The 1153433-nt window shown below is 43.2% G+C and overlaps 6 protein-coding genes across 27 annotated transcripts; 4 read left to right on the top strand and 2 right to left on the bottom strand.

The window, feature by feature from the left end:
• Positions 1–148486: 148486 nt before the first annotated feature.
• ptch1 (patched 1) lies at positions 148487–246699 on the top strand. 4 transcript variants are annotated; one of them, XM_068030089.1, is made up of 24 exons: positions 148487–148560; positions 156006–156198; positions 191325–191514; positions 191783–191852; positions 192028–192119; positions 195422–195620; positions 195854–195975; positions 198567–198714; positions 200138–200269; positions 200511–200666; positions 203151–203249; positions 204542–204667; positions 211481–211599; positions 212711–213116; positions 214932–215244; positions 224954–225096; positions 226568–226751; positions 229913–230193; positions 232516–232653; positions 233937–234079; positions 240169–240268; positions 241884–242138; positions 242930–243457; positions 243806–246699. In XM_068030089.1, exons 1-23 carry the CDS (start codon positions 148558–148560, stop codon positions 243455–243457), a joined length of 4140 nt encoding a protein of 1379 aa, XP_067886190.1. In that variant the 5' UTR covers positions 148487–148557; the 3' UTR covers positions 243806–246699. The 4 variants fall into 4 exon arrangements, with proteins under 4 accessions (XP_067886190.1, XP_067886187.1, XP_067886189.1 ...); XM_068030086.1 differs by lacking the exon at positions 148487–148560 and adding an exon at positions 154317–154836; XM_068030088.1 differs by lacking the exons at positions 148487–148560; positions 200138–200269 and adding an exon at positions 154317–154836.
• A 130920-nt stretch (positions 246700–377619) lies between these two features.
• fancc (FA complementation group C) lies at positions 377620–599398 on the top strand. 2 transcript variants are annotated; one of them, XM_068030085.1, is made up of 15 exons: positions 377620–377686; positions 392045–392293; positions 411751–411835; positions 426099–426193; positions 475332–475430; positions 479732–479796; positions 491076–491240; positions 514882–515038; positions 521808–521863; positions 546283–546382; positions 556212–556281; positions 574621–574705; positions 589807–589978; positions 597434–597637; positions 598696–599398. In XM_068030085.1, the coding sequence occupies exons 2-15, from the start codon at positions 392123–392125 to the stop codon at positions 598894–598896; spliced, it is 1725 nt and encodes a 574-aa protein (XP_067886186.1). In that variant the 5' UTR covers positions 377620–377686; positions 392045–392122; the 3' UTR covers positions 598897–599398. The 2 variants fall into 2 exon arrangements, with proteins under 2 accessions (XP_067886186.1, XP_067886185.1); XM_068030084.1 differs by having other exon boundaries at positions 392045–392368.
• A 6209-nt stretch (positions 599399–605607) lies between these two features.
• aopep (aminopeptidase O (putative)) lies at positions 605608–961830 on the bottom strand. 17 transcript variants are annotated; one of them, XR_010974900.1, is made up of 20 exons: positions 961648–961827; positions 958777–959782; positions 947961–948124; positions 910184–910334; positions 903645–903893; positions 842708–842897; positions 827926–828032; positions 819806–819908; positions 816778–816885; positions 816328–816371; positions 812496–812556; positions 799509–799571; positions 799114–799203; positions 695350–695466; positions 674364–674450; positions 642589–642748; positions 633086–633267; positions 630487–630569; positions 630271–630377; positions 605608–606058 (listed from the first exon to the last, which is right to left on the bottom strand). XR_010974900.1 is itself a non-coding variant. In XM_068030075.1 (17 exons), the coding sequence occupies exons 2-16, from the start codon at positions 959592–959594 to the stop codon at positions 642608–642610; spliced, it is 2493 nt and encodes an 830-aa protein (XP_067886176.1). In that variant the 5' UTR covers positions 959595–959782; positions 961648–961827; the 3' UTR covers positions 630576–633267; positions 642589–642607. The 17 variants fall into 17 exon arrangements, 9 of the variants coding, with proteins under 9 accessions (XP_067886176.1, XP_067886177.1, XP_067886180.1 ...); XR_010974899.1 differs by lacking the exon at positions 605608–606058 and adding an exon at positions 618845–623415; XR_010974901.1 differs by lacking the exon at positions 630271–630377.
• Positions 961831–998860: 37030 nt separating this feature from the next.
• On the top strand, positions 998861–1047192 carry LOC137369222 (fructose-1,6-bisphosphatase 1-like). Its single transcript, XM_068030073.1, has 7 exons — positions 998861–999156; positions 1028833–1028998; positions 1029613–1029705; positions 1036315–1036455; positions 1037515–1037652; positions 1037736–1037855; positions 1046756–1047192. Exons 1-7 carry the CDS (start codon positions 998987–998989, stop codon positions 1046945–1046947), a joined length of 1020 nt encoding a protein of 339 aa, XP_067886174.1. The 5' UTR covers positions 998861–998986; the 3' UTR covers positions 1046948–1047192.
• Positions 1047193–1057585: 10393 nt separating this feature from the next.
• On the top strand, positions 1057586–1115617 carry LOC137368709 (fructose-1,6-bisphosphatase isozyme 2-like). 2 transcript variants are annotated; one of them, XM_068028879.1, is made up of 7 exons: positions 1057586–1057821; positions 1063920–1064082; positions 1066436–1066528; positions 1081849–1081989; positions 1083648–1083785; positions 1113937–1114056; positions 1115293–1115617. In XM_068028879.1, the coding sequence occupies exons 1-7, from the start codon at positions 1057652–1057654 to the stop codon at positions 1115485–1115487; spliced, it is 1020 nt and encodes a 339-aa protein (XP_067884980.1). In that variant the 5' UTR covers positions 1057586–1057651; the 3' UTR covers positions 1115488–1115617. The 2 variants fall into 2 exon arrangements, with proteins under 2 accessions (XP_067884980.1, XP_067884981.1); XM_068028880.1 differs by lacking the exon at positions 1081849–1081989.
• A 28753-nt stretch (positions 1115618–1144370) lies between these two features.
• On the bottom strand, positions 1144371–1151903 carry ctsla (cathepsin La). Its single transcript, XM_068030072.1, has 8 exons — positions 1151741–1151903; positions 1150864–1150981; positions 1149427–1149549; positions 1148966–1149121; positions 1148662–1148886; positions 1146708–1146876; positions 1145439–1145556; positions 1144371–1145360 (listed from the first exon to the last, which is right to left on the bottom strand). Exons 2-8 carry the CDS (start codon positions 1150978–1150980, stop codon positions 1145261–1145263), a joined length of 1008 nt encoding a protein of 335 aa, XP_067886173.1. The 5' UTR covers position 1150981; positions 1151741–1151903; the 3' UTR covers positions 1144371–1145260.
• Positions 1151904–1153433: the final 1530 nt, after the last annotated feature.

The raw sequence follows: 1153433 nt of genomic DNA, 5'->3' as shown, positions 1-1153433 counted from the left end.
CATCTCAAAGCGCTTTACAGCCAATGAAGTAATTTTAAAACAGGAAAGTCCAGTTGAGACCACAACCAGATCAGCCATGATCTTATCGAATGGCGCAGCAGGCTCGAAGAGCCAAATGGCCTACTCCTGCTCCAATCCTATAAATATTGGCCAGGACACAGGGGATAAGTCATACGAACATACATATGTTCATACGAATTAGGAACAGGAGTAGGCCACTCAGCCCCTCGGGCCTGTTCCGCAATTCAACAAAATCATGACTGATCTGATTGTAACCTCAACTCCACATTCCCACCTACCACTGATAACCTTTCACCGCCTTGCTTATCAAGAATCTATCCACTTCTGCCTTAAAAATATTTAAAGACTCTGCTTCCACTGGATTTTGAGGAAGAGAGTTCCAAAGACTCACGAATCTCTGAGAGAAAAGATTTCTCCTCATCTGTCTTAAATGGACGACCCCTTATTTTTAAACAGTGACCCCTAGTTCTAGATTCTCCTACAAGAGGAAACAACCTTTCCACATCTACCCTGTCAAGACCCCTCAGAATCATGTATGTTTCAATCAAGTCGCCTCTTACTCTTCTAAACTCCAGTGAATACAAGCCTAGCCTGTCCAACCTTTCCTCATAAGACAACTCGCTCATTCCAGGTATGAGTCTATTAAACCTTCTCTAAACTGCTTCTAACGCATTTATGTCCTTCCTTAAATAAGGAGACCAATACTGTACACAGTATTCCAAATGTGGTCTCACCAATGCCCTGTATAACTGAAGCATAAACTCCCTACTTTAGTATTCAATTCCCCTTGGTATAAATGATAACATTCTATCAGCTTTCCTAATTACATGCTGTACCTGCATACTAACCTTTTGCGATTCATGCACTAAGACACCCAGATCCCTCTGCATCTCAGAGCTCTGCAATCTCTCACCATTTAAATAATATGCTTCTTTTTTATTTTCCTGCCAAAATGGACAATTACACATTTTCCCACATTATGCTCCATTTGCCGTTATCTTTGCCCACTCACTTAGCCTATCACTATCCCTTTGGAGCCTCCTTATGTCCTTTTCACAACTTATTTTCCTACCTATCTTTGTGTCATCAGCAAATTTTGCAACTACACCTTCGGTCCCTTCATCCAAGTCATTTATATAAATTGTAAAAAGTTGAAGCCCCAGCACAGATCCCTGTGGCTTATCACTCGTTGCATCTTGCCAACCAGAAAATGACCCATTTATGCCTACTCTCTGTTTCCTGTCAGCTAGCCAGTATGTCCATGCCAGTATGTTACCCCCTACACCATGAGCTTTTATTTTCCGCAATAACCTTTGATGTGGCACCTTATCAGATGCCTTCTAGAAATCCACCAGTTCACCTTTATCCACAGCACATGTTACTTCTTCAAAGAACTCCAAAAAATTGGTTAAACATGATTTCCCTTTCACAAAACCTACCTCTTGTGGGATTCTACCCGATTACCTTGAATTTTTCTAAGTGCCCTGCTATAACGTATTTAATAATAGCTTCTAACATGTTCCCTATGACAGATGTTAAGCTAATTGGCCTGTAGTTTACTGCTTTCTGTCTCCCTCCCTTTTTGAATAAAGGAGTTGCATTGGCTATTTTCCAATTTAATGGAACCTTCCCCGAATCTAGGGAATTTTGGAAAATTAAAACCAACTCATCAACTATCTCACTAGCCACTTCTTTTAAGACCCTAGGATGAAGTCCATCAGGACCCGAGGACTTGTCAGCCACAGCGCCAACAATTTGCTCAGTACTAGATCCCTGGTGATTGGAATTTTCATGAATTCCTCCCTCCCTTCCATTTCCTGATTTACAGCAATTTCTGGGATGTTACTTGTATCCTCTATAGTGAGGACTGATGCAAAATACCTGTTCAATTCACCTGCCATCTCCTTATTTTCCCTTATTAATTCCCCAGACTCACTTTCTATAGGACCATCACTCACTTCGTTAACTCTTTTTTTTAAAATATCTATAGAAACTCTTACTATTCATTTTTTTATTTCTCGACAGCTTTCTCATACTCTAATTTTTCCCTGCTTATTAATCTTTTTGTCATTCTTTGCTGTTTTTCTTTACTGTTCAATTTTTTCACCTGCCACCCATCTTTGCGCAATTATATGTGTTTTCTTGAATTATGATACTATCTTTAACTTTTTTAGTCCCTTGCTCTTCTTCAGAATAGTGCCATGGGATCTTTTACATCCACCAATGCAGGAAGATGGGGCCTCGGTTTACTGTCTCATCCATAAGGCAGCTCCCCCCTCAGTACTGCACTGGAAGTATCAGCCTTGACTTTTGTGCTCAAATCCTGAAGTGAGAGTTGAACCAATATGATTCAGAGGCAAAAGTGCAACCAACTGAACCATGGCTGATAGCTGATAAATCAAAATAAGGCATACAGACATTGTACAGATTAATAGTGAGGTAGTTAGAATCAGAATTGTACAGCACAGAAGGAGGCCATTCAGCCCAACATTCCTGTGTCAGCTGTTCTGGAGTATGGTGTGCCTTGGTCTGTCTTCCTAAAAATGAATGTAAATGGGTTAGAAAGGGTTCAGAAAAGTCTCTAAACCTTAGGGGAATTAAGCAATGAAGAAAGGCTCAAATAACTAAATTTCTGCTGGAGAAAAGAAGACATAATGGGCTAGATTTTGCTGAAAAAATAACAGCATATGAAAAACGCACACCATTATTGATGTGGAAACTGCCAGTAATTTGTGGCGAGGAAAAGATACCCTGTGAAGTAAAATCACCACAAGTCCCTGGTTAATTTACACCATTTGCTTCACGAAAAAAGCATTTTGCACTTAACCTCCTTGTGAATTTCATGATTTACTGAATTTGTACATTAATTGCCCATTAAACTACCACAGGAAGTTAAGTCTAGTCGTGAACTGTGTATACCCTTTTAACAGCATGATAATTGTTAATGACTGCTGATTAAACTCTCTAGCCCAAAAAGTGAACAATTAAAAGTATGAAGTCTTATTCCTTCAGATAGTGGATTGTTTCTGGAGATTTTTTAAAAGTCAAATTTTAATGACTAAAAATTGGATATAGCCCATTAACAGGGATCCTCATCTCCACGATTGTGCAATGCATCCCAGTGCTAAACACACTGCTGACTGGCTGCACATTCAGCAGGAATCTAGGTTCATGTGAAGCTGGCACCAATTAAAACAAGATTGCACTTATTAAAGCTAGCCTGCATGTCTTAAAGGGCAGGTGCAGTCTGGCTGCAGCAGGTGTTGAAAGTGTCTGTGAAAGTGTTTCTCAGAAGAAAGAAAGAGAAGCAATGGAGTAGCAGGCCAGAGACATCTCCCACGTTCTCCGATGCAGTGCTGGAGGCTTTATGCAAGAGGTGGTAAGGAGGAGACACATCATGTTTCCACAGAGGAACAGGAAGCCCCCCAAACATGCATTTAGAAGGGAATGGGAGAAGATAGCCATGGAAGTAAATGCAAGGCGTGTGGCTCTGAGGACCTGCCTGTGGTGCTGGAAAAAGTTCAATCAACTCACACGAGAGGTCAAGGTCAGTGAATGCATCGTCAAATGCCATTTCCACCCACCAAACCATCACACATTGCTCAATGCACCACACCCCCATTACTCACCCATCAACAGTCTCTAGCAATTGACACTCATGCCTAACAATCACATGTTCCACCTCAACTTAAAATCCTACCACTGCTGTAAGCCTCACACCCATAGTGTGCAGCTTCCACATACTTCCAGCTATTCAGCTATGACAGGCACATCACCAAAACACACTGCAACACATTCACTGAATATCCGCCCTCTCTACTAGAGGCAAGGTGGCACATAGCAGGAGGCAGCAGTAAAGAACCATCAGGGGACAGGCATGGCTGCATGTCCTCAGCCCCGTCAGGAGGCAATGCTCCAAATTATTGGGCGAGCAGTCACTGAAACCATCCAGGATGAAAATATTTTCCTACCTTATGCACCTTCTTAAATCCCACTTCACCCTCATCCTGCAGTCTGATACAATCTGCAGATGGTGTGACCATGCACCTCTTGTTTTCCATATACACCCTCCTTCCCTCACCCTAAACCTCCCCTTCTGCATTTCTGCTCTCAGATGCCTGAGACCAGCTGCCTGGCAGACAGTACAGCCTGATGATGAAGGGTGAGAAAAAAAGCAGATGTCTGGCAAAAATACAAAGTCACTTGATCTGACACTCACAGCCACCAGCTCAGATACCAGATTTGCGCATACATTAGAGGGTAGTATAAAGGTGAGATGTGCACATGGCGAGTGATTGGGCATGAGTGGACTGCAGCCAGGCCAGGGGGAAAGAATCATATGTATGCCAGCTTCTTGGGTGGTGAGGTCACAGACAAGTTCTGCTACAGGGGACTCAAATGAGGTCTTCAATAGGGTAGTGTACAGGAGAAGGATGATGGGTATGCACATCAAAATGTTTGGTGCATCGGTGAAGCTGCCATAGAATGTATAGTTACACTCAAGGAGCATGAAGGAGTCCAGCTGAAACTTAACACAGGACTACATGCAGAATTTGGAAATCATCTTTTCCAGTGTGGAAGTGGTGGCCAACTCCAGGACAGCATTTGTGGACCCAACCATGATGAAGCATCTGATGACCAATGTCTCAGCTTCCATTGCAGCACAGGCAGAAGCCACCCAAAAACTGAGTGTTGCAGTCAAAGCTCAGACTGAGATCATGAGATCCATGCTTGCTGCCATGCAGACTGAGACTGCTCTCATCATGGCTGTGGATAATAGTGCTCAAAGGGACTGGCAGGGTCTCACAGCATTTCATGATTCGGTGCACCATCAGATTACCAAGATAGTTGAGGTGCTACCCAAGGGAGTGGCAGTGGCTCTGTGGTGTACAAACCTGCTGGCCTCTCAGGATGACGCCACTCATCTTCCACCAGTGCCCCTGCTGACTCTCAGCCAGCCCGCCCAGACTGCTGCCACCGTGCCGAGTTGTTGCAGTCTAAAGCTGAGCCCTCAAGGCCCAGAGCTGCTTAAGGGTGTCTTGCAGGCCATCTGCAGTCTCCCAGAGTGTATGTCAGCAGCCTTCCACCAGCCATGCTGCAGCCACTGGGGTAGCACTGTGCAGGAGCATGAGGTCAGGCAAAAGCACCCACAAGACAGGCACTAAGGAAAAGCGCAAGGGTGTATTGTATCTATTACTGAAAATGTCATTGGATGAATTTGGTATGGAGTGGCTCTTTTGTGGTGTCTTTTAATTCAGGAACTTAGCCAAGAGAGCGCTATGATGGCCCATAACAGAGGGATGGAAAGGTGGAGAAGCGTGAAGCAACAGTGATCTGGTGATTGTTTTCAGGGAAACTGGAGTCTGGTGAGTCACTCACAAACAGCCCATTGGAGCAATAGTGTCCCAGATGCCTCCTCCTCTTCCTCTTCCTCCTCCTCCTCCTGATGTAGTCACCGAAGGCCTGGTGGCAGGGGCTGCACCCTCGTAATTGACAGGTTGTGGAGGATGCAGAAGACCACCCCAAATTGGGAGACATACTCAGTGTGTATTGGAGGACTCCAGCCAAACCATCCAGGTATTGGAACTGTTGCTTTAGAGCACTGATTTTTTTTTTAATTCATTCAAGGGTTGTGAGCATTGCTGGAAAGCCAAGCATTTGTTGCCCATCCCTAACTACCCTTGAGAAGGTGGTGGTGAGCTACCTCTTGAACCACTGTAGTCCATGTGGTGTACGTCCACCCACAGTGCTAGTGGTCCATTGCATGACGTTCCTGGTCACAACATGGCTCTCGTTGTAGGAAAGCTGTCCACGTGTAGTCAGGTGGCAAAGGGGAATCATGAGCCACTTGTAGAGCGAGTGGTCCTTGCCAACAAGCAGCTAGCCTGTGTTTTGATGTGGTGGCTCAAAAATGTCTGTAATGGCTGACTGGCTCAGGATAAAAACATTGTGACTGCTGCCATGTTAGTGGGCATTCGCCAACATGATGGTCTGTGCGTGGTTGCACACCAACTGCGCATTTAGGGAGTGAAACCCTTTGCCGTTCCGGTAGATCTCCTCCTTGGGATGTGGCGCCTGCACAGCAACGTGCATGCAGCTGATGGTTCCCTGCACCATTGTGAAGCCCGCTACCCTTGCAAAGCTACGGACCCACTCCTTCTGCTTCTGTCTGCTAAGACAGAATACCGTGAAGTCCCCTTTCCTTGTGTACAAGGCCTTGGTAACCTCACCGATGCAGTGATGCATGACGAACTGTGAGTTGTTGGCGATGTCACCGGTTCCACCCTGGAAGGTCGCTGAGGTGTAGATATTGAGGGCCATGGTGACATTTCTAGCCACTGGCAGCACTGTCTTCAGCCTGATCAACGGCTGTAGGTCTGGGTGAAGGAGTTAACACAGTTAAGTGACCACCTTCTTGATGAATCTGCCTCAGACACTGCTCCTGGCTGAGGTGGAGGTAGGATAAGTGCTCTCTGAAGACCCTAGGTGGGTATGGCCTTCTGTTGAGAGCCTCCTCGGTGTGTGCACAACTTCTGCTGCTTCTGCTCCAACTCCATGTCATGTTACCGCAGCCTCACAGTACCAGGGACCCGGGTTCAATTCTGGGTACTGCCTGTGCGGAGTTTGCAAGTTCTCCCTGTGTCCGCGTGGGTTTTCGCCGGGTGCTCCGGTTTCCTCCCACAGCCAAAGACTTGCAGGTGATAGGTAAATTGGCTGTTGTAGGGAATATGGGATTACTGTAGGGTTAGCATAAATGGGTGGTCATTGGTCGGCACAGACTAGGTGGGCCGAAGGGCCTGTTTCAGTGCTGTATCTCTTATAAAAAAAAAAGAGGAACTGTAATTATGGCCCCATGACTGAGAGCACGTTTTCTGCTCAGAGGCCATTATAATCCACTCCACTCCTTATAAAGGTCCAGCATCACTCCCTTCTCTCAAAGAACTTGTGTGAGCTCCTCCAATGACCCAGTACACAGTACTTCCACCAACTCTGCAGCACCAAAAGAAAGTCAAAAGCACCTCACCTGAAAGTCCCATGATGATCCCTTTAAATAATGCTAGTGGTGGGGCCCCCTCATGCAATTGAACACATGTTCAGCTGTGCATATTTAAGAGACAGCATTAACAGGACCTGCAAGATCCAAAATGGCAGGTCACATGTCAAATCAGCATTAGGCGCTGACTGACATCACAATCTGTCCACTCTGCATGCTTCTGGTACACACACGGGATGCCCATGCTATCGCCCTTCCTAACATGGCGATTGGCACGGGCCACGCCAAAGTTGTTGGGAGCAGACCCCCTGCCATTTTGTTCAACTCAGCGCTCCCTAGTGCCAAAACCAACACTGCATTTTGCAGCCTAAATGTTTACATTTTTTTCTTACTTTTCCTTTCTGTCTCTTTTTTCTCAGTCTCTTAATCTAATCTTTCTTTCCCTCTATTTATTTCTCTTTCTGTAGCTGATTTTACATTGAATTCAATCACTCTAATTCACCCACATTCCCAGTCCTTCCTTTGTTTCTTTCCCAATCCTTAAATCTCATTGGTTAAAGAGATACACTGTGTATCTCATGGTTCATCAAGGTCTCAGATGCCCTGTTGCCCTCACTGCACCATTATCAGCCCACACTTCCAGCAACTTTGTTGGAAAAGAATTTTAAAGCTTAAATATGCATGAAAAAGTCCAATGAATGGGATACACGTGAGATGCCTCGATTCAGCTAAATCTGGGCCATTACATGTCCATAATATGATAAACAACCATGAATGGAATTGGCTTGATAAGCTGAATGATCTTTTCTCACTGCAGACTTTATGATCTAGTGAAATAATAGCTAAAATTACAAAAAGGAACTGAAAATACCTTCAATTGTATCACTGACAACAGAAATCCCAGAGAATAGCATTAAATTTGGTTATGCCCATACACTAGTATATTGATTGCCAAGTTCAATAATTTCAGAGCATGACTGTCCCTTTTTTAAATTTATTTTGTTTTATTTTGTTCCTTTTTTTTTGTTTTTTACCATGTGCCTGCCTACTGGTTTTTTCATGTTTGTGCTTTTGGCTCGGGCTGCTTATTATTCTGTCATTAACACTCCCTTTGCACTAATGCTTTGTCTTTCACCACACCATTAGCACACTCTCTTTGCCTTTGCCGCATGATCTCCTTGTCAGGTAATCTCTCCGGCCCACTGTCCTATCACACACCTTCCCTTTTGTTCTCTTTTCCCCCACCACGCTTTATTTGCTTAAAACCTATCACATTTCTAACCTTTGCCAGTTCTAATGAAAGGTCACTGACCTGAAATGTTAACTCTGCTTCTCTCTCCACGCATGCTGCCAGACCTGCTGAGTATTTCCAGCGCTTTCTGTTTTTATTTATCATTGATTGCCATTATAGGTAGAAACTTATGCTAGGTCAACTAATCTCCCAATATCCACTCCCAGTGGGAAGAATTCCACCCTGGGAATGCAAGTTCTCAAAATTTACCCAATGATTCCCAGAGTAAAATACGGAAAATTTCAGACAAGATGTTCTCCCTGTCCATTATGTGGTATTTCATTTTACTGCCTGTGTTATTGTGCCTAAATAAATTTATAGAAATTACCAAAGATACAGTTGTTATATATCATGAAGCCAAAATCAATTTTCAAAATTGAGAATTAGAACTGAACCATTGTATAAAAAACAACTTTATGGACATAAAGATCATTTCAATGCCTGCAAAAATGTGATGTGATGTGCAAAACCATTCCTATAAAATAACACTGAATGGTCAACTGTAGCATGTGTATAATTTATGCAGCTATGATCAATGGTGGGTTCAAAGCATCCTTTCAGTCCTCTGAAGGATCAATGCTACATGTGGATCTTTTGCATTTAGAAAAGAGCTGCGGATCTTAGCTTCATTAATGAAATATCCAATGTACCCCTAATAAGTACAATCCGTACAACCAGAAAGATTGCAGTAATTCAAAAGGACTCAGACTTCAGTGATAATTCCCTTTATTCTAAAACATTTCAAAAAATCTTTAGACAAAAGGGGAAAAAGCTTTCTGGAGCAGTCTGGGCCTCATCCTACTATGTCTTTTGCTTGGTCTCCATTATCCTTTATTTCTGAAATGAGCTACTCAGTCAAAGTAAAGAGTGAACTGGGAAATCTATAAACAAGTTTAACACATGTCCAACTTCAGAGCTGAGGTTTACATAAATGGCGTCTCAGACTAAACGGTCCCCTATAATCTCTAGTGCAAAGGAGTCTCTGTCGTGCCCTCTGTATTTGTTAACACAAACTGCAGGATGACAGTTTGATTACATTAATGGCATTCAGTCAGCTGTGCCATGCCAGGAAAGCACTGAACATATATATTTAACCAGGAAAGTGCAGCACATGCTTTTTTAACCAGCAAGAACAGTATTCACTTTCAGTGTAGATTTTAACCAATGACAATGCAGTTAAACAGACATAATAGGAAATAAATTAATCCTGGAAAGATGTTGTAACATAATAATACAGAGAAGATAATTGCTTGCCAGTCAGAATGTGCCAGACTGTTATGTTTTGATATATTCATAGCAGGTTTCAATTTGAAGATTATTATTAAAAATGTAATGAAAACGGAATAAAGATGCCTACTTAAGCACTATCCTGTCTTAAATATAGTTAATTTTAAACAAAAGTTCATGACTTTTTCCAAACAATAACATTTTTTATCTAAAGCCTTGAGGAAACCTTGACCAAAAAGGAAACTACTTTTTAAGCATCTTTTAACTTTCAATACTGAGGAGTGTTAGTAAGAGTTTATAAACATACATCTTTGTAAAACAGAGCAATATTGCAACTGCAAGGAATGAGAAAACAATGACAAAAAAGACATTGAGAGAGTAGGAGTGTGAGAGAATGGGCGAAACCTGTGTTTACAGTAGATGTGGGTGGTCAGCTCCAGGACTGTTTATGTATTCTGGCGAAGAGACAAACAACACTCAGCATTCCAACTGGTGCAAACCAGATGAGTAGGTATTTCAGAAGTAGTTTAAGGAACATTAGGAATGAACTGCAAAGAAAAGGAAAAAAAGACTGCAAGTTACGAGATAGACTATCAGAAACATGCAAAGAATTAGGAGCAATCTATTAAAGCAATCCATTAGGTGATAAGATCAAAACTGATCTGTAGGGAAGATTATTAAATGTGCTGTAAAATGAGGAATCAAAGAGAATGGATATAGGCACAACGGCATGGCAAATAATCAGGTAACTATCGTGAATCAGTATAAAAAGAAACTAATGAAAAAAAACTTGCAAAAGGAATGGAGAAATTTAAAAGAAGCAAAGAGTACCTGTTTGTAAACATGTATATAAGCAGGAGAGACAATACAACACAATAAAAATATGCTATAATTGAATACTAAAGAGAATTCTGGAAATATGAAAATAAAATAATTGCGATAGAGAGCAACCCAAACTGAAGTATTGCAAGGTTATTTTGCATACAGTTGTCCTAATATAAATATTCCTAAGCCAGATTTGTGGAATGTTCAAACCAAACACAGAGCTGGCAAAAGACAAGAGAGAAATGGACATGAATGAACAAATCTGTCTGTGCTCTATATTCCTCCAAAGTGTATTCAGAAAAGTTTATCTTTATGTTTCTGTTATGTATATGCATAAATAAATATAAATAATACCAATTAAATTATTTTACAGCAAAAATAATCAATTCTACAAAAGGTTAATTGAGAAAATAAAACAAAAGACAATATGGTATGACTTAATACAGTTACTGCTGTGATTAGCAGGAAAAGTATTAGAAGAACATAAGAACAAAATTATGGACAATACAATAACAATCCTTGAATTACAAAACAGTAATTCAATTGAAGGGCTCAATTGGTTACAAGCAGTTTGAACAGTTTGAACAGTTCATGGCCATGAAATTGGGCTCCATAGCACCACTGGTACCTGTGCTATGGAAGCCCGGAAGTACGAAAATGGCATGCAATGTGCTTCTGCCTCTTCTGGCACAGTCTGCTGATGTCCCATGCTGGGAAGGACATTAGCGCAGGCATGCCATGCGTGCACTGAAAGTATCAGAAGAGGTCGGAAATCCACCTGATTTGGTGCACATCCCAGAAACTTGGAACAGGCTGGTTCAGTCTTGGCATATGCTAATCACTCTCAGCTGAAAATGCGTTCAGCTGCATGAGGGGCATCCCACTAGCGTTATTTAGAAGGTCAGCCATCTAACTTGCAGTTGAGGTGCTTTTGACTTACAACTGCTGTAGTAAAGTTGCTGTGGAAGTATTGTGTTTTTCGGCAGTGTTGTGGTCAATTTTTCGAGGAAGTGACTAGATGTATAGATGAGGGTAAAGCAGTAGATGTAGTATACATGGACTTCAGTAAGGCTTTTGATAAGGTCCCGCATGGGAGGTTGGTTTAGAAGATAACAGCCCAACGGAACCAGGGCAATTTGGCAAGTAGGATCCAAAATTGGCTTAGTGGCAGGAGGCAGAGGGTAATGGTCGAGGGCTGTTTTTGCGATTGGAAGCCTGTGACCAGTGGTGTACCACAGGGATTGGTGCTGGGATCCTTGCTGTTTGTAGCGTACATTAATGATTTAGACGTGAATATAGGAGGTATGATCAGTAAGTTTGCAGACGACATGAAAATTGGTGGTGTCGTAAATAGTTAGGAGGAAAGCCTTAGATTACAGTACAATATAGATGGGCTGGTAAGATGGGCGTAGCATTGGCAAATGGAATTTAATCCTGAGAAGTGTGAGGTAATGCATTTTGGGAGGACTAACAAGGCAAGGGAATACACAATGGATGGTAGGACCCTAGGAAGTACAGAAAGTCAGAGGGACCTTGGTGTACTTGTCCATAGATCACTGAAGGCAGCAGCACAGATAGATAAGGTGGTTAGGAAGGCATATGGGATACTTGCCTTTATTAGCTGAGGCATAGAATATAAGAGCAGGGAGGTTATGATGGAGCTGCATAAAATGCTAGTTAGGCCATAGCTGGAGTAATGTGTACAGTTCTGGTCACCACATTATAGGAAGGATGTGATTGCACTGGAGAGGGTGCAGAGGAGATTCACCAGGATGTTGCCGGAGCTGGAGCATTTCAGCTATGAAGAGAGACTGAAAAGGCTATGGTTGTTTTCCTTAGAACAGAGAAGGCTGAGGGGAGATATGATTGAGGTGTACAAGATTATGAGGGGCATTGATAGGTTAGATAGGAGGAAACTTTTTCCCTTATTGGAGGGGTCAAGAACCAGGGGGAATAGATTTAGAAAACATTTTTTCACCCGGAGGATGGTTGGAATCAGGAATGCACTGCCTGAAGAGGTGGTGGAGGCAGGAACCCTCACAACATTTAAGAAGTATTTAGATAACCACTTGAAATGCCATTGCATACAGGGCTACAGGCCAAGTGCAGGAATGTGGGATTAGAATAGTTGGGTGCTGTATGGCCGGCACAGACACGATGGGCCGAAGGGCCTGTTTCTGTGCTGTATAACTCTATGACTTATGACTTGGTGCAACTTTATAGGGAGGGCAGAGGATTTGGTCACCTGTCCACGCCAAGTCTGCAAGCGGTATGGGGACTATAGTTGCTGTACCTCTGGGTCTGCAACATGACCGAGAAATGAGCAGAGGTTGCAGAGAGAGGAAACACTATACAGAGGGAGGATGAGGAGGGCTCTTCACAGAAAGCCCTACCCATTTGGGGTTTTCAGGGAGTACTTCTCCTAATTCCACTTCATGCAAGAGCAATGCCTGATGCACCTCAAGATCAACAAGAGATGGCAACAGAACTATGCCACCTCTTTCAACAGGACCTGCAGCCTCACGCCAGGGTGAGGACGGCACTGCCAGTGGCCATAAAGGTCACCATGACCCTCAAATTCCAAGGAAGAGCAGCCAACATAGTGAACATCTCCCAGTATGCATTGCTGCATCTAGGAGGTGATGGATGCCCAGTATGTGCGGAAAGGCGATTTGATCAGTTTCTCTCTAAACAGAGAGAAGCATGATAAGCAGACATGTGGCTTTGCCAGGATTACAGGATTTTTCAATGGTGGGTGGACCATCGACTGCACATTCATGGCTCTGCAGGCCCCACATGTCAATGGAGAGAGTTACAGGAACCATAAAGTCTACCATTCCATTAATGCATGGTAGGTGCATGACCATGCAAACACTATTATGTAGTGAATGCCCGTTATCCTGGCAGCAACCACAATGCCTGATGCAGCCTGCTGTCTCTGACATCTTTGGGCCACCAAGATGAACCAGAGGGTGGCGTCTGGAGGCAAGGCATACCCCCTCCACACATGGCTGATGACCCTCCTCCCCCACCCAACCACCCAAGGACAACAGACGTACAACAAAAGTCAAGCTGCCACCAGAAACATTGTGGAACAGACCACCAGCGTGCTTAATCAGCGATTCTGATGCCTGGACCGCTCGGGGGAAGCCCTACAGTACTCTCCAGAGTATGTATCAAAGTTTCTGGTGGTTTGCTGTGTCCTCCACAACATCACTATCATGAGGGTGCAGTCATTGCCATTAGCATATAGAAGCTGCCGCAGGAGGAGAAGGAGAAGGAAAAGGAGGAATCAAAGAGGAGGCATCCAGGATCCTGCAATAACAGACACCAACAAAAACCTTTCCAGAATATCTTTATCCAATAACACATCCAATTTGACATAATATATACACTCTCTGTTCTCACCAGATATTGGGGTTTAGAATTCACCCAGCAGGTTCCTCTCGAATGAACGACCAGTTAATCTCTTGTTGATGTTGTGGGGCATGGGATACATTTTGGCCTGAACAATGATTCTTCTCAGAATCATAGAAAGCTTTTTCTTTTGGGCCTCCTTATCTCGAGAGACAATGGATACGCGCCTGGAGGTGGTCAGTGGTTTGTGAAGCAGCGCCTGGAGTGGCTATAAAGGCCAATTCTGGAGTGACAGGCTCTTCCACAGGTGCTGCAGAGAAATTTGTTTGTTGGGGCTGTTGCGCAGTTGGCTCTCCCCTTGCGCCTCTGTCTTTTTTCCTGCCAACTACTAAGTCTCTTCGACTCGCCACAATTTAGCCCTGTCTTTATGGCTGCCCGCCAGCTCTGGCGAATGCTGGCAACTGACTCCCACGACTTGTGATCAATGTCACACGATTTCATGTCGCGTTTGCAGACGTCTTTATAACGGAGACATGGACGGCCGGTGGGTCTGATACCAGTGGCGAGCTCGCTGTACAATGTGTCTTTGGGGATCCTGCCATCTTCCATGCGGCTCACATGGCCAAGCCATCTCAAGCGCCGCTGACTCAGTAGTGTGTATAAGCTGGGGATGTTGGCCGCTTCAAGGACTTCTGTGTTGGAGATATAGTCCTGCCACCTGATGCCAAGTATTCTCCGAAGGCAGCGAAGATGGAATGAATTGAGACGTCGCTCTTGGCTGGCATACGTTGTCCAGGCCTCGCTGCCGTAGAGCAAGGTACTGAGGACACAGGCCTGATACACTCGGACTTTTGTGTTCCGTGTCAGTGCGCCATTTTCCCACACTCTCTTGGCCAGTCTGAACATAGCAGTGGAAGCCTTACCCATGCGCTTGTTGATTTCTGCATCAAGAGACAGGTTACTGGTGATAGTTGAGCCTAGGTAGGTGAACTCTTGAACCACTTCCAGAGCGTGGTCGCCAATATTGATGGATGGAGCATTTCTGACATCCTGCCCCATGATGTTCGTTTTCTTGAGGCTGATGGTTAGGCCAAATTCATTGCAGGCAGACGCAAACCTGTCCATGAGACTCTGCAGGCATTCTTCAGTGTGAGATGTTAAAGCAGCATCGTCAGCAAAGAGGAGTTCTCTGATGAGGACTTTCCGTACTTTGGACTTCGCTCTTAGACGGGCAAGGTTGAACAACCTGCCCCCTGATCTTGTGTGGAGGAAAATTCCTTCTTCAGAGGATTTGAACGCATGTGAAAGCAGCAGGGAGAAGAAAATCCCAAAAAGTGTGGGTGCGAGAACACAGCCCTGTTTCACACCACTCAGGATAGGAAAGGGCTCTGATGAGGAGCCACCATGTTGAATTGTGCCTTTCATATTGTCATGGAATGAGGTGATGATACTTAGTAGCTTTGGTGGACATCCGATCTTTTCTAGTAGTCTGAAGAGACCACGTCTGCTGACGAGGTCAAAGGCTTTGGTGAGATCAATGAAAGCAATGTAGAGGGGCATCTGTTGTTCACGGCATTTCTCCTGTATCTGACGAAGGGAGAACAGCATGTCAATAGTCGATCTCTCTGCACGAAAGCCACACTGTGCCTCAGGGTAGACGCGCTCGGCCAGCTTCTGGAGCCTGTTCAGAGCGACTCGAGCAAAGACTTTCCCCACTATGCTGAGCAGGGAGATTCCACGGTAGTTGTTGCAGTCACCGCGGTCACCTTTGTTTTTATAGAGGGTGATGATGTTGGCATCGCGCATGTCCTGGGGTACTGCTCCCTCGTCCCAGCACAGGCATAGCAGTTCATGTAGTGCTGAGAGTATAGCAAGCTTGGCACTCTTGATTATTTCAGGGGTAATGCTGTCCTTCCCAGGGGCTTTTCCGCTGGCTAGGGAATCAATGGCATCACTGAGTTCCGATTTGGTTGGCTGTATGTCCAGCTCATCCATGACTGGTAGAGGCTGGGCTGCATTGAGGGCAGTCTCAGTGACAGCATTCTCCCTGGAGTACAGTTCTAGGTAGTGCTCAACCCAGCGGTCCATCTGTTTGCGTTGGTCAGTGATTATGTCCCCCGATTTAGATTTGAGGGGGGTGATCTTCTTGATGGTTGGCCCAAGAGCTCTCTTCATGCCATCATACATTCCTCTGATGTTTCCGGTGTCTGAGGCCAGCTGAATATGACTGCATAGGTGTTGCCAGTAGTCGTTTGCGCAACGCCTAGCTGTTCTTTGTGCAGTACTTCTGGCTGCTTTAAGTGCTGCGGATGTTAAATCGCTGGGGGCTTTCTTGTAGTTCAAAAGTGCAATGCGCTTAGCGGCTATGACAGGTTCCAGCTCTTCATTATGAGATTGAAACCAGTCTGCATTTCTCTTCGCACTTTTGCCGTAGGTGGTCAAAGCTGACTCATAGATGGCGTCTCTGATGTGGGCCCACTTGGTCTCAGCATCCCCTGTGGGAGTGTTTTGAAGGGCTGTTACAAGTGAATTTAGAAATTTTTGTAACAGCTGTGGGTGAGAAATTCTGCTCGTGTTGATGCGTGGGTGGCCCTTCTGCTTGGAATGATGCAACTTCTTTGGTCTGAGTCTAACCTTGCTGCACACCAGGGAGTGGTCGGTGTCGCAGTCCGCACTGTGGAAGCTGCGTGTGATTTGAACACTGTTTAAGGCGGCTCGCCTTGTGACAATGAGGTCTAGCTGGTGCCAACGACGTGATCTTGGGTGCCTCCATGAAACCTGGTGACAGGGTTTAGTGTGAAAGAACGAGTTGGTGATGCAGAGGTTATGATAGGTACACAACTCAAGCAGTCTCTGCCCGTTCTCATTCATCCTTCCAACGCCATAGCGCCCAAGGCAGGAGGGCCATGAGTCATGGTCGGCCCCAACCCTGGCATTAAAGTCCCCCAGCAGGAATAGGTGTTCGGTGTTGGGGATGCTGCTAATGATGTTATGGAGTTGTTCATAGAACTGGTCTTTAGCTTCAGGTGCGGAACAGAGTGTTGGAGCATAGATGCTGAGTAGGTGTACTGGACCAGAGGTGGTGAGCAGTCGGATGGACAGTATGCGTTCCGAGCCATTTGAGGGAGGCTCTATCATGCTGAGCAAGGAGTTTCTGATGGCGAAGCCCACTCCATGCTGTCTTGGTTCTTCAGGATCCCTGCCCTGCCAGAAGAAGGTGTAGTCTTGCTCTGCTAGAGAGCCACTCGCGGGGAGGCGAGTCTCCTGAAGTGCTGCAATGTCCACATTGAGTCTACTGAGCTCGTTGTTAATGATGGCGGTCTTCCGAGAATCGTTGATTTGTGTAAGGTCTTCCGACAGGCCAGGACACATAGTTCTGACGTTCCAGCTTGCAAAGCGAAGGGCTGGTACCTTCTTTCCTTTTTTCATGTTGTTTGGTGCGGTGTATCAGTCCACCTTTCGGGCAATGACCCTGAGCTCCAAGCACCCATTGAAGCAGGCAGACTGTGGCGGGACAGAACCTTATTGACCGGGGGCTGCCCGGTTTGAGGCGGGCGGTAGCTGTCCAGTGAGGTGCAATGACCTCTCCCACCGACAAAGGCAACCCGTGGCGCCCAGTTTCTACGCCAATTTATCTGGACTTATAACCCGTAACTGCTGCCTTCCGTGTTGTTTCAGTCGCTGTGAGGCAACTATGGAGTGACCTCTCCATGGCGCATGCCTGGGCAAATTTATGGAGGTTGAGAGTTGCCCAGTCGTCAAAACCCCCCTCTCGGCCTTTCTGGTGGGGTCCAAAGGAGTGCAGGACACGACGTTTGGCACCAGTATGGCTGCAGGAACTGCCGGAAACATGCCAAAGGTGACACATGACCGCCTACGGGGTTCCGCTCCGGATTTTCTGTTAGGGTTTACTCCCTTAGCCTTGGTCTCTCCCGAGACGCCCACAAGGCAGTGGGGTTGTTGGGGCCCCTACACAGGTGTAGGATGGTGCCGGTGGGAGGAGGGGATGCAAGGGGGAGGGGTAGAGGGAGGGGGTGGGGTGGGGTGCAGGGGAAGGGGGTGCGGGGTGAAGATGGTGCGAGGGGGGGGCGGGCTGGGATGGGGTTGTGAGGGGGTGAGCTGAGAGGGTGGAGCAGGGAAGGGGACGGGGCTGGGGGGGGGTGGAAGGGGGGGGGGAGGGGGGGTGGAATCTGGTGCAGGTAATAAGCCATTTCCTCAGTGCCCACCATCGACGTCCGGAAAGCTCATCCACGTCCTTCGGGAGGTGAAGCATCATTTGGCAGACTTAGAGGTGATTACATTTGCTAAGGGTTTTTTTTTTCCAGTGGTTTAAATAAAGGCATGCAGCATTGCCGACAGTGCGCTGCAGATGCTCTCCGAGCCATCTCCCGCGGGCGCTTTGAAGTTGCGGCCGGGGGGGCCGCTCGTGGATGTTTTGGGTGTTTGGGGCACCTTTTCACAGGACTTCTCTCGGGTCCCGCAGCTCCTTCTTCACCTGAATGGACTTACCGCATGCCGTGGCTGCAGACACTCCGGACTGTGAAGACAGCAGGATCGGAGATTAAAGTATCGGCAGCTGTTCTCGTCAGTTTCATCCGGATCAATTTCATTGAGAAAACAAAGAGCAGGTGTGGCTGGGGGAGGGCAGTGGGCCCAGGTAACATACACTAAACTAACTGTTAACTTTTAGATAGGGCTAAAATGAACTGATTTAAAGAGCCAGGGGAATTTAAACAGTTTAAGAGGGCAGATTGGGGGAGAAAACGTTAGGGATGGGAGCAGATGGCCATGGATAGAGTTGAACAGCAAGGGAGCTTCCTAGGGAGCTTCCAGCCCAGGAGCCATCTTGAAAACTCAAGAAAGCTTACGGCACAGAAAGAGGCCATTTAGCCCATTGGGTCTGCACGGCTGAAAAACGAGCCACCTATTTTAATCCCACTTTCCAGAATTTGGTCCATAGCCCTGCAGGTTATGACTCTGGAGGTGCCTATCCAGACACCTTTTCAATGAGTTGAGGGTTTTTGCCTCTACTACCCTTACAGGCAGTGAGTTCCAAACCCCTACCACCCTCTGGGTAAAAAAACTTTTCCTCACCTCCCCTCTAATCTTTCACTTTAAACTTATGCCCCCTAGTCACTGACCTCTCTGCTAAGATAAATAGGCCCTTCACCTCCACTCTATCCAGGCCCGTCACAATTTTGTACATCTCAATCAAATCTCCCTTCAGCCTCCTCTATTCCACGGAGAACAACCCCAGCCTATCCAATCTTTCCTCATAGCTGTGTTTTTCCAGTCCGGGCAACATCCTTGTAAATCTCCTCTCCAGTGCAATTACATGTTTTCTGTAATGAGGTAACCAGAACTGCACACTGTACTCAAGTTGTGGCCTAACTAATGATTTAAATAGTTCCAGCATAACCTCCCTGCTCTTATACCTCGGCTAATAAAGGCAAGTATTCCATATGCCTTGTTAACCATCTTATCGACCTGTCCTGCTACCTTCAGGGATCTGTGGACATTCACTCAAAGGTCCCTCACTTCCTCTACACCTCTCAGTATTCTCCCATTAATTGTGTATTCCTTGCCTTGTTTGACCTCCCCAAATGCATCACCTCACACTTATCTGAGTAGAATTCCATTTGCCACTTTTCTGCCCATCTGACCAGTCCATTGATATCTTCCTTCAACCCACAGCTATCCTCCTCGCTATCAACCACACTACCAATTTTTGTGTCATCTGCAAACTTCTTGATCATACCCCCTACATTTACATCCAAATTGTTAATATTTACCACAGAAAGCAGGGGACCTAGTACTTAGTCCTGCAGAATGCCACTGAAAACAGCCATCCAGTCGCAAAAGCACCCATCAACAATTACCCTTTGTATCCTGCCACTGAGCCAATTTTGTAACCACCTTGCTACATTTCCCTAGATCCCATAGGCTTTTATTTTTTTAACCAGCCTGCCATGTGGAACCTTGTCAAAAGCCTTGCTAAAATCCATGTAGACCACATCAACTGTACTACCCTTATCAATCCTTTTTGTTACTTCTTTAAAAAATTCAATCACGTTAGTCAGACATGATCTTCCCTTAACAAATCCATGCTGACTATCCTTGATTAATCCATGCTCTTCCTGTCTCTCAGAATTAATTCCAATAATTTGCCCACTACTGAGCTTAGACTGATAGGCCTGTAATTATTCGGTCTATCCCCTGCTCCCTTTTTAAACAATGGTACAACATTAGCAGTCCTCCTATCCTCCGGCACCACACCTGTATCCAGTGAGAACTGTAAACTGATGGTCAGAATATCTGCTATTTCCTCTCTGGCTTCTTTTAACAGCCTGGGGTACATTTCAAACAGCCCTGGTGATTTATCCACTGTCAAGGATGCTAATCCCATTAATACTTCCTCTCTCCCTATGTTTATCACATCCAATACTTCACACTCCTCCTCCTTAACTACAATGTCTGCATCATCACCCTCTCCTGTGAAGACAGACGCAAAGTATTCATTAAGAACGAAACCTGCATCTTCCACCTCCACACATAGATTACCTTTTTGGTCTATCATGTGCCCTAATCTTTCCTTAGTTATTCTCTTACTCTTAATGTACTGATAAAACATCTTTGGGTTCACCTTAATTTTGCTTGCCAATATTCTTTCATGCCCTCTCTTAGCTTTCCTAATGTCCTTTTTGATTTCACCCCTCCATTTTCTATACTCCTCTCGGCTTTCTGCAGTATTGAGTTCTCGGTGTCGGGCATAAGCTTTCCTTTTCTGCCTTATCTTACTCTGTAAGCTCCTTGACATCCAGGGACCTCTAAATGTGGCCGTCCCACCCTTTACCTTTGTGGGAACATGTTTACTCTGAACCCTTTGAATCTCCCCTTTGAATGCTTCCCACTGCTCTAACACTGATTTACCTTCCAGTAGCTGTTTACAGTCTATTTTTGCTGAATCACTCCTCAGCTGAGTAAAATTGACCTTGCCCCAATCTAACTCCTGTTCTATCTTTTTCCTTAGAGTCATAGAGTTATACAGCACAGAAACAGGCCCTTCGGCCCATCGTGTCTGTGCTGGCCATCAAGCACCTATCTATTCTAATCCCATTTTCCAGCACTTGGCCTGTAGACTTGTATGCTACGGCATTTCAAGTGCTCATCTAAATATTTCTTAAATGTTGTGCGGGTTCCTGCCTCTACCACCCCTGCAGGCAGTGTGTTCCAGATTCCAACCACCCTCTGGGTGAAAATATTTTTCCTCAAATCCCCTCTAAACCTCCTGCCCCTTACCTTAAATCTATGCCCCCTGGTTCTTGATCCCTCTGCTAAGGGAAAACGTTTCTTCCTATTTAACCTATCAATGCCCCTCATAACTTTGTATACCTCAGTCAGGTCCCCCCCTCAGCCTTCTCTGCTCAAAAGAAAACAACCCCAGCCTATGCAGTCTCTCTTCATAGCTGAAATGCTCCAACCCAGGCAACATCCTGGTGAATCTCCTCTGCACCCTCTCCAGTCCAATTACATCCTTCCTATAGTGTGGTGACCAGAACTGTACACATTACTCCAGCTATGGCCTAACCAGCATTTTATGCAGCTCCATCATAACCTCCCTGCTCTTATATTCTATGCCTCAGCTAATAAAGGCAAGTATCCCATATGCCTTCCTGACCACCTTATCTACCTGTCCTGCTGCCTTCAGTGATCTATGGACAAGTACACCAAGGTCCATCTGACCCTCTGTACTTCCTAGGGTCCTACCATCCATTGTATATTCCCTTGCCTTGTTAGTCCTCCCAAAATGCATTACCTCACACTTCTCAGGATAAAATTGCATTTGCCACTGCTCTGCCTATCTTACCAGCCCATCCATATTGTACTGTAATGTAAGGCTTTCCTCCTCACTATTTACGACACCACCAATGTTCATGTCATCTGTGAACTTACTGATCATACCTCCTATATTCACGACTAAATCATTAATGTCCCCTACAAACAGCAAGGGTCCCAGCATTAATCCTTGCGGTACACCACTGGTCACAGGCTTGCACTCGCAAAAACAGCCCTCGACCATTACCCTCTGCCTCCTGCCACTAAGCCACTTTTGGATCCAATTTGCCAAATTGCCCTGGATTACCTTCTAAACCAATCTCCCATGCAGGACCTTATCAAAAGCCTTACTGAAGTCCTTGTAGACTGCATCAACTGCTTTACCCTCAACTACACATCTAGTCACCTCCTCGAAAAATTCAATCAAGTTTGTTAGACATGATCTCCCCTGACAAAGCCATGCTGACTATCCTTGATTAATCCCTGCCCCTCCAAGTGGAGATTAATCTTGTCCCTCAAAATTTTTTCCAATAGTTTCCCTACCACTGATGTTAGACCCACTGGCCTGTAATTACCTGGTTTATCCCTGCTACCCTTCTTGAATAATGGTACCACATTCGCTGCCCTCCAGTCCTCTGGTACCTCTCCTGCGGCCAGAGAGGATTTGAAAATTTGTGTCACAGCCCCTGCTATCCCTTCCCTTGCCTCACATAACAGCCTGAGATACATCTCATCTGGGCCTGGGAATTTATCCACTTTTAAGCCTGCTAAAGCAGCTAATACCTCCTCCTTTTCAATGCTAATTTGTTCAAGTATATCGCTATCGCCCTCCCTGATCTCTACACCTACATCGTCCTTCTCCACAGTGAACACAGATGAAAAGTAATCATTTAAAACCTCACCTATGTCCTCCGGCTCCACACATAGATTGCCACTTTGGTCCCTAATGGGTGCTACTCTTTCCCTGGTTATCCGCTTCCCGTTAATGTACTCATAAAATGCCTTGCGATTTTCCTTTATCTTGCCCACCAGTGTTTTTTCATGTCCCCTCTTTGCTCTCCTAATTACTTTTTTAAGTACCTCCCTACATTTCTATACTCCTCTAGGGACTCCGCTTTTTTCAGTGCTCTGAATCTGCCATAAGCCTCCTTTTTTTTCCTTATCCAATCCTCTATATCCCTCGACATCCAGGGTTTCCTGGACTTGTTGGTCCTACTCTTCACCTTTATGGGAACATGTTGGCCCTGAATTCTCACTATTTCCTTTTTGAATGACTCCCACTGGTCTGATGTAGACTTTCCGACAAGTAGCTGCTCCCAGTCCACTTTGGCCAGATCCTGTTTTATCATATTGAAATCAGCCTTCCCCCAATTCAGTACTTTCATTTCCGGTCCCTCTTTGTCCTTTTCCATAACTACCTTAAATCTTACAGAGTTATGGTCACTATCCCCAAAATGATCCCCCACTGACACTTCTACTACTTGTCCGGCTTCATTAGGATTAGGTCCAGTACTGCCCCTTCTCTTATAGGACTTTCTACGTGCTGGCTCAAAAAGCTCTCCTGTATGCACTTTAAGAATTCTGCCCCCTTTAAGCCTTTTGCACTAAGACTATCCCAGTTGATATTGGAGAAGTTGAAATCCCCTACTATTATTACCCAATTATTTTTACACCTCTCTGAGATTTGCCTACATATCTGCTCCTCTATCTCTCCCTGACTGTTTGAAGGCCTGTAGTACACTCCCGGCCAAGTGATTTCCCCCTTTTTGTTTTTAAGGTCTACCCATATGGCCTCTTTTGAGGAACCTTCTAAGATATCATCCCTCCTTCCTGCAGTATTTGACTCCTTGATCAACAGTGCAATGCCACCTCCTCTTTTACACCACCCCCCCCCCCCCCCCACCACCCTGTCATGCCTGAAGATTCTATACCCTGGAATATTAAGCTGCCAGTCCCGCCATGTCTCTGTGATGGCAATAATATCATATTCCCATGTGTTAATCAATGCCCTCAATACATCTGCCTTACTAGTAATACTCCTTGTGTTAAAATAGATGCAATCCAGCCTTGCATTATTCACTTGTGCCTTAACAGGTCTATATTTGCTCTGCCTTCCAGACTGGCTCAGTTTCTCTTCTACACTTGACTGTGCATCACCCCCTACTGTACCTCCATTCTGTATCCCATTCCCCTGCCAAATTATTTTAAAACCCCACCCCCCCTGCCCCCACAACAGCACTAGCAAACCTTCGGTTCTGTTCCAGTTCAGGTGCAACCCGTCCAACTTGTACAGGTCCCATCTTCGCCAGAAACAGACCCAGTGATCCAGGAAACTAAAGCCCTCCCTCCTGCACCATCTCTTCAGCCACATATTTATTTGCTCCATCCTCCTATTTCTATACTCACTAGCATGTGGCAGCGGGAGTAATCCAGAGATTACAACCTTTGAGGTCCTGCTTTTTAAGCTGCAACCTAGCTCCCTAACTTCTTGTTGCAGGACCTCATCCCTCTTTCTGCCTATGTCGTTGGTACCAATATGGACCACGACCTCTGAATGTTCACCCTCTCCCTTCAGAATGTCCTGCAGCCGCTCCATGACATCCTTGACCCTAACACCAGGGAGGCAACATACCATCCTGGAGTCACATTTACAGCCACAGAAACACCTATCTGTACCCCTTACGATAGAATCCCCTATCACTATACCTCTCCCACTCTTTTACGCCCCTCCTGTGCAGCTAAGCCACCCATGGTGCCACAGACTTGGCTCTTGCTGCATTCCCCTGAGAAGCTATCTTCCCCAACAGTATCCAAAGCGGAAAATCTGTTAGATAGGGAGATGAACCCAGGGGAATCCTGCACTACCTGCCTAGTTCTCTACTCTGCCTGGCAGTCACCCATTCCCTTTCTGCCTGAGCAGTCTTTACCTGCAGTGTGACCAACTCCCTGTATGTGCTATCCTTTTCCATAATTATGTTAAAACTAACTGAATTATGATCACCACAACCAACATTTTTTTTTTTATTCATTCCTGGGATGTAGGCGTCACTGGCCAGGCCAGCATTTATTGCCCATCCCTAATTGCCCTTGAGAAGGTGGTGGTGAGCTGCCTTCTTGAACCGCTGCAGTCCATTTGGGGTAGGTATACCCACAGTGCTGTTAGGAAGGGAGTTCCAGGATTTTGACCCAGCGACAGGGAAGGAACGGCGATATAGTTCCAAGTCAGGATGGTGTGTGACTTGGAGGGGAACTTGCAGGTGCTGTCTAAGGAGCCTTGGTGCGTCGCTGCAGTGCATCTTGTAGATGGTTCACACTGCTGCCACTGTGTATCGGTGGTGGAGGGAGTGAATGTTTGTAGATGGGGTGCCAATCAAGCGGGCTGCTTTGTTCTGGATGGTGTTGAGCTTCTTGAGTGTTGTTGGAGCTGCACCCATCCAGGCAAGTGGAGAGTATTCCATCACACTCCTGACTTGTGCCTTGTAGATAGTGGACAGGCTTTAGGGAGTCAGGAGGTGAGTTACTCGCTGCAGGATTCCTAGCCTCTGACCTGCTCTTGTAGCCACAGTATTTATATGGCTACTCCAGTTCAGTTTCTGGTCAATGGTCCTGGCCCCGAGGATGTTGATAGTGGGGGATTCAGCTATGGTAATGCTGTTGAATGTCAAAGGGAGATGGTTAGATTCTCTCTTGTTGGAGATGGTCATTGCCTGGCACTTGTGTGGCGCGAATGTTACTTGCCACTTATCAGCCCAAGCCTGGATATTGTCCAGGTCTTGCTGCATTTCTACACGGACTGCTTCAGTATCTGAGGAGTCACGAATGGTGCTGAACATTGTGCAATCATCAGCAAACATCCCCACTTCTGACCTTATGATTGAAGGAAGGTCATTGATGAAGCAGCTGAAGATGGTTGGGCCCAGGACACTACCCTGAGGAACACCTGCAGTGATGTCCTGGAGCTCAGATGATTGACCTCCAACAACCACAACCATCTTCCTTTGCGCTAGGTATGACTCTAGCCAGCGGAGGGTTTTCCCCCTGATTCCCATTGACCTCAGTTTTGCTAGGGCTCCTTGATGCCATACTCAGTCAAATGCTGCCTTGATGTCAAGGGCAGTCACTCTCACTTCACCTCTTGAGTTCAGCTCTTTTGTCCATGTTTGAACCAAGGCTGTAATGAGGTCAGGAGCTGAGTGGCCCTGGCGGAACCCAACTGAGCGTCACTGAGCAGGTTACTGCTAAGCAAGTGCTGCTTTATGCCACTGTTGATGACATTTTCCATCACTTTACTGATCATTGAGAGTCGGCTGATGGGGTGCTAGTTGGCCCGGTTGGACTTCTGCTTTTTGAGTACAGGACATACCTGGGCAATTTTCCACATTGCAGGGGGGATGCCAGTGTTGTAGCTGTACTGGAACAGCTTAGCTAGGGGCGCGGCAAGTTCTGGAGCACAGTACTATTGCTGGAATATTGTCAGGGCCCATAGTTTTTGCAGTATCCAGTGCCTTCAGTCGTTTCTTGATATCACGCAGAGTGAATCGAATTGGCTGAAGTCTGACATCTGTGATGCTGGGGACTTCAGGAGGAGGCCGAGATGGATCATCAACTCGGCACTTCTGGCTGAAGATTGTTGCAAATGCTTCAGCCTTATCTTTCGCAATGATGTGCTGGGCTCCCCCATCATTGAGGATGGGGATATTTGTGAAGCCACCTCCTCCAGTTAGTTGTTTAATTGTCCACCACCTTTCACGGCTGGATGTGGCAGGACTGCAGAGCTTAGATCTGATCCGTTAGTTATGGGATCGCTTAGCTCTGTCTATCGCACACTGCTTACGCAGTTTGGCATGCAAGTAGTCCTGGGTTGTAGCTTCACCAGGTTGATACCTCATTTTGAGGTATGCCTGGTGCTGCTCCTGGCATGCCCTCCTGCACTCTTCATTGAACCAGGGTTGGTCTCCTGGCTTGATGGTAATGGTAGAGTGGGGGATATGCTGGGCCATGAGGTTACAGATTGTGGTTGAGTACAATTCTGCTGCTGCTGATGGCCCACAGCGCCTCATAGATGCCCAGTTTTGCTTTGCTAGATCTGTTCGAAATCTATCCCATTTAGCACGGTGATAGTGCCACACAACACGATGGACTGTATCCTCAATGTGAAGGCCGGACTTCGTCTCCACAAGGACTGTGTGGTGGTCACTCCTACCAATACTGTCATGGACAGAAGCATCTGCGGCAGGCAGATTGGTGAGGACGAGGTCAAGTATGTTTTTCCCTCGTGTTGGTTCCCCCACCACCTGCCGCAGACCCAGTCTAGCAGCTATGTCCTTTAGGACTCGGCCAGCTCGGTCAGTAGTGGTGCTACCGAGCCACTCTTGGTGATGGACATTGAAGTCCCCCACCCAGAGTACATTTTGTGCCCTTGCCACCCTCAGTGCTTCCTCCAAATGGTATTCAACATGGAGGAGTACTGAGTCATCAGCTGAGGGAGGGCGGTAGGTGGTAATCAGTAGGAGGTTACCTTACCCATGTTTGACCTGATGCCATGAGTCTTCATGGGGTCCGGAGTCGATGTTGAGGACTCCCAGGGCAACTCCCTCCCTACTGTATACCACTGTGCCACCACCTCTGGTGGGTCTGTCCTGCCCGTGGGACAGGTCATACCCGGGGATGGTGATGACAGTTTCTGGCACATTGTCTGTAAGGTATGATTCCGTGAGTATGACTATGTCAGGCTGTTGCTTGACTATTCTGTGGGACAGCTCTCCCAACTTTGGCACAAGCCCCCAGATGTTAGTAAGGAGAACTTTGAAGGGTCGACAGGGCTGGGTTTGCCGTTGCCGTTTCCAGTGCCTAGGTCAATGCCGGGTGGTCCGTCCGGTTTCATTCCTTTTTATTGACTTCGTAGAGGTTCGGTACAACTGGGTGGCTTACTAGGCCATTTCAGAGGGCATTCAAGAGTTAACCACATTGCTGTGGGTCTGGAGTCACATGTAGGCCAGACCAGGTAAGGACAGCAGATTTCCTTCCCTAAAGGACATTAGTGAACCAGATAGGTTTTTAAAACAATCGACAATGGTTTCATGGCCATCATTAGACTAGCTTTTAATTCCAGATTTATTAATTAAATTCAAATTCCACCTTCTGTTGTGGTGGGATTCGAACCCATGTCCCCAGAGAAATACCCTGGGTCTCTGGGTTACTAATCCAGTGATAATACCACTAGCCACCGCCTACCCCAGTGGCAATGCTCTCCCATTGCCATTCCTTCCACCTTCCCAGCTTCATTTCCTAAAACTAAGTCTAAAACTGCGCCTTCTCTTATTGGACTTGCGACATACTGGCCCAAATAGTTCTCCTGAATGCATCTCAAGAATTCTGCTCCCTTAATTCCTTTCACACGAAAACTATCCCAGTTAATATTGGAGTAGTTAAAATCTGCTCTTTTTACTGCCCTATTGTTGTTGCACTTCTCAGATATTTGCCTCCATATGTGCTCTTCTATCTCCCTCTGACTGTTTGGGGGTCTATAGTACACTCCCAGCAGTATGATTGCCCCTTTTTTGTTCCTTAGCTCAATCCACATGGCCTCATTTGATAATCCTTCTAACATCTCATACCTCCTCACAGCTGTAATTTTTTCTTTGACCAAAATTTCCCACCCCCTATTTTTTCTTCATATGGTGCCATGAGGGGGGGGGGAGAATTTACCTGGAGTTCTCCTAAGCTATCACTACAACATTGTCAGAAGATCATCAGAAACCATGGAGAAAGTGCACAAACGGCTGTTTTTATCTGTTTACATCATTTCCCCTGAAGTTAAAGCAGTAGAACTGGAGAACACCTGCGCAAGTTCCAGATGAGGAACTTTTACACCTGCCTGAATAGGCAACTGGGGTCTCAGCTTAATGTCAAATCCAAAAGACAGCACATCGAACAATGCTGCTCTCCCTCAGCTTTTTGTTGAAATGCCAGACTAAATTATGTGCTCAAATCCTGGAGTTAGCTTACCTCATTTGGCTAATCATTTGGCGGCACTGGTAGAAGCTATATATATTTGATGCCCCAGATCATTTTGCATCCAAACCCAAATGCTATGATCAACCTGATCTGAAAGAATAAAAACTATAGATATGCAGATGAACACAAATATTTTATTTTTAGCATGGAATGTTCCACATTTCTGAACACAGTATTAATTAAAATAACATTTTATCTGTACAGAAAAGTGTTTTCTTCTGGAAAAGGATCATGACATATTAAAGAAAATGTAACTAACACAGTTTTCAGTATTGATTTCATACTTCTTACAGTAGAAGAATGCTACAATTTTTCTAATGCTGTGCTATTCATTTTTTCAGTTGTTACATTATTAGTATTATTACTCATATTAATCCTGACAGGGATTTGGATTCATTTTAAAGTAAATGTCTTATGAAATATTTTCCTTGACAACCGTCTCTGTTGAAATGTTATTCAATGAAGTGAGCCATATATCCAGCCAATGATAATTCATTTAAGTGCATATTATAAATTAATACTGAAAAGAAAAGGTAATGTTAGGCAGAGAACATACTTATGGTACTCAGCCATTCTTCACATCACCCTCCCTACCTTCTAAACCAATGGATTCCATTTAAATCATTGGTGCTGTTCCAGGATGTACACTTGCTATCCTGTGTTCGAGAGATCAGAAACCTGAAATGGCAGGTCTCATAAGTTAAACAAAAGTAAAGATACCTCTTAATAGGTTGGAGACATTTTTGTGTTTGCAGGGGGTTTTTTTAAGTACGAAAACAGAAGAAGAGCATTGTGCAGGAAGTACTGGCATAAACAGCCCCAAACACACTCTGCACAATAATGTATGCTCTATAGCACTCTTCGTATGCAGGAAGACATTTAACATGGTGGGTGGGGGGGGGGGGGGGTGCGGGGGCGGTGGTTGCGGGTAGGGGAGAAAATAGTGAAGGCCAAGCTGGAGGGAAAAAGGGAATAATGGAGAGATTCTGGGAGGAGTCTAAATGCATGGCTGAAAACTTTCTGAAAGGACAAGCAGATGGTAAGTTCCAGAGGGCAAAAGCATTAGGGTGGAATGAATGGTTACCATTGCGGAGCAGAGGGAGTGGGGAAACAGAGAAAGCTAATGTTAGAGATATGAGGAGATAGATTCTAAGGTAAGGCAGCGGTGAGTCAATAAAGAAATGTGAAAGCATTGACAACAATACTATATTTTTATTTAGAGATACAGCACTGAAACAGGCCCTTCGGCCCACCTAGTCTGTGCCGACCATCAACCACCCATTTATACTAATCCTACACTAATCCCATATTCCTACCACATCCCCACCTGTCCCTTTATTCTCTACCACCTACCTATACTAGGGGCAATTTATAATGGCCGATTTACCTATCAACCTGCAAGTCTTTGGCTGTGGGAGGAAACTGGAGCACCCGGAGGAAACCCACGCAGACACAGGGAGAACTTGCAAACTCCGCACAGGCAGTATCCAGAATTGAACCTGGGTCGCTGGAGCTGTGAGGCTGCAGTCCTAACCATTGCGCCACTGTGCCGCCCACAATTGACTGAAGTCAATTCATTCAGAAGCAGGGAATCAGTGGAGAGAACAGGGGTGTTAGAACTGCTGGGTCACAAGATTCAGTTCTGTAACACCAGTGGTATCAGTGCTATGGAAGCAGGGAGATTGGAAAATGGCAGCCGACCCACTTCCAGGCACTTCCTGTGCAATCTGCACGATGGTTATATAGATGCTCAGGTGGGCGTGCCATGCATGGCACTGGAAGTATGCTGAATGGGCAGATTGTTACGTCATTCAGTGTCTAACGCTGATTTGGCACTTGGCCAGCCATGTTGGATCTCACAGGTCCTGTTAACACCCTCGCTTAAACACTTGTGATTAAACATCCATTCAGCTGCACAAGGGCTATTTAAAGGGATCAGCAGAGGACTTTCAGGTGAAGTGCTTTTGATATTCTTTTGCTGCTGCAGAGTGAGTGGAAATACTGGGTTCAGTGTTGCTGGAGGAGATCAGGAAAGGTGCTGCAATTAGAAGGAGGTGGTGCTGGACTTTTCCAAGGAGTTCAGAGCGGTTTGAAGGCCTGTCAGCAGAAAGTGTACTATCACTGAAAAGAGAACAGAAAGTGCCGGAAATACTCAGCAGGTCTGGCAGCATCTGTGGAGAGAGAAACAGAGTTAATGTTTCAGGTCTGTGTGACCTTTCATCTGAAGCGTTAACTCTGTTTCTCTCTCCACAGATGCTGCCTGACCTGCTGAGTATTTCTGCCACTTTCTGTTCTCATTTCAGAGTTCCAGCAACCGCAGTATTTTGCTCTTATTTTAGTGTGCAGTCACCACTGGGGGCTGTAGTTGCAGTCCCTCATGGGCTGCAGCATGACAGGGACGTGGAGCACAGGCAGCAGAGAGGGAAGCTGTGCACAGAGGGAGGAGGAGGGGGCTCTCAACAGAAGGCCCTACCTAGGATATTCAGCGAGCATTTATCCTAGTTTAACCTCAGCCAGGAACAACATCTGGGACAACTACGATTTACCAAGGCGGTGGTCAGTGAACTGTGCCATCTCCTTCAACTGAATCTGTAGGGTTTAGATCCGGTTGAAGGAGATGGCATAGTTCAGTGACCATTTCCTTGGTGAATTGTAGCCCTGTTCCAAGACGAGGATGGCACTGCCAGTAGACATGAAGATCACTTTTGATCTCACTTTCTACACAAGTGGATCCTTCCATGTGGGATCTGCCAATATTGCCAACATATCACAGTTTGCCATTCACTGCTGCATCAGGGAGGTAACTGAAGCCCTGCGCACAAGGAAAAGGGACTTCATTGTCTTCTCTCTAACCAAAGAGAAGCAGGAGGAGCAAGCACATGGTTTTTGATAGGATAGTGGGGTTCCCAATGGTGCAGGGTGCCATCACTGCACACAGGTAGCTCTGCAAGCACCACATTTTAACAGGGAGATTTACTGCAACTGCCAGGGCTACCATTCCATGAACATGCAGTTGGTGTGCAACCATGCACAAAACATCATGTTGGTGAATGCCTGCCATCCTGGCAACAGCCACAACATTTTGATCCTGCTGCAATCAGCCATTCCTGCCATTTTTGAGCTACCACGACAAACCAGAGGCTGGTTGCTTGGTGACAAGGGCTACCCCTCTACACATGGCTCATGATTCCCCTCCGCCACCCAACCATATGTGAACAATGAGAGCATTGCTGCCACCAGGAACATCATGGAGCAACCATTCACAGAGAAGACTCGGAGGGCGGAGTTCCGGACCTGTATGTATAAAAAACTTACCTCGGGGATTTGCAGCCTACATTCACGGAGAAGACTCGGAGGGCGGAGATCCGGACCGGTAAGTATAAAAAACTTGCCTCGGGGATTCGTGGCCTACATTCACGGAGAAGACTCGGAGGGTGGAGTTCCAGACCGGTAAGTATAAAAAACTACCTCTGGTAAAAATAAACTGAAAAGTGACGTCACAGGAAAGCTGTGACCTGATTGGCTGGCAGGGAATCTGTACTGAATTTGAAAATAAAACATTGGTAAAAATTGATTAAAACCCTTAATTAACTAATTAGTAAGTAGAGTAACTAAACCAGAGGGAGGAGATGACTGTATTTCGTTAACATTTAATATTTATAGTAGAAATCTAGCACTAGGGACCATATAGTTAATTATAACAATTTAGTAAGGATTTAATAAGTATTTATTTATTTTATATTAATTAACTAATTAGTGCTAGAAATGACAGTTAGAGGGGTGAAGTGATTCGCCTGTGAGATGTGGGAAGTCCGTGATGCTTCCAGCGTTCCGGACGACTACATCTGCAGGAAGTGTACCCAGTTGCAGCTCCTCACAGACCGCATGGATCGGTTGGAGCGGCAACTGGATGCACTTAGGAGCATGCAGGTGGCAGAAAGTGTCATAGACAGGAGTTTTAGAGAAGTGGTTACACCCAAGGTGCAGGCAGATAGATGGGTGACCGCTAGAAGGGGCAGGCAGTCAGTTCAGGAATCCCCTGTGGCTATCCCCCTCTCTAACAAGTATATCGTTTTGGATACTGTTGGGGGGGATGGCCTATCAGGGGAAAACAGCAGCAGCCAGAGCAGTGGCACCACGGCTGATATTGTTGTTCAGCAGGGAGAGACAAAGCGCAGAAGAGCAATAGTTATAGGGGACTCTATATTCAGGGGCACAGATAGGCGCTTCTGTGGGCGTGAAAGAGATTCCAGGATGGTATGTTGCCTCCCTGGTGCCAGGGTCAAGGATGTCTCTGAACGGACAGGGGGCATTCTGAAGGGGGAGAGTGAACAGCCAGAGGTTGTGGTGCACATCGGTACCAACGACATAGGCAGGAAGAGTGATGAGGTCCTGCAGGGAGAGTTTAGGGAGTTAGGTAGAAAGTTTAAAAAACAGGACCTCTAGGGTTGTAATCTCGGGATTACTCCCTGTGCCACGTGCCAGTGAGGCTAGAAATAGAAAGATAGTGCAGCTAAACACGTGGCTGAACAGCTGGTGTAGAAGGGAGGGTTTCAGATATCTGGACCATTGGGATCTCTTCAGGGACAGATGGGACCTGTACAAGAAGGATGGGTTGCATCTAAACTGGAGGGGCACAAATATCCTGGCTGCGAGGTTTGCTAGCGTCACTCGGGAGGGTTTAAACTAGTGTGGCAGGGGGGTGGGAACCAGAGCAGTAGGACAGCTAGTGAAATAAATGAAGGGGAACTAGTAAATAAGGCCAGTAAGACTAAGAGGAAGAGCAGGCAGGGAGATGTTGCGGAGAACAGCGGGACTGATGATCTGAAGTGCATTTGTTTCAATGCAAGAAGTATAACAGGTAAGGCAGATGAACTTAGAGCTTGGATTAGTACTTGGAACTATGATGTTGTTGCTATTACAGAGACTTGGTTGAGGGAAGGACAGGATTGGCAGCTAAATGTTCCAGGATTTAGAAGCTTCAGGCGGGATAGAGGGGGATGTAAAAGGGGTGAGGGAGTTGCACTACTGGTTAAGGAGAATATCACAACTGTACTGCGGGAGGACACTTTGGAGGGGTCATGCAGCAAGGCAATATGGGTGGAGCTCAGGAATAGGAAGGGTGCAATCACGATGTTGGGGGTTTACTACAGGCCTCCCAACAGCCAGCGGGAGGTAGAGGAGCAGATATGTAGACAGATTTTGGAAAGATGTAAAGGTAACAGGGTTGTAGTGGTGGGTGATTTTAACTTCCCCTATATTGACTGGGACTCACCTAGTGCTCGGGACTTGGATGGGGCAGAATTTGTAAGGAACATCCAGGAGGGCTTCTTGAAACAATACGTAGATAGTCCAACTAGGGATGGGGCCGTACTGGACCTGGTATTGGGGAATGAGCCTGGCCAGGTGGTCGAAGTTTCAGTGGGGGAGCATTTCGGGAGCAGTGACCATAATTCCATAAGTTTAAAGGTACTTGTGGATAAGGATGAGTAGTCCTCGGGTGAAGGTGCTAAATTGGGGGAAGGATAATTGTAACAATATTAGGCAGGAACTGAAGAATTTAGATTGGGGGCGGCTGTTTGAGGGTAAATCAACATCTGACATGTGGGAGTCTTTCAAACGTCAGTTGATTAGAATCCAGGACCAGCATGTTCCTGTGAGGAAGAAGGATAAGTTTGGCAAGTTTCGGGAACCTTGGATAACGTGGGATATTGTGAGCCTCGTCAAAAAGAAAAAGGAAGCATTCGTAAGGGCTGGAAGGCTAGGAACAGACTAATCCCTTGAGGAATATAAAGACGGTAGTAAGGAACTTAAGCAAGGAGTCAGGAGGGCTAAAAGGGTTTATGAGAAGTCATTGGCAAACAGGATTAAGGAAAATCCCAAGGCTTTTTATATGTATATAAAGAGCAAGAGGGTAACCAGGGAAAGGGTTGGCACACTCAAGAACAGAGAAGGGAATCTATGTGTGGAGCCTGAGGAAATGGGCGAGGTACTAAACGAGTACTTTGCATCAGTATTCACCAAGGAGAAGGACATGGTGGATGATGATCCTAGGGAAGGGAGTGTAGATAGTCTCAGTCATCTCATTATTGAAAAGGAGGAGGTGTTGGGTGTCTTGCAAAGCATTAAGGTAGATAAGTCCCCAGGGCCTGATGGGATCTACCCCAGAATACTGAGGGAGGCAAGGGAAGAAATTGCTGGGGCCTTGACAGAAATCTTTGCATCCTCATTGGCTGCAGGTAAGGTCCCAGAGGACTGGAGAATAGCCAATGTTGTTCCTTTGTTTAAGAGGGGTAGCAAGGATAATCCAGGAAATGACAGGCCAGTGGGCCTTACGTCAGTGGTAGGGAAATTATTAGAGAGGATTCTTCGGGACAGGATTTACTCCCATTTGGAAACAAATGGACTTATTAGCAAGAGGCAGCATGGTTTTGTGAAGGGGAGGTCGTGTCTCATTAATTTGATTGAGTTCTTTGAGGAAGTGACAAAGATGATTAATGAAGGAAGGGCAGTGGATGTTATCTATATGGACTTCAGTAAAACCTTTGACAAGGTCCCTCATGGCAGACTGATACAAAAGGTGAAGTCACATGGGATAAGAGGGGAGCTGGCAAGATGGATACAGAACTGGCTTGGTCATAGAAGACAGAGAGTAGCAGTGGAAGGGTGCTTTTCTGAATGGAGGGAGGTGACTAGTGGTGTTCCGCAGGGATCAGTGCTGGGACCTTTGCTGTTTGTAGTATATATAAATGATTTGGAGGAAAATGTAGCTGGTCTGATTAGTAAGTTTGCGGACGACACAAAGGTTGGTGGAGTTGCGGACAGTGATGAGGATTGTCAGAGGATACAGCAGGATATAGATCGGTTGGAGACTTGGGCGGAGAAATGGCAGATGGAGTTTAATCCGGACAAATGTGAGGTAATGCATTTTGGAAGGTCTAATGCAGGTGGGAGGTATACAGTAAATGGCAGAACCCTTAGGAGTATTTACAGGCAGAGAGATCTGGACGTACAGGTCCACAGGTCACTGAAAGTGGCAACGCAGGTGGATAAGGTAGTCAAGAAGGAATACGGCATGCTTGCCTTCATCGGTCGGGGCATAGAGTATAAAAATAGGCAAGTCGTGCTGCAGCTGTACAGAACTTTAGTTCGGCCACACTTAGAATATTGCATGCAATTCTGGTCGCCACACTACCAGAAGGGCGTGGAGGCTTTGCAGAGGGTACAGGATGTTGCCTGGTCTGGAGGGCATTAGCTATGAGGAGAGGTTGGATAAACTCGGATTGTTTTCACTGGATCGACGGAGGTGGAGGGGCGACATGATAGAGGTTTACAAAGTTATAAGCGGCATGGACAGAGTAGATAGCCAGAAGCTTTTTCCCAGGGTGGAAGAGTCAGTTACTAGGGGACATAGGTTTAAGGTGAGAGGGGCAAAGTTTAGAGGGGATGTGCGAGGCAAGTGTTTTACACAGAGGGTGGTGAGTGCCTGGAACTTGTTGCCGGGGGAGGTGGTGGAAGCAGGTACCATAGAGACGTTTAAGAGGCATCTTGACAAATACATGAATAGGATGGGAATAGAGGGATACGGACCCCGGAAGTGCAGAAGGTTTTAGTTTAGGCAGGCATCAAGATCGGCGCAGGCTTGGATGGCCAAATGGTCTGTTCCTGTGCTGTACTGTTCTTTGTTCTTTGTTCTAAAACAATAGTTCCATTGCCTGGATCACTCTAAGGCAGTCCTTCAGGACTCGCCGGAGCGTGTCTCCAAATTCTGCTGATCTGCGGCAACCTTCAAAACCTGGCTCTCATGAAGGCATTGCCCTTGCCAACAGGACTTCAGCAAGGATCTTGGGAGGAGGAGGAGGAGGAGGAGAAAGAGAAAGAGGAGGAGGAGAAAGGGAAGGGGCATGCGGAAGCTCTTTGCTCTGTACAGGCTGTTCACAAGCAACTAATCAGACTCCCATTCCCTAAAAATCTCATCCCCATATCACCACTGCTCCACAATTCTCACCTTTCCATCTCTCTGCTGCAGTCGTCACAGCATCCTCGTGACCAAAATCCTGACATAAAAGACATCACAAAAAAAAAGTTCAAGAACTACTTTATCCAGCAACACTTCCAATAATACATACAAGACAGAACTATTCACCCTACTGCATTCCCTTAGTGGCTGTCTTGTGGTACCTTTGCCTGTCCTAGTGCTCCTACACAGTACTATGCCAGTGATGGCAGCATGGCTTGTGGAAGGCTGCTGATTTACACTGGAGAAACTGCAGATGGCTTTGCAGGACGACCTTGAGCTCTGGGCCTTCAAGGCCCGGCTTCGGACTGCACCACCTCAACATGGGCCGCAGAGGTCTGGGTTGGCTGGTTGACAGGCAGTGTGGCAGTGTGGCAGTGATGAGAGGAAAAATGCTGTCACCCTGAGAGAGGACAGCAAGCTCGTACACCACTGACCCACTACCACTATCTGCTGGGCACAGATTGCTGGACTGCTTTGAGAGCCTGCAAGCTCTTCTGAGCACTGCTATCTGCTGCCATGAAGGCAGCAGTCTGAGCCTGCATGGCACCAAGCTGAAACTGCAAGGCAACAAGTATGAATCTCATGGCCTCAGTCTGATCTTCCACTGCAGCACACAGACATTGCGTGGATTCTGCCTGTGCTGCAATGGAAGCTGAGATATCAGCCATCAGGCATTGGAGCTGCAAGTGTTCTCATGCTGTTGTCGACCACTTCCATACTGGAAAGAATAGGCTGCACGCTCTGAGTAATGCCCCATGCCAAGTTGGAACCAGACTCCTCCATGCTCCTTAACAGTGACAAAAGGTTCTGTACCTGCTAATGCGCCAAGAATCACTGTGTGCATGCCCATCAGCCTTCACCTGTACACCGCCCCATCAAAGTCCTCATTTGAGTCCCCTACAGCAGACCTTATCTGAACAGTGCCTGGTGACTTACCACGTGCTGATCCTGACTCTATACTACCCTCTTAAATACACACAGTGTCAATATCTAAGCTGGTGGCTGCAAGTGTCAGAACAAGTGACGGTGTCTCTTTATCAGACATCTGCTCTTGTTCGCACTCTTCATGGTGAGGCTGCACTGGCTGGCCAGATGGCAGTTCTTGAGTATCTGAAAACATAATTGCAGAAGTGTGTTGGGGTAAGAAAAATTGGGTGAGGTGGAAAGCAAGAGGTCCATGGTCACATGATTTGCAGCTTGCACTTCATGCCAGATAGCAGGATGAGGGTGGAGAGGGATTTGAGAAGGGGAAGAAGGCAGTAACATACCATCATCCTGAATATTTTCAGTGATGCTGGATGCAACAGCCTCAGTCACTGCCAGCCCAATCATTCACAGCACCGTCTCCTCCAAGGGACTCAGGAAATGTAGGCTTGCCAGTCCCCTGCTGGTTCTCTGCTGCTCCCTGCTGCAATGTGTGACCTTGTCCTGCAAGAGAGAAGGAGAAATGTCAGTGAGTATGTTGCAATCTGTTTGGATGATGTGCCTGTCATAACTGAATTGCTTGAAGTAAGTGGAAGCTGGGTGATGTGGGTGTGAAACTTGCAGCATTGGTAAGTGTGAGAGGGTGAGGTGGAGCATCTGAATGTTAGGCATGAGTCCTGATTTCTGACCCTGTGAGCTCATTGAAATTTTTCTGGTGCTGCAGTCAGCTCCTCAGAGCCACACTCCTTGAGTTGACCTCCACAGTTACCTGCTTCCATTCCCTTTGTGGCATGTGCTTCGAAGACCTTCTGGGCCCCTTTGGAAACATGACCTCTCTCCTTTTGACCTCCTAGTCTAACGCCTCAAGCACTGCATCAGAGAACCTGGTAGCCCTCTCTCTGGCCTGCTGCTCCATTGATAGTTAAAGACTTTGAGGGAAGCAATAAGCCTAACAGTTCCACCAGCTGCTGCAGCCTGACTACATCTTCCCTTTAATTGATGCAAGCCACTTTTAAGAAATGCAGGCAAGCTGTGACTCGTGCTAGCCACGCATGCACCTGGACCTCCTGCTGAGCATCCAGCCAGTCAGTAGCTCATTTAGCATTGGCTGTACGCCACCATCATGGTGACGAGCAGGCAGCATGCTTGCTGCCTGCCTCATCTCCACCAGGCGAGGGGTAATCATGCGTTACAATTCCTCCTACTCTCTATCGAGCTTAATCGAATTTTAAGCCCGTAGACCTTTTGAGAGTGAGGAAGCAGGCTACGGGGCTCTGAATGAGTTGAAACATTAGGAAGGTTGAGGCAGGAAGGATGGCCACTAAAGCAGATGTTCAGCCTTGAATGATAAAAGTGGCAGCAGGAAGAGACAGGTTGGAAGTGAGCAACTCGTGGAGGTGGAATAAAGCAGTCTTAAAAATGGGATGATTGTCTGGCTAGAAGGTGAGCCTGGAGTTGGGCCATGTGCCAAAGTTCACCATTTCCCAACTGAACGTCAGGTGGAGATCGATGGAAGGAAGGCCGGAGACATGTAAGTGCTAGCAGCAGTCAAAGAAGATGGCTTTGATTTTACCAAGCATCAGCTGGTGGAAAGTTCAACTAATTAAATGTTGATGTCGGACAGCAGGGACAACAGCATTCACAGTGACAGAAGCAGCAGAAAGTGGGTGTTGTCACCACAAATAGGGAAGCTAGCCCAAAACTTTCTGATGAGGTCATCAAAGAGGAGCATTAGAGCATGGGAATCGTAGGAAGCCATTCAGCCCCTTGAGCCTGTTCCACCATTAAATTAGATCATGTACCTCAATCCCATTTAGCCATCTTTGCTTCACATCCCTTGATAAACTTACCAAACAACAACATATTGATCTCAGTCTGGAAAATTTTAATTGACCCAGCATCCACTTTTGGGGTAAAGATGTGTAAATTTACACTACCCTTTGGGGAAAATTTGTTTCCTGATTTCACTCCTAATTTCAGTCCTAATTTTAAGATGATGCCCTTTGTTCTGGATTCCCCCACCAGAGAAAATAATTTATCTGTAACAACCTATGGAATCCTTTATCATTGTAAACACCTCAATTAGATTATCCCTCAACCTTCTAAACTCAAGAAAATAGAAGCCTAAGTTTTTGTAACCTGCCCTCATAATTTAGCACTTTAAGACTTGGTATCATTCTGGTGAATCTCTACTGTACTTTCTTCAAGGCATCCCTGGTATCCAAAATCTAAATGTGGTTCTCCAGGTGGGATCTGACCAAGGCACAGTACAACTGAAGCATCCCTTCCTCATATGGGTATTTTAGTCCCCTTGAAATAAAGGCCCAAAATTCCATTAGGCTTTTTGATTACATTTTGTACTTGTACACTGGCTTTTAATGATCTGTATACATGGACACCCCAATTCCTTTGCTCCTCCACAGCTTCTAGTCCCTCACTATTAAGAAAATGTTCTGACTTGTCTTTCTCAGATTCAAAGAGGATAACTTCAGACTTCTGCACATTGAACTACATCTTCCATAGTTTTGCTCAATTATTTAATCTTTTTGTGTCGCATTGTAACTCCTGCTCCCAACTACACAACCTACTGGACTGCCAAACATAATATCATCTGTAAACCTGGATTTATAACTCTCTATTCCTTAATCTAAGTCATTAATACATATAATGAAAAGATAAGGCCCCCCCTCCATCCCTGGGAATAGTATTTGTCACCTCCTCCAACAATGTGAATTCACTTTACACTTACTCTCTGTCTCCTACCTTCCAACAAGACCCTTGACGTAGGAAAGATGTGCAGTGAGGGACAGACACTCCCTTAGTAAGGAATTCCTGGCTGGAATTTTGGACTAACAGCGGGGGTCCTGACGACTGTCCCAAAGGCAGGGGCATCCCCACTTCGGCATTCTGCAGGGTCCAGTGCCACATTTTCCGGGGGCAGGCAACTAATTGGCTGCAGTCAGGGCTAACATCCCTATTGCTGCTGGTAAAATGACAGCAGCAGCAGAAGCAGCCCTTAATTGACCACTTAAGTAGCTTAATTAGTATCTGGGTGGGAGGGCTGTCTGCCACTTTCCTTGCTGCTGCTAAGGTGGAACGGCAGCAGGAAGATGATAGGCACTCCATCTGCATCCCACCCCGCCCCACTCCACAGCTTCCCTCGCCATTTTACAGGTCTCTTGCAACACAACCTGTTCCCCGAGGACTGGTAAAATTCAGCCCCCTGTTTCCAAACCCTCAGTTGAGACCTAGGGGGAATTGTAACCCCAAAAACAGGTGGGTTTGGGTCAGGTGAGATATTAAAATGTTAAAAGTCTGAATCCTAATCGAAATCACCTCCAACCCACCCACTTCCAGTTTTAACAGAGATAGGATGGGCCAGGGAACTGACAACCAACCCACTCCCAGGAGGTGAGCTGACAAGTTAAATATTATAATGAGGCTGCATGCCTCAGATTTAGCCAACATTTTAAATTTAACCCTGGCCAACCAGACATCCCAGGCCTTGGGAAATCAGGCAGCCAAAGGGAGGGAGGACTGCTAGATCCAGTTTACCTGCTTCACCCGTGCACCCCCTCCCCCGACATCTTCAGACAACCACCTCCCCAACACTTCCAATCTTCCTACCCAGACCACCTGGCCTCCCAGACTTCCCTGGCTCCTCTCTCCTCCCAGGCTGCAGCTGAGTTTTTTAAAATTCGTTTTTATGGGATGGGGGCATCGCTGGTTAGGTCAGCATTTATTGCCCATCCCTAATTGCCCTTGAACTGAGTGTCTTGCTAAGCCATTTCAGAGGGCATTTTAAGAGTCAACCACATTGCCACAGTGGCAAAAGACTAACCACCCGACAGCCAGCCAGCATCTCAATCTGGTTGGCTGTGGCCGGAAACAGAGATTAAAAAGGCTTATTAAATCCTGCCTTTAAATTCAGCTGAACGTGCAGGAGACCCACTCTTCTGGTTTCCCAACATAAAAGCAAAACCACCCACCCCCATACCCGCTCCCTGCCTCCGAGTTAATATCCAGCCCTGGGGCCAGAAGTCGGGAACCTGATGCCCAGATGAATTGCAGGACCTGTCCCCATGCCCCAGCTGCCTCACTCTTACGACACTATTTTTAAATGTAAATGACCTAATTGGGCAGGAGAGGAGCTTGGCGCCTAATTAGTGGCGCTGAGCATCTCTAGGTGGCGGAAGCTGCCTGCCTGGCACCAGCAATAAAGGCAGGTGGCAGCCATGTTGGGGGCTGCCACTGCCTTGCCAAAGAGAGCAGGGTTACAGGGTTAGCAACATTGACGAGGATGTAAGGGGCCATGCAGGAAAAGTGAAGGTCCAGCGCTAGCACTACAGAAGAAGGTCCATTAAGAAACAGGTTTAAGACAAAGACAAATAAAGTTTATTTGGTCCTGGGGTGAACCTGACAGTTGTGCACCAGACTGGAACTTGAAGATCATAGGCCAAAATCTTTTTGGAGGGTTTGAAATGGCTACTGTTTCCAAGGTCTTTCGTGAGAGCTGCCACAGATGAGCTGCAAAATCGCTGCATGCTCAGTTGTGGAGAGCCCACCGCTGACCCCATGAATGCTGGCTAGGTCTGTGAAACTGGCATAACTGCCAGGAACATACCCCTTCAGAATTTTTAGGCCCCAAGATCATCAAATGGCTCCTATTTATCAAAGGATTCCTCACTTCCTGCTGGCTTATCACTGCGTTCATAAATCATTGTGGGCTCTTAAATGGATGGAATAGAGCTGAATTAAAAAGATGACCTATCTAATGGAGAATAAAAAGGGACAATATGCAAAATATTATATCTGTGCAAACATGCACCACAATTAAAGACAGTCACAGAGTAATTTCACCACTCTGCTGTGCACAGTGACAAACTGTGCTCAAAAGACTGTGAAATGGAGAAAAAGCTGTAATATTGTAGCACCAACTCACTCACCTGCAATCCTTTCAAGCACAGCTCCAAGCTGAGAGCACAGAATCAGTAAATTTTGCCCACAATTGGCAAATGCTAACTCACTCATCTGATGCGTAACTGTGGAATATTCTACATGGAACTTTCCACAAGTAGATTAGAAATTTTACAGGCTGCTAGCAACGGTACTTAGGGTGCAATTTATGAACATTGTTTTTTTACTACATATACTGGAGTGTTTGATTGATCAGGGTTTAGTTGTATCAGTCTGTCCACTATCTGTGTTCACTGTGTTTGCTTGCTGCTCTCAAGACATGTACTGAAATCCTGTAAGAACTTTTAAGTTTATGTGTTGTAAATAAACCAGTTGGTTAATTAACACAAGTGTGATATCTGCATTGCTCTGAGTTAAATCAGATGTTACAAATTAAACCCAGTAACCCAGCATAAATATAACATAAACTAAACTGGGAGAATGCATAGAATGAAAACAATTAACTGCCATCTGGGACTCAAGTTGATATTTTTCTCTCTGGGAATAATTGCAAGACCTTTGCTCTCACATCCAGCAGCCAGGTTCATACTTTTTTTTGGAACTGGCCTACATGCAGCACTTCAGGACTTTTACATCAATTTTCATCTTTTTGCCACTCTTTTCAGGTTGCTAATTGATGATGATTTCCTGCTTTATTTAATTATTTTTCACAATAATAAACCATATATGGTATATTCATGTAGTTTCAAGCCTTTTCTGTTTTTATTTAAGAATTCTAGTGCTTAGAGTTCTTTGTAGTTGTCTTCTTCTTCTTCTCCTTCGGCAGTCCCTCAGAATAAGGATGACTTTCTTCCACTCCAGGGTTGTGGGTCTTTAGGTGACTGAATAGTTCAATTCTGAACCTGCACACTCTGCCACAGATGGAGCAAGTGGTGTTTGGTGAGGCGAGTGAATGGGATGCTCAAAATTCCGAACACTCCTTCCGTTGTTTGCACTTGGTCATTGCCTGGGCATGTCGATGTTGTTCAAACTGGCTGGCACCGTCACGGATGCTGCTTCTCCATTTTGGGCGGTCTCGGGCAAGAGATTCCCATGAATCAGTGGAGATGTCACATTTTTTAAGGGAGGCTTTAAGGACATCCTTGTAGCGTTTCCTCTGCCCTCCTGGTAGCCTCTTGCCGTGATGGAGCTCGGAGTAGAAAGTTTGTTTTGGGAGTCTTGTGTCAGGTATGCGGACGATGTGGCCCGCCCAGCATAATTTACTAGCCATGACCAGTGTCTCAATACTGGGGATGTTGGCCTGAGAGAGGACACTGATATTGGAGTGCCTGTCCTGCCACTGTATTTGCAGGATGAGGCCAAAGTGGAATTCTACTCCAGCCTTGATCGCTTGCTGTCCCGTGTTCCCAAGAAAGATAAGCTGATCCTCTTTGGAAACTTCAATGCCAGAGTTGGGAGGGACACAAACCTTTGGGAAGGTGCAATTGGCAAGGAAGCTGTTGGAAGGGTCAACTTCAACGGAGTCCTTCTTCTGACGAAATGCCTTGAACATGGCCTGATCATATCGGACACCCTATTTCGTCAGAGACAAATATAAGACCTCATGGCAGTACCCTTACTCCAGGCATTGGCATTTGCTTGACTATATCATCGTCCGAGCGAAGGACCGCAAAGATGTTCACATCACCTGTGCCATGATAGGAGCTGATGACTGTTGGACCAACCATCGCCTAATTCGAGCTACTAACTCCATAAACCCAGTCCAAAAACGGCAGTGGCAGCAGAAGCACTGCCACATGAAAATCAATGTCGATGGTATCAAGGACTCTGCGAAGAAAGACCTACTCAGGCAGCATCTTACAAGCAACTTGGCAACACTCAATGAGCAGGAACCACAGAATGTTCACAATGCCTAGTCTGCCCTCAAAGCTACCATAATCAGCACTTGCAAAGATACTCTTGGTTTCTCAGGAAACGTCAAGACTGGTTTGATGAGAACAACCAGGAGATCCAGGAGCTACTAAATCACAAGTGCAAGGCGTTCCAGAACTGGAAGCATCACCAAAATTAAAGGGGAAAAAGCAGGTATACAGACAATTGAAGGCTGAGGTTCAACAAAAAACTTGTGACCTAAAGAACAGCTGGTGGGCTGACCAAGTCCAGGAAGTACAGCAACTCGCTGACAGCCATGACAAGACCATTTATGGCCCAAGTACCCAAGGACCTACCCCACTGAGAGCAAAGAATGGAGTGGCGCTGATCAAGGACAGAGAGGCAGTCAGCGCTCTTCTCAAGATCTTCTCAATTGCGGCTGAGTCCTTGATGCGAGCACCCTTGACCACATTCCTCAGCATGCTACCTGCCACGACCTCAGCACAACCCCAGCCCGACATGAGATCAAAAAGGCCATCCGACAGCTAAAAAACTATATTTATCTGTACCTTTTGATTCACAGTCATGTCTCTTCGCTTTGCCATTTTTGAACAAAGAACAAAGAACAGTACAGCACAGGAACAGGCCATTTGGCCCTCCAAGCCTGCGCCGATCGTGATGCCTGCCTAAACTAAAACCTTCTGCACTTCCAGGGACCATATCCCTCTATTCCCATCCTATTCATGTATTTGTCAAGATGCCTCTTAAACGTCGCTATCGTATCTACTTCCACCACCTCCCCCGGCAGCAAGTTCCAGGCACTCACCACCCTTTGTGTAAAGAACTTGCCTCGCACATCCCCTCTAAACTTTGCCCCTCTCACCTTAAACCTATGTCCCCTAGTAACTGACTGTTCCACCCTGGGAAAAAGCTTCTGACTATCCACTCTGTCCATGCCGCTCATAACTTTGTAAACCTCTATCATGTCGCCCCTCCACCTCCGTCGTTCCAGTGAAAACAATCCGAGTTTATCCAACCTCTCCTCATAGCTAATGCCCTCCAGACCAGGCAACATCCTGGTAAACCTCTTCTGTACCCTCTCCAAAGCCTCCACGTCCTTCTGGTAGTGTGGCGACCAGAATTGCACGCAATATTCTAAGAGTGGCCTAACTAAAGTTCTGTACAACTGCAGCATGACTTGCCAATTTTTATACTCTATGCCCTGACCGATGAAGGCAAGCATGCCGTATGCCTTCTTGACTACCTTATCCACCTGCGTTGCCACTTTCAGTGACCTGTGGACCTGTACATCCAGATCTCTCTGCCTGTCAATACTCCCAAGGGTTCTGCCATTTACTGTATACTTCCCACCTGCATTAGACCTTCCAAAATGCATTACCTCACATTTGTCCGGATTAAACTCCATCTGCCATTTCTCCGCCCAAGTCTCCAACCGATCTATATCCTGCTGTATCCTCTGACAATCCTCATCACTATCCGCAACTCCACCAACCTTTGTGTCGTCCGCAAACTTACTAATCAGACCAGCTACATTTTCCTCCAAATCATTTATATATACTACAAACAGCAAAGGTCCCAGCACTGATCCCTGCAGAACACCACTAGTCACAACCCTCCATTCAGAAAAGCACCCTTCCACTGCTACCCTATGTCTTCTATGACTGAACCAGTTCTGTATCCAACTTGCCAGCTCATCTCTGATCCTGTGTGACTTCACCTTTTGTATCAGTCTGCCATGAGGGACCTTGTCAAAGGCTTTACTGAAGTCCATATAGATAACATCCACTGCCCTTCCTTCATCAATCATCTTCATCACTTCCTCAAAAAACTCAATCAAATTAGTGAGACACGATCTCCCCTTCACAAAACCATGCTGCCTCTCGCTAATAAGTTCGTTTGTTTCCAAATGGGAGTAAATCCTGTCCCAAAGAATCCTCTCCAATAATTTCCGTACCACTGACGTAAGGCTCACCGGCCTGTCATTTCCTGGATTATCCTTGCTACCCTTCTTAAACAAAGGAACAACATTGGCTATTCTACAGTCCTCTGGGACCTCACCTGTAGCCAATGAGGATGCAAAGATTTCTGTCAAGGCCCCGGCAATTTCTTCCCTTGCCTTCCTCAGTATTCAGAGGTAGATCCCATCAGGCCCTGGGGACTTATCTAACTTAATGCTTTGCAAGACACCCAACACCTCCTCCTTTTCAATAATGAGATGACTGAGACTATCTACACTCCCTTCCCTAGACTCATCATCCACCAAGTCCTTCTCTTTGGTGAATACTGATGCAAAGTACTCATTTAGTACCTCACCCATTTCCTCTGGCTCCACACATAGATTCCCTTCTCTATCCTTGAGTGGGCCAACCCTTTCCCTAGTTACCCTCTTGCTCTTTATATACAAAAAGCCTTGGGATTTTCCTTAATCCTGTTTGCCAAGTTCTGTTTTTATTTGTCTCTTTTATTCTTCAAGGAATACTTTGAAGAATTTGCTACTGAACTGTCACATAACCACACAGAGGGTAAAATTGGATAGTGCTAGCATGGCGCCACAAGCTTGACACTGGGAACAATCCCTGTGCTGGAAAGGACAAACACTCAATATTGAGGCACACTCATTACATCAAAGCAATTTAAATTTCAGTGACCCTCAGGTAGGTCCTAGGAGGGGCGGGGAAAGCAATCTGGAGTGGACCAAGTGGGGGCCAGCAAGAGTCTTCAGGAGTGTTGATGGGTCAAGCAGACCACTCCTGATCCTCCTGGCTCTACATTCTAATAGTTAGTTCCTTTCATTTTGGTGGCGGCCTCCAGTGGTCCCTTTCCAGACTGCTGCTACGGCCACATGTACACTCAATTATCCTCAACCCAGCAAGGCCACACCAGTACCATTTAGAGTAGACCACTGCTTTTTTGATATATATAAATGACTTGAATCTTGGAATACAGAGTAAAATTTCAAAATTTGTCGATGATACGAAACTTGGAGGTGTGACAGACAGTGAGAATGATACCAATCAACAGCAATAGGACATAGATAGGCTCACAGACAAGTGGCAGATGGAATTTAATACAGAGAAGTGTGAGGTGATACGTTTTGGCAGAAGGGATAGGGAGAGGCAATATAGACTAAATGGTATAGATCTAAAGAGTGTGTAGGAACAGAGAGATCTCGGGGTTCATCTTTGAAGGTGTCAGAATATATTGAGAGAGTAGTTAGAAAAGCATATTGGATCTTGGGCTTCATAAATAGAGGTAGTGAGTACAAAAGCAGGGAGGTTATGCTCAACCTTTATAAAGTAGAGTATTGTGTCCAGTTCTGGCCACACACTATAGGAAGGTTGGGAGGGTCCTTGAGAGGGTGCAGAGGAGATTTACCAGAATGGTTCCAGGGATGAGGGATATTATTTACAAGGTTAGGTTGGAGAAGCTGGGGTTGTTCTCCTTGGAGCAAAGGAGATTAAAGGGAGATTTGATAGAGGTGTGCAAGATTATGACAGGTTTAGCTAAGGTAGACAAAGAAAAGCTGTTCACATTAGTTGATGATACAAGGATTAGGAGACACAGATTTTAAGGTTTTGGGCAGAAGGGATGTGAGGAAGAACTTTTTTATGCACTTGGTGTGAATGACCTGGAGCTCGCTGCCTAGGAGGGTGGTGGAAGCTGAGAGGATGAATGATTTCAAAAGAAAATTGGATGGGCATTTGAGGGAAATAAACATGTAGGGCTATGTGATAGAGCAGGGAAATGGTACTGATTGAATTGTTTTACAGAAAGCAGCATGGACTGAATGGGCCAAATGGTCCCCATAATGACTCTACGATAATTTCAGGAAGGACTCCTGAAATAAGTTTTGGGCCCCGTAATTGCATATTTAAAGAGTTTCATACCTGTTTTAGATGCGGGCCCTGGTCGTCAATACTTTGGCATTTAACAATAAGACTGGCAGCTTACTTCTGACACTGCTGCCACTTCCTGGAACTGCCATATGGAATTTCTCTTCACAAATGACAGCCTTCCGATCTGCACGGTCACCTAATTCCACACCAGCCATTCTTTGTAAAGATAAACTAAGAAGTACCCTGTATATATGTAAAACAAATCAGTGGATTATCAAATAATTAATTATAGACATATGTGGGCTTTTCCGGTCTGAAAGCATCTGTAATTCATCCTCAACAGATGTTTGCTTATTTACAGGTAGGAACAAAGAACTAGGTAAATTAATTATTTAGGTTCACTTTTGCTTCAGAAATTATCTTTGAATCTGAAGCAAAAGTTCAAATTTTATGACCATGATACACAAATCGAAAAGATAGTGGCTCCTAGCAATTCTACTGTGCTGAAATTGAACTACAGACTGTCATAGAGACATTGGGCAGAATATAAATCTCTCTCAGGCGAGGGGCTGCCATACAATTGGGAGGGAAGGCGGAGGGCGGAATACTCGTTGCCTTCATGACTCCCCCGGATTAAGTCAGGGGCAGGATAGGCTGAGGGCGGCCTTCCCACCTGGAGGCCAATTGAGGCATTCAACCAATGGCAGGTGGGCCCTCCGCTACATCGGAAGTCTGCCCAGTAAAACCAGGTGGCCTCCCAATGCGCTTATTGGAGTGGGCCCTCCTGCTTGTTGTATGATTGCCTTTAAGAATGATGTCCCTTTAAGATCTGAATATACTAATGAGCTAAGTACCAGGATGCAGCCATGTGACAACAGACCAGAGTCACTCTGCAACTGTAACACCCAGAGTAAGATTTTGGAAATAGTTAGCTCTGTACTGTATATATTTGTTAGTTGTTAATAAACCCATGGGAAATCTTCAACCAACTGGACTGCATGTATCTCATTTATGTTGCGTCAGACAACATAAAATAACTCATTATATGGTGGCAGCTGTGGTGAGGACAAAGTCTGAGGTAGAAGACCACGGTTAAAACAGTTCTGAAAATGACCTTTCCTACAGCCAGTAGACATAAAGTTCAAGAAAAGTACTTTCTCAAACAGTGAAAAAAAACTTACCTCAAGTTGTAGAAGACAGAGCACAGAACGACAGGCTGCAAGTAAATCAGGTGAGTCATTGTGCTGACAGGCGAGGGATACTGCTTTTAAAAAAAGCTTTGAAGTCCTTCAAAAGATCTTTTTTTCCCAAAAGCTCCATGTAGAAAAAAAACGGGGAAGACCCGACTCCTTTCCTGAGCTGATCAGGATCGGCACCATTACAGGAGGTGTCCATTTGAAAAAACGCAGGAAAACCCAGATCACTGCATAGCCTTCATCCATACAGCCAAAGTTTTTTTTTTAATTATCTATTCGAGCGCGAATAAGAGCTTCCATACACAAAGCCACAGTAAAGAAAACATTAAAACCACTCAAGTGTGAAGAACATAAAATAAAACACTTACAAAAACCCCACAGAACTGCTTATTAAACAGCTGTGTAAACAGAACAGACTTAAGTGCTGCCACTCCACCTCCCTTTTGTCTGTCCCTATCTTTTCTGAACACTTTGTATCCTTGAATATTAAGCACCCAATCTTCACCATTTTTAAGCCACGTTTCTGTTATTACCACTACATCATATTCCCACATGGCTATTTGGACTTGTAGCTCACCAATCTTATTCACCACACTTTGTGCTTTTACATATTCTTTCTTTTGGGCCTCCTTATCTCGAGAGACAATGGATACGCGCCTGGAGGTGGTCAGTGGTTTGTGAAGCAGCGCCTGGAGTGGCTATAAAGGCCAATTCTGGAGTGACAGGCTCTTCCACAGGTGCTGCAGAGAAATTTGTTTGTTGGGGCTGTTGCACAGTTGGCTCTCCCCTTGCGCCTCTGTCTTTTTTCCTGCCAACTACTAAGTCTCTTCGACTTTGGACTTGTAGCTCACCAATCTTATTCACCACACTTTGTGCTTTTACATATATGCATTGTAAATCTGTCTGTGTATTCCTCGTAGTCCTTCTTAATCTGTTCCTATCTATTATAGCACTACTTCCTTCTCTAGGACTATCCAACACTCTCATTCCTTTATGCACCTTATTCCTCTTTTCTACTTCCATATGTTGGTGTCCATTCCCCTGCCAATTTTGTTTATACCCTCCCTAACCACACTAATGAACTTCAATGCAAGGAAATTGGTCCCAGTCCTGTTGAGGTGCAACCTGTCCCTTTTGAATAGGTGCCTCCTGTCCCAGAACTGGTCCCAATATCCCAAGAATCTGAAGCCCTCCCTCTAACACCATGCCTCAAGCCACACATTGATTCGCCCTATCTTCCTATTTCTACTCTCACTTGGCACACGGCACTGGGTGTGATCCAAAGATTACTACCTTCAAGGACCTCCTCTTTAACTTCCTACCTAGCTCCTGAAAATCTGACCTTAGGACCTCAATATCTGCTCTCTCTATGTCATTGGTACTGATGTGTACCACAACTTCTGGCTCACTCCCGTCCCCCTGCAGAATATTCTGCACCCACTCCGTTTTGTCCTTTACCCTGGAACCAGGAACGCAACACACCATGTGGGACTCACGGTGATGGTTACAGAAATGCCTGTCTGCCCTCTAACTATGGAATCTTCTATAACAACTGCATTTCTACTCTCTTGTTCCCACTTGTGCAGTCCCTTGCCCATGGTCTGGACTGCGCTCCTTCAAGGTGTCGTCAATCCCATCAGTCTCCAATGCTAAGTGCCGGTTTGAGAGTAGCACACATCCCAAAGACTCCTGCACTTCCTGCCTCTTCCTACTCTTTCAGATGGCTACCCATCTATTATTTTGAACTGTTACTGCCAGTGGGGTGGCCACCATCTGGAACATACGATCCAGGAAACTCTCAACTTCCCTGATGCTCCGCGGTGACACCAGCTGCCCCCCAAACTTAGAAATCCTGAGCTCGAGTTGAAGCAGCTGGAGACACTTCCTACACACATAGCCCCACCAAGACATGTGAAGTGTCCTTAATTTCCCACATGGCGAGGGAATTACAAACAACAGGTCTCAGCTGCCCATCCATGAACTAAAATATCTCTATTCCCTCTTTTAAAATGAAATTACTACCTTGTATAAACTATTAATGTTAATTAATTCCTCTCAACCTGTTCTGTGATAATACTTTTAATACTAATTCCCTTATTGTTATACTTCCCCAATTGAAATTTTATTAATTAGTTTAACTAGTTAAGCTATAATATTAATACTGGTTATCCAACATGGAAAAATACATCCAGAATTCTGTCATATTTATTTTCTATGTAATTAAGCAATTCCAACCCCATGGCAGTTTCTGTAAAAATCAACATGAAATGTTACCATAGTGGTTCACCACTATAATGCCAAGGATAAAATGTGTACTTACTCAATATGTACTGGGCTTCTCCAGTCTCCTAGTGTGTGTGAAAATACCACTTGCTGTAGTACTAAACCATATCTACCAGAAAGTCCCAAGTTTGTTCCTCGTCTGTGTTAAGTCAGTCGATCTCAGCCAATTGGAATGCTACAATTGTGTTCAGTGCTCCTTGAGGTTTCCTGCTGCAGACTGCTGTTCAGTGACCCCTGCTGGAAATGGTGTGTTTGTGGACATTAGGTGAGAATAAGACCAAGTTCAACTGTAATCTTCTTCATGGTCCAATTACCTACAAGCACTCACTGGCCAGAACAGTCACTCGGATGCCTGTGAAACCATATACAAGTGTAAAGGCACCCCACCACCAGTCAGAAGGAAGGGAGCCAACTGAAAACAAAAAATGCATGGAATTGAAAGCCTGTATTGTTTTAGCTAAAGGCAATAGACAAAGCCTGGAAATTGCAGCATAGATGATACATGGCTCCTATATTTGCATTAATTTATGGATAGGAGCCCTGGCACTAGGCAAAATGGGATGGTGATGCATTTCTTTGTGCAAACCGGTTTGAAACACAGCACTCTTATCCAACAAAGCAATATAGTCTCTCATTAATATAAAAGCAAAATACTGCGGATGCTGGAAATCTGAAATAAAAACAAGAAATGCTGGAAATCTCTCATTAAGTAAGCAGTGTAAATAATAACATTTTTTTCTTCTTTTCACCAGAAAAAACCACAAAGGTTTTATAATTACAAAAGAAGTCTAAATTTTGACAGAAAAATTGTCTCAATATAGGCCGTAACATTAAGAGCTTTTAAAACTGAGAGTAACCTTATGCTGATAGCTAGTAACATTGCTAAAATGCTAGTCTAGTGATGACAAGATTCAAGTTCAAATCCTAATTTCAGCTCTCCTTGTAGTCATGCTGCTGAGATAACCATGCTTACCAACCTTGGTCAAGTCTGGGAGGATGCTGTATCCTTCATTGTTCAAATACATTTGATGAATAATATTGATATTCCTTTTTAAGATAAGCCAGTAGATTTTGGGACTGGATAATGCCAAATCCTACAGGGATACATCAACAAGTGCCTTACTTTACAAGCAGAGTGCCACTTTTTTTTTTAATTGTTCCTGGGATGTGGGTGCTGCTGGCTGGGCCAGCATTTATTGCCCATAGAGAAATACAGCACTGAAACAGGCCCTTCAGCCCACTGAGTCTGTGCCAACCAACAACCACCCATTTATACTAATCCTACATTAATCCCATATTCCCTACCATTCTCCTACCACCTACCTACACTAGGGGCAATTTACAATGGCCAATTTATCTATCAACCTGCAAGTCTTTGGCTGTGGGAGGAAACAAGAGCACCTGGTGGAAACCCACACAGTTACAGGGAGAACTTGCAAACTCTGCACAGGCAGTACCCAGAACCGAACCTCGGTTGCTGGAGCTGTGAGGCTGCGGTGCTTGCCACTGTGCCGCCCCATCCCTAATTCCCCTTGAGAAGGTGGTGGTGAGCTTAATTCAGGGAAGAGTGGTTAGCTCCAAATGATTTTAAACAAAAGAAACTTAACAGACAACGAACAAAATGAAGTCAAGGCAGTGAAATCAAGCAAAAGATTCCATGCACTGCCCACTCGGCATCCCAGTAAACCTATAGCCAATGCAGAGACTGATTGCAACCTAAGGCCCAAATCAGTTCCAGATGTTATGAACTGGTTTCAGTTCTGCCTGAACAGTGCAAAAGATTATTCAATTCTTCCCTGTAAACTCACTTGCATAATTATTCACAGCACAAGTGAAAACTCAGGCCGGTCAAGGGAGGATACTCACCTTGCTCCCACGGTGAGGTTGTTGAATTATATAGTGTCCTCTGGACAGTGCTGACACCATTTATCCTGTCAGCTACCTCCTGCCAGTCTCTTAACCCACAGTCTTTGATACCCTACTACTATGTAAGGAAAATAGTGCTTCCCCCCACTCTCCACCACTTCCAACAGCAATATCCTGCATACAGTATTCTATCTCTTCTAATACTGCAGCCAAATAGCAGAAGCTACCTGCATAGGAGACACTTCCTTTCAAATTCAAGCCACCAAGCATTCAGTAAAAGAACTTAGGGCTGGAATTTATAGTTCATAGGACGAAAACAATGGCAGCTTGCCCGCGAGGGCTGCACATCGCGGAACCGCCGAGATATTAAACACGGCGGTACATTGGAATAGCTGGGGTGAACTGCCCTCCCCAATGACTTGGAGGAGGCGGGCTGTCTGCCTCCGGCAATGGTGTCAGCTGATGCCATTTTTAAAGGGCTTCGAGCCCTTGCAATTTAAATATTTAAAGAAACAGGTTATGAAAAATGTTAAAAACGTTCAATTTGCCCTTCTCCCACCCCCTCAATAACCATGTAATTAACTACTTGCCCTCTCCCCCCCAAAACACTTTCCTTGTGCACCTGACCTTCCCCCCCACAAAGTACATAACTTTACACTCTAAGCCTTCCCACCATCCCCTACACCAATGATATTATTTTGACCCCGCTGCCCCCACTCCCACACAGAGAAACTTACCTGCTCTCCCCTCCCTACTAGTGTTCTGCCTCGTATTCCCAGATGGGGATCCAAAGGTGCGGGAGTGCTGGCCACCGACACCAGCAAAAAGAAAGTAATGTATTCCTTTATTTAAAATATTTTATATATTTAACTTGGCTCCCGTCGCTGAGCAGCTGGGGGCCACCACGAGGCCACGCCCCTGCCAGCAATATCGGGCCAGGCCTTCCCTGCGTCGAGGCCTGTGGCGGGCCTCTGCCGGAGGCATTTTCCGTACCCACCACCGCCACAACCCCCAATGTTGAGGGGGTCTGTAAAATTCACCCCTTAGCCTTTGTGGCCAACAGCAGCAAAAGAAGGTCCTCCCCTTAATGAATGTGGGATAAATTGCAGGCACTGTGCACACCTGGCACAAGCCTACAATACTTGAATCCTCTGACCTCGAAATACATGTGGGTACACATCCTTTCCATTGGGTGCACACTGGGGCTGGATTTTTTATTCCTGCCCACGGGACATGGCGGCCATCCCCCACAGATGCCACGCCACCGCGCCAACACAATTACGCAGCGTGCGGCCATTTTACATATTGACGGCAGCTGCTCCCACATCACATGGCGGGGCGGTCTTGGCGACGCTATTCATGGTGTCACCTATTGAAGGAGCAGGTGCTGGGGCCATTTTTAAAAGGCTGCCAGCCCTGCAAACCGTTCACCATAACACAGAGTTCACCCCTTCACCGAGCGCCCCCCCCCACCCCCATACCCGTCAGAGTGCAGAGTTCACCCCTTCCCCACTTCGGTGGCGCCAACTTTCCCTGGACAGGAAAGTGAAGGCGCATGAGTGCCACTTATCACGTGGAGGATCGGGAACTGAAGATAAGATCGTTGCGGTTTATATTTCAATTCATGCAAATATGTTATTTAAATATGCTAAGTCGGGCCCTGTCACAGAGCGGTGGAATGGCTGCCACGGAACTTCCCCGCTGCTGGGAAGATCAGGCCCGACAATCCCGGCATCAGGTTCCGTGGTGGCCGCTGCTGCTCTGATTTTCTGGCCCCCACCTCACCCCCACCACAGAACCTGATGTCAGGCCAGAAACAAAATCCAACCCCTGCAGTGTTCCAACCAACCTGCACTCTGATAGAGATTGGCAGGGGGGCAGGGAAGGGGAGAGGAAAGTGAGCCTCAGGATTTTATAGTTGAGAATTTACAAGACTTTACTATATATTGTAGAAATGTACAGAAGTCTGTGGACATTGATTTCTGCTATTTAATTTTAATGAAACATTTTTGGGTATTTTTGTCAATTTTGTGCTCATTATGATTAAGGTTGTTGGTTCTTTTCAAGTGCTATGTTCCAGCATGAAACACTACCATGACCAGAGTAGGGTGGTTAGGTGCACAGGTAATCACCCTGGCCCTGAAAATCCCCAAGGCAGTGCACCTTGGTGCAAACTTATCTCTGGCGCTGACACATTCCAAGGTCCAGGACTACGTACTGAGGGACGCACTAAAGCTTGGGGCAGCCGCAGCAAAGGCTCAATGGGGAAAGACCACAGTGTAAGGTCCCCCCACCAAGCTGAACTGAGGGGCTGTATCCATGGGAAACCCCTCGAAATGTATCGTTCATATTTTCATTTGCTGTAAATGTGCAACTGTAATTGGCATGACAATAGTGAAATGGAAGGGTTGTGAAGAAACTCATGATAGTATAGAAGGAAACTGATCTCCCTTGCAATGTTGGTATTTTTGGTGCTCTTTGAAACTGTTTGGCAATGTAATTTTTGCAGATTTTTATGAATAAAGTATATTTTGGAAATAAAAAAAAAATCTCTGGCGCTGAAACTGGCAGCTTGTTAAAACAAGGTAGATCTGAAATTAGGCACGATCGGCCAAGTTCTTACTCTGTGCAGTTACTAACTCATGCTTAATTCAATTGCCTTTACACCCAACAGTTCAAAAATTGTCTCAATTTTTATTTATATAATGTTCTATTATACTGTACAGTTCTCATTTTTGTTTTATGAATACATAGGCTGAAGCAATTTAAATCGCTTCTGAGAGATGGAGGGCACTGTTGGTGATGTAAAGATGGAATAAAGTAGAGCTATTGAATATCAGCAAAAACTACAAACTGTTTCTTCGAAAGTAGCCCATGGTGTATATTATAAATAATCATCCATTACAAAATACTTAATAAATAATGAATCAGCGCAAACATCTTATATTGAAAATTAAAGCAATGCTTTGTTCACAAGTTGAGGTATCAATGATCTTAGAGCCTTTAGTTTTTTGTAAATTGTCTTTTTATTGCTGTACTAACATTTATTTGATATAGGTGGTTATTGCACACTTAATTCACACTAACATAAAAAGCAATGGCACACATTGTAAAATGACATCCTAATGTGTTTTAACCATCGCTGTTTATTAAAACATATTGATACCCGCAAGATTCATTGCTCTTGACAGCAAACATTTAAAAAGGTAAAATTTTCAATTTAACAGATATATTTACATGATATCGTAGTGAATAAAGTTCAAGTGTGCATTTACAACAGAAACCAGCTGTAAGTCACTGTGAGCATCTACTTTATAAATATAGTAAAATACTATAAATACTATAAAATACTTCAGAAGTATGAGCAGAAGTTTTCAGTATTCCTCAAGCCCTCCCTTCAGAGACAGAAAATACACAGAAACATATATTTATTCTAATTAATTCCTGGGAAACACTAACTTTGGAATATTATTTATACAAAAATTGAAGGGAGCAATCTAGGCAGCATGTTGACTCTAATTATTTTTTATTAAAATATTTATTGTTAGAATAAGATTTGTATTAAGAATTAAAAATAACATGAACAGAAAGTTATCTAATAAATAAACAAATTCCTTAAAAGTATGTGTTTAAAAGACTTGTTTTTTTTTAAATAGTCTTTGTTAATGAATGGAAAGGGTCAGTACTACAATCCCACAGCTCGTCTCAATTCTGTGAACCCAATTTTCTCGCAGTATGCAAAAAAAGCTTCTTAAGCTGTTGTCCCCAACTCTGAGACAGGATAATCTTGTGGAAACATTTTACGGTGCATCTTTTGATGAAAAGTGCATTAGTCTTTGCTGAAAAAACATTTAGTTGACCTTGAAAATAAAAGCATTCATCAGAAGTATGAGCAGAAGTTTTCATTATTCCTAGCCCTCCCTTCAGAGACACAAAAAATTCCATCCTCCATTGCAGCTTCACAATACAAAGTTGCCAGGCAACTGATCTTTTATGGTGTATTGCCATGGATACTGATGTAAACAAAATCATAAATCCCATTACCCAGCTAAATACAGGGAGCTGTGTTTTAAAAGAAGCAAAAGGGTAAAGCTTTGGCTTACACGAAGAGAATGAGAGAGCAGGCGAGGGAAAGTAGCTCAAAGACTCAGAGCTTAAAATATTCAGTCTATAAGGAGTTCATTACTATAATTAAATGCAACTGTTTAAAAAGACTTTGGGAAAATATTGTGCTGATAAATTGAATGTCCTGAAAGATTTAAGTAGGACGATAATTTACTGGAATGGAAGAATAGCGCAACTATGATGGAGTAGACTTTTGTTCTGTTGACTGAGATTATGATTTGAGGGTGGGTTTTAATAATCAACTGCATTCTTAGCCTTCAGTATGCATACACAAGTACAATTCTATTACTATCCTTAGTATTTTGTAAAATCCATTAGTTCAATCAATATGTGATTGCATTGAAACACTTAACATATTACACTATTGTGATTAAAATGAAACCTCATTAGAAACTATTGGATAACACCTCTTCTTCCTCCCTGCCTCATACCATTGCCACAAGTGCTTTGACTGAGCAACAGTTGACCTATAAAGCAGTATGAGTGGTTACCACGAATAGAGAAGAACTATTTTAGTAAACCTTCATTTTTAACATGAAGATAAATCTCCTTGCTTTTTTTAGGACATTAGAGATAAAGTAATTAGTGTCAGTCCCTATGATATCATTTATTTAGACATGCACAAAACTTTTTACACCATTTCACATAAAAAATTTCCACTTAAATTCACAGAAAAATATGTAGAGAATGGGAATCGATAATGTTACGGCCACATGGTGAGATTTGGGTGGTTCTCCACTGTTCAACTCCCACCTGACCGCAGCAAATGTGTTTTGTTGTTAGGGTTTACCCCTTGGTGTTTTGATTGTCAAATAAACAGACAGTGACAGGTTTTCTTGTAGGTTTAAAACAGAAAATCAATTGTTTATTGATCAATACACCTTATCCCGAAATTGTCACAACTGCATCCACTCATGCATTCGCTTGTGTGCACGCATGCACGTGCGCGCACACACACACACACAAGAGACAGAGAGAGAGGGAAAAGGGGTAAGCAGTTATAAGTGAGGGGTAGATTTCTGGGAAGGTCACAGTAAACCTGTTGAATTCTTTTGGAAATCAAGTTTTCGTTGGTTGCAGGTCTGAGGTGATTGTCAATTTCTCTCTTAGTTGAAAGTTCAGTTGAAGTCAGTGGATCATTTTTAGTTCACTGCTGTATAGGTGTAGATGTAGAATTCTACAGCAGGGCACATGCCTTCTGGTTTTCTGGAAACAAGCTTCTTGGATGCTGCTTTCAGGGTGTTTCTCTCTAGACTGCTTTTTAAGGTGAAGATGTATTACATCTCCCCTCCTGGTAGGAGACTATTTGGTCTCTCAGCCCATGGTGATCGCACAATGGCCCAGGACATGGCTACTTCACAGCGTCTTTGTTTCAGGAGAACCCATTCAATTCTGGAATATTTTAGGATGGGTGCAATTAACAACTCTTAGCTTTGAAGATTTTCCTTTGGCCCTGTCACACAATTGGAATATACAAATGCCAAGTCCCTTTTCCTTCGGTGGCCATTTTGGAGCATTGTTCACTTTTTAAAAGAAAGGTCCATTTTTTAAAAGACAAAGTCCGTTTTTATAACTCTTCAGATTTTGCTCATAATTTTTGTATCTTCACCCTTCTTGTGCATGTGACAATAATAAAAGCAAAATACTTCAGAAGCTGAAAATCTGAAATAAAAACAGAAAGTGCTGGAAATATTCAGCAGGTCTGGCAGCATCTGCAGAGAGAGAAACAGAGTTAATGTTTCAGGTCGATGACTTTTCATCAGAATATATATAATAAGTTGGTTAAAAACAGTACAGTACCTCTGAGAGATATAAGAGTAAATTTTGCAAGGCCTCACCATGCAAGGCATCAGATAGAGTGGACTAGGGTCAGAAATTAAGTTTGCCCATTTCACTCAATTTTCCATTGAGTGAGCTGGGCAGAAATAGTGAGGTTTCATATGCATATACTGATATGCATAGCCTCAATTTAATCAGGAGTAATATCATTATGCACATCAGTGCCACTATTCAGGAAGCAATTGTTGTGCGATTTTTCGTGGTGTCCACATGATTTGAAGGAGAAGGAAGACTGATTGGATGGCTCATAGGAGAATAGAGTCCTCCTTTGCATTCATGGCTGTTGATCTCAGTGAGAATCGCTCCTAATAGTAGTGAATCATCTCGGCCTGGATGCATCAACATCAGTTTGCTCTTCCTCTGTTGCCACTTTCAACTTCAAGAATAATGTGCCATATAGCTTAGGTATAATGAAAGCGTGCATGCAAAGGGAAGTGATTGTGCATAGTGCTTATAATGGTACCTTCCAGAAGGTGCAACAATTCTTAACTTCAGTCTATGCCATTGTTGATGATGCCTGGTGGATCCCCACAAGAAATGTGTACAAAAGTAAGGAACGCACTCACCTTCTTCTACTGGTGATACCACTACATTTTCCCTCATATGCAGCAAGATATGATGAGCTGGGTGACTCTATTGACTCATTTGGTGATCTCCCTCAATTCAGTTATGCTTTCATCCCAAATAGGACCACCCTTCTTTAATGTACCTCCTGACCCAGAACTGGCACTAATTCAGCATGCTGCCTCCATTTCTCCTATATGTCATTGTGAACAATTAGACTACTTTTCTGCCACACCTACGAAGATTGCAGCTGCAGCCCTTTAAGACTGCTGTCTTGTTGGATTTTGTGCTTTTCAATCAAATCACAAGCCAAGTTCTGTGCCCATGTTTTTCTTTTGCCTTTTTTGTTATTCGTTATACTGTATTAAAGCAGGAGCCTTAACTAACTTCAGCATAGCCTGTACCCATGCTATGCTATCGCAAGCCTATTTACTCCTAAAACTCATTTAAGTATACCAGTCTAAACTTCTCTCTGAATATGATGTCAATGATGTCAGGCCCGATGGGCAGGAGTTGGGTGAGTGCAGCAACATGCCACAACTGGGGACCCACAGGGACAGTGCCCAGCAGTCAAGTAAGTGGTGGAGGGAGGGGGGAGGTGGTGGGGAAGGGTGGGTGCGGTTGGTAGGTGGTCTTGGTGAGGGGAGAGAACCCAGAGCTTCCAAATGGCCAAGAAGAAAAGCATTTTAAAATAAATATTACTTAGCTTTTCATCTCTCTTCTGGACCTGCTGCTTCTTTCTGCCTATGGCTCCTGTTGAGGTTGGCATTGACTGCCTGGTCAGGGCTATCCAACATTAAAATGGATCTGAGTATGTCATCACACCATGACTTGAAGAGCCTCCATTAATTGGCCACGTAAGGGCTTCAATTAGCTTAGGGTGGGAATGACGTCGGGAACATAGCCCCTGTCATTTTCTTTGCTCTCCGGCCTCTGTGCTGCATCCAAGAGCAGAACAACAGCACGATGGCAGTGCTGTTGTTGATGGCCTCAGCTATCTCTTGCCATGCTGTACCTGCCACTGCCTTGATGATCTCCATTCTATAGTTACAGAAACCCTCCATTTCCTGCTGCTTGATCTCATGATTAAAGAAGGGTGCTCTAATGCAACCAGTCCTCCTTACAAACATGCTGATGGATTGTAAAACTTTTCTTTTATTGCCACAAAATCTTCTTCTTTGGTGCTATCCTTTCAAAACACATCTTCTGGAAGAAATTATTTGTCAGAAGCACTCCAAGTTATTTGGCTGCAAGTTGTATGTTTCCAAAATGTTTCACCTTGGCTCGTAAAATGCTTCCTCCACAGGCTCTCCCAAGATCCCAAGGTGGCCCTGTCAGGAGCCAAAGCTTTTTAAGGCCTGCAGCACAACTCCAAATTCCTGTGCCCTCACAATCAGTTGCTTCAGCACCCAGAATATGATAATTAACTTCAAGAAGAAATCAGAACACAGAGGGCAGGGTTTTGTTCTGCCCTTGGAGACAGGCGTGGATGTGGCAAATTAAATGGCAGGCAGCGCCATTCCCAACATCGCCTGGGCCGGGGATGGTCAATTAAGGGCCTCTTCCCACCTCCACTTCAGTTTATTAGAAGGCAGAGGGGCCCACCGTCGTGGGGAGACACTGCCAGGCAAAGCCTGGTGGCCTCCTCATAGGGTCATGGGTGTCCCACCTTTACAGGCAATCCAACACCCCAGGAGGCCCCCCTGGCAGCAATGGCCACCTCCCCCAGCAAGGCCCACCCCCTACCCTCACTAACCACCCCTCCACCCCATCGCCGGGGCCTGCCTGAATGGCCCCAGCAACCCTAACCCCACTTACCTCTCCTGGGGTCTCCTCCAGTCTAAGGTACTGCAGGCCTCCTGCAATACCTGCAGTGGCCACCTCTCCCATTGGCACTGCCGGTACTGCAGAGCTGCCAGCCTTCTAATTGGCTAGCAGCTCTGGAGGCAGGAGCTAGTCCCAATTATAATATAGCCATATGCAAATTTCTTAAAAAGGAAAAGGTAAAACCCTCAAAACACTTAAATCAATTTTTACAAAATCATTCTCCTGACGTCTTTTTCTCTCAGCCAGCTGATTACAGACATAAATTATCTAATAATAAAAATATTTTAAAATTACATTTTTTACAATAGCATTGTAAATTTAACAGAAGATTTTTTTAAAAGTTGTTGAGTACCTACATGAAGGCCTAAGGCTCTCTCAAAAGGTTGACCTTGAACTTGATAGGGCTTGTTTTCTGGAAGCCCATGGAAATGAGCACCACGTATGGGTAATGACTGAAATAGCATGATGCTTGGGGTAGGATTTTGCGTTTTGTGTCAGGTCCCCAATGGTGGAATGAAATGGGGGTTTCTGACCCCACACTGTGCTGGGGGCAGTCACCCGACACTGATTTTGACTGAATTGGCCAATTAGTGGCCAGCGGGCACGCTCACCATCCAATTAAGGAGGGTGGGTGAGCTGTCAAAGCTGGAGGGCCAATCGGATGTCCTCCATCATGGAAGGAGCTGCAGCATGCCGTTGCAAGTAAGGGAGAGAGAGAGAGAGCGCCTCCTCTAAGCAACTTTAAAGAATTTGAAATAAAAAATGACACAACTGCCGGGCTACCATTGTGAAAGGGGAGCCCCTCCATAGGGCAGCCAGTAGCTACAGCTTTGGCCAGGTAGGCAGGGGGAGGGCCTCAAAGGCATCCTGGAGTGCTGCCACTTGGGTCTGCTGCTGGGAAGCCATCTCCAACTGCATGTTCCTGACACCATGGGGAGCCAACAGGCCAACTGGAAAATTCCACTCGGCCTCTGATAATTGGCCTTTAAATTATCTTACCAAGCTGCCTTCTTCTTGTGGGTGGGTAGCTGTTCTGCTGCTGAACTGGCCTCCAGCAAAATGACTCGGGGACGGGATGGTGCCAGCAAACTCCATAATGGGGTGAAAATCCTGCCCTTGATGTCAATTTTCTGAGCTGGTATTTATTCCGGCAACGGGTTCCTGGAAGACAGGGCAAGACCCCGCCTCAGCCCCCATCGAACCCCTGCTGCTATTTAACGCTGGGCAGGCAATTAACTGCCGGCCGTCAGGACGTTGTCCCATTATAATTAGCACCGTTGAATCACAGTTAAACAATTGACACATCAGCCAATTTACTGGAAAAAGCTTGATATGAATGTAAATAAATGCGCATTAAGTCACAGTAAATTTGCATACCAAAAATGGGACATGAGAGATGATTTTCCTGCCTGCACCCCCACCCACCCCCATACCACAGGTCTTGACAGGAACAGTGCACTCAAAGTGTTTTGCAACTGTCCAAGCTCTGATGCACCTGCATATCCGTCCCAGGCCATTAAGATGTCTAGGGGCCTCTGCCCACAACAGGATCATGGATCACAAAACCAGGCAAGAAACTGAAATGTGGCTGGAGGCCTGGCCTCCAGCCTTGAGATCTTCTGCTCCAAAGACGTGCTGGGTTTAAAATTTAACAAATTATGTTTGGGATTCTCTTCACCTTGCTACTGAGTCCTCTCAAACCAAATGATTTGAGGGTGGTTGCCAGTCGAAGTTCTCCATCATCTTCTTAGGCCACCATTGTGTCTGAGCACTCCGAACTACAACACCAGGATGAAGAGGAGGAGGCTGTGAATGAAGCTCCCACCTCATTAACGTGACAATGATTAGCCTGCAATATTGCCAATCAAATCAATCTGAAGTTGATGCTTTTCTAGAGTAAAAATATCCTATTGTAATAACACAGAGTTTTTAAACTAGGCATTAATCTAAATGGAGGATACAAAAGTATTGTATAGTACCTGGATCTATATGGCTTTCTGGTGCCTGCAACTGACTACACCTAATGAGGGCAGAGTAATGTACATACATGCAAATGAGTATCAGAGCAATCCGCACACAGATTTCCTCTAATAGCACTGGATGCAGATCAGAGGAAGACTGTCTCCATTGAAAGCTGGCAGCACTTCTGCCTGAGCAGTCTTAATAGACAGCCTGGGGCTATCAAGGACTTTTTGAATAAAAATTGCTTTGCTGTTTTTGTACTTAATGCAGAATGCTGTTAGTCTTTTACAATTAAGAAGAAAGAAGGGTTCAATACAGGGCCACACACCCCTTTCTGTAACATTATGCTTACTCAAAGACAGTTGTAGGAAAACAACCACAAGCTCTTTTATACATTGCAGCTTTGCAGTTTGCCTTCAGCATAGCTGGAGTAATTCTCAAGAATGCTCCCAGAGATAATGCCAAGGCTTTCGGGCCCAAAATACAAGACATGACATGTTAAAGACTGTTTAAGAAACACTTAGAAACATACTTGGGAAGACATTTGTAACCCTTGAATCAGTGCTCAATGACGGCCAATGAGGTTCATTCTCCTACAATGGCATGCAGGCAGGGATGAGAATGGGGACCCCTTATCCCAGGAGGTCTTGCTGTCTGAGCTATCAGTGGGTCCCAGGATATGCCCAGCAGTGATAGATCAGCCTGGCCAAACATGGCATTTTTTTAAAGTGGCACCCCCCCCCCCCCCAACAATACAAGGGGTGCCCCTTATTTTTTTGGGTGGTCCTAATAATCGTCCCCCAAACCAGTAGTCTTCGGGCAGATTTTCAGGCCTCTTCAGCGAGCAGGTGCACACCAATGATATTGGCACCTACCATTGCCAGTCAACTTAGGGAATTTCTCCCTGTCCCTAGAATGTTTGCTGAGGACTGCAGAAGTTATAATCTTTTAAGTTTATGAAAGTCCAAATCATTAACACATTGAACGCATGCAATTATCATTGCATATATAAAGAACATTGTCATCTTCAGAAACTTCAGTGTCTGGATAACAGTGCAGATGTGAAGCTGTGATCCTGTGAGTATGCACAAATGTAGCTGCAAGTTATTACAAGTGTGCTACCAGCATCATTAATTTAATGCATTCGAAGTGCACTGCGAGGAAATTATTGGAAGGGTGTTTTAATATTGTGCATAACATCTAGCTATATTCCTTCTGGAGTACTCTATACGCATGTAATATTCCTTTTTAACTATCTTAGCACATTCCTATGCTCCTCTCAAATATTTCCTTTATTTTCCTTTGTAGGCTGCGATTTTTTTAAAAATTATTTATAGTCGCCCTTTTATCCATTCTGGAGAAAGTTTTATTTTTAATTTCCACTTAGCATTCTGAACATTTTGTTTTAAAAATGTTCTATTTTTCCTTAACTGATATCTTAGAACCAAAGTTACCAGTTAATTACTTTTATTTTTTCCCTTACTTCTTTGAAGTTTACCTTTTTTATATATCCTTGCTGGTGCTGTTTGCCAGATAATTGTGATCATTAGTTCTTGGAGTCTCCACTACTTTCATATTATGGATGTTATCCTGAGGACTTATAAAAACAAGATGAAAATTATCCATTGTGAGGTCCTTGACTGTCACCTTTCAGAACTTTTTGGGCATTTTCCTCAGAAACGAATTGAATTACTTTTAATGCTGGGCTTTAAAAAAAATGTGTTTTACTATGATTTTCTTTAAATTGCACCTAGACAAAAGATGTATAACATGTTTAACAGAATGCATTTTTCCCAAAGATTGAACATGATTTGATAGCTTGTCTGCTTAATTGGAAAAATACCTTTCACCCATTGGCCCCTATATTTACAGTGCGACAGGGAGGGTGTGGATGAGGCTGAAAATGGCGGAAGAACCAGAAATGTTGGGGACATAGACATCCTCATTAATGTTTTTGGGTTCCATTTCCCACCAAATGGACAAGCTGGCTACAGCTGGGATGGAGAAATATCGGTGGCAGGAGCCCAAAGCTGGGCATCCTTGGGGATGGTCCATGGCAATAATGAGGTCAGAGTCATCTGGAAATCAGGAGGGGGAGAGGCCCCCGATCGGCAGAGGGAGAGAGCCTATGATCAGGAAGGAGACAGCCTGTGATGGGGAGAGGGAGAGAGTCTGCAATCGGGAGGTGGAATGAGCCTGCGATCAGAATGGGCAGGGAGCTCGGGGAAAGGCCACAATTGGGAGAGGAAAGAGAGCTCACCATTGTGAGGGTAGTGGGGAGGTTGCAATCAAGTGGGTTGGGGAAGGGGGTAAACTGGCAATCGGGATGGGGTGGAGGAGTGAGGAGGTTGAAGGCTTCCTTAAGGGGCTGGAGGTAAGCATTCCTGCTTCTTCTGGCTCACAAAGAGTGCTGAGAGAAGCAGTCACCTTTCCTTTTGCTGCTGGGTTTCCCGACCTCTGGGAAATACATGCAGCATCAGTCAATTTTAAATCGAGCTCCTAATCGCACTGTGTGAGCCTGATTTAAATATGTTAATTAAGTACCCCACCTCTCCACAGCAGGATCGTTGGATGCTCCAATATCCACTGCCATGAAAACAGTGGTGGGAGCATGCACAGCTTGTTGGGTACGCCTTCCCTGTTTTTAACTCTTTAACCCCTGACCCTCTCCTGCCCATCATCAGGGAATTAATATTAATTTGAAAAACTCTTTGTCTTGTTCTGTCTGTAAAGTGGGGGTGAACAGAGTGGTCATCACCAAAAAGGCAAATCGGCTTTTGGAAATAAGACACTGCACCTTCAGATAGGTAGCAAAAGGTTGTCAAAGGCGGGAGATGGCAGGGAGAGGAGGTTCTGTCCTACACTGTAAGAGAGAAAGTAACAAGGTCATTCTGTCTAATTTAAGGCAATCAGTCGAAGGGAATAAGTGTCATACGTTCATATTTTATATAATTACACAAAGATCACTTTTACCGCTGGAATTAAATTAATCTGATCTGTTCACTCAGCTTATTGTGAAATAAAGCTACTTATACAATTTGAACGAAGCCTAATCTCAGTTTATGTTAACTCAATCCACTGCAGCGATATTGAAAAAAATGCACAAACCAGGGACACAAAGAACCAGTCCCAATCAGGAGTGGGCTTCATTGCTACACCCTGGGTTCCATTATTGTACAATTAGATATAGGTCAACTTGAGTCAATTCTTATAAAAGTAAGGTGCTCACACTATTTGGAGGAGAGACAGACATCACTAAACCTGAGGAGGTTTAATTCAGACCTGAATTTGTAACATTGACACAGTAATCAAAGATAACTGACAGAATTAACTGAAAGGTGTGGCATATAACTTAATTCAATATATAATAAGTAAAAGCAGGAACTCGGAGGTGGCAATGTCCACCTTTACTAAGGATGCCTTGGAGTTCTTATTGCAAGAATCTGTCTTCAGAACAGAAGGTCTCCTTCCTGTCAAAGCAGAGGTTAAGACTGCTCAGATGCAGGTAGTGGACAGAGTGAATGGAATCGCCGAGGTCTCACAGATCAGGAAGCAAATGAGAAAGAAATCTTGTGGTATCAGGAGTGTCAAAGTAAATGTACCCCAGCTTTGCAGGCATTATTTTATTGCTGGGTCATTAACATCTTATTCCAGGGGTCAAGCAGGGTTAGTGAGAGCATGGTTGGACTACAGTTTCCTTGTAATTTAATGCAGATTGTTATTTATTCCAGTGCAAAGTTTTGCACTACTGACAACTGGCATATGCTCACTGAGGGTGTGGTATCATTGTGAGACAAAGGGAGTGTACATGTAGCAAAGATGTTCCATCCAAGGAATATTCCACCATCACCATAAGGTTGGTGAGATGGAGAGAAATGTAGCTGCAGCTACAAGAATGATCAACACATGAAACATCTTTCATTAGCACTGATTAAAAGAATTTTGAGACTTCTTGACCAACCAACTGAGCACATTTAATATATTGAAGGTCTTTCTGTCAGTGTTAAACCTACTATTGTTATAGATTAAATTTAAAAAATTGTTTAACTCAAAATCATTGGTTAAAAATGCTGCACTAAATTAGTTTTGTTTGTTCCCTCCTCCACAATTCCACCTATTTGAATGTTATTTCTCATCTCTCTTTTGGTTTTCCCATGCTGCATATCAATCCTTCAATTGGAGGGTGAGCAGGCAACCTGATCCAATGCCTCTGTCAATGCCTTGGTCTGAGAGCTAAGGATTTAAAGAGCAATAGGAGGATAATGGGACTGGGGCAGCTCGTAACTGGTTGATCAATGAAATGACTGCTAGAGACAAATGTCTGCATGTGTTCACCAGAACCCCAATTAAAACAAATGATACATTATTAAAAATGGCAGGTACTCAGAAGACACATTTTATAGCTAGCAATTTGCACAAGGCTCCAATGACATCTGGGATGTGCTGCAATTCTATTCTGTTCAGGTTTAGAGGGAGAGATATCTCTTCTCTGAGGGAAGCTGCCATGGCCAAAGTTCCCCAGTTATGTCTGTAGCCCCACACTACACCAATTTGACACTTCAACATCAGGGGCTAACATATTTCCTTCTTGGTGAAATGCCTTTTATTTATTTTATTGAATACATTTATTTTTATTAAAATCAGACTGGTTGATCTACCATTGAGTTACTGACTAAATAATTGTATCTGTTTTGTTGTGACTAAATGGGCTATTTTAATTCCCTCTGCCTGGCAGAAACTGGCCGATGAGGGTTAAAATCCAAGAGGTACACTTACTCCTTGTATCCTACACCGTGGCTGTCACTGTTTTCTTGGACAACTGATGCGAGTCAGGGTCCTATCACTCAGATAGGACTCCAATGATATTTAGTTGCCTACTGAATGAGGCACTTCTGTGGATGCCCCATGCAGTAAAATCTGGTTTACACCCAGCCTCAAATTTAAAATCCTCATTCTCCTTTTTAAATCATGGCCTCGTCCTTCCTTATTTCTGCAATCTCCTCCAGCCCTACAACCCTCCGAGAAATCTGAGCTCCTTCAGTTCTGCTCTCTTGCGCAACCCTGCTTTCCTGCACCCCCTCCATTGGTGGCTGTCCCTTCAGCTGCCTAAATCCCAGGCACTGGAATTCTCTCCCCACATCTCTCTACCTCTCTTTCCTCCTTTAAGATGCTCCTTAACACTTATATCTTTCACCAAACTTTTGGTTACCTGTCCTAATACCTCTTTATGTGACTCAATGTCAAGTTTGTCTGATGACATTCCTGTGAAGTGTCTTGGGACATTTTATTATGTAACAGGGCATTATATAAATGCAAGTTGTTGTTGAATTATCTTTGCAGTTTCAAAATTATGAAGCTGACTCTGGATGTCCACTTCAAGTGGGCAGATGGCCAGCGGAACCTTAATGAAGCCAGGACATTACAATGGACCGGGCCTCCCACTGCAGTTCCCGTGAGATTCCCACCCTGGGAGTTAAAATTCCCCCTTATATCTCTGCTTATTTCCCACTACCTAATTCTTCAGTTTCATTTTTGTCTTTCTGTTTATCTTTCACATTTCTGTCCCCCTGCATGCCTTACACATTTCCTCTTATTATCTATAACATTCTTAAACTTCAAGGTACTTTGGAAGTACATCATCTGCACAGATTTGCATCTGCATTTTATTGCCATTACCACTTTCGTATTCTGGCTAATATTGCAGAATTCTAAGCTATGAATTTGTACTTTTCAACTTATCATTATTCTCCTTTAAGAATAAATGTGAAACATTGAGCTGGATTTTTAAGGGTGAGCACAGAGGCAGACGGGTGCAGAACTTCCTGTCACCAGCCGCCGTGCCGTTTGTGGGCACCATCCCACTCCCAGGTCATTTTCCCAGAAGCAGGATGTAGGGCAGCAGAGCTATTCACCTGCAAGCCGAGGGTAGCCTCTTAACAATAGTTGAAAGTCAATTAAGGCCTATTGTCAGAGGTCAACTGGAATTTTCCAGTCAGCCTCCAGGTCCCCCGAGGCATATCTGGGACTAGGCCAGCTTCCTGAAGACAGCCTCCTGACAGCAGACCGGGGGTGAGGCCAGCACTCCAGGTAGGCTTTGAGGCCCTTCCAGCTTGCTTGGCCTTAGTTGTGGCAATAGGCCACCCTGTGAATGGGTGCCCCCTCCACAATGGTGCCCTGGCTGCTAAGAGGATTTTTTAATTTAGTTCAAAAAGTTGGAGAGAGGGTGCCTTTGTCTTGAGGTGCCTTCTCTCTCTCTTACCTGGCAAGGCAAGCTTCTGCTCCTTCAGTGCTGGAGGGCCTCCTATTGGCCCTCCAGGTTTGACAGCCCATCCGCCATCATTAATTATATGGTAACCCACTACCACCAATTGGACATTCGGGAAAAATCACATTGGGGTGTCTATTTCCCAAACAGTGCAGGCTTCTGACTCCCATTTGACCCTGGCACCGGGGTCCCAAAGCCTGCGGAGAAAATCCTGCACATTGTATTTTTGCTGACAATTTGCTTAGCCAATATTGAAGATCATAAATGTTAAAAGGGCCTGTTGCCAATTGAGACTGTAATTATATTTTGCTAATCGTGAAGTACATACGAATATAGGAATTAGGAGCAGAAGTAGGCCATTCGGCCCCACTAGCCTGCTCCACCATTCAATAAGACCATGGCTGATCTGTTTGTGTCTTGAATTCCACATACCTATCTACCCCCAAATCTTTTGATTCCCTTGCCTAACAAGAATCTATCTACAATAATATAAAAGCAAAATACTGCGGATGCTGGAAATCTGAAACAAAAACAAGAAATGCTGGATTCACTCAGCAGGTCTGGCAGCATCTGTGGAAAGAGAAGCAGAGTTAACGTTTCGGGTCAGTGACCCTTCTTCGGAACTGACAAATATTAGAAAAGTCACAGATTATAAACAAGTGAGGTGGGGGTTGGGCAAGAGATAACAAAGGAGAAGGTGCAGATTGGACCAGGCCACATAGCTGACCAAAAGGTCACGGAGCAAAGGCAAACAATATGTTAATGGTGTGTTGAAAGACAAAGCATTAGTACAGATTAGGTGTGAATATACTGAATACCTTATCAAACACCAGGAGGGAAATAGAAAGCAATGAAGGTGAACAAGGTAAAAGAGACAAACGAAAATCCCGTCGGAGAGAAGAGCAGAACTTCTTCAAGGTAGGCATTCCTGGAAGAGAAGTGGCAGTGAATTAAACACTAAAATAAAAGCAAAATACTGCGGATGCTGGAAATCTGAAACAAAAACAAGAAATGCTGGATTCACTCAGCAGGTCTGGCAGCATCTGTGGAAAGAGAAGCAGTGTTAACGTTTCGGGTCAGTGACCCTTCTTCGGAACTGACAAATATTAGAAAAGAATCTATCTACCCCTGCCTTAAAAATATTCAATGACCCCGCCTCCACCACCTTCTGAAGCAGAGAATTCCAAAGTTGCGCATGGCTCTGAGAGAAAAAATTTCTGCTCATCTCTGTCCTAAAAGGGCAACCCCTAATTTTAAAACAGTGCCCCCTAGATCTGGACTCACGCACAAAAGGAAACGTCCTCTCCACATCCACTTTGTCAAGACCGTTCAGGATCTTATAAACTTCAATCAAGTCTCCCCTCACTCTTCTAAACTCCAGTGAAAATAAGCCTAATCTGTCCAATCTTTCCTCATAAGGTAACCCGCCCATTCCAGGTATCAATCTAGTAAACCTCCTCTGAACCGCCTCCAACGCATTCGCATCCAACCTTAAATAAGGAGACCAAAACTGCACACAGTAGTCTTCTTAACATCTATTTTGGCGGTACATTTTACATTTAATGAAAATTGAATTCACATTTAATATTAGCATTCTGAGAAACACTGCATTATTTAGAACCATGAGGATACAGCAGGATATTTGAGGAGGCACCAGAGGATTGGAACCATGAAATTATAGGGCAGTCCTTAATTTGCGGTACATACATTACATTCTTCACCTGAGTCTGAGGATTAGCTGGGCTGAATCCTGCAATTCTGTGGACAGATGTGCTGCTCTTTACTGCTAGGAGATGGTGCACCTGGAGTTGAGGCTGCTCATTCTGCATAGGGAAGGTCTCGGAGCAATTTGAAGATGATATGAGGAAGCATGCGTAATTTAGTAATTGTTTTGTGAACTTTTTTTTTGTGAGAAAATTTTCATTTCATGGTTGTATAGACTTAGGAATTACTTGATGACATTCCTCCAAAGGGAGGGGAAGTAGTAGAGTGTTTTTGCAGCTTTTAAAAGGTTGCAGATAAATAACTGTATACAGTAGCACTGATTAAATATAGAAAAGTTACATTGGAAAGAAGGATTGGGGGCCAGAGGTTAGAAGGATCATCTAACAGACAACAAGACCAACTTTTCACAACTTCCAAAAAGTATCCAGAAAATGAGTGCAATGCAAAGGAAAAACTTATGTTTATCTTTTACTCCCATTTTACTCCTGACCACACTGCACAAAAACTTCCTCTGTGGCTTCTCTGGTGTCTGCAAGTAAACATAGAATGATACAGCACAGAAGGAAGCGATTCAGGCATTCATGTCTGTGTCTTTACAATAGTTAAAACATCAGAGACTTCTTCACTCATATTTCCTCTAATTGCACTAGATGCAATTGAGGGGTATGCTGCCTGCAGAAATACCTGGAACCATTGATTCCAGAGCTGTCCTTTAGGAGCTATGGGCATGATTTCAATTTTGGGATCAGGACCACGTGTCATGTTCATTTCCGGATCCCAACCCCGCACCATGTCAGCAACGCACAAGCAATTATAATTGGGAAACAACTTAATTGACCCAGAGTTGCATTCAGCACCCAACACAGGGAGGAGCAGGCCCAGTTTAAAAGGTGAGCAGTAGCCATTGCTATGTTGTTGTTCGCCTCAATAATGGAAGGAGAAGCTGAGCAAAGGGCAGTGAATAGGGATGGGCCCCATGCCAGGCCACCACCACCACCCCCACCCATTTTTCTGTGCATCACTTGAGGTACTGCTGGAGACAGTGACAGCAGGGAAAAACTTCCTGTTCTCTGCCAGTGGCACAAGGAAGCCTGCAAGGTTGACCTAGAAGACATGGCTGGAGGTGGCTTATGAGCAGCAGAGGAGTGGTGAGGAGGAACTGGGTCCCATGCAGGAAACATTTCAATGACCTGCTTCAGTCTGGCAAGGTAAGTCCAAAGATAGACCCAGATGGCATGCCTCCTTGACAGCAGTCACCAGAATGCAAAAGGAAAGGGCATCCTGAGACTGCATAGATTTCTCCTGACCACAAGAGAGATGAGTGCTCAGCAGCATTGATGATCCATAAGCATAGTTCTTAACCCTAGTGCTATTGGACAGTGGGCAACAGGGAAGTCCGCAACATCCTATGCAAAAGAAAAGGTGCAAGTGATGAGTGAGAGAGGCATTGTCCTAATGGCATCTTTCTTCACCTCGCAGGCCAAATGGGAGAACAACACCAGGGAGAGAGAGAGGGTATGCTTGGATGGTGGAGTTCCCCAGCTTGCATCACTGACACATTTCGAAAAGCTGGCCCTTGATCTAGCCAGAGTGGCAAACCAGCAGGACATTGGAGGTGGAGAAACTGGAGTCCAATGTAGACAGAGTGAAAGGATCTCAACATCTCCAGGTCCAGGGGAAGCATGACAATCCTCCACATGCAACAAGCAGTCAAGGCGTAACCTATCTTTTCATTATTTCATGCAGCAGAAGCATCTGTTGATTGTGCTGATTTCTCGTGACCACCTTCTCTTATGTCCCCACAGGGCCAGCTGCAGAGGGGGAGCAGTTAAGACACCTCCAACCTATTCTAGAGGAGTCAAAGGAGGATGACACCTCAGAGCCTGCACCCTCACATCTTCCTTGTGTACTTGCACCTCAGTGGGTCCTCATGCATCATTAGAGATGGTGGGACAGGGTGAAATGCACAGCACTCCAGAGCAGGAGGATATGGGGGAGACAGAGTCGGCTATCGCCAGACACCCTCGGAGGATGGAAGACAGGCCAAGCCCTGCCCAGCAGGGCACAGATGTGGAGCCTAGGGAGTCACAAAATAGGCAGCTCTACCTGGAGAACCAGTGTGCGAAGTGTGCCCACATGTCAGAGTTACCTGAGGCACTGCAGAGTCACGGGATAAGAATAGAGGAGTCCACTCATCTCATGTGCTCCACAATGTCTCAATGCTTTGAGTGCATATGGTCCTCCATTGAGAGAGTGGCCAACCTCATGGAGAGCCATATCCTGCATCACTCAGAGTGAATGCAGGAACAACACACTGATATGCTCAGAGTGCACGCCGGTCAGAGGCATAAATGGCGCAGAGAAGCATGGAGTGGATGCCAGCTGCTCCCCAGCATGTGGTTCCCTCTAGCAATCAAGGGCTGAGGTGGCAACAGATGGTGATGAGGGGGCCGCTCCTCACAGGGCTCTGGCATCATCACTCACCTGCATGTCCCCTCTGATGGACAAACATCTGTGTAGTTACAGCCTGTGACAGAGGCTGCCCCTGCATTGTTGCTGGTGCAGCAGCCTTTGGAAATGTCTCCCCCAGGCACCTCCACGACAAGACTGACCACCACTGGCATCTCAGTTCCAGACAGGCACTAGCAAGCAGTCTGCTTCCACCACATCCTCAGCCACAGGGGGAGCATCTCATAGGAGTAGCCATGAACACAGGCCACCACATTGGTAATGTCAATTTGTGGGTCACTTAGGCGCTTCTGATGAACATGAAATCAAACTGTAATTCGATAAAGTACTGGGCATGTTGTTGCACTAAGGCAGACTTGTGTGTCTTCATTTCATCATGCTGAAAAGCAGGGGAAGGGGAAATAGAGTTGGCAAAACAAAGGAGTGTGTTGGGGAAGAGTGTATCAGGTGGAGATTCTGCTGTCTTGTAGCAATTGTGCCATTGTAAGGTTTCTGATTTTTATTCTTAATGGATGCTTGTTCTCATTCAGATAAAGAAGACTCTCCTCTCTAAATGTCCCACAGACTGAGTCTCACTCAGGTGAAACCTGTCTGAAACAGAGTGGCACTAGTATCCCTACCATCCTGATAAGTGCTCCACCTCCTGGGTCTACCATGGCAACATCCTTGAAAGACATGGGAACTGTTCTCCAGTTCTCCTTCAACCTCCTCCTCATCCTGGTTTTTGTCCTCCTCTTCCTCATTCTCCTCTTCCTCCGAGGAGCTGTGCCGTTCCAACCCTTCTCCCTCTCCAAGGTCTACACCTCTCTGGAGGTCCATGTTACCAACAGCGCAGAGAACCACCAAAATGCACAAGACCCTTGAAGGAGCGTACTGGAGGGCCCCATCTGACTAGCCAAGCAGCTGAACCTCATCTTCAGGAGGCCAATGGCCCACTCAGTGATGACTCTTGTGTGGAGGCAGCCTCGGTTGTCGTGTCTCTCAGACTCTGTGGCAGGGTTACACACCAGAGTCATCAGCCATCTCTTCAAGGGATAAGCCTTCTCTGGTAATAGCCATCCACGGATTTCCAATGGCTCCATGAAGAGCTGTGACACCTGCAATTGCCAAAGAATGAAGGGGTCATGGCAGATTCCAGTATAGCGTGCACATATTTGCATAATGTGCTTGCTGTGGTCGCATACCAGCTGGACGTTTAGGGAGTGGAATTCCTTCCTGTTGAAGAATCTTCCTGGCCACATGGGTGCAATCAATGATCTCTTGCACTCGAGGGAATCCAGCAACTGAGGAAAATCCCACTGTCCTTTGAGCTTGAGTGCACTTATCCATCTTGAATTCAATGTCATCCTTTGCCCTCTTGAACAGAGCATCCATTACCCCTGTGATGTAATGAAGTGCTGCTGCCTGCAAGATGCCATCAATGACTGCTGCTGCTGCTTGGAAGGACCCAGTTGCAAAAAAGTGCAAGGCCAATGTGACGTACAGCCACGGGAAGGCCATGGTGACGATTCCTGCGAACTTTGGATGCCCCCTCTCCCTCCCCCCCACTCCCCGTGAAGGCACACAAGTTAGCAGCCGTCTGACTGGACAGGTGCAGCCTTCTGCAGCACTGATGCACCGACATGTCAGGTAGCTTCTCCTTTGGTGATAGACCCTCTGCCTTTGTTGCCTTCCTGCCCCTCATTCCTGAACCCAGTGCCCCTGTTGCCCAAAGGTCTGCCTCTGCTCCTGCAGATGCTTCTCCTCATCGTTAGTCAATCCTATCTTGGAGTAGCTTAATCGCAATTCCTGTTATGTCCTTCCTTCTTTTCAATTGGAATGTGTAGACTTCCTGAACCCCCCCTCTCGTGAACCCATGAGGTCTGCAAGCAGAAGGATCCATCCACCACACCCCACAAAGCCACGCCCCCCCCACCCCCAAAATGCCCTTGTCAAGAGGGAAGAGATATGACAGATAATTCTCCTGACACTGTAAAACTGGTAGCCTGTGACTGAGGGTCTTTTCTGTGCCTCTTGCTGCTGTCCCGCCGTTCTGACTTGCTCCCTGCTGTGTCATCGCCTCCTCCTCCCTGTCGTGGTTGAGACCCTGGGTGGACCCCATGCCTTAAAAAGAAAATTCAAAACTGGCTGTTAAGGAGTGGCCATTTATCAATCTTCAGCAGGCTGCCTCCTCCAACTCTCAACAGAGCCTTTTAAACTTTGAGCGTGTTGGCTTCACATGGCGGGAGCGGCGGGTTTAAGTGACAGCCCGCCCCCGTTCCTGCCCTCTCATTTGAATAAAAATCCCCCCCTATCTGTCTTAAGGGACAGCCTGGTATTGCCAAGAAAGATCTTTACTTTTGACTTTTGGAATGAAATAGAGTTGTGGGAGTTTTGTGTGTGGTTAGAAGAAGCAGGGAGGCTGAGAATATTGATAGACGGGTTGTCACACACTGAAAGTAGCAAAATGGGAATAATCATCCTATTGCGTGATGGTTTTCTAATAAATCTGAATAATAAGAGTTTTTTGACTACAATATTCTGAACAAAATCTTTTATAGCTAACATAATATACGCCATGGTGTTCCATGCGGCAGGATTTCTCCCCAGCCCTCAGACACCACCAGTTTTCTGGATTGGTGTTCAAGAGATATCAAAATTAATGCAAACATTTGTTACAATTAAATTCAGAAAAAGAGGGTGGTCAGGAGCAATGTGGGCCCCTTGAAAACTGATAACAGTGATACTACCAATGAAAATAGTGAAATGACAAACATGCTGAATAATTACTTTGCATCAGTATTTACAGTAGAGCATGCTGGAGATCACAAGGAAATTAATATTGAATCAAGGACAGGGACTCACCAAAATTAATGTAAGCAAAATAATAGCAATGAAGTAAATGTTGGCATTAAAGGGCTGAATTTTATAAGCTCGCCACCGAGGTCATTTAAATGGCCGGGACAGACCACCCCCCCCCACAACGACCCCCACCCCGACCCCCCCACCCGCAATGATGTGGAGGAGGCGGGCGGTCCGGCCCTGGTAGCGGCATCAGGCGCCACTGCGCAGGCGATGACGCCATTTTTAAAGGGCTTCAAGCCTTACATAACAATTTACATTTTTTAAGCGATTTTGAATTAAAATTTATTGCAAGAAATTAAATAAATGTTTCTAGCCCCTCTCCCACCCCAACCCCCCCCCCCTCCCCCAGTAACCATATTATTCATTCCTTGCCCTCTCACCCCCCAAAATACTTACCTTGTGTACCTGGCCTTCCCCCCGCCCACCCCCCCCCCCACCCACCTTTTACCCTCCAAAGGTTCATAAACTTTTCACTTCATCCCTTCCCACCATCCCGTACACCAATTAGATTAGTTGACCCCGCTTCCACCGCCCCCCGCCCCCCGCCCACACTGAAATACTTACCTGCTCCCCTCTCCCCACCAGTGTCCCGCATTGCGTCTCCGAACGGGTATCCGAAGATGTGGGAGTGTTGGCCACCGGCAGCAATATCGCTGCGGAACGGACGGTGGGAGCAGGTAAGTGATTAATTCATTTATTTTAATAAATTAATATATTTAGATTTGGCTCCTTTCGCCGAGCGGCGGTGGGAGGGTGCCACCACGAGGCCTCGCCACCACCGGCAATATCAGGCCGGGCCTTCCCGGCGTTGAGGTCCGTGGTGGGCCTCTCCCAGAAGCATTTTCCGGCCACCCCTACCATGACCCCGACGTCGGGGGGGGGCTATAAAATCCAGCCCAAAGACTGACATATCCCCAGGACCGGATGGTTTCCATCCCAGGGTTTTAAAGGAAGTAGATGAGAATATTGTAGGTTGCTGAATTATAATCTTCCAATGTTCTTTCAATTCAGGATAAAATTCTAAATGGTGTGGAGAAACAGAGAGACCTGAGGGTATATGTTCACAAATTATTAAAGCTGGCAGGTCAGATTGAGAAAGTAGTTAAAAAGGCATATGGCATCCTTGGCTTTATAAATGGACACATGGAGTACTAAAGCAAGGAGGTTATGATAAACCTTTATGAAATACTGGTTCAGCCTCAACTGGAGTATTGTGCCCAATTTTGAGCACCGAACTTCAGGAAGGATGTGAAAGCTTTAGAGAGAGTACAGAAAAAAATTATGAGAATGGCTCCAGAGATGAGGGACTTCAGTTACAAGGATGGATTGGAGAAGCTGGGCTGTTCTCCTTAGAGAAGAGAAGGTTGAGAGGAGATTTGATAAAGTTGTTCAAAATCATGAGGGGTCTCGAACTGATGAACAGAACAGTTCTGAAGAAGGGTCACTGACCTGAAACATTAACTCTGCTTCTCTCTCCACAGATGCTGCCAGACCTGCTGAGTTTTTCCAGCATTTTTTGTTTTTACCAGAATGATAACTGGGGCTGGATTTTGTGTGGCCCCATGAGGCAGGATCTGAGGCAGGGGGAGGACACGGGAGTACCACAACAGGTGGCAGGGTGGGCGGAGCAGAAGGCCCATTGCCGCCCTGTTACCAAGCAATCTTCCCGGGGGGAGGTTAGGCCAACGATGGCCTTCCACCCAGAGGCCAATTGATGCCGTTAAGCAGCTTATTAACAGCCATTTAAGGGCCTCTTCCTGCCGCCGCTGAGATCTTACCAGCAGCGGGGGGGCCACCTTGGAACACAAGGTGACCTCCCTGCTGGCTTCAGGGGTGGGGGGGGTGGGGGGGGGTCCCTTCTCCATGGGCAATTTGTGGCCCACAGAGGACCCCCACTGGAAACCAATTCGTCCACTGGGACACTCTCCCCCTGAACTGCAAGACCACCCCCCAGCCCTCCTCATCAGTACCGGCAGTGGCCAGCACTCCTGATGGCACTGTCAATGTTGCTCAGCTGCTTCTGATTGGCCGGAAGCTCACAGAGGCAGGATCCCTGTCTTTCAAGGGACGAAGATCCTGCCTCCTGAAACTTTGATTTAAAAAGACAGGAGGATCACTCCAGGGTCGGGGGGGCTAGGTGCAAAATGGCAGAGGCAGGGTTCTCCCCCCTCCCCTCTTTTTGACTCTGCACCAGGAGCCCTGCCTCCAGCACAAAATCCAGCCCCTGGACTTTAAGAGTTAAATTTCAAGGAGAGATTACAAAAACTAGGGTTGTATTCCCTGGAATGCAGAGGGGTAAGGGGTGATTTGATCACATTTTTCCAGATATTAAGGGGAACAGACAGAGTAGGTAGAGAGAAACTATTTCCGCTGCTAGGGGAGTCTAGGACTAGGAGACATAGTTTAAAAGTTAGCGCCAGACCTTTCGGGAGTGAAATTAGGAAACGCGTCTGCATATGAAGGATGGCAGAAGTTTGGAACTCTCTTCTGCAAACAGCAATTGATGTTAGATCAATTGTAAATTTCAAATCTGAACTTGATAGACTTTTGCTATCCAAAGAGACACATGACAAAGGCGGATATATGGAGTTAGGTCACAGATTAGTTATGATCTCATTGAGTGGAGGGCAGGCTCCAGGGGCTACATAGCGTACACTTCTTCCTATGTTCCTAAGTTCATTCATGGCAGGTTCCTGATGTGGGTCCTGCCGCCAACAGATATCTCTTCATTGCCCAGTTGTAAAATTTGGCAAATTGGATCCAAAATTGGTTTGGTAGCAGGAGGCAGAAGGTAATGGTCGAGGGCTGTTTTAGCAAGTGGAGGCCTGTGACCAGTGGTGTACCGCAGAGATCAGTGCTGGGACCCTTGCTGTTTGTAGTGTACATTAATGATTTAGACGTGAATATAGGAGATATGATCAGTAAGTTCGCAGAGTACTTGAAAATTGGTGGTGTTGTAAATAGTGAGGAGGAAAGCCTTCGATTACAGGACGATATAAATGGGCTGGTAAGATGGACGGAGCAGTGGCAAATGGAATTTAATCCTGAGAAGTGTGAGGTGATGCATTTTGGGAGGACTAACAAGGCAAGGGAATATACAATGGATGGTAACACCCTAGGAAGTACAGACGGTCAGAGGGACCTTGGTGTACTTGTCCATAGATCACTGAAGGCAGCAGCACAGGTAGATAAGGTGGTTAGGAAGGCATATGGGATGCTTGCCTTTATTAGCCAAGGCATAGAATATAAGAGCAGGGAGGTTATGATGGAGCTGTATAAAATGCTAGTTAGGCCACAGCTAGAGTACTGTGTACAGTTCTGACCGATCCTTTGTCCCCTTCACCGTCAGGTCAGACTACCTGAAGGTGCTGGGGATATGGTTCGGAAGGGCTGGGGTGTGCACCAAAACCTGGGAGGAGCGAGTAGCCAAGGTACAACAAAAGTTGAGCATGTAGGGGCAGCGATCTCTCTCCATTGTCGGTAAGAACCTGGTCATCAGGTGCGAGGCGCTCACGTTGTTGCTCTACGTGGCGCAGGTCTGGCCCATACCCCACTCCTGCGCTGTGGCGGTCACCCGAGCCATTTTCCACTTCATCTGGAGATCTAAAATGGACCGGGTCTGGAGGGACACGATGTTCAAATCTCTGGATAAGGGCGGGAAAAATGTACCCAACGTGGCCCTCATCCTGATGACCACCTTCGTGTGCGGCTGCATCAAGCTGTGTGTAGACCTCCAGTACGCAAACTCCAAGTGTCACTACGTGCTGAGGTTCTATCTGTCCCCGGTGTTGCGAAGGATGGGCCTGGTCACATTGCTACGGAACGCTCCATGCAGTTGGTCCGTGCCGTACCACCTATCCTTCATGGAGCAGTTTCTGCGGGAAAACACCTTTGACCACCGATCCATCAGGCAGTGGTCTGCACGGAATGTCCTCAAGGCCCTACGGGAAAAGGAGACGGTGGATCCTGTCGAATTGTTCCCCGAGCAGACTGCCAAAGTCATTTGGCGGAATGCCTCATCACCAGAACTTTCAAACAAGCACCAAGATGTAGCTTGGCTGGTGGTGAGAAGGGCCCTCCCCGTCAGATCCTTCCTGCACGCCCGAAGTCTCGCCCCCTCCACGCACAATGCCCCCGCGGTGGCTGTGGTGGGAAAGAGACGGTTGCCCACCTCCTTCTGGAATGTGTCTTTGCAAAGCAGGTGTGGAAAGAGATGCAGTGGTTTTTGTCGAGGTTCATCCCAAGCAGCTCTGTAACACAGGAGTCTGTGCTCTACGGGCTGTTCCCAGGGACGCACACCGAGACAAACATCAACTGCTGCTGGAGGACTATCAATTCGGTGAAAGACGCCCTTTGGTCTGCCCGAAACTTGCTGGTCTTCCAGCGCAAAGAGTTGTCCACGACCGAATGTTGCAGACTGGCACATTCCAAGGTCCAGGACTACGTGCTGAGGGACGCACTAAAGCTTGGGGCAGCCGCAGCAAAGACTCAATGGGGAAAGACCACTGTGTAAGGTCCCCCCCCCCCCAAGCTGAACTGAGGGGCTGGATCCATGGGAAACCCCCTCGAACTGTATCGGGAAAATTTTCATTTGCTGTAAAATGCAAAAATATTAATGGCATGACAAATGAAATGGAAGGGTTGTGAGGCAACTCATGATTGTATTGAAGGAAACTGATCTCCCTTGCAATGTTTGTATTTTTTGGTGCTGTTTGAAACTGTCTGGCAATGTATTTTTATGAATAAAGTATATTTTGGAAATTAAACAAAAGTGTACAGTTCTGGTCACCACACTATAGGAAGGATATGATTGCACAGGAGAGGGTGCAGGGAAGATTCACCAGGATGTTACCTGGGCTGGAACATTTCAGCTATGAAGAGAGACTACATAGGCTAGGGTTGTTTTCCTGAGAGCAGAGAAGGCTGAGGGGGACCTGATTGAGGGATACAAAATTATGCGGGGCATAGATAGGATAGATAGGGAGAAACATTTTCCTTTCACGGAAGGATCAATAACCAGGGGGCATAGATTTAAGGTAAGGGACATGGGTTGAGAGGGGATTTGAGGAATTTGTTTTTCACCCAGACGTCAGTTGGAATCTGGAACACCACCCGAAGGGGTGGTAGAGGCAGGAACCCTCACAACATTTAAGAAATATTTAGATGAGCACTTGAAATGGCATAGCATACAAGGCTACAGGCCAAGTGTTGGAAAATGGGATTAGAATAGATAGGTGCTTAATGGCCAGCACAGACATGATGGGTCGAAGGGCCTGTTTCTGTGCTGTATAACTCTATGACTCTATGACACTAAAATCCCAGTAATCCTGCAGCAGGACCGCTACTGTAGCGCCAGAAGGGGCAGCTGAACAATTAAAGGGCGAGTAACTTTTTGTAGATTGGTATCTTGGTAGGCCTTGAGACCAAGGCAGGAATGGGAAAGGAGGCACCATTAAGGCACTTTCTTGCACTGGGGGTGGTGAGGTGACAGTAGGCCCCAACATTTGAATTTCCATCATTCTCTGCCATAATCCAATATCAGGCAGTATCACAGAGGAGAACCCCAGCTGCTAACTTTTCTCCATTAATGTACATTAAGACCTGTCCGCAGTGCTACCTATACCTCCAGACAAAGGGGTGGCACAGTGGCGCAGTGGTTAGCACTGCAGCCTCACAGCTCCAGTGACCCGGGTTCAATTCTGGGTACTGCCTGTGTGGAGTTTGCAAGTTCTCCCTGTGTTTGCGTGGGTTTCCTCCGGGTGCTCCGGTTTCCTCCCACATGCCAAAGACTTGCAGGTTGATAGGTAAATTGGCCATTAGCAATTGCCCCTAGTGTAGGTAGGTGGTAGGGAAATATAGGGACAGGTGGAGATGTGGGAGGAATATGGGATTAGTGTTGCATTAGTATAAATGGGTGGTTGATGGTCGGCACAGACTCGGTGGGCCGAAGGGCCTGTTTCAGTGCTGTATCTCTAAACTAAACTAAACAAGTACATCACATAACCACTTATATAAAATTTATGTAGTAGCTAAATTTAATTGGAGCCATTCCACAATAATTGGCTAAATTAGTATTTTTATTCCACCATTCTTAGCACTCTAAGTGTAACCCATTCGCAAATGAGTCTCAATAGCATCCAAATATGACTTAGTACCCAGATTGCCATTTTCTCCATGTTACTAAGTCAATGATAAATTTACCTCCAGAAAATTATTCCTCTTATTACTTTGGAGCTACAAAATTAGCTTAACTCACATGAAAAGTCACATTTTCTGCCAAATCTACCTCATTCGCCTTTTCCTGGTATTTGGAATGTTACTTGACAACTTTTGAGGAACTAATCTATACTGAATTCATCCATGCAGTGGAATTTTCATTTTCTCAAACACTGTCAATGGCTGTTTTAGGTGCATTAACATTCTTTTGTGTAAGCTGACAAATGCTAAACTACATACCTTTTCAGCTTAAATAAAATCATAGTGAACTGCAGGAAAAGGCTGTTTAAGCAACACTGATATTGTTGTGAGCTCCAAATAGTAATTACTGCAGTTCCTAAAGCCAGTCATCTGCGTTTACATTTTTCTTTAAGAAGTTAATTTGGCATTCCTCTACAGCCATAAGAGTTCAGAAATCGGAAACAGAAAGACACATTAAAGGAAAGGCAGTGGTCTTCAGGGTTAAATTTGAAACAGTAATCTTTAAATTGGAGTAAAACATATGCTTAAGAAACCCCATCTTCATGTAATTTGGGGGTTATTAATCTAAATAATATTGTTTTAGGAAACATTTTTCCAACGGCTACAGAATATTTCCTACATTCCAGAGGGCTTCTAAAATTCTACGTTCCTATACAAAATAAATATTTCTGTATACTGCAGACCCAGACGAGGAAGACTCGTGTCTCAGCCACCTGTGAAAGTTATGCAGGAAGCCACAGTGAAGAAAAATCATCTGTGCTAAGCTTTTCACTTCTTTCTGTAACATGTTTTTCGTAATAAACCTGTTTAAGTTTTTAAAAAGTGTGAAGGTAGCAAAAAAATAAATCACATTTCTGTTGAAATATGCTGTTCAGTGCAGTGGCAGGGCATCATTCATAAGAACATGCACACATTTTTAGGAACAGGAAATGTCCTTAAGTCTAACAGCCTGTTCCTTTTTAATAAATCTCAATTCCAGTTATCCACTTTCTCACCATTTCCCTCATTCCCTTCTCTGTGTTGAACCCCTTCATAATGCCTGCTTCAATGGCCTTCCATGGTAACTGCCATGATTCTCTTGCCCTGAGGTGAAATAGTTCAGTCTACTTTCCCTTCTTACTCTTAACTTCTTAATTTTGAACTTCTGTCCCCAGTATTTGAACTTTGATCACAGTGAGCAAATTCTCTGGATTAGTTTCATCAAATTCCTTCATAACCTTGAAAATTAGGACACATCAAAATCTTCTCTTTTCCAATCCCAATTTCTTTACCCTGATGTCTGGAATCATTGTTGCCGCTTGCCTCTGTACTCTCACAAGAGCAATAATATCTTCCCTAAGATTATGTAATCATATACAAACTGCATATAGTAATCACAGATGGGCTCTGACCAATAAATGGTGCACAAAAAATACAACATTTTCAGATTTGTATTCTATCCCTTTGCTAATCCAACTGAATATTTTCTTTCACTTTCTCACTGTAACCACTGATTCATAGATCTAACCATAATAATTCCTCAATCTCTTCATTGATCAGCAAGATACACAAGGATTCCATTTAATACAATTTATGCCCACTATTAGGACTAGCCACCAAGTAAAAATGAATAACTGGATGCTACTATTCTCTCAGCCATAGATTGAGTCATAACGTGATGAGACCTAAAAGAATGGGAAAATATATTTTTAAAAATGTAAGGGCATTAAAAATGTTAAAATTTGTTTTATTCAACACTAACATTTATTTCTTCAAAAGATTTAAGTGCAAAAATTGTCAAGAAATACTGGTCGGAATTTTACGTCCCTCCCCCTCCCCCCCCCCCCCCCCCCCCCCCCCCCACAGGAGCAGGCTGGTGGCGGGGGTGGGGGAGTGTGCGTAAAACTGAGTGGGAGACAGGGCGTGCCGTTCTGACGCCTTCCCATCCCCACTGCAATTTTACCAGGGGCGGCGAGAAACGGCCCGGCCATCCCAGGCCAATCAAGGTCCTTAAGTTGCCAATTAACTGCCACTCAAGGGCCTTCTCCTGCCGGCGCTGGTATTTTATCAGCGGTGGGCAGGGGCCTTAGGCCCCACAGAGCCCTGTGACCCACAGAGGGCCATCCCGAAGCCACAACCACCCCACTGAAATAAAATTCGTCCCCCCTTTCAACCAACCAAATGTCCCAGGCAAGGCCTCAAAACTTTTATATTTTTTATTTAGAGATACAGCATTGAAACAGGCCCTTCAGCCCACCGAGTCTGTGCCGACCATCAACCACCCATTTATACTAATCCTACACTAATTCCATATTCCTACCACATCCCCACCTGTCCCTATATTTCCCTACCACCTACCTATACTAGGGGCAATTTATAAAGGCCAATTTACCTATCAACCTGCAAGTCTTTGGCATGTGGGAGGAAACCGGAGCACCCGGAGGAAACCCACTCGGTCACAGGGAGAACTTGCAAACTCCACACAGGCAGTACCCAGAATTGAACCCGGGTCGCTGGAGCTGTGAGGCTGCGGTGCTAACCACTGTGCCACTGTGCCACTTTGCTTCCCTTCTGGGGCGATCCTGCTGGTGGGCTGGCGGCTCGAAGGCAGGACTCCTACACAAAGCTGCCCTATGACATCTTCTGCAAGGATAGGCTCTTTGCTCTCAGAACCCAGGTTGAGAAGGAGCTAAAGACGCTAAAGAGAAATGGTGCGATAGTGAAAACTGATCACAGTGATTAGGCAACCCCAATTGTAGTAGTACCCAAGTCAGACAAAACCGTGAAACTATATGGGGACTATAAAGTCACAATCAACCAGGCAGTGGATGATGCGCAGTAGCCATTACTGACCTCTTAAGATTTGTAGGTGGAGTTAGCAGGACCCAAGCTATTCACAAAGTTGGATTTGTCCCATGCTTATGCACAGATTAACGTGGATCGAGAGAGTCAGCAGTATCTCACGATAAACACACATATAGGGTTATACCCCTACACAAAGCTGCCCCATGGTGCGACGTCTTCTGCAAAAATCATCCAAGCTATAATGGATAAGATTTTGAGAGCAGTGCTGCATTGCTTATGTAATTAGGATGATGTGTTGATCTCTACTGCAGAGAGGAAGAGAATCTTCAAGTGTTGGATGAAGTGTTAAGAAGGCTCAATGATCACAATGTAAAGTTGAAAAAAGCAAATGTTCTTTCATGCAATCAGTGACATGTGTTTACAGATGATTTTATCTAGGGTCGGCATGAAGATGAGAAATACGAGGCGGCTAAGGATAGATAACGTAGGCAACGGTATAGGGCAGCAAGAGAAGCCATTGTAGGAGATACGCTGGCCATGACTAGACAGGTAAGAGTGGAACCAAGCAAAGGATGATCATACCCCTGCTAGTGGACTCAATATCTACCCCCTCCATCACCAACACAGTGAGGCCATTTCCTATATCTGCCCATTCAACAACACACATAAAAATTAGATGAATAGCATAAGGTGTCAGAACTCTTATTGCTTCCAACTCCATTCGAAATTATTTCCGTTAGTACAACTTACAAACAAATAAAAGTGATATGTCTTGTTAGGATCAGAGCTGACCAGTGAATATGATTATTTAAAGGTGCTTACTTCTGTGGCAGCATTTGCCATTGTCTTAAGGCTGCTTCCATATTTTATGATATTTGTTCTGTTGTGGGGAGCTACTGAGCTTTACTTCAAGCTACCAGAAGCTGCAGTATGTCCAATCTATAGGATGCATCGCAGCAACTCACCATAATTATTTCAAATGCACCTCAATTCCTGCATCCATTATGTCCAAATGAAAGGTCAACAGAGGTGTCAAGATGGATTGACTCAGTAGTTGTTCCTTTGTCAACTTTGCTTCACCAAGAAAACCCTGGTTGACTTATACCATCTTCTGCATGATAATCTACAAACCAGATCACGTATCCGATCAGCTCTGGCAGCAGCTAGGTCAGTATAGCTCTCACCAGTTATGCCACTGTTACCTCTCGCATTGATGGCCAGACACACAAATAAAGTCTTCTCTGGACCAGCATTTCTGAAGTAACAACAGAGATGAGTTCCAATGGGATGGAACTTGCCACAACATACTGGCTGCACATACAGTATATTTAGCTCAGGAAAAATACTGCTGAATAATATTTATTTTTTTCAATCAATAACTGTACTTTGTGGTGAAACAAGTTACAGTATTAGTAGAAATTTTATTTTGTTGGTTTTGGCTCCAGGATAACATTTTGTCTTGTGCAATGTAATCTGCAAAAGTACAAATCCTGCTTTTGAATTTAAATCATTGAGATGGTGTATAATCGTATTTTATAAATGTATGACTGTACAGTTAGTTCATCCCTGCTTACACTGGAAATACATCAGATTGCAAATGTTTAAGATTAAACTTTCAATCTTATTTTACATAGTATTACAATATGGTTTTTTTTATTATTCATTCATGGGGATGAGGGCGTCACTGGCTAGGCCAGCATTTATTGCCTATTCCTAACTGCCCTTGAGAAAGTGGTGGCGAGCTGCCTTCTTGAACCACTACAGTCCATGTGGGGTAAGTATGCCCACAGAGCTGTTAGGAAGGGAGTTCCAGGATTTTGACCCAGCGACAGTGAAGGGATGGCAATATAGTTCCAAGTCAAGATGGTGTGTGACTTGGAGTGGAACTTGCAGGTGGTGGTGTTCCCATGCATTTGCTGCCCTTGTCCTTCTAGTTGGTAGAGGTTGTGGGTTTGGAAGGTGTTGTCTAAGGAGCCTTGGTGCATTGCTGCAGTGCATCTTGTAGATGGTACACACTACAGCCACTGTGCGTCAGTGGTGGAGGGAGTGAATGTACGTGGAGGAGGTGCCAATCAAGCGGGCTGCTTTGTTCTGGAAGGTGTCGAGCTTCTTGAGTGTTGTTGGAGCTGCACCTATCCAGGTAAGTGGAGAGTATTTCATCACACTCCTGACTTGTGCCTTGTAGATGGTGGACAGGCTTTGGGGAGTCAGGAGGTGAGTTACTTGCCGCAGGATTCCTAGCCTCTGACCTGCTCTTGTAGCCACGGTATTTATATGGCTACTCCAGTTCAGTTTATGGTCAACGGTAAGCCCCAGGATGTTGTTAATGGGGAGTTCAGCGTTCGTAATGCCATTGAATGTCAAGGGGAGATGATTAGATTCTCTCTTGTTGGAGATGGTCATTGCCTGGCATTTGTGTGGTACGAATGTTACTTACCACTTATCAGCCCAAGCCTGGATATTGAGAATATGATTATTTTTTCAAAGAACAATATAATAAATTCAGTTCATTTAGAAGATATTGAAGATATATGAACTTAACATCTGTAATAGTTTGAAAAATAATTTGCTGTAATTTCTAAACTGTCATTCACAACCAAATTAAATAAACTGGATATTTATCAATGGATTTTATTCAAGATCCCTCAGCTAAACAACCAAGGTAAATTTGAAAGTACAATTTTAGAATGATGCTGGTTAAGGGTCTGGAAAAATTGGAGTTATTTAGTATATTAACTGTGATGCAAGCTGTTGCACTGAAGTCATTCCTGTCTGCCGATGGTTCAATTTTTAAACATTATATGAGATAGTACTCATTTAAAGCCATTTCGCAGTTACTATCTCAAACCTTGCAAATTTTAATTCTTAACACAGCTTTTCCATAAAGTTCCCACAAATATCCTCAATGAATTTAATTTTAATGAAAAAATTCCATACAATTATGTCCAAACATTTGTTAAATTAAACAATGGTCCATAAATTGCTGTCAAATGAACAGTAAAACTAATTGCACTCATCATTACCTCTATGCAAATACTACAGCAACTTCAAGTGAAGGAAGATGTGTGGTTGGTCACAGAAATCAAGAAGTTGCTGTCCAAGATGTACCGCTCTGCAGTTAGCTTCTGAAAACGGGACCTCGCTGTCTGCCTCACCAGAGTGAAGTTCCTGTATTTGCACGACCTCGCCACAGGATGTTCAGTCTTATCATTACAGGCATAAGTACCATTTTCACAATGTTATAAGAGTTATTGACTGCCAATCAACCTCTCTGGCACCAAAAATCCACTATTGAAAGTGTGGTGTCTCAGTCTTTCAGGTTTTAAATTTTTCAAGGAGATTTAAAAATGGCAAATTTTAAATTTTTCTAACATCTCCTTTCCATCTCTTTTCTTTCTCTTTCTCTCTGAGTCCAATCTTTCTTTGCCTCTCTTTGGGAAGACTTTTCCCAGCCTGTGGAGGTAGAGTCTGGTGCATGCAGAGTCGGAAAGTACTGGAAATTGATGTTGGGTCAGGATCCCAACTTGATCCCTTCCTCTTCCAGCTTTCCTTGGGGTGGCTTTAAAGGCACGCGGGGAACCCCTTTGGATCTGTTGGGTAAGTAATTAATTCGTTGTTGAGGTTATTGAGAATCTAATAATGAGATGCTTTAGCCCTGAATCCTGAATTTCCCAGCCATGGAACCTATTCCTGACGTGTCAGCAACTCGCCAGGTTCATCAAGGTGAGTGCACAGCAAGAAGAGCTTCTTCAGTGAAATGACAGGTTGGGAAGGCTTTGCTCAGTGAAACCGAAGAGCTCCAGCCATGGCCAGGTGAGTGACTGCTGCTCATAGCACTTCTTCGCTCAGAGAATGCTTTCACTGCTTGACAGGTGATTGGCAACTTCTTGGAAGGCACTTCACCTGTCTCGTACTTCACTCACCTTCAGCTGCACTTCCCTGCATCCAGCCTTCACCAGGGGATGGGAGCAGGTTATGCAGCTCTATCTTCCACCTTTGCTGAGGGGCAAGAGCAGAAGCCACACCACTACCTCCAACAGCTACAGCAGCAGCACTAGCTGCCTTCTCCTCAGCCACATGTCCCTCCACAAAGCAGATGGGATGGACACAGAGATCCAGCTGGATGGAGGCAAGTACCCCTACAGAGGATTTACAGGCAGAGCATTAGCTCTTTCGACATGTCGGAGCACCAGTGCCTCAGGGGGTTCAGGCTTTCACAGCAGATCACTGCTGACACTTGTAGCCTCTTAGAACAAGATCTCCTTCCCAGTGGACCAGGTGGACATGTATTGCCAATGGTTGACAAGGGGCCTGTCACTGGAGGGCCAACCCCCGAATACCACCCCACGCCCCCGCACCTCCCCCGCCCCACCAACCCTCCAGCTGTCTGCCTCTCACCAAGTTGTGTACTCTCTTCCCCTGCAAGGAAAGAAAGCAGACAGGTGTGAGTGTTCATAATGGTGTGCAAAGGAGGTAAGGACACCATTTGTGGAGAATGACTGTGAGGCATGGGTGTAAGAGGGAAAAAGGCTGAGGGTGAGTGTGAGCGTTGGATATGTGAGGTGCCTGGACAGAGAGGGATGAGTGGAGCTGCAAGGCGTATTGACCTGTAGAGTGCTGTGCAGGAGAATGCTGGACAAGTCAGTGTGGGACTTGGCAGCTGAATGTGTTTTGCCACTCACCTGTCATACCCTCCTGAGGTTTGGGTTCTCTTGGTGCACTGCCTCCAGGTTGGAGGGAACACTCTTCACCTGCTGACTTTTTCAGCCCCTTCCATCCATGCCTAGTTGGTTGGAGAGGTCGTCTTCTTCCTCCTGTCCTTGGGAAAGCTCACCTCTGTGCAGTCCCTTAAATCACACAGCAGGACCTTCAGTAATTTCGGACAGATATGAGGAAAAATTACTTCACTCAAAGGGTTGTGAATCTTTGGAATTCTCTACCCCAGAGGGTTGTGGATGCTCCATTGTTGAATACATTTCAGGATGGAATAGACAGCACCTTCCAAACCCGTGACCTCTACCACCTAGAAGGACAAGGGCAGTAGATGTATGAGAACACCACCATCTGCAAGTTCCCCTCCAAGCCACACAACATCCTGACTTGGAACTATATCACCATTCCTTCACTGTCGCTGGCTCAAAATCCTGGAACTCCCTTCTTAACAGCACTGTGGATGTACCTACACCCCACGGATTACAGCAGTTTAAGAAGGAAGCTCACCACCGCCTTCTCAAGGGCAATTAGGGATGGGCAATAAATGCTGGCATTTCCAGCGACACCCTCATGCCATTAGCAAATTAAAAAAATGTTTTTAGTCTCTCAGGATATCAAGGGATATGGCGAGCGGGCAGGAAACTGGAGTTGAAGCTTAAGATCGGCCATGATCGTATTGAATGGTGGAGCAGGCTCGGTGGGTCATATGGTCTACTCCTGCTCCTATTTCTTCTGTTCTTGTGTAACAGTGAGAGACCCGGAGGCAGCTTTCTCAGGCCTCCTCTCCATTCCTGTGGTTGTTAGAGCCTGAAAAATTCAAGTGCTGATGAGCTTCTCTGACACATGCCGTGGTTCCTTGGATTAGAAATCCTTCCGTTGACACAATAGATGTGTCATCCTGCCCTCCCTTCCGAATTGTTTGGCGAGTCCGGAGATGGGATGACAATTGCTTTGTTCTGGTAAATAGCAACTGTCGGGTGTATGGTGCAGAAAGTCAGATTCCAAACTCGAAAATGGTCCCACAGTTATGATAGGGGCTAAGGTGGTAAGATTCTGCCATTTATTTTTCTTCCTGTACGTGATTTGACATTGAATTCATTTCCTTTTAATCATCCTCCATTTCAGTCCTTCCTGTGTTTATTTCCTAATCCTTAAACCTCATTGGTTAAGGAGATACCTTGTGCTAAATTTTCACTTTCGGGGTGGGAAAAAGGAGTTTTCAGGTCCCAAACCCACCCTGGGTGGAGAAGGTCACTGACTTGGGATTTTCACAGAGGCGCCCCCTTAACTCTCATCAAGACAAGTTTCCTATCGAATTAAGGGTGACAGGTGGGCTCAAAGCTGGAGGGCCAATCAGAGGTCATCCAACTTGAGAGGAGCAGTAGCCTACAGTAAAGGGTAAGTAACTGAGAGGGTGCTTCAGCATGGAAGTGCCCTCTCACCAATATTTTTTAAAATTTAAATAAAAACCAGAAAAAGTTGCCAGGCACTATTGTATGAGGAGAATCCCTCTACAGGCAAGCCTTCAGCTACACACGCACCAGGCAGGCAGGGAGGGCCTCTAGGCCTGCCTGGAGCACTGGCCCCCAGGGCTGCCACTCTGCGCCTGCCTCCAGGCAGTTGAACTCCCCCCCTGTCATGTCTGGAAACTGGAGGCGGACTGGAAAATCCCAGGGCATGATTTCCGGGCCACACCGAGTTCAGGAACAGAGGCAGATGGGGCCCAAAAATAATGATGCCAGCCAACGTGGTTTGCTAACACTGTTCCTAGCACCAGCCATTTTAGGGAGGCAGGGTCGGGGCCTAGCAAGGCTGCCCGACCCCATCGTGCCATTACTGGCTCTTTGAAAAAGCTATCCAATTAGTCCCACTCCCCTGCTCTTTCCCCATAGCCCTGAAAACTTAGAGGAGTATGGGAAAAATACGTGGAATGGTACTAGTTTCACAGAGCCAGCACATTCATTAGAAACCAAATAGTCTTCTTCCATGCAGCAAAATCCTTTGATTCTATGGCCTATGGTTTAAAATCGCTCAAAACGAAGAAATCCCTGGCAACTGAAGGGGTGAGATGCAAGAGACATATTCATTACTTATATTAGTGTACACAGGATCTAATGGAGGAAAAGTATAAATGGGAGCTTTATTATCATAAAATTGGAGTGGCTTTATTTCATTCTACACAGTATTTTCTGATATTCATATTTGCAGGGTACTGTGTGTAATTTACACCCATATACATTGAGTTTATAAAAGATCACTGAATGCAAATGTTCAATTTCAGGCCATTGTATGAATATTCAATGAAAAGTTCTAAAGCCATTTCTGCAGAGTTTTTCTTTCATATTTTTCAGTATCCTTGGGTTTTCACGAGCGTTTGTGGCAACTTTCTTCTGCTTATTTCCCCTACAGCTGCAATAGTGCCAGCAATGGGTTTCACAGTGGGAATTCCCCCATTTGATTTTCTTTAAAAAAAAGGGAAAAAAAGAGGACTATCAGAAGAACACCAGGATTATTACATGAGTCACGTGCAAATTGGTATATGGCAAATAAGATCAGAGAAATTAATGCGTGGCTCAAAGACTGGTGTGGTAGAAGTGGGTTCCGGTTCATGGGGCACTGGTACCAGTACTGGGGAAAGTGGTGGCTGTACCATTGGGACTGTCTACACCTGAACCGTGCTGGGGCCGGTGTTCTAGCGAGCCACATAACTGGGGAAGTAGAGAGGGTTTTAAACTGAATAGTGGGGGCAAGGGATCAAATTTGGGAAGATATGGTAAATCAAGGAGGCAAGGCAAGAGATAAATGTATTAATATGGGAAATGATAAACAGACTAAGACAGGAAGGGACAGGGCGTACAAATCTAAGAGTAAATCAACAGATAAGTCTAGAGGTTACAAAAATAATAAAAGCACACAACTAAAGGTTCTGTATCTGAAATCACAAAGCATTCAAAACAAAACAGATGAACAGAGAGCACAAATAGAAATAACTAAGTACGATCTGATAGCCATTACATAGACATGGCTGCAGGACGACATAGATCGGGACCTGAATATTGAAGGGTACATAGCATTTAGGAAGGACAGGAAGCTAAGAAAAGGTGGAGGGGTAGCTCTGTTAATAAATGATGGTATTAGCGCAATAGAGAGGGATGACCTAAGTTCAGGAGACCAGGACGTAGAAGTAGTTTGGGTTGAGATAAGAAATCATAAAGGCAAGAAGTCACTTGTGGGAGTAGTGTACAGGCCACCTAACATTAACCACACTGTAGGACGGGGTATAAAGGAAGAAATAAGGGCAGCTTGTCAGAAAGGTACAGCAATAATTATGGGGGATTTTAACCTACATATAGACTGGAAAAATCAGATGGACAGATGTAGTCTAGATGAGGAGTACATAGAATGTTTTTGCGATGGTTTCTTGGAACAATACATTCTGGAGCCAACCAGAAAGGAGGCAATACTAGACCTGGTATTGAGTAACGAGATAGGATAATTAATGACCTCATAGTTAAGGCGCCCCTAGGTAGCAGAGATCATAATATAATTGAATTTTACTTTCAGTTTGAGGGAGAGAAGAATAGGTCCAAGACAAGTATTTTAAACATAAATAAGGGAAATTATGAGGGCATGAACTTAACAACATAAGAAATAGGAGCAGGAGTAGGCCATTCGGCCCCTCAAGCTTGCCCTGCCATTCAATAAGATCATGGCTGATCTTCCCCAGATCTCAACTCCTCTTTCATGCCAGCTCCTCATAGTCCTCAACTCCCCGATATTTCAAAAATCTGTCTACCTCCTCCTTAAATACTTTCAGTGATCTAGCCACCACAACTCTCTGGGTAGAGAATTCCAGACATTCACTACTCTCTGAGAGAAGAAATTCCTTTGCATCTCAGTTTTAAATGAGAGTCCCCTTATTCTGTAACCATGTCCCCGAGTTTGAGATTCTCCCACTAGTGGAAACATCTTCTCAACACCTACTCTGTCAAGCCTCCTCAGAATCTTGCACGTTTCAATAAGATCACCCCTCATTCTTCTAAACTCTAATGAATAAAGGCCTAATCTGTTCAGCCGTTCTTGATAAGTCAACTCCTTCATCCCAGGAATCAGCCTAGTCAATCTCTTTTGAACTGCCTCCAATGCCAGGTCTATCCTTTCTTAAATAAAGGGACCAAAACTGTACACAGTACTACAGATGCGGCCTCACCCACACCCTGTACAGTTGTAACAAGACTTCCCTATTTTTAAACTCCAACCCCCTAGCAATAAAGGCCAAAATTCCATTTGCCTTCTTAATTACTTGCTGCACCTGTATGCTAACTTTTTGTGTTTCATGCACAAGAATACCTAGATCCCTCTGTGCTGCACTTTTTTGAAGTCTCTCTCCATTTAAATAATAGTCTGCCTTTTGATTCTTCCTACCAAAGTGCATGACCTCACACTTTACTACATTAAACTCCATCTGCCAAGTTTTTGGCCACTCACTCAACCTATCTATATCCCCTTGCAGATTCCTCATGTCTTCATCACAACATGCCCTCCCACCTATTTGTGTATCGTCAACAAATTTGGATATATTACACTCTGCCCCCTCCTCCAAGTCATTAATATATGAAATATGAAAGCAGAGCTAGCTAAAGTGAACTGAAAAATCAGAGTAAGGGATAGGTCAATAGAGATGCAGTGGCAGACATTTAAGGGGATATTTCAGAATACATAGAATAGATACATTTCAACGAGAAAGCAAAATTCCAAGGGTGGGACCTGCCATCTATGGTTAACTAAAACAGTTAAAGATAGTATCAGACTTAAAGAAAAAGCTTATAATTGCGCAAAGATGGGAGGCAGGTCAGAAGATTAGACAGAAGATAAAAAACAGCAAAGAATGACTAAAAGATTGATAAGGAAGGTAAAATTAGAGTATGAGAGAAAGCTAGCTAGAAATATAAAGACTGATAGTAAGAGTTTCTATCGATATTTAAAAAAGAAAAGAGGTAACTAAGTGAGTGTTGGTCCTATAAAAAGTGAGTCTGCGGAATTAATAATGGATAATAAGGAGATGGCAGATGAATTGAACAGATATTTTGGATTGGTCTTCACTATTTAGGATACAAGTAGCATCCCAGTATTAGCTATAAGTCAGGAAATGGAAGGGAGGGAGGAACTCAAGAACATTACAATCACCAGGGAGGTGGTACTGAACAAATTGTTGGAGCTGCGGACTGACAAGTCCCCTGCCGAGGGTGTTAAAAGAAGTGGCTAGTAAGATAGTTAATGCATTGGTTTTAATTTTCCAAAATTCCCTAGATTCAGGGAAGGTTCTTTTAGATTGGAAAATAGCCAATGTAACTCCTTTATCCAAAAAGGGAGGGAGACAGAAAGCAGGAAACTACAGGCCAGTTAGCTTAATGTCTGTCTTAGGGAAAATGTTAGAAGCTATTATTAAAGATGTTATAGTAGGGTATTTAAAAAAATTCAAGGTAATCAGGCAGAGTCAACATGGTTTTGTGAAAGGGAAATCACATTTAACCAATTTATTGGAGTTCTTTGAGGGAATTACATGTGCTGTGGATAAAGTGGAACTGGTGGATGTATTGTACTTAGATTTCCAGAAGGCACTTGATAAGGTGCCACATCAAAGGTTATTGCGGAAAATAAAAGCTCATGGTGTAGGGGGTAACATATTGTCATGGATAGAAGATTGGTTAGCTAACAGGAAACAGAGAGTATGCATAAATGGGTCATTTTCTGGTTGGCAAGATGTAACAAGTGGTGTGTCACAGGGATCTGTGCTGGGGCCTCGACTTCTTACAATTTATATAAATGACTTAGATGAAGGGACTGAAAGTATGGTTGCTAAATTTGCTGATGACACAAAGATAGGTAGGAAAGTAACTTGTGAAGACGACATAAGGAGGCTACAAAGGGATATAGATAGGTTATGTGAGTGGGCAAAGACCTGGCAAATGGAGTATAATGTGGGAAAGTGGGAAATTGTCCACTTTGGCAGGAAGAATAAAAAGAAGCATGTTATCTAAATGGTGAGAGATTGCAGAGCTCTGAGATGCAGAGGGATCTGGGTGTCCTGGTGCATGAATTGCAAAAGGTTAGTATGCAGGTACAGCATGTAATTAGGAAAGCTAATATAATGTTATTGTTTATTGCAAGGGGAATTGAGAACAAAAGTAAGGAGGTTATGCTACAGCTATACAGGACATTGGTGAGACTGCATCTGGAGTACTGTGTACAGTACTGGTCTCCTTATTTAAGGAGGGATGTAAATGCGTTGGAGGCAGTACAAGAAGGTTTACTAGGCTAACACCTGGAATGGGCTGGCTGTCTTATGAGGAAAGGTTGGACAGGCTAGGATTGTATCCGCTGGAATTTAGAAGAGTAAGAGGCGACCTGATTGAAATGTATAAGATCCTGAGGGGTCTTGACAGGGTAGATGTGGAAAGGATGTTTCCCCCTGTGAGAGAATCTGGAACTAGGGGTTGCTGTTTAAAAATAAGGGGTCACCCATTTAAGACAGAGATGAGGAGAAATTTTTCTCTGAGAGGGTCGTGAGTCTTTGGAATTCTCTTCCTCAAAAAGTGGTGTAAGCAGAGTCTTTGAATATTTTTAAGGCAGAGGTAGATAGATTCTTGATAAGCAAGGGTTTGGAAGGCTCTCGGGGGTAGGTGGAAATGTGGACTAATCAGTTCTGCCATGAACTTACTGAATGGTGGAGCAGGCTCGAAGTGCCGAGTGGCTTAGTCCTGCTCCTAATTCATATGTTTGTATGAATCAAGCTGCACTCGACTTCAGCTGTGCCCATTGGCTGTTGCTCTCCCAACTGCGTCCATAGACAAAGGTGCACTTACGTTGCTTTGTCAAAGAACTAGTATATGTAGCAGCTTCAATTCCCAAGTAAGGCTCTGATAGCAGCCCTGATGGCACAAAATTAATATTCAAATGTTTGACCACCCTATAATGCTGATGGTTCTTCAGAAACTCCTAAATCTCAGAATGTTCTTGTTTAAGTAGTACTACATAAAAGAAAACACGTTAGGCCATCAATAAGTAGCAGATCTTGATTGACTGCAACTGCAAAGAAGCCTGCTTCCACCTCTTTCCAAGTGTGGTGTCCTGAAGAGTCAAACAAGGCCACCCTCCTCACAACCACCTGATGCAGAACCACCTCTATTGAACCAGCTGGCAGAGAGGGGGTTGGGTATTGGTTGTCTAATTCATTGTCTGCAGACCCATGTTTCTACTTTGGATTTCTTTTCACTTAATCTTTGCCTGTCTCTTCTTTCCCCCTCTTCTTTCAGCTTCTGGTCTGAACCATTCTAAATATTTAAGAATTTGTTTCTTCTCTCTGCAGCTCTTTTTTTTAAACATGCACATCCCGTTAAATTGCATATATATCAATATTTTTTAGTTCTTCTATTAAGCCACCATCACACAATTCAAACTTGAGGGTCACTGGTATGGTAATAATCTAGTAAATCTAGTACAAAAAGCAGGTCAACTCCAATCTGGCCTAATATCACCCAGTCAGTCTCCTCTCATCATCAACAAAGTGATAGAAGGCTTCAGTGACAGTGCTATAAAGCAGCATTTACTTACCAATAACCTACTCACCAATGCTCAATTTGTGTTCTAGGACCACTCAGCTCCACACCTCATTACAGCCTTAGTCCAGACATGGACAAAAGAGCTGAATGCCAGAGGTGAGGTGAGAGTGACTGCCCTTGACGTCAAGGCAGCATTTGACCTAGTGTGGCATCAAGGAACCCTAGTAAATTTGAAGCAAGTGGCAATCTGGGCAAAATCTCCACTGGTTTTCACAAAGGAAGACGGTTGTGATTGTGCATCTCCAACAACATTCAAGCAGCGCGACACCATCCAGGACCAAGCAGCCCGCTTCACTGGCACCGCATTCACCACCTTAAAAATTCACTCTCTCCACCACGGGCCCACAGTGGCAGCAGTGTGTAACATCTAAGAGATGCACTGCAGCAACTCACCAATGCTTCTTCAGCAGCACCTCCCAAACACATGACCTCTACCACCTAGAAGGATAATCACAGCAGGTGCATGGGAATTCACCAGAGAGAAGGAAGAAGGTGGTGCTTTTTGCTTCCAATGCTTGTAATGGTTCGTGTAAGCTTGAGGCAATAAGTATTTAAAATTTTATGCAGTGTTCTAGTGCTGAGTGAAAGATAGTGGGCTTAATTTCCAATTGCTTGTGTGGGCAAGTGCAGGTGCAGGCATGCATTGAAGCCCGACTGGTGCCCAACGCCTCCAAAACGTGACACAATTTTCAAAGGGAGGGTTGGGGGAAGCTAGAAACCCACACGCTTCCAATTAAGAGGTGTTGAGCTCATTGTTGTGCTCATTAAAAGACTTCAGAGGAGCAATTTTACATTTTCAGTATGAAGGCACAGGGAAAACACAGTGTCTGGGACACATCAGGCTGCAGCTGTCGTGAACACAGCTGGGAGCCATGTGGGCTAATGGATGCACTAGTCAACAAACTTAAGAAGCGGAGAATAATGCTCAGTTTCTCAACCAATGGCACAGAGCTGGCATCGCTGGAGCTGAGAGGCTTGCATTTGTGAGCAGTGAGTGGTAGGACTCTTGAGACAGATATGAGGCTGCTGGCATCACTTGGGCAGCAGAGGCTGGCAGATGAAGCCCTGGTGAATGTATGAGCGCCAGCTGAGGGAGTTGACATGGGAGTAGGCTACACTGACATTGGACGGAGTAGCGAGGAGAAGCTTTAGCAGATCCATCCAGTTGGTCAGGAGGAAGCCAGAGGAGCACAGCAGGGGACTGCAAGGGAAGAAGGCACTACCCAAGACAGCTACCTGCAAACAACAAAGCGCCAGTGCCATAGAAAACTGTGCCTATCCAGGCAGATGATCTCGGACATCTTCGCTCTGATCTATAGTAATCTGATGCCTCATGGACCCCATGGTAGTCCTCTACCTGCAGCCATCAATGTCACCATTGCCCTGAATTTTTATGCATCCGGCTTGTTCCAGGGATCAGCTGTGGACCTGAGTGGCATCGCACAGTCAGCAGCTCTTTACCCCATCAGGCAGCTCACAGATGCCATATTCTAGAGGGCGGGGTGACTACATCCACTTTGAAACAGATGGGCCAGCACAAACACAGAACACATCAGGGTTTGCTGCCATCAATGGATTCCCTTAGGTCCAGGGGGTCATTGGTAGTACCCACATCACCGTCAAGACACTGACAGACCAGCTAGCCAGATTCCTGAACAGAAAAGGCTTCCACTCACTGAATGTCACAAGACTTGAATCTTGCAGGTCTGCACTCGGTTCCCGGGCAGCAGTCATGATTCCTTTATCCTTCAAGAGTCACAGGTGCCACACATCATCAGACTCTGTGGGTAGCGGATGGGGATTAAGGGTTATCCCCGAGAAGGTGGCTCCTGATGCACCCAGTCACAGATGGAGAGAGGCACTACGACCAGAGCCAACTCCTAACACAAAGTTGCATTGAACAGACCATTGGCATCTTGAAGAAGTATTTCCATTGCCTTGCCCAAATGGATGGTGCCCTCTAGTATGAGCCATCCAGGGTATCTCATTTTGTGGTCGTCTGCTGTGCTCTGCACAACATGACTATCCAAAGAGGCCTGGAGCTGGATGACGAGGAGGACCTAGAACTCCACTGTTCCTCAGAGGAGGATGGAAAAAAGGAAGAAGTCGAGTAAGAGGAGAACAAAAGGGATGCTCCAGAGGCACCCGGCACCCAGGAACTGGACGAAGACGGTCGAGGCTGTCCCAGGCCTCATGGCAATCGGCAGGTTTCCATGGCCACAAGGGCCATGCTAATGTAGCAACATTTTATTTAAGCGCCTCTCGACCCTTATTGCAGATGACTCTGCAACTCACCTTCTACCAGAGAAAGAAATCATCCAATAAGCACGCACATCTAAAAAATCCCATTGCCACTCAAAACCATTGAAAATGGGGTCTCCACAACCAACATTCTCCAACAACACAGACTATGGCACCCCTGGCACACCACCCCCAATTCCATTTCCCTTTTGACATCAAGCAATAATAACGGACAAGTCTAATCAAAAGCATTTTCTTTGGCCTCCTTATCTCGAGAGACAATAGGTAAGCGCCTGGAGGTGGTCAGTGGTGTGTGGAGCAGCGCCTGGAGTGGCTATAAAGGCCACTTCTAGAGTGACAGGCTCTTCCACAGGTGTTGCAGAAAAATTTGTTTGTCGGGGCTGTTACACAGTTGGCTCTCCCCTTGCGCTTTTGTCTTTTTTCCTGCCAACTGCTAAGTCTCGCCACAATTTAGCCCCGCCTTTATGGCTGCCCGCCAGCTCTGGCGAACGCTGGCAACTGACTCCCACGACTTGTGATCAATGTCACAGGACTTCATGTCGCGTTTGCAGACGTCTTTAAAGCGGAGACATGACGGCCGGTGGGCCTGATACCAGTGGCGAGCTTGCTGTACAATGTGTCTTTGGGGATCCTGCCATCTTCCATGCGGCTCACATGGCCAAGCCATCTCAAGCGCCGCTGACTCAGTAGTGTGTATAAGCTGGGGATGTTGGCCGCCTCGAGGACTTCTGTGTTGGAGATACAGTCCTGCCTCCTGATGCCAAGTATTCTCCGGAGGCAGCGAAGATGGAATGAATTGAGACGTCGCTCTTGGCTAACATACGTTGTCCAGGCCTCGCTGCCATAGAGCAAGGTACTGAAGACACAGGCTTGATACACTCAGACTTTTGTGTTCCGTGTCAGTGCGTCATTTTCCCACACTCTCTTGGCCAGTCTGGACATAGCAGTGGAAGCCTTTCCCATGCACTTGTTGATTTCTGCATCTAGAGACAGGTTACTGGTAATAGTTGAGCCTAGGTAGGTGAACTCTTGAACCACTTCCAGAGCGTGGTCGCCAATATTGATGGATGGAGCATTTCTGACGTCCTGCCCCATGATGTTCGTTTTCTTGAGGCTGATGGTTAGGCCAAATTCATTGCAGGCAGCCGCAAACCTGTCGATGAGACTCTGCAGGCACTCTTCAGTGTGAGATGTTAAAGCAGCATCGTCAGCAAAGAGGAGTTCCCTGATGAGGACTTTCCATACTTTGGACTTCGCTCGTAGACGGGCAAGGTTGAACAACCTGCCCCCTGATCTTGTGTGGAGGAAAATTCCTTCTTCAGAAGACTTGAACGCTTGTGAAAGCAGCAGGGAGAAGAAAATCCCAAAAAGTGTGGGTGCGAGAACACAGCCCTGTTTCACGCCACTCAGGATAGGAAAGGGGTCTGATGAGGTGCCGCCATGTTGAATTGTGCCTTTCATATTGTCATGGAATGTCATATTGCCATGACAATATGAAAGGCACAATCAAAAGCATAAGCAATTATTATTGCAGGAAAAATCAATGATAAAACAAATTGAGAAAACATCACTCAGGTGACCCATAAAGTGAAACTAACAATGTGGTGCCTGTGCTCCCATTGACTTCTCTAGGGTGGTCCCCATGTGGCTGAGGAAGAGGTGGAGGCAGCCTGTTCTCTTGTCTCTGCATCCAGCTGAAATGTGCATGGCTTCTGTCCTCATCTTGGAGGTGCCCGTGGGGTCTCCTCCACAGGCTGCTGCACCTGCTTCATTGCAGGGGGCAGCCTCTGTCACAGGGCCTTGTGGCATGGATGATCCCTGAGTCAGAGTGACTGAAAAGGTGTGGGATTATGCTGGTGCCCAGAAGGGTGCCCCATCATCAGCTTCTTCAACTTCCTCAGCTCTTTCATGGCACCCTTGCATGCCGGACGAGGCCACCGGCTGGGACACAGCTGGCATCCACTCCGAGCATCTCTGCACCATCAGTGGCACTAAGCGGTCAATGCTACAGAGAGTTTCACTCCTTCTGTGCATATCAGCGTGCTGCTCCTGCACCCACTCAGAGTGGTGCTGCATATGGTTTGCCAAGGGATTGGCCATTCTTTCAATGGAGGAGCTCTGGCGCACAAGATCCGAAGTCATGATGGTGCCCATGCATTGCATGCACTGCTCCATTGCCTGCCCATGGCTCCACAATGCTTCAGGAATCGCCGACATTCAGGAACTCATCTGCCTTTGATGCTGTAGAGAAACCTTCCTTGTTTGTGATACCCGAGGCCCAGCATCTTCGCCCAGCAGAGCATGGCTTTGCCTGTGTCTGTCCTCTGTCCTCTGAGGGGGATTTCCCGCAGCTGACTCTGCCTCACTCTCCTCCTCCTGCTCACTCGTGATGTGCAGCTCACCCAGTGTTCCCCATTCTAACCGAGGTGAGTGTGTCTGCACTGGTGGATAGTGCGGAGGAATGATGTGATGGTGCAGGCTCTGGAACATCTCTCCCTGCCGAGGAGGCCAACAATGACTGGACTGGAACACTCTGCTCCCGCTCCACTCCTGGCCCTGTGGCAAACACAAGAAGGTGCTGATGAGAACTCAGGCTGCTCAGCGGGTTTCTGAGCAAAACCAACTGCATAAATGATAACGGTTGTACAGCCACAGCATGCATTGGGCAGTAGTTTCGTTCATGCCCTTCACCTGAAAATAGAACTATCAAATGATCCTGCTCTTCAGGGCTTCCCATCATGCCACTACTCACAGTCTGATGTGATGCCACCTTCGCGATTTCCAGCATCGTCTCCTCCATTGGGGTCAGAGAGTGGAGGTCCGACGCACCACTACCTCTCCAAGACATTTCCGGGGAGTCATGTGCTGTCTTACCCTGCAGGATGAGGAGAAAATGGCTTATGAGTGGGCTGCCCTCCCTCACCTATTCCAGCATGACATTCACATGAGCTGTTGCGTTCCTCAGTGATGCCCCCTGCTCAGGTGCACCCCATATGTGAGGGTTCTCATGTCTCAGTGATGCAGCTGGGCACTTGATCTGACAATGTTAAGGAGAATTATGGGCATTCAGTACGCTCAGCTCGTCTACATACTGGTATATACAGAATTGGAGACCTTTCACTTGGGTGTTGCTTGCCACTCACCTTTCCAGACTTTATCAGGTCATTGAATCTTTTATATACTGGACCCATGTCCTTCTGGTCACTCCTCGGTTGCAACCTCCATCCAGGCTCTCTTTGTGTGTCTAGATGCATTTCTTCTTCCAGACACCAGGAAAAAGACCTCTCTCCTATCTGCCCTACATTGGATAAAGCCTCAAGGGAGGCATCGGAGCACCTTGGTGCCACCCATAGACCATGCCAGCGCTGACCCTCTGAGTACCCTGCTGCTCCATCTCATCAGTGAACAGCAAATCCAGTCATGGCTGCTGTTCGCCTTTTCAAAGGGCCTGTGATTACTGGGTCCCACCGCCAGGCCGCTCCCGGTGCCTCTAATTGGGCGCTGAACATGCCCTGGGCCAATTAGGCCCTTTCCATATATAAATGCTCCGGGGGTCGGGTTCCTGACCCCAGATTGAAAATCCAGGCCAGTGTGTAGAAAAAGAAAAAAAACTTACAACAAACTAAAAACTAGATATAAATAATCTAGACTAAGATACAGCAGAGTAGGTTGTATGTCTGGACTGCAGTATGTGGGATTTTGTGGATACCGAGACTATGCCGAGCGAACTTATCTGCAGTAGATGTCTTTGTCTTGTATCTCTTGGACTCAGAGTCATTGAACTGGAGTGTGAGACTTTTCCAATTCATTATTGGAATGTGAGTGTTGCTGGCAAGGCCAGCACTTACTGCCCATCCATAATTGCCCTTGAGGAGGTGGTGGTGAACCACTGCAGTCCGTGTGGTGTAGGTCAACCTGCAGTGCTGTTAGGGAGGGAGTTCCAGAATTTTGGCCCAGAGACAGTGAAGGAACGGCGATATATTTCTGAGTAAGGACGGTGCATGAGATGAAGGGGAACTTGTAGGTGGTGGTGTTCCCATGCACCTGCTGTCCTTGTTTTTCTAGGTGGTAGAGGTTGGTGCTTTGGAAAGGGCTGTTGAAAGAGCCTAGGTGAGTTGCTGCAGTGCATCTTGTAGATGGTACACATTGCTGCCACTGTGCACCAGTGGTGGAGAGAATGAATATTTAAGGTGGTGGATGGGGTGTCAATCAAGTGGGCTTCTTCGTCATGGATGGTGTCAAGCTTCTTGGGTGTTGTTGGAGCTGCACCCATCCAGGCAAGTGGAGAGTATTCCATCACACTCCGACTTGTGCCTTGTAGATGGTGGACAGGCTTTGAGGAGTCAGGAGGTGAGTTACTCACCGTATAATTCCCAGTCTCTGACCTGCTCTTGTATCCACAATATTTCTGTGGCTGGTCCAGTTCATTTTCTGGTCAATGGTAACCCCCAAGATGTTGATGATGGGGATTCAGTGATGACAATGCTGTTGAATGTTAAGGGGAGATGGTTCTCTCTTGTTGGAGATGGGTTGTGAATCTTTGGAATTCTCTACCCCAGAGGGCTGTGGGAGTTCAGTCATTGAGTATGTTTAAAGCAGAGATTGACAGATTTCTAAATACCAATGACATAAGGGATATGGGGATAGTGTGGGAAAAAGGCATTGAAGTGGATGATCATCTGTGATCACATTGAATGCCGGGGAAGGCTCAATGGGCTGAATGGCCTACTCCTGCTCCTATGTACCTATGTCATTGCCTGGCACTTGTGTGACATGAATGTTACTTGCCAATTATCAGCCCAAGCCTGAATGTTGTCCAGATCTTACTGTATTAGGCCACAAACTGCTTCAGTATCTGAGGAGTCATGAATGATGCTGAACATTGTGCAATTATCAGTGACCATCCCCACTTCTGACGTTATGATGGAGGGAAGGTCATTAATGAAGCAGCTGAAGATGGTTGGGCTAGGGCAATGCCCAGAGGAACTCCTGCAGTGATGTCCTGGGGCTGAGATGATAGGCCTACAACAACCACAACTGTCTTCCTTTGTACTAGGTATGACTCCAACCAGTGAAGAGTTTTCCCCCGATTCCCATTGACTCCAGTTTTGCTAGGACTCCTTGATGCCATACTCAAATCAAATGCTGCCTTGATGTCAAGGGCAGTCACTCTCCCCTCACCTCTTGAATTCAGCTTTTTTGTCCATGTTTGGAACAAGGCTGTAACGAGGACAGGAACCCTGGTGGAACCCAAACTGAACATCAGTGGGCAGGTTCTTGGTGAGTAAGTGCCAATTGATAGCACTGTGACAACATTTTGCATCAAATGCTGATGATTGAGAGTAGACTGATGGGGTGGTAATGGCCCAGATTAAATTTGTCCTGTTTTTGTGGACAGGATATCCACTGCACTCAGTAGTTTCTTGATATTACATGGAATGAATCAAATTGGCTGAAAACTAGCATCTGTGATGCAGGGGACCTCAGGAGTATGCCTAGATGGATCATGCACTTGCCAATTCTATGCTGGGTTCCAACATCATTGAGGATGGGGATGTTTTTGGATTCTTCTCCTCCCATTAGTTGTTTAATTGTCCACCATCATTCACAATTGGATGTGACAGGACTGAAGAGCTTTGATCTGATCCGTTGGTTGTGGGATTGTTTAGCTCTGTCTATCGCAGGGTATTCCAACAGACGGCCCATGAGCCAGAATCTGGCCTGCCAAAGGTTTCCATCCAGCCTGTCAAGGATGAGAAATTTCCACTGGAAATCCACCATTGGCATCTTCCAGCCCGCCAAAACTTTCTGTGATTGACAACGGCTGCAGCTCCTATACTGACATGGCGGAGACGTCTCACTGCACGTCTTCCTTTACCAAGATGGCGGACGCACTTCAGTACTTGATGTTCTGGCTCCTTTAGGAAGATGGCAGTGCCCAGGCTGAGCTGCATGTCTGCTTGCACTTCCGTCCCGAACTCCATTACTAGTGTAGCCTTTCCAGCCTTGAGCTCAGGCCCCAGGCCCAACACTGGCTTTGCCTGCGTTGTGAATCTTTGGAATTCTCTACCCCAGAGGACTGTGGAAGCTCAGTCATTGAGTATGTTTAAAGCAAAGATTGACAGATTTCTAAATACAAATGATATAAGGGGATATGAGGGTAATTTGGGAAAAAGGCATTGAAGTGGAAGATCAGCCATGATCATTTTAAATGGCGGGGCAGGCTTAATAGGCTGAATTGCCTACTCCTGCTCCTATGTTCCTAAAGCTTGTTCACAAAAATGCACATTTTTTGTGGTTTTGATTAATAGTAAAATACATTTTTAATGCCTTTATCTTTCTAAAATTTGCTCACTGGCCCCCGATGTAGGACAAAAATTATATTGCAGACCCTAATGCGAAAAGGTCTATAGCATGCTGCTTCTGCTGTTCAGCATGTATGTAGTCCTATGTTGTACCTTCACCAGATTAGCACCTCATTTTTAGATATGTCTGGTGCTGCTCTTGGCATGCTCTCCTGCACTCCTCATTGAACCAGACTTGGTCCCCTGTCTTGATAGTAATGCTAGAGTGAGGGATATGCCTGGCCATGAGGTTGCAGATTGTAGTCAAATGCAATTTTGCTGCTGTTGCTGAAGGCCCACAGTGCCTGAGGATGCCCAGTTCAGAGCTGCTAGATTTGTTCCTAATCTATCTCATTTAGCATGGTGGTGGTGCCACACAACACAATGGAGGATGTCCTCAGTGTGAAGATGGGACTTCATCTCCACAAGGACTGGCCGGTGGTCACTCCTACCAATTCTATCATGGACAGGTGCATCTGCGACAGGTAGATTGGTATGGACGAGATCAAGTAGGTTTTTACCTCCTGTTGGTTCTCTCACCAACTGCCACAGGCCCAGTCTGGCAGATATGTTCTTCAGTAGTGGTACTAATGAACCACTCTTAGTGATGGACAATGAAGTCCCCACCCAGAGTACATTCTGCCTTGCTTCCTTGCTATCCTCAGTGTTTCGTCCAAGTAGTGTTCAACATGGAGAAGTACTCATTCATCAGCTGAGTGAGGTGGTAATCAGCAGGAGGGTTCCTTGTTCATGTTTGACCTGATACCATGAGACTTCATGGGGTCCAGAGGCAATGTTGAGGACTCCCAGAGCAACCCCCTTTCCACTGTGCCGCCACTGCTAATGGGACTGTTTTGCCAGTGATGGAAGAGTCTGGGACGTTGGCTGTAAGGTATGATTCCGTGAGTGTGACTATGTCAGGCTGTTGCTTGACTAGTCTGTGGGACAGTTCCCCCAATTTTGGCACAAGCCCCCAGATGTTAGTGGGAAGGACTTTTCAGGGTTGACCTGGCTGGGTGTGCCTTTGTCATATCTGATGCCAAGGTCACTGCTGGGTGGTCCGTCTGGTTTTATTCTTTATTCAACTTTTCTACCACAGTGTGATACAACTGATTGGCTTGCTACACTATTTCAAAGGGCAGTTAAGAGTCAGCCACACTGCTGTGGGCCTAGAGTTACATGTAGGCCAGACCGGGTAAGGACAGCAAATTTCCATTCCTGAAGGATATTAGTGAACCAGATGGGTGTTTTGCAACCATCCAGTAGTTTCATGATCATCATTACTGAGGCCAACTTTTTATTCCAGATTTATTTAATTAATTGAATTTAAATTCTCCCAGCTGGTGTAGTGGGATTTGAACTCCTGTCTCAGGAGCATTAGTCCAGGCCTCTGGATTACTAGTCTGGAATTATGCTACCATTCCCTTGAAGAAATGCTGACATGTAAGGAAGGGGGAGGAGCACCTGAACAGTTTCCTCCAGACTTCAGTCATACCTCATACAGAGGTGGAGGATCAGAATAGGGTTGATGTCACCAATAGTTTACAGAGAAAGGGGAGCTTCAGTGAGATCGAGAATGAGGATCCACAAAAACTGATCCTATCCAACAGGTAGAATGTACTTGCTGCCCCTGAGGACAAGAATAAAGACTGTCAGAAGGCCAGCCAGAATGCTGACCTTGGCATCTTGGAGCAGGAGGCTGTCCAAAGGAGCAGGGGGGAGGGGTGGGAATGTGGTAGTTCTAGGTGATTCAATAATTAGGGGGACAAATAGCATCCTTTATAAACAGGATTAAGAGTCCCACATGATAAGTTGACTACCTGGTGCCAGGGTGTGAGGGATATCTTAAACTGGTTGAAAGAATATTGGAGAAAGAGGGGAAGGATTCAGTCATTGTGATCCATGTAGACAAAAGGTCTTGTTTAGAGAACACCAAGAACTAGGGGATAAATTAAAGAACAGGATCTCAAGGATTGTAATCACTGGGTTATTACCCAGGCAATGTGCAATCTGGTGTAGGGATAAGCAGATCAGGAAGGGGAACATGTGACTGAAGGAGTGATGTCGGAAAGAGGGGCTCCATTTCATGGGACACTGGCACCAGAACTGGGATGGGAAGGAACTGTACTGTTAGAATGTGCTGCACCTGAACTGGGCTGGGACCAGGGTCACAGTGGAAATAATAAATAGGGCAGTCACAAGGAGTTTAAACTAGTAAGTGGTTCAAACATAGGAACATAGGAGCAGGAGTAGGCCATTTAGCTCTTCCAGCCTGCTCTGCCATTGTAGATCATGGCTGATCATCTACCTCAACGCTATATTCCCACACTATCCCCATATCCCTTGATGTCATGAGCATCTAGAAATCTATCAATCTCTGTCTTGAACTTACTCAGTGACTGAGTTTCCACTACCTTCTGGGGCAGAGAATTCCAAAGATTCACCACCCTTGGGGTGAAGAAGTTCCTCCTCATCTCAGTTCTAAATGGCTTGCCCTTTATTCTAAGATTGTGACCCCTGGTCTTAGACCCCACAGCCAGGGGAACCATCCTTTCTGCATCTGCCCTGTCTATCCCTTTAAGAATTTTGTAAGTTCCTATGAGCTCGCCTCCCATTCATCTAAACTCCAGAGAATACTGGCCCAGTTTCCTCAATCTCTCCTCATAGGACAATCCCATCATCCCAGGAATCAGTCTGGTGGACCTCTGCTGCACTCCCTCTATGGTAAGTGTTTCCATCCTCAGGCAAGGAGACCAGAACTACACACAATATTCCAGGTGCAGCCTCAGCAAGGCTCTATACAATTGCAGCAATACTTTGCTCATTTACTCAAATCCTCCTTCAATAAAGGCTGACATACCATTCACCTTCCTATCATGCTGGGCCCCCACCTGCCAAGAATGAGGCATATTAATTTCACCATATGGACATTAAATTTCAAATTGTTGCTGGAAAGACGAGAAGGCCTGTTACAAGGGCTGCCAGACTTGGATGGAAGACATTTGCATACCAATAGGGACAAGAGAGGTTACTTCCCTTATCCACTTATCCTAAAATGGACTTTGATGACCAGGTATTGTGTGTAAGAGGAGCATTCCAGAGACTGCTAAGGTGATACAATCCACAAACTGGTTAAACCAGCTGGTCACATGACAAACTGGTTGGTGCAGTGTTTTTTGAACTAGCCACAGAGTTTGAACTCAGAGTGTCTGTTTGCTCCTGGACTGAAAAGACCTCTCCTGGCTGGCTCGCCACAGCCTTTGCTGTCAGCTCCCATTTCTTTCACATGGAACTCCAAATCCACTGAAGACACATGAACCCCAAGAGAAAAAAGTCTCCTACAGTGAACAAGGTTTAAGAAGAATACTGGGCCCCAACGAAAAGCAAGATCTACCTACAATCAAGGACTCTACAGTGAGCTCGAAGATTCATAACAAAAATCCTCTTCAGAGTTTGCCTTAAAATTTTCCACTTTATTTCTTCTGTTCTGTTCTGTCTCTATCTGCATGTGTGTATCGTATATGCATGCTAGCGTGGGCGCGTCATGTATCCATAGGTGTTAACCGAATTAGAGTTTAAGTTTAAGAAATTTCAACCTTCTTTTCTTTAAACCTAAAAAAACCTGTTTGTGCAGGTTTCTTTGCCTTATAATTGGAAAGGGGTGAACAAAGATTCACCAAGGGGGAGCTAAAAACACTGTGTGTTTAAAATTAAACCCTGTTACGATAAGACCAGGTGAAGGCTGAGAGGGACCCCTAGACACCTTTCTCACCGGTCATAACACTTCCTAATTGCTTGCCGCACCTACACCCTAGCTTTCAGTGACTTATGAACAAGGACACCTAGGTCCCTTTGGACATCAACACTTTCCAATCTCTCACCATTTAATAAATACTCTGCACCTCCTTTCCACCTACCAAAGTGGATAACCTCACACTTATCCACATTATATTCCATCTGCCGTGTTCTCACCCACTCACTCAGCCTGTCCAAATCCCCTTGAAGCCTCTTTGCACCCTCCTCACAACTCACATTCCCACCAAGTTTTGTGTCATCCACAAACTTGGAAATATTACATTTGGTCCCCACATCCAAGTCATTGATATAGATTGTAAACAGCTCGGGCTTAGGCACTGATCCTTGTGGTACCCCACTGGTCACAGCCTGCCAACCTGAGAATGACCCATTTATTCCGACTCTCTGTTTTCTGCCTATTACCCAATCCTCAATCCATGCTAGTATATTACCCCCAATCCCATGCAGTTTAATTTTGCTTCATAACCTTCAAGTGGGACTTTATCAAAAGCCTTCTGAAAATCCAAATACACTACATCCACTGGTTCCCCCTTATCCACTCTGCTAGTAACATTCTCAAAAAACTCTTATCAAGTTTGTCAAACGTGATTTCCCCTTCATAAATCCATGTTGACGCTTCCCAATCAGACCTTTATTTTCTAAGTGTCCAGTAATCACATCCTTTATAATAGATTTTAATATTTTGCCTACTACCGATGTCAGGCTAACAGGTCTGTAGTTCCCATTTCCTCTCTCCCTCCTTTCTTAAACAGTAGGATTGCATTTACATACTTCCAATCTGCAGGCACCATTGCAGAATTTATAGAATTCTGAAAGATGATTACCAATGAATCCACTATCTCTGTAACCATCTCTTTCAACACTCTAGGGTGAAGATCACCAGGTCCTGGTGATTTGTCAACTTTCAGTCCCATTAATTTCTCCAATACTACTTTTTTACTAACCCTAATTTCTTTCAGCTCCTCATTCGCATGAGACGCTTGGATCTCAAATATTTCAGGGAGACTTCTTGTATCTTCTTCCATGAAGACAGACACAAAGTAATTATTTAGCTTCTCTGCCATTTCTCTATTTTCCATTATAAATTCTCCTGTCTCTGCCTGTAATGGACCCACATTTGGCTTTGCCAATTTTTTTCCTTTTTGCATACCTTAAAGAAGCTTTTACAATCCATATTTATATTTCTTGCTGGTTTACATTCATGTTCTATTCTCTCTTTCTTTATCAATTTCTTGGTCCTCCTTAGCTAGGTGCTAAAATTCTCCCAATCCTCATGTTTATGACTTTTTTGGCAACTTTATAAGCCTCCTGTTTTGATCTGGTACTATCTTTAATTTCCTTTGTTTGCCACAGCTGACTCACTTTCCCTATTGGGTTCTTTTGCCTTAAAGGAATGTATGTTTTTTGAAAACCATGCATTAATTCTTTAATACTAGCCATTGCCTATCTACTGTTGAACCTTTTAATGTATTTTTCCAACCCACCACAGCCAACTTGCTCCTCATACCTTCATAATTGCTCTTATTTAGATTTCAGACCCTAGTTTCAGATTGAATTACATCTTTTTCAAACTTAATAGAAAATTCTATCATACTATGGTCACTTTTCCCTAAAGCTTCTTTTACTGCCATATTATTAATTAGCCCTTTCTCATTGCATAATACTAGATCCAAAATAACCTATTCCCTAGTTGTTCCTCAACATTTTGCTCCATAAAACCATTCTCAGACACATTCCAGGAATTCTTCTTTCACAGCATTGGTACTCATTAGATTTACCCAGTCTATATGTAGATTTAAGTCACCCATGATTACAGCATTTCCCTTGCTATATGCACTTCTAATTTCCTGATTTATACCATGCCTTGCATTACCACTACTGTTTGCTGGCCTGTAAACAACCCCTTGCTGTTTCACAGAGAGAGGTGGTTAGGGGTGCTCTCAGGTAGAAAAGGTAGCATGGATAATAGCTTGAAAACAAACAAAAGGTAAGTGAGTAGAGTAAAAGTCAGAAATTGTACTTTAGGCACCACAAGGAAAGGGAAATCTAAAAGCTGTAATGTAATTAAATCAAAAAAAAAAGAAATATATGAGTAAAACATTAGAGCAGAAGGACAAGTTAGGGTGTGTTTCTTTGTATTCATTCATGGAATGTGGGTGTCGCTGGCCAGGCCAGCATTTATTGCCCATCCCTAATTGCCCATCAGATGTTGGTGGTGAGCTGCCTTCTTGAACTGCTGCAGTCCATGTGGGGTAGGTACACCCACAGTGCTGTTAGGAAGGGAGTTCCAGGATTTTGACCCAGCGACAGTGAAGGAACGGCGATATAGTTCCAAGTCAGGATGGTGTGTGGCTTGGAGGGGAGCTTGCAGGTGGTGGTGTTCCCATGCATTTGCTGCACTTGTCCTTCTAGTTGGTAGAGGTCGTGGGTTTGGAAAGTGCAGTCTAAGGAGCCTTGGTGCGTTGCTGCAGTACATCTTGTAGATGGTCCACACTGCTGCCACTGTGTGTCAGTGGCGGAGAGAGTGAATGTTTGTGGATGGGATGCCAATCAAGTGGGCTGCTTTGTCCTGGATGGTGTCGAGCTTCACAAGTGTTGTTGGAGCTGCACCCATCCAGGCAAGTGGAGAGTATTCCATCACAATCCTGGCTGGTGCCTTGTAGATGGTAGACAGGCTTAGAGGAGTCAGGAGGTGACTTACTTAGAGTCATAGAGTTATAAAGCACAGAAACAGGCCCTTCGGCCCAACGCGTCTGCGCCGACCATCAAGCACCCATTCAATCTAATCCCATATTCCAGCACTTGGCCCATAGCCTTGTATGCTACAGTGTTTCAAGTGCTCATCTAAATACCTCTTAAATGTTGTGAGGGTTCCTGCCTCTACCACCCCTTCAGGCAGTGTGTTCCAGATTCCAACCACTCTCTGGGTGAAAATATTTTTCCTCAACTCCCCTCTAAACCTCCTGCTCCTTACCTTAAATCAATGTCCCCTGGTTATTGACCCCTCGGCTAAGGGAAAAAGTCTCTTCCTATCTAACCTATCAATGCCCCTCATAATTTTGTATACCTCAATCATGTCCCCCCTCAGCCTTCTCCGCTCCAAGGAAAGGAACCCCAGTCTATCTAGTCTCTCTTCATAGCTGAAATGCTCCAGCCCAGGCAACATCCTGGTGAATCTCCTCTGCACCCTCTCCATTGCAATCACATCCTTCTTATAATGTGGTGACCAGAACTGCACACAGTACTCCAGCTGTGGCCTAACCAGCATTTTATACAGCTCCATCACAACCTCCCTGTTCTTATATTCTATGCCTCGGCTAATAAAGGCAAGTATCCCGTATGCCTTCCTAACCACCTTATCTACCTGTGCTGCTGCCTTCAGTGATCTATGGACAAGTACTCCAAGGTCCCTCTGACACTCTGTACTTCCTAGGGTCCTACCATCCATATCTGAGGAGTTGTGTGGGCCCAAATAAGCCTTATTTATACAAAGGCACGGAGTATAAGGAACAAATTGAATGAATTATTGCTGCAAATTCAACTTGGAGGGTATGACATGGTAGCCATTACTGAGACATAGCTACAAGATGATCACGACTGGGAACTAAATACACCAGTTTATAAGGTACACAGGAAAAATAGGGAAATGGTAATGAGGAGGAGTAGCCTGAATGATTAAGGGGCAAGCACTTTAATGATAAGAGAGGATATGAGAGGTAAGCGGGCAGTGGAGACTTTATGGGTAGAACTGAGAAATAAAAAAGGAATTAAGATGGTAGTGTGGAAAGGTCTCCTGGTAGCAGCTTTGAACTGATAGAATATATAAGTACTGTTATGACCAGGTAGGGAAGGGGTCTCAGCCTTCCCTCACGCCCCTTCTCTGGTTTGGCCGTAACAGTGTTTATCTTTTTAAACACAGTAATTTTAGCTTACCACCTCAGTGACCCCTTGCTCACTGCACTCTGATTACAACTGCAAATGAACCAATCAGACAGGTTTTCTTGGGTTTAAATAAGAAAGATGTAAGTTTATTAACCATATCATTCTGTCATTGCTAGGTTTCCACCTGCCAAGAATGAGGCACATTAATTTTGTCATGAACATTAATTTTAAACTATTACTGGAGTGAAGAAAGGACTTGTTAAACAGATCAGCTGTGGCTGGAAATTACATTTGCATATTAACAGACTGTGATTGGAAGGATAAAGGACCATTCCCTGACACACTCAACCCACAATAGACCTTGATCACCAGGTATTGTGTGTAAGAGGAGCATTCCAGAGACTGCTAAGGTGATACAATCCAAGACGTGGTCAGAGCAATTAGTCACATGACTAACCTGCTGGGCAACCTGGGTTTTTCTGAATTGTACAAACAGTTTGAACTGAGAGTGTCTGTTTGCTCCTGGACTGAGAAGATCTCTCCTGTCTGCGCCCATCTCTTTCTCACAAGCCTCTGAACCCACTGAAGACACATGAACCCCAAGAGCGAAAAGTCTCCTACAGCAAACAAGGTTTAAGAAGAATACTGGGCCCCAACGAAAAGCAAGATCTACCTACAATCAAGGACTTTACAATGAGCTCGAAGAACCGTAACAAAAACTCTTCAGATATTGCCTCAGACTTTTCCACTTTATTTTCCTTCTGCTCTTTTCTGTCTCTATTTTTATGTGCGTATCGTATATGCATGCTAGTGTAGGTGCGCCGTGTATCCGTAAGCATTAACCGAATTAGAGTTTAAGTTTAATAAATTTCAACTTTTCTTCTTTAACTCTAAGAAAGCTTGTTTGTGCTGGTTTCTTTGCCTTATAATTGGAAAGCAGTAAACAAGGATTCACCAAGGGGGACCTAAAAACACGATATGTTTAAAATTAAATCCTGTTATGGTAAGAGCAGGTGAAGGCTGTAAGGGAACCGCTAAACATCTTTCTCACCTGGTCGTAACACTCTAAACTGGTAAAAATCACTAAAATACATAACGCATCCATGCTCACATGCACACAAAAGGCACACACACCTACAAGTAGATACAGAGGTGAAGAAAGAACTGGGAGGTTGAAGTAGAGTTGGCAATAAATGGAATACAGATACTATTCTTAGTATCCTTGGTGTAATGTCCTTGATTGATGTTAAGGTCTGGGAGCCCTCGCTGGGGCCACGCACACAGTTTCAGACTTGCTCCTCTGATACCAGAAGGCTGAAGGTAGGTTTCAACTGTCTCCTTGGTCACCTGTAAAGTTCTGTAGTCTTGAGGTTTAAAAAGCTGCCACTTGGTTTCTCTGGGACTTTTCTGGAGAAGGAGACAGACAGAGAGAGAGACTTTTCTCTGCCAGTCCAGTTGCTTTCTTTAGTTCACTCTGATGCACAATTCAAAAAAACTCAGTCTTACAACAACAGGTCGGTCATATGACCATCTCTTTGTTTGAAACTACAGTCCCTGGAGGGGTGTTGGAATTTAGTGTCTTTCCAACGTACTCGGTGGGGGGTAGAGTTTGGCTCTGGCAACGTCAAAGGGGTGTCAAGTCTTTTGATTATCCCTATTGGCAAAACCAATCTCACTAATTGAATCAGGGAACACCTCTCAGTGTCTCTCTATTCAGCTGTCTCTCAGCCAGTCCTTGTCATCTCAGAATGCAAACGTGCGACCATCTTTTTAGCTGTTCAGTTCTGCTTTTTTCTTTTAAAAAGTCATTTGTAGAGTCCGTAAAGGATTCAAGCAGTGTCCCATATGACGTAATTATTATTTCCATTTGGCAGGTGTGGTTTCTGTCACAATGCCGAGATTAGACAACATGTAGCGAAGGCAGCAAGGTGTTTATAGGGTGTTTTAACTTTCATATAGATTGGGATAAGCAGACTAGCACATGGCAGAAAAGTGGTGAATATCTTGAGTGTGTTCAGAATAGTTTACTGCAACAATGGATTGAATTTTCCAGTGGGCATGGGACCCTGCCATCAGGACAATCTGGGGGTCTTGAGCGCACACATATTGTCAGGGTGCCTGCTGGTGCAAACTTCCGGGTGGCCTCCTAATTGGCCATCTCTGTGTTCACCATCCAATTAAGGACAGAGGGAGGCCCAACCAGAGGGCCCACAGCACAGGCCATCCAACAGCCCCACCAGGAGAGGTGGGTGCTGCTGTTGCAGGTAGAGGAGCGAGAAGGTGCCTCAAGATAGAGGCTTGCTCTGAAAAGTGCAGCAAAGTTAAAAATATGAATGGCTACAGCTGTCAGGCCATCATTGTGGAGGGGGATCTCTACCACAGGAGTGTTTGTGGTCACGACTGTAGCCCTCTGATCTCCATGGCTCCTTAATGGAGAAAGTCATAGGAATTGTCGATGGCCTGCCACCAGTAGGCCACCTCCAGGCACCTGCTGGGCTTCGGCCTCAGAGGAAGCCCACCTAATGTCGGGACGGTTCCAGAAGCTTCACCAATTCTCCCCCAAGTGGGCACATAATAGTTCTAATTGGCTACCTGTCACTGCCAGTCGGGTAACCGGCGCTGGCAAGATCACTCAGAGGTGAGAACACATCAGGGAGATGACACAACACACTATTTTCTCATTTTTCTCCCAGTCCCACCTCCTAACCCTTTTCTGGGACGGGGAAAATTCAGCTCAATATGTTCCAGAACCAACAAGGTGGTAGGTCATATCAGATTTAGTAACAAGTAATGAGCCAGATTTATGTAACAGCCTAATGGTGCATGAGCATTTATCTAATAGAGATCGTAATATGATCAAGTTCAAGGTAATGTTTGCAAGGGAAAAACACAAAAGAGCTACTGAGAGTCTAGATTTAGGTAAGGCTGACTTCAATGTGATGAGACAGAGTCTTTCCACTGGAAACTCGTAAATCTGTTAATGGGTAAAATGGCAGAAGATCAGTGGGAAATGTTTAAAACAGAATTTAATGTGATACAGAACCAGCTTATACCCTAAAGGGCAAGAGGTCTACTTGCCAACAAAAAGCCATGGATGACTATACTTATAAGGGATAACTAAAACTAAGAGAAAAAGCACACAAAATGTAAAAAATAGCTCAAGTCCTGGCAAATGGGAGAAAAACAAAGAACAGTAAAGGATAACAAAATAGATAGTGAGACCTACAGAAAAGCAAGTATGAAAAGAAACATGCAAGAGATATCAAAATCAACACAAAAAATAGCAATTATGTCTGGAAAAAGGGGGTGATCAGGAGCAAAGTTGGGCCTTTGAAAACTGATAATAGTGATATTGTCGATGAAAGTAAAGAAATGGCAGACATGTTGAAAAATTCCTTTGCATCAATATTTACAGTAGAGGATATCTCAAGGAAACTAATATTGAATCAGAGACGGGGATCACCAAGATTAATATAAGCAAAGTAACAGCAATGAAGAAAATAATGGCACTAAAGAGTGACAAATCCCCAGGACAAGACAGTTTCCATCCAAGAGTTTTAAGGGAAGTAGGTGAGAACATTACAGATGTCCTAATTATAATCTTTTAACGTTCTCGCGATTCACAAACCATTCCTTTAGATTTAAAAATTGCGCATGTAACTCTGTTATTTAAGAAAGTTGACAGAGGGAAACCAGGGAATTATAGATTAGTTAGCCTAACATCCACAGTCAAGAAATTGCTCAAGTCTATAATTAACAATAGGGTGACTGAACCCCTTGAGAATTTTCATCTATCAGAAAGAGCTAGCATGGATTTGAAAAGGGTGGGTCATGCCTGATGAATCTGATTGAATTTTTTGAAGAGGTGATTAAAGTAGTGAAATGGAAATATCTATGAATGTTATTTATATGAACTTCCATAAGGCAGAAGGCATTTGATAAAGTCCCTCATAAAAGACAGTAAACTAAAGTTGAAGCTCATGGAACTGAAGGCAAATTATTGACCTGCTTAGGAAATTGGCTGAGTGGCAGGAGACAGAGATTAGGGATAATGGGCAGGTACTGTAATTGGCAGGGTGCGACTAATAGTGTTCTACAGAATCTGTATTGGGACCTTAACTATTCACCCTATTTATTAACGTGTTAGATGATGGGATAGAAAGCCACATAACCAAGTTTGCTGATGACAAATAGATAGGCAGCATTGTAAGCAATGTAGATGGAAGTATGAAATTACAAAGACATATTAATAGATTAAGTGAATGGGAAAATCTGTGGCAAACAACACTGTGGGTGTACCTACACCACATGGACTGCAGCAGTTCAAGAAGATGGTTCACCACCACCACCTTCTCAAGGGCAATTAGGGATGGGAATTCAGAAAAGCCCACATCCCATGAAAGAATTAAAAAACTGATTTCAGTGTAGGCAAATGTGAGGTCATTCACTTTGGCCCTAAAAAGTACAGAACAGAATACTTTCTAAGTGGTGAAAAGAAAGCAACAGTGAAGGTCCAAAGAGATGTGGAGGTCTATGTACATAGATCATTAAAACGTCATGAATAAGTACAGGAAATAATCAAAAAGGCCAATGGAATGCTGGCTTTTATGGAGGTGCAGCATAGATTTAATAGAATGATACCTGGACTCCAAGGATTAAATGATGAGGAAAGATTACACAAACTAGGGTTATAATCAACACATCTCTATTTTTTCTGGAGTGCATGGGTGATTTGTTTAAGTGTGCAGCCACTTTAAATTTTTTGTATGGCTGCGCACACACAATAAATTAAAGGAGACAACTTGTGTGCAGCCTGCGTGGGAATTTTGGGGTTGCTGTGCAACTGCACAGCTTAGAGGGAACATTGGTTATAGTCCCTGAAATTTAGAAGGTTGTGGAGTGATTTGATTGAAGTTTGCAAGATATTAAGAGGGACAGATAGGGTAGATAGAGAGAAAATATCTCTACTGGTTGGGGAGTCTAGGACTAGGGGGCATAGTCCAAACCTTAGAGCCAGGCCTTTCAGGAGTGGAATTAGGAAACACTTTTATGTGCAAAGGATGGCAAATGCAATTGATCAATTGTTAATTTTAAGTCTGCCATTGATAGATTTTTGTTAATCAAAAGTATTAAGGGATATGGGGCAAAGGCGTGTATATGGAGTTAGATCACAGATAGCCATGATCTCATTGAATGATCGAACAAACTTGAGAGGCTAAATGGCCTACTCCTTTTCCTATGTTCCTGTAATCTCTAGATCTCACTATCATTTACTAAGAGACTGGCAGGTAAAGCCACATTGCATTTTATGGGGAATATGAGGTCTGCTTATGGGAGTGATCAGTAATGTTGTATCCAAATAGAATATCCAGCATAAAATCCAAAAACATAACAGCAAGTAACAGAGAGGGGACCTTATAGAAACATAGAAGATATTGGTCCTGTGTTTCCTCAGACCTTCTGCCACTGTGCCACCATAACTCTGTCAAAAGTGCAGCCGAAATCCTGCATAAATGGGGTTTTATGCAGCATCTCTGACAGAGTTACATAGCAGCAGCAGAAAGTCCAAGGAAATCCAATTAAATGGTATAAATCAGGTAATCTAGAATGCTACCTCAATGTCTGGCTAGGAGATTAAAGATAATATTAGGTGTATCAGTTTACCAGTGTAAAAGCTCCATTGTCCCAATCACATAGACAAAAATAGTCTGGAACAAACAATCTTAGAACATGCAAGCAGTATCAGGTGAGTCAATGGTCATTGACATCTTGGTGGCCAGAAAGTGCCATTGTATCTTTTCTTTAACAGGTGGAAATCTAGAACATCTGCAAACTTAATTGAACTTCAGTAAAATGATATTCATACCACAGGCTTGAGGAAGGGATTGATTGACAACTCCATTCCCGGGCAGCAAAATATATCTTGGCAGTCTTTCACATTTCAGCAGTTCTCTTTTTCCAGTGATGTAAAGGTGAATGTGAAGACTCCCTGGAGTAGTTTCAACCTTACGTTCGTGTTACAGATGCTGGGTCCAGGTTTAGTGTTATTCGGAAAGTTAGCGAAGTGTTGCACCTATTATTATTTTGTGATCTGAGGAATTGTAAATTAAATGTTCTTATGGAATCTGCTGCACTGGTCTCTTGCTACTGCACAATATCTACTTTTAATATATCTAATTCATAGGTAGATGGTCTGACAAAGTGATTATAGTATTATCCCAAAACTGAGTGAGCGCAAGACGGCTCATGTCGCTGCCAATGAGCTAATTACAGCACAAGAGTGTTCTGTTCAACCCAATGTAGTGCTACGTCAGCAGGTATTGTGCATATAGATCACAATTTGTTCACAGAGAGAAAGGCCTCACTTCTGACAGTAGTCCTTGGTGCTCAGCATAAGAAAAAAGGGATGAGTGCCCTAATCCATAATAGTAGTGGCAGTGAAGATTGGATAAGAATATTACCCATAGACGAAACACATTGGCCCTGATATTCATTTACTTGGGCAGGGGGGCAGGTTCAACTAATCTCCCACCAAAATTAGAGCAGAAGAACGAAAGAACCATTTATCATAGTGAACAGTAGTATTTAAAATTAGTATGTGAGGTTGAGATTGTGAGGTAGAATTAGTCTGACTAGCTGCAGTAGGAAAGAACAAATAATGGGCTTATCAATTAGAACTGCTTAGACTGGAGTTGCAAAGGAGCAATGCAAGTTCAAGGAGTCTTAGCATCAACAAAATGGAGTTGAAAAGGAACGATAACACAGAAAAGAAACTGAAGGAAAGTAGAAGAGCACTAACATACACCAGTTCCAAAGAAGGGTCACTGACCCGAAACGTTAACTCTGCTTCTCTTTTCACAGATGCTGCCAGACCTGCTGAGTGATTCCAGCATTTCTTGTTTTTATTTCAGATTTCCAGCATCCGCAGTATTTTGCTTTTATTAACATACACTCTTCTTCATCAGGTCAAGTGTATCAACAAGACCTGTAAATGAGACTACAATTAACATTACCCATCATCTGGTACATGATATTGACTGAGAAATGCCAAATTAATTCCAAAATTTAATGATGGAATGGATATAGTTATACGCTTGCATGCATCTGATTTGGTAGCAGGGCACCCAAATGAGACCATGGAATATGGGCAGAGAGATTTGTGCCATCACTCCATGGGAAAGCCCTATCTAATGCCTGGATCCTGAACTATAATATTGTGAAATGCATGATTCTCAACTGTTATAAACTCGTACTTGAAGTCTTGATGTTTATTAGCATAAATTTAGGTCATTACAGAAACTGGCCCAGATATTCTGATTCTTCATTAGATGCCCTGGTGTAGACAGTGGACAGCAAGATGGAGATCCTGTGAGTTACCCCCAGAGGGCAGAAAGCCCTCCAGACAACACCATCGCTGTCAGTGGGAAGAGAATGCTGAGGAGGTTAATGCAAGGAGATTAGCTCCCAGGATGATTAACTACTATGCCGAAAGGTGTACAATGACCTTGCCAAATTTGTCAAGGTAAGAATACTGCTCACTTACTCTCTGCTCACACCTCCACCATCTCCAGCCTCACTAATCACAATACTCCCCTACCCAGCCTCCTTTCACTCTCCGACAATCACTGCACCGCACTTCATTTCACCACCTCTTCCCTATATTCAAATGTTATTGCAACCCACACCTCACATTTTAACACCTCATATCAACTATCCTACCACGACAGGCACATTCTCTAAATACCTCGCAGGACTGTCACTATTATATTCCCATCTTTTTGCTCCTTCTCCCACTTCATGTTGGGATGTCTGATTGGAGAATCAGCTTTTGTATGTTTATTTGAACTCATAGTGAAAGAGTAATTAGTGATGTCACTTGATCTCTTCTTTCTCCAATCAGATGCACTTATGGGGGAGCACTGATTTTAAAAGTCCAGTAAATGGACAGAAAATCAGACACTGAAGACCCCCAATTTCCCTGCCTAGCACGCTTTTCAAACATTATTCCTCCCTGGGAGTGCCCAGGGAATCAGTCCTGTGTGCTCGTTCTGTAAATCCTACATCCTTAAATGTAAAGTATAAAAAAGAAATACATGCAAAAGCTATTTGCTATTCCTTTTTTTCCTTTCCTTTTGGGCCTCCTTATCTCGAGAGACAATGGATACGCGCCTGGAGGTGGTCAGTGGTTTGTGAAGCAGCGCCTGGAGTGACTATAAAGGCCAATTCTGGAGTGACAGGCTCTTCCACAGGTGCTGCAGAGAAATTTGTTTGTTGGGGCTGTTGCACAGTTGGCTCTCCCCTTGCGCCTCTGTCTTTTTTCCTGCCAACTACTAAGTCTCTTCGACTCGCCACAATTTAGCCCTGTCTTTATGGCTGCCCGCCAGCTCTGGCGAATGCTGGCAACTGACTCCCACGACTTGTGATCAATGTCACACGATTTCATGTCGCGTTTGCAGACGTCTTTATAACGGAGACATGGACGGCCGGTGGGTCTGATACCAGTGGCGAGCTCGCTGTACAATGTGTCTTTGGGGATCCTGCCATCTTCCATGCGGCTCACATGGCCAAGCCATCTCAAGCGCCGCTGACTCAGTAGTGTGTATAAGCTGGGGGTGTTGGCCGCTTCAAGGACTTCTGTGTTGGAGATATAGTCCTGCCACCTGATGCCAAGTATTCTCCGAAGGCAGCGAAGATGGAATGAATTGAGACGTCGCTCTTGGCTGGCATACGTTGTCCAGGCCTCGCTGCCGTAGAGCAAGGTACTGAGGACACAGGCCTGATACACTCGGACTTTTGTGTTCCGTGTCAGTGCGCCATTTTCCCACACTCTCTTGGCCAGTCTGGACATAGCAGTGGAAGCCTTACCCATGCGCTTGTTGATTTCTGCATCTAGAGACAGGTTACTGGTGATAGTTGAGCCTAGGTAGGTGAACTCTTGAACCACTTCCAGAGCGTGGTCGCCAATATTGATGGATGGAGCATTTCTGACATCCTGCCCCATGATGTTCGTTTTCTTGAGGCTGATGGTTAGGCCAAATTCATTGCAGGCAGACGCAAACCTGTCGATGAGACTCTGCAGGCATTCTTCAGTGTGAGATGTTAAAGCAGCATCGTCAGCAAAGAGGAGTTCTCTGATGAGGACTTTCCGTACTTTGGGCTTCGCTCTTAGACGGGCAAGGTTGAACAACCTGCCCCCTGATCTTGTGTGGAGGAAAATTCCTTCTTCAGAGGATTTGAACGCATGTGAAAGCAGCAGGGAGAAGAAAATCCCAAAAAGTGTGGGTGCGAGAACACAGCCCTGTTTCACACCACTCAGGATAGGAAAGGGCTCTGATGAGGAGCCACCATGTTGAATTGTGCCTTTCATATTGTCATGGAATGAGGTGATGATACTTAGTAGCTTTGGTGGACATCCGATCTTTTCTAGTAGTCTGAAGAGACCACGTCTGCTGACGAGGTCAAAGGCTTTGGTGAGATCAATGAAAGCAATGTAGAGGGGCATCTGTTGTTCACGGCATTTCTCCTGTATCTGACGAAGGGAGAACAGCATGTCAATAGTCGATCTCTCTGCACGAAAGCCACACTGTGCCTCAGGGTAGACGCGCTCGGCCAGCTTCTGGAGCCTGTTCAGAGCGACTCGAGCAAAGACTTTCCCCACTATGCTGAGCAGGGAGATTCCACGGTAGTTGTTGCAGTCACCGCGGTCACCTTTGTTTTTATAGAGGGTGATGATGTTGGCATCGCGCATGTCCTGGGGTACTGCTCCCTCGTCCCAGCACAGGCATAGCAGTTCATGTAGTGCTGAGAGTATAGCAGGCTTGGCACTCTTGATTATTTCAGGGGTAATGCTGTCCTTCCCAGGGGCTTTTCCGCTGGCTAGGGAATCAATGGCATCACTGAGTTCCGCTATTTGCTATTGGAGCAACCATTAAAAGAATGACCAATACAAAAGGAAAATACTGCAAATGCTGGTAATCTGAAATCAAAACAGAAAATGCTGGAAATACTCTGCTGGTCAGGCAGCGTCTGTGGGGAGAGAAACAGAGTTAATGGGCTGAATTTTGTAGCACCGACGGGACTCCTATCACCGGGCCGAAAAGGCGGGGGGAACCCCGCATGGCCTTTCGGAGCCTGCCCCCCAGGCATGATCTAACAGCACTCAAGCATTTAATTACCCAGTGCCAGGATACCCATCCCTTTAAAGAAAGGGATCCCGCCTCCAAGAGGGCTGGCAGCTCAGTAGTATCAGTAGCACCGCCGGGAGCAGTGGCCACTGCCGACACTGCAAGAGGCCTTGGCCCCAGGCCCAGCACTGGAGCCTGGACCCAAGGTAAGTGAAGAGGAGCCACCGGGGCCAGACTAGCAGGCCAGGTGAGGGGGGGAGGATGGGTATTTAGTGCAGGGAAAGAGGGTTAACGTATGTGGAGTTTTTCCCGGAGGGTGGTGAGTGCCTGGAACTTGCTGCCGGGGGAGGTGGTGGAAGCAGGTACGATAAATACATGGGAATAGAGGGATACGGTCCCCGGAAGTGCAGAAGGTTTTAGTTTAGGCAGGCATCAAGATCGGCGCAGGCTTGGAGGGCCGAATGGCCTGTTCCTGTGCTGTACTGTTCTTTGTTCTTTGTTCTTTGTCCATGGGTCACAGATTGCCAATGGAGGATGCCCCCCCACCCCCGTCCCCCTCGCCCACCAACCTACAGTGAGGTTGCCTCATTTTACTAGTTGACCTCCCCGCATGGTGGTGGCCCCTACTGCCACTGATTAAATCCCAGTGGCGGCAGCAAGAGGCCCTTAAGTGGCCGGTAATAAGCGACTTAAAGGCCTCGTTTGGCCTCTGGGCAGGAAGGCCATCATCGGCCTATCCTGCTCCCGACTAAATTCTGAAGCCATGGGAAGGAGACGAGCACCCCGCCTCCTGTTGCAATTCTATGGGCCCCTCCACCTTCAAATCCATCTTGGGGGGAGCGCGTAAAATGCAGCCCAACATTTCAGATCTATGATGAAAGGTTACAGACCTATTTCCCTCTCCACAGATGCTGCCAGACCTGCTGAGTATTCCCAGCATTTTCTGCTTTTATTTAAAAGAATGAACTTATATACAAAGCATATGTCCTGGAGTGTTAACATTTGTATGTTACTTTTACTTTCACAACAACAACAAATGAAGGAAAATGAAATATTAATAACATATGTAATGATGTTTTCTTTTAAAGAACCGGTCTGTGTTCTTGTAACATATTGGTTTGAAGATAGTGTTGACATTGTACTTGTTTTGCACCACAGCACTTTTCCTTAGGCCCTTTCTTTGTTTGTTTAGCTGTTTATATTCACTATTCCGAGCTTTTGGACAATCTAAACAATGTGCAATTACAAGTACAAATGTCATGGAATAAACAGTAACAGCCAAACCAAAGCCAGAATGCACTGATAGTTGTCAAACATATTTTCATGATTAAAGTGATTTTTTTTTTGTTTTCAAAAATGTAAACATAGATTACATTATTTATTGATCGTATAAAGTCAATGCATTTTAGCAACAGCAAAATGATTTTTACAATGCTAGATGTCATGACACTGATGATAAACAATTACAGTACATTATACGCCTATGGGAACATTCAAACAATTGAAACTGAGAGGCAAGAGAAGGGGGAAGAAATGCGAAAACCATACGAAGGGTTCTCAGAAGAGGTTTTGTCAAAAATAGATGCAGCACGAGTGATAAATCAATAGGCTGGTAACACAGATAAATTCAGATTCCAAATTCCAACTTGACTACCATCACTGGATGAATATCACTAGTTGTAGATGCAAACTTATAAGGAGCAATGTGCAGTACACCATCTCAAAGGGGTAAAAAACAAGCATGACTAATCCACATATGCTTCTTTCTGGTGAATTGAAAAAGAACAACATGGGTGCAATATATAGGGCTAAGTTTTATCAGCCCTCTAGGGACAGGCAGAGTGACGTGGAGCCCATAAAATAATGAGGAAAGGTGGGGGATGGAGTGCCTGTCACCTTCCTGACAACATTCAATTTTATCAGGAGTAGGGAAGGCCAATGATGGCCTTCTCGCCCAGAGGCCAATTGAGGCCTTTAAGTGGCCAATTAATGACCACTTAGGGCCTCTTCCTGTCATCACTGGCATTTAACCAGCAGCGGGGCGGGCCCTCTGCCACGTGGGGACGAGTAAGACCAAGCGACCTCCCTGTGGGCTGGGTGGGGTGGGAAGGGCCCTCCTGCTTGAGCAATCTGTGGCCCACAGAGAGCCCCCAGTGGCAAAGACTGCCCCGATGCCAACACCCAACCTCCTGTCCTCAGCAAACACCCCCCACCCATTGCCAGGGCCAGTCAGGCAGGCGCCAGCAAGCCCATCCCACTTACCTGCAGCCCGAGGCTGCATGGCTGCTCCTGGTCCTGGGCCTCATGCGATGTCAGCAGTAGACACCTTTAAGAACAAAGAACAAAGAACAGTACAGCACAGGAACAGGCCATTCGGCCCTCCAAGCCTGCGCTGATCTTGATGCCTGCCTAAACTAACACCTTCTGCACTTCCGGGGCCCATATCCCTCTATTCCCTTCCTATTCATGTATTTGTCAAGATGTCTCTTAAACGTCGCAATCGTATCTGCTTCCACCACCTCCCCTGGCAGCAAGTTCCAGGCACTCACCACCCTCTGTGTAAAAAACATGCCTCGCACATCCCCTCTAAACTTTGCCCCTTGCACCGAAAACCTATGTCCCCTAGTAACTGACTCTTCCACCCTGGGAAAAAGCTTCTGACTATCCACTCTGTCCATGCCGCTCATAACTTTGTAAACCTCTATCATGTCGCCCCTCCACCTCCGTCGTTCCAGTGAAAACAATCCGAGTTTTTCCAACCTCTCCTCATAGCTAATGCCCTCCAGACCAGGCAACATCCTGGTAAACCTCCTCTGTACCCTCTCCAAAGCCTCTACTTCCTTCTGGTAGTGTGGCAACCAGAATTGCATGCAATATTCTAAGTGTGGCCTAACTAAGGTTCTGTACAGCTGCAACATGACTTGCCACTTTTTATACTCTATGCTCCGACCGATGAAGGCAAGCATGCCGTATGCCTTCTTGACTTGCTTATCCACCTGCGTTGCCACTTTCAGTGACCTGTGGACCTGTACGTCCAGATCTCTCTGCCTGTAAATACTCCTAAGGGTTCTGCCATTTACTGTATACCTCCCACCTGCATTAGACCTTCCAAAATGCATTACCTCACATTTGTCCGGATTAAACTCCATCTGCCATTTCTCCACCCAAGTCTCCAACCGATCTATATCCTGCTGTATCCTCTGACAATCCTCATCATTAACCGCAACTCCACCAACCTTTGTGTCGTCCGCAAACTTACTAATCAGACCAGCTACATTTTCCTCCAAATCATTTATATATACTACAAACAGCAAAGGTCCCAGCACTGATCCCTGCGGAACACCACTAGTCACATTCCTCCATTCAGAAAAACACCCATCCACTGATACCCTCTGTCTTCTATGACCGAGCCAGTTCTGTATCCATCTTGCCAGCTCACCTCAGATCCCGTGTGACTTCACCTTTTACAAAATAGTTCTCTAAGAAACAAAGCAAAGTAGGATCAACTTGCTTCATGACCACTACCTACACCACACTTGATTGACCATAAACCAGTGGGGATATCTTTCTTGATTTTTCCTTCCTTTGATTGTTGGTTCCTGCTTCTATTTGTAACCCTCTGAACAGAATTACTGAGATTGGGAACTCAATGGATCTCGAACTGATATTCCGCTACTTTGCATTGTGGTGTGCTGTGTTCCAGTGCACCATGTCTTAGCACCAACCTGCAGTTTGCAGAAGCTCAAAAAAAATCTATGTGCTAGATTATATCTCGGTGAGGGGGGTCCAGGCGATGAGCCGGAAGGTGTGGGGGTGGTGGGCAGCCCTGCCTCGTCCCTTTATTGAACCCCTAGCTGAATTCAATAGCGGGCAGGTAATTAACTGCCTGCTGTTGGGGATGTCGTCCTCTTTAAGAGACAAGATCCCGCCCCAAGAGCTGCTGGCCAATCAGAAGGGCGGCAGCTCAGCAGTACCAGCAGCTCCATGGTTTTGTAAATCAGGGGCAACCTATAAGAGGTAAACAGGACAAATACAGTTTCTACCATTTATCATAGGTAGAAGACCCTAAAATCAATCAAACAATAACCAATTTGGTGGTTTGTCCCTTTAAGAAATGAATACTTTACATCCCAGTGTGTTACAGGCACCATGGAAGTCAGTTTATTTTTTGGAACCAGAAGTACGAATTGAACTTAGCAATTCTTGATCATACTTGCCATTCTGTACATTTCACTTTATATTGGAATAAAACAGCTTATGATTTGAAACAAACTTTGGCATATCTATTGTTAATTTGATCTACCTCTGGAAAAAGTGAAGGTAAAAACGTGGGCATTAGATTCAAGATCCGGTCCAGATCACTGAAGTTTCATTGTTGTGCTCCTGTGTTCTGCTACCAAACACATGGATATTGGACACTGAGTCAGCTCTCATAGCATAGCACTCACATTCTGAGACACCTTACAGAAGCAACTAATGTCACTGAGCCATAGAAGGTATCTATGGCAGACCTGAATTCATAATACTTACAGCTATTGTTGTTGACTGCCTTTATTTTATTTGTATGAATTACTATTAGTATTATTGCTTTCCTAAGAGTAAAAGGAGGAATATATGAAGCAAGTGATACTATATCTGGGATAAAAGCAAAATACTGCGGATGCTGGAAATCTGAAACAAAAACAAGAAATGCTGGAATCACTCAGCAGGTCTGGCAGCATCTGTGGAAAGAGAAGCAGAGTTAACGTTTCGGGTCAGTGACCCTTCTTCGGAACAGTTTGCAGAAGCTCAAAAAAAATCTATGTGCTAGATTATATCTCGGTGAGGGGGGTCCAGGCGATGAGCCGGAAGGTGTGGGGGTGGTGGGCAGCCCTGCCTCGGCCCTTTATTGAACCCCTGGCTGAATTCAATAGCGGGCAGGTAATTAACTGCCTGCTGTTGGGGATGTCGTCCTCTTTAAGAGACAAGATCCCGCCCCAAGAGCTGCTGGCCAATCAGAAGGGCGGCAGCTCAGCAGTACCAGCAGCTCCATGGTTTTGTAAATCAGGGGCAACCTATAAGAGGTAAACAGGACAAATACAGTTTCTACCATTTATCATAGGTAGAAGACCCTAAAATCAATCAAACAATAACCAATTTGGTGGTTTGTCCCTTTAAGAAATGAATACTTTACATCCCAGTGACCCTTCGAAGAAGGGTCACTGACCCGAAACGTTAACTCTATATCTGGGATGTTCTACTTGCATCCACCATTACCTATGATCCCATATCTGCAAACAGAGGCACATGTAACTTGACTTGAAAGGCATCAGCAGAGTTCTGTCAACCCCTGGAAAGTGACCTCCAGCCAACCTCAACCATCGGCATGGCACTGCCACAGCACTGAACTTTTATGCCTTTGACTCATTCAAGCTGCGGTTGGAATATCAACAACATTTGTCAAACTGCAGTTTGCAGATGTGTCAAGGAGGTAACTGGTGCATTCTTCATCAGGGCAAACAATGTCATACATTTCCCATGGGTAACTAGCGATAAAATCTGAAGGCAGTGGATTTTTTTTCAGATGGTAGGATTTCAAAGAACAAAGAACAAAGATCAGTACAGCACAGGAACAGGCCATTCAGCCCTCCAAGCCTGCGCCGATCTTGATGTCTGCCTAAACTAAAACCTTCTGCACTTCCAGGGCCCATATCCCTCTATTCCCTTCCCATTCATGTATTTGTCAAGATGACTCTTAAACGTCGCTATCGTATCTGCTTCCACCACCTCCCCTGGCAGCAAGTTCCAGGCACTCACCACCCTCTGTGTAAAAAACTTGCCTCGCACATCCCCTCTAAACTTTGCCCCTCGCACCGAAAACCTATGTCCCCTAGTAACTGACTCTTCCACCCTGGGAAATATCTTCTGACTATCCATTCTGTCCATGCCGCTCATAACTTTGTAAACCTCTATCATGTCGCCCCTCCACCTCCGTCGTTCCAGTGAAAACAATCCGAGTTTTTCCAACCTCTCCTCATAGTTAATGCCCTCCAGACCAGGCAACATCCTGGTAAACCTCCTCTGTACCCTCTCCAAAGCCTCCACGTCCTTCTGGTAGTGTGGCGACCAGAATTGCACGCAATATTCTAAGTGTGGCCTAACTAAGGTTCTGTACAGCTGCATCATGACTTGCCAATTTTTATACTCTATGCCCCGACCGATGAAGGCAAGCATGCCGTATGCCTTCTTGACTACCTTATCCACCTGCGTTGCCACTTTCAGTGACCTGTGGACCTGTACATCCAGATCTCTCTGCCTGTCAATACTCCTAAGGGTTCTGCCATTTACTGTATATCTCCCACCTGCATTAGACCTTCCAAAATGCATTACCTCACATTTGTCCGGATTAAACTCCATCTGCCATTTCTCCGCCCAAGTCTCCAACCGATCTGTATCCTGCTGTATCCTCTGACAATCCTCATCATTATCTGCAACTCCACCAACCTTTGTGTTGTCCGCAAACTTACTAATCAGACCAGGTACATTTTCCTCCAAATCATTTATATATACTACAAACAGCAAAGGTCCCAACACTGATCCCTGCGGAACACCACTAGTCACATCCCTCCATTCAGAAAAACACCCATCCACTGATACCCTCTGTCTTCTATGACCGAGCCAGTTCTGTATCCATCTTGCCAGCTCACCTCTGATCCCGTGTGACTTCATCTTTTGCACCAGTCTGCCATGCGGGACCTTGTCAAAGACTTTACTAAAGTCCATATAGATAACATCCACTGCCCTTCCTTCATCAATCATCTTCATCACTTCCTCAAAAAACTCAATCAAATTAGTAAGACACGACCTCCCCTTCACAAATCCATGCTGCCTCTCGCTAATAAGTTCGTTCGTTTCCAAATGGGAGTAAATCCTGTCCCGAATAATCCTCTCTAATAGTTTCCCTACCACTGACGTAAGGCTCACCGGCCTATAATTTCCTGGATTATCCTTGCCACCCTTCTTAAACAAAGGAACAACATTGGCTATTCTACAGTCCTCTGGGACCTCACCTGTAGCCAATGAGGATGCAAAGATTTCTGTCAAGGCCCCAGCAATTTCTTCCCTTGCCTCCCTCAGTATTCTAGGGTAGATCCCATCAGGCCCTGGGGACTTATCTACCTTAATGCTTTGCAAGACACCCAACACCTCCTCCTTTTTGATAATGAGATGACTGAGACTATCTGCACTCCCTTTCCTAGGCTCATCATCCACCAAGTCCTTCTCCTTGGTGAATACTGATGCAAAGTACTCATTTAGCACCTCGCCCATTTCCTCTGGCTCCACACATAGATTCCCATCTCTGTCCTTGAGTGGGCCAATCCTTTCCCTGGTTACCCTCTTGCTCTTTATATATGTATGAAAAGCCTTGGGATTTTCCTTAATCCTGTTTGCCAATGACTTTTCATGACCCCTTTTAGCCCTCCTAACTCCTTGCTTATGTTCCTTCCTACTGTCTTTATATTCCTCAAGTGCTTCATCTGTTCCTAGCCTTCCAGCCCTTACAAATGCTTCCTTTTTCTTTTTGACAAGGCTCACAATATCCCGCGTTATTCAAGCTTCCCGAAACTTGCCAAACTTGTCTTTCTTCCTCACAGGAACATGCTGGTCCTGGATTCTAATCAGCTGACGTTTGAAAGACTCCCACATGTCAGATGTTGATTTACCCTCAAACAGCCGCCCCCAATCTAAATTCTTCAGTTCCTGCCTAATATTGTTATAATTAGCCTTCCCCCAATTTAGCACCTTCACCCGAGGACTACTCTTATCCTGACCCACAAGTACCTTAAAACTTATGGAATTATGGTCACTGCTCCCGAAATGCTCCCCCACTGAAACTTCAACCACCTGGCTGAGCTCATTCCCCAATACCAGGTCTAGAATGGCCCCATCCCTAGTTGGACTTTCTACATACTGTTTCAAGAAGCCCTCCTGGATGCTCCTCACAAATTCTGCCCCATCCAAGCCCCTCGCACTGTGAGTCCCAGTCAATATAGGGGAAGTTAAAATCACCCACCACTACAACCCTGTTACCTTTACATCTTTCTAAAATCTGTCTACATATCTGTTCCTCTACCTCCCGCTGGCTGTTGGGAGGCCTGTAGTAAACCCCCAACATCGTAACTGGACCCTTCCTATTCCTGAGCTCCACCCATATTGCCTTGCTGCATGACCCCTCTGAGGTGTCCTCCCGCAGTACAGCTGTGATATTCTCCTAAACCAGTAATGCAACTCCCCCACCCCTTTTACATCCCCCTCTATCCCGCCTGAAGCTTCTAAAGCCTGGAACATTTAGCTGCCAATCCTGCCCTTCCCTCAACCAAGCCTCTATAATAGCAACAACATCATATTTCCAAGTACTAATTCAAGCTCTAAGTTCATCTGCCTTACCTGTTATACTTCTCGCATTGAAACAAATGCACTTCAGACCACCAGTCCCGCTGTGCTCAGCAACATCTCCCTGCCTGCTCTTCCTCTTAGTCCTACTGGCCTTATTTACTATGTCCTCCTCATTTATTTCACTAGCTGTCCTACTGCTCTGGTTCCCACCCCCCTGCCACACTAGTTTAAACCCTCCTGAGTGACGCTAGCAAAACTTGCAGCCAGGATATTAGTGCCCCTCCAGTTTAGATGCAACCAGTCCTTCTTGTACAGGTCCCATCTGTCCCTGAAGAGAGCCCAATGGTCCAGATATCTGAAACCCTCCCTTCTACACCAGCTGCTCAGCCATGTGTTTAGCTGCACTATCTTCCTATTTCTAGCCTCACTGGCACATGGCACAGGGAGTAATCCCGAGATTACGAACCCTAGAGGTCCTGTTTTTTAACTTTCTACCTAACTCCCTAAACTCCCCCTGCAGGACCTCATCACTCTTCCTGCCTATGTCATTGGTACCGATGTGTACCACAACCTCTGGCTGTTCACCCTCCCCCTTCAGAATGCCCCCTGTCCGTTCAGAGACATCCTTGACCCTGGCACCAGGGAGGCAACATACCATCCTGGAGTCTCTTTCACGTCCACAGAAGCGCCTATCTGTGCCCCTGACTATAGAGTCCCCTATAACTATTGCTCTTCTGCGCTTTGTCCCTCCCTGCTGAACAGCAGTGCCAGCCATGGTGCCACTGCTCTGGCTGCTGCTCTTTTCCCCTGATAGGCCATCCCCTCCCACAGTATCCAAAATGGTATACTTGTTAGAGAGGGGGATAGCCACAGGGGATTCCTGCACTGACTGCCTGCCCCTTCTCGCGGTCACCCATCTATCTGCCTCCATCTTGGGTGTAACCACTTCTCTAAAACTCCTGTCTATGACACTTTCTGCCACCTGCATGCTCCTAAGTGCATCCAGTTGCCGCTCCAACCGATCCATGCGGTCTGTGAGGAGCTGCAACTGGGTACACTTCCTGCAGATGTTGTCCTCCGGAACGCTGGAAGCTTCACGGACCTCCCACAGTTAAGAGCATCACTGGTGGCACCCATGGGCCCCTGTGCACCATTCCATCGCTTACGTGAACCACAAGGGCTTCCAATCCAACAATTCACAAGTCATCTCTGATCATTAAAACAGCATTGTGCAATTGAGTGCCTGCTTCTCATACAGCAGATTTGCTTTCTGTCAAGGCAGTTCTTGATGTCAGAATTATTTGAGTCAAAAAGAAGAATGCAAGGTTGGCTCCTAGGAGACCAAGGCTACCCTCTTGATTCAGAGCTAATAATATCTCCAAAACACCCAGAAGTATACAGAAGCCAACGGAACTATCATGATCATACTCAAACACACTATAGACATCTTGAAACAACATATCTTCGAACATCTTACAATTTCAAACATGACTGAGATGAATCAGACTTGATTGAGGATGATTGCATGAGATGCTGCAAGAATGGGGGCCAACCAGGTACTATTTTCTGTCTGATTGGCAACATACTATTGCAGATCAGAGAGTAAGTCATCAAACATTCATAAGGAAAGAACAAGATGGTGTTTAAAGCATAACTGACTACTTAAATAGTCATAGAACACATTTGTTGCAGTAATTGAAGATAGCAGTTCAACTGAAGTACTCTAATGCTACAGGCTGGGTTCCAGCCAGCAACATCCCATTTAAACTGGAACTTCAATCATGTCCAGGAAATATGTTTGCACATATGTGGCCCTGGCCACTGTCAGAGGTTGAACCTCAGTCTTATTTGAGCCTGAGCTGACCTTATGACCCCATATCCTCTCCATCATCAAGATTGCCACCTCCATAATATCGCACATTTCTGCCTCTGGCTCTACCCATTGGCTACTGAAACCTTTATCCATGCTTTTGTTATCTCCAGACTTGGCTATTCCAAAACTTTTCATAAATTGCATACTCATCCAGAATTCTGCTGCCTGTATCCTAACTTGCACTAACTTCCATTCCCCAATCACCTCTATACTTGCATGCTCCACAATTGTGCCATCCATAGAGGCATAAGAGTAAAGCAGGTTAAGGAGGAAGACACTGAATCAAAAGCCAAGAACACAGCAAGGTGGAGACAAGGAACTGGAAGATATGCCTACTGAACCACCTTTCTAGGCACCAAGAAGGTACAACAAGCTCTCATATACAGGACCTTCTGCTAAGTACCCCATTCCACAATAGGTTAGTAGTCCTCTTCACATTTGCACAAAATAGTGGCCATACACTCTCACCAACATTGCCTTCCATATTAACTCAATTACCAGAAATTCCAAATAAAAACAGAAAGTACTGGAAATACTGAGCAGGTCTGGCAGCATCTGTGAAGAGACAAGCAGAGTTAATGTTTCAAGTCTGTGACCTTTCATGAGAACTGGCAAGGTAAGAAAAGTATTAGGTTTTAAGCAAGTGAAGGGGGGCTGCTGGGAAGACAACAAAAGGGAAGGTGTGTGTTAGGGCAGAGGGCAAGAGAGATTAAATGACAAAGGTGTCATGGGACAAAGGCAAAGAGCATGTTAATGGTGGGTGAAAGACAAAGCATTAGTCCAGAGAGAGTGTTAATGGCAGAACAATGAGCAGCTCTGTCCAAAAGCACAACATGAAAAGCAGGCACATGGTTAAAAAAAAATTTTAAAAGAAAGAAGAAATAAAAAATAGAGACATGTTGACGAAGCTTTTCGTCTTGCACTCATCAGGACGATACGCAAGAATAACCAATGTAAGGGAAAACAACAACTTATACTGCATGAGGAGAGAGTGCTGATTGGTTGGCAAGTGAACTCTGATTGGTAGAGGCGTTGCCATGGAGAATGCACCAGTTTATGGTGACTGACAGTCAACTGCCAAGCTTTGTTTGAAATTTAAACCATGCAGAAATATGTGAGCGAGAGAAAGAAACAGAGACAGAACTGCAGGTGTTCTTACCTGAAGTAGACCACCAACAGATATATGCTACAGTTGCACCTGTCAGCAACCACAACTGAGCCAGGATGCCTGGGGTGGAGCAAGTGTAGGCAGAAAGTGTGAGCTTCAATAGTGTTTGGGTGTAACAAATAGTTTAAACATAATGTAAGTTTTGAAATTTATTTGCAACACAAACAGTACTGATTTTGTGTGAAAATGCACTGTTCTATTTTCTCTACATGGAATAATTTTATGAGTCCACACTGCCAGTGGGAGCCTCACCTCCTAGCAGCACATATCAAAAATTTAGACACATGCTGCCCACAATTTTCCGGCCATTAATTTTGTGGTAAGAAAACCATTGGCAGTGCAAACCTAAACTTCCAATATGTGCTTCCAGTTAGTGAGACTCGCTACTGGCAGCACAGACTTGAAATATTGCTTCATGCTCCAAACAGCAGTATTTTAGAGAGTATGGTCCAAGTATAGTCTCCAATACCAACACACTTGCTACATGCTCCAGATATTTAACTGAGTCTAGTATTAGAGTGTGTGATGCTTCATGTCTCTACTTACTTGTATACTTACACTACATAAATTTTAAGGATTATAGAGTCATAATGGCGCAAAAGGAGGCCATTCGGCCCTTCGAGTATATGTCTGCTCTCTGTAGAGCAATCCAATCAGTCCCATTCCCCCGTTCTATCCTCATAGCCCTGCAAGTTTATTTCCCTCAAGTGTCCATCCAATTTCCTTTTGAAATCATTCATTCTTTCTGCTTCCACCACCCTCGTAGTCAGCAGGTTCAAGATCATTACCACACACTGTGTAAAAAAACATTCTTCCTCACATCCTCCTGCATCTCTTGCTCAAAACCTTTAATCTGTGTCCCCTAATCCTTGGGAGTGTTTTTTTAAACATGCTGCAAGGAATTCTGCGTTTTTTTTAGTGTTAATCAGAAGTCACAACCTTCATACTTTCCCTGTGATTGAATATAATTCATCTATCTTCTGGCTCGAGGAACACAGACCGCACAGCGTAGGGTCTACCTCTCTAACCATGGGATTTTCCAATTCTGGCACCTCTTCATTTAACATACTCTGCAGCCTCTGTTTCAGAGAAGAAACAATTTCTGCATCAGGCATTTCTTCAGATATCAAGGTCATCATTCATCAAAACCAAAAAGGTAAGCTTAATGTTATCCAAAACTATGCTGCCACAGTACCAAGTCCCGCTAACTTACATTGACATCTAGTACAGTCTTTTGTCCGCAACACCTCCCCCCCACCCTACCATCCCAGTCTCAGTAACCTCCCCCATTCAAGTGGAAGGTGGTGGTATAGTGGTAATGTCACTGAACTTGTGATTTTTAGTGGTCAAGGCTAATTACCTGGGGACATGGGTTCAAATCTCACCATGGTGGCTGCTGGAATCTAAATTCAATTAGTTAATTTTTTTTAAATCTGGAATTGAAAACTATCATTCATTGTCATAAAAACCCATCTGCTTCACTAATGTCCTTACCCGGTCTGGCTTACATGTGACCCACAGCAATGTGGTTGATCTTAATTGCCCACTGAAATGGCTTAGCAAGCCACTCAGTTCAAGGGCAATTAGGGATGGGCAACAAATGCTGGCTTTTCCCGTGATGCCCACAACCCTTGAAAGAAAGAAAAAAGGTCCCAATAACCCTCTGATTCCGGCCTCTTGCTTACCCATGGCTTTCATCGCTCCACTGATGGTGGTAGTGCTTGGGTCCTACATTTCTCCACATCTGTCAGTCCCTTTCCTCCTTTAAAACACTACTTAAAACTTGTGTCTTTGATTAAGCTTTCGGACATCAGACCCACTATCTCCGAATGTGGCTCAGTGTTGTATTTTGTTTTATAATGTTCCTGTGAAGCACTTTGGGATGTTTTATTGCCTCACTGTCTCTCCCCATTCATTACTATAATGAGTTTTAGAGGCTTGCCTTATGTATTGTTTAAAGCATTTCTTTTAGTTTGCTGTCTTGAGCATGATAAAAAGATGAAACATGCCAAACATTTTGATGTTCTAGATGCCAAATCTAATGCTTACTCATCTGCTTAAACCAGGACCTCATGTAAGGTCTTCAATGATGAGATGTGTCCTCAGAGACTGCCTACCTTTCCAAGGTGCTCAATGACAAATCAGAATAGACCAGCACCATCCTTCCCTGTGATAATTTTCTTTTTTTGCTACTTTACATCTTGGTAAAAGCAAAAATTTGCATTTATAGGGCACATTTAACATAGGAAAATGCGCCAAGGTGCTTCACAGGATCGTTATCAAACAAAATTTGACACCAAGCCACATAAAGAGATGTTAGGACAAGTGACCAAAAGTTTGCTCAAATAAGTAGGTTTTATGGAGCAATTTAAAAATCATAGAATCAAAGAATGGTTAGAGCACAGAAGGAGGTCATTCGGCCTGTCGTGTCTGCGGCAGCTGTCTGCAAGAACAGATCAGCTAGTCCCACTCCCCAGTACTTTCCCCATAGCCCTGCTACAGGAGGAGAGACAGGTAGAGAGACAGAGAGGTTTATGGAGGGAATTCCAGAGCTTGAAGCCAAGTCAGTTGAAAATACAGCTGCCAATCATGGGACAATGGAAATCAGGGATAAGCAAGAGGCCAGAATTGGAAGACCACAGAGATCTTGGAGGATTTTAGGGCTGGAGGAGGTTCCAGAGACAGGGAAAGGCAAGGCAAGGGATTTGAACACAAGGATGAGAATTTTAAATTTGAGGCAGTGCCGGACTAGCAGTCAATGTTGGTCAGCAAGTATAGAGGTGATTGGGGAATGGAAGTTAGTGCAAGTTAGGATACAGGCAGCAGAATTCTGGATGAGTATGCAATTTATGAAAAGTTTTGGAATAGCCAAGTCTGGAGATAACAAAAGCATGGATAAAGGTTTCAGTAGCCAATGGGTAGAGCCAGAGGCAGAAATGTGCGATATTATGGAGGTGGCAATCTTGATGATGGAGAGGATATGGGGTCATAAGGTCAGCTCAGGCTCAAATAAGACTGAGGTTCAACCTCTGACAGTGGCCAGGGCCACATATGTGCAAACATATTTCCTGGACATGATTGAAGTTCCAGTTTAAATGGGATGTTGCTGGCTGGAACCCAGCCTGTAGCATTAGAGTACTTCAGTTGAACTGCTATCTTCAATTACTGCAACAAATGTGTTCTATGACTATTTAAGTAGTCAGTTATGCTTTAAACACCATCTTGTTCTTTCCTTATGAATGTTTGATGACTTACTCTCTGATCTGCAATAGTATGTTGCCAATCAGACAGAAAATAGTACCTGGTTGGCCCCCATTCTTGCAGCATCTCATGCAATCATCCTCAATCAAGTCTGATTCATCTCAGTCATGTTTGAAATTAGTGTTCAACCATTCAGAATGCTTATTCACCAGGAAGCAGTGCTTCTTGCCTGAATAAGGGTGATGTTGAGGAATGGAATATGAAAAGGGTGGCTGTGGCAATGTTCTGCCCAAGGGCAGGTCCTCTGCTCTTTTTCTCTACACGGGAGAGATAAGTGTGACTAGGGAAGTAGGTATATGAGGTGGTTTCCTGTTGCCTTCTTCAGTCTGGAACAGGAATTGAACCTGTGCTGTTGATGTTGATTCAAAATCATAGACTAGCCAACTGACCTACCTGATCCCCCCCATGAAAGGGGTAGGGTAGTAGAAATTTCAAAATCTCTCTCCCAATTGGAGCTTTCAAGACTGAGATAAATAGATTTTTGTTAGGTAAGAGTTCAAAGGATATGAGTAAAGGTAGGTAAATGGAGTTGAGGTGTAGATCAGCCATGATCTCAATGAATGGCACAGCAGGCTTGAGGACCTGAATGGACGACTCCTGTTCTTATGTTCCTAAAAGAATGGTGAGATGCCAAACTGACCCATTCTTTCAACAATGCTTGTACTTATCTAGGTAGCAGATGTAAAAAGCCCAAGCACTCTCTTTAATTTTTTTTTAAAACAAAGTGCAGAAATTATTACAAATATTGAACAAACATAACTATTATTAACATTTTTTAATAATTATAAATCGGAAAATGATGCAAGATACCAGTTTTCAATTCCTGTGCATGTGAAGAATCAGCCATTTAGAACGCTGATAACAAGATGTGATAGGATGTCTGTCTTTAAGAACTCACTTTCACCAGTGTGATTTATTTTAATGAGCTGTTCCCTCTTGCAGTGATCATGCCATACTGTCTGTAAGTAAACCATGTACAAATTAAAAGCCAGAAGATGAAGGCCTGCACAGACTGCATACCCTTCAGTATTCGAATAATCCTAGTTTGCGGTTATCCATTGAACTTTATTTTCTCCAAAACCATAGTATTCTTAACACAGCACAATCAAGCAGGATGCTTGATTCTGAATTAACCAACTACATTTATTTACAGAAATTAAATAAGTAGGAATTATACAAAACAATGTAAGATTTTATACAATTATATCCGTAAATGGCATAATCGTTTTAAACTACACTCTGTTTCTAACAGCAGTGAATGCAGTGACAGTCCCTTTACTAGCAGATTGTAACAGATTCCTGCACTAGTTTTCCACTCCTTTCCTCTCTGGAAAATCCTGGTTCCCACCCTTCCAGCTTTATAGTTTTCTCTCAACTTGTGGAGCCCCCACCTCCCCAAATGCAACTTAAAAGTAGCACTTGCCTTTAAATTTATGTTACAGCAAATTCCAGGCAGACATGAAATAATACATATGTTACAGTAATTTCCAAGTAAAATGATCCACAGGAGGGATCCACAATGTCTTCTTGGCTTAATTAACACATTAATACTTTACAGAATTCGAAGACAGAGCAATCTTCCAGAAGCTTGGCATGCTGTTGCTGGATGACCACCTTAGTGTTCATTCAGCCTTAATATTAAATTTATACAGCTCCCAATAAATTCAAACATACATATATATATATATATATATATGTATGTTTGAATTTATTGGGAGCTGTATAAATTTAATATTAAGGCTGAATGAACACTAAGGTGGTCATATATATATATATATACAAAGATAGTTTTACTCTATCTTCTTTACACAGTGACAATACCATACAGACAAAAGAAAAAATGCAAAAGGCAATAAAATAAAGTGCATTCAGCATATTACCCTACTAGCAGTCTGTGTTATTCCTGTTTCCATCCTGATACTTACTCTTGTGTGGAGAACAGTGTGTATCTTCTGCTTCCTAGTCTATTGCTCCCTCAGTTGGTGGAGTAGGTGTGGTGGCAGACTTCTGGTCCTCAGTGGAGGCCTCATGAGATTAATTGGTCATGTACCTCCTTATGCTGGGAGAAACTATTAGTCCAGTAACTATTGCGAGTATTTCAGGGCCCACATTGGCTGTTCAGGTCATGGTTGTTAACTGGCACTTCCTAAGTCCTTGCAGGGGCTGACTGAGTTTAATGAATGTGGTAGCTGTCTCCTCCTGCCACACACTGGCTGGTAGGCATTCCTTCTGGATGACCAAAGATCTGTATAGAAACAGACCATTGGACACCACTGAGGAGTGTGAAATCTGCTAACAAGCTTCCTTCAAGCAGTACCCCTAATCTGCATAATCCAGAAGTAAAAGCCACCTGTACGTTGGAGCGCCGGGTCTCAATAGCCTCATAAAGAGTATTCATGAGAGAAAATGCATTTATGATTTAGATCTCTGTCCTGAGGGATTCCCCTGCATAGAATTGCCTTTTACTCCATTCTGTACTGCAAGTTTATGAATGTGTTAAACATTGCAGCAAGAATGTTAGTACTGCATTTATTTAGAGTCTCCAATACACCATGCAGCATTCTATGAATATTCCCTAAGTACTTCATGAGCACTTTTGTTCATTAATACAATCCCTATAAGAATTCAGGGTCCCTGTAGTGGTCAAATATCTAAGCCACAACCTCCATTCATCTGATTCCTGTTCCTCTGTTGTCATGTCCATTTACTCCACTTTGTTTGTGCTGGGTGCTTCACCACGTACAACCTCCTGACCCTAACTAAGTGAATCCCCTGATTCCATATAACTGAGCTGATGCTGAAGTTTGTGAAAGCATTTGTGTGATGGCCTAGCTTCTTGATGCCCTTTGGTACCAGGTACGTCATCTTGGGATATCACTACAAAATGAGAAAAGGAACTTATGTTAACATAGGGCATGCATAAAATGGTTGGTCACAGAGTTCCAAGGTAAATAAGGTGAGTGCTATTAACCCTCGGTCTTAGCAAGTGAATAGGTTTGAAGGGGGAGCATGAAGAGAACGATGTGCTTGTTGCGCTGTAGAAATCCATCAAGCTCTCCATCACTTGTACCTTTAGTCATTTTCACTTCAATATTTGCAGGGCTGCCTCCTCTAGTCTAAAGTCTAGTGGTGCCATTGCATGGCTGGAAGTGTGACAAATTTCCACCTGCTACTCTCCCTTCACCCTGACCCAGCACCACATTCTGGAGATGGGGGTGAGAACTTGGGTCTGGTGTGACAATTAAGATGTGGAACCCAGAGTACTACCCTGTTACTCCAAAAAGGACAGTCCCCTGACATGCACCCCAACCCACCACCACTACCACCACTCACATGCCCCCCCACCACCTCCCCCCCCCCCCCCACCACCACCACCCCCAACAACCCCACACTGCCAGTTCAACATACTGGTGGCAGGCAGAGGAAATGTCTGCTCTCAAAGTGCAGTTTTCTGCACTGTGGCTAAGGGCAGAAACCTAACAGATTTGAGTTCCACCTGAACTTCTATTCCCACCTGCTCCCACCCCCCACCACCACCAGAATTACACTCAATTTGGGTTATTTTCAAGGCACGGTTTCTGCCCTGATATTTTCAGTAAATATAAGAACATAAGAGAATAAGAAATAGAAGCAGGTGTTGGCCATTCTGCCCCTCGAGCCTGCTCCTCCGTTCGATAAGATCTTAGCTGATCTTTTACATTAGCCACACCTTCCTGCATCTTCCCCATATGCTTTGAATCCCTTAGTATGCTAAAATATGTCAATCTCTGACTTAAAAATACTGATAAGACTGCCACTAGTCCTTGTTGTCGCTCTATGGTTCTAGGGAGCTTTCTTCTTTAAAGCTAGACAAAAGATATATCTTTTTTCCCATTCTCAAGTTTGGGCATTGTGAGAAATGTTAGTATTCACGCCAGTTGGGAGGTGTTGCAGAAGAGGTCTTGGCAATTTGCTGCAATGCATCCTATAGATAGTATACACTGCAGTCATGGTACCCTAGTGATGGAGGGTGTGGATGTTTAGGCTACTGGATGAAATAGCGTCATGCCTATTGAGTGCTGTTGCATTTGCACCCATCCATCCAAATAAAGATTTTCCATCACACTCATGTCCTTAGATGAAAATCACATGCATTTATGCATATTGTATAAAAAAGACACAATGCAGGTAGTAATAATTCAAGATAACTTTAACACATCAAAATAAATTTGAATTATTTTGAAAAGAATTGTGATTTGGGGGGAAACAGAGAAAAATGACTATTCATGCATCACAGTAGCCTTTTAGATTAACTTGTGTGTGGAGCTATTTTCAGAGTGACTTACATTCAGCAATATTTTTAGTTACAGTGATTGGCTGATCAGAGGTGGTCTAATGACTGCAAAGTGAAAAAAGAAGTTAATTTGCTCATGAACACAGTGAAATGGGGCAGAGAGTAATTGTCAAAATACAAATATTTGGAAATTAAACTAACCAAGTTTCAATTTTTCAAAAGACAGATATTTCTTTTCTTTAAAAAAGTAACAAACCCGTGAGCATGATTTAAGCTTTTTAAATTAATTTAGAGAACACCAATTTCACAAATAAAGTAGCATTTTTTCATTTGTTTACAAACACAGCATAAATCATATTGCAAGGAATGTTTAGTGTGGCTGAAAATGGAGGAAAATCTGACACACCACCTTGACAGCTACCCAGGGTACTAAGTGGCATTTGTATCAATTAAGGAAAATGTGTTCAAGAAGAAAGATATGTGGCAGAATATGGATTTTGAGAGATTCCTGTAGATTATGACAAAAAGTCCAAAGGGAAATTGTATTTTTTAAACGGTGCTAGAGGTCTTGCCGATGTGTTTGAGGTGAAAAGAGATGCATAGCAGCAAATGAGACTTTAGAACACAATGGCGCAGTGGTTAGCACCACAGCCTCACAGCTCCAGCGACCTGGGTTCGGTTCTGGGTACTGCCTGTGTGGCATTTGCAAGTTCTCCTTGTGACTGTGTGGGTTTCTGCTGGGTGCTCCAGTTTCCTCCCACAGCCAAAGACTTGCAGGTTGATAGGTAAATTGGCCATTGTAAATTGCCCCTAGTGTAGCTAGGAGAGTTGAGGGAAGGTGGGGATGTGATAGGGAATATGGGATTAATGTAGGATTATAATAAATGGGTGGTTGATGGTTAGCACAGACTCGGGGGGCCAAAGGATCTGTTTCAGTGCTGTATCTCTCTATGATTTAAGACAAAGATAGTATTACATAGTGTTAACAGCACAGAAACAGGCCATTCAGCCCAACAGTTTTATGCCAGTGTTTGTATAAACCACACAAGTTTCCTCCCGACCTTATGTCATCTCAATCTATCAGTATCCTTTTATTCCTTTCTTCATTGTGTGTTTATCTAGCTTCCCCTTAAATACATCTGTTATTCCCCTCAACTACTCCATGTGGTAGTGAGTTCCACATTCTCACCACTCTCTGAATGGGAAATTTCTCCTGAGTTTCTTATTCGATTTATTATCTTATATTTATCACCTTTAATTTTGGACTCACTTACAAGTGGAAACACCTTCTCTACATCTGCCCTATTGAATCCCTTCATAATTATAAAGACCTCTATCAGGTCACTTCTCAGCCTTGCATTTGTAGAGAAAACAGCCCCAAACTGTTATTAATAGTCATAAGGAAAAAAGATGTGTGACCATGGCTGAAAAAGATATTTGGCATTGAGGTGGAGTTGAGGCTTTGTGTATTGATTACCACGGCTCTTAACTGTTTCAAGGCAGAAATTAGATCACAAGCTATATGTGGGTTGCCATATATGGTTCAGTCCACTTGGTTTTATTTCTTTTTAATTCTTTGTTGTGTAGAACATCTTAGTAGACTATGTATGACACGGCAATGCAATCTGCATAAGTATGGTAGCCTAGTGGTTATGGTACTAACAGTTCAAACGGTAAGTTGTAAAATAGAATTGAATAAATCAAGTATGGGCTAGCACTAGCAGGAATACCATGAAAGCTACTGGATTGTTCCAAGAACTCATTTGCTTCATTTATGTCCTTCACTAATGCCTACCTACATGATTTCATTCTCACACTACACCATTGACTTTTAATGCCCTCCAGCAACTGGAATGGGTAATAAATACTGCCTTCCCAGTGTTTTGCCCACACCTAAGCGCAAACTAAAAAGCTATTGATTTACTTATGTTCAGATCAGCCCATGCCCAGTGAGTAAAGTGATACCTCGTATCAATGCATGTCAAATTACTTGGTACAAATATCACTTCGATTAAATTACACAGTTAAGCATGGGAGCCTACATTATCTACCATGACACCCTGGTGCTTTTTTTGTTTAATGAAATCAGAAATAATAATCAATTAGTACACCCTTGAAATTACATTGTGGGAAAATAAGTTAAATGAGTTATCACGCTCACTAAAATAGAAGATGGAGGAATTTCAGGCAAATCTCTAAGCATTTGTATCCCACGGGCTAACTATAAGGCCCACATTTATATGCACTACACAGAAAAACGTATTCTGGAGTGTGTTGGAAGTCAGCAGTACATCTCAGACTGATGGATCACTTAATTTCAATCTCTCCACATTTGTTAACTGCCTTGTGACACAATGCCCATTTAAGGAGGGGAGGTGAACGATACTTTTAGATCGATTAATTAAACCTGGGATGCCACATTCTCATGGGAATGCTATTTCAGTTAGTTTGCAAAGCCGAACCAGGCCAGGCCCGGCCATGTTAGCGAGCCCGCTGCCATGTGCCCACTGCTCGGGGAGAAAGCCTGACACTTGCCTTCGTCTCCAGGCCCGGGTAGGTATTTGTGGCAATCGCCGCCTCCCACCAACTTCACCCAAGTCGTCCCCATCCAAGCTAATAGCACATTACCCAAAACAGCATATTGTTTCAGTTAGTGTTACTGTTATTGGAAAATGAGAATGGTTTCACTTTTGTCCCCCATGTGGCAGTGTCTCAGTGTCTTCTCTGTCAATTTCCCACTGAACTATTCCTACAAAACTATTTGGCAATTGAGCCCGCGAGTCTGCGACTGGGAAATATTCTGTGACAGATATTAAAACTGTTGTTCGTTTTACTGGCAGTAAGAATTTTTAATGAAATGTCACAGAAACTACTAACCTGACTTGGGACCGACTGTGCAAAACTATACTGCCAAATTAAAACAAGAAAATCCCGAGATTTTTAATAGACTGGGTAAGTGCAACTAGAACAGGCGCATTTCATTAGGGTTAGAATAAGCTTTTTCTATTGTCTTCCATCTCTGTCTCCTCGTCTCGTAGAAAAAATGCAATTAACACAGGTCAAAACATACTCTGACATCTGTGGAGTGTTTTCAGCTTCGAGGATGAAAAGAGTTCTCTATAACTAAAATAATAATTTAAACATTATGAACGAGCAATCATGGTTTCCCTTTTAATAATAAGATAAAGTATTCTCTAAAAATGAACCAGATCCAGCGGTCGTTTTGTCCTCGCACCATGCATTTCTTATGATGGACAGAATTGCCATTATTGATCGCTGCTCAGCATGGAGTGAGTTTGAAAGGGGGACAGAAATCTGTGATATATATACTGTAAAACCATGTGCAACTAACAGGACAAAAATCAAGAAGGACTGCTTTGCAATTTCCCCTGTATTTCTTGGCTCTGGTACATGCGTAGAAACCAATCCATGCCTTGTTTAACAAAAAATGAGCTACTACATATTGCACATGGATGTATTAATCTATTATAGTTGATCTCTTTCGCACATGCATTTATAAGCGGACTACACACTGTTTCTGTGTGTCTTATTCTCTCACCCCTACACACAAATGCACACACTTTAACAGCCTATCTATATTTGATGTCTGTCTGCCTATGCTTCTTACATTTTTCTGTCTTTCACTCACTGTGTTTCTGTCTTGGTGTCTCATTATTTCTGACACATTGTTTTTTCTGCCTTTCACCTATTGTTGCTCAGTGTCTCGTTCTCTTCCTGTATCTCTTTTTCTCACACATACACATCTTTTTGTCTCTCTTTATCCTACTGTTACACATCTTTTTCCCCTGTTACTACCATTGTCTTGAATCTTGCGTCCTCGTCTCATTCGCTATTATTCCAACTCTTCTCCCCTCCTCCCCCCGCGTTACAGTTCTTAACTAAAGTTTTGAATTATTAAACGATAAAGTAGCAGTAAAATTTACTCCTATAACATTGAAAAACCTTTGATGAGTTGTGTCAGAGCATAGCATAATAACAATTCATATCTAATGCAGTTTCTGGATTGGGGCGGATAACTGTTCATGTAGTTAAGGCTTATCACAATGATTTTATATTGACCAACATTTTGGGGTGTTTGAAGTGCTGTTATGAGAAGTGATTAACTAAATGACTGTCTCACACATTGATGTAAAGTATGCAGTTACACAACAATTTCATCTTTTCAAACCGAGTTACGGCTATGTAACAATTGTTTGTCATTCAGTAGAAGTACTATTTATTTTCCCTTCTTACAAAGAATTGTTTCATGCAATTTCAAGCAGTGGATAAATCTGCCCTATTTTAGTTGTCAATGTTTCAGAGAGCTGCGTATGGATTTCACAGCAATTGAATACGTGGTTCCTGATGGTTTGTGCTTTACTGGCTGTTTACACAGGACTGATAGCATGCTAGTTTAGTTTAGATTTTAAGTTTAGTTTATTGTGCGGGGGGGGGCGGTGGTGGTGGGAGGTGGTGTGTTGGGGTAGTCACGTGACGGTGACAGGTCCTGCCTATTGAGAGCAGACCACCCACCTCGAGGATCGCGCTGCTTAATAGAAACAGGCATGTAATTGTGAGACCTTCCAGCACACAGCAGAATGACTGCAACCTAGCAGGATTATTACACTCCCTGTTCCCTTAAAATCACTTTTTAAATCCTGTAAAAAAAATCGCATAGCTCCTGAAAATATAACGCAAAGCAAGACCAGTACGGTCACACAGGGGAGCCTCGAAGAAGATGGTAAGTAAAATTACCTTTGATTTAAAAGAGACTGCAGTGCTTTTGGAGAGTGAACTCTTGGCAGATAGCATGGGCTTGTTGTGTTACTGATATAGTTAATTCAGCCACTGCTGCTGTAGCTAATAGTGGGATTATTATGGTTGGATGGTAAAACAGCGTTGATATGTATCTGAGGTGATTTTGTTTACTCACTATATTCGGAATACTCACAGTTAGGCTTGGTTGGTTGCTGAACAGACGGGCGGTTGATGGAAAAGCTGACAGAGTTGGGGGTCCTCAGGATCCCTGCAACCCATTTTCACGCTCCGAGGGGTCGCCCCAGCTTCCGTTCAGCACAATTCCTATAGAGATGCACCTCTGGGACAAAAAGGAATCTCTGATCACTGCTGTCTTCTAGCAGGAAAAAAGACATCTATATTTTCTCCAATTGAATCTGTAAGTAGAGTGGTGTGCCATAAGATTTATTTAATCTATTTCCGATTTGTAGAATATGTTGCATTTTCTACTTTGCTTTACTTCCAGCAATTTAATATTTAACACTTAAATGATATTTAAAATAGAAATCTAACCTAGTTAATCCGCCCATAAAAGTAATCCAAAGCATGGGTGAAAACCCAAAATGAATCTTCACAGATGAAAAAAATCATAAAATATTTATTTATGATCAAAGGCGACAATATAAAGTGAAACCAGATAGTTATATTGAAAGCGTAACCCTTTACAAAAAAATCTTCAGCCACGAAAAGAGATTTTGGAGATCGCTGCATGTAAAGAAATGTCTTAATCTTTCTCATTTTCACTTAAATAGTTTTCCCCCTTAGACATAAGCAACCCCCCCCCCCCTTTATTTTTTGCTGGTAATAGTCCTATTGAGTGATGTAGGCGTGAGGTGTAAACCGGATTAGCAGAGTCAAAGGGTGAGCACAATGAGGCGGAATTGTTTTACTTCCTTTCATTTCTCACGCCTATATATCTAATAAATTTGTTGCTACAGCGGTAGGTCAAAGGATCGTGTCGCCAATCGTGTTCGACAAGACGTGATGCTAGGTTGTCAAATGAATGGCCCCTGAAATGATTAAAATTACTTACTGAAAGCAGATTTTTTGTGTGTGTTTGCCAGTATATATATGTCTGTCTGTTGTATCCCTAATTTGGTGTCCATGCTCTGGACAGCATGCAATCCACTTCTCTTTCAGCTCGATCGGGGGTAATTAGTTGCATTATTTTGACAGTTTTTGTGAGTAGTGCTTTTCCCCCATCGTGTGTGGGAGAAGCAGAGGAGGAGGCTTGACATATTGAAACCAGTTACAAGAAAAACTACTGTGTACTGTGTTTGAAGATTAAAGCTCATTGGAGGACAATATCTACTTCAGTTGAAAATCCTTGTTAACCGAAAATAGTTCAAAGAAAAAAGTGCACGCATTTTTTCAGAATCGGATCAATCCTTATTAATTAGTCCCGACAAAACAGCTACATTGAAAATGCAATATGTTGTACTCTGAGTTGAGTCAAGGTAATGTAATGTCCTTTCACTCAAAGTGTTCTAGGAGGAAAACCAATGTGTGAGAAACTCAAATGAAGCTATTCAAATTATATATGTGTAAGATAGTTCTAATGCAAATTCAGTAGTTAAATCAAATAGCTCCAAATAAACACTTGGTAACAGCTTAGAAACGATGTCGAAAGTTCTAGTTCACTTATGTTTATTGGAATTGAAAATGGAATGAATGATCCATGTCAGTCAGTGAGTCATTTATAGAGAGCCTGCACTTTTTGTACTGTTGGCGCCAGAGCTGCTTAGAAATGGATGGTGTCTTTAAATCCTAAAGATTTAAACCTATATATGTTGGATTTGGAAGAGTCTAATGCGAGATTCAATGTCTAAATGTGCCACCCATGCATACCTGCAAACAATGTCTGTTTAGTGGGAGAAAACAATGAAATACTTCAAAATCTATAGACTGATGACAGCATGGACAGAGGGACGGAAAGCCATGGCATAGAATATGGATGGGTGGATAGACTGAAAAAGGAAACAGCTAAAATAAGTGAAAATTCATAATATTCATTAATTTACGCAAATGCACATAATTGGATAATTACTAAAATTTGTAACTTAGATATATTTAACAGTTTAAAAAGTTTTATCCTTATAGTAAATTTAAATCATAAAACTTGGCGAGTCCCTCCAAATCCAAATCAAATGTTCAAAGAAGGATTATCTAACAATTCAGGGTATTGGATTTTATGTATGTCTCCACCTAACCATAACAGAAAAAGAAAAATAGCGTAAAATGTACGTATGTTTTTAATGCATGAATTAAATATACAAAAATCCTGTTAATAAAGGGTCAAACGCAGGAGAGTCATACTAACTTGCTAGTTGTACTCTGCAAACCCCAACTGACAAATAAAATTGATTAAATCCATTTGAAAAAACGATTCTGACCACTAAAATCACTTTAGTGATTTGTTGAAGTTAACCCAACCGGGCGTCGAGCGCCGTTTACATGAGCAAGGCATGCATATTAAAGACAACAATGCTTCCAAATGTAAATAAGGCTAGATTGATTACGAACAACATTATCGCTTCGGAATGGAACACTCGCATGCATTAGCAATGAGGCAAATCGAGGGCATCCATAGCTGACCACCCAAGTTGAGAGTTTGTGCTCACACTTCTTCCTTTCTCTCCAGCCATACAGAAGCAAGGCAATTATATGCCAAATGTACACCATCCAATCCCTTTGCCTTTAAAACAGTTAGCTGTGGACCACAAGATTAACATGCATCGCCCTTTTAAACATTTCCCTATTTTAAATAGAACAACCGTTTATAATAAATTGGAGGGGGAACTGTCATTGCATCTTAAACATTTTGTCAAAAACGGGCCCTTGACCACATGGAGCCATTATATTTTACCACCAACCAAATGTTCTACATATCGCAGATTTGCACACAATTAGTACATTTGTCAATAGGTGCGTGAAAGTAAGTCGCGGCAACTATTGATTAACAACGTAACGGGTTAGACTCCCCTTTTAGATAGTAATGCTAAGATAGCAAATATATTCCTCATTTAGATCACTATCAAAAGCTCAGATTCAATTAATAGGAACGTTCTGGTTAAAATGGCAGAGGTTTAATGATGCAAGACGCAGATCGTCAGAAAAATAAATTGATCTTCTTTCCTTGACAGTTCTATATAAAATACATTATATTTTGTATATGGATTTAAATTCGCAGACGAATATGACATCCAGTTAAAAGGATAATGTTCCTTTAAAATTTCGTGATACCTTTAAATGTGGAAGATTATCAATTAAGATGCGTTGATTTTTACCCGGATTACATTAATCTCTTGAAATTGAATATTACTTTATTCTTTTCTCACGTTTCATTTGTTGTGACGATATTCTATATTTATAAATGTTTATTATAAACGGAATACCAGAAACCCTAACGCACAAACACCGTATTAAATTATTTATATACACATATCTTGAGAACATAGAACCCATTTTGAACAGAAACAGCTGTCGTGGTTGTAAATGCTAGTTCAGAATTTGGATTGCATTTCAACCAATTCATCAATCTTCAAAGTGGCTGGTTGCAGTACCTATTGAGGTCTGTAAGGGGCGTAGTATAAAATGTACTTTGGGGGAGAGGTACAATCATATAAATTCATTCATTACAAGAGTATGGTTAACGATATCATGTTGCATTACAATTAATACCAGACAGATGAATATTGACCATAGAAGAAGTGTATGTGTGTGTTTGCATGTCATATATTTATATTTATAATTGGGACCATATTTGCTTTCGCAGTCCTAATACCAATATTAATACTAATCCATGAAAATACTATATGTTTACCACATATCTGTTGGATGGATGTAATTACAGTCGAACTAAATTTGATTAAATAATAACTCATTGGGACTTAAATAGTTCGTGTATAAATTAAATAAGTAAAATTGATAGATATTGTTTATTTATTTATAATCGTGCTCAATGAGCTTTCCATGTACTCAAAACATGGATATGAATTATGAAATTCAATTGTACTAAAAAATTAAGATGTCTGCTTGAAAGTAAAAATGAGAAATGTATAAACATTCATCCTAGAAGCAGAACCGATTTACATTTAATATTGTAGTAAATAATGCTTTATTACACAAAGTATGGTCAATTAGTGGTAATTGCCACTTCCTATTTTTGAATTTATAAATCCTGACATTTGTGGTTATGTTAAATTTATCCTTTGGTGTTTATGTAATATTATTCTACTTCCGTTTGATTTCATATGAAACACCGAATAAACAATTCCGAACGCCTACCCGAACCATGTGCATTACCCACATGCTCATATTTCAGCTCCTACATACCATGTGATTTCTAGCCCCCGTGATTATGTACTGTTATTCCAATTTAAACTTGAATTGGTTATAACATACTGTAGTGTCACGTTACAGTATTGCGCTCGATAAAATAATTCATCTCAACAAGCTCAGCTTAAGGCCTTGAAATACTATCTAATTGCGACATTGAACGAAAGTTGGATTGAAAAAAATTAAATTCCTCCTAAAGTGGACTGTGCCTCTACAAACTTCCACCCGGTACAATATTAGTTAACCCGGCGAGTGGATAGATCTTGTTCGGAATGCAGGCTTGTCTCAAATTCTTTACGCACCACCGCACATGAAGGTGAAATTCAACTGAGCAGGTTTCCTTCTCCCGCCACCTCCTTTCCTTCCAGAAATTAACAGAAGTCTGTTAATTAGCCATGCAAATCACATTGATCCTGATGGAGTTTGACAGGACCACTGAGGGTTTTGTTTTCTTCCTTTGCTACTACTGTAATTCAGCCATTCTCACATTGTTGCAGCGCGTCGCCCTGGGTACGCCGGTCACATGACCTCCAGTGAAACTCCCCTATCTCTCAATGAATAAAAGGAAAATGTGTGTGTGTGGTTTGTGCGGGGGCGGCCGGGCGGGATGTGGGAGATTTGTCTGATTAAAAATGAACGATAACCTTATTTGTATCTAAAATCCCTGGTGATTAAAAAATAAATAAGGTTTAATCATTTTCCAAAGTTTGTATCCAGTCGGATAACGTTCCCATATATTCTGGGCGATTTAAAAAAAAGTTTATTTTGTTTTTCATTTGTGTGGGTTGAGAAAGAGCAGCTATTAAGATTTCCAGTGAATACACAACACACAAAAAAATCTGGCACTTCCCACTGCACGATCCAGGGACTGTCATTATTTGTGCAAGCTGGTAATTCAACTGAGACCTCCCAGCATTTGTTACAACTTGAGGCCAAGATACCGCTGAAGGATTTTCATTTAAACAAGAGCGAGTGCCTCCAAAAGCACAATTTACTCGCGAAAATCGGCCGCTGTGTAATCTACAGAAACCCCGAAACTAAAGAAAAAAAATAATCTTAGGATCGTATCTTTACATATAAACTCTTTTTACCAAGTGCGTGCGAAAGAGAGTGGGAGAGAGAGACGGGAGTAAAGGGCTATGATTTCTTTCAGGCGAACCGCGGCTCCCCTGAAGTGGGGATGGATGCATTCACAGCCTGGGTGGTCTCTCTACTTTGGTGAGCTGTTGCTAAGCAGCTAATAATAGTCGTGTTTGCTGAGTAATTTCTGCCTTCCTCAGCCAATCAGAGCCAAGCAATACAAGCCTTCTCCCAGCCATCTGACGGCCCTGGAGGCGGGTTTTTGCTTTCCTTCCCCCCTAAATGGAGAGAGATTCTATTGAATCAAGGCTCAGAGAGTTCCAGGGCCTGGTGCACAGAATGGTTTAAGCGAGTGATCGGTGCGGGTAAAGCTCCGAGTCTCTGGAAGAAGGTGAACGTTTTGAAGCTCCCCTCTCCGCTCACTTTTAAAACGCACAGTTCCCCGTGAATGTAGAAGATCGCCAGGATCCCCCAGATCGCGAAATGTGGGAATGGAAGGCGCAAACTTTGACTCGCCATCGCTACGAGGAGTATGAAGTTTGCCAGACAGCGTCTACTTTGCTGAGGATTAAAGTGGCCGTTTGGTGGAAGCTAAGACCGTGTGTGATTATACTAGCCCAGTCCCATCCACAACATGGCCTCGGCTGTTAACACTGCGGAGCGCCGAAGGACAGAGGAGGACCATGTTCAGCAAAACAGGAGGAGGAGAAGGAGAAACCTGCGGCATCCGACAGCGGTTTTAGATTATCTGGAACGGCCGAGCTATTGCGATGCTGCCTTTGCGCTGGATCAAATCTCAAAGGTGCATTTCCAGTTTGTAAAACACTTTTTTTCCCTTCTTTTTTTGTGCACCGGGGGCCTTTTGTGTTCCCATTATTATCCAGAAGCAGTAGAGTGGGAGCTGAACGCCGCTGGATCATTGCTTTTTACCCGTGTTATCACCGAATCTCTAAACAAAAAAGTGAAAGTTTTAACCAAGAGAGTAAACAAAGCTCCGCTCTCTGAGCAGTGCTTCCAGAGCTGTTGCAGTACAAGTAGCACGGAACATCGACACACTTGGATGTGTGTGTGTGTGTGTGTGGGATTTCATGTCTCTTAACACGCCATTTTTGCATATAAATACTTTAAACCGAAGAGGATCCCGGATTATCTTTTTTAAAAAGCACAAGAGGCAGTAAGATCCCGGCTGCGTCTTTAAGTTTTAAAGTAAACAAAAAGCGAAACATTCTTTAAGCGATCGTATCTGTTGAGAGTAGGATCCTAAACTGAAATCCATGTGGCTGCCCTCTTCCGTTCGCAAATATTGTCGTAACTCTCAGATGGCTGCTTCACTTCCTAATTCAGATCACAGCGTCCTGATACTGCTATGGAAATGAATTACTCCAGCTTATGATGTTACAGCAGAGCAACCACGTGGATGTACTATTTGCTACTATGTAAACCATTAGATGTTGACCCTATAAATGTGGCTGTTGCATTGAATATACTATTTGGGAAAACTTAACAAGTTGATACTATTGGGGTTTAATTTTTATTCCCCCCCCCCCGAAAACAAAAACGTATATGCATTTGTTGTCTTAATTCATTTGCATTTTAAAAGATGGATTTCAAACCTTGAGAAATCAATCTTTTTACAACATCTGTATTTTAATCTCATTGTCTCCTGTCACCCCTGGCGGTTGTATTGCAATGATATTCAACTCAAACAGATGAAGTGACAGTCGCTGCAAAGACTTTGCCGTCTTTAGTGACATGATACGGTAGCGCCCATGTGTAGTGAACCTTAAAAGAGTTGCCGAATGGTGCTAGTTTAGGTAAACATATTGCGACATAAAGGGTTATTTTTTTCCAACAGAAATACGATTACTGTAACTGGAAATGGTCAATCAGAAGGAGTGCTGTCTCTTTAAGGATGCGATTGTCCGCTGAGTTCTCTCAGTTCCTCAAGTATCTCTTCTGCTCCTTTTTTAGGGAAAGGCTACTGGAAGGAAAGCACCGCTCTGGCTTCGAGCTAAGTTTCAAAAACTCTTATTTAAGCTGGGCTGTTACATTCAAAAGAACTGCGGAAAGTTCTTCGTTGTGGGCCTGCTGATATTTGGGGCTTTCGCAGTGGGATTAAGGGCTGCTAATCTAGAAACCGATGTCGAGGAGCTGTGGGTAGAAGGTAAGAGAAAGATTTCCCCTCGCGGTTTTTTTTTAACAGAATCTAGCTTTAAAACAAAGAATAAATGTGCTATTAAAGAGGAGGGGAGGGATGAAGAAACATCATAGCAGAATGGGATTGTTTATTGTATAGCTGTTTGGCCAAGAGCCAAGGAAAAGTTACAAAGAATTTGCTGTAATCCATAATGCTGAATTTCTACATTTGTGTAAAGCTTGCAGGGTCTGGTGTTGGGGGTGATGATAGTGACTTGTAGCATATTGTTTAGGGGAGGAGGGGGTATTAAAAAGTGTTTTTTTTTTAAGTCGAGCTTGTCAAAGCCGCCATTTTGTGAGTGCCCCCAGCAGCAGAATGTGATCAGTGCAGCTCTCTCTCTGTGAGTGAGTGAGTGTGTGTGTGGTCCTGTTTTGGACAGCTTTCAACTTTCAAAAAAACATTTGTCTCAGGAAAAAAGTGAAGTCGTACAGACTGGAACGCATGTTTGCAAAGTAGATTAATGTAACCTAGCGGGTGGTGACGTATGTTTAATGTAATTGCAGTTAGTATTGCATTAAAAAAAGTTTTCTATAAGTAGTTTTTTTTCTGTGGGAGGAAACTAAATTCAATTAAGAGATTTTGTGAGCTTTGATCTACATCCTAGTGGTTAAAAACAATGGGGCAAAAATGGTGAATTGTTAATTGATGCATGAATAGTTCACGATCTGAAATGCGGTTAGTGAGCTTTTAGTACTGCAAATGAACAGTTTTTATTGTTTAGGAGGGAGAAGTGAAAACATTGTTTTTCTTGTCTAAATGCCGTCAAATGTTTCTCACAGAGTACTTTATTACATATTAAAAGTAGTTTATGAAGCTTATGCATAATATGTTGGGTCGGGGAAAAGTATTTTTTCTCAAATTTTTTTGTGTAATTGTGTATAGTACTAAAACCTCATTTAATTTGTGAAATACCTCATGTTTCTTATTGATATTGGCAACATCTCATAAGTATGAAATTTAATAAATGCTTAATGTTATGCTTTTTAATATGAAAGTTTCAACATCTATTTTTATGACAATCACGATATGCTCTTTTTATTTTCACTTGTTTTACAGTTTTGTTTGCTACCTGTAGCTGTGCTTTTTATGATTTTGCCTTCTCATTTGCTTCACATATTGCCTTTGTCCCTCTGTCTTCCCTCCCCCTCCCCAAATGGCTGACAGCAGCAGGAATCTTGTGTAGCTGTGTGTGTTCTCAGTGGAGTGTGTAACGCTTTGGTCACGAACATGGGCACTGCACAAATAAACCAAATGAGCAGCAGTTGCATATTTCTGTGGTTAAATGTATAAACAGAAAGGAGTGCAGTATAAGGAACTGAAGAGAGAGAGGAGTTATGGGGGGTCTTTATGGGGACCAGTTTTCCTAGTTTGCAAAAATTTGACATCGTAAATATGGGGGGAATCATCACTGATGACACTTTGACAACCTTTTATGTTTAGTCCATCAATTTTTAATCAAAATAACTTTGAAGCATTTCAGTGTAAAGCTAATTTGACCTATTGCAACAAAGTGTTGCTTTGATACTCTACAGATCACCAGGTGCTGATGAAATACAGTAAATATACTTTGCTGATGAGAGTGTGCTCTGAGTTTCATTTAAAAAATTGTATTTCAAATTGATGTGAGGATACAAAATCATTTTAGTCAACATATTGTACTGACCATTTGTTTTCGGAATACTTGCAGCTATTTTGATAGTTATTGACCAGATTCTCATAATTCATAGCAGCAGTGTGTGTGTGTGGATTATTGAGCGCATATTGAGAAATGTGTACAATATTGAATGAGGATGGCTGAAGACAACATTTACTATATCTAGTCTGCAAAAGATTCTGGTTTCCAAAGGACTGAGATGCTCACTAAATACAACAGGATTCTGTAAATTTGCTGTTTTCTCCCAACAACTCTTAAATGTTATGATACGGTTATTCCAGAAGTGAATAAATGGTACTTTTTAAACATACCATTGTGTCCTTCTAAGCACAAAGACACAGATTTAAATGTTATATTAAATTTATACCCAAAATATTTTAATTGTTTATAATAACCTTTGGAACAGTGTTACAAGATGCATAATATACTGTCTTAATTTACTCTCTTAGCCATTTGTGCCTCTATCATTACCTCTTCAGTATGTGAACTCGCTACTTTTTTGTTTCATGTTTTATTCACTAGCAGGCACACTTGAGCAAAATGGGATGATTACCAGCCAATTTTTCTCCTCTTCTCTGGCCATGATTGACAAGCACTCTCAAGGAGAAACTTGAGTGTAATGTCATTTGTTATTGGAATTGATGTAGTTATCTGGCTTCTTGTGACAATGTTACACAAAACTATCAAAGTATTTTCTTTTGCAATTGGCCTCTCTATTAGTCAATTGATTAAAAAGAATAATCAGGTACATTAAATCATCACTAAGTTTATATACAGTGTCTGGCACTGTTAGCATCTTTCAAAACAAACTAAAGCTTATTCAGATCATGTATCCAGTTGAAGTAGTCAGTGCCAGCTGCCTTGTTAATAAACAAAAGGACCAAAAATATTGTTCAGTGTTTGGTTAAAACAACAACGTTCACAGTCTTCTTAAAAAAGGACCTCACTGTTCAGATCAAATATATTTCCTGTACTGTGTCACAGCATACTAAGCCATACGATACCCTCTGGCATTGAACCGGGTATATTCAATGCAAATTAATATATTTTCTGCTGGAAAAAAATGTAATTGATCCTAAAACAAAATTTCAAACAAGGGTCTTTACACCTTGCAGAGTTAACAAGACCATTAGAATTTGAAGTTTCTCTACATTTGTTGACTGTTACTATATATTTCTGTTGCTTGTGTACTTATCAAGTATTTCAGCTATGATAGCACTGTTTGACCATCATTCTAAATTAAATAATAAAATGAACTAATTAATTGAATACTCAATGTTTATGAAAAGCTGAAAATTTAGAATAGGTGAAATGTATCTGTGATTACAAGGATAAAATACTAAACAGCTGGGAGCAGGAAATGAACAAAAGAAAGGACAAAATGAGAAAAAATAGCACCATTAAGGCCATTCCTTTCACAGACCATATATAATCTCTATTTTTGAAGTGTTTTCCTCTCAAACCAATTTAATTTTCTGCATGTACACTCCTCGATGGTCAAAAGCATATAAGCGTTCACACCCAGAGTGCATCTTCCTTACCTGAGTATGAACAAAGTCTTTGGCAATTTGGGTATCTGATTTCTAAGTTCCTTCTATGCACAACATTAAGGCACCATGATATAAATTAATATTTAGCTTCCTCTTGGGAAATTTCATTTTTTAAAAGATTGTTCTTTACAGAATTTACCAGTCTATGTGGAAAAATTCATCGGCAGAACAAAAGTAAATCAGTCTACTACTAGCAAAAGCTAAAGTATAGCAACTTAAAACTAAAAGTGTAGTAGCATTGGTAATTTCACTACCAGATTGCACAACTACCATTTATTGTGTAAAACGAACTTTAACCTGGATTATAATTATGGCAGTGCAGTCAGTGTCAACAAAATTGAATATAATTAATTAAGAATCCAGTTCTACATAACTGTGTTCCAGCATACAATAAACATTAATGCTTCCTATAATCTACCTTGGCCAGCTCTGTTACTGTAATATATAAACTTAAAATAACACAATGCTTAGTAAATTCCTTTTTTTCACTTGTGTTTTCTGCCAGCTTATACACTCACTGTCCAAATTTTTTTCTTTATTCATTCATGGGATGTGGGCATCGCTGGCCAGGCCAGCATTTATTGCCCATCCCTAATTGCCCTTGAGAACGTGGTGGTGAGCTGCCTTCTTGAACCGCTGCAGTCCATGTGGAGTAGGTACGCCCACAGTGCTGTTAGTTTAGTTTTTAGTTTAGTTTAGAGATACAGCACTGAAACAGGCCCTTCGACCCACGGAGTCTGTGCCGACCATCAACCACCCATTTATACTAATCCTACACTAATTCTATATTCCTACCACATCCCCACCTGTCCCTATATTTCCCTACCACCTACCTATACTAGGGGCAATTGCTAATGGCCAATTTACCTATCAACCTGCAAGTCTTTGGCATGTGGGAGGAAACTGGAGCACCCGGAGGAAACCCACGCAGACACAGGGAGAACTTGCGAACTCCACACAGGCAGTACCCAGAATTGAACCCAGGTCGCTGGAGCTGTGAGGCTGTGGTGCTAACCACTGCGCCACTGTGCCGCCCCACACAGGGGCGTTCCCTGTGTGGGAGTTCCAGGATTTTGACCCAGCGTCAGTGAAGGAACGGCGATATAGTTCCAAGTCAGGATGGTGTGTGACTTGGAGGGGAACTTGCAGGTGGTGGTGTTCCCATGCATTTGCTGCCCTTGTCCTTCTAGTTGGTGGAGGTCGCGGGTTTGGAAGGTGTTGTCTAAGGAACCTTGGTGCGTTGTTGCAGTGCATCTTGTAGATGGTACACACTGCTGCCACTGTGCGTCGGTGGTGGAGGGAGTGAATGTTTGTAGATGGAGGTGCCAATCAAGCAGGTTGCTTTGTCCTGGATGGTGTGGAGCTTCTTGAGTATTGTTGGAGCTGCACCCATCCAGGCAAGTGGAGAGTGTTCCATTACACTCCTGACTTGTGCCTTGTAGATGGTGGACAGGCTTTGGGGAGTCAGGAACTTATTACCTTCCACACCTTTTAATTCACTAAAATTTGGTTTGGAAGTTGAATCAGGTTCTCCCAGACAGTATAAATTGGCATTCCAGAACTATAGTGAACTTGAGAGAGTAATTCACTTGCAGTTCACATGGTGCAGTGTAACTGCACCTTTTGATCATCTCAATGTGTACATACTCTTGTAACGTTTAATTGTTGTGCTTCCAACTCCAGATGTTTCTCCAGCTTTTATTTTACTGGGAGTTGTTTCCACATATCCAATATACTTTGGGTGGGTGTGAGGGGGTGGGATTCTTCTGTTCGCCAGACTTGTTTCAGACTTGCTTATTTTAAATTGTATTCTGTGGCTCTGCACTAACTATGGTGGTGAAATAGTCTGGTAATATCTAGATCATGTATGCGTTTCAAAATTTTAATGACCTCAGTCTTCTCAAACAAAAATAAGTTCAACAAATCTCATAACTTAAAGCTCTAAATGTTATTTTTGAAGGTATGGTTCCCATATTTCAAAATATGGCCTCTTCAGTGAACTGTACAAGGTAGAATAATTTGAATATTAATCAAATTCCACCCAGAGGCAGAGTTGGCAATATAAATTTTAATAATTCAGCTAAAACTGTGTATATTATTCCACATTCAACCTATATAATAACATCATGTGACATCAACACTATAATACTGTACATATATTGTCGGCTTCAGCCACTTTCCCAAACGCATATTCCTCTCCCTTGAGATTTCTGACTCCCGAAGGCCAATAAACCACCGTGGAAAGTTTCATTATGTGAAACGTGCTAGAAAAGTTGTTGTTGCAGTATGCTATTGAATGATGCACAGTTGTGTAATTGCTTCTTGAAAAATATTTTGTTCATGTTATTCCATAATAATGCACAGTTCACACTAATGGGTATTGCATTATTGACTAATGTTACGAAGGTACATTTGTCTATACTTCCAGTCCTGCAGGAGTGTCCTCAGGCCAAAGTTTCCTTGGCCCAGGGAATCTTTGTTTGAAGTAATAGCCAACACTTCAGTAAACCTTCAATGCACAGACAGTTCTAAAATGGAATCCTAGCCATATGAAATGCTAGCCTTTAAAAATGTTGTTCATTCTCATTTTAAAAAGTTGTTAATGATTTCTGTAGCTACTGGAATAAATGGGTATAATAAGTATTGAAAAATAACTCAATCCACACCATCAGAAATATGGGTCTATTACATTGACTTATTGTAAAGGTTGGGTTTATTTATTATTTATTTATTTAGAGATACAGCACTGAAACAGGCCCTTCGGCCCACCGAGTCTGTGCCGACCATTAACCACCCATTTATACTAATCCTACACTAATTCCATATTCCTACCACATCCCCACCTGTCCCTATATTTCCCTACCACCTACCTATACTAGGGGCAATTTCTAATGGCCAATTTTTGTATTCTGTGTACTCATTCTGGTGTAAGCAGCAAAGTCTCTTAAATTTATTCCTGATTTTGTCAAAGCTGTCCGCAGAACCATTCCTAATACCATGAAAGTTTGGTTGGGAATTATTTTTGTTTGTTTTCAACTCTCCGATAACAATTCTACTGCTTTACTTACCTGGTCATTCTTTATCAAGATGTTCCAAAATGTATCAGTAATTTCTACTTTGGGATTCAATATTGAAATATCAATTTTAGTATCTTAATACTGGTAATGAGTCTTCCACTAGATTACAGTGTAACTTAAAAATTCTTGTGCTTCACAGAACATTAACACATTGAAATATTCACTCCAGAGACCATTTTCACTGCTGTATATCTAGAAACAAGACATCTTAGATATTTACATGTTGAAACAACTTATGTTACACTGATATTCCTACGTATTTAGCATTCTTCTAACATTCGGATCAATAGAGCAGTGTTCAAGTCTAGCAGAAATGCCAGTTATGTTAAGGATAGATTTAAAATAAAATCTCTCCTTTAATATTGTGTTGTAATCAAGTACCACACATTGCATAATGTGCAGCTAATAAAAAGCATCTTCTCTGACACGTTCAAAGCTCTCCTCATTACCATGTTCGAAAATACAGGACAACATATAGATATTCTTTTAAGCACGTGTGGATTTTAAGATTTATTTTACAAGGCTCTGAAGCTCAAACATGTAAAACAAGTTTGTATGTTGGACCAGTGTTTAAACTGTACATATCTGTGCTTGAAGACTAAAATAAGACAGCTTCCAGATATATGAACTGAGTGATCCATTTGTTTAGATTATGTTCCACAGCTGATGCCTAGATTAGTGCTGGCTGGATGAAGCTATGGGAGATTTGTCTGGTTTCCACGATGCCATGTTTATATTTCATTTGGATTCCTCCTTCAAAGCTGACCTCCCTGTGACCTGCTGATAGGCTATGTCCACTAGGATACTAGCTTCATCTTGGCAGCAACTGATCTCAAATTGAAAACTCAGATTATGTCTTTTTTTTCTATTCTGCTTTTATTGTCCTGTTTTGGGATTCATTTTGTTTAAATAATTTTGACCTTAGGCTGAGATGCTGTTGGAAGTTGAAAGTAACTGGTCAATTATGTATTGTTGCACTTTGAGAATGTATTGTGTCAACAGACTGCTTACTATATGTGTAGATTAAGATGTGCAGTCCTCTGTGTTTATGATTTAATTAGATTAAAAAGTAGTTTAATGCCACTGTTTATGGAATGGAGGGCAAAGTGATTGATGCTATCATTATATTTAGTGATAAATTTCCAAATAAAAGTATTACAAAAGGGAAAAGGAAATAAATGGCTAGTGTCTTTTAAAATAGTATTGCTAAAAGGCTTTTGGCTCGAGGCTAAGGGATCCTGCCCAAAAATGCCATATGTATTACACAATCAAGTACTGCAATGTAAACAGAATACTGTGCCATGAGAGCAGGGTGGTCTAAACCTCCATCCCTCACCCCTGCCACCCCTCCTCTCCCCCCCCCCATCCCACATTTAAAAAATCCTCTCTGCTGTGAAATAACCACAGTAGTTGTAGTGTTATTTCTGTTTTGGCTGCTGAGCCAGGTTTTGGAACAAAACTGACAGTGAACATTTGAATTATTATAAGGCTATGCACTGCCAAAGAACTGCAACTGAATTCAGAATCCAGTAGAATCTGGGTCAGATGTAATTGCCTCGCTGTCTTTAAACAGCTTATAAAACATGAAATATCTATACATATATTTCTAATTTCTAGTAACATAATGCATTTCTAAAACATCTATATAATTTTCTGCCAACAGTATAGCTGAATTTTAAGCTGCCTAAAACCTCATTGCCTTTGGTCTAGGATGTCCCTTTTAGTAGAAGGGAATTTGATTTGAAGTGTAAATGTCTTTAAACTGTATCTAACTATGCAGTCTTTGTATGATGTATTCTTTGCTCTGAAGATGTTTGATAATTAGGTGGCTTAAAATATTGTGTGTAAAATTTTCTCTTTAAAAATAGAAGGCTGTCTTTTCCCTGAGCATTCTGAAGATGATTATTGCAAAGAATCTTTGACTAGTCCAAAATTATTTTATTGTTAATTGGTAATTCATTTATTCTCTGTGAAGTAAGGGAGGGGGTGAATTCTTTCTGTAAGTTTTTCTTACTGGCTTTATTGTTTTAATATCTGCTGTTAAAAGAATAAATGCTCTTCATTCTGAAGATCTTGGGGAGAAATGGGTGGATCTAGTGGTTTTTCTTTTTTTTAAAGCTACTGTTTCACATGGCTTGCAAAATATATCTCTTCTTTTTTGTTTCCCACACCAATTGATTTATCATTTTGCTTGCAAGCAGACTTAGAATGTTAGGGCAGGAACACACTCACTTTTTTCTCGTAACTTTTTTGTTGCAGGCCGAAACCAGTTGACTTGAATAAATTTTTCTCCAGTCTGAATGAAGCCAGCAACGTGGAAAAATCTTGCCATTCAGGGTTGTCTGAATGTACATTTCAGCCACACAGTAAGCTGTATTTGTAGGCAGTGGACTGCTAAATACAACCATTTTTCGCAGCGGAGAGTTAGACAGGTGATTAGCATAATTAGCACAGACCAAGCTATACATATGGAAATGCTAAGTGTGTAAATGCCAGCTGCGGTGTAAAATTTATGTCAGGGGGTCGACAGGGCTGTGTGAAAGTATTGTGTTACAGCTGCAGGTCAAAGCCTCCATTGCTTACCCCCTTTCTTTTGATAGTGAATGCGCTAAACAGAAGAGAGGAGAGAAAGAACGAGAAAGAGAAGAGAAGAAGGAATATAACATAAGGCTTTGATAAAACATCATGATTGCCCTAAAAGTGGGTTTGTTTTTACTCTCTTTCCCACCTTCAGGGCATCCCTACATTTGTTGATCGTTGACTATTCTGCATCATAATTTCAAAGCAAAGTTGCACCCATTTTAGTTTCTAAAAGATTTCTCAAATTTGTGAAATACTTTTGAAAGGTAGCATCTTTTTTAATTTGCAGTGAAATGTAACAACAACTGCTTGTAAACATTTAAAACTTTTTTTCTTTAAAACGTTTCTTCCATCTGCATAGATATCAATTTGGTGGCAAAACTGAAGGAGTGCCATCCCGACTATATCACAAGATGTGCTTTAATGGAATAAGAAGTCTACATTTCTTTATTTGGTTTTTCTTTTTGTATGGGTTATTAAATGTATTTCTAAAGTTCCTTCTTAACTCTTGACAGGAAAAAAACATACTTGAATGTTTGAGAGGAACATATAAATTTCATTTGTTATAAATTGTTGCTTCAGTTTTTGGTTTTGTATCTATTTTAAAACAGACTTGTGGTGTCGATAGTGGGGTATAGTTAACATCACACTGACCCTGTGATGAAACTTCCTTGTGTCTGCAGGGGGCCCTTATGAGTCGGCCCCTAATCCAGCTAATCCTAGTCGCAACAAAATCATGAAAGTGGCCCCCAGTGATGTGTGTTTCCCTGCACAGATGCAGAAGGAAAAGTGTTGGTTATAAATCACTCCGAAATGATGTTCTATACAGACTGGGGAGCTTGTGTGAAGCTGGGGCGGCCATTGTGTTTGCCCCATGTGGCCTACAGTGGAAAACCAATGAAAAGAGACTTTATTGCCTGGAGGTGAGACTTGCTCAGAACTGATCGGTGATGTCAGCTTCGCAGAATATGGATAAGAGGAATAGGGTCAGTGTGATGCAACAAAAGTGAATGCAGTGACATGAGGTTGCAGCCTTTAATCAGAGAATATATGTTTCCTGAGGCATTCAGTTCAAGTTTCTACACTTGTCATATGTAATAAGACTAGTCATGTAAATGTTTGAGGTAAATATTTTTTGATATTTTGATGGAATTCAATTTTAATTCCTTTGATGTGAACAATACTATTAAATATTGCCAGCATAAATTCAGATATACTTTTGCAAAAGGATAGTCGATAATTAATTTTGCATGGTTTTACAATTGTGAATATTTACTGTTCAAGTTTACATTCAACAAAGTTGTAAAAATTGAATTCAACAACATTGTCATTTTTGGTTCTATACTCTTGCAGTGGGTGTATGTACTGAATGGTGGGATGCACAGCCACAGAGACCAAGCTCTCAAGTCTGATCTCTGATCTGTGCCGAGTTAACTGATCCAGTTAATCAGGCACTGCAGCTGGTCTCCGAACCAGCAGTTAGAATGGAAAGAAAATCAGCCCAATGTTACTGCTTGTGATCAGAAGCACTTGCTGGACAGTGACTGAAGACCGAATCAATTCAGCTATATGACACTCACTTGTGCATGGTACCAGAGGCTGCTAGCATCCATGGAATGGTACCCCTGCATGATTTGTCTCCTTCGGGGGGGGGGGGGGGGGTGGTCACTAGAGTCCGCTCTGCCAAGCTTATGCTGGCAAAGCAGGTCTAAGGATGTTTGACTCCATTTAGTTTAGTTATGACATTACTACTAATAAGAATGTGGTTTCCTATATAAGTTGATTTATGAAGCCTGTGTTGATCACTTGTGCACTTATCTCCTGTGATCAGGAATGGCAAGTACCAGTACTGTTGTTGGTCAGCCAGCAGGAGTGGCTCAGTGGTGGTTCAGTTAGCTGAGATTGGGAATTCATTCTAGTGATAATTCTCTTTTTTGAATGGCTTATATGCATGTGGGTAACAGAAACCTTTTCCTGGTATTGTTGATATTGTCCAAATAAAATTCAGTATGAATAGATGACAGAGATGGAATATTAAAATATCAAATTGCAGATTCCATAGTTCCCACTGAAAAAGTAAATGGTGGCAATACATTGGCAAAAAGTTAGCTTCTACCTTAATAAAATGGAGGCCTGCCTGACTGTTCCTAGCAGCACGATCACGCTTTTCGGACAGGCATTGTGACTCTGCAGGCAGTGACATGATTTGAGTTTCACACATTGGGAAATGTTGATTTGACCTGATCATGCTCAGCAGAGAGAGAGTATACTGAGGAGTTCTGAAGCTCTGCAACAATGCAAAACAGCTTTGAGTAAGACTTCATGACAGTAGATGGTAGTAAATCGTTACAGCAAACTATTCCCTATTCCATTATACTTTCATTCAGTTAATAATTAAATTGGCTGAAGCCTTGTGGCAACCTATATAAGTCTATATTTCCTATTATAATAACTTTTACAGAATGTATGATTCAAGACCCAATAATTTCCTTACAATTTCTTGAAGTAAAATATAACCACTATGTTTATTTGCATAGTTTCTTTCAGCACTGATTATTATCAATATCAAGATACTTTATTATACAAATATTGACTGCAGTTAAGGCAGAAGCCGTAAATTAACTCTGATGAAGGGTCACTGACCTGATGCGTTAACTCTGCCTCTCTCTCCACAGATGCTGCCAGACCTGCTGAGTATTTCCAGCATTTCTTGTTTGTGTTTCAGTAAATTACTGGTTGACCTGAGAGTTCCTGAAATGACAGAGTGTGAGGAAAACTTGAGATCATTGGGTTAAAATTCACCTTCAAGATAGTATTAGCACAGTTTAGTTTAGTTTAGAGATACAGCACTGAAACAGGCTCTTCGACCCACCGAGTCTGTGCCGACCATCAATCACCCATTTACACTAATCCTACACTAATTCCATATTCCTACCACATCCCCATCTGTCCCTATATTTCCCTACCACCTACCTATACTAGGGGCAATTTATAATGGCCAATTTACCTATCAACCTGCAAGTCTTTGGCTGTGGGAGGAAACCGGAGCACCCGGAGGAAACCCACGCAGACACAGGGAGAACTTGTAAACTCCACACAGGCAGTACCCAGAATTGAACCCGGAGCTGGAGCTGTGAGGCTGCGGTGCTAGCCACTGTGCCGCCAGTAATTAACATGAAAATAATTCTAGCCTCTTAACTTTAGCTTTGGACAGGCATCATAGGTGCATTGCCAAAATTGTGCCTATTTTTGTCCAAACGAAAAATCTGCCCTGTGGCAGGTGGCATCAACATATATATGGAGGCTGACGCCAAACTCCCTTCCTAACAGCACTGTGGGTGTACCTACCCCACATGGACTACAGCGGTTCAAGAAGGTAGCTCATCACCACCTTCTCAAGGGCAATTAGAGATGGGCAATAAATGCTGGCATAGCCAGCGATGCCCACATCCCATGAATGAATATAAAAAAAAATGTTGTGAAAGGGTTGCTTGTAGATGAATAAGAGGAAGGAGTCAACAATTGATCCTTGAAGGTGACTCTATGACTCACAAGGTGACAGTGTGGGGCTGGGAAGGGAAGCCGTGATAAAGGTACTCTGGTTAGAATTGGATAGGTAAGTGTGGAACCAAGGAATGACAGTTCCATGGAGTTGGACAAGAAGAACAGGAGAATGTTGTGTTCAATAATTTCAAGAAGTCCAGGAGGAATAATGCTCTATGGTTGCAGTCATAGAGAATTGCATGAACTGGTGTAGTGGAAGGAAACTGGATTGGAGGGGTTCAAACAGAAAGTATTGGAAGAGATGACCATGGAACTGGGAGGCAAAAGCACAAGATGGTGTGGTAGTTGGTGAGAAGAGAGGGTCAAGAGTGTGTTTTTAAGGAGGAAGTAATTATGGTGGTTTTCAAAGAGAGGGGGACAGTCTCTGAGGACACAGAACTATTTACTAGCAAGGGATGTTGAATGGTAAGGAATTTAGTTGGAATGTTGCCAACAAACCAGAAGGAAGATGAGCTTGGGGAGGACAGGATGTGATGAGGGAGGATCTAGAGGCAGCTTGGAGTTTATGGCTAGAGTGGAAGAGAATGGCTTGGGGGCAAGAGGAAAGGGAGGTGGGAGTGGAGTAGTGAATGGATTACCTTAATCTTAACACAGTAGCAACATCATTGCCAACTGGTACCCGAAGTAAGGGTACAGTGTTTGATTTCAGATGTTCTTCTGGACTGTTGATTATTTCAGTAACATGAAAAATAATTTACTTTTATAGTACATTTCAGTTATAGTCAATGTTAGGTATATTTCGTATTATGTACTGTAAAGTCAGTTTTTAACAGAAAATCCTCTATTCAACTGCTTAGATTCTTCTATACATTGAGCTGAAGTTTAATGGTTTTATGTGCATGGATAGAGATGTCGGCCAGTAAAGAAAAGTTTCTGAATAATCTGAAATCCATGGAAATGTACAGGACAAGCAGCACAGAATAGAAAAACTGATCATCTCATACTGATAAAGCAGACTTGTAAGGAGATATGAACATAATGAAGACATGGCAAAAAGTTTTGTCACACAGACTGCAGTTCAGTTTTATATTGGTTGAAGTTCAGAATTTATAATCTGAAGTAACTGATGATGTTCCACCACACCTGTAATGAACAGCATGTGATAATCACGTCTCAGTGCATTGGGGAGCCTTAAACTCTTGTAGCTAAGTAAAGTGTGTGTAATCTGGGAACATTAAAAATGTCTCTAATTCCTGTGAGCTGCCATAATTTAAGTAGTGCAAAGTTCCTATGAAGTCATCTCAAATATGAATGTGTTTTAGTAGTAGTAATGCAATGTAAGTAAACCAAAAGGTGTGTGATGGAACCTTTAAGCAGCTGGGCAGTGTAACATTTACATTAATTTAAAACATTGTTTGGAATTACTTCAGTAAAAAGATTGATTTGAGATGATCCTGTATACTGGGAAGTATAAATTCTACTAGGCTCCCACATTGGTTGTTGCTGCACCCAGTTTCAGATCTGGAAGAATGTAGTGTCCCCAGGTCTAAGAAATTGAACTGTTTTACTGCCCAGTAAGCTAACCATCAGAATATGTAACCTTTAAACTATATTATTTAATTTGGCAATTTCCTACTTTTCACAATGCTCTATTGACACTTATTAAAAGCTTACTATATATATATATATATATATAACTATATGGCAGAATTTAAAATATATTATATCAGACGTCCTTTGTCGATAAATACAAAATTAATACTGCAGTTTTAACTGTGTTATGTTGATCTTGATCAGAAGACAACTTAGTGTCAAATATACAAAATGATTTAAGGATGTTAAAGTGTGCACTTGCAACTATCTGAGAGCTCTGAGGTCTGAGCAGTGTTTGACATTCAGTCACATCAGTTTTTTTTAAATTCATTCATGGGATGTGGGCGTCACTGGCCAGGCCAGCATTTATTGCCCATCCCTAATTGCCCTTGAGAAGGTGGTGGTGAGCTGCCTTCTTGAACCGCTGCAGTCCATTTGGGGTAGGTATACCCACAGTGCTGTTAGGAAGGGAGTTCCAGGATTTTGACCCAGCGACAGTGAAGGAACGGCGATATAGTTCCAAATCAGGATGGTGTGTGACTTGGAGGGGAACTTGCAGGTGGTGGTGTTCCCATGTATTTGCTGCCCTTGTCCTTCTTGTTGGTAGAGGTCGTGGGTTTGGAAGGTGCTGTCTAAGGAGCCTTGGTGCATTGCTGTAGTGCATCTTGTAGATGGTACATACTGCTGCCACTGTGCGTCGGCGGTGGAGGGAGTGAATGTTTGTAGATGGGGTGCCAATCAAGCGGGCTGCTTTGTCCTGGATGGTGTCGAGCTTCTTGAGTGTTGTTGGAGCTGCACCCATTGAATTCTAAACTTAGATTACTCAAAGATCTTTGGGCATTGAGGAGCCCTTGATGTCTTCATGGTGTTGTCTATCCTATTGTCAAAAGTACGGAACTGAACTATAATTATGTGTAAATTATTATTGAATACCAATAATGGACTGTGTGTCTATTTTATCTCATGGGACTGTATATGTTCTGTCCTCTCAAAATGGACAGATTGTTTAGTCTTCTGACCTATAGTCCATTTGGCAAGATCTGACAAACAAGTTTATTATTGTTCAGTGACAAGGTGTTTCCAATGCACTGTCCAAATTGGAACTGTAACATGTTCATATCAAATACTAATTGTTTTTGGTTAAGTCAAAGGCTTTGGGGGCTCCAAAAACATCACAGACCACTCTTACTATCTTATATCTTACAACTTTTCAACACCCTATCCAATCCACCTTGAATTTTATATTTATATATAATGATCAGCTTCTTTATTGCCACAAGTTTTATATCATCTCCTATCATTTTTGTTGTCTTGGTCCACCTAAAATCAGATGTCACATGATGGCAAGAGAACCCAGTTTGATACATCAGATATTATTGAAATCTGTACTGTTGATCTGAATGTCTGTCCTGGATTTAAGATCATATTCCACTGAAAATTAGAGAAGTAGGGTGTTTATTGAAATTCTGTACTGGAAGACCATGAACTGCTATTGGGCACTCAGTACCTTTTGTAGTTATTCATTGAAGTTCTGTGTCATGAAATCAAATGGACCTGGGCTGTAGAGTCAAATACTACTTTCATATTTGTAGTAAATTCAAATGGAGCTACTAATGGTGGGATTTAGAGTTGTCCTTTTTAAGTGTTGTGGCAATGTCATATAACATTGATCAACAAACCATGTTTTTAAGATCTTTACTATCAACACAAGTTATTATTTCCTAAACAAGCTCCTGTCAAATTCCATTAAACAGTTGGCCAGTTTGAGAAAAGATGAAGAATGACTTGTTTGTCCTGGTCAGGATTTGTCTTTGATGCAAATTAGTGTTAAATTCCATTGATCCCAAAAGGAAATATCATCTCGTGCAGGAATTCCAAATAGAGTACCTTTGCTATTGAATGAAAGACTAGCTTCTGCAGTTGGTGAAGTTCCTTTTTTGTCTTGATCCTGGTGGGGATTTAACATATCTTATTAGGCAATACTTCATCTGTGTAGATGTCAGACCTTCCACTGTTTTAGCTCTCAGTATTCTTTGATTAGGGTGATAGTGTTGGAAAATGTAACAGCTGTACTTATACTAAGCACTGGTGCAGACCTTCTCGTTGCTGGAGTAATGGAATCTGTGTGCTGGTGATTGTGAATAAACTGTATAAGTGGATCATTTTGGGCTCCTTTTGCACACTGCTGATTGCTTTACAATTGCAAAGCCTTATGCTTTATAGAAATAAAAAAAATCAGGTTGAGAGTAGAAAAACATGCAGTGTAAGTTCCACAATATAGTGATTAATGAGAACCAGGAAGTAATTGTCATGATGGGAAATAATGGCATGTAGTGCACAAAATTACTTTCTAGGCCCCTACCGTAATTTAGATTTGAAGTAAAAGAAAGTAATTTATTGTTGTGAAGACTGAGTATCTTTACCTCATTTTGCTTGTATTACTCATTTGTTCTGGGGATGACCTGCAGGATTTCCTCTAATAGTTTGCTAAGTAAAAGTGTCCTTGGTACAGAGTTTACAAAGCTATTTGTGGCAGAAGATACTGTTTTTCTAGGCAAACAGTAAATTTGTCATTTGTTGAAAGTGCTGCATTTGGGCAGAAAAATATTCAAAAAGCTTTAGAAATTGTATTAAAAAAATTCTACTTGGAAAGATGAACAAGTCAATTTCATTGCAGCATTTGCACAAGTACTGCAGAATACAAATTGAAAATAATTATCAATACACATATTGTAAGTGGTCCATTTATTCTTCTGAATGATCAAGAGGAGGCTGGCTTCAGTGCCAAAATCATGCTTCTTTGGTCTAGAACAATAATGGTAACATTGTTCTTAGAGAATTTGATGAGATACAGAAGAACATTTTACATGACATTTTTTAATTTAATTTGACCATTGCATTCTTTGGCAATGTTTATTCAGGCTACAGGTACACACCAATCATGTGCAGACTGTGGGAATATTGCCACAATTTCAGTTACTTTAATTAAAATGCATATAAATGAACAGTAAGTTAAGGAGTAGCAGTAATCTTCATACCATTTATACATTACTAATGTATTATCCGAAAAAAATAAAGTGATAAGCTATTTCATATTCACTTCTATATAATTTTCATTATTTTGTGTTGCAGTAAAACTTGTTTAATGTCATGTTCTGGTACTCTGTAATCCACAACTAACCTAAATTTAAAATGAAGTATAATTAGATCTTTTCGTACCTGGTCTAGGTGTGAATTACCCTGTCATTAACATCGTGATAAATTATTTGTGGTCACAGAGTTAATCTTTTAATCCTTTCACACCTGTTTTGCAAAATATAGACAATCAGCATTCTTATTTTTTTTTTAGCCTTTTGTTATTTCTAATTCTTTTTCCTGTGCATTGTTTTCAAAGATCTCTCAGTCTATTTAATGGGCTGGATTTTGTTCCCAGGCCAACATCGGGTTCTGTGGCGGGAAGGGGACGGGGACGGTGAGGGCAGACAATTGGAGAGGCAGTGGCCGCCACAGAACCCAACGCCGGGATTGCCGGGCCCAATCTTCCCGGCGGCCGGGAAGCTCCGTGGCGGCCCCTCCGCTCTGTGATGGGATTTGAGTTCACATATGTAAATTACATACTTGCATGAATTAAAATGAAAAGCTCAGCGATCTTGTCTGCAGTTCTCAATCTTCAGTGTGATGTGCGACAGTCGCAAGCCTTCACTTCCCCGTCCAGGGAATGCTGGCACCACCGAGATGGGGAAGAGGTGAACTGTGCACTCTGATGGGTATGGAGGGAAGGGGTGAACTGTGCACTCTGGGTATGGGGGCTGCAAGAGGTGAAAGCACTCTGATGGGTATGGAGGGGGGAAGGGGTGAACTCTGCACTCTGATGGGTATGGAGGGGGGAAGGGGTGAACTGTGCGCTCTGATGGGTATGGAGGGGGGAGGGGATGAACTCTGCACTCTGATGGGTATGGGGGGAAGGGGTGAACTCTGCACTCTGATGGGTATGGGGGGAAGGGGTGAACTCTGCACTCTGATGGGTATGGGGGGGGGGAAGGGGTGAACTCTGCACTCTGATGGGTATGGAGGGGGGAAAGGGTGAACTCTGCACTCTGATGGGTATGGGGGGGGGGAAGGGGTGAACTCTGCACTCTGATGGGTATGGAGGGGGGAAGGGGTGAACTCTGCATTTTGGTGAACTGTTTGCAGGGCTGGCAGCCTTTTAAAAATGACTTCAGCACCAGCTCCCTCAACAGGTGATGCCGTGAACGACGTCACCGAGGCCGCCTCCGCCACGTTATTGGGGAGGGGGTTGGTCACTGTCAGTATGTAAAGTGGCCGCCCGCCACGTAATCACAGCGGCGTGGCAGCGTAGGCCCCGTGGGGGACAGATGTCATGTCTTACACCCACTGCTGCTTGTAGCGGAGGGACTATAAAATCCAACCCAATATTACACGTGGTGAGAAAAGCAAATGTTTAGAGAGCCTCATTGTGTTGCTTAGTGCTGAGGTTTTGTTTCTGTCCGGATTGCATTTTCTACATCTTTTTGTAATACAGTTCTCTAGTATAAGGCTCTCGGACCTTAAATCCCAATTGTTCCATTTAATCCAGTATTCTGGAAAAATTCACAATTTTTGAGAAACATTTAACTCCAAAGGAGTGCCTTCCATTAAGAATGGAACATACAATACAATTGATCTTGTATTCTGTTGCAACTGTTCTTAAGTTGATAGTGGCAGGTAAAGTGCTTACAAGTAAATGCAGACTTTTTAATCTTGATTCAGAGACCTGAGCAAACGCAAAGGACTTCGTAATAGTTGTGTTAAACTGAATGTGGGCTGTGCTAACATGCCTAACAAAGTGGAGGAACTTTACAAATATACAAGCACATTCTTCGTGGCATTGCTCACATTCAATCAGAGGTGTTATATGAAAGTTGTATTATTTGGCCTTTATAGCCACTCCAGGCGCTGCTTCACAAACCACTGACCACCTCCAGGCGCGTATCCATTGTCTCTCGAGATAAGGAGGCCCAAAAGAATTATCAGCAACATTGATTAAACAGGATTGGGAGCAGCCTGGGGTCTGACATTAGTATGGTGGGGTCTCGGACTCTAGGACTACTTAGGTAGGGGTTCAGGGTCAGGGAGTACTGAGAGAGGAGATCCCGTGGTTTTGGGAACACTATGGGCAGAGTGGTTCCAGGAACACTGCAACAGGTCTTGGATCTAGGATCATTATGATAGAGGCCCTGCGTATTGGTAACATTTGGGACGGAAAATAAATCCGTTCTCAATAATAACCTGTTCTGAAGATTTGAAAAGAAACCAAACAAGCCACAACTGCTGCTAAACACAGTTCTCAACTAACTGCACACTTTGTATTAGAAAAGTTGATAATACTTGAAATTGAATCTTCCCAAAATAAATCATTTGAGGATTCAATCTCTGGTTTGTTTGAAAGTCTTTTGGAGAATCGAGGGCCTCATAAATCCTCACAAGATGAAGAGATTTACCTTTCTATTTCTAATGCATGATGGGAAATTCTGCAAATAGCACATGCTCAGAATGCACAGTTGAGATTGGAAGCTCTGTACAACTTCTTTCTAAGATAAAAAGTATCAAGTCCAAGCTTAGGTTTCTGAGATATGCTAAGACTTTGAAGTAAGGTTTTAAAGAAGACATTAAGACACAAAAAATTAATGATAAATTTAATCATGTTAGTGTGAACTATGTAAATAAAGTATTTTGTTTAAACCTTATTTTAGACATTATAAATTTCAGTTATTATGGAAAAAATGACAAACATAACATTTTTGATAAACATTTTGATTGGTTCATCAGCAAACTGACAGGTAAGTGTTTAAATTGCAAATATAACACTATAAATATTTATATGTGCCATTTCAATTTTAAATGTTGACAAAAATTCTGACAAGAATTAAGGTTTATGGATAGAAATTGCATGCACACAAGATTTTTATAAGATAAATTGATATTCTGGAGTATACACAAAGTAGTGAGACGCCGGTCCCAAACCGGGCGCAAGGTATGTCGGGGGCAGGAGTGGCCGGCTGCACGCAAGTCAGTGGCAGCCGGCCAATTAGGCCTAATGAGCCATGACACCCGATCAATTGCGTGGTCGAGGTGGGTCCCAGAGGTGGGGTGACACCTTGGCAGGTGCTGGCGCCATTTTTAAAGGGCCAGCACTACATTGATCTCTGCACTCTGAAGACCTGGAAGAGGAGGAGCTCATAGTGGATATTTAGAGATGGCTGAGAGGAGACCTGGGGCAGCCCCAGGCTTCCTATTGCCTCCCTCCAGGTGCTTTTGCAGACTGTAAGGAAGAGGTGGGCCATCTTGTTCCCGAGGGACGGGAGGAGGAGACCTGGGAGCCAAGCCAAGCAGACCTGGCTCCAGATCGCAGAGCAGGTCAGCAGATGTGGGATCACACCGTGCACATGGATTCAGCGCCGCAAGCAGCTCAACGACCTCATCCGGGCTGCGAAAGTGAATACCTTTTAATGCCTTCATCCTCTTGGGCCTTGCATCTGGTAAAGCAGGGCAGTGTGTTGGGAAGAGAGGGGTCAGGCCCCCCCAGGTGCAGTCAAAGGATCAGAGGAAGCAAGATGACTGACAGCAGCACAGCAAGGTGGCCCTGAAAGGAGGCCCCTGTCATTGCACAATCTCACGAGGTCCCTGGAAAGGGGGCACATGCAGAAGGCGTCTATGTGCCCCCGTCTGTGGCAACTGGACTGCTAGCAGCCTATGTGTTGGGATTGATGTCACTTAATGACCAACATCTCCCCTCTGTCCTCAGGAGAAGATAGCACATAATCGGAGAGAGTGGGCAAAGACTGGTGCTGGGCTGCCCATGCTGCATACTTTAATACCGATGGAGGAGGAGGCCATGGAGCTGGCTCGACCGCAAGATGGTCGGAGTGTTGCAGACAGAGAGGACAAGGCGCTTTCCCAAGACAGTAAGGTCGCCATGGGGCACAATGCTGCATCTGCAGCAATGGAGCCAAGTTGCTCATGAGGCATCCAGTACCCACAGGAGTCTGCATCACAGGGGTGTGTGCTGTGGCGGGAGGGCAGGCCCTTGACCCTTACAGGTCTCTGTTCCCTCATGCAGCTCAAGAGATGCAAAATCAGCGAGCTTCCGAATCCACGACAGAGCCTGCCACCTCTGAGGGGGAGGAAGGAACCTCAGAGAGTTCATTGTCACCTTATACTCCTGCACCCTCCACCAGCACAGATACTCGCACCTTGGTGAGTTTGCTGTCGAGTTTAGTTCTGGACACACAAGCTGGTGAGCACAGCACTGACACGCCTGTGCAGCTGACAGAGGCTGTGACAGCCCAAGCCTCTGACAGTTGGAGGACTGTGTGAGGCCAGGCTCATGCTGAGCCCCAGGCTCATGACATGCCTCTGGTGTTGGCAGTATCATGGGAAATGCTGCAGCTAAAACAAGAGGTCCGGCAACATCTGGCTGAGATGCCAGAGGCCATGCACGCCCAAGCTCGGATGATGGAGGAATCCATCCAACCCTTGAGCTCGACATTGTCTCTGATTGGTGCACGAGTGGCACCCTCTATTGAGAGGTTGGCGGCTCTGATGGAGAGTGACATCCAGCAGAGCACGCCGTGTCTGCAGAATATTCGTGCAGACCTCCATACCGTCATCCTGACCATGGGCACATGGCAGTAGTGGTAAGGTGAGAGGGGCCAGGCGATCTCGAGTTACCACCAGGTCCTTTACCCTGTCTGGTTGGCAGGGAGGCAGAGGTCTGCCTTGCTAGGGATGAGGACCGACTGCCTCCTGCAGATGGGGGCTCCTCTCAGGGTGCTTCTGGTGTGGGCAGCCTCCTCCTCTGCCAGTGTCACCACTTCCTCCAACATCTCTGCCAACAGAGGGTTGTACTGATTCTGTTCTGGAGGCCCTCAGCACGCTGGGGCCCTTCCAGCCTAAGGTATCTAGAGTATGACCACCAAGGTCATCCCTAGCCATGGTTCAGCAAGGTCAGCAGCCAGCTTCCACTTCAGCTGACAGTGCAGGAGCAGCACTGCATAGGAGTTCACAGAAGAGAATTAAAAAGTTCACATAGAATCATGGGCTTATCATGGTGGGCTTGTTTTTATAAGCTCACCGCCGATCTCGGTCAAAGAGCCACTGCGATCTCAAGCGTGGCAGCTAATTTAAATAGCTGGGGCGGGCCCCCCACCCCTACCCCAATCACATGGAGGGGGCGGGCTGTCCATCCTAGGCAATGGCATCAGCTGCCTGTGAGCAGGCACTGATACCATTTTTAAAAGGGCGGGCAGCCCTACTGGCTTATTTTAATATTTAAAGAAATATTCAATAAAATTACATAAATACATATCTTTTTCCCTCCCCTCCACAAACGCATACTTTTACCATCTGACCATCCCCTACACCCATGACGTTAATTTGACCCAGTTTCCCGCCCCCCCCCCCCGGCACTGATAAACTTACCTCCCCCTCCACACCGATAAACTTACCTCCCCCTCCACACCATTGTTAGACCTTGTTTCCCTGGACGGGAATCGGAAGGTGCGCGAGTGCCAGCCGCCGGGCCGAAGATCGTGATCGGCCGTCATGATTAAGGGTAAGTACATGAAAATGTAATAATTTTATTCATTTGCATATGCTGATTGTGGTCCTGTCGCCGAGCGGTGGGGGGGGGGGGGCAGGGGCCACCACGGGTGCCTCGCGCCCTCTGCGATGATCGGGCTGGGCCCTTTCGGCATCAAGGTTCGTGGCAGGCTTCATCTAGGGCCATCTTCAGGCCTCCACCATGGATCCCGACATCGGGCTCCATAAAACCCAGCCTGATGAGTGTATGTCGCAGATGAAAAGGCAGTCTGCAGTCTGAATGTGAATAAATCTTTTCTGCTAAGCATGGATTCCCTCCCTTTCTCTTCCCTGCAGCCCAGCCTCTATGAAGAGGTTAAAGGCGACAGAACATACTGCAAGGGGTCACCTCTGGAGCAGGGGCCGGCAAAGTGTCCGTACACGGACGCCAATGTCCATGGTAAAATTTTGTGGTCTGTGACTGGTAATTTCAGGGATGAGAAATTTCCCATTGGCTTCTTCTTTACGACTTTAAAAAAAATCGCAGCTGTCAGCTTCACAGCTGACAGGTGCTTGGAGCAGAGACAGCGCTTCCAAACTTCGGATAAGTTCATGGTTTTCTGGCGGGTTCTGATTTTTTGTAAAAGCCCGCAGAAAACATACGAACATACATACAAACATACGAATTAGGCGCAGGAGTAGGCCACTCGGCCCCACAAGCCTATTCTGCCATTCAATAAGATCATGGCTGATCTGATTATAACCTCGACTGCATACTCCTGCCTACACTCGAAAACCTTTCACCCCCTTGCTTATCATGTAACCTCGACTCCATATTCTTGCCTACATCTGAAAACCTTTTCATCCCCTTGCTTATCAAAAATCCATCTACCGCTGCCTTAAAAATATTCAGACTCTGCTTCCACCGCCTTTTGAGGAAGAGAGCTCCAAAGACTCACGACCCTCTGAGAGAAAAAAATTCTCTTCATCTCTATCTTAAATGGATGACCCCTTATTTTAAAATAGTGACCCCTAGTTCTAGATTCTCCCACAAGAGGAAACATCATTTCCACATCCACCATGTCAAGACCCCTCAGGATCTTGTATGTTTCAATCAAGTGACCTCTTACTCTTCTAAACTTCAGCAGATATAAGCCTGGCCTGTCCAACCTTTCCTCATAAGACAACTTGCCCATTCCAGGTATTAGTCTAGTAAACCTTCTTTGAACTGATTCCAATGCATTTACATCTTTTCTTAAATAAGGAGACCAATACTGTACACAGTATTCCACATGTAGTCTCACCAATTAGCTGTATAACTGAAGCATAACCTCCCTACTTTTGTATTCAATTCCCCTCACAATAAACGATAACATTCTGTTAGCTTTCCTAATTACTTACAGAAAATGCATACTAACTTTTTGCGATTCGTGCACTGGGACACCCAGATCCCTCTGCATCTCAGAGCTTTGCAATCTCTCACTATTTAGATAATATGCTTTTTTATTCTTCCTGCCAAATTGGACAATTTCCTGGAGTCTAAAATACAGAAATTTGGAAGCGCTGTGTCTACTTTAAGCACCGGACAATTGTGAAACTGACGGCTGCGAATCTTAAAAAAAACCTGACCAACCACAAAGCTGTTCAGTGGTGAGTTCCCACTCTTTGCAACTGTCAGAGAGAGAGGGGGAGGGGGCAGAAAGTGAGGGGGGGGCGAGAGGTTATTTTAAAACTCGAGTTTAAAGGCTTGTGTTATGTAAACTCATTTTAAAATGGGAAGACACTTAGTGAATATCTCAATTCCTGTGCTCTGGCATGCATTACTTTCACCTGAGACACAAGCTCAGTAACATGTTGAAAGTGGCTGGACTTTTACTTCTATATAAATGTTGCAATTCCACTGCTATCCATTTGGAATCACATTGTTCCAGAACTTGTATTGAGGGGAAAAAGGCAAGAAAATCCAAGGAATCTCCAGAAGTCATCACTGTATGCTCCTCATGAATACAACAGTTTGGTATAATGAGGCTGAGTGATATTGGCAAAAACAGGATGCTGCTGACCTGTATACAATAGTAAATCCAATGTAACGGATAGTTTTAATAAACCTTAATCTATGATGGACTGTCTACAATTCCTGAGCAAAATCTATGCTGCATTTTCAGTTCTAAAAACTGTCATGGAAGACATATAAGCATTTATTATGTTTCAATGACCATGTTAGAAATAGTCATTAACTGATTTTTTTTAGCTGTGACTTGGATTAAAGGACAAATTTTACTGGATGGCAAAGATCAGTAACTGCGTTTACTGTTCATTTACTATCCAGCTTGAGGGCAGATAACCTGAGTAGGCAATGTCATTTGAAATTTGGCTGTATCATACAATTATATTAGTTACAAGTGCACGTTTGCTAACAGGTAATAGAATTGACATGGACATAAATTGGTTAATTTGGAGTACAATCTTAAAGATAGTGACTAAACATTTTGTAACTGAATAATACATGCTGTAACAACTGCACAACATTTTGCAAAAAGCTTTTTGTTAATAAGTAGCTTGTCAGAGTTGAATCAGAATCAACAGTGATAGACTGCGATATAGACATAAATTGTTTTAAGAGAATCGCTTTATTGGAGGAACTGAAGGGCGCTCTTTATTTGTAATTGTGTTTATCTAATTTTGTCACTAGCTTTGGTAAGCAAGTGACATTTTGTCCATGAGAGATTCTGTTGTTTCTGTATTTTATAATCCAGGACCTGGTTTAACAGCCTGTCAAGATGAATTAAACAAGTCTTGGCTACCTACTGTTAATCTTTCTGTCCTTTCCTATCCCACTCTGCTTTTCTATTTTACATGACTCTTCTGAAATACTATCTGCTTCACCCTATAACATTCTCCTGATTTGGAGATCGATGCCCTTTTTTTGACTGCCCGCATCTTCGGAAACGTATAGCAAGCAGATGGAGAAGTTGCACAGAGACCATCACAGGTTAAATTGTCTGATGACAACAGCAATGTGCGAAATGGTCTGTCTTCCTCTTGCTGATTGTTCTACTGTCTCACCTCAATGACCACAATAGCAATCCTCTCCTTGAGTTTCACGGTTTATTGGATGAATTTCCACTCCTGATACATCGTGAATCCACAGAGGTCATCTGAAAAGGTCCATCTACCAGTCCGCAACGTAGTGTACCTATGTTCTGTCAACAAAAGTAATTCTCATTGGCATTGCATACTATTTTGCTTGCTAGCTAGCTAATAGAGTTGTGCTGCGCTCCATTGATGTTTGTATCCTTAGCTACTTTATGTGGAGAAATGTGTTTTAAATCGGATCATGTTTTGATGGCATTAGATTGACTATACACTTTGGACTGAATTTTACAGACCACCCTCTCTTTCCCCCCCCCCCCAAAGTTGGGGGCCGTGGCAGGGATGGGGGCCGGAAAATGCTTCCAGCAGAGACCCGCCATGGGCTTCGATGATGGGAAGGCCCAGCCTGATACTGCCGGCATCGGCAAGGCCCCATGGCGGCAACCCCCCACCCCATCCCGGCGCTTGGCGACGGGAGCCAAATTTAAATATTTAAATACATTTAAAATTAAATAATATATTACCTTCTCACTCCCGCTGTCCGTATTGGAGCAGATGGCCAGGACTCCCACGCCTTCCAGGGATCCGAGGCGGAACACTGGTGGGGAGGGGGGAGTTGGTAAGTTTTTCAGTGCATGTGTGGGGGCGGAGCCACGTCAGAGTTCTTTCATTGGTGTAGGGGATGGTGGGAAGGGGTAAAGCTTAAAGTTTATGAACTTTGGTGAGGGAAGGTCAGGTGCATAAGGTAAGGGTATTTGGGGGGGAGAGGGCAGGTAATTAATTTGATTATTGGGGGGGTTGGAGAGGGTCAAGATCAATTTATTAAATTTTTTAAGATCAATGTAGCTTTAAATGTTTAGATTGCAATGTAGGGCTCAAAGCCCTTTAAAAATTGTGTCAGGGCCTACACAAAGGAAGGCGGTGCCATTGCCGGGGACGGACTGCCCGCCTCCTCCATGTGATTTGGGGGAATCGCCATTGTTTGCATCTGGGAATGTGAAATGCAGCCCTTTATATACAGCTTAATTGCCCCCATGACCGTGGCTGAGTCAATAATTTTATCAAATGTCTGTGATACAACATGTCGATGCCTACCCCGCTCTGGAGCCTTACCAGATTGGCTGTGCACAAATGTTCAATAAGCCAATGCATCCTTAAGGAAGTAAGGCAACAATATGGCTGCATAAAGGTCTTTATTGGTGAAGGTACAAGATGTAGTAAAGATAAAAAGAAATACAAATGCATAAGGGCATAGCAAGCCTCCCTTGCAGTCCCTCATGGCCACTCTCCTGTTACCCTTGCGGTCCTTCATCTGGCGTGGCTTGCCCATCTTCCCGCTCCACATCCTCATCAGAGGAGGAGGAACCCACTCCTCACTTTTCACGTTGCTCATCAGCTCCCCACCTCCCTGCAGCGCATAGCAGACCACTACGATGTGTGAGATCCTCGCTGGGCATACTAAAGGAGTCCACCGGACTGATGCAGGCACCTGAATCTCCTAAAATAAAAGCAAAATACTGCGGATGCTGGAAATCTGAAACAAAAACAAGAAATGCTGGATTCACTCAGCAGGTCTGGCAGCATCTGTGGAAAGAGAAGCAGAGTTAACGTTTCGGGTCAGTGACCCTTCTTCGGAACCTTCCGAAGAAGGGTCACTGACCCGAAACGTTAACTCTGCTTCTCTTTCCACAGATGCTGCCAGACCTGCTGAGTGAATCCAGCATTTCTTGTTTTTGTTGCACCTGAATCTCCTCTTCAGCAGACCAATGGCCTGCTTAATGGTAGCTCACGTTGTCACCTGGCAGGCATTGTACCACCTCTGCTTCTATGCATGGGCTCCTCACAGGCATCAGTAGCCATCTCCTCAGTGGGTAGCCCTTGTCTCCAAAGGTCCATCCCTGAAGGCTGGAGGGAGGACAGAAACGTTCTGCATGGAGGCAACTTCCCGGGAAGCGTGCATATACCTGCAGGATCCGTGTACGGTGGTCACAAACCAGTTGTACATTGAGGGAGTGGAAGTGTTGATGAAGGCTGCTGGATCGTGCTCTGGAGCCTTGATGGCCATGTGTGTACAGTCGATGACACCCTGCACCTGGGGGAATCCAGCTGTGGCCCCAAACCTGATGGCCCTCTCAGCTTGAGAGTTAGGATCCGTGAGGAGGCGCATATAGTTTCCAGCCCTCCTGAACAAGGCATTGATGACCTCCTTGATGCACTGATAAGCCACTGACTGTCAGATCTCACAAATATCCCCTGTGGATCCCTGGAATGATCTGGTGGGGTAGAAGTGCAGCACCACAGTGACTTTCATGGCCACCGGCATTGAATTCCTACCAAATCCATCATCCTGCATCATGGCACACAAGTCTGTCACAGCCTCCCTGGAGAGGTGTAGTCTTCGTTGGCACTGTCTCTTGGATATCTGCATATAGTTGAGCCTCGACCTGCAGATCCTCTCTGGAGAGTACCTCCTTCTGCATGGAGCAGTAACCTCTCTCTCCTCTGCGGTCTTCTGCAGTGTCCAGAGGCTGCTGCTGACCCTCCTGTGGGCTGAGAGACCATTGCGGTGCCACTGCAGGTACCTGGCCCTCCTTCCCGCTCAGCTGCACCTTGACGCGGTCCCCAAAGCCTGGGTGAATGAGGCCCATGATAGGTGGCCTCTCCCTTTCTCCCTGCTAGTGGCCCCCTCTTGTTGGCCCACTTATGATACTTACCTGGCAGGGGAAGAAACCATGATTCTGTTCCAGGTAGGTTTTGAGTAAAATGGCTGTAACCAATTCTAGAGCTTCAGGCCAGGGAGTGTGTATCACCGTTCGGAAGGAGACAGAAGGAGGTGCACCTGTTGACCGTATCTTCATTTAAAAAATCCTTATTGATTGCTATGGATTCCAAGCTGCAGACATCTTCTGCCTGCAGGACTTCCCCAGCAGTGGATATTTCGACGTGATGTTCAAGAACGTGGTGGGATGCATGAAGTTCCTGAAGGTGTTCAAGGAGAAGGAAACCAGGCACTGTTGTCGATTTCTCACAGTGGAGCCACTCTTCACACTGCCATCGCAACGTGACCGGGTGGTGACAATCCACCTCTACAACCCCCATGTTCCTGTCATGGATGTACTCACCTTCCTCGCCAGGTACGTCGAGGTGGCCAGCAACAGCACTGATATCAAAGACCCATTTGGGATTTGGACCAGCAAGCGGCAGGTCAAGGTGACCTTGAAGGTCGATGCCAATGGAGCCATCATCCGGGCCTCCTCCAGTTTCGCTATCAGGGGAAGTCGAGGCTTCTTGGTCTATGCAGGGCAGCCCAGAGTTTGTCACACCTGTGGCATATCTGGTCACGTGGCAGCCAACTGCTGCACAGTCATCTGCAAGAACTGCAAGAAGGCAGGCCATCAGACCAAGGACTGTAAGCAGAGTAAGTGCTGCAACCTGTGCGGTGAGGCAGGCCACCTCTACAAAACCTGCCTCAAACGCTGCCTCAGTAATGCTCAGGCGGCAAGGTCCAAGGAAAGGCCGGGAGAAGGAACGGTGAATGCTTCTGGTGCTGGAAAGGAGACAAGCAACCCTCTCCGCAGCAAGGAAAGTCTACCTGAGAAGGGGAAGACGAGAGCCAGCTGCAACCAGTGACCCAACACCTACCCTATGCCCGGAAACCCCTCCTCTATAGACAGAATCAATGGTGGAGGAGGCAGCAGATGGACAAACTGGTCAGTGGCAAATGGTACAAAGGAAAACCACAAAGAAAAAAATCTCCAAAAAAGGAACAGGCCACCACCCAAACCAATGGCCAGAGGAGGCTACCATCTGAGACAGACTACGGCAGCTCCTCCTTATTGGACGAGGAAGGGCCGGAACGACAGCACCCACAAAAGAAGCGGGAGAACTCAAAGGAGCTGAAAGATAAAGCCCCCTAGCTCCTGGGCACTGGAAGCTGTGATGAGCCCAACCGCGCCCCAAACCCAAAGGGCCGAACCCAGCGACATGCCCAGGGCACCCCAGCTCCGGGACACCAAGTGTAAAATACCACACCTCAGCACCTACAGGCAATGGTTACGATGGTGGTCCCACGGGCCATCAATCTAGTCGGGGGTAATGATTCCTGTTCCTCTGGCCTCGGTATTCTGCTGCGGGGAGGTAACTTCACCATCTCAGAAGTTAAGGAGGTGGTGGGCGGTCACCTCCTCGTAGCAGATGTAATGTACAACAATGCTCCGCTCTGGTTGATCAACGTGTACGCCCCGGTTCAATGCAGCGAGCGGCTGACTGTCCTCCAGGAGCTCCCACTGCTGCTGGCGATGTCCAGACCGGTCATTCTAAGCGATGACTTTAACTGTATCATCGATGCAGCTGGACGATCCGGAAGTGACGACTGCAAACTGGACACTACATCCTGATTCCTAATGGAAACAATAAAAGATGCCAAGCTGCACGACGTCTTCAGCAAACCTGCAGACAGAGCACAGCGTATATACATCTGCTCAAGATCGGACGGATCTGCCCCTTCCAGGATTGACTTCCTGTTTGTGTCCTGTGCTGTCACAGTCAGATCCATTGACGTCAAGCCGGTGTTCTTCGCTGACCACTGCCTCTTACTGGCCGACTGCCACTTACAGGACGACCAGCGGGTTGGTAGGGGGACATGAAAACTCAATGCTACACTGTTAACCCCAGAGAACGTTGAGGAACTCAAAAGGGATTACAAAGGTTGGAGAACCATGAAACCTCTCTTTGAGTCTCCAGTTTACTGGTGGGAAGCAATCAAGGTGAACACCGAAAGGTTCTTTATCTTCAAAGGTGTTCAGAGGACGAGAGAGAGACAGAGGGAAATGTCCTGACTCCAGAAAAGAATGCAAAATCTGCTCCGGCTGCAGTCGATGGGGGTCGAGGTCAAGGAGGATCTCCGAGAGGTGAAGAGCCAGCAGGCCTCGCTCTTTGCCATGGAGGCCTCCAAGATCATCTTCCAGTCCAGAGTCCGCTCTGTTGAGCAGGATGAGATGTGCTCCGGTTTCTTCCAAAAAATAGAGAGAGAGAGCTCTGTGATCAGCAGCCTGAAGGAAGAGGATGGCTCGGTAACGTCTTCGCAGTCGGACATACCAAGGATCAGCAAATCCTTTTTATGCTGGGCTGTACGACATGAAGCCCATGGACAGCACGGCCTCCCAGTCCTTCCTGTCATCTATCATGGAAGTCTTTAGATGACAGCATGAGGGAGAGACTAGACAAAACACTAACTCTGGATGAGCTGACAAACACCGTCAGGTCCTTCGAGATGAGTAAAACTCCCAAAAGCGACGGCTTACTGGTTGAGTTGTATTCGGCTCTGTGGGACTGGATCAGCCCAGACCTGCTGGAAGTATACAAGAGTATGCTCCTGACTGGCAGCATGTCAGAATCCATGAGGAAAGGCATCATCACCCTCATCTACAAGCTGAAGGGGGAGAGGCTGGAAATCAGAAATTGGCGGCCCATCTCACTGCTTAATGTTGACTACAAGAGTCTGTCCAAAGTCACCGCCAGTTGGGTCAAGTCTGCTCTGGAGTAGGTGACCAGACCTGTACTGTACCCGGCAGGAAGATCTCTGATAGTCTCGCAATACTCAGGGATACGATCACCTATGTACGAGACAGGAGGGTGGACACCTGCTTCATCAGCTTGGACCAGGAGAAGGCTTTTGACAGGATATCACACGCCTACATGATGGATGTGCTCTCCAAAATGGGGTTTGGGGAGGAAATCTGCAATTGGGTCAAACTGCTCTACACAAACATCAGTAGCGCAGTCTCAATCAATGGGTGGGAATCAGAAAGTTTCCTGATCCAATCTGGAGTCAGACAGGGATGTCCTCTCTTCCCGGTCTTGTTTGTTTGCTGTATCGAACCTTTTGCTGAGTCTATTAGGAAAGATGTGAGCATAAGAGGAGTGACAGTCCCAGGCAGCGGAGGCACTCAGGTAAAAGCTTCCCTGTACATGGATGACGTCGCCATCTTCTGCTCGGATCTGCTGTCTGTTCACAGACTGATAAGCATCTGCGACCAGTTCAAACTGGCCTCAGGAGCCAAAGTTAACCACAGCAAGAGTGAGGCCATGTTCTTTTGGAACTGGGCAAACCGATCCTTTGTCCCCTTCACCGTCAGGTCAGACTACCTGAAGGTGCTGAGGATATGGTTCGGAAGGGCCGGAGCGTGCGTTAAAACCTGGAGAGAGCGAGTAGCCAGGGTATACCATAAACTGAGCATGTGGGAGCAGCGATCTCTCTCCATTGTGGATAAGAACCTGGTTATCAGGTGCGAGGTGCTCACATTGTTGCTGCATGTGGCACAGGTCTGGCCCATGCCCCACTCCTGCGCCGTGGCGGTCACCAGAGCATTTTCCGCTTTAGCTGGAGATCAGAGGGACACGATGTTCAAACCTCTGGATAAGGGCGGGAAAAATGTACCCAACGTCGCCCTCATCCTGATGACTACCTTCGTGTGCGGCTGCATCAAGCTGTGCGTACAGCCCCAGTACGCAAACACCAAATGTCACTGTCCTGAGGTTCTGTCTGTCCCCGGTGTTGTGAAGGATGGGTCCGGTCACATTGCCGTGTAGCGCTCCGTCCAGTTGGACCATGCCAAAGTTTCTGCGGAAAAACACCTTTGACCACCAATCCATCAGACAGTGGTCTGCACGGAATGTCCTCAAGACCCTACGGAAAAAGGAGAGGGTGGATCCTGTCGGATGGTTCCCCGAACAGACTGCCGATTGTCATTTGGCAGAATGCCCCATCACCAGAACTTTCAAACAAGCACCAAGATGTGGCTTGGCTGGTGGTGAGAAGAGCCCTCCCCAACAAATCCTTCCTGCATGCCCCGAGTCTTACCCCCTCTGCACGCTGCCCTCGAGGTGGTTGTGGTGGGGAAGAGACGGTTGCCCACCTCCTTCTGGAATGTGTCTTTGAAAAGCAGGTGTGGAAAGAGATGCAGTGGTTTTTATCGAGGTTCATCCCAAGCAGCTCTGTAACACAGGAGTCTGTGCTTTACGGGCTGTTCCCAGGGACTCCGAAATAAACATCAACTGCTGCTGGAGGACCATCAATTCAATGAAAGACGCTCTTTGGTCTGCCCGAAACTTGCTGGTCTTCCAGCGAAAAGAGTTGTTCAAGATCGAGTGTTGCAAACTGGCACATTCCAAGGTCCAGGACAACGTGCTGAGGGACCACTAAAGCTTGGGGCAGCGGCTGCAAAGGCTCAATGGGGAAAGACCACTGTGTAAGGTCCTCCCACCAAAGTTAACTGAGGGGCTGGATCCATGGGAAACCCCTTGGGCTGTATACACCAAATATGGGTTTGCTGTAAAATGTACATGGCATGTAAAATGGAATGGAAGGATTGTGAGGCAACTCACTCCTGTATTGAAGAAAACTGATTTCCTTTGCACTTTTTGGAATGTCAACTCAGTAATGTTTTGAAATGTATTTTTTACAGATTTTTATGAATAAAGTATATTTTTGGGGAAAAAAAACTTGAGCCTTGCCCAGGTATCACTTGCCCGTTGTCCTCCTTGTAATGGCCCCCTGCAGCTCAGCCAACCTTCCTCTCACTTTTGACACAATGTGCACAGCCCTCCCTTTGTGGTCCTGCCGCCAGGCACTTGATAGTTGCCTTCCCAATGGCCTCCCCTTGCAGCCTGCTGTGCTCTGCCGCCTCCATGTTGCCTCTTTGAAGGAGGCGAGCCTCTGAAGCCCCATGAGACCCGTGTGTCATTTATAAAATTCAATCCGCTCCATAAAATTGCATTCAATTGGCCTGTTAACTAACTTAATTACCTGCCTTAACTTAATTACCTGCCCACTCCATGCGCTCCATGTTTGCTGCCGTAGACAAAATCAGGATGGGACATCACAATGTGGGACTGTACTGTCCTGAATTTATGTCTCCGCCCCCCCCCCCCCCCCACTCATGCCTCCATTCCCGTCCACTTCATTCCCTTAAATTTCAGCCCAAAATGTTGTGCATCAAAATCCTGATGCATTTCAAACCTAAATCCCATATTGTTGGTCAAGAATATCATGTCTGCATTTTGAAGCTGCGTATAGGAAATTTCTTGTTAGCAATGTGAAACTTAAATACATCTTTACTGCCTGCCTGCTCCCCCCACGTGCACATGTGAATATAATAATACACATCAAAAATTTGGTCATTTAAAACAAACACAGTAGAAAATGCAATATGTGGAAATCTATATAATCAATTGTGATGTAGTAGAAGTGCACCAGTGTGCTTAAGTGCAGTTAGTACTCAAGCAGTAAACTTTAAATAAATTGAGGATAGGGGCATTTTGTCAGCTTGTACCTTTAAGGTAATAAACAGACTGGCATATTTGGTGCTAAACTGGCTACTTGATACCATATCAGTGGTCTAAGACCGCCAACTAGGACAGTGTCCTTGAGTGGCATAAAGATGTGTTATTGGGAGTGTATTTTATATGGTTTCTTTGTTAATGGAAGCGCTATCATCAATTCATGATCTATGAAGCGACATTAGAGTAGGTTTTCATGTTTACCACCTGGGCATAAAGCATCGTCTGAATCCAGTGCAGTGCGGAAAGTTGGGTGGGGAGGATTACATGCCTGTTGCTGAACCTGCCTTGTTTTCTTCCCATTAATTTAAATGGAATGAAAGTTGGGCATGCAGTCTTTCTCACTCAAGTTTACTCTGTGATCCTCTCAGGCAATGCTTGATATCCAGGCAATCAAGATGAATATCTATCTGGCAGTATCTTGGAGAGTGTTCTGGTGAAATGTTTGTGGGTGTACATAAAAGAATAACAATGGTAGAAGGAAGCCACAAGACCGTAATCTAGTCATGGAATTGAGTTAAAATGTGCAAATTGAGGTTGAAGTTTATACATGTGTTTCAAAGGTGATTACCTGATTTTAATTGTCCCCTCTTTTAATTTTTATGGCATGCGTCATTTCAGAAAGGGGTAATGATTAGTGCTGGTAGAGATGTGCTACATGTGTGACAATTAATGTTTGGAGTGAGTAAATTCCACTTGTTGCTGTATTCTGGGCTTGTTTTATCGCCATGCATATGAGAAGTAGCTTACACATGAACATGCACCAGCCTGAACCTAATACTGAATCCCTGAACATTGCAAATTAATTCTATAATCAACTATGTGTTTTTTAATTCAATATATACAGATATTCTTCCTTGCTTGGTTTTATTCTTAAGAGTCAGTGCCACATGAAGTTAAGTCATGATAAAATAATTGATGAATAATATCAGAAAAACCGCATTGTGATGAAAATATGAAATCATGTCAGAAGTTCAAATAAAAATATATAAATTATGCCGCTAAATTCTGTAAGTATTTGGGGATTCATTGATAAAGCATAAATTTGTAGAAGTTTTGTATCCTACCAATATAAAAAAAAATCTTGGCAGTAATAAGTTAAAAATGCCTTTTTTCCCTTAGTTGGTGGTAGAGTGAGTCGAGAATTATCATACACACGACAGAAGATAGGGGAGGAAGCCATGTTCAATCCACAGATCATAATTCAAACACCTCCTGAGGAAGGTGCTAGTGTTCTCACAGTTGAAGCACTGCAGCAGCACCTCGAATCTGCACTTAAAGCTAGCAGAGTGCAAGTTTATTTGTACAACAAGTAAGTGACACTGAATCAATCTCATCTCTATATTTTCTAACTTGTGTGAGGAACTTTAAAAAAAAATCAAATGAAATCTCTGCTCTTAATATGCATTTGAGCTTTTAATGTAGGCAAATGTACTATAGTGCTACTTTCGAGACCTGTTACGTCTGGTCCTGTCTTCTTGTTGAATTGTCATCTGATCTTACTGCTTTTTCATTTTTATCTTGTCTATGTATGTTTTAACTCAGCACTTTTGTGTCTTTTTTTTTCTCTTTTCATTTAGACAGTGGACCTTAGACAACTTATGTTATAAATCAGGAGCACTTGTAACAGAAACTGGTTGGATGGATCAGGTGAGCTTAGACCCGCCCCCACTCCCCCACCTTAACATTTATAGAACATTTTTTAAAATCAAAAATATATTCTATTTGATAAAGTGATGTTAATCTTTTCACTTATTTCATTTTTGATGCTTGCTATACTTATTAAGCTAAGTGTGATGCCCTGCTTCTTCTATGTTTTTACCAGCTTATTGAAAAATTATATCCCTGTGTAATAATCACACCCTTGGATTGTTTCTGGGAAGGTGCTAAGTTACAGTTAGGAACAGTCTACCTGCCGTAAGTAAACCTTAGTTGCCTTTAGTTTTAGTTCTGTCAGTTAAAAATGACAGCTTTCAACTCTTAGAAAATATCTCTTGTGATTCTTCTCGTATATATCTTTTTATTATAAATATGTGAGTCATTTAAAAAAACAGAGCTCAAGCAAGGTAAAGTACTGCCCATATTTTAATGAGATCCTTCACTGTTGTAAAGGCCAGGAACTTTTAAAACTTTGACGTTGTGTTAGTTTATCAATTTCAGTCTGTAGACTGCTATTATTTTTTTAGTTATGCCCTCTTGTGCTAACCTATTTTAAAAACAGGTAGGGAGAGCAATTTCACCTTGATGCACTTGCTTTATGGGCATATAATGGGCACAATGAAACCCAATTTGTGGACCAATGTCCTGTGCTCCAAAGACGCCTGCAAAGTATCCAACCCAAAATTGGGTTGGGACAATTTTTAAGTGTCCCTGGTAGCCAGCTAAAACAAGCGTTTAACCCTTTACATTTGTAGGTTTAATAACTGTTTTAGACACCCATGCAGAAATTGGTTATGGTAGAGTGGAGCAGGTGCTGGACTTGCTCCTGCCTGGATTCTTCAGTGGCCATTGCTTTTAAGCCAGGAGAAACAGGGGTGCTTCCCAACTCCACAGTGTCCCAATTGCTGCTCCATAACCACCGACAACACCTCCCCCCACCCCCCCACCCCCCCCCCCCCCCCCCCCAACCCCACTTCCTGGGACCTAACCTTCAGGCTACTTCCAGTGAAGCAGGTGACCCAGTAATCAGTTTTTCAAATAGGTGAGCTGTCTGTGGAGTTACGACAGGAGGCAGTAGTTTGCGCAGTTAATAGTAATGAAGTGCAAGGCACAATTTCATGCCAGACTCTAAACCTCCTGATTCAGGTCACTTACTTTTCTTGGCTGCATTCACACCTAAAACTGAGCACCAACATATTTTTATACCACAATCCTTTCACCTAGCTCATACAGCTAAAAATTTGGTGATATCAATCTCTATTCTTCTGCCCATTCATGTCAATCAATGGAAACTTTTGCCTGCTGACATCAATTAACAGGGAGTAGTGAAAACATATTTTCTCACCTGTGACTGCTTATCAGTCACTCATATTTAGTGTTTAGACATGGAATATTATATAGATATATAGGATCATGATCCCAACAAGAATCATGGGCTATTTTTTCGCTCTGTAAGTTTGGAGGTTTGTTAGAAGGGTGGGCGGGCACAGGAAACTGTTAATGTAAAAATTGAATTGTAAATAAGGGTTTTGTGTTTTCTGGTTGGGAGAGTTGAAATAATGACTCAAGCCTGGTTAAGCAGATACAATGTGGTTTGAACCACAAAATAACCCAGCCAAAAGCCTCTCCAGTCTGTCAGCATCAGGAAGAAATTCAAAAGGGGGGTGGGGGATGTTGGTCGATTGCCAGGTTGTCAAAGTGCATAAAGAAGAAAGGTATCATTAGTGGTAATAAAGGTCAGGTACTATGATTGATTCAAGTAGAAAAGCAGTTATTATAATACAGGAGGACTGTAATCAGACATTATGTCACAATCTTTTGATGCTGCCAGATGCTAGTTTCTTATCCTGTTAATGTGCAAAAATGACATCATATTTTCACAGTGGAAAAGTCTCAGTCGGGGCAGGCTGTCAGCACTTTCATATTAAATACTAATTTATCTCACAGTATCAATCAAAGTAGCAGAGGCAGAATTTGGAAGAGTGTATCTAGTAAAATATTTATATTTCTTTAGATTAAACAGTAACAAAAACTATCTAAGGAAAGAAATATTAAATTTTTTGGAGAGGGGAGGCAACTGATTTTTTGCTGTTTATACATTTCCAATTTGAAGAAATTTAGACAATATGGTAGTGTTTTTACTCCACTTTAATATCTGTACATATAAATACTCATTTTTAGTCCCACTCGCAAAATCCTTTCTTTATGAAGATTTTTTTCAGCAAGTTTTTCCTTGAGTTTAATAGTTTATTCTCTTCACCTACTCAGCCTGATACTTGCACAGGATAGGCTCACAGCCCTCCAATGCTATTGGTAGCTGCCAGGAGGTGCTGGAGATCACATAGGTATGTCCTTCCCTCTAAATTTCTAACCTTTCTGCTGGGAATCCTTTCAGTCTCCCGCTTGATGCAAGTTATAAATGGAAATTCACCGGACTCCACAGCACTGAATAGTAACATGCTAACCCTCAACATCACGGAGTCTCCCAAATAATTCATTTTTAACCCATTGTGCACTGATGAATTTTAGCACAAAATTAAAATTTTAATTTTATTTTTCAAGGAAATGGTGAATTAAGAGATTTTATTAATTGAATACTTTTGAGTATCATTCTAAATCTTAAAGTGTTATATTTATGATAGCGGTTCACAGAACCTCTATATGTTAAACTTCAATGAAATTGACATAAGGCTAAATTTCTTGCTGATATATAGCAGAAGATAGTTAGGCAGATTTTAAGTTTCACTGTTAGGTGATGAATTCAATATTGTGAATTGACTGCCCATTATACACCTCAATGAGTTTTCCTTTCCATTTCTATAGAAAGAAAAATTGAGATGGGTGTATAATGGGCAGTCAATGCGCTACCACCAGCTTTCTGCCTGGCAGTGGGAGTTATAATTGATTCCTGTGAATGGAAAATCTGTGCAGCAATTTCCCAAAATGTGCTTTTGGTATGGCAAGCTCTGTGTTGGTGGTGCTAAAGATGAAAATTTACCCCAGGATTTTTCATTTGCTCGCAGCATCAATGTTACCATGATTTTTATTTTTCTTCCTCTCTTTAGTTATGGAGCTATCCGTGGGGCTCAGGGTGGAGATGAGATGGTCCACAGGGAGCATTACCACTTTGGCAGCCTACAAAAATGGCTGCAACAAATGTTGCACGCTTAACTTTGTTTTTGTCATCACAAAGAGATAACAAAGATTTGGCTGTAGCAGTTAACCTGCTACCCTCTCTTAACATGAACATCTAGCCCACAGAGTGAAATATAATAATATGCAATATAGTATGTGAATATTTGATGCCATGTAATATCCCAATGAACTAACTATCTGAATATTTCATTACATTGAATTTATAGCACAGAAACAGGCCATTCGACCCAAAGGTCTATGCCAGTATTTATGCTCCATGCACACCAATTATGTTATTCATGACCCATGCTGAACAATAACCATCTGTTTTCAGAGAATTGGGAAACTAAGCTCATAATGCAACTCCATCTATAGTAACACTTTTACAAGTTTTTTTATTGAAGGTGGGATCTATTTCTTGACAGAGGTAAACCGCAGTTACAGTGGACGAATCTTGACCCCTTAGAATTCCTGGAGGAGTTGAAGAACCTAAAGTATGAGGTGGATGGTTGGGAGGAGATGCTGAACAAGGCTGGGGTTGGACATGGTTACATGGATCGTCCTTGCCTGAACCCTGCAGATCCAGACTGTCCATATACTGCCCCTAATAAAAACTCAACAACAGTAAGTGATAATTATAGACTTGCTACCTAAGTTGGGATTCATACCATGGTAATTGACTTTCATTAGTGAAACATTGACATATACAATTTGCCTTAAATATCAATTCCTCCTAAGTGTTAATTAAGTGTACCTGAATTATATATTGTAAAAAGTTGGAAAATAATTAACCCTCTTGTTACTGTTGATAATCATATGGTACCCAGTTGTCTAATGATCCTTACTATTATTTACAGCCTCTTGATATTGCCCGAGTGTTAAGTGGTGGTTGCCAGGGCCTGTCCAAAAAGTACATGCATTGGCAAGAGGAGCTGATAGTAGGGGGTACCACAAAGAACAGCAGTGGAAAACTACACAGGTAAACAACCAAACCAGACTGGAACTGAAATCAATTTGTACAACCCAAGTTATAGCTAATTTCAGTTACAGTATGTAGCAATCGGGACACAGAAATACACAGCATTGAGACTGAACCCAGGATTCTCTGGTCTCAAGGCCACACCGTGTGTTTTTGAGCCCCTGCCAGGGTGAGGAACAGAGGCGGGTGAGTGCTATAAATAGCTCCACCGTCCCTGCTGGTCTCTCAGCTCCATCCTGCCTCTGGGCCATTTTATGACTGGAATTTTCCAGTCGGCCTCCAGGTTCCCATTTAAGGGCTCATTTAAATTTTACTCAAGTCTCTAGAGTGGGACTTGAACCCACAAGCTCCTAAGGAAGCGAGAGTGCTACTTGCTAAGCCATAGCCGACATTGGTTTGAGATGCTTGGAGACGGCTGCCTGATGGCAGACTGAAGGGGCCAATACTCCAGGTAGGCTTAGAGGCCCTCCCTGCCTGCCTGGATGAAGCAGTTGCAGCTGCAGCCACAGCCGCAGGACACCATGTGGAGGGATTCCACCCCCCAACTCTACCCCACAGTGGTGATCAGGCTGCAAAGGCCATTTTTTATTTTACTTACCTGCCATGGCATCCTGCTGCTGCTTTCAAGCTGGAGGGCCTCTGATTGGCCCTTGAGCTTTGAGAGCCCAACCACCATCCTTAGTTGGATGGTGTTTTCGCCCTCTGGCCATTAATTGGCCGCTCTGGGGAAAATCACATTGAATGACTGACTGTTTCCCACACAGTGGGCTGGATTTTACAGCAACACCCCCCCACCCCGACCCTCAGCGTCAGGGGTCATAGCGGAGGGGCCAACAAATGCCTTGGGCAGAGGCCCGCCACAGGGCTTGACACCAGGAAGGTCCGGTCCAGTCAGATATTGCTGATGGGAGCAAATTAGCACAAGAAAATTTATTTGTCAATAAATTAAGTACTTATCCGCTCCCGCCGTCTGTTCTGGTGCCATATTGGTGCCAGTGGCCGGCATTCCCGTGTCTTTGGATACCCGTCCGGGGATCCGATGTGGGACACTGATGGGGAGGGGAGAGCAGGTAAGTATCTTAGTGCGGGAGGGGGGTAGCGGGGTCATACTGCTCCAATTGGTGTCAGGGATGGTGGGAAGGGGTAAAGATTAAAGTTTGTGAACTGTGATGGGGGGGTGGTGGGGGTAAGATCAGGTGCACAAGGTAAATATTTGCTGGGGGAGAGGGTAAGGGATGAATTCTGTGGTTATTGGGGGGGATGGGAGAGAGGCTAGAAACATTTATTTCATTTTGTTGATTCCATGTTAATTAACTATATCTTTCAAGATTTAAATGAAGTGGAAGTGATCGAAGCCCTTTAAAAATGGCGTCAGCGCTTGTGCGGTGGCGCCTGACGCCGTTGCCAGGGATGGACTGCCTGCCTGTTCCACATCATTGGGGGTTGGGGGTGGGGGGGTGCGGTCCGCCCCGGCAATTTAAATGAGCTGCTGTGTTTAATATTGCGGAGGCTTCACAGCATGTGTGAAGCTCGCCGCCGATATAAAATCCAGCCCCATGTGGGCTTCTGACCCCCTTTGACTCTGTTGGTAGGGCCCAGAAGCCTGCAGGAAAAATCCTGCCCTATAAGTTCTAAATATTCACTGAGCCATGATCTGGGAAGGGGAAACTCTCCAAATAGATTTTTTGTTGAAAGTGAAAAGAGAGCTGTCTTACTAGCTTGAATTGTGAACCTCTTGCAAACCAGAGAAATCTTGTCTTAGGAATAACTTTTTTTGTAAAGACACAATTATTTAAACGATCAGTTTTTAAAAATTGTCACATTTCCTGTTATGTGTAGAAGTACATAGATAGCCATATTTAAATATATTTTTAAATAAATATATCAAGTGCAATAACATGTTTATTTATAATCTTTTAGTCTGGCCCAGTCTTTCTGTCTGGCTCAGACCACACAATGTGTTATATAAAGCCACCGAGCTATCATTTGATGGAGACATTTTATTAAAACTGAAAAAGGGAGCAGTGCACTAGCTCTATTCATAGACTTCTCTAGACCAGAGAGGTAGGTGTTTTGTTTTGGAGGGATGGGAGATGGCATTTTCCCTTTTGCCCTGCTTGAATCCCATTTTTATATCATCTCAGTACCATGATCAGACCATCATTGATAACAATCATGAAGTCCACAGTTCTGGTTTCCTGCCTAGAAGACATTGCCTGTTATAAACAGATCATGAGGGAGTAAGCAAAGGGAAAAAAAATCCTCATCCCAAAAACTACTAGCTTAAAAAAAAGTTTCCAACCTGGTTTCAAGTGGTGTTCAACTTTACTTTGTACAATGCAGAACTCAATGAACTAATTAATAATAAAAAAGGACTCTTTCAAAGCAAAACTATTTTTTTCGATACTGCTTCCAAGACAAATTGTATGTTTGTTCACAAGTTCGTTCACTTAAATAGTTTCAGCTTAATAAAAGTCAAGCTTTTAGAGGGTGAAAAAAAGTAGAGCTTTTCATTTATGACTTCGTAAACTGAGTTCTCTTCCTGATAATGTTTTTTTTCCCATCCCCCATTTCTCTGTGCCTCTGTTCAGTGCCCAGGCTTTCCAGACCATGTTTCAATTAATGACCCCCAAGCAGATGTATGAGCACTTCAAGGATTATTACTACGTTTCGGATATCAACTGGAATCCGGACAAAGCTGCAGCCATTCTAGAGGCCTGGCAAAGGAAATATGTTGAGGTAAAATGGAAAGAAAAATTAAATTAAACATGCTTTTGTTCATTTGGTGACGTTGGTATTTTGGACCAGGACATAATTAACATTTTAGCATTTTAGGGCCTAAGGAAAGAGTTAACTACCACAATATATATTCACAATGCAACATTGAGGCCATTCATCTGTTTGTGGGATCTTGCTGTATGCAAAATGACTGCTGTACTAGCCCTACATAACAACAGTCACTGCACTTCAGGGTAGTCTATTGTGTGTGAAGTGCTTTGAAACATTTCTCAGACATGCAAGTTTTCAGATTTTCTTTTTACAAACCATCATTTGATAATTTAACTTACTCGAAGTAAAATCACATTTAGCATTGTACACTTTTGTGTATTTGATTTTCTTCTTAAATTGGGAGTTGGAAATAAGTTGCATTTCAATGTTTAGAAAACTTTGCATATAAGGCTATGTGTAATAGGAAGGATGTGCCTGTTGAATGGTCAATTTAGCCTCCAGATGTGGCTTCCTGCAGCGAAGCCTGCTTCTGTCTCTTTTTGCTTGCACAGTCTACAAAAAAAACCTATGCTGTGCAATGCCTGATTTGAGATAAACCTGTTGGAATTCAGAATCATTGGTATTGCTTTTTTGGAATACTACCTGTGGAGATTGTAGTTTTAATACAAACAAATGTTGTGTTAATACTTCAACCAAACTTAGAATAATATTTGTTTCCAGCTGCATTTACAAACATAATATAGAAAGAAACAAAGCCTACAATGAACTGAGCAACAGTCGCCCACTGCGATTGTTAGTCTGTTTATTAAAAAAGGTGTCTGGAAAACATTAGCTAGGCACAGTATCTGCTCACAGCTGCAGTCCCATTGGTAGGGTCATGTGACATCATCTGGCATTTGTTTCCCGGGCAGTGACCTTTGTAAAGCAGCCTGTGACCCTGTGTGCTGGCCAGCCAATGAAGCATGAATGAGGAGTCCCGAATATTTTTTTTGTTTGAATGAAGAAGAACCTGATGAATTGCCTAAGCTGTGACTTTTACTTTCAATGGTGGGGGGCGGGGGCAGGGGGGGGGGGGATGCGAAACAAAGATTGTTTTGCATATAAGCAGAAAAGGAGGTTCATCAAATGTTTGTAAATCAGAAATGTAGTTAAACTATGATGACAAGCATGAAATAGTTTATCTCTTTTTCTAATGTTACTACGTACCTTAGGTGGAGTGTACCCATTTAAAATTGCTGCATAAATTATATGGAGGCTCTAAATCTTTAATCCTAATTGATTAATTATTAACTGATCTGGTCATTTTTAAGTCCTTTGTTGCAACTGTTTTGAGAAAACCATAGAATTTGGATACAATTTTCACTAAAAATGCTTATCGGCAATCAAATAAATATCTCCTTTTAAAGATCTTTTTGTATAACATTTTCGGTAGGTTGTCCATCAAAGTGTTGCACAGAATTCGACCCAGAAGGTTCTTTCATTCTCCACTACTACCCTTGAGGACATCCTCAAGTCATTTTCCAGTGTCAGTGTTATACGAGTGGCTGGTGGCTATCTTTTAATGGTGAGTCATTCTGAGTATCTCAGATTGCAGCTATGGAAATACTGTTGGGGAAGCTGCTAGCTAAGAATTGGTTTGATCATATTCTAACAATGTCACAATTTATGGCATTCATATGTGTTCGAATGGGACTAATGTACAAATTCATTGTATTATTTTATTTTGAGTTGTATTTAAGTAATTCTTTGAAAAAATCAGGAAAATTGGATTTTAATGCTTGTCTTCTCCCTTGTTCTGATTGCAGCTTGCCTATGCCTGTTTAACCATGCTACGGTGGGACTGCGCCAAGTCCCAGGGTGCTGTGGGGCTGGCAGGCGTCTTGTTGGTTGCACTGTCGGTGGCTGCAGGATTAGGCCTGTGTTCTTTGATTGGAATTTCCTTTAATGCTGCAACAACTCAGGTAGAATATAAAGTCAATCACTTTGTACTAAAATAAAAGAAGTTATCTTTTCAGCCATATAACTATTTAAGCAATGTTATGTGTTATAATATCCATCAGAAGAGAAGTAATTTATCCCCTGGTGTGTCCCATGGATTATTAATATTGTGTTTTAAAGATTATGGTCATAAATAACATTGCAATGGCTTCTCCATCAAGCTCTATGAATAATCAATTTACAGAGTAAATCCGAGGCGATAGATGTCTTTTCCTTTTCCTCCCTCAGTAAAGTCAACCACCAGATTCTCAATGGAGTGTTCTGAATTCCTATCACTGGTGACAGTGCAATCATTTTGTCGCCTGACAGATTAAAAGACACTCTGCTGAGCTTTTGATTTTCCAATGTTTAGCAAAAAACTGAGTAAAACATTTTTAAAAGCTGCCCTGAAAATGTCAGCAATACAAGAGGTGAATGTGACCTAAAGATGTCAGCGGATCACATTTATTGCAATGTTTCACTCAGCAGTTGGATTACTTGAACAGCTCCTTAGAGAAATTTAAAATGTAATCACATGAATAATTTTTCAGGAAAAGGAGTTAAATGGGATGCTTTCAGAGGTTAGTACTTAATATTCATAGTACTTGCTCTTTGAGTAATCTTATCCTGAACAGATTTTATATGCCTTTTTAATTTCCATACCTAGGCTCTAATTCAAAACTGTCAAAATTAAAAACAAATAAACTTGTGTTTTCAAAATCATCTGGTTGTCAAATATTTGTCAAAGTAACATTTTTTCTATTGCCATCTTCTCTCTTCTTAGACAGTTTGAATACTAGACAGAAAAAATGTATATACTGACGCTTGTTTAACTTGGATTCCAGGACAGCAGCATTCCTAAGCTAGTTCTAGAATTTATACTAGCAAATCAGGCGCCCTTATTCTGGAAGCAGAATAGTAAACCTAAGTGTTGATGGGCTTAGTATTGCGCCACCAAAGTAAGGGAGCCAGATTTATTAGTGGAAGCCATATCGTGGTCACTAATCTCCCTGAATTAGACCTGAACACGTGCTAGTATAACTACGACTCAAAAGAAAATTGTATGACGTTGATTTCCAACACTACAATCAAACTAGGCCCTTAAATTGAGTCAGTCATAGACTAAATCACCTTTTGATCCTGTAGCAGTGCTTCAGTTACCTCTGGAGTAGACCAAGGGGTTTTGTCGTAGGTTTGCTAGTACAGGTGACCCTGAACTATTAGTACCAAGGGAAAGTATTTTGTTTCATCACTAAGGCAATAAAATATTTTTACATCATAGTCTTCAGATTGCATTGGGCATTTTGATGTCATATATTGTCATTGAACTATATAGCACTGGCAGTTCAGTTTCTGATTCAAGACATTATCCTCATGCAAATGAGGTCGAAATTTGAAATCTAAACACAACATTTAATTTCCTGATCTTAAACTTTATAAGCCAAGAAATATACAGATGTTACATTGAGGACTAAAGCAGGAATAAATGCTAACAAAATAAATGGCCTCAATCTTGTGTGCATATTATTAAGTTTAATGTCACTACTACTACAGCAACAACTTTCATTTCTATAGCACCTACAACAGAAAAATGTCTCAAAGTACTTATTCTTAATACTTAAATATTAAGGAACCCCAGCGGATCTCCGGACCGAAGGCCAGAGAATGGGGTGGAACCTGGTTCGTCTGAGATTCCGTCCCATTTTTCAGGTATGGGAGGCTGTGGGAAAATCTTCAGTCCACGTCCACACCCCCACCCCCAACCCACCCAACACCGCCCCACCCCCCCCCCCCCAAACCCCCATACCAATGGGGCATGTCTGGGAGAGTTCATTGGCTACCTCGGGAATTTTATTCAGTCTGCCCTTATAAGGCCTCAGAAGACTGTTCGTCAGCTAAGGGCTGGCGTGAGGTTTTGACGCCTTCAAAAAGGTACCAAACCTTTACCAAGCAATGGTACTCAATCTTAATTCACGGGTTCCTTTAGAGGTCAAGAGCTTTAAATGTTTTTTAATCTTTGTCTCCTGTGAGAGCTTCAAACATAACCTAGCGGAGTGGCTTTTGGCCAATCTGCTGCCAGATCAGGATGGGCTCTACTGATGTGCCCTTTAGTGGCCTGCCCTGTCTATGCAGATGACTTTGTCTCTGCAATGTGAGATGGGGTTGAGGGCTCTGGGCATTAGCACAAATACAGCCTCCCCTGCCATACTTCTGCCAGTGGAGCAGACCAATCAGAATTTTGGTCACTCAGATCTTTGTTCGATTTTACACAGAATTAAGCATTGCAAGCACTTCATGGAATTAAATGCAAATGAAAAGTATTTTGTGACAATTGTTTATTCAGTTCACTGATATAGCACCAGTGATTAGTTACTTCATCAGCAACTGCTTTAATAATATTTTAAATTCAGCATCTGAGATACTTGCTTGTTAAATTTAGATTGTATTGATGTGCCTTTTTTCTGCAGGTTTTGCCTTTTCTTGCTCTTGGCGTCGGAGTGGACGATGTCTTCCTTTTGGCACATGCATTCAGTGAAACAGGACATAATAAAAGGATTCCATTTGAGGTAAGAGTAAGATCTGAAATAAAGGGAAGCTGTCAAATATCTTTTTTGCATTCTGTTCATTTTCTTCTTTTCCTGTATTCATCGGGTATTCATCCTGTGTCCCATCGGGTAGCACATTTGACCCTATTTCAGAGCAGGTGTCATTTTTATAACTAGACTTATTTGCAGCAAGAGATGAGGGAATACTTTGAATAGAAACCACTCGCCTAGACTTTAATTGGCTTTTAACAAAGCTCATGTCTTTGTCAGTAACCTAGGTGTGGACTTCGGGAGTTCAATGACAAAGTGGCAGTCTAAAAGAAGCCTGTATTTGCTTGACTTTCTTCCCATCACCAATTGCCTCACCCCCACCCGCCCCCCCCCACCCCCCCCCCCCCACTATCCCGCACTCCCCGCACACACATGCACTGACTCCTCAGTTCCCAGTGTCTTTGTTAGCAAGCTTTAAAGCATTCTGACTGTCTCATTCTGCTGTAGCTTTTATGTGCTTTAAATCAAAAAGTAAACAGTTCCTTTGGTAGAAAAACATTATCCCTTTGGTTTTGAATGACAGACTAGCTCAATGTGTGGTCCAGCATTTTATTGCTGCACCCTTTTTTTAAAAAAAAAAGGAGTGTCAATCTGTGTTTGTAGCCCTGCAGCTATACCATCAACTGAGATATGAGGATAATGCAGGAATAGTTGCATCAAAAACAGCGATTGTTTAGCTTTGATGAAAAAAATGCCCTCTATTCTTCTCCAGCACAATAGGATTGTGGCGCATTTAGTGAGGAGAAGATTTAACATATGATTAGATCATCCTAAAGACGTTAACTGTTCTTTACTGTGGAGGGGTGGAGGCTGCTGTTCTGCAATAGGTTCTGGCATAGTAAAGAGCTTACTATGTTCCTTCAAAAATAAAAAATTTCTGTCATTTTTGTGAGTTATCATCCTATAAAACCAAATGCCCAATTTTAGTTTTAAGAGCAGAGTACATATTTTTCGAACAGCGATGTTGCTGTAGCCTTTAGAAGGTTAACATGAATAGTATTTCCACTCAGGAAAAAAAAATTAGTGGTTCCAAAGTTGGAAAGTTGATTGTAATTGGTGTAGTATTTGTGTACTGTTGGCTATGTCCATAGCCAAGATGGTAATCTAAACTGCCTTCATTCACTAATGTTGTACTAGCGCTGTATACTTTATGTATTCAGAAAAAGTGTTTTTGTTTAACTTTTTGTAACATCTGATGTTTTATGGGAATAACCATCATAAATCTTGTTTTGATGTTCTTCCACCTATAATTGCCCCCACAGGACCGAACAGGAGAATGTCTAAAAAGAACTGGAGCAAGTGTGGCCCTTACCTCCATCAGCAATGTGACTGCCTTCTTCATGGCTGCTTTAATACCTATTCCTGCCCTAAGAGCATTTTCCTTACAAGTAAGTGAAACAATACCATTCAGTCCATTTTTTCTAAAGTCATGTATGTCCCTATCATTGCTACTGAGTGAGATAAGTGTTAAATTGTCTAAAATAAATTGCAGTCTCTGAAATTCTATAAATAAATGAATTGTGATTTAATAAAATAGTAAAATGCATGCAATTCAGCGAATCTTACTGTTTTATCAATACTGTTATGCAGTAATATGAGGACCACTAGTTATCTTTTAGTGGGTGATTGAAGAAATATAGCTGAAGTACACACCATTGTTAATCAGCTGTAACTAGGAAGAATGCCAGAGGTGCCTTTATGCAGCAGCTTACTGTGATAGTCCTGTTGTTAGAGAAAAATACTTCTGGTACATTTCCATAACTGTTGTGAAACTGTGGTACATCCTTTCAGTTTGAAGGTGGTCAGTATTTAATGGCATTTATAATGGTGCCTTGTTTGACAGAACTATAAACACTGGGAGTGAAATTACTTGTAAAATCATTTAATACTTTGAGGCTGTATGTATATAAGGCTGCAGTCACTTTTATTGCTATATAGGTAGATTAAAATGAGTTCTGTTAAAATTACTATCTAGTAGTATTTTTCTAGCCACTTGAAAGTGAACTTGCTGCTCCACATAACTGGAAAAGAATTATTTTTCTAAAGTAATCCGACTGCTAAATAAAGCATCCTGGATCAAGTCCAGTCAAGAAGCTCAATTAATTGACACTGATCCTAACTAAAAAACCCACTTTGTAGGCTGAATTTTACTGGCCCCTCGACGCTGCAGGTCGCGGCACGGGGGCCAGTAAAATGCTGGAGGGAGAGGCCCGCCTCGACCCGCGACATTGAGACAGGCCCGCCACATTTTACCGGCGAGGGCGGGACCTCGGTGTGCACCACCCCCCTGCCGCACGGGCATATTTAGCATATGGTAATGCTTACTTACCTACGCTGATTATGCAGCCCGCTGCCTCTCCACCGACACTGCCGATTTTGCGTTGAACGGGCAGCCGTCAAGTGCCATCCCGCTCACGATTTGAAAAGCCGGTGGGTCCTCACTCTGCATTACGGGAGGGAGGGGGGATACACAGGAGTCTAACTCTACATCTTGGTGCTTGTTTGAAAGTTCTGGTGATGAGGCATTCCGCCAGATGACTTTGGAGGTCTGCTCGGGGAAGCATCCGACAGGATCCACCATCTCCTTTTCCCGTAGGGCCTTGAGGACATTCCGTGCAGATTACCGCCTGATGGATCGCTGGTCAAAGGTGTTTTCCCGCAGAAACTGCTCCACGAAGGATAGGTGGTACGGCACGGTCCAACTGCATGGAGCGTTCCGCGAAATGTGACCAGGCCCATCCTTCGCAACACCGGGGACAGATAGAACCTCAGCACGTACTGACACTTGGAGTTTGCGTACTGGAGGTCTACACACAGCTTAATGCAGCCGCACACGAAGGTGGTCATCAGGATGAGGGCCACGTTGGGTACATTTTTCCCGCCCTTATCCAGAGATTTGAACATCGTGTCCCTCCAGACCCGTCCATTTTAGATCCCCAGATGAAGCGGAAAATGGCTCGGGTGACCGCCACAGCGCAGGAGTGGGGTATGGGCCAGACCTGCGCCACGTACAGCAACAACGTGAGAGCCTCGCACCTGATGACCAGGTTCTTACCCACAATGGAGAGAGATCGCTGCCCCCACAAACTCAAATTTTGTTGTACCTTGGCTACTTGCTCCTCCCAGGTTTTGGTGCACGCCCCGGCCCTTGCGAACCATATCCCCAGCACCTTCAGGTAGTCTGACCTGACGGTGAAGGGGACAAAGGATCGGTCAGCCCAGTTCCCAAAGAACATGGCCTCGCTCTTGCTGTGGTTAACTTTGGCTCCCGAGGCCAGTTCGAACTGGTCGCAGATGCTCATCAGTCTGCGCACAGACAGCGGGTCCGAGCAGAACACGGCGACGTCATCCATGTACAGGGAGGTTTTACCTGAGTGCCTCTGCTCCCTGGGATTGTCACCCCTCTTATGCTCGCATCCTTCCTAATAGACTCAGCAAAGGGTTCAATACAGCAAACAAACACAACCGGGGAGAGAGGACAGCCCTGTCTGACTCCAGATTGGATCGGGAAACTTTCTGATTCGATTTCGCATATAGAGAAGGTGGTGACATGTCTCTGTACCCTGCTCAAGGATGATCTGCAGCCCATGGGCTCCAGTGGACATACCATGCCTTTGCTCCTCAAAGTGGCAGCGGTTCTCAAGCCTGACACCTCTGTAGCCTTTTCAGGGCCCACCAGAGACCTTTTTGGGGTCACACAGTCAGCAGTGCACCACTGCATCAGGGAGGTCACCAATGCCCTGCACCGGAGGGCCAGACTCTCACAACCAGGCCCAGAGGGCCATTGGTTCTGGCACCATTGCCGGAGAACCATAGGTTGTAATGTTCATAGACTGCACTCATGTGGCCATCAGGCCTATTGTCAGGTTACCACCTGCAGACATCACCATTAAAGGAGCCCTCTCAATCTAGGTGAAGCTGGTATGTGATCACCGCAGATGCTTGATTCGAATGTGTGACCGCTTCTCAGGCAGCTGCCATGACACCTGGGGCTTGCGCTAGTCCCAGCTGCCACCGCTGTTCACTGAACTGGCGCAGATGGAGGGGTAGCTTCTTGGAGATAAGGGCTATCCTTTGCAGACATGGCTCCCAACACCGTTGAGAGACTCCACCACTCCTGCAGAGGAGCGATACAACGCCAGCCACTGAGCTACATGAGCCACCATTGAGCAGGAGATCGGCATTCTGAAAGAGTGCCTCCAATGCCTGGATGGATAGGATGATGCCCTGTACTATGGGCCATAAAGGCCAGCTCCTTTCTTTGCTGCTCTGCACAACTACGCACTCAATAGGGGCCAGGCCTGGCATGATGAGAGACGTCAACAGGATTCCTCCTCAGACTATGAGGACGCTGAGGACCTATAATATGAAAGACGCATGGGAGGGCAGATGGCACCCAGGCTCTGCACGCAGGGCTAGCAGTGAGCTGGGGATGTATGGAAGTGGCTTATCAGACAAAGGCTGTCTGCTCCATAGGAACTGACATGAGCTCTGCAAGCCACACATCATCCTCGCTCATCTGCTGTGCACCAGTCCACATCTGCAGCATCCCTGTGTAAACCATTAGAGGCAGCAGCTGACTAAGCAAATGTCCATGTCACTGCATCCGTGGAGACGCTCATGAGTAATGGTGGCATGGCAATGATATTGCATACGTTGGCCCTTCTGAAGGGCCAACGGTGCAAAGGGATTTGACATTGGCACCTGCTACGGGTCAAGTGCTGGAAAATGGGATTAGAATAGTTAGGTGCTTGATGGCCGGCACAGACACGATGGGCCGAAGAGCCTGTTTCTGTGCTGTATAACTCTATGACTCTATGCTGGCACACATCATTCGCACAGAGAAAATGACACATATGTCGGTGAGGGACATTTAGTGAAAGACCTATTTACATTGCTGTGACACCCATGCGTTCCCATTTGTGTCAGTGTGTTCTCTGTAAACCTCTGTAATAGCTTTTATGGTCTATTTAAGTCTCTCATCCTGGAATGTGCAAATTTAAGATTATTCACCCAGGAGCAGCATGCCTACAAGAAGGAATGTTACACTTGAGTGCAAGAAGAGGATCTCAACTTCACAGGACACTGGGACACAGCAGGGTAAGTATGTGGCAGCAAAGCAGAAAATGCTGGGGTCTCTCTGCAGGCCAGGCAGCATCTGTGCAGAGAGGAACAGAGTTAACTTTCAGGTCTGTGAACTTGGACAAGTTAACTCTGCTTCTCTCTCTACAGATGCTGCCTGACCTGCTGAGTTTCTGCAGGACTTTCTGCTTTGCTGCCAGATTGACAGCAGCCCCACTCTTCAGCAGTCAGGTAAGTATTCTTTGACAGCTGTCAGGAAGCAGGTGTTGGGGCGCTTTAAATAGGGCCCCAGCACCTGCTGCACAACTGTCAAAGGGTTCCTTTGTATGTCCTGCCTTTCCCCACGTAGTATTGGGGGGAAGGCTCAGCACAGTGATGCTAATGAGCCCCCGCGCGTAATATTGCAGGGGCTCTGCGCAGCCGCTAAATGCGGGTGCCGTGCTGAGTTCAGAGGGCGCCGCCGCAGATGGCGGCGCCCCAATAAAATTCACCCCTGTAAATGTGTGCAAGAACTGCATGGATAATAAGTAATTTTTTTTTTGTTTTGCGTAGCATTTTTCCAAACCCAAAAGCATCAAAAGATAAGTGCTGCAGGCTAGCTGATACTGGAAAAATCAAGGCAGATCTTTTTCAATGTTGCTGACTGGAGACATAATTGCTTCAACTTAACATGGAGACAATATGAGGTCAGCTAACCTCTGCAGTACAGATAAACTGTACTGTTTCAAAAGAGTAATTTTGCTTTACGTAACCTGTGTCTCCACTCATTTTTCATGCTGCTTGACCCGTAACCTCCCCAGCGGAAGGGAAGGGTTGTAATTTTTCTTGATACCTAGGATAATAATTCCAGCAGCTAATACAACCATAAAGATGGCACCTTGAAGCGAGAAGTGACAATTTGGTTACAGTAGTAGTTGTTTCTAAATGGAGAGGGTGAGAAAATATTTGGACAACTGTATATTTCTAAATACTTACATGAAAGGGATGTCAAAATAGAATGTACAGAAGCAAATTCTCACTTTTCCAACTCCCTTGTTGATATAAGTTTGAGTTCCCAAAGCACCTGTTCAAATTGATTTGATTGGCTGCCAAGCAGAAGTTTAGCATTGAATGCAACTTTAAACAGAACGAGATTGCTCCTCATTTTTTTTCATTTTGGTTTGACTTTTTTTCTATGAAAAAAATAATTCCAGTTGATTTATGTGTTCAAATAGGGAGTTGACTTTGACCTTTTCCTTAAGACAGTGTGAGATAATTATCAAAGTGTCCATGTCTTTTGAGGCCCGGTATCTGTAAAGCAATCCAGCCGCTGAGGGAGAATAAATGGTTTCCTGATTAGCTCTTGCAAATGCAGTCTGCTTTCAGTCTTGCATGTCAACGGTTTCTTCTTTCCTTTTTTCCTGTTATTTTGCTTGGAATATTTGGCATAGTTTTCTCCTCTTGAATTGTTGATTGAGTAACAAATCTAGGTTTGATCAGCTTTTGGTGTCACAGTTGATAAACAGTGTGGTAGTATATGTTCAGGTAATCAGATCTAAGTTGGTAATTTTGTGAAACTTGCACAGGCCTGCTAAGAAGACTGGACAAAGTACTTTTAAATACATGTATGCATATTTATTTATATAGTATGAATAGGTTTTGTTAGAAAATATTAGTGTATTGAGGAGGAGAAAAAAAATCCTTGGCACAGTTGTGGCAGATTGAGTAAGTGCAGTGAATGGCCTACATAGCCCCCCACCCCCCCTTCCCCAATTCCTTAACCTTTGTAGACCCCTGTCTTGGTTGTATGATAAATAGAATTACGCTCTGAAGAAAAGCTGTTGCAGCAGTTTAGAACTGGGTATTGAAAAGGACAACAAAGGGAGGATCTAGCCGAGTTGCAAGCAGGCAGAAGTAAGGTGGGAACTGTGGATGACAGGCCTCATCATCTGCTCATCACCTTTGGCTATGCATTACACCCATTCTCTCTGGGTGGTCTACCAGGAATGGCGTATACAGCATGTACCTTGGACTGGGCCCCTACCTACCAGTCATGCTGGCTTCTCTTTGTGCATCTCACGCACAAGCTTTCATTCTTTTTAACCTTAACATGCAGTAACCAGTTTTGTTAAGAACTATTGATGATGCATGTTTGAATTGTTTGATTTATTTGATTTAAAAAAAAATGAGAATGGATGCTTTGCTTGAAATCACGCACAAATCAATCTACGTAGTCCTTAAAGCTTAATCCCTCTTATTTTCAGAGTTTGTATGTTCATTCAGAAAGCATTTTTGACAGATTTTACGCAACAATTTTTTCTTTGAATTAGCGTTGCAAAATATCTATCTCAAAATGAAAAAAAAAATTAAAATTCAAGAATTTTGCTGAAGCAACAGACAGTTCATTCATTATAATTAACAGTTTTGCCTTTTTAAATACATTTGTCAGAAATATAATTTTATACGTACAAAAGCCACGAAAACACACGATTGTAAACATGATTCTGAGATACACTTTAGGAAACCTGCAGAATGATGAAAGAAGAAGTTATTATCACAGATTTCTAGAGACACTGTTGCTGTTTTCACTAGTGCTAGCCTCTCACTGCTATCCTCATTGTTTAGTTGTGGTGCAATGCACATTACTACATGGAATGTTGATCCCAGTCTTTGTTCTTTTTGATGAATGCCATATAAGTTACAAACGGCAAGGGGTACGGTGATTTGGGTGAAGCACACTAAATCTGTGAGCAAAACATGGCAAAACAAAGGCAATCCTTCACCTTTCTGGAAAATAAAGTAGAATGGAGATTTTTAATGAAAACATTTGATTAGAAAATTGACAATCATGTTTTACTTATTTACAAAATAACATTCAGTACTTTTGTGAAAAAGCTAAAAAGAACTTTCAAAAGGAGCTGTGATTTAACATAATTTATTTGTTAATTTATGTTAAGTAATTGTGGGAATTGCCCTTCAAAGATTAATATAAACCTTTTTTCTTCCTCAAATTATTAAAGGCAACTGTTAAAAATTTTTTTGATGCTGTGCTACGTGTCAAGGTACTTTCAGCAATGTGTCCACAGTCTACTTTGTCTCTCTGCTTTCTCAAATGGGCTGTCTTTCATTTTCGTTTCTAGGCTGCTGTTGTTGTGGTATTTAACTTTGCCATGGTTCTGCTCATCTTCCCTGCTATTCTCAGCATGGACCTCTACCGCAGGGAGGACAGGAGGCTCGACATCCTCTGCTGTTTTACAAGGTATGGGCCAACTGAAAAGCTGACTTTTGTACATCTCCTAAAGGTTCTGTGGTATGTGAATAAAAGACCCCACGGCTTTGCAGCACTGCTTTTCTTGAGAAGTGGGATAAGAATGAGTTTTATGGCTCTTTTTGACTGGATAATTTACTAGAAGCAGAATTGTTTGAAGAGCAATAAACTCTCTTGGCCCCTGAAAAAGTAAAAGATAAATCAGAAAGTTATGGTCTGTAGGAGAGAATTACAGATTTTCCCATGGATTTTAATAGAATTGATTAATTCCATTCATATTTAAATACTTAAAGTTGTCATCCCATTTTACAAAATACTTGTTTAATAATACTGATCTGAAAAGTTTATAGGATTCCTTGTTGACACTGGAAAAAAAAAGTCACTAATGCTGTCAGAAATTCAGAGTAATAGAATCATAGAATGGTTACTGCACAGAAGGAGGCCATTTGGCCTGTTGTGTCCATGCCAGCTCTCTGCAAGAGCAACTCACCTAGTCCCACTAGCTAAGATAATAGCTAAGATTTTAGTGTTACAGTTGATTTTTGTTACAACAGGCTGGCGTGCATGGTGGACAGGTACAGAGTAACTGGTGGTTAATCTCCCCATACTAGATTACAGATGACCCAGGGTCTAGTTTTGGTGAGTGGTATTGGTCTATAGGTTTACTGCTAAGGCTTCCTATTACAATAATGCTGATGGGATGGGAGATTACTGCGTGCCTCTCACATTGTTCTTGGGCTATAAAGGGAAAGTTGCTGGTCTGCAGTAGGTTAGAAAAGGGGCCAGATTTTGGAGAATCTTTCTTGGTTCTGTACATTATTTTTCTAACTGAGATGGCCCACAGTGAACACTTCAGTGAGTTTCATGTCAGGCTGATTAGGATAAAACACAGGATTTTATCTTGTCCTGTTCCATTGTACGTATGGAAAAGCCCAGACTGCAGTGTACTGAGCCTGACTTATTTGCATGTTTGGTGATCTCTTGGATTCCATGCAAAATGAAAGATGTAAGCAATGAGATGCAGCAGTGATCAACACAGAGGGTTAAAGTGAGTGTGAACTTTGCACTACCGTCACCTAAATGTTTCTTCTCTTTCTTTCAGTCCTTGTGCCAACCGAGTGATTCAGATTGAGTCACAAGCATATAGAGATACCAATGACAACCATCCTTGCCAACCACCACCACCTTACATCAATCAAAACTTTACTCACGAGACCCAAATTACCATGCAGTCTACGGTCCAGTTGCGCACAGAATACAATCCCCACACCCAGGCATATTATACAACTGCTGAGCCTCGCTCTGAGATATCTGTTCAGCCAGTCACCCCTACCACACAGGATTCACTTAGCTCTCAGAGCCCTGAGACTGCCAGCTCAACACGGGATCTCCTCTCCCAGTTTACAAACCCCAACAGTAACTGTGTAGATCCACCCTGCACTAAATGGACTCTCTCTTCTTTTGCTGAGAAGCATTATGCACCACTGTTGCTAAAGCCAACAACGAAGGTGAGTACTGGAGTCAAACCTCTTTACTTTGTTTACTGTTAGCTGAAGTAATACTTAAAGCAATGTCATAACTAAGTATTAGCATTCAACCTTCTGGGTAGACGTGAGGTGTAATTTTGAACTTTGCAGTCTGGGCTATAACTTGGCAGAATGGATCATCCAACCTTTCATTCCAGTCAAAATTAGGTGGGCTTTGCAACTGCTCTGGGGACACAATAACAAAATTTGAAGACAGTACAAAAATAGGGGCAATTGTAAACAGAACTGTAAGCAACTTCAGGAAGACAGACAAGCTGAGAGATTAGACAGATAGCTGCCACATTAAATTTAATGCAGTGAAATGTCAGGCGTACATTTTGAGAGGAATGAGGGGGAAATATGTATTAAATGGTAACACTATAAAGAGTAGAGGAGCAGAAAGACCTAGAGGTTCAGATACCAATCTTTACTGGGAGGACAAGTTGGTAAAGCGTATGGTTCTTAAATCACTAATGAATGTGTGTATATTTAACATCATTACCAGAAGAATAAAGGGAGAAGTGAGTTTTTTTGTACACAGAAAGTTGTTGGGACATGGAATGCCCCAGCAGAAACAGCAGTTGAAGCATAATCCATAATAGCTTTAAAAAGGAAATGGATAAATCTTTGAAAAATAAAAACTTAGGACAGGGAATGGGCTGGCACAAGTATGATAGGCCAAGTGATCTCCTTCTGTGCCTAAATTTCTATGTATCTGTAATATAAAAAACATTGTTCATTTCCACATGCATGGAGAACTCCTACATTGGGCAATGCCATTGCAAAATTCAGTTTAAAAGAGGCAGTGTGTACCTGCACTACCGGTTATACCTATAGGTTGTGCTATGATAGGCCTTTACAATGTTAAAAGACAATGATAATGTTAGCCACAAGTGCCCTTATAGTTTTGCGGTTTTCCTTGCATTAAACTCTCATTTTCACCTTACCGAATGGAAGTTCGTTTGAAGCTGTAATTATTTTGAACAGTCATTAAAGTGAATGTAAAAATGTCACAGACAAAAATATCACAGCTTCGCTTAAAAAGTTGAAGCACAGCCATCTATAAATGCTGTGTTCCCACCTTTTCACCCACTCCCACTACTCATTCCTCTCTCCCTTTTCCACTCGACACTTCTCTTTTCATCCCTCCCCTCTACCATCACCCGCTAGCCCCAATCTCCCTCCTGATTCATCCCCCTCCCCCTTTCTCCACCTCTCACCCTGCTTGATCTGAATACTGTACTTGGTCTTGACTTCATGTATGTAATACTACAGGAGATCTACCTCTCATGCCCTATATACAATATATGTCTGAAATACCTGATCATTTATAATTAAGGAATCTAAATCTACTGTTATGCAGAAAATATCTCCGCCATTGCTTATCACCAGAATTTGCCTATTACATTTGGAGAAATATAACCAGCTAATGTTCTTCAAACACTTCACATAATCACCCGAAAAATGCATATAGTTTAGATATATTTCAATACCTTGTCTTTGCTTGTAAAATGATAGTAACATAAAAATGTAAGTTTTAATGTTTAATATCTGGTGTAAAGACCTGCTAGGTAACTACAGTAAAATGATAAAATAATCTCTGCTCATCATCTATGAACATCACTTATTAGATTTCTTATCAATTAACATTGGTGCTGATTCATTCATGATAGATTATTTGCTTGCACTATCACCAAGTGCTTTCTTCACTAATCTTGCCCAGTTCCCTCCATGTTTGAGCCCTGTTAATTTTGTTCAGTTCTTAACCTGACTGTTCCTTTTTTCTTTATGTCACAGATTGTGGTCACATTTCTTTTTTTGGGTTTACTTGGGATCAGTCTCTATGGAACTACAACAGTCAGAGATGGACTGGATCTTACGGACATTGTACCTCGTGATACGCGAGAATATGACTTCATTGCAGCACAGTTTAAATACTTCTCTTTCTACAATATGTACATTGTAACTAAACAAGAAACAGACTATCCCAATGCTCAACACCTGCTGTATTACCTCCACAAAAGCTTCAGAAATGTGAAATTCATTTTGTTGGAAGATAATGGAGAACTTCCAAATATGTGGCTGCACTACTTTCATGACTGGTTACAAGGTAAGAATAGCAATCCTTTCCTCTTATTTTTAAATTATAAGATTAGGGTATATGAGCTGAAAAGTTATACATACACTAGATATTGTCTAATTTTTTTAAAAGCACCTAATAGAATTACACAGCTGCAGACAGCAGGCCCCTGCAAGTGTGTATTGATTAACTTTTCTTCAATACTGCACAGGAACTTCAGGTTGGTATTTATACATTTCATTGATTTTTTTTTTGTCTGTTTATGCTTCTGTGAAATTAGATTAGATTAGATTAGAGATACAGCACTGAAACAGGCCCTTCGGCCCACCGAGTCTGTGCCGAACATCAACCACCCATTTATACTAATCCTATATTCCTACCAAACATCCCCACCTGTCCCTATATTTCCCTACCTATACTAGTGACAATTTATAATGGCCAATTTACCTATCAACCTGCAAGTCTTTTGGCTTGTGGAAGGAAACCGGAGCACCCGGAGAAAACCCACGCAGACACAGGGAGAACTTGCAAACTCCACACAGGCAGTACCCGGAATCGAACCCAGGTCCCTGGAGCTGTGAGGCTGCTGTGCTAACCACTGCGCCACTGTGCCACCTTGGGATGTTTTATCTATGTTACAAGCACAATGTAAATGCAATTGCTGTTGATGCATAGTTGTTATGAAATTTTGTTGGAGTGCAAATTACAGAACAACAATTTGTGAACAGTGTCCATTTACATTCGGTAAAATCATAAGGAAGGCCTTTTCAAAAATCGAAAGGTCGGCTATGATCGGTAATTTAAAACTTTAATCAAATTCTTTTGGGGAGTATTGGGCACCAAAAATCCACAAGGGATTGGCACATCTTGGTATAAGTGCTGAGAGGCTCCACCTAGAACTTCCGCATCTGAGTTGCCAGAATTTGTGGAGTCAAGGGAAGTATCCTCATTTGCCTTGCAGTGCTAGTCCTCTGTACCACAAGAAACACATCTAGGGCACCCTCTACTCGAAACATTCTGGAAAGTCCATTAGAAGTGGCCCAGACAAGGGGTGTCAGGCCCACATCTTTCCCAGAAAGAACTATATTTACCTTCCTTGTGGCCCCTTTTGTAATTTTTCTCTGTGGGGTTCTCCATTTTCAACCCTATCAGGAAATTGTCTGACCAGGTATATTTCTGCCAATCGTATGTTGGATACTTTTGAGGCCCTGACATACACAGTCCCTGACCTCCTATCCCCCCTAGGATGATTTCCTTATTTGGATTAGGTAGATGCTTCATCCTTGAAAAGTCATCCAGATAGTTTAGTGCTAGATCGGCACTCTCTATATTTGATCCTGGCCTAGTTTCCATTGAAGTTATTGTGGAAGCCCAGTTATGGATTTTCAAGGCTTGCAGTTATAAAGTACTTTACTTCTTCCTGTCACATTTGCATAAATGTCCCACATCTAGTTATGCTGGTCGTAGAGTTATTTATGGCACAGAAGGAGGCCATTTGGCCCATCGAGTCCATGCCAGCTCTTCTCGGACCTATGCAGTCAGTCCCACTCCCCTGCTCGATCCCTGTAGCCCTGCAAGTCTACTTCCCTCAAGTGGCCATCAAACTTCCTCTTGAAGTTATTGTTTCTGTTTCCACCACACTTATGGGCAGCAAGTTCCAGTTCATTACCACCCGCTGCATAAAAAAGTGCTTCCTCATATTCCCTCTGCATCTCTTGCCCAAAATTTGCATTCTGTCCCCTAGTCCTTGTATCATTAGTTAAAGGGAACAGTTTCTCCCTGTCTAACTTATCTAAGGCTGTCACAATCTTGTACACTTCGATTAAATCCCCCCTCAATCTCCTTTGTTCCAAAGAGAACAAGCCCAGCTTTTCCAAGCTAACCTTGTAATAAAATCCTCCATCACTGGAACAAATCTGCACTCTCTCGAGGACCCTCACATCCTTCCTGAAGTGTGGTGGTCAGAATTGGATGCAGTACTCTAGTTGGGGCTTAACCAGAGCTTTATAAACGTTCAGCATTATATCTTACTATGTTTTGAATGTATTTAATGGAGTAACTGATAACTGGGAAGGAATTGTCAAGTTTTATCACTAGGCATTTGGCCCTTGGACTATCCTTTATTATGGATTGAAGATTTTATATTCCCTCCTAAATTGTACACAGCAAGGCATGATTAAACTAGAAATGCTTCACCATTCCAACTAAGCAAATAATTTCAACCTTACTGTAGAAGAAAAGAAATTCAGACATTCAAAATGGAGAGAGTTGTATGGAGGCTGTTTCTCCCACTGGAAGAGGGTAAGGGGGAAAGTCAGAGAATGTTTGTGACATCTGCCCTAATACAAAAAACTGCAAGTTTCATGAATCATCATGTAGGCAAGTGGACGGTACAGCGTAATGTAATTTGTACTCGAGTGTTATAGGATTTTTTGAAGGGGGCGAACAAAATTGTTGATTTTCTGCTTGTTTACTAGTTCTTATATAGTGGATTATTTAGGAATGACATATCAAACGCCTGTCCCGTTAATTACTGAGCATGATTTTGACATATTGTAAATAATTGCATATTACATGCTGAATAATTAATCTTAGATCACCAACTGCAGAAACTAAGCCAAACCATTTGCAACGCTGAGTTGCTACAGTTTGCCTCAGCACCACTAATCTATGGAAGGAGAAAGAACAGCCAGGGGCTACCTCTGATCACTATCCAGTGACCCCTGTTGGAAAGTATGGGCTGGATTTTACCCGTTAGGGGGCATGGTGGGGGGGCCCGGAAAATGCTTCCAGGAGAGGCCCACCAGGGGCCTTGACGCCAGAAAGGCCCCACCCAATTAGAGGGTGAGAAGAGTGGATCTAAGACTAGTGTTTTAAACTTAAATAAGAATAATTATAAGGGTTTGAGGACAGAGCTGTCTAAAGTAAACTGGAAAATTGGGCTAAGAGGTCAGTAGAGATGCAGTGGCAGGCATTTAAAGAGATATTTCATAACACTCAGCAAAGATACAATCCAGTGAGAAAGAAAGACTCCAGGGGAAGGATGCACCATCCGTGGCTAACAAAGCAAGTTAAAGATAGCATCAAATTGAAAGAAAAAGTGTGCAATTCAGCAAAGAGTAGTGGCAGGTCAGAAGATTGGACAAAATATAAAAACAGCAAAGAATGACTAAAAGAACAATAAAGAGAGAGAAATTAGAGTACGAGAGAAAGCTAGCTAGAAATATAAAAACGGATAGTAAGAGTTTCTACAGGTATTTAAAAAGGAAAGGAGTAAGTAAAGTGAGTGTTGGTCCTCTCGAGAGTGAGTCTGGGGAGTTATAATGGAAAATAAGGAGATGGCAGAGAAATTGAACAGGTCTTTTAGCATCTATCTTCACTGTTGAGGATACAATTAACATCCCAGAAATAATTGTGAATCAAGAGTTGAAAGGGAGGGAGGAACTTAAAACAATTACCATCACCAGGAAAAGGGTACTGAGAAAATTATTAGAACTAAAAGCTGACAAGTCCCCAGGCCCTGATGGACTTCATCCTAGAGTCTTAAAAGAAGTGGCTGCTGAGATAGTGGATGCATTGGTTTTAATTTTCCAAAATTCCCTAGATTCTGAAAAGGTCCCATCAGATTGGAAGATAGCGAATGTAACTCCTCTGTTCAAGAAAGGAGGAAGACAGAGAGCAGAAAACTACAGGCCAGTTACCTTAGCATAGCATCTGTCATAGGGAAAATGCTGGATTCTATTATTAAGGAGGTTATAGCAGGTCATTTAGAAAATCTCAATGCAATCAGGCAGAGTCAACATGGTTCTGTGAAAGGGAAATCATGTTTAACTAATTTATTCTTTGAGAAGGTAAGAAGCAACGTGGATAAAGGGGAACCTGTGGGTGTGGTGTACTTGGATTTCTAGAAGGTATTTGACAAGTTGCCACATCAAAGGTAACTAAACAAAATAAGAGCCCGTGGTATAGGTGGTAACATATTAGCATGGATAGAGGATTGGTTAGCTGACAGGAAACCGAGAGTAGGCATAAATGGATCATTTTCAGGTTGGCGAGCTGTAACCAGTGGAATGCCACAGGAATCGGTGCTGGGGCCTCAACTATTTACAATCTATATCAATGACTTGGATGAAGGGACAGAATGTAGGATTGTTAACTTTGCTGATGACACAAAGATAGGTAGGAGAGTAAGTTGTGAAGAAGACATAAGGAGTCTGCAAAAGGAATTAGATAGGTTAAGTGTGTGGGCAAAGAGTTGGCAGATAGATTATAATGTGGGAAAGTCCACTTTGGCCGGAAAAATAGGAAAGCAACATTCTATTTAAATGGAGAGAGATTGCAGAACTCTGAGATGCAGAGGGATCTGAGTGTCCTAGTACACGAAACACAAAAAGATAGTATGCAGGTACCGTAAGTGATTAAGAAGGCAAATGCAATGTTGTTGTTTATTGCAAGGGGAATGGAATATAAAAGTAGAGATGTTTTGCTACAGTTGTACAGGGTATTGGTGAGACCATATCTAGAGTATTGTGTACAGTTTTGGGCTCCTTACTTAAGAAAGCATATAATTGCATTGGAAGCAGTCAGAGAAGGTTCACATGACTGATTACTGGGGTGAGAGGGTTATCTTATGTGAAAGGTTGGACGCGTTGGGTCAGTATTCGTTGGAGTTTAGAAGAATGAGAGGTGATCTTATTGAAACATATAAGATCCTGAGGGGACTTGACAGGGTGGATGTTGAAAGGCTGTTTCCCCTTTTGGGAGAGACTAAAACTAGGGGGCACAGTTTAAAAATAAGGGGTCTCCCGTTTAAGACAGAGGAGAAACTTTTTTCTCTCAAGGTCGTGAGTCAGTGGAACTCTCTTCCCCAGAGAGCGGTGGAGGCAGGGTCATTGAATGTTTTTAAGGCAGAGGTAGACAAATTCTTGACAAACAAGGAAGTCAAAGGGTATCGGGGGTAGGCAGGAAAGTGGGGTAGTGTTCACAAACAGATCAGCCGTGATCTTATAGAACAGCGGAGCAGGCTCGAGGGGACAACTAGCCTACTCCTGCTCCTAGTTTGTCCCACCATGATATTTGTATTCCCATTCATATCCCCAAAATCACTCTGCTCCACCTCTCACTGCCACTTCTGGCTCTTATATCTGATGCTACTGCTTTGCTCCCCAGCTTTGAACTCTGCTGTGATTTTCAGCAGGAATTCTGTATCGTGATGATTTTACCAGATCAGGAAATCCTGCCCGCAGTTCATCACAGAGTCTGATCCCAAAGCAAAGCATTGGGTAGATATCAGAAGCGCAAGGAGGAGTGACTTGTAGCAGGAGGCTCCTTCAGTGACTGGGAGAAAAGGGAAGATTTCTTTTAAGAACTGGAGTGGACAGCATGAAAAATTTTGAGTCTTTTTCTGTTATATTTCACACTCAAATTTGGAAGCATTTTGCATCCTATGTGCTCTATTATAATATAAAACAAAAATGTCTGTTCCCATAGTTAAAAGTAAAATTCTGTAAAGTGCTGTATTTTGTTATTGGTCAGTTATAAAGTTCATTACTGCAGTGGCATTGGGTGTTTGTGTTGATGGGTTAGAAGATAATCCAGTTGCATGATCATTATTTAGTTTAGTTTAGTTTAGAGATACAGCACTGAAACAGGCCCTTCGGCCCACCGAGTCTGTGCCGACCATCAACCACCCATTTATACTAATGCTACACTAATCCCATATTCCTACCACATCCCCACCTGTCCCTATATTTCCCTACCACCTACCTACACTAGGGGCAATTGCTAATGGCCAATTTACCTATCAACCTGCAAGTATTTGGCATGTGGGAGGAAACCGGAGCACCCGGAGGAAACCCACGCATACACAGGGGGAATTTGCAAACTCCACACAGGCAGTACCCAGAATTGAACCCGGGTCACTGGAGCTGTGAGGCTGCGGTGCTAACCACTGTGCCGCCCATACCACTGCGCCGCCCATGCGCCCTTAGGGAAGCTAAGCTTTGAAAACATGTGTGCAAGCCAAGGCCACATTGATTGGAGTGCTTCGAAATCACCTAGGTGGTATTTACAAATTGGTTCCTCTTCATTCCAAGGCAGGTCTGGGAATGTGCATCAAGTTTGGCAGGTGTGCTGTGTGTGTTTTTGAAGCTGCTGCCATTGTTTCAAACCAGTTTGTTTTAAGTTGATGTCTGCAGGTCTACGTGGGAGTTTTTTTCCAAACTGGAATGAGCAAGCTCAGCCCTTAGGCAATGGTATTTGTGCCTGGCTTCTTTAGCCTTATCTCCTTACAGCTGTAGTTAACCTATCAGATCGGTAATGATGGTTTTGATTACAGCTTCAGTGCAGCTGTGAGGTGGGTCTAAATGTTGGGTATGCGGTTTGTCATCTGCTCACACAGAGGCTCGTTGTACAGGGTTGTGGCTTCCTGTTCCAAATCTGATCCAAATTACCTGCTTGGAACAGCTAGTGATCTTCCGTGCTCTTTTAAAAGGGTGCAGAGGAAAATCGCAGTTGAGAATGAATAGTGTTGGCTGTGATCTTTACACGTGCTGGCAGCAGATCTCACGACTTGTAAGTGCTGCCCAAGTCAAACAGATGGAATGAATTGAGGACACAGTGCTAACTCATGCTGTGCTCAAGGAATGGCTGAATTCCTTTTAGTTTTTAACTTGTGTGTTTATAGTGTTTTCTGTCTGTGCTGAACACATTTTCCTCCGATCTGTTCCATGGAATTCAGTTGTGTAATATTACTGTTAGAAAAGGTTGCTGTGACTACACTGCACATACTGTACATAGTTACAGGCTTCACATTCAGGGTTTTATTGTAACCTACATCTTCAAACCAGGAAACAAGCATGGAGCTTAAAGACACTTAAGGATAGATTTTAACTTGGCATGGAATTCAGGGGAGTGGGACTGAAACAGGTGGTGAACCATCCATATCGCTGTTGTGTGAGACCCGACACTGACTCCTGCCCAAACGCAGTGGGAACACCAGCAATGTTGGTTGACAGGAGTGAAGAGTCACAAGGCAGTGGAGGGTCTGGGGCAGTTAGGTCACTGCTGAGGACCCATTTATCTCGCCCCTGGCAAGCTAAGCGAGGCGGAGGATCATCATAGATCATGGGGAAGCCCAAAGCATCTTTGTGAGGCCAGGAGGAGCACTTCTGCTTCCATTGGTTCACAAAGAACCTTTAAAAAAGAAAGTAAAACTTATCTGGGCCTCTTGTGTCCAGGATGGTGCCTGCTGCCAACTTTCATTAACAGGTCCAAAACGATGCGGCTTTTCGTCAGTCTACAGTTAAAATGGCGTGCAAGCCTGATGACACCATTGTAATGAAATATTGCAGTTTAAATTGGGCCCCATTCCTCTCAGTGGGCAGCCTTCCCGTGCCTAATTTCAGTCAAGTTAAAATGGTGGGGGGGTGGGAGGAGTGAGTGGGAACACATTGGTTAACAATTCTGCCAGGTGGGCTGTGTTAAAATCGAACCTCTAGTTTCTAAATTTGCAGTCTTTAAACTTTTGGGGAGTATAAATACTTTGGTAGCAATGGCCTTGAAATTACATTGCGTGATTTTAGCGTAATTCTGTTCTTGCTATTTTAAGAGAGGTATTAACTTCCTGAAAGCAATGGATTAACACCTCCAGTAAAATATCAGTATAAGAATTTTATAAGGATATATTAAACATTTGTATGTTATTATTCACATAGCAAAATTTAAGACCCCAGGGTTTTGGATTGAATTACTAAGAATGACCATATCCGTAAACTTCTCCACCAATCTGTGTATGCCTTTTTCTCTCTCCCTCTTTGTAAAGCTCTTCAAAATCCATCTTGTTAAGTGAGCTTTTAGTCACCCTCCCCAGTCTATTTGTTTTTTGGCTCAGCATCCATTTTACTTAGACCTATTTGTGAAGCACCTTGGCACATTTTTTAGAATACTTTTAAATGTAAGTTGTTGTGATGTTTCTTCTAAAAATTGATACAAAAAGAATTAAATAGATCTTTTTTCTTAATCTGTTACTTTGCTTTTGTCATTTTTCTTTTTTTTTAAATGAACCGAGATATTACTCTCTGTCAACCACCGACCCCTGACCTAAAGGATGGACACCTTGATGGCTGAGGCAGCCTTCCCCACTACCCACTCCCTCCACCAGGTTCACTGTGACATGCGTTGACTTTTCAGTGTTCTTTTGGGAAGAAGGAAGTCCTTGCTATTATTCTGCATTTTTTTGAAAACATTCCAACTGAGATAGCAAGCAGAATCCCAGTCATAAACCTGAGGCCCGCCACTGTGAGCACAGCAGGTTACCAAACTAACTTGCTGTGGTACCAATTTGCACTGAAAGACCTCTTTAAAATCCTACCTAATATCATGTGTCTCTTAAAACACATTTTCTGCCCAACAGTCTGTATTCTACTGGAATTTCTTCTCCAAGATTCCCATAAAATCTGCAGTTGCCCTTATTCGACTTATCAGGATCTGTCATACACATTTCTTGTAATAATGCTACAGGCATCAACATTTTCATCATAACAAAGTCATTCCTGGTGGATTACAGGTCCAAGGGCAACAGTGGCCCTCTAATGCCACGTATAATCGTTCAATTTTCATGCATGAAGCCGAACAGTGAATCCACAAACTGTCCAACACAAGCAGCATCATAGTCAAACCCAAGCTATTCTAATTTTGTCTCTGTACAAATGCAATTTAGAGTAGTTTTTGCTAAATAGGGATCAGGAGCATGAATCCTGACTAACCTTCCCCTTTTTAGCCTTGGGATGCTGTGGGGGCAATTTTCAATTGCCAGCTGCTAATTTCTTTTCTTAAAAAAACAAGTGGCCAGCAATTTAGGGCGGCACAGTGGCGCAGTGGTTAGCACTGCAGCCTCACAGCTCCAGGGACCCGGGTTCGATTCCGGGTACTGCCTGTGTGGAGTTTGCAAGTTCTCCCTGTGTCTGCGTGGGTTTTCTCCGGGTGCTCCGGTTTCCTCCCACAAGCCAAAAGACTTGCAGGTTGGTAGGTAAATTGGCCATTATAAATTGTCACTAGTATAGGTAGGTGGTAGGGAAATATAGGGACAGGTGGGGATGTTTGGTAGGAATAGGGGATTAGTGTAGGATTAGTATAAATGGGTGGTTGATGTTCGGCACAGACTCGGTGGGCCGAAGGGCCTGTTTCAGTGCTGTATCTCTAATCTAATCTAAATTCAAGTTTGGTGGTGAGGAATGCCACCACAGCTGTCCCATTGGTGCACAAGGCCCTGTTAGTGTAATTTTCAGCTGAACCTGTAAATGGACAAGCTGTATGAACATCTGTTTCAGGTGGGTATGCTTACATATACAAATCAGGGTCTTGCGCTGCTTTGTAGGACCGGCTGCAATTTTTAAATACAAATAGGCAGGCCACTCCATTTTCAATAGGAATCAAATCTCTGACGTTCATGACTAATATGACTCAGTGATGCAGCACATGATTTATTTCTTTTTTCTTTTAAACTGAATAAACTCCTATTCAGCAAAAATCTGAATCCATTTGCAAATGCAGAAAGAAGGTAATTTTACGGAAAGTTGTCCCACACTTTCATACATTTTTCCATTATTTGTGATATATGCCTATTATTCTGTAAAGCCAGTTCTTAAATTTAAATACAGTATGTGAAAGGTAACAAAGGCTTTGGAATTCCAGGTTACTTCTTGTTTACAAAATGTTTCAAAACCCCTTGTCTAATCAGGTCTGCAAGATACCTTTGACAGGGAATGGCAAGCTGGGAAGATTACTCACAACAGTTACAAAAATGGGTCTGATGATGGCGTTCTGGCATACAAGTTGCTAATTCAGACTGGCAATAGGCATAGACCAACTGACTTAAGTCAGGTAAGAGTTTTTTTAGACATCAACAACTGTTTTGTTGATGAGTGAGAAAATAGCTGAATTTCTTTTTGTCTTTTGAGTTGCTGAGTGTGAACCCAAAATTCCTCAAACGTTTTAGTGGCCCCTCTTGTAGTAATATATTATTTCTCCACAAGGCTTCTGCACAAGGTTACAGAATTACAATTTTTTTATTGTCTGCCTTCAGTACAAACGTGAAGTCTCAGTGGAAATGGTACTGAGCACTGAAAAAGCAATTAGGTTTTCGTTCAAGCCATTTGTCTTTTTTTTTCCTTTTTTTGGCAGAATACCATCAATAATGTTCTGAGAGTAGTTCTGCTTATTCTCAACCTTTCCCGCCATATTCAAGATGACAGTTTTACAGAGTACATTGTTTAAAGTTATTATGTGGTGTAAAACATGTTGGTTTACTGCAGACTACAGCATACCCGTTAACACTGAAAAAATTAAGACACAAAATACTGATGTAGAGTTACCCTGAATGAGCATTTACACTGGTAAGCTTTAAATACAGTAGTTCATTCTTTACTAGGTGTAGCTTGTGGGACCAAGTGTTGGACTGTAACTTCTGATGTAATTTCCTGTGCCTGGGAGGGAGAAAAGTGTGCCATGCCCACAGGGGTTGCTAGCTGCACTGTTTGATTCCAGATACAGCTGAAGACATACAGTTGCTGAGCATCCTGTGGATTAATTGAATCCAGAGCCTGCGAATGAAATCTTTTTTGTACTCCTGTCACAATTGTGTTTCATTTCATTCAAAAAAAAAAGACCAGAAATGGGAGCATGGCCAGTGTGCTTAAAAGAAATACATATTTTCCATAAATTTCATTTAACGTTGTCTTGCAGCCACCGCCTCCCTCCCAACCCCCCACAAAAAGTATAAAAATTGGCAGCTCTTTTTGACACTACAGTGCATGCTGTTTTCTGTCCAAGATGAATACTCCAAAGATGATTGCCCCCCCAGTGACCCAGGCTGGATCTTGCTTCTGTCTGTTTCTTGGCGTGGTGCATGTTCCGAATATACACAGGTCAGGAGAAGCAAGTGCTAGCAAAATTTGTACAGATGTTGTTTTATTTTTATAGCTCTCCTCCATTTGCTGGGTGGCATTTCCTTCAGTGTTAACAACAGAGGTTAACTGCGTACAGACGTGCACAGGAGCTCCTGCCAAATTTTTTTCTTTTTTATTGTTATTCTAACTTTAATATTGTTTATATATAATACACAATACACTGGATACTTAAATTCTTAAAGAGGACTTGCTACAAAGTGAAGTGTTTGTAATATGTTTTGTAGCTTCAGATTGCAGTAAAACTTGGTTGTGATTCATTCCCTGTCTGAAGTTTGAAGGCAAGATTGCTTTCCTTAAGCATTATATTTAGTTGTTCCTTTTTTGCCCTGTGGCAATGAGGTGCAAAAATACCCCTATATTCTGAATAATTTTTCATCTTGTTGCAGTTGACTAAACAGCGCCTAGTGAATGCTGATGGAATCATCAACCCAAATGCTTTTTACATCTACCTGACAGCCTGGGTCAGTAATGATCCTGTGGCCTATGCTGCCTCTCAAGCCAACATCCGGCCACACCCTCCAGAATGGGTTCATGACAAGGCAGATGACAGGCCAGAAACTGCACTCAGAAGTAAGTTTACCATTTTTCCTTCCTTACCTGTTGTGTCTAATTTCTTAATCTAAAGTACTTTCACTGGCATGGTTGTAATTAATGATCTTGAAAGACAGTTTTTATTAACAGTTTTTAAAAAATGGTGTGCTTTTGAATTCTTATTTTTAGCATCAAAACCAAATTAAAATAACAGGGAAAAATCAGAGTTCAAAAATTAGGGTATATTTTCCGAAACTCAGTAAAAATCAGTCTTTATTTTGAGCATCACTCTCTGACATCACCATGTAATTTACACAAGCCTACCTTATCATTTACCCAATACAATCTTAACGTACTGTACTGCATACAGTTTTGTCTTATGTGCGATATAAATCTTACCTTATCATGCACTCCACACAATTGTACCTTATCGCGTACGTATATAATCTTAACTTGTCTTGTATTTTATAAGGATTGAACTGAAGCATTTCTATTTGCTGTGCTTTAGAACATATAAAATGGGATTTCATGAAGGCAAATATCTAGCTTCAATCATGCCAATATCTCAGGCCCCCTACAATTCTGCACTGTAGGGTCCAGTACAGTGAAACATTTTATTCTGTATTTAATGAAAAGCAGTTGAACAGTCTCAATTCCATGGGTCACGGGTTGGCAGCAAAACAATGAACTCCTTGGATTACCCATTTTATAGATTCTTTTCCTCTTGACATATCTAAAGTTTCCAGTATTCTTGAGGATCACAAGGGTAATTTTAACTTAACGCGCTCTGTGTGAAATTTACAGGATCAGATTAGCTGCATGTTTTACACCACACCCGATTTTACTTAGCACATTGTGCTTTTGGTATCATTCCACATGTTACTTGATGAGTATGCACAGAACATGTGTAATGTCACTCACCATGACACCTGCTCATCTCAAGACCCTTGGGTCCAAGGAGAATTCTTGTTTTGATAATGGGAAATGCGCCAAAACTCATTTTAAAAACCCTGCAACCTGGAAAAATGTGGGGTTTTATCAGTGAAAATCAGTTTTAAAAAATTTTAAAATCAATGGTTGTAATTTACATTACATTAGACTGGAAATTTATTAATGAGTTTCTGGAATTGCATCAATCACACCAATTACATCTAAAACAAAACTGCATATATGCATTTGGTAAGAGTAATTTGTAAGCCTTGCTGAAGGTCAGAAATTTTAAATTGGACTAAGACTAGCAAAACATGACCTAGAAACTCATTTTTTTTCAAGTACAGTATTTTTTAAAAACATACTTTATATTCTTACCAATAGTATAGCAAATGCAGTATAATACCTATTATACTTGGATTATTTAAAATGAATATACCGAATTACAGTACTACAGAAATAATTCTGGTGTCACTAACTAAACATTTTTTAAAAAATATACCTGAAATTCTTTATAACCCCTCTCCCCAACACAAAAAGAAAGCTAAAGGATAAGTGAGGGAAAATATTACGTGTGTATTTTTTCTAGAATTCCTTTTATTTCAAGTAGAAAAAGAGCATATTTTACTTCCTCCACAAACTGCAAAGGGTTTTCCATACCCATTTGTCAATGATATGATACCAGTATGTGGGTTGTTGCACACCTGTGCTTCATCACAATAATTCTGTTGAGTATTGGCCAGGAGGGGGTCCTTTATGTCTCAAGGAGGGAACTTGGATTGATTTAATTTCCATTCAGGTTTCAGCTATGTGACTGCATGCTAGTTGAAGTTATTGGTCTGTGGAGTGGGCTTCTGAAAATGTGATTGGATCATGAAGCTTCACTGTATTCCAAACCCTGGAGCCTGGTGGCAGCCAGCCAAGTCTTGTCTTAATGAAAATTTATAGTTGAGATTATAATAGGGCAAATCATGTTTAGCAAGTCAGTTGAATGAACCTGCAGGGTCTGGAACACACAGCAGCAAAAACTAAATACTGGTTTTGTTGGGATTTTTTTGGTAAAGTCTTGCATTTAAACGAAAGGAAAGGCATTCGATGAAAAATACAGTTGGACCTACAGATGTAGAGATTTTACATTTTTATTTCAAACAAAGGCTTCATTGTTATATTGTATGATCACATTAAGTTTCACCAGTTAATTAGCTCTGGATATTCTTTAGTTTTATGCCATTGAGGCCACCCAGATGTAAACTTCTAATCTGGACTCAAACAGTGGTTCTGTAAATAAGTTACAGAATATTCTGATTGTTATATGGGTATTTGTTGAATTGCTTTCTAACTAATTTAGGCTGTTCATGTGCAACTTATTTTGGGTATGGATAAAATGAATGATTTGACTAGCAAGAAGCCCTTTTCCTTACAGTATAATTGGTTAGTTGTTCAATGTATTATAGTTCTTGGGGGGGAAGTTATAACATAATGACTTTTATATTAAACTTCAATTCCAATTGGCAGATTGTTCTATTTTTCAGTTTGTTGGGGCAACACAGATATCTTCATTGAATGAGAAGTTTTCCCTCAATAATTTTAATGTTTTATCAAATAGCAGAATAAAGGTTGTCACATTTACTACAGCAGTTTAGTTAGCACAGTACTACTGATTAAAAAGATATATTGGGGGTGAAATTCAAATTTGGTTGCAGGCCCATGTGACAGCCCACCCGATTTTCCCTTCTTAATTGGCTACCACCTATTTTGCACACCGGCCGAAGTTCAATTTCTGATTATTTATTTCTTTTTCCCTCCTGGAGGTGCTGACTCCTTCAAAGTGATCGTATTTATGTGTGAGCCTTTTACAGTGAATACCTGCTGACTATCCAATGCGTTATTACAACCAAGCCTAATTCTGTCTACGCAGTGCACCTACATGGGCACTTCCGTCAGGAGTAAGTGGGTGATGATCACGAGCAAGTTTGTCGCTGCCTTTTCCCTTCTCCATCCCAGGAGCTTCGCTGCCAATTTGCAATAGCCCTGCTGCTTAGATAAGTTCAGCAAACTCAGCACAGGTTAAGGATTGACCATTCTGGATCATTCTGGTCTGAACCATTAGGACAGTTGTTTCATTGTAGGTTTAAGAAACATTTATCTATTCATTAATTCTGATATACAATAACAGACTAAATCTACTTATGAATAATTCCCACTATCTCACTGCATGTATAAGATGAAGATAGTAGTTTTTAAAATAAATTGTTTTATTTTGTGTTCAGTTCCAGCAGCTGAGCCCATTGAATATGCCCAGTTTCCTTTCTACCTCAATGGACTGCGTGAGACGTCAGATTTTGTGGAGGCTATTGAAAAAGTCAGAAATATCTGCAGTAACTTTACTAACCAAGGAGTTGCCAGTTATCCAAATGGATACCCATTCCTGTTTTGGGAACAATACGTTGGGCTCCGACATTGGCTGCTGCTAGCCATCAGCGTGGTCTTGGCTTGCACTTTTCTGGTGTGTGCTCTTTTCCTCCTGAACCCGTTGACGGCTGGGATCATTGTAAGTTTATAAGGAGCTTTGTTGATGCTGAATTCCTTTTGGTATAGCTCTTTCTTTAGTCGGGAAGGTTTTGTTTATGTCTGGGCCTCTGGTGGGGTATGCCTGTGACATCATTCCTGAAATGTTTATTCGGCTTGGAAAGATGACGACAGTGAAAATTTAAACATTGGGGATAAAAAAACCTAAAAGTTAGTTTCAAGTTTTTAAGAACTTTGAAGGAAAAAAATCTTTTTATTGGTTTAGATGACTTTTCTAAATGTTTGTTACAAAAATCTTGCAAGATACTGTTGCTCTTGCTTTGACTAATTTCAGAATAAGAGTAAAATTGCACAAAACGTTAGAAGTTGTTCAAAATAATACCAGATGTGAACCAATTAACTGAGACTGAATTGCAAACTTTGTGTAAGTAAACATGTTTTATGAAGAGAAATGTTTAGTCTGCGAGGTGTTTTGTTGGATGGGGTGTTCAAGTGATTTAGGATTTTACTTCAAATTTCATTAAAGCTTAAAGCTTTTTCACACCAGACTGCAAAGATCCCTTTCATAAAGGTTGCTTGGTCAGGACCTGAAAGAAAAATATTTTGCTTTTGCTTTCTATGTTTCATTGCAAGACTTAATTTAGACTCTTTGCAAACTTTTATCAGTTACTGCTACGAGCATTTTTTTAAGTTTTGGAGCTAGATATAAAAAGTCACAACTTTGCCTCAAATTTAAATGTTTAATTTAAATTGCAACCAAGCCAATCCTTCATTTTTTTAAAGAAATGAAGAGGTCCTTGTAATCTGAAACTCATCAGCTGATAATGGCATTTAGTCTTCAGAGGCTTTTGGCCTACCTTAGAGCCATTCTTCACTTACTTAGGATTCATGGAAAACTATTTGGAATAATTCAGCTTTCTTTCTGAACTTTGGTAATCAGGTTTCTTCCCCGCCACAGCAATGAAACGACTAATCGAAGTCACAAATGATGTCCTGTATGACTTTGACCATGGTGTATTATCACTCCTCATCCTTCTCGAGCTTTCTGCAACTGAGTGGAAGTGCTCTCGCCTCATTCCACTCCTACCTATCTAATCTTAGCTGGAGAATTTCTTGCATTGTCTTCTTCCCAGCCCTACGTTGTTACCTTTGAAGTCCCCCAAGGATCAATCCTTGGCTCCCTCCTGTTACTCATCTACTTGCTGCTCCTTGGTGACATTATCCGAAAACATGATGTCAGTTTCTTCGTGTTCACTGATGATAACAGGCTTGCAAACTTGACCTCCTATTTGACCCTGAGCTGAGCTTCAGACTCCATATCTCCTCCATCATAAAGACCATCTGCTTCCACCTCTTTAACATCTCCCGTCTCTGCCCCTGCCTCAGCATATCTGATGCTGACCCCCATCCATGCTTTAATCAACTCCAGACTGAACAATTTCAATGCTTTCCTGTCTGGCCTACCATCCTCCATAAACATCAGCTCATCCAAGGCTGTGCTTCTTGTATTCTAGCCCACACCATCCCATTCACCCGCCATCCTTGTTCTCACTGACCCACGTTAGCTTCCGGTCCACCAAGGCCTGAAATTTAAAATTCTCATCCTCGTGTACAAATCCGTTCGTGGCCTCACCCCTTGCTATCTCTGTAACCTTCTTCAGCCCCAACTTTCTGAGATGTCTGTGTTCTGAGCACTCTACCATCTTACCCCTCTCCCTTTACCCGACATCCATGCTTTCAGCTGTCTAGGCCCGAAGCTCTGGACCTCCCCCCCCCACCCCCTCTAAACCTTTCAGCCTCTCTACCTCTCTTTATTCCTTGAAGACTTTCCTTAAAACCTACCTCTGACCAAGCATTTAGTCACCCTCTTAATCTCTTCTTCTTTGGCTAAGTGTCAGTTTTTATTTGATTACACTTCTGTGAAGTGCCATGGGTTAAAGCTGTGATATAAATACAGATTGTTGTTGAATGAGAGTGAAACCTAATTTTGAAATTTTTGCTAATGTTTGCTATAGAACACTGTACTTAGTGTTTGCAGTGTTAACGGGTGCCCAGCTGCTTCATGCAGAGAATTCCATCAGTACCTGTCAAACACAAAGTAATAGGTTTTACCTAATAGAAAAGTAGAGTTATTGTTGCCCTCTGCCTTTTCCTGGAACAGTTTCAAATTACTTCTTTAAAATTCACTGTTTTTCTTTTTGAAGAACCTAGAAATAAATCTGTATGTGTCTTCATTGTTGTAAGAAGATACTCCCTGTACAAAATTAGTTTAGTTTTTTTCTCTGCCATAGCAAGTTAACTTATTTTGACATAATTAGTGATCAATTGTTTTAACCTCATTTAGGTATTAGTCCTAGCACTGATGACTGTGGAACTATTTGGAATGATGGGCCTCATCGGGATAAAACTGAGTGCAGTTCCTGTCGTGATCCTCATTGCCTCTGTTGGAATAGGGGTGGAATTCACCGTTCATGTTGCTCTGGTATGTAAAATGACCTTCATTCACTTTTCCTTCTGTCAAAGCGGAATGTAAGAAATGCACACAACTTTCCTCCAGAACACTCTGAGAAAAAACGCAGAACCATATTTTCAAGGTTTGAGTACTCCTAAAGATCTATGAGGCAATGTCCTTTTAATTGTTTGTATTAATTACATGTTAATAGAACAGTTACTGGTCATGGCTTAATTCATTTAGGTACAAGGCAAAAGTTTTTTTTATGGTTATGTTCAGGTAACTAATTGATATTTTAATTTGAACACGACTGAAGTAGATCAGTACAGAAGCTACATATAAGATGCATGGAAAGCATCATATTTATGACTGTGTAGCAGCAAACATCTGGAAACATGCCTGGAGGGAGTCCACCTTTAAAAAAAGGTTATTAAAAATATTTTGTACTAAAAGAAATCATGAAATAATGCCCTTCCTACACTGAGATTAAATGGGTGTTGTTTAAATGCATACTTAAAACAAAAATAGCATCACAGTTCTGGTTAATATATTGGTGTAATTGTTGTGCACTTGCTCATACAGTACTTCCAGGAGTCTGAGTCTGTTGGCATATATTCAATTTAGTATGATGTGACTGTTCAAATATATGTTCTCTATCAGAAAAGACTAGGATGAGAAAAGGCCATTTGGCCCTTTGAAACTTGCTGTTCTTATACACTGACTTGTCCAGTGAAGCATCTAATAACATCTTGAAAATAAACTTTAAAGTTAAAGACATCTATAGCAAGCATAAGAAAATCATTATGGGTCACCGTGAAATCACAAATAGCAATAAATTTAAATTAGGCTTCATATGTTGAGAAAAAGTAAAGCTTTACAGATGGAGGATTTGAGGAGCAACTATGTGGGTAACCATTAATACAAAAGTGTATCAATTGATTGGCTGCCATCTTTTTTTCTTATCTGAAATACCAAATTTGTTGCAAGATATGAAGACACTGGGGTTGAATTTACACACGGGTCCTCCCAATCATCTGCTATGACTACAGCAGAAGAGCCCCAGATACCCTGGAAAAGTAGTGTAACTTCAATCCCTATCTTTTGATCCTTGGATATCCCACTTTTTTTGCATAAAATATTGTTAAATAAAGAGTAGGCATTTTTGCTTGCATGGTTGAAATTAATTTTAAATATTCAGTCTGTTACACAGAATCAAAACAGCTGAGGAACCGTTGGGTAGTTCTTTATAGATTTGACGTTATGAGCTTCCTCCAGTACACGAGTTCTGATTGTATTAATCTTATTGCCTGCAGGCATTTTTAACTGCCATTGGAGACAAGAATCGGCGGGCAGTTCTTGCCCTGGAGCACATGTTTGCACCTGTGCTAGATGGGGCTGTATCAACGCTTCTCGGGGTTCTCATGCTTGCTGGGTCTGAATTTGACTTCATTGTCAGGTAAGAAGCTTTGCATTTTCACGGCTAGTACCAGACATTCTGTTCTTCACTGTCCGTGTTAATTTTGAGCTGCATGGCTATTTCTTTTTAAATCTTGTATTGCTCTGTCAGTGGCACTTTGATCTGATGTTTTATTTCTGGTAATTAATTGGAAAAACACATTTTATTAATGTGCATATGATGGTCACTGAGACCATTTTAACTCATTTGCTGTTAACTCGACCCTAAGGACCAAGGTCAATGTGCTTTGTAATTTTAACATTGGAAATAGAATGATTGATTTATCATAACTTGTATGTGCTGTATTGCAGCATAACATTATATCAAAGCATCCTCAATTTTAAGAGTATAAGATGCAGATGTTGTAGGTGCACTACCAAAATCAAAGCTCCCAGCTTGAAGGAGTTGATGGGGGGAAAAGAGCAGCAGTGGACCAATATGTCCCTTCAGTATCAGATCAGTAATGCATCTGTTTTACTTACCATTTCAAGACAAAATTTCCCTCTATTTCTTTCTATGGAAGTTCATTCTTTTTATCCTTATACATTAAAAAGGAAACTAAAAATTATTGTGCTTTCCGTTTTCAGTCCCTCAGATCCTCCTTCCACATGCAAACTTGACCCACTGTGCACACACAAGAGCTGATTTGAACCCTTCTTGTGAAGATGGTTAAATTGACCTGTGCAACTTACCTGTACCAATCCCATTGTCTTCCAGAGGTTTGTGGTGAAGAGCAGATGTGAGGGATACTCACCAGAGGGCAGTGATGTCCTTCTTTAAATGTGCAAATGAAGCTCAGATGATGGGTAGAATGTCTAGTTTGGAAATTTCAACGCGATGAGAAGGGACCTAGCCAGGGTAGAATGGAACCAAAGACTGTCAGGAAGTGCTGCATCGGAACAATGCATTACCTTTAAGGAAGAGATGCTTCAGGTACAGGCTAGGAACACTCCCAAGAAGGCTGAAAGGTAGGGAAGCCAAGAACAGGGTTCCTTGGTTGACAAGGGAGATAGAGATGATGATGAAACAAAAAAAAGAGTGCATATGCTGCATATCAGGCAAACTCATGAAAAGCAAACCAAGCCATATACAATAAGTTCAGAGGGGAGGTGAAGATGAAAATAAGACTGGCAAAGAGAGAATATGAAAATAGAATCACAGTCAACATAAAAGGGAACCCAAAGATCTTCTACTGGCATGTAAACAGTAAGCAAGTAGTAAGATGAGGGGTGGGGCCTATTTGGGACAGAGACAGTAATATATGCTTAGAGGCGCAGGGCAAGGCTAATATACCTAATGAGTACTTTGTATCAGTGTTCACTGAGGAAATGGAGGCTGACAAAATATCAGTAGGAGCAGAGTAGAGGCAATGGATAGAATATAAATTGAGAGGGGTGTGGTACTAAAAAGGTTGGCTATGCTTAGTGTAGTTAAGTCACCTGGTCCGGATGGCTTGCACCTCAGGTTACTAAAGGAAGTGGGGATGGAGATAGCAGAAGAGCTTGCCATAATCTTCCAATCTTCCCTGGATACGAGAGAGGTGCCAGAGGATTGGAGAATGGCAAATGTGACACCCTTATTCAAGAAAGGGTGTAAAGACAGTCCTGGCAGCAACAGGTCAGATAGTTTAACATCAGTGGTGGGTAAGGTTTTGGAAACAACAATCAGGGAAAATATCAATGGCAAGTAGAGCGGTTTGAGTTAATTAAGGATAGCCAGCATGGATTTATAAAAGGCAGATCATGCTTGACTCATATAATTGAATTCTTTGCTGAAGTAACAGAGAAGTTTGATGAAGGGAATGCAGTGGATGTTGTTTACATGGATTTTAAGAAAGCATGTGATAAGGTAACACATAAAAGGCTGGTTAACAAAATTGAGGCTCATGGAATAGGAGAGTCAGGGTCAAACTGGGTAAAAAAAAATTGGCTTAAGGACAGAAAACAGTGATTAGTCGTAAATGGTTGTTTTTCAGACTGGAGAATGGTAGACAGTGGTGTTCCCCAAGGGTCAGTGCTGTCACCACTGCTTTTTTTTGCTGTATATAAATGACTTGGATCTTGGAATGCAGAGTAGAATATCAAAATATGCTGATGACACCAGATTTGGAAGTGACGCAAACAATGAGGATGATATGAACCGCCTGCAACACGACATAGACAGGCTAGCGGAATGGGCAGAGAGATGGCAGATAGAATTTAATACTGACAAGTGTGAGGTGATGCATTTTGGCAGAAGGAATAGGGAGAGACAAAATATACTTAATGGCATAGTTCTAAAGAGTGTCCAGGAACAGAGGGACCTGGGAGTGTATGTGCATCGATCTTCGAAGGTTTTTTTATTATTCATTTCATGGGATGTGGGCGTCGCTGGCAAAACCAGCATTTGTTGCCCATCCGTAATTGCCTTTGCCAGTGGCTTGATAGGTGATTTCAGAGGGCAGTTAAGAGTCAATCACATTGCTGTGGGTCTGGAGTCACATGTAGGCCAGACCAGGTAAGGACAGCAGATTTCCTTCCCTAAAGGACATTAGTGAACCAGATGGGTTTTTACGACAATCGGTTAAATAGTTTAACGGCACCAGTACTGAGACTAACTTTCAATTCCAGATTTTTATTAATTAATTGAATTTAAATTCCACCAGCTGCTGTGGTGGGATTTGAACCAATGTCCCCAGGGCATTAGCCTGGACTTCTGGATTACTAGTTCAGTGACATTATCATTATACCACCATGTCCCCTAAGGTGTGGCATATTGAGAGTGGTTAGTAAAGCATATGGGATCTTCAGCTTTATAAATCGAGGCATTAAGTACAAAAGCAGGGAAGTTATGCTGATCCTTTATAAAACTCTGGTTAGGCCCCAGCTGGAGTATTGTGTCCAGTTCTGGTCACCACATTGTAGGAAGGAGGTGAGGGCCCATGAGAGGGTACAGAGGAGATTTACTAAAATGGTTCCTGGGATGGGGGATTTTAGTTACAGGGGTTAGGTTGGAAAAGCTGGGTTTGTTCTCCTTTGAAAAAAGGAAATTGAGGGGAGATTTAATAAAAGTGTACAAGATTATGGCAGGCTTAGATGAGTTAGACCAGGAAAATCTGTTCCCATTAGCAAATGGTACAACAACTAGGAGACACAGATTGAAAGTTTTGGGCAAAGGGTGCAGGGAGGTTATGAAGAAGGACTTGTTTACACAGGGGTGGTAATGAGGTGGAACTCGCTGCCCATAAGGGTGGTGGAAGTGAAGACGATCAATGACTTCATGAGGAAGTTGGATGGCCACCTGAGAGAAATAGCCTTGCAGGGCTACAGGGATCAAGCCGAGGAGTGGGACTGACTGCATAGCTCTGTGGAAAGCTGGCATGGACTCGATGGGCCGAATGGCCTCTTTCTGTGCCATAAATGAGACTGTGACATTATTACTAGGGCAGGTATTAATCAGAGGGGCCATAACCACACAGAAGGGCTGAACATTGTTTCAGAGGCAGTGGGGGAGGGGGGTGGAATTGGCTGGTTAGAGGTCAGGAAACAGATTTGCGACAGGTCTAACCGAAATTAACAGCAGAACCTGACTACATTTTTAACTTCATTTCCTGGCCGCAGTCAGCCAGATTTAGAGGCTGGCTGGCTATCCGTCAGGTAGCTCTTCGGCACCAGGCCGCAGCCAGGGAGCGGAGGGGACCTGGGGAAGATCAGGGAGTCAATGGAGAGATATCAGAGTCCAGAACCGGAGTTGGGAATGAAGATCAGAATCTAGAGCTGGGAAGATTGGGGAGGCTGGGGTCGGTGTTGAAGAAGATCAGAGTCCGGAGCCGGGGAAGATCAGGGTTGCTGAAGCAGGTGGGGCGATCGGTGTATGGAGCCAGGCAACTTCAGAGAGGACATGGTCAGGTGAGACCGGAGGTCTTGTGGAGGAGTTTGGAAGGGTCGGTGGGGTGGGGGGGGGGGGGGTGTGGAATGGTGTCCAATCGCAAAGAATTGGGGAAGCAGGTAGACGAGATAAAGCAGTCCTCACTTCCCTTTGCTGCCGAGTTTCCAGAGACATGGAAATCTCAGCCAGCCAGGGTAAGATGTTGGCTAAATATAAGGCATTCATTATAATATTTAAATTGCTAATATGCCTCCAAGAAGCAGGTTAGTTTCCTGTCCTCTGTCCCGCCTCCGTTAAAACTGGAGTGGTCATTTTGGAAGCAGTTTGGGATTGGGATTCAAATTTTTATCATTTTAACATCCTACCTGACCCAAACCCACCCGTTCTGGGGGGTTTAAAATTCCCTCTGACGTGTCAGCATGAGAGATGGGATCATGTTCTATTCCTGCTACCAGGCTGTGGCAATCCTACTCATCCACAGGAGAGTAGGCTCTGGGAGATCAATAATTTGAATGAATCCCTTATCTATTCAGTTTCTCAGCCTGTCCAAGAGGAGTCCAGACCCTGCACAGCTCCAGTGTGAGCATCCCTGAAAGATGCTCACACTGGTGACACAGAGCTGAATTTTCCAGAAGGAGATCAACTCCCGCCGCTGGGACCAAAAGCAGGAGCTGACCCCACTCCAGTGGGTGGCAGGATCCTGGGGCAGCATATTGCTGTCAGCGGCCAATTAACAGGCCGCTGGCAGGACTGCCGTCCAATTGAGGATGGCGGGCCAGCAGTGGGGGGGCTTACTCTGGCAGCACTGCCTTGGGGTGGGACCTTAGAATAGCCATATATAACTGGCAAAATAGAGAGGGGAGGGAGTCAGTAAGCCAACTGACTAAGCCAACTTAACAGATGCAATATATTTGAAGTGATCAGCCTTAAAATGCCTTTCTGTTTGATCTAATTTGAGACAGATACTTACAAATGACTCCATAACATATTTTTGATATGCTGCATGATATGAAATTTTGATTGTCACTACTACCCAGTATAAACTATGTCTGTATTTTGCTAACAAAATCATCTCTGAACATTATTGTGAATTTTTTAAAAAGCAGATGTTTGTCACTGCTCAATGTAATGCATTCTATATATAAAAAAAGCATTTGGACATAGTGAAGTTAACAGTGTGCTGTACTGCTACACAATAAGATAATAGATTGATCCTTTATTTGTGCAAGTTAATTAAAATCTTACCAAAGGTTATGGCCTTGAAGTCATTACTCATAAATGTGTCCATACATTTAGTTTGAGTCATGGCTGTGTTGCATACCAACTAGTAAGATTTTCTCTTGTGGTTAAAAGCTTACCTTGGTATTCATGAAGACTCCTGGCTCATAGCCTTGAATGGTGGGAATGGACAGCCACTTGGACGCTTTTCCTTTTTCACCAGCATTCTAGCTTTTATGTTTGAAATGGTTGATGCAAAACAAGAGTATTCATAATGCTAAGTTGTACTACAAAAGATTTAGTTTGCAGTGTAGTGATGCTATTGTGAAGTGCTCTTATCAAATACAATGCTAAAATCTGCTATAGAACTGGCAGCATTTTATAGCAGAATACTGGTTCATGCTTTCTAAAAGATTGCAATTTGAGCTATTTAGTAAAACTAAAACCCAGCATCTCTGCGGACTGTAGGCAGAAAGTTTTGATTAGTGTTGCGAGAGGAAACCTACTTGATACACTTGAGATTTAATTAGTGATTCTGTTGTGAGATGCAGCAGCATTTCACAGTGGATTAGTTGCCTGAGACTCTGCTTCTCCTGCCTCTAGACTAAATTGTTTAAATTCTGCACCCTTTACTTCATTTGTTTGCTTCTGCTGGGGTTAAGGTAATGGGGCCCCTTTCATTGTGCATGTTGTATGGGCTTGTTCAGTCATTCAGTTCACGTTCCATATTTTTCTGTGTGTGTAACAAACTATTCATGAATAACAGTCCATACTATGTGTTTGTCAATAAATTAACAAACTAACATACTCTTCTTTTTTTTGGTCAACTAACACTTGTTGTGGGATGTAGCCTCACTCATGTAAAAGGTAAAGAATTGCTGTGGTATTTTCTATGACTATTTACACTAAGGTTTGAGTTGTAAATGACTTCTAAAATGTAATTAGTTTGGCATAAATAAGGAGCTCCTTAAAATTCATTGCATTACTCTTTGCAACTGTTACAGGTACTTCTTTGCAGTCCTGGCTATTTTAACTGTTCTGGGCGTTCTCAATGGATTAGTGCTACTTCCGGTTCTTCTTTCTTACTTTGGACCATATCCTGAGGTATTTCTTTTCATGGTGATTCTACGATACTTAGACTTCAGCAAGTTCTTAGTGGGAAATGAGGATTAATTCACTAATTTTCTATATTTAACGGAGCCAGGCTTGAAGGAAGCAGAGTCAGAGAACCAGCATAACAGTGATGTAGCTCTATCTCTGACCCACGTATCCTTGAAGAATAGAATTGGTGAACTTATCCTATAAAAACATGGGTTACCAGGAAACCAGATAGGTGCAATCATAAATAAATGATGGATTTGAAAATCACAGAAAAAGTTTTTTTTTAAAATCGAGCCCACATTCTTCATGGAAAAGTAAGGATTTAAAGTGCCAGAGTTTAACAGATTCATACAGCACTGAATGCCTTTTTGACCCCATACCTAAATCCATAGCCCTGTACAACCAGTGAAAAGTCAGCATTATTGATGGGGATAATGTTGGACAGATTAGAATGTCTGTGCCCCTCACTCTATTCTTTGAGTTACAAAGGAATGGAAGATTACAGGTGTTGCTGAAGGGTAGGCTTTGATTTGGCAGGTGCTTGCATAACTCCAGAACCAGGTGAATCCAAAATAATCAGGGGTCAGAAGTAGCTAAGACTACCAAGAAGGGAAGAAAATAAAAACCTATGAATAATAAGTTGAGCTTAGCCTAAAAATCAGAGGGGCGCAAAGTCAAGCATACTTGGCACATAACTGGTCTTGCGATTAATTGCCAGGCTTGGCTTCATCATGTCAAACTTCATTGTGTCTTGCTTTCTTTAGACAAAACCTCCAAAGATCATCCTGGAGATGGGTTGGGAACAAGGGCAACCCTGAAATCTCTTTTACATCTCCCCCCTGTGCCTGCACTCTTTAAATTCCAAATAAGAAGAGCTCATACATTTCTTTGTCTCTAAGATGTGGCTATCCATGCAGCTGCCTCTGCTAATATTTCCCCTTCCTCTCCCTCTCTGCCCACAGCATCTCCCAGCTACTCCACCTGATCCTTCATCACTTTGCAGTTTCTTCCCCCATCCGTCCCCTTTCCCTCTCCAAAATAATTTCTTCCACAAGACTCACTTGCTGCTTCTTTGATCCCCTCCCTGCTCTATTCCAGCTCACTCAGCTACCCTTACTGGCTCCTTTGGCAGCCAACATTGTTAACAGTTCCCTGTCCACTAGCACCGTCCCGCTCCCCTATAAAACTGCCGTCATCACCCTCACTTAAGAAGAAAGCGCTCTGGCTTCATCTGACTTTAGCTACTACTTCATCTATAAACTCTATTTCCTCTCTATTAAGGTCTTCAAGCATGTTGTTGCCTCATTTTTATACTCATCTCTCATGTAACTCCCTTTATGAAACCCTCCTGCCCAGTTTCCAGTCACCTCATGGTGCTGAAAGTCATAAAAGACATCCTATAATACTATGACCGTGATGAACACGGTACTTGTGCCTAGTATTATGTTTGGACAGAGCTGATGTTCTGCAAAGAGCCATGTAACTGAAAGAGCTCTGACCAAACTACTTCTGTACCCATTGAGAAAGAAATGATGTCACTCCAACTGACTAGATCTGACTACAATAGTGCGATGAACTCTCAGTGAGACTAATTAATCTTCACACGTTTGGTCCATAGGTTTCACCTTTTGATGGGAGAACCCGGTTGCCTACTCCATCACCAGAGCCACCACCTCGGGTTGTGAGGTTTGCAGTTCACCCTGAGCAAGGGAATAATGGATCCGATTCTTCAGATTCCGAATACAGCTCACAGACTACCGTTTCCGGGATCAGTGAAGAACATCAACATTATGAATCCAATCCTAGCTCTACTGCACCAACCCATCAGATCATGGTGGAAGCAACTGAGAATCCTGTCTTTCCCAGATCCACAGTAAGCGAAGCCAACTTTAAAAACAAAACTTTTTGTCAATATTTAAAACGTCAACATTTTCTTTTAGCTGTCATTGCTTTAATTTAATCCAAAATGACTTCTATGGTCATGCGTTGTTGCTAGAAATGTTTGACATAAGATCATTATTTGTTAGTGACGCCAATATTGTCACTTAATGTGGATATGTTTCAGCTACAAATACATATTCAGTGAATTCCACAGCAGAACTAACTTCCAACATCATTAAACAATAATTGCACAGTATTAAGCTTCCTAATGATTATATATTACATCCATTCCCTTCATATTGCTCTTCTAAAAAAGAGTTGAACAAGGCCTAGTAACCACATTTAAAGTTGATGTCTATTCACTGCTTGATGTGGTTTCTGGACATGTGTTTTGCCTAAGGCAACTGCGTGATTCCAGAAACCAAATTCCATAGTGATCCGGGGTAGCTTCTGTGATGATATGAATTTTAACATAACAGTAGAAGAATCTTCCTTTTTGGTATGCTCAACCTACTTTCTCACCATAATCCTTTTTCTCTCTCCAGAAATGCATTGAATTGTTTCTTGAACCTATTTATACTGCTACTTTAATAACCTTCGCAGTTACTCTACTAAAAATCTTTTAGGGTAAAAGCATGCTGCATGACTTTTGTCCGTACTAAGGCTTTTAGCCAATAAAAACATTTTAAATTAAATAAGCCTTATTGTACTTTGTTTACTACAGTGTAATCGTAAATAAAGTGAATATGTACATACAGTAATGATAGTTCATCTTATTTACAGGTTGTTCACCCAGATTGCAGATTCCATCGACCAAGACCAAGGCCACCACCTCAACAAGATATTAAGCACCAACAATCCTGGAGGAATTGTAGGAACCACACTTTGGAGGCAAAGGAAGGGTTTCGACCACCTCCTTACAGACCACGCATGGATGCTTTTGAAACTGCTCATGAAGGGCATTCCAGACTCGGCAATAGGGATCATACAAGTCATAGATCCCGTTCTCATAAGACTAAGAACCCAACATTCACTGCCACTGGTGCTTCAGCACCAACATACTGCCAGCCTATCACTACTGTGACTGCCACAGCCTCAGTTACTGTCGCTGTGCATCCTCCTATACCCAGCCAAAATGTATTTGGAGGGTACCCACATTATGAGGGGTACAGTGAAACTGATGAAGGAGCATTTGTTGATCCTCATGTGCCTTTTGATGCACGTTATGAAAGAAGGGACTCAAAGGTGGAAGTTTTAGAGTTGCAGGACGTTGAATGTGAAACGCAGAACAATGGGAACAGAACACATTAGGTAAGTTTCCTAGGGAAATTCAATGAAAGATGCAATGCTGTTTAAAATTATTATGAATCATTAATCTGTCTAATTCCAAGTAGAAGAGGAAGAATTTGCCACTGTTTCTTCTAACAGGCAAAAAATAACATTGATATTATGTTACTTCACAAGTTACAATTTTGCTAATAAGTCATATATGGATTTAGAAAAATGACAACTATGGAGACTGTAATTAGTATGTTTTATTTAATATGAAAATAATTTCATCATCCTTATACGAATGTTTTTTTAAAAACTTGAAATGAGTTATGGAAAAGTTTCTGAATACCTATTCCTCATAGTTTTGCTTTCTTTTACCCTTTCCAGTATGGAATTTATGATGCATAGATGGCCAAAGATGGGAAAACTCTTCATTTGCATAGTCTGATCCTTGAAGCTCCAGGCTGTAAATACAGGTGATCCTGAACTGGGAAAACAGTTTACTGCAACTGTTAATCTATTGTATTATTTGTTAAATATTTCTTCTCTAAAATATTTAAAGGATGTACACATATGTATTATACAGATGTACAATGTAAAGTAGTATAATTTTAGGAGTTGTAAACCTCCTGTGAATGGGTTGGGAACAATCTTGTGTGATCCATGTGTTATGTACCTTGATCTGTGTATCTGTGCCACATTTACGCTTAATCTAGTCATAAATGTCAGCATATGTTGCTGCTTGAAATATTGTATAATTTACTTGTATAATTATTCTATGCAAATATTGCTCATGTGGTAGGACTTTTTGTACAGATACACATTTTGTTAAAATATTTTAATTTTGCATATCACAACCCTGTGGTAGTATAAAATGTTACTGTTAACTTTCAAACACGCTATGCGTGGCTCCTAAAATGATCAGATATGAAGAAAAGCACGTTAATCTTTATGACCTTGTTAGTTTTAGTTGTTTGACTCTTTTACTGCGTATTATACAGGTCTGTGTTTTAATTTAACCCTTAGTGTGTGTATATTTATTGATCCCCTCCAGATTCTTTGAATGATAAAATGTATCTGCAATTTCTAACTGTCAGACTAACAAAGAGACAGTCCTTTTATATTTTTCTTTATTTATTGTCAGTTTAAATAGAATACATTTTTGAAAATGACCCACCATTAAGCTCAGACACTGTTCTCTTTAGCATAGATTTTAATATTTGTAATAACATACATTCAGCAAAGGAAACTTGTGATAGGGAGGCATAAATCCTATCCCAACTTTATCTGTAAATATGTAGGGGGAAAAAACTGTTACACTGGTTTACGTTAATGTTAAACTTATCTACTACTACACATGTTTGGCATCATTGTAATCAAATCAGGTAGGCAGGCAAGATCTGAATCTTTCAGGAGCAGCCTTAAGTATATGCTTTTTACATGATGAGTTCCTACATCACAACAGTAACTACACTTCAAAAGTACTTCATTGGCTGTAAAGCAGTTTGGACATCCTGTGGTCGTGAAAGGTATATAAGTTCTTTCTTCCTATTGGATGGTCCAAAACCCAAATGACATCTGTGATTGAACCACAGTTTTCTGTTAATGACTATCTTGATGCCTTACTAAGCTTTTGTTTTTGTTCTGGTAGTGAATGGGTTCGCCATTAATAGGATGAAATTGCTTTCGGTGATATTTGTAACAAACAGACATTCACATGAAATTCATCTATGCATAATTTTAATGCATTTGTTAACCCATCTAAAATAAATGTGTAATTAAGTGCATTAAAATAACGCAGAGAAACTCCATACAAATACAATAACATGTTGATTACAAATATTTCAGAGAGCCATTTTTAAATGTTTCTTTTGATGTTCAATATTGAAGGATTGGGGGTAATTTTGACTTTGGCTGATTATGTAAAAAGAGCGATATTGGATTCGCCGCCCCTTATACACCTCTCCCGAAAGGAAAATCAGGAGAGGAATATAAAAGGTGGCTGATCTGATATCACCCATTTTAAACTATCGCCAAAAGTTAAATTATGGCCATTGAATCTTGTGATTTATTTTGCTACTCTGCCACAGTTTTAGTGCTGTTGAAGTTACAGATGATGCCAAATTGTGTCATGTAGAAAATAGGTTAAGTTATGTTTTCTGTTTTAAATGTTAAAATAAGCTACTGCCATTAGCACACTAAGGGTTAACCCTAATTGCCAACTTTCTTTTATAAAAAACAGTTTACTTTCTGGCATTGAAATATGTGTGACATTCAGCAACAGACTTCAATGTGGCACTTGTGGTGGATTGACCTGAGATCATCCAGAATCCACAACAAAAACTGTATGGTGTTAATTGAAGCTAACTTCAGCTGCCATAGTGTATATTAGATTGTGTCAAAAGTTCAGAGTAGCTTCCCACTGCTACTGACTTGGCATCTGTCTGTCACTTCTCACCAGTTATTTTCCCCTCTTGTTTAACAGCACAGATTCTATCAAACGCAGATATAGGTATGTGTACTTTCTCCCTTCGTTCCCCCACCGTCTGCTGCTTCTGCACAACGTAGACATTTTCTCCTATAGTCACATTGGCAAAGGGAGAACTTCTCAGTGGCTGGCAACTATGTTTTTAAGAAAAAAAATGTATTTTTGTGATATTTATATTTTTGTATCATGAGAATGTTTTCTTACAGTATTTGTTGTATGCCAGTTTATAACAAAAAATGCAGGGATTTTTTTTCTTCTGTTACAGCTATGTTTTACTTTGTAATGGATTTTTAATCTGTATAAAGTGCTTACTAATGTTAATAACTAAATAGGAAAGATATATAACAGTTACATTAAGAACTCGTAGATTTTAGTATGAGGATGCAAAAGGAAAAATATTCAAACTGGGTCTCATCACCTGCCTGTTTTGGTGGAGATGGGTTTGTGTCATTTCAGTTACAAAGATAAATGTATGCCATATAATTTATTTATATGAAAATTTATTTTTGTAGTGTACATAGTAGTCATCAAGTCTTTTGACAGAAGTATATTTTTAAAGAGTTTATATGTAATGATACCAGTATGTTGGATCAAAACTGAGACAGTTACAGTGCACACTTTCATTGTAACTTACACTTGGAGAAGATGTTTTACAGTGTTAAAAAGAAAGCAACTATTCTAAATGTTACATAATTTGGTTTCAATTTCCATGGAATACGTGCCTTGTGTGTTTTATCCATTTGCATCATGGGACATGGAAATTGTGCAAGTTCTCTAAATATTAATGTTCAAACACTGATAGAATTTCTAACAAATAAAAATAATATAACTTAACTGTGGTATGATTTTCCTTATTACTTTACTAAATGGTTTTGAATTTATAGCCCCAAAAATGGACAAACTATATTGTGTATTCAGGACTGTCAGAGTTATTCAGCATCAGAAATGAGTTACACAGATCTCTACCCAATTGAACTTTTCACTGGAGGCAGGCAATTGTACCAATCCTGCCTTGCAGACTTATATCATAGATAGAGGTGGGACCACCAGAATGGCATTAGCCACCAGCAATCCTGCTAGTCTCACCTCTGGTGTTCCCAGGTGTACAATACCTCCATCGATGGAAGTGGGGCCCACAAGGGTGTATTAGCCTGGCTTTATGACCTGGAACATTGAATAAAAAGAGATGTTGCACTAGGAAATCTGTGACGCCCAAGAAATCTGATGGGGTCATTGACTTCCCTTTCAGATGCTTCAGAAGTTTCACTGACTAAAAAGCGATGTTGCACTAGGAAATCAGTCTTCTTGGAAATGGACTGATTTTAGTCATTGGCATTATCTTCAGCCAGACCTACTGGCTCTGCTCCAAAGCACCTAACCACCTTCGCATTTGGCTTAGTCCTGCCCCCACTTAACAAGAGCTCTCGCTGCACTGATACTAGCACAGGTGCCACTAACAACATGCAAATTGCTTGCTCCCAAGAAATCTGATGGGGTCAGTCACTTCCCTTTCAGATGCTACAGAAGCTCTACTGCAGTATGAATGTGGTGGAATGGGATTGCAGGTTTTTGATGACTACATGTCTGAAAATTTATAGCTGATGTAATATATATGTATACTGTGGTGTGAGTGAAAAAGGAAATTATACAGGTCTAGACTAAATTTGTTTTAAAAATTGAAGGTCTTCATGGTGAGAGGGGTAACATGGAGCAAAACGATTTTACCGCTTTACACCATATGAATTTGCTCTGAAAAGAGCATTGTTTCCTTGAAAAAAAGGGGGGATTTCTTAGAAGAGTTCTTAGCAGTGTACTCTGCCCATCATCTGGAGAAATAACTGGAACAGGTGGAAACAATGGGTTGATATAAGGTGGAGAATGGGAATGTGGGCTGGATATTACTGCTGTTACAGGTGGTTTTCCTTTTCACCTCTCAACTGACCGCAGACAGTGTCTTTATTAGAATTATGTTTTAAACCCTTGAGCGTTTTAATGCTCAATAATCATAAGTGACAGGTTTTCTCATGGGTTTAAAGAAAGATAAATGTTTATTAAACAAAAACCTGAAAATTCGCAACTTCTCCCACACACGCACACACATGAGAAAAGATAGAGATGAAAGGATAGCATGCAATTATGTCTGGTGTTTTTTAAAAGAGTTCATTGTGAAAACTTGTTTGTTTTCCCGGGAGGAAAATTTAAAAGGTACAGGCGTGTTCTTCCATTTCTTCTGGTTCCCTGGAGTCAAGCTTTGGAGAGTTTCAGGTGGACAGATGCTTGGCTGCAGATGTTTTTGGTTAAATCTCTGTTGCAGCCCGAAGATGAAGATCCTGTTTCAATCTCTCAGATGGGAAGTTTTCAAAGGTCACCTTTTCGTCTCTGTCCCATGGTAGTTTTTAAGATGGTATGCGGCAGTCTCCTTCTTGGCTGGAATAGATCTCTCTCAGCCTCCTGGCTGGCTGGCTTTCTGTCTTCTGCTCTGCTCTGGCTTTCTGCACAGAAAAAGTTTTTTAAAAAATACACCTTCTCAGGCTTGGTTCCTGTCAGGTGGCCAAAGTTGCTCTCCCTTGGTGTTTTCATCCAATGTCTCTGAATGTGTGGCCATTGTTAGAAAATGTTGTTTTGAATGTTGCTCATCTTGTTAAAGTGGTGTTTTGACACACCTATTATCAAGAGTTTGGGTCTGGAGATGCTATGTCTGCAAAGGTTGTTGTTAGTCCAACTGATTGAAAAGGTAGCAATTGACATGGGCTGTTAACATTTCTAATGCTTTCTTCAAGGCTGGTCCAGATATGATGATGATTTCAATCTCCAGCAGTCATTATGTATATTTGTAGTGTAGGTGGGCCACCTGATCTCATAAGAACGTAAGAAATAGGAGCAGGAGTAGGACATTCGGCCCCTCAAGCTTGCCCCTCCATTCAATAAGATCATGGCTGATCTTCCCCAGACCTCAACTCCTTTTTCGTGCCAGCTCCTCATAGCCCTCAACTCCCTGATATTTCAAAATCTATCTACCTCCTCTTTAAATACTTTCAGTGATCTAGCCTTGTGTGGAGGCTAGTGAATTCCAGACATTAACCCTCTGAGAGAAGAAATTCCTTCACATCTCAGTTTTAAATGAGTGTCCCCTTATTCTGTAACTATGTCCCCTAGTTCAAGATTCCCCCACTAGTGGAAACATCTTCTCAACATCTACCCTGTCAAGTACCCTCAGAATCTTGTACATTTCAATAAGATCACCCCTAATTCTTCTAAACTCTAATGAATAAAGGCCTAACCTGTTTAGCCATTCTTGATAAGTCAACCCTTTCATTCCAGGAATCAGCCAAGTGAATCTCTTTTGAACTGCCTCCAATGCTAGTATATCCTTTCTTAAATACTTTCTTAAATTAAATAATCTCTTAAATTCTTACTCCATTTTGTCTGGTAGCAAAAGTGTGTCAATTTTTTTTGGAATGTTAATTCATCAGTTCATTTTTTATGTAGTTCTTAATTGCTCCTTGCATGAGCGTGACACTGTTGATAGATCCTTGCATGTTGTTGCTCCTGATTGGTCAGCTATTTTGTCTTGCGGGAAGTCGATACATGCTATTATTCTTGTAGAGGTATGTTGGCTGCAGAGCAGGTGGTGACGTGTTTATTGAGTAGGGGTAACCAGATATCACTGATGAGCAGGCCACTGTCTTGCGGGACGGTGTGGTGTTGATAGATTTCCATACCCTCCCTGACACGTCTTGTATGCCAATGCGTAATGGATGAGATGAGTTTGGATTTGGATCATTCGATGTAGTGATTCTTGAGTTGAACATGCTTGACGATAGCTGACTTGTCCCATTCACTATGTGTGAAGCAGGCTTGGTGTTCCTTGAGTGTAATGTGTAGGCTGCAGCCTTTTTCTCTGATGTAGATCAGTCCACAGTCACATGGTATACTGTAAATACGTGGTTTGTGGTGAAATAGTTTCTTGTATTTGGGGGTATGAAGGATGGAGTGGAATTCCTTGAATTACTTATGTCGGACTAGCAGTGGGTGATCATTTTGGAGATAGTGACCATAATACAGTTAGTTTTAGCATAATCATGGAAAAGGATAACGATAAAACAGGAGTAAAAGTTCTAAACGGGGGAAGGCAAATTTTACGAAACTGAGAGGTGATCTGGTGAAGGTGGACTGGATACAGCTACTTGAAGGAAAATCAGTGGCAAACCAGTGGGAGGCGTTCAAAAGCGAGGTTCTATGGGCAGACATCTCCCCACAAAGAAAAAGGGTGGTATGGCCAAATCTTGAGCCCCCTGGTTATCTAGAAGCATACAGGGTAATTTAAAGCAGAAAAAGAAAGCTTATGACTATCACAAAAAACTTATTACTTTAGAAAGCCTAGAGGAGTATAGAAAGTGCAGGGGTGAAGTAAAAAAGGAAATAGGAGAAGCAAAGAGAGGACATGAAAAATTATGGGCAGGTAAAATCAAGGAAAACCCAGAGATGTTTTATCAGCACATTAAGAGCAAGAGGATAACTAAGGAAAGGGTAGAGCCCATCAGAGATGTACAAGGGAACTTGTGCGTGGATGCAGAAGATGTGGGCAGGGTTCATAATGAGTTTTTTGTCTCTGTTTTCACAAAGGAGAGGGATGATGCAGATATTGTAGTAAAAGAAGAGGAGTATGAAATGTTAGATACGATAAGCATAATGAGAGAGGAAGTCCTAGAGGGTCTGATATCTTTGAAAGTGGATAAATCGCCAGGGCCAGATGGATTGCATCCCAGGTTGTTAAAGGAAGTCAGGGAGGAAATAGCAGATTCGCTGAGGATCATCTTCAAATCCTCAGTGGATACGGGTGAGGTGCCAGAGGATTGGAGGTCTGTGAACGTAATACCATTGTTTAAAAAGAGTGCGAGGGATAGGCCTAATAATTATAGGCTGGTCAGTCTGACCTCTGTGGTGGGTAAATTATTAGAATAAATTCTGAGGGACAGGATAAACTGTCACTTAGAAAGGCAAAGATTAATCAGTGATAGTCAACATGGATTTGTTAAGGGAAGGTCATGTCTTACTAACTTGATTGAGGTTTTTGAGGAAGTAATGAAGATTGATGAGGGTAGTGCAGTGGATGTTGTCTACATGGATTTTAGTCAGGCATTTGACAAGGTCCCACATGGCAGTCTGGTCAGAAAATGAAAGCTCATGGGATACAGGGGAATGTGGCATGTGACTGTGGACTGATCTACATCGGAGAAAAAGGCTGCAGCCTACACATTACAAATTGGTGCAGTGAGAGGAAACAAAGTGTAGGTGCTTATGAATGGAAAGCTATTTCCAGTGGCATTCCACAGGGCTCAGTGTTAGCTCCCTTGCTGTTTGTGGTATATGTTAATAATTTGGACTTAAATGTGGGAGGCATGATTGGGAAATTTGCTGATGACACAAAAATTAGCCGTGTAGTTGATAGTGAAGAGGATAGCTGTAGAATCCAGAATGATAAAAATAAAATAAAAAATAAAATAAAAAATAAATAAATAAAAATATCAAAGGTTTGATTGAGTGGGCGGAAAAGTGGAAAATGGAATTCAATCCAGAGAAGTGTGAGGTAATGCATTTGGGGAGGGCAAACAAAGCAAGGAAATACACAATAAACGGGAGGATATTGAGAGGGATAGAAGAAGTGAGAGCCCTTGGAGTGGTTGTCCACAGGTCCCTGAAGCTGGCAGGACAGGTAGATAAGAGTGGTGAAGAAGGCATATGGAATGCTTTCCTTTATTGGCCAAGATATAGAATACAAAAGCAGGGATGTAATGCTGGAAATGTATAAAATGCTGGTTAGGCCACAGCTGGAGTATTGTGTACAGTTCTGGTCACCACATTACAGGAAGGACATAATTGGTTTGGAGAGAGTACAGAGGAGGTTTACAAGAATGTTGCCAGGGCTTGAAAGTTGCAGCTATGAGGAAAGATTGAATTGGTTAGGGTTGTTTTCCTTAGTACAGAGGAGGCTGAGGGGTGACTTAATTGAGGTGTACAAAATTATGAGGGGCCTAGATAGAGTAGACAGGAAGGACCTGTTTCACCTTGTGGAGAGGTCAATTACCAGGGTGCACAGATTTAAGATGATGGGTAGAAGGATTAGAGGGGACATGAGGAAAAGTGTTTTCACCCAGAGGGTGGTGGGTGTCTGGAATTTCACTGCCAGGAATGGTGGTGGAGGCAGAAACCCTCAACTCATTTTAAATGTACCTGGACATGCTTGAAGTGCTGTAACCTGCAAGGCTATGGACCAGGTGCTGGAAGGTGAGATTAGATTGGGCGGCTAGTTTTTGTTTTTGACTGCGCAGACACGATGGGCTGAATGGCCTCCTTCTGTGCTGTAATTTTTCTATGGTTCTATGGACTTCTATGTCCGCTGACCTGAGTATACATTGTAGTCTGTGCGAGGTGGAGCTGATGTATGGGAGGCAAACTCTTGTTCGAAGTAGTTGTTGCAGTGCAAGCAACAGGTGGATGTGTGTTGATCTTATATGAAGGAAATCCATTGAATTGAAGTGTAAAATTGATATGGCACAGTTCTTGTTTTAGATGTTTCTTATCACTAATGGAGTAGGCTCTTCTGATGAGGGTATTGGAGACCAATTGAAGAGTGGAGGGATGATGAAAAAGATCAATAATCCAGGAATCCATCAGTATGAGTGGAACATGGGAACATAGGAAGTAAGAGCAGGAGTAGACCATCCAGCCTCTCGAGCCTGCTCCGCCATGGCTGATCTTCTACCTCAAAGCCATTTTCCCATACTATCCCCATATCCCTTGATATCTTTAATATCTAGAAATCTATTAATCTCTGTCTTGAACATACTCAATGACTCAGCCTCCACAGCCCTCTGGGGTAGAGAATTCCAAAGATTCACCACCCTCTGAGTGAAGAAATTCCTCCTCATCTCAATCCTAAATAGCCTACCTTTTATTCTGAGACTGTGTCCTCTGGTTCTAGATCCCCCAGCCAGGGGAAACATCCTTCCTGCATCTACCCTGTCAAGCCCTGTAAGAATTTTGTATGCTTCTACGAGATCACCTCTCATTCTTCTAAACTCTGGAGAATACAGGCCCAGTCTCCTCAATCTCTCCTCATAGGACAATCCGCCATCCCAGGAATCAGTCTGCTATACCTTTGTTGCACGCCTTCTGTGGAAAGCACATCCTTCCTTAGGTAGGGCGACCAAAACTCTACATAATACTCCAGGTATGGTCTCAGCAAGGCTCTATACTATTGCACTTCCTAATTGCTTGCTGCACCTGCATGTTAGCTGTCAGTGACTGAAAGTAGTTGACTGATGTGCTACTTGTTTGAACTCTTGCATGAAAATGTTGGTGACAGTGGAGTCCATAGCAGCTCCATTCGTTTGTTTGAAATAGGAACCTTGCCATTGAAATGATGTTGGGTTGAGGCACATCAGTAGATAAATCAGCTAGTTTTCAACCTAAACTCTGGCTCTGATATGTTGATGACACTTTCATCATATGGGAACATGATAGGAGAGATCCCCTTCTACAACATTTTAATTACCAACATCCGAACATCAATTTCACCACAGAGACAGAACAACCACTTTTCATACCAATCCTTGATGTTCTCATTACCAAGTCTCATAACAGCATACCAGCATACTAAATCTACCACAAGCCCACTCAATACTGATAGATACCTGAACTACCATTCTTTTCATCATCCCTCCACTCTTCAATCAGTCTCCAACACTCTCATCAGAACAGCCTATTCCATCAGTGATCAGAAACATCTAAAACAAGAACTGCGCCATATTATTTTTACACTTCAGCTCAATGGATTTCCTTCACATAAAATCAACACACAGCCACCTGCTATTCGCACTGCAACAACCACCTCAATCAAGACATGAGTTAGCCTCCCATACATCAGCTCCACCTCACAGACTACAATGCATACTCATGCAAGTGGACACAGAAGTCTGACATAAGCCATCGAAAACACTCCACTCCATCACCCATATCCACAAATACAAGAAACCATCTCACAACAAACCAGATATTTATAGCACACCATGCGACTGCGGACTTGTCTACATTGGAGAAACAGGCCATAGCCTACATGCTAGACTCAAGGAACACCAAGCCTGCTTCACACATAGTGAATGGGACAAGTCAACCATTGTGAAGCACACTGAACTCCATAATCACCGCATCGAATGATCCAATTCCAAACTCATCTCATCCATTACGCACTGGCATACAAGGACATGTCAGGGAGGCTATGGTGATCTATCAACACCACACCGTCCCCCAAGACAGTGGCCTGCTCATTAGGGATATCTGGTTACCCTACTCAAGAAACACATCACCACCTGCTCTGCAGCCAACATACCCCGACAAGAACAATAGTATGTATCGACTTATCACAGAACACAATTAGCTGACCAATAGCAGCAAGAACAAGAACATGTAATGACTTATCAGCAGTAATATCCCACCCACATTCCCTTTCTCCACCACGTATAAACGTACTGTTTCCATCTGTTCCAGTTATTCCTCCAGACGATGGGCGGAGTACGCTGTCCAAAACGTCAAGGCCTGCCAGTTCTTCTGAAACTACCCCCTTTTCTCAAGGAAACAAATGCTCTTTTCAGAGCAAATTCAAATGGTGTAAAATCGTCTACTCAACCTTATCTTTGTTTTGTTATCAAACATGCCCATAATTTTTGAGATAAATCTTGTACTCAAGTTTAGGGGTGCCTATTTTACTTTTTGGGATACGGCATGCATAAAATCAAAGTTCTAATGATGAAGGGAATGGATTTACATGGGGTTTGTCCTACTCGTCTACCATAAGTTCAGTGAAAAAGTTGCAGAAACCGAGCGAGGAGGGCAGTAGCGTGTCAGGAACCTGTTGTAATTGAAGCAGGCTTTGCCATGGTTTTTAACTCAGCCACGGCATTAACATCCCACTTCCGGGTTGCCTGGCCGATCACAGAGTGTGGGCATGATAATGACGCACACTCAGTGAATAAAGGTTCTGTATTTAGTGGGACCATGGCAGAATGGCTACAGGAAAGCTTGTTGCTAAAGCAATCTGAACGTAAGAGGGCGGAAGGATGACATGGGAAGACTGCCTCCAACGCAATCCCCGCCCCCCCCAAACTCCCCCCCCCCACCCAACCCCCGGTTCTCTGACTCCATAATGGAGGCAGTCAGGGCCAGAAGAGAAGTCCTCTGTGGACGGGAGGAAAAGACAAGCCACCCAAACAAAGCAGACATGGCTGGAAGTAGCAGAGGCTGTGAGCAGCAGGAGTGTGCTGCCCAGGACCTGGATTCTGTGCCATAAAAGGTTTAATTACCTCATTAGGTCCAGAAAGGTGAGTGTCATACCAACTTTCAGGTGGCAGCCATCATTCTCTCATCTCCTTGCCATTCTCCTGCACAGCACTCCTCTGACTGACACACTTTGCTGTGACACACATTCCTTTCTCTCCAGGCACCTCCTCAAATCTTCATTTCAATAGCTAACAATCAGACTCAACCTCACCTTATTGTCCACTCGCACCCATCCGTCACAGTCACCCTCCTCAAATGTTCTCATTCCATCCTCAACACTCACTCCACTTCTCACACTCAGAACTCTCTGCCTTCGCTCATTGCAGCAGAAGAAGCCCACAACTCGAGAGAGAGATAGAGAACTGGGGGGTGGATCTGCAGCCATGGCTACCCTGATCGAAATAGAGGAGGACTCTCTGGAGATGGGCAGGGTAGCATGCACACAATGGAGAGATGGAAGTGGCCCAGTGGCTTGGTGACAGCATTAGATGATGCACTGTCACTTGGCAATTAGTCTCTCATGTTGATTGACTGACCACTACCTGAAATGTCATGATCTGTCAGCTCTAACTCACATCTTTTATCTCCCACAGGTCCTTCATGGGTGATGGTGTAGCTGATGAGTGGCCAGGCCAAGGACTCCTCAGAGGAAGGTGAGGACTCTGAGGATGCACTGTCACATGACTCATGCACACCCTCCACCAGTGTAGATACATTCAACTCAGTGAGTATTGGAGGAGAGATAGCTAAGTTGTCATATGATGAGGCGCACATCACATGTGAGCAGGAGCAGGTGCTGGAGAGAGGGACAGCAATGGAAATCCCCCATTGGAGGTTACAGGACATTCCAAGCTCCGCTCAGCTGGATGTAGATGTTGAGTCTTGGGGGTTATCAATGAAAAGGGAACTTGTGGAGCAGCAAAGGAAATCTGTGTGCTGCTGTCAGGATTTCCAGAGGCAGTGCGCACCATGGAAAGCGATTGGAGGAATCCATCTGTTGCACATGTGCGCTGATGTCTCAGGCATTCAGACCCATAGAGTCATTTGTGGCACAGAAGGAGGCCATTCAGCCCGTTGAGTTCATGCCGGTTCTCCACGGAGAAATCCAGTCAGTCCCACTCTCCCACTTGATCCCCGTAGCCCTGCAAGTCTATTTTCCACCAGTGCCCATCCAATTTCCTTTTGAAATCATTGGTTGTCTCTGCTTCCTCCACCCTCATGGGCAGCGAGTTCCAGGTCAATACCACTCGCTGCGTAAACAGATTTCCCTCACATTCCCCCTTGCATCTCTTGCCCAAAAGCGTCAATCTGTGTCCCCTAGTCCTTGTACCATCAGTTAATGGGAACAGTTTTTTCTTGTCTAACTTGCCTGTCATAATTTTATGCATCTCTATCAAATCTCCCCTCAATTTCCTTTGCTCCAGGGAGAACAACCCCAGCTTTTCCAACCTAACCTTGTAACTAAAATTCCCCATCCCTGGAACTATTCTGGTAAATCTCCTCTGCACCCTCATAAGAACACTCACATCCTTCTTAAAGTGTGGTGAATAGAACTTGACCCAATACTCTAGCTAGGCCCTAACCAGAGCATTATAAAAGTTCAGTATAACTTCCCTGCTTTTGTACTCGATGCCTCTATTTATGAACCCCAAGATCCCATATGCTTTACTAACCACTTTCTCAGTATGTCCTGCCATCTTCAAAGATCGATGCACATGCAGCCCCGGGTCCCTCTGTTCCTGCACTCTCTTTAGAACTGTGCCATTAAGTCTATATTGCCTCACCATATCCCTTCTGCCAAAATGCACACCTCACACTTGTCTGTATTAAATTTCATCTGCCACTTGTCTGTCCATTCTGCTAGCCTATCGATGTCCTGTTGCAGGCGATTGTATCATCCTCACTGTTTGCCACACCTCCAAGTTTGGTATCATGGGCAAATTTTGAAATTTTACTCTGTATTCCAAGATCCAAGTCATTTATATATAGCAAAAAAAGCATGGTCCTAGCACTAACCCTTGGGGAACACCAGTGTCTACCATCCACCAATTTGAAAAACAACCATTTACCATGACCTGCTGTTTTCTGACCTTGAGCAAATTTTTTATCCAATTGTACACTGACCTTCCTATTCCATGAGACTCAATTTTGTTAACTATCCTTTTATGTGGTACTTTGTCGAACACTTTCTTAAATCCACATTGACAACATCCATCGCTTTCTCTTCATTAATGTTCTCTGTTACTTCTTCAAAAAATTCAATTAGATTAGTCAAGCATGATCTGCCTTTTACAAATCCATGCTGGCTATCCTTAATTAACTGGAATCTCTCCAAGTGTGTGTTGATTTTTACCCTGATTATTGTTTCTAAAACCTTACCAACCATTGATGTTAAATGAAGAGGCCTGTAGTTAGAAAGAGTGGCATTTGCATCAGACGACACAGGTCCCCCAGTGCATGCTGGGCCAGACCCATGTTCTGCACACTCTGGCTGCCACTTTATACAGGATGGAGCAAAGCCTCACCTTTGTGGCTCAACACCTCACTGAAATGCAGCATAATGCTCTCCAGCTCTTGACTAGCAGGGAAATGCAGGTGGTCCCTGTGAAGGAGGATGGAGAAAGCGCACATGGCAGGGTGGATTCTTCTGAAGGCACTCCCATTTCTCATCCCTTGCCTCACCCCACCTTGCTCCTGGTCTACTCATCAATCACCCATAGAACCATAGAAAAATTACGGCACAGAAAGAGGCCATTCAGCCCATCGTGCCTGCGCCAGCTACAAAAACAAGCTGCCAATTTTAATCCCACCTTCCAGCACCTGGTCCATAGCCTTGCAGGTTACAGCACTTCATGTGCATGTCCAGGAACCTTTTAAATGGGTTGATGGTTTCTGCCTCCACCACCAGTCCGGGCACCGAATTCCAGACACCCACCACCCTCTGTTGAAAAAGTTTTTCCTCATGTCCCCTCTAATCTTTCTACCAATCACCTTAAATCTGTACCCCCTGGTAATTAACCTCTCCGCTAGGGCAAACAGGTCCTTCCTGTCTACTCTACCTAGGCCCCTCATAATTTTGTACACCTCAATTAAGTCACCTGTCACCTGTCCTCTGTTCTAAGGAAAACAACCTTAATCTATCCAATCTTTCCTCATAACTGCAATTTTCCAGTCCTGGCAACATTCTTGTAAATCTCCTCTGTAAGCTCTCCAGAGCAATTATGTCCTTCCTGTAATGTGGTGACCAGAACTGTATGCAATAGTCCAACTGTGGCCTAACTAGCATTTTATACAGTTCCAGCATTACACCCCCCTTTTGTATTCTATACCTCGGCCAATAAAGGAAAGCATTCCATCAGCCTTCTTCACAACTTTATCTATCTGTCCTGCCACTTCCAGGGACCTGTGGACATGTGGACATACACTCCAAGGTCTCTCACTTCCTCTACCGCTCTCAATATCCTCCCGTTTATTGTGTATTCCTTTTGCTTTGTTTGCCCTCCCCAAATGCATTAGAAACATAGAAAAATAGGAGCAGGAGTAGGCTATTTGGCCCTTCGAGCCTGCTCTGCCATTCAATACGATCATGGCTGATCATCCAAACTCAATACCCAGTTCCCGCTTTCTCCCCATGTCCCTTGATCCCATTAGCCCTAAGAACTATATCTAACTTCTTTCTTGAATATATTTAATGATCTGGCCTCTACTGCTTTCCGTGGTAGAAAATTCCACAGGTTCACCACTCTCTGGGTGAAGAAATCTCTCCTCATTTCAGTCCTAAATGGCTTACCCTTTATCTTTAGACTGTGATCCCTGGTCCTGGACTCCCCCGCCATCAGGAACATCCTTCCTGCATCTAGTCTGTCCAGTCCTGTTAGAATTTTGTAGGTTTCTATGAGATTCCTTCTTATTCTTCTAAACTCTAGCGAATACAAGCCTAATCGACCCAATCTCTCTTCATAAGTCAGTCCTGCCATCCCAGGAATCAGTCTGGTGAACCTTCGCTGCACTCCCTCCATAGCAAGAACATCCTTCCTCAAATAAGGAGACCAAAACAGCACACGATACTCCAAATGTGGTCTCACCAAGGCCTTATATAATTGCAGCAACACATCATTGTTCCTGTACTCGAATCCTCTCGCTATGAAGGCCAACATACCTTTTGCCATCTTAACTGCCTGCTGCACCTGCATGCTTACTTTCAGCGACTGGTGCACAAGGACACCCAGGTCTTGCTGCACCTCCCCCTTTCCCAATCTATCGCCGCTCAGATAATAATCTGCCTTTCTGTTTTTGCCACCAAAGTGGATAACCTTTATCCACATTATACTGCATCTGCCATGTATTTGCCCACTCACTCAACCTGTCCAAATCACACTGGAGCTTCTCCGCACCCTCCTCACAGCTCACACTCCCACCCAGCTTTGTGCCATCTGCAAACTTGGATATATTACATTTAATTCCCTCATCTATATCATTAATATATATTGTGAATAGTTGGGGGTCCTAGCACTGATCCCTGCGGTACCCCACTAGTCATTGCCTGCCACTCGGAAAAAGACCCGTTTTCCCTACTCTTTGTTTCCTGTCTGCCAACCAGTTCCCTATCCATGTCAGTACCTTACCCCAATCCCATGTGCTTTAATTTTGCACGCTAATCTCTTATGTGGGACCTTATCGAAAGCCTTCTGAAAGTCCAAATAAACCACATCCACTTGTTCTCCCTTATCTATTCTATCAGTTACATCCTCAAAAAATTCCAGTAGATTTGTCAAGCATGATTTCCCTTTCGTAAATCCATGTTGACTTTGTCCGATCCTGTCATTGTTTTCCATTACATGCTATTACATCTCTTATAATGAGCTCTAGCATATTCCCCACTACTGATGTCAGGCTAACTGGTCTATAATTCCCTGTTTTCTCTCTACCTCCTTTTTTAAATAGTGGGGTTACATTAGCTACCCTCCAATCCATTGGAACTGTTCCAGAGTCCATAGAATTTTGAAAAATGACCATCTTCAGCTGCTTCATCAATGACCTTCCTTAAATCATAAGGTCAGAAGTGGGGATGTTCGCTGATGATTGCACAATGTTCAGCACCATTCGTGACTCCTCAGATACTGAAGCAGTCTGTGTAGAAATGCAGTAAGACCTGGACAATATCCAGGCTTGGGCTGATAAGTGGCAAGTAACATTCGCACCACACAAGTGCCAGGCAATGACCATCTCCAAAAACAGAGAATCTAACCATCACCCCTTGACATTCAACGGCATTACCATCGCTGAATCCCCCACGATCAACATCCTAGGGGCTACCATTGACCAGAAACTGAACTGGAGTAGCCACATAAATACCGTGGCCACAAGAGCAGGTCAGAGGCGAGGAATCCTGAGGCGAGTAACTCACCTCCTGACTCCCCAAAGCCTGTCCACCATCTACAAGGCACAAGTCAGGAGTGTGATGGAATACTCTCCACTTGCCTGGATGGGTGCAGCTCCAACAACACTCAAGAAGCTCGACGCCATCCAGGACAAAGCAGCCCACTTGATTGGCACCCCAGCTACAAACATTCACTCCCTCCACCACCGACGCACAGTAGCAGCAGTGTGTACCATCTGCAAGATACACTGCAGCAATGCACCAAGGCTCCTTAGACAGCACCTTCCAAACCCGCGACCTCTACCAACTAGAAGGACAAGGGCAGCAAATACATGGGAACACCACCACCTGCAAGTTCCCCTCCAAGTCACACAACATCCTGACTTGGAACTATATCGCCGTTCCTTCACTGTCGCTGGGTCAAATTTCTGGAACTCCCTTCCTAACAGCACTGTGGGTCTACCTACCCCAAATGGACTGCAGCGGTTCAAGAAGGCAGCTCACCACCACCTTCTCAAGGGCAATTAGGGATGGGCAATAAATGCAGGCCTGGCCAGTGATGCCCACATCCCATGAATGAATAAAAAAAGAGTAATGCATCTACTATTTCTAAGGCCACTTCTTTAAGTACTCTGGGATGTAGATTATCAGGCCCTGGGGATTTATCGGCCTTCAATCCCATCGGTTTCCCTAACACCATTTCCCTACTAATACTAATTTCATACAGTTCCTCCTTCTCACTAGACCCTATGTTCCCCAACATTTCTGGGAGGTAATTTGTGTCCTCCTTTATGAAGACAGAACCAAAGTATGTATTTAATTGTCTGCCATTTCTTTGTTCCCCATTATAAATTCCCCCGTTTCTGACTGTAAGGGACCCACGTTTGTCTTCACTAATCTTTTTCTGTTCACATATCTATCGAAGCTTTTACAGTCAGTTTTTATGCTCTCTGCAAGCTTACTCTCATACTCTATTTTCCCCTTCTTAATCAATCGCTTTGTTCTCCTTTGCTGAATTCTAAACTGCTCCCAATCCACAGGTTTGCTGCTTGTTCTGGCCATTTTATATTTCTCCTCCTTGGATCTAATACTATCCCTAATTTCTTTTGTAAGCCACAGTTGAGCCACCCTTCCTGTTTTATTTTTGTGCTAGACAGGAATGAACAATTGTTGTAATTCATCCATGCACTCTTTAAATGCTAGCCATTGCCTATTCACTGCCAACCCTTTAAGTAACGTTCCCCAACCTATCATAAGCAACTCGCGCCTGATACCTTCATAGTTTCCTTTATTTAGATTCAGGGCTCTAGTATCAGAATCAACTCTCTCACTCTCCATCTCAATGAAGAATTCTATCATGTTATGGTCGCTCTTCCCCAAGGGACCCCACACAACAAGATTGTTAACTAATCTTTTCTCATTACACAATACCCAATCTAGGATGGCCTGTTCTCTAGTTGGTTCCTCAATGTAGTGGTCCATCACGTACGCACTCCAGGAATTCCTTCTCTACAGTATTATTGCCAATCTATATGTAGTCACCCATAATTACAGTTGCACCCTTATTGCATGTGTCTCTAATTTCCTGTTTAATGCCATCCTCTACATCACCAGTGCTGTTTGGGGGTCTATATACAACCCCCACCAATGTTTTTTGCCCCTTGGTGCTTCTTAGTGCCACCTATACAGATTTCACATCAGGATTCTCTGATCTAATATTCTTCCTCACTATTGTATTGATTTCTTCTTTTACTAAAAACGCTACTCCACCTCCTTTCCCTTTTTGCCTGTCCTTCCTAAATATTGAATACCCTTGGATGTTCAGTTCCTATCCTTGGTCACCCTGCAGCCATGTCTCCGTAATCGCAACTACATGTATCCATTTACGTCTATTTGTACGGTTAATTCACCTACCTTATTGCGAATACTACGTGCATTGAGACACAATGCCTTTAGGCTTGTCTTTTTAACATTCTTAGTCATCTTAGCATTATTTCGCACTATGGCCCTATTTGTTTCTTGCCCTTGATTTCTATGCCTTCCACTTTTGCCTTTTTATTTCCTGTCTTTCGTTTCTATCCTTGTTTCCTCCTCCTCAATCTCCCCGCTCAGGTTCTCATCCCCCTGCCATTCTAGGTTAAATCTTCCCCAACAGCACCAGCAAACGCCCCGGCGAGGACATCGGTTCCAGTCCTGCCTGGGTGTAACCCATCCCACTTGTACAGGTCCCACCTTCCCCAGGACCGGTCCCGATGTCCCAGGAATCTAAATCCCTCCCTCCTGCACCATTTCTCCAGCCATGCATTCATCTGGTCTACTCTCCTGTTCCTATACTCACTAACACGTGGCACAGGAAGTAATCCTGAGATTACTACCTATGAGGTCCTGCTTTTTAATTTAGCTCCTACCTCCTTAAATTCATCTTGCAGGACCTCATCCCTTTTTCTACATATGTCATTGGTACCGACATGTACCACGACCACTGGCTGTTCACCCTCCCCCTTCAGAATATTCTGCAGCTGCTCCAAGACAGCCTTGACCCTAGAACCAGGGAGGCAACATACCATCCTGGAGTCTCGTTTGCGGCCACAGAAACGCCTGTCTGTTCCCCTTACAATTGAATCTCCTATCATTATGACTCTCCCAGTCTTTTTCCTCCCCTCCTGTGCAGCAAAGCCATCTGTGGTGCCATGAACTTGGCTGATGCTGCTTTCCCCTGGGAGGCCATCCCCCCCCAACAGTGGTCAAAGTGATATATCTGTTTGAGAGGGGGATGGCCACAGGGAACTCCTGCATTACTGGCCTGTGCCTACTACTCCACCTGGTGGTCACCCATCCCTTTTCTGCCTGTGCAGTCATTAGTTGCGGTGTGACCACCTCGCTAAACATGCTATCCACGATGCTCTCAGCATCACAGATGCTCCACAGTGAATCCACCTGCAGCTCCAGCTCCGTAATTTAGGTAGCCAGTAGCTGCCGATGGGTACACTTACTGCACACATGGTCGTCACGGACACTGGAAGTGTCCCTGATTTCCGACAAAGCGCAGGAGGAGCATATCACGGGTGCGAGCTCTCCTGCCATGACTTACCTTTAGATTACTTAGTTACTTCCTATAGAAAATACTAATTACAGCAGGGCCTTGTTCGACTTCAAACATTACTCACGACAATCTAAAGTCCTCCATAAATTACACTAATTTTAAAAAACACACAAAGAACAAAGAACAGTACAGCACAGGAACAGGCCATTCGGCCCTCCAAGCCTGCGCTGATCTTGATGCCTGCCTAAACTAAAACCTTCTGCACTTCTGGGGACTGTATCCATCTATTCCCATCCTATTCATGTAATTGTCAAGATGCCTCTTAAATGTCGCTATCGTATCTGCTTCCACCACCTCCCCCGGCAGCAAGTTCCAGGCACTCACTACCCTCTGTGTAAAAAACTTGCCTCGCACATCCCCTCTAAACTTTGCCCCTTGCACCTTAAACCTATGTCCCCTAGTAACTGACTCTTCCACCCTGGGAAAAAGCTTCTGACTATCCACTCTGTCCATGCCGCTCATAACTTTGTAAACCCCTATCATGTCGCCCCTCCACCTCCATCGTTCCAGTGAAAACAATCAGAGTTTTTCCAACCTCTCCTCATAGTTAATGCCCTCCAGACCAGGCAACATCCTGGTAAACCTCTTCTGTACCCTCTCCAAAGCCTCCACGTCCTTCTAGTAGTGTGACGACCAGAATTGCACGCAATATTCTAAGCGTGGCCTAACTAAGGTTCTGTACAGCTGCAACATGACTTGCCAATTTTTATACTCTATGCCCCGACCGATGAAGGCAAGCATGCCGTATGCCTTCTTGACTACCTTATCCACCTGTGTTGTCACTTTCAGTGACCTGTGGACCTGTACGCCCAGATCTTTCTGCCTGTCAATACTCCTAAGGGTTCTGCCATTTACTGTATACCTCCCACCTGCATTAGACCTTCCAAAATGCATTACCTCACATTTGTCCATCTGCCATTTCTCCGCCAAAGTCTCCAACCGATCTATATCCTGCTGTATCCTCTGACAATCCTCATCTTTATCCGCAACTCCACATTAGTAGTACTCACCTTATCACTTATACAGTAGGTGTTGAGGTTTTTTTTTCCAAAAAAAAGAACTTTCCCCTTATTTTTTAAGCTATTTAAATCCACTAACAGCTGTTACTTACCCAACCAATCAGCTTACAGATTTCCCGTGATGTCACTGTTAGTCTTTTTTTCCTGTTTTGAACCTCAGTGCGCAGAGGCACAGACAGAGCAAGAGAGCCTGCCGCCACTCCTGTCTCCAGGTATGTAAGGGCCTCGAGCCCCGCCCTCTCCTTTTCAGGTCCCGGACTGGATCAGCCTCCTCCCAGGTCTGCCTGCTGCCACTTCGGTCTCACACTTACCTCGCTTTTCTCTGGATTGAATTCCATTTGCCACTTTTCTGCCCAGTCAACCAAACCATTGATATCATTCTGGAGTCTACAGCTATCCTCTTTACTATCAACTACATGGCCAATTTTTGAGTCATCTGCAAGTTTCCCAATCATGCTTCCCACATTTAAGTCCAATTTTATTTATTTTTTATTTATTCGTTCATGGGATGTTGGCATCGCTGGCTGGGACAGCATTTATTGCCCATCCCTAATTGCCCTTGAGATGGTGGTGGTGAGCTGTCCATGTGGGGTAGGTACACCCACAGTGCTGTTAGGAAGGGAGTTCCAGGATTTTGACCCAGCAACAGTGAAGGAACAGCAATATAGTTCCAAGTCAGGATGGTGTGGGACTTGGAGGGGAACTTGCAGGTGGTGGTCCTATGCATTTGCTGCCCTTGTTCTTCTAGGTGGTAGAGGTCGTGGGTTTGGAAGGTGCTGCAGTGCATCTTGTAGACAGTACATACCGCTGTCACTGTGCGTCGGTGGTGGAGGGAGTGAATGTTTGTGGATGGGGTGCCAATCAAGTGGGCTGCTTTGTTCTGGATGATGTCGTGCTTCTCGAGTGTTGTTGGAGCTGCACCCATTCAGACAAGTGGAGAGTATTCCATCATACTCCTGACTTGTGCCTTGTAGATGGTGGACAGGCTTTGGGAAGTCAGGAGGTGATTTACTCGCCACAGGATTCCTGGTCTCTAACCTGCTCTTGTAGCCACAGTATTTATATGGCTACTCCAGTTCAGTTTCTGGTCAATGGTAACCCCTAGGATGTTGATAGTGGGAGATTCAGTGATCGTAATGCCATTGAATGTCAAGGGGAGATGGTTAGATTCTCTCTAGTTGGAGATGGTCATTGCTTGGCACTTGTGTGGCGCTAATGTTACTTGCCACATATCAGCCCAAGCCTGGATATTGTCCAGGTCTTGCTGCATTTCTACACAGGCTGCTTCAGTATCTGAGGATTCGCGAAACGTGCTGAGCATTGTGCAATCATCAGCGAACATCCCCACTTCTGACCTTATGATTGAACAAAGATCATTGAAGAAGCAGCTGAAGATGGTTGGGCCTAGGACACTACCCTGAAGAACTCCTGCAGTGATGTCCTGGAGCTGAGATGATTGACCATGACAACCACAACCATCTTCCTTTCAGCTCAGTATGACTGCAACCAGCGGAGAGTTTTCCCCTTGATTCCCATTGACTCCTGTTTTGCTAGGGCTCCTTGATGCCATACTCGGTCAAATGCTGCCTTGATATCAAGGGCAGTCACTCTCACCTCACCTCTTGAGTTCAGCTCTTTTGACCATGTTTGAACCAAGGCTGTAATAAGGTCAGGAGCTGACTGGTCCTGGCAGAACCCAAACTGAGCGTCACTGAGCAAGTTATTGCTAAGCAAGTGCCACTTGATAGCACTGTTGACGACACCTTCCATCACTTTACTGATGATTGAGAGTAGGCTGATGGGGCGGTAATTGGCCAGGTTGGACTTGTCCTGCTTTTTGTGTACAGGACATACCTGGGCAATTTTCCACATTGCTGGGTAGATGCCAGTGTTGTAGCTGTACTGGAATAGCTTGGCTAGGGGCGTGGCAAGTTCTGGAGCACAGGTCTTCAGTACTATTGCCGGATGTTGTCCGGGCCCATAGCCTTTGCAGTATCCAGTGGCTATCATTAATATATACCACAAACAGCAAGGGAGCCAACACTGAGCCCTGGCAGCCCCACTAGAAACGACTTTCCATTTACAAAAACATCCGTCGACCATTACCCTTTGTTTCTTGTCACTGAGACAATTTTGGATCCAACTTGCCACATTCCCTTGTATCCCATGGACTTTTACTTTTCTGACCAGGCTGCCATGTGGGACCTTGTCAAATTCCTTACTAACATCCATGTAGGCAATATCCACTGCACTACCACTGCACTACCCTTATCAATCCTCCTTGTTATTTCCTCATAAAATTCAATTGAGTTAGTAAGACACGACCTTCCCTTAACAAATCCATGCTGACCATCCTGATTAATCCTTGCCTTTCTCAGTGACAGTTTATTCTATCTCTCAGAATTGATTCTAATAATTTGCCCACCACTGAGGTCAGACTGACCGGCCTATAATTATTTGGCCTATCCCTCGCACCCTTTTTAAACAATGGTACAATGTTCGCAGATCTCCAATCCTCTGGCACCTCGCCCGTATCCACTGAGGATTTGAAAATGGTACTCAGAGCATCCGCTATTTCCTCCCTGGCTTCCTTTAACAGCCTGGGATACAATCCATCTGGCCCTGGTGATTTATCCACTTTCAAGGATGTCAGACCCTCGAGTATTTTCTCATTATGCTTATCGTATCTAATATTTCACACTCCTCTTTAACTATAATGTCTGCACCAACCCTCTCCTTTGTGAAGACAGAGACAAAGTACTCATTAAGAACTCTGCCCACATCTTCTGCATAAGTTACCTTGTACATTCTGATTGGTCCTACCCTTTACTTAGTTATCCTCTTGCTCTTAATGTACTGATAAAACATCTTTGGGTTTTCTTTGATTTTACCTGCCAATACTTTTTCATGTCCCCTCTTTGCTTTCCTAATTTCGTTTTCTACTTCAGCCCTGAACTTTCTGCACGCCTCTCGGCTTTCTAAAGTATTAAGTATTTTGTGACTGTCATAAGCGTTCTATTTCTGCTTTATCTTACCCTGTATGCTTCTAGATAACCAGGGGGCTCTAGATTTGGCAGTATCACCCTTTTTCTTTGTGGGGACATGTCTACATTGTGCCCGTAGTATTTTGCTTTTGAATGCCTCCCACTGGTTTGCCACGCATTTTCCTTCAAGTAACTGTATCCAGTCCATTTTCGCCAGATCACCTCTCAGCTTTGTAAAATTTGTCTTCCCCCGATTTAGAACTCTTACTCCTGTTCTATATTTGTCCTTTTCCATAATAATGCTAAATCTAACTGTATTTTGGTATCTATCTCCAAAATGATCACCCACTGCTACTTCATCCACTCGCCCAGCTTCATTTCCTGAGACTAAATCTAGAATTACATCCCCTCTAGTTGGGCTTGTTACGTGCTGGCTAAAAAAGTTCTCTTGAATGCAGTTCAAGAATTTTGTGCCCTCTGTGCCCTTCACACTATTTGTATCCCAGTTAATATTAGGGTAGTTGAAATCCCCAACTATTATTGCCCTATTGTTTTTGCACTCAGAAATCTGGCTACATATTTGTTCTTTTATCTCTCTCTTAATATTAGGGCATCTACAGTACACTCCTAGTAGTGTGGCTGCCCCTTTTTTTATTTCAGAGCTCAACCCATATGGCTTCTTTTGATGATTCATTTACCATATCATCCCTCCTCACAGCTGTAATTGTTTCTTTAACCAATAATGCTCGACCCCCTCCTTTTCTATCCCCCTCTCGATCCTGCCTGAAAACTCTATATCCAGGGATGTTGAGCTGCAATTTTTGCCCCTCTTTAAGCCAAGTTTCCATTATAGCAATGATATAGCAATGCTGCCATGTGTCTCTCTGTGCCCTCAGCTCATCGGCTTTATTTGCTATGCTCCTTGCATTTAATTAAATATCTTTTAGCACTGCCAAATTTCTGTGCTGTACACTTTTTAACCTTTGCTTCTTCTGCCTTTCAGACTCACTTGCTAATTTTCTGCCTCCCATTCCCTGCTCTGAATTTGTCCTATCTGAAACTGCCCTCAGGTTCCCATCCCCCTGCCAATCTAGTTTATTCCTGCGAGGATATTTGTCAAGGTCCTGTTCAGATGTAGACTGTCCGGCTTGTACAGGTCCCACCTCCCCCAGAACCGATCCCAATATCCCAGAAATCTGAAGCCCTCCCTCCTGCACCATCTCTCCAGCCACACATTCATCTGGTGTATTCTCCTATGTTTATACTCACTAGTATGTGGCCTTGGGAATAATCCGGAGATTACTACCTTTGAGGTCCTGCTTGCTAATCTCTTTCCAAACTCCCTAAACACAGCCTGCAGGACCTCATCCCTTTTATCTGCCTGTATCGTTGGTACCAATGTGGACCACGACCTCTGGCTGTGCACCCTTGCCCTGCTGAATGTTCTGTAGCCGCTCAGTGATATCCATGACCCTTGCACCAGGGAGGCAACATACCATCTTGGAATCCCGTCTGCGACCACGGAATTGCGTGTCTGTTCCCCCAACTATAGAATCCTTTACCACTATTGCTCTCCTGTCTTTTCTCCTCCCTCTCTGCACAACTGAGCCACCCATGGTTTTCTGGTCATGAAGCTTGCTGCACTCTGAATACCGATTAGAAACTGAGATGCCGTCCGGGGACTCCTGCACTACCTGTCTTGTCCTTCTTGTCTGTTTGGCAGCCACCTAGTCCCTCTCTGCCTGCGCTCTCTTAAGCTGTGGGTGACCACCTCCTGAAACCTGCTATCCACGTATCTCTCATCCTCACCAATGCACCTCAGTGACACCAATCGCTCCTCAAGTTCTGAGATTTGGCGCTCGAGTTTTTGCATTTGGTGGCACTTTCTGCACATGTAGCTTTTCAGGACATGGGCAGGGTCCTGGAGTCTCCATATGGCACAAGATGTGCATTTGATGGGCGTGAGCAGCCCTGCCATGTCTCGTATATTTATTTACTGCACTAAAATTGGAAGTTAAATAAACATAACAAAATGGTTATAAATAGAATGAACAACGAGTAACCACCTATCGACTACTTAGTAGATAGACTTAAATATTGGAGAAAAAATAAAAATCAGCAGAAAATTGAAAATAAGAAAGTAAGAAAATACCCACCAGATACGCACCGACTAGCTCCCTGTGCCTCGCCGTTCTCTCTCCCCTCTCGCGCTGTTTGTCACTCCTAAGTCACACCAGGCCAATCACTTATCTGCTTCCCTGTGATGTCACAACATGCCTCGATTTTTATTTCTGAATGCCAGCTGACTGGCAGCAGCAGCAGCAGCAGCTAGTCCCGCTCTGATCTCGCTGTTTCCCCGTGAACTCTTGCTCATTCTCTCTCTCTCTCCCCGGCTCTTTATGTCCCGCTCTGATCTCGCTGTTTCCCGGTGAACTCTTGCTCATTCTCTCTCTCTCTCCCGGGCTCTTTATGTCCCGCTCTGATCTCGCTGTTTCCCGGTGAACTCTTGCTCATTCTCTCTCTCTCTCCCAGGCTCTTTATGTCCCGCTCTGATTTCACTGTTTCCCAGTGAACTCTTGCTCGTTCTCTCTCTCTCTCTCTCTCTCTCTCTCCTGAGCTCTTTATATCCCGCTCTGACCTCGCTGTTTCCCAGTGAACTGTGGGGTGCCTAATCAGAAAATGAGGTGCTGTTCCTCAAATCTGCGTTGAGATTCACTGGAACACTGCAGCAGGCCAGTGATAGAAATGTTAGCATGGGAGCAGGGTGGTGCATTAAAATGACAAGCAGCCGGAAGCTCGGGGTCATGCCTGCGGACTGAGAGGAGGTGTTCCACAAAGCGGTCACCCAATCTGAGTTTGGTCTCCCCAATGTAGAGGCAACTGCATTGTGAGCAGCGAATACAGTATACTAAATTGAAAGAGGTACAAGCAAATCACTGCTTCACCTGGAAGGAGTATTTGGGGCCTTTGATGGTGAGGATAGAAGAGATAAAAGGGCAGGTATTACACCTCCTACAATTGCATGGGAAGGTACCATGGGAAGGGGACGAGGTGTTGGCAGTGATGGAGGAGTGGACCAGGGTGTTGCAGAGGGAATGATCCCTTTGGAATACTGACAGGCGAGGGGAAGATGTGTTTGGTGTGGCATCATGCTGGAGGTGGCAGGAATGGCGGAGGATGATCCTTTGGATGTGAAGGCTGGTGGGGTGGAAAGACATGTCAGAAGCGCTATTGAGGCAGGCTGCATCATCTGAACAGATGCGTCAGAGCTGGTGAAACTGGGAGAATGGAATGGAGTTCTTACAGGGGGCAGGGTGTGAGAAAGTGTAGTCAAGGTAGCTGTGGGTGTCGGTGGGCTTATAATGAATATTAGCAGACAGCCAAACCCCAGAGATGGAGACAGAGAAGTCGAGGAAGGGAAGGGAAATGTCAAAGATGGACCATGTGAAGGTGAGAGAAGGGTGGAAATTGGAAGCAAAGTTGATGAAGTTTTCCAGTTCGGGGCGGGAACAGGAAATGGGAGAGATACTGTCATCAATGTACTGGAAAAAGAGTTGGGGGAGGGGGCCTGGGTAGGACTGGAACAAGGAATGTTCGACATACCCCACAAACAGAGAGTGTAATGAAAAGCCCACCTGCCAAGAATGAGGCATGTTAATTTCGTCATATGGAACATTAATTTTTAAACTCATATTGGACTGAAAACATGGCTGCACCTGCATTCTAACAGGACAGTGGCTGGAAACATTTGGATTCTAAGAGACAGTTGCCTACAGAACACAATGGAACTGCTCCCTGATTTAATTAACCAAATGGATTTTGATCATAAGACATTGACTGTGTGAAAGCCAGCATTCCAGCCCCCTACTGAGGATGTCTACTAAGATTGAAAGAATCCACAAAACTCACTGGGCAGGTTGTTTCAGGAAAAAAAGCCAGTCACATGACTGGCCTGCTGGCCCAGGTTTGGTTTGAATTGTGTTCACAGAGCAGTTTGGGTCAGACTGCAACTGAACTTGAAGGAAGACAGCATCTCCCCATCTCACTGTCTCTCCCTCTCATGCAAAGATGGGGACCCACGGAAGAAACTAAGCCAAGACAGAAAACCATCAAAACAAGTTTGAAAGAGTGCATTGGGCTCCAATGAGATGGCAAGATCAAACTGCAATCAAAGATTTTGCATCGAACTCAAAAGTAAATGAACTCCAGCTACTGCTTCCAACCACCCCCTTGATTATTTCTCCTTTTCTGTCTCTATCTGCGTGTGTGTTTTTCGTGTATGCATGCTAGCATGGTTGCATTAAGTATTTTTAGTGGTTTTAACCAAATTACAGTTTTAAGGTAAATAAACTTACACCTTTCTTGTTTAAATCTAAGAAAACCTGTCTGGTTGATTTCTTTGCCATTACAATCGGAGAGCAGTGAACAATGATTCACTGAGGGAAAGCTAAAAACACGGGGTTTTAAAAATTAAACCCTGTTACAGTCAAACCAGGAAAAGGCTAAGAGGGAACTCCTAGTCCCTTTCTCACCTAGTCATAACAGAAATTTGGGGGCTAGCGTCCGGATTCAACCCATAGACAAAAGAGAAATTGAAGTGGGAAGTCAAATCCCAATCAAAAAGAGAAAAGATTTCAATACAGGTTTTCTTGTGGTTGTGTGTGCTTGAATACCAACATGTCAGCAACTGAAGCCAATAACTCCCCAAGCCAGGGTGAAGTAACTTGGGATAAGTTAAAAGCACTGTCTATGGAAGAGTTGAGAAAAATGGCTGAGCAGTGTGGGATCACTGTCTGTGCCAAGGCTAGAAATTCTGAACTCCTAAGACTAGTGGCCAACCATTTTTCCCTCAAATCTGAAGAAGCAAAAACAGGGTTAGAAATAGACTCCGACAGGGTATTGCTGGCAAAGGTACAATTGGAACAGAGGAAACTTGAATTAGAAGGCAGGGAAAGAGAAAGAGAGAGAGAGAAGAGAAAGAAAGAACTTTCCAGAAGGAAAGTGAGGCAAGAGAAAGAGAGAGACAGGAGAGAGATAAAGCAAGAGAGGAGAGGGAGAGAGAGAGGAGAGAGAAAGAGAAAGAACCTTCCAGAAGGAATGCGAGGAGAGTGAGCTGAGGCAGCTTGAGTTAACTAGGGGGCAACAGAGTAACCCCAGTGAAAGCATGGCCAATATGGAGAATTGTATTTCAGGGCTGGGTACAGAACTGTTAAAATTTACTCAACTGATCCCAAAATTCAATGAGGGAGACGTGGAAGCATTTTTTGTATCTTTTGAAAAACATGCAAGGCAGTTAAAGTGGCCAGCTGAGGCTTGGACTCTGCAGTTATAAAGCAAGTTAACAGGAAAAGCCCATGAGGTTTATTCCCTGTTGCCAGATGAGAGTTCATTAAATTATGAATTGACAAAAAATGCTATCCTCGGGCATATAAGCTCGTACCCGAAGCCTATCCCCAAAAATGTAGAACCTTCAAGAAGCAAGCTGATCAAACTTACTTTGAGTTTGAGAGAAGTAAGCAGCTGGCTTTTGACCAGCGCTGAGGGCCCTTAAAATGCAGCCCAGCTAAGAAAATCTCAGAGAGGTCATTTTGCTCAAGGAATTTAAAAACTCTCTCCCACTCTCCATAAAGACAAATGTAGAGGAACAAAAAGTTTATAGAGCCGGGCAAGCCGCAGTTCTGGCCAATGAGTTTGCTCTCATCTATAATAAAAGCAAAATACTGCGGATGCTGGAAATCTGAAATAAAAACAAGAAATGCTGGAAATACTCAGCAGCTCTGAGAAATAGTAGATGCATTGCTGGTCATTTTTCAAAATTCTATGGACTCTGGAACAGTTCCAATGGATTGGAGGGTAGCTAATGTAACTATTTAAAAAAGGAGGTAGAGGGAATTATAGACCGGTTAGCCTGTCGTCAGTGGTGTGGAAAATGCTAGAGCCCATTATAAAAGATGAAATAGCAGAGCACTTGGAAAACAATGACAGGATTGGATAAAGTCAACATGGATTTACGAAAGGGAAATCATGCTTGACAAATCTACTGGAACTTTTTGAGGATGTAACTGATAGAATAGATAAGGGAGAACCAGTGGATGTGGTTTATTTGGACTTTCAGAAGGCTTTCAGTAAGGTCCCACGTAAGAGATTAGCGTGCAAAATTAAAACACATGGGATTGGGGTAAGGTACTGACATGGATAGAGAACTGGTTGGCAGACAAGAAACAAAGAGCAGGAATAAACAGGTTTTTTTCCGAGTGGCAGGCAAGGACTAGCGGGGTACAGCAGGAATCAGTGCTAGGACCCCAACTATTCACAATATATATTAATGATGTAGATGAGATAATTAAATGTAATATATCCAAGTTGGCAGATGAAACAAAGCTGGGTGGGTGTGTGAGCTGTGAGGAGGGTGCAGAGAAGCTCCAATGTGATTTGGACAGGTTGAGTGAGTGGGCAAATACATGGCAGATGCAGTATAATGTGAATAAATATGAGGTTATCCACTTTGGTGGCAAAAACAGAAAGGCAGATTATTATCTGAATGGCAATAGATTGGGAAAGGGGGAGGTGCAGCAAGACCTGGGTGTCCTTGTGCACCAGTCGCTGAAAGTAAGCATGCAAATGCACCAGGCAGTTAAGAAGGCAAATGGTATGTTGGCCTTCATAGCGAGAGGATTCGAGTACAGGAGCAAGGATGTGTTGCTGCAATTATACAAGGCCTTGGTGAGACCACATCTGGAGTATTGTGTGCATTTTTGGTCTCCTTATCTGAGGAAGGATGTTCTTGCTATGGAGGGAGTGTAGCGAAGGTTCACCAGACTGATTCCTGAGATGGCAGGACTGATGTATGAAGAGAGATTGGGTCAATTAGGCTTGTATTCACTAGAGTTTAGAAGAATGAGAGGGGATCTCATAGAAACCTACAAAATTCTAACAGGACTGGACAGACTAGATGCAGGAAGGATGTTCCCGATGGTGGGGGAGTCCGGGACCAGGGGTCACAGTCTAAGGATAAGGTGTAAGCCATTTAGGACTGAGATGAGGAGAGGTTTCTTCACCCAGAGAGTGGTGAACCTTTGGAATTCTTTACCAGGGAAGGCAGTTGAGGCCAAATCATTAAATATATTCAAGAAAGAGTTAGATATAGTTCTTAGGGTTAATGGACTCAAGGGATACAGGGAGAAAGCAGGAATAGGTTGCTGAGTTTGGATGATCAGCCATGATCGTATTGAATGGTGGAGCAGGCTCGAAGGGCCGAATGGCCTACCCCTGCTCCTATTTTTCTATGTTTCAATGTTTCAACCATCCCCTAAGGTGAAAAGCCCTAGCATGACTCATCAAAGCACTGAAAGAGAGTTCAGAATGGATCCATCCGCTACTGACTCTCCTGAACAGAACCCAATTTAGGGCTAATTAAATCTTCCCCTCCCCCTGCAGATCTCAACAGGAACAAAGACACCCTGGGTACTCATAGAAATGTGCAAACTGAAAAATTTCCCCAAAAATCACATGTTAACTGGGATGCCAAAAAGGGCAGTTTAAAGCAGCACTGCTACAAACGACTGACAGGCTGTAACAATTTTTAGGATTTCTGAATGCTGTACTTATTCTTCTCTCTATTCTTTTTAAAGAAATGCTCTTCTAAAATCGCATTTCATTCCACTGGATGTGGAGATGTGATGAAAACCCCACTTACCAAGAAGGAGGCATGTTAATTTTGTCAGATGGAACATTAATTTTTAAACTCATATTGGACTGAAAACATGGCTGCACCTGCATTCTAACAGGACAGTGGCTGGAAACATTTGGATTCTAAGAGACAGTTGCCTACAGAACACAATGGAACTGCTCCCTGATTTAATTAACCAAATGGATTTTGATCATAAGACATTGACTGTGTGAAAGCCAGCATTCCAGCCCCCTACTGAGGATGTCTACTAAGATAGAAAGAATCCACAAAACTCACTGGGCAGGTTGTTTCAGGAAAAGAAGCTAGTCACATGACTGGCCTGCTGGCCCAGGTTTGGTTTGAATTGTGTTCACAGAGCAGTTTGGGTCAGACTGCAACTGAACTTGAAGGAAGACAGCATCTCCCCATCTCGCTGTCTCTCCATCTCATGCAAAGACGGGGACCCACGGAAGAAACTAAGCCAAGGTAGAAAACCATCAAAACAAGTTTGAAAGAGTGCTTTGGGCTCCAACGAGATGGCAAGATTTAACAGCAATCAAAGGTTTTACACCGAGCTCAAAAGACAGTAAATGAACTCCAGCTACTGCTTCCAACCTTTCCCCTTGATTCTTTCTCCTTTTCTGTCTCTATCCTCATGTATGTTGATTACGTATGCATGCTAGCGTGGTCGCGTCACGTATTTTTAGTAGTTTTAACCAAATTACAGTTTTAAGGTAAATAAGCTTACACCTTTCTTGTTTAAATTTAAGAAAACCTGTCTGGATGATTTCTTTGCCATTACAATCGGAGAGCAGTGAACAAGGATTCACTGAAGGGGAAGCTAGAAACACAGGGTTTTAAAAATTAAACTCTGTTCCGGTCAAACCAGGAAAAGGCTGAGAGGGATCCCCTAGACCCCTTTCTCACCTGGTCATAACAACAGATATAACTAGGACCCATGAGGGTACCCAAAGCAACACCTTTTATTTGGAGGAAGTGAGTGGAGTTATAGGAGAAGTTGTTCAAAGTGAGAACAAGTTCAGCCAGGCGGAAGAGGGTGGTGGTAGTAGATGGGGACTGGTTGGGCCTCGGTTCAAGGAAGTAGTGGAGACCCTCAGACCATCCTGGTAGGGGATGGAGGTGTACAGAGATTGGACGTCCATAGTGAAGAGGAGGCGGTTAGAGCCAGGAAATTGGAAATTGTCGCAATGACATAGGGTGTCAAATGAGTCACGGATATAGGTGGGAAGAGACTGGACCAGGGGAGAAAAAATAGAGTCAAGATAGGAAGAAATAAGTTCCGTAGGACAGGAACAGGCTGAAATGATGGGTCTACCGGGATAGTCATGTTTGTGGATTTTGGGAAGGAGGTAAAAGCAAGCTGTCCGGTGTTCCGGGACCATGAAGTGGGTAGCTGTAGAGGGAAGATCTCCAGAGGAGATGAGGTCAGTGATTGCCCTGGAGATAGTGGCTTGATGTTCAGTGGTGGGGTCATGGTCCAGGGGGAGGGAGGAAGAAGTGTCTGAGAGTTGGCGCTCAGCTTCTGCAAGGTAGAGATCGGTATGCCAGACAACAACAGCACCACCCTTGTCAGTAGGTTTGATCACAACTTCAGGGTTAGGCCTGAGAGAACGGAGTGCAGCAAGCTCTGAGGCAGACAGGTTAGAGTGAATGAGGGGAGCAGAGAAATTAAGATGGCTGATGTAACACTGACAGTTCTCAATGAAAAGATCAAGAGCGGGTAAAAGGCCAGATGGAGGAGTCCATGTGGAGGGAGAATACTGGAGGCGGGTGAAGGAATCTGCTAGTTGTGGGGAGGACTCCTGGCCAAAGAGGTGAGCCCGGAGATGAAGGTGACAGAAGAAGAGTTTAACATCATGCCAAGGTGGGGGTGTAAGGGATAAAACTGAATCATTTGTTAAGTACAGTTTGTTCAGTGTCAGAAAGGTCTGAGAGTATGGTGAATACACGGCAAGGGGTGAGATTAGAAGAAGGGATGGGGTCAGAGGGAAGTTAAGGGGAAGAAAGATCTGAGGGGCGTTGGTTCCCATAAGCTGCTGAAGCTTGCGTTCCTTAACACCTGAAAGGAAAAGAACAAGTTTTTTGTTAATGTGTCAGATAAGACGAAGGATAAAATGAAACTGCGGAGCAGGACAACTTTGAGATAGTGTGAGTCGATGCTTCTGGAAAGAGAGATCGTGTGTGTACATGTGCCGACACATGGCACTGAGTTGGATCTCAGGATGCGGTGGGAACAGCAGTCCGTGGGATGTTGCATGTCTCGGAGATACATGTAATCCTGGGTGGATTTGAAACACGAAGGATGGAACTTCAGTTGGAATCCACGTGGAATAAGTTGGAGCTGCAGACAGTCACTGAGGAAGGAGATGTGGCTGAGAAGATGAGGTTTGGCAGACACCAGGAGGGAAATAGAAAGCAACGAAGGTGAACAAGGTAAAAGGGACAAATGGAAATCCTGTTGGAGAGAAGAGCAAAACTTCTTCAAGATAGGCAATTCTGGAAGAGAAATAGCAATGAATTAAGCATTAAAATAAAAGCAAAATACTGCGGGTGCTGGAAATCTGAAATAAAAACAGAAAGTGCTGGAAATACTCAGCAGGTCTGGCAGCATCTGTGGAGACAGAAACAGGATTAACGTTTCAGGTCTGAGACCTTTCATCAGAACTGGCAAAGGTTAGAAATGTAATAGGTTTTGAGCAAGTGAAAAAGGGGAGCGGGGAAGAAGAACAAAAGGGAAGGTGTATGATAGGAAATACTTAATTAGTTGCATAAGGGTGCTTATACCAAAGTTAATGGAGTGGTACTGAATGAAAGACTTTATCTGAACTCCTCATTCTCACGGCCTCTACTTTGTTGCATTCCCACTCGCCACGGACAGTTGCTTTCAGGTGAATGGTCTGATCAGCCTTTAAGAGGAAGAGTGGGTGTGAATGTGATGGTTGGCTGGTTTACTGTTATAATGAAGTGTGTGTTGGTTGGGGGAGGGTGAGGGCATAGGGTTTCTAATGGAACTCTCAGATGACCTCACGCACACATATTAAATGAAGTGTGCCTGGATGACTCCATTGCAGGCTTCTCTGGCAGACACGTGTGCAGCTGCGGGTACCATGGCCACATCAGTATCCTTCTCCTCTCCGCCCCCCTCCTCTTCCTCAGAGGAGGAGGTTGCCAGGCAGTCTGCACCACCCTCTGACTGCAGCCCCACTCCTCTCTGCAGTGCGATGTTGTGAAGAGCACAGAAGATCACAACCATTCTGAAGACCCTTGGTGGAATGTACTGCAAGGCAGCTCCAGATCTGAAACGCATCTTCAGCAACCTTCAGCTTATTCTATTATTGCCCTGGTGTTATGTGGCTCCTGTTGTATCTCTCCCCTGGTTCACTGATAGGGTTTCATACAGGAGCTATCAGCCAGGTCTTTGTAGCCTTTGTCTCCAAGGAGCCAGCTGCTGAGGCTGTGTGGAGGAGCGTAAACCTGAGAGAGATGTGACTACCGCAGAATGAATGAATCATGGCAGCTCCAGGATATCTTACACTGACATACATGATCACCTGCCGGTGGTCACAGACTATCTGAACACCGAGGAAGTAGAATTCTTTGTGATTAATGAAGACCCCAGGCTGAACTGAGGGTGCCTTGATCACCACATGTGTGCAGTCAATGACTCCCTACACCAGCCACTGCAGTGAAGCCGACAGTCCTTTGTGTTTGACTCGCCTCGTCTGTGGTCAAGTGAACATAATTGGCGGCCTTGGCAAACAAAGCAGCTGTCACCTGAGAGATGCAATTATGGGCAGAAAATTGTGAGATCTTGGAGATGTTACCCTGGAAGAAGCTGGAGGCGAAGGAATTCGGGACTGTGTTGATCTTGATGGCCACTGGCATTGTGCGCCCACCTGGTCTTCTTGGAAAGAGGTTTTCTTCCAGGAGGCTGCAGATGTCAACAACAACCTGCCGGGAATACCTGAGGCACTGTTGCTCTGTCATGTTGAGGAAGCTCACACCTATGCTGGAGTATTGCTTTGTTTGGGCTGCAGCTCCCTGTTCATCCCTGCTGTCCTGTGGAGCAACATGTGGCAGCGGAAAAGGCAACTGCTGTGAGTTTGTTGCTGCAGTTGGTGCTCTTGCTGTTGTTGCTACTTCTAGCGCTTCTGCAGATGGTGTGGCTGCTCCTGCTGTTGTTCATCAGAGGTACAGGCTACTGCTGCATAAGTTGCACTCATGCTGCAGTGAAGGCTGACAGCAAGGAGATTGAGATGAAGATGAGTATACTCCAAGGCAGTTGAAAGTACTTACATAAATTTTGAATTGACCCCCAAGGTCGTGATTCCAGGTTCTCAGAATTAATCCTACAAGCACAAGCCTTTCACTGTGGTGGACCACAAGCTTTGTGATTTCAGTTTTTAAAGCATTTCCAGCATGTCAATTTCAGTACACAGTCACTCCCCGATGAGCACTCGTGTCGATGACCCTGGCGAGATGCACAGTGCGCAGGAAACCCATGCACTGGCTGTTAAGGCTAGAATGCAGGGTTAAATTCAAAGATGATTATCTGTTTGCATATTATAATGACTTTCCCAACAGCTACAAGGGGGTTCCCAACTTACCTGCAAACCAACCCGGGTCAAACCTGGAAGAGGACAGGGTCATGTTCCCACCCCGACAGCAATTTTTGGGGATTTAATCCCGTGCCTGCACCTGAGCCCACTTCCTCTTAGCAGTGCTGTCTAAATTCTGCCTAAAATTACAACGGACGGGCAGGAAAACATCCCCAGGAAATCTCCCCTTCATTTCTTTACCTCATCAAGACACTGCTAGAAGATCAGTGACTATTCAGAGATGATACTCTTAAATTCACCAGAACAAATAAACAAAACATACTGAATGCAAATAAGAATCATCTTGTAACCTTTGACATCTATTACAAATGCTTTGACTAATAAATAAGTCAAAGCTACATTCCCAGCTTACTGGCATAACTGAATATAATTACATTCACATTCAAAAATCAAAACACCCTAAGAACTAACTTTAGAAGAGGTATTGAAGAAATGCTATTTATTTCACTTTATTTTTTAATTCATCAATGATATTCTTCATCGAATCTGCTAGAATGTTCCTTTGCATAATGTATTTAGTAAATTTGAATAATAAGAACAAAGGAACCTAGCAATCCTAATAAAACTGAAGTCGATGGGAATCAGAGGGAAAACTCACCATCGGCTGGAGTCATACCTAGCACAAAGGAAGATAGTTAAGGTTGTTGGAGGTCAATCATCTCAGCTCCAGGATATCACTGCAGGAGTTCCTCAGGATAGTGTCCTAGGTTCAATCACCTTTACAAGAACACAAGGACACAAGAAATAGGAGCAGGAGTAGGTCATTCAGCCCCTCGAGCCTGCCCCGCCATTCAATAAGATCATGGATGATCTGTTCCAGGCCTCAACTCCTCTTTCGGGCCTGCTCCGCATAACCCTCGGCTCCCCGATATTTCAAAAATCTATCTACCTCCTCTTAAATACAATTAGTGAGCTGGCCTCCACAACTGTCTGAGGTAGAGAATTCCAGAGATTCACCACCCTCTGAGAGAAGAAATTCCTTCGCATCTCAGTTTTAAATGTGTGCTCCCTTATTCTGTAACTATGTCCCCTAGTTTGAGATTCCCCCACCAGTGGAAACATCTTCTCAACATCTACCCTGTCAAACCCCCTTAGAATCTTATATGTTTCAATAAGATCACCTCTCATTCTTCTAAACGCCAATGAATAAAGGCCTAACCTGTTTAGGCATTCTTGATAAGACAACCCCTTCATCCCAGGAATAAGCTTAGTGAACCTTTCCTGAACTGCCTCCAATGCTAGTATATCCTTCCTTAAATACGGGGACCAAAACTATATGCAGTACTCCATGTGTGGCCTGTACAGTTGTAATAAGACTTCCTTATTTTTAAACTCCAACCCCCTAGCAATAAAGACCAAAATTCCATTTGCCTTCCTAATTACCTGCGGCACCTGCATGCTAACTTTTTGTGTTTCCTGTACAAGAACACCCAGATCCCTCTGTACTGCAGTATTTTGTAGTCTTTCTCCATCTAAATAATAATCTGCCTTTTTATTCTTCCTACCAAAGTGGATTACCTCACACTTTCCCACATTGAACATCATCTGCCAAGTTCTTGCCCACTCACTTAACCTATCTATATCCCTTTGCAGATTCTTTGTGTCCTCATCACAACATGCCTTCCCACCTATTTTTGTATCATCAGCAAATTTGGATACGCCACACTCTGTCCCTTCCTCCAAGTCATTAATATAGATAGTAAATAGTTGAGGTCCTAGGACCGATCCTTGTGGCACTCCACTAGTTACGGCTTTCCAACCTGAAAAAGACCCATTGATCCCAACTCATTGCCTTCTGTGTGTTAGCCAATCCTCAATCCATGCCAACACATTACCCCCAATACCCTGAGCTCCTATTTTGTGTAATAACCTTTTATGTGGCACCTTATCAAACGCCTTCTGACAATCCAAATACACTACATCTACCGGTTCCCCTTTATCCACTCTGTTTGTTATATCCTCAAAGAACTCTAACAAATTTGTCAAACATGATTTCCCTTTCATAAAACCATGTTGACTCTGTTTGATTGTATTATGTTTTTCTAAATGTCCTGCTATTTCTTCCTTAATAATGGACTCTAGCATTTTCCCAACGATAGATGTTAAGCTAACTGGTCTATAGTTTCCTGCTTTCTGTCTCCCCCCTTTCTTGAATAAGGGCGTCACATTAGCGGTTTTCCAATCCACTGGTACCCGACCGGAATCCAGTGAGTTTTGGTATATTATGACCAATGCCTCTACTATCTCTGCAGCCACTTCTTTTAAAACTCTTGGATGTAGGTCATCAGTTCCTGGCGACTTGTCTATCTTTAGTCGCATTAGTTTGTCCAGCACCTTTTCCCTCGTGATAGAGATTGTTACAAGTTTCTCCCTCCCATTTACATCTTGCTCATCTATTATTGTTGGGATGCTTATAGTGTCCTCCACTGTGAAGACCGATGCAAAATATTGGTTTAAAATATCTGCCATTTCCCTGTTCCCTGTTATTAATTCCCCAGTCTCATCCTCTAAGGGTCCCACACTTACTTTAGCTACTCTCTTCCTTTTAATATGATCATAGAAGCTCTTACTGTTTGTTTTTATATTTCTTGCCAATTTACTCTCATAATCAATTTTCTCCCTCTTTATTAGCTTTTTAGTCATCCACTGCTGCTTTCTAAAACATTCCCAATCCTCTGGCCTACCACGAGCTTTCGCCGCATTGTACGCCCTTGTTTTTGATTTGATACTCTCCTTAACTTCCTTTGTTATCCACGGGTGGTTCATCATTTCCTTCGAGTCCTTCCTTCTGACCGGAATAAACATTTGCTGAGTGTTATGAAATAGCTGCTTAAAAGTCTGCACTGCTCATCTACTGACTTCCTCTGTAGTCTATTTTCCCAGCCTGTTTTAGACAATTCTTTCTTCATGCCTCTGTAATTGCCCTTGTTTAAGTTGAAGACACTGGTTTGAGACCCGTGTTGCTCACCCTCAATTACCTCCCCTCCATCATAAGGTCAGAAGTGGGGACGTTCACTTATGATCGCACAGTGTGTATTTTCATTTGCAACTCATCAGATAATGAAGCTGTCTGTGCCTGCACACAGCAAGATCTGGACAACATTCAGGTTTGGGCTGATAAGTGGCAAGTAACACTCATGCCACATAAGTGCCAAGCAATGACCACCTCCAACCAGAGAAAATCTAACCATCTCTCCCCTTGACATTCATCACCAAATTCCCTATCATCAACAACCTGGGGATCACCATTGACCAGTAACTTAACTGGACCAGCTATATAAATACTATGGTCACAAGGAGAAGTCAGAGACTGGGAATTCTGTGACAAATGACTCACCTCCTGCTTCCCCAAAGTCTTCCCTCAATCTACAAGGCATGTCAAGAGTGTGATGGAATAGTCTTCATTTGCCTGGATGAGTGCAGCTCCAACAACGCTCAAGAAGCTCGACGCCTTAAACGTTCACCCCTGTCATCATTGGCACACTGTGGCTGCACTGTGTACCATCTACAAGATGCAGTGCAGCAACTCACCAAGGCTTCTTCAACAGCACATTCCAAACCTCTACCGCCAAATCAGCATCACAAAAACAGATTATCTGGTCATTATCACATTACAATTTGGGGTGTTTGCTGTGCGCAAATTGGCTGCCACATTCCCTAAATTACAGCAGTGACTACACTTCAAAAGTACTTCATTGGCTGTAAAGCACTTTGGGATGTCCTGCGATCTTGAAAAGCACTCGATAAATGCAAGTTTTTCTTTTTTCTTTCAAGAAGGACAAGGGCAGCAGGCCACTTGTAAGTTCCCCTCAGCGTGCTGACTTTAGTGCGGCTGTTTGAAGTAGGAATGGAGGTGTGGGGAGGCCAAAGAATAGCATCGGACAAGTCCGCCCTGAAATCCGACATTGTGATGTCAGTTGCTGATTTAGTCAGTGGCAGGAAAGCACCAAGGCAGCCTCGCTGCCCGAACATGATGGGAGTGTAATTTAAATTGTAGAACAGTTAGTTTTAATGCATTTGCATGTAATTGTAAGCGATTCAATGGGGGTTTGGAATTAAGTGGACGATGGGCAGGAACCCTGCCTTTGAAAGCTGATGGAAACTAGGTGAGGACTCAGTCCCGCGAAAGGTAGGCAGCCATGACCAGCACTGGAGAAGAGGGGGCAGCAGAGGCCATTATCAGCCTACAGTGCTGTGAACTCTGCATGGATGGGCTTGGTCTCAGGTGGCAGTATGGGGTGAGCAGGATCTCGGGTTGTGCAAGGGAGTGCTGTGTTTCGGGTGTTGTGCAAGCATGAGCAGGGTCTCAGGTGGCAGTTACGGATGAGCAGGATCTCAGTTGTTGTGCAAGGGTGACCAGTAAGGTACCAGCTACTGCTGTGGAGTCAGCTGATTACGTATTCTGTGCCTTGAAGTCTGCCCCCGCTGCACAATTGGATGCACCTGGCACCTCCATTACTGTAATTGGCTGCCCACTGCGTGATTGCAGTGGGCTCGCCACACACATGATGAGCGGAGACGGTGCCCACTTCCGGGTCTGCTACCAGGACCTGCGACGAGGTCACTAAATTCAGCCCCTAGTTCCACATTATCCTGACTTGGAAGAATATTGCTGTTCCCTCCTCGTTGCTGGTTCAAAATTCTGGAACTCCCTATGTAACAGAACTGTGGGTGTACCTACACCACATAGACTGCAACAGTTCAATAAGGCAGCTCACCACCACCTTCTCAAGGGCAACTAGTGTCGTGTAATAAATGCTGGCCTTACCAGTGACACCCACATCCCATGAATGAATAAGAGAAGACTTATGGAAGGGTGTATATATTCTGTCTAAAAAGAAAATCACAAAAAGATTCTCCAGTCCTTGGAAATAAAAGTAGATAATGCCCAGCAAGTCATGCAGCATCCGTGGTGAGAAGACGGTAGGGTTAACGTTTCAGGTGTATAACCCCATATTATTGTGTGTTTGTGCAAACTTCGAGATGAACATTGGTTGGTCAATCACGTAAGCACTGATTCAGCAATGATGTACTCATAGAGCACATCTTTAGATCCCAGGAACGTGCCACACTGAATTGCACATCCAGTCCCACATGCTCGATTTGAAGTGATCAAATTCAATGATCTGCATCCTTTTGCAATATAATGAGGTCTTGCACAGAGCATTTGAGAGCCTCATTATACCTTTCACCTTAGTCAGTTATATGTATATTGGTCCCATGCTAAAATCAGCTTTCTTTTTCATCTGTTTGCTCTTTCGTCCTACTTGTCTTTTAAAATAGGTACTGTTGGGATTTCATGTTCTGGCCCTTGGGAGTTTGGCTCTCAAAGGTGAGATTGACAGTATAGTACCAAATTTTAAGATTTTGTTTTGCTTTTCACATTGCTGAATCTTTGGTGTATTACTTGATGCTGGTTTTTAATAATTACAGGACCCCTTTTGCACTTTCTTATGTCACTGTTGCCAACAGCAACTGCTTCATTTGCAGGAATTACAACGTTCAGCATGGGAACTGCAATGGACATTCCAATGACAGTAATGGATTTGGGCGAATGAGAATAGTTTATCCAAAGGGAATAAAGGTAGATGCCATTGGACGTCAGTTATCTGGTGCTTCTGTGAACTTGTCCCAATGCCAAGTCTTTAGATTTGAGCACACCGACTTGGGAATGTCTGAAGCTAAATGCCTTCACCATCTATGCTGCATGAGGGAGGCTGTTATGGAGTTCTGCCATCTCCTTGACCCATCCTGAAAACAAGATCTACCACAGGATGAGCCCTGCAGCTGTAAAGATCAACACAATATTGAAATTTTGCATAACCAAATTTTACCTTCCGAGTTACCTCTGATCCACAAATACATGAAAGAAGTGGCCAAAGTTATCTTTTGCAAGGAAAATACTTTATTTACTTTTCCCATGGAAACGAAGCAACAGCAATAGAGAGCACAGGATCATTACCAGATGACAGCCTTTCCAAAATTACTGAGCCTTTTCATGGCACAATTGGTCATCATGGTATCTAGTAGCAACCTCATTGCATGTAACAATAGAAAATGTATTAATTCCAATAATATATAGTTAGGGATAGAATGATACAAGTGAATGTGGTATGGTCTGGTAGAAGCCTCAATACATTTGTTTTGCACCAGACTACCATGCCACCTACCTGATTACTGGTGATACTGGATGCAACAGTTCATGTGCTTCATTGATATTCCTCAACTTAATAAGCACACAAAATCAACCAAGAATACTTATACTCAATAAAATAAATATTTGACAGCATCGAATTAGTTTAAGCCCATGGTTTAATCTCAAATTCAGATAATGATTATAAACAAGAACAAAGAACAGTACAGCACAGGAACAGGCCATTCGGCCCTCCAAGCCTGCGCCGATCTTGATGCCTGCCGAAACTAACACCTCCTGCAATTCCAGGGCCCATATCCCTCTATTCCCTTCCTATTCATATATTTGTCAAGATGTCTCTTAAACGTCGCTATCGTATCTGCTTCCACAACCTCCCCCGGCACTCACCACCCTCTGTGTAGAAAACTTGCCTCGCACATCCCCTCTAAGCTTTGCCCCTCGCACCTTCAACCTATGTCCCCGAGTAACTGACTCTTCCACCCTGGGAAAAAGCTTCTGACTATCCACTCTGTCCATGCCACTCATAACTTTGTAAACCTCTATCATGTCGCCCCTCCACCTCCGTCGTTCCAGTGAAAACAATCTGAGTTTTTCCAACCTCTCCTCATAGCTAATGCCCTCCAGACCAGGCAACATCCTGGTAAACCTGCTCTGTACCCTCTCCAAAGCCTCCACGTCCTTCTGATAGTGTGGCGACCAGAATTGCCGCAATATTCTAAGTGTGGTCTAACTAAGGTTCTGTACAGCTGCAACATGACTTGCCAATTTTTATACTCTATGCCCCGACCGATGAAGGCAAGCATGCCATATTCCTTCTTGACTACCTTATCCACCTGCGTTGCCACTTTCAGTGACCTGTGGACCTGTACGTCCAGATCTCTCTGCCTGTCAATTCTCCTAAGGGTTCTGCCATTTACTGTATACCTCCCACCTGCATTAGATCTTCCAAAATGCATTACCACACATTTGTCCGGATTAAACTCCATCTGCCATTTCTCCGCCCAAGTCTCCAACCGATCTATATCCTGCTGTATCCTCTGACAATCCTCATCATAATCCGCAACTCAACCAACCTTTGTGTCGTCCGCAAACTTACTAATCAGACCAGCTACATTTTCCTCGAAATCATTTATATATACTACAAACAGCAAAGGTCCCAGCACTGATCCCTGCGGAACACCACTAGTCACATCCCTCCATTCAGAAAAACACCCATCCACTGTTACCCTCTGTCTTCTGTGACTGAGCCAGTTCTGTATCCATCTTGCCAGCTCACCTCTGATCCCGTGTGACTTCACCTTTTGCACCAGTCTGCCATGCGGGACCGTGTCAAAGACTTTACTAAAGTCCATATAGACAACATCCACCGCCCTTCCCTCATCAATCATCTTCGTCACTTCCTCAAAAAACTCAATCAAATTAGTAAGACACGACCTCCCCTTCACAAAACCATGCTGTCTCTCGCTAATAAGTTTGTTCGTTTCCAAATGGGAGTAAACCCTGTCCCGAAGAATCCTCTCTAATAGTTTCCCTACCACTGACGTAAGGCTCACCGGCATATAATTTCCTTGATTATCCTTACCACCCTTCTTAAACAAAGGAACAACATTGGCTATTCTCCAGTCCTCTGGGACCTCACCTGTAGCCAATGAGGATGCAAAGATTTCTGTCAAGGCCCCAGCAATTTCTTCCCTTGCCTCCCTCAGTATTCTGGGGTAGATCCCATCAGGCCCTGGGGACTTATCTACCTTAATGCTTTGCAAGACACCCAACACCTCCTCCTTTTTGATAATGAGATGACTGAGACTATCTGCACTCCCTTCCCTAGGATCATCATCCACCATGTCCTTCTCCTTGGTGAATACGGATGCAAAGTACTCATTTAGCACCTCACCCATTTCCTCTGGCTCCATGCATTGATTCCCATCTCTGTCCTTGAGTGGACCAACCCTTTCCCTGGTTACCCTCTTGCTCTTTATATATGGATAAAAAGCCTTGGGATTTTCCTTAATCCTGTTTGCCAATGACTTTTCATGACCCCTTTTAGCCCTCCTAACTCCTTGCTTAAGTTCCTTCCTACTGTCTTTATATTCCTCAAGTGCTTCATCTGTTCCTAGCCTTCCAGCCCTTACAAATGCTTCTTTTTTCTTTTTGACTAGGCTCACAATACCCCGTGTTATCCAAGCTTCCCGAACCTTGCCAAACTTGTCTTTCTTCCTCACAGGAACATGCTGGTCCTGGATTCTAATCAGCTGACGTTTGAAAGACTCCCACATGTCAGATGTTGATTTACCCTCAAACATCCGCCCCCAATTTAAATTCTTCAGTTCCTGCCTAATATTGTTATAATTATCCTTCCCCCAATTTAGCACCTTCACCCGAGGACTACTCTTATCCTTATCCACAAGTACCTTAAAACTTATGGAATTATGGTCACTGCTCCCGAAATGCTCCCCCACTGAAACTTCGACCACCTGGCCGGGCTCATTCCCCAATACGAGGTCTAGAATGGCCCCATCCCTAGTTGGACTATCTACATATTGTTTCAAGAAGCCCTCCTGGATGCTCCTCACAAATTCTGCCCGATCCAAGCCCCTAGCACTAAGTGAGTCCCAGTCAATATTGGGGAAGTTAAAATCACCCACCACTTCAACCCTGTTACCTTTACATCTTTCCAAAGTCTGTCTACATATCTGCTCCTCTACCTCCCGCTGGCTGTTGGGAGGCCTGTACTAAACCCCCAACATCGTGACTGCACCCTTCCTATTCCTGAGCTCCACCCATATTGCCTTGCTGCATGACCCCTCTGAAGTGTCCTCCCGCAGTACAGCTGTGATATTCTCCTTAACCAGTAATGCAACTCCCCCACCCCTTTTACATCCCCCTCTATTCTGCCTGAAGCTTCTGAAGCCTGGAACATTTAGCTGCCAATCCTGCCCTTCCCTCAACCAAGTCTCTGTAATAGCAACAACATCATAGTTCCAAGTACTAATCCAAGCTCTAAGTTTATCTGCCTTACCTGTTATACTTCTCGCATTGAAACAAATGCACTTCAGACCACCAGTCCCGCTGTGCTCAACAACATCTCCCTGCCTGATCTTCCTCTTAGTCCTACTGGCCTTATTTACTATGTCCTCCTCATTTACTTCACTAGCTGTCCTACTGCTCTGGTTCCTGCCCCCCTGCCACACTAGTTTAAACCCTCTCGAGTGACGCTAGCAAACCTTGCAGTCAAGATATTAGTACCCTTCCCTTTTAGATGCAACCCGTCCTTCTTGTACAGGTCCCATCTGTCCCTGAAGAGAGCCCAATGGTCCAGATATCTGAAACGCATCAAGCTTCATGGTCATAGTTTATGACATTATCTGAATCCCTCTATTAAATTATCACAAGAGCTGAAATGTTGGGGGTGAAATTGTTCCTGGGTTAAAGTGCAAATCGGGTGATAGCAAATCAGCAGCCCCGTTTTACAATCCACCCAAAGTCAATAGAAAATGAAATCAGTAAACTATCAGCTGATTCACTGTCACCTAGTATATACGACTGCCCAAGACCAATTTCACTCCCATTAACTTGTTTTTCTCTCCATAGATGCTTCCTGAGCTGCTGGGAGTTTCCAGTATATTCTGTTTTTATTTCAGATCTTCAGCGTCCACAATATTTTGCTTTTTGTTTGACTGCTCCAGTGCCTATCAATTATATCTGATCGGTTTAGTGATGACATGTAGATTGATGCTGAGAAGACACTGGATAAATGCACAATGCAGTCGCCAAGTGGCAACAAATGGCGATTGATTATTCAAGAATGCATGATCCTATAACATGTTATTTTTAAAGTTTAAAAAATAGAAGTAATTGCTTTGAAGTCTTTTAAGGTTTGTTAATATTTGTCATTAAGAAATTTTAGTTGGCTACAGCCTACAGACATTCAACAGTTTAAACTGTTGCTGCCACTGTGTATATCAGAGGTCAGCTCCAGTGTCAGATTAGGTGACAGCATATAAAGTTTTATACTGTTGTCAATTAGGACATCTTTCTGTGTAAACTGGAGATAGAATGGTTACTAAATTCAACCTCACATTATTATTTATTCTCCCTTCTGTCCACTCTGGACAACCTTTTAAATTTAAGTGGAAAAATTATGCAGGTATGTTTTTAAAAAATTACACTAGTGGAGTTTCCCTATTGAGAATAAACACAACGAACAAGACAGTTCTACAGTGTCTGCATAGGTTTATATATTAAGAGCTATTCCTCAGGTTCTCTCTTTAAATAAAACACAACACAGACTCAATCATCACCTGGTATCAGAAAAAGTAGTAAAAGGGCAGGACATCTGGTGATTCATAACAGAGCTCTGCTGCACCATCGAGCATGGCTTTTAAATATGATGAGTTTGTTAAGAGACTAATTTTGATCCAATATCTGAAAAGGCATTTGTTATGGTCAAATGAGGAAGGGTCAAAAGGTTTCCTTCTTTTTCCTCTCCTTGTTTGACCAGAACAGGTTTAATTCTTTCTTAAAGTGGATGTACTGGCCAATTCAGTAGGTGTTTGATTACTTACTTGCTATGATCATAACAAGAACCAATAGGACAGTTTCTTGAGTTTAACAAAGAAAGAGGTTTACTTCATTGTACCTAAATCGAACTAATGAAAATAATAAACTATGCACCAACTTTCACTCACACACACACACTGGAGGTTTACACACACGCAAATAGGTTAGAGAGTGGGGAAAGGTAGATTGGTTGAGTTAGAGTCCATAGAAAAAAGGGGTATACAGTCTGTGAGGTTTGGTGAGTCAGCTGCCTTCTAGCTAAATTTGGTGGTCTTGAAGCTTTTAGATTGAAGAGGTAGATGACTCGTTCAGTGGGTCTCTTGGAGACAGTGATACGGATGATTTCCTCCAACAAGGTTTCTGATTGTCGCCGGAGTATGCAAAAGTGATCAGTCAACTGGCAGAGTTTGAAGCTTATCAGCTGAAATGGAGAGAGACAGAGAGAAACCCCCACTTAGGGTCTGCACGTGTCAGAGTCCAGAAGCTTCTCCTCTGCTGCAGAGAAACACAAGTTTAAAACCACAGATGGAGAGGGGTTTGTCACATGACAGTCACCCAGTGATTCAAACAGAGCAGTTAGCAGTATTTCTTCTTCTTGATAAAAAGAACAAGTAATTCCCTTAAACTTGCTGGGTCTTAGTTCTTGCTGGGTGAAATCACTAAAATTGAGGTTTGTCTAGCAAATAAAGAAGAAAAAGTGAAGTGGAGGATCCATTGGGGGATAATGGAAACTGGCAGATAATCGAGTCTCCTTATTGCGATACAGTAGACTTGAAATTGTGCAATGGGATACCAGCAGAAAAATGCTTGATGAGCTTTTCTGAAATTCCTCTCTTCGCTATTATACTGAAAGTACTAACCAATCTTTGTAACAAGTAACACCTCCACTAAAATAGGTATTTCAGGTAGATTTGTTTAGTATTTGTATCCTAGCATCCCATGGCATAACTTTATAATTTCACAACCTGTGAAACTTCTGATTGGTTTATTTAAACAATATAATCAAATTTCCATTATGTACACACAAGACTCACCTTTTCCCACTTAAAGATCAGATATTCTTGAAAAAAAAATGCTAGCAATGTAACCTGCAGCTATGACTCTCATGCCTGATGCAAAAAGTCTTCATAGGTAATGAATTTTACCAGGTATTGGACATTAAGACAACTACTTATCCTACTGATGCCAGAGGTTGTGAAAAAATAATTGGAACCAAATTCTATTTTAACTGACTTCTGCAAATCTAGCTCCAACAGTCATCAAAATTATTGCAGATAATGGGAGTGCAGCAAATCGAGATTTCATTGCAGTTCAGTTGCACAGGTTAAGCGGCAGGTATAAGGCTAGAAATTACTATTGCCAATGCAAACATATGAACATTTCCATGTTTTATTTAGGATAGTTCAAAGCTTCCATTAAAATGGCAGACAGAAGAATTTGGTACAAGCATATAAAGTTTTTATACATTTATGTGCATCACCAAGAGTAATTTGCAGCTCTAAAGTTAGGAAAACATTCTTTTCTTTTGCAGCAACATTGTAAATGTGATTATTAAAAAATACATTAATGATTTCACTACAATTATCAATGTTTCCCAGTATGTTTATTTTTGGAATCTAACCATAAACTTGCTTTAATCATTCTTAATCAGCAGAAGATTAAGAAAGGAAGAGGAAGAATTTTTATTCATGTAGTGAATTATCATACAGCTATTGATGTCCCAGTGTCTAGTATATAAATTAATCTTTGGGCATACAGTTACTTTTGCTGTGTGACTATATATGGCAAATCATTTGTGCACAATAAAATCTAAGATTGTGAGGCGTGATTAACCCACTCCTGTTCATAGCTATGCAGGTAGTACACAAACTTGGTGCTGCCTGTGAATCATAATGATAGTGGCGTGCAGCCCTGCACTCAGTGTGCTGCTGAGTGGTTGCATGCCTTAGCAAGTGCTCAAGCCTGTACAAGGCTAGAAACACTTAAAACTAGCCTGCACTACTTAAATCCAATCTACACCTCTTAAAGGCAAGGTGCATTCTGGCAGGCGCTGGACCTGGTTCAAACAGAGATTCTGAGCAGAAGGATGAATGGAAATGGTGCAAAAAGCCAGAACGTGTGCCCCAAGTTTCTCTGATGCAGTACTGGAGTCTTTGGTGCAGAAGGTGGACAGGAGGATGTTGTGGAATGACCTTAAGAGCAGACCACCTGAAGAAGGTCACCTGAGGAATTGATGTCATGTCATACATGACCAGGGAGTTGTGGGAGTAACCTGACAGAGTGAGACGTTTTTAGTTGTGGCTTGTGCAGTAACTGTTTGTGTGTGTATATATATATATATATATATATATATGTTTTAGTTAAATTATAATAAAATTCCACATTTTGTTTGAATATTGCTTGTAGTCCTGTGAGTCTTACAATAGTTCACATATCAAAGGAACAAGTAATATTACATGGTGGCAATGTGTGGGATATATTTTTCTGAAAACCACCAAATCTTACATCATGGCAATGTTTGATTTTTTTCTGAAGAACACATGAAGAGAGAGCAAAGAACAGCCAGTTGCTTACCTGGAGTGGCTGAAGATCCTGGAGAGCAACTGGCAGGAGACCCCACAACAGTGCAGTGATCTAGGACCAGAAACAGGACCCTGGGAGGTATTGAAACTCTGTGAGTACAGTAGGCAATTTGCCAGGGGATCAGAGCTTTCAACTAATCTGGCAGTGGCTCAAAAAATTTGAAAAGCAGGAGCTGAAGTCAGTACTGTTTTAGTTTGCCCTTTTTTTGCTTCATGGGCTGAAAAGAGAGGGAAGAATTCAACAGCGCTAATGGAGGTCCAAAGCACAGTGAGAAAGGCTGCTTGTGGCAGCTGCTGGTACTGCAAGCTGCAGCTGGCTACAAACAAAGAACTGCTCTCTATGTTTTTTAAAAGTAGCCACACTCTTAAAAAAATGTAAAAAAGAAAAAAATAACTAAATCCTCCATCCCCCACCAGGACGGTTTGAGGGCTCTCCGCTTCTTCCTTGAACAGAGGCCCAACCAGTCCCCATCCATCACCACCCTCCTCCGCCTGGCTGAACTTGTTCTCACATTGAACAACTTCTCCTTCAACTCCACTCACTTCCTTCAAGTAAAAGGTGTTGCTATGGGTACCCACATGGGTCCTAGTTATGCCTATCTTTTTGTGGGATATGTCGAGCATTCTTTGTTTCAGTCCTACTCAGGCCCCCTCCCCCAACTCTTTTTCCAGTACATTGATGACTGTATCGGTGCCGTTTCCTGCTCCCGCCCCGAACTGGAAAACTTTATCAACTTTGCTTCCAATTTCCACCCTTCTCTCACCTTCACATGGTCCATCTCCGAAACTTCCCTTCCCTTCCTCGACTTCTCTGTCTCCATCTCTGGGGATAGGTTGTCTACTAATATCCATTATAAGCCCCCCAACTCCCACAGCTACCTCTACTACACTTCTTCACACCCTGCCCCCTGTAAAGACTCCATTCCATTCTCCCAGTTTCTGCATCTCCGATGCATCTGCTCTGATGATGCTACCTTCCATGTCAGCGCTTCTGATATGTCTTCCTTTTTCCTCAACTGAGGCTTCCCCCCCACTGTTTTTGACAGAGCCCTCAACCGTGTATGGCCCATTTCCCGCACCTCTACCCTTACCCCTTCCCCCCCTCCCAGAACCGTGACAGGGTTCCCCTTGTCCTCACTTTCCACCCCATCAGCCTCCATATCCAAAGGATCATCCTCCGCCATTTCCGCCACCTCTAGCCTGATGCTACTACCAAACGTATCTTCCCCTCCCTTTCCCTGTCAGCATTCCAAAGGGATTGTTTCCTCCGCAACACCCTGGTCCACTCCTCCATTACCCCCACCACCTCGTCCCCTTCCCATGGCACCTTCCCCTGAAATCGCAGGAGGTGTAATACCTGCCCATTTACCTCCTCTCTCCTCTCTATCCCAGGCCCCAAACACTCCTTTCAGGTGAAGCAGCAATTTACTTGTACTTCTTTCAATGTAGTATACTGTATTCGCTGCTCACAATGTGGTCTCCCCTACATTGGGGAGACCAAACACAGACTGGGTGACCGCTTTGCGGAACACCTCCGCTCAGTCTGCAAGCAGGACCCTGAGCTTCCGGTTGCTTGCCATTTCAACACACACCCCTGCTCTCATGCTCACATCTCTATCCTGGGCTTGCTGCAGTGTTCCAGTGAACATCAATGCAAGCTCGAGGAACAGCATCTCATTTATCGATTAGGCACACTACAGCCTGCTGGACTGAACACTGAGTTCAATAATTTCAGAGCATGACGGGCCCCCCATTTTACTTTCATTTTTAGTTATTTTTTTCTTTTTTACATTTTTTTTGTATGTTTATTTTATTACATCTTAGTTTGTTCAGTTTGCTTACCCACTGTTTTTTTTCATGTTTGTACTTGCTCCTGTTCAATTTTCAGTCCGTTAACACCCTATCTGTACTAATGCTTTGTCTTTCAACACACCATTAACATATTGTTTGCCTTTGCTCCATGACCTTCTGGTCAGCTATTCTGTGGCCTTGTCCAATCCATACCTTCTCCTTTGTTATCTCTTGCCCCACCCCCGCTTTACTTGCTTATAACCTTTGACATTTCTAATATTTGCCAGTTCCGAAGAAGGGTCATTGAGCCGAAACATTAACTCTGCTCTCTCTCCACAGATATTGCCAGACCTGCTGAGTATTTCCAGGATCATTAAGACAATGGCTTTCAGATATCCAGTTATAGATTGGAAGGATTGGACAAAGCATCTGAATTAAAACTGTTTCGACAATGAATGGAACTGCGTTTCCTGGATCAAGAAGTGAGCGAACCAGAGAAACAAGGTATCAAGATTCAGATTGCACTGGGCAATGAAGGCCTGCAATACATCAGGATTGTCAGTTGAAGATCAGAAGGACCGTAGCAGGTTATGGACATTCCTAGAGCAGCAACTGAAGGTGAAGGTAAATTTCCGAGTACATAGGCTTGAGGTTACGACTTACTGGCAAAGGCAAGATGAGTCCATTTGCCAGTTTGTTGCAAGGTTCCAAGACAAGGCTCAAGAATGCGACTTCACAGTTAGCGAGTTGTCGGAACAGATTATAGAGCTAGTAATCACATCTACCCCAATAGAGGCCTTCAAAAAGACCTGCTAGAAAAGAAGAAAGGGCTCACCATAGATGCACTACTTAATGATGGAAGGAAATTTGAAGCCGTCATGGCTGGGCGCCAACATTTAAAAACATTGGGGGCAGCTACGACAATAGTAACCAAGGCTCAGAAGTCTGCTAAGTCTTGTGGCAAATGTGGCCTGACTCACCCAATTCACAGTTGTCGGCGTACCAAGACCAGTGCAAAGCTTGTGGCATTGCGCAAGGCAGTGCAGAAGGCTGAGTTCAGATACTGCAAACAGGAATGGTGGCACGTCACATGCAGAGACATGATAGCAAACGCAACTAAAGGTATGCCAACACACAACAAAAGTCCAAGCAGGTACATCAGGTCAGCAGTGAGACAGATTGCCAGGAGTATGTGGATGAAGAGTGCTCCCATGCGAACAGCAAGCAAGCATTTCACATCGTCAGTTTGGATCAACATGTCAATGCTATTATACAATGTGAGCATTTGCCATGATCCGGATTACATATCTGCAGAAGAATGGCAGGCATAAGCTGAGAGTAAAAATCAATACCGGAGCAAGTGCAAATATTCTGCCCATCCGTATACTGAAGGACATGTATTTAAAGAAATGGGAATCTGTGGTACGACCCACCACAGCTAGGCTGACTGCTCACAATGGTTCTCCAATCAAGTGCATTGGAACAATAACTTTGCAGTGCAGCAATGGGAGCTCTGAATGGCTACCACAAATGTTTTATCTTGTGGACACAACTGGACCAGCTGTCACAGGACTTCCAGTATGCCAAGTGTTATCTGTTATATATAAGAGATCATTAGACTGTAGTATTTAAACATTAATATTTATTTCATAACAACTATATACACTCCACACTAGCCTGTGTGACTTCTTCAAAAGCCACGCTGTATCTGCTCTCGAGTTGCTCCCACATGCTCTCTTACATCATCATGGTGGGCAGTATTCTTTACACTCACTCAAGATTAACCCTTTCAGACTCTTATACTACATCTCCCACCAAGTCTTTATCAAATATATATTTACATACATTCACTTTTTATTTACATACTACCCCATCTCCCCCGAGTCTCTGACTTCGTAGATTCAATCTGGCAGGAGGCTTCACAACTCTCCCTGATCTTGTTATCGTCAGATCTTTCTCTGATCTGTTGTATCTTGACTTATATGGCCTTCATTGAGGTCTGTAGTACTCGGTACTTTCTGAATTTCCGGTTCAACATGTGATTCGTTTAAATGTACGTCTTTGACGACTTTGTTGTAAATAAATTAGATTCCTTCTATTTCTCTGTATAGTACCTTCTTGAGTTCGTAGTATATAAGATCAATGTTGACTCTCCTCTTTATGGAGAATTACTCCTTCTCCATTTTGGTTTTGTGCCCATACCTTTTGCCCTCTGACAACTTCAGTATCTTCTGTGTTCGAAGAAGATATTCATCCTCTCATCCTTGGGACTTTATTGTGGCCAACTTTACTCACAATAATGCTGGACATAGAGGCATTTTTCATCTTGCCTCTGCGCCTGACGAATTTGTTGGACTTGCTTCTTCTTGAGTTCTCTGTCCATGTAGAACTCCTACAAGAAGGCATACGGCATGCTTGCCTCCATCGGTCGGGGCATAGAGTATAAAAATTGGCAAGTCATGCTGCAGCTGTACAGAACCTTAGTTAGGCCACACTTGGAATATTGCATGCAATTCTGGTCACCACACTACCAGAAGGATGTGGAGGCTTTGGAGAGGGTACAGAAGAGGTTTACCAGGATGTTGCCTGGTCTGGCGGGTATTAGCTATGAGGAGAGGTTGGATAAACCTGGATTGTTTTCACTGGAACGACGGAGGTGGAGGGGCAACATGATAGAGGTGTAAAATGTTATGAGTGGCATGGACAGAGTGGATAGTCAGAAGCTTTTTCCCAGGGTGGAAGAGTCAGTTACTAGGGGACATAGGTTTAAGGTGCAAGGGGCAAAGCTGAGAGGGGATGTTAAAGGCACGTTTTTTACACAGAGGGTGATGAGTGCCTGGAACTTGCTGCTGGGGGAGGTGGTGGAAGCAGGTACGATAGCGACGTTTAAGAGGCATCTTGACAAATACATGAATAGGATGGGAATACAGGGATATGGACCCCGGAAGTGCAGAAGGTTTTAGTTTAGACAGGCATCAAGATCGGCGCAGGCTTGGATGGCAAAATGGCCTGTTCCTGTGCTGTACTGTTCTTTGTTCTTTGTACAGGAACTTGCTGCATTTCTCTTTCTCGCTCTTGTAGTCTTTGAGTGGGCTGTGCTGTGTTGTGCAGGTTTTCTCTCCATTGGGCAGGCTCTCTAGTGGAGTCCAGACTCTCTGCAGTGCTCAGGTCAGGGTGTGGGGCTCTCCCTCTGTCCCGGCTCCTGGATTCTTGGTGTTTAACCTTTTCTATTTTCTCTATAAGATGAAGGTCAATACAAGCTCATCTACTTAAGAGTGAGAACTCCTGATTTCTTCGAACATACAGTGTTTCTAAATCTGCTTTTCCTTGTACTGAAACGTTGCTTGTAACTTCCCCTTTACTTCAAGTTCAACCCCTCCTGGGCCATGTAACTGAGTGTCCTTTGGTTGCAGAAAGTGTGTGGATAGACATAGCTCTTTGTCTGATAGGACTGTTACACTTGCTCCAGTGTTAAGTTTGAAATTAGTGATATGTCCATTGACATATATGTCTGCAGACCAAAATGCCTTATACGGATCATTGGTCTCACCAAGAAAATGTTTGGAAGGTCTTCTACAGAATGCTGCTTAACTTTGTTAACCTCTCTGTTCTTAAATGCTTTCCCTTTAGAGCTTGAGGTAGTCGAGATTTTATTTTGGCACATCTTACTGAAATGCTCTATTTTTCTGCAATAATAGCATTCTGCTCTATCAGCAGCCAGCCCAGATTGCTGGCACACATGCCAAGGTGGTGCAGCCCAAGGTTGGGCCTTCTAGGTCCAGAGCTGCTTGAGGGTGTCCTGCAAGACCACCACGAGTCTCCCCCAGTGAAAATCAGCAGCCGACCACCAACCATGCTGCAGCCACTCGGGTAACAAAGAGTAGGAGCACTAGGTTAGGAAAAGGCACCTGCAAAACAGGCACTAAGGGAATGCACAAGTGTGATTAGTTGAATTTTGTATGGAATATCGAATAGTTTGTTGGATAAAGTTGGTTTGGATGGCAGTTTTGTCATGGCTTTTATTTCAGCATTATGGCCAAGAAGACACTGTGATGGCCCTTGACAGAGGGATGATAAGGTGTGGGATGATTGTACAATGGGGATTTGGGGCTGTGCTCAATGGAACTGCACTCGACTGAAGCGATCATCTACTTTCCGGTTGGAAAGTAAATGAGCTAGTTGCCTCCTCTCCTCCTTTTCCTTCACCTTCTCCTCCTGATCCTTCTCTTCCTCCTGTTCCTGAACTGCTCCCTGGTGGCAAGGGCTGTGCCCTCATGAAAGCCAGGTTTTGGAGGACACAACAGACCACCATGATTCTGGACACAAACTCCTGCGAGTTCTGGAGGGCTTCTCCAAAGTGTCCAGGCAGCGGAACCATTGCTTCAGCACACCAGTGGTCTGCTCTCTGATGTTTCATGTGGCAGCATGGCTCTTCATTATACGCATAATGGCCAAGTGTAATTGGGTTGCGGAGCAGAGTCAAGAGTCAGATGTAAAGCAGGTAGCTTTTGTTGCCCATCAGCCACTCATTGGTTTGACGTTGTGGCTCAAATACCGAACAAACAGCAGACTGGTGCAGAATGAAAGTATCATGACTGCGTCCAGGATAGCGGGCATTCATCAGCATGATGCACTGAGCGTGGTCTGCATATTCAGTGAGTTGAACCCTTTGCATTTGCGGTACATCAGTATTTAGATGTGACACATCCAAAGTGACGTGTGCTTTTGATGGCATCCTGCAACATGGGGAAGCCCGCTATCCTGGTAAAGCACTCCACCTGCTTCTCTCTGGTCAGAGAGAACACAATGATCTCTCCTCTCCTGACAAAAAGAGCATCTGTCACCTCCCTGATGCAGCAATGGGTGGAAAACTGGGAGATGATACACATTTCGCCTGTTCCAACCTGGAAGGATCCCGATGTGAAGAAATTCAGGGCCACAATCACCTTCATAGCCACTGGCAGCTCTGTCCTTGCCCTGCTTTGAAGTTGCAGGTTGGTTGCGAGAGATGGCAGAGTTCTGTGACCACCTCCTTTGTAAAGCGCAGACGATGCACACACTGTTCCTGGCTTAGGTAGAGGTAAGAGAAATGCTTCTGGAAAACCCTTGCTGGATAAGGCCTCCTGCTGAGAGCCCTTCTCCCCCTCCTCCTCCTCCTGCTTCCTCTGCAAGTAGCTTGTCCTCTTTGCTGCTTCTGCTGAATTTCCCTCTCATGCTGCGAGCTAAGGTTGGGATGGGGGTGGTGTGGCAACTACAGCACCCATGACTGGGAGCAAGTGGTCTAACCAGAACCCTTGCAGTCACAACTAAGGCCTTCCCCACATGCAGCACCACTCCTTGCAGGCTTCACCAACTTTAAACAACTCTGCAGATAACCAAGAACTTCCACAAACTCAAACAGAGCCAGTAGAGATTAATCAACATCTAAACTGCAAGTTGTTGATGATCACTTTAAATAGCATGGGTGGGGGATCCTTCCCAGTGCTGAACCCATGTTCAGCTGTGCGTGCTTAATGGAGAGCATTAGCTGCAGCGGCAAGGTCAAATATGGCAGTGTTGGCATCAAATAAGTGTTACAGGCTGACTGACGTCACAATCTGCCTACTCTGCATACTTCTGGCACACATTCCTGATGCCTGCGCTATCACCCTCACCAAGATGAAGTTTGACATGGGTCACATCAAAAGTGTACACACATGGTGCAGATAGCATTTTAGTACAAAAATGGCACCTAAAGCTCCTAAACCCAGGGGGGTGGGGAGGTACACTGCCCAATTTTGCAGCCCCACATTCAACAGATGAGACCAATGACAAGTTCATGTTTTTTTCTTGTTTTGATGTTATTTAAGGGAGGAATATTGAGTATGATACTGAGAAAACTCCTGTTCTTCTGCTAATATTGCCACTTCAAATTTTTCAGCAGATTAATGTCTCATCACTTTTCCAATAGCATGGTGAATCTAAGCAGAATGGACACAAAGGGGGGGGATGTTTAACCAGCAAGAATGGGTAGGCTGGGAGCAGTGGGTAGTCAAATTTAGCAAAAAAAAAGGGACTGCAACCTCGCTCCAAAGCACAGAATTCCAGGTTTCACTGGGATGCATTTGGCTGTGTGTGGGTAACATGCTTGCCAGAATCAGTGTGATCATTACTGCAAGCTGGTGGGCTTTGAAGGCATTTAAGGTGATAATTGGAGGCAAATGAGTGCCTTTTCACATGAATTTAATTTTCCTTTGGTTTTAATGCCTCCAGCATGGGTTTCCGGGGGCTTGGGAAACTGACCAGTAAAATGGAGGTGAGTTTCAGGTGCATTTCATGGGAGCCTATCAACTTCAGATATTCAGGACTCAATAAAGGTTCAGTGTTTACAGCTGCTTTGTCAGTTCCTTCTGGAAAATGTTGGCAGAGAGTTTTTGTGACATACAGTTGTTGGAGAAGTTTGGAGACTTTCAAACAGACACAAGCTGATGGGAGGTGCTCTGGATGATTTTCAAAGTACATCAGAAGAGGAAGACAATCACCATCCACGGCAGCAATGACATGGTGTGGTGGGATCAGCAGCCACAGGAGAGAGATGCACAGGTGGGAGGTGCACAAAATGGAGGTGGACAGGAGGGAGGTGGACAGGAGAGAGATGAAGTCGCAAGAGGCACCATCCACATAACAGGATGTACAGACAGGTTGATGTGTAATTTGGAAGGGAATATGCAGGTGGTAATGTTCCCATGCACCTGCTGACCTTGTCCTTCTAGGTGGTAGAGGTCGTAGATTTAGAAGGTACTATCAAAGGACCCTTGCATATTTGCTGCAGTGCATCATGTACACTTGAAAGAAGAGGACTTCTATTTATATAGTGCCTTTCACAACCTCAGGCTGTCCCCAAGCACTTTACAGCCAAGAAAGGACTTATGAAGTGTCGTCACTGTTGTAATGTAGGAAACGTGGCAGCCAAACTGCACACAGCAAGCTCCCTCAAACAGCAATGGATAATGACCAGACAATCTGTTTTTGTGATATTGATTGAAGGATAAATATTAGCCAGGACACTGGGGATAACCCTGCTGATCTTCTTCGAAATAATGCCATGGGATCTTTTACGCCCACTTGCAAGACCAGATGGGACCTCTGTTTGTCATCTCATCTGAAAGACTAACCTCCCAGTTCTGCAGCATTCCCTCAGTACTGCACTGGAGTGTCCGCCTAGATTTTTGTATTCAAGACCTGGAGTGGGATTTGAATCAACAACCTTTTGACTCGGGCGAGCGTGCTACCAACTGATCCACAGGTGGAGGGAGTGAATGTTTAAGGTTGTGAATGGAGTGCCAATCTGCTTTGTCTTGGCTGATGTTGAGCCTCTTTCGCGTTGTTGGATCTGCACTCATCCTAGCAAGTGCAGAGTATTCCATCACACTCAGGGCTTGCTCATTGTAGATGGGGGAAAAGGCTTTGGAGAGTCAGGAGGTGAGTCACTCACCACAGAATTCTCAACCTCTGACTTGCCCTTGTAGCCACAGTATTTATGTGGCTGGTCCAGTTAAGTTTCTGGTCAATGGTAACCTTAAGGAAGTTGATGGTGGGGGATTTGATGATGGCAATGCCAGTGAATGTCAAGGGGAGGTGGTTAGATTTTCTCTTGTAGAAGATGGTCATTGCCTGGCACTTGAGTGGTGCAAATGTTACTTGCCACCTATCAGTCCAAGCCTGAAAGTTCTCAAGGTTTTGCTGCATGCGGACATGCACTGCTTCATTATCTGAGGAGTTGCAACTGGAACTGAACAAGGTGCAAGCATCAGCAAACATCCCCAATTCTGAGCTTATGATTGAGGGAAGATCATTGATGAAACACCTGAAGATGGTTGGGCCTAGGACACTACCCTGAGGAACTCCTGCAATGATGTTCTGGGGATGAGATTATTGACCACCAACAACCACACCCTCTTCCTTTGTACTAGGTATGACTCTAACCAGTGGACAGTTTTCCCCCAATTCCCATTGACTTCAGTTTTACTGGGGCTCCTTGATGCCATTCTCAGTCAAATGTTGCCTTGATGTCGAGGCCAATCTCTCTCACCTCACCTCTGGAATTTAAGTTTTATGTCTATGCTTGGACCAAGACTGCGATGAGGCGTGGAGCCAATTGGTTCTGGTGGAAAAAGAAAGAAAATCAAGAGGCAAAAGGGAGGGAGGAACTGAAAACAATCACTATTACTAGAGAAAAAGTAATGGGACTAATGGGACTAAAGGCTGACATGTCCCCTGGACTTGATGGCCTGCATCCGAGGGTCTTAAAAGAAGTGGCTGTAGAGATAGTGGATGCATTGGTTGTAATCTTCCAAAATTCCCTAGATTCTGGAATGGTCCCAGCAGATTGGAAAACCACAAATGTAACACCTCTGTTCCAGAAAGGAGGGAGACAGAAAGCGGGAAACTATAGGCCAGTTAGCCTAATGTCTGTCATTGGGAAAATGCTGCAATCCATCATTTAGGAAATAGTAGCAGGACATATAGAAAATCATAATGCAATTAAGCAGAGTCAGCATGGTTTAGTGAAGGGGAAATCGTGTTTGACAAATTTATTAGGGTTCTTTGAGGAAGTAACTGGCAGGGTGGATAAAGGGGAACCAGTAGATGTAGTATATTTGGATTTTCAAAAGGCATTCGATAAGGTGCCACATAAAAGGTTACTACACAAGATAAGAGCTCATGGTGTTGGGGATGATATATTAGCATGGATAGAGGATTGGCTAACTAACAGGAAGCAGAGTGTAGGGATAAATTAGTCTTTTTTTGGGTTAGTAAGCTGTAACTAGTGGAGTGCCACAGGGATCAGTACTGAGACCTCAACTATTTACAATCTAGATTGTTGACTTGGATGAAGGGACCGACTGTATTGTAGCCAGATTTGTTGACAATACAAAGATAGTGTTTGTGATAGAAATACAATACTGTACCAATGTGCCTCCTGGCTTGCTGTAGTCATGTGACCTCTACCATGAGACACTCTGACTGTAGGCAGCCATTAAAGTCAGTTTCATTAAAGAAAGAGTACATACCAGACTAGTGTCTTGTGAGCTCGTAACATGGTGTCAGAGTGGAGCTGAGATTGAGTGATGAAGAAGCACAGCTGTAGAACAAAGGTCACAGGAATGGTCACAACCAATAAAAGCTGCTAAAAGCCACAGGAGGCCATAGAAAAAGAACAAAGAAACAGCTGAAAGCACAGGACAAGATAATGGCTGCAAATTTTCCTCTGCCTGCCCCGGTCGAAATGAAAGGTGATATGAAACAGAGCTGGCAGTTTTTCCGCTCGCAATGGCAAAATTACAAAATTGCAACAGATTTAAATTAACAAACTAGAGCAGCTGCAAGTAGCTACACTTCTATCACGGTTGGGGAGAGACTGTTACAAAGTGTATTTCACCCTAAATCTCTCTGAAGAACAAAAAAATGGACAGCAGAAATGTTGAAAGCCTTGAAGGCACACTTTGAACTCCAAGTAAATGTAACCTATGAACGATATGTGTTCAATATTGGGGCCCAAGCTGAAAATGAATCCATTGATCAATATGTGACTGCATTAACACAGCTCGCAGAATCCTGTGAATTTGCACAACTAAAAGATGATCTAATTAAAGATAGGATTGTATTAGGCATAAGATCCCGCAGTGAGAGCACAACTCCTGAGAGAGGAGAAACTGACTCTCAGGAAAGCAATCAACGTGTGCAGAAGTTGTAAATCAGCAGCTAGAGCATATTCATGGCAGAACAGACCAGGCCTTGCATTATGCTGATAGACATTCCAGGCCGAGCGGGAAGAAAGATCACAGACAAAGGGCAGAATGCAAATACTGTGAAGGACATCATGCACAGGAAAAGAAGGCATGTCCTGTGTGGGGAGAACAGTGTTCTCACTGCAAGAAGCTGAATCATTTTGCACACAAGTGCTTGGCTAGAAGCAAGCGCAACAAGCAGGTACAGATGGCCACTGGAGAGACATCGGCCAAAGATTCTGATGAATCACTATACACCATACAATGGGTCGCTTCAGACAGGTCGATTGGCGATAAATGGTTTGTGACTGTTGGAATGATGACAGCAGAAGGAGAATATCAAGTCAACATAAAGTGCCAGATAGACACATCATGCAACATCATGACCTTCACAGACCAGTGTGAAGTGGCCCAACATGGTGATCCAATAATGAAACCCTCAAAAGTAAGGTTGATGCTATATGATGGCACCATACAAGTGCCAAGTGGACAAGTTACTCTGAGAGCCCAGTGCAATGACAAGAACAAAGATCTGGAGTTCCAAATCATAGACGACAAGCAAAAGCCACTAATCTCAGCAGAAGCAAGTCTAAAGCATGGACTGGTAACCCTCTATGTGCAAAAAGAGAAAACCCAGGAGATGGCCTACAGGAGCGGGTGCTGGCGCTGGAACACGAACGCATTTGCCAATCATAAGGTGACACGAGTCATACAGGTGGCGAGGAAGATCTGGCAGTCGTCTGCTCAGGTGCTCAGGAAGATCTGGCAGTCGTCTACTCAGGCGAGGTGGAGGCAGTGAGAAAGGAGCACTCAGATTCCACAGAGCGGGCAGAAGAAATCAAGGTGAAATGGCAGAAAGCCAAATTTCATTTTGACAAATCTGACGAACCATTGCCAGAATTGAGCAATGGAGAGCAGGCATAATACAAACCTTCAATGCGCTAAACAAGAGTCAGCCCAAGTGGCTACTTGGGACCTGTATAGAGCAGTTGTCACCTCGATCGTATGCGGTGGCAGTGAAGGTCCAGAGATACCATCACAAACGCAGGCATACACACCTAACTGGAGAAGATGTTCTTCCAGGGCAGGCTACCGATCAGGAAGATGAGAACTCACCAACTGCACAGACCACAGAACAACCATCAGCCCAGAGGTCCACAGCAACCCAACAACGGAAATGGAACAACAAATGACAAGGGAACAATACGTGCCGGAGAAGGAAAATCAACCAGATGAGCAACCAATGACAAAGCGCACACACACCATTTAGAGACCAGCACGATTTAATGACTGGGTGAAATGCATGTGCAGAGACTGACAAGAATGATGAACTACTAATGCATGAGAACTTTTACTTTCTGCTCCATATTTAACTTTGTTCAGCTGTGTGTGTGCCTTCAGCACTATACTTATTATGACTGTTCTATTTGTGGTTTGAAACTGGTTTTAAAACTTGTTCTATTAACTCTGCGCTGTTCCCCTTTTAAGAAATTCTCTTTTATTTGGACTAGCTCCTTTGATGGAGAGTAACAGGTGCTTGATCGTGGTCTCTGTTTCTTTTGCTTTTAGCACTTCAGCTTGTATGTTACACAGCTGTTCAATAGGCAGTTCAAGGGTTTTCCCCTTTGCTTCTTTTTTGCTAGAGTTTATTTATGTTATTCACGCTTGACTGGTTTAATGATTTTTTTCAGCTTGACTGCTTTAATAGAGACTCTGCAGTGTTCTGGGTTTTCCACACTTTTTTAATAATCATACTTTTTTTTAGTTTGCGCACTTTTCAGGGTTTCTTTTTTTCTCTGGCTCACATGGAGCCTCTAAAAAATGAATTTTTTGTTAAACTCTTCAAAGGCTTTTTGTTTTTTACAGGGATTTCTTAATCGTTGGCACAATGACTCACCCAATCGCTTGCCCCTCAGCTATGCTTCCGTTCTATTATTCTCAGCCATCTTAAGCAATACAATGAGGTACATGGATTCCAGTTCCTTGAAGATCTCTAAAAGGGTTATTAACAGCTAAACTAGTATGTACAATATAAAGCAAACTATATGCAGAACCTTTTGTCTAGGGTGTTACAGTTGCAGAGTGACTATGGGTTCTGGTCATATGACTACATCCTGGTACTTTGCTCATTAGCATATTAAGTTCTCAAAGGGACATCACTCTTAAGGCAATTATACAACACCAGTGTCTGCTCGTGCTCACTTGTGAGGTTTGAATCATGAGGCGAAAACCCAACTAACTGTGTCAATGGACCCACAAAAGTGTATTTGCATTGGTGGACTGTTATACATGCACCCTCAGAAGGAAAGAGGTCCTCTGAGGAATCCTCCTCATACAAGTCCAGCAATATTTTCTGTATCCATGAAGGCCCTGGAAGATTAAAAAAAAGGGAAATGAATTAGTCATGATAAAGTAACAATCTTGCCAATCACCACAATCAGTTTTCTCAAAGGTCAGCCATTGATGAACTAAAGTTAGCATATGTGTGCCAGAAATATTTGTAATTCTGTCACCAGCTATGTACAAGCTCCCTTTCTCTTCATTTCTAACTGAGAGGGATGTTGATGTGCCACTTATCACCATGACATCCTCTCTTGTCTCTGGTAGCTGGACTATTTGTGGCAGCCCACGTCCAGTTCTCTCCCTCTCCTTTGCATTTTGCACTCCCTTCACCTACAAGGGGTGAGAAAACTGACCTGTGAGTGAGTGAAAGTCAGCTATTCACCTGATGGATGCAGTACAATTGGCGAGAGTGGCTGTGATACAGATGCACCACATTGCATAAGGATTGGGGTGAGTGGCAATGATTGATGGATAAATAGGGAGGTGATGAAGTCCATCGAAAGTAGGGTTGGGTGCTGCTGAACTTTGAGTCGATGTGAGGAGTGATGTGATGGGAGTATGCTGGGCAAGACAGCATGAAGTGGAGAGGCTTAAACTACAGGATGTAGGTAAATCAGCAAATGTACTCACCTTTCCTGACTTGGCTAGGTGATTAAATCACTTTCTGCACTCCAAGACAGGGGCACAAAGCTGCTCAGCACCTCAGCTACCTCCTGCACACCAACTTCGTGAAAGCTGCATGTTTCTTCCTCCCAATGCTGGGGAAAGGTAATCCATCTTGCTCCTGACTGCACCCAGCAGTAATTGCAGGGATGCATTATTGAATCCGGGTGCTGCCTTGCTCTACGTGCATCCATCCGAAACACCTCCTGGCTTCTCCAAATTCCATTTCTATATTATCTCTTTAAACTGAGTAAAGATCACATCAGGAGAAGCACACCTACTGCTCCAGAAATGAGGCCTGGGTTAGTTTAATTCCTGACCCTCATTTAAATCCCACCGGCTGACTTCCCACTGGAAATAGGCAGGAAGTCAGTGGGAAATGATGGAAAATTGCACAGCCCAGAGGCTACACACCAACAGCCGGTAGATATCAGGATCAGTTTTGGGGGCCGTCCCATAGGGGTCTCACTTTCAGGAAGGGGGTAGTCGACGACAGGGGCGACTGAGATGCACAGATGTATTCCAGCTCCTCCATTTCCTGTTGCCACTGTGACTATTCAGTTTTCTGAGGGGATAGCATGTTGCTGTAACGCCATATCATAACACTAGAAGCAGGTACATGCAGCAGACACTTCACTCGGCAAACTTCGTCAATGTGGTAACCTTTCCTACATTTGAGTCACAGAGTTTGCAAACACCAGCTCTGACAACTTTTCTCAAGCAGCTTAGACAACTGCCTTCAGAGAAAGATGCCCTTCAAACTGAAAATGGCTTACTTATGTCACATCTTGTAATATTAACTGCAGGGTTCTATCTGTAAAAGGAGCAGGCCTCTTGCTCCTTGGGCTTTTGCATTCTCTTCCACTATCTTTCAAATACTAGCAAAAACAATTTGAAAGCATTGCACTTCCAAGCAACAGAACATGTCACTGCGCCTTTCAGGCATTATTGCAGTTCTTTTCTCCTTCTGCGCCAGATATTCTGCACCCATCCCACCACCCTCCAGCACAACCTCCCCATTCACTGCTCATGGGCCAATCTACCCTGGAAAGACCAGTGTGTGGGGGGAACGTTGAAAAATAGCAGGAGATCCCCTTCACATGCCAGCAATTGGAAATGTGCCTGTGAACTTCTGGGAATGCAGCAAATGAAAAATCTCCCCTTTTAATCGCAATCTCAAAGCAGATTTGAGAATCTGAAGAAACTGATAGTGATACAGTTACATTTATACCTTATATGGTAGGTAATCATAGCAGGCATCAAAAAATGCTCAAAGACTTACTGGTGAAGTCCTACTGTTTTCAATTGGTCACAGGATCCAGATTGTCTTTACAAGCCAATATAAATCAATGCTAGCAGGAACAGACTCTCTAAATAATAACATCACACACTGAGAAACAAAAAAATTCTTGGAATTCTTGTAAAAGTCCTGACTGCTGCAAAGGTACTGCTGTCAGCCTTGAAATCTCTGACAGCTTTAAATACAACTCTTTTGCATTTAGATATAACACTGATCTTCTTAGCAAGTAGTTTGAGTCACAGGAGTGCTAAGTATAGAAAATTGCCTGAACAAGAGCTGTTTAAATTATCTGAATAATATAAAGATATTCCTGTTGACATGTTGATTTCACAGTTTATACAATGTTCATGTAATTGGTACACCCACAGTGCTGTTAGGAAGGGAGTTCCAGGATTTTGACCCAGTGACAGTCAAGGGACAGCAATATAATTCCAAGTCAGGATGGTGTGTGACTTGGACGGGAACTTGCAGGTGGTGATGTTCCCATGCATCTGCTGCTCTTGTTCTTCTAGTTGGTAGAGGTCGCGGGTTTGGAAGGTGCTGTCTAAGGAGCCTTGGTGCCTTGCTGCAGTGCATCTTGTAGATGGTACACTCTGCTGCCACTGTGCATCGGTGGTGGAGGGGGTGTTTGTCGATGGGGTGCCAATCAAGCGGATTGCTTTGTCCTGGATGGTGTCGAGCTTCTGGAGTGTTGTTGGAGCTGCACCCATCCAGGTAAGTGGACAGTATTCCATCACACTCCTGACTTGTGCCTTGCAGATGGTGGACAGGATTTGGGGACTCAGGAGGTGAGTTAGTCGCCGCAGGATTCCTAGCTTCTGACCTGCTCTTGTAGCCACAGTATTTTTATGGCTACTTCAGTTCAGTTTCTGGTCAGTGGTAACCCCTAGGATGTTGATAGAGGGGGATTCAGCGATCGTAATGCCATTGAATGTCATGGGGAGATGGTTAGATTCTCTCTTGTTGGAGATGGTCATTGCCTGGCACTTGTGTGGCACAAATGTTACTTGCCACTTATCAGCCCAAGACTGGATATTGTCCAGGTCTTGCTGCATTTCTACACAGAATGCTTCAGTATCTGAGGAGTCACGAATGGTGCTGAATATTGTGCAATTATCAGCGAACATCCCCACTTCTGACCTTATGATTGAACGAAGATCATTGATGAAGCACCTGAAGATGGTTGGGCCTAGGACACTACCCTGAGGAACTCATGCAGTGATGTCCTGGAGCTCAGATGATTGACCTCCAACAACCAGAACCATCTTCCTTTGCGCTAGGTATGACTCCAACCAGCAGAGAGTTTTCCCCAATTCCCATTGACTCCAGTTTTGCTAGGCTCCTTGATGCCATACTCGGTCAAATGCAGCCTTGATGTCAAGGGCAGTCACTCTCACTTCACCTCTTGCGTTCAGCTCTTTTGTCCATGTTTGAACCAAGGCTGTAATGAGGTCAGGAGCTGAGTGACCCTGGCGGAACCCAAACTGAGCGTCACTGAGCAGGTTATTGCTAAGCAAATGCCACTTGTTAGCACTGTTGATGACATCTTCCATCACTTTACTGATAATCAAGAGTAGACTGATGGGGTGGTAATTGGTCGGGTTGGACTTGTCCTGCTTTTTGTGTACAGGACATAAATGGATGGGTTCAGTTAATTAATAATTCAATCAATTTTAGAAGGACCTATTTGTGTATTTATCCTGAGCTTTTGAATAAATCATGGAAATATTTTATTAAAAGTTGTACCATATAAAAGGTAGAATACTACAAAGGCCACAAGAAATCTCCAATTATCTGAATTACTGAAATTGAGACTATGGGCTCTGACATTAATCTGAAGGTAGCTTCAGAGTGGTGGGAGCATGAATTGCATGGGCAAAATTTGGAAGTCAAATTGAGCTGGTCAGAATCGGCGATCTCAACTTAATTGTACTAATTAATTTGGACTTCTGGGTTTCGTTTATCTAAACTGCGCAAGTGGACGTGAGGCGCAACCGCATGGCACATCTCAGCTGTAAGTAAAGGGGCAATGCACAAATGGATATTGGAGGTATTCAGGATGGATGGTGTACAGAGAGCAAGGGCAGCACCCAGATTACACGTTGGAATTACTGCTGGGTGCAGTCAGGAGGAGGAGAGACATACTTTTCCCCAGCAATGGGAAGAAGAAACCTGTGGTTCTCACCAAGAACGTGTGGTTGGAGGTAGCTGAGGCAGTGAGCAGCAAGAGCATTGTACCCAGGTGTTGGATACAGTGCAGGTTTAATGACCTATGCCGTCAAAAAAAGTAAGTATTGCTTATTAACCTAAATTTTAAGGCCCTGCCCACTTTCACTCTGTCTTGCTAAGCCTGCTCCATCACTCCTCACTCCCACTCAACATTTAGCAGCATCCAACTCTCACTTTCTATGCACTTCATTACTTCCCCATTTTTCCATCCGTTGCCACTCACCCCAATCCTTATGCAATGTGATGCATCTGTCTCATAATCACACTCACCGAATGCACTGCATCAGTCAGCTGAATAGCTGACCTTCACTCACTCACTGGTTTGTCTTTTCACTCCTTGTAGGAAAAGAGAGCACAAAACACAAGGGAGAAGGAGAGGATTGGAGATGGGCTGTCACAAATAGTCCAGTTTCCAGAAGCAGTGAAGAAGGACCTGGAGATCAGTGGCACATTGGCATCCTTCTGACATGGACAGGAAGAGAAAAGAATCTCACAGGTAGCTGGACACAGAACTACAAATATCTTTGGCACACCTATGCTGACTTTATTTCAGTATTGACTGAAGGGTGAGAAGACTGCTTATGATGTTTGCCAAGATTGTTACTTTACCACAACTGATTCATATTCCTTTCTTTTGTCTTCCAGGGCCTTCATGCATACAGCAAGGGTGGCTGGACATGCATGATAAAAAATTCTCAGAGGCCCTCATTCCTTCTGAGAGTGCACCATCACATGATGTACAGCCATGCACCAGCGCAGATATTCATAGTTCTGTAGGTCCACTTAAACAGATAGTTGGATAGTTGCGATAGTTGGATTCGCACCTCAGCCGTGAGCACATGCCGAAACTGGTAGCAGGGGCAGCTGTGGAGAGTCTGCATTGGGGGTCACAATCCTCTCCAAGTTCTGTTCAGCAGGAGACAGATGCTGAACCCCGGGGGTTATTGTTGAGAATGCTAGAGGCGCATCAGCAACTTCGGCAGGTAATGACAGAAATGCTTTATACACTTTCCACAATAGTGAAGAGGATGGAGGAGTCCAATTCAATCACACAGGGATTGGTGACACAAGGAATTCAGAGATGTCTGCCAAGGAAAGAGGGACCTTTATGGAGCTTCAAGTCTGGCCCTCAAATGTGTCCATGCGGGCCACAGCCATGCAGATTTTGTCTTCCACCTTAAACAGGATGACAGAAACCATACCTGTGGCCTTACAGTGTATCACCACTACAGACAGTAAGAGCTTCTACAAGTATATAAAAGGAAGAGAGTAGCTAAAGTAAACATTGGTCCTTCAGAGGATGAGACTGGGGAATTAATAATGAGAAACAAGGAAACGGCAGAAATGTTGAACAAGCATTTTGTATCTGTCTTCACTGAAGAAGACACAAAAAATAACTCAAGAATAGTTGAACATCAAAGGGCAAAAGGGAGGGAGGAACTTAAAACAATCACTATCACTAGAGAATAAAATACTAGGGGAACTAATGGGACGAAAGGCTGACAAATCTCCTGGACCTGATGGCCTGCATCCTAGAGTCTCAAAATAAGTAGTTGCAGAGATAGTGGATGCATTGGTTGCAATCTTCCAAAATTCCCTAGATTCTGGAAAGGTCTCAGCGGACTGGAAAACTGTAACACTTCTATTGAAGAATGGAGGGAGACAGAAAGCAGGAAACTATGAGTCAGTTAGTCTATCATCTGTCGTTGGGAAAATGTTGAAAGACATTATTAATGAAGTATTAGCAGGTCATTTAGAAAAGCATAATACAATCAGGCAGAGTCAACATGGTTTTGTGAAAGGAAAACCATGTTTGACAAATTTAAGGCGCCATATAAACCGCTACTGTACAAGATAAGAGCTCATGGTGTTGGGGATGATATATTAGCATGGTTAGAGGATTGGCTAACTGACAGGAAACAGGAAGTCAGGATAAATAGGTAATTTTCAGGATGGCAAACTATCTAGTTGGGTGCCACACAGATCTGAGCTGAACCTCAACTATTTACAATCTATATTAATGACTTGGATGAAGAGACCAACTGTATTGTAGCCAAATTTGCTGACGAAATGAAGATAGGTAGGAAAGCAAGTTGTGAAGAGAACACAAAGGATCAGCAAAGGGACATAGATAGGTTAAGTGAGTGGGCAAAAATTTGACAGATGGAGTCTTGTCTTTGTCTTTGGCCTCCTTATCTCAAGAGACAATGGGTAAGCGCCTGGAGGTGGTCAGTGGTGTGTGGAGCAGCGCCTGGAGTAGTTATAAAGGCCAATTCTAGAGTGACAGGCTCTTCCACAGGTGCTGCAGAAAAATTTGTTTGTCGGGGCTGTTACACAGTTGGCTCTCCCCTTGCGTTACTGTCTTTTTTCCTGCCAACTGCTAAGTCTCTTCGACTCGCCACACTTTAGCCCCGCCTTTATGGCTGCCCGCCAGCTCTGGCGAACGCTGGCAACTGACTCCCATGACTTGTAATCAATGTCACAGGGCTTCACGTCGCGTTTGCAGACGTCTTTAAAGTGGAGACATGGACGGCCGGTGGGTCTGATACCAGTGGTGAGCTTGCTGTACAATGTGTCTTTGGGGATCCTGCCATCTTCCATGCGGCTCACATGGCCAAGCCATCTGAAGCGCCGCTGACTCAGTAGTGTGTATAAGCTGGGGATGTTGGCCGCCTTGAGGACTTCTGTGTTGGAGATACGGTCCTGCCACCTGATGCCAAGTATTCTCCGGAGGCAGCGAAGATGGAATGAATTGAGACGTCGCTCTTGGCTGACATACGTTGTCCAGGCCTCGCTGCCATAGAGAAAGGTACTGAGGACACAGTCTTGATACACTCGTACTTTTGTGTTCCGTGTCAGTGCGCCATTTTCCCACACTCTGTTGGCCAGTCTGGACATAGCAGTGGAAGCCTTTCCCATGCGCTTGTTGATTTCTGCATCTAGAGACAGGTTACTGGTGATAGTTGAGCCTAGGTAGGTGAACTCTTGAACCACTTCCAGAGCGTGGTCGCCAATATTGATGGATGGAGCATTTCTGACGTCCTGCCCCATGACGTTCGTTTTCTTGAGGCTGATGGTTAGGCCAAATTCGTTGCAGGCAGCCGCAAACCTGTCGATGAGACGGCAGACACTCTTCAGTGTGAGATGTTAAAGCAGCATCGTCAGAAAAGAGGAGTTCCCTGATGAGGACTTTCCGTACTTTGGACTTCGCTCTTAGACGGGCAAGGTTGAACAACCTGCCCCCTGATCTTGTGTGGAGGAAAATTCCTTCTTCTGAAGACTTGAACGCATGTGAGAGCAGCAGGGAGAAACAAATCTCATAAAGTGTGGGTGCGAGAACACAGCCCTGTTTCACGCCACTCAGGATAGGAAAGGGGTCTTATGAGGTGCCGCTATGTTGAATTGTGCCTTTCATATTGTCATGGAATGAGGTGATGATACTTAGTAGCTTTGGTGGACATCCAATCTTTTCTAGTAGTCTGAAGAGACCACGTCTGCTGACGAGGTCAAAGGCTTTGGTGAGATCAATGAAAGCAATGTAGAGGGGCATCTGTTGTTCGCGGCATTTCTCCTGTATCTGACGAAGGAAGAACAGCATGTCAATGGTCGATCTCTCTGCACGAAAGCCACACTGTGCCTCAGGGTAGACGCGCTCGGCCAGCTTCTGGAGCCTGTTTAAAGCGACTCGAGCAAAGACTTTCCCCACTATGCTGAGCAGGGAGATTCCACGGTAGTTGTTGCAGTCACCGTGGTCACCTTTGTTTTTATAAAGGGTGATGATATTGGCATCGCGCATGTCCTGGGGTACTGCTCCCTCGTCCCAGCACAGGCAAAGCAGTTCATGTAGTGCTGAGAGTATAGCAGGCTTGGCACTCTTGATTATTTCAGGGGTAATGCTGTCCTTCCCAGGGGCTTTTCCGCTGGCTAGAGAATCAATGGCATCACTGAGTTCTGATTTGGTTGGCTGTACGTCCAGCTCATCCATGACTGGTAGAGGCTGGGTTGCATTGAGGGCAGTCTCAGTGATAACATTCTCCCTGGAGGCAGATGGAGTATAATGTGGGAAAATGTGAGGTTGTGCAACTTGGTGGGAAGAATGGAAAAGCTGAATATTATTTTAAATGAAGAGGAATTGCAGAATGCTGCAGTACAGAGGGACCTAACTGTTGTCATGCAGACCTCCACCTGCCAAGGATGAGGCATATTAATTTTGTCAAATGAGCATTGATTTTAAATTGTTGCTGGAGTGAAGAAATTACGTGTTTGAAGATCATCAGACACTGGGCCGGAAGTACATTTGCATACTAAGCGACGCTGCTTGTGGCTATTCCCTGCTCCAATTAACCCAAATGGATTTTGATCACCAGACATTGAAGGTGTAAGCAAGCGCATTCCAGGCCCTAAGATGATACAATCCAGAGCCAGGACTGGTTAAACCAGCTGGTCACATGACTAACTGGCTGGTCCAGGCTTTTTGAACTAGCCCCAGGACAGTTTGAATTCAGAAGGCAGTGTGCAACTGAAGCGGAAACAAGCAAGTCTCTCGCCTGACTATCTCTCTCTCTCCCCCTTTCTCCCAAGCCAGCGGATCTACGGAAGCCACATAAACTTCAAGAGAGAAAAGACTCCTAAATCGGAACAAGTTGAAGTGTGAACTGGGCCCCAGTGAATTGCAAGACTTACCGGCAACTAAAGACTCCACATTGAACTTAAAGGACTGTAACTACCAGATATTGCCTCAAACCTTTCCCCTTTAATCCTTCTACTTTTTTCTGTCTCTATCTGTGTGTGTGTCTATCGCGTATGCATGCTAGCATGGTCATGTCGCATATTTGTAGTCGTTAACCGGATCAGAGTTTAAGATTAATAAACTTCCACCTTTCTTGTTTAAATCTAAGGAAACCTGTTTGATTTCTTTGCCTTACAATTGGAGCAGTGAACAAGGATTCACTAAGGGGGAGCTAGAAACATGGTGTCTTAAAATTAAACCCTGTTACGGTTAAACCAGGCAAAGGCTGAGAGGGAACCTCTAGACCCCTCCTACCTGATTGTAACAGTGTCCTTGCACATGAATCACAAAAAGGTAGCATGCAGGTACAACAAATAATTAGTACTGCGCAGAGTTTTGGTGACCTTATTTAAGGAGGGACATACATGCATTGGAGGCAGTTCAGAGACGGTTCATTTGGCTGATTCCTGGGATGAAGGGGTTGCCTTATGAGGCAAAGCTGAGCAGGTTGGGCCTCAATAACCATTGGAGTTTAGAAGAATGAGAGGTGACTTTATTGAAACATATAAGATTCTGAGGGGGCTTGACAGGGTAGATACTGAATGGATGTTTCCCTCGTGGGGAAATCTAGAAATGGGGGCACAGTTTTGAAATAAGGTATCTCCCATTTAAGACAGAGATGAGGAAATTCTTCTCTCAAAGGGTCGTTAATCTTTGGAATTCTCTTCCCCAGAAAGCAGTGGAGGTTGGGTCATTGAATATATTCAAGGCTGAGTTAGACAGATTTTTTGATATACAAGAGAATCATGGATTATGGGAGAAGGCAGGAAAGTGGAGTTAAGGCCACAATCAGATCAGCCATCACTTTATTGAATGGTGGAACAAGCTTGAAGGGCCAAATGGTCCACTCCTGCTCCTATTTCTTACATTCTTACGAACTAATGTGATCTCCACCAAGCTATTCTCTGGCAGAGAAGTAGGAGTGATGTGATGCTAGCCCATAAGAGGGACTGATGTTGAAAAGGAACATGGAAGTGAGAACTCCACTCAAAGGACGGAATCTTATCAGCACAGTGGGGGCTCCGAGGATGGGCCCGAAAGCTCGGGCAACCCCACCTCAGCCATTTGTGAGACGCTCAGCCACATGTTTCTTGCCAAGGGGGCTCCCGTCCTTTTAAATGACAGGCGCCAACCCCAGGCGCTGCCGGCCAACTAGAGGCTGGCAACTCAACAGTGCCACTGGAAGTGGTGGCCACTAGTGGCACTGCACCTGGAAGAGAGGACGTCAGGAGAGCAGGCTGTCCTCTCAACCAATAAATGGGGTGTGGGGGCACTGGGGCCAGTCAGGCAGGTCCTGATGAGGTACGGGGTGGGTTACCATGGTTGTTGCCATTGCCACAGTGGCCCCTTTGTGGGCTACAGAGTACCCTAATAGGAAGACCCATTTCCAAGCCTGCATGGAGGCCACCAGGGTTCACCAGACGATCTCCACATGCAGCAGGGGGCCCACCGGAGGCAGAAAAAGGCCCTTGATTGATCACTTAAGTGGCTCAATTGGCCTCTGGGTGGGAGGGCCATCCTCCACCTTTCCTGCCACTGGTAAAATAGCATGGCGGCTGGAAGATTATGGGCACTCCACCCCCCCCACCAACCTTCCCTCTCCATTTTATGGCCACATCCCACTTCCAGCCCTCCCTGGAGGGCTGGTAAAATCCAGCCCAAATTTTCCCACTTTTCCCCTATTGTCCTCCCCACCCCGCCCCGCCTTTACCCCCAACATGCAACCACAATTCCCAATGGCCTGGCATAAATGAAAAGCAATTCAGCAGTCAGGGGTTGGATCTGAACAGTCTGTCTCTCCCACTGCTTAAGCCACATGGGATGCACAACGTAGAAGCAGTAGAAGGCTTTAGAGAAATTTATTGTAATACACCAAAATTATGAACATGGGTTTTTTTTTATTCATTCATGGGATGTGGGCGACGCTGGCCAGGCCAGCATTTATTGCCCATCCCTAATTGCCCTTGAGAAGGTGGTGGTGAGCTTCCTTCTTGAACTGCTGCAGTCCATTTGGGGTATGTATACCCACAGTGCTGTTAGGAAGCGAGTTCCAGGATTTTGACCCAGCAACAGTGGAGGAACGGCGATATAGTTCCAAGTCAGGATGGTGTGTGACTTGGAGGGGACTTACAGGTGGTGGTGTTCCCATGTATTTGCTGCCCTTGTCCTTCTAGTCGATAGAGGTCGCGGGTTTGGAAGGTGCTGTTTGAGGAGCCTTGGTGTATTGCTGCAGTGCACCTTGCAGATGGTACACAATGCTGCCACTGTGCGTCGGTGGTGGAGGGAGTGAATGTTTGTAGATGGGGTGCCAATGAAGCGGGTTGCTTTGTCCTGGATGGTGTCGAGCTTCTTGAGTGTTGTTGGAGCTGCACCCATCCAGGCAAGTGGAGAGTATTCCATCACGCTCCTGACTTGTGCCTTGTAGATGGTGGACAGGCTTTGGGGAGTCAGGAGGTGAGTTACTCGCCTCAGGATTCCTCGCTTCTGACCTGCTCTTGTAGCCACAGTATTTATATGGCTACTCCAGTTCAGTTTCTGGTCAATGGTAGCCCCTAGGATGTTGATAGTGGGGGATTCAGTGATGGTAATGCTGTTGAATGTCAAAGGGAGATGGTTAGATTCTCTCTTGTTGGAGATGGTCATTGCCTGGCACTTGTGTGGCGCGAATGTTACTTGCCACCTATCAGCCCAAGCCTGGATGTTGTCCAGGTCTTGCTGCATTTCTACACTGCTTCAGTATTTGAGGAGTCACGAATGGTGCTGAACATTGTGCAATCATCAGCGAACATCCCCACTTCTGACCTTATGATTGAAGGTAGCTGAAGATGGTTGGCCCAGGACACTACCCTGAGGAACTCCTGCAGTGATGTCCTGGAGCTGAGATGATTGACCTCCAACAACCACAACCATCTTCCTTTGCGCTAGGTATGACTCCAGCCAGCGGAGGGTTTTCCCCCTGAATCCCATTGAGCTCAGTTTTGCTCGGGCTCCTTGATGCCATACTGGGTCAAATGCTGTCTTGATGTCAAGGGCAGTCACTCTCACCTCACCTCTTGAGTTCAGCTCTTTTGTCCATGTTTGAACCAAGGCTGTAATGAGGTCAGGAGCTGAGTGACCCTGGCGGAACCCAAACTGAGCGTCACTGAGCAAGTTATTGCTAAGCAAGTGCCGCTTGATGGCACTGTTGATGACACCTTCCATCACTTTACTGATGATTGAGAGTAGGCTGATGGGGCGGTAACTGGCCGGGTTGGACTTGTCCTGCTTTTTGTGTACAGGACATACCTGGGCAATTTTCCACATTGCAGGGTAGATGCCAGTGTTGTAGCTGTACTGGAACAGCTTGGCTTGGGGTGCGGCAAGTACTGGAGCACAGGTCTTCAGTACTATTGCCGGAATATTGTCAGGGCCCATAGCTTTTTCAGTATCCAATGCCTTCAGTCGTTTCTTGATATCACGCGGAGTGAATCGAATTGGCTGAAGTCTGGCATCTGTGATGCTGGGGACTTCAGGAGGAGGCCAGGATGGATCATCAACTCGGCACTTCTGGCTGAAGATTGTTGCAAATGCTTCAGCCTCATCTTTCGCACTGATGTGCTGGGCTCCCCCATCATTGAGGATGGGGATATTTGTGGAGCCACCTCCTCCAGTTAGTTGTTTAATTGTCCACCACCATTCACGGCTGGATGTGGCAGGACTGCAGAGCTTCGATCTGATCCGTTGGTTATGGGATCGCTTAGCTCTGTCTATCGCATGCTGCTTACGCAGTTTGGCACGCAGATAGTCCTGTGTTGTAGCTTCACCAGGTTGACACCTCATTTTGAGGTATGCCTGGTGCTGCTCCTGGCATGCCCTCCTGCACTCTTCATTGAATCAGAGTTGGTCTCCTGGCTTGATGGTAATGGTAGAGTGGGGGATATGCCGGGCCATGAGGTTACAGATTGTGGTTGAGTACAATTCTGCTGCTGCTGATGGCCCACAGCGCCTCATGGATGCCCAGTTTTGCATTGCTAGATCTGTTTGAAATCTATCCCATTTAGCATGGTGATAGTGCCACACAACACGACGGACGGCATCCTCAATGTGAAGGCGGGACTTTGTCTCCACAAGGACTGTGCGGTGGTCACTCCTACCAATACAGTCATGGACAGAAGCATCTGCAGCAGGCAGATTGGTGAGGATGAGGTCAAGTATATTTTTCCCTCGTGTTGGTTCCCCCACCACCTGCCGCAGACCCAGTCTAGCAGCTATGTCCTTTAGGACTCGGCCAGCTCGGTCAGTAGTGGTGCTACCGAGCCACTCTTGGTGATGGACATTGAAGTCCCCCACCCAGAGTACATTCTGTGCCCTTGCCACCCTCAGTGCTTCCTCCAAGTGGTGTTCAACATGGTGGAGTACTGAGTCATCAGCTGAGGGAGGGCGGTAGGTGGTAATCAGTAGGAGGTTACCCTTGCCCATGTTTGACCTGATGCCATGAGACTTCATTGGGTCCGCAGTCGATGTTGAGGACTCCCAGGGCAACTCCCTCCCTACTGTATACCACTGTCCCGCCACCTCTGGTGGGTCTATCTTGCCGGTGGGACAGGACATACCCAGGGATGGTGATGGCAGTGTCTGGGATATTGTCTGTCAGGTATGATTTTGTGAGTATGACTATGTCAGGCTGTTGCTTGACTAGTCTGTGGGACAGCTCTCCCAACTTTGGCACAAGCCTCCAGATGTTAGTAAGGAGGAATTTGCAGGGTCGACAGGGCTGGGTTTGCCATTGTCGTTTCCGGTGCCTAGGTCGATGCCGGGTGGTTCGTCCGGTTTCATTCATTTTTATTGACTTTGTAGCAGTTAGGTACAAATGAGTGGCTTGCTAGGCCATTTCAGAGGGCATGTAAGAGTTAACCACATTGCTGTGGGTCTGGAGTCACATGTAGGCCAGACCAGGTAAGGACAGCAGATTTCCTTCCCTAAAGGACATTAGTGAACCAGATGGGTTTTTACAACAGCTGGTGAGTAGCAAAGGACGCCTCCAGACCTACCTGAAACGTACCTTCAACATTCCAATGGCTTGCTCTATAGCACACCTGGTGGTCATATGGCTCTCATTGTAGAGCTGCTATGCTTCATTGGGGGGATTCTTCAAAGGTGTCATGACCCAAGTTTGAAGGGATATCCTTTCTCTCCTACAAGTCAGTCCTTAAGTCTGCTTCCTGGAATGAAAAGGTCTGGAATATTGGATTGCTGCATTCAAAGGCACCATGAGAGCTCGCAGGAAATCTAGTGCACACCTGCATGAACCACTTCTTGGGGGTTAAAATTTCCCCATCGTATTTATGGCACAGTGTGAACATAGAACAATGTTTCCATAATGTGTGAAATGACTTATCCAGCAGCATAAACCACAATTCACTATCATACAAAAACAAATATTTAAATCAACAACTTGGTGAAGCATACAGACTAATCGTGTTATCAAAAAATATCCACCAATTGCTTCTGTCTCAGTTGTGATGAATATAAATCATAATGGCTCCATTTAGAAATGAACAATCATGAAGTTCTCAATGTAGTACTAAGCCGTACAGGGAAGGAGGATCCAAGGTTTGATTCCTGATCTCTCCTGAGTTAGCCAATGTCACCTGGGACAGCAGTAGGGTTGTCATAAATGCTGGAAAATATACAAGGTCCATCAGCATACGTAAAGAAAAAAAAGTTAATGTTTTCGGTGTTATCTTTTATCAGAACTGAAAACTAAAAGATGAGCAAAGTTCTTAGCCGGGTTCAAAAAAGAAAGAAAAGGGGAAATGAATGCAACTCGCAGAGAGAGGCTTAATGGGTTTTATGACATGCTAACTGCTTTACTGAATAGGGAAGTTATGATTAGCATCAGCATTCACCTGCTAGCATGGAGAAGATCCAGCCAGTGTCCCTGCTCCTGATTGCTATCCGGTGACCTTTGCTGCAAAGTGTGTGCATGTGTGGGCTTCAGAATCAAATACGACTGTAACCCCCTCCAGAATCAAACAACACAGGACTTGCCAGCAACATCAACAACCCATGAATGAATTTTAAAAAAATCACACTGACATTCACTATTGTGGGGGCCACATATGAAAACGATTTCTTAGGCAACATCTCAGAGGGACATTAGCATTCATGGATGAATATACCACCGAGGCAAAATAGTAATGGGAAAAACACTTCAGAAGTATCACAGAAAAAAACAATGGGATCCTTTCACAGCCTTCTGGATCTTCCAGTGTCAGACCTAATTGAATATACATCAAGACCCTATATCTGCTAGTCATGGAGAACTCACTGTTTCCGGGAAGAGGGCATCCAAATTGCTGCAAAGATTTCAAGACCTGCAGCAGCAATTTAAAGGTACAGAAAGCAAAAAGAAAAATTGAAGTTTAGCCTGTCCAAGCTTGGGGAAAACATAATAGCCCTTATAATATTCTTCTCATCCTAATCACTCACTCATGTACTGACATGCTTATCACAGGCATACATTCCAGCACAATACTATTTAACATAGTAGATTTAAGCAAGTAAGAGTGTCATGCAGTTAGCACTATAATTTAAATTCCTCTTTTCTTTCCAGGGTCTAAACACTGGCAGCTCCATTTGCTAGCATTTCACAGCAAGTATTCCTCATGACACCAGCAAACGTCCAGACACATTGGGCTGGATTTTATAGGGGTTCGACGTCGGGATCCGTGGCGGGATGCGGGGGTGGGGGAGGACATGAGGATTGCCCTGGATGAGGCCCACCACAGACCTCGATGCTGACTGGGCCCAGCCCGATCTTGCCAGCGACGGCGAGGCCTCGTGTCAGCACCGCCCACCGCTCGGCGACAGGACCCGGATTTGAATATGCATATGGGCACTTACCATTCATTAATATGCAGGCCGCTGCAATTCAGGCGGCAGGTTGCGATCTTCATCTAGGCGTGCGGCACTCATGTGCCTTCACTTTCATGTCTGTGAAAAGCTGGCAGCACCGAAGCAAATGAGGATGGGTGTGGGACTGCAATGTGTGGGTTTAAACTCTGCATGTAAGGAGGGAGGTGGGTGGGGGGCTGCAACGTGTGGGTTTAAACGCTGAATGTAAGAAGGGAGGTACCCCGTGCTCTTTTTCTGTAAAGGGGGCCATTCTGTGCCTGCTAACATTTGGGGGGCGGTGAAGTGGACTGACCCTGCAATAGGCCAATGCTGTTTGGGGGAGGGGGAGCAATAGCACTCCATGACCCCTTTGTGTAGGGTAGGGGCCAAAAATGGTAGCGGGTTTAAGGTCATGTTGCTGATGGTCCCATCCACGCAACGTCAATAATATGACCATGCTCATGCTGCCCTGCTCTTATGCAAAGCTAAGTCTGGCAATGTCCTGCCATGCCATATAGGTGATGACTAATGCAGCTGAAGCACCAATTTACATCACTCTCTGCCCTGATAGGTGCCATTGACCTACTGAAGCTCACTTGCAGTGTACAGATGGGGCTGGTCCACCCTGTCTTTCTTGATCTAAGTGACGTGAGGAGCCATATCCACCAGAGGCAGAACCTAGAGGCAGACACAGCCCAAGTGGAAGCTCATGGAAGTGAGCAACAGCAGCCACCAAGGCGCATTCAACGCCTGAGAAGACAGCGGGTCTACAGGCCCCGCATGACATACCTGCAGATGTAGGATCGCCAGTGTCAGAGGCGACTGAGGATGTCCAGATGCGGCGATGCATCTCTGTGCACTGCTGAATGATGACCTGCAGCCAATGGGCTTTTCTGAACACCCTATGCCCATGGCCCTCAAAGTGACCGCGGCTCTTACCTTCTGCGCCTCCGCATCATTCCAGGGACCCACTGGTGACCGGTGTGGCGTTTCACTGTCAGCAGTGCACCACTGTATCAGGGAGGTCACTGATGCCTTGTACAGGAGGACCGGTGACTATGTGCGCTTCGGAACAGATCCTGATAGTCAGCACCAGAGGGCCCTCGGATTTGGGGACATCGCAGGATTCCCACAGGTCCAAGGGGTCATTGACTGCACGCATGTGGCCATCAAGGCTCCAGCCGGACAACCAGCCGCATACCTCAATAGAAAGGGCTTCTATTCACTCAACGTGCAGCTAGTCTGTGACCATAAGAAATGCTTGATGCAAGTGTGTGACTGCTTTCCAGGCAGCTGCCATGACTCATTCATCCTGCGTCAGTCCCAGGTGCCAATGCTCTTCACTGCACCGGCTTTGATCCAGGGGTGGATTCTTGGGGACAAGGGCTACCCCTTGCAGACATGGTTCCTGAAAGCCCACTAGCAATGCAGAGGAGAGATACAATGCCTGCCACAGCTCGACACAAGCTACCATCGAGCAGGCCATCGGCATGCTGAAGATGCGCTTCCGCTGCCTGGATAGATCAGATGGGGCCCTGCAGTACTCACCAGAAAGGGTTGCACGCATTGTTGCTGCATGCTGTGCTCTTCACAACTTTGCAGTACAGAGGCGGAAGCCTTGCAGGATGATGAGAGACGGAAGACATCCTCAGACGATGAGGGCACAGGGGAGGTGCAGCAGCATATGTGCATGGGAAGACGAAGATCATCGATCCACGCAAACAGGGAAAGCAAAGAGCCAAGGGATGTGCAGCAACGCCTTATTGATGAGCGCTTCCACAATCCCTGAAGTACACCACATGCTCCCCATGTCACACACCACGATCCGTCATCTGGTTGGCAATCTTCTGCATCTGTGACATCTGTGTCTCCACCATTACTGGCAGCAAATGACTGAGCCATTGTGCAGTGCCACATCATGCATACTGGCATGATCATGTTTGTCCATACATTGGCATTTCTCTCAGGTCAATGATGCAATGGGAGGAGACATAGTCGGCACATGCTGGTGCGTGTCACCCATGATAACCCATATTTATTTATTTATTTTATTTATTTATAGAAACAGCACTGAAACAGGCCCTTCGGCCCACCGAGTCTGTGCCGACCAACAACCACCCATTTATACTAACCCTACAGTAATCCCATATTCCCTACCACCTACCTACACTAGGGGCAATTTACAATGGCCAATTTACCTATCACCGGCAAGTCTTTGGCTGTGGGAGGACCCCGGAGCACCCGGCGAAAACCCACGCAGTCACAGGGAGAACTTGCAAACTCCGCACAGGCAGTACCCAGAATTGAATCCGGGTCCCGGGAGCTGTGAGGCTGCGGTGCTAACCACTGCACCACTGTGCCGCCCATGTGTCATGGTGTCTTTTTAAAACATTTGTGGGTGCTCCTTCGCAGTGCAAGCTCTGCACCAGCAGCTTGACTGGAGGCAGGCTGCTGATCAGGACGCCCTTTGGCTTTGGATGACTTGGACAGTCGTTCTCTGGGCACACGAGGCCTGGAGGGTCCCGGCTGCCTGAGGGCTTCCTGCACCAGTGCAGGGCTCTCCTCAGACGTTGTGGCTTTTGGAGCTTGACTCACTGGCGGAGGGGCTGAGGTGCCGGTGTCCACATTGGAGTCACCCCGAGGGGAGACCCCAGATATGGAGCACTTGCTCGCCTCCTCCCTTTCAAGACTCGTAGGATCCTTGCTGCTCTCCTGAGAAGGACCAGGAGTAGAGACACTCTCCAGGCCCCTGGTCCCTCTCTTGCCTACCCACTACTGCATCCAGCTCATGGCCGAGGCGAGGGTTTGGAGGTCAGCGCGCATCTGTGGAATGTGGCTCTCCATGAGGGTAGTCATTCTCTCCATGGAGGAAGCCATGCGCTCATTTGCCTAGGACATGGCAGCTGTCTTGGCCTCGATGGACTCCTCCATCGTCCGCTCATGGCTGTGCATCTCCACCAGATGTTGTCTTACCTCTCCCTGCAACTGCAGCATGCCCTGTGCTGTCGACACCAGAGGGTCATTATCAACCTGGAGCTCAGCATGTCAGAGGCCACGGCTGTCTCAGCCTCAGGCAGCTGTTCGGGCACTTGTGTGGTGCTCTCACTGGCTTATGACCCAGACACTAAAGCCTTGTGGATTCCCACCAAAGTGAGTGTCTCTGCACTAGTGGAAGGTGCAGGAGTGTCATGGGATGCTGCGTCCTCTAAGATTGTCTCTTCCTCAGAGGTGCTGGCACTCTCCAGGGCCTCCAAAGCCACCTTGGAGTGTCACCCTGCAAGATACAATGTGAAGAGCACAGTTTTAGGTTCACTGGTGTACATATCACTAATATGACAGCATTGTGTCCACAAATGGAATGTTTCGACTAATCATTGCATTTGTCAGAGAGATGTATGTTCACCTGGGAACCCAAGCTCCACGTCTGAAACAGCACGTTCGCCCTGACCGCCACGTAGCTCAACAGCCTCCTCCTCAGCCTGGGATACTGGTCGGATGTCTGGCACCCCTTCGCATTGTGCGCCCTCTTTGCCTGGAAGAGTAAAGATGCAGATGGAGAACATTGCCAAACAACAATATGACGCTTTCCACAACCGGAGCACTACAACAAAAGGTGGTGGACAATCAGTGTGTAATACGGACTCAGCATGTCATGTAGGTGCCATGCTCTGGGGTGCAAATGAGGGTGAGTTCTTTCACACATGCTGCCACCCATCAATCCTCCCTGCCTGACCTCCCTGTCTTTGACATGGCAGTGGCACCCATGTGCTACTCTGTGTGGGCAAACCCAGGTCAGATGGAGCATCAAAAAATAGTGCCACTTACTTTTGCCATGTTCATCCTTTTGTGGCACTTGACTCAGTCTCGGCGGGTCACCCCACGGCAGCTTACCTCCTCTGCAATCTCCATCCAGGCTTGCTCAGGCGGCAGGGCCTCTTTTTACCATCGCTGGGGAAAAGGGCCTCCCGCCATTCCCCTGCAGCCTGGAGGAGAGTGAGCAGGGAGGCATTGCTGAACCATGGGACCACCCTTCCTTGCACCTCGGCCATCTCCTGTGCCTTGTGTTCGGGTCTGAAGTTCTGTTAATGGATGATAAATACCTGGTAGTTCAAGATAATAGGGTGAACAGGTATTGGTTTCCAGATGCAGATAAACAGCTGTGCTGCCTGGTCAGCTCCAGCACCAAGGTTTTTAAATGGATTGTGAATGACTGCAGGGCTGGCTGCCACTTAAATATGGTGCCAGCATCTGCTGACGCCGTTTACGGCATCGGTCAGCCCACCCTCTCCACGCCATTGGAGGGGAGGGCGAGGGGTGGGTGGGTGGCCTGACCCGGGAATTCTAATGAGCCGCCATGCTTAGGATCGCGGCCGCTCCGCGATGTGCGGCCAACATGTGCAAGCCGCCATTTTTCTCACCCGCTGTCAATTTCGGTGGCAAGCCTATAGAATCCAGCCCATCCATCCAGGATATTTAAATAATGGTCCAGATATTGGTCCCCACCTTACCCAGACACAGCAAAAACAGGCCTCATTGGAAGTGTGCTTTCCTTGTCCAAACTGTCATGTGCCCAAATTTGGTGATCCAGGCCATTAGCATGGTTAGGTTGCATCTTCAGGAAAGACCAGTACTTTTATAGAATCTGGCACCAAGAATCTTGTATCAAGAGAAAATAATTAGAAGCAACCAACACAGATTTCAGGAAGAAACATCAAGTTTGAGAAACCTAACAGAATTCTTTGAGGAGGTATATGGATTTTCAGAAAGCCTTTGACAAGGTACCACACAGGAGAATATTGGAGAAAGATTCAGGCGTGTGGAATTAGGAAGGTAACAAACTGGATTAAAAACTGCTTAGAAGGAATGCAACAGAGAGTAAGAGTTATGGGCAGTTACTCAGAGTAGTTGGAAAAGAGTAGCTGTGTCCTACAAAATTCTGCCCTGAGGTCATTGTGTACATCCATGATTTGGATATACAGCCGAAACAGCACAGAAGGAGGCCATTCAGCCCATCAAGTCTGGATTGCTCTGCAGAGAGCAGGCATAAGCAGTCCCATTCCTGATAGAATCATAGGGATAAAGGGTGTTGTGTTCAAATGTGCAGATAATATTGCAGTAGGAGGCACAGTAAATAATTCTGAAACTCAAAGGAATCTGAACAGCAATAACAATAAGACAAATAAATTTATATCAAATTTTGCCAAGGCAAAAAAAGTGGCAGATGGAATTAAATGTCTGAAAATGAGAGGTTTTACTTTTATTTCTTTTAACCAAAATGTAATAATTGTACTTTGAGTAGAGTGATGTGCAAAAGCAGAGAGATTTAGGGGTTCAGGTTCTGAAGAAGTTAAAAGCAGTCTCCACAAGTGGATAAGCTTATTAATAAGACTAATGGAATAATAAGGTTTCACAGAATCGTTACAGTGCAGAAGGAGGCCATTTGGCCCATCGTGTCCGCGCTGGCTCTCTGAAAGAGCAATTCCCTCAGTTCCATTCCCTGTCTTCTCCCCGTAACCCTGCACATTCTTCCTTTTCATGTAACAAATTCCCTTTTGACTGCTTCAATTGAACCTGCCTCCACCATGTTCTCAGGCAGTGCATTCCAGACCTTAACCACTTGCTGCGTGAAAAAGTTTTTCCTCATGTCACTTTTGCTTCTCTTACCAAATACTTTAAATCTGTGCCCTCTCATTTTTGACCTTTTCATGAATGGAAACAGTTTCTCTCTATCTACTCTGTCCAGACCCCTCATGATTTTGAATTCCCCTATTAAATCACCTCTCAGCCTTCTCTTTTCCAAGGAAAACAGTTGATACTTCGCCAAACTATCTTCAAAACTGAAATTTCTCATCCCTGGAACCATTCTTGTGAACCTTTTCTGTACTCTCTCCAATGCCCTCACGTCTTTCCTCAAGTGCGGCGCCCAGAACTGGACACAATACTCCAGCTAAGGCCGAACTAGTGTCTTATTCAGGTTCAACATAACTTCCTTGTTCTTGTACTCTATGCCCCTATTAACAAAGCCCAGGATACTGTATGCTTTATTAACCGCTCTCTCAACCCGTCCTGCCACTTTCAATGACAATGCATATTGTCAGGCAAACCCCCCACCTGCCAAGACTGAGGCACACATTATTTCAAAACATGAACAAACACCTAAAATTGCAAGCCCTGACTGGAAGGACATTTGCATAGAACCAGACAATGTTGAAACAATGGGGACCCAGTATTTGTTTCCCCAATACATAGAAGTGGTCAGACCAGATTTAGTCACATGACTAACTGGCTGTTGCAGAGTTTTGAACTGAGTTTTAAATTGAAGAAAACAGGATTTGAACTGAGACAAAGCCATGTGCTCATGGAGTAAAAATCTCTCCTGAAACTGAATCAAGAAGACCTCTCTCCTGCCTGCTTCCATCTCCTTCCCACGCAACTGAATCTTGTGAAAACACATGAAACTCAAAGAGAGAAAAAGTTGCGATGTGAACAAGGTTTTAAGATGACTACTGGGACCCAATGAAAAGCAAGACCATATCTTCAATCAAGGACTACAGTGAGCTGGAGAAACGGTAACAAGATATTGCCTCAAACTGTTCTACTTATCTTTTCTTCTGCTCTTTTCTGTCCCTATTTGCAAGTGTGTATCGCGTGTGCGTGCTCGCATCATATATCCGTAGGCATTAACTATATTAGAGTTTAAGTTTAAAGTTTAATAAATTTCATCTTTCTTCTTTAAACCAAAGGAAGCCTGTTTGTGCTCATTTCTTTGCCTTATAATTGGAAAGCTGTGAACAAGGATTCACAAAGGGGGAGCTGAAAACACAGTGTGTTTAAAATTAAACCTTGTTACAATAAGACCAGGTGAAGATAGTAACTGACCCCTAGACACATTGCTCACCTGGTCGTAACAACGTATACACTTGGTCCCTCTGCTCCTGCACCCACTTTAGAATTGTACTCTTTATTTTATATTGTCTCTCCATGTTCTTCCTACCAAAATGAATCACTTCACATTTCTCTGCATTTAATTTCATCTGCCACCTGTCTGCCCATTCCACCAATTTGTCTATGTCCTTTTGAAGTTTTACACTATCCTCCTCACAGGTCACAATGCTTCCAAGTTTCGTATCATCTGCAAACTTTGAAATTGTGCCCTGTACACCAAGGTCCAGGATATTAATATATATCAGGAAAAGCAAGGGTCCCAACACTGATCCCTGGGGAACTCCACTACAAACCTTCCTCCAGCCCAAAAAACATCCATTACCTACTACTCTTTGTTTCCTATCACTTAGCCAATTTCGTATCCATGTTGCTACCATCTCTTTTATTCCATGAGCTACAAGTTTGCTCCCAAGTCTGTTGTATGGCACTGTATCAAATGCCTTTTGAAAGTCCATGTACACCACATCAACAGAATTGCCCTCATCAACACTCTCGGTTATCGCCTCAAAAAAACTCCATCAAGTTAGTTAAACATGATTTTTCCTTAAGAACTCTATGCTGGCTTTCCTTAATTAACTCGCATTTGTCCATGCGATTATTGATTTTGTCCCAAATGATTTTTTCTAGAAGTGAATATAGGAGGTATGATCAGTAAATTCGCAGATGACACGAAAATTGGTGGTGTTGTAAATAGTGAGGAGGAAAACCTTAGATTACAGGATGATATAGATGGGCTGGTAAGATGGGCAGAGCAGTGGCAAATGGAATTTAATCCTGAGAAGTGTGAGGTGATGCATTTTGGGAGGACTAACAAGGCAAGGGAATATACAACAGATTGTAGCGCCCTAGGAAGTACAGAGGGTCAGAGGGACCTTGATGTACTTGTCCATAGATCACTGAAGGCAGCAGCACAGGTAGATAAGGTGGTTAGGAAGGCATATGGGATACTTGCATAGCCAAGGCATAGAAAATAAGAGCAGGGAGGTTATGATGGAGCTGTATAAAACGCTAGTTAGGCCACAGCTGGAGTACTGTGTACAGTTCTGGTCACCACATTATAAGAAGGATGTGATTGCACTGGAGAGGGTGCAGAGGAGATTCACCAGGATGTTGCCTGGGTTGGAGCATTTCAGCTATGAACAGAGACTGGATAAGCTTGGGTTGTTTTCCTTAGAGCAGAGAAGGCTGAGGGGGGAGCTGATTGAGGTATACAAAATTATGAGGGGCATTGATAAGATAGATAGGAAGAAATGTTTTCCCTTAGCGAAGGTGTCAATAACCAGGGGGCATAGATTTAAGGTAAGGGGCAGGAGGTTTAGAGGGGATTTGAGGAAAACAATGTTCACCCAGAGGGTGGTTGGAATCTGCAACATGTTGCCTGAAGGGGTGGTAGAGGCAGGAACCCTCACAACATTTAAGAAGTATTTAGATTAGCACTTAAAATGCCATCGCATACAAGGCTATGGGCCAAGTGCTGGAAAATGGGATTAGAATAAATAGGTGCTTGATGGCTGGCATGGACACGATGGGCCAAAGGGCCTGTTTCTGTGCTGCATAACTCTATGACTCTAAGTTTTCCCACCACCGAAGTTAAACTGACTGGCCTGTAGTTGCTGAGCTTATCTCTACACCCTTTTTTAAACAAGGGTGTAACGTCTGCAATTCTCCAGTCCTCTGGCACCACCCCCAGGTCTAAGGAAGACTGAAAAATTATGGACAGTGTCTCCGCAATTTCCACCCTCACTTCCCTCAGTATCCTTGGATGCGTTTCATCTGGTCCTGGTGCTTTATCCACTTTAAGTACAGACAGCCTATCTAATACTTCTTCTTTAGCAATTTTAAACCCCTTTAGAGTCTGACTTACCTTCTCTTTCAACATAGCCTGGGTTGCATCATCTTCCTTGGTAAAGAAAGATGCAGAGTTTTCATTGAATACCTCAGCTATGCCCTCTGCCTCCATGTGTAAATCCCCTTTCTGGTCCCTAATCGGCCCCACTCCTCCTTTTCCCACCTTTTTACTATTTATATGCCGAAAGAAAACTTTGGGATTTCCCTTAATGCTAGGTGCCAGTCTCTTTTCATGCTCTATCTTTGCTTCTCTTATTTGCTTTTTCACTTCCCCTCTGGACCTTCTATATTCAGCCTAGTTCTCAATAGTATTTTCTACCTGGCACCTGTCATAAGCACACTTTTTCTTCTTTATCTTAATCTCTACCTCTTTTGTCATCCAGGGAGCTCTGGATTTGTTTCCTCTACTTTTCCCCTTTGAGGGAACATACCTTGACTGTGCCCGAACTATCCCTTCTTTGAAGGTACCCCTTTGTTCATCTACCGGTTTTCCTGCCAGCTTTTGACTCCAGTTTATTCGCAGCCAGCTTCATTCTTACCCCGTTGAAGTTGGCCTTCCCCCAGTTAATTATTATCACCCTGGATTGCTCTTTGTCCTTTTCCATAGTCAGCCTATAGCTTATGATACAATGATCACTATCCCCTAAATGTTCTCCGACTGATACTTGATCCACTTGGCCCACCTCATCCCCAAGAACCAGGTGTAGCAGTGCCGCCTTTCTCATTGGACTAGCAACATACTGTCATAGAAAATTTTCCTGAACACACTTTAGGAACTCCTGACCCTCACTGCCCTTGACAATACTATTATCCCAGTCTATGTTTGGATAAGTAAAGCCCCCATTATAACTACCCTATAATTTTTGTACCTCTCTGTAATTTCCTTGCACATTTGTTCCTCCATGTCCTTCTCATTAGCTGGTGGCCTATAAACAATACCGAGCAATGTAACCGCACCTTTTTTGTTCCTTTGCTCGAGCCAAATTGATTCTGTCCTCGACCCCTCTGGGGGGGACATCCTTTTTTACAGCACTGCAATGCTGTCCTTAATCAATACTGCCATCCCTCCCCTTTTTTTTCCCTTTCCTATCTTTCCTGAACACCTTATATCAAGGAATATTTAACACCCAGTCCTGCCCTTCTTTGAACCAGGTCTCTTTTATAGCCACAACATCATATTACCACATGGCAATCTGCGCCTGTACCTCACCAGTCTTAGTAAACACATTCCATTCATTCACATACATGCACATTAATCCTGATTCAGACTTTATTACTTTCTTCCTTACTCTGACCCCACCTAATAACATACTATTCCCTACTCTAGTGCTATCTATCTGCCCCAGTATTCTGTGCACCTCTCTGAAACTTGTTCCTGGTTCCCAAACCCCTGACAAGTTACCAGTTTTGCTTCCCTCCAATCTGAGCTCCCTCTCAGGTTCCCATTCCCCTGACAATTTAGTTTAAACTCTCCCCAACAGCACTAGCAAATCTCCCTGTGAGGATATTTGTTCCAATCCTGCTAAGATGCAACCTGTCCATCTTGTACAGGTCCCACTTGCCCCAGAACTGGTCCCAATGTCTCAGAAGTCTTATTACACCAGTTCTCCAGCCACATGTTCAATTGCTCAATTCTCCTATTCCTATGCTCACTTTCTTGTTGTAAGGCAAGATGCATAGAATATAAAAGTGCAGATATCATGGTAAATCTACATAATGCATAAGACCACAGTTGGAGTACTGTGTGGGGTTTGGAATGAGGTTGAAAGCAGGGAAGTTATGCTAAACCTTGATAAAGCTCTGGTTAGGCCCCAAGAGTATTAGAGTATTGCCCAGTTCTGGTCACCTCACCTTAGGAAGGATGTGAGAGTCATAGAGAGATACAGTACTGAAATAGGCCCTTTGGCCCACCGAGTCTGTGCCGACCATGAACCACCCATTTATACTAATCCTACATTAATCCCATATTCCCTACCACATCCCCACCTTCCCTCAATTCTCCTAACACCTACCTATACAAGGAGCAATTTACAATGGCCAATTTAACGATCAAACTGCAAGTCTTTGGCTGTGGGAGGAAACCGGAGCACCCAGCGGAAACCCACACGGTCACAGGGAGAACTTGCAAACTCCGCTTACCCAGAACTGAACCCGGGTTGCCGGAGCTGTGAGACTGTGGTGCTAACCACTGCGCCGCCCTGAGAATCCTTGAGAGGGTGCAGAGGAAATTTACCAGAACAGTTTCAAGGATGAGGGATTTTAGTTACAAGGATAGGTTGGAAAAGCTGGGGTTGTTCTCCTTGGAACAAAGCAGATTGAGGGGAGATTTGAGAGATTATGACATGCTTTGATAAGTTAGACAAGGAAAAACTGTTCCCATTAACTGATGGTACGAGGACTAGAGGACACAAATTGAAGGTTTACATAGAAACATAGAAAATAGGAGCAGGAGTAGACCATTCGGCCCTTCGAGCCTGCTCCGCCATTCATTATGATCATAGCTGATCATCCAACTCAGTAACCTGTTCCCGCTTTTCCCCCATATCCTTTGATCCCTTTTGCCCCAACAGCTATATCTACCTCCTTCTTGAAAACATACAATGGTTTGGCCTCAACTGCTTTCTGTGGTAGCGAATTCCACAGGTTCACCACTCCCTAGGTGAAGTAATTTCTCCTCATCTCAATCCTGAAAGGTTTACCCCATATTCTTAGACTATGACCCCTGGTTCTGGACTCTTCCACCATCAGGAACATCCTTCCTGCATCTACCCTGTCAAGTCCTGTTAGAATTTTATAGGTTTCTATGAGATCCCTCCTCACTCTTCTGAACTCCAGCGAATATAATCCTAACCGACTCAATCTCTCCTCATACGTCAGTCCTGCCATCCCAGGAATCAGTCTGGTAATATTCCAGGTGTGGCCTCACCAGGGCCCTGTATAATTGCAGCAAGACATCCCTGCTCCTGTACTCAAATCCTCTCGCTAAAAAGGCCAACATGCCATTTGCCTTTTTTACCACCTGTTGTACCTGCATGCTTACCTTCAGTGACTTGTGTACGAGAACACCCATATTCGTTGCATATTCCCCTCTCTCAGCTTATAGCCGTTCAGATAATCATCTGCCTTCCCGTTTTTGCTACCAAAGTGGATAACCTCACATTTATCCATATTATACTGGATCTGCCATGCATTTGCCCACTCACTCAACTTGTCCAAATCACCCTGAAGCCTCTCTGCATCCTCCTCGCAACTCACCCTCCCACCCAGTTTTGTGTCATCTGCAAATCTGGAGATATTACATTTAGTTCCCTCATCTAAATCATTAATATATATTGTGAATAGCTGGGGTCCTAGCACCGATCCCTGCGGTACCCCACTAGTCACTGCCTGCCATTCGGAAAAAGACCCATTTAATCCTACTCTGTTTCCTGTCTGCCAACCAATTTTCTACCCATCGCAATACATTACTCCCAATCCCATGCGCTTTAATTTTACATGCTAATCTCTTATGTGGGACTTTGTCGAAAGCCTTCTGAAAGTCCAAATAAACCACATCCACTGGCTGTCCCTCATCAACTCTACTAGTTACATTCTTGAAGAATTCTAGTAGATCTGTCGAGCATGATTTCCCTTTTGTAAATCCATACTGACTCTGCCCAATTCTACCACTGTTCTCAAAGTGCTCTGCTATAAAATCTTTGATAATGGACTCTAGAATTTTCTCCACTACCAATGCAGGTTGACTGGTCTATATTTCCCTGTTTTCTCTCTACCTCCCTTTTTAAATAGTGGGGTTACATTAGTTCCAATCTGTAGGAGTCGAAGAGACTTAGCAGTTGGCAGGAAAAAAGACAGAGGTGCAAGGGAAGAGCCAACTGTGTAACAGCCCCGACAATCAACTTTTTCTGCAGCACCTGTGGAAGAGCCTGTCACTCTAGAATTGGCTTTTATAGCCACTCCAGGCGCTGCTCCACACACTACTAACCACCTCCAGGCGCTTACCCATTGTCTCTCGAGATAAGGAGGCCAAAGACAGAATCTATAGGAACAGTTCCAGAGTCTATAGAATCTTGGAAAATGACCACCAATGCATCCACTATTTCCAGGGTCACTTCCTTATGTACTCTGGGATGTAGATTACCAGGCCCTGGGGATTTATCGGCCTTCAATCCCATCAATTTCCCCAACACCATTTCTCTACTAATATTGATTTCCTTCAGTTCCTCTCTCTCACGAAGCCCTGTGTTCCCCAACATTTCTAGTATGATATTTGTGTCCTCCTTTGTGAAGACAGAACCAAAGTATGCATTTAGTTGGTCAGTCATTTCTTTGTTCCCCATAATAAATTCCCCTGTTTCTGACTGTAAGGACCTACATTTGTCTCCACCAATCTTTTTTTCTTCACATACCTATAGAAACTTTTACAGTCAGTTTTTATGTTCCCCGCAAGCTTGCTCACATAATCTATTTTACCCTTCTTAATCAATCCCTTGGTCCTCCTTTGCTGAATTCTAAACTGCTCCAAATCCTCAGGTCTGTTGCTTTTTCTGGCCTCTTTATATGCCTCTTCCTTGGATCTAATGCTATCTCTAATTTCCCTTGTAAGCCATGGTTTGGCTACCTTTCCCATTTTACTTTTGTGCCAGACAGGAATAAACAATTGTTGCAGTTCATCCATGCGCTGTTTGAATGTTTGCCATCGCCTATCCACCGTTAAGTAACATCTCCCAATCCATCATAGCCAACTCGCACCTCATACCTTTGTAGCTTCCTTTATTAAGATTCAGGAGCCTAGTCTCAGAATCAACTACGTCACTCTCCATCTTGATGAAGAATTCTATCACGTTATGGTCGCTCATCCCCAAGGGGTCTCGCACAACTAGATTGTCAATTATTCCTTTCTCATTACACAATACCCAGTCTAGGATGGCCTATTCTCTAGTTGGTTCCTCAACGTATTGGTCCAGAAAACCATCCCATATACAGTCCTTGAATTCCTCCTCTAAGGTATTGTGACTAATTTGATTTGCCCAATCTATATGCAGATTAAAATCACCCATAATTACAGATGTTCCTTTATCGCATGCGTCTCTAATTTCCTGTTTAATGCCATTCCCAACATCACCACTCCAGTTTGGGGGTCTATATACAACCCCCACTAACGTTTTTTGCCCCTTAGTGTTTCTCAGCTCCACCCATACAGATTCCACATCATCAGAGCTAATATCCTTCCTCACTATTGCGTTAATTTCCTCTTTAACCAGCAAGGCAACTCCACCGCCTTTTACTTTTTGTCCGTCCTTCCTAAATACTGAATACCCCTGGATGTTCATTTTCCATCCCCGGTCACCCTGCAGCCATGTCTCCGTAATCCCGACTATAACATACCCGTTTACATCTATTCGCGCGATTAATTCATCCACTTTATTGCAAATGCTCCGCACGTTAATTCCTCCACTTTATTGCGAATGCTCCGCGTGTTAAGGCACAAAGCCTTAAGTCTTGTCTTTTTAACATTACTTGTCCCCTTCCCACTATTTTTCACTGTGGCCCTGTTTGATTCTGGCCCTTGATTTCTCTGCCTATCACTTTTCTTATTCCCCTTACTGTCTTTTGTTCTTGTCTTTGATCCCCCCTCCTCTGACTCCTTGCAAAGATTCCCATCCCCCTGTCATTTTAGTTTAAACCCTCCCCAACCACTCTAGCAAATAATCCATCTAGGATATCAGTCCTGGTGCTGCCCAGGTGTAACCCTTCCAGTTTGTACTGATCCCACCTCCCCCAGAACCGGTCCCAGTGTCCCAGGAATCTAAAACCCTCCCCCTCACACCATCTCTTCAGCCACGTTTGGGCAAGAGATGCAAGCAGAATGTGAGAAAGAACGTTTTTATGCAAAGTGTGGTTATGACTTGGAGCTCACTGCCCACAAGGGTGGTGGAAGTGGAGACAATCAATGGTTTCAAAAGGAAATTGGATAGACATTTGAAGGAAATAAACTTGCAGGGCTACAGGGATTGAGTGGGGGAGTGGGACTGACTGGATTGCTCTGCAGAGAGCAGGTATGGGCTCGATGGGCCATTATAGCCTCCTTTTGTGCCGTAAATGACTCTATGGCTAAGATGCGTGGAATTAAGACAATTTTTCTGGCTATTGGTTCTCGTGAGTAAAAAAAAGCTTCTTAAAGCACATTCAGAACAATTTATCATCTCAGTTATATTAGAAACAATAATGGTTGTAACCATTAAACCTGTTCCTTGAACCAAAGGCAGTATCTATGACTATGCTGTAGCTATATCACTCAAACAGGTTAATTTAGAGCATGATGATGTTTGTCGTTAAAATAATCATTTGAAACCATAAAGTGCAGCATAATGATTAGCTTTGATTCCCCACAATAAAAAACACGGCTTTTACTTTTCTTGACTTTTATTTTTAGGCTTTTTTCATGTTAATGCAATCCAACCGGAAAAGGTGGGGAGCTGTAAATGAGATGTTAAAAACCAAAAACCTGAGAGGAGCAGGCCCAGTGCTTGTTCTGCTCAGCACCAACGAATCTCCAGGAGGAATTCTGAAACAGGTGTTAGGCTCCTCATTAGCATAGCAAGGGGCTTAACACCTCTTTTAAGTGGCCATAAGGGACAGCTGAATATCACCTGACCCAAAATAGAGTGGGATGTATTTCAGGCGCCCTTAGCGCATGCTGATAGCCAGGGAATAAATTGCCGCAGCATGCTCAACTTCCATACCACTGTTTTTACAGAGGATTATGTGGGTGCGGAATCAGAATTAGTACTTGAACCAGAGACAATGTCAACATTTAGGAATAGGTTAGAAAGGTGATTGAAATTAAGGTATATGGGAATACTAGCAGAGACCCACAAAACATTAGAGGTGAAATTAGGTCTTCATTGCAACGGAACTTTTTTCTCATTGTAAAAGTAAGTAATGGCAGGGCAGCTTGGCCAAGCAGAATGTACCTCCTGTGCAATGTGGGAAGTTGTGGAAGTGCCATGGGACCTTGGTGAACATGTCTGCAGAAAGTGTCTCCGGTTGCAGAAGCTTGAGCTTCGGGTTTCGGAGATCGTGCGGTGGCTGGAGTCACTGTGGCGCATCCACGAGGTGGAGGACTACGTGGATGGCATGTTTCAGGAGGTAGTCAAGCCGGTGCCTAGGTGAGCTCAGTCGGGGGGTGACTTGGTGGATGCCGGATGGACAAAGAAGTCAGGGCAGGTAGTGCAGGAGTCCCCAGAGGACATCTCACTTTCTAACCGGTATTCAGTTCTGAGTACCGTTGGGGGAGAGGGTTCCTCTGGAGAATGCACCGAGAATCATTACCGGAATGTCATGGCTGACTCAGCTGTGCTGGGATGGAGAAAAAGGGACAAGACGGCAATAGTGGTAGGAGATTCTATGGTTAGAGGAACAGATAGGCGTTTCTGTGGTCGCAAACGTGATTCCAGGATGGTATGTTGTCTCCCTGGTGCAAGGGTCTTGGATATCACTGAGTGGCTACAAAATATTCTGGAGGGTGAGGATGCACAGCCGGAGGTCGTGATCCACGTTGGTACCAATGACATCGGTAGAAAGAGGGATGAGGTCCTGCAAAAAGAATTTAGGGAGCTAGGCAGTAGATTAAAAAGTAGGACCTCAAAGGTTGTAATCTCTGGGTTTCTTCCTGTGCCACGGGCTAGTGAGTATATAAATAGGAGGTTAGAGCAGATGAATGCATGGTTGGGAAGATGGTGCAGGAGGGAGGGCTTTAGATTCTTGGATCACTAGGCCTGTTTCTGGCGAAGGTGGGATCTGTATACGATGGATGGGTTGCACCTGAACCAGAATCCTTGCTGGGAGGTTTGCTAGTGCTGTTGGGGGGGTTTAAACTAATTTGGCAGGGGGATGGGATACAGAGTGGAAGCACAATAGAGGGTGATGTACAATCAAATATGAATATAGGAGGTATGATTGGTAAGTTTGCAGACAACATGAAAATTGATGGTGTCGTAAATAGTGAGGAGGAAAGCCTTAGATTACAGGATGATATAGATGGGCTGGTAAGATGGGCGGAGCAGTGGCAAATGGAGTTTACTCCTGAGAAGTGTGAGGTGATGCATTTTGGGAGGTCTAACAAGGCAATGGAATATAAAATGGATGGTAGGACCCTAGGGAGTACAGAGGGTCAGAGGGACCTTGGGGTGCTTGTCCATAGATTACTGAAGGCAACAGCACATGTAGATAAAGTGGTTAGGAAGACATACGGGATACTTGCCTTTATTAGCCGAGGCATAGAATATAAGAGCAGGGAGGTTATGATGGAGCTGTATAAAACGCTGGTTAGGCCACAGTTGGAGTACTGTGTACAGATCTGGTCGCCACACTATAGGAAGGATGTGATTGCAATGGAGAGGGTGCAGAGGAGATTCACCAGGATGTTGCCTGGGCTGGAGCATTTCAGTTATGAAGACAGACTAGATAGGTGGGGGTTGTTTTCCTTGGAGCGGAGAAGGCTGAGAGGGGACCTGATAGAGGTATACAAAATTATGAGGGGCATTGATAGGATAGATAGGAAGAAACTTTTTCCCTTAGCGGAGAGGTCAATAACAAGGGGGCATAGATTTAAGGTAAGGGGCAGGAGGTTTAGAGGGGAGTTGAGGAGGAATTTTTTCACTCAGAGGGTGGTTAGAATCTGGAACACACTGCCTGAAGGGGTGGTAGAGGCAGGAACATTCACGACATTCAAGAAATATTTAGATGAGCACTTGAAACGCCATAACATACAAGGCTACGGGCCAAGTGCAGGGAAATGGGATTAGTTAGGACGGGTGCTTGATGGTCGGCGCAGGCGCGTTGGGCCGAAGGGCCTGTTTCTGTGCTGTAAAACTCTATACGACTCAATGACTAACTTCTTTACATACAGGATTTCTGGATATTCTTTCACCAAAGACTTTAACAGAATCAAACTTCTCACTCTGGAAAAAGCTCCATGTGTAAAAACAGGCCTAGGAATATAAATATAAATTTTGTCAAAAGTTTGGCCTCATGACATGTTTATAGTCATAGAATATGAAAGTTGAATTGGGAACTGTTTTCTCCTGAGTTGAAAAAGCAGGTTTACACCTGATAGCATCAACATAATTCGAAGAATAAAAACTCTATTTCCTTCAAATCTGCTTGTTATAATTTCAGCATCTATCCTCGAAGAAAAAGCTTCCTAAGTACCAATCTTGCTTCTTTATAAAGTCTGAAATAAAAACAAGAATTGCTGGAAAGTGAGGACAAGGGGAATCCTGTCGTGGTTCTGGGAGGGAGGGGAAGGGCTGAGGGTAGAGGTGCGGGAAATGGGCCGGACATGGTTGAGGGCCCTGTCAACCACAGTAGGAGGGAATCCTTGATTGAGGAAAAAGGAAGACATATCAGAAGCGCTGTCTTCACTTTCCACCCCACCAGCCTCTACATACAAAGGATCATCCTCTGCCATTTCCGCCACCTCCAGCGTGATGCCACTACCAAACGCATCTTCCCCTCCCTTCCCCTATCAGCATTCCAAAGGGATCATTCCCTCCGCGACAACCTAGTCCACTCCTCCATTACCCCCACCACCTCGTCCCCTTCCCATGGCACTTTCCCCTGCAATCGCAGGAGGTGTAATACCTGCCCAGTTATGTCCTCTCTCCTCACTATCCAAGGCCCCAAACACTCCTTTCAGGTGAAGCAGCGATTTTCTTTTACTTCTTTCAATTTAGTATACTGCATTTGCTGCTCACAATGTGGTCTCCTCTACATTGGTGAGACCAAACGCAGGCTGGGTGACCGCTTTGCAGAACACCTCCGATCAGTCTGAAAGCATGACCCCAAACTTCCGGTCGCTGGCCATTTCAACACTCCCCTCTGCTCTCATGCACAAATCTCTGTCCTGAGATTGCTGCAGTGTTCCAGTGAACATCAATGCAAGCTCGAGGAACAGCATCTCATTTACCGATTAGGCACACTACAGCCTGCCGGACTGAACACTGAGTTCAATAATTTCAGAGCACAACGGGCCCCCCCCACTTTTTATTTTTAGTTATTTTTTTCTTTTTTCTTTTTTATGTGTTTATTTTATTTTAGTTTGTTACTACTGTGCCTACCCACTGTTTTTTTTTTCATACTTATGCTTGGGGCCAAGCTGCTCAGTTTTCTGCCCATTAACACCCTCTCTGTACTAATGCTTTGTCTTTCAGCATGCCATTAACACACCGTTTGCCTTTGCTTCATCACCTTCTGGTCAGTTATTCTCCGTGACCTTGTCCTATCAACACCTTCGCTTTTGTTATCTCTTGCCCCACCCCCATTTACATGCTTAAAGCCTTTTACATTTCTAAGATCTGCCAGTTCTGATGAAGGGTCACTGACCTGAAATGTTAACTCTACTTCTCTCTCCACAGATGCTGCCAAATCTGCTGAGTATTTCCAGCATTTCGTGTTTGTGTTTCAGATTTCCAGCATCTGCAGTATTTTGCTTTTATTCCTTCATAAAGTCCTTGTTCGGGATTCAAGTTCCATAGCAAGTTTCAAGTGCTTCGTCCTTGAGCGTAAGTTTGTGTGGTGGCATGCCCATTGGAGTTATACTGTGTAAAAACTCTGGAGGGTATAAACTGCTATCACCTTCTTCATCTACAGAATCAATGCTGATGTATTCTTTTAATTCACCTGGATAGCTTTCCTAAATCTAGTGCATCTTCATTCTTTGCGCAAAGAAGAGCTTTGGAATAATTTGTATCAAATGCATCAATACTTTCACCAAATAGAAAATCAGCATAGTTTGACTCCTTGAAAAACAATTCTCTAGTATTTCAGTTGAATCTCCCAAATTTCCATCCTCTAGTTTAAGAATTCAATCTGCAAATACTTTTTCATTGGGTGTTACTCTCATGTTTTCTTTAAGTTTGAATTTCCTCAATTGTGGCTAGATATTTCCAACAATATATCCTCTTGACACTTTAGGAATAACTGGTAGGAGCTGTCAAAAATCACCTCCCGGCAGAATAATTTTTCCTCTGAATATAATATTGTTTTCATTAAATCTTTAAGTAAATGATCTACTCCCAGGAAGCAAGGTTGACATCATTGGAGCTTCATCCCATATAATAAGCTTTGACTTTCTAACAGGTTTTCCTTCGCTAGAATTTGCTTTCAATTTGCATGTTGAAGACTCGTGAATTGATATTGGATTTTTAAAAAGCCAATCTGCTATTCGACCTCCAAGGAGAAGAGTAGAGGCTATGCCAGTTGAAGCACACACAAAACTACATGTCTTTTGCCTCCTATAAGACGCATAAGAGTGTTGTAAGCAAAGGTTTTCCCTGCTCCTGCGGAACCATAAAAAATGAACTCTTGCTTTCTCCTTTGCAGACCTCATCAGCAATTGCTTTTAGATGTTGGTTAAGTTTTTCTTTATCAAGACTGCCTTTGGCTTCTTCTGCCAAAGTATCAAAAAGTCACCTCAGTCTCTGTCTATTTAATATTACACTGATTAATTTTTACTTCAGTCTCTCACAACTTTCTGAGATACTACTTTACCTTAGTATCTCTCTATGTTTTCTTTAAATTTTGCGATGTCAAACCTCTTTTATCCCAAACTGACTCTAAATCTTTCCAGAACCAATCACCATAGTCTCCTCCCCATGCGCCTCCATATGCCGGGCACCGCCCACCAAAGATATGCCTTCCCCATTCACCAGGTGCCTTGTATTGAATGAATCAAAAAACTGAAACTCAACACATGCTGTACTTTAATGTAACAACAAAATGTTACAATATCTAATCAAGCACTGTCACCCACACGTGCAAACCTTCACTGGACCTAACATAACACTCCACAAACCAAGACCTACAAACCCAACAGAAGCTGTCTTATTCTTATATGGCTCTCCCTCTGTGATCACTATATTACATAGAGACACTAAGGTAAAGTATAATCAATGTCTCAATTTAATATTAGTCTTGTGAGTTCATACTAAACTCACCTCTCACTGTACATGTGAAAACCTTGAACATATCCACTGTAGACCCGATCTCTCATTTGGAGCCAAATCTAAATGCCAAAACAAGTTGTCATTTGCACAACTTACCTGCCTTGCAATGTAAAATGTGGCCAATAAACTTCATGTTGTGTGCTAAGTGCTGGTTGCGCCCACCAATTCAACCCACCGACCAATCAGAAAAGTGCAGATAGACAGAAACCATATATTATTATATAAGATAGCAGGCATTTTGGATTAGGATGACTGCTCATGTGGAGGATAAAAACCTCAACATGGACTGGTTGGGCTGAATGGCCTGTGTCTATGTTGTAACTCTAAGTAATTCTATGTAGTTATACGTAATACTGCACCGGCAACGCTACAGACAGCAGTTCAGTGCGGGAGCCATTTGAGGCCTCACTACAATCAGGAAAATGAGGTGAGTGCACTAATTTTACATGCCACCCACCTTGTTTGGAACCACGCAGGCAGGTCGCAAATCACAACCCCACGCCCAAAAACTGAGCTATCTAATTTCTAGCCCTTTATGTCCACCTGAGAGGGCGGTCAAGGCGGCAGTTTAACATCTTATCTGAAAAACAGCACCTCCGACCCTGTAGCACCCCGTCAGTGCCACTGATGTACTCATGTCTCTGTGGTCGGTGTTGAACCCATGACTTCTGACTTAGAAACATTTGCTACCATTGAACCAAGACTGCCATATAATGTATCTCTTACAAATATCATCGAGAACAATTTCATTTCATTAATGTATTCTCCCAAATCTCCCAACAAATAATTTGTATTGTATTTTATTTTTATTTAGTTTTGTAATTTCGGTCAAATTTTTTTTTAGCACCAACAAATAATCTACAGCTTCTTTTTCCATGAGGAACTGAATTTTGGGAGAACATTTTTCATCTCTCAAAATATTCCAGAAGGTCACAGAAACATCTATTTTATGCCAAAATACAATCAGTTTAATTTTATGGCGATTTTCTTTCAACTTCTTTTCACAGGGCAGGCTTGAGAAATGAAAAGTCACATGACTGAAACAAGACTCTTGCTTTTACAAGCTGACAGCTACTTGGGGACTCAGCATTGTAAAGTGATTGCTCTGAAGGACAAAAGGCTGCAGCAAGCCTGAATGATGATTTTCAAATCATTCATGTGCACAAACAGCATCCTTTGAGTATCCATTTTACACTTCACAATACCCTCCACTGTATCCTCTTTTCTCCCACTCTTTAAGTCATATTTCATCAAAATTCTTTCACCTACTTTCTCAGCCAATTAATGAGCAAACTTCCTGAAATAATAAAAAGTTACAGATTGTTTGATTCCAAGCATTGGATCTCTATTGGCTTTGCAAGTACGAGTGTCAAATTACTGACTAGAGTTACTGATAATGTGTACACCACTGGTCCGATCTAGTTCTAGGATGAAGCCATCTTTCACAAAGGACATTTTTCTACTATTGGGAGCACAAGTGGCTGAGAAAAGGTGATGGATTAACATACAACTGAAATGGGTCAGAAATTATACTGTGAGCAGTAATATTACTGCACATACATGCTTCTTGTGACATGGCTCCATTGACAGTAATGATAGTTTGCATTTTTCCATGGTAAACTCAACCTTTAACTGTCATGGATTAGTGAACTAGGACATAAATACCAATTAAGATAATTATTAGGAGAGATCTTGACTTAAACTAAGCCAAAACAACTTTTATTTTCTATTAATGTTAAACAAATGTATCATAGTCTAATTTTCTAATAAGGTTATTTGAAAATGCATATTTCACTATGTAAGCCTTGATTAGTATACCTAATATACACTGCCTCTTTGCACCCTCCATGTTCATCTATAACAAGAATTGTGCTAAATTATGGACTTCTTTGTCAAAAAGATAAATACCATTCATTGAGTTTCATCTGCTGCTTCCTTCCTTCTCCTTATTCACCAAGCCAAACCTCCCCATAGGTGCCTCCCTATCCTTGCACTGAACCGTCGGATCTCTCGATTTTCTCTACCATATTCCCCCTTGCCCTCCCTAAGCTTATTTCGTCCATGAGAACCACTTCCTGAACCCTTGACTCTACTTCCACTGAATTGCAAAACCAGTCATTGCCACCCCCTCATAAAATCCACTCTTAACACCTCTGGTCCCTACTGCTCCCTTTCCAACCTCCAGTCTTCTCCAAACTCCTTGGAAATGTCACCTCCCAAATCCATACCCATTTCTCTTACCCCGTTCGAATTCTTCCACCCCTTCCCACAGCATTGAAACGGCCTTAACCAGAGTCATGAACAAGATTTTTTGTGACTGCGACCATTTTGCATTATCACTTACTTGTCCTTCCCAAGCTCTCTTAACCTTTAGCACAGCTGACCACATATCCTCCTCTATTGGCCAGCTTGATAGAACTACTCTCACTTAGTTCCACTGTTACCTATCTGATCATAGACAGAGCATCTCCAGCACTGTCATAACATTACGTCTGGAGTCCTACAAGGATCTATTTTTAGCCTTCTTTTCTTCCTCATCTGCATACTGTCCTTTGGGGACATCCTCTGCAGACATGTGTCAGATTGCACATATATGCTAATGATACCTAACTTTACTCACTACCACCTCTCTCAACCTCTCCACTGTACTGACAGACTGCTTCTTTGCATTCTGTCTGATGGCTGCAATTTCATCCAGCTAAACATTGAGAAGACTTCTGCATCACACACAAGGCCGGCACTCCATCTCCCTTCCCGGCCACCGTCTCAGGCTGAGCTAGACTGTTTAGAACCTCAGCAAGCTATTCCACTTCAGGTTGAGGTTCCAATTCCATATCTTCTTCATCCCTAAGACTACCTATTTCCATCTTTGTAACATCATTCGCTTTTGACCTTACCTCAACCCTCATCCATGCCTTTGACTCAACTATTCCAATGTTCTCCATTCTCTACTGCCTAATCCCTGTAGACTTTAATTTGTCCAAACCTCTGCTGCCTATAGCCTCTCCCACATCAAGTCTTCTCAGTTCTATCTAGTGACAAGGACTCACATATCTCCAATTTATAATTCTCATCTTTGTGTTTAAATCACACCCTATGTTTGTAACCTTCTCCAGCCTTACAAGCCTCCTTCCCCAAAACTCTATGTTCCTCTGACTCACCTCTTGTGTATACCCTCCTCCCTTAGCTGCACCATTGGAAGTCATGAATTTAGTTGTCCAGGCCTTACACTGTTGAATTCCCTTAATCCCTCCACCTCACTTCCTTTAAGATTTTCCTTAAAACCCACATCTTACTCACCCCTCTTAACACAGTTGCACTAAGCAGGCGACTGACACTATCTTTGCCAGGGCTAAGCAGAAAATCATCTTCCCCATTGACCTCAGTAGTCACAAGTAGGAGTTTGTGGCTTTGCAACGGTGGCTGGCTTCCCTCTCATACATGGTGATACAGTGATTAACTGTACACACGTGGCCATCAAGGAACTAGAACACGAGCCAGTAACTTTCATTAATAGAAAATGATACCACTCTATCAAAGTACAGCTAGCAGCTGATCACAGAAACAACATTATGCAGGTCTGTGCAAGGCACCCAGGGAGCTGCCACAATGCTTTTATTCTCAGAGGCCCAATCAACTCTGTAAAGAACGTGACAGGATGTCTCCTTGGGGACAAGAGATATCCCTGCAGTTCTGTCCCTGCACAACACCACCATGCCTCAGCAGCACAGATACAATCAGAGCCATGGCACTATCATGATCTTGATACAGTACACAATAGGAATGCTCAAGTAGACATTTAGGTTTCTGGACTGAGTGGAGATGGATGTGGGGTGGGGAGGGGGTGCTAGTGGAGGATGGTTTCTGCAATATGCCCCAGGTAGAATGTCACACATCACTGTTGTGCGCTGAATATTGTGCAACACTGCATTGCATGGAGGCCGCCACTTGGAGGAGGAAGAGCAGCAGCCACGTCACCAGAAGAGAAGTCCTGGGGAAAGCTGAAGGAGGGGGCCACATCAGGACCTTGTAACCAGAGGTGTCAGTGAAGAGTTCATTGCTCAGTGGTTCTGCTGAGCTTTACACATTCCTGCCTCAGGAACATAGACAGAGCCCCTCCTCATAACAGTCCTTGTTACATTCTTCCCATTCCCTTCATTCTGCATTGAAAAACATTCAAAACCGTTCAAACAACTTGTATATCAATGATACTCCGACAATGCTGCTATGAAACCACATTTCAATCTAAAGTGCCAAATGTAATAAAGGTGATTTATTTAATTGCAAACATAATAAATGCCTTCAATTCATTTCTCACCCAGGTGATCAGCCCATGCGCTTTTCTTTAAAGAAGGTTTGATAACTCTGGAATTCTTACAAAATGCTCCACTAGAGGCCTGAGCGTAGTTGGTGAGAGGTTGATGGGGACATGCTCATACTCAGTGACTTTGAGCTGCTTGAACCAGTGAGGGCTCAGACACAGACTGCTGCAACTTGGCTGCTACTGGGGCAGTCTGGTCCAGCAGAATTGCTGACACCATGATGAGTATTGGTTTGTGGAGGGTGGGGGGGTGGGGGGGGGAGGTGAATTTGCGAATGTGCTGACATCCTAAGAGAGGCCAATAAGTAGTGCTCCTATTGCACCACTTGGGGTTGGGGTACATTGTTTCAACTGATATGTAGGAGACCAGATTGCTGATGACTGGCTTTTTCAAAGCCTCTATCTACTTGATCCACTAATCTCATGGCTGAGCCCTTAAAGTCCTCATTTCCACTGTCCTTAGTAAACCTGGGATAAAGCCCCTCCAACAAAGTCTCTCCTGGGGTTTCCTACCACCAGTAGCTGCTGCTGTTCACAACTGGTGCTGGCTGTTTCACTTTATGCAGATTACTCTAGCTCACCGTCTAGCCCATGCAGAGTGTTAATGTGTAAGTTGGTTCTTGGGAGGGATGGAGCACCTGATAATGTATTCTCTGGGGTCTGTTCTTCTGCAGGAACCTCTTGAGAACACCCTAGAAGAAAGAGGAAAATGAGAAGAGCTAGGATGGAAGATGTAGGCTATACATGAACAAGTGTTTGCCTTGTGAATGCAGGTTGAAGTTGCTAAGCTTTCCATCCCCCGATGCTCATGATCCTGCCTGGGCTAGCGATGTCCTGTGTGAGAGTGATAATGTTGGAGACTCCTTCACCTGTCTTGTCCTGCAGAAAGAGAGGGTGAGAGTTAGTAATTGTGTGAAAATGTGTGGGGCTTGTACATACAGTACTGGCGGTAAAAGATGTAGAAGAAGTAAGATGGACTGTGGATGGAGAGGTGCTGAATATAAAGGGAAGTGTGTGTGTTGTGAAGTGAGGTAAGAGTGATGGGGTAGTTAGTTGTGCAAGTGGTTGTATGTGAGAAGGGAATGGTGTTGGTGTGTGGTGCGGAGAGAAAAATAAGAATAAAAATGTGTTTGGAATAAGCAAGAGAAATATTTTAGTATGTGGTTGTGACTATGCTGAAGGATGTGATGAAGGGGAGGTCATAGTTGAGAATGGTGAGGAAGGGGTGAGAGGAATATGGTCACGCAGTGTTATGAGAGGTGAAAATGTGTATTCATTCATGGTACGTTTGTGAGGTGGTTAAACCTCTTTGTAAGGTGAACCCAGATCCCGGGAGTGATGCTGTTGGTACTGACCCTATCAACCACTTTTTGTCCAGGGCTGCTTGACAGTGACATTGCCAACACTCCAGGATTGTCTTGGAGTATCCATGAATTAAAGATTAACCTCAGAGACCATGCTGTGAGCAACCCAAAAGAAAAGTCATAGGGCCAATAAGAAAATAGTTGTGGTTTTTTCATTTTTTTTGAAGACTTTAGTTTATTAGTTCTAAAAATATTGAGCAAGGGAAAGAAGGCAGTTTGACTGGACAGAGAGGGTGGAGGCAAGAATTCATATGATGAGATCTCCAGGAATATGTCCAACCAGAGTTGGCATCCTATGCATTGGGGATGCACCCATGCGTGCAGGGGAAGACTAACTCCCTCCTGGCTATCACTTCCTTCATTAGGGCATCCAAGGGGCATTAGAAAAGTCTGTGGGTGGTGGTGGGGGAAATGAGCACTTCAACTTATTTCTGTAGCTCACCAGTCTTCCATAGTTGTTTAATAAGAAATACAAGCAGTGGATGCAACCTCACATTAAGAGTGCAGTTGGGAAACGAGGCAGAAATTACACTGGTCATATGGGTTAAATTCTGCAGGCAATCAGGAGTGCCTTCAACTATTAATGAGCTCTGGGAGTTGAAATGGCCCTGGCTTCACATCAACGTCATGGGGCTTGCTGCCTGCCTCACGCTGTCCCCCCCACCCCGCCACCACCCCCCCGCCCACAACCTCCCCCAGCCTGATTCTTGCCCAGAGTTAAAATCAAGAACAGAGTATGGGTTTCTATTCATCAAATTGAATTGTGATTTAATCATTAATAAACCAGTAATACAGTGTTGAATTACTACTACCCTAACCAATATCTAACCAACTGCAGTGTGTGATATTCCAATGTGCTGTACCACGGAACGACAAGAGAAACCTGCATTTCTGTGGAACAATCTCACAGAATCCTCAGCATCCAGACCAAGAGAACAGTCTTGTCAGCATGACATTTGTTTTGGAAATGGCATATGACCACTGAAAAGGGGAAGATATATAAAACTTGAGGAGGGAATATCTGTTTTATTCAATTAATTTTCAAGTGACAGGCTACATAGCAACTAAAGTTATGTAAAGTATTTGAATATAGTGGTTGCAGCAGTCACAGGTATCATAACATTTGGCATACTCCATGGAGTTCTTTATCTAACACTAATATCAAAGCCATCAGTCATATAATCTCCTCCATTCTCACTTATTTAATGCCTGGAGGAGAAGTCAGCACAATGCGTGTTAAAACTCTGCTTCTGCATTGCTGATCTCTGGGAAATAGCTCCCTCTGAAGACAGCATCAAGACAACCAATATAAAATATATTAACACTTTTCATTTTATTCTAAAAATACAAAGAAAAGGAAACAAAGAAGTTGTGTGGCTCTGTAAATTTATTCTAGAAGACATATGGATCATTCATATAATTCAGTATGGATAAGCCAGGCTGAGCACATCACCAGGACATACAGCAATGTGGATCCAAGTGATCCAGCTCACTGATGCTCTCTCAGAGAAGTTGGAGTGCTGCATGTATACAAGTAAACAAGAGCCTATTAACCAAGATCTTAGATCTAAGAGGCAAATCGCAAGTGTGCCAACTAAAAAAAATTATGATGTCAAATATTTATTCTCAAGAACAAAGACACATTGTTCAGAAACTAATAAACAAAAGGTGTAGAATTTCCTTTTTGACATATGATTTTGTAAACAAGACATAGGACAGGATTTTACGGGCTCCCCGAGGCGAGTGTGGTATGGAGAATCACAACGGGTGGCGGGGGGTGCTGGGGCAGAGTGCCCATCACCTCCCTGTTGCTCAGCCCGGAGGCCAATAAGTGGTCTACTGAGGGTCAATTAAGGGCCATTTCCCACCGCACGGGAGGATGCCTTGCAGTACGAGACACCCTCCCTGCAGGCTTGGGGGTGGGTGTCACTCCTTCGTGGGCAATTTGTGGCCCATGGAGGACTCCCACCAGGAACCAATTCACTCCCCCCCCCCCGGGACCCCTCTCCCCGCCTTGCCAGAGCCTTCTGGACTGGACCCGGTGACCCCGCCTCACCTACCTCTGTTCCAGGGTTCCACTGCTCTGCCTGGGTCTAAGCCCTCTGCAGTACTGGCAGTGGCCATCGCTCCTAGTGGTGCTGCCGATACTGCTGAGCTGCCAACCCTCTGATTGGCCGGCAGCGCTTAGAGGTGTGAACCCCCTCCTTTTAACGTCTTTAATGCGACAGAGACCCCACCTCCTAAAATGTTGACTCAAAAAGACTGGAGGATCACTTTGGGGGTGGGGGGCACGAAAAGGCAGAGGCAAGGTTCTCCCTGCCTTTTCGGCCCAGCGCCAAGAGCCCCGCCTCCAGCACAAACAAAATCCAGCCCAAAGTCTGAGTGAGGCATAGAGCAATGTGTGAGTTCTGGAAGTTTTTATGGCCAGGCTAGCAAAACACTTAAAAGACAGTGGGGGCAAAATTGGGCTTAGTAGCGCTCATTGTTAGGTTCTACAAGGCCCCTTAAGGTTCGAAAATGGTGTCTGCAACACACGCACGCACTTCTGATGCGAAGTGCGCCAGACGCCATATTGGTAAAGGGGTTAGCGCACACACACCTACCGTCCGCCAGTAGTATGCAGAGCATGAGGTAGATCACGAGGATAATCAGTGTGCAACAACATCAGCCTGGACCAGGAGAAGGCTTTTGACAGGATATCGCACACCTACATGATGGACGTGCTTTCCAAAATGGGGTTTGGGGAGAGGCAGATAGATTCTTTCCAGTCACTGTGAAGATGATTGTGGCTGTTAAATTTTATACATCTGGCAGCTTCCAGGCTGCTACTGGAGATATTAGCAACATGTTGCCGTGTTACGACCGAGGCAGGAGCAACACACTGTCAATTCAGTCCCATCACTCCACAGGTCACAGCATATTATTAAAGTTTTCCCACCCAACTGGAAAACAGCCAAATTAAACACAAGCAACTCCTAGAATAAGACAGAAAAAACCAGGCATCTTTAAACAACAACAAATTTAATAAATTATTAAAACTAAATCTTAAACACTTGTTACGACCAGGTGAGAAATGTGTCTAGGGGTCTGTTACTATCTTCGCCTGTTCTTACTGTAACAGGGTTTAATTTTAAACACATAAGAACATACGAATTAGGAGCAGGAGTAGGCCACTCGACCCCTCGAGCCTGCTCCGCCATTCAATAAGTTCATGGCTGAACTGATTAGTCCACATTTTCACCTACCCCCAATAACCTTCCACCCCCTTGCTTATCAAGAATCTATCTACCTCTGCCTTAAAAATATTCAAACACTCTGCTTCCACTGCCTTTTGAGGAAGAGAATTCCAAAGACACACGACCCTCTGAGAAAAAATTTCTCTTCATCTCGGTCTTAAATGGGTGACCCCTTATTTTTAAACAGTGATCCCTAGTTCGACATTCTCCCACAAGGGGAAACATCCTTTCCACATCCACCCTGTCAAGACCCCTCAGGAGCTTACATGTTTCAATCAAGTCGCCTCTTACTTTTCTAAATTCTAGAAGATACATGCCAAGCCTGTCCAATCTTCCGTCATAAGAGAGCACACCCATTCCAGGTATTAGTCTAGTAAACCTTCTTTGTACTGCTACCAATGCATGAATATCCTTCCTTAAATAAGGAGACCAATACGGTACACAGTACTCCAGATGTGGTCTCACCAATGCCCTATAGAGCTGAAGCATAACCTCCCTACTTTTGTATTCAATTCCCCTCACGATAAACGATAACGTGTTTTGAGCTCCCCCTTTGTGAATCCTTGTTCATAACTTTCCAATTATAACGCAAAGAAATGAGCACAAACAGGCTTTTTTTTTTAGAACATTACAGCGCAGTACAGGCCCTTCGGCCCTCGATGTTGCGCCAACCTGTGAAACCATCTGACCTACACTATTCCATTTTCATCCATATGTCTATCCAATGACCAATGACTACGCTTTCTTTGGTTTAAAGAAGAAAAATGAAATTTATTAAACCTTAAACTTAAACTCTAATATGGTTAACGCCTACGGATATACAACGTGCCCAGGCTAGCATGCAAACGCGATACACACATGCAAAGAGGGACAGAAAAGAGAAGAAAAAATACAGTGGGACAATTTGAGGCAATATCTTGTTACTGTGCTTTGAGCTCGCTGTAGTTCTCGATTGAAGATCTGGTCTTGCGTTTCGTTGGGGCCCAGTATTCTTTTTAAACCTTGTTCACGTAGCAGACTTTTTCTCTCTTTGAGTTTATGTGTCTTCAATGGTTTCCGAAGCTGGTGAAAGCAAGATGAGGGCAGACAGGAGAGGAGGTAATTCTCGCTTCAGTTCCAGGAGAGATCTTCATTTCATGAGCACACGGTTTTGTCGGAGTTCAAAGCCTTTGTTGGAAGTTCAAATTCAAAAAGCTCCAGCCAGCTAGTCATGTGAATAAAATTGGGTTGACCACTTCTGTGTATTGGGGAAGCAATGACTGAGTCCCTTTTGTTCCAACAATGCTAGTTACTATACAAAAATGTCTTTCCAGTCAGGGACTTGTAATTTTAAGTTTTAATCTATCGAAATAATGGGTGGCTCAGTCTTGGTTGGTAGGGGGTTTGCCTGACACCACCACACCCAGGGGAATGAAATGTGATTTGAAGAAAAACGACGCATTTCATTACAGAGTTTGAGAGAAATATAAGATACAGAAAGAAAAACCATGTATTTCGCTCATTCATTTCCATTCATTCACCAATCTTAAAGCTCAATAAAAATGGTCTGTTCTGGGTGCCAGGGCTGCTTTAATTTCCCCCTTTTCTTTTCCTCAGGAGAGTTAGTAGGGGGCAGTCTATCCTGAACTCTGAGTCATGCAAAGACTTTCAGCTTCAGGGGATGGATGGTTCCCTTTTCATCTCACTGTTGGGGAGGAGTCTTTGTTACTCTTCCCCCTTGTTCTCTGGGACACTCTTACTGCAGGTATTTGTGCAGACGAAACTGCATTCTCCTGTGGCACTTTGACTAGGTGAGGCATCGCCCGCAAGGTTTCTGTGCCCCCTGGAGGTCTCTCTTTGTCTCTGCAAACTCCTGTAAATGCTGTTAGCAACTCTGGTGGGGCGCTTCTAGAGTCTGCATTCACATAGGAGGATGTGGAGTCTAACCTTTCACATTTTTCGGGGTTGTTTGACCAGACAGTAGGGGTTTTCATCTGGGATTCTTCCTGGACTTCCTTTAACCTGCCCTCTTGGTTACTTTTTCCCCTTTTCTTTCTATGCTTTTGCCAGCCATGTGCCTGCCTGTCAACTTTTGCTCTTGGCGGGGGGTCCCTTACAGTTTACTTGCCCTGGGTCGGAGGGTTCTCCTAACACTGGTACAGGACTTAGGGGTGCAGGTTTCACTGTAGGTTGGGATTTCCCCACAACCTGGCACATGTGGCAACTTCTGCAGTACTCCACCACATCCTTGTGGAGTTTTGGTCAGTCAAACTGCTGTCTTATGCGGACTTTGGTCTTTCGTATACCGGTATGTACAGCTACTGTGGTCTCGTGAGCCCTTCTTAACATTTCTCTCCGGTACCTCTGCGGCACCACTAACTGGTGAACTACTGTCCACTCCTTGCTTTCAGGTCTGAGAGGAGAACTCCATTTCCTCATCAGTAGCTCATTCTTTAAATAGTAGCAGTCAGGGACTCCCTCTGCTTCAGTTTCAGACTGGGCAGCCTGTGCTAACCTTCACAATACTGGGTCGACTCGCTGAGCCTTAGCTAGGGAAAATCCATTTAATTCATTTCCTGGGTCTCCTAACTTTCCAAAGAAAGTCTCGGCCAGGTATACCTTATGGTCATCTGCCTGCAGTGTCAATGCAGCCTTCTCTGGGGAAGCTGGTTTGATCAGGGCCTGACCTACTATACATTCAGGGACTCTGCAGGGGACCGTCTCCTACCCCCGCCCTGTTTCTCTGATCTCCTGTGGTCTTTTTTTCACTACAGGAGGGGCCACCACCTTCACCCCTACCAGATCATTACCTAGCAGCATGTCAACCCTGTCCACAGGCAAACTAAGGACAATCCCTACAGTCACCAGTCCCAAAACTAGGTCGCACTCCAGATGCAGCCGGTGTACAGGTACAGGCATACACTGCCCTCCAACACTATTCACCACCATTTGGTGTTCTCTGCACTCTTGTTCCAACACTGCTAGTTACTATACAAAAATGTCTTTCTAGTCAGCGGCTTGCAATTTTAAGTTTTAATGCTCATCTGGCAAAATAATGGGTGCTCAGTCTTGATAGGTGGGGGGTTTGCCTGATACCTCCACACCCAGGGGAATGAAATGCGATTTGAAGAAAAATGGCACATTTCATTACAGAGTTTGAGAGAAAGGTCAGGCCGTTTCCCAGTAAAAGGGATCTAGTGAACCCTGTGTCCCCAAGAATTACTATGGGCTTGCTTGCCCCACTCGAGGGATATGAAGTTACTTTCCCTTCAAAGGGCGGCACAGTGGCTAGCACCGCAGCCTCACAGTTCCAGCGACCCGGGTTCAATTCTGGGTACTGCCTGTGTGGAGTTTGCAAGTTCTCCCTGTGTCTGTGTGGGTTTTCGCTGGGTGCTCCGGTTTCCTCCCACAGCCAAAAGACTTGCAGGTTGATTGGTAAATTGTCCATTATAAATTGCCTCTAGTATAGGTAGGTGGTAGGGGAATATAGGGACAGGTGAGGACGTGGTAGGAATATGGGATTAGTGTAGGATTAGTATAAATGGGTGGTTAATGGTCGGCACAGACTCGGTGGGCCGAAGGGCCTGTTTCAGTGCTGTATCTCTAAATCTAAATCTAAAAAACCTTGATAACCTTCAGGAATCCTATTTACTTTTCCTGCAGTGGCCGTAGTAAGCTTCCTGGGTTGCACTCTTACTGCAGTTAAAGCCACAGCTTGTTCTGTGTTTTCCAACAGGGTCCCGTCTTCACTGAGCGGGTTAACCCTACCAGTTTCCCCTTTAGTTTCCAGCAGTCAGCTTTTAAATGCCCTGCCTTATTACAGTGGAAGCGCACAGGTCTCCGGGTCTCACTCTTGCTCACAGCACCTTCCTTTTTGACTGGAGGAGGGCCCCCTGTGTCTCCTGCTTTCCTTTCTCTTCCAGGACAGCCTGGGCAGATATCACCTTCCCACCCTTTGTCCTTTTCAGATTTGTGGGGGTGATCAGGAAAGGTTCTCAAACCCTCTCTTTTCTCATTCTCTTTCAACACAGCCACCAGCAGCACACCAACAACTTGCATTTCCCTGGGAAACTGACTTATAAATTAAAGAAAATTCATCATCCAGAAAGGCTGCTTGCTGGGCTCCTTGAACCCGCTGCTCCTCAACATGGTTTTTTTATTGAGAATGAGAGATAGTTTTTAAATTCCTCCAACAGGATTACTTCTCTGAGAGTCTCATAGCTGAGCCCTCAGCCACTGGTCAAAAGCCAGCTGCTTGCTTCTTTCAAACTCCAGATAAGTTTGATTGGCTTCCTTTTTGAGGATTCTAACTTCTGGTGGTAGGCTTCGGGTATTAATTCATATGCCCCGAGGATAGCATTTTTGATCAGTTCATAATTTGATGAACTCTCATCTGGCAGCAGGGAATAAACCTCATGGGCTTTTCCAGTTAGTTTGCTTTGCAGTAAAAGAGACCAAGTTTCAGCTGGCCATTTTAGCTGCCTTGCCAGTTTATTGAAAGACACGAAAAATGCTTCCACATCTTCCTCATTGAATTTTGGAATTAGTTGGGCGTGTTTTAGCAATCTTGTACCCAGTCCTGAATTGAGCTCCTCCATATTGGCCATGCTTTGACAAGGGTTACTCTGTCGCCCCCTAGTTAACTCAAGCCGCTTCAACTCTCTTTCTTCGCATTCTTTCTGGAGTAACGGTCTGGTCGAGTACCCAGAGAACCTAAAGGAGGACTCAGGATAGCAGGCACCGCTGCCGGGTAAGGAGGCAGAACAGCGCTGGCGGGATGGTGAAGCCGAAGCTGTGCAGAGAGGTCAGACCCCTTACAGTTTAGACACGAAGCTGCGCTGGTTGCAGAACCGCGCGGAGCAACTGGAAGAAGTGAGAACGAGAGGTAAAAATGGGAGAGAAGAAAGTCAGAAAGATAAAGCAATTATGATCATAATCAATTCTTATATGGGACTCTGCCGACAAGTCCACAAACATTCCCAAAAGCAGAAACACGTTAACAGCAAGTCCAGAAACAAGTCCAGAGATAGAAACAAGTTTCAGAAAATGATTGGTAGAAATTACATTGGAAGAACCACAGTAGTCTAGAATGCTGTTGAAAGGACAAAAGAAGGACAACTTGTGTTTGTGTGGCTGTGTGTGTAAGTCTATGTTGGTATTTGGTCTCTTTGTGTGTTCGGAGGTTGCTGAATGGTAAATGTCAATGTGTGTAAAGCATCTCTGAGCGAAGTTGTATTAAATTAGTGTAAATTAAAAGAAGAAGCTAAAAGAAGCTACAATAAAGATGAGTGTTTACGTTATTAGAAAGCATTGCTTTCTGGGAATGAAGCTCCAGTCTGTTTCCAATATAAAGATAAGTCCGGAGCCTTGTGGATGTCCGGCAGAAACACAGTTATAGCCTTTCAAACTTTTGCAGCAAGTTAAAGAAGACGCAATTCAAATGTGGTAAAGTAGGGAACATTAGAACTTGGAAGTTATTTTAAAGGACAGGGAAAAGTTGCCAGGAGTAGGGGACCAAGTGATGGTTAGGGTCCTACTTGCAAAACCAGGCTTAGCATCTCGCTGGCAAGGACCTTACGAGGTCCTGATGACCAGCAACACTTGTACGTGTGGTGTGGAAGGGAAAAGCCGGTGGAAACACTGGACACAGATCAAGGAGTTTGGAAACGCAAAGAATAATAAGGACTAACCTGTGACAACTGGCGTCCACTATGTTCTCTCTTTACAGGACCATGAAAACCGCAGTACTGCTGATATGCCCGGCAACCACGATCACAGAAGGAACCAAGTTGGTTGACCAAGGGACCCAACAAGGCCTCTTCTATAAGAACCCGAGCAATGCCAATTGCGATGGGGTGCGTGGAACGTTAAATGTCATGATTAACAAACTAGCATGCCTAAGGAGAAGCTCAGGGCAGTTGGGAATGGGGAACAGCAGTGCCTGAAGTTGCAAAGCAGTCATGCATAAATCTAGCGTCAGTATCATCCACTAGTAGTTCTAACTTTATAACCCCTATTCTATCTGTATGCAGTTACTTGTTGGTTTAAGTTCTTTTCAAGTTATTTGTTATTAAATTGTCTAACCAATGTGAATGTTGACTGCAGGGTTCCATTTTGGGTAATCTGTTCATTATTTGTATCCTGAACTAGAGTGGTTGTTAGACATCATTAAGTGTACATGAGCACATCGGCTAGCTTCATGGCTGAACTGCATAGCCAGATTCACTGATTCAATTATAACTCTTAATTTAAAAAAAATTGAATTGCTTGAATAATTGTGCACAGTCAGTCAGTATTTATTAATGAATTACAGCTGTTAGCTATAATGAGCTTGCTGACTTCTAAATCATTTTTTAAAATTCATTCATGGGATGTGGGTGTCACTGGCTAGGCCAGCATTTATTGCCCATCCCTAATTGCCCTTGAGATGTTGGTGGTGAGCTGCCTTCTTGAACTGCTGCAGTCCATGTGAAGTAGGTACACCCACAGTGCTGTTAGGAAGGGAGTTCTGGGATTTTGACCCAGCGACAGTGAAGAACGGCAATATAATTCCAAGTCAGGATTGAGCAAAGCAATGTTTAAATGAAATTTTAAGTTAGATTTGAATTTAACCAACATGCTAGCAAAACACTAAAGAACCAGGGGCATCCAAACCCTTCTCGGGGTAGAGAATACAGGGATCATGGGAAATAGCAATTGGCTAAAGTACTACCTCGCAACCAGATACACGATCCAGAGATCTTGCGGGATCTCGCCGGCTGGGTGTAGGGAATAATGTTGTCTGTCCACATCCCATAGAGATAGGGATGAGAGCCGTGCATGGTTTTAATACTACCCTAAACTGTACCCTTGAAATTTCCAGCGTCTGCCGTGAACTGACACAGGTGGCGCAACGTGGAGAAAGGGAATACTGCATGATCACCAGCGGACCTCAATAACATCCACTGCCCAGTGATCAACTCGAGTTTCTGCTTCCACCTCTGGGCCCCAACGACAATCGGGCATTTGGCAATAACTTACATCCAGCATCCCCATAGGAAGTGGATGAGCATAACTGATGATCTAACGGAGGACTTGTTGAGATACCTGCTTCCTGAGGGGAAGCGAATCCCTAAACTGCTGGAACATCTACTGAAGGTGAGGGAAGAAGCACGGACAGCAATGAAGCAGTATCACCGAATCCAACAGGAGGTCAAACAACTGGGAGAGGATGGGGAAACCGAACTGGAGATGGTTTGAGAATGGGGGATTAGGGTGGCGTTCACCACTGGATTAGAATTGATTCCCTTGTACCGGTGCAGCTGCTAACTGCTATTGGACTTATGGTTGAATGTTGTACTCTGGCACCTAAATCGAGATGTTAGACATAATTTAGAAAATATAACCGTGCAAGTCTAACCAGCTGTCTAGCCAACAGTGATGGAGCACTTGGCGTTTATTGGCAATCTTGCTAATAGCCAAGGGCCAAAAGAGGGGACTGAAGTGGTGTACCCCAGGAGTACTGCAGGCTTGACCAAAATTGCTGTAATTTATGTAGAATAATACAAAGTATAAATCCCGGACGAAGCCTGGTCACTAGGACACAGGTGAGGTCATAAGAGGATGCTAAGGAAGGATCCGAAGCTCATTGAAACCAGTAGGATCCCCGGATTATTTGACGGGCAGAGAATTCTAGGGTAATGGCTACCTGGGGCCAGACGCTGGCCAAAGGCTAAAAGGGGGTTAAGGAGAAATAACATGAGAATTAGAAAGACAATTCAGCAGAATGTACTACGGATTTTTTTTTTTTATTTAGAGATACAGCACTGAAACAGGCCCTTCGGCCCACCGAGTCTGTGCCGACCATCAACCACCCATTTATACTAATCCTACACTAATCCCATATTCCTACGACATCCCCACCTGTCCCTATATTCCCCTACCACCTACCTATACTAGGGGCAATTTATAATGGCCAATTTACCTATCAACCTGCAAGTCTTTGGCTGTGGGAGGAAACTGGAGCACCTGGCGAAAACCCACACAGACACAGGGAGAACTTGCAAACTCCACACAGGCAGTACCCAGAATTGAACCCGGGTCGCTGGAGCGGTGAGGCTATGGTGCTAACCACTGCGCCACCGTGCCACCCGTTAGGATGAGAAATAAACAAATAAGCTGCTCGGGCAAAGGGCAAGGTTAGGGAGCGAATGTTGAAACCGGGATGCAGCCCAGACTGCACAATCAACAAGTCGTGGAAGGTCTAGTTAATGTGATCAAGAGCTAAGACTGGAGACATGTGTTGAGCACTGACAAGGTCAAAACTGACTAATCAGGGGGCTACATGATAAACTACCCACTGTATGACTATATTGCGTGACAAGAAATGTATATAAACTTGCAACTTTGAATGTAAAATCAGAGTATTAGCTCAGATTGTCCAAGATAGTCTCTTCCTGTGTACACTTGAATAAATGATCAAAACCTGTTCCTGAGTCTGCTCTTGTGGTGACTGAGTTGTTCCGCAACAATAGCCAGCACAGATTTTGTAAAAGGCAGATCCTGCAATATGGTTGACTCTTAACTGCCATCTGAAACGGCCTAGCAAGCCACTCAGTTGTATCAAACTGCTACCAAGTCTAAGAAGAGGAATGACACCGGTCGGACCACCCGGCATCGACCTAGGCACTGGAAACGACAACGGCAAACTTAGCCATGTTGACCCTGCAAAGACCTCCTTACTAATATCTGGGGGCTTGTGCCAAAGTTGGGAGAACTGTCCCACATACTAGTCAAACAACAGCCTGACATAGTTATACTCAAAGAATCATACCTTCCAGACAATGTCCCAGACATCACCATCACCATACCTGGATATGTCCTCTCCCACCAGCAGGACAGACAAAACAGAGATGGTGGCACAGTGGTATACAGTAGGGAGGAAGTTCCCTGGGAGTCCGCAACACTCACTCCAGACCCCATGAAGTCTCATGGCATCAGGTCAAGCATGGGCAAAGAAACCTCCTGCTGATTACCACTTCCCACCTCCCCCCCTCGGCTGATAAATCAGTGCTTCTCCATGTTGAACACCAATTGGAAGAAGCATTGAGGGTAGCAAGAGCACAAAATGTACTCTGGGTGGGGAACTTCAATGTCCATCACCAACAGTGGCTTGGTAGCACCACTACTGACGGAGCTGGCCGAGTCTGAAAGGACATAGCTGCTAGACTGGGTCTGCAGCAAGTGGTGAGGGAACCAACAAGAAGGAAAAACCAACTACCTCACCAATCTACCTGTTGCAGATACATCTGTTGAAGACAGTATTGGTAGGAGTGACCACCGCAAAGACCTTGAGGAGATGACGTCCCATCTTCAGACTGAGGGTACCCACCATTGTGTCGTGTGGCACTACCAACGTGCTAAATGTGATAGATTTCAAACAGACCTAGCAACTTAAAACTGGGCATCCATGAGGCACTGTGGGCCATCAGCAGCAGCAGAATTGTATTCAACCACAGTCTGCAATCTCATGGCCTGGCATATACCACACTCTACCATTATAATCAAGGTGGGGGACCAACCCTGGTTCAATGAGGAGTGCAGGAGGGAATGCCAGGAGCAGCACCAGGCCTACCTAAAAATAAGGTGTCAGCCTGGTGAAGCTACAACACAGGACTACTTGCATGCCAAACAACGGAAGCAGCATGCAATAGACAGGGCGACGCAATCCCACAACCAACAGATCAGATCTAAGCTGTGCACTCCTGCCACAACCAGTCGTGAATGGTGCTGGACAATTAAACAATTGACAGGAGGAGGAGGTTCCACAAATATCCTCAGCAATGGGGGAGCCCAGCACATCAGTGCAAAAGCAAAGTGTCAGGCAAGCCCCCAACCTGCCAAGACTGAGGCACACATTATTTCGCCATATGAACATTAAACTTAAAATTGCAAGCCCGACTGGAAAGACAATTGCATAGTAACAGACAGTGTTGCAACAAGGGACCAAGAACCATGCCCTGACACATTCAACCAACAATGGACTTTTGATTACCAGACGTTGAAGGTGGGGGAGCTAGCATTCCAGGTTGACTGGTAAGATAGCAGAATCCACATACACAGAAGAAGTGGTCAGACCAGTTTTAGTCATATGACTGACTGACTGTTGGAGTTTTTTGAATTTGAACTTCCAACAGGGAAAGAATCAGAAAGTACTTTTCTCCTGGACTGAGAACATCTCTCTCCTGTCTGCTCTCATCTTGCTCTCACCAGCTTCGGAAACCATTGAAGACATGTGAACCTCAAAGAGAGAATAGTCTCCTAGGTTGAATAAGGTTTAAGATGAATACTGGGCCCCAATGAAAAGTTAGAGCTGCCTACAATCAAAGACTCTACAGTGAGCTGGAACCAATGAAACAGTAACCAGAAACCCCCTTCAGAGACTCCTCAAACCTTTCACCTTATATTTTCCTCTCCTCTTTTCTCTCCCTATTTGCATGGGTGTATCGCTTGTACATGCTAGCGTGGGTGCGTTGCATATCTGTAGGTGGCACAGTGGCGCAGTGGTTAGCACCGCAGCCTCACAGCTCCAGCGACCCGGGTTCAATTCTGGGTACTGCCTGTGTGGAGTTTGCAAGTTCTCCCTGTCTCTGCGTGGGTTTCCTCCGGGTGCTCCGGTTTCCTCCCACATGCCAAAGACTTGCAGGTTGATAGGTAAATTGGCCATTAGCAATTGCCCCTAGTATAGGTAGGTGGTAGGGAAATATAGGGACAGGTGGGGATGTGGTAGGGATATGGAATTAGTGTAGGATTAGTATAAATGGGTGGTTGATGGTTGGCACAGACTCGGTGGGCCAAGGGCCTGTTTCAGTGCTGTATCTCTAAACTAAACTGTATCAGAGTTTAAGTTTAAGGTTTAATAAATTTCACTTTTCTCCTTTAAACCAAAGAAAACCTGTTTATGCTAATTTCTTTGCCTTACAATTGGAAAGGTGTGAACAAGGATTCACAACGAGGGGAGCTCAAAACACAGTGTTTAAAATTAAACCCTGTTACAATAAGACCAGGTGAAGACAATAAAAGATCCCTAGACCCCTTTCTCACCTGGTTGTAACACAAGGCTGAAACATTGGCATCCATCTTCAGCCAGAAGTGCCGAGTGGATGATCCAACAAGGCCTCTTCCTGAGGTCCCCAGAATCACAGATGCCAGTCTTCAGCCAATCCGATTCACTCCATGTGATATCAAGAAATGGCTGAAGGCACAGGATAGTGCAAAGGCTATGGGCCCTAACAACATTCCGGCTATAGTACTGAAGTCTTGTGCTCCAGAACTAGCCGAGCCCCTAGCCAAGTTCCAGTACAGCTACAACACTGGCATCTACCCGGCAATGTGGAAAATTGCCCAGGTATGTCCTGCGCACACAAAGCAGGACAAATTCAACCTGGCCAATTATCGCCCCATCTACTCCCGATCAACAGTAAAGTGATGGAAGGTGTTGTTAATAGTGCTATCAATCGGCACTTGCTCAGCAATAACCTGCTCACTAATGCTCAATTTGGGTTTCGTCAGGGCCACTCAGATCCTGACTTCATTACAGCCTTTGTCCAAACATGGACAAAAGAGCTGAAATCAAGAGGTGAGGTGAGAGTGAATGCCCTTGACATTAAGGCAGCATTTGACCGGGTATGGCATCAAGGAGCCCTAGCAAAACTGAAGTCAATAGGAATCAAGGGGGATACTCTCCGCTGGTTGCAGTCATACTGAGCTCAAAGGAAGATGGTTGTGGTTGTCATGGTCAATCATCTCAGCTCCAGGAAATCACTGCAGGGGTTCCTCAGGGTAGTGTCCTAGGCTCAACCATCTTCAGCTGCTTTATCAATGACCTTCCCTCCATCATAAGGTCAGAAGTGGGGATGTTCGCTGATGATTGCACAATGTTCAGCACCATTCGCGACTCCTCAGATACTGAAGCAACCCATTTCCATTTGCAGCAAGACCTGGACAACATCCAGGCCTGGGCTGATAAGTGGCAAGTAACATTCGCGCCACACAAGTGCTAGGCAATGACCACCTCAAACAAGAGAGAATCTAACCATCTCCCCTTGACATTTAATGGTATTACCATTGCTGAATCCCCCACTATCAACATCCTGGGGGTCACTATTGACCAGAAATTGAACTGGACCAGCCACATAAATGCTGTGGCTACAAGAACAGGGCAGAGGCTTGCAATTCTGCAGCGAGGAACTCACCTCTTGTCTCCCCAATGCCTGTCAACCATTTATAAGGCACAAGTCAGAAGTGTGATGGAATACTTTCCACGTGCCTGGATGGATGTAGCTCCAACAAATCTCAAGAAGCTCGGCACCATCCAGGACAAAGCAGCCCGCTTGATGGGCACCCCATCCACCACCTTCAACATTCACTCCCTCCATCATCGACGCACAAGATGCATTACAGCAATGCACCAAGGCTCCTTAGACAGCACCTTCCGAACCCGCAACCTCTACCACCTAGAAGAACAAGAGCAGCAGATGCGTGGGAACACCACCACCTGCAAGTTCCCCTCCAAGCCACACATCATCCTGACTTGGAACTATATTGCCGTTCCTTCACTGTCGCTGGGTCAAAATCCTGGAACTCCCTTCCTAATAGCACTGTTGGTATATCTACATCCCAATGGCTGCAGTAGTTCAAGAAGGCAGCCCACCACCACCTTCTCAAGGGCAAGTAGGGATGGGCAATAAATGTTGGCCTAGCCAGTGATGCCCACATCCCACAAATGAATAAAAAAAATGCTTGACTAATCTAATTGAATATTTTGATGAAGTTACAGAGAAGGTTGATGAAGGGAATGCAGTAAATGTTGCATATGTGGATTTTAAGAAGTGTTTGACAAAGTACCACATAAAAGTCTGGGTAACTAAATTGAGGCTCATTGAATAAGAGGGTCAGTGTCCAATTGGATAAGGATGTAAGGGTTCCTGAGAGGGTACAGAATTACCAGAGTGGTTTCAGGAATGGAGGATTTTAGTTAAAAGGTTAGGTTGTTGTCATTGCTGGGGTTGTTCTCCTTGGAGAAAAGGAGATTGAGGGGAGATTTGATCGAGGTGCAGAACTATGACAGGCTTAGGTAAGGTAGAAGAGAAAAAACTGTTCAAAATAACTGATGGTACAAGGATTAGAGGAGACAGATTGAAGGTTTTGGGTAAGTGATGCAGGGGAAATGTGAGGAAGAACTATTTTACGCAGTGAGTGGTAATGACCTGGGACTTGCTGTCCACAAGGGTGGTGGAAGCGGAGACAATCAATGATTTCAAAAGGAAATTGGATGAGCACTTGAGGGAAATAAACTTGCAGGGCTACAGGGATCGGGCGAGGAGTGCGACTGACTGGATTTCTCAGCAGACAGCAGGCATGGATTTGAAGGGCCAAATGGCCTCCTTCTGTGAGGTAAATAATTCTATGACCACATATCTGCATGGTAGGCTGGTCCATAAGGTTCAAACACATGGGATCCAGGGTGAGCTAGCCAATTGGATACAAAATTGGCTTGGTGATAGGAGGCAGAGGGTGGTAGTGGAGGGTTGTTTTTCAGATTGGAGGCCAGTGACCAGTAGTGTGCCACAGGGATCTGCGCTGGGCCCTCTGTTGTTTGTCATATATATTAATGACTTGGGTGAAAATGTAGGGGGCATGATTAGTAAGTTTGCAGATGACACCAAAATTGGTGGTATAGTGGACAGTGAAGAAGGTTGTCTAAGGTTATAACAGGATATAGATCAACTGGGAAAGTGGGCAAGGGATTGGCAAATGGAATTTAACACAGACAAGTGCGAAGTGATGCATTTTGGGAAGTTAAACCAGGGCAGGACATATACAGTGAATGGCAGGGCCCTGGGGAGTGTTGTTGAGCAGAGAGACCTCGGGATGCAAGTACATAGTTCCCTGAAAGTGGCAACATAGGTAGACAGGGTGGTGAAGAAGACATATGACATGCTTGCCTACATTGGCTGAGGCATTGAGTACAAGAGTTGGGACGTCATGTTACAGTTGTACATAACGTTGGTTAGGCCACACTTGGAGTACTGTGTGCAGTTCTGGTCGTCGCACTACAGGAAAGATGTGATTAAGCTAGAGAGGGTGCAGAAAAGATTCACAAGGATGTTGCCTGGTTTGGAGGGCTTGAGTTATAAAGAGAGATTGGATAGGCTGGGTCTGTTTTCCCTGGAGCGAAGGAGGCTGAGAGGGGACATGATAGAGGTATATAAAATTATGAGGCAGAGATAGGGTAGATAGCCAGAGTCTGTTTCCCATGGTAGGGGTGACTAAAACTAGAGGGCATAGATTTAAGGTGAGAGGGAGGAGGTTTAAAGGGGATCAAAGGGGTAAATTTTTCACACAAAGAATAGTGGGTATCTGGAATGAGCTGCCTGAGGAGGTGGTGGAGGCAGGAACAGTAGCAACATTTAAGAGGCATCTGGACAGGTACTTGAATGAGCAAGGCATAGAGGGATATGGAATTAATGCAGGCAGGTGGGATTAGTACAGATAGGCATTATGGTCGGCATGGACGGGGTGGGCCGAAGGGCCTGTTTCAATGCTGTACGACTCTATGACTCTATCAGTCATCATTGAGTAAATTGTCTGGATACATTGGAAATGGGATTTCCCTGAGAAACATTCCCCACTCTTCCCAATTTTTTGCTGTTGGGCACTCCCTCAGCACAGTAAGATAACAGACCACTGGACAACACCGAGGTTACTGAAGCCCTGCATTATGTCTGTCCCAATCTGATTCTCTCAACATGGTGAATTCAGACAAGATAGACTGTCGTCGATTGGGATCAAAGGGCTCAAGAGTTCCAATCATAGCATTTGTAAAGGAACTTATGGTTCAGCTTAGGACCTTGGCCAAAGCAGGTTCCACTGAAAAGAGCAGTGACTAACTGGATATCATCATAACCTGTATCATGTAGATGATAAAGAGGACTGGGCCAAGGATGGAACTCTCATGGACACAAGAGGCAAGGGAGGAGGAACAATTTAAGGAACGATTTTGCTGTTGCGTTGTTTTCATGGAGAAAGTGATGGAAGTGTAGGAAAGAAAGAAAAGGGTAAACTTTCTGAAAAGTAAAATTTGTTAACTAACAACTGAAAAGCATTTAGAGGATACAACTGCTCTTGGAGTGTAAGGCAGAGAATGTAAGTTACAGAAGAATTGCTTTTAGCTTATGCATTTGTTGGTAAAAGAGGTTACAAGGCGCCAGTGGCAAAAATATATTTGTCTCCAGTGCAGTGTTCCTTGGTGTCACATTTCACCCATAGATGAGCTTCCGACCTTACATTCGTGCCATTACTAAGATGTCAATTTCCACCTTCTTAACATCGCCTGACTTCGCCCCTGTCTCAGTGCGCCTGCTACTGAAACCTTCATTCATGCCTTCATTACCTCTAGACTTGACTATTCCAATACACTCCTGGCTGGCCTCCCACATTCTACTCTCTGTAAACTCGAGGCCTGTGTTTTAACTTGCACCAAGTCTGGTTCCCCTATCACCCCTGTGCTCACTGACCTACATTGGCTCCCGGTCAAGTAACGCTTTGATTTTAAAATTCTCATCCTTGTTTTCAAATCCCTCCATGGCCTCACCCCTCCCTATCTCTGTAATCTCCTCCAGCCCCACAACCCTCCAGTATATCTGACCTCTAATTCTGACCTCTTATGCATCCCTGACTTTAATCGCTCCACCATTGGTTACCAGGTCTTCAGTTGCCTAGGCCCCAAGTTTTGGAAATCCTTCCCTACACCTCTCCACCTCGCTTTCCTCCTTTAAGACATTCCTTGAAACCTACCTCTTTGACCAAGCTTTTGGTCATCCGACCTAATATCTCCTTTTGTGGCTCAATGTCATGCTTTGTTTTATAATGCTCCTGTAAAGTGCCTTGAGATGTTTCATTATATTAAAGGCACTATATAAATATAAGTTGTTGTTATTGTTGTTCACAAGGTGGAAATAATCAGCCTTGCACATCAAATTATGGTAACTAGAAAGGAAAAAAATGATAATACCTATGTTTACATCAACATCCTATTCAGTACTCCCACTGCAGGAAGAAAGTAGGTGCCATGTTCCAACAAATTACAGTCTGATACAGCTTTTCATCACAGTTTATGTGTGAATTTTCATGGGAATTGTGAACTGGTTTAATGGTCATTACCAACCATATCTTCTTTGAAAATGACAGCCCTCCTACTGTGTTCCTCTGTATACTTGGTGAATAATAATTATGTTGTTTCACATGGTTCTTCAACACTTATCCTTTATCAGGTAAAGTAACTTCTCAGTTGCTGAAGTGCAGCAGTACAGGGACTCAAATTGGACTTGCTTTCTGTTTGTGATTAGAGTTCCCTCCTGCATTTACTTGGAACAATATCTTTGCTGCTGCTCAGTTTAGTGATCTGATTGTAACTGATTATGAGCATATCATCAAAGTTGAAAAAAAACTTATTTTTCCTCAACTAGAAATTGCAGCCGACATGATAAATTTAATTTGCATCAACCCTGATTTAAGTGAAATTTGATTTATTATGACGCGCATTCCATTATTTTTATTCAATGACAGTGCATAGGTTCAAGAAAGCAGATAAATGTCTGTGGAACAATTTACACATGCTCATCAGGACTGACAGCGATGTTTTGTAGGCAAACACATATGATAATTTTCACATGTTGGACAATTAAACAGCTAATGGGAGGAGCAGGCTCCATGAATATCCCCATCCTCAACGATGGCACAGCCCAGCATGTGAATAAAAAAGACAGGATTGAAGCGCTTGCTACCATCATCATCCAGATGTGCCTAGTGGATGACCCATCTCAGTCTCCTCCTCAGGTCCCCACCATCATAGATGCCAGTCTTCAACCAATTTGATTCACTCCACAATATCAAGGAATGGCTGAAGGCACTGGATACACCTAAGGCTATGGGCCCTGACAACATCCCAGCTCTAATGCTGATGATTTGTGCTCTAGAGCTAGCTGCGCCTTTAGCCAAGCTGTTCCAGTAAAGCTATACTTCTGGTATCTACCCAACAAAGTGGGAAATTGCCCAGATATGTCCTATCCACAAAACTCAGGATGAATCCAATCTGCCCCATCAGTCTACTCTCAATTAGCAAAGTGATGGAAGGTGTCATCAACAGTGCTATCAAACAGCACATATACATCAGTAAGCTGCTCGCTGATGCTCAGTTCAGGCTCCTGACCTCATTACAGCCTTAGTCCAAACAGGGACAAAAGAGCTGAATTTCAGAGGTGAGGTGAGAGTGACTACTTGACATCGAGGCAGCCTTTGACCGAGGGGGGCATCAAGGAGTTCTTGTAAAATTGCAGTCAATGGGAATCAAGGGGAAAACTTTCCAATGGCTGGAGTCATACCTAGCACAAAGGAAGATGGTTGCGATTGTTGGAGGTCAATAAGCGCAGCCCCAGGCATTGCTGCAAGAATTCCTCAGGGCAATGTCCTAGGCTCAAACATCTTCAGCTGTTCCATTAATGACTTCCTCTCCATCACAGAATCAGAAGTGGGGATGTTTGCCGATGCTGAGGCAAGTAACACGTGCGCCACACAAGTGTCAGGCAATGACCATCTCCAAAGCGAGAGAGTCTAAACACCTTCCTTGACATTCAACGACATTATCACTGTTGAATTTCACCACCATAAACAACCCGGGATCACCACTGACCAGAAACCTAACTGAACCAGCCACATAAATAGTGCGGCTACAGGAGCAGGTCAGAGGCTGGATATCCTGTCATGAGTAACTCACCTCTTGACTTCCTAAAGCCTTTTAACTATCTACAAGGCACATCTCAGGGGTATGATGGAAAACTCTTCACTTCCTTGGATGGGTGCAGCTCCAACAACATTCAAGAAGCGCGACATCATCCAGGACAAAGCAGCCGCTTGATTGGCACTCCAATTACCACCTCAAACATACACTTGTTAAAGCTTCTTTGACAGCACTTCCCAAACCCATGACTTCTACCAACTAGAAGAACAAGGACAGCAAGTGCATGAGAACACCGTCACTTCAGAGTCCCCCTCCAAGTCACACAACATCCTGAGTTGAAAGTATATTGCTGTTCCTTCATCGCTGCTGGGTCAAAATTCTGGAACTCCCTAACTAACAGCACTTTGGGAGTACCTTCAGCACGAAAATTGCAGTGATTCAAGATTTCAGCTCACCAACACCTTCCCAAGGGCGATTAGGGATGGGCAATAAATGCTGGCCTTGTCAGCGATGCCCACATCCAGTGAATAAATAAATAAAAAATCTCCTCTTATCACAGAAAATATTTGCATTCCCTCTAAGTTGCACAGCAATTGGGAATGTGCAGCGGTCCTTTTAAGATGCGCATTGGCATGGCAATCTTAAAGGGACACGTAGTGCAAGAAATGGGCCGTGCACAGCGAAGGGAAATTTATGGGAACATTGGTTCCAGAATCTAACAGCAATCTCTGTGAGGCCTACTTACAGCCCAGAGGGACATCTACACCTGTTCTCAGCAAACAAGCGTACTGCTGGGTTTATCAAAGGAGTAGTCTGGGAATGCTCCCAGCCATCCCTTCAAACTGTTGCCAGGATCTAAAGGAGCATCTTTCTCCAATCACTTGAGGCCTTACTGGTTTTCTTTTTTAGGTGGTGTCCATGAGGTACTTCACAGGCCTCACACCTCAGTACCATGGGCACCAAAGATTGCATTGTTGGCCCATATAGTTCCTGATAAAATTAATGTGATATTCAATATAATTCCTCTCAGTTGTACTTTCATAGCTTCTCTGTGATCACTACTTGTCCTGAAAGGTACCTAAGTTTCAATATCCAGACAGATTTAATGAAAAAACACACTTCAGTCAATAGAATCCTTCCTTCCTCCCCTCCCTCCCTCCTACCCACCTCACACACAACCACACAAATCTATAAATATCTGAACACATAAACCCACACACATACATATCCACAGTTACTCCCACACACATACACATTAAAGCATGGCTACATAACTAACATTATAAAATGAAAGGATGGAGCTCTAGGACATTATGTTTGACTTGGATCCTGATATATTATTAAATGAGTTCACCGCAGAGCTCACAGAAGAAGAGATTATCCCATAAAATATTTTTCAAAAATAGGAAAATTTATCTAAGCCAATGTGTTCATGTGCCTGCCAATAAAATGACTACAACAACAAAAGTTAAAAAGGTACATATTCATAGTAACCAGGAAATGGAACAACTACTCCACAGTGCTGCGACTATATAAATAAAAATAACATGGCCTTATTTAATGACTTCCTCTATATTCTATACAACTGGAAACTAAATACATTCATAACATACCTCTAAGAGAACAAAATTCAATACGAAGTAGACTTTTCCCCCTTTTACATCACAGGACAGGGATAGTTAATGAGATGACCAGTCTGTACCCCATGTGTCAGACCACTGAAAGGCACATTAAGCAGAATAGTTAACTAAGCCTGGCTGAAGCTGAATCATCACCTGGTGGGAACGGAGCAGGATTAAATTTCTGTTTGGGTACCAGCCATTCCACTCATGAAACATTCCCTCCCACCGTCATTTTGGCCTCAGAGATTTTGCTTCTGGGAAAGACACCAGCCACAGATAGGCAGGGTCCTCATGAATATAGTTAAATCAAGTTCCTATGATATAGTTATAACTTCAACAGGATTTTAACTCAAAATTGTGGAAGCCCTGCCCAGTGCCAGACCCACCAAAAAAACCTGGCAGGAGTGGTTCCGAAGATGCTCAGAAGCTGGCCAGAATTTTACACCCTCCCCACCCCTCCAGGAATGGGCTAGGAGGCAGTGGGAGGGGCGTAAAATGGTGTAGTTTGGCAGGGTGCTGTGCCCATTGTCTATCCACCTCCACTGCTATCTTACCAGTGGCGGGAGATGGCAGTCAGCCTGCCCACCCTTAGGACAATTGAGGTTCTTAAGTGGCCAATTAATGGCCACAAACTGACTGGCCTGTAGTTGCTGAGCTTATCTTTACACTCTTTTTTGAACAAGGGTGTAACATTTGCAATTCTCCAGTCCTCTGGCACCACCCCTGAATCTCGGGAAGACTGGAAAATTATGACCAGTGCTTCCTCAATTTCCACTCTCACATCCCTCAATATCCTTGGATGCATCTCATCTGGTCCTGGTGCCTTATCAATCTTAAGTACAGTCAGCCGATCCAATGCCTCCTATCAATTTTAAACCCTTCAAATGTCTGAATAACCTCCTCTTTCACCACAACCTGCACAGCATCTTCTTCCTTGGTAAAGACAGATGCTAAGGATTAATTTAATACCTCAGCTATGCCCCCTGCCTCCAAGTGTAAATTCCCTTTTTAGTCCCTAATCGGCCCCACTCCTCCTTTCACAACCCTTTTACTATTCAAATGCCTTTTCACCACTATTTTATTATTTATATGCCTAGCAGCAGGAACCGCCTCGGCAATCAGAAGGCAGCAGATGAAGAGGGCTGATCAAAGGTGGCTATACCCAGAACACAGGGTGTACAAGTCAAGAGTCATTTTTGTGGATCAATCTAAGGAGCAGTGCAGGAGGAAGCTGCACTTCTTCAACAGGCTGTAGCAGGTTTCTGCAGTTTCCTGCATCAGGACTTGCTGCCTTCTGGACCTGGGGCACATGCTTTGCCAGTAACTGCAGCCTTATATGCTTCATCATTGGTTCCTTTCAGTCTTTTACTGGGGAAGTCAGTTATATATTGCAGTCTGCAGTGCCCAGCTGCATTAAGCAGGTTACCAAAGCTTTGTTTTCAAGGGCTGAGCAGTTCACTTTGACAATAGGAGAGACCTCAGGGATTTGTAGCAGTGGCTGTCTTCCTTCGTATGCAGGGTATCATTGACATATTGCTATCAGGACATTGGAGCATGAGCCAGCAACAGCTGTCAACAGAAAAGGCCACCACTTCATCAATGCCCAGATAGCAGCTGATAACAGGAACAACATCACGTAGGTTTGTACAAAGTACCCAGGGTGCTGCCATGATGTATTTATCCTGATAGTCTATCATCCCTCCAATATCTGACCCTGTGTGGAATGTGACAGGATAGCTACTGGGGAAGGCAAAGGATACCCCCTACAGATATGACTAATGACAGCCCTGTACCAACCCACTATTCCTACAGTGGGATTAATTGAGCAGTTCTACCAAAGAGTCAGCAGACACGACTTCCTTCTGTGTTGTATTATTCTATGGTTCTATGATAATTAAAGTCAGAAAGCCACCAGGATCATTATTAAACATGCCATAGGGATGTTGAAGCAGAGATTCAGGTATCTCAACTGGTCAGAGGCTCCCTACAATATACCTTGATAGATTATCCCATATTGTTGTATTGATGTAGTGTGTTGCATACTGCACAACCTCACATTACAGAGATGCATGCATTCGGAGGAGGCAGAGCAGCAGCAGTTCTCATTGGATGGCGAAGAACAATGGGAAGGAAACAGTAGAGGAAGGAGGGTCACATCAACACCTTACAGTAAATTATGTAAAGGAGGGATCAGCTCATATAGATCAGCGATTTCTCTGACCTGATCATTTCCCTTATAGAAATACTCAGAATCCCTCTGCATTAACTGTTTGGTTATACTCTTCACTATTCCCTTCATCATATATTAAAGAACACAAACCATTCAGACAACTTGCATTTCAATTGCATATTGACAATGCAAAATCAGAAGCTGCTACTAAACCACACAGCAGAACAAAGTGCCAATTGTGATGAGGGTGATTAATTTAATGGCAAACATACCAATTGCCTTCCTTTCATTTCCCACACCAGTGATCAACCTGTAGTGCTTTTCTTTGAAGGTTTATTAATTCTAGAACTCCTATGAGGTACTCCCCTAGTGGCCTCAGCAAAGCTGTTGAAATTCTGCTATTCCTCACTTTGGGACCCTCGAGATGCCTATGACTGGTAACTTTTGTTGATTGAGCTTGTGATGATTCAGCTGTAGACAGCCGCATAGCGCATTCTATCTCAGCTGACCTGCTGGCACTATGTCGGGTATTGGTTGAGGGGGTAGCGAAGGAGCACATATGCCGACATCCTGACAGAGGCCAATGTGTACAGTTCTCATCATGCCACGGTCACTCCTGGGGCTCATCATTCACATTAGGAGAGCAGACTGCAGAAGATAAATGACTTCTTCAAAGTCCCTACTAACTTGGTCCATAATCTGTCCAAGGTGGACACCTGTCGCTGCAAGGTGAAGCTCAGAGATTACATAGCTGTCATCTGATTTTCCACCAAAACTTGCAAGCATGGATTCCTGTTGTGAGGACCTGGTTGCAGCATCGCTGGGGATGACCACACACTACAGAATAGATTGCAGAGTATTGATGCCATGCGAGATGATACCACACATGCTGAAAGTGAACTCCTTCACTCTCTCAGCCATAGTGCTGAAACTCCTTATCAGGCCTTCCAACATCTGTATAGCTGCAGTTTTCTTTCCAGGGCTGAGCCCATGATGTCCTCACCTCTGTTCTCCTCAATAGAGCTGGGAAAGGACTTCACCTTCCCTTTCAGCCCCCACTGTTTGGGCCAGTTTCATTGTGGTCAGTGGAAACTCTTGCAGCCTCTGGGAAACAATTGCTCCTTCCTTGCCCTCACTTTCTCGACTAGGATCTTCAGAGAGGCATCTGAAATTGGTGGTGGGGGCAGCGGGGAGGGGCAACCCTTCAACTAATCTGTTTTGCTAAAAAGCCTTCCAGAGTTGTACAGTGAAAATGCATGCATGGGTACCCTCTTGCTTTAAGAGGCGCATTTCTACTTTAAGCAGGTCTTGGGTATTGCGCTGGAAATTGCGTGAGTTATGTAGGCAGGCTGCCAAATTCATGATGCAATTGGGAGGGCAGTCTGCAAATCATTAAAATGGGATCCAAGAGTTAAAATTGTTGAGCCTCACATTGACAACATCATGGGGGCTTCTCACCTATCCTGTCCCCACAACCACCTCCCCTATCCCATTTGAAGTCCTGAGTTAAAACTGGAGCTCTGTCATTTAGAAAACATTTTAAAAATAGAACAGAGACTTTTCTGGTGCTTATCAAGGTAATGCATGCCAATTCTATGATGAATATGAAGTTAAGCAATTTGGAATCATAATGTCCTTAATCAAATGTAATTCTACGTTTTACAATTGGTGTGAGAGGAACCACGGAGTCTTACAAATTGAAATTTACCTAAAAGCAGAATTTAATCCACAGTGCTGTGAAGAGGGGCAAGCCAAAACAGAAACTAGAGACAAACCAATGGACAAAAATAAAGCTTAGGTCTATGCATAGTACAAAGAGACGATCAGAGGTCCAACAGAAATTTCTAAACCGCAACCCACTTGCTATCCTCTTGCAACGTCCCTAACAGAAAATCCTTTTTTCTTTGTGAACAGTTAGAGCCACAAATCATTGCATTCAGGTTTCATTTTACCATCAGTGGAACGGGCTATTAATATCAGATCAATGATTTAAGTTTCTAGCTTTGACACTGCTTGAATACTTTGCGTTCAAATATCTTGTTTAAAAACCCACTCATTGCAACACAATCAAGTCATTCAAAATTCAAGGACAAATAGCCAAAATAAATAAATATGCTCTTAGGTGAGATTACACAGCCCTCTTTCCTGGTTACTTACAAGTAGTTCAACTCCAGAGTCTCTTAAATTTCTAGGTTTCACTCCAGACAATTTTCTTGGGTTCAGTGTTCAGACCATTCTTGTAGGTAAACCCTCACTCCCTACAATCTGGCATTTGCCTTTATCAGTTCAATACCTAGATAATTTGAAAATAAGCCTAGGGATCAAATGGAAAACTCTCGTCACTTTTATTTCAACTGATTGCTTATATTATATGCCCTCAAATGATCTTCCTTGATTTTGGAAGGTTGGAGAATAAATGTTCCTTAAGACCATGGTTCCAGGTATAGACATACCAAACAATAAATTATTAAGTGAATAGAAGCAATTATATACTTTAGATTTAAAACAGTTTCATGCTTAACCAACCTTCTTCGGGAGGTAGAAAATAACAGCTGCATCTGCTGTGCGAAACTTCCATGTGAAGTAGACCTTCCTCAAGGTCACTAACTTAACCTTATGTGATAGGTGTAACTGAAACTCGTGCCTCAAGACAGGATCAAAACTCACAGCAGCATCTCACCACAGTATAAGTGGGCTGGTTGTGCCACACGATCAATGTTACAAAATTTTAAAAAGTGCTTTTTTAAAATAGACTTGTTTAAAATCACTCCTGAGGCTCATAATGTTGCTGTACCACCAGGAACGCAAAAGACTTTCTCATATTTATGTGGTGACATAATACATCTGTCCCCAAATGCTACAGAAATTCTGACGGGTGACAAATCAGGCGGGCACCTTTCATATTCAGGTCTGCACTTAATTTTCACCCTTTCTCCTTTCAGCAGACTCCTTCTCCAAAACAGCAATTTTATAAAGCTCGGAGCAGCTGGCAGTGCCGGAACCAGACATTGCAAATATAATCCAACCTGAAAAACCCACTCATCAAAACAAGTAGCCGTGATTGCTGTGCTAGTTTAAAGTGATTCATTGTGCTCGTTTGCAGCTTACGATTCATGGCTCTCGGCATTTGCAGTGCTTTCTTTAAAATTGCAATCTCAAGACTTTGAATGAAACGGAGGGCTTTAATACCAGTAAAGAAATGCTGAAGGATCAGCTGGAAGGGGTGGGTTTTTTGCGGCTGCTGTCAATCAGAGCTGGGCGGGAAGCTCGAGCGCCGGTTCCGGGTGCAGACAGACAGGGTGACCGATCTGCAGGTCAGTAACATTAATCATTCTACACAATGTTGTCCAGATATGTACTGAAAGAAGTTAAAGTTGTGTTTCCTCTGAAATTACAAGTGAACTACTCAGGCCCGTGGTGTTTCCACACAACCGGAGTCTTCTGAGAGACACGACGCAAGATCCGAAAGGGGCTTTGTGGGCAATTAAACGTTATTCTTATAAAGCCTCTTCAGTCTGACAGACAATAAGTACTATTTTGTATAAACATACTTGTAAGTTTTTTTTTAGGGGGTGAAGGGTCCTGTCCAAATTCACTACTTTCAAGTTTTATTTACAAACTACTCACGAACATGTGAAAACGAAAGTCAGGAAAAGGGCAGCTGCTCCATCAAGTACATCCCCCAATCAGCTAACGCCACAACCGGACAAAACCACAACGCTAGGCCAGTTTAGTGGGGCAGGCACTGGGAATTTCATTGCGGGGCCCTGAAGACGATCAGTCATGTTCTGGGAGAGGCCGTGTCGTCCAACTCCTCTTTGAAGCAAATCATTGTGTGAAATGGAAACAACTTCTATAAGTCGATATTTCTGTGAAAGCAAATATCATCTGCCATTAACCTAGTCCTGTGCTTCTGTAACATAAACATAACGTCCTGTGCCCTCCCCTTCCCAACCATATCGAATAGCCTGCCTACATGGCCCAGATTTGACGTTTTTATTATTTCAAAGACTTCAATGAAATCTCTTTGAACAGTATGCTTTCAAGAGCATAAAGCCCCATCTCTCTAAGTTTGTTGTACAGTACGTTTTTTTGGTTTGTTTTGTATTTAAATATTCTGACAATACATTCTGGTGCTGTACAAAAGTAAAATGCTGTGAATGTTTAAAATCTGAAATAAAAGCTGAAAATGTTGGAAATACTCAGCAAGTCGGGCAGTGTTTGTGGCGAGAAAGAGTGAACGTTTCAAGTCGACTTTTGGCCAGAATGTTCTGAGGAAGGGTCATCCACCTGAAACGCTAACTCTGGTTTTCTCTCCATAGATGCTGCCTGATCTGCTGAGCCTATATTGAATGACATCTGCCAGATGCGTGCCGGTTTCCCCCATCGCATCTAGACCTGCTTGTATTCTGTTTTTCTCGTCCTAACACTGACACATCTTTGTGGGGGGAGAGAGGGGAGTAATTTTTTTTGCTGTTTGTTTTTGGCACACTAGCGGTGCTAGAATCACAGTTAAATTTTCCAGCGAGGAAATTTGTGTGGAAGCCATTTCTGCTGCTTTTGCACCTTTTAAAAGGCTTTCGTCAAGTTTCCTTGTGCTTCTGGAGCTGCCAAGACCCCACTGTCCTGTTTCCATACAGTCACCAGTCAGCTAATGACTCTTGAGATTGAAGTGCCTATTATACACACCACTACACTCGGATATGTTATGCCGAGCACAATACAGCCTTTTGGGGAGTGAGTTCCAGATTTCCACCATCCTTTGAAAAATTTTGATTTTCACTCTTGAATGGCTAGCTCTAATTTTAAAATTATTCCCCTTAGCTCTGGATTTCACTCACCAAAGGCAATAGCTTTTTTGTACCTACCCTGTTGAATTCTTTTAGCATTTTAAAGCCCCTGATTAGATCACCTCTCCATCTTCTGGACTCAAGGAAATACAAGGCAAGGTTATGCAACTTTTCCTCCTAATTTAACACTTAAAGCCCTGGTATAATTTGCACTTTATTCCCTTCTAGACCAGGCAGATTTTAGCACCTCTCCAATTCCTCTTGTTTGCCATATGGATGGGCTTATCTTGCCCGTTTTTACCCACCCCAGTTTACTAATAAATGGTCATTCTGACTCCACTACTCATCCTACTACATGAGAACACAGCAGCCCTTTTTACCCCCTCATGTTGAAATCATTACATCAGCGAGGACATCAGCACCTGCGGACATCAGTGTCCCCTTTCCAATGTGAAGCTAACCTCCATTAGGAAAAAAAACATGTTCTATTTTATTACAATAAATTCCTAAGTGTAGAAAATCAGCCTAAACCTTTTTCGCATTATTCTCCCCTGGGTCCCTACAATTGCCTTTTTGAAAAAAAAACTTATTTTATTCATCTTCTAGGTGACACCCGAGTGCCAGGATTGTGAGAGCTTATTTTGCTGCTCATGGGATTGAGGGGGCCCTTGTCTCATTGCATCTTGCTGCTTGGTAGCTTGCTGTCTCCTCCCATGTTCCATTGGTATAGGGTTATGAAGGGAATAGCTGCGGGCTTGGAATGTACTGGTGTCCTGGGAGACGTCCGTATCTACTGGCTGCTACTCCTGGGTGGCTTGATCCTCATCAGTTTCCTCCTCCTGTACCCCCTGTTGCTGTGATGGATCTGCAGGAGGGTAGAAACCAAGAATGGGTGCACATCATCCCCATGGAATTAGGAGACAATAGGAATTGAAAGTTGCACCCTCGGAGCTTTTCAGGCTAACCATGCAAGCACAGTCAATAACCTGGTGCTAGCAAGGTACTTCTGACCTCACCATTTCCCACAGTGAGAGCCATGTGTCTCCATGAGTTTCATGGCCTTCTCGAAGTGGGTGAGCTACTAAAGGTTGGGGACCTCCCTCCTGTGGCCTGCTTGTGGTAAGTATTGTGCAGCAATTTGTTCTGCAAGATGTGCTATTGAATAAGGGTAAGGCTAGAATGTGTACCAACTGGCATGAAAGAAGTGAAGTAAGAGAAGTTAATGGGAACCTGGGGGCAAACTTTTCGCTGGCTGGAATCATACCTATTAAAAAGGGAGATGGTTGTGCTTGTTGGAGGTCATTCATCTCAGGCCCAGGACATTGCTGCAGGGGTTCCTTACGGCAGTGTCCTAGGCCCAACCATCTTCAACTGCTTCATCAATGACCTTCCCTCCGTCATAAAGTCAGAGTGTTCAATTCCGTTCTCAACTTCTGAGATAATGAAGCAGTCTGTGCCTGCATGGATTAAAATCCTGGAAATCTCTTCCTAACAGCACTGTGGGGATATACCTACATCACATGGACTGCAGTGATTCAAGAAGGCAACTCACCACTACTTTCTCTCGGGCAATTAAGGATAGGCTTGAATGTTCTTGATTTCATCCAAATACTATCAAAATATTGCTAAGTTTTGCAGTGAAGTTATTAGAGAATGAAGTTAAAGAGCCGAGCACTGTTTCCCTCTTATCCACTTGTCTCCCAATCTGCTGCTGGAAAACACAGGCTGAACTGTCTTTAGAAAACCTGTCCAGTAGTTTTCTGGTAGTGTAGCTGCTTACAATGGTATTACACCAATGCCTGTACTAATGGATATGCAAATAAGCAAACCTGAGTATCTTGTGTGTGTCAACCTCTTGAGACCACTGGCGGACGCAGTATTTTTTTTAAAGATGCAGCACTGGTGCAAGTCGCATTGAGGAAATTCAAAACTTTTGCATCATCCACACACTTGTGTATGGTTCCCCAGCATCTTCATCCAGATGATTGATAAAGGTGGTAAACTACAACATCCCTAATAATTTCTGTAACACTGCACCAGTGACTGTTGCCCACGCAAAACGATTTGTCGTTCTTCTCCTTGACAAATCTCGTTACTGATCTAACAATAAGGAGCTGGCAAATAGGTTCCCAGGCCATTAGCTAAGGTGAATTTACAGATTTATTTGCTACAGTATGGTGTATTTTTGATTCTCTTGACATTTTAAAGCCACGAAATATTTTGCGGAGGGAAGAACCACAAGACTTTTACTTAATTTTTGTCACAATGCCAATGGCGTGAAATCTTTACTATGGATAGCTTTAATGAAAAGGTCCATGCGACTACAAAATTGGAAGTATGAATTTTTTTCTCCCTACTTCCACTCTGCTAAATTATTGACAGAATTTCATTTTTCAATAAAGTTATTGATGTTGCATACAAAAAAAGTGAAAAGTTGATCATTTTCTATGATGGTGATTTGTTTAAATCTGAGTATGACATTTACAGTGTGAATACAAAATATATTGTCACAGTTGTTATGCTCATAAAGGGAACAGTGCTGAAATATGAAATGAACTGGAGGAATTATGAAGTAAAAGTCAACTATTGAACTGAACTACAAAAAAAGGACACATTTGTGCCACAGACAAGGTGGAGTAGAAGTCAGGTGACCCTATCTGTACTGTCAATGAACATGTTTGTCTGTTGAAGATGAAACCCATTATCCACGTCAGAATTTGGGGAAAACACTTGAAATGGAAAACAGCCTATTCCATGCTAACAACTCCTATCTGCAGGAATAGAGGTAACAAAGACTTTTACAGACCAAATGACTCTGCAGCCAGGCCTAAGATAATAGGTGTCAAATAGCACCACTTTCGCAGAATGGACCATATTCAGAGCCATCATGTAACAATGATTCCCATTTCTTTGAACATTGTATGAATCACACCAGGGGAGAGAGCCCTTAGTCACCTGACTGACTCGCCAACCCGACAGGTTTCTACCTTTAAAAGGTATCTCTGTCTGGAGAGAGAGAGAGGCAGAACAGCCGGAGAAGACCTTTTCTAGCCAGAACAGCTGTGAGATAGTTCCAGCTAAGAAGGAGCCCTGCTGATCACATCTTTTAACTACTGCAGCAGAGAAATTGCACGGTAACTTTGGAACTCTTCCGTCTGTGAAAGTGAATGAAGATTTCCCACCATCAACTTCAGACTGAGGCTTAACCAGAAGGAGCCTGTGACACTTCATCCTTTGCAAGGCAACCAATGTTAAGGCCTGCACTGTTGAACGATTTCCATCCAAAAAGGTTTTTTTTAAAAACAATGAGCTATTTTAGAACAATTGGACGCTAATTGCAAGCTACCCTGTACTCTATCTTGTGTGTGTGTGTGTTTTTGTGTGTGTGAATGAATGCATGAGTGGATGAAGTTGTGAACATTTTTTGGTTATTATGTAAAAAAAAAAGTATATATTTTTTAAACCCTCAAGAAAACCTGTGGTTTGTCTATTTATTTTGACCCTTAAAACACTAGGGGGCTCAGGCACTTTTTAAAACACTATCTGCAGTCAGTTGAGAAGTGAAAAGTGGAGGTCACCCACATCACATCCCATCTAGCACAGTGCAATCTTATTGCACAAACTACAGAATTGTTAGAGAAAGGTAGATTACGACATTAAAAGCCTTTTTTTAAAAACTAGAAAGAAAATTATGCTCATTAACATAAGAGATGTTCGTGCTAGGTAATAGAACCCTTCTCATTTCAGGACTTCATTATCAGCATCAGACTCCCGGGTCAGGTGTCATACAGCCAGATACAAAGTGAAGCTCCCTCTTCTCTGCCATTACTATTACACCACTGTGTCATCTTGTCCTCCATTTCTCACACCAATGTTTGGTCTCTCTGAGAAGATGGCCAATTATTGTCAAATTGGGGAGTGTTTGTTGCTGTAGACCTATTCCCAATAACCTATTTCACAAAGGATCCAGTCACCATCAGATAGGGAAGACTTTCATCACAGTCTGGAATGGGTTTGAAGCCAGGGCCTAGAAGGGAAAGGTCAGCTTTCAACCTGCTGAGCCGCCCAGTTCTCAGACATGAAAATGTTTGTGCAGATAAATGTACAATACATTTTCGCTTTTTTTTTCTGATTGGAATATTTTAAGGTGCATTTGATTTACAATTGTGCTGTTGCTTTGCACATGCACTACAAGTAGAGGGGGTGACTTTATTTTTACTATTAATGCAGAGTTTTATCTACAGGAATTGTGTATCAGTAATTTGGTTGGGCCCTCCTGCAATTTCTTGTTCATTATTAGATTGAAAATTATGGGGTGTTGTGCGCCTGAATTCCTGATATGTCTTGCTGGACAAAGCAGGATGTCAGGAGCACAAAGTTCCAGAGACGAGGGCTGCCTTAATACTGGACTGAAGTGGAGTGGTCCTCTTGGCAAAATTAGTCCAGCCCTACTTTGCTTTAGGGCCAGGTTGGACTCTTAACTCCTGATTCATATCATAAATTTGGCATCAATGTGAAGCAGAGCTGAAGCTAAATTTGTGGTGTAACAGTCACTAGGAAGTGTTGTGTTGTTGCCACTTGTTTTAGAATCATAGAATGATTACATCACAGAAGGAGGCCATTCGGCTCATCATGTTCATGTTGGCTGTCTGCAAGAGGAATTCGCCTAGTCCCACTCCCTGCCTTTTCCCCATAGCCCTACAATTTTGTTCCCTTCAGATAATCCAGATCCTAACGACTTGCTGGGTAAAAATGTTTTTCCTTATGTCACTGTTGCTTCTTTTGTCAATCACACTAACTCGGTGTCTGGTTCTGGATCCTTTGGCCAATGGCAACAGTTTCTCCACATCTACTTTGTTTAGACCCCCTCATGATTTGTACCACCTGTCAAATCTCCTCATCCAAGGAGAACAGACCCAGCTTCTCCAACCTATCCATCATTTATTTAATGTTAATATTTGTATGTTTTCAGTGTGATTTTGTTAAAATTATTGAAAAGTGACTATTTGGTGGGATGGGAACCAAAAAAAAAAGTTTGGTAAGGATGATTGATTCCAACATCGTACATACCCAAGTTCCTGCTGTGCTTACAAGTACCTAAGAGGATATCATGAAATAAAACCCTGTTTATTGTGTGACGACCAGGTGAGAAAGGTGTCTAGGGATCCCTTTAAGCCTTCACCTGGTCTTATTGTAACAGGGTTATAATTTTTAAACTCACTGTGTTTTGAGCTCCCCCTTGGTGAATCCTTGTTCACTGCTTTCCAATTATAAGTCAAAGAAATGAGCACACCAGGTTTTCTTAGGTTTAAAGAAGGAAAGTGAAATTTATTAAAACTTAAATTTAAACTCTGATACGATTAACGCCTACGGATATACGACGCGCCCACGCTAACATGCACACGTGATACACACATGCAAATAGGGCCAGAAAAGAGCAGAAGAAAAATAGAGGTTTGAGGCAATATCAGAAGAGTTTCTTGTTTACTGTGCTTCGAGCTCACTGTAGTCCTTGATTGTAGGTAGTCTTTTCGTTGGGGCCCAGTATTCTTCTTCAACTGTGTTCACTGTAGGAGATTTTTCTCTCTTGGGGTTCATGTGTATTCATTGAGTTTTCTGTTCCGTGAGAAAGAGATGAAAGCAGACAGGAGAGAGATGTTCTCAGTCTAGGAGCAAACAGCTTTCTGAATTCAAATTCTCTGTGGCAAGTTCAAATTCAAAAAACTCCAACAGTAAGTTAACCATGTGACTAAACTGGTCTGACCATGTCTGTTTGTGTATTTGGCCATCTTAGCAGTTAACCTGGAAGGCTAGCCTCTCCACCTTCAACATCTGGTAATCAAAAGTCCATCGTGGACTAAATTGGAACAGGGAGTGGTGCCTTTGTCCGTTCCAAGTACTGTCTGTTACTATGCAAATGTTTTTTGAGTCAGGGGCTTGGCAATTCCTTGTGCTAGGCACTCTTTTTTTTTTTTCCCCAGCAGCAATTTTAAGTTTTAATGTTCATGTGGCGAAATAACTTGGCCTCATTCTTGGCAGGTGGGGGCCTGCATGACAATTGATAAATATCTTTTGACTCCCTGTTCAGTTGTGATAACAGTAAACTGCTAAATAGAATAAAGCAGATCTCTTCTTTAGTAAAGCAGCTTAAGATTGGCTAGTACTTAAGATGAAACTTTTCCTATTGACTACAGTATTTGAGAAAGTTTTTTTTTTTGCTTTGCTCCAGTTGAGGGGGCATGTGTTGCAGTCATCTCCATGGTAACTGTTAAAGGGTCCTGAGGTGACACTGTCCCATAGGTAAAGTTTCTTCTCAAAAGTAGGATTGAAAATGCCTACTTCTGGATAAATGTGTCTGGGCTATGGATTTTGCTGGACTTTCAGTCTCTTTCTCTTCCCCCGCCCGCCAACATCTTTTTTTTATCATTCAAGTTTTTCTCCTGCCCTCTTTTCCTGCAGTTGCTGATTTGGGCTGGGATATGGACCCATGGGCACTACTTGTATTCTAATACCTCACTGAAATGCCTGTTCTTCATGTGTGAACCTAGACTGTGATTGTCAATAGATTATTTGATCATGAGAGACATTATAAACAGAGCCTAGTTCCAGTAAGAGTTGTTGGAAACAACCTGGAGCACAATCCTGGCTGTTTTGCCATCACTTTCCCATCCAACATGTCCTGAAAACCCTTGTTTGCATCCCTATTGCCAAAGCTTAGATAAGCTGACTCAGGACATGGAAGCTCAACCTTTATCTTTCCCTCATCTTTCTCAAAGTTGGATACTATTCTCCTTATTGTGAGTACCAAGAAAAGATTAAAGTGGTTTCTGTGAGATTCTCTCACTGAAACATCTTGGTTTCTCTTTGTGCTTTAACCCGGTGAAGATGTTTTTAAATAGATATTTTGTGAATGATGGGTATGTTGTTAATTCTGGTGTCCACTTGTATTCTTAGTTTAGGGATGGGCAACAAATGCTGGCTTTGTCAGTGATGCTCACATCCCATGAAAGAATTTAAAACAAATTTTATTTTTGATTCCATATTCCCCTCTCATTAGTGGGACCGGCTTGGCGATTTTACTGCAGATGGCATCTTAATTGGCCACCTGCGGGTCCACTAATGTAGCTGGCAGCAATTAGAGAGCCTCAGCAGCACCACTGGGAGAGGTGGGCACTGCTGAGGCAGGCAGGAGACCTTGAGTGCGCCTCTATGTTGAGGTACCCTTGGGCAGGTATGTAAAAATTAAAATTTAGGGGGCTGAGGGCGGTAGACCCAGCGGGACAGAGTGGAAACTCCTTCAGATGGTCCATTGGGGCTGTAGGGATGGTCTTCCCTGCCCGTGGTCCCCTCTTTGGACTGTGGAGCCTCTGGCTCTGATGGCCCCTGGGTTGCTGCGGGGAAGCTGCCCTCATGAAGCTGGTGGCCTTTCCAAGTGGGGTGACTGCCCCATCATTGGCAAAATGCTGGTGGCCCCGTAAAAATGGCCCCTAATTGGGACTTTAATTATGCAAATCAGCTGCTCACCTCCATGGATAGGGCAGCCAATCTGCCTCACAGCCTGCCGCTGGAAAATTCCCGGCAATGAGATAGTGATGGGGGAGCCATCTGACATGGCTCTCTGCTATTTCACCGACCTCACCACCTGCCTCCCACCCCCTTCCCCTGGCTCTCCCACCCAGGAGCTGGTAAAATTCAGCCCAATGACTCTGACCCCCCAATCCCACGAGCCCTAATTTTGTGTAATAACATCTTGCTTGGCACCTTTATCGAATGCTTTTTGAAAATCCAAAAGTACTATATCCATTGGTTTCCCCTTATCTATGCCACTGGTTACAACCTCAAAAGACTCTAACAGATTTGTCAAACGCAAATTCCGCATCATGTTGACTCTGCCAAGTCATATGATTTTCTAAATGCTCTGTTGCCACATCCCTAATAATAGATTCTAGTATTTTCCTAACTATTGATGACAGGCTAACTGTCCTACAGTTCCCTGTTTCATCTCTTCCTCCTTTCTTGAATATTTGGGTTACTTTTGCTATCTTCCAATCCACATGGACAATTCTAGAATCTGGGATATTCTGGAATTAAAAAAAACACTGCATTCACTATCCCTGTAGCTACCTTGGATGCAGGCCATAAGTCCAGGGGATTTGTTGACTTTTTGGCCCATTAATTTCTCTTGTTTTTTTTAAATACTACTAATTTCTTAAAGTTCCTCATTTTCAGTGGACCCTTGGTTCCCACTATTTCCGGAATAGTTTTTGGGTCTTTTATTGTGAATATATGTACAAAGTGTTTTTAAAATGTTTCTGCCGTTTCCTTATCCACATTATAATTTCTCCTGTCTCTGCCTCCAAAGGGCTCGTGTTTACTTTCTCTAATCTTAAGCTTTAACAATGTGTTTTAATCTCTGTTGCTTGTTTACTTTCATACTCCCTTTTCTCTTTATCAGTTTCTTGGTTGTCCTTTGCTGAAGTCTAAAATCTTCCCAATTCTCAGGCATTCTACTCTTTTTGGCAACATTACAAGCCTCTTGCATTAATCTAGTACTATCTTTAAATTTTCTTGTTAATCACAGTTGGACCACTTTTCCTGTGGGGGTTTTATTCCTTAAGGGAATGTATAATTTTTTGAAAATTATGCATTAATTCTTTAAATGTTTGCCACTGCTTATCTGACATCATACCTTTTAACTATTTATCTTTTAGTTTCCCAACCTACCTTAGCCAAGTTATCCCTCCTTACCCTATAAAGTTTGCTTTGTTCAGACTTAAGACTTTAGTTTGTCACTTAACTAAATCACTCTCAAACTCAATATAAAATTCTTCATATTATGATCACTCTTCTCTAGAGGCTCCTTTTACTCATTGCACAATGCTAGATCTAAAATATCCTGTTCCCTGGTTGTTTCCTTGACATACTAATCTAAAAAGCTATCTTGTCGACCTTCCATGTTTTGTACTAGTACAAATGACTAGAGGTCAATCATTGTATAGTGATGCGAATAATTTGAGATGAATTGAGAGGATCACACAAGAATGCTATTGGTATGACATTAAAGTGTTTTGCCTTAAGTGCTTTTTATGCCCCCTTCCTAGTATTTTCATAGTAATGTCCTAAAGATGCTTATTGACAACACTGCTAATGGGTGTACTGTTGTTTGGGAACTTAGAGCTATTCAGTGGCATTGATTCAGATCATTGACATACCAGGACTGTCGAGGCTTTTGTCTTTGTAGACTGCTCAACACATGCTATGGAACCATCTGAATCACCTATATAATTTAAATCTCATCAGGTGGCACAGTGGTTAGCACCGCAGCCTCATAGCTCCAGCGACCCCGGTTCAATTCTTGGCACTGCCTGTGTGGAGTTTGCAAGTCCTCCCTGTGTCTGCGTGGGTTTCCCCTGGGTGCTCCAGTTTCCTCCCACATGCCAAAGACTTGCAGGTTGATAGGTTAATTGGCCATTATAAATTGCCCCTAGTATAGGTAGGTGGTAGGGAAATATAGGGACAGGTGGGGATGTGGTAGGGATATGGAATTAGTGTAGGATTAGTATAAATGGGTGGTTGATGGTCGGCACAGACTCGGTGGGCTGAAGGGCCTGTTTCAGTGCTGTATCTCTAATCTAATCCAGGCTATGAGTATGAACAACTCTAGGTGCTCTGAAATAGGAATTATTTATCATTAAGCAACAAGTTTCGTACTTCCAACCCATGAAATATAAAGAGGAACCAGTAAATGAGAAATATAAGTACAAATAGTAATGCTTTATTGAGGTTTTGTGTGGCACATTACCGGGGATTTTGGGCTAGAAATTTCCTATGCACAATAGTTTATATACCCTGGACTTGACAGTATAATTTTTAAAATATAGTTCGCCTTGGATGGCTCAGTTGCCTTCTTTATATTCTATATCCTTCCAAACTAGGGACCTCTACCAACTAGAAGATGAGGGCAGCAGGTGTCTGGGAATACTACCACCTGTAAGTCGCCACACCATCCTGACTTGGAAATATGTTGCCATTGCTTTACTGTCGCTGGGTTAAAATCTTGGAACTCCCTCCCTAACAGCACTGTGCTCACCGCCACCTTCTCAATGGCAATTAGGACAGTCAATAAATGCTGACTTTGTCAGTGGCCACATCCCATGATTTTTTTTTTTATTCTTTCATGGGATGTGGACATCACTGGCTATGCTAGCATTTGTTGCCCATCCATATTGCCCTTGAGAAGGTGATGCTGAGCCACCTTCTTGAGCCACTGCAGTCCATGTGAGATAGGTACACCCACAGTGCTGTTAGGAAGGGAGTTCCAGGATTTTGACCCAGTGACAGTGAAGGAACGGTGATATAGTTCCAAGTCAGGATGGTGTGTGGCTTGGAGGGGAACTTGCAGGAGGTGGTGTTCCCACGCATCTGCTGCCCTTGTCCTTCTAGGTGGTAGAGGTTGTGGGTTTGGAAGGTGTTGTCTAAGGAACCTTGGTGTGTTGCTGCAGTACATCTTGTAGATGGTACACACTGCTGTCGCTGTGGGTGGAGGGAGTGAATGTTTGTGGATGGGATGCCAATCAAGCGGGCTGCTTTGTCCTGGATAGTGTTGAGCGTCTTGAGTGTTGTTGGAGCTGCACCCATCCAGGCAAGTGGAGAGTATTCCATCACACTCCTGACTTGTGCCTTGAAGATGGTGGACAGGTTTTGGGGAGTCAGGAGATGAGATACTCGCCGCAGGATTCCTAGCCACTGGCCCTGCTTTGGTCGCCATGGTTTAGTTTAGTTTAGAGATACAGCATTGAAACAGGCCCTTCGGCCCACCGAGTCTGTGCCGACCATCAACCACCCATTTATACTAATCCTACACTAATTCCATATTCCTACCACATCCCCACCTGTCCCTATATATCCCTACCACCTACCTTTACTAGGGGCAATCTATAACGGCCAATTTACCTATCAACCTGCAAGTCTTTGGCATGTGGGAGGAAAACGGAGCACCCGGAGGAAACCCACGCAGACACAGGGAGAATTTGCAAACTCCACACAGGCAGTACCCAGAATTGAACCCGGGTCGCTGGAGGTGTGAGGCTGCGGTGCTAACCACTGTGCCGCTCATATTTATGTAGCTACTCCAGTTCAGTTTCTGGTCAATGGTAACCCCCAAACTGTTGATAGTGGGGGATTCAGCGATGGTAATGCCATTGAATGTCAAGGGGAGATAGTTAGATTCTCTCTTGTTTGAGATAGTCATTGCCTGGCACTTGGGTGGCGCAAATGTTACTTGCCACTTGTCAGCCCAAGCCTGGATATTGTCCAGGTCTTACTGCATTTCTACACAGACCGCTTCAGTATCTGAGGATTCGTGAATGGTGCAAACATCCCCACTACTGACCTTAATGATTGAAGGAAGGTCATTAATAAAGCAGCTGAAGATGATTGGGCCCATGACACTGCTCTGAGGAACTCCTGCAGTGATGTCCTGGAGCTGAGATGATTGACCTCCAACAACCACAGTCATCTTCCTTTGTGCTAGGTATGACTCCAACCAGCGGAGAGTTTTCCCCCTGATTCCCATTGACTCCAGTTTTGCCAGGGCTCCTTGATGCCATACTCAGTCAAATGCTGCTTGGTGTCAAGGGCAGTTACTTCAGTCAGAATGAATTAAAAAAAAATGTATTTTTATATTTACACGAGACATTGGAGGCTTGCTGACATGTTGCAGCTGTTAGCTGTTTTAGCTTGAATAGTTTGTGCTGTGATCTAGTGAAATCTCAAAGCTTCATTGTCCACTGGGCAAGCTAAATAGAAACTGGGGAGGCCGGGTTTCTACACAGAGAAAATAAAAAAAAGAGTTGACAGGCTGGGGGAAGGGCATAACTCGGGTAGGAATAAGAAAAGGCTATATTATCCCTCGTGACCCAGGGACCAGGTCCTTTATATGCCTCTACTGTGTTCGATCCATAACTGGTCAGTTTTCTTTTTACACAAAAACAAGAAATGCTGGATTCACTCAGCAGGTCTGGCAGCATCTGTGGAAAGAGAAGCAGAGTTAACGTTTCGGGTCAGTGACCCTTCTTCGGAACTGACAAATATTAGAAAAGTCACAGATTATAAACAAGTGAGGTGGGGGTTGGGCAAGAGATAACAAAGGAGAAGGTGCAGATTGGACCAGGCCACATAGCTGACCAAAAGGTCACGGAGCAAAGGCAAACAATATGTTAATGGTGTTTTGAAATTTTTACTTCAACAAAGTACAAATACTTTCATAACTGGCTACAGAACTGGGATTGAATGAACTGTTCAAGCAATGCTTGTGTGGTTTATGTTCTCATCTACATCTTGATTTTATTACAGTTTAGTACCACATTTGTTTTCTCTCTTTATAGGTTTGTGAAATGCCAGAAGTATAGATTTTTTTTTTTCCTTTTGAAATCTTTTCTGTAATTTCTCCCCTCCCTCGCTGTTTACATTTATAGGATGTGTCTCCACCAATGTCAATAAAGGTAACTATTTCAACAATGGTTGTCTCATTTACTTTTCAAAAAAATGTTTTGTGTACAAATTAAAGGCCCTGTTATACTACAAACACCAAGGGTTAAAATGCTTGTGTGTATACATGTTTCAGGATTGTGGTTGAATTGTTACTTTGTACAGAGTAGTATTTTATTGCTGTTGTAATGAAATGCTGGTGATGACAAATACAAATGGTAAAAATTTGAGCCCCAGCTGGGCAACGGACTTTAAAGTAATTTACTTATTAGAACTCACTTGCTGCCATTTTGGCACAATAGATTCATTATATTTATACCTTTCTGATTTTCAAAAAAACTGCTCAGAAGCCTCATTGAAAAAATATTGAAAATTCCCTTCATTCTTTTGCAGATTCCACAGTGTTAGCGGAAGAATCCTTTCCTTTTAAATGACCATTAAAACTTGATTTTGAGTTTTGTGGCTTGTGGTATGGCCAAAGGAACTTCCATTTCAGCTTCCAGCTTTGGCTTTGAATACTGGTTGAATAAGGCTGTTGAGTGGGGCCAGACCACCACTTTTGAATCGCAGCAAGATGTCTGCCTACACCTGCCTAAATTACAGGAGTTCCTGAAGCAGATTTATGGAGCCATACAGCATATGGTAAGCAACTCACGGAAGGAAGGAATCATTGAAGCCATAGCCAGAGACAATCTGTTACACAGATTGGGACAAATAGTAAGTTAATAGTAGCCAAGAGACTGTTCCTATTTGTTTTGCTGGACCTCAGTGTAGCTAGTTGGAAACCAGGCAATACTTAATGCTAACAGGAATGTATTTCCTGTAATTTTGATTTATTATGAAAGGAGGCTTTCTCTGGCTTGGTAGACATGTCACATGAGACTTCCTAGCCAATCAAGTAGCCTAATTTCCTGACTCTTTGAAATAAGTTGTAAGATTTTGAATTGGGTAATTAGCAGTTTTTTTCACTTGCAAGTTGTACCTTGCCTTCGGATTGTTGCATTGATTACAGACACTGACCTGGTGACATCATAAACATTTCAAAGCAGAAGCCTATAAATGCATCCAGAATTTATTACTTATGAAAACTGACTCTTCATTTTGAAATTAAGACATAATGGTTTGAAAAAAAAGTTGTATTCTAAATACCAGAGTAATAGGATCTTTGTGTTTTCGTAGGTAATCTATAGAAAATTTTCATTTTAAATCATTGCCTCCCCGTCTGGGTGTAAGGCTAAAACCTTTTTTTTTCTCTTTTGTGTCCTCTGTCTTTCCTTACCTTCCTGTCTTTTTCTCTAACTTTCTCTTTTTCCCTCTTTTTTTTTGTTGCCCCTTTTCCCTCCCTCTTTCTCAGTTTCTCTTTCTTACTTTCTGTTGCATTCTTTCGCTTGGCTTGTACTCCTGATGTTTCTCTTGTTTTTTGTCATAAACCCAATAAATCTTGTACAATGTGTTAAAGGGAGCATGTTAGGAGAGTTGTTTCAAAAGTTAAGAACAATTTTTTGAAGTATAGATAAGGGTCCTGCAGGTTGTTAAGTTCGCTTGCATAACCAGCAATGCTTTGTGTTTGCTTCTAATTTTGAATCTTTATGGATTGTGAATGCAGTGCCTTGTGTGACTGACTCAATCACTTCAGAGAGCATTAAAAATCCATTGCGTCGTGTTGGCCAGGAGTCACGTGTAGATCAAACCAAGTTGGGATAGCATTTTCGCTTGCCAGAAAGACATTAGTGAACTTTCATGGTAATTTTTTTCTGGTGCCAGCCCACAAACTACCATATTTCTTAAATTCATTGGGAATTTTGAGTTCACGGCTTTTGGGTTGCTAGTCCAGTACCAGAACTATCATGCTGTTGTACCTTTTTTTGTGACTGGTTTAGTCATTAGGACCTATAAGATCAAAATTATAACTGAATGCTGCTTTTTGAAGAGTGATTCTGTTAATGGTTTTGGAGAGTGCCAGTGCTACCTTTTAGATGGTATATCAGTTTCCAATGAACATCATCTTTTTGTTTTGAACAGCCTACATCATAGGCTTGTGTATTTTTGATAAATTAGCCTGTGAATACTGAAAACAGACTCCATTTCTGAGAGCATACATAACTTTGCAATCATAAAATCTGAACATGAATTTAGTGAAGTCTTGTAAGGATAGCAGTAGGCAGCATGGTGGCATAGTATATTGGAACTTTAATGTACTATGGTATGGAATTCTTCAAGATTGTTCCAGATAGGGACCATTGTATAAATAGTATGAAAAGTGGAGGAATATGTCGCAGAACCTAGCTAGTAGCATATTTCTTTAGTGTCAAATGTGTCTGGGGCAACATCCAGTTGAAATTAATAGCATCACTCCCAGACATGGGCTGCGCCACCCTGATCAGTGTTGTTATCATATCAGAGATTCGAGAGGCAGTGACCCTAATTGGCAGATGAACATGAAAGTTGAAATAAACAAGGAAATTTTATAAATTGCACTATTTTTCTTACTACTAGCTGACATCCCATGCCATTACGGATATGCAGTGGAGACATTGGGACGTCAGCTCTTTGGGTTGCTGGCATGCAGAGTGGTCAACATATAAGATCCTGAGGGGTCTTGACGGGATGGATGTGGAAAGGATGTTTCTTCTTGTGGGAGAATCTAGAACTAGGGGTCACTGTTTAAAAATAAGGGGTCGCCCATTTAAGACAGAGATGAGGAGAAATATTTTCTCTCTGGGTCGTGAGTCTTTGGAATTTCTTCCTCAAAAGGCAGTGGAAGCAGAGTCTTTGAATATTTTTAAGTCAGAGGTAGATAGATTCTTGATAAGCAAGGGGGTAGGTGGAAATGTGGCGTAAGCAGTTCAGCCGTGTTATTGAATGGTGGAGCAGGCTCAAAGGACTGAGTGGCCTACTCCTCCTAATTCGTATGTTCATATTTTCCTATGGGTGCCTGGTAGGCAAGGCCTGGAGGGGAAAATGAAGGATTTGGGCAATTATAACAGTAGCAGTGAGGGACACAGAGTTAGTACGATACCAATGGATGAGGATAAGGATAGGAGCTGCCAGTATAACGACATGGAAAGACCAAGGCTACTGAGAAAAGGGTGGTGTGTGAGAATAAAGTTGTTGAATGTATGTTCAGGGTGTAATAGATAACTGTTCTGAATTCTTGAGTAGTGTTTGTTTATTTTGCCATAAATGTTCGTCAGGAAGCTGTATTGGCAAAGGTACTCTTGCTAATTGTATATATGAGTGAATTACATGAGTCATTTGGCCAATCTGAAAAGTGTGACAAATTTTGCAGTAGGGTTCCAGTGGGCGGCGCAGTGATTAGCACTGCAGCCTCACAGCTCCAACGACCCGGGTTCAGTTCTGGGTACTGCCTGTGTGGAGTTTGCAAGTTCTCCCTGTGACCGCGTGCGTTTCCGCCTGGTGCTCCAGTTTCCTCCCACAGCCAAAGACTTGCAGATTGATAGGTAAATTGGCCATTGTAAATTGCCCCTAGCGTAGGTAGGTGGTAGAAGAATGGTGGGGATGTGGTAGGGAATATGGGATTAATGTAGGATTAGTATAAATGTGGGTGGTTGTTGTTCGGCACAGACTCGGTGGGCCGAAGGGCCTGTTTCAGAGCTGTATCTCTAAATAAAAAAAATAAAAATATGATGCATGCTAAAAGCAAGAATTTTAATTTGTATAGGTTTTTTTTCTCCAATATTTTAAGCAGACTTTCCCCTTTCAGAACTTTAGAATGTACAAGGTACAGTCCTGTATTGGACCTGAGGGGATACTAGTAACCAGATATTCTCAGATATATGGGGCTGAATTTTCTGCTCAGAGGTGGAAACAGGAGTTGGGACGGTTTTCGGGTCCTGAACTCGCCTTTGGTGGGAAGCTGATTAAAGTCAAACTGTTCACGTGGGTGAGCCCTTAATTGGCATGGAGATAGGTTTTCTGTCCAATTAGGGTGGTTGGCTCTCCAGCTTCGAGAACCCGCCCATCAGAGGCCTTTCAGCTTCAGGGAAGCACTTGGTTGCAGTACAAGGCAAGTAACTGGGAGGGTGCTTCAACAAGAAGGTGCCCTCTCAGCCATTTTTTTATAGTATAGTACAAACGGCAGCCAGTGTGGGGGATGGAGGGAGTCTCTTTCTAGAGTGACCTTTGGCTCTACCTTCATCCAAGTTGGCAGGGCGGACCAGTTGGTCAGCCAGGATTGCTGGGACCTCAGTCTGCAACTGGGTGCTTGCCTCCAGGCAGTTGATCTGTCCCTCGTTGCATTGGGAAACTGGAGGCCAACTAGAAAAGGTGGGTAATGGAGGCTGACTGGGATTTAACAAGGCTGTTAATGAGCTTAATTGCCTGCCTGCTGCCTGCCTCATGGGGGTAGGTGGCCTTTCTGGCCCCTGAACCTATGCCGATGTCGGGAACAGATTGGGAAGCCGGCATGCCAGCTGACTTCGTACTTTTTGGGTCCTGTGCGCCTCTATTCCCAACATCGGCCGAGCCCAAAAATTCAACCCATAAAAGTCTAAACTCATAAGCCTAGTTTTCCTCTTCGCTATGCCTCGTGAATATTTATCTCCTCGGTGCAGTGAAAAGGGTGTAGATACCTGTTGGACCCCTGTTCTTGCTATGCTGCCCTTAGATTTCCTGTGCTTACTTTGCAACAATAACTTGCATTTATATAGCTCCTTTTAATGCAGTAAAATTGTCCCAAGCTGCTTCACGAGTGTTATTGGATAAAAGTTCATACCAGCCAAAGAGGGAGTCTTTAGGACAGGTGACCAAACACTTGGTCAAAGAGGTAGGTTTTAAGCAGCATCTTAAAGGAGGAGGGAAAGAATTGGAGAGACAGCGAGGTGTTTGGAGTGGATTCCAAAGTTTTAGGGCTCTGTTGGCTAAAGGCTTGGCTACCAATGGTGTTGCAAAGCAAGTAGGGATGCACAAGTTGGAGGAATACTGAGTTCTTGGAGAGCCATGGGGCTGGATACTGTTGCAGAAGTAGGGAGGTCTGAGGACATAGATGGATTTGAGGATGAACATTTTAAAATTGAGGTAGATGCTGTAGGTTAATCAAGCTGGAAAGGGTGGTCCCATCCTTCCTGCTTTTTCTGTCCATGGAATGTCCAAATGCAGTGGTACCCCAAAAAACTGATAGTGAGGTTTGTGTTTGAAATTTGCTTAGAACTGAAGATTGGCAATAAGCAAACTTCTGTTTCTCCTTCAACATGATCTTTGTGTCTGAGGGACTCCTGGCAGTCGAAGGATGGCAGCAGCTCTGAATAATGCTCCTTTAAGACCTGCAGCTATGATTTTGTTTCTTTCCCAGTGTGAGGCCCTCCTATGAAGCAGTCGTGCGACAGGACTGCACCTGGATCATGAGCATGAAGCTTGGATGCACCTAGTCCTTTGTAGGTGCTGCGCATTTCAGGGTTGATGAGCTTGTCTGGCACCTAGCCAGATGGGGAGAGAAAATCTGCTAAATGGACACTTGATGGGGATGGGTGTGGCTGGTAACTACCATACTGGTATGTTTGCATCATGAAGTTCCTGAAGTGCTGGGAAGATTGCACCAAATTTTGTCTTTACAGCCAGCGCCACCTACTTAGGATGGTGAAGCAACTATTGCCCACGCAAGAAATATCGTCTGATTCGTCAGACTGAATGTTGATGTATAACTCAATTTAATCCATGGGCTATTTCTCTCTATCAATCTCTAGGCAGTTTCCCTGTGCCAACATGATATTTGACTGTAACTGTGTGTGGATTGCCAAATAACCTCCAGATGTTAGTAGCACATTTACCATTTGTTGTTATACAGCTATTTGGAAAGAGAATGGAGGAAAGCTTTAAGTTTTAAGATAATTTGCAAGCTATGAAAACTTGTCCAGCAAGGAACAAATCCCCTAACGAAGTTTGTGGAAGAACCAGTCCTTTTAAGATAAAGTTTCTGTCTTATTGACTTTAAACATCTATTTTATTCCCCTTCCCTTTTCAAGAAAATCACACCATATTGTCTTACAAAACTAGGGGCCAGGTCTCGCCTGTGTCTCTGGGCTATGATGTTCCACTGGAATACAATTTTCTGGATGGAAATGATAACCAATGCTTCTACAATTTATTCTGTCACTTCAAAAGAGCTTACCCCAACTTGAAGAACAGTTGTGGTATGATTGTATTGCAGTGGTAGCTGCTTTTTCTTTTAAGAGCCTCTCCATACCACATATTGTTTGCAGCTGAATGGTCTGAATTTCTGCTGTCTATAAAAAAAATAGGAGCAGGAGTAGGCCATTTGGCTCCTTGAGCCTGCTTTGCCATTCAGTAATATGGCTGATCTGATTGTGACCTTAACTCCACTTTCCTGCCTGCCTCCCATAACCCTTGACTCCTTTGTAGATCAAAAATCTAACTCAGACTTGAATATATTCAATGACTCAGCCTCCACTGTCTCTGGGGAAGAGAATTCCAAAGATTAATGACCTTTTGAGAGAAGAAATTCCTTCTCATCTCCGTCTGAAAAGGGACACCCCTTATTTTGAAATTGGGCTCCCTAGTTCTAGATTCCCCCACGAGGGGAAACATAGTTTCTGCATCTACCCTGTCTAACCCCCTCAGAATCTTATGTGATTCAGTAAGATCACCTCTCATTCTTCTAAACTCCAATGAGCATAGGCTCAACCATTCCTCATAAGACAAAAACACTTTATCCTAGGAATCAGCCTAGTAAACCTTCCCTGAAGTGCTTCCAATGTAAGTGGTTGGCATTCTTCCATCAACGAAAGATGATGAACACGCAGCAAACAATCCATTTAGGTGGTGTCTCCCCACTTGGTGCACCTTTACCAATAGCTGTGAAGGCCAATCCTTGAGAGGCAGGTTCTGCCAGAAGTGGTGCAAGTGAAGCGGTAAAGTGATGCTGTGATTTGTTGTTTTTGATGTTGGCACCTGTTGCCAAGCTGCTGTTGCAACTGGTCTTTGTGGTAATGCACACCAGTCCACAGGATGTGTCGCCATTTCCCTCTTTTGCCAGCTAGTGACTCCCAGGTGCGATAGTTGACATGTAGGGCCTTCCTGTCAGGCTTGTAACCATGCTTGAAGTGGAGCTTTGGGTGCCCCACTGGTTGTCTGGCCCAGCTACCTTACCACACAGGAGGTCCTGGGGTATGTGACAGTCTTCCATCCTGCGGATGAGTCCGATCCACCGAAGCCACCTCTGTTTTGATTAGTGCCATCGCACTTGGGAGCTCTGCCTTTGAGAGGACTGCCACATTTGTGATTTTGTCAAGTATATCCCTCCTTAAATAAGGATACTAAAACTGTATACAATACTCCAGGTGTGGTCTCATTAATGCCCTGTACAGTTGTAGCAAGACTTCCCTACTTTTATACTCTATCCCCCTTGCAATAAAGGTCAACGTTCCATTTGCCTTCCTAATTACTTGCTGTACCTGCATACTAACTTTTTATGATTCATATACAAGGACACCTAGATCCCTCTGTACTGCAGCATTCTGCAGTCTCTTTCCATTTAAATAATCTGCTTTTCTATTCTTTCTGCCAACCTCACATTTTCCCAAATTATACTCCATCTGCCAAATTTTTGCCCACTCACTTAACCTATTTATATTACTTTGCAGACACTTTGTGTCCTCTTCACAACTTGCTTTCATACCTATCTTGAGGTGGCACTGATATTCCTTTACCAATATCTTCTTAACCTCATTCAAGGCCATTATGTAAACTAACTCACATTGCAGTGTCTTGGGTTTTATATACATGTTAATTTGCACAGGTCAAGAGATATTACAAATGCAACCTTACCAAGGCATCATGGCTACTCTTGCCAGTTTCCAGACAGATTATTTGGAAGAACTGTCTCAGTTTGCTGCCATACTGACTGAATATGGAAATTGAATGGACACTTGAAGGAAATAAACTTGCAGGGCTATGGGGATTGAGTGGGGAAGTGGGGCTGACTAGATAACTCTGTGGAGAGCTGGCATGGTCTCGATGGGCCAAATAGCCGCCTCCTATGCTGTAAATGACTCTCTAACTCTATGCCCTTGTAGCTAGGACTCGTAATGGCTGCTACATTGTACTCTTTAAGCTCACGTTGTGCTTCTAATTTTTGTTTTATGCTACTCCAACTATCGCCCTAACTCTAACCCTCCTGCCTTTCAAGTCCTTTACCGTGTTGTTACCATCCATTCTCTTTAAACCTCTCCCGTCACCTCTTTTGAATCCCTTCAATCTGATTTCCACCCTACCCACAGCACTGAGTCTGAACTTGTCTGATCACCTACATTGTGCCTATGTCAGCGATCTACTGTTGCTCTTTGTCCTGCCTGACCTCTCTATTCTTCTCTGCTGTCGTTTCTTTCTGATCTACCCTTGTGATACTGCCCTAGCTCGGCTCCACTTGTACCTGTCCCAAGACAGTGGGCACACAATGTACCCTCTAAGCTGCACAGCAATATGAAGGTTCCTATGCAAGCCATGCACAAGTTGGCCCCTTTAATACAGCGAGTGCATTTAAACAAATTGGCCGCACAGTACAAAAACAATTATGAGGGTATGTTGCTGGCGCGTCATCTGTAATGGCTTTGCATTCCGTCCCCTCTTCTAAGGTCTATCTTTGGTGTCTTTCTAACCCTTGTTTACATGCTGCCCTTTGACCACTGTTATAATTTTGGGTTTTAGGCTAGGTATTCTATTGGAATTCAGCATCACTGACCACTCCTGTAATTGGACCTTGAGCCCCTATGAACAGGAATGTGTGTTTTTGCCTGACCAATGTTAAGACCGACTGGTCCCGTCAAAGCCCCCAATCAAAATATACAATTCTGATTGTGGTGGGAGAAACGCGCTGTTAATTCAATCCTGTCCCTCCACAGATCGCCTAACATATCATTTTAAACTTTCCGATTGAAAGAAAGACCCAGTCAAATTGTAAGATGTATTAACCCCCGAATGAGGCTAACCAAACCAGGTGCCTTTAAATCAACAAATTAACTGTTTAATTAGAAAAACTAAATTCTTAAACACTATGAATATATAAACAACATTTAAAATGGAAAAAATTAGAGTCCTTGCAAATTTACAGTCCAATGTTGCTTAGAGTCCTCACAGCCATCCTACGGGGGACAAAAAGGTTCTTCAACAGTGGAACAGTCCGTAGTCTAATTCCAACAGTAAGTGATGCTTTCCTTCCTTCAGCGATAGATTTCAACAATTAACAACTTGCAAACACTTTCAATAGAATCAATCTGGCTTTGGAGTTTTTGAGGGATAAAAGATTGTCACAGTCTAACTTCCCTTCCTTCAGTTTAAATTACCAGAGATCTCTGTTTTGGCTTGACTTTTAAAAAACTTTTGACAGATAATAATTAAACAGACAAAATTCTCTTCAGTTTAAATGGCTGAGAACTCTTCTTTCAGGTGCTAACACCAGCTGTCTGTCTGTGTTCTGTTAGAACAGACTGTCTTCAACTAAAATGCCAGTTCAAAATTAAATTGTAACAAATGTATCACTTGATACTCAGTCCAAGTGGCTATATCCAAGGTAACGAGAATGCACCCTTTGAATCGCAGTCTCCGAATGGTTGTATACAACAGCAACCAAAAATGCATTTTCTCTAACTCCTGAGGCTTGTTCATTCTTAAAGCAGTACTGATCCTTTGCAAGCCTTAAAGACACATCACATATTTCCCGGAGAGAAAAAAATCTACAGGACCATGACACCAATCTTGGTGAAAGATAGCAAGACCCATGTGCTGCTCTGTGCTTCTTCCCTCTTTGATGGGTGGATTGAATATAGAGTGAACCAGTCAGAACTCTAAACAAAGAGTCAATTTATGAAAGAAGAACAGGCAAATAAGCAGTACTTGGAGCAACACAGTATATTTCCAGTAATTGCTATCTTTCACAATACATCAAAACTACAAAAAATGTTTCCTTTGAACCATCTTTTAACATAACTAGATCCTTAAAGAGTTGCTGATTTCTTGTGTAGCAAAACGCTACCTGGCCCTCTGCTGGCTGTAGACTGATTACTCCAGATATATCCATATTCAGCACCTATTCATCAAACGGCTATGGCCGGCCAATTATTGACCTAGTTCCTTCTCATGAGTCTATGCGAACTGTTAAACAAAATCATTACCCTGGGCTGGCATGTTTCATTTTGAGCTTTGCTGGATAACTTAGCCAATCTTTTTCAAGATCTTTTGAAAATCCACCTCTTTGTCCAAGTGTTTAGTCACACCTTCCTTTTTAGCTAGGTGTTAATAATAATTTGTTAAGATAATAATTCAGTTCTGAAGAAGGATCACTGACCTGAAATGTTAACTCTGCTTCTCTCTCCACAGATTCTGCCAGACCTGCTGAGTATTTCCAGCATTTCTTGTTTTTATTTCAGACTTCCAGCATCCGCAGTATTTTGCTTTTATGTTAATTTTTGTCTGATTACTTTTCTGTGAAACGCTTTGTGATTTTTAAAAATTCTCTACATTAAAGGCGTTCTGGAAATTTGAGTTGTTAGAAGGAAGGCATATTATGGATGGGTTTTGTTTGTGGGATAGAGTTGGTAGGATCCTGAGCAAATATAAAGTTTCATTAGTTTGGGGAGCAATTCTATGCAAGGGAAGATTTGTATTTAGGAACGAGAATCGTTCACTGTGCTTTAGTTGAGACAAAATATGTGAAGGAGGGTTACAGGGAGCTGGTATCTCAGGTTATTTATGTGGCACCTGATTCAAATACCTTATAAAAATCCAAAATACTTTCATTTGGGCCCCAGCTGTTCACAATATATATCAAAGTTTTGGATGTGGAGAGTAATTCTTAAATGATAAAAGATTAGAAAATGCAGATGTACAAAGGGACATGGGTGTCCTCTTCAATAAGCCACTGAAAGCTAACATGCAGGTGCAGCAAACAATCAGGAAGGCTAATGGTATGTTGGTCTTTATCGGAAGAGGATTTGCGTACAGGAGTAGTGAAGTCTTGCTTCAATTGTATAGAACCTTAGTTAGACCACACCTGGAGTACTGTGTGCAGTTTTGGTCCCTTTACCTGAGGAAGGATACAATTGCCATAGAGGGAGTGCAACAAAGGTTCACCAGACTTGTTCTCGAGATGGCAGGACTGTCCTATGAAGAGAGATTGGGGAAACTGGGCCAGTATTCTCCAGAGTTTCGAAGAATGACAGGTGATCTCATTGAAACCTACAACATACTAAAAAAGGATAGACAAGGTAGATGCAGCTAAGATGTTTGCCCTGGTTGGGTAGTCTAGAACCAGGGGACACAATTTCAAAATGAGGGGGAAGCCACTTAGGACAGTGATGAGGAGACATTTCTTTACTCAGAGGGTTGTGAATCTTTGGAATTCTGTTCCCCCAGAGGGCTGTGGAAGCTCAGTCATTGGCCGGAATTTTACGCCCGCCCCACCCCACACAGAGCGGGTTGGTGTGGGGGGGGGGACGTAAAATGCAATGGGAGGCTTGAGGGGCTCTTCTCGACTGGCCTCCGCCACCATTTTACATGCAGCGGCGATGAAAACTGGCCCACCCACCCGTCCCAGGCCAATCAAGGCCCTTTAAGGGTCTCTGCCCGTCACCCCAAGAATTTTACCCTTGGCCGGTCGGGTGGCCCAGGCCTGAGAAAAGCTGTCTGATAAAAGCGGGCGGCTTTCTGGGCAGATGGTCCTCATGATCAGGCACCCTGTGCTCAACGGAGGGCCGCCTCTGATGCTCAACCACACCCAACACGCCCCCATCCCCCCACTCGACCACCCTTGCCTCATCGGGGCCCGACCGATCACCCCGGCAAGGCCCCAAAAACTTATCTTTTCCCGGGGCCATCCTTCCTGTTCTTCTCGAAGCTGGGTTGCAGTCCCAGCAGTAGCCACCGCTCCCGGCAGCTCCATTAGGCAGTACTTCCTGCCTCAATAAGGTGGAAGTCCCCTCTCAGACCAAGTAAAGGCCTGGGGACTGTTAAATGTAGTCCAGATCCCCAGGCCAGGCGGAGGCGGGGTCGCCACTGACTTTTCAGTCAGTGGACAGCTCCCATCCAACAAGGGTAAAATTCAGCCCATTGAGTATGTTTAAAGCAGAGATTGACAGATTTCTAAATACAAATGACATAAAGGAATATGTGGATAGTGTGGGGGGAGAAAAGGCATTGAAGTGGATGATCTGCCATGATTGTATTAAATGACGGAGCAGGCTTGATGGGCTGAATGGCCTACTCCTGCTCTTATGTTCCTATTTATGATTTACTCCTAGCCATTTGAGTGCTGTTCACAGAGTGCAGTAGGGGTTGAAGCATCTAATCACTTAAGAAAGGGGTGGTACTTTAAAGGAGCGTGACTGAGTCAAGATTAGTAGGTCAGTTTTCTGGCTAATACATTTAGTTCCACACTTCAGTTACTTTTGATGGGCACTTTTAACATTTTTTCACATCTCAGTTAAATAAGAACTGTGAGGCTGTTTTTTTTTACAGATGACAGGAAAATACCAAACTTAAGAATCCCTGGATAGGTCAAATGTGCTGCGATTCTTGTAATTTAAGGAAAAGGCGAGAGTTGGTAGCAGTAATGCTACCAAGTCTTCCTTGCTCACAATGGAACAATGTATGAATTACAGGGATGGGAGAAGTCAAAATCTTCAATATTGTAGTGGTGTTCTTTTCTTAGTGACTTGCTTAATGCACTTGTGCACAGCTGTTTGGTTTTGTTACAGATTGTTCCCAATGCAGTCTGGATTGATCCCATAGCATAAAAATTAAGGCTAATTGTGATCTTCACGGCCACTGACAAAGTGGTGCATATGCTGGTGGTGGCTGCAGACCCTTTTGCAGCATGTGGCCCAATTGTTCCTCAGTCAAATGCAAGTTGAAGGGTCTCTGCTTGTATACTCTGCTGTGGGAGTACTGCTCGTAGATACTGTGTGCTTTCGTTGTAGCTTCGTCAACTTGGCCGCTTTCTTTTTATCCTCTTTCCCATTGTTGCTCTTCCAGAAGTAAACATAGAGGGCATTGCTAATGAGTAACCCATTGTACTTTGTCTGAAGTGGTGGGGGCAGGGAGAATGGCAGCCCTTTGACAAATGGCACATCGGTGGCAACAGGAATAAAGCAATGAATGAAGGTTTTACAACAGCTGGAACTGAATAAGTTCATCTCTATTAAAGACACTTCTTAATTTGGCTTTAATATGAATAAGCATAACTGAGATATAAATTACATAATTACTAATTAACTTGCACGACCTGCCCAAAAATTCTGACAGATTGGGCAGGTTCAAAAGTTAGCGAGATCTAGCGTTATAGATCTCTGCCTATCTGAAAATCAGATGGTATTGGATGGGGAATCCAGGCCAGAGTTTGATCACCATATATCCCTAGTATAATTGCTTATGGAAAAGTTAAATAAGGAATTGGGTTGTCGTGCAATAATGAAAGGCCAAGCAAAGGAAAAAGTAAGTTGTGTTTGAACCAAGTTATTCAAACTGCCTCTAGGAGTAATATTGCTTTAAATTTTAGTACAAATCTTACTGTAGATTCTGCATTTGAGTGCTTTACCAAAATGCCCAGTACTTTTTCAAATCCTTTTCAGGAAAACTAAACTCTTTTTAATTTTTATACATTGCAAATTAGAACTTTCCATTTCTGATATTTTTCCTCACTAATATTAACATTAGAGGAAACCTTGCAAGGTTAAGAAATACATTGTAAAGTTGAAGGATTCCGTTTATAAAAAAGATCCCTGCATCTCCTTAAAATCTTGAACAATAGTTTTTGAACTATCTGAAGCCAATATAGTGTAATGGAGTTACATTTACAACAAATATATTGAAATAAATCACCCGTTAGTAACTGAAGTGGTTCATGTATGGAATCAGTAATAGTGATATTTGTTTTGGGGTATGATACAGAGCCTTTTGATTAACCTTTTCCAGGATGGTGGTAATGTTTTATTTAATTCATTCATGGGATGTAAGCGTTGCTGACAAGGCCAGCATTTGTTGCCCATCCCTAATTGTCCTTGAGAGGGTGGTGGTGAGCCGCCTTCCTGAACTGCTGCAGTCCATGTGAGGTAGGTACACCCACAGTACTGTTATGAAGGGAGTTCCAGGTTTTTGACCCAGCGACTGTGAAGGAATGGTGCTTCAGTTCCAAATTAGGATTGTGTGTGGCTTGGAGGGGAAATTGCAGGTGGCGGTGTTCCCATGCATCTGCTGCCCTTGTCATTCTAGGTGGTAGAGGTCATGGGTTTGGAAAGTACTGTCGAAGGAGGCTTGGAAAATTGCTGCAGTGAATCTTGTAGATGGTACACACTGCTGCCACTGCGTTGGAGGGAGTGAATGTTGAAGGTGGTAAATGGGGTGCCAGTCAAGCGGGCTGCTTTGTCCTGGATGGTGTCGAGCTTCTTGAGTGTTGGAGCTGCGCTCATCCAGGCAAGTGGAGAGTATTCCATCACACTCCTGACTTGTGCCTTATTGATGGTGGATAGGGTTTGAGGACTCATTAGGTGAGCTACTCACCAGAGAATTCCCAGCCTCTGCTCTTGTAGCCACAGTATTTATATGGCTGGCTCAGTTAAGTTTCTGCTCAATGGTGACCCCAGGATGTTAAAGGTGGGGGATTCAGCAATAGTAATGTCGTTGGACATGAAGGGGAGATGGTTAGATTCTCTCTTGTTTGAGATGGCTATTGCTCGCCACTTGTGTGGCGCGAATATTACTTGCCACTTAAAGCAGAAGCCTGGATTTTGTCCAGGTTTTGCTGCATGCAGGCATGGACTGTCTCAGTATCTGAGGAGTTGTGAATAGTACTGAACACTGCTGTCATCAGTGAACATCTGACCTTATGTCAGAGGGAAGTTTGTTGATGAAGCAGCTGAAGATGGTTGGACCTAGGGCACTACCCTGAGGAACTCCTGCAGTGATGTCCTGGGACTGAGATTGGCCTCCAACAACCACAACAATTGTCCTTCATGCTAGGTATGACTCCAACCAGTGGAGAGTTTTCCCCCTGATTCCTATTGACTTCAGTTTGGCTAGGGCACCTTGATGTCACACGGTCAAATGCTGCCTTGATGTAAAGGGTGGTCACTCTCACCTCACTTCTGGAATTCAATTCTTTTAAGGTCTGAAGCCGAACACCCCTGGTGGGACCCAAACGGAGCACCAGTGAGCAGGTTACAGAATCATAGAATGGTTAAAGTACAGAAGGAGGCTATTCGGCCTGTCATGTCCATACTGGCTGCCTGCAAGAGCAACATAGCTAGTCCCACTCCCTGCCTTTTCCCCACAGCCCTGCAAATTTTTTATTCAATTCCCTTTTGAAAGCCACCATTGAATCTACCTGCACCAAAGTCTCAGGCAGTGCATTGCAGATCCTAACCACTCGTGTGTTTAAAATTTTTTTCCTCATGTTGCCTTTGGTTCTCAATCCTTCCGCCAATGAGACCAGATTCTCCCTATCTACTCTGTCCTGGCCCCTCGTGATTTTGAACACCACTTTCAAATCTCCTCTCAACCTTCTCTAAGGATAACAGCCCCAGCTTGTCCAGACTATTCACGTAACTGAAGTCCCTCATCCTGGAACCATTCTTGTAAATCTTTTCTGCAACCTCACTGATGCCTTCACATCCACCTTAAAGTGTAGTGCCCTGAATTGGATACTATCCTCCAGTTGAGGCTAGGGTGGGCACTGGCGGACACAGACCCGCCCCCGCCTCCCACACCCCAGCTTCCAACTCATGCAAAAATGGCTATAAGCTTATGGCTTGCCAATTTATGATTAATTAAAACACGAACAGAGCATTGCAATTGCAGTTTTTGTGCACTAAATCACCTTCTTGATTAAGTTGAAGTAATAATTACCAATAACTGTACTAATTAATGCAAGTCCAACAATTTAAAGCCAATGTACCCACCATGGGCATTTTGAATTGGTGAATGGCTGTGGGCACGGTGGTGAGGCTAACGTTAGGACCTTTTCTGTGGGCAAAAAAGCAGAGAATGCTGGAAATACTCAGCTGGTCAGGCAGCATCTATAGGGACAGAAATAAAGTTAAAATTTCAGGTTTAAGGTTCTTTCATCAGAACTGGAAAAGTTAGAGATTTAACAGGTTTTAAGCAACTAACTAGGCAGGGAGAGGGGAGATGAACTAAAGGTAAAGTCTGTGATGGGGTGGAAGACAAGAGAGATTAAATGATAAAAGGCAAGGCAAAAGGGGAGAAGTTTAAAAAAACAGAACGTGGGTCAATAGCTGGTGTACATAGGAAAGCAGAATCATTACCAACAGCTGCTGCCCGGAAAAAAGCTGGGGGCAATGGTTATGATCTGAAGCTGTTGAACTCAATGTTGAGTGTGGAAAACTGTAAAGTGTCTAATCAAAAGATGAGGTCATGATCCTTGAGCTTATGTTGAACTTCATTGGAATAGTGTACGAGTCTGAGGACAGAGGTCAGAATGGGAGTGGAATGGAGAATTAAATTGGCGGCTGACTGGAAGCTCAGGGTTATGCTTGCAGACTGAACAAAGGTGTTCTGCAAAATGAACAACCAATTTGCCTTTGGTCTCCCCAGTGTAGAGCAAACCGCATTGTGAGCAGCAAATACAGTACGCTAAATTGAAAGTACAAGTAAATCGCTTATTCATCTGGAAGGAGTGTTTGGGTCTTCAGACAGTGATGATCTTTCATCAGAACTTGAAAAAGTTAGAGATGTAACAGGTTTTAAGCAGCTACAGAAGCAGAGAAAGGGGAGAGGAGGAGCGACCCAAAGGGAAGGACTGTGATAGAATGGAAAGCAGGAGAGATTTAAAGACAAGAGGGATGATGGCACAAGGTAAAAGGTACAAGGGGATGGCTTTGCAGTTCCATTTCATCCTTTGCGATTTAACATCGGAGGGGGTAAAAGGGCAGGCGTTGCAACTCCTGCACTTACACAGAAGGTGCCATGCGGAGGGGTTATTGAGGGTAATTGAGGAGTGGGCTAGGTGTCACGGAGGGAATGGTTCCTTTGGAGTGCTGAAAGGGGAGGAGGAGATGTGTTTGGTGGTGGCATCACACCATAGGTGGCAGAAATGGTGGAGGATGATATGTTGAATGTGGAGACGGATATAGTGGAAGGTGAACAAGGTAAACCGTATCATGGTTCTGGGACAGAGGGGAAGGGGTGAGAGCAGAAGTATTGGAAATGGAACAGACATGGTCAAGGACCTTGCCAACCTCAGTGGAGGGAATCCTCAGTTGAGGAATAACATATAACGTAAGAAAGAAGTGCTCAGCATTATAATGAGCTTGAATTAATTGAGGTGGGGGCAGAAGGGAATGAAGCTGAGGCTTTTACTGGAACTGATCATTTCCGGGCCAGACAGGGGATAATGAAAACATAGCAAAGGGTGAGATTGGAAGGATAGATGAGGTCAGAGGAAAGTGAAGAGAAAGAAGGATCTGGAGGGACGTTGATATCCAAGAATTGTTGAAACTTGCAATCCCTGACACCTGAAAAGAAGAAAAAAGGTTTTTTTTGTTAAAGCACGAATGATGAAGTGGAACTTTGGAGCCATCCCCTTATACCTTGTGCCATCATTCCTTTTCTTATTTAATCTCTCCTGCCTTCCACCCTATCACAGTACTTCCCTATGTTTTCTCTTCCCCTCCCCACCCCCCTCTCCTTTCACTGCCTCTGTACTTAAAACCTGTTACATCTGTAACGTTTACAGTTCTGATGAAAGATCATTGACCTGAAACATTAGCTTTCTCTCTTTCCCTACAGATGCTTCCTGATCTGTTGAGTATTTCCAGCATTTTCTGTGTTTATTTCAGATTCCCAGCATCAGCAGTAATTTGCTTTTCCGTAAGGTAGTCTCTGGGTCCAGTGAAACACCAGCTAGGTGTTACAACAGGTTTCAAAAAGTGCCCATGTAATCCAATGGATTACTGTGAACTTCTTAACTTTGATTTTTAATGTTGGGACAGTGTGGTTGTTCCTGCTGTGTCACTTCTAACATTAAAATGTAACAGTGGGTGAGGAAAGCACTAGATGTAGGTGCCTGCACATAAGCACAGAGCTCAACTGTTATTGGGCAGACTGCAGCCATCAATGCAACTTGGATGTGCTGGTGCACGTCACACATATATCAGTAATCTTTTTTTTTTCTTTTTTTTCTTTCTTTTGGGCCTCCTTATCTCGAGAGACAATGGATACGCGCCTGGAGGTGGTCAGTGGTTTGTGAAGCAGCGCCTGGAGTGGCTATAAAGGCCAATTCTGGAGTGACAGGCTCTTCCACAGGTGCTGCAGAGAAATTTGTTTGTTGGGGCTGTTGCACAGTTGGCTCTCCCCTTGCGCCTCTGTCTTTTTTCCTGCCAACTACTAAGTCTCTTCGACTCGCCACAATTTAGCCCTGTCTTTATGGCTGCCCGCCAGCTCTGGCGAATGCTGGCAACTGACTCCCACGACTTGTGATCAATGTCACACGATTTCATGTCGCGTTTGCAGACGTCTTTATAACGGAGACATGGACGGCCGGTGGGTCTGATACCAGTGGCGAGCTCGCTGTACAATGTGTCTTTGGGGATCCTGCCATCTTCCATGCGGCTCACATGGCCAAGCCATCTCAAGCGCCGCTGACTCAGTAGTGTGTATAAGCTGGGGATGTTGGCCGCTTCAAGGACTTCTGTGTTGGAGATATAGTCCTGCCACCTGATGCCAAGTATTCTCCGAAGGCAGCGAAGATGGAATGAATTGAGACGTCGCTCTTGGCTGGCATACGTTGTCCAGGCCTCGCTGCCGTAGAGCAAGGTACTGAGGACACAGGCCTGATACACTCGGACTTTTGTGTTCCGTGTCAGTGCGCCATTTTCCCACACTCTCTTGGCCAGTCTGAACATAGCAGTGGAAGCCTTACCCATGCGCTTGTTGATTTCTGCATCTAGAGACAGGTTACTGGTGATAGTTGAGCCTAGGTAGGTGAACTCTTGAACCACTTCCAGAGCGTGGTCGCCAATATTGATGGATGGAGCATTTCTGACATCCTGCCCCATGATGTTCGTTTTCTTGAGGCTGATGGTTAGGCCAAATTCATTGCAGGCAGACGCAAACCTGTCGATGAGACTCTGCAGGCATTCTTCAGTGTGAGATGTTAAAGCAGCATCGTCAGCAAAGAGGAGTTCTCTGATGAGGACTTTCCGTACTTTGGACTTCGCTCTTAGACGGGCAAGGTTGAACAACCTGCCCCCTGATCTTGTGTGGAGGAAAATTCCTTCTTCAGAGGATTTGAACGCATGTGAAAGCAGCAGGGAGAAGAAAATCCCAAAAAGTGTGGGTGCGAGAACACAGCCCTGTTTCACACCACTCAGGATAGGAAAGGGCTCTGATGAGGAGCCACCATGTTGAATTGTGCCTTTCATATTGTCATGGAATGAGGTGATGATACTTAGTAGCTTTGGTGGACATCCGATCTTTTCTAGTAGTCTGAAGAGACCACGTCTGCTGACGAGGTCAAAGGCTTTGGTGAGATCAATGAAAGCAATGTAGAGGGGCATCTGTTGTTCACGGCATTTCTCCTGTATCTGACGAAGGGAGAACAGCATGTCAATAGTCGATCTCTCTGCACGAAAGCCACACTGTGCCTCAGGGTAGACGCGCTCGGCCAGCTAATACAACAGCACATACATAAGAAAATACAATATTACTTTAACTGGCTTTGTAATGTTCAAGTTGAATAAAATCACTCCTTTCTATGATCTCATAACATTTTTCTTTGATAGTTACCAGTCCTACCTTGTTCTGGTGGTTGAAGTTGTACTTTGGTTGTAGTTGTGTCTGATAAAGATTGTTTGGACTTCGTAGCTACGTTGCAAGAAATATATTAAAGATAATTTCAACTTGTAAATGCTGATACCAGCATAGATGCATCGAGTTCAATGCCCATTATCCAATAGTGTAGAATTACCAACAATTTTTTTTTTAAGACTGTATGGTTAAATAAAATTCAACAGTAGGCAGTTTCATGATAGTGATACATTAATATGGAATAATTCTTTCCAATGACCAATGTCTGATTTGTATAAATTCTGACCAATGCTTCTCTCTTGTTACAGAACACTATTCCAGCATTAAAATTATTTCCACTGATTGGTCAGTTGTTGGGCAGACTTTGTTGGAATCCATTTGTTGTAGCACATGGTAAGTTTACAAAGATCTTTTGACAATATTAATTTCATCTTCAAACACTTTCGTGAACTGGAAGCAACCAGTTTAGAAGGAAATAGAATCTTTTTTGCCAAAGATTTAGTATTATGATTGAGAAGTTATAATTAAAGAAAATAATTTTTGTCCATGGTTTCTCTTGTCTTTGCTTAATTTTAAATAGCAGTTTTAAGCACCATGCTCAAAATGGTAATTACGCCTTCATTAAAGTCAATGTGTATGCTTGGAGACAATATGTCTAGTTTACTGCTAGAATGCCCCTTTGAAGGAGACTAAGCATTTTGACATGCTAATATCAGGCTTGCCAAGTTCTTTGGGGTTGATGCACCACAAGTATACTTCCTGTAATTTTACTGAGATGAGCTGTGGGGAGGCTGCTTGCTTTTGATCAGAAAAATCAGTTAAGTTAAAGATGCTTTGAACTGGAATGTGTGAATTAAATATGGTTAAAAACAATGTGTCAAATTACCTGACCGCGAGGATATTTATTTGTAATTCTTATTAACACTCATCATGGTCATCCTTATGCTTTCATACCTATAGATTGTAAATATTGATCAGTAAATCACCTGTAGCTGACAGGCCTTCAAAACCTGTAGTAGTCCTTCAGTGGCATTATGAGTATATATTAAAAAAAAAATCACATTTTGTGTGAACATTTTATTTTATCTTGCTGTGAGCATGGGGGTGAATTGTGCTTTGTAATTTTGCATTTACATAATTACTATAAAGATACTGTTTGTGTGAAGAACAAGACTGCTTATTTTCAAGTGCTGTTAGAAGAACTCAAAGTTATTTGTCTGGTTTGTTTAATTAGCCCCATCTAGTTTTCTATTGAACTGTTTAATATGTCCTCTATCCTGTTTGCTTCTGTAAATTGATGAATAAATGTGTTCAATAAATGATCCCTGAACAAACACAACCAAAACAGATTAACTGGTCATTTATCTTAGTGCTGTTGTGGGACCTTGCTGCATGCAAATTGTCTGTCATGTTTGCTTATGTAATGACAATGATTGGACTTCTAAAAGTAATTCATTGGCTGCAGAGTGTTTTGGGATGTCCTGAGGATGTGAAGAGGAACTCTATAAATTCAAGTTATTCTTTACTTTTTGTAACCGGTTAACCTGTTATGTTGCAGGGGCCACTCTTCTGACGTGACCTGAGATATAGGGAAATCTTGCATACTATCCAGTTATAAGCTTATAATAATAGGTGAATTTTTTTATTCTGTTGCACATTATATATGACAGAGGTGGAAAAGACCAACCACTTCATTTAGTTTGACCTACACAATGTGCAGCCTACAAGCACCATCAAACCAACCTTCCATTTATGCAATGTCTTGACAAAGGCAAAAAGGAGAGGAAAAAACCTTGGGTCTGTGACCTAATGCTATATTTTCAGATTTTGCACTACTGTCCCCGGACCTCCCTTTTGTATCTACTCAGATAACCTATCCACCCAAACAGAATCTGTTCACTTCAACATTTTAAAGACCTCAATCATATCATCTCAAAATCAATGCTTCCCCAGTGAAAGCTCCTGTTCCCTGAGCCTCCCCTGATAGTTCACAGCCTCAAGCCTAAGTATCCTTTCGGTATCCCTCCTCTGGATTTTTCTAGGGTCTCCATGTCCACTGCATAAAGGAACCAAAACTGAACATATTATTCTAGATGCAGCTGAACTAAGGCCTTGTTTGAGGAAACTATTGTATCTTTTGCAATTAACTGTTCTGGCTATACATCCTAATGCCATATATACTTTCCCTACTAACCACCCCTATCAAATCTCCTGTTAGCCTATTTTACCCTAAGGAAAACACCCCAGCTTCTGCAGTATATCCAGGTAACTATAATTCCTCATCTCTGGAACTATTCAAGTAAGTCTCTTCTGTACCATCTTCAAAGCCTTCTGGGACCGAACTAGTGTTTTATAAATGTTTAGCATAACTTCCTTCCTTTTGTATTCTATATATCAGGCGCTGCTTCACAAACCACTGACCACCTCCAGGCGCGTATCCATTGTCTCTCGAGATAAGGAGGCCCAAAAGAAAAGAAAAGAATATCTATTTATAAAGCCCAGAATCCCATATGCTTTGTGAACTATTTTGTTGACTTGTCCTGACACCTTCAAAGATTTGTGCACAAGCACCCCCAGGTGTGTCTTTCTCCTTGCACCTCCTTTGAAATTGTACCATTTAGCATGTATTGTCTCTCCTCATTCTTCCTACCAAAATGTATCACCTCACACTTTTCTGCGCTGAATTTCATCTGCCATGTGTCCATTCCACCAGCTTGACTATGTTCTCTTGAAGCCTATTACTTCCTTCCTCATTGTTTACTGCACTTCCAAACTTCATATCAGCTTCAAGTTTTGAAATTGTGCCCTGTACTCCCCACCCCACCCCACCCATCAATTCCAAGTCATTAATGTTTAGCAGAAAAAGCAGTGGTCCTGTTACTGAACCTTGCAGAACGCCACTGTGTGCCTCCCTCTAGTCCAAAAAACAGCCTTTCACTACAGCTCTCTTTTTCTATCCCTTAGTTCTTTTATCCCAAGAGTTTCAATTTTGCTAACCAGTGTAATATGTTGTACTTTATCTAACGCCTTCTGAAAGTCCATGTAGGTAACATCAACAGCCGTGCCCTTATCTACCTTTCAGTTATCTCATCAAAAAGCTCAATCAAGTTAGTCAAACACTATTTTCCTTTAACAAATCCATGCTGGTTCACCATTATTAGTCCATGCTTGTCCAAGTGACTTAATTTTCTCCCAGATTATTGTTTTTCAAAAGCTTCCTCACTGACATTAAACTGACCAGCCTGTAATTGCCAGGTTTATCCCTCTCCCCAACAAGAGTGTAACATTTGCAATCTTCCAGTCCTTTGGCACCATCCCTGTATTTAAGGAGAATTGGAAGATTGTGGCCAGCAGCTCTGCAATTTCTACCCCTACTTCCTTCAGCAACCTAGGGTTCATCCCATCTGGACTGGGTGACTTATCCATTTTAGTACTGCCAGCCTTTTTAATACCTCTTTATTTTTATCTCAGAGTACCCCAACAGCCTCCTCATTTACCATGGCTTTAGCAATGTCCTCTTCCTTGATAAACAACAATGCAAGGTACTCATTTGGGACCTCAGCTGTGATGTTCTTGGGACTAAGATTCACCCAGAGTTAGTAAGAGACATGGAACTTCTGCATGCTGTTGGAAATGTGGAATCCTTTATTATGCTTTCTTTTCCCAACTTCCTCTGCTGGTATCGATGTGTATGGTAGCCTCAAGTAGACAAAATGCACAATGTGATTCTCAAAGTCCTCTGAAGAAGGTATTTTCCTCCACACAAGATCAGGGGGCAGGTTGTTCAACCTTGCCTGTCTAAGAGCGAAGTCCAAAGTACGGAAAGTCCTCATCAGGGAACTCCTCTTTTTGCTGACAATGCTGCTTTAACATCTCACACTGAAGAGTGCCTGCAGAGTCTCATCGACAGGTTTGCGGCTGCATGCAAAGAATTTGGCCTAACCATCAGCCTCAAGAAAACGAACATCATGGGGCAGGACGTCATAAATGCTCCATCCATCAATATTGGCGACCACGCTCTGGAAGTGGTGCAAGAGTTCACCTACCTAGGCTCAACTATCACCAGTAAGCTGTCTCTAGATGCAGAAATCAACAAGTGCATGGGAAAGGCTTCCACTGCTATGTCCAGACTGGCCAAGAGAGTGTGGGAAAATGGCGCACTGACGCGGAACACAAAGGTCCGAGTGTATCAAGCCTGTGTCCTCAGTATCTTGCTCTATGGCAGCGAGGCCTGGACAACGTATGTCAGCCAAGAGCGACGTCTCAATTCATTCCATCTTCGCTGCCTCCGGAGAATACTTGGCATCAGGTGGCAGGACCGTATCTCCAACACAGAAGGCTTCGAGGCAGCCAACATCCCCAGCTTATACACACTACTGAGTCAGCGGCTCTTGAGATGGCTTGGCCATGTGAGCCACATGGAAGATGGCAGGATCCCCAAAGACACTTTCTACAGCGAGCTCGCCGCTGGTATCAGACCCACTGGCCGTCCATGTCTCCGCTTTAAAGACGTCTGCAAACGCGACATGAAGTCCTGTGACATTGATCACAAGTCGTGGGAGTCAGTTGCCAGCGTTCGCCAGAGCTGGCGGCAGCCATAAAGGCGGGGCTAAAGTGTGGCGAGTCGAAGAGACTTAGCAGTTGGCAGGAAAAAAGACAGAAGTGCAAGGGGAGAGCCAACTGGGTAACAGCCCCGACAAACAAATTTTTCTGCAGCACCTGTGGAAGAGCCTGTCACTCTAGAATTGGCCTTTTATAGCCATTCCAGGCGCTGCTCCACACACCACTGACCACCTCCAGTCGCTTACCCATTGTCTCTTGAGATAAGGAGGCCAAAGAAGAAGGATTCTCAAAACACTACATCCCTCCCCTTTTTAGTAAATGAAAGACAAAGCATAATCAATGGTTTGTTCCCAAAGGTGTAAACAATAAACCTAAACTTAAATCGTTCACTTCGTAATGTAGTTATTTAAGTATGGCGGATGTTTTCTTTCACAAGTAGGATATCGTCTGACATCAGGTGTAGTCTTGTTTGACACATGTTCTTCACCTGAGATGTTGATGTCAGAATCTGATTCAATGCTTACGAGTGGTGTTGCTTTGAAGAATGACGCCTTTCGTGTGATGATTTGCGAACCTCGCTTAGCAGTGATCATTGATCCTTTTGTGTTGGTCACAACAAATGGTTGGATGTCATAAGGGGTTGTTTGCTTTCCAACATGACCATCGTATTTCTCAAGTACTTTATCTTCTGGCTTTAGCGGTGAAGCTGTAAATTTCATGTTTCGCTCTGCGTTGACTTTCATTTGATCCTTTTGTTCTTGATCACTTTTGCGTACATATTGATCATTAGCTGCGCAGGGTAGCACAAAGGATGTGCAAAGATGAGTGTGGCTGGAGGTTTTCTAGTAGTTTAGTGAGGAGTCACCCTGTAATTAGGAAGAAAGCAATACATTTCTTGCTTCCATGACTTGCTGTCAGCTGTAGCTGTACATACCACTTTATTCAAGGCACGCATAAATCTCTCAACTTCTCCATTAGCTCTTGGCCAATGAGGTGTGATGTTTCGATGAGTGAAACCTAAGTACGCAAATTTACTGAACTCATTACTGTTGAATGGGGTCCATTGTCAGGCAGAAAAGAGACGGGTGACCACCAGACAGAGTAGTAGGCGCAGGCAGGTAGTGCAGGAGTCCCCTGTGGCCATCCCCCTCTCAAACAGATATACCGCTTTGGATACTGCTGCAGTGATGTCCTGAGACCGAGATGATTAATCTCCAACAACCACAAACATCTTCCTTTGTACTAGATATGACTCCAACCAACGGAGAGTTTTCCCCCTGATTCCCATTGACTGCAGTTTTGCTGGGGCTCCTTGATGCCATACTCTGTCAAATGCTGCCTTGATGTCAAGGGCAGTCACTGTCACCTCACCTCTGAAGTTCAGCTCTTTTGTCCATGTTTGGACCAAGGCTGTAATGTGGTCAGGATCTGAGTGGCCCTCGCGGAACCCAAACTGAGCATTAGTGAGCAGGTTATTGCTGAGCAAGTGCTGCTTGATAGCACTGTCAGTGATTCCTTCCATCACTTTACTGATGATTGGGCGTAGACTGATGGGGTGGTAATTGGCCAGGTTGGATTTATCCTGCCTTTTGTGTACAGGACATACCTGAGCAATTTTCCACCTTGCTGGGTAGATACTAGTGTTGTAGCTGTCCTGGAACAGTGTTGTAGCTGTCCTGGCAATGGGTCTAGTCTGAATTTAGTTGTTAAGTGTGAATAGCATCAATTTTTAGACATACTTTTTAGCAAAGGAAATTGCATTCTAAGCCTTATTGATTGGCTTCACTTAGGATTTAGGAACTGGTGTTTTTTTTTAAAGCTCTTGAATTAAAAATGAAGGAAGTAAGAAGGATAGATGAAATACAAAGTGAAAAACTCTGGGTATATCTTTAGCTGAGGTAAGCTCACCATACAGTTTTAGAACTAAAACATCAACTATTTTGCTAAGTGTTTAATATCCCAAATGATGAAGAAAAAATCTACCATGATAGTTGGATAAATGTCCATGTTGTAAACAGACTGTTCAGTCAATAGGAGATGGAAAATTAGTGTGTTATTTTCTAAATAAATGTCAGTGCCATTTTCCTTAGCTTGATGCCTGGTGAATACAGGATGGTTCTCCACCATTTGGCTTGGCTTTTTCTCATCACAAAAACTAAATTGTGATTTACGTGATGCATTCTTCAAACAGGGACTTAGTATAGTGGCAATGGTCAGAGTTTAAAAGAAGGAACAATGTTGATTTTCACCTCTTTTACCAACTTAAGACTTTCTGAATTGTGGTTGTAATTGTTATGGGAAAACTTGGCTTCCAATTTGTGCTTGGCAAGGTGCTACAAACAGCAAATGGGATAAATGACCAGTTAATCAGTTTTCTTCTCTATCAGTTGCACTAGCCGAACTTCCTGCTTTTCTTTGTGAAGTGCAATGGGATCTTTTACACCCGACTGAACTGGCAGTTGGGGTCTCAGTTTAATGTCTTGCCCAAAAGACAGAATCACAGAATTGTTACAGCCCATCATGTCCACACTGGCTCTTTGAAAGAACAACTCCCTCAGTTCCATTCCCCTTCCTTCTCCCCGTAACCCTGCACATTCTTCCTTTTCATATAACTGTCTAATTCCCTTTAAAATACTTCAATTGAACCTGCCTCCACCATGTTTTCAGGCAGCGCATTCTAGACCTTAACCGTTCTCGATCCTTTCACGAGTGGGAACAGTTTCTCTCTATCTACTCTGACCAGACCCTTCATGATGTTGAATATCTCTATCAAATCACCTCTCAGCCTTCTCTTCTCCAAGGAAAACAGTCCTAACTTCTCCAATCTATCTTCATAACTGAAATTCCTCATCCCTGGAACCATTTTCGTGAATCTTTTCTGTACTCCAATGCCCTCAAGTCTTTCCTCAAGTGTGGCGCCCAGAATTGAATGCAGTACTCCAGCTGAGGCCGAACTAGTGTCTTATACAAGTTCAGCATAACTTCCATGCTCTTGTACTCTATGCCCCTATTAATAAAGCCCAGGATACTGTATGCTTTATTCACTGCGCTCTCCGGTTTATCTGCCAGCTTTTTGACTCTAATTTATTCACCCCAGCTCCATTCTTACCCCATTGAAGTTGGCCTTCCTCCAATTAATTATTCTTACCCTGGATTGCTGTTCGTCCTTTTCCATAGTCAGCCTATACCTTATGATACAATGATCACTATCCCCTATATGCTGTCCTACTGATACTTGATCCACTTGGCCCACCTCATTCCCAAGAATCAGATCTAGCAGTGCTTCCTTTCTCATTGGACTAGCAACATACTGTTGTAGAAAATTTTCCTGAACACACTGTAGGAACTCTTACCCCTCACTGCCCTTTACACTACTGTTATCCCAGTCTATCTTTGGATAATTAAAGTCTCTCATTAGAACCAGCCTATAATTTTTGCACATCTCTGCAATTTCCTTGCAAATTTGTTCCTTCACGTCCTTCCCACTAACTGGTGGCCCATATACAACAACAAGCAATGTAACTGCACCTTTTTGTTCCTTAGCTGTAGCCAAATTGATTCTGTGCTTGACCCCTCCTGGGACATCATCTTTCTCCAACACTGCAATGCTCTCCTTAATCAATACTGCCTCCCCTCCCCCTTTTTTCTCTTTCCTATCTTTCCTGAACAGCCTGTATGCAGGAATATTTAACACCCAGTCCTGCCCCCCTTTGAGCCAGGTCTATGTTATAGCCACAACATCATATTTCCACATGGCAATCTGTGCCTGTACCTCACCAGTCTTATTAACCACACTCCATGCACATTAACCCTGATTCAGACTTTATTACTTTCTCCCTTACTCTGACTCCCTAAGAATGTACTATACCGTGGTCTTGTGCTATTTATCTCCCCCAGTATTCTGTACACCTTGGTATTCCTGTCTAATACTTGTCAGGGTTGTGGAAACCAGGAGCAAGTTACCAGTTTTGCTTCCCTCCAATCTGAACTCCCTCTCTGGTTTCCATCCCCCTGACAATTTAGTTTAAACCCTCCCCAACTGCACTAGCAGATCCCCCTGCAAGGATATTTGTTCCAGTCCTACTAAGATGCAACCCGTCCATCTTGTACAGGTCCCACCTGCCTCAGAACTGGTCCCAATGTCTCAGAAATCTGATGCCCTCCCTCCTACACTAGTTCTGCAACAACATGTTGAATTGCTCAATTCTCCTATTACTATGCTCACTTGCACGTGGGACTGGGAGTAATCCTGAGATTACTGCTTTTTAATCCCCTTCCTATCTTCCCTAAAATCTGCTTTCAAGACCTCATCCCCCTTCTTACCTATGTCATTGGTACCAATGTGGACCATGACCTCTGGCTGTTCACCCTCCCCCAGAAGAATTTCCTGCAGCCTCTCAATGGAATCCTTGATTCTGGTACCAGGGAGGCAACACACCATCCTGGAGTCATGTTTACTGCCGCAGAAATGCCTGTCTGTTCCCCTAACTAACGAATCCCCTATCGCTACTGCTCTTCCACTCCTCTTCCTCCTATCCTGTTCAGCTGAGCCAGCTGTGGTGCCACAAACTTGGCTGTGACTGCACTCCTCTGAGGAACCATCACCCTCATCGGTATCCAAAATGGAGAACCCATTAACAAATGAGATCATATCAGGGGACTCCTGCACTACCTGCCTGGTTCTCTTCGACTGCCTGGCAGTCACCCATTCCCTATCTGCTTGCGTGCTCCTAACCTGTGGTGTGTTCACCTCCCTAAATGTACTATACGTGTAGTCCTCCGCCTCTGAAACCCAGAGCTCAAGCTTCTGCAGCTGGTGACACTTCCTACATATGTGTTTGTCTAGGACATGGTGTGTCCATGACTTCCCACATGCCACAGGCTGTACATTGCACTCGGCAGAGCTGCCCTGCCATACCTTAACTATTATGAGTAGAATAGCTTACCAGGTACTCGCCAAACAGCTCCTTCCACTGCGCCGAAGCAGGAACCAAATACTGGAGTGTTAAAGAAGTAGAAAAATGGAGCATCTCCTCCCCCTTCACCAAATTCGAATCTCTACACTCAGCTCGTAATCTGCACACCATTTGCAGGCTGCACCCAGACCTCTGTATTTATATCTTTTGAAGCTGAAACTGCAGCAACCAGATTTGACTGGTCAGCTACTTAACCAATCAGCTACTCTGCAGTAGGGCCTGTTAATCTCTGCCTAAGACTTTAAGAAACTTACTTTGCTTTCTTAACCCTACTTTACTTTCTTAACCCTACTTTACCTAGAGGGTAAATCCCAATTAAATGCCAACTGCAGACCAGACTTATAAAGATAACCACGCTTAAAATCCCCAACTCAAATCTCCACACTCAGCTTGCAATCTGCACACCGCACCTCTGATAATGCAGCATTCCCTCTATACTGTATTGAAGTGTCAGCCTAGGTTATGTGCTCAAGTCCTGGAGTGGGGCTTGTACTTTATGACTGAAGGAAGACCACTACTTTGCCAAGATGGCACTTGGATAACTTGCCTGGGACATTTAACATTCTACGTGGTGAACTCAGTTTTTGCAACCCTGATAACCTTTCAATTATAGAAAAAAGGATCAGCCTCCAACCTTATATTCCCCCAACCTGAACAGCCCGCTTCTATCTCCTTCCCAAGATCACAAACAGGACTCCCTGGCAGACCCATCATTTTAGCCTGTTCCTGCCCCACTGAACTGATTTCTTCCTATCTCGACTCTATTTCTTCTCTCCTTGTCCAGTGTTGTGATTGCCTGGTGTACCAAAAGCTTCTATAAGTAAATAAAAGGGAAGAGGGTAGCTAAAGTGAATGTGGACCCTTTGGAGGATGTGACTGGGGAGTTAATTGTGGGGAACACAGAAATGGCGGAGACACTAAATCAGTATTTTGCCTCAGTTTTCACGGTGGAGGACACTAGTGCCATCCCAATAGTAACAGGTAATGCAGAGGTTATAGAAAGGGAGGAACTTAGAGCAATCATCATCACTAGGGAAAAAGTACTGAGCAAACTATTGGGATTGAAGGCAAACAATCCTAGGGTCTTAAAGGAAGTGGCAGCGGAGATGGTGAATCCATTGGTTATAATATTCCAAAATTCCCAGGATGCGGGAAAGGTTCCAGTGGATTGGAAAAATGCTAATATGCCCTTATTCAAAAAGGGAGGGAGGCAGAAAGCAGGAAACTATAGACTAGTTAGTTTAACACCGGTTGTTGGGAAATTGTTAGAATCCATTTATTAATGAAGTAATAACAGGACATTTAGAAAGTCAAAACGCAATCCATCAGAGTCAGCATGGTTTTATGAAGGGTAAATCATGTTTGACTAATTTGCTAGAGTTCTTCGAAGATGTAACAAGTAAAGTGAATAATGGGGATCCTATAGATGTAGTATATCTGGACTTCCAGAAGACATTTGATAAGAATAGAAAGGCAAATTATTATTTAATTGGAGAGAAACTTCAGAGTGCTTTGGTGCAGAGGGATCTGGGTGTCCTCGTGCATGAATCGCAGAAAACTAGTATGCTAGTGCAGCAGGTAGAGAGAATGTTTCCTTTGGCGGGGCAATCTGGAACATGAGATCATAGTTTTAGGATAAGGGGTAGCAGATTTAAAACAGAGGTGAGGAGAAATTACTTCTCTTAAAGGGTTGTGAGTCTGTGGAATTCAGTACCCCAGAATGTGGTGGATGCCGGGACATTGGGTAAATTTAAAGAGGAGATAGACAGATTTTTAACTAGTAATGGGTTGAAGGGTTATGGAGAACAGGCAGGAAAGTGGAGTTGAGGCCGCGATGAGATCAGCCATGATTGTATTGAATGGCGGAGCAGGCTCGAGTGGCTGAATTGCCTACTCCTGCTCCTAGTTCTTATGTTCTTATGGTTTGGATTCATATTTTAGAGGTCACTTTTAGTTTTGTGGAATTAAATGTGTAGCTGTAAGAATTTCAACAGGTTGCAGACCACTTAATATTTAAAGGTCAGATATGTCTCCATGAGAGACAGAGTTAGAGGGATGAGAGCCATAAGCCAGCACTTGGGCTTGTTTTGTTAGAAGTTGGAGCCAGAAAGTCTGAAAGAGATTGTTTTGTCATTGTTAGCAATATCAGTTCTGAAGAAGGGTCACTGACCTGAAATGTTAACTCTGCTTCTCTCTCCACAGATGCTGCCAGACCTGCTGAGTTTTTCCAGCATTTCTTGTTTTTATTTCAGATTTCCAGCATCCGCAGTATTTTGCTTTTAAGTCAAACAGGAGTGTTCTGTTGAGATTTAGAGTTTAAAGTATCCATCTTCACGTCCTGTTAAGTTTTTAAACTTAAAGTATGTGTTTCAAAATTATAGTGTTAAGTTAGTAATATTTTGCTTTGTTTAGCTCTTGTAAAGCTTTTTATTTAAAACGTGAAATCTTGTAGCATAATTCTTTCAGTAATAACTAGGAATTCGACTTTCTCTTAAAACTTAATGGTCCCTAACGGGATTGTAACATCAGTCTCTTCCCACCTAATCCGTGACTTTTCTCATGCTCTCTGTCAATTTAACAATTTCAGTTTCCTGGCCCCAACCATCTCCTTTTCACCATGGGCGTCCAATCTCTCTACACTTCCGTCCCCCACTAAGACAGACTGAGAGCTCTCCGCTTCTTCCTTGAACGGAAGCTTAACCAGACCCCAACCATCACAACTCTTCTCCACTTGCTGAACTTGTTCTCACATTGTGAAACTTCTCCTTTAACTCCACTCACTTCCTCCAAATAAAAGGTGTTGCTATGGTTACCTGCATGGGTCCGAGTTATGCCTACCTTTTTGTGGGATATATGGAACATTCTTTGTTCCAGGCCTACTCTGACCCCCTCGCTCACCTCTTTTTCCAACATGACTGCATCAGTGCCATTTCCTGCTCTCACCCGGAACTGGAAAACTTTAACAAAGTTGCTTCCAGTTTACACCCTTCTCTTGCCTTCACATAGTTCATCTCCGACTCTTCCCTTCCCTTCCTTGACATCTTTGTCATCTTTTCTGGAATGGGCTATCAACCAATATTCTTTGTGTTCACTGACTCCCATAGCTACCTTGACTATACTTCCTCACACCCCATTTCCTGTAAGGACTCTATTCCATTTTCCCAGCTTCTCCATTGCTTCTGTTTTGATGATGCAACCTTCCATTCTAGTGCTTCTGATATGTCTTTCTTTTCCCTCAATGGAGGATTCCCCCACACTGTGATTGATGGAACCCTCAACTGTGTTCGTTTCATTTCACACACTTCTCTCACTCCTTCCTCTTCCTCTCAGAACCATGATAGAGTTCGTCTTGTCCTCAGCTTTCATCCTACCAGCCTCCATGTTCAATGGATCATCCTCTGCCAGTTCCTCCACCTCCTGTGTAATGCCACCACCAAATTCATCTTCCCCTTCCCTTGCAGCGTTCCGAAGGGACTGTTCACTTTGCGATACCCTTGTTCACTCCTCAGTTACCCCCTCTCCTTCCAACAGCACCTTTCCATGCAAGTACAGGAGATAACAACACCTACCCTTTTACCTCCTCTCTCCTCACCGTCCAAGGCCTCAAACACTCGTTCCAGGTGAAACAGTGATTTACTTATGCTACTTTTAATTAAGTATACTGTATTCGCTGTTCACATTGTGGTCTCCATTACACTGGGGAGACCAAACACAGATTGGGTGACCGCTTTGTGGAACACCTCCATTCAGTCCATAAGCATGGTCCTGAGCTTCCAGTCACCTGTTGATTCTCCACCTTGCTCCCACTCTGACCTTTCTGTCCTCTGCCTCTTGCAGTGTTCCAGTGAAGCTCAACACAAGCTTGAGAAGCAGCAGCTCATCTTTTTGGGAACTTTATAGTTTTCTGGACTCAACACTGATTTCAACAATTTCAGATTGTAACCTCTGCCCGAATTTTGTTTCCTTTATCTTTGCTGGTTTTGATTTTTCTCTCTTGTTTCTCTTTTTTCCCTTTTTCCCTATTGGACGGCAGCTGTTCATGATTCTGCCGTTCACATCTCCTATACACACCTTTTTGTTTCTATACTTGTCCCATAACTACTCCCTTTGGCCTTTTGTCATGAATCCTTTTGTCATTTTATCTCTTGTCTTCCACCCTATCAGACCTTCCCTTTTGTTCTTTTTCACATCCTCCCTCCTTTCACTTGTTTAAAACCTATTACGTCTCTAACTTTTCACAGCCTTGATGAAAGGTCATTGACCTGAAACGTTAACTCTGTTTCTCGCTCCACAGATGCTGCCGGAGCTGCTGAGTATTTCCAGCATTTTCTGTTTTTATTTCAGGTCTCCAGCATCTGTAGTATTTTGCTTTTGACTTAGCATTTTTAGATTTGTTTTATTTTGTCATACCTAATTGAGTCTGTTTGAATTGTCCCACATAAATCTAGTTAAGTAACATTTAGCCACCATTCTGTCACCAGGACAGCATTAGCTAAAGTCCTGTTTAATTGTTAATTCCCCTCATCAATATCGGAATCAAGGGACATAATCCTGTCCACTCAGAGTTCTCGTGCTGTAATCTGAATTGGAATAATTCATACGTATAACTTGTTAATGACAAAAGAGCAAAGCTTTTAAAACTTGGAGGCTCAGGAGTTGTCATTTTGATGTGAATGAACAAACCAAGTAGCTGTTTAAGATTCTACTCATCATTTGAACTTTAAGCCTATAACTGATGTGGATATGCATTTTTATTATTGATTCATACTTGTGTTGAAATTAGAAATAATTGTTAGATAATTACAATGAAGACTTTAGTGCAGCCAGTATTTAGATCTTCTGTAAGTTGCAGTGCAAATAATAAACCTATAATGTCATTTTCTTTTCAGTGAATATGTAATTTTTCTAGACAACCAGAATTTATATTTCTTTATATCATTGCTGCTTGTGATTTATGTTAAACTATTCGAATTCATATTGTTAAAGTGATATATGAAATGTAAGGAAGTTTCAGTGTACCATGAAAGTCCAGTGAAGATATTTTGCAGTAAGTGATTTACAAAGTACAGTCAACTTTATATTTAAACTGAGATCCTTATTGCTGTTTGTTAATACAGATGAGAGCCAGCAGAACCTGTTGCAGTGTTTGTGGTGTCTGTATAGTGCAGAACCTGAGAATGCTGTGGAACAGAAGGCCAATGAGTGGATATGGGTAAGATTATCTGACTGTTTCAACTAATGTAGGGTTGTGGTTGCAACGATGTTTAAATTTTCACCAGTAACTTATATGGGGTTCTGTCGATCTTACACTATAACTTCAGTGGGAAATCAGTGGCAATCCCAGAAAATGACCATTTACGGGATTTCTGCCGAAATAACGGCAGGAGATCAGGGAACCACTGCTGGAAATTTTACCCCGTATTTGTTTTAAAATGTGCCATAAGCATTTAATTACATTTCACTCCTCTCACTCTGCAAAAGTAAGCTGTTTCTCATTGAGATTTAGAAACCATAGTGGAGGTAGTTCTATATGCAATCAGTAATTTGTAATATTTATTATAACAAGAATAAACTATCTCTATAGTATAAGCTGATGTAAAAATGGTTGAATGCTTATTTTTCTAATTCAGTTTTGAAAATGTCCCACTGACTTTTTTTTAAAAGGGGACATTGTATTTTGCAAGCATTGCTTGTGAATATAAAATATTATCATGCAAAATGACCTGCACAGTAATTTTAATAGGCTCTTAAATCAACTGGTCAATGGGCCTCTGCTTGTTTTGGATTAAAGAAAACAGCCCACTGCGCTCTCTTTTTAATTCATTTGTGATAATTTTCATCTTTACTGGAAAAATTTATTTCATATAAAACACAAGCAAATCTTTCATTTAGTTTAGGAAAAAACTGATAACGGTTTAGATTTTAAAAAAATCTGATATGGTTTAAAAAGAGTTTTATAATTGACAGCATTGTGCTTTAATTAAATCTATTGGGCAGGATTTTGCCATCAGTCTTGAACAAATTGCACCAGCTGTTCAGTACACTTACACTTGCCGACAGACTTATCGCAAGGTTTTACACTGGAACATGCTGTGATTAGAAAGTCATTTTGGCACAGCACTCTCCACAGGGGATCTGGGGCCTGTACGAACAGGGTAAACACCTGTGTATCTCAACTAATCAGATTAAAGAATTGTTACTGAATAGCTCGGAATCTGAATCAGGAAGTGTAAGTTGGAATAGTTAATTCAATGTCAACTCAAGTGGAGAAAGTGAAATAAAGAGAGGGAAAGAACAATGGGGTTAAGAGTGAGAGGTAAAAGAGAGAAAGAAAAGTACAAAGGAGGTTTATTTAATTCTTTTTATTTTCTTAAATTTCTAATGGTAATTAAAATCTGAAGGAATGAAACTGCAACTTTTAAATTTCAATGCCAGAATGGTGGTTTGGCAGTAATTAAGGCATGTCACAGCATCAAAAATTCACTTTTACTGGAATGGACTAGCAACCTTTCTGTTGTGTTTAGTGTCTACCTATTATATAAATACCACAGCTTCATGCTGTTCCATGTGTTTGAATGCCTAAGTCTCTCGTCTAGTTACAGGTGTAACAAAGCTTCTGGAGGCGTAGGGACACCTGGACAATAGCTTCCTGATTTTTGTGTTTAACTGCATATGTGTGATTGCTGGAAGTTGCTGTCCAATTTACACTTTTTAATTACTGTGTGTGCTGATAGCCTCTCCATTGTTTTTGCCACAAAATCTGGGCCAAAGTTAGGTATCCAGCTAACGTCAGGGAATGTGCTTAAAAGTCCATTTGTCCTCAGCTAACATAAAATTTATAATGTAGTGGCTGCTATCTTGGTATTAAAGTGAAGATACATTCCTACAACATCTATGGATTGGTTATATTATGTTGTAATTTTAATTAATATGTAACATCTTATGCTTATAGAATAACATTTTGGCTTCTGTAGCCCACACCCCAACTTCAAATAAACTGAGGAAGGAGACTTTTTATTTACATAACAAAAAAGTGAATTGGCACTTGTGGAGCAACATCAAACATTCTGATATTAATAAAGGCAACTGCTCATTCTCCTTGTCACTTGCTGACCTTAGAGCATTTATGGCCTCGTTAACCTGCATTTTTATGAAATGAACCTACCCCAATGTTATTTAATAATCAGAAAGGCCTATTAACTTCCTAGTCATAAATCAAAAGTTGAAAATTTACAAGGCATAATTTGTTTTGATGTATTGGATGTCCTCTTGTGTGGTCTTTATTGCAGACATCATGTTGTGATGTGCAGTACCTCAGTTTTGAATTTTCATGAGTGGTGTTTGCATTATGTTTATTGTTTAGAGTTGGGTTATACTCTTGACCCTACTTGTAATTATTTCACTTTCTGTTGGTTTCTTTGTCTCATTGTTGATTGCTATTCCAAATATTATGAAATGAAAGCTGGTGTTTTTACTATTGTTGCCACTTAAAGCTAATTATAAAATGATATTTCACCCACTCTTTTTTATTGCACCCTAAAACATTTTCATTTTGTGAAATTAAAATGCAGTGGTTTCAAACAATATAGGAATTTATGAAGTAGTCAAAAATAAAATCCAAGTAAGTATAGTACACCTTGGTATTTACTGCTTGTTATGATCTTGATTTAAATAATACTGGGCTTTTTTGTATAACAATTTATTTATTCACCATGTATTTGTCATTAAACTCAAGGTACCTATCTTTGATATGCTATTCCATCAATCAAATCTTAAGCATAAAAAATGTCGGCTTTGGTTTTAGCTTTCAGATTCCAACCAGAGAACGTTTTCCCTCCTCTCTCCATTTCTGTTAATACTGGGTAATAGGTTTCCACAGTCAAAATACTTTTTTTTTAAAAAAAAGCGTCTATTCTGTCGTGGGTAAAGAGAAATGTTCTTGCTGATCACTTTGATGGAGACTATTGCGATGCATAACATGATCTTTGAAGCATATGCAACACAAAATAATATTCTTAAGTTACTAGGCGAATATGATGCTGAAGTATATGCAGTAGCCACAACACACAGACCACTCTGAAGAGATAGTTAATACAGTAATTACACTGTGGATTGGAGACTACTACTGGTAAATATTAGTGTTCAACTTCTCTTTAATCACCAGCTTCCCATTAGTGGGTGGTCAAGTGTCTATATAAATTTCAAAGTAATCTGACTAATCTGTTTCCCATATAGCAGTGGATATAATGCAGGGCGGATGTGAATGGTATCATTAGATACTTTATTACTTTTCTTACTTGAAGGTTAAATACATATGATAGTTTGAGGTTATAAATGAACTGACCTAGATTGTGAAATCTCATCTATGCTGCATTAGTTATATATTTTGCCAATTATTTGCTTTTATTCAAATGCGTTTGTAAATAATAATCTCCTCGGGTCACATGTTTTGGATCCTGTGATGACTATAAACTCAAACAATTTGATACTAATAGAAAAGTTAGAGGGATTTTCTATGTGAGAAGGTTTTAAAACATAGTTTCAATCTATGTGCTTTATGCAATCATATCAAAAGATTAGTGTTTACTGTGTGGAGTATCATTTTTTCCTGTGGTGCTTGCAACGATGCAGACTGCTAAAATGCTATTAAATAACCGAAACCCCGCACAATTCCGGATCTGCATATGTTCCCTCTTGTATGAAATTTGAGATTTTAAATCATATCTGAAATTTGTTATTTACACTCAAGCCCATTGTGTAGTGACTGCATTGGTTATCACATTAGAATTTTCTATCTATTCTGTGGGTACTACACTCATTTAGTTTTTTTTTGTGCAGTGATTGACATCAAGCTCAATGCATACGCTGGGATTATGGAGATTAAAAGATGAATAACTTTTCTCTATGACCTCCGTTTTTTTTTCTATGGGACTATGAAAAATTATTAATTGTCATATCTATCTAGATAACTAAAGGTTGTATGTCTGGCATGGGAAAGTGTCAGTAAGCTTGTCAGGTATGCCAGTTGGCTTAAATGCTTCATTCACAAAAAAATACAACCAATTAAAAAATCTTATCAAAATCACTATCACTTTTATATCAGTTTACTAATCCAATAAAAGCCTTTTTGAGTGACCATATTTTTATGAAAACATAAAATATACAGCAAATCATTAAACAGAATTCCACATTGATTTACCAATTCCACCTTCTGATCCCTCAAACTGCATCTTGTATATGGTACACACCGCTGCCACTGTGCGCCGGTGGTGGAGGAAGTGAATGTTTAAGGCAGTGGATGGTGTGCCAGTCAAGCAGGCTGCTTTGTCTTGTATAGTGTTGAGCTTCTTGAGTGTTGGAGCTGCATTCATCCAGGCAAATGGAGAGCATTTTATCACACTCCTGACTTCTGCCTTGTCGATGGTGGACAGGCTTTGGGGAGTCAGGAGGTGAGTTATTCGCCACAGAATTCCCAGCCTCTGACCTGCTTTTGTAGTCACAGTATTTATATGGCTGGCCCAGTTAAGTTTCTGATCAACGGTAACACCCAGGAGTTTGCTGGTGGGGGATTCAGTGATGGTAATGCCATTGAATGTCAAGCAGAATGGTTAGATTCTCGCTTGTTGGTGATGGCCTGGCATTTGTGTGGCATGACTGTTACTTGCCTCTTAGGCCAAGCCTGAATGTTGTCCAGGTCTTGCTGCATGTGGACACAGACTGCTTCAGTTTCTGAGGAGTCACGACTGGTACTGAACACTGCAATCATCAGCGAACATCCCCACTTCTGACCTTATGGAGTGAAGGTCATTGATGAAGTAGCTGAAGATGGTTGGGCCTAGGACACGACCCTGAGGAAGTCCTGTAGCGATAAAAATACCCAGATATTGTGCGAAACAATGCTAATGACACAGCACATGGGATACCTTCTGGCACAATGCATGCATAAAGCTTTTGGGGAAAAAAATGTTTTGACTGTGCCAACATAATTCAGGTTTGATCCTTTTCTCCCTAAGCCTCTTGAGTTGCGAATGTTCCAATGTGAATCATGCAAACCAAAGGACTGTTGGTCTGAAAAGCCTCAGGTATGGATTTAGCTTTAATCCTTGGGCTGGTGTGCATCTGATTATCACAATCTTTGGTAGTCTTTTGTAAATAGAGCTTATGAAATATATGGAGAGAAAGGGTAGCGATAGAGAAAAAAGTGGAGAATTGGATAAAGATAAATAAATGGAGAGAGAACGAGTCAAGGCCATATTAGGAGGCCAGAGAGGGAACCTCCTATAAACCATTGCCATAGTAGATATGGTGGTAATTATTTTTCCCAAAGTAGTGTTTCTACCAGTTTTAGTTTGTTAGAATGCTTAGAATTACAGTCCAATACTTCATGCAGTGAGAAGCCTCGTGGCTATTTACAATGTCTTTCTGTTGCGAAGGGAAAATTAAAATCTATGGAAAGCATATTTGGCAATGTTTAATGTCCAGTTCCAAACTTTAACCAACTTAATTTCTGTAATACTCTAAGTGCACACTGGTGGTACAACAGTTGAAGACCTGTTCACTGTGCTGTAGCTCTAATCTTGTAAATCTCCTGTTATAAATGATTACAGTTTAACTGCTTTCCCTCTAAGCTTAGCTGTTGCTTGCTATTCTTCTGCTACTGTCTGTAGTTTTGTTAGTTTAAATATGTTATCAAATGCAACTGGGTATCTGATGTAATTTTTTTGCATCAGGCAGAGTCATGGCAATATTAACACTTTTGGAAAAAACATGGGTTATTAAAAAATATGCAGCTTATAAAGTGGAGGCTGGTATAATGTTTGTGAACATTTACAGCAAAATATAATTTTACAAATCAAAGAGAGAAAAGAAACCTGACATGCCACATGACATGTGGGACAAAGAAAAAGCAGTCCAGACCCAGTTTCAGGAGATGACCTCATGTTATAAATGAGCTCTGGACATTCATGCTTTAAGACACAGAAGGATGGCAGGATGTGGCAGCACATAAAAACAAGTTATTACTTGACTACAAGACATTTGTGGTGGAGGGCTATAAATTTTAAACATATGTGGTTTTTTCATCATGTGTGTTGAAGGTTTAATGAACAAGTGAAACATAATTAAATAAGGATTGAGGTACAGTTCTTCCATCACATTGTCTGGACACTGTATTTAAAAAAAAAATGATTAGATTTAGTTATAAACAGCTCATAATGACGATTTAGTTGGATAGTGAAATATTTTGTGTCTAGGTTTGTCTGTTTCTGCACTAGCTCATGTTCCCTTTTTGGCCAAAATATTTAATGAATTTTATCATTGCACGAATGAATACAACTTTTAAAGGGTCCTTAATGTCTTCCTTTGCATCCTCTTTTAATTCTTTGTAAATTCCTGGGCATCCTCCCCTTTTCTTTATTGTGAGCACTTTGCTCTTCACTTTACTTTCCCAGTCCTGTTGGTGCTCTGGAGAAATAGAGTGGCAATTTACTTCTAAGAGCTGTTCATTGAACTTCCAGCTCTGCTGTTCAGCACACCATCAACTTTCCTGCTCCCACCCCATTTTCCACTGTCTGCAACTCAGATTTCCTGAGGGATGGGGATGGTGGGAGGTGGGGTGTGTTTACTGTTGGAGTTTTGTGGAACTCCATGGCTGAGGCTCTGATCATTCAGGTGTCCCAGGATTTCTGTCATGTAACGTTCACATTTGCACTGAGACCCTTGAATTTTCCCCATGACCAAGCACTTTTATGAGGTGAGGAAAATAAACATAAGCAGGAGATGGCACAGTCTCCTGAAGAAATGGTAAACAAAGTAAAAACATTGTGGCAGGGGTGGTGGGTTGGTGAGTTACTGTAGGAAAAGAGAGACAGCACAATGGGCGGCGCAGTGGTTAGCACCGCAGCCTCACAGCTCCAGTGACCCAGGTTCAATTCTGGGTACTGCCTGTGTGGAGTTTGCAAGTTCTCCCTGTGTCTGCGTGGGTTTCCTCCGGGTGCTCCGGTTTCCTCCCACATGCCAAAGACTTGCAGGTTGATAGGTAAATTGGCCATTATAAATTGCCCCTAGTATAGGTAGGTGATGGGGACAGGTGGGGATGTGGTAGATTAGTATAAATGGGTGGTTGATGGTCGGCACAGACTCGGTGGGCCGAAGGGCCTGTTTCAGTGCTGTATCTCTAAATAAAAAATAAATAAAAAAATAAAAAACATTATTCTCTGCCAACAGTTACACTACTTTCAATGTAGAAGACATGAGTACCATCAGGCTTGGCACCGCAAACGGTGACCCACCTCTACGATCACTCTAAGTTTATCTTCCAAATGACCAGTTAGCTCAGTCCCACCATTAAGAAATCTTTGCACAAATCCCTATTGCCCCTCTGTCACAACACCCCACCTCCCCCCCCCCCCCCCCCCCCCCCCCATCCCAACACACACATTCACTTCTGCGCCTTTCACAGTTTCTTTTGGCCTATTGATGTAAAGACCTACATGAACCACTGCAAGGTGTCCAAGACCACTCCAGGTCCCAAATGCAGGCAGACCATATCTGACTAACATTGCAATGAAAAAGCTCACTGAAAGCTTTCTAGTAACTGTCCAGAATATGAATGCAGAAATCAGTGAACTTAGTGTGCATGCCTGATGGAACAGCAAATAAAAGATAACTAAACCCGCACTGCTAAAGCATCGATACAAGCGATCGATAATAACTTGCCCTAGGCTGACAATGATGGGAATTTTAATCTGGAGAAGCGTGTGGGTTTGGGTGCGGTTGGCTGGCTAAAACTGTCAGCGTGTCGGAAAGCCAGCTCCAACCCTTTGACTTCTGAGATTAACTCGAGCATAGGCTGCTTGCATGCAACCCCCTCGGGAGAGGCAGATTGTCTATTAACATATGCTAATGTTCAATTATACTTCAACTCACTTTTAAATTTAGCGGTGCATCGATAGGTTTCCCAGGCTTCCTGAAAATTATCTGATGGCAAGGCCAGAGTGGCAATTGATGGGGATGAATCAAACTCTAGGAAATACTGCAATGCGCACTCAGTATTATGCTTTCTTGCCTGCTTGTGAGCAAGAGCATGTTTACAGTAGTTTTGCTGAATGATTGAGAAAACTTTCAAAGTGCAGAAATTAATCAAGTCATATCAAGATGGGTAGCACTTTGGCTGCATTAGATTGGATCTCAGACATGGATCAGTATGACCAGCACCAGCCTGGTGTTCAGAGACCTGTAGCTGGACAGCAAAGTGGGAAGCAGCTTGCAGGAAGCACTACCTACGACACAGGGTGAAAGGCAGAAACTGAGTTTCCTTGACATCTCTGACCAGCCGTGTCTCAGGAGGCTCAGGTTGTCACGTCGGGTGGTGGCAGACATCTGCAGCCTCCTAGAAGACTTTCTCCCTGCTGTATGTGGTGACTATGTACTACCCGTGGCTGTTAAAGTTACCACTGACCTTGACTTTTTTTGCCACTGAATCCTTCCAAGGCTGTACCGGAGACCTACCATTATGATAGCTTTTTCCCTGATGACATCAGCCAGAATGGTGATGCTTGGGTTTGCAACTCTGGCTGGTTTCCCACAGTTGCCGGGTGTCATTGACTGTACAAGCGTGGCAATGTGGGCACACCTAGATTATCTAGAAATATTCCTCAACTGCAAGGGCTTTTACTCCATCACTGTGCAGCTGGTGTGCAACCACAAAGATATGACTGTGCATCAGACTCCCAGGGAGCTGCCTTGATGCTTTTGTCCAGCGGCAGTCGAAGCTCCCCGATGTCTTTGGACCCGCAAGCACACTTGCAGGGTGGCTGCTAGGAGTCATACTTTGCTGGTGCCACCCTTCAGGAACCCGAAGAATGAAGTCCAATAGCGCTACAATGAAAGCCATATAACCACCAGATGTGTGATTGACCAAGTCATTGGCTTGTTGAAGATGCGCTTCAGACGCCTAGACAGATCCGGATGGTATGGTTCATTATGGTCTTCGAGTGGTCATGGTTTTCTGTGCTCTGCAGTGTTGTGCAGCAGTGCAGTTTGGACTTGTAGGAGGAACAAGGTGAAGAGCACAGAATGGCTTTGGATAATTTGGAGGTGGAGGAGCAGAAGGAAGGTGATCAGGACAATGCACATTGCTGCTAGGGATGCCCTTATTAAGGCGAGGATCACTTAGGATGCACCAGTGGACCATGTCACAAGCACGTGCAACAGCTATTCTTCCTTCCCATCCCACAACCACCCCTTGAACATCCCCTACCTCCAAAATTGGGCCTTATAAATTCATGTCTTCCCATTCATTATCAAACAAGTTAAAAGGTGACTTGCCATCCAGCACTATAGAATGGATGTGACAGGAAAGTGATGCAAAATAACAATATTTGTGATGTAACTAAGTATCAGAAACTTAAGAACACCACATTTTTTCATACACTTATGTGCATACCCTTGTGCAAATACAAAGCCTTACCCTTCTGTTTCCTACTACTCCTACATGATGCAACACCTGGTTTGAGCAGAGGTAGGGGCAACCACTCTGATCCTTGCTCTGACTGTTGAGATATTCTTGGCGATGCCCTCTAAGTTTTGGAGCCTGTGAGGGCCCCAACGAAGACTGTTCCACCTGCACCTCTACAGGAGTGGACTCTGCCATCAGGAGACAAGGCAGCATGCGGGCTGCTGGTAGGGTGGCAACAGATGAGAATTGGATGCAATTTGAGTGGAGTTCCCACTTCCATGTCCTCTTTTTGTCATTATCCCTCTTATGGTTCAGCTGCACCTGATTGCTGCCATTCTGCTGGAGAACGCTTTGGTGTAGATCAATGTGGCTCTAAGGCCAAGGCTGAGGAACCTGTCATCCTATTTAAGATGGCAGATGTGTTGGCATCCAGAGTGTGCATGTGCATGGGCATGGTCAAGGCATGTAGGACTCAGTTGATAGCTGGGTTTAATGTTCCTCTGAGTGGGCCATCCTATCTATGCAAGCCATCATCACAATGCCCTGTGATATCAACCCACTCATGTTTGAGGCAGACTCTTCCACTCTCTCTGCAATTGTCAGTGTGCTTGGAAGGCTTGTCAGTGTATCTCTCATTCTCTGCTGCTGCTCAGTGATTTTCTGTTTTATCAACAGCACCAAGGGTACACCCAGTGCCTAGTAACATTCAAGCAACACAAGGGCCAGGCAAAAATCAACTCCCAACAAAAGTGAATCTAATCATCTCTCCTTGATGTTCAACAGTAATACCATCGCTGAATCCCCCACCATCAACATCCTGCGGGTCACTATTGACCAGAAACTTAACTGGACCAGACATATAAATACTGTGACTACAAGAGCAGGCTAAAGAATTCTGCAGTGAGGAACTCTCCTCCTGACTCCCCAGTGCCTGTCCACCATCTATAAGGCACAAGTCAGGAATGTGATGGAATACTCTTCACTTGCCTATATGAGTACAGCTCCCAACAACACTCAAGAAGCTCGACACTATCTAAGATAAAGCGTCCAGCTTGATCAGCGCCCATCCACCACTTTAAACATTCACTACCTCCACCACTGGCGCACCATGTATGCGGTGTGTACCATCTACAAGATGCGCTGCAGCAACTTGCAAAGGCTCCTTCAACAACGCCTTTCAAACCTGCGACCTCTACCACCCAGAAGCACAAGGGCAGTAGACGCATGGGAACGTCGTCCCCTGCAAACTCCCTTCCAAGTCACACATCATCCTGACTTGGAACTAATTTGCCGTTCTTTCACTGTCGCTGGATCAAAATCCTGGAACTCCCTTCCTAACAGCAATGTTGGTGTACCTACATCCCAAGGACTACAGCGATTCAAGAAGGCATCTCACCACCATCTTCTCAAGGACAATTAGGGATGGGCAATAAATGCTGGCATTGCCAGTGATGCTGACATGAACATTTAAAAAAAATCTGTGTCCAGCTGAGCAGAGCTTGGAGAGGGCTGCACCCTCCGACATGAACTGTCCTCTGCTATCACTGTCACCACCACCTGCTCTTACTCACTTGTGAAGTGTGAGTCACCATCTGAAAACCCAACTAGCTACCTTACGGTCCCACTGAAGTGCAAATATCTGAGCTGGTGCATGGTATAACTGAGTGCTGTGGCTATGGATGAACTGGGCTTCTCTGAGGAATCATCGTCTGTGTCTGTTGCATGTGGAAAGGCCCTGTCAGATAAAATATTTGTTAGTTCTGGCAAGGTAAGAATATATTGCAAGTTTTCATTATGAAGATGATATTCTACTTGCTGTTTGAAATCAAGTCAACATGACTGAATGCAGTCTGGCATGGGTGGCTGATATTTAATTGTGTCACCAGGTAGCTGGGAGTTCCCCATCTCCGGTGGCCAGGCACATTGAGCCTCCGCTGATTTCCAGTGCCGCCTCCTCTGTGCTAATCAGTTGAGATGTTTGGAGGATCACCTCCAGTTCTCTCCCACACCCTTGTGTTCTGTTCTTTATTCTCTTGAAAGTTCTGTTCTTTCACAACAATCAGTGAGTGTAATGGTATGTGTTTACCTAATGGATACAGTGCATTTGGTGAGGGTGACTTTGAAGGAGAGGCATGAAATTGTATGAGGATGTGTAGCAGTGGTGGATGATAGATGGACTGTGAGGAAGTGCATAGACCGAGAAGGATGGGTGCGTGCAAAGTAAATGAGTGTGAGGAGTGATGTGATGGAGTTGGCTTGAGAAGGCAGAGTGAGGGACTTTGGTAATGCGCAAAGCAGAATGTAGGTGAATGCGCCACTGTGTTCACCTTTCCTGACTTGGTTAGGTTATTAGAGCGCTTCCTGCACTGCATCCAGGAGTACAGCACAGTGCTCCTACTGCTGACCTCCTGTGCCATCTCCAGTTATACTGCCTTAGTGCCAGCAGCAGGCTTCTTCCTCCCTTGCTGGGAAACTACGGTGGGGGGGTATTTTATGCTTGCGTTGGGGGTCTCGACGTCGGGGGAAACCGATGCTGAGATCCCTGAGCCCGCTTCTAGGAAAGTCCAGCCGAATTTATTGACAGTCAGGCACTTAACTGGACAGTGGCAGGCCTTCCATAGGATTTAGGACCCCGTCGCTGCAGCGCTAGAGTGGAGCTGGTGGCTGCTGCTATAGCTGCAACGACCGGACACCGAGGAGTGGTGCTAGAACCAGGCTTAAGGTAGCTCGGGGCCGGAGGGATCTTGTGGGGTGGGAGTTGGGGTATAGTGGGGTCGACAGCAAGGGCGGGGGTGGCCCCCCTTCCCAATGCCGGGTCCCACGTTCAGAGACTAAATGCCTTTGAACGAGGGGTCCCCCATCCCCACCCCCAGAGCCGGGAAGCAGCCCTCACGGTTTTTCGTGCCATGCAGCGGCAGGGCTGCCCGCAGCACAGGTAATTGTGGCTGCGGTGGGAAGAGGCCCTTAATTGGGTGTTAATTGCCCAGTTAAGGACCTCAGTTGAAGGTAGGGCGGGAAGGCCGTTGACAGACTTTCACGCTCAGACTAAACTTCGGAGGCAGGATGGTGGTGGATGCCCCCGCCACCATCCCACCTGATTTAAATGCTCTCCCTGCCTCCAAACACGCCCCGGGGGTGAGCATAAAATTGCACCCAGTATGTCCCTTTGGGTCCTCACAGACCTCAGCGGCATATCAAAGAAAGTGTCCGTTAAAGCAGGGTGAGCCTTTGCATGCCCTGATTCAAGTCCCATTTCAGAGACTGGAGCACAAAATCTATGCTGGCACTTCAGTAAAAACTGAGGGAGTGCTACACTCGGGTGCTGGCTTAAGGATGAGACGTTAAACTGAGATGTCTGCCCTCTTGGATGGACATAAAAGATTCCATGGCACTATTTCGAAGAAGAGCAGGGGAGCTTTCGCCAGTGTCCTGCCCAATATTTATCCTTCAACCAACATCACTCAAACAGGTTATCTGGTTATTATCTCATTGTTTGTGAGCACAAATCAGTTGCCACATTTCCTACATTACAATAGCGGTTACATTTTAAAAATGTATTCATTAAATTATTTAATGTAATAATTGGTTTGAGTGCGCTATTGAATGTCCTGAAGTTGTGAAAAGGTGTTATATAAATGCAATTTCTTTCATTCTTTATCAGTGAACCGAGACATGCATATAGCATAGGTAGGAGGACCTGAACATAAAATATCCCAGATGATGTACTGGTATATGTAAGCAGCAACCTAACCATTTCACTCTCCAATATCTTGGAAAACATTAAACATTTTGGATGATTCTGATTATAAATTCAGCTACTGTAAAGCAAAATATTTCGTTATTGGATAATTTGAAATGTGTTCTTTGCATTTTCTCATTGCACAAGTCACGAGCAAATATTTTTGTTCCTTTTACATGGGGTGTGGAAATAAAATTGTAGCAGCACACTTTAAAAAATGGGTAATTATTTAGCTTAATAATGGACTGATTTATTTCAACGTCGTTACATTTTTCTTATTTATAAGAAAAGTAAAAAAAAACTTACATTTATTTTGTGCTTTTCATGACCAAAGCACTTTACAGCTAATGAAGTACTTCATGAAGTGTAGTCACTGTTGTAATGTAGGAAACACAGCAGCCAATTTTCAACACAGCAAGCTCCCGCCAACAGCAAAATGATGATGACCAGATAATCTGTTTTTGTTTTGTTAATTGAGGGATAATTATTGGCCACGATACTGGGGATAACTCCCCTGCTCTTCTTTGAAGTAGTGCCATGGGATCTTTTACATCTAGCTGAGCAGACAGATGGGGCCTCAGTTTAACATCTCATCTGAAAGACAGCATCTTCAACAGTGCAGCAGTCTCAGTACCGTACTGGAGTGTCAACCTAAATTTTTGGACTCAAGCCCTGGAGTGGGACTTGAACCCACAACCTTGTGACTCAAAAGTGAGATTGCAACCCACAGAGCCACAGCTGACACTCCAAGCAAATATGTAGGATGGTTTTCAAAGAAATATCAAACTCTACTGGTGGTAGATAGATTCTTGATAGACAAGGGAGTCCAATGTTATGGGGGGCAAACAGGAAAATGGAATTGAGGCTACATTCAGAGCAGCCATTATCTTACCAATTGGCGGAGCAGGCACGCAATCAGCGTAAGCAACATGCTATAGGCGATCCCACAGCCAACAGATCAGATCTAAGCTCTGCAGTCCTGCCACATCTAGTCGTGAATGGCGATGGACAATTAAACAACTGACAGAAGGAGGTGGCTCCACAGTGACGCAGTGGTTAGCACCGCAGCCTCACAGCTCCAGCGACCCGGGTTCAGTTCTGGGTACTGCCTGTGCGGAGTTTGCAAGTTCTCCCTGTGACTGCGTGGGTTTCTGCCGGGTGCTCTGGTTTCCTCCCACAGCCAAAGACTTGCAGGTTAATAGGTAAATTGGCCGTTGTAAATTGCCCCTAGTGTAGGTAGGTGGTAGGGAATATGGGATTAATGTAGAATTAGTATAAATGGGTGGTTGTTGGTCGGCACAGACTCGGTGGGCCGAAGGGCCTGTTTCAGTGCTGTATCTCTAAATAAAATAAAATATCCCCATCTTTAACAATGGGGCAGCCCAGCACATCAGTACAAAAGACAACGCTGAAGCATTTGCATCCATCTTCAGCCAGAAGTGCCGAGTCGATGATCCATCTCGACCTCCTCCTCAGGCTCCCAGCATCACAGATGCCAGTCTTCAGCCAATCCGATTCACTTCATGTGATATCAAGAAACAACTGAAGGCACTGGATACTGCAAAGGCTATGGGCTCTGACAATATTCCAGCAAAAGGACTGAAGACTTGTGCTCCAGAACTAGCTGTGCCCCTAGCCAAGCTGTTCCAGTACAGCTACAATACTGGCGTCTGCCCGGCAATGTGGAAAATTGCCCAGGTATGTCCTGTGCACAAAAACCAGGACAAATTCAACCCGACCAATTACTGCTCTCTCAGTCTACTCCTGATCATCAGTAAAGTGATGGAAGGGGTTGTCAGTAGTTATATCAAGCAGCACTTGCTCAGCAATAACCTGCTCACTGACACTCAGTTTGGGTTCTGCCAGGGCCGGTCAGCTCCTGACCTCATTACAGGCTTGGTCCAAACATGGACAAAAGAGCTGAACTTCAGAGGTGAGGTGACAGTGACTGCCCTTGACATGAAGGCAGCATTTGACAGAGTATGGCATCAAGGAGGCCTAGCAAAACTAGAGTCAATGGGAATCGGGGAAGACTCTCTGCTGGTTGGAGTCATACCTCGCACAAAGGAAGATGGTTGTGGTTGTTGGAAGTCAATTATCTCAGTCCTAGGACATCACTGCAGGAGTTCCTCAGGGTAGTGTCCTGGACTCAACCATCTTCAGCTGCTTCATCAATGACCTTCCCTCCATCATAAGGTCAGACATGGGAATGTTCGCTGATCATTGCACAATGTTCACCATTTACGACTCCTCAGATACTGAAGCAGCCCATGTCCATATGCAGCAAGACCTAGACAACATTCAGGCTTGGGCTGGTAAGTGGCAAGTAACATTCGCGCCACACAAGTGCCAGGCAATGACCATCTCAAACAAGAGAGAATCTAACCATCTCCCTTTGACGTTCAATGGCATTATCCCATTGCTGAATCCCCCACTATCAGCATCCTGGGGGTCACCATTGACCAGAAACTGAACTGGACCAGCCACATAAATGCTGCGGCTACAAGAGCAGGACAGAGGGATAGGACGTAACCAGGGATGGTGATGGAGGAGTCTGGGACATTGACTATCAGGTATCATTCAGTAAGTATGACTATGTCAGGCTGTTGCTTGACTAGCTGTTAGTGAGAAGGACTTTGCAGGACAGACTGGGCTCGGTGTGCATTTGTTTCCAGTGTCTGGGTTGATTCCAGGTTTGTAGTGTAAATATAGCATTTATTTATTTATTTATTTAGAGATACAGCACTGAAACAGGCCCTTCAGCCCACCGAGTCTGTGCCGACCATCAACCACCCATTTATACTAATCCTACATTAATTCCATATTCCTACCACATCCCCACCTGTCCCTATATTTCCCTACCACCTACCTACACTAGGGGCAATTTATAATGGCCAATTTACCTATCAACCTGCAAGTCTTTGGCATGTGGGAGGAAACCGGAGCACCCGGAGGAAACCCACGCAGACACGGGGAGAACTTGCAAACTCCACACAGGCAGTACCCAGAATTGAACCCGGGTCGCTGGAGCTGTGAGGCTGCGGTGCTAACCACTGTGCCACTGTGCCGCCCAATTATGTTCCTGATTGGGGTACTGTTAGGAATGTTACTTTACAAAACCTCAAATTTAATCACAAGTATTATTAAAGAGTCTACTAAATAGTAACATGAGCAAGTAGATTGTTCCTGTTTCCAAAAATGCCACAAACTTTGGTTATCCTTCAGGTCAAACGTGGCACCTTAACCGTGTAATGATCTGGATCATTTAATTTTGCATGGTTCCCATCAATGCCACTACTTGGTTCCTCGACACATATGTTTTGCAGCATGAAGCTGGCCTTGCTATTTGCTCTTTTCTTTCTATTGCCTCCCCCTTTCCACACAAGGTGGGCTGCCCTGTGGTTGCCGATGCAGCAGTCATTCTGAGGAACTGGCTAAACTTGATTGAGTGCAAATACATTTTAAATGACAGTCAAAACTGTGTTTCAGAATAGTGTTCCTTTTTTGTATACAGTATGTATAGCAGTAGGCAGCTCTGTTTAATTCTATGAAAGAACCTTTGTGCAGTGATTGATGGAACTTATTGAACTACAATCAGTGTGGGTTTGTTCAGTAAAACTGACATGGGGCTGTTTCCTTAGAAGCCAGAAGCCAACTAACTTCTCCTGTGTTTAGTCTCTGGCGATGTTCCCCACTGCTTAGGCAATTTGGAGTCGGGGAGTCCAGCAATAAAATAAGCCTGTCTTGATGTGTGCATTTTCACATTGCTCACCTACTGTTCCACCAAGCAACAAGGTTAATTTGTTGCTATTGTGGGGAAAAAAAAGCAAAAAACAAATCACTGTTCTACTCAACACTCCTTGCCTTTCACTCTACCTCCCAAAACTACTGGCTGTTTTTAATAAACTGCCAGTATTTTTTTTGACCAAGATTACTTTTTTTCGTTGTAAATTTCTGCCAAATACCCTTAGTTTCACAGCATACATAGAATTTACGGCACAGCAACAGGCCATTTGCCCCAGCTAGTCTATGACCGTGTTTATGCTCCGCACAAGCCTCCTCCCAACCTGCTTCATCTAACCTTATCAGCATATTGTTCCATTTCTTTCTCCCTCATAACTTATCTAGCTTTCCCTTAAATTCATCTGTGCTTCTTACCTCAACCACTCCATGTGGTTGCAAGTTTCACATTCTCACCACTAATACAAAAGCAGCTTTGATGAAAGGCCACAGACCTGAAATATTAACTGTTTATTTCTCCACAGATGCTTCCAGACCTGCTGAGTATTTCCAGCATTTTCTGTTTTTATTCCATTCTCACCATCCTGGGTAAAGAAGTTCCGAATTCCTTATTGAATTTACTGGTGAGTATCTTATATTTATGACTCATAGTTTTGGACTCCCCCACAAATGGAAACATCTCTATCTTTGCCCTATCAAAGCCCCTTTATAAGACCTCTATTAGATCACGTCTTTCTGCTTTTTTTTACATATTCACCTTTTTATCGTCACTTTAGAATGAAGTCACTCCAAATGTTGTTATTACCTCTGTCATTAATGCTGGTTTATTATTTAAGGAACAAAATTTACTAATGAAAAGCATTTTAATAGCTCTCTGCTTGCCGGGTTAGTTATGTGCAATACACTTTGCACACCTGCTATTACAGCTGTCATGCAACTTATCTGTTTATTTTATCAAAAAGAGGTCAGACACAACTTGAAGTCCAACTTCCATTTACCATTACAAATTCTCTGAATTACAAAGTGGACCTATCTCCTTGGGTAGGTTCCATGCTAATGCTGATATGGATACATTTTCTATGATGCCTAATACCAGAATTCTAGCTTCATTCAGTTTGATTTAATTTGTTTCTGAATCTTCATTCAGCAGTGCTGGAAGCAACAAATACAAATATGTGTAATTTGTATTGCTTGAGATCAAGTGCTGAAATAGTGAGAGGTTTATTCTGTTTTATTTAGTTTTGTTGTTTAAGCATTTCATGCAAGGGCTCTGCTTTGGGTGTGTGGTAGTGAGAATGAAACATTCAACTTTGCAGAAGATTCAGTTTTAGAGTGTAATCAGTTTCATAATTTCATTCTGGCCTGATGAGACTGCAGGATTACTGAATGGCCAACAGCCTCAGTGCGAGGTGAATTGTTCAGTATCAAAGAACAAAGAAAATTACAGCACAGGAACAGGCCCTTCGGCCCTCCAAGCCTGCGCCAATCCAGATCCTCTATCTAAACATGTCGCCTATTTTCTAAGGGTCTGTATCTCTTTGTTTCCTGCCCATTCATGTATCTGTCTAGATACATCTTAAAAGACGCTATCGTGCTCGCGTCTACCACCTCCGCTGGCAACACGTTCCAGGCACCCACCACCCTCTGCGTAAAGAACTTTCCACGCGTATCCCCCCTAAACTTTTCCCCTCTCACTTTGAACTCGTGACCCCTAGTAATTAAATCCCCCACTCTGGGGAAAAGCTTCTTGCTATCCACCCTGTCTATACCTCTCATGATGCACTCTCATTCTTGGGAGCCCTGAGCTTGAATTATAGCTTTAATTTGATATTTAAATCAGATTTTTGTCAGTGGATAACGTTCAGTATTTCAGTTGGACTGTTACATGGTCAGAATTTAAAGTGGGTAAGAAAGTTGTCAAAACCAGTCCAATCCAGCCAACTGCCAACGTGTAGGATAACCAATTGAAATATAAAAATGCTGGCATATATTCTGTGGCCATATTTCCCCACATTCCATAGCACTTTTTAAAAAAACAATATCTTAATTTAAAAGCAGCGCACTATAAACGGGAAGATAATCTGAGCATTTTACTTAATACCATTGCTTTAATCATTATGGCTTGATCAAACATCAGTATTTTTACCATTGGATGAGTGTAATTTGTTTAATAATGTTGCATACTGTCAATAGGATGTCCCAGACTGAAGTACAGTATTTGAAAAGTGAAATTTCATTTTCTTCCCCTCATGATGAAAATATTGCTTATTGTTACTGATCCAAACATTTTTTAAAAACAATTACGAATGATCTAACTTATTTTTAAAGTGAAAAAAATCAATATTTCCCCTCAACTTTTTATCACTGTAACTCCCAGAAACAAATTCTGATGGTTGTATTTTTCCAAGAGTCCTGGCAATCCTTCAGTACCTCTCTGAAATGAGTGTTCTTTATGTGCAAGGCCCGCCTGTACTTCTCAACAAGCTATTTGACTGTCAAGTGCATCACATGCATATTTTTCTGCAAGGTCACATGATAATCAGGAACAGGATTGCTGGTTGCCAGTTATAAATAACCAACTGCTTTCATGGCAGCACAAACTGGGGATCAAACTTGTGTTTTTTCTTGACTTGTGTGGCTTATGTGGTGCATCTATTTAAAAAAGAAAAGTTAACAGTGAGCGTTGGTCCTTTAGAAAGTGAATCTGGGGAGTTAATAAGGGAAAATAAGGAGATGGCAGATGAATTGAACAGGTATTTTGCAGCAGTCTTCACAATAGAGGATACAAGTAACATCCCAGAAATAGCTGTAAATCAGGAAATGGAAGGGAGGGAGGAACTCGTGAAAATTACAATCACTGGGGAGGTAGTACTGAGCAGATTGTTGGAGCTGCGGGCTGACAAGTCCCTGGGTCCAGATGGACTTCAACCTAGGGTCTTCAACGAAGTGACTTGTGAGATAGTTGAAGCGTTAGTTTTAATTTTCCAAAATTCCCTAGATTCGGGGAAGGTTCCATGAGATTGGAAAATAGACAATGTAACTCCTTTATTCAAAAAGGGAGGGAGACAGAAAGCAGGAAACTACAGGCCAGTTAGCTTAACACCTGTCATAGGGAAAATGTTAGAAGCTATTATTAAAGATGTTATAGCAGGGCACTTAGAAAAAGTCAAGGTAATCAGGCAGACTCAACATGTTTTTTTTTATTCATTCATGGAATGTGGGCGTCACTGGCTATGCCAACATTTATTGCCCATCCCTAATTGCCCTTGGGAAGGTGGTGGTGAGCTGCCTTCTTGAACTGCTGCAGTCCATGTGAGGTAGATACACCCACAGTGCTGTTCGGAAGGGAGTTCCAGGATTTTGACCCAGTGACAGTGAAGGAACGGTGATATAGTTCCAAGTCAGGATGGTGTGTGACTTGGAGGGGAACTTGCAGGTGGTGATCCCATGCATCTGTTGCTCTTGTCCTTCTAGGTGGTAGAGGTCGCGGGTTTGGAAGGTGCTGTCTGAGGAGCCTTGGTGCGTTGCTGCAATGCATCTTGTAGATGATGCACACTGCTGCCACTGTGCATCGGTGGTGGAGGGAGTGAATGTTTGTGGATGGTGTGCCAATCAGGCGGCTTTGTTCTGGATGGTGTCGAGCTTCTTGAGTGTTGGAGCTGCACCCATCTAGGCAAGTGGAGAGTATTCCATCACACTCCTGACTTGTGCCTTGTAGATGGTGGACAGGCTTTGGGGAGTCAGGAGGTGAGTTACTCGCCGCAGGATTCCTAGCCTCTGACCTGCTCTTGTAGCCACAGTATTTATATGGCTACGCCAGTTACGTTTCTGGTCAATGGTAGCCCCTAGGATGTTGATAGTGGGGGATTCAGCGATGGTTAGATTCTCTCTTGTTGGAGATGGTCGTTGCCAGGCACTTGTGTGGTGCAAATGTTGCCACTTATCAGCCCAAGCCTGGATATTGTCCAGGTCTTGCTGCATTTCTACACGGACTGCTTCGGTATTTGAGGAGTCACGAATGTTGCTGAACATTGTGCAATCATCAGCGAACATCCCCACTTCTGACCTTATGATTGAAGGAAGGTCATTAATGAAGCAGCTGAAGATGGTTGGGCCTAGGACATTACCCTGAGGAACTCCTGCAGTGATGTCCTGGAGCTCAGATGATTGATCTCCAACAACCACAGCCATCTTCCTTTGCGCTAGGTATGACTCCAACCAGCGGAGAGTTTTCCCCCTGATTCCCATTGACTCCAGTTTTGCTAGGGCTCCTTGATGCCATACTGGGTCAAATGATGCCTTGATGTCAAGGGGCAGTCACTCTCACCTCACCTCTTGAGTTCAGCTCTTTTCTCCATGTTTGGACCAAGGCCGTAATGAGGTCAGGAGCTGAGTGCCCCTGGCAGAACCCGAACCGAGCATCACTGAGTAGGTTATTGCTGAGCAAGTGCCACTTGATGGCACTGTTGATGACACCTTCCATCACTTTGCTGATGATTGAGAGTAGACTGATGGGGCAGTAATTGGCTGAGTTGGACTTGTCCTGCTTGTTGTGTACAGGACATACCTGGGCAATTTTCCACATTGCCGGGTAGATGCCAGTGTTGTAGCTATGTTGGAACAGCTTGGCTAGGGGTGTGGCAGGTTCTGGAGCACAGGTCCTCAGTATTATTGCCGGAATATTGTCAGGGCTCATAGCCTTTGCAGTAATCAGTGCCTTCAGTCGTTTCTTGATATCACGCGGAGTGAATCGAATTGGCTGAATTCTGGCATCTGTAATGCTGGGGACTTCAGGAGGAGGCTGAGATGGATCATCAACTCGGCACTTCTGGCTGAAGATTGTTGCAAATGCTTCAGTTTTAGTTTTAGAGATACAGCACTGAAACAGGCCCTTCGGCCCATCGAGTCTGTGCCGACCATCAACCACCCATTTATACTAATCCTACACTAATTCCATATTCCTACCACATCCCCACCTGTCCCTATATTTCCCTACCACCTACCTATACTAGGGACAATTGCTAATGGCCAATTTACCTATCAACCTGCAAGTCTTTGGCTTGTGGGAGGAAACCGGAGCACTCGGAGGAAACCCACGCAGACACAGGGAGAACTTGCAAACTCCACACAGGCAGTACCCAGAATTGAACCCAGGTCGCTGGAGCTGTGAGGCTGCGGTGCTAACCACTGTGCCACTGTGCCGCCTTCTGCTTTATCTTTCACACTGATGTGAAAAGGAAATCGTTTTTAACCAATTTATTGGAGTTCTTTGAAGAAGTAGCGTGTTGTGGATAAAAGTGGATGTACTGTACTTGGATTTCGAGAAGGCATTTGATAAGGTGCCACATCAAGGTTTATTGCAGAAAATAAAAGCTCATGGTGTAGGGGGTAACATTTTGGCATGGATAGAAGATTGGCTAGCTAACAGGAAACCGAGAGTAGGCATAAATGGGTCATTTTCTGGTTGGCAAGATATAACGAGTGGTGTGCCTTGGGAATCTGTACTGGGGCCTCAACTTTACACAATTTATATAAATGACTTGGATGAAGGGACTAAAGGTATGGTTGTTAAATTTGCTTTTGACACAGATAGGTAGGAAAGTAAGTTGTGAAGAGGACACGGGGATATAGATAGGTTTAGTGAGTGGGCAAAGATCTGGAAAATGGAGTATAATGTGGGAAAATGTGAAATTGACCATTTTGGCAGGAAGAATAAAAAAGAATTATCTGAATGGTGAGAGATTGCAGAGCTCTGAGATGCAGAGGGATCTGGGTGTCTTAGTGCATGAATTGCAAAACGTTAGTATGCAGGTTCAGCAAGCAATTTGGAAAGTTCTTAGAATGTTATCGTTTATTGCAAGGGGAATTGAATACAAAAGTAGTGAGGTTATGCTTCAGCTATACAGGTCATTTGTGAGACCACATCTGGAGTACTGTGTACAGTATTGGTCTCCTTATTTAAGGACAGATGTAAATGCATTGGAAGCAGTTCAAAGAAGGTTTACTAGGCTGATACCTGGAATGGGCAGGTCATCTTATGAGGAAAGGTTAGTCAGGCTAGGTTTGTATCCGCTGGAGTTTAGAAATGTAAGAGGCAACTTGATTGAAACACAAAAGATTCTGAGGGGTCTTGACAGGGTGGATGTGGAAAGGATGCTTCCTCTTGTGGGAGAATCTAGAACTAGGGGTCACTGTTTAAAAATAAGGGGTCGCCCATTTAAGACAGATGAGAATTTTTTTCTCTGAGAGGGTCGTGAGTCTTTGGAACTCTCTTCCCCAAAAGGCGGTGGAAGCAGACTCTTTAAATATTTTTAAGGTAAAGGTAGATAGATTCTTGATAGGGCAGTGAAAGGTTATTAGGGGTAGGCAGAAATGTGGAGTTGAGGTAGCAATCAGATCAGCCATGATCTTATTGAATGGCAGAGCAGACTCGAGGGGCCAAGTGGCCTACTCCTGCTCCTAATTCATATGTTCGTATATCTATCTGCTAGAGCAATGATTAATCTCACTTTCCTACTATAAAACTGGGGGATCTCTTTGTGAAGTGACTGTTCCTGCCAGAGAATTTACATCCAGACATGGTGGATGTTTTTGGCTTCTGTAACAGCATAGCATTGGTAGGCTGCTCCTTTTAGTCTACAGTGGTAGGAGTACTGCTTGTTGTTTAAATCCTACTATGCACTGAGGTTGTATAGTTATAGCATTTACAGTTTTTTTTGGTTAATTTTCAGATATGTATTGGTGTAGAAAAAAATCAATCATTTCAAATTGTAAGTGCTCAAAAACTGTTTCAGCTGGTGACATGTCAATCATTGTGTCACCCATCCCCAGTACTATTTCAAAGCCTTGCTCACCAAATTCACTGTTTTATTTTCGCTTTACAACCATGAAGAGTTTATGCATTTGTGTGTTAATTTAAATAGGTTCAACCCATTGAAAGAAAAATAATTTTATTGTACAGTTAAATTTATTATATTGCAGTTTTTTCCCCTCATTTCTTAGCTGACTTACATTTGCATGTTGTGGAACGTTTGCAGTGTTTACCACTGGGTGGCAGTATGGAAACATTTGTTCCTTTCTGCATAAGCAATATCTGCTTGTACTGTTGGCTGTTCCATTAATTAGTTACACTAATCACTACATATTCACAATTATACTGAACCTGAGAGTTATTGCACATCAACCTGCACTGCCTAAAGCTTTCCATAAACCAGATTCAAAATCTCTGGGCGACAAATTTATATAAATGAAGCTGGTAAAAATGATTTTAATTTCAATATTGTTACGTGATGTGTTTTTTAAAAAAAAAAATCTCCTGGAAAAACTTGTTTGACAGCCAAGTCTGAACTATTTGTTACACAATGAGGGCAAAAAATTAGTATATTGATCATCTTTTTTAGAATAAGTATTTTCATTATTCTTGGTATGAGTGTTCCCAGCCGTTGTGTTTGTGGGGTTAATTTTTGAACTTTCTCAAATAAAAGATGTACAAAAACTACCCTAGCCCCGCAACAGTCCATGTCCTGCAATGAGTATATGCGCTTTGTCGATCCCCAAGATAATCAGATTTTCATCTAGCTGTGAAAGCTATGTAACTGGGAAATTGTTTTTAAGATTAAGGAGCTGTCACTATAAATGTTGCTGATTTTGACATAATCTAGCTGCCATTTCAGTGCAATAGCGAGAAAATGCATTTTTGGAGATGCCGTCTTGCAGAGGAGATATTAAACTGAGGCTTTCACTGCCTGCTCAGGTGGATAGGAAGATTCTATGGCACAATTTGAAGAGTGGGGAAGTACTTCCAGTGTTCTGACAAACATTTATCCCTCAGCCAATGCCATACAAAATCAGATCAATTGATCCATTATTTCATTTGCTGTTTCTGGGACCTGTGTATAAATTGGCTGCTGTGATTGCCTACAAAACAATGACTGTACTTCAAACGTAATTCATTGGCTGTGAAGCACATTGGGATGTCTTGATGTGAGAATTGCTATTTTAGAATGAAAGGCAATGCTGGCGACCCAAAAGAACATAGTTTATATGCTTAGTGCCGGCGGTAATGGTGATGAACAGCTTTTATCAAGTAGAAGTCCGGTGACACAAACAGGAAATGCTGGAAATACTCAGCAGGTCTGGCAGCATCTGTGGAGAGAGAAGCAGAGTTAACGTTTCAGGTCAGTGACCCTTCATCAGAACTGGCAGATATTAGAAATGTGAAAGGTTTTAAGCAAGTAAAGCGGGGGTGGGGCAAGAGGTAACAAAAGAGAAGGTGTTGATAGGACAAGGTCACAGAGGATAACTGACCAGAAGGTCATGGAGCAAAGGCAAACGGTATGTTAATGGTGTGCTGAAAGACAAAGCATTAGTACAGAGAGGATGTTAATGGACAGAAAACTGAGCAGCCTGGCCCCAAGCACAAACATGAAAAAAACAGAGGGTAGGCACAGCAGAACCAAACTAAACAGAGTTAAATAAAATAAAGAAAAAAGAAAAAATACCTAAAAATAAAAAGGGGCGGGGGGGGCCTTCATGCTCTGAAATTATTGAACTCAATGTTCAGTCCGGCAGGCTGTAGCGTGCCTAATCGGTAAATGAGGTGCTGTTTCTTGAGCTTGTGTTGATGTTCACTGGAACACTGCAGAAATCCCAGATTTGGGATGGATTGGGGCAATAAGCAGCAGTGCCCCATTTTACTCTTTTTTTTGTTTTTAAACATGCAATCATCCAATATTTTAGGAAGGATAATGAAGCCCAGGTGACAGCATCTAAAACTATGAGATACCCGGCATTGCTTTATTAGCTCCTTAAGATAATCGAATACAAATGAAATGCACCATAGAATGATGATTAATCATGAGAAGTTGTTCATGGGCAAACATTAACATTGGCCCAGGTTTTGACGTCAGTAATGAACGAATGGCTCTGGTCACTTATTACACTTGCACTGAATTTCTGTGGGCTTTTACACTGTGATTTGCTGTTATCAGACAGTCAAAACTGGCGCTCTCTTCAGGGGATCTGGGACCTGTGTGAATGGGGCAAGCAACGGTGTGTGTCCTCAACTAATCACATTGAAAAATCCTTACCAAGGTATGAAGTCTAAACCAGGAAGAGTAAATTTGAATATTTAATTCGATGCAAAATCATGTACCAAAATTGAAATCGAGAGAGAAAGAAAGATGCGATTGTGTGAGAAGAGAGAGATAAAAGAGACAGAAGTTGGAGTTTTTAATTTTTAAAAATCAACAACAATAATTAGAATCTAAAGGAATAGGACTCCCCAGTTTTTAAAGTAAATTTTCTATGTCAGAAAGGTGGTTTGACAGTAATTAGGACTTCATAGAATCATAGAAATTTATGGCACAGAGGGAGACCATTCGACCCATTGGCTGAATTTTATTAGAGTGCCGCACATTGTGGCGGCGCGCTTTGAAGTCGTCGGCTTTCAGGTGCGGATGCCGCCGTCGCTGAGTCCCCGTGATGTTTTGTGCGGGGACTCATTTAAATGGAGGGGGCAGAGCATCCGCCCCTGATGACGTGGAGGGGGCGGCCATTCCGTCAACAGCACCGGCGCCCAGCGCAACCACGCAGGCGTCGGTGCCATTTTTAAAGGGCTTCAAGCCCTTCAGTGCTATTTAAATGTTTAAAGAGACAGGGTTGTGGAAAAAGTAAAATAAAATTTTATGGACATTTCCAATCCCCTCTCCCACCCCCGCCCCATGAATAAGTAGTTGGTTTTTTTGTCCTATTTCCACCCCCCCCCCCCCCCACAAAAAGTGAGTTTCACTTACGACCTCCTCCCCGAACTTTATTCCCTGTGACCCTAAACCCGCTCCTACCATCCTCACAACCAATCGGAGCTGTTTTCACTGCTCCTGCCCCCTCTCCTCCAGTGCCACACCTCGGAACACCGAACATAGTTACAAAGGCACGCGAGTTGCGGCTGGCAGCCAGAATATCAGCGTGGGATGGCCGTCGGGACCAGGTACATTTATTTGCATGCATTAACCTTTATTAACATATTTAAATGAAGGCCTCACCGCTGAGCGGGGGTGGTGGGTATGCACCGAGGCCTTGCCACCGCCGGTAAAATGTGGTGGGGCCTGCTTGGCGTCGGGGCTCATGGCGCCGTCCCGGAAGAATCTTCAGGGCCCCCCTGCCATGCCCCCCGACACCAGAGGCCTTATAAAGAGGCACTCCGGTGAAAACCTCCCTGTACATGGATGACGCCGCCATCTTCTGCTCGGATCCGCTGTCCGTGCGCAGACTGATGAGCATCTGCGACCAGTTCGAACTGGCCTCGGGAGCCAAAGTTAACCATGGCAAGAGCGAGGCCATGTTCTTTGGGAACTGGGATGACCGATCCTTTGTCCCCTTCACCGTCAGATCAGACTACCTGAAGGTGCTGGTAATATGGTTCGGAAGGGCCGGGGCATGCACCAAAACCTGGGAGGAGCGAGTAGCCAAGGTACAACAAAAAGTGAGCATGTGGGGGCAGCGATCTCTCTCCATTGTGCGTAAGAACCTGGTCATCAGGTGCGAGGCGCTCATGTTGTTGCTGTATGTGGCGCAGGTCTGGCCCATACCCCACTCCTGCGCTGTGGCGGTCACCCGAGCCATTTTCCGCTTCATCTGGGGATCTAAAATGGACCGGGTCCGGAGGGACACGATGTTCAAACCTCTGGAAAAATGTATCCAACGTGGCCCTCATCCTGATGACCACCTTCGTGTGCGGCTGCATCAAGCTGTGTGTAGACCTCCAGTATGCAAACTCCAAGTGTCACTACGTGCTGAGGTTCTATCTGTCCCCGGTGTTGCGAAGGATGAGCCTGGTCACATTGCCGCGGAACGCTCCATGCAGTTGGACCGTGCCGTACCACCTATCCTTCGTGGAGCAGTTTCTGCGGGAAAACACCTTTGACTACCGATCCATCAGGCAGTGGGCTGCACGGAATGTCCTCAAGGCCCTATGGGAAAAGGAGACGGTGGATCCTGTCGGATGATTCCCCGAGCAGACCGCCAAAGTCATTTGGCGGAATGCCTCATCACCAGAACTTTCAAACAAGCACCAAGATGTACCTTGGCTGGTGGTGAGAAGAGCCCTCCCCGTCAGATCCTTCCTGCATGCCCGAAGTCTCGACCCCTCTGCACAGTGCCCCCGCGGTGGCTGTGGTGGGGAAGAGACGGTTGCCACCTCCTTCTGGAATGTGTCTTTGCAAAGCAGGTGTGGAAAGAGATGCAGTCGTTTTTGTCGAGGGTCATCCCAAGCAGCTCTGTAACGCAGGAGTCTGTGCTCTACGGGCTGTTCCCAGGGACGCACACCGAGACAAACATCAACTGCTGCTGGAGGACTATCATTCGGTGAAAGACGCCCTTTGGTCTGCCCGAAACTTGCTGGTCTTCCAGCGCAAAGAGTTGTCCACGACCGAATGTTGCAGACTGGCACATTCCAAAGTCCAGGACTACGTGCTGAGGGACGCACTAAAGCTTGGGGCAACCGCAGCAAAGGCTCAATGGGGAAAGACCACTGTGTAAGGTCCCCCCACCAAGCTGAACTGAGGGTCTGGATCCATGGGAAACCCCTTGAACTGTATCGGGGAAATGTTGTCTCCTGTAAAATGTAAAAATGTATCTGGCACAACAAATGTGAAATGGAAGGGTTGTGAGGCAACTCATGATTGTATCGAAGGAAACTGATCTCCTTTGCAATGTTTGTATTTTTTGGTGCTGTTTGAAACTGTTTGGCAATGTATTTTTTACAGATTTTTATGAATAAAGTATATTTTGGAAATTAAAAAAAACACAGTGGCGCAGTGATTAGCACCGCAGCCTCACAGCTCCGGCGACCCGGGTTCAATTCTGGGTACTGCCTGTGTGGAGTTTGCAAGTTCTCCCTGTGCCTGCGTGGGTTTTCTCCGGGTGCTCTGGTTTCCTCCCACAAGCCAAATGACTTGCAGATTGGTAGATAAATTGCCCCTAGTCTAGGTAGGTGGTAGGGTAGTATAGGGACAGGTGGGGATGTGGTAGGAATATGGGATTAGTGTAGGATTAGTATAAATGGGTGGTTGATGGTTGGCACCGGTGGGCCGAAGGGCCTGTTTCAGTGCTGTATCTCTAAACTAAACTAAACTTAAAAAAACAAACCAGAGGCCTTATAAAATTCAGCCCATTGTGTCTGTGCTGACCAAACAAAAGCTATCCAACCTAATCCCACTTTCCAGCTCTTGGACAGTAGCCTTATAGGTTATGGCACTTAAGGTATGTTTCCAAGTACTTTTTAAAATGCGATCTGCCTCTACCACCTTTTTCAGTCACCAAGTTCCGGACACTCATGCCATTAAAAAATTCACTTGCATCTGAATGCACTAGCAGTAACTTTTCTGCTGTGTTTAGTTGGTATCTAGTGGGTAAATACCACAAGCTCATGCCCTTCATGTGTTTGAATGGTGCGTCTCTCGGTGAGGTATTGGGGCGCAGCTCCTGGAGGAGCAGGACAACTCCGACAGCAACTTCCAGATTTCTGTGTTATCCTCTGCTGTGCTTTACTATTTAACAAAACCTCTCCTTGTTTTTATTTTGCTAAGTTAATAAGTATGTGTCACAAAAAAATTGCAGTGATTTATTAACAGTACAAGTGATTCACAATTTAATTTAACTCTTCCACTACCATGAATGTACTTGTCCAGGTATTGCTGGGCTTCAGGTACCACGAGTTCATTTACTTTTTTTGACAACTCTTTTCTGATTTGGAAGATGTCTCATTTTTAGGTTGGAATCCAAAATTGCCTTAAAAGCTGTATTTATTTTGTCAATGAAAACCAAGTTTTAAACCCAAAATGGATGCAGCAAACCTGAAAAAGGAAGAACCAAGGGATTAGAATTTTCTAAAAAATAATAACCTGTGAATGATGCACACCATTATTAACATGCAAATCAGGTAGCAACTTTTGGTAAGGAAGAGGTGAATCGCAAATCACTACAAGTTGCTGACAGTTTTCACTGATTCGCTGTTAGCTTTGCGAAAGCAGTATCTCACCCTGAACATGCCTGTGAGTTTCATGAAGTTGCTGAATTTGTATGTTAATTGCCCAATTATACACACCATGGAAAGTAATTAATAGTGTAAGTACCCTATTAACAGCATGATAATTGTTAATTATTGACAATTACCTCTCTGGCCCAGAAGGTGAACAATCAAGAGTGTGGAGTTTAATTTCTTCAGGTATTGAATTGTTGTTGGAGATTTTAAAAATGCTCACATTATTTTTTCTTACTTTTCTTTTGCATCCTTTTTTCCCCTCTCCTAATCCAATTTTCTTTCCCTCTTTATTTTTAAATACCTAATTAACCCTCCTTCTCAGTCCTTCATCTGTTAATTTAAATCTCATTGGTTCCATCACTCACCAAATTCCTAGTTGCCCTTGTCTGTTATTAACTTCAACCTTCAGCAACATTTAAGGCAAAAATACTTTGAGCTGAAGGGTATCGCAAAAAGTCTAACTAACTAGACATGCTGAGAAATGCTCTGCTCCAGCAAGTTTCGGCCCAAGGAAAATGTTTTACTTTCGGGGAAAAAGCTTAGAAAAAGGAAAATTTAAATTCATAAAATAAAAATAGAATGGGAGAAAGAGGAACAACAACGTAAGCAGAATTAAAATGTTTTAAAGTGTTTATGAAATTGTTTTTATTTTATGATTTAGTTCTGTAGAGTTAACATAGTAATAAATATTAGTAGCGGAGTGCTTTTATTGCTGAAATGGTGTTTTATTTAATACGTAAAGATATGAAGCAGTACATCTTATCAGTTAAAGTGCATATTTGACTTTGAAAAAGATTGTATATTAAACTGAGCCAGGTAAAGTTTTGTTTATAATATGTGGCTAAATGATAACACCATCACACTATGAATCTGGAAAGGCAAATGTAGTGGTGGATGTGTAAGTTCAAGGAAGTGACATGACGCAATCAAACACCGAATACAGTACTATATTCAGTTAATGTGGGCAGTGGATTAGGTACAGAGAAGGCCAACAAAGACGATTCCAGGTTTGGATAATGAGCTAGGAATACAGATTGAGAAAACTAAATCCGATTTTGGATGGAGGGAGGAAAGAAAAGATTAAGTTGCAAGTAATACAAATTTTAATTAACTAAGTTAATAGTTTAGACATGAAGATATTGAGGGCAAAATTATAAGCTAAAGAAGCTAAAATTTAAATGTTTCTCAGGCTTATTGTTTGTTAATAGGCTTTCATCTAATCCAATCCAGTAAAGACTAACTCGGCTAAATTCAGAAGGGAAATCAGTTTCTGATTCAGTAGTAAGCAAAGAAATAGGAGTCGAAGGTAGCAAAATAATTGAAAAATGATTAATTACATTCTGGAACAACCTGGAAAACTAGGCTGAATGTGTCTTGTTACTCTACATATTGTAATTACAAATCTAGTACTCAGATCCCTCTTAACGTGCTTACTATTTAATTAGCCAATTGGACATGACTGTATGCAGACTTTCCTGTTCGAGTTAAACCCTGTTCACCTGGAAAACTTTTAAATTTGTTAATGAAAGAAGTACTTATTGTGGAACTATTTAATTATATTGAAATTCTCTGATAATACTTAAACTATTTTGTAACCTGTCAGATATGTTTCTTAGTTCACTTTGTTTTGAAGGTTCCACTGATAATTCACTCATGAAGAGTACATGGCATCCCCACAAAGTAAAACCATTAAGAACAAGAATTCAGTAGAGTCGAGCTTGAGCCTGTGAGTGTCAGTGTTGCAACGTAGTCTACATCACTGCTGTTTGACTTTTAAAAAAAAATTGGACTAAAGCAATTGATGTATGATATTTGATATATTGATATGTTTGACATCAAGGCTGCAGTCCACTTACTGTGGTACCAAGAAGTTCTAGTAAAACTGAAATCGATGATGGGAGATTCCTGGCACAAAGGAGGATGGTTTTGGTTGTTAGAGGCTAATTCTCAGCCCCAAGACTTGCTGGAGGAAGTCCTTAGACCAGCACCCTAGACCGTACTGTCAGCTGTTTCATTAACAACCTTCCCTCCAGATCAGGCCACAATGGGGCTGTTTGCTGGTGGTTGCACAGTGTTCAAATCCATTTGCAATTCCTCAGACAATGAAGTAATCCATGTCACCTGCAGCAAGGCTTGGTGAGCACCATTTGTGCCACACAGGTGCCAGGCAATGACAATCTACAACGAGAGGCTAACCAGTTTCTGTTGATATTCAATGGTATTGCCATCACTGAAACCTCCACCATTAACATCCTAGAGGTCGCCATTGACCAAAAGCTCAACAGGACCAGCCACATCACAGGGAGGCGGTGACGTAATGGTAATGCCACTAGACTAGTAATCCAGAGCCCAGGCTAATGCTCTGGGGACATGGGTTCAAATCCCACCACGGCATGTGGTGAATTTGAATTCAATTAAGCTAGTCTAATGGTGACCACAAAAACATATCAATTGTTGCAAAAATCCATCTGGTTCACTAATGTCCTTTTGGGAAGGAAATCTGCCGTCCTTACCTGGTCTGGCCTACATTTGACACCAGACCCACAGCAATGTGGTTGACTCTTAAAATGCCCTCTGAAATGGCCTAGCAAGCCACTCAGTTCAAGGGCAATTAGGGATGGGCAATAAATGCTAGCCTAGCCAGCAACACCCACATACGAATAAAAATAAAAATGTCATAGTTGCAAGAACAGGTTCGAAGTTACGTATTCTATGGCGAATGGTTCATTTCCTGACTCCCAAAACCTCTCCACAATTTAGGAACAGGAGTGTGAGGGAATATTCTTCCTTTGTCTGGATAGTGCAGCTACAGCAATGCTCAAGAATCTCGACACCATCTAGGACAAAACAGTCTATTTGATCAGCACCCCAACCACCAGCTTAAGCGTTCACTCCTTCCGACATCATTGTACTGTGTTGCAGTGTGCACTATTCAGAGGATGCACTTCAGGTTGCCAAGGCTACTCCGCCAGCACCTCCCAAACCTGCGATCTCCATCACCTAGAAGGACAAGGACAGTAGGTGCATGGGAATATCTTCCTCTCCAAGTCATATGCCATCCTGACTTAGACATGTGTCACTGTTTCTTCATTGTCGTTGGATCAAACTCCTGGAAATCCCTACTTTACAGCATTGTAGGAGTACTATCAACGCATGAACTAAATGGTTGATGAAGAAACGCCATCACCACCTTCTCGAGGGCAATTAGGAATGGGCAATAAATGCCAGCTAATGACCCCTACATTCTGAGAACTAATTAAAAAAAAAAATTAGTTCACCAGCAAACTGATTCTGCCTGTGCAATTTTGCTGGATCGGGTCACTTGAATAATCAGAGTAAACTTCCAGCACAACTTAAGATGTGCTGCAGATGGGTGAGGGAGATGGGAAAAGTTAAGAAATGTCAGAAAATATTTAACTGCAAGAAAGTGGCGCAGTGGTTAGCACTGCAGCCTCACAGCTCCAGGGACCCGGGTTCGATTCTGGGTACTGCCTGTGCGGAGTTTGCAAGTTCTCCCTGTGTCTGCGTGGGTTTCCTCCGGGTGCTCCGGTTTCCTCCCACATGCCAAAGACTTGCAGGTTGATAGGTTAATTGGCCATTATAAATTGCCCCTAGTATAGGTAGGTGGTAGGGAAATATATAGGGACAGGTGGGGATGTGGTAGGAATATGGGATTAGTGTCGGATTAGTATAAATGGGTGGTTGATGGTCGGCACAGACTCGGTGGGCCGAAGGGCCTGTTTCAGTGCTGTATCTCTAAACTAAGCTAAAACCCAATGTGAAAGCATGGAATAGAGACTGGGAAAGTGACAAGATGGCACAGTTTAGTTTAGTTTAGAAATACAGCACTGAAACAGGCCCTTCGGCCCACCGAGTCTGTGCCGACCATCAACCACCCATTTATACTAATCCTACACTAATTCCATATTCCTCCCACATCCCCACCTGTCCCTATATTTCCCTACCACCTACCTATACTAGGGGCAATTTATATAATGGCCAATTTACTTATCAACCTGCAAGTCTTTTGGCTTGTGGGAGGAAACCGGAGCACCCGGTGGAAACCCATGCAGACACAGGGAGAACTTGCAAACTCCACACAGGCAGTACCCAGAATTGAACCCGGGTCGCTGGAGCTGTGAGGCTGCAGTGCTAACCACTGCGCCACTGTGCCGCCCAGTATGTGATCCCTAATTGATGGCTGAGAAAGTGGAGGTGAGTGTGAGGAATATTGATTGGTGGAGCAAACATCTGTCTCCTACAATGCTCTACATCCTTGGGAATCCTGCCACCTGGGAAAAGTTCTGTGTCTTTTCACAGGGAAAATGATGAACATGTCCCTTGTAAGCAAAACTTCTGTCGCATGATGCATCTATGAACAGCTGAATGAATGTTTCGGCACATGTTATCAGTGGTGGTTTGGAAGGATTCAGTGATGTAAAGGTGTTACCCAGTACTGACCTTCACACTCACTGCAAAAACCATTCCTGAGATATCTATCGCGTGTAGGTTGGCCTCCAGGAGCTGACATAACTACATCTTTGTGAAGTAGAGGTGTCAAATGACAAGCTCCGTCTGACGTGCTTTGCATGGACTGTCTTGGCCATTAAATGTGATTCCAGTTTTATACACAATGTGTGCGGTCACTCTAGTTGCTATTGTCCTTTCAAAAACTGCTTTCTCTCTCTTCCAAATGGAAGAATGCTGTTGTGAACACCCAAAAGATTCCTCATCCTGCTTACTTTAATTTTTGCAAGTGAAATTGCAGTTAGAAGCATAACCGTTGTAAGAAATTAAGTTGGATAGAAAAGTTTTTTGCAGTGCAAAAAAAGGCCTAATCGGCAATGAAAATGAATAAAAGAGCATAAGAACAATCCAACTTTCCAACCAACACCTTTTTAAAGCCTATTCCTACAGGCCAGGCAATCCACATACTACTGCACCTTATTCAAATAGGCAAGCAATATTATCTGCAAGTAGGTGGCAAAAATGCAACATGGGGCAATCGTAAACAAATTTTAAAGGTTTGATGAGCCTTGGACAGGAGACTTGCAAATTGGAGCTTCAAGTATGATTTTTTTTATCAGGGATCCTTTAGTCTGATGAATTTGAAAGAGCAAAATGTTGCACTAGAGGGTGCTGTGGTTTCAAGGATTTTGTGTTTTGTATGGAATTCTCATCAATACCTTCACTGTACATACAATCATTTACAAATATTTTGTTAATGATCTTTGCCAGTTATGCTGTTATATTGATGTAGCATAACATTTTTATCCCAGAGGCAGTCGCTCAGAAAAACAGAACAAATATGTTGAATTCAACATTAATGTCGCTGGGAAATGATGAAGACTGCAGTAAGACAGCATTTAAACTTGTTTTGGGTTACAGTCAGGTCTTGACACTTGCTTAAAACTTCCTTTGTTTAGTTTTTAGTTTAGTTTAGAGTTACAGCACTGAAACAGGCCCTTCAGCCCACCGAGTCTGTGCCGACCATCAAACACCCATCTATACTAATCCTACATTAATTCTATGTTCCTACCACATCCCCATCTGTCCCTATATTTCCCTACCACCTACCTATACTAGGGGCAATTTATAATGGCCAATTTACCTATCAACCTGCAAGTCTTTGGCATGTAGGAGGAAACCGGAGCACCCGGAGGAAACCCATGCAGACACAGAGAGAACTTGCAAACTCCACACAGGCAGTACCCAGAATTGAACCCGGGTCACTGGAGCTGTGAGGCTGCGGTGCTAACCACTGCGCCACTGTGCCGCCCTTTGCTCCTTAGAAAGTTGCTGAAGCATACAAAGCACTGAGAAATTTATAGGTAACTAACTACTGGCATTGTAGAATTACAAATGTGTGAGTTTGCACGATCACTTGAAATATAAATGCTCAATGATAGCACTTTCACCTCTTGAGTTGGAAGGTCATAGGTTCAAACTCCATTCCAGAGACTTGAGCGCATGATCTAGGATGACACTTTAGTGCAGTACTGAGTGAATATCTTATGGATGAGATGTTAAACTGAGGCCCTGTCTGCTCTCCCAAGTGAATGTAAAAGATCCCTTGACACTGAAGACCAGCAGGGAAGTTCTGCCAGTGTCCTGGCCAATATTTATCTCTCAACTAACATCAGAAATATATTATCTGATCATTCATCTCATTGCTTTTTTGGGGCCTGGCTGTGCACAAATTGGCTGCTATGTTTTCCTCAATTGCATCAGTGAGCACACTTCAGAAGTACTTCATTGACTGTAAAGTGCTTGGGGAAACCTATGAAAGGCATTAATATAAAGGCAACTTTCCCTTCCCTTCCCAAGAAAATTATCAGTAATTAATGTGCAACTTCAAAATAGACAACACTACTCCAAAAAGCTGACCACTTGAGAACAATGCTGGCTTACTAACATCTCGACATAAAAATAAGTAGTTGGATGAGCTTTGTAGCTCAAGCTTGTATTGTAGAAAAACAGAACATGGAAGTCTGAATATATGAGAAAATCAGTATGTTCAAGGTATGAAAATGAAAGCTGCCTTGTAATTATCATATATTTCTTCAGATAGTTTTTAATTGGTACAGTAGAAAGTGTCAGTAATTGGATGTATAGGACTACTTAGGCTCTGGGTACATCAGCTTCCTTCCCTTCCCCACAAAGCCAGACCTGACTCCAGGGACCTTGACTAGGCTTCTATTGTCTCCAGTCCATGAAGTCTCTGAGCTCACCTGCCATATTTTCTACACTTCAAAAATACTTCATTGGCTGTAAAGCGCTTAGGGGCATCCTATAGCTATGGGAGGTACTATTTAAATGCAAGTCTTTTTATTGATGAGACCCACTTTCTGCTCCCTTGACCCCAAATCCTATGAAACTGCTAACCAGAAATTTTCCTGCCACATCCATGCTAGCTGACATTTGTAAATATTTGCCTACCTTTATTAAACCGACATCATCAGCCCCAATCCTTCAAAACAGCTCTATATTGAATCTCTCCAATTAGATTCCTACCTTTTGTAGAAGCACTGAAACTGCCCTAAACAACTGATGTCACAAATAACATCAGCTGTGAATGCGATCATGGTGTGCTATCACTTCTCAAACCCACTACACCTTTTGGCGTTGTCAACCACAGCATCCTCCTCCAAAGTCTCTACTCTGTTGTTCATCTCAGTGGGGTTGCATTATTTGGTTCCGTTCTTACCTTTCCAATCATAGCCAGAGTATCTCCAGCAATAGCTTCTCTTCCAATCTTGTTTTATTCATTTGTGGGATGTGGGTGTCACTGACTGGGCTAGTATTTGTTGCCCATCCCTAATTGCCCTTGAGAAGGTGGTGGTGAGTTGCCTCCTTGAACTACTGCAGTCCTTTGGGTGTAGGTACACCAACAGTGCTGTTAGGAAGGGAGTTCCAGGATTTTGACCCAGCGAGAGTGAAGGAACAGAGATATTGTTCCAAGTCAGGATGGTGTGTGACTTGGATGGGAACTTGCAGGTGGTGGTGTTCCCATGCATTTGCTGCCCTTGTCCTTCTAGGTGGTAGAGGTCGCAGGTTTGAAAGCTGCTGCCAAAGGAGCCTTGATGAGTTGCTGCAGTGCATCTTGTAGATGGTACACACTGCTGCCACTGTGCGTCGGTGGTGAAGAGGATGAATGTTGAAGATGGTGGATGGGGTGCCAATCAAGCGGGCTGCTTTGTCCTGGATGGTGTTGAGCTTCTTGAGTGTTGTTGGAGCTGCACCCATCCAGGCAAGTGGAGAGTATTCCATCACACTGCTGACTTGTGCCTTTAGATGGTGGACAAGCACTTGGAGACGGGAGGTGAGTTACTCGCCTCAGAGTTCCTAGCGTCTAACCTGCTCTTGTAGCCACAGTATTTATGTGGCTGGTCCAGTTAGTTTCTGGTCAATGATAACCCCCAGGATGTTGATAGTGGGGGATTCAGCAATGGTAATGCCGTTGAACATCAAGGAGAGATGGTTTGATTCTCTCCTGTTTGAGATGGTCATTGCCCGGCACTTGTGTGGCGCAAATGTTACTTGCCACTTATTAGCCCACATCTGGATGTTGTCCAGGTCTTGCTGCATCTGGACATGGGCTGCTTCAATCCCCTCTGCGCAACCTTTGGAGTTCACCAAGGATCTATCCTTGACCTGCTCATCTACATGCTGCCCTTGGCAGTGGCATCTGAAAACATGGATTTGGGTTCCGACGTAGGCTGATGACATCCAGCCCTACCTATCCACCCCCTTTCTTGACAACTCCACTGCCTCCTTTTTCTTTTGACTGCTTCCCTGACATCTAGTCCTGGATGAGCTACAGTTTCTTCCAGTTAAACATTGGGGAAATCAAAGTCATCATTTCTCCCACTGCACAAACCTCATACCCTTGCCACTGATTTGATCTCCCCTCTCAGCTATTATCTTGGGTTGAACCAAACTGTTTGCAACCTTGATCCTGAGCTGCATTTCTGACCCCCTATGCTCTTTATCTCAAAAACTGCTCCTTCCATCTTAGTAACGTTGCCTGTCTCCAACCCTGCCTTCGCCATCTGGTGCAGAAACTGTTGTAGGATTGAGTTTATTTTATTATAGGACTGTTGGAACTTAGTTGTCATATCCTTAAGTATAACGGTTAAATTGTATTCCGTATGTAGCTTATCCACAAAGCATGATGTTAGCTAAAGTTTTGTATACGTGTCGAACAATGATGGAAAAGGTTAATTCAGACTATGTAAAGACCCTTTATTTAAAAGTCATTAGATTGTGAATTACCCCAGGGAGACTGTTAGCTTTTTAACAGGTAAAACACTGTAAACATGTCAAGCCGAATAGCTGTGAAATGGGACTAGCGCATATCAGTTCAGTTTCGTTAAGTGGTCATTGTTGATGAATGAACAGCAAGGAAACAAGAATCGGGAGTCCCCACTGAATGACATTGACCTAAACTAGGCTTAAGGAATCATCATGGAAGGGCAATTAGGTAATGACTGACCAATCAGATGGACAGAAACGGGGTTTTACCTAATATGGCACAGAGCCAAGCTGGGAACAGTGTATAAAATAAGCATTTGTAAAATACTAAGTGCGCATCATCATCAAGAAGAAGAGATGACAAAGACCTCAATCAAGAGACAAGGCGCTCAGTTAACCAGAGGTTGAAGACTGGTGTTCCATTGTGAACACAACTGCTGACCACTGTCCTTTGCTAAGCATCACAATTTTGTGCTTGTTGTGGAAAACTTAATAAAGTCTGTGAAGCTTGTGAAAGCACCCTCGTAGCAGTGTGGTTTTGTAGCTAGTCTGAGCTGGAAGTCCCTTTTAGATCTGCTCTTCCAACTTAATCTGTAATTATAGTTGACCTAAGTCTTACAATTAAATTAAAGCAACTGCCCAATCTTACACTGTCATCCATGGCTTTATGACTTCCAGACTTGACTATTACAATACTCCTCTGGTTGGTTTCCCATTCTTTACATCATCTAAATCTCTGCTGCTTTTATCCAAGCTCACACCAAGTTCCAATCACCCATTATCCCTGTGCTTGATAACCCACGTTGGCTCCTGGTTCCTCCGATATCTCAAATTTAAACTTCTCATCCTCGTGTTCAAATTCCTTCATGGCCTTGCCTTTTCCAATCCCTGTAACCATCTCCAGCCCTACAACCCTCGGAAACTATGCATTTCTCCAACTTTGGCATCTTGTGCATTCCAAAATCCATTCGTTCCACCGTTGGTGGCAGAGCCTTCTGCTGGTTAAGATCTAACCCTCCCTACACCTCTGTCTCTCCACTCATCCTTTCTGACATTTTTTTTTAAAAAATCTCTTTTTTTGAAGCTTTTAGGCACCTGTTCTAATAAGTTTCCTTTGGTTTGGTGTTGAGTTTTGTCTGATTGTGCTCTGTCAAATGGCATGGGATATTTTCTATATTTAAGTTGCGACATAAATGCAAGGTGTTACTTGTTTGGACTCTATGCTGAAAGGTACTAGGGAAAGTTTCAAGTCAATGGAGGATAAGTCACACAGCTGGGCCACTATTGTTGGAAGTTGACATCTCGCAAAGCCGACAGCAATTTCTATTTTTGGACAGGAACCTTTTCATAATCTCCCATCGATAGAATAACAAATAATCTAATTTATGGAAATTTTGTTTTGTTTGTATCGCATAATAAGTGTCTCTAGCATCTCTACAGTCATCAGGGATAGTTTTATTATAAGTTTCTTTTTCTCAGTCTTTTACTTTTCCTCAATCAGCGAAAACATGTTTTTTTTAGTCTGTATAACTAAAGAGAGAGCATAAATAGATTTTCAGCCTATATCCCCCAACCCAACGCTAGAAAGGAGCCTCATACCCCAAGTCTGATATTTCCTGTCCATGGCCCAAGGGCAGTCCTGGCACAGGCCTGTCCTTTGCTAGCAGTAGGGACAGGGAAATTGGAGGCAACTGCAGGCCAACTTGGCGTTGCTGCGATGAACATGGTTGCAATGATCTTCTGGCTGTTGGGGCAGGAAGAGGGGCAAAGAATTGAAAAACGTGCCCACTGCTGTTTTTCAGTCTGTCCTCCAGACACCCTCCACTCAGTGAGGGTTTTAAAGGTAGGAGGCCAACCACAATGCCATCTTTTTTAGTTGTTTGTCTTAAAGGCCTGCTCGGGTCTGCAAATGAAACCCGACCCGAGCCCAACAGAACCATATCCGACCTGAGCCCGATCCGACCTGAGCCCGGCCCGGCCTGAGTCCTTTCATTTTTTCCCGCACCCGACCGAACCCGACTTTATTGAAGAGGTTGTGCTGTACCTTGGATGGAATCGTTCACTGCTGACAAGTGCAGAGTGTTTCCCGCCTTGATGTCCTGGCTGTCACTGTGTCCGACCCGGCCCGACCTGACCCGAGCCCGAATGCTGGACCCCGAAGAGCGACCCGACCCGAACCCGACACATGTCCTGTCTCATCGGATTTGGGTCAGGTAGCCATGCTCTAGTCTGTCTGCTGGGTCGTGCAGCAAGCAGGAGACTCGGAGATTGAGGCAGGAAAGCTGGAGTGCCTGCTCCTGCTTCATTAGAATAATTTCATCTGGCCTCTGCCTAGTGTATGCTAAGGTCAGTTTCTGTGCCCCCAGGAAGGTCCCAGAAATGTCTGTGCAATGTTGAAAGGGTAAAGATCTGGCAGTCAGGCACCTGCCCTTTTTTACTGAGTATTCCCTTAGGCAAGGGCCTGGAAAATGGTTCTTGCTAATCCTTTCCTGTCAGTTTTTTATGTTAGTATGCATTTTAACTTTAGTAAAGCTATGTGATCAAAAAGAAAATTGTGGGATATCGCTTAATACTGACATTTATTGCAGAAAAAATAATTTGACATAAAACTGCCGTTTTATATGTGGCAACTTTATTCTCTTTCATCTCTCCCTCGCTCTACTTGGAGCCAATTAGACAAGACATTACCTTAACCAAACTGTAGAAGGTGCTAGTGTGCTTTTATCATGTTGTATGTACTTTTGCTTGGAGAGGGAATTTATTTCTGTTAGTTTGCCCAGCTCAATGGACATAATTGTAGTAATGGATTGTACTCTGACAACAAATTATATTTATATAGTGCCTTTAATGTAATAAAGCATCCCAAGGTATTTCACAGGAGCATTCTGATGAAAGGTCACACAGACCTGAAACGTTACCTGCTTTTCTCTCCACAGATGCTGCCTGACCAGCATTTTCTGTATATGTGAAAACATGTATGGGTGGTGTAGCTGAGGAGAAGCATGTAGATAAGGAAGAGGAAGGGAAACCAGGTGAGGTAACAGTGTGGGGTAGGGAGAGAACTGCATGGCTGGCCTCGATCTTGGAAGATGGAGTCGATTGGCTTCATGCACGTGGGTTGTGGGAGAGGGTTTTAGAGTACTCAAAGATGATTCTGAAGTAATTATTTTTGGCTAAAAAGTGTGGAACACTGTTGTGCTTGATGTGGTGAAGTCAGAATTGTTAATTGGGCCTGTTGTGTGCAAATTAGGTTCAGATTGATGCCCCTTTGACATGAAGGAGTCAGTTGGGGGCTTTACTGCAGGAATTACAGATAGAAGGTTGTGATTAATTTGCTGGGGATAAGAATTTTGAATACTGAGGTGGGGAGCAACTAAATAGGTTGATAGCAGATGTGTTGTGATGGGTGATGGGCCAAAGATGGTGAAATTGAGAATTTGTGACAGAGCTGGGGAATGTTTCATTCCATGAGAGTAATGGGATTGAAGGAGGATTGAGGGACGTGCGTGGTAAGGGAGATGGGGAAGTGGTCGAAGACTACCTCGTCTGTGATTGAGACTTTAGATGCCGATGACGCGGTCGATGGGATACTCAAGGATATGGGAAAGGAAGTTTAAATGAAGGATGATATTGAGGGAATACAGAAGGATGGAGATAGCGAAGGGGTTAGGCCAGGGAAATGAGGTGGAAGTGGAAACCAGAAAGCTGAGAAGTCAGTCAGTGCAGAGTCTGGGGCAAGTGAGGCGAGAGGACACCTCCTGTCTCTATGAAGTTAATGTGGGATGGCAGCCAACAAAGACATTGAGTTATGTAAGAAATGGAAGAAGTTGAAGTACTATTATTACAACCCCAGGTCTTTGCTGCAAGAGTTCTTAAGGGAACTACCTTCAGCTCAACCATTTTCATCTGGTTCATCAAAGACTTACCCAGCAATCATAAGGTCAGGAGTGGGGTTGTTCACTCATGATTCCAGTGTCCAGCTCCATTTACAATTACCCAGATAATGAATCAGTCCATGTCAGTCTGCCAAAGCCAAGCTTGGGCTGACAAGTGGCAGGTAACATTCATGTCACACAAATGCCAGGTAATGACCATCTTCAACAAGAGAAACCCCAGCCACCATCAACCAATCTTCAATGTCGCCACCATCACAAAGTCCCACACCGTCAATATCTTGAAGGTCATCATTGACCAGAAACTTAAGCATGGTCGGATGCAGTATATTTTTGGATAAAACTTCCTATCAGCCTTGTTGCCCAATTCATCTATGTCAGTTTTGCCTACCTGTGGCATGCAGTGTATTTATACATTTCAATTGTAAAACAATACAGTAATGCATAGCTGGCAGCATGTTTTTTAGCTGGTTCACTGAGATTGGTTTCAAGGTGATTGGTGTTGGTGAAAGAGTAATGAAAGCAAGTTGTAATCCAGCATTTATCCCCCTTTTCAAAGTCCATATTGATGCATCAGTCCAATTGCATCATAAAATCACATAACAGTCCATTAAGTATCTAGTAGAAAATGGTGGAATTATTAGCCTGTCTTTATTCTTGGTTGACTGATCAGTCAGCTGTGACTTTCCAGTGTTACTCATTTACAATATGTGGGTTACCGTCCATCTGCCTTTCTCGTCTTGGTATGACGCAGAAGGTTAACACATCTAGCTGTACAAATCCTGATTTTTTTCAAAACATCGGGGTGCATCCTTGATTGCATTCTTCATCTTTGTTCATTGTAGCTTCAGAATCCAGTAACCTTTGCTTGATAAAGAATTCTCCCTTAAATTGTAGGAAATAGTGAATCGAAGCTAAACATCATCCCTGCACTTTCCTGAAGTGGGAGGTCCTAGATTTTCCATGAGTGATTAGAGTTGACAGCATTCAGATTGTAATTGTCCATAGGCAATGTGCATCTCTGCTTAAAAAAAAATAACTAAGGTACAGCTCAATTTTGGAATGTTTTAATTGGGCAAAAGCAAACAGTTTGTAAAACTTAACTCCTTTAAATTATTATCTTCCTATAGCAGAAAAGTAGCCCTTAATGTGGGAGATTTATGTTCTTGTTAGTGAATGCCCAGACTTTGCCCGATGTATGGTCCCCTGCCTGGGAGAGTTGACTCTACATAACAAAAGCTAGACAGTTCTAATTTGATTATTGCACTGTTTTTCATTCTCCCACCCACATCTCTTCCAGACATTTTTATAGGTAGTTGGATAGGTTCCATATTAATGCTTTGGAGCCAGTATGCCAGGAGCGAGCAAACAGCAAGGATGGTAGGAAGCCTGTTTCTGCTTTAATGCTGGTTTCAGGGACTGCTATTAAAATCATTTACACTGATTCCAACTCTGGCACTGTGGGTGGAATTTTAATCCGTCCACCCAGCAGCAACCAGGTGGGTGGGCAGTTAAAATGCCTTTTGAAACTTACCCCCTCCGATCCTGTTGCCTTCCCATGCATCCTGATATTAACCTATTCGTTTTAGCAGGTGAGCAGGACATCCACTGGAATGTAGCCAGGTCCTGCTTTAAATATGCAGATCGGCTCCGATGATGTCTTCGGGGCTCAACTGGAATCTTAACACCAGGTCTGCACAAGGAGGCCCTTGTGGCTTTTCCACCAGGCCAAAGTTGCCATGAAGAGGATCTGGCCCAGGAGACTCCTTCAAAGGCAAGTTTACTTTTTTGTTGCCTCGTGGGCCAGGAGAAGCAGGACGCTCCTCTGGACCCACCAGCAAATCTTGAATCTTCCATGTCCTGGACCCCCTCAGCCAACCCGCCCTCCTCACACTTGCCTTAGTGCTTCAGGCTGTTGCATCATGTCCCCAGCAGTGGCCATCTGTGATTGAAATCTCACTGCCGCCAGTCAGTTAGCTCCTGCCACCAGTTTTGGGCAAGAGACTGATGCTCATGATGTAGATGAGGTCCAGGAGCTAAATCTCCTCAAGTTCCACTGCCTTCCTGTGGGTTTCAATATTAGTCTGCCCTTTTTAGAAAGCTAACGAGCAAATTCTCTCGGGCCTCATGCTGTTTCCTGTCTGTCCTTGTGCCCCCGCCCCCACTCGCCTATCCAGCTCACGGATAAAATTGACCCCCACATTTCTGTTCAACTTGGTCTTAGTCCTTAAGTCTCTAATTTCTAGTTCGAAGTAAGGAGAGCATGATTACCTATGTGTAAAGTTCATTGGATGCAAAGTTATGTGGATATTTTTAAGTAAAGGTCAGAAGTATCGTTTCTGATCACAATGTACTGGAGTCTGTTTAAGAAAGCAAACAAGACAACTATAGCTAGAAGATGCTGTATTATAACCTCACAAAGCAGTGCATGATTTTATCTGAGACAAATATGATGCATGGAAAGTTTCTAGCCATTGAGTAAAGGATATATATCCAGTGCAACTTCAGTTATGCATGCCAATTGTTGGGGAAATTTTGAGGATGCCGCTAGTAAGTTGGTTACTATTGTTATGAGAGTGCTTCTATTTTTTTGTAAAATATGTTTTTAAGGTCTTATAGTTGAATTATGGACATTCATTCATCTGGAAGCTTGAAGAGATGCTGAACTTTGTATTTTTTTTTAAGGAGGTCACCAGTAGGTGGTCTGGACTTGGCTTGTAAACAAGCCCTTACTGGAAGGCACCTGTTTGCAGATAATTACTACCCAGCTTGCTGTTTTGTCTTGGAGAAGATGTTTACAGAGAAGTGACAGGTCAAGATTTGTAGGGGTCAGGAGGCTTGATTCTTGTGACATTGTTTTGGCTTTGCTTTGGACAGTGATTTGGAGTGTAATCGGCTTGGAAGACAGTTGTTTTTTTCCTGCCAAGGGAACCCAGCTCATCTCTTTTCCTCCCTTTGAAAGAAGCCCTGCGTGTCCAGTCTCCTCTTTCCTTCTGTATTTGAAGCAACCCTGCGTATCGAATATGCGGGAACAGAATCCCCTGTTGCCATACTTCTGCTGTAAGGCCTATCTGAAATCTGTGTTGCTGTATTTCTTGGAAAGCCTATCCAAACTGATCTTCAACATTGCTTGGAAAGAACTGTTCTAGGAAGATCCCAGTGACAGCTGTCTATATGCATTTGGGATGCCAAAAAACAAAGGACGTCTTTCCATTTTTTTTTCTTTGAGAATGAGCAAGTATTCAGCCTAAGTGTTTTTTTTTGTCTTTTTTTTGTACAGAGCTCTAAAACCAAAATCCCTTTTATTTTTCTGGTTAACTTCTGTGTGTGTGAATGTGAGAGAATGTGAGGGGCTAAGGTAAAAAAAGGGAACTGTGTCCAGTCTGTGTGTTTATGCTTTGTGGCCGCAATCTGTGTGTTTATGCTTTTCTTCATTACTGGTTTAGACTTTTGTTTAATAGAGATACAGCACTGAAACAGGCTCTTCGGCCCACCGAGTCTGTGCCGACCATCAACCACCCATTTATACTAATTCTACACTAATCCCATATTCATACCACATCCCCACCTGTCCCTACATTCCCCTACCACCTACCTATACTAGGGGCAATTTATAATGGCCAATTTACCTATCAACTTGCAAGTCTTTGGCTGTGGGAGGAAACCGGAGCACCCGGCGAAAACCGACGCAGATACAGGGAACTCCGCACAGGCAGTACCCAGAATTGAACCCGGGTCGCTGGAGCTGTGAGGTTGCGGTGCTAACCACTGCGCCACTGTGCCGCCCTTATATAATAAACTGATAAATTTATTGTTTATTAAAGAAACCTGGTTGGTGTGTTTTATTCTGGGATCAAAATAAAGTCTACGATTGGCCGTATCGGTAAGTGGGAAAAAAATTAAATATATGTTGTGACCCGTGGAGAAGTGGAACTAGAATAAACAGTGCACTCCTCCTGCCTCGGTCTTAACACTATAAGGTTAATTTTACAAATTTGAACTTCTACTCAATTTGCCCTTTGGGAACTCCTATTTGGAATTTGGGCGCATGCTTCCCATAATTTTCCATCTGTTCGTTTGAAGAATTATACCTTGTATATCAGCATTGGCAGATGAATAATGTTCTAAGCCAAAGCTAATAGGATTTATGATAAATCTGCAACTTGGATTTCTCCCACTTCTCTCCTGAAGGCAATAACATTGTTTCCTTAGCCCTCTGGTATTTTACATAATTGGCAAGTTTTTAATGTATAAGCCTAGATAGTGGGTGTCAGCAGACTATTCAAGCATGGGGTGGGCAAAGAAATAAATAAATAGAAGCTTGTTATTAATAATGGTTCTAATTGAGCAGCTGTGACCAGTGGAGTTACCTCAGCAGTCTTGGGCATCAATCTTCAGATGACTCTCAATGGTAATGACCTCCACAGAAGTATTGTAAATAAAGTCTAAAGCTTTAGTTATGCTGTTAGTGTTACCACCTTTTTTTCATCAGTCATGTGTGACATATGAAGTCGTCCATTATTTGAGTCTCCAAACCTGGCTCATGTATCGGATTACTAAGTCTGCCACAGAGGGTTGATTTGGTCCTGAATTTCCATTGCGTGGTATGTCAATTTTGAGCCACTTTGGTGCCAGTGAACCCCTGCTTGTGTCTGTTTCCTCTTTCGGGAAGAGGAGAATATAATCACCATAGTCATTAGATAACTGACAAGTGCAGATTTGCATCCTTGCTAGGCAGACGGCAGGTACCAGAAGTTCCGTATGGGTGGCAGAAATTCTTTCAGAAATGCCTGGAATGGATAGTACTGCTTTTTGGCTCTATGGTTCAACCCATAGAGTTATGGTTATATTGTTCTTGAATTGGGAAATCTCCGCTCTGCTAATTGACATTTAAATGCATGCATGCTGTCATGTTCACTGGTATCTGACTGCTGGTAAAATTTCTAATGCTAGGGAAGACTGAGAATAATCATTGTTTTCTCCTTCTAGAAGGTGGTTTAGTGAACTGCCTCGGTTATTTCAAATTTTAGATTTTTAAATTAGCTTTACATCAATTGCAGTTCAGCTGCCTCTATTGTTCACTAATGGGGCTGAATTCTACAGCGGGTGAAAACAATGGCAGCCCGCCTTTGCGGGCCACACGCCAAAGAGCCGCCACGATTCCTCATTTAAATAGCCGGGCAGGCTGCACCCCCCCCACCCCCTTGATCATGTGGAGGCGTGGGCTGTCTGTCCCTGGCAATGTCATCAGCTGCCTATGTGCAGGCGTTGATGCCATTTTTAAAGGGCCGTTAGCCCTACCGGTAAATTAAAATATTTAAAGGGAGATTAAATGAAATTAAATAAATACATCTCTTTTGCCCTTCTCACACCTCCCAATAACAAATTAATTATTTGCCCTTCCAGCTCCAAAACACTTTACCATCTGTTCTTCCCGCTCCCCCCAACACAAAGCACAAACTTTAAACTATAACCCTTTCCACCATCCCCTACACCCATGACGTTAATTTGACCCCGTCTCCCGTCTCCCCTTGCCCCTCCCTCCCGCACTGAGAAACTTATCTACTTACTACCTCTCTCCCCCCCCCCCCCCCCCCAAGCCGCCCCATACCCCGCGCACCAGTGTTCCACCTTGTTTCCTTGGACAGGGATCTGAAGGCATGGCAGTGCCAGCCGCCAGTGTGAAGACTGCGGTGGGACTTCAAGAGGGGACAGGATAGTAATTATGCAGGTAGTTTAATTTATTTCAATATTTAAATGGCGGTCCCGTCACCGAGCTGTGGGGGTTGGAGGTTGGGTGGGTTGGGGGGGGGTGCCACGAGGCCTTGCCGCTGCCGGCAACATCGGGCTGGGCCCTGCCGGCGCTGAGGTTCACTTCTTCCAGCACCCCCCCCAACCAGCCCCCCGCCACGGATCCTGATGTCGAGGGCTGTATAAAATTCAGCCCATGGTGTCATTTGTTATATTAGGTGAAGATATACTCTTGAGTTTTTCAGTAAAATCCATGTTTGAATTTTCTCATCAACAACTTGCATTTATATAGCCTCTTTAACACAGTAAAACATCTCTAGGCGGTTCTCAATTTTTCATTTCAATATCTCACTATATTCACAATCATCACTCGGATACTATTTATCACAGAAATATCAATCATAAATCTGGAAGATTTCAGAATAGTGGTTCTGCAACAGCCCGGTCACATCGTGAAGGTTTGGTTTATGACATTTCTGTTCTAATTTGATCTCAAATCCTATAAACATCCCACTTGTGCAGCACATCCTGCTTTAATTGTGATCTGTTGCTTACCTACAGATAATACTAAAATCCAAATGATTTTCCAGAAATTCCCTACAGTCCACCTTCAGTGATATCACTGACAATACCAGCCCTAATTATGCATTTCAACCTCCAGACCCATATACTTTGTAAATTTGTTTTCAAATGCTTGCTTCCAGCCACTTCTCACATAGCATGGTCAGTTCTCGACGTAGCAATTTCTTATAAGGTCTGGTCACAGAGTGTTTGAGCAGAGATTAAAGTATCAATTTGTTTTTAAGTTTTAGCGAATTAAGATTTACTTTTTGATTTCATCATGTTATTGAGCCAGTTCCTACATTCTGTATAATCTCAATGAATTTGGATTGGTTTAGTATCATTTTTGTGTATACATTAATATTGAATTGCATGCTTGCTATTAACTTAATTTTTCTTTTTAACAAAAAGAGTTTGCTGCAGAGTCTGACTGGTGTAGATCATGGAGCAAGAAGTGTTATTCAGAGTTTACATTACCCAGAGGAATACCATTCTAAATTGTTGAAAAATGTAAGTAAAATAATAGTACCTTTTCAGGTACTGTTTATATGTAGCCCCAAATTGCCTTTTTGTTTTTGTTGTGAAAATAGCATAATTTGGGTTGTTGTAGATGTGAAAAAGACACATTGTACAGCGAGCTCGCCACTGGTATCAGATTCACTGGCTGTCCATGTCTCCGCTTTAAAGACGTCTGCAAATGCGACATGAAGTCCTGTGACATTGATCACAAGTCGTGGGAGTCAGTTGCCAGCGATCGCCAGAGCTGGCGGGCAGCCATAAAGGCGGGGCTAAAGTGTGGCGAGTCGAAGAGACTTAGCAGTTGGCAGGAAAAAAGACAGAGGCGCAAGGGGAGAGCCAACTGTGTAACAGCCCCGACAAACAAATTTTTCTGCAGCACCTGTGGAAGAGCCTGTCACTCTAGAATTGACCTTTATAGCCACTCCAGGCGCTGCTCCACAAATCACTGACCACCTCCAGGCGCTTACCCATTGTCTCCCGAGACAAGGAGGCCAAAGAAGAAGATGTGAAATGGGCTAGGAAACCATTACACTGCGCTCTTGCACCTTTTATCCACTGGCGTAAAATTCTGCCAAAAGTGGGGACAGTTGCATAATAAGCCTGACCACATATAGTCCTTAGCAATGCTGGACTCTTGTATGTCACTGTTGTTGGCGTTGCCAAGGACCATGGGGTTGGGGTTATATTTCAAATGTTAAGTTTCTGTAAGATGTTCCTTTTGTATTAAGGCAATTGTTCGAAAGTCAAAAATTTGCAACTTTTGGAATTCTTTCAAAATCTTTGGCCAGCACAACTAACTTATCTATGCTGTGGCAAAGGCTCAAAGGAAAGAAAGACATTTTAAAAATCTTTTTGAAATGTATTTTAGACTGAGTGTTGGAAAAACATAGAACTGTACAAATGGGGGAACCATAGCTTACATGTTAATCCAGGTGTGAGGAATTAATTAATACCTCATCCATTTTATCCATTATTTCTGCCCTTTGTTGTCCCTTACTACTTTTCTGGTTTTCTTGCCTACCTAGCCTTCCACTTTTTAAAAATTACCTTCTATTAACATAATCCACAGCAGCCTCACACACCTTAGCCACTTAACTAAATTCTTCATGCCTTGTTGAAGACTACCTGAAGTTGGTGAAAAACCAAAAGTAATTTTTAAAAAAAGCATTAGCTTAGTTAACTATGGCTAATTTATTACCTTTCAGCATACAGCACTTTCACTTTGGCAGGATTCCACTGGCTGCTTTGAGACAAAAACACCAAGTGGATAGGCATACCCTCTCAGCACTCGCTCAATTCATCCTTTCATCTTGGATTTCTGTTCCAAGTTGTTCAAATTCCATTTAATTTACTTCAACTTTTCTTTATTCTACCTTTGCCATTCTGGAAACAAATATTAATTTTACTATGGGGACAGAAAAGGGTCTTTTTCAATTAAATTTCACATGAAAAATGATTTTAGAAAATAGTTTCTGTATTTTTTCCCTTTCCATGGGGGCTAGTCTGAGGTTTCTTGTCTTCAAACAACACATTTGATGATTAACTGCGCCGTGGCAAGGTCAGCAGTCATTCTCCAAGAGCCGTGCGTACTATAACTGATTTCCCTGGGGATATCTGTAAGGTAGCCACTTGGACTCCTTCACCAAGCATTATCGCTGTAACTTTTTTTGCTAAGAAAAGTGTACAATTTGGTAGAGAAGTTTTCCATTCCAACCCAAATGTTGAGCACTGTTCTGGAATAGTAAACTCTGAAATTGGTGTAATGAAGAGCACAGCTAGATTACTTGCTTTGAGACGTGGTACTTATAAGGCGCATTTTCCTCTAATGTATTTTACGGTTATACAAAGTTCTGGTCAGACTGCATCAGGAGGATTCATTCAGTTAACTGCACTTCAGCAAGGATGTATTGGCCTTGGAGAATTCACCAGAATGATATTGGAGCCAAAAGGATTTAATTATGAGGATGGGTTGCACAGAGTAGGCTTGTATTTCCTTGAGTGTAGAAGATTATGGAGTGATACAATTGAGGTGTTTAAGTTGATTAAAAGATTTGATAGGGGGTAGAGAGAAACTATTTCCTGTGGTGGAGAAGTCTAAAGCGAGGGGCCATAACCTTTAAGTAAGAACTAGGCTGTTCAGGGCGATGTTGGGTTACAATTCTTCACAAAGGGTAGTAGAAATCTGTCACATTCTCCTCCACAAAGTTGTTGAGACGAGGTCATTTGAAAATGTCAAAACTGACATTGATTTTTCTTTTGTTGGGCAAGGCTATTGAGGGATATGAAAACCAGGTAGGTAGATGGAGTTAAGATTCAGATCAGTCATGATATAATTGAATAATGGAACAGGCTCAAGAGGCTGAATGGCCTACTCTTGTTCCCATGTTCCTGTTGTTGCCTCCACTTCCAAAGTGTGTTACTCTTGTCCAGATTCATGAGCCATGTATTTAACTTCTATACCATTAATGTGGCCCAGAGCACCCTTGGCACAGGCCTGTTTCCTGGCTGGGCCTAGTACCTGCAGAAGAAGCAGGAATTTTAAACTGAGTTGCCTAATGTGTTCTCCTTGGAAAGTGAGGCCAGAGGCTGTGCACACTGACTCCTGCCTCATGAATGTGGCTGTGATGAATTGGTGCCTATTGCAGGCATAGACCCACCTCTGCCTCTCCCCACCCTTCAGAAGCTCCAGCAATTATGGGATAATGTAAAACCGAAACAGATCTGGGTTGCCTTCATCAAAAAAGCGCAGACAGGTTTTCTTAAATTTCAACTTTTCTTGTTTAAACCCATTAAACTTGAACTTAAACTCTAATTTGGTTGACACCTACGGATACACGACGCACCCACGCTGGCATGCTTACGCGATACACACATGCAAATAGAGACAGAAAAGAGCAGAAGGAAAATAAAGTGGAAAAGTTTGAGGCAATATCTGAAGAGTTTTTGTTACGGTTCTTCGAGTTTACTGTAGAGTCCTTTATTGTAGGTAGATCTTTTTGTTGGGGCCCAGTATTCTTCTTAAACCTTGTTCGCTGTAGGAGGCTTTTCTCTCCTGAGGTGCATGTGTCTTTAGTGGATTCAGAGGCTTGCATGAAAGAGATGGGAGCAGATGGGAAAGATCTTCTCAGTCTAGGAGCAAACAGTCTTTCTCAGTTCAAACTCTCTGGGGCTGGTTCAAAAGACCCCTGGAACAGCCAGTTAGTCATGTGACCAGCTGGTCCAACCAGTCCTGGCCCCTGTGGATGCGCTTCCCTACCCCCTCATTGTCTGGTGATCAACATCCATTGTGGGTTGAATGTGTCAGGGAATGGTCCTTTGTCTACACGAGCACCGTCTGTTAATATGAAAATGTCTTTTCCAGCCACGGCTGATCTGTTTAACAAGTCATTTCCTTGCTCCAGTAACAGTTTAAAATCAATGTTCATGACAAAATGAATGTGCCTCATTCTTGGCAGGTGGGGGCCTAGCATGACAGGGTGCAGAAAAAATTTACGAGAATTATTCCAGAGAGAAGGGACTTCACTTGCATGGATATATTGGAGAAGCTGGGGTTATTCTCCTTAGCTAAGAGAAGCGGCGCAGTAGTTAGCACCGCAGCCTCACAGCTCCAGGGACCCGGGTTCGATTCTGGTACTGCCTGTGTGGAGTTTGCAAGTTCTCCCTGTGACCGCGTGGGTTTTCGCCGGGTGCTCCGGTTTCCTCCCACAGCCAAAGACTTGCAGGTGATAGGTAAATTGGCCGTTGTAAATTGCCCCTAGTGTAGGTAGGTGGTAGGGAATATGGGATTGCTGTAGGGTTAGTATAAGTGGGTGGTTCTTGGTCGGCACAGATTCGGTGGGCCGAAGGGCCTGTTTCAGTGCTGTATCTCTAAATAAATTTTAAAAAAATAAGGTTGAGACGAGATTTGATAGAGGTGTTCAAAATCATGAAGGGTCCAGACAAGAGTAGATAGACGGAAACTGTTTCCATTGGTGGAAGGGTTGAGAACCAATGGCCACAGATTTAAACTGATTGGCAAAATGAGGAAAAATTTTCTCGTGCAGTGAGTGGTTAGGATCTGGAATGCAGTGCCCGAAAGATGAGAAGATTAGTGGAGGCTGATTTTTTTTTTTATTGGCTACGCTTTCTGATTGTTTCTTCCTTTTTATATGTAACTTGCAGTATTTATTATGCCACGATGGAAAACTATTTAACACTGGAGAGTCTGAGTGAAATCCACTTTGTGGTTAAGGAAGTTTGATAGCTCAGGATATGTTTTTTTATTGTTTTTGATTACCATTTTTTTCTTCCAGATGGTCGTCTCTTTGGTTAAGGAACTTCAAGGCTATCAGTGTGATGGAAGTTCCATGTTTCTAAGGTAGGTTTGAGACATAATGTGAAATTATTTAAATGCACATCTCAATAAACAGTGATCACTTTTATATTTACTAAAGATTACAATTTAAAATCTAGGCCAAGTTTCACCATGCTAAATCTTTCAGCCCTCTTAATAGAGGGAGAAATTCATGTACTGATAATGTAATAGGATGTGTTCATATTGCTAGTTTAGCTTCAGTGTAAACCTGATTTTGGAGAGATGTGCGATGAAGCACCCTGGAGAGGTGACACTGCATGGTATATAACCCCACTGTTATGTTAAATCTTGTACACTGAGTGCCTAGAGGCACTATTTAAACCTACTTGACATTGGTTTAAATGTCTTTACTGGGTGCAGTGGGGAGAATCCCTGTTCTCTAAAGATTTGAACTGTAACAGAGTTTTATTCGTTCGTGGGACGTGAGCGTTGCTGGTTAGGGCAGCATTTATTGCCCATCCCGAATTGCACGAGAAGGTGGCGGTGAGTCGCTGCTTTGAACCGCTGCAGTCCATGTAGGGTGGTAGGTACACCAACAGTGCAGTTAAGAAAGGAGTTCTGGGATTTTGACCCAGCACAGTGAAGAAACGGCAATATAGTTCCAAGTCAGAATGGTGTGTGGCTTGGAGGGGATGGTGGTGTTCCCATGCATCTGCTGCCCTTGTCCTTCTAGGTGGTAGAGGCCACAGGTTTGAAAGGTGCTGTTGAAGGAGCCGTGCTGTGTTTCTGCTGTACATCTTGTAGATGGTACACACTGCATCGGTGGTGGAGGGAGTGCCAATCAAGTGGGCTGCTTTGTCCTGGATGGTGTCAAGCTTCTTATGTGTGGTTGGAGCTGCAGCCATCCAGGCAATTGGAGAGTATTCCATCATACTCCTAACTTGTGCCTTGTAGGAGGCTTTGGGGAGTCAGGAGGTGAGTTACTCACCGTTGGATTCCTAGCCTCTGACCTGCTCCTGTAGTCACGTTATTTATGTGGCTGCTGCAGTTCAGTTTCTGGTCAATGGTAACTCCCAGGGTGTTGATAGTGGGGGATTCAGTGATCATAATAGCATTGAGCATCAAGGGGAAATGGTTAGATTCTTTCTTGTTGGAGATGGCCATTGCCTGGCACTTAAGTGGCGTGAATGTTACTTGCCACTTATCCAGCCCAAGCCTGGATATTTTCCAGGTCTTGCTGCATTTCTACATGGACTGCTTCAGCATCTGAGGTGTTGCGAATGGTGCTGAACATTGTGCAATCATCTGCGAACATCCCCATTTCTGATCTTATGATTGAAGGAAGGTGAAGGAGTAGCTGAAGATTTGATTTTTGATTTGATTTAGAGATACAGCACTGAAACAGGCCCTTCGGCCCACCGAGTCTGTGCCGACCATTAACCACCCATTTATACTAATCCTACACTAATCCCATATTCCTACCACATCCTCACCTGTCCCTATACTACCCTATCACCTACCTATACTAGGGGCAATTTATAATGGCCAATTTACCTATCAACCTGCAAGTCTTTTGGCTGTGGGAGGAAACAGGAGCACCCGGAGGAAACTCACGCAGACACAGGGAGAACTTGCAAATTCCACACAGGCAGTACCCAGAATTGAACCCGGGTCGCTGGACCTGTGAGGCTGCAGTGCTAACCACTGCGCCACTGTGCCGCCCCTAGGCCCCTGTTTGGGCCTAGGACACTACCCTGAGGAACTCCTGCAGTGATATCCTGGAGATGAGATGGTTGTCCTCCAACAACCACAACCATCTTCCTTTGCGCTAGGTAAGACTCCAACCAGTGGAGAGTTTTCCCTGATTTCCATTGACTCCAGTTTTGCTAGGGCTCTTTGATGCCATACTCGATCAAATGCTGCCTTGATGTTGAGGGCAGTGACTCTCACCTCACCTCTTGAATTTAGCTATCTTGTCTATGTTTGAACAAAGGCTGTAATGAGGTCAGGAGCTGAGTGGCCCTGGTGGAACCCAAACTGAGCGTCACTGAGCAGGTTATTGCTAAGCAAGTGCCGCTTGATAACACTGTTGATGCCACCTTCATCACTTTGCTGATGATTGAGAGTAGACTGATGGGGCGGTAATTGGCCGGGTTGGACCTGTCTTGCTTTTGGTGTACAGGACATACCTGGACAATTTTCCACATTGTAGATGCCAGTGTTGTAGCTGCACTGGAACAGCTTGGTTAGGGGTGCAGCAAGTTCTGGAGCACACGTCTTCAGTACTCTTCCTGGAATATTGTCAGGGCCCATAGCCTTTGCAGTATCCAGTGCCTTCAGTCGTTTCTTGATGTCACGTGGAGTGAATCGAGTTGGCTAAAGACTGGCATCTGCGATGCTGGGGAGTTCAGGTGGCGGCCCAGATGGATCATCCATTCGGCACTTCTGGCTGAAGATTGTTGCAAATGCTTCAGCCTTATATTTAGCACTGATGTGCTGGGCTCCCCCATCATTGAGGATGAGAATATTTGTGGAGCCACCTCCTCCAGTTAGTTGCTTAATTGTCCACCACCATTCACACCTGGATGTGGCAGGACAGCGGAGCTTCGATCTGATCCGTTGGTTATGGGATCGCTTAGCTCTGTCTATCGCATGCTGCTTATGCAGTTTGGCATGCAAGTAGTCTTGGCTTGTAGCTTCACCAGGTTGACACCTCGTTTTGAGGTATGCCTGGTGCTGCTCCTGGTATGCCCTCCTGCACTCTTCATTGAACCAGGGTTGGTCCCCCGGCTTGATGGTAATGGTAGAGTGGCGAATATGCTGGGCCATGAGGTTACAGATTGTAGTCGAGTACAATTCTGCTGCGGCTGATCGCCTACTGCGCCTCATGAATGCCCAGTTTTGCATTGCTAGATCTGTTCGAAATCTATCCCATTTAGCACAGTGGTCGTGCCACACAACATGATGGAGGGTATCCTCAATGTGAAGACGGGACTTTGTTTCCACAACGACTGTGCGGTGGTCACTGCTACCAATACTGTCATGGACAGATGCATCTGCGGCAGGTGGATTGGTGAGGCCAAGGTCAAGTATGTTTTTACCTCTTGTTGGTTCTCTCACCAGCTGCCACAGACCCAGTCTAGCAGATATGTCCTTTAGGACTTGCCAGCTCGGTCAGTCGTGGTGCTATTGAGCCACTCTTGGTGATAGACATTGAAATCCCCCACCCAGAGTACATTCTGTGCTCTGCCACCCTCAGTGCTTCCTCCAAGTGGTGTTCAATATGGAGGAGTACTGATTCATCAGCTGGGGGGGGGGGGGGGGGGTGGTTGGTGGCAGTAGGTGGTAATCAGCAGGAGGTTTTCTTGCCCATGTTTGACCTGATGCCATGAGACCATGAGGTCCAGAGTCAATGTTGAGGATTCCCAGAGCAACTCCCTCCTGACTGTATAGCACTGTGCCACCACCTCTGCTGGGTCTGTCCTGCTGGTGGGACAGGACATACCCAGTGATGATGGTGTCTGGGACATTGTCTGTCAGGTCCGATTTGGTGAGTATGACTGTCAGGCTGTTGCTTGACTAGTCTGTGGGACAGTTCTCCCAACTTTGGCACATGTCCCCAGATGGTAGTAAGGGTTGACAGGGCTGGGTTTCCAGTGCCTAGGTCGATGCCGGGCGGTCCAGTTTCATTCCTTATTGATGTCGTAGCGGTTTGATACAATAGAGAGAGGTTGGGTCAACCACATTGCTGTGTGTCTGGAGTCACATGTAGGCCAGACCAGATAAGGACAGCAGATTTCCTTCCCTAAAGGACATTAGTGAACCAGATGGGTTTTTACAACAATCGACAATGGTTTCATGGCCATCATTAAACTAGCTTTTCATTTCAGATTTATTAATTGAATTCAAATTTCACCTTCTGCCATGGTGGGATTCGAACCCATGTCCCCAGAGCAATACCCTGGGTCTCTGGGTTACTAGTCCAGTGACAATACCACAACGCCTCCGCCTCCCCAGCATTATCATGAATAGAACCAATCATTTCTATGTTCAGAAAACATGGCTTCAGTTTATCCTAAACAATGCTTTTATTTTAATACAGAAGTATACATATTGCTCCCACTATTCCTTAGATTAGTATATTCCGCTATAGATGAAGGGGTGGACAGGTTAGCTACTCTTAAAACCTCCATTCATACCGCTCTGTGGTTGAATATTAGGAAGTGCCTGAAGAACAGTGAAGCTTCCCCCTCGCTCCACGAACGTTGCCATTTTGTATCTTCCTGTAGCACCTTGGCTTCAGTTGGAACTTGCGATGCAGATCTTCGAGTGTGAACCAGCATTTTGTCATTACATGGTGCAGTTTGTTGATGCCCCCGGCAAAAAAGGAGCTTGTTAATAGGGCATTTATTGGATATTATTAAATCTGGTCATACAATGCACTAACCTGTTATTCCTTATTTTGTAATTGCCATTGTATTTAAAACTGTATAAACTACAGAAAATTGGTTTAGAACAAAATCCATAACAATTATTTTGATTTTTTAAGTTGTTTATAAATCAAGATGCTTGCTATGCATTTTTCCTGAAGCAATGTTCTCTATAATAATTACTAATAATTCTGAATAATTCAAAGAAGGAATTTGCATTTTTCTGGTGCCTTATCACGTCTGTGGCAAAGGACTTCATATACCAAAGATTTTTAAATTTTATTTAATAAGGGATAACTGGGGACATAAAACTCCGTTTATAATTAAAAAACACTATTATCATTATACCCAGGTATAGTTATAGGTTCCGTCACAAGTTTTTTTTTGCAATGCAATAATTCCAACTAGTTTGTGGTGTTGTGTCTATAGAAATTCTGTCTCATTTTAAGGAGAAAGGATCTCATCAGGATTAATTTCTATAGTTTCTTAGGACACAGCGTCTGCAACAACAAAGCCAGTAACACACACTGTGCCTAGCTGGAGGCTTGGCACTCTAGCAAATGCTCCCTTCCAGTATTTCACGAGTGTTAATGAAGAGCAAGATCAAGTTGTACCCCTCCTACACTATTTTTTTTAAGTTATGGTAATGGAACAACTGGCTGTTTTTAAAACTACTCAGTTAGAAACAAAAATGACTGTAATCTTAGTATTTCCAGTGACTCAATGCTAGGAGACATTAATCATTTAGCGGTGTTTTTCAAAAACTTCTCTTTGCCAAACAAGTAGTTTTAATAGCTTAACAGAGTTTGATTTATGCCACATATGCACTGTGCAGAACAGCATAAATGTTAAGATTTTTCAGTTAAGAAGGGTTTCGTGCATGTAGCTTCTGGGATCATGATTCGTGTTTTGTTTTGGTGAAATCCACAGATGTCTTGGAATGGCAAAGTAACTTTTTAATGCTATGGGCTAGAAGAGATGTCCATGGGAGAAAAGTGACCAGGTCTGGACCCTGAAAATCCTTGAGATACAATTCTGTCAGTTACACTGGGATTGCATCTTCTGGTGCTTTTCAGTGCTGGAGCTGGAGGAATTAGTGGGAGGGCACCTAATTTGCATAGGATAGTTTGGCTCAAGAGTCACTATGGGCACAGTTATTGTGTGGGCCCGTACACCATTGGGGTTTGGAGGTTGGTTATGTCTCCCTGAGACCCCTTCCATATAGAGACAACATCCCTTGATGACATTTCTCTTGTAAGGACCAGATGGAAGTTTGTCTATTACTATGCATGTCAGAAAATTTTAGAAACCTTGCAACTGGGTGCATGCCATTTTCTGTTGTGTTCCATTGGCGTGACAGTAGGAGACCAGTAGAAACATGTGAAATTTTGGGGCTTTGGTATGTACTTATTTCTTCCTAGTAGCCCTCCATTTTTGTAACTGCATATATATTTTTTGCAGTACATATAAAAGGTTAAAATATAACTGAAGCATTATGCTTGCATGTGTGAAACTAATCTGAATCAGCTCACTACAATAAAAACCAATCGCAAATCAAAAACTCATGATTTACTTGATCAGACTTTGAGCATGCGCCCCTTTGAATTGCTGAGTGTTAGTTTTGAACTTGATTGGATACCTGACCTCCATTGAGGACACCTAAATTTCTCCCAACTCCTAAGAAATGTTATTAACACATCTTAACACTTGTCAAACAGTTCCTTGGGGGAAAAATCAGTTCCTGTAGTGCCGCTAGACTTGCTTCAATTCCCCAGTGCAGGCAGTGCCGCAGGCCGTGCAAGGTAGTGGCCTGCGGTGTTGCCTGCGCACCACCCCGGGAATTGACGTAGTCTGTGTAGCGCTGCTTTTACCCCTCCACTCCTTCCCCCATGCCCCTCCCCAGCCCCAGTCTTCTTCATAAAAATGGTGATTAAGCTTTCTCTATACCGTATGATCAGCAGCAGGGGTGTTGCTGAAGAGACTGAAGAACTGAGCAAAGAAAGTTTCAATATTTTTGGCCAATATACTTGAGATAAATGTTAACAGTTTCCTCTGTTACATATAAAATATTTAAGTGAACACCCCAATTACAATTTTGTACATGACTTCTATTTTGATTTTTTTTCCCAGTTAGATTCTCTGTCACATTTATTACTTTATTGCTTAACTTTTAGTGAGCATTTTCTTCAGTTCGGCATGCAGTTGAAGGTTTTAGCTTAGTTTAGTTTAGAGATCCAGCACTGAAACAGGCCCTTCGGCCCACCGAGTCTGTGCCGACCATCAACCACCCATTTATACTAATCCTACACTAATCCCATATTCCTACTACATCCCCAACTGTCCCTATATTTCCCTACCACCTACCCATACTAGGAGCAATTTTTTATAATGGCCAATTTACCTACCAACCTGCAAGTCTTTTGGCTGTGGGAGGAAACCGGAGCACCCGGAGAAAACCCACGCAGACACAGGGAGAACTTGCAAATTCCACACAGGCAGTACCCAGAATTGAACCCGGGTCGCTGGACCTGTGAGGCTGCGGTGCTAACCACTGCGCCACTGTGCCGCCAAGGTTCTCAAGGTTCATGGCGATAGGCTGCTCAATCTTGCCATCATGAGGGAACAGCTCTTGCCACCATCTATCAGGTGAGAAGTTGGGGCGGAGGAAGTGGAGGAGGAGAGGCTCCAACCTAGACGGCCCATTTCTGCCTGGACTGTACATGTAGAACTAATTCAAGTGCGATACAGACCTTAATCCTGATTCATCAACAGTCTACAGTCCTTTCCTTTCCTCAGTTGCTGACCATCAGTTCTCTTGGCCCCAGTGAAAAAATAAAAGCCAACACAAAATACACATTTAAAGCCAAATTTAGAAATTAAATTACACCATATTGCATGCAAACTTAAACTAGTCACCCTTGTGCATTCACTTAGTGCCTTTTTTCTGTTGCCTTTGCCTGCCCTACTGCTCTTACACATTGCTACCCTGATGGCTGCACCAATTTGGCATGGAAGGCAGCAGCTTGGGCGTGAGCAGAGTGTCAGGGGTGAGAGGATGAAAGCTGTCTTCCTGAGAGAGGACTACAGGTTCATGCTTCATGGAGCCACTGCCACTTTCCTGGGGTAGCACCTCTGCAAGTTTAATAATCTATTGGAGGGCAGATTGCTGGGCTGTTGCAACACCCTAGAAGCCCCTTTGAATACTGATATTCACAGCCATGATGACAACAGTCTGACCGCCAATCGAATTGCTAATCTGAGCTTTCTGTAGCAGAATTCATGGGCAGCTTCACTCTTTGGCAAGCTGGCATCGATGCTGTCCTTGCTGCTGCAGCACACTCCAATCTGTCCTCTAAGATATGTGCAGTGTCATTTTCTGAGCTAATGGCTGAGAGTGTGAAATCATGCAACATCATGTCTTCTTCACACCTTCTTGCTCTTCCTCCACTTCCTGGGCAGGTTGCACTTGGGTATCTGAAAGGAAAAAGGGACAAGGATAAGGTGTGGTGTGGGAGAGCAAGTAAGAATTGCATAGTTACACTATCTGCAGCTTGCTAATAAGTTAGAAGAGATTGTGGGATGAGAGGGAAGCGGGATGTGAGAAAGGATTACGTATGAGGATACAGTCAGCTTCAATAGATTCATCCTGGCCTTGCCAGAAATGTGCTCATCCCACGAACGGACAAAAAAGATTGTTGGTGATTTGAGCAGTGGCTAAGGCTAGTAGTTCAGTTGTAAGGATATAGGGTTTGAAGATGCGTTCACTGACCTTGACTACACGTGAGGTCATTGAACTTCTTGCAGTACTGCATTCGGACCCACAGGGTGAAAGTCCTACCACTTACCTCTGCAGCTATCTGTTCCCACTGCCTTCTCATTGTGTGTCTGGAGGGCCTCCTGCCCCTCTGTGGATACAGGACATCTCTCCTTCTTTCCACCTCCTTCACCAAGACCTCCAATGCAGTGTGGTGCATATGGTCATGGTCATTCATTGTTCGTTGTTGCACAATACTATGCTGAATGATGTCAGCACCTGCAGCAGCCACAATGCATCTTCCCTTTAAGAGGTGCAGACTAGCTTTCAGTAGTGCTAACAGTATTGGGTCTCCTGTTGATGTGTATAGCCCAGTACAGTACAGTTGTCAATTCATTATTACCCACATAAAATACATACATTCTTTAAAGTGGAAGTAAGACTTAAACAGGCATCACCTGATTTCTGACTATTTTATTTGGATTTTTTTTCTTTTTATTATATCTTTTACTTTGTTCCTTTCTCATCTGTTATTCTTAACTTAGCACAGTGGTCACACTGATAGAGAACTGTAGCAGATTCTGTGGCTGAATGGAACAGAGTTTATTGACTATTTTACTCTGGCTATTAATCAATATTTCTGTGGAATGGAATTAATTGTTTGTGCCTTTTGTAGAGTGAAATATATCGAGCTGAATTTTATAAGCCCACCGCCAAAATTGGTGGCGGGCAAAAACAATGGCGGCCCGCTCATGCGGGCTGCACGTCAGCCACTGCGATTCCAAGCGTGGTGGCTCATTTAAATAGCTGGGGTGGGCCGCCCTCCCCCCAATCACGTGGAGGAGCAGGCTGTCCATACCTGGCAATGGCGGCAGCTGCCTATATGCAGGCCGGGTGCTATTTTTAAAGGGCTGTTAGCCCTACCGGTAAATTTAAATATTTAAAGAAACATTGAACGAATGAAAATAAATACATTTCTTTTGTCCCTCTCCCACACCTCAATATCAGTTGAATTAATTATTTGCCATTCCCCCCTCCCAAAAAAAAGCACTACTTTCATAATCTGACCTAACCCACCCCCACCCCCAAACTGTACAAACTTTCAACTCTAACCCTTCCCACCATTCCCTACACCCTTGACGTTCATTTGGCTCACCACCACCCCCCACACCCCCCCCAAACTGATAAACCTACCTCCTCCCTACCAGTGTTGCATCTCGTTTCCCCGGACGGTGATCTGAAAATGCGACAGTGCCGGCCACCGAGATGAAGATTGCGGCGGCACTTCAGGAGGCAGTGGGAAAGCCATTAATGCAGGTATAACAAACCCCATATGCCAACTGGAAATATTAATCTCGTCGTATGGAACTTTGCCTGAGACTTTTACTGGACATTATTACAAATAACTTTTGAAAATCAGAACATAGCAGCTAAAGATGGCCTCATATGAATTTGCCCATGAAAAGCCAAAGGCTGACTGGAGACAGAGGTAATTACCCAGTCTAGCCAGAACAATGGGGGGGGGGGCTCTCTGATTAAATTACTTAGAATGGTTTTGTCAATGTTGATTGTCAAAAGCATTGACACCCAATTGACTTTAAAAGAGCCAAACCTGCCCGACATGTATGTTTGCACAGCTTGAGAGGAGAACTTTGAATTTAAAAAAAAAACCTTCTGGAAACTTCTGTTTCAAACACAAAGAGGTGGTCACATCACATGACTACCTGTGTAACTCTGGGAGTTTGTGAATTGTGCCTCAGAAAGCAGTGAGTAACTGAGACCCAGGAAGAAAACAGCGTCTCCTTCTCCAGCAAAGTCCCAGGGAAGCCTTGGCTGCAGCTACACCTCAAATCCACAGATCCTCACAGTCAGCTACAAAGAGGACACGGATAAAGCCCTCTTTGACCTTCTGAAACCAGAGAAGCAAGCCCAGATTCTGCATGTGGCTTAGCACGGACTTCAAGAATTTAATTTCAATTAAAGACACAGACTCAGTATTTAAATTCCATTTTCATGAAGAACACTACTCCAACTTCCCAACCCTGTTTTGCCTCTCTGTAATCTATTTGTGTGAGAATGTGAGTGTGGATGCATCACGTATTTTAATAATTTTAACCAGTTGAGTGATATGATTAATAAACTTACATCTTTCTTATTTAAACTCAAGAAAAACTGTCTGATTAGTTCATATGCAAGTATGTATTTGAGTAATAGGAGCAAGTGCTCACTGAATTGTTTAGTTAAATCGCTATTAAAAAGATAAACTTTGTTGCGGTCAAACCAGAAAAGGGGCGAAAGGAGAGCCTGAGACCCCTTCCTCACCTGGTCATAACACAAGTAAGTAAATTTATTTGAATATTTAAATGACAGTCCCATCGTTGAGCAGCGGGGGAGCTGCCCCGAGGCCTTGCCGCCTCCGGCAATATTTGGACAGGCTCTGCCGGCGTTGAGGCCCGTGGCGGGCCTCATCCGCCCCCCACCCCACCACGGATCCTGACATTGCGGCCTCTATAAAAGCCAGCCCATCAAGTCAATTGAATCTGCGATGTATTGAAAGCGATTTTGATGCCTTCAATACAGCTGGGTCTGATTTACAAGTCCAATTCCTATCATTTAGAGCACGACTTATACTTTGTCAGCACTTTTGCAATAGAAGCATTATTTTGGTGGAAGACAACATTGAAATTCAGAAACAGGTGCATTTTGAAACCTGGGACAGATGCTAACTGAGTTTCCTTGTATTCCCAGTATATACAATAGTTGCAAATATGGTTATTGTAAATATTTTGCCCTAATTTCTTTCTCAATGGTGGAATCTGAAATATCATCTCTGTACAGTTCAATTTCTGACTCATCCTTTTCCTCCATGGACTTTGTTTCCATCTCTGCTCGCAAGGAGCATTTAGTGCAAGCCTAAAGTCTGACAAGTACTTGTTAGATGGTTAAATCTGAAATAAAGACAATTGTGATGCAAGTACAAAGGTCCATCAGCATCTGAAAAGAGAAGATTAGAGCAAGTACATCTGTGTTCTAATGAAGTTTACTCAAAACGTTAACTATTTTCAGAAGCAGACAGATGTGTATTTCCAGCATTTTCTATTCATGTTATGAATTATTAGGAAGATTGCTTTTTTCATTTGAGACTTTTTTTTTTGTAGGTTACCACCAGAACAACGGAGGAGCATCTCTGTTCTCTGCTTACCTATTGTCACTTTACCGGAGGTTGTTCCATTGCTGGAAGCTCTTCTGACTTGTCATGAAGATGGTTTGGACGAAACTCTAATCACAGAGTTTCTAGAGTCTGTCAGCAATGGCCTTTTGCAGTAAGTAGACTTAGATTGTGAAAATATGCCTTCATAGCCACGGCAGGCAATTCAGGCATGCTGTCAAATCTACAATTGAAGTGGTGATACAACAGCAATAGATTGAACAGGCTGGAGTTCTTTTCTCTAGAAAAGAGATGGTTGAGGGATGACCTGATAGAGGTGTTTAAAAATTATAAAAGGGTTCAATTGGGTAGATGTGGATAAGATGTTTCCGCTTGTGGGGAGTCTAAAAACTAGGGGCCACAAATAGCAGAGATTCACTACTAAATCCAATAGGGAATTCAGGAAAAACCATTTTACCCAGAGAATGATTAGAATGGAACTTGCTTTCATATAGAGTGGCTGAGGGAAGTAGTATAAATGTATTTAAGGGGAAGCTAGTGAAGTGAAAAAGGAAATAGAAGGTTATGCTGATAGAGGGGTGGGAGAGGCTTGTGTGAAGTGTAAATGCTGGCATGGTCTGTTTCTTGCTGTACATTGTATGTAATAAAACCTTGCATTTATATAGTGCCATTTATAGGAGGAAAAAAAATTGATGGAAAGGGAGACTAGGAAGAGTGACAAGAACCTTGGTCAAAGACATGGATTTGAAGGAGAGTCTTAAAGCAGGAGGGATAGGTAGAGTAGTTTAGGGTGTGAATTTGTGTGTGGTAGGGTGAAGAGAGGGGGTGATGTATTGAGCCAGAGTCAAAGACATGGTGAGTTAGGATGCAGGGAGTTGTAGGGTTAGAGAGGTAGGGAGGGATGAGGCAATGCAAGGATAAGGCTATCAAATTCAGAGGCGCTGGGGTAATGGTGATTTGTTTATAGCTATTGTATGGCAGTTTTCCTGCTGTAAAGTTCAGATGAGAAGATGGGCAGGCTTCCCTCTTATGCCCACCATGGTCAAATGTCCTGCAGACACACGCTGCCTAGGTTAACGCATGAAGAATGCATAGATGCATTCAAGGGGAAGTTGGATAAACACATGAGGGAGAAAAGAATAGAAGGATATGTTGATAGGATTAGAAGAGGAGAGGTAGGAGGAGGCTTGTGTGGAGCAATAACACTGTCCTAGACCAGTTGGGCCAAATGGCGTGTTTCTATGTTGTAGACTCTAAACCTATAGTAAACATGCAAGATGTGTTGGAAAATATTTGGTGCATATTAACATTATTTCCATTTAATATTGAACTGACCTTGTTTAAATAAAAGTTGGCTTTATATTCGTGTATTTTATGGAATTTACTTTTTTATTCCACTTTGTAAGTGGTGCAGTTTTTACATTTACTCCATGTAGATCTAAATTCTGCAGTTGATAGAATTGTGGTGGATAGTGCAAGTGACATTGCCTTGTTTGAGTCTGCTTTTAATTAGTGCCTAAATTGAAGGCTCTGAAGGTGAAGCTCAAAGTCTGCATTATTATGTAATTTCTGAACAAATAAGCAATGTTGCACAATATAAATTTTGCTGAAGCCTCTTTTTCCATACTTCGATTTTTCTTTTGGTCGAAAATTGAAAAAGGTTTTAGTGATGTCTGGAAAACATTCCACCCTTTAATTTTTTTGTTCACAAGTGGGTTCTAGAGCATGAATACTGACCACTAAATGTATAGTAATACACCCCATGGTTAAAACTCCCTCACCCAATTAAAAAACAGTCTGAAAGTACACCTGTTTCCCCAGGCTATAGAGGATGTTTAATTTCCACTAATGATCTTGATGGTTTTGTTATAGTGCTACCCAGTTAAATTGCTTTACTAAAAGTTGCTTTCCATTAATAATAAATGATCTTGAGATATAAAGCCAGCTTGTGACTATATTTATTGTTGCTTTTCTTGCAGTGCAAATCTGATAGAACTCTTCAATTTCTTGACCGAATATTCAGTTTTTAAATTGTGGGCATTTAATATGATTTTGAAAGTTTGGAGATATGATCAGAATGTAAATGCCCTGTGAAAATAGCAGCAAAACAGTGCTCAACATTTTTTTGGCTGCTTCTTGCGTGCAAAACACTTAATATATAGGTGTCCTTCTTGGCTCGGTGGTAACACTCACCTGAGTCTCTGAATGTTGTGGGTTCAAACCCACTCTAGAGACATAATCTAGGCTGACACTTCAGTGCAGTACTCAGGGTGTGCTGCATTGTTTGAGGTGCTGACTTTCATGTTAAACTATGAGCTGTCTGCCCTTTCAGCTTAGCATAAAAGATTCTGCGTTGCTACTTGAAAAGGAACAGGGGAGTTCTCGCAGGTGTCCTGGCCAACATTGATCTCAAGAAACATTACTAAAATAGATTACGAAAGCAAAATTCTGTGGATGCTGGAAATCTGAAATAAAAACATAACATTTAGGAAACGTTCAGGACTAGCACCATCTATGGAGAGGGAAACAGACTTTACGTTTCAGATCGATGACCTTTCCGAAAGGTCTACTGACAGTAATTAGATCTTGTTACCTTAATAGTGCACACCAATTGACATGACTCCACCTTAGCAAAGAAATAATATGTTGCAAGTTAAATGGTATAATATTAGAGTTGTTATCAAACACTGTGGAGCTAATATAGGGTCCAGCATAAAGATACAGGGAATGCTGCTTCATGCTGCATGTACCTGCCCCCAAATGAACTGCGAATGGCATGGGGTTGGGCAGCTAGAATGTCAGGCAGTACTGACAGTAGAAGGGTTGCTGGCAGCCTATACAATGCCATTTTTTTAAAACCTATAGATGAACCAGGATACAACATCTCTTTTCATTGACCCGCATGGTCATATTGGAAGGAAAGGGTAACCTGTCAGCAAATAGTTCCATTTCCTAGTGTCTTTCCTAAAACACTCTTGCCAAATAGAAACTATACATCTGCAGTACTACTCAGGGGCTCCAGATGCATTTTGGGAGGTGCCACACTCATGCAAGGAGAAGTTATGAACTATAAAATGAACGGACGAATTGAACTCAAAACAGACATTTTGCTGCAAAACAAAATGGAGTAAGAGGTCAGGTGACCTCTGCTGTACTGGGAATACACATGGTAGCTGCTGGACCCTGAACCAATTGTCATGTCTGGTCAAGTGTTGAAGAAAGCATTAGAAATGTAAATGGCCCATTCAGCATTAATGGCTACCTCTCCAAGTTAGGCTAACAATGACTTTGCAGACATGGAAGACTCAAACTCAGGATAAAGGGTGTGAAAAACACCAGTTTAATCAAGCTGACATGGAGATGAGCAACATCCAAACCCAACAATGGCACACCAAACACCATTTATGAAAACACAATGGTCATCTGACAGAAACCAAGTCTCTGATAAGGAGTTTTAATAGGAGACTTTTTCAGTGCAGAAAACCAGAAGTCATAAGGAAGAGAGACCCATCCCAGCCAGAAGGACCCTGCCAGAATACCATCTTTAAAATACCTAGAGGCAGAGACGAAAGGTGACCTTGAAACTTCCTACTTGAGCAATTGCAACAGGATTTTTGCCATTGAACTGTGACGGAGATTTAACCAAAGATGTCTGCAGCAAAGCATCCGTCCACATGAAACTTTCCGAAGTTTGATGTCAGTGAACCAGGAAAAAGCAAAAAAGTGGCCTGCATGGTTTTTAAATCTTCCTCTCGGGGGAAACAAACAAGGTTTCAGAATGAACTCTTTTTTTTTAATAAAACCATCAGCCCGAAATGCATGCTATCTTTTAATCTCAATCTTTTGTTGTATGTGTGCATGTGTGAGTGGGTGAAGTTGTGAATATTTTCAGGTATTGTTTAATAAACATTTATCTTTCTTTAAACCTATGAGAAAACCTGTAATTTGTTTGTTTACCATTAAAAATGCTCGGGGATGAAACACATTTCTAATAAAAATGCTGTCTTCGGTCAGTTGAGAGGCGAAAAAGGGAAAACATCCCTGTCATGTTCCACCAGTCCGTAACAGAGAATCAGTCATTTATTTAAGAAATAGGCATGATGAGCCTAGCATGCTTCGTGACATTATAGTGCCCCATGCCAATGGCTCAGAGCAGGCCTCAGTGACGCATAATGTGGGTAGGGCACATCAGTGTCATTGGCAACAAAAGTCTCATTATCGGCCCTTAAATCCTCTAACTTCATGTGATCAATGCCATTGGCGATTCACCAGTATCTGTCTACAGTACGTTAAATGCACCAGAATAAACACCTTATTGTTTGTTTTATTTCAGCCTATTAAAAACTAACAAACCACATCTCTGTGGCTATGCAGTCTCATGAAAATTTCAGACCTGGAAACCAACCCATCAAGTCTGGATTTTTTTTTAAATCTGCAAATTTCCACCACCAAACCCTCCAGTCTGCCATCAAAAGGCTTATTTATAATAATTTTTAAAAAACTAAATTTCACATGCTAGAACGTACACATAAAATTGTCCTTTAGGCCTTGGAGCACTTTGAATAATACGAAGATACGAATTAGGAGGAGTAGGCCATTCGGCCCCTCAAGCCTGCTCCGCCATTCAGTAAGATCATGGCTGATCTGTTTGTGTCGCAAATTCCACACTCCCATCGACTCCTGATAACCTTTGATTCCCTTTGCCAACAAGAATCTTTTTCTACCTCCCTTAAAAATATTCAATGACCCCGCCTCCACCATCTTCTAAGTCTGAGTGTTCCAAAGTCGCACAACCGTCAGAAAAAATTTCTCCTCATCTTTGTCCAGAAGGGCAACCCCTAGTTCTGGACTCACCCACAAGAGGAAACATCCTCTCCACATCCACCTGGTCAAGAGCGTTCAGGATCTTATAAAAACTTCAATCAAGTCTCCCCTCACTCTTCTAAACTTCAGTGAAAACAAGCCCAGTCTGTCCAACCTTTCCTCATAAGACAACCTGCTCATTCCAGGTATCAAATCTAGTATACCTCCTCTGAACTTCCTCCAATGCATTTGCATCCTTCCTTAAATAAGACCAAAACTGCACACAGTATTTGAGATGTAGTCTCACCAATGCCCTGTATATGAATAATAACATCCTTACTTTTATTTTCAATTCCTCTCAGAATAAAGGACAGCATTCCATTAGCCTTTTTTTTTTATGACTTGCTGTACCTGCATACTAACTTTGTGACTCATGCACTGGAACACCTAGATCCCTCTGCACCTCGGAATTTTGCAGTCATTCTCCATCTAAGTAATGCTCTGCTTTATTATTCTTCCTGCCAAAGTGAACAACTTCACGTTTTCCCACATTATACTCCTTGAAAATAATGCTTTTCATTGGAGGTCCATTTAGGTTGAGAAGCTGGTTGTTGTTCCTCTGCAGTGCTGTAGCCTTCGCCTTTGTAGCCTGTTTCTTTCATCATCTGTTATTTTGTATGCATAGTTGCGAATTCTAAGATCTAGACATGTCTGATGGGCCCACTTTTCTTTTTCTTCACTTCCAAAGCTTCTGCTGCATCAAACTCTGCAGCCTCCGGGAACCAAAATTCTTCCAAAAATATATAAATAATTTCAGCTGGATATACGTGTGCACCTGAGGCTCAGGTCCTCCAATGGCCTATTGTCTCCTTTCAGCCACCTTCCCGCACTTGAAGTTAGCTCTGCTTCCCACCACAAAGCAACATAATTCCTGGCATAAGTAAAAAAGGTACACAATATAAAAGCACTGGTGAAAAATAAGTTGCAGCAGAGCAAGAAATGCTGAGTAAAACTTAGGAAAGATCATATCACTGCAGGGAAGTAATACGGCACAGAGAAAACTATAAAAGAATGCAATAGGGAAAGAACTACAGGAGAGAAAAATAGAATGGAAGAGGGACAGAAAAATCAAGTGGAGAAAATGGCAAAAGGGGCAGTGAACTTTGATCTTTACCATACTGCAAATCCAGAAACTCACTAACATTGTCAAACCTCTGAAGCATGCACTGAGTACAGTCAAAATGCAAGATCCAGATGCCATGCTGAAAAACTCCAGGAACCCCACTGCAATCTTGCTAAATTTCAGGATCACTTCCCACTACTGCTAAATGCCAGTTACCTAGCTCCGTCCTGGTGCATTTGTTGTGTAGTTTTTTTTTTTGAAACAATAGGCAAGGGCCAAAAAAAAAATTGAGCTCAAAAGGTGAAGGAATACAATAGTTAGTGGATCTCTTGCCAGTAACGTACTGCTGCCGCTTCCTAACACCCAAGCTACTCTTTCGACATTACCTAGTGAATCCAGATTAAAAGGCTTCCTCCCACTTTCCCCCCTGCCGCCACCTCTCCAAATATAGAGTTCCCAGGCACTGTTATCATCATCATCATCCCCTGTGCGTAGAAGCTAAGTTGACTTCGGTATCTCGAAGTTAGGCAAGTGAAAATCAGTCAGGATTCCTACTCTTTCTAGAATCCTGCTGGATGTGCGCGTATGCAGGGACTGGGTTGAGTTTGACCAAAATGCCATGGTCCAGTACTCATATTCAAGTAATAATTAAATCGTGTCTGAGTCTTGACTAAGGTATTGGGTAGTGGTTGACATTTAAGCAACTATGCCCATACCAAGTATCCCCAAGAGACGTGAAAATTGGCAGAAAAAAAAGAGGGAAAGAGAAGTCACTTGAAGCTTTTGTTTACCTCCAATAAATTATGCTACCTCCAAGTAGGTCAGGCAATGATGTGCAACGTAAGGGATATACAAATTGGGGTGCAAGGGAAAAACCGCATCAACACTTTAAATATGATTTACGGTAACCTATGAAAAGTTAGTGGTAAATTATACCTTTTCTCTGTTTGTGGAAGCTCAGTGCCTCTTACTAGAACAATAAATTGTGTCCCGTGATAAAGCATGCATCATTTATAGTTTCCTTGTCCACAGGAAAATCATGTAAAGTAAACTCCATATAAAGTACTGCTTTGTATGGCTTCCAAAGACAGCATTATAGAACGAATTACCATACCTTATGCCAGTGTGTGCCAAACCAAAATATTGACAAAAAAAAAAGAATCTGAAGGGAACTAATTGGACCATAACCTATATATGACATAATCCCTCACCTTGCAATACATGCCCCTGCCACGTTTTGAGTTTTCCTGTTAAACAATGGTTTATTTTCTCATATTTTGCTCACTTATTGGGAATATTCACAATTACTTCACAGTAAGACAAGTATTTTTTGTTGCAAATGTATTGCATGTTTTGAATTATACTGACAAATGTAAAATTTTAAACTTACTGTAAAATATGAAAATAAGATGCAAAAAATGATATGCAGTATTGAGCTTTAAACATGGTGCTGTATATAAACTGGGCAAAGAAAATAATCAGTGAATAGGAGTGAACACAGTTGTTGTAAATAGCCCTGTTATTTAGTTATGTTTATCCCAAAGTTTTCTATAGACATATTAATAGAGAAGGGTGGTAAAAGGAGGAGTGGGGCCGATTAGGGACCAACAAGGGGATTTGCATATGGAGGCAGAGGGCATAGCTGAGGTATTAAATGAATACCAAGGAAGAGGATACAACCCAGGCAATGTTGAAAGAGGAGGTAATTCAGACAGTAGAAGGGTTTAAAATTGATAAGTATTAGATAGGCTGTCTGTACTTAAAGTGGATTAGGCACCAGGACTGGATGAGAAACATCCAAGAATACTGAAGAGAGAGAGAGACAGACAGACAGAATGTGAAGTCTTCCTTTGACTTGGGGGTGGTGCCAAAGAACTGGAGAATTGCAAACGTTACAAAGGGTGTAAAGGTAAGCCCAGCAACTACAGGCTAGTCAGTTTAACTTGGGTGGTGGGAAGCTTCTAAAGAGTAATTTGGGACAAAATTAATTGTCACATGGACAAATAAAGGTTAAAGAAAGCCAGCATGGATTTTGTAACAGAAAATTATGTTTAACAAACTTGGAGTTTTTTGAAGATGTAACAGAGAGGGTTGTTGAGGGTAATGCAGTTAATGTAGTGTATGTGGACTTCTATAAGGTGTTTGATACAGTGCCACATAACAGACTTGAGCAAAGTTACAGCTTGTGGAATAAATGGATACAGAATTGGCTGAACGACAAAAAACAAAGAGTAGTGTTAATTGATGTTTTTTGGGCTGTAAGAAGGTTTGTAGTGGAGGTTCCCGGGAGTCCGTGTTGGGACCCTTGGTTTTCCTGATATATATTAATGACCTAGACCTTGGTGTATAGGGCACAATTTAAAAGTTTGTAGATGATACAAAACTTGGAAGCATTGTGAACTGAGGAAGATAGTTAGAACTGCAAAAGGACATAGACAAGTTGGTGGAATGGGCAGACAAGTGGCAGATGAAGTTCAATGCAGAGAAATGTGAACTGATCCATTTTGGTAGGGTGGTATGCTAGGCCCCCACCTGCCAAGAATGAGGCACATTAATTTTGTCATGAACATTGATTTTAAACTGTTACTGGAGTTAAGAAAGGACTTGTTAAAACAGATCAGCCATGGCTGGAAAAGACATTTGCATAGTAACAGTGTTTGGAAGGACAAAGCAGCCATTCCCTGACATTCAACCCACAATGGATATTTGATCACCAGACATTGAAGGCGAGGGAGCTCACATTCCAGGTTGACTGCGAAGATGGCGAAATACACAAACGGACGTGGTCAGACCAGTTAGTCACATGACTAAGCTGTTGGGCAACCTGAGTTTTTTTGAATTTGTACAAACAGTTTGGGCAGAAAGTCTTTTTGCTCCTGGACTGAGAAGATCTCTCTCCTTTCTGCCTGCTTCCATCTCTTTCTCTCAAGCCTCTGAATCCACTGAAGACACATGAACCCCAAGAGAGAAAAGTCTCCTACAGTGAACAAGGTTTAAGAATAATACTGGGCCCCAACGAAAAGCAAGATCTACCTACAATCAAGGACTCTACAGTGAGCTCGAAGAACCGTAACAAAACCTCTTCAGATATTGCCTCAAACTTTTCCACTTTATTTTCTTCTCTTTTGTCTCTATCTGCATGTTTGTATCACGTGTGAATGCTAGCGTGGACACATCGTGTATCTGTAGGCGTTAACTGAATTTGAGTTTAAGTTTAATAAATTTCAACTTTTCTTCATTAAACCTAGGAAAGCCTGTTTATGATGGTTTCTTTGCCTTATAATTGGAAAGCGGTGAATAAGGATTCATCAAGGGGGAGCTAAAACAGTGTGTTTAAAATTAAACCCTGTTACAGGTGAAGGCTGAATGGGAACCCTAAACCTCTTTCTCACCTGGTCATAAACATAGGAAGAACATGGAGACACAATATAAAATAATGAGTACAATTCTAAATGGGGTGCAGGAGTAGAGGGATCTGGGTGTATATGTACATAAGTCATTGAAGGTGGCAGGACAGGTTGAGAGCGGTTAATAAAGCATACAGTATCCTGGGCTTTATTAAATAGGGGCATAGAGTACAAGAGCAAGGAGATGATGTTGAACCTGTATAAAAAAACATTAATTCGGTCTCAGCTGGAGTATTGCATCCAGTTCTGGGCACTGCACTTTAGGAAGGATGTGAAGGCATTAGAGAGGATGCAGAAAAGATTCACAAGAATGAAGTTCCTAACCCCTGGAACCAGTTATGAAGATAGATTGGAGAAGTTGGGACTGTTTTCCTTGGAAAAGAGGAGGCTGAGAGGAGATTTGATAGAGGTATTAAAAAATCATGAGGGGTCTGGACAGAGTAGATAGAGAAACTGTTCTCACTCCTGAAAGGGTCGAGAATGAGGGGGCACAGATTTAAAGTATTAAAAGCAAAAGTGACATGAGGAAAATATTTTCACGCAGCGAGTGGTTAAGGTCTGGAATGCACTGCCTGAGAGTGTAGTGGAGGCAGGTTCAATTGAAGCATTCAAAAGGGAATTACAGTTATATGAAAAGGAAGAATGTGCAGGGTTATGGGGAGAAGGCAGGGTAAGTGGCACTAGATGAATTGCTCATTTGGAGAGTCGGTGTGAACACGATGGGCTGAATGGCCTCCTTCTGCGCTTTAACAGTTCTGTGATTGTTTACTTAACACAAGTATTCAGAACTGTAACAACTATATTGAGATGATGCAATGAATTTAAGATTATCCATTTGTTAGGAGAACCAGTGACATCACCACAAGCTAAGGGATGAAAGTCTAATCACTGGTAATTCAACGTCCTAAAGTGGAATTAGTTTTGGAATTTCAACCCAATTATTAGTGGACACAGGTATTCACAACAAAACTTCCTTTAATTCAGTACAGATTGGCAGCCTCATTTACTTGTTACATTTGAAATATGTAATGTGTATGTTTTTCATTATTACACAAAACAGAAAACAAAAAAAATTGAGGGCCTACCTTATATTTTTGCACAGGTTCATAGAAGAATGCTGTAATTTGAAGTGAGGATTCAGTCAGTATATTGGTAGTTGATATCAGTACCTAATGAGCAGCATAGGCCTATGCTCCAGGGCTGTTTTTCATTTTAGTTCAATTGCTGCCAGTCAGTACTAATGGCTAGTGTAATATCATGTCTCTATACTCCAGATTATGATGCATCTCACTGCAAACTTGCCTCCCTTACCACTGACTCCATTCCTCTTATTGGCTGTCCACTATGTACAGCTTCGTTCACTGAGCGGACCTTTAAATGCCGCATCCTAGGGCTGTAGGTAGGGTTCAGTTGAAGGGAAGGTTAAAAAAATTCAAAGAGAAATGAAAGAGCAGAGGTGCAGGGTAGTGAAGAGGTGAACAGTAATCAAAGTGTTACAGGAAGGGGCAGAAAATAAACAGAAGAGTGCAGCAGAAATTAGAACCAAAATGAGTAATGGCAAAAAGTCAAAGCTTAAGGCTCTTTATCTGAATGCACGCAACATTTGTAACAAGATAGATGAGTTGACGGCACAAATACAAATGAATGAATATGACTTGCTAGCTATTACAGAGACGTGGTTGCAGGGTGACCAAGACTGGGAACACAATTTTCAAAGGTATTTGACGTTCCGGAAAAATAGGCAAAAAGGAAGAAGGGTAGCTTTGTTAATAAAGGAAGATATCAGTGTGGTGGGTAGTAATATAGGTGTTATAGATTTTTTTTATTATTCATTCATGGGATGTGGGCGACGCTGGCCAGGCCAGCATTTATTGCCCATCCCTAATTGCCCTTGAGAAAGTGGTGGTGAGCTGCCTTCTTGAACCGCTGCAGTCCATTTGGGGTAGGTATACCCACAGTGCTGTTAGGAAGGGAGTTCCAAGATTTTGACCCAGCGACAGTGAAGGAACGGCAATATAGTTCCAAGTCAGGATGGTGTGTGACTTGGATGGGAACTTGCAGGTGGTGGTGTTCCCATGTATTTGCTGCCCTTGTCCTTCTAGTTGATAGAGGTCGCGGGTTTGGAAGGTGCTGTCTAAGGAGCCTTGGTGCATTGCTGCAGTGCATCTTGTAGATGGTACACACTGCTGCCACTGTGCGTCGGTGGTGGAGGGAGTGAATGTTTGTAGATGGGGTGCCAATCAAGTGGGCTGCTTTGTCCTGGATAGTGTCGAGCTTCTTGAGTAGTGTTGGAGCTGCACCCATCCAGGCAAGTGGAGAGTATTCCATCACACTCCTGGCTTGTGCCTTGTAGATGGCGGACAGGCTTTGGGGAGTCAGGTGGTGAGTTATTCGCCTCAGGATTCCTAGCCTCTGACCTGCTCTTGTAGCCACGGTATTTATATGGCTACTCCAATTCAGTTTCTGGTCAATGGTAGCCCCTAGGATGTTGATAGTGGGGGATTCAGCGATGGTAATGCTGTTGAATGTCAAGGGGAGATGGTTGGATTCTCTCTCGTTGGAGATGGTCATTGCCCGGCGCTTGTGTGGCGCGAATGTTACTTGCCACTTATCAGCCCAAGCCTGGATATTGTCCAGGTCTTGCTGCATTTCTACACAGACTGCTTCAGTATCTGAGGAGTCACGAATGGTGCTGAGCATTGTGCAATCATCAGCGAACATCCCCACTTCTGACCTTATGATTGAAGGAAGGTCATTGATGAAGCAGCTGAAGATGGTTGGGCCTAGGACACTATCCTGAGGAACTCCTGCAGTGATGTCCTGGAGCTCAGATGATTGACCTCCAACAACCATAACCATCTTCCTTTGTGCTAGGTATGACTCCAACCAGCGGAGGGTTTTCCCCCTGATTCCCATTGACCTCAGTTTTGCTAGGGTTCCTTGATGCCATACTCAGTCAAATGCTGCCTTGATGTCAAGGGCAGTCACTCTCACCTCACCTCTTGAGTTCAGCTCATGATGTGGAATCAGTATGGGTGGAAATAAGGAATAGCAAGGGGAAGGCGACATGGGCGGGAGTCGTCTATAGGCCCCCCGAAGAGTTGCCTCACTGTACGACAAAGTATAAAAATCGGGAAATAATGGAGGTGTGTAAGGGTGCAACAATTGCCATGGTGATTTTTAATTTTTAATATTGACTGGACAAATCTGATTGGCAGAGGTAATATAGAAGAGGAATTTGTAGAGTGCATCAGGGATTGTTACTTAGAGCAATACATCACATAACCCGGGAACAGGCTATTTTAGATCTAAATGTGTAATGAGGCAGGATTAATAAGAGATATTATAGTTAAGGATCCTCTAGGGGGTAGCGATCACAACATGGTAGAATTTCAAATTCAGTTGGAAGGCGGGTAACTCGGGTCTCAAACCAGTGTCCTCAACTTAAACCAGGGCAATTAGAGAGGCACGAAGAAAGAGTTGTCTAAAGCGGGCTGAGAAGATAGATTAAAGGGGAAGGTCAGTGGATGAGCAGTGGCAGACATTTAAGCAGATATTTCATAACGCTCAGCAAAAATTTATCCCCGTCAAAAAGGACTCTATGAGAAGGATGAACCACCCATGGTTAACAAAAGGCAGTCAGGAAGAGTATCCAAACAAAATCTAAGGCAAACAAAGCGCCGAAAACTAGTGGTAGGCCAAAGGATTGGGAATTTTTTTTTGGAACCAGCAGCGGATGACTAAAACGCTAATAGAGGGAGAAAATTGATAATGAAAGTGAATTGGCAAGAAATATAAAAACAGCAAGAGCTTCTACGGGTATATAAAAAGAGTAGCTAAAGCAAGCATGGGGCTCTTGGAGGATGCGACTGGAGAATTGATAACTGGGAACAGGGAAATGGCAGATAATTTAAACCAATATTTTCATTGGTCTTTACAGTGGAGGACACTCTTAACATCCCACAGATATCAGATAAGCAAGGAGCTAATGGGAGGAAAGATCTTGTAACTGTCTATCACCAGGGACAAAGTATTCGACAAACTAATGGGACTAAAGGCAGGCAAGTTGCCAGGACCTGATGGCCTACATCCAAGGGGTTTTAAAGGAAGTGGCTGCAGAGATAGTGGAGGCATTGGAAAACTGCTAATGTGACGCCTCTGCTCAAGAAAGGAGGGAGACAAAAAGCAGGAAACTGTAGGCCAGTCAGCCTACTATCAGTTGCTGGGAAAATGCTAGAGTCTATTATTAAGGAAGAAATAGCAGGACATTTAGAAAAGCTGAACGCAAATCAAACAAACAGTCAACATGGTTTTGTGAAAGGGAAATCATGTTTGACAAATTTGCTCGAGTTCTTTGAGGATATAACAAGCAGAGTTGATGCAGGGGAACCGGTAGATGTTGTGTATTTGAATGCCTTCTGGAAATCCAATAAGGTGCCACATAAAAGATTATTGCACAAGATAGGAGCTCATGGTATTCGGGCTAATGTATTAACATGGATAGAGGATTGGTTAACACACATAAGACAGAGAGTTGGGATTAATGGGTCTTTTTCAGTTTGGAAAGACGTAACTAGTGGAGTGCCACAAGGATCAGTCCTAGGGCCTCAATTATTTACTATCTATATTCATGACTTGGAGGAGGGGGCAGAGTGTAATATATCCAAATTTGCTGATACAACAATAGGTGGGAGGGCATGTTGTAAGGAAGCTGCAAGGGGATATAGATGAGTGAGTGGGAAAAAACTTGGCAGATGGAGTTTAATGCAGGCAAGTGTCAGGTCATGCACTTTGGTAGGAAGAATCAAAAGGCAGACTATTATTTAAATGGAGAGAGACTCCAAAAAAGTGCAGCAGAGGGATCTGGGTATTCTTGTGCATGAAACACAAAAATAAGTTAGCATGCAGGTGTAGCAAGTAGTTAAGAAGGCAAATGGAATTTTGGCCTTTATTGCTATGGGGTTGGAGTTTAAAAATAGGGAAGTCTTGTTACAACTGTACAGGGTATTGTTCAGGCTGGAGTACTGTGTACAGTTTTGGTCCCTGTATTTAAGAAAGGATATACTGGCATTGGAGGCAGTTCAAGAGAGATTCACTCGGCTGATTCCTGGGATTGACTTATCAAGAATGGCTAAACAGGTTAGGCCTTTATTAGAGTTTAGAAAAATGAGGGTTGATCTTATTGAAACGTACAAGATTCTGAGGGGGATTGACAGGGTAAATGTTAAGATGTTTCCACCAGTGGGGGAATCTCAAACTAGGGGACATTGTCCCCTTATTCTGTAACTCTCATTTAAAACTGAAAGGCAAAGGAATTTCTTCTGTCAGAGAAGAGTGAATGTCTGGAATTCTCTACCCCAGAGAGTTGTGGAGGCTAGATAACTGAATGTATTTAAAGAGGAGGTAGATAGATTTTTTAAATATCGGGGAATTGAGGGCTATGAGGAGCTGGCACGAAAGAGGAGTTGAGGTCTGGGGCAGATCAGCCATGATCTTATTGAATGGCGGGGGCTGAATGGCCTACTCCTGCTCCTACTTCTCATAGTAACTAGTAACCCAGAGACCCAGGATATTGCTCTGGGGACATGGGTTCAAATCCCACCACAGCAGAAAGTGGAATTTGAATTCAATTAAAAAATCTGGAGTGAAAAAGTTAGTCTAAGGATGGCCATGAAACCATTGTCGATTGCTGTAAAAATCTGTTTGGTTCACTAATGTCCTTTAGGGAAGGAAATCTGCTGTAATTACTTGGTCTGGCCTACATGTGACTCCAGACCCACAGCAATGTAGTTGACTCTTAACTGCCCTCTGAAATGGCTGAGCAAGCCACTCAGTTGTATCTAACCACTACAAAGTCAATAAAAAAGTGAAACCGGACCGACCACCTGGCATCGACCTAGGCACTGGAAATGACAACAGCAAATACAGCCCTGCAAAGTCCTCCTTACTAACATCTGGGGGCTTGTGCCAAAGTTGGGAGAGCTGTCCCACAGACTAGTCAAGCAACAGCCTGACAGTCATACTCATGGAATCATACCGTACAATGTCCCAGACACTACCATCACCATCCCCGGGTATGTCCTGTCCCACTGGCAGGACAGGCCCAGTAGAGGTGGCAACACAGTGGTACAGTCGGGAGGGAGTTGCCTTTGGAGTCCTCAACATAGACATGTGGCACATGAAATCTCATGGAATCAGGTCAAACATGGGCAAGGAAACCTCCTGCTGATTACCACCTACCGCCCTCCTTCAGATGATGAGTCAGTACTCCTCCATGTTGAACACCACTTTGGGTGAGGAACTTCAGTGTCCATCACCAAGAGTGGCTCGGTAGCACCACTACTGACCGAGCCCTGAAGGATATAGCTGCTAGACTGGGTATGCAGCAGGTGGTGAAGGACTGAACAAGAGGGAAAAACATACTTGACCTCGTCCTCACCAATCTGCCTGCTGCAGATGCATCTGTCCATAACAGTATTGGTAGGAATGACCACTGCACAGTCCTTGTAGGGACAAAGTCCCACCTTCACATTGAGGATACCCTCCATTGTGTAGTGTGGCACTACCACCGTGTTAAATGGGATATATTTTGAACAGATCAAGCAATGCAAAACTGGGCATCCATGAGGCGCTTTGGGCCAACAGCAGCAGAATTGTACTCAACCACAATCTAACCTCATGGCCTGGCATATCCCCCACTCTACCATTACCATTAAGCCAGGAGACCAGTCCTGGTTCAATGAAGGGTGCAGGAGGGCATGCCAGGAGCAGCAGCAGGCAAACCTCAAAATGAGGTGTCAACCTGGTGAAGCTACAACACAGGACGACTTGCATGCCAAACTGCGTAAGCAGCATGCAATAGACAGAGCTAAGCGATCCCTTAACCAACGGATCAGATCTAAGCTCTGCAGTCCTGCCTCATCCAGCAGTGAATGGTGGTGGACAATTAAACAACTAACTGGAGGAGGTGGCTCCACAAATATCCCAATCCTTAATGATGGGGAAGCCCAGAACATCAGTGTGAAAGAGAAGTCTGAAGCATTTGCAACAATCTTCAGCCAGAAGTGCCGAGTTGATGATTCATCTCTGCCTCCTCCTGAAGTTCCTAGACAGATGCCTGTCTTCATTCGATTCATTTCACGTGGTATCAAGAAAAGGCTGAAGGCACTGGATATTGCAAAGGCTATGAGCCCTGACAATATTCCGGCAATAGTACTGAAGACCTGTGCTCCAGAACTTGCCGCACCCCTAGCCAAGCTGTTCCAGTACAGCTACAACACTGGCATCTACCCTGCAATGTGGAAAATTGCCCAGGTATGTCCTGTCCACAAAAAGCAAGACAAGTTCGACCTGGCCAATTACCACCCCAGTCTACTCTCAATCAGTAAAGTGATGATAGCATTGTTGATGACACCTTCCAAGTGGCACTTGCTTAACAATAACCTGCTCAGTTTGCGTTCCGCCAGGGCCACTCAGCTCCTGACCTCAGTTTTGGTTCAAACATGGATAAAAGAATTCGAGGTGAGGAGAGTCTGACTGCCCTTGACATCAAGGCAGCATTTGACCGAGTATGGCATCAAGGAACCCTAGCAAAACTGGAGTCAATGGGAATCGGGGAAAACTCTCCGTTGGTTGGAGTCATACCTAGCACAAAGGAAGATGGTTGTGGTTGTTTGCGGTCAATCATCTGAGCTCCAGTATCACTGCAGGAGTTCCTCAGGGTAGTGTCCTAGGCCCAATTATCTTCAGCTACTTCGTCAATGGCCTTCTTTCAATCATAAAGGTCAGAAGTGGGGATGTTTGCACAATGTTTAGCACCATTCGCAACACCTCAGATGCTGAAGCAGTCTGAGTAGAAATGCAGCAAGACCTGGACAATAACCAGGCTTGGAATGATAAGTGGCAAGTAACATTCGCACCACACAAGTGCCAGGCAATGACCATCTCCAACAAGAGAGAATCTAACCATCTCCCCTTGACATTCAACAGCATTACCATCGCTGAATCCCCCACTATCAACATCCTAGGGGCTACCATTGACCAGAAACTGAATTGGAGTAGCCATATAAATACCGTGGCTACAAGAGCAGGTCAGAAGTTCGGAATCCTGTGGCGAGTAACTCATCTCCTGACTCCCAAAGCCTGTCCACCATCTACAAGGTGGAAGTCAGGAGTGTGATGGAATACTCTCCACTTGCCTGGATGGGTGCAGCTCCAACAACACTCAAGAAGCTCGACATTATCCAGGACAAAGCAGCCCACTTGATCGTTTGTGTATGGGGTGCCATTCACTCCCTCCACCACTGACACAGTGGCAGCAGTGTGTACCATCTACAAGATGAACTACAGTTTCTCAGCGAGTCTCCTTCGACAGCACCTTCCAAACCCGCGACCTCTACCAGCTAGAAGGACAAGGGCAGCAAATGCATGGGAACACCACTAGCTGCAAGTTCCTCTCCAAGTCACACACCATCCTGACTTGGAACTATATTGCCGTTCCTTCACTGTCACTGGGTCAAAATCCTGGAACTCCCTTCCTAACAGCACTGTGGGTGTACCTACCTCACATGGACTGCAGCAATTCAAGAAAGCAGCTCACCACCTTCTCAAGGGCAATAAATGCTGGCCTTGCCAGCGATACCCACATCCCATGAATTAAAATCAAGACCAGCAGTGGCAGCTTCAGACGACTGTAAGACAGGAAGACAACCAGTGGTGGCAGCCTCAAGGGAGAGAGAGGGAACACTTGCTCTCAGAAAATGGAGCCCATTGTGTCCACACTGGCTGTCTGAAAGAGCAACTTGCTCAGTTGCATTCCCCTGCCTTCTCCCCATAACTCTGCACATTGTACCTTTTCATATAACTAATTCACTTTTGAATGCTTCAATTGAACCTGCCTCCATCACGTTCTCAGGCAGCACATTCCAGACCTTAACCCCTCACAGCATGAAAAAGGTTTTCCTCCTGTCACTTTTGCTTCTTTTACCAAGTAGTTTTAATCTGTGCCCTCTTGTTCTCGATCCTTTCACGAGTGGGAAAAGTTTCTACTGTCTACTCTATCCAGTCCCCTCATGATGTTGAATATCTCTATCAAATCACCTCTCAGTCTCCTCTTCTCCAAGGAAAACAGTCCTAACTTCTCCAATCTATCTTCATAAGTGAAATTCCTCATCCCTGGAACCATTCTTGTGAATCTTTTCTGTACTCTCTCCAATGCCCTCACATCTTTCCTAAAGTGTGGTGCCCAGAACTGGCCACAGTACTCCAGCTGAGGCCGTGCTAGTGTCTTATACAAGTTCCTTGCTCTTGTACTGTATGCCTGTATTAATAAAGCACAGTATTCTGGGCTTCATTACCCACTCCCTCAACCTGTCCTGCCTGAATGAGGAACTACTGGGAGGGAGTGGCGGGAGTAGAGGGATGGGGTCTGGGATCATTAGTGGAATCCTGAAATCTAAGAGCAGGGGTGGATGATAATGGGGAGAGAGAGCATGAGGATTAGGGAAATGTGATTTTGGAATCCAGAAGCATTGAGCAGATGTGGTCTCAACTATTGGAAGGGTGTTAGAATGTTGGGGAGAGGGGTGGTGGGATAATAGGATTTGTGTATTTTTGGCTTATTGGGTGTGGAATAATGAAGGATGTGAGCTTTTATGAATTCCCAATGCCCAAAAGTTTTGCAGTAGCTGTTTCTCCACGTTGAACCAGGACCAGGTGTTTAGTGTTAGTTGTTGAAAATGTTCAGTACGCTTGTACTGTGCTAACTGTGTATGTCAATTATGCCAAGTGTTTCTTCGTTTTGTAGTTAAGGATCTTTCCTGAGTTTTTATTAGCCCCACGTTTAGCAGTTGAGTGGGAAAACCTGGAAGTGTGTGAGGCGTTTCAATCTTTTTTTTAAAAAAAGGTAAATCCTACAAGTAATGTAACCAATTTGTTGTTCGGGTTTTTATTCCCCGAAAGCGCGCGCACACTTTTCTGAGTTCAGTGTTTTGAGGTAAATTTTGGCAACATTTGGCAGTATTGACCACTTAGAGATGGAGATGTTTGCTGCTTGAAAATGAAAATTTGTGTATCAAAACATGTAAATGGTGTAAAACTGTTGAACTCTTATGCATGCTATTTTAAAAATTACCTTATTTTTAATTTATAAAAAAATGTCTTCCAATCATTTATTTACTATTGTGGAGACTGGGCTGCAGACTGAGAAAATAATTTTCATATTAATTTATGCAGCTGTGGTAGATTGGTGACGAGCTGCTGTTGTGCTTTTTTTTAAATATATAAAGAGTTCAGAGCTAATATACAGCAGCAGTTATTGAAGGGAACAGATACATCTACTACAAAATGTTCCTTAAATGGAAAGCAGCAATAAAAGCTGGCAGCAGACCATGTTAGAAGTCAAACTATTAATTATTGAAGGCATTAATGGAAATAATGAGGATGGGCTAATTTCATGCACCACACTGTTCGCTAGTAATGTGATGACTGGTAAATTAGCCTCCATGAGGGTAATTTAGCAGTCATCATATTACTTGAATGCACAGTATGGTGAGTGTTTTAACTATAAATTTTAGCTTGTTAACCAGAGAAACATTTTTATAAGGGCCTTTTTAGGGTTGAAAAAAATGTCTTTTAGTTTTCTATACTCTCTAACTCCCACCTCCCAAACATCTTAAGATGTTCATTCTCAATTGTTCCACAGCCCTGTGGGTACCTTGAAAGGGAAAGACAGACTTGGGTTTATATCGTGCCTTTCACGGCCACAGGATGTCCCAAGGTGCTTTACAGTCAATGAAGTACTTTTTTTCAAGTGTAGGCACTGCTGTAATGTAGGAAATGCAGGAGCCAATTTGCGCACAGCAAGCTCCCACAAGCAGCAATGTGACGATTGCTTAAGTGCCCCTTCTTCAGACTTGACTGTGCTTGGGCTATTTAACCATGGACAGCATTGAGTCATTCTAATTGATTATTTCCAGCACAGCCCCCACCCCCCTCCAGCCAATCCAACTTGGGTAATGTCACTTATTGTGACCTGCTGCTGATGCAGTTGAGATCAGCCAATCTGGCATAAAGCTTGAATTGCATCTAGAGTTTCTGGTCTGTGTAGCTAAATATTTAACTACCAGATGCTGATGCATTAAGCTATTGGAGGAGGTAACATTTTAGTTCTTAAGGGAGAGAAATCTTTCAGTTTTTAGGTTTTCATCAAGGTGAGGGAAGCAGAGGCATCCAGTCTCAGCATCAAGCACTTTCTAGTTATATATAATGTAGTCATATGTAGAGTAAAGCTTCCTCTACCTGTCCCCAATAACGTACTTTAGCAACCCACTTCAGAAGAAGATCAATGTGACATGTTTCCCATTTCTTCACCAGTCATATGAAATCTGAGTTTGCCAATTTAGTGGCAAATTGGAGGCTTGTTTTGTGTTGCAGGACCTTGCCCACTAGGAACTGAATTGAAACATATTTCAGATAGAACCCTTGTACCAGCAAACGGGAGACTTTCATCTCATCCATTAGGATTGGATTTTAATCTAGACTCCAGATGTGAAAGACAGGAGACTACTGTTCCACCCACTTCCTGAAAAATCTTATAGTTTCTTGTCCCAAAATGATAACTTTGTTAAAACAGATTCCTCCACCTTCTATCCTTTCTCAAAGTGTATATTGTATTACATTTGTTGATTTTTGCTTTCACTCTGCCCCCAATTGCATTTTTTCTTACGCCCATTGTGGCAGGAGTAATTTAATTTTCTGCAAATACACTCCACGCTCAATCTGTGCCCGGCATGTCTTAATAGGTTTCTGCAACTGATTTTTGAAAAAAAATTTTCATTTTTTTTTACTGTTTTTGGACCACTTTGTATGATGCTGCAATGTATTATCAATTCACAGTTTCTCTCGCAAATTCAGACTGTTAGCTTTCAAAATTGGTGAAAATTGAAGCAAATCATTTATTAGATTTATAAAATTCAATCTAGCATGTTGTATAGAGCACTGCATGATTACAGACTATTGATTTATCTCTAATTTTTAAAAAATGGATAACAGAAACAAAATAATTGCAAAGAACACCTTCTGGCTGTGATACCAGGTACTGTTTGACCCAGGATTGTGTTGTAGTTGCAGATGGTTGTGGAACAGTACTTGGATCAGTGCTAAAGTATGTAATAAGATGGAAGTTATCATTTTTGACACTATGCAATTTTGAATTATGTAATTCAGTCAGCCTCTGTGCATTTGCGCTGAATGGTACTTTTAACCAACACCAATCATGTGTGAATAGAGGGGAAAATATTGTGCTATTTCTGAAAATACTCTGGATTGCTCTGCTGGATAATGTTAAATTGAGGATAGGACGCTTTTTTTTGGAGTTTCGCTTATTGAAACATCTGCAGTTTGCTATTCAAATGAAGAGGATTTTCAGATGAGGAAGCTTCAAGTTTGAATTGGTAGGGAGTGGAATAGACTGACATTACCAAACCCCAACCCTTCTCTGGCTTTGAATTTGGCCAGTGGGTGGGGTGAGGTCTTTCATTCTGAGGCAGCACTAAGCTAGCTGTTGCATGCAGAAAACTGTCACCTGGAATTTCCACAAGGCTCCTGCTTATTACCATTTGTAACTGCTGAGGTATTGAAGTAGCCATGTCCATATGCAGCAGGACCTGGACAACATTCAGGCTTGGGCTGATAAGTGGAAAGTTACATTAGCACCACACAAGTGCCAAGAAATGATGATTTCCACTGAGACAGAGAATCTAACCATCTCCTTGTGATATTCAGTGGCATTGCCATCGCTGAATCCCCCACAAATCAACATCCTGGGGGTTACCATTGACTAGAAACGGAACTGGAGCAGCCACAAGAGCAGGTCAAAGGCTGGGAATTCTGTGGCGAGTAACCCAGTTCCTGACTCCACAAAGCCTGCCCACCATCTACAAAGCACAAGTCAGGAGTGTGATGGAATACTCTACTTGCCTGGATCAGTGCAACTCTAATAGCACTCGAAGTTTGACACCATCCAGGACAAAGCGGCCTGCTTGATTGGCACCCCATCCACCATCTTAAACATTCACTCCCTCCACTGCCGATGCACTGTGGCAGCAGTGTGTACCATATACAAGATGCACTGCAACAACTCACCATGCCTTCTTCGACAACACTTTCCAAACCCACAACCTCAACCACCTAGGTGGTCAAGGGCAGCATGGAAACACCACCACCTGCAAGTTCCCCTCCAAGCCACACACACCATCCTGACTTGGAACTATATCACTGCTCCTTCACTCTCGCTGGATCAAAATCCTGGAACTCCCTTCCTAACAGTGATGGCAATGCCATTGAATGTCAAGGGGAGATGGTTAAATTCTCTGTGGAGATTATCATTTCCTGGCACTTGTGTGGTGCTAATGCGACTTGCCACTTATCAGCCCAAGCCTGAAGGTTGTCCAGGTCTTGCTGCATATGGACACCGGCTACTTCAATATCTTGGCAGTTAGTGAGTGTGGCCACACCAGATGGACTGCAGCGGTTCAAGAAAGTAGCTCACCACCACCTTCTCTAAGGGCCATTAGGGTTAGGCAACAAATAGATAGAAACAGTGGTGTGCTGAAACGTACAAATACTAGGATGCCCTTGTAGGTTCAAATGTGGAATGCTGTAAACAGAACCTCAAGATTGGCAGGCTAACAAGCCAAATGACAACTTTCATGACTGCATATAGATCTCACAATTTGTAATCTCTGCTAGAAATGTTAGCCTTGCCAGTAACACTCATCCCATAAAAACGAATAAAAAAAACTCCCATAACTTCAGTGGGATATTGGTGGAAACCTTAGAGGAAGAGCATAAACATTGCTTTTGCTATCTGTGGGGTTTCCAACAACATTCCCCCAAAGTTATGGTGGTAGAATGCCACACAAACTCTATCCATACTGTTCATGCACCTGGATTTATTTTGAAAGTTAATATATTGAAAACTAAACTTAATATCAGGTATACTTCTGAAAATGCATTAATTTTTGAATTGCAAAAAATTTGAGTGATACTTTTGGTTTAAAAGCTTAGATGTTTTGTGGCTTAATGGTTACCATTGTAAATTTATAATCTCTGCAAAATTTTGCTGAACAATGTGACTTTTAGAATGTGTGCTAAAAATCTGAATTTTTATATCAATAAAGTTAGTCTAGTCTGCATTAGTCTCCAGTTGTACTCAGCCACCAATTTCAAGATGCTTGTTACAGTTAGTGACAGATGTGCTTTTTGTTAACAGAACGAGATAATATGAATTGTACCTGAGGTGATCACTTTCAGAAGGGTGGAGATAGATAGGTCGGATGTGATGTGGGTCTTTTGAAGTTGGATTTACAGTTTACTTGTGGGTAACCTTGAGATTTGATATCTCATACAAGTAGGAATGCTAATTTCTGCATTTTTCTTTCTTTCCTCCCCCATCTTAATAGGAAGCAGATCTTCCTGTCTGAGCCTGCAGTGATGAGCTTGTGGTTGCGTTACCTCCCTAGTCTGGAGCAAGCTATTTTCTATCTTACTGAAACTTTGATTTCTCATCCAAGTGCATCTTTACTGGAAGTTGAAGCTGTTATCACAGAATCATTACTGGTAGGTCACTTAATTGGAAACAAGCTTTGGATAATTATGAAGAACTTGATTTATTCTCCAGTGAATTTACATTAAATGTTTATGAAATGTTTCAAGTTCAAGGACTTTAAGAAGAATTACAGTGGCAAAGCCTAAGTGAGCATATTTTATTTATATAAAGAATACTTGAAGAGGAAAATTTGCAGAGCTGTGGGGAAAGAGCAGGGCAGTGGTAGTAATTGGATAGCTCTTTCAAAGTGCTGGTACAGGCTTGATGGACCTAATGACCTTTTGTGCTATAAAATCATAGAATACTACATCACAGAATATGGCCATTCGGCCCATCATGTCTGTTCTGGCACTTTAAAAGTGTTATCTAATTAGTCTTAGTCCCCTGCTCTTTCCCCAAAGCCCTGCAATTTTTTCTCCTTTCACATATATATTTAATTCCCCTTTGAAAGTTACTATGAAATATGCTTCCACCATCCTTTCAGACGATGCATTTCAAATTGTAATAATTTTCTGCGTACAAAAAAAAACTTAGTTTTTTTGCCAATTATCTTAAATCGGTGTCCTCTGCTTACTGACCCTCCAGCCAGTGTTTCACCTTACTTATTCTATTAAAGCCTCTCATAATAGTGAATACCTCTATCAAATCTTCCTTTAATTTCTCTGTTCGAAGGAGCTTCTGCAGTACCTCCACATAAATGAAACCCTCCATTCCTCATACCATTCTGGTAAATCTCCTCTGCACTGTCTCCGAATGTTACCTATTAATCTATTTTAAATTCCAAATTTGTATCAGGCCTGAGTGTGTAAGGAATCTGTTGGCCAGGTGATGAGGAAGTATTGGAAGGGGCTGCCAAGGATTCAGAACATTTAGAGGCATAGCATGGTGTCTTTTGTAAAACAGCTGAGAAAACTGTTCAAGCTAAATGTATGGGCAAGTTTTTTGAATTTTTTGTAATGTTTTTATGTTGATTTTGCAGTAAGTTTTATCTTTGAGTGAAGAAAAGCCATTTATTTTGCTGAAATATGCAGTTTTATCTGGTAGAATGTAATTAGGGAGAAAATCTTTGCCTTTATTATTTGTGAATAATGAAAATAACTGTTTAGTTAAGAGAAAAATAAACTCTTAAAACACTTAACTAATCCTAATGGGTTTGATGTAGATGATACTCAACTGACAGATTTAAAAAAAAATATAAGCATTAGAGTTGTTCAATTTATATTACTTATTATTCACTATTCCCACTATTGTTCACATTCATTTGTGGGATGTGGGCGTCGCCAGGCTAGACCTGGCATTTATTGCCCATCCCTAATTGCCCTCAATATTTCAGAGGGCAGTTAAGAGTCATGCATTTAAGAGTCACAAGTAGCTAAGGATGGCAAATTTCCTTCCCTAAAGGTGGGTTTTTACAACAATCAACTAGCTTTTTTAATTCCAGATTTATTAATTGAATTCAGATTTCACCATCTGCTGTGGTGGGATTTGAACCCATATCCCCAGAGGATTAGCTGGGCTCTGGATTACTAATCCAATGACATTACCACTACCCCACCACCTCCCCAAGATGATCATCTTCCCAGCTATTGTCAGCTAGGAGCATTGACAACAAAAAAGTAGCCAAGATAGTTTGTGTCTTAATTCTGTGGAAGTGTCAACTCCTGAAGTACCGCTGGTGTTAGGAGATTTTTCTCTATTTGTAGTACTGTGCTGCATGTTATTTATAATCACATTTAGTTGACCACCTTGAGAAAAAAAATTGTTTGGTATTGCTGCATGCACCTTACATCTGTGATTTTCCAGTTCAATAGTAACACATTATGCACTTAAAAATAAACTGCAGGATACAATTTATATTACAGTTGTGATTTAATTTAAATGGATTGCTGCTGATTTATGATTGTCTTCACTCATGCAATATAAGTCCTAGCCTGTGATCCAGTAGCATGCCCTAGTTCTCCCATGTTGTAATGCAAACCCTGCATAGCAATAAACTTCTAAAATGATCACAATCTGAAAGTAAAGATATGAAGGATTACTAATTTGGCTTGTACATTTCCCCATCGTCTTGGTGGTCTGTATCAGATTTATTTGTGGGAACTATGTGATTGTTGTAGATTTACTCTGATAGGCTGATTTTTGTTTGTGTGACATTGGTAGTGAACATACAGGCTTCAAACCCTTGTATCCCAGTAATTCTATAAATTGTTGCAGGTTATTGCAGTATGTATCCTGTTTCATAGAAAATTTAACACTTTTGTACCCATCATGATTTTTTTTAAGCCCTAGTGATTATTATTCCTGAGATCAGTTAAATGTTACCAATCTGGTGTTTTGTTGTATGAAGTCAGTAGGCATTTTGCAAGCACTTGTGACAGAAAAGATTAACATTTCCAAATATTATCCAAGATCATATGAAAATTTATATAGGAAGGGCTTCTTTTTCACGTGTTTTCTTTTAAATATATGTTCTTGTTCTGTTGAAGGCTTGTAATTGCTTCATTTAAAGTTAGCTTTCTGGTGAATTAGTGGTAAATATTCATCCATGTTAGATTAGACTTCAACATTTTCTACTGTTGTGACAATTATGCTAGAAAAAAGTAAAAATAGTTTAAAAAAATTTTTAATTGCAAGGAAAGCAATGAAAACCAGCAAAAGTGCAATTCTTGAAAACTGAGGAAATCATGCCTCATCCATTTAAATAGTTTCATTTAATTTGTGCCCACTAATGAGATTTTTGTGTGGGAGCACTCTTAGCTAGAAAACTTCCTGGGCCATTGAACACCATGTGTATTGTCATAGGCAGGTGGGTAACATGTCTAACTAGTAAAGTGGTTCAGAAAATTTATGCTATATTATCACCTTGGTAGATCATTACCAAGAGACGCATAGAGCTATAACATGGTTGAAATGATCAATCTGATTACTGCCAATTATGCAGTATCATTCCTAGGGACTTCAATTCAAAATTCCTTACCAAAAATATGAGAAATGGAATAATAGCAGAAGAGAGGAAAGTATGTCTAAAGTTCATTGGCAGTCAATGTGACTTTTAATAAGAATAAAACGTTTTGTAAAGCACGCCGCCTGTCAGTAAGATACAAAAGAGCACACACAGTACTGCATTGTTCAGTCAGGGTGCAACTTATGTGGATTTATAACTTCTTGGAAACACTGGGTCTATTTGTTATATTGGTTCATCCCTCTGAGATACAGTACAATTCAGTTTTTAAATTGTCTGCATCCATTTGTAGTGACAGTTAAATGTGTTTTATAAAATTAATTTGACAAATTTTGCATTACTCTTGTATTAGAATTTTGCATGCTTTCAGGTTCTATGAACAGCTGCATCAACTATTTGTTCCAAATTTATAACCAGGTTTTACTTCACAATATTATAAAGTACATCTTTCTCATGCTTTGGGGCATGATAATTTGAGAATTATTAATTTAAAGTTGATAGTGAAGTGGTGTGATATTGAAATGGATTTAATGGCAAAGAGGGAGGTGCCGAGGCAGAGGGGTTTAGGGAGGGAATGCCAGAATAGGAATTTGGAATAGGATACAAAAAGTAGAGTTTTGGATGGGAGGCTGACAAGGGAAACATTGGAGTAGTCAAGTCTGATGTGACAAAAGCATGATTGAAGGTTTCAGCAGCAGCTGAAGTAAGGGTGAAGGCAGACAATCTTAGATTTGAAAATAGGTGATGTTTGATGGAAGGGATATGGGTTTGAAAGCTTGCCTTGGGTTGGATAGAATGCAGAGGTTGTGAGCAGCTCGAGACAATGGCCAGGAAGGGAGATAGAATTAGTGGTAAGGGTATGGAGTTTGTGGCAGAAGCTGTAGATAAGGGCTTTGGTCTACCCATGGTAATCCACCCACTATCAACATCCTAGGGATTACCATTGACCAGAAACTGAACTGGAGTAGCCATATAAATACCGTGGCTACAAGAGCAGGTCAGAGGCTAGGAATCCTAAGGCGAGTGACTCACCTCCTGACTCCCCAAAGCCTATCCACCATCTACAAGGCACAAGTCAGGAGTGTGATGGAATACTCTCCACTTGCCTGGATGGGTGCAGCTCCAACAACACTCAAGAAGCTCGACACCATCCAGGACAAAGCAGCCCGCTTGATTGGCACCCCATCTACAAACATTCACTCCCTCCACCATCGACGCACAGTGGCAGCAGTGTGTACCATCTACAAGATGCACTGCAGCAATGCACCAAGGCTCCTTAGACAGCACCTTCCAAACCCGCGACCTCTGCCAACTAGAAGGACAAGGGCAGCAAATACATGGGAACACCACCACCTGCAAGTTCCCCTCCATGTCACACACCATCCTGACTTGGAACTATATCACCATTCCTTCACTGTCGCTGGGTCAAAATCCTGGAACTCCCTTCCTAACAGCACTGTGGGTATACCTACCCCAAATGGACTGCAGTGGTTCAAGAAGGCAGCTCACCACCACCTTCTCAAGGGCAATTAGGGATGGGCAATAAATGCTGGCCTGGCCAACGATGCCCACATCCTATGAATAAAAAAAATATTTAACTATCAGCAGGAAATGGAGGCAGGCCAGAATTAATATTAGGTATTTAAACAGAAATGATTGTGATTAGCTTTTTTTGAAGCTGATAACTATAAATAGTGTTCCCTAGTCCTTGAATCCACTGCCCAACAGAAGAATTTTCCTAGATCCAAATTCTCAATACACATGAAAATCTTATAAGACCTCTATTGTTTATCAATTTCTTTGTGGGATAAGCCAGGAAACTATAGATCAGTTAGTCTTAGCTCAGTTGTGGATACATTTCTAGAGCTCATAATACAGAATGAAATTAGCGATCAATTAAAAATATAGGCTAATTGGGGACATTCAGCATGGATGTGTTAAGGGCAATCATGTTTAATTATTTTCTTAAAGAAATCATATGTAGGTAAAGGAAATGCAACAAATGTCATAAATGTGGACTTTGAATATGTTTAATAAAGTCAATAAAGAGGTATGTTATAAAATTAAGGTACAAGTCATTGAAAGGAATATAACATGTGATTAAAGCAGCTACTAGGAAACAAAGCAAAGGATAAATGGAGGTAGTGATGTGTGCCAGGGATCTGTGCTGTGGCCTTTTTTCCTTTCCATTTAGAGAAATGATTTGGACCTGGCACTGGAGGAATGATATTGCATTGACAGACTAATGGAGTGGACAGATGTGTGGCAGTTCAGTTCAATACAAAGGAAGATGAAATAGTACATTTTGGGAAAAAGAACAGTGGAAGGAAATATATTCTAAATGGTTATATAATTCTTGAGGATTGGAGTGTACATAGAAAAGATTATAAAATGACACATGGGATTCTATGTGTCTGTGTGCATTCGTCCCACCCACCGTTGAGTGTATTTGTTTCAGTTGTAGTCATCCTGTTAGAGGAAGAATATTAGAGCCATAGAAAGGATACAGTTAAAATTCACTAGAATTAAATCAGAATAAGGAAAGGCTTGAAAATTTGGGCTGTTCGCACTGAAATAGATGATTAAGGGGGATCTTAAAGAGGTTTTCAAAAAAATTTTATATTTTTGAGAGGGTAAACACAAAGATAGTTTACACTGGTTGGCGAATTGTTAACTAGGTGGCATAGGCAGAGTATCATCACGAGACGAACAATGGGATAGTGAGTAGAAAGTACTTCCTAGTGGATTGTTTGGACATGGATTGCTTTACCACAAGTAGTTATTGATGCAAAGACTATAGCATCATGGATTTAAATAAATACCTGAAATGGAAGAATATAAAAGGATATGAAGAAAGGACAGGAAACGGAGTTAGAGTAGATTGGTGCAGTAAGCCAAGTGGCAGCTGGGAAATGTCAGAACATAATAGGCCATTCCACCCCTCAAACCTGCCCCACCATTCAATAAAATCATGGCTGATCTGTCCCAGGCCTCAACTCCTCTTTCGGGCCTGCTCTGCTTACCCCTTGATTGAGAGATTTCAAAAATTTATCTACCTCCTCAAATACACTTAGTGACCTCACCTCCACAACTCAGGTAGAGAATTCCAGAGATTCACTACCCCCTGAGAGATGGAATTCCTTTGCATCTCAGTTTTAAATGTGTGCCCCCTTATTCTGTAACTATGTCCCCTAGTTTGAGATTCCCCCACCAGTGCAAACATATTCTCAACATTTACCCTGTCAAGCCCCCTTAAAATCTTATATGTTTCAATCAGATCACCTCTCATTCTTCTAAACTCCAGTGAATAAAGTCAGATTACAGAAATGCAAAACAAAGTTAAAGTAGTTTTTAAATGTTGGAGAGATATTGCAAGCTACTTTATAATTTAACAATTTAAAAATAAAATACGAATAATTTGCTCTGATCTCCTAAATAATTACTATATCTCACATGGAATTAAATTATTTGGATTTAAGGATTAACTGGCAAGAAAACACAAGAATATTCAGTGTACATTGAAATTGAGAATTTTGGCTATTCTAGCAGCGTCTCTGGAATTTAGTTACTCAGAATATTGTGTTTTTAAAATGGATTATTTATGGAAATTCAATATGCGTCTTGTGTGAACAGCCTGCTTATTTTCAGCACGTCAAACTTATTTCAGCATAAAATGTTCTAAATGGTAACTTCGGAGGAGCCTGTCTGTATTAAAAAAAAATACAAATAGTGGGGCACTAAGTGTGCAATCATTCAAGCAACCAGTGATTTATACAAAAGCAAGATTATGATAAATGACATTTTGTTTTCTCTTCCAGCCTAAAGCATCAGCCTGTCATCCTTCATTATTTAGGGTACTTGATAATTTCTTCAGGTAAGAATATTATGTTATTTTAAACATAAGCCACTTTGTGTAAATCAAAAGGACCTTACCGCTCCATATCTCTATAACCTTCTCCAGCCCTACAACCTGAGGGCAAGAGCTCTACATATCCAAGTTTGCAGATGGCACAATGTTGGAAGGCATAGTATGTAGTGCAGATGTGTGCAGGAAGTTGCAAAAGGACATGGACAGATTAAGTGAGTAGGCAAAGTTTAATGTAGAGAAGTGTAAGGTCATCCAGTTTGGATCCAAAAAAAAACCGAAATTAAGAATCTTTTCTAAATGGTGAGAAACTAAGAACTGTTGAGGAGCCAAGAGATTTGGGTGTCCATGCACATATCACTAAAAGTGAGCAATCGAAAAAAGTTAATAGAATGTCATTCTTTTATCTTAAGGGGGCTGGAATACAAAAGAGATGGAACTTGTACTTCAGTTGTTTAGAGCTTCGGTAGACCCCTTTGGTGGAATTTTCAACTCTTAGTCCCTGATAAAACGTTGGGCCCTGTAGGGGGTCAGAAATCCGATTGCTGCTGGAGTAGGTTTTGCTGTGGCTCATCAACCGAGCCATGGTGTTAGCACCTGCTTCCAGGTTTCCTGACCAACCAGAATGCTTCTTCATGGGATGACGTACTGAATCTGTCAAAGGAAGGATTTCTAATTAAAAGGCATCGCAACGTGGTCAGAAAGGCTCATCTGGACATGGATTCCAGAGGCTGCAGCAACCACAGGAATGGATTGAAGACTGGGAAGGCTGCGTGCCTACTCCCCAACCTGGAGATCCTACTGTGGGATCTGAGGGACTGCAGTGAGGTGATGTTTCCCAAGGACAGGAGGAAGAGGACAGCCCCTCCAACCAGGCAGGTGTGGAATGAAAGTGGCTGAAGAAGTCAGTAGCAGAAGTGTGGATCTTCAAACCTAGAGTCAGGGAATCAAGAGGATCAAAGACCTCAGGAAAGTGGGAAAGGCATAACATTTTCAGATATCAAGCCCCACACTCTGCCTTTCCCAGCATTCTCTTGCATATCACTCTTCAGAACACCACATTTTGCAGCTCCACTCATTCATCTCTCCAGGCACCTCCTCACATCTCCATCTGAACAGCTAGGAACATAGGAGCAGGAGTAGGCCATTCAGCCTGTCGAGCCTGCTGTGCCATTCAGTTGGATCATGGCTGATCATCTACCTCAACAACTCTTTTCCCCCCGCTATCCCCATATCCCTTGATGTTATTAGTAACCAGATAACTATCGATTTCTGTTTTGAAAATGCTCAAAGATTGCACTTCTACAGCCCTCTGGTGTAGAGAATTCCAAAGTTTCACCACCCTCTGAGTGAAGAGATTCCTCCACCTCAGTTTTTAAATGGCCTACCCCTGATTCTGGGACTGTGGCTGCACCCCCAGCTGCAATTTTTACCAAGGGTGGTGGCAGGAAATGGCCTGCCCATCCCAGGCCAATCAAGGCCCTTAAGTGGTCAGTTATCTGCCCCTACTGAAATAAAGTTCCAACTGACCCCCACTTGCCTCACTGAGCCTGGCCAGTTTTGGGGCCTCGCCAAGGACAACTTATCCCTCTTCCAGGGCCGACATCCACGATCCTGCTGTTGACTGGGTGCAGTCCCAGCAGTGGCCAACCCTCCCAGTGGTGCTGCTGGGTCTGAGCTGCTGGCCCACTGATTGGCCAGCAGCACTTGGAGGCAGGACTTCTTGCCCAAGAGGGGTGGAAGTCCTGCCCAAGTCCAGTTAAGGGCCTGGGGAGTGTAAATTCTTGGTGTGGCTCCCCAGACCGACTTTTTGCCTGGTGGGTGGGCCTTACGCCCAACGTAAAATTCCAGCTTATGTCCCTTGGTTCTAAACTTAACAGCCAGAGGAAACATCTGATCTCCATCCACCCTGTTATGCCCTGTAGGAATTTTGTAGGTTTCAATGAGAAACTCTAAATACAGGCCCAGTTTCCTCAATCTCTCCTCATAAGATACTCCCGCCATCCCAGGGATTAGTCTGGTGAACCTCCGTTGCATTCCCTCTATGGAAAGTATATTCTTCCTTAGATTAGATTAGGAGACCAAATCTGTATATAATATTCAAGGTATGGTCTCACCAAGGCTTTATATAATTGCAGCAAGACATCTTTACTCCTTTACTGAAAACCCCTTGTGATGAAGGCCAACATACCATTTGCCTTCCTAACTGCTTGCTGCACCTACATGCTAGCTTTTAGTGACTTAAGAAAAAGGATACCAGGTCCCTTTGGACATCAACACTTCCCAATCTCACCATTTAAGAAATACTCCACCTTTCTGTTTTTCTATCAAAGTGGATAACTTCACACTTATTCACATTATATTCCATCTGCCGTGTTCTTGCCCATTCACTTAGCCTCTCCAAGTCCCCTTGAAGCATTCTTGCATCCTTCTCACAACTTACATTCCCTCTTACTTTTGTCTCATCGGCAAATTTGGAAATATTACATTTGGTCCCCACATTCAAATCATTTATATATAGATTGTGAACAGCTGTGGTCCCAGTACTGATCCTTGCAGTACTCCACTAGTACCAGCCTGTCAACCTAAGAATGACCTATTTATTCCAACTGTTTTCTGTCTGTTAACCAGTTCTCAATCCATAGCAGTATATTACCCCCAATCCCATGTGCTCTAATTTTGTTTACTAACCTTCTATGTGGGACCTTATCAAAATACACCACATGCACCATGCTAAAAGTATCAAAAAACACCAACAGGTTTGTCAAACATGATTTCCCTTTCATAAATCCATGTTGAGTCTGCCCAGTCATATTTTCCAAGTGTCTAGTTGTCACATCTTTTATAATAGATTCTAACATTTTCCCTACTATTAACTTCAAACTAACAGGTCTGTAGTTCCCCATTTTCGGTCTTCCTTCTTTCTTAATTAGTGGTGTTACATTTGCTACTTTCCAGTCTGCAGGAACCCTTCCAGAATCTATACAATTTCGAAAGATAACCACCAACGCATCCACTATCTCTGTAGCCACCTCCTTCAACACTCTGGGATGTAGCTCATCTGGTCCAAGGGATTTATCAACTTTCAATCCAGTTAATTTTTCAAGTACTACCTCTATTAATACTAATTTCTTTCCATTCCTCATTTTCACATGTTCCTTAATTCCCTAGTATTTCTGGAAGATTTTCTGTACCTTCCTCTGAAGACAGACAAAGTAATTGTTTAGTTTCTCCGCCATTTCCCTGTTCTCAGTTTATAAATTCTCCTGTCTCTGCCTGTAATGGACCCACATTTGCCCTTGCTAATCTTTTCCTTTTCACATACCTAAACAAGTTTTCACAGTCCACCTTCATATTCTCTTTTCCCTTTCTTTAGTTTCTTGGTCATCCTTTGCTGGATTCTAAATTGCTCCAAATCCTCTGGCTTACCACTTTTTCTCGCAACCTTATAAGCCACTTCTTTTGATCTAATGCAATCTTTAACTTCTTTATAGTTAGCCATAGTTGATTCATTTTTCCTGTTGGGATTTTGTGTCTTAGAGAAATGTATATTTGTTGTAGACCATGTAATACTACTTTAAACACTAGCCATTGCCTGTCAACTGTCAAATTTTTGTGAATTTTCCCAATCCACCATAGCCAACATGCTCCTCATACCTTCATAGTTTCCTTTGTGAAGATTTAAGACTCTACTTTCAGAATGAACTACATCACTTTCAAACTTAATGTAAAACTATCATATTATGGTCACTATTTCCCAAGGTTATTAATTAGCCCTTTCTCATTACATAATACAAAATATAAAATAGCACAATCCCTACTTGGTTCTTTAATGTTCTGCTCCAAAAACCCATCTTGTACACACTCTAGGAATTCATCCTCCACAGCATTGGTGCAGATTAGGTTTACCCAGTCTATATGTAAATTGAAATTGCCCATTATTACTGTGTTACACATGGTACTTGCACCTGTAATTTCCTGATTTATACAATGCCCAACATTACCACTACTGTTTGGTGGCCTATAAACCCCTCCCTCTTTTTTTCAGGTAAAGACCGTCTCAACGGTACAGCTTCCATTTCCCCTCAGTACTGCTGCTATGAATCGGAACCCATTTCTGCTACACCAATCTTTGAGCCATGCATTTAACTCTTTAATCTTATTTACTCTACTCCAATTTGCTCATGGCTCAGGTAATAACCCAGAGATTATTACCTTTGAGGTTCTGCTTTTTAATTTAGCGCCTAGCTGCTCATACTGTCCATGCAGAGCCTCTCTCCTAGTCCTATCTATGTCATTGGTACCCATGTGGACCACAACTAGATCCTCCCCCATCCCACTGCAGGTTGCTGTCCAGCCTTGACCAGATGTCCCAAGCCCTGGCACCGGGCAGGCAACACAGCCTTCTGGACTCTCACTCCTGCCTGCAGAGAACTGTGTCTGTCCCCCTGACTGTACTGTCCCCTACATTCCTATTTATTGCCCCTGTTTGAATGGCTTCCAGTACCATGGTGCTATGCTCAGTTCACTCATCCACCCTGCAGCCCTTGTTCTCATTCATACAAGCTGCAAGAACCTCAGATCTGTTGGACAATTGCAAGGGCTGAGGCTCCTCTACTTCTTCCTTCTGGATCCCCTTACCTGCCTCATTCAGTCACACCCTCCTGTCCCTGACCAAATCAGAAGACACTATCCTGTGGGTGCTTGGCCTGCAGCTCATTCACTCTGACCTGAAGCTCCTCAAGCTGCAGATACTTACTGTAGATGTGGTTGCTGTGGATCACACTTGTATCCACCAGCTGCCATATGCTACAGCTGCAGCACATCTCCAGCCTTGCCATCTTTATTCTGCTTTAACTATTTGATTAATTAATTTATAGTTAATAAACCCCATAACTACTAAGCCCCACTCCTAATAAGCTTTACTATTGCTGGTAAACCCTACAATTACTAATAATACATTACAATTTAATTACCTCAGTCTCAGAAGATTCTTATTATTCCAATTAATGTTACACTAACCCCAATTAAAATTCCTTAGTTTGGATATGAGAAAAAAGGGAAAATGTTCACCAACCAATCACTTATCTGCTATGCTGGAATGTCACACGTCAATTCCTTTTTCCCTCCTTGCACTGAATTCCCGTATGAACCAAATTCCCACCTTCACACTCTGACTGTGTCTCACTGACTGCTTTTATAGAGCCTCTGATGTGTCACAAGCCAGCTGCTGCAGTTATTAACACCTATTGAACCAACTACTTTCAGCTGATTGCCAGGCAGCTGTCTGTTTAACAAGGCAATTTAACTAACTTGAAGCTTGAAAGTTCAATGTCAAAGCTGACTCTTAATCTAAATTGAACCTGAGAAAAACTTACCAGAACTTGCCACGTAAACCAAATTTCCGCCTTCACACTCTGATTACATCTCCATTCTGTGCACCCCTAATACTCTCACTCACGTTCATCCTCAGGAATGATCCATTGGCCTTGAAGGATGTACAACGCAGATTCACCAGAATGATACTGGGGTTTGTCGGATTAAGTTATGAGGACAGGTTGCAATAGAAGGTACAGCAATAATCGTGGGTGACCTTAACCTTCATATACATTGGACAAATAAAATTGGCAAAGGAAGCCTTGAAGACGAGCTCATAGAGTGTAATTGGGATAGTTTCTTAGAACAAAACACTGTGGGACCAACCAGGGAAGAAGCTATTTTAGACCTGGAAATGTGTAATGAAACAGGATTAATTAATCTCACAGTATGACTCTAAAGGATCCTCTGGTCAAGAGTGATCATAACATGATAGAATTTCATATTCAGTTTGAGGGTGTAAAATTTGGGTCTGAAGCTAGTGTCTTAGACTTAAATAAAGGCAGTTACAAAAGTATGACAACAGAGTTGGCTAAAGTGGACTGGGAAAATAGGTTAAAAGTTAAGATGGTAGATGAGCAGTGACAGACACTTAAGGAGATACTTCATAACTCTCAAGAAAGATATATTCCATTAAGAAAGAAAAACGCTACAAAAAGGATGAGCCATCTGTGGTTAAGAAAGTTCAGGATGGTATCAAATTGAAAGAAAAGGCATACAATGTTGCAAAGATTAGCGGTAGGCCAGAGAATTGAAAACATTTTAGAAACCAGCAAATGATGACTTAAAAAAGAGGGAGAAACTGGGCTGAGATTAAACGAGCAAGAAATATAAAAACAGACAATGAGAGCTTCTGATTGTTTGGAATCCTTCCATTTACGAAAGCTATTTTGGTGCATATTTACTGAAGACTGTGAAGGCCAATCCTTGAAAGGCAGCTTCTGCCACAGGTGTCGCATGTGAAGCTGCCAAGTGACACTGAGCTGTTGCTTTTGACGGTGCCTGTTGCCAAGCTGCTGTAGCTACTGGTTATGCGATTTCCCTCTTTCACCAGCTAATGACTCTCAGGTGCGATAGTCGATATTTCGGGCCTTCATGTCTAGCTTACAAGCATCCTTGAAGCGGAGCTTTGGGCACCCCATTGGTCGTCTGTCCCCGGCTACCTTGCCATACAGAAGGTCCTTGTGTATGTGACTGCCTTCCATCCTGCGGTCGTGCCCAATCCACTAAAGCCACCTCTGTTTGATTAGTGCCAACACACTTGGGAGCGCTGTCTTTGAGAGGACTGCAGCATTTGTGATTTTGTCTTGCCAGGATATACCCATAATGCGCTGCAGACAGCGAAGATGGAAATTATTGAGTTTCTTTTCCTGATAGCTGTATGGTGCCCATGTTTCCCAGCCATACAGCAAGGTGCTGAGAACACAAGCCTTATAAACCGTCAGCTTGGTGTTACTCCATGTACGTTTCGCTAGTCAGCTAAAGTTGGTAGCTGCTTTCCCTATGTGTGTATCGAGCTCTGCATTAAGGGGCAGATTGTCCGTCACCGTGGACCTAAGGTAGCAGAATTAGCTAACCACTTACAGTGGGGGGTTACTTAGTGAGATCAGGAGCGACGATGCAACACCTTGTCCCATGACCACGGTTTTCTTGATGCTTATAGTCAAGGAGAACAAGCTACCGGCCTGGGAGAGACAGTCCATGAGTCTTTGTAGCTGGGTTTCCATGTGAGCGACTAGCGCAGTTTCATCATGTAGAGGAGTTCTCTGATCAGGACGTGATGTGTTTTTGTTTTTGCTTTTGCTTTCAGCCCTGATAGATTGTAGAGCTTGCCATCTGATTTAGTGTGCAAGTAGACTTCTTCCATATCTGCAGGGAAGGCAAAGGTCAGGACCATGGAGAAGAAGGTGCCAAACAGAGTGGGGGCTAGAACAGAACCCTGTTTCACTCTATTCTTCAGTTTGACGCTTCTTCATATAACCCCTCTATTCAAGAAGGGGGAGAGGCAGAAAGCAGGTAACTATAGGCCAGTTAGCTTGACGTCTGTCATGGGGAAGATGTTAGAATTGATTATTAAGGAGGCTATAGCTGGGCACTTAGAAAAACTCAAGGTAATTGGGAATAGTCAGCATGGTTTTGTGAAAGGGAAATCATGTTTAACCAATTTATTGGAGTTCTTTGAAGGAATAACATGCCTGTGGATAAAGGGGAGTCCATTGCCCTACTGTACTGGGATTTTCAGAAGGCATTTGACAAGTAAAAGGTGATTGCGCAAAATAGGAGCTCCTGGTGTATGGGGTTAACATATTAGCATGGATAGAAGATTGGCTGGCTGGCAGAATACGGAGAGTGTACATAAATTGATCCTTTTCTGATTGGCAGTATGTGACGAGTGGAGACCCACAGGGGTTTGTGCTGGGGCCTCAGATTTTTACAATTTATATCAATGACTTAGATGAAGGGAGCGATGGTATGGTAGCTAAATTTGCAGATGACAAATATAAGTAGGAAAGTACATTGTGAAGATGACAGAAGGAGGTTGCAGACTGATAGGTTGAGTGAGTGGGCAAAAATCTGGCAGATGGAATATAATGTGGGAAAATGTGAAGTTGCTTACTTTGGCAGGAAGAATTAAAAAAGCAGAGTATTACTTAAACGGAGAAGACTGCAGAATTCCGAGGTGCAGAGGGAGCTAGGTGTTCTAGTGCATGAGTCACAAATGCAGGTACTGCAAGTAATAAAGAAAGCTAATGGAATGCTATCCTTTATTACGAGAGGAATTGAAAATAACAGTAAGGATGTTATGCTTCAGTTATACAGGGCATTGGTGAGACCACATCTCAAATACTGTGTGCAGTTTTGGTCTCTTTATTTAAGGAAGGATATAAATGTGTTGGAGGTGGTTCAGAGGAGTTTACTAGATTGATACCCAGAATGAGCGGGTTGTCTTATGAAGAAAGGTTGGACAGGGTTGTTTTCCCTAGAGTTTAGAAGAGTGAGGGGAGACTTGATTGAAGTTTATAAGATCCTGAACGGTCTTGACAGGGTGGATGTGGAGAGGATGTTTCCTCTTGTTGGAGAGTCCACTGTTTTAAAATTAGCAGTCACCCTTTTAGGACAGAGATGAGAATTTTTTTTTCCTGAGGGTTGTGCAACTTTGGAACACTCTGCCTCAGAAGGTGGTGGAGGAGGGGTCATTGAATATTTTCAAGGCGGTGGTAGATAGATTCTTGTTAGACAAGGGCATCAAAGGTTATCGGGGCTAGATGGGAGTGTGGAATTCGAGACACAAACAGATCAGCCATGACCTTATTGAATGGCAGAGCCGGCTAGAGGGGCCGAATGGCCTACTTCTCCCAATCCATATGTTCGTATATTCAAGTATGTAAAAAGGAAGAGAGTAGCTAAAGTAAACTTTGGTCCTATAAAGGATGCGATTGGGGAATTAATGGGAAAGAAGGAAATGGCAGAGACTTTGAAAAATTATTTGCATCTGTTTTCATGGTAGAAGGCATTAAAAACATTCCAATAATGGTTGAAAATCAGGGGGCAAAAGGGAGGGAGGAACTTGAAACAATCATTATCACTAGAGAAAAAGGACAAGGCTAAACTAATGGGACTAAAGACTGACACATCCCCTTGATTGTGGGTGTACCTCCACTACATGGACTGCAGCGGTTCCAGAAGGTGGCTCACCATCACTTTCTTAAGGGCAATTGGGAGTGGGCAATAAATGCTGGCCTTGCCAGCAATGTTCACATTCTAAAAATGAATTTTAAAAATCTGATAGCCTGCATCCTAGGACCTTAAAAGAACTGGCTGCATAGATAGTGGATGCATTGACTCTAATCTTCCAAAATTCCCTAGATTCCAGAAACTTCCCAGTGGATTGGAAAAATGCAAACGTAACACCTCTATTCAAGAAAAGAGGGAGACAGAAAGCAGAAAACTATGGCTGGGATATTATCCGGGCGACGGACGTCTTGACCCCTGGCAAAAGCGCAGCTGAGAACCCCACGTCACCCCTTCTGTGGGAAGCCCGCTGAATCAAGTGCCATAGGATCAAGGAACCCAGCGACGGAAGTCCCGCCCTCTGCAACCTGACTGCCAACCAGAGGCTAGCAGCTCTTTAAATGAGCAGCACCACTGTGGAAGCAGTGACTGCCTCTGGTGGAGCACCCACCTGAGGCTGAGGAGCAGTGCAATAAGTGTCTTTGAATGAGGGACCAGCAACCCCTGAGCTGACAAGCAACCTGCACAGTTTTTCTTGCCTTGCTTCCCGTGTGACAGGCCCGCCCGCCGCTGGGCTAATAGCAGCGGGATGATGCCCTTGATTGAGCATTAATTTCCCACTTAATGGCCTGAATTGGCGGCGGTGGGGGAAGGCCGTTTATAGGCACTGGACTTAAATTTGGCGGAGGCGGGAAGCTGGAGGGGTCGCTCCACCCCTCCCCCTCCACCATCCTGCCCAATTACATGCTGTCCCAACCTCCAAACCTGATGTGGGGGAGTTTTTTTTTTATATTCCTTTCATTGGATGTGGGTGTCACTGGCCAGGCCAGCATTTATTGCCCATGAGAAGGTGGTGGCGTGCTGCCGTCTTGAACTGCTGCAGTCCATGTGGGATAGGTACACCCACAGTGCTATTAGGAAGGGAGTTCCAGGATTTTGACCCAGAGACAGTGAAGGAACGGCGATATAGTTCCAAGTCAGAATGTTGTGTGGTTTGGTGGGGTGGTGTTCCCAAGCATCTACTGCCCTTGTCCCTCTTGGTGGTAGAGGTCGCGGGTTTGGAAGATGCTCCTGAGTTGTCTTGGAGCATTGCTGCAGTGCATCTTGTAAAGAACAAAGAAAATTACAGCACAGGAACAGGCCCTTCGACCCTCCAAGCCTACGCTGATCCAGATCCTCTATCTAAACCTGTCGCCTATTTTCTAAGGGTCTGTATCTCTTTACTTCCTGCCCATTCATGTATCTGTCTAGATACATCTTAAAAGACGCGATCATGCCCGCGTCTACCACCTCCGCTGGCAACGCGTTCCAGGCACCCACCACCCTCTGCGTAAAGAACTTTCCACGCATATCCCCTCTAAACCTTTCCCCTTTCACTTTGAACTCGTGTCCCCTAGTAATTGAATCCCCCACTCTGGGGAAAAAGCTTCTTGCTATCCAACCTGTCTATATACCTCATGATTTTGTACACCTCAATCAGGTCCCCCCTCAACCTCCATCTTTCTAATGAAAATAATCCTAATCTACTCAACCTCTCTTCATAGCTAGCGCCCTCCATACCAGGCAACATCCTGGTGAACCTCCTCTGCACCCTCTCCAAAGCATCCACATCCTTTTGGTAATGTGGCGACCAGAACTGCACACAGTATTCCAAATGTGGCCGAACCAAAGTCCTATACAACTGTAACATGACCTGCGAACTCTTGTACTCAATACCCCGTCCAATGAAGGAAAGCATGCCGTATGCCTTCTTGACCACTCTATTGACCTGCGCTGCCACCTTCAGGGAACAATGGACCTGAACACCCAAATCTCTCTGTACATCAATTTTCCCCGGGACTTTTCCATTTACTGTATAGTTCACTCTTGAATTGGATCTTCCAAAATGCATCACCTCGCATTTTCCCTGATTGAACTCCATCTGCCATTTCTCTGCCCAACTCTCCAGTCTATCTATATTCTGCTGTATTCTCTGACAGTCCCCTTCAGTATCTGCTACTCCACCAATCTTAGTGTCGTCTGCAAACTTGCTAATCAGACCACCTATACTTTCCTCCAAATCATTTATGTATATCACAAACAACAGTGGTCCCAGCACGGATCCCTGTGGAACACCACTGGTCACACGTCTCCATTTTGAGAAACTCCCTTCCACTGCTACTCTCTGTCTCCTGTTGCCCAGCCAGTTCTTTATCCATCTAGCTAGTACACCTTGGACCCCATGCGCCTTCACTTTCTCCATCAGCCTACCATGGGGAACCTTATCAAACGCCTTACTGAAGTCCATGTATATGACATCTACAGCCCTTCCCTCATCAATCAACTTTGTCACCTCCTCAAAGAATTCTATTAAGTTGGTAAGACATGACCTTCCCTGCACAAAACCATGTTGCCTATCACTGATAAGCCCATTTTCTTCCAGATGGGAATAGATCCTATCCCTCAGTATCTTCTCCAGCAGCTTCCCTACCACTGACGTCAGGCTCACCGGTCTATAATTACCTAGATTATCCCTGCTACCCTCCTTAAACAAGGGGACAGCATTAGCAATTCTCCAGTCCTCTGGGACCTCACCCGTGTTTAAGGATGTTGCAAAGATATCTGTTAAGGCCCCAGCTATTTCCTCTCTCGCTTCCCACAGTAACCTCGGATAGATCCCATCCGGACCTGGGGACTTGTCCACCTTAATGCCTTTTAGAATACCCAACACTTCCTCCCTCCTTATGCCGACTTGACCTAGAGTAATCAAACATCTGTCCCTAACCTCAACATCCGTCATGTCCCTCTCCTCGGTGAATACCGATGCAAAGTACTCGTTTAGAATCTCACCCATTTTCTCTGACTCCACGCATAACTTTCCTCCTTTGTCCTTGAGTGGGCCAATCCTTTCTCTAGTTACCCTCTTGCTCCTTATATATGAATAAAAGGCTTTGGGATTTTCCTTAACCCTGTTTGCTAAAGATATTTCATGACCCCTTTTAGCCCTCTTAATTCCTTGTTTCACATTGCGCCTACAATCCCGATGGTACACACTGCTACCACTATGCGTCGGTGGTGGAGGGAGTGAATGTTTGTGGATGGGATGCCAATCAAGCGGGCTGCTTTGTCCTGGCTGGTGTTGAGCTTCTTGAGTGTTGTTGGAGCTGCACCCATCCAGGCAAGTGGAGAGTATTTCATCACCCTCCTGACTTGTGCCTCATAGATGGTGGACAGGCACTGGGGAGTCAGGAGGTGAGTTACTCGCTGCAGGATTCCTAGCCTCTGACGTGCTCTTGTAGCTACTCCAGTTCAATTTCTGGTCAGTGGTAACCCCCAGGATGTTGAAAGTGGGGGATTCGGCAATCGTAATGCCATTGAATGTCAAGGGGAGATGGTTAGATTCTCTCTTGTTGGAGATGGTCATTGCCTGGCACTCGTGTGGCGCGAATGCTATGTGGCACTTATCAGCCCAAATCTGGATATTGTCCAGGTCTTGCTGCATTTCTACACGGACTGCTTCGGTATCTGAGGAGTTGCGAATGGTGCTGAACATTGTGCAATCATCAGCAAACATCCCCACTTCTGACCTTATGATTGAAGAAAGGTCATTGATGAAGCAGCTGAAGATGGTTGGGTTTCGGACACGACCATGAGGAACTGCTGCAGTCATGTCCTGGAACTGAGATGACTGACCTCTAACAACCACAACCATCTTCCTTTGCATTAGGTACGATTCCAACCAGCAGAGAGTTTTCCCCCTGTTTCCCATTGACTCAGTTTTGCTAGGGCTCCTTGATGCCATATTCAGTCAGATGCTGCCTTGATGTCAAGGGCTGTCACTCTCACCTCACCACTGGAGTTCAGCTCTTTTGTCCATGTTTGAACCAAGGCTCTAATGAGGTCAGGGGCTGAGTGGCCCTGGTGGAACCCAAACTGATCGTCACTGAGCAGGTTATTGCTAAGCAAGTGCCGCTTGATAGCACTGTCAATGCACCTTCTATCGCTTTATTGATGATCGAGAGTAGGCTGATGGGGCGGTAATTGGCTGGGTTGGATTTGTCCTGATTTTTGTGTACAGGACATACCTGGGCAATTTTCCACATTACTAGGTAGATGCCAGTGTTGTAGCTGTACTGGAACAGCGTGGCTAGGGGCGCAGCAAGTTCTGGGGCACAGGTCTTCAGTACTATTGCCGGAATGTTGTCAGGGCCCATAGTGTTTGCAGTATCCAGTGGCTTCAGTCGTTTCTTGATATCACGTGGAGTGAATCGAATTGGCTGAAGACTGGCATCTGAGATGCTGGGAACTTCAGGAGGAGGCCAAGATCGATCATCAACTCGCCACTTCTGGCTGAAGATTGTTGCAAATGCTTCAGCCTTTTCTTTTGCACTGATGTGCTGGGCTCCCCCCATCATTGAGGATGGGGATGTATGTGGAGCCACCTCCTCCTGTTAGTTGTTTAATTGTCCTCCGCCATTTACGACTGGATGTGGCAGGACTGCAGAGCGTAGATCTGATCCGATGGTTGTGGGATCGCATAGCTCTGTCTATCGCATGCTGCTTATGCTATTTGGCACGCAAGTTGTCCTGGGTTGTCGCTTCACCAGGTTGATACCTGATTTGCAAGTATGCCTGCTGCTGCTCCTGGCATGCCCTCCTGCACTCTTCATTGAACCAGGGTTGATCCCCCAGCTTAATAAAAGCAAAATACTGCAGATGCTGGAAATCCGAAATGAAAATAAGAAATGCTGGAAATCCTCAGTAGGTCTGGCAGCATCTGTGGAGAGAGAAGCAGAGTTAACTTTTCAGGTCAGTGACCCTTCATCAGAACTGCCGTTCTGCAGGACACAACACGATGAAACGTATCCTGAAGGTGAAGATGGGAATTCGTCTGCACAAGGACTGTGCGGTGGTCACTCCTACTAATACTGTCATGGACAGATGCATCTGCAGATTGCTGAGGATGAGGTCAAGTATATTTTTCCCTCTTGTTGGTTCCCTCATCACCTGCTGCAGACCCAGTCTAGCAGCTGTGTCTTTCAGGACTTAGCCAGCTCGGTCAGTAGTGGTGCTACTGAGCCACTTTTGCTGATGGACATTGAAGTCCTCCATCCAGAGTACATTCTGTGCCCTTGCCACCCTCAGTGCTTCCTCCAAGTGGTGGTCAACATGGAGAAGTACTATTTCATCAGCTGAGGGGGGGCTGTAGATGGTAATCAGCAGGAGGTTTCCTTGCCCATAGTTGACCTGATGCCATGAGATTTCATGGGGTCTGGAATCAATGTTGAGGGCTCCCAGGGCAACTCCCTCCTGACTGTATACCACTGTGCCGCCACCTCTGCTGGGTCTTTCCTGCCGGTGGGACAGGACACCCAGGGATGGTGATGGTCGTGTCTGGGACATTGTAAGGTATGATTCGGACCATAAAATTCCCCCCATCGGTTAGTTATTGGAGTTCTTTGAGGATGTTTACAAGCAGAATGGGTAAAGGGGAAACCAGTAGTTGCAGTGTATTTGGATTTCCAAAAGGCATTTGATAAGGTGCCACATAAAAGATTGCTGTCCAAAATCAGAGCTGATGGTTTTGGGGCAATATATTAGCATGGATAGAAGATTGGCTAACTAACAGGAAACAGAGAGTCAGGATAAGTGGGTCTTTTTCAGGTTGGCAAACTGTAACTAGTGGAGTGCCATGGGAATGAGTGCTGGGAACTTGCTGCCAGGCTTCAGTTGCAGCCATAGGCTGTCTTGTGGAGGGGATTCCCGTCCCCCCCCCCCCCCCCGGTCAATGGTGGGCCTGGCTGTTGAAGCCATTTTTTAATTTTAAGTGTAAAATGTAGTGTGGGCTTCTAACCCCTATTTGACCATGACAGTGGGGTTCCTAAGTCCGAGTGGAAAATCCTGCCTATAGTGACAATGGATGACACCCAGCTCTGCCTCTTTACTTCTGATGGCACTAGAGCACAGTTCCTTAAGTCAGATTAAGTTTTGACATGCATATTTTTGTGCAAGCTATTGATAGCAGAATCAATATTACTGGCAACAAGATTTAATTCATAGCGGAATTTATATTGATTTTGTACAGCAATAAGTTTTTCATAGTCTCAGAATTTGATTGCTTTATTTAATGTAGAGGACAATTGTAATTCAAAAAAACATGTTGGTTTCTGCTAAATTTTATCACAGGGCAGAATCTGTGGTCTGTACTTTGTCCCTTTTTTCTTTTTAATGTTGTCAGATCCTTTTTGGAAGCTTGGTTCTTCTGGTGCCTCACCCAAGTGGTCACTCTGCATGCATAGGCCAAGGCAGTGTTGGCAGGTTATTCATGTGAAAGAGAAAAAAAAGAGGAGCTAGTGCCAACATATGATTTCTTACATGAAATTACTTGATGCTTCCATTGTTTTTAACGCAAGAAGGCAGTGACTGGATATTTTTGATTAACAATTTGAGTTCCATAAATACAAAAACTGTAGCCAAGGATCAGAGAATAGTGTATACTTTCTTCAAATGCAAAAAAAGTGCAGTATGTCTAACAACTGTAGTGAGAGAATGTTCTAGAGAACTTTAGGGTATAGTATCATTGTTCATCGAATGAACAGGCTGGAAGGAATAATCTGTAGGTTTTTCAAAGTAATTGATGATGTCCTTGGAGTTATTAATCAAACTATGGCTATTCATTGCATTCTGATAATTTGCACTAGGCAATAAAATTCTACATCCATATCTACATCTGTTAAAGAAAAGTTGGGACTTGTGAAACTAATGGTAAATTAGCTAGCGTGAACATTAGTTTGACAATAACATTGGAAGGAATGTTAAATGGGCAAAGATTTATCTTGGGACAGTGACCAGTGGGATTCCCAGGAATCTGTTTTCGGCACCTTACTGTTTCATTGATGAATTGTGTGGTAGGTGATATTCTAAATTTGCTAATGAAATCAAGCTAGGTGATGAGAGATTGCTAAAGTTCAAAGGAACTAAGACACATTACATAGAATATACAGAACAGAAATAGGCCGTTTGGCCCAACCAGTCGTTTATGATTCACTCGAGCCTCCTCCCATCCTTCTTCATCTAACTATATCAGCGTAATCCTCTATTCTCTTCTCCCTCAAATGCATCTACATTATTTGCCTCAACTACTTCCCCAGTAGCAAGTTCCACATTCTTACCACTTTCCAGATAAAGAAGTTTTTTTTCTGAATCCATTGTTGGATTTCTTGGTTACTATCTTATATTGGCCTGTAGTTTTGCCATTCCCCACAAGTGAAAACATTATAACTGCTGTAACAAAACCTTACATAATTTTAAACCTCTATTAGGTCATCCCTCAAGGGAAAGAAAATTCAACCTGTCCATCCTTTCCTGATAAGTATAGCCTTGCTGTTCTGGTATCATCCTTATAAATCTTTTTTGCACCCTCTCCAGTGCCTTTATATCCTTTTTCTAGTATGCTGACCGGAACTGTACACACTTTAACTGTGGTCTAACCAAGGTTTGATACAAGTTTAGCATTACTTCTTTACTTTTCAATACTATCCCTCTAGAAATAAACCCGAGTGCTTGAGTATTAATTACGTCACTTGAGTAGGAATGGGAGATGGATATTAATGTAATGTATACTTATTATTAAAGAGAAGAAAAGTAAAAGATTTGGATATGATTATTAATCATTCTCAGAATTATAGCATGGGCAGCAGGGGTACCTGCACACATGCAGCTGTAGCCAATTAACTTTGTTAAAGACTTGTTAAGGCTTTTGTTGGAGGACAACTGAAATTTTCCAGTTGGCCTTCACATCCCTGGAGGCTTTGGGGAACAATGTAGCTGCCTGGAGGCGGGCTCCAGGCAGCAAACCAGAGGGCCAGCGCTCCAGGCAGGCTTGCATAAAATTCCCCGCATGACTCTATATAGTCACTTCAGCTTCCTTATATATCCACAAGTATTCCTGATCCCTAATTCCCAAACTTGTCCTCGCAGCTCCATTTGGTCTTACCACATGCATCCTCCTATAGTGGCCACTCGTGTTGCACCCTATCCCTTCTAGCTTTATCATTGCAGGCTCCCAAGAGAAAGGGGTGGCAAAGTCAAATACTAATTCCACTATAGAGGAGTCAGATGAGTTCCTCGCAAGACTAAGCTTCAGAAGAAAGCTGATGGGTTTGACAAATAATATCCTTGGTGCAATGGAAAGCTTGCCTGAAAGCTTTTTGGGTCATGACTAGGGGAATTCTGCCTTCAGTTTGCCCCAGTGCCTTGATGCAGTGTGAAGAAGCCAGGCAATTTCATCCAGTAAGCTGCGGAGCTCAATATCATGCAGTATCTGATAGACGTTGCAGCTTCCACTGCAGTCATCGCAGCTTTCGTGGAACAACAAAGTGCCGCAATGGTAGTTCAGGCAGCTGTCCTGGTGGCTTTTTACTCCTCGGTTGAAAGGGGTTTTGAGAGTGTCTCAGCTGCCCAGAGATCTGTCCTCTAGCAGATCACGAGGCTGGCTGAGCAGATACTCTGAGCTGGTGGCATGGGAATCATGGAGCAGGAACCTACTGGCCTTTCTCTGGATGGCAGTATTCCTGCTCCCTTCCCCCCTGCCACTCCACCATTTCCTTTGCTGTTGCCTGTCAGCCAGGCGGTTCAGACTACTGAAGCCCATTCTGAGGCGGTGCAGTCTGAGGCCACAGCCTCTCAAGGGCATTACAGGAGGACGGTTGAACTGCCCTCTTCAGATCCTCAGCAGTGATTCACCTCGTGTGCTGCTGCCACTCGGGTTCTACTTCGTAGGAGCACCAGAGCAGGCAAGGGCACTTATAGGGTAAACACCAGGATGAACAGTTTCACATTTGTCAGAGCTATTGGTTGGTGTTATGTTTTTATTGTTTGTTTCTGCTCTAGATCATGAGTGATTTTGGTAATTATGCAGTGCTGGAATTAGAGATTTTTTTTTTTGTGTTCGTTGTGAGGAAGAGGTTGAAAGGATTGAGTGCAGACAGTGGCCTTCCTGATGGATCCTCACTCGAGAAAGGGAAGGCATGTGACAACAGTGCTCAGAAGGCTTTTAAAAGCAATCTTCAATTTGATGGCGGTGAGCATCCCTCCCAAGTGCAGGTGGTCTACCTGGAGCCCTCTGGTATATCCCTGGTCCCTCCTGTTTGCCTCCTCCTCAACTTTATCATTCTCTTCTTGCTCGTCTTGCTCTTTTTATGTCCCCTGAGCTTGATCCTCTGGCACAATTGCTGGTGGTAATAGCTTGTGTCTCATGATTGCCAGATTGTGGAGCATACAGCAGGTCACCACGAATCTGGAGCCCTCCTCGTCCTCCTCTTTGCCTCTCCCTGCCTTACAGAAGCTGCTGCTGCTCTGCCCTGGCCTCATCGCCTCCTCCCGACCAAGGAGAACCCTAGTAAGATGGCCATGACCAACCACTCCCTGTCTCCTGGTGAGTCCTATAAGGTCTCTAATAAAATACAGTAATACAGTACTTGCTCTCTTTACGTGAAGTCCTGCGAGAACTTCCTGAATAAACGTAGCTGGAGTGTTTGTGAAGACTTGATAAAGTAGACTTCAAGAAAAATGGTTAAAGCTATGCTGATTAATTCCTCAAGAGCTGGATCAATACAGAATTAAGACCAGGATTGAAAGCTGAAAAGATAATTACAGATTTGGATGATCAAATAATTAATTGCATACACTGGTTCTTTTGTTTCTGGACCATGGAAATGTGATTTATGGATCACAGATGCTCAAGGTTGACTAGTATAGGCTGTATTTTAAACAAATATGCCTTTAGTTGATGAATGTGTTTGTTTTCAAAATTTATGCTCTGTCATGGGATATTTCTCAGCGGCAGATATTCAGGACACCTGTCTTCATAGTCTTTCATCACTGTGTAGCTTTTCCTACGCATTTAGCCTGTCCCAGACTTTGCATGTGTGATCATTAAAGAGGAATCTTGTAATCCAAATACAAAAGTAAAATACTGCAGATGCTGAAAATCTGAAAAAGAAACAAAAAATTCTAGAAATACTCAGCAGGTCTGGCAGCATCTGTGAAGAGGGGAACAGAGTTAACGTTTCAGGTCAATGAAAAATTCTGATGAAAGACCATCGACCTGAAACGTTAACTCTGTTTGTCTCCCCACAGACGCTGCCAGACCTGTTGAGTAATTACAGCATTTTCTGTTTTTATTATTTGCCATCTGACCTTGATTTGTCCATGCAGGGAGACCGTGACTGCCAGATTAGTAACCTGTTTCTGTACCCACAGTTTAGACAGATAAACGAGGGTGAATAGGGACTGTTTACGAAATTGCCTTCTTAACAATGAATCACATGCCAGAGAAAATATGTTTGCATTGTAGTTTGGGGTTCCTCTGCTTTCAGTTGTACCACTGAAACCAATCACTCCAGGTAGATCGGTATCTTAAAGACAGCAGTGCCATTTTATTATATTGTGCTGCCATCGAAGTCAGGGTTGCAATCTGGAGCTTAGTGGTAGAGTACAATGGAACATAATAAATAACTTAAAAGCAAAATACTGCGGATGCTGGAAATCTGAAACAAAAACAAGAAATGCTGGAATCACTCAGCAGGTCTGGCAGCATCTGTGGAAAGAGAAGCAGAGTTAACGTTTCGGGTCAGTGACCCTTCTTCGGAACTGATAAATAATGGGGGACATTATCCTTTAACTCAGGGCATGATTTTGTAAAGGAACAAATGTTACAGGGCTGGTATCATTAAGATTAGTTTGATCTAATTTGAAGCTAGTACTCCTGAGAACTAATTCATTATCTGCTACTAGAGCATTGAATAAAATATAGGCTACCCTAGTCAGCGTGACTAAGGGAAAGAGTAGGCAGGGAGCAGATGATGAAAGCAAAAGGGACTGGTGGTCTGAGGTGTATTTGTTTTAATGCAAGAAGTGTAGTAGGTAAGGCAGATGAACTTAGGGCTTGGATTAGTACCTGGGAGTATGATGTTATTGCTATTTCTGAGACTTGGTTAAGGGAAGGGCATGATTGGCAACTAAATATCCCAGGATACCGATGCTTCAGGCGGGATAGAGAGGGAGGTAAAAAGGGTGGAGGAGTTGCATTACTGGTCAAAGAGGATATCACAGCTGTGCTGAAGGAAGGCACTATGGAGGACTCGAGCTGTGAGGCAATATGGGCAGAACTCAGAAATAGGAAGGGTGCGGTAACAATGTTGGGGCTGTACTACAGGCCTCCCAACAGCGAGCGTGAGATAGAGGTACAAATATGTAAACAGATTATGGAAAGCTGTAGGAGCAACAGGGTGGTGGTGATAGGAGATTTTAATTTTCCCAACATTGACTGGGATTCACTTAATGTTAGAGGTCTAGATGGAGCAGAATTTGTAAGGAGCATCCAGGAGGGTTTTCTAGAGCAGTATGTAAATAGTCCAACTCGGGAAGGGGCCATAATGGACCTGGTGTTGGGAAATGAGCCGGGCCAGGTGGTTGACGTTTCAGTAGGGGACTACTTTGGGAATAGTGATCACAATTCCGTAAGTTTTAGAATACTCATGGACAAAGACGAGAGTGGTCCTAAAGGAAGAGTGCTAAATTGGGGGAAGGCCAACTATACCAAAATTCGGCAGGAGCTGGGGAATGTAGATTGGGAGCCGCTGTTTGAAGGTAAATCCACTTTTGATACGTGGGAGGCTTTTAAAGAGAGGTTGATTAGCATGCAGGAGAGACATGTTCCTGTGAAAATGAGGGGTAGAAATGGCAAGATTAGGGAACCATGGATGACAGGTGAAATTGTGAGACTAGCTAAGAGGAAAAAGGAAGCACACATAAGGTCTAGGCGGCTGAAGAAAGACGAAGCTTTGAAAGAATATCGGGATTGTAGGCGCAATCTGAAACGAGGAATTAAGAGGGCTAAAAGGGGTCATGAAATATCTTTAACAAACAGGGTTAAGGAAAATCCCAAAGCCTTTTATTCATATATAAGGAGCAAGAGGGTAACTAGAGAAAGGATTGGCCCACTCAAGGACAAAGGAGGAAAGTTATGCGTGGAGTCAGAGAAAATGGGTGAGATTCTAAACGAGTACTTTGCATCGGTATTCACCGAGGAGAAGGACATGACGGATGTTGAGGTTAGAGACAGATGTTTGATTACTCTAGGTCAAGTCAGCATAAGGAGGGAGGAAGTGTTGGGTATTCTAAAAGGCATTAAGGTGGACAAGTCCCCAGGTCCGGATGGGATCTATCCCAGGTTACTGTGGGAAGCGAGAGGGGAAATAGCTGGGGCCTTAACAGATATCTTTGCAGCATCCTTAAACACGGGTGAGGTCCCGGAGGACTGGAGAATTGCTAATGTTGTCCCCTTGTTTAAGAAGGGTAGCAGGGAAAATCCAGGTAATTATAGACCGGTGAGCTTGACGTCTGTGGTAGGGAAGCTGCTGGAGAAGATACTGAGGGATAGGATCTATTCCCATCTGGAAGAAAATGGGCTTATCAGTGATAGGCAACATGGTTTTGTGCAGGGAAGGTCATGTCTTACCAACTTAATAGAATTCTTTGAGGAAGTGACAAAGTTGATTGATGAGGGAAGGGCTGTAGATGTCATATACATGGACTTCAGTAAGGCGTTTGATAAGGTTCCCCATGGTAGGCTGATGGAGAAAGTGAAGGCGCATGGGGTCCAAGGTGTACTAGCTAGATGGATAAAGAACTGGCTGGGCAACAGGAGACAGAGAGTAGCAGTGGAAGGGAGTTTCTCAAAATGGAGACGTGTGACCAGTGGTGTTCCACAGGGATCCGTGCTGGGACCACTGTTGTTTGTGATATACATAAATGATTTGGAGGAAAGTATAGGTGGTCTGATTAGCAAGTTTGCAGACGACACTAAGATTGGTGGAGTAGCAGATACTGAAAGGGACTGTCAGAGAATACAGCAGAATATAGATAGACTGGAGAGTTGGGCAGAGAAATGGCAGATGGAGTTCAATCAGGGCAAATGCGAGGTGATGCATTTTGGAAGATCCAATTCAAGAGTGAACTATACTGTAAATGGAAAAGTCCTGGGGAAAATTGATGTACAGAGAGATTTGGGTGTTCAGGTCCATTGTTCCCTGAAGGTGGCAACGCAGGTCAATAGAGTGGTCAAGAAGGCATACGGCATGCTTTCCTTCATCGGACGGGGTATTGAGTACAAGAGTTGGCAGGTCATGTTACAGTTGTATAGGACTTTGGTTCGGCCACATTTGGAATACTGCGTGCAGTTCTGGTCGCCACATTACCAAAAGGATGTGGATGCTTTGGAGAGGGTGCAGAGGAGGTTCACCAGGATGTTGCCTGGTACGGAGGGCGCTAGCTATGAAGAGAGGTTGAGTAGATTAGGATTATTTTCATTAGAAAGACGGAGGTTGAGGGGGGACCTGATTGAGGTGTACAAAATCATGAGAGGTATAGACAGGGTGGATAGCAAGAAGCTTTTTCCCAGAGTGGGGGATTCAATTAAAAGGGGACACGAGTTCAAAGTGAAAGGGGAAAAGTTTAAGGGGGATATGCGTGGAAAGTTCTTTACGCAGAGGGTGGTGGGTGCCTGGAACGCATTACCAGCGGAGGTGGTAGACGCGGGCACGATAGCGTCTTTTAAGATGTATCTAGACAGATACATGAATGGGCTGGAAGTAAAGAGATACAGACCCTTAGAAAATAGGCGACAGGTTTAGATAGAGGATTTGGATCGGCGTAGGCTTGGAGGGCCGAAGGGCCTGTTCCTGTGCTGTAATTTTCTTTGTTCTTTGTTCTAAATGTAGAAGTTTTTAATGCGTTATTTCTAATTTTTGGGGGGGAGAAATGGGTGAATGACAAAATGGGATATTTGGGACATAAAATGAAGTAGTGTAGTAAGACGTCTTACTGTGTACAGAAAGAACATAAGCAAATCTCAACCAACAATACTGAATAATTCTTCCACTTTAAAAAAAAAATCTTCAATTGGAATAGATATATTACAGAACAGTGGTAATAAACAAAAATACGTTTTTTAGTGCTGGCCATAACTAGCTATGCTTTTATTGTTTTTAGCATATTCGTATCGTCTTTGCACTAACTGCTGAGAATTTGCATATATCAGACATTTATTTCTTTAGTATGCAGTGGATAGCTGGACTTGCAATGCAATCTGGCACTAAAACTACCATCTGGTGCCCAAAACAATGAACAATGGTCACTTCTAATGTTAGTAAGTTAGAATCAATACAGTTTCCATTTTATCTTGTATTGAGTTTTGTCATGTGCCCTTTCTGGAAATAATATGGTTTTGAATTATGTACCTCTGTGGTGTAGCCACCATTGCTTGGCTTTATTTTGTTGTCAAACAAAGCTTTATTGTGCAGCAAGTTTTGCAAAAATAAATGCCAATTAAACAGAGCACCTCATGCTTTTGAAGGACACCAAGACAAGGCTATCACTGCTGCCACTTATGTGGGTGTTTTTTAAAATATGATTCATGCAAGAGTAGAAGGCAGATTTATTCACACCAGCACAAAGGAAATGATTAAATGGATCTGTTGTGATGCAGTACAAGCTTTGTATTGCTAATCTTTTGAAAATGATGATGGGGAGGAGGAGGTGTTGGTTTCAATGGGTGATGTTTTTTCACAACAGTACATACTTTGTCCTTAGCAAAAGAAATAAGGGTATTCTGAAAGTCCCATCATTTTACTTTGGATGCTATTGTGTATTCTCATGCCTGTAATATTAAAAAGATGAATGATCCAACCAAATTATCGGGATCAAGATAGAACAGATGTTAGGCTAAGTATGGTTCTAAATTGCACATTATGATTAGCCATGATGTACAAACAATGTGAATAGTTTCTATTTGCATAGCTGTTTGCTGCTTTCCTGCAGTGTAATGCAGAGCAGCACAATGTGCTTTTTATGCTAAATAGTCAGCAGTGAGTTAAATGGTTAGAAAAACATGTTAAACGTGCTCATTTTGCCAAATGGAAATTAATTTTGATTTGAAACTTACCAAACAGTGTAAATTCACTCTCAATTATATTTTAAAACTTGAACCAAGAGCTATGGTTGCTCTTGAACTATCTGTGACCTAATTTTTCATTGGGACTAAAGAAAGGCAGGCACTGAGAAGATTCCTTGTCTCCAGATGTAAGCAGCTGAATTTAAAGAGCAGCCAGCTGTACGATTTATGGTGACATATTATTCCTCCTGCCTTTCTGTGAAGCACGACCAGATAGCTCTGGATACAAACAGGTATTTTGTTTTGCATGAATGCATTATTAAACACTGGATGATTGGCATTAATGTGTGCTAATTGTGTGATTTTTGTCTCTTTAAATTGTAAGGGCCATTCTACTAGAGACTGATGGGCATCCTAAAATTATTGCCATTATACAAGCATTTACACGGTGTTTTGTTCAAGCGCTTCTACAGGTGCAGACTCAGGTTAGTTGTTCCACAGTTTCTAAATGAAAAATGTAGTTTACTTTTGAAAGCAATTCATAAATTGAGTTATAGACAGCACTCAAATTTAAAATCCGATGCTTCAAGGCGTCTACATGGTCTCTTCAGTCCATTGATCATTATTCATGCCACTGGATGCTGAACTTGCGTCTTCCACGAGTTTCTCTCTATCTCACCTCCAGCCCTCTCCAAGCTCATCGTGTCCATGAAATCCACTTCCTGCTCCCTCAACCCCATTCCCACTAACCTGCTGACCGCCCAACTTCCATTCATGGCTCCCATGTTTGCTGATATTGTTAACTGTTCCTTCTCCTTGGATACTGTCCCCTCACCTTTAAATCTGCTGTTTTCATCCCCTCTTCAAAAAAAAACATTTGACCCCTCATTCCTTGCAAACTACTGCTCCAAACTACAGCTCCCTTTTCTCTCATGTCCTTGAATGTGTTGTCGCTGCCCAAATCCGTGCCTATCTTTCCAGCATCTCCATGTTTGAATTCCTCCAATCAGATTTCTGCCGCTGCCACAGTACCGAAAAAGCTCTTAAAGTTACAAATGACATTCTATGTAACTGTAACAAAGGTAAACTTTCCCTCTTCATTTGTTTTGACCTGCCTGCAGCCTTTCACAAGGTTGATCACTCTATCCTTCTCCAGCATCTCTCCACTGTCATCCAGTTGTCTGGGTCTGGACTTGCCTGGTTCCATTTTTATCTATCAGTCCCAGCCAGAGAATCACTTGCAATGGCTTCTCTTCCTGCTCCTGCCCTGTTATCTCTGGCGTTCTTCAGGGACCTATTCTTGGCCCCACCTATTTTTCAACTACATGCTGCCTCTGGCAACATCATTGGAAAACACTGCCGTCATTTTCAACATGTATGCTGACGACACCCAGCTCTACATCACCATCAACTTTCAGAACTGCATGAACAGAAATTTCTATCAACTAAATATTAGGAAAACTGAAGCTATTGTTTTCAGTCCTTGCCACAGGTACAATTCCCGAGCAACTGACTCCATCCCTCTCCCTGGTAACTAATTGAGGCTAAACCAGGCTCTTCGCAATCAGGGTGTCATATTTGACCTTGAGATAAGCTCCGACCACATAACCGCACCATAACTAAGACTGCCTACTTCTACCTCTGTAACCTTGCCTGACTTGGCCCCAACCTTAGCTCATTTGCTGCTGAAACTCTCATTCATGCCTTTGTTACCTCTAGACTTGATTTTTCCAATACATTCCTGGCTGGCCTCCCATGTTCTATCCTCCATAAACGTGGTCTGCATACTGTGTCCGAACTCGAACCCAGTACCATTCACCTATCATCTCGCATAGAGTTATATAGCACAGAAACAGGCCCACCGTGTCTGTGCTGGCCATCAAGCACCTATCTATTTTAATCCCATATTCCTACACTTGGCCCGTAGCCTTGTATGCTATGGTGTTTCAAAAGTGGTCATCTGAATACTTCTTAAATGTTGTGAGGGTTCCTGCCTCTACCACCTCTTCAGGCAGTGCGTTCCAGATTCCAACCACACTCTGGGTAAAAAAATGTTTCCTCAAATCCCCTCTAAACCTCCTGCCCCTTACCTTATATTTATGCCCCCTGGTTATTGACCCTTCCGCTAAGGGAAAAAGTTTCTTCCTATCTACCCTATCTATGCTCCTCATAATTTTGTATACCTCAATTAGGCCCCCCCTCAGTCTTCTCTGCTCTAAGGAAAACAACCCTAGCCTATCCAGTCTCTGTTCATAGTTGAAATGTTCCAGCCCAGGCAACATCCTGGTGAATCTCCTCTGCACCCTCTCCAGTGCAATCACATCCTTCCTATAGTGTGGTGACCAGAACTGTACACAGTGCTCACTGACCAGTATTGGCTCCCCATTAAGCAACACCTCAATTTTAAAATTCTCATTCTTGTTTTCAAATCCCTCCATTATCTTGCCTATCTCTGTAATCCCCTCCAGCTCCACAACGCTCAAATATCTGGCCTCTTCTAATTCTGACGACTTGAGCTGAAGGCCTGCTTGGGTCTGCAAATGAAACCCGACCCGAACCCGACAGAACCACATCCAGCCCGACCTGGCCCGAGTCCTTTCATTTTTTCCCGTGCCAGACCCGACCCGACCACCGGAATATAATCAACTTTATTGAAGAGAGTTGTGCTCTATAGGAGCCTTGGATGGAATCGCTCACTGCAGACTAGTGCAGAGTCCAAATGCACGTTTCCCGCCTTGACGTCCTGGCTGTCACTGTGTCCGACCCGACCCGACCCCGAATGCCGGACCCGGAAGAGCAACCCAACCCTACACATGTCGTCGGGTTCGGGTCGGGTAGCCATGCTGTAACTTGAGCATCCCCAATTTTAATCACACCCCCATTGGTGGTTGTGCTTTTAGCTGCCAATATCCCAACTGCTGGAATTCTCTCCCTAAACTTCTCTGCCTCGCTTCCTCTCTTTCCTCCTATAAAATGCTCCTTAAAACCTACCTGTTTGATCAAGCTTTTGGTCCTCATCCTGATTTCTCCTTATGTAATTCAGTGTCAAATTTGTTTCGTAACGCTCCTTTGAAGCACCTTGGGATGTTTTACTATATTAAATGCATTGTGTAAATACAAGGTATTGTTCTTGTAACTCGATATCAAGGCTTCTACACAATAGGTTAATCAAAAGCAAGAGCATTGCACTTGTGCTGAAGCCTCTCTTCCCTTGCATGCTTCCCATCGAGGTCTCTGGATAGTTTAAAACATTTTTTTCCCATTTTATTTTTCCTGCTTCCCCAACACTGAGGCCATATGTTCCAATCTCCACTCTGGCTGAAAACAGTCAACAGCAGACAGGGATTGTACCTGGTACCTACTTGCTGGAGAAACCTAATTTTGTGTTAGAGCAATGTTCTTGATGCACTTTGTTATATGGGCGTTGCTGGCAAGGCTGTAATTTATTGCCCATAGAAAATGGTGGTGGGCTGCGTTCTGGAACCATTGCAGTCTGTGTAGTGAGGTGAGTGGTTTGATACAGCCTAGTGGCTTTGCTAGGCCACTTCATAGGGCAGTTAAGAGACAACCACCTGATTTGGTACTTGAGTCACCTACAGACCAGGTTGGGAAAGGACAGCGGGAGTTTTTCCCTAAAGAACATTAAAGAACTAATTGGGTTTTATGATAATCCGAAAGCTTCAAGGTCATTTTTACTGATACCAGCTTTTTAACTCCAGTTTTAAACAGCAACTTTAACATAGAGAATCATCCCAAGGCACTTCAGAGGTGTAAGTAGAAATATGAATGCAAGATAAGGCAGAGATATTAGGAGGAGAGACTAAAGGGGTGGCTTTTAAAGAGGGTCTTAAAGGGGGAGAGATAGTGACAGAGGTGAAGAAGCAGAAGGGTTTATGGAGAGTTATCCAAAGCAAAGGTCTGAGCTGGCTGAAGGTACAGCTGTAAATGGTGCAGGATGATCATAAGTGGCAGAAGTTCAGCTCACGATTGAATAGGACCCTCTCTCTCTCTCTCACATACACTCATACGCCGCTCTCCCTCTTCTCCCATCCACGCTCACTTTCTCCTTACCCCACTCTCCCCCCCCCCCCCCCCCCCACTCCTTCCTTCCTCCCACACACACTCTCTCCCACCGTTTTCTTTCTCCCCCACCTCCTTGTACACCCCCTGCTTGTCTCAGCCCACTCTCTTCCAAGCCCAGGAGAAGTGGAAATTTGGGCAGCAGCTCTAACTTACATCAATTTACACAAGTAAAGGCAAGTAGCTGCATAACATACCTATTTGTTTCAGCTGACAGGAAGATTCCAAACCAATTTTAAATATTTGATCAAGGCTTGAGAATAGGGGAACATAAAACAGATTCTATGATAGTGCTACTGAACCCAACCCCAATTTGATGGATAGTCAAATTGTCATGCAGCTATGTGAAGTGGGTCCAATGTAGGATGCCCTATTTGGCACTGCAGAACATCCTCCAAAGCAGGAATCTGTAGACCACTCCTGGCAGCAGGTGTGCACTACCCGCAGGACTGGGAACAGATACAGAAGATCACAGCACACTTAAAGGGATGTGGCATGGAATGACTACCCAACAGTGCTATTTGTTTCAGATGGCCCAAGATTGCACTCGACAAAGTATTGTTTGTTAACCTATTAATTGGATGTGGAAAGGATGTTTCATCTTGTGGGTGAGTCCAGAACTAGGGGGCACTGTTTTAAAATTAGGAGTCGCCCTTTTAGGGCAGAGTAGAGGAGAATTTTTTTCTCTGAGGGTTGTGCGACTTTGGAACTGTGCCTCAGAAGGTGATGGAGATGGGGTCATTGAATATTTTTAAGGCAGAAGTAGATAGATTTTTGTTAGGCAAGGGAATCAAAGGTTATCAGGGGTAGATGAGAGTGTGGAATTTGAAACACAAACAGATCAGCCATGATCTTATTGAATGGCGGAGCAGGCTCGAGGGGCCGAATGGCCTACTTCTCCTAATTTGTATATTTGTTTGTTCGTATGTAACTTGTTTCACATTAACTGCTAACCCATATCAAGCCCTGATTGCATCTTATGAATTGTTAAAGTAGAGTGCACCAACACACATGAATCATACGACTGAAAACAGAGCTGTGTGCAAGTTAGCTGCCGTGCTTCCCTATATTAAAACAATGAATACACTTCAGAAGTACTTCCATTAGCTGTGATGCACTTTGGAACATCCTCAAGTCATGAAAGGCACTATATAAATGCATTTGTGCTTTCTTTCAGTAGCTACCTGTGCTAATATATTCCGTATTCTTGTACCGTTCTGTAACTGCAGTGCTATTTCTACAATGGGGTATCCAAAACTGCATGCAGTATTTTAATTAATGTCTTCCAAAGATACATCACCACCTCTTTCCTTCAGTGTTCAGTGTCTAAAACCCAGCATTCCATTTGCATTTTTAATGTTCTTTTTCCACTTGCAATTCTGCTTTTAAAAATTTGTATATCTGCACCCCTCCATCTCTTTCTTACTATCCTTATTTGAGAACTTTATCATTTGTGGTATATTTTCATTTTCCATTCTTTTGGAATACTTTACTTTGTTATTTTGGCCATAGCTAGTCACTCCTCTAATTTCTTTCTATCTTGCTAATTTGAAATTATCAGCATTTTCTTATGATAGTCCCTCTATCTATGTCCAAACCATTTATGTACTTGGAGAACAAGACAAATCCAAACACGGATGCTTTTTGCCATTTGTCATTCCCCAGTCCTGAGGTACAATTTCCATTTCCAGAGAATCATGGAAGATTATGGTGAGTACCTCTGCTGTTTGTTCACAAACTTCTCTTGGTATTATGGGATATACGTTTTCTGGGACTGGTAAATAATTAATTTTATTCTTTTTAGTATCTTGTCCCTTTTAACACCCATTAGTTATACTTCCACATCAGTCCAGTATCTTCCTTTGTAAATATTAACAGAATGCTTGTTAAGTATTTCAGTTACTCCTTTATTCATCAGATTACGATCTTTGTCATTCTTTTCTTTGAGTATCCTCTTGCTTTTGATGTGTTTATAAAAGCTTTTTTTATTATCCTTCATACTTTCTTTGCTGCACTTGCAATCTCCCTTATATCTGTTCTCTGATTTTGGTGCTGTTCTTGTTTTTCTTCTGAATTACTAACCTTAATTTTATTTTATCCCTCCTTCTTAGACTTTGTTTGTCCTAAAATGTTTTATTTATCTATTGAATTCTGGAATTTCACTTATTTATAGTGGACATGTTATTGCATTTATCCTCATTGTTACAGAAACCACAAGACATGTACACAATTGGTTAGACCACAGGCCATTCTGCCCAGTTTTGGGCATCTTACATTCAAAAGGTGGTTGAGGCCATAGAGGTGTTGCCAAAAAGATTCACCTAGATGATACCAGGAATGAGAAGCTTTGGTTATGAGGAGAGACTTGAGAAACTGGGGTTCTTTAAATTAGAACGAAGGAGGAGCTCAGGTAAAAGTCCTCAAAATTATGAAGTGTTTTGATCTAAGCAAATCAGGAAAAATTATTTACATTGGTTGGTGAGTAGAGAACATAAATTTAAGATTATCATAAGAGAAAAAGAGGTTAGAGGATTGTATAGAGCATTGTTGGATGTAGAATGACCTACCAGAAAAAGTGGAACCTGTGTCCTTAATATTCCTTGAATCATACAGCAAAGAAGGAGATTATTCAGTTCATAATGCAAGTGCTGGCTCTTTGAAAGAGTTATCCAATTAGTCCCACTCCCCTGCTCTTCCCTCATATGAAGCATATATCCAGTTCCCTTTTAAAAGTTACTATTGAATTTGCTTCCACCACCCTTTCAGACAGAGTATTCCTGATCATTATAACTTGCTGCATAAAAAGAATTCTTATCACCCCTCAGCTTCTTTTGCCAGTTACCTTAAATCTGCATCCTCCTGTCAGTGGAAAAAGGTTTTCCTTATTTACTCTGTTAAAAATGCTTCATAATTTTGAGGAACTCCCCTCATCTTTCTTTGTTCTAATTAGCACAATCCCAGTTCTCAGGTCTCTCTACATAACTGAAGCTCTTCAACCCTAGTATCATTCTAGTAAATCTCCTCTGCACCCTTTCTCAGACCTTTCTATTCTTCCTAAAGTGTGGTGCCCAGAATTAAGCATAACGTTCTATATGAGCTTAGCATAACTTTCTTGTTTTTGTACCATTGAAGGACCTCATTTGGCTTCTGGGTGGGCCATCCTGGACAAAATCGAATGGCGTTGGGAAGACGATGGGTACTCCCGCCTTCCCTCGCTATTTTATGGGCTCCCATCAACTTGTCCTGCCACCTTCAAAGTAATTGAACACCCAAGTGTCTCTTTTTTGGACTTTTTTCACAGGATGTGGGCGTCACTGGCAAGGCCAGCATTTGTTGCCCATCCTTAATTGTCCTTGATGACTGAGTGGACCTTTTCAGAGGGCAGTTAAGAGTCAACATTGCTATGGGTCTGGAGTCACAGACCAAGTAAGGATGGCAGATTTCCTTCCCTAAAGGACATTAGTGAACCAGATGAGTTTTTATGACCATCAATGATAGTTTCATGACACCATTACTGAGACTAGCTTTCAATTCCAGATTTTTATTAATTAATTGAATTTATTAATTACTTGAATTAAATTGCATCAGCTACTGTGGTGGGATTTGAACCCCTGTCCCCAGGGCATTAGCCTGGGCCTCTGGGTTATTTCAGTAACATTACCACTACGCCATCATCCCCTTTAAAATTGTACTGTTCAGCTTCTATTGCCTCTCCTTGTTCTTCCTATCAAAATGTATAATTTCATAATTTTCTGTGTTAAATGTAATCTGCCGTGTGTCTGTCCTTTTTACCAGAATGTCCATATCCTCTCGCAGTCTGCTACTGTCTTCCTCACACTTTACAATAGGCTGGATATTATGTAAACCCAGATTGTCCCGCCGAGGCAACCGAAAGCGGGTCTCGACCCCATGTGGGCGGATGATGGTTCTCTGGGTAGGATTTTACCAGCGGCAGCCAATTAAGAGGCTGCCATCGAGCCTGCCATCCAACTGAGGATGATAGCCCGCCTCCGAGCTGCTGGCCCAATTAGAGGGCCAGTGCCTCGGCAGCTTCACTGATAGAGGTAGCCGCAGCTGAGGCTGCAGGGAGGAGGAGAGGGCACTTCCAAGTTGAGGCGCTCTCGAAAGCCAGCTAAGTGTTTTTTACTGTGCTAGAGCCAGATGGGCAGGCACCAGTGATGAGAGGGGTGAACCCTCCAGGGTTAGTGTCGGAGCTGTAGGGGCTGCCGTTGCTGCTGGGGGATTCCTCCGTGGGTTATGGCATGGATATTAAGGAAGGCCCTTGCCCCCACCCAACCCCCCAAACCCACTGGGAAGCTGCCAAGGTCTATCTAGTGACCTCATGTGGTGATGGCCAGGCCCGAAGCTGTTAAAATGCCAACTGGGGCAGGAAGTGGCCGTTAATTGGCCAATTAATTGGTTTAATGCCTGCCTTTGGTCAGCAGGCAGCTGCGCTACGGCCATTCCCAATATCCTGTGACAGTGGGAAGATCTCAAGCTACCCTCCTGACACCTTCTGCCGTCATTTTCCTATCCCTCCAACCTCCCAGCCTATCTCCAGAGGGCTGGTAAAATGCAGACCTACATTTCCAAGTTGAAATGATGCCGCCTATACCCAAATCCAGGTTATTAATATATAGGAAAAAGAATCAATGGAATGAAAATTGGGAGAAAATATAAAAGGGTCGGGGAATGAGACTCCGAATAGCTCAGTCTGAGCTGGGACAAGCACAGTGGGATCAATTACGGCCTCCTATGCTGTAAAATTCCACTATTAATTTGGTGTTCAGTCGCAAAAGTGAAAAAGACCAGTTTGCTGTATTACATCAGCCATTTTAGGTTTTTTTTTCAGTTAAGTCCCTAAGATTTAAACTTACAATTAGGAACTTTTGTAGCTTTTTTTATATATTTGCTGAAACTATGGGCTAGATTTTGTTCCCAGCCTGGCGTCGGGTTCTGTGGTGGGGCGGTGGGGTTGGGGTTCGGGTGGAGAATCGGAGCAGCAGCGGCCCACCATGGAACCCAACGCCGGAATTGCCAGGCCTGATCTTGCCCGTGGCGGTGAAGCTCTGTGGCAGCCCCTCTGCTGCTCTGCAACAAGACCCGAGTTTGTATATTTAAATTACATCTTTGCATTAATTAAGATGTAATTTGCAGTGATCTTACCTTCATTCCCGATCTTCAGCGTCATGTGTGGCACACATGCCTTCACTTTCCCGTCCAGGGAAAGCTGGCGCCACCGAGTTGGGGAAGGGTTCAACTCTGCATTCTGTTGTGTATGGGGTGGGGAGGGGTTAACTCTGCATTCTGTTGTGTATTGGGGGGGAAGGGGTCAACCCTGCACAATGTTGTGCTGTTTGCAAGGCTGGCAGCCTTTTAAAAATAGCGGCAACATCTGCTCCTTCATCAGGTGACGCCATGAATGGCATCACCAAGGCCATCCCCGCCACGTGTTTGGGGTGGGGTGGGGTTGCTACTGTGCATATGCAAAGTAGCCGTCAAACACAAGATCGCAGCAGCACGGGGCCCGTGGGTGATGGCTGCCATTTTCTTCACCCGCCACCGCTCCTGGCAACTGGAGGACAAGTTCCAGCCCCATGTGTGTAAGTTGCACCTAAATATTGTTTTTTGCAATGCAAGCTCCTGAGGTAAACAACCCTTGATATGTTAGCTATGAAGCTTCAGAAAAGCCTTTCTTTCACAGCATTCCAAATACATGCTGAGGGATGCAGTAAAGCTCGGGGCAGCCGCTGCAAAGGGTCAATGGGGAAAGAGCACTGTGTAAGGTCTTCCCACTAAAGTGAACTGAGGGGCTGGACCCATGGGAAACCTCTCTGGCTGTATACACCAAATATGGGTTTGCTGTAAAATGTACATGGCATGTAAAACGGAATGGAAGGGTTGTGAGGCAACTCACTCCTGTATTGAAGAAAACTGATTTCCTTTGCACTTTTTGGAATGTCAACTTGGTGCTGTTTTGAACTGTGTTGTAATGTATTTTTTTTTACAGATTTTTATGAATAAAGTATATTTTTGGGGAAGAAAAGAGCATTACAAATAATTTTATTTGTCTGGCTATTGGCTTTGCTCTTTCCATTGGAATTATGGTCATCTAATGAGTGATTCACTGCAATATGAATTTAATTTGTACAGCCTCCGTCTTCATACTTAATGCATATAGATATAGTCCGTAATCATTCAGTTCTTTTTCAATCCTTTTTACGTTCTCCACAGATGCCATTGAAACTCTACTTTCCATATAATCACCAATCTCTTGTGATGGCACTACTGGTGCATCCTTCAGGTAAATTTTGTTTTTTAAAAACTTCCAAACATTTTGATTATTAGGTTTTTGAACAGCTATTAAGTCCCTGCACAAGCTCTAGTTAGAAAAAAAACTGAATATTTTCTCATAATTTTAGTATTCTTTGGAATGTTTAAAATTATTTCAATGAAAGATTAATCATTGTTTCACGATTTTTGTTACAGCAAAAGCTTTTCTAGAGCAATATGGAAGAGCATGGTGTTTCTAAACTCTTTCATTAAGATTTTATAGCCATAGGCAGATAGATTGTGATCTAGCATTTACATAGTACAGATCTTCATATAGTGAGCTAATACAATGCAGCCACATAAGGAATTGTAGAGTTGCAAATTGAACATAAAGAAGTAGGTTTTTGCCTTCAACTCCTGGCAGTAGTATGGTGTAGTGGATCACCTGCCCATTATGGAACTCTTCCAATTTTAATCTCATTGATTTTAATGTACTTCACCCGATTACCATCCAGGCAGTAAAGACAAAAGTCTATGCCATAATCTTTTTTTTCCTCCTCTTAAATTCTCCCCCTTCTCCCACTGCCCCCCAGCAAACCAATTCTTTCTTCACCGCTTTCGGTTCTTTATGTCAAACGTTATTTTCTTGGATTGAGATGGTGGATTTCTCCCCAGTATCTGTCATTTCTACTGTCTAAGCAATTATGGCTAGGTTCCTACCAAGTTGACAGTCAAATTTTACAAATTTCATGGTCACAGCATTTTAAGAATTGTGAATTTCATGATTTCACATATTTAAATCGTAAATTTCACTATCACAACAAACAATGACAATAATATATTTAAAACAAAAAAAAAGACAAGGGAGGTCTCTGGTTTCAAATGCCATTTATTGTATACTCAAAAACTATTGTAAAAAACTGACCATAAACAGGTCACATTCTTTACTCACTGAAGTCAGTGTTTGAATGTGGCTTGGAGCAACCTGCAACTGTCTCTTTCTTCATTCCCTGTCTCTGCGCTGTGAGCACCAGTTCGTGTTTAGACACAACTCTCTCTGCCTCCACAGAGTTTGTTGGAATTGTCAGATAGCGCTGTGCTAGACTTGCACAGGCAAAGTACAATCTGCTTCTTTTGCAATGCTTTTACAAGCAGGAATCTCCAGCCTACAGTTCTTGTCAAAATCAGGAATTGCATTAAATGAGTTTAAATCCACCATCAATAGGTGCATGTGTGCAGGGTCAGAAATATGCAGTTTTCAGGAACGCCGCTGAAGGCTGTTGAAACCTCTGAACTGCTTTTTCTTCACCTCTTGATTATTCCCCATAGAAATAATATTGTTGAGCTTCTTTGCCATGCAAGCACAGGTATTTAATTCAGCGTCATCAGAGTGTTATTCATTTGACTGTGCTTCAGCCCAGAACAGTATATCCATTTCTTTATTATAAGCTTTGTGTATTGTGGCGTGTCGAGATTCAAGCCAAGTGATTAAATATAGCATTCTTGGCAACAAACTGAACCCCCTCATTAAGCTGAGCATTGTTTAGAAGGGTTACAATGTCTGTTAAAACCTGTGTTTTTGGTGTCTGTGTGCGCTCTTCTGAGATGAAGTCCGAGTAGTATTTCAGATGAGCTGCATGGTACTGTACTGCCCGAAACCAAGAATTCCAAGTATAAATACTGGCTCTGGAGGAAGGGCGATGTTTTGTTCCCAAATTTCAACCGCATTTGCAATGTGTTGCCTGTATTGAAGCTTGCGGCTAGCACAGTGTTTGAAGATCTTTTTAATGTAGCTGACCAGTTTGTCGACTTTACCGAACTTGCTTTTCCATAGCTCACTGACTAGAGGCATTATATGTGCATCACATGTAATATGGATAGCATTAGGCATTACACCTTGGAGCACAAATTTGAAAGATTTTGTCATGTAAGTTGCATTGTCACGAATGAAAGCAGACACTTTGTTGAAATCTGCATTGTATTTTGAAATGTTTTTGATTATCACTTGGGGAAAATGGTGTAATTAACAGTTCCTAAGTGGACGCAGTCTGTGAGCACTGTTGGCTTTCCTGACTGTACACCTTCAGCCTTACCAGACATAAAATGAAACAAAACGTGCCGCACGTCTTAGTCGGTGGCCTCATCACAAATAATCGCAAAAGACTCTCATGCGTCAATCTGAGACTTCATGTCCTCAAACTGTGTAGCAAAAGTCATCAGTAGGTAGTCCTGTCGTAATTTATTTGCGCTTGGCAAGCACCCATCATTTTTTACATAACGTTGAATGAATACCCACAGCTTTGGGTGATCAAGTTTTTCTAATGGTATGTTGGCACTTGCATAAGCATCCACAAGTTCCATTGTAACCAACTGATAATTTTCTGAGCTCTCTGTCGACTTCTTAAAAAGAGATGAAATCGTTGCCTTTTTGTGCGCATTCATTTTCCAGCATTGTGGTGTCGGATGCTGTCTTTCTGTTGTGATGGCTTTGGAACTCTAAGTGATGCTGAATTGTTGACCGCCATGTGTGATCCAACAGAACACTGCAGCTTTTACAAAACAGTATTCCACCAAGAGCATTTGGCTTCCAAATTCTTTCATTCGATGTGCTGCAGTAATGGTTGTGGCCGTTTTTGATTTACTCATTCTGGCATTCACGCTTTTCTGCTAATACTCGAGACTGCTTCTCTCAAAACTGCACCAGAGGGCCTCCTCATCTACCAATCAGTGAGTTGAGCTTTGTGTCAATCACTAAATCACGCGATGTTTGCAACATGCCCAGCAATCAGCAAGGTGAGCCTTGTGTCAATGAATAAAACAGGCAAAGTTCGCAAAATGGCCAATTTCACAGAGGACCCGCGATTTCACGGTCAGTGATGCTGTTTTCACGGCTGTAAATTTAGTAGGGCCCTAATTATAGCTAGTGCATCTGGTCTTCATTTAGCATCTCCTCCTGATGGGTTTGAAACACTCATAATGATGTTTCAATCCCACCAAGTTCTTTGTGATGCATATTAATATCTCATGATCCAATCAGTGAAGCTAATCTAAGAGTAATTTGAATATTTTCTTGATTAGGCATGACCAGTAAGCTTGATACAAACCTATTCTGGTCATTTCATGGGGTTTCCTGCAGCCTAGCAATCTATAAATGTTTAATAATATTCATAACTTTTGAGGTACAATCACCACCACTTAAAAAATGCACATTTATGTTTTCACATTATGAATTATAATCATTTTCAAGTCTTATCTTGTTCCAAAAAAGTGAATATGGGATTGGATTTTACAGGATTTCACTCGAATAGGTTTCATTATTCCCTCAACATTTTTAAAAGAACTGATCACAAACATTTCTTCTTTAGAGGTGCCCATTTTACACTGCCATCCTTAACGGTCAGCGACATTTTATTCTTAGTTTGCTTTCTTTGTTGATGTGTAAGGAGTTAATTCTGTATTGTTCCAGGTCATGATGCTCTTGTATGTTCAGGTGCCCTTTGATAAAGAAATGGTTGGATGTTTTTGAATGGATGTTAATTTCTCTTGATCTCTCTTGTATTTCTGATAAGCATACTGTTGCTATAGGCACCATATAAAATGATTTATGGGTAATGGTAATGAACTGGTGACCATTCCTCGTAGGTTAAACTTTGCAAGTTGGCACTGAAATAGGCGGTGGTGATTCAGTACATAGTAGTTTGTGAATAGTAATACATTGCATTGCAACATTTTTTATATTCATTCATCATTTGTATGTCCAAAGATCTGTTTAAGTGGAAGTTGTGTATGTGGGGTATGAAAGTATAAATCTGGAAAGTGTTTGAGTTGGCTTTTATGCTTGCGAAGAAGTATTTATTGGACCAAACAATATTTGTCAAATTTGGTGAAGAATATATATGAGGGATGAAAAACAAATGCTGGCCTTGCCAGCAATGCCCACATCCCATGAAAAAACAAAACAAAACAAGTTAAAAGATGACTAATTACTCTCTCCATGTCTTCTCCTATGTATTTTAGAGTCATAGTCATAGAGAGATACAGCACTGAAACAGGCCCTTCGGCCCACCAAGTCTGTGCTGACCATCAACCACCCATTTATACTAATCCGACATTAATCCCATATTCCCTACCATATCCCCACCTTCCCTCAATTCTCCTACACCTACCTACACTAGGGGCAATTTACAATGGCCAATTTACCTATCAACCTGCAAGTCTTTGGCCGTGGGAGGAAACCGGAGCACCCAGCGGAAACCCACGCGGGCACAGGGAGAACTTGCAAACTCCGCACAGGCAGTACCCAGAACTGAACCCGGGTCGCTGGAGCTGTGAGGCTGCGGTGCTAACCACTGCGCCGCCCCATTTTTCTTTGCTTTACCATTGCCATTAATAAACTTGTCTGCCTGAACTTCTGTGAAGCTTTTTAGGAATATTTACTAAATGTTAGGTTACATACGAGAGCACTGACTTGAGACTCTGTAGGCATTTTTATCTTTACACAGGAAGAATAGTAGACAATTCAGCCCCTCAAACCTGTTCTGCCGTTCAATTAAGTCATGACTGATCTGTTCCATTTACCCCCCCTTTGGTCCATAACCTTTGATACCCTTACTTAAAAATAAAATGTATCAATCTCAGTTTTGAAACTTTCAATTGACCCAGCATCCATGGCCTTTTACAGGAGACTTTTCCAGATTTCCACGACCATTTGTGAGAATGAGTGCTTGCTATTTCTCTCTTAAATGTCCAAGCTCTAATTTTAAGATTTGCACCCCTCGTTCTGCAATCTTCCACCCAAGGAAATACTTCCTTTATCTACCCTATTGGATCTCTTCTATCATTTTAAAAAGCTCAGTTAGATCACCCTTCATCCTTCTAAACTGAAGTGTATAAAAGCCAATTTTATGCAATCTGTTCTCATAATTTTGTTCCCCTGTGGTCAAAGTTACAAGAGAATAACTTAAACACAGGCACGGATTCAGTGGAGATACTCACTGTATAGACAAGTTCTCATATCAGAAAGTCATGTGTGGGAGAGTGGCTGTAAAACTGTAAGCCACTGTGGTTTTCATCATTACTTCATGCATGTGTAGTGACCAATGTGTCAGTTAGAAATGCATTAATACATTCGCTGAACTTTCAAAACAAAAGCTAGTCCACATGGTGAGTATCTCCACAGCGACGTGACAACTTAAGCCACTCTTCTGTAACCTGACTTACAGAAGTATCGTACATAAAAGCATTCCTAACTGTAGGGCAGTGGGGAGATACTGGCCCAGATTCTGCTTAATTAATAATGACGAGGCTGTCCGTGTGCAACATTATTGCAGGACAAACTGACAGCAACTTCTGGCATCACACATGTGCAGTTAAACGCAGAAATCTGAAAGTTGCTGTCAGTGATATTGGGCTTTGCCACAGGCTGTGCTGTTGCAGTCTTCACTGATGGAATCTGCACATTTATCACTGTTAAGGCATGAACCGATTAACCAATATTATCGCACTAAAGACCAAAGAAAATCTTAAGCCTCGTTAAATCAAAAGTGACAGATTTTTAATGGTATAGTAAGTCATAATTGTTGCTGAACAACCTCCCTGACCCTAAAATAGTAATTTTATAAGTGTGGAGTTTCATTCCCTCAGAAGAAAATTAATGTTGTGGATTTTTAAAAAATTAAAATAATATTTTATATAGCTTTTGGATTTTGCTTCCTATACAATGATTTAAATGTAATTTGTTTCCTGTATTTTTTATTTCCTGCTTTGCCATCTATGAGAATTATTAAATCTGATAGGTTGAGCAGCTTCCCTGCTGCTTGCCACAGATCCCCTGTGCCAAATTCATCCAGATGCCAGAAGAGCAGAAATCTCTGCTGACAAGCCGTCCAGACGTCTGTGGCAAACTGTATGCGAGGTGAATGGCAAAAGCCATTCCTTTGCCGCTCACAGCAAAAACCAGGTCAATATGTCTGCTGAGTTAGATCCCTTACGTCTGCTGCTGACTCAGGAGAAGGTGACCAGCTCCTGGAATTTTTTTGCAGAGTAAAATCGGAGATGCCAGTTGCCCAAGCATTGGAAGATGGCAAAAGTTCCAATAATCTTTGATGAACTGGAACATATGAACATACGAATTAGGAGCAGAAGTAGGCCATTCGGCCCCTCGAGCCTGCTCTGCCATTCAATAAGATCATGGCTGATCCGTTTGTGTCTTGATTTCCACACTCCCATCTACCCCCGTTAACCTTTGATTCCCTTGCCTAACAAGAATCTATCTACCTCCGCCTTAAAAAATATTCAATGACCCCCGCCTCCACCACCTTCTGAGGCAGAGTTCCAAAGTCGCACAACCCTCTGAGAGAAAATATTTCCCCTCGTCTCTGTTCTAAAAGGGTGACACCTAATTTTAAAACAGTGCCCCCTTGTTCTGGACTCACCCACAAGAGGAAACATCCTTTCGACATCCACTTTGCCAAGACTGTTCAGGATCCTTTATACTTCAATAAAGTCTCCCCTCACTCATCTAAACTCCAGTGAAAACAAGCCCAGTCTGTCCAACCTTTCTTCATAAGACAACCTGCTCATTCCAGCTATCAATCTAGTAAACCTTCTCTGAACCACCTCCAACACCTTCCTTAAATAAGGAGACCAAAACTGCACACAGTATTCGAGATGTGCTCACCTATGACATGTATAACTGAAACATAACACCCTTACTTTTATTTTCAATTCCTCTCGTAATAAAGGATAGCATTCCATTAACCTTCTTTATTACTTGATGTACCTGCATCCTAATTTTTTGTGACTCATGCAGTAGAACACCTAGATCCCTCTGTACCTCGGAATTCTGCAGGCATTCTCAATTTAAATAATACTCTGCTTTTTTATTCTTCATGCCGAAGTGAACAACTTCACATTTTCCCACATTATACTCCATCTGACAGATTTTTGCCCACTCACTCAACCTATCTATATCAGTCTGCAACCTCCTTATATTTTCACAACATACTTTCCTATCTTCGTGTCATCTGCAAATCTAGCTACCATGCCCTCGCTCCACTCATCTAAGTCATTGATATAAATTGTAAAAAGTTGAGGCCCCAGCACAGACCCCTGCGGGACTCCACTTGTCACATCCTACCAATCAGAGAAGGATCCATTTATGCATACTGTCTTTTCTGCCAGCCAGTCAATCTTCTATCCATGCTGATATGTTACCCCCTACACCATGAGCCCCTACTTGAAGCAATAATCTTTTATGGGGCAGCTTGTCAGTTGCCTTCTGGAAATCCTAGCACCTTGACAGATGCCTTCTGGAAATCCTAGTACAGTATGTCAACGGGCTCCCCTTTATCCACAGTGCATGTTGCTCCTTCAAAGAACTCCAATAAATTGGTTAAACATGATTTCCCTTTCACAAAACATGCTATTCTCGATTATCTTGAGTTTTTCGAAGTGCATAGCTATAGCCTCCTTAATGATCGATTCTAACCCCTTCCCTACGACCGACGGCAAGCTAACTGGCCTATAGTTACCTGTTTGCTGCCTCCCCCAACCCCTCCTCCTTGAATAGAGGGGTTATATTTGCTACTTTCCAGTCTGATGGAACTTTCCAGAATCTAGCGAATTTTGAAAAATTAACACCAACGCATCTACCTCATTAACCACCTCTTTTAGGACCCTAGGATGAAGCCCATCAGGACCCGAGGACTTGTCAGCCTGCAGCTACATTTACCTGAATGCATTTCTTACACATCGTCATTTTGCTCAGTATTACGATCAAGAATTGAGCATCATGTATTTCCACCACCCCCCCCCCCCCCCCACCACTGCCACGAACCCCCACCCCATCCCTCCAACTTTTGGTGCCACTAGCTTCCCCTCAACAGTCTCCAAAAAAAACAGATTAACTGTTTATTTATCTCATTGTGGCTTTTGGGGTTTTGCTGTGCACAAAATTGGACATTTGCTTACAGATACCACCACAATGTAAAGAAATTCAGGGTAGTGGAATGTTTTACAATATTTTTAAGATACACATTATTTTAATGAAATGCTAAAAAAATGCAAGCCTTTCTTCTCATAAAGGTGTAGTCAGAACAGATGTCAATACAAATAGTTGGTCTTTGGAGTCAGGTTTTAAAGGTATACTGTGAAAAGAATTTAAATTAGTTATCATACATATATTTTCATATTGTTAGCAACTTACCATGAACAGAAAATTCTTTTCTCCATTGAAAACTGTCATTGATCATTTTCAACGTGTCATCCACATTGTGATGTCTCCATTGCAGATAGCTCTCAACCGGTGCTTTATCTTGCTTTAGTCATAACTTTGCCTCAGTGAGGGAATAATCTTATGTTGGCAAGCACAACTGACCATGAAACAAACTAACTTTACCACGATGTTGGTATCTATAACCAACAGTGATGGGGTGAAGTAGATTATTTTTAAATGGTAGACTACAACAGGTGAAATATACTCTTATTGTGTTATTAAGTGTAATGAAATCAGTTGGATGAATGCCTCAATCTTCTTTCATATTTCTGTTTTATTGAGACCCTTGGCAGTCTTTATAAGGGGACATCTCAGAATGGATGGGGTCCGTGCTTACTCTGGTGCCGAAAAATATTTCTTCATGTATATGATATTCAGCTATTTATTTCTAGAAGTACTTCTAGAAGTGGAAGATTTGAACAGTTATCAGGTTGCTTAATCTTAATGCTAGGCCAGCATTTATTGCCCATACCTAATTGCCCTTGAACTGAGTGGCTTGCTAGGCTATTTCAGAGGGCATTTTAAGACCACATTGCTGTGGGTCTGGAGTCACATGTAGGCCAGACCAGGTAAGGACGGCAGATTTCCTTTCTTAAAGGACATTAGTGAACCAGATAGGTTTTGATACCAATCGACAGTGGTTTCATGGTTACCATTAGACTAGCTTTTTAATTCCAGATTTATTAATTGAATTCAAATTTCACCATCTGCCATGGTGGGATTTGAACACATGTCTCCAGAGCATTAGCCTGGACTCTGGATTACGAGTCTAGTGACATTACCACTACACCAATGCCTCCCCTAAAGTTTGTAAGTTTCAATGAGATCACCTCTAATTCTTCGAAACTCGAGAGCATACAGGCCCAGTTTCTGCAATCTCCCCTCATAAGACAATCCTGCCATCCCAGGGAGTAGTCTGAACCTCTGTTGCACACCTTTTATGGCAAGTATATCCTTCCTTCGATAAGGAGACCAAAACTGTACACAATACTCCAGTTGTGGTCTCACCAAGGCTCTATACAATTGCAGCAAGATCTCTTTACTCCTGTACTCAAATCCCCTTCCTATAAAGGCCAGCAGACCATTTGTGTTCCTAATTGCTTGCTGCACCTGCATGCTAGCTTTTAGTGACTCATGAACAAGGATGCCCAGGTCCCTTTGGACATCAACACTTCCCAACCTCTCTCCATTTAAAAAATACTCTGCCTTTCTGTTTGTTCTACCAAAGTGGATCACTTCGCACTTATTCACATTATATTCCATCTGCCATGTTCTTGCCCATTCACTTAGCCTGTCCAAATCCCCTTGAAGCCTTCTTGCATCCTCCTCACAACTTACATTCCCACCTAGTTTTATGTCATCAGCAAACTTGGATATATTACATTTGGTCCCCACATCCAAATCATTTTTATATATTTATATATATATTGTGAACAGCTGTGGCCCCAGCACTGATCCTTGCGGTAGCAGCCTGCCATCTTGAGAATCCTACTCTCTGCTTTCTGTCTGTTAACCAATTCTCAATCCATAGCCATATATTACCCCGAATCCCATGTGCTCTAATTTTCATAACGAACCTCCTGTGTAGGACCTTATCAAAAGCCTTCTGCTTGTCTACCTTTGCATACTCCGGCTACAATTAGAAACCCCGTTGGAGAAAATCATCCGCATCACTATCTCCAAGAGACTCACCGAATCAGTCATCTACTTCTTCAAACTATAAGTCTCAGGACCACTGAATTCAGCTAGAAGCCAGCCAAATCACCAGCCTCCACAGACTCTATACCTTTTTTTTATGGACTTTAACTCAATCAAGCTACTGTTCCCACTCTGTAACCTATTTGTGTGTGTGTAAAACCTCTAGTGTGAAGTTGGCATGTTGTTATCTTATTAGTTCAGTTCAGGTACAATAAAGTTAACCTCTTTCTTTGTTAACTCAAGAAAACCTGTCCAATTGGTTATTGTTATGATCATAGCAAGTAAGTAATCAAACACCACTGAATTGGCCAGTACATCCACTTTAAGAAAGAATTCAACCTGTTGTGGTCAAACTTGACCATATCACTGTGCTACGAGTAACATCCTCAAAAAACTCTAATATAGAAACAAAAAGTGCTGGAAATACTCAGCAGGTCTGGCAGGATCTGTGGTGAGAGAAGCTGAGTTAATGTTTCAGGTTAGTGACCTTTCATCAGAAATGGCAAAGTCAAACTCAAAAAACTCTAACTGGTTTGTCAAACATGATTTCCCTTTCATAAATCCATGTTGACTCTGCCCAATCATATTTTTTTTCAAGCGTCCAGTTATCACATCCTTTATAATAGATTCTGACGTCAAACTAACAGGTCTGTAGTTCTGCGTTTTCTCTCTTGCTCCCTTCTTAAATAGTGGGTATACATTTGCTACTTTCCAGTTTTCAGGAACCCTTCCAGAATCTATAGAATTTTGAAAGATAACCAACAATGCAATCCACAATCTCTGTCGCTGCCTCCTTCAATACTCTGGGATGTAGTTCATCTGATCCAGGGATTTATCAACATTCAATCCAATTAATTTTTCAAGTACTACCTCTTTAGTGAAACTAATTTCTTTCAGTTCCTCATTTTTACAAGTCGCTTGGTTCCTTTGTATTTCTGGAAGATTTTCTGTGTCTTCCTCTGTGAAGACAGACACAAAGTAATTGTTTAGACTCTCCTCCATTTCTCCATTCTCCACCACAAATTCTCCTGTCTCCGCCTGTAATGAACCCACATTTGTCCTTTCTAATCTTTTCCTTTTCACATACCTAAAGAAGCTTTTACATTACATGTTTCTAGCTAACTTGCAGTCATACTCTCTTTTCCCTTTATCAGTTTCTTGATTTTCTTTTGCTGGATTCTAAATTCCTCCCAATCCTCAGGCTTACCACTTTTTCTGGCGACCTTATAAGCCACTTCCTTTGACTAACTGCAATCCTTAACTTCTTTTGTTAGCCACGGTTGTTTCACCTTTCCTGTTGGGTTTTTGTGTCTTTGAGCGATGCATATTTGTTGCAAACTGTGTAATACATTTTAAAATACGAGCTATTGCCTGTCTACCATAACATCTTTTATGTATTTTCCCAATCCACTATAGTCAACTTGCCCCTCATACCTTCTTAGTTTCCTTTGTTCAGATTTAAGACCCTACTTTCAGAATGAACAATATCACTTACAAACTTAATGTAAAATTCTATCATATTGTGGTCACTCTTTCCTAATGGCTTCTTTACAGCATGGTTATTAATTAGCCATTTCTCATTGCATAATACTAAATCTAAAATAGCCCGATCCCTAGTTGGTTCTTCAACATACTGCTACAGAAACCCATCTCGTATACACTCCAGGAATTCATCCTCCATAACATTAGTGCTAATTAGGTTTACCCAGCCTATATGTAAATTGAAGTTGCCCATTATTACTGTATTGCCCATGCTACATGGAGCCCTAATTTCCTGATTTATACCATACCCAGCATTACCACTACAGTTTAGTGGCCTATGAACAACTCCCACCAATGTTTGCTGTCCCTTGCTGTTTCTTAGCTCCACCCAAATTGATTCTACATCTTCGATCAGAAATCCTCTCTCACTAACATACTGATCTCATCTCTTATTAACAGTGCAACTCCACCTCCTTTTCTCCTCCGCCTATCCTTCCTAAATGACGAATAATTCTAGTCCTGGTCACCCTGTAATCATGTCTTTGTCATCTTCTTCATCTTTGGGCCTCCTTATCTCGAGAGACAATAGATATGCGCCTGGAGGTGGTCAGTGGTTTGTGAAGCAGCGCCTGGAGTGGCTATAAAGGCCAATTCTACAGTGACAGGCTCTTCCACAGGTGCTGCAGAGAAATTTGTTTGTCGGGGCTGTTGCACAGTTGGCTCTCCCCTTGCGTCTCTGTCTTTTTTCCTGCCAACTACTAAGTCTCTTCGACTCGCCACATTTTAGCCCTGTCTTTATGGCTGCCCGCCAGCTCTGGCGAACGCTGGCAACTGACTCCCACGACTTATGATCAATGTCACAGGATTTCATGTCACGTTTGCAGACGTCTTTAAAGCGGAGACATGGACGGCCAGTGGGTCTGATACCAGTGGCGAGCTCGCTGTACAATGTGTCTTTGGGGATCCTGCCATCTTCCATGCGGCTCACATGGCCAAGCCATCTCAAGCGCTGCTGACTCAGTAGTGTGTACAAGCTGGGGATGTTGGCCGCCTCGAGGACTTCTGTGTTGGAGATACGGTCCTGCCACCTGATGCCAAGTATTCTCCGGAGGCAGCGAAGATGGAATGAATTGAGACGTCGCTCTTGGCTGACATATGTTGTCCAGGCCTCGCTGCCATAGAGCAAGGTACTGAGGACACAGGCCTGATATACTCGGACTTTTGTGTTCCGTGTCAGTGCACCATTTTCCCACACTCTCTTGGCCAGTCTGGACATAGCAGTGGAAGCCTTACCCATGCCCTTGTTGATTTCTGCATCGAGAGACAAGTTACTGGTGATCGTTGAGCCTAGGTAGGTGAACTCTTGAACCACTTCCAGAACGTGGTCGCCAATATTGATGGATGGAGCATTTCTGACGTCCTGTCCCATGATGTTCGTTTTCTTGAGGCTGATGGTTAGGCCAAATTCATTGCAGGCAGCCGCAAACCTGTCGATGAGACTCTGCAGGCACTCTTCAGTGTGAGATGTTAAAGCAGCATCGTCAGCAAAGAGGAGTTCCCTGATGAGGACTTTCCGTACTTTGGACTTCGCTCTTAGACGGGCAAGGTTGAACAACCTGCCCCCTGATCATGTGTGGAGGAAAATTCCTTCTTCAGAGGACTTGAACGCATGTGAAAGCAGCAGGGAGAAGAAAATCCCAAAAAGTGTGGGTGCGAGAACACAGCCCTGTTTCACGCCACTCAGGATAGGAAAGGGGTCTGATGAGGAGCCACCATGTTGAGTTGTGCCATTCATATTGTCATGGAATGAGGTGATGATACTTAGTAGCTTTGTTGGGCATCCAATCTTTTCTAGTAGTCTGAAGAGACCACGTCTGCTGACGAGGTCAAAGGCTTTGGTGAGATCAATGAAAGCAATGTAGAGGGGCATCTGTTGTTCACGGCATTTCTCCTGTATCTGACGAAGGCAGATTTGTAATGGCAATTAAATCATACCCACTTACCTCTATTTGTGCCTTCAAATCATCTACCTTGTTGCGAATGCTGCGTACATTCAGATAGAGTGCCCTTAACTTTGTCTTAACATTATTCCTTATTTTGATCTTATTTGATATTTGCCTTCATCTCGTCTTCTTTCTAATTTCACTTTTCTACTTCCTGTTGGCAGTTTTGCTTCCCTCCAATCTGAGCTCCTCTCAGATTCCCAACCCCCTGCTAATTTAGTTTAAACCCTCCCCAACAGCACTAGCAAATCTCCCTGCAAGTATGTTAGTTCCAGTGCTGCTAAGGTGCCACCCATCCATCTTGTACAAGTTCCACCTACCCCAGAACAAGTCCCAATGCCTCAGAAATCCAATGCCCTTCCTCCTGCACCAATTTCCATCCACGTGTTCAATCATTTAATCCTCATATTCCTGTGCTCACTAGCACGTGGCACTGGGATTAATCCTGAGAATACTGCTTTTGAGGGCCTGCTTTTTAATTTCTTTCCTAACTCCCTAAACTCTGCTTTCAGGACCTCATCTCTCTTCCTACCTATGTCGTTGGTACCAATGTCGACAGGAGAGATTAAGTGACAAAAGAGTTAGTGTTTCCAGGCCAAAGGGAGTGATAATGGGACAAGTAAAGAAACAAAAAATGTGCCTCGAGGAGTTGCAAATGACAGAATGATGAACAGCTGCTGTCTGAAAACAAAAACAAGAAAAATGAGAGTAAAGTTTTTCCCACTCTCCAGCGATCCGGAGCACCATCCAAAGGTTGAGGCAGTCATCGAGGAGAATGAGGGTGCTACCTCTCATGGGGCATCGCCATCATCATCATCATCACTGGCCTCCTTGGCTCCTCTGCCCTGTGACAGAGGCTGTCCTTGCATTGACGCTGGTGCAGCAGCCTCTGGAGCTGCCCTCACTGGCACCTCCACGACTAAGACAACGGGCACGTGCATCTCAGCCGCAAGCACACACACTGGAGCAGGCGGCCTTCACCTCATCCGAGGCCACAAGAGAAACACCATGTAGAAATGGCCAAGAGCAGATGCCGCTGTGCAGGTTCACTGGGGTTTATTTCACCTGTAAATGTGCACTTCGTAATTTATTATTAACCCTATAAATGTTCATACATGATCCCAGACGTGTAAGCTTCCATTTTTAATGGCAAAACTGGAAAAGAGTGATTAAGTGGTGAAGTGAAACCTTGGTCTTTGAACATGAACAGTGAGCCTGCTGGGCAGATGTGCTCCATGCATTGACAATGAGTGGATCTATTCAAGGTTGTGTCTTCAATGGAAGTGTTCTCACAGGCAGATCAAAGAGAGTTCCAGAGCATGCAGTCCAGCTGGATGAGAAGTGCTCAGATGAAACATGCCTGGATCAGATTTTCCCTGGCATTCACGCCATGCTGAGAGAGCTTGGACTCCTGAGGTGGCCCTGGCTATCTCTCTGCTCTGCATCTTCCTCCTCCTCTGATGAGCTGTGTTGATCTCGCCCTCTTCAAGGTCCACTTCTCTCTGGAGGGCTATGCTATTGAGAGTGCAGCAAACTACCGCAAGGCATGAGACCTTTGCAGGATGTACTGCAGAGTACCAGTACATGTTCAGGTAGTTGGCCTCTGTTGCCTTCCTGCCCATCATTCCTCTCCCCTGCCTTCCCCTGCATCTGCTCCTGAGGATGTTGATCCTCTTTGCTACTCAACCATATCTCTGAGTACCTTAATCCCAAGTCCAGCTGTTGCCTTTCTTGCAGTCAGCTCCACTGACAAAGCTTACTGGACAAACCCACCCGCCCTTCCACTTACGGCCTCACCATCTCTGGTGGGTAACGACCTCCTTCACTGCTCAAGCGCATACAGACCAGTTGCTCTGCTCACTTTTCTCACCCGATGGCAACTGTGTGCCAATGGTTCAGTGTCCCTCTCAGCCATATATCCTTTTATGGGCCCATGTTATTGAATGGCACGGCCAGACCCAGCTCCCTGCAGTGTTGCCACCTCCTTCTACTTAGACAGTTCCTGATCCATCAGGTAACCTTTGCATTCCCACAAAAATTCCAAACTGGCCTTTGACGAGCTGACAACAAGCTCGTTAACAAGATTAATTGGCCTATTATCTGAATTGGAGGGGTTCCCGGGTCTCGCCTTCTCCCATCTCATGAGCAAAATTACCAGCGGTTAGAATGGCGACGGCAAACCGCCACGATAGCTGGCGATGCTAATTTTTGCACCCACCTGCCTCTGTTCCTGCTCTCATTTAGGGGCAAAAATCTGCCCCCAGGGATCAGAAACTTTTGTTAGACACCGGGGCTCTTTGCTGAAACAAAAAGGTTAAGAGGGCTAAATTATCTGAGGATTTGGTAAGGTAACTGGGGAGGTGAAATTCCTGTCAGTAATCTTAATTTTAAGGTAATTAGAAAAACAAAAGAAGGAAAAATTAGATGTAAGCACAATCCATGATCACTTTTAAAAAGAAAGCAGTGAAATATTTGTCTAAACACATTAAAAGGACCGGGAAATGAGGCTAAATGGTAGTTGATACAGGTACAGGTGCAGTGGACTGAATGGTCTCCTGTGCTTTAAAAATTCACGAATAGGCAGTTGAATAAAATATTACTGGATATGTACTGGTTCTATTGGGATAGGTGGTAGATATGAACTGCGTGTGGGTAGTCCTTTGGAAATGGATCACAGAGAATGGCGGCGTTTCAGATGTTGAATATCAAGGAGGTATAGTGCTTCATGGTGGCAGATGGTCCCAGTGGCAGCTTTGACCTTGTGTAAGGTGCAGATCATTCATTCTCCTTTCTGTCTCTCCACCATTCCCCAGTATTGAGCTGTTGGCTCACTGGAACAATCTGTGTCTGTTAATTTGTGGCACAATTACTTTGATGGTGTCTAGTTCTCAAAGAGGCCCAGATTAACAGAACTCAAACTTGAAGAAAGAGTCACATTTAACAAAAATTTTTTAAAATTACATTTCATTGAAATTTTGACAGTGATGTATGGTTTGATGGCATATTTTAGCTAGATAGCTGATTAAATTTATTTATTGTTGCCGGATAATGTACACTGTTTAAAACGTGTTGTTTTACTTTGTGTCCATCTGGTCCCTTTGTTTGATTTCTGGCAAGATTTATTTTAGTGTTTAAATCATCACAGACTGTTACTGTCTTTGATATCTTCAAAGTAACTTTCAAAAAGGAATTCAATATATACTTGAAGAAAAACATTGTAAGTCTGTGGAGAAAGAGCATGGGAGTGGGACTAACTAGATAGCTCTTTCAAAGAGCATGATGGGCTGAATGGCTTTCTTTCCGTTTGGAGCAACATTTAGCAATTCACGCAAAAGTATTAGGCATATTACGAAGATCGGCTATCAAATTACTGGCAAGTAATCCAAGTTTAACTAGTATATTCATTACTACTTCAAGTGCACAGGAGAACCACGTGAAGTTTCATCTACCAGATGGGTATATTATCATGACAAATTGGATATAGGCCACTAAACTATACAAAACAACTTCTATAAAAAAAAAGTAGTACTATATAAATGGAATGCATGATGGGTTATAACTAGGTCTGAACAAGGTCTCTGGGAGTACACAGAATCCACAGTAGATTAGGATATAGTTTCAGTCTACTTTGGAACCGTTCATTGTTCCATAGAAATAAAACAAAAGTGACAAGATGACATCAATCCCTTTGAAAACTAGGTTTCTTTGCATCAAAGAAATTATTCGGTATTTTTGTTCAGGTAAACAATTTACAGCATTTATTTTTGTATATGCAACAGAAAAGATGTCTTGAAGCTGAGAAAAGATCTAGCCATTACTTACAATTCTGTAAAGAAGGTTCCTTTATGAATGAAAGGCATAGACTTCATGGACTGAGTTTTCTTGTCCTATTATCCTTGTTGACTTATAGAAATGTTTTTACCCTGAGCAGCAATTGTCAAACGAGATTTGTGTGAAAGATAGTGTTTTCACACAGCCATGGTGAGATCAGTAAGCCATCTTCCCAATTCCATTTCATGTAGGATCCTTACAGTCGGCAGAAAAGATATAATTTTAACTGGTCAAAATCAGATACAAGCCCAGTCTTCGAGGCAGAAGAACACCGTGTTGATCACTGTGTTTACCTGGTCACCTCAAAGTTAGGTTGAAAGCAGTGTTACAGTTAACAGTCTGCCCTTTCACCTCTGGGAGTGATATAATTGCTTATACTAATGTGTCTTATGGAAGACTGCTTCCTTCAGGGTCTATGTATTTACACTCTTTCTTTACTTTTTAATGTGCTTATTTCTTAAGCTAACACGAAAATAGTGAGAGTGCGATTTAAAAAATAAATTAAAAGTTCAAAGAAATTATAATCAAAGGGCCTGACATTGAAACAGATGTAAGGTGAATCTAAACTCAGTATCACAGTCTCAGAATCACAGTTCTCTTGTCTCCCTGACAAAGCTTTTGGTCATCTACCCTAATGTCTCCTTATGTGGCTCTGTGTCAAATTTTGTTTGATAATGCTCCTGTGAAGCACCTTGGGACATTTAACTATATTAAAAATGCAACAGAATTTTAAGTTGTCTCAACCCACACCCTACATTTCTCTGACTCTAAATTACTACTCTACCTTTGGAGGGTGTTATTTCAGTTATTATTGTCCTTCTTGGAAACATCTCTCAAAACCTAACCTCTTCCTTCAAAATGTTTTCTCTCTAATTGTGCTTTCTGGACAGTTATCTCTAATCTTTTCTGTTTCCTGATCAGTCCTCCATAACTTACTCCCTAAAGTGTTGAGGGATATTCTTCTATTTATGGTTCTGAAGAAATGCAAATTATTATTAATTTAGGTTGAATAGTTGTAGTCATCCATGTTTTTATTTTGTGTCACATATAACCATTCCTTTTGTTTCAAAAAAATCTTCAGATATGCCATCAGCTGCCTGGTCCCAGCACCTAATAAGTATTATTCAAATTTTGAAGAGGATTGTACAGGATAAAGAAGTCACACGGTGAGCTTTTAGCTTTGCTACAAATTATTTTCAGCAAATGAGAAATTTTGAAACATTTTCAAAGAGGCTCTTATTTCTATTCCTTGAGTCAGCACAAGAGATCTTTGTTCTCTGTGAACATTTGTCCTGTTTCAACAGTTACCTATGCTGTAATAAAACACTGATGGTTAAAGGCTGTTTATTTCATTAAAAAGTCACTTTCTCAATCATTCACATCTCCTGTGACATGTGAACGACTGCAGACTGTAATTTGAGATCTTAATATCAACATTTTGTATTTTTGCTCCTTTTCTTGGAAAACTGCTGTGAAATATTATCACATCACAGAATTTGATCCCATTAACTGTCTGATTCAGACTGTGTCAGTGAGAGCACAGCATTGTATTAATACAGGTGTGAAGTTGCAATTACCTATTGTATATTCCTACAGTACTCAGAATAACTAACTTCTCTTTAAGCATTTATGATCTTTAATTAGATGGCTTTTGTTTTGCATTCCTAGGATGTGGGCATCGCTGGTAAGGTCAGCATTTGTTGCCCATCTCTAATTGCCCTTGAGAATGTGGTGGTGAGCTGTCTTCTTGAACCACTGCAGTCAAAGAACAGTACAGCACAGGAACAGGCCATTCGGCCCTCCAAGCCTGCGCCGATCTTGATGCCTGCCTAAACTAAAACCTTCTGCACTTCTGGGGCCCATATCCCTCTATTCCCTTCCTATTCATGTATTTGTCAAGATGTCTCTTAAACGTCGCTATCGTATCTGCTTCCACCACCTCCCCTGGCAGCAAGTTCCAGATACTCACCACCCTCTGTGTAAAAAAAAAACTTGCCTCGCACATCCCCTCTAAACTTTGCCCCTCGCACCTTAAACCTATGTCCCCTAGTAACTGACTCTTCCACCCTGGGAAAAGGTTTCTGACTATCCACTCTGTCCATGCCGCTCATAACTTTGTAAACCTCTATCATGTCGCCTCTCCACCTCCGTCGTTCCAGTGAAAACAATACGAGTTTTTCCAACCTCTCCTCATAGCTAATGCCCTCCAGACCAGGCAACATCCTGGTAAACCTCCTCTGTACCCTCTCCAAAGCCTCCACGTCCTTCTGGTAGTGTGGCAACCAGAATTGCACGCAATATTTTAAGTGTGGCCGAACTAAGGTTCTGTACAGCTGCAACATGACGTGCCAATTTTTATACTCTATGCCCCGACCGATGAAGGCAAGCATGCCATATGCCTTCTTGACTACCTTATCCACCTGTGTTGTCACTTTGTGACCTGTGGACCTGTACGCCCAGATCTCTCTGCCTGTCAATACTCCTAAGGGTTCTGCCATTTACTGTACACCTCCCACCTGCATTAGACCTTCCAAAATGCATTACCTCACATTTGTCCGGATTAAATGATCTGCCATTTCTCCGCCCAAGTCTCCAACCGATCTATATCCTGCTGTATCCTCTGACAATCCTCATCACAGTCCACAACTCCACCAACCTTTCTGTCGTCCGCAAAATCAGACCAGCTACATTTTCCTCCAAATCATTTATATATACTACAAACAGCAAAGGTCCCAGCACTGATCCCTGCGGAACACCACTAGTCACATCCCTCCATTCAGAAAAACACCCATCCACTGTTACCCTCTGTCTTCTGTGACTGAGCCAGTTCTGTATCCATCTTGCCAGCTCACCTCTGATCCCGTGTGACTTCACCTTTTGCACCAGTCTGCCATGCGGGACCTTGTCAAAGACTTTACTAAAGTCCATATAGACAACATCCACCGCCGTTCCCTCTTCAATCATCTTCGTCACTTCCTCAAAAAACTCAATCAAATTAGTAAGACACGACCTCCCCTTCACAAAACCATGCTGTGTCTCGCTAATAAGTTTGTTTGTTTCCAAATGGGAGTAAATCCTGTCCCGAAGAATCCTCTCTAATAGCTTCCCTACCACTGACGTAAGGCTCACCGGCATATAATTTCCTGGATTATCCTTACCACCCTTCTTCAACAAAGGAACAACATTGGCTATTCTCCAGTCCTCTGGGACCTCACCTGTAGCCAATGAGGATGCAAAGATTTCTGTCAATGCCCCAGCAATTTCTTCCCTTGCCTCCCTCAGTATTCTAGGGTAGATCCCATCAAGCCCTGGGGACTTATCTACCTTAATGCTTTGCAAGACGCCCAACACCTCCTCCTTTTTGATAATGAGATGACTGAGACTATCTGCACTCCCTTCTCTAGGCTCATCATCCACCAAGTCCTTCTCCTTGGTGAATACTGATGCAAAGTACTCATTTAGCACCTCACCCATTTCCTCTGGCTCCACGCATAGATTTCCATCTCTGTCCTTGAGTGGGCCAACCCTTTCCCTGGTTACCCTCTTGCTCTTTATATATGTATGAAAAGCCTTGGGATTTTCCTTAATCCTGTTTGCCAATGACTTTTCATGACCCCTTTTAGCCCTCCTAACTCCTTGCTTAAGTTCCCTCCTACTGTCTTTATATTCCTCAAGTGCTTCATCTGTTCCTAGCCTTCCAGCCCTTACAAATGCTTCCTTTTTCTTTTTGACTAGGCTCGCAATATCCCGTGTTATCCAAGCTTCCCGAAACTTGCCAAACTTGTCTTTCTTCTTCACAGGAACGTGCTGGTCCTGGATTTTAATCAGCTGACATTTGAAAGACTCCCACATGTCAGATGTTGATTTACCCTCAAACAGCCGCCCCCAATCTAAATTCTTCAGTTCCTGCCTAATATTGTTATAATTAGCCTTCCTCCAATTTAGCACCTTCACCCGAGGACTACTCTTATCCTCATCCACAAGTACCTTAAAACTTATGGAATTATGGTCACTGCTCCCGAAATGCTCCCCCACTGAAACTTCGACAGTCCTTGGGGTGTAGCTACACCCACAGTGATGTTCGGAAGGGAGTTGTAGGATTTTGATCCAGCGACAGTGAAGGAACGGCGATTTATTTCCAAGTCAAGATGGTGTGTGTTTTGGAGGGGAACTCCCAGACGTCTGCTGTTCTTGTCCTTATAGGTGGTAGAGGTCACGGGTTTGGAAGGTTGTGTCGAAGGAGACTTGGCGAGTTGCTGCAGTGCATCTTGTAGATGGTAGACGAAGACTTACAATTATGATTATTCTGTGTTACATCATTATCAACATTAGTGATTCTGAAAGAGAGCTCTGACACAATGTCCAATTGAGGTCTTCAGATGGTACCAAAATGGCAATGTGGAATTCAGGGAGATTAGTTTTCATCTTCGGCCAAAGGGGTCTTGCAGATATTGAATGCTTGCAATGTAGTTGGCGTAAGCCATTTAAAGGAGAAATTCTAAATCTCAATAGGGCGGTGCAGTGGTTAGCACCGCAGCCTCTCAGCTCCAGGGACCCGGGTTCGATTCCGGGTACTGCCTGTGTGGAGTTTGCAAGTTCTCCCTGTGTCTGCGTGGGTTTTCTCCGGGTGCTGCGGTTTCCTGCCAAAAGACTTGCAGGTTGATAGGTAAATTGGCCATTATAAATTGTCACTAGTATAGGTAGGTGGTAGGGAAATATAGGGACAGGTGGGGATGTTTGGTAGGAATATGGGATTAGTGTAGGATTAGTATAAATGGGTGGTTGATGTTCGGCACAGACTCGGTGGGCCGAAGGGCCTGTTTCAGTGCTGTATCTCTAATCTAATCTAATCTAATCTAATCAGTTTGTTTACCAAATCCTTCAAGAAGTATTCTAGCCAACATACTGCTGAGTTGTGGAGAAATTCAACTTCTCATAATGAACATTTTCACAGTTGGACAATGTTATTGCATAGTTATCTTGAAGTGCATTGTGGATAGTGGTAGGTAGCTTTAAATGCAGTACTTGTGACTCTCTGGAGCTAAACCTGTGAGTTCGCTTCACTGCTGCTGGGTCAAAATCCTGGAACTCCCTTCCTAACAGCAACGTGGTTGTACTTACACTACACGGTCTGCAGCGGTTCAAGAAGACAGCTCACTATCACCTTCCCAAGGCCAATTAGAGATGGGCAACAATGCTGACCTTGCTAGCGACATTCACATCCAAGGAATGAATACAAAAAAAAAGAAAGCCATCGAATTAAAGATCATAAATGCTTAAAGAGAAGTTAGATATTCTGAGTACTGTAGGAATATACAGTAGGTAATTGCAACTTCACACCTGTATTAATACAATGCTGCGCTCTCACTGACGCAGTCTGAATCATACAGTTCTTCTTTGGCCTCCTTGTCTCAAGAGACAGTGGGTAAGCGTCTGGAGGTGGTCAGTGGTTTGTGAAGCAGTGCCTGGAGTGGCTATAAAGGCCAATTCTAGAGTGACAGACTCTTCCACAGGTGCTGCAGATAAAATTGGTTGTTGGGGCTGTTACACAGTTGGCTCTCCCCTTGCGCTTCTGTCTTTTTTCCTGCCAACTGCTAAGTCTCTTAGACTCGCCACACTTTAGCCCCGCCTTTATGGCTGCCCGCCAGCTCTGGCGGTCACTGGCAACTGACTCCCACATGTTGTGATCAATGTCACAAGACTTCATGTCGCATTTGCAGACGTCTTTAAAGCGGACACATGGACGGCCGGTGGGTCTGATACCAGTGACGATCTCGCTGTACAATGTGTCCTTGGGAATCCTGCCATCTTCCATTTGGCTCACATGGCCAAGCCATCTCAAGCACCGCTGGCTCAGTAGGGTATATATGCTGGGGATGTTGGCCGCCTCGAGGACTTCTGTGTTGGAAATACGGTCCTGTCACCTGATGCCAAGGATTCTCCGGAGGCAGCGAAGATGGAATGAATTGAGACGTCACTCCTGGTTGATATACGTTGTCCAGGCCTCGCTGCCATAGAGCAAGGTACTGAGGACACGGGCTTGATACACTCGGACTTTTGTGTTCCGTGTCAGTGCGCCATTTTCCCACGCTCTCTTGGCCAGTCTGGACATAGCAGTTGAAGCCTTTCCCATGCGCTTGTTGATTTCTGCATCGAGAGACAGGTTACTGGTGATAGTTGAGCCAAGGTAGGTGAACTCTTGAACCCCTTCCAGAGCATGGTCGCTGATATTGATGGATGGAGCATTTCTGACGTCCTATCCCATGATGATTGTTTTCTTGAGGCTGATGGTTAGGCCAAATTCATTGTAGGCAGCCGCAATCGCTGAATCTCTGCAGACACTCTTCAGTGTGAGATGTTAATGTAGCGTCAGCAAAGAGGAGTTCCCTGATGAGGACTTTCCGTACTTTGGTCTTCGCTCTTAGACGGGCAAGGTTGAACAACCTGCCACCTGATCTTGTGTGGAGGAAAATTCTTTCTTCTGAAGACTTGAACGCACATGAGAGCAGCAGGGAGAAGAAGATCCCAAACAGTGTAGGTGCGAGAACACAGCCCTGTTTCACGCCACTCAGGATAGGAAAGGGGTCTGTTGAGGCGCCGCTATGCTGAATTGTGCCTTTCATATCGTCATGGAATGAGGTGTTGATACTTAGTAGCTTTGGTGGACATCCGATCTTTTCCAGTAGTCTGGAGACCACGTCTGCTGACGAGGTCAAAGGCTTTGGTATCAATGAAAGCAATGTAGAAGGGCATCTGTTGTTCGCGGCATTTCTCCTGTAGCTGACGAAGGGAGAACAGCATGTCAATGGTCGATCTCTCTGCTCAAAAGCCACACTGTGCCTCAGGGTAGACACGCTCAGCCAGCTTCTGGAGCCTGTTTAAAGCGACTCGAGCGAAGACTTTCCACACTATGCTGAGCAGGGAGATTCCACGGTAGTTGTTGCAGTCACCGCAGTCACCCTTGTTCTTATAGAGGGTGATGATATTGGCATCACGCATGTCCTGGGGTACCGCTCCCTCGTCCCAGCACAGACAAAGCAGTTCGTAGAGTGCTGAAAGTATAGCAGGCTTGGCACTCTTGATGATTTCAGGGGTAATGCCGTCCATCCCAGGGGCTTTTCCGCTGGCTAGAGAATCAATGGCATCACTGAGTTCCGATTTTGTTGGCTGTACGTCCAGCTCATCTATGACTGGCAGAGACTGGGCTGCATTGAGGGCGGTCTCAGTTACAACATTTTCCGTGGAGTACAGTTCTAGGTAGTGCTCAACCCTGCGGTCCATTTGTTTGCGTTGTGTCCCCTGATTTAGATTTGAGGGGGTCGATCTTCTTGATGGTTGGCCCAAAAGCTCTCTTAATACCATCATACATTCCTCTGATGTTTCCGGTGTCAGAGGCCAGCTGAATATGACTGCATAGGTGTTGCCAGTAGTTATTTGCGCAGCGCCTGGCTGTTCTTTGTGCAGCGCTTCTGGCTGCTTTAAGTGCTACGGATGTTAACTCGCTGGGGGCTTTCTTGTAGTTCAACAGTGCAATGCGCTTAGCGGCTGTGACAGGTTCCAGCTCTTCAAAGTGAGATTGAAACCAATCTGCATTCTGCTTCACACATTTGCCATAGGTGGTCATAGCTGAGTCATAGATGGCGTCTCTGATGTGGGCCCACTTGGTCTCTGCATCCCCTGTGGGAGTGTTTTGAAGGGTTTTTTCAAATGAATTTAAAAACTTATGTAACAGCTGTGGATAAGAAATTCTGCTGGAATTGATGTGTGAGCGGCCCTTCTGCTTGGAGTGATGCAGCTTCTTTGGTTTGAGTCTAACCTTGCTGCATTGGTGGTAGGTGACGTAGTCCACACTGTGGAAGCTGCATGTGATTTGAACGCTGTTTAGGGAGGCTCGCCTTGTGACGATGAGGTCCAGCTGGTGCCAACGACATGATTTTGAGTGCCTCCAAGAAACCTGGTGACAGGGTTTAGTAAGAAAGAACGAGTTGGTGATGCAGAGGTTATGATAGGTACACAACTCAAGCAGTCTCTGTCCATTCTCATTCATCCTTCCAATGCCATAGCACCCAAGGCAGGAGGGCCATGAGTCGTGGTCGGCCCCAACCCTGACATTAAAGTCCCCCAGCAGGAACAGGTGTTGGGGATGCTACGAATGATATTATGGAGTTCCTCGTCGAACTGGTCTTTCGCTTCATGTGGGGAGCAGAGTGTTGGAGCATAGATGCTGAGTAGGTGTACTGGACCAGAGGCGGTGAGCAGTCGGATGGACAGTATGCGTTCCGAGCCATTTGAAGGTGGCTCTGTCATGCTGAGCAAAGAGTTTCTGATGGTGAAGCCCACTCCACTCTTGGTTCTTCAGGATCCCTACCCTGCCAGAAGAAGGTGTAGTCTTGCTCTCTTAGAGATCCGCTCGCAGGGAGGCGTGTCTCCTGAAGTGCTGCAATGTCCACGTTGAGTCTACTGAGCTCGTTGTTAATGATGGCGGTCTTCTGAGAATCGTTGATTTGTGTAAGGTGTTCCGACAGGCCAGGACACCGAGTTCTGACGTTCCAGCTTGCAAAACGAAGGGCTGGTAGCTTCTTTCCTTTTTTTGTCATGCTGTTTGGTGTGGTGTTGCAGCCCAGTTTTCGAGCAATGACCCTGTGCTCCAAGCACCCATTGAAGCAGGTGGACTGTGGCGGGACAGAACCTTACTGACCAGGGGCTGCCCGGTTTGAGGTGGGCGGTAGCTGTCCAGTGAGAGACCTCTCCCACCGACAAAGGCAACCCGTGGCGCCCAATCTCAACGCCAATTGAGCTGGACTTATAACCCTTAACTGCTGCCTTCTGTGTTGTTTTGGTCGCTGTGAAGTCCTCGAGGCGGCCAACATCCCCAGCTTATACACACTACTGTGTCAGCGGCGCTTGAGATGGCTTGGCCATGTGAGCCGCATGGAAGATGGCAGGATCCCCAAAGACACATTGTACAGCGAGCTCGCCACTGGTATCAGACCCACCGGCCGTCCACACCTCCACTTTAAAGACGTCTGCAAACGTGACATGAAGTCCTGCAACATTGATCACAAGTTGTGGGAGTCAGTTGCCAGCGTTCGCCAGAGCTGGCGGGCAGCCATAAAGGCGGGGCTAAAGTGTGGCGAGTCGAAGAGACTTAGTAGTTGGCAGGAAAAAAGACAGAGGTGCGCAAGGGGCGAGCCAACTGTGTAACAGCCCCGACAAACAAATTTTTCTGCAGCACCTGTGGAAGAGCCTGTCACTCTAGAATTGGCCTTTATAGCCACTCCAGGCGCTTACCCATTGTCTCTCAATATAAGGAGGCCAAAGAAGAGGCGACTATGGAGTGACCTCGCCATGGCGCATGCCTGGGCGAATCTATGGAGGTTGTGAGTTGCCCAAGCGTCAAAACCTCCCTCTCGGCCTTCCTGGTGGGGTGCAAAGGAGTGCAGAGCACGATGTTTGGCACCGGTATGGCTGCAGGAACTACCGGAAACATGCCAAAGGTGACACATGACCGCCTTCGGGGTTCCACTCCGGATTTTCTGTTAGGGTTTACTCCTTTAGCCTTGGTCTCTCCCGAGACGCCCGCAAGGCAGTGGGGTTGTTAGGGCCCCTACTCAGGGATAGCTGGAAGCCGCTGGGAGGAGGTGAGGGGGAGGGGTGCCGTGGGAAGGGGTGGAGGGAACGGGGTGCGAGGGGGAGCTGTGAAGTGGGCTGCAGGGGGGTAGGGGAGGGGGTGCGAGGGGGGAGCTGGGAAGGGGGTACAATAGGGGGGGAGGGGGTGTGGGGTGAGCTGGGAGGGGGGGAGCTGGGAAGGGGGTGCAAGTCAAAATACATTTCATCAGTTCCCACCATCGCCGCCGAGAAAGCTCACCACGTCCTCCGGGAGGTGGGCGACAGCTTCAAGCGTCAGTACCAGCAGGAATTCGCCGACATTGCGCTGCAGATGCGCTTCGAGCCGTACACCTCCTGCGGGCGCTTTGAAGCTGTGGCCGAGGAGCTTTTCCACGATGGAGTCAACTGGGGCCGAGTCGTGGCTTTTTTTAGTGTTCGGGGGCACCTTTTTCTCAATACTTCCCCTCTGTACTGATCTTATTTCCCTTGCGTTCTGCTGCTCCTTTCTCTCTGCACTGAAGTTACCGCACGCTGTGGCCGCGGACGTTCTGGACGATGTAGACAACAAGATAGAAGATCAGAGTATCACCAGCTGTATTTTACAGTTTTGTCCAGTAGAGAAGTGTAGCCTTGGCGTCCAGAAATCTGAATGTCAATTTGAGCAAAGTTCAGTGCTCAATGAAGAAAACAAAGAGCAGGTATGGCTGGGAGAGGGCATATAGCTAAAGGCATACAGTTAAAGGGATCAAATTCTATGATGTGATAACATTTCACAGCAGTTTTCCAAGAAAAGGAGCAAAAATACAAGAGGGTAAAGGAAGTCCTGAAATAACACATAGTTTAAGGGAATTTCCATCTGGGATGTACTTCAATTATTTATGATCTCCAATACAAAGTGACAACTAATAAGAGTCTTGAGTTAACCATTGTAGCTTAAAAAGAGTTATACTGTTTGCAATTACAGACTTTTGGCTCGAACATATGTTGAACATTTTTATGAGCTATAATTTTGTGTTACAAGGCAAAAACTGATATTGACAAAATAACTCCTGTTCATGCTCTCTTTTCTTCCACACTGTTGGAGAGAAAGCAACCTCTCCTCAGGTCTCTGCCAGAGTCACAAGTACAATATTCAACCTGATTCCAAACTGCAATAGGTGGGAGTTGAACACCAGCGAGTTCCAGCCACAGCATGAGTATAAATTTCAAATAGAATGCTGAGAGATCATTTTCAAAATCTTTCTTCAGTGAGTTTCACGATCCAACTTAAAATCCTTCAGTTTTACATTCAAATAAAAGACAAACCCAACCCCTCCCAGTTCACCCTCACCATTAACTCCCAGGCAGAAGTGCAAGTTGCCTCTCTCATCTATATCTATTATTGTTTTTTGGGGGGGCAAGGAATGTACACATCAGTTTTTGCTTTTCAGTTTTCGAAACCACCTCTAATTTTATTGCAGTGCTGCAGTCACTGTCTTGCATTAACAAATTGCTCAGGATAATTTTTCAAATGTTCTTACATTTCAAATCAATGCAACTTGTGACACAAAATAAGCTTTGTTTATAGTGTCAACTGTAGACTGTTGTCTTGGTGAAACTGTGTTATTTAATTAGGTTTCAAAAGCAGTAGTCAGAAAAAATAGATATGTTCTGTTTAACTTGGGTGAACTAAGGTTCATACAGGCACATGTGGCTTCAAAACTAAACTTGTTAATCCCATTTTTTGACTGATAGTTATTTGTAACCCTTTACTTTGCATGGAGAAACTTGCAATCCAGTAGCTTTTTTAATCACAATAAAAGGTTCCCATTGAAGGCAAAAACCTGATGAGTATAATCAACTAATCTTACAGAAACAACTGGGCACATTTTCTCTTCCGCTAACCAATTAAACAAACAGAGAATTGGGTGGGTTCCCTAAAGCAGGACATTTCTAACCTTCCAATTTTCCTGTGTTCACTGCACTTTATTATAGGATTATTATAAAGCTTCCAAAAAGCTTTTCAGTAAGAGAAAATTGCCCAACATTTCCCCCCCCCCCCCCTTAAGTTGCTGACCTTTTTTTAAAAAGGGAAATTGAATTAAGTAGACATGGTGGCGTGAATCACCACCTTCTTTGCTGTAACATTCTATGATTCGTGGTGGTGTACGGTTCCTCTTTTTTATATCACCCAGGGGTCTAACATGCAGAAATCCAGCACCATGTCCAAAAATCTCAAACAAGTTACTGAGACATTCCCACCGGGAGACTTTATGGCAGGAATTTCCTTGGCGCTGGTCCCACCCTGCTGTCTTATCTTCGGCAGTTATGGCAGCAGAGCTCTGAGAATGTTGTCTCTCTGCAACCAAACATAGGCACCAAATGATGGATACATTTACTTACCAGGCCTTCATGTAATTTGTTCCAGTAACTGTGCTTCCAAGGCTGATTTTCCTCATCAACTTTCCATTGAATATCTGTCTTCAGTGTGGTGGAGATTTATGCAGGACAGCTTGCAATCTTAATGTCCTAGACATCCTTGTTCAATGCTGTGTATCAGACTTATTCGTTGATAAATACTTAATCCAAATCCTTATGTGAGGGGCTTTGGAGTGAGACAAGCTCACCGTGAGGTTGATTCTCCCTCCAAGAGACTGAGAGGTTCTCTTTTTGTCCTCTTCCTGAAGCAATTTAACATATTGCCAAAATTCTACACCACAGTTGTGCATAGATCTCACACTAGAGATTCCTTACATATGCAGGTGTTTTCAATTGGAAAGGACAACTTTTGGAACTCGTTTATCTTGTATGCCACAAGCTTTCTATCCTGCTTTGAGACTTTGAAGAAAAACAAAAGCACCCTTTTACCCCTTCTCAGCATTATCCAGCAGATCTGCATCCAAGCTAAAGTTGGCACCCAGCAGAATCCTCAGGTAAGTAGATGAGACCCTATCCGCCTCCTCCATATCTTACAATTATTACCTTTGGGATTCCCCTCGACTCATTTTGTGTTTTTCTTTTTAAACGAATCTGCATTTTATGTAATGTCATTGACAGCCTCAGAATTTCCCAAAGTGCTGGGCAAACAAAGGATGAATATTAAAATGCAGGGTAAAAGAAGTAAATTTAGATAAACAGTATAAAATTATGTTTATTTAAATAAGATTTCTACCTATTTTTCTGCGTCGTCTCTATCTTTCCACCTTATATGGAGTTTGAATAGCTAAAGCTAGTTCCAAAGACAGGTATTTAGGGTACCAGAAATTGAATACTGATTTGACCTGATCTTGCCACTGAGCTATCGTGTCAAACCAAGATGCAAAAATTGGACTGCATTCAAAAGCCCGAACCAGTTCGAGTGCCTGTGAGATAATTCAACAACAAAAGGAGATGGGCAGTGTAGAAAGGGTTTATCCAATCTGTTCCTCCCAGTGCCTTGTTCAAAAGGCCATACTTCATTTCAGCTCATGCAGTGTATTTTGCCATGATTTCAACCATGGCATTGTCTTATGAAGTTAAAGTTTTTATTTACCTCTGGAAAATGTACTTGTTGCCAATCTGTTGAGATTCACTCAGTGTGTGATAAGAATATAAGAAATAGGAACAGGAGTGGGCCATTTGGCTCATCAAGCATGCTCCACTATTCAGTATGATCATGGCTGAACTTCTACTTCAACTTCACTTTTCCCACCCTATCTCCATATCCCTTAGTGCCCAAACATCTATTGATCTCAGTCCTGAATAAACTCAATGACTGAGCACCCACAGCCCTCTGGATTAGAGAATTATAAAGAGACTCAATCCTCTGAGTGAATATTTTTATCCTGATCTCCGGCCTAAATGGCCAACCCTTTCTCATGAGATTGTGACCTCTATATCTAGATTCTCCAACCAGTGGAAACAGCCTTTCAGCATCTACCCTGTCTAGCCCTCTCAGAATCTTTATATGTTTCAATTATTACGACCGACCGCTCCTGTCAAAGCCCCCAATCAAAATATATGATTCTGATTGTGGTGGGAGAAACCCACTGATAATTCAATCTCATTGCTCCACAGATCGCCTAACGTATCATTTAAACATTTCCAAATTAAAGAAAGACCCAGCCAAATTGTACCATCTATTAACTCCTGAATGAGGCTAACCAAACCAGGTGTCTTTAAATCAACAAGTTAACTCTTTAATTAGAAGAACTAAATTCTTGAATACTATGAAGACATAAACAACATTTAAAATAGAAAAAATTAGAGTCTTTGCAAATTTACAGTCTTGAAGTCCTCACGGAATGTTGCTTTCCTTCTCTAGCGACTTTCAACAATTAACGACTTGCAAACACTTTCAGCAGAATCAATCTGACTTTAGAGTTTTTTGAGAGATAAAAGATTGTCACAGTCTAACTTCCCTTTCTTCAATTTAAATTACCAGAGATCTCTGTTTTGGCTTGACTTTTTTTTGAATTTTGAGAGATGATAATAAAACAGCCTAAAATCCTATTCCTTCAGTTTAAATGGTAGAGCGCTCTTTTTCCAGGTGCTAACACCAGCTATTTGTGTCCTCTGTCTCTCTGTTCTGTTAGAACAAACTGTCTTCAACTAAAAGCCAGTTCAAAACTGAATTGTAACAAATGTATCAGGAGACTCACTCCCAGTGGCAATATCTATGGTAACGAGAATGCACCCTTTGAATCGCAGTCTCCAAATGGCTGTTTCCAACGGCAGCTGAAAATGCACATTTCTATAACTCCTGAGGCTTGCTGGTTCTTAAAGAAATACTGATCCTTTGCAATCCTTAAAGGCAAACCGCATGTTCCCGAACTACAGGACTATAACAGAATGAGATCACCTCTCATTCTTCTAAACTCCAGAGTATAAACCCATTACGCTTAATCTAATCCTTGTAGGGTAACCCTCTCATGCCAGGAATCAATGTAGTGAACCTTAGTTGTACCCCCTCTCAGGCAAGTAAATCCTTCCTTAGGTAGAGACCCAAACTGTACACACTACTCCAGGTGTGGTCTCACCAAAGCCCTGTACTATTGCAGGAAGACTTTGTTGCTCTTGCACGCCAACCCCCTTGCAATAAAGCCCAACGTACCATTTGCCTTCAATAATTGCTTGCTGTACCTGCATGTTTTTTTTTAAGAGATACAGCACTGAAACAGACCCTTCAGCCCACCGAGTCTGTGCCGACCAACAACCACCCATTTTTATACTAACCCTACAGTAATCCCATATTCCCTACCACCTACCTACACTAGGGGCAATTTACAACAGCCAATTTACCTATCACCTTCAAGTCTTTGGCGGTGGGAGGAAAGCGGAGCACCCGGCGAAAACCCACGCGGTCACAGGGAGATCTTGCAAACTCTGCACAGGCAGTACCCAGAATCGAACCCGGGTCCCTGGGTAACTTTGTTAACTTTGTGTTTCGTGTACAAGGATACCCAAATGCCTCTGAACAGCAACATTTAATCGTTTCTCACCATTTAAAAAAATATGCTGTTTTTCTATTTTTACTACCAAAGTGAATAACCTCAAATTTCCTCACACTATGATCCACCTGCCACCTTCTTGCCCGCTCACTAACCTGTATATATGTCTTTGCAGACTCTTCTTGAACATTGTTGAACAGTGGGGTTACGTTTGCTACCTTCCAAGAAATTGGAAATTCAGGAAGACCAAAACCAATGCATCCACACTCTCTGAAGCCACCTTTTTAAAATCCTAGGGTGTGGGCTATCCGGTCTGGAAGATTTTTCAGCTTTTAGTTCCATTAATTTTTGCAGTACATTTTCTTTACTCACTCCCATTAGACCTTTAGTTCCGCAAAGTTTCCAGTATGTTCTTTGTGTCCTCTACTGTGAAGACAGACTCAAAATATTTGTTTAATGACTCTGTCATTTCTTATTCCTTATTGCCAGCGACACCCAGGTCCTGTGAATGATATAAAAACAGACTAAGAGTTTTTTTTTAATTTCTTGCTAGTTTACTTCCATATTCTATTTTCTCCCTCTTTATCAATTTCTTGTTTATTTCTAAAATCCTTTCAATCTTCAGGCTTACTAATCTTTTTTGGCAACATAGTAAGCTTCTTCTTTTAATCTAATACTATCCTTAACTTCTCTAGTTAGCCATAGCTGTACCACTTTTTCCAATTAAGTTTTTATTCCTCAAGGCAATGTATATTTGTTGAGAATTATAAATTAGTTATATATTTGCCATTACGTATCTACTGTCATATTTTTTAATCTAACCTCGCAAACTACCTCAGGCATCTCGCCTCATACCTTTGTAAATAACTGCACTGTTTAGTAGGTGCTCAGCTTTACAGTTTTACAAGAATTTTCTTGTGGAAACAATATGTAACATATAAGTCATCTTCAAACTGTTCTAGGCAAACAGCTGTGGACAACATCTGATGATGCAAGAAAATTAATGGTGACCTGCCAGATTCCTATGTGGTAACAACAGTAACACCAGATGAACGCAGCTGCCCAGCACATTTCATATTCACAGGACTGCTGCTGAAAGTTACACAAGGGGCAATAAAAGGAAGGATGGGTTCACAAGTGTGGGGCACTAGTGCAATATTTGGCTTAATGTTGGGAAAAGATTGGAATAAACTGACTGCATTTTTGTTTATTTTGATGCTAACTTACAATTTTTCTGACTTGTGTTGCAGAACCTCTGCAGATCTGTTTGAGAACTGGTTTTTGCTAGTTCATTTTGGAGACTGGGTGAATGTTGCCTTACAGCAATTAATGACGGGAGATGATAACTCAGAAATGCTGCTTTGGCTTTTGCTGTTTTACTATAAGCCACATGAGGAAAACCAACAAGGAAGTCATTTACTGGTGGGTTTCCGTCACGTGCAATAATTTTAATCAATAAATAGTTTCTAGTAATTTGGGTTTTTATTTCCTTTTTCACATCTCCATGCACCTTCCCAGGGGTTTAGAAGATTGGTTGCAGCTTCTACCAATGGCAGGTTCATTGCAGCAGTAACCAATAACATTATCTGTATTATCCAGTAAATAACAGCTAACTGAAAGAAAGATCCTGCCTGACTATGCTTCTTGACATTTTTGTGAAAGTGATATCCCAAATAAAAAGTGGAAAAGATTGTGATGTAGTGTACTTAGATTTCCAGAAGCCTTTTGATAAGTTTTTTTTCCATAAAAGGCTGCTACTGAAATTGAAAGGAGTGGAAATTCAAGGTAAAATCTGATTTGGATAAATTAACTGAGGGAAAGAAAGCTGCAGTTACTTTATAGGGTGGTGACGTTGGGATGGGGGAGGTTTTCCATTTAGTGTCCCAGAGAATGGCACTGGAGCCCCAAGTATTCCTAATCTACATTAACAACTTGAATTTTAGAAACCCCATGCAAATCAGTAAAATTTACATCTGATGCTAAACTAGAAGAGGCAGTTGAGTTGGAGGAAGCAGCCTGGCACCTGCAAAATCTGCAAAGAGGCAGTATTGTGGGTGATGAAATTCATTATGGACAGTGATGAAATTCATTATAAATGTGAACAAGGTACTGGACATCGAAAAGCAAAATGGGTGTCTTTATGTGTACAGGGCCGGCGGCGCGCTTTGAAGCGGGCCGCCTGACCCACCACAAAAACTGCTGGGATTCCCATTCAGGCTGAAAAAGGGGCAGAACCATGCCTGATCCAAGTTCCACACTAGTCCCTCCCCTACTACCAAAGCCACAGCCTCCCTGCCCTCAGCAATTTCAGAGCCAATAAGCTTAGACTTTCTGAGATACAATTTGATGATTATGGTGAGGTGATCACGATATTATTTCTTTGTAAATGATGAGTTTTAAATGCCACAGCTCACTGAAGCTGTAATTCATAGGTGATTCACATATTTGATCAGTGACCTTTATTTGTTCTCCCCTCCCATTCAATCCAGTTTATCCTCATCCTTTTTAGGGGTTTAAAGAAGTACAGAGGGTATAGGAAGGGAATTCCAGAGAATAGAATCAGAGTGGTGAAGGCTGCTTCAATGATAGTTACGCAGTAGGCCAGAGTTGGAAGATTGAAGGATGTTGGGAAAGTAAGGCTGGAGGAGGTTACAGGAGTAGGGTGGAGAAAGGCTATTGAGGGATTTGAAAATTAGGATGAAGACTTTAAAATTACATAGAATTACATTAACATAGAAAAGGGTCATTCGCACAACCAGTCCATGCTGGCTTTTATGCTCCACTTGAGCCTCCTCCCATTCTTCCTCTCTAACTCTATCAGCACAATTACCTTCTCCCTCATATGCTTCTCTAGCTTCCCCTTAAATGGATCTATACTATTTGTCTCTACTACTCTCTTGGTAGCAAATTTCACATTCTCATCACTCTCTGGTAAAGAGGTTTCTTCTGAATGCCCTATTTGATTTCTTGGTGACTATCTTTCTTGATGGCCTTTAGTCCTGCTTTTTCCCCACAAATGGAAACACTCTGTGTCTCTATCAAAACCATTCATAAAGACCTCTATTAGGTCACCCTTTAGCCTTCTCATTTCAAAAGGACCCAGCCTCTTCACCCTTTCCTGATGGGTATAACCTCGCAATTCTGGTATCATCCTTGTAAATCTTTTTTGCACCCTCTCCAGTGCCTCAATATCCTCCTTATAATATGGTGACCAGAACTGTAAACAGTACTCCAAGTGTGATCTGACCAAGGTTTGATAAAAGCCAAGCATAAACTCTCTACTTTTCAATTTTATCCCTCAAGAAATAAACCCTGGTACTTGTTTTTTTTAAATGATCGTATTAGCCTGCATAGCTACTTTTAGTATCATAGCTACTTTTAGTGATTTGTGTATTTGTGCTTCCACATCCCTTTATTCCTTCACCCCATTTATATTCCAAGTGATATGTGACCTCTTTATTTTTCTTACCAAAATGTAATGTCACAATTATCTATGTTGAAATTCATTTTCTAATTATATGCCCATTCTGCAAATTTATTAATGTTTTCATGTAATGTGTCGCAGTCCTCCTCAGTGTTGACTAACCGTCCCAATTTGGTGTTGCCTGCAAATTTAGAAATGGTGTTTTTGATGCCAAAGTCTAAATAGTTAATAAAAATTGTTAACACAGTAGTCCCAGTGCTGATTCTTGTGGGACTCCACTTCCCACTTTCTGTCACTCTGATTATCTACCTTTTATCCCTAATCTCTGCTTTTTGTCTTGTAACCAACTAGCTATCCATTTTGCTACTTGTCAGAGCATTCAAAGTCAGGAGACTTATTAGTATATTACATGGTGCCTTATTAAAGACCTTTTGGAAATCTAGATTTTATTACATCTACTGCATTACCATTGTGTATGCTCTGTTACCTTTTCAAATAATTCAATGATGTTGGTCAAGCAAGACTTTCCCTTTTGAAATCCATGTTGACCATTCATCATTATATTTTTGGTTTCTAGATGTTTTTCTATTTTCTCCTTCAGTAGTAGGAATAATAATAGAATCCTGCTAACGTTAAACTGACTTGTCAATAGTTTCCTGGACATGCTCTATCTCCTTAAATATAGATATAATATTAGCTATTCCCTAATTCTCTGGCACCATACCATTTTCTAACAAATTATTAAATATGTATAATTTTTTAAATTCAATCATGGGCCATCCCTAATTGCCCTTGAGAAGGTGGTGGTGAGATGCCTTCTTGAACTGCTGTTAGGGAGAAAGTCCCAGGATTTTGACCCAGTGACAGTGATAGTTCCAAATCAGAATTGTGTGTGACTTGGAGGGGAACTTGCAGGTGGTGATGTTCTCATACTTCAGCTGCACTTCTAGGTGGTGGAAGTCATGTGTTTGGAAGGTGCTGTCAAAGGAGCCTTGGTAAGCTGCAGCAGTGCATCATCTAGATACACACTGCTGTCATTGTTCACTGGTGGTGGAAGAAGTGAATGTTTAAGGTTGTGAATGGGGTGCCAATCAAGAGGGCTATTTTGCACTGGATGGTGTTGAGCTGCTCGAGTGTCATTGGAGTTGCGCTCATCCCGGCAAGTGGAGAATATTCCATCACACTCCTGACTGGTGCCTTGTATATGGTTTGTTTTGGGGAGTCAGGAGGTGAGTTTCCAGCCACAAAATGCCCAGCCTCTGACCTGTTCTTGTAGCTACAGTATTTATATGGCTTATCCATTTAAGGTTCTGGTTAGTGGTAACCCCAAGATGCTAATGGTGGGGATTCAGCGATGGTAATGCCATTGAATGTCAAGGGGAGATATTTAGATTCTCTCTTGTTGGAGATGGTCATTGCCTGGCACTTGTGCGATGCGAATGTTACTTGCCACTTATCAGCTCAAGCCTGAATGTTGTCCAGGTCTTACTGCATGTGGATATGGACTGCTTCAGTATCTGAGGAGTTATGAATGATACTGCACAGCGTACAATCAGCAAATCATCCCCATTTTTGACCTTATGCTGGAGGGAAGGTCGTTGATGAAGTAGCTAAAGATAGTTGGGTCTAGGACACTGCCCTGAGGACGTCCTGTGGTGATAACCTCGGCTGAGATTATTGGCTCCAACAAGCACAACCATCTTCCTTTGTGCTAGATATGACTCCAATCTGTGGAGAGGTTTCCCCCGATTCCTATTGAATCCGGTTTTGCTAGGGCTCCTTGATGCCATTCTCGGTCAAATGCTGCCTTGATGTCCAGGGCAGTCACTCTCATCTCACCTCGAGTTCAGCTCTTTTATCCATGTTTGGACCAAGGCTGTAATGAGGTCCGGAGCTAAGTGGCCCTGGCGGAACCCAAACTGAGCGTCTGTGAGCAGGTTATTGCTGAGCAAGTGCTGCTTGATAACACTGTTGACGACCCCTTCCATTACTTTGCTGATGATTGGGAGTAGATTCGTCGTCTCCTTTGGCCTCCTTGTCTCGAGAGACAATGGGTAAGTGCCTGGAGGTGGTCAGTGGTTTGTGAAGCAGTGCCTGGAGTGACTATAAAGGCCAATTCTAGACTGACCGACTCTTCCACAGGTGCTGCAGATAAAATTGGTTGTCAGGGCTGTTACACAGTTGGCTCTCCCCTTGCGCTTCTGTCTTTTTTCCTGCCAACTGCCAAGTCTCTTAAGACTCACCATACTTTAGCCCCGCATTTATGGCTGCCCGCCAGCTCTGGCGATCAGTGGCAACTGACTCCCACAAGTTGTGATCAATGTCACAGGACTTCAGGTTGCGTTTGCAGATGTCTTTAAAGCGGACACATGGACCGCCGGTGGGTCTGATACCAGTGACGAGCTCACTGTACAATGTGTCCTTGGGAATCCTGCCATCTTCCATGCGGCTCACATGGCCAAGCCATCTCAAGCACCACTGGCTCAGTAGGGTGTATATGCTGGGGATGTTGGCTGCCTCGAAGCCTTCTGTGTTGGAGATACGGTCCTGCCACCTGATGCCAAGGATTCTCCGGAGGCAGCGAAGATGGAATGAATTGAGATGTCATTCCTGGTTGATATACGTTGTCCAGGCCTCGCTGCCGTCGAGCAAGGTACTGAGGACACAAGCTTGATACACTCAAACCTTTGTGTTCCGTGTCAGTGCGCCATTTTCCCACTCTCTCTTGGCCAGTCTGGACATAGCAGTGGAAGCCTTTCCCATGCGCTTTTTGATTTCTGCATCGAGAGACAGGTGATAGCTGAGCCTAGGTAGGTGAACTCTTGATGGGGCTGTAATTGGCTGGATTAGGTTTGTCCTGTCTTTTCTGGACACGGCATATCTGAGCAATTTTCCACATTGTTGCCAGTGCCAGTGGAACAGCTCGGTTAGGGGCATGGCTAGTTCTGGACCACAAGTCTTTAGTACTACAGCTGGGATGTTGTTAGGGCCCATAGCCTTTGCTGAATCCAGTGAGCTTGGCTGTTTTTTGATATTAATTGTACCTCTGCTATTGCTTCCTTAGATTCTTTTAAAATGTGCGGATGCAATCCATCTGGACCCGGGCTTTTTGTGTTTGATTAGTTTATTTAATGTTTTTCCACTTTTTATTTTAAATGTGGTTATAGCATTTCTAATCTCATCTTCCGTTGTCATCTGGGGATCTGTCTGCCTGGTAAATATTGAAGCAAAATAGTTATTTAATATTTCTGCCTGTGGATTTTATCCTGTCTCTTCGTGACCCTATTCCATTTTTTTTAATTTATGCACTTGTAGAATTTTCTTACTATTAGGTATTATTTTCCATGATAAGTTAATTTCATAGTTCTTCTTTGCCTTACTATTTAAAAAAAAAATTCTCTCCTAATCTATTCATATTCTCCGTTATCGGGTTATCCCATGCTGTCTGTTTACTTAATGAGTCTCCCTTTCCTCCTTTGTCTTCATTCATCCATGGTGACTCATTAGTGGTTAGCTTGTTTTTTTTTAGCAGAATTTATTTTTCCTACACTCTGTTGAACATTGTTTAACTGTTTCCCATTTCTGTTATACATCATTGTTTGCCAGTGCTATTGGCCATTTTACTTTCCCCAGTTCTATCCTCAACTCATCAAAATCAGCTTTTCCCCTGTCTGTTGCCCTGGTCTTTGTCATGGTTACATCCTTTTCATTTATTATCCTAAACTGAGTTATATTATGGTCGCTATTTCTGAGATGTTCAAATTGTATTTCTCTTATCTGCTCTGGTTCATTCACCATTTCAAGATCCAGTCGTAAAACTTCCCTTGTTGCATTTTTTACATACTAAGTTGGAAAAGAGCCCAAAATACATTGTAGGAACACCATTCCCTTATCCTCTTTTCCTACCTCTTCTGTCCAAATAATTTTGTGGTAATTAATTAAAGAATTGGGGAACAGTGAGCCTGTGCAGCTTCAGTTAGTGAAGGACAGAAAATTAGCTGCATTTTGTACACGTTGAGAGTTTAGAATGCGAATGAAGAACCACCGGCAAAGAGAGCATTATAATAAAGTCTGAAAGTTACAGGTGTATGGATGTGTTTTAGTGGAGGAGGGCTGAGGTGGGCACTGTTGCTAAAATAGAAATAAATGGTTTTGATAATGGAGATAAAATGATATTGGGAAGTAAGTTTGGGATCAAACATTTCATAGTCTCATTCAGCCTGTGAGAGGTCAAAAGGGAGAATGGAACAAACACCAGAAACATTGGCTTGGATTTTCTGCTTATTGGCTGAAGGAAGTTATGATTCAGCTAAGGTTTGATGTTAGACGGGGCGTCCAACAGCACAGAGGTAACTGCGAAGTTGAAAGTAATGGTGGACAGGTAGAACTGGCATCACCAGCATGCATATTGAACCAGGCCCCATGACTGGGTGATACCACTGGGAGGGTAGCATTTCGATGAGGGAAGGGGGTGGGGGCGAATAGATTATCGAAAAGATCCTGGAGGTGATGTGGGGAGGAAAAGAGAAGCCATTACTGGAAATATGCTGGCTGTATCTGGATGTGTAGGAGTGGAATCGTGCAAGAGCAAGCCCATGGAGCTGGATATGGGAGAGGCAATCAAGGACAGCATGTTTTATTTTAGGAAATACATCTGATCCTAAATCATCAATTAATATGCCATAATCCATCAGCGTGTACACTAGGTGATTTCAACAAATTAAAACAAGACCTGCTTCAATTCACTCTATTCTCTATTTCAGTATAAAATCTAATAAATCATTCATTGTAGGTCATGCCTCATATTGTTATGAGGAACTTCACATTCTTATTTGTTTTGCTATTAAAAGGCAGAAATTCAGCTTTCAGACTGAATCTGATTCCTCCACCACTGCCTTCTAGAAATAACCTTTCAGCTTAATAAGAAAGATGTCCTGAAACATTAAGTATAATCGGACATCTCATCAGTTCAGGTCAAATTGCATTGTGATGGGATTTTATCATTGACTTTAATGTCTGAGTGAACTGCTGGAGGAGCTTTCCACTCTCTTCCCACAGTATAAATGCTGACCACATCTGTTCAGGGACTTTCTCCACCTCCATTCATTATGAAAAGACAGACTGTGGCTCAGTGCCCAATGTAGTTAATGCAGCAGAGCAGAATAGTTCAGAGTTTTCCATTTTTCCTGTGTTCCAGTGAAGCCTTCCCAGTATATCTTAAAGGAAAGGGCTTGCATTTATTAAAGCGCCTTTCCCATCTTAACATCCCCTTGCACTATACAGCCAAAAGAGGACTTTTAACATGTAATCATTGTTGGAATTTTTTCTATATGTATATATATATATATATATATATATATATATACACACACATACATATAGGAAAAAAATTAAATCACCTTTTCTGTTTTAGAACAATTCCAATCTTTAATTTGCTTAAATTTTCCTCACAGGAAGATATGAAGTCTGTGTACAATCGAATAAAGGTACTCGGCAACAAGACAACCTTAAATCTCGAGGATGTGCAGACTGCTTTAATCACTGGGAATCTCTACACAGAACAAAGTCACCATAAAGACCTAATTAATCACCTCCTTGTGAGCTTTTTGTTGTTTTCAGCTAGTGGACACAGAATAGCAAAGGAATCGGTGCAACTTGTGAGTATCTGAAGTTGTTTTGTTTATAGTTTGTGAATGCTAATGCATTATCAGCCTTCAATTACTGATAAACTGCTCTTTTCAGTTTACTGTATTTGAATCATTTAAAAAAAGGAAGCAAGCCATTATGGCCCCTTTTTAAATCAAAATCAATTGCAATTATTTATTTTCATCCTTGTTTTTCTTAAATGGACAAAGAACTTGTTTTATTCTACAGCAGCTAGTATGTATTAATTTAATATTCTGTCTCTAAGGAAACACATTCTGTTACCTTTGTTTCTAGATTCATTACAGTGTGAGGTGGTAAATGAGTACAAATCAGTGTTTTGTTTTCTTTCAAAGTACCATATTGAACCTTAAGTGAAAACAGTCAGTAAAGTGCAACATGGGTGTAGAAAACTCCATGTTATCATGTCCCTGTGGATTTTAAATAATTCCTTGTCATTTTACAATTTAAAGCTTCAGACACAATTTTTAACCTTGCATCATGTTCTTTGAATCAAATACAAAGAATATCAAGAACTAATTCTGATTGCTTTTTGATGTATATGAAGCCATGAAAAACTCAAGTGCAGTCCTGAATATCTTTGAGGTTACTGATAAACTTACAGTGGTGCAAGATCCAATCAAAATACATTGATTTTGATTTTTCCAAGTGTATTGGTTTTTAAATTTTCAGACTATTGACCCCTCTCACTAGCCCGTTGCTGTGATCCAATTTGGTTAGAAAGGTATGCATCCAGCAGGAACAAAGAATGTAACTCCACAATGCCAAACTAGAAAAATCCAGTAAATTTATTCAGTTGGCCGTTCTCAACTGCTAACAGGTTAGGGCCTTTGTCTAAGTTAGTTTGTAATGAAATCATGTCTTGAAAATTTTTCTTCCTGCTCCTTACCGGATTTGACTTTTTTTTTAAAAAAAAGAAACACTTTTTAATTTATTTCTCTTGTTTAATGTTTGTTTATATATTCAGGAACTATCAATGAAAGAGATTTATATAGGACAGTACTTATGCATATTTCTTGATACTTTTATTTACATTTCTTCTGTGTTACAGTCCATGCTAGCTGGAGATGCCACTGGTGGAGTTTCAGAACTACTGGCTAGTACTGCACATAGACTAAAAAACAAAGGATCGAAAGAAGATAAGGTGCATAGCACTATTGAACTCCTGCGACAGCAGTTACTAGAAACCCAATCCGACAGTGCAATCAAATGTGCAGAACAATGCACTATATTCCATGATTCTAGTTTCTAGTTTATTGTAGATTTTCAGACATTTACTTTAAACATATGCATAAATCACACATTACTGCATCACTTTGTAATAAATTCTAGGGAAAACTGTCCACAAATATTGTGCTGGTTTCAGTGTCGTATTCTGATCTTAAAACATGTACTTCTGAATTTGATTGTGTTTGGCAGAGAAAGTGGTTTGTAGCAAAGCCAAGCAATTATATGTCAAATCAAAGTCAGATGACAGCATAATGTTCACACACAAATGACTTAAAATCTTCAGTTCAGAATGAAAGATAATAAATGTAACAAGTAGAAAACCTGGTATCAGTACAAGATATTAAGTTAAACTCTAGATTTTTTGTGCAATTGATTACAAAAGAGAAATTAACAATTTCTTGTTTTTAGCGATGCAGTAATGTCAAAGTGGTCCATTAAAACTCTGTGCTTCTTTAAAAGGAGACATCTGCTTTCACATTCCTAGTGTCTGACGCAGCCCGACTTGAATAAACTAGATATTTTTACTGCCGATTTACACTGCTTGACATTTACCTCGTATGCTTGAAGGCAACGTGGGGCTACGCACTAACGTTTTTCATCCAGCATTAGCTAGGCTGTCCTCATTTAGGCATTTACATACACTTTTGAATGGTTAGAAATTAGTGATTTTCTGAGTTGCAAAAAAGATGAATACATCCTACATCTCTAGCATTGATGTGAACCAACTGTGACCATAACTCTAAATTTTAAAGCATAAAAGTATACATTTCTACTGAAAGTTACAATTGCCAGTATATGTAATGGGTTGCAAAGATACTGACCTTTCAAAGGAAACTGCAAAAGAAACTCAATGGTTCAGCAGTTCCAATTTACCCAGTCTTATTGAAAGCAACAATGAAAGAAGGCTTCAATATTTTACTAAAAGGACAAAAGTTTTGAATGTTCTAAAAATTTTGGTATAGCTAACTTTAATGAAATAAGGCAGAGACTCACTACAATAAACTGGGTAAAATACAGATCAACAATGTGTAAAAAAGGAATTTAGCTTAATACAGGGCCAGTATAGAGCCCAAAGGGGAAAGAGCCATTGTCAACAAAAGAAGTGAGATAACATAAAAACAAAGGGAAGAACATGAAAAGTGCAAAGAATAGTATGGATCGAGGGGACTGGGAGAGATATAAAGAGCAGCAAAGGAAGATAAAAAAATAAGCAGCGCTGCAAAAATGGAACACCAAAAGAAACTTGCGAGGGTTATGAAGATTAATACAAAGTTTTTCCAATTATATTAGAAGAAAAAGAGTAGTCAAGGGTAACAGAACCTTTAAAAATATGTGGGTAATATTGCAAATGAGAATAAGGAAATGACAAACTTTTTGAATAATTATTTTATGTTAATCTTCACAGTACAGGAAGAGAATAATACAGCACACATCCCAGGAAACTAATAATAAATTAAGGACTAGAATGCACTAAAGTTGACCTAAGCAGGAAAATATTAGAAAACGTAATGGCACTAAAAACTGACAATCCCCAGGGTTTTAAAGGAAGTAGGTAGAGAAATTGCAGATGGTTCAGCCATAATTGCCCAAAGTGCACTCAATTCAGGAATTGTCCCTTTGGATTGGAAAATTGCATTATTTAAGAAAGGTGAGCGAGAAAAAACCAAGAAATTATAGACTGTTAGTTTAACATCTGTTTTAGGGAATCTATAATTAAGGACAAAATAGAAAAAATTGAGACAATTACAGAACCAACACAGATTTGTAAAGTACAGGTTATGCCTAATGAACCTCAATGATTTTTTTTTTAGAGGAAGTAACACAAATAGTATACAGGGGAATGTCTAAGGATGTAGTTTATATATGGTCAAAAAGGTTCCACATAAAATTAAAGCTCATGAAATTGAAGGAAAATTATTGACCTGGTTGGGAGATTGGTTAGGCAGTCGAAGATAGAGAGTAAAGATAATGGTGATGTACTCTAATTAGAAGGAAGTGACTAGCGATGTCCGACAAAGATGGGGTCTCACCTATTCACTATATTTATTAATGACTTGTGCAGCACAATAAAGAGCCATATATCCAAGTTTTCCAATGACTTAAAGACTAGTGACACAGCAAGTAGTGCACTCAGGAGCATAAAATTAGAGATTAAATGAGTGGGCAAAACTGTGGGAGCTGGATTTCAATGCCGTTAAGTGTGAAGTCATTCACCTTGGACCAAAAGTTGGTAATGCTGAGTAATTTTTAAATGAAGCGCTAGGAACAATGGTGGTCCAAGGAGATTTAGGAATCATTGTGCACATATCATTTTGCACCTGCCTACTATATTTTCATCAAAAATGCTAACATTAGTCTTCATAATGTCATGGGACTGTTTTGTTTTCTGTTTAAAAACTAAGGGGTCTGTGTGCCCTTAAGACTGTGTTTTTATATTCTTTGGGAACAGTGTGTGCGAACTGCAAGCCTGTTTCCTAGGCAACAGCAAAAGAGAGAGGTCACATGCCATATTGCATCAGTTTGACTGTGTGTAAAGACTAGCTAGAACCAGTTTGATCTGGCAGACTAGCAAAGCATGCTCTCCCCAGAGGAAGGATTTGTGTGTCTCGCAGCAAAATATTAGGTGAAACACAGCCTGTAGGCCACAGAGGAAAAGACCCCTGGAAAGGAATCTTTGGCGGTAGCAAATTCCTTTTTACTTCCAGAGTCTGAGAAGTCTCTGCCACAGGATTGACTTTTTATTGGCTTTTGTGTTTCTGGGAGTTCTGGAATTCTCAGGAAAGTTTCCACTGATAGACCTGTTGCTATACTCCTTGTTGAAAGAGCTGTGTGATGCCTGCTGCAGCTGAAGTGACTTGAATGCCTATCATTACAGTTTATCAAACTCAGCTGGAGACTTTGAGTGGCATTTGATTATTCGACTCGGACACCTCCCCACTCTGGCAAAATAACACCAAGACTTACAACCCAGTTATTTTATTATTCCTAAGAAATAGCTAGAACTGGTTAACTGTTGGGTTTTGAATGCATGTGTGTGTGTGCATGAGGGTTAGAAGGAATAAGAAGTTATAAAGTCCTTTTAGACATAGATTTATCTTAATAGTGTTTGTTTTATTTTATTAATAGTTCATTTGTTGTTGTTTAAAGATACCTGGTTTGGTGTGTTTTATTCTGGGGGTTAATGAAGAGCTTAATTTGGCTAATTTCCAGTCAGCGGGAAACTTTAATAATATGCTGCCACCTGTGGAGTAAAGGGACTGAGTTCACAGTGCATTACTCCCACCTCGGTCGTAACAATAAATAGAGGGCTAGAATATAAAGGGAAGATTTGCTACAGCTATTACAAAACCCTGGTTAGACACCAGCCAGAATACTGTGTACAGTTCGAGGCACTGCATTGCACCTTAGAAAGGATATGTTGGCCTTACAAGGCATGCAACACAGATTCATCAGAATGTTACCAGGACTACTCCAAGGTTTAAATTATTGAGAGAGATTAAATGAATTAGGTTTGTATTTCCTGGAATATAGAAGGTTAAACAGGTGATTTGGTTGAGTTTTTTTGAAAGGAATTGACAGGGTATATAGAAACTTTTGCATTGGTGGGGAGTGTAGGGCAAAGGGACATGACCTTAAAATCAGGAGAGAATTCTCAGCAGGTCTGGAAGCATCTGTGGAGAGACAAACATTTGGTGTTTTAAGTTGATGATGTTTCATCAGGGTTCTGAAACATTAACGCGGTTTCTTTCTCCACGGATGCTGCCAGACCTGCTGAGTATTTCCAGAACTTTTTTTATTTCAGATTTCCAGCGTCCACAGTATTTTGCTTTTATTTTGTTCAGGAGAGGAGTTAGGAAACACTTTCATGTTAAGGAGTGATAGAAGTGTGGAGCTTGCTCTGACAAAAGCCAGTAAATGCTACCTTAATTAATAATTTTAATCTTGAAATTAACAGATTTTTGCTACCCAAGGGACATGGAGCCAAGGTAGGTGGATGGAGTTAGGATACAGAACAACCATGATCTCATTGAATGGTAAAACAGGTTCAAGGGGCTGAATGGCCTACTGCTGTTCCTAATATAAAAAGAATCGTATTGAAAATGTCACTGTCTTTTGATAAAAATGCTTGGAAAAACACCAGGCATAACTGAAAATGCCAAACTAGTGAAGCTAAAAGACAGGATTCATGCATGCTAAACAGCATGCTATGGACAGAGCTCAGTGATCCCACAACTAATGGATCAGATCAAAGCGCTGCAGCCTTGCCTCATACAGCTGTGTATGGTGGTAGACAATTAAACAACTAATGGGAAAAGGAGACTCCACAAACACTCCCATCCTCAGTAATGGCACAGGCCAGCATGAGTGCGCAAAAGACAAAGCTGAAGCATTTGCAATCATCTCATGAGTGGGTGATCCATCTCAGCCTTCGCCTCAGGTCCCCATCATCGCAGAAGTCAGTCTTCAGCCAATTTGATTCACTTCATGTGATAACAGGAAATGGCACTGAATACAACAAAGGCTATGGACTCCAACAACATCCTTGCTGTACTGCTGAAGACTTGTGCTTGAGAACTAGCTGTGCCTATAGCCAAGTTGTTCCAGTACAGCTACAACACTGGTATGTACCCAACCATGTGGAAAATTGCCCAGGTATGCCCGGTCCACAAAAAACAGGACAAATCCAATCTGGCCAATTATCTCATCAGCAAAGTAATGGAAAGTGGCAGCGGCAGTACTACCAAGCGGCGTTTACCAATAATGGGCTCACTAATAATGAGTTTGGGTTCCACCAGGAACACTCGGCTCCAGTACTCATTACAGCATGGACAAGACAGCTGAATTCCTGCGGTGTGGTGAGGGTGTCCTTGATATCAAGATAGCATTTGAGCATCAAGACCCCCTAGTAAAATTAAGTCAGCTGGAATCGGGGGAAAATTCTCCACAACCTGGAGTCATGCCTAGCACTAAGGAAGACGATTATGGTTGTTGGAGGCCAATCATCTCAAACTCAGGGTATTGCTTCAGGAGTTCATGATGGGCCCAACCACTTTCAGCTGCTTCATCAATGAACTTCCCTCCATCATAAAAGCAGAAGGGGAGAGTATTCAGTTCCATTTGCAACTCCTCAGATAACGAAGCAGTGCATGCTCTCATACATTCAGGCTGGAGCTGATAAGTGGCAAGTGGCATTTGCACCACTCAAATGCCAGGCAATGACCATCTCCATATCCAACCACCTCCACGTGACATTCAACGGCATTACCAGCACTGAAATCCCCACCATCAACATCCTGGGGGGTTATTATTCACCAGAAACTTAACTGGGCCAGTCACATAAATACTGCAGCTACAACAGCAGGTCAGAGACTGGGCATTCTGTGGCACAAATCAGTTGTGTGATGGACTAGTCTGCACTTGTCAGGATGGGTGCAACTCCAACAACATTCAAGAAGCTCACCACCATCCAGGACAAAACAGTCCACTTGATCGGCACCCCACCAACGCCGTTAAACATTCACTCCCACCAACACCAAGTGCACCTTAGCTGCAGTGTGTACCATCTACTAGATAACCTCCAGGAACTCACCAAGGTTTCTTCAACAGCATCTCCCAAACCCACAACCTCGATCCCCTAGAAAGACAAGTGCAGCAGATGCATAGGACCACTGCCACCAGCTGCAAGTTCCCCTCCAAGTCAGCCACCATCCTGACTTGGAAATATAGCCAGTCCTTCATCGCTGCTTAGTCAAAATCCTGGAACTCCCTACCTAACCTCACAAACTACAATAATTCAAGAAGGTGGCTCATCATCACCACCTCAACGGCAATGAAGGATGGGCAATAAATGCTGGTGTTGTCAGTGACACCCACGTCTCGTGAATGAAGAACAACTGTATTTTGCTTAAAATATGTTGCCAGTGTGAATTTTGTCAACCATTCCAACCAACAGTAAACTAAATTCACGTAATCTTTCTTTCCCTACAGAACACTTCACAGCTATCCCACTATCATTTAGTATTTTATTCAGATCTCGAGTGTATATTGTTCCCTTTACAGGCTACAGTTATAACCTGAGGGAGGGTTGTGCACTCAAAGCAGCTCAGCAGGAAAAGAACGTGGTGGTTATAGTTCACATGGCAGTGAAGGTCCATGATAAGTATCAGGAGGCTGCTGTAAATTTACAATCAGAAGTAGAGTTTGAAGGCACATTTTCACAAGTTAGATTCAGTATATTTATTCTGCACTCTGACCTCCTGTTTCCAACCAAGATGGATTGCTGCAGGAGGTACACTTTTAGATATAACAGTAGTTGAGATTGTTCCTACAAATAAAGGTCATGAATTGTTTTGATTCAGAGATCTAGTAGCAAGTGATGCAGCAGACTCATTTGTATTGTCTCTATTACACACACATTCACTTATGTATAATTTAACATTGTAATTTAATTATTTTAGCAGTGGCATAGTCCCTCCATTTTTCTACCATTCAAATGGTTCCGAGTACCCAAAGCGTTGGTTCCCAGCTGTGGCAATCATCTGTCATCTTTATTACAACAAAAATGCAGTGATTAGAAGAATTAACTAAAGATCTTTGTTACAATCCTGTTAGAGACCAGTAACATTTTTTTATAAAAAAAGAAATTCGAGCTCAATTATTAATGAAAGTACACAAGATTTCACATTTTAAACAAAATAACTTTATTGTACGAGTTAAACAAAGCAAGCACTAACAAAAGCACCACAACTTGTAATCACATATTTTAAAGCCAAAACCTCAACCTAACATAAAGTCTTATACTATAAACTTAAATTCTCAACAGAGAACACTGTTTGACTTTTATTTCTATCCAAGAGTCCCCTATTCTTTACAGGATCTCAAAAGTTCGTTCACTTCTGGGACCAATCCAAAGCATATCACAGCTCTCAGGAATTCACTTCTATTTTCCTTAATTTCCCAGCTATCTTCCGAGGTACGAGATTTCTTGGGGATTCTCCCTCCAGCATCCAGCTAGGCAAGTCCTCCAGCTCTCCTTCAACACCTCACGAATCTGGATTCCCCAGCCTGAGGATGGGAAAAATCAGAAACACCCCTGGTTCCTGATGGCCTTTCTGCTCCTTCCCAGCTTCTGGCAGATTCTTTCTCCGCTTGATTCAAACTGTTTCCGAACACCAACTGACTTTCTGTGAGAATACAGAGATTTTAAAAAACACCTGACTAAAAGGCATCTCCCTGCACAATCTATCTCCATAGTGATATGGTACATCTGGGACCCAGATAGAAATTTAAGCTAATTACCTCCAACTCCAAAACATCTCTGATCCTGGATAACCATGAATAATTCACATTGCTAACGAAGACAGGGACATTCTCTTCAGACCTATTGTCTCCAGTTCTCCAACTAAACAAGCCCACCTGCTGTTTTATGGCTCTCACCCCTCTAACTCTGACTCAGTAAGTACACATGGAAAGATCTTTGAAGTGTAAATATCTTAGGTGGTCCTGCAACCTTTTGAATTCCAGAATTTCCTCTAAAAAAATTAATACAAACCACGAACTAAATGATCATAACATTTTTTACTGCTGAAAGTCAACCTTTTGTCCTCCCCTAGTCAGAAATTAATCAATCATTTCAACCTGCAAGTTAAATGGTAGAAAATTAACATCTCTTAACTACAGGGTAAACAAAATTCAGTATGTGAGAGGTATATACATTCAAGTTATATTTGATGCCTACCAGTAGAGCTAGTTCAAAAAACAACTGCACTTCAGCATCAATGTTTATGAAGTCACCTTCTGAATATTCAACAAATAATTCTAACCCCTAGTCCAACCATAATTTAAGCTCTATTTATTTTCTGAGAAATAAATTGTACCAGTTACTTTTTATAGATGCATTTATGAATTTTCTACAAAGGAGTAAATTGCAATCTCACTACAACTGGCAAACAGAAAACTCGCACTTGTGTAATGAAGTTTATTGTATTTCTCCAGTGTTTCCCCAAGGTTTTACCTTTTCACTGGTGTCATTATTCATGGAGAGAAAACAATGTTTTATCGTTACAGGGACACTGTATCATGTGGTACACAATGCATATAAAATGGTGGATGTTGTGTGGCATTGGTGACAAAGTTGAATGGACTAGGACTTACCTGCAACAGGCTGATGGTGGGTGGATGCTGATGATTTGGGTGTAGGAAAACAAATAATTATAGCAGATCGTAAATAGTGTTGCTCACCATCAGTTAAAGGATCACTGTTATATATGTAACATACACTATTATTTAACATCTATAGAGAAAATATCAATTTGGAGTACTTTATGACCCCCCTGAAGCACAGCAAACAGTATTAAAAAACTACATTTATTTAACACTAATGATGAACCGTCACAAACCCGAGACGTTAACTTTTTCACTCTCCACAAATGCTGCCTGACCCGCTGAGTTGTTTCCAACATTTTTTTTTTACATTTATTTAACACCTTAACACATGGCAAATGCGATGAATTATTTCAAACTGTAATGGCTTAAGTCAGCAATTGGGGAAGTCACTTTCTGCACATCAACCAAATGACCATGAGAGAAATGGAACCATTTGTCTGATATAATGGTTGAGAAAGAAATATTGACACCAGGAATAATCCTAATGGTTCCTTGAATTTGCCATGGAATTTTAATATCTCTCAGGGTGGCAACGGACTCAGGGCAAGATTGATCGTTAACTTGGGCGAGTGGCCTTTTGTGCCCAATGCACATCATACAAATCTGGCGCTAAACAAAAGGCTTTGCTGCAGGTAAGCACAAGACAGGCTCAAAAATGGTGCAAACCGACTAATCCTTTGACCTGGCCTGTTCAAATTAGCTAATAAAAGTGAGATTACCATTACAAAACAAGATAGTAATTTTATTCTCTCATTTATCATTGATACTTGGTTGCATTTTGCTCTCCCCTCCCTCCCTCATTAATGTGAGATGCCACTTTTGGTCACTTTTATGGCTATAGTATTCTCGGTTGCTGCTGCAATTCAAAAAGCACCAAAGTATAGAAGACGGGAATTCCTTTGCGGGTTACAGAGTTGCATAATGTAGATGAGATGCAACAACAATTGGGGCTTTTTCCCCAGGCCCGTCCTTAACCAGGGCCTACGTTTACACACCCCACAATATCCTGGATATGTCGGGTAGCTTTGTAAATAGTGGGGGAGAGGGTTCAGTTGCATGGAAAAACAGGAAGTGAAAGGAGAAGGTAGGAGTGCAGGTTACTGGTGAGGCTGATTGTTACCAAACTGCAAGAAGTATACTGGTTAAAACCAGAAGAGAGAAATAATAAACAGGCGAATAAAACATCAGTGCTGAGGGACAGGTTAGGGGGTATAGCCCAAATCAGAGTTCTATATACAAATGCACGGAGTGTAAGGAATAAACTAGATGAGCTGCAGACGCAAATTCAAATGGAAGATGATGATGTGGTGGCCATTGCGGAGACGTGGCTGCAGGATGGTCGGGACTGGGAACTAAATATTCCTGGTTATAAAGTTTACAGGAGGGACAGGGAGAATGGCAGAGGGGGCGCAGTAGCCTTACTGATTAGAAATAATATCACCTCATTGGTGAGGGAGGATATAATGACGGGAAAGCATCCAATGGAGACCTTATGGGTGGAATTGAGGAACAGAAAAGGATCTAAAACTGTAATAGGTGTTGTGTATAGACACCCTGGTAGCAATTCTGAGGTGTTCGATTGTATAAATGCACAAATTAGGCAAGTGTGTAACAAAGGTAGAGTAGTATTAATGGGGGATTTTAACTTACACATAGATTGGGATAGGCAGACTAGCACCTGTCTGGAATGTGTGCGGGATAGTTTCCTACAGCAATATGTCCTAGATGTAACAAGGGGACAGGCAATATTAGATTTAGTTATGAGTAATGAGCCAAATTTAATTAGTGGCCTAACTGTGCGTGAACATTTATCAAATAGTAATCACATGATCGAATTCAAGGTAGCGTTTGAAAGTGAAAAACACGAATCAGCTACTAGAATTTTAGACTTGGGTAAGGCTGACTTTACCAGGATGAGACAGAGACTGTCCATGGTAAACTGGGTAGATCTGTTAATGGGTCAAACGACTGAAAAACAGTGGAGAATATTTAAAGGAACATTTAATGAAATACAGAGCGAGTATATACCCGAGAGGAAAAAGCTCCACTTCACAGAAAAAATAGCCATAGACAACTAAAGAGATTAGGGATCGCATAAAACAAAAAGGGCTTACAAAAATGCAAATCGCAGCACAGATCTGGCCGAATGGGATCGATACAAAGACCAGCAAAGGGTCACAAAGCAGCTTATAAGAGCTACTAAAAGAGATTACAAAAGGAAACTTGCAAGGGACATCAAAATCAATAAGAAATTTTAGTTACATAAAGGGAAAGCGGGTGGTCAACAGCAATGTAGGCCCACTAAAAGCTGAAAATGGAGATAATGTCATTGATAATGGGGAAATGGCAGACATGTTGAACAATTACTTTGCCTCAGTATTTACAGTTGAAAAGGAGGATAACTTGCCAGAAGTCCCGAAAAAATTAATAGCCGATAGGGAACAGGGACTTAATACAATTAATGTAAGTAAATCATCAGTAACAAGAAAATTAATGGAACTAAAGAGTGAGAAATCCCCAGGACTTGACGGTTTCCATCCGAGAGCGTTAAAGGAAGTCGGGGAGCACATTGTAGATGCCCTAACTATAGTCTTTCAGATATAAAAGCAAAATACTGCGGATGCTGGAAATCTGAAATAAAAACAAGAAATGCTGGAACCACTCAGCAGGTCTGGCAGCATCTGTGGAAAGAGAAGCAGAGTTAACGTTTCGGGTCAGTGACCCTTCATCGGAACTCAGAGTTCCCTAGATTCAGGAGTGGTCCCTCTGGATTGGAAAGTTTCACATGTCACTCCACTTTTTAAGAAGGGTGAAAGGGGGAACCAAGGAAATTACAGACCAGTTAGCCTGACATCTGTGGTGGGCAAGTTGCTGGAGTCTATAATCAAGGATAGGGTAGAAAAATTTCAGTTAAACAGGGATAGCCAACATGGATGCCTGACAAATCTCACTGAATTTTTTGAAGAGGTGCCTAAGGTAGTGGACAGGGGAGTGTCTATGGATGTTATTTATATGGACTTCCAGAAGGCATTTGATAAAGTCCCACATAAGAGACTGTTAACTCAGGTAGAAGCCCATGGAGTTGAGGGCAAATTATTGACATGGTTAGGAAGTTGGGCAAGTGGTAGGCGACAGAGAGTGGGGATAACGGGTAAGTACTGCAATTGGCAGGATGTAACCAGTGGTGTCCCACAGGGATCTGTGTTGGGGCCTCAATTATTCATTAATGACTTGGATGATGGCATAGTAAGTCATATATCCAAATTTGCTGATGATACAAAGTTAGGCGGCATTGTAGGGAGTCTAAATGATAGCATAAAATTGCAAAGAGATATTGACAGACTAGGTGAGTGGGCAAAATTGTGGCAGATGGATTTCACTGTGGGCAAGTGAGAGATTATCCATTTTGGACCACTAAAGGATAGAGCAGGGCACTTAGAGGTTAAGTACAGTGGATGTCCAAAGAGACTTGGGGGTGCAGGAGCATAGATCTTTAAAATGCCACGAGCAAGTGCAGAAAATAATCAAAAAGACTAATGGAATGCTAGCTTTTATATCCAGAGGATTGGAGTATAAAGACACAGAGGTTATGCTGCAGCTGTACAAAACCCTGGTTAGACCCCACTTGAAGTACTGTGAGCAGTTTTGGGCACCACACCTTAGGAAGAATATATTGGCCATGGAGGGAGTGCAACATAGGTTTACAAGAATGATACCTGGACTACAGGGGTTAAGTTACAAGGAGAGATTACACAAATTAGGCCTGTTTTCGCTAGAATTTAGAAGGTTAAGGGGTGATCTGATTGAAGTCTTCAAGATATTAACAGGAAACGACAGGCTAGATAAAGATAAACTATTTCCACTGGTTGGAGATTCTAAAACTCAGGGGCATAGTCTAAAAATTAGGACCAGACCGTTCAGGAGAGATGTTAGGAAGCACTTCTTCACGCAAAAGGTGGTAGAGGTTTGGAACTCTCTCCCACAAACAGCAGTTGAAACTGGAACAGTTGTTAATTTTAAATCTGAGATAGATTTTTGTTAAGCAAAGATATTAAGGGATATGGGCCAAAGGCAGGTATATGGAGTTAGGCTGCGGATCAGCCATGATCTCATTGAATGGCGGGACAGGCTCAAGGGGCTGAATGGCCTACTCCTGTTCCTATCTTCCTATGTTGCACCAAGGGCTGCTACATAACTGTGTAATCTCAACAACTCTTCCAGTGGACAAGCATTAAACTTTTATGTCACTCAGTACACCATCAACCAACTTTCAGTGATTTGACTGGGTCCCATTTTAATTGCAGCAAAGCAGCATCAAAAAAAAAAATCAAAAATGCAGCACATGCATTATTTTCCCTGAGGAAAGGAGGCATCAGTTCAATGGAGCATAAACCACATTTCCTGCGTGCCAGCGATCCCATGGGTACAGGGCAGAATAGATGGCACTCATATACTGTACAGACAGTTGAGTGTGACTACCGTCTCCTGGCAGGCAAGGTGCACTGCTGATCTCTGGGGAGGGAATTACGGTGCCAAACAGGGCCAACCTTCTGTGTACCAACTTCATACAGCAACACATTGACTGCCAGGCATCAATCAGACTAGGATATATATAGATAGATAGAGAGATAGATAGATATAGACAGACAGACAGAGACAGAACACATCATTTGGTTGTGCTTTAGAAACATACATGAAAAGACTAAGTTTGCTCCATCCAGGTATGTGCAATTACACCATTTAGCCACAGCTTAACCATACAATCTCCCGAGAGCCAAAAAAAGTGTCCAATTTAGGAAAAGAGCAGAAATTCCTTCACAACCCCAAGCCATTTAAGAAGACTGATTCCCATTACTCATTACCATTATCCAGCTAACTAACATACCTTCTATATCGATAATGACGGCTCACCACCACCTTGCAGGCAATTGGAGATGGACAATAAATGCTAGCTTTGCCAACGATGCCCACATCTTGAACAATTTGTTTTTAAAAAACTGGAGGTGTCCTCCTCACTCAGGAAACTTGTCATGTCCTCTTTTAAAAGCCAGGAACAAGTCAATATCCATTGCAGGTTAATCTGCAGCAGGTGGCAATCGCTTTCTGTTAAAAAATACTTCAAGCATCTAACAACACTCTGCTTTACAATTTCAGATGCACGTCCTCTAGTCTTAACATCTCTATCTCAAAGTACCTACTAAATAGGCTGAATCCAATCATTTAAAAAAATATATCACATTCCCTCAAAGCCCCTATTTCTCCTAAAAAAAGGAAATATTAATCTGGTAATCCAACTCTGCTCCTTCTCCAGAGCTTTAATATCCTTCAATTTATGTGGGGACCAAAACTGGATACAACACTCTGAGCGTAGGCACTCAAAGCCTTGTAGAGCTGAAGTGCAGTATTCTTTTTCTGCTCTAGCAATACATGCTGAAACCCCACAGTCACCTCATACTTTTACTCACCGTCAGTCAAAGGATACACTGTTTTATTCTCATTTTTGTTTGTCCAAACTACTGCATACTTTTAATTCAGTCTTTTCCTCATTTATAACTTAAACATCCAATGCTTTGCCTCCAGTGGGAAGTGAAGCCAAGAGAAAAGTTGCACCAACTTCAGGGAATTGAGCACAAAGAGCAGTCAAAGTTTGCACGGACCTTTATAATCACCACTGATAGGTTTTGTGTGTGTGAGGTTTTGTGTGTGTGATTGGGACTCATTTTCAGTATGAGAAATGGACATCAAAGCCCATATCAATACTTCAAGTACTCCATATTAAACCCAGGCTCCCAAAATAGAATTAGACCTCTGGCACTATTTTCCAGGGACTTGTAACATGAAACATTTTATTCGGAATTCTTTGACTTTACTTAGGATTATTTTCAGTTAGCTGAAAATGATGGCTCAAACTAGCTTCTCAAAATTATTTGAATGGCTTCACTGGTCAATTGCTGCTCCTTAATCCTAATTGATGGTTCCTCTTTTAATTAAACTGATTGTGATTAATTCATAATTAATCAATTAGAAATTTATTTGGTAATTCAATGTTGAACTTGTAGAAGACATTAGTGTGGCCTCAACAGGAGTATTGCGTCCAATTCTGGGTGCCGCGCTTCAGAAAGGATGTGAAAGCATTAGAGAGGGTGCAGAAAAGATTCATGAGAATTATTCCAGGGATGAGGAACTTCAGTTATGAAGATAAACTGGAGAGGTTGGGACTGTTTTCCTTGGAGAAGAGAAGGCTCAGAGGAGATGTGATAGAGGTATTCAAAATTATGAAGGGTATGGGCAGAGCAGATGGGGAGAAACTGCTCCCACTCATGAGAAGGCATGGATTTAAAGTAATTCTAAAAGAAGCAAAAGCGACATGAAGAAAAACTTTTTCATGCAGCGTGTGCTCAAGATCTGGAATGCACTGCCCGAGACTGTGGTGGAGGCAGCTTCAATTGAGGCATTCAAAAGCGAATTAGACAGTTATACGAAAAGGAAGAATGTGCAGGGTTATGGGGAAAAGGCAGGAGAGTGGCACTAGATGAAATGCTCATTAAGAGAGCCGATGCAGACACAATGGGCCAAATGGCCTCCTTCTGTGCTGTAACAATTCTGTGATTCTGTGAATAAATGTGTTGTCATTTCAACCAATCACTAACTTTGATATACAGGCACATGACATTGAAATGTGATATTTTCAGCTGTGATACTACTTTTGAAAGACACAATGTGACAGACACACACAAGAAACAAAATTTTTACATGTACATTAGAAAAATAACCCAAATTCTTACAAATGCCTTCCACCCATTTAAACATCATGTTAAATATTTAATCAACTTCAGTGAGAGGAATTCTTCATTTCCTTTTTACACCTGGTTACACAAAGAGCAAATATTTCAATAGCTGTACAAAAGTTTTACTGTCTTCCCTCAAAACACAAGTGAATGGTAAAACTACAGCTGTGAATCACAAGCAGATCTCAGATGCAACCAAGCAGGAGACCACCCAGAGATATTCATCTGTATTTTACCATTTGAAAGCTCCATCAAGTACGTGTAGAGTTAAAGCATTGTCTTTCCAAGTGTATATTATTGTTTGATACGGAGATCATTAAGGTAATATAAAATACACAAAATTCCAAAATACAAATACCAAGAATTTAGATTTTGAAAAAGGACAAAATGAGATTTATTCAGTTGTACCCACTGCCATTTTGTCTGTTCACCACAGTTGAACATAGAGTCATAGAGATACAGCACTGAAACAGGCCCACCGAACTGAACTGAACATGCCTAATAAATAAAGGAGGAGGTTTATTACATCAATACCGCAGAAACAGGGACCATCTTAAATGATAGCTTAGCCACAGGACTCAGCATGAATCCTACTAGACTGGGTTTTCTGATATGTTCTTTCTTCTTCCTTGGGCTAGGATTTTCCATGAATGCACTCAATCCTTCTCAACAGCGTAGTTTATGGGCCCAACTCCTGTTCCTGCTGAACTGAGCCAGTACGTAATATAGTAACTGCTATCAGTTCAGTAGGCACAACAGATCAGGTCCTCCTCAGGGTTGAACAGATAAAGGATATTGAAGATTAGAACAACTGAAATGCAAGCAGGCATTAAAAAAGTACTGTAAAGATTGCAGTCAAACCATTGTTTGGGGGGGGGGGGGTGGAATTCAGCTCCCAATTTTTAATAAGTTCATTCAATCCCTTTGGCTCTGCCTTCACCTTGACCACATTCCTTAGCCAAGAAAATGGGTAGAGAAAGTGCATATAGATGTGTGCTTGGCTTGGTTTGATTCTAATTTGCTCTCCCTGAGTAGCACCTCATTTGAGTTCTGCATCTTTCTGATGGACTAAATGGGATCAGAAACTCATCATTTGGATTCATGGATTCAAATGATGAGTTTCCAATCTCACTCAGATTACCAGAAAGGAGGAGAGTGGCACAAAATGTGGGACATATGGCCCTGTTATTAACTTGGAGATGCACTGAGATGGTCCGATATCACCTGGGAAACCTGGAAGTTCAGTGTATCTGTCAGTGGCTTTTTAAACTCAGCCAGCTCATTAGCATTTTACTTCATGATTTAGCATCCAATGCACATCAGTGGGCAGGATGAGGACGTGCGTGATACAATCTCAACTCCAATATTTAAAGGGGCAATCTGAAGATAGAAGTTTGGGGGGGGGGGGGGAAACAAAGGCTGAGCTGCTGTTCAATGACACCGCATTTGATGTGTTGCTGGGGTCAGTGAGAAGCCAGAGGGAGATACTCTTCCTCAGCAACGGGAGGAAGAAAGCTGCTATTGACAGCAAGAAGGCATCGCTGGAGCTGGCCGAGGAGGTCAGCAGCATCAAGAGAATACCACATTTATGGATTCAATGCAGGAACTGCTTTAATGACCAAACTCGGTCAGGAAAGGCGAATTGCACATTCACCTATACCCTGTTGTATGCATCACCCCACCCCCTCATTCTGCCTTATCAAGCCTACTTCATCACATCACTCCTCACACCCACTTACCTTTCAAGTGCACCCATCTCTTTCTATGCACTTCCTCACATCCCAATTTATCCATCTACCACTGCTACTCACCTTCATATCGGGGTCTGAAAGGGTTAATATTTGAGACAGTAAGAGTGACCCCTCCCACTGCACTGATGATGTAATAGTCACATGGATATTAGGCTTGGAAGGAGCTCGAAGCATGAGAAGTGCTGGATACATGCTTAATGAGAGTGTAAATATATATATAAACGAGTTACTATTTAGCCAAAGACTCCGAGATATCTGAGAACTACGTTAACAAGAATATACAACGCTCAACCTATGCAATTTCACACCCCACCCTGATACTTAACCTCTCCAAATGAACCCCATCCGTTGGCTGAACAAATGCAATTACATTCACTCACCAGTCTGTTCCTTTGCACACTGCAGAAGCGAGCAGTGGAGGGGGAGGGGGGGAAAGAAGAGAACCAGAAATGGTACTTCAGCCATCTCACACCTGACAAGTACAAATGAAGACATGCTGGAAATGGTAGAGTTTTGGCACCCTGGCTGGCGGTGGTCAGGAGATGGGGACCTCCCAGCTAGCTACCTGGTGACACAATTATATATCGGCGACCCACATGTCCTGCAGCTCACAGTCATGGTGACTTGACTTCAACAATGAGTGAAATATGATCTTCGTTGCAACATTCGTTCTGTTACGAATGAGGCAGGAGGAGTGTACTGTCTTTTCTAGTTCCACTTTTCCAAAGGTCACAACATATTTTTAAATATTTACCCAATTACTGATACAGCCAAATACTCTTTTTTTTCCCAGAATAAAATACACCAGCCAGGTTTCTTTAATAAACAAAATTATCAGTTTATTATGAAACAAGACTTAACCAGTAACGAAGCAAAGCATTAACACAAATTGAAATATGAAAGTTCCCCTTTTTAAATTCCCCACACACAAACTCTCACACACTGAAAAAAATACAGAAATTTGCTCTGTGGAGGCCTGTTACAAAAAAAAAACTAAAATAGAATACTTTGGCCAAACACTTGCTAATTCTTCAAGAAAAAAAAAGATATGGAAAGATGTCCGTTGTCCATTTTTGGTCTGGGGTCCCAAATACGCGTAGATGGCTGTCACTGGAATCTTTCTAGAGAAGTTCTTTCAGGCGATATTGAGGATCAGTTTGGCAGGCTTTTCTGGAGAAATGCAGCATCAGGAGTTTTTGGCAGGTTTTTCAGGAGAAATGCAGCAACAATTTCTCTATTTCTTACACTTGATTTTCAGGAAGTTCTCAAAGAGATGAAAGAGGGTGAGCTGATGGTGGCTACTCTCTTGGCTGGTTTTCTTCAACTGTCTTCAAAACAGTTCACACTCCAATATACTGTCTAAAGTGAAACCAAAAACAATATCTCAAGTGACAAGCCTCCTGACCCCTATAAATCTTGAGCTGTCACCGCTCTGTAAACATCTTCCCCAGGTCACCAAGGTTTCTGTTGTTTACTGCTTAAAGCACATGACTTCCAGCAAGGCTGTTTTTAAACAACATCTCAGTTTCCTTTCAATGAACTGTCAGTAACAAAGCAAAGTCCAGCTTCTATGAAATCTTCAGCCTTCCAATGAATCCAGCTCCACAATTTAAATTTAAGCCCTCAAAAACATATACTTAAAAAATATAGTCGCACTTTCGTAACAGTACCTTGTCAGTAGTAATTAAAAATGTTACCTATTATAGGGCCTTCATGCATGTAGCAACCGTCAGTGGAGGTCACGGATAATGACTCCGCAGAAGGGCTTTGAGGGTGCACCATCTCAGGACTCAGGCAGACCCTGCACCAGCTCAGATGCACATACTTTGGTGGGATCATAAGGAAGTTAGTTGGTTTTTCACTTGGAGACTCACACTTTACAAGTGACCAAGAGCAGATGGTGCAGGTGGAGTCAGCAGTGGAGTGTCTGCATCGGAGGGCACAGCCTCTCCAAGCTCTGCTCAACTGGACACAGATGCTGTACCTCAGGGGTCATCGATGAAAAGGAGAATCATTGAGCCTAGCAAAGAATATAGCATGTACCAACAAATCTTCCAAGGACACTCACCATAATTGCAGAGAATGGTTGAGTCCAATCAAACGCGAGTGGGTAGATGTCGCAAGGCATTGTGATGATGCGTTCTTCCATGGATAGAGTGACTAACTCCACAGAACATCAAATGCTGCAATCAAATGAGTCCATGCCCACCTTGGCATCTCTGTGCAAAATGTCTGCCACCTTTTACAGGATGAGATATTTTAGCCTTGGCCTTACATTGCCACACTGATCTCCACCAAAGTGCTCCCCAGCAGAGTGGTAGCAGTGATACGCAGCTGAGCCATGAGGGGGATAATGGCCAAAGGGAACCTGGAAGTGGAAGCTCCACTCAATGCGCTCCCACTTATCACCCATCTCCTTCCACCCGCAACAACCTCAGTCAGTACCTGATGTAGCAACTCACACTGTGAAACTGAACAAACCAACTGATCTAAGTTCTTTTCAAATTTATGTTGATGCCAATGTGTGTACTCTAAAGTTGGATCTATATTGTGGTACTGGTCTGGAGCAGATAGCTGTAACTTGCAAAGTGCAAAGGCACTTCAAGTTACAACTCTGCCCTTCAGGGACAGCTCCACGTACAAATTGCTTGCAGATATGCACAGATCTCCCTTCCACTGGCAATTTTGTTTTTAATAGGGAGGAACGCATAAGGCTATGAGGGTGCACCATCTCAGGACTCAGGCAGACCCTGCACCAGCTCAGATGCACATACTTTGGTGGGATCATAAGGCAGTTAGTTGTTTTTTCACTTAGAGACTCACACTTTACAAGTGACCAAGAGCAGATGGTGGAGTCAGCAGTGGAGTGTCTGCATCCTATTTATTGATATTCTCCTAATATCAAAAAGACTCAATAGTAGGTTGTAAAGTACCGAGAAGACCCAATGAGTTTTTAAACCTGGGCACTTCTCAAACTCAGTTTCACACCTGACTGGAATCAAACTGGTGCAAAGCAGCCTCCTTAGCTTTAAAGCATTCAACCTTCATATAGCACCTGTTATGGCCAGGTGAGGAAGGGGTCTCAGGCTCCCCTCTTGCCCCTTCCTCTTATTTGACTGCAACAGGGTTTATTCCTTTAAACAGTGGTTGTGTTTACCACCTCTGTGAGTGTTTTACCTTTTTCCTTCACTGTGATTGTGAACGAACCAATCGGACAGATTTTGAGTTTAAACAAGAGGTAAGTTTATTATACTTAATACTCTAACCCAATTTAAAAATGCACTATGCTTTCACACGAGAATCATGCACACACAAGTATATTAGAGGGAAACAGATTTGGTGGTTGGATTAAAGTCCAGAATAAATGGAACTTAAATACAGTCTGTAAATTCAGTAGTCCTCGGCTGAAGCTGTATTCTTGAAGTCCTCGCTGGTCAAAGAGCATTTTGGTTGGTCTGCTTTGCCCAGGGTTGCTTGAAGACAGAATTGCAGTTGGCTCTCTTCCCCTTGTCGCTTTCTGTAGCAGGCCGTAGGTTTGGAGGGTCCCCCAATCACAGACGGTTTTCATTTGATGTTGCTTGTCTGTGTTACAAAACCTCCAGTTTCTTCAGAGATGAGAAGACAGTCACATGGTTCTCACTCCCTTTGTTTTTAATGAGGTCCAAAGTCTAAAACCCAAAACTTCACTTAGGTGGGTTGGCAGTGTTTACGCCCTGGAAGGATGTCTCCTTTTAAGAATGCCTCGAGATGATTTGGAATGTCCCACTAACTAGCGTTATCTGGCTAATCTACTCAGTTAGCCAAAGCATTGCTCTGGCTGGACTACTTGTTAGTCTTTTTGTCTCCAGTTCAATCTCCTGATAGTTCAAATGCAAATTGCAGTGGCCATCCTGGCTGCTAGTTTTTAAAAAAGTTACTGCAGGGTTTTTTTTCATTAAAAGTGTAACATAAGTTTCCAGCCGATGAAATTAAACATTTCTCATTTGGCACACTGGATTTTTCCTGACACACCTTTCACAAGCACTGGATGTCCCAAGGAACTACTTTTTCAAGTGCAGTCACTGATATAATGTAGGAAAACATGGCGGCTAATTTGCAGACAAGCTCCCAGAAACAGCAATGCGATATTGACCAGATAATCTGTTTTAAGAGTCTAATCTGGACCTGAATCCCAAAGTATATCCTCCATACACAAGAAATCACTTAATATTGATATAAAAGTAGCAATACAACAGAAGCCCAAGGGACAATTACTCAAAAGAGCAATTTAAATTTCCTCACCCCCTTTTAAAAATAGTATAGACAATGGGATTGTATATTATTGGTAAGATTAAGTACAAGATAAGTTTTGCTGGCATGCCGTTTTCTTGTGGAAAATTTACTACTCACTGCAGAAATCACCCTATATAGACAGATTAGATATTCAAATTATCTTAGAAAATTTCTTGATTATGTTTGCAAATTACAAGACAACATTATGTCATTTAAATATAAACTATGTCCTTGCCTCTGTATTCTTGTCACTGGACAAGACTGGTTGGTTGCAAACTGCATACTACAAAACACTGAAGCAGATTCATATGCAATTCTTTTAATCATTTTACTTTTTTTTTTCAATTTTTTTTTAATGGGGATGTGGGCGTCACTGGCCAGGCCAGCATTTATTGCCCATCCCTAATTGCCCATGAGATGGTGGTGAGATGCCTTCTTGAACCGCTGCAGTCCATGTGGGATAGGTACACCCACAGTGCTGTTAGGGAGTTCCAGGATTTTGAACCAGCGACAGTGAAGGACCAGCACCATAGTTCCAAGTCAGGATGGTGTGTGGCTTGGCGGGGAACTTGCAGATGGTGGTATTCCCATGCATCTGCTGTCCTTGTCCTTCTAGGTAGTAGAGGTTGCGGGTCAGGAAGATGCTGTCTAAGGAGTCTTGGTGCATTGCTTTTTTCAGAACAAGATTTCCTAATAAACCACAGATCAGTACTAGCAGTTTCGAAGAAGGGTCACTGACCCGAAACGTTAACTCTGCTTCTCTTTCCACAGATGCTGCCAGACCTGCTGAGTGAATCCAGCATTTCTTGTTTTTGTTTCAGATTTCCAGCATCCGCAGTATTTTGCTTTTATTTATATTATTATGATCAGTACTAATTTGGTTTCACTCTATATGTTTAGAGATACAGCACTGAAACAGGCCCTTCGGCCCACCAAGTCTGTGCCGAACATCAATCACCCATTTTATACTAATCCTACACTAATTCCACATTACTACCACGTCCCCACCTGTCCCTATATTTCCCTACCACCTACCTATACTAGGGGCAATTTATAAAGGCCAATTAACCTATCAACCAGCAAGTCTTTGGTATGTGGGAGGAAACCAGAGCACCCGGAGGAAACCCACGCAGACACAGGGAGAACTTGCAAACTCCACACAGGCAGTCCCCAGAATTGAACCCGGGTCGCTGGAGCTGTGAGGCTGCGGTGCTAACCACTGCGCCACCCTATATGTAGTGTAGGACCTCTCCAGGCGAATATAAATAATTTGAATTAAAAACCACTCTATATTTTATTTAAGAAACCAGTGTGTGTGTATCGTACACATACAAAGGAAAGACACAAATATTTTACTCAGTAATACTGTGGACTTGTTACATATAGCATTGCGAACATATGAAAATGGTGGTCAGGAAAAGACCAGCTGATCGTCAATCCCATCCCACACTGTTACATTGCAATTAAGCATTAAGACCATTAATGCTCTTGCCTAACAGGTAATCTCCTGAAAACAAAAAGAAAAATTGGAAAACATTTATCTTCAACCCCAAAGATGATCAAAACAAGCACATCACCCACCTACCGTTTCTATGCAGTATCAACTTCAGCCAAGAACTCATCCAGCTTCCTTCTGCAGTGAATCCACACTAACTACACAAGGCAGCAACTTGCTTAGAGCTCAACAACCCTCGGTCAAAAGAAAAACCTCCCGATATCTAACCTAGTTGGATGTTTGGTACTTTATATGCATGCTACCTAGTTCTCCCTAAATTAATTCAAATAGTCCACCCACAGTCACAGTCTAGTCGCTTCATTATTATAAAGACTTGAATCAAAATGCCTTGAAGTCCATACATTTTGGTAGTACACTCGAAGCCTAGTGTAATAACTAAGGACTTGTTAAGTTGCTAATGCCACTCTTCTGAACCTTTTTCAAGGCCTCTACATCTCCCACCTTGTGAAAGTACAAAATTGGGCACAATATTCTAGATAAGGCCTAATCAAGGTGTTGTACAAGAGCATTATAGTGTTTTGTTGTGTTCAGATATTCTCTATTTGCTTTTGCTATCGCCTCACAGCACTGGCCATTAACCTTTAGAAATGGACTGTAATACTGTGGTCTTTTCCCACTCAAGTCTTAATTTTGGAACCCTGCATGATATACACATGCTTGTTATTAGCCCATACACGTGAATGACATTCTTCTCTTCTTTGGCCTCTTTGTCTCAAGACACAATGAGTAAGCGCCTGGAGGTGGTCAGTGGTTTGTGAAGCAGCATCTGGAGTGGCTATAAAGGCCAATTCTAGAGCGACAGACTCTTCCACAGGTGCTGCAGATAAAATTGGTTGTCGGGCTGTTACACAGTTGGCTCTCCCCTTGCGTTTCTGTCTTTTTTCCTTTATGGCTGCCCGCCAGCTCTGGCGATTGCTGGCAACTGACTCCCACAACTTGTGATCAATGTCACAGAACTTCATGTCGTGTTTGCAGACGTTTTTAAATGGCGACATGGACGGCCGGTGGGTCTGATACCAGTGACGAGCTCGCTGTACAATGTGTCCTTGGGGATCCTGCCAACTTTCATGCGGCTCACATGGCTAAGCCATCTCAAGCGCCGTTGGCTCAGTAGGGTGTATATGCTGGGGATGTTGGCCACCTCGAGGACTTCTGTGTTGGAGATACAGTCCTGCCACCTGATGTCAAGAATTCTCCGGAGGCAGCGAAGATGGAATGAATTGAGACGTCGCTCTTGGCTGACATAAGTTGTCCAGGCCTCGCTGCCGTAGAGCAAGGTACTGAGGACACAGACTTGATACACTCGGACTTTTGTGTTCCGTGTCAGTGCGCCATTTTCCCACACTCTCTTGACCAGTCTGGACATAGCAGTGGAAGCCTTTCCCATGCGCTTGTTGATTTCTGCATCGACAGACAAGTTACTGGTGATAGTTGAGCCTAGGTAGGTGAACTCTTGAACCCCTTCCAGAGCATGGTCGCCAATATTGATGGATGGAGCATTTCTGACGTCCTGACCCATGATGTTCGTTTTCTTGAGGCTGATGGTTAGGCCAAATTCGTTGCAGGCAGCTTGTTATTGAGTCGATGAGTCTCTGCAGACACTCCTCAGTGTGAGATGTTAATGCAGCATCGTCAGCAAAGAGGAGTTCCCTGATGAGGACTTTCCGTACTTTGGTCTTCACTCTTAGACGGGCAAGGTTGAACAACCTGCCACCTGATCTTGTGTGGAGGAAAATTCCTTCTTCTGAAGACTTGAACGCATGTGAGAGCAGCAGGGAGAAGAAGATCCCAAACAGTGTAAGTGCGAGAACACAGCCCTGTTTCACGCCACTCAGGATAGGAAAGGGGTCTGATGAGGCGCCGCTATGCTGAATTGTGCTTTTCATATTGTCATGGAATGAGGTGATGATACTTAGTAGCTTTGGTGGACATCCAATCTTTTCTAGTAGTCTGAAGAGACCACGTCTGCTGACTAGGTCAAAAGCTTTGGTGAGGTCAATGAAAGCAACGTAGAGGGGCATCTGTTGTTCACGGCATTTCTCCTGTAGCTGGCGAAGGGAGAACAGCATGTCAATGGTGGATCTCACATGAATGACATTACCTTTGTCTATATTAAATGCTATCTACAGGCATATTTTCACATTTCCTCCAGATCTGATTGTAGTGCTTTTGTCATCCAAGGTTTGCTGCGACTCCAAGGCAAAAGTGCTACATTGAGCTAAGGCTGACACCTGTGTTCTAATTTGCTTGTCGTTAATTTTATTTTAGTCAGCTAGGTGTCTGACATACATAGAACTTCATACAGTGCTTAAATGTCTCCAAACTCTGTTCCAAAAGGGTGAGAAGGATAAATCAGTAAACTACAGACCAGTTAGTTGAACAGCTGCTATTGGAATCTTAGAATCCCGAATTTAGCTTAAATTAGAAATGCATGGGATGATTAATCACACATTATTAAAGGCAATTAATGTATGACTAGTTCTAACTTTTCCTAAAGGCTGGTCCTCATGTTAGTTGACATTCTAAACTGTTCTCTCTCTCCAGGTGATCTCCTTTAAATGTGCCATCATCACCCCTCTCTTCAGAAAACCCTTGACTCCACTGCCCTTGCAAACTAGCGTCCCATATCCAACTTCCCTTTCCTCTCCAAAGTCCTTGAATGTGTTGCCGCCTCCTAAATCTGTTCCCATTTTTCCCGGAACCCATGTTTGAATCCCTCCAATTAGGTTTCCGCCCATACCACAGTACTGAAACAGCTCTTATCAAAGTCACAAATGTCATCCTATGTGACCGCGACGAAGGTAAACTTTTGCTTCTCATCCTTGTCGACCTGTCTGCAGCCTTTGACCACACCATCCTCCTCCAAACCTTTCTACTGTCCTCCAGCTGGGTGGAACTGCTCTCACTTAGATCCATTCTTATCTATCGAATCATCGCCAGAGAATCACAGGCAATGGTTACTTTTCCTACTCCCACACCGTTACCTCGGGTGTCCCCCAAGGATCTATCCTTGGCCCTCTCCAATTTCTCGGCCACATGCCGCCCTCAGTGACATCATCCAAAAGCACGGCATTAGTTTTCACATGTACGCTGATGACATGCAACTCTACCTCACCACTTCTCTTGACTCCTCCACTGTTGCGAAATTATCAGACTGCTTATCCAACATCCAGTACTGGATGAGCAGAAATTTCCTCTAATTAAATATTGAGAAGACTGAAGCCATTGTTTTCAGTCCTCGCTCCAAACTCAGTTCGGCTGGTCTCCCACATTCTACTCTCCATAAACTTGAGGTCACCCAAAGCTCTGCTGTGTCTTAACTCGCAACAAGTCCCATTCCCCTGTCACCCCTGTGCTCACTGACCTACATTGGCTCCTGAAGTGTCCTGATTTTAAAATTCTCATCCTTGTTTTCAAATCCCTCCATGGCCTCACCCCTCCCTATCTCTAATCTCCTCCAGGCTCACAACCCTCCAAGATATCTGTGCTCCTCTAATTCTGGCCTTGTACATCCCCGATTTTAATCATTCCACCATTGATGGCTGTGCCTTCAGTTGTCTAGGCCCCAAGCTCTGGCATACCCTCCGTACACCTCTCCATCTCACATTCCTCCTTTAAGACACTCCACAAAACCTACCTCTTTGACCAAGCTTTTGGTCATCTGACCAAACATTGCCTTTTGTGGTTCGGTGTCATATTTTATTTTATAATGCTCCTGTAAAGTGCTTTGGGATGTTTTATTACATTAAAGGCATATACAAATATAAGTTGTTGTTTCTGAAGACATGACTGTCCAGATAAAAGGAATGCAGAAGATGTAGTGTATGTGGATTTTCAGAAATCATGTGATGAGTAGTAGCTGAGGCAGTATACAAACATTTGAGCAGGATTGTGGGGACAGAACAAGACAATGATATTAGCTTTGAATTACTGCAGCAATTAACTTATATTGACAAGACTGCCAAATGGCCTTGTTTTGTGTTACAAGCTATTAGCCCATGGTTCAAACCAAACAATTGAGTCTGAATCCACACAATTAGAGTTCCTGTTTGCCTGACAATTTCTCCCCATAGGAGCATGCCCAACTTACCTGATTCCACAGAGTTTAAGTGCAGTTTTTTTATTCGCTCACGAGATGTGGATGTCGCTGGGAAAGCAGGCATTTATTGTCCATCCCTAATTGCCCTTGAGAAGTGGTGCTGAGCCACCTTCTTGAACTGCTGCTATATGTGTGGTGTAGGTACTCCAACAGTGCTGTGAGTTCCAAGGTTTTGACTCAGTGACAATGAAGGACTGCTGATATAGTTCCAAGTCAGGTGGTGTGTGGCCTAGAGGGGAACTAGCAGGTGGTGATGCTCTCATGCGCCTGCTGCCCATGCTCTTCTAGGTGGTAGAGGTCACGAGTTTGGAAGGTGCTGTCAAAAGAGCCTTGGCGAGTTGCTGCAGTGCCTCTTGTATATGATAAACACTGCAGCCATGGTGTGCTGATGGTGGAGGGCGTGCATATTTAAAGTTGCGGATGGGGTGCCAATCAAGCAGACTGCTTTGTCCTGGATAGTGTTGTGCTTCTGGAGTGTTGTTGGAGTTTTACTCAACCAGGCAAGTGGACAGTATCCCATCACACTCCTGACTTGTGCCTTGTGAATGGTGGAAGGGCTTTGGGGATTCATTAGATCAGTTACTTGTTGCATATTACTCAGCCTCCGTTCTTCTCTTGTAGCCACAGTGTTTATGTGGCTGGTTCAGTTAAATTTCTGGCCAATTGTGACCCCCAAGATGTTGATGGTGGGGGATTCAGAGATGGTAACTGCATATTAAGGGGCGGTAGTTAAATTCTCTCTTATTGGAGATGGTCATTGCCTGCCACTTGTGTGGCACAGATGTTACTTCCCACTTATCTGTCCAAGCCTGAATGTTGTCCAGCGCTTGCTGCACGTGGACACGGACGGCTTCGTTATCGGAGGAGTTGTGAATAGAATTGAACACTGTGCAATCATCAGCGGACCTTACGATGGAAGTACGGTCACTGATGAAGCAGCTGAAGATGACTGGATCTAGGACACTGCAGTGAGAAGTGCAATTTGACAACAGCCAAGGCTCAAGAAACCCCAAATGTGCACGGGGTATTGCTAAAATGTAACTAGCAAAAGCCATGCGGATTACCCACACAGAACACTTATATGCTTGCTCAACTGGGACCTATCTTACCAGTTTGAGTATTGGTTTGTACAGTTACTTGGAGCTGCATATCTCAAAACACAATCCCAGCAATGGGTCAACTCCTCCAACTTCTCTGAATGAACCACGCAGGTCAATCATTAACAGTGATCTGGAGTACTACATATCTGCCTAGATTACCAAATCTGCCAGGAACAGATTTCTAAGTCACCTGACTTAGATCCAATTTCCATCAAGGGTGGCCAGAAATCCCACTCCAGATCATTATTCAGTGGCACTCCCTGGAGGTAAGCATGTGTGGGGACTTGACAGAACTGGGCTTAGTTGCGCTGCCACCATTTGAACCATGGGCTAATAGCTTGAAGTACACATGGAGAATGACCATGTTTGCGATAGAAATTGGTGACCAGCACCTTTCCACAGGTTTCCCCCTTTCTCTTTTGGGGTGGGGGTGGGGGGGGGGGGGGAGAAGAGGGAGGCTGGAGAGAAAATATGCAAAAAAGCAAAGAAAAAAAACCTGTTCGTTTTTTGTAAGTTAAGTCCACATAATTTGAAACAGTTATACTTATGAAATTATCATCAGGAAAGAGTGTTTGATCAATATCATAACAATTCATTGCAGATTTCACTGAAGTATTCCATACATTTCTATAGCCCTGGTCATCATTCCCTCTCTTCAGGTGCAGAACTTAGCCACTGTGAACAAAGCAAAAATGATCACTGTTCACCAATCAGCTAAGCTCTGCACCTTGCCAGAAAGGTCAAATTCGATGAATGGATTAATCCGTAGACAGACATTTTGATGAAGATACACTACTTCCTCTGTTTGCAAACAACCACCATTAGGCCCCATCAGTTTTTAGCTCATGTTTCATACACTTACTGTGATTTCTACAACAGTAGTCAAGGCAGTGACTACGTGGTAATCCCTGGCAATGTGATTTTTATCTCATGTCACAAATCAGTATGCCAGGAACCCACTCAGCCACAACGTGAAAGGAGATTCTCTCTTGCGCACCCCACCAGCCCCAACCACTCAAGTGTGTTATGCACGAACAAAAGAAACCTCTCTTTATAAAAAAAACTGTTTCAAGCTTTTGGAAACCTTGTATATTGTATGATTTGGGAAAAGGTTGACAAAACAATCTCATAATGCACTAATGGTTCTGATTGTATGCTTCTTACACATAAACAAGCATATATGTCAATTAAACCAACAGCATTTGTTGCCTTGAACTTAGTTTTAAACACAGAAATAAAGCTAATTATTCTTAAATTTACTCAAATATCAATATTTACACGTACAATAAATTTTGTAATAATATTTCATAAGATATGTAAATTCCCATTATTAGTTGCATTTTCATAGAGAATAAATTTTAGTTAGCCGTCATTAGTTAGGAAATGACATTTAGGAAATGAATGTGCAATTCAATCTGTAAAGTATTTAACTCTGGAAAGAAACATCCACAAACAAATGCTTATAAATAATATTCAGCTAAAGTATTACTATCAGAATAATTGTACAAATAAGCATATTATAACTGCAAATACAACTTACACTCACATTTTAAAGTAGAAAAGAAACCAGTTTTTGAATTATTTAAAACATTAAGATTTAAAGCACAAATTTGAAGTTCAGAAAGCATTTCAAGCTTGCAAAACTGAAGTTGAATTAAAACTCACATCTTCTCTGTTTCAAAGGTTTACAGATCCAAAAGAAATTATACACCCTCAAAAATGTATTACAGAAAACCTTCAGTCATAGAGTCATAGAGAGATACAGCACTGAAACAGGCCCTTCGGCCCGAGTCTGTGCCGACCAACAACCACCCACTTATACTAATCCTACATTAATCCCATATTCCCTACCACATCCCCACCATTCTCCTATCACCTACCTACACTAGGGGCAATTTACAATGGCTAAATTACCTATCAACCCGCAAGTCTTCGGCTGTGGGAGGAAACCAGAGCACCCGGCGGAAACCCACGCAGTCACAGGGAGAACTTGCAAACTCCGCATAGGCAGTACCCAGAGCCGAACACGGGGCGCTGGAGCTGTGAGGCTGCGGTGCTAACCACTGTGCCACTGTGTAACTAATTTCCATTTATTGCTCTTCTAACTTCTATTCAAATAATCTAAAATCAGATTCAGCAATAGAAACTGACAGCCAACTTCTTCAGGCAAAGAATCATTCTCTTAAATGGACATGACTTTCTGCAAAGTTGAGCACAAAGGATCCAGGCCTCCCTCATAATCTTAAAATAGTAATTTAGGAACAGAAACAACAGTTAATTGCAACTTTATTTTATTGCAAACCAAAGAGTAACAGTTTTCTTAAAAAAAAACGTAAGTTTAATATTATGGAGTCCAAATCGGATCACTGACAGCCAGGGTAGAATTGGAGGATTGGAGGCGGGCACACTGGCAGGGTGGGGGGTGGGGGGGTGGTGGAAGCAAAATGGCAGGGGGCACCGTTCCTGATTTTGCCCCGGCCCCCTGCCGTTTCGTCCAGGGCGGGGAAGGCCAATTGAGACCCTTAAGTCCTTAGGTTTAGCATTACTTACTTCCTTGATTTTGTACTCTATGTCTTTATTTATAAAGCCAAGGATCATGTTAGTTTTTAAACAGCTTTATCAATTTATTCTGCCACCTTTAGTCCAGTGTCCTTTTGTCCAACCAAAATTCACAACCATAGCAGGAGATTGCAAAAATAGGATAGCCTAAGGCCATGGAGAGATCTAAAGATGTGGATAAGGATTTTTAATTTAGTTCTTGACAGACAAGGAGCCATTAGTAATGAAGGCGAGGCAGGAGGGAGGAAAGGGAAGGAATGGCCTAGCAGGAGACAACATGTGCAGCAGAGTTTTGCACAAGTTGCAATTCATGGGGATGGGAAGCCAACAAGGAAACCATTGTAATTAGTTGAATCGAGAGGTAACAAAAGCATGTAAAAATGTATCAGCAGCTGAGGGGCTGGAGTCGAGGTAGATGGGGAAGCAGGTAATATTGTGAAGGTGCAAAGAAACAATTTTAGCAGCAATGATATGATATGGAATTTGAAGTTCAGCTCAGGATCAAAGATGGTGCCAAGATCACAAATGGTTTTGTTCGGCCTGACTTCATGCCCTGGGATGGGGAAGGAACAGTGGGAAAGGAGTGGGAGAAGACAACAATGGCTTTGGTCTTTCTAATGTTGAGCTTCAGGAAGTTGTGATTCATCAAGACTTTCTGTTGGGCAAGCAGATGTCAACCTTACTGATGCAAAACAATCTTACAATGCCTGGTGCTTCTGAAGTTCAGACTGAACCAGATGTGTACATTCTAACTGGAAAAGCTCCCTGACTGAAAATCAATTAAATTCCTAGTTACCTCAGGCCTTATTTATTTACAGGAATGAGTCTTCTTTGGAGTTAAAGGGACAGGCACATTTCTATACAGCACCAATTTAGATGACTGTGAGCAACACCATGGCAAATCCACTTGTAATTATAAAGCTTTTTAAAACATTACTTGTCCACTAATATTTGAAATATTAGTCATGTGATAATGTTCTGATCATTCAGATTAGAATATTTCCAAACAATAGCCAGCCTTCTATTGGATTACTACTGGATTTCTTTACATTAGTGCACAACCTCTTTATAAAGTTTTATCTCTCTCCCCTTACAGGATCAGAGTCCGCCGCAGCAATTGTGGAAGACAAGACGAGTTGAATCACCTGCTTCAAAAGGCCTCAGAAACTGCGTACTTTGGTCCACTGTTAGAAGATGCACAGGAGCAACTGAGCAACAATTCACCTGATGACTTTCTCTGTCCATTGTACAGCTGAAATCAGAAACTCAGCATGGTGGAAATATCAAACCTAATTTCCCTATTGTATTTGTGCCACTGATACACAGCTTCCACTAAGGGATACTAAAGAAGGTAAAAATACCTGGTTTGGTTAGTCTGATGGCAGTGATGATGCAGTTTTTGCTCAATCTTCCTATGTGGCACCAGTTCTCAGATTTACTGATCCTGGCAAATAAACACACTGAGTTGGATTCAACATGGGCTGATGGCATAACATTAGACATTAAGGACATTACAGTGCCAATACTTCTTACGTGTGCGATTAGTGAAATAACCTTGTCATGCATGTGCAATTATGTTGGTTTCCAATTCTGTGGCTGTCAACTAGAGACTAATAAACTGAAGCAAAGAGCAGGACACATAAGTAAATCTCCCAACTTCAAGCTTAAGGAATGTGCAAGCATTTTCTGAGATGAAGGGCTAGAATTTAAGCAGCCGGCAGGGATCCCGACACCAGGCCCAAAAAGCGAGGGGACCCCCGCCTTGGCCCTTTGGGGGGCCTCAGCTGCATTTTAAGGTGCTCACACAATTAACTGCCCAGCACCAGGATCCTTGTCCCTTTAAGGACAGGTGTCCCACCTCCAAGAGCTGCCAGCCAATCAGAGGGCTGGCAGCTCAGCAGCGCCACAAGGAGCAGTGGACACTGCTGGAACTGCAGTAGTCATTGGAAGAAAAACAGCAATGGAGCCTGGACTGCAGTTAAGTGGGGGCAGATTTACCAGGGCCATTCAGGCAGGCCCCAGTGAGAGGGGAGGGGTGTGTGTGTGTGTTACTGAGGGCAGGGGTATGGGTAATGGTACAAAGGAAGCCTTTGCCGCTGGGGGTCCTCCGTGGGCTTCAGACTGCCCACGGAGGAGGGCCCCCCATCCCCAAAGCCCACAGAGTGGCCTACTAGAGTTACTGGGCAACCTCTTCACGTGGTGCAGACACACCCCACTGCTGGTAAAATACCAGTGACGGCAGGAGCAGGCCCTTAAGTGGCTCCTAATTGGCCACCCGGCAGGGGGGGTGAGGGGGGGGAGAGGGCGGGTAGTAAGAGAGGCCATCCTTGGCCTTCTCTGCCACGGACTAACTGCAAAGGCATCAGGAAGGCGATGGACACTCCATCCCCTGCCTGCCCATGCAACTTTATGGGCCCCCACGGCTCCCAGCCTGTCCCTAGGAAGCCCGTAATATTCAGCCCGGAGTTTCAACTCAGTGCCCTTTTTGTTGTTATGCTGCCTTTTTATTTTTATGTTAAAAAGTTACCCATTCACAGCAATTCAACATAGAATTACAAATATAATGAAAACTCTTCAACATTTATGCTGTAACAGTAACACTGCTTCAAAGATAAGAAACTGTGGTGTAAATCTGGAGTCAGGACACAACCTGATACTGGAGCAAGGCAGAGCATCACTGTGCTTCGGAGGCAGGTCAAGCCAGGACTCCTAATTTATTCTACGCCTTTAGCATTAGTGTGAAGTAAAGCCACTTCACATCAACACTACAGATGCAGTATAAGTGCAGCACTAGAGTACCAAGTCTTTGGGAATTCCAGTCACTCAGAACATCGTAAATGTAATGGACTGGATTTTGTGAACAGAGTAACATTGAGGCTAACAATATTCACCATTATAATGGGGTAAATTGAACAGCAACTTCTAGCATTTACACATGCGCAGTTAAACATATGCATCTGTAACCTGCTGTCAGAGATACCTCGCTACTCCACAGGGTGCACTGTTGCAGCCCTCGCCGATAGACTCAGCACTGGTACCTCTGCTCACTATTCTTCCCCATCTCTTATTCCCCATTCCCTCCCCTCTATAATTTTTCCATGGCGCACAAATAGTTAAATGCTAGACTTCATTATTGGCTCAGTAAAACATTCGAACCTCTATGTATTGAACAGTAAATCTCAAATATAAAGAAGAAAAATGGAAAAACACTCTATTGTATGTCTGGAACTCATATTATCTAAAACAAAATCAGTGTTTCCTTCTACCTCTCTCTGCCTCCTGATTTTTTGTATTATATTGTAGTAATTCATAAGCCTAGCAAAGAATGATGGCTAGTGCTTAAGATCCATTTTTTTTCTGCCTACAAAAAAAAGTCCCTGCCACTTGCTGAAGGTCATTCATTTGGTGATTTAGCATCACTTTGAACTTTCCGGCTACAGGATTTGCCAGAATCTATTAATGTCATCTTATTATGATCTATCTTTTAAGAAACAAAAACTGATCAATATATAGAGTGGATTCAAAACGTTGAAATAAAGTTGTATATGTAATCAGATTTTAAAAAAAACAATGCATTTGTCATATGCCTAATTTAGGTCCAAAGTAAAACATGCTGTGCTGTAAAATGTGTAGGATGAAATACTTTAGCTACAGAGCACAAATTAGGTGAGTTATATTAAAACACTTAAACATTCAAATAAGATGTGTATATTTTGCATATTACTGAACAATCCAGAACATTTGATGTATTTTCACCAGTAGCCTGTCTTACAGAAATGAGTACTGGGTTATAAATGAAACAGTGGCAATACATGGATACTGTCCATCCTGCAAAATGTTATTACTAAAATTGATTAGGAACATTTAAGTGTGTGGTTGGACATTTCAAAGCTACAACTGTAAGTAATCTGCATTTAAAAATTAATTTTAAATATCTACAAAGACAATGATGTACATCACCATGCAGTCCAAAAGCTGGATCTTCAAATACAACCCACAAGGCGAATAAAATGAAGATCTTCTCACATTGGCAGCAGTAAAAGCTTGCAATAGAAGGGAGCTCTCGCAGAAGTAGTTGCCAGTCGTAAATTCCTAGTGCTGAGTCCTGAACTGACACCAATTTTCAGTTTTGCATAAATCTGCTTGAAAGTGTGAAGAACAAAGATATTAACTGGTCGTATTCACGCAACAGGAAGTTAGACTAGCCTTTGAAGGTCAAAGGTAAAGGATCATTTTTGGCAGAGTCACAGATCACTCACTACATATGGATAATCATCAACATTTTAAATAAAGGATTTTTTGCCCTATAACTTAGCCAAAGGCAACATTCATATTCATAGGTAAATTATAATTTTTCGTCATTTTTTTTTCAATAAAGGGATTAAAAAAATACAACTGATCTCATCCTTTAACAAAGCACTAAGCGCCCAAGTTTTACATACTGAGTACTTGTCTCAGCCTGCTTTACCTGCCCAAATTAGTAATTAAAGGACTACAGTACTGGGTGACACAGTGTGTTTGCACATGCTGCTTTCACCACTGGAATGTGGATCTATCCCAGACTTTTGTAATGAGCTTCTTCTCTCAACTAACTATAAGGAGGCCACATTATGTGAGTTTGGACAAGTTAATCGTGTGTACAGCAGAAAACTAACATGGCACATAGTTTCACTGGTGTTACAGGGTTAAAGCACATTGTTAGGGAAGAATAGTATTTCTTCCAAAATATACCATGTGCTGGCAGGGAAGTTAAGCTGGAGGTTTCAGGGAAATTTAGCAGACTGTGGAGGTGGTTGAATCACAATGTTTTATTTAAACTTTTATCACAGTTTCTGTTCCACGTTATAATATTTTTAAGACTGTCAATTAGCCACTTTGACTAAATTTGAAGGAAGTCTTTTCATGATTTAGGGAGCAAGTCCTGATATTGGAGCTGATTCAGGCCCAATTACTTAGGGCTGGATTTTGTTCCCAGCCCGATGTCGGGTTCCGTGGTGGGCGGGGCCGGGAGATCGGAGCGGCAGTGGCCTGGCCTGGAGTCCGACGTCGGGATTGGCGGGCCCAATCTTCCTGGCGCCAGGGAAGCTCTGTGGCGGTATCTCTTCTGCTTTGTGGCGGGACCGTGCTTTAAATATTGTAATTACCTGTTTGCACACAGTTTAATGGAATTCACGTGATCCTACCAGCCATTTCCAATCTTCAGCTCGACGTGCGGCACTCATGTGCCTTCACATTCGCATCCTTGAAAAGCTGGCGCCTGCAAAGGTTGGTAGGTAATACCCTGCCCTTACTCGCTTTTGAGGTGAGCTTGGACATTTGAAATAAGGGGTAGTTGCAACTCTACATCCATTAATCATATATCGGGGGAGGGGGCGGGGGGGGGTGAACTCTGCATTTTTTGTACGGGGGGGGGGCGGGGTGGGAGGGGAAAACTCTGCATATTTGGAACTGTCTACAGGCCTGGCAGCCTTTTAAAAATGGCGCCAGCTCCTGCTCCCGTCTCAGGTGATGCCATTCACGGCGCCGCCAAGCCCGCCCCCACGACGTGATTGGGGGTTGGCCGCCATGCATATGTTAATGAGCCGCCAGACATAAGATCGACATTTTTTTCCCCCCGTCACTTCCTTTGTGTCTGCCCCTACCCTAATTTCTCCAGCCACTTGTTACCAAGCTACTTTTAGACAGTTCCTGTCAAAATTACAGCATAGTAACTGCCTGAAAGGCTGATCAAGCCACTGTCTCTATATTTTAACAGAAGAACCAGAGGTTCCCAAGGTTCATGCTCGTCAGTCTGACTCCCCCAACTTCACATCATGAGCTTACTGGACTAGTGTATCTCCAATCCTCTCTCTCAATGTTTTTTTTCTATTTGTCCTCATGGTGGACTGTTTTTGGATTGCTACCAAATAAGCCTAGTGACAACTTGGTTCAGTTGGTGGTACTTGCCACTAAGTCAGCAGAATATAAGCACGTAATGTAGTCCAATACATTCAGCGCAGTACTAAGGAAGTTTGCATTGTCAGATAGTGCCACCCTTCAAATTCAAATGATCTTTTTACCCAGACGAAACACACTGTTCTCACAGTTCCCTGTCAACATTCCTCTCTCAACATCATCACTAAACATATATTAGCTGATCATTAATCTTATTGTTGTTTGTAGGACCTGACCACCCACAAAATGACTGTCACGTTCAGCTATATAGAAATTGTAACTAAACTTCAAGTGCTACTAACTGAACCAAGCTGTCACTAGGCTTATTTTGTAGTATTTCAAAAATTTACCTTTCTTTTGTCTTTTCCTCCTCCCTCTACAGCCTACTTATTTTGCAGAAAGCAATTTTTTGAGTCTTAATCTTTCCAGTTTAAAAAGTAATGTACATGTGTTTCAAGTTATTAAGTAGAGATCACTCTGTATTATAGGAAATATTCCCCCAAGTGTCACTCGAGGAAAGAAAATGCAGGAAATTGTAGTTCTCACTTTATTTTCTACTTTTGTGTAAATAGTGACGATGGGGAGAGTTCTCAAAGACTAGTGACATTATTTGGTAATGAAGCATGGATGTCAGGTTAATCAGTATACAGTGCAGTTGACTGCTGAGCTACAAAGAATGATGTTTCCCATCTGTAACACGTGATACTCCCCAGGGTCTTGCCGTGGATCTTGATCGGGGGAGTGATGTTTTCCTGCGGGAGCGGGTTGGAAGGCGGCCTAAAAACATAGGAAATAGGAGTAGGAGTAGGAGGGCGGCACAGTGGCGCAGTGGTTAGCACTGCAGCCTCACAGCTCCAGGGACCCGGGTTCGATTCTGGGTACTGCCTGTGTGGAGTTTGCAAGTTCTCCCTGTGTCTGCGTGGGTTTTCTCCGGGTGCTCCGGTTTCCTCCCACAAGCCAAAAGACTTGCAGGTTGATAGGTAAATTGGCCATTATAAATTGTCACTAGTATAGGTAGGTGGTAGGGAAATATAGGGACAGGTGGGGATGTTTGGTAGGAATATGGGATTAGTGTAGGATTAGTATAGGTGGGTGGTTGATGTTCGGCACAGACTCGGTGGGCCGAAGGGCCTGTTTCAGTGCTGTATCTCTAATCTAATCTAATCTAATCTAATCTAATCTATATGGCCCCTCAAGCCTGCTCTGCTATTCAATACAATCATGGCTGATCTTCCGTCACAACTCCACTTTTCCACCCACTCCCCATATCCCTTGATTCCCTGAGACACCACAAATCTTGTCCATCTCAGCCTTAAACATACTCAACGCATCCACAACCCTCTGGGGAAGAGAATTCCAAAAGTTCACAACCCTTTGAGTGAAGAAGTTTCTCCTATCTCAGTCCTAAATGATCGACCCCTTATCCTAAGATTGTGCCTCCGTGTTCTAGGTTCCTCAGCCAGGGGAAACAATCTCTCAGTGTTTGCCCTGTTAAGCCCCTTCAGGAGCTTGTATGCTTTACCTTCCATTCTTCTAAACAGCAGAGAGTATATAGGCCCAATTTACTCAATCTCTCATCACAGAACAACACTCTCATTCCAGAAACCGATCTACTGAACCTTCGCTGTACTGCCTCCAATGCAAGTACAGCCTTGCTTAAATATAGAGACCAAAACTGCACACAATACTCCAGGTGTGGTCGCACCAAGGCTCTATACAATTGCAGCAAGACTTCTTTACTCCTGTACTCAAATCCTCTTGCAATAAAGGCCTTCCTAATTGCTTGCTGCACCTGCATCCTAGCTTTCAGTGACTTATGAACAAGGACACCCAGGTCCCTTTGGAAATCAACACTTCCCAATCTCTCACCATTTAAGAAATACTCTGTATTTCAGGTTTTCCTACCAAAGTGGATAACTTCACATTTTTCCACATTATATTCCATCTGCCATGTTCTTGCCCATTCATTTAGCCTGTGTAAATCCCTTGAAGCCTCTTTGCATCCTCCTCACAACTCACATTCCCACCTAGTTTTGAGTTATCAGCAAACTTGGAAATATTACATTTGGTCCCCACATCCACCTCATTGACATAGATCGTGAATAGCTGAGGCCTAAGCACAGATCCTTGCAGTACCCCACTAGTCACAGCCTGCCAACCTGGGAATGACCCATTTATTCCTACTCTCTGTTTTCCGTCTGTTAACCAATTCTCAATTCATGCCAGTAAATTATCCCCAATCCTAAGCACTCTAATTTTTCTTACTATCCTCCTATGTAGGACCTTATCGAAAGCCTTTGGAAAATCTGAATACAGCATATCCACTGGTTCCCCCTTATTTATTCTGCTAGTTACATCCGCATAAAACTCTTAACGGGTTTGTCAAACATGATTTCCCTTTTATAAATCCATGTTGACTCTGCCCAATCTTACCATTATTTTCTAAGTGTCCAGTTATTACATGCCATTTGCCTTCCTAATTGCTTGCTGTACCTGCATGCTGACTTTGTGTTCCTTTTACGAGTACACCCAAGTCTCTCAGACCAACACTTAGAAGTTTCATGCCTTTTAAAAAAATATTCTGCTTTTCGTTCTGTCAGGAAAAACCCTACATACCAAACGAGAAATATTAATTTCATTGGTTGGAAACTTACTGTTGACTTTGAATGGAAAAAAACCCTACAAGTAACTTTTAAAAAAACTCGCAGCCAAGATGGTCACTTCCATTTACATCTGAAATGTGAGGAGATTGAACTGGAGACAAAAAGTCTAATAAGAATAGCTTGCTCTGCGATTGAATTCCGAAGAAGGGTCACTGACCCGAAACATTAACTCTGCTTCACTTTCTACAGATGCTGCCAGACCTGCTGAGTGGTTCCAGCATTTCTTGTTTTTATTTACATTGAATTACCTAGAATGGCTTCATTAGCACGGCCGTCAAGGTCATTCCCGCCTACTGACTTTGAAAGAGCCAACCCCCTCCAAGTGAGAATGGACATCCTGAGGTATGTAGAACCTTGAATTTCATTAGAAGATTCCAGAAAAACCTCATTCGAAACAAAGGGTATTGAGAAGAACCATATGAACACCTGTTCATCTCTGAAGAAACAAGTTTTGTTACACAGACAAGCAGACAGGTAGTAACCGAGTGGACAGTAGCTAAAAAGGCTGCTGCTCCCATCGCTCTCTCTCGTCTCTCTCTCTCCCTCCGCAGGAAACATCAAGTGAAAACCGTCTGTGACTGGGGGACCCTCCAAGCCTACTGACTGCTACAGCCAGCGACAAGGGGAAGAGAGCCAACAACAATTCTGCCTTCAAGCAACCCTAAACAAAGCAGGCTAACCAAAGGGCACTTTGACCAGCGAGGACATCAAGAATACAGCTTCAGCCAAGAACTGCTGGATTTACAGATTGTATTTAAATTTCATTTATTCTGGACTTTAATCCAACCACCAAATCTATTTTCCCTCCTGTAGTCTATTTGTGTGTGCATGATTCTCATGTGAATGTGTGCGTAAACATGTAGCCATTCAGCATAGCGGCGCCTCATCAGACCCCTTTCCTATCCTGAGTGGCATGAAACAGGGCTGTGTTCTCGCACCCACAGTTTTTGGGATTTTCTTCTCCCTGCTGCTGTCACATGTGTTCAAGTCTTCAGATGAAGGAATTTTCCTCCACACAAGATCAGGTGGCAGGTTGTGCAACCTTGCCCGTCTTAGAGCGAAGACCAAAGTACGGAAAGTCCTCATCAGGGAAATCCTCTTTGCTGATGATGCTGCATTAACATCTCACACTGAAGAGTGTCTGCAGAGACTCATCGACTCAATAACAAGCTGCCTGCAACGAATTTGGCCTAACCATCAGCCTCAAGAAAACGAACATCATGGGACAGGACGTCAGAAATGCTCCATCTATCAATATCGGCGACCACGCTCTGGAAGTGGTTCAAGAGTTCACCTACCTAGGCTCAAATATCACCAGTAACCTGTCTCTCAATGCAGAAAACAACAAGTGCATGGGAAAGGCTTCCACTGCTATGTCCAGACTGACCAAGAGAATGTGGGAAAATGGCGCACTGACATGGAACACAAAAGTCCAAGTGTATCAAGCCTGTGTCCTCAGTACCTTGCTCTATGGCAGCGAGGCCTGGACAACGTATGTCAGCCAACAGCGATATCTCAATTCATTCCATCTTCGCTGCCTCTGGAGAATCCTTGGCATCAGGTGGCAGGACCGTATCTCCAACACAGAAGTCCTCGAGGTGGCCAACATCCCAGCATATACACCCTACTGAGCCAGCGGCGCTTGAGATGGCTTGGCCATGTGAGCCGCATGAAAGTTGGCAGGATCCCCAAGGACTCATTGTATAGCAAGCTCATCACTGGTATCAGACTCACCGGCCGTCCATGCCTCCACTTTAAAGACGTCTGCAAACGCGACATGAAGTCCTGTGACATTGATCACAAGTTGGGGGAGTCAGTTGCCAGTGATCGCCAGAGCTGGCGGGCAGCCATAAAGGCGGGACTAAAGTGTGGCGAGTCAAAGAGACTTAGCAATTGGCAGGAAAAAGGACAGAAGCGCAAGAGGAGAGTCAACTGTCTAACAGCCCCGACAGCCAATTTTATCTGCAGCACCTGTGGAAGAGTCTGTCACTCTAGAATTGGCCTTTATAGCCACTCCGGGCACTGCTTCACAAACCACTGACCACCTCCAGGCGCTTACCCATTGTCTCTCGAGACAAGGAGGCCAAAGAAGTAGTTTTGTATCAATAAACTTAGATGCATTACTCTCGGCCTCTTCGTCTAAGTCATTAGTATGGATTGTAAATAGCTATGGCCCCAGCACTGATCCTTGCGGCACTCCACTAGTTACAGCCTGCCAACCTGAAAATGCCCTGTGTATCCCTACTCTCTGCTTCCTGTCTGTTAACTAATCCTCTATTCAACAGTATAATTACTACTAGGGGGACCTATAAACAACAGCTCCAGCATTTTCTGACCCTTTTTATTTCTAATCTCCACCGATACTGATTCTACTTCCTTAAGACATCCTTTTCTATCAGGGCTACTCCACCACCTTTTCCATCCTGTCTGTCTTTTCAAAATGTTGTGTACCCTGGAATATTTACTTTCCATTCTTGGTCACCTTGTATTCATGTCTCTGTAATGATGATTAGATGCAAACCATTTATCTCTATTTGTGCCGTTAGTTCACCTATTTTATTGTGACTGCTTCGGGTGTTCAAATAAAGAGTCTTTAATTTTTTTTTACTACTGTTCTTTCCATGGATTTTATTCACTGATGCACTATTACCATTAAACTCTCTGTCCCTTCCTGTCCCACTCTGCTGGAATTTACCCAAGTCGCTACACTGCTCTATTGCCTCGACTTTTGTCTTTAGATTTCTGAATCTCCCTTCATCTGACACCGCTCTCCCCACACACCTCCACCCCGCCCCTTTAGTTTAAAGCCATATCCACAGCCACAGTTATATGATTTGCAAGGACCCGAATCCCAGCCCAGTTTAAGTGGAGCTGGTTCAGTGCATTCTAAGATGGCAAATGAGTTTGATGTGCAATCCACAGATTTTACCACATGTGGGCAGGTGGTGTTTGAAGGATCAAGTAGATAAGTTGCTTGGGGGGCTGTGCGTTCCATCCGCTGCCTGGACTTGGCCTCCATATGCTCCCATTGAAGTCTCGAGGTGCTCGGTGCCTTCCCGAATGCTTCTTCGCCATTTTGTGTGGTCATGGGTCAGGGATTCCCATGAATTGGTAGATATGTTGAACAACCCTAAAGCATTTCTTCTGTCCTCCTGGGAGTCTCTGTGACAAAGTTCGGAGTAGAGCATTTGTTTCAGGAGCCTGTTGAAAGGCATGCGGGTGATGTGGCCTGATCAGCAAAGCTGGTTTTGGGTGATTAGCGTCTCGATGCTGGGAGTGTTGCTTTGGGAGAGGATGCTGACATTAGACACCCCCCCCCCCCCCCCCATCCTGCCAATGAATTTGAAGGATTCTGCAGAGACAGCGTTGGTGGTATTTCTGCAAAGCCTTGAGGTGCCTGCTGTAGATTGTCCAATTCTCTGAAGCATATAGGAGCGCAGGAATCACTGCTGCACGGTACACCATGAACTTATTTCCAGGTTTGACGTCCTGGTTCTCGAATGCTATTTTTCCTCATTCAGCCAAAGGCTGAACTGGCACATTGGAAACGGTGGTGGATTTTGTCATTTATATCTGCCTTCGTTGAGAGGAGGCTCCCGAGATATAGAAAGTGCTCCACCTTTTCCAGGGTCCTCCCAGTGGCCAAAGAACTCCTCCCAGAGTCGCAGTGTGGATTTTGCCCACTGAGAAGCACTACAGATTTGTTCTTCACTGCATGGCAAATGCAGCAAGCAGCACCAACCGCTGTACATGGCCTTTTTTGACCTCACCAAAGCCCTTGAAAGGAGGCGAGAGTGATTGCCCTTGACATCAAAGCAACATTTGTTCGAGTGTGGTATCAAATCTGGTCTGGTCTACCACAAGCAGTGATATGAAAGATCTAATATTTTCCCAAAGCAAAACAGTACGGAGGTGCACAATCCAAAACAGTTAGGGCATTAATCCCCTCTGTTAACTTTTCACCTCAAAAACTAATTTGACTTTTAAATAGAACAAAACAACCTTAAAGAGAATAATAGTTTTGGTGTAGAAGAGCAATTAGGTGGTGAGAAAGAAAAAGTTGAAAGTAGACTTTAGTGATCAGTGACTTCAGGAAAACAGCAAAGATAAAACACTGGTATCATCTATATGCTGGCAAGTTAACTGCAACATTTTGTCCCAGTGAACATTCTACCACTGACTGGTCTCTTTTTATTAAAAGGAGGATCTGATTTGCTCGATTAATTTTTCAGAAATTACTTCAAAAATTAAGACAGTGGTTTATGAAACTGTGAAGCTGCATTAGGTGCATTATACAAACACAACTGAAATGAAGGTTGTCACCCGGAGTGTGCTGTCCAGAAATATTTAAGCTACGTGTTTCCCCCAACATATCTGTATTTAACAGCAGGGAGGCATTAGTTATTATTGTCTTCAATTAATTTTCATCAGCAAAGAAAATATTAGAAATCATGCCATTATCTTGTCCCCTGCACAGCCTCTATGCTACCCAATCTGGTTTTAGGCTCAGTAAAAGGTGATAACACTAACTGAAATGGCATGATTCAACAAATAAGTTTTTTTTTTGAAAAGACATTTCTGACTGAATAGTTTTTTTTAAACTTTTAAGTGCAGTTTGCTCACTTCTAATCTATTACATATTCATATTAACATGTAGAAATAACATAGTGCTATTTTAAATTATTATAGTTTGATAAGAATTAACATTGAAATGACAAAGCCTACCAATTCAAGTCCAGAATGAATTACAGAAAATTGACAAATTATTTATTCCAAAATCAGGACGCTAGAACAACTAGTTTATTTCCTTTACCTTTAAATCTCTCCAACCCAAGGTATATCTTTAGAATGTCTTTATAGAATTACCTCTATGATTCTCACTTGGCTAGAGTATCATTTCAGCTACCACCTTCTGCAAGGATGGGTCCATCTCTTCTTGAAGCATGGTGAAGCACCTGTGAACCAGCTGCTGTTGTCTAGCATCTTCGTTAACCATCAACTCCCCATAGAGGTAGACTCCCATTGCCTAGGAGAAATGACACATCAGCTTTACAGAGGTAATCTCCTTACTAACATATAGTTTGCCAAAAGTTAAATTGTAAAGCACTGGCTCTGCAAAAAAAATCTGTCTTTTGCTTGGAATTTGACCACACTGTTTCTTTTAAACTTAGCAACTGTTTGCTGTACCGTCCGTGTAATTACTGATTTAGTATAGTGCTGGACATGTTTGAACTCTTGCACTGCAAGTCAATGTTTTCCTTTTGATGCTCAGTATGATTAAAATTGTATTGCACAACTCTTTCAAGAGTTTTTGATCTGATATAGAACACAGACATGTTTTCAGTACCATTCCCTTCACTCACTGCTGATTAAAGCTTTAGGAATGCACTGGTATGGTTTCTGTTTTGGAAAGGTCCCTACACTGCATTTTAAAACTGTCAAAAACCAAAGTATAAAATAAACTCTTGAATGTATTATGACTTTTTTTTGCAAATTCAGATTTGAGAAAAATGAAACTTACAAAAAAAGTTCCACAGTATGCTTGTACTTTCAACCTTTAAGCCCAGATCACATTGAACTGTTTAAACCAGATTATGAAATAAATATATAGCTGTCTATACATGTATTGTTTGTCATATTTTTCTATCGCAATCACATTACTTACATATTATTTCAATAATTCTTTTCTGCCTTATTTTTCTATTGATTTTACCTACCTCTGATTAAATCCTACATACTTTGTCTCCAACACATGCGGTGTTGTGGCTGCCGATGTATCTTGTATACTTCTCAGGTCTGCCTCAGCCTGGGTGCCACTGTGGCAACATACTTCAGACAAACTTTAATGATTTAATTCTTTTTCCTATTTATTCGGTACTGGTTTACATGACCCTTCTGCAATTTGCACCGATTTATGGGCATTCCTGCAACCACCCGCACCCGCTGCCATCAGTTCCAACAACCTCCACTGTTCCCAAAGATTTCCTAAGTGTTCCAGGCCTCCCTTTCTCAGGCCTTTTCCCACAATGTTAAGCTGCACATGCGTCAGTCCCTCATGATATGGCCTTTACCCTTTATGCTTCTCAAATGCCCCTGCCCTCACCATCCCATCCACTGCCGCAAAACTGGCTCTTTTTATTAAGAGAAATCGCTGAATGGAGCACAGGGAGGGGAGAGTACCCCAACTGATACCCTAAAAAAGAATCAGATAATCCCAACAGGTGTGACAAGAATCAAGCAATTTTGTTTGAGCTGCTTTATTGGATTATCTTTTGCTGGTCATAGCATAACGTTAATAGTTTCTGCAAGCTAGACAAATAAGAATTTACTTTACATCCATTTAATCCCAGTTGTGGCAGTACCAGATATATTCCAAAAAGACAAATAGGGTCCAGTGTTTTCTGTTAGCTCTCTGGGAATCACTATGTTTAGCTAAATAGTGGGAAAGAAGTCACAAGTAATGACAACAAAATGGCAAAAGTTTTAAATTACTTTGCGTCAGTATTTTCCAGGGAGACTAACATGGTGGACATGACATTAGAGGAAGAGATCCAAAAAGATATTAAAGACATTTGAGATTGAAAAAGGGGGAGAAAATTGATAAACTAATCAAACTCATCGATGATAAAATCCCTGATCTGAATGGATTGCCTCCATGCATATTATTGGCACTATTACATATATATAAAAATGGTCACAAGAGTTTTTTTTAATTAAAAGTTGGGAATTCTATGTGTTTTTGAAAGCTGAGAAAAAGGATTTTCTGTGAACAGTGAATGCTGTGGCTTGGTGTTTAAAGAGTGCAGACTGCAAGACATGCTTCCAAGCAACTCGGAAGATTTATGACTGTCTTGTGACTTGACTGTTGAAAGTTTTAGTTTTGTTTTGGGATTAAAAGAGACCAGTGAACTCTACAAGGAGCAGGTTTTGAAATCTTTGCTTTGCCTTGCCTGGAAAGAGAGTAAGACCCAGAAAAGTGTTACCACTCTCTGCAAAAGAAGCCTTGCGTCGCTTAGAAATAAATTTTACATTTAAGGTGTGGTTTTGACCTGCCTGACTAGAGAGAAAGATCCAGGAAAAGAGGGGTTGCTATACTCTGTGGAGGAACAGTGCTTTGGAGAGAGGAAACCTTGTATTTCGGGTGTGGCAGTCTCGGGTATTGCCTCCAGTCTCTCAGGAATCCCTGCCTCAAGAGTGATTCCTGTTACTCCTGTGTTATTGGAAGATCTTGAAATCTCAAGAAAGCTTCTGTTGCTAGACTGCTACTTCAAAATCCAAGTAGATCTGTTGCTGCACCCCTGATGGAAGACCTTGTGTGACATGTGCTGCAGACGAGTTGCCTTGACCGCCTACCCATCACAGACTGTTCATCAATCTCACCTGGACAGACTTCAAGTGGCAACCGACTATTTGATTCTGGGACACCTCTCGGTTCCGGAAATATCCTACCAGACCGTGACAACCAATCATTTTATTATTCCAAAGAAACAGTTGTAATTCAAAACATCCTTTTAAAACCGATTAACCGATTTTTGAATGTGTGTGCGTGCGGAAGAATAAGTTATAAAATCTTTTCCTATATATATATATATATATATATATAGATTTATCTCATTGTTTAAAACTTAGTTTAATAAATAATTTTGCTGTTTAAAGAAACTTGGTTTCGTTTGCTTTATTCTGGGGGATAAATAAAGTGTTTAATTTGGCTATTTTTCATCATTGGGGAATCTTTACTAATATGCTGTGACCTATGGAGTAGTGGGAATGAATTAACAGTGCATTACTCCCGCCTTGGTCGTAACAAAATTCATTAGAAAACAGATTAGAGCCAGAGGAGTGCTAAATTTAAAAGTCCAGCAAACTATAGATCAATTAGTTTAATGTTGGTGGTGGGAAAGACAATGGAATCCTTAGTCAAGAAAATGAAAAAACCTAGGGGGGAATCTTTTACTTGTAGGAGCGAGTGGGTTTGGGAGCAGGTGCAAGGGAGCATTAAAAGCGCTGATGTTGGCAGCATGTTGGGAAACCAGTTCCAACCCACTGACTTCCTCATGTAGCTGCAGCCTTGGGAGAGCCAGGTTGTTAATTTCAATATGTTAATAGTTCATTAAGAACAACTTTAACATTGTTTTCTGGATTTAGCTGTGGGTGCACAGGCATATTCCTTCTTCCCATTATTAGGGAACAGTATCTCCCTGTAGGCCCTTACAGCCCCCAGGAGTACATTCAGGAAGGCATCACCAAAGCACTGTGCAGACCTTGCGTAGACAATGTGAGACTTTGGGACTCCATTCTGACAGTTCCTTCTTTTGTTCTTCTACTTCCAGAATCCATCAACTGTCATCTTTATAGTGTCCCTTTAATTAATGGAGTTGAAATCAATTTATTTGGGTCGTCATCACGCCCGCTCAAACTAATTTGTCAGGAAACCCAGAAGTCAGATACAAATGCAGTGACTGGGCTAAAAAGCCACTGATCGATGGGGTTCCACAAGAATTGGTGCTGGGACCACTGTTGCTCACCATTTACATGAACAATTTGGGCTCAGGAATCATAAATACGAGTTCAATATCCACAAACACTAAATTGAGGGGTGTAGTTAATAGATGAGAAAGACATTAATAAATTTACAGAATGGGAATGTAATTGGCAAATGAACTTCAAGATAACAAAGTGCAAGGTGATACAATTTGGTAGAAGGGGTAAGGAGGCCATATACCCCTTGGAAAATAACTGTCTAGAATGGGATAGAAGGATGTAGGAATACAGATACCTAAACAATTAAAAGTAGCAAAGCAGGTTAATAAAAACCATAAAAAGCAAACAAGCACTGGGGTAATTTCTAGAGAGATGCAATTGAAAAGCAGAGAAGTTAAACATTTGTTACACAAGACCAGGAGGAGCAGGAGTTGAATGAGCACGGAAAGAGATAAACAGCACAGTGGTAGAGTTGGCCCAAGACCAGAGGGAGCGGGAGCTGAGCGAGAGCAAGACCAAGACCAGAGGGAGCAGCAGCTGAGCGAGAGCAGTTCAGCAGGGTCAGAAATTGAGAGTGTGGCATCAGAGTGAGGTCAAGATCAGTGCACAGAGGAAGGAGCAGCAGAACCTGAGAACTAAGATCGTCATCAAGGGAGGTAGAGAGAAAGCAGGGAATTATAGAGAGTCAGCCTGATGTCGGTAGTGGGGAAAATTCTAGAGTCCATTATCAAAGATTTTATAGCAGAGCACTTGGAGAACAGTGGTAGAATCGGACAGAATCAGTATGGATTTACGAAAGGGAAATCATGCTTGACAAATCTTCTAGAATTCTTCAAGGATGTAACTAGTAGAGTTGATGAGTGACAGCCAGTGGATGTGGTTTATTTGGACTTTCAGAAAGCTTTCGAAAAAGTCCCACATAAGAGATTAGCGTGTAAAATTAAAGCTCATGGGATTGGGGATAGTGTATTGCGATGGATAGAAAATTGATTGGCAGACAGGAAACAAAAAGTAGGAATAAATGGGTCTTTTTCCAAATGGCAGGCATTGACTAGTGGGGTACCGCAGCAATCGGTGCTAGGACCCCAGCTAGTCACAATATACATTAATGATTTAGATGAGAGAACTAAATGTAATATCTCCAAATTTGAAGATGACGCAAAACTGGGTGGGAGAGTGAGTTGCGAGGAGGATGCAGAAGGGTTTCAGGGTGATTAGGACAAGTTGAGTGAGTGGGCAAATGCATGGCAGATGCAGTATAATGTGGATAAATGTGAGGTTATCCACTTTGGTAGCAAAAACAGGAAGGCAGATTATCGGAACGGCTATAAACTGAGAGAGGGGAATATGCAGCGAGACCTGGGTGTTCTCGTACACCAGTCGCTGAAGGTAAGCATGCAGGTACAACAGGCGGTAAAAAAGGCAAATGGTATGTTGGTCTTCATAGCGAGAGGATTCGAGTACAGGAGCAGGGATGTCTTGCTGCAATTATACAGGGCCTTGGTGAGGCCACACCTGGAATATAGTGTGCAGTTTTGTCTCCTTATCTGAGGAAGGATGTTCTTGCTATAGAGGGAGTGCAGCGAAGGTTTACCAGACTGATTCCTGGGATGGCGGGACTGACGTATGAGGAGAGATTGGGTCAGTTAGGATTATATCCGGTGGAGTTCTGAAGAGTGAGGGGGGGGGGGGGAATCTCAGAAACATATAAAATTCTAACAGGGCTTGACGGGTAGATGCAGGAAGGATATTCCCGATGGTGGGGGAGTCCAGAACCAGGGGTCAAATTCTAAGGATCCGGGGGAAACCTTTCAGGACTGAAATGAGGAGAAATTTCTTCACCCAGAGAGTGGTGAGCCTATGGAATTCGCTACCACAGAAAGCAGTTGAAAACATACAATGTTTTGGCCTCAAGAAGGAGCTAGATATAGCTCTTGGGTTTAAAGGGATCAAAGGATCTGGGGCGAAAGCGGGAACAGGTTACTGAGTTGGATGATCAGCCATGATCATAATGAATGGCTCAGCAGGCTCGAAGGGCCGAATGGCCTACTCCTGCTCCTATTTTCTATGTAAGCACTGAGGTAAGGATCTAAGATAATGGACTAGAATAATTAAGTCAGGTTTTTTTAAAAAGTGAGGTTTTAAGTTTTTCAAAAGTTTTAAGTTTTATTTCTGATATTTTAATAAATAGCCTAATAAATAGAGGCATGGAAGGACACTTCAGTTCCAACAGATGCACATGTGGGAAACTCCATGACACTTCTGAAGAAAGTGTCATCAGTTGCAGCAGCTCGTGCTCTGGGGTTTGGAGATGGACAGCAGCAGCTGGCATCACTGTGGTGCATCCGCCAGGCTGAGAGCTATGTGGATAGCATATATCTAGAGGTACTCACCCGCAGCTTAAGGGTGGGCAGGCAAAATGGGTGACTGCTAGACAGTCAAGCAGCACTAAGCAGGTAGTGCAGGAGTCCTGAGTGTATCTCGCTCTCCAACCATGGAAAGGGAAAGGGAGAAAATAAGAATTTGGTGACCCATTTCACTGCTCAACGTGGACTACAAAATTCTGTCCAATGTCCTCACCAATCGGGTCAAGTCTGTTCTGGAGTTGGTGATTCATCTGGCAGGAAGATCTCTGACAGGCTCGGACTACTCAAGGATATGACTGTCTATGTGCAGGATGGGGGCATGGATACCTGGCTCATCAGCTTGGATCAGGAGAAGGCATTTGTCAGAATGTCGCACACCTACATGATGGAACATGCTCTCCAAAATGGGGATTAGGGAAGGAATTTGAAATTGGATCCGACTGCTCCACAAAAACATCAGTAGCGCAATTTCAATAATGGATGGGAATCAGAAAGTCTTCCAATCAAATATGGGAGTTAGGTATGGCTGTCCTCTCTCCCCGTCTTGTTCATGGGCTGTATCGTACCTTGTGCCGAGTCCAACAGGAAGGATGTGGGTATAAGAGGGGTGACATTTCAGGCAGCGGAGGCACTCAGGTCAAAGCCTCCCTGTACATGGACGACGTCGCTGTTTTCTGCTTGGATCCACTGTCAGTTCACAGACTGATGAGCATCGACAACCAGTTCGAGCTGGCCTCGGGAGCCAAAGTGAATTGTAGCAAGAGCGAGGCGATGTTCTTTGGGAACTGGGCCAACCGATCCTTTGTCCCCTTCACCTGAAGGTCCTGGAGAGATGGTTTGGAGGAGCTGGAGCATACGCCAAAACGATGAAACAGAAACTGGGTATATGGGATCGATGCTCCTTCTCCATTGCGGGTAAGAATCTGGTCATCAGGTACGAGATACTTTTGTTGCTGCTCTATGTGGCGCAGGTCTGGCTCATACACTGCAGTTATGCCATGGCAATCACATAAGACACCGTCTGCTTTATCTGGGACACCATGTTCAAACCTCTAGATAAAGGGGAGAAAACATTCCCAACGTCACTCTCATCCGGATGGCCACCTTTGTGTGCAGCTGCATCAAACTGTGCATAGACCTTTGATACGCAAACACCAAGTGTCACTAATTGCTGAGTTTCTATCTGTCCCCGGTATTGTGAAGGATGGGTCTGGCCACATTGCCGCGGAACGCTCCGTTCAGTTGGACTGTGCTGTACCACCTGTCGCTCGTGGAAAAGTCTGTACAGAAAAACACCTTTGACCACAACCCCATGGCAGTGGTCCACCCATAACTTCCTCCAGACCCTGTGGGGAAAAAGAGATGGTGGATCCTGTCGGATGGTTCCTTCAGCAGACTGTCAAACTCATTCACAGAATGCCTTATTGCCTGTACTTTCAAACAAGCACCAAGAGATTACTTGGCTAGTGGTGAGAAGGGCCCTCCCCATCAGATCCTTCCTGCACGCCCGGAGTCTTACTGCCTCCACACACTGCCCTCGAGGTGGCTGCAGTGGGGAAGAGACCATTTCCCACCTCTTTCTGGAATGCGCCTTCACAAAGCAGGTCTGGAAAGAGGTGCAGTGATTTTTACAGTCAGAGTTATACAGCACAGAAACAGGCCCTTCGGCCCATCGTGTCTGTGCCGGCCATACAGCACCCAACTATTCTAATCCCATATTCCTACACTTGGCCCGTAGCCCTGTATGCTATGGTGTTTCAAAAGTGGTCATCTAAATACTTCTTAAATGTTGTGAGGGTTCCTGCCTCCACCACCTCTTCAGGCAGTGCGTTCCAGATTCCAACCACCCTCTGGGCGAAAAAATGTTTCCTCAAATCTCCCCTAAATCTATGTCCCCTGGTTCTTGACCCCTCTGCAAAAGGGAAAACGTTTCCTCCTATCTCACCTATCAATGCCCCTCATAATCTTGTACACCTCAATCATGTTCCCCCTCAGCCTTCGCTGCTCCAAGGAAAACAACCCTAGCCTTTTCAGTCTCCTTTCATAGCTGAAATGCTCCAGCCCAGGCAACATCCTGGTGAATCCCCTCTGTACCCTCTCCAGTGCAATCACATCCTTCCTATAGCGTGGTGACCAGAACTGTACACAGTACTCCACTTGTGGCCTAACTAGCGTTTTATATAACTCCATCATAACCTCCCTTCTCTTATATTCTTTGCCTCGGCTAATAAAGGAAAGTATCCCATATGCCTTCCTAACCACCTTCTCTACCTTTGCTGTTGCCTTTAGTGATCTATGGACAAGTACACCAAGGTCCTTCTGACTTTCTGTACTTCCTAGGGTCCTACCATCCACTGTGAATTCCCTTGCCTTGTTAGTCCTCCCAAAATCCATTACCTCACACTTTTCAGGATTAAATTCCAATTGCCACTGCTCAGCCCATCTATATCTCCCTGTAATCTAAGGATTTCCTCCTCACTATTTATGACACCACCAATTTTCGTGTCTGCGAACTTACTGATCATACCTCCTATATTCATGTCTAAAATCATTAATGTACATTACAAACAGCAAGGGTCCCAGCACCGATCCCTGTGGTACACCAATGGTCACAGCCCTTGACCATTACCCTCTGCCTCCTGCCACTAAGCCAATTTTGGATCCAATTTGCCAAATTGCCCTGGATCCCATGGGCTCTTACCTTCTTAACCAATCTCCCATGCGGGACTTTATCAAAAGCCTTACTGAAATCCATGTATACTAAATCGACTGCTTTACCCTCATCAACACACCTAGTCACCTCCTCGAAAAATTTTGTCGAGGTTCATCGCGAGTAGCTCTGTAACGCAGGACTCAGTGCTCTACGGGTGGTTCCCAGGGATGCACACCGAGATAAACATCAACTGCTGCTGGAGGAGCATCAACTCGGTGAAAGACGCTCTTTGTTCTGCCCGAAACTTACCGGTCTTTCAGTGCAAAGAGCTGTCCATGTCTGAATATCACAGACTGGCGCATTTCAATCAAGGCCCAGAACTATGTGCTGAGGGACACACTAAATCTTGGGGCACTCGCCACAAAAGCTTAATGGGGAAAGGGCACAGTCGAAGACCACCCCGCCATAGTCTATCAAGCGGCTGGAACCCATGTTAAAACCCTTTGGGCTATATGCACCAGAGATTAAATGAAAATTCACATTGTAAATATAAACTGTAATGGCAAGTGTAGTGAGGCACCACATATACTGTATAGAAAGAAACTGATCTGTATTGCACTTTATGTAATGTCAAGTTTGAATTGTTAGATAATGTACTTATGTAAATTTTATGAATACAGTATAATTTTGGAAAAAAAACACATCTCTCTCTACAACCAGTATTCAGTTCTGAATGCTGGTAAGGGAAATGTTTCCTCTGAGGAATACAGCCAGAGCTACGGTCACAACACCATGGGTGGCTCAGCTGTGCAGGGGCTGGTGGGGGTGGGGGTGAGGTGGGGGGGGGGGGGAAGGAGGGGAGGAAGCAGGAAGGTCAGGAAAGCAATACTGATAGGAGATTCATTAGTTAGGGGAACTGACAGAGGCTGCAGATGTGATTCCAGGATGTCATATTACCGCCCTGGCAGTGATTTCACTGAGAGGCTGCAGAACCTTCTGAGGGGTGAGGGTGAACATCATCATCAGGGCGTAGCCGCTCTGCCCCCTCTGTTTAAATGAGCACCCCCCGAATGTAATATCGCAGGGGCTCAGGGACAGCGCATCTGCGTGCGATGCACGCTGCCATCAGAGTGTGCCGCCGCGAACTGCGGCACACTCGTATAATTCAGCCCAGAGGTGTTGCTTCCACTTGTGCAGCAGGCCAGAAGTAAGGGCTATAAATATAAAGACTGCGTTTGCTGACAAAGCTACCACTAGGTGGTGCTTTACTAGCACATGCGCAAATGCAGCCTGTTCCACTGAAACGTCACGGTCTGCGACATTCAGGCAGCTGCCAGGATTAAAGATGGCGCTGCTTAATTTATCACAGAAAAACAACTTCAACCCATGGCAGCACACAATGGACATGTTTGATACTCGGAAAACATTGCGCTGTTTAAAGGAAAGCATCTCTGATAGTGCTGCACACCCTCCACAATTCTTTGAGGTTTCAGCACCATCCCACTCTCCGGCTGCCCCCACCTCCTACCACTCTCCAGCCGTTCACTACCCCCACCACTCCACCCCCTCCAGATGCTAGCTCTACGCCATGGGCCGCTTCCCTCCTCTTGGCCACTCGCTCCTACGTTGCCCCATCGCCCCTCGCAGACCACTTTGCTTCTTTGGGCGGAGCAAGTGGGCGAGAGGACGGAAGCGGCCCCTGGCCTCAAGCTAGCATCTGGAGGGACTGGGCGGAGGGGAAGAGAGCAGGGAGCGAGCGGCCGAGGGGCGAGAGCATTTTACCTGCACCAGTTAGTCCTGGCAAGGTAAGGCGTAGGCTGTGCAGGAGACTGTTTGAGCACCTGCACAGTTTGGAGCACTCTGATAACGTCAGTGGGCCACTGCGTTGTCAGAAATCACTTTGAAATATAAAATAGACACTAACAAATTCAATAGGGAATTCAAAAGAAACCTCTCTGCCCAGAGATTAGTCAGAATGTGCAACTTGCTACCACAAGGAGTAGTTGAGGTGTCTAGCATAGATGCAGATAAAGCAAAGCTAGATAAACACAAGGAAGAAAGGAATAGAAGGATATGTTGATGGGGTTAGATAGAATATTCAGCACAGAAAAAGGCCATAGAAAAGCAAACAAGCCTTTGGGGTTCATTTGTAGAGGTACAGAATTGAAAAGCAAAAAAGTTAAATTAAACTTCAGAGGCTATTCAGCCCAACCAGTCCATGCCAGTGCTTATGCTCCATTCGAGCCTCCTGCCATTCTTCCTCATTTAAGTCTACATCGTAACCCTCTATTCCCTTCTCCCTCTTATGCTTGTCCAGCTTCCCCTGAAATGCATCTATACTATTCATTTCAACTACTCCCTGTGGTAGTAACTTCCACATTCTCACCACTCTCTGGGTGAAGAAGTTTCTTCTGAATTCCCTATTTGATCTCTTGGTCATTATCTTGCATTGATAGCCTCTTGTTTTGCTGTTCCCCATAAGTGAAAACATTGGACAAAATCTTCTCTACTTAGTCCCTGCCGAAATGATGGACCATTAGCGGGTCAGGAACACACGGAACTCTTCATTTGGCTTTACTGAGGTTTTTTAACTGAGCCACAGTATTGGCATACCGCTTTGTGTTCCCTGACCAATCAGGGTGGAATGATGTGCTGGATCTGTCAAAGGAAGGATTTCTAATTAAAAGGACCATGCCATGGGCTTGAATGGATCAACTGGATATGGAGTTTTGACTCTGCAGCAACCACAGGAATGGACAGGAGACCTGGGAAAGCTGCTCCCTGGGTCTCTCACTCTTACCTGGAGGTCCTGCTGCAGGATCTGAGGGACTGCAGTGAGGTGAGCTGTCCCAAGGATGGGAGAAGATCTCCAACCAAGCAGGCGTGGATGGAAGTGGCCAAGAAAGTCAGCAGAAATATGGTCCCTCCAACCTGGAGGCAGTGGACCAAGAGGATCCACAACCTCTGGAGAATAGGAAAGGCATTGCAATTTCAGGTGCCAAGCCTGACACTCTGATTTTCCCAGTGCAGCACTCCTCAGGTCAACACATCTTGCAGCTGCACTCATTCCTCATCACAGGCACCTCACATTCCATCTGAGCAGTCAACACTCAAATTCACCCTCATCCTATTGCCCTCATGCGACACAGACACCCTCCACAATTGCTGTCCTTTCCTGCTACCCACACAAGCTATTGCTGACAATCAACTCTCTGCGTTCTCTCCTTGCAGCAGAAGAGAGCACACAACTTCGGGGAGAGGGAGGACCTGGGGCGGTTGGTTCTCCAGTGTCAGACACCTTGCCGACTACTGACAATGCATGCCCACAGGGAAGGAGGTCTTGTTCCAGAAGGCTGCAGATGTCAGTAATGAAACTGCTGTGAAGACCGGAGCCTCCACAGGCACTACTATTTTTTATTCTTTTGTGGGATGTGGGCGTTGCTGGCAAGGCCAGCATTTATTGCCCATTCCTAATTGCCCTTGAGAAGGTGGTGGTGAGCTGCCTTCGTGACCCACTGCCTTCCGTCTGGTGCGGGTACACCCACAGCGCTGTTAGGGAGGGAGTTCCAGGATTTTGATCCAGTGACAGTGAAGAAACGGTGATATGTTGCCAAGTCTTGGAGGGGAGCAAAATCTAATACCTCACACTTATCTATGTTGAAAGTAATTTGCCATTCCATAAGTTTATGAATTATTGCTGAAAATAGAGACATGTCGTTGAAGCTTTTCGTCTTGCATCAGGACAATCGTAAGAGTAATCAATGTAATGGAAAACAACAACTTCTACTGCATGAGAAGAGAGTGCTGACTGGTTGGCAAGTGAACTCTGATTGGTAGAGGCATTGCCATGGAGAATGCACCAGGTTACAGTGACTGACAGTTAACTGCCAAGCTTTGCTTGAAATTTAAACCAGGCAACTTGACACTGATCGGTCAAGGTATTGCCCTGAGGAATGAACCAGCAAATGACTGTCACTTATTTTGTTTACCTGAAACAGGCGTAATGTTTGCAGACAGAAATATGTAAAAAGAATAGTGCCCTGTGTATTAATATATATAGCTTCCAGTACGCACAATGCACCACACTGCGAGCCCTACTGACAATCTTAAATTGGTTGTCAGCGTAATTCTTAGCACACTGGATTATTTCGCAAATGTTGTCCAATTGCGGAATCACATCTAATGTTGGACACTATATTTTGAGTTTTGCAAACACGGGCTGGTTGGGTACCTTGCCCATTGCAAACAGCAGAAGGCTTGAAGGCAGCATCCTGTTAGTGGCAAATACCGCAGGTGTTTCTACTACATAGTAACAGCGTGAAACAGCTAGCTTCACCTGTTGTTCAAACTTTTGGGATACATTACCCTTCCAGGGTAATTAGAGGTAGACTGGGCACTTTTCAGGCAAGACGAAAAACTTCAACGACATGTCTCTATTTTCAGCAATACTCAAGTTTATTAATGTTGATTTGTAATTTGTTCCAGTTCTCCCCAGTATTACCACTGCCACACCAACACCCCACCCCCAAACAAGTTGGTGGTGTCAGCAAATTTTGAAATTGTGCTTTTGATTCTGGTTTGAATTGTTAATATAAATTGTGAACAGTGGCTCCAGCATTGCGGGACCCCACTTCCCACCTTCTGTCACTCTAAACAGCTACCTTTTATTCCTACTCACTGCTTTCTGATTTGCAGCCAGCTAGCTACATTCTGTTACTTGTCCCCTGACTCTGCATGTTCCGACGTTATTCATTGGTCTAAGGTACCTTATTGAGGGCCTGTTGGAAATCTAATTATATTAGATCTACTACATTGCCCTTGTCTAGTCTCTCAGTTACCTGTTTAAAGAATTCAATGGGGTTAATCAAGCAAGACTTTTCCTTTTGAAATTCATGTCTATTCATTACTGTATTTTTGTTTTCTTGATGTTTTTCTATTTTCTCCTTTAGTAGGGTTTAAAGGGGTTCATTTCTGCTTAAATACAAAGCACATTTGGCCACTGGATTGAGCTTTACATCTCTACATGTCATAAGAACATAAGTAACAGGAGCAAGAGTTGGTCCTATGGCCCCTCAGTCATACTCTGCCATTATGGTTAAAAAGGCTTAAGGGATCCTGGGCTTTATAAATAGAGGCATACAGTACAAAAACAGATGATAAAACTTTATAGAATACTGGTTCAGCCTCAACTTTTTTTTTTATTCATTTGTGGAATATGGGTATCGTTGGCTCGGCCAGCATTTATTGCCCATCCCTAACTGCCCTTAGGCTGGGTGGCTTGCTAAGAGTCAACCACATTGTTGAGGGTCTGGAGACACTTGTAGGCCAGACCAGGTAAGGAAAACAGATTTCCTTCCCTAAAAGGACATTAGTGAACCAGATGAGTTTTTTTTTTTTAAACAATAGACAATTGTTTCACCATCATTAGACTAGCTTTTAATTCCATATTTTTATGAATTCAATTCAAATTTCACCACCTGCCATAGTAAGATTCGAACCCATGTCCCCAGAGCTTTAACCTGGGCCTCTGGATTGCTTGTCTAGTGACATTACTACTACACCACCACCTCCCAATAACTAGAGCATTGTGCCCAGTTCTGGGTGCCACATTTTGGGAGGGATGTGAGAGTGCAGAGGAGATTCACAAGAACAGTTCCAGGGATGAGGGTCTTCGATTAGGTGGTTGGATTGGAGAAGGTTGGCGAGGAGTGGGCTGAGGGGAGGTGTTCGAGATCATGAGGGATCTGGACAGCGTGTAGGGGAGAAATTTCTCTCGTTGGTGGAGTGGTCGAGGGCTAGATAACACAGATTTAAAGTGACTGTCAAAAGAACCAAAAGCGACATGAGGAAGAACTTTTTTACACAGCGATTGGATACAATCTGGGTGCACTGCCTGGAGGGGTGGTGGAGACAGATTCAATTGTGGCCTTCAGAGGGGAATTGGATAAGAACCTGAAGGAAAAAGAATTGCAGGGTTACCGGGAAAGGGCAGGGTACTGGGACTAGCTAAATTATTCTTGCAGAAAGCCAGCACAGACTCAATGGGCCAAATGGCCACCTTCTGTGCTGTAACCATTCTACGATTTCCATTTTTTTCCCCTCCTGATGGTAAGCTGATTGGGTCTTTAGTTCTCTTGACATGTTCTATTTCCCTTTTTAAATATAGGCGTTAGCATTCTGCTCGTCCTCTACACTTTTTCTAACGAATTACTAAATATGTACAACAATGCCTCACTATCTCTTCCTTAGATTCTTTAGGAAACCACAGATGTAATCTGTCCATACTAGGGGTTTATCCTCTTTTGAGCATGATTAGTTTATTTGATACTTCTCTTATTTTAAATGCAGTTTACATCATTTCTAATCACATCTTCTGATGTCATGTCGATGAAGAAGGGAGGGAGGAGGCTCGCACGGAGCATAAACACCAACATGTAGGCTGAATGGCCTGTTTCCGTGCTTGCTATACCATGTAAAATGGCAATCTGGTTCATAAGTTGCATGAAGTTCACTTGTGCGAGTGCTCATTGTAGCTTAACCCAAGTAGCACATCTAGTGTAAAAACACAAAAAATGAAAGAGGTGGTAATGGGAAGTCAGGGAAAACATACTTTATGCAACTTTAAATACAAAGGGCTGGCTTTTGAGTTTATAGCTGGGAAACAGGTGAAGACACTGACAGACAAGGTAGGTTGAGGAGGTGGGAGGACAGAGAATGATGGTGGAAAGTGGGGAGGGATGGGATAAGAAAAAAAATGAAGGAAAGAATGGGATTAAGGCAGAGGAAAACAAATGGGAGAGGAAGAGGGAGGAGATAGGTTGGGTGGGGAGAAGAAAGCCGAGAGTCGAGGAAAAGCTAGAGGTGATGGATATGGTTGAGTGGGTGGAGGAATCCCTAGGTGACTGGAGGGGATTACGGATGTAGGGGAGGGAAGGGGTAAAGACAAGTAATTGAGAAGGGACAGGGAAGACTGACGGGGCAAGGGGAGGAAAAAGAGCAAAAGCGGGGTGGGGGGGGTGGAGGTCAGACAGGATGAAGCATTTTATTGAAATTGGAAATAGTGGCTAAATGATGTTTGATGAACTTGAAGCAGTCCAAAATTTAACCTCACTGAATTAGTTTTTCTTTGGTCTATTTGCACAAATTAATTTGAACCAATATTCCAATTTTATTCTTCCCATAGTTTTCTTTTTTATCTCTAGATTATCTTTCAATCTCCTCCTTACAAGGCCACTCTTTCCTCAACTCAGATCTCTAACTTTAGGATCAGCTTCATGTCTCTTCTCATTACTGCCTTCGGTGACTGAATGTCTCCCTTGCGCCTTGGTGACTAGATCTGGGCGTATTAGAATCATAAAATCATGGAATTTGCAGAGCAGGAGGACAGAATTTAGTCTGTTGTGCCTGTGCTGGCTCTTTAAAAGAGCAAACCAATTAGTCCCACTCCCTTGCTTTTCCCTGCAACTCCCCACCTCCCCACAACCATTGCCTGCAAATGTGCGCTATTCAAGTATAATTCCCTATTGAAAGTTCCTACTGGATTGGCTGCTACCATTTCAAGAAGTGCATTCCAGGTCATAACAACTCAATGCTACTCCCATCGTAGCAATCACAGATAAGGCCATCTCTGCTCACTTTAAAAAAAAATTTTTTTTATCACTTCCTTGTACTGCTCTTCACCCACTTCCCCCTTCCAACCCTACTTCCTTTCGTGTCTTGGAAAAGAAAACTCTCTCCCAATACACTTACAACTGCTCTTTCAAAAATCCCAGCTGTCTAGGCTTTGGCCCTCTGTTCACCAAAACATTTTTGCAGCTGCCAATCTGCTCAACCACATCCTCAACTCCATCTTTAATGCTTTAGGCCCCATTAAACGGGAAAAAAACAATGTGAATCAACTAGTCATGAGAATAAACTAGCCACGAATCTAAAAACAGATTGTACCAACTTTTACAAGTGTATAAAAAGAAGAGATGCTAAAGTAAGCATTGGCCCCTTAGAGACAGAGACAGGATTAATTAATAAGGGAAATGAGAAAATGGCAGAGGCATTAAACAAATATATTGTGTCTGTTTTGACAGGAGAAGACACAAATTACATGCCAGTAATGAAGAGTAATTAATGAGCTAATAAGGGTAAAGAAGTTAAAGTAATTAATATTATGTTACGACCACGTGGTGTGACGTGGGTGGTTTCCACTGTTCAACTCCCACCTGATCACAAGTGTATTTGTATTAAGAGTTTAGTCCCTTGGTGTTTTATTTTTCAAATAAACAGAGAGTGACAGGTTTTCTTGCAGCTTTTAAAACAGAAAGTCAATTGTTTATTGCTCAATATGGCTTATCCCAAAATTGTTGCAAACTCATTCATCTACACATTCGCGCATACACACACACGAAGAAGCAGGAAAAGAAGGGAAAGAGGTAGCAGGTGGGTTTTAGTGGGAGAGAAGGGTTACGATTAACCTGTTACATTCTCTTGAGATTCAAGTTCTAGATAGTTGCAGGTCTGAGATGGTTATAGCTTTTACGCCTGTTTGAAGGTTCTGTTGAAGATGGTGGGTCACTTCCAGCTCTCTCTGCTGTTTGATGTAGGTGTCAGATTTTTTCAACAGGATATGTGCTTTCTGGCTTGCTGGAATGCCAGCTGTTACAAGTAGCTTCACCTTCTGGGTCAGTCTCTCTCTCTCTCTCTGGGTGTCTGTTTTAAGGTAAAACTGTGTCACCTCCTGTTAGGAGACACTCTGGTTTCTACCCATGGTGATCACACAATGGCTCAGGACGTGGTTACTTCACACCTCCTTTGTTTTAGAAGATATTCAATTGTGGATGTTTTTAGGATAGATGTAAGATAGATGTCATTAACACTTTTTGGCTTTGAAGAGTTGTTCTTTGTAAGACTGGATGCACAAAAGGCTAATCCTCTTTTTCTTCTGTGGCCATTTTGGACCATTGTTCAATTTTTAAAATAAAGTTTTTTTTTACAAAGTTAGTTTTTTCGCAGCTCTTCAGAGTTAGTCTGTGTATCGATACACTTCTGTGCGTGTGATACTTCCCCCAAAAGGGAAAAAATGAAATTCCTTTGATTTAATTTTTATGTTGTTTGTTCTCATTTTTTGGACTTAGAAAGAGGGAAAAAAGAAACAGTTTAGCGTCACATAACATTACACATTCATTTCATTCACTCCTCAAGCTTCCAGTCTACATTTTTCATCATCCTTTCTTTGAATGAGGTACCATCAGAAAATTGCATTTCTTCTGCTTACGTGTTGTCAAATGGGATTGTGGTTTCTCTCACACCAGTTTGCACTAAACATAGAAAATAGGAGCAGGAGTAGGTCATTCGGCCCTTCGAGCCTGCTCCGCCATTCATTATGATCATAGCTGATCATCCAACTCAGTAGCCTGTTCCCACTTTTGCCCCATACCCTTTGATCCCTTTAGACCCAAGAGCTATATCTAACTCCTTCTTGAAAACATACAATGTTTTGGCCTCAACTGCTTTCTGTGGTAGCGAATTCCACAGGCTCACAACTGTCTGGGTGAAGAAATTTCTCCTCATTTCAGTCCTGAAAGGTTTACCCCATATCCTTTGACTATGACCCCTGGTTCTGGACTCCCCCACCATCGGGAACATCCTTCCTGCATCTACCCTGTCAAGTCGTGTTAGAATTTTATACTTTTCTGTGAGATCCCCCCTCACTCTTCTGAACTCCAGCGAATATAATCCGAACCGACTCAATCGCTCCTTATACGTTAGTCCCACCATCCCAGGAATCAGTCTGGTAAACCTTCCCTCTATAGCAAGAGCATCCTTCCTCAGATAAGGAGACCAAAACTGCACAAAATATTCCAAGTGTGGCCTCACCGAGGCCCTGTATAATTGCAGCAAGACATCCCCGGTCCTAAACTCGAATACTCTCGCTATGAAGGCCAACATACCATTTGCCTTTTTTCCCACCTGTTGCACCTTCAGCAACTGGTGTATGAGAACACCCAGGTCTCGCTGCATATTCCCCTTTCTTAGTTTGTAGCCGTTCAGATAATAATCTGCCTTCCTGTTTTTGCTACCAAAGTGGATAACCTCACATTTATCCACATTATACTGCATCTGCCATGCATTAGCCGACTCACTCAACTTGTCCAAATCACCTTGAAGCCTCTCTGCATCCTCCTCACAACTCACCCTCCCACCCAGTTTTGTGTCATCTGCAAATTTGGAGATATTACATTTAGTTCTGTCATCTAAATCATTAATGTATATTGTGAATAGCTTGGGTCCTAGCACCGATCCCTGTATTAACCCACTAGTCACTGCCTGCCATTCGGAAAATGACCCATTTATCCCTAGTCTTTGTTTCCTATTTTCTATCCATTGCAATACACTACCCCCAATCCCATACGCTTTCATTTTACATGCTAATCTCTTATATGGGACTTTGTAGAAAGCCTTCTGAAAGTCCAAATAAACCACATCCACTGGCTCCCCCTCACCAACTCTACTAGTTACATCCTCAAAGAATTCTAGAAGATTTGTCAAGTATGATTTCCCTTTCGTAAATCCATGCTAACTCTGCCAAATTCTCCCACTGTTCTCCAAGTGCTCTGCTATAAAATCTTTGATAACGGACTCTAGAATTTTCCCCATTACCAACGTCAGGCTGACTGGTCTGTAATTCCCTGCTTTCTCTCCACCTCCCTTTTTAAATAGTGGGGTTACATTATTTACCCTCCAATCTGTGGGAACTTTAGGAATGTTAACCTCCAGGGCCATTTGGTTGATGGTGAACTTGTAGTATGAAAATTTCTGTTTCTGCTTGTGGCAATGTTTTCTGTTTACACAAGCTTTAACCCCCTTGACTACTGCTTCCACAATACATGGTGTTAACCATTCAGGTTGTGGAACATTGATAGTTCTTATTCCTAGGGTAATAATGGGTGTTAACTTTTTTTTAGCCCCTGCAAGGCATCTGGGATTTCTTCCTGTCCCTTATCCTGGCTGGGTTCTGACTCCGAATTGTTGGATTTGATTAGTTTTGGATTTGGAACCGGAGTGGGTGATTCTTCAGCGTGTAGATCCATGCTGACCTCACTTTTAGTTCTCTTGTGATTTTCACAAGTGGGATTCACTTTAGGGTCTGTTACCTTCCCTTTTACGTCAGAGATAATTGTTTCCCTAATCTGCCCCATGTCCTCTCGGACACTACTACTCGGAAGCGGTTGTCCAGCTTCCATTGCACTCCCCTGTGGCACATCAACTGGGTCAGGCATCTACCTCACTCAGCATTCTTGGGAACTTTCCTCGTCCCTATTTGATTTTTTTTAAATGTTTCAGCTAACCATATCGTGGTTGCTTTCTCTACATCGCTGCTATCTCTCCCCAGGTTATATGAGTTACTAGACCCAAATTTATTCAGAGTTAGGGATTAATGTACTAATTCATAGTCACCGGCCATTTTTGCTGCTTCCCTTACTCTTGTGACTCTTTGTTCTTCTATGTGGGTTTTTATGCTACTTGGGATGCGATTTTTAAACTCTTCCAGCAACATCACTTCTCTCAAATTTTCGTATGAAAGTTCTAGCTTCAGAGACCGTATCCAGCAATCAAAAGCCATTAAGTTTGATTCTTTCGAATTCAATATATGTCTGTCTGGGTCTTCTCTGGGTGTGTCGGAATTTCTGCCTATTTGCTTCCGGTACCAACTCATATGCATTTAGAATTGCAGTTTTAGTTTGTTCAGAATCAGAGGAACTTTCCTCTGATAACAGGGAAAAGGCTTCACGAACCCTATCCACCAAATCACCTTGTAAGAGGAAGAGTCTAAAATTCTTGCAGCCATTTTAGCCTGGCAGCTATTTTCTCAAATGCAATAAAATATTACTCAACCTCCTCCTCATTAAATTTTGGCACTAGTCTTGAGTACCTCAGCACATCAAAGTTTTGCTCTGAATTGGGGATAAGGTTTAAGTGACTAGTAGCATTTTCATTTTGGGTTTGCAGTCTCTGTAACTCAAACCTTCCTACCTCTTCCTCTCTTTGCATCTCCCTTTCCTCTTTCTTGCTGAAATTGCATCGCTACCCTTTTCATCTGCAACTGCTTCTCTTTCGGTTTCAACTGAATTCTAGCTAGAGCTATTCTTTCAGACTCGTATTCTATGCTGTCTTCTTATAGCTCAGGGATAAGTTTAAAATGGTTAGCTAAACTTTTCACCAGTTCAGGTTTCTTTGCTTTTTGTCTGAAAGTGATTCCCATCTCTGTAGCTAAGCCTTTTAAATCTTCAACACCTAATTTGTTTAACTTGTCATGTGATATCTCTCCCTGCTCTACACAACCCTTATCATTAAATGTGGCCATCTCTTTTGTTTCTAGCACTTTAGAGAACAAAAAAACAGAAGAATACACAAAAATCTGTGTTTATTTTTCCACAATTTTAGAGATCAGTTTTCCTCCCGTTTTCCAAATCTCTCATTTGTCTGGCAGTTCAGATGTCGGTTTTGAGCTCCCAATTTGATACGGCCAAATGGTGCGGCATGGCTGGTTCCCACTGTTACATTCCCCACGTGACCGCAGCAAGTATATTTGTATTAAGATTTTAGTCCCTTGGTGTTTTATTTTTCAAATCAACAGACAGCGACAGGTTTTCTTGTAGGTTTAAAAAAAGTTTGTTGATCAATACACTTTATACTGAAATTGTCGCAACCTGATTCACTCACGCATTCACACAAGCACGTGCACACACACACACACACACACACACGAAGAAACAGGTAGAGAAGGGAAAGAGGTAGTAAGTGGATTTTAGACCGGTGGGGGAGGGTTGAATTGTCCTGAGATTTAAGTTCTAGATAGTTGCAGGCCTGAGATGATTGTAGATTTCTCTCTTGATTTAAGGTTCTGTTGAAGATGGTGGGTCACCTCTAGCTCTCTCTGTAGATGCCGGATTTTTCAGCAGGGCATGTGTTTTCTGGCTTGCTGGAATGCCAGCTGTTACAAGTAGCTTCACCTTCTGGGTCAGTCTCTCTCGAGCTGACATTGTTTTAAGGTAAAACTGTGTCACCTCTCACCTCCTGTTAGGAAACGCTCTGGTCATACAATGGCCCAGGACATGGCTACTTCACACCTCCTTTGTTTTAGATGTTTTTAGGATAGGTGTAAGATAGATTTCATTAACACTCTTTGGCTTTGAAGAGTTATCCTTTGTCTTGGGTAGACTGGATATACAAAAAGCAGCCATTTTGGACTATTGTTCACTTTTTAAAATAAAAGTTCATTTTTTTTTTAAACAGACAAAATTTGTTTTTTTCAAAGCTCTTCAGAGTTGGTCTGTGAATGCTGTCTCAGCGCACTTCCAATGTGCGTGACAATTGGCAGTGAAAAAGCATTACAGAAACTTAAGGAACTAAAAACTGGCAAATCTCCTGGATCTGATGGCCTACCTCAGGGTCCAAAAGGTGGTTGCTGCAGAGATAGTGGATGCACTGGTCATGCTTTTCCAACATTCCCACGATTTTCAAACAGTCCCAGCAGATTGTAAGTTTGCAAATGTAAAATCAGAAAGGAGGGGAAGAGAAAACAGGAAACTACAGGTAGCCTGACATCAGTTGTCAGGAAAATGCTGGAATCTATTAACAATGCACTTAGAAAATCACAGAATGATCAGATAATCAACATGGTTTTACGAAAGGGAAATCATGTTTGACAAACTTGTTAAAGCTTTTTGAGGATGTAACTAGAAGGGTGGATAAAGGGGAACCAGTAGATGTAGTGTACTTGGATTTCCAAAAGGCATTCGATAAGGTGCCACACAAAGGTTTAATACACAAGATAAGGACTCATTGTAGCTAGGGGTAATATATTAACATTGATGGAGGACTGGTTAATGGGCAGGAAGCAGAAAGTAGGGATAAACAGGATATTTTAAAGTTGACAGACTGTAACTAGTGAAACGCCACAAGGATCAGTGCTGGAGCCTCAACAATTTGCAATCTTTATTAATGACTTAGACGCACAGACAGCGTAATGTAGCCATGATTGCTGACGATATAAAGCTTGGTGGGAATATAAACCATCAGGAGGACACAAAGCGGCTGCAAAGAAATACAGGCAAGTTAAGTGTATGGGCAACAAGGTGGCAGATGAAGTATAATGTAAGGAAGTGTGAGGTTATTCCTTTATTGCTTCGGTAGTAAGAATCAAAAAGCAGAATATTTCTTAAAAGATGTGAAAATCCTAAATGCTGATGTTCCGAGAGACTAGGGTATACTCGTACAAGAAACATAGAAAGTTGGCATGCAGGTACTGCAAGGAATTAAGAAGGCAAATGGCATGTTGGTCATTACTGTAAGGGGATTGGAGTACAAGGTAAGGAAGTTTTACTACAATTGTATAGGGCTTTGGTGAGACCACACCTGGAGTATTTAGCACAGTTTGATCTCCATATCTAAGGAAGGATATACTTGCATTGAAGGAGGTACAGCAAAGCTTCAGTAGATTTTTGTGGAAGTCAAGATCTCGGGGAATTGAGAGATATGGGCAGCGGGCAGGAAAGTGGAGTTGAGGCAGATCAGCCATGATCATATTGAATAGCAGAGCAGCCTCAAGGGACCATATGTTCTACTTCTACTCCTGTTGCTTATGTAATGTTTAAAACCATTACTTGCTGGCACCCTGGCCATCCCCCCGGTAAGGCCCTCATCTCCGCTCCCTTAAGTCCAAGGGATGTAAACTTCAACACATACGGCACACAACTGGTTGTGCCATTTACCGACAGATGTGGCTGGACATAAAGCACTTTCAGGTCTTGATCTAGTCTGCAAAATTGCTCACTATTCCAGGATCATCCTGGAACCCAAAGATAACACCCGGCTTCTTTCTCTATTGAAAACCGTCTTCTTAAACCAATCTCTTCTGTCTCTTTCACCCTTACCTCCAACAAGTCCAAGGAGCTCATATACTTGTCACTAGGTTTGAGACCATCTGATCAGCTGCTTCAGTCACTTCCCTCCCCTCCCTTAACCCACTATGCCAAATTTCCTCTAAGGTTCTCCCCTGCCCTAGCCCTGAACTCATATCCTCTCTAGTTTCTCTCTTATCTCCTTTCATGCCCGTTCTAAGCTCATCTTGTCCATGAGACCCACCTTCTGCTCTCTCGACCCTATTCCCACTCAACTACTTACAACCCAACTTCCCCTCCTGGTCCACATGTTAGCAGATATTATAAACAGCTCTCCTCACATATGGTCACCCAATCTGTCAAATCACCCGTTATCAGCCCCTCCTCAGTAAACCATTCCGTACTTGCTAACCACCGGCCCATCTTCAACCTCCCTTTCCTCTCCAAAGTCTTTTAACATGTTGTCACCTCTCAAATTTGTACCCACTTTCCCAGAACTCCATTTTTGAATCCCTCCAATCTGGTTTCCACCCCTGCCACAGTACCAAAACGGTTCTGGTTAAAGTCACAAATGACATCCTATGTGACTGTGACAAAGGAAAAACTATCCTTCCTCATCCTTCTCAACTTGTCAGCAGCCTTAGACACAGTTATTGAACCATTCCACTCCAACATTTCTCCAGGTGACAAGACTAGACTCATCTAGTTCCATTCTTATCTATCTAATCGTAGTCAGAGAATCACCTGCAATGGCTTATCTTCTAACTCTTGCACTGTTACCTCCAGTATTCCCCAAGAATCTGTTCTTGGCCGTGTCCTATTTTGCATCTACATGCTGCTTCTCGGCGACATCATCTGAAAACACAGCATCACTTTCCACATCTACATTGACGACACTCAGCCACCACCTCTCTTCACTCTCCCTAAAATGTCAGACTGCTTGACTGACATCCTGTACTGGATGAGCAGATATTTCCTCCACCTAAATATTGGGAGAATCAAACTTATTGTCTTTGATCCCCTCCACAAACTCTGTTCCCTAGCACTGACTCCATTCTGCTGCCTGACAAACCGTCTGAGACGGAACCAGACCGTTTTGCAATCTTGGTGTTATATTTGATCCCAACATGAGTTTCTGACCACATATTTGCGCCATCACGAAGACTGCCTCTGTCCACCATCGTAACATCACACATCTCTGCCCTGCCTCAGCTGATCAGCTGCTGACTCCTGATCCATGCCTTTGTTACCCCTGGACTTGACTATTCTAATACACTCCTAGCCAGCCTCCCATGTTCTTCCCTCTGTAAACTTGAAGTCATCCAAACCTCTGCTGCACATGTCCTAACTCGCACCAAATCCCATTTACTCTTCAGCCCTGTGCTTACAGACCTATGTTAACTTCTGGTTAAGCAATGCCTCAATTTTTAAAATCTTCTTTTTTTCCAATCCTTCCATGGCTCCGCAGCTCCCTATCTCTGTAATCTCCTTCAGCCCCACAACCGTATGAAATATCTGCGCTCCTTTAATTCTGGCCTCTTCAGCATCCCTAATTTTAATTGTTCCACCATTGGTAGCCATGCCTTCAGCTGTCAAGGTCCTAAGCTCTGGAATTCCCTCCCTAAACCTCTCCTCCTCTCTACCCCTTTCCTGCTATAAGAAGCCCCTTAAAACCTAACTCTATGACCAAGCCTTTGGTCATCCGCTCTAATACATGGCTCGGTGTTAAATTTTGTTTTATTATACTCCTGTGAAGCTCCTTGGGACTTTTTATAGCATTAAAGGCACTATATAAATACAAGGGAGACATTTCCCCAAAAAGTCCCAGCTGGTTGGCCTTATCGGCAGGCAAGAGGTGTGTTAAATGCAGGATGGGCAATTGTTTTGCTGGATCCCAGACAATAGCCAAGGCATTAGCAATGTCTAGTCCTTCAGGAGACATCCAGCAGCTTGGTGTTGACAACTGTTTCTGTCCCTGCGTGGCTTTGAAAGAGGGCTTTTTAAGAAGCAGCACAGACACCCAAAGTCAGCTTCGGCAGCAGAAAGGCTGCAGAAGGGCCAAGGCAGTAACAGGTTAAAAGACAAATAATCTCTGCACTTTTTGCAGAACAGATAGTAGAAAGAGTGTATCTTTTTTTTATTAAACAAAGATATCCCCCACCCCCTCCACCAAAGTGATTCTTTCTTATTTTTGTAACAATATATGAACAGAAGTAGAATTGATTGTGCCACCTGGCTTTCATCATATTCAGGTGTTGTTTGTGTTTTACCTACTACCAAATAAAGCACCTTATAAGCCAAGCAACCTCTCACTTACCTCAGTGGTGGTAAAGCTTTTGGAAATGATAATCCGAGACAAAATTAACACTCACTCAGGAAAATGTGGATTAATTAAGGAAAGCCGTACGGATCTATTTAGCTAACTTGATTGAGTTTTTTGATGAGGTAACAGTGAGGGTTGATGAGGGTAATGCAGTTGATGTGGTGTACGTGAACTTCCAAAGGCATTTGATGAAATGCCACATAATAGGCTTGCTAGAAAAGTTGAAATGCATGGACTAAAAGAGACAGTGGCAGCATGGATATGAAGTTGGCTGAGTGACAGAAAACAGAGATTAGTGGTGAACAGTTGTTTTTCAGACTGAGGGAAGGTTATACAGTGGGGTTCCCCAGGGGTAAGAGGAGCACTGCTTTTCTTGATATATATTAACGACTTAGACTTGGGTATAAAGTGCACAACTTCAAAATTTGCAGATGATACAAAACTTGCAAGTATTGTGAACTGTGCAGGAGGATAGTGAGAGACTTCAAAAGGACACAGACAGGCTGGTGGAGCGGGTGGATATATGGCAGCTGAAATTTAATGCAGATAAGTATGAAGTGATCCATTTTGGTAAGGAGGAGGAGGAGGAGCGGCAATATAAAATAAAGGGCACAATTCTAAAGACAGTGCAGAAATAAACAGACCTAATATATGCGCAGAAATTGTTGAAGGTGGCAGGGCAGGTTGAGAAAGTGGTTAAAAAGGCATACAGGATCTTAAGCTTTATAAATAGAGGGATAGAGTATAAAAGCAAGGAACTTACTATGAACCCTTATAGAACACTGGTTTGACCTCAACTGGAGTATTGTGCCCAATTCTGGGCACTTTAGAAAGGATGTGAAGGCTTTAGAGAGGGTGCAGAGAAGATTTATGAGAACGGTTCCAGCGATAAGAGACTTCAGTTACATGGATAGTTTGGAGAAGTGAGGTTGTTCTCCTTAGAGAAGCTTGAGAGGATATTAAGTAAAGGTGTTCAAAATCTTGGAGGGGTCTAGACAGAGTAATAGGGAGAAACTGCTCCCACTGGTGGAAGGGTCAAAAACTGGAGGACACCGATTTAAAGTGAAGGGCAAAAGAACCAATGGTAACATGAGGAAAAATGTGTTTTTTTAATGCAGTGAGTGGTTTGGATCTGGAATGCTTTGCCTGAGCGTGTGGTAGAGGCAGACTTAGTCGTGACTTTCAAACAGGAATTGGATAAACATCGGAAGAGAAAAAAATTGCAGGGCTACAGGGAAAATGCGTGCGATTGGGACTTGCTGAGTTGCTCTTGCGAAGAACCAGAACAGACACAACAGGCCAAATGGCCTCCTTCCGCACTGCAACCATTCTAGGATTCTACTCTGAGAGAGATTAAAAAAGTACACACGCTTAAGACACAACAATCCAGTCCAGATCACAACGGAGTTTCATTGTTACGCACCCATGTCTCTATTATGACAGATGATGGAGACCAGTGGGAATCAACTGTGATATTTAAAAAAACAACTGCAACCAAATCATTTAAGAAAAGGACATCAACAAACCTGAGTAGATAACTGTAGCAATCTCAAATTCATAACAATAATCATGTTGAATGTCAATTCAGATTCAGCATTTAAATGTGGTAGACACGTTACAATAAGCTTAATATGTTTCAATATATTTTTCAGATCCCTATGGCTCCTCCAGAATGTTTCCCAAAGTGCTGCAGAACACCTGTTGTATCTGGATATTTTGTAACAAATCATGTAATGGGTGTAATTTAGAAAAAAACGACAGTTTACATTCTTTATCATTTACAGTTAGGCACCTTGAGGCTTACCTGTCAGCCACCATTAATCCTGTCTGCAAATCAGCAACAAACAGTAATTTTAACGATTGACAATGAAGAGGGAACTTCTTTAACATTCTGTCCAACACTGCAGCATTCCAAGAGATCCTTTATTTCTCCTTATAATACTAAGTGGCATAACAGTAAACCTCAAATCTTATCTAGGGGCCCTAGAACTCGCTGTAGCCTTATCAATACATTATGGTGCCCACTGCCTCTTTCCTGAACTTCTGATTTACATATCTGATTGCTTTTGGAAATTGCTGCCACGCAATGTTAGAATTCAGCATTTTTGAACCCTTGAATATTTGCACTTCAAAATATTGGCTAAATTCAACATCAATACAAATCAACTTGCACTTCTTGATAGTAAATGCTCTTTGACAATCAATTATTCATCCCGTCTCAACCTCCCAAATCACTGAACAACATCCTTCTGCAGAGAACATCTCACTCTTTCACATGGGCGGCACAGTGGCGCAGTGGTTAGCACCGCAGCCTCACAGCTCCAGTGACCCGGGTTCAATTCTGGGTAATGCCTGTGTGGAGTTTGCAAGTTCTCCCTGTGTTTGCGTGGGTTTCCTCCGGGTGCTCCGGTTTCCTCCCACATGCCAAATACTTGCAGGTTAATAGGTAAATTGGCCATTAGCAATTGCCCCTAGTGTAGGTAGGTGGTCGGGAAATATAGGGACAGGTGGGGGAAATATAGGGACAGGTGGGGATGTGGTAGGAATATGGGATTAGTGTAACATTAGTATAAATGGGTGGTTGATGGTCGGCACAGACTCGGTGGGCCTAAGGGCCTGTTTCAGTGCTGTATCTCTAAACTAAACTAAAACATATTTATGTTAGGAATCTTAAGACACTCTACTTAAAATATTTATTTTAGGGCCATGAATTAATATTTATCAATGGTCAGGACTAATCCTCGAAGAGCTCAATGAGATCTAATCATTAAGGAACTTTCATTTTTTATTGCCAAACAAATTTATTACTCGATTTGCAATTTTCTTCTAGGTTCCACAAGTTTAGCTGAACCATAAATATTCCAAAGGACCCTATCAAATGTTCTCTTAAGGTCAAGAGTATTTATAGACCAATCTCTTATAGCAGGCATACTCTTGCGAACACAATGGACAATATAACAGAGTTTGTGGACTGTGTTAGTGAACCAGTGCCGGTAGCCTTGGGGCCTGCTGTGATATCCAACAGCAGGTCAGTATGACCCTGCTTCTCTCCTTCATTCACGTGCAGCGTATCTGTGGCCCATCCAGCACCATTCAAGTATAGGTGGAAGCTATTGGTTACTTCTGGGCATAGTTGGGTGCTGCTGGCAATAGAGATTAAAGTCCATTATCTATAACTTGATAGAGCTAGAAGAATGCTGTCGTTGCTCATCAGCATCTGCAGCTCCCTGCACCACTACCTGAATGAACCTTCTTACTGCCAGACCACAGACCTAATCAAGGACCATGAGCTTGGCAGTGCCAACCTCCACCTGGCTGTAGTCAACAGGAAGCTGGAGGTTCAGAGAGCAGGACAACCATTTAAACAACCCAAGCCACTTAAACAATTCAGAGACCAAATTAGGTCTAAATTTCTGCAGAGATTACTGTGCTATTTTTGTCAAATTCAAATAAATCTATAAAAACATGCATCAGTTTTTCATGTGGACTCCACTCATACAATCTCACAGGTGAGTAAGCACAGCTATTTCTGCCTGAACTAAACAGTAACTATGGGCAAGAAACTGGCCTCATTAGCACACTTCTTTGGGCATTACGAGTGCCCTTAGAGCTCCAAAACAGCATCTGTGGCGCAAACCCTGCTGGATGCCATTTTGGTGCAGGCATCAGCATGTACACACAATGTCTGCCAGAAGTATGGAGACTAGGCAGTTCATGACATCCATCAGCATTTAACGGCGATTTGATGCCAGCGATGCCATTTGGAGCTCAATACTGCAGCCAACACCCTCTCTTAACCTTGCACAGTTGAACACGCGTTCAGCAGCAGGAAGGATCCTCCAACCAATGCTATTTAAAAAGGGATCCTCAACAATTTACAGGGTAGTTGCTAGTTGATTTCTACTAGCTGGTGTTTTGATTCGAAAGAGTTTGGTGCTTTCTGTAGTTTCAAGTTGCAAAGGTCAACAGTCTTGCGGCAGGTACCAAAGAACTTTTTCTTGACTTCAAGACTTCTGCACAAACCAGCTGCTCCCAGACATGGGTGCTCTAGTAGGCATTCCCATTGGAATACAGCATCAGTTGGAGAACGATCAGATGCCACACAGAGCAGGACAAGCTGCTGGAAGAGGGAGGAGGAGGAGATGGAGAAGGGCTCTCAGCAGGAGACCATATTCACCCAGGCTATACAGGGAGCAATTCTTCTGCCTGAAGCTCAGTGGGGAACGACGTGTGAGATATCTATGCTTCACTAAGGACATTCTCACTGAAATGTACCACCTGCTGCAGCCAAAATCAGGACAAAGACTGCATTGCCAGTGGCTGTGAAGGTGACCGTGGCGATGAACTTTTATGCATCTGGTTCCTTCCAGGTTACAGCTGGAGATATTTGCAACATCTGATAGTTTGGCGTCTACTGTTGGGCAAGGAGGGTCACTGAGGCGCTCTATTCAAACAGAGCTAACTATATTCCATTCTCTCTCACCACAGACAAACAATAGACAGACCACGCGGATTTGCTAGGATTGCAGGCTTCCCAAGGTGCAGGGTGCCATTGACAGCAAGCATATTGCTTTGCAGGTGCTGCATGTCAATTCTGTTCTATACCAGATCGAAAAGAATGCCACTCCTTCAACATCCAGCTGGTGTATGATCATGATCATGCAGTTCAATGTCTGGTATCCTGGCAGAAGACATGATGCCTCTATTCTGTGGCAGTCTGCTGTGTCAGCTGTATATGAGGCATCACGACAAATCAAAGGGCTATCTGCTGACGACACGGTTCATCACTCTGGTGCACCACCCATGCATATGAAAGCCATGCTGCTACATGAAACGTGATAGAGCAGATCACTATCATGCTGAAACAATGCTTCAGCTGCTTAGACCATTCTAGAGGAACCCTACATTACTCAACAAAACATTTATCAAGATTCATGACAGTCTGCTGCATGCTGCACAACCTCCCTGCATTGCTATTAATGGCATGGGCTAGTCACCCATTGCAATCCCCGTGCTTGTTTTCAATAGCTCCACCCCCACCCCCTGACTGTTCATTTTAAGCATGCACATTTGAAGCGATGGGGACTGCAGTATCAAACATGGTACCTCATCCACGAACACAAGATATATTCCGTGAGAATTCCAGTAAATTTGTTGGGTATGACTTGCAGTTTACGAATGCATGCTGATTCAGCATCATGGCCTTTATTTTCACTGAATGATGCTAAACTGCTTTCTTGATAATTTAATTGATTTTTCATTCTTAGAAATATCAAGTTAAATGATGTTATATGTCCAGGACTACATGTCTGATCACTTAATCAACATATTGAGTTCTGACACTCAAAAAACTCAAAAGAAAGCCTTTTGACCATACTTTCAGCCAATTAGAGGATAACCGTTCCAACATGGGACCCACCTCCAAAATGGGCATTGTGAATTGGAAGAAGAAAAAAAACTGGTAAGTAAAATGTTTTGAGTTTACAAAACTATTTTCAAGATGGTACCAACTAGTTAAAATAGGATGCATTAGTTAGTTCTAAGTAAAAGTAGAATTACAATCACAAAAACAGAAGGGATAGAATATGGGTGTGAAAATGGAGACACAGAAAATCGAGAAAGAATGAACTTAAGTGTTTACGATGTTTAACTTTATTAATTGCTTTTGAAATGTATTGTAGCAGGTTACCATTATATTAATAAAGATAGCCCTGACATCTAATTAGCTTTATTGCTGTTTATTCGTGTTTGTTTCAGTACCACAGGACATGAACTGGAAGCGCTTTTAAATCAAAATCCCAAAGGCTGGGTTATTTCTTCGAAACTGCTGGCTGCTTTTTAAAATATATAATTCAGCAAGATATTTTTCATCTATAAGATTTATTTTTGTATGATTTATTTGAAGATATATTTAAACAGAGTACCTGATCATGTTCCAGAAAATGTACCAAGTCCCCGTATGCCACCGTATGTTTATGTTTAATGACCAGCTCGCACCAGCGATGGCGCACCTGTAAAATAATCCAAGATTTTATCTAACTTGGGTGAGATGAATCAAAGATTTATCAGAAAACATACACAAGTATAACTTAACAAAACATGAGTTCACGTGATGTAGGAACATAGGAGCAGGAATAGGCCATTCAGCCCATCGAGCCCGCTCCACCATTCAATACGATCATGGCTGATCATCCATTTCAATGCCCTTTTCCCACACTATCCTCATATCCCCTTATGTCATTGGTATTTAGAAATCAGTCAATCTCTGCTTTAAACATACTCAATGACTAAGCTTCCACAACCCTCTGGGGTAGAGAATTCCAAAGATTCACAACCCTCTGAGTAAAGAAATTTCTCCTCATCTCGGTCCTAAGTGGCTTCCCCCTTATTTTGAAATGGTGTCCCCTGGTTCTAGACTCCCCAACCAGGGGAAACATCTTACCTGCATCTACCCTGTCTTTCTCTAAGTATTTGCCAGGTTTCAATTAGATCACCTCTTAGTCTTCGAAACTCTAGAGAATACAGGCCCAGTTTCCCCAATCTCTCTTCATAAGACAGTCCCGCCATCCTGGGAACAAGTCTGGTGAACCTTCATTGCACTCCCTCCATGGCAATAATATTCTTCATAAGGTAAGGGGACAAAAACTGCCCACAGTACTCCAAGTGAAGTCTAACCAAGGTTTAACCAAGCAAGAATTCGCTACTCCTGTACTCAAATCCTCTAGCAAAAAAGGCCAACATACCATTAGCCTTTCTAATTGCTTGCTGCACCTGCATGTCAGCTTTCAATGACTTATTGTCGAGGACACCCAGGTCCCTTTATACATCTACACTTTCTAATCTCTTACCATTTAAGAAATATTCTGCACATCTGTTCCTCCTACCAAAGTGGATAACCTCACATTTTTCCACATATATTCTATCTGCCATGTTCTTGCCCACTCACTAAGTTTGTCTTAATTCCCTTGAAGACGCTTTGCGTCTTCCTCACCTAGTTTTGTGTCATCCGTGAACTTGGAAATATTAAATTCGGTCTCCACATCCAAATCATTGATATATATTGTGAACAGCTGGGGCCCAAGTACTGATCCTTGTGGTACCCTACTAGTCACAGCCTGCCAACGAGAGAATGTCCCGTTTATTCCTAGTCTCTGTTTTCTGCCTGTTAATCAATCCTTAATCCATGCCAGTATATTACCCCCTATCCATGTGCATTAATTTTGCTAACCAACCTCCTGTGGGGGACTTTATCAAAAGCCTTTTGAAAATCCAAGTATGCTACGTCCTTCGACTCCCCTTTATCAATTCTGTTAGTAACATCCTCAAAAAACTCCAACATGTTCGTCAAACATAATTTTCCATTCATAAATCCATGTTGACTAGGCCCAATCAGTTCATTATTATCCAAGTGTCCATTTATCACATCCTTTAGAATAGATTCTAGCATGTTCTCTACTACTGATGTAAAGCTAACAGATCCGTAGTTTATGAAGGGTCACAGACCTGAAATGTTAACTGTTTCTCTCTACACAGATGCTGCCAGACCTGCTGGGTATTTCCGACACTTTCTGTTCTCATTTCAGGTCTGTAGTTCCCTGCTTTCTCTCTCCCTCCTTTCTTAAATACTGGGGTGACATTTGCTACCTTCAAATCTGCAGTAATCATTCCAGAATCTATAGAATTTTGGAAGATCACCAATGCATCCACTATCTCCATAGTTACTTCTTTCAACACTCTGGGATGTAGAATATCAGGCCCTGGGGACTTATGAACCTTTAGCCCCATTAATTTCTCCAACACAACCTTCTTACTAATACTAATTTCCTTCAATTCCTCATTCTCCCTAGTCCCTTGGATCTCTAATTCTGAGAGATTTCTTGTATCTTCTTCAGTGAAGAAGTAATCATTTAGCTTCTCTGCCATTTCTCTATTCCCATTATAAATTCGCCTGACTGCCTGTAATGGACCAACATTTGTCTTAGCCAAATGTTGCTTTTTTACCTCGCCATCAGCTGTTAGAAGCAATGATCTTACAGCAGTTGACTACATGATGCTCATTTCACCCTCAAGATTAATTCTCCTTTGCCAAAATTCTGAACAAGTTGTAATAATTAACAAAAGAAAACTGTTGCAGGATTGCATTTCTGTTGTTCAGCATTGCTACTTTTTGCAAAAGCAGGATGTTCACTACCAGACTCAGTCAAATACCTACACTAAAGCAGTAGCTGGCAGCCAATTAAAAGTATTCAAGACTTCACTGAAGGTGCTGCTCATTTACTGACTTAATACATTTTTACAATATGTTATCTGCAATTTGGTTCAGTTCGCCAACAGTCCAAGTCACTAGTTTTGAACTTAGCTTAGACATGTTCATGTAAGCATATTTTAGCTACTGTATATAATTGGATTATGGTCAATGGGAATGACTTAATAAATCGAAAATTGCAGATCAGCAGCCTAATATTGTGCATAACTTTTTCAAGATTATCTTTTTAAAGTCTAAAAAATTTTTTGGTCTCCCTCTCTCATTTTCTCAAATTCTTCAAACCTTTTTTTTTTAGACATTGTTTGCCTAAATTCATGTCTTTTCTCCTTCAAAGCCAGCAAAGGAGGATAGCAATCAGAATTATCTATAGGTCTATTTATGTACAGTTTAATTACCATTCCCATGCTATGAAGAATGGGTGCAGAGCAAGTCTCAGGGATACATGATGCACATCTTCTGTGCCTGTTGTGCATTGTAGAAAATGGCCTATACATTGCGTAACGTGCTCTCAAAACATTCTTTCCTAGTGAGGGGGTACCCACTTGGAAGGCACAGGCCCAGAGATAGCTCCTCGGAGTAACTGAAGGATCCCTTTGCCTTACCTGGCCCTCTGTGCGACCCTTTATTGAGTCTGAAAATCAAAACAAACTCACCAGCAGCGGCAGACGTGGATGGACACTGAGCCCACGACTGAGGAGTTAAAGCAGAGAGGAGAGAGAGGCAGCCCAGAGACTCACTGGCAGCAACAGCGTTGGTGGTGGACCTGAGTGGAAACTAAGCGCAGCGACTGAGGAGTTAAAGTAGGGGTGGGGGGGGGGGAAAAGAGTCTCCAGCAAACAACAAACGCAACACCTGCAAAACAGCTATAGTGATGTCATAACCTGGAAAGGAACTGATTGGTTAGTAGCTGGCAAGTATTTCTAGTCAATAGTCTAGTCAATAACATGGCAAGTCATTTGCACAGCGCCTGGCTGTTCTTTGTGCAGCGCTTCTGGCTGCTTTAAGTGCTACGGATGTTAACTCGCTGGGGGCTTTCTTGTAGTTCAACAGTGTAATGCGCTTAGCGGCTATGACAGGTTCCAGCTCTTCAAAGGGAGACTCAAACCAATCTGCGTTCTGCTTCACACGTTTGCCATAGGTGGTCATTGCTGAGTCATAGATGGCATCTCTGATGTGGGCCCATTTGGTCTCTGCATCCCCTGTAGGAGTGTTTTGAAGGGCTTTTTCAAGTGAATTTAGAAACTTATGTAACAGCTGTGGATAAGAGGTTCTGCTAGTGTTGATGCGCGGGCGGCCCTTCTGCTTGGAGCGATGCAGCTTCTTTGGTTTGAGTCTAACCTTGCTGCACACCAGGGAATGGTCGGTGTCGCAGTCCGCACTGTGGAAGCTGCGTGTGATTTGAATGCTGTTTAAAGAGGCTCGCCTTGTGATGATGAGGTCCAGCTGGTGCCAACGACGTGATCTTGAGTGCCTCCAAGAAACCTGGTGACAGGGTTTAGTAAGAAAGAACGAGTTGGTGATGCAGAGGTTGTGATAGGTACACAACTCCAGCAGTCTCTGTCCATTCTCACTCATCCTTCCAATGCCATAGCGCCCAAGGCAGGAGGGCCATGAGTCATGGTCGGCCCCAACCCTGGCATTAAAGTCCCCCAGCAGGAACAGATGTTCGGTATTGGGGATGCTACTAATGACATTATGGAGTTCCTCGTAGAAATGGTCTTTAACTTCAGGCGGGGAGCAGAGTGTTGGAGCATAGATGCTGAGTAGGTGTACTGACCAGAGGCAGTGAGCAGTCGGATGGACAGTATGCGTTCCGAGCCATTTGAAGGTGGCTCTATCATACTGACCAAGGAGTTTCTGATGGCAAAGCCCACTCCATGCTGTCTTGCTTCTTCAGGATCCCTACCCTGCCAGAAGAAGGTGTAGTCTTGCTCTCTTAGAGATCCGCTCGCAGGGAGGAGTGTCTCCTGAAGTGTTGCAATGTTCACATTGAGTCTACGGAGCTCATTGTTAATGATGGCGGTCTTCAGAGAATCGTTGATTTGTGTAAGGTGTTCCGACAGGCCAGGACACATAGTTCTGACATTCCAGCTTGCAAAACGAAGGGCTTGTACCTTCTTTCCTTTTTTTGTTGTGCTGTTTGGTGCGGTGTTACAGTCCAGTTGTCGGGCAGCGACCCCAAGCTCCAAGTATCCATTGAAGCAGGTGGACTGTGGCGGGACAGGACCTTACTGCACTGCGCAAATGACTACTGGCAACACCTATGCAGTCGTATTAAGCTGGCCTCCAACACCGGAAACATCAGAGGAATGTATGATGGCATTAAGAGAGCTTTTGGGCCAACCATCAAGAAGATCGCCCCCCTCAAATCTAAATCAGGGGACTTGATCACTGACTGACGCAAGCAAATGGACCGCTGGGTGGAGCACTACCTAGAACTGTATTCCAGGGAAAATGTTGTCACTGAGACTGCCCTCAATGCAGCCCAGTCTCTGCCAGTCATGGATGAGCTGGACGAACAGCCAACAAAATCAGAACTCAGTGATGCCATTGATTCTCTAGCCAGTGGAAAAGCAACTGGGAAGGACGGCATTACCCCTGAAATAATCAAGAGTGCCAAGCCTGCTATACTTGCAGCACTCTACGAACTGCTTTGTCTGTGCTGGGATGAGGGAGCAGTACCACAGGACATGCGCGATGCCAATATCATCACCCTCTATAAGAACAAGGGTGATCGCTGTGACTGCAACAACTACCGTGGAATCTCCCTGCTCAGCATAGTGGGAAAAGTCTTCACTCGAGTCGCTTTAAACAGGCTCCAGAAGCTGTCTACCCTGAGGCACAGTGTGGCTTTCAAGCAGAGAGATCCACCATTGACATGCTGTTCTCCCTTTGCCAGCTACAGGAGAAATGCCGTGAACAACAGATGCCCCTCTACGTTGCTTTCATTGATCTCACCAAAGCCTTTGACCTCGTCAGCAGACGTGGTCTCTTCAGATTACTAGAAAAGATCGGATGTCCACCAAAGCTACTAAGCATCATCACCTCATTCCATGACGATATGAAAGGCACAATTCAACATAGCAGCGCCTCATCAGACCCCTTTCCTATCCTGAATGGCGTGAAACAGGGCTGTGTTCTCTCACCTACGCTGTTTGGGATCTTCTCCCTGCTGCTCTCACATGCGTTCAAGTCTTCAGAAGAAGGAATTTTCCTCCACACAAGATCAGATGGCAGGTTGTTCAACCTTGCCCCTCTAAGAGCGAAGACCAAAGTACAGAAAGTCCTCATCAGGGAACTCCTCTTTGCTGACGATGCTGCATTAACATCCCACACTGAGGAGTGTCTGCAGAGACTCATCGACAGGATTGCGGCTGCCTGCAATGAATTTGGCCTAACCATCTGCCTCAAGAAAACAAACATCATGGGACAGGACGTCAGAAATGCTCCATCCATCAATATTGGCGACCACGCTCTGGAAGTGGTTCAAGAGTTCACCTACCTAGGCTCAACTATCACCAGTAACCTGTCTCTCGATGCAGAAATCAACAAGCGCATGGGAAAGGCTTCCACTGCTATGTCCAGACTGGCCAAGAGAGTGTGGGAAAATGGCGCACTGACACGGAACACAAAAGTCCGAGTGTATCAAGCCTGTGTCCTCAGTACCTTGCTCTACGTCAGCGAGGCCTGGACAACGTATGTCAGCCAACAGCGACATCTCAATTCGTTCCATCTTCGCTGCCTCCGGAGAATCCTTGGCATCAGGTGGCAGGACCGTATCTCCAACACAGAAGTCCTCGAGGCAGCCAACATCCCCAGCATATACACCCTACTGAGCCAGCGGAGCTTGAGATGGCTTGGCCATGTGAGCCGCATGGAAGATGGCAGGATCCCCAAGGACACATTGTACAGCGAGCTCGTCACTGGTATCAGACCCACTGGCCGTCCATGTGTCCGCTTTAAAGACGTCTGCAAACGCGACATGAAGTCCTGTGACATTGATCACAAGTCGTGGGAGTCAGTTGCCAGCGTTCACCAGAGCTGGCGGGCAGCCATAAAGGTGGGGCTAAAGTGTGGCGAGTCGAAGAGACTTAGCAGTTGGCAGGAAAAAAGGCAGAAGCGCAAGAGGAGAGCCAACTGTGTAACAGCCCCGGCAACCAATTTTATCTGCAGCGCCTGTGGAAGAGTCTGTCACTCTAGAATTGGACTTTGTGGCCACTCCAGGCGCTGTTTCACAAACCACTGACCACCTCCAGGCACTTACCCATTGTCTCTCGAGACAAGGAGGAAGAAGACGACGATGAAGACAAAGAGGAAGACCATGGCAAGGCACCTCAGCACCATGGAATGCACATCCTGTGCCACGTGAGAAATCCTGGACACTTCTCATGGCCTGGACGACCACATGTGCAGTACGTGTCGCCAACTAGAGCAGCTCACCTTTCAGGTTTCCGAGTTTGAGTGGCAAATGCAGTAACTGTGGTGCATCTGCGAGGTTGAGAGTTTCGTAGATAGGACGTTTCTGGATGTGATCACCCCGCAGCTTGAGACAGTGCAGGCAGAGAGGGAATGGGTGACCACCAGGCAGATAGTGCAGCAGTCCCTGGAGTGCATCTTGCTGCCCAACTGGTAATCACTGGTGAGAGTGATGGCTCGTCTGGGTAGTGCAGGCCATAGCACCATGGTAGCTTAGCTACACAGGGTGGGGGAAAAAATAGTGAAACAGTAATAGTGGTAGGTGATTCGATAGTGAGGGGAACAGACAGACACATGTGCAGTCGCAGACATGAATCCAGGATGATGATATGTTGCCTTCCTGGTGCCAAGGATGTCACTTAGAGGCTACAGGACATTAAGGGGGGAGTGTGAACAGCCAGAGGTTGTGGTCCATATTGGCACCAATGAAATTAATGGCACAATGGCAGAAAGAGGGATGGGGTCCTGCAGGCCAAGTTTGGGAGCTAGGAGAGAGACTGAAAAGCATGATCTCAAACATTGTAATCTCCAGATTACTCCTGGTGCCACATGCCAATGAGTACAGAAAACAGGAAGATAGAGCTGATGAATATGTGGCTGGAGAGGCAATGCAGGATGGACAGCTTCAGATTCCAGAGGCATTAATGTCGCTTCTGGGGGAGGTGGGACCTGTACAAGGCAGATGGGTTGTACCTCAACAGGGGTGGGGCCAATATCCTCACAGGGGGTTTTGATAATGCTGTTGGGAAGGGTTTAAACTAGTTGGTGGGGTGGGAACCTGATAGTAGATTCAGGAGGGAGAGAAGAAAAGTTGGAAATGGAAGACAGAAAATGAGTAAGTGTTATGAAGTCTTCATGTGGAAATGGAGTTCTATACAGATTGTGTTTGTGTTTTTGAGACAGCCCCTAATTTGAGGATGGGGGTTTCCAGGTTCTGGAAGGTCAAACCATCAAACATTCTTATGACTGAGGAAAAAAGCAGCTTGTTTTTTTACCACCAAGGGCATGTGACTGGAAGTTTTTGTTTCAGTTTGTCAAGAAAACAACAGATTGTTGGAGCCAGCTAAAAGAACTGGGTGTGCTTTTAAAAGAAGGCAATCAGAATTGTGAAAGCTTGCAGTTGTTGTTTAAAGAAGCCTGGTCGGAAGCCTGACCATTGGTTCTCCATGGTGTAGCACCATCAGGGCAGTGGTGTGAAAGCCAAGGTGATTTGAGAGGTGACAAGACTGAACTGCTAAAGTGAAGATTGCATCGCTCGCTATCGACAAGACATCATTACTTCCATATTTGCATCCTGGAGGACCAGACATGAAAAGCTACCTGAGGAAGATCCTAATTTTATTGTACTGTGAAACTGTTTGACGTCACCATACTGATAGAACTGCCAATGGACTTGTAAGGACTACCTTTTTTGCATCTGCTAATTAACCTTTACGATGTATACATCGATCATCATTTAACTGTTAGTTCAAGTTTAATTTACGTTGGTTTTGGCTTGAGCGTTCAAGTAAAATTTATAAAAGTGACATCTTGCCTGTTTGGTTTTTGTTTCCGAAATTGCGACATTTGGTGGATTTGATTCTTGTTTGTTTGTTGGTGGTCTCCACGGGGATCATAACAGTAAGGGTATTTGGAAGGCAGGGAAAACAAAGGCCAGAAAATAGACGACAAGGAAGCTTGGCAGTGCTAAATGGTATACACTTCAATGCAAGAAGTCCAGCAAATAAGGCAGATGAGCTGAGAGCACAGATGACACATTGGAGTAGGATATACTACTGAGATATATTACATGGCTGAAAGAAGGATAAGAATGGCAGCTCACTATTTCTGGTTACAATGTTTTCAGATGAAGTGGGGGGGGGGGCAATAAAAAGGGGGAGGGTCAGAAATATTGATCTTTCATCAGTACTGGTCACAGAAAGGTCACAGACCTGAAACATTAACTCTGTTTCTCTTTCCACAGATTCTGCTCGATCTGCTAAGTATTTCCAGAACTTTGTTTTTATTTCAGATTCCAGCATCCGCAGTACTTCTATTCTTAGCTATCCAGTTGTAGGAATCACCTGCAATGGCCTCTATTTCTGCTCCCACACCAGTATCACTGGACTCCCCCAAGGGTCTATCCTTGATCCCATCAGGTTTCTCATCTACATGCTGCCCTTCGGCAACATCATGTGAAAACACAGTGTTAGTTTCTATATGACGACACCCAGCTCGATGTCACCACCACCTCTCTCAATTCCTCCACTGTCTCCAAGTTGTCAGACTGCTTGTTCGACATCGGTACTGGAGGAGCACACATTTCCTCCACCTAAATATTGCGCAAGCTGAAGCCATTGTCTTCAGTCCCACCACAAACATCATTCCCTAGCCACCGACTCTATCCCTCTCCATAGCAATTATCTGAGGCTGAACCACACTGTTGGCAACCTTGGTCTTGTATTTGACCTGGAGATACATTTTCAACCACATATATGTTCCATCACCAAGACTGCCTGTTTCCACCTCCAAACATCACTCAACTCTGCCCCTGCCTCAGCTCATCTGCTGCTGAAACCTTCATCCATGCCTTTTTTACCTCTAGACTTGACTATTCCAAAGCTCCGCTGACTTGCCTCTCATCTTGCACCCTACTTAAATATAAGCACATTCAAAACCCTGCTGTCTGTAACCTAACTTGGACCAAGTTCAGTTTGCCCATCACCCCTGTGCTCACTGACCTATACTGGCTCCTGGTCCAGCAATACCTTGATGTCAGAATTCTCACCCTTGATTTCAAATCCCTCCTTGGCATCATCTCTCCCCATCTCTGTAACCTCCTCCAACTCTAAAACTCTCCAAGATCTCTGCACTCTTTCAATTCTGACCGCTTGTGCATTGCCAATTTTAACTGTTCCTTCATTGGTGGCCTGCTTTCAGCTGCCTAGATCCTAAGCTCTAGAATGCCTTCCCTAAACCTCTCCACCTCTCTATCCTCCTTTAAGATGCTCATTAAAACCTTTCTCTTTGACCAAGCTTTTAGTCATCTGTTCTAATAACTCCTTATGCGGCTCAATGTCAAATTTTGTTCGATAGCGCTACATAAAGGCCTGCTACCTGACCCAAACCCGACGGGTCCTGACGACATGTGTCAGGTTCAGGTCGAGCCCTTCTTTCCAGTCCGGCCTTCGGGCTCGGATCAGGTTGGGCTGGGCCGGATACACATGTTAAGTACTCTGCTGGTAAGTATTGAAATTTAAAAACTTACCTGAGCTGGGAATCCGGGACGAAATTGCGTCTGCGCAGTGAGCGAGTGACATCACTATGATATCATCACGCACGCGCTGCAGCTTCGGCGTCAGGAAGGTAAGTAAAGGAATGGCCAGGTCGGGCTCGGGTCAGGCTTGGGCTCGGTGCAAAGTGGGAAGGACTCCGGCCGAGTCAGGTTCTTTTTCCCGACCTGAGCAGGCCTTTAGCGCTCTGGTGAAATGTCTTAGTTTAGTTTAGTTTAGAAATACAGCACTGAAACAGGCCCTTTGGCCCACCGAGTCTGTGCCGACCATCAACTACCCATTTATACTAATCCTACACTAATTCCATATTCCTACCACATCCCCACCTGTCCCTATATTTCCCTACCACCTACCTTTACTAGGGACAATTTATAATGGCCAATTTACCTATCAACCTGCAAGTCTTTTGGCATGTGGGAGGAAACCGGAGCACCCGGAGGAAACCCACGCAAACACAGGGAGAACTTGCAAACTCCACACAGGCAGTACCCAGAATTGAACCCGGGTCGCTGGAGCTGTGAGGCTGCGGTGCTAACCACTGCGCCACTGTGCCGCCCGTCTTGGGATATTTTACTGCCTTAAAGGCACTATACAAGTGCAGGTTATTGTTATTAATTGTAGAAGTTGTCTGAGATTAGGACCACAAAAATTAAGCCAGCCAGCTCAGATACAGCTACTTGTAAAGTGGGTTCATCAGAAACAGATAATCCAAGTTGAATAGTTAATCCGATCATCGATGGGCCTCATCAAATTGACGTTCCAATAGCTAACCACGTCATGCTGCAGGAGGACGATCAACTCGACCACGCTACCAATAAGGACAAGGTTGTATAAGCTCTGAACAAGTTGCACTCAGTAACACTAGATTTTAATCTGTTCAAAGACTGGCTTTCCAATTCTGTTAAATTGTCAGCTAACTAAGGAACATACACATAGAGTAGTCTCAGCAATTTGCAGTAATCCCAGGCGCTGATCTCAACTATAATTTAGTATTCAGCAAACTAGTTAAGGCTGAATTGCAGTGATATACCTAACTGCCTCAATAACCTATGTTATTCAATTTGCAACAAACTGTTTATTACTCACTGTCATTCAAATTGTTGGTTGGCCTCATATATAACTATTTATATGCATTAATTGCTTGTATATTCCATGCTTAAGTAGAGATAATTATAATAGTCGTTAGTACATTTTTTTTTGTCTGATATTTTCTTTGATCTGGCAAGAAAAAGTTCATTCATTCACTCAGTACCTTGTGGTAATCCTATTGAGGATTGGTTAGGTAAATTCATGTTCAATCTGAACGGGCGGCACAGTGGCTAGTGACCGGGTTCAATTCTGGGTACTGCCTGTGTGGAGTTTGCAAGTTCTCCCTGTGTCTGCGTGGGTTTTCGCCGGGTGCTCCAGTTTCCTCCCACAGCCAAAGACTTGCTGGTTGATAGGTAAATTGGCCATTATAAATTGCCCCTAGTATAGGTAGGTGGTAGGGGAATATAGGGACAGGTTGAGATGTGGTAGGGATATAGGGTTAGTGTAGGATTAGTATAAATGGGTGGTTGATGGTCAGCACAGACTCGGTGGGCCGAAGGGCCTGTTTCAGTGCTGTATCTCTAAATAAAAGTAAAAATAAATAAGTAATCTACGATAGTTCAGTGAGGCAAACTTGGACATCAGTCACCTCTGGACACAAATTGAGTGGTAAACCCAGGTGGTTTCTTAGCAAGGAGGTTGAGATTTAGTGTGGCTCTTTGGCACAGAATTGTTGAGATATTTAAACCCAGTGTTCTTACATTATGAGATTGTGGGGTTGAGCATCACAGCATCAGTACCGTTACTAATTAATGCTTCCAAAAATCTTTATTGATAAAATTCCACATGCAATATTTTAAATGAAGCTAAAAGTCACAGAAATATAGATTATGACATGGGACTGTTTAAGAAATTAACCAAAAATAAGAAAAAGACTGTACATGTTAAAGGTGTCAGACTGGAAATGAAGTAAAGTGGAGTTCCGTAAGGGTCAGTGCACATAGCCTCATTGTTTCTAATCTACATTAATGAGCTGCATACTGAAACCAATTGCAAACTTCCAACTCTTGCAGCAAGAAAGACAGAGAAAGCAGCAGAATATTTTCTGGAGTATTTGGATTAATTAAGCAGTTGAACAAACTAATTTAACACTGACAAATGTCACTATTACACAGGTTAAAAAATGGTAGACACTTTCAATGTTCATTTAATGTGATGAAACAGTTTAAAAAGCTAACAATGATAATGCTTGAATATAACTTGCAAAAGGCAGAGTTTTGACCACATTTACAATACTGTGTTCAGTTTTGGTTACTGAACCATAAAAAAAAAATCCTCTGATTTCTCTTTTTATGCCCAACAACTTACATTTATAAAGGAGCTCAACATAGGAAAGAGCAAATGGACTGTAAAATGGATAAGCTCTGATAAAAGATTAAAGCTTAAACTTGAAAAGACAACAGTTAAGGGGAGAGCTCTTTGAAGTATATAAAATGGTACCAATAAGGTAAATGTAGGTTATGCCTTCAAAGCATGCCAAGGAACTTGACCAAGAGGACATATATGCAAATTAGTTTTAAAAATCTGAGAACACATCAGGAACAAACGATTAACGTTTGGAAGAGTCCATTAAGAAGGCAACAGATCCAAATGTATTATTGTTATTTAAAACACAATAAAACGCAATGATGGGAAAGCTAATGTATTAAAGGGATGAGCTTTCAAAATAGAACAGCCTTCTCGCATCTCTAACTTCTTGGGTAGCACCTTTGAAGTTTACCAACACCAAATTACCATGTACCAATTTTACTGATCAGCATGCAACAATGATATTTCATAAAGAGAAAAAAAACAAGCCAATGCTGGAAATCAGAAACATTAGCAGCAGAATGATTTTTTTTTTTTTAATTGTCTCCCCTCCTCTTTTTGCATTAACTTTACTCTCTTACCACAATTTATACTGTGAGCAACAGGAAAACACTGAAGAAGCACTTAAAAAAACTGAGTGAACACAAAAGTTGCTCTAACTTTTCACCATCACCTTCTCAAGGGCAATTAGGGATGGGCAATAAATGCTGGTGTTGCCAGTGATGCATACCCACATCCCAAGAACAAATTAAAAAAAAACTTTTCAATACATCCACATGGAAGCTGCTGGCACTCAGCATGCACACGAGGGGGTTTGTGAATAACTCATTAAAATGAGTGAACCAGATGGTTGATCAAAAGGATACTTTAGGATTTGGGGGCAAGGGAAATGCTGTAAGAAAGAACAACTGGGAGTCACTGGTGGGGAAATTGTTGAAAAACAATGCTCGGGACAGGCAGAACATGAAGCAAGATGGAAATTAATTATGATAAAAACACGCTTATTGCATGAATGGTGTTGAAATAGCTATGGTTGAAGCTGAAACAGACCTAGGATTTTTATCAGACTCAATGCTAAGCATGCACAGCAGCAATCAACAAACCCAAAAGGATGTGGAAGTACATAGGCAGGCAGTGTATGTCAATACAGAAGATCTTCAAGAAGCTGAATTTGTTATGAAATGGATATTTACACAAATTTATCAGATTCATATACTCAATTAAAAGCTGACCCTGCAAAGGTAATTGATTCATTCTAGACTTTTAAATGCTCTTAATGTTCACTGATTTTTGTTTTTAATATCTAATTTAATTATAGTTTGAAAACCTTTGGTCTTTGATACAGTATTTTGAAGAGAGTTTGGTAGCTAAGCACAGATTACACGAAATTCATTAAAATTACTGTAAGTGCAATATTTTCTAATCCCTTGGGTAGGCATTTTTGTGGAGATAGGACAAATCTGGGGAAGAAGTACACCTCCTTTAATGTGTGCAGATGTAGTCCGCTTATAGGAAACAATGTTAGATTATTAAATGAAAGGATTCTGTAAAATTCACAACTTGTACAAAACATTTTGGGTACTCTGTTCAGAGTTGCATATCGTAGATGGGATCAATGGATGGAATATCATGGAAAAGGTGCCATGATTAACCAATGAAAACTACGGTTATACTCTCATCTAAATTTTTTTTAATGCGTTCATGGGATGTGGGCATCGCTAGCTAGGATAGCATTTATTATCCATCCAAATTGCTCAAGAAAGCGGTGGTGAGCCGCCTTCTTGAACCGCTGCAGTCCATGTGGGTTAGGTACACACACTGTGCTGTTAGGAAGGGAGTTCCAGGATTTTGACCCAGCGACAGTGAAGAAGCGACGATATAGTTTCAAGTCAGGATAGTGTGTGACTTGGAGCAGATCTTGCAGGTGGGTCATGCTCCCATGCATCTGCTGCTCTTGTCCTTTTAGGTGGTAGAGGTCACAGGTTTGGAAGGTGCTGCCTAAGGAGCCTTGGTGCATTGCTGCAGTGCATTTTGTAGATAGTACACACTGCTGCCACTTTGCGTCAGTGGTGGAGGGAGTGAATGTTTGTAAATGGGGTGCCAATCAAGCAGGCTGCTTTGTCTTGGATGGTGTCAAGCTTCTTGAGTGTTGTTGGAGCTGCACCCATCCAGGCAAGCGGAGAGTATCCCATCAGACTCCTGACTTCTGCCTTGTAGATGGTGGATAGGTTTTTTGGGCAGGGGGGCGGGCAGGGTCAGGAGGTAGATTCCTAGCCTCAGACCTGCCCTTGTAACCATGGTATTTATATGGCTGGTCCAGTTCAGTTTCTGGTCAATGGTAACCCTCAGGAAGTTGAATGTGGGGGATTCAACAATCATATTGCCATAGAATGTTAAAGGGAGATGGTTAGATTCTCTCTTGTTTGAAATAGTCATTGCCTGGCACTTGTGTGGCACGAATGTTACTCGCCACTTATCAGCCCAAATCTGGATAGTGTCCAGGTCTTGCTGCATTTCTACACAGACTGCTTCAGTATCTGAGGAGTTGTGAATGGTACTAAATAGTATGCTGTCATCAGCGAACATCCCCACTTTTGACCTTATGATTGAAGGAAGGTCATTGATGAAGCAGCTAAAGATGGCTGAGCTTAAGACTACCCTGAGGAACTCCTGCAGTGATGTCCTGGAGTTGAGATGATTGACCTCCAACAACCACAACCATCTTCCTTTGCATTATGTATGACTCCAACCAACGGAGAGCTTTCCCTCTGTTTCCCGTTGATTCCAGTTTTGCTAGGGCTCCTTGATGCCATACTCGGTCAAATGTTGCCTTAATGTCAAGGGCAGTCATTCTCACCGCACCTCTTGAGTTCAGTTCTTTTGTCCATGTTTGAACCAAGGCTGCAATGAGGTCAGGAGCTGAGTGGCCCTGGCGGAATCCAAACCGAGCGTCACTGAACAGGCTATTACTAAGCAAGCGCCACTTGATAGCACTGCCAATGACACCTTCCATCACTTTACTGATGACCGAGAGTAGACCGATGGGGTGGTAATTGGCCTGGTTGGATTTGTCCTGCTTTTTGCGTACAGGACATACCTAGGCAATTATCCAAATTGTCGGGTAGATGCCAGTGTTGTAGCTCTACTGGAACAGCTTGGCTAGGGGCACGGCAGGTTCTGGAGCACAGGTCTTCAGTACTATTGCTGGAATGTTGTCAGGGTCCATAGCCTTTGCAGCATCCAGTGCCTTCAGTTGTTTCTTGATATCACATGGAGTGATTCGAGTTGGCTGAAGACTGGCATCTGTGATGCTCGGGATTTCAGGAGGAGGCCGAGATGGATCATCCACTCGGCACTTCTGGCTGAACATTGTTGCAAATGCCTCAGCCTTAACTTTTGCACTGATGTGGACTCCCCCCATCATTGAAGATAGGGATATTTGTGGAGCCACCTCCTCCAGTTAGTTGTTTAATTGTCCACCACCATTCACGGCTGGATGTGGCAGGACTGCAGAGCTTAGATCTGAACTGTTGGTTGTGGGATCACTTAGCTCTGTCTATCGCAAGCCACTTACACTGTTTGGTATGCAAGTAGTCCTGGGTTGTAGCTTCACCAGGTTGACACCTCATTCTGAGGTATGCCTGATGCTGCCCTCTGGTATGTCCTCCTGCACTCTTCATTGAACCAGGGCCGGTCTCCTGGCTTGATGGTAATGGTAGAGTGGGAGATATGCCAGGCCATGAGGTTACAGAGTGTGGTTGAGTACAATTTTGTTGCTGCCGATGGCCCGCAACACCTCATGGATGCCCAGTCGAAATAAATTCTATTCCATTTAGCACAGTGGTAGTGCCAGACAACACGAAGGAGGGTATCCTCAATGTGAAGACGGGACTTTGTCTCCACAAGGACTATGCGGTGGTCACTCGGATCAATACTGTCTTCAACAGATGCATCTGCGACAGGCGGGTTGGTGAGGATGAGGTCAAGTATATTTTTCCCTCGTTCGTTCCCTCACCAACTGCCGCAGACCCAGTCTAGCAGCTATGTCCTTTAGGACTCGGCCAGCTCGGTCATTAGTGATGCTACCGAGCCACTCTTGATGATAGACATTGAAGTCCCCCACTAAGAGTACATTCTGCACCCTTGCCACCCTCTGTGCTTCCTCCCAGTTGTGTTCAACATGGCGTAGTACTGATTCATCAGCTGAGTGGTGGGGGCGAGGGCTGGAGGTTGGAGTAGATGGTAATCAGCAGAAGGTTTCTTTGTCCATGTTTGACCTGATGCCATGAGACTGCATGGGATCCAGAATCTATGTTGAGGACTCCCAGGGAAACTCTCTCCCAACTGTATACCACTGTGTCACCACCTCTGCTGGGTCTGTCCTGCCAGTGGGACAGGACATACCCAGGGATGGTGTTGGTGGTATCTGGGACATTGTCTGTCAGGTATGATTCCATGAGTATGACGATGTCAGGCTGCTGCTTGACTAGTCTGTGGGACAGCTCACCCAACTTTGGCACAAGCCCCCAGATGTTACTTCGGTGGCTTTGCAGGGTCGACAGGGCTGAGTTTGCCGTTGTCATTTCCAGTGCCTAGGTCGATGCCGGGTGGTCCGACGGTTTCATTCCTTATTGACTTTGTAGCGGTTTGGTGCAACTGAGTGGCTTGCTAGGCCATTTCAGAGGGCATTTAAGAGTCAACTACTTTGTTGTGGGTCTGGAGTCACATGTAGTGCAGACCGATAAGGATAGCAGCTTTCCTTCCCTAAAGGACATTAGTGAACCAGATGGGTTTCTACGACAATCGACAATGGTTTCATGGCCATCATTAGATTAGTTTTTAAATCCCGATTTTTATTAGTTGAATTCAAATTCCACCTTCTGCCATGGTGGGATTCGAACCCATGTCACCAGAGCAATATCCCTGGGTCTCTGGGTTACTAGTGACAATACCACTACGCTACCAGTTCCCCAACACGGAACACCTAACTGCCTCAACTGCAAAATTATGCTTCTTCTCTGTCAAAATAATAAGGTGTTGCTCCTGCCCCCAAGACTTCTGCAACCTGCCAATTCCAATGATCCAGACTGCTTAACTGGCTTAAGTGCAAAAACAATTCCCCTTGATGTCATCACTTTGCAATGTCATTATTCTAGGGTGCATCTCTGAAGCATTTCACAAGTAACAGGGATGCCATTTACAACGTTGGCAACTAAGATAGTTGAGGTACAGGAACAGGAGTAGGTCATTCTTTCCCTTGAGCCTATTCCACCATTCAATTAGATCACTGCTGATCTGTACCTCAACTTCATCTATCCGCTGTTGATCCACATCCCTCGATAACCTTAAATAATATCTATTAATTCTCTTGAAAAATTCAATTGCTGCAGTATCCACAACCTTTTGGGAGAGAGTTTTCTAGATTTATACTACCCACTGTGTGCAAAAGTGCCTCCTGATTTCATTCCTGGATTACCTAGCTCTAATTTTAAGATTGTGCCCTCTTATTCTGGATTCCCCATGGGTTCTAAGGGTGGGGAAGAGGAGGGAAACCCCTGTGAAGGGTTAAACTTGAGGTCTGGGCTTCATTTGAATATTGCAGCACCCATACTTTACTGTATTTTCTATACCCACTGGCATGTAGTGGTTGTTGCTGGACCAGTAATCCAGAAGCGTGGACTAATAATCCAGAGACTAAGAGCTCAAATCCCACTGTGCCAGTTTCAGAATTTGAACTCAGTGCCAAAAAAGGTCTTGAAGTAAAACGCTGGTAACAAGTAACCATGACGCTGTTGGATTATTGTAAAAACCCAAATGGTGCGTTAGCATCCTTTAGGGAAGGAAACCTACCATCCCTATCCAGTATAACATATATGTAACTCCAGTCCCACACCAATGGGGCTGTCTCTTAACTACCCTCTGAAGTGGGTAGCAAGCCACTCAATTGGACCAAAGAGGCAATAAATGCTAGCCTTGCCAGTGATACCCACATCAAGAATGAAAAAAAGCAATATCTTTTAAAACTATTTTCCTGTTAAATTTGCCGGCAGCATCAGTTACTGTGGATTGGATTTACATTCCCGGGTCCCAACCCCAGCGTTGGTTTGAAATGCAGGAAAGGAATCAGAAATGCCAGCAGCAGAGCCCCAATTGTGGAGGAGGCAGCTAATTAAGAGGCCACCTCCGGGAGCCCCGTCCAATTAGGATGGCAGGCGGGTTCCACAGCCAGGTGAGCCAATTGGAGTGTCCGAGGCTTTAGCAGCCGGCAGCCCCACCAGGAGAGTTGGGCACTGCTGATGTAGATGGGAGAACAAGAGTGCGCACCAAGATGGAGGCGCCCTATGAAGACTTTAGAATGTTTAAAAATAAAATGCAGCCACAGCTGCCAAACAATCATTGTGGAGGGGGAATGCCTCCACGGGATGGCCTGTAGCAGCAGCCCTCTGGCAATCATGGCTGCGCTGGTGAAAGCGGGGGAGTGTAAATTAAATGAGGTGTCGCTGGCCCCAGGCCTGCTGCAGGGAGGTCACCTCCATCCATTGGCCAGGCTTTGGCCTAAGCGGAAGGGGCCCACGTGCTGTCTGCAAAATTCCAGATGCAGTCTGATGAGTGCCCTCAACAGGCAGAGTTGGCTACCCGCCTCTGGCTGGGGGGTTGGAGGGGAGGGCGGGTCGTACACATTCATACTGGCAAACTGGCACGCTCACTGGTAGCACGAGATTGCTGGCAGCACTGCCTCCAGAGCTGCTTTCTCAGCCCAGTGTCTCTGATGCGATATTATATATTGACAGTCAGTTCTGTCTGAAATGTCTTCTGGGCAGTCTGTTCCACATTCACCACACTGCGTGTGAAGTATCTAAATTTTAAATTTAAAACTTGAATCTAAACCTTCTGTTCAATGATTCCTGTTCGAACAGGAAAAGTGCCTGCTAACAAAATTTGTGATTGTGGCAAACAGTTTATAACTCTTAGAATATTGAGAGCTTCAGTAAAGTATCCTTTTAATCTACTGCTCTCTAGTGTAAATATTCCAAGTTTATTTCTCCCTTTGTAGCTCCAGTGCCTATTCCCTAGAACTGTTTAATCTGCATCATAGATAGCACTTGGACCAAAATTGGACACAGAACTCAAGGTTTGCTAATCTAGTAATACAGACAAGCTCCCTTTTGTAACTTGTGTTCTAGCCCCCCTGGTTGGCCAGCCTAAAATGCTGTTTGCCTTCTTGACTCAGTCCTAACACTTGAGTTGATAGTCTAAGCTTGACAGTTCGCAACAGGACCATGTAAATTCTCATTGTCAGAGGTGTTGTCTTCTTATTGAGCCATTAAACCTGCGTCTGCCTAGATCACATGGCCCTAGTTTGGAGAGAAACTGAGAGCTCTTCAGTGACTTGGTCAACATTCTTCCCTCAACCAACACCACCAAAGCTAGCCATTCATTTACCTCATGTGCTGCACATGGGCCCATGTTGTGTGCAAATTGGTTGCCATATCTGCCTCCAGAACAACAATAACTTACATTTCAAAAGTGATTATTTGGCTGGTAAATTCTTTGGCATATCCTGAGGGCATAAAAGATGCTTATATAAATGCAGGTTCCTTTTTATTAAAGGTGGCCCAAATACAAAGGATTTAGATAGAATGGGCTGGTGCGCAGTGAACATTTAATGTTTCAATTGCAAAGTGATGAGAGTGAGAAAAGGGACATAAGCAATGGAAATGTGAAACGAATAGTGGTAAATTACAGAAACAGCATAGAACGATATGATGGATAGACTGCTGAAACTAACAGTGCAATGTGCAACAGCAAAAAAGGACTTGGGGGAGAAATTCATTCGTGTAGCACCGCTTCGAGTCCCCAGGGGCTCGAAGACGACAACCCACGCACTGCCTACCCCCAGGGAATTGACAAGTCTGCATAGCGCTGCTAGAACCTAGAAGCGGCACTACACCAACAAATTCCAGCACCATCCGCCACCACCCCCCCCCCCCCCCCACCACCGTTGTATTTATATAGAACCTTTCATGATCTCAGAATGACCCAAAACACTTTGCACTTTCGAAATGTACGTTTAAAACATTAAGTGATACATTAAACTGATTTTCTTTCAGAAATAAAGGGTTTTATTTCCACAAATGAAAGATCCCACAGTCAGCTATCTGCAATACTAAAAACAAACAATGCTGCTGCATTAGCATTTGTGAAACACTTTTGAAGTGGAATATAACTCGAACAGTGCCATTGGGAAACATAAGATTTTGAAGCTGTTGTACAAGTCAGATAGAAATTTATTTCCACCCTACCAACAAAATTGTAGGACTCCAAAAATCTTTTTAAACCTAATGGGGAAGAAACAGGGGAGTTGATTATTTACAGAGCATTTTGACTATTAAATGAATATACAGCTGCCGTTTTAAGCTCTGTGAACTGCATTTTTCCCCTCTGGCACAGTTTATCAAGTGTTGACAAAACAGTTCAGTGGGCCAGTAAATGAATTACCTCTGCATCCTGTTCCCTGAGGCAACAGTGCTTCTGTAACCACTGCAGTGTTCGGGAAGATAAGGACTTCACTTCGAACAGCAACTCCAGGAGCAAAACCAGTTGGTCTGGTAAAAGCTGAAATGTAGAAAGGTACAATGAGAGAACAGTTATTGCTAGAAGAAAGGGCAATGTCTGTTTATATATGTATAAATGCGATGCACACTGTAATTTGCAAGTTATATAAAACAAGCATACCGTTCAGCCACTTATATTTTAGCAAACTTCACAATTCAAACTTACTACAAGTAAACTTTAAATCCTTTTTTGATGAACATTTACATTTCTATGTACTGTATATAGATTGAATTTCAATGTAACTTGTCCTCAAAATCTATATATAATAGTTCAATTGCAAAGAAAATGTAACTTTTCATTGCAATATCCCTTGCACGTAAAGTAAAATTGATTTTCAACAACACCCTGCTGCACTGGCCAGTATTTTGTCTTCATTCTAATTCAACACACATTTGTTTATACCGTAATCTAAAGACAGGAACAGGTGCCTTTGATACAGCTACAAAGTACTAGCTTTGCACGCTACATTCAACATTATATACCTAGGAACAGGCCAACTATGAAGCAGCACTTTTTTGTGTACCCATATACGGGGATGCAGCATTACTATGCTAGTGTTGTTGCCAGAAGTATTATTTAACATGGCTTGCACAGCTATCCTTTTAAGGTACTTCAAAGAGGAATCACCATTCTAAACCTAACCCGTCCTCCTTTACACCAGTAAGTTCCACACTATCTTTTTGATCCTAATGGGGAAAGGAAACTTCTCAAGTTGTAACTGGACTCACTTTTGTTGCCTGTATTTTACTATGTTGCATGGCAATGAAATGGCAGACTCAACATTTCAAATTCTAAAGAATCTACCTTCACATTTAACTGCACATCATGCTGCACCCCACAGGTATCTCTTTCACTCTGGTGGTTTAATAGGTCTTTCTATTTTACTGTCCAGGTGTAAAATAAATTAGATCATCAATGAAGCTTTGTAAATTGTGTGTTGTGTATGTGTGTTTCTTTTTTATACAAGATGATTGCAGCCAAGGTTGGTTGTGCAGACTTGACTCATCTTGCAATGAAGTTTTGAAGCCCACTAGTTTTCAGTTTCCAAGACCTATTAACGCTACAGCAGAAGCACAGAATTCTCACACCAGCTGCACCAAATAAACTATCTTGAGGAGTTGCCCATATCTCAAGATAACTAGAGTAATGTTGAGAGGAAAGTAGAAATGTAATCAGGCATTTTTTTCAAAAAAGCAGAAGTATTAATCCACTGAAAAAGTTCAAGTTTAATAAACAGTATTATTTGAAGTAGTACAGTGTTACCCATTTATTATTTACATGGATGCAACACTATAAACCTAAAACAAATTTAAAAAAAGACACTAACAGCAAGAGATATAGGTCAGAATTTCCATTTGCACTGAGCAAACAAAAATTCCAAGCTATTGTACTTTTCTCCCTAGGTACAGTGATTGGTAAATACACAAATTTTTATTTCATATAAATTTCACCATCTCCCTGTCGGAAGCTACTTTTCAAACCAAGTGTAAGAAAAATAGATAGATCCCAAAAGTAAATTTAAATGTACAAGTCTTATTCTTTGGCCTCCTTGTCTCGGGAGACAATGGGTAAGCGCCTGGAGGTGGTCAGTGGTTTGTGGAGCAGCGCCTGGAGTGGCTATGAAGGCCAATTCTAGAGTGACCGGCTCTTCCACAGGTGCTGCAGAAAAATTTGATTGTCAGGGTTGTTACACAGTTGGCTCTCCCCTTGCGCTTTTGTCTTTTATCATGCCAACTGCTAAGTCTCTTCGACTCGCTACACTTTAGCCCCGCCTTAATGACTGCCCGCCAGCTCTGGTGAACGCTGGCAACTGACTCCCACGACTTGTGATCAATGTCACAGGACTTCATGTCGCGTTTGCAGACGTCTTTGAAGCGGACACATGGACGGCCGGTGGGTCTGATACTAGTGGCGAGCTCGCTGTACAATGTGTCTTTGGGGATCCTGCCATCTTCCATGCGGCTCACATGGCCAAGTCATCTCAAGCGCTGCTGACTCAGTAGTGTGTATAAGCTGGGGATGTTGGCCACCTCGAGGACTTCTGTGTTGGAGATACGGTCCTGCCACCTGATGCCAAGGATTCTCCGGAGGCAGCGAAGATGGAATGAATTGAGACGTCGCTCTTGACTGACATACATTGTCCAGGCCTCGCTGCCATAGAGCAAGGTACTGAGGACACAGGCTTGATACACTCGGACCTTTGTGTTCCGTGTCAGTGCACCATTTTCCCACACCCTCTTGGCCACAAGTAAGTGACTTAAAATATCTGGAAATAATTGCAGCAGCAATAAATGTTTAAACGAAGAAAAGTGCAGTGGAGTAAACTCCATTCCACTGTTGTCAGAAACTGGCACACAATTAAAATATCCATGTTATTTCCTGACTGAGCAGTGCCACATATATTTAGAACATACAAAATAATTTGTGCAATTAAAGACTGACTTGCACAATAAGTATTTTCCAATGCAGTTGCAGAATTCAGCAGCAAACCCGATAACAGGAAGATTTAATCCTAGAGCACATTATTTCCCCTCCTCAAACAACTTGATCCATGCCAACACACAAGCTACAATAGCAGGGAAAACAAGGATGACATTGGTGAAATGGTTAAGTTTTAACCACAGGCACCCACCCACCCCCACCACCCGCATTTCCTTTTAGGTTACCATGAAAAGAGTAAGCCGGCAGCTAGTTGATATCCAGCCAGGCCTCTGCCATAGATATAGAATTATATCAAATAATTGTAGAAAACAAAGACAAAGCTCAGAAAATTCACAATATTGAGGTTAGCTTGGAGTATCACTGTGCTGAAGTACTTGTAGTCATGACAGCATTAAAGGGTACCTTTCACATATTGTCCAATAGGTCACAGTTCTCAACCAAACCAGAAGTAATGCAAGGAAATAAATTCCATTCTGTTTACTAATATGTTTAGCAATTTAACTGGGGGGGAGGGGGTTTGTTCTAACAAAAACACAGATTTATGCTCTACCAACTTAACTAAAGTTGTCCATACAACAAAATTATATTTGCGCAGAGGAATCGTGAGATGGCAGTTAAATGTAAGCATTGCCATTTTATTTATTTATTTACTTATTTAGAGATACAGCACTGAAACAGGCCCTTCGGCCCACCGTGTCTGTGCCGACCATCAACCACCCATTTATACTAATCCTACACTAATCCCATATTCCTACCACATCCCCACCTTCCCTCCATTCCCCTACCACCTACCTATACTAAGGGCAATTTATTATGGCCAATTTTACCTATCAACCTGCAAGTCTTTGTCTGTGGGAGGAAACCGGAGCACCGGGCGAAAACCCACGCGGTTCACAGGGAGAACTTGCAAACTCCGCACAGGCAGTACCCAGAATCGAACCTGGGTCGCTGGAGCTGTGAGGCTGCGGTGTTCACCACTGTGCCACCCTCAAAGTAAATAAAATTCAGATACAATTTTTGAGAGGAAAAAAATAGCAAGTGCGGTTCTAATGCCTGTCCTATTTAAACACTAAGCAAGATAAATCGGTTCTATCACCTGGGTTCAAATTCATTGATTCTGTATAAGTCTAAGAAATGCAGAGTTGTCATCAGCTGGTATATTTTTCTGCAGGCAGTAATGCAAGTTAAAAAAAGATACTCCAAGTATAAAACAGGTAACCTAGTTTTATAATCTCACCTTTTTCACTTATGTTAGCAACTGGAAGAAAATATACCTCATTTGATTTGGACAAGACTTAAATTTGATGTAGGAAATAAATGGTGAATGAATGTGTGAAAAATTAAAACCACACATGATTTTAGATATTCCCCTCATTGAAGCCTCTACCAATGCAAGCAGTAAACAGAAAAAGGCTATTACATGGACTTCCAGTAAACTAGAGATCATGGGCTGGATTTCTACCCCTCAATGGGAATGAGCATGGAGGCCAACACCAACCCTCCACAGGCCATTTTCCTGGAGGTGGGATGGGGTCGGGGGGTCAGCAGGGCTACCCGGCCGCAAGCGACAGGTAGCCAATTAAGGGACCCTTAAGGTCTATTGTTAGAGGCCAACTGGGATTTTTCAGTCAGCTCCAGGCCCCCCAAGACATCAGGAACTAGACCAGCTGCCTGGAGGCAGCCTCCCAGCAGTAGACCAGGGGCTCAGTTCTCCGGGCAGGCTTTAAGGCACTCTCCACCTCTCTGACTTCAACTGCAGTCACAGGCCACCACTCCACAATGTTGGCCCAGCTGCTGAGTCTATTTTTTATTTCAAAGTTTGAAAAGTTGGACAGGACGCCTCCATCTTGAGGTACATTCTGTCTTTCTTACTTGAAAAGGCATCCTCTTGCTTCTTCTGAGCTGATGGGCCTCTGACTGGCCTCCAGCTTCGAGAGCCCAATTGCTGTCCTTAATTGGAGGGCGAGTCTGCCTTCTGGCCACTAATTAACCAGTTTGGGGAAAATCACTGCTGGGTGACTGTTTCCCATACAGTGAAGGGTTCTGACCCAAAGGGCAAAATCCTGCCCATGTTTCAGCATTTATAGTTAATAAAAAAGATTTTTTTTAAAAACTTCTTTCGAAATGACGTCATATTATCAGCTGGGTTTCTGGTTATAAACGTTGCATGTCTAGCCCTTGCATTTCTTTTCTTTCTAGTTCTTCCTTTTGGTTTAGTGGTTAAAGGTACTATCCAACGTAAAAGTACTAGAAAGTTCCAAGTTTGATTCCCGGTCTCTGCTCAGTTGGGTGATCTGAGCTGGGTTAGTCTGTGTGTGCCGGGATAGGGCAAAGAAAAAAATCAATCAACATTCGTACTCCTAATTGTTATCCAGTAACCCCTACTGGAGAACGTGTGTGTGTGAATGCGAGTATGTTTGTGTGCGTGAATGTGAGAAAATCAGGTAAGAACAGGATCAGGAACAGCTCTAATGCTTCTCATGGAAGAATACCCAAGTTTATAATATGAAGAACAGTATAGAAAGCTCCTTATCCCTGTCTACAGGACAGGAAGGGGAAAAAAAAGGATGTTTTCCATTTAATTGCATATCTGGCAAAATTTGAGAGAGTAAACGTAATGCTTTTAGAATATTCCACCTGTCCATATGACAGAAGTGAAAAACTGAAGTAAACATTTCCTCCCTGTACCTCCTATGGCCTATTGTTAGTCTGGAATTTTCTACGAAACTACTAAAGTACTTTATATCAAAGTAGCAACTTTCAGCTTCAATTTCTTTTATTCTTACATGGTATGTAGGCATCACTGGCAAGGCCAGCATTTGTTGCCTATCCCTAATTACCCTTGAACTGAGTGGCTTGCGAGGCCATTTCATAGGGTAGTTAAGAGTCAACCGCATTGCTGTGGGTCTGGAGCAACATGCAGGCCAGACCAGGTAAGGATGACAGATTTCCTTCCCTAAAAGACATTAGTGAACCAGGTGGATTTTTAGAACAATCGATGACAGTTACATTGCACCATTACTGAGACTAGCTTTCAATTCCATTTTTTATTAAATAATTGAATTTAAACTCCACCAGCTGACATGGTGGGATTTGAAACAGTGTCCCCAGGGCATAAGCCTAGGCCTCTGGATTAGTAGTTCAGCAACATTACCACTGCACCATTTCCCCTAAATAAGTAAACTGCAGTTTCTAATTCTGTCCCCACTCAATCTCACCAAGCTTTCCCCACCAACAACCAAAGCTATTCCTCGACTATGGCACCTTTTGTGGCCTCAATGCTGCCTTAGTCTAAACCACAAACAAAACTACCTCTGACCACTTACCTGTCTCCCTCATTGCACACATCCTCCTGCCACTGGTGATTTGCTCAAATAGTCCCTCACCCCTACCTCTAATTCCTTCACAATCCCCATTTTTGGCCCTTTAAGTCCATGGGCCAAAACTCAAATGCGTCTGCCACAATGACTGGTCCAGTTATTCTTCACCTAAACTATCTTCACCATGGAAAGCACTGCTATGCCTCCACAGCTAAATCCTCCTACCATTCCAGGCACTTGACAACTGAAAGATCCCAGACTTGGTCTTTGGCTTCAGCAAGTATAGGGTCCTTTTGAGCAGACAATATACCATGTAAAGGTGAACCTTTTGAGAAGTCTTAATACTTCTTTATCTGGGAAATCCATGTACCCTTCACAGCTCATAAGGCCACAACTTAATATTTTCAAGATATTTTCATGCTATCCTTTTAGCAGGTTCTGTGGCAGTTCCAGAACTAGCTGAGAAAATTAGCTATCCCTCTTGGAACTTATACAGCCAGCAGACAAATGCTCATGGTTTCTGTGTTGGATCAATTTACTTCTGTTGCTACCTTCTCTACTTGCACTGATAGGGATTTCCAAATGATAAACAGTTGAATAAAATGATAATTTCCTAACGTTTTCATGTATTATGTGAATTCAGAGAAAGGAAAAAAATAAAAAGCATCTCTAATAAAATAAAAAATTATTTGTCCAGAATTACAGTAGATGCGCACAGATAAAATGATAGTGTCATGCTAGACCCCCACCAGCCAAGAATGAGGCACATTAATTTCCCCACATGGACATTAAATTTCAAACTGTTGCTGAAGTGAAGAAAAGACTTGTTTAAAAAATCACCAGTCCCTTGGCTGGAAAAACATTTTTTGCATACTAACAGCCAATGCTCGGAAGGACAAAAGGGCTATTCCCTGCTCCAATTTAACCCACAATGGACTTTGAGCACCAGGTATTGTGTGTAAGAGACATTCCAGGGTTGGCTAAAACCAGAGAATCCACTAACAGACGTGGTCAGACCAGCTAGTCACATGACTAACCAGCTTGGCAACCTGGGTTTTCTCAATTGTACAAACAGTTTGAACTCAGTGTCTGCTTGCTCCTGGACTGAAAAAACCTCTCCTGACTGGCTCATCACAGCCTCTCCTTCTGCTCCCATCTTTTTCTAACAGAACTCCAAATCCACTGAAGACACATGAACCCCAAGAGAGAAAAGGTTCCTATAACGTACAAGGTTTAAGAATATTGGGCCCCAACGAAAAGATCTACCTACAATCAAGGACTCTACAGTGAGCTCAAAGAACAGTAACAAAAACCATCTTCAGATATTGCCTCAAACTTTTCCACTTCATTTCTTCTGCTCTTTTCTGTCTCTATCTGCATATGTGTAACGTATGTATGCATGATAGCGTGGGTACATCACATATCCGTAGGCACTAACCAAATTAGAGTTTAAGTTTAATAAATGTCAACTTTTCTTCTTTAAACCCAATAGACCCTGTTTGTGCTGGTTTCTTTGCCTTATAATTAGAAAGTGGTGAACGAGGATTGACCGGGGGAAGCTAAAAACATGGTGTGTTTAAAATTGAACCCTGTATGGTAAGACCAGGTGAAGGCTGAAAGGAACCCCTAGACCCCTTTCTCACCTAGTCGTAACAGAAACTTGGGGGCTACCGTCCTGGATTTTACCCACAGACAAACGAAAGAAATTGGAAGTGGGAAGCCAAATTGTTCCCAATCAAAAAAGAGCAAAATTTCAATACACGTTTTCTTGTGGTTGTGTGTTTTTGAATACAACATGTCTGCAACTGAAGCTAGTAGCTCTCCAAGCCAGGCTGAACTTGGGATAATATAAAAGCACTGTCTATGGATAAGCTGAGAAAAATGGCTGAGCAGTGTGGGATCACTGTACGTGGCAAGGCTAGGAAGCCTGAACTCTTAAGACTAGTGGCTAACCATTTTTCCCTTGAATCTGAAGAAGCAGAAACAGGGTTAGAAGCAGACTCCGACAGGGTATTGTTAGCAAAGATAGAATTGGAACAAAGGAAACTTGAATTAGAAGACAGGGAAAGAGAAAGGCAGAAGAGGGAGAAAGAGAGAGCCTTTCAGAAGGAACGTGAAGAAAGAGACAGGAGAAGGAACAGGAGAGAGAAAGAATATTTTGGAAGGAATGTGAAGAAAGAGCACTGAAGTGGCTTGAGTTAACTTTTGAGGGGGGGGGGGGGGGGGGTGACAGAGTAACCCCAGTGAAAGCATGGCCAATATGGTGGAGCATAACTCAGGGTTGGGTACATAACTGTTAAAACTAGCTCAACTAATCCCAAAATTCAATGAGAAAGATGTAGAAGAATTTTTTTGTGCCTTTCAGAAAGTGCAAGGCAGCTAAAATGACCAGCTGAGACCTGGCCTCTTTCATAACAAAGCAAGCTAACCGGAAAAGCCCATGAGGTTTATTCCCTGCTGCCAGATGAGAGTTTATTGAATTATGAACAGATAAAAAAGTGCTATCCTCGGGCATATGGATTAAGGCTGCATTTGCTGACAACGCAGCCACTAGGTGGCGCAGTACTTGCACATGCGCAAATGCAGGTTCTTCAACTGGAATGTCAGCATCTGCGACATTCAGGCAACTGCCAGGATTAAAGATGGCGCTGATCAATTAATCACAGGAAATGCTTATAGTTAGATCATTCTAGCAAACTAACCTTACATTAAGTTGGATGGAAGCCCAGTAATATGCTAACTGTACTAACTGTAATCTTCAGATCCAGTTAATATTCCAGTAATCCTATTAAATGCAAAAGGAATTTTATGATTATATTTCCATTGGAAATCGGACAGAGTATAAAATGTGCTGCCAATGCTTTATTGTGATTCGATTATATGACTGACCAGGACTGATTTCACCCAAACGCAGCCTCTCACTCCTGCCCCAATGCCCGCTCTCTCCCCCCTCGGCAACTCGCTTTCTCCCCCTCTCCACCAACCGCTTCCCCACTTCAGCCGCTTGCACCAAACCTCGCTGGCCCCACCTGACCAATTGTTTCCCGCTCCTCGGCACCCGCTCTCCGGTCGCTCAGTCCCCACTTCCCCCCACCAACTGCTAGCTCCAAGCCGTGCCACTTCCCTCCTCTCGGCCATTCACTCCCATGTTTGATCGGTCTCAACGCACCACCTGAAGAAACAAGAGGTGACGGGACAACGTAGGAGCGAGAGGCTGAGAGGAGGGAAGCAGCACAGCATGGAACTAGCGGGGGTAGGGGAGAGCAGGGAGTGAGCGACTGGAGATTGGGGTGGCGTGAAGCAAGGAGTGGGGAACAATCGGCCAGGGGAGTGGAGTGGAGGGGAACAGCGAGGTCCGGAGCGAGCAGCTAGTTGGGGGGGTGGGGGAGGGGGGAGCTCCAGCCTCTAAGTCTCCCATTCAGCCGTTTCCTCCAGCCGAGTGCAGGTGGGGGGTGGGGTGGGGGGGGGGGGGGAAAAGAGAGGCGGGTTGGATACCCGATGAAGCTGTATTGTGCATGTGCGAAGATGGACCAGACGCGGTTACGCGATGACGTTGGTGTTGCGTGGTGACATCATCCCGCGCATGCGCCACTTCGTCCTGGCAAGTTATAGCTGCACATGTGCACAGCTTGGCGCACTTTGATGACATCAGCGGGCTGCTGCATTGTCAGAAATCACTTTCATGAATTGATACCCGAAGCCTAAACTCAAAAGTTTAGAACCCTCAAGAAGCAAGCTCAAACTTATCTGGAGTTTGAAAGAAGCAAGCAGCTGGCTTTTGACCAGTGGCTGAGGACTCTTAAAGTACAGCTCAGCGATGAGAATCTCAGAGAAGTAAATCTATTAGAGGAATTTAAACACTCTCTCCCAATCTCAATAAAAACCCACGCAGAGGAGCAGCAGGTTCAGGGAGCCCGACAAGCAGCCGTTCTGGCTAATGAGTTTGCTTTAATTTATAAGTCAGTTTCCCAGGGGAGAACCTTTCCCAGTCACCCCCACAAATCCAAAAAGGACAAAGGGTGGGAAGGTGATAGGAGCCCAAGCAGTCCTGGGAGGGAAAGAAAAGCAGAAGACACAGGGGGCCCTTCTCTAGCCAAAAAGGAAGGCGCGGTGAGCAAGAGTGAGATCCGGAGACATGTGTGCTTCCATTGTAATAAAGGCAGATCATCTAAAGGCTGACTGCTGAAAACTAAAGGGAAAACCTGTAGGGTTAATCAGGGGACATCCGTTCAGTGCAAAAGCGAACCTGATGAAAAGCACAGCAGAGCAAGCTGTAGCTTTAACTGCAGTAAGAGTGCAACACAGGAAATTTACTACTGCAAGTGCAGGAAATGTGAATAGGATTCCTGAAGGCTATCAGGGTTTTGTGTTTGAAGGGCAAGTAACCCCATACCCCTTGAGTGGGGCAAGCAAGCCCATAGTAATTCTCAAGGAGACAGGGGCGACTAGATCACCTTTACTGGGAAAAGGCCTAACCTTTCCCCCAGAGAGTGCAGTGAACATCAAAATGGTAGCGAATGGTATTGGAGGACAGTGTATGCCTGCACCTGTACACCGGGCGCACCTGGAGTGCGACCTAGTTTCGGGACTGCTGACCATAGGGATTGTCCCTAGTTTGCCTGTGGACGGGGTTGACCTGCTCCTAGGCAATGATCTGGAGGCAGTGAAGGTGGTAGCCCCCCCAGTAGTGAAAGAAAGACCGCAGGAGATCAGAGTGACAGGGCAGTGTTGGGAGACGGACCCGTGCTGAGTCCCTGATTGTGTAGTGGATCAGGCCATGATCAAACCAGCTTCCCCAGAGTGCACAGTGGCGCAGTGGTTAGCACCACAGCCTCACAACTCCAGTGACCCGGGTTCAGTTCTGGGTACTGCCTGTGCGGAGTTTGCAAGTTCTCCCTTTGTCTGCGTGGGTTTCCGCCGGGTGCTCCGGTTTCCTCCCACAGCCAAAGACTTGCAGGTTGATAGGTAAATTGGCCATTGTAAATTGCCCCTAGTGTAGGTAGGTGGTTGGAGAATGGTGGGGGTGTGGTAGGGAATATGGGATTAATGTAGGATTAGTATGAATGGGTGGTTGTTGGTCGGCACAGACTTGGTGGGCCGAAGGGCCTGTTTCAGTGCTGTATCTCTAAATAAATAAATAAAGACTAGATTGGCACTGCAGGCAGATGACCATGAGGTCTGCCTGGCCGACTTTCTTTGGAAAGTTACAAGACCCAGGGAATGAGTTAAATAAATCTTCCCTAGCTGAAGCTCAGCGAGCTGACCCAGTATTGCGAGAGTTAGCACAGGGAGTCCCTGATTGCTACTATTGAAAGAATGAGGTACTGATGAGGAAATGGAGTTCTCCTCACAGACCAGAGAGCAAGGAGTGGACAGTAGTTCACCAATTAGTGGTGCCACAGAGGTACCGTAGAGAAATAGTAAGGAGGCCCACGAGACTACAGTGGCTGTACATGCCGATATACGAAAGACCAAAGCCCGCATAAGACAGTGGTTTGTCTGGCCAAAACTCCACAAAGATGTGGTGGAGTACTGCAAGAGTTGCCACATGTGCCAGGTTTAGGGGAAACCCCAACCTAGTGAAACCTGCACCCCTAAGTCCTGTACTGGTGTGTTAGGAGGACCCTCCAACAGAGGGCTGGTGAACTGCAAGGGACCTCTGCCGAGAACAAAAGGGGACAGGCAGGCACAAGGCTGACAAAAGGTTAGAAAGGGAAGGGGAAAAAGCAACCAAGAAGGCAGGTTAAAGGGAATCCGGGAGGAATCCCAGATGAAAACCCCTACTGTCCGGTCAGCCAAACCTGAAAAATTTGAAAAGTTAGACCCCACATCCTTCTCTGTAAATGAAGAGACTGGAAGCACCTCACCAGGGTTACTAATAGCATTTACAGACAAAGAAAGGCCTCTAGGGGGCAGAGAAACCTTGAAGGTGATGCCAAAGGGGAGTGTAGTACAGTCTGCACAAATACCTGCAGGCAGGAGTGTCCCAGAAGACAAAAGGGGAGATTAGAAAAGAATCCTCCCCCACAGTCAGAAAAAAAGAGAACCACCCCCCTGAAGTCTCAGCATGAAGCATGACTCAGCAAAGCACTGAAAGAGAGTTCAGGATAGACTCACCCATTACTGACTCTCCTGGAGAAAAAAAAATCCAACTCAGGGTTAATTAAACCTGACCATCTCAACGACCCTAGGCAGCCATGGAAATGGGCAAACTGAAGAAAATCTTCACCAAAAATACGTTTATTGGGATGCCATAAAGGGGCAATTAAAGCAGCACTGCCACCAAGAAAAGACAGGCTGTAATAAGTTTTAGGATTTATGAATGAATGGGAATGAATGAGAGAAATGCATGTTTTTTTTCTGTATCTTATATTTTCTCTCGACTCTTTTAATGAAATGTGCTTTTCTCAAATCGCATTTCATTCCGCTAGGTGTGGAGGTGTCAAGCTGGACCCACATCTGCCAAGAATGGGGCATATTAATTTCACCATATGGACATTAAGGCCGGAATTTTACCACAATCGCTGGCTCCGGCACGGGTGGAACTCAAACGGATGCGGCCTCCGTTCCCCCGCTGCATCATGCGCGGGGCAGCCAATTAGCGGCCGCAGCGTGACTGAGACCTGAATCAGCTGGTGCGGGCGGGAAGATATACATCACTGGGGGCGGAGCCACAGCCGGGAATGTCTGACGTAATCCCTTGAAAAACGTTTACCTCAATGAAATTGACCAGGTACTCATTCATTGTTTAAAAATCAGCAGTAGTAGTGGTGGTTCACTGAGAGGCTGCAGTTCTGTTAGTGCAGAAGGAGTTAGAGATTTAAACACAGGTGGAGGAAGTCATGGAGGGGAGAAGCACTCGCTCAGCCCCCCATTTTTCAGATGATTCACTACAGATCCTCCTTCAGGCGGTTGAGGAGTGGCGTGATATCCTCTTCAACCCAGATGGTAGAAGGCGACCGTCGACAGTGACAAAGAGGGCCTGGTTGGAGGTCGCGGAGGAGGTCAGCAGCCACGGCGTCGTTCAGCGCACATGGATACAGTGCCGCAAGCGCCTCAATGACCTGCTTCGCTCTGCCCGGGTAAGGGGCATTCCTCATTCATCTAATCGTTATTTTGTCAAGGGAGGGTGTATTTGTATTCATGATGCAATGTGGAACCCCTGTATGATCATTGCCTGACTGCCTCCTTGCATTGGGATGCAAGATGGGCAGATGTGAGATGAACATTAAGCAGGGATTGATGAGGGCACGCTCAACAATGGCACAGCAGTTAAAAGCCACATCAACCCATTTGGGTGATTGCGTGAAATGCTCACACAAATGTTTGACCTAATTTTTTTCTTTCATTAGGAAAAGAGGGCACACAACGCCCGAGGTAGGTCCCGGACAGGTGGTGGCGTGGCCTGTCCAGCATTCTTCAGTGGAATGGAGGAGGACGCATTGATGATAGCAGGGGAGGAAGGAGGATGAGCCGTAGCAGATGGCGAGGCTGGTGGACATGGCCATGATCGTGAGTGATCCAGAAAGTGATGTAATAGTGCATTCCGGGGGGGAGGGGGCAGGCTGGGGGAGGTTGATGGGCCAATGTTGTTATGAGTTACTAATGAACATAATTAGGCCCTCAAAAGTCCCATCACACTGATGTGACCATAATGGACTCAAATACACGTTTTCCACTCTGGCTTTCTGACCAAACTGATCAATATGATTTTACCAGCAGGTGACGGACTGCATGGAACAGGAAGCGTCTCAGTTGTACCACCATCCACCTCTGAGGTTGAGGAGGGCGCCTCAGAGGGCGCACCGTCACATCCTCGCGACGCACCAAGCACCAGCGCAGATACAGACACCTCGGTTGGGATTTGTGTGTCCTTGGATTCAATTTCACATCCAGGTGTCAGCACAGCACAGGTGCCAGGCCAGCCACCTGAGGCAGAATCGGCCGCTGCCTCACACATTCGGAGGAGTGTGGGAGGCCAGGCCAGTGCAGAGCAGCAAGCTGATGACAGGCCTTTGAGAACATCCATTCGGCAGGAGATGTTGCAGGTGCAGCAAGCGGTCCTTGAAAATCTGGCGGAGCTGCCTGAGACAATGCGCGGAATTAATCAAAATCTGGCTACATCCATCCAGAGTATGATTTCTGCTCACTCTCAGGCAATTGAACATCTGGCTTCCCCCATTGACAGATTGGCGGCTGCAGTGGAAGGGCCAGTTCTGGATGCACTTCGTGACGTCAGATCGATTGTGGCCTCCCTAGACCAGAGCATCAGAGAGCAGAATCTGATGCGCTGGCGCCAGGTCGAGGCCACCCATCCCTCTGATGTCACCACTGAGGATTGTCAGAGCCTCACGAGGACACAGGGGCAGCAGATCGCATATGGGAGCTCCTCTCAGGGCGCCTCTGATGCATCCTCCAGCTCCTTGCTCCCTCTGCCAGGGACATGTGATCAGCGAAATCCCAAGGTGTTACAGCGTACTCATGAGAGTTCTCAGGGAAACCCCGAGATGCTGGGGCCCTCACGGCCGCGAGCAAGCAGAGGACGTCCGCCAAAGTCATCACAAGCAGTGCAGCAAACAGTTCAGCCACCTGCCTCTGGTGTGTCTGGTGGCGAGGGATCATGCACCCGAAAGAGCACTCAGAAAAGATTTAAGAAATCACTTTAACATCACTAATGGTTCACAGGGTGAATTGAAAGGTTTTTTATTTGAATGTGTTATAAAATATTGTCATAAAATCGGGTTCTCTGAGATTTTGTCATGGCTTTCCTGAAGTCAATTGCAACATCGTTGCTCAACAAAAGTAGTTCAACATGTAAGGTCTCACACCTGCGTGGCGTTCCTCATGATGTGAAGGATTGCATCGTTGCATTCTCTCTCCCCGTGAAGGTGAGTGAATTTGCCCTTTCAGAGCCTCACAATTAGTCTTGTCATACGGTAATTCCAATTGTGCGAAAATTTACAGACTCTCAATGGAAACGTCTGCCTGTTAAAGACACCCTTGTCTATCGAGCACTTAGATCCAAATTAAATTCAGCTTCCTCTCCATGACCATCAAGTCAGTGGTGTCCAGCTTCATCATCAGAAACATCATCGTCATCTGATGACACATTGCGATGACACTGATCCTTCTCCAGTGCCTCTCCATTTTCAGTCGCCAGGTTATGCAAGGCACAGCAGACGACAATTATTCTTGCAACCCTTGAAGGTGCGTACTGCAGTGCTGCACCTGAGCGGTCAAAACACCTGAACCTCATCTTAAGCAGGCCTATAGTTTGTTCGATGGTCACTGTGGTGGCCGCATGGCTTTCACTGTATGGTTCCTCCGCATGACCCCTTGGATTCCTCACTGGTGTCATGAGCCATGTCTTCAGAGGATAACCCCTGTTGCCAAGTATCCATCCCTCCATTCTGTCTGGAGGCCTGAAAAGTGCAGGTACGTGGGAGTTTCGGAGAATGAAGGCATCATGACAAATCCCAGTGTAACGTGCACACACCTGCATGATTCTCTGACGATGATCATAGACGAGTTGAACGTTCATTGAATGGTATCTCTTGCGGTTAATCAATGCCCCCAACTGACCTGCTGGGGCTCTGGAGGCCACATGAGTACAGTCAATCACGCCCTGTTCCAATGGAAACCCAGATATAGTGCTGAAGCCTCTGGCTCGCTCAGCCTCACAAGTGCTGTCCGCCTTGAACGTAATGAATTGGTTACCACGTTGGAACAATGCATCAGTCACAACCTTGATGCAGTGGTGCGCTGCGGCTTGTGAGACTCCGCACAAGTCTGCTGCTGAGGCTTGGAATGAGCCAGACGCATAGAAGTTAAGAGATATTATAACCTTTGGAGCGACCGGCATTGGATGGCCTCTGATACAGTTTGAGGAAACATCCACTGCCAACATCTCAAAAAGAGATGTGACAGTCTCCCGTGACAGCCGCAGTCTTCTTCTGCACTGGCGATCTGACAGCTGCAGGTAGCTCAGACGCAGCCGGTATGCCCCTCCTGGTGGGTAGCCACGTATCCTGACGTGTTCGCTAACGGGAAACTCTGCCACCTGCTCTCCCTCCCACATCACGATGGTGCATTGGGTCAGCTTGTTGCATGTTCCCCTGCACATTTGTCCTTCTGTCCCTCATAGGGCCAAGGTCCTCCTCATCTGATGATCCACCTCCACACTGAACAATTCCCATTGCTGTACTACTCACCAGATGCTCTGACCACAGGTATTAGCTTCCAGCAGTTAGGACTGACTCACGAGATCCCCTTCCTTTCACCACATAAATCAAAGTTGATGGGTCCTCATCAGCAGTGCAGAACACTCAGATGAATCCTTTAGCACTAGTTGCAAGTCACACACCTTGTCAGGATATACAAATAGCATTAGAATTATTTCAGAGTAAAACTGAAAATTGTACTTCCAACTCCCTCCTGAATCAATGCCTGCTGCCCTTATGAACCTGCCGGCTGGCCGACACGCCCCACGAGCCGATTTACGGACGTTAAATCAGACCTCATACGGAAAATTGTAGTCAATTGCTTTGTAAACGACCTCAATTACCTTTCAATTACTAGTATCTGGGTGGAGAGCGCAGACTCGCTCACACCCGACTTCCGACGTTGGTAAAATGACATCTGCGCGTAATGATGACGGGAACACAGCCAAACATCATCGTGCTTCATTTTACCATCCGGACGCCTCTGAAGAGACACGTTTAATGCCGGTAAAATTCCGGCCTAAATTTCAAACTGTTGCTGAAGTGAAGAAAGGACTTGTTTAAAAAATCACCAGGTCCTTGGCTGGAAAAACATTTTTTGCATCCTTACAGCCAATGCTTGGAAGAACAAAGGGGCTATTCCCTGCTCCAATTCAACCCACAATGGACTTTGAGCACCAGGTATTGTGTGTAAGAAGAGAAATTCCACGGTTGGCTATGACCAGAGAATCCACAAACAGACGTAGTCAGACCAGCTAGTCACATGACTAACCAGCTTGGCAATCTGGGTTTTTCTGAATTGTACAAACAGTTTGAACTCAGTGTCTGTTTGCTCCTGGACTGAAAAGACCTCTCCTGGCTGGCTCGTCACAGCCTCTCCTGTCTGCTCCCATCTTTTTCTAACAGAACTTCAAATCCACTGAAGACACATGAACCCCAAGAGAGAAAAGGCTCCTACAGCGAACAAGGTTTAAGAAGAATACTGGGCCCCAACGAAAAGCAAGATCTACCTAAAATCAAAGACTCTACAGTGAGCTCGAAGAACCGTAACAAAAACCCTCTTCAGATATTGCCTCAAATTTTTCCACTTCATTTCTTCTGCTTTTTTATCTCTATTGGCATCACGTATGCATGCTAGCGTGGGCACGTCACGTATCCATAGGCGTTAACTGAATTAGAGTTTAAGTTTAGGTTTAATAAATTTCAACCTTTCTTTTTTAAACCCAAGGCATCCTGTTTGTGCTGGTTTCTTTGCCTTATAATTGGAAAGCGGTGAACCAGGATTCACCAAGGGGTTAGGGTTAGGGTTAGGTGTGTTTAAAATTAAACCCTGTTACACTAAGACCAGGTGAAGGCTAAGAAGGAACCCTAGACCCCCTTTCTCACCTGGTCCTAACAACAGGTATAGTAGATGAATTATAAACACTGCAAAAATTAGGGAAAGCCTGGGGAGCAACTAATGCATTACAAAAAGTAAAAAAAAAGCAAGGGTTTTGTTTGCATCTAATAGCAGCGATCTATACCAAATCAAAATAAACCAGCAGTTTGTGTACAAGAAGATTCCTAAGATGTTCATTACGTGAGAAAGGCTTCATTAGTCGCTTGTAAAGGGTAGAGACAACTGTTATGCCATCCTCTAATGATTGTAGAGCACCAACAATACCTGACAGAAAGTTGCTTTTAACAGCTCCTTTGCTAACCACACTATTCCACTTAAACAACAAAATATTTTGTCAGACCGCTCTGGCTCACAGCTTGGGCAGAAAAAATAAGAACATAGCTCTGCTCAGGTCAGGACCTGTGCTGCATTAAGTCAGGGTACAGGGAGCTTTATTTTGCATTTAACTTGTGCTGTACTTGAATCACAATTGATGAAAGCGAGAAAATTTGAGATCCATTGTACATAACGTTGGTTAGGCTGCATTTGGAGTATTGTGTGCAGTTCTGGTCGCCGCACTACAGGAAAGATGTGATTAAGCTAGAGAGGGTGCAGAAAAGATTCACAAGGATGTTGCCTGGTTTGGAGGGCTTGAGTTATAAAGAGAGATTGAATAGGTTGGGTCTGTTTTCCCTGGAGTGAAGGAGGCTGAGAGGGGACACAATAGAGGTATATAAAATTATGAGAGGCATAGATAGTGTAGATAGCCAGAGTCTGTTTCCCATGGTAGGGGTGACTAAAACTAGAGGGCATAGATTTGTGAGAGGGAGGAGGTTTAAAGGGGATCAAAGGGGTAAATGTTTCACACAAAGAATAGAGGGTATCTGGAATGAGCTGCCTGAGGAGGTGGTGGAGGCAGGAACAGTAGCAACATTTAAGAGGCATCTGGACAGGTACTTGAATGAGCAAGGCATAGACGGATATGGAATTAATGCAGGCAGGTGGGATTAGTATAGATAGGCATTGTGGTCGACATGGACACAGTGGGCCAAAGGGCCTATGTTTTCTTCAACCAATGTGAATTAGCAGAAACACTAAGTTTCCTTCATTTGGTCTTGTGAACACTTCATGGTGCAAGAGGAAGCGGAGAAAGTATAGTGAAATCTCCTGTTTTGTTGATTAATAGGTCCTTGAGAACCTACAGCCCAAGTGTGTTCACTCCTGTCACAAACCTCAGAGTCTCTTTTTCCTGTAGGTCACACAAGGTCTACCTTGCGTAGTGTCAGTCTAAGATGGCAAGGGTTACTTTGTGGGGCAGGGTCTATTCATCACTAACCTCCCTACCAAACTAATTTGTCATCAGGCACACTTTCCTCCAAACTGCAATTCTTCATCACAGAGCTGGAGGTGTGCTTTACGAACTAAACCTCGAGTTCCCTTTGCATTGGAAAAATTGAACTTCAACATCCTTGTTTATAGGATAGTCTTTCAGCAAATCCAATGATTGAATACATCTAAAAGGCGCATTATTGAGAGATCGTCATACTTAGAATGGTGTGCATTATTGAAAGGCAGCACAATCGGGCCTTGTGGATTTTGTCCTGCGGGAAGAGTTCATGGCAGAAATAAAACTCAGGAGGTAAGAGCTGACTAAAGGGATAGCATAATCAACTTGTGCGTTTATGAATCAAAGTTGAAAAACAGAACAAATCACATAATGGCCAAGACAATGACATTGGTAACTTTCTAAAACGTGGTCAAAATTTGAACACAACTACACCGAACTTTTGAAAACTTCTGGAAGACTACAAGAACTATTACCATAACACCATTTTCAAGTTGTGGTAGAAATCACACATGCCAAATGGAAAATATTCATTTCATCATATGGAACTCTGAGACTTTTTACCGGACATTGCAAATAACTTAAAAAAGCAGAACAGAACAGCTAAAGATGGCCATGCGCCATTTGCATATGAGAAGACAAACGCTGGCTGAGAGACAGAGGTAAATTACCTAGTCAGCAAGAATAATAGGGGTGTGCGCTAATTCAATTACCTAGAGTGGATTTTGTCAATAGTAGTGATCAAAAGCCATCGACACCCTTTGGCTTTGAAAGAGCCAAACCCCTCCCCCTACCAAGTACGTCTGAAGAACTCTGAATTTCAAACAACCTTCCAGAGACTTCGGTTTTCAAACAAAGAGGTGGTCACATGACATACTTGCTGGTGTAGCACTGAGGTTTTGAATTGTGCCTCAGAAAGAGACCATAACTGAGCTCCAAGAAGAAAGCATCTTTCTCTGTCTCCCTCTCCAGCAAAATCCCAGGGAAGCCATGGTGGCGGCTACTAAGCCTCAAGGAACATAGGAACAACAGTAGGCCATTCAGCCCCTCAAGCCTGTCCCACCACTCAATGAGATCATGGCTGATCCACGGCCTAACTCCATTTACCTGCCTTTGGCCCATATCCCTTAATATCTTTACTTAACAAAAATCTATCCAGCTCAGATTTAAAATTAACAACTGTTCTAGCTTCAACTGCCATTTGTGGGAGCGAGTTCCAAACCTCTACCACCCTCTGCGTGAAGAAGTACTTCCTAACATCTCTCCTGAACGGTCTGGTCCTAATTTTTAGACTCTGCCCCCAACCAGTGGAAATAGTTTATCTTTATCTAGCCTGTCTTTTCCTGTTAATATCTTGAAGACTTCAATCAGATCACAGCTTAACCTTCTAAATTCTAGAAAAAACAGGCCTAATTTGTGTAATAATTTGTGTAGTCAAGACTACAGAACCTTACAGACAATGACCTAAAAGAAGGATAATGCCTCCCTTCAGCCTTCCGGGACCAGCGGAGCAAGCCTAAATTGTGCACGTGGCCTAGCGACAACTTCAAGACTTTAACTTCAACTAAGGACACTAAAAGTCAGTATTTGAATTCCATTTATTCCCGACTATACATTAACCTCCCAAGTCTTGTTTTCCTCTCTGTATCTATTTGTGTGTGTGTGTGCCTCTCGTATGTGTGTGAGCCAGGATGTGTCGCGTATTTTAGTAATTTTAACCCGTTCAGTGTGAAAAGGTTAATAAACTTACATCTTTCTTGTTTAAACTCAAGAAAACCTGTCTGGTTGGTTAATTTGCAATTGTAATTACAGTAACAGGAGCAAATGCTCACTGAGTTGATAAGTTAAACCACTGTGTTTAAAAGATAAACCCTGTTAGCGTCAAACCAGAGAAGGGACAAAAGGGCAGCCTACAACCCCTTCCTCACCTGGTCGTAACAAAGTGCACCAAAAACATTAAACATTGGACCTTTATCCGTTTTTATTGATTGCTGAGAACAATGAGAAAAAAGACTTAGTTCAGAATGAAGCTTCATATATAGCAGAGTTATATGATCACATGAGCAAAATAGCATCAAATCAAAAAGAACATCTTAAAGAGGTGATATTTTTGCTTGTTTTATTTTTTTCCCCTATGGTTGATGATGATCCAAGATTGAGTAGAGGTGGTACAATATTGAATATAAGTTAACTTCAAAGATAATGACTGAAAACTACCATTATCTTATGCAAACTGAAGATTAAAGTTATCAAGGAAGTCTGGAACTAGATTGAACGTAATCTCATTCAAAAATCTACAAGCAGGCCTATCCCAACTGATCATTTGACAAGCAAATATTCCAATGAAAATGATTCAATATTCAGATGTATTAAACCATCATAAATATGTACCAGTAAAGTGCTAATCAAGCCCCAGCGCGTTCATTTTACAATTTTTAGTCACGTTACATTTTTAATCAATATACATGTCAACCTCCCAACTAATAAATTAAAACACATTAATGATGCAGGCGACACCTTTATTGAAGTCTATGATTTATGGCAGCCTCAATAAATAAAGAACCCATATAAAACAACACTGTCCTGAAAATGTACTTTTCTCTGGCTTCCAAAGAACAGCAGGTATTAAGATCTTTTCAAAGTTCCCTTTAAACAGATCTCGATGTCTCGATTAAATGTTTGTATCGCACACAATATCAGCAAATATTTAATTTTTATTTAAATACCTGTTTGCATTCCATTAATTAACGAGTCCTACATTCAGATTCTTTAGGTAATACAAAGCCAGCAAATGCTCCAAAATCTAAGATTCAAACATTAGATAATATAAATATTTTAAAAGGACAGCATTAATGAGCAACGACTAAGGCACTGCAAATAGAAGAAAGCTCCATTACTCCTCCAACAAATGCAATATAATTCAGTCACGCCCCGTTTTATACAAAAGCAAATTTGATAGAAGACAATGAAGTTTTATATCCCAAAGGGTTCAAATATTTATTCTGTTCAAGGAATGGTAGTAAATACAATGATCTTTGTAGTGCTTTATTCCCACCTTTGAAAATTCAGATTCAGAACTTTTACTAATGATTTCCAGGAGGGAAAAAAAAGCCCGCTTCAAACTTCAAAAGAACATGCAAATAAGGTTAACCTTTGAGTATGAAGCAATGAAACTATATCTAAAATATCAACAGCATAATGGAAGAACTGGTGAGTTAAATTACACTTCAGTTATGGGGTCGTGCATAGCACTGTGATGCATAAAACTCTCCTTCAGTTCTCACACATTTGAAGCTTCACTGCAGCTGCTACAAGGACAGGCTTGAGCAACCATGACTTTAATATCCTGAAACCAAAGCATTCTAAGACAATTCACCAATTCTATCAGAATTACCACAGCATACCAGATCGACGGTTTACACAGACAAATCATGCTTAAGGAGATCACTACTGACCTTTTTCTGCCACAAAACGTGACAAATTTGCATCTGAGAATCTACAATTGCACCATTAGTACTGCACCCAAATTCAAGACACAAATCACTGAACTAGTACAGCTGGTCTGCTGAACATCCAGTTTGCTCGAACCCACGCTTCAATGAAGGCATTGAAAGCAATCTCTGAGCAGAAATATGTTCTAACTAGTGCAGTAGGAACTGACTGACTACTGGGCACTTTCTATTATTACTCCACTATCACACTGGGATCACTGCCTAAATGATGCATACTTCCTCCCTGATGACATTTCCTTTCATCCTCAGTTTAAAATCAGATCAATGGCAGCAATACATATGATGTCATTCCAAATTACAACTTTACTCTTTCTCATACACAAGATTTGACTGTTTTCAAAATGATTCCCAAATCCTTCAGCAAGTCCTTTTCGTGCAAACAGATTACTTTGAAATGCATGCAGTACTTAAAAGTGCATGTATTACATGTTGATAAAGCTATTAAATAATTAAATCTTAATATGGAGGCTGCAACTGGCAGTCTTTCAATACAATATAAGCATAAATTGAAAAAAGTAATCTGACCTTTCAAATTACAGAAGTCATTCAAATGAAATCCCACAATGCAACTCAAAGTTTTGCTGCTGAAATGTCACTCGCAAAGCTACAACATTTCCTTTCATCTGCTCTTTATAAAATTGTTGCTTAAACAAGCTAGAACCCTTTACACAACAGACAGTCTTAATTTTGCATGCTTCTGGGTCATAAGCTCCCTATAAAACTCACAAGAAAGCATCAGTGTGATTTTACTGAACAGATTTATGGGCCTCACCATGTTTTCAATTGGTTTCTGAAAGGAAAAGAATTTCAAGCTGTAACCTTGCCCAACGGTCAACTTAGTTCCATGTATTTACTGTGTTCAAAACAAAATCAAGTTTTCTAATCTTTTCAGCAAAAATAAGATGTACACATTAAAGAAATATACAAATGGACTTACAAAAATGCTTTGTAAATGGTTGTTTCTGCAGTTTTTTCCCCTTGAATTCATGGCAGGAGATCAGGGAACCCTAACGATAACTCTATCCCCTACATGGTGTCTAAATAGTGCATCATGTTGGTTTATTAACATACGACACAAGAAAAGGCATTTATTTATTCAATATCAGGATATAGGCATGACTAGCAGGGTGGCATTTTTTGTCCAGCAGCAGGTAATGGTGGGCTATCTTCTTAAACTGCTGCAGTCTGCATACTCCCACAATGTTGTTTGGTAGGGAGGCCCAAGGATTTGACCCAGTGAAAGAAAAGAAAGACTTGCATTTATATTGTGCCTTTCACAACCACTAAATGTCTCAAAGCACTTTACAGTTAATGAAGTACTTTTTGAAGTAATGCAGGAAATGCGCAACCAATTTTGCACACGAAGAGCAATGTGATAATGACCAGATAATCTGTATTTGTGATGTTGTTTGAAGGACAAATATTGGCCAGGACACTGGGGATAACTTCACTACTCTTCTTCGAAATAGTACCGTGGGATCCCATGCAGATGGGGCCTTGGTTTAACATCTCATCTGAAAGACGGCACCTCCTACAGTGCAGCGCTCCCTCAATACTGCACTGAAGTGTCAGCCCTGATTTTTGTGCTCAATCCTGGAGTGGGACTTGAACCCCAGAACCTTGTGACTCAAAGGTTAGAGTGTGACCAACTGAGCCACGGCTGACACAAGACTATGAAGCTGGGTGACTGAAAGGGGAACTTCCTTCTAGGTGTTGGAGGTCATGGGTTTGGGAGATACTGCCAAAGGAACCTTGGTGAGATGCTGCATTGCATCCTGTACAAAGTACACACTGCAGCCATGGTATGCCAATAGAGGAGGAAGTAGCTATTTAAGCCAGTGGATGGGATGTCAAACATGTCAACTAAAGGTTTCTACTGGTGCTTGTGTAACTAGAGTTAGAAAAAAATGTAAGACCAAGTTCTGTTGTGGTGCAATTCAATTATTTAGTTAAATTACAAATAATTTTAAAATTATCTCTATTATTTCTTCTCATAGCCTTTTCCAGTCTTGTGGAAATAGCCCCAGTATCTCAAGTTTATCATCTCTGGTACCATACTGATGAATCTACATTGTAAACTCTCTATAACATGATGGGCTGAAGGGCCTGTTTCTGTGCTGTATAACTCTATGCCTCTACTAGAGTGCAATTTAATGAAATAATTAAATCTAACAACTAGTCAGAAGCACCAGCAGAAACTCTGACCATTCCTTTGGATGGCAAATAACCCATGGGAGCTGAATAGTCTACAAACTAGGAGCAAGAAAATAATAGTTAAACTGCTAGTTACTACATGATTAGATGAAACACATGGAAGCATGTGTGGAATGCACGGAGTCAGTACAATTCATTAACTTTTTTTTTAAACAAATAGGGCAGGCGAGGGGCATTATCCCAAACGTCAACTAAAGCTACCACTAGCCATCCATTAAGAGGCACTAATTACTGTTCAGGAAGAACACTCCTGTCTGATTTGAACACCTGACTTGCTGCAAGATACTGGTCACCTCAGTGTGGGAACACAGCAAGGGATCAAACCTGTGCCAACCCATTCTTACAGTGCTAAGTACTAACGCTCTAATACCCATTGTTTGCAGACCACTCTAAGATTCTATAAATTTGAGACGCAACACATAAGTGGAGATTTTGGACTTGAAGCAGTGATCAATCTAAGATTTCTTACTTCCATCATGACACTGCATCCTGAGGAATTACAAGAAATCAAAAGAATAGTGGCTGCTCAACACATTTCTGAAAAGATTCTATACATTGTTTCACTTTCTGGCATTTCTAACATCATCACGACTGTGAAATCGTAAACCAGTTGTTCCACGTGTTTATGATACTCCGACTACAATAAGGGAGCATAATTTTGTCATGCAAACAGATTCTGAATAAAATTCAGGACAAGGTACAGAGCCCACACCTGTTGACAAAGGGGAAGGAAAAAAGTTCCCCTTACAGCCAATGAAGCACTTCTGAAATGTAGTCACTGTTGTGGCGAAACACAGCAGCCAAAGTATGCACAGCAAGTGCTCATATACAGCATGGGACCAGATAATCTGTTTTAGTGATGTTGGCTGAAGCATGCTCTTCTTTGAATAGAGCCATAGAATCTTTTACATCCACCTGAGAAGACAGACAGGGCATCAGCTTAATGTCTCATCTGAAATACAGCACCTCTGATAATGCAACACTCCTTCAGTACTGCACTTGAGTGTCAGCCTGGATTTTTGTACTCAAGTCTTTGGGCGAGAGTGCTACCAACTGACCCATTGTTTAAGTTTATTCTTCAACTGTTGGTACACATCCAAAATTACTGATCGAATAATTTGAGTTTTGGCCAGGGCCTCTAGCATCTGCGCTACATCCGATGACAAATACAAGAGGGGTTTTCATCAGAGGCAATATTTTTGAATCGGTGGCAACTTGAGCAACCAAAGTTCCCAAGTTGTTTGTGTCAATGCTTGATACTTAAGTAATTGCATACAGTGGCAATTACAATTGCAACGGCAAGTGTGCAAGAACTGATTATTTTAAATTGCAACCAGCTGTCATAAAAATCATGCCACAATATAAACATGACCATGCTCATTGCACTGGAACCAGAATGTTCAAGATGTTAATGTGGGAAACAGAAGACCCTGAGCTGGAAGTATCAGAGAAGGCACAGTAAAAGAGTTAAGTTTTGAGGAAGCTTTCACAGTTGGGGAAAAGAGATTTACAGAGATAATTACAGATTGCAGGAATGAAAACAAGAAATGCTGGAACCACTCAGCAGGTCTGGCAGCATCTGTGGAAAGAGAAGCAGAGTTAACGTTTCGGGTCACTGACCCAAAACGTTAACTCTGCTTCTCTTTCCATAGATGCTGCCAGACCTGCTGAGTGGTTCCAGCATTTCTTGTTTTTATTTCAGATTACCAGCATCCGCAGTATTTTGCTTTTATTACAGATTGCAAGAGCTTGGTGGCTGAAGGCTCCACCACTGATGGTGGATTAAATGGAAGGGAGAAACATACAGTAGGCAAGAAAGAACTGACTGTACATTCTGACATATAGGGCTAAAGAAGATTATAGAGAAAGGCTGTGGAGGGGTTTAAAGGCAAGGAAAATAATTTTAAATTGATGTGCTAGAGGCCACTGAGGACAAGGCTCTTGGATGTGCAAGCCATTTGTGTGGATAGACCACAGATGAGTTGGAGTTTGTGTATATTACACACCAAATTTCAGCAGACTATTCAACTGCGTTTGACCCCAGCTAACATCCAAATATAACCAAGTATGACCACTGAATGCCAATCAGGAATAGGAACCCTGGCTGATCTTTTCTTCCCCCTCCCTAGCCACCATTGACAGATTAGCTAATACAACAGACTGGAATCTAACCTTTGTGGCATCTATGCCTTCATGCTAAACTTGTGCATTTACCCAAGAAACCACCTGTGCTGACTAACTTTCTTTGTGTTTTTTGTTTGGGGGGGGGGGAAAAGAAGACACTTGAGATTAATTGCAACCGTAACCTACTGGTTACATAAAGTTTTTACACAATAAAATTAGAGAGAAGGAAAATCAGGGACCGTAAAATTCGGCTCAGTAGCAGCCACTTTTTATGTGGCATCTGTGCAATTTTGCCTCCAAAATGGCATCTGTAGTGCGTGCACTACTGGTACTATCCACGCTCGATGCCATTTTGGTGACAGCATTAGCACGGGCACACAAGGACAGTCCACCAGATGTACGCAGAGTAAGAAGATCATGACAACAATCAGCATGTAATTCTTGTAACCTCACGCAGATGAGCATACGTTCAACAGCAGGAAGGGCTCCTCTCCCCACTATTTAAAGGAATCATCAACTACTTTCAGGTTAGTTGCTGACTGATTTCTACTGAGTGTAGAATTGTTTGGTGGTTTGCAGAATTGTTCAAAGTTGCTGAAGTCTACAGGGAGTAGTGTGGAACGTGCTGTAAGACTTTGTCCTGACTTCAAGGATTCTGCACAAACAACTTGCTCCCAGACATGGGTGCACTAGTAGGCAGCTTTCTAGACCTACAGCATGACAAGGAGAATGAGCAGAGGTGAGATAGAGCAAGACAAGATGCTGGAAGAGGATGGGGGAGGAAGATGAGTAGGAGGAGGTGGGTTCTCAGTAGGAAGCCATATCTGCCTAGGGCGCTCAGGGAGCAATTCTCCTGCTGCTGCCAGAACTGCAACGTAGTGGTGACGTATTGGTAATGTCACCCGACTAGTAATCCAGAGGCCCAGGCTAGTGCTCTGGGGACATGGGCTCAAATCCCACCATGACAGATGGTGAAATTTGAATTCAATTAATAAATCTGACATTAGTCTAATGGTGACCACGAAACCACTGTTGATTGGTGTAAAAATCCATCTGCCTCACAAATGCCCTTTAGAGAAGGGAAACTGCCGTCCTTACCTGGTCTGGCCAACATGTGATTCCAGACACATAGCAATGTGGTTGACTCTTAAATGCCCCAGCAAGCTACTCAGTTCAAAGGCAATTAGGGACGGGAAGTAATTTTTGGCCTAGCCGACAGCGCCCACATCCCATGAATGAATAAATAAAAATTGCCGGTGGCTGTGAAGATGACCCTGGCCATGAACTTTCATGCATCTGGCACCTTACAGGCTGCAGCAGGTGATAATTGCAACATCTCTCAGCTTGCCAAACAGTGTTGAATAAGGGAGGTCACTGAAGCTGTGTATTCTAAGAAAGTTAAACACTTTTCATTCATTCACTGTTGCCAGAGGGAAGCAGGTGGAGCATCCCTACAGCTTTTCGAGGATTGCATGATGTCAGGTGCCATTGGCTGCACCTCTTTAAAAAATTCTTTCATGGGATTTAGGCATCGCTGGCAAGGCCAGAATTTGTTGCCCATTCCTATTTGTCCATGAACCGAATGGCTTGCTAGGCCATTTCAGAGGGCAGTTAAGAGTCAACCACATTGCTGTGGGTCTGGAGTCACATGTAGGCCAGACAAGATAAGGATGACAGATTTCTTTCCCTAAAGGGCATTAGTGAACCAGATGGGTTTTTGTGACAATCAACAATAGTTTCATAGTCACCATTACTGAGACTAGCTTTCAACTCCAGATTTTTATTTATTAATTGCATTTAAATTCTACCAGCTGCCACGGAGGGATTCAAACCCGTGTCCCGAGGGCATTAGCTTGGACCTCTGGATTACTAGTCCAGTGACATTACCACTATACCACCAAGGTAAAATTAAAGTAGGAGAGAAAGTTAGCTAGAAATATAAAGACAGATAGTAAGAGTTTCCATAGATATTTAAAAGAGAAAAGAGTTAACAAAGTGAACATTGGTCCTATAGAAAGTGAGTCTGGGGAATTCATAATGGATAATAAGGAGATGGCAGATGAATTGAACAGGTATTTTGCATTGGTCTTCACTATAGAGGGTACAAGTAACATCCCAGTATTAGCTGTATGTCAGGAAATGGAAGGGAGGGAGGAACTCATGAAAATTACAATCACCAGGGAAGTGGTACTGAACAAATTGTTGGAGCTGCGGGCTGACAAGTCCCCGGGTCCTGATGGACTTCATCCTAGTATCTTAAAAGAAGTGACTTGTGAGACAGTTGAAGTGTTAGCTTTAATTTTCCAAAATTCCCTAGATTCAGGGAAGGTTCCGCTCGACTGGAAAATAGCAAATGTAACTCCTTTATTCAAAAAGGGAGGGAGACAGAAAGCAGGAAACTACAGGCCAGTTAGTTGAGCATCTGTCTTAGGGAAAATGTTAGAAGCTATTATTAAAGACATTATAGCAGGGCACTTAGAAAAATTCAAAGTAATTAAGCAGAGTCAACATGGTTTTGTTAAAAGGAAATCTTGTTTAACCAATGTATTGGAGTTCTTTGAGGGAGTTACATGCGCTGTGGATGTAGGGGAACCGTGGATGTATTGTACTTCAATTTATAGAAGGCATTTGATAAGGTGCTACATCAAAGGTTACTGCAAAAAATAAAAGCTCATGGTGTAGGGGATAACATATTGGCATGGATAGAAGATTGGTTAGCTAACAGGAAACAGAGAGTAGGCAGAAATGGGTCATTTTCTGGTTGGCAAGATGGAACGAGTGATGTGCCAAAGGGATCTGTGTTGGGACCTCAACTTTTTACAATTTATATAAATGACTTAGATGAAGGGACAGAAGGTATGGTTGCTAAATTTGCTGATGACACAAAGATAGGTAGGAAAGTAGGTTGTGAAGAGGACAAAGGGATATAGATATGTTAAGTGAGCGGGCAAAAATCTGGCAGATTAGATTAGAGATACAGCACTGAAACAGGCCCTTCGGCCCACCGAGTCTGTGCCGAACATCAACCACCCATTTATACTAATCCTACACTAATCGCATATTCCTACCAAACATCCCCACCTGTCCCTCCATTTCCCTACCTATACTAGTGACAATTTATAATGGCCAATTTACCTATCAACCTGCAAGTCTTTTGGCTTGTGGGAGGAAACCGGAGCACCCGGAGAAAACCCACGCAGACACAGGGAGAACTTGCAAACTCCACACAGGCAGTACCCGGAATCGAACCAGGGTCCCTGGAGCTGTGAGGCTGCGGTGCTAACCACTGCGCCACTATGCCGCCCTCGGGAAAACGCGATTTTGCAGGAACAACAACAAAGAAGCATATTATCTAAATGGTGAGAGATTGCGGAGCTCTGAGATGCAGAGAGACCTGGGTGTCCTAGGGCATGAATCGCAAAAGGTTAGTATGCAGGTACAGCACGCAATTAGGAAAGCTAATAGAATGTTATCGTTTATCATGAGGGGAACTGAATGCAAAAGTAGGGAGGTTATGCTTCAGCTACACAGGGCACTGGAGAGACCACATCTGGAGTACTGTGTACAGTATTGGTCTCCTTATTTAAGGAAGGATGTAAATGTGTTGGAAGCAGTTCAAAGAAGGTTTACTAGACTAATACCTGGAATGGGTGGACTGTCTTATGAGGAAAGATTGGACAGGCTAGGCTTGTATCCGTTGGAATTTAGAAGAGTATGAGGCGACTTGATTTTAACATATAAGATCCTGAGGGGTCTTGACAGGGTGGATGTGGAAAGGATGTTTCCCCTTGTGGGAAAATTTAGAACCAGGGGTCACTTTTTAAAAAATCAGGGGTCGCCCATTTAAGACAGAGATAAGGAGAAATATTTTCTCGCAGAGGGTCGCGAGTCTATGGAACTCTTCTTCAAAAGGTGGTGGAAGTAGAGTCTTTGAACACGTTTAAGGCAGAGGTAGATTCTTGATGAGCAAGGTGGGTGAAAGGTTATTGGGGGTAGGTGGTAATGTGGAGAAATCAGTTCAGCCTTGAACTTATTGAATGGCGGAGCAGGTCCTGCTCCTAAATTGTATGTTCGTATCTCCCCTATGGGTGCCAGATGTCAACTGAGATGACTCATAACTGAAAGGGATTCCATTCACAGCATATCATGCAGGTCAATACCTGGAATCCTGACAGCAGTCATGATGCTTTTATTGTGCAGCAGTCCATTGTGCCATCTGTATTTGAACCACCAGGAAAAACCAGAGGGGGCCTACTGGACAACAAGGGCCATCCTTCGATGACATGGCTCAAGGCTCTGCTGCACAACTCAGACACATATAGGCAGCATGCAAATAACGAAAGCCATTCTGCCACACGAAAAGTGACTGAGCAGACCATTGGGATGCTTGAACAATGTTTCCTCTGCCTGGCAGTATTAGGCAGTGCACATGTCAATATTTATGATTCTCTGCTGCATGCTGCACAACCTCACCATCATGAGGGCACAGGCTTTGCCACCAGCTATAAAGTGACCATTTGAGGAGGAGGAGGACGATGATGTTAAGGCAGGACTAACCAACAAAGCCACTTTCTGGCTGGGCTGTCCGTGATCAACTTATCCAACTGCAATACCCCAAATCCCCATTCACCAACAGTTCTACACCTTACCTTCCCTCTGTTACTGACCTCACAGCATCTGCTTAGTCACAATGCACAAATAAAAAAGACACCAGAAAATAAACATTCTGACCAAATTTATAAATAAATTCAAATTTTCAAAAATTGAGCAACGCAATTCATCTCATCATTTCATACATCAGATTACATAACTGCACAAAACAACAGGCAGCCTGCTTAGACATAGAATCATGGAATCTTACAGCATAGGAGGCGGCAATTCAGTCCATTGTGCCTGTGCTGGCGCTTTGAAAGAGCTGTCGTGCTTAATCACACATCCCCGCCTTCTGTCCGTAACTCTGCAAGTTCCTCATTCTCAAGTATCTGACAAACTCCCTTTTAAAGTAATTTATTGAATCAGCTTCAACCACCTTTTCAGATCCCAACAACTCCCCAATGAAAAATATCTCTTATTTCTCCTCTAGATCTTTTGTCAATGATTTTGATTCTCTGACGTCTAGCTATTGACCCACTGGGGGTACTTTTAAAATGTAGCTACCATTGTAACGTAGGAATTCGGCAGACAATTTACACATAGTAAGATCCCACATACAGCAATGAGATAATGACCAGATACTCTGTTATAGTGGAGTTGATTGAGGAATAAATATTGGCCAAGATACCCAGGAGAACTCCCCTGCTCTTTAAAATAGTAACATGGCATCTTTAACGTCGACCTAAAAGAGCAGACATCTGGTTTAATGTTTCATCCAAAAGACAGCACCTCTGACAGTGCAGAACTTCCCCAATACTGCACTAGAATACCAGCCTGGGTTCTGTGCTCAAGTCTGTGGAATGGTACTTCTGACTAGGAGGCGAGTGTTTCTCTAGCAAAGCCAATAACCAAAGTTCCACTCTCACCCACTACCCTTGGAAATAAGTTTTAAAATTGGCAATAAAAATCAAGCACTGTTCAAAAGTCATGCTCTGCTTAGTTTAATTGGAATTTTAATTTTCTTTTTAATAAATGAGTGACAGCAATATCTATTCATCTAAGGCAAGCCTGGGACACAAAAGTTCATTTCTGAGCTCCTATTTAAAACATCAAATCTTCCACATATAAATCTATAATAAAAAGAAATTGCCAAGGTCAGTCAGCAACTGAAAAGATAACTTCCTATCTGAAACTTTAATTAAAAAGTGTGAATGCATGTATTTCCTGCCATTTGACACTTCAGAACTCCACGTCTTGCAACAATTAGAACAGAAATGGTAGGGAATGTACAAATCAAAAGATAGGAAAGTGGCTAGAAATTTATTAATGAAGAGCTACTTAAGAGGAGCTGAATACCAAAGGAAAATCTATAAGTAGGAAAAGCTGAACTTTCTAAAGATTTATGAAATTGGTTTGAGCCAACATCTTGAATTGCCTAATCCTCAGCATTTTCCAGAGTCATGCTACCCTTCCATGGATTACCATTCATCACATTCCAGCTTCCTCCACTCCCACCCATTGACCTACGCAAAATCACCATCTCCCCCTTGCTCCCTAGTCCCTCCCCAAGTCTTCTATAATACAACACCCATAAATATTCCCAGATAGTACTCTCCACCAGTTCATTCCCAATCCCTATCTTTTCTAACTACTACCTTGCATGAACCAATGCCAGCCCTCTACTTAAATAAAAGCAAAATACTGCAGATGTTGGAAATCTGAAATAAGAACATCAAGTGCTGGAAAAATTCAGCAGGTCTGGCAGCATCTGTGGAGAGAGAAGCAGAGTTAACATAAGAACATAAGCAATAGGAGCGAGAGTAGGCCATTTGGCCCCTCAAGCCTGCCCCACCATTCAAACTAATTAACGTTTCAGGTCAGCGGCTTTTCATCAGAACACCAGCCCTCTACTTTCTAACTCACTTGCATATTTTCTGTCATCTACCACCCCACCTTTACCTGCCTATCTCCAATACCTATTTCCAACCTGGTGCATGTGAGATAATTTTTTTTTTTATTCCTTCATGGGATGTTGGCATCACCGGCTAGTCCAGCATTTGTCGCCCATCCCTAATTGCCCTTGAACTGAATACCTTGCTAGGCCATTTCAGAACACAGATAAGAGTCAACCACATTGCTGTGGGTCTGGAGTCGCGTGTAGGCCAGACCAGGCAAGGACAGCAGATTTTCTTTCCTAAAGGACATTAGTGAACCAGATGGGTTTTTACAACAATCAGCAATGGTTTCATGGTGACCATTAGACCAGATTTTTATTAATTGATTTCAAATTTCACTATCTGCCATGGTGGGATTCGAACCCATGTCCCCAGAGCAATTCCTGGGCCTCTGGATTACTCATCCAGTGACATTACCACTATGCCACCACCGATATATGTATGGATATAAAATAACATTAATAATCAAGAACACTGATTCACAGAGAGAGTTGCAGAATTCAATCCTTAAAACACCAATAAAAACCCAGAATGCCACGTGACAAACTGGAACTTGACTTGCCTTAAATCAGTAGCCCTGATAATATATTGTGAAATATATGCTAGAGGATTCCTTTTGTTAGAAAACAGGATATTCTCCAAGTTACAAGAGGAGATGACCACAATGAAATATTATGCTGTCTTAAAAGTGTTGCATCCAGCATGCACTTCCTGGTTGTCACATTTACAATTTTGTCTTGTGGAGGGTGTTACATTTAACTGTAAGGTGAGTGGAAGGAGATGTACCGGTCGAACGCACCTTCTTCATCAAGAAAATTCTCTTCGATTGCTGCGGATTTCAAGCGACGGACGTCTTCTGCCTGCAGGATTTCCCCAGCAGTAGATACTTAGACGTGACGTTCCGGAACGTGGCGGGATGCATCAAGATCCTGAAGGCGTTCAAGGAGAAAGGGGACCGGGCGCCACTGTCGATCCTCACAGCGGAGCCGCTCTTCACGCTTCCGTCACAACGGGACCGGGTGGTGACGATTCACCTCTACAACCCCCATGTTCCGGTGGTGGATGTACTCACCTTTCTTGCCAGGTACGTCGAGGTGGCCGGCAGCAGCATTGATATCAAGGACCCCTTTGGGGTTTGGACCAGCAAGCGGCAGGTCAAGGTGACCTTGAAGGTTGATCCCAGTGGAGCCATCATCCACCCTCCCTCCAGCTTCGCTATCGGGGGAAGTCGAGGCTTCTTGGTCTACGCTGGGCAGCCCAGAGTTTGCCACACCTGTGGCAAATCTGGTCACGTGGCGACCAACTGCAGCACAGTTGTTTGCAAGAACTGCAAGGAGGAAGGCCATCAGACCAAGGACTGTAAGCAGACTAAGTGTTGCAACTTGTGCGGTGCGGCAGGCCATCTCTACAAAACCTGCCCCAAACGCTGCCTCAGTTATGTTCAGGCGGCAAGGTTCAAGGAAAGGCCGGGAGAAGGTTCGACGAAGGCGTCTGGTGTTCGAAAGCAGACGAGCAACCTTCTCCGCAGTGAGGAACTTCAACCTGAGAAGGAGAAGGAAGGGGAGGCAGCTGAAACCAGTGACCCAACACCTACCCAGCGCCCAGAAACCCCTCCTCCACAGACAGAATCAATAGAGGAGGAGGCAGCAGATGGACAAACAGGTCAGTGGCAAGTGGTCCAGAGGAAAACCACAAAGAAAAAACATCCAAAAGCGGAACAGGCCACCACCCAAACCAGTGGCAAGAGGAGGCTACCTTCTGAATCAGACTGCAACAGCTCCTCTTCACTGGACAGGGAAATGCTGGAACGACAGCCCCTTCAAAAGAGGCGGCAGAACTCCAAGGAGATGGAAGAAAAAGCATCCCAGCCCCTGGGCACTGGAAGCTGTGATGCGGCGTGCCCCAACCCCAAAGTGCCAAACGTAACAACGTGGCCAGCGCATCTCAGCTCCGGGACACCGAGAGCAAAGACACGTCTGGCGCACCTCAGCTCCGGGAAGCCGGGAGCAGTGATGTTTTCGAGGAGGAACAGATGGAAGCAGCAGAGGATAACCCAATCTTTGCTGCCTACAAGACCCCCCGATGTCACCCCAGCAGAACAACCCCTGCATGAAAAACCAGGACGGGTTTCTGAGCCCAACTATTGTGAAACAGCTTGCTCACACGATGGGTATGCAGGAACATCCCGAAGGACTGGGACTAGCAAGGACAAATGGTATGGGAAGCAACAACTAACTTTAAAAAAATGGGTGTAAAGATTGCTTCCATTAATGTGCGTAGCATTAAATCTACTACGCGATGTGTTTCAACCTTGGATTACCTCGCCAAGGTCAAAGCCGACCTACTGTTTCTGCAGGAGTGTGGAATACCACACCTCAGCACCTACAGGAAGTGGTCGCGATGGTGGTCCCACAGGCCATCGATCTGGTCGGGGGGTAATGATTGCCGTTCCTCCGGCCTGGGTATTCTGCTGCGGGGAGGTAAATTCACCATCTCCGAATTTAAGGAGGTGGTGGGCGGTCGCCTCCTCGGAGCAGACATAATGTACAACAACGCTCCGCTCCGGTTGATCAACGCAGCGAGCGGCTGACCGTCTTCCAGCAGCTCCCACTGCTGCTGGCGACGTCCAGGCCGGTCATACTAGGCGGTGACTTCAACTGCATCATCGATGCAGCTGGACGATACGGCAATGACGACAGCAAACTGGACGCTAAGTCCAGATTCCTAATGGGAACAGTAAAAGATGCCAAACTGCACGACATCTTCAGCAAACCTGCAGACGGAGTGCAGCGCAGATACACATGGTCAAGATCGGACGGGTCTGCCCGTTCCAGGATTGACTTCCTGTTTGTGTCCCGTGCCGTCATGGTCGGATCCACCGACGTCAAGCCGGTGTTCTTCTCCGACCACTGCCTCTTACTGGCCGACTGTCACTTACAGGACGACCAGCGGGTTGGCAGGGGGACGTGGAAGCTCAATGCTACACTGCTGACCCCAGAGAACGTTGAGGAACTCAAAAGGGATTACAAAGGTTGGAGGACCGTGAAACCCCTCTTTGAGTCTCCAGTTCACTGGTGGGAAGCTATTAAGGAGATCAAGAGGTTCTTCATCCACAAAGGTGTTCAGAGGGCGAGAGAGAGAGACAGAGGGAAATGTCCCGACTGCAGAAAAGTATGCAAAATCTGCTCCGGTTGCAGTCAATGGGGGTCGAGGTCAAGGAGGACCTCCAAGAGGTGAAGAGCCAGCAGGCCTCGCTCTTTGCCAAGGAGGCCACCAAGATCATCTTCCGGTCCAGAGTCCACTCCATCGAGCAGGATGAGACGTGCTCGCGTTACTTCTTCCAAAAGGTACACACAGAGAGCTCGGTTATCAGCAGCCTGAAGGAAGAAGATGGCTCGGTAACGTCTTCGCAGTCCGACATACTAAGGTTCAGCAAATCCTTTTATGCTGGGCTGTATGACGCGAAGCCCACAGACAGCAGAACCTCCCAGTCCTTCCTGTCATCTATCACAGAGGTCTTAGATGACAGCAGGAGGGAGAGACTGGACAAGCCGCTAACTCTGGACAAGCTGACAAAGGCCGTCGAGTCCTTCAAAACGAGTAAAACTCCCGAAAGCGACGGCTTACCGGTCGAGTTGTACTCGGCCCTGTGGGATTGGGTCGGCCCGGACCTGCTGGAACTATACGAGAGTATGCTCCTGGCCGGCAGCATGTCAGAATCCATGAGGAAAGGCATCATCACCCTCATTTACAAGCAGAAGGGGGAGAGGGCAGAAATCAGAAATTGGCGGCCCATCTCACTGCTTAATGTTGACTACAAGATTCTGTCAAAAGTCATAGCCAGTCGAGTCAAGTCTGCTCTGGAGTTGGTGATCCACCCCGATCAGACCTGTACTGTACCCGGCAGGAAGATCTCTGATAGTCTCGCGCTACTCAGGGATACGATTGCCTACGTACGGGACAGGAGGATGGACATCTGCCTCATCAGCCTGGACCAGGAGAAGGCTTTTGACAGGATATCGCACACCGACATGATGGACGTGCTTTCCAAAATGGGGTTTGGGGAGGGAATCTGCAATAGGATCCAACTGCTCTACACAAACATCAGTAGCGCAGTCTCAATCAACGGGTGGGATTCGGAAAGTTTCCCGATCAAATCTGGAGTCAGACAGGGCTGTCCTCTCTCCCAGGTATTGTTTGTTTGCTGTATTGAACCCTTTGCTGAGTCTATTAGGAAGGATGCGAGCATAAGAGGGGTGACAATACCAGGCAGCGGAGGCACTCAGGTTAAAACCTCCCTGTACATGGATGACGCCGCCGTCTTGCTCGGATCCGCTGTCCGTGCGCAGACTGATGAGCATCTGCGACCAGTTCGAACTGGCCTTGAGAGCCAAAGTTAACCACGGCAAGAGCGAGGCCATGTTCTTTGGGAACTGGGCTGACCGATCCTTTGTCCCCTCCACCGTCAGGTCAGACTACCTGAAGGTGCTGGGGATATGGTTCGGAAGGGCCGGGGCGTGCACCAAAACCTGGGAGGAGCGAGTAGCCAAGGTACAACAGAAGTTGAGCATGTGGGGGCAGCAACCTGGTCATCAGGTGCGAGGCACTCACGTTGTTGCTGTACGTGGCGCAGGTCTGGCCCATACCCCACTCCTGTGCTGTGGCGGTCACCCGAGCCATTTTCCGCTTCATCTGGGGATCTAAAATGGACCGGGTCCGGAGGGACACGATGTTCAAATCTCTGGATAAGGGCAGGAAAAATGTACCCAACGTGGCCCTCATCCTGATGATCACCTTCGTGTGCGGCTGCATCAAGCTGTGTGTAGACCTCCAGTACACAAACTCCAAGTGTCACTACGTGCTGAGGTTCTATCTGTCCCCGGTGTTGCGAAGGATGGGTCTGGTCACATTGCCGTGGAACGCTCCATGCAGTTGGGCCGTGCCGTACCACCTATCCTTCGTGGAGCAGGTTCTGCGGGAAAACACCTTTGACCACCGGTCCATCAGGCAGTGGTCTGCATGGAATGTCCTCAAGGCCCTACGGGAAAAGGAGATGGTGGATCCTGTCGGATGGTTCCCCGAGCAGACTGCCAAAGTCATTTGGCGGAATGCCTCATCACCAGAACTTTCAAACAAGCAACAAGACGTAGCTTGGCTGGTGGTGAGAAGGGCCCTCCCCGTCAGATCCTTCATGCACACCCGAAGTCTCGCCGCCTCCGCACAATGCCCTCGCGGTGGCTGTGGTGGGGAAGTGATGGTTGCCCACCTCCTCCTGGAATGTGTCTTCGCAAAGCAGGTGTGGAAAGAGATGCAGTGGTTTTTGTCAAGGTTCATCCCAAGCAGCTCTGTAACACAGGAGTCTGTGCTCTACGGGCTGTTCCCAGGGACGCACACCGAGACAAACATCAACTGCTGCTGGAGGACTATCAATTCGGTGAAAGACGCCCATTGGTCTGCCCGAAACTTGCTGGTCTTCCAGCGCAAAGAGTTGTCCACCACCGAATGTTGCAGACTGGCACATTCCAAGGTCCAGGACTACGTGCTGAGGGACGCACCAAAGCTTGGGGCAGCCGCTGCACAGGCTCAATGGGGAAAGACCACAGTGTAAGGTCCTCCCACCAAGCTGAACGGAGGGGCTGAATCCATGGGAAACCCCTCGAACTGTATCGGGAAAATTTTGTGTGCTGTAAATGTAAAAATGTATATGGCATGGCAATGAAATGGAAGAGTTGTGAGGCAACTTATGATTGTATAGAAGGAAACTGATCACCTTTGCACTGTTTGTATTTTTTGACTTGATGCTGTTTTAAACTGTTTGGGAATGTAATTTTTACAGATTTTTGTGAATAAAGTATATTTTGGAAAAAAAAAGTGAGTAGATTTACCTTTATACTTATCTATCAGTCTTCTCAATGCTAAGCAGTACAGCTGCTTTTGCAGGTTCAATTCCTCTAGGTGGCACTGAAGGTGAATTTACATTTCATATATTTAAACTTCCTATTCCTTCCAAGTAAGTTTATTTCCTTCAACATTTCAATTTAAATTTAATTTAATTTTAGTTCCCCTGCTGTTGCTTCCATGGTGCTTAATTTCCCAGCTACTACTCTTCCTTGGGTATGCTGTCAGGGATTCTTGCATCTTGCCACCTTCCACCACATTGGTAATGTTCACCTGCCACTCATCCATTCACCAGGACCTGCTTAGATCTCTAGCTGACCAACTGCTCTTGGTCTCTGATACACCCAGTCCTGCTTGGGCATGGCCTTTCAGCCATCTGACTCAGGTCATGTGCTTTCTGTTCACAAATTTCCCAGCCCTATGTTCTATTAGCATTATAAACACTTTCAAAACAAATTGTATCTTTTGCAGCACAGTGCTTAAAAAAATGATTTTCAGGCCACAGTGGAATAGGAATGGTCAAGGAGGACTTAGAACAATGAGAGTGGAATAGGCCGTTGGATGGATGGGAGAGATGGGGAGGGAAGGGAGCAGACAGATATAACAAGACAGGGGAGGTGGAGATGGGGCATCTGGCTGGCTGCTTTCAGGGAATTAGCAGGCAAAGGGAATTGAGGGTTGAGAGAGGTGGGTATAGGAGTATGGGCAGGCGAGGGAACAGGGGAGTGAAAGAGAGGAGAGGAGAGGATAAAGGGAATGAGCAATAATGCAATGAGAGTGAGATAAAAGCAAAATACTGTGTATGCTGGAAATACTCAGCAGCTCTGGCAGCATCTGAGAGAGAGAAACAGAGTTAACGTTTCAGGTCCGTGACCTTTCATCAGAGAGCGAAAGGCTGGTGTAATGGCGAGGAGGTAGTGGAAAACCACAGAAGTAAGGGATAACAAAAGGGAAAGTACAGGAGCTGCAAGCTGCAATTTCCTGCGACCATCACTGAAAAAAATCAGCCTGCAGTCCTTGGCAGCTCCTTTCCCTGTCACCCCAAGCAACACCTCCCACTCAGAACTAAACCGTGAGAGAATGCGTTAGAGAATTTAAAAAAGCAGAAAAGAGAGGTACAATACAAGGATGACAGCCATGTGAGAGAGAGACTGCATGCTCCAACTTAGCATCTAGAACACCATGAGATCCATAGTAAATATAAAATCGTACAACTAAGGACAAAATAAATAGGAGGAGTAGGCCATTCAGCTCTTCAAGCCTGCTGTGTCATTCAATACAATTATGTCCGATTTAGGGCGGCACATGACGCAGTGGTTAGCACCGCAGCCTCACAGCTCTGGCGACCTGGGTTCAATTCCGGGTACTGCCTGTGCGGAGTTTGCAAGTTCTCCCTGTGTCTGCGTGGGTTTCCTCCGGGTGCTCCGGTTTCCTCCCACATGCCAAAGACTTGCAGGTTGATAGGTAAATTGGCCATTAGAAATTGCCCCTAGTATAGGTAGGTGGTAAGGAAAATATAGGGACACGTGGGGATGTGGTAGGAATATGGGATTAGTATAAGTGGGTGGTTGATGGTCGGCACAGACTCGGTGGGCCGAAGGGCCTGTTTCAGTGCTGTATCTCTAAACTAAACCTCAATTCCTGCATCCCACACTATTCCCATATCCCTTAATTCCCTGCGTATCCAAAAATCTATCGAACTTTGTCTTGAACATGTTCAACAATTGAACATCCACAGTCCTCTGGGATAGAGAATTCTAAAGATCCACAACACTTAAAGAAATTTCTCCTCATCTTAGTCCTAAAATGGCCGGCCCTTATTCGGAGACTGTGACCCCTAATTCTAGACTCCCCTGCCAGGGGAAACATCCTCCCAGCAACTACCCTATCAATCCCTTTAAGAACCTTATCTGTTTCAATGAGATCACTGTTCATTCTACTAAATTCCAGGGAATATAGTCCCAGTCTACTCAATCTGTCCTTGTCGAAAAATCCTCCCATCGCAAGAATCAGTCTAGCGAACCTTTGTTGCACTCCGTCCAAGGCTAGTGTATCCTTCCTTAGGTAAGGGGATCAAAACCATACACAATACTCCAGGTGTGGTCTTACCAAGGTCCTATACAATTGCAGTAAGACTTCTTTACTCTTATACTCTAATCCCTTTGCAATAAAGGCTAACATATCATTTACCTTCCTGATTGCTTCTTGTACCTGCATGTTAACTTTGTGATTCTTGTACAAGGACAACCAGGTCCCTCTGAATACCAGCATCTCCAAGTGTCTCACCATTTAACAAATATTCTGCTTATCTACTTTTTCCTCACATTGTAGTCCATCTGCCACATTCTTGCATTATTCATTCAAACTGCCTATATCCCTTTGCATCTTCCTCATAACTTATTTTTCTGCCTAATTTTGCACCGTCTGCAAACTTGGATACATTTTACTTAGTCCCTGCACCTAATTCATTGATATAGCCAGAGCGCTGATCCTTGCGGTGCCCCACTTGTTACAAACTGCCGACCCGAAAATGTCCCGCTTATTCCAACTGTCTGTTTCCTGTCCATTTACCAATCCACAATCCATGCTAATAGATTACCCCCATCCGATGAGCCCTAATTTTTATCAAATAACCTAGTGGTACCTTATCAAATGCTTTTCGAAAATCCAAATACATCCATCCGTTGCTTCCCCTTTATCTACCCTACTAGTTACAACCTCAAAAAACTCGAACAGCTTAGTCAAACACAATTCATAAACTCTGTTGACTCTGCCTAATGATCCGCTAAGTGCTTTGTTACCATGTTCCTAATATATTTTAGCATTTTCCCTATTATTGTCAGACTAACATGCCTATAGCTCCCCTTTTTCTCTCTCCCTCCTTTCTTTAATAGCAGGGTTACATTTGCCACTTTCCAATCCATTGGGACTATCCTAGAATCTAAGGAATTCTGAAAGATCAAAACCAATGCATCCACTATCTCTGCATCTACTTCTTTTAAAACCCTAGGATGCAGACCATCAGGCTCAGGGGATTTGTCCACTTTAAGTCCCATTAAATGGCTTTTTGCTCATTTTTTTAAAACTTTCATTCACATTGCAACTTTATTTTCAAAAAGCCTTTACAATGTTGTTGAAATGTGCCTCTGTCTTGTTTTTTATTATTGGCATTTGAGTAAACAGCGTTTCAGCTCTTAACATATTGCATTTTCGATTAAAGTTTTCAAAAATAGCTCGTTATTAAGGTTTAGTTTTAGTTTAGTTTAGTGATACAGCACTGAACAGGCCCTTCGGCCCACCGAGTCTGTGCCGACCATCAACCACCCATTTTATACTAATCCTACACTAATTCCACATTACTACCACATCCCCACTTGTCCCGACATTTCCCTACCACCTACCTATACTAGGGGCAATTTATAAAGGCCAATTAACCTATCAACCAGCAAGTCTTTGGCATGTGGGAGGAAACCGCAGCACCCGGAGGAAACCCACGCAGACACAGGGAGAACTTGCAAACTCCACACAGGCAGTACCCAGAATTGAACCCGGGTCGCTGGAGCTGTGAGGCTGCTGCCGACCCCTGTACTAGCCCTTTGATTCCCCAATGTTACTGTTTTTTGTGTCTTCTGCCATAAAGACAGATACAAGGTATTTGTTTAATGCCTCTGGCATTTCCTTATTCCCTATTATAATTTCTCCTGTCTTTGCCTGTAAGGAACCCACATTTAATTTCGCTAATCTCTTCCTTTTTGCATACCTATAAAAGCTTTTACAATATGTTTTTCTGTCTCTTGCTAGTTTATTCTCATATTCTATTTGCTCTATCAATTTCTTGGTCATCCTTTTCTGAATTCTAAAATCCTACCAATTCTCAGGCATATTACTCCTTTGGCAACATTAGAAGCCTCTTCCTTTAATCTTATACTATTGTTAACTGGTCAGCCATGATTGGACCACCTTTCCCATAGAGTTTCTATTCTTAGGAGCGAATAATTGTTGCAAATTATGAATTAATTCATTAAATGTTTGCCATTACTTATCTATTGTCATATTTTTAAATCTAGTTTCCCAATCTATCCTACCCAACTCACCCCACATTCTACATAATTTGCTTAATTTAGCTTTAAGACCCTAGTTTTGGACGTCATTAAATCACTCAAATTCAATATAAAATTCTATCAAATCATCACTATTCCCAAGAGGCTTCTACATTACAAGGTTATTCAGTAACCCTCTCATTGAACAATACTAGATCTAAAATAGGCTGTCCATGAGTTGGTTCCTTGACATACTGATCTAGAAAACTATCTTGTATACATTCCATAAACTCGCCCTCCATGATATTACTGCAAATGTGTTTGCCCAGTCTAAATGAAAATTAAAGCTCCTATGATTACTATATTACCCTTATTACATACACCTCTAATTTCCTGATTTCCCAGCCTATATCCAACTCCTACTTGTGTTTTCTGTCCCGTTGTTTTTTTAGCTCCATTCAAATTGATTGTATATTTTAATTTTCTGAGCTAAGATCCTTTCCCTCTGCCTTCATCTCATCTTATATTATTAGATCGACCCACCACCACCCTCCTTTTCCATTTTGTCTATCTCTTCTAAAGGTCAAGTATTCTGGAATATTTAGTTCCTAACCCTGATCACCCTGCAACCACATCTCCGTAATGGCTAACGGATCAAACCCATTAATTCATATCTCCGTTATAAATTCATCGATTTTGTTGTGAATGCTTCACACATTTAGATAACGCCATTAGCTTTATCTTTATTCTGTTTTTCCCTGATGTCACTTTGAAGCCCTTTGAGGTTGAAGGCAACGATCGTGTGGAAAGAATGGACTGCATATTAGGATTTGTGTATTCAGAATCATCTTTTTTTCCACTATTGTTATCCCAGTTTATATGTAACTTGTGGAATTGATGCCAAAATGTTTCACTGAAGCTTACAGAAATCTAGCATACGTTTTGCCCATCACACTCTGCAGTCACAGTTAGTAACAATGTACAACAATACAAAACAAACTTCTTTTAAAACAAAAATGACAGTCACTTAATGCTGATTCCTTCTGACCTTCAGGCTCCATTCCTGAGTTGAGAGACTGTTTTAATTTGCTCCATTTGGTTGGAATTAGAATTATTGGCCCAGAACTTGTTGGTGCGGGACATCTCACGGTATGTCCTGTTAGACCTGTTCTTGCATCCTTCAGCTCAAAATAATTTTGCTCACAAAGTTGCCGGAAGTGCGCGAGCAACAGGGCATTTGGGACCTTGGTGAATGACGGGATCAACAATGAGATTAAAGAGTAAAGAAATAAACAGAGGAAGGACTGAGGAGGAGAGTGAGCTTGAGTGGGTGAATTCAATGTCAAAGCAGGTATAGAAAGAGAAATAGAGGGAAAGAAATATTGAATTGAATAGAGGAAAAAAAGGGGGAAAAAATTAAAATTTGATATTTTTAAAATCTTCAACAATTCACCACCTGAAGGAATGAGATTCCACATGTAGAACTGTTCACTTTCTGGGAAAGAGTGTTTGATTGGCAGTCATTAACAATTATCACGCTGTTAAAAGGGTTAAGTATGAGAATTAACTTTCTGCAGTGAGTTTAATGGGCACTTAATGCAATATCTTCATGAAAATCACATGGACGTTGAAGACGAGATGACATTTTCATGAGGGAGAATGTGCAAATCCGCCGGCAACTTGTGACAATTTGATGTTCAGGTATCTCTTTCTTGCCACAAGTTGTTGGCTGATTTGTGCATTAATAATGGTCTGCATCGTTCAGATACCTTTTTTAAAAGCAAATTCTGGATCTGTGATTGGTTTTGCTGACCGTGCCAGCAGCTGGCCAAAAATCACTGCAAGCCCCGCTGGTGGCTTTGATTGATCAGGTGAACTCTAGGAGAGGAATTTTATAACGTAAGTGGCGGTTTGATGTCAGGAAAACCAAAACAGAGAACCCTGCGACCCTGCTTCTACAGAAGGCCCGTCAAGTCTAGTGCCAATCAGGCACTTAACTGGACAGCAGCGGGCCTTCCATCGGACTTAGGACCCTGTCGCCGGAAGGCCTGACCTTGTGGAGATGCCAACCAGAGGCCGGCAGCTGCAGCGCCACCATGGAGCTACAGTGACCAGACACCGAGGAGCGGCATTGGAACCAGGCTTACGGTAGTTCAAGGCAGGAGGGGTCTCGCGGGGGAGGAGGGGTCAGCAGCAAGGACGGAGTGGGGGGGGGGGCGGCCCTCAGCAGCCACCTCCCACCCGTTGCTGGGTCCCTCATTCAGGCACTAAGTGCCTTTGAACAAGGGACTCCCACCCCGGAGTCAGGAAACAGCCTGCACAGTTTTGCGTGCCGTGCTTCCCGAGGACAGGGGTATTGCAGCTGCGGTGGGAAGAGGTCCTTAATTGGGGGTTAATTACCCAGTTAAGGGTTCAACTGGCAGCTAAATGTTGGCAGAAGTGGTGGTGGGAGGGTCCCCTCCCACCACCATCCCACCCAATTTTATGCTCTCCCCGTCTCCAAGCCCACCGTGCCAGAAATATCACAAATTTCATGTCGGAGCACAAGTGCAACTTTTCCCACAATAACAGCATTTAATAAGCAGCTAGAGAAAAAGAAGCCAGTTTCAAAAGCAGACCACTGAAATAGTTTTGTGGCTGTTTTATATGGGAGTTTTGCACTATGTGGGAAGAAGCATATCAAAACTCAGCACCATGACACAGAACACAAAGCTTTATTTTTTTTTATTCACTCATGGGATGTGTGCGACGCTGGTCAGGCCAGCATTTATTGCCCATTCCTAATTGCCCTTGAGAAGGTGGTGGTGAGCTGCCTTCCTGAACTGCTGCAGTCCTTTTGGGGTAGGTACACCCACAGTGCTGTTAGGAAAGGAGTTCCAGGAATTTGACCCATCGACAGTGAAGTAACGGCGATATAGTTCCAAGTCAGGATGGTGTGTGACTTGGACGGGAACTTGGTGGTGGTGGTGTTCCCATCGATTTGCTGCCCTTGTTCTTCTAGTTGGTAGAGGTCGCAGGTTTGGAAGGTGCTGTCTAAGGAGCCTTGGTGCATTGCATCTTGTCGATGGTACACACTGCTGCCACTGTGCGTCGGTGGTGGAGAGAGTGAATGTTTGTAGATGGGGTGCCAATCAAGCGGGCTGCTTTGTCCTGGATGGTATCGAGCTTCTTGAGTGTTGTTGGAGCTGCACCCATCCAGGCAAGTGGAGAGTATTCCATCACACTCCTGACTTGTGCCTTGTAGATGGTGGACAGGCTTTGGGGAGTCAGGAGGTGAATTACTCGCCTCAGAATTTCTAGCCTCTGACCTGCTCTTGCAGCCACGGTATTTAAATGGCGACTCCAGTTCAGTTTCTGGTCAATGGTAGCCCCCAGGATATTGATAGTGGGGGATTCAGCGATGGTAATGCTGTTGAATGTCAAGGGGAGATGGTTAGATTCTCTCTTGTTGGAGATGGTCATTGCCTGGCACTTGTGTGGCGCAAATGTTACCTGCCACTTATCAGCCCAAGTCTTGCTGCATTGCTGCACGGACTGCTTCAGTATCTGAGGAGTTACGAATGGTGCTGAACATCGTGCAATCATCAGCAAACATCCCCACTTCTGACCTTATGATTGAAGGAAGGTCATTGATGAAGCAGCTGAAGATGGTTGGGCCTAGGACACTACCCTGAGGAACTCCTGCAGTGATGTCCTGGAGCTGAAATGATTGACCTCCAACAACAACCATCTTCCTTTGCGCTAGGTATGACTCCAGCCAGCGGAGGGTTTTCCCCCTGATTCCCATTGACCTCAGTTTTGCTAGGGCTCCTTGATGCCATACTGGGTCAAATGCTGCTTTGATGTCAAGGGCAGTCACTCTCACCTCACCTCTGGAGTTCAACTCTTTTGTCCATGTTTCAACCAAGGCTGTAATGAGGTCAGGAGCTGAGTGGCCCTGGCGGAACCCAAACTGAGTGTCACTGAACAGGTTATTGCTAAGCAAGTGCCGCTTGATGGCACTGTTGATGACACCTTCCATCACTTTACTGATGATAGAGAGTAGGCTGATGGGGCGGTAATTGGCCGGGTTGAATTTGTCCTGCTTTTTGTGTACAGGACATACCTGGGCAATTTTCCACATTGCAGGGTAGATGCCAGTGTTGTAGCTGGACTGGAACAGCTTGGCTAGCGGAGCGGCAAGTTCTGGAGCACAGGTCTTCAGTACTATTGCCAGAATATTGTCCGGGCCCATAGCTTTTGCAGTATCCAGTGCCTTCAACCGTTTCTTGATATCACGCGGAGTGAATCGAATTGGCTGAAGTCTGGCATCTGTGATTCTGGGGACTTCAGGAGGAGGCCAAGATGAATCATCAACTCGGCACTTCTGGCTGAAGATTGTTGCAAATGCTTCAGCCATATCTTTCGCACTGATGTGCTGGGCTCTCCCATCATTGAGGATGGGGATATTTGTGGAGCCACCTCCTCCAGTTATTTGTTTAATTGTCCATCACCATTCACGGCTGGACTGCAGAGCTTAGATCTGATCCATTGGTTATGGGATCACTTAGCTCTGTCTATCGCATGCTGATTACGCAGTTTGGCACGCAGATAGTCCTGTGTTGTAGCTTCACCAGGTTGACACCTCATTTTGAGGTATGCCTGGTGCTGCTCCTGGCATGCCCTCCTGCACTCTTCATTGAACCAGGGTTGGTCTCCTGGCTTGATGGTAATGGTAGAGTGGGAGATATGCCAGGCCATGAGGTTACAGATTGTGGTTGAGTACAATTCTGCTGCTGCTGATGGCCCACAGCGCCTCATGGATGCCCAGTTTTGTATTGCTCGATCTGTTCGAAATCTATCCCATTTAGCACGGTGATAGTGCCACGCAACACGATGGACGGTATTCTCAATGTGAAGGCAGAACTTAGTCTCCACATGGACTGTGTGGTGGTCACTGCAGCAGGCAGATTGGTGAGGCCGAGGTCAAGTATGTTTTTCCCTCGTGTTGGTTCCCCCACCACCTGCCGCTGACCCAGTCTAGCAGCTATGTCCTTTAGGACTCGGCCAGATCGGTCAGTAGTGGTGCTACAGAGCCACTTTTGGTGATGGACATTGAAGTCCCCCACCCAGAGTACATTTTGTGCCCTGCCACCCTCAGTGCTTCCTCCAAGTGGTGTTCGACATGGTGGAGTACTGAGGGAGAGCGGTCGGTGGTAATCAGTAGGAGGCTACCTTGCCCATGTTTGACCTGATGCCATGAGACTTCATGGGGTCTGGAGTCGATGTTGAGGACTCCCAGGGCAACTCCCTCCCTACTGTATACCACTGTGCCACCACCTCTGCTGGGTCTGTCCTGCCGGTGGGAAAGGACATACCCAGGGATAGTGATTGCAGTGTCTGGGACATTGTCTGTAAGGTATGATTCCATGAGTATGGCTATGTCAGGCAGTTGCTTGACTAGTCTGTGGGTTAGCTCTCCCAACTTTGGCACAAGTCCCCAGATGTTAGTAAGGAGGACTTTGCAGGGACGAAAGGGCTGGGGTTGCCATTGTCGTTTCCGGTGCCTCAGTCGATGCCGGGTGGTCCGTCCGGTTTCATTCCTTTTTATTAACTTCGTAGCGGTTAGGTACAACTGAGTAGCTTGCTCAGCCATTTCAGAGGGCATGTAAGAGTTAACCACATTGCTGTGGGTCTGGAGTCACATGTAGGCCAGACCAGGTAAGGACAGCAGATTCCCTAAAGGACATTAGTGAACCAGATGGGTTTTTACAACAATCGACAATGGTTTCATAGCCATCATTAGACGAGCTTTTAATTCCAGATTTATTAATTAAATTCAAATTCCACCTTCTGCTGTGGTGGGATTCGAACCCATGTCCCCAGAGAAATACCCTGGGTCTCTGGGTTACTAGTCCAGCGATAATACCGCTATGCCACCGCCTACCCATTTCAGAAACATGGACAAGTTTAGCAATATATATTTGAAGAAACAAGTTTCTGTTGTACAGCTTATTGACAATCTTCCCAAATAGTTAACTCAATAGTTAACTGAACATGCCTTTACATAAATGTCTAATTTAACAACCATATAAAAACTTGCAAATTGGTGACAAACAATTACAATTTTGATTGGTTATTAACTGTATAATGGAAGTTGCAAAAATTAATAGATCAAGAGATAGCACAGTACAGCTCCAATTGCACACTGAAAACATATTCTTGAACTCAAACACTATTGCTAAACAAAGTCCTGGGCAACCCTGGTGGACCAATGCACTGTGCTGGAGTGATGAGTCCCATGTTTGCACTGTCCTTGCTCCACGGGAAGGTAAAGGAAGACGAGAAATCCAAAATTTAAAAAAAAACTTTTGTTGTCTAAACATATTAAATGCTGAGTTCATGAATCACAAATTCTTTCTTCAAACCATATCTTCTTACTGCAGCACACTATTACCATTCTCAAGCAGACACCTGCTTGGACCATATCAAAATGTTTTTGTGTATACTTCATACATTATCTATGCTGTGACTTAATCAATAAAGTAATATCCAGGCGCTGCTCCACACACCACTGACCACCTCCAGGCGCTTACCCATTGTCTCTCGAGATAAGGAGGCCAAAAGAAATATCCATCCAACAAGAAAACCCATTGACCACAATGAGCAAAACATAAAAGTGATTAGAGATATAGAAGGCACCCAATATGCTGATATGCATCATATGCAGCTCGTTGCATCAAACAAGGCAGCGCGAGGTCTTTAACATGACGAATAAACTCAGTACATTCCAATATGTCTAGTCAGCACACTGCACGATAGGAGCCTGTGCAAAAAGTGCACATGTGGCTCATTAAGGTCACTCATTATTTAAATTGAGGCATATTTATAATGCAACCATGTGCCTGAACAACACTTCAGAAGCTATTGTGGATTTGGACCAGACATTTTACAGGATGCCTGTGGGGAGGGGTGTGGAAATATTCGCTGCCAGATGACCCACTGGGTAATGTAAAGTCACAATGGTTTTAAGCTAAATCAAGGTAAAAGACCACAGACAACAGCAGCAGAGAATCGCTATGAAAACAATGTGGCCGGAATTTTACAGTGGATGGATGGGAGCCGGACTGCGACATGAAATGCGATGGCGAACTCGCTTCCGCCTACACCAGGGATCCGTCCCGAATTTTACGGGTCCCCGGGCTTTAATTGTCCCAAGGCAGTACTTCCACCAACTTGAGGGAGGAGGTCCCGCCTCAGTGAGCTGCCGGCCAATCAGCGGGCTGGCAGCTCTTAGTCCCAGCAGCGCCACCAGATGCTGAAGCCATGGATCGAGCAGGGAAGGTAAGTAGGGGCATGCCTCACCTGGGGGATCGGTCCTTCCCTGGTGAGGCTAGCGTGGTCATTTGGGGGGAAGGGGGGTGTCTTGGGTCCCGGGGGTGGGTTGGGAGGCGGGGGCGGCCCTCAATCGGGCACCGTGTGCCCAACTGCCATGCCCCCCCAGGGCGCGGAGGGGCCAGCAGCTATCGCTGGGCGGCCTTTCACGTCCCCAACACACCCGCTTGCCATGGATAAAATACCCGTGGAGGCGGGTGAGGGCCCTTAAGTGGCCGTTAAATGGCCACTTGAGGGTCTTGATTGGCCTCGGGCAGTTTCCCGCCAACCCCCCCCCCCCCCCCCCCCCCCCCCGAGTGCTGTAAACTTGTCCGGAGGCGGAAGTGGGGCGGGTAGATCTCCCAGCGCCTGCCGCTCAATTTTATGCCGTTCCTCACGCCACCATCCAACCCGCTGGGGCAGTGTAAAATTCTGGCCTGTGACATTCTGACTCCCAAGCCCCGAATAACTCCCAGGTTACCCACTAAAGAGCACCAATGAAATATTTAAATAAGCCGATGACACATTATGGTTCATTCATTCAGGTACAGCTGTCATGTCACAGTCAGGATTCTCTTAGTTCATATTTCTGGGATGTTGGGTGTTTTGAAAAAGAACCACTACACCAAACATTCAAATTCTATCTTCATACATAATCTCTTGTGCTTGTTTTAAGGTGTACACATATTTGACAAAGAATGTTCATATTTCATGCAAAACTACTTGTATATATTATAAATAGACAGAGGCTTTAAGAAAAAGCATCACTGAAAATTGTTGCCACTGCATTAAAGTAGAGTGAAATTTTCCACAGAAGCAGTGAGAAATTTCCAGAAGAGCCCTGTCACATCATAAATTAAGTAATGCATTATCTGCTTTAACATACTAGCTGTTAAAACTAGAATCATTCCCATCTGTAATACCTTTTATATACTGTACCTCCTGGTAGCAAAGAATGTATTAACAAACAGAAAATTGAAGGTAGCAGGTACAATCTGAAGGATAAGACTCTAAGTCAAGTCTTTCAATCAAACCTGCTGTTATTGATGTCCTAGTACATTACAAACAAAATCCTGTACCACCAGTCATAATTCCATATATTTAAGACATTACTTAATTTTTATGGGTTTTTTGCAACTTTAAAAAATTGATACACTGGTTCAAAAAGTACCAGAGTTCTCCAAAGGCATGAAGTTTACAATTAACATTTACAACCAAGTTTAAACTCAAAGCACTTATCCACTGATCAAACTGGAGTATTAGGCTGATCATAATGATAGCAATTGTTACATCGTGCAGAGGCTGATAATAAAAGAACTCAACCCGAAGAGCTAGAAAAATTGACTTTTTTTTTTAAAAAGTGACCAATGTGCTTCAAAATGGCCACTGAAGGTCACAAGACCTGGCCTTGTATATTCAACTTGCCTACTGTCTGGTACGTATGGAAGAATACATTCCAAGCTAAGAGCTATCAATTACACCCATCAAGAGACATTTTTGAATTGAATTAGTTTTTCTGAAACAAAGAATGTGTGAAGTAGCCACAACCTGAGCCATTGTTGGTCACCACTGGGAGGAAGATCTGAGTCTCCCAACAGAAGAAAGATGAGAGACTTTTTAGCTTAAAAGGTAGCTCTCTGGAGAGAGAGGGAGAGAGACACATATACACACACACCCAGGAAGAAGCATCACCAAGGCTTGTCCACCTGAGAGCTGGGAGAAAATCCAGCAAGCCAAAAGGAAGGTGCCCTGCTGCGAATTCTACATTTCACCTTGTGCAGCACAGAATTGGAAGTGATCCCGTCTTCAAACTGAACTTTCAACCAAGAGAGAAATCTAAAAACACCCAAGGCCTGCAACTTAAGAGAAATTGAACTCTGAGAAAATTCAACAGGTTTTACCGTGATCCCCGAAACCCTACCTTACTTCAAACCCCTTTTCCTCCCCATCTGTCTCTTTTTGTGTGCGCGCGTGCAAGTTCATGCATGAGTGGGTGGATCTGCGACAATTTCAGGAAAAGGCATATTGCTCAATAATTAATCTTCTGTTTTAAACCTATAAGAAAACCTGACTGTCTGTTTATTTGACAAATAAAATAAAAACGGGTTAAAACCTTAATAACTAAAACACTTGCTGCAGTCAGGTGGGAGTTGAACAATGGTAACCACCCTCACCACATGGCCGTAACAGCAATACATGCTATAATGCAAGTCACATTAGGCCCCAAGCTCTGGAATAGCCTCCCTACATCTCTCCGGCTCGCTTTCCTCCTTTCAAACACTCCTTAAAACCTACCTATTTGGCCAAGCTTTTGGTCATCTGGCCTAGTACCTCCTTTTGTGACTCGGTGTCAAAATAATGCTCCTATGACGTGCCTTGGGATGTCTTATTATGTTAAAGGTGATAATATAAATACAAGTTATTGTTGTTGAATCGAATTGGCTGAAGACTGGCTTCTGCGATGGTGGGGACCTCAGGAGGAGGCAGAGATGGATTATCCATTCGGCACTTCTGGCTAAAGATGGCTGCAAACGCTTTAGCCTTGTCTTTTGCGCTCACTTGCTGGACTCCACCATCATTGAGGATGGGGATGTGCGTTGAGCCTCCTCCTCCTGTTAGTTATTTAATTGTCCACAACAATGTTAGCAGTAGAGTGAGGGATATGCCAGCCCATAAGGTTACAAATTGCAATGGAATACATTTTGCTGCTGCTGATGGCCCACAGTGCCTCATGGATGCCCAGTTTTGAGCTGCTAGATCTGTTCTAGGTGGAAATGTGTATTGTCAGGAAGATGCAAAGCGGCTTCAAGGGGATTTGGATAGACTTAGTGAGTAGGCAAGAACATGGGAGATGAAATATAATGTGGAAAAAATGTGAGGTTATCCACTTTGGTAGGAGGAGTAGATGTGCAGAGTATTTCTTAAATGGTAAGAGATTAGAAAGTGTAGATGTACAACAGGACCTGGGTCAATTAGGAAGGCTGATGGTATGTTCGCCTTTATTGCAAGAGGATTTGAGTACAGGAGTAAAAATGTCTAGCTTCAATTGTACAGAACCTTGGTTAAAATGCAACTGGAGTACTGCGTGCAGTTTTGGTCCCCTTACTTTAGGAAGGATATTATTGCCATAGAGGGAGTGCAACAAAGGTTCACCAGACTTGTTGCCGGGATGGCGGGACTGTCCTACGAAGAGAGGTTGGGGAAACTGGGCCTGTATTCTCTAGAGTTTTGAAGAATGAAGGGTGATCTCATTGAAACCTACAAAATACTTAAAGGGATAGATAGACAGGGTAGATGCAGCTACGACGTTTCCCCTGGTTGGGATTTCTAGAACCAAAGGACACAATCTCAAAATGAGGGGGAAGCCACTTAGGACTGAGATGAGCAGAAATTTCTTTACTCAAGAGGGTTGTGAGTCTTTGGAGTTCTCTACCCCAGAGGACTGTGGAAGCTCAGTCACTGAGTATGTTTAAAGCAGAGATTGAGAGATTTCTAAATATCAATGACATAAAGGGATATGGGATAGTGTGGGAAAAAGGCATTGAAGTGGATGAGTAGCCATGATCGTACTGAATGGCAGAGCAGGCTCGATGGGCTGAATGGCCGAAGCCTGTTCTGAATCAATCTCATTTAGCACGATAGGGGTGCCACATTACACGATGGAGGGTGTCCTCACTGTGAAGTCAGGACGTCATCTCAACAAGGGCTGTGCAGTGGTCAATCCTACCAATACAGTCATGGTCAGATGCATCTGCAATAGGTAGATTGGTGAGGTCAAGTCGGTTTTTCCCTTGTGCTGGCACCCTCACCACCTGCCCCAGGCCTAGTCTGGCAGAAATGTCCTTCAGGACTCAGCCAGTCAGTCAGTAGTAGTTTCATCGAGCCACTCTTAGTGATGGACATTGAAGTTCCCCACCCTGAATACATTCTGTGCCAATGCTACCTTTCGTGTTTCTTCCAATTGGCTTCCAACATGGAGAGCATGGATTCATCAGCTGAAGGAAAGCAGCAGGTGGTATTCAGCAGGAGGAGATTGTCCATATTTGACCTGAAGCCATTAGACTTCATGGGGTTCAGAGTTAATGATGAGGACTCACAGGGCCACTCCCTTCTGACTGTGTACCACTGTGCTGCCACCTCTGGTAGATCTGTCCTGCTGGTGAGAGAGGACATACCCAGGGCTGGTGATGAAGGGGTCTGGGATGTTGGCTGAAAGGTATGATACTGTATGTCAGGCTGATGCTTGATTGGTCAGTGAGACAGCTCTCCCAATTTTGGCACAAGTCCCCAGATGTTAGTGAGGACCACTGTGCAAGGTCAAATGGACTAGGTGTGCCTTCGCCACGTCCAAGTCCGAGAAGTCGATGTCAGGTGGGCCATCCGGGTTTACTCTTATTCTTGCTTCTCGTTGTGGTTTTCATACAACTAAATGGCTTGTTTGTCCATTTCAGTGGGCAGTTAAGAGTAAACCACATTGCATTGGTCCAGAGTCACACATAGGCCAAATCAGATAAGGATGGCAGATATCCTTCCCTAAAAGAAATTCAAAAACCCATCTGGCTCATACAAAAATCTTGGTAGTTTCATAGTCACCATTACTGACGCTACCTTTTTATTCCAGTTTGTTTTTTTAAATTAATTAATTAACTGAGTTTAAATTCCCTAGCTGCCATGGTGCGATCTGAACTCGGTCTCGAGATCTGTAGCACAAGATTTCGTTTTACACAATGCCAATCAACCATATTGCAGCAATTCTAACATATTTCAGAACCTGACAGCTCTTTAGAAGGTCACAGGTATGCTACTCACCAACTGTAACATTCTATTAAAATGTTTATTTGAAAAAGCCAGATTTTTTTTCTACATCAATGCACCTCAACCTCCACAAGGGCTGGAAAACAATGTACTACAAAATGTATTTTACTTATTTAATTAATGCTACCAGTACTCTGTCGAACAGGACTGGAATGATCAATAAGGGCTACGCTGTTCAGGGGTGATGTCAGAAAGCACTCCTTCACACAAAAGGTAGTAGAAATGTGGAACTCTCTCCGTCAAAAAAACATTGAGGCTGGATCAAATAAATTCAAAACCAAGATTGATAGATTTTTGTTAGGTAAAGGATATGGGTCTAAGGTTAGTCAATAGAGTTGGGGTGCAGATCACCCAGGATCTAATTTAATAGCAGTTCAGGGTCGAAGGGCTGAATGGCCTACTCCAGTTCCTCTGCTTCAAATTTAAAATGGTCATCCTTGTCTTTAAATTCCTCCATGGTATCACCCCTCCCCATCTCTGTAAACCCCTCTGCCATTCCAATCCCTACAGCCCAATCTTTCCAGATTTGATTCCACTCTGTTGTGCATCCACCCAATTCACTCCACCACTGGTGGCTCTGCCTTAAGCCGCCTAGGCACATATTCTGAATTCCCCTCTCTTCAAGCACTTCTGCTTCTCCTCCTCCCTTCATCAAAATGCCCCTCTTTGAACAACCCTTCAGTGATCCCTGCTGCTATCTTTTTCTTTGGGTCCATATATTGTCTATTGTAGTCATCAAATGAAATGTGCACCCACAATTGTAACATTCCATCAGGGACTTCCACAAATTAAAAAGCAATTGCATTTTCTCATTCTTTTTTCCTTCACATTAATTAACCTTCATTAATATCTTAATGAAGTGTTCTACCCAGCTCCTCTATGTGTATGTTTGAAAATACAAACATGGGCAGGTAATTATATCTGAATTATAACAGGTATGCAGTACGGCCATCCAACATTTTATATTTCCCACAAGCTCAGTCATTAAAACCTTTCTATAGTTCAAAATGTAAACTCTAGACAAGCAGCACAAAAATGTAAACTGTGGTTTACAGCATATAATTTTAAAAGCTCTAATGTCTCAGTTTCCCCTGCATTGTTGAACCCAGCACCCTTCATTGTATGAGGAGGATGACAACTAAAAAGACAGGAATAGCATACAATGTCAGTAATAATATTCATTATAGAGTTTTTCTTAAAGTTGGTATAATATCAGAATGGAGAGATAAAGAACTAAAGTTGATAATTCTACAAAGTAACATTCAAGCTAAAATGATGATGATCAAGTTCATTTAAAAAATGGTAATGATGGGAATAGTGGGAGTACAGCTAACTATTCAGCAGCTTTAACCTGGAAACTATCAGCTCACAGAACAGTGCTCTGGTTTCCTTTAAATAGTCCATCTGGTTCTTCTTGTTGCTGAATATAGCTGAGTACCAATGCTGCTACAAGTTAACTGCATTATGAGGACTAAATAAGATTCCATCTACAATTGTTCTGTTTTGTGCACCTATGATTAATCACAAAACATCTAAGAACATTATTCAATAAGAGGGAGATGAAAGTCTATGTTCTACTGAAATGATGACTGAAGAGTCTGTCGCTACTATATTTATTCAATATGCATACACTGTTCACATCAATGCCTGGAAAGTCACCTAAAAACCTCTGTTGTATTTTAATGACTTGTTCATCCTTCAACACTTCTGCCACTATTTTTTCCCCAAAAATATACTTTATTCATAAAAATCTGTTAAAAAATGCATTACAAATCAGTTCAAAACAGCACCAAGTTGACATTCCAAAAAGTGCAAAGGAAGTCAGTTTTCTTCGATACAAGAGTGAGTTGCCTCACAACCCTTCAATTCCATTTTACATGCCATGTACATTTTACAACAAACCCATATCTGGTGTAACACTTCTGCCACTAATTTTTTTTTTATTTCCAAAATATACTTTATTCATAAAAATCTGTAAAAATTACATTGCCAAATAGTTTCATACAGCAGCAAAAAATACAAACATTGCAAGGGAGATCAGTTTCCTTCAATACTATCATGAGTTTCTTCACAACCCTTCCATTTCACAATTGTCCTGCCAATTACAGTTTTATATTTACAGCAAATGAAAATATTAACGATACAGTTCAAGGGGTTTCCTATGGATCCAGCCCCTCAGTTCAGCTTGGCCCACTAAGCCTTACACAAAGGATATGCATGTTTTAGTTGAAGTTTGTTTAACCTGTGTTTTTTTTCTTAAAACAGGAGATGAGAACTCACATTAAAGTCATGCTGTCACAAATTGCAAAGTGTTAGATGCAGCTAAAGCCAGTACTTTCTGTTCATAATAGTAAGGCAGGGGCCTTTACTCTGACTCTTGAGCAGTATGAAATTCCATGCATTAATTTTTTTTAAACAACTCCTTCGGGAAATAAATTACTGCTGCACAAACTTCAAAGCAGTTTTAATTACTGTTTAAAAGAATGCTGGACACATCCAGCTGCCAGCCACAAATTCTAATCACCATTAAGCTATCAGGAGACAGGTGTTGGCACTTTTTAACAAGTCATTGGCAAAAATTCTTTCTGCAGCTGGTCCAAATAAACCATGTCAAATATGTACATATTTTCAACACAAAAAATTGATTCAAAATAAGTTCTGTGTTTCCCTGATAGTTCAGCATGTTTATCCAGTCAAACAAACAGACCAGGAAGGTGCCATGTTCCATCCTTAATCTGTATCGAGTAATATCTCAGCTGGAATTGCTGGAACAGTATATATGCTTACGGCCTGCTTAAATTGAGGAAGGTAAAACTGGTTGTGGTTCCCACTTTGATCATTAACCAGATGACCCCACTGGAAATGTTAATGAAGGCACTGAATTAGGATATCACTGTTATGGCCCCTGCAGGTAACGAGCTTGCCAACTTTGCCATCAAATTTCACTATATGAAGTGTTCACAAAAGCAAACCACATCAAGGACTCATCACCTTGAGGAGAGGGCAGGAGGAAAACAGGAAAACTTTAAAACTTCCCAAAAACTAAAATATTCTTCCCTATTAAAAGTTTTTTTAAAAATTAAAACAGTTATCATGCGATATCTCAGAGATTCTCAATATTCTCAACAGTATCTCAATGGTTTTGGTACTGCACTAACAACCCAGATAGCCCACAGTGGAAAGCTGTGAAATTGACTTCAAAAAATCTTGTAACTTGTAGGCTAGCAGTGGGGAAACAATGACAGGAACCTGCCACTCCTACCCAATCCCACACTACGGGCTGGATTTACATGTTGGGGACAGGAAACAGAAGTCAGGATCATTTCCGGGTCCCAAACTTTCTCCTGGTGGAAAGCAAAAAAAATTCTAGTTTCACGGGGGTGACCTCTTAATTGGTATGGAAACAGGTTAGGCAACCAATTAGCGTCCGCGAGCCAATTCAAGTGCGGGCTCGATTTAAACTCATCACGGCAGCCATTACTGTGGCTGCTGTTTGTGTGGTGAAAGAGCACAGTATATATTCACAAAGTTTAGGCTGAATTTCTCATCTTAATGATGTCTCAGGAAAGCAGGAGGCCTGGAACCTGGGGCAGGGCAGCCCCTCATTTTTCGGATGCCAACCTCGAGGTCATGCTGGACGCTGTGAGGGAGAGGAGGGAAGTCCTCATCCTGGAGGGTGGCAGGAGGAGGCCACCCGAGCAGACCTGGGTAGAAATCGCGGCCACCATGAGTGGCAGAAGTGTCACGAGAAGGAGCTGGATCCAGTGCAGGAAAAGGCTCAATGACCTGATACACTCCGGCAATATGAGTGCACCCCCAACTCTCAGAATCGGACTCTGGGTATTCACCCTATAGCAGACACACTAGCTGTGGAGACTCAGGGTGCATGCTGCTCCTGAACATGGGAGGGATGTGTGCCCAGGGTACTTACTGACCCCTCAGAATGGCTCAGAACCGTAGTGCTACTGAGGACCTGCCAGCACTGAAACATACACTCTCCTATGAATTAGAGTAGATGCCGTTAGCCATAGAGGACAGTAGTGCCTTAAGACGCTCTCTTTAGTCCTTGCAGGAGAAACTGGCACGTAATGCCCAAGAAAAGGCTCTGACAGGTGGAGGGGTACCCCTCCTGCAGCTGGCAATGGTAATAGCCAGCATATAAGTAGTAAGCAGGTAGTAAGAGGTGAGGTGGAGTCTCTTAGGGACAAAGAGGATGATACATGCTTAGAGGCACAGGGCAAAGCCAGAATACTTAATATCGGTGTTTACTAAGGAAGGAGAATGCTGACAAAATATCGGTAGAAGAGGAAATGGTAGAGCTAATGGATGAGGTTAAAGTTGATAGGTATGATGCGCTGGAAAGGCTGACTATGCTTAGAGTGGATAGGTCACCTCGTCCAGAGGACTTGCATCCCAGGTTGCTAAAGAAAGTGGGAGTGGAGATAGTGGAAGGGATTGCTATAATCTTTCAATTTTTCCTAGATCTGGGGGAGATGCCAGAGGATTGGAAAGTAGCAAATGTGATTCCCTTATTCAAGAAAAGGTACAAGAGAATTCCGAGTAACTACAGGCTGGTCAGTTTAAGATCTGTTGAGGGTAAGGTCTTAGAAACAATAATTAGGGATAAAATCAACAGGCACTTGGAGAGGTTTGAGTTAATTAGGGAGAGCCAGCATGGATTTATAAAAGGCAGATCGTGCTTGACTAATCCAATACATTTTTTGATAAAGTAACAGAAAAGGTTGATGAAAGGAATGCAACGGATGCAGTGAATGTGGATTTTAAGAAAGCCTTTGACAAAGCACCACATAAAAGGTTAGTTATCAAAATTGAGGCTCATGAAATATGAGGCTCAGTGTCAGCTTGGATAAAAAATTGGCTTAAGTACAGAAAACAGCAAGTCATGGTAAATGGTTGCTTTTCAGACTGGCGGACAGTAGATAGTGGTGTTCCCAAGGGTCAGCGCTAGGACCACTGCCTTTTTATGATACACATAAATGACTTGGGTATTGGAATACCAAGTAAAATTTCAAAATTTGCCGATGATACCAAACTTGGAGGGGTGGCAAATGGTGAGGATGATACCAATCAACTGCAATAGGACACAGATAGCCTAGCAGAATGGACAGACAACTGGCAGATGGAATTTAATAGAGAGAAATGTGTGGTGATTCATTTTGGCAGAAGGGATAGGGAGAGGCAATATAGACTAAATGGTACAGTTCTACAGAGTGTTCAGGGACAGATGGAGCTGGGGGTTCATGTGTATAGATCTTTGAAGGTGGCAGACAAAGAAAAGCTGTCCATTAGCCGATGGTACAAGGCCTAGGGGACGGAGAATTAAGGTTTGGACAAGAGATGCAGGGAGGCTGATGTGAGGAAGAAGTTTCTATGCAGCAAGTGGCAATAACCTGGAACTCACTGCCTACGAGGGTGGCGGATGTGAAGATGATGATGATTGAAAGGAAATTGGATGGGCACTTGAGGGGAATGAACTTGTAGGGCTACAGGGAAAGAGCCAGGGATTGGATCATAGAATAGGATCATACAAAATAGGACAGGAGTAGGCCATTCAGCCCATCAAGCCTGCTCCACCATTCAAAGATCATGGCTGATCATCTACCTCATATCCCTTGATGTCATTCATATCCAGAAATCTATCGATTTCTATCTTGAACATGCTCAATGATAGAGATCCCAAAGCCTTCTGAGGTAGAGAATTCCACAGATTCACCATCCTCTGAGTAAAGAAATTCTTCCTCATCTCAGTCTTAAATGGCCTGCCCCTTATTCTGAAACTAGACTCATCAGCCAGAGGGAACATCCTAACCACATCTACGCTGTCACGCCCTATAAGAATTTTGTAAGTTTCAATGAGATCACCTCTCATTCTTCGAAATTCTAGAAAATACAAGCCTAGTTTCTTCAATCTCTCCTCATAAGACAATCTCACCATCCCAGGGATTAGTCTGCTGAATCTCCGTTGCACTCCCTCTGGCGTGTATATCCTTCCTAAGGTACAGAAACCAAACCTATACACAATACTCCAGGGTGTGGTCGCACCAAGGCTTTATATAATTGCAGCAAAAAAAGTAATCTTTACCCCTGTACTCAAATCTCCTTGAAATGAAGGCCAACATACCATTTGCCTTCTGAATTGCTTGCTGCACCTGCATACTAGCTTGTAGTGAACAAGGACACCTAGGTCCCTCTGGACATCAACACTTTCCAACCTCTCACCATTTAATAAATACTCTGCCTTTCTGTTTTTTCTACCAAAGTGCCAAAGTGGATCACTTCACATTTATTCACATTATAGTCCATCTGCCATGTTCTTGCCCACTTAGCCTGTCCAAATCAGCTTGAAGCCTCCTTGCATCCTCCTCACAACTTACATTCCCACCTAGTTTTGTGTCATCAGCAAATTTGGAAATATTACAATTGGCCCCCACATCCAAATCATTTATATATAGATTGTGAACAGCTGTGGCCCAAGCACCGAACCTTGTGGTACCCTACTAACAGCCTGCCATCCTGAGAATGACCCATTTATTCCTACTCTCTGCTTTCTGTCTGTTACCCAATTCTCAATCCATTGCAGTACATTACCCCCAATCCCACGTGCTCTAATTTTGTTTACTAACCTCCTGTGTGCGACCTCACTAAAAGCCTTCTGAAAATGAGTCATAACTGTGCAATGAAAAGGTCAGCAGCGCTAAACAGTGTTATGAGACAAAAATCACAAACTGACAGGATCGACAGGAAATGATCCAAAAGATTCAATAGAACCAGGGTATTGTGTTGGGAGAGTGGCTATCACTCCGTCACCCAGTGCAACACTGACACTCTTATTGTCACAAGGAAACGAGAGAGGATATGAGGAAACTTTTTTTTTAAAAAGGCATCAAGTGGTAAAAAGAAACGGCTGCTGTTGGATACAGCAAAGGCTATAGGCCCGAACAACATCCCAGCTGCAGTGCTGAAGCCTTGTGCTCCAGAACTAGACATGCCACTAGGCAAGTTGTTACAGTACAGCTGCAAGACTGGCATGTACCTGTGATACTTAGAAAGCTTGTTGAACAATTATGCTGCAGCCAATCTTTACTCAGTCTTGCATTTACTTTACAAAGTAAAAAGGTTACAAACATGCAGCTCCTCATTCAAACCTTCACCCAGATTCACAAAGTCTCTCCTCATATATACTTAAGTTAAGAGCCTAATTAACACCCTCCACCTGCATATGATTAAAAACAATTAAGACTACCCAACAGAGTTGAAAATTGCCCAGGTATGTCCTGTCCACAAAAAGCAGGACAAATCCAACCCAGAAAATAACCACCCCATCAGTCTACTAGTGATCACCAGCAAAGTGACAGATGAACAAGGTGATAGAAGGTGTCGACAGTGCTACCAAGCGGCACTTACTCAGCAATAACCTGCTCATCAATGCTCAGGCTGGGTTCAGCTCATTAGAGCATTGGTCCAAACATGGGCACAAGAGCTGAATTCCAAAGGTGAGGTGAGAGTGACTGCGCTTGAAATCAAGGCAGCATTTGACCGTTTATGGCACCAAGGAGCTCGAGCAAAATTGAAGTAAATGGAGATCCAGGAGAAAACTCTCCAGTGGTTGGAGACATAACTGGCTCATAGGAAGATGGTTGCGGTTGTTGGAGGTCAATCAACCCAGCCCCAGGACATCACTGCAGGAGTTTCTCAGGGTAGTGTCCTAGGCACAAACATCTTCAGCTGCTTCATCAATGACCTTCCCTCCATCATAAGGTCAGAAGTGGGGATGTTTACTGATGATTACACAGTGTTCAGTGACCTCAGATAATGAAGTAATGTGTGCCCGCATACAGCGAAACCTGGACAATGGGCTTATAAGGCGGAAGTAACATTTGTGCAACACAAGTGCCAAGCAATGGCTATCTCCAACAAGAGAGAATCTAACCACGTCCATTTGACATTAAATAGCATTATCATCAAATCCCCCATCATCACCATGCTTCAGATTTATAATTTGTACCATCCTGGGGTCAGCATTGACCAGAAACTTAGCAGAACCAATGACATAAATATTGTGGCTACAAGAGCATGTCAGAGGTCAAATGTTGCGTATTCTGTAGCAAGTGACTTATCTCCTGACTCTCCATAGGCTGGCCACACCATCTACCAGGCACAAGTTTTATTTTCATTTGTTCATGGGATGTGAGCATCACTGGCAAAGCCAGCATTTACTGCCCTCCTGAATTGCCCCAGATAAGGTGGTGGTGAGCCACCTTCCTGAACTGCTGCAGTCCGCATGGTGTAGCCACACCCACAATGCGTCCAGGGAAGAGCCCCTGGATCTCAACCCAGCGACAGTGAAGGAACAGCGATACAGCTCCAAATCAGGATGGTGCACGGTCTGCAGGGGAACCTGCAGGCGGCAGTGCCTCCATGTGTCCACTGTCCCTGTTCTTCCAAATGGTGCACACTGCAGCCATGGTGCACTGGTGATGGATGGGCTGCCAACTGTGAGGAGGATAGTTTAGAAATTAAAAAGGACATTGACAGGTTAATGGAATGGGCAGTCACGTGGCAGATGAAATTTAATGCAGAGAAGTATGAAGTGATTTATTTTCATAGGAGAATGTGAAGAGACAATATAAAACAAAGGGTGCAATACTAAAGGGAGTGCAGGAACACAGGGACCTGGGTGTGTCGGTGCATAAATCATTGAGGGTGGCAGGACAGGTTGAGAGAGCGGTTAACAGATCATACAGCATCCTAGGCTTCATTTTTCGGGGCACAGAGTACAAAAGCAAGCAAGTTATGTTAAACTTGGTTTAGAACACTGGTTTGGCCTCAACTGGAGTATTTATATGGCTACTCCACTTTAGTTTCTGGTCAATGGAGATCCCCAGGAGGTTGATAGTGGGGGATTCAACGATCATAATGCCATGGAATGTCATGGGAAGATGTTTGGATTTTCTCTTTTTGGAGATGGTCATTGCCTGGCAATTGTGTGTCTCAAATGCTACTTGCCACTTATCAGCCCAAGCCTGGATATTGTCCAGGTCTTGCTGCATTTCTGTACGGACTGCTTCAGTATCTGAGTCGTCACAAATGGTGCTGAACATTGTGCAATGATCAGCGAGCATCCCCACTTCTGACCTTATGATTGAAGGAAGGTCATTGATGAAGCAGCTGAAGATGGTTGGGCCTAGGACACTACCCTGAGGATCTCCTGCAGTGATGTCCTGGAGCTGAGATGATTGACCTCCAACAACCACAACTATCTTCCTTGGTATGACTCCAACCAGTGGAGAGTTTGCCCCGATTCCCATTGACTTCAGTTTTGCTAGGGCTCTTTGATGCCATATGTGGTCACATGCTGCCTTGATGTCAAGGACAGTCACTCTCACCTCACCTCTTGAGTTCAGCTCTTTTGTCCATGTTTGAACCAAGGCTGTAATGAAGTCAGGAGCTGAATTGCCCTGGTGGAACCCAAAGTGAGCGTCACTGAGTAGGTTATTGCTAAGCAAGTGCCACTTGATAGCACTGTTGACGACACCTTCCATCACTTTGCTGATGTTCGAGAGCTGACTAATGGGGCTGTAATTGGCCGGGTTGAATTTGCTCTTTGTGTACAGGACATACCTGGGCAGGTTTCCACATTGCAGGGTAGATGCCAGTGCTGTAGCTGTACTGGAACAGCTTGGCTAGGGGCGTGGCAAGTTCTGGAGGACAGATCGGCAGTACTATTGCCGGAATGTTGTCAGGGTCCATAGCCTTTGCAGTATCCAGTGCCTTCAGTCGTTTCTTGATATCACGCAGAGTGAATCGAATTGGCTGAAGACTGGCATCTGTGATGCTGGGGACTTCAGGAAGAGGTCAAGATGGATCATCCACTCGGCACTTCTGGCTGAACATTGTTGCAAAATGCTTCAGACTTATCTTTTGCACCGATGTGCTGGGCTCCATCATTGAGGATGGGGATATTTGTGGCGCCACCTCCTCCAGTTAGTTGTTTAATTGTCCACCACCATTCACGACTGGATGTGGCAGGACTGCAGAGCTTAGATTTGATCCGTTGGTTGTGGAATCACTTAGCTGTGTCTACCGCATGCTGCTTGGCACACAAGTAGTCCTGGGTTGTAGTCTCACCAGGTTGATATCTCATTTTGAGGTATGCCTGGTGCTGCTCCTGGTATGCCCTCCTGCACGCTTCATTGAATCAGGGTTGGTCTCCTGGCATGATGGTAACGGTAGAGTGGGGGATATGCTGGGCCATGAGGTTACAGGTTGTGGTTGAGTACAATTCTGCTGCTGATGCTGATGGTCCACAGCACCTCATGGATGCCCAGTTTTGCGTTGCTAGATCTGTTTGAAATCTATCCCATATAGTACGGTGGTGCCACACAACACAATGGAGGGTATTCTCAATGTGAAGACTTTGTCTCCACAAGGACTGTGCGGTGGCCACTCCTCACAATGCTGCCATGGACAGATGCATCTGCCACAGGCAGATTGGTGAGAACAAGGTCAAGTTGTTGGTTCCCTCACCACCTGCCGCAGACCCAGTCTAGCAGCTGTCCTTTAGACCAGCTCGATTACTAGTGGTTCTACCGAGCCACGCTTGGAGATGGACTTTGAAGTCCCCCACCCAGAGTACATTTTGTGCCCTTGCTACCCTCAGTGCTTCCTCCAAGACTGCAGAATTTGAGCTGTTTTCCTTAGAAAAGAAGGTTGAGAGGAGATTTGATAGAGGTGTTCAAAATCCTGAGGGGTCTGGACAGAGCAGATAGGGAAAAACTGTTCCCATTAGTGGAAGGATCAAGAACGAGAGGGCACAGATTTATGTTAATTGGCAAAAGAAGCAATGGCAACATGAGAAAAAACTTTTTCACGCAGTGAGTGGTTAGGATCTGGAATGCACTACCTGACAGTGTAGTGGCTGCAGGTTCAATCAAGGCATTCCAAAGGGAATTGAATTGTTATCTGGAAAGGAAGAATGTGCAGGGCTACAGGGAGAAAGGCACTAGTCAAACTGCTCTTTCGGAGAGCCACGCAGTCACAACTGCCAAATGGCCTCCTTCTGTGCTGTAACAACTATGATTCTGTGACATCGAGATCAAATTGCATCCTTTTTTTTCCTCTTCTGAGATCTTTAGAACAGAGCTTTGCTCCATTATGAACTTGCAGACAGTAATGCATGACACCATCATCTAAATCATTTATGGAGATCATGAAGAACAGCAGTTCCGACCACAAAACTCCACTAGTAACCAGCCTCAATTTCCCTTAATAGCAACCATCTGCCTGGAAGAACAAACCTATCCAATCCAGGATCTGCGCCCTTATCCCACAGAACTCTAACCTATAACATATTCTATTGTGCAGTCCATGTCCAAAGCTTTCTTAATGCCCAAGCACCTTCATTTACTAACCTATTTACCTCCTCAAAAAATTCACCCAGGTTGATGCAACATGACTTTACCAGAGGCTGTGATGGGAGTCTCGAATAATCTACTCTGTCCAGTTGTCATACAGAGGATTTCTAATGATCCCTTCGAACTGATGTCAAGCTAATGGGTCTAATTTTAAATATTCATTCTTGGGATATAGGCCATCATTGGTAAGGTCAGCATTTATTGCCCATCCCAGTTTCCCTCAACAAGACAGTAATGGGCCACCTTTTTGTACCACTACAGTCCATGTGGTGAAGATGTTGGGTAGAGTGTTCCGGGATTTCAGCCCAGCAACAATGGAGAAACGGCAATATTTGTCCAAGCCAAGACGATGCCTAACAAGGAGGGAAACCGAGAAGTGATGATGTTCCCATAAGCCTGCTGAACTTGTCCTTCGCGATATCAAAGGCCATGGGTTTGGGAGGTGATATCAAAGAAAATTTGACAAGTTGCTGCAATGCATCTGTTGATAATAGACACTGCAACCACAGTACTCCTGTGGTGGAGAGAGTGATGTGGCTGGTAATCAAGTGAACTGTTTTCTCCTGGATGATGTCAGGCTTCGAGTGTTGCTGTAGCTGCACCCATCCGGCCGAATGGACAGTATTTCATCACGCTCCTGACTTGTGCCTTGTAGGTGATGGAGAGCCTTTGGGAAGTTAGGTGAGCCACTTGCTGCAGAATACTGAGCTTCTGACCTGTTCATATAACCAGGGCATTTACGAGGTTCGTCCAGTCTAAAATTTCCTGGTTCTGACTTGCTGTCCTTTTAAAATATTTTTAGATTAGAGATACAGCACTGAAACAGGCCCTTCGGCCCAACGAGTCTGTGCCGACCATCAACCACCCATTTATACTTCTTTTTTTTCTTTCTTTTGGGCCTCCTTATCTCGAGAGACAATGGATACGCGCCTGGAGGTGGTCAGTGGTTTGTGAAGCAGCGCCTGGAGTGGCTATAAAGGCCAATTCTGGAGTGACAGGCTCTTCCACAGGTGCTGCAGAGAAATTTGTTTGTCGGGGCTGTTGCACAGTTGGCTCTCCCCTTGCGCCTCTGTCTTTTTTCCTGCCAACTACTAAGTCTCTTCGACTCGCCACAATTTAGCCCTGTCTTTATGGCTGCCCGCCAGCTCTGGCGAATGCTGGCAACTGACTCCCACGACTTGTGATCAATGTCACACGATTTCATGTCGCGTTTGCAGACGTCTTTATAACGGAGACATGGACGGCCGGTGGGTCTGATACCAGTGGGGAGCTCGCTGTATTTATACTAATCCTAACATGACGTCCCAACTCTTGTACTCAATGCCACGGCCGATGAAGGCAAGCATGCCATACGCCTTCTTCACCACCCTGTCTATCTGTGTTGCCACTTTCAGGGAACTATGTATTTGCACCCCCAAGGTCTCTCTGCTCAACAACACTCCCCAGGGCCCTGCCATTCACTGTCTATGTCCTGCCCTGGTTTAACTTCCCAAAATGCATCACTTGTCTGCATTAAATTCCATTTGCCACTCCCTTGCCCACTTTCCCAGTTGATCTATATCCTGTTGTAACCTTAGACAACCTTCTTCACTGTCCACTATACCACCAATTTTGGTGTCATCTGCAAACTTACTAATCATGCCCCTTACATTCACATCCAAGTCATTAATATATATGACAAACAACAGAGGGCCCAGCACCGATCCCTGTGTCACACCACTGGGTCACTGGCCTCCAATCTGAAAAACAACCCTCCACTACCACCCTCTGCCTCCTATCACCAAGCTAATTTTGTATCCAATTTGCTAGCTCACCTTGGATCCCATGTGTTCGAACCTTCTGGACCAGCCTACCATGTGGGACCTTGTCAAAGGCCTTGCTAAAGTTCATGTAGACAACGTCCATCGCCCTGCCCTCGTCAATCCTCTTGGTCACCTCCTCGAAAAACTCAATCAAATTCGTGAGACATGATTTCCCACGCACAAAGCTATGCTGACTATCCCTAATCAGACCATGCCTTTCCAAATGCATTTAAATCCTGTCTCTTAGAATCCCTTCCAATAGCCTTCCCACCACTGATGTAAGGCTCACCGGCCTGTAGTTCCCTGGCTTATCCCTGCTGCCCTTCTTAAATAAAGGCACAACATTAGCTATCCTCCAGTTTTCCGGTACCTCACCCATGGCTAACGATGATACAAAAATCTCTGCCAGGGCCCCAGCAATCTCCTCCCTTGCTTCCCACGGCATCCTAGGATACACCTGGTCAGGCCCTGGGGATTTATCCACTTTAATGCGCTTCAAAACCTCCAACACCTCCTCCTTTGTAATCTTGATATGCTCTTGTTGGAGATGATCATTGCCTGGCACTTGTGTGGTGCCAATGTAACTTGCCACTCATCAGCCTAAGCCTGAACATTGTCCAGGGTTTGCTCCACATGGACACGGACTGCTTCAGTATCTGAGGAGTCATGAATGGTGCTGAACATTGTACAAACAGCAGCGAACATCATCACTTCTGACCCAATGATGGAGGATAGGTAATTATACTACTAATTTCAGTGGCATTACATCTACACAATCACTATTAATGCTTCTGCTTTGCAAATGACAATAAAAATGACACCAACCACCAATAGAAAATTTAACCCTACCTCATCGTAGTATGAGTTCTATCATAAAGCAGCAGTACAAGTTTTATAATACATGGTATTAACTCATAGGTACTAACTACATAATGTCACTGTAAATTGTCATAAAATAATTATATAGATACATACAGTTGAACTCCTAAGCAGTAACATATCAGGACACGATTGTATTAATAAATTAATAAAACTCAAGCTTGTTTTGTTTATTACATCACCTGAACTGCTTGATGATTTACTGCCTTATGCTACTATAAAATGTGGTACTGGAACAAGTAACGGCCATTATTCCTCAACAATCATCTAAGCATTCATTCCCATAGGGCAATAATACACATGTACCTCGTAGAGGGTTCTCCCACAAAAGAGTTTTTTTTCAATATGTGGGAGAGTTTCAAAACACATTCTTCCCCAAGAGTTACAAGTATGCTGTGGTGGAAGTAAAACAACCTGTCTGTAATTTGGCACAAAATTGTCCAGATACTACTTTGATCTAATTCCAACTTGCAATTTTGCAACATTATTTCCTTCAATCCATTGATCATAAGTTTGAATAAGCATTCCCAGTTTAAAGTTTCCTTTCATAATGCAAATGCTGCCATTTGTAGCTGTGCAGAACTTTTAAAAACGACAAATTAAAACAAGATGTTACAGATCTGAGCTGGGTAATAAAAATAAATGAGGCAATTTACTAAAATGTATGGAGACTAAACTAAAACTCCATTGCTGCTTCTTTAACAATTATATTTTTAATTATTACTCTGCAAGTTCTATTTTAAGAATCCAGATACTAAATTCCTCTAGGAATGTGGGCTGTAGTTGCCACTGTGTTAAGGTCTTCACAATATAAATTGTTTAGGATGTTAAACAAAAATTAAGCACAGAGGGAGATTTTTTTCCCATTTTTATTATGTACATTTTAACAATTAAAAGTTTCTCAGCTGGGATTGTTGTTGAAGAGAGCGATCAAAAATGAATTGCACATTGCCAGTTGTTTTAAAATGAAAGAAGAAAAGTCAAACTACACAAGCAACACTGAAATTGTTAAATAACAGCAACGCCCAGTCTTTGATGAGTACAAACAAACATTGGGCAGACAGGAGTCGTCTTCAGCTCCAGCCACACACTTTGTTCCTATTACACTAACTCGATCCTGCTCCCCGTCCACCATCTCACCCAGACAGTTCACAACCTTGTCATCGTCTTCTTCCCCAAAATGAGGATCCCACCAATGTTATCTCCACCACAAAGACTACCTACTTCCATCTCTGTAACATTAACTTCCACTTCCCTTCCTCAGCTCATCTGCCACTTAACCCTCCCCCCACCCCCCCCCCCCAAATAATGCGTCATCTCCACTGCAATTACTCCAATGTTCTACTTGCCGGCCTCCACTCTCCTTAAACTCCAGACTATCCTATCCTAAACCAAGTCCTTCTCGTCAACCCCAGCTTTGCTCACCTACATGGGTTCCCAGTCGGCCAATACCTTTGGACTCACCACCTTCTTGACAAACCCTCCCATCTACTATTGATCTCTGACATACAAATACCACAGCAAAGTGCCTCTGAAATTTTTGTTTTTAAGCATGTTTGTCCTTCATACCTTCCCCAGCATTTGGCTAAAATTCGATCCAAGTTTAAGATATTAAGGGGAACAAATGGGATAGGTTGCGAGAAACTATTTCCACTAGGTGGAAAGTCTGGACCTTGGGGCATGGTCTAAAAATTAGGACCAGACCTTTCAGGAGTGAAATTAGGGAACACTTCTTCACACAAATAGTAGTAGAAGTTTTGAACTCTCTTCCACAAACGGCAGTTGATGTTAGATAAATTGTTAACTTTAAAACGGAGATTGATAGGTTTATGTCAGCCAAAGATATTAAGCGATATAGAGCAGAGGCTGGTATGTGGAATTAAGTCGCAGATCAGCCATGATCTCACTGAATGGCAGAACGGGCTCGAGGGGCCTACTCCTGTTCCTCGATTCCACTTTGAGTGCTGCCAACAGTTTTTCAGACATGCACAATCTAAAATATTAAGTGTAGTGCCTTGTAACACCAAATTTTACACTCCTCCCCAGCTAAGCTTGAACAATTGTCATAAAACAAATATACTGTAATTTCCACAGGCACATCACACAATGAACAAATTTATTACCAAGTTTTTTTGATTAAAAATAAGACTTTTTATCAGATAAATCTTTCAGAAATCAAATATTCCATCAGTTATTGAATTAATTGATAATGTCCAGATATATTTAAATTACTACTAAAACTGTAACACACTAGTTGAATTTATGTAGTCACAATGGCACAGAAGGAGGCCATTCGGTCCATCGAGTGCATGCTGGCTCTCTATGGAGCAATCCAATCAGTCCTGTTTCTCCACTATAGCCCCGAGTCCTGCATGTTTATTTTCCTCAAGTGCTCATCCAATTTCCTTTTGAAATCATTCATCATCTCTCCAGTTTCATCACCCTTGTAGGCAGTGAGTTCCAGTTCATTACCACTCGCAAAAAAGTTCTTCCTCACATCCCCCCTGCATCTCTTGCCCAAAGCCTTAAATGTGTGTCTCCTAGTCCTTGTATCATTAGCTAATGCAAACAGATTTTCGTTGTCTACCTTAGCTAAACCGGTCTCAATCTTGGACACCTCAAACAAATCTCCCCTCAATTTCCATTGCTCCAAGGGGAACACCACCAGCTTCTTCAACCTAATCTTGTAGCTAAAATCCCTCATCCCTGGAACCATTCTGGTAAATCTCCTCTGTCCTCTCTCAAGGACCCTCATATCCTTCCTAAGGTGTGGTGACCAGAACTGGAAGCATTACTCTAGTTGTGGCCTAACCAGAGTTTTATAAAAGTTCAGCATAACTTCCCTGCTTTTGTACTCAATGCCTCTATTTATGAAGTCCAAGATCTCATATGCTTTGCTAACTACTCTCTCAATATGTCCTGCCACCTTCAAAAATCTATATACAAAGAACCCCCAGCTCTCTCTATTCCTGCACACTCTTTAGAACTGTACCGTTAAGTCTATATTGCCTCTCCCTATCCCTTCTGCCAAAATGCATCATTTCATACTTCACTGCAATTGGTATCATCTGCCACAACAGTGTCTGCCACAACCCCAAGTTTGGTATCCATGACAAATTTTGAAATTTTACTCTGGTATATATAAATGACTTGGATATTGGAATGCACAGAAAAGGCAATGGTCCTAGCACTGAACCTTGCAGAATACCTGCGTCTACCATCTTCCAGTCTGAAAAACAAACATTAACCATGAATCGCTGTTTTCTGCCCTTAAACGATTTTTTCATCCAAGCTGACGCTGACCCTCGTTTGCCATTAGCATCAATTCTGTTAACCAGCCTTTTATGTGGTACTTCATCAAACACTTTCTTAAAATCCATACAGACAACATCCTTTGCATTCCTTCATCAACCTTCTTTGTTACTTAATCAAAAAATTCAATCAGATTAGTCAAGCACAAATCCGTGCTGGCTATCCTTAATTCTCAAATTTCGCCAAGGGCCTGTGGATTTTTTCCCAGTTTATTGGGGGGGATTTAATGATCTCCATGCAGCAGGTTTGGAGGCAGGCAGAGCATTTAATTGGGCGGGATGGTGGAGGGTGAGGACTCCACCACCTTCCCACCTCCACCCCAATTAAGTCCATGATGGGAAGGCCCGTAGATGGCCTTCCTGCCCCACTGCCAAATTGAGGTCCTTAAGTGGGAAACTAATGCCCAATTAAGGGCCTCATCCCGCCTCCGCTGGTATTAGCCCAGCAGTGGACAGGCCAGTCACCACACACGGAGCACGACAAGCAAATCCATGCCGATTGCTTGCTGGCTCGCAGGGAAGGGTCATTCGTTGAGACAGTCAGTACCTGATTGAGAGACCCGGCATCGAGAAGGGGGGAGACCAGCTGAGAGCCAGCCCCTGCCCTTGCTGCCGACCCTCCCATCCCCGATGTGAAACCCCTCGCGCCATGACTCACCTGTGGCCTGGATCCCTCAACAATCCTAGGCCTCGGGTGGGTGCATTACTGGCAGCAGCCACTGCCTTCATGGTGGCACTGCTCAGTAAAAGAGCTACCAGTGTTGCTGTACGTGGCGCAGGTCTGGCCCATACCCCACTCCTGCGCTGTGGCGGTCACCCGAGCCATTTTCCGCTTCATCTGGGGATCTAAAATGGACCGGGTCCGGAGGGACACGATGTTCAAATCTCTGGATAAGGGCGGGAAAAATGTACCCAACGTCGCCCTCATCCTGATGACCACCTTCGTATGCGGCTGCATCAAGCTGTGTGTAGACCTCCAGTACGCAAACTCCAAGTGTCACTACGTGCTGAGGTTCTATCTGTCCCCGGTGTTGCAAAGGATGGGCCTGGTCACATTGCCGCGGAACGCTCCATGCAGTTGGACCGTGCCGTACCACCTATCCTTAGTGGAGCAGTTTCTGTGGGAAAACACCTTTGACCACCGATCCATCAGGCAGTGGGCTGCACGGAATGTCCTCAAGGCCCTACGGGAAAAGGAGACGGAGGATCCTGTCGGATGGTCCCCCGAGCAGACCGCCAAGGTCATTTGGCGGAATGCCTCATCACCAGAACTTTCAAACAAGCACCAAGGTGTAGCTTGGCTGGTGGTGAGAAGAGCCCTCCCCGTCAGATCCTTCCTGCACCCCCGAAGTCTCGCCCCCTCCACGCAATGCCCCCGCGGTGGCTGTGGTGGGGAAGAGACGGTTGCCCACCTCCTCCTGGAATGTGTCTTTGCAAAGCAGGTGTGGAAAGAGATGCAGTGGTTTTTGTCGAGGTTCATCCCAAGCAGCTCTGTAACACAGGAGTCTGTGCTCTACGGGCTGTTCCCAGGGACGCACACCGAGACAAACATCAACTGCTGCTGGAGGACTATCAATTCGGAGAAAGGCGCCCTTTGGTCTGCCCGAAACTTGGTCTTTCAGCGCAAAGAGTTGTCCACCACCGAATGTTGCAGACTGGCACATTCCAAGGTCCAGGACTACGTGCTGAGGGACGCACTAAAGCTTGGGGCAGCAGCAGCAAAGGCTCAATGGGGAAAGACCACAGTGTAAGGTCCCCCCACCAAGCTGAACTGAGGGGCTGGATCCATGGGAAACCCCTCGAACTGTATCGGAAAAATTTTCACTTGCTGTAAAATGTAAAAATGTTAATGGCATGACAAATGAAATGGAAGTGCTGTGAGGCAACTCATGATTGTATTGAAGGAAACTGATCTCCCTTGCAATGTTTGTATTTTTTGGAGCTGTTTAAAACTGTTTGGGAATGTAATTTTTACAGATTATGAATAAAGTATATTTTGGAAATTTAAAAAAAGTAAAAGAGCTACCAGCCTCTGACTGGCTGGCAGCTCTCAGCAGGCAGGACTTCTGTCTCCAGGATCTTTAATACTGGGCAAGGCCTGCCATTGTCCACTTAAGTGCCTGATTGTATGAAGGCACACCACATTACATGCCAAAGAGGCAACACAGGGGTCTCGCCAGCTCTTCAGCCGGTGGCCGAGACCCCCGCCGCCTACATAAAATCCTCCCACCACCCACCCCCCGCCCACTACATTTTCTAAAACCTTACCCACCACTAATGTTAAACTGACCTGTCTATAATCACCAGGAAAGTCCTTACACCCTTTCTTGAAAAAGGGTATCACATTTGCCACTCTCCAATCCTCTGGCACCTCCCCCATATCCAGGGAAGATTGGAAGATTACAGCAAGCCGTTACACTATCTCCATCCCCACTTCCTTTAGCAACATGGGATGCAAGCCATCCAGACCAGGTGACTTATCTACCCTAAGCACAGCCAGCCTTTTTAGTACCACCCCACCCCCCACTCAATTTTTAATCCAATCCATTGCCTCTACTCTCTTCGCTTCGACTGATATTTTGTCAGATTCCATTTCCTTAGTGAACACTGATAAAAAGTACTCATTATGTATATTAGCCTTGCCCTGTGCCTCTAAGCAAATATTACCCTCTTTGTCCCAAATAGGCCCCACTCCACCCCTTACTACCTGCTTACTATTTACATGCTGGTAGAAAATCTTTGGGTTCCCTTTTACGTTAACTGCCATTCTGTTCTCATATTCTCTCTTTGCCAGTCTTATTTTCCTCTTCACTTCCCCTCTCAGCTTATTGTATTTAGCCTGGTTCTCACTTGAAGACTTCACCTGACATGCATCATACACCCTCTTTTTTGTTTCATAATATTCTCTAACTCCCTCGTCATCCAAGGAGCTCTGGCTTTGGTACCCTTACCTTTCACCATTGTTGGAATTTACCTAGCCTGTACCTGAAACACCTTGTCCTTAAAGATCACCCATTGTTCCGTTACAGCTTAACCTGTCAATCTTTGGTCCCATTTTACCCTGCTAGATCACCTCTCATTCAACTGAAGTTAGCCCTCTTCCAATTTAGAAGTTCTACTTTAGATTGTTCCTTGCTCTTCTCCATTACTAATCTAAACCTTATGAAATGATGATCACTCTTACCAAAGTGTGCCCCCACAGATACTTGGTCCACTTGGCCTGCCTCATTTCCCAGCACCAGATCCAGCAATGCTTCCTTCCTGGTTGAACTGAGAACATAGTCACCTGAGCCATTTTCCGCTTCATCTGGGGATCTAAAATGGACCGGGTCCGGAGGGACACGATGTTCAAATCTCTGGATAAGGGCGGGAAAAATGTACCCAACGTGGCCTTCATCCTGATGACCACCTTCGTGTGCGGCTGCATCAAGCTGTGTGCAGACCTCCAGTACGCAAACTCCAAGTGTCACTACATGCTGAGGTTCTATCTGTCCCCGGTGTTGCGAAGGATGGGCCTGGTCACATTGCCGCGAAATGTTCCATGCAGTTGGACCGTGCCGTACCACCTATCCTTAGTGGAGCAGTTTCTGTGGGAAAACACCTTTGACCATCGATCCATCAGGCAGTGGGCTGCACGGAATGTCCTCAAGGCCCTACGGGAAAAGGAGACAGGGGATCCTGTCAGATGGTTCCCCGAGCAAATGAGCCAAGGTCATTTGGCGGAATGCCTCATCACCAGATATTTCAAACAAGCACTAAGATGTAGCTTGGCTGGTGGTGAGAAAAGCCCTCCCCGTCAGATCCTTCATGCACACCCAAAGTCTCGCCCCCTCCACGCAATGCCCCCGCGGTGGTTGTGGTGGGGAAGTGATGGTTGCCCACCTCCTCCTGGAATGTGTCTTTGCAAAGCAGGTGTGGAAAGAGATGCAGTGGTTTTTGTCGAGGTTGATTCCAAGCAGCTCTGTAACACAGGAGTCTGTGCTCTACGGGCTGTTCCCAGGGACACACACCGAGACAAACATCAACTGCTGCTGGAGGACTATCAATTCGGAGAAAGACGCCCTTTGGTCTGCCCGAAACTTGCTGGTCTTCCAGCGCAAAGAGTTGTCCACCACCGAATGTTGCAGATTGGCACATTCCAAGGTCCAGGACTACGTGCTGAGGGACGCACTAAAGCTTGGGGCAGCCACAGCAAAGGCTCAATGGGGAAAGGCCACAGTGTAAGGTCCCCCCACCAAGCTGAACTGAGGGGTTGGATCCATGGGAAACCCCTCGAACTATATCGGGAAAATTTTCATTTGCTGTAAATGTAAAAATGTAATTGGCATGACAAATGTGAAATGGAAGGGTTGTGAAGCAACTCATGATTGTACTGAAGGAAACTGATCTCCCTTGCAATGTTTGTATTTTTTGGTGCTGTTTGAAACTGTTTGGCAATGTACTTTTTACAGATTTTTATGAATAAAGTATATTTTGGAAATAAAAAAAAAAGAGAACATACTAGTCAAGGAAGTTCTCCTGAACACTTCAGAAATTTCACCCCCCCCCCCCTTACCCTTTCCTGTAACATTATCCCAATCAATATTTGGGTAATCCAAGTCCCCAATATCACCACTCTATAGTTCTTGTACATCTGATTTCCCTACAGACTTTCTCCTCCATCTCTCTCTCACTATTGGAGGCCTACAGAATACCTCCAGTAGCACGATCATACCCTTTTTGATTCTCAACTCTAACCGAATGGATTCTATCCTTGCCCTCTCAAGGACATCTTCTCTTTTCAACACTACAATCAATGTCTTCCCTAATCAGTACTGCCATCCCATCTCCCTTTTTCCTTCCCTATCTTTTCTGATAGACTTTATATCCTTGAATATTAAGCACTCAGTCCTCACCATTTTTAAGCCACATTTCCATTATTGCCACTGCATCATATTCCCACACGGCTATTTGTGCTTGTAGCTCAACAACCTTATTCACCTCACTTCCTGTCTTTACGTACATGCATTCTAAGCCCTTCTTTGTATTCCTCACAGTCCTTCTTAGTCTGCTCCTGTCTAATATGCGTCATCATGCAATTGAATACAATATGACAATCAAGGATTAGGTTATTTACTAATATATACTAATATCAGTTGCCCAGTTAATATACTAAAAATACAGTTCAATGTTTACTTCACCACAAGAAGGATTAGCTTTCTTGTATTAGAACTGTTTCAACAATGAGCTCAAATGTGCTGCACTGCATCTTGTCTATATCATTATCTGAATGACAAGAACATTAATCTATATTTTATTGGGCAATTGATTAAATCTTCAAATCAATTAATAAATTCCATACAATTGTACTGTGTAAGCTTATAAAATTAGCAGAACAATTTTTTCCAAAATTCCTTGCATATATATGCATTTAACTAGATCAAGGTATACGGGGTTATGGCTGGAAGCTTATTTTTGTGTTAGAAAATCCAGCTCTGCTTAGAATAAAGCAGTTTAACAACTGAGATGCATTTATTAAAAGTGCATATTTAAATAAACAATATGAATATTATATGTCATCTAGGTTGTGAATTATACCTTTTCACATTTAAATACTTTCCACTGTATGGAAAAATTAGCCAATACTCTAGTAGTGGATTTGAAAGGAAATCTTTTGATTAAAGGCAGACTGCAACCAGCTGTGATGAAATAAATGGTAGCAATAAGGATAAATACACCATTTCTCCAGAATGGACACAAAGCACATATTCATAATTTTCACTTACTGCGCCCCTGACATTATCATAACTCATAACTGAATTCTAATGTATCTATGTGATTTTCACTAGATCAAGGCATATGACTGTTCCACCATTTCAGTGGCTATGCTGCATTTTCACTGTGCATCAGGTTTCCAAAAACTGTTTTTGTTTTAAATATTCATTCTTGAGATGTGGGCATCACTGGTAAGGCCAGCATTTATTGCTCATCCCTAGTTGCCAAGATGGCAGCGGGCCTTGTTCAACTGAGTGGCTTGCTAGGCCACTTCAGAGGACAGTTAAGAGTCACATGCGCCAGGCCAGGTGAGGAGGTTTCCTTACATAAAGGAAATTAGTGAACATTGTGCTTGCTATTGCAGATTTTCTTTGAAAACTGAGTTCAAATTCTCAAAATGCCATGTTGGGATTTAAACTCACATCTCAGGATTATTAGTCCAGGCCTCAGAATACTGGTCCAATAACACAACCTCCACACTACCTTCTACCATTAGAAGGAAGGTCACCTTGCACTTGGGCCACATCAAGCAAAATGAAAGTATTCTAGCTTGCACTACAAGTACTACACAATAAATGGTAGAATACTAAGTATAGGGCAACAGAGAGACCCTGGAGTGCATGTCCACAGATCCCCAAATCTGGCTGGACAGATAGATAAAGTGGTCAAGAAGGCATACAAGATACTTGCTGTTTCTCTCTCCACAGATGCTGCCAGACCTGCTGAGTATTTCTAGCATTTCTTGTTTTTATTTCATATTTCCAGAATCTGCAGTATTTTGCTTTTATTTCATATGAGATACTTGCCGTTATTAGCTGAGGCACAGAATGCAAGAGCTGGGAGGTTATCCTGGAACTGTATAAAACACTGGTTAGGTCACAGCTCGAGTACTGCATGCAGTTCTGGTCACTGCACTATAGGAAAGATGTAATTGCATTAGAGAGGGTTCAGAGGAAATTTACAAGGACATTGCCTGGACTGGAGAATTTTAGTTATGAACAAAGATTAGATAGACTAGGGTTGCTTTCTTTGGAACAGAGAAGGCTGAGAGGAAACCTAATTGAAGTGCATAAAATTATGAGGGGTCGAGATAGAGCGGATAGGAGGACCCTAGTCTCCTTGGTTGAGGTGTCCATAACCAGAGGGCATAGATTTACAGCGAGAGATAGGAGGTTTAGAGGGGATTCGCGAGGAAATGTTTTTACCCAGCAGCTGGTGGGGATCTGGAGCTCATTGCCTGAAAGAGCAGTCGAGAAAGAAACCCTCGTAACATTTAAAAAGGATCTGGATATGCAACTGAAGCAACCTACAAGGCTACAGACTAAGAGCCAGAAAGCAGGATTAGGCTGGATGGCTGCTTATTGGCTGGTGCAGATACAATGGGCCAAATGGCCTCCTTCCATGGTGTAAATATTCTATGATTCTATTTTTTCTGTGATGTGTTAACATTTCTACTGTGTAAGTAATGCTTAATTGGAATTTTTTTATAAAATGAAATTGTACTTAAAAAAGAGCAAATCATGAGAGAGGAACAGCCAAATTAAGAGTATCAAACAATTCTTTGGTATTCCCTAAGAAAATAATTTGAGAGTTATATTTGGGTAGGTACGTTAATGTCAAAAATGTCACTACAATGCAAAACCTGCAAAATGTAAATTTTATTTTAAAAAAGTTGATCAATGGACTACAGAAATGTTTTCTAAAAATGGCTACAATGTTATAAATAGATGAAAATATGCTAAATGTGCACATTTTTGCCATGGTAGAAATCAAAGATATTTTGGGGTTTCACAGATGAGGAAGGCCAGACTGCCCATCTTAATCCAACCAAAATGACCCTACACCCCCCACCCCCTACATATTGCTGCATCTAATTGTTTCTTAAATAATTCCAGGATTTCCACCTTTTTATCTTAAAAGTCCATTCCAAATGCTGATCATGTTCTGCACTAAGAAGAATTTCCTGAAATCAGTCCTATCATCATCTTTTATGAGTTTGAATCTATGTACACTTGTCGTATTGCCACAGTCTTTTCCAGTCAACATGCGCCCACCGCCCCCCGCCCCCCCACCCCCGCTGAGGCCAAAACACAGCCCAGGGATGGAAGCAGCCTCCCTGTGTCAGACCAGGGCGGCCAATGTTCCATCTATAATTTTTCACCCTTCCCCTGTGGCCGCAACCATGAGATGGCCACAGCTGCAGCCACAGGTCACCCTGTGGAGGGGCTCCCCCCTAAACACATTGGCAGCTCTCACCTGACAGTGGGACTGCCAATCTCTCAGGGATGAAGAGCCTCCTATTGCCCTCCAGTCTCAAGAGTTCGCCCATTGTCCTTAATTGAATGTCAAGTGCACTCAGCCACTAACTGGCCAGTTTGTCAAAAATCGCGATGTTGGGTTAGGACACAAAGTGCGCCTGATGTCGGGCTCCCAACCTCAAATCCAGACCCAAGACTCCGCCTTCGCTTGTATCCGATCTGATACAAGAGACTGGATTTTGGAAGCCCACCAGAGGCAGAAGGGCCTGGAATTTCCCAGCGCCAGCTGGCGTGCTGGTTTGCCGGCATCTTCCCACCTCCAGGCCATTTTTAAGGTAGGTTGGGTGGGGTGATAGCTACATGCCTGCAAGTGGCAGGTAGCTTTGTTAACGTAATTAAAAGCCCTATTAAAGCTAATGATCAGAGTCCAGCTGGAATTTTCCAGTCAGCCTAAAGGTCTCCTGTGGCGCCTGGAGCCTGGCAGATGCCCGGAGGCAGCCTCCTGGGGCAGACCGTGGCGAGATGGGTGCCTGTGCTCCAGGATCAATTTGAGATCCCCACCCCCAATATTGACATAGCCACAGCTGCTATAGGCCTCCTCCACAATGGTGGTCCGGCAGCTGTGGCAATTTCTTCTCTAAAAGTTTGTAAAAAGTACTGATAGGGCACCTCCATCTTCAGGCACCCTCTAACTCCCTTAGCTGCATCAGCAGGCTGCAGCTCCTTCAATGCTGGAGGATCTCATATTGGCCTTCCAGCTTCTGGAGCCATCTGCCATCCTTAATTAGCCAGCGAGTGCACCCTCTGGCCATTAATTTGCCATGCCTTTGAAAATCATGTCAGGTGACTATTTCTTGCACGGTGCGGGGCTGGGATCCAATACTTTCCCTCAGATGATCTCACCTAAAGCTGGGTTTCCTGCTGTTTACTATGTTGTTATTGCACAGACAATCCTCAAGTTTATTCCTGATAACTGATTTTACATAGAAATGAAGAAAGACTAGTAGGTTCGAAGAAATCAGTGTCTGTTTTGTCACTTTTTTTTGGAATATGGAGCCCACCGTATCCAATTTACTGGTACTGCCTCAGTATTCATCAACTCCCTCAATGATCATCAATGCCTCACAAATCACTTCCCTAATCTTCCTCAACATTATAAAATAATCATCTAACCCGAGGGATTTATTTGAATCCTTTCTCCTGGTCTAAGATTTCTATCTTTTTACTGAAGTCCCGAATTTTGCCTTAGTACTCTTTAAAGGAGGGGATGAGGGTATATTGTTCATGTTTTCCTTGTTAGTGCTTCAAGGAAATAATAATTCAGCATAATTACCATTTCATGCTTATCTACAATTTCAAGTCAAATTTGCAGTTTTTCAATATTCTCACCTCTTTGACAGTCCTCTTGCTATGGTAGGACCGAAAGAATTTTTAACAGTCATCTGTTGATTCTGCAGCTAGGTTTTATTTAAGATCTCTCTTGGCCCTCTCTGAACACATATGCAACTTATTTCTACTTGACCCTACACTCATCACAGTGAGCCTCTTCTCTGCTCTCCCTGCAGGATTTATATTTTTTTCCCCCTTTCACTTTTAACTTGTTTGTTAATGCATTTAGGGTCATGCTTGTTTAGTCTGACCTCATTGATATTAAGTATGCCCAGAAAAACTAAAGAGGAAATTGGTTTAACATCTAAGTCATCCTGAGGTCTCAAGACAACATTTATATATCTGGAGGGTCTCAGCTCTGTCTTCAAACTCACTAAAAACTAAAGACAGGCATTTTTTTAAAGAAACAAACTATTTTTCTTTACATTTTCTAATAATCTGCTTACTGCTTCTTCATGGACCACATCTGGTTCCTAACAAAGTGAGATACCAACATTTTAACAGCTCTCAATCTAACCAGTAAACAGTTGTATTTTAGTCTCTCAAACTTCAGTTGATGATAGAAACAACTGAAGGTAATTTGTAATTGACAAACATGGAAATTTGGTAACATTTTATTCCTGGTAATTTTTTTAAAAACCATAAGCATTTCTTACCTTCATACTTCAATTATGAGCATATTCATTTTGGCCACTGTCAATGCAGAAATGGTTAGCTTGAACTGTAAGTACAATGACCAATCATTGGAACAATGTGTGCACATCTTTAGCATAGGCCAGTTGATACTTAGGGAGCCTTTACACAAGTCAGGAATTCATTTTTTAAAACTTGCCATGCAATCATTTATGATATTCACTAGTATCTATCCAGTTCACAGCTACATTAAATTAAGGTTACATTATTAAAATTAGGGAACCAAAAGTAATAGGCAAAATGAATTACCAGCCAACACTATTTATAAAGTAGTCACTGTAACTGAAAATACTAAACAGAAGTATTACATTTTATATTATGTATTGCATCATTAGGTTTATACCATAATGAATCAAAATTCCAACACTGAGAAATCAGTTTCTGGCAGACTTTTCATTTTGTGTATTTCTCCGCTCCCTAAAACCTCCTCCAACTACCACAGTTTTGTAATTTTTATTTTACACTGATTGAAAAGCTGTGAAACAGCCTGTCAGTATAAGACAAATCTTCAAACTTCTACCACCGTTCTCCACTATTAGAAGTTAACTTCTTTGATGAGATTTATCAATTCTTACAATGTAAGCAAAAACAGGCTGATATAAACAAAAATATTTTTCTTTCTCAAAAATGCTGGCAGGTGACAAAATTGTGGGGAAAACCAGGATGTTATCAGCAGTCTATACCACCATGTTAAATTATACATTTTTAACAAGGAAAATAAATGGCATTTTGTGATTGTTAAGAACTATGTTGCTCACATTCACTAAGTTTTACTTATTCCAGATAGATTTCTGCACCCCCCCCCCCCACCACCAATAGAACAGAATCATTGAATCATACCGCACAGGAGATGGTCATTTGCCGATCGTACCTGTGCCAGTTCTTTGAAAGAGCTATCCAATCAGTCTCCCTCCCATCTTCTTTCCCCATAGTCCACCAATTCTTTTCCTTTTCAAGTAAACAACCAATTCCCTTTTGAAAGTTACTACTGAATCTGCTTCCACCATCCTTTCAGGCAGTGCATTCCAGATCATGACAACTCCCTGCGCAAAACAATTTCTCATCTTCCCGACTCTTTTGCCAATTACCTTAAATCGATGTCCTCTGGTTATCAACCCTCATGCTAATGAAAACAGCTTCTCCTTATTTAAGCCATAAAACCCATTATAACTTTTGTCACGCAAATATGCTATGTTGAATGATGATTTTTTAATCCACTGGCTGGAAATCTGAATTAAATTTTTAAACAGAAAAAGGAACAGATAAAAGGTGACTCTGCCAGAGGGTAAGATGGCCACCCCAATTTGCATCACTATACTCCACATTCCAATGAGGTGGAGATGAATTGTCTGCCCAGTCCCCTCAAGACCAATGACCTGGGGAACTTGAGTGAACTACCAACCTGTTCCCATTAGCAAGACATAAAGGCCATCACCTGGATATTAAACTGGTGGAGATGAACCACTCAAACCTAATCACTTGAAGAATGAGACCCTGGTTGTGAGAAGGGAATTCCTAGACATGGACTGATTAAGTTGCAAGAGGGAATACACATTGTTAACCAACATGTTGAACCACTGGGTGACAAGTCATGTGACATGCTTAAGCTGGTGTTTTCTCTGCAGCAAGCAGACAAGCAGCTAGACGCCGACAAGTGAAGACCCAAGCGGGGTTCCTCTCGCTCCACTCCACTTTGCAAGCTTTGAACCCTGCCTGTTGGCCGTAACCACCTAGGACTATCACCGCTGCAGACAGAGAGCCCATGAAGGAAATCATCTGCATCGCTGTCGCTAGGAGAACCACCAAATCAGCCACCCACATCTATCAACTGGAAGCCTCAGAACCACCAAATTCAGCCTGACGCCAGTCAAGTCACCAACCACAGATCGTATACCCCTTTTTATTTCTCTGGATTCTAACTCGATCAACCTATCCTTCCCCACTCTGTAACCTATTTGTGTGTGTGTGTGTGTGTGTAAGTTGGAGCACAGTTTATTATTGTACTTAAACTGATCTAAGTAAAATAAAGCTAACCTTTTTCTTTGTTAAACTCAGGAAAACCTGTCTGATTGGTTCTTTTTATGATTATAGCACATAAATAGTTAAACACTCACTGAATTAGCAAGTATATCCACTTTAAAAAAAAAGAAATAAAACAGTTGTGGTCAGACAAGGAGAGGGACAAGAGGGGAGCCCTTCGACCCCTCCTCACCTGATCGTAACACTTTAAAACACCCCACTCAGATTCAATCCTAAATTATTACACCACATATCTTTAACTGATAAAGCTGAAAACAAGCCAGGCTCCTCTGATAATTGGCACTCTTTAAAAAGACATTGTACCTAGTTATTCAGTCATGAACAAAACCCCATATAAATTGGCAATAGAGAGGAATTCTCATTAGTACGAAAGCGGCCAGCCATAAGAAAAAAAGGCCATCAACCCAACTAATGGATCTTTTAGGTACACAATCAGGACAGGCACAAACTATTTTCATAGTCACAAATCTCAATGAATTAAGAACTTCCAATAAAATCGTTAAAATGTTTAATGTGAGTACCCATTTGCTACACCCTCTCGACATCCATTCAGCAGTTTTAATTTAAATATGTAGTCATACTTCATTACATTTAATTTCCTTAACTTCTAATCATGTACAGTAGCACTGTAAGTTGCAAATGTAGATGTGTTTTTAAGCACCAATAAGTGCTGCCTTTCATAGCTCAAAATTCAATCATTCATATTGCATATTAAGTATTTTTAGATCTCTCTGATCATCCCACTGGTGAAAATATCCTGCTTTTCCGCATCATTTTTCATCATCTGCAAATATTCTGGGTAATAAAAGTTACAAACAGGGGTCCCAGAGGGAAAAAAATCCATGAACTTCCAGCAGCCACAGCTGCCCAATTAGCACTACCACCAATGATAACGACTATTTCATATTATCTAGACAATTAAAGGATTTGCATTTATTAAATAAAGTCACCCATTCGTGATTTGACACAGTAGCATTTGATTGATAAGAATATGATTTAACGCTGAACTATTATAAGTTACCATATGAAGTTTTAAGTACAAACCAAGCTTACACATGTTCAAGATATAGTGGACACAATCAATGATATCAGGCCTGAATTAAATCCCAGGCAGCTAAGAGAAGCAAGGGAACAAAAGCGGAGGCTCTGACCATCATTTTCCAATCCTCCCTGGCTATGCAAGCCTGCTGCCAGAGAACTGGAGTGCTGCTAACGTCATCCCGTTGTTTAAAAAGGGAGGAAAGGATAGACTAAGTACTTAAAGGCCTGACAGCCTAATTTCAGTGGGGGACAAATTACCGGAAAAAATTCGGAGGGACAGTATAAATTTTCATTTCGTAGGGCACAGATTAATCAAAGACAGCATGGATTTGTTAAGGTAATGTCATGTTTGAATAACTTGATTGCATTTTTTTGAGACGGCAACAAGGAGGGTCAATGAGGATAGCACCTTGGACATAATCTACATGGATTTTAGTAAGGCTTTTGACAAAATCCTACATGGCAGACAGATCAGAAAAGTAAAAGCTCATGAAATCCAAGGGAAAGTAGCAAGTTGGATCTAAAACTGGCTCAGTGACAGGAAGCAAAGGGTAATGGTCAATGGATGCTTTTGTGACTGGAAGGCTGTTTCCAGTGGAGTCCTGCAGGGTTCAGTACTAGCTCCCTTGTTTTTTTTTGTGATATACATGAATGATTTAAACTTAAAAGTAGGGGGCCTGATTAAAAAATTTGCAGATGATACCAAAATTGGCAATGTGATTGACAGTGAAGAAAAAAGCTGGAGACTGCAGGAAGATATCAATGGACTGGTCACGTAGGCAGAAAAGTGGCAAATGGAATTCAATCCGAAGAAGTGTACTATAATGCATTTGGGGAGGGGAAACAAGGCAAGGGAATACACAATGAATGGCAGGATACTGAGAAGCATAGAGGAAAAAAAGAGACCTTGAAGTGCATGTCCACAGATACCTGAAGGCAGCACGACAGGCAGATAAAGGGGTTAAGATGGCATACAGGATACTTTCCCTAATTGGCTGAGGATTAGAGTACAAGAGCAGGGAGGTGATGCTAGAGCTGCATAAAATACTAGTTAGGCCACAGCAAGATTACTGTGTACAGTTCGGGTCACCGCATCACAGGAAGCATGTGATCTCATTATAGAGGGTACAAAGCAGATTAACGAGGATGTTGCCAGGAATGAAGAATTTTAGTTATGAGGAAAGACTGGATAGATTGGGATGGTTTCCTTTGGAAAGAGACGACTGATGGGTGATTTAATTGAGGTGTATAAAATTACGAGGGGCCTAGACTGAGTGAATAGGAAGCAACTATCTCTGTCAGCAGAGAAGTCAGTAACTGCGGGCTCAGATCTAAAGTAATAGGTAGAAGAATTAGAGAGGAGTTGAGGATAAAATTTTCCACCCAGATGGTGGTGGGGATCTTGAATTCACTGCCTGAAAGGGTGGTAGAGGCAGAAACCTTCATCACATTTTAAAAATACTTGAAGATTCACTTGAAGCTGGAAAGCAGGATTAAGCTGGATAGTTCTTTTTTGGGCCGGCACAGACACAATGGGCTAAATGGCCTCCCTGTGTGCAATAACATTTCCACGTTTCTATCACTGAGCTTATTTTTTAAATCCTGATAAAATGAACAGGCTTAAGAATTGAAAGGCAGCTTTAACAAATTTAGATGTATCTGATCTTAAGTAGTTGTTTGACATGAGAACATTCTTTATTTTCAATTTTCAAATTAAACAAATGAAATATCCACACTCCTCTATAATCAGTACATACAACTCATAAACCTTACTTCATCAGTACCTGCCTTCAATGTGACCTCTACCGCCAAGAAGGATCAGATCATGTTATGGGAACTTTTTTTTTTTCTTTCATGGGATGTGGTTGTTGCTGGCAAGGGCAGCATTTGTTACCTATCCCTAATTGCCCTTGAGAAGACGGTGGTGAGCTGCCTTCTTGACCCACTGTAGTCCATCTTGTGTGGGTACACAGACAATGCTGTTAGAGAGGGAGTTCCAGGATTTTGATCCAGCGACAGTGAAGGAATGGAGATATATTTCCAAGTCACACATCACCCTGACCTTGCCAACATCACTATATCCCAAGAACAATTTTTTTTTTAAATCCTTTAATAGAGAGTTACAGTTGCAATATAAAGTAGATTAGAATACTAGGTAACAAGATCTGGTCAGATTTTGACACTTAAAACAGAACACACACAGACAATAAAGTTTTATTTAAATTCAATATACTTCATTTTGCAAGGTTTCTTTTTTTTATTTAAGACATGGCTTTTAGGTGCATTTCACTTATATCTAGCTTGAAAGCCATGATCGCAGTGTTTAGCACCATTCACAACTCCACAGATACAAAGCAGTCTGGACCTGCATGCAGCAAGACTTGGAGAACATTCAGGCTTGGACTGATGAATGGCAAGCAACATTCACGCCACACAAGTGCCAGGCAATGACCATCTCCAACAAGAGAGAATCCAACCATCTCCCCTTGACATTCAATGGCATTACCAATGCTGAAACCCCCACAATCAACATCCTGGCGGGGGTTACCATTGATCAGCCATATAAATACTATAGCTGCAAGAGCAGGTCAGAGGGTGGGAATTCTACAGCAAGTAACTCACCTCCTGACTCCCCAAAGCCTGTCTACCATCTACAAGGCACTAGTCAGGAGCGTGATGGAATACTTGCCTAGATGGGTGCAGCTCCAACAACACTCAAGAAGCTCGACACCATCTAAGACAAAGAAGCCCACTTGATGGGCACCCTACCCACCACCTTCAACATTTACTGCCCCCACTGCTGACACACAGTGGCAGCAGTTTCTACCATCTACAAAAAGCACTGCAGCAACTTGCCAAGGCTCGGTCAACAGCACCTTCCAAACACGCAGCCTCTGCCACCTGCAAAGAGGGGGGCAACAGAGGCATTGGAACACGACGGGGAGATGGTTGCGTAGTGGTAATATCACTGTAGTAGTAATCCAGAAGCCCAGGCTAATGTATTGGGGACATGGGTTCAAATTCCACCACGGCACCTAGCGGAATTTAACTTTAAGAAAAAAATCTGGAATTGAATTGTCACTAGTCTCAGTAATGGTGCCATGAAACTATGAATTGTTGTAAAAACCCATCAGGTTCACTAATGTCCTTTAGGGAAGGAAATCTACCATCCTTACCTGGTCTGACCTACATGTGACTCCAGACCCACAGCAATGTGATTGACTCTTAAAATGCCCTCTGAAATGGCCTAGAAAGCTACTCAGTTGTACCAAACAATTATAGAAAAGTCAAAAAGGAATAAAACCAGACGGACCACCCAGCACGACTTGGCATCGGAAAAAACAAGGCACACCCAGCCCTGTCGACCCTGCAAAGTCCTCCTTATTAACATATGGGGTGGGTTGTGCTAGAATTGGGAGAGCTGTCCCTCAGATTAGTCAAGCAACAGGCTGAGATAGTCATACTCAGAATCATACCTTACAGCCAATGTCACAGACAGCACCATCACCATCCCTGGGTATGTCCTGTCCCACTGACATAGGCAACGGCACAGTGGTATACAGTTGTAGGAGAGTTACCCTGGGAGTCCTCAACATTGACTCTGGACCCCAAGAAGTCTCATGGCAACAGGTTAAACATGGGCTAGGAAACATCCTACTGATTACCACCTACCATCCTCCCTCAGCTGATGAATCCGTACTCCTCCATGTTGAACACCACTTCAAGGAAGCACTGAGGGTGGCAAAGGCACAGAATGTACTCTGGATGAGCGACTTCAATGTCAATCACGAAGAGTGGCTCAGTAGCACCACTACTGACAGATAGAGATTAGAACAGATCTAGCAGCTCAAAGCTTGGCATCCATTAGCAACAACAGAATTGTATTCAACCACAATCTGTAACCTCAAGGGATGGCATACGGAATCCTTTCCTTTATTAGCAGAGGTATAGAATACAAGAGCAGGGATGTTATACTGGAACTGGATAACTCATTGGTTAGGCCATAACTTGAGTCCTGTGTGCAGTTCTGGTCACCTCATTACAGAGATGTAATTGCACTAGAGAGGGTACAGAGGATGTTGCCAGGACTGGAAAAATGCAGATATGAGGAAAGATTGGATAGGCAGAGAAGGCTGAGGGGAGATGTGATTGAAATGTACAAAATTTTGAGGGGCCTGGATAGAGTGGAGGTGAAGGATCTGTTCACTTTAGCAGAGAGGTCAGTGACGAGGAGGCACAGATTTAAAGTGGGAATGTTCTCTGATGATTGCATTATAGTAAATGGCTACAGTTTATTATTCTTTCAGCAGAACAGTAAATTGCTTCACAGTGATCCTGGTTAAAATAAGTGGGTAGCTGTCATCAGGAATTGGTTACTTCTCCCGTAGTGTGTGTTTGGTATTGCTTGTTTATTTTTATTTGTTCTTGGAATGTGAGCTTCGTTGGCAAGGTCATCATTTATTGCCCATCCCTAATTGTCCTTGAGCAGGTGGTGGTGAGACACCTTCTTGAACCGCTGCAGTCCATGCGATATAGGTAAGTACACCCACAGTGCTGTTAGTGAGTTCCAGGTATTTGACCCAGCGACAGTGAAGGAATGATGATATAGTACCAAGTCAGGGTGGTGAGTGACTTGGAGGGGAACTTGCAGGTGGTCCCTCTCTCCTCCCGTCCCCAACGCTGCCCCACCCATCCTTATTAAAAAAACAGCAAATGAGTTAGCAGCATCATATAATTCAGTCTGTTTGCTCTGCAGGGAGCCAGCAAGGACTCAATGGCCTCCTTCAGTGCCATAATGACTATTACTTTCATGTGTAAAGTTCCCACATGAAATGTGCTTCAACAGTTGCAATATAGTTGCTCCTGGGCTTACGCATGACACCACAGTCAGAAAAGTGGCATGGCTGGCTGGCATGGGAATTGGAAAAATGTCCCACTGTAGCAGTTTCTCATTGAGACTGTGCTAGATGTATGCTGTTGGGGCAGTGGAAAATGAGCATTAAACCACCCTATACCATAATTGGGAGTGCTTGTAACTAGGTATATAGATATCTAGTACCTTTTTTAATTGATAGGAGGAAAATGAAAAATATAACTGCATTTTCTAGTTACTACTCTACAAACAATCTTTGAGCAACCTACTTAAAATGAAGCAATGCAAAACAATTATTGGACATATTGGCACACTTCATTTTAATGCTGGTAATTTAATATTTAACTACTCTCCATTAACTTCATGGAAGTTTCAAATTCTATAATGGGTGAAGCCATACTTCCTCACCAGAAAGTGTGGGGGGGTGGGGGGGATATCAGTTAAAATAATCTTCATTTGATTTCTGTGGCGCTGTAAATTACTCCACACTTGTGTTGTAAAATAATTTCGTACGAACATACAAATTAGGAGGAGTAGGCCACTTGGCCCTTCGAGCCTGCTCCGTCATTCAATAAGTCATGGCTGAACTGATTACACCACACTTCCACCTACCCCCGATAACCTTCCAACCCCTTGCTTATCAAGAATCTAACTACCTCTGCCTTAAAAATATTCAAAGACTCTGCTTCCACCGCCTTTTGAGGAAGAGAATTCCAAAGACTCACGACTCTGAGAAAAAATTTCTCCTCATCTCTGTCTTAAATGGGCAACCTCTTATTTTTAAACAGTGACCTCTAGTTCTAGATTCTCCCACAAGGGGAAACATCCTTTCCACATCCACCCTGTCAAGATCCCTCAGGATCTTATATGTTTCAATCAAGTCACCTCTTATTCTTCTAAATTCCAGCGAACACAAACCTAACCTATCCAACCTTTCCTCATAAGACAGCCTGCCCACTCCAGATAGTAGTCTAGTAAACCTTCTCTGTACTGCCTCCAATGCATTTACATCCTTCCTTAAATAAGGAGACCGGTACTGTACACAGTACTCCAGATGTGGTCTCACCAATGCCCTGTATAGCTGAAGCACAACCTCCCTACTTTTGTATTCAATTAACCTCACGATAAATGATAACATTCTATTAGCTTTTCTAATTACTTGCTGTACCTGCATACGAACCTTTTACGATTCATGCACTAGGACACCCAGATCCCTCTGCAATCTCTGACCATTTAGATAATATGCTTCTTTTTTATTCTTCCTGCCAAAGTGGACAATTTCACACTTTCCCATACTATACTCCATTTACCAGGTCTTTACCCACTCACTTAACCTATCTATAACACTTTGTAGCCCCCGTATGTCGTCTTCACAAGTTACTTTCCTACCTATCTTTGTGTCATCAGCAAATTTAGCAACCATACCTTCGGTCTCTTCATCTAAGTCATTTATATAAATTGTAAAAAGTTGAGGCCCCAACACAGATCCCTGTGGCACGCCACTCATTACATCTTGCCAACCAGAAAATGACCCATTTATGCCTACTCTGTTTCCTGTTAGCTAACCAATCTTCTATCCATGCCAATATGTTATCTTTTATTTTCCGCAATAAACTTTGATGGGGCACCTTATCAAATGCCTTCTGGAAATCTAAGTACAATACATCCACCAGTTCCCCATCATCCACAGCACATGTAAATCCCTCAAAAGAACTTCAATAAATTGGTTAAACATAATTTCCTTTCACAAAACCATGTTGACTCTGCCTGATTACCTTGAATTTTGCCATGTGCCCTGCTATAAAGTCTTTAATAATAGCTTCTAACATTTTCCCTAAGACAGATGTTAAGCTAACTGGCCTTCAGTTTCCTGCTTTCTGTCTCCCTCCCTTTTTGAATAAAGGAGCTATTTTCCAATCTAACGGAACCTTCTCCAAATCTCGGGAATTTTGGAAAATTAAAAGCAACTCATCAACTATCTCACTAGCCACTTCTTTTAAGTCACTGGGATGAAGTCCATCAGGACCCGGGGAGTTGTCAGCCTGCAGCTCTAACAATTTGCTCAGTACCGCCTCCCTGGTGATTGTAATTTTCTTGAGTTCCTCCCTCCATTCCATTTCCTGACTTACAGTGAATACTGGGATGTTACTTGTATCCTCAATAGTGAAGACCGATGCAAAATATCTGTTCAATTCATCTGCCATCTCCTTATTATCCATTAATTCCCCAAACTCACTTTCTACAGTACCAACGCTCACTTTGTTAACTTTTTTCTTTTTAAAATATCTATAGAAACTCTTACCATGTCTTAATATTTCTAGCTAGCTTTCTCTCGTACTCTAATTTTACCTTCCTTATCAATCTTTTAGTCATTCTTTGCCGTTTTTTATATTCTGTCCAATCTTCTGGCCTGCCTCCCATCTTTGTGCAATTATAGGATTTTTCTTTAAGTTTGATACTATCTTTAACTATTTTAGTTAATCACAGATGGCGGGTCCCACCCTTGGGATTTTTCTTTCTCGTTGAAATGCATCTGTTCGTGTATTCTGAAATATCCCCTTAAATGTCTGCCACTGCATCTCTATTGACTTATCCCTTAACCTGATTTTCCAGTTCACTTTAGTTAGCTCTGCTTTCATGCCCTCATAATTGCCCTTATTTAATTTTAAAATACTAGCCTTGGACCCACTCTTCGCTCCCTCAAACTGAATGTAAAATTCAATCATACTACGATCGCTGCTACCTAGGAGCGCCTTAACTATGAGGTCATTACTTAATCCTATCTCATTGCACAATACCAGGTCTAGTACAGCCTGCTTTCTGGTTGGCTCCAGACGTATTGTTCCAAGAAATTATCCTGAAAACATTCTATGTATTCTTCATCTAGGCTACTTCTGCCCACTGATTTTTCCTTTCTGACAAGCTGCCATTATTTCTTCCTTTATACCCCATCCTACAGTGTGGTTAATGTTAGGTGGCCTGTACACCACTCCCACAAGTGACTTCTTGCCTTTATGATTTCTCAACTCTACCCAAACTGCTTCTACATCCTCATCTCCTGAACTTAGGTCATCCCTCTCTATTGCACGAATACCATCATTAATTAACAGAACTACCTTTTCCTAGCTTCCTGTCCTTCCTAAATGCCATGTACCCTTCAATATTCAGGTCCCAATCTATGTTGTCCTATGTCGCTCAGATCTGTTCGAAGAATATATTTAGAAATATAGAAACAAATGCAAAAATAAAAATCTTAGTTATATTTTGTACCAATTTGTAACTAAAGCTTTATACTAATCAGAAAGCAGTGCAGAATACAAACCTTCAATGAAAACACACCTAGAATACAATGTACAGTTTTGGTTATCTTACCTAAGGAAGGAATACTTGCCTTAGTGGAAATGCAACAAACGTTCGCTAGACTGATTCCTGGGATGAGGGATCATCCTATGAGAAGACATTACGTAGACTAGGCCTATAGTACTTAGAGTTTAGAAGAATGAGAGGTGATCTCATTGAAACATATAAAATTCTTAATTCTTGACGGGGTAGATGTTGGGAGGCTGCTTCCCCAGGCTGGGGAGTCTTGAACTTGGGGTCACAGTCTCAGAATAAGGGTCGACCATTTAGGATTGAGTTGAGGAGAAACTTCTTCAATGGGTGTGAATCCATAGGAATTCTCTACCCCATCTTTGGATGCTTGGCCATTGAGAATATTTAAGACAATATATTTTTGGATACTAAGGAAATCAAGGACACGAGGATGGTGCAGGAAGGTGTAATGGAGATAAAAGATCAGCCATGGTCTTAATGAATGATCAGCTTAAATGGCCTGCTCCTGTTCCTATTTCTTATGTTCTTATGTTCTATGACAGCACTACATGTTGCGATACTGAACCATACAGAACAAGAAGGAACCAGGTTCGATCACTGCACTCTACTGTCACAGGAAATGTGGTAAACACAGGATTAGAATACTGGCCTTTCAACTTTCGGATCAAACCTTGAATCTAACCTAACTGAGATGGCTAGCTGGAAGGGTGCACCCCAATGACGTTCCCAGTGAACACATGCTGCTTAGCACAAAACTGGGCATAAATGTTCTCACAGACAAGTTTGGAAGAATGGAAAATTCACATTGCTGTATTATGGGATGCTCCTTTATTACTGCACAGAGCAGAGCTAGCTTTATTTCTGTATCTAGCTATAATACACTGATCTAGGAGTGCCCTCTTTACCACATAGTACTGTAAGAAAGATTTTAGCAAGTCAGAGACTATGGGGTTAATGTATCTGTAGAGATGAATAAATGCTGAAAAAGGCAACTGCTGACTGTTTAAAGTTTTAAAATACCTCTGTCTTTTATGATGAAGCAAACAAAAAAAAAGATCAAGTCAGGTTATTTGCTACCTTTCATTGTTGGGACAAAGAGATTGGTGGGGGTAGGGGGTGTGGTTGCAGACTACTGTATCAATAATGATATAAAAAGTGCTACCTGTAAATTCAATAGCAAAATAATTAACCTTAGAGATAAAAAAATTATAGTTAGACAGATGTGCTTGCCTAATTTTAGTGAGTGTTTTGGGAGTGATGTGCTTTCTTGTAAATGTGTGGATTTGCTTACATCAGTTTAAATAAGATGATCACAGATTTCAACTGCTAAACCCTACATCAATAGAAATAGGAGATGTCTCACTTTCTAAAAGGAACCAATAAAAGGTTCATTATTTGTTTAATAATTAATGAAGTGAAACTGTGTAGATGAAAATGTATCATAGCTGCTTCTAAGTACTGTTTGTGTTTTGTAACCAGTAACTATTGTCTGTCTGACACCAGAAGAATCCAAAAGCTATTTCATATCTTTCATAAGCCTATTACATTTCTAACCTTCGCCAGTTCTGATGAAAGATCACCGACCTGAAAAGTTAATTCTGCTTCTCTCTCCATAGATGCTGCCAGGCCTGCTGTCTAGTTCCAGCACTTGGTATTTATTTCAGATTTCCAACATCTGCAGTATTTTGCCTTTATATTTCATATGTTAATTGGATTGCCAAGAAACTACACATTTAAGGTATTCCTGGATGATCGTTCTGGCACCCTACCAGGTTAAACCTGCAAGGTTTTTCACAACTGCACTTCATTTAGAGATTCTGCCTAATGCACTGTCTGAAGTAATAGCTTAAGTTAAAAATGACTCTTGAAAAATCAGGAAGTGAAACCAAAGGGTACCCCAGAGGCCAGATAAACATACTGCAGAAGACGACATAAGTGTTTTAAGTCTAAATTAGACTGCTAACCCATCAAAAGGTTCAGATGCTTTTTATATTGGTGACATTGACATAAATGAAGAATGTGCAATGCAACCCGGTGCTTTACATCAACTGAAAAATGTTAGCTTTACCAAGCAGTAGTCCATGAAATTGAATGTTATGTTAATGTTTATGTTAAACTGAACCCACCTAATTTATGATCTGCAATTATAAATAAGTTATGTTTTGTCAATATACTTCCAAAACAGTTATTGATCTAATTGTGATCATTACATGGACAATCATGTTATCTGTAACTAACTTGCTGAAATTGAATTGTATTCCCATTGTCTCATTCCCCAGGCTGTTGGATATCTGGTGGTGATTTCCTACTTTCCAGTCAGACATAAAAACACAAATTCCAAGCTATAAAAAGGTTGAATTATACAATAGTCATTATCTTAATTCAGGATTTTTTTCCATCTAGACATACAAAGCCTGGCACTGGCTCCAACAAACTCCGCACACATCAATAATTCATTCTACATAACTGAGCCTAGACAAGTAAACAGCCTTATGATGATTGCCAAGATCTGTACTTTTAAAAGTAAGCTGTAAATCCTGATATTTCTTGTCTTAACTTGCATTTTTTTTTATAGACAAGCTGTTTTTTTTTTGTCCTAAACACAATGCAAATCCTTCTTCAGCTTGCACATTTTAATCATTAAGCACATCAGATAAACTGTACTGGAATTCTAGAAATGTATATGTGCAATAAATCTGAAAATAAACCATTTTCCTCCTATGAGCAGAATTCAATCTAGGTCACAGGTGTATATTAACAAGCTGACACAACTGGGCCTGATTTTAACCCATTAAAAACCCATTCACTTAAGAGTTAAAAATCAGGCCCAATGTTTTCAAAGTGACCCAGACACAATGGCAAGTTGTTTTTACTAGTTGTGTATAAAACAATGAGTAATAAGCAGAGAAGTTCATTTAAGAGAGTTAGTAAGAATTATAATCAAAAAAGTCGTATTCAAAACAGGAAAACTGATTCATACAAACACATATACAAGCACCCATGTGTTAATCACTCCTTTTCCCGAGAGAGACTCTGTGCTTTAAAATATCTTCATCCAGCTGCACAGAAGGAAACAGCTGTTGGTGGAAAATTGTCTATAATTATCTGCATATTAAGTGGAAATGTCAAACCTGTAGAGCACACAAAATGACCTGAATTGTTCAATTTAATCTAGCTTTCTAAATGTTTCTTCATTGAGCAGTAGCTTGATAAAAAGCACACTTTTGTATGTAATGAAAAACCTAAAAACCCTCCAAAATACTTGTATTGGCGTAACTCAGGTAAATTTAGCAAACAAGAGATATACACAGACTTAAAAAATACTCAAAACGAGTATATATATTTCAAAGCTGCTGAAGCAAACATTCCTTTTTGATGGCACAAACATGGAGGTTATTTTATCCCAGTAATGGGTTGGTTTGGTTCGGGTGAGAAGTTTCAATTCATAAAATCTCAAACCTGACCCCAGCTCACCTCGAACCCACTCACTTTCAGTTCGAACAGAGGCACGCATTTGGGAGGCGACATCATGTCCAATGACTTTGGAGAGGAAAGGGAGGTTGGAAAGGGGGCAGTAGTTTGCAAGGATGGTGGGGTCAAGGGTTTTTTTTTGAGGGGTGGTGTGATGATGGCAGATTTAAAAGGAGAGAGGATCAACACCTGAACAGAAAACAGTTAACGATATCAGCTAACATGGGGGCCAGGAGAGGAAGTTGGGTGATCAGCAGTTTAGTGGGAGTAGGATCAAGGAAGCAGGAGATGAGTCTCATGTCCAGGGTATGAGGGAAGATAGGAGAGAAACTGGAGAAAGATGCAAGTTCAGGGCTAGGGCAGGGGAAGCTTTATGGAAACTCTGGCCCAGTAGGCTAGTAGTAGGGAGGGATGCAGCAGAGGCAGATGATAGGATGGTCTCAATCATGATGGCAAAGAGGTCTATGAGTTCATCACACTTAATGTTGGAGGTGAGGGTGGAGGAGACAGGAAAGGGGCGTAAGACGACGGTTTACAGTAGAGAAAAGAGGCCAGGGGTTATCTTTGCATTCCAAGATGATCCTGGAAAAGTGAACAGTTTTAGCTGACGACAGCAGGACCTGATAGTGTTTTAAGTAGTCCAGCCAGATCTGGCAGCGTTTGGCTAAACCAGCTGTCCGCCATATCCTTTCAGGTCTGCGCTCCTTAGACTTAAGACAGCGGAGATGAGGGCTATACCGGGGGAAAGTCCAGGCTGAGACAGACTTATCTTTTTATTGGGCACTAGGTCATCAAAGGTGGAGGTGAGGGTGCGGTTGAGCAAATCAGTAGCTGCAGAAATGTTGTTGCCAATGGAGGGCGAAAGGCTAGATAATTGAAGTTTTGATTCTGATGAAAGGTCACAGACCTGAAACGTTAACTCTGTTTCTCTCTCCACTGATGCTGCCAGACCTGCTGAGTATTTCCAGGACTTTCTGTTTATATTTGAGATTTTGAAAGTGAAGTTGTAAGTGATTAGGGGGATATTTTTTCCAGGGACAGATACAGAATGAGGTAGGGTTGGGGTGTGGAGGGGAGCTGTGGGTGGAGAGTAATACAAGGAAGTGATCAGAGATCGCCTTATCTGAAACTGATACGATGGGACTAGCAAGACCATGTGAGATGGCAAAGTCAAGGGGGTGGCTGTGAATATGGGTTGGAGAGTTTACATGCAGGGCGAAATTTAGGAAGGATGAAAGGGCAGTGAACTCAGAGGAGAGAGAGCATGATGAGTTGAGATGGAGATTGAGATCACCGAGGATGAGAAGTCACTTAGTGTAGAGGCTGAGAGAGGAAAGCAGTGAAGATATATTGGTGATAATTTTTTTTTAAATCATAGTTGGGAGGGCAGCAGAGAATGGTGATTTTAAATAAGAGGTGAAACAACGTGATATACTCAAGGAGTAGAAAGTGCCAGGTAAGTAAAGGGTCAGGCCAAGGTGTAATCTGGTGATAAACGCCATATCGGTCTCGATGGGGCAGGTGATGGAAGATATAGCCAAGCTGGGAGGCTTCATTAAGAGGGAAAGTGTCATCACCTTTCAGCCAGGTTTCCATTAAGCTCATGATGTCGATGCAATCATCCACAATAAGTTCATGGGTGGCAAGGGCCTAGTTCACAAATGAACAGACATTCTGGAAGGAGATGCATAGAGGGGCAGTGACAGTTCATCCGCTGGCAGAGTCCAAAGGACCAGCAGCTGGAGGGTTGAGTTGGATAGGAAGGAAATTAGCAAGATTAGCCCCCAGTGGATGCACTGGTCAATGAGAGAGTAGGATGGGGCAATTGGGGTTGCTGCTCATAATGAGCCAGTGCCGAGTGCTTCGATGAGCTCCTTGGAGAATGCCAAGAGAGGCACAGAGGGAAGCTGCAGGCTCATCTATCAGGGAATCAAGCCTGCAATGGAAAATATAAATGCAAGTTGGTGTTAACTATACTTTTAAAAAAGCATGCACTGACATACAATCTTTGAGTCAATCACCATCATATCTTCAAAATGTCATATCATAAAGACAAAAATGCTAATGGGTGCCATTTCTTGCTAATTCAAACCTGTTCTTAATTATGAAACAGAACCAACCCAATATTATGCAAATTAAAAATTCCATTTAAATCTCAGCTTTGACAACATTAATATTCACGGTAATTGTAGAGCAATACTAACATGTTAAGTAATCTGTCGAAAAGATAGATAAATAGATACATCATTCCAATGCATACCAAATCAAATTTATTAAATTGCCTCACGTCACCATTAACAGTACCAAAAATTACACTTTTCTTTTTACTGATCTCATGATAATTATAGTGCAGATAATACATTCACATCTGAGGCTATTCCAGTGTTTCAAAATATCCAAAAATATTAATGCAAATGATTAACAGCCCAGTAACAGTGATTTAAATACTACCTTCACATGTGCAAATACAACATTTTACATAATTTTGTCAATACTTTTATACACCTTAGGGCTAGTTCCATGATTGGCAACTCCCAATGAGTAGTAGTGGTCACAGAGAACACAGGTCAGTAAACTGTTGGCCCTCAGATCATGATTTTCCATTCATTATTACAGGACAGAAAAAAATCACAATCCCCCTTGCAAGCAGCACTCCTCGCTGGGAGCACTACTTGCGAATGGACCCTTAGATCCACACATTGCATTTGTTAAATTTTGTATTATTGAGACACAGCTATCACAAAAATGGATTAAGTTATAAAAATAAGGCATCTGTTTCCTACAATTCAGTTCCTAATGGGCATGAAGCCACACCACAAAAACAAACCCAAATCGGGCAACATCACTCAGTGAGGGCATAAGGTTTACCGATGTGGGAAGGAAGGAGGGGATAAAAATCACACTTGTGCAGTAGTAAGTTACTCCTTGGAGCTTGGAGTTAAGGAAAGCTACAGTGGAAGAGTAGAGAGAGCTTTGCTCAGCAGTTAGCAATACTATACCTGACCTGTGACCTTATTGAAACATATAAGACATTGAGAGGGCTGAGAGGATGTTTCTCCTTGTGGGGGAATCTAGAACTCGGGGCTCAGTTTCAGAATAAGGGAACTGCCATTTAAGTCGGAGATGAGGAGGAATTTCTTCTCTCAGATGGTCGTTAATCTTCGGAATTCTCTACCCCAGAGAGCAGTGGAGGCTGGGTCATTGAATATATTCAAGGCTGAGCTGACAGATTTTTGATCTGCAAGGGAGTTAAAGGTTAGGGGAGGCAGGCAGTGAAGTGGAGTTGAGGCCACAATCAGATCAGCCATCATCTTATTGAATGGTAGAGCAGGCTCAAGGGACCAAATGGCCACCTCCTTCTCCTTATGTTCTGAGAGTGTTTGATACTCTGACAATGGTCAGCACTATTGTAAGAAGTGTTCCATTCCGCAGCACTGACTGCCTTTACCTCAACAAACATAAAATCCACAAACATATTAAAAAATAACTAATACTCATTCAAGATGAAACCCAAAATGTCATAGGCCTTGAACCAAATTATTAAACTAAATTTAAACAATTCATATTCATATGGTTCCATTTTCATATCAGAATGTAGAACTTTTCAATGTTACTCACATTGACTTTTCCAGCTTGAGAACAGAGTTCTATACATAGTTACTCAATCATGGATGGTATGTAGTTTACCACCCACTGAAGACCACTGCAATTTTTAAACAATAACTTACATTTATATAGAATGTTTCATGTAATAAAGCATCCCAAGATGCTTCACAGAGGCATTGCAAAACAAAAAATGACACCTGCCACATAAGGAGGTATTAGGGCAGGTGACCAAAAGGTTGGTCAAAGAGGTAGATTTTAAGGAGTGTCTGAAAGGTGCAAAGTGAGAGAGAGGTGGAGAGGTTTACAGAGGGAATTTCAAGAGCTTAGGCCCTAGCAGCTGAAGGCACAGCCACCAATGGTGAGGGATTAAAAACAGGAATTCTCAAGAGGCCAGAATTAGAGGACAGCAGTTATCTCAGAGGGCTGTGGGGCTGAAGAAGATAGGGAGGATTGAGGCCACGGAGGAACTTGAAAACAAGGATGAGAATATTAAAATCAAGGCATTGTTTAACCGGGAGCCACTGTAGGTCAGCGAGCACAGGCATAATGGATGGACAGGATTTGGTGAGAGTTAGGACACAGGCAACGAAGTTTTGGATGACCTCGAGTTTATAGAAGGTAGAACTTGGGAGGCCAGCCAGGAGTGCTTTGTTAATAGTCAAGTCTAGAGGTAACAAGGCATGAATGAGGATTTCAGCAGCAAATGAGCTGAGGCAGAACAAAGTCAGGCAAGGTTACGGAGGTGGAAATAGGCAATCTTATTGATGCTATGGATACGTCCTGGGAAGTTCATCTCAGGTCAAAATGACACCAAGGTTGTGAAGAATCTAGTTCAGCCTCAGATAGCTGTCAGGTAAAGAGATGGAGTCTGGGGCTAGGGAACAGAGTTTGTAGTGAAGATCAAAGACAATGGCTCGAGTCTTTCCAATACTTAATTGGAGGGAAGTTCTGCTAATCCAGAACTGGATGTCGGACAAGTATGGCAATTTAGAAACAGTGGAAGGATCGAGAGGGATAGTAGTGAGGTAGAGCTGTTTCGTCAGGGCACATGATGTTGTGTTTTTGGATCATGCCACCATGGCTGAAAAGACAGATTGAATAGTTTATTTCAGTCATTAAGAAGTAAATGACAGCAGAGCAAGCTTTTTGAGTTTGTTTTCAACTTTAAGAATGTACTTTATCAGCAGGGCTTTACACCAGCTGCTTTCGTTTTGCAGTTGATGAATGAGTCCATTTTTTCCAAGTGGTCTTGCTATCTGTGTACTGCTGTGCATTTGCTTGTTGTGCACTATATAATTGGCACTTTAAAAAATGCATTCATGAGGTGTGAATGCCAGAGTAAGGCCAGCATTTATTGCCTCATCCCTTGTTGCCCTGGGTTGGTGATAGCGGGCCTTCTTCTCAAAAATATCCTGAAAACTCCCACATTTGCCTTAAATCAGTTTAAGTCTGTGTCCCCTCAGCCCACTAAATAACTGATTTAACTAAATAACTTTCTAGATTTATCATTTCTATACTAGTAATTGTCACATATCCATCTGTCACATATCCCCCTGCCCTTAATTACATTCTTTCAAGGCTGAAGAGCTCAATTTTTTCCAGTCTTTCCTCATAATTCAGTCAACTGGCACCAGGAATTAGCAATGTGGCCCTTCTCTGCACTGCCTCTAGGGCTTGAGTGTCTTGTTTCCTGGAAGCAGCACTAGATACAGTACTCAGGCTGAGGTCTGATCAAAGAACTGCAATATAGCTCAGTGCTCTAATTACTCTGTTGATTGCTGCTCATCTGCACACAAGATAATGCTGCATCATCACCAAAGGTTCAGCATTTATCTGACCAATCACCATTACTGGAAAATGCATCTGCGCCCAAGTTGGATGAAAACAATATGATGCTTAGTTATGATGGCTCCTTGTGCTCAAACAGCCTGACAGCACTCATTGTCTAGACACACAAATGAAGAATAGCCACTTGGGAGAAAGATACCAAAGACTGTTGGTACCTATGGAACCAAATCCAAGGATGAGAAGAAAATAGGGTAGTTTATAGGAAAATACAGCATTAATTAATTATAAAATGGTCATGAATAGACATAACTCAGCAGTGTATTTTAAGTCTACCTCTTCGCCTTTAGGTCCCTTCTATGGTGAATATTAAATTGTATTGTTTATTACCAGAAATAAACAATAAAAGTAACAGCAGTACGCAAAATGTTTGTCGCACAACTTACAAGCTACAATCTAGCTTACTTGTTAAATGACATCAATATTTTCTGCTACATCAATTTCAAATTTACAAACTGAAATCAACAAACTTTTCGGGAATTACTGCCGTCAGCCTTTAAAGATTAACCAATTTTTAAAAATGAAAAATGCGGGAATAAATAGAGTTGTATTTTCAAACTCCCGTTATCCTATGCTATGTTTTTTTTTTGTTCACAACTTCAAGCAATTATTTCTAATCTTTTGGGAACAAGCATGAGTGATGTAACAAAGTTATTACATTTCGGAAGGAAGCTCCAGGATATGTTCAAATAACTTTTACATACATACATCTCTGAAAGTCACCCCGTCCTTGCGGCTGCGTTTCCTTTTACAGGAGCCCTTTCGGTTCTTTTTATTGATCTCGACCCATTTTGTGACCTAATGTTAATAATAATCGCAGTTACTGAAGTAAAACAACACGTTAGATTTCCATCACAATAAATATTTCCAACAGGAAATAATTTTAAGACGTTGCTGAATAGACTTAGTTCAACAAAGTGTAGAATAGCAGCTTGTCGAGTTTGCGTCTATTTCCCCACTTATTAAGCCGCTTTGGAATGATTTAGTATATTTTTAAAAAGGTACCAGACAAAAGACAACAATGATTGTGATGCGTTAAAAGAACTTGTCAAATCTCCCAAGTTAGTGTTTGACACCGCTAATGGAACAACAGCGTTGCTCACCTCATTCTGCACTTCACCGACCAGTCGGTTTTCTGTCCACTTCAGAGTGTCATCCAAAAGAGGCTAAAGGAGAAAAGAAGTCTGAAATTTCACAGAGGAACTGTAACTTTAGTTTATTTTTTGCAAGTTAAATCCAGTCACGTCCCTTTTGACTGAGCTTCACCGCCAGAGCACAAGCAGTTATCGGAACGCGGCTTGTAACAGTGCCGTCATTGCTCTGCCGCCCACACCCTCCCCTCCAGCCCACCCCCACAGCCCGCTCCTCCCCTCCAGCCCGCACCCATGGCAAATTACCGCCAAAACGATTTGCCACGCCACCAATACCGGAATATTTGGTAACCTATGGCAAGAGCTAATGATGACCATGCTTCCCCAACCCCCACTTGCTACTTTAATAAAAGTTCGCATTGTCGCTTCATTCCCATCCATTTGTGTAGCTGCAGGGCGGCTTCTCTCTCGAGCTGAGTGGGCTTGTATCGATTGTGCTCCACGTGGCCTCTCGCTCGGCGGGGGCGGGGGGCGCGAGAACTCTCGTCCCGCCGACACAACGTTCCACACGGAGCGAGCAGCAGGTCCCGGGCGGGGGCGGGAGCAGCACAGCTCCATCCTACTGTCAGCCCCGGGATTGGGGGAAACACCGTCGGTGCCTACTGCAGGCGGGGTTCCAACTATACATACAAAAATAAAACAGACTCGCTCGATCGTATCCGTGCGAGTTTTAAAGGGCAAACATTCAGCTTCGTGTTCTTCTTTGCTTGGTGTGGCACCGCCCCGTGTGTAGGTGGGCGGTGAGTGGGAGTTGGGGAATGTGAAAGTGAACCTAATCCAACATTGATCAGTCAGCCAGCAAAAGCCTCATTGTCCTTCGGATACCAAACATAACTTGTGTACTGCCCCAGCTAACCGCTGTCAGTCTACACAAAAACAGAACACTTGCATTCAGTGCTGCCAATATGGCAAGTTAATACAAATGCATTAAATATTTTTCCGACTTTGCTTTCAAGCGACACAGTTTAATCTTCAATAAACCGTCCAAACAGTGATTCCGATTACGCGTATACATTTCACCCAAATTACACGCTTCGCTATGAAATTACAGAGTTTGCAGTTAAAACAATCACATTACAGTATATCCGTCATGGTAATCTTTCACGAAATGTGTTAATATCTGTTACGTGAAAGTTAAATCAATAGAAGCACCTTTTCTTAACAGAGTAAACTGCATTCAATTTAACGCGTCAGAAATATAATTATTGCACTATTAAGTTTCTCCAACAAAAACAACTTGCATTTTTATAGCGTCTTTAATGTTGGAAAAATGTCCCAACGGGCTTCACAGGACTGTTGGTAATTTGACAGAGCCAGAAAAGTAGACATTAGGACAGGTGAGCAAAGGCTTGGTGAAAGAAGTAGGTTTCAAGAAGCTTCTTAAAGGAGAGTGAGCTAGAGACACGAAGGGAATTCCAGAACTTACTTAGGACCTTGACAGCTGAACGCACAGCCACTTTACAGTTGGCAGTTATACTAAACAGCAAAACCATCTCGAATAATCTGCTTTAAGATCCAAGTTAATGTGCTTTGCAACCCAATTTCATTTGGGGGGGGGGGGGGTGGGGGGGGTTGCACCATATTGTACTATTCGGATATTGGACACCAAGACAATCTACCACAACACCTCTACTATACCCAATATTTCTTGGAGGTATTACAATCAAACCTGTGCATGTGGTGCTTTGGCTCAGCTGTAAGATCCTGTAGTGTAATGTGCTCAAGGACCACTGTCAGGAATGCTGCATTACAGAGTAAATGGATGTACAGTTCCACACAATGTGAGCTCCTGATTTCAATTATGGACTTGCCAAGTTCTGTTCAATAATTCTATTTTAATAAACTCCTTTATTTGCTGGATGGAAGCTGGGATAATCATAGCATTTCCTGCCCTTTTAAAGGGGCAGCAAGAAAGGAACATCAACATCAACAATAACTTGGTCAACATGTTTTAAACAGTGAAGGCCCAGGGACATCAATCCCCATTAAGGACCACAAGTAAATAAAAGGTAGACCTACTAAACAGGCTCCAGTTGAAAGCTTTAATGTATAGTCCCATATCTCATTGCATGGTGGTAAAAAAAAACTTCACCCATCCTTCTGCTTCATTTTAAGTGTGGTAGGTTGAACTAAATTTCAGAACAAATGCTCATTGCTCTTCATGTGGAGATTTTTCTCTTACGAAGAATCACCACTAACAATTTGGGGGAACACTGACATTGATCTGGCTACTTTTCACAGAGGTGGTGGTGCAACGGTAATGTCACTGGACTAGTAATCCAGAGGCCTAGGCTAATGCTCTGGGGACAGGAGTTCAAATCCCATCATGGCAGATGGTGAAATTTGAATTCAAATTAATAAATTAAAATAATTAATACATCTGGAGTTAAAAGCTAGTCTAATGGTGACCATGAAACAATTATTGATTGTTGTAACAACCCATTAAGGGAAGGAAATCTAGCCCACATGTGACTGCAGACTCAAATAACCTCTGAAATGGCCCAGCAAGCCACTCAGTTGTATCAAATTGCTACAAAGTGTAAGAAAATGAATAAAACTGGATGGGCCACCTGCATTGACCCAGGCACTGGAAATGACAAATGATCAAAGACCTTCCCCCCATAATAAGGTTAGATGTTCGCTGACGATTACATGTTCAGTACCATTTGCAACTCCTCAGATACTGAAGCAGACTGTGTCCAGATGCAAAAAGACCTGGAAAACATCCAGGCTTGGGCTGATAAGTGGTAAGTAACATTTGTGCCACACAAGTGCCAGGCAATGACCATCTCAAATAAGAGAGAATCTAACTATCTCTCCATGATGTTCAATGGCATTATGATCACTGAATCCCCCACTATCAACATCCTGGGGGTTACTATTGACCAGAAATTGAACTGGACCAGCCATATAAATACCGTGGCTAAAAAGTAGAGCAGAGGCTGGGAATTCTTTGACGAGTAACTCAACTCTTGTCCACCATCTACAAAGCACAAGTCAGGAGTGTGATGGAATACTCTCCACCTGCTTGGATAGGTGCAGCTCCAACAACACTCAAGAAGCTCGACACCATCCAGGACAAAGCAGCCTGCTTGACTGGCACCCCATTCACCACCTTCAACATTCACTCCCTTCAGCACCGACACACAGTGGCAGCAGTGTGTACCATCTACTAGATGCAGTGCAGCAACTCACCAAGTCCCCTTCGACAACACCTTCCAAATCCATGACCTCTACCACCCAGAAGGACAAGGGCAGCAGATGCATGGGAACACCACCACCCGCAAGTTCCCCTCCAAGCCACATACCATCCTGACTTGAAACTATATCGCCATTCCTTCACTGTCACTGGGTCATAATCCTGGAACTCCCTTCCTAACAGCACTGCGGGTGTACCGACACCCCAAGGACAGCCATCGACGTCTATCCCATGAACAAATAAAAAAAAAAGCATCCTTTTTCAAGTACTAAAGTCATGGATATCCTGGGTTTTCTTTCATCCACAGCCATGTATGTGATCATAATCCTCAGTATACTGCTGTGTTTATACTGTTATAGGAATAAACAAATTATCTGCACTCTGCTCAACATCTTCTGGAGTTCCAAATACAGAAAACTATTTTGACAAATACTGCCAGTATAACAATCCTCACCATTGGTGAAACTCCGCTGTGTTCAATACAAAATACTGATTTCATAAAAGACCCCGTAAAACCAAGAGAAGCGCAGGCCTTCCAAATCAATAATTATGTGCATATAAGATGCAAAGATAATTGCACCTGTTACTGCAGTTGCAGTAGAGCTGCTTGTAGGTCTCAGGCCAACAGGATTCCACTGACAGAATAAAACAATTTGTGCCATGATGCTCTTGGCTTGTGAAGTAGAATTAACAGATATTCATGTTTTCACAGAATCACAGAATCGTTACAGTGCAGAAGGAGGCCATTTGGCCCATTGTGTCCACACTGGCTCTCTGAAAGAGCAATTCCCTCAGTTTCATTCTCCCACCTTCTCCCCATAACCCTGCACATTCTTCCTTTTCATATAACTGTCTAATTCCATTTTGAATGCTTCAATTGAACCTGCCTCCACTACGTTCTCAGGCAGTGCATTCCAGACCTTAACCACTTGCTGTGTGAAAGTTTTTCCTCATGTCAGTTTTGCTTTTCTTACCAAATACTTTAAATCTGTGCCCTCGCATTCTCGATGCTTTCACGAGTGAGAAGAGTTTCTCTCTATCTACCCTGTCCAGACTCCTCTATTTGAATATCTCTATCAAAGCACTTCTCGGCCTTCGCTCCAAGGAAAACAGTCCTAACTTCTCCAATCTATCTTCATAACTGAAATTTCTCATCCCTGGAACCATTCTCGTGAATCTTTTCTGTACTCTCTCAAATGACCTCATGTCTTTCCTCAAGTGCAGTGCCCAGAACTGGACCAATACTCCAGCTGACACCGAACTAGTGTCTTATACAAGTTCAACATAACTTCCTTGCTCTTGTACTCTACGCCCCTATTAATAAAGCCCAGGATACTGCATGCTTTATTAACCGCTCTCTCAACCTGTCCTGCCACCTTCAATGACTTATGCACATATACACCCAAGTCCCTCTGTTCCTGCACCCCCTTTATTCTATATTGTCTCTTCCCATTCTTCCTACCAAAATGAATCACTTCACATTTCTCTGCATTGAACTTCATCTGCCACCTGTCTGCCCATTCCACCAACTTGTCTATGTTCTTTTGAAGTCCTACACTACCCTCCTCACAGTTCACAATGCTTCCAAGTTTCGTATCATCTGCAAACTTTGAAATTGTGCCCTGTATATCAATGTCTAGATCATTAATAGATATCAGGAACAGCAAGGGTCCCAACACTGATCCCTGGGGAACTCCACTACAAACCTCCCTCCAGCCCGAAAAACATCCATTAACCACTACTCTTTGTTTCCTGTCACTCAGCCATTTTCGTATCCATGTTGCTGCCATCCCTTTCATTCCATGAGCTACAAGTCTGTTGTGTGGCACTGTATCAAATGCGTTTTGAAAGTCCATGTACACCACATCAACAACATTGCCCTCATCAACCCTCTCTGTTACCTCCTCAAAAAACTCCAGCAAGTTAGTTAAACATGATTTTCCCTTAAGAAATCCATGCTGGCTTTCCTTAATTAACTCGCATTTATCCATGTGATTATTGATTTTGTCCCGAATTATTTTAGCTAGAAATTTTCCCACCACCGAAGTTAAACTGACTGGCCTGTAGTTGCTGGGCTTATCTTTACATCCTTTTTGAACATGGGTGTAACGTTTGCAATTCTCCAGTCCTCGGGCACCACCCCCGAGTCTAAGGAAGACTGAAAAATTATGGACAGTGCCTCTGCGATTTCCACCCTCACTTCCCTCAGTATCCTTGGATGCATCTCATCTGGTCCTGGTGCCTTATCCACTTTAAGTACAGATAGCCTTTCTAATACTGCCTCTTTATCAATTTTAAACCCCTCTAGTGTCTGACTTACTTCCTCTTTCAACATTGCCTGGTTGCATCTTTTTCCTTGGTAAAGACAGATGCAAAGTATTCATTTAATGCCTCAGCTATACCCTCTGCCTCCATGTGTAAATCCCTTTTCTGGTCCCTAATGGGTTCCACTCCTCCTTTTACCACCCTTTTTCTTAATAAATGCAGGATGGTCAGCACCCCTCAGGACCCACATGGCCAAATGAGATAATGTCTCAATGCATGCCCTAAAACTAACAAAAGTCATTATGCACTGTCTCAATGCATACTTTGAAATAGCATATCTCTTGAGAAATGTCTGGTTGTGCAATCTAACAGAAACTGCGTTCACACCTCGTGATCCCGATCATATAGTAAAGTAAATGTGCAGTTATGGAGCCCTGGTAAGTTTGATATTAAATAATTCCATGACAGCACCTTCCAAACCCATGACCTCTACTGCCTAGAAGAACAAGGGAAGCATCACCTGCACGTTCCCCTCCAAGTCGCACATATCCTAACTTGGAAATTTATCGCCGTTCCATCGTCATCACTGGGTCAAAATCTGGAACTCCTTACCTAAAAGCATTGTGCATATACCTACACCATACAAACTGCAGTGGTGCAAGAAGGCGGCTCATATAACCTTCTCAAGGACAATTAGGGAAGTACAATAAATGCTGGCCTTGCCAGCGATGTCCACATCCCATGAACAAACAAATTATTCCTGAAATTAACACCCAAATACAGATTATCTGGTCATTATCTGTCTGCGAGACCTTGCTGTGCGCAAACTAGCTGCAATATATCCTACATTACAACAGTGATTACACTTCAAAAATACTTCATTGGCTGTAAAGTGATTTGGGAGATCCTGAAGTCATGAAAGGTGCTACATAAATGCATGACTTTCTTTTCTTTATTTGTGTCATATCTCCAATATTCTCTCTTTCGTTTGGCCTATTTCTTTTCTCTCGGGCTCCGTTTCTCTCTTTTGGCACTGTTGGCCTGTGTTTTTCACTGGTCCCAATTTTACGGAGATTCAAATATGAACCCACACTAAGACCTCAGTGTTCTATTAACACTGATAGGCTGAATCGTGTCTATTAATGCATGTTATGAAAACACTGTATACAAGAGAATAACTGAACCAGTGGGAAATGACTGGCATGTCGTCACTTAAAGCATTAGAGTCAGTTTTATTTGTTCCACAGGTTGCCTGCCCGTTTTATAACCAGTCAATTTTCCTTTTTATTGATGTGTGGCAGCCTATCAATGTAAACATTTTTCATGTGTGAGCATAAACAGTTAGTACTGGTACCCCATTCATCCATGGAAGCCATCACACCCAAGTCTGATCCTGTCCTCACCTGGAATCCAAACATATCTGCACTTTCCAACAATCGGCAGTGGATAGCAATCAAAAGCTGGGATTTTGACTGACTTCCTAGATCACGGCTATTGAGGAGACTACAGTGGTCCTAACACTGCTCTGGTCAGAGTAACTAACTCAGTTAGCCCAGTGATCAACCTGGGGCTTCCTTGGTCTGTTTGCCTCAGTAATAAGACAGGAAGCACCTTTATTGAGCAAGGCACAAAGGCAGAGCTTTCCTCCAATAACAAGGCCACTTTAATCACTTCAAATCCACAGTGTACACAGAAACTAGGAGGTGTCAGTGCTCGCTTTTCAACAAAAAAAACTGAGCAATAAAATAACTAAAACTCGCTAAGCAATAATTTAAAGACATTAATTAACCAGCTTAAATGGGAAGAAAACAAAGCCCACTCACCACAAGCTTAATTGCTTTTGTATAATCCACTGCTCTCACTTCAATAACTTAACAGCACAGAAATTGCAGGAAAAATAATGCAAGTTCACAGCATCCTCCATTATTAGTGTGTAAAAAAAACCCCAGCAATTTGTCGCAAAGATACACCAATCAGTTCCGATTTGTCGTAAATTGTTGGACAATTTGTGCCATTAACCTCACAAAAGTGTTAAAAATGACCATATCATGAGCCTTCCATTGTGACAGAAAATTGCTGGATTTGCACTGTTACTACAAATTGATCTTCCCACAATGATTTAGGACTTGCAATTCCTGTCAATAGTACCCTGTTAATGACATGATTTATCATCCTATAACTCAACCTTGGAGACCCAGAAAGGAAACAACTGAAACTGTGGAGTCTCATTCCCACAGGTAGTAAATTGTTCTGAGGGGTTTTTAATTTTAATTTTTTGCTTACTTTTTTTGTTTGCCTTTTTTTCCTCTTAATCCACTGTCTTTCTTCCCTCTTTTTAACTTCTCTTTTCCTAATTTGACTAATTCACTGCTTCTCTGTCATTTGCTATTGCTTTCTCTATCCTTAAACTGCATTGGTAAGGAGACAGACCATTGGAATAACATTCACAGGGTCCCAGATGCTTTTTCACTTTTACCCTTAAAGGCAGTTTAAATCTCTATTTAAGCATCCCTACGGTGGGTATTCCTCTGGGAATTTATCCTTAGGAAGCTCAGAGCTTTGACAGCCATTGACAATGCTGTACTATCCTGTAGTTTGGCTGTAGGTCAGCAGTCAGCTTGCAGTACAACTCTGTTGAAATATCCCTGATGAATTTAGCCTGCATACATTATACCTCAGATTAAGAATGTCTTTCTCTGTAATATGGTTAGGAGATAATGGTTGGTGGTTTCAATCCTTGTGGCTATTCTCAGATGTTGATGGCATCTCTCCATTGCTCCTCCTCTTATTCCTCCAAGTAGCACAAGCAAAAAGGGACTTCCATTGAAAACTGTCCCAATTAGTAGGTTAACTCTGTAGCTGAATAACTAAAGATGAAGTTGAAAAAGAATAAGAAGTCTCAATACAGTGCTTTAGTCAGATCTTAAGTACTTCATCCAGGTCACCAAGACGCAAGGAGACATTCAAGTGCTAGACAGCATTCAAGTGCACAACAGCCACAATGTTATTCCTTAGCAGTTATGAGAAATGGCTGGAGAACTTGAGCTTTTCAGCTTTGAAAGGACATATATGGGTTATGATGTTATAGAGCTATATTAACCAGTATGGAAAAAGTAAATCCAGAAAATTATTTTAAATTAAATTGTTAGAGCAATCCAACAAACCATAGATCCAAGCTAGTAAAAGGCAAATTTAGGATGGAGAAGCAGGAAGCGTTTCTTGACACAAAGCCTGGTCAACACATGCAATGTTCTCCTAGATAAGGTAATGGGGGTGAAAACCCTGGGATCATTTAAAAACCAATTGTATGCTGCAATGGGGGACTGTAGGATTATTTTGGAATGGATGAACTGCTATATCATCTCTAAAATTGAGGAAATACTGCTCCCCAGACTTTTCTTCCCTTCCTATCCAGCACTATCGTGCAGTTTGATCTGCATCAAAAGATGCACTTTTGATTGCTTGCTCCCCTTAATTCTTCAGCACAATTGCAGTGCTGAGGAGATATCTTGCAGAGGAAAAGTTTTTATTCATTTTTTTTAAAATCCCTGCTCTCCTTTCCTGCTGGAATATGTTTCCAGGGGTGTATGTCAGTGTCAATTAACCATTGAATCATACAGCATCTCAGCTAAGCCAGATCCACAGAGGGCCTTCCTCACATGTAATTATCTTGTGATCTCGGTGGGATGGCAATAGGGATGTTACAAAACCGAGGAGAAAATTGGCTTCTATTTCCACTTGTGACCATCATCCAAGATCACTAGTATAGATGTAGAACAGGTGTGCTTTAATTAAGGAAAGCCAGCAAGGATTTGATACCAACTTATATTTATATAGCGCCTTTAACATAATAAAGCATCCTAAGTTGCTTCACAGGAGCATTATAAAGTAAAATTAGACACCAACCCACATAAGGTGATATTAGGGCAATGGCAAAAAGTTTGGTTGAGGAGGTAGGTTTTAACGAACATTTTAAAGGTAGTGTGATATTCACATAACGTGCAGCAATTGCAGCTGCAAGAACGCTCCCTGAAGAATTATAAAAATGGACCTTTCTTTTAAAAAAAGTGAACAATGTGCTCCAAAATGGCCTCCAAAAGTTAAATGATCTGGCTTTGTACATTCAAACTGTCTATTGGCTGGTATGAACAAAAGAATACCTTCAAAGCTAAGAGGTGTCAATTGCATCCATCCTAAACTCATCAAGACACATTTTTGAATTGAATGGGTTCTCCTGAAACAAGGAAGGTGTGAAGTAGACACATCCTGGGCCATTGTAGGTCACTACAGGGAGGAAGATCTGTGCCTCCCAATAGAGGCAAAGGTGTGAAACAATTTTTGAGCTTTAAAGGTAGCTCCCCGAAGAGAGAGAGGGGGAGACCCAGAAAGAAGCATCACCAAAAGCTTGTTCAGCTAAGAGCTGGGGCCAAATCCAACATGCCAAGAAAGAGGGAACCCTGCTGTGAATTCTACATTTTCAACTTGTGTAGCAGTGAATTAGAAGTGATTTTCTCTCTTCAAACTGAACTTTCAGCCGAGAGAGAAATCTACAATCACCTCAGGCCAACAACTAAAGAGAACTTTAGGTTGGGTGAGATATCCTAGTGTAAAGATAATCAGATGCCACTCGAAGTCTCCATGCGGATTTGATGAAACAGTCTTTTGTTGATAAGCATTCAAAGCACTTCGACTGCAGCAGGCATCAAACAGTTCTTTCAACACGGGGTATAATGACAGTTTTATGATTGGATTGTAAAATTGGTAGATTTCAGTCGAAGCTTTACTGTGAATTCCAGAAAACACAATCAGTCAAGAGAGAGTCAATCTTGAAGCAAAGGCTCCTTAGATTGGAAGAAAAGGGAAATTTGCTACCTCCAGCAATATGAATGTTCTCTTTAAAAGGGATTTTTTTCTCCTTAGGCAATTAACACAGCCTGTGGCTCTTTGTAGAATTTCTGCTGAGAGAATTCTCTTCTTTCAAGGCAAGCACGCTTCGCTGGTGTCTCTCAAAACTAGTTTTAGCTAGTCCTTGCACAGAGTCAAATTGAAACATTACACCATGGTGACCTCCTCACTCTCCCACTGTTGCCTTGGTAACAGGTGCAGCTGGTATACTGTGCCTCTTAGTTTTTAAAGGCACACTGTTTATAAACCGAGTCTTAAAGGCACACTGTTTTAATCATAGAAGAAAATAAGTTCCGTGACAATATATTTATGAATCAGACTTGGGTACACACGCCACAATTTCAAAGTTTGCAGGTGACACAAAACTTGGAACTATTGTGAACTGTGACCAGGATAATGATAGATTTCAAGAAGAAATAGACAGGCTGGTGCAATGGACTGACAAATGGCAGATGAAATTTAGCGCAGAGAATTGTGAAGTGATACATTTTACTAGGAAGAAAGAGGGCAGGGAATATAAATTCAAGGGTACAATTCTAAAAGGGGTGCAGGAATAGAGATCTGGGGTATATGTGCAAAAATCGTTGAAGGTGGCAGGGGTGGTTAAGAAAGTGGTTTAAAAGGCATAAGGAATCCTGAGCTTTATAAACAGAGGCATAGAGTGCAAAGGCAAGGAAGTTATGATGAATCTTTATAAAACACTGGGAGGTCTCAACTGGAGTACTGTCCAATTCTGGACACTACATTTTAGGAAGGATGTGAAGGCTTTAGAGAGAGTGCAGTAAAGATTTACGAGAATGGTTCCAGCGATAAGGGACTTCAGTTACATGGATAGATTGGAGAAGCTGGAGTTGTTGTTCTTAGGCAAGAGAAGGTTGAGGAGATTTGCTAGAGGTGTTCAAAATCATGATGGGTCTCGACAGAGTAGACTGAGAAAAACTGTTCCAACTGGCAAAGGGTACAGAACCAGAATACACAGATTTTAAGTGACTAGCAAAAGAATCAAAGACAACATGAAGAAAAACCTTTTTACACAGCAAGTGGTTATGATCTGGAATGCAATACCTGAAAGGGTGATGGAGGCAGATTCAATTGTAGCTTTCAAAAGGGAATTGGATAATCATCTGAAGGGAAAAAATTGCAGGGCTATGAGGAAAAGGTGGGGGAGTGGGACTAGCTAAATTGCTCTTGCAGAGGAACAGCACAGGTTCAATGGGTCCAATGGCTTCCTTCCATGCTGTAGCCATGATTCTATGTTTACTTCTATAAAATTGGGAACTATTTTGAGCAAGAAGTATTTCCTCCCAAGTTCAATTCCCCTTTAACAAACGTAATGTTATTACAACAATCATCTAACAGCCTACATCAGTTATCAGCTCAGGTTGCTTGAGTGGAGCACTTATGACTGCTTTGATTGATTGCCATGCAAAGGAAAAATAAACATTGCTGTAGTGTTCCATTTTGAATTGTGACAATATCAATATTCCGCTAAAAATTGCAGGAAATTGAATAAATCAATCACATTATTGAAATGATGTCACTGTTTAACCTCTTTTTAAGCATCAAATTTTGCTGAACCTTAATCCCAAAATTGTTTTATGATTTCAGAGGTTAAGAAGTGTTTAATTTTGTTTAATCAAAATAACTGCATTAAAAGGCTATGATAATGTTCATGAGCAAATGGGCATATCCTAAATTTGTATTTAGCTCTCCCTTATCTGCTTGTTTTGACACTATTATTATTTAACACTATTAAACAGAATTACATAGAGTCTACAGCACAGAAAATGGCCATTTGACCAACTGATCCATGTCGGTACATATACTGCACAAGAATCTCCTTCTACTCTAATTATCTCTTCTTATCACCCCACCCCCCCCCCCATATCTGCCTACTTCCTTCTCTTCTCCTTCATATATGCATCAAACCTCCCTATAAATGTGCCAATGATATCTACTGCAGACAGTGGCAGCAAGCTCCACATTCTCCTTATTCCCTGTGTAAAGAGATTCTCTTATGTTTGTTTTATTTATCTGTTAATGGTTATATTTATGCTCCCCTCTTTTGGGCTCAGCCACAAGTAAAAACAGTATCTCCATGTCCAACCTACCAAACTCCATTATTTTAAAGACCTGTCAGGTCTGCTCTAATTTTCTTTCCGGAGAAAAGAGCTTCAGCCTCCTCAATCTTTCCTAATGGTTTCAGTCTCTCAATTCTGGAAACATCTTAAAAATCTTATCTGCACAACATTTTTTGTGGTTTAACTATGTAAATTTACCATTCCTTCTCTGCTTTTGTATTATTATTCATTAATTTGTCTGACACATGGATTTCTTTTGTAAAACTGTTATCAAATCCTAAAGTAGCTTACGTGCTGCATTTGAATTTATATTCCACAGACTTTTTTATGTAAAACCTTTCAAAAATCAGTTTTCAATGAATTGATTTGCACTCAGCCTTTGGTAAACACCCACAAATGCAATAGAATAGGTATGAGCACAGCATACATGAATCTAAATACAAGCATTTTAGACATTATTAATGTTAGTAGGCACAAAAGAGAAATTACCTTTGGTAATCCTGCTACATCCAGCCAGTCTTGATAAATAGCTTCCACAGACAGCCCCTGACTATGGTGAATGCAGCAAAAGGAGAAGTCTTAGTAAAATGTCAACCATTACAAATAAAAAGTGGGAACAATTCCTGAATTCTGTACAACTTTCTTCATCAGTGTTTGTCCAGCCCAACATGAAAGGAAGTAGTGCTGGATCTAGTTCTGAAGAATGAAGTGGGCCAAGTGCAGCATGTATCAGTGGGGGAGCATTTGGGGAAAACTTATCACAATATCATTAGGCTTAGAATAGTTATAGAAAAGGACAGGAAAAAAAATGTGAAAATACTCAACTGCAGGAGGGCCAGTTTCAGTAAGTTTAAAAGGGATCTGACCCTGGTAGATTGGAGTCAAAGGTTGGCAGGTAAAACAGTAAATGAGCAATGAGAAGTCTGCAAAGAGGAGCAAATTCAGTAACAGACCAGATACATTCCCACAAAGGGAAAAGGAATGGTATCCGAAGCTTGATCTCTCTGGATGACTAAAGATATAGAGATTAAAATGAAACAGAACAATAGGTTTATAATAAATCTCAGATTCATAATTCCATAGAGAAGAAATGGAATGCAAAAAAAGAGGAGAGTTGAAAAAGGAAATGAGTGGCAAAGAGAGAATAGGTTAGTGGGCAACATAAAATGGAACCCAAAAGTCTTTTAGAAACATATAAACAGTAAAATGGTAGTAAAAGGAAGGGTGGGGCCAGAAAGGAGATGACCTTGTGGAGGCAGAGGGCATGGTTGAGGTACGCAATGGGTACTTTGTATCAGTCTTCATCAAATAAGAGGATGCTGCCAATATCACAATAAAGCAGGAGGCAGCAGAGAAAATGGATAGGATAAAAATAGAGAGCAGGTACTTAAAAAGTTGGTAGCACTCAAAGTAGAAAAGTCACCTGATCTGGATGGGATGCATCCTAGATTACGATAGGAAGCAAGGGTGAAAGTTGCAGAGGCTCTAGCCCCAATCTTCTAATCCTCTGTCGCTATGGGAGTGGTGCCAGAGGGCTGGAGATTGCAAATGTTATACCCCTATTCAAAAAAATTGGAGGGGGATAAATCCAGCAACTACTGGCCAGTCAGCCTAATATGAGTGGTGGGGGAATCTTGAGAGACAATAATCCAGGAAAAAATTAATTCCTTTTGGGCCTCCTTATCTCGAGAGACAATGGATATGCGCCTGGAGGTGGTCAGTGGTTTGTGAAGCAGCGCCTGGAGTGGCTATAAAGGCCAATTCTGGAGTGACAGACTCTTCCACAGGTGCTGCAGAGAAATTTGTTTGTCGGGGCTGTTGCACAGTTGGCTCTCCCCTTGCGCCTCTGTCTTTTTTTCTGCCAACTACTAAGTCTCTTCGATTCGCCACAATTTAGCCCTGTCTTTATGGCTGCCCGCCAGCTCTGGCGAATGCTGGCAACTGACTCCCATGACTTGTGATCAATGTCACACGATTTCATGTCGCGTTTGCAGACGTCTTTATAGCGGAGACATGGACGGCCGGTGGGTCTGATACCAGTGGCACTTAGTAAAATATGGGTTAATAAATGAAAGCCATATTTGTTGAAGACAAATCGTGTTGGGTTAACTTGATCGAGTTTTTGGATGAAGTTACAGAGTGGGGTGATGAGGGTGATGTTGTGTAGATGGACTATCAAAAGAAGTACTTTACAAAAGACTTGTTAGCAAAACTGAAGGATTTAAAGGGACCGTAGTTGCATGGATATAAATTTAGCTAAGGGGTAGAAAACAGAGAGAAGTGGTAAACAATTGTTTTTCAGGTTGGAGGGCAATATGCAATTCCGTCCCTCAGGGGCGATATTGGGACCACATCAATGTTCCCTCTAAGTTGGGAGTCCATACGACTCCAAAGCAACCCAAGAGTTCCTAGGCAGGCCATTCACAAGTCGGCCCCTTTAAGTTTTCTTGCATGCACGGCCATGCCGTACACTTAAACAAATCGCCTGCACACTCCAAAAAAAAAAATTAGAGGATATGTCGGACCATAGCTCCTTTTGGCATATATTATTGGCCTGTACGTGGGTATACAAGACATAATTTCAAAATTAGAAACTGACATAAAACTCAGAAATGTAGTAGACAGTGAAGAGAAAAGCAACAGACTTCAAGGAGGACATGGGCGGACTAGTGAAATATGCAGACACATGGCAGATGCAATGTGTGAAGTGACTAATTTTGGTATGAGGTATGGCAATATAAACTAAATAGTGCAATTTTCAGGGGGTGCAGAAAGAGAGACACCTGGGGGTCTATGTACATAAGTCTTTGAAGGTGGCAGGACAAGTTGAGAAGACTGAACAAAGACATACAGAATTCTGGACACCACACTTTAGGAAGGATCTCAAGGCCTTACACTTGGTCCAGAGCATATTTACTAGAATGTTAGCAGAGATTAAAGACTTTGTTATGTGCACAGACTAGAGAAACTGGGGTTGCTCTCTGCGGAGCAAATAAATTTAATGGGAGTTTTATTGGAGGAGTTCAAAATCATGAAGAGCTTTGATGGAGTAAACAAGGAGAAGTTGGCTGGAATTTTACCCTTGATGGACGGGAGCCATCCACTGACTGAAAAGTCGGTGGCGAACCCGTCTCCGTTTGGCCTGGGGATCAGATCTGCATTTTGCGGTCCCCGAGCCTTTAATTGGTCTGAGTTGGGACGTCCACCTCATTGAGGCAGGAAGTCCCGCCTTATGGAGCTGCCGGCCTATCAGAGGGCCGGCAGCTCTGTCCCAGCAGCACCACCAGGAGCAGTGGCCACTGCTGGGGCTGCAATCCAGCCATCGCAAAGATGATGTCAGGGAGCCCCAGATCCAAGGTACATTTTTGGTGCCTCGCCAGAGGTGATCGGTCGGGGGTGGGGGGGGCGATCAGTCGGGCCCTGGCGAGGCAAGGGTGGTCAATTGGGGGGACAGGGGGGCGTGTTGCGTGCTGGGGGTGGTTGGTGTAGTGAGGACAGCCCTCTGTCGAGCACAGGGTGCCTGATCATGAGCCCCCAGCCCAAGCTAGCCGGCAGAGTGCCACTTGCTTTTGTCTGGCAGCTTCTCTCGGGCCTGGGCCGCCCGACTGGCCACGGGTAAAATCCCTTGATTGGCCTGGGACGGACGGGCCGTTTTTCGTCGTCACCGCCCAGCATAAAGTGGCGGCGGAGGCAGGAGGAGGTCAGTAAGGGCGCCCTGAGCCTCCTGCTCCAATTTATGCCCCCCACCCAGCCACCTTCCTGCTCTTTGGCGGGGGGTGGGGGGGTGTAAAATTCCGGCCACTGTTTCCAGTGGCAGAAGGTTGGTAACCAGAAAACTCAAATCTAAATGTTAATTAACAAAAGAAACAGAGGCAACAAGAAAAAATAATTAACATAGCAAGTTATGATGATCTGGAATTCACTGCCAGAAAGGGTGATGGAAGGAAATTCAAAAATAACTTTCAAAATAAATGCTTGAGGGGGAAAAATTACAGGGCTATGGGGAAAGAGCAGTGGATTGGGACTAACTAGATAGCTCTTTCAAAGAAATGACACAAGCATGATGGGCCAAACAGCCTCCTTCTACGTTGTATCATTCTATGATTCTTTGAAAACACAATGCAGATAAATCAAAATAAGGTGTACCAAAATTATTTTGTGAAGACTAATTTGTTTGCTAAACTATAAATGGATATTAACAAAAATGCATTACAATGATTGTACAGACTTCATTCTCAATTTCTGTTATTCCTCAAGTATAATTTTCTCCCTTGCCCTGAACATCATGTTTTAACTACAAAAAAATATATTTTTTACATACCTTCTTAGTTGTGAAAAATTCTCCATAAACATGTGCAGAAAATCCTAATTTTGAAATAATAAAACAGTAACAAACAGGAATTATAATCCAACAACTTATACTTTTTTTGCTATTGCTTAGATCTGTGCTCACACTTCACTTAACATAAGCAGTGAAACATGAATTTACGAATACAATACTGTTTGTCTGTGAAAGAAACAAGAGGTAAGGTGCGCCATCCATAGTCTTCTCCCCAACACCACAGAGTTCTCAAGTTTGGTCATAGCATCATGAAAAATGGACCAAGGGCAGGCTTGTCACTTTTCCATGGGTAAAACATAAAAGCTATTTTTTGTTAATTTATCTGTTATTTATGTGTTTTGGTGGTTAGTCATTGCACGTCTCTCATTTACAGAATTGGGCTGCTGCAAAAGACATTTATAAACAAACAATTCTCACTAAATAACTCACCTGAGAAAATATCAATTGTCCATGAAATTTCTCCACAAATAGCCTGAAAAACTTCAGAAATGCTTTTTGTCCAACTCTGTTCTCGAGGTAATGAAGAACAAAATAACCCTATCAACAAAAATAGGGTCACAAGATGAAATAACATTTTAATTGTGACAGATGAATAACAGGGATGTAACTTAAACACACGCTGTATATAACAGAAGACTATTACTTAGGTATCAGACAAAATTTCAACACACCAAACGGAATCTCACCACCTTTTTAATTTTTGTTATTTCCCTTATATAATTCCACTCAAAAGACTGAATAATTAAGTTATTCTTTTGGCAACTGTTTAAAAAAAAATCACTAACACCCGCTAAGCATTGTGCCTTTGATGCCACCAACAAACCTTGCATCTTCTCTAATCCATCTTATTTCCACAGATTATGTAAAATGTATACATTTTACATTTCACTCAATTCAGCATGAAAAAGCTGCAACTTGTGAGAATTCTGAGGAACATTCAAAATCTGTGGCCCTGGAGCCTCTTCATTGCCACTTGGACACTATCAAATAATGCTGTGATATTTACATGCTAAAATAATGTTATTAGTTCACTGAGTGTGCTGATGCAAATAAGTGTGTTTTAACAAAAAATTAGTTATTCCAATGGTGCAAAAATCCATTCCTAACGCCAGATTTACTCACGAGAACCAATTAGACTGAAATATTTCAGTTTGACATAACCCCATAATGACAGCCCTTTCTTACGGTAAACAGTACAGGAAGCAGCAAATATACAAGACAAAATGATAAGCAAATGCAACAAAATATTGATCAACGATGAAAGAATTGTGCCAAACTCTTCCATGATGTGAACTGACATAAATATCTGCATATTAAGATATTAATTCAAAATTTCTCTCAAAGGCTGAAATGTAATAGAACACTGCCTCATATAGAACACAATACTGCAGTAGGTTATTCCAAAATATCCCAAATATAAAGTACGAGCAGCATAAACACCTCTGTGCTGCAAGCAGGCTGTGGGTAGGGACATTGTAATTGATCACAGGGTCCCTTGCTAATAAAGGAAGATGCTAAAATGGCCAGGATTTCCACTTCTGATTGCATAGTAAGCCATTCAATAAGAATATGGCTGATCTGCATCTCAATTCCATTTATTTGTATTTGTTCTATATCCCTTGATAGTACTGAAGACCTGTGCTCCAGAATTTGCCGCACCCCTAGCCAAGCTGTTCCAGTACAGCTACAACACTGGCATATACCCTGCAATGTGGAAAATTGCCCAGGCATGTCAGTACACAAAAAGCAGGACAAGTCCAACCCAGCCAATTACTGCCCCATCAGCCTACTCTCAATCATCAGTAAAGTGATGGAAGGTGTCATCAACAGTGCCATCAAGTGGCACTTGCTTAGCAATAACCTGCTCAGTGATGCTCAGTTTGGGTTCTGTCAGGGCCATTCAGCTCCTGACCTCATTACAGCCTTGGTTCAAACATGGACAAAAGAGCTGAACTCCAGAGGTGAGGTGAGAGTGACTGCCCTTGACATCAAGGCAGCATTTGACCAAGTATGGCATCAAGGAGCCCTAGCAAAACTGAGGTCAATGGGAATCAGGGGGAAAACCCTCCGCTGGCTGGAGTCATACCTAGTGCAAAGGAGGATGGTTGTGGTTGTTGGAGGTCAATCATCTGAGCTCCAGGACATCACTGCAGGAGTTCCTCAGCGTAATGTCCTAGGCCAAAGCATCTTCAGCTGCTTCATCAATGACCTTCCTTCAATCATAAGGTCAGAAGTGGGGATGTTCGCTGATGATTGCACAATGTTCAGCACCATTTGCGACTCCTCAGATACTGAAGCAGTCCATGTAGAAATGCAGCAAGACCTGGACAACGTCCAAGCTTGGGCTGATACGTGGCAAGTAACATTCGTGCCACACAAATGCCAGGCAATGACCATCCACAACAAGAGAGAATTTAACCATCTCTCCTTGACATTCAACAGCATTGCTATCGCTGAATCCCCCACTATCAACATCCTCGGGGCTACCATTGACCAGAAACTGAACTGGAGTAGCTATATAAATACACTTACTACAAGGGCAGGTCAGAGGCTAGGAATCCTGCGGCGAGTAACTCACCTCCTGACTCCCCAAAGCCTGTCCACCATCTACAAGGCACAAGTCAGGAGTGTGATGGAATACTCTCCACTTGCCTGGATGGGTGCAGCTCCAACAACACTCAAGAAGCTCAACATCATCCAGGACAAAGCAGCCCGCTTGATTGGCACCCCATCCACAAACATTCACTCCCTCCACCACCGACGCACAGTGGCAGCAGTGTGTACCATCTACAAGATGCACTGCAGCCATGCACCAAGGCTTCTTAGACAGCACCTTCGAAACCCGCGACCTCTACCAACTAAAAGGACAAGGGCAGCAAATGCATGGGAACACCACCTGCAAGTTCCCCTCCAAGTCATGCACCATCCTGACTTGGAACTATATCACTGTTCCTTCACTGTCGCTGGGTCAAAATCCTGGAACTCCCTTCCTAACAGCACTGTGGGTGTACCTACCCCACATGGACTGCAGCAGTTCAAGAAGGCAGCTCACCACCACCTTCTCAAGGGCAATTATGAATGGGTAATAAATGCTGGCCTGGCCAGCGACACCCACATCCCATGAATGAATAAAATAGATACCCTTACTTAACAAAAAGCTAAAACAGATAGCAGTCTTGAAAACATCAGTTAATCCAGCATTCACTCCTTTTGAGGGACTGAGTTCTACAATCCAATAAGCCCTGTTGGAAAGTGAATTTACACGGATGCTGGGACAGAAAGGGACTTCGATGTGATCTTCTCCATGGTCTGGTAACACTTACTGTTTTGATCTCTACCTGAAGGACGAACACTGGAGTGAGTTACTACAGTGCAGTCAATGCCCACGGAATATATCCAAGTCAACACCTTTAGGATCGCTAGGCAGAATTATTTTTACATAAAATAAAGTTCTTACCTTTAGATAATGGACTTGCATAAAGATTTTTCCTGGATTTAGACCATGTTTGACAATTGTGGCCCCAGAGTCACTCACTTCACCTGTATTCTCTTTGTTAGGCCTGTAACGTTAAAACAGTCCCACAAAACAATCACATTAAATATAGTAAGCTATCAATGTTCTATCAGAAATCTACAAGCTGGAAGAAAGGTTAAGGTAAGTATTACATGTATTTGCAGTGATTCTGGGAGACCAATGCTGAAACCTGTAGCATCATGGGATAGATTCTCCAGTGCTGCCAAAGTCCAGTGGGAAATGACTAGGTGCTAGTGCAAAGGTATCTGGAAGGCCAGTCAGCTAACCAGATGCAATTTTCTAGAATGAGTCATAGAATAGTAAAGCGCAGAAGAGCCCCATTCAGCCCATCAATTCTGTGCTGGCTCCTTCAAAAAGTAATCCAGTTAGTCCCACTCCCCCATTCTTTTTCCATATCTCTGCAATTTTCTTTCACCTTCAAGTATTTATTCAATTCCCTTCTGAAGGCTACTATTGAATCTGTATCTATCACCCTATTAGGCAGTGCATTCCAAATTCAAACCACTCGTTGCATAAAAAAATTTCTCATGTCGCCCCTTTTGCCAATCATCTTAAATCTGTGCCCTCTGGTTGTCGACCCTTCAGCCATTGAAAACAGATTGTCTTTGTTTATTCCATCTAAACCATTCATGATTTTAAACGCCTCCATCAAATTTCCTCTTAGCTTTCTCTGCTCCAAGGAGAACATCTCTAGCTTCTCCAGTCTATTCACGTTACTGCTATCCCTCATCCCTGAAACCGTTCTCGCAAATCTCTTATATACATGCTCCTTAGTATTCCTAAAGTGTAGTGCACAGAATTGGACACAATACTCTAGCTGGAGCCAAATTCCTGTTTTATATAGGTTTAGCATAGCTTCCTGGCGTTTTTACTCATTACTCCTATTAATAAAGCCGAGGACCCAAAATGCTTTATTAACTGCTTTGTTAACCTGTCCTGCCACCTTCAAAAATTTGTGCACGAGCACCCCCAGGTTTCTCTGTTCTTGCAACCCCATTAAAATTGTATAATTTAGCTTTGTATTGTCTCTACTCATTCTTCCGATCAAAATGACACTTTTGTGCTTTGAATTTCATCTGCCATGTGTTCACCCATTCCAATAGCCGATGTCTTCTTGAATTCCTTTATTATCTTCCTCAGTGTTGCCTATACTTCCAAGTTTCGTGTCACCTGCAAATTTAGAAATTGTGCCATGTACCCGCAACAGCCATTCACCACAATTCTCTGTTTTCTATCTCTTGGCTAATTTTGTATCCATGCTGCTACTGCCCCATGGGCTTCAACTTTATTAACCAACTTTGTACACAGTACTCTATCAAACGTCTTTTGAAAGTCCATGTACACATCAGCTGCACCGCCTTCATTCACCCTCTCTGTTGCCTCATCAGAAAACACAATCAATGTGGTCAAACACAATTTGCCCTCAACAAATCCATGCTTGCTCGCCTTTATTCATCCATGCTTGTCCAAGTGTCTGTTAATTTCCTCCCGATCATTGCTTTTAAAAGTTTCCCCATGACCAATGTTAAACTAATTGGCCAGGTTTATCCTTCTATTTACAATTTACAGCTATTTACAATCTATATTAATAACTTAGATGAAGAAACAGAGAGTAATGCATCTAAGTTTGCTGATGATACAAAGGTAGGTGGAAAGGTAAGCTGGGGGGAGAACACAAAGAGGCTGCAAAGAGATATAGACAGGTTAAGTGAATGGACAACAAGATGGCAGATGGAGTATAATGTAGGGAAGTGTGAAGTTATGCAAGTGTTCATGCTCAAAGAGATTTGGGTGTGCTTGTACAAGGAACGCAGAAAGTTAACATACAGGTACAAGCAGCAATTAGGAAGGTGAATGTCATGTTAGCCTTTATTGCAAGGGGATTGGAATACAGGAATGAGGAAGTATTGCTACAATTGTACAGGGTTTTGGTGAGACCACAGCTGGAGCACTGTGTGCAGTTTTGGTCTCCACATTTAAGAAAGGATATACTTGCATTGGAGACAGTGCAGTGAAGGTTTACTAGATTGGTCCCTGGGATGAAGGGTTGGCCTATGATGAGAGGTTGCGTAATTTGGGCCTGTATTCTCTGGAGTTTAGAAGAATAAGAGGTGATCTCACCGAAATATATAAGATTCTAAAGGGGCTGGATAGGGTGGACACAGAGATTACTTCCGCTGGTCGGGGCATCTAAAACACAGGAACACAATCTCAGGATAAGGGGCCGATCATTCAGGACTGAGATGAGGGAAATTACTTCACTCAAAGAGTTGTGAATCTTTGAAATTCTCTACCCCAGAGGGTTATGGATGCTCCATAGTTGAATACATTTAAGGCTGGGATAGACAGATTTTTGGCCTTTCAGGGATTCAAGGGATATTGTGAGTGGGTGGGAAAATGGAATTGAATCCTAAGATCAGCCATGATCGTTTTGAGTAAATTTACGGAGGAGATAGACAGATTTTTAATTAGTAATGGGTTGAAGGGTCATGGAGAACGGGCAGGAAAGTGGAGTTGAAGCTGAAATTAGATCAGCCATGAACGTATTGAATGGCGGAGCAGGCTCGAGGGGCTGAATTGCATAGTCCTGCTCCTAGTTCTTATGTTATGAATGGTGGAGCAGGCTCGATGAGCCATATGGTCTACTCCTGCTCCTATTTCTTGTGTTTTTGTGTGTTCTCCCATTTTGAACAAGGATGTAAAATTTTTAATCCCCCAGTCCTTTGCCACCACCCTGTATCTAAGGAGGATTGGGAGTTTGTGGCCAGCGCCTCTGCAGTTTCTATCCTTAAATCTCTCGGCAGCCTAGGATGCATCCCATCAGACTTAGTGATTCATCTGATTTAATCACTGCCAGCCTTTTTAGTACCTCTCTTTATCTATTTTTATCTCATCCACTATTCCCGCAACCTCCTCATTTACAATAGTTTTGGCAAAGTCCTCGTCCTTGGTAAACTAAGTACGATGCAAAGTACTCATTTAGTACCTTGTGCATTCCTTCTGTCTCCACCAATAAATCTCCATCTTGGTCCCTAATCAGTCCCACCACTCCTTGGATAACCCTTATTCTGTTAACATGGCTATTGAAGACCCTTTTATGTTAGCTACCAATTTATTCTCATACTGTCTCTTCGCTCCTCTTATTTCCTTTCCAACTTCTGCTCTGTACCTTTTACATTCAATGCAGTTCGCCCTTGTATTGTCAAGCTGTTAACTGTCACATATCCCCTTTTTCTGCTTCGCCCTACTCTTTAACTCCTTTGTCATCCAAGGAGTTCTGGCTTTCATTGCCTTCCCTTTTTCTCTTGAGGGAAAGTACCTAGACTGTACCCAAACCATCTCCTCTTAAAGGCCGCCTATTGCTCCATTACATTTCTGCCTGATAATCTTTGACTCCAATTCACCCAGGCCAGATCCCTCCTCAATTCGCTGAAATTAGCCTTCCTTCAGTTAATTGCTTTTACTCTAGCTTGTTCCTTGCCCTTCTCCATAACAAATCTAAACTTTATGATAAGCTGATCATTATTCCCCAGGTGCTCCGTGACTGTCACATTCTCCACTCGGCCCACTTCATTCCCCAGGATTAGACTCAATAATGCCACCTTCCTCGTTGGGCAGGAAACATACTGATCAAGAAAATTCTTCTGAACACACTTCAGAAATTCCTCCCCTTCTCTGCCCTTGATACAATCATTGCCCCAGTCAAATAAAAGGAAAATACTGCGGATGCTGGAAATCTGAATTAAAAACAGAAAGTGATGGAAATACTCAGCAAGTCTGGCAGAATCAGTGAAGAGAGAAATAGAGTTAACGTTTGTCACAGACCTGAAATGTTAACTCTGTTTCTCTCTCCACAGATGCTGCCAGACCTGCCGAGTAGTTCCAGCACTTTCTGTTTTTGCCCCAGTCAACACAGGGGTAGTTAAAGTTTCCCATTATCATTATTCTATTGTTCTTGTACTTCATTAATTTCTTTGCAAATCTGCTCCTCTATTTCCTTCCCACTATTTGGTGGTCTATAAAATACACCAAGTAATGAAATATCTCCTTTATTGTTTCGGTACCTCCAACCAAATAGATTATGTCTTTGACCCATCTAGGACATTCTTTCTTTTCGATACTGTAATATTTTCACGAATCAAAACTGCTACCCCTCATCCTTTTTTTCTTCCCCATCTTTCCTGAAATACCTTGCACCCAGGAATATTAAGCATCCAATCTTCCCCTTTTTTTGAGCCAGGTCTCAGTTATCACCACTACATTATATTCCCAGATGTCTATTTGTGTACCTGCAGCTCATCAACCTTATTAACCACACTCAGTGCATTTCCATACATGCACTCTAAAGCTAACTTAGATCACTTTGTACTTTCTAAGATCCCACCTAGAATAATTAATTGTAGCATCCTGTGCAGCTATGATTTGACCTTCATAGTAACTGGCTGTACTAGTTTGACTGCAGGTTACATTACAGCATCCAGTACAACTTAGAGCCAATGCAGACAGATTTCCTTGGAGAAATCCAGGTACATGTACCTCTGCCCATATTTGTCAATTGGAGGATAATAGCAGATGGTCCTGATCCTTCTGCACTGCAACATCACTTGCTAAGCATGGCTCAATTGCCTCTCTTCCACTTTCTACAGAAATTGTAAACTTAGCACGATCCCATGAGGAAACCCCTGTATGCATTTTTAGAATCGAAGCAAAATTGTGCCAGAATCTGTGGTACCAGCCAAGTGGACTAAGAAACAGCAATGAGAAAGGTTACACAAAACAACACAGAAGGTTAGACTTCCTATTCGCCCTTCAAATCTTTTATTTTGCTCCCTAGCAATCATTTTACACATCTTTATAACTCAGATCACTTCTGGGGAAAATATCATGAAATTGCAGGAGCATCTAAATAATGTAAGCTCTGTTTCACCAGCATGTTAAAATTAGGTTCCCACATCAGGTGTATTTTGGGTGGAGGTTTGGCATAAGCTATTGCCACAACTGATTTCAGTTGATTGTGCACCAATTACACCATCCTGTTCACTAACACTTCCCATGAATGTGCATTAGGCAGCAGAGTAAACATTGCATCAGTTCCCTTCCCTGTAAGTGCTCCGTCCCTCACATCCTTAAGTGCTATTCCCAATTCCTTCCAACTACTTCTCCGGCACAACACATGTTAATGCAATCATCCTCACGATGCTCAACATACTGATACATGGATATCATTGCATGTTCTCAACTCTTTTACTCTGTTTGCAGAAGAGGGAGGAAGAGTCCCAACTTCTATCCCTGGTCACCTTTGAGGAGGCAATTACAGAAAGAAACCATTGAAGCAGCAGGGGATTGGGAATAGAGGCCTGCAACCCAACCCGAACCCGACGGGACCCGACATGTGTCGGATTCGAGTCAGGCCGGACACACACGGTAAGTGCTCTGCCGGTAAGTATTAAAAATAAATTTAAAATAACTTACCTGAGTTGGGAGTCCAGGACGAAACTGAGAATGCGCAGTGAGTGAGTGACGGCACTATGACATCATCGCACATGTGCTGCAGCTTCTTGCAGGTTTGGTGTCAGGAAGGTAAGTAAAGGGATGGTTGGGTCGAGCAGTGGCAGGTTCGGGTCAGGTCGGGCTTGAGGCAAAATCGGAAGGACGCGGGCCAGGTCGGGCTCTCAGTGTGCAAATGAAGCTCATCTGGGGCCAAAGAACCAGAAAAAGCTTGCACCTCACATCACATGCTGTCCTTCAATTTAAACCTCCAAAGCAGCACATTGGTACATTCACCACAGGGAATCTGGAGCATGAGTTTGAGCAAAGTGTACTGTTTGATACACAGGGTTTAATCAAACGGCAGCAGCTAATGGTATGACAGGAGGAGCAGGAACTTTTTGTTTTGTGCAAAAAGTTAGATCATTGTCACTCTTCAGTTGATGAGGACAGGAATCCAGACCTCAGGGATATTAAAAGAACGCTTACCAAGCATGAATTATTGCTAAATCATTAAAGACTGATACAAGCGAACCAGTGTAGAAGATACTTAGTATGGAGAAGTCCATGGCCTGCATTTGCACTGAATTGCTATACTGAATCAGAATAATGCAGTCCCCAATGGAATATGTGGTAATTGCAAGGATATTTACAATGGTACCATTGAGGGATGTGGAGTAGCAGCACAAGATTAGATTGAAGAACATATTAGTAGCATTTTGCCACCATGATGAAGCACTGAGGTGACAAACATTTGTTACATACACAGTTAAGATGCCACGTAAAGGTAAACTGACTGATCTGAAATTGCACTGTATCCAGAAATGTGTGGGTTAATCCATGACAACAGGCAAAGATGTGTGAAGAGGTGAATAAAGGATTACAACAGATATAATGTATATAAATTTTTCAGAAGGTGTTGGATAAGGATGTCTTAGGAAAGTCTTAACAAAAATCTTGGCATATGCATTGATAAAAAGCTGATTGCTGCACAGGAAATAAGGAGGTAGGCTCAACTGGTGTCGCTCAGATTAGGAAAGGGTTGGAAGTGGTATATCTAGTAACCAGTATTGTTCTCAGTATGTACCGAGGATTTGGACTTGGGCACAGCGAGCACAATCTCGTGCTCTGTTGCTGACACAAAAGGAGAAGTTTGGAAAACAGTGAAAAGGACTCAAAGACTTCAGGAAGACAGAGGTAGGTTAACAGAATGGCCATACTGGTGGCATATGCAATTAAATGTGGATAATGGAGATAATAATAGTTTGGGAGGAAAACGAGGAATGCAGGTATGGAAAGATGCTGAATGGTGTGGATGAACAGAGACACCTATGGGTTTAAATACATAATTCCCTGAAAGTGAGCGCAGCTACCAAGGCCATTAAAAAAATAATTTGGAGTTTCATAAATCGGGACAGGTAGAGTACACAATAACAAAGAGGTGACGATAAATTTGTACAATAGTTAGGCAACATTAAATGCCCCATTATAGAAAGGACGTTCAAGCCATACAGACCATATCACATTGATTCACTAGGATGATAGCAAGGATGAGAATCGATAGTTATGAGTAGAAACTCGAGATACTTGGGACTATTTCCACAGGAATAGTGAGGCTAAGAGGAGATTTAATCGAGGTTTTTAAATTCTGACAGGCTTGGCAGAGTACGTAAGGAAAGACCATTTCCTTTGGCTGTACTGTCAGTGCTGACAATGACCATTTTAAGTTGATGAACCAAGTGAGTGACAAAGGAGGTTAGGAAAAATTTCTTAATGCAGAGAGGTGCTGCAGCATGGAATGCTTTGCCACAAGAGTGGTTGAGACAGAGACCACTGGATTTTTTTTTAAAAGGGGAAAAATGGGTACTTATTGAAAAAGATGATGATGCAGGACTGTGGGGATAGCATGCAGCAGTGGGCTTAGTTTTGGATTGCTCTAGCAAACAGCTGGCATGGACATAATCGTCTGAATGACCTCCTTCTATGCTGGAATTCTCTACATTTCTATAGAGAATTAAACATTTCAAGAAACAGTGGCGGGACGGGCGGGGGGGGGGGCGGAAGAGGGGGGAGCGGCGGGAAAATAAAAAATGGACTTATCGTGCAAAAAGACAAAATAGCTCAAACAAAAAAAGTGACAAACTTTAGCAACTACATGTAACTAAAAATAGATAAAATGTGGTACAAGTTTCCACAGGGCTTAAAACTTGGAGCACAAGGAATTTTTAAAATTGGGATCCAAAGGGAATTGGGCCAAGCCAAGTCAAGCTGGTATATCATGTACTCCTGGAACATGTACATAAATGGAATATGTATTTATTTTTCAAGTTTCTGGAAACTGTTCAACCTAAAACTGAAAATTACACATCCCACAATAGGCACCTAAATTATGACTGCATACTTAAACCAGTTTAGTTCAAATATCTGGAGCCCCAACTGTCTGATTCAAATGTATGCTTTTCATTATTATTTTATCAGTTTCAAATCAATTTCTAAGACAACAAAATGTCTGATGATATGGCATCATTACTGACATGCAATGTAGCTGTGCTCACCTGAGCACTTGCAACTCTTCTTCAGAGTTCTGAACTTCGTCCCGGAGCCTTCGCCATCGCAACAGGGACTTTAGTTGGTGTTGCTCTTTAGCTTCTTCCTCTGAGAGCTAGAAAAATATAATCAATGAACATGTACTTTCAAGTTCAGAGTGGAAGAATACATTATTTCAGCATCAAAAGACAAACGAAATGAAGCATTCATCACTCTTCTCAATATTAAAGCAGTTGAGTAGACAGCGTTTGGAAAAATGCAGAAAGCTTTGGGCCTTATTTACCTCCTTCCACTAATCTTAAACTGGTAAGCATGATTGGCAGAAAACAATCAACTTTCCTTGCATCTTTACTGCTACTTTCTTTCATGTCAAAACATACCTATGAAATTTGTGCCCCTAAAAATTGCTCGTTAATTCCTTGTTAAAAGAAAAATCCAGAGAAAATTGTGCAGATTTGTTCAGGTATCAAAACATATGAAAATTGAATTCATTACTCTTTTAGAGTTGAGATAGTTGTCTGGAGGAAGGACAAGATTTCAAACTTTCAGCACAGCACTGAATGCAACACAGAATGCAACAACATCCAACTTATGAACCCAACCTTAACCTGACTCCTGCTGGAAGTCCAAACCCAATTCCGAATGGCAGCCCTGACCCAACACTTTGAATCTGAAGTGCATCAGGTATGTAATTATCTATCTACACCACATGCACTACCAGTGTTGCGTCTACTCCACCCACATAGGTGAATAGGTTAGGACAATTTCTGCAAATATTGCAACTTCTACTTTGAAAATATATTTGTTAGAAAAAGTAGTTCCAACAAAATATATAAAACACATTTCTTCAAAACTACTGAGTATTTACATATCAGCCACCAGCTGCTAGTCATTCCAGTCCACATTTCAACCCTTAGCATTAAAATGCTTGTAGTTTGGATGATCACAAACAGGCTATGATCAAAGTAAACATCATTGGTTTTATACATTATAGTAGTTTTTGTCCAGCTCAGCAAGGCACAAAGCAATTGTGTTTCTCTGCTGGTTACTCATCCTTTAATTCTTTGTGTGACATCCGTTCATCATCTTTCGTAGATGGAAGGATGCCAACCAATTCTTTGTGTGACATCTGTCCTTTGCTTATATTCCACTTTCTCTCTCTGCATGTCACAAACTATTCCCACTGTAGTGTCTATACTTTTCTGTTTATGTTTGAGCATTTTTCTCATTCTATTTCCAACTCATTTTTAAATCTCTTACTCCCCATCTCCTCTCCTTTCTGTATAGCTCTCAATGGCTTTGTGTGGCTCTCACATACATTCCTTCATTGGAATAAAGGAATTATGACCTCCCATAAAACCAGGCATGCCGATTCGTCGCAGGCCTGATTTTCTAAGGTGCAATTTGGCAGTGAATAATGATGCTGCAATACTAACATATCCAGCCCAATTTTAAATAATAAAATTTAATAGACAAACGTTTGGCCCACTGAATTTAACCTGTCAGAGTGTGAGCTTCAGTCATCACAACTAGGATGTGGAAGTCCCAGGAACTCACCTGAAGTAGGGTAAAGTGCAGGTGTTTGAAATTTTTTTGCAGTTGCTTGTTCCATTTTGCTCCATGCATTCACTGGTTTTGCTGAGTAGCTCTCCATTTTTGCACTTTGTTTTTGTTTCTTTTTCCCCACCAATACTTTTCTTCATTATTCTTGGCAACTGCTGGCATTGACTGTTGCATTTTATAAAGAGATGAGGATGGGTATTGCTTTGGGGCTCCAAAAATGCTAATTCATTTAGATAAGAAAGAGGAGTTTGTGAGGGGCAAACAATGCAGATGGAACACTAATGGAGGCATTTTATTCAGTAACTCAGGACCTGTACCTGGACATGTCAGAGAGTCTTTACTGCCTGCAATTCAAAAGATAGAATCCCACAAAGCTGTGCAATCACCTGCTCACATCTGGATTAGATGGAAGCTAAATGTAGCAAATCAGAGATGGATGAGGTAGGCAGAACCTGTAGGAGCTGGCGCAAAAAGTGCAGATAAAAATAAAGGTGACAGTGGGAAGGAGAGCTACGGTTGGCACAGATAGAATACGTGGAGATAATGGGAAGGGATGGCTATGGGAGCGGGCTGTAATTTGGATTGGAGCAAGCAGCCTAGGGTGAATTGGAGCATATCACCACTTGGATCAAGGAAGACAGACCTACATTGGCTCCCAGTTAAGCAATGCTTTGATTTTAAAATGCTCATCCTGGTTTTCAAATCCTGTCATGGCTTTGCCCCTTCCTATTTCTGTAATCTACTCCAGCCCCACAACTCTCTGAAATATCTACACTCTTCTAATTCTGGCTTCTCAAGTATCCCCAATTTTAATCACTCCACCATTAGTGGCCGTGCCTTCAGCTGCCAACGCCCTAAGTTCTTGAATTCCTTCCGCAATTATTTACAATTTATATAGATGATTTGGAGTTGGGGACCACTTGTAGGGTGTCAAAATTTGCAGATGACACTAAGATGAGTGACAGAGCAAAGTGTGCAGATGACTGTGAAACTTTGCAGAGGAACATAGATACATTGAGTGAGTGGGCAAAGGACTGGCAGATGGAATACAATGTTAATAAATGTGAAGTCATTCATTTCGGTAGGAGTAACAGTAAAAAGGATTATTACTTGAATGGTAAAAAGTTGCAGCATGCTGCTATGCAGAGGGACCTGGGTGTCCTTGTGCATGAATCGCAGAAGGTTGGTCTGCAGGTACAGCAAGTAATTAGGAAGGCAAATGGAATTTTGTCCTTCATTGCTAAAGGGATTGAGTTTAAAAACAGAGAGGTTATGTTGCAGCTGTATAAGGTACTGGTGAGGCCGCACCTGGAGTACTGTGTGCAGTTTTGGTCTCCTTACTTGAGAAAGGATGTACTGGCACTGGAGGGGGTGCAGAGGAGGTTCACTAGGTTGATTCCGGAGTTGAGGGGGTTGGCTTATGAGGAGAGACTGAGTAGATTGGGATTATATTCATTGGTATTCAGAAGAATGAGGGGGGAATCTTATAGAAACATATAAAATCATGAAGGGAATAGATAAGATACAAGTGGAAAGTATGTTTCCACTGGCAGGTGAAGCTAGGACAAGAGGGCATAGCCTCAAGATTAGAGGGAGCAGATTTAGGACTGAATTAAGAAGGAACTTCTTCACCCAGAGGGTTGTTAATCTATGGAATTCCTTGCCCAGTGAAGTAGTTGACGCTTCTTCAGTAAACGTGTTTAAAGCTAAGGTAGATATCTTTTTGAATAATAAAGGAATTAAGGGATACGGTGAGAGCATGGGTAAGTGGATCTGAGTCCACGAAAAGATCAGCCATGATCTTATTGAATGGCGGAGCAGGCTCGAGGGGCCGGACGGCCTACTCCTGCTCCTACTTCTTATGATCTTATGATTTTATGAAAACCTCTCCTTCTTCCTTTATGACGCTCCTTGAAACCTACCTCATTGAGCAAGCTTGTGGTCATCTTCCCTAATATCTGTGTGTGTGTCTTGGAGTCCAATTTTGTTTGATAATGCTTCTGTGAAGCACCTAGAAAAGTTTTATTACATTAAACGGTGCTACACAGGTACAAGTTGTTTTGTAGTAAAGCATTCTAGGATGCCCTGAGCTCATAATAGGTGCAAGTACAGCATTTATTCAGTTTGGTACTTAAGTGTCATGACCAACAACAAAATTATTTAAGTGCCAGAAATAATATTGTGAACATTAGTTTTATGGAATCTATGAAATGTGTTCTGTACATACCAATCATACTGCTAGTTTGAGCTCAAATATTTATAAATGGTAAATCATGAGTCAGACCAAGTTTGAATAATAATTATCTTACTAGCTTAAAGGGAAAGTGGAATATAAGTGTATATCCTCACAGGGAAATAAGAGAATGAACAAAAATAGGCTAAGCTAGGCAACGGAGTAATAGCTATGCCAAAGTCCCATACAGAAACTCCTACACTATTCATTTTAAAACATTGAGATCTAAAGGTTTACACTGTGATGAAAAAACATTATTGGTATCCTGGAGAATTGGCTAATGGTGAAATGGAAGGGGATGAAACTTTGGAGATGTAATTGTTTTGCAGGGATAGACAAGATAAACAAGAACATGCCTTTTAATGTAAAGGAGGACATGATAATAAGGATAAAGAAATATGAATTAAGGGTGAAGGCAAAATATTGTGAATCAAGGCAAGCAACATTAACAGACAAAATCTATCATCTGTTGTAGGCAAGAACGAACAAATGAATCTGGAATTTTACACTCAAATAAGGGGACTGTGTGTAGGATCATAGATAATTACTGCGGATGACTTCAGTTTACCATCAATAAGCTGAGAGGTTCATAATGAAATTATGCTTCCAACAATTGGGCCAAAATTTGTTGAAAAAAAAGTGTATGAACGATGCTTACCATAATTACCATGCAAACTGGCCATCAACTTGTGGCACAGAATAATTATTCGTGAATTACAAATTGCCACAGGTTGCTGGAAGTTTGCACCTCTCTGCTGCAGGCTTCGCAAAACTGGCAGTTCACCCTCAACTTTCTCACGTGTGTCATGAAGTTGTTGCACTTGTACACCAACTGTCCATCAAGCTCATCACAGAAAGTTAAGCCTAGTTATTAATGGCATAAGTACCCTTTTAACACTGTGATAAATGTTAATGACTACCAATGAACCTGTTTGACACAAAGCGAATGATTCAAAGTATAGTCTCATTCCTTCAGGTAGTGAATTGTTGCCTCTCGCTAATAAGTTCATTTGTTTCCAAATGGGAGTAAATCCTGTCCCAAAGAATCCTCTCTAATCATTTCCCGACCACTGACGTAAGGCTCACCGGCCTATAATTTCCTGGATATCCTCGCTACCCTTCTTAAACAAAGGAACAACATTAGCTATTCTCCAGTCCTCTGGGACCTCACCTGTAGCCAATAAGGATACGAAGATTTCTGTCACGGCCCCAGCAATTTCGTCCCTTGCCTCCCTTAGTATTCTGGGGTAGATCCCATCAGGCCCTGCGGACTTATCTGCCTTAATGTTTTGCAAGACGTCCAACACCTCCTCCTTTTTGATAACGACATGACCCAGACTATCTACACTCCCTTCCCTAGACTCATCATCCACCAAGTCCTTCTCTTTGGTGAATACTGATGCAAAATACTCATTTGGTACCTTGCCCATTTCCTCTGGCTCCACACAGATTCCCTCCACTGTCCTCGAGTGGGCCAACCCTTTCCCTGGTCACCCTCTTGCTCTTTATATATGTATAAAAAGCCTTGGGATTCTCCTTAATCCTGTATGCCAATGACTTTTCATGACCCCTTTTAGCCCTCCTGACTTCTTGCTCAAGTTCCTTCCTAATTTCTTTATATTCCTCAAGGGCTTTGTCTGTTCCCAGCCTTCCAGCCCTTACGAATGCTTCCTTTTTCTTTTTGACTAGGCTCACAATATCCCTCATTATCCAAGGTTCCCAAAACTTGCCAAACTTATCCTTCTTCCTCACAGGAACATGCCGGTCCTGGATTCTAATCAGCTGACATTTGGAAGACTCCCACATGTCAGATGTTGATTTACCCTCAAACAGCCGCCCTCAATCTAAATTCTTCAGTTTCTGCCTAATATTGTTATAATTAGCCTTCCCCCAATTTAGCACCTTCACCCGAGGACTACTCTTATCCTTATCCACAAGTACCTTAAAACTTACGGAATTATGGTGACTGTTCCTGAAATGCTCCCCCACTGAAACTTCGACCACCTGGCCAAGCTCATTCCCCAATACCACGTCCAGTACGGCCCCATCCCTAGTTGGACTATCTACATATTGTTTCAAGAAGCTCTCCTGGATGCTCTTTACAAATTCTGCCCCATCCAAGCCCCTAGCACTAAGTGAGTCCCAGTCAATATAGGGGAAGTTAAAATCACCCACCACTACAACCCTGTTGCTTTTACATCTTTCCAAAATCTGTCTACATATCTGCTCCTCTACCTCCCGCTGGCTGTTGCGAGGCCTGTAGTAAACCCCCAACATCATGACTGCACCCTTCCTATTCCTGAGCTCCACCCATATTGCCTCGTTGCACGACCCCTCCGAGGTGTCCTCCCGCAGTACAGCTGTGATATTCTCCTTAACCAGTAATGCAATTCACCCACCCCTTTTACATTCCCCTCTATCCCGCCTGAAGCTTCTAAATCCGGGAACATTTAGCTGCCAATCCTGTCATTCCCTCAACCAAGTCTCTGTAATAGCAACAGCATCATAGTTCCAAGTACTAATCCAAGCTCTAAGTTCATCGGCCTTATCTGTTATACTTCTTGCATTGAAACAAATGCACTTCAGACCACCAGTCCCGCTGTGCTTAGCAACATCTCCTTGCCTGCTTTTCCTCTCAGTCTTACCGGCCTTACTTACTAGTTCCCCCTCATTTATTTCACTTGCTGTCCTACTGCTCTGGTTCCCACCCCCCTGCCACACTAGTTTAAACCCTCCCGAGTGACACTAGCAAACCTCGCAGCCAGGATATTTGTGCCCCTCCAGTTCAGATGCAACCCATCCTTCTTGTACAGGGCCCACCTGTCCCGGAAGAGATCCCAATGGTCCAGATATCTGAAACCCTCCCTCCTACACCGGCTGTTCAGCCACGTGTTTAGCTGCACTATCTTCCTATTTCTAGCCTCACTGGCACGTGGCACAGGGAGTAATCCCGAGATTACAACCCAGCGGTGCTGTCTTTTAACTTTCTACCTAACTCCCTGAACTCCCCCTGCAGATCTCGTAACTCTTCCTGCCTATGTCGTTGGTACCGATGTGCACCACAACTTCTGGCTGTTCACCCTCCCCCTTCAGAATGCCCTCTGTCCGTTCAGAGGCATCCTTGACCCTGGCACCAGGGAGGCAACATACCATCCTGGAGTCTCTTTCACGTCCACAGAAGCGTCTATCTGTGCCCCTGACTATAGAGTCCCCTATAACTATTGCTCTTCTGCGCTTTGCCCCTCCGTGCTGAACAACAGAGCCAGCTGTGGTGCCACTGCTCTGGCTGCTGTTGTTTTCCCCTGATAGGCCATCCCCCCCAACAGTATCCAAAACGGTATACTTGTTAGAAAGGGGGATAGCCACAGGGGATTCCTGCACTGACTGCCTGCCCCTTCTAGCGGTCACCCATCTGTCGGCCTGCACCTTGGGTGTAACCACTTCTCTAAAACTCCTGTCTATGACGCTTTCTGCCAACTGCATGCTCCTAAGTGCATCCAGTTGCTGCTGCAACCGATCCATGCGGTCTGTGAGGAGCTGCAACTGGGTACACTTCCTGCAGATGTAGTCGTCCGGAACGCTGGAAGCGTCACAGACCTCCCACATCTCGCAGTGAAGCACTTTACCCCTCTAACTGACATTTCTAGCACTAATTAATAAATTAATTTAAAATAAATAATTAAGTACTTGTTAAATCCTTACTAAATTAAGTTACAATTAACTATATGGCCCCTAGTGCTAGATTTCTACTATAAGTATTAAATGCAAATACAGTAATCTCCTCCCTCCGGTTTAGTTATTCCTCTACTTATTAATTAATCAGCTAGACGAGCACTTGAAACGCCATAGCATACAAGGCTATGGGCCAAGTGCTGGAAAATGGGATTAGAATAGATAGGTGACGATTCATGGCCGGCACGGACACGATGGGCCGAAGGGCCTGTTTCTGTGCTGTATAACTCTATAACTGCAACAATCTTGAATCATTGTTTCCAACATGCTGTGTAATTCTGATGCCCTGTCATCTTCTGATTGTTGCATATTAACATACATTACTTGCGTGTGTTTTTTTGCTTTTTAACCATTTGAAACAATGTAGCCTTCAACTCTGATCTCTACAAGAGGTGAGTTTCCAGAGAGTAACGTGGAAATATTAAGAATGTTGAGTATAAGATAGTAACAGACAGGTTGAAAGCAGTAAGGGGCAAGATTTCCAATTTTCACTATTGGTTAAAAAATTATAAATGTATTATTTCAGAATTCCTAACCCCAGAACCCAATCCAAGGAATTTTTAATTCATTCTCAGGATATAGGTGTCACGAGCAAGGTCAGCATTTATTGTCCATCCTTAGTTACCTGTAGTGAATGTGGTCCTAAAAGGCTGTTAGGTAGGGAGTTCTAGAATTTTGACCCAGCAATAATGATGGAATTGCACTATGTCCAAGTAGGAATGGCGTGCAATTTGGAGGAGAAATTGGAGGCAGTGGTGTTCCCATGCATTTAGTGCCTTTGTCCTTCTAGGTGGGAGCGATCACAGGTTTGGGAAAAAACCTTGACGAGTTGCTGCAGTAGATCCTGTGGATAGTACACACTTCAGCTACAATGTGCCAGCGGTGAAGGGAGTGGACATTTAAGGTGGGGGTGGGCTGTTGATCAATGGACTGCTTTGTCCTGGATAGTACTGAGCATCTCCAGTGTTGTTGTAGCTGCACCCAACCAGGTAAGTGGAAAGTATTCCATCACACACCTTTCTTTAACCTTGTAGGTGATGGAGAGGCTTTGGGGGAGCTAGGAGTTAAACATATGTCACAGAATAACCAGCCTTTGGCCTGTTCTGGTAAATCCAGCATTTATATAACTGGTCCAGCTGAATTTTGGGTCAATAGCCACCCTCATGATGTTGATTTTCGATGAGAAATTCAACAAAAAGTTTGTTTGTACAGATTCATGACCCAAAAAGGAATTGTAAATTTATCGGCAGAATTCAGTAAAAAAAATATTTTACGAGTCCCTAACTCGAAGCAAGTCAGCATAGATTTGTTAGAGGGTGGTCACCTCTGCCAAACCTACTGGACAACTTTGTGGTGAATATCAACATATTGAATAATGGGATCTCAGCAGAAATAGTCATTTATATATATTTTTTTAACAATGCAGCAAAGGAGGTTCAAACACAAAGTCACAAGATACAAAGGGAGTAGATCTGAAACAATCAGAGGCAGCAAGGATAAGTGTAGGTGGAGCTGCATCAGTGTGGGTAGGTATGCAGTGAGATGGCTCAGTAGTCAGTGCGAGGGCTATTATTTTTTACATTTTGCAAAATGGTTTATAAAGTGGGGCAAAAATCAAGCCACCTGAGCTTACTGAAGATATAATCCTGGAGGGAGAGCTGCAAATATCAAGGACCATGTGGACCAAATACAGAACTTAATGTGAGAAATGGTGATGAGTCTGAGAAGGGCAATAAGCCATCTAAGATGTATAGTAGCAAATGACATAACAAAAAGTAAAGGATCTAGGATACTGGTGGATAGCTTGTTGAAACTATTAGTCAATGTGAGACAGCAATCAAGTGTACGGGTTACATCGCAAGAAGACTCAAACACTAGCGCCAGAGAACAATAGTGAGTAGAGCACTGCCTCAGCAACACCTGAAATACAGTGCACAATTCTGGTCACTGTACTAAAAGCAGCCATAATCAAACATTAGATATTTCTTCAAAGAAAATGTAAACTCCAAATCTTCTAGCTTTGCAGAGGGTACAGAAGAGGGTAGCTAAAATGTTACAAGGGATTAGGCACATCAACTACAAGAAGAGAGATTAGGAAAGATGGGAATGTGTACACTGGAGAAAAGACAGCTCATGGAAGATCTCAAAGGTCAAAGATAAACCAAACGCTAATAAATTGCTCAACATAACTACAAACTCTGCAACCAAGAGGCAGAATCAAGCTCAGAGTTGGGAAGGTGAACATAATTTAAATTTAACTACTACACACAGATAGTGGTGAATGCTTGGAATGGATTAGTCAGAAAGACAGCAGAAGTGGATCGTGTTGGCATATTCAAGAGGAAACCTGATTGTTGTTTGGAGAAACTACTAATTGAGGGCTATCAGAGATAGCACGTGCTATGCTCCCAAAGGATTGCAATGATCTTTTCCAGATCTGCATATTCCTATGCAACAAAGACACATAAATAACTTGCACATTTCAGTTATCTTACAAAATTAAATAGTACTTGCGGAAAAAATGTTGCAATGGATTTGATCAAACTAACAGGTTTCATGATTAAATGTTGCTAAATCAGAAGTGACAAATATATGAGGATAATGTGAGCAGCAGTCAGAGCAGCATGTTGAAAATAGCACATTTCTTGCCAACTACAATATGATTCCACCAATAATTCATTTAGTAATGACTTATGTTCCCTGTTCCTCCTTTGACATTCATTTTACAAAATATAACTTATCTTTTTCTAAGATAGCTTTTGTGGTGTGGGGCAAGAAGTAACAAAAGGCAACGTGTTGATAGGACAGAGGGTCACAGAGAATAACTGACCAGAAGGTCATGGAGCAAAGGCAAATGGTATGTTAATGGTGTGCTGAAAGACAAAGCGTTAGTGCAGAGAGGGTGTTAATTGACAGAAGCACAAAGCACAAAGATGAAAAAAATAGTGGGTAGGCACATGGTACAAAAAAAATGAATGATGAAACAAACAAACAAATTAAACAAATAAAAAAACATTTAAAAAATAACTAAAAATAAGGGGGGCCCCATCTTGCACTCAAATTATTGAACTCAATGTTCAGTCCGGCGTGCCTAATGAGATGTTGTTCCTCAAGCTTGCGTTGATGTTCACTGGAACACTGCAGCAAGCCCAGGACAGATATGAGGGCATGAGAGCAGGGGGGGGGGCGGGGGGGTTGAAATGGCAAGTAACCAGAAGCACAGAGTCATGCTTTTGGACTGAGCGGAGGTGTTCCACAAAGTCGTCGCCCAATCTGCATTTGGTCTCCCCAATGTAGAGGAAACCACATTGTGAGTAGCGAATACAGTATACTAAATTGAAAGAAGTACAAATAAATCACTGCTTCACCTGAAAGGAGTGTTTGGGACCTTGGATAGTGAGGAGAGAGGAGGTAAAAGGTTAGGTATTACACCTCCTGCGATTGCATGGGAAGGTGCCTTGAGAAGAGGACGAGGTCTTGGGGGTAATGGAGGAGTGGACCAGGGTGTCACGGAGGGAACAATCCCTTCAGAATGCTGACAGGGGAAAGGAGGGGAAGATGCATTTAGTAGTGGCATCATGCTGGACGTAGCGGAAATGGTGGAGGATAATCCTTTGGATGTGGAGGCTGGTGGGGTGGAAAGTGAAGACAAGGGGAACCCTGTCGCGGTTCTGGAAGGGAGGGGAAGGGGTGAGGATAGAAGTGTGGGAAATGGGCCGCACACGGTTGAGGGCCCTGTCAACCATAGTTTTGGGGGGGGGGGGGGGGGGGTAATCCTCGGTTGAGGAAAAAGGAAGACATATCAGAAGCGTTGTCGTGGAAGGTTGCATCATCATAGAGCAGATGCGTCCAAGACAGAGAAACTGGGAGAATAGAATGGAGTCCTTACAGGAGGCAGGGTGTGAAGAAGTGTAGTCAAGGTGGCTGTGGGAGTCGGTGGGTTTATAACGAATATTAGTAGACAGCCTATCCCCAGAGATGAGACAGTGAAGTCGAGGAAGACAAAAAGGGAAATGTCGTAGATAGACCATGTAAAGCTGAGAGAAGGGAGGAAATTGGAAGCAAAGTTAATAAAGTTTTCCAGTTCAGAATGGAAGCAGGAAACGGCACTGATACAGTCATCAATGTACCCAAAAAAGAGTTGGGGGTGGGGGGCCTGAGTAGGACTGATACAAGGAATGTTCGACATATCCCACAAAAAGACAGACATAACTAGGACCCATGCGGGTACCCATAGCAACACCTTGAACTTGAAGGAAGTGAGCAGAGTTGAAGGAGAAGTTGTTCAATGTGAGAACAAATTCAGCCAGGCAGAGGGTGGTGGTGGTGGATGGGGACACTGGTTGGGCTTCTGTTCAAGGAAGAAGCGGAGAGCCCTCAAACCGTCCTGGGGGATGGAGATGTAGAGAGAAGTCCGAAAGCATGACTCCAAGCTTCTGGTTACTTGCCATTTCAACACTGCCCCCTGCACTCATGCCCTCATATCTGTCCTGGGCTAACTGCAGTGTTCCAGTGAACATCAATGCAAGCTTGAGGAACAGCATCTCATTTACCGATTAGGCACGCTACAGCCTGCCGGACTGAACATTGAATTCAATAATTTCAGAGCATGACGGGGCCCATCTTTCTATTTTTGGTTATTTTATTTTATTTTTATTATTTTTTATTTTGTTTTAGCTTGTTTCATCATTCATTTTTTTACCATATGCCTACCCACTGTTTTTTTTTCATGTTTGTGCTTTGGGCCAGTGCTGTTCATTTTTCTGTCAATTAACACCCTCTCTGCACTAACGCTTTGTCTTTCAGCACACCATTAACATACCATTTGCCTTTGCTCCATGACCTTCTGGTCAGTTATTCTCTGTGACCCTCTGTCCTATCAACACGTTGCCTTTTGTTACTTCTTGCCCCACCCCTGCTTTATTTCTTTAAAACCTATTACATTTCTAACATTTGCCAGTCCTGATGAAGAGTCACAGACCTGGAATGTTAACTCTGCTTCTCTCTCCACAGATGTTGCCAGACCTGCTGAGTATTTCCAGCATTTCTTGTTTTAATTTCAGATTTCCAGCATCTGCAGTATTTTGCTTTTATTATTCTTAAAAAGTCCTATTTTTATTTAGTAAACATTAGAATTTTTTCCCCAAAGAAAATGTAAACTCCAAATCTTCGAGCATTTTATTTTGCTGTTTCAAGCAAATCCCACAGATGTCATGATCTTACAAGTCCCTGACTTATGGTCCTAACAGAGGTGGTTTAATAAAAAAGCAAAAATGGGGCTATGGGGAAAGGACAGTGGAGTGGGACTAACTGGATAGTTCTTTCAAAGAGCCAGCAATGTACAACGGGACAAATGTCCTTCTTCTGTGCTGTATCAGTCTATGATTCTAAGATGCATAAGTACAATAAGAGGATAATTTTCTGGAAAATTCTCAAAATTCAGTTTCCTTCCTCTTTAATTCTCTGTCCACTGTCTTGTATGGATAATGAGCGCGCATTTATATAGTGTTTTTCACATCCTCAGAAGTCCCAAAGCACTTTCCAGCCAATTAATAATTTTTGCAGTATAATCACTGTTTTCATGTAGGCAAACACAACACCCAAATTGCACACAGCAAGGCCCCACAAATGGCAAATCGAATGAATGACCAGTTAATCTGTTTTTGATCCTCTTGGTTGGTGGAGGAATGTTGTCTATTACACCCTGATTAGTCAATGCATTTCTTCAAATAGCAATATAGAGCCTTTTATATTCACCTGAATAAGCACAAGGGGCCTCAATTTAATAGTTTATCCAAAAGGTGGCACCTTTGACAATGCAGCACTAGCTCAGTACTGCATTGAAGTGTCAGTCTAGATTCTGTGGTCAAGTCCCACAATGCTATAGGTCAGAGGCAAGATAGTACCAACTCAGTCAACCTTAAAAAATTGATCAGAAAACCATAGGAAAGAAGAAAGACTTGCATATATAAATGTCTTTCATGACCTCAGGATGTTCCAAAGCACTTTACAGTTAACAAAGTACCTTTGAAGTGTAGCCACTGTTGTAATGCAGGAAACGTGGCAGCCAATTTTACGCACAGTAAGCTCCCACAAACAGCAATGTGATAATGACTAGATAATCTGTTTTCGTGATGTTGATTGAAGGATAAATATTGGCCAAGACATCAGGGATAACTTCCCTGCTCTTCTTCGATATCGTGCCATGGCATCCTTTACATCCACCTTAGAAAGCAGACAGGCCTTGGCTTAGCATCCTATCTGAAAAACGGCATCTCTGACAGTGCAGCACTCCCTCAGTACTGCACTGCGTGCAGTTTAAGCCTGAATTTTGATTAGTTCTCCCAGCAGGTGAGGCTTCCTGCTGGCAGCACAAAGTTGGAAAATTATCCTTTATTTTTGATGAAAATTTTTAAAAATGAAGAAATCAGAATTTGCACTAAAAACTGCACGAGTAGATTGGGAGAAGATTTCCTTTGCTTGACGTTTAATAAAATCTTGCACCCTTTGTGAATTATCATAAAGCACATGGAGGACACCTTTCCCCTATGGGGTCAATTGCTGTGCATCAGGCTCCAGTTTTCCACACAATGGGATGTTGAGGTTTAAGGCTTCTTAAGCACCCAACATATGATGTGCATTATAACGTGACCTGGACCATGGTGCGTTTCAAGCCTGCGACCACAAAAGTAAATTGGCTGAAGATTCTACTGGTTAACAAATATATTTTGAATTGCAAGGACATAAACATACAATAGAATAGACCCAAACTGAAAAAAAGGTTCAGAAAATACAACCTCCTGACACCCTTGGAAGAGGCCATCTTGGACATCACTGCCTGCAAGAACATGTTAGGAGTAGGGGAAAATAAATCTGAAGGACACCCTCAACTTCGAGGCTAATATTATTCCTAATTTTATTTCTTGTTTTTGTTCGCAATCTCTCACACACGAAAACACACAACCACTCAAACCGTAAACAAGTGGTTATGCTACCGGACTGACAATGCAGAGTTGGGACCCACACTTGGCATGAAGCACTTTGTCAACATCAGGTCCAAATAATGCTAGAAACAAGGTCAAAGGGGTGATTATTGGCTGCAATATATTTGCCTGAAATTCCTATCTGCACTGCTACAGTAAAGAACTAATTATTTTTAAATAAATTTCTTACCACCAGAACAGCAGCAAGCTCAATTTCAAACAAACACATTAAGCACTGCATACTAGTATCCCAAAACACAAGGCAAAATAAAAATGTACCTTTTGTGCATTTGCCCAAATCACATCCTCCAAATAAGTAGCAAAGCCTTCACTTATCCACTCTTCAGTCCAATCACGAGCACCAATAGCCAGTCCAAACCAAGCATGAGCTATTTCATGGCACAGTCGCACACCACAGAGATGGTTTTTTCCAGACAATATGGACTGCGATAGGAAGATGATGTGTGGGCTTATTAAAGAAACAAAAAAACAGCTATTAACAACCTGTTACATGATCTTTAATATTCCTTCCTTATATATAAAATGTACTAGTGTTTCCTATGAAAAACAGTCACTCATCATTCAGGGGCTGCATCAAGTAAAGGTGCACCTCAAGATAGCTCTTTAATAAATCAGCAATTAACTGAATTGACTGAGAAAGGATTAATGCTTTTAATTTTTTTTAACCAATATATAAAAGGTAGGCCTGTCCTTATCAACTGAAATGCACCCCTGCCTATCATTTGATGCAGAATCATGCACTGAAACCGCCTCACGATGATTTATGGGACACCTTGTATCAACCAATATCCTACTCAGCAGTCACTTCAAAGTAGAAAATTAGAATTAGATTTGTTTTTATGTATCTATTAATAGGAAGCTATATACTCATCAGTTAGTTTTGCTAACAGTAGATTCATAATAATAGTAAATCACACAACCGACTGCATTACATCTCCTCTCAATGGATCACAGAATTCATACACGTTCTGGGAATAGTCTTGCATTTGCACAATAACTTTCAGGATGCAAAGCAGACTTCACTATAGTGTAGACAGACAGCGTGATGATTTTAAGATAGCTTTCAATTTAAAACAGAATTAAAGTAATGTGCCATTTTTTCCCCTAAGGTATATACACACTATTTGGGCATCTCAACATAACATAACTTTAACAAGCTCTCCTTTGTTCAGTTTGAGCCTTCGCAATGGATGCTAGGAAATGCAGTCTGAAGAGTCTAATGGAATTAAAAATCCAGACAGATTACAGTGTATTCTCTGACAATACAAGGAAATTAACTAGAATGAAGATTATAACACATCTCTTTTTCTGAGTACAATTATTTCAGTGATGTACAGAAATTCTAGTTGCACATAATACTTCAAAATGTGAAGTATTCTATAAAGAAAGTTAACAATCAGGAACATTCTTGGTCATTTGAAAACAATATCCATTGAGTTTTGTTTTAAATACAAGAAAAATTGCTGGAGACTATACTAAAGATGTGGGAAGAATCTGGGTCAATGAGGATCATCCTCTTTGGAAATGGAACAGCAGGCACTTCAGTTGGAATAGTTTTAATCTGAACTCCACAATGAAATCATTATTTAAAGAAAGGAGGATGTTAAAGACATGGCATATAAAAATACATAAATAATTTATGTTAAAGTACTTCATTTTACAGTTGCTTGTTTAATCATTAACTAATGGTTCAAGTAGAAAAATCAATTTAGCAATACCCATTCTGACTGCATGTCCTTTTTGATTAGACAGTCTTTCAATTCCTTGCAGAAATTGTAACATATATCATGTAGTAACAGATAAATTAGGTACATATTCTAGAATTAGCAAGATTCCTGCAGTAAACATAGTCATAATGCAAAATCCGTGTACAAATTGTCATGAAATACTCATCTTTTCTAAGTTTCCCTTATCCAAAAAAACTAAACACAAGAACACAAGAAATAGGAGCAGGAGTAGGCCCTACAGCCCATCAAGCCTGTTGCCCCATTCAATAAGATTATGGCTGAATTTCTAAAGCAACTTCCTGCCCTATCCCCACAACCCTTGATTCCTTTAGTGCCCAAAAATCTATCAATCTGAGTCTTAAATATACTCATGCATTGAGCATCCACAGCCTTCTGAGGTAGAGAATTCCAAAGATTCACAACCCTCTGAGCAAAGAAATTTCTCATCTCAGTCCTAAATGGCTGACTCCTTATTGTGAAACTATAAACCCAAGTTCTAGACTCCCCAGCTATAAGAAACAGCCTTTCAGCATCTACCCTCTATTGAATTTTGGACATGATAATGAGATCACCTCTCATTCTTCTAAATACCATTCTACTCAATCACTCCTCAAAGGACAGCTCTCTCATCCCAGGAATCAATCTAGTGAACTTTGGTCACACTCCTTCTAAGGCAAGTGTCATGAAAACATGCTATGCAGAATGATGGTTTTAAATTCATCGGTTGGAAACCTAAATTAAACTTTTAAAAAGGAAAGCTGGAATCCTACATTCAACTTTTAAAAAGCTGCCAGTTAAGATGCTCACCATAATTTGCATTGAAATACCTCACATTCCAAGGTATTGAAGTGGAGACATATGCCTAAATAAGCTCTCATCCAGAACAATGGCTTGAACAGTTGAATGAACTACCTGATAACGCTTTTATTAGCAAGACATTCAAAGCCATCTTGGAAGATTAACCTTAGTGGAGATGAGCCTCCAGGGGGTAATCATTGAAATAATAAGGCCTGAGAGAGATTGAAACTCTTAGACTTGAATCTCATCAAAGTGCAACAGAGAATACACTAAGATAATCATGTGACAGTCTGTCCATCTCTCTGAAAACTTGGAGTTTCTTTTGGACACATGAGACAAGCTTTGAGACCTAATCACTGCAGGACCCCAGTGGGGCTGTCTCTCTCTCTCCAGGTAATACTGCAAGCTTCGAACCCTGTCTGCAGACTGCAGAACATCCAAGTCTATTATTGCTGCAAACAGAGACTCCGGGGAGAAAGCCACCTCCATCACTGTCTCCAAGTAAACTCTGAACCAAGGGGGCCACTTCTACCAGCCAGGAACTTCAGGGTCATGAATTCAGCTGGAAGACAACTGAATTACCACACTTCGCAGACTGTATATTATTTTTATTTGTTCTGGACTCTAATCCAACCAAACTATTTTTTATCACTTTGTAACCTATTTGTGTATATGTGATTCTTGTGTGTGTGCGTGTGCGTGCACATGTGAGAAAAAGTTGGAGCATAGTTAATTATTTTACTTAGATTGGGTTTTGATTTTAAGTACAATAAACTAACCTCGTTCTTGTTTAAACTCAAGTAAACATTTCCGATTGGTGCTTTTACGATCATAGCACATAAAGGGTTAAACACTCATTGAATTGGTATGCACATTCACTGTTTAAAAGAAATAAACCCTGTTGCAGTCAAACAAGGAGAAGGATAAGAGGGGAGCCTTTCGACCCCTCACACCTGATCATAAGTATTCTGCTTTTCAATTCTTCCTGACAAAGTGGACAATTTCACACTTCCCCACATTATCGGTCACCTTGCCCAATTAACATGTCTATATCCCTTTGCAGCCTCATTACATCCTCCTCAGAGCATACTTTCCCACCTAGCTTCATATCATTAGCAAAACTAGATACAGTATATGGATTATTACATTGCTAATTGGGATTAGAATCAACATTGGAATTGGCTAATATATTGTCAAAAAACTACTGTAAACTGAAAGAATGGGGATTTTCAGTTCATTATGTCGTAATTGACGGTAGTCGAATTTTCAATAAATTAATAGATATATATTATATATATTTAAATTTTCAAGAAAATAAAAGCACTTAGTCTCTGTTCGGTATTGAATGATGAATTTTAAGGCATCTGTGTACTGAGTATTCCAGTTTACTTTGCCATTCTGGCACAGTGGGGCAGTGGTTAGCACCGCAGCCTCACAGCTCCAGTGACCCGGGTTCAATTCTGGGTACCGCCTGTGCGGAGTTTGCAAGTTCTCCCTGTGAACCGCGTGGGTTTTCGCCAGGTGCTCCGGTTTCCTCCCACAGCCAAAGACTTGCAGGTTGATAGGTAAATTGGCCATTATAAATTGCCCCTAGTATAGGTAGGCGGTAGAGGAATATAGAGAAGGTGGGGATGTGGTAGGAATATGGGAATAGTGTAGGGTTAGCATAAATGGGTGGTTGATGGTCGGCACAGACTCGGTGGGCCGAAGGGCCTGTTTCAGTGCTGCATCTCAAACGTTCACACCTATTGTCCAGTATCAGAACGGCAGATGCTGCAAAGTCAAATGAATCACAAAGCAATGAGGACAAATCCAAATACTATGTTTAACAAAAAAATGAAAGCACATAGTGCTATAATCCAATGTGGATAATAAATTCAAAGTTGTGGTATTATTTAGATTTTACAATAAAACAGTGATCTATTTTAGCATTTGATTTTATGCCAAACAGGTTTCCAGTGCACTGAAACAGATAAGTACAGTTTCTTGTTGGTTATCTCCTAATTATCAGTTCACTCATGTCACCACAAGATACACTGAATAAAGCTCTTACATGTACAGAAAGAAGCATTTCTGTTAAAAAAAAAATATGACAGCTATTCAGGGTCAAATGAAGTATCGACTGACCTTGGGTACATCACTAAGTTGTCAAAAATGTTATGCAAAGATACTAGTAAAACAAAATGTTTACCTTAGACTGTTTAGCCTATGACTCATGTGGCATGCCCAGAGGAGGAGAGAATAACCACAGGAATCCATCGAGTAAATAGAATTCCAGACATATAACATGCTGTGTATACATACCCCCGAGCAGAGACCAGGATAAAAGCTCAAAATAACGCTGCGTTGTAACTGTAGCATCATATCAACATTTATAACTGTTTAACATTTTCGTGTATCCCAATGTACCAAATTCATATTCAGCAATTATGCTGTCTTCATTCACTAATCAAATATCTGCACTAGCACATTTTTTCAATTTATGGCATTTTTTTTCAGACTTAGTAATATTTAAAAGTAAATTTAACACATACTCCAATCTGTTAATTCTTTTTGAGCATGGTTCAGGTTTATATACTTGTACTAACATCTTCTTCTTTGGCCTCCTTATCTCGAGAGACAAATGTTAAGCGCCTGGAGGTGGTCAGTGGTGTGTGGAGCAGCGCCTGGAGTGGCTATAAAGGTCAATTCTAGAGTGACAGGCTCTCCCACAGGTGCTGCAGAAAAATTTGTTTGTCGGGGCTGTTACACAGTTTGCGCTTCTGTCTTTTTTCCTGCCAACTTCTAAGTCTCTTCGACTTGCCACACTTTAGCCCCGCCTTTATGGCTGCCCGCCAGCTCTGGCAATTGACTCCCACGACTTGTGATCAATGTCACAGGACATCATGTCGTGTTTGCAGACGTCTTTAAATCGGACACATGGACGGCCGGTGGGTCTGATACCAGTGGTGAGCTCGCTGTACAATGTGTCTTTGGGGATCCTGCCATCTTCCACGCGGCTCACATGGCCAAGCCATCTCAAGCGCCGCTGACTCAGTAGTGTGTATAAGCTGGGGATGTTGGCCGCCTCGAGGACTTCGGTGTTGGAGATACGGTCCTGCCACCTGATGCCAAGTATTCTCAGGAGGCAGCGAAGATGGAATGAATTGAGACGTCACTCTTGGCTGACATACGTTGTCCAGGCCTCGCTGCCGTAGAGCAAGGTACTGAGAACACAGGCTTGATACACTCGGACTTGTGTGTTCCGTGTCAGTGCGCCATTTTCCCACACTCTCTTGGCCAGTCTGGACATCGCAGTGGAAGCCTTTCCCATGTGCTTGTTGATTTCTACATCTAGGGACAAGTTACTGGTGATAGTTGAGCCTAGGTAGGCTCACTTGTACTAACATATACTTGTACTAACATATATAGCATAATACCATAGTAGTAGCTCTCTTTCGGTCTTTCACTGAAGCCAAACGTAAGCCCTGGTCCCAGAGAACAAAACATAAGAAAAAGGAGCAGGTGTAGGCCATAAGGCCCCTCAAGCCTGCTCTGAATGAGGTAAGACAATATAAAATAAAGGGCACAATCCTAAAGGGGGTGCAGAAAATGAGGGACCCGGGGTCCATATGCACATATTGTTGAAGGTGGTAGGGTGAAAGAGATTAAAAAGGCATACAGTATCCTGGGCTTTATAAATAGAGGCATGAAGTACAAAAGCAAGGAAGTTATGGTGAATCTTTATAAAACTCTGGTTCGGCCTCAACTGGAGTACTGGTGTCCAATTCTGGGCACCACACTTTGGGAAGGATGTGAAGGCTTTAGAGAGGGTGCAGAAAAGATTTACGAGAACAGTTCCGAGGATGAGGGACTTCGGTTACGTGGATAGATTGGAGAAGCTGGGGTTGTTCTCCGAAGAGAAATATTGAGAGGAGATTTGATAGCAGTGTTCAAAATCATGAGGGGTCTAGACAGAGAAAAACTGTTCCCGTTGGCAGACAGGTCGAGAACCAGAGGACAGCAATTTAAGGTGATTGGCAAAAGAACGAACAGTGACATGAGGAAAATCTTTTTACACAGTAAGTGATTAGGATCTGGAATGCACTGCCTGAGAGCGTGGTGGAGCTAGATATAACCAGAGCTTTCAAAAGGGAATTTGATAAGCACCTGAAGAGATAAAATTTGCAAGGCTACAGGGAAAGGGGAGAGGAGCGGAACTAGCTGACTTGTTCTTGCCGAAAGCCAGCATGGACACAACGTGCTGAATGGCCACCTCCTGTGCTGTAACCATTTTAAGATTCTAACTGCTTGCTGTACCTGTATGTTCACTTTTTGTGATGTGTGTCCAAGGACCCCCAAATCCCTGTTTGCCAACATTTCCCAATCTCGCATCTTTTAAAAAAAATTCTGCTATTTAATTCTTCCGACCTACGTGAATAATTTCACACCTCCCCACATTATACCCCATCTGTCAACATCTTGCCCAATCATTAACCTGTCCATATCCCTTTGCAGCCTCTTTGCATCTTCCTTACAGTTTACTTTCCCATCGAGCCTGTTCATCAGCAATCCTGGATACATTACACTGTCTCCTCATCTAAGTCACTGATATAGATTGCAAATAGCTGAGGCCCAAGCACTGTTACTTGGCAGCACTCCACTGGCTAAACCCTGCAATCCTGAAAATGACCCGTTTACTGCTACTCTCTATTTTCTGTCTGTTAACCAATCCTCAAACCATGCTCATATATTAGCCCTAATCCCAACAGCCTTGTGTGGCACCTTATTGAATGTCTTCTGAAAATCCAAATATACTACACCTACTGGTTCCTCCTTACCTACCCTGTTAGTTACACCGTCAAAAAAATGCAGAGACTTGTCAAACATGAATTCCCTTTCATAAAACTGTGCTGACTCTGCCTAATGATGGAGATTTTACAAGTGCCCAGTTATCAAGTTCTTATTAATAGATCCTAGCATTTTCCCCACTACCATTGTTAGGCTGTCTAGCCTATAGTTTGTCATTTTCTCTCCCCGACATTTCTGAAACAATAATGCTACATTTGCTACCTTCCAATCCATGAGGACCGTTCTAGAATCCAGGAAACTCTGGAATATCTATACCAATACATGCGCGAACTATGCAGCAAGCTCTTTTCAAACCCTGTGGTATAGACCTTCAGATCCACGGGATTTGTCAGTTTTTAGTCCCATTAATTTATCCAGTACTTTTCCTTACTAATCTTAATTACTTTAAGTTCAGTCTCATCGGACCCTTGGTTCCCTACAATTTTCAGTATGTCCTTTGTGTCTTCTACTGTGAAGGCAGATATAAAATATGTGTTTACCGTCTCTGCCATTTCCTTCTACCCCATTATAATTTCTCCCGTCTTGGTTTCTAATGGACTCACATTTACTTTCACTAATCTTTTTCTTTTTACATACTTGTAAAAACGCTTATTATCTATTTTCATATTCTTGCTAGTTTACTCTAATTCTATTTTCTCCCTCTTTATCAATTTCTTTGGTAATCCTTTGCTGAGTTTTAAAACACTTCTAATCCTCAGACTTACTATTCCTTTTGGCAACATTTGAAGTCTCCTTTAATCCAAGACTATCCTTAACTTCTCTAATTAGCCATGGTATACCACTTTTTCAGTGGAGTTTTTATTCCTCAAGGGAATGTAATACTCTGAGAATTAAGAAGTATTTCTTGAAATGTTTGCCATTGTTTATCTACCATTATAGTTTTAAATCTAATTTTCCATCTACCTCAGCCAACTCACCTCACACCTCTGTAATTGGATTTGTTTAAATCTAAAACCCTAGTTTTGTTCTAGACCACATCACTCTCAAACTTAACATAAAATTCTATCATATTATGATCATTCTCCCCAGAGAATCCTTTACTACAAGGTTACTAATTATCCCTATCTCATTACACAAAATTAGATCTAAAATAGCACATTCCCTAGTTGATTTCTCAACATATTGTTCTAGAAAATTGTCTCAACTGAATTCCATGAACTTGTCCTCTGAGCCGCTTTTTCTAATTTGGTTTGCCCAGTCTATATGAAAATTCGAGTCCCCCAAGATTACTGCATTACCCTTGGTACATGCTCTTCTAATTTCCTGATTTATACACTGTCCAACATTCTGATTACTGTTAGGGGGGTTATAAACTGCTCCCACCTGTATTTTCTGCTTTTTGTTATTTGTTAGCTCCACCCATATTGATTCCACATCTAGATTTTTATAAGCTAGGATCCTTTCTCCCTTTTGCCTTTATCTCATTCTTTAATAGTATTGCTACTCCACCTGCTTTTCCATTTTGCCTATCTTTTCTAAAAGTAACGTATCCTGAAATATTTAACTCCCAAACCTGGTCACCCTGCAACCACATTTCAATTATGGCTTTCAGAGCATGACGGGCCCCCCATTTTTATTTTTAGTTATTTTTTATTTTTTACATTTTTTTAATGTTTATTTCATTTCATCTTAGTTTGTTCAGTTTGCTTACCCACTGTTTTTTTTCATGTTTGTACTTGCTGCTGTTCAATCTTCAGTCCGTTAACACCCTATCTGTATTAATGCTTTGTCTTTCAACACACCATTAACATATTGTTTGCCTTTGCTCCATGACCTTTTGGTCAGCTATGTGGCCTTGTCCAATCTACACCTTCTCCTTTGTTATCTGTTGCCCCACTCCCACCTCACTTGCTTATAACCTTTGACATTTCTAATATTTGCCAGTTCCAAAGAAGGGTCACTGACCCGAAATGTTAACTCTGCTTCTCTTTCCACAGATGCTGCCAGACCTGCTGAGTGGTTCCAGCATTTCTTGTTTTTATTTCAATTATGGCTACTAGATTAAACCCATTTATCTCTATTTGTGCCATTAATTCATTCATCTTGGTACAAATGCTTCATGCATTCAATATAGCACCATTAATTTTAACTTTTTATTATTTGTCCCTGATGTGTCCTTAGTCACAAATGCCCAATTACCAGGACAAAACTCTCGGTCCCTTCCTGGCACATTTTGCTTGATTTTACCCAAATTGCTATTCTGCTGTACAGACTTGACTTTTCTCTTCAGATGTATAAATTTATCATTACTTGAACCCTCCATCCCCCATATTATTTTAAAGCCCTATATATCACCCTAGTTATCCAATTTGCCAGGATAGTACTTCCAGCCTAGTTTATGTAGAGTCCATCTCAATGGAATACCTCCCGTTCTCCCTAGTACTGGTGCCAGTGCCCCATGAATTGAAACTCCTCCCTCCCACACCACTCTTTCAGACATCGATTTAAATCTCGAATCTGTTTGTCCCTATGCCAATTTGTGCATGGCTCTGAGAGTAATCCAGAGATTATCTTTGAGATTCTGCTTTTTAAATTTGTACCCTAGCTCTGCAAACTCCCTCAGCAGAACTTCATTCCTAGTTCAACCTGTCACTGGTTCCTATGTAAACCATAACAACTGGATCCTCCCCTTATTTCTTCAAGTGCTTCTCCAGCCCCCAGTAATTACCCGAGATTAAGCACTGAGAGAGATACAGGCTTCTGCAGTGAAAATTTCTTGCAAGAATTTCCAACATTACAGCCTCCAAATCCTGCTACTATGCTGTGTGAGGACCAACCAGACACAGCAGACACCGTAGCATTGCACTGGCTGGATCAGTGGCACAGCCACCTTAAGAATTAGGGCAGTGAGATGTCGGCCTGTCTAAATCCCAAACATTTCCCATTGAAACAATGGATCCAGAATCATGTAGGAGTTGACATAGGTTAGAAGTTGCACACAATACAGCAGCATTAAAGAGAAACACTGTGGGGTAAATACAAATTAGATAAGGTATGGTAATTGGTTGTACTCTACTTGACCAACATATGTTTTTCATTCTGTAAAGTATGGCAGTAGCATTGAAAAGATTGAGCATTTATGTTTGTTAAGGAAGTAAAAGGCAGTGTTGTATAAGAACTGAGGCACTTTATTTATGCCATGTTGACAGGAGTTTTCCTTAAGTGGGGGCAGCTGAAGTGCTTAACTGAAAATCTCCCTATCTGTTCTGATGTTTCTGATTATCTTGATCAGTGTCTGCATCCTACTCTGGCTTTTATTGCAATCTAATCTTCTTCATGGTTAGGTTTCTTTGGATTGCAAAACTGTAGCACATGCAGCAGATTTCGATTTTGTTGGAAGACAGAGATTTTACTGCGAGGTGCCCCAAATCTGTTGAAATGTCAGAAGCAATGCTTCAAGATTCCAATAATATGCTCCATAAGTGATACAACTAACTGCATAGCCCCCTTTGCATGTGCTCTCTGCTTTTGTCTGAGGCTCAAGAGGGTTACTTTGATCTCCCAGAGTCATCCTTCCAGACTGCCTTTGCCTCAAACATACGTGATTTAGCTAACTGTCTTCAGACGGGTGCTGCCAGAAAAGCAGGCACTGGTATATGTGATACCATGTTGATGGTCATTGACTGGCTATTCATTGATGAAGCAGAAAATCCTTTCTACTCATGTAAGTAACTGCACTGTGCCTAGGAGCCTGATGGATGCTATCAATTTGGGAACTCCAGCAGGGCAGTATAAGTGGCCAATCCTATCATGCTGCTAGTCAATGCAAAGGACGAGAAAGGTGTTGGCAATAATGAATACCCTCAACATCATAAAGATTGCCTGCTTCTGCCTCCACCATTTACCTCATCTGCTGCTAAAATGCTTTGTCACCTCCAATCTGTTACTCCACTATGCTCCCAGTGGTCCTCCCATCCTCTGCCCACATGAACTTCAGCTCATCAAAATCTCAGCTGTCCATATCCTAATTTGCACAAAGTCCCAGTGACGCATCTCTCCTGTCTTCACTAACCTACACTGGCTCCCAGTCCCACAACACCTCAAATTTAAAATTCTCATTCACTTCACAGCATACATTCATGTGACATACATGGATTTCTAATTGATAATTCACTATTTTGTTCAACTGAATAACAATAATGTAGAGAGCAAAACCAACTTCATTAAGTTTTACTCTTTACAAATGCAGATTAAGCAAATTATTTTCTTTACTGAAATTCAGGTGAAAAGAGATTTGAGACATAGTTTCCACTACTTTGAAATTAAAAACAAAAAACAATTTTGCTCATCTTTCATTTTCAATGTAATAATCATGCAACACTGAACCACTGCTGAATTTTCTTAGAGTTCTTCAATGAATATCAAGGATATCAAGAAAAACGATATGTCAAATAAAGAATATTAATTCATCAGTTGGAAACTTACATCAAGCTTTTAATGGAAAAAATCCTGCAGTTAACTTTTAAAAAACTGGCAGCCAAGATGGCTACCGCAATTTGCATCTGAAACACCTTTTCACATTCCAAAGGAGACAGAGGTCTGAGGAGCATGGACCCAGAACAATGGTATGCTCTAATTGACTGAATTACCTAAGATTGCTTCATTAGCATGGCATTCAAGACAGTCCTAACACCTTGACTTTGTAAGAGCAAAACCCTCCTACAACACTCAAGAAGCTCAACACCATCCGGGACAAAGCAGCCCGCTTGTTTGGCAACCCATCCACAAACATTCACTCCCTCCACCACCGACGCACAGTGGCAGCAGTGTATACCATCTACAAGATGCACTGCAGCAACTCACCAAGGCTCCTTAGACAGCACCTTCCAAACATGCAACCTCTACCACCTAGAAGGACAAGGGCAGCAGATGCATGGGAACACCACCACCTGCAAGTTCCTGTTCAAGCCACACACCATATCATTGTTCCTTCACTGTCGCTGGGTCAAAATCCTGGAATTCCCTTCCTAACAGCACTGTGGGTGTACCTACCCCACATGGACTGCAGCAGTTCAAGAAGATAGCTCACCACCACCTTCTAAAGGGCAATTATGGATGGGCAATAAATGCTGGCCTAGCCAGTGACGCCCACATCCCATGAACGAATAAAAAAAATTAAATAAATATTGGCATCCTGGGGCGCCAATTCTGAACCTTGAATTTCATTAGAAGGCGCCAAAGAATAAACTGAGGCAGTCATGTGACCGTCTGTCCATCTCTGTGAAAGCTGCAAGTTTGCTTGAACAAAGACTCAAGCCATTAACTCAGACTGTGTAGCAGCGGAAACAGTGTGAGCCTCCCCCTCTCTCTCTCCCTGCGCACCTCTCCCCCCCCCCCCCACCCCCACCCCACCCAGTTAACACAAGTTTGAAAACCATTTGCAACTGTGGATCCTCCAAGCCTACAGATTTCTACAGACAGAAACCAGGGGAAGAGAGCCATCTACGAGTCTACCTCAAAGAAAGTCCTGAGCCAAGCGGGCCAGCCACAAAGTACACTTTGACCTGCTAAAGACTTCAAGAATACAACTTTAGCTGGAAGACCACCGAATTATCCAACCTCACAGACTGTGTATTTAATTTCCAATTATTCTGGACTCTAATCCAACCACAAAATCTACTTTTCACTCTGTAATCTATTTGTGCGCATGTGCGATTCTTGTCTGAACGTGCGTGTGAATGTGTAGCTTTTTTAAAAAAAAAATGTAAAATCTGGTTTAGATTGTTAAGTATAATAAACTCACCTCTTTCTTGTTTAAACTCAAGAAAACCTGTCCAATTGGTTCTTTCACGATCACATTAAAGGTAAAAGGTAAGACACTCAATGAGGTGGTAAGCACAACTACTGTTTAAAAAGGAATAAATCCTGTTGCGGTCAAATAAGAGGAAGGGCAAAAGGGGAGTCTGCAACCCCTTCCTCACCTGGCCATAACAGAAATTTCACAAGGATGTTAAGTCAAACAAACAGAAGTACAGAACAATACAAAGGATAGTCCTTTAAATCTGCTTTGAAAATAACTGGTTTTGTGCAACAGCACTATTTTAAAATGTCACAGTAGATTTCACTTTCCTGAATCAAACATTTCTTACCGACAAAAGTAAGTAGACTCACTTTGTGAATTCTCCATTTTGAAATACAGTAGCCTCATTTTTAAAAAGAAACCAAAACACAGTCAACTTCAGCTGGATGGACAACTGTAGTTCCATTACATTAGGTTTAATCTAGCTGTTTGTATATCTTTTGCACCTGTAAATCAATGTAGGATGTAACTTTTTTTTTTAAAACCAACAAATACATTTATTCTATTATCTGGATGGTAATGTTTCACATTTAAAATATTACAAAAGCAACAGAACACCAGAAAAGTTACTACATCTTGAGCTACTAACTTAGCGTTGATAAACTCTGTGTGTTCCTCCAATTGAACTGAACTGTGTATTCGGAATGCTGATTCATGAATTGTCTATTTATGTCAACAATTTAGCTTCATTTATTTAAACAGCAAGATAAAAGGCTCCAAGTTTCCCTTCTTGTTTCATAGATGTAAATGGGAAAGAAGGCCCAATATTAGGTGCGTCAATATGCAATGTTGTATTTTCACTCTGAGAACTTGGAGGGGGAAAACATAGCTACATCTAAGTTATAGATCACTGGTCAAGGGATAGCATATTGTACCGAGGGACGAATTCTGATGTACCACATACAGGCGCCAGATGCATACAAACCCTTGTTGAGTATAGCACTATTCTACCTCTACTAGAGTTGCGCTCTTGTGTTAAAACCCTACTCTCATTCTCTTGCCTCACGGAGAAAGGAAATGACTTGTTTTTCTTATAATATCAGATAAACAACTTTAGGTGGATCTCAAGCACACTCAGATTAAGAAGCCAATTTTAGAAATGTCGGGTGGAATTTTATTCCCTTTGAAAAAAATTCAGGGAGCTGGACCATTTCCGGATCCTGACCCCGCATGGGTCAGAGATGCACCGAGAGTTGCAATCTTCTGGGAGGCAGCCAATTAAGAGGGGGAGCACCTCCACAGAATTGCTTGCCATCCCCCATATGGCCTCCTCATCCCAGCATCTCTGATTGGGCGATTGAGAGGAGGCTCCGACTGGCCATATGGCCTGCTGCCAGGAGGCTGCCTCAAGGTAGCTGCACTGCACTGGCCTCAACAGGGGGGCCCTTCTGACCTCGGGCCCTTGAAATGGCAACTGTGGGCCCTTAATTGCCTGCCCATCTCGGTGGAGCAGTTTGCCGGTTTCTGTGGCAGCCCACCTCCAGTAAGATCAAACCAAGGTGGGAAGGTATTGGGGGGCCAATGTGCAATTTTCAAAAATTCACACCCACCTTCAAAACTGCTGGCCTGAAAAGATTCTGCCCATTATTTAGGTTAATTAATACTCTTCCATCATCTATTTCATCATCCATGTCAGAATGGCTCCTCCCACCAAGCCCAGATACAAATTTCTGACATTTAAACAGATAGAAAAATTATGATTTGAAGAAAATAGGAGGAATATGGCTGCAATCTTGCATTCACCCAGGAGAACTGTTTAATGTAGTTAATTCCTTTTTAGGATTCTTTCCTCATAAAAGGTAAAATATATTAAACTTCTAATTTTCCACCATTTTCTTCCATTCTGCTCTGATTGACCCATGTACGTGTGGGTCACCCTAATCGTTCCATCACTGCCACTTTTATGCTGTCCTTTAGGAAGGGAAATAATAAATCTCCTTTCAACTTTGCCTTCCTGACACAGGAAACTACCTAGCTTCTGTTGGATAGAGCTCCATGGTAGTGTATCTAAAATATGGAATTCACTGGAGTAGAATGAGAAAAGGTGGAACCTCTGTCCCTGATCTCAGTGATGCTGCACTGTCCAAACATGTTTTTCAAAAAATAATCTTTAGCACATTTTCCAGTTTTGAAGAACTATTGACAGATAATAAAAGCATTAAGTAAATCTTTGCTTCTGACATCCTGTGCAGAGTTTTTGAATAGATCTAGAACGTCAAGGTGCAGTTACAGCAGTGTTTGGAATCTTGCCAGAAATATGGATGTCTGGTTTAAGAACTGGTAATTCAGTACTGCTGCACTCATTCCTTTCGTCCTGCCCCTCTCCCCATCTAAACATCTAAACTCAGCAATTTTTCCACTATATATTAAGCATGTAGACACACTAAAGTCTCTTCTTCTTCTTTGGCCTCCTTGTCTTACAATGGGTAAGCGCCTGGAGGTGGTCAGTGGTTTGTGAAGCAGCGCCTGGAGTGGCTATAAAGGCCAATTCTAGAGTGACAGACTCTTCCACAGGCACTGCAGATAAAATTGGTTGTTGGGGCTGTTACACAGTTGGCTCTCCCCTTGTGCTTCTGTCTTTTTTCCTGCCAACTGCGAAGTCTCTTCGACTCGCCACACTTTAGCCCCACCTTTATGGCTGCCTGCCAGCTCTGGCGATCGCTGGCAATTGACTCCCACGACTTGTGATCAATGTCACAGGACTTCATGTCACGTTTGCAGACGTCTTTAAAGCGGAGACATGGACAGCCGGTGGGTCTGATACCAGTGACGAGCTCGCTGTATAATGTGTCCTTGCGGATCCTGCCATCTTCCATGTGGCTCACATTGCCAAGCCATCTCAAGCGCCGCTGGCTCAGTAGGGTGTATATGCTGGGGATGTTGGCCGTCTCGAGGACTTCTGTGTTGGAGATACGGTCCTGCCACCTGATGCCAAGGATTCTCCGGAGGCAGCGAAGATGGAATGAATTGAGACATCGCTCTTGGCTGACATACATTGTCCAGGCCTCGCTGCCATAGAGCAAGGGACTGAGGACACAGGCTTGGTACACTCGTACTTTTGTGTTCCGTGTCTAAAGTCTAGAAAGGATATAAAAAGGAAAGCACCTTACAAGCACAAAAAAATCCGATCAGAACTATCAGTACGACAGCAAGAACTACAACATTGCAAACACCTGTGTTAAAGTTCCAGTGTTGGTGTGAAATGAAACTTCTCCACCAAACAGCTTCTGGAGATGCTACTGATGGCCTCAAATGAGGTGTTGAGTCTTTTGCCATTTATATACCATGCACTTTTTAAAAACAAAGACATTTTGCCAAATATGGATAATGCTCAGCTAGATTTTAATATACAAAGCACATGCATTATAAAAGTATTCTGACAACTAATGAAGTATCTGATAAAATTGTTAGAAATGTTGCACTCATACCGCAGCTTCATCTGACAGTAATTTCTGCCAAAAGTAGCATCTGGGCACAAAAAAAACAAAAGACTATTACATCTGCATATTTTATTCCTCAAAGTATGAGAGTTTTCAAAATGAATGTTAAGCAAGAAAAGCCAAACTACAGTAGCCAGCTCTAATTCCAAATGCAAATCTTCTTTGCTTGTCATCTGCACCTGAGATGGAGTTATGTTTTCAGAAACATCAGTAAGGTAACTGTGCAATATTGTATTGCTGCTCCAATATGGAGTGCCGCATAGTAATCAGATGCTGGTGTGCATCCATGATTCTCCACATAGGTTTTCTGCATCTCAGCAGGACTCCCTAGTGGAGGTGGGAAGGAAAACTGGTGGTCAAGTAATTCCAGGTCCTTGTCCAGCACGCCCTGTGGTCTATAAGAAATGCACCAATTTAGGCTTAGGAGTCTAACATCAGTAGGAGCCCAACATCAGTTGTTGGGAAGATGCTAGAAACTATTATTAAAATAGTCTTAGCATTGCACCTGGAAAAGCATAGTATAATTACAAGAAGTCAGCATGGTTTTACTAAAGGGAGATCCTGCTTGACAAATGTAACTAGTAGGGTAGATAAAGGGAACCAGTAGATGTAGTATACCTGGATTTTCAAAAGGCATTCGATAAGGTGCCACATAAAAGATTAATAGGCAAGATAAAGGCTCATGGTGTTGGGGGTAATATATTAGCATGGATAGAGGATTGGTTAACAGACAGGAAGCAGAAAGTGGGCAGGCAGTGAATAGTGAGGTGCCGCAAGGAACAGTGCTGGGGCCTCAGTTATTTACATTGTATACTCAGGACTTGGATGAAGAGACAGAGAGTAATGTATCTAAGTTTGCTGATGATACAAAGCTCAGTGGAAATGTAAGCTGCGGGGAGGACGCAGAGAGGCTGCAAAGAGATATAGACAGGTTACGTGAGTGGACAACGAGATGGCAAATGGAGTATAATGTAGGGAAGCGTGAAGTTGTTCACTTTGGTGGTAAAAATAGAAAAGCAGAATATTTTTTAAAAGGTGTGAAACTGGTAAGTGTTGATGTTCAGAGAGATTTGGGGGTACACGTAGAAGGAACGCACAATGTTAACATGCAGGTGCAGCAAGCTATTAGGAAGGCAAATGGCATGTCAGCCTTTATTGCAAGGAGATTGGAGTACAGGAATGAAGAAGTCTTACTGAAATTGTACAGGGCTTAGGTGAGACTGCACCTGAAATACTGTGTGCAGTTTTGGTCTCCACATTTAAGAAAGGATATGCTTGCATTGGAGGCAGTGCAATGGAGATTTACTAAATTTGACCCTGGGATGAGGGGGTTGTCCTATGATGAAAGGCTGAGTAAATTGGGCCTATATTCTCAGGATAAGGGGTCAATCATTCAGGACTGAGATGAGGAGAAATTACTTCACTCGAAGGGTTGTGAATCTTTGGAATTATCTACCCCAGAGGGTTGTGGATGCTCCATCATTGAATACATTTAAGGCTGGGATAAATAGATTTTTGGTCTCGCAGGGAATCAAGGGATATGGGGAGCGGGCAGGAAAGTGGAATTGAAGTCCAAAATCAGCCATGATCATATTGAATGGCGGAGCAGGCTCAAAGGGCCATATGGTTTACTTCTGCTCCTATTTCTTGCGTTCTTGTGTACTATGCCTATCTGGCTTCTCTGATAAGCAATGATGTACAGATCCTGGAGAAAAGGTGCAGCAATCCAAACAGCTTGTAAAATTAAAAAATGTATACTGTCTTTCACTTGATCCATAAATTATTTCCCACAGAAATCAGTACAGACCCAAAGTTCAATAGGAAAATACATTTCAATAACTTTAGAAACTGCACAGGATCCACATGATCTTCCCCCTCAAATACAACATATCCATATCAACTTGAAAAATCTTAGATATTTTCCATAAAGAGGTGCAGGACAAATAAGGTCATTTAATAAATGTGTTTATTTTTGTTGAGAACATTTTTTTTTTTTAAAAAAAGCAGTTCAGTTTTAAAAATTTATTTTTTCTTCTTGGTCTCAAAAACTGTCCAAAGGTTGGCTTCCATTCAGTGCCTCTCAATATCAACACAGCATGTGAGGAATCAAAGGGTGAACAGCACATCCCATTCCCAAGTCGCAATTATTAAATTAACCAATCAAAATGAGGGGAAGATAGCATGGAGGTGGTTGGAAGTCAAATTATATAGAAAAAGTAAGAAGACTATATCAGAAGGTATATAGCTTAGCTTTAATTCTCCATCTTATATTTTTCACATATGGAAGAGAAAAAGTGAACATTACACAGATGATGTTCAATATTCAATGTATTTACACCTAATCTGTACTAATGCTTTGTCTTTCAACACACCATTAACACATTGTTTGCCTTTGCTCCGTGACCTTTTGGTCAGCTATGTGGCCTGGTCCAATCTGCACCTTCTCCTTTGTTATCTCTTGCCCAACCCCCACCTCACTTGTTTATAATCTGTGACTTTTCTAATATTTGTCAGTTCCGAAGAAGGGTCACTGACCCGAAACGTTAACTCTGCTTCTCTTTCCACAGATGCTGCCAGACCTGCTGAGTGAATCCAGCATTTCTTGTTTTTGTTTCATATTTCCAGCATCCGCAGTATTTTGCTTTTATTACACAGATGATAATGGTTATAAGGACCAGGTTGTCCACGTAGGAATTAGAGGTGCACAGTTTTTTGCAAATTAAAGAGGGAACTGAATAGATATTTGGTGGAGAGCACCAGCCTAATGGACCACAATGCTCTCTTATGGTCATGTGCATTCCTTCCAAATTCTGACCACCGTATATAGGTTCAATCCCTTGAAGCAGCAACAGGTGGAAGGCGACTGGAAGTGCCACTTACAGTGGAAGACAAGGAGAACACTAAGGGAAGAGATGTAGGCTGAAGGGGGTTTCAGGCTCCATGTAAGTGAGGCTGAGAATTTTGAATTGGCTACTTAATAGTACAGGAAGCCAACAAAGGTCTGCCAGGACAAGCAGGATTCAGTATGGGACAAGAGGTAAGTGGAGCAAGGCAGAATGCAGCCAGAAAATGCTGTGGAGACCTAAGTACACAGCCTAGTTGATATTTAGCTATAGGATTTGATACTCAGCTCAGGGTCAAAATTATTTATCACTTATGGTTCATTATGAGTGAGCAAATGGGAAGAGGGATGTGGTTGAGAACAAAGATATGGAGTTTTTGTTAAGTGCTGAATAAGATAGTCTTCGTTTCCTAGAGTTTAGGTATGTGCACAAATCCTGGGCAGGAGTATAAATTGACAACCTTCCAACTCAAAGGTGACCGTGCTGCTGTCAGCCAAATTGACCCTAAGTTTCTCCCCAAGAGGCATTCATTCGCTGAAGATCACAGAATGGTTACAGCACAAAAGGAGGCCATTTGGCCCATCATGCCCACGCTGGTTCTTCGAATGAGCAATTCACCTAATGCCATTCCCCTGCCTCCTCCCTGTAACCCTGCACGTTAGTCTAATTCCCTTTTGGATGCTTATCCAACTTGCAATGTGGAGTTCCAGATTTACTGCCATTTATATAAGAAAACGCAAATCAACTCAAGGATTGATAGGTTATGGGGTTTACATATCAATATAACTCATTGCCAGTGGTAAGTTTCAAATACTAACAAAAATTAACGCCAACCCACTGTCATTACAATAATAAATTGAACATATCACCACAGTGAAAATAAAAAAAACTTACCCATTCCCTAAAAGGAAATGATTTTATGTTTACTTTGTACTTTCACCACCACTGGGGGAATTGAATAAACAGCTCTGACTTTTGGCACAAACCTACAAACATATGTTAGCATTTATAGGTCATGATTGTTTTATAGAACTAACACATAAAAGATCCATACATGTAAATGTTTCATTAAAAAGCATACAGAATGTGTCTAATTAACAGAAATTGCTTCCTTCTTGTGTATAAATTTATGACTAAAAACAGGCAATGTTCTGTGCAAACATTTCACCCACCATCACTCTGAACTATTTCAAACAGAATTTAACTATTACCTCTCTCAGAGGTAAGTGCAGCTTCTTGGTTTGTTTACAGTACTGCAAGTGCAAATGTTTTCTGCAAGTCTGATACTTATTTTCTAATTTTTAATACCTGGAAAGACAAAAATACCAGCAATTACTTTTAATGTTAGGGTATCCTTTGCAACTTTCAATATCAGCTCATTCCCAAAGTACTCAAATGGTTAATAAGCTTTACCCAAGTTTGCTGGAAGCCTGGACACATAACCACACAACAGATGCCACGAGATGTTTAGAATTCTGGTAAAATAAACCTTGGCACAGAACCTTTTGAAACTGCAGTTATTGCCAGGTTTGGTACAATGGTCAAACTAGGCAGATGTGATTCCTGTACCAGAATTAAATAAATTGCTCTACAAAGTATAGCCTGGATTTTCTGAGCAAGCATGAACCCAACTAGAAATGGGGCTGAGCGTGATTTACAGCACCAGACGTTGAGGGAAATGTCTTTTTGAACCAGCAGGAACTGGGTGCGGGTTTGATGGGGGGTGGTTTTGGGTGGGGGGAGGGGGGGGGGGTGGTATGTGGGGGCGGGAAATGGGATGCCAGTAGTGCAAGAGAAACCCAAAGCTGTGGGTGGGTGGGATTGAAAAAAATTCAGAGGCTTCAGAGGGGGAGTCAGAGGGGTCAGGTGGGGGGTGGTTGGGAAAGGTTGGCAGCCTCAAAGGGAAGGTTTGAGACCTTGGGGGATGGGTGTATCAGAGGCCTCAAGGGGGGACGGGCAGGGAGGTCCAATCTCACAAGTATCAGGAAACCCAGCTGTCCCGTTATATTTAACATGGTGCATAAATAAGAGCGTGCAGCCTCATTAAAGTTTTTAAATTATTAACCCCATCTCCTGGGAGCAGGCTGGCTGCCCACCTTGCTTCCCCCAAACTCGACCTAAGCCCACCAGTTTTGAGAGTTATACTCCCACCCCGTGAGTGCCACCATCATTTCCAGAGTCAGCCTTATCATATTGGTCCAGATTTTGCTGTCAAAATAACACTGAGGCTAATGTGCTCACTGTTATTAAAGCGTAAAAGGTACAACTTCAGGCAATGGGCAGATATGCAGTTAAATGCCAATATCCCAAAGTCGCTGTCCGAGTTGCAGTGTGCTGCCATTGGCTTTGCAAAAATGGAATTTTGCTGCCTGCATCACCAGTGAAGTGCATTGAATGGCATTAAGTTGCTCTATTTGCTTGGTAGATGCGAACTAAACTCGCCACAGAAAGTTAGGTCTTGCCATTACAAACACAAGTATCCTTTTAAAGACATAACAGTTAATTACTGCCAATCAACCTCTCTGACACTGAAAATTAACCATTAAAATGTACAGTGTCATTCCTTCACGTATTAATTGTTGGAGATTTTTAAAATGTCAAATTTAAAACAAAAAAATTAAAAATGTGCTTTTCCTGTCTTTTTTCCTCTCTCTCAACTCTATCTTTTACCACCTCTCTTTATTTCTCCTTCTGTACCTGATTTGGCTTTGAATTCACCCACTCTAATTTACACTTCATTTATTTATTTATTTAGAGATATAGCACTGAAACAGGCCCTTCGGCCCACCGAGTCTGTGCCGACAAACAACCACCCATTTATACTAACCCTACAGTAATCCCATATTCCCTACCACCTACCTACACTAGGGGCAATTTACAATAGCCAATTTACCTATCACCTGCAAGTCTTTGGTTGCGGGAGGAAACCGGAGCACCCGGCGAAAACCCACATGGTCACAGGGATAACTTGCAAACTCCGCACAGGCAGTACCCAGAATTGAACCCGGGTCCCTGGAGCTGTGAGGCTGCAGTGCTAACCACTGCGCCACCCTTCTCTGTTGTTCTCCCGGTTATTCCACAATCATTCAATCTGATTTATTAAGGTGATGCACAGTTGCTTTCCCTGTTCACTCAGGTCTCACTCACTGCGCCGTCATCAGTTCACATTTGCCACGCAAAATATTTAAAAAGTTAAATGTGCTAGGGGAAGTCTAACTAGAAGCCCCGCTACAGCAAAATCCAGTCTAATATTTTGGACAAGCTCAGGTGTCAGAAATCCCTCTGCTTGACAGCTTATCCATGAAGAGCAGGAAATAGTGCACTACTGCAGGATTTAAAGGCCTGTGCCAGCTTAAAAGTGCAGAAATCATCACAATTGCTTTTACAGGAACAAAGCGCAGAGTCGGAAGATTGTCTGTCGGGAAAGCATTCCCCAGGCTCATACAAGAGCAGCTTCCAGGTTCACAAATGCAGCAGTGGAAATGAAAGAAGGATCTTCATTTATGTGGCACTTTTCATAACCTCAATGTCCAAAAATGCTCTACAACCAAGGAAGCACTCTTGAAGTGTTGCTGGAAGTAAGTTAGAGGAAGGAGACATCGTTCGATACAAAAATCCTCGGATGCCTAGCACAGGCAGCCCATGAGAATGGAAGCATGTTCCCAGGACAGAGCTCCCACTATACATCCCAAGCTCAGAAACCAAAGCGGCAAAAAACAGAATACCTTTATTAGATCAGACAAGGTGAAGGGAGCCAAGCACTCTTTCTGGGATTGCACAGTTCTGAGAATGTTTACGACATACACTTTGTTAGAAGTACTTTAATTTCTCACCATCATTACCCTGCAGATTGGAAGGCAGCAAATGTCACCCCATTATTTAAAGGGGGGGGTGGGCGAGAGAGAAAACAGGGAACTACAAACCTGTTAGCCTTACATCAGTAGTAGGGAAAATGTTGGAATCTATTCTAAAGGATGTGATAAATGGACACTTGGATAATAATGATCTGATTGGGCATAGTCAACATGGATTTATAAATGGGAAATCATGTTTGACGAACCTTTTGGGAAATGTTTGAGGATATTACCAACAAAATTGATAAAGGGGAGTTGGTGGACATAGTATACTTGGATTTTCAGAAGGCTTTTGATAAAGTCGCCCACAGGCGGTTGGTTAGCAAAATTAAAGCACATGGGCTAGGAGGTAATATACTGGTATGGATTAAGGCTTGGTTAACAGGCAGAAAACAGAGAGCAGGAATAAACAGGTCATTTACGCGTTGCCAGGCGGTGATTAGTGGGGTACCACAAGGATCAGTACTTGGGCCCCAACTGTTCACAATATATATCAATTATTTGGATGTGGGGACCAACTGTAATATTTCCAAGTTCGCAGATGACACAAAACTAGGTGAGAAAGTGTGTTGTGAGGAAGATGCAAAGCCGCTTCAAGGCAATTTGGACAGACTTAGTGAGTGGGCAAGAACATAGCAGATGGAATATGCTGTGGAAAAATGTGAGGTTATCCATTTTGGTAGGAGGAATAGATGTGCAGAGTATTTCTTAATTGGTAAGAGATTAGAAAGTGTTGATGAACAACGGGACCTGGATGCCCTCATCAATAAGTCACTGAAAGCTAACATGCAGGTGCAGCAAGCAATTAGGAAGGCGAATGGTATGTTAGCCTTTATCGCAAGAGGATTTGAGTACAAGAGTAGCAAAGTCTTGCTTCAATTGTATAGAACCTGGATTAGACCGCACCTGGAGTACTGCATGCAGTTTTGGTCCCCTTAACTTAGGAAGGATATTACTGCCATAGAGGGAGTGCAACGAAGGTTCACCTGACTTGTTCCTGGGATGACAAGACTGTTCTATGAAGAGAGATTGGGGAAACTGAGCTTGTATTCTCTAGAGTTTCAAAGAATGAGAGGTGATCTCACTGAAGCCTACACTCAAAGGGATAGACAGGTTAGATGTAGTTAAGATGTTTCCCCTGGTTGAGGAGTCTAGAACCAGGGGACGCAATTTCAAAATAAGGGGGATGCCACTTAGGACAGATATAAGGAGAAATTTCTTTACTCAGAGGGTTGTGAATCTTTGGAATTCTCTACCCCAGAGGGCTGTGGAAGGCTCAGTCTTTGAGGATGCTTAAAGCAGAGATTGACAGATTTCTAAATACCAATGACATAAAGGGATATGGGGATAGTGTGGGAAAAAGGCATTGAAGTGGATGATCAGCCATGATCGTACCGAATGGCGGGGTAAGCTCGATGGGCTGAATGGCCTACTCCTGCTCCTATGTTCCCATGAGGCAGTACAGTGCCCTCCAGGGCTTTCACCTGGAAGTTTTCCTTCACTTATATACTTAGTGCATTTACTCTTCAAGGTCTCAGATGGAATACAATTGCTTGCAGCATGCACCTGTCATCACATTCATTAAGTGTTACATGTTGATGCCTAGGTTTCACTTCACATCATAATTACAAAAAATTCTCGCTTTATTCCACCCCTCCTTCACCACCACCTGCAATTGCAGGACAAGATAGCTCAAAAGCTTCTATGAGGAAGGTGTGTTATAAATCCTAGGGAAGGAATCCATAGAGGTTGCTGGAGGTGGGGAAGTAGCAGGCTAGGTTTCACCCAGGGTTTCATGTTTAACTTCTGCTTCTCTTTCTTCCCATCTTTTTGTACCCTCCATGAACTATCAGGAATATAATAAAATCCTTATGTCACTCCCACCCTAAGTTACATGTGAACTTTGCTCATCAGGAAATGACTATAATCTCCATCTTTTTTCTTCCTCCAGTACAGTTAGTCCTGTCAACACATGCCATAGCTTCCAAACAGCAGTTCAGGCACTCTGAGCAAATTAGAGGGTGAAGGCGGTGCACTGAGTGTCACACAGAGCACAAATGAACAAATCAAAAGATGCAACTGTCAGTGGTATGGACCGGTACTTCATCGTGGTACTGAAGGAGTTCTGTACTGGGTACTGTCTTCCAGATGAGACGTTAAACCGAGGTCCCGCCTCCCCTCTCAGGTCTATGACACTATTTCAAAGAACAGCAGGGGTGTTCTCCCTGGTGTCCTGGCCAACATTTATTCCTCAACAGTACCACTAAAAGCAGATTATCTGGTCACAATTGCATTGCTGTTTCTGGGGCCTTGCTATACAAACTTTGGCTGCTGTGTTGCTGACAACACAACAGTTACTACAGCTCATAAAGTACTTAGTTGTCTTTAAAGTACTTTGGCATATCTGGAGGTCATGAAAGGTGCTCTATAAATAAGTCAGTCTTACTTTTTTTTATTTTGAGGAAGTGCTGCACTGTAGAAGGTGCTGCCTTTTGGACAAGATGATAAAAAGAGGCCATGCCTGTCTGCCCAGGAGAATGTAAAAGAGCCCATGATATCATAACATAAGAAATAGGAGCCAGAGGAGGCCTTGAGCCTATTCCACCATTCAATAAGATCATGGCTGATCAATTTGTGGCCTTAGCTCCACTTTCCTGCCTGCCTTCCCCCCCACCCCCATAACTCCCTTATCAATCAGATATCTACAAAAGTCAGCCTTGAATACATTCAATGAGCCAGCCTTCACTGTTCTCTAGGAAAGAGAATTCTAAATACCAGTGATCCGCTGAGAGAAGAAATTCCTCCTCATCATTTTAAATGGTAGACCCCTTAATTTGAAACTGTGCAACCTAGTTCTAGATTCTCCCAAGAGAGGAAACATCCTCTCAGCATCTACCCTGTCAAACTCTTTCAGAATCTCATACATTTCAATACGATCACCTCTCACTCTTCTACACTCCAATGAGTATAGGCCCAAAATTGCTCAACCTTTCCTCACAAGCCAACCCCTCATCTCGGGAATCAGCCAAGTGAACCCTTTCTGAATTGCTTCCAATACAAGTATGTCCGTCCTCAAATAGGTGACTAAAACTTTACACAATACTCTAGGTGTGGTCTCTCCATCGCCCTGTAAAGTTGGAGCAAGACTTTCCTACTTTTATACTCAATGCTCCTTGCAATAAAGGCCAACATTCCATTTGCCTTCCTAATTACTTGCTGTATCGGCATGCTGACTTTTTGTGATTTATGTGATCACCTGGCATCAACCTAGACACTAGAAACTATATCAAACCCAGCCCTGTCGACCCAGCAAAGTTCTCCTTACTAACATCTGGGGGCTTATGCCAAAATTGGGAGAGCTGTCCACAGACTAGTCATGCAGCAGCCTGACATAATCATACTCACTGAATCATATCTTACAGACAATGTCTCAGCCACCACCATCACCATCCTTTGGTACGTCCTGTCCCACCGGCAAGACAGAGCCACCAGAGGTGGTAGCGCAGTGGTATACAGCTGGGAGGGAGATGACCTGGGAATCGCCAACATTGACTCTGGACCCCATGAAGTGTCATGGCACTAAGTCAAACATGAGAAGCACCAGGCATACCTAAAAATGAGATGCCTGCAAGGGTAGCAAGGGTTCAGAGTGTATTCTGGGTGGGGGACCTCGATGCCCATCACAGAGTGGCTCAGAAGCACCACTACTGACCGAGCGGGAAACAGCGAGAGCGGAGCCGGGGCACAAAGAGACCTGGAGACAGAGCAAGAGTTCATTCAGCAAGCGGGAAACAGCGAGAGCGGAGCCGGGGCACAGAGAGACCGGGAGTCAGAGCGAGAGTTCATACAGTGAGCCGGCTTACCTTCCGGGAGCAGTCTAAGTGCGCCGGAGTTTTGAAAAAAATAGTCAACAGTGACATCACAGGAAAGCTGCAAGGTGTTTGGCTGGTGAGTAACTGCTGTTAGGGGATAACTCTAAATAGCGCGTTTCGTAACTAAAGTAAAGAGAAAGGTCTACAGTTCTCTTTTAATATAGTAGGTACTGTTTTTTGGGGGGGAACCAAGGTATCTAGTGTAAATCTAATTTTTGGGTAATTTAAGGGAGCAAAAACAGAGTGAAAAAAAACAGTGACATCACAGAAAAACCATAAATTCATTGGTTGGTAAGTAACTGCTAATTTGAATTACCTATTCTAAATTGATTTCAGATTAAAGGTGAATAGGAGAAATAGTTTACAGATTAAAAACTAAAGACCAGTCGGAAATTTAAAAAACAAATTAAAATCTAATTAAATAAAATAGAGCTGCACGGCCAGACGATGTGTTGTACCTACATGGTGTGGGAGCTGGTGGACCCCATTGTGGTTCCTAGTGACCACATATATAGCAAATGTTGGCTGCTCGAGGAACTCTGGCTCAGAGTTGATGAGCTGGAGTCTGAGCTTCGAACACTGATACATCAGGGAGGGGGAGAGTTACCTAGATGCTGTGTTTCAGGAGGCAGTCACACCCCTTAGATGAACTACTGTGAATTCGGCCAGTGGTCAGGGACAGGAGGGTGTGACTATGAGTGAGGCAGGTAGAGGGATCCAGGAGGTAGTGTTGCAGGAGGCTCAGCCATTGTCCTTGTCCAACAGGTTCGAGAGTCTTGCTCCGTGTGTGGACGAGAGCAGAGACTGTAGGGAGGATGAGCAAACTGACCAGCACCGTGGTACAGGGAGCCATTCAAGTGGGTGGAGAAAAGAGAAATGTCGTCGTAATCAGGGATAATATAGTTAGGGGCATAGACACTGTTCACTGTGGCCAGGATCGAGAGTCCCGAAGGCTCTGTTGCCTACCTGGTGCCAGGGTTTGGGATATCTCATCTGGGCTGCAGAGGAACTTGGAATGGGAGGGGAAAAGATCCAGTTGTCATGGTCCACGTAGGTACCAACGATATAAGTAGAACGAGGTTAGAGGTTCTGCTGAGGGAATATGAGCAGCTAGGGGCTAAATTAAAAAGCTGAACCAAGAAGGTAATAATCTCCAGATTACTACCTGAGCCATGAGCAAATTGGCAAAGGGTCAATAAGGTTAAAGAGGTAAATGCGTGGCTCAAAGATTGGTGTGGGAGAAATGGGTTCGAATTCATGGGACATTGGCACCAGTACTGGGGAAGGAGCTGTTCCAATGGGACGGGCTCCACCTGAATCATGCTGGGACCAGAGTCCTGGCGAATCGTATAACTAGGGCTGTAGATAGGGCTTTAAACTAAATAGTGGGCGGGGGGGGGGGGGGGAGGGTTCAGTTGCATGGAAAAACAGGAAGTTAAAGGAAAAGGTAGGAGTGCAGATTAGTGGTGAGGCTGATGGTTACCAAACTGCAAGTAGTATACTGGTTAAACCCAGAAGAGAGAAATAATAAACAGGCGAATAAAGCATCAGTGCTGAAAAACAGGTTAGGGGGTATAGCCCAAATAAGAGTTCTATATACAAATACATGGAGTGTAAGAAATAAACTAGATGAACTGCAGGTGCAAATTCAAATGGAAGATTATGATGTGGTGGCCATTGCGGAGACCTGGCTGCAGGATGGTCGGGACTGGGAACTAAATATACCTGGTTATAAAGGAGGGACAGGGAAAATGGCAGAGGAAGTGGAGTAGCCTTACTGAGGGAGGATATAATGAGGGGAAAGCAACCAGTGGAGACCTTATGGGTGGAACTGAAGAACAGGAAAGGATCTAAAACTGTAATGGGTGTTGTGTAAAGACCTCCTGGTAGCAGTTCTGAGGTGTTCGATTGTATAAATGCACAAACTAGGCAAGTGTGTAACAAAGGCAGAGTAGTATTAATGGGGGATTTTAACTTACACATAGATTGGGAGAGGCAGACTAGCACCTGTCAGAAAGGTAGTGAATTTCTGGAATGTGTCTGGTATAGTTTCCTACAGCAATATGTCCTCGATGTAAAAAGGGGACAGGCAATATTAGATTTAGTTATGAGCCAACTTTAATTAGTAGCCTAACTGTGCATGAACATATATCAAATAGTAATCACAACATGATCAAATTCAAGGTAGTATTTGAAAGTGAAAAGCACGAATCAGCTACTAGAATTTTAGACTTGGGTAAGGCTGACTTTACCGGGATGAGACAGAGACTGTCCATGGTAAACTGGGTAGATCTGTTAATGGGTCAAACGACTGAAAAACAGTGGAGAATATTTAAAGAAATATTTAACGAAATACAGAGCGAGTATATACCCGAGAGGAAAAAGCTCCACTTCACAGAAAAAATAGCCATAGACAACTAAAGAGATTAGGTTTAGCATAAAACAAAAAGAAATGGCTTATAAAAATGCAAAACGCAGCACAGATCTGGCCGAATGGGATCGATACAAAGACCAGAAAAGGGTCACAAAGCAGCTTATAAGAGCTACTAAAAGAGATTACGAAATGAAACTTGCAAGGGACATCAAAATCAATAAGAAATTTTATAGTTACATAAAGGGAAAGCGGGTGGTCAACAGCAATGTAGGCCCACTAAAAGCTGAAAATGAAGATATTGTCATTGATAATGGGGAAATGGCAGACATGTTGAACAATTACTTTGCCTCAGTATTTACAGTTGAAAAGGAGGATAACTTGCCGGAAGTCCTGAAAAAATTAACAGCCGATAGGGGACAGGGACTTAATACAATTAACGTAAGTAAATCATCAGTAACAAGGAAATTAATGGAACTAAAGAGTGAGAAATCCCCAGAACCTGACCGTTTACAGCCGAGGGTGTTAAAGGAAGTAGGGAAGCACATTGTAGATGCCCTAACTATAGTCTTTCAGAGTTCCCTAGATTCAGGAATGGTTCTTCTGGATTGGAAAGTTGCACATGTCACTCCGCTTTTTAAGAAGGGTGAAAGGGGGAACCAAGGAAATTACAGACCAATTAGCCTGACATCTGTGGTGGGCAATTTGCTGGAGTCTATAATTAAGGACAGAGTGACTGAACACAGAGAAAACTTTCAGTTAATCAGGGACAGCCAGCATGGATTCATGACGGGAAGGTCATGCCTGATAAATCTTATTGAATTTTTTGAAGAAGCAACTAAGGTAGTGGACAGGGGAGTGTCTATGGATGTTATTTATATGGACTTCCAGAAGGCATTTGATAAAGTCCCATATAAGAGACTGTTAACTAAGGTAGAAGCCCATGGAGTTGAGGGCAAATTATTGACATGGTTAGGAAGTTGGGCGAGTGGTAGGCGACAGAGAGTGGGGATAACGGGTAAGTACTGCAATTGGCAGGATGTAACCAGTGGTGTCCCACAGGGATCTGTGTTGGGGCCTCAATTATTCATTAATGACTTGGATGATGGCATAGTAAGTCATATATCCAAATTTTCTGATGATACAAAGTTAGGCGGCATTGCAGACAGTCCCGATGATAGCATAAAATTGCAGAGAGTCCCGATGATAGCATAAAATTGCAGAGATATTGACAGACTAGGTGAGTGGGCAAAACTGTGGCAGATGGATTTCAATGCGGGCAAGTGTGAGGTCATCCATTTTGGACCAAAAAAGGATAGAGCAGGGTACTTCTAAATGGGAAGAGGTTAAGTACAGTGGATGTCCAAAGAGACTTGGGGGTTCAGGAGCATAGATCTTTAAAATGCCACGAGTAAGTGCAGAAAATAATCAAAAAGGATAATGGAATGCTAACCTTTATATCTAGAGGATTGGAGTATAAAGACAGTGGTTAGCACCGCATCCTCACAGCTCCAGGGACCCGGGTTCGATTCTGGGTACTGCCTGTGCGGAGTTTGCAAGTTCTCCCTGTGACCGCGTGGGTTTTCGCCGGGTGCTCCGGTTTCCTCCCACAGCCAAAAGACTTGCAGGTTGATAGGGAAATTGGCCATTGTAAATTGCCCCTAGTGTAGGTAGGTGGTAGGAGAATGGTGGGGATGTGGTAGGGAATATGGGATTAATGTAGGATTAGTATAAATGGGTGCTTGCTGGTTGGCACAGACTCGGTGGGCCGAAGAGCCTGTTTCAGTGCTGTATCTATAAATAAATAAATAAATAAATAGACACAGCGGTTATGCTGCAGCTGTACAAAACCCTGGTTAGACCCCACTTGGAGTACTGTGAGCAGTTTTGGGCACCACACCTTAGGAAGGATATATTGGCCTTGGAGGAAGTGCAACGTAGGTTTACAAGAATGATACCTGGACTACAGGGGTTAAGTTATGAGGAGAGATTACACAAATTAGGCCTGTTTTCATAAGAATTTAGAAGGTTAAGGGGTGATTTGATCGAAGCCTTCAAGATATTAACAGGAAAAGACAGGCTAGATAAACTATTTCCACTGGTTGGAGTTTCTAAAACTCAGGGGCACAGTTTAAAAATTAGGACCAGACCGTTCAGGAGAGATGTTAGGAAGCACTTCTTCACGCAAAGGGTGGTAGAGGTTTGGAACTCTCTCCCACAAACAGCAGTTGAAGCTAGAACAGTTGTTAATTTTAAATCGTAGATAGACAGACTTTTTTTAAGCAAAGATATTAAGGGATATGGGCCAAAGGCAGGTATATGCAGTGAGGCCGCGGATCAGCCATGATCTCAGTGAATGGCGGGACAGGCTCGAGGGGCTGAATGGCCTACTCCTGTTTCTATCTTCCTATGTTCCTATGAGCTGGGCGAGTCCTAAAGGACATAGCTGCTAGACTGGTTCTGCGGCAGCAGGTGAGGGAGCCAACAAGAGGAAAAAACATACTTGACCTCATCCTCACCAATCTGCCTGTCGCAGATGCAACGGTCCATGATAGTATTGGCAGCAGTGACCACCACACAGTTCTTGTGGAGACAAAGTCCCGTCTTCACATTGATGATACCCTCAATCAGGTGGTGTGGCACTACCACCGTGCTAAATGGGACAGATTTCGAACAGATCTAGCAATGAAAAACTGGGCATCCATGAGGTGCTGTGGGCCATCAGCAGCAGAATTGTACTCAACCACAATCTGTAACTTCATGGCCCAGCATATTCCCCACTCTACCGTTACCATCAAGCCAAGGGACCAACCCTGGTTCAATGAAGAGTACAGGAGGGCATGCCAGGAGCAGCACTGGGCATTCTTCAAAATGAGGTGTCAACCTGGTGAAACTAAAACCAAGGACTACTTGCGTGCCAAACTGTGTAAGCAGCATGCGATAGACAGAACTAAGCGATCCCACAACCAACAGATCAGATCTAAGCTCTGCAGTCCTGCCACATCCAGTCATGAATGGTGGTGGACAATTAAACAACTAACTGGAGGAAGTGGCTCCACAAATATCTCCATTATCAATGATGGGGCAGCCCAGCACATCAGTGCAGAAGATAAGGCTGAAGCATTTGCAACAATCTTCAGCCAGAAGTGCCAAGTGGATGATCCATCTCGGCCTCCTTCTGAAGTCCCCAGCATCATAGATGCCAGTCTTCAACCAATTCGATTCACTCGGCGTGATATCAAGAAATGACTGAAGGCACTGGATACTGCAAAGACTCTGGGCCCTGACAACATTTCAGAAATTGTACTGAAGACCTGTGCTGCAGAACTTGCCATGCCCCTAGCCAAGCTGTTCCAGTACAGCTACAACACTGGCATCTACCCGGCAATGTGGAAGATTTCCCAGAAATGTCCTGTACACAAAAAACAGGACAAATCCAACCAGGCCAATTACCGCCCCATCAGTCTACTCTCAATCATCAGTAAAATGATGGAAGATGTCGTCGACATTGCCATCAAGCGGCCCCTGCTTAGCAATAACCTGCTTAGTTTGGGTTCCACCAGGGCCACTCAGATCCTGACCTCATTACAGCTTTGGTTCAAACATGGACAAAAGAGCTGAACTCGAGAAGTGAGGTGAGAGTGACTGCCCTTGACATCAAGGCAGAATTAGACCAAGTATGGCTTCAAGGAGCCCTAGCAAAACTGAAGTCAATGGGAATCAGGGGGAAAACTCTCCGCTGGTTGGAGTCATACATAGCGCAAAGCAAGATGGTTGTGGTTGTTGGAGGTCAATCATCTCAACTTCAGGACATCACTGCAGGAGTTCTTCAAGGTAGTCCTACGCTCAACCATCTTCAGCTGCTTCTTCAATGACCTTCCCTCCATCATAAGGTCAGAGGTGGGGATGTTCAATGATGATTGCACTATGTTCAGGACCATTCGCAACTCCTCAGATAACGAAGCAGCCCACGTCAGATGCAGCAAGACATGAACAATATCCAGGCTCGGGCTTATAATTGGCAAGTAACATTCGCACCACACAAGTGCCAGGCAACGACCATCTCAATCAAGAGAAAGTCTAACCTTCTCCCCTTGATGATCAATGGCATTACAATCACTGAATCCCCCACTATCAACATCCTGGGGGTTACCATTGACCAGAAACTGAACTGGACCAGCCACATAAAAGCTGTGGCTATCGGAGCAAGTCAGAGGCTGGGAATTCTGCGGCAAGTAACTCACCTCCTGTCTCCCCAGTACCTGTCCACTAGCTACAAGGTGGAATCCAGGAGTGTGATGGAATATTCTCCACTTGCCTGGATGGGTGCAGCGCCACCATCACTGAAGAAGCTTGACATCACCCAAGATAAAGCAGCCCGCTTGAGTGGCACCCTATCCGCCACCTTCACCATTCTCTCCCTTCACCACAGACGCAGAGTGGCAGCAGTATGTACCATCTACAAGATGCACTGCAGCAACTCACAAAGGCTCCTTTGACAGCACCTTCCAAATCTGTGACCTCTACCACCGAGAAGGACATGGGAAGCAGATGCATGGGAACATCAGCTGCAAGTTCCCCTCCAAGCTACACACCATCCTGAATTGGAACTATATGGCTGTTCCTTCACAGTCACGGAATCCTAGTGTCTTGGCCAAGATTTATTCTTCAGACAACTCCATCACAACAGATTATCAGGTTATTTCTCTTTTTGCTATTTATGGAGCCTTGCTGTGTGCAAACTGGCTGCCAAATTTCCTTACGTTACAGCAGTAGGAAATGGTACTTCATTAGCTGCGAAGCGTTTTGACAAGTCCTGAGGTTGTGAAAGCCATTATATAAATGCAAGTTCGGCCTTTAATCTGGCCTATGTAAACTGATGTGCTATAAACTGAAAACAGTCCTTTAGCTACTTTAAAACATTGCTAAAAATGTTTCTAAACCTCCACAGAACAACTGATGCACTATGAAGGAAAGAGATCACCAAGATCCACCACCTGCTTCCTAAATTTCTATGCAGTCACACATCCAATTGGAAATAATAACAAATAGAGAAATTTGACCAAAACCAAAATGGAGAGATATAAATTTGCTCCTTTTTTAGTTGCTTGATGTGTTTGGAAACACTTCAATCAATAGGTAGCTTAGTCACATCCACCTAATTGCCCATAACATACAACGTCTGGATTTCTACATGACCTGCTATTGCGATACTTCCTGTGGGAGTTTTCTTTTTGAGGTAACAATGTAATTGCTTCAGTATACATCTCCATGTGTCACTGATTACATAACTGGAAACATTCATGGCATTAAAATAAATCATTGACAAAAAAAATTTGCAAAAGAAATCTAAATACCACTTTTGTTCAAGAAGATTGGGCTCAACCAGTAGCACTATTATTGTAATCTTAGTTTATGTTGCTTGGTAAAACACTGCTGCTCTATCCTTGGAATGTATTATAGAGAAAGGCTAACATTTGCTGGAAAAGTGTATTATAGAATATTTACTGCTACTAATTATACACCATGGTTGTAAGATTATAATGTACAAGACGAAAGTATCCAAATTTCACAGGCTGGTGACCCTATCAGTCTACTCCGATCATCAGTAAAGTGATGGAAGGAGTCGTCGTCAGTGCTATCAAGCAGCATTTGCTTAGCAGTAGCCTGCTCAAAGACGCTCAGGTTGTTCCGCCAGAGCCACTCAGCTCCTGACCTCATTACAGCCTTTGTCCAAACATGGACAAAAGAGCTGAACACCAGAGGTGAGGTGAGGCGAGAGTGACTGCCTTTGACATCAAGACAGTACGTGACTGAGTATGGCATCAAGGAGCCCAAACAAAACTGGAGTCAATGGGAATCAGGAGGAAACCCTCCGCTGGTTGGAGTCATACCTAGCACAAAGGAAGATGGTTGTGGTTGTCGGAGGTCAATCATCTCAGTTCCAGGACATCACTGCAGGAGTTCCTCAGAGTAGCATCCTAGCCCCAACCATCTTCAGCTGCTTCATCAATGACCTTCCCTCCATCATAAGGTCAGAAGTGGGGATGTTCGCTGATGATTGCGCAATGTTCAGCACCATTCACGACTCCTCTGATAATGAAGCTGCCCATGTCCAGATGCAGCAAGACCCTGACAATATCCAGACTTGAGCTGATAAGTAGCAAGTAACATTCACGCCACACAAGTGCCAGGCAATGACCATTTCAAACAAGAGAGAATCTAACCATCTCCCCTTGATGTTCAATGGTATTACCATCGCTGAATCCCCCACTATCAACATCCTGGGGGTTAACATTGACCAGAAACTGAACTGGACCAGCTACATAAATACAGTGGCTACAAAAGCAGACGAGAGGCTGGGAATTCTGTGGCGAGTAATTCACCTCCTGACTCCCCAGTGTCTGTCCATCATCTACAAGGCACAAGTGAGGAGTACGATGGAATACTCTCCACTTGCCTGGATGGTGCAGCTCCAACAACACAACAAGAAGCTCGACACTATCCAGGACAAAGCAGCCCACTTGATTAGCACCCCATCCAGCATCTTCAACATTCACCCCCTTCACACCAACGCACAGTGGCAGCAGTGTGTACCATCTGCAAGATACACTGCAGCAACTCACCAAGTCTCCTTCGGCAGCACCTTCCAAACCCATGACCTGTACCACCTAGAAGGACAAGGGCAGCAGATGCACGGGAACACAATCACATGCACGTTCCCCTCCAAACCACACACCATCCTGACTTGGAACTATATTGCCGTTCCTTCACTGTCACTTGGTCAAAATCCTGGAACTTCCTCCCTAACTGTGGACTGCAGTGATTCAAGGCAGCAACTCACCACCAACTTCTCAAGGGCAATTAGGGATGGGCAATAAATGCTGAACTAGCCAGCAACATCCACATCCCATGAATGAATAAAAAACAATGGAGTTTATACATTTTTAATTTTGAAATCTTTTAATTTTGGTAAAACTAAAACTTTTTAAGTGTGTTAATGCAATATACCAGCGTTTCAACAAAAATTATCTGGTTTGACAAAGGGACTGCATCTGAAACATCAACTTTAAGAGTGAACTTGGATTTGCATCACATTCTCAGGATGCCTTGAATTGCTTCTTTTCAAATGAGGCTGTTACGTAGACAAATGTAGCAGCCAATTGCACACAGCTACACCCCACAAACAATGATGATTTTGGTTAAATAAGGAGTATTAGTCAGGACACCAGGAGAACTTCCTCCTCTTTGAAGAATTCTATTCATTCTTCTTCATCCACCTGAAGAAGCAGACAATTTGGTCTTGCATCTGAAAGGTGGTGCTTCTGATGATGGAGCACTCCCTCAGAGGTGCATTGAAGTATAGACTGGACCTATATACTTTTTAAAGCACAAGACAGAAAACCAAATCGTATGGGAAGCTGTACCATGCTGGATGTACTCGGCGGGTGCCGAGGGGTGCTTCATTGAGTCTAGTATTACTGGGGTATCTGGACTTTGCTTGCACTGGATGGGTGGGGGAAAGGAGTACTGCAGATTAATAGAACCAGGTTAGGGATTCTGAAGTTGCAAGACTGTGATGGAGGTGCGGAAATTTTGCAGCACAAGGGATTTTTGCTAGAGTTTAAACAACATTAAGGGAAATGGTCCTGAAGATGAGGACAGTTCACTGAGGGTCTTGGGATTCTGAGGCACTGGGGCTGAAGGGGGTGGGGTGTCCTGGAGTTTGTTAGTGTTAGGGAAAAGTCATTGGCTTTGGAAACATTGAGGGATTAGTCCTGTAATTTGGTAAAACTGGGGTACAAATGTTATGGTTTGATGGCATTATCAGGATCTGTGGCTACTCACAAGGAGGCATGGGATTTAGCATCACTGCAGAAGAGGTAATCTAACATGTGGCATAAATATAGGTTGGAATGTCGGGTATAGTAGACAAGAGTATTCAGAGTCAGGAAGTACTGCAACTGGGCTTGTGGTGTGGATCGCCTTGTTAAGAACATAAGAGCACAGCATAAGAAATAGGAGCAGGCCATTCAGTCCTTCGATCCTGCCCTGCCATTCAATGAGATCATGACTGAATTTCTACTTCAACTTCATTGTCCTATCCCCATATCCCTTGATGTTTTTAATATGTAGAAATCTATCGATCTCAGTCTTGAATATACTCAAGGCCTCCACAGCCTCTGCAGCAGAGAATTCCAAAGATCCACCACCCTCTGAGTGAAGAAATTCCTCAGTCTTAAATGGCCTCTGCCTTATTCTGAGACTGGGGAAACATCCTTCCTGCATCTACCCTGCTGAGTCCTGTAAGAATTTTGTATATTTGAATGAGATCACGTCTCATTCTTCTAACCTCCAGAGAATACAGGCCCAGTCTATATAATATTTCCTCTTAGGACAATCCCTCCACCACAGGAGTTAGTCTGGTGAACCTTTGTTGCACTCCCGCTATGGAAAGTATATCTTGCCTTAGATAGGACGGCCAAAACTGCACACAATACTCCAGGTGTGGTCTCACCAAGGCTCTATATAAGTGCAGCAAGACATCTTTACTCCTGTACTCAAATCCCCTCCTAATAAAGGCCAACACACCATTTGCCTTCTTAATTGATTGCTGAACCTGTATGTTAGCTTTCAGCGTGTAAACCGTGGCGCGGAGTCAACTTCCCCTTGGCCCCTTTATTCCCTTCACCCACTTGATCCTGGCCGTTATGGGGGACCAAGTCCTCTTAATTCAGGTTCAGGCTGGGTGTTTGGGATATCGGGGTTACAGGAGAGCCACCCTCCACCTAATCCACCGGCTACGGTTAATGGCTTAGTACAAAGAGGAGGAAACTCAGTCCTTTCTTTAACTATACATATTACTTTATTCACGTTGTTGTACAATGTAAGAATAAGGCTTATACACTTGGTCAGACAAAAGCATGCAACTCAAACTGGGTTATAAAGTTAACAAAGCTAGCTATAATCGATAAGCACACCCACTAGGTTCCTCTGACCTTTCCCTGACCTAATCACAGAAAACAAAGGATATTTCCCGAAAAAGGGGACAGCTGACGCTAGCCAGGCGTTCTATCCTCTCTCTCTTTTACGTCGTCGCCGCATTGCTCACGCAGGGTCTTTCACCTCCGCGATGGTTGGTCTCCGGAGTTTCTCGCTGGCTCTATGCCTGAGATTTTCCATACTTATTCTCTTTCTTATCTCTTAAAACTGTGCTGTTTCTTTCCGGTTGGTTTAGGCCTGCTCACCTCGTTTGTATCTCCTCCTTATTGGCCCAGGCCCAAAGACCCCGGTATCACACAGTGTCCAAATAAGGCTCTATTCCTGTGATCTCTCCCTTGTCTTGTCACATAAATTAATTAGTTCAAACTGGTTTTTTACCAGCACAGGCCAGTGTCTGAGCTCAGGTTACTATAGTTCACAAACAATACAGCAGTTTGTAATAGATTCTGTACTTCTTGCAGCCCCTGGCCAACAAGTGACTCATGAACACGAACACCCAAGTCCCTTTCAAGTTCAACATTTCCCAGCCTCGCACCATTTAAGAAATACTCTGCATTTCTATTTTTCCCATCAAAGTGGATAAGTTCACATTTCTCCACATTGTATTTCATGTTAAAGGCCTGCTACCTGACCCGAACCCAACGGGACCAGACGACATGTATCGGGTTCGGGTCGGGTCACCCTTCCGGGTTCAGCTTTCGGGCCTCGGGTCGGGTCGGACACGCACAGCACTCTACAGACTCCGCGTCTGCACAGTGAGTGAGTAAGCATCTCTATGATGTCATCGCGCTCATGCAGCAGCAGTGCCGCTTCCTTCCATTCCATCCATCCAAAAGTGTTAAGTACAGTGAGTGCACTATGGTCGGGTCGGGCTGGGGGAAAAATGGAAGGACTCGGGCCGGGTGGGGTTCAGGTCCAACGTGGTTCTGTCTGGTCCGGGTCGGGTTTTTTTTTCCAGACCCGGGCAGGCCTTTATTCCATCTGCCAAATTTTTGCCCAATCGCTTAGCCTCTCCAAATCCCCTTGAAGCATCTTTGCATCCTCCTTACAACTCCATGCCAGTATATTCCCTCCCAATCCCATGTGCTCTATTTTTGTTTACTAACCTCTTGTGTGGGACCTTATCAAAAGCTTTCTGAAAATCTAAATATACCACATCCACCGGTTCCCCCTTATCTATTCTGCTCGTTGCATCCTCAAAAAACTCAAACAGGTTTATGATTTCCCTTTCATAAATCCATGTTGACTCTGTCCAATCCTACCATTATTTTCTAAGTGTCCTGTTATCACATCCTTTCTTATAGATTCCAGCATTTCCCTACGACTGATGTTCAACTAGCAGGTCTGTAGTTTCTCCATTTGCTCTCTCCCTTCTTTCTTAATTAGTGGGGTTACATTTGCTACCTTCCAATCTGCAGGAATCATTCCAGAGTCAATAGAATTTTGAAAGCTGACCACCAATGCATCTACTATCTCTACAGCCATCTCTTTCAACACTCTGGGATGTAGATCATCAAGTCCAGGGGATTTATCTACTTTAAGCCCCATTAATTTCTCTAGTACTTTTTTTTTTACTCATATTAATATCTTGTAGTCCCTCATTTACACTACTCCCTTGATTCTCCATTATTTCTGGGAGGTTTTTAGTATTTTCCTCCGTGAAGACAGTCACAAAGTATTTGTTTAGTTTCTCTGCCATTTCCTTATTCCCTATTATAAATTCTCCTGAAATAAAAACAAGAAATGCTGGAAATACTCAGCAGGTCTGGCAGCATCTGTGGAGAGAGAAGCAGAGGTAACCTTTCAGGTCAGTGACCCTTCATCTCCTGACTCTGCTTGTAATAGACCCACATTTGTTTTTGCTAATTATTTCCTTTTTACATACTTATAGAAGCTTTTACAGTCAGTTTTTATGTTTTTCGCTCGATTACTCTCATTCTATTTTCCCTTTCTTAATCCTTTCTTGGTCCTCTTTTACAGAATTCTAAAATGCTCCCAATCCTCAGGCTTACCCTTTTTTCATTAGCCACGGTTGGAACACTTTCCTTGCTGGGCTTTTGTGTATTAAAGGAATGTATTTTTGTAGTAAACTATGTATTAGCTCTTTAAATGTTAGCCATTGCCTGTCTACCATCGTACCTTTTAACGTAGTTTCCCAATCCACTATAGTCAGTTCATAGTTTCCTTTGGTTAGACTTAAGACCCTAGTTTCAGATTGAACTACATCACTTTGGGGGTTCCGAAGAAGGGTCACTGACCCGAAACGTTAACTCTGCTTCTCTTTCCACAGATGCTGCCAGACCTGCTGAGTGAATCCAGCATTTCTTGTTTTTGTTTCAGATTTCCAGCATCCGCAGTATTTTGCTTTTATATCACTTTGGGGATTATCAGAGTATGACAGTATGTGGGGTCAGTATCAGGTGTTCTATCGACAATGGGAATTAATGCCAGGATTGTACTGGGAAGTGTGCCCAGGGCCTGGTGGAATTTGAGAAGTTTCTGTGATCTGGCAGAATTGAGACGAGCGTTCCTAACATCTGGCAGTAGTGAAAAGGGAGGATCCCAGGATCCAGTAGCAGGTGGGTGGGGGGACCAGAGCTTTCGCAGCATAAGGAAACCAGATTGAAAAATTGGTCTCTTAGACATACCTGCCTTGGGACTAGCTGCCCACTGTGACACATATAAACTGGAAAGTTGACTAAAATTAAAACTGAAAAGAATTATAGTGTATTTTATCTATCCTATTTATATCACTATCCAGCTTTGTCAATTGGTTTCATGATAAGAAATTAAATATCTCCACAGGTAAAAACAAAAGCAGGGAAAGAGACAACAAACTTCATGGAGGTAGGACAGTAGATCTACATTCAACTAACACATCAATAAGTTACCCTAATAAGTAATCATCTGGTAAGCAGTAATTTATTTTTTAAATCTCAGCTGTTGGAAACTTCCTTGTGACGTGATTGGCACTTCTGTACTCAGAGGACAACAGACTGAGCTGGATTTAAGCATGGCTCCCAGAGGTGAAAGGACTTTTGCTACTATTTAACTGACCTGACAGGTAAGATTATATATAGCCAAAGCCACATGATTGACAAAGTCATAATTCTTCTTTATTCAAAAACTAGGTGAACACAAAAGGGATCATGTCATGCTAGGTGAGCAAATTACAGTAATACTATTCTTTTGGAGCTCTGGGCAAAATTATATTACAGATTTTGTGTATATTTGGTCACAGTTCAGTTTGTAGAGAAAAATATCTGTGAATGTGCAAAATCACAGCAGGATAAGAAATTTTCAAGTGGTTTAACATGTATGTGCACCTCTAGTTTCCAAGTAAAACCCTAATGCTGCATAAGTGGGTAACAAAACTGCACCAGGCAACTGGTACAATAACATAAGCCATTGTCAGCTCTAAAATTTACGTTTTAAGTTGGTGCATCTGACTTCCTCTAGATTTGAGATTACAACTCATGATTATTGATTTATTTTTGGGTCCAAGAGATTTAAGGAATTAATTATCTCTTAATTGGAAATGCCTCGACAATGCTGAATTGGAGAATAATGCCTTTAAGCCTATTTGAGCTAGCTTTTTTTCTATTATGAAAATGTTCTGAACTGGCTATTTTGGGCTCAGATAGCATCACGTTCATTATAAAGGCACAAAAAGTAAGAAGGACCTATGCTCACTCTTGTGCTATGGTAGCTGTTCATAGGCAGGTTGGCAAATTGTAGGAGTGTGAAAAACACCCAGAGTCCCTAAACATAATTGCAATCCACTGATCCACACTGGAAAGTGCATGTGTACGGACACTGAACAAGGTCAGCTTCAGGCTTGCTTGCAATGCACCTCTACAGGCTAACAGCTGTCTATACGATTAAGGTACCAGAGAACTGTTGTTGCCTGTGGGAACATCCATGAGAGAAAGTCAGCACATTCATGAGAGAAAGACAGAAAATTGGGAATAAAATGTTTCTTTTTCGGAATAAAAGCACAGGTCAGTAATAACTAAGCACATGTAAAAACAATTGGAATGTCTGATATATTTCCCATTCTACCAAATGACAGAGTTAGTTATTCTAAAAACAACTTTGCATTACAATTGAAATGTCACTAGCTCTAAAGATTGTGGAAGTTCCCTCATTGAAATTGACATCATGTTTGCATTCAGTCTCCGTGGAGAACAGGACACTGATGGAGTGGTGTACAAAGCATGGTTAACAGGTTATACAGAATCTGTACCAAAGGTGACACACAAATGCCTTTGGATATTTCCAAATATCTCTAAGTTATGCAATGAAATGTAATATTTTTGGGGGGGCATCAAATTACTAAAAGGGCAGGCAGGTCACCAGAATAATGAAAGAAACAGTAACTTAGACACAACTCTCCTGTATTTTTCCCCTTCCTACAGTGGTACATTTGAGACTGGTGACTAATCAACATAGTGGGACAAAATGTTAAACCCACCCCAGTCACAATGTTTCTAATATTAAGTTAGCATCGAATGGATAGACCTTATCCATGATGAATAGTAAAGAAGTGGTGCGACAAGATTTGTCACTATGTTCCGCATTTCAATATTCATTGGGACAGGCTTCATTTTTAATGCACCCCACAGGCTAACTAGTGTCTCTTCTCATATATGATGTATATCAGTTCACCCCAGTCACCATGATTTCACTCTGCCTTCTACAAATATTGTTGTCTTTTATTTTTAAAACAAAGAAAAAAAGCAGAATGCTTGTGTGCAGAAGAGGAGACAAATTTCAATCCATTCTTGATATTGTTAACTACAAATTACGTAGCGAGCCGGATTCAAAGAATGTAAATTGTGGGGATAAAATTCAACTTCAGCAGAAACTCAAAACATGCAGTAGCCCACAGGCTGCCTGTTGTACACCCTGCCTGATTTTGTGTATTTTTAGCATTTTCTGCTTTTATTTCAGAAACACAGAATGCAAATGTTGCTTCAGTTCACGTTAAAGGTGTTTAATTCAAGTAATTTTTTCACTCACCAAAAGCATACAATGTACAGACTCAGCCAGACAGGAAATGGAACAAGCCCACTGGTTACAAAACCATAAACCAAAAATGTTTTTAAAACATATACTGTGACTCATGTGATACATTGACCAGATTTGCTTCAAGATTTAGTTATTGTTGAAGGGAAGGACCACCATTAAGCAAGTAGAAAATTAGCCGGTGGTCACAAAATGCTACATTAAAGAGGAGTCTTGATAAAAGGAGATTTTGTAATCAAATAGGTCAAATTTGATTATGATATTGGGTCAGAATTTTCTGCAGCAGGAAATCTCATGGCATGCCCAGTTAGTTACACTTGTTCATACAACCATCAGGTCAAAGTTACTGGAAGTGCAAGCCAATAACAGTGCAGCAAAAGCAGTAGAGTATCTGGGACTTTGGTGAATGAAAGTATAGACAGTGTATCTCCTTCACCAAAAAGATTTAAATAAACAGAGGCAGGACAGAGAAGGAGGGTAAATTCAATGTCAAATCAGAAAGAGGAATAAATAGAGGGAAAAAAAAGATTGGATGAAGCGAAAGAGAGACAGAAAGGGGGAAAAAAGGAAAAATGTAAAATTTGACATTTTTAAAACCTCAAGTAATAATTCACCACCCGAAGGAATGAAGCTCCACAGTTAATGTTCGCTTTCTGGGCCAGAAGATTGATTGGCAGTCACAATAGTACTTACATTATTACTAGGCTTAGCTAAATGTGGCGAGTTTAATGGGCAAATTCAGCAACTTCATGGAACTCACAGGAAGGTTAAGGGTGAGATGCCATTTCCAAGAGATGGCAGATTTCTGTGAGCGCCTCCTTCACAAAGCGCAGACGATGCTGTTATGAAAGTGATTGTTTTTCTTTGTTAAAATATTTTTTGAGGAATTCATAATCAAACTGAATAAATGTTGGGCCAGTTTTTTTTCAAGAGAGCACTGAAAGAACTAATTTGTAAACAATGTTTACTGATTGTCACATGACTCAAGTTAAAAATAGAACAGAAACCTTGGTAATGGGAAAATGTGGGCAGAGAAGTCGGTAGTGCCGCTTGATTGGGCGAGCCTAGCAGCAGCAGTGTGCACCTGTGTGAGCAGAAAACTCGCAGCCTTTTGGTTGCAGCAATCAGTGTGTTTTACCTTCTGGAGTGATCAGCAGATAAAGTCAGCTTGAAGAATTAGTGAAGGAAGGAGAGAAGACCACATCCCAGCTCACTTTCCAGCATCTCTAAAAGACCGAGAAGTCCACTGTGTCAATTCATCTTGTCTTCGGTCTTTGAAGAAAGCATGCTAAAATAATTCTAAATGCTGCCTGAAAAGAACTGTTCTAAAAGATCCGAGTGACCTGTCTACGTGTACTCAGAGGCTGGACTGTATGCCGGTTTTGGAACAAACTCATCTGCTGTTTTCTTCAAAAGTGAGCAAGTAATCAGCCCAAGTGCGTTTTTGTCTGTAACAGAGCCCTGGCGTTTTTCCGGTTAACCGGTGTGTGTGTGTGTGTCTGTGTGTGTGTGTCTGTGTGTGTGTGTCTGTGTGTGTGTGTCTGTGTGTGTGTGTCTGTGTGTGTGTGTGTGTGTGTGTGTGTGCGTGCGTGCGAGAGAGTGAGGGGCTAAGGTAAAAAAGGGACTTTAAAATTTGGTTACGGTAAAAAGGGAACTTTAAAAATTTTGATGTGTGTGTTTATGCTTTACTTTATTACTAGTTAAGACTTGTTTTATAATAAACTGAGAATTTTGTTGTTCACTAAAGAAACCTGGTTAGTGTGTTCTATTCTGGGAAAAATAGAGTATATGATTGACTATCAGTAAGTGGGAAAAATTAAAATATATGTTGTGAGCTGTGGAGAAGTGGGACTGAATTAACAGTGCACTCCTCCCAGCTCGGTCATAACAATGCTCACACTACTCCAGACTTAAGTGGAAGTAAGAGAAATGATTCCGGAAGGCTCCAGGTGGATAAGGCCTCCTGTTGACAGCCCTCCTCCCCCTGCAAGCAGCTTGTCCTTTTCTTTTCTGCCTCTGCTCCAGCCTTCTCTTATATTGTAGCCCAAGTGGGATTGCAACTATAGCACCCATGACTGGGAGGAAGTGGCCTGGCCAGGACCCTTGAAATCACAAGCAAGGCCTTCTCCACATGTAGCACCACTCCCTGCAGACTTCACCAACTTTAAACAACTCTTCAAACTATCAAGCACTTACACTTCTATATTCATCAGCAACTAAACTGCAAAGTGTTGATAATCCCTTGAAATAGCACTGGGCTAGTGGGGTTCTTCCTGCAGTAGAACACATGTTCAGCCATGCACGTTCAGTTAGCTGGATTGGTGAGGTCGAAAAGGCAGTGCCAGAGTCAAATGACAGTTACATGCTGACTGATGTCACAATGTGCCTATCCTGTATATTTCCAGTGCACTCTCTTAACACCCATGCTTAATACCCTCACCAAGATGGCTATCGGCACGAACCACACCAAAAATGTTGGTAGCAAAACAGCAACCACAGTTCCGAAACTATGGGCATTACGTATCGCAATTTTGTGGGCAATATTTTAAAACACCATGAACAATATCAAGACTATACACAACAGTATTATCAGCTTATAAAGATAATACGATGTCTCAAATTTGTCAAAATACACTTGGGAAAAACTCAGATGATAAGAATTCAATGAATACCCTTTGGAATTTTTTTAAATTATGTTCCAAAACAAAACTAGGTTAAACACTGAATACTGCAACACATCAAATATATAAGCACAGTTGTTTCCAAAGCTACAGAGCATATTTAATGAGTAGCGGATATGAGCACCATCTATTGGTCCATTACATTTCTACATTATCTTTTCCTATTTACCTTATTCCATAAGTTGCTCTGCAAAATAATTCATACAATTAATCTTCCATCACATGCCTAGACCAGATATATTAGAGAATAAATAGGAGGATGTCCCTTCCACAGGTTACTATTCTTCACTGACTACATTTTTTTGAGGGGGGGGGGGCAGGGGGAAGCAGGGGCTGATACCACCCACACACTTATACATCAATTACCACTTTACATTTGAATGCAATAATTTTGCTGCCAGCTGAAGCCAGGTTTAAACTCTACAATCTACCTACGCAACATTTAACTCAAACCCACCTTTCCAATCCATTCCATGACTGCACTTCCTTTTTCCTTGGCACTCACTGTCCATCGCACTGTCATGTTCTGTTTAAAAATTGCATAACTAGCTGGAACTGACTTTTTCCAGTTAATACTTCATTTTGTCTTGAAAATATGTCGCCGTTCCTTCATTGCTGCTGGATCAAAATCCTGGAAATCCCTCCCTAACAGCATTGCGAGTGCACCTACACCACATGGACTGCAGCAGCTCAAGGCGGGACTCACCACCACCTTCTTAAGGGCAATTAAAGGTGGGCAATAAATGTTGACCTTGCCAGCGACACCTGCATCCCATAAACGAAAGAAAAGAGAGTAGCTCAAAATAAGCATTCAGGACAGTTGCAAATCCCAATTCTTAGTGATGTAACATCCTTGGATATCATCTGCGCATCAAACAAAATATCATGAATTTTCACAAACTAATATTTTTGCCTTAAACACTGCTGACATTCTGTGTTATCTTCCCTTGCAGGCAGACTTTGTTCACTTAAAATGACAGCCTCAGTATCAAGCATAACTGCCTGACTATCCACACTTGATGCCAAACCTAACCGGCAAACAAAAAAGATAAACAAAAAGACCAGAAGGTCAATTGAACCTGTCACGAAAGCCCCCCACCCACCAAGACTGAGGCACACATTATTTCGCCACATGAACATTAAAACTTAAAATTGCAAGCCCCTGACTGGAAGGACATTTGCATAGTACCAGACAGTGTTGAAACAAAGGAACCAGTCCCTGTCCCAATACACAGAAGAGACCTGGTCAAACCAGTTGGTCACGTGACCACCTGCTGGCCAACTAGGGAAGTTTTAAATTGGAAAAACAGAATTTGAACTCTGAGAACGCTGTGTGCTCCCGGTTAGAACAGAACCTCTCCACTGTCTGCCTGTTTCCATCGCTTTCCCACGGAACTGAATCTTCTGAAAAAAAAAAGAACCTCAAAAAGAGAAAAGTCTCCTACTTGAACATGGTTTAAATGGAACACTGGGCCCCGACGAACTGCAAGACTACCTACAATCAAGTGAGCTCAAAGCACAGTAAACAAGAGACTCTTCTGATATAGCCTCAAACCCCTCTCTATTATATTTTCCTCTCCTCTTTTCTGTCCCTATTTGCATGCATGTATTACATGTGCATGGTAGCGTGAGCGCATCGTATATCCGTAGGCGTGAACCTTATTAAAGTTTAAGTTTGAATAAAATTTCACATTTCTAATTTAAACCTGAGAAAGCCTGTTTATGCCTATTTCTTTGCCTTATAATTGGAAAGTTGTGAACAAGGATTCAGAAAGGGGGAGCTCAAAACACTGTGTAAAAAAATAAACCCTGTTACAATAAAACCAGGTGAAGACAGTAAAAGGCTCCCTGACACCTTTCTCACCTGGTCATAACAAACCTCTCAATCAATCATCCATGTTGCAACTAAGCATCATGCCGCTGAGTGCCAGCTATCCAAATCTACTGGGATGGGCAAATAAAACAGATTTTATAAATCCCTAGGCCAATTCATGGGGGAGAAACAATTCTGGAAAGTTCCTCTTCAATCACCAAAAATGATCAAAAACAAGTTCTAGGAGAAAGCAATGATCAGGAGCTCAACATCCCAACTATGTTTAATATGCAGCATTATCAGCCTCCTCCAGGAACTTGCCCAGCAACATTTTAGAAGGATGCAATGAATGTGTGCCCATTCCGCCAGTTGTAAACTTAGAAAAGGTCTATGACTCTCTGCAATCAGCCCTAGATTGCATCAAAATGCACAAGATGTAGATGCGTTTGCCAAGTTCACCTCTGCATTTATCCAAAACGGAGATATAATTTCATCATACATCCTCCCGCATGCAATATAGCTAGTTAAGCATGATAAGTATACATTACCTATAGCTGAAAAGTTGGCCTTTTTATTAATGGCTCAGCAAATATTATGAACAGTACTTGTGTATTATTTCTGCTAGGTTTAATATATGATCTTCAAGTTAGTTACATTCTAAGAAGGAAACCTGTCAAGTATAGTTTCAAAAAGTATGTTTCTACATAGAAAATAATGAAAATAATAAATGTATAAGCATTTCATTTTGATTCCCCCCTACATATTTTATTTAAAGCCACTCTTTTTAAATTTCCCATGCAAAATGCTTAGAGTTTATGGTGACTAAGTAAGTCAAATGGTTACAATGGTGGGGATCATACTTAAACATCAGAAAATGAAGTCTGCTAAATTAACTGATCTGAGCAGGGATAACCTTAAGTGAACCACAAGGGTCAGCCCAGGTTATGTACTCAAATTCTGATGTGCAGTTTGAATCCACAGCTTTTTGACTCAGCGCTGACACCTAAATTGGTCAGGGATCCCAAACTTGATCACTATCCAACACCACCTGCTGAAAGCGTACAAGTGAAAAGAACCAGGCTAAACTGAAGCAGACAGTCAAATATCCTGCCAAAACTCCGTGTCGAGGCTCACACATGAAGAAGGACCACCTGGATGAGACACTAGAGAGAGTCCAACAGCATGGAACTGTATCCTTCCAAGGAGTCAATAGAGTAGACCCTTGCATCTGGGAATGCCAATTAGTATGAGCATAAATGACGGAAAAAAGGGCTTTCCTATGGTATATTTTTGGAACTACATCTGCAGTAGGTGTAGACACAATGCAGCCATTTAAGTAACAGAGGTTGGGGGGGGGGGGGGGGGGGGCAGGGGAAGTCAGTATTCCAGGTCTACTATTTCACTCTGCTGCAGGAATACTTGCTAGCAACATAAGGTCACCCAAAAAAAAAGCTGTGACCTGCCTCTTGGTCAGTACAGGAATTCGCTCCACTCCTGGGCCCAGACAGGGGCACTGCACTTCAGACAGTAGGGGAGGCAGAAAAATTGGCCCTCTGGTCTTCAGGAGGAAAAGAAGTTAGCCCAGTAGACACAAAAAAACAGGGAAAAACTATATATGTACTTTAGAAGTCAACTGTGCAAGTTTATGCAAGAAAGAACTTGCATTTATATTGCATTTTCATGTTCACAGGACATCTCAAAGCACTTCACAGCCAATTAAGTACTTTTGAAATGCAATTACTGTTGTAACATAGGGAAATACGATGGCCAATTTGTGCACAAGGTCCCATAAGCAGCAATGAGATGAATAAACAAAGTCTGTTTCAGTGAAGTTGGTTGAAGAATAAATGTTATCCAAAGACTCCATGGCTCCTCTGGGAGAACTCCACTGCTCTTTGTCAAATAGTGCCCTAGGACCTTTTACAACCACCTGAGAGGGTGGTTTACCATGTTATCTGAATGACAGCACTTTCAATAGTGCAGAACACTCTCAATACTGAACTGCAATGTCAGCCCTGATGATGTTCTTCAAAAATTAAAAATTCCAAATTTGCAGTTGACACAAAACATGGAAATATAGCAATGAGCAGCAGAATTCAGCAGGATAAAAACAAAATACTGCAGAGGCTGGAAATCTGAAATAAAAACAGAAAGTGCTGGAAATATTCAGTAGGTCGGGCAGCATCTGTGGAGAGAGAAGCAGAGTTAACGTTTCAGGTCTGTGACCTTTCAGGTCAGAACAACATCTGATGAAAGGTCACAGACCTGAAAAGTTAACTCTACTTCTCTCTCCACAGATGCTGCCTGACCTGCTGAGCCTTTCCAGATTTCAGGAGGACATAAGACAGGTGAAATAGACAGACAAGTGGCTGATAAAATTTAATATACAGAAGTGTGAAGTGGTGAGTTTTGCTAAGAATGAAGAGAGGAAATATAAGCTTAATGACAATTTTAAAGAGGGTACAGGATAGACAAACCTGAGGGTGCACACTCACCAATCTTTGAAGGTGGCAGGACAAAAGCATATGGGATCCTTGACTTTATTAATAAAGACATAAGTTAAGAAGCTGTGCTAAACCTTTTTAAATCACTGGTTCGGCCTCAGCTGGAGTATTGTGTCCAATTCTGTGCACCACACTACACGAAGGATGTCAAGGCCAAAGCTGGGAGTGAGAAGGTAAAGGGGAGATTTAATAGAAGTGTTCAAAATTATGAAGGGTTTCAACAGAGTAGATACAGATAAACTGTTCACACTGACAGGAGAGTTGATAAGCAGAAGACACAGATTTAAGATAACTGAAAAGAACCAGGGGGAGAGGTGGAGACTTTTTTAAAAAATTTTTAATGCAGCAAGTTATGCTGATCTGGAATGCATGGCTTGAAAGGGTGGTGCAAGTCAATTTACTAATAACTTTCAAAAAGGGAATTGGATATACACTTAAAAAGAAAAGATTTGCAAGCCACGAGGAAAAAGCAGGGGAGTGGGACTAATTAGATAGCTCTTTCAAAGAGCCATCATAGGAACAATGGGCCAAATGACCTCTTTCTGTGCTCAAAGATTCTATGATTCGGTGTGTTCAGGTTTTTGGAGCAGGGTTTGAACTCATAACCTTCTAACCCAGAAGCGAGAGTGCTTTGACATAATTTTATCAAAACATATATAAAATGTGGTTTATACTTATTGACTGCATGCAATTTTTAGAATATTGAAGGAACATTGGAGATTTTATTAGGGTTGGGAGACTGCTATCTAACACTCTAACACATTAATTTTTCTAGGAGCAGATTTCAATCCATTAACATTAAAGGGAATCCCAAAGTTTTCTACAGGCATATAAATAGGAAAAAGGTGGTAAGAGGAGGATTCAGCTGATTAGGGACCATAAAGGGGATTTATACATGGAGGCAGAGGGCATAGCTGAGATATTAAATGAATACTTTGCATCTGTCTTTACCAAGGAAAAAGATGCAACCCAGGCAAAGGTGAAAAGGGAGGTGATTCAGACACTAGAAGGGTTATGTCTGTACTTAAAGTGGCTAAAGCACCAGGAAGTGCGCGTGGAAATTGCAGAGGCACTGGCCATAATTTTTCTGTCTTCCCTGGACTCAGGGGTGGTGCCAGAGGACTGGAAAATTGCAAACGTTACACCCTTGTTCAAAAAAGTATGTAAAGATAAACCCAAGCCAGTCAGTTTAACTTCGGTGGTGGGGAAACTTCTAGAAAGAATAATTCGGGACAAAATTAATAGTCACATGGACAAATAATTAAAGAAAGCCAGCGTGGATTTCCTAAGGCAATAATCATGTTTGTCTAACTTGCTGGAGTTTTTTGAGGAAGTAACAGAGAAGGTTGGTGAGGGCAATGCAGCTGATATGGTGAACATGGACTTTCAAAAGGTGTTTGATGCAGTGCCACACAACAGACTTGTGAGCAAAGTTATAGTTCATGGAAGTGAAGCTAGCAACATGGATATGGAATTGGCTGAGTGACAGGAAACAAAGAGTAGTGGTTAATGAATGTTTTTCGGGCTGGAGGAAGGTTTGTAGTGGAGTTCCCCAGGGATCAGTGTTGGGACTCTTGCTTTTCCTGATATATATTAATGACCTAGACCTTGATGTGCAGGGCACAATTTCAAAGTTTGCAGATGATACGAAACTTGGAAACATTGTGAACTGTGAGGAGGATGGTGTAGAACTGCAAAAGGACATAGACAAGTTGGTGGAATGGGTGGACAGGTGGCAGATGAAGTTCAAGGCGGAGAAATGTGAAGTGATTCATTTTGGTAGGAATAACAGAGAGACAATATAAAACAATGGGGACAATTCTAAAGGGCTGCAGGAGCAGAGGGACCAAGGTGCACATGTGCATAAGTCATTGAAGGTGGCAGGACAGGTTGAGAGAGCAGTTAATAAAGCATACAGTATCCTGGGATTTATTAATGGAGGCATACAGCACAAGAGCAAGGAAGCTCTGTTGAACTTGCATCAGACACTAGTTCAGCCTCACCCGGAATAAGAACAAAATAACAAAGAACAGTACAGCACAGGAACAGGCCATTCGGCCCTCCAAGCCTGTGCCGATCTTGATGCCTGCCTAAACTAAAACCTTCTGCACTTCCAGGGACCGTATCCCTCTACTCCCATCCTATTCATGTATTTGTCAAGATGCCTCTTAAACGTCGCTATCGTACCTGCTTCCACCACCTCCCCCGGCAGCAAGTTCCAGGCACTCACCACCCTCTGTGTAAAGAACTTGCCTTGCACATCCCCTCTAAACTTTGCCCCTCGCACCTTAAACCTATGTCTCCCAGTAACTGACTCTTCGACCCTGGGAAAAAGCTTCTGACTATCCACTCTGTCCATGCCGCTCATAATTTTGTAAACCTCGATCATGTCGGCCCTCCACCTCCGCCGTTCCAGTGAAAACAATCCGAGTTTATCCAACCTCTCCTCATAGCTAATTCCCTCCAGACCAGGCAACATCCTGGTAAACCTCTTTTGTACCCTCTCCAAAGCCTCCATGTCCTTCTGGTAGTGTGGCGACCAGAATTGCACGCAATATTCTAAGTGCAGCCTAACTAAAGTTCTGTACAGCTGCAGCATGACTTGCCAATTTTTATACTCTATGCCCCGACCGAAGAAGGCAAGCATGCCGTATGCCTTCTTGACTACCTTATCCACCTGCATTGCCACTTTCAGTGACCTGTGGACCTGTACATCCAGATCTCTCTGCCTAAGGGTTCTGCCATTTACTGTATACTTCCCACCTGCATTAGACCTTCCAAAATGCACCTCACATTTGTCCGGATTAAACTCCATCTGTCATTTCTTCAACCAATCTATATCCTGCTGTTACCTCTGACAATCCTCATCACTATCCGCAACTCCACCAACCTTTGTGTCGTCCGCAAACTTACTAATCAGACCAGCTACATTTTCCTCCAAATCATTTATATATACTACAAACAGCAAAGGTCCCAGCACTGATCCCTGCGGAACACCACTAGTCACATCCATCCATTCAGAAAAGCACCCTTCCACTGCTACCCTCTGTCTTCTATGACAGAGCCAGTTCTGTATCCATCTTGCCAGCTCACCTCTGATCCCGTATGACTTCACCTTTTGTACCAGTCTGCCATGAGGGACCTTGTCAAAGGCTTTACTGAAGTCCATATAGACAACGTCCACTGCCCTTCCTTCATCAATCATCTTCATCACTTCCTCAAAAAACTCAATCAAATTACTGAGACACGACCTCCCCTTCACAAAACCATGCTGCCTCTCGCTAATAAGTTCGTTTGTTTCCAAATGGGAGTAAATCCTGTCCCAAAGAATCCTCTCTAATAATTTCCCTACCACTGACGTAAGGCCCACCGGCCTATAATTTCCTGGATTATCCGTGCTACCCTTCTTAAACATACTGAGTTCAGTTTTGGGCGCAGCACTTTAGGAAAGACATGAGAGCATTGGAGAGAGTACAGAAAAGATTCACGAGAATGGTTCCAGGGATGAAGAACTTCAGTTATGAAGATAGATGGGAGAAGTTGGGACAGTTTATCCTTGCAGAAGAGAAGGCTGAGAGGTGATTTGATAGAGGTATTCAAAATCAGGAGGGGTCTGGACAGAGTAGATAGAGAGAAACTGTTCCCACTCATGACAGGATCGAGAATGAGAGGGCACAGATTTAAAGTAATGGGTAACAGAAGCAAAAGCAACATGAGGAAAAACTTTTTCACGCAGCAAGTGGTTAAGGTATGGAATGCACTGCCTGAGAGTGCAGTGGAGGCAGGTTCAATTGACGTATTCAAAAGGGAATTAGACTGTCTGATGAAAAGGAAGAATGTGCAGGGTTACAGGGAGAAGGTGGGGGACTGGCACTAAGCGAATTGCTCATTCAGAGAGCTGATGCAGACATGATGGACTGAATGGCCGCCTTCTGCACTGTAATGGTTCTGTGATCTAATCCATACAAGTGTCCTCTGTACATTGGCTGTAACAGTCCTTTGGAAAAATAATTTTGGGTAATCACAAGCCAGTTCTTAGTGAACAGAAACTACAGTAGAAAAATATCCCTATTTCAGCTTCAAGCACCATTCTCAGAGAAACCACAGAATAACTGGTCTGACATATGAAAATGTCACATTAGTACAGTAAGGACACTGTGTTGAGGCCGAGTCTCAGGCAGAGCGGAGGGAACTTTGCTCAGCATTTAATTCATCTACAGTGAGTCCTTAATGGTGAGAATCCACAGTTGAAATGAAAAAGTGTTGCGTTACCTAGTACTAACATCCATTACCTTTGATGAGCTGAAAAATTCACCAAAATTAAAACAAAATATTTAGATGTTTGTTCTGTAACTCTGTAAGGTGTTTAGTAACTTTAATTTGATCACTATTTGAAAACACAAATGTTTGGATGTCTTGCATTTAGACTGAACTGAGGGCCATCAATCCTCAGTCAAAAGTATCCATGAGATGCTCCACCACAATAAAATGCCAACAGCAGCAGAGAGCTCTCTGTATCTGTTTTGAAGTTAACCAGCAACTTTTAAACTCACTCATTAACCTAATGTACCAAGAATTTGAGAACAGCAAGCCAACTGTCCTATCCTTCAGATTGACCTATCTTCAATCTCCTGTTACAGTACAAGCAGAGTCTACCATTGAAGTACAGTACATTAAACTCGTAAAATAATTCTTGAAGTGGAATATGGTGAAAATTGTAAAAACAAAAATCTGAAATATAAACAGAAAGTACTGGCATTACAGGTTTTCCATTACCTGAAAACAAGAAACTATAGAAAGTCAAGTTGGAGTTCTGAGGAAGAGCTTACGCCATTCTTTTCAATTTCCAGACACAACTGACCAGCTTTGGATGTGTGACACTATTAAAGATAATCACTTTTTTTTTAATATTTTGTGTAGTACAAGAACACTAAAAGCTACTGTAATGTAACAAATGGTGTAAGCTATAATTATTCTACACAAAGAAAATCCTATCTTGTTTGCAGCAGCTTTTCTTTTTCATTCTTCACTCAATCTAAAGCATTCTCCATATTCAATAATTTAAGCCCAATAGGTCAATTGCAAATTATAAATTAGTAGGCATCAAGTGAATAATTTATAGACACGAATACAATTTAGCTTTCTATTATTGCTGCTATTCTGCTGCAGTAGGAATATACATAGAAGCAGAGGTCCAATTCATGCCCGTCTCAGGAACACAAAACTTTATTTCAAGTGTAGTACTGTGGAACTCATCAACCTTTATTGATACCTTTAGGAACATCATTAGGACTGTTTCCACAAGACACAATTAAAAACAGATTTGGCAGGTGTTGTGATAGTGTATTTGATAGTATGTTAAATATAATCATTTAAACATATGTTTATGCTAATATGTATGTAATCACAGGAGGTGATGCAATATCACATGATTCAGTTCTATTGCACAGTCAATTGGCACGTTCAGGCTGAAGCAATAAGTCTCCATTAAATCTCTGTGTTCAACCTCTATGCCTGCCCTTTAGCTTCATTTGTATTAATCTAGAAAGAGATAATACAATATGGTGGCAACGGTACTGAGTCGACAGCATTGATCAGCAGCTGAAAGTGACAATTCAAATCAGAAGCCCTACCTGAAGTGCTGCGACCAGATCACAGCTCTCACATCGGGACAGCAACGGTGCGAGTAGAGATTGAAGGCAATTTGGACACACTCCTGGTTTTGCCCCAGGCCAGCAAGACAAAAATCAATGGTAGTGCCAGCCACAGAGATCAGTGCAGCATTGTGTTTTGGTACGGATTTCTTCTCACTGCCGCCTCACTGGCACATCATTAGCCAACCCCAACGCAAGGGCCCCTCCCGCCTACAAGCTCACAAGCCCTCTCTGCAGCAATACAGTTCAGGGCATGGTTCTTGCTCAGCTCTGCAGACATCATAGCTTGCAGCAACTTTTAAAGCAAGGTTTGCTCCTCGGGGGAGAAAAAAAAAAAGAGTAGAAGGCTTAGGCAACGCCAGCTGGATTTCCAAAGATGGACTGGAAAGCATCTGATGTCCCAGACAAGTTCAAACTGTTTAAGCAGAGGATTGAACTATGCTTCCTAGATCACGAGGTTGTGGAAGCAGAGAAACAGGCTATAAAAATTAGGATCACTATACGAAAACGAAGGTCTGCTCAGATTCAATACTTCTGGTTTATCCAATACTGACCAGAAGGAGTCATCAAAGCTATGGGCTACATCAGAAAGTCATCTTAGGATTAAAGTTAACTTCAGAGTACACCATCATGCTGTATGGACAGAAAGCCAACGAGAACTTGGACGACTTTGTTAACTGGTGCAGAGAGAAAGCAAAAGAATGCAACATCGCTGATTCTAAACTCTTGGAATGAATTATGGAGTTGGTTATCGCCTCCACTCCTATTGAGGCGTTCTAGAAAGACATCCTGGAAAAGCCGAATGGACACGGCATGGAGAGTATACTACAGGACGGACAGATCGAAGGCAATTATCACAGGGAGACAGTGATTGTAAGATTTAGGGTTAGAGACGCCAGTGGGTATAATATCCAAGGCACCTAGGCAGAACAAGGTATGCAGTAACTGTGGGCTCTCCCAACAACCGTGTAGATGCCCAGCATACCCAGACATGTGCAAGGCATGCGGGCTTAGAAGGCATTGGGCCTTTGCAGAAGGTTCAGCAGTAGGAACACAACGAGAAGCCAGGAGCAGGCAGTGCTCAAGCTGCAGAACTATGCCACCCAGAGGCGAAGGGAGGCAAGACACTTGCATGAAATTGGGAAACATCTGATCAAAATGGATGAGGTGGATCGAGGTGAAGACACTACAGGTGAACAGCTATTTCACACGATCACCTGAGCGGAACAGGTCCATTTCGTTAACAAAATGCAAGCTTTTGCAACACACCAGATCGTCTGCCCCAATAAGGCTGGACGGCATCCACTGAGAGTGAAGATGGACACAGGTGCATGTGCCAACACTCTACCTTTCTACGTTCTCAAGGACATGGACCATGAGGCATGGAAGTGTGTGGTCCAACCCACAAGCGTGAAGCTTACGGCATACAATGGCTCACGAATAAAGTGCCTAGGTTCCCTAGACATGGAATGCAGGTACAAAGAGTCAATATGGTCTACTCAGATATTCTACACAGTGGATGTGTCAGGACCAGCAGTAGCAGAGCTACCAGCGTGCAACAAACTTAACATGGTCACCATTCATGAGCTAACCCAGTCAGAAGATCACAGCAGTCAAAACAGGTGCACACCAATTGGATCGGTACAAGACCTCCAGAGGTTGTAGCTGGATCGGTTTGGCACAGTTGGGAATTTCCACAGGGAAGCAGTCCTACACCTTAAAGAAGGTCAATGCCGTCAATCAAGCTGCCGCGTAAATGCAACCACATTCGAAAAAAATTGAAGATGGAATGGAAAAACAAGGCATCATTCCACGAGTGCAATATCACATGGACTGGTGTAAGTCCATCACTACCGCAATCAAGAAGGACAATTCAATTCAACTATGTTTAGACCCAAGGAGGCTAAACAAAGCCTTAAAGAGATGTCCTCATAAGATGCCAATGCTAGAAGAGCTAAACCCAACGTTTTCTGCAGCAACACACTTTTCTAAATTAGATGCAAAAAAAAGATATTGGTATGTAAACTTGTCAATAGGGTTGCAAGCCAACAACATTTAGAACTCCCTTTGGCAGGTACTGTTTCCTCCGTTTATCATTTTGGCTGACGGTCAGCCAGGGTACATTTCAACAGCATATGGACCAGATAACGGAATGAGTCCTGGGCTGTGTGTGTATTGCAGACGAAGAGCATGACAGAAATCTGCACTTGTTAATGGAGACTGCCTGATGCGAAAGTTTAGTTTTCAACTACAAACAGTGCTCCATTAAGGCAGATAGCATAAATATTTTCATTGCCATTTACTCAAGCTCAGATGCCTGCCTGGACCTAGGAAGATCGAAGACATGCAGTTAATGCTGACACCGCAGGACAAGGACCCCCTGCAAAGGTATCTAGGTCAATTCAACTTCTTTGTTGCGTACATACCGAGCTTCTCAGAAAAAGCATCTCCACTAAGAGAATTGCTGAAGAAAGACACACCGTTCCTATGGCAGGAAGATCACCAACATGCATTCAATGCACTGAAACAAGCGCCATCAGCCAAATCATGTTTTCAATACTATGACCCTCAGAAGTGGAAGTGGATGCATCACAAAGGTCAAGCCTGTTGTATTTGGTTCAAAAGGTCTGACACCAGCACAAGCAAATTACTCCAATGTTGAACAAGAAACTCTCACCTGCCTTCAGGATCACCAGTTTCCATACATACCTATTCAGCAAAGAGTTCACAGTCGAGACAGATCATAAGCTGCTGGAGATGATCTGGAGAAAATCGCTCATTAGTGCACCGCCTCAACTCCAGATGTTTCGCATCCAGATTCAGGGCCACAACTGTGATATCAGATACAAACCCAATAGTCAGATGGTCCTATCAGACACTCTAAGTGGACTGCTCAACCCTGGGAAGGCGCAAGACATACCACTTGATTTCTAGGTGGACGAAGTCTGTGCAAGCTTTGAGAATGTCTGCAATGTAGATCTCATGTGCTTTGGTCAAAACAAGACAGGGGGACTCCAAAGGAAGACTTCTCAAGACCCCATGCTCCAAGCTCTGTGGCAAATCGTTGTAGAAGGTTGGCCAGAGACCATTCAGGAGATCTCGATGGATCTGAGAACATATTGGCCATATAGAGACAAAAATCAATACATCCAATGGAGTACTACTCAAAGGACGCCAAGTACTCATCCTGGCAATACTTCAGTCTGACATACTTGGACAGCTCCACCAAGGACACATGGGAATAGAAAGGACGAGGGGACTTGCTCGCGAATCAGTATTCTGGCCCAGCATCAGCTTGGACACTGACCAGATGGTGAGATCTCGTGATGCAGGTCAGGACACCAGGCTGGTCAACAGAAACAGCCTCTCCAACCACATGACATACCATCATCACCATGGATCAAGCTAGCAACAGATTTGTGCTCTGTGGGCACAGAAAACTGCGGGTGACTGACCACCACTCCAAATTTCCTAATGTGCAGAGGCTTCGAGACGCATAGAGTACAGCTGTGGCCAACAGTGTTAGTGCTATCTTTAGTGTTTTTACTGTTCCTTTGGAAGTGGTGTCTACCGTGATGTCAACGGTCCACAATACATGGGAAAACTGTTCCAGGATATGGATGAATTATAGTCTATCAACCATGTCACATCATCACCCAATATCCTCATTCAAATGGGATGGCTGAATGTGTGGTCAGTACAGTCAAATCGCTGATCAAAAAGGGTTCAGAAACCAGGCAAGATATCCAAGTTGCAATATTGCATCTTCACACAATGCCAATAGGCTCCAGATTGCCATCACTTGCCGAGATTACGTTTGGTCAACCATTGAGAACCACACTACCAAGCTATCATCTCACCAAATTGTCCTTGATCACAGACCGGTTACGTCAGAAACAAAACAAGATGTAAGACGCACATGATGTGCGTGCAAGTGCAGAATTACCGCCCTATACATTGTCCAGAAGTGAGGGTCATATATCCGCAAGAACAGACATGGATCCCAGCAGAGGTGTCCAACGTGTGCAAAGAACCAAGTCTGTATGAGGTAACAACACCAAATGGTGCGGTACTGTGAAGGAATCAATCTCACCTCAGGGGAGATTCTGCTATCCATGCACAGGGTGAACAACCAGCATCGCCTATGCATACGCATGTATGTTTTGCAGATGAAATGATAACAAGAGACAAATCTGCAACTGAGGACAATCCTCCCAAACACACTCTTTAGGAGGAAAGGACTGACAGTTCGAGAACAAACCCATGTCATTGTCACAAGGTCTGGTCAAGTCAGCTGACAACCAGTACTGTCCCAAACGTAGACAACACCTTGAAGAGGAGTGTTACACTTGAATATTTTATGTAAATAGTGTTATAGTTGTCAAATTTCCTATATCTCATAAGGGTTGCTTATTTATATACATATTAATGTTATACTATATGGGGTTGTCATTTAAAGGAAGGGAGATGTTGTGATGTTAGTATGTATTTGTTAGTATGTTAAATATAATCATTTCAATATGTTTTTGTTAATATGTATGTTATCACAGGAAGTGATGCAATATCATGTGATTCAGTTCTCTTGGACAGTTAGCACATGTAGGCTGAAGCAACAAGTATCCATTAAAGCTCTGTGTTCAACCTCTATGCCTGCCCTTCAGCTTCATTTGTATTGATCTGGAACGAGATAATATGACAACAGGAATTCACAAAAATTCACTTGCTAATTTTAGAATAATTTTACTAATTTAAAAAAAAAAATCAACAAATTGATGATCTGATTTGGAGATGGGAATTAACATGGAAATAATTTAAGTTGAATTTTTAAAAGATTTTTCTGGGATATATTTCACATGCTAAAGAACAGCTTCTTTAAAAGAAACCTTTTTGATGTTCGTAAACAAAGCACCAATAATTTACATAATTTCAAGAGCATTATGAAAGCAACAAACTTACCTGGCCATTCCCAGACTAGAAAAGCTAGCTGGGACTATTAGCACATCAACCCTGGAGAAAGGGTGAGTGCCCAGGACACAATAAGCTGCAGAAAGGCACCGAGCCACCAGTGGAAGCAAAACCTCTTGGCTCCTTAATTTCAGACAATCAGGTGCAAAGACGCGATGAGGAATGCAATCCTGGGCTTGAGCTATCGGGTTTTGAAAACGGCAAGGATAGGCTGGGTGATCACAGGATGGCAGGGAAACACTAGTAAAAAAGGGTGCAAAACCACAGGGTAAAAGAATGCAGGAACTGGGGGAATAAATATAGCTACTGAAAAATATTTTTAAATGGGTCAAAAGCAAAGTAATAGCACTGATTTGATACACAATTTAATTAAACAGAGTCAAATTCTTCACAAATCACCTTTGGAAACCAATTATAGTGTAGGTCTTCCTACTATCCCAGATCATACAAAATCAATTATCCAAGTTACAATAATTCGAGGGTTTATGATTTTGCAATTTGATTCACATCTACACGTTACTGGATGATCTAAGATACCCTGATTGAAGTAACATTTTATCGTGAATATAGGTCTGATGGAAGTCTGACTTGACATTGGGATTAAATTGTTCAAACTTGTTTTTAAAGTTTTAATTTTCAAAAATTGGTTTGTCATACCAATATCTCATAGGTAAGCAATAACCTAAATAAAGCCTGAAATTTTATATATGCTTGTGAGAGCATCTCAAGTACAATTTCATAAGGCAACTTCTTTCTTTAGTATTACTCCTCCCATAAGCTTCATCACTGAGTGGTAAAGGGCATGTTACATTCAAATCGGAGTTTCTCAAAATTCCTATAAAATCTGCAGTCAGTTGTAACCATCTAATGAGATACCAAGTGCAGGTTTATTTACTCAAAGGAAAAGAGGAATAAACCTCTAAAGAATTGAAGTAAACAGCAACAGACTTGTGCCTTTAACATGGAAAAACATTTCAAGGCATTTCACAAAGAGAAACAAGCACAATAGTATAGGAGTTAGGAAAGATTACCAAAGGCATTGTCAAAGAGATGAGTTTTGAGAAGGTGTTTAAAGATGGGAACATAGAATGCAAGGTGGCAAGTTTGGGGAAGGAGTTCAGAGGATGGGGTCATGGCATCTGATAGTGGAATGAAGTGGGGTGGCGGGAATTCACTGATCAGAGTTGGAGGAGTGATCTAGGAGAGAATTGAAAAGCAGGACCTCAAAAGGTAGTAATCTCTGGATTTCTCCCAGTGCCACACGCCAGTGAGTACAGAAATAGGAAGATAGAGCTGATGAATACGTGGCCAGAGAGATGGTGCAGGAAAGAGGGCTTTAGTTTCCTGAGGCATTGGGACTGCTTCTGGGGGAGATTTGACCTGTACAAGCCGAACGGATTGCACCTCAGCCGGACCAGTATAAATATCCTCGCTGGTGTTGTTGGGGAGGGTTTAAACTAGCTTAATAGGGAGATGGGAATATGAGAGTAGATTCAGAAAGCAGAGAAATTGGAAATGGAAGGCAGCAAATTAGTAAGTGCGTTTGGAAGGCAGAGGAAACAAAGGCTATAAAAATAGACAACAAGGGAGTTTGACCTTGCTAAATGGCATATACTTCAATGCAAGAATTCTAGCGGGTAAGGCAGTTGAGTAGAGAGCACAGATTGACATGTGGATATTACTGAGACATGGCTGAAAGGGCAGAAATGGTAGCCCAACATTCCTGGTTACAGAATTTTCAGATGAGATAGAGAGGGGGATAAAAAGGAGAAGGGGGTCGCAATATTGATTAAAGAAACAATTATAGATGTAAGGAGGGATGATATGGCAGAAGGATCATCAAATGAGGCCATATGGGTTGAAATGAAGAACAAAGGGGGAAATCACACTACTGGGAGTATACTTATAGACCCCCAGTCAGAGGGAATTAGAAGAGCAAATATGTAGGCAAATCTCTGAGAAGTGCAAAACAATAGGGCAGTAATTGTGGGGGATTTCAACTACCCTAATATTAACTGGAATGAACTTAGTATGAAAGGCATACAGGGAGCAGATTTCTTAAAAATGCATTCAGGAGAACTTTTTTTTAAGCCAGTACATAGCAAGCTCAATAAGAGGTGGTTCTGGATTTAGTTTTAGGGAAGGAAGCTGGGCAAGTGCAAGGGGTATCAGTTGGGGAGCACTTTGGTAGAAGTGAGTATAATTCAGTCAGATTTAGGGTAGTTATGGAAAAGGACAAAGATAGACCAGGAAAAAAGTTCTCAATTGGAGAAAAGCTAATTTTACTAAGCTGAGATGCAATTTAGCTGAAGTGGGCTGGAAACAGCTACTTGAAGGTAAATCAGTGCCAGGGGCATTCAAGGAAAAGATAGTGAGGGTTCAGAACAACTATGTTCGCTTAAAAAAAGGTAAGACGAACAAATCCAAAACCCACTGGATGTCAAGGGATGTTAAAGGAGAGGATGAAGAGAAAAAGGAAAGCTTATGACATAAAGAGGGCTCAATACTGCAAAAAAAACCTAAAGGAGTATTAAAAAGTGTAGGAGTAAAATTAAAAAGGACATTTGGAAAGCAAAGAAACAATATTGACAAGTACAATCAAGGAAAACCCGAAGATTTTTTATAAATACATGAAGAGCAACAGGAAACTAAAGAAAGAGTAGGGCCTATTCAGGACCATAAGGGTAACTTGAGCATGGAGGCAATGGACATCGATATGGTTCTTAATGAATACTTTGTATCTGTTTTCACAAAAGAGAGGGGAGATACAGGCATTACAATCAGGGAGGAGGAGTATGAAATATTAGATAAAATTAACAGAGAGTATTAAGGGATTTAACATCTTTGAAAGTGGACAAATCCCAAGGCCCAGGTGAAATATATCCTAGGCTAAGCAAAGCGAGAGAAGAAATAGCAGACTCTGACCATCATTTTTCAATCCTACCTGTCTACAGGGGTGGTGCCAGAGGAATGGAGGACCTGCACCTCCCCTCTCTTTTGTGAAAACAGATACAAAGTATTCATTAAGTATTCATCATTATTTAAAAAGGGAGAAAGGGATAGACTAAGTAGTTACAGGCCAGTCAGCCTACCCTCAGTGGTGGACAAATTATTGGAAAAAATTCTGAGGGACTGGAAAAATCTTCATTGAGAAAGACACAGATTAATCAAAAAGTCAGCACGGATTTGTTAAGGGAAGGTCATGTCTGACTAACATGATTCATATTTTGAGGAGGTAACAAGGAGGGTCGATGAGGGTAGTGTATTTGATGTAGTCTATATGGATTTTAGCAAGGCTTTTGGGCAAGTCCCACATGGCAGATTGGTGACGAAAGTAAAAGCCCACTGGAACCAAGGCAAAGTGACAAGTTGGATCCAAAATTGGCTCAGAGGCAGGAAGCAAAGGGTAATTGTCACTGGTGTTTTGTGTGACTGGAAAGCTGTTTCCACTGAGGTTCCGCAGGTCTTAGTACTAGGCCCCTTGTTTTTAGTGGCTTATATCGATGACGTGGACTCGAATATAGGGGTATGATTAAGAAGTCCAGCAGGCAATACAAAAATTGGCCATGTGATTAATAATGAAGAAAAAAGCTACAGACTGCAGAAAGAAGCTTGACACCATCCAGGACAAAGCAGCCCGCTTGATTGGCACCCCATCCACCACTTTCAATATACGCTCCCTCCACCACCGACACACAGTGGCAGCAGTGTGTACCATCTACAAGATGCACTGCAGCAACTCGCCAAGGCTCCTTCGACAGCACCTGCCAAACCTCTTCCGCCTAGAAGGACAAGGGCAGTAGATGCATGGGAACACACAAGTTCCCCTCCAAGTCACACACGGTCCTGACTTGGAACTATATCGCCGTTCCTTCACTGTCACCGAGTCAAAATCCTGGAACTCCCTTCCTAATAGCACTATTGGTGTACCTACGTGACGTGGACTGCAGCGGTTCAAGAGGCAGCTCACCACCACTTTTTCAAGGGGAATTAGGGCTGGGCAATAAATGCTGGCTTAGCCAGCGACGCCCATATCCCTTGAAGGAATAAAAAAAGATCAGTGGACTAGTCAGGTGAACGGAACAGTGGAAAATAGAGTTCAATCCGGAGCACAGTGGCACAGTGGTTAGCACCGCAGCCTCACAGCTCCAGCGACCCGGGTTCAGTTCTGGGTACTGCCTGTGTGGAGTTTGCAAGTTCTCCTTGTGACCGCGTGGATTTCCGGCGGGTGCTCCGGTTTCCTCCCACAGCCAAAGACTTGCAGGTTGATAGGTAAATTGGCCATTGTAAATTGCCCCTAGTGTAGGTAGGTGGTAGGAGAATTGTGGGGATGTGGTAGGGAATATGGGATTAATGTAGGATTAGTATAAAATGGGTGGTTGATGGTCGGCACAGACTCAGAGGGCCGAAGGGCCTGTTTCAGTGCTGTATCTCTAAATAAATAAAAATAAAAGTGTATTTGCGAAGGCTAACAAAGCAAGGGAACACACAATAAATGGTAAGGCACTGAGAAGTGTAGAGGAACAGAGACACCTTGGAGTGCACGTTCACAGATCCCTGAAGGTGGTTGGACAAGTAGATAAGATGGTCAAGAAGGCACACAGGATACTTGCCTTTATTAGCTGGGGCACAGAATATAAGGTCAGGGAGATTATGCCAGAACTGTATAAAAACTAGTTAGACCACAGCTAGAGTACTACATGCAGTTCTGGTCACCGCACTATAGGAAAGATGTGATTCCTCTGGCGAGGGGACAGAGAAGATTTACGAGGATGTTGCCTGGACTGGAGAATATTAGTTATGAGGAAAGATTGGATAGGGTACGGTTGTGTTCTTTGGAACAGTGGAGGCTGAGGGGAAAACTAATTGAAGTGTATAAAATTATGAGGGGTCTAGATAGAGTGGATAGGAAGACCTTATTTTCCTGGGTTGAGGGGTCCATAACAAGGGGGCATAGATTTAGGGCAAGAGGTAAGAGGCTTAGAGGGGACTCGAGGGGAAATTTTTTCACCCAGAGGAGGTAGGGGGTCTGGAACTCACTGCCTGAAAAGGTGGTAGAGACAGAAACCCTCATAACATTGAAAAGGTACTTGGATATGCACTTGAAATGCCAGAGCCTATACGTCTACAGACCAAGAGTCGGAAAGTGGGATTAGGCTGGATGGCTCCTTATCAACCGGTGTGGACACGATGAGCCAAATGGCCTCCTTCCATGCTGTAAATTTCTATGATTGGCTTGGAATTAGATTTAATATGGAAGATATCACTGAGGTTGGGTGGGACAAGGTCATCAAGGAATTTGTAGACAACAATGAGGATTTTAAAATCAATGTGTCGGGGGAGCAGGAGTCAGTGTAGGTCAGTAATTATTGGCGTAACGAGCAACGAGGATGTAGTATGGGGAAAGTTGTGGGACAGGACTTGTGAAGCTTGTGAAAGGTGCAGCTTGGTCAACAAGAAATCAAATCAGAAATCAATTCAAGAAATCAAATCAAGAAATCAAATCAGAAAATGACAAAACAGTCGAAAAGGGATTTTACTGCACTGAGGTTAAGGTAGCAGCCAAAGAAGATTATATTTCAGAGGGAGAAGTAGGAAATGGGGTTTGAAAGTCAGCTCTAGACAAGCATCTCACCAAAACTGCATATAGTTCAGTGCAGCTTGACCAAGCCATGGGAGTGGAGCTAGAAACAGTGGCAAGAGTACAGACTTCATGCTGAGGCCCAAATGCAACGTCCTTGGCTTCACAATGTTCCATTCTGATATTGGACAGGCAGTCTGCAACAGCAAGTTACTTGTAGAGACAAGAAAAGGGGTGAAGAGGCACATGGAAAAACCACTGCATGCCTATGGATAATGTCACCGAGGATCAATATTTAAATGGGAAGGAAGGAAGGGACCAAGGTTGACAACTTTTGAGTACACCACAGGGATGGGAGGAGAAGCCTCTGCTGGAAATGTGCTGGCTATATTGGAACAGATAGGAATGAGACCACCAAAAGTAGACCATAGCTGAGAGGTTATGAAAGATCAATTGTGCCAATCACTGTGGCATTGTCAAGGAGGGATAATGTGGTCACAGAAACATCATTGCTGGCAGTCTTAGTGCTTTGGGCAGCTCAGAATCCAGACTGAAGGGATTCGAACAGTGAGTTGTGGGAAAGGTGAACAGAGTTGAGCAGTGACATATTCAAGACAATTTGAGAGGGTGGAGAAGACAACGGATGAAGATCATGAATGGAAGACGAGTTTATCCAATTTAATGGCACTTTTTTTTAAATTCATATCTTGTCCTAACTGAATTTTGATACCCCATATCAGTTTTTAAGATTCTCATCGGTATAGAAAAAAAAAAGTGGGTTACTGCGCCATCCATTTACATTGTAACATTTTAAATTAGGTAGCCTACAATATGCATAAATTAGTGGGTTACTATTTGAGCAACAGCACATAAATATATAAAGAGTTTACCACATATTTCCATTACAGAGCTTTGAATGTAATTTCATTGTAAGAATAGCAATGCAAACCTGCAGCTCTTATTTGTACAGGTTGAAGATGAGGATGATGGACTAAGCATCTGGGTGCATTCAGATTTAACTTCAACCCAGTATCCAACTGCAATGGTGAAAGTAGATGCTGGCATAAGCATGGTCACATAATAAAACCATTTAGAGAAGGCTGGAATCAAAGAAATATAATTTTTTTAAATAAAGGACATTTTCTACAAAATTCCAATTTGCATATTTACCTTCTCAATAAAATTTGGGGAAAAATACATTGCATTAGCAAATACTGTTATAAACAGCCAGCTTCCTTTGAGTCACAAATTAATTCAATTTTTTCTTCTAAACACCAATAATAAGTTTACATTAAATATAAAGGGCCAGGAATGCCAGTAATGGTGTATATTTAGGCTGAGGCTACAATTCCCCAGCTTACTGTAACATTTTGACATATTGTTAGGCACAGTGCCATCTCTGTTTCACCCATGAACTAGGAGTGCCATTTGGTAATATTCCATGCTTATGTGTTCTGTCTTGTATACAACTTTTCTGACTCCATTCATTCCCATTAGTGGTATGCCATTCACCAACCTTAGAACATCAAAGGATGATTGGTCCTTACCATCATTCAACTCCCTAACTCTTAAGTATGGGTCAAACACCCTACCAATTGAGTATTCCAGTCTTAATATACTGGTACAGTTCTGCCAAATTCTCTCAACTGTTTTCACAACCAAGAATCAATAATGAAAAATTATCTTCTCCATGTACACCCTGGATAACCTTATCAAACAAACAATTTGGTGTATTTTAATTAACCCAATTGCTAATTTCTCTGCTAACCCTTTGAGGTTTAGCACATTGGAAATTTTTTTAATTCTCTCATGAGATGTGGGCATCACTGGCAAGGCCAGCATTTGTGGCCCATCCCTAATTGCACTTGACAACTGAGTGTCTTCCTAGGCCATTTCAGAGGGCAGTTAAGAGTCAATCACATTGCTGTGGGTCTAGAGTCACATGTAGGCCAGACCAGGTGAGGATGGCAGATTTCCTTCCCTAAAGGACGTTAGTGAACCCATATGGTTTTCTTTTAAAACAACAATCGATGATACTTTCATGGCACCATCACTGAAACTAGCTTTCAATTCCAGATTTTTTTTTATTAATTAATTGAATTTAAATTCCACCAGCTGCCATGGTCGGATTTGAACTCGTGTCCCTGGGCATTAGCCTGGACCTTTGGAATACTAGTTCAGCGACATTACCACGACGTCACCATCTCCCCTGCCATGGGAAGAAAACACAAGCTGGTTGTGCAACAATTGTGATCCTCCACAAAAATCAATTACTGGGTGACTGTAATTTGCTGAATTGCAGGCTTTCTTTGACAGGTATTTTTCTATTAAAGTAGTTTAGTGGACACGGACGGCCGGTGGGTCTGATACCAGTGACAAGCTCGCTGTACAATGTGTCCTTGGGGATCCTGCCATCTTCCATGCCCATCCCTAATTGCCCTTGAGAAGGTGGTGGTGAGCTGCCCTCTTGAACTGCTGCAGTCCTTAGGGGTGTAGAAAACCACAGCGCTGTTAGGAAGGGAGTTCCAGGATTTTGATCCAGGGACAGTAAAGGAACGGCGATATAGTTCCAAGTAACCACACAGGACGGTGTGTGGCTTGGAGGGGAACTTGCAGGCGGTGGCATTCCCATGCATCTGCTGCCCTCGTCCTTCCAGGTGGAAGGGGTTGCGGGTTTGGAAGGTGATGTCGAAGAAGGCATGGTGAGTTGCTGCAGTGCATCTTGTAGATGGTACATACTGCTGCCACTGTGCATTGGTGGCGAAGGCAGTGAATGTTGAAGGTGGTGGATGGGGTGCCAATCAAGCTGGCTGCTTTGTCCTGGATGGTGTTGAACTTCTTGAGTGTTAATGGAGCTGCACCCATCCAGGCAAACGGAGAATATTCCATCACACTCCTGACTTGTGCTTTATAGATGGTGGACAGGCATAGGAGAGACAGGAGGCGAGTTACTTGCTATAGCTAATTCAAGGAAACAAGGAATTAATAAACAAAGAAAAACTGCAACATCTAAATCGGGTTTGATGAAAGGAACCTTCTGGCATAACCTATCCTTGTGTATTCACCGAATAAAATCAGTCAAGAAATTCAAAATCTTCTACAAAAGGTGACAGGCCTCCTGTAAAAGGCAATTATTTATGCCAAATTTCTGAACTGACATGAAAATATTAGCCTGGGTTTTGCAGTCAACGGCAAAGAAACAATGCTTGCTGTTCACCTCTCTGACAACCGCCCACAAAGTTGTAAATGGCTTTTGAGTGGAGACTTGCTCTAATCCAGTGTCTGATCCAGCGCGGCATCCATGAGTTGGTCAAGATACAGCGAGGCACTTCAACCAATCAGATTGGAGAATCCTCAGAGACAGGCAGAGTCTAAACCAGGAATTATAATGCAGGAGCTATAAATGAGATTTAAATGATCAGAAAGCAAAGTAAAAATTGGGAAAACAGATGATATTCCTTGTGCACCAGTCGCTGAAAGTAAGCATGCAGGTGCAGCAGGCAGTTAAGAAGGCAAATGGTATGTTGGCCTTCATAGCGAGAGGATTTGAGTACAGGAGCAAGGATGTCTTGCTGCAATTATACAAGGCCTTGGTGTGACCACATCTGGAGTATTATTGCAGAAGTGCAGTTTTGGTCTCCTTATCTGAGGAAGGATGTTCTTGCTATGGAGGGAGTGCAGCGAAGTTTCACCAGACTGATTCCTGGGATGGCAGGACTGACATATGAAGAGAGATTGGGTCGATTAGGCTTGTATTCGCTAGGGTTTAGAAGAAGAACGAGAGGGGATCTCATAGAAATCCTCAAAATTCTAACAGGACTGGACCGACTAGATGCAGGAAGGATGTTCCCGATGGCGGGGGAGTCCAGGACCAGGGGTCACAGTCTAAGGATAAGGGGCCATGATCGTACTGAATGGTGGTACAGGCTTGAAGGGCCGAATGGCCTACTCCTGCTCCTATTTTTCAATGTTCTAAGGAAAAGGGACAGAAGATACAGACAGAAAATCTTTTTTAAAATTATGAAGTCTGCAACACTAATTAACTTCTGAAGGAATGAGACTCCACACATTAAATTAAATTTTCAGGACCAGAGAGATTGTTTGGCAGTAATTATCACTTATCAAGCCATTAATAATTCACTTGCTCCTGAAAGCGCCAGGCCTAACCTTTCCTGGCATCTTTTATGGGGAAGATAATGTTATTGTATTGATTTCAATGCCAAGTTTATTGACGAGAACTGTTACAGTCCACCCTGTGGAAGAGCAGGGCATATTTGACAGCAATGTCTGCATTTCCAGATTTAACAGTGCATGTGCATACACCAGAAATTGCTCTCCGATTTATCTCGTTATAACGGTAAGCGTCATTAGCCTCACTGTTACTCCTATCAGAAAGTCCGGGCTATTATCCGCTAATGTTTCAGGGGAATTTCCAGCATTTAAAGTAATGCAGGCTTCTTTGACATAACAGTTCTGGAAGCCTGCCCTGCAAAGATTTTCTGAGCCTAATAGTAACATAGAAGCACATCTGTCAACATAGGAAACCAGCAGCAGTGCTGGTTATTAAAAAAATCTACCTGAACCTCAACAAAGTTGGTATCTCAAAATGCTTTTGAACAGAAACCTAGGACATGTGAAACGAAGTAATCAGACAAACTGCAGCAAGACAGCAACTTAAAGGTACTCCTAACATTCCTTCATTCGTAGAATGAAGCCTGAAGGGAGGTACAGGTATTGAAAGCATGTGAGGTCTGTGACATGCTCTGTCGAGAAAATTTATATTTTTAAACACTTCATTTGTGGCATTTGCATGTCTACAATGGTAATCCTAGAGCCCCTTCTTTTCAGTGGAGAAAACAGGAATCAGTTCCCTAGAGGATAAGGGTTATTTTATCTTAAGATGGTTCATGCATCCACAAAGGAATTTTCAATCTGAGATGCAGATTAGGCACAACAAGGCAGATGCCAGAGTGAGGCTGTCATACACTTTTGAGGGCCTGAAGCCATGACCAGATTGGCCAGGGAGGTGTTTTACAAAGTGCCCTCTAATTTTTCAGGAAAATCATGGTGGTCTCTCTTGCATGCTGCTTAATGCTGCAAAGGTGCCCCACTTCGCCAGGGTCACAGAGGAGGACATTTACAAAATGAACAAAAACAAGCAACTGCAGATGATGGTACAGCACAAGAAAAATCCATTGGCTAAGTCTTGTCCAATGATTTATATGCTCAATAAATTATACACCATGAAACAAAAACAACTTGCATTTCTATAGTACCATTAGCATAGTAAAATGCCCCAAGATGCTTCACAGGAGTGATTATCAAACAAAATCTGTCACTGAGCCACATGATGATACTGGGTCAGGTGAGCAAAAGCTTGGCTTAAGGAGTGTCTTAAAGGAGGTAGAGGAGAAGTAGAGACAGACAGGCTGCAGAGGGAATTCCAGAGCTTAGGGCCCAGGCAACTGAAGGCATAGCCACCAATGATAGAGTGATTACAATTAGGGATGCACAGGAGATCAGAATTGGCGAAGCACAGAGATCGTGGAGGGTTGTATGGATGGAAAAGGTTACAGAGATAAGGATGGGCAAGGCCGTTGAAGGGTTTGAAAACGAGGATGAGAATTTTAAAATTGAGGCGTTTTTGGACCAGGAGTCAATACAGGTCAGTGAGCACAAGGATGATGGTGAACAGGACATGTTGAGAGTTAGGATACAGGAAGCAGTTTTGGATGAGTTCAATTTCATGATGGGTAGAAGATGGGAGGCCAGCCTGAAGAGCGTTGGAAGAGTCAAATCTAGAGGTAACAAAGGAATGGATGAGCTGACACAGGGCCAGAGACAGGCAATAAGAAACTTCAGCTGTTTATAGTAGCATATTATACTGCTTCTCCAATACACTTGTACTTTCCACAGTCAAACATACCTGAAAGTCAAAATTCCAACACGGATTTCACACATAGCCTAAACTCTCAATTTCATGGACTGCTCCTGGAAGTATACCTCCCATGCAAAAAAACCATTAAGTAATTTTTAAACTGCTCAGCATTCTTCATCAATACAGCTATCCTTTTATAAAGTCATGAATAGTTTTATCGGGTATCTTATTAAACTGATTATGTCTTTACAAACAGATAGCTGTAGCTATTGCTGTTTACTTCCTGTAATACACACTAAAGGACTAAACTTGCTATGAACGCACAGAAGCCGACATAGGACCAGGTGCGAATAAGTCATCCTAATACTTCAGTGATTCATGTTTCAACTATTTGTGCAGTTCCATTCTTATTGTGTGGCTTAATGTCCCATGTACTTGTGAAGTGCTATGTCAAAGTAATACATCTGAAATGGAAAAGGCAGACATTATGGGAGGTCGACAGAGTCTTCCTTGCAGAATGGATGACAGCTCTAAATAGCTGGGATCTCACTGGAACTTAATGTGCCTGCCATTTCAGCTACTGTACGGTAGCTGAATGTTATATGCAAGAGGCTTTGCAGTGCCACTCACATGAAATGTAGGTGTAAGACACTACAAGCCAGCCTGCAGGCCTCTGTTAGAAACCAAATTCTCACCAAGGCATCTGATCATCTTGAACAAGGACTTCCAGCCTTCTACAGACCTACAAAATCCTCAAGGTGCATTGCATCATTGCACCAGTGTAACCCAGAGACCCAGGGTACTGCTCTGGGGACATGGGTTCAAATCCCACCACAGCAGAAAGTGGAATTTGAATTCAATGAATAAATCTGGAATTAAAAAGCTAGTCTAACGATGGCCATGAAACCATTGTCAATTGTTGTAAAAACCCATCTGGTTCAGTAATGTTCTTCAGGGAAGGAAATCTGCTGTCCTTACCTGGTCTGGATTACATGTGACTCCAGACCCACAGCAATGTGGTTGATTCTTACATGCCCTCTGAAATGGCCTAGCAAGCCACTCAGTTGTACCTAACCGCTACAAAGTCAATAAAAAAGAATCAAACTGGACAGACCACCCGGCATCAACCTAGGCACCGGAAACGACAAACGCAAACCCAGCCCTTTTGACCCTGCAAAGTCCTCCTTACTAACATCTGGGGGCTTGCGCCAAAGTTGGGAGAGCTGTCCCACAGACTAGTCAAGTAACAGCCCGACAGTCATACTCACGGAATCATACCTTACAGATAATGTCCCAGACACTACTACCACCATCCTCGGGTATGTCCTGTCCCACTGGCAGGACAGATCCAACAGAGGTGGCGGTACAGTGGTATAAAGTCGGAAGGGAGTTGCCCTGGGAGTCCTCAAGATCGACTCTGGACCTCATGAAGTCTCATAGCATCAGGTCAAACATGGACAAGGAAACCTCCTGCTGATTACCACCTACTGCCCTCCCTCAGCTGATGAGTCAGTACTCCTCCATGTTGAACAGCACTTGCAGGAAGCACTGAGGATGGCAAGGGCACAGAATGTACTCTTAGCGGGGGACTTCAATGTTCATCACCAAGAGTGGCTTGGTAGCTCCACTACTGACCGAGCTGGCCGAGTCCGAAAGGACATAGCTGCTAGACTGGGTCTGTGGCAGGTGGAGAGGGAACAAACAAGAGGGAAAACATACTTGACCTCGTCCTCACCAATCTGCCTGCCGCAGATGCATCTGTCCATGACAGTATTGGTAGGAGTGACCACCGCACAGTCCTTGTGGAGGCGAAGTCCCGTCTTCGCATTGAGGATACCCTCCATTGTGTTGCGCGGCACTACCACCGTGCTAAATGGGATAGATTCCGAACAGATCTAGCAATGCAAAACTGGGCATCCATGAGGTGCTGTGGGCCATCAGCAGCAGCAGAATTATACTCAACCACAATCTGTAACCTCATGGCCTGGCATATCCCCCACTCTACCATTACCATCAAGCCAGGAGATCAACCCTGGTTCAATGAAGAGTGCAGGAGGGCATGCCAGGAGCAGCACCAGGCATACCTCAAAATGAGTCGTCAACCTGGTGAAGCTACAACATAGGACTATATGCATGCCAAACTGCGTAAGCAGCATGCAATAGACAGAGCTAAGCGATCCCATAACCAACGGATCAGATCTAAGATCTGCAGTCCTGCCACATCCAGCTGTGAATGATGGTGGACAATTAAACAACTAACTGGAGGAGGTGGCTCCACAAATATCCCCATCCTCAATGATGGGGGAACCCAGCACATCAGTGCGAAAGATAAGGCAGAAGCATTTGCAACAATCTTCAACCAGAAGTGCCGAGTTGATGATCCATCTCGGCCTCCTCCTGAAGTCTCCAGCATCACAGATGCCAGACTTCAGCCAATTCGATTCACTCCACGTGATATTAAGAAAGGACTGAAGGCACTGAATACTGCAAAGGCTATGGGCCCTGACAATATTCCGGCAATAGTACTGAAGACCTGTGCTCCAGAACTTGCCGCACCTCAGCCAAGCTGTTCCAGTACAGCTATAACAGTGGCATCAACCCTGCAATGTGGAGAATTGCCCAGGTATGTCACATACACAAAAAGCAGGACAAGTCCAACCAGGCCAATTACCGCCCCATTGGCCTGCTCTCAATCATCAGTAAAGTGATGGAAGGTGTCATCAACAGTGCCATCAAGCGGCACTTGCTGAGCAATAACCTGCTCAGTGACCTTCAGTTTGGGTTCCGCCAGGGCCACTCAACTCCTGACCTCATTACAGCCTTGGTTCAAACATGGACAAAAGAGCTGAATTCAAGGGGTGTGAGTCACTGCCCTTGACATCAAGGCAGCATCAAGGACCCCTAGCATAACTGAAGTCAATGGGAATCAGGGGGAAAACCCTCCGCTGGTTGGAGTCATACCTAGCGCAAAGGAAGATGGTTGTGGTTGTTGGAGGTCAATCATCTCAGCTGCAGGACATCACTGCAGCAGTTCCTCAGGGTAGTGTCCTAGGCCCAATCATCTTCAGCTGCTTCAGCAATGACCTTCCTTCAATCATAAGGTCAGAAGTGGGGATGTTCGCTGATGATTGCACAATGCTCAGCACCATTCGTGACTCCTCAGATACTGAAGCAGTCAGTGTAGAAATGCAGCAAGACCTGGACAACATCCAGGCTTGAGCTGATAAGTGGCAAGTAACATTCGCACCACACAAGTGCGAGACAATGACCATCTCCAAAAAGAGAGAATCTAACCATCTCCCCTTGACATTCAATGACATTACCATCGCTGAATCCCCCACTATCAACATCCTAGGGGCTACCATTGACCAGAAACTGAACTGGAGTCGCCATATAAATACTGTGGCTACAAGAGCAGGTCAGAGGCTAGGAATCCTGAGGCGAGTAACTCACCACCTGACTCCCCAAAGCCTGTCCACCATCTGCAAGGCACAAGTCAGGAATGTAATGGAATACTCTGCACTTGCCTGGATGGGTGCAGCTTCAACAACACTCAAGAAGCTCAACACCATCCAGGACAAAGCAGCCTGCTTGATTGACACCCCATCCACAAACATTCACTCCCTCCACCACCGACGCACAGTGGCAGCAGTGTGTACCATCTACAAGATGCACTGCAGCAACGCACCGAGGCTCCTCAGACAGCACCTTCCAAACCCGCGACCTCTACCAACTAGAAGGACAAGGGCAGCAAATGCATGGGAACACCACCACCTGCAAGATCCCCTCCAAGTCACACACCATCCTGACTTGGAACTATATCGCCATTCCTTCACTGTTGCTGGGTCAAAACCCTGGAACTCCCTTCCTAACAGCACTGGTGGGTGTACCTACCCCACGTGGACTGCAGCGGTTCAAGAAGGCAGCTCACCACCACCTTCTCAAGGGCAATTAGGGATGGGCAATAAATGCTGGCCTGGCCAGCGACGCCCACATCCCATGAGTGAATAAAAAAAAAATTTCCATGACATTCTACCAATGAAATGGCTATGAGAGTCATGGCACTGCCCAATGCAACTGAGATCGAGCATGACATGAAGTCAATGGCAGGGTTCAGTACAGATCCTTGTTCTGTTATAGTGGACAACTTCTTCTACAAACATGCACACTGTCATGGTCATACAGAATTTTACTTTTGAAAGGAGAGTCTCAAGAGGCTTCAATATGGATTGAACGCTGTTGGGCCTTCCGTGCAGCATGTCCCAGGCATCCAGTCACCACCATCACTACCCCTTTCTTATCTCAGACTTGGGTTTTTGTACACCTCCAAGCAGCGAGCTCTTGGTGGTATTGGCAATGTGATAGGAGCAGGCCACCTCCTCTGTCTATCCCACTTTATTCTGTTAGCCTCAAATGGTACATAGACCTGGGAGACCAAAAAGGGCTGGAGAGAATACAGATGGATTCAAGCCACACATGTACACATATGCCTGCACAAGCACATTCATACACACGAACACACACTCCTTTCTGGATGAATACATAAACAAATTATAAGTCCTACTTTGGAAGATTGTTCTAACACACAACATTCTTCATACTACCCATGCACAAATAAAATTCTCTCATTTCATTGATAGAGTAAAACTAGTTTCAAAGTGAACATGTTTCCACTGTTACAGCAACCATTGATTTATTTGAAAAGATTTCTAACAACATTTTGCCTGTCACCAGACAATTTCACATGATTTATAACTATTAGTTAAAATACATGGAAAACCAAGAGATCATTTAAGAAGTCTGCACTTCTGGTCAAGATCCTCACCCATCAGCAATAGAGATTTGAAAAGCTGCCTAACAAACATCAATATAGGATGGTTTTATAAAAGCAAGCTTTTACTAGTAACTGAACAGATGATATACAGCAAAGGGGAAAATAAATTTACGCAGATTGCCACTCAGTTCCCATGCAGCAAGTAGTAAGGAGCAAAGGCTGCTAATTTTAAAGCACTCAGTGAAACCATCTGCTTTTCACTTGTTTTCACTGTATTGAAACCATAAAAATTAATCTGAAATTAGGAAATCGAAAGCAGTTCTTCATTACTTAAAGGGGTTTTTGGTACCCGGAATTTTCTCTTTAAATATAAACATTAAGAAAACATACATATATGGGTGATTTTTTGCAACATTTTCTATTTTCACCCCTTTCTTTCTAGAGATAGGGCTTCTGCTGAGATATGGTAATAGCAACTCTCTAATATCTCAAGCAAATGGCATTTTTCAGCCTGGACTGTGTGGGCTATTGATATTTTGGCAGATTATTAGAGCTGATCTGGTCCTGGCCCACCATTCAAACTTGTGCACTGTGCTCCATACAATCAGGAGTAGGAACCCCAGGTAATTTGTTCCCTCCTTCCCAGTCCAAAAGGACTGAAGTCAATAGTAGTTGCCCCAGCAGAGATCAGTGTACTCAGTACAGTGCATGGATGAAAAGGGGCATTGCTGGACTTGATGGCTGTACACCAGACCACAAAGTGCATTTATGCAATGGGTTACCGAGACTAGGGGTCACGAGTTCAAAGTGAGAGGGGAAAAGTTTAGGGGGGATATGCGTGGAAAGTTCTTTACGCAGAGGGTGGTGGGTGCCTGGAACGCGTTGCCAGCGGAGGTGGTAGACGCGGGCATGATAGCGTCTTTTAAGATGTATCTAGACAGATACATGAATGGGCAGGAAGCAAAGAGATACAGACCCTTAGAAAATAGGCGACAGGTTTAGATAGAGGATCTGGATCGGCGCAGGCTTGGAGGGCCGAAGGGCCTCTTCCTGTGCTGTAATTTTCTTTGTTCTTTGAGACGTGAATCAGGGGTTACCCATTTTGTGAGGGCGTACGGTGCTCCTAACTCATGTCTTTTGTTTGAAAGAAAAATAACCAATGAACTAAAAAGCTGTATTGCTTTCCAAGTGTAAACAAAATGTATTCCATAATGCATGCTACCTCTATTGAGTTTCCTGTTTTCTTAAGAACATAAGAAATAGGAGGAGGCAGCCATACAGCCCTTTGAAATCGCTTCACCATTCAATGTCTGATCTTTGACCTCAACCCCAGTTTGCCACCTGATTCCCATATCTCTTGATTCAACAGCTCAAAAATCTATCACTCTCTGCCTTGAATATACTCAACAACTGAGCATCCATAGCCCTCTGGGGTAGAGAATTCCAAAGATTCATAACCTTCTGAGTGAAGAAATTTCTCCTCATCCAAGTCATAAATGGCCGACCCCTTATCCTGAGACTATGCCCCCTAGTTGCAGACTCTCCAGCCAGAGGAAACAGTGCCTCAGCATCTACCCTGTCAAGCCCTCTAAGAATCTTATATGTTTCAATGAGATCACCTATCATTCTTCTAAACGCTAGACAGTATGGGGCCATTCTACTCAATTTTTCCTAGAAGAATGAGCCTCTGTTCCCAGGAATCAATCTAGTGAACTTCACTGCACCCCCTCTAAGACAAGTACATCTTCCCTTAAGTATGAAGGCCAAAACTATACACCGACCTCCAGGTGTGGTCTCACCAAGGCCCTGTAGAAATGCAGTAAGATTTCCTTAATTTTGTACTCCAACCCCCTTGCAATAAAGGCCAACTTATAATTTATCTTCACTAATTCCTGGCTGTACCTGCATGTTAACCTCCAGTATTTTGCGTACAAGGACACCAAAATGCCTCTGAACAGCAACATTTAATAATTTCTCACCATTTTAAAAAATTCAGTTTTTCTATTCTTGTAACTGACATGAACCACCTCACATCTCCCACCTTCTTGTCCAATCACTTAACCTATCTATATCCCTTTGCAGACTCTTTGGGCTGAATTTTATTAGCGCACTGCCGCTGATCCCCCGCAATATTTTGCATGGGGCTCATTTAAATGGAGGGGACAGAGCGGCCGTCCCCGAGGACGTAGGTGGGGAGCGGGGCGGGGGCGACTGCTCCGTCCCCGGCAATGGCATCCGGCGCCACCGCACAGGCGCCATTTTTAAAGGGCTTCAAGGAACGAATTAAAGTCTTAAAGTTATATAACCGTTCATTTGCATTTTAAAAATAATAAAAAGCTGGAGGCCCTTTCCCAACCCCTCTAAACGTGTTTTTTATTGCAAAAATGTAGACAATTAACTTTATTAGCATCCCAAACATTTCCCCCCAACCTCTTCACATTTGCCTTTCAACCCCTTCCCACCATCCCCACAGCCAATAAGAAAGGTTTTCCCCACTCCCTCTCCCCCCCCCCCCCCCCCCCGTCCTGATAATTTCACTCCTCCCCTCTCCCTACCGGTGTCTTGCCTCAGAACTCCATACAGAGTTCCGAACAGTGGCCGTAAAATCGGCATGGGACGGCCGCCGGAACCAGGTAAGTTAATTAGCATTTGTTTTTAATTAATTTTAACATTTAAATGAAGGCCCTGCCATTTGGGAGGGTGGGGGGGGGGGGGTGCGCACCGAGGCCTCGCTGCCAGCAATAAAATGCAGCAGGGTCTTCCTGGCGTTGGGGGCCGTGGTGGGCCGCTCCCACAAATATTTAACAGCCCCCCCCCCATGTTGAGGGGCTGGTAAAATTCAGCCCTTTGTATCCTCCTCCCAGCTTATTTTCCCATCTAACTTTGCTGTATCAGCAAACGTGGATACATTATATTCAGCACCTTCAACCAAGTCAGTAATAGAGATTGTAAACAGCTGAGATGCCAGTACTGATCCTTGCGGCACTCCACCAGTGACAGCCTGCCAACTAGAAAACGACCTGTTTATTCCTACTCTCTTATTTTTGTGCCCTACGGCCAATCCTCCATCCACGCTAACATATTACTCTAAACTCCATGAATCTTCATCTTGTGAAACTATCTTTCATGTGGCAACTTTCAGAATGCTTTTTTAAAAACCAAATATACTACATCCCCTTTATATACATTGACATTTACATTTGAAATAAACTCGAATAGAGTTGTCAAATACCATTTCCCTTTTACAAAACCATGTTGACTCTGCCTAATCATCATATGATTTTCTAAGTGCCTTGTTACCACTTCCTTAATAATGGATTCCAGCATATTCCCCGACAACTGATGTCAGGCTAACTGGCCTGTAGTTCCTTGTTTTCTCTCTCCCTCCTTTTTTACATAGTGGCATAACATTTTCTACCGTCCAATCTACTAGTAGCTTTCCATAATATAGGGAATTTTGGAAAATCGGGGAGTCAGGAGACAGAGAGAGAGAGAGAGAGAACAAGTCTGAGGGAAAACAGTGCAGGAGACCCACAGTTAAAAGCAGTGGCGGGGAGTCAGCAGGAAACAGAGCGAGCAAGCCTGAGTGTGAAAAGGGCCGGAGACCCACAGTTAAAAGTGGCAGCGGGAGTCAGAATGAGTGCATTTGAAAAAAGAAAAATCAAGTGTGATGTCAAGGAAAGCAGATAAGTGACTGGTTCTCTCTCTAAACTAGGGCATTCGTTTAAATTAGGAGCCCAGGAAATTAAAAATTTAAATTGTGGTATTAGCACAGAGCAGATCTAGAAGCATTAATTTAAATTAATAGTTTAAACAAGATACTAACTAGATTCTAAAAGAGGGAAGAGATTTTTTTTAGACCATGGATAGCAGCTGAGACCTGTTGCGCACCATTCCTGCACCATGTGGGAATTTCAGGATACTTCACGAGTCTTGGGGACCAGGTGTGTAGGAAGGGTCTTCAGCTGCATGAGCTCAAGCTCAGGATTTACAAGCTGGAGAGACAGCTGGAGTCACTGCAGAGCATCTGGGAGGATGAGAGTTTCTTGGTTCATACATTCCATGAGGTGGTCACCCCACAGCCAGAGGGAGTTCAGGGCAGATGGGTGGATAACCAGAAACATAGAAAGAGGCAGGAAGTACAGGAGTCCATAGGGTGTATGCCACTTTCAAACTCAACATTGGATACTGCTGGGAGTGCTGACACCTTGAAGGAAAGCAGTGCAGACAATGACACCAATAGACAAAGGACAGCACATGCGGGAACAGCAAAGAGTAGAAATGCAGTCTTGAAAGGTGATTCGATAGGGGGACAGACAGGTGTTCCTGTAACCGTCATCATGAGTCCCGCATGGCGTGTTACCTCCCTGGTGCCAGGCTAAAGGACATCACGGTATACAAGTTATTCTGCAGGCGGAAGGGAGTGAGCCAGAAGTTGTGGCATGTGAGTAACAATGACGGAGAGGGCAGGTTTTGAGGTCCTACAGTCAGACTTTCAGGAGCTAGGGAGGAAGTTAGAAAGTAGGACCTCAAAGGTATTAATCTCTGGATTACTCCCAGTGCCACACGCTAGCGAGAGTAGAAATCGTCAACTTAGGGAGGATCAATACAAGGATTGAGGCATAGTGCAAAGAGGAGGACTTCAGATTCTTGGGGCACTGGGACCATGTCTGGAGCAGGAGGCACCTATTCAAAAGGGATGGGTTGCACCTCAACAGGACTGGGACCAATGTCCTTGTGGGGAGGTTCACGAGTGTGGTTGAGGGATGGGCACCAGCATACAGAAGGAGAAAAGAGGAATTGAGGCATTCAAAAGGGAATTGGATAGCTATATGAAAAGGAAGAATGTGCAGGGTTACAGGGAGAAGGTGGGGGAATGGAACTGAGTGAATTGCTCTTTCAGAGGGCCGGTGCAAACACGATGGGCCGAATAGCCTCCTTCTACACTGTAACAATTCTGGGATTCTGTGATAAGGTGCATAAAGGAATGAGTGTTGGATAGTAGTAGAGAAGGAAGTTGTACCATATTAGATAGCAGACTAAGAAGGAATACAAGGACAGGTTTAGAATGCATATATGTAAAGACACAAAGCGTGGTGGATAAGGTTATGAACTACAAGCACAAATAACCATGTAGGAATATGATGTAATGGCAAGAATGTAAACATGGCTTAAAAATGGTGAGGACGGAGTACTTAATTTTCAAGGATACAAAGTGTTCAGAAAATATAGAGAAGGAAAAAAGGGAGCTGAGGAGACAGCACCATTCAGACATTGTAGTGTTGGAAAAAGAGGCTGTCCGAGAGGGGTCAAGGACAGAATCCATTTGGTCAGAGTTGAGAAGCAGAAAGAATATGATCACAATACTGGGGCATTCTATAGGCCTCCAAATCATGAAAGAGATATAGAGGTTCATTTCTGCAGGGAAATCTCAGAGGTGTGCAAGAACTATAGAGTGGTGATACCGAAGGACTTTAAGAACCCAAATATAGATTGGGATAATGTTAGAGTAAAGGGTGAGGAGAGGGGGGGAATTTCAGAAATGTGATCAGGACGACCTCCTTGACCCAGTATGTTCTTAGTCCAACTAGGAGGGAGGCACTCCTGGATCTGGTGCTGGGAAATGAGGAAGGCCAAGTGGACCAAGTGTCTGTGGGGGACACTTGGGTAAGAGTGATCATCATATCTTAAAGGTTCAGATTAGTAATAGAGAAGAGCAAGGAACAATTCAAAATAATAGGAAGAGGACCATCTTCAAAGGGATGAGAAGGGATCCAGCCAGGGTAAAATGGAACCAAAGACTGACGGGAAAAACTGTAACGGAACAGTGGGTGATCTTTAAGGAAGAGATGTTGCAAATATAGGCCAGGTACATTACAAGTAGGTTGAAAGATCGAGGAACCAAAGCCAGGACTTCTTGGATGATGAGGGAGATAGAGAATATGAAGAATCACAAAAAGAGGGTGTACGATGCATGTCAAGTGAATCCTTCAAGCGAGAACAAGACCAATACAAAAAGAGGGAAGTGAAGAAGAAAATAAGACTGGCAAAGAGAGAACAGAATGGCAGTTAACACAAAAGGGAACCCAAAAATCTTACAACCCGCTTACTATTTACCTGCTGGTGCAAGAGGCAGGCAGTGGCCTATTCGGGACAACAGTGGTGATATATTCTTAGAGGTGCAAGGCAAGGCTAGAATACTTATTGAGTACTGTATATTGGTGTTTGCTAAGGAAGCAGATGCTGACAAAATAATCAGTAGAAGCGGAAATGGTGGAGATAATGGATGGGGTGAAAAATGATAGACAGGATGTACCTGGAAAGGTTGGCTATGCTTAGAGTGACTAAGTCATCCAGTCCAGAGGGCTTTCATTCCAGGTTGCTAAAGGAAGTGGGAGTGGAGATCGCAGAAGGGCTTGCCATAATCTTCCAATCTTCCCTAGATATGGGGGAGGTGCCAGAGGATTGGAGAGTGACAAATGTGACACACTTATTTAAGAAAGAAATGTAAGGACATTCCTAGTAACTACAGGCTGGTCAGTTCAACATCAGTGGTGGATAAGGTTTTCGAAACAATTATCCTGGGGGGGGTGGTGGACAACAGGCATTTGGAGAGATGTGAGTTAATTAAGAGCCAACACAGATTTGTAAAAGGCAGATCACGCTTGACTAATCTAAATGAATTTTTTGATGAAGTAATAGAGAAGGTTGATGAAGGGAATACAATGGTTGTGGTCCGTATAGAGCTTAAGAAAGCATTTGACATGGTACCACATAAAAGGCTAGTTAACAGAATTGAGCCTCATGAAATAGGAGGGCGAGTGTCAACTTGGATTTTAAAAAATGGTTTAAGGGCAGAAAACAGCGAGTTGTCGTAAATGGTTGTTTTTAAGACTGGAGGATGATAGACAGTGGTATTCCCCAAGGGTCAGTGCTAGAACCACTGCCTTTTTGATATATATAAATGATCTGGATATTGGAATACAGAGTAAAATTTCAAAATTTGCAGTTGATACCAAACTTGGAGGTGTGGGAAACAGTGAGGATGCTGCCAATCGACTGCAAAAGGACATAAATAGGCGAGCAGAATGGGCAGACAAGTGGCAGATGGAATCTAATACACCGAGGTGTGAGGTGATACATTTTGGCAGAAGGGATAGGGAGAGGCAATTTAGACTTAATGACAGTTCTAAAACGTACAAAGGAACGGAGGGACCCTGGGGGTGCATGCGCATTGGTCTTTGAAGGTGACAGGAGATATTGAGAGAGCAGTTAGCAAAGCATATGGAATCTTGGGTTTCATAAATAGAGGTATTGGGTACAAAAGCAGGGAAGTTATGCTGAACCTTTATAAAGCTCTGGTTAGGCTACAACTAGAGTATTGCATCCAGCTCTGATCACCCAAGGAAGGATATGAGGGTCCTGGAGAGGGTGCAGAGGAGATTTACCAGAATGGTTCCAGGGACGAGGGATTTTAGCTGCAAGGTTAGGTTGGAGAAGCTGGAATTGTTCTACTTGGAGAAAAGGAGATTAAGGGGACATTTGACAAAGATGTACAAGATTATGGCAGGTTTAGATAAAGTAGACAAAGAAAAGCTGTTTCATTCGCTGATAGTACAAGGACTAGGAGACACAGATGTAAGGTTTTGGCAAGAAATGCAGGGGGATGTGAGAAGAATTTCTTATTTAAAACACAGCAAGTGGTAATGACCTGGAACTCGCTGCCACTGAGGGTGGTGGAAGAGGAGATGAAGAATGATTTCAAAATGAAATTGGATGGGCACTTGAGGGGAATAAACGTGCAGGGCTAAGGGGATACAGCCAAGGCATGGGCCTGATTGGATTGCTGTACATGACTCTTTGACTCGAATAGGCTATTGTCATAAAGAATCATTTAACCACTAATAAAGGTCAGCAGGGTTGGAACAGAAACAAATACATTAAGTTAATGAGCTGTTCTACTCTTGTGCTGATTTTTTATTAGTTGCCCTCCTATTTCAGTCCAGTCCATCCAAGTCAGGTGCCTCGCCCTCAGCAATTTTCATTTCCTCACTACTTGTCCTGATTTTCCTCTTTCCCAGTGGAAAGGATAAAAATGATGATCTTATAAATGGAAACAGTTGGTAATTTAAAAATGTAGATTTCAGGCATGAATTTTTACAATGTTACAACCATCTATGTAGATGTAAGAGGGAATAATCAAGAAGTTTGCAGACAACACAAAAGTTGGCCATGTGGTTGATAGCAAGAATAACTGTAGATTGCAGGAAGGTATCAATGGACTGCTCAGGTGGGCAGAAATGTGACAAATGGAATTTAACCCAGAGAAGTGTGAGGTGATGCATTTGGGGAGGTCAAACAAGGCAAAGGAATACACAATAAATGGGAGAATACGGAGAGGTGCAGAGGAACTGAGGGACTTTGGAGTGTGTGTCCACAGATCCCTGAAGGTAGCAGGACAGGTCGATAAGCAGTTAAGAAAGCATATGGAATCCTTTCCTTTATTAGCTACGTTTTAGAATATAAGAGTAGGGAGGTTATGCTGGAACTTTATAAATTAGTTAGGCCACAACTTGAGTACAGTTCTGGTCACCTCATTACAGAAAGGATGTAATTGCACTAGAGAGAAGATTTATGAGGATGTTGCCAGGATTGGAAAATTGCAGCTCTGAGGAAAGATTGGATAGGCTGGGTTTGTTCTTCTTGGAAAATAAAAGGCTGGGGGGAGATTTGATTGAAATATACAAAATTGTAAGAGGCCTGGTTAGAATGGATGGGAAGAGCCTATTTACCTTAGCAGAGAGGACAGTGACTCGGGGGCATGGATTAGAAGTGATTGGTAGAAGGATTAGAGGGGAAATGAGGAAACATTTTTTCACCCAGTGAATGGTGGCGGTCTGGAACTTACTGCCTGAAAAGGTGGTAAAGGCAGAAACCCTCATCTCATTTAAAAGGTATCCGGATGTGCACCTGAAGTGCCATAATCTGCAGGGCTGCAGACCAAATGCTGAAAACTGGGATTAGACTGGGTGGCTTTTTTTTTCCTGGCAGGCGCAGAAACGATGGGCCATGTGGCCTCTTTCTATGCCATAAACTCTCTATGATTCTAACATGTAGAATGGTTATGCTGAGTGAAACACTTCCCTTTTATCTACTACTGCAATCAAAACAAATTTTAAATGTGTTTTTTTAAATTCCAGACACAGTATTAACACAGTACAGCAGCAAATACAAAGCATTGCTGTTGATGTGCCTCACGGCTCCGAATTTTACACAGTCCCATTCTAGTATTCTGGAACATAGCCACAGCTGGAGCAAAATGTTTCAAGTCTTGAATTTCAGCTCATTACGCAAACTGCATCCATTATCTCCACTGGAGTAAGACTAACTTGACGACTGGAAAATATTTGTGAACAGAGAAATCAAATTTTGGAGGAGCCTGAAATATTTTAAAAAACATACTACCTAGCACTTCACAAGCACGGAGTTAAATTGCACAATAGAGTATGAGGATGCATGTAGATGACACATTTTCTGCAATACCTATCTTTTTAATACTATATATATATATATATATATTTTGTTACGACCAGGTGAGAAAAGGGTCTAGGAGTCCCTCTCAGCCTTCACCTGGTCTTACCGTAACAGGGTTTAATTTTTAAAACACTTTTTTTTTTTAACTCCCCCTCGGTGAATCCTTGTTCACCGCTTTCCAATTATAAGGCAAAGAAACCAGCACAAACAGGTTTTCTTCGGTTTAAAGAAGAAAGGTTGAAATTCATTAAACTTAAACTCAAATTCGGTTGACGCCCACAGATACACAACACGCCCACGCTAGCTTGCATATGCGATACACACATGCAAATGGAGATAGAAAACAGAAGAAAAATAAAATGGAAAAGTCTGAAGCAATATCTGAAGAATTTTTGTTATGGTTCTTCAAGCTCACTGTAGAGTTCTTGATTGTAGGTAGATCTTGCTTTTCATTGGGGACCAGTATTCTTCTTGAACCTTGTTTGCTGTAGGAGACTTTTTTCTCTCGGGGTTTATGTCTGTTCAGTGGATTCAGAGGCTTGTGAGAAAGAGATCGGAGCAGACAGAAGAGATCTTCTCAGTCCAGGAGCAAACAGTCTTTGAGTTCAAACTCTCTGTGGCTGATTCAAAAACCCCTGGAACAGCCAGTTAGTCATGTGACCAGCTGGTCCAACCAATCCTGGCCCCTGTGGATTGTGTCACCCCAGCAGGCCCTGGAATGTGCTTCCCCACCCCTTCACTGTCTGGTGATCAACTTCCATTGTGGGTTGAATGTGTCAGGAAATGGTCCTTTGTCTACACAAGTACCGTCTGTTAATATGCAAATGTTTTTTCCAGCCACAGCTGATCTGTTCAAGTCATTTCCTCGTTCCAGCAACAGTTCAAAATCAATGTTCATATGACAAAACCAATGTGCCTCATTCTGGGCAGGTGGGGGCCAGCATGACAATATTCGAGATATTTATAAGCCTTGCATCTGATACCCAGTTCCTATTAATGCTTAGAATTGCTTTGCATACTTGTATGAACTTACCTTTCAGCTATTTTAACTCTTTTCCCATCCCATGCAACCTGCCAGTCATCAGGTCTCTCAAATGAACCTACTACCTCGTACTTGATACTCACCTGCTTGAACCTTCCACTGCATTAAGCTGCTGGTCCTGCCACCTTGCTCATTATTTTGTCTGCAGCCCTTGTGCACTCACCCCCACCATTCTAAAATGTACACCTAAAAGTGCAAGGCTGCAGAACACACACATCCTATTCAAAATAAATAATTGAGTCTTAAAAACTTGAATATAAACATCTGTAAAATCCCTCTGTATATACAAACATAAAGGGTACAGAGCCAGAATAAAGCAGTAGAAAAGTAATGAAAAATAGGAATGTTTGCAATTAAGCCAAAATAAGTTGTTGGAAAACAAGAGCCTAAATGTTGTTTTGAAGATAGTCTGGCAGCAATGTGCCCCAGCACAGATCAGAAAACAAGCACACTGAAATTTTTGAACACTCACCCGCTGGTTGGTGAGGTACATTGTTACAGGTGCATAGTTGAAATATGTTTTATAGATAGTGGGGTAAATAAGAATTTTAAAAGATGACAATTACAAGTATGAATTTCAGAACAAGCAGTTGGCTCCACCAGCTATTTCCCATTACATTGGTTTGTAAACAATTTTAATATCTCACTATAAAAATCAGTAGGCCGGAGGAGATTATGAAACATTTGAACATTTGACTTACTGCGTAACATGAAATGTTTATATTTTTCTCAACTCAAGTCGCAGATGGAATTTAATACAGAGAAGTGTGAAGTAATGCATTTTGACAGAAGGGATAGGGAGAGGCAATATAGACTTAAAGGCACAGTTATCAAGAGTACACAGGCACAGAGACACCTTTGGTCCATGTGCACAGATCCTTGAAGGTGGCAGGACATCTTGAGAGAGACGTGACTAAAGTTTATAGAATCTTGAGCTTCATACATAGAGTTACTGAGTTACAGCAAGGAAGTTATGCTGAACCTTTATAAAGCTCTGGTTAGGCCACAACTAGAGTATTGTCTCCAGTTCTGGTCATACTTTGGAAAGGATGTGAGGGTCCTTGAGAGGGTGCAGAGGAGATTTACCAGAATGGTTCCAGGAATGAGGGATTTTAGCTACAAGGTCATGCTGGAAAAGCTGGAATTGTTCTCCTTGGAGCAAAGGAGATTGAGGAGAGATTTGATAGAGGAGTACAAGATTATGACAGGTTTAAATAAGGTAGTGAAAGAAAAGCTGTTCCCATTAGCTGATGGTACAAGGACTATGGGACACAGATATGAGGTTTTGGGCAAGAGATGCCAAGGGGACATGAGGAAGAACTTTTTTTTTTAAACGCAGTAAGCGGTAATGACCTGGAACTATCTGCCTACGAGGGTGGTGGAAGTTGAGACGATTAATGATTTCAAAATTGGATAAGCGCTTGAGGGAAATAAACTTGCAGGTCTATGGGGGTAGAAGGGGGGAATGGGATTGACTGGATTGCTCTACAGAGAGCCAACATTGAATCAATGGGACGGATGGCCCCCTTCTATGTTGTAATGACTATCACAAACAATGCATCCACTATCGCTGCAGCCACCTCTTTTAGAACCCTAGGATGTAGGCCCTCAAGTTCAGGGGATCTGTCAGCTTTCAGTTCCATTAATTTCTCAAGTACTTTTTCTTTACTAATATCAGTTACTTTAAGTTCCTCATTCTCATTAAATCCTTGATTTCCACTATCTCTAGAATGGTTTTTGTGTCTTCTACAGTGAAGACAGACACAAAATAGTTGTTTAATGTCTCTGCGATTTCCTTATTTACCAATATAATTTCTCCTGTCTCAGCTTTAAAGAGACCCAAATTTACTCTTGCTACTCTCTTCCTTTACACATACTTATAGAAGCTCTTGCAATATGTTTTTATATTTCTTCCTAGCTTAATCTCATGTTCTATTTTCTCCATCATCAATTTTTTGGTCATCTTTTGCTGTTTTCTAAAACTCTCTGAATCCTCAGGCTTACTACTCTTCTTCGCATTATTAGTTTTTGGTGCGCTTAGCTATATCATGCTAAACCAAAAAATACTTACGTTCTTTAAAAATATGAAAACATGCAAATAAAGACTAGCTAACATTATAAGATACAATCATTCCCTAATAGTTCTGACTAAAGAAGCTAAAAAATAATGTTGACAATAATTCAACCTGCCAGTAGATACTCATCACTATCTAATTAAATAGTCTAAACCAAAACTCTAATCTCCTGACAGGTTAAGCTGTTAGAATATTGTCTCATGGACCAAGTATGTACAGTAAGTTGTTACACTATTTTAGTCATAATGCAGGACCATTGACATTTTTAAATTATATTCACACAACCTGATTTTCTTCCATTTTACTGCTCGCAGGAGAGCATTTAGAGATGGTCTTAAAATATCTGAATGGTGCTCTCTAATGTCCTTTCATTATTTCCAAGTGTTCTGAAATATTATTCCAATGTGATCCTATTGCAACTTTTATAATGGCAGTTAGAGTTACACATCTCAATGCGAACAGTCTCATAAATGCAGGATCTCCTTTGCTTTAGAATTGCGAAGCATCCATTTGGAACCAAGTAGCCACTCCCCATAATATCTTTCTCTTCTGCAAGTAGCATCTCTTGCTGGGTTATAGTTCTACTGGTGCTGGCTTATCAAGAATGTGGAAAATCTATTTAGACAACCCTACCATGTCACTCATTGCTTTCCTCCAGCAATCTAGTGGAAGATGGAACATACATTCTGGACAATCCAGGGGGTAAATTCATATCTAGCATGGTAGTACATAAGGATTGCTGTAAAGAGAATATTTTCCTCTGCCTGCCAATGTAAAGGTAGAAAATACGCCCAAGATTTGTAAAAATTCTTTTACAAAAATTAAGTACACTTATTTGATTTAAATACTAATCATGCACATTACATACTGCAGCATTCACATTCTCCATTTAACCCACTCAGAGAAGAAATATTTTGACAAGTGTACAAAATCTGCAATCGATAAGCCATGAATAATTTTCCCAGAGAGGATGGTTGTAACGGACAGCTGTGGACAGAACATTCAGCTGAGTGTGCAAGCTGCATCAAACAATTGGCTGGGTGTTACAAAGCCTGAAAATAGGAAATTACTGATGAAATTTGAGGATGTTATTAAGATCAATCAATAGCAACAAATTTCAGATCTAAATGCACAAGCAGGCTCTTTCAAAGCATTCGACTATCAACTTCCTGTTATCTTCACCTCTGGAATTGTAATAATCTGTTCTCACACAGATGAGTCACCATTTACCAGCAGTACTAAAAACAAATATGAACTCGAGTAATATAACTGAAACACTGACAAGTTTTAAATCAGTTTTTAAACAAGGACTCTAATCAAAGCAAAGTACTTTTAATACAAATGGCAGCCAAGAGCAGCATTGGATGTCACTGAATATTTGATGACCAGATCCATTAGAGCAGTTACTGGCTCGTGCTAGGAGAAAAAAATAATGGTTGTGCTAGAAATGGCAATTTTAGCAATGATATAATAACTACTTGTTAGAGATCTACTTGTGAGCATCCCTAGCGTGAATCAGTATTGTGACAAGCCAAGGAACAATAATATCTTTTAAAAATTAATGGTCACAAAATGAAGCACTACAAGTGCCATTTTGCCTCCAAAACTGTATCTGAAGTATGTGTACTTGTGCTGTGAGCTGCGCCAGACACCATTTTGGTGAGGTCATTGGTGCGCATGCAGGAGTGTCAGCCAGAAATATACAGTGTAGGTAAACTGTGAAGTCAATCAGAATGTAATGCTGATTTGATACCAGCACTGCCATTTTGGACCTCAACATTCCAGCTAACTCGCTATCTTAACCTTGCACAGCACGCGAACAGTTGAACACGTATTCAGCAATAGGAAGGAGCCCCCCCCACCACTTAAAGGGACCATCACCACTTTCAGGTAAGTGACTGCTGATGCCATTGTAGAAGAGTATGGTGGTTTCTACAGTAATTTTAAGTTGCCAAAGCCTACAGGGAGTGGTATAGTGAAGGAATTTGTCCTGACTTCAAGAGTTCGGCACAAACCACTTACTCCCATGGGTGCAGAAGTAGGCATTGCCCTTGGACTATCGCATGACAGGAATATAGGAGCAGGAGTAGGCCATTCAGCCCATCGAGCCTGCTCTGCTATTCAATACGATCATGGCTAATCATCCACTTCAATGCCTTTTTCCCCACACGGAATATGCTCCCATATCCCTTTATGTCATTGAAATTTAGAAATCTGTCCATTTCTGCTTTAAACATACTCAATGACTGAGCTTCCACAGCCCTCTGGGGTAGAGAATTCCAAAGATTCACAACCCTCCGAGCAAAGAAATTTCTTCTCATCTCGGTCCTAAGTGGTTTCCCCCTTATTTTGAAATTGTGTCCCCTGGTTCTAGACTCCCCAACCAGGGGAAACATTTTAGCTGCATCTACCCTGTCTATCCCTTTAAGTATTTTGTAGGTTTCAATGAGATCACCTCTCATTCTCTGCAATTCTAGAGAATACAGGCCCAGTTTCCCCAATCTCTCTTCATAGAACAGTCCTGCCATTCCAGGAAGAAGTCTGGTGAACCTTCGTTGCACTCCCTCTATGGCAATAATATCCTTCCTAAGGTAAGGGGACCAAAACTGCACACAGTACTCCAGGTGCGGTCTAACCAAGGTTCTATACAATTGAAGCAAGACTTCACTACTCCTGTGCTCAAATCCTCTTGTGATAAAGACTAACATACCATTAGCCTTCATAATTGTTTGCTGCACCTGCATGTTAGCTTTCAGTGACTTATTGACAAGGAAACCCAGGTCACTTCATACATCTCCACTTTCTAAGCTCTTACCATTTAAGAAATACTCTGCACATCTATCCCTCCTACCAAAATGGATAATCTCACATTTTTCCACATTATATTCCATCTGCCATGCTCTTGCCCACTCACTAAGTCTGTCCAAATTGCCTTGAAGCCGCTTTACATCTTCCTCACAATACACATTCCCATCGGGTTTTGTGTCATCTGCGAATTTGGAAACATTACATTTATTACAGGGAGAATGAGCAAAGGCGACACAGTGCAAGACAATCTTATGGAGGAGGGAGGAGGATGAGGGGAGGAAGACTCTCAGCAGGGGGCCATATCCACCCAGGATGTTCAGGTAGCAAATCTCCTACCCCAACCTCAGCGAGGAATAACATGTCAGACATCTCCGCTTTACTGCAAAAACTTCCTCATTAAATCTGCCACCTGCTGCAGCCACAACTGCAACCTCAGAACAGGGAAATAACAGCATTGCCAGTGACTGTGAATCGTTATTCATCTGGCTCCTTCCAGACTGGAGCAGGTGATATTTTCAACATCTCCCTGTTTGCTGTCCACTATTGCACAAGGGAGGTCACTGAGGCTCCATATTCCAAGAGAGCTGAATACAATTCATTCCTCTCGTCAGAGAAAAGGAGCATGAATGTGGCTTTGTGTAGATTACAGGCTTCCCAATGGTGCAGGGTGCGATTGACTGCACGCATGTTGCTTTGCGGGCCCCACACGTTAATTCTGTGATGTACCACAACCGAAATGGATTCCACTCCCTCAACATCCTGCTGCTGTGCAAACATACACAGCATATCTCAAAGGGCGAAGTGGCCTACTCCTGTTCCGAAGTATCATGCATGTCAATGCCCCACATCCAAGTAGCAGTCACGATGCTTTCATTCTGCGGCTGTCCATTGTGCATTTGCATTTGAGCCACAACAAACCAGAGGGTGGTTACAGGGCAACGGGGTTATGTTTTGACGACATAGCTAATGACTCCCAGGCACTGGTGCACAGCCTGCATACAATAAAAGCTATGCTGCCATCCAAAATGTGATCGGGAAAACCACTGAGGTGCTGAATCAACACTTCCACTGCCGAGACCACTCTGGATGAGCCCTGCAATACTTGGAAGAACACGTCAAAATTTGTGGTTTGCTGCACAGCCTCACCATCATGAGGGCACAGCCCTTACCACCAGCTATACAGCTACCAGTTGAGTAGGAGGAGGATGAGGAGGAGGCCAGGAGGAGGTAACCAACACAGCTCCTTTCTGGCCAGACTGCCTGTAATCGACCCATCCAACTGCAATACCATAAACACAACCCCAATTCCCCATTCACTAACAATCCCACCCCTTACCTTCTCTCTGTTACTGACCATCACAACATCTGCTTGCCAAAATAATCAAATAAAAGCTACCACAAAATAAATATTCCAAACCAAATTTATCAAACCATGCTGTATTGCATAGAAGCATCAACTAAACACCCTTATCCTTCCCCTGTGTGCCTTTGTCTGTCCTAGTGCTCCTACACAGTGCTACCCCAGTGGCTGCAGCATAGCTGGTGGAAAGCTGCTGACTTTCAGTGGGGCAGACTGCAGATGGCCTTGCAGGACACCCTTGAGTAGCTCTGGGCATCATAGTTGGATCTGCAAGTGAGTTGACGGAGTTGGCCACTACTTTCATACTGGAAAGTATGGGCTCCAAGCTCTGCACAAAGCCCTGTATCAATTTTTTGCTAGACTCTTCCATGCTCCTTAACACGGACCTCAAGCTTTCTGGCAGGCCTGCCAATGCATACCCATCAGCCTTGCTCTGTAAGCCACCCCACCGAAGTCCTCATCTGAGTCCTCTGCAACAGAACTCGTGTGTGACCTCACCCTCTGGAAAGCTAGCACCTATGCCACCCTTGTCCCCTGCCCCCACGGCAGACCACTCATGCCCAGTGTCTCACCACATGCAGATCCTGCCTCTCATCTATCCTCTAAAGTACGTGCAGTGTCAGTATCTGAGCTGGTGGTTGCGAGTATGAGAGCGAGTGACACTGCTTCTTCTCTAACACTGTCTTTCTGCTGTTCCACTACTATCTGGCAAGTTGCAGGTCTTGGGCATCTGAAAGGGGAAAGACACAAAGAAGAAAGGCAGCTTCTGGGAATGATTGGCATTTTCCCATGAACACCTCCTCAGACACATCTTTTGTTTCTTTACTTGTCCCATTATGTCCCAATTTTCCATGCACTATCATCTCCTTTGTCAATTAATCTCTCCTGTCTTCCACCCTATCACAGATGTTCCCTCGTTCTTTTCCTCCTCTCCCCACTTTTCCTGTCTCTGTATTTACTTTAAACTTGTTACATCTCTAATTTTTCCAGTTCTGATGAAAGGTCATCGACCTGAAATGTTAACTGTTTCTCTCTCTCTCCACAGATACTTCGAGACTTGCTGACATTTTCCAGCATTTTCTGTTTTTATTTCAGATTTCCAGCATCCGCAGTATTTTGCTTTTGTACCATTTACAAAATGCACTGCAGCAACTCGCCAAGCCCCCTTCAACAGCATCTTCCAAACCCGCGACCTCTACCGCCTAGAAGAACAAGGGCAGGGGACGCATGGGAACACCACCATCTGCAAGTTCCCCTCCAAGTCACACACCATCCTGCCTGTGGAAATACATCGCCATTCTTTCACTGACACGGTCAAAAAAAATTTTTTTTAATTCATTCATGGGTTGTGGGTGTCACTGGCTATGCCAGCATTTATTGCCCATCCTTCCTAATTGCCCTCGAGAAGGTGGTGGTGAGCTGCCTTCTTGAACCGCTGCAGTCCATGTGAGGTAGGTACACCCACAGTGCTGTTCGGAAGGGAGTTCCAGGATTTTGACCCAGCGACAGTGAAGGAATGGCAATATAGTTCCAAGTCAGGATGGTGTGTGACTTGGACGGGAACTTGGTGGTGATGTTCCCATGCATCTGCTGCTCTTGTCCTTCGAGGTGGTAGAGGTTGCAGGTTTGGAAGGTGCTGTCTAAGGAGTCTTGGTGCGTTGCTGCAGTGCATCTTGTAGATGGTACACACTGCTGCCATTGTGCGTTGGTGGTGGAGGGAGTGAATGTTTGTGGATGGGGTGCCAATCAAGCGGGCTGCTTTGTCCTGGATGGTGTCGAGCTTCTTGAGTGTTGTTGAAGCTGCACCCATCCAGGCAAGTGGAGAGTATTCCATCACACTCCTGACTTGTGCCTTGTAGATGGTGAACAGGCTTTGGGGAGTCAGGAGGTGAGTTACTCGCCTCAGGATTCCTAGCTCTGACCTGCTCTTGTAGCCACGGTATTTATATGGCTACTCCAGTTCAGTTTCTGGTCAATGGTAGCCCCTAGGATGTTGATAGTGGGGGATTCAGCGATGGTAATGCCATTGAATGTCAAGGGGAGATGGTTATATTCTCTCTTGTTGGAGATGGTCATTGCCTGGCACTTATGTGGCGCAAATGTTACTGGTCACTTATCAGCCCAAGCCTGGATATTGTCCAGGTCTTGCTGCATTTCTACACGGACTACTTCAGTATTTGAGGAGTCATGAATCGTGCTGAAAATCCTGCAACTCCCTCACGAGCAGCATTGTGGGTTTACCTACATCACATGCACTACAGCAGTTCAAGGCGGCTCACCACCTTCTCAAGGCCAATTAGAGATGGGCAATGAATGCTGGCATTGCCAGTGATGCCCACATCCCATGAAGAACAAAAAATACATACACCACCATCTTCAATGGTTTCAGCCCCACCACTAGCTACAGCCTCAGTCATGGCTGCTCCAATAGCAACATAGAAACATAGGCCCTATGAGCCTGTCCCACCATTCAATAAGATTACGGCTGATCTGGTTGTGGTCTCATCCACTTTCCTGTCTGCCCCCCATAACCCTTGACTCCCTTGTCTATCAAAAATCTATCTAACTCAGCGTTGAATAAATTCAATGACCCAGCCTGCCCTGGGGAAGAGAATTCCACAGACCAACAACCCTTAGAGAAAAAAATTCTCCTCATCTCCATCTTAAAAGGGAGACTCATATTCTTAAATTGTATCTCCTAGTTCTCGTCTCCCCCACGAGATGATGGCGATCAGTCTCCTTCCTCAGGGTAAGGGCGTGCAGCCATGCCTGTTCTCTGCCTGTTAGGTACTGCTGCCTCCAGCTATGCACCATCTTGTCCTGCAAGAGAGGAAAGTGTACCTGTGAGTGTGGTGCAATATGTTTGGTGATATGACTGTCAATAGTCGAGGAGCTGGCAGCGTGTACAAGGCTTGCAGCACTGTTAAGTGCGTGAGGGTGAGGTGAAGCCAGGAATGTTATGTATGATTAGTGATTGATAGAGATTGTTCGTGAGTGATGGGGATGTTGTGCTCAGAGCAGTGCATGAGGCTAGTGGTGCAGTTCATAGGATATGGCATTTTAAGACACATTCACCAACTTTGACCACTTGTAGGAGGTCATGGACCTTCTTGCGGCACTGCATCCAGGTCCTCAGGTATAGACTCCCAGCATTGCCTGCAATGGCTATTTGGTCCCACTGCCTTCACAAAGCTTGCCTGGAGGGCCTCCTGGCCCCCTGTGATTAGATCAAATTTCTCCACCTCCTGCACCAAGCCCTCCAGTGCAGCATCAGAAAATCTTAGAGTTCACACTCTGCCATGTTGTGCAGAGTGTTCCCCATGTCAAAATCACTTTTACAATGATTTCCAGCTCCTGCTCCAGTCACAATGTACGTTCCCTTTAAGAGATGCAGGCTGCTTTTAAGTACTGCAGGCTAGCTTTAACTCATTCTAGCCTCTCACCATTTTTGCACTAATTGTCATACTCAACAGCTTGTCTAGCACAGGCTGCGTGCTATAATCATTGAAATTAGCAGGCAGCACAAAGTTTGTGTGCCGCCTGCACTGGAAGCAATGGGCGTGGACTAATCCACATCACGATCCCAGCATCAGTTTTCAGGCCCTGTCCAATTTTGTGGCCCATACATATTAGCGGACCCCACCAAGGTCGAGCCAAGATGTTGCTGTAACTTGAGTGAGTGGTTCTTTATCTCTCTGTCTCTCCCTTCCCCACCTCTCACCAGTCCCTTTTGATCACTAACAGTTCACCAGTCATTGATGCTTCTCCAAGATTTGCTCTGTGCCTTCACGAAAATTGGCTCCACATAGATAAAACTGACAATGGACTTGACTACAATACTCTCCAGTTTCTGCGTCATTGGAGGCAAGTTTGCCATACTCACCAAAATCAGGGAACCTCCAAAGAATCAATGATCTGAATGGCAGTCAGCAGCGCATTACCTTCACTGAGCAACACATCCTTGACCTGAATCACCCCTTCCTCCACTGTAACCTAGATGTATTTGATCAGTACTTGGTGATGATAGGCCACAAACTGCCAACACCCTTGGAGTAACTCCTGCCACAGAGCTCCATGGTAACAGTCCCCTCTACTGCAAACTGCTGTCCTCCTCACCTACCAAAGTGTCAAGGATAGCAAATTCCAATTTCTCTATCAACATTTGTCATGCCAGAAATGGCACCGTGATTAACACACAACAAAATAATCCCTTGAAACTTGGTGAAAGCAGTGCAGCAAAGACTAATCTGGTTCCACAGAAAAGCTACTATATGAATATTTTTTTTTATTCATTCATGGGACGTAGGCATCACTGGCCAGGCCAGCATTTATTGCCCATCCCTAATTGCCCTCGAGAAGGTGGTGGTGAGCTGCCTTCTTGAACTGCTGCAGTCCATTTGGGGTAGGTACACCCGCAGTGCTGTTAGGAAGGGAGTTCCAGGATTTTGACCGAGCGACAGTGAAGGAATGGCGATATAGTTCCAAGTCAGAATGGTGTGTGACTTGGAGGGGAACTTGCAGGTGGTGGTATTCCCATGTATTTGCTGCCCTTGTCCTTCTAGTTGGTAGAGGTTGCGGGTTTGGAAGGTGCTGTCTGAGGAGCCTTGGTGCATTGCTGCAGTGCATCTTGTAGATGGTACACACTGCTGCCACTGTGCGTCGGTGGTGGAGGGAGTGAATGTTTGTAGATGGGGTGCCAATCAAGCAGGCTGCTTTGTCCTGGATGGTGTCGAGCTTCTTGAGTGTTGTTGGAGCTGCACCCATCCAGGCAAGTGGAGAGTATTCCATCACACTCCTGACCCGTGCATTATAGATGGTGGACAGGCTTTGAGGAGTCAGGAGGTGAGTTACTCGCCTCAGGATTCCTAGTCTCTGACTTGCTCTTGTAGCCACGGTATTTATATGGCTACTCCAGTTCAGTTTCTGGTCAATGGTAGCCCCTAGGATGTTGATAGTGGGGGATTCAGCGATGGTAATGCCATTGAATGTCAAGGGGAGATGGTTAGATTCTCTCTTGTTGGAGATGGTCATTGCCTGCCACTTGTGTGGCATGAATGTTACTTGCCACCTATCAGCCCAAGCCTGGATATTGTCCAGGTCTTGCTGCATTTCTACATGGACTGTTTCAGTATCTGAGGAGTCACGAATGGTGCTGAACATTGTGCAATCATCAGCAAACATCCCCACTTCTGACCTTATGATTGAAGGAAGGTCATTGATGAAGCAGCTGAAGATGGTTGGGCCCAGGACACTACCCTGAGGAACTCCTGCAGTGATGTCCTGGAGCTCAGATGATTGACCTCCAACAACCACAACCATCTTCCTTTGCGCTAGGTATGACTCCAGCCAGCGGAGGGTTTTCCCCCGATTCCCATTGACCTCAGTTTTGCTAGGGCTCCTTGATGCCATACTCGGTCAAATGCTACCTTGATGTCAAGGGCAGTCACTCTCACCTCACCTCTTGAGTTCAGCTCTTTTGTCCATGTTTGAACCAAGGCTGTAATGAGGTCAGGAGTTGAGTGGCCCTGGAGGAACCCAAACTGAGCGTCACTGAGCAGGTTATTGCTAAGCAAGTGCCGCTTGTTAGCACTGATGATGACACCTTCCATCACTTTACTGATGGTTGAGAGTAGGCTGATGGGGCGGTAATTGGCCGAGTTGGACTTGTCCTGCTTTTGTGTGTACAGGACATACCTGGGAAATTTTCCACATTGCAGGGTAGATGCCAGTGTTGTAGCTGTACTGGAACAGCTTGGCTGGGGGCGCGGCAAGTTCTGGAGCACAGGTCTTCAGTACTATTGCCGGAATATTGTCAGGGCCCATAGCTTTTGCAGTTTCCAGTGCCTTCAGTCGTTTCTTGATATCACGCGGAGTGAATCGAATTGGCTGACATCTGTGATGCTGGGGACTTCAGGAGGAGGCCAAGATGGATCATCAACTTGGCACTTCTGGCTGAAGATTGTTGCAAATGCTTCAGCCTTATCTTTCGCACTGATGTGCTGGTCTTCCCCATCATTGAGGATGGGGATATTTGTGGAGCCACCTCCTCCAGTTAGTTGTTTAATTGTCCACCACCATTCACGGCTGGATGTGGCATGAATGCAGAGCTTCAATCTGATCCGTTGGTTATGGGATCGCTTAGCTCTGTCTATCGCATGCTGCTTACGCAGTTTGGCATGCAAGTAGTCCTGGGTTGTAGCTTCACCAGGTTCACACCTCATTTTGAGCTATGCCTGGTGCTGCTCCTGACATGCCCTCCTGCACTCTTCATTGAACCAGGGTTGGTCTCCTGGCTTGATGGTAATGGTAGAGTGGGGGATATGCCAGGCCATAAGGTTACAGATTGTGGTAGAGTACAATTCTGCTGCTGCTGATGGCCCACAGCGCCTCATAGATGCCCAGTTTTGCTTTGCTAGATCTGTTCAAAATCTATCCCATTTAGTACGGTGATAGTGCCACACAACACGATGGACGGTATCCTCAATCTAAAGGCGGGACTTCGTCTCCATAAGGACTGCGCAGTGGTCTCTCCTACCAATACTGTCATGGACAGAAGCATCTGCGGCAGGCAGATTGGCGAGGACGAGGTCAAGTATGTCTTTCCCCCTTGTTGGTTCCCCCACCACCTGCCACAGACCCAGTCTAGCAGCTATGTCCTTTAGGACTTGGCCAGCTGGGTCAGTAGTGGTGCCTGAGCCTCTCTTGGTGATGGACATTGAAGTCCCCCACCCAGAGTACATTTTGTGCCCTTGCCACCCATGGATATCAGCAAAGTATGATGGAAATCAAGAGCACAGGTCCTCTCAAGATTCAAAAGTAATACACACAGATGGCATTGAGATTTGCACAGGGAGCACACAAAATAAGCAGTACTAAGGCTGCCCACTGGAGCAAAATTGGTACAGTTGTTGTTACTTTCAATAAAAGTACATATATTACCTTATAGTCACATGTAAAATATCAACATTTTCTCACTTGGGGTGTAATTAGTTCTTGTTGCTGCTAGATGGGACTAGATGAGAAAGCAGGGCATTACAGATGCAAGGAACAAGGTCAACAGCACCAAAGAAGCAGATCTCCTGCTGAATAGTTGACTGCCACTGGCTTTGAAGAAGTATATACTTAATACCAGAAAATATCTGTCCATAAGAATGCCTGCGATGACTCACATACCATTACACTCTTGTGAGGAAATACCTGGTCTCTGGTTGGCAACTTTCTACACAGCATACATCAAGAACTTGCTGTGCAAGGAATCCTGTACAAACTAATATCTCAACATTTTGTGCGGCAATCTTTGGAAACTAATATGGTAGAGCATTAACAACTATTTGCCTTTTGTTAATATAATTTACAACAGTAAAAACTATTATACAGCTATTTCTAGTATTCATTTTGATTTGTAAATGCACGTACCTGCGTACAGAGAACTGAAGAGATTCTAAAATAGTTGAATGATAATTGATTTTGACCTTTCCAGTAAATTTAGATCAATATCCTTTGACTTGCCATTTCCTAACAAAAGGTATTTACTGAATTTGGGCATCACAGGAACCATAATCCTAAGTGCACTCAAATCATTCTTTATCACCACTGATGCAGTTTCAGTGTTGAGAAAAATTACCTTGCCCAATTTGATTTGAAAGCTTTTTCAAGTACAGCCCAAATCTATTTGATCTAATTTCTACTTTTTGTAAGTCAATTTTTTTTTTTAACCTTGCGTTACAAATGGAAAATATCTCTTTAGAAACTTTGAACCATCTTTTTGCATGAGTGCCTTAGAAAAAGACCGACTGTCATTAAGCACCACAATACCACTGCACAGTGTCTCTTCAATGAGACAAGCAACAGAACATCATAAAGAGCCAGGGCTACCCAACCATCACTGCAGAAGTGAAAGGGCTGCAGGAAAACTGTATTTTTACTTGTGCCATGGATGGTGGGACAAGCCGTCTCTTTCTGTCATTTGACTGAGAGGCAACAGGCCCCCAGCACAGGCAACATCCAACAGCTGTGCTGTGAACAGAAGCAAAGACAGGAAAACAAGAGATAGAGGGAGAGAAAAACTTGAGGATACTGCACTAAACACAAGAAAAGCTAGCTTTACAATCGATATATGTATCCCTAGTCAACGCTATTAAGGTTTTAGGTTGAAAGATTTTATGCAGTAAACCAATACAGAGGCATCAGTCAATCCAATTACTTTTGAGCACCAAGTTAGTATTAACAAAACTCGGGGAAAAAGTGACAAAACAAAAATCCACCCTACATGATTGCAGTAACTGTGTTTAAAAAACTATGTCTTTTACAATATATGATGCAGGCCCACTTGAGCCAATCCTCCAAAGCCAAGAAAGCAGCAGTTTTTCAGCTTCATTAACTGTATTTGTGTACCAAGCTTAGCAGGTAAGACAAGGCCATTTTCAATATATAATATAGAAGGTGGATAACCCAAGTCCAATGCAATTCTAATCATGTGCATCTTTGAACAGCCTAATCAGGAAGGACTAAAGAAGGAAAATTACAGGAGTCCTACACGTACAATAACCTCAAAATGGTCCCATTTTAGATGCAGAAATTCAGGCTTGCAAGCCAAGTGGTCATTGAAAAGGAGAACAGCAATGTCCACTTAATACTGCATATGGACTGAGAGATCATTCACTATTTTTAGAATTATGATGGTTAGCAGTAAGATTGTAATTTAATTAAACGGTTCATAAGCTATTTGAATGAATCTCAACTCTTCTTAGATATCTTCTGAACCTTGAAGTTACAGCCTGATATTTCGCACATCTCTATAAATTTTGATATATGAAACATAGATGCATAACATTTTCAAACACAGAAACCAGAAGGTATATGCCCCTAAGCAGTGAGCAAGAGTAGCATGGATTGACTCACACTAAAATTTTCCCTCCTTATGGAAAGCATTCTGCCTCAACCAACATGAAATTAACCTGTGAAAAAGAGGATGCAAACTTGCTTCCTACCCCTTGTAAAGGCCTGCTCAGGTCTGCAAAAAAGAACCCGACCCGAGCCCAAGTCCTTCCATTTTTTCCCACTCCCGACCCAACCGTCAGTTAACTACCTTCCAATTTTCACTTTGTTGCTGATCTGCACAAGCATAACTGTAACCAAACCACCTTTCTAGGCCAAAAATTAAATTAACACAAATTTACCTGTGATAGAGCGTGTTGGACCCGGCCCAACCCGAGCCCGAATGCCGGACCCGGAAGTGCAACCCGACCCGACCCAGGTCATCAGGTCCCATCGGGTCTGGGTCGGGTAGCAGGCATTTACCCCTTGGTGACACAGAGCAGTGGTGCAGAGCAACAACAATTTGCATTTATATAGCACTTTTAACATTGCCATGCCATGTAAAGACATATCATATTCCTCCTATTTTTAAGATACAAGCTTTATTCAATGAAGACTCTTTGAAATTGACTTCTCCTTTAAAGAAAAAATGGACAATGTGCTGCAAAGATGGCCGCCGAAGATCAAATGACCTGGCCTGTGTATTCAAAAACAGCCTCACTGTCTCGAAAAGACAAAAGGATACATTCCAGACTAAGAGGAGTCAACTACACCCATCCCGAAACCATAAAGAGACATTCCAGAATTGAACAGTTTTCCTCTGTGACAAAGAAGGTGTGAAGTTGCCACATTTGGACAGAATAGTACTCGGCCAGATAGATAGATAGCCATGGATTCCACATCCTGTTCCATTGCGTGGTCACACCAGGGGAGAAGGCCATGTGTCAACTAACAGAAATGCTAATGTTGTGAATTTTTATCTTAAAAGTCAACCCTCTGGAGAGATCACAACATCACAGGAGGCAGTCCAGTGACAGGCTGTGGAAAGAGATCCAAGTCAAAACAAGGAAGAAGCCCTGCTGCTAATTCTACACTACAACTTGCTGCAGCAGAGAACTGAAAGTTACCACTACCTCCAGTCCAAAGTCTTAACCACCAGAAATTTACAACACCTCAACAAGTTTAAGACTACAAACACCCAAACCTGCACCTTTAAAATGACTGTCTTTCAAAGATTCAACAGGTTTACCTTAAACCACTTACTCTTTCCCCTCTCTATTTATCTATTCTTGCGTATGCATGAGTGCGTGATTGTGTACGTGAGTGGTGTTGCAAACATTTCGGGAATTGTGTAAAAATAAAAGAGTTCTCTTTTGTTTAACCCATGACAAAACCTGTCGGTCGTCTGTTTATTTGATCCTAAAAACACTCAGGGGTTAACTCATCATTTTAAACAAAACACGGTTGTGGTCAGTTTGGAGGTGAACAGTGGATACCTGTCTGTAACAACATAATGAAACGTCTCAAAGGTCTTCACAGGAACATTATAAAGCAAAGTATGACGCTGAGCCACATAAAGAGATATCATGACAGATGACCAAAAACTTGGTCAAAAAGGTAGGTTTTAAGGAATGACTTAAAGGAGGAAAGAGAGCTAGAGAGTCAGAGGTGTAGGGAGGGAATTGCAGAGTTGAGGGCCTTGGCAGCTGAAGCATGGCCACCAATGATGGAGTGGTTCAAATTGGGGTTGCTCAAGAGGCCAGAATTAAAAGAGTACAGATATCTGGAGGGTTGTGGAGCTGCAGGAGTTTACAGAGATGGAGAGGGGCAAGGCCATGGAGGGAAATCAAACCAAGGATGAGGATTTCAAAATTGAGGCAGGTCAGACCAGGAATCAGAGTAAGTCAAAGAGCACAGGGGTGTTGGGCGAGCAAAACTTGGTCAAGTTAATATATGGGCAGCAGAGTTTTGGATGTTCATTTCTGATGGAAAAGGGGAGGCCGGCCAGGAGTGTTTGGAATAGCCAAGTCTAGAGGTAACGAAAAGGCATGGAGAAGAGTTTCAGAAACAGATGAACTGAGGCAAGTTCAGAGTCGGACGATGTTCCGGAGGTGGAAGTAGGCGGTCTTAGTGATGGACCGGATATGCGGTCGGAAGCTCAAATCGGGGTCAAACACAACAGTCTGGCTCAGATGGTGGTCAAGGAAGTCCTCTGATGACAGTCAAAGTCATAAATTTGATGTGTTAGAGAACTTTCAGCATAAATCCTTGAACCTATTTCAAAGTTTATAAATATCAAATTTACTTTAATTTAAAAGTTTTCATCTTTTAGTAATTATTCGCTTATAATAATCATTGTTCTACATTCTCTCATTCATAGTAAATGTTGCTAACAAAGTATAGGAATACAAAATTCTTCTGAGTTTCTCTTTTTTTACCTCCATCGTGGTGAGGTTCAGCACAATTTTCACCACTCATGAGAACCACAGATCCTTTTGGGGCCCAAACTGAAGCCTGCCATGTTGCCATGGCTACTGGGGGCTCCTGACATGGAAATAGTGCTCTGTTGTTTATAGGAGATCCCACTGTATACACACACGGCCTGAAATATACAAAAGGAACAAAATCAATACAAAATATATATTTTTTTAAAAAGCACTTTAGTGTTACCAAAGCATCACTTATTTAGCCTGGAAAGCACCAGACTCTCAGTTAGGGGGTCCAAATTCAAATTCCAGCCACGTGCACTCCATTTTCAACAGCGAGCTTTGGGGAAAAGAAAGCAAGCGGGGACAGCTGGAAGGAAGGAGAGAGAAAGAAAGAAGGCTGGCAGGGAGAGAGAAAGAGGGCTGGCAGGTCGGGAGGGGAGAGAGGGCTGGCAGCTGGGGAGGAGAGAGAGCTGAATTTTCCCACAGGTATCAAGACGCTGACATCATGGCCATATGCAGATGCAGGCAGGTGGGCAGTCAGGCGAGCGAGCGGGCGGGCACAGGTCAAACATGTAGGCGGGAGAGTGGGCAAGAGGGCGAGAGGTGGTGGGGGAGCAGGAAATAGGGCGAGCACGCATGGGGGCAAGAGGGAAAAAACCAGCGCATACCAGAGTGCGAGAGCGAACAGGATCACACCAGCATGAGAGAGCATGGCAGTGAGAAAGTGCAAGCGAAACGCAGGAGTGGAAGCATCCAATTAAAGATGGTGAGCAGGATCTCAATGCAGAAGGCTCAACAAGAGGGCCCACAGCACTGGACAGCCAGCAGCCCCACCAGGCACTGCTGAGAGTAATAGGAGAGCACCAGGACATGTCAAACTTTGTGCTCTTGGATGTTTGCTGAACATGCTTAAAAAAAGTCCCAGTGGTGTTAGAGCCTCAATCACTGGATGTTTGAGGGGAGTCTCCGATGACCCTCCAAACCTCTGCTGGGAGGCCGCCTCCATGCAGTTTACCGGCTCCAGATTTTGGGGGGGGGGGGGGGAAGAGAGGCGGGGCGTTGGGGGAGCTCGTTCGATGCCGATAAAGGTCTATCATCGTGGGATAATGGCCCTTTATTGTGCCCTTAATTGGAGCCATTGATCGGTTGCCTCCATGAAGCGGGCTGCTGATTCCCATGGCAGCTTGCCCCTGGGAAAGTCAACTGGAGGTGGGTCAGTGTCATGGTCCTGTAGTTTTTTTAGGCATATGTGGTTTGCCTTTAAGTTTGCAGAGGATCAGTATTGCTTTAAGAGGCAGCAAGCCTTAGGATTTATAGGAAGGTACATTTTCTTTGCCTTAGAAACAGCCATTTGGAGACTGCGATTCAAAGGGTGCATTCTCATTACCATAGATTGAGCCACTGGGAGAGTCTCATGCGATACATTTGTTACAATTCAGTTTTGAACTGGCTGTTAGTGGAAGACAGTTTGTTCCAACAGACAGAAGACACAAGACAGCTGTGATGAGCACACCTGAAAAAGAACTCTCAGCCACTTAAACTGAAGGAAGAGGATTTTTAGTCTGTTTAATTATCTCTCCAAATTTTAAGAAAACGTCAAGCCAAAACAGAGATCTCTGGTAATTTAAATTGAAGGAAGGGAAGTTAGACTGCAACAATCTTTTATCTCTCGAAAACTCTGAAGTCAGATTGATTCTATTGAAAGTATTTGCAAGTCGTTAACTGTTGAAATTCGCTGGAGATGGAAAGCAACATTCCATGAAGACTTCGAGCAACATTGGACTGTAAATTTGCAAGGACTCCAACTTTTTCTATTTTAAATGTTGTTTATATCTTCATAGTGTTTAAGAATTTAGTTCTTCTAATTAGAGTTAATTTGTTGATTTAAAGGCACCTGATTTGGTTAGCCTCATTCAGGGGTTAGTAGATGGTACAATTTGGCTGAGTCTTTCTTTAATTTGGAAAGTTTTAAAATAATATGTTAGCCGATCTGTGGAACGACGGGATTGAATTAACAATCAGCATCGTATATTTTGATTGGGGGCTTTGACAGGAGTAGTCGGTCAGAACAGTCAGCATTAGGGAGCCATCCCAACGGGGTTTCCCGCTACTTTCCCAGCCCCCCCACTTTTAATAAAGTGAAGTTACTAAATATCTAGGTAAAGATAAAATAATTAAAAGCAGCCAACACAGGTTTCAGAAAGGAAGCTCGCGTTTAGCAAACCTGATGAGAGTTCGTTCAGGAGGTGATAGAGATGGTGGATGAGAAAACTACAATGGACTGGTCTACATGGACTTGCAGAATGACATATACCACACAGAAGACCTTTGGGAAAGATTAAAACGTATGGAATTGGAGGAAAAATAGCAAACTGGATTAAAAGCTGGTTAGAAGGGAGGAGAGAGAGTTAGAGTAAAGGGCAATTTCTCCAAGTGGATAAAATCGGGTCGCAGTGTCTCATTGTCCTGCCCTTGGATTTCTTCTACTCACTGTATACATGAATGACTTCAATATAGGGCTGGAGGGAGTGGTGGCCAAATTTGAAGACAATAAAATAGGAGGCATAGTAAACAGTTCTGAGAATCAAAGGAAGCCTCAAGGAGATCACTGACAAAATGGTACAAATCTAGACAGTAGCAGATGGAATTCCAGGTCAGTAAGCATGAGGCACTTAAAAAAATGTAAAAGATATATCAATTCTGATTTGGGGACAGCTGGATAAAGTGAAACAGCAGAAGGATTAAGAGGCATTAAAATCAGCATTTCAAACAGACAAGGTTATAAGCTAATGGTATACTGGGTTTTATGGTACAAGGTATAAAGTATATAAATAGGATTGCAATAGTGAATCTATGTAAAACTTTACTAAGACCGAAGTTTTTTTTTTTAAATACTTGCATTTATATAGTGCCTTTCACCTCCAAGAGGCATCTCAAAGTGCTTTACAGCCAATGAAATAGCTTTTGAAATGTAGTCATTGTTGTAATGTAGGAAACACACAGCAAGCTCCAATGTTAACTGTAGAATAAATACTGACCAGGACAACCAGGGATAACGTCCCTGCTCTTCTTCAAAATAGTGGGATCTTTTACGCCTACTTGAGGGGTAAGATGGGGCTTCGGTTTAACGTTTCAACTGAAAGACAGCACCTCCAACAGTGGAGCATTCCTTCAGCACTGCACTGAAGCATCAGTCATGACGTTTGTGCTCAAATTCTGAAATTAGACTTGAACACAGAACCTCCTAACTCAGAGGTGAGACTACTACCAACTGAACCATGGCTGACAGTTTGAGTACTATTCAGAGTTTTGGGCTCTACTAAGAGGTGAACACAGGTGGGAAGATGGAAGGGAGAAATGGAGATAAGATGTATGGAGAGGGGACAACAGAGGAATAGAAGAATGGGGCGGAGGAGGATGGGGGAAAAAGGAGAACATGGGAAGGGAGAAGGATGTTTGAAAAATCAGTGATGGTCGGGGGATGGGGAGGGAGGTTAACAGTTTCCAAGGGCCTATTTTGATGTTCTGTGGAGAGGGGGGGGAAACTATTTCCCTACTCCTTGGGGAGGGGTAGCGGCAACATAAATGCTGTGCTTGGCAAGTGAGGAGGGAGGCTAAAAGACTAGTCAATGTGGGGTAAAGGAAGTTACAGAAGTCAAAGTGCTGCCAGGTGGGGAGGGGTGGGGAGAGTAACACAACAACAGAGTTCCAAAATTTTCAGTTGGGTGAAACCAGTTGGTTGGCGAAAGGGGATAGTGGGATCGAAATCTTGAGGACAGCAGTTACAAGGATACTCACTGGGAATGAGGTTGACAATGGCTGAAATAATACTCTCTCGACATTCAGAGTAAATGGTGAGGGAGCCATGGCAGAATTCCTGTTTAGAGTGATTGCAGGAGGTAGAACAGGCCAGCAGATGAATGTATGGCCAAGCAGACAGGCAAGTGAAAAGCTCATTACAGTTAACATCTACTGTGTTGACATCCACTGGTTCAGACAGGAAGAATCCACCTGGCACAGGGTATGACAATCTGCAGTTAACAGGTAATGCAGTTAAATGTTGACAAATTTATTATGGGTTTTCTCACTCAGATAGCAAGACACAAGACTTTTCAATGTATTTTCAAATGGAATGTGCAACCCACTCAGTAATTTTAATAAGCAGATTGTGTAACCATGGAGAATGGTCAGGGACCAGTGTGAAGCCAGTAAAAGGGGTGTGGGTAAATTGTGAAGTCGTGCATATGCTTAGATTTTAAAATGTTGAAGATTGTAGAAGGAAGGAAAGACAGAGAAGCTAAGGATTGCCACAGTTTTGCAATCCAGCAATAGAATGATTTAAGAGCCAGTGCTTACAAGAAACTTGATTTCAACTTTGATGCAGTGAGAGCCTGTTATAAAATATTTATCACTTATTTTTTTCCCAGCCCACGTTCTCATCCACCTACCCTAGGAGAGAGAAATGTGGGATCTGAAAATGATTGCATGTGGTTTAAATTAGTTCTCAGAAACAAAGCATAAAAGTGCAGAATAAAGACAAGGGATTTTTAAAAATCCCTCAGAAGGAAACATTTATTATAATGGAAATATATGCTTTTAATATTAAATTTATTGCCAAGTCCTTCAACATTAGGATCCGGCATTAAAAATCTGATTACCGGTATTACAAAGAATTATGACTAAGTTAAAAGGACCCTTATAATGAAGTATAACTATGCAGTGTTGCTCGTTCTCTTATGCATTACCAAAGAAAACATTCTTCTTGCACAAGGCTAAGTAGTACATATCAGTAGGATGTGTAACCACACAAGGGCAGGCCAAGACAGTCAAGGGTGGATCTGATGCCACCCATCAACAAATAAGAATTTTCCAGCCGGAATCACTGAATAGTATCAGGAGCTGGTTCACCTCCTTTATCTTTCCCCGCAGCCACCTCCATCTCCAAAAAAAAACCCCAAAGCCAACTGCAGTGCCCACACCATTGTTCAGACTATGTTCAGTACAAGCCAGGGATCTAATTTTGGGACCTTCCAGCTTGGCAAAGAGGTAGCACCCTTGCACTCACGTTAAACAGCTATGGTTTCCAGGACTTGAACACAAAATCAAAGCTGACACTTCAGTGCAGCACGCAGTGAGAGCTGCATTGTTGGAAATGTTCTCTTTCCAATGAATTGTTAACCTGAGGTCCTGCCTGCTTGTTCAGGTGGATGCAATGAGCCACCACACTATTCAAAGGACAAAAGGGAGTTCTCCAAGTGTCTGTACCAACATTTACCTTTCAACTAATAATATGGAAACAGATTATCTGGTTATTTATATAATCTGAGCAGAATTGTTTTAATTGTCTAGATAAGAATTGCAACTACGTTTAATTGACTGTGAAATGCTTTAGGACATGAAAGGATGTGAAAGGCACCATTTAAATGCAAGTTTGTTCTTTCTTTTCCTTGTTCCGTTTTTTCGATGACGCAATTCCACATTGGGTAGTGTAATAGTCCACAGAGCCGCTGATTATTTTGGTTAACCAGCAAGAAGATGAATATTTACTTAGTCTGAGGAGGTGAAGAAGCTGAATAAATCTACAAATCTGATGCTGAGGCACACCTTTGCTTAATGACTATTTCTACTAATACGATCAGCCTCAGTACCATGTTCAAGTTAATAGACCCATGGTATGATCGGCACATACAGAGTAAATAAAAATTTTAAAGCCAACAAAAACTGGCATAATCTTTGGACTATAAAGAGAAACAGAATAGTGACATCTTACATAAATATTTGTCAGTATATTCACAGTATAAATAGAATGCTTAATATGATACAACTTTCTCACGTCAGTGGCTGTGGAAAAACACATCCTCATTATTGATCTTCTGCATTCATTATCTGGGAGGAATCCACAATATCAGTTAAATCAGCATACCTGCAATATTTATAATGAGTTAACTGCAGTATCCTCAACCTACTTTGATCCAAACTCTAGGGATCACTGATCCCAAAAGGGACGGAAAAATAGGCCACACTGAATTCAAAATTAACCCGAATCTAGCCTAATGCAGTTCATTATGTAACTGAGCACACTGCCAAGCAGCATCAATCTGTGTCAGTTTATCCTTCAATGTTCAAGTACCATGTGTTGAGTTATCATAGAACATAGATGTAATGAAGCAGTTGAATTTGGGTGTAGTGTATTTTAACAACTATATACACTTGGATACTCTAATACAATTAAGCTGTTAAATATTCAAAACTAAATAACCAACACATATAATGTCAGGGCCATAACCCTTTTTTTTGTTCGGGGGATGTGGGAGTCGTTGACTAGGCCAGCCTTTATTTCCCATCCCTAATTGCCCCTGAGGTGGTGGAGATGAGCTGCCTTCTTGAACCGCTGCAGTCCACGTGGGGTAGATACACCAACAGTGCTGTTAGGAAGGGAGTTCAAGAATCTTGACCCAGCAGCAGTGGAGGAACAGCAACATATGTCGCAGTCAGGATGACATGTGACTTGGAGGGGAACTTGTAGGTGGTGGTGTTCCCATGCATCTGCTGCCCTTGTCCTTCTAGGTGATAGACGTCGCAGGTTTGGAAGGTGCTGTCGAAGGAGCCTTGGTGAGTTGCTGCAGTGCATCTTGTAGATGGTACACACTGCTGCCACTGTGCATCTGTGGTGAACAGAGTGAATGTTGAGGGTGGTAGATGGTGTGCCAATCAAGAGGGCTGCTTTGTCCTGGATGGTGTCGAGCTTCTTGAGTGTTGCTGGAGCTGCACTCATCCAGGCAAGTGGAGAGTATTCCATCACACTCCTGACTTGTGCCTTGTGGATGGTGGACAGGCATTGGGGAGACAGGAAGTGAGATACTCACCACAGAATTCCCAGCCTCTGACATGCTCGTATGGCCACAGCATTTATGTGGCTGGTCCAGTTCAGTTTCTGGTCAATGGTGACACCCAGGATGCTAATCATGGGGGTTTTAGTGATGGGAATGCCATTGAACATCAAGGGGGAGATGGTGAGATTCTCTCATGTTGGAGATAGTCATTGCCTGACACTTGTGTGGCACCAATGTTACTTGCCAATTATCAGCCCAAGCTTGAATGTTGTCCAGATCTTGCTGCATATGGACATGGACTGCTTCAGTACCTGAGCAGTTGTGAACAGTACTGAACGTTGCACTATCAGCGAACATCCCAACTTCTGACCTTATGATGGAGAGAAAGTATTTGATAAAGCAGCTGAAGACAGTTGGGCCTAGGACACTACCCTGAGGAACTCCTGCAGTGATATCCTGGCACTGAGATGATTGATTGACCTACAACAACCACAACTACCTTCTTTTGTGTTAGGTATGACTCCAACCAGCAGAGAGTTTTCCCCCGATTCCCATTGACTCCAATTTTGCTAGGGCTCCTTGATGCCATACTCGGTCAAATGCTGCCTCAATGTCAAGGCAATCACTTTCACCTCACCTCTGGAGTCCAGCTCTTTTGTCCATGTTTGGACCAAGGCTGTAATGAGGTCAGGATCTGAGTGGCCCTGACGGAACCCAAACTGAGCATCAGTGAGCAGGTTATTGCTGAACATGTGCCACTTGATAGCACTGTCAACGACTCCTTCCATCACTTTGCTGATGATCATGAGTAGTCTGAGAGGGCAGTAATTGGCTGGGTTGGATTTGTCCTGCTTTTTGTGCACAGAACATACCTGGGAAAATTTCCAGATTGCCAGGTAGATGCCAATGTTATAGCTGTACTGGTGCAGCATTGCTAGGGGCACAGCTAGTTCTGGAGCACAAGTCTTCAGTACTATTGACGGAATGTTGTCAGGACCCATAGCTTTTGCAGTATCCAGTGCCTTTTCTTGAATCACATTGGCTGAAGACTGGCATCTGTGATGCTGGGGAACTCAGGAGGAGGCCGAGATGGATAATCCGCTTAACACTTCTGGATGAAGATAGATACAAATGCTTCAGCCTTGTCTTTCACACTGATATGCTGGGTTCCCCCATCATAGAGGATGGGAATGTTTGTGGAGCCACCTCCTCCTGTCAATTGTTTAACTGTCCACCACCATTCACGACTGAATGTGGCAGGACTGCAGAGCTTCGATCTGATCCATTGATTGTGGGATTGCTTAGCCCTGTCTATTGCATGTTGCTTCTGCTGTTTGGCATGCAAGTAGTCCTGTGTTGTAGCTTCACCAGGCTGAGACATCATTTTTAGGTAAACATAGTGCTGCTCATGGCATGCCCTCCTACACTCTTTATTGAACAAGGGTTGGTCCCCTGGCTTGATGGTAATGGTAGAGTGGGGGATATACCACCCATGAGGTTACAGACTGTGGTTGAATACAACTCTGCAGTTGCTGATGGCCCACAGTGCCTCATGGATGCCCAGTTTTGAGTTGCTAGATCTCCCGCCATAGTGAACCAAGGGGCTGGAACCAGTGTAAAACCCCTCGGGCTGTATGCGCCAAAAATGTTTTTGCTGTATAATGCAAATATACATTGCATATAAAATTGAATGGCAAGAGTTGCGAGGCACCCCATGTTCCAAAATGTGAAATTTGAACTGTTCTGTTAGGTATTTTTTGCAAATTCTTATGAATAAAGTATATTTTTGGAAAAACAAATTGGTGAGGACGAGGTCAAGTGGGTATTTCCCTCTTGTTGATTCCTTCATCACCTGCCGCAGATCCAGTCTAGCAGCCTGACTCAGCCAGCTCGGTCAGTAATGGTGCTACCGAGCAACGCTTGGTGATGGACATTGAAGTTCCCCCCACCCAGAGTACATTTTGTTCCCTTGCTACCTTCAGTGTTTCTTCCAATTGGTGTTCAACATGGAGAAGCACTGATTCATCAGCTGAGGGGGGACAATAGGTGGTAATCACCAGGAGGTTTTCTGGCCCATGTTTGACCTGATGCCATGAGACTTCATGGGGTCCGGAGTCAATATTGAGGACTCTCAGTGTAACATCCCCCCAATTGTATACCACAGTGCCGCTACCTTTGGTGGGTCTGTCCTGCCAATGGGACAGGACATACCCAGGGATGGTGATGATGGTGTCTGAGATATTGTCTGCAAGGTATGATTACGTGAGTATGATATGTCAGGCTGTGGCTTGACTAGTCTGCAGGGCAGCTCTCCCAATTTTGGCTCAAGCCCCCAGATATTAGTAAGGAGGACTTTGCAGGGTCAACAGGGCTGAGTTTGCTAAGGTCGATGCCAGGTGGTCTGTCCAGTTTCATTCCTTCTCTTTGACTTTGTAACGGTTTGATACAACTGAGTGGCTTACTAGGCCATTTCAGCGGGCATTTAAGAGTCAACCACATTCCTGTGGGTCTGGAGTCACATGTAGACCAGACCAGGTAAGGATGGCAGATTTCCTTCCCTAAAGGACATTACTGAACCAGATGGGTTTTTACAACAATCGACAATGGTTTCATGCCCACTAGACTAACTTTTTAATTCCAGATTTATTAATTGAATTCAAACTCCAACATTTGCCATGGTGGGATTCAAGTCCATGTGCCAGAGCATTAGCCCAGGGCTCTGGGTTACTAGCCTAGTGACATTAACACTATTCCACCGCCTCCCCCTCCCCTAAATTGGCCAGAACCAAAAGTAGTGAGTTGATATTCAGTAACACAGCAAGATTAAAATAGCTAACATGCTAAAATTAATACACTTACTGTTCAAATACTTCAATAAAAATATTATGAATATTTTTCATCCAAGCGCAACGATTGGCCAATGAAGATAATTAAGTAAAGCAGCATTGTTTTTAACTTTGCATTTTAGTACCATATAACAAATAGCAAACATCGTGTTTTGCAACGATTGAGTGCTGCAGCAAGTTAGACATTGGTCTTTCACCTCTGGAGCTGAGGATGAAAGCATCCTCTTGCTGCCAGATAGCAGGACCATATGTGAAATGTGTATGAATAATCTGAAGCCAGTTTCTGGTAGGCACGCAGCCAGCGCATAAACCATCCCATATTCATTTTTAATTGGCAAGCTCATTCAGAGTCATCACAGAATAGCTGTGTGGGAAACGGAAAATATGTTACACTAGTGCAGAAAGGGGAGCTCATCTAAGGATAGGGCTGAGATACATTCGAGGAGCTTTATTCTGCTTCCAACCATGCTAAACTAACACCGGCTGCACAAAATGGAAAGTGTTTAATTTTCTATCATTAACATCCCTCACCTTGATGAAGCTTCAAGTTGTAAGTTATTAGAAAAATCTGGTATTGAGGATTCCCAAAATGGAGTGCAGTCATAGTTAATGACTATGCCACGATTTTAAATAAGGTTTGCTGATAAACATTCTATTACAATTAGCTCCAAGTCATTGTACGCTTATATACACCAGCTTTTTACAAGCACAGAAAGCAAAGCATGGAAGATTTTGGCGCATCTGCCATCCAAACAAGCTAATATTGTTACTGATATTGTAAGTGTCAATGTTATGTACTTTAATTACCACTGAAACCAGTACTTGCTGATGACTGTTATAGAAAATACCCTATGTTCAAGCCTATTGCACATCAGTGTAACCAAATGGGTTAATCAAGCTATCATAATTTTGAAAGCTCCTTAACAAAAATATGTTCTAAAGAAAAAAGGTAACTAGACCCTGAAGATTATTTGATGAAAATAAATGCTTTGTTAAAATTGTCATTCACATATCATCTTCCATACATTATTTTTAAAATAAACAGCTTGCATAACTGATTAACAAATGCACCTGACAGCTCCATATGTCACAGAATAAAATACCCGATTACACACAAAAAACATAACGTATTCAAAAGTAACCAACCTGCCACTTTGGTCCTTAGTCCATCTCACCGAACCACCCTCCGGCTTTGTTTCATAGCAGATCCGCAGTACACGAGGGAAGTCTTTAGGAGTTTGTATTCCTCGTTTTTTTATTTTCAAGCTCCACATGTCAGTCTGGAATAGGAGTTCTCCACAGCCAGGCGCTTGACTGCACTGGAGGTAGTAATAATGCTGTTCCTGCCAGCATTCTGCTTCTAAACCTAGAATATCATCCACGATGCTACTCTGGACATCACTCTGCTGTCTTTGAGAATAAATGCCATCTTCTGGCTTGGGCATGTCCATTCGGATCAGTTTTTCAATACCTGCTGCAGCAATGACATTCACTTCTTCTACCTTATTCACCACAAGATCACAACAATCCAGCACCAACACAAAATCCTCCCCATTACTGCAGTGTTCCCTTGTATCAGAAATCCCACTAGCCCACTTTTTGTTGCTATGGTTACAACTATTAACAGTGGTAACTCTGCCATCACTATGGTGAGATAGATTGCTTATCTTATCTTCAGACGCACAAGCAGCAACTCTTGCAGTCGGATTGCATGAAGGTCCAGCTTGCTCAGTTTCAAAGAATGCTTGTGAGTAAGGGCACAAACCTGTTCCCACAGAGTCAGATACTTTTTCGTGTGATTTGTTGGTTTCTAGGAAGAGGACAATGGTACCGTTGATGACTTTTCTGTCAAAATTCACTGCCAGATCCAGCACATAGTGTCTAACAAGTATGTAACCAGCATTGGCCAAGAGAGGAAGGTCATCTTCATTGGGGTTGAGAGCTGGCTCTGTATTTTCATTCATAGTTAGAACAAGGAAGTTATTGTCAAACAAAACCCAAAAATCATAAATGTAAATAGCAGTAGTGTTCCAGTGCTATAAGCATTCCTTGAGTACTGCTTTGATTTTTTTTTAAAAAAACACCCCAGGCTTCTGCAAGCTGGTCCTGTGTCTTCTATCTTCATAGCTATTTGCTTTTTCTTTGTTGAAACCTGCGTACAAAAAAAAATTACCAATTGTGCAACTAATCTGACAGTCATCTCTGAAACTGCCCTTTGCTGTGTAAAGTTATGCTAGGCAGAGAATTCTACTTTTACGTTTCCCTGCATTACAATGCTTATACAGAGTCCCAGTGCTTTTACAAGAGCTTGTCGGTTAAATCCACAATGTTGGACTGTATGGAACTGTGTTGTTTATGTTGCTGACTCTCAGCAGGATTCTTCCAAAAAGACACATTTGTTTTGGGAGCAGGGGCAGGAAAGCACATCTTGAACACATTAAAATGTGGAGGTTGCAGTGAGGGTTAATCTGACAGCAAATCCCCCGAGAGGTTACACTTTACAGCCTCGGAGTTGGTACTGGCAGAAAATGTACCTGGAGAGGTAGGTTTATGTCATGCTAAGACAGATTCAGGCTGCAGAAATATGCACATTTATATTTTCCAATAGAGGTCAAGTTTAGTCAAAAGTTTGTTCTACTCCACCCTGTCTGTCAGAATAAGCAGGTTATGAGTGACAGTGTTACATCAGATAATATGGGATGAGAGAGATTTGGGCAATAGCAAAGAACTAATATTAATCAAGTCACAATTTGAATTCAGTGGAATATTTTATTGGTATAATAAAGCTAGAAGTACACCCTTCAAATGTTCCATTTTTTAAATTTACAGAATTCCCGGCTGAAATACAGATAATGAAAAGAACCAAAAGCCGCAGCAAAGAGAATGAAAAACACTTAAAAAAAAGAAAAACAAAAAGCAGAATAAAGCAGCAATAAGTTTTATATGTACATTATTTGCATGTACATTAAAACAAACATTTAAAACAAGACAGGAAAAATTAACTGTACAGAAAAAATCTGTACCACTGTAATACTGGAAACATGTTAAGTCCACTGTTTTAATACCATAAACATGAAACTATATTTAGCTGGCAAAGAGGGCATATAATTTAAAATACTGTTAATTGAAAACATTTGGAACCTTTAATGGAATCTTTAAAATAATGCTTTCAATGACCTTTAAAATTTAACTGTGCTGGTCATAAACTCATTTAATTCATCCGAAAGGTCGATGAATTAACTGCGCAAAGTAGCAAATAAAATGGCTAACAAAAAATTGGAAGAATAAGAAACATTTTGTACAATACACAGTGCAAATATTTCATGTTTCTGCCACATGGTGCAACAGCTGCCTTAAATTACAAATGTGTTTTATATATCTACAGAGCTTTCATCATTTCAAAATGTGCAACTTAGATGAAGGAAACAGCCGGCAATTCTAAACATAACTATTTTGGCCCATATAATATTGAGGTCAACTAGCGAAAACTTTCTAATAATTGCATTTGGTTTTAAATCTGGGCAGCCGTTCGACGAGTTAATTGTTTTCAAGACCTTTCACTGAAAACAATAAAGTTGCCTAAACACACAATTACTATTCTCCGGTGCCTCTGCGACGTAAGCTTGAATTTAGCACAGAAGGGAAACAATTACAGGCAGCGCCACAATGTGGTAACGAGTGGTCCGTACACATTTCCAGACACGGAAATGTTTGTTACCCATTCCAGTAGACATTTATGCATAAACTGTTTTTTTCTTAAGTTGTAATTTTTTGTGCAAAACACACAGTAGTACGGTAATTACTGAGAATGTAACAAAGGGTAACTAACAATGTCTCCTACAAAACATTCCGAATTGAGTGGTGAATTTGGAGCATCTGTCCCACTCCTTCACATTTTAAATGAGAAGTAATAAGGACAAAACTCTGAGTTGCCCATTGTCCACTGACATACAAAAATCCCTGGACCCCGCACAAAGTGACACTACTCTACAAACTGGCGTTAACTCAGCCACTGACCTTATCCAACTGCTACTGTCTCTGCAGCTCTTAATGCAAAATTAATGTCAACACGCTGCAATGCACTGTCACCAAGAAATGGTCAGTCCCGCCAAACCCACTCTCCCGCCACCTTCTCATTCTAAATTCCAGTTCCACATTCCACTGCTCCCGACAGCAACAAAGCCGCCTGTGTTGCGTCATCACTCCGCGTCCGTCGAGGAAAATGCCTGCGATGATTCTTTATCCCACCAGAGGGCGGTGGCCGAGAACTGTGAAATACAAGAGTATGTGATGGGCCAGTGAACGGAAGGAACAATTTGGGTGTGTTCCCCACTTGTATTTATTCAACATTTGAAGTTATACAGCTAATTGTGTGTTTTTATTCTTTCACGGCATGTGGGCATTGCTGGCTAGGCTAGCATTTATTGCCCATCCCTAATTGTCCTTGAGAAGGTGGTGGCTTGAGCTGGCTTCTTGAACCTCTGCAGTCCATTTGGGGTAGGAAGCGAGTTCCAGGATTTTGACCCAACAGTGGAGGAAAGGCGATATAGTTCCAAGTCAGAATGGTGTGTGGCTGGGAGGGGAACTTGCAGATGGTGGTGTTCCCATACATCTGCTGCCCTTGTCCTAGGTGGTAGAGATCGCGGGTTTGGAAGGTGCTGTCGAAGGAGGCTTGACAAGTTATGGTAGTGCATCTTGCAGATGGTACACACTGCTACCACTATGCGCCAGTGGTGGAGGGAGTGAATGTTTAAAGTGGTGAATGGGGTGCAGATCAAGTGGGCTGCTTTGTCCTGGATGGTGTCAAGCTTCTTGAGTGTTGTTGGAGCTGCACCCATCCAGGCAAGTGGAGCGTATTCCATCACACTTCTGACTTGTGCCTTGTAGATAGTGGACAGGCTTTGGGGAGCCAGGTGGTAAGTTACTCAATACAGAATTCCCAGCCCTGACCTGCCCTTGTAGCCACAGTATTTACATGGCAATGGTGACCTCCAGAATGTCAAGAGGAAATGGTTAGATTCTTACTTGTTGGAGATAGTCATTGCCTGATACTTGTGTGCACGAGTGTTACTTGCCACTTATCAGCCCAAGCCTGAACATTGTTCAAGTCTTGCTGCATGCGGGCACAGACTGCTTCAGTATCTGAGGAGTCGCGAATGGTGCTGAACATTGTACAAACATCAATGAACATCCCCATTTCTAACCTTATGATGAAGTGATGTCCTGGGACTGAGATGATTGGCCTCCAATAACCACAACCATCTTCCTTTGTGCTAGTTATAACTGTAACCAGTGGAGAGTTTTCCCCTTTTCCCATTGACTTCAATTTTGCTAGGGCTCCTTGATGCTACACTTGGTCAAATGCTGCCTTGATGGCAAAGGGAGTCGCTCTCACCTCTCCTCTTGAATTCAGCTGTTTGTCCATGTTTGGACCAAAGCTGTAATGAGGTCTGGAGTCAAGTGGCCCTGGTGGAACCCAAACTGAGCATCGGTGAGCAGGTTATTGTTGTGTAAGGGCTGCTTGATAGCACTGTCGATTACATCTTTCATCACTTAGCTAATGATTGAGTAATTGGTCAAATTGAATTTATCCTGCTTTTTGCGGACAGGACATATCTGGGCAATTTTCCACATTGTCAGATAGATGCCAGTGTTGTAGCTGTTATGGAACAGCTTGGATACGGGCATAGCCAGTTCTGGAGCACAAGTCTTCAGTCCTACAGCCAGTATATTGTCAGGGCCCATAGCCTTTGCTGCATCCGGTGCCTTCAGCCATTTCTTGATATCAACGAGAGTGAACTGAATTGGCTGAAGACTGGCATCTGTGATGCAAGAGGAGGCCAAGATGGATCATCCACTTGGCACTTCTGGCTGAAGATGGTTGCAAATGTTTCAGCCTTGTCTTTTGCACTGAATTGCTGGGCTCCTCCATTGTTGAGGGTGGGAATATTTGTGGAGCCTCCTCCCCCTGTTAGTTGTTTAATTGTCCACCACCATTCATGACTGGATGTGGCAGGACTGCAGAGCTTTGATCTGATCCATTGCTTCTGGGATCGCTTAGCTCTATCTATCAGAATACACAGAATAAATACATTCCAATTAGAAAGAAAAATTCCAAAGGGATAATCCACCACCCGTGGTTAATTAAATAATTTAAAGATAGTATCAAACTTAAAGAAAAAGCATATAATTGCACAAAGGTGGGAGGCAGGTCAGAAGATTGGACAGAATCTAAAAAACAAAGAATGACTAAAAGATTAATACGGAGGGAAAAATTAGAGTATGAGAGAAAGCTGGCTATAAATATAAAGACAGATAGTAAGAGTTTCTATAGATATTTACAAGAGAGTTAACAAAGTGAGCGCAGTCCTATAGAAAGTGAGTCTGGGGAATGAATAAGGGAAAATAAGGATGAATTGAACAGGTATTTTACATCAGTCTTCACGATAGAGGATACAAGTAACATCCCAGAAATAGCTGTATATCAGGAAATGGAAGGGAGGGAGGAACTCAAGAAAATTACAATCACTGGGGTAGTGGTACTGAGCAAATTGTTGGAGCTGTGGGCTGGCAAGTCCATGGGTCCTGATGGACTTCATGCTCGGGTCTTAAAAGAAGTGGCTAGTGAGATAGTTGATGCGTTGGTTTTAATTTTCCAAAATTTCCTAGATTCGGGGAAGGTTCCATTAGATTGGAAAATAGTCAATGTAACTCCTTTATTCAAAAAGGGAGGGAGGCAAAAAGCAGGAAACTACAGGCCAGATAGTTTAACATCTGTCTTAGGGAAAATGTTAGGAGCAATTATTAAAGATGTTATAGCAGGGCACTTAGAAAAATTCAGGGTAATCAGGCAGAGTCAACATGGTTTTGTGAAAGGAAAATCATGTTTAACCAATTTATTGGAGTTCTTTGAAGAAGTAACATGTACTGTGGATAAAGGGGAAACAGTGGATATGCTGTACATAGATTTCTAGAAGGCATTTGATAAGGTGCCACATCAAAGGTTATTGTGGAAAATAAAAGCTCATGGTGGAGGGGGTAACATATTGGCATGGAAATAAGATTGGCTAGCTAACAGGAAACAGAGAGCAGGCATAAATGGGCCATTTTCTGGTTGGCAAGCTGTAATGAGTTGTGTGCTGCATGTATCAGTGCTGGGGTCTCAACTTTTTACAATTTATATAAATGACTTGGATGAAGGGACCGAAGGTATGGTGGCTAAATTTGCTGATGACACAAAGATAAGTAGGAAAATAAGTTGTGAAGAGAACATAAGGAGGCTACAAAGGGATATAGATAGGTTAAGTGAGTGGGCAAAGATCTGCAAATGGAGTATAACGTGGGAAAATGTGAAATTGTCCATTTTGGCAGGAAGAATAGAAAAGAAGCATATTATCTAAATGGTGAGAGATTGCAGAGCTCTGAGATGCAGAATGATCTGGGTATCCTAGTGCATGAATTGCAAAAGGTTAGTATGCAGGTACAGCAAGTAATTAGAAAAGCTAATAGAATGTTGTCATTTATTGCGAGGGGAATTGAATAGTAGGGAGGTTACACTTCAGCTATACAGGGCATTGGTGAGACCACATCTGGAGTACTGTGTACAGTATTGGTCTCCTTATTTAAGGAAGGATGTAAATGCGTTGGAAGCAGTTCAGAGAAGGTTTACTAGACTAATGCCCAGAACAGGCAGGTTGTCTTCTGAGGAGAGGTTGGACAGGCTAGGTTTATATCCGCTGGAGTTTAGAAGAGTAAGAGGCGACTTGATTGAAACATATAAAATTCTGAGGGGTCTTGACAGGGTGGATGTGGAAAGGATGTTTCCTCTTGTGGGAGAATCTAGAACTAGGGGTCACTGTTTAAAAATAAGGGGTTGCCCATTTAAGACAGATATGAGGAGAATTTTTTTCTCTGAGAGGGTCGTGAGTCTTTGGAACTCTGTTCCTCAAAAGGTGTGGAAGCAGAGTCTTGGAATATTTTTAAGGCAGAGGTAGATAGATTCTTGATGAGCAAGGGGGTGAAAGGTTATCGGGGGTAGGCGCGAATGTGGTGTTGAGGTTACAGTCAGATCAGCCATGATCTTGTTGAATGTTGGAGCACGCTTGAGGGGCCGAGTGGCCTACTCCTCCTAAATCGTATGTTCGTACATGCTGCTTCACTGTTTAGCTTGGCATGTAGTCCTGTGTTGTAGCATCACCGGGTTGTCATCTCATTTTAAGGTATCCCTGGCATTCTCTTCTACACTGTGATTGAACCAGAGTTGATAGCTGATTTGATGGTAATTCTAGACTGAGGGATATGCCAGGCCATGAGGTTACAGATTGTGGTTGAATACAATTCTGCTGCTGCTGATGGCCCACAGCGCCTCATGTATCCCCAGGACTGTGTGGTGGTTACTGCTACCAATATTGGCTTGGACAGATGCATCTGTAACAGGTAGATTGGTGAAGATGAGGTCAAATAGGTTTTTCTCTCTTGTTCGTTCTCTCGCCACCTCCAACATGCCCAGTCAGGCATATATATCCTTCAGGACTCGCCAGCTCGGTCAGTAGTGGTGCTACCAGTCCACTCTTGGTGATGGACATTAAAGTCCCCCAACCAGAATAAATTCTGTTCTCTTTCTATCCTCAGTGCTTCTTCCAAGTGATGTTCAACATGGAGGTGTACTGATTCATCAGCTAAGGGAGGGCAGTAGGTGGTAATCAATAGGAGATTTTCTTGCTCATGTTTCACCTGATGCCATGAAACTTCATGGGTCCAGAGTCAATGTTGAGGACTCCCAGGGACATACTCTCCCGACTGTATACCACTGTGCCACCCCGCCACCTCTGGTGGGTCTGTCCTGCCAGTGAGACAGGACGTATCCAGGGATGGTGATGGAGGAGTCTGGGAATTGGCTGTAAGGTATGATTCAAGAACAAAGAACAGTACAGCACAGGAACAGGCCATTTGGCCCTCCAAGCCTGCGCCGATCTTAATGCCTGCCTAAACTAACACCTTCTGCACTTCCAGGGCCCATATCCCTCTATTCCCTTCCTATTCATGTATTTGTCAAGATGTCTCTTAAACGTCTCTATCGTATCTGCTTCCACCACCTCCCCTGGCAGCAAGTTCCAGGCACTCACCACCCTCTGTGTAAAAAAACTTGCCTCGCACATCCCTTCTAAACTTTGCCCCGCGCACCTTAAACCTATGTCCCCTAGTAACTGACTCTTCCACCCTGGGAAAAAGCTTCTGACTATCCACTCTGTCCATGCCGCTCATAACTTTGTAAACCTCTATCATGTCGCCCCTCCACCTCACTCGTTCCAGTGAAAACAATCCGAGTTTTTCCAACCTCTCCTCATAGCTAATGCCCTCCAGACCAGGCAACATCTTGGTAAACCTCCTCTGTACCCTCTCCAAAGCCTCCACGTCCTTCTGGTAGTGTAGCGACCAGAATTTCACGCAATATTCTAAGTGTGGCCTAACTAAGGTTCTGTACAGCTGCAACATGACTTGCCAATTTTTATACTCTATGCCCCGACCGATGAAGGCAAGCATGCCGTATGCCTTCTTGACTACCTTAACCACCTGCGTTGCCACTTTCAGTGACCTGTGGACCTGTACGCCCAGATCTCTCTGCCTGTCAATACTCCTAAGGGTTCTGCCATTTACTGTATACCTCCCACCTGCATTAGACCTTTCAAAATGCATTACCTCACATTTGTCTGGATTAAACTCCATCTGCCATTTCTCCGCCCAAGTCTCCAACCGATCTATATCCTACTGTATCCTCTGACAATCCTCATCATTATCCGCAACTGCACCAACCTTTGTGTCGTCCGCAAACTTACTAATCAGACCAGCCAAATTTTCCTTCAAATCATTTACTACAAACAGCAAAGGTCCCAGCCCTGATCCCTGCGGAACACCACTAGTCACATCCCTCCATTCAGAAAAACACCCAGCCACTGATACCCTCTGTCTTCTATGACCGAGCCAGTTCTGTATCCATCTTGCCAGCTCACCTCTGATCCCGTGTGACTTCACCTTTTGTACCAGTCTGCCATGCAGGACCTTGTCAAAGGCTTTACTAAAGTCCATATAGATAACATCCACTTCATCAATCATCTTCGTCACTTCCTCAAAAAACTCAATCAAATTAGTAAGACACGACCTCCCCTTCACAAAACCATGCTGTCTCTCCCTAATAAGTTCGTTCAGTGATGGACACCAGGCTTTTGCTTCACTAGACTGTTGCTCTGCTCTCCCAATTTTGGCACAAGTCCCTAGATATTAGCAAGGAGGACTTTGCAGGGTTGACTGGGCAGAATGTGCCTTCGTCGTCTCCAGTGCCTAGGTTGATGCCAGGTGGTCTGTCCAGTTTTATCCTTTTTCAACTATTCTGTAGTGGTTTAAAACAACTGAGTGGCTTGCTAGGCCACTTCAGAGAGCAGTTTAAGAGTCAACCACATTGCTGTAGGTCTGGAGTCACATGTAGGCCAAACCAGGTAAGGATGATAGATTTCCTTCCCTAAAAGGACATTTGTGAATCAAATGGGTTTTTACAACAATCAATGATAGTTTCATCATCACCATTACTGAGACAAGCTTTTTATTCCAGATTTATTTGTTGAATATAAATTCCAACAGCTGCTGTGGTGGGGATTTGAACTTGTGTCTCCAGAGCATTGGTGAGAAAATATTTCAGGAAATTTTCTTTTTCTCATTTATATGCTGGGAGATACCTGACGCATTGCTCATGCTGAGTCAGCAGATGCAGTAAGGTGTGATACTGACAGGAAATACTTTAAATATATTCACCAGTAATTGTCCAAATATAACTTTGGCAGAGACCAAACATCATTTCAGTCTGGGATTTCTGCCAAATTCCTCCACGAGTTACAGTGAAAATTGGTGAAACCACATGGAATTTTTATCCCAATATATGTGTTTATATAATATATATGTACACTAGTCAATCTCCATTGATTGCACACAGGAGTTGAAGGCTAACTAGTCCTCAGCTAAAGCAAGCTGAGGATGGGAGGAAGGAGAGAGAAAAAAGGAAAGGAGATTGCAGGAATGAAAAGAAAAAGTGGAGGGAAGAGAGAGGGATGGAGAAACGAGAGGGAGGAAAGGATTAATGGGTAGACATAGGTAGGGCAGGAGGTGGAAAAAGGAACAGGATGACAGGGAAGGCAGGAAGGAGAGGTGGGTAGTGGAGAGGGAGAATCAGGAGAGGTGAAGGAGAGAGGATAACTTGTGGGGAGAGTAGGAAAGAAATGAAATAAATCGCAACTGTACAAAAAGGGAAAAGAGAATAAGCCAGGGATTGCAGCAGCAGAAACACAGATAATGTCACCAGTTATGGGGCCTTAGCAATGTGGGGTGGGGGGGGGGAGGGGGGATTGGGAGCAGCGGGTGGGGAAGGTTGAATAGCTAGGTTGAAGCACTGGAGGCTTTGGCCGGAATTTTACAGTGGGCGGATGGGAGCTGGACTCTGACGTAAATGTCGGTGCCAAACCCGCTTCCGCCCAGCCTGGGGATCCGTCCCGTATTTTACGGATCCCCAGGCTTTAATTGGCCCGAGGCAGGACTTCCACCCACTTGAGGGAGGAGGTCCCGCCTCAGTGAGCGGTGGCCACTGCTGGGACTGCAGCCCAGCCGACGGAGGAGGATACCAAGGAGCCGGGACTGAAGGTAAGTTTGGGTTGCCTCACCAGGGGAATCGGTCGTGCCCTGGTGAGGCTAGGGTGGTTTGGGGGGAGGGGGACGTCTTGGATCCTGGGGTTGGGTTGGGAGGCAGGGGTGGCCCTCAGTCGGGCACCCTGTGCCTGATTGCCAGGCACCCCCGGGGTGCGGAAAGGCCGGCAGCTACAGCTGGGCGGCCTTTCACACCCCCGGCACACCCGCTTGCCACAGGTAAAATACCCGTGGAGGCGGACAAGGGCCGTTAAGTGGCCACTTAAAGGTCTTGTTTGGCCTCGGGCGGGCGGGCCGCTTCTCACCCCCCGCTGGACCTCCGTAAACTTGGTCGGAGGCGGAATCAGGGTGGATAGGCCTCCCGGAGCCTGCCGCTCAATTTTATGCCGCTCCCACACCACCATCCAACTCGCTGGGGTGGTGTAAAATTCCGGCCTTTAATTGTTCAAAATGGTATTGGTATACAGGAAGGAAAAGAACAGAAGTAGATAGGAGAGAATTTTGAGCAAAGAGGAGGAAAGAACAGGAAAAGGAAAAGAGGGGGAGGAGAGGAGGGGAGAAGAGAGAATGGGGGTGAGTGTATGCAGGGAGAAGGGGCAGAGGGCAATAGGAAGAGCAGGGAACGGGAGAGTTGAAAAGAGGAATGGCAGGAGGAGGAGAAGTGGAAAAAAAGAGGAGAGGAAGGGAGGAGTAGGGAAGAAGATGGAACAGAGCGAAAGGGAAAAGGAAGGAGGGGTGGATGAAGGAATAATGGAGAAGAGGGAAGAAGACAGCAGGGGATGCAGGGATGGGAAAGGAGGAGGAGGCAGAATGGGGATGAGGAGGGAGAGTGAGGGGAGGGAGGATTAGGGAAGGAGAAAATTGGGAGGAATGAGAGGAGCTGAAATGGGGAAAATGGGAGGGAAGGGGGGAAAAGGGGAGGGAGGATGGGGAGCAGGAAAGGAGAATGGGAAGAGCTGAAAAGGGGAAGAAGTGGAAGGAGATCAGAAGAGGGAGGAGAGGGGAGAAATAGAAGGAGGATAGGGTGTGAGGAGTATCAAAGTCATTTACAGCACAGGAGGTGGCCATTCAGCCCATCGAGTCCATGCCGACTCTCTATGGAGTTATCCAGCCACTTAATCCCCGTAGCCCTGCAAGTTTATTTCCTTCAAGTGGCCATCCAGCTTCCTTTTGAAGTCTCCACTTTCACCATCCTTGTTTGCAGCGAATTCCAGGTCATTACCACCCGCTGCTGTGTTGGATTGCTTTCCTGTTGTTTTGTTTCGTTACTTTAAACACCAGAGCACACAGACATCAGTTGTAACAATCACAGAATCAGATCTTTAACAAGTTCATGTAACACAATCTAACATGAGTACTCAGGCAAATCATACCACACGATTACAGTATGATTACAAAATGCATTATTATTGAGTTCACAATTCACTGTAAGCACTCAGGTACATCACACCTTGCTTCACAAAGCATCCCCATTTAGCAAAGCTGAAAGCTGTTTTAACTCATCATGCACTGATCCCACAAACAACCCAAGACACTGAGATACACGGGTAGGGTGAACCCATTCAAGGGGAAGGGAGGCTACAGGGGTTAAGCAGTAAGTCAAAGGAGACTGGGAATTTTAATATTCCCTCATTTCCCCATCTCTTCTCCCTGACCTACTCTTCTCTTCCCTTCCTCTTTCCCCTTCCCATCCTCCTCCTCTTGCCTCCAAAAACAGATGAGCTGGCTGTTCACCTTTCTTGCTGTTTGTGGGATCTTAAGCACAAATTGTTTCCTACATCATGGTGACTACATGTCAAAGTAATTATTTGGATACAAAACACTTTGGGTCATCCTGAGGATGTAATCAGGCTCTACATAAATCCACGTTCTTTCCCTTATAACAAAGATTCAAATGTCCTAAATTCTATGCAGTATTATGCTATTGTAATATAACTTGCATGCAATAAATGCATTATTTTACAATGTTGTATGTAAGTGGTATTATCATGCAATTCAGGATATTTAAATCCAGAGTTGGGATGTCTTCATAACTATCATTGTAGGTACTATTGGGAATATGCTAGCCTTGATTGTTTAAGTCATTGCCTCTTTATCTTCATTTTTCCTGAGATGTGGGTTGTACCATCTCTGAGCCCAGGTAGTTTTGTTTTTCATTTTCAGGCACAAACAGCTTTTCCAGTTGGTTGCCGGCAGGGGTAGCCATGGCTGTCAATGAATTATTTTTCCTGCTGTCGGTATCTTCAATCCTCTCTACCCAACTCAGGCTCTTTCACAGTTCTCTGTGTTATTTCATGGAGTCATAGAACTTTACAGCACAGAAGGAGCTAATTCAGCCCATCACATCTGTGCTGGCTCTCTGAAAGATCTAGCCATTTAGTTCCATTTCTTTGCTCTTTCCACATACCCTTGAAATGTGTTTTTCAAAAATTCATCCATCTCCCTTTTAAAGGCTAATATGAATTCTACCTTCACCATTTTGATTGAAGAGTCATTAGTTCACACTATATTACATTTAAAATTGGAACAAATATAAATGACAGCAATAGATAACATAATTTCTGTTTTATTTTCTGAGTATTTGCATGAAAACTTGAAGTATGGAACAAGAAAAGAGCCCTTTCAGAATGAGAGGGTTAGTTACACAGTTAGGAAAATAGTGAAATGGTCAAATATGATGGGACACAATGTTTCTTGTACTTTTGGGGCTGTTGGGTGCTTGTGAAGGGCATCAGGCCAAAATTATGCTGACTACTATCTAAATATGCATATTGATTAATCAATTTTTTTTAATGTGTTTAAAAGAAAGTAGTACTTTTCTCAAAACTATTCTGTATTATTTGTTCATAGAGTTTATAAAGAAATGTCTGATGAAATTTAGAAGGAACCATCACTCCAGGGGTCATTCACCAGTAACTTCAAGATACTGGATCCCAGAGTGAAAGTGCAATGGACTAAGCCACTACATTACTAGTCCTGCAGTAATTGTGTCTTCTAATATAACCAGGCCAATATGAAGCAGAAGTCTTTATTTACTGATTTTGGATTGACCATGAACTAAAGATATTTTTTACAATAAGACTTTTTGAAAAGACACTGTATCAATGATTGGCTTTGTTATGATCCTGTCTTTTTCTTTCTCTGAGAAATATGTGGTGTATCTTTAAGACAGCAAAGGAGCCGTACTGCTTTAAGAACCAGCAAGCCTCAGGAGTTAGAGAAAGTGCATTTTGGTTGCCGTTAGATACAAGCACATGGAGAGAGAACCAACCAGCTTCAAAGAAAGCATCCTGGTTGCCTGGCAACAGCCATTCAGGGACCAAGGACCGGATATACAATGTTGCAATTATCTTTTGAACTGGCTTTTTAGTGGTAAACAGACTGTTCTAGCTGAAGACACAGAGACAGCTGTGTGTTAGCACCTGAAAGGAGAAACAGACCATTTAAGCTAAAGGGAATTTAGTCTTTATTTATTATCTCTCAAAATTCTAAAAAATTCTAATAAAAACAGAGATCTCTGATAATTTAAACTGAAGGAAGGGAAGTTAGACTGTGACAATCTTTTATCCCTCAAAAATTCTAAAGCCAAATTGATTCATTTAAAAAGTGTTTGCAAGTTGTTAATTCTTGAAATTCATTGCTGCCGAAGAAAAGCTTCACTGCTGGAATTCGACTACGGACTGTTCTCGTGTTGAAGAACCTTTTTTCCCCATCGGACGGTTGTGAGGACTTCAAGCAACATTGGACTGTAAATTTGCAAGGACTCTAATTTTTTTCTATTTTAATTGTTGTTTATGTCTTAGTAGTGTTTAAGAATTCAGTTTTTCTAATTAAACAGTTAATTTGTTGATTTATAGACACCTGGTTTGGTTAGCCTCGTTCGTGGGGTAATAGATGGTACAATTTGGCTGGGTCTTTCTTTCAACTGGAAAGTTTAAAATGATATGTTAGGCGATCTGTGGAGGGATGGGATTGAATTAACAGTGCGTTTCTCCCACCACAATCAGAATCGTATATTTTGATTGGGGGCTTTGACTGGAGCGGGTCGGTTATAACAGCTTATTTACAGTATTTATGGTAAATGACTATGGGGAAACAAAACATTAAACATTAGATTTCCAGGCTTTTACCAGAAATTGTTGAGGTGCATACAGTTGAGGTTGGGCCACTGTCATGATTTTCCTTTTTTATAGTTACTGGTACATTTTTAAAGTGTATATACCATTTACTAAAATTTGTCATGACGATGATAAGGTATTCGCTGTATCATCCAAAAAATGTACAGAATAGTCACCATTGTTTTAGCCTATGTCAGCATTTTTATTGGGAGGAGAGCATGTCATTGTGTTTTCAAATTCATCACCTCTTATTACGTGCTGCTTTAATTCTAGTAATGCACTTTTCGCAGATGACATGAAAATTGGTGGTGTTGTAAATAGTGAGGAGGAAATGCTTGGATCCAGGGAGATATAGATGGGCTGGTAAGATGGGCGGAACAGTGGCAAATGGAATTTAATCCTGGAAAGTGTGAGGTAATGCATTTTGGGAGGACTAACAAGGCAAGGGAATACACAATGAATGGTAGGACCCTAGGAAGTAGAGAAAGTCATAGGGACCTTGGTGTACTTGTCCATAGATCACTGAAGGCAGCAGCACAGGTAGATAAGGTGGTTAGGAAGGCAGATGGGATACTTGCCTTTATTAGCCGAGGCATAGAATATAAGAGCAGGGAGGTTATGATGGAGCTATATAAAATGCTAGTTAGGACACAGCTGGAGTACTGTGTACAGTTCTGGTCACCACACTATAGAAAGGATGTGATTGCATTGGAGAGGGTGCAGAGGAGATTCACCAGGATGTTGCCTGGGCTGGAGCATTTTAGCTATGAAGAGAGACTGAAAAGGCTAGGGTTGTTTTCCTTGGAGCAGAGAAGGCTGAGGGGGGACATGATTGAGGTGTACAAGATTATGAGGGGCATTGATAGGTTAGATAGGAGGAAATTTTTTCCCTTAGCGGAGGGGTCAAGAACCAGGGGGCATAGATTTAGGGTAAGGGGAGATTTGAGGAAACATTTTTTCGCCCAGAGGCTGGTTGGAATCTGGAATACACTGCCTGAAGAGGTGGTGCAGGCAGGAACCCTCACAACATTTAAGAAGTATTTAGATGACCACTTGAAACGCCACAGCATACAGGGCTACGGGCCAAGTGCAGGAATATGGGATTAGAATAGTTGGGTACTGTATGGCCGGCACAGACACGATGGGCCGAAGGGCCTGTTTCTGTGTTGTATAACTCTATGACTCTAAAAATGTTTTTCTGCAGGCCTTTCAACCACACTCTGTTGTGGGTGACTTTGCTCTTGTGCCAAAAATGCATGCTTTAGTTGATTTGAATATATAACAAGGTTTCACTGAAAAACAGAGTTTGCATTGTTTTCAGCTATCATTTCTAAAGTATTCCATAAGGTGGCAAAGCTGGCAAGATGAAGCAGGCATTTGAAAAATACAAGCTCAAGACTAACTCAGCTTATTAACTTCAAAGTGCTTTACACCACTTAAGTCTGGAAATAGGGACCAACATTATTTTAAGTGTATTTGTCCCCTCAGCTAATGAAAGCTGCATTAATACAGTTCAAAGTTCATGCAGTGGCCTTCATTGTGAAGCCCAATTTGCAATCTAGCTACTCAGCAGTTGTGTAACTTTGAATTGCGCAATGCTGAATAAACTAAATAACCTACCCAGTATCAGTGGTAACTTAGAATTGCAAAATGACCTGGTTAAGAAAAAGTGCAGAAAAAAAATAAAATAGCGGGAGCAATGGGAAAGACAATGAAAGTGGATGGCATAATTACTCTAAACCGCTACTTCAATGAGATAAAAAATCACAGCAATAACTACACCATGCTGTAAATTTGACTTAGGCAGACATCAGGCAGGCACCAGTAGTCGCCAAAAATCATGAAGGGGAGGGTGCGGAACTGCCAGTTGGAAGATCATCAGTGAGGCATTCATGTTCCTCCTAGCCCCACAAAAATCTAGGGGGGAAAAAAATCAAAGGCTTACCCATTTCTGGAGTGGCCTGCTGAAGTCCCTTTAGGAATGCTAGTTAGGGCACTTAACACCTAATACCAATGGGCAGAACAATGCGCTGTGCTCACTCTGCCCATTTGTGTCTCAAAATTGCATTAGGGTCCTACAACTGACATAGGACAACAATTTGCATATTTCAAGTAGGCTCACAGATAAACTAGGTGGGTGTTTTGGCCACCAGTTTCCACAATGGGCTGAAAATAGTATGATGCCGTCGAGCATGGGATAGAATGGGATTTTCAGCCTGATTCCATCACTGGTCTGATGTTATTTGTATATCAATTGTCTTTAAATTATATGCAGGTGGAGGGTGTTAATTAGGGTATTAATTAAGCACATATAAAGAAATACTTATTGAAACTGAGTGAAGGGTTTGAGTTAGGAGCTATATGTTTGTAATCTTTCACTCTGAATAAATGTAAGACTGAGTAAAGATTGGCTCCAGTTTCATCCTTCAACAACTAGCTTTCTGAAATAGAACATGGTAGCAGAGGACGGTTGTCTAAAGATGAAAGTTGGAAACTTTTTTTAAAATTCCAGACGGAAGACTACAATCCTAGTAGCTATTGTGAGAAATGGCAGAAAGCAATTGTTGGGTAATGATTACCCTCCGATATTCTCAGAGTCTGAACCGTATGACCAGTGGAGGAATGAAGTGGATATGTAGACATGGGTTACATCTCTACCAAAGAGGAAACAATGTATGGCCTTGGCGTTGTTACTTTATACCAAAAGTAAAATCAGAAGTAAAGTATTTTGTGAGCTGGATATTGATGAAGGCTTGGATCTTCTATTAGAATTCTTGGATGAAATTTACAAGAAAGATGATACCATAAATGCATATGAGGCATGGTCAGTCTGACAGATTTTAGAAAACAGTTGGTTATTCAACAGAGGAATATATCAAGGACTTTAACAGACTGTATAGAAGATTAAGGAAATTCAATTTAGAGGTCCCTTGTTCAGTGCCAGCATTTAAATTTCTAGATTATGCTAAGGTGTCGTTTATGGACAGGCTGCTAGTTCTAACTGGGTTTGGTTCTCAGAAGACGACTCTCTCTTGGATCTTCCTTAAAGAAAATTCCTGGGGAAACTGTCATTTCCTGCAGCCTTGGTAGAACAAATGGCACATTCTGCAGTGACACAAAGAATAGAGAACTCAATGATTGCCGGATTTCAAAATGATTCAGATACTGGACTCAGGCATCAGTACAATGGAAGACTTACAGATAGGCGGAATGAGGATGAAAGCACCTTTAGCAGATCTGGCTATGACAGCAGAAGACAGAATTGGAACAGCAACAATAGGCAAATGAATCCCAGGAACAGTTAATAAGTGCTTCAAGTGTGACTCGAAGTATCATTATGCAATGAACTGCCCAAAGCAGAGAGGCACAGTCCTCGAAATGACACATGACAGAGAATTTTGAGGCAGAAGAGGAAGATAATGATGAATCGGAACAAATTGAGGTTGTGGCATAGTGGTATTGTCGCTGGACTAGTAAACCAGAGACCCAGGGTATTGCTGTGGGGACATGGGTTCGATTCCCACCATGGCAGAAGGTGGAATTAGAATTCAATTAATAAAAATGTGGAATTAAAAAGCTAGTCTAATGATGGCCATGAAACCATTGTCAATTGTTGTAAAATCCCATCTGGTTCACTAATGTCCTTTAGGGAAGGAAATCTGCTGTCCTTACCTGGTCTGGCTGACATGTGACTCCAGACCCACAGCAATGTGGTTGACTCTTAAATGCTCTTTGAAATGGCCTATCAAGCCACTCAGTTGTATCAAACTGCTACAAAGTCAATAAGGAATGAAACCGGACGGCTTGCCTGGCATCGACCTAGGCACCGTAAACAACAAATGGCAAACCCAGCCATGTCAACCCTGCAAAGTCCTCCTTACTAACATCTGGGGAGCTTGTGCCAAAGTTAGGAGAGCTGTCCCACAGACTAGTCAACAGCATGACAGTCATACTTACTGAATCATACCTTACAATGCCCCAAACAGCGCCATCACCATCTCCGGGTATGTCCTGTCCCACCGGCAAGACAGACCCAGCAGAGGTGGTGGCACGGTGGTATACAGTCAGGAGGGAGTTCCCCTGGGTGTCCCTAACATCGACTCCGGACCCCGTGAAGTCTCACAGCATCAAGTCAAACATAGGCAAGGAAACCTCCTGATTACCACCTACTGCCCCCCCCCCCCACCCCCCTGAGCTGGTGAATCAGTACTCCTCCATGTTGAACAGCACTTGGGAGGCAAGGACACAGAATGTACGCTGGGTGGGAGACTTCAATGTCCATCACCAAGAGTGGCTCAGTAGCACCACTACTGACTGAGCTGGCTGAGTCCTAAGGGACATAGCTGCCAGACTGGGTCTGCGGCAGGTGGTGAGGGAACTAACAAGAGGGAAAAACATACTTGACTTAGTCCTCACCAATCTGCCTGTCGCAGATGCAGATGTCCATGACAGTATTGGTATGAGTGACCACTGCACAGTCCTTGTGGAGACAAAGTCCCATCTTTATGTTGAGGATACCCTCCATAATGCTGTGTTGGAACCAGCACCATGCTAAATGGAATAGATTACGAACAGATCAAACAATGCAAAACTGGGCATCCATGAAGCGCTGTGGGCCATCAGCAGCAGAAGAATTGTACTCGACCACAATCTGTAACCTCGTGACCCGGCATATCCCCCACTCTACCATTACTATCAAGCTGGGGACCAATCCTGGTTCAATGAAGAGTGCAGGAGGGCATGCCAGGAGCAGCACCAGGCATTCCTCAAAATGAGGTGTCAACCTGGTGAAGCTGCAACCCAGGACTACTTGTGTGTCAAACAGTGTCAGCAGCATGCGATAGACAGAGCTAAGCAATCCCATAACCAACGGATCAGAACTAAGCTCTGCAGTCCTGCCACATCCAGTTATGAATGGTGGTGGACAATTAAACAACTAACTGGAGGAGGTGGCTCCACAAATATCCCCATCCTCAATGATGAGGAAGCCCAGCACATCAGTGCAAAAGATAAGGCTGAAGCATTTGCAACAATCTTCAGCCAGAAATGCCGAGTTGATGAATCATCTCAGCCTCCTTCTGAAGTCCCCAGCATCACAGATGCCAATCTTCAGCCAATTCGATTCACTCCGCGTGATATCAAGAAATGACTGAAGGCACTGGATACTGCAAAGGCTTTGAGCCCTGACAACATTCCGCCAATAGTACTAAAGACATGTGTTCCAGAACTTGTCGTGCCCCTAGCCAAGCTGTTCCAGTCCAGATACAACACTGGCATCTACCTGGCAATGTGAAAAATTGCCCAGGTATGTCCTGTACACCAAAAGCAGTCCAACCCAGCCGATTACCACCCCATCAGTCTACTTTCAATCATCAGTAAAGTGATGGAAGGTGTCGTCGATGGTGCTATCAAGTGGCACTTGCTCAGAATAACCTGCTCACTGATGCTCAGTTTGGGATCCACCAGGGCCCTCAGCTCCAGACCTCATTACAGCCTTGCTTCAAACATGGACAAAAGAGCTGAACTCGAGAGGTGAGGTGAGAGTGACTGCCCTTGACATCAAGGCAGCGTTTGACCGAGTATGACATCAAGGATCCCTGGCTGAACTGGAGTCAATGGGAATCAGGGGGAAAATTCTCTGCTGGTTGGAGTTGTACCTAGCGCAAAGAAAGATGGTTGTGGTTGTAGGAGGTCAATTATCTCAGCTCCAGGATATCACTGCAGGAGTTCCTCAGGGTAGTGTCCTAGGCCCAACCATTTTCAGCTGCTTCATCAATCACCTTCCTTCAATCATAAGGTCAGAAGTGGGAATGTTCGCTGATGATTGCACAATGTTCAGCATCATTCACAACTCCTCAGATACAGAAGCAGTCCGTGTAGAAATGCAGCAAGACCTGGACAATATCCAGACTTGGGCTGATAAGTGGCAAGTAACATACACACCACACAAGTACCAGGCAATGACTATCTTCAACAAGAGAGATTCTAACCATCTCTCCTTGATATTTAATGACATTACAATCGCTGAATCCCCCACTATCAACATCCTGGGGGTTACCATTGACCAGAATCTAAACTGGAGTAGCCATATAAATTCCGTGGCTACAAGAGCAGGTCAGAGGCTAGGAATCCTGTGGCGAGTAACTCAACTGACACCCCAAAGCCTGTCCACCATCTACAAGGCACAAGTCATGAGTGTGATAGAATACTTGCCTGGATGGGAGCAGCTCCAACAACACTCAAAAAGCTTGACGCCATCCAGGCAAGAGCTGCAGAAGGAAAAATAAACAAATGCATCTATGGCCTGAATGGTGCTTCCAGGGTGTGATATTTCTCGCTGAGATCTGTTTTGCTGAAAATAGGTTGTATTCAACTAAAAGCAGACCCTGCAAAGTTTTATTTTATCATTAAGGGAGACTTTCAGCATCTTCATGATGCACGTTGATGATTTCTCATGGGGTAGCACTGTGGAATTTGAGAAATGTGTTATTAATAAGATTAGGGTAGAATTTAAAATTGAGAGTCAGGCTTGTGGGGCTTTTAAATATATTGGCTTAGATATTCAGAGTAGGTCCGAAATAACTTGAAATCAACAATCCTATTTAGAGAGTGTTATTCCCATCCTGGTTAATTGTGCTCAGTCATCACAGAAAGATCATGTTCTATCTAAAGCAGAGACAGAGCAATTGCAAAGCTTGATTAGTCACTTGAACTCGTTGTGCACTCAGACTAGACCAGATACTAGCTTTAATCTGTTGTGCTTCACATGCTAATCTTCCTGACAGTTATTCAAGTGCAACTGGTTTCATAATATTTCTGATGGGTGATAATGGGAACTGTTGTCATTTAGCTTAGGAAGCTAAGAAAATAAAGTGTTAAAAGTACTTTAGCTGCAGGAACACTGGCTCTTGTGGAGGCAGTGGATATGGGGTTCTATTGGTCAAATATTTTAGGTGAGATTCTGTACAAGGGGCATACTAAAGATAGGATACCCATTGAATGTTATGTAGATAATCATTCCTGGTGGGATAATGTACAGGCTACAAAACGTGTGAGTGAGAAAAGGTTACAGATTGATCTTGCTGGCTTGAAACAAATGCTGGAGAGAAACTCATCAACTATATGGGTTTTACAAAAAGAAATGCGTGTACAAATAAATTGTTAGGGGTCCTAGAGGTGGGCATCTTGCAATGTAATGCTTTGAACAGAATCTGGAATTTATTTTGAAATGTTGTTTGTGCATGTTAAAATCAAAGTTTTGTTTAGAGAAAGAAGGGAATCTGTTAATTGTATATCAATTGTGTTTAATTAAATGCAGGCGGAGGGCATTAATTGGGGTCTTACTTGAGCACATATAAGGGGATACTTACTGAAACTGAGTGAAGGGTTTGAGTTAGGAGCTATATGTTTGTAATCTTTCCCTCTGGAATAAGTGCAGGACGGAGTAAAGATTGACTCCAGTTTTGTCCTTCAACAACTGGCTTTCTGGAATAGAACATCAAAGACCTTAAAAATCAGCCTGATAACTCACAGGCTTGGTTGAAAAATACTAAGTGAAGTCCTAATTTCTGACAATCTTCCTTGTTTGTATCATTCTGAGGATATATATTATGGCTGCCATAGACCATCACATTCAAAGTAAATCAAGCTTGATAACACAATGGTCATTGCAGCTTTGCAACAAAATACATGCCTCCCACCATGAAATATCTGTGTTACACTTTAGAATTTTGTAATAATTTCTCCAAGAAAGGATTTGAAAAGATAAAAGTAACATTTAAGTGACGGGTTTTAAAACAAATTGGATCTCACAGATTTAAAAAGGAAGGCCACAGGCATAAATTGATACTGTAACCCAGAATAATTGGACACAATAAGGTAATCAATACTCCTCCCAGAGGCTCTGAAAAACATTTACACCATAGGGGATGGAATACCCCTCCCTGTTGAACTCTGCATGATAGCAGGTGTGATTAGCAGCTCTTCTGGCCAAACTCCCAGACAAGGAGAGTGGTCAGGAAGCAAGCCTCAAGTTTCTGTCGGGGCAGAAAAGTAGTGAACAAAGACCCACATGTTAGCAGTCAGGATTTTTAAACTGAAAGAGAGCTGTGAAAGCTATAGGGAGGTGCAGAAGATGAGGAATGTTGGAGGAAGAGTTGAAGAGCTCTGGTTTAAGTCAAGTAAGATGACCCATTGATGTAAAGAGGTATACTGTGTTCTTTATGTTGTATTATTACACAAAGATAAGTTATACTGGTTGAACTACATGAATCTGATCATAGCTGTTGCTCTGTATGTTCACTCACATAGAACCTCACTTTACCAAGTGTTTGCTTGGTCAACCTTCAGGGTGATTGAAAGGCACAAATATCTGGTACAGGCTGTCAGGGGATCCTAATATTGTTCCACCCCCTGGACTCCTCCATTGTACTAATAGATATAGGTCAGCGTGAATCAACTCCCACAAAAAAATCAATGGGAACGCTTATGAGAGATGACATCACTGAACCTATGGCAGATCTGAATTTGTAACAATATGCAAAACAATACAAATTTCAAATGTTCTATTTTTCTAGCTGAATTAAAGAAATAAAGAACTCCACCAAAATTGGGGAGTTAATTGGCTTAGTGTGCCTCAGTTAGGGAAAGGTGATTAGTCAGGGTTACATCATAAAAAGTAAAAGTGTAATTAAAGAAAGATTAGAACTTAAAAAGTAGAGATGAAGAAAAATCTTGAGGTTGAATGGATACTTTTATCTGTTTTGAAAAAAAATGAATGGGAATGAATGTACAAGAGGAGGAGATGGAGCAAAAAGGTAAGATGACTATAACTACAGAAATAGTACTGAAAATATTGCTGGAACTTCAACTGCAAAATTATACATGTAGGATGGGAATTTGGAGCAACAATGCCAGTCCTTGTAGGTTTGGAAGGGAGGAAAATTGTGCTTTTTGTTTATTCGTTCGGGGGATATGGCATTACTGGCTAGGCCAGCATTTATTGCCCACCCCTAATTGCCCTTGAGAAGATGGTGGTGAGCTACCTTTTTGAACCGCTGCAGTCCATGTGGGGTAGGTACACCCACAGTGCTGTTAGGAGAGGAGTTCCAGGATTTTGACCCAGCGACAGTGAAGGAAAGGCAATATAGTTCCAAATCAGGATGCTGTGTGGCTTGGAGGGGAACTTGCAGTTGGTGGTGCTCCCATGCAACTGCTGTCCTTGTTCTTCTAGGTGGTAGAGGTTGCAAGTTTGGAAGGTGCTGTCGAAGGAGCCTTGGTGCGTTGCTGCAGCCATTTAAAAGAGAACACATGTTTTTGGAGAGCACGAGACGGGTGGGCAATATGTCACAGAACAGCATCTGGAAGAGCCCCCAGATTTCCAAACTAAAGCAAAATACTTCAGATGCTGAAAATAAAAAATAGAAAATGCTGACAGTACTCAGCATTCAGACAGTATCTATGAAGAGAACAACAGCATTACCATTTCAGGTCGATGATCTTTCAACAAATGTAGAAAAAGTTAGAGACACAACAGGTTTTAAGCAAGTAGGGAGGCAAATCCCACAGATTTCCAGATCTATTTGTGGAGGTCCTTTTGATATGACTGAGGAGCAGAAGAGCAAAGCTGCTGGGCATTGAAGACAAGAAGCCCCATAAGAGGGTGGTTCAAGTTATGTGGAGAAAGATGGTAGAAGCAATCAGTACAACCTCCACCACAGCAGGAACTGCCACTGCCAGTGCAGGAAGAGATGCAAGACCTCACAAGAATAGTCAAGGTAAGTCAAACTACTCTTCCCAATTCACATCCAGTTCATGGATAGTGCCTTCACTCACTTCCTTATGTATAATATTCTCTCTTTGTCAACAACTACATAAATCAGTTTCCCTGATAACCAAAGAACAATCCCTGTATATCTCAAGTACCATCTTCATTCTGAATGACTGTCAGCTTACATTGCCTGTCACAAAGTGTTCTGCCAGTTTTCAAGGACTCTTGATTTATCGACACAATAGCCTAGAAATTGGATTGTGCCCCAAATCAGTGCATTACACACTGCACATGCCTAATGAGGCTGGGGCCAGGATCATAGTTAATTATTTCGCTGACGTCATTAGTATAGTACCAATGAACTACAGTCGCAACCCTGGTGGTACTTCGCCAGTCACAGGGGAGAGCAAGATCAGTCAGTTAATAAAGCATACGGGATCCTGGGCTTTATAAATAGGGGCATAGAGTACAAAAGCAAGGAAGCTATGATAAACCTGTAAAAACTCTTGGTTGGCCGCAACTGGAGTATGGTGTCCAGTTCTGGGCACTTCATTTGAGGAAAGATGTGAAGGCATTAGAGAGGGTGCAGAAAAGATTCACAAGAATGGTTCCAGGGATGAGGAACTTCAGATTGGAGAAACTCAAGTTGTTCTCCTTGGAGAAGAGAAGATTAAGAGGAGATTTGATAGAGGTGTTCAAAATTATGGGTGGTCTGGACAGAGTAGATGGGAAGAAACTGTACCTGTGGAAAGATCGAGAACCACAGGACACCAATTTAAAGATATTGGCAGAAAACCCTGAAAACAGTGACAGTCCAGAAGACTACTGCAACATCATGATGCAATGAAACACTTCTAAAAGGACATTAGTGGCTTCCAGCATTACAATTAACAATGATGTGATCCTTCGAACAGGACACGTCACAGGGCTATAAGTCCTGATTGGATTATTAAGTCTGTGATGACGTTGACCAATAGGATCTCAGTGACCTTACCAGTGGGCTTCAAGGAGTGGTCCCAGATGTTGCTTTCTCTTTAAAGAGTGATAATGAGTCCGCCTTCTTAGGGTCACCCCTCCCATGCCTGAACATGAGGGTGCTTCAAATGTGGGCTGGCACCCCTTGCACCTGTAAGGGAGAGGCTGCCAGAAACTGGAGTTCCTGGGACAGCAGCTTCACTAAACAAGAGTCATCCCAGGCAACTAAACCTCCATGGGATCCTCGCAGCCTTATCTCATTCAGGGAGCACTTTGTACAAGGAATAGATTAGGAGCCAGCCAAATTAGAGCATGGCTACCCGACCAGACCCAATGACACGTGTTGGGTTCGGGTCGGGTCAGGTCTCTCTTTCGGGTCCGGCATTTGGGCTCGGGTCAGGTCGGGCCAGACACAGTGCTGCCTTTTGGTCAGGGAGGGAAAAGATTCAAAATTTGAACAGCCAGGACGTCAAGGCAGGAAATGTGCATCCGGACTCTGCACTAGTCTGCAGCGAGCGATTCCATCCAAGGTAGAGCACAACCTCTTTGATATAATTAATGGGCGGCACAGTGGCGCAGTGGTTAGCACTGCAGCCTCACAGCTCCAGCGACCCGGGTTCAATTCTAGGTACTGTCTGTGTCTGTGTGGGTTTTCTCCGGGTGCTCCGGTTTCCTCCCACAAGCCAAAAGACTTGCAGGTTGGTAGGTAAATTGGCCATTATAAATTGCCCCTAGTATAGGTAGGTAGGTAGTAGGGAAATATAGGGACAGGTGGGGATGTGGTAGGAATATGGGATTAATGTAGGATTAGTATAAATGGGTGGTTGATGGTCGGCACAGACTCGGTGGGACGAAGGGCATGTTTCAGTGCTGTATAACTAAACTAAACTAACTTCATTCTGGTAGTCAGATCGGGTCGGGTAGAGTTGGGCGCAGGAAGAAATGTCAAAGGACACGGGCAGGGTCGGGTTCGGGTTGTATGTGGTTCTGTCGGGCTCGGGTCAGGTTTCAATTGCATACCTGAGCAGGCCTTTAGGCCAAATAAGTTATAACAGCCAGTCAAAGTGGCAAGAAGTAGTTAAGTTACAAATAATGAATGTCTTAGTTCCTTCTGTGTAAAGTAAACACAGCATAGCCACAGTATTCAAAGCTTATTTCTGTGTATGTTTGCTCACTTTCAAAACCTGAATGATAGCAAAGGAAAGATAGATATCTGTCTTACAAAGTCTTTGACAGTTAAAAAGACTTTGTGAGAAGGGAGCAGGCAGGTATGAAGTCACTATTTGTTGCATTACCTTTTTTCATTGAAAACACTAGACTATAAAAGGTGTGTCCCCTTTCTCTGATTACTGCCTGTTCTGTTCCATGTCCTCCTTCCTGCTTTTATGGGGGTGGGAAAAGAGTTCTTCTCCTCCTCTTCATCATCAGCTTCCTTTTATTAAAGTCTACAACAAGTTACAATGATTCTGGATACTCTTGTGATGTATTGCAGAACTCCACCCCCAGATTTATTCAGGCACCTAAAATGAGACTTGAGAATGCCTACTTCTTATAGTGCTGTGGGCATCATCACATCAGGTGTCCCCGTTGTGTGTGGAAGCCTTAGTGGAGTATAAGTCTTGGCTGTAGGTATTAGTTATGATTTCCAAGCAACCATCCCAATAGGTGGCTTTGTGTCATCAGGACTGATATGGTAAATTGGCACGTGGTGTAAGTGTCATGGGAGCTTCCTGGGTAGCAGGCATTCTTGTGCTGGATAAGGTATTTAGCATGCCACTCTGCTGCACATTAATAGAATGAAAAAGTGTTTCCTGTTCTTGAAATTGAGGGGGTTCTCCTATGAGACTTTGAGTGCTAAATGTGTTCCATCAGTTGCTCCTTGCACCTGTCAGTCTGTAGAATTGGTTGACTTTCTCTCTCTGTTTATCTGGCTCCATTGGAAAAGAAATCATGCACTGAAGAGAGCATCAGTGATCTTCTTTATACAGTAGCGAGCTGCTGTCTGACTATATGGCAAAGCTCCCCAGATGATGCTTGAAAGGGTCCAGTAGCAAAGAAATTCAAAATGTTGCTTTCCTGGTGGAATTGGACTGCAGGCATTCAACTAGCATCCTACATATCTCCCCAGTTACCACTGAGGAGGCTTCAGAGGCACTGCCATGCAGAGGAGTCCAAGTAAGACCATCAGATTTGTAAACCCTGTGAGAGGATACCTATGTGCAGGAAACAAATGTCTTCAGTGGTGTCTCACTCTAAGGCAGGACTTTCCCTCCGGGGGCCAGAGAGACAGAGATCGGGACAGTTCCCAGGTCCTGAACCCACCCCCACAGGCAAATAGTCACCAGACCTGATTTTCACAGGGGTGCTCCCTAACTGACCTAGAGTTGGGCATGCAGTCCAATAAGGACAGCGGGTGCGCTCTTGAAGTTGGAGGGTCGATCAGAGGCCTTCCAGCTTGAAAGGAGCAGCAGGCTGCAATAGAGGGTAAGTAAGGGATAGGGCCCTTCAAAATGGAGGTGCCCTCTCTCCAACCTTTTTTAAACTTATATTTTTAAAATGGATCTTGTGGCCAGGCCACTCTTCTACATGGTGGCCTACAGCTGTTCCTGCACCCAGGCAGGCAGAAAGGGCCTCTAGGCCTGCCTGGAATGCTGGACCCTGAACGCAAAGAGATATAGACAGGTTAAGTAAGTGGGCAACAAGGCAGCAGATGGAGTATAATCTGGGGAAGTGTGAGGTTATTCACTTCGGTAGTAATCATAGAAAAGCAGAATATGTTTTACAAAGGTGTGAAATTTCTAAATGTTGATGTTTAGACAACTTGTGTGTACTTTTACAAGGAACACAAAGATAGCAATAGAAACAGAAAATGCTGGAAATGCCCAGCAGGTCAGGCAGCATCTGTGGAGAGAGAAACAAAGTTAATGTTTCAGGTCTGTGACCATCAGAACTGGAAAAAGTGTAAAAAAAATGTAACAGGTTTTGAGTGAGTGAAAGGGTTGGCGGGGGGGGGGGGGGGGGTAGTGAGAAGAAAAAAAGGGAGGGTCTGTGATAGGGAGGAGGGCAGGACAGATTAAATAACAAAAGGTTTCATGTTGCAAGGCCAAAGGGAATGGTAATGGGACAAGTAAAGAAACAAAAAGATTTGTCTAGAGGAGGAGTGAAAGGCAGGATAGCTGCTGTCGGAATGCAAAATAAAGGAAATAAGTTAGAAACGAGAGGGAAAAAAAACAAACCAGCAAAGAAACACAAAACAAAATGGAGACAAAAGATTACCATCTAAAATTATTGAACTCAATGTTGAGTCTAGAAGGCATCCAACCCCAAACAGCCCACTTCTACCTCCTTCCCATCCTCCTCCACTGGGCTGAGCTTGTTCTCATATTGGATAACATCCTTCAATTTCAATCACTTCTTCTAAATAAACAGTGTTGCTATGGGTACTTGCATAGGTCTTGGCATTCCTGAGATGAACTAGTTCAGCACAGTCCAGGAATCAAATCTGAAATATTCTGATCTGAATTGCTCAGCTACTCAATGCATAGAATCTTGCTGAGTCATCAGGATACAGCAGTAAGATAGAATTTCACCTTCACTGCATGGGCAGTAATCTAGCAAAGACGACCACACATTATAAAATTCAATGAAATTGAAATATTGAAATTTGTTCTGCCAGATAGTCCTGGGCACCCTCAATAACTGTAAATACTCCTGAAAAGAAGCATATACTACAAGTTATTTGATTGTAATTGTTGACCTGGTCACTGGATGCAAAACCGATAGAGATAGATATTACATCCAACTTGAGTTATTCAACTGGAGTTATGCCATGACAGCATGAACTGAAACAAGACCTTTCAGATGTCCACTTTTCTTATGCATTTGTACTATATTAAATATATTAATATTTATTACTACTCAGAGATGAACATGCTGTGTCATGCTACACCCCCACCTGCCAAGAATGAGGCACATTAATTTTGTCATGAACATTGATTTTAAACTGTTGCAGGAGCAAGAAAATGACTTGTTAAACAGATCAGCTGTGGCTAGAAAAAGATATTTGCATATTAACAGACAGTGCTTGGAAGGACAAAGGACCATTCCCTGACACATATTAACACAGAATGCTTGGAAGAACAAAGGACCATTCCCTGACACATTCAACCCATAATGGACCTTGATCACCAGGTATTGTGCGTAAGAGGAGCATTCCAGAGACTGCTAAAATGATACAATCCAAGTCTGGTTAGACCTGTTGGTCACATGTCTAACTGGCTTCTCCAAGGTCTTTTGAACTAGCCCCAGAGAGTTTGAACTCAAAGACTGTTTGCTCCTGGACTGTGAAGATCGCTCTCCTGTCTACTCCCATCTCTTTCTCACAAGCCTCTGGATCCACCGAAGACACATGAGCCCCAAGAGAGAAAAGTCTCCTACATCGAACAAGGTTTAAGAAGAATGCTGGGCCCCAACAAAAAACAAGATCTACCTATAACCAAGGACTCTACAGTGAGCTTGAAGAACCGTAACAAAAACTCTTCAGATATTGCCTCAAACTTTTCCACTTTATTTTTTCTTCTGCTCATTTCTGTCTCTATTTGCCTGTGTGTATCACGTCTGCATGCTAGCGTGGTCGCGTCGTGTATCCGTAGGCGTCAACCGAATTAGAGTTTAAGTTTAATAAATTTCAATTTTTCTTCTTTAAACCTAAGAAAACCTGTTTGTGCTGGTTTCTTTGCCTTATTATTGGAAAGCGGTGAACAAGGATTCACCAAGGGGGAGCTGAAAACATGGTGTATTTAAAATTAAACCCTGTTACAGTAAGACCAGGTAAAGGCCGAGAGGAACCCCTAGACACCTTTCTCTTCTGATCCTAACAGCTGTTAAACAGGACATTAAATAGACCAGTGAAAAGGCAGTTCTAACAGTATTCTCAACCCATCCAGTGATTGAATGGGTAGGTCAACTCTGACTGCTTTAATTACAGTAAACAGAATAGAACCATTTTCAGATACAAATGTAAGCAAAGCCAATGGAATTTCAATGCTCCCAGTGTACATTGGGGTATTCACTGGGAACATACAGGCCAAAAGAGACCATTTTGTTAAATATTCATGGGATGTAGGCATTGCTGGTAAGACCAGCAGTTATTGCCCATCTCCAATTGCCCTTGAGAAGGTGGTGGTGAGGTGTCTTCTTGAACTACTGCAGTCAACATGGTGTAGATACACCTACAGTGCTGTTAGGTATGGAGATGCAGGATTTTGACCCAGCAACAGTGAAGGAACAGTGATATATTTCCAAGTCAGGATGGTGTGTGACTTGGAGGGGAACTTGCAGAGTTAAAGAAAAAAAGGGAAGAATTTGCATTTATAGATCATCTTTTATGGCCTCAAGACATCCCAATTGTTTTACACCCAATTCAGTATTTTTGAAGTATTATAATGGAACGAAATGAGGTAACCAATCGGCACACAGCAAGGTGCCACAAACAGCAATGTGATAATGACCAGACAATTTGTCTTAGTCATATTGGTCAGGAGTAAGCAATAGCCAGAAACCAGGAGGAGCCCCCTTCTCTTCTTTGACGAGTGTTATGGAATCTTTTGCAGTCATCTGAGAGGGAAGACAAGACCTCACTTTAATGTCTCACATGAAAGACAGAACTCTTAGTACTGCAATCAAGCATCAATTTAGAATATGTGCTCAAGTCTCTGGAGCAGTACTTGAATCCACAACCTTCTGACTGAGGTGGTATTTTGAGGTGACACTGCTACTAAGCCAAGCATGACGTATTGTTAGAACAGTTGGTAGAAACTCATATTAGAATCATGTTACATAAGGATCTACACTATAAAGATAAAGAAATAATTTCCAAGGTGCAGCTAAATTATTTAAATATTTCTAAACCCAAGAGCAGTTTCCTCCTACGGGCACTCAACTACCAGAAGTCCTAATCTTTCACATGAGGATTGTAATGATTGGATGATTCTACCTCCCTTGCAACTCTGTTGCTGGAAGTATCATTTGTTTCAAAATAAACATTTAGCTGACATAACCATGGTTTACAAAATTTTTATACAATACCTGCATTAACACACTGCACAAATTTCTCAGAAAACTTTCCACAAATATCTGTATTTGCTTTTGGACTGCAGTGACTGCTGTTAGGTGGGCAGTACTATTGTGACAAATTAAATCAAGCAACATTTGCCAAAGAATAATGAAAACAAAAATATCTGAAATGTTTGTGACCTTGTCTGGCATTTTCCCAAGAACTGTTCCTATGTTTCAGCATAAACAAGTTACCCAGCACATCAGAAACTGGGTGCAGCTGATTAATTTTTATAAATGATAAAAATTAATTTGACATTTATACAGCTTGAAATTTTACAAAGAGAGTGTCAAATGACTAGAAATATAAAGATTAGGACTGCTGGTAGTTGAGTGCTCTTCGGAGGAAACTACTCTTGGGTTTAGAAATGTTTAAATGATTTAGAGACAGTGAAGGAACAGCGATATATTTCCAAGTCAGGATGATATGTGACTTGGAGGAGAACTTGCAGGTGGTGCTCCCTTGCATTTTCTGCCTTTGTTCTTCTAGGTGGTAGAGATCGCAGGTTTGGAAGGTTCTGTCAAAAGGAACCTTTGCAAGTTGCTGCAGTGCATCTTGTAGACGGTGCACACTGCTGCCTCTATGCGCCAGTGGTGGAGGGAGTTAATGTTTAATGTTGTGGATGGGGTGCCATTCAAGCAGGCTGCTTTGTCCTCGATGATGTCAAGTTGCTCGAGTATTGTTGGAGCTGCACTCATCCAGGCAAGTGGAAAGTATTCCAACAGTTGAGCTTTGCAGATGGTGGACAGGCTTTGGAAAGTCAGATGGTGAGTTACTTTCCACAGAATTCCTAGCCTCTGACTTGCTGTTGTAACCACAGTATTTATATGGTTGGCCCAGTTAAAGTTCATGGTTAATTGTGACCCTCAGGATGTTGATGGTGGGGCATTCAGTGACGCTAATGCGATGGATATCCACTGCAGCAGCAGATTTAAAAAGCTTAATATGGCAGCTATGATCCCAGAAGTGCAAGTTATTCTCAATGAAATTTTAAATCTATTCCCTTAAAAGAGATGGCTTAGGGTACTGCTAAAGCTTTAAGAGAAAATAAAAAGAACTGAGCCTTTTGCTGGACGTCCTGGAGGTGATGCTGAGATAGGTGCAGAAAAGGAGGTTGCTCTCTTTTGATCTGAAGGCAAATCTCCTCGTAGGTCTGCATTTTAGGCTGGCTGAGAAGAGGTGATTGAGTAGATGAACAGCATTTGAAATGGCCATTGACATGAATGTGAAAAAAAATTACACATTGACTGTGTTCCTAGATAAGTAAACAATCTTGTGGGCATCACTGCAGCACACATTTTCATCTCAACTAGCTGTATCTTGAGTATGAACACAATGATCATTTGATAATCCTTTAGCTTTTCTCATATAATCAAGCCCACCCATATTCATGCATAAAAAAAATTCCTGGTTTCAAGAAAACCTTCAAATGATATCACTTACTTTTCAGAAAATGTAGGATTGATAATATTTTCACTCTAGACAGACACTCCAGTGCACAGACTGTCCTACATTGTTGGAGATGCCATCTTTTGGATGAGATGTTAAACCAAAGCCACGTCTCCCCTCTTAGATGGATGTTAAGGATCCTATGGCATGCCCATGTCCTGGCCAACATTCATCCCTCAACCAACATGACAAAAGATAAAATCTAGTTATTATCTCATTGCTGTTGGTGGGACCTTGTGAGCAAATTGGCTGCCATATTTCCTACATTATAACATTGACTATACTTCAAAAATACTTAATTGACTGTAAAGTGCTTTGGGACATTGTGAGATCATGAAAGGCACTATATCAATGCAAATATCTCTTTCTTTACAACAGTCACTTACATGCTGCCTCTTCATTGTCTCTTCCTCCTGGAATAGGAATCAATTTGCATAGCAACATCAGAGCTCTCGAAACTTGGAGTACTTCACCAATCTGTTTATGCTTACAGGAAAAAGAAGCCTATAATAGAAGGGAGAAATGAACAAATGGTGGGGGTCCCACTTTCCAAGCTGAAGCTGAAGCTGCTAACCCACGTGACAAAATGAATATGCAAATGGTTAGCCAACTACACTTGTAGCTAGCATAGGACTATCCAATCGGAGGGATTCTGATTAGACCAAGAGCAGGAAACACCAGGTAAAGCACATCATGTGGAAAGCAAAAAATGCAACTGGTAGTGGAGGAAGAGGAAGTTGCTCAGCAGAGGGATGGCTCGAAGCCATCCTCAGCTGCAGCGAACTGGGATTGACTTGTTTAGAATTCTGATTTCTGAAAACTGTCAATTCATGGAGTCATTTGAGACAGCGTAAGCATCGTGGAAAGTACAATTTGAAAAGCAACAAAACTATCTCAGGTGTCTTTGCAATAAGACTGGGATTGGTAATCCTGGCAAATATTTATGCAGGAAACACACAAATGATTAACCTCTTCACGTAACTCCTTGCCAAGGAATTGTCTGGGGTTAACCACCATGTCCAAGTCTAGAAGTTTACAATGCCCCTATTTGGCCCCCTGAACTGTTTGTTTGGATTACATTTGTATTTTCCTGACCAACATCAAAATAGGATTCCCACAAGCTGCTGAGTGAATGAATTAACTTTTTCTTGCTAAATCATTAAATACGTCAGACAACATTTATGGACTAACAATTATTTATTAACTTTCTTTACTTCTTTTTTGGCCTCCTTGCCTCGAGAGACAATGGGTGAGCACCTGGAGGTGGTCATTGGTTTGTGGAACAGTGCCTGGAGTGGCTATAAAGGCCAATTCTAGAGTGACAGACTCTTCCACAGGCACTGCAGATAAAATTGGTTGTCGGGGCTGTTACACAGTTGGCTCTCTCCTTGCACTTCTGTCTTTTTTCTTGCCAACTGCTAAGTCTCTTCAACTCGCCACTCTTTAGACCCGCCTTTATGGCTGTCCGCCAGCTCAGGCAATCACTGGCAACTGACTCCCAAGACTTGTGGTCAATGTTACAGGACTTCATGTCGCGTTTGCAGATGTCTTTAAAGTGGAGACATGGACAGCCGGTGGGTCTGATACCAGTGACGAGCTCGCTGTACAACGCGTCCTTGGGGATCCTGCCATCTTCCATGTGGCTCACGTTGCCAAGCCATCTCAAGCGCCGCTGGCTCAGTAGGGTGTATATGCTGGGGATGTTGGCCGCCTTGAGGACTTCTGCGTTGGAGATACGGTCCTGCCACCTGATGCGAAGGATTCTTCGGAGGCAGCGAAGATGGAATGAGTTGAGACGTCGCTCTTGGCTGACATACGTTGTCCAGGCCTCGCTGCCATAGAGCAAGGTACTGAGGACACAGCCTTGAAACACTCGAACTTTTGTGTTCTGTGTCAGTGCGCCATTTTCCCACACTCTCTTGGCCAGTCTGGACATAGCAGCGGACGACTTTCCCATGCGCTTGTTGATTTCTGCATCAAGAGACAGGTTACTGGTAATAGTTGAGCCTAGGTAGGTGAACACTTGAACCACTTCCAGAGTGTGGTCGCCGATATTGATGGATGGAGCATTTCTGACGTCCTGTTGCATGATGTTCGTTTTCTTGAGGCTGATGGTTAGGCCAAATTTGTTGCAGGCAGCCGCAATCCTGTTGATGAGTCTCTGCAGACAGTCTTCAGTGTGAGATGTTAATGCAGCATCGTCAGCAAAGAGCTGGCCAGGTTTGGGGCCAACCATGACTCATGGCCCTCCTGCCCTGAGCGCTATGGCATTGGAAGGATGAATGAGAATGGACAGAGACTGCTGGCGTTGTGTACCTATCACAACCTCTGCATCACCAACTCGTTCTTCCATACTAAACCCTGTCACCAGGTTTCATGGAGGCACCCAAGATCACATCGTTGGCACCAGCTGGACCTCATTGTCAGAAGGCGAGCCTCTATAACCAGTGTCCAAATCACACGCAGCTTCCACAGTGTGGACTGCGATACCGACCATTCCCTGGTGTGCAGCAAAGTTAGACTCAAACCAAAGAAACTACATCACTCCAAGCAGAAGGGCCGCTCGCACTTCAACACTAACAGAATTTCTTATCCACAGCTGTTACATAACTTTCTAAATTCACTTGAAAAAGCTCTTCAAAACACTCCTGCAGGGGATGCAGAGGATGCAGAGATGAAGTGGGCCCACATCAGAGACGCCATCTAATACTCAGCAATGACCACCTTTGGCAAACGTAAGAAGCAGAATGCAGACTGGTTTCAATCTCACTTTGAAGAGCTGGAATCTGTCATAGCCACTAAGCGCATTGCACTGTTGAACTACAAGAAAGCCCCCAGCAAGTTAACATCTCTAGCACTTAAAGTATTAACTTTAAAATCATGATTCGCAACACTTAAACACTAAATATGCAAATAATCAGAAGACCAAAATTAAGTAGCAAATAAATAGTAGAGGTTAGAGAGGCACTTCAGTTGTATCAAACTAATTAGTTAATTCACTAACTATTAAATTACAGTTGAGATCAGTGTCTGGGACCGATGTAGGGTCTTTTTTCTTACTTCTTAGATAAAGTTCTTAGTTAGTTGACAAATTAACATACATTAGATAGCCAGTCTATTGAATAGATAGATTAGAGTCTATGTGTTGCTGATTAGCAATGTTGCAGAGCTTATATGACCTTGTCCAAATGAACTATATGGTTAAGCGGGTTACTTGCTTGCCTCTGGAATGCTGGTGCTGGCTTCTGGGATGTTGGAGTGATGAGTTTCCTTCTGTTCTTGGATCCTGGATAAATATACCTTGTACAATGGTATCAAGAAAAGAATGAAAATCAAAACCTGAAGGTGTGTCGAAACACCTCATATACCCATGATTTTCAAAGAAACTCCCTTGTTTCAATGAGCAATCTGCATCAGAACAGTTCACTGCTTTGGGGTTAATCATCTCAAACAGCCACAGATAACCTCAGATTGCTGGCAACTGCAAAACCCAGACATGTCGGGTGGTCATTCACTTCCCTAACTCCTCAGTTTCTTAATACAGAGAACTGGTGTTCTGTTGTCAGTTAGAAAGTCACTAGCTTTATTGCTGCTTTTGAAATCTGTTCTGTAGCCTAAGCAGAATAATGTGACTTTCCGCTAGGGTTGTAACCACCAAAACATGCTCAGAATGCACTGGATACAGTGTTAGTTTTGCTAAGGTGACATTACGCTCAGGTCCCTGTGCAGTGTATTAGCTCAAGTCCAAATGTAAAATCTTACATGAATCAGTGCAATCAAGAAGCATAATCAATTCATGACTGAAACAGGGCATTCTGCAGCATCACAAAGGGTAGGATTGGCATAAATGAGCCAGTCATTCTTCAACCAACTGCTGTTGGTCTTCCTTTTAAGTTGACTGCTTTGATCTGCCCTTGATACTTAAGGCCTGAGACCAGCCACACAGGTGTGTCCTACTCTGCTGTAATCGACTGAATTTAAACTGAAGTTAAAATAATTCAAAATAATTGCAGCAGCAACAGGAGAAACAGACCAGAGTCAAGTTTCAACTGATTGCTGATTGCAGGTTCAGGTGATTAAAGCTGGATTCATGTGACTTTGGATGCTTCTGCACCCAAAATAGGGGCACAATGTGATAAATACCCCTGAATGTGCACCATCGGTGGAAAATCTCCATTCTGACCTGACAGCATGGTCGGCTTAATGGGTGGGAACTGATTTGCGTGAGTGGACATTTGAACCACGTAAAAGATCCTGGATTATCCAGCTTAAAGTGGTTATAGGTGGAACTCATGTTTAAAATTCTGTAATGTTTATCATTATTTAATTTGATTCTGCCCAGACTACACTGAGATCCGAATAGAAATCATGCAGAACCCCTATGCTATGCATATATTTCTCTAGACACTGTGAAAATGCCTTGTTCTCATGCATCTCAGTTCTGTCTCAGAGTCCAATATAAGGACACCTTTAAATCAATTTTCAGGCATTATGCTTACAAATGCCCCCCACCACCCCAGTTGCTGCCACTACCTCATTGCAGAGTACCCAGGACCTTTGTCCTGGCCTCAGCTATACTGGTGCTACACTTGCCCTGGCTCCATTTCTTACCTTCACATTTGCTATGTCTTCCCTTGGTTTTTACCAGCCAATCTTTTCTCCCCATATAGCTTTCAGAGAAGCTCAGAAATGCTTTTCAGATATTTGCAGCCTTTGATAAATTTAGTCCCATATATGCAGTCACTTACCTTTATGTGGACATTAATTTAATTTTTAATTTTAATATTTTAATTGTGGATGCAGCTCTTTAACAACTTCAGAATTGGTATTCCAGATGGCTGCACTGCCTCAGATTAGCTGAGCCGTGTGTGCCTGAATGAGTCTGTTCCGGGCATCCCTGGCAGCTAAGTGAGTGACTACAGGCACCCTCACCACATCAGTCTCTTCCTGCTCTTCCTCTGAAGAGGCAGAACAATCATTATCTTCCCCCTCCTCCTGCAGTTTCAGTCCTTTCTTCTGCACTATGTGGTTCAAGGCATAGCTGATTACTATCATCCTGGACACCCTTGCTGGTGCATACTGAAGGGTGTTGCCAGATCTGTCCAGGCACCTGAATCGCAGCTTCTGCATCCCAATGGCTTGCTCAAGGACCACTCTCATGCTCATGTGGTTTTGGTTGTACTTTTCCTGTGCATCAATGGTAGGTCCCTCACAAATCAGCCAAATCCTTAGAGGGTAGCCCTGGTCTCCAAGCAGCCATCCATTGGCTCTGCTTGGAGTTGCAAATATCTGTGGGAGATGTGACTAGCGCAGGATGAAGGCATCATGGCAGCTTCCTGGGAATCTTGCACAGATATGCATGATGATCTTTTAGTGGTTACATACCAGTTGAACATTACTGGAATGGAATCCCTTTTGATTGATGAATGCTGCTAGATGATTTGAGGGTGTCTTGATTACCACATGTGTGCAATCTGTAACTCCCTGTACTGGTGAGAATCCAACCGCAGCAGCAAATCTGAGGGCCTTCTCACTACTAATGAAGTGTACATAATTGGCAGCCCTGGCAAATATGGTATCATCACCTAGGAGATTCTACAGATGTCACTAGCAGATCCCTAGAAGGAACCAGAGGCAAAGAAATTTAGGGTGCTGTGATCTTGACCTCCACTGGTAATGCATTCCCACCTTGTCCACTTGGCAGGAGGTCTTCTTTCAGAAATCTGAAAACGTCAGCATCCATTGACAGGAAGGTCTGAGCCTCGAGACACTGGTGCTCAGTCACGTCCAGGAAACTTATCCTCTACCTGTAATCTCGGTGTTTAGGGGTATTGTTTACTGTGAGTTGGAGCTGTGTTCATCCCCTCTGGCCTATGGAGCAGCAGGTAGTTAAGGAGAAGGCTACTGTTCCTGCTGCTCCGCCTCTTGCATAAGCAATTCCTTTGTTGCTGAGAAGGTTGACAGCTGGAAAGCACAGATCAAAGGCAAAAATGATCTCCAAAGTGGTGAAAGCACACTCTCAGAACAAATCCTGAGAGCAAAAACCCTTTCACCTAAGCAAGGAATTAGCTGTTATCCTCAGTATTTAAAGGATTTCTAGCCTGTCAATTGCTGAGCCCCTTCAATCTTCACAGTCCTTTTGCTTTGTTTTACCTGGCAAGCCTATGGGAAACTCGTGCACTGTGTTAAAAACAGAACCCAGGGTTAAAACTCTACTTAATTGCCTTTTAACATATTCAAATGTCAGGTCACCTGTACTACAGTGGTTTCCCGCGCACTGATGAATACCCTTACGTTAAATGTGGAAGTCAGAGGGTTCTTGCCGGTTTCCTGACACGTTGGCTCTTTTTGCTCTTCTGACCTGCTGCCAGCACATCCTGGACTGGTTAAAATTCCCCTCATAATGTTTTATAAATTCTACACGCTTGCACGAAATCAGTTGGGATTAAAACACTACTCCAACATGTTTTCCATGTTTCAGGGATATTTTCGTATAAGTAAAATATAACTGCCAATCAAGTTTACAGTTCTACACCACACATTCCATAAAAAGTTTTAAATTTCATTTCAAGATGATCATTTGAACAAAAAAGTGGTATTTGCAGTTATTTTTTAAAAATTCGAGTTCAAGCACCCAGATTTCACCATCTGATAAAATTATCTCATAGTTCCACTAGGCACGTGTCAGGTGACTCCTGAACTTCAAAATAAACTGACGGCAGTTCCAGACTCCATCACATTTGGTAAAATCACTGTGAGAACTTTAAAATGTAAATGTAATCACACAGATGGTATTTATTCCTTGTTACTCCTTGATACTGTATAATAGGTCCTGTATGTAATCATAATACATAATTGCAATAATCCATTTAAAGTAAGGATAGGTGTGTTTAAAAATACAAACGAGCACGCCAACAAAAATGTATTTCAAAAATCAACGTGAATATATCAGATGCAGTTCCACTTGTTTATTACCATTTCTGCATGAACTTCGCCCAGAATCAGCGACATGTTTTCCATTGATTTTGTTTGACTGCTCTGAAGGAGTCCGTCCTCTTTTCTGGGCTGGCTCTTCGTGGGATTGGTTAAATGTACTCATCTGAAAGGTACCTCCCTCCTCAGGCTTTTGGTGTGGCTTTTTAAAGTTGCTTAATTCAGAAGCTCCGTGATTTTCTTTCCCTTCCTCTCTCCTTTACTGTGCACTTCCTTGTTGCAGGGTATAACGATCAGTGGAGAAGCAGCATGTCAGACCAAGCTCCTTTCGACACCAATCTTGTGACAGTGACCCGCTTCATGCTGGAGGAGGGGAGAAAGGCGAAAGGCACCGGCGAATTGAATCAACTTCTCAGCTCCCTTTACACTGCTGTCAAGGCCATCTCCTCGGCCGTCAGGAAGGCTGGCATTGCGAACCTGTAGGTATCCACCATCTGGAAATAATCCTATCTGACAAACCCTCACCTCATGGGTGCCTTGTGAAATATCTCGGGTCAAGTTATTGTTCCACTACTTAATGCAACCTTTTTTTTCAGACTTGAAGTAGGTTCACAGTGTTCGCAAACTTGTAACGTGTTTTCACTTTGTTTTGCATGTCCGCCCACAGATGAAAGATGTTCTGTTCGTCCAGTTTTTAATCGACAGTAGCCTGATATAGTCCTAGTTTAAGATACTCCTTGGAGGAATTAAATCGGCGATAAAACTGTAAGAGTGTCCTAAAACAAAAGTAGTTTGAATACCGAACCCAAACTCCAATAATCCACGTGAAATGTTGACCCATGATTGCTTATAGTTCAATACTGTATGTTTAAGTTTTGTTGTGCGAGGAGGACAATTTTATACACTCTTTTAATATTTTTGCCTCACTGTAAGTGGGTTTGAAAAACATATTTGTTTTGGAGTTAGATTCAGTTCCTTCAGTGTTTTTAAAAGTTGGGACGTGTGTTTTGCGGATCTACCAATCAGCGATTGTACTATAGGAAGTGCTGCCTCATGCTCACACTGCATTTTAGACAGAGGATCCCCTAATTGTCCTATTATTTAGTCATCTCCATACCAACCCGCCCTCTGTTTAATATCACCTACTCACTAATTTAAATATCCCTGCAAATGTTGCAATTTTAGATCTGGCAATTGTCACTCCAGTTTTAATTCTAAAAAATATGGCTTTGTTGCGTACCATTCTAATAACAAAGTCATTCCTGACAACGCAGCCGGCCACTGACGTCAAACGCAGCCTTCTAATAAACAGAGATACCTTTGTGAGTTTACAATCCTAGTCTCACTCCTGATTGTAGCATTTATTTGATGTTGACAATCCCACCATCAGTTAAAAGGTGTGGCCATTTTAATACGTTTTGATCAAATTTCATTGAAACTTTTTATATGCTTTCAGAAAAAATGCTGTTCACAAGAGAACTGTTAACTTTCAAAACTGAATTATCCCTACTCTTTTTTGACTGTTGACCAATAATATAACTGGTCTGACAGCGATTATTTGCTGTTATTCACTGGGCCACTAAAAGATAAAAATCCATAAATCCCATTGGGAATTGTGTGAATCGGGTCACAAAAAAAATCACTTTTTTCCCGCTCTTTCTGCGGTTCTGTTTTGCATACATTCCCTGACCTGGCCTACTGACAGTGTGCTTTCATAGACATCATGTGCAGAACCTTAATTTTAAACTCTAATCCATTGTAAACCATGTGTTAATGGGTAACCACTTTCCAGATTTCACATAAAATGCACTAACTTCACCATTTCAAATGGAGCACAAAGGTCAGTCAGGTCCTTGCATGTCAGGAAGGGATCCCTTAAGGGTGATCATTTTTCTTTTAACATTCATGCTAAGGGATTTCTATGTCCTCTTATTGGATTTAATGGAAAGCATGAAAAAGAACAAAGAATGGAAGACAGGCATATCAGACACTAGAGGTGGCTTCTTCCATTGTGCCACCAAATGTATTCACTGGATATATGCTCAAGTTAGGCAGGGAGGCAGTTATAGTGCTGTGCCATCGGCATCTAGGAGATCTGAAGCCAAGCCTCCAACATAGGGAGAGCACTGCCAGTAGAAGTCAAGATGCCCATGGCTGCAATTCTTATGCCTCTGGTTCCTTCCAGGCTACCACAGATGACATTTGCTGTATCTGCAAATTAACTGCCTGTACACGTCTCATATGGGTAACTGATACATTATTTAGCTAGATGAACACTTTCACCTCTTTTTCCACTGGGCAGTAAGAGCAGCATGACAGCATTGTTGGATTTCCCAAAGTATTTGGGTCTTTGTTACCCATATGACTATCTGAGCTTCTATGCACAATACTGTGGCCTACCTGAACAGAAGAATCTTTTTCTGCATCTTGTTCAGTGACTACCTACAATGTTATGTGCAGCTTAATGCCTATACCTCAGGCACCAGTCACTATACTTTCATCTTAAGGAAATCATCTACACCAGGCTTCGTTGAAACTGATGGTTGACTAGAAGGATAACCAAGTTTACCCTCTTCAGTCTTGATAAATGAGACCCTTGTGGATGTGATGGAGAGAGGCAGCTATCAGGATCAATAAAGAGGTTAGTGCTAGCATCTTGCAGGAAAGGTTCAGAAGTTTTAAAGATCAGGGTGCCTTACTGAACTGCTCTGCCCAAGTCTCCAAAATTATTGCCATCTGCTACATGTTGAATAGCTTTGCAACTAAAAGACGCCTAACTAAGGAGGAGAAGAAGGTAATTCACAATCAAGATATTACACAGACATTGACAAAGAGGATGTTGCTACTCAAGAAAGGAAGGGAGAAAAAACAGAACTACAGGCGAGTTAGCCTGGCCTCAGTCATCAGTAAAATGCTGGAATTTATAATTAAGAAAGTCTTTACAATGCACTTAGAAAATCATAGTATGATCAGACAAAGTCAACATTGTTTTACAAAAGTGAAATCGTGTTTGACAAATTTACTGGAGTATTTTGAGGATGTAACTAGTAAGGTAGACAATGGAGAACCACTAGATGTAGTATACTTGAACTTCCAAAAGACATTCAATAAGGTGCCACATGAAAGGTTAATACACAAGATAAGGGCTCATGGAGTTGGGGGTATTATATTTGCATGGATAGAGGATTGGTTGATAAACAGGAAGCAGAGTGTAAGGACAAATGGGGCATTTTCAAGTTGGCAGGCTTTAACTAGTGAAGTGCCACAAGGATCAGTGCTGGGACCTCAGCTATTTGCAATCTATATTAATGACTTAGACAAAGAGACCAAAAGTAATGTATCTAAGTTTACTGACCTTACAAAGCTCAGTAAAAAACTGTGAGGAGGACACAGAGACTGCAAAGGGATATATTGACATGCTAAGTGGTGGGCAACAAGGTGACATGTGGTGTACAATTTCGGGAAGTGTGAGGTTATTCATTTGGTCGTAAGAATAGAAAAGCAGAATATTTTTAAAAGGTGTAAAACTTCTAAATGTTAATGGGGGAGACGGTGGTGAAGTGGTAACGTCACAGGACTAGTAATCCAGAGGTCCAGGTTAATACCGTGGGGACACAGGTTCAAATCCCACCACTGCAGCTGGTAAATTCAATTATTTAAAATCTGGACTTGAAAGCTAGTCTCAGTAATGGTGCTGTGAAACTATTATCAAATGTTGTAAAAACCCATCTGGTTCACTAGTGTCCTTTTAGAAAGAAAATCTGTCATCCTTACCCAGTCTGGTCTACATGTGACTCCAGACCCACAGCAATGTGGTTGACTCTTAACTGCCCTCTGAAATGGCCTAGCAAGCTACTCAGTTGTTAAGGGCAATTAGGGATGGGCAACAAATGCTGGCCTTGCCAGCAACGCCCACATCCCATGAAAGAATAAAAATATATTTTTAAAAAGTTCAGGGGGACTTGGCTATTCTCTTACAAGGAACACAGAAAGTTAGCATACAGGTACAGCAAGCAACTAGGAAGGCAAATGGCATGTTGGCCTTTATTGCAAAGGGATTGGAGGACAAGAATAAGGAAGTCTTGCTACAGTTGTATAGGCTTTGGAGAGACCACACCTGGAGAACTGTGCACAGTTTTGGTTTCCATATCTAAGGAAGGATATACTTGCCTTGGAGGTGGTACGCAAAGGTTCACCAGGTTGGTTTCTGGGATAAGAGTGTTTTCCTATGATGAGAGACTGAGTAAATTGGGCCTATACTCTCTGGAGTTTAGAAGAATGAGAGGTGATTTCATTGAAATAATCAAACTTCTGAAGGTACTTGACAGAGTAGATACCGAAGAGGTTGTTTTTCCTGACTGGGAAATCTAGAACATGGGGGCATGATCTCAGGTAACAGGCCGATCATTTAGGACTGAGATGAGGAGACATTTCTTCGCTGATAGTGTTCTGAATCTTTGGAAATTTGTACCCCATAGGGTTGTGGATGCTCCAATGTTGAATATATTTAACTCTGAGATAGACAGATTGATCTTTGGTCTCTTGGAATCGGGTGAAATGGGGAGTTGTGTTAGAAGATCAGTCATGATTGTATCCGATGGCATAACAGGCTTGAGGGGCCATATGGTCTGCTCCTAGTCCTATTTCTTATGTTCTTACAGGAACCTCAGTTCAGTTGGAAATCTGTTATCCCAGATGCAAATCCAGATATTCAGTTGAGCTGTCCCTTTAAGGAATTCTGCTGTCCACATAGTACTGTTCAACATTGTCCCCTGCACTTCCTCAACAAGTCAGTGTCTAACCATTGTTGTGTTGCTACTTTTCTCTACTGAACCTCCCTAGACAAATTTCAAATATGGTGCAAACCAATTAATTACCCTATTTTGTGTCATGTGATATGTGCCTTTTCCCACAATGTTTCCCCTAATGCTGGTGTATTCGGTGTGACTTCTAACTCCAAACCTAAGACTTCGAAATGATATCCTAGTAGAAGGATAAGCATATGTCTGGTTGCAGAGTTTCACTCAACAACAACAACAACAAATTGCATTTAGATAGCATCTTTTAAAGTAGCAAAACCTCCCAAAAAACTTCACAGCAGCCTTATCAGACAGAATTTGCCAGAAATATTTGGACCCGTGACCAAAACCTTGGTCAAAGGGGTAAGTTTAAGGACAGTGTTAAAGGAGGAGTGGAGAGGTGGAGAAACAGAGAGGTTTAGGGAGGGAATTACAGAGCTCTTAAGGCCTTGGCAGCTGAAGGCACGGCTACCAATGGTGGAGCGAAGTAAATGGGGGATGTGCAAGAGGACTGAATTGGAGGAGTGCTGAGATCTGAGGGTTGTAGAGCTAAAGGAGTTTACAGAGGTAGGGAAGGGCCAGGTTATCGAGGAATTTGAAAACAAGGATGAGTATTTTAAAATCAACATGATGCTGGACAGGGAGCCAATGTAGCGAGCCCAGGGGCAATAGTTGAGTGGAACTTGATGCAAGTTAGGATACAGACATCAGAGCTTTGGATGAGCTCAAGTTTACAGAGGGGGTAAGTGGAAGGCCAGCCTGGAGATCATTAGAATAGTCGAGACTCAAGGCAACAAAGACATGTATGAGGGTTTCAGTAACTGATGGGCTGAGGCAGGGTGGAGTTGCTTGAGATTCAAATGGACCTGTATCTCCTTATGCTGGTTACTGAGATGACCCTGCAACTAATTCATCTATGTCTGCTGCCATTGTGGATGGCTTGCTCTGCCCACTTTCTGGCTTATCTGCCACTTGTGCAGAGGTTCAGGTTTGGAGTTGTGTTAGGAAGCATCTGTGGCATTTCCAGCCATGTTTATGGTGGTAAGACTGTCTGAGCTTGACCACTGACCTGCATGGGAGACTTGGGTATATGTGGGCAAGCCCCCTCCATGTTTCAGGAATTTGTGAGCTCTAACTCCTGCTCTTGTCTTGTTGACAATAATGAAACCGATTAAATAGATGCTGAGCCCCTTCAAATTCTGGTCAGCTGTGCTTTATGTTCCCTCAAACAGCTCATTATGTAGGAAAGCGCTCGTGCAGTGTAGATAATTTATCCAAATCCCAGATATGAGGAGAAAATGACTGTGCAAATGCAGCCAGGGGTAGCACACAGTCCATTTTAGATTCAATCAGAATTCACACCTTAAAGTGTACATTACCTTTTTATTAAGATTGTGTATTCGTTGTGAAATCCAGTTCATGTATTTGGGAATGCTGTGTAGACTAATTCATTCAGTGTGAATCAGAGGAATAGATCATTCACTAAAGAGAGTCAGATTTTATTTTTCTGAAAACCAGAACCTACAGACTTCAAATTTTAAAATGTCGATTTAGTGGTGGCATTCTATCTATACTCGGCTGAAAAGGCATCAGTACAGAACTTGGTTGCCTGGCTAGTTTGTAACTATCCCTTCTTTGGAGGCATCATATTTTAGTTTAGTTATGTGTGGGCTACCGTCTGGAATATCTAATGAGACTTGGTCTGTGGCAGCTTACAGTATGTATGCTGGTGCAGCAGCATTCCTGATTACTTGCGAAACGACAACACTCAGTTTTTATTCTTGATTTTTGTTTTTACAGAGCGCTTTCATGTTGGGTTATTTTTCACTTAGCTTTCTCAAGAGTTCAATATACTGAATCAGCAGGACTTTTAAACTGTTGCAATGAGGATAGAAAATATTTACACAGCAATTAATTATTACCATGTTTAAAAGTCCCAACAGATAAAGCCTCTGAAAACTACAGCCTGTGTATAACTTCAACTAAATATAGTTTAACTATTTTGAACAAAGAAATTAATTGTTTCAAATTTCAGTTATGTAATGCACTCTGTGCCATTTTGGACACATGGAAGAATTTCATGTTCTAAATAAAATATGGAGAAGAAATATTTTGACTGCTACAATTAACAGTACAAAGTGAAGGGATTCAATATATCTTACTTTCATTAATTCCCTCTCTCCGTCCCTCCCTCTCCCCCCCCCCCCGCCCCCCTCATCTTTCCTACTTCTCGCGCTGGTAGATAAGAATGCAAGAATCTGCAAGTGTCATAGTTTTGTCTGAAGTAAAATCATGCACAGTAGAACTTATTGCAAAATGTCTCATTGGTAGTGTGGCTTGTTCCTTTATTGGTATAATACTTTCTTCTAGTACCTTTAAAATCCAGATGATGGTGGAAGAGAGCTGTTTGTGAAATTTATAATAGGTTGACACAGACCCTGACCAATGTCTAATTTCCTGGAGGTAATGTAACACAAAACAAACCAGAACAGGAACCAGAAAATCAACTTAACTATTAAGTCTAAAGAATTCTTTCTTTGCTGCCATACAGGATTATCTTTTAAATTGCAAAATATGCCAGATTTGAAAGACCAATATAATGCGCCAGCAGCAGGAAGTCAGTAAATTTAAAACATTTACTCAGCTTCTTTAGATTAATTCCTATCATTGCAATGACTCTATAATAGTCTGCATACTTCTATTATTAGCCACATATAACTTTTGATATCTGTTTATAGTTTACATTGGTCTGAGTGTTATGCAACTTGTAGCGCTTTGCAGAGTTAAATAGTTTACTGTTAGGACCAGGTGAGAATGGTGTCTAGGAGTCTGCTACTATCTTCACCTGATCTTTTGTAACAGGGTTTAATTTTAAACACACTGTGTTTTGAGCTTCCCCTTTGTGAATCCTTGTTCACAGCTTTCCAATTATAAAGCAAAGAAATTAGCACAAACGGGCCTTCTTGGGTTTAAAGAAGAAAAGTGAAATTTATTAAAACTTAAACTCTAATACGATTTATGCCTACGGATATACGACGTGTCCATGCTAGCATGCACACGTGATACGCACATGCAAATAGGGGCAGAAAAGAGGAGAAGAAAGTAAAGTAGAGAGGGGTTTGAGGCAATTTCAGAAGAGTTTCTTGTTTACTGTGCTTTGAGCTCACTTGATTGTAGACAGTCTTGCTTTTCGTTGGAGCGCAGTATTCTTAAACCTTGTTCACAAAGGAGACTTTTCTCGTTCACGTGGTTCACGTGTTTTCACAAGATTCAGTTTTCTGAGAGATGAGCAGGCAGAAGAGGAGATGCCTTCTCAAACCAGGAGCTTTTCTGAGCTCAAATCCCTTGTCAGAAGTTCAAATCTCAACAGCCAGCTAGTCATGTGACTAAAACTGGTCTGACCACTTCTTCTGTGTTTGTGGATTCTGCTATCTTAGCAGTCAACCTGGAATGCTAGCTCCCCCAATTTTCAATGTCTGGTAATCAAAAGTCCATTGTTGGTTGAATGGGTCAGGGCATGGTCCTTTGTCCCTTGTTCCAACTCTGCTAGTTACTATGTAACTGTCTTTCCAGTCAGGGGCTTGCAACTTTAAGTTTTAATGTTCATGTGGCAAAATCATGTGTGCCTCAGTCTTGGCAGGTGGGGTGTTTGCCTAACACTACGTTTTAATTGTCTAGTTATGCTGACACCATATTGTAACTCAAAGCCATTTGTTAAACTTCAAACTTCATTACAAGAATCATGGGCACATTTTCACCTGAGCCCTACACCTAAGAAACTTGGGTAGAGTAGGTCTTCTGTGTGGCTATTCCCGGGCACTGAGCCCTTGCTGATTTCCACAAGTTAGGCTTATTTTATTTATTTTTAATGGACTTCCAGCCAGATGCCCAACTGCATCAGGGAGCCCACCTCAGGAGGAAGGGAAATTGCCACAGCAGGCATTAAGATTCCGCAGAATCATAAACATAGTAAACTGCCTCTGCAGCAATCTGAAAGTTATTTTTGATTGGTTGTACTCCACTAGGAAATTTGAAATCCCATTCAGCTGCCAGAGGGTTCATTGTTGCTATGACACAAATGACAGGAAATATTTTGGATATAATATGCTTGTGATTTAGTTTGCCAGCCTATATTTCAGCAAAGCTATTGAATGCCTTGTATCACTTGATGGTTGACCGCAGCCTCCAACCCAATTTTTCTGTTATCTGCTGGAGTGTTTCATCCCCGCCCACACAGCCAACATAACTCCAGAGGACGATCTGCTGCAATCTTTGGCTATGACCTTTTATATTTGGGGAGTGAGTACTGTTAATTGTTCTGCTATATTGTGTGATAAGAACTCTCAAGTAACCACTTGGACAACAGGCAATGCTGCTCCACTTGGCAATTGTATGTATGAAACAAAAATTCAACCTATAGCCACCTGTTTTGTGCATAAAGAGAATTTCATGTCACACCAAATCTGGACCAGAATTGTGCCACCACCATATTTTTAGTTGTGAAGCATTTGGCACCTTAAATATGCAAATTAGAATTATACACTGGTTGTACCTGGAATGTGAAATTCAGGTACGAAGGGATAAAGCTTGCACTGCCCATGTGCCACCTAATTGTACTGGGTCTATTTTTTCTTTTATTCGTTTGCGGGTTATGGGCGTCGCAGACATGGCCAGCATTATTGCCCTTCACTAATTTCCCTTGAGAAGCTGGTGGTGGTGAGCTGCCTTCTTGAACCGCTGCAGTCCATGTGGGGTAGGTATACCCACAGTGCTGTTAGGAAGGGAGTTCCAGGATTTTGTCCCAGGGAAAGTGAAGGAACAGCGATATTGTTCCAAGTCAGGATGGTGTGTGGCTTGGAGGGGAACTTGCAGGTGGTGGTGTTCCCATGCAGCTGCTGCCCTTGTCCTTCTAGGTGGTAGAGGTCACGGGTTTGGGAGGTGCTGTCGAAGGAGCCTTGGTGCATTGCTGCAGTGCATGTTGTGGATGGTACACACTGCTGCCACTGTGCGTCGGTGGTGAAGGGAGTGAATGTTTGTGAATGGGGTCCCAATCAAGTGGGCTGCTTTGTCCTGGATCACACTCATGACTTGTGCCTTGTAGATGGTGGGCAGGCTTTGGGGAGTCAGGAGATAGAAACATAGAAAATAGGAGCAGAAGTAGGCCATTTGGCCCTTCGAGCCTGCTGCGCCATTCATTATGATCTTGGCTGATCATCCAACTCAGTAACCTGTTCCCACTTTCGCCCCATAACCTTTGATCCCTTGAAACCTAAGAGCTATATCTAACTCCTTCTTGAAAACATACAATGTTTTGGCCTCAACTGCTTTCTGTGGTAGCAAATTCTACAGGGTCACCACTCTCTGGGTGAAGAAATTTCTCCTCATCTCAGTCCTGAAAGGTTTACCCCATATCCTTAGACTATGACCCCTGGTTCTGGACTCCTCTTCCATCGGGAACATCCTTCCTGCATCTACCCTGTCAAGTCCTGTTAGAATTTTATAGGTTTCTATGAGATTCCCCCTCACTCTTCTGAACTCCAGCGAATATAATCCCAACTGACTCAATCTCTCCTCATACGTCAGTCCTGCCATCCCAGGAATCAGTCTGGTAAACCTTCGCTGCACTCCCTCGATAGCAAGAACATCCTTCCTCAGATAAGGAGACCAAAACTGCACATAATATTCCAGGAGTGGCCTCAGCAAGGTCCTGTATAATTGCAGCAAGACATCTCTGCTCCTGTACTCGAGTCCTCTCACTATGAAGGCCAACATACCATTTGCCTTTTTTACCACCTGTTGGACCTGCATGCTTACATTCAGCGACTGGTGTACGAGAACACCCAGGTCTTGTTGCATATTCCCCTCTCTCAGTTTATAGCCGTTCAGATAATCATCTGCCTTCCTGTTGTTGCTCCCAAAGTGGATAACCTCACATTTATCCACATTACACTGCATCTGCCAGGCATTAGCCCACTCACTCAACTTGTCCAAATCACCCTGAAACCTCTCTGCATCCTGCTCACAAATCACCCTCCCACCAAGTTTTGTGTCATCTGCAAATTTGGAGATATTACATTTAGTTCCCTCATCTAAATCATTAATATATACTGTGAATATCTGCGGCCCTAGCACCGATCCCTGCAGTATCCCACTAGTCACTGCCTGCCATTGGGAAAAAGACCCAATTATCCCTACTCTTTGTTTCCTGTCTGCCAACCAATTTTCTATCCATCGCAATACACTACCCCCAATCCCATGTGCTTTAATATTACACACTAATCTCTTATGTGGGACTTTGTCGAAAGCCTTCTGAAAGTCCAAATAAACCACATCCACTGGCTGTCCCTCATCAACTCTACTAGTTACATCCTCGAAGAATTCTAGTAGATTTGTCAAGCATGATTTCCCTTTTGTAAATCCATGCTGACTGTGTCCGATTCTACCACTGTCCTCCAAGTGCTCTGCTATAAAATCTTTGATAATGGACTCTAGAATTTTGCCCACTATCGGTGTTAGGCTGATTGATCTATAATTCCCTGTTTTCTCTCTACCTCCCTTTTTAAATAGTGGGGTTACATTAGCTACCATCCAATCTGTAGGAACTGTTCCAGAGTCCACAGAATCTTGGAAGATGACCACCAATGCAACCACTATTTCCAGGGCCACTTCCTTAAGTACTCTGGGATGCATACCATCAGGCCCTCGGGATTTATCGGCCTTCAATCCCATCAATTTCCCCAATATCATTTCTCTGCTCATACTGATTTCCTCTCTCTCACTAAGCCCTGTGTTCCCCAACATATCTGGTAGAATATTTGTGTCCTCCTTTCTGAAGACAGAACCAAAGTATACATTTAGTTGATCAGCCATTTCTTTGTTCCCCATAATAAAGGGTGGAAATCGTAGAGGTACCAATCCTACTTAGATATAGTGGTGGTGCTAGAGAACTGGAGAATTGCAAATGTTACATCCTCCTTCAAAAAAAGGGTGCAAGGACAAGCCCAGCACCTACAGGCCTGTCAGTTTAACCTTGGTGCTGGGAAAGCTTTTAGAAATGATAATGTGGGACAAAATTAGCAATTATTTAGACAAATGTAGATTAATTAAGGAAAGACTGTAAGGGGCCTACATTTGTCTTCAGTATTCTTTTTCTCTTCACATACCTATTGAAACTTTTACAGTCAGTTTTTATGTTCCCCGCAAGCTTGCTCACATAATCTATTTTACCCTTCTTAATCAATCCCTTGGTCCTCCTTTGCTGAATTCTAAACTGCTCCAAATCCTCAGGTCTGTTGCTTTTTCTGGCCTCTTTATATGCCTCTTCCTTGGATCTAATGCTATCTCTAATTTTACTTGTAAGCCATGGTTTGACTACCTTTCCCGTTTTACTTGAGCGCCAGACAGGAATAATCAATTATAAAATAAAAACAAGAAATGCTGTAAATACTCAGCAGGTCTGGCAGCATCTGTGGAGAGAGAAGCAGAGTTAACTTTACTAAGATTCAGGACCCTAGACTCAGAATCAACTACGTCACTCTCCATCTTGATGAAGAATTCTATCATATTATGGTGGCTCATCCCCAAGCGGTCTCGCACAACTAGATTGTCAATTATTCCTACACAATACCCAGTCTAGGATGGCCTGTTCTCTAGTTGGTTCCTCAATGTATTGGTCCAGAAAACCATCCCGTATACACTACAAGAATTGCTCCTCTATGGTATTGTGACTAATTTGATTTGCCCAATCTATATGCAGATTAAAGGCACCCATAATTACAGATGCTCCTTTATCGCATGCGTCTCTAATTTCCTGTTTAATGCCATTCCCAACAGCACCACTACAGTTTGGGGGTCTATATACAACCCCCACTAACGTTTTTGCCCCTTAGTGTTTCTCAGCTCTACCCATACAGATTCCACATCATCAGAGCTAATATCTTTCCTCGCTATTATGTTAATTTCCTCTTTAACCAGCAATGCAACTCCACCACCTTTTGCTTTTTTTCTGTCCTTCCTAAACACTGAATGCCCCTGGATGTTCATTTCCCATCCCTGGTCACCCTGCAGCCATGTCTCCGTAATCCCGATTATATCATACCCGTTTACATCTATTTGCGTGATTAATTCATCCACTTTATTGCGAATGCTCCGCGTGTTAAGGCACAAAGCCTTAAGGATTGTCTTTTTAACATTACTTGTCCCCTTCCCACTATTTTTCACTGTGGCCCTGTTTGATTCTGGCCCTTGATTTCTCTGCCTATCACTTTTCTTATTCCCCTTACTGTCTTTTGTTCTTGTCTTTGATTCCCCCCTCCTTTGACTCCTTGCAAAGGTTGTCATCCCCTGCCATTTTAATTTAACCCTCCCCAACCACTCTAGCAAATACTCCCCCGAGGACATCAGTGCCAGTCCTGCCCAGGTGTAACCCATCCAGTTTGTACTGGTCCCACCTCCCCCAGAACCGGTCCCAATGTCCCAGGAATCTAAAACCCTTCCCCGCACACCATCTCTTCAGCCACGTAGTCATCTGATATATCCTGCCTGATGAGTTAATCGCCACAGGATTTCCAGCCTCTGACCTGCTCTTGTAGCCACTGTATTTAAATGGCTACTCCAGTTCAGTTTCTGGTCAATGGTAGCCCCTAGGATGTTGATAGTGGAGGATTCAGCGATGGTAATGCCATTGAATGTCAAGAAGAGATGGTTAGATTCTCTCTTGTTGGAGATGGTCATTGCCTGGCACTTGTGTGGCGTGAATGTTACTTGCCACTTATCAGCCCATGCCTGGATATTTTCCAGGTCTTGCTGCATTTCTGCACGGACTGCTTCAGTATCTGAGGGGTCACGAATGGTGCTGAACATTGTGCAATCATGAGTGAAACATCCCCACTTCTGACCTTATGATTGAAGGAAGGTCATTGATGAAGCAGCTGAAGATGGTTGGGCCCAGGAGACTACCCTGAGGAACTCCTGCAGTGATATCCTGGAGTTGAGATGATTGACCTCCAACGACCACAACCATCTTCCTTTGTGCTTGGTATGACTGCAGCCAGTGGAGGGTTTTCCCCCTGATTCCCATTGACTCCAGTTTTGCTAGGGCTGCTTGATGCCATACTCGGTCAAATACCGCCTTGATGTCAAGGGCAGTCATTCTCACCTCACCTCTTGAGTTCAGCTCTTTTGTCCATGTTTGAACCAAGGCTGTGATGAGGTCAGAAGCTGAGTGGCCCTGGCAGAACCCAAACTGAGCGTCACTGAGCAAGTTATTGCTAAGCAAGTGCTGCTTGATGGCACTGTTGATGACACCTTCCATCATTTAACTGATGATTGAGAGTAGACTGATGGGGTGGCATTTGGCCTGGTCTGACTTGTCCTGCTTTTTGTGTATGGGTCATACCTGGGCAATTTTCCACATTGCCGGGTAGATGTCAGTGTTGTAGCTGAACTGGAACAGCTTGGCTAGGGGCACGACAAGTTCTGGAGCACAGGTCTTCAGTACTATTGCCGGAATATTGTCAGGGCCCATAGCCTTTGCAGTATTCAGTGCCTTCAGTCGTTTCTTGATATCACGTGGGGTGAATCGAATTGGCTGAAGTCTGACATCTGTGATACTGGAGACCTCAGGAGGAGGCCAAGATGGATCATCAACCCGGCACTTCTGGCTGAAGATTGTTGCAAATGCTTCAGCCTTATCTTTCGCACTGATGTGCTGAGCTCACCCATTATTGAGGATGGGGATATTTGTGGAGCCACCTCCTCCAGTTAGTTGTTTAATTGTGCACCACCATTCAAGGCTGGATGCGCAGGACTGCAGAGCTTCGATCTGATCCGTTGGTTATGGGATCGCTTAGCTCTGTCTGTTGCATGCTACTTACGCACTTTGGCACGCAAGTAGTCCTCTGTTGTAGCTTTACCAGGTTGACACCTCATTTTGAGGTATGCCTGGTGCTGCTCCTGGCATGCCCTCCTGCACTCTTCATTGAACCAGGGTTGGTCTCCTGGCTTGATGGTAATGGTAGAGTGGGGGATATGCCAGGCCATGAGGTTACAGATTGTGGCTGAGTACAATTCTGCTGCTGCTGATGATCCACAGCACCTCATGGATGCCCAGTTTTGCATTGCTAGATCTGTTCGAAATCTATCCCATTTAGCATGATGATAGTGCCACACAACATGATGGACGGTATCCTCAATGTGAAGGCGGGACGTCATCTCCACAAGGACTGTGCGGTGATCACTCCTACCAATACAGTCATGGACAGATGCATCTGTGGCAGGCAGACTGGTGAGGACGAGGTCAAGTATGATTTTCCCTCTTGTTGGTTCCCTCACCACCTGCCGCAGACCCAGTCTAGCAGCTATGTCCTTTAGGACTTGCCAGTTCGGTCAGCAGTGATGCTAGTAAGTCAGTATAGGTAATGGACATTGAAGTCCCCCACCTAGAGTACATTGTGCACCCTTGCCACCTTCAATGCTTCCTCCAAGTGGTGTTCAACATGGAGGAGTACTGAATCATAAGCTGAGGGGGGCATTTAGATGGTAATCAGCAGGTTTCCTTGCCCATGTTTGACCTGAGACCATGAAACTTCATGTCAATGTTGAGGACTCCCAGGGCAACTCCCTCCCTACTGTGCCACCACCTCTGCTGGGTCTATCCTGCCGGTGGGACAGGACATACCCGGGGATGGTGATGGCGGTATCTGGGACATTGCAAGGTGTGATTCGGTGAGTATGACTATGTCAGGCTGTTGCTTGACGGTCTGTGGGACAGCTCTCCCAACTTTGGCACAAGCCCCCAGATGTTAGTAAGGAGGACTTTGCAGGGTTGAAAGGGCTGGGTTTGCCAATGTTGTTTCCAATGCCTATGTCGATGCCAGGTGGTCCGTTGGTTTTCATTCCTTATTGACTTTGTAGCAGTTTGCTACAACTGAGTGGCTTGCTAGGCCATTTCAGAGGGCATTTAAGAGTCAATCACATTGCTGAGTGTCTGGAGTCATGTGTAGGTCAGACCAGGTAAGGACAGCGGATTTCCTTCCCTTAAGGACATTAGTGAACTAGATGAGTTTTTATGACAATTGACAGTAACGCTAACTAATGGTCCTTAGTTCTATACATCTGACAGCTCTGCAACCTTCTTAGAACATAAGAAATAGGAGCAGGAGTAGGCCAATCGGCCCCTCAAGCCTACCCCACGCTCATTAAAATCCTGGCTGATCTGCCCCATACCTCAACTCCTCTTTCGTGCCAGCTCCTCATAGATTTTTGAACTATCGGGGAGTTGAGGGCTAACTGCCTCCTTGTTAAATACTTTCAGTGATCTAGCCTCCACAACTCTGAGATACAGAATTCCAGACATTCACTACCCTCTGAGAGAAGAAATTCCTTCGCATCTCAGTTTTAAATGAGAGTCCCCTTATTCTGTAACTATGTCCCCTCGTTCGAGATTCCCCCTCTCGTGGAAACATCTTCTCAACATCTACCCTGTCAAGCCTCCTCAGAATCTTGTACGTTTCAATAAGATCACCCCTCATTCTTCTAAACTGTAATGAATAAAGCCCTGACCTTTTTGGCCATTCTTGATAAGTCAACCCCTTCATCCCAGGAATCAGCCTAGTGAATCTCTTTTGAACTGCCTCCAATGCCAGTATATCCTTTCTTAAATACGGGGACAAAAACTGTACACAGTACTCCAGGTGTAGCCTGACCAACACCCTGTACAGTTGTAACAAGACTTCCCTATTTTTAAACTCCAACCTCCTAGCAATAAAGGCCAAAATTCCATTTGCCTTCTTAATTACTTGCTGCACCTGCATGCTAACTTTTTGTGTTTCATGCACAAGAACATCCAGATTCCTCTGTGCTGCATTTTTTTGGAGTCTCTTTCGATTTAAATAATAATCTGCCTTCTGATTCTTCCTACCAAAGTGCATGACCTTGCACTTTCCTACATTAAACTCCATCTGCCAAGTCTTTGCCTACTCACTCAACCTGTCTGTATCCCCTTGCAGATTCCTTTTGTCATCATCACAATATGCCCTCCCACCTATTTTTGTATCGTCAGCAAATTTGGATATATTACACTCTGCTCCCTCCTCCAAATCATTAATATAGATTTAATTAATTAAATAAATAGAATAGAGATGGCTGGGCAGGTGATGTGTTGCAGCTGTAGTATGTGGGAGCTGGTGGACGCCGGTGCGATCCACGGTGACCACATCTGCAGCGTGTTGGCTGCCCGAGGAACTTCGGCTCAGAGTTGATGAGCTGGAGTCCGAGCTGCGGACACTGCAACACATCAGGGAAGGGCAGAGTTACCTCGACTCTGTGTTTCAGGAGACAGTCACACCCCTTAGATTATTTACATCCAATTTGGATCATGGTCAGGGACAGGAGGGTGTAACTGCGAGTGAGGCAAGTATGGGGATCCAGAATTTAGCTTTGGCATGATTGGTATGAGGTTCTTGCTCCTGATGTGGACGAGGGCACAGACTGCAGGGAGGAGAGCGAACTGACCACTACACCGTGGTTCAGAGCGCCATTCAAGTGGGGGGAGAAAATAGAAATGTTGTAGTCATAGGGGATAGCAGAGTTAGGGGAATAGATACTGTTCTCAGCAGCAAAGATAGAGAGTCCCGAAGGCTGTGTTGCCTACCTGGTGCCAAGGTTAAGGACATCTCTTCTGGGCTAGAGAGGAACTTGGAGTGGGAGGGAAAGGATCCAGTTGTTGTGGTCCATGTAGGTACCAACGACATAGGAAGGACTAGGAAAGAGGTTCTGCTGAGAGACCATAAGCGGCTCGGGGCTAAATTAAAAGGCAGAACCACAAAGGTAATAATCTCTGGATTACTACCTGAGCCATGTGGAAATTGGCATAGGGTAAATCAGATTAAAGAGGTAAATGCTTGGCTCAAAGATTGATGTGGGAGAAATGGGTTCCGATTCATGGGACACTGGCACCAGTACTGGCGAAAGAGAGAGCTGTTCCGTTGGGATGGGCTGCACTTGAACCATGCTGGGATCAGTGTCCTGGCAAATCGTATAACGAGGGTTGTAGATAAGGCTTTAAACTAAATAGTGGGGGGGAGGGTTCAATTGAAAGGAAGTTTAAAAAGTTGAAAAGTAATGCGAGAGCAGAGGTGCAGGGTAGTGAAGGGGCATACATTAATCAGAGTGTGACAGGTAGGGACAGAGAATACGAGCATAAGAGTACAGCTGAAATTAGAACCAGAGTAGGTAAAATTGGTAATAAGTCAAAGCTTAAGGCTCTTTATCTGAATGCACGTAGCATTTGTAACAAGATAGATGAACTGACAGCACAGATAGAAATAAATGAATATGATTTGATAGCTATCACTGAGACGTGGTTGCAGGATGACCAGAACTGGAATCTCAATGTTCAAGGATATTCGACGTTCCGGGAGAATAGGTATAAAGGAAAAGGAGGTGGGGTAGCTTTGTTATTAAAGGAAGGGATCAGTGCAGTTATGAGTAATGATATAGGTATAACAGATCATGATGTAGAATCAGTTTGGGTGGAAATAACGAATAGCAAGGGGAAGAAATCACGGGTGGGAGTGGTGTATAGGGCCCCAAGGAGTTGCCTCTCTGTAGGACAAAATATTAATAAGGAAATAATGGAGGCATGTAAGAAGGGCACTGCAATTATCATGGGTGATTTTAATCTGCATATAGACTGGACAAATCAAATTGGCAAGGGGAGCATGGAAGACGAATTTGTAGAGTGCATCAGGGATTGTTTCTTAGAACAATACGTTGCAGATCCTACCCGGGAACAGGCTATTTTAGACCTGGTACTGTGTAATGAGGTAGGATTAATAAGAGATCTCGTAGTTAAGATTCTGTAGGGGGAAGCAATCATAACATGGGAAAATTTCAAATTCAATTCAAGGGTGAGCAACTCGGGTCTCAAACCAGTGTCTTCAGCTTAAACAAGGGTAATTACAGAGGTATGAAGAAAGAGTTGTCTAATGAGGGCTGGGAAAATAGACTACAGGGGAAGTCAGTAGATGAGCAGTGGCAGACTTTTAAGCAGATATTTCATAACACTCAGTGAACATTTATTCTGATCAGAAAGAAGGACTCGAAGAAAACGATGAACCACCCGTGGATAACAAAGGAAGTTAAGGAGAGTATGGCATCAAGGAGCCCTACCAAAACTGAGGTCAATGGGAATCGGGGAAAACCCTCCGCTGGCTGGAGTCATACCTAACTCAAAAGACGATGGTTGTGGTTGTTGGAGGTCAATCATTTCAGCTCCAGGACATCACTGCAGGAGTTCCTCAGGATAGTGTCCTAGGGCCAACCATCTTCAGCTGCTTCATCAATGACTTTCCTCCCATCATAAGGTCAGAAGTGAGGATGTTCGCTGCTGATTACACAATGTTCGGCACCATTCGTGACCCCTCAGATACTGAGGCAGTCCGTGTAGAAATGCAGCAAGACCTGGACAATATCCAGTCTTGGGCTGATAAGTGGCAAGTAACATTCGCGCCACACAAGTGCCAGGCAATGACCATCTCCTGCAAGTGAGAATCTAACCATCTCCCTTTTACATTCAACAGCATTACCATCGCTGAATCCCCCACTATCAACATCCTAGGGGCTACCATTGACCAGAAACTGAACTGGAGTAGCCATATAAATACAGTGGCTACAAGAGCAGGTCAGAGGCTGGGAATCCTGAGGCGAGTAACTCACTTCCTGACTCCCCAAAGCCTGTCCACCATCTACAAGGCACAAGTCAGGAGTGTGATGGAATACTCTGCACTTGCCTGGATGGGTGCAGCTCCAACAACACTCAAGAAGCTCGACGCCATCCAGGACAAAGCAGCCCGCTTGATTGGCACCCCATCTACAAACATTCACTCCCTCCACCACCAACGCACAGTGGCAGCAGTGTGTACCATCTACAAGATGCACTGCAGCCACGCACCAAGGCTCGTTAGACAGCACCTTCCAAACCTGCGTCCTCTACCAACTACCAAAAAGGACAAGGGCAGCAAATGCATGGGAACACCAACACCTGCAAGTTCCCCTCCAAGTCACACACCATCCTGACTTGGAACTATATCGCCGTTCCTTCACTGTCGCTGGGTCAAAATCCTGGAACTCCCTTCCTAACAGCACTGTGGGTCTACTTACCCCAAATGGACTGCAGCAGTTCAAGAAGGCAGCTCACCACCACCTTCTCAAGGGCAATTAGGGATGCGCAATAAATGCTGGCCTGGCCAGCGACGCCCACATCCCATGAATGTATAAAAAAACATCAAAAACAAAGGCGTATAAAGCAGCGAAAGCTAGTGGTAGGCCAGAGGATTGGAAATTTTTTAGAAACCAGCAGCGGATGACTAAAAAACTAATAAAGAGAGAGAAAATTGGTTATGAGAGTAAATTGGCATGCAATATAAAAACAAACAGTAAGAGCTTCTACAGGTATATAAAAAGGAAGAGAGTAGCTAAAGTAAGTGTGGGACCCTTAGAGGATGAGACAGGGGAATTAATAACAGGGAAATGGCAGATAATTTAAACCAATATTTTGCATCGGTCTTCACGGTGGAGGACACTATAAACATTCCAACAATAATAGATGAGCAAGGTGTAAATGGGAGGGAGGAACTTATAACAATCTTTATCATGAGGGAAAAGATGCTGGACAAACTGATGGGACTGTAAACTGTGGCGCGGAGTCAACTCCCCCTTGTCCCCTTTATTCCTTATACCCACTTGATCCTGGCCGTCACATGGGACTGAAGTCCTCTTAATTCAGGCTCAGGCTGGGTGTTCAGCCTGATATCAGGCTGGGATATCAGGTTACAGAAGAGCCACCCTCCAGCTTAATCCACAGCTACAGTTAATGGCTTAGTACAAAGAGGAGGAAACTCGGTCCTTTCTTTAACTGTCAATTTACTTTATTCACGTTGTTGTACAATGTAAGAATAAGGCTTATACACTTAGTTAGACAAAATCATGCAACTCCAACTGAGTTATACAGTTAATAACAAAACTAGCTAGAATTCATAAGCACACCCACTAGGTTCCTCTGATCTTTCCCTGACCGAGTCACAGAAAATTAAGGATAATACCCGAAAAAGGGAGAGTTAACGCTGGCCAGGCGTTCCGTTCTCTCTCTCTCTTCTATGTCGTCGCGCGTTGCTCACGCAGGGTCTTCCACTTCCATGATGGTTGGTCTCCAGAGTTTTCGCTGGCTCTATGCCCAGAAAGCTCTCTTCTTATCCTCTCTCTTATCTCTCCAAATCTGAGCTGTGTCTTTCTGGTTGGCTTAAGCCTACTCACCTTGTTCACATCTTCCCTTAATTGGCCTAGGCCCAAAGACCCCGGTATCACACCATGTCCAAATAAGGCGCTGTTCCTGTGATCAATCTTGTCTCATAAAGTAATTAGTTCAAACTGGTTTTTACCAGCACAGGCCAGTGTCCGAGCTCCAGGTTACTATAGTTCAACAAACTATTCCAGCAGTTTGTAACTGATTCTGTATTTCTTGCAGCCCCTGGCCAACACCTCCCCCCTCATGATCCAAAGATACTTATCTAAGAATCATCAAGTTTCCCTTCTCCGTGAACCATTTCTGAGAACGTCATTGTCCCCCAATGAGTGTGCAATACTATTACATATAAAAAGATACATTATAAAACTTAGTATATACAGTTTTTTACAGCTTTTGTTTATATTGATAACCGTTCCTTTTGTTTCATTATAGCCCCATCATCTAATCTTCGCAAAATTTGATTTTTCCACCTTCTAAGCTGATATACATTGAATACAACAATTATTAGCGCACATAGAATCACTATGACAGCAATATGTGCTACAATTCTGACCCATGGATGTATTTGAACATTAGATCCCCAATTCCAAAACTTACACTGGTAATTCGGTGGCAATATATTCCCGTACCTCTTGATCTGTATCAGTACGCTGGACCATGAGATTCTCCTTTATCACTATCCTCTTTATTGGCTTAGGCAGTACTTGTCCACCAACAAACAAGTCCGAGTTTACATTGTGAATGGCTACATTGTGTCCCTCCAGAGGGCACTGTTTCCATCCCTTGTTGTAATTCATAGCAGCCGTGGCTATGTAATACATTTGCCCTACAAGGGCATATTGTAAAAAGGTCTGGTTATTAACAGGCAAAATGGACAATGAACAATTTTCATAGGTGCTGAGCCCGCAATTTGTAAGTTTCTGCCTCATTGTCTCTTCCGGACAGGCCCAGTGATTCCCCCCTTGATGACATTTTGACAAATCTACCTCATTATCAACACCATCCATTACAATGGCATGAGATGGTGGGTTACTTAAAGATATCCAAATACCCTCCTGGTACTTGCCCACATTATGGACTCTCTTTAAAGGGTAGGTCAAATTGCTCCCGTATCGGGGAATATGAAACACTGTCCCAACATAATATCTTCCTCTTCACAGGTACCTAACACTCTGTTAGTTAAGGTCAAACTTCTGTTCCCTCCGGTATACCCAATATTTTTCCCGCGCACGCCAACCCATCCACTCCCACATAATACAAATTTAAATCTTCTCGCTGTCCTTTGTTGGTTCGAACTATCTTGATCTGCCGAGCAAAGTTGTTTCTGGCCACGGGATAATCTTCCCGTGTTGACACTGCTTCAGGCACATTCAGTCGTTGCGATAGCTCCGATGCGGGTTCGCCTATAGTCCCAAATATGGTCAATCCAATTGCAATGCAATGTATCACCCTCTTCATTGTGGGCTGGACCTGTAATATACAAGTGTAATTTCTGCTCTTATTTACAGTTTCTTTCTTATCCTATTTTAAGTCCAGTCTCTCCATACACTGAGCCAGACTGTCTATATCATGTTCCCAATTTGTTACTGATTCTAACCGTCCATTTCTTCTAGTCCACTTACTTCCCTGTTTTCTTTATTTTTCTTTCGTTTTTTTCCTCGATTTCCCTCTGTATGTGGATGTACAACATCAGGTTGTCTTTCAAACACTTCAGCTTGGCTCCGCAGTTGATCCTGCTCTTGATCTCCCTGACCTTCGATCGGAACATCGGTAGCATCAAGCATCACATGCCAACTGTGATTATCTTGTTTTTCTCCTACTAACTTTAACTGCAAGGTACTGAGGACCTCAGTACTTTGCTCTATGGCAGCGAGGCCTGGACAACATATGTCAGCCAAGAACGACGTCTCAATTCATTCCATCTTCGCTGCCTCCGGAGAATACTTGGCATCAGGTGGCAGGACCGTATCTCCAACACAGAAGTCCTCGAGGTGGCCAACATCCCCAGCTTGTACACACTACTGAGTCAGCGGCGCTTGAGATGGCTTGGCCATGTGAGCCGCATGGAAGATGGCAGGATCCCCAAAGACACATTGTACAGCGAGCTCGCCACTGCTATCAGACCCACCAGCCGTCCATGTCTCTGCTTTAAAGACGTCCTGTGACATTGATCACAAGTCGTGGGAGTCAGTTGCCAGCGTTCGCCAGAGCTTGCGGGCAGCCATAAAGACAGGGCTAAAATGTGGCGAGTCGAAGAGACTTAGTAGTTGGCAGGAAAAAAGACAGAAGCGCAAGGGGAGAGCCAACTGTGAAACAGCCCCGACAAACAGGTTTCTCTGCAGCACCTGTGGAAGGGCCTGTCACTCTAGAATTGGCCTTTATAGCCACTCCAGGCGCTGCTTCACAAACCACTGACCACCTCCAGGTGCATATCCATTGTCTCTCGAGATAAGGAGGCCCAAAAGAACTTTAACTGATTAATGTGATACCAGCCACTCTTATCTGGTGCCGTCAATACTTTGTATACAGATGGACTAGCTTTATCTACTATCTCATAGGGACCGGTGAACTTCGGACTCAAAAATTAGGTGGGCTGGTATATTCTGATCATTACCCTTTGTCCGGGGCGTAACTCTATCGGGCTGGCTTTCGCATCGAAATAAGCCTTACTTTGCTGTCTCTTCTTTCCTTGTTGGTGAGCTGCCACGTAATTTGCTTCCCTCACTGTTTCTACTAGTTGTTGTACCCATTTTTCTGATATAATACTGTCCACCTCCGATTCGGACAAGTCCAAACCTACCAACCCCTCCATTCCTCTCATGTCCCTTCCCGTCATGAGTTTATAGTGAGTATAACCTGTTGATGAAGCTGCGGTATTCCTGATTACTATCAACACATAGGGCAAAACAACCTGCCAGGTCGTCTTATGCTGCTGTACCATTTTAGCTATCATGTTTTTCAATGTCCGATTCATCCTTTCCACAATTCCACTAGACTATGGTCTATAGGGTATGTGGAATTTCTGTTTAACCTCAAAGAGGGTCATGACATTTTGCATTACTTGGGCTGTAAAATGTGTTCCCTGATCTGATTCTATGCTTCGGGGTAAACCCCACCGAGTGAATACCCTTTCTAACAGAATTTTTGCGGTGACTTTGGCTGTATTTGTTCTGGTTGGGAAAGCTTCCACCCATTTGGTAAACGTATCTACTATTACTAGAATGTATTTAAACCCTCCTGGAGTGGGGGGTAAGTGTCCTACATAGTCTATCTGTAAATTAGTCCAAGGCCCTTCTACTGGTCTAGTATGTCGGAGGGCCCCTTTCTTGACATTTCTATCGGGGTTGTGTTGTGCACAGATCAAACAATTCTTGTCATAGTGTTCCACGTCACCTTTCATTCCAGGCCACCAGCACACCTCCTTTATCCTTTCCAGGGTACTCTCTGTCCCTTTATGTCCCCATAAGTCATGGTACTAGTAGATTATTTGGTTTCGTCCCCCCTCTGGCACTACAAATTTTCCTTCACATAAAACCACTCCGTCCTGAATATAGATCCCCTTGTACTCTTTGTATGTATCTGACTGTACTCCTTCTATCAGTTTTTTCAATTCTCCATCTTTCTTCTGCTCCTCTGTTAAATCCATTACCTTAACCTGTTTCCCTTCCTGTTCCCCAATGTCCTCAATCGGTGGCTGCCATTCCTGCCCACTAACAGCACCTTGTTTGGCTAGCTCATCTGCTTTCCTGTTCCCTTCCGGAGTAAGTTTTGAATGAGCTTTTACCTTCGTGATCCCATATCCTTTCCCCTGTGCTCCTTCAAAGATGTATCTTAATAATGGAGCCGATGGAAGGGGCTTCCCATCCGCTGAGACAAAACCTCTCACCTCCCATAAGGGCAAATGTTCCGTGAGGCTATTACAGACATACATGCTATCAGAATATATAACCGATCCAGGCGGGAAGTATTCCGGGTGGCCAACCACATATGCGACGGCTGCTAATTCTGCTGCCTGCGTGCTCATGGTTTTAGGCAATTTTAAGGCTGCGCTAAACTTTTCCTGACCGTGTTCATCTTCTACATATATCCCGCACCCAGTCCTCCTCTCGCCATCCTGTACTGATGAGGAATCTTCCACAAAAATTTTTAAGTGGGTTCTTCTTTTTCCTTTGCATCTTTGCTTTCTGTCTCCGTTGCTTTCTCCAATCCACTCCTACCCCCTCCTTTTTGTTTTGATACAAATGGTCAACTTGGGATCATTTGCTATCATGACTTGACACTCATGTTTCTCTCCTTGATACACTAGGTTGTCTGCCAACATAGTGGTAGTTTTTACTCCTTTCACGCTTATGTTTCTTCCCTGCAACAATAGTGTCCACCTAGCAATTCGGTTCTGACTTACTGACCCATCTTTGATCCTACCGTCTAATAGTAACTGTACAGGGGTATGTTCTGTCAATATTGTAAGTGGGTTCAGTCCCACTATGTAAGTTAAATACTGTACTGCCCAAAAAACTGCTAACAAATGTTTCTCACACGTCGTATACCCCTGCTCTACCGGTGAAAGCATACGCGAGGCATACGCTACTGGTCTCAATTTCCCGTGTGTCTCCTGTAACAGAACTGCCGAGAGGGTGGTGTCTGTGGTAGCTACCTCCAATGAAAACGGCTCAGTTGGATTTGGGGTTTTCAGAGCAGGCGCAGCAGCTAGTGCCTGCTTTAAATCTGAAATGGCCTGTGTGTTCAGTTTTCCACTCCCACGCCACATTCTTCTTCAATAGTTCCATTAATGGGGCCGCTTTTGTAGCGAATCCATCAATGTGGTCCCTGCAATATCCCACCAAACCCAGGAAAGATCTCAACCCTTTTATATCCCTCGGGACAGGGAGTCTGCCAACCGTTACTACTCTTCGTTGGTCAATTTCTCTCTTTCCCGGTGTCAAGATCATTCCCAAGTAAGTAACCTTCAGTTTCATAACCTGCGCTTTTTTAGGGTTTACTTTTAGTCCCAATTAGTGTAACAATTGTAGTAATTCACTTAGTAACTGATAATGTTCCTGTTCCGTTTCAGTTTGTAGCAGTAAATCGTCCACATATTGCACCAGACATTCAGGCTTTGAGAATTTTTTTAACCCTTCCCTTAAACATTGGTGAAATATAGACGGGGAATTATGAAATCCCTGTGGCAGGGCGGTCCATGTATATTGTTGTCCTTGAAAGGTAAACGCAAATTTATATTGGCATTCTTTCTCCAGTGGAATAGACCAAAAACCGTTACTTATGTCTAAAACCGTGAACCACTGTGCATCCTCATTTTGTTTAACTGGGCTAGTTGCTACGGTAGGGGCCGTTAACGGGGTTACCTTATTTAATTCTCGATAGTCTATTGTTAGTTGCCAGCTACCGTCCAGTTTCCTCACCGGCCAAATAGGCAAGTTGTTAGTGGAGGCTACTGGTCTTAGTATCCCTTGCAGCAACAAACTCTGTATCACCTTTCCCACCTCCTCTTCTGCCTGTTTCGGAAAACCATACTGCTTCTGTGGTTTGGGGTCTGGACCCTGTATACGCATACTCCTGGTCATTTTCCCACAATCATGTTTATGTCGAGCAAATACTACTGAATTCCATGTGATAATTTGTTGTACTTCACTATCGCTACTCATTTCTTCTGGTCTTGTCCACAGTTCCCCGAACGTGCGTATCCTATCCTGGTATTCCCCCACCAGGACGGATATGTGATCTATACTACCCATGCCCAAGGGCATTTGCCAAATCGCGCAATTAACAGGGTCAAAACAGAGTCCTGCTTTAGCCATGTAATCACACCCTAATATATATTCTTGTTCTCTCGGTAACTGAATGAGAACCACTGAGTGCTCTATTGCTACGTCCCCCACACTGACTTCCAACGGTACGCTCACATATCCCACTTGTGAATGTCCTGTGAATCCACGTAAAACAAGTTTACTTTGAATTTTCCAATCTACTTTACTAACATTGGTGGTGTTTATGGATTTCGGGATCCTCCAGTGTCCCAAAGGAACGTGACAGAGCGGCCTCCAACCCTACCATTCACTAGGGGTCTCCCTGTGTTATCCCACCGTGTCCAAATAAGGCTCTGTTCCTGTGATCGATCCTCTGTCTTGTCTCATAAAGTAATTAGTTCAAACTGGTTTTTACCAGCACAGGCCAGTGTCCGAGCTCCAGGTTACTACAGGTCAAACAATCCCAGCAGTTTGTAACTGATTCTGTATTTCTTGCAGCCCCTGGTCAACAGGACTAAAGACAGACAAGTAGCCAGGACCTGATGGCCTGCATCCAAGGGTTTTAAAAGAAGTGGCTGCAGAGATAGTAGAGGCATTGGTCATAATATACCAAAACCCACTGGATTCCGGGAGTGTACCAGCAGATTGGAAAACCGCTAATGTGACGCCTCTATTCAAGAAAAGAGGAAGACAAAAAGCAGGAAACTATAGACCAGTTAGCTTAACATCTGTCATTGGGAAAATGCTAGAGTCCGTTATTAAGGAAGAAATAGCAGGACATTTAGAAAAACATAATGCAATCAAACAGCGCCAACATGGTTTTATGAAAGGGAAATAATGTTTGACAAATTTGTTAGAGTTCTTTGAGGATATAACAAAAAGAGTGGATGAAGGGAAACCGGTCGATGTAGTGTATTTGGATTTTCAGAAGGCGTTCGATAAGGTGCCACATTAAAGGTGATTACACAAATAGGGGTATTCAGTGTAATGTGTTGGCATGGATTGAGGATTGGCTAACACACAGAAGGCAGGGAGTCGGGATCAATGGGTCGTTTTCAGGTTGGAAAACCATAACTAGTGGAGTGCCACAAGGATCGGTCCTAGGGCCTCAACTATTTACTATCTATATTAATGACTTGGAGGAAGGGGCAGGGTGTAGAGTATCCAAATTTGCTGACAATGCAAAAATAGGTGGGAAGGCATGTTGTGATGAGGACACAAAGAATCTACAAAGGGATATAGACAGGTTAAGTGAGTGGGCAAAAACTTAGCAGATGGTGTTCAATGTGGGAAAGTGTGAGGTAATCCACTTTGGTAGGAAGAATAAAAAGGCAGATTATTATTTAGATGGAGAAAGACTACAAAATACTGCAGTACAGAGGGATCTGGGTGTTCTTGTACAGGAAACACAAAAAGTCAGCATGCAGGTGCAGCAGGTAATTAGGAAGGCAAATGGAATTTTGGCCTTTATTACTCGGGGGTTAGAGTTTAAAAATAGGGAAGTCTTATTACAACTGTACAGGGTGTTGGTGAGGCCACACCTGGAGTACTGTGTACAGTTTTGGTCCCCAAATTTAAGGAAAGATATACTAGCATTGGAGGCAGTTCAGAAAAGGTTTACTAAGCTGATTCCTTGGATGAAGGGGTTGTCTTATCAAGAATGGCTAAACAGGTTAGACTTTTACTCATTGGAGTTTAGAAGAATGAGAGGTGATCTTATTGAAACATATAAGATTCTAAGGGGGTTTGACAGGGTAGATATTGAGAAGGTGTTTCCACTGGTGGGGGAATCTTGAACTAGGGGACATAGTTACAGAATAAGGGGGCACACATTTAAAACTGAGATGCGAAGGAATTTCTTCTCTCAGAGGGTGGTGAATCTCTGGAATTCTCTACCTCAGAGAGATGTGGAGGCTAGGTCACTAGTTGTATTTAAGGAGGAGGTAGATTTTTGAAATCTCGGGGAGTTGAGGGTTATGCGGAGCAGGCCCAAAAGAGGAGTTGAGGCCTGGGGCAGATCATCCATTATCTTATTGAATGGCGGGGCAGGCTCGAGGGGCTGAATGGGCCTGCTCCTACGTCTTGTGTTCTTGTGTAAATAATTGAGGCCCTAGGACTGATCCTTGTGGCACTCCATTAGTTACGTCTTTCCAACCTGAAAAAGACCCATTAAACTTGACTCTCTGCCTTCTGTGAGTTGACCAATCCTCAATCCATGCTAATACATTACCCCCAAAACCGTGAACTCCTATCTTGCGCAATAATCTTTTATGTGGCACCTTATCGAATGCCTTCTGGAAATCCAAATACACTACATCTACTAGTTCCCCTTTATCAACTCTGCTTGTTATATCCTCAAAGAACTCTAGCAAATTTGTCAAACATGATTTCCCTTTCACAAAATCATGTTGACTCTGTTTGATTGCATTAAGCTTTTCTGAATGTCCTGCTGTTTCTTCCTTAATAATGGACTCCAGCATTTTCCCAATGATCAATGTTAGGCTGACTGGCCTATGGTTTCCTGCTTTTTGTCTCCCGCCCTTCCTGAACAGGGGCATCACATTCGCAGTTTTTCAATCCGCTGGGACCCTCCTGGAATCCAGTGAGTTCTGGAAAATTTCAACCAATGCCTCCACTATCTCTGCAGCCACTTCCTTTAAAACCCCTGGATGTAGGCCATCAGGTCCTGGCGACTTGTCTGCCTTTAGTCCCATTAGTTTGTCGAGTACTTTGTCCCTCGTGATAGAGACTGTTACAAGATCATTCCTCCCATTAGCTCCTTGCTTATCTGATATCTGTGGGATATTACACTGAAAGTGTTGAAAATAAACAAAATAATAAAATAAATGTTAGTGTGACAGCATCCTGGCTTAAAGCAACTCTTTTGAGACACACTAAGTACCCTGTCTTGATATTTTTCATTTGTTTGCCGAGACAATTACAAACTGTGTAAGTAGGTCATCGTGTTATCACTCCCTGATGCATGATGTGATCGCAACAAAAGTGACTTACATCTACAAAGGCTCTTCTTCCTGTTCATTAAGGACAGGGCCAGTTCAATCCTGAGGGCTTTTAAAAAAAAATCAAACATATATATCACTCCAAGATTAGAGCACAAATAGGGCTATTGATGATGGAGATATCCATATTGGAAGTTTCTGAACTTCAGTAAAATGTTACAAAGAAACAAAGAACAGTACTAAAGACAGTATGATTTAATTTCTGTAAACTCAATGCATACCAGAATATGTGCAATGATGCTAATACCCAACTCATCTTTTCTAGTTATGGGCTTTCTGGAAGCAGAGTCAATGTAACGGGGGACGAGGTGAAGAAGCTCGATGTACTTAGCAATGACATGGTGATGAACATGTTAAAATCCTCCTTCAGTACATGCGTTCTTGTGTCTGAAGAAGAAAAAAATGCCATCATCGTGAGTCCAGACCAACAGGTCAGTTGCCAGGCTTCCTTACATATTGTAAAGGCAACATTTTGTCTCAAGATTGGAATCCATGGGGTTTTGGATCAGTACCATAGAGATTTACTATAATATATTGTATATGATTAAGTATATTACATAGCATCCATTAGCCTTGCGAATTGTACCATCTAACTGTAGCCTGTAATTTCAGATATGGATTTGCTGTCTCCTTGTGGATTTTAACCTGCTCACCAGCACAATGATGTTAACATTCTGTTGACTAGCAGCATATTATGTATTGCCAGCAGCATTGGGTGCTACTTTTTTTAAAAATCTGATTCGCTTCAAAGGAGTTTAGTGTTCAATACCAACTCTAACATTGCCACTTCAGTATAATCTGGATCCTATTGTGGTACTGCACCATATAGAGAGGGGAATTTGGGTTCAGTCCCTTTTTCTCTGCTGGGTTGTTAATCTCAGCCAGGGCAACAGTACAAATACTACAGTAGTCTCAGCATGGGGAAAATCAGCCATACCTCGTGTTGCATAATTCTTGTAATAATCCATTTTCTTACAGTGTAGGCAAGGTTGGGAGGGAAAGAAATCGACTCTGCTGTATTGACAATCCTGTTAATAATTTTCAGGGGAAGTACATCGTCTGCTTTGATCCACTGGATGGCTCTTCCAATATTGACTGTCTTGTTTCCATAGGAACAATTTTTGCCATTTATAAAAAGGTAACATTTTAATTACCGTAGAATTCTTTCCCATTGACTTTTTAGAAAGAAAAATCAAGTGAGAAAAATTTAACTGGGAATTCTGATTTATTTTTGAAAACTTAAACTTCTTTTCCTCAGTGGAGATATGCAATGTCGGGTGTCCTGGCCACACCAGGGACTGGGAGACTCCATGTGCTTTCTGGAGTGGCTTCAGTTATTGCAGTGGGGGTCACAAATTCAGACTGTCTAACCCAGAGTAGTGCCAACCACAGGAAAACAATTGATTGACTGGGTACATAACCTCAAATCTGATAATTGACAAGATTCATTTGTGCCTTGGGTAAACAACAAAAGTAAAGATTTTCACTTGCCAGACTGTTAATGGATAATTAGTGATTTCATCATGCCATAATCCATTCATTAATGTGGGAGATTCTTAAACTATTATGCATCAGATTATATATCAGTAGTGAAAAGGAATAGAGATAGCAGCAAAATAAGATGACTGTGATACCCAAACCTAAAAGTACTGAAATACATATATATGACATTTGGCAGAAATGACTATGTAAAACTAATATCTAAGATAAATTTCACAGAGCCATAATAAAATACTAATAGTAAAAATGAGAGCTGAGTAGTAAAGAAGTCTGACATGGTAGTTGAGGAAATAGGCTAAAAAATGTCAAGTCTGTTTTCTTGGTTAAGCTGTTTTCTTTATCCTTTTCTGATTCTGTCTTCATTTGCTAGATCAGCCAGGCCACTCTGCCCCACTAGGCAATCTGTTGCCTACTTTATTTGCCTGCTTCTAGATTTAAGGGTAAAAATTCTGATTAACACAATTGAAATTATTTGATTTCTTCTACCAAACTACCAATATCCATGTCAGTCACTGTCCCTTTCACTCTCATTGGCTCAAACGATTGTGAAATTGGGGCCTACTCCATGTTCCGTTACTTATTATGTTCTTTCGCAAATCCAATCCTTTAACATTTCTTTAATCATAAGATCATAAGAACTAGGAGCAGGAGTAGGCCGTCCGGCCCCTCGAGCCTGCTCCGCCATTCAATAAGATCATGGCTGATCTTTTCGTGGACTCAGATCCACTTACCCGCACTCTCACTGTATCCCTTAATTCCTTTATTGTTCAAAAAGATATCTACCTTAGCTTTAAAAACGTTTACTGAAGAAGCGTCAACTACCTCACTGGGCAAGGAATTCCTAATGTTTGATCTTATTCAGCTACTTATCCCCCTATTAATTTTTTTACAGGAAACATAAATTGTCAAGATATATTGTTCAGTCATTCTTCTATTTCTACTCGAATGAATATGACTTGAGCCCTTTTTATTTCCCTGTGCTGATGAGGACAGCAAATTTTACTTTTTAGTCTGTTTCACGTTTTGCCAAACATCACCTATTCAAAAGACTAGCTCTGTAACATTCACAATGAAGTAGAATAAATGCTGAAAAAAGAAAATCACTGCTAGTACCCTTGATGACCAAGTTGGTGTAGACATTGCTAGATATCAAGTTAAACAGGCCATATAGTCCTAGGTTTAATTCACAGTCTATGCAAAGTTTGACAATCTGAGCCAAGGCATCAGTTAGGACACTACAATTGACACTGTTCCTGGATCAGTATTTGAACGGGGTCGGTGGTGGAGGGTACAGAATAAGTCCACTCTGATTGCTAGCCAGAGACCCATCCTGGAAATCGTTTGTGAACTTCAGGTGGAGATCGGATTAGGTTCTGCTATTATGCTTTCCATTGTCCAAAAGGCTGCTGACACTGACTCTTCAAACTCACATGTGAAGAATGGCCATTTGAGTGAGATACTGGAAAGCTGTGGAATTGTATCTTAGTAAGTGTCAGTGCTATTGAGACAGACGGATGAAGCAGGAGAAGAAAACCGTTAGGACTGGGACAAATATCCTTGCAGGAAGGTTTACTAGTGCTGTTGGGGCCGGTTTAAATTAGTTTGGCAGGGGGATGGGAACCTGAGCGCAATCTTAGATAGGACATTTTCAGGGCAGGAAACAGGAGGCAGAAAATTAGCAAGTGACTCTGAAAGACAGAAGAAGCAAAGGTTAAAAAGTGTGCAGCACAGGAATTTGGCAGTGTTACAGGGTGTTTATTTAAAAGCAAGGAGTATAGTAAATAAAGCCGATGAGCTGAGGGCACAGATAGACACATGGCGACACAATATCATTGCTATAATGGAAACTTGGCTTAAAGAGGGGCAAGAACGGCAGCTCAACATCCCTGGATATAGAGTTTTCAGGCAGTATGGAGAGGGAGATAAAAAAGGAGGGGGTGTAGCATTATTAGTTAAGGAATCAATTACAGCTGTGAGGAGGGATGATATGCTAAATGAATCATCAAAGGAGGCCATATGAGTTAAGCTCATAAATAAAAAAGGGGCAGCCACACTACTAGGAGTGTACTATAGACCCCCAAATACTGAGAGGGAGATAGAAGAACAAATATATAGGAAAATTTCTGAGTGCAAAAACTATAGAGAAATAATAATTGGGGATTTCAACTACACAAATATACAAACAGTGTGAAGGGCACAGAGACGACAAAATTCTTGAACTGCATTCAAGAGAACGTTTTTAGCCAGCACCTAACAAGCCCAACGAGAGGGAGCGCAATTGTAGATTTAGTCTTCGGTAATGAAGCTGGGCAAGTGGATGAAGTAACAGTGGGTGACCATTTTGGAGATAGTGACCATAATACAGTTAGTTTTAGCATAATTATGGAAAAGGACAAAGATAAAACAGGAGTAAAAGTTCTAAATTGGGGGAAGGCAAATTTTACGAAACTGCGAGGTGACCTGGCGAAAGTGGACTGGATGCAGCTACTTGAAGGAAAATCAGTGGCAAACCAGTGGGAGGTATTCAAAAGCGATATACTACAGGCACAGTGTAGGCATGTCCCCACAAAGATAAAGGGTCCCCTTGTTATCTGGATGCTTACAGGGTAAGTTAAAGCAGAAAAAGAAAGCTTATGATGGTCACAAAAATCTTAATACTTTAGGAAGCCTAGAGGAATATAGAAAATGCAGCGAAGTAAAAAAGGAAATTAGAAAAGCAAAGAGAGGACATAAAAAATTATTGGCAGGTAAAATCAAGGAAAACCCAAAGATGTTTTATCAATACATTGAGAGCAAGAGGATAACTAAGGAAAGGGTAGGGCCTATCAGAGATGTACAAGGGAACTTATCCATGGATGCAGTAGACGTAGGCAGGGTTCTTAATGAGTTTTTTGTCTGTGTTCACAAAGGAAAGGGTTGATGTAGACATTGTAGGTAAAAAGGAGTGTGAAATATTAGATACAATAGGCATTATGAGAGAGGAAGTACTAGAGGGTCTGACATCCTTAAAGTGGATAAATCACCAGGGCTGGATGGATTGCATCCCAGGTTGTTAAAGAAAGCCGGGAGGAAATAGCGGATGCGCTGCGGATCATCTTCAAATCTTCGCTAGATACAGACGAGGTCCCAGACAATTGGAAGTCTGCGAACGTTGTACCATTGTTTAAAAAGGGTGCAAGGGATAGGCTAAATAATTATAGGCTGGTCAGTCTGGTGGTGGGTAAATTGTTAGAATCAATTCTGAGGGACAGAATAAATTGCCACTTAGAAAGGCACGAATTAATCAGGGATAGTCAGCATGAATTTGTTAAGGGAAGGTCATGTCTTACTAACTTAATTGAATATTTGAATAAGTAACAAGGAGGATTGATGAGGGTAGTGCAGTGGATGTGGTCTACAAGGATTTTAGTAAGGCATTTGACATGATCCCACATGGCAGCCTGGTCAGTAAAATGAAAGCCCATGGGATACAGGGGAATGTGGCAGGTTGGATCCAAAATTGGCTCTGGGGACAGGAAACAAAAGGTAGTAGTCAACGAATGTTTTTGCGGATGGAAAGCTGTTTCTATTGGCGTTCCACTGGGCTCAGTGTTGGGCCCCTTGCTGTTTGTGGTATATATTAATGATTTGGACTTAAATGTGGGAGGCATGATTGGGAAATTTGCTGATGACACAAAAATTGGCCGTCTTGTTGATAGTGAAGAGGATAGCCGTAGACTCCAGAATGATGTCAATGGTTTGGTTGAGTGGGCGGAAAAGTGGCAAATGGAATTCAATCCAGAAAAATGTGAGGAAATGCATTTGGGGAGGGCAAATAAAGCGAGGGAATACACAATAAAAAGGAGGATATTGAGAGGAGTAGAAGAAGTGAGAGACCTTGGAGTACAGTCCACAGGTCCCTGAAGGTGGCAGAACAGATAGATAGAGTGGTGAAGAAGGCATACGGAATGCTTTCCTTTCTTGGCCGAGGTATAGAATACAAAGGCAGGGATGTAATGCTGGAACTGTATAAAATGTTGGTTAGGCCACAGCTGGAGTACAGTTCTGGTCACCACATTACAGGAAGGACATAATTGTTCTGGAGAGTATACAGAGGAGATTTACAAGAATGTTGCCAGGGCTTGAAAGTTGCAGCTATGAGGAAAGATTGGATGGACTAGTGTTGTTTTCCTTAGAACAGAGGCGGCTGAGGGGTGACTTAATAGAGGTGCACAGAATTATGAGGGGCCTAGATAGAGTAGACAGGAAGGACCTGTTTACCCCTGTGGCGAGGTCAATTCCCAGAGGGTACCGATTTAAGGTGATTGGTATAAGGATTAGAGGGGACATGAGGAAAAGCTTTTTCACCCAGAGGGTGGTGAGTGTCTGGAATTCACTGCTAGGAATGGTGGTAGAGACAGGAACCCTCATTTCTTTTAAAAGGTACCTGGACAGGCACCTGAAGTACTGTAACCAGCAAGGCTATGGACCAGGTGCTGGAAGGTGGGATTAGATTGGGCAGCTAGTTTTTTCAGCCAGCAAGCACACGACGGGCTGAATGGCTTTACCTTCTGTGCCATAATTTTCCTAGGGTTCTATGGTTCTAAATCTCCATGACTGCCAGGATAGTTGAAGGGCCTGGATTTTGTGGTTAGCAGCAAAGCAAGGGTACTCGCCACCAACATTGAAAAAAGCTGCGTTGAGAGATCTAGTGTTCACTGTGGCAAAAACATTAACTCTCTTGATTTGTAGTAGATTGTAGCATTCTTTAATGAGAAGTCACAGCATTGAGCTGTAGTGATGCCATCAAGCTGTCCAAGCAGCCAATCACATTTGTTACGACCAGGTGAGAAAGATGTCTAGGGGTCCCTCTCAGCTTTCACTTGGTCTTACCATAACGGGGTTTAATTTTAAACACACAGTGTTTGTAGCTCCCCTTTGGTGAATCCTTGTTCACAGCTTTCCAATTATAAAGCAAAGAAACTAGCACAAACAGGCTTTCTTAGGTTAAAAGAAGTTAAAATTTATTAAACTTAAATTTAAATTCTAATTCAGTCAATGCCGACGGATACATGACATGCCCAAACTAGCATCCATACGCAATATGCACATGCAAACAGAGACAGAAAGGAGCAGAAGAAAAATAAAGTGGAAAAGTTTGAGGCAATATCTGAAGAGTTTTTGTTATGGTTCTTCGAGCTCACTGTAGAGTCCTTGATTGTAGGTATATCTTGCATTTCGTTGGGGCCCAGTATTCTTCTTAAGTCTTGTTCACTGTAGGAGACTTTTCTCTCTTGGGGTTCATGTGTCTTTAGTGGATTCAGAGGCTTGTGAGAAAGAGATGGGAGCAGACAGGAGAGAGATCTCAGTCCAGGAGCAAACAGGCACTCTGCCGAAACTGTTTGTACAAATTCAAAAAACTCAAGTTGCCCAGCAGGTTAGTCATGTGACTAGCTGGTTTGACCATGTCCATTTGTGTATTCAGCCATCTTAACAGTCAACCTGGAATGCGAGCTCCCCCACCTTCGACGTCTGGTGATCAAAAGTCCATTGTGGGTTGAATGTCAGGAAATGGCTGCTTTGCCCTTCCAAACACTGTATGTTAATATGCAAAAACCTTTTCCAGCCAAGGCTGATCTGTTTAACAAGTTTTCTTCATTCCAGTGATAGTTTAAAATCAATGTTCATGACAAAATTAATGTGCCTCATTTTTGGCAGATGTGGGGCCTAGCATGACACATTAAAGAATTCTCACAAATAGCCAACCAGTAAATGAAAAGCATTAATAATCAAATCACTTTTGAAAAATTTTTACAGCGCAAAATAAAGATCAAGACATACATGTGTGGTTAATATAGAAGCTGAAATATCATAAATAATTTACTCAGATCACTATTACCCAGTTATACCTCATTAAACAAGGCTTCATTTTTTAATGGGATTTCTACCAGTGATATTAGAGTCGAAAAGGAGAAGTCCTTTTTCCAGATCAATTGATTTTGCCGATTGCTGGCTCTGGGGAGGAAGTCCACAGCACAGCCTGTGGCAGAGCAGTGAATGACAGATAGCAACTTCAGGATTTCCATGTTAATCTGCTAAATTCTGACGTCGTAGTCAGATTCATGCTGACAGTTCGCTGTCAATAACCTCTCAAATTCCAGGTGAAGATTAATTTTCCCCTGTGCACCTTTTATACTATAACTTGCAGCATTTATGTTTCCATTTCTAATAATTCAATCTGATAACCTCCATTTTTTTCTATATTAAGATGAGCGATGGCCAGCCAAATGAGAAAGATGCTTTGCAGTCAGGTCGTAACATCGTAGCAGCCGGATATGCATTGTATGGCAGCGCCACAATGCTGGTATTATCTTCAGGAAATGGAGTGAACTGCTTCATGTTGGATCCGGTAAGATCTTGTAAAATTCATTTTTTTGGTCAAAGACCACAGTGCTAAATATGCATTTTAATTGTGACTATCAAATCTGCTTGTGATTTGTAAACTAGTAAACTCTATATTCAATAGCAGTCTCCCCTTGCAATTCATTCAATTACATTTAGTCCATGATATTTTCATATTCCAAACATGGACAACAAAAAATTCTATGTAATCACTGACCAATTGTCCTTCCTGTGCGAGGTTTTACAGAATCATAAATCAGTACTAGCAAAAGTTTCCAGACTACAAAGAAAGCTGTAATTTTCAGGTGAACCTTCCCCAATATTGGGGAAGATCCATATGGTAATTGATTACTAACCTGCAAGTGGGGGCTGAGCCAGAAAATCACCAGCCTCTCTTTATGTTGGAGGTGACCATTGAGGTTTACTGCTGGTAACGTCATGTCACCAGCAGCATATCTGAGTGGGAGAAACCACTTTGGGGTTTTCTGCCAGAGGAGCTAGCAGCACTGATTTCATATTATAATACTGATTTCCCATAAAGACTATATCTATGTGACTAGAAATGCAACGTAAGTCAAATTTGAACAAAGAAATGACTGCATTTTAAACAATCACATTCTCATTTAAAGATAGCACATAAGTAAAAGTACATTTTTTTTATTATGGCCTGAATATTTACCTACAAGAAATTCACTATAGGAATTGATGATCGCTGCGCAGCCATTCCTCCAGGAGCACTGGATTGTGCAACCGCCGTCTGTGCCATTTTCTGATGTGCGGACAAGCTAATTGTCTCTTTGCTTTCACTTTTGTGATGGAGAGTTTAGCCTACCTTGAAAACTATAGACTATTATAAATGCGAGCCTGCCATCTGTCATTGCCAGCTGTCCATATTAAAACTCTGCCAATATAAATGCAAGCTTGGAAGTGCAATCTAATTTTCCTAGTAATGTGTAGGTTCAATGCTTTGTAATGTAATGTTACTAATTTTTCAGATGTCAATGCATTCTTAGCTTCAAACTGTGTGTTTATTACATGCACTGACTTTAGTAATTTGTGTAATTAGGCCATTGGGGAATTCATTTTGGTGAACAGGAATGTGACCATGAAGAGGAAGGGGAATATTTACAGTATTAATGAAGGCTATGAAAAGTACTTTGATTCTGCAGTCACAGAGTACATAAAGAAGAAGAAATATCCTGAGGTATGGTAAAAAAAAACATCACACTTATCTACAGGACAGCTTCATAGTTCTGGAAAGTCACTTCACCTATCTTCAACCCACAGGATGGTAGCTCTCCCTATGGTGCGAGATATATTGGGTCCATGGTTGCAGACGTGCATAGGACTCTGATGTATGGAGGGATCTTCCTGTACCCAGCTAATTCAAAAAGTCCTAATGGAAAGGTATGAAAGAAACCATCTGAACTCTAACTCTAGTATTGTATAGAATGCTGAAGGCCCACTTGCAAACACTGAATCACTATCGCCTTCTACACAAGACTGTTAGCTATCTGAGCAGTTATTTGTAGACATTTAAAGGCATGTTGTGTTGGTTATATCTCAATGATTCACTTTGTTCTGGGATCTCAATGTAGATGTGAATTGTATATTTATCATTCAGAACTGTGGGTTTGCAATGTTTTTAACAACAGAACTGGAATAGCTGTAGGATTAGGTGCTCCAGCAGTGGTACCCAAGACTGGTAAATATACATTGTTTTATAAAGCTTTATAATCTCATTGGGTATTGATTTTCCTGGTAATTTAGGATTATTTCTTTAGAAACTAATTGTCAAACCTCTTGTGCAACAAATGTTTTCAAATGCCCTATGGTGTGGATGAACAATGGCAGTTTGCATTCATGAATTCTCATTGCTGAGCAAATCTGAATGAAACTACATGCATTACAAATATGGATGCCTCGGAGTGAATTTGTGAATAATCTGAGCTTGAAGTTCTGAATGTCAGACTTGGATTGCTGGGGACAGTAGCAGAGTGGTTATGTTACTGGACTAGTAATCCAGAGGCCTGGACTAATGATAGGGGGCACAAGCTAAAGTCCCACCACAGCAGCTGGAAAATTTAAATTCAGTTAATTAAATAAAATCTGGAATAAAAAGACTATCAGTAATAGCGACCATGAAACTAATAGATTTTTGTAAATACCCATCTAATTTACTTAGGTCCCTTTTAGGGAAGGAAATTTGCTGGCCTTACCCAGTCTGACCTAGTTGTGATTCCAGACCCTCAGCAATGTGATTGACTCTTAACTGCCCTCTGAAATTGCCTAGCAAACCTCTCCGTTGGCTCATCACCACTCCTCCTGGAATGTGTCTTCGCAAAGCAGGTGTGGAAAGAGATGCAGTGGTTTTTGTCGAGGTTCATCCCAAGCAGCTCTGTAACACAGGAGTCTGTGCTCTACGGACTGTTCCCAGGGACGCACACCGAGACAAACATCAACTGCTGCTGGAGGAGTATCAATTCGGTGAAAGACGCCCTTTGGTCTGCCCGAAACTTGTTGGTCTTCCAGCGCAAAGAGTTGTCCACCACCGAATGTTGCAGACTGGCACATTCCAAGGTCCAGGACTACGTGCTGAGGGACGCACTAAAGCTTGGGGCAGCCGTAGCAAAGGCTCAATGGGGAAAGACCACAGTGTAAGGTCCCCCCACCAAGCTGAACTGAGGGGCTGGATCCATGGGAAACCCCTCGAACTGTATCGTTAATATTTTCATTTGCTGTAAATGTAAAACTGTAATTGGCACGACAATTGTGAAATGGAAGGGTTGTGAAGAAACTCATGATAGTATTGAAGGAAACTGATCTCCCTTGCAATGTTTGTATTTTTTGGTGCTGTTTGAAACTGTTTGGCAATGTAATTTTTGCAGATTTTTATGAATAAAGTATATTTTGGAAATTAAAAAAAAAAAAAATCACCACTCTCTCCATTGTGGGTAAGAACCTGGTCATCAGTTGCGAGGCGCTCACGTTGTTGCTGTACGTGGTGCAGGTCTGGCCCATACCCCACTCCTGCGCTGTGGCGGTCACCCGAGCCATTTTCCGCTTCATCTGGGGATCTAAAATGGACCAGGTCCGGAGAGACACGATGTTCAAATCTCTCGATAAGGGCAGGAAAAATGTGCCCAACGTGGCCCTCATCCGGATGACCACCTTCGGGTGCGGCTGCATCAAGCTGTGTGTAGACCTCCAGTATGCAAACTCCAAGTGTCACTACATGCTGAGGTTCTATCTGTCCCCGGTGTTGCAAAGGATGGGCCTGGTCACATTGCCGCAGAACGCTCCATGCAGTTGGACCGTGCCGTACCACCTATCGTTCGTGGAGCAGTTTCTGCGGGAAAACACCTTTGACCACCGATCCATCAGGCAGTGGTCTGCACGGAATGTCCTCAAGGCCCTACGGGAAAAGGAGATGGGGGATCCTGTCGGATGGTTCCCCGAGCAGACCGCCAAAGTCATTTGGCGGAATGCCTCATCACCAGAACTTTCAAACAAGCACCAAGATGTAGCTTGGCTGGTGGTGAGAAGGGCCCTCCCCATCAGATCCTTCCTGCATGCCCGAAGTCTTGCCCCCTCTGCGCAATACCCCCGCGGTGGCTGTAGTGGGGAAGAGACGGTTGCCCACCTCATCCTGGAATGTGTCTTTGCAAAGCAGGTGTGGAAATTTTGTCGAGGTTCATCCCAAGCAGCTCTGTAACACAGGAGTCTGTGCTCTACGGGCTGTTCCCAGGGACGCACACCGAGACAAACATCAACTGCTGCTGGAGGACTATCAATTCAGTTAAAGACATCCTTTGGTCTGCCCGAAACTTGCTGGTCTTCCAGCGCAAAGAGGTGTCCATGACTGAATGTTGCAGACTGGCACATTCCAAGGTCCAGGACTACATGCTGAGGGACGCACTAAAGCTTGGGGCAGCTGCAGCAAAGGCTCAATGGGGAAAGACCACTGTGTAAGGTCCCCCCACCAAGCTGAACTGAGGGGCTGGACCCATGGAAAACCCCTCGAACTGTGTCGGGAAATTTTCGTTTGCTGTAAAACGTATATGGCATGAAAAATGAAATGAAAGGGTTGTGAGGCAACTCACTCCTGTATTGAAGGAAACTGACCTCCTTTGAACTGTTTGTATTTTTTGACTTGGTGCTGTTTAGAACTGTTTTGTCATGTATTTTTTTTACAGATTTTTATGAAAAAAGTATATTTTGGGAATTAAAAAAACCCACCTTCTCAATGGCAATTGAGTATGGGCAATAAATGTTGATCTTGACAGTTATGCTCACATCTTAGTTTCTGCTTAAAAAAAATTCAAAAATTATTTATAGAATAGCCAGAGGGCAAATTTCAACATCTTCATTTTAGTGAAATTTATAGGGGTCCATAACTTACTGTCAAAATAACAATGAGGCTGACTATGCTTGCCAGTAGTTATATGCAAATTGCACAGCAACTTCAGGTGAAAACAGTTCCAGAGTTAAATGAGAAAATCCGGAATTTGCTGTCCAAGATGTGCCAATCAGCCATTAGCTTCCCAAAATTGACTTCTTGCTGTCTGCCTCACTATTCAAAAGCATTGAATGATATGCTGTTCTTGAACTTGGTGGCAGATAAAAAGTAAAGTCCTCACATCCTAGTGTTTATCAAGTTCAGTCTAAGGACTCTTTTTAACAGAATGGGTAAGTCTTAATTATTGCCAACAACTTCTCTGGAACTGAAAATTTACTTTTACAGTGTGGAATCTCTTTTTTTTCTGTGCATAATTGTTGGAGATTTTAAAAAAGAGATTAATTTTTACATAGAAACATAGAAGATAGGAACAAGAGTAGGCCATTCAGCCCTTCGGCCTGCTCCGCCATTCATTCTGATCATGGCTGGTCATCCAACTCAGTAACTTGTTCCCGCTTTCCCCCCATATCCTTTGATCCCTTTCGCCCAAGAGCTATATCTACCTCCTTCTTGAAAATATACAATGTTTTGGCCTCAACTGCTTTCTGTGGTAGCAAATTCCACAGGCTCACCACTCCCTGGGTGAAGAAATTTCTCCTTATCTCAGTTCTGAAAGGTTTAACGCGAATCCTTAGACTTTGACCCCTGGTTCTGGACTCCCCCACCATCGGGAATATTCTTCCTGCATCTACCCTGTCAAGTCCTGTTAGAATTTTATAGGTTTCTATGAGATCCCCCTTCAATCTTATGAACTCCAGCGAATATAATCCTAACCGACTCAATCTCTCCTTATACGTCAGTCCCCCCAACCCAGGAATCAGTCTGGTAAACCTTCGCTGCACTCCCTCTATAGCAAGGACATCCTTCCTCAGATAAGGAGACTTTTTGTCTTTTCTCTAAATCCAATCCAATCTTTCTTTCCCTCTTAACTTTGCTTTCTGTAGCTAATTTGACGTTGAATTCACTGTTTTAACTGACACTTCCTAGTCCGACTCTACAGTGTATATTTCACAATTCTTCAATCTGATTGGTTAAGAACATAACATACGAACTAGGAGCAGGAGTAGGCCACTCAACTGATCGAGCCTGCTCAATCATTCTATAAGATCATGACTGATCTGTTTGTGGACTGAACTCCACTTTCCTGCCTACCCCCAATACCCTTTGACACCCTTGCTTGTTAAGAATCTGTCTACCTCTGCCTTAAAAACATTCAATGACCCTGTCTCCCCGCTGTCCAGGGAAGAAAGTTTCACAGACTCATGACCCTCTGAGAGAAAACAAATTCTCCTCATCTCTGTCTTAAATGAGAGACCCCATATTTTTAAACTATGCACCCTACTTTTAGTCTCTCCCACAAGGGGAAACATACTTTCAACATCCATCCTGTCAGGTCCCCTCAGGATCTTATGTTTCAATAAGATCACCTCTCATCCTTCGAAACTCCAATGAATACACACCCAACCTGTCCAACCTTTCCTCACAAGATAACCCTCTCATCCCAGGAATCAGTCAAGTGAACCTTCTCTGAACTGCTTCCTATGCAATTATTCCATTCTTCGGTAAGGAGACTAGAATTATTTATTTATTTTTATTTAGAGATACAGCACTGAAACAGGCACTTCGGCCCACTGAGTCTGTGCCGACTGACAACCACCCATTTATACTAATCCTACATATTCCCTACCACATCCCCACCTTCCCTCAATTCTCCTATCACCTACCTACGCTAGGGGCAATTTACAATGGCCAATTTACCTATCAACCTGCAAGTCTTTGGCTGTGTGAGGAAACCGGAGCACGCAGTGGAAACCCACGCGATCACAGGGAGAACTTGCAAACTCTGCACAGGCAGTACCCAGAACTGAACCTGGGTCACTAGGGCTGTGAAGCTGCGGTGCTAACCACTGCGCCACTGTGCCGCCATAATTGTACACAATACTCTAGATGTGGTCTCACCAATGCCCTGTACAACTGTAGCAAAACAGCTCTACTTTTATATTCCATTCCCTTGCAATAAACAACAACATTGCATTTGTCTTCTTAATCACATGCTGTACCTGCATATTAACTTTTTGTATTTCGTGTACTAGGACACCCAGATCCCTCTGCATCTCAGAGTTCTACAATCTCCCTCCATTTAAATAATTTGTTGCTTTTCTCCTTTTCCAGCCAAAGTGAACAAGTTCACACTTTCCCACGTTATACTCCATTTGCCAAATCTTGCCCACTCACTTAACCTATCTATATCCCTTTGCAAACTCCTTATGTCCTCTTCACAACTTACTCTCCTACCTATCTTTGTGTCATCAGCAAATTTAGCAACCATACATTCTGTCCTTTCATCTAAGTCATTGATATAGATTGTAAATAGTTGAGGCCCCAGCACTGATCCCTGTGGCACTCCACTAGTTACAGTATGTCAACCTGAAAACCACCTATTTATGCCTACTCTCTGCTTCCTGTTAGCATGGATAGAGGATTGGTTAGCTAATATGTTACCCCCATACCATGGGCTCTTATTTTGTTTTGTAACCTTTGATGCGGCACCTTGTCAAACGCCTTCTGGAAATCCAAGTATACCACATCCACAGGTTTCCCTTTATCCACATTGCTTGTTACTTTCTCATAATCAAACATGATTTCCCTTTCACAAAACCATCTTGATTCTGCCTGAGTGCATTGAGATGGTTCTAAATTACCTGCTGTAATCTCCTTAATAATATTTTCCAGCGCTTTCCCTATGACAGCTAACTGACCTGTAGTTTCCTGCTTTCTGTCTTCCTCCTTTCTTGAATAGTGGAGTTAGAGTCACTATTTTCCAATCTGATGGGACCTTTCCAGAATCTAGGGAATTTTGGACAATTAAAACCAATACATCCATTATCTCAGCGTCACTTCTTTTAAGACCTCAGGATGAAGTCCATCAGGACCTGGGGACTTGTAAGCTTTTAGTTCCAATAATTATCTTAGTACTCTTTTCCCTGGTGATGGTAATTGTTTTAAGGAGTCACATGAGTGCTACTTGTAGGAAAGTCTACATCAGACCAGTGGGAGTCATTCAAAAAGGAAATATTGAGAGTTCAGGGCCAACATGTTCCCGTAAAGGTGAAGGGTAGGACCAACAAGTCCAGGGAACCCTGGATGCTAAGGGATATAGAGGATTGGATAAGGAAAAGAAAAGAGGCTTATGGCAGATTCAAAGAACTGAAGGCAGCAGAGCCCCTTAGAGGATTATAGAAAGTGTAGGGGGGTACTTAAAATTAGGAGAGCGAAGAGGGTACATGAAAAAACACTGGCGGACAAGATAAAGGAAAACCCATGGTGTTTTATAAGTATATTAAGGGCAACAGGATAACCAGGGAAAGAGTAGGGCCCATTAGGGACCAAAGTGGCAATCTATGTGTGGAGCCGGAGGACATAGGTGAGGTTTTAAATGATTACTTTTCGTCTGTGTTCACTATGGAGAAGGACGATGTAGGGGTAGAGGTCAGGGAGGAGGATTGTGATATACTTGAACAAATAAGCATTGAAAGGGAGGAAGTATTAGATGTTTTATTGGGCTGAAAAGTGGATAAATCCCCAGGCCCAGATGAGATATATCCCAGGCAAGGGAAGAGATAGCAGGCGCTCTGACACAAATTTTCAAATCCTCTCTGGCCACAGGAGAGGTACCAGAGGATTGGAGGACAGCGAATGTGGTACCATTATTCAAGAAGGGTAGCAGGGATAAACCAGGTAATCACAGGCCAGTGAGTCTAACATCAGTGGTAGGGAAACTATTGGAAAAAATTCTGAGGGACAGGATTAATCTCCACTTGGAGAGGCAGGGATTAATCAGAGATAGTCAGCATGGCTTTGTCAGGGGAAGATTGTGTCTAACAAACTTGATTGAATTTTTCAAGGAGATGACTAGATGTGTAGATGAGGGTAAAACAGTTGCTGTAATCTACATGGACTTCAGTAAGACTTTTGATAATGTCCCGCATAGGAGATTGGTTAAGAAGGTAAGAGCCCATGGGATCCAGGGCAATTTGGCAAATTGGATCCAAAATTGGCTTAGTGGCAGGAGATAGAGGGTGATGGTCGAGGGTTGTTTTTGTGAGTGGAAGCCTGTGACCAGTGGTGTACCGCAGGGATCGGTGCTGGGACCCTTGCTGTTTGTAGTGTACATTAATGATTTAGATGTGAATACAGGAGGTATGATCAGTAAGTTCGCAGATGACACAAAAATTGGTGGTGTTGTAAATAGTGAGGAGGAAAGTCTTAAGTTACAGGACGATGTAGATGGGCTGGTAAGATGGGAGGAGCAGTGGCAAATGGAATTTAATCCTGAGAAGTGTGAGGTGATGCATTTTGGAAGGACTAACAAGGCAAGGGAATATACAATGGATGGTAGGACCCTAGGAAGTACAGAGGGTCAGAGGAACCTTGGTGTACTTGTCCATAGATCACTGAAGGCAGCAACACTGGTAGATAAGGTGGTTAGGAAGGCATATTGGATACGCCTTTATTAGCCAAGGCATAGAATATAAGAGCAGGGAAGTTAAGATGGAACTGTATAAAACACTAGTTAGGTTAGAGCTGGAGTACTGTGTACAGTTCTGGGCATCACACTATAGGAAGGATGTGATTGCACTGGAGAGTGTGCAGAGGAGATTCACCAGGATGATGCCTGGGCTGGTGCATTTCAGCTATGAAGAGAGACTGGATAGGCTAGGGTTGTTTTCCTAAGAGCTGAGAAGGCTGAGGGGGACCTGATTGAGGTATACAAAATTATGAGGGGCAGTGATAGGATAGATAGGAAGAAACTTTTTCCCTTAGCGGAGGGATCTTTAACCGGGGGGCATAGATTTAAGGTAAGGGGCAGGAGGTTTAGAGGGGTTTTGAGGAACATTTTTTCACCCAGAGGATGGTTGGAATCTGGAACACACTGCCTGAAGGGGTGGTGGTAGACGCAGGAACCCTCAACATTTAAGAAGTATTTAGATGAGCACTTGAAACGCCATAGCATACAAGGCAACGGGCCAAGTGCTGGAAAATGGGATTAAAATGGATAGGTGCTTGATGGCCGGCACAGACATGATGGGCTGAAGGGCCTGTTTCTGTGCTTTGTAACTGTATGACTCTATGACATTGTTTCCATCTCCCACTAACAGCAACTTCCAGTGCAAAGTTTCATGGAAAAATAAACAAGTGAGTCTAACACATATGATATGAAGGGAGTCACTCAGGGTCACATTTTCCCTTCAAACCCCATCCCAAGTCCAGAATGCAGTTATCTGTGGTTTCTTGCACTAACATATCATGCCACCAACTACTTTGCACCCGGTATAAAGAAAACGACATTCAGAGGGACAAAGAGAGTTAAGGGTTAAGAAGCAGACAAACAGAAGCAGAGAGGGGCAACAGTGAAATTTCAACACTGACAGAAAAGAGGGTAGCCATATTCTCTAACCTACACTGAGCAATGCCACAGGTGCTGACTAGTATTTGAAATACATTTTCACTTTCCTAATGTTGTTGTGAGCTAATGAAACACATTGTGATATAGTGAAGTTCAGTGTTCTTCTCTGGCCTCTGCTGTGTAAACTGATCTCTGATCTGGCAGTGATGAGACATTGGGCTCAGGAAGGAATAAATCAGCCAAAGATTTTGGATTAACACTCAGTGACCTCTATTAGAAATAAGTGTGCGGGCTTATTGGGTATCACTGATGCATTCTGTGCTCATTGATTCAAAAATAGCTGCTTGAATGAGGTTTCTGATGACTGCGAAGAGAGTAAATTGGGCAACCATATAGGAAGATTTTACATGTCAAATTAACCTCCTGGGTGTTCTCTTATAGCTTCGACTTTTGTATGAGTGCAATCCCATGGCGTACATTATAGAGCAAGCAGGAGGCATGGCCACAACAGGTACGGAGGCGGTGTTGGACATTAAACCGGAATCCATTCACCAGCGATCACCAATTATAATGGGATCCACAGAAGATGTTCAAGAATACCTTGGCATTGTAAATAAATACAGTTGCAACTAGGGCCATACAATGATGTCATGTTAGTAACAAACTGTGAACAAATACCTGGACTTAACATGTTTTTTCAGTGCAAAATAACATTCCAACTTGATAATCCAAATCATATTAATCATAATGTAATTTTAATTACCAAAGTTCTTGTTGAGGCGTGTCTCGGATCAGCATTAGTTTTTGTCTGTCTTTATGTAACTATCCATGCACAAAGTCTGTCATGAAGGAGTCCAAATAAATGCTTGGATCAGTTACTTTTCCAGTCCATCGTTTTACTTCATGACTTTATTCCATGTTTGTATATTTTGGATGAAACTATGTATTTTGTTTTTCAATAAAAAGTAAAAGTTTTTTATCATAAAATAATTAAGTTAGTAACAGGATTATAACTATTCATATTTTAATATTCAAGTATGCATGAGATACAAACAATGGGCCGAAATTTCCCAGCCCCATGGAGGTAGCTTTGGAGGTAGGGATTCCTGGAAAGTCAGAAAAAAAGAGCGTCGGGCCAGCTCCCCAGCATGTTCCCCCCCACCTCGTGCTTTTCCCAGAGGTGGGTTCGCTGTGGTGACAGCAAGCTGCCCAGCAGTGGTGGGAATGCAATTGTTATATATGTATATATTGTTATACTATCTGTAAAGTGTTAGGAACTAATAAGCCAGTTGTTATGTGTAAGTGTTCCAGTAGGGGGCCACATTCACGGCTGCACTGGGGAGTCATGTTATGTGGAACACAAAGAACCAGTTGAACCAGGTTCCATAGTACAAAACATGGTACTGTAATAAACCAGACTGACTCCAGCCTTTTCCAAGATTAAAGTGTGATTCTTTCCAACATCTGGGAGCCAGAAACAACATAAGGATGAAACACCAATTAAGTTATTTATTGAGCCAATTAGCACCGATTTTACCACAGCAATTCAATCTTCCAAGCATTGCACAGGCCTCTCGCAGTGTCAGCACCCTGGCAATTCAGAGGAGGCAGCTGCACAGGGGGAGGTCAGAAATGTGATCGACTTTGGAGGATTTTAAATGTGCACCTGCAAAAGAAAATGGCAAGGATGCTGTCTTTCCGGGTCAGAGGCTTACCATTGTGCTAGATTCTGCTGGAGATGGATGTCTCCTACAGTGCTGGGACTGATGCAGTAGCAGCCACACCACTGGTAAAGGTGGCGCCCCATCCACCGAGTTCCTGCCACTCCTGCTGCTTGAGCTTCAGCAGCGCTCTCACTGGTGGAAGTGAAGGCTGACGCCATTTGAGCAATAGTCTGTGATGTGTCAAACTCCTGTCTCCAGAACCTGCCCGCTGTCTCTAATTGTATGGTGAACTCATAAGATTTTGCAAGTGGGCACACTGCTGCAAAAAGCGGGGTCAGGACCTGAAAATGCTCTCGACACTCAAGTTTTCTAAGTGCAGAAGACTCCAGCCAATGAGTCCTTCAGTAAATCTGTGGGGAAATGCACTAATGGTTTGAGTACTACAAACCAAGAAAGTCCCAGGTTTTCCTGGTCTGTGCTGATTATGCAGATCATGGCTGTAACAGTACTTGGAGGGTTCTACACTTGGTCTCTTAAGTTCTCTGAATAGGGAGTAGGGAAATATAATTAGGCAGGTTCCAGTTTTTGGTTACGACCCAGTAACTTTGCTGGGCAGTGTGCCTTTTCTGAAAGTTGGCTATATGACCTGCAGAAATAAAGCACTATGTGTTAAGTGGCTCTAGTTCAAAATACTGAGAAGTCGACTCCCACCCACAGAATTTAATTGCTCGGTGTGGAGTGCACACTATGGGCTGAATTTTACCCGGATGGTAGGGGTCCCGGCGGCAAGGCAGGGGGCGACCCCGCCTCGGCCCTGTTTTGGACCCCCGGCCAAATTCCACAGTGGGCAGCGGCTTAACCACCCACCGTCGGTGTCCCCACCCCTTTAGGAACAGGGATCCTGCCTCCAAGAACTGCCAGTCAATCAGAGAGCTGGGAGCTCAGTAGTACCAACAGTGCCACTGGGAGTGGTGGCCACCGCTGGTATTATAGGAGGCCCGGTACCAGGACCAGCATTGGAGCTCTGGACCTCACGTAGGTGTGGTGGGCTTGTTGGAGCCAGTCCGGCAGGTCCTGGCGAGGTGGTGGGGAGAGTGGTTGTTGAGGGTGGGGGGAGGGTTGTTTGCGGAGAGGCAACCTTTGCCACCGGGGGCCCTCCGTGGGCCAAAGATTGTCTAGGGAGAAGGGCCCCGCCCCATCCAGTCCACAGGGCATTCGACTTGTTTTACTGGGCAACCTCCCCACATGGCAGAGGCACCCCCGCCACTGGTAAAATACCAGCAACGACAGGAAGAGGCCCTTACATGGCCATTAATTGGCCTCTGGTTGGGAGGGCCATCTTCAGCCTTCCCCGCCCTGGACTAAATTCCAAGGTTTCAGGAAGACGGGCACTCCTCCTTCTCATGCAATTTCATGGGCCCCCTGCTTCTGTTCCTGTCCCTAGGGGGCCAATAAAATTCAGCCCCATCAATCCCTAGAGGGATACACCCAACTTACCCAGGTCCCAATAGCTGAATTGCAGAGTCAAGGTTTAGGGGAACTTCCAAATATGTGCAGCAATGCTGGTGAACATAACTGTTCTGCTTAAAACAGAAGATCACTAATGGTGGTTACAGTTGAACAAACAGTGACAAGTAAGAGTTTGGCATGCAGGGAAAGCTGGAGTGGCAAAGAAAGATTCCTAGCCCTCAAGAACAGGTCTTCCTCTCCAGGGTTTTATCAATGGGTCAGGCTGGCCAGACAATCATCAGTAATGCTCTGGAGCACTGCAGATCTGTCGAATTCAGGTATCGGATCAACAGGAATTGACTTTGGTCTAAATTTCCTTGCCAGACACGACATCTTGGAGCAACCCCAACTGCAAATAGACCTTACCTAACCTCCCCATTCAGAGGGTAGTCATTAGTACCAACAGCGTCTGTTAAAATCTTCACTAGGTAGTAAGCAAGTACCAGGAACCCCTTACTTTCAACACAACTCATCATAAAATGTGTGGTTATATTGTAACCATTCTGCTGATTATAGCATGAACAACATGTTATTGAATGGTGATTCTGCTGATTGGAACCCAGTGTTATGAACACTGGACCTTGGAACATGATTATGTCTTAAAACAGTGATTTTTAAAAGTTCATAATGGAGTCTGGAAAGTCAGGTGACCTCACCTCCACTCCGAAAAAGTTACCAGGACGACAGAGAACACAGGTTTTATCTGGCAGCCTGTTGGGCCTAAGGCGCCTGCCAATTGCTGGTAAAATACCAGCAGTGGCAGGAGGAGGCCCTTAAGTGGCAGCTAATTGGCCACTTAAGGGCCTAGATTGGCCTGGGGCAAACGGGCTGTTTCTCACCGCCGCCACCCCTGGTAAAATTGGAGCAGGGGCGGCAAGGCGTCAGGAACATACCCCCCGCCTCCCACTCAATTTTACGACCCCCCCCCCAACCCCCGCAACGAGCCTGCTCCTGTTGGGTTGCGTAAAATTACGGCCAATGGGTTTTGCCATCCCAAACTTTTGGGTTGTCAAACAAGGAATTGCTAATTCGGAAAATGCAAATATACCAGGCAGTTGTTAGTACCTGGGGACAATGGACAGGCCCAAGGGCCTTTGTGAAACTAGATTTCTGGACTCTGTATTTTGGAGCAGAACAATAAGCTATTGACTTCTGAGTCCAGATAAATTTAAGCAAACAGTCTGTAAAAGAAGAAATCAATGGTTGTGGCCTCAAGACAGGCTGGAAGAAGGGAACTCAGCATTTGCAGCCTCACTGGGAAGAAAACAGCAGTTGCAGCTCAAGAGAGAGGAGACACCTGCTTTTGGAAGCCTGTTACAGTAATAGGCTGCAAAGACGTGAACCTGTTTTGAGATTCGAAGGTTGTGGAGAAGTCGAAGACCAGCAAGATCACCAGGAAATACCTTATTCATAGATGTTCAGGCCAGAAGTGGGCGAAAAACACATTGATTTTGAAACAGGGTGGGAGATCCAAACCATTGCAATTGGGAGGAGTTTGGGACTTTTCATTGCAAAGGATTGCGTCATCAAAAAGGGCTGTGTAACGTGTAAGTATGGTGTGAAGTTATCAAGTATTTTTAATAAGTAAAGAAAATACCTTTCTTTGTGATTTGGGATATCAGCTACTTATAAAGTACTATTCAGTTAATAGGGGATTTCTTTTAGTTTAGTTGTTATAAAAGTCTTAAAACATGAAATCTTGTTGCGTAATTCTTGAAATTGGTTTGGGGTTCCTATCTTGTCAATTTCACTAACGATCTCACTGACGTCGTAACACCAAAACTTCAGCAGCAGTGGCTGACCTCTCAGCAGCAACCCAATTATAATGGGCATCAAGCCCAGGACATATGAATGTGTGCTCTCCTAACTGCCCTCTGAATAATGCCTTCCAACAGTTGATTGATTTGCAGAGCGTGTGTGATAAGCTTCACAGTTGAATATTCTGTCACTCACTGTCTAGATTCACATTTGTAGCTCCCAGTACCTTAGTAAACAAATGTCCTGAATGGTGTGACACACACCAGAGTGTGCTAGGTTCACTAACTTCAGTCAGGACAAAATAGGAATTATATGAATGGTCTTGGTGCCCTGGTCTGGGAAAACAAGGGGGGTTGGGTTGAAATTGGTTTTCTGCCCCTGATTGCTATTCAGTGATCTTGGCTGGACAGAGGTATGTGTGAGTATTTGGGGAAGATTCTGATCAAATAGCCTGTCCACACTCACTTCAGGTCTATGCACGAAGAATGTCCACTTGACTAAGGTATAAGAGAGCTGGCAATTCCCATGGAACTGCAGCTCAATGTCATTTAGTGCATTAGAGGAGTAATAAAAACATATGGGGGAGTTTAATTTTTCTTTTAGGAAGGATATGGCCACCTAGATGAAGGATGTGGGTGGCATGGGACCCCAGCCTTGCATGAATTACTGCCTCATGTGATGAATGGCCACTTGGGAAAGATGCCAAAGAAAGTGCCAGCCTGTCCTGTCCCAGCAAGAATCAATTACTTCAAAAGAGGAGGGGAGAAAATGGCCTACAAAGAAAAAACCTTACTTAGATGCCTGAAATTGTTACACAATAAAATAAATAATTTAGGTTAGGAATACTTGTTGCATTCCATGTAGTGGAATATGTAGCAGATCAACCAGCCCATGTAATTGGTGGGGACTCGCACCCAAGATGATGATCTGGTGTTTTGCTTTAGGATCACACTCTTTTATGTATAAAGTGTGCCAGTATTTCCCACCACTTCTCTTACAGGGAGCATAGAATGCAAGAAAACCCTTCAGCAGCAGGCTATCACAAAGTCTATAGCAATACAATTCCCTGATAAAACTCTGTGCACTTACCAGGCTGAATTTTATTTGTAGGCCATAGGTCCCGATGTTGGGACTGAAAGCATCTGTTGGGGCGATGAGCTGCTGGCCAAACGCGATTAAGCGGCAGCCGGCCAATTAAGAGTCAGGAGGCGTGAAGGCCATCCACTGAGAGGATGGAGGCGGCAGTGAAGGCGATGTCAGGTGACACCATGGAAGCTCATGGCGCCATGTTTAAAGAGCTAACAGCCCTGCACTCAGTACTGTCTGGTGTTCTAGAGCCGTTGCCTGACTGACTGCTGCCTGGTGTAACACAGCCTTTGCCTGACTACTGCCTGCTGTTCCAGAGCCCCTGCCTGACTACTGCCTGTTACAGAGCCCCTGCCTGACTGCTGCCTGTTACAGAGCCTCTGCATTCAGGACTGCCAAGAATCTGATTGGAAGCCTGCAGGCAGACTGGTAGAAGGAAGATCCCGGGTGGCCCCACTCTCAGTGATGCCTCCCTCCAGTCTCTCCTCTAGACGAAAGGCAGGAGGCACTCTTCCCCAGGGATGGGAGGAGGAGACAGCCCACCTGACCAAGCAAGCCTGGAGGGAGATAGTGAAGGAGGTCAACAGCATGGGGTCACCCCCAGGACCTGAATCCAATGCCGGAAAGGATCAATGACCTGATCCGGTCTGCCAATGTGAGTGCTCCATACACTTGCAACCCTTTGGGCCTAGCTTGTGTCAGAGCAAGAGGCTGCATTTGGTGGAACTGGGTGGACTAACCACCCAGCCGTGGCAATGGGGTTAGGGAGTCGGAAATGCTACCTGAGTCATGGCTGTATCTCAGTGAGAGGTGCCGGTCTGTCAGTGCATTCCCCTGCACAGTCCCTCGAGAGTGGCTGCATGCAGGAGGCATATGTGGGTCCCCATCATCTTTGTTCATCATTGTATCTGCAGGAGAAGACAGCTCACAATAGGAAGGAGTGCGCTAAGATCGGCAGTGGAGTGCCTCATCTCCATGTCCTCACCCTGATGGAGGAGGAGGCGCCTAACCAACAGAGTGAGTGAGCATCTCCTGGGCACAAGGGTGTATCTGGTACCAAAGAGCCATGCTGCGCATGTGATCTCCACTGCATCAATGGAGCTGCACAGTTGCAGTGATTGGAATGTGACGATGGGCAGACCCTAATCCTTCAATGACTAGGATTTCTCATGCAGGTCAAGATGATTGACAAGAGAGAGGAGCTGAAGAGTCTGGGGGCCAACTGGCCACTGAGGAGGAGGAGGAGGGAACCTCAGAGAGTCAACCATCACATCATTTCACTATACCCTCCATCAGCGCGAATACTGTCAGGTTGGTGGGTAGTTGCACACATCTAGATTCGGGCACACAACCTGGTGAGCACAGCACAGACCCACCAGGGCAGCTGATGGAGGTTGTGACAGCCTAGGCCACTGGATGTCAGGCCTATGCCGAGCCTCAGGCTGATGACGTGCCTCTGGTGTCGGGGGCAACATGGGAAATGCTGTAGCTGCAGCAAGAGGTCAGGTAACATCTGGCAGAGATGCCAGAGACTCTGCGTACAGAAGCCTGGATGATAGAGGAGTTGATCCATGCCTCAGGTGCTGCACTGTCTCTGCTGATTGTATGTCTGGCTTCCTCCATTGAGAGATTGGAGACTCTCATGGAGAGCTACATCCAGCAGACCAATCAGTGGCTGCTGGAGATGTGTGTAGATCTGCACACCATCACATTGTCCATGAGCTCTATGCAGTAGTGGCAAGATGAGAAGGGGATGAGGCACCTGGAATCTCCACCAGGTTCATGTCCCTCCCAGGTCAGCAGGGAGGTATATGTGTGTCTTATAAGGAGGGCATAGCAGCTGCCTTCCACATCTGGGGGTTCCTCTGAGGGTGCTGATGGTGTGGACAGTAGCTCCAAAGTCCCTCTGCCAGTGAGGCCAGTGCCTCCAACATCCCTGCCGACTGAGGTTGTCCCTACACCTGTGCAGGAGGCCCTCGGTGTACTCGGGCTCTCCAGATGTCAGGCAGCCACAGGATAGGCACGAAGGTCATCCCCAGCCAGGCGGCAGCATGGTCAGCAGCCTGCCTCCACCTCAGCTGACAGTGCAGTGGCACCACGTAGGAGCACCTGGAAAAGATTTAAAAGGAGCATCTCGATGCACTGAGAGGATCACGGGTGAAGATGTAGTCCAAAATGGGGATTAATGTGTTGGTTGTGACGCGGAATAAAATAATGATGTTAACTCACCACGTCTCCTTTCTGCAGTTTTTGGGAATTCATTCGAACCCTTCTTCCCAAGGGACTGGAAGTGAGGGACCAAGCCCCGAGTGCTCAGTGCTTTAGCCTTGCCACTGTGTGAAGTGCACCTGGGTGCCACAGTACAGAGTGAAGGAGGTGACCACAGGTCTGTTTAAAGGTAAGACTTTATTATTGAGGTTCCACAAGGTGGTAAGGTTCAAAAGAAACGTGAATGTATAAAGGCGTCTTGTGCCTCCCTTGCGTGTATCTCATAGCGCCTTTCCTGCTGTGCCTGGGTTCCTTCAGCTGGCACTGTCTCTGCATCCTCATCATTGGAGGAGGCATCGCACTCCACCATATCCTCACTGGTCAACACCTTCCCCTCTGTAGCGCCAGGTTGTGCAGTACACAGCACACCATGATATGTGAGACCCTCGCCGGGGCATACTGAAGAGCTCCACCGGAATGATGTAGGCAACTAAATCTCATCTTCAAGGGACCAATGGCCTGCTCGAAGGTCGCTCGGATTGACCTGTGGCAGGTGTTGGAGCTGTCCTCTGCATCCGTGCGTGGGTTCCTCACAGGCATCAGTAACCATGTTCTCAGTGGGTAGCCCTTGTCTCCTGGGATCCATCCCCGAATGCGCATGGGGCACGGAAAGGTTCTGGTACCTGCGACTGCCTTAGTATATAGACGCCATAGCTGCTTCCCAGGAATCGTGCACACACCTGTAAGATATGTTTTTGGTGGTCACAGGCCAGTTGTACATTGAGGGAGTGGAAGCCATTCCGGTTAATGACAGCAGCAGACTGGTCTGTGGGAGCCTTGATGGCTACATGCTTGCAGTTGATGTCACCCTGGACTTTGGGGAACCCAGCGATGGCCCAAAATCCTTTAGCCCTCTCAGCTTGACTGTTTGTTTCGGTGCAGAAGCGAACATAGTTACCGGCCCTCCTGAACATGGCAGTGGTGACTTCATTAATGCAGTGATGTACCGCAGACTGGGAGGTTCCACGGATATCTCCAGTGGATCCCTGAATGATAGAAGTTTAGTGCAATGGTGACCTTCAGCGCCACAGGCATTGGATGCCCACCAAGTCCCATGGGCCTCAGCTCATCATGGCAGATAGATCATTGATGGCCTCCCTGGAGAGGCGCTGTTTTCGAAAACACGGCCACTCAGACATCTGCAGGTAGTTGAACCTTGGCCGGTCATCCCTCTCTGGAGGGCAGCTTCTTCTGCATGCTGGAGCCAGCTGGCGTGCCCCTCTTCATCCTTCTCTAGCCTCCCGTGCCTGAGGCTGGCCCTCCTGTGTACGCCAGATGGCAGTGATGCCCTTGCCAGTTCCTGCTCCTCCCTCCCTCTCTGCTGCTCCTCCTCCTCCATGGGCGTCTCGAAACTAGGGTGAATAAGGCCCATGAGAGGTTGCCTCTGCCTGAGTGCAAGGCCATCAGGCCAGACAGACCCTCCCCCCTCCCCTTACTTATGACCTTCAATGAGGTGGCACTGCTCAGATGGCATCCTGGTATGGCTCCCCCGCAGTGCTGGCACCTTAGCCCCAACTCCTTACAGTGCTTCCCGATGCCCCCCTCCTTCACCCTTCCTACCAAGCAATGCTGCCTCACCTGATGGCTTTCCAGTGACGCCAACACTAAGCTCTTGTCTCCTTGTTGCCACCTTTCACCAGGCGAGGCCCTTAAGCCCTGTGGTTTCCGTGCGCCATCAGAAAAATTAAAAACGCTGAATAAAGTTGCAGTGTCTTGGGATGTTAAGTATCTTAATTGGCTTCCCGCCTTATGAATGTGCAAAGCCTGCCCTCTTTGTTGGCCTTTGAGTAAAACCTGCAAGGACATCATGACGTCGGACTACCTGTCCGATGTCTTCTGTCCCTATTTCATGCCCCCCTTGCCTCTGTTCCTGACTCAAACTGCCCCTTAAAATTCAGCCCACCATTTTAATAGCAGGCTTGCACTAAGCTGTGGATGCTGGGAAGGCTATACATCCACAATGCGTGCAAAGATTGATAAATCCCACTGCCAGGCGGGCTGTGAACAAAGAGAAAAATAAAGAGCATGACAAAAAGATAAAAGACGAAAGAAAAGGATAAAAAAAATTAAAGGTGAGAAATGACGCCATTAACGTCAGTTGAACATCCTTTTCAGCTTGTGTGTGTAATGAATACAGCAGCTGCTTTTTAACCACAAAAGCACTAGCTCGAGTCTAGTGTCTGAAAATCTGCATCTAGGATTCATTCAATGTTGACACTTCTGATATTTGTGTTTTTATTCCCTCTGGGTAGGGAAATAAATTTAAAATAAAGGGCCATGCTTAAGTGACACTCACTGAGAAGATTTTCTCCACTGCTGAATTAGAAATGAAAATGCAAAATTAAATAATTTCAGGTTTTCATTGCACAAAAAGAGATTGCATTTCACTAAGTTGCTCCTGGTAATGTTTCTTTGCACATGGTGCATATCACTCACCTAAATGCTATCCCAAGATTTAATTACAGGCAAAAGCTTTCCAGTCTGTCACTGAAGAACTCTGGCATTTTCAGTCAGGGTAAATTCCTTTTATATGCCACAGTTTTCTATTGCACCCATGACCTTTCAAAACAGCATAACATTACCACATTCTGTAGTCTGTTAATCGTTCCACTTCTGGACAATTATATATATTGACATCTCTAGTTTTTAAGCTCAAAGTAACTGTTTTCATACCAACAGATTCACATTAACCCTTCTGTGCCATGATAAAGTACAGGTTTGTGAGTTATGTACAGCTTGCATGCTTAAAATCTACTGACTGGGCAGTGGGTAATGAATTTTAATGAAAGATCCTGAACCAAAGTCAACTTTGACAAAATGTCTAAAACTTTTCTCTTCTATCAGTCACTAGGGATGTTGTGGGAGTTATGTCGGCTTAAATAATATGCATGCTCTGACCTCGCATCGACTCAATCTTAGTCATATAGTCCATGCAGCTGTTCAATTTATTTGGCTCACCAACCTGTACTTTAAATAGCTAGTCCGATCAGGCTGCATCCACTCATAGCTTCACTAACTCTGCTACTGTGAAAGAGAAAGAAATTCAGCCATAATGTCGGATCAATCGCCTTTCGATACCAATGTCCAAACAATGACCCGTTTTGTCATGGAACAGGGAAGGAAAGCAAAAGGGACGGGGGAATTCACTCAGCTCCTAAATTCTCTGCTAACTGCAATCAAGGCCATCTCCTGTGCTGTGAGAAAAGCAGGCCTTGCCCATCTGTGAGTCCATGGTCTTTGTTAGCTCCACAGATATAGTGTGCTGCAAAGTAAACAATTGAGTGTAATTTGTTTTCTGCAAGATTGGAGAGTGGATTTTGCTTTATACATAGAAAAGAATTATTTTAACAGGTTTTCCAGAATTTCTCTATTATTCATCACACTGGAGTTTATTTAAAGTTCTCTTCAGTTTTTTTAAGTAAAATCCTTGACTATGAATTTCTAATAGGTACTATGCAATGTTCCTTCTAAACGGCGTAGCCGCACAGCAACCTGAAATTTCCTGCACAGGCGGCGTAGCTATTGACCCCTTTAAGTTACTGAGAATGTGTGGCCACGCAAAAAAGTTTAAAGGGATGCACGCTTAAACAAATAGCCTGGGCACTGCAAAGAAAATTAAATGTGCATTGGTAATATGTATGTTTCTACTGAAAGCTTTGGTCCTATTATATTAAATAGAAATTTTGAAAGTGGGCTTATTGGATAGGTACAGTCGAATCCACCCTGCTGCATCCAACAGGAGTCTAATACATAACATCAGAAGTGGAAACCTTAGTTGATTTGCCCTCCCCCTTCCTAAGGTTTTGCTGAGGCTAATTGTCGAGATATTGTGACATTTAAATGTGCAGCACTGTGAACTGTAATGCTTTTCTTCTAATTGTTTTTCAATTCTACAAGTTAACAGTGAGCCACGTCAGCAAGTTTAGTCTTTGGTCAGACAAGGATTAACTATAAACCTGAAGGCTTGAAAGTTTGTGTTATTTTTTTGTTCTTAAGGGCCTTGCAATTAGAATTGATCTACAAAGGCCTTATCATTGTAACTTTTTATAAATATTCTACACATTTAATATTGTAACAGAAAACTAGAACCAGTTTCTAATATTCTTTTAGTAAATAATTACGTCATATTGACAATGCACTTTGTTTCATTTCATCAAGTAGGTGTTGAGGATGTGTTATTTGTGTTAGTTGTAAGGCAGAGACATTAGATGATCCCACAATTTCTGAACAGTAGCCCTGGTTGTGTTATTATCTTACTTATGTGGACTAAATTTTGTACTGTGTGCGTATGCAAACAATTATCATATTGTATTACTGACTACATATATGCTGCACAAATGTGCCAATCTCTCTTCACCATCACAAACTTTTTGCCCTGACTGCTTGCCCACATACTTCCATCCTTTCCTTAGATAATAAATGTAAGGACTTCTGCACATTTTTCTATCCAAACTTGAGGCCATCTATAATGCTGGATTTGTCTCATCTGATTTCTCCTACCCAACTTTACCTTTGTTTTGCAGCTTCTCCCTCTAGCCCTCAACAAACTCATTTTCTATTAAGCCCAATGTTTACTTGCTCATAGAGTCATAGAGTCATAGAGTTATACAGCACAGAAACAGGCCCTTCGGCCCATCGTGTCTGTGCCGGCCGTCCAGCACCCAGCACACCGCAGGGGCGGCACAGTGGCGCAGTGGTTAGCACTGCAGCCTCACAGCTCCAGCGACTCGGGTTCAATTCTGGGTACTGCCTGTGTGGAGTTCGCAAGTTCTGCGTGGGTTTCCTCCGGGTGCTCCGGTTTCCTCCCACAAGCCAAAAGACTTGCAGGTTGGTAGGTAAATTGGCCATTATAAATTGCCCCTAGTATAGGTAGGTGGTAGGGAAATATAGGGACAGGTGGGGATGTGGTAGGAATATGGGATAAGTGTAGGATTAGTATAAATGGGTGGTTGATGGTCGGCACAGACTCGGTGGGCCGAAGGGCCTGTTTCAGTGCTGTATCTCTAAATCTAAACTAAACTAAACTAAACTATTCTAATCAATCACTTCCCAACACAGCTCCTGAATGCCCATCTTCACTTCTTCCCAAAGTCATAAAGTTGCCTCTATGTTTGGCATTGTCCATATCTCTTGAAAACTTTTATCATTACCATTTTCTCAAAAATTCTACCCTTGACCCCTTCATTCTCTCTATCTACTACCCTGTTTCCAATCTATCCTCTAAAATCTTTCAGTGCCTCTTAATTGCAGACTAATTCCTCCCACCAAGACCTCCAGTCTGCTTCCACTTCCACATTCTGGAGAAAGTCTGCCTACACCCCTAACTCTGTCTCACCATTGCTAAATCCTAATCTATACTTTCAACAACTCTTTTGCCACTTTGAGGACCAACTTCTCCAATGCTCTCCATCTCCACACTCAAAAATTCCAGTTTATTCTGAACTTTATGGCTCAAGACTTTTGCAAAAAATTTCTTATTCCCATCACCTCCTTGCCTGTCAAACCACCATGGCTCCATGTATCCTAGAAATTCAAATCAAAATCTTTATCCTTATCTCAAATTCATTGCCACTTTGCTCTCCTGTACCTCGATGATCCTGTCCAACAATACCTCCACACTTACATTGTACAATACATTGAGACCAAAGTATGCTCCATGATCAGTGATTTATCTTTCCGTTGCTGTGTCCCTGTCCACTGGAAATCTATGAATTTTACTAAGTATTGCCACACCCTCCATGACTTTCATAAGTTTCCTAAAAACCCTTTCTTTTGACAGTGTCGGTGTACTTTCCCCACTTTTTTCTTGCTTATTGTTCATCTTTAGGCCTTTGAGGTTTTGTTTCCCTGCAAAGAATGCGATAGAAATGTAAGTTGCTGTTGTAAGTACTGAACACCTTCCACTCTGGCAGCTGTATCTCAAAGTTGGTCTATTTGCAGAAAAAAATACAAATTCACCCTTGGTTTTAGTGTGAATTGCCATTGAAGTATGACATAGCAAAAGTGAATTTTCCATTTTAACGCACCCTCAGTGTAGTTTGTAATTTTAGCTAGTTCTGTATCAGCTAGCTTTAATTGCAGCAAATAATATATATATAGCCTGCTCTACAATTCATAATTTATACAGTACTCTCTCTGACAAAACTTTTGCTGAACTGTTACCAAAGTTTTGTCAGGTTTAGTCAAGTTTGCTAAGTTTTTGGAAATGATAAAATACTGCACAGCTGAAATCTTGGTGTTGACATTGTCTTGAATTTGCTCAGCTCCTCTGAACCTTGTTTGTAGGATATCATGTCTGTGGGAGTTTTCTTACTGTCAAAAGTTATAGTAATTTTTGCCAGGTGGTTGAAGTCAGGAATTGGGATACATGGTGGAAGTTAATTAACACATCCCTAGACCTTGTGAATCCATTTGTTCTTGGGCAATAGATACAAAACTGTCCAAATATAATTATCCTAAGACATGGAAACTATCAAAATGGTTGTCAAGTTGTTTGTAATGTGGTACAGAATGCAGAAGTGATGTGTGTAGAGTCTGAAGCACCAGCCATCGCAAAGTGCAGTTTTATTTCATCTCTAGACACTTCAAGCACTGGACCCATTATCCCAAGTAAGCTGCATCCTGACACAACTTGTTTGCTGACATCCTGCTTGCTGCTTAGTACAGATTACTTCACACGTCAACTTATCCAACTACTGAGATGTTTCCTTCCTTTTTCCTATTCTTTGTCAGTGAGGATTCCTTCCCACCCTCATTCCCCAAATGGTTCTATTTGCACTGATTCAGCTCCCTGTCATGTTAATGCACATGCACAGAGACAGACAGTAGTAATAAGAGCATTAAGAAACAAATAATAAAGGAAGAGAACAAACCCCAAACAAAATAGATAGCAGAAACGAACTGATAGGTGACAGACAAAAAAGGATAAACGGCGGAGATATGAAGCAGAGAACTTGTTTAGCCATCCAGCAGGTGGCAGCAATGCACAATGAAATTACTGATTTTTGAAGTCTGTTTTACTCCAGGGAAAAAAGTCAAAAAAGTGGAGTAAGTTTTCTTCATGTATTGCCCAATGTGATCCTGTGCTATACAAACTAGGAAGGTCCCAGCTTCAATAACTTTCTTCTGCTGAGTTAGTGGATCTCAATGGTATTGTAAAAAATGGCTTCAGTTACCTGGCCTGGGTGTCAGCCAGGGTTTCTGAGTACGATGAAAATCAACTGACTTGCTGTTAGTAAACATTTGTCTATGGATGTGGCGTGAGGACAGAATCAGGTTTGACTATGATTCCTCCCATTGTGGGCTAACCATGTGCCTTCCAAGAACAGAACCCATAATTTGTGTTGTCCTAACTGATTTCAGCCAGCTTGGCAGTAAAGGTGCTATAATTGGCCAAAGCAACCTGAGCTAGGAAGAGGAAAAATTGCCTGTCATTCCTCTCCCTGATTGTTAAATCCATTGACCCCAATTGTCACGTAGCTTACCAATGCTCATTCACTGTGCAAGACTCATATATGAAGAATGACCATTTGGGTGAGCTAGTTACTTGTGCCCATGGAGCCATTGGAGTATTAATCATTACTTACATGAGAGATGGGGATAAAACTGGGGGGGTGGTGGGGGGGCGGAATAAGTTTCCCTGGCTAAGGTGAATCTGTTGAATAGGTTTAATGAGCAACACTAAGTTACTTTCAGCGGAGTATCACTGGAGAGTTCTGGAGGAAATCCCTGTTCCCAGGTGAACTCTAACCAACAGATTTACACATAAAGCAACGTAACGACCAGACTTTGGTTACTGGGAAATGTTAGGAATGATATTTACAAAACCATTTGCAAACATTTTTAATAGATAAGTTGGTATTCATTTTCAAAATGTAAGACTTTAAAATAGATTGCATTTTAAAACTATAACGAGTAAGCCTCACTCCAAGCAATAGAAGAAGTGCTGGTATGTGCACAGATTCCAACTATAACATATTAATTTTAGGGCAATTCAGCAGTATGACATCTGCTTTAATGAAATTAACCTTCTAATGGATGAGTCAGAATATTAATTTTAAAGCCAGTCACATATTTGTTAAGTCTCCAGGTATTCTAAACTCTTCAGTTCTTATATACTCACAGAGCAATGAAAATAGGGAAACATAAATAAAATAAATAAGAGAAAACAGGTAAGAAAGAAAAAGGAATAAAATAGATTATATGCCACTAGCAGGTCTCTGATGTTGTTCACATTAACCTGGACAAAATGCTGCTTTATGCAATGTTACAACAAAAAAATTGCACTATTACAAGACCTTTAAGGTAATATAGATATAGAAAACTTTCCATAATTCATTAACTCCCACTTGCGCAGTACAGTGGTGATATCACACTGATCTCTCCATCTCCAACCTACCAAAGAAATCTCCCTAACTAAAAGCCGTATTGATTTAGTACAACAAATGTAAAAATTCTGTTATAAATCTTTAGTTACTGTTCACAAAGGTTATTTACAAACAAGTGTAGAAAACAAACAGCCAAATCCTCATGAAAGGATGAAAGCTAACTTTATGTAGGACATTCAAAACTGCATCATTAGGTCGAATAATGTGGAGACTGGTGGAAGGCTCCCAACTTCAAAACTTCTTGCCAATTAGTTTAGAGATACAGCACTGAAACAGGCCCTTCGGCCCACCGAGTCTGTGCCGACCATCAACCACCCATTTATACTAATCCTACACTAATTTCATATTCCTACCACATCCCCACCTGTCCCTATATTTCCCTACCACCTACCTACACTAGGGGCAATTGCTAATGGCCAATTTACCTATCAACCTGCAAGTCTTTGGCATGTGGGAGGAAACCGGAGCACCCGGAGGAAACCCACGCAGACACAGGGAGAACTTGCAAACTCCACACAGGCAGTACCCAGAATTGAACCCGGGTCCCTGGAGCTGTGAGGCTGCGGTGCTAACCACTGCACCACTGTTACTGAGCAAGTGGGAATTAGTGAATTGTAGTGAGTTTTCTATAATACATTAAAAGTCTTGTGATCATGCAATTTTTGTCATTATGTTGCGTAAAGCAACATATCCTCCAAGTCATTGTGGACAACAGAAAAACTCTGGAGGAGAGAATAGAGGACTATCTCATTTACAAGCATTTTGGAAAAGGAAATTTTGAATCATAAATCATTGCTGTTTAAAAGGGCTGTGTGGTCAGACTACAAAAATAGCTTTCAACTAAACGGTTAACATCTAGCGTTATGCTATATATTTAAATGGATGTTGCTCTCGATAAATGCTCAAATGTCCATCATGTATTATTTTATTCAGGTATGGAATTGCAGGAACTGTGAATGTAACTGGAGATGAAGTCAAGAAATTGGATGTCCTGTCTAATGACCTAGTCATTAATCTGCTAAAATCATCTTACAGTACTGCTATACTGGTGTCAGAGGAGAATGAAGAAGCAATAATTGTGGAGCCCGAGAGGAGGGTGAGTATATAATGAATGTGATCAGTGGGTGGCTCTATAATTGCATTCCCTGTGGGCCTTTGCTGGTTCTCTCAATGTCCATCATGATTACTTATGAACATAAATTATGAATTATAGATAAGTGGTAGTGTCTGAGGCACCGCACCAGTAATGCAAAGGTGGAAACTTAACCCTGTAATGTCCAGGGGCATGAAGTGCTGGAAAAACACAAGTCAGCATCTATAAAGTGAAAGGCAAGTCAATATTTTGGGTTTACTCTCCATTAAAACATAAATTCTAGCATCTCTCTCCTGTATAGCTCTATCTCTGAGGTATTTCCTCTTAATATACAGACCCAGGATGCAGCAGCTTTATTGTACGGGTTGCGTAACTACTCACGACAAATTAAAAAAGGATTTAAATCACATTAAACATGTAGAGGCCCTGTTGGAGATGGGCATTTTGGGGGGAAAACGTGTTTCACAAAAATATCTTGAAATTAATTCTACAATAAAGATTTAAATTGAATGGAAGAGTGACGTAATGGCTCAGTGGATATGTATATTGCCCAATGTGGTATGAGCCTCACGTTAGATCTTTGGTTTATGTTAGTTGTCTGATCTCAGGAAAGGCTACAGCAGGAGAGATGGGAGGTGGGGGTAGCCTCTAATTAGCCTCATGGTCCTCACCATTCTACATGTTTGTATTTGTTGGTCTTTAGATGTAATTACATGAATGAATTCTTAACGGCAAAAGCAGATAAATTTATCCCAAATTTCCAATGTGTTCAGGCAGCATTTTACCGAGTATGGCATCAAGGAGCCCTAGCTAAATTGGAGTCAATGGGAATCGGGGGAAAACTCCCCGCTGTTTGGAGTCGTACCTAGCACAAAGGAACATGGTTGTGGTTGTTGGAGGTCAATCATTTCAGCTCCAGGAGATCACTGCAGGAGTTCCTCAGGGTAGTGTCCTAGGCCCAAACATCTTCAGCTGCTTCATCAATGACCTTCCTTCAATCATAATGTCAGAAGTGGGATGTTCGCTGATGATTGCACAATGTTCAGCACCATTCGCGACTCCTCAGATACTGAAGCAGTCAGTGTAGAAATGCAGCAAGACCTGGACCATATCCAGGCTTGGGCTGATGGGTGGCAAGTAACATTCGCGTCACACAAGTGCCAGGCAATGACCATCTTAAACAAAATAGAATCTAACCATCTCTCCTTGACATTCAATGGCATTACAATTGCTAAATCCTCCACTATCAACATCCTGGGGTTACCATTGACCAGAAACTGAACTGGAGCAGCCATATAAATACAGTGGCTACAAGAGCAAGTCAGAGGCTAGGAATCCTGCAGTGAGTAACTCACCTCCTGACTCCCCAAAGTTTGTCCAGCATCTACAAGGCACAAGTTAGGAGTGTGATGGAATACTTTCCACTTGCCTGGATGGGTGCAGCTCCAACAATACTCAAGAAGCTCGACACCATCCAGGACAAAGCAGTCTGCTGATTGGCACACCATCCACAAACTTCACTCCCTCCACCACCGACGCACAGTGGCAGCAGTGTGTACCATCTACAAGATGCACTGCAGCAATGCACCAAGGCTCTTTAGACAGTACCTTCCGAACCCGCGACTTCTACCCCATAGAAGGAAAAGGGCAGCGGATGCATGGGAACATCACCACCTGCAAGTTCCCCTCCAAGCCACACACCATCCTGACTTGGAACTATATCGCCGTTCCTTCGCCGTCGCTGGGTCAAAATCCTGGAACTCCCTTCCTAACAGCACTGTGGGTGTACCTACCCCACAGGGACTGCAGCAATTCAAGAAGGCATCTCACCTCCACCTTCTCATGGGCAATTAGGGATGGGCAATAAATGCTGACCTGGCCAGCCATGCCCACATCCCTATAAAATGAATTTTAAAAATTAGTTTTCAGGAGGGATTGTTCATTAACACCCGAGTGAACTTCCTTCTATTATTGCAAACTGACTATCTCCCAGTAATGGTCTTGTAGCTGCATAATATTCTTTTACTTCTTTAGACATTGCTAAGAGGGAAAATTCCCGATAAATATTTAGTATATCATTATTAATTAATTATTAGTTTCATCTGTCACAAGTGTGAGGAAAAATAAAACATTACAATACAGCAATAATTTACAATTTCTGCATGGGCTGAAATGTCTCGCAAAGCACTTAACATTAGGAGAACAAAACAATGGACACCAAGCAGGAGGGAAAAGAAAATATGGAGAGGAGTGAAGAGGGGGAAACCAAGGTCATGGTTAAAGAGAAGGATTTTGAATTGTATTTACATACACATAGATATTACAGTGAGTTTAATTGATAATTGTTTCTTTGCAGGGTAAATATTTGGTCTGTTTTGATCCATTGGATGGCTCTTCTAACATAGATTGTTTGTCATCTATCGGAACTATTTTTGGCATTTACAGGAACGTAAGTGTTTTCTTTTGTTATAGGAAATTAAATCAGATTCATTAGTGATGTGCAGCTGAAATAGATCAAGTTTGTGATATAATTATAATTGGTTTTGCCTTTTTATTTTAAAATGGTATATTTTTTCTCTTTCCCCTCTGGATTAGTGTTCTAGTGGACAGTCTGTTCTCAGCCTCCACCAAAGCTACTCAGTAACTGATTGCGAAATGGCACACAGGAGTGGTCCTAATTGATTCCCTACAACCTTCTGTACCTCCTGTCCTCTGCCCAATAGCACCTCCCTGCTGTAATGGTGTTGAAGATTTGTAACACTTAGGATATAATCAGTGGGACCCATATCTGGCCACTCCGTGGTGCAGTATGTTAAAGCTTCAATGCTCTTTGCTGTGTTTCCCCCAGAGGAATTTTCCTCCTCCATTTCTCTCTCCTTATCCATCCTCTTTCAAAAGCTGGCATACAATTTCATGAGCACAGTGACCTTTCTATGAGGCTGCGTGAACACGAGAAGATTAGAGCTGACCCCCAACTATATACTCAGCAGATTTGCACACATATTGCTGACTCTGCAGAGACCAGCCAATGAATCTTTAATACAAACACCTCTGATGGCTCAAGGTTGTGTATAACTGAGAAAGACAGACCAGGAGTTTGCAGATTTAATTCCTGGTTGTATTCTTGTGACCTTCAGTCTAGTTCACTGTCAGTCTATTGATAATAGATTTATTTTTGGAAATAAATGCTGTGTAGTGCAATATGTTATAACTGCAGTTGTACCCATGTTACAAGGATTTTTTTTTAAAATGCAGTTCTGAAAGGACTAGCTAATTGAAATTCAGAGTAGAGTCACATGCTGTGTGGCGACTCATAAGGCTGCAGTACTGTATGAAAAAGACATTTTTATGAGGGGAAATTCTTTCAGGCACTGTTTGTTTCATAGTTTGACTGCTTTTTCAACTTTTGTTTGAATACATATTTAGAATTTCACCAGGCACTGTATTTTATGAAGTAAGGGATTGTAACTTACACATTTGCTGAATTCACTGAATATTTGCAGGCAAACAGCGTAGAGCTCAACCCATTGTTTAGCAAAGAGTGTCCTCGCTTTGTGCCTGGTCCACCCATTTTATTAGGTTGTGCAAAGCAGTGCGGCAATCACCCAGTGAATATCAGTGGTCCCATAAAATTATTCGACCATCAACACAAATATCAATAGCAACTAATTATTGCAGGGTCACTGATATTTGTTCACATATGGAATGGAATTCAGTCATGACAAAATATGACAGGAGATGTCAGGATGGAAATGGTTTCACTCAGCTCATATAAAATAGAGAGGCTACTGCCCTCACTACAGAGGAACAAGCAATTTTTTTCAAAGGATAAAGCACAAAAGCTGTTTGGCATAGATTTTTCTGTGAAAATTTTTTTTTAGATAAAGTAACAAACACACACAGATATATCAAGATTTGTGAATTTTGTCTATTTCACCTAGAAGGAATTTGGTGTTGTTTATATTACGATGTAATTAACTTAAACTTAACTGGAGTGATGGTGATGCTAAATTTGGTCTCATTGCTGCTGAGTTACAGAATGGAAAATCAGTCAAAGTTGCTCTTGCTGCACTATCCATTGAGTCCTGCCAGAAAGTGCTGACTCTCAGTTGGTATTTGTAAGTGACCACAAGAGGGTGCTCTCAAGCCTTATTAAAACTATAATAATAATAAAAACAAGAAATGCTGGAATCACTCAGCAGGTCTGGCAGCATCTGTGGAAAGAGAAGCAGAGTTAATGTTTCGGGTCAGTGACCCTTCATCGGAGCTGACAAATATTAGAAAAGTCACAGGTTATAAGCAAGTGAGGTGGGGGTGGGGCAAGAGATAACAAAGGAGGTCTAGATTGGACCAGGCCACATAGCTGACCAAAAGGTCACGGAGCAAAGGCAAACAATATGTTAATGGTGTGTTGAAAGACAAAGCATTAGTACAGATTAGGTGTAAATACACTGAATATTCAATATTCAGTGTATTTACACCTAATCTGTACTAATGCTTTGTCTTTCAACACACCATTAACATATTGTTTGCCTTTGCTCCGTGACCTTTTGGTCAGCTATGTGGCCTGGTCCAATCTAGACCTCCTTTGTTATCTCTTGCCCCACCCCCACCTCACTTGCTTATAACCTGTGACTTTTCTAATATTTGTCAGTTCCGATGAAGGGTCACTGACCCGAAACGTTAACTCTGCTTCTCTTTCCACAGATGCTGCCAGACCTGCTGAGTGATTCCAGCATTTCTTGTTTTTATTTCAGATTTCCAGCATCCGCAGTATTTTGCTTTTATTAAAACTATAGTTGCTTTTCAGATAAATTATGAGTAAATGCTCAGAAAGTGCTCCCAATAAGGAGCCTTGTTTGCTGGGCGTTCCACATCCCACGAATGAATTTTTAAAAAAACATCCATCATAAAATTATCCATAACATTCGTTTGTCTATATATGAAAAAATATTCGATGTTAAACATAGAGTTTGTGACTCTGTGATGGCTATTTGAATAATGTCTAGAAACTGATTCATTGATTATACAGGCACAGAAATGACTCTACGGTGACCAAAGCTAAATCAATGGTGGGACAGAGAGGTCCCAAGAGATAATAACTCTTTTTGTCAGTACACTTTTAATCAATCCTCTGGAGCTCTCATGGCCACGATGGTAAATGCACTAATAACTGAAAGGATTTGTGTATATTTGCATGTGACTACTAGTGACTGAATACATTTGGCTGGTGCTCACAACTTTGTAAATTTCTATGTGACTGAACAAGGACTGAGAATGGTAGGCGTAGGGGTAGGCGGTGGCGTAGTGGTATTATCACAGGACCAGAAACCCAGGGTATTTCTCTGGGGACATGGGTTCGAATCCCACCACAGCAGAAAGTGGAATTTTGAATTTAATTAATAAATCTGGAATTAAAAGCTAGTCTAATGAACCATTGTCGATTGTTGTAAAAACCCATCTGGTTCACTAATGTCCTGTAGGGAAGGAAATCTGCTGTCCTTACCTGGTCTGGCCTACGTGTGACTCCAGACCCACAGCAATGTGGTTAACTCTTACATGCCCTCTGAAATGGCCTAGCAAGCCACTCAGTTGTATCTAACCGCTACAAAGTCTATAAAAAAGAATGAAACCAGACGGACCACCCGGCATCGACCTAGGCACTGGAAATGACAACGGCAAACCCAGCTCTGTCGACCCTGCAAAGTCCTCCTTACTAACCTCTGGGGGCTTGTGCCAAAGTTGGGAGAGCTGTCCCACAGACTAGTCAAGCAACAGCCTGACATAGTCATACTCACGGAATCATACCTTACAGACAATGTCCCAGACACTGCCATCACCATCCCCAGGTATGTCCTGTCCCACCGGCAGGACAGACCCAGCAGAGGTGGTGGCACAGTGGTATACAGTAGGGAGCGAGTTGCCCTGGGAGTCCTCAACATCGACTCCAGACCCCATGAAGTCTCATGGCATCAGGTCAAACATGGGCAAGGTAACCTCCTACTGATTATCACGTACAGCCCTCCCTCAGCTGATGACTCAGTACTCCTCCATGTTGAACACCACTTGGAGGAAGCACTGAGAGTGGCAAGGGCACAAAGTGTACTCTGGGTGGGGGACTTCAATGTCCATCACCAAGAGTGGCTCGGTAGCACCACTACTGGCCGAGTCCTAAAGGACATAGCTGCTAGACTGGGTCTGCGGCAGTTGGTGGGGGAACCAACACGAGGGAAAAACATACTTGACCTCGTCCTCACCAATCTGCCTGCCGCAGATGCTTCTGTCCATGACAGTATTGGTAGGAGTGACCACCGCACAGTACTTGTGGAGACAAAGTCCCACCTTCTCATTGAGGAAACCGTCCATCGTGTTGTGTGGCACTATCACCGTGCTAAATGGGATAGATTTCAAACAGATCTAGCAATGCAAAACTGGGCATTCATGAGGCGCTGTGGGCCATCAGCAGCAGCAGAATTGTGCTCATCCACAATCTGTAACCTCATGGCCCGGCATATCCCCCACTCTACCATTACCATCAAGCCAGGAGACCAACCCTGGTTCAATGAAGAGTGCAGGAGGGCATGCCAGGAGCAGCACCAGGCATACCTCAAAATGAGGTGTCAACCTGGTGAAGCTACAACCCAGGACTACTTGCATGCCAAACTGCATAAGCAGCATGCGATAGACAGAGCTAAGCGATCCCATAACCAACGGATCAGATCGAAGCTCTGCAGTCCTGCTACATCCAGTCGTGAATGCTGGTGGACAATTAAATAACTAACTGGAGGAGGTGGCTCCACAAATATCCCCATCATCAATGATGGGGGAGCCCAGCACATCAGTGCGAAAGATAAGGCTGAAGCATTTGCAACAATCTTCAGCCAGAAGTGCCGAGTTGATGATCCATCTCGGCCTCCTCCTGAACTCCCCAGCATCACAGATGCCAGACTTCAGACAATTTGATTCACTCCGCGTGATATCAAGAAACAACTGAAGGCACTGGATACTGCAAAAGCTATGGGCCCTGACAATATTCCGGCAATAGTACTGAAGACCTGTGCTCCAGAACTTGCCACACCCCTAGCCAAGCTGTTCCAATACAGCGACAACACAGGCATCTACCCTGCAATGTGGAATATTTCCCAGGTATGTCCTGTACACAAAATGCAGGACAAGTCCAACCCAGCCAATTACCGCCCCATCAGTCTACTCTCAATCATCAGTAAAGTGATGGAAAGTGTCATCAGCAGTGCCATCAAGCGGCACTTGCTTAGCAATAACCTGCTCAGTGACGCTCAGTTTGGGTTCCACCAGGGCCACTCAGCTCCTGACCTCATTACAGCCTTGGTTCAAACATGAAAAAAAGAGCTGAACTCAAGAGGTGAGGTGAGAGTGACTGCCCTTGACATCCAGACAGCATTTGACCGAGTATGGCATCAAGGAGCCCTGGCAAAACTGAGGTAAATGGGAATCAGGGGGAAAACCCTCCGCTGGCTGGAGTCATACCTAGCACAAAGGAAGATGGTTGTGGTTGTTGGAGGTCAATCATTTCAGCTCCAGGACATCACTGCAGGAGTACCTCAGGGTAGTGTCCCAGGCCCACCATCTTCAGCTGCTTCATCAATGACCTTCAATCATAAGGTCAGAAGTGGGGATATTCACTGATGATTGCGCAATGTTCAGGACCATTCGTGACTCCTCAGATACTGAAGCAGTCCATATAGAAATGCAGCAAGACCTGGACAATATCCAGGCTTGGGCTGATAAGTGGCAAGTAACATTCGTGCCATGCAAGTGCCAGGCAATGACCATCTCCAACAAGAGAGAATCTAACCATCTCCTCTTGACATTCAATGGCATTACCATCACTGAATCCCTCACTATCAACATCCTAGGGGCTACCATTGACCAGAAACTGAACTGGAGTAGCCATATAAATACCATGGCTACAAGAGCAGGTCAGAGGCTAGGAATCCTAAGGTGAGTAACTCACCTCCTGACTCCCCAAAGCCTGTCCACCATCTACAAGGCACAAGTCAGGAGTGTAATGGAATACTCTCCACTTGCCTGGATGGGTGCAGCTCCAACAACACTCAAGAAGCTAGACACCATCCAGGACAAAGCAGCCCGCTTGATTGGCACACCATCTACAAACATTCACTCCCTCCAACATCGACACACAGTAGCAGCAGTGTGTACCATCTACAAGATGCACTGCAGCAATGCACCAAGGCTACTCAGACAGCACCTTCCAAACCTGCGACCTCTACCAACTAGAAGGACAAGGGCAGCAAATACATGGGAACACCACCACCTGCAAGTTCCCCTCCAACTCACACACCATCCTGACTTGGAACTATATCGCCATTCCTTCACTGTCGCTGGGTCAAAATCCTGGAACTCCCTTCCTAACAGCACTGTGGGTCTACCTACCCCAAATGGACTGCAGCGGTTCAAGAAGGCATCTCATCACCACCTTCTCAAGGGCAATTAGGGATGGGCAATAAATTCTGGCAAAGCCAGTGATGCCCAAATCCCATGAATGAATAAGAAAAAAGAGGCATCCTTACACAAGAGCCTAAGGACAGTAATATCAATTATTAATTTACAACTAGTGAAATGTATCCAGTGGTTCAATAACCAAAGCAGGAATTTCAAAAATCACTAAAATCCACTCTAAGAAACTGTAATAATATCCAAGGTTTAAGTGAAATAACTGCTACAAGTAGATATATCACATAGTTTATCTGAAAAGGATCAGTCCAGGACTTCAGCTCTAACCAGATATGTTTCTTTACACAACACGTTCTCTCTCTAGCTTTGTTCTCTACCTTTTTTAAGCTGCTGTCAGATGCTGGATACAGTTCAATAGGCAGCAGTGACCCTTCGCTATCTTGCACAAATGGTCATGCCTAATGTGTGAACTGAGACAGTGGGCATTTGACTAGTCTGAAAAAGAATGAAAGAACTTGCAGTTGCATAGCACCTCCCACAGCCTCAGGACATCCAAAAAGCCTTTACAGCCAGTGAAGTACTTTTGAAGTGTCGTCACTGTTATAAAGTAGGAAATGTGGCAGCCAATTTGCAGACAGCAAACTCTCACAAGTAGCAATCTGACACTGACCAGATTAGTTTTTGGGTCAAAAACAAAAAGTGCTGGAAATACTCAGCAGGTCTGGCAGCATCTGTGGAGAGAGAAGCAAAGTTAACATTTCAGGTCTGTGATCTTTCATCAGAACTGGCAAAGGTGAGAAAAGAATTAGGTTATAAGCAAGTGAAGGGGAGGGGAGTGGGGTGAGAACAAAGGGGAAGGTGTTTGATAGGGCAGAGGGTGATTAAATAACAAAGCTGTCCTGGAACAAAGGCAAAGAGTGTGTTAATGCTTGTGGTGAAAGACAAAGCATTAGTCCAGAGAGACTGTTAATAGTGAAATGATGAGCAGCAACATGAAAAGCAGGCACATGGTTAAAAAATAAAATATTTTTAAAAAGGCCAGTTTTTGAGAGTTTCATGGGGGCACACGGGATACACGCACTGTCTGGGGCAGACCAGGTGAAAGGAGATGGGTACAGAGTGGGAAGCCAGTCATGGCTACTCCAGGGAATCAGTTCGGAGGCATAAAAGTTTCAATTGCACAGAGAGGGATTCGGCCATTGGGAGACAGGTACCCTTGGCACTGCACAAGTGACAGGGAGACTGGGCAGTAAGTGCATGGGCAGTGCACCTCCTGGCATCATAGGGGTAGACGAGCAGGGGGTAAAGCAGCCAAAGGCAACTGGACAATCAACTGAGCAACAGGAAGGCAGCAGTTGGCAATGGGGGCACGACTCTCAGATTTTGGGCCCAGTGGCGATAAGGAGCAGCACCCTCCGGGCATCAGGAGGGCAGAGTAGAGGGTTGAGGGCAGGAAGGACATGGAGGCCATACCCTCCACATAGGATTCACCACCAAATTTGGAGCTACCGGGGGACAACTGAGACTCAGTGCCGCAGGAGACTGCGCCTCTCAGGCAGATGGTCACAGACATCCGTGCGCTTGTCACCGAAGACATCACATCTCGCAGCACCGGTCGCCATGCCCTGCCAGTAGCTGTCAAAGTCACTGTGGCCTTGAACTTCTTCGCCTCTCACTCCTTCCAAGGATTGGCTGCAGATCTTGGTGGCATTTCGTTAACAGCAGCAGACCACTCTGTCTTGCAGGTCACTGATGCCCTTTTTGCGAGAGCTGTACAATACATTCATTTCACAACAGGTGAGGCCTTGCAGGGACAGAGGGTATTGCGTTTCGTCACCATCGTGGATTCCCCCAGGTGCAGGGCATCATCGATTGCTCCCATGTGGCCATCAGGGCACCAAGTGACCACCCAGTGAGATTCATCAACAAGAAGGGCTTCCACTCTTTCAACATTCAGCTGGTCTGCAACCACAAGAGCATCTTCCAGTTGTGTACTCGCTTTACTGGCAGCTGCCATGACTCCTTCATCCTCCGGAAGTCCGGGCTGCCCCAGATATTCACTCCAACCCCCAAAATCCTTGGATGGGTCCTCGGGGTCAAAGGATATCCCTTGAACAGATGGCTACTCACTCCTGTACCAAAACCTCAGTCAGAAGCACAGAGGCAATACAACCGAAGCCATCTGCTCACAAGCACCATCATTGAGCAGGCGATCAGGTAACTGAAGATGCAGTTCTAGTGCCTGGATCGTTTGGGTGGCACCCTGCAATGATCTTGGTTATTGTGGTGGTCTGCTGTGCTCTTCATAATGTGGCACTTTAGAGAGGAGTGGGCCTTGAGGATGGTGAGGCCTTGGAATGGCATTGCTCATTGGAGGAAGAAGAGGAGCAGGGGGTGAGAGAGGAGGAAGAACTGGAGGCAAACGGGGATGATGCTGCACACTGAGGTGTTATGGCTGCCCAAGGAAGTGGCTGGCCACAGCACGGGGCAAGAAAGTTTCACCAGAATGCCATGAACGTCAGAGATCATTTGATTCAGAAACATTTTAACTGAATCCACCTGACCCAGGATGAAGGGCATGGGATGCAATGGTCTCTAAGATGACTGAGATGACACAGACATTGAAGACGAAGGCTGGAGCATCTAAACTCATACCACCAGTGAAGGATGCACATGTGCCCTGGGCCTCTACCCTCTCCTTGATCTCCTTCACCACCTCTTATCACTTTTCCTGTCGCACCGCCAATAAAAAGAGACTCAGAGTTGTATCTTGAATTGTTATTATTTATAAAATGATAACAAAGGGAAAAGGTGCGCATAGACAGTATGAAGACACCCCAGTGATCCACTTAGTGCGTCGTGCAACGCAGTGGCCTCCGTGCATGGCCACTGCTATGCGATGCTCTCCTTGTGACCTCAGAGGAGTGGAGGCAGCCTTCTCACTGGTCTCTGCCTACAGATGAGATGCATGTGGCAGTGGTCCTCATTATGTAGGTACCCGTCGGGGCATCTCCAGAGGCTGCTGCGTCTGCATCATTGCAGGGGCAGCCTCCATCACTTGGCCCTGTCAGTGAAGACGAGGAGACCAAGGATGATGAAGGCACCCCTGGAGGAGTGACACTATCATCCTCCCTGGTGACATACTCAGCTGGTGCTCTGGACGGCTGGAGGGGGACACTAGCTGGGGCACAGCTGGCATCAACTCCAGACATCTCTGTGCCACCAGCGCCTCTAACTTCTCCAGAATACACAGTGTGGCACGCATCCTGTGTATGCCAGTGTGCTGCTCCTGCACCCACCCAGAGTGATGCCGCATAAGGCTCACCATGAGGTCGGATGCTCTCTCAAAGGAGAAGCTCATGTGCTCATAGCCCTGAGCCATTGTTGCACAAATGAGCTGGATGGACTCCTCTATTCCCAGCTAATGACCTTGCCCTGCCTTAGGGAACTCTGACGTGTGGGGGCCTGTCTGCTGTTGCTGTTCCAGGTAGGGTTTTCTTTCTTGTGACTCCTGAGACCCTACATCTGTGTCAACCTGAGCAGGGCTGTGTCTATCCTCCCTCCTCCAAGAGGAACTGCCCACAGCTGCCTCTGCCCCTGGCGCCTCCTACACACTTGTGCCATGCGCCTCACCCAGTCTCACCCTATCTAAATGCGTGCCAGGACCCACTAAGGTATCTGCACTGGTGGATGATGCACTTGTCAGCTGTGACGGTGCTTCCTCAGTTTTGGAAGCTTCCTCGGGGCCGCAGAGGGAGAAGCAGAGGGTGTCCTTGGGTAGACACCTGCACCTGTGGGAGACACAAGAAGAGATCAGGAGAACCAGCCTAGGAGAGCAGAAGCCGAGGTTACCCAATACAGTTCAGCGCTCGGCACACGCTACCAGACGGGGTGGAGGTCACTGCACCACACTATTGAGCACTTCACCCTCTGTAATCACCATCTGTACCATGGGTTTCCATCTCGCCAGGCTCAACTTCAATCTCGTCCAAAATCCTGGCTATCTCCATTGTTCTTTCCTCCATTGGCATTATCATTTGGTAGGATAGAACCCCACTGTCCATCAGCATCCTTCCCTGGGCATTATGTGCCCATTTTTCCTGCAAGAACAAAAGAGAGCAAGATAAGGCACTGATGTCCTATATGGCCCAATGGTATCTGCCCCTATCCATTTGATGCTGCATGTCCCAGTGCTGATGGGTCCTCAGCAGTGCTATGACTTTGATCCATTCTGTGTGGTCATTATGTGCCCTGGGCACACACCCTTCCCATGTTCAGGGGCAGCATGCGCCCAGAGGGTACTCAGGTGCAGTGTCTGCTGGAAGGTGCAAGCTCTGAGACCTGTCCTGAGGGTTGGGCATTACACTGACCTTGACAGAGCATATGAGGTTGTTGAACCTTTTATGGCATTTTCTAGTTACACTTCTGCCATTGACGCTGGCAGCAATCTGAACCCAGGCCTGTTTAATTTGGATGGATGGCCTCCTCCTGCTACCCTCAGGGAACAGGATCTCCCTCCTCTCCCGCACAGCCGCAAGCATCACCTCCAGATTGTTATCTGAGAAACAGGGGGGTGGTAGCTCTGCCCCAGGTGCCAGGCCACTGGCTTTCCAATGCCATGCCATCTTTGCACATTTCAGTCCACTCCAAGCCTCACAGAAACTCTTCGGCTTGCTTCCTCCAGATTTAAATGGCAGCCTCCAGTCCTGTCCCTGTAGCCTCTAATTGGCCACCAAACCTGACTCCAATTCAATTAACAGGATGCCCCTGCGAAAATCATGACTTTAATCTACTTACCCCCCCAGAGATGAGTTCGGGCTCGTGAAGCAGTCCTGACTTCCATTTCCCATCTCCAACGCAAAAATTCAGCCCCAAATGTTGCACAAGTTCTGGAAGCCTAGCTGAGACCACCTGACAAATTGGGGATCAGACTTGAGACTTTCGGCTATTATACTAGGTAATGATTTTACTCACTAATCCATCGGGGAAACTTGAGTTGTAATTTGATCATTAAGGTTTGTTCTGAGTAGTCTATCCATAACCACAATGGGCTTACTGCCCTTTCTGCTTGCCTACCTCAAACACCCTCTATAAAAACAAAGGTGACCGCAGTGACTGCAACAACTACCGTGGAATCTTCCTGCTCAGCATAGTGGGGAAAGTCTTTGCTCGAGTCGCTCTAAACAGGCTCCAGAAGCTGGCCGAGCGCGTCTACCCTGAGGCACAGTGTGGCTTCCATGCAGAGAGATCGACCATTGACATGCTGTTCTCCCTTCGTCAGATACAGGAGAAATGCCGCGAACAACAGATGCCCCTCTACATTGCTTTCATTGATCTCACCAAAGCCTTTGACCTCGTCAGCAGACGTGGTCTCTTCAGACTACTAGAAAAGATTGGATGTCCACCAAAGCTACTAAGTATCATCACCTCATTCCATGACAATATGAAAGGCAAAATTCAACATGGCGGCACCTCATCAGACCCCTTTCCTATCCTGAGTGGCGTGAAACAGGGCTGTTTCTCGCACCCACACTTTTTGGGATTTTCTTCTCCCTGCTGCTTTCACATGCGTTCAAGTCTTCAGAAGAAGGAATTTTCCTCCACACAAGATCAGGGGGCAGGTTGTTCAACCTTGCCCATCTAAGAGCGAAGTCCAAAGTACGGAAATTCCTCATCAGGGAACTTCTCTTTGCTGACGATGCTGCTTTAACATCTCACACTGAAGAGTGCCTGCGGAGTCTCATCGACAGGTTTGCGGCTGCCTGCAAGGAATTTGGCCTAACCATCAGTCTCAAGAAAACGAACATCATGGGGCAGGACGTCAGAAATGCTCCATCCATCAATATTGGCGACCACGCTCTGGAAGTGGTTCATGAATTCACCTACCTAGGCTCAACTATCACCAGTAACCTGTCTCTAGATGCAGAAATCAACAAGCGCATGGGAAAGGCTTCCACTGTTATGTCCAGACTGGCCAAGAGAGTGTGGGAAAATGGCGCACTGACACGGAACACAAAAGTCCAAGTGTATCAAGCCTGTGTCCTCAGTACCTTGCTCTATGGCAGCGAGGCCTGGACAACGTATGTCAGCCAAGAGCGACATCTCAATTCATTCCATCTTCGCTGCCTCCGGAGAATACTTGGCATCAGGTGGCAGGACCGTGTCTCCAACACAGAAGTCCTTGAGGCGGCCAACATCCCCAGCTTATACACACTACTGAGTCAGCGGCGCTTGAGATGGCTTGGCCATGTGAGCCGCGTGGAAGATGGCAGGATCCCCAAAGACACATTGTACAGCGAGCTCGCCACTGGTATCAGACCCACCGGCCGTCCATGTCTCTGCTTCAAAGACGTCTGCAAGCGCGACATGAAGTCCTGTGACATTGATCACAAGTCGTGGGAGTCAGTTGCCAGTGTTCGCCAGAGCTGGCGGGCAGCCATAAAGGCGGGGCTAAAGTGTGGCGAGTCGAAGAGACGTAGCAGTTGGCAGGAAAAAAGACAAAAGCGCAAGGGGAGAGCCAACTGTGTAACAGCCCCGACAAACAAATTTTTCTGCAGCACCTGTGGAAGAGCCTGTCACTCTAGAATTGGCCTTTTTAGCCTCTCCAGGCGCTGCTCCACACACCACTGACCATCTCCAGGCACTTACCCATTGTCTCTCGAGACAAGGAGGCCAAAGAAGAAGACCTCAAACACCCCTACTGAAAAAATAACATGAGCAAAACTCACTCACAATAAGGCAAACTGAGACATTATTAAAAGAGTTAGGAGAGGTTTGACACACAAGTTTTATTTTTCACATGTTTTTATTTGTTTTGATCGGATTGAATAAAGCCCTCTTGTGTTCTAGGCCTCTCAGTATTTGAACAAAAGTCAGCCCTGTTCTTTATAATTAGGTTTAAGAAAAGCACTGTAGTTTTTTTTATACAAGCAGAAAATCCATTTAATCAGAAGATGCTTTCTCAGTGTTCTGCCTTCCTTCCCCCCTTCCTCTACATTATAAATGCACCAGCAGGTGTGCGACTAATCTATGTAGACCAGGAGGGTCCACAGACTGTGCTGAGTTCATTTATTTTTATACTGTTGCACTGTTGTGTTAGTGCCACCATTTCAAGAATCATGGGTCTCATGTAGTTGGTATCAATCCAAAAATAAAGAGTTTTTTAATTGGACCGTGCCAGCAGCTGACCTCAGCAATTCCAGTTTTTGAGTAATCTGACTGTGGCAAGTATCCTGTGGTCATATACCTTTGAGCAGGCAAATTCAGCAATCTTCCCAGGAATATGGCATGGTAAATTGCATTTTCTAGCTCTGCCACTGCTATCTAGACATTTCAGAGACTGACCCTGACAGTCTTTCCACTTTGACCTCTTTTGCTGCAACTCCTGAAACATCTTCAAATGGGGCAGCATTCCTCTGAGCTCTGTCCCTGCATTGCTCACGGGATGAATTTCTGATTTGCTGCTCCACTGGGCACCTCCACTTAAGCTGTCCTGCAGGAGCTGCTGCTTCACTAGATATCCTGACTGCTTTCCCCCCACTCAATCACTGAACTCCCTGTACCTGGGGTTATTGTATGGGGAACACATGTCAATTATGTTAATAACATGTCTTCATGCACTCACGCAACATCAACTTTCTGGATAGTGTGCTGAGGCCTTCAATATCTATCCAGATATTTTTCTCTATTATATGTAACTTTTTATTTCTTCTTGTGATATTTTTACCCTTAACCATGGTAAGTATGGAGTAAACTACTGCAAGGAAGGGAAAGGCAGCCACTGTACAGGAATGGACTGATAATGGCAATCATTTTGATAAGCAATGGGATTTAGGTTTTAAGTTATCACACCTGTGGTCCCTAATGATTTCTAAGAGTGAGTTGGGTCTATATCTAATTCACTATCTGTAAAATGTAAAATTAAAAGTGAAGGGATTCAGTGGTTTTTACTTCCTGGTTTTCTGTTTGTGAGAATACTTCAATGTGATTGGCTGCTTACCCTCCTTGATAACCTTGTTGCTGCTTGATGCCTGGAGATCCCTTTTTCTTGGTGCCCAATTCAAACTGATGTCAGAAAAGGTGAAATCCATTCCATAGAGATCATTAGATCTTTGTGGTCATCTTTCTTTGATTGTTTCACTGCTGACTTTGAAACCCAGTCCAATATCTGCATGGTCATATGTATTCAAGAAGCAGCCACAATGACTCATCAAATTTCTCTGGTGAGCAGCTAAACATTAAAAACTGGAAAAGTATTTGGTTCAATCCCAGGGCTGTGCTGAGTTAGTTGATTTTACTAATATAGGCCTCAGGATCTCTTGTTTTGAGAGGGGGGAAAATCATCCAGGGTTCCTGCACACAATGACTATCTAAAAACTCCTACTTTAAAGTGCATTTCTGTGAATGTTGGTGGGAACAGGATTGGGCTTCAAATGATACAATTCAGAGAATCTCTGAGGAAATTTGGAGAATTGCCCCAAATTTCCTCTGTTAAATCAGCATGAAAACACAACAGACTTGGTAAGCAGAAACTGAAGTTGGAGCAAACTTGATTATTCTGGGTCTCTGTTCATTTTCACCTATCAAAATTTCTATTTATTATGGGGGTAGTCGCATCATATGCCTCTCCACATTTGGCCAGGCATAGGATAACAATATGCAAGTGAAGGAAATACATCACCCGCCCTAGCAACGATGGGCAGAATAGATGTTTATTTGTCCATAGTTACCACTGTTGCTCTTGAGAGGTATTTCAAATTTTGAAGACTTTTTCCCTACACCAGTTGATTATAAAGTGATTAATTGCACAACAGACCCTGGTCTATTGAAAAACAACAAACTTAATAAAAATATTCAGTTGGACAATGCACACTTGCACTGTGGAAAAACACCAGTGAGTTTTCTACTCCCCCGAGATTGGTGTCCCTGCCGGACCATCAATGGCACAGATACCTGTCTGAAATATTTAAATGGCCCTGATCCCCTGAAAGTGAGACATGGTCAAGGAGTAACTTGTGGGTGGATGAATATCCCATCTGCTGACAATGGAGCAGAAATGTAGGAAAGTTAAGGCCAGAAATTTAGGTCAGAATTCTGAATCTTTTATTAATACACTAGTTGGCAATTTTGTTATTGCATCAATATTAAGACAAAAATAATCTTAACGTGACACAGGCAGATGATTCTTGTGTAAGAATTATTAGTCATATTTACTTAGTCACTGCACCTCGCCCTTATTTTCTCGGGTTTCTGGAAGAGTGATCACTTAGTTTCAATAGATTCCATTGTAACTGACCATTTATTTTGCTTTGGCAGGATTCTGCAGAGCAGTGCACTGAGAAAGATGCTCTTCAGCCTGGGCGAAACATGGTGGCTGCTGGATACGCACTCTATGGCAGTGCTACCCTAGTCGCGCTCTCCACAGGGCAAGGTGTCAACTTCTTCATGTTGGACCCAGTATGTAGCTGATGGTACCCATAGAACTATCACCATTTGTGACCTAATGCACTACCTGCAAGTATTTGTGTCAGTAGAATGATCCAAAATGAAATATTGCACAATAGTCGTCTTTGCATTATTCTGAGAATGGGAGTTGGTGGAAAATATATATGAATGTATGTGAATTTATGAAGTTAGAGCTTCAGTTCAGATCGTCACAAAACTCTAACAGCAAATTCAGTAAAAGAAAACAGCAATTTTCTAGGATGGGGTGGGGCAAACGTGGCCACTGGAAGCATGAAATAAAACTTGGACCTGAAGTTATTCATAAAACAAATAATTGAAGCAGAACCAACAAAATAAGACATCCTTGGTTAAAGCAAGAATGTTTTTCTGTGTCACTCTCTTTGCACTCTGATATGCTGCCCTTGCTGGTTCTCCCATCATGCACTTTCTGCGGCCAAAAGGACGGCCTGCATTGCTCTTGCCCAGCCACCAGGAGGTGCACAAGAAAGTACTAGGAAACCTCCAGCTGATTTTCTCTCCTCTCTCTGGATGGAGGTGGGCATGAGACTGGATGTAAGCTATCTCCTCCCCACACAATTGACTGAAACTGGGAGCACATTAGCATAGGGATCAAACTTGTGCTTGTTGAGGGATACACTGCCATTATGCATTATGCTTCCTTCTTTGTCTTTCTTAAGTGTATTAGGATGAACCAAAACCCTTACTGCCTATTCATTTGGCATTATTTCAAAACTACTTACAGCATGTTTCTATTGAAACAGAATATGGGGTGATTTAACTTTTGACCCGCCGGGAGTGGTGATCGGTGGGGAGGGGGTGCCTAGTAGTGTGTGGAAACCCAAAAGTCAGGGTTTCTCCACATGCTGTGGAGTTTTGAGAGTGTGAGTCTGGCATCACTGACAGATTCTTTGCCCAGAAGTTAACCTCAGAGTTCAGTCCATTTAAAATGGTGCATAAATATGAGTCATGCAGCCTCATTATAATAGTTAAATTGCCAGCCTGCACCCCACCCCCTGCCACCAGCCTCTGTTAAAACTGGAAGTGGTTGGGTTGGGGTCAGGATTCAGATTTCTAACACTTTAACCTCCCACCTAATCCAAACCTGCCCATTTTTGGAGTTAAAATTTCCTCATAGGTGCCCCTCTTCCCTGCACCTCTCCCACCCACCACCCCCTTGGGCAAATAGACATCCAAAACTCACTGTGGACACTCAAACATGAATAATGACCATATGACCAGAAGATGCCAGGTACCCAGGGAATGGTACCACAACAAGAAGTCAACACCTTTGGGAAAGGAACAGGAAAATGGGAGATAAAGAGAACTGAAACTTAATAAACATACCCAGTTGCTTCTACACTTGGCTCTCTACATTTGTGGTTTTCTTTGTCCGCCTTAGGTGAACATACACAGAGGCATTCTGACATCACCCACCCATCGTCTCCTATTGCTATCACATATCCTTACAAACCAAATTCTAAAAATAAAGTTATTAAAATATATAAAATTAATTCAAATAATTATCATTTGCTGAGGTTCAATTGATAATTAGTTCTGTTAATTGTAAAATTAATTTAAAGTAAATGTGTTTCAGATTAATTGGTTATTTAAACCCAAATTAACAACTATAATTCTCTTCCTTTATTTAGGCTGTGGGTGAATTTATTCTTGTGGAAAGGAATGTGAAAATAAAGAAGAAGGGAAGTATATACAGTCTGAATGAGGGTTATGCCAAATACTTTGATCCTGCACTCACAGAATATATCCAGAAGAAAAAATTCCCTGAGGTATGAATTTTAATATATTAAAGGGAAGCTTCAGTAATTTTATCAAAATTCAAAGCTAATAGGTTCAAATCAATTAAGTCTGACAAGTGATTTGCATTAACAGTCACTGCCCTGGCCAAAGGATGTGTCTGGCAAGTTTGAAAACGACTCCACTCATTCCTGGTTTTTCAACTTTGTGTGACTTTGTGCTCATTGAAATGAGGGCTATTAATGTTGAGGAATGGACCATCTTCCATTTCAGGCACAAAGCACTCTTGAGTCAGTTATAACATGGCTGGATTCAGAGGTTCCTTTTACTCTGAAAGAAAAGAACCAAAGGTTGACTTTCATCTTTAGTGCTCCCAATACAGCTTGGCACATCAGGAATGCATATTGGGAATGTGAGTACACATGGATAAAAAATCTCAATATATGCTGCCAGTGTACAAAAGCACTATGTTGGGAGAGCTAAGGGGAAAATGTATCCCCCTAGTGCCAAATTAAGGACAATTATGTGCTATGCACTCCATACCTGCCTGGCCAAAACTTGTAACAAAAACGGAAAATAATGGAAATACTCAGCAAGTCAAGCAGCATCTGTGGAGAGAAAGAGAGTTAACATTTCAGGTCTGTGTGACAAAATGTTAACTCTGTTTCTCTCTCCACAGATGCTACCTGACCTGCTGAGTATTTCCAGCATTTTCTGCCTTTTTTCAAATTTCCTGCATTCTCTGTTTTTGTTAGAGTTCCAGCATCCACATTTTGCTTTTGTATTATTGCATTTGTATTAGTCCCAAAACTTGTGTCAGCTGTGGCTCAGTTGGCAGTACTTTTTCCTCAAAGTTACAAGGTTTAGGGGTCAAGTCCCACTCTGGGGCTTGAGCACAAAAATTAAGGCTGATACTCCAGTGTAGTACTGTGGGAGCACTGCACTTTCAGATGAAATGTTAAATCATGGCCCCATCTTTCTGCTCTGGTGGGTGTAAAGATCCCATGATACTATTTTGAAGAGCGGGGGAATTATCCCCTGTGTCCTGGTCAACATTTATCCCTCATTGAACAACACAGCAATAGATTATAAAAACAAGAAATGCTGGAACCACTCAGCAGGTCTGGCAGCATCTGTGAAAAGAGAAGCAGAGTTAACGTTTCGGGTCAGTGACCCTTCTTTGGAACATTTCTTGTTTTTATTTCAGATTTCCAGCATCCGCAGTATTTTGCTTTTATTACAGCAATAGATTATCTGGCCATTATTACATTGCTGTTTTTGGGAGCTTGCTATGCACAAATTGGTTGCCACGTTTCTTAAATTACAACAACGACTATACTTCAAAAAGTATGTCATTGTCTGTAAAGTGCTTTGAAACATCTGGTGGTCATGAAAAGCACTATATAAATGCAAGTCTTTGGCCTGAATTTAACACCCCCTCCAGGAGCGGGCGAGGAGGCCAGTCGCCAACCCACCACTGCTACTATTTTACCAGCGGCAGGGGAGGTGGCAAACGGCCTGCCCGCAGGCCTATTAATTGCCACTGATGGGCCTTTTCCCGCCGCCGCTGATATTTTACCAGTGGCGGATGGGTGCTTCAGCACCTGAGGCCATGGCAGTTGTCAACTTGCAGTTTGGCTGGTCAGCTCAGCTTTTATGCAGCATTTCATCAACCACTGCATGATTCCTTTCACAGAGCCCATTGTTGAAAGGAGTTTCAGCTGCAGTATTCATAACCATAATGTTCATGTTTTCACACATGTCACTCGCAAATTCCGCTCCATTATCAGTCAGAAACTTAGCTGGTGCCCCAAGTTCAGTCCTTATCAATTTCTCCATAATTTTGTCTACAATTGCCCTTTTGTCCTTGCTATTTATTATTGTAGAAAGACTAAATCTAGTTGCTAGGCCTATAAAATGTAGAATGAAAATATTCTTATCATTGTCCCACACCTTTAAATCCATGGCAACTACCTCATTAAAATCACATGCCAATGGAAGGCTGATGATAGGACATGATGGTGTCCTCTGATACTTTTTACAGATTTCACGCTTTTCACTAATCTCTTCTATTATCCACGTATAGTCTTAAATCACACCGACATCCTTTAGCAGGGTTTTTAATCTCTGACAAGAAGGGTGAGCAATTTGTCTGTGTAACTTTAAGACAATTTTCTTTTTATCTCTGATTCTTAACACCTGATGCCATTAATACTGTTCTAACACTGTGACTAGAAACAACAGGTTTTGTTAAGTGTATACAATAATGCCCTGACTGGGTAAACTGCAAATTCACTGACTTTCCAAAAACAATTGTCTTATCATGCTCCATATCAAGTTTCATTGTGCCTTTTTCATTGAAGGCTTACTCAACAGTAAAGGTATCTAACTAGAGATTACATCAGTACTGATAAAGTGGCTTACTCCAGCTATTTTACATGGAATTACTACTCTCTTCAGTGACTTCAATGTGTTGTCATCACCAAACCTAAAGCTGGTAGTACTTTTATACTCCTTAACCTTGCAATGATCCTCATTATTAAGTGAATCCAGATAACACTGTAACCAATCAGTTCCACATACTGTCAACATGCAAGCACTGTTCAATACAGCACAGTTGAACGAATCTGCAACTAACACTAACATCACAGGACTAAAACACCTTGTGACAAGTACAACTCGTTCAGATTCATCAGTATCTTCCTCTTCTGCCTCAGAATTCTCTGCGTCATTTCTTATTTTGAGGACTCTGCCCTTCTACGTAAGGCAGTTCATTGCATAATGATAATTGGAGTCACATCTGAAGCACCAATTAACTGTACATTGGGCATTCCTGGAATTTATTCACCTATGATTGCTGTTCCCATTCTGTCTTCCACTGTAATAGTCAGGCCTGCTAAAGGTGCTTTCATCCTCATTCCGCCTGTCTTTAACTCTTCCATTTTATTTATGCCTTCTTCCAGTATCTGGACCATTTCAAAATCTAGTGAGCATTGAGTCCTCCATTCTTTGTGTCACCACAGAATGCCCTGTTTGTTCTACCAGGGCTGCAGGAAATGACTGTTTCCTCAGGAATTTCTTTAAGGCAGCAGACCATTTGATCCAACAGGAAGTCTTTGCCCAAGAACCAATCCCCAGTTCGAACCAGGAGCCTGTCCATATGTGACACCAAGCACAATCTAGCAATTTAAATGCTAGCACCGAACTAGGGATTTCCAAATTGAATTTCCTCAATCTTCTATACAGTCTGTTAAAGTTCATGATATATTCCTCAAATGAATAACTAACCATTTGTTTTCCATATCTATCAAAGTCTGTCCATGCCTCATACGCATTCAACAGGTCATCTTTCTTGTAAATTTTCATCCAAGAATTCTAACATAAGATCCAAACCTTTATCAGTATCCAACTGACGAGCATCCAGTTCACAAAACACTTTACTTCTGATTTTTCTTTTTTAGTGATACAGCACTGAAACAGGCCCTTCGGCCCACCGAGTCTGTGCCGACCATCAACCACCCATTTATACTAATCCTACACTAATTCCATATTCCTACCACATCCCCACCTGTCCCTATATAGGGGCAATTTATTATGGCCAATTTACCTATCAACCTGCAAGTCTTTGGCATGTGGGAGGAAACCGGAGCACCCAGAGGAAACCCACGCAGACACAGGGAGAACTTGCAAACTCCACACAGGCAGTACCCAGAATTGAACCCGGGTCGCTGGAGCCATGAGGCTGCGGTGCTAACCACTGCGCCACTGTGCCGCCCATACTTTTGGTAGGAAGTGACAACACCAAGGCCATTCCTTGTTTTCTCTTTGGTAGAGATATAACCCATGTCCACATATCCACTTCATTCATCCACTGGTTCAGACTCAGAGAACATCAGAGAGTAATCATACCCTGACAATTTACACTTGCTTTCTGCCATATTTTCCACAATAGCCCATGAAATTTTAGCTTTCTATGTAAAAAACAAAATTCCTAGTTTCCAAACTTCAGCTTTAGGCAACCATCCTCTGCTACCATGTTAAACTCCAAAAAGCTTGTTATGGAAGGACAATGCTGGAGCCTATCTTTACTCAGTTTCACCTTTATTGTATAGAGTACAAGGATTACAAACATATAACTCCTCACTCAAACCCTACACGAGTCTCACTAAGTGTCTGCTTATAAGTGCAGAAGTAAGACCCCAATTAACACCCTCCACCTGCATAAAATCAAACATTTGATACACAATTAACAGATTAACAGTCTTGACAATGCACTTAGAAAAGCAAAGTATGATTAGAACAAGTCAACATGGTTTTACTAAAGGGAAATCTTGTTTGACAAATGTATTAGAATTTTTTTGAGGATGTAACTTTTAGGGTAGATAAAGGGGAACCGATAGATGTAGTATACCTGGATTTCCAAAAGTCATTTGATAAGGTACCACACAAAAGGTTAATTGGTAAGATAAGGGCTCATGGAGTTGGGGTAATATATTAGCATGGATAGATGATTGGTTAACAGACAGGAAGCAACGAGTGGGTATAAGCAGGGCATTTTCAATTTGGCAGGCAGTAAATAGTAGAGTGCTGCAAGGATCAGTGCTGGGGCCTCAGCTATTTCCAATCTATATTCATGAATCTATATTCATGACTTAGATGAAGAGACAGAGAGTAATGTATCTAAGTTTGCTGATGATACAAAGCTCGCTGGAAATGTAAGCTGTGGGGAGGATGTAGAGAGGCTGCAAAGAGATGTGGACAGGTTAAGTGAGTGGGCAACAAGATGGCAAATGGCGTATAATGTACGGAAGTGTGAAGCTATGCACTTTGTCATAAAAATAGAAAAGCAGAATATTTTTTAAAAGGTATGCAATTTGTAAGTGTCGATGTTCAAAGAGACTTGGGTGTGCTTGTACAAGGACTGCAGAAAGTTAACATGCAGGTACAACAAGCAATTAGAATGACAAATGGCATGTTGGCCTATATTGCAAGGGGATTGGAGTACAGGAATGAGGAAGTAGAGCTACAATTTTACAGGGTTTTGCTGAGACCACATCTGGAATACTGTGCAGTTTTGGTCTCCACATTTAAGAAAGGAATTACTTGCATTGGAGGCAGTGCAGCGAAGGTTCATTAGATTGGTCCTTGGGATGAGGGGTTGTCCTATGATGAGAGGCTCTGGAGTTTAGAAGAATGAGAGGTGATCTCATTGAAACATGTAAGATTCTAAAGGGGCTGGATAGGGTAGACAGTGAGAAATTATTTCTGCTGGTCAGGGAATCTAAAACACGGGGCACAGTCTCAGGATAAGGGGCTGATCATTTAGGACCGAGATGAGGGGAAATTACGTCACTCAAAGGGTCGTGAATCTTTGGAATTCTCTACCCCACAGGATTGTGGATGCTCCATCGTTGAATATATTTAAGGCTGAGATAGACTGATTTTTGGTCTCTCAGGGAATCGAGGGATATGGCGAGCAGGCGGGAAAGTGGAGTTGAATCCTAAGATCAGTCATGATCATTTTGAATGCCGGAGCAGGAGCGATAGACCATATGGTCTACTCCTGCTCCTATTTCTTATATCCTTGAGTTCTCCTTGTGGGCTCGGGATGGGGTGCACCGGATTGGGCACCTTGTGCCCCATGGATGGCCCCCCCAGCAACATGGGCTGCCCCTGACCACTGTCCTAGACTCTGACCATCCCCATCTCCAGGACCTAGCCAATTGCCCCAGCAAGGCTGTCCCCCACTTACCATTTTGGAGGGTGGCGTTTATTCTCCTCTTCTTGCTAGGTGCAGACCTAGCAATAGCCACCGCTCCTGGTGGCGCTGCTGGGACTGATGAGCTGCTGGCGCTCTGATTGGCCAGCATATCTTGGAGGCAGGACCTCCTTCCTCAAAGGGGTGAAAGCCCTGACTGAAGTCAGTTACGGACCTGAGCCATGCAAAACTGCAGCATTGCGTCCAGGCCTGGTGGAGACAGGGGCACCCCCGGCTTTCCAGCTGGTGGGCAGGGCTATGTCCTCACCGTTAAATTCCAACCTATCCTTCTTTTCTTTTATTCCCTGTGGGACCCTTACAACTTACTAGAGAAAGACATGATCTTATTTGAATTTGAACCCAGGTAGTAGTGGCCAAAACCCAGTGTCTAACCCACTGTGCCTTCCCAGTTGCCAATTCTAATTATTGAGGTTTCTCCAATCTATGTTACTGATTCCCCCACCAACAAGAAAACCTCTTTGGCTGGATTTTACCAGCCTTCTAGGGACGGGCTGGGGGCTGAGCACGGTGGTCCCCGGTGAGGGAAGGCGGGAGGGTGGAGTGCCCATTGTCTTCCTGCCGCCATGCCATCTTGCCAGCTGAGGGGTAGGTGGTGGCCCTCCCACCCAGAAGCCAATTAAGCCACTTAAGGTGAGCCCTCTGCCACGTGGGGCATAGCTGGGGCAGGGACATGGCCTTCCTATTTGGGCACTACTTGGCCCAAGGAAGCATTGGTCACTCCCACCCCACGCCCCACCCCCACCCCTCGGCAGTGACAGCCCCCCACTCACAACAGGGCCTGCCTGGCTTACTCCGGCACCCCCAGACCCGGTTTGCCTGGTCGGGAGGGCAGTATCTTTCCATGCGTCCTCTTCTTCCAGGTGTAATCCCAGCAGCTCCAATCCGGCAGCTCGTGGGGGCGGGCAGCTGTCTTTAACAGGGACGGCAGCTCCGACAGCAACCAAATAATTGCCCGCCGGCCCCCATAAAATGCAGCTCCACGTCCTGCCTACCGCCGAAGCGGGGTTGCCCTACTTTCCAGCCCATGAGTGGAGCCCCCACTGTGAGAACAAAATTCGGCCATTGTTTCTACATGTTATTCTCCAAAATATACTTTATTCACAAAAATCTGTAAAAAATACATTGCAAAATAGTTCAAAACAGTACCAAGTTGACATTCCAAAAAGTACAAAGGAAATCAGTTTTCTTCAATATAGGAGTGAGTTGCCTCACAACCTTTCCATTCCATTTTACCTGCCATGTACATTTTACAGCAAACTCATATTTGGTGTTTCCCATGGGTCCAACCCCTCAGTTCACTTTGGTGGGAGGATCTTACACAGTGGTCTTTCCCCATTGAGCCTGTGCAGCAGCTGCCCCAAGGTTTAGTGCGTCCCTCAGCACGTAGTCCTGGACCTTGGAATGTGCCAGTCTGCAACACTCGGTCGTGGACAACTCTTTGCGCTGGAAGACCAGCAAGTTTCGGGCAGACCAAAGAGGATCTTTCACCAAATTGATGGTCCTCCAGCAGCAGTTGATGTTTATCTCGATGTGCGTCCCTGGGAACAGCCTGTAGAGCACAGACTCCTGTGTTACAGAGCTTCTTGGGATGAACCTCGACAAAAACCACTGCATCTCTTTCCACACCTGCTTTGCAAAGACACATTCCAGAAGGAGGTGGGCAACTGTCTCTTCCCCCCGCAGTCACCTCGAGGGTAGCGTGTGGAGGGGGCGAGACTCCAGGCGTGCAGGAAGGATCTGACGGGGAGTGCCATTCTCACTACAAGCTATGTCTTGGTGCTTGTTTGAAAGTTCTGGTGATGAGGCATTCTGCCAAATGACTTTGGCAGTCTACTCGGGGAACCATCCGACAGGATCCACCATCTCCTTTTCTCGAAGGGCCTTGAGGACATTCCAGGCAGACCACTGCCTGATGGATTGGTGGTCAAAGGTGTTTTCCCGCAGAAACTTTCCCATGAAGGATAGGTGGTACGGCACGGTCCAACTGGATGGAGTGTTCCACAGCAATGTGATCAGACCCATCCTTCGCAACACCGGGGACAGATAGAACCACAGCACGTAGTGACACTTGGTGTTTGTGTACTGGGGTTCTACGCACAGCTTGATGCAGCCGCACACGAAGGTGGTCCTCAGGATGAGTACGACATTGGGTACATTTTTCCTGCCCTTATCCAGAGGTTTGAACATTGTGTCCCTCCGGACCTGGTCCATTTTAGATCTCCAGACAAAAAGCGGAAAATGGCTCGGGTGACCGCCACGGCGCAGGAGTGGGGTATGTGCCAGACCTGCACCACATACAGCAACAACGTCAGTGCCTCGCACCTGATGACCAGGTTCTTACCCACAATGGAGAGAGATCGCTGTTCCCACATGCTCAGTTTATGGTGTACCCTAGCTACTCGCTCCTTCCAGGTTTTGGCACACACCCCAGCCCCTCCGAACCATATCCCCAGCACCGTCAGGTATTCTGACCTAACAGTGAAGGGGACAAAGGATCGGTCAGCCCAGTTCCCAAAGAATATGGCTTCACTCTTGCCGTGATTGACTTGGCTCCCGAGGCCAGTTTGAACTGGTCGCAGATGCTCATCTGTGTGCAAACGCCAGCGGATCTGAGCAGAAGACAGTGACATTGTCCATGTACAGGACAGTTTTTACCTGAGTGCCTCCGCTGACTGGGATTGTCACCCCTCTTATGCCCGCATCCTTCCTAATGGACTCAGCAAAAGGTTCGATACAGAAAACAAACAAGACAGAGGAAAGAGGACAGCTGTGTCTGAATCCATATTGGATCGGGAAGCTTTCTGATTCCCACCCATTGATTGAGACTGCGCTATTGTTTCTACTGGGTTTGATACTGGCAATGCTGTTGATACTCACCAACTAAAATTGCACAGGCCAAATACTGCAAGTGCTGAATAAGATTACACCTTCTATTAAAATGGTTCTGAAGTTACAAGAAGACAAGAAATAAAACTAGTAAAAGTTGAGGGAGGAAATGTTAAAAGAAACTCTGGTATGTTCAGTGAGTCATGAGGGAGCAAACAGTATGAAGTGAATTTGTTGAGTCAAGATTTTGTGACTTAGCATATTTCAATGATCTAATTACTGACTGCATCACAAAAAGAAAGAACATGCATGTATGTAATGCCTTTAGCAACCTCAAGACATTCCAAAACACTTACAACCAACTTTAGGAAGCCTAGTGTCATGCAGACCCCCACCTGCCAAGAATGAGGCATATTTATTTTGTCATATGAACGTTGATTTTAAACTGTTGCTGGAGTGAAGAAGTGACTTGTTTGAAGATCACCAAACACTGTGCTGGAAGGACATTTGCATATTTAGAGAAACTGCTTGTGGAGACAAAGGACTATTCCCTGCTCCAATTAACCCAAATGGATTTTGATCACCAGACATTGAAGGTGTAAGGAAGTGCATTCCAGAGACTGCTAAGGTACAATCCACAAACCTCGCAGGAGAGACAGTTCCAGATAAGGAGTTAGTAACATGACTCGAGGTGGCCAACATCCCCAGCATATACACCCGACTGAGCCAGCGGCGCTTGAGATGGCTTGGCCATGTGAGCTGCATGGAAGATGGTAGGATCCCCAAAGACACATTGTACAGCGAGCTCGTCATGGTATCAGACCCACCGGCCGTCCATGTCTCCGCTTTAAAGACGTCTGCAAATGCGACATGAAGTCCTGTGACATTGACCACTAGTCGTGGGAGTCAGTTGCCAGTGATCGCCAGAGCTGGCGGACAGCCATAAATGTGGGGCTAAAGAGTGGCGAGTCGAAGAGACTTAGCAGTTGGCAGGAAAAAAGACAGAAGCACAAGGAGAGAGCCAACTGAGTAACAGCCCCGACAACCAATTTTATCTGCAGCGCCTGTGTAAGAGCCTGTCACTCTAGAATTGGCCTTGATAGCCACTCCAGGCTATCATGTTTAAATCTAAGGAAACCTGTCTGATTTCTTTGCTGACAATTGGAGCAGTGAACAAGGATTCACTGAGGAGGAGCTAAAAATATAGTGTTTCTAAAACTAAACCCTGTTAAAGTTAAACCAGACCAAGACTGAGAGGAAACCCCTAGACCCCTTCTCACCTAGTCGTAACACAAATTTGGGGGCTAGCGTCTGAGACTTTTTTACCTACAGACAAATGAGAAATTGGAAGTGGGAAACCAAATTGATCCCAGACAAAAGAGAATAGATTTCAGTACAGGTTTTCTTGTAGTTGTGTGTGCTTGAATACTAACATATCTGCGACTGAAGCTAGTAGCTCCCCAAGCCAGGATGAAGTAACTTGGGATAAGTTAAAAGCACTGTCTATAGAGGAGTTGAGGAAAATGGCTGAGCAGTGTGGGATCACTGTACGTGGCAAGGCTGGGAAGTTTGAACTCCTAAGGCTAGTGGCCAACCATTTTTCCCTTGAATCTGAAGAAGCAGAAACAGGGTTAGAAGCAGACCCAGACAGCATACTGTTAGCAAAGATATAATTGGAACAGAGGAAACTTGAATTAGAGGAGAAAGAAAGAGAGACAGGAGAGCAAGAAAGAAAGAGCATTCCAGAAGGAATGGGAAGAAAAAGAGGGGAAAGAGAGAAAGCAAGAGAGGAGAGAGAAAGAGAAAGAACCTTCCAGAAAGTATGTGAAGAGACAGAGCTGAAGCGGTTTGAGTTGACTATGGGGTGAAAGAGTACCCCCAGTGAAAGCATGGAAGCATGGCCAATATGGGGGAGTGTGATTTAGGGCTGGGTACAAAATTGTTAAAACTTTCCCAAATGATCCCAAAATTCAGTGAGGGAGACATGGAAGCATCTTTTGTGTCTTTTGAAAAACTGGCAAGGCAGTTAAAGTGGCTAGCTAAGGCTTGCACTCTGCTGTTACAGAGTAAATTAGTAGGAAAAACCCATGAGGTTTATTTCATGTTGTCAGATGAGAGTTGATCAAATTATGAACTGACCAAAAATGCTCTCCTCAGAGCATATGAATTAGTACCTGAAGCCCATAGCGAAAAGTTTAGAACCCTCAAGAAGCAAGCTAATCAAACTTACCTGGAGTTTGAGAGAAATAAGCAGCTGGCTTTTGACCAGTGGCTGAGCGCTCTTATAGTACAGCTCAACTATGAAAATCTCAGAGAAGTAATTTTGCTAAAATAATTTTAAAACTCTCTCCCACTCTCCATAAAGACACATGTAGAAGAGCAGACAGCTCATAAAGCCCGGCAGGCAGCAGTCCTGGCCAATGAGTTTGCTCTCATTTATAAGTCGGTTTCCCAGGGGAAAACTTTTCCTAATCACCCCCCACAAATCCAAAAAGGACAGAAGGTGGGAAGGTGATAGAAGGCCAAACAGTCCTGGGAGGGAAAGAAAAGCAGGAGACACAGGGGGCCCTCCTCCAGCCAAAAAGGAAGGTGCTATAAGTAGGAGTGAGACCCGGAGACCTGTGTGCTTCCATTGTAATAAAGCAGGGCATTGAAGAGCTGACTGCTGAAAACTAAAGGGAAAACCTGTAGGGTTAATCAGGGCACACCCGCTTAATGAAGAAGTAACCCTGATGGAAAGCAAAGCAGAACAAGCTGTGGCTTTAACTGCAGTAAGAGTGAAACCCAAGAAGCTTAATGCTGCAAATGCAGGAAAATTTAATAGGCTTCCTGAAGGTTATCAGGGTTTTGTGTCTGAAGGGAGAGTAACACCATACCTCTTGAGTGGGGCAAGCAAGCCCATAGTAATCCTCAAGGAAACAGGAGCCACCAGATCCTTTTTACAGGAAAAAGACCTGACCTTTCCCCCAGAGATTGCAGTGAACACCAGAATGGTGGTGAATGGTATTGGAGGGCATCGTATACCTGTACATTTGCACCGGGAGCACTTGGAGTGCAATCTAGTTTTGGGACCGGTGACAGTAGGAATTGTCCCTAATTTGCCTGTGGATGGGGTTGACCTGCTCCTAGGGAATGATCTGGCAGGGATGAAGGTGGTAGCTTCCCCAGTAGTGAAAGAGAGACCGCAGGAGGACAGAGAAACAGGGCAGTGGCAGGACATGTTCCCCTGCAGTTTTCCTGAATGTGTAATGAATGAAGCTATGATCAAACCAGCTCCCCCAGAGGAGACTGAATTGGCACTGCAGGCAGATGACTATAAGGTCTGTCTGTCTGAGACTTTCTTTGGAAAGCTAGAAGACACAAGGAATGAGTTAAATAAATCTTCCCTAGCTGAGGCTCAGTGAGCTGACCCAGTATTGAGAGATCACAGGCTGCCCAGTCTGAAATTGAAGCAGAGGGATTCCCTGATTGCTATTATTTGAAGGATGAGGTACTGATGAAGAAATGGAGTTCTCCTCACAGACCTGAGAGCAAGGAGTGGACAGTAGTTCACCAGTTAGTGGCGCCGCAGAGGTACCGGAGAGAAATAGTAAGAATGGCCCATGAGATTACAGTGGCTGTACATGTCAGTATACGAAAAACCAGAGCCCGCATAAGACAGCAGTTCTACTGGCTAAAACTCCACAAAGATGTGGTGGAATACTGCAGGAGTTGCCACATGTGCCAGGTTGAGGGGAAACCCCAACTTACAGTGAAGTCTGCACCCCTAAGTCTTGTACCGGTGTTTGGAGGACCCTTCAGCAGAGGGCTGGTGAACTGTAAGGGACCCCTGCTGAGAACAAAAAGGGAGAGGCAGGCACAAGGCTGGCAACAGGTTAAAAAGGAAAGGGGAGAAAGGGACCAAGAGGGCAGGTTAAAGGAAGCCCAGGGAGAATCCCGGATGAAACCCCCTACTATCCAGTCAGCCAACCCCGAAATGTTTGAACAATTAGACCCCACATCCTTCTATGTAAATGCAGACACCAGAAGTACCCAGAGTTGCTAACAGCATTTACAGACACCTGCAGAGAAAAAAAAAGTCCTCAAGAGGGCAGAGAAACCGTGAGGGTGATTCCTCACCTGGTCGAAGTGCCGCAGGGGAGTGCAATAGAATCTAGACAAATACCTGCAAGCAGGAGTGTCCCAGATGACAAAGGCAAGAATCCGCCCCTACAATCAGGAAAAAAGGGAACCAGCCATCCCCTGAGGTGAAAAGCCCTTGCGTGACTCAGCAAAGCACTGAAAGGGAGTTCAGAGTGGAACCTCCCACTGCTGCCGCCCCTGAACAAAGACCTTAGGCAGTCATGAAACTGTGCAAACTAAAAAAAAACTTCCCGATAAACCACATGTTTATTGAGATGCCAGAAAGGGCCACTTAAAGCAGCACTGCTACCAAGAAAAGACAGGCTGTAACAATTGTTAGGGTTCTGAATGAATGAGAGAGATGCATGTGTGTTTTCCTGTCCTTATCTTCTCTCTCGTCCCTTTTAATGAAATGCTCTTTTAAAAAATTGCATTTTATTCCATTGGGTGTGGAGGTGGCATGCAGACTCTCTCCTACCAAGAATGAGGCATATTAATTTTGTCATATCAACATTGATTTTAAACTGTTGCTGGAGTGAAGAAATGACTGGTTTGAAGATCACCAGACACTGGGCTGGAAGGATATTTGCATACAAAGAGATGCTGCTTGTGGAGACAAAGGACTATTCCCTGTTCCAATTTACCCAAATAGATTTTGATCACCAGACATTGAAGGTGTAAGGAAGCGCATTCCAGAGACTGCTAAGGTACAATCCACAAACCTCGCAGGAGAGACAGTTCCAGATAAGGAGCTAATCACATGACTAACCTGCTGGGCAACCTGTTTTTTTTTAAATTGTGCCACAGAGAAAGAAACAGAAGGCTACTGAACTGGAACCTGGAACAAGAAAGCCTCTCTCGCCTTGCTGGCTTTCTTTCTTGCTTTCTTCCCAAGCCACCAGACCCAAGGAAGACACGTAAACCTCAAGAGAGAAAAGACTGCTACATTGAAATAAGTTGAAGCGTGAACTGGGCTCCAACGAATTGCAAGACTTATCGGCAACCAAAGACTCCACATTGAACTCAAAGGACTGTACCTACCAGATATTGCCTCAAACTTTTCCCCTTTATTCGTTCTACCTTTTCTGTCTCTATCTGCGTGTGTGTTTATTGCCTATGCATGCTAGCATAGTCGCGTCACATATTCGTAGTCATTAACTGCATTAGACTTTAAGATTAATAAACTTCCACCTTTCTTGTTTAAATCTGAGGAAACCTGTCTGATTTCTTTGCTTACAATTGGAGCAGTGAACAAGGATTCACTAAGGGGGAGCCAAAAGCACGGTGTTTCTAGAATTAAACGCTGTTACTGTTAAACCAGGCAAAGGCTGAGAAGGAACCCCTAGACCCCTTCTCACCTGGTCATAACAATAGTGACTGCTGTAATGTAGGGAACTAAAAAATTGTTTTGATCCATTGAGCTCAGAACTATGGGCTGAGTGCACTTCCATTCTACCAATTTGCTCAGAGAAAGGAGGCATTTCTTCATATGTCAATCCTTGGCACTTTTCATAAGAGCATAAGAAAATGAAAGCAGGAGTAGCCCCTTGAGCCTGCTCAGCCATTTAATATGATTTTGGCTGATCCTTATCAACTATCTCACCAGCCACTTCTTTTAACACCCTATGATGAAATCCATCAAGACCCGGGGACTTGTCAGCCCACAGCTCCAACAATTTGCTCAGTACCACTTCCCTGGTGATTGTAATTTTCTTGAGTTCCTCCCGACCTTCCATTTTCTGATTTACAGCTATTTCTGAGATGTTACTTGTATCCTCTATAGTGAAGACCAATGCAAAATACCTGTTCCTTTCATCTGCGATATCTTTATTTCCCCTTATTAATTCCCCAGATTCACTTTCTGTAGAACTGTGCTCACTTTGTTAACTCTCTTTTCTTTTTGAAATATCTATAGACACTCTTATTATCTGTTTTTATATTTCTAGCTAGCTTTCTTTTGTACTCTAATTTTTCTCTCCTTATTAATCTTTTAGTCATTCTTCGCTGTTTTTATATTCTGTCTAATCTTCTGACCTGCCACCCATCTTTGTGCAATTATATGTTTTTTCTTTAAGTTTGATACTATCTTTAACTTTTTTAGCTAATCACAGATAGTGGGTCCTCCCCCTGGAATTTTTCTTTCTTGTTGGAATGTATCTATTCTGAAATATCCCCTTAAATGTCTGCCACTGCATCTCTATTGACCTATCCCTTAACCTAATTTGCCAGCTCACTTTAGCTAGCTCTGCTTTCATGCCCTCATAATTGCCTTTATTTAAGTTTAAAATACTAGTCTTAGATCCACTCTTCTCTCCTTCAAACTGAATGTAAAATTCAATCATATCATGATTGCTGCTGCCTCGGGGCACCTTCACTGTGAGGTCACCAATAAATCCTATCTTGTTACATAATACCAGGTCTAGTATAGCCTGCTCTCTGGTTGGCTCTAGAACGTGCTGTTCTAAGAAACTATCCTGAAAGCATTCTGTGAACTCCTCATCTAGCTACCTCTGCCCATCTGATTTTTCTAGTCTATATGTAGATTAAAATCCCCTTTCTGACAAATTCCCATTATTTCTTCCTTTATACCCTGTCCTACCATATGGTTACTGTTTGGGGGCCTGTACACCACTCCCACAAGTGACTTCTTGTCTTTATCATTTCTCATCTCTACCCAAGCCACTTCTACATTCTAGCTTCTTGAACTTAGGTCATCCCTCTCTATTGCGCTATCTTTGGCCTCCTTATCTCGAGAGACAATGGGTAAGCGCCTGGAGGTGGTCAGTGGTGTGTGGAGCAGCGCCTGGAGTGGCTATAAAGGCCAATTCTAGAGTGACAGGCTCTTCCACAGGTGCTGCAGAAAAATTTGTTTGTCGGGGCTGTTACACAGTTGGCTCTCCCCTTGCGCCTCTGTCTTTTTTCCTGCCAACTGCTACGTCTCTTCGACTCGCCACACTTTAGCCCCGCCTTTATGGCTGCCCGCCAGCTCTGGCGAACGCTGGCAACTGACTCCCACGACTAGTGATCAATGTCACATGACTTCATGTCGCATTTGCAGACGTCTTCAAAGCGGAGACATGGACGGCCGGTTGGTCTGATACCAGTGGCGAGCTCGCTGTACAATGTGTCTTTGGGGATCCTGCCATCTTCCATGCGGCTCACATGGCCAAGCCATCTCAAGCGCCGCTGACTCAGTAGTGTATATAAGCTGGGGATGTTGGCCGCCTCGAGGACTTCTGTGTTGGAGATACGGTCCTGCCACCTGTTGCCAAGTATTCTCCGGAGGCAGCGAAGATGGAATGAATTGAGACGTCGCTCTTGACTGACATACATTGTCCAGGCCTCGCTGCCATAGAGCAAGGTACTGAGGACACAGGCTTGATACACTCGGACTTTTGTGTTCCGTGTCAGTGCGCCATTTTCCCACACTCTCTTGGCCAGTCTGGACATAACAGTGGAAGCCTTTCCCATGCGCTTGATGATTTCTGCATCTAGAGACAGGTTACTGGTGATAGTTGAGCCTAGGTAGGTGAACTCTTGAACCACTTCCAGAGCGTGGTCGCCAATATTGATGGATGGAGCATTTCTGACGTCTTGCCTCATGATGTTCATTTTCTTGAGACTGATGGTTAGGCCAAATTCCATGCAGGCAGCCGCAAACTTGTCGATGAGACTCTGCAGACACTCTTCAGTGTGAGATGTTAAAGCAGCATCGTCAGCAAAGAGGAGTTCCCTGATGAGGACTTTCTGTACTTTGGACTACGCTCTTAGACGGGCAAGGTTGAACAACCTGCTCCCTGATCTTGTGTGGAGGAAAATTCCTTCTTCAGAGGACTTGAACGCATGTGAAAGCAGCAGGGAGAAGAAAATCCCAAAAAGTGTAGGTGCGAGAACACAGCCCTGTTTCACGCCACTCAGGATAGGAAAGGGGTCTGATGAGGAGCCACCATGTTGAATTGTGCCTTTCATATTGTCATGGAATGAGGTGATGATACTTAGTAGCTTTGGTGGACATCCAATCTTTTCTAGTAGTCTGAAGAGACCACGTCTGCTGACGAGGTCAAAGGCTTTGGTGAGATCAATGAAAGCAATGTAGAGGGGCATCGGTTGTTCGCGGCATTTCTCCTGTATCTGACGAAGGGAGAACAGCATGTCAATGATCGATCTCTCTGCACGAAAGCCACACTGTGCCTCAGGGTAGACGCGCTCGGCCAGCTTCTGGAGCCTGTTTAGAGCGACTCGAGCAAAGACTTTCCCCACTATGCTGAGCAGGGAGATTCCACGGTAGTTGTTGCAGTCACCGCGGTCACCTTTGTTTTTATAGAGGGTGATGATATTGGCATCGCGCATGTCCTGGGGTACTGCTCCCTCGTCCCAGCACAGGCATAGCAGTTCATGTAGTGCTGAGAGTATAGCAAACTTGGCACTCCTGATTATTTCAGGGGTAATGCTGTCCTTTCCAGGGGCTTTTCTGCTGGCTAGAGAATCAATGGCATCACTGAGTTCCAATTTTGTTGGATGTATGTCCAGCTGATCCATGACTGGTAGAGGCTGGACTGCATTGAGGGCAGTCTCAGTGACAACATTCTCCCTGGAGTACAGTTCTAGGTAGTGCTTAACCCAGCGCTAATACCATCATTAACTGACAGAGCCATCCCTCCACCTTTTCCTAGCTTCCTGTCCTTCCTAAATGTCATATACCCTTCAATATTCAGGTCCCAATCTATGTCATCCTGCAGCCATGTCTCTGTAATGGCTATCAGATTGCACTTATTTATTTCTATTTGCGCTATCAGTTCATCTGTTTTGTTTTGAATGCTACGTGCATTCAGATACAGAGCCTTTGGTGTTGTCCTTTTATTTTTTTTGTAACCTCTAGCCTTATCTGTTGATTTACTGTTAGATTTGTACTCTCTGCCCCTTCCTGTCATGGTATGTTTATCATTTTCCATATTGATACCTTTCTCTCTTGCCTTGTCTCTACTCTTTGATTTACCACATCTTCCCAAATTTGATCCCTTGCCCCCATTAATTAGTTTAAAACCCTTTCTCCTTCCCTACTTATGCGGCTCACTAGTCCCAGCACCGTTCAGATGTAGACCGTCCCAATGGTACAGCCCCCAATTTTCCCAGTATTGGTGCCAGTGCCCCATGAACTGGAATGCACTTCTACCACACCAGTCTTTGAGCCACACATTCATTTCGATAATCTTATTTGCCCTATGCCAATTTGTACACAGCTCAGGTATTAATTCAGAGATTATTATCTTTGAGGTTCTGCTTCTTAATTTGGTGCCTAGCTCCTCATACTGACTATGCAAAACCTCTTTCCTTGTCTGTCTTGGTTGTTGGTACCTACATGGACCATGACAACTGGATGCTCCCCCTCCCACTGTAAGCTCCTCTCCAGGCCTGAGCAGATGTCTCGAACCCTGGCACCGAGCAGGCAATGCAGCCTTCTGGACTCTCCCCCCTTTGCTGCAGAGAACAGTGTCAATCCCCTTCACTCTACTGTCCCCTGCTACCACTACATTCCTTTTTGTTCCCCCTGCTTGAACGGCTTCATGCACCATGGATACATGGCCAGTCTGCTCATCCACCCTGCAGACCTCGCTTTCGTCCGCACAGGTTGCAAGCATCTCAAACCGGTTTGACAACTGCAAAGGCTGAGGCTCCTCCACTACTGTCTGCTCAGTCCCTTTACCTGCCTCACACATTCACACCCTCCTGTCCCTCACCGCTGACCAAAAGAGATGACCCTGTTCTAAGGGATGTGACCATCTTCTGGTACAAAGTGTCCAGATATCTCTCCCCCTGCCTGATGTTGCGCAGTGTCTGCAGCTTGGCTTCCAGATCAATAAGCCTGATCTGGAATTCCTCTAGCTACTTACACTTTCCGCAGACATGCTTGTCTTGGATTGCGTGGCATCCAGGAGATTCCACTTTCCACAGCTGCAACACAACACCTACCCTGCTATTGTTACTTATATTATTTAGTTAATTTAATTTAATTTAATTACTTTCTTAATTAACTTTGAATAATTCCTGTGTATACTACAATTTACTGTGCTTATTAAATGCTAGTACCACCTACAACTAAGTTAAACGTTTCTTAATTACACAGGTATGTGCTTTAGGTATTTATTTAAAAATTTTAGTTCTTTTTATTTATAGATCTTCCCTAACTCCGGTGTCCTAAGCTGGCTATTAACACACTGTCCCTTACACGAAGCACTTAGTGGCCAATCAACTTACTAGTTTCCTGTGATGTCACAGTTGCTTTTTTTCAGTCAGTTTCTTCAAACTGAGTGTGCACTGGTTCACAGCAGCTGAAATGGTGGTGCTGCTCCTGACTGTCTCCTGCAGGTCATGTGTGAACCTTGACAATGAATGCCAGCAGGCTACCTGTGGGTATCGCCGCTGAGCCTGATCCACTACTCACTTAGTATCCACGGATAAGGCACTTCCAGTAGAGGGTCCTCTTACATAGGAGTACTGCAAACAATTACTGCCACCCTGCATGAGAACAGATGTTGCAGCACAGACAGTAAATTGCATATATATCACTTCTCATGTAATATCACATAATATCTTGGAGCACCTTGCAAGGGAAGAGGCAGATACTGAACAGGAAAGGGAGGAAAATTAACAGGAAAACCTTAATATACAGTTGAGGAGATGGATTTGTTGAAGAAAGCGAGTGATAACAAGACAAGGTGGCTTTGGGAGGGAATATCAAAGTGCAGAGGGGTAATAGCTGAAGGAACAGCTCCTGGTGTTACCACAGAATGAGCAAGGAACCGAAAGCAACTCTGAGTCAGAGGAATACATTATACCAGGTGGAATGTAGAGCTGGAGAAGATTTCTCAGGGTGAAATGAAGCTGTAGAAGATGTGAAAATAAGGAAGAGCAGTTTGAAATTGATTTGCTAGGGCATGGAGAGGTTGGCAAAGACGAGGGAAATAGATATACAGAACTGCGTATAGGAGAGGACTTGGGTCACAGAGCTCCGCATTAACTGGTGTTTGCAATGGGTGGAGATGGAAGGTCATTTGTATTCAAAACATGGATTACATTTTCAGTATCAGGCTGAAAAAAGGAGTAAGAATACAAGGTAATTTACAGAAGTAGAAGAATGTAGAATTGGTGAGAAACTGGATGCAGGGTTAAAAAGTTCAGCTCAGGGTCAAACATTTCCCATTGAGCTCGAAAATATGTTTTGAATAGAAACTTACCTCGGAAAAATGGAAAAAGTTTATTAGGTTGACGCTTAGAAGGACGTCTCAGGTACAACTTGGTTTGGTCAGTTAAGCAAGGGCAACATTAGGATTGTGCAACCATGCATATGCATGGGGCCCTGAGTGGATCTAGTGGAAGGATACCCACACAATGGGAATAGCTGATCTCCGACCAGGAATTGGTTCATCCTGCAGGTGATGCCTGCTGTCAGCCAATATGAAGGAAGTGTGCTCTGTGCAGTGAAATGTAAACAGGTTTATAAAGAACAAATCTTCAGTTTGCTACACGTAGAGGAAATACTTCCCATGCAGCAACATTCACAGCACTTATATGTGACCAAAACCATCCTACTCCCTTGACATGAGGAATGCAAAAGGGCTGGTAAGAGAGGGCTGTTATATGGGAGGCGGAGAGGGAGAAAAAGTGCTATTGATTCAGATCACCTCTTTGACATTTATGAACAATGACAGATTGAGGAGAGAGTCTTAGGCCTGGAGTTTAGTCCGGAGGTGAGTTCATGTGGAGGGTGAGGCAAAGATTGGCGGTGGGGGGGAGGTTTAGGAAACCCGGAAGAACAGGTTTCCTAAATGCTCTGCAGTTTTTAACTGCATGGCTCCTTTAAATTTTTCTCAAGCACCCTGATTTTTATTCTTTTGTGGGACGTGAGCATCGCTGGCAAGGTCAGCATTTATTGCCCATCCTTAATTGCCCTTGAGAAGGATGTGGTGAGCCGCATTCTTGAATAGCTGCAGTCCATGTGGTGTAGGAACAACCACAGTGCTGTTAGGAAGAGAGTTCCAGGTTTTTGACCCAGCAGCAGTGAAGGAACAGCCATATAGTTCCAAGTCAGGATGGTGTATGACTTGGAGGGAAACTTGCTGGAAGCGGCAGGCCTTTTGGGTGGGAATCCTGCTTCACAAGACCACAGCCTACGAGAGTGAGTATGTTTGGTAGGGGAGTGAGAGAGAGAGAGAGTGGTGAAATGGGACTGACTGTATTGCAGTACAGAGAGCCAGCATGTACTCGATGGGTTGAATGGCCTTCTGTGCTGGAATGACTCTATGTGATCGTGGGAGTGGGGGGAGTTCCCCATCACAGGGTAGAATCCCAATCCCAGGAAGGGTCTCCCAATCATGGAGAATAGATCCTGATTGTGGAGGTTTCAGTTTGTGAGAGCAGGATCCAGGTCAGAGGGGATCCAGATCTTGGGGAAGGGTCCAATGATGGTCGGTGGGGTGCAGATGGTGGTCTAGTACAAGGTATCCTCTAATATTTTTGTAATGTGCAGCTGATTCATTTAAATGAGCATATTCTTTAATTTTTTTGTGCAGTCGCACATGCACGGTAACTTAAAGGGGCCAACTTGCTCTTGGCCTGTGTGGGAACTTTCTGTTGTGCATCCATGAAGCCGAGAGGGAACATTGGTCGGGGTTTGTCCGATGGTGGTCAGTGGAGGGAGGGAGGTTCCAATGGTGGGGGCAGGAGCAGATAGATCACAGTGGGGGAGTTTTATTGAATAGCTTGTTAATGTGGAGGAAGCACCCCTGCTCCTCCTAGCCCACATGCAGTGCTGTACAGATTATGGATTCAGCTCTTCTCACCTCCTTTAGGCTGCCAGTTTTCCCAAGGCCTGAGAGAGCCAGCTAAAATAAATTAAAAATGGAATGACTGGTAAAATGAAGGCACGTGGCCTCATTATAATACTTAAATGAACAAGCTGTTTCCTGCGAGTGAATTGGTTGCCTGCCCTTCATCCTACCTTGATTAAAATAAGAACAACAATTTGTATTTTTTATCAACTTTATCATAGTAAAATGTCCCAATCGGCTTCACAGGAGTATCATAAAAGAAAATTTGACACTGAGCCACATAAGGAGGTATTAGGATAGATGACCAAAATTGGTCAAAGAGGTAGGTTTTTAAGGAGTGTCTGAAAGGAGGAAAGAGAGGTAGAGAGGCGGACAGATGTAGGGAGGGAATTCCAGAGCCTTGGGCCTAGGCAGTTGAAGACACAGCCACCAATGATGAAGCAATTAAAATCGGGGCTGCCCAAGAGGCCAGAATTATAGGAACGCAGATATTTAGGAGGGTTCTGGGGCTGGAGTAGATTATAGAGATAGGGAAGAGCGAGGGATTTTAAAACAAGGGTGAGAATTTTAAAATCAAGCCATTGCTTACTCGGGAGCCAATGAAGGTCAGCGAGCACAGGGTGGGGGGTGAACAGGACTTGGTGCAAGTTAGGACACAGGCCGCTAAGCTTTGGCTGAGCTCAAATTTACGGAGGGTAGAATGTGGGAGACAAGCCAGCTAGGAATTGTTAGAATAGTCAATACTAGAGGAAACAAAGGTAAGAATGAGGGTTTCAGCAGCAATGAGCTGAGGCAGGGGCAGAATCAAGTGATGGTATTGAGGTGGAAATAGGCATTCTTAGTGATGGTATAGATATGTGTTTGGAAGCTCATTTCAGGGTCAAATACGACACCAAGGTTGCAAACAGTCTAGTTCAGCCTCAGATAGTTGCCAGGGAGAGGGATAGAGTCGGTGGCTAGGGAATGGAGTTTGTGGTGTGGATCAAGGACAATGGCTTTAGTCTTCCCAATATTTTGTTGGAGAAAATTTCTGCTCATCCAATATTGGATGTTGGCAAGCAGTCTGACAATTTAAAGAGAGTGGAGGGGTCAATGGGTGATGGAGAGGTAGAGCTGGGTGTCGTCAGCATACATGTGGAAACTGTTGCAGTGTTTTCAGATGACGTCACTGAGGGGCAACATGTAAGTGAGAAATAGGAGGGAGGCCCAGGATAGATCCTGGGGAACACCAGAGGTAACTGTGCGGGAACAGGAAGAGAAGCCATTGCAAGGGTTTCTCTGGCTTTGATTAAAGAGATAAGAATGGAACCAGGCGAGTGCAGTCCCACCCAGCTGGACAACAGTGGAGAGGCATTGGAGGAAGATGGTGTGGTCAACTGTGTCAAAGGCTGATTACAGGTCGAGAAAGATGAGGAGGGATAGTTTACTTTTACACAGTCACATAGGATGTCATTTGTGACTTTGATAAGAGCCATTTTGGTACTGTGGCAGGGGGAGAAACCTGATTGGAGGAATTCAGACATGGAGTTCTGGAAAAGATAGGTATGGGGATTTGGGAGGTGACACCACATTGAAGAGGAAAGGGAAGTTGGAGATGGGTGTAGTTTGGAAGGACAGAGGGGTCAAGAATTGTTTTTTGAGGATAGAGGTGATGATGACATATTTGAAGGGGAGGGGGGCAGTTCCTGAGGAAACCAGGAAGTGGGCAGGTTCGAGGCAGGTTGGCTTCCTGTTTTTCTATTTTAACTCCTGTCTCGACCCCAACTACCCTTTTTATTGGAGTTAAAATTCTGTCCTTAGATTTTGGTTCAAAGCATATGGGAAAAATGCAGAAGTTGATTCATGTAAAGAAATAACAAGGCCTTTACTGTCAGGTAACACATGAAAATGCCAATATGCTTCAGAAGTCAGATAATCTCAATAATGCTAAGCATTTTTTCACTTTTATAATAAGCCAAACAACTGATCAGGTTTATTCATGAACAGAATTATTGACATTAACAAGTAGTAAGAACAAGATACTGAAGTCATTCCGTTAACAGTAGTCTGGAGTCACGTCACTAATTTCTATGCAGCTGTTTCTACTTTGCCACCATAACTTTGCCAGAAGTGTGACAGAAATCCCATTAACATGTGTAAACACAGTTTCTGCCACACATCTGGTGAAGTTACAGTAACAGAGCAGGAGCAGTTGTGAGGAAATTACTGTCCTTAACCTTTATAAAACACTGGCGTTGCCCCAGCTGGAGTATTGTGGCCAATTCTGGACACCACACCTGAGGAATGATGTCAAGGCCTTAGAGAGGGTGCCACGGAGATTTACTAGAATGGTACCAGGGATAAAAGACTTCAGTTATGTGGGCAAACTAGAGAAACTGTGATTGCTCCCCTTAGAGTAGAGAAGGTTGAGGGCAGATGTGATAGAGGTGTTCAAATTCATGAAGAGTTTTGATAGAGTAACTAAATGTTTCTAGTGGCAAAATGGGTGACAGCCAGAGGACACCGATTTATTGACAAAAGAAATAGAGGCAACTTGAGGGAGAAAAAACATTTAGTGGGTTGTTCTGATCGGGAATGCACTGCCGAAAAGGATGGTGGAAGCAGATTCAATAATAACTTTCAAAAGGGAATTGGATGCATACTTGAAGTGGAAAAATTTGCATGGCAATGGGGAAAGAGAAAGGAAATGGGACTAATTGAATAGCTCTTTCAAAGACACAGCACACACATGAATTGCCTTCTTTTATGTTGTGTCATTCTATGATTCTATAAGGGTTAAACATACAACCTAGTTAGATAAGGTTATTTTAAAGGAATGTATGTCCTCCATCTTCAGTATGACATTTTCGAAAGTTGTTTAAATTAAGAAACATAGTAAAGAGAACATTAAAATGCTGCATACAATTAATTACTTCTGAAGTGTAGTTGTATACACAAATAGCAACAGCCATTCTGTACCAGTAATATTTTATAATTTTTTTTTTAAGCAGCTGTGTTGGTGCTACCTCAATGCCAGATACTTTGCTTACCTCCTCCCATGCCCAGGACAAGGGTCGCCATATCCCCTTCTTCAAAATTGTGATTGGCGTGCACTGGGCCCCTAGGGGAGTTTGCCAAAAACAGCATCATCTGCAAAATGAAACAATGAATTTCCTTTACAATGCTTGCATCAACAATGAGATGAATGAAAAGCTAATCTTTTCTATCTATTATTCATTAAGGCAGGAATGCTGATCAGGCAACATGTCATCTCCCTGCTCCTTCAAATATTTATTGCCCTGGACCAACAGAATAGGGACCTTAGTATAACCTTTCATTTGAGCTGATCAATGGATCCACCATGCCAAAAGAGATCTTCCCAGATGTCATCATCCAATCATATCCATTTTACACAGACTTCCTCATATCATAACGCTCAAAATAGTGTTTGAGGCTGGCAGGAGACATCTAGATAAGTATATCTAAGTGGTGGCTGGTACTCTGTTGAAGAGTTTCCATTGAAATTAGTGGAAGAAACACGGGAAGGTTTTATACTGCGCATGTGATCCACTCCATCACATTACCACCCATGCAGTGAAGTGTGAGTGCCACTGGGAGGGGTTCTGTGATGTCTTCATGATGGGTGTTGCAAAGTGCTGTGATTTTATCTGCTGATCCCTCTTTGTGATTAATTTTCTCCCTCAACCAGCACCACCAAAGGAAGATTAGAGTCTTATTCAGCTCATTACTGACCCAATCATTGTGAAAGAATTTCAGTGCTTCTTTTTGCAGATGATGTGCTGGCAGATTCACCAAGGGATTCTCTGTACTAAAGCCTGTCTACCTGACCCGAACCCGACCAAACCCGACTACGTGTCGGGCTCGGGCTGGACTGTACTGTTTTGTTTCGTATTGTTTTTGTTTTAATCTACGATTTTTTTCTGTTTCATTAATATGTTTGTTATTTTCGGATCGGGTCGGGCATTTAAAAAAATTAAAGAACTCTGGCCCGGGTCGGGTTCGGGTTGTCTGTTGTCGAGTCGGGCCCAGGTCGGGTTTTAATTTTGTACCTGAGCCAAGCTTTACTCTGTACTCTAATAACCATACTCAACCTGATATGGGAGTGCTTGATGGTGAAACTGGGAGACAAAAGTGGAAAATGCTTTCCATTCCCCTATCTGATGCCCCTAAATTTACACATAAAAGATACCTAATAGTAATTTTTAAAAATTTTCCTACATTACAGCAGTAACTACACTAAAAAAGTACTTGGTTGTAAAGCACTTTGAGAGGTCCGGTGGTTGTGAAAGGCGCTACAGAAATGAAAGTCTTTCTTTCCTTTTGTCTTATAAATTGGAAAAATGTTTTTCACACTGCCTTATTGTGTGAAAAGATCATAATTTAGTTTCAATTTTCTCTCTCCTCTTTTGAAACCATTAATTCTTGCTGGAGTATGGTTTCATGGGTACTGGTACCTGTGTAAACTAAGATAGTGAGAGTTAGCAGGCTATTCAACTGTAAGGCATCACATGAAGCCTAATTCCATTCTCACCTCACATCGACATACTTAAATTTTGCAGCAGATCTCATGGCATGGGAACCAAGCTGAATAATGTCTTCAGACAGTGGTGTAGTGGTAATGTCACTGAACTAGTAAATAGAGGTCCAGACCAATGCCCTGTATTCAAATCCCAGCATAGCAGCTGGTGGAATTAAAATTCAATTCATTAATTTTTAAAAATCTGAAATTGTAAGCTAGTCTCAATAATAGTGCCATGAAACTATCATTGATAGTCATTTAAAAAAAACCCATCTGGTTCACTTATCTGGTCATTTAGGGAAGGAAATCTGCCACCTTTACCTGGTCTGGCCTACATGTGACTCCAGGCCCACAGCAATGTGGTTGACTCTTAGCTGCCATCTGAAATAGTCTAACAAGCCACACAGTTGTCAAGGGCAATTAGGGATGGGCAACAAATGCTGGCCTTGCCAGTGATGCCCACATCCCATGAAAGAATAAATTTTTAAAAACTCACCGGCTACTGGAGAAGCTGGAGGGTTCAGTTCTAATTCTCAATCTGTGTTGAGATGGCTGATCTCAGCAAGGGTGTAAATAGGAGTTAGGAGGGGAAAAAGAGATAAAAAGAGACTTAAGAAAGAGGGACAGTGATCCTATTGTGAATAGGCAGAGAGAGACCCTGGTGAAAGGGGAAGATCTTGCAAATGTAGGTGAGAGAAAGAAAAACTTGTATTTAGATAGCGCCTTTCATGAACTCAGTGTGTTTCGAGCCAATTAAGTGCTTTGAAGTGCAGTCAGTGTTGTAAGAAACACAGCAGCCAATTTGCACACAGCAATGTCCCACAAACAGCAATGAAATAAATGACCAGATAATCTGTTTTAAGTGTTGGTTGAAGGATAAATCTTGGCCAGGACACTGGGAGAACTCCCCTGCTCATCTTTAAATAATGCCATGTGATCTTTAACATCCACCTGAGAGAACAAATGGGACATTGGTTTAATATCTCATCCAAAAGACAGCATCTCCGACAGTGTAGCCTTCCGTCAGTAGCACACGGATGCATCAGCCTAGATTATGTGTTCAAGTCTGTGGAGTGAGGCATGAACCCACAGCCTTCTAACTCAGAGGCGTGAGTGATACCACTGATATATGTGGATGTTAATGAGGCAAGAACGGAACCCGGCTCAGTGTGATGACCACAGTTGAGTAGCTTACTAACTCTCACTATCATGGTTTACACAGTTACCAGTACCCATTAAATCATGATAATAAAAGCAAAATATTGCAGATGCTGGAAATCTGAAATAAAAACAGAAAGTGCTATAAATACGCAGCAGGTCTGGCAGCATCTGTGGAGAGAGAAGCAGAGTTAACATTTCAGGTCTATGACCTTTCATCAGAACAGATGACCTTTCTAATGAAAGGTCACAGACGTGAAACATTAGCTCTGTTTCTCTCTCCACCGATGCTGCCAGACCCATTAAACCATGTACCAGCAAGAATCAGTGCCATCTGAAGAGATGACTGGAAAATTAGGGGGAGAAAAAGCAAAAACATCTCTGACCTTTTTGGCTGTGGGACTGTATACCAACCAACGATTGCGACAATTTCTCAGGCTGAGTGTTGGTTCCCTACAGCCACTTTTAGATTTTGTACTTCTGTAGTTCAAATATGCAGGAACGTAAAGTCAATGTGCTGGCTGCATGCAATTAAATAGTTAATATTGGCGCCCTTATCCAACACAGCTTCACATACCCATGAATGCTCATATACTGCCATCTGCATATAATCCCTTAGCTATATCAGTTATGAATGCCTTTTGCTACACAGTGTTTTCATGTAGCTCAGTCTTTAAAAGTTGCCCTGTTCTAAAATGTACTTTTAAACTAACCTATGCAGTCCCACTATACAGGACAATTCTCTCAAGCTTTTTTGTAATTGTTACCATCTGTGTCAGCAGGAGCTCTGAGAAATGGAAAGCTTCCTTCAGGGGATAATTCTGGTTTTCTGAAATTCCAAGGATATATTACTGTAGTTTGTTTTTCCTTTTTTTTTAGTTATGATATGAGTCTTTCCCTTGCCTCTCCTTCCCAGTTGTCTCCCAAATTTTACTCCAGTCCTACATATCAGTGCTTAGTTTATTTTGTTAGGTGGTAGCCAGATAATTGAATTGGTCCTGCAGAAAGATGAAGTGACTGAGGGTAAGGCTAGCTTCTTGGGAGAGAAATGCAATACTAAGAACAAAGAAAATTACAGCACAGGAACAGGCCCTTCGGCCCTCCAAGCCTGCGCCGATCCAAATCCTCTATCTAAACCTATTTTCTAAGGGTCTGTATCTCTTTGCTTCCTGCCCATTCATGTATCTGTCTAGATACATCTTAAAAGACGCTATCGTGCCCGCGTCTACCACCTCCACTGGCAACGCGTTCCAGGCACCCACCACGCTCTGCATAAAGAACTTTCCACGCATATCCCCCCTAAACTTTTCCCCTCTCACTTTGAACTCGTGACCTCTAGTAATTGAATCCCCCACTCTGGGAAAAAGCTTCTTGCTATCCACCCTGTCTATACCTCTCATGATTTTGTACACCTCAATCAGGTCCCCCCTCAACCTCCATCTTTCTAATGAAAATAATCCTAATCTACTCAACCTCTCTTCATAGCTAGCGCCCTCCATACCAGGCAACATCCTGGTGAACCTCCTCTGCACCCTCTCCAAAGCATCTACATCCTTTTGGTAATGTGGCGACCAGAACTGCACGCAGTATTCCAAATGTGGCCGAACCAAAGTCTTATACAACTGTAACATGACCTGCCAACCCTTGTACTCAATACCCCGTCCGATGAAGGAAAGCATGCCGTATGCCTTCTTGACCACTCTATTGACCTGCGTTGCCACCTTCAGGGAACAATGGACCTGAACACCCAAATTAATTACTGAATTAATGTGCCTCCTGGCTTACCGTAGTCATTTGATCGCCACCATGAGGTACTCACTGCAGGCAGCCATCGGAAGACTGTTCAATAAAGACACTATACAAGCAAAACTGTTGTCCTGTGGGCTCGTAAAACCACCGGTGGAGGAGTGTGTGACAAGTGGAATAGGAGAAGTGAATTAAAAAATATGGGGGATTGAATGTATTAAAGTGAAGGAAGGGTTTTTAGGGTGGTCCATGTAAGTAATTGTTGTGAAGGAATCTGGGTAGCCATAGAGCAAGATGATGAGTTGGAGCTCCTCTTAACCTAAAAGCACTGTGAAAAGTTAGTTAAGCTAGTGTCGCTTTAAAAGGGTGAAGAGTGTACTGAGTGCCCAAGGTGAGCAAGAAGGAAAGCATGTTACCTTGCCTGCCCTGCTGAGAACATGGAATTTCTTGCAGACCTGCCCTGCAGTCTCGATGTTGAGGGAGCTGGCTACCTTCAGGTGGCATGGGTGATAATTCTGGGTGACTTGGTGGCAGCCACACCAAGGAATCTGTTCTTCCCTCCTTTGAAGCCTTCCAGAAGTACCAAGAGGTCTAAAAGAATGAAGTTTTGCATTCCTATTCTATGGTTTATTCCCAAGCCACACTGCCCTCTGGGCACAGATGACACGTGTATATTCATAATTCTTTCCAAGTGTAATAAGAATATCAGTAAGATGAAGTAACTTGAGAGAGAAATGCAACAGCTAAGCACTATCTTAGCTGCTTGTCCCCCAGTGTTTGACTGAAGAGCACAGGCTGAACATTGCATCTAAGAGTCTGCACAGAAGTTTCCTGCTGGTTCAGTTATTTACATCAATTTTACACCAGTTTTACACCAATACCTGAGCCAATGGGTATGCAAAGAAATTTCTTTGCCTCTCCCCCCACAGACCACCGGGGGATGCTACAATTACTCAAAATAATATATATCTCATTGAGGAAATTCCAGGTTTCATTGCTTAGGTTCATACATTAAGCATGGTCATTTAGGTGAGGTGCTGGAGAGGGTTCAACATTTCTGAAACTGTACCCTGAAAAGTTATTCCCTTCTGGTGAAAATTAGAAGAGAAAACTATAGGATGGGTGCTCAGTGAAGTGGAATTTAAATTGTATTCCACTGTGTTTTAGACTAGCTGCATTCATCCACATTATGTCTCTTTGTGCAGGATGGCACTGCTCCATACAGTTCAAGATATGTAGGCTCTATGGTGGCAGATGTTCATCGTACGTTGAAGTATGGAGGAATCTTCATGTATCCTGCCAACAAGAAAAGTCCAAAAGGAAAGGTAGGTTTTCACCTATTGGAATTGCATGTTCTCAGGTCTGTGCTTTATTTTAGATGCACCATAAGTAAGCAGAAATCTTCTTCTTCAATGCTTGTTTGCGTGGTAAAGGATGACCATTCAGGTTTCCAGTAGCTCAGGATAAATGCACTGCGAGATGTTACTGAGGCCTAGGTATCAAGAATAGTTTCAATTTCTGATCTGTGCTGAGTTACTTGATCTTAGCCAGGGCGTCATCATCCTCATGTGCTATCAGAAGCAGGAATCCTGGTTGACATTTCCTCTCCAGGGCACAGTGGCCAATTATACTATCTCTACTGCTGCCTGTCTGAGATCAGTCAACTCAGCACAGACCATGAACCTGCATCCTTTTCAGTCTGTGTGGATCCTTACCAAATCAGGTGGTGTATTCACCTACTGAGCCACTGGGGCAGCTAATGCTTTTATTATACTGTTGTTATTATACTTCTCGTGGCAGTAATTTATTCCACCTCTTATCCCAACAGCCAATGGCAGCCCTGACTTTGGCGGCAAGTCTACATTATAAACCAGTGCTGCTGCTACCGCCAGTAATAGAGAACCACCTTTGGAAGCAGCGGTGCAGGAAATACTATGATTGCAATCGTCGGTTGTCGGTTGTTGCTGATGTTATTACAGAATCACTTTAACTTGCCATTGATAGTAGCTCTGACTTTACCTGCAGTGCTGTATCATAAATGAGGTGGACCCACTGTATGTGGAAGCCAAGAACAACTAGAGAAGTTGATTTTCCTGAGGCTTCTATGGAGGTAGCAGTACAGGAAAAAATACCTCAAGGTGGCACTTAATGCTGCTGAAGACACAAACTTGAATTAATAATATTATTGTGCTACTGTCATAGACAAGTTTGCTGTTGATGATTTTGGGTGCTGTGATCTAAATGTAGATAGGTTTTTGTTGGGTAAAGGTATCAAGAGATATTGAACTAGGGTGAGTAAAAGGAATTAAGGTACAGTTCTGCCAAACTTTAATTCAATGACAGAGCAGGCTCGATGGGATGAATGGCCTGCTGCTGTTCCTATGCTCCCATGTAGCATGAGTATGCTACCACTTACCAAGAGTAACCTGTCCCCTGTTATTATCTACTGATCAACCTGAATGATGTGCCTCCAGCTCGCTGCCAGCTATCAAAAGTAATGGTGTCTGTATTTTGGTAAATATTTTAATAATTATTTTAAATATATTGCTTTTTAACCACAGCTTCGTCTTCTGTATGAGTGCAACCCAATGGCTTTCATAATGGAACAGGCTGGTGGAAAAGCCACTACAGGATCCCAGCCAGTACTTGATGTGAAGCCAGAGTCTATTCATCAACGGGTTCCACTCATTATGGGATCACCTGACGATGTTGAAGAATTCCTTTCCATTGTAAAGAAACACCAAGCCAGTGCATGACCTCTCAAACCCTCTTGTTAAACTGATTACAGGAAACAATATTAACAGATAGGTGTACGGGATTTAAATAAAGAGGATTGTGCTCGATACAGGAGTGTAAACTATATGAAAAACTAATTTGAAGTAAATGTCCGTGCATATTACTAAATTTTCATTCATGTTTGACTAGATTCTACATTTTGTTTTCTTACTTCTTAATTTTCTGAAATTTCAGGTTTCTTGCTGAATCATATAAAAATAGAAAATTAGAGAATTGCCAGATATTTGCTTCCAAAGTTATTTCTCTATTTCCCTGTATACATATATTTTAGTTAAATGAATCAAGAATTACATTATTATAGTTTTTACAAGTGACAAAAAACTGGGGCTTGAAATTCATCTCCAGCAGAAGCAAAAAAAGGGCAATAACAAATTCACTTCAATGGAAAATAATATTGGGCAGGGTGTAAAGGGGGCTGCCAATTCACTATCATCTGTTTAGTGCTACTGTTGAAGACCAATTTCACCCTTATGGGTATTCAAGTTAGAACTATGCCATTTCAAAAAGTAAATACAGAACCTTTACAAGTAACAGAGCAGTTTAAGCGTCACTCTGCACATCCTACAAAACTTCCCCTATCCCCACAATCCATTAAAACACAAATATGTAGTGAATTGCATGAAGAACTTGGCTGTAGAATGTCGAATAAAGTAAATCATTTCACAATATACTATGTTTAAATTAAGCTGATGCAGCGGTTGTATGCAGTTTTTCTGCATAATGGTGAGTTTTGCCTGGGGCTCACATTTGGCTGGCAAGCCCTCACAAGTAACCATCCTGACGACGACAGTTCAGTCAGATCAATAGAATGATAATAACTGACTGCAAGATTATAAGACTTATTTGTACAAGGAAGGCCATATTTCAGATCTTAGCTCATCACTCTGATAAGACTAGAATCCACACCTCAATACTCAACAAATAACTGTGTTCGGGTGATAGCAGAGCCTCACTTTTTCTTGGGTTTTATGAGCTGCACCCAGATTCACCAGCTGATCATGCAAAGCTGCATCTGTCATCATTGCTACCAACATCACGACTAACCAGGCAAAAACAGAGATTGAAACAGTGTCATAATGACATCAGTACATTGTGCACCCATGCAGAAATCAGACCTTCATATTTCCAATCAATGTTCTGTAAGTCTACAGAGTTTTTTCCAAAAATATACTTTATTCATAAAATTTGTAAAAGTGCATTGCATAACAGTTCAAATTTGAAATTACATAACATGCAATACAGTTCAATTTCTTTCAATACACTCTGAGATGTCTCACTACACTTACAGTTAAAGGTCATATTTACAATAGACATTTCATGTCAAGCATTCTTCGGTGCATACTGTCTGAGAGGTTTACACAGCTTCCAGCCCCTCAGTATATGATGGCAGGAGGGCCTTAGACTGTGGCCTTTCCCCATTGAGCCTCTTGGTGGCTGCTTCTTTAGTGCATCCTTCAACACATAGACCTGGACCTTGGAATGTGCCTGTATGCAACACTTGGTCATGGACAGATCTTTGCACTGGAAGACCAACAAGTATCGGCAGACCAAAGTGTGTCTTTCACCAAGTTGATGGTCCTCTAGCAGTAGTTGATGTTTGTCTTGGCGTACTTCCCTGGGAACAGTCCTGTGTTACAGAGCTGCACAGGATGAACTGCGACAAAGTCCACTGCATCTCTTTCCAGACCTGCTTTGCAAAGGCACATTCTAGAAGGAGATGGGCAACGATTTCTTCCCCACCGCAGCCATCTTGAGGGCAAACCCCAGGTGTGCATTAAGGATCTGACAGGAAGGGCTCATCTTACCAACAGCCAAGATAGGTCTTGGTGCTTGTTTGGAAGTTTTGGCGATGAGGCATTCTGCCAAATGACTTTGACAGTCTGCTTGGGGACCAATCCAAAAAGATCAACCATCCCCTTTTCCCACAGGTCCTTGAGGAGGTTACGTGCGGACCACAACATGATAGACATGTGGTCAAAGGTATTTTTCTGTGCAAACTTTTCCACGAGGGAGTGGTGGTATGGCACGGTCCAACTGAATGGAGTGTTCTGCAGCAATGTGGTCAGACCTATCCTTTGCAACGTTGGGGAAAGATAGAACTTCAGCACATAGTGACATTTGGTGTTCGTGTACCGAAGGTCAATGCACAGCCTGATGCCGCAGCACGCAAAGGTGGTCATCAGGATGAGGACGACGTTGCATACGTTTTCCCCCCTTAATTTAGAGCTTTGTGCATGATATTCCTGCGGACACGTTCCATTTTCTATCTCCAGATAAAGCAGAAGATGGCTTGGATGACCACCATGGTGTAGGAGTGGGATACAGATGGCACAGTGGTTAGCATCGCAGCCTCACAGCTCCACCAACCGGTTCGATTCTGGGTACTGCCTGTGCGGAGTTTGCAAGTTCTCCCTGCGACCATGTGGGTTTTCGCCGGGTGCTCCGGTTTCATCCCACAGCCAAAGACTTGCAGGTTGATAGGTAAATTGGCTATTATAAATTGCCCCTAGTATAGGTAGGTGGTAGGGGAAGGTGGGGATGTGGTAGGAATATGGGATTAATGTAGGATTAGTATAAATTGGTGGTTGATGGTTGGCACAGACTTGGTGGGCCGAAGGGCCTGTTTCAGTGCTGTATCTCTAAATAAAATTTTAAAATATGTAGAGTGACATCAAGAGTACCTCGCACCTGATGACCAGGTTCTTGCCTGCAATGGAGAGGGAACTTCGGCTCCCGCCCGCCCAGTTTCTGTTTGACCTCGACTATTCCTTCCTCCCAGTTTTTGGCACACGCCCTGGGCCCTTTGAACTGTGCCCCCAGCACCTTCAGGTAGTCTGACCTGATGGTGAAGGGGACAAAGGCTCAGTCAGCCCAGTTCCCAAAGAAGATGGCCTCACTCCTGCTGCAATCTACTTTGGCTCCAGAGGCCAATTTAAACTGGTCACAGATTCTCATCAGTCTGTGAACTGACAGTGAATCCGAGCAGAAGATGGCAATGTCGTTCATGTACAAGGAGGCTTTGACCTGAGCACCCCTCTTATGCCCGCATCCTTCCTGATGGTTTCGGCAAAAGCTTTGATACAGCACACAAACAAGGCAGGGGAGAGAGGACAGCCTTGACTGACAGCAGAGTGCAGTGGCAGATGGAATAAAATAAACAGGAGAAAGTGACACATGGAGGTCATTATAGCTCTACGCTCCTGAAACCACACAAAAAAATAAGAGCAGTTTTAAATTATTGTAAAGTTATGGCCTTTACAACCAGTGGCGAGGTTTAAAGGTGCTTTGCCTCCAAGTAGTTTGAACATTTGGACCCTGTTATACTTTGATCGCACACTTTGAACCAGAGCTCTTGGGGGGTGGGAAGGAAGGAAAAATGGAAAATAAAACAGGCCAAGAAGGAAGGAAGGAACTTGCATGTATGTAAGGTCCTTTCAAGACCTCAGTATGTCCCAAAGCGCTTTACAGCCAAAGAATTACTCGATAATGTCCTGTAAGATTTGTTTCAGGAGTCACAGATTACCCAAAAAGGGGGTTGAAGTCATTGGTGTTTTTAAAGTAGCTTATTAAGACGGGGCTGAAGTGCGGCGAGTCAAAGAGACTTAGTAGTTGGCAGGAAAAAAGACAGAGGCGCAAGGGGAGAGCCAACTGTGTAACAGCCCCGACAAACAAATTTCTCTGCAGCACCTGTGGAAGAGCCTGTCACTCTAGAATTGGCCTTTATAGCCACTCCACGCGCTGCTTCACAAACCACTGACCACCTCCAGGCGCTTATCCATTGTCTCTCGAGATAAGGAGGCCAAAGAAAAAGAAAAAAAAAATAAGAAGCAGCAGTTTAAATATGATGATGCATAAGTTAAATAGACAGAAAGGACATATGACCGTAGCAGGTTGAACAGTTTACCAATCCCCGATTGTATTGTTACGGTCAAGTGAGGAGGGGTTGAAGGGCTTCCCTCTTTGCCCTCTCCTTGTTTGACCACAACAGGTTTAATTCTTTCTTTAAGTGGATGTACTGGCCAATTAAGTAGGTGTTTTATTACTTACTTTGTACGATCATAACAAGAACCAATCAGCCAGGTTTTCCTGAGTTTAACAAAGAAAGAGTTTAACTTTATTGTACCTAAACCAAACTAATAAAATAATAAACAATGCACCAGCTTTCACTCTCACACACACACTAGAAGTTTACACTCACACAAATAGGTTACAGCGTTGGGAAAGGTAGATTGATTGAGTTAGAGTCCATAAAAAAGTGTACAGTCTGTGGAGTTTGATGATTCAGCTGGCTTCAAGCTGAATTCAGTGCTCCTGGGGCTTTTAGTTTGAAGAGGTAGATGACTGGTTTGGTGAGTCTCTTGGAGACAGTGATGCGGATGATTTCCTCCAAAGGGGTTTCTGATTATAGCAAGAGTATGCAAAAGTGGTCAGTCAACAGGCAGGATTTGAAAGCTTTCAAGCTGGAATGGAGAGAGAGAGAAAGGGACCCCCCATTTAGGGTCTGCTCATGTCAGTTGCTTCTCTGCTGTAGAGAAAAATACCAGCTTAAAAAATCACAGATGGGGAGGGCCTTGTCACATGACAGTCGCTCAGTCATTCAAACATAGCAGTTAGCAGTAATTCTTAAGCTGAAAGGATGACTTTGCTGACAGCTTGCCTTTTTAAAATGTCTAAAAAAAATAAATTCAGATCTGCAGCCAGTGGACCAAAGGAAATTATCATTCAACAAAACAGATTGGCATATAGTGGGGAAGAATGGTGGTGGTAGTGTCCCCGATGGATAAGGCAGGTGAAGTGCTGGTTGTTTCTTTGGTCCTCAGGATCCTCAGCCTTCTTCACCTAACCAAAGTGTTAGGCAGAAGCCAGCATAGACTCCATTTTGGAAAGTTCTCCTCTCCTGTCTGAAGAAGACTGAAGATTTCCCTCCCAAGCACCTGTTTATTTCTAAGGGCTGGTTGGTTTTCCATGTCAATCGCTTTTTTGATTCCAGTACTCAAAGTAAACTCCTCCCATGCCCATCACTCTGCCCCTGAAGTCATCTTGTGGCTTATCACTTGCTAGGTACCATTTGTAAACTTCTGCCAGACACTTGTCTAGAGAGGGTAGGAGGCTCCATCTAATCAGCCTTGTTTCAGACCCTGTGCTCGAATCATAGCTTGGCAGAGATAACAGCCCGACACTGTCCTGTGTCTGTCAGCATGGCAGACGGCTATAGAATCTTTCTTAATAAGAAAGAGAGCTATTTCTATAATATTCAATTCATTTTCTTAAGATTGTATGAGGTTATTAGATAGCCATTTCTTACAGTCCCTTTCAAGACTGAAGGGCCCAGGTTTTTCCAATCTTTTCTCATAATTAAATCCTCTGACTCCCAAGAATCTCTTCTGTGAAATCTCTCCAGGGTCTAAAACTTTCCTTTGTGTCTCAGTAACCGAAACTGGACATAGTACTCATGGTGCATTCTGATTGAAGAAACAGAGTTTCAGCATGGCACCTTCTAAATTATATCCCAGTGATTGAATAAATTGGGTCTTTTTGTTTAGAATGCAGATTCTGGTTTGATATGATACAAGTTTAATTTTATAAAATGGTGGGACATGGTAGATAGAAGTAGGTTGTGTTTAGTGGTTGAGTTGTCTAGGACGAGGGGCACTTAGAACAGAGAGCAAGAGAAAGTTCTTAAAACAGACAGTTGTGAGAATGTAAAATTCACTTCCAGGGTTAGTGTTTAAGGCAGAATCTATGTCAACATTCTAGATTAGATTGGTGAATAAAGGAAAAAGGGATGAAGGAATTTGAGAATAGAGTGGGTAAATGAGGTCAGGATTATTTATTCTTGTGGAAAAACATCAACACAAAGTGGTTGGACTGAATGGCCTGTTTCTGATTTGTAACATCTATGTATAATGGAGATGTTTTCTCCAAGCAACAAGCCATGTTATTAACAGAACTGTCGGAGACCAGAGACAGAGCGAGAGAGAGAGGAGCACAGACAGAGCGGAGGTTTAAAAAGCGCGCCAAAAGCCCAGAGTCGGAGACTGGAGACAGACAGAGTGAGAGAGAGAGAGGAGCACAGCGGGAGTGGAGGTTTAAAAAGCACGCCAAAGGCCTAGTGTCAGAGACCGGAGACAGACAGGGCAAGAGAGAGAAAGGAGCACAGTGGGAGCAGAGGTTTAAAAGCACGCCAAAAGCCCAGAGTCGGAGACTGGAGACAGAGCGAGAGAGAGAGAGGAGCACAGTGGGAGCAGAGGTTTAAAAGCACGCCAAAAGCCCAGAGTCGGAGACTGGAGACAGAGCGAGAGAGAGAGAGGAGCACAGTGGGAGCAGAGGTTTAAAAGCACGCCAAAAGCCCAGAGTCGGAGACTGGAGACAGAGCGAGAGAGAGAGAGAGAGAGGAGCACAGTGGGAGCAGAGGTTTAAAAGCACACCAAAAGCCCAGAGTCGGAGACTGGAGACAGAGCGAGAGAGAGAGGAGCACAGTGGGAGCAGAGGTTTAAAAGCACGCCAAAAGCCCAGAGTCGGAGACTGGAGACAGAGCAAGAGAGAGAGAGGAGCACAGTGGGAGCAGAGGTTTAAAAGCACGCCAAAAGCCCAGAGTCGGAGACTGGAGACAGAGCAAGAGAGAGAGAGGAGCACAGTGGGAGCAGAGGTTTAAAAGCACGCCAAAAGCCCAGAGTCGGAGACTGGAGACAGAGCAAGAGAGAGAGAGGAGCACAGTGGGAGCAGAGGTTTAAAAGCACGCCAAAAGCCCAGAGTCGGAGACTGGAGACAGAGCAAGAGAGAGAGAGGAGCACAGTGGGAGCAGAGGTTTAAAAGCACGCCAAAAGCCCAGAGTCGGAGACTGGAGACAGAGCAAGAGAGAGAGAGGAGCACAGTGGGAGCAGAGGTTTAAAAGCACGCCAAAAGCCCAGAGTCGGAGACTGGAGACAGAGCGAGAGAGAAAGAGGAGCACAGTGGGAGCAGAGGTTTAAAAGCACGCCAAAAGCCCAGAGTCGGAGACTGGAGACAGAGCGAGAGAGAGAGAGGAGCACAGTGGGAGCAGAGGTTTAAAAGCACGCCAAAAGCCCAGAGTCGAGACTGGAGACAGAGCGTGAGAGAGAGAGGAGCACAGTGGGAGCAGAGGTTTAAAAGCACACCAAAAGCCCAGAGTCGGAGACTGGAGACAGAGCGAGAGAGAGAGAGGAGCACAGTGGGAGCAGAGGTTTAAAAGCACGCCAAAAGCCCAGAGTCGGAGACTGGAGACAGAGCAAGAGAGAGAGAGGAGCACAGTGGGAGCAGAGGTTTAAAAGCACACCAAAAGCCCAGAGTCGGAGACTGGAGACAGAGCGAGAGAGAGAGAGGAGCACAGTGGGAGCAGAGGTTTAAAAGCACGCCAAAAGCCCAGAGTCCGAGACCGGAGACAGAGCGAGAGAGAGAGAGGAGCACAGTGGGAGCAGAGGTTTAAAAGCACGCCAAAAGCCCAGAGTCGGAGACTGGAGACAGAGCAAGAGAGAGAGAGGAGCACAGTGGGAGCAGAGGTTTAAAAGCACGCCAAAAGCCCAGAGTCGGAGACTGGAGACAGAGCAAGAGAGAGAGAGGAGCACAGTGGGAGCAGAGGTTTAAAAGCACGCCAAAAGCCCAGAGTCGGAGACTGGAGACAGAGCAAGAGAGAGAGAGGAGCACAGTGGGAGCAGAGGTTTAAAAGCACGCCAAAAGCCCAGAGTCGGAGACTGGAGACAGAGCGAGAGAGAGAGAGGAGCACAGTGGGAGCAGAGGTTTAAAAGCACGCCAAAAGCCCAGAGTCGAGACTGGAGACAGAGCGTGAGAGAGAGAGGAGCACAGTGGGAGCAGAGGTTTAAAAGCACGCCAAAAGCCCAGAGTCGGAGACTGGAGACAGAGCAAGAGAGAGAGAGGAGCACAGTGGGAGCAGAGGTTTAAAAGCACGCCAAAAGCTCAGAGTCGAGACTGGAGACAGAGCGAGAGAGAGAGAGGAGCACAGTGGGAGCAGAGCAGGAGAAAAATCGAAAAGTGACATCAGAGTGACGTCACAATCAACAGAGAGAGCACACTGGAAGAAGCTACCTGTTTGGTGAGTATCTGGTAAATGATTAAGGTCCATTCTAACGTTTAAAATAGTAAAGGAACTCGTGGTAAACTTCATAAAATATATTTAAAAAAGGAAAATAAAATAAAATAAAAAATTGAATAAAATAATGAAGTAGTTAATTCAAACACATTAAGGATGGTAGGACATGTGATGCATCAAGGCTGCAGCATGTGGGAGCTCCTGGATGCCAGTGTGATCCAGAGCAAACATGTCTCAGTAAGCGTTTGCGGCTCGAAGAGCTTTGGCTCAGAATCACTGAACTGGAGTCTGAGCTGCAGACACTGGGACACATCAGGGAGGGGGAAAGTTACCGGGACATTTTGTATAAGGGGTCGGTCACACCCCTTAGGATAGGGTCTTCTAATTTGGTCAGTAGTCAGGGACAGGAGAGCTTGGCTGCAGCTGAGGCAGGTAAGGGGACCTAGAGGGCAGGAGCCTCAGCCTTTGCAATTGTCCAACAGGTTTGAGGTTCTTTCAGCTTGTTTGGATGAGAGTGGGGACTGCGGGGTGGATAAGCAACCTGACCATGGCACCATGGTACAGGAAGCCATTCAAGAGGATGGAGGAAAATGGAATGTAGTGGTAGTCGGGGACAGTATAGTTAGGGGGATTGACATTGTTCTCTGCAGCAAACAGCGAGAGTCCAGACAGCTGTGATACCTGCCCAGTGCTAGTGTTCGGAACACCTGCTGAGGGCTGGAGAGGAACTTACAGTGGGAGGTGGAGGATCCAGTCATCATGGTCCATGTAGGTACCAACAACATAAGCAGGACAAGGAATGAGGTTCTGCATAGTCAGTATGAGGAACTAGGCACAAAATTAAGAAGCAGAACCTCAAAGGTAATAATCTCTGGACTATTAGCTGAGCCTTATACAAATTGGCATAGGGCAAATATGATTAGAGAAATTAATGCGTGGCTCAAAGACTGGTGTGGTAGAAGTGGGTTCCAGTTCATGGGCCACTGGCACCAGTACTGGGGAAACTGGTGGCTGTACCGTTGGGACGGTCTACACCTGAACCGTGATGGGGCTGGTATTCTAGTGGGCCGCATTAATACGGAAGTAGAGAGTGTTTTAAACTGAATAGTGGGGTCAAGGGATCAAATTTGGGAAGATATGGTAAATCAAGGAGTAGGTATTAATATGGGAAATGATAAACAGACTCTGACAGGAAGGGACAGAGTGTACAAATCTAAGAGTAAATCAACAGATAAGGCTAGAGGTTACAAAAATAATAAAAGGACACAACCAAAGGCTCTGAATCGGAATGCACATAGCATTCGAAACAAAACAGAGATGAACTGAGAGCGCAAATAGCAATAAATCAGTACGATCTGATAGCCATTACAGAGACATGGCTGCAGGACAACGTAGACTGGGACCTGAATATTGAAGGGTACATGGCATTTAGGAAGGACAGGAAGCTAGGAAAAGGTGAAGGGGTAGCTCTGTTAATTAATGATAGTATTAGCGCAATAGAGAGGGATGACCTAAGTTCAGGAGATAAGGATTTAGAAGCAGGTTTGGGTAGAGATGAGAAATCATAAAGGCAAGAAGTCACTTGTGGGAGTGGTGTACAGGCCACCTAACATTAACCACACTGTAGGATGGGGTATAAAGGAAGAAATAATGGCAGCCTGTCAGAAAGGTACAACGATAATTATAGGGGATTTTAACCTATATATAGACTGGAAAAACCAGATGGGCAGAGGTAGCTTGGATGAGGAGTACATAGAATGTTTTCGGGATAATTTCTTGCAAAAATACATTCTGGAGCCAACCAGACAGCAGGCTATACTGGACCTGGTATTGTGCAGTGAGATAGGATTAATTAATGACCTCATAGTTAAAACACCCCTAGCTAGCAGCGATCATAATACGATTGAATTTTACATTCCGTGTGAGAAAGAGTGGGTCCAAGAATAGTATTTTAAACTTAAATAAGGGCAATTATGAGGGCATGAAAGCAGAGCTAGCTAAAGTGAACTGGCAAATCAGGTTAAGGGATAAGTCAATAGAGATGCAGTGGCAGACATTTAAGGGGATATTACAGAATACACAGAATAAATACATTTCAACAAGAAAGAAAAATTCCAAGGGTGGGACCTGCCATCCTTCGTTAACCAAAACAGTTAAAGATAGTATCAAACTTAAAGAAAACGCCTATAATTTTGCAAAGATGGGAGGCTGGTCAGAAGATTGGACAGAATATAAAAAACAGCAAAGAACGACTAAAAGATTGATAAGGAAAGTAAAATTAGAGTACGAAAGAAAGCTAGCTAGAAATATAGAGACAGATAGTAAGAATTTCGATAGATATTTTAAAAAGAGTTAACAAAGTGAGCGTTGGTCCTATCAAAAGTGAGTCTGGGGAATTAATAATAGGTAATAAGGAAATGGCAGATGAATTGAACAGATATTTTGCATCGGTCTTCACTATAGAGGGTACAAGTAACATCCCAGTATTAGCTGTAAGTCAGGAAATGGAAGGGTGGGAGGAACTCAAGAAAATTACAATCACCAGGGAAGTGGTACTGAACAAATTATTGGAGCTGTGGGCTGACAAGTCCCTGGGTCTTGATGGACTTCATCCTAGGGTCTCAAATGAAGTGGCTAGTGAGATCGTTGATGCATTAGTTTTAATTTTCCAAAATTCCCTAGATTTAGGGAAGGTTCCATTAGATTAGAAAATGGCAAATGTAACTCCTTTATTCAAAAAAGGAGGGAGACAGAAAGTAGGAAACTACTAGCCAGTTAGCTTAACATCTGTCTTAGGAAAAATGTTAGAAGCTATTATTAGAGACGTTATAGCAGGGCATTTAGAAAAATTCAAGGTAAGCAGGCAGAGTCAACATGGTTTTGTGAAAGGGAAATCAGGTTTAACCAATTTATTGGAGTTCTTTGAGGGAGTTACATGTGCTGTAGATAAAGGGGAACTGGTGGATGTACTGTACTTAGATTTCCAGAAGACATTTGATAAGGTCCCACATCAAAGGTTATTGCAGAAAATTAAAACTCATGGTGTAGGGGGTAACATACCGGCATGGATAGAAGATTGGTTAGCTAACAGGAAACCAGAGACAAGGCATAAATGGGTCATTTTCTGGTTGGCAAGATGTAACAAGTGGTGTGCCACAGGGACTCAACTTTTACAATTTATATAAATGACTTAGATGAAGGGACCGAAGGTATGGTTGCTAAATTTGCTGATGATGCAAAGATAGGTGGGAAAGTAACTTGTGAAGAGGACATAAGCAGGTTACAAAGGGATATAGATAGGTTAAGTGAGTGGGCAAAGACCTGGCAAATGGAGTATAATGTTGGAAAGTGTGAAATTGTCCACTTTGGCAGGAAGAATAAAAAAGAAGCACATTATCTAAATGGTGAGAGATTGCAGAGCTCTGAGATGCAGAGGGATCTGGGTGTCCTAGTGCATGAATCATAAAAGGCTAGTATGCAGGTACAGCACGTAATTAGGAAAGCTAATAGAATGTTATCGTTTATCGCAAGGGGAATTCAACACAAAAGTAGGGAGGTTATGCTTCAGCTATACAGGGCATTGGTGAGACTACATCTGGAGTACAGTGTACAGTACTGGTCTCCTTATTTAAGGAAGGATGTAAATGCGTTGGAGGCAGTACAGAGAAGGTTTACTAGACTAATACCAGGAATGTGTGGACTGTCTTATGAGGAAAGATTGGACAGGCTAGGCTTGTATCCGCTGGAATTTAGAAAAGTAAGAGGCAATTTGATTGAAACATATAAGATCCTGAGGGGTCTTGACAGTGTGGATGTGGAAAGGTTGTTTCCCCTAGTTGGAGAATCTAGAACTAGGGGTCACTGTTTAAAAATAAGTGGTCGCCCATTTAAGACAGAGATGAGGAGAATTTTTTTCTCTCAGAGGGTCATGAGTCTTTGGAATTCTCTTCCTGAAAAGGCAGTGGAAGCAGAGTCTTTGAATATTTTTAAGGCAAAGGTAGATAGATTCTTGATAAGCAAGGGGGTGGAAGATTATCGGGAGTAGGTGGAAGGGCCAAGTGGCCTACTCCTGCTCCTAATTGGTACATTCACATGTTCATATGTATGTTCATAGAACTGCCCAAGGGGATGCAATGATCTCTTTTTGCAAAAATGTCAATAAGAAATTAATCTGCCAAACACATGATGATCTGGATGTCATATACTATTTCCTACTGATACTGTCAGCTGCTCAGTTAAGGAGTGTGTTTCATACTACAGCTTACAGCATTGCAGAAAAATCAACTGTAATTGTATATTCATATTGCTCTGAAGCTTAATATGAGTAACTGCAAGCTGTGAGATCCCACAGTGCCAGACCAGCACAATAAACAAACTAATGTGCCAAGCAGGATGCTATAGTTTTTGCTAAACATGTACCACCCACTTCCCCGCCTCCATACGATCAAACCTCCAAATCTTTAATAATAATACGCAGGGCTGGATTTTACGTTGGGCGGGGGGATCCGTCCACCAGCCGAAAGTCAGTGGCGATCACGCCTCCTCCGGACCTGGGGTTCCAGACCGGATTTTATGCTCCCCAGGCCCTTAATTGGACTTGGGCGGGACTTCCACCTCCTTGAGGCAGGACATTGTGCCTAATGGAGTTGCTGGCCAATCAGCGGGCCAGCAGCTCTTAGTCCCAGTAGCGCCACCGGGAGCGGTGGCCACTGCTGGGACTACATCCAGCTTCAATATGAAGAAGAAGGATGGCCCTGGAAAAAAGGTACGTTTTTGGGGCTTTACAGGGCGGCAATCGGTTGGGCCCCGGCGAGGCAAAGGGGGTCGGTTAGACGGGCGGGGAGGCATGTTGTTGGTTGGGGGCGGTTGTGAGTTCGTGGGTGGCCTCGGTGGGGCACTGGGTGCCCAATCAGGAGGGTCCCCCACCCCAGGCCGCCAGAAGGCTGCCTAGCTTTATCAGGCGGGTTTTCTGAGGCCTCAGCTGCCCACCAGCCAAGGGTAAAATACCCCTGGCGGCAGACGGAGGCCCTTAAGTGGCAGTTAATTGGCCACTTAAAGGCCTTGATTGGCCTGGGGCGGGCGGGACGTTTCTTGCCACTGCTGCCCCGAGTAAATTGGCAGCAGAGGCGGGAGTGGGTCGGGAAGAGCACCCTCAGCCTCCCACCCATTTTATGCCCCCCCCCCCCCCCCACTGCCGCCAACCCGCTCTTTTGGAGGGCGTACAATTCCGGCCGCAGTTTTTGTCTGTCCAGTCTGTTTTGATTGGCCAGTGGGTTGATTTGGTGGGCAGTGCCTTGGTGGATTCAGTGCCTGAATGTTACAATTAAGTTTTAAAATATCTAATTAACCAATGTCATCCCACAGATGCAGAACAGAGTTTTTCAGAACAACCTCACCAAACATAAAGCGCTCTGCAAAGCAAGGCCCACGAATGTGACAGCTGTCATTTTTTTAAAGTGTCTCCCTCTGCAGGTTCAGTGGGCAAATCCCTGGTCAGTTACAATTCTCTGAAGGTTTACTTGTAAATCCATTTCAGTGGATAGGTTTCTCTCCATTGGTGTGTAGCTCTCTTTATGTCAGTCACTGTGTAGCTCCCTAGGTTATCCATCCCATATTGGAAGAGCAGAAATTGCCTCCAATTAAATAATGGGAAGACCAAAGCCATTATCTTGGGTTCTTGCCAGCGACTCCATCCCTCTCCCTGGTCACTGTCTGAGGCTGAACCAGACTGTTTGCAACATTGGCATCGTATTTGACCTTGAGCTGAGTTCCAACGCAATCTCCTCTCCATCACCAAGGCAGTTTTAAGAAGAACCTAAATTACTGCTTGCAGCCTTTGAGTTTAATTTTCTTTGCAGATTTTCTTAAGACTAATACGGATTTAGTCCAGGAATTTTCTATTGGACTCAGTTTCTGCTGGGAATTGTAGTTTGTATCAGCAACATAATCATAAAATGATGCAGCACAAAAGGAGGCCATTTGGCCTATCATGCCTGTGCTGGCTCTTTGAACGAGCTATTTAAATAGACCCACTCTTTTCCCATAGCCCTGTAAATATTTTCCCTTCAAGTATTTATCCAATTCCGTTTTGTAAGCTATTGAATCTGCTTCCACCAAACCTTCAGACAGTGCATTCCAGATCATAACAACTTAAATCTCTTCAGTTAGCACAAAAGCCCTGTGGAAATTAAGAACTCAAACCCTAGTCTTCTAAGTCTGTTGCGCATGTTTTAAATAAATAATGATGCAGTTTTTGTCTGCACTGGTTCTGTTTGGTTGGTGTGTTGAGTGGATGGAGCTTGGCGCACATGGAGGCACGTGGGACCTATGGAGGACTGAAGCATGTGACACACATGTGGCTGCCAACGGTTGGTGGCAATGGGGTGGGGAGGGGGCGCATTGATTGGTGAAAAAAAAAGCAAAAGGTAAGGGGAGCCCAACAACTAAGTTACCCTGCCTGGAGGGATTGGGGAGGGGTGGGGGGAGGGGGGAAGACAGCATGGATGTGGGGAGTAGCTTGGCGGTAAACGGCATGGCACGGGAGAGGCAGGGGAGGGATGGAATGGGGGATGGGAATGGCATAGGAAAGGGTGGATTTGGGTTTGGAATGGGGATGATATGTGAGGGATGAAAAGTTTAGGATGGCTATGGCACGGGAGGAATGGCATGGGAAGGATGGATTGGCATGGGGATTTAAAGGAGTACAGTTACAATAAAGAAACAAATTCACTGCAAATGTTTTACAAGTTAAAGCCTGAGTACCCGACCCGAACCCAACCAAACCCGACTACATGTATCAGGTTCGGGTGGGGTCGGGTCTATATCCCGTGTCCAGCATTCGGGCTCGGGTCGGGTCGGGCTGGACTGTATTGTTTTGTTTTGTGTTGTTTTCTTTTTAATCTACGTTTTGACATGATTTTGTTCTGTTTCAATAACACGTTTGATATTTTTGGGTCAGGTTGGGCATGAAAAAAAATTAAAGGACTCGAGCCCAGGTCGGGAACGGGTTGGCTGTGGTCAGGTCAGGTCAGGCCCGGGTCAGGTTTTAATTTTATATCCCATCCAAGCTTTATTGCAGGTCTCTGCTAGTCTATAATAATAATACGCAGTTCTTATCTGTCTGGACTGTTTTGTCAGTTTAAGGGGTGCATCTGTTGGTTTAGGACCTACCCCCTTTATTACAGGTGGCTTCTATCAAATGGATCAAAAAATTTTCCATTCAGTACACCCGGTACTTTAATGTTGCAATAAAGTGTTACAATAAAGGAAGCGTATGTTGGGTTTATTTGGTGGGGGCTGCCCATGTTTAGTTATCAGTGTAGTTTTCAACTGGGACGGAGGTGAGTAGTGCGTGACAAATTTGTAAAAATGTCTCAGGGAAGTGATTGACAACTGCAAGTTTTTAAAGACCCAATTCCATTTATTGCACTCAAGGCTCATTTACTTTTCAACACCATTTTCGACTGGGATAGAGGTGAGTAGTGGAAATGGAATTTTTTTAGCAGAATGAGATGCATAACACGTTTGTAAAACTGTTGTTCTAGGGAAATGTTTCCTAACTGTGAGAAAAAAAGAACAGCGGAAGGTAAGTTCCCCAGGGTCAAGCAAGGTGCTGACTCTCTCTCTCTCCAGGGTACAGCGCCAGCCTTTCAATCAGTTCACCTATGTGCTCATTCCTCACACTTATACCTGAACAGCAATTGGCCACTAGCTATTTGACCATCAGGACATCACAGTCCAGCTAAGGTCCAAACACAGTTACATTCTGGTGCAGCGAATTGTCGCCTAACTCCAGAGATCAAAACTCCAAAACACCCACACAACCATACGAATTAGGAGCAGAAGTAGGCCATTCAGCCCATTGACCCTGCTCCGCCATTTAATAAGATCATGGCTGATCTGTTTCTATTTGAATTCCACGCTCCATCGCCCTTTCCTAACAAGAATCTATCTACCTCCGCCTTAAAAATATTCAATGACCCCATGTCCACCACCTTCTGAGGCAGAGTTCCAAAGTGGCGCAACCCTCTGAGAGAAAAAAATGTCTCCTCACTTCTGTCCTAAAAGGTCAACTCCTAATTTTTAAACAGTGCCCCCTAGTTCTGGACTCACCCACAAGAGGAAACATCCTTTCCACATCCACCTTGTCAAGACCGTTCAGGATCTTATAAACTTCAATCAAGTCTCCCCTCACTCTTCTAAACTCTAGCGAAAACAAGCTCAGTCTGTTCAACCTTTCCTCATAAGAAAACCCACCCATTCTGGGTATCAATTTAGTAAACTTTCTCTGAACCACCTCCAACGCATTCACATCCTTCCCGATTGAAACATGAGCCTAACTTTGGGGTTGGCTAATTTGTGCAACATATGCATCCCTGGGGTAGAGTGGAGTGTTTAGATTAGATTAGATTAGATATACAGCACTGAAACAGGCCCTTCGGCCCACCGAGTCTGTGCCGACCATCAACCACCCATTTATACTAATCCTACACTATCTTTCCTTTACATCATGGTGGGGTGGGGGGGGTGGGGGGAACAGTGGTAAAGGCGTTGGGGGGAAGCATGGGGGGGGGTGCAGAAGTGGGGGGCGAGAGGCATGGGGGGGCTGCTGCTTGAGAGAGTTGTAATGGGGACAGGGGTGGGATGGCATGTGTTGGATCTCAGTTTTTTATGATCTCATGGGTTACACAGAGAGACGAAGTCCGGCTGTAGCTTTAAGAAACTTTATTGTAGTACTTAGTGGTTTACATCATCAGCAAAGCGAACAACAACACCACTTGGGCTCTCCTCCCTCTTCCTCCATGCTGGAGGAGGGAATTCAAGCCTTTCTTATAGTTCTTCTTACAAATCAGTGACACCCCCTTTATGTTCCCAATTGGTTTACAAACTTTGCAGTTTCTTGGTGTCAGGGCCTGATTGGGGTACTGCCTTGTCACCCTCTCCTCAAGCAGTTTCTTGTTCCCCTATCTCCTTGGAACATTGGGCTGATTGTTGTACAATAGGCTACTATTCGGCAGGTGCAGCTGTCCTACTAGGTTTTAGCTTGTTAGTCTATTTCTACTGATAAACTGTCTGTGCAGCCCTGAAGCTATGAAGTTATTTCTGATAAGCTGTCTGTGCAGCTCCGAAGTTAGTTTGTTGGTAATACATGATTGATTAATTATTTCATCTTAAATGTCCCCATATTATTCTGTTCTCGAAAGTTCTTTCTGGGGCAGAAGGGGGAGCGAGAGGCCTGGGGGGGCTGCTGCTTGAGAGAGTTGTAATGGGGACAGGGGTGGGATGGAATGTTAGGGATGAAATGGGGGAAGGGATGGTATAGGAAGAAGGGGTGGATGGAGGATGGGATGGGGGATGATATGAGAGGGATGAGAAGAACGGAATGGCATGGGAAAGCAATGGCAAGCGAGGGGGTGGATGAGATGATGGAATTGGTGAAGTGTGGCAAAATGGTGGGGACAATTATTTGATACAACTTTTATTCACGAGCCATTTCTTGTGTTTCTTTTATTCATTCATGGGATGTGGGCATTGCTGGCTAGGACAACGTTTATTGCCCATCCCTAATTGCCCTTGAGAAGGTGGTCTTGAGCTGCCTTCTTGAACCACTGCAGTCCATGTGGGGTAGGTACACCCACAGTGCCGTTAGGAAGGGAGCTCCAGGATTTTGACCCAGTGACAGTGAAGGAACGGCGATATAGTTCCAAGTCAGGATGTTGTGTGGCTTGGAGGGAACTTGCAGGTGGTGGTGTTCCCAGGCATCTGCTGCCCTTGTCCTTCTGGGTGGTAGAGGTCATGGGTTTTGAAGGTGCTGTCTAAGGAGCCTTGGTGTGTTGCTGCAGTACATCTTGCAGATGGTACACATTGCTGCCACTGTGCATCGGTGGTGGCGGAAGTGAAAGTTTGTAGATGGGATGCCAATCAAGCGGGCTGCTTTGTCCTGGATGGTGTCTAGCTTCTTGAGTGTTGTTGGAGCTGCATCCATGCAGGCAAGTGGAGAGTATTTCATCACAATCCTGGCTTGTGCCTTGCGGATGATGGACAGGCTTTTGGGGAGTCAGGAGGTGAGTTACTCGCCGCAGGATTCCTGGCCTCTGACCTGCTCTTGTAGCCACGGTATTTATATGACTTCTCTATATCAGTTTCTGGTCAATGGCATCCCCTAGGATGTTGATAGTGGAGGATTCAGCAATCATAATGCCATTGAATGTCAAGGGGAGATGATTAGATTCTCTCTTGTTGGAGATGGTCATTTCCTGGCACTTGTGTGGCGCGAATGTTACTTGCTACTTATCAGCCCAAGCTTGGATATTGTCCAGTTCTTGCTGCATTTCTACACACAATGCTTCAGTATCTGAGGAGTCTCGAATTGTGCTGAACACAGTGTAATCATCAGTGAACATCCCCATTTCTGACCTTATGATTGAAGGAAGGTCATTGATGAAGCAGCTGAAGATGATTGAGCCTAGGGGTACGCTGAGGAACTCCTGCAGTGATGTCCTGGAGCTGAGATGGTTGACCTCCAACAACCACAACCATCTTCCTTTGCATTAGGTATGACTCCAACCAGTGGAGAGTTTTCTGCCATATTCCCATTGACTCCAGTTTTGCTCGGGCTGCTTGATGCCATACCCGGTCAAAGGCTGCCTTAATGTCAAGGGCAGTCACTCTCACCTCACCTCTTGAGTTCAGCTCTTTTGTCCATGTTTGAACCAAGGCTGTAATGAAGTCAGGAGCTGAATGGCCCTGGCAGAACCCAAACTGAGCATCACTGAGCAGATTATTGCTCATAACAGTTGATAGCACTGTCTACGACACCTTCCATCACTTTACTGATGATTGAGAGTAGACTGATAGGGGGCAGTTGGCCGGGTTGGATTTGTCCTACTTTTTGTGTACAGGACATACCTGGGCAAGTTTCCGCATTGCCAGGTAGATGCCAGTGTTGTAGCTGTACTGGAACAGCTTGGCCAGGAGTGCGACAAGTTCTGGAGCACAGGTCTTCTTCAGTATTATTGCTGGATTGTTGTCAGGGCCCATAGCTTTTGCAGTATCTAGTGCCTTCAGTCATTTCTTGATATCACGTGTAATGAATCGAATTGGCTGAAGACTGGTATCTGTGATACTGAGGACTTCAGGAGGAGGCCAAGATGGATCATCCACTTGGCACTTATGGCTGAAGATTGTTGCAAATGCTTCAGCCTTATCTTTTGCGCTGATCTGCTGGGCTCCCCCATCATAGAGGATGGGGATATTTGTGGAGCCACCTCCTCCTGCTGGTTGTTTAATTGTCCACCACCATTCACGACTGGATGTGGCAGGACTGCAGAGCTTTGATCTGATCCGTTGGTTATGGGATTGCTTAGCTGTCTCTATCGCATGCTGCTTACACTGTTCGGCACACAAGTAGTCCTGGGTTGTAGCTTCACCAGGTTGACACCTCATTTTGAGGTATGCTTGGTGCTGCTCCTGGCATGTCCTCCTGCATTCTTCATTGAACCAGGATTGGTCTCCCGGCTTTATAGTAACGGTAGAGTGGGGGATATGCTGGGCCATGAGGTTACAGATTATGGTCGAGTACCATTCTGCTGCTGCTGATGGCCCATAGTGCCTCATGGATGCCCAGTTTTGAGTTGCCAGATCTGTTCGAAATCTATCCCATTTAGCATGATGGTGGGTATCCTCAATGTGAAGACAGAACTTCGTCTCCACAAGGACTGTGCGGTGGTCATTCCTACCAATACTGCCATAAACAGATGCATCTGTGACAGGCAGATTGGTGAGGACAATGTCAAGTATGTACTTCCCTGTTGCTGGTTCCCTCACCAACTGTCGCAGACCTAGTCTAGACCTAGTCTAGCAGATATGTCCTTTAGGACTCGGCCAGCTTGGTAAGTAATGGTGCTACCGAGCTACTCTTGGTAATGGACACTGAAGTCCCCCACCCAGAGTACATTCTGCGCCCTTGCCACCCTCAATGCTTCCTCCAAGTGCCGTTCAACATGGTGGAATACTGATCCATCAGCTGAGGGTGGCGGGGGGTGGGTGGAGGTGGGTAGTAGGTGGTAATCAACAGGAGATTTCCTTGCCCATATTTGACCTGATGCTATGGGACTTCATGGGGTCCGGAGTTGATGTTGAGGACTCCCAGGGCAACTCCCTCTCGATTGTATACCATTGTGCAGCCACCTCTGCTGGGTCTAGATTGCTGGTGGGACAGGACATACCCGGGGATGGTGATGGTGGTTCTGGGACATTGTCTGTAAGGTATGATTCCGTGAGTAGGACTATGTCAGGCTGTTGCTTGACTAGTTTGTGGGACAACTCTCCCAACTTTGGCACAAGTCCCCAGATATTAGTAAGGAGGACTTTGCAGGGTCAACAGGGCAAGGTTTGCCGTTGTCGTTTCAGGTGCTAGGCCCATCCAGTTTCATTCCTTATTGATTTTGTAGCGGTTTGATACAACTGATTGACTTGCTAGGCCATTTCAGAGGGCATTAAGAGTCAACCACATTGCTGTGGCTCTGCTGTCAAATGTAGACCAGACCAGGTAAGGACTTACTTCCCTAAAGGACATTAGTGAACCAGATGGGTTTTTACAACAATCGACAATGGTTTCATGGCCATCATTAGACTAGCTGCTTTTAATTCCAGATTTATTAATTGAATTCAAATTCCACCTTCTGCCATGGTGGGATTCGAACTCATGTCCCCAAAGCAATACCCTGGGCCTCTGGGTTACTAGTCCAGTGACAATACCACTACGGCACCACTTCCCCGCATGCTGAAAATAAAGTTACTAATTTCACTGTAAATGTCTGGTGGGCTGGGGTTGGTGGAGAAAAAACATCGGAAGGTAAAGGGAGCCCAACAACAAAGTTACCCGACCTGGAGGGATTGGGGAGGGGGTGGAACAGCCGGGGAGGTGGGAGTGGGGAAACGATCATGGTGTGGGAGGAATGCATGGTAGGTATGGAATGGGGATGGCATAGGAAAAAGGGGTGAAGTGGGGATGGGATGAGAAGGATGAAAGGAATGGGATGAGAAGAATGGCATGCAATGGGGATTTAAAGAAAGTGTTGCAATAAAGATACTAATTGCATTGCAAAGATTTTGCCATTCTCTGCTAGTATACAAAATATTGAGGGTTTCGAAACAATACAGCTGAAGCTTTCTATGCTCCTTTTATGTTGCAGAACGGTTTCAAATAGAATCAATCTGGTAATACCCTCGTGTATTTATCTAGTCATAGCCAGAAAATCACCTGCAATGCCTTCTCTTACCACTCCCACATGGTAACTTCTAGATTCTCCCAAAGATCTAGCCATGAACCCCTCCTCTTTCTCATTTACATGCTACCCCTTGGCAACATCACCCAACAGTAAAGCATCAGGTTCTATATGTATGCTGACGACACCAATATCCTCATGACCACCTCTCAACCCTTCCGCTGCCTCCAATTTGTCACACTGCTTGTCTGGTGTGCAGTATTGGATGAGTAGAAATTTCCTCTGATTAAACATTGGGAAGACTGAAGCCATTACCTTCAATCCCTGCTGCAAATTCTGTTCCCCAACCACCAATGTCTCCATGGCCACTCTCTATAGCTGAACTAGACTTGGTGTCAAGGTAACCCCGACCTGAACTTCTAACCACAAAACCTCTCCATCACCAAAACCACCTACTTCCATCTCTGCAGCATTGCCCATCTCTGCCCCAGCCTCAGCTCATTTGCTGCTGAAACCCACACCTATGCTTTTGTTACCTCCAGACTTGCCTATTCCAATGCTCTCCAGGCCAGCCTTCCACCTTGCACCCTCTAGAAACCTGAGCTCCCCAACTTTTCTGCCTGCACCCCTAACTCGCACCAAGTCCCTTTCACCCATCACCCCTTTGCTCATTAACCTTCATTGACTCCTGTTCCAGGAAAGCTTCAATTTTACAATTCTCATTTTTGTTTGAATACCTCCATGGACTTGCCCCTCTCTATCCCAGTAACCTCCTCCAGTCCTACAACCCTCTGAAATCTCTATGCTCCTCCAAATCTAGCCTCTAGTGCATCCCAAAGCTTCATTTTTCTGCCATTGGTGGCCACACCTTCAGCTGTCTAGGCCCTTTAGACAGGATTAAAGGCTAGAGCCTAAGAGGAGGCTTGTCTTGGTGAGCAAATTGAAAGGTAGCAAGCAGCAGAGTCAACTTGCATAGTTGCATTTATAAAGTGCCTTTAATGTATTAAAACAGCCTCTGGTGTTCGACAAGAGTGAAATTAGACAAAATTGACAACTTGTGTATGCACTAGCTGTTGGACTTTCCCAATGGTACAGGCCAGTAACCAGGAATCATCACTATTGTTGATTTGAATGGGGTTAGCCAGAAAACTAAATTCAGCCAATGTAACCAATGGTAGTGCTGATACTTGTACCCAGAACACTGCAATTTTCATAACTGTTAGGGAAATCTACTACTTCGGGTAGGACTTGTCACCTCAGGCAACATCAGCATTAATTCATTACCTGAAGGACAGGTTGCTGTTGCAGTAATCCCATACTGCAAAAGGATGTTAACAAAAGCGCTGGTTTTGACAATTTACTCTTCCACTACTTTCATAATAATGGAATCAACGATTTATATCGTACAGAGGGTGGTTATTTAGGCCATCATGCCTATGTTGTCTCTTTCGTAGAGCTATCCAACAAATTTCACTCCCCTGCTTTTTGCCCACAGCCCTGTAACTTGATTCTCTTCAAGTATTTATCAAAATCTCTTTTGAAAGTTACTTTTAGTTGATTTATTCCAGATCACAACTTAGTGCAAAAAAGATGTTCCCTAATATCGCCTCTGGTTATTTTGCCAATCACCTTAAATGTGTGTCCTCTGGTTAGTGGCCCTTCCGCCACTGGAAGCAGTTTCTCCTTATCTACTCTATCAAAACCCTTCACAATTTTGAACAGCTCTATCAAATCTCCTCTTAACCTTCTCTGCTCTAAGGAGAGCAACCCCAGCCTCTTCACATAACTGAAGCCCCTCATCCCTGGTACAATTCCAATAAACCTCTTCTACAACCTCTGTCCTTCCTAAAGTGTGGTGCCTAGAAAAGAGCACAATACTCCAACTGATACCTAACCAGTACTTTATAAAGGTTTAGCAGAATTTGCTTGTTGTTATAGTATATACCTCTTAATAAAGCCAAGAATCCCATATGCTTTTAAACAGCCTTCAAAGATTTATGCACATACACTCCAGGTCTCTCTGTTCCTGCACCCTCTTTAAAATATTGCCTCACCTCATTCTTACTACCAAAATCATAACTTCACACTTCTCTGCCTTAAATTGCATTGGCCACACGTCTGCCCATTTTCCTAGTCTATGACCTTCATTTTTGTTCTTCCCACTACCCCCCATTTCACTTGCTCAAAGCCTATTACATTTCTAACCTTGCCAGTTCTGATGAAGTCTGTCCTGAAACGTTAACTCCATTTCTCTCTCTCTCTATACAGATGCTGCCAGACCTAAGTATTTCCACCAGTTTTTATTTCAGATTTCTAGCATCCAATCTTTTGCTTTTATTATGTCTTCCTTAAGTCTGTTACGATCTGCCTCATCATTTACTGAATTTCCAAATTTCATGTGACCTGCAAATTTTGAAATTATGTCCTGTATACCCTAGTCCAGGTCACTATTATATACACACCCACACATACATAAATATAAAAATCAAAAATAGCAGTGGTCCCAATACTGGCTCCCAGGGGAATGTATACTGCCCTGGCTTTATACCTGAGGGGGAAGATAGGTGCCCTACGAGGAGAGAATGGGCCTATATTCTTTGGAGTTTAGAAGAATGAGAGGTGACCTCGACAACACAAAATTCTTTGATAATTTGATGCTGAGAGGCTGTTTCCCCCAGTAGGAGTTTCTGGAATTTGGGAGCCACACTCAGACTAAAGTGTTTGACTACTTAGGCCTCAAAAGAAATTTCTTCACTCAGGCTTACGAATCTTTGGAATTCTCTACCCCACAGTGCTTTAGATGCTTAGTCGATGAGTATATTTAAGTCTGAGATTTATTGATTCCTTTAGTTCCCAAAAATCTAAGGATACGGGGATAAGGTGGGAAAGTGGAGTTGAGGTTCAAGTTCAGTCATGATCTTATTGACTCAAGTCACAGCCCTTGCAAGCTGGAAAAAGAAAAATATTTTGGAAAGGGCAGATAGAATCCCCAGTGGCTCAAGCTGATGAAAGTAGCATGTAATGATTCTTCCGTATCAAAGTTTCAGGTTCAATCTTTGGTTGACAGAGTTTACTCAGTTTCATCAAAGGGTAGGTTCTAACACGGCTACACAGCAACTGCTTCCAATATTTAACTAAAGCCAGTGAACTCAATCCTGCCCTCCTGCAGACCGCAGTTGTTACCAAACCAAGTAACAATATGATTAGCTGTAGTGACATTGCTAAAATTTATTAGTAGGGGCAGATTAAGTGAACTGGAAAAGGTTTCAAATTCATTATGGCAAGGTTAGTTATAGCAGATAAGCCTACAATCACTGCAGTAGTAGGTGGAAGATAGTCAATGAAAGTCAGATATTCAGAAGGCTTTTGAAAGTTAGCAATTTCGGGCTAGGAATTGAAGAAACATTCCTAGCAATGGATATGTAGGCAGTCAGGAAAGAAACAGCAAATGGGATGAAAGGACAGACAGAGATAGCCACTTAACACAAAGTTGAAAAAGGTAACAGCTTAACTTCAGCTGCTATTGTCAATTTGCTTAAATAGAATAGTTTTTCATAAGAGTTTTACAGCACAGTAACAGTCCCTTGGGCCCAACACGCCTGCACTGACCATCAAGCACCCGTTCAAACCTAATCCCATTTCCCTGCACTTGGCCTGTAGCCTTGTATGTTATGGCATTTCAAGTGCTCATCTAAATACTTCTTAAATGTGGAGTGTTCTTGCCTTGACCACCCCTTCAGGCAGCGTTCCAGATTCCAACCACCCTCCGGGTGAAAAAAAAATTTCCTTAACTCCCCTCTCAACCTCCTGCCCCTTACCTTAAATCTATGCCCTCTAGTTATTGACCTCTCCGCTAATGGAAAAAGTTTCTTCCTATCCATCCCCCTCATAATTTTGTATACCTCCATCAGGTGCCCCCTCAGCCTTCTCCACTCCAAGGAAAACAACTCCAGCCCATCCAATCTCTCTTCATAGTTGAAATGCTCCAGCCCAGGCAACATCCTGGTGTACCTCCTCTGCAGCCTCTCCATTACAATCATATCCTTCCTATAGTGTGGTGACCAGAACTGCACACAGTACTCCAGCTGCAACCTAACTAGCATTTTATACAGAACCATCATAACCTTCCTACTCCTATATTCTATGCCTCGGCTAATAAAGGCAAGTATCCCATATGCCTTCCTAACCACATTATCTACCTGTGCTGCTGCCTTCGGTGATCTATGGACAAGCACCCAAAGGTCCCTCTGACCCTCTGTACTCCCTAGGGTCCTACCATCCATTGTATATTCTCCTACCTTGTTAGTCCTCCCAAAGTGCATCACCTCAGGATTAAACTCCACCCATTTTACCAGCCCATCTATATACTGTCTTGTAATCAAAGGCCTTCCTCCTCACTATTTACACCAATTTTCATGTCATCTGCAAACTTACTGATCAAACCTCCTATATTCACGTCTAAATCATTAATGTACACTACAAACAGCAAGGGTCAAAGTACCAATCCCTGCACTGGTCAAAGGCCTCCATTTGCAAAAACAACCCTCTACCATCACCCTCTGCTTCCTGCCACTAAGCCAATTTTGAATCCAATTTGCCAAATTACCCTGGATCCCATGGGCTGTTATTTTCTTAACAAATCTCCCATGTGGGACCTTATCAAAAGCCTTACCAAAGTCCATGTAGACTACATCTACTGCTTTATCCTCATCTACACATCTAGTCACCGCCTCAAAAAATTCAATCATTTGTTAGACACGATCTCCCCCTACAAAGCTATGCTGACTATCCCTGATCAATCCCTGCCTGTCCAAGTGGAGATTAATCTTGTCAGAATCTTTTCCAATAATTTCCCTACCACTGATGTTACTCACAGGCCTATAATTACCTGGTTTATCCCGGCTACCCTTCTTGAATAATGGTACCACATTCGCGGTCCTCCAGTCCTCTGGCACCTTTCCTGTGGCCAGAGAGGATTTGAAAATTTGTGTCAGAGCCCCCGTTATCTCCTCCCTTGCCTCACATAGCCTGGGATACATCTCACTCGGGTCTGGGGATTTATTCACCTTTAAGCCTGCTAATACCTCCTCCTTTTCAATGCTAATCTGATCTCTACACCTACATCGTCCTTTTCCTTAGTGAACACAGATGAAAAGTAATCATTTAAAACCTCACCTATGTCCTCCAGCTCCACACAGATTGCCTCTTAGATCCTAATGGGCCCCACTTTTTCCCTGATCATCCTCTTGCCCCTAACACTTACAAAAAGCCTTGGGAGTTTCCTTCATCTTGCCCGCCAGTGTTCTCTCATGTCCCCTCTTTGCTCTCCTAATTATTTTAAGTACCTCCCCTACACTTTCTATACTCCTCTAGTGCCTCCGCTGTTTTCAGCACCCTGAATCGGCTATAAGCCTCCTATTTTTTCTTCTTGATCCAATCCTCTATATCCTTCGACATCCAGTGTTCCCTGGACTTGGTCCTACCCTTCACCTTAATGGGTACCTGTTAGCTCTGAACTCTCACTATTTCCTCTTTGAATGATTCCCACTGGTCTGATGTAGACTTTCCTATAAGCTGCTCCCAGTTCACTTTGGCCAGATCCTGTTTTATCATATTGAAATCTGCCTTCCCCCAATTCAGAACTCTTATTTCCAGTCCCTCTACATCCTTTTCCATACCAACCTTAAATCTTAAGAGTTATGGTCACTATCCCCGAAATGCTCCCCCACTGACACTTCTACCACTTGTCTGACTTCATTCCCTAGGATTAAGCCCAGTACCGCTCCTACTCTTGTTGGACTCTACGTACTGGCTCAAAAAGCTCTCCTGAATGCACTTGAAGAATTCCACCTCCTTTAAACTTTTTGCAATACTATCCCCCTCTAATATAGGGGAAGTTGAAATCCCCTATTATTCTCACACCTCAGATTTGCCTACATATCTGCTCCTCTATCACTGCCTGACTGTTTGGATGCCTGTAGTACACTCCCAACCATGTGATAGCCCCCATTTTGCTTTTAATTTCTACCCATATGGCCTCATTAGAGGAACCTTCTAAAAGATATCATCCCTCCTTACTGCAGTAATTGACTCCTTGAGCAACAGTGCAATGCCGCCACCTCTTTTACCCCCTTCCCCACCACGTCTGAAGATTCTATACCCTGGGATATTAAGCTGCCAGTCCTGCCCTTCCCTCAACCACGTCTCTGGGATAGCAATATCATATTCCCATGTGTTAATCAACGCCCTCAATTCATCTTCCTTACTGGTAAGACTCCTTGCGTTAAAATACAATCCAGCCTTGCATTATTTGCTTGAGCCTTAACAGGTCTACATTTACTCTGCCCTCCAGACTAGCTTAGCTTCTCATTTATATTTGATTGTACAACACCCCCTACTGTGCTTCCACTCTGTATCCCTTCCCCCTGCCAGATTAGTTTAACCGCTTCCCCCACCCCCATCACGAGCAAACCTCCCAGCAAGGATGCTGGTCCCATTCCAGTTCAGGCACATCTTATACGGATTCCTACCTTTGCCAGAAACAGACCCAGTGACCCAGGATACTAAAGCCATCCTTCCTGCACCATCTGCTCAACCATGCATTCATCTGCTCTAACTTCCTATTTATATACTCACTAGCCCGTGGCACCAGAAGAAACCCAGAGATAACAGCCCCCGAGGTCCTACTTTTTAATCTGCTACCTAGAGTGATAGGAACATGCAAAGCAATAAAGGATGGCGATGAAGAAGGTTTTATGCATTCTAGACACAAGTCATTAAAAGCTAGCTACAAAGAAATTGCTTCCTGGGCTTCATCACAATTGTAAAGGCTACTTTAATTAAAACATTGGCAGAGTATAGAATTTAGATAGCTTAACAGGCATGGGCAAATCCAGAACAAAAAAGGCACAAAATCTCAATTAGAAATAAACCTGTGCAAGTCCAGAAAAATTCTTCTCTACAAAAATAGCGAAAGTTTGTTGCTGATGCAGTGCGATAGGTAGAGATAACTGAAGCATTTGAAAAGGAAGGACATTTAGGCATATGGATAAAAGGATATAAAAATGCAATTTAGAAAAGAGCTGTCATGGCAAACAGCAAGAGAGCAGACTGAACTAATATTGATTGACTTCTGTTGTAAGGCTACAAAACAATGCTAGCAAACTAATAACTAAGTAAAAGGACAAATTAGGGATGAACAAGAAATGTAGACCTTACCAGCAATGCTCCACATCCCATGAACACACTTTAAAAAAAAAAATTTCAACTAGGGATTACAAAAAGAGAATCTGCATAGGAGATAACCACACCATCCACATAAATCAAAAAAGTGATGATCTGGACATACAAGGCCATATTACAACAGCCCACTGATACATCAAGCAACTCTCCTTAAATGAAAGGCTTATTTGGCCATGGAAGCACAACATGATTTTCCCTCCAATCAAAATTCTACAAACAATGAGTAAATAGTATGTTAGAGGCAGTGTATGAACAGTGATCTGGTGGTGTCTGTACACAAATTAAAAAAAGGTGGCAGGATAAGAAAGTAATTTTAAAATTTTTTTTAATAAAAAGGGCGATGGGGAAAAATATAGCAGAGTGGGATTAGTTGGGATAGCTGTACAAGAGCCAACATAGCATGATGGACTGAATAGGGTCTCCTTCTGTGCAGTATTATTTGGTTACAGGACCTTGCCAGCAAGGATCAAACACTCAAGATTTGGACCTTTGTTTATCTCTCCTTTTACCAATCCAGGAAGCCCAAAGCTAACAAGGTACCTGGACCTTTCCTGATTTACAGACTCAAAAGGTTGTCACTATTTCACAGAAGCCCAACTTTATACTAGTTTGGAAATTGGACTAGATAAAACAAAAACCACAATGATTTGGAGAACAAAGATTTGCAAGACCAGTGACAACTAATTAATGCAAAAGAATTACTCTGTTGGGTATATTTATTACTCCACAAGCAAGAACAGCACATTTTTGATTTGTGATAGATACTTAAAAAAGGTGCAGGTTTAGAAACAGGCATTTGATTAAAAAGAGATGGTAAAAAAACCATTTTGCTGTGCATTGCGCAGTTGAAAACTAGTAAAATCAGGACACAATTATTAAAGAAATTAATTTGGCATCAAGTACTTCACAAAACAGCTTATTTAAAAAAGTCTATTGTAATATGTATACTTTAAAATACGAGCAGCTAACAATATTTATGATGTTGCTTAGAACAAAATGACATCCCTATTTTTGCTAGTTTGACAACAGAACCACCAACAATACCAGAACGTTTTCTGATAAAAATGGAAAGCTCAAGTCCTGTGAGGAAATAACAGAACACCTCCATATCCAGAGGCAATCTGCTTGTTGAGACTTGTAGACCACAGTACACAGGTCTTGGTACATATTTCAAGTTAATGTGAATAATGCAGTTGATTATACTAGAGGGTAGCTGGCTGCAGTGGCAATCCCACAGTTGTTATGTCTGTCTTTGGCCATCAGTATGTATCCTTTGTCACCCCACTGATCACTCCAGCTAAGAAAAAAAAAGAAAACATTAAAAAACTGTTCACGAGAGGACTAGTTAAACTTGAAACTCATTCAATAAGCATACCTGTTTTTAACAATCCAATATTTCTTTCCATCTTCATTTTCCTTTTCACGGCCATATCCTACTACAAGTACACCATGGTCCAGGTCTGCGGAGCTACAGTCAGGCTCATAGTAGATACCTTTCAATGAAACAAATAGTTAGCTAGTTTAAAAATCATTGAACAGATCATTTTGATCATAGGAAGACAAGATATAGCGTTTTTGTTTTGTTCACTTTGACCAAAGCCTGGTTAATCCAGCAGCCCCAATGGTCTAGTAAGAAACGGTTAGTGTTAACAGCTGCAGATACTGCAACTGGCCTCAGCAACACCTGGGCTGACGAGGAAGGTGTCAGGGTTCCTCATCGGGATACTATCCCACTATGGAGTTTGGATAACCATTCATTAGCCCCATCGAATGGCCAATTTGGATGGTAAGCCAAAGGTTACAGCATGAGCTGCATCTTAGCACAGGACAGGAGAAAAATGAGAATTGGGGGAGGGGGAAAAAAAAACAAAACGTTTACATACTACCATCCTGGATTTGGCTTAAAACAAATTTAAAGAATCACTTCTCTAGTCACTCATTGGATGTGACCAACGTAGTTATCTTTTCCACAAAGCACCCCCTTCCACAAAGAAAAAAAAACAGGAGGAGTGGGGGCAGGCAGTAAGACAGCTCATCAGGAATTCCAGTTCACTTTATTTTTAGTTTCAAATTTGATCTAATAAGAATCTACTTACATCCATAAATCCTTCATCTTTGGGCAACAGCCACATTTAAAAACAGACAGATCATATGATAAGTTTCATTTTGGCCAATTGGGAAACAAGAGGCAGAAACCCATGTTTTTTTTTTTAAAAAAAAGGTCCAAGCCAAACCAAGAAATAAAAACATAATAGAATTTCTTTTGCTAGGAGTATGCACACTCCCTCCCCAGTAAGCCACCCCAAAATCTAGAGTGCATTATGAAAAAGGTTTAGATAGGCAGGGAAACCACACACTAGTATGACCATCCAAGACCAACGCTTCCCATTAGGCACTGACTCACAGTGCTATCAGGAGCCAGGTCAGAAGAATCCCAAATATCCCTCCAGCAACAGTAGTGCAAAAACAAATAAATGAACCATAACAGGGTCACACATAGTATACCCCATAAAGTGACGATTCCATTAGTTAGGAGATCCAAAACTTCAGCTGCAGCCTACTTGCAGGTAACAAACCCTGAATATATGATTCGAGTAACTTCTTCCAGCAGTCACATGTACAAGTGACAAATACAGATTCTTACCAGATTCATAGAATTGGAATGATTGGTGGCCAGCATCAATGGCTACAGAAACTGGTCCAAAAGCAGCAACAGCTTGCATCAAGGCTCTCTCTTTACCACTAGGAATATCTATAAACCCAGTATCATTTGCAGCATTGTATATAGGATTATAGTGACAAGGATTATCATCCTGAAATAGAAAAACAGTTACACAGATCAGATAAATGCAATGTTTCTAATGGTGCTCAACCTAGCTATTAAGTAGAACAAAACCAGTTTGGAAAAGTTTTCCACCATAGGAAAAGGACTTGATCATCATGCTGTCACAAACCTCAATCTGGCTTGGACTAAAGATGTAGCTCTGGTCCCAGCCACTTTCAGCTAGGAAGCAGTAAAGCATTACAATTGGCCTCAACAAATTCAGCTACATAGATTAGGGATAGAAAGGCATGGATAAGAACTAGTTCAGTAGTTGAGTTGCTACCAGGGATGAGGGCAAGGACTAAAACTTAAGGATGATCCTTAACCAAAAATACATAACTGTCAATAAAGTTTACCCAGGCAGGCATAATTGAACCAAAGAGAGAGTAAGGATCAAATTATTTCCAGGCCATGTGTATAGAAAGGAAACAGTTATTACACTTGCTGATTCACAACACTGTCAAATTGTTAGTAAACAAACTCAGATATAAAAAAAAAGGTACAAAAAAAGTTACAGGGGCTCCACGAAAGTTCCCTGGTTAAATGTTTTTTTTTTTTAAAATGGGATGTGGGCATCACATTTATTGCCCTTGAACTGGGTGGCTTGCTAGGCCATTTCGGAGGGCATTTAAGAGTCAACCACATTGCTGTGGGTATGGAGCCAGACCAGGTAAAGACAGCAGATTTACTTCCCTAAAGGACATTAATGAACCAGATGGGTTTTTACAACAATCGACAATGGTTTCATGGTCACCATCAGACCAGCTTTTAATTCCAGAGTTATTAATTGAATTCAAATTTCACCATCTGCTGTGGTGGGATTCGAACCCCTGCCCCAGGCATTAGCCTGGGCTCTGGATTACTAGTACAGCAATATGACAACTATGCCACTGCCTCCCCTTGCAGAGAATGGATTAGGAGTGTGGGTAATTGGCACAAGAACTGTACCAAGAGAGTAAGCTTGCAGAGCTAGATTCTACAGGATTAGAGGTAAAACTCAATGTGTGTCTTGTAATGAAGCAAAATGAGAAATAGACTCAGTTGTTCATAACTGACATTCTGCATTGCTTTGCAGACACTGTTATAGATCCACAACACAAAACTAAACAACTGTATTGGTTCTCAAATGATGAACTGCCAGCACTGGTAGAAATGGCAAAAAACATGTTTACACATTTTGGTAATCACTCATTTGCATACCACAGCAGAAATCACTTTAGTTTTTAAAGTGCATTAAAACAAAGTCACATACATGAATTTCAGCAAGGACCAACATCAAATTGCTCCAGTAATATAGAGTGCATTAATAAATACCATTTAAACTAGAAGGGTTTCCTGAGATGGCCACTAAACCAAATGTTCACAAACGCAATAGAGTCAAGCACACATGTGAATAACTGACAAATACACCAAAATAAAAGCAAAATACTGCAGATGCTGGAAATCTGAAATAAAAACAAAGTTCTGGAAATACTTAGCAGTTCTGGCAGCATCTGTGGAGAGAGATCGGTCGGTGCTGCACAATGATCTTGTTATGAAGCAAATGACAAGTTATGAATAACTGTAGCTCTTTATACGGTACTATAATTGCAATTTAGCTTGCATTCCATTATTAGCCTCTTGCTAATAGCTTTGTTCATTTGGCAAAATCGTTTTGCCCTGGCATACAGATTAGTTTAATGGGGGAAGTGGGGCAAGGAGGAGAACAAAGGAAGATACGAATGCACCAAATGTCAGTCAAAATCTGTTGGTGAATTGTTGGTTTTAAAATTACCGTTCCAAGATAAGGATAGGATTCCTCAGAGTCAATTCCGCCATTATCTTGCACATATTGGAATGCCTGGTCCATCAGTCCACCATCACATCCTTCATTTCCCTCAGGTTTAGAACAATCTACTAGATTCTGCTCACTGAGCGAGACAAGCTTGCCAGTCTTTCTAAAGTGTTGACCTTCAAGGGCTCCAGTGGTACTAAAAGCCCAACATGAGCCACATTGTCCCTGTAAAAATAAGGAATTGTTATTATACTGCTTCAATTTGTATGAATCGTATTTGGGTGCATTATTCATAAATATGTACCTGGTCTTTAACTGGAGTGACATATCCATGTTCGCGCCAATCTATCTTCTTGGGCACCTCTAGAAAGTTGGGCTCCAAAAAAACAGAACCTCGAGCCTTCTTCACAGTGTGTTTCAACTTGTATCCATTCATAAGTTGTCTAAATTCTTCATTTGTCTACAGGTACAAAGTGTTTTATTTATTTCAAGAAATATCATGTTAAATCCAGTCAGCAACAGCATTTAATGCACTATTAGTTCCTAAAGTTAGTTAAGTAAGCACACTTTACTTAAAATGTAATTGGATCCAAGTCTTAAGTCTGTACAAAAAAAAAATCACTACAGTGTTTCCAGTTCAATTTACATTATGCAAACAAAGTTGAAATTAGCTTTATAATACAGCTACTAGCTGGTTTATTCCCACATGCACAAGGAAGGATCAGGTCATGATGAACAATTCTAACAGTACACCTAACCACTCACCATGTCCCCAAAGTGGTTCATTCCCAGTCTGAATGAATGTTTTCCAAGAGAGTGCTCCAAGTTGTGAAGTTCAATTTTTCGAAGGTTCTTTTCCCACACCATTCGCCTCCAGCCTTCTTCTTTCTGGAAAAAAAAAAGTTGTCAAAAAAAATCTGCATAACAACTTTTATATTAAAAAAGGTGCTTTATAAATACAACATCCCAAGGTGCCTGACAGGAGTGTAATAAAGCAAAGGTTGACATTGAGCTACAAAGAGATGTTAGGCCAAAAGGTCAGTTAGAGAGGAGTTTTAGGGATAATCATAAAAGGAAGAGGGCAGAGGGGTTTTTTTTTGGGAAGGGGGAGGCACAATGGTAAGGTGCAGTTCCATAGCTTAGGAACTAGGCAGCTGAAGGCATAGCTGCCAATGGTGGAGCAACTAAAATTCAGAATGCTGCAAAGGCCAGATTTATATGAGTGCAGATATCCGCATAGCTCTATGGAGAGCTGGCATGGACTTGATGGGACAAATGGCCTCCTTCTCTGCCATAAATGGCTATGATTGAGGATTGTGGAGCTGCAGGAGATCACAAGAGATAGGCAGGGTCAAGGCCATGAAGGGATCTGAAAACAAGGATGAGAAACTTTTAAAAAGGAGTTTGTGACCAGGGCCAATGTAAGTGAACGAGCAACACAGACAGCAGAATTTGGGATAACCTCAAGTTAATGAAGGGGAGAATATGGGAGGCTAGCCAGCACTGCTGGAATAGTCAAGTCTATTAAAAAAAGGCATGGATGAGGGTTTCAGCAGACAAGCTGAGGCAGGGGCGATGTTACAGTGGTGGAAATAGGCAGTCTTAGTAACAGGCAGATGTGTTGGACTCATCTCAGTGCTCAAACAGCATTAACTGTTCAGTCTCAGACACTTGCCACACAGAAGGATGGAGTCAGCGGCTAAGGAACAGAGTTTGTAGCAGGAACTGAAGACAATGGCTTTAATCTTCCTAATATTCAATTGGAGGAAATTTCTGCTCATCCATTACTGGATGTTCGACGAGCAGTTTGGTGGAGGAGTCAAGACAGCTCATGGTGGCGTAGATCTGTGCGCCATTAGCACACATGTGGAAACTAACAGTCATTGCGAGGCAACATGTAAATGAGAAAGAGGGGGCCACGGATAGATCCTTGGGGGACACCAGAGGTAACAGTTCAGGAGCAGGAAGAGAAGCCATTGTAAGTGATGCCCTGGTTATGATTAGATAGACAAGAATGGAACCAGGCAAGTGCAGTTCCACCCAGCTGGACAATGACTAGACATTGGAAGATGGTGTAATCAAACTGGTTAAAGGCCACAGGCAGGTCAAGAACAAGGAGGGATAGTTTACTTTTCTCAGTCACACAGGATGTCATCTGTAACTTTGACAAAGTTAGACAAAAATTTATCATAATTACATTACCTGTTCATAGCTCTTGTGATGCCAACTCTTCCACTGCTGCCAGGGTTCATCCAATTCAGGATCTATTGGGGCTGCAAAAACTCCAGCCAGGCACAAAGAAAGTACATAGATCTTCATCCTAGGGAAGGAATGAAGGTCAAAGTTTATATCAGTCTGAATCTTGGGAGGACATGATCAGTTCAGAGCTTTACATTCTCCTCTTTTCTTTGCCCCCAACCCCTGAATCAACACTCACTGATTTACCATACAGAGCTTTAAAAACACAGCAGACGTTATCATTGACACTTGATGTCAACATATACGAACTATAAACTCTTGGAAAAGAAACGCACACAATTTAAGATTGCTTAATGAATCGATAATAATCCGGAAAGATTTATCCATCTAGCAACAAAAAAAAAATGATTCTAGTCAACGAATTCAATGGGTTAAATTTTCACTACAACCGGGATAAATTCGCAGGTTCGTTTTCTCATCCCGGATTACACGACTAAACGTTGCCATGAGTCAGGAGCACATCACATGGAAGCTCTGACTGGAAACTGAAGGGGCAGTATTTCGTAAGGACTTTTGGAAATCCGCCTGAAACGCAATCGATCAGTGCATCATCCCGAACATTTCCAAACCAAGATGTTTTTAGATCGACTGAACTGGCGCTTTGTGGGAGGAGGCTGTAAATCGCTGCATTAAATTCGTTCAGATGAGAATAGGCCGAATTGCAGAAAGCATTTCTAGCAAACTAATTAATTTAGCAGCAGTTTTAATCACATCATACTGACCCCACAATTTCAGTTGTTCGAAAACAGATTTGAAACATCCGACTAATTAGTTAAATCACATTACAGCTAAAACACAAAGCAAACTAAGATTTCCTCACCTTCCTTACTTAACTGTTTGAAGAAAACAATGCAAACACAATTGCAGAGTGGCAATTTAATGAGGAGGGGATCAAGTAGCCACAGCAAACAAACGGTCTAATTCTAACACACTAGCTTCAGCCACCAATTCTCCTCCCGGACCAAATTCTAAACGACTCGCGAGCGCCGCCTCCTCTTATATAGTGCGTCACCTCCAAACCGATACATTTTCAGCACTGATTGGCTGGCCCATCAAAGCACGTGATTCCACACCCAGTCACGAGACACGAGACATAGTGTTCGGAGTTCGCTGTCGGTTCACATGACAGTGATGAGTTGAGCATCGTTATGTTGGAGTGTTATCAACATTGTTCCGGAGTGGGGAAATAGTGACAATGAGTGTACATGCTGATCAAGCATAAAACGTAGATTCAATTAATAAGTAACTCAAATTGTTTTAAGCTATGCACTTTTTTGTATTTCAGCTTCCTAGCTATCAAGATGTAGGAGTAAAGTTTCGATGGTACGTGTAACATGCTGGTACTTCAGAGCAGACATCATTCTTAATGTGTGAGCAAGACTGGTATTGCTGGGAAACTTAAAACATTGGGGCAACGCAGCCACGCCTTCCTTTCGTTGTATCAACACGTATAAATTCACTGGACAACGATCAGATGCAGAAATGCTGCTTTATTTTTGCCCTCTTTGGGTAGAGCAAATAGGGACAATTGCCTGTCTCACTGACCCCCAGTTCAGGACATGCAGAGGATCTGGCATGGGATTCTAAACTCTGTGGTTCAGTATCATGCCAATTACCTTATACATTTGCAGTATTTTCGAGTGATATGATATAAAAATAAATCAGAGTTATGATTCAATTAATTCAATACATTTATTCATTGTTTTACATTACAAAATACAGTTATGGAAAATGTTTGGGCTCTTTCTAGATAGTAGCTGGATCGTAGTGTTCACTGATAAATCATAATTACAGTATAGACCTTGTGGTTTTACATTTAATATTGGACCTTTGAGTAGTTTTTGATGTTTAAAGATACACCGGTATATTTATTACATAACAGTAAAATAGGTTTTGTTCATGTAATTTCAGGATATTTAGAATGTTTTCAATTAATCAAAATTTAATTTTTTTAAACTGCAAAGTGATCTCAAATCACAGAGAACAGGTAAAATCTCAGAACATGGTTTGTATTTTATAGCGTTTTAAATGTACATAAACTCAACAGTTTAGTAGAATTGAATACATCTTTGCAAAGGTTCCAATTCACATTAAGTTGAAAGTATCTTAGTAGAACATTTTATGGACTAGTAGAACATTCACACATACTTTACAAATTTGAACATTGATTCCTGATCAGTAGCCTGGTAACTTAGTTTCAGTTTTTACCAGAATTTGCACATTTTGGATATAGAAAATACTGAAAATAATGCTTTGCTGTAAGTTAATTGTTAAAGATTTTGTTAGTTATGTAACCTCAAAATCTTACAGTTCTTAGTAGTAATGAACTAATACTCTCCTAGATCACCTACATAATGTAATTGAGAATGCAAGTTAATTAATATTGTTTTATTTTAATTTATCCACCTATGTTTATCAAATTGCAAACCATAATTTTTCGATCCTCACTGGCTACAGGTTGTGCTGGAGGACAGCTAACATTGTAGTGTTGTTTTAAAAGTGAGGAATGGATA

Source organism: Heterodontus francisci, chromosome 4 (genome assembly GCF_036365525.1).
Source record: "Heterodontus francisci isolate sHetFra1 chromosome 4, sHetFra1.hap1, whole genome shotgun sequence".
NCBI lineage: Eukaryota > Metazoa > Chordata > Chondrichthyes > Heterodontiformes > Heterodontidae > Heterodontus > Heterodontus francisci.
The sequence above is the reverse complement of the archived record's forward strand: the minus strand, read 5'-3'. Positions and strand labels throughout refer to the sequence as shown.

Bases quoted from the DNA above. Each gene is read 5' to 3' on its own strand.
- ptch1 (XM_068030086.1), top strand. From the start codon at position 154,669: ATGGCCTCGGCTGTTAACACTGCGGAGCGCCGAAGGACAGAGGAGGAC. The intron at 192,120-195,421 runs GTAAGTAAACCT...ATTTCTTGACAG, and splicing joins TTAGGAACAGTCTACCTGCC to AGGTAAACCGCAGTTACAGT. The intron at 232,654-233,936 runs GTATGTAAAATG...TATTGCCTGCAG, and splicing joins TCACCGTTCATGTTGCTCTG to GCATTTTTAACTGCCATTGG.
- fancc (XM_068030084.1), top strand. From the start codon at position 392,123: ATGGCCAAAGGAACTTCCATTTCAGCTTCCAGCTTTGGCTTTGAATAC. The intron at 546,383-556,211 runs GTTAGTTGTTCC...CGTTCTCCACAG, and splicing joins TTCTACAGGTGCAGACTCAG to ATGCCATTGAAACTCTACTT. The intron at 589,979-597,433 runs GTGGGTTTCCGT...TTTTCCTCACAG, and splicing joins AACAAGGAAGTCATTTACTG to GAAGATATGAAGTCTGTGTA.
- aopep (XM_068030074.1), bottom strand. From the start codon at position 959,594: ATGAATGAAAATACAGAGCCAGCTCTCAACCCCAATGAAGATGACCTT. The intron at 910,335-947,960 runs GTAAAAAAAGAG...CTTTGATTCCAG, and splicing joins TGAACCTCACCACGATGGAG to CCTTCTCTAAATGGTTTTAT. The intron at 799,204-799,508 runs GTGAGCAACGCT...TATTAACATTAG, and splicing joins TCGGTGAAGTGCAGAATGAG to GTCACAAAATGGGTCGAGAT.
- LOC137369222 (XM_068030073.1), top strand. From the start codon at position 998,987: ATGTCAGACCAAGCTCCTTTCGACACCAATCTTGTGACAGTGACCCGC. The intron at 1,029,706-1,036,314 runs GTAACATTTTAA...TTCTATATTAAG, and splicing joins TTTTTGCCATTTATAAAAAG to ATGAGCGATGGCCAGCCAAA. The intron at 1,037,653-1,037,735 runs GTATGGTAAAAA...TTCAACCCACAG, and splicing joins AGAAGAAGAAATATCCTGAG to GATGGTAGCTCTCCCTATGG.
- LOC137368709 (XM_068028879.1), top strand. From the start codon at position 1,057,652: ATGTCGGATCAATCGCCTTTCGATACCAATGTCCAAACAATGACCCGT. The intron at 1,064,083-1,066,435 runs GTGAGTATATAA...GTTTCTTTGCAG, and splicing joins TTGTGGAGCCCGAGAGGAGG to GGTAAATATTTGGTCTGTTT. The intron at 1,114,057-1,115,292 runs GTAGGTTTTCAC...TTTTAACCACAG, and splicing joins AGAAAAGTCCAAAAGGAAAG to CTTCGTCTTCTGTATGAGTG.
- ctsla (XM_068030072.1), bottom strand. From the start codon at position 1,150,980: ATGAAGATCTATGTACTTTCTTTGTGCCTGGCTGGAGTTTTTGCAGCC. The intron at 1,148,887-1,148,965 runs GTACATATTTAT...TTATTTTTACAG, and splicing joins TCACTCCAGTTAAAGACCAG to GGACAATGTGGCTCATGTTG. The intron at 1,145,361-1,145,438 runs GTATGCTTATTG...TTTTTTTCTTAG, and splicing joins TATTGGATTGTTAAAAACAG to CTGGAGTGATCAGTGGGGTG.